This window comes from Hemitrygon akajei, chromosome 11 (genome assembly GCF_048418815.1).
Source record: "Hemitrygon akajei chromosome 11, sHemAka1.3, whole genome shotgun sequence".
Classification (NCBI taxonomy): domain Eukaryota; kingdom Metazoa; phylum Chordata; class Chondrichthyes; order Myliobatiformes; family Dasyatidae; genus Hemitrygon; species Hemitrygon akajei.
Window position 1 is genome coordinate 37504136 of NC_133134.1, and position 1143509 is coordinate 38647644.

At 41.4% G+C, this 1143509-nt stretch overlaps 3 protein-coding genes and 2 long non-coding RNA genes across 6 annotated transcripts; 2 read left to right on the top strand and 3 right to left on the bottom strand.

Moving 5' to 3' along the window:
- The first annotated feature begins 30708 nt into the window (after window positions 1-30708).
- sdk1a (sidekick cell adhesion molecule 1a) lies at window positions 30709-800279 on the top strand. Of its 2 annotated transcripts, none has more exons than XM_073060649.1 (45): window positions 30709-32289; window positions 288729-288888; window positions 294327-294433; window positions 304049-304196; window positions 396053-396186; window positions 481980-482091; window positions 522343-522533; window positions 523029-523112; window positions 527089-527283; window positions 532778-532894; window positions 536260-536427; window positions 551618-551720; window positions 554152-554328; window positions 555806-555942; window positions 588320-588467; window positions 594505-594645; window positions 604111-604292; window positions 611280-611395; window positions 611936-612131; window positions 628122-628220; window positions 640934-641125; window positions 642268-642389; window positions 647788-647888; window positions 656842-656992; window positions 662958-663195; window positions 666361-666476; window positions 672108-672294; window positions 692956-693054; window positions 699351-699542; window positions 713492-713687; window positions 716047-716150; window positions 722427-722497; window positions 731320-731455; window positions 736868-736924; window positions 743862-743963; window positions 744073-744188; window positions 746529-746715; window positions 758596-758733; window positions 759725-759886; window positions 781640-781765; window positions 782679-782843; window positions 789547-789684; window positions 791279-791399; window positions 792720-792849; window positions 794587-800279. In XM_073060649.1, exons 1-45 carry the CDS (start codon window positions 31677-31679, stop codon window positions 794863-794865), a joined length of 6954 nt encoding a protein of 2317 aa, XP_072916750.1. In that variant the 5' UTR covers window positions 30709-31676; the 3' UTR covers window positions 794866-800279. The 2 variants fall into 2 exon arrangements, with proteins under 2 accessions (XP_072916750.1, XP_072916751.1); XM_073060650.1 differs by having other exon boundaries at window positions 288732-288888.
- Window positions 800280-844970: 44691 nt separating this feature from the next.
- Window positions 844971-907128, bottom strand: LOC140735492 (cytochrome P450 3A30-like). Its single transcript, XM_073060651.1, has 13 exons — window positions 906972-907128; window positions 904073-904166; window positions 898153-898205; window positions 889159-889258; window positions 883949-884062; window positions 878097-878185; window positions 875076-875224; window positions 873130-873257; window positions 870798-870891; window positions 864475-864635; window positions 852770-852993; window positions 845694-845856; window positions 844971-845496 (listed from the first exon to the last, which is right to left on the bottom strand). The coding sequence occupies exons 1-13, from the start codon at window positions 907067-907069 to the stop codon at window positions 845401-845403; spliced, it is 1563 nt and encodes a 520-aa protein (XP_072916752.1). The 5' UTR covers window positions 907070-907128; the 3' UTR covers window positions 844971-845400.
- A 49477-nt stretch (window positions 907129-956605) lies between these two features.
- Window positions 956606-1022330, bottom strand: LOC140735493 (cytochrome P450 3A30-like). Its single transcript, XM_073060652.1, has 13 exons — window positions 1022156-1022330; window positions 991547-991640; window positions 988286-988338; window positions 982035-982134; window positions 981538-981651; window positions 978256-978344; window positions 970159-970307; window positions 966464-966591; window positions 964502-964595; window positions 962872-963032; window positions 960082-960308; window positions 957486-957648; window positions 956606-957285 (listed from the first exon to the last, which is right to left on the bottom strand). The coding sequence occupies exons 1-13, from the start codon at window positions 1022248-1022250 to the stop codon at window positions 957190-957192; spliced, it is 1563 nt and encodes a 520-aa protein (XP_072916753.1). The 5' UTR covers window positions 1022251-1022330; the 3' UTR covers window positions 956606-957189.
- Window positions 1022331-1043826: 21496 nt separating this feature from the next.
- On the top strand, window positions 1043827-1057581 carry LOC140735090 (uncharacterized). The gene is made up of 2 exons (XR_012100685.1): window positions 1043827-1044059; window positions 1056615-1057581. It is a non-coding gene; the product is annotated as an uncharacterized lncRNA (long non-coding RNA).
- LOC140735089 (uncharacterized) lies at window positions 1045060-1054173 on the bottom strand. Its single transcript, XR_012100684.1, has 3 exons — window positions 1054110-1054173; window positions 1051164-1051461; window positions 1045060-1045132 (listed from the first exon to the last, which is right to left on the bottom strand). It is a non-coding gene; the product is annotated as an uncharacterized lncRNA (long non-coding RNA).
- Window positions 1057582-1143509: the final 85928 nt, after the last annotated feature.

Here is a 1143509-nt window from a genome sequence, read left to right on the forward strand (position 1 = left end):
CTTTGTTTCCCTTTCAATTAGTTTTTTATGTTTTGGAGTTCCAAATCTTAACAAGTGTGATGATAAATTTACTTTGAACTTTAAACTTTGAAAGATGAGCCTTCTTTGGTAAGCTGTCTGGATGCAATATCGGTTAAGTGAGAAAGTGGCATACTACTCCATGTGCACTGAATATGCTTAGGCAAAGAAATACTATTATACAATTTTTCACGCTGCTTATCTTAAGCATTACACAAATACAAAACTAATCAAAAGTAAACTGTAAAACTGGAGTGCTACCTTGCAAATCATATTTCTCACAAACTTTTGCATGATTCTAACATTAACTCGGAACTAGTATTAGTCTAAACAGACCCATGCTCCGAAGTGTAAGCTAAAACAGCAGAAATCCCTGTGGTGGCCTGGGTGATTCATCTCTATTACATCTAATTTCCTGCTATCTTTGCAGGAATGAACAATGCCTGGAAGCTAAAATACTAGCAGAGGACCACCCATTCTGTGTCGTTAAATTCTATAATGCTGGCTTGATATTTGTTTTAGCAAGTGGAAATTTGAGCTTGCATTTCACTGCCGTGTCTCAGCAGCACATTCAGCTTCGATAAAGACAGCAGCAAGTGCAGAGTGGTAATATACCAAACTTCATTTATGTTTATTGAAAATTCACAGGTACTTGGTATTCTGCCACTATTTCTGCTGTGTGTATATGCATATGCTATGTGGCTTGAGGCAAATGGTTCATAACGGTTTGCATTGACATCTATTTTGCTACTTTGAAATGGCAAAGTGCCGTAAGTCCAAAGTTATGTGGGTGGCTTTAATGCTTAAATGCATTTAACAAAAAGTTTAAATGCATTTAAGAAAATGAGTCATGGCTGCCAATCGATAATACAGTATATGAAAAAATTCACTGCAACCTTATCAGCAGTGTCAAAAATGAGCAAATCTTAGAGCACAATTTAAACTCTTCCATGTACTGTTCATCACAGTAAAAGAAAACATAGTTACTTGCAGCTTTATGAATATCACAAGTATAACTGTTAACACCATTAAATGTTCTGCAAAGACATAATTATTCACCTCCTCCAATTTCCAATAAGGTTACAATGGCCTTTTAGACAGCTCTGTGTACAATATTGCTGCATTTAATGTCCTGGGGCAATTATTTCCAAATTTGTCTGCATTTTGCACATTTCTAAATATCTTTAAATGCAAAGGGTTGTTTCTTTTCCAGCAATTTGCTTTCTCAAGAATGTTTTCTCACTTGCACCATAGTTGACTAGGCAAGGAGAAAATTGAAATATATTTAAGTTCAATCCTTCAAAGCAACTAAGAAATTCGATACCAGATGAGGCAAGCATCACTTTGAATTTTCTATAATCTTTTCTCCTATACTTTTTTTTGATTTTTTTTAACAAATAATTGCTAAGCATGACACATAGATTTCAGCAAAGTTATTGTCACGAGACATGGTTGAATGGGTTGAAAGATAGTTTACTTTGTCATTGTGTTTCCTATCAATATTAACCTCAATATAAAGCTTCTGATTTTAGTCTGAGGCACATAGAAGGAAGTAATTTGGCATTTAAATTGTATCATTTTAGAGTGCAGGACGTCCCAAAGCCCCTTACAGCAAGTTAAGTACTTCTGAAATTTGATCAACTTTATAACATAGAAAATTAAGTGGGTCAGATTCCTTTAGTGGGAGAGGTTAATGCTTGAGTCATCACAACTTGTTCATAAATATCCCTTGGCAACTGGTCTTACAGTGATATTGCCAGAGAATTGTATTCAATGAAAATATCCCCCTTCTGTAGAGCAGGGGTGCATTTAGCAAGGGAAATTGATGAGGAGAACACAAATAGCAATGATAAGAGCTTACTGATCTTTTATATTAATCATTATTTATAATTTTATACTTCTATATTATCTTTAGGAAGAGAATGTGGTGGACAAAGAAACAGATGATTTGTGTGCAGGTCAGCATCAATGCCACACCAAAGCCAGTTTCAAAATAAGTGACAAAATAAATCAAGACAAAAAACTATTCCAAATTGAGAAAGGGTGAAAACTCTGGAAGATTAAAGAAATAATAAATAAAACAAATGCATCTTGGCAATTTTGCTGCAAATCCCGTTTTTGGCTAGAATACAAAAATATTTTACTGGGAAGGGAAGATTAAATGATTTTGTATATTATGAAAAGTTTATAAAGTGATAGGAAATGTTAAAATGTTGAGCTTAATGTGATCTGCATCTGTTTGTATTAAGATATATAATATCTTATGAGTAAAGTTATATTAGAAACAGTTTAAATATACTGTATCAATCATGGATGAATGATGCTCATTTCGGCTGCACTGACAGTAAGTACAATGCATTCTCTCTACTGCCCATTACACCATAGTGTTTAGGGCAGCGATGAAGGTCCTCCATCTCTGGCGGTGTTCAGGGCTTCCTTCATTGTGTCAGTAGTTCAGTTTCCACTGCTGTCAGTCATGCAAGTTCCAGGTGGAGACTCAGGAATACATCACACTCAGATGTAGAAGGATTCTTCATTGCTTTTTCCATAGCAATTTTGTTTTACCAGTCAGGGTTGTAGGCACTGCGCTGAACACCCAAACCTGGAGGACCAGTGGACCACTCTTAGTCTGTCCTCTACCCTTTGACCTGTTTGGTGTGGGTGACCCCACCAAGAGCCAGAGCACAAATCCCTAACTCCAGCTGACAAAACTCTCCGGGTCATTGAACACAAGACTCCAAACCCTACGACAAGGTTGTGGTTCTCTTGAAGGAAATATAGCACACTGCTGGTCTTAATTTTACCTGCAGGTAATGGCTCGCAAGTTATAAAAGTTTTATTTTAATTCAAAGGTTGAATTGTTCTATGTAATTGTAAATAGAATGTGTGACTATCTGTGACAAATGTCATTTTTTTTTCACATTTCAAGCTATGCTAAGAAATCCAAGCAATACTTATGTTATATTTTATAGCTAGCTATTTCAAGTCAGTCATTCTGAATGCCAAGCAACCATGGGATTTAATGTTTAGCATCATACAACTTAATAACAGGCCCTTCAGCCCATCATGTCTATGCTGACCATTAAGGGTTTACCTATACTGGTCCAGTTTATTGGCACTTGGTTTGTAGTTTCCTGTATCTGGGAAATCCAAGGCCACGTCTAGATCCTTTTTAAATGTTGTTTGACCACTCACACAACTTGTATTTTCCTGATTCCATCTACTGTATCTTCTTGGTGAAAAAAAAACTTTATCTCATCTTCTCTAAACTTTTTACCCCTTACCCAAAAACTAAATACTCTAGCTTTGGACACAGTTTTTACCCTTTTTATTCCCCTGAGACATCAATACACATACGTTGTTTGAAATAGATTACATACAAATAATAAAATATTGTCATTTTAGGTTATTACTTGAATGCAGCAGAACTAAAGAAGTAAGACAAATTTGTCCCCTTAAGCTTGGTCTGCTAATTCGAAAGATTGTGACTGATTTGTCACTCCATTATTGAATGTTTCTTATTACCTGTGATGAACAAAAGCCCACTAATGGCAAGTTTAAAGTAATAACTGAATTAATGATGTTTGTGACAGAGATTTCCAAATTTTTAACATCATTTGCATTTTCTAGTTACACTTCAGAAGGGCTTACACATTGCTTCTAGTTCTAGATATTACAGCCAGCAGTAATCATTTTCTTTTGCCTACTCTTTCAATATACTTTAATGTTGTAAAATTTGATCAAATATGTGAGGCCTATATTTATTTGCTGTTCAGTTGTTTCTAGTACTTTTACCAATATGAAGTTGCTGTGTTTTACAATTTTAGGTCCAAAGTGGTAGCCTTATCTGAAACACATATGCCACGGTTTTGCCTATTTGTTAATCTATAAATACTTCTAATATGCTTTTAGATGTGCCAATGACAACTACTTTCTGCTGCTAACATTATTCTTCATCATATTAGCAGCACATTTTGATAAGTGGGTTTCTATTACATTATAAAAAGTCATTGATAATAATCTGAGTAGTTGAAAGTCAATAGTAGATCCTGAAGGCACACCACTTGACACATCCTACCAACTGGACACCCTGTTAATTTCTCCGTTCCTAGCTCCTACCATTCAATTGATTTCATGAGCTTCAATTGTAGTTACAAACTACATCAAGATCCAGTTAAATAATCTCTTGTTCTATAACTTAGTTCACCTCCTCAAACAAAGTCATGAGGATTGTCAGGTATGAAGCTTCCCTTTTCACATTGTGCTGATTCTCTGATCACTTGAACATTTTCATAGCTCAGGAATACATTGACAAAGTAAACAATTCTCAAGAATTTTACTTCCATTATAGAACATTTACTCCCATCTATTTGAAACTAAAATCCCCCTCTTCACTCATGGTTCATTAATTTCTGGATGTGCATATTGTACCATTGGTCCTAGGGAATCTGTACACAAAGTCCACTGGGGAATCTGTATCAACTGTCCACTGGGGATATCTGTATACACTGTCCACCAGTGATACACTGTCCGCTAGGGTCTCTGTATACACTGCCCGCTGGGGGACTCGGTGCGCACTGCCCGGTGGGGAGGGGGGGGGTGCAATTTGGTGCATACTGTCCACTGGGGATATCTGTATACACTGATACACTGTCCGCTAGGGTCTCTGTATACACTGCCCCCTGGGGGACTCGGTGCGCACTGCCCGGTGGGGGGTGGGGGGGGTGCAATTTGGTGCATACTGTCCACTGGGGACTTTGTATACACTGTCCATTGGGGAATCTGTCCACACTGTCCATTACGGACTCTGTATACAAAGTCCACTGGGGAATCTGTCACACTGTCTTACATCTTTTTCTGTTTCTTAATGTAGTCTCAACTGCCTGATCACCTTTCATTATATCATGTTTTATCATTGAGGTATCATTCTTAGTCACTAAGTCTAATCCTCGTCCTTCATCATTTTCTTCATTATTTCTATAAATTCTACAGGATTAAGATGTAAATAATACAGACTGACCTGACACAATGAAAAGTTACTAATTAGTATTAACTCAGAATATAACAAGTTACTGAGTACCACATATTATGCAGAATAATCTGTGAAGATGGAAGAATAATAGAAAATGCAATGGGAATACATGAATCCCCAAAGTATGGTTCACAGCATTTGTTGTTCTCTCCTTTGCACTTAACCAGCTATTTCCACAGCAGGGTAAACCGATAATGTGATTTCATTAAGGTATTGTGATCTCTATGCTACTTGCTTTATTCTCTGCTTGTGGAATTGTGTAAATATTTGAGGGTGGAATTTGCCTGACAATGGGAAAAGAGCAGGGCGGAGAGACTGATGAGGCTGGTCAGCAGAGGTACAACGGACAAGTGAACTTCCTAATTGATGCACCATCAATAACTCTCTGAGACGTGAGGTGAGATATCGGCTTTTATTGACTGGAAGAAGGAACAAGCAGCAATTGACCACCACACTACATCCTGGAGACTGAGGGCAGGGCTCAGGCCTCAATCACCTTTATACCGGGGTCTGTGGGAGGAGCCATGGTCAGTGGGAGGGGCCACAGGAGCAGTCAGCGGGGGGGTGTGTCCAGACAGGTATATGTAGTTCACCACACTAATGCTTTGTGAACAAATTAATCTATTTCCTTTCAACTCAGGATTATGAAAGGAACTTCTAAACAAGGCGATGGCTTAGTTCAAATTCACGGCCCACAGTTCTTGGGTTAAACACAGCAAATGGCTATAACAGGATAAACACAACTTTGTCTCATATCATCTCAAATACTTTAAAGTCAATGATGACACAAGAGACTGCAAATGCTGGAATCTGGAATAACAAACTAATCTGCTGGTGTAACACAGCAGGTCAAGCAACATCTGTGAGGGGACAGGAACTGATGAAATTTCAGGTTGAAACCCTTCATCAGGACTGGACGGGACACACGAAGCCGTTCCAAATGGGAATTCCTGGAAATTTCTCCGAGCCCTTGGCAAGCACAGAAGCAAGTAGTATAATCAAAGAGGAGCTGGACACGCCCGATCTCTATGTTTTAGAGTTTGAGCATTAGCTGATGTCATTATGTTATATGAAGGTGAATTGGGCATCCTGCAGTCACAGAGGATCTGAATTACTACCACAGAAACAATGAAAGCTGTCATGTAATTCAGAAGATAGCTAAGGGGATTTTGATCTTCAAACAGTGTTAGGTTCTGAATACAGACAAAGACAAGGGTTTTCTATGACACTGGGGGAAGATCAAGAGAAGCATAATTCTAGGAGATTCAACAGATCTGGGAGCAGGAAGGCATTACTAACGTCACAGACATGATTCCAGGATTGAACATTGCCATTCTGCTGCTAGGAATGAGAATATCAAAGCTACTGCAAAACATTCCAGAGAAGGATAAACATCCAGAGGTGGTGGGCCATCTTGGTACCAACAATGTAGGAAGAGAAATGGATGAGATCCTCTTGGCAGATTTTATTGAACAAGCAAAGAAATTAAGATTAAGTACCTCAATTGTAACATTTTCTGTTGTCTCATGCCAGTGAATATAGAATTAGTAGGAGACATAAGGGACTGCAGATGCCTTCAACTGAAATAAGAAGGTAAACAACCTGCAGCAAGAATTCAGAGGGTCAAGCAGCATTGTAGAAGCAAAAGGATGGTTGGCATTTTAGGTCAAATGCTTCATCAGGAAATTGCAGCTTTGCAGAGAAGAATTTGTGGGTGGAGAGATTTTACAGGAAAAGATAGGTTTTAGATCACTGAGTAATCTAAAACCTATCAGTTATGGGAAATGTTGTAACTGTACAGGCTTCGCAGATTGCGTCTCAACAGGTCTGTGATCTATATCCCCTTGGGTAGGTTCTCTAGTCCCATTAGAGAAGATTTAAAGTAGCTTGCCAGGTGAATAGAAAACTGAGCAAAGATTCCGAACAGAGATAAGCAGAATAGGAAATGGAAGGCTGAAAATTAATAACAGGCATTGAAATCCTGAGGAACCAAAGATTCCAAAATCAATAACAAATTAAAATGTTCTGGTGATGCTAAATGGTATAGTCCTTGCTAAATGCAAGGAGTATTGTGAATGAGGCAGGCATGTTGAAGACATTGATAGGTGTTTGGGAGTGTGATATAAATCTACTATTGAAATTTCCCTTAAAAAGAGAGATAGAGATTGGGGACTAAAGGAAGGGGAAGGGGGAATATTGGTTAAATAACAATTATGACTATGAAATGAGACATGTCAGAAAGATCATCAACTGAACCTAATATGGGTTGAATTGAAAAACAGAATGGATAATAATTTCCAGATTACTCTATTTCATGGTGCAGTGACTATAAAAATAGAGTGGCTACAATTCTGGATTTACTTGTAGGGAATAAAGCCAGCCAACTAGGAGTAACAGTGAGCAGTGATCATTATTCAGTTAGTCTTAGTAAAGCCTAAGCCTAGCCTTAGAGAAATTAAGTCTCCAAGTTAGGGCAAGACCAACTTTACTAGTCTGAGAATTGATTTAGCAAAAGCAGACAGGAAGTAATTACTTGGAACCATAGGAGACACTTTAGATGAAGATTCAAAACTTCAGAGTAAATGTTCTTATGTAGAATAATGGGGAAATTCCCAAATCTAGAACCCCCAGATGAGAAGGTACAAGAACATAAGATAAGGCACAAAAGGGAAGTTTATATCACAAGCTAAGAATTTAAAATAGCAGAAAGCTCGGAAGAGAATAGTAATTGTCAGAGTGAAATTAAAAAGGACATTAAAAAAAGCAAAGAGACAATATGCAAAACATATTGGCACCAAGGAAAATGCAAAGCAGCTTTATGAGTACAAAGAAAGAGAGAGAGAGGGAGAATAACTAAGAACAAAGTCCTTGAGGGATCTAAAATATGTCCTTTGTGGAGAAGTAGAGAATATGGGCCAGATTCTCAGTGAATATTTTGTAATAATCTTCAGAAAGAAGTGGTGTGATCCAGATGTTATAATCAAGATGATTGACTGTGAAATACTAAATGGGAAAACAAACTAAAGGAATACCGTAGATTCCGGACTACAGAGCGCACCTGATTAAAAGCCGCTGGCTCTAATTTTAGAAATAAAATCAATTTTTTACTTGTAAAGGCCGCACCGGATTTTCGGCCGCAGGTGTCCCACGTTGTAATATGAGATATTTACACAGAAAGATATTACACGTGAGGATTTTTTAACTTTTAATTAAATCCATATGGTAACAAAAACAAATACATATTGCAAATGCTTTTTTTCGAACCGTGCCCGTAACGCGGTTACTTTTAAATATACGTTGCGTATACTTCTTTACTGAACAACATTCCAATATCTCCTAACGACTGGTAAAAAATATATATACTGCAGCCTACCAGGAAAAGTTATTGATCGCCTTTAACTTAAAAGCAGCGTTCGCTCAGATCCAAAGCCGCTCGCGTAATGCGCTCCCCCCCCTCCTTTCCGTTTATCGCAAACGGCATTTTTCCCACAAGACGCGGCGAAACCGGGTGTGACGTCATAGCATCCCGCGATGTAGTACAGAAAACAAATATAGTTAAAACTCTTCTAACTTTAACTAGAAAATGAATTACTAAGCGAAAATATTATAAACTAAATAACTGCCATAAAGGCAGCACAATGCTTTTCTTCGAGTGTTTTCCATGTTGATGAGGGTGAGTACAAATGACTGATTTACAATAATTTAATTGTGAAAGTGCGCTTGATTTATCGTACAATTTCATTGGACCTCTGTGAACTACTCATCAATTTTATTGGTCTACTGTTATGAGGCAAAATGTTTACGAGGCGGCATGAAAAAAATCATGTATTAGCCGCTCCGTTTTAAAGGCCGCAAAGTTCAAAGCTGTTCAAAATGTGGGAAAAAAGTAGCGGCTTAAAATCCGGAATCTACGGTAATTATTTAAGGGTCTAGCATCTTTGAAAATGAATAAATTGCTAAGCCCAGATCTAATATATGTCAAGACAGAAAAAGGTGAAAGAGTGGAAATTGAAGAGATCGTCCTACAATGTTCCACTCCTCTCTGGTTACAGGAGTGATCTCAGTAGGTTGAATGACTATTAATGGGGTAACGTTGATAACGTTGGTGAGGTGAGAGTAAGGAGGAGGGATACACCAAGCAATTATCTTCAGATGGTTTAACTTCAGAGTTGGGCACATTTTTGGGTTTCATTGTAAAGGACTGTATAAATCTTGAATTTTGAAAGACATGAATTAATCACGGATAAAATTCATCCTTACATTAAGGGAACACAGTATTTGACAATAAATTAGATTTTTTGAAGTGGTTATAAGGATGGACAATGAGGACACTGTGATTGATGTAGAGAAATGGAGTTTTAGGAGAAATGACAGACTGGTAAAAACAGTGAAAACCTTTTGGATCCTGTGAGTGGTGGCAAATTAGAGCAGAAGCAGGTAACAAAGGGTAAAGGAAGGCTGTTACCAGTGGAGTTCCGTTGTGCTTAGTATTGGATCCATTGCTTTTTGAAACACAGATTAATAGTATAGATCTAAATGTGGGGAGCATGATAAAAATGTTTGCAGATAATATAAGAATCTGTGTGCATAAGAGTGAAGAGAGGAACTTTAGACTGTAGAAATATAAAAATGGTCTGGTTACATGAACAGAAAACTGTCAAGTGGAATCTGAACAGAGAAATGTGTGGCAATGCACTGGAGAGGTGCAACATAGCATGGGAACTTACCCCCCCAAAAAAGAAAGATGCTGACTTTTGTAGAAGTATAAGCAGAGCTGTCCACAGGTCTTTAAACATTGCAAAGCAGGTCAATAAACCAATAAAACATATTGGTAGATTTCCTTTATTAGCCAAGACAAGAATTTAAGGGTAAGAATGTTAAATTAAAACTGTATATAACGTGAGTTAAACTCTAGGTTGAGAGTTCTATACACTTCTGGTTGCCACATTATAGGAAATATATAATTGTGGAGAAGAAATTTACAATGATGCTGCTAGAATTGGAAAATTGTGGCCATGGACAAAGAACTTAGGTTGTTTCCTTTGGAGCGAAAGAGGATGAATGAAGACTTCACAGACATGCATAAAATTATGAGAGGCCTTTGTAAACTAAATAGGAAAATCTCATATTATTTAGAGACGGGCTTAAAAAACTGAGGGGCATAGATTTAATGCTATTTGTAGGAGGTTTGGAGGGGAATGAGGAAAAGATTTCTCACCTAACAGAAGGCAAGGGTTTGGCACTCATGGTCTGAAAAGCAGAAACCCTCATCACATTTAAACATATGCACTTGAAGAGCTGTGACCTCCATTGATGTAAACCTAACACTGGAAGATGGGCAACTTATGATGGGTGAAATGGTCCAGTCTGCAAATGTCCTATGTATTGATATTTCACTTTTTAATCAAAAATGGATTAGCACATGGAGAAGTGGAAATGGAGAGTTTAGTAATTCTATTTTGCAGAATTATTCAGCAACAAACTGTTGCAACACTATTGCCAAGAGGTTCAGAAAATACCTGAGAAGAGTAAGTTATAGAATAAATAAACAATTAATCTTCACTACAACCAGTTGTACATGTGCCATTCAACTATTTTTGTAATTAAAACTTACCAGACAATAACATCCAAATAATAACTTGAAATGCCTGGCTTCTCATTTTCATATATTTCTGTTGATAGCTATACTTGGAAACAGATGCTTAAGAAGTATATCTGCTTTTCATTGTATGAAGTACATAGCAAAAATTATATATTTGACACATCTTTTCAATAAAGATGTCAGACTGAAGTCATATCAATATTTTTGCCTTGTTTCTTTACTCCATCGATTTTTCCATCTCTTCTCATCTTTTAAAAGTAGTGTTAGACTACTGTTCCATAACCATCATATAACTAACTGCATCTCAATATCACCAAGACCAAGGAGATGGTGGTGGACTTTAGGAGATCTAGGCCTCATATGGAGCCAGTGATCATTAATGGAGAATGTGTGGAGCAGGTTAAGACCTACAAGTATCTGGGAGTACAGTTAGACGAGAAACTTGACTGGACTGCCAACACAGATGCCTTGTGCAGGAAGGCACTGAGTCGACTGTACTTCCTAAGAAGGTTGGCATCATTCAATGTCTGTAGTGAGATGCTGAAGATATTCTATAGGTCAGAGCGCCCTCTTCTTTGTGGTGGCGTGTTGGGGAGGAAGCATTAAGAAGAGGGACGCCTCACGTCTTAATAAGCTGGTAAGGAAGGCGGGCTCTGTCGTGGGCAAAGGACTGGAGAGTTTAACATCGGTAGCTGAGCGAAGGGCGCTGAGTAGGCTACGGTCAATTATGGATAACTCTGAACATCCTCTACATAGCACCATCCAGAGACAGAGAAGCAGTTTCAGCGACAGGTTACTATCGATGCAATGCTCCTCAGACAGGATGAAGAGGTCAATACTCCCCAATGCCATTAGGCTTTACAATTCTACCGCCAGGACTTAAGAACTTTTTAAAAGCTATTATTAATGCTTTTTGAGATAGTGATTTAGATGCATATCATATTTTTTACTGAGTTAAGTATTGTATGTAATTAGTTTTGCTACAACAAGTGTATGGGACATTGGAAAAAAGTTGAATTTCCCCATGGGGATGAATAAAGTATCTATCTATCTATCTATCTATCTATCTATCTATCTATCTATCTATCTATCTATCTATCTATCTATCTATCTATCTATCTATCTATCTATCTATCTATCTATTTCTGTGCAAGTCTATTGAATGAAGTTATTCAGTGCAAGAAGGAACCATTAAAATATACTTTTTATATTCCTTGTGTGTCAAAATGGTGAATTTGGAGCACATGCACACTTTCATGGTGACATGTTCTAGAGTGCATATTAGTAAATTTGGACCCATGGTCAGTTGTGAGAGATAGAGATATATGGAGAGAGAGATAGAGATAGATAGAGAATTAGAGACAGAGATAGAATTAGAGAGAGAGATACAGAGATAGAGATAAAGAGAAACTGAATGGAGAGATAGAGAAAGAGATAGAAAGATAGAGAGATATCAAAAAAGAAAAGAGAGGAAGAGATAGAGACAGGGAGATAGAGATAAAGAGACAGAGAAAAATATTGAGAGAGATAAAGAGAAATATAAAGAGAGGGGGATAGAGAGAGATAGAGGCTCCTACTCCTTGGTCTAAATGCACCACAGTGCAACTAGGTTTCAGGCTTCCCAACCAACAGACCTCAGACAGTCAGGATGGAGGATGGATAACCACTCCTTCCTGCCCATCATCCTCAACATGGGTGCCTCCCAGAGCTGCGTGCTGAACCCATTGCTAATACGCTGCTCACACATGACTGCATGGCCAAACCTGTGTAACCACATTGACGAGTTTGCTGATGATATGACAGCGATGGGGCTCAACACCAACAATGATGGGATGGTATACAGGGAGGAGGTGGAAGTGTTCGAGACCTGGTTCCAGGCAACTAATCTCTTCCTCAATTTCAACAAGACAAAGGAGAAGGTTATCGACTTCAATAGAGCTCACACCACTTATATTTCTCTTTATGTCAGTGGCATAGCAGTGGAAACTGCGAGCAGTTTCAAACTCTAGGGAGTGTACATCACACACAACCTGTCATGGTCTCAGGACACATCCTACACAATCAGGAAAAGTCACCAATGCCTCTACATTCAAGGAGGCAAAAGAGAGCTGGACCATACACTTCTATTACTCACATCCTTCTACAGATGTGCAGTAGCATGCATCCTAACACGCTGCATTACTGCTTTGTCTGGAAACTGCACCGCAGCAGACAAGAAAGCTCAACAAAGGATAATGAAAACTGCCCAACGCATCACCAGCACCAATCTACCCACCATCAGGGATATATATACAGAAAGGTGCCGGAAAAGCCAGTAACACCATGAAGGATCCCACCCACCCTGCTCGTGGACAGTTTGTCCCACTCACATCAGGGAGGAGGCTACATAGCATCCATGCCAGGACTACCAGACTCAAAACTGTTACTTTCCCAAAGCAGCAAGGCTGATCAGCACCTCTGCTCATAATCCACTCCTCCTCACCCACTACCCCCACTACTTGATCATTTCCTGTCAGTTACCTTATGTACAGACTCTCCTGTGCCTAGCGTCACTTTATGGACATACAATCAATCTCTGTGTATAAGCTTATGTATTTATATATTTTTTTATTATTGTGTTCTTTATCTTATTGTGTTTTTCTGTGCTGTTTCAGATCTGGAGTAACAATTACTTTGTTCTCCTTTATCCTTGTGTCCTGAAAGTGACATTAAACAATCTTGAAACTTGAATAGAGACAGGGAGAGCGAGAAATACAGGGATGGAGAGACAGAGAGCGATAGAAAGAGAGGTATATGAAAGGTGACTTAGTGAAGTCATTGATTTCTTGGAACTCCGAATCAGGTGTTGTGGTGCTCTGGATGTGACATCAATTCACAGAGTTCCAGGTCTATTGTCAAACACTGCCTTTTCCAGAGCACATATTAATGTATCTTCAATTAGTCCCTGTGCAAATACAGGACGTTACTACTTTTCAGCTCTTCAACAACACCTCCAGAGTAGTACCTGAACACTCCAACTCCATGTACTTTCATGACACGTCACACTTGTGAAACCATTAACAGCATCTATTTGAACTAAAGTGTATCATCCTCAAAGAAGCACAAACCAACTTGAAGTAAAGCAAGCCAGCTATAACTGGAGCTGGACATACACGATTGGACTCCTGCAATGCATTCAGGCAATGAACAATGTGGCTGCTTCAGGCATTACGCTGAAATCATTGTAATGAATTGGCAGCCTGAAGTTGGCATGGTGCCTGGTTTGCAATCAATGGGCTCAAGTTAATACTACATTGTGATCTCTGTGCCCATTTTCAAAGTCTATCCAATTTATCTCCCAATGGATGCTACCAAAAGTACTCAGACTTCTTTCAAATGGCTGATTTGGAGCACCAGCTATAAATCTAGTTTAAGGTTAATTACCCAGGCTAATGCTCTTGAGGAGAGAGCTTGTTTCTTTGTAATGTCATAATGAAGTTTGTATAGAGGTCCAGATATCGTTATATCAATTTCATCAGGTTGCCACAGCAGATTCCACAGGGCTCATCAACTAGCTTTGGTGGCAATGCCCCATCCAGATCAAACATAGCACTTCACAATATTTGTGCCACAGGTGGTTCCCTATTGAGTAAAACTGGAAAGCTTACACTGAATTGTAGTTTTATTCCAATCTTTTCTCCAAACTTCTACAGCGTGGTTGTCTAAAGAGCAGGGTCTGAACACGTGCCAGTAGGCTTCCAGCGGAGTATGCTGATGGATTGGTCTAGGATGTTCTTCATGAAGTGACCAGTCTGCATGTAGATCTGTCATGGCAGTACTGACGAGCACCCGTGACCATTGAATTGATGGAATATTCAGGGGTCTGCTGATGGAAGTTATTGCTGAATTTAGTCGAACATTTATTCATTTGGAATTAGCCCAGAGAGGTACATGTTATTACACAAAGTATTAATGTCAGAAGCAAGGAATGGGGTCCCACCAGGCTGGCTGCCCTGTGCATTTCAATGCTTCACCATATGCTCACCCACCTCCTGATTTTTACAACTGTCTTTCAAAGGTGATGACTAAAAGATTAACACATACTTCTAGTGTCACACCTAGGAGGTGTGGGATTGGAAAATGGTTGTTTCTGCTACAAAAGATGACATTGAGAAGATCATGTGCTTTGTGACTGTTAAGGTAGGTGTTGGACGTGAATTGATTTGGCCAGCCTTCACTTTGCTGAAATACTGTGCCATTTGGTCACAGGGGTATAATTGGGCAGCGAGGGTTTGTTGGGTCAGAAGTGCCTGTTACCCTGCTTATCTCTAAATCTGTTGAAAGGTCCAACATTATCATGTCTTCAACCTCACTGAAAGTTATGCTTACTGTCATATTATTAGATATGCAAATGTTCTTGAACCATAATAGATTTATTGCTTTATTAAATATCAAAGCAGGTTAAATAACATTTCTGTGGGAGACTATTATTTAATTTAAAAGACTGCTTTCTTTGTTGAAAAGGCTGGTAGACATCACTCAATTGACTTATAATGTCCATTGTATGCAAAGTACAGGAATTCAAATTAAATATCCTATATTTGATGACTTGAAAGTAGAAAATTTCCCCCCAAAAACTTATCATAAACATGAGAATGACTGCAGGTGTTGGAAATCCAAAGCAAAATATTCAAAATGCTGGGGGAGCTCAGCAGGTCAGGCAGCATCTATGTAAGATGAATGAACAGTCGACGTGTTGGGCTGAGACCCATTCTCAGGACTGAGAAAGAAGGCGGAAGACGCCAGAAAATAAATGTGGGGAGTGAGGGCAAAAGGTTAGCTAAAAGGTGACAGGTGAAGCCAGGGGTTGGAAAGGTCAAGTACAAGAGAAGGAATCAGATAGAGGTGGAGAGTGGACCATAGGAGAAAGGGAAAGAGGAGGTGACCCGGGGAAAGTAAAAGGCGGGAGAAAAGAAGTAAAAGTAAGAATAGGGAATAAACGAAGAGGGGAGGGGAGGGAAATTTTTCTTTTAGTAGAAGGAGAAATCAATTTTCATGCCATTAGGTTGGAGGGTACCCAGACTGAATATAAGGTGTTGCTCTCCATCATGAGTGCGGCCTCATCTTGACACAAGGAGAGGCTGTGGATCTACACATTGGAATGGGAATGGGAAAAGGAATTATAATGCTTGGCCACTGGGAAACAAATGCGTGTGTCATTAAATCTGTCATAAGCAAAATCTTTAAGAAGAAGATAACAGACTTCCCGTTTCAGTCTCGATTTTCCAGCAAATGGTATTTAACATGTATATTTTGTACCATAAAGGAAAAACATCATAAATTTCCTTGTAAATAAATATCCTAGGGACCTGGATTAGTTCTTGAAGCACTGGTAAATTTAATAAGGCATTGGGTTTGTGTTCTTGTCCTGAAAATTTTTATCTCATTAAAATATATATAAGAGATAAAACAATTTTAGTGTCAAAATTAATTTTCTTACTCAACAGGGAAGGTAATATAATTTGTTAAAATTAAAATATTATTCTCTGCATAATTATTGTGTATAAGAGCTTAAAATTATATACATTTTTGCACCTTGTGGTGAAGATCTGAAGGCAAGAGATACTCTTCGACATTTTTTAAAAATTGTTTTATTAGTTTTTCAAAACATTTTACAAAATTAAAAACCCCAAATCCCAATGAGGAGCATTAATACAGTGCAAGATTAAGCATACAATAACAATATGCTACAAAGGAAGAGACTTTAACAAAAAAGCACCTAAATTAAAGACAAGTGAGCTTAGTGTCCTCCCCAAGCCCCACAACACAAGAAAAAAACAACAACAACTCCAGACCAACCACCACACAACATAAGGAGTATAAGTCCGGACAGTCAAACTCCCAGACTGTGAATACACTTAGCAACAGATGATAATAATGCCTACTACCAGAAAAAAAGGGAGCTGAAAGCAAGGGACCGAAAAGAAGAGAAAAAAAAAGAAAAAAAAAACCCTAGTCAAGAGGAAGGTTTATGAAAGTACTCGATAAAAGGTCCCCAGACCTTATAGATAGATAGATACTTTATTCATCCCCATGGGGAAATTCAACTTTTTTTCCAATGTCCCATACACTTGTTGTAGCAAAACTAATTACATACAATACTTAACTCAGTAAAAAAATATGATATGCATCTAAATCACCATCTCAAAAAGCATTAATAATAGCTTTTAAAAAGTTCTTAAGTCCTGGCGGTAGAATTGTAAAGCCTAATGGCATTGGGGAGTATTGACCTCTTCATCCTGTCTGAGGAGCATTGCATCGATAGTAACCTGTCACTGAAACTGCTTCTCTGTCTCTGGATGGTGCTATGTAGAGGATGTTCAGAGTTATCCATAATTGACCGTAGCCTACTCAGCGGCTTTCGCTCAGCTACCGATGTTAAACTCTCCAGTACTTTGCCCACGACAGAGCCCGCCTTCCTTACCAGCTTATTAAGACGTGAGGCGTCCCTCTTCTTAATGCTTCCTCCCCAACACGCCACCACAAAGAAGAGGGCACTCTCCACAACTGACCTATAGAACATCTTCAGCATCTCACTACAGACATTGAATGACGCCAACCTTCTTAGGAAGTACATTCGACTCTGTGCCTTCCTGCACAAGGCATCTGTGTTGGCAGTCCAGTCAAGCTTCTCGTCTAACTGTACTCCCAGATACTTGTAGGTCTTAACCTGCTCCACACATTCTCCATTAATGATCACTGGCTCCATATGAGGCCTAGATCTCCTAAAGTCCACCACCATCTCCTTGGTCTTGGTGATATTGAGACACAGGTAGTTTGAGTTGCACCATATCACAAAGTCCTGTATCAGTTTCCTATACTCCTCCTCCTGTCCATTCCTGACACACCCCACTATGGCCGTGTCATCAGCGAACTTCTGCACATGGCAGGACTCTGAGCTATATTGGAAGTCTGATGTGTACAGGGTGAACAGGACCGGAGAGAGTACGGTTCCCTGCGGCGCCCCTGTGCTGCTGACCACCGTGTCAGACCTACAGTCTAAAAGTTATGGAACTTTAGATCCGAATTAAGAACTGAATAATGAATTTTTTTGAGGTCCAAGCAGGCCATAATGTCGTTAAGCCATTGCGCATGAGTGGGCGGGGCAACATCTCTCCATCTAAGGAGGATCAAGCGTCTCGCCAGGAGAGAGGCAAAGGATAGTATTCGGCATTTGGTCGGACCCAGACATAAATCTGTCTCGCCCCAAAAACCGAACAGAGCAATTAAGGGGTTAGGTTCTAGGTGCTGATTCAGAATACCCAATAATGTAGTGAAGACATCTTTCCAGAATTTCTCCAAGCTAGGACAGAACCAGTACATATGGATGAGAGAGGCCACGCCCCTCTTGCATTTATCACAGAGCGGACTAATGCCAGGGTAGAATCGAGATAGTTTAGATTTAGACATATGGGCTCTATGAACAATCTTAAACTGTAAAAGGCAATGGCAAGCACAAAGGGAGGTTGAGTTAACCGATTTGAGAACTGAGTCCCAGCTCTCCTCGGATAAGGAGATATTTAAATCCTGCTCCCAGGCCATTTTAATTTTATCCACAGGGGCCCGTCGTAAGGCTGCTAGTTTATCTCGGATAATTGATAATAAACCTTTACCTAGTGGATTAATGGAAAGAAATAGGTCCATAGCATTTTTCGCAGGCATTTCAGGAAAGTTAGGAATTAAAGGAGCAGTAAAGTGTCGGATTTGGAGATATCTGAAAAAGTGAGCATTAGGCAGGTTGAACTTACAGAGAGCTGCTGAAAAGAAGCGAAGCAATTATCAATGAAGAGATCTTCAAAATGTCTAATGCCCTTCCTGTACCAAACATGGAATGCTGAATCGTACGTAGTAGGTAAAAAAAGGTGATTATGTGCGACAGGGCTAGAAACGGAATACCCCTGGAAACCATAGCATTTCCTGAACTGAGCCCATATACGCAAAGTGTGTCTAACCAGAGGATTAGCTATTGATCTGGGCAGACTGCTAGGGAGTGCAGAGCCAAGAAATGCAGATATAGATAATTCTTTAGTGGAGCTCAACTCCATTGCCACCCAGTTAGGGCACTCGGGTTGACCGTGGAAGAAAGGCCAGAAGGCAGCACAACGTATATTAGCTGCCCAGTAATATAAGCGAAAGTTAGGTAAAGCCATGCCACCCTCTTTTTTAGATTTTTGGAGGTGGATTTTATTAATTCTAGAGTGCTTATTCTGCCACAGATATGACAAAAAGAGTCTAAGGAATCAAAAAAAGATTTAGGAATAAAAATTGGGATAGATTGAAATAAGTATAAAAATTTGGGGAGAACATACATTTTAACAACATTAATACGCCCTACCAAGGACATAGATAGAGGTGACCATTGTACCAGACTCTGTTTTATAGCATATGAAAGATTGACAAAGTTTTCACGAAACAGATCTTTAAACTTCCTTGTGACTGTAATTCCAAGATAAGTAAATTGATTATGGACTACTTTAAAAGGGAGATCACAAAATATTAGTTCTTGTGCTTCTTTATTAATTGGGAAAAGTTCACTCTTATGTAAGTTGAGTTTATAGCCAGAGATCTGGCTAAACTGGTCAAGAAGTGAAAACATTAGAGGTAAGGATGTAGACGGATTTGAGAGAAAGAATAATAAGTCATCAGCATAGAGAGAAACTTTATGCTCAACACCCCCTCTCCAAATCCCAGTCAATTCGGGACAATTTCGAAATGCTATCGCCAGAGGTTCTATAGCCAAATCAAAGAGAAAGGGACTTAAGGGGCATCCCTGATGGGTGCCACGTTTGAGATTAAATACTTGGGATTTCTGAAAATTAGTTAGAGCAGAAGCAGTAGGACACAGGTACAGCAGTTGGATCCAAGAGATGAAACTTTGGCCGAGGTCAAATTTTTCTAAGACTGCAAAAAGGTAGTTCCACTCTATACGATCAAATGCTTTCTCCACATCAAGGGAGATAACACATTCAGGAGTCCCAGTTGGAACTAAGTATAAAATATTAAATAGACGCCGAATGTTAAAAAAAGGGAGACGGTTTTTAATAAAGCCTGTTTGGTCATCAGAGATAATGGAGGGAATAACGGTTTCTAATCTATGAGCCAACACTTTAGCTAAGATCTTTACATCAACATTGAGCAGCGAGATCGGCCTGTGCGAGGAACACTCTGTTGGGTCTTTGCCCTTTTTTAAAAGAAGAATAATAGATGCCTCATTGAAAGAGGGTGGCAATTTGCCGTAATTAAATGAGTCAGATAATACTGAAAGTAACTGAGGAGAAAGAAGTGAAGAGAATGATTTATAAAATTCCACAGGGAACCCATCAGGTCCAGGAGATTTCCCTGAGGACAGTGCAGAAATTGCAAAAGATATTTCTTCTGGTGATATAGGCGCATTGAGTTTGGCTTTGAAATCAGATGAAAGTGAGGGGATATTCAGATTCTGTAAAAGTTGATCCACAGAGATATTGTCATTCAGAGATTCAGAGGAATAAAGCCGAGAATAAAAATTTTTAAATGCGTCATTAATTTCTAAATGATCCGATGTAAAGTCTCCGTTCTCCTTCTGGATCTTTCTAATATGTAGTTTGGCTTTGGAACGCCTCAGCTGATTGGCTAGGAATTTACCAGACTTATCCCCATGAATGTAAAAGCGACTCTTGCTTTCGAGAAGTTGGCGTTCGACAGGTTGAGTGGACAGAAGGTTAAATTTAGTTTGGAGTTCAACGCACTTCTTGTATAATTCAGGGTTCTTAGTTTGGGCATATATTTGATCCAAATCTTTAATCTGGTTAATGAGGTCTGCTCGATCTGCACGGGATCTTCTATTGAGATTTGCTGTGTAAGAGATTATTTGACCCCTCAGATATGCTTTCATGGCATCCCAGACAATCTGGGATGGCACTTCAGGTGATGTATTAGTGTTAAAATAAAAAGTTATCTGATCCTTAATAAATTTTACGAAATCATCATCCGATAATAAAGTTGAATCGAACCGCCAGTGTTTATTCCTCTGAGGGAGACCAGGAAAGTTCAGAGAGAGGGTAATCGGGGCATGGTCAGAAATCAGTATACTCTGATAGTCACAAGAGTGGGCAAATGGGATAAGTTGGTTATCGAGTAAGAAATAGTCAATTCTAGTGAAGGTATGGTGAACATGTGAGAAAAAAGAATAATCTCTCTCCGTAGGACGGAGGAAACGCCATATATCAGAGATACCAAAATTAGAGAGAAACGATTGAATAGCTAAGGCAGATTTAGTAGGTGATCTGGTAACAGAGGACGATTGGTCCAGTTTAGGATCCAACCAACAGTTGAAGTCACCACCCAGTATAAGAGAGTATGAGTTTAAGTCTGGTAGTGAGGAAAAAAAACCGTTCAAAAAAGTTAACATCATCAAAGTTGGGGGCATACAGGTTTGCTGGTGCAACTTTAGTGTTATATAGTTTACCAGAAACAATAATAAAATGGCCATTTGTATCAGATATTTTATTATGGAGTTCAAAAGGAATATTTGAGTTAATAAGAATGGAAACTCCCCTAGCTTTAGCGGCAAAGGATGAGTGAAAATGCTGACCCGCCCACTTTGACAGAAGCCGGTTGTTATCAAAACAACGAATATGAGTTTCTTGGAGGAAAGCAATGTCAGCTTTGAGTTGTTTGATATGTGAGAATACCTTCCTCCTTTTAACAGGGTGGTTCAATCCCTTTACATTCCAGCTCACGAATTTAAGTGCACTAGCCATTATCAATTACTAATGCATAAAAGGCAGCAGGCATATAAAAAGTCAAGCAGTACAATAGCAGTCTGGGAGCAGAGATGTAAACATAGATTTGTAAGGTCAAAATATAAACATGTCCTAAGCAATAAAGAGATGTTGGAACTGGAAAACTCACCGCACCCGCACAACCCAAAACTAGACGGCTACCAAAACAAGTAGCTAGCTCTACCAAAAAAATTAACCCAAATACAACTTCCAGATCTGTGTCATTAACAACAGTTCTGTATAAATACTATAGCAAATAGTAACTAGTTTATGCACTAGAAAACATAACTACAGATTAGAACACCTTCTGCAGAAATATAAAACTTAATACAGAGAAAATCGGAAGAAAACCAAAACTAACCTACCCGCGAAAAATTATAGAAGAATAAAGTAAGAGAAAGGGAAAAAAAAGGTAAGAAAGAAAAAGAAAAAAGAAGAGGAAGGGGAAAATTATAAATTCAAGACGAGTATTTATCAACCATTTACAGAGAAGGGAGAAAAAAATTCAGAGATTAGAAAAAAGGGGTGAAGAAAAGAAAAAAAAGATAAAATAAATAAATATTTAAAACAAAGGAAAAATAAATCAGCAGTTGAACTGTGAACCGACAAACAGGGAGGCCTTCACTAAAGACTTTGAACCTCCAAAACAAGTTAGAGTTAGTTGTAGAACTCTGTAGGTAAAGTTATACAAGAATAAAAATAGATTACACACACACCAAATCCCGGGAGAGATTGTCAACAGCCCTTAAAGTTTCAATGAATAATGTCTGAGTGATTCAAGTGAATTCCGAGTCCAGAAAAAGTAATTTTACTACGAGGAGTACTTATCCACCATTTTAGGAGGTTCGATCAGATTCCGAAGATGACTGGATAGCCGGAAGACTTGCCACAAACGCTTCAGCTTCCTTCGCTGATTTGAACCACTTGTATTTCCTGGTATTAAGCTTGATTCGTAGATCGGCAGGGTTACAAAGAGAAGGTTTGAAACCACGATCAAAAAGCACTTTCATTGCGCCTTTAAACTCAACGCGCATCTTTAAGGTCTGGGGTGCAAAATCTTCCACAAAGCGAATGGTTGTATCCTGGAAAGGAAAAGACCCCTGCGACGCGCCTCTACAATCAGACTGTGTTTTACCTGGTATTGATGGAAACACAAGATTACTGGTCGCGGGCGGGAGCCCAGAATTCCGGGGGGAACGTAAACTCTGTGTGCCCGTTCGAGCTCGGGCGGCTTCGGAAGCAAATCTTTCCCAAATAACTCACAGAGAAACTTGGCGAAAAACTTCACAGTTGATCCCTTTTCGGTCGCCTCTGGCAATCCAAGAATTCTGATATTACAGCGTCTGCTGCGATTTTCGAGATCCACCATTTTGGAAAGAAGTTTGTTAGATTTTTCCTCTAAGCTGGAACAGAGAGTCTCCAAGTATCGAACACGACTTTCTAAATCTTCAGAAGTCGAATCGATGCGAGATAAGTGTTCAGCATGTTTGTCCATTTTATCGTTGATCCGATCCAGTTTGTCTTCTAACTGTTTGAAAGCAGTTTTAAATTCCTTTAAGATTTTGTTTCGGAGCTTTCCGAGCGCAACCAGCGTCTCGTCCGACGGGGTCATAGCTTCTTTTCTCCCGGATTTAGAACTTCTGCTAGACATTGTAAGTTAGATATATTCACAGGCAAGTAAGAGATACTGAAATAATTCCTAACTAAGGTTTAAAAAATGGAGACATTTAGTGCAAAGATAGCGACAGTAACGGAACAAAAGTTCGGAGCAGCTAAACAATCGCCATCTTACCGGAAGTCCCCTCTTCGACATTTCTGTACCCTAAAATGAATATTTTGGTTAATTGTTTATATGTTAAAATGAAATGTGGAGCTCTAGTCCTTTAGAAACATAGAAAACCTACAGCACAATACAGGCCCTTCAGCTTACAATGCTGTGCCGAACATGTACTTACTTTAGAAATTACCTAGTGTAACACATAGCCCTCTATTTTACTGAGCTCCATGTACCTATCCAGGAGTCTCTTAAAGGACCCTCTACCACTGTTGCAGGCAGCCTACTCCACGCACTCACCACTCTCTGCGCAAAAAAACTTACCCCTGACATCTCCTCTGTACCTACTTCCAAGCACCTTAAAACTGTTCCCTCTCATGATAGCCATTTCAGCCCGGGGGAAAAGCCTCTGACTATCCACACAATCGATGCCTCTCATTATCTTATACACTTCTATCAGCTCACCTCTCATCCTCCGCCGCTCCAACGAGAAAAGGCCGTGTTCACTCGACCTATTCTTGTAAGGCATGCTCCCCAATCCCGGCAATATCCTTGTAAATCTCCTCTGCACCCTTTCTATTGTTACGAACCACGTAACTGGGTTACTTACCAGCAAAGATAGAGACGTCCGTTGGAGTCTGATGATACTATTTTTAACAGTATTTATTAGCAAAAATACACAAAAATAATATCAATGCAAATATACAGATAATATACGTCGTCAATACTAAACCTAAAAGTGCGGGTATAATCAATAAGAAATAAGCTCTATCGTTGTCTAGGGGATAATAAATTGTCCGATGGAAATATAAAGTTCGTTTCAGTTCACACAGGCTCCAGTGTTTGTTTGTCGCTGTGTTGCAATTGTTGGAGAGAGAGAGAGATAGAGAAAAACTTGCCGCCTTTCCTTGTTCTGATCTTGATCCATATCCGTCCTTTAGCTAGACCGTTCCATGGAGGACTCGCCACCCAGGCAAGGGTGGACACACACACAAGCCCCCGCCGGTCTTGTACGTTTCTCCTGGTGTGTCTTAGGGGTGTTCCCCAGACCCGTCTTTTATCCTCACTCACGGGGTCTCAGATGTCAATCAGGTTGGGATGATGCAATCCCTCAACCAGACCACTCTGGTTGTCCCCTGAGGGGTTTCAATGAATAGTACAGTACTCAATACACAATTCCTTCTCCAAGAGACAATAGCAGTAATCAGTGGTTCCGTTCCACTTTTTGTTAGGAGACATTCCAAACCTTGTGTATTCTGTGTTGTCTATAACAACTGCCTCTGCTGTGATCCTGCGTCTTGCTCTCTCATTATTGACATGATGTGTATCTCTCTCATTTCCTGGGTCTCAGACCCGAAATAATAGCGATCCTGCGATTCTCAAAAAGGAGGGGGTGACTTTGCACCCTTCGGCCCCTCAGAGTTGCTCCACATTCATAACACTATAGTTTCCACATCCTTCCCATAGTGAGGTGACCAGGGCTCTGCACAGTACTCCAAGTGGAGTCTGATAAGGGTCCAAAGACTGTAACATTACCTCTCGGCTCTTAAACTCAGTCCCACAGTTGATGAAGGCTAATGCATCGTACACCTTCTTAACCACAGAGAGAACCTGTGCAGCAGCTTTGAGTGTCCAATGGACTCGGACCCCAAGATCCCTCTGATCCTCTTCACCACCAAGAGTCTTACCATTAATATTATATTCTGCCATCATATTTGACTTATCCAACTTGATGCTTTCCAAAAGCTCCAGCACATCCTCTTTCTTAATGTCTATATGCTCAAGCTTTTCAATCTGCTGTAAGTCATCCCTACAATCACCAAGATCCTTTTCCGTAGTGAATACTGAAGCAAAGTATTCATAATTACCTCTGTTATCTCCTCCAGTTCCACACACACTTTTCCACTGTAACACATGATTGGTCCTATTCTCTCACGTCTTATCCTTTTGCTCTTCACATACTTGTAGAATGCCTTGGGGTTTTCCTTAATACTGCTCACAGAGGCCTTCTCATCGCCCCTTCTGGCTCTCTAATTTCATTCTTAAGCTCCTTCCTGCTATCCTTATAACCTTCTAGATCTCTAACATTACCTAGTTTTTTGAATATTTTGTAAGCTTTTCTGTTCTTCTTGACTAGATTTTCAACAACCTTTGTACACCACGGTCCTTTCCCTGTCCCATTGGAACTTACCTATGCAGAATGCTACGCAAATATCCCCTGAACATTTGCCACATTTCTGCTGTACATTTCCCTGAGAACGTCTGTTCCCAATTTATGCTTCCAAGTTCCTGCCTGATAGCTTCATATTTCCCCTTACTCCAAACTCGCTTTCCCAACTTGTCTGTTCCTATCCCTCTCTAATGTTATGGTAAAGGAGATAGAACTGTGATCACTATCTCCAAAATGCTCTCCCACTGAGAGACCTGACAGCTGACCAGGTTAATTTCTCAATAGAAGATCAAGCACAGCCTTTCCTTTTGTCTGCTTATCTACATATTGTGTCAGGAAACCTTCCTGAACACACCTAACAAACTCCACCCCATCTAAACCTCTTGCTCTAGGGAGATGCCAATCAATATTTGGGAAATTAAAATCTCCCACCACAACAACCCTTTTATTATTACACCTTTCCAGAATCTGTCTCCCTATCTGCTCCTCAATGTCCCTGTTACTATTGGGTGATCTATAAAAAACACCCAGTAGAGTTATTGACCCCTTCCTGTTTCTAACTTACACCCACAGAAACTCTGTAGACAATCCCTCCATGACCTCCTCCTTTTCTGCAGCCGTGACACTATCTCTGATGAGCAGTGCCACGCCCCCACTTCTTTTGCCTCCCTCCCTGTTGTTTCTGAAACATCTAAAGCTTGGCACTCTAAGTAACCATTCCTGCCCCTGAGTGATACACGTCTCTGTAATGGCCACTACATCATAGCTCCAATACCGATCCACGCTCTAAGCGCATCCACTTTGTTCAAGATGCTTCTTGCATTAAAATAGACACATCTCAAACTATCGGTCTGAGCGTATTCCTTCTCTATCACCTGCCTGTCCTCCCTCTCGCACTGTCTCCAAGCTATCTCTATTTGTGAGCCAACCGCCCCCTCCTTTGTCTCTTCAGTTCAGTTCCCACTCCCCAGCAATTCTAGTTTAAACTCTTCCCAATAGCCTTAGCAAGCCTTCCTACCAGGATATTGGTCTCCCTGGGATTCAAGTGCAACCTGTCCTTTTTGTACAGGTCGCACCTCCCCCAGAAGAGGTCCCAATGATCCAGAAGTCTGAATCCCTGCCCCCTGCTCTAATCCCTCAGCCACACATTTAAACTCCACCTCACTCTGTTCCTATACTCACTGTCGCGTGGCACAGGCAGTAATCCCAAGATTACTACCTTTGAGGTCCTGCTTCTCAATTTCCTTCCTAACTCCCTGTTGTCTGTTTTCCCTATAGTCTATTGTTTAGTAGCTGATACACAGAAGTGTCTGTGTTGATATCACAGAAGTGATACTTCCAGAAATTACTTCAACCTTATTTGAATCGCTTATTTTAATTCAAAACCGTGAACTCACCTTGTCCCTTCAATAGAGCTGTACAATTTATTTATGGAATGACAAAGTAATTAATGAATTCCATTATTGAAATGTATTTGTCTACAATTGTCCACAAAAGTACAAAATATCTGACAGGAGAAGGGAAGAAAGATGCAGCACAGTTTTGTTAGTTCTGATCTAAGATTGCAGGTCTGATATACAGCTAGACACTTTCTCTTGTTACATAAAATTTTGTTTCTGTTCAGAAAACTGATTAATTTAAATAAAATTTTCTACAGCTCCTCTTAACTGAACTGGTTCCGTGGCTGTGGTGTTGCTTTCAGTGATTCAGTGGATAATGTTCTGTCTGATATTTGTTCACTTTTTTATTGTTTGCACAATTATTTATTTTTGTTCATTGAGTGTTTGATGGTCTTTGTTATGTGGGTTTTTTAATTGTGTTTCTGTGTTTTGTGACTGTCTGCAAAAGACAAATCTCAAGGTTGTATACACTATACAAAGTTTGATAATAAATATACTTCAAAAATTGACAGATTAATAGCCATAGAATAAGAGCTTCGATTCTTGTAGATAGATAGATAGATAGATACTTTATTCATCCCCATGGGGAAATTCTACATTTTTTCCAATGTCCCATACACTTATTGTTCAAAGTTCAAAGTGAATTGATTCTCAGAGTACATATGTGTCACCATGTACAACTCTGTGATTCATTGAAATTGCTCCCTTAAAGTCAAAACTGAATCCAAGGCAAGGACAAGTTACATAACTGTCTATCTAAAATTTCTATCAAATTTGCAATGTGGAAAGCAAATTGTAGCAGACAAGTGGAAATTCTTCAAATAGATATGAGTTTCCTTTTCTCCACCTTTAGATCCTTGGTAACATGTTTATTTTCTGAAAGCAATACAAGTAAACTATATTTGACAGGCTTGACTAGGCGTTATCTTCAACCTCAGCAAAGGCTGTGCTATTCTCTCCCGTGTGAGGCAGTTTCTACCTGCAGTAATGTTGAGAAACAGGACAGTGCCATCTAGTGTGTAATGTGGAATAGGGAGCTGGAAAAAACTGGGGAGAAGCCGAAATAATTTTCTGGACCCTGAATGTAAGGTAGTAGCCATGTATGAGGAGGTGTTGGGTACAGTATACAAAACATGAAATTGAAGCTGCACAAGGTGATCTGGAAGGGCTCAGATAATGTAGTAAAGCGAGTTGTGAGGCTGTTAAGTAGTAGTATCTAGAAAAAGATCAGTAGATTAAACCTCTAGAAGATATGCTTAGTTTTGTTGTGCAATGTTTAGGCATATGATGTGCTTGGTTTTAATCAATATTGCTACAGAATGACAAAAATGTGATCTTTTAAAAAAATAGCTTTTGAAACCCATTTTAAGATGGAGCCAAATCTGAAACTGCGAACAAGGGAGTAAAGGATAATTCCCTTGATCCAGAATTATTCAGTGGATTAGTGAATTATTCAGAAATTGATTAGTGAAGAAAAACTTGAATTGCATAGGAAGTTAACAAAGTGGCAACTATTAAAAAATAAGCAAAAACTTCTGCCATTAATTATACCTTCACACTGTGCAGCAGATGTTTGCCAACATGCATTTCAAAAAGCTTCTTGTTAGTTATTGATTGCAGTTACTCTGGCTCTGCTATGTTTTAAACATGCTTTTGAATTATATTTAAGCAGTATTGTTGGATAAGTGAGGTAAAGTTGACTGGATCACAAAATAAACACTACACCGTGAGCTGGAAGCTTTGTGCTGAGTATTATACCATAGACCATTTCAAAAAAGCTTGACTTCTGTTTCTAGTGTATTTAGGAGATATCAAGGTTTTTCCCCAAATATAGTTAAAATTTGCAAATAAATAATTGTGTTGTCACATCTAAATCTAGACTGTTGTTTGATTCGTTAGGAGACACAGTAGAAATTGTACATACATTCGCATGTGGGTGTGGCTGTGATATAGAGTATTTCTATTCCCCAGTGATCAATGCAGGATGAAGTGAGGCACGGCTTACTCATGGGAGATACAGTATAGCATTACAAGGGAAGATTTACGTCTGTGAATAATAAAGATTACAGCTGTGCACAATTTTGAAGGAGAGTTAGGGAAATTTGCCATTTATTACCAGAAATGTAGTGTTGGCCAGAAATAAATGAGATATGCTGTTATGCAAAATGATATTATTTTTTCCAAGTTGTCAAAGTAAAAACAGAGCTAATGAGAAACTTACTTTAGAGGAGAAGCACTTGGATTCAAAAATGTTATACTTGAATAAGTTAGTGTGCGAAAAAGGAAATTATCTAGATAAAACTGGCTGTTATGATGGGAATTAGGAGATTGGCTTGAGGAGATGAGGGATAAGATGACAATAGGGTTATCAAGAAAGTCAAAACATAGGATAAGTGGAGCACAATTAAGTTTCATTGGTCCAATAATATTATCATTGCCACTACAAGAGAATATCCTTTGTATGATCTCCTTTGTGAAAACAAATCTGCAGGATACATTTAATGTAATTTTAATGCACTACTTTTTTTTCATCCTGTAAATTTCATTGATAATTCCTTTACTTACTATACAAATGCAATTTCCAGGCCTTGGTTTTAATAATAACCTTGTAGCAACCACCCTTTCCACTTGACAAAAAGACCTAATCACTTACAGAACACATCCATTTTACTCTGTACCCTGAACCTCTGATCACATTCTCTTTAATTCTCACCACACACCCACTTCAATTTTTTCCAGCCACTGAAACTATTGGGATTAATAACATGTGAAAAAAAAGCCCAGGAAATAGCAATCAATTCCATTAGGCATCTGGCCTCAACAAGGAAGGAGCCACCATTTCATTCCAGATAACAATTCCTGGTAATTGCATTATCATTGCTATTTACATTTCCTCTACTTTCCCTTGGTTTTATACTTGAACCATTTTGTATGCCACATGGTAACACCAGAGACTCCTTTCCAAGAAACTTACCATTAAAATTGGAAATACTTCTCTGTCACTTCACTGGCTCCAACTCACTTCCTGACAGAATTGTGGTAATAATTACATCAAGAGTACAACAGTTCAAAATTGGCAATTGGGAATGCTAATAATGCCAAGTTACATTCCATGTCCACGTGTAATATGCATGTATGTGTTTATATATATATAAACATAACAAAATAAAATGATTGTCTATATATATATATATATATATATACATACAAACATTGTATAAACATTGTGGTTTTATTGTGGGCAACCTTGCAGTTATTATTCCTGATGAATAATAATTATTATTATTAGTCCTGACAAAGGGTCTCGGCCTGAAACATCGACAGCGCTTCTCCCTATAGATGCTGCCTGGCCTGCTGTGTTCCACCAGCATTTTGTGTGTGTTGTTGTTTGAATTTCCAGCATCTGCAGATTTCCTCGTGTTAGTTATTATTCAGTCTGCCTTTTATCTCATTCCATTCCATCGTTGACTTCACTCTTATCTTTTTCTGGCTTTCTTTACACTTACTTAAAAGCATTCTATATTTATAACTACTTCACACCATGATTTATGAAGAGCAGCAACCTCGGCAGTTAACTTGTAATCTACACCAGAGTACGCCTAACTGCGTATTTATTGTTCTTTTGCCCCTCCTCTTTTCGGTTAGGGAGAAAGTCTGTTTTTCGGACCAATCAACGACGAGATTCCGCTCGCTAATGCGAAGACGGCACCTTTCTGCGGACCGGCAATTAGACACGGAGACCGCGGTTTTAACCAATCAATGCCCCGATTCCGCCCGTTTGGCGTGCGAGGAGAGAAAGTAGGCCAATCAAAAATGGGAATTGTCCCCGGCGGATTCTCAACCAATGCCGTTTCGAGTTATGGTTAATGGTGGCGGCCAATGGGGACGCGCTTGAGCTTGCTCCAGCTCGAAGCGAAGGAGTTTGTCTGGCGAGAGCGAAAGCGGCCGGGAAGGAAAAATTAGAAACTTCCGTTACAAATGCTTTACATCAACATGAAAGCGAGGAGGGAAGTAAACAACAAGGATTTATCTGCAGAATTTCATGTTTTCTAGTCTCCAGGGGTTCAAAGTTTTCGGAATTTAGGTCCCCCTCCCCTAAAAGCATGTTGGATGTGTTTTTATATCTGTGCGTGTGGGGTGCTGCGTCCTTAGTACCGTTCAAAGCACTAACTGAATGATAAAACTTTGTCAACTGCAGGTTTTACGGCGGGGTGAAGGATTTGCTCAAAGTTGGGAGTTATTCCAAGTGTGGAGATGAAACTTTTGAGGTCGAGATTGAGTACTGTTGGATCTCATTAAGATTTCGGAATTTTACTTATAGCACCACACTATTAGGGGAACAAGCAAACTTTCCTCGGAAATATAAACACGTTTTGTTTTAAAAAAAAGCGCCCAGATGGTTGGAGTTAATTATCAACCCGGAGTTAAACGAGGGAGTTAAGTTCAAAGGGATTAATTATTACTGTCTGGAATTCCCCAGCTTCGGATCAGAAGGTGTCAGAGGAATTACGAAAACAGATTTGGGAAGCAAACGCGCCCATTTCTACCTCTTTCCCCGGTGGCGGGGCGAAGGCGGTCGGAAGAGGGTATCGCGGTGGCCGTTCAGGAAATCAGGACTTTGGAGAGGGATCCGAACGCTGACCGGAGAGGTGCTAATCATTAATCTCCAGGCGGCAAAGGATTAAACCAATCCCGATCCTCCTCCCCATCGCAACCGGGCAAAAGAAAATACCAAGCAGCAGATCTGAGGTGGCGTTGATTTCTTTTTGAAAAGATACGTTGGTTTGGGAGGAGGAATCGGCAATTGAAAGAGTTAATACCAAAGCATAATCAATTGCAAGAGAGCGATCTGACTGCACTAATCGAGGATATCAACAGATGATGGGAGACGCGAGTTCTGGAGTGATCGATAACCGGGTGACCGCAGTGTTAGTTGTGGACGGTGGTTGCCCAGAGGTAATCGTTACATCAGGGGCTGAAACCCCGGGCCAGGAGGAGCTGATCGGTCATTCGAGCGGGGAAACTAGGCAGAGGACACCGCACTCTGAGGCTCCGAGCCATAAACTAATTGTAAGACCAGCGACATTTGTAATCAATCATTCGAAGGATCGATGCCAAAGCACATTTGTGCAAGGTCCGATTGGGACCTTTCACCTAAGAGGAGCCGATGAACAGGGGTCGGCTCAGCGCCCGCATTCAGCCCGTACTCAGGTTATCGGAATTGCCAAAGAAAACGAGAGTACGGACAGTGCAATCAGTAACCAAAGAGAAATAAAGCGAGGGCCTTGTTTGAGAGCTGTAATCAATAATCAGGTGATTGGGATCCCAAGTGGTGGTGGGATCGGAGCGATCATGGAACCGAAATCGGGAAAATTAAAAAACACGGCCAGATTTGCCAGTGCGAGAAGAAACTTTAATATGTTTGGATGTTTTGGGAGATTGTGGACATTTGTGCTGTTTCATATCCACGTGCTACAGACCCTTGCGCAAGGTAAGATGAGACTAGCATTCAGTAGGTCTGAAATCATCCTCTGGCGTGGAGGCTTAAAATGCTGTTTACACGCAGTTTGTGTTTCTTTTCATCGTGATCGCCGAGTAGAACACGTGTGCATTGTAGTTGGACGATTTTTTTTTATTTTTTCAAAGTTGCTCCACAATCAATAAGAAAAGTAGCGATTTGAAAACTGCAGCCAAATAGCGCATCGAAAGAGTTAAACGTGGAATTTTATACGCTATCATTTTTCACAGGCGGCTTACTTTCCAAACTGACTCGTAGTGGTAAGGAACAATTATCCATTGGCGACTGAGCTAATGAGACAGCGTCCTCTTTCAATTTCTTTCCAGGGAGGAAGGATAAATAATTAAAACATTAGGTACCTATCAGTATAAATTAGTGCCTTTACCGGTTCCACTTTTCATTGGCAATAGCAATACCAAGTACCAGTTCAAAGCAATCTCCCAATCCCTGTTCTGTTTTAATTTATTTTGATCCAGCAGTCTCCAATCTATGAACAGAACCCGCTCCAGTTTACCGATTAAAAGTGTTGTTGCTTCGCGATCGTATTGTTTATTTGTGATGTGTCACAAAGTATTGGGCACGGAATTGTTCCTTTTTGAACTCGGCGAATAAACGCATCTTGTATGTTTTGCTATTGAAATTTATTTTCTTGAAGTCGACATCGTCATAATTTATATGCACTGGTACTTTATTCAAGTTCCAGTGCCCCTCGTATCCCAGGATGTGATGTTTGTTTAGCAAAATGGAAAATTGCAAATCTTTAGCATTTTATTTAAGTTCCTATAGATTGAATGTTTTAATGATTGGAGAACCTGTCGATTAACTTAATTATTTAATATCCATATCTTCAGTTCATAGTTGTTCATGTTTCCACACTTTGCCTGTGAAAATAGTTTCAAATAAAGGACGAACACGAGGAAATCTGCAGATGCTGGAAATTCAAACAACACCACAACACAAAATGCTGGTGGAACACAGCAGGCCAGGCAGCTAAAAAAAATAAAGGACGGATTGATTAACCATCTGAAAGGATGTGGTATGAACATTTTCTTATGAGCCCCCTCTTGGCATCGGTTGATTACAGTGGGATGGCCAGCCCACTAGACACAAGCATCCAAATCAGATATCAACTCAGAATCAAGAGTTGAAGCTCTGAGCTCCATTTTCCACACTGCCCAGGATTATTTTTAGCATTAAAGTAGAGAGCTATCACTAAACCCAAAAAAAAACTCATTCTGGAAAATAATTTAAAAAATACAAAAAGAGAACAATGGTACAGGTAACTATGGTGTTAAGAAATATACTCAATTTTACTAATTTTGGAGGCACTCCAAAAGAGGTTCACCAGAAGGTTCCAGGAGAGGAGTGGGTTGGTTGTCCTTTTGCTGGCAGTTGAGGAAATTGGATCAGTATCCTTTGGAGTTGACAAGAATAAGTGATGAAATCTAAGGGGGCATTGCAAGGTAGATGTCTTCACTTGTAGAATTTTGAATGAGGAGACAGTTACAAGATAAGGGAGTGGTTGTTTAAAACTGAGATGAAGTAGGATTGCTTGTGGGTGGTGAATCTCTGAAATTCAAGAACAGGAGGGTAGTAGTGGAAGCTAGATTATTGGAGGTATTTTAAGTGGAGATAAATTTTTGAAAAATCTGTGAATTGCTGGCAGTGGGGTAGGAGCTGAGATCATATTGAATAATGGAACAGGTGGCCATCTCCTGCTTTGTATTCTTTTGATACTTGGAATATATTGCAGGGGTACCTAGTTGTTCAAAAGTCCTGTTTCTGTGTGTTATCCCTCTGCCATTTTCATGAGTGCTTTATTAAACATTCATTGCAGGTAAAACTAAATGTTATATAGTTTTTTTAAAAAAATTGCAAATCCCAAGAGAGCATGCGCAACTAAAATTATTAATCTGCATACCTGAATATCTGCTTTGAAGATCTGTAAAATAACAGAAGAAATTGATCATAAGACATGGCAAGTCAACCACTTATAACAAGGAAGTTGGTCATGCATTCCATTTAGCAGGATGAGATGAACACTTTGCTCCAAGTTTAGTACTAATTAACTTTTTTATCCTTCGTAAAGTGGCTGAGGTTTAATTGGTCGACAGTAACAAGTTAGGTGGCAGATTGCAAATTGCCAGGTGTAAATTGGGAGTAGAAAATTGCAAAGGGGCTGAAAATTGTTGTTGAGAAAATATTTGAAAGGCCCAGGGAATGTTGGCCTTTTCCTAATACATGCAATTCATTCATTGGTTTTACAAAACTTTGGTCTGATACTACTTAGAACGTTGTGTATAGTTCTGGACATTTCCTGTGAAGAAGCAAATGCTAGCATTGGAGGAAATACTAATCCAATTGATCCAGGAGCTGGATTATAATGAGTTGTATGGAGTAGACTTGTGCTGTAGTCCCTTGAGTGTAGAAGATTAAGGGACCTAATTGTCGTCTTTAAGGTGATTAAAGTTGCTAAGTAGATTGAAGCTCTACTCTGGTGGAAAAAATGTTAATACAGAGACATAATCTTAAAATTGGTGTCATGGAAGGTAATTAAAACCTATTGTTTATTTTAAAATTTTGTAACCCAGCATTGCGACAGGCCCTTCCGGCCCAGCAAACCCGTACTGCCCAGTGACCAATAAACCTACTGAACCGAATATCTTTAGAATGTGGAGCAGCTTTAAAACACAAGGTCACAGGGAGAGCTTACCAAGTCCTTCTAGACAGCAGCGGAATTGAACCTGGGTTGCTGTCACTGTAATAGTGTTAGACCACCATACCGTTCCTGAACGAAATCTTGGACACCGCTCCTCTTTCTAATTATGAGCCTTCCACAAATAGCAAATTCGTAAACCAAAAAATTCATTGATTTCTATTAGGTAAGGATGTTGAAGACCTTGGGTCCAGAACTAATTGATGGAGATTTTTTTTTCTCCATCTACTCCGCTTTTGCTGTTCGCATCTTACACTTTCACAACACGAGTAACAGTACAGCCTTTCCCTATCTTCAATATCATATGCAAATTTATATGACTGTGTGTTACGACATCAACCAAATATCAGAGGTTTGTAATGATAAACTACTTAATGCAAGTTTGTGTGCATTTGGAAAGAGGAAAAAGCCATTTATCCATTGTGAGTTCAATGCCTGGTTTCAGTAAGGTTTCTTTGAAGTTAATGCATTTCTATAAAGCTCTCTGCACCTCACTATCCTCCCTATTACCACCCACTCCCTACCTTGGGTTCCAAATGTATAAACATACAAAAGATATTAACTCAAAGAATAGCCTTGTTATTGGATTGGTTAGTATTTGGTTTTCTTGTATGAATTTATATAAAATTCAATTTAATCCAGAGTAAATCATGCTAGCCATCGTTTCAAGGTGAAACAACCATTGGGGACTTAAGTGCACAATTCTGATGTTCTCCTGGTTGCAGGTGTTTGGTAAATGACACCGGGGCAACATCTGTAGAAATGAGTGCAGTTGCTCTTTCAGGCCAAGGCTTTTCAGCAGAGCTTGTGGGGTGGGGGGGGGGGAAGATGAGGAGTAGAGTTGAAAGGTGGGGGGAGGGAGAAACACGAGGATGCATGGCCACTTGGGGTTTCCTCCGGGTGCTCCGGTTTCCTCCCACAGTCCAACACTTACCAGTTGGTAGGTCAATTGGTCATTGTAAATTGACCTGTGATTAGGCTAGGATTAAATCAGGTGTGAGGGTGGGGGTGGGGGGGAATTGCTGTTGCTGGGTGGCACAGCTCAAAGGACTGGAAGGGCTGATTCTGTCTCAATAAATAAAATAAGCAAACTGAAGCCATAGGTACAACTTTGTGGTTGTCTGGACATGTCACAGCAGAAGCTTGATCACAGTGTGCTTCCTCCCATCCCTCATTATTTAACGAGGCACGACTGACATGATGTGACTGTTTCACAAAAATCTTCCCAAGTTGCTAGAATGTTCTAAAAGTAATAAATTAGTTGCAAGAGCAACTCAGCAGGTCAGGCAGCATCAGTGGAGTCAAAGGGGTGGTTGATGTTTTGGGTTGAGACACTGTATCACGGCTTCCAATAGTGATGCTACGCTTTATTTCAGCAGTGGAGACCTTGACGCTGGAGACATTGGAGTGACCGTAACGGTTTGGGATCGGTCAGGGTGCTGGTAGTGCTCTTGTGTTGTGGGAGGTAAATCAGAGGCTTCTGGACTTGATACGATGATACGTCATCAGCAAAAGTGCTACTTGCACAGGATATCTCAGTTTTACTGAACAATGTATTCGCAGAGTTAGGTTTTCTAATCCTGTTATCACGAAACAATTTCACAACGAGGGATGCCCTTTGATGGACTGCCCTCTCTGTGAAGATGAGTGTCACGTTGGCTCACAGCTTCAGGAGTTTTCCAAGTTGCTGCAGAGGGCCTCTGCCCCGTCTCCCAGTTCGCTGCTCACTGCAGCTTTGGAGAGGGTTCTCAGGCTGGAGAACGATTTCACCTCCTTGGCAGTGAGTGCTTGGGTCACTTCAAGGAATTGATTGTCGACTTGAGGAAGGAAGAGTCAAGGAAACACACACCAGTCCTCACTGAGGGAAGGGTGAGCAGTTTCAGTTTCCTGAGTGTCATCTCTGAGGGTCTATCCCTCAGACCAATTAGAGAATGATTGACTTGAGGAGGAAACCAGAGGACATTGAGCCAGCCTTCATTAGAGGATCAAAAGTGGAGAGGTCAGCAACTTTAATTTCCTTGGTGGTGTTATTTCGGAGGGCCTGTCCTAGGTAAGTGCAATTACAGAGAAAGCATGACAGGACCTTTACTTCCTCAGGAGTTTGCGAAGATGAGGGATGATGTCTAAAACTTTGACAAACCTTTATAGATATGCGATGCAGTGTATATTGACTGGTTGCATCACGGAAACACCAATTCCCTTGAACGGTAAATCCTACCAACGCTAGTATTTATATCTTAGTCCATCACAGATAAAGCCCTCCCTGCCATTGAGCACTTCAATGTGAAACATTGGGGTAGGAAAGCAACAACCATCATCAGAGACCCTACCACCCAGGACATGCTGGTTCTCGCTGCTGCCATCAGGAAGGTGGTACAGGAATCTCAGGACACTCCACCAGGTTTAGGAACGATTACTGTCCCTCAACCATCGTGAACCAAAGGGGAAAAGCTTCACTCAACTTGCCCCATCGTTGAAATGTTTCCAGAACCTATGAACTCACTTCCAAGGACTCTTTATCAATATTTATTTCTTATTCTTTCATTTTGTACTTGACTAGTTTGTCTTTCGCATACTGGTTGAACACCTAAGTTGGTGCAGTCTTTCATTGGTTCTATTATGATTATTATTCTATTATGGATTTATTGAGTATGCCCACAAGAAAATGAACCTCTGGTTTGTATATAGTGAGATATGTACATTGATAATAAATTTACTTTGGACTTTGACTTACAGCTTCCCTTTGTGACTTCCAGGTTCTGGGTCTCTCCTTGTGAGTATTGGCCTTGGGGTCTTCCTGCAATTTTAAATTCTCTTGGTTGTTTCACGGTTTGATAAAGAATTAAATCTCCTGTTCCTTTTGTTCTCCTACTCCAAAGTGCTTTCATATCAGTATTCCAGATAAGTCCCACCTATCTTTCCCATTTTTGTTTCATTGCAGTTGGTTTATTTTTGTTACAGTACTTCACCAATTATGTAACATCGTTGTTAGTGTTATTGCTCCTCTAAAAAGTAGAGAACAATTGATTGCTCTTGATAGTTCATACAAGGACTTTATTCTACATGTAAGTTTGAATACTTATGTATTTTGCTGTCTTAACCTTGGCTTGCAGTTATCTATTATTATACCAGAAGCAGTCAGCTCTCCTGTTCTTCATTGAAGACTTGGATGGCATTGGAAGTGTCTTCAAGTTTGTTATCTCACTATTGCAAGGTGACCACTTCAAAGTAATTAGGCTGTAGCTTGAGGATGTTCTATTGAGGTATTGCCCTTATTTCATGCTGGTTTGGTTCATTCTGTGATCAGTTGATCTGGAAATTCACTCTTTCAATTTGGCAATATAGTTTTTTTGCCCCTCTATTTCCTGATATATTTTCTTATCCTTGGAGAAATTCACAGACCATTAACTTCTGTGTGGTAGCTTCCAGTATGGTACACACTACCTTCTATTCTGTGGTGGGTGTTTTAACCCTCTAACCAGCACAGATCTGAGACGCACCATTTATATGGAAGGATACTTTTCAGTGCAAATCTGATGACCCATTCCTCATTCTGGTTGCTCACAAGATTTAACAGCAATAATCAGCTAACTTGGGTAATCTCTCACGTGCTGCTTAGCAGGTCCACCTGCACTGATAGAAAGCATCTGTAACTGAATCCCTAATTTGGACGCTGAGGTTAGTTCCAGCACCAGTTTTCTGAGCTGCAGGTTTTTATTTTTGACAAGAATATGATGTTTATTTGTGCGCTTTTGACTGGGTGGTAATTCTCACTTAGGTGAGTCAACCATTTGCCAGCTCTCACCTTTTTGCCCAAGTAGTTTTGTCAGGGTCCCAAGGGAATCGTGACTTCCCTCTTTGCATTTATGGCACTGATGAGGATGTTCTAGTCTTGCATCAAAGCTGGGAGGTTTCTGCTTAAACCCTGTGTCCTCCCTTGGGAGAGACGTTGTGGGTGCTGCCTCAGTCAAGCCATCACAGGAAGTGTCACTTTCTGATAGGTTTCTCATCTTGACGTGCAACAATTGTGGAACCTGTATTCAGTTGAATATTGACTCATCAGGAGGTCTCATTTCGGTACATATGACCTGATAACAACTGCCATTACACAATGTCAGATATTTTTAAGACTAATTTATTTCAGGGGACCTGACGGAAACAGATGAAATCAAATTTACCTACTGCTTCGGAGTTGCAGGCCATGTTTGGAGATTTTGACCTCCTTCAGTTCTTCTAAATAAGGCTGCAGTATTCAGATCAATCAGATTGATTTAGTTATTAATGCATTTGAATTTAATGAGGGTAGAAGGGATTGGAAATACTTAATATTGCACGTGGAAGTTGAGTGATACCTGAAAGCAAGAATGATTTTAGCAAGACTGGGTTCAATCCAAAGATGCCTTTTAGAGAGGTTTCTCCAGCTCAAATCTTTTGCAAACTTATTGGTATGAGTGGTGTTCAAATTAATTTAATTTCAATTTTTGTGTCATTTAAAAAGAATATAATGTGAAAAGCAACATAACCCCAATTTCCCTCCAATGAAACTAACCCACATATGAGGTAAATGGTCAAAATCTTTATAGATGGGTAAAAAGTTATTTTTAAAAGAATATCCTGAGAGCAGTCAGAATGGGTCAAAAGTGTTAACCCTATAACGGATTTCCTTGAGATTAGGTTAGCTCAGGTGGATAAAGTGGTTAGTGGCAGTCAGTAACCACTTTTGGCTGTTGCAGAATGCGTTGCTGTCAGTTGCTTGCTTATCAAAAATGTCCAAATCTTGCCTTGTAAGCAAATGTGGCAGCCAAAATAGATACACTGTGGAGCACACGAAATGCTGGAGGAACCAGGCAGCATCTATGGAAAAGAGTAAACAGGCAGTGTTTCCTGCCGAGACCCTTCATCAGGACTGGAGAAAAAAGATGAGAAGGTAGAATAAGAAGGTAGTGGGAGGGTAGGAAGATATACCAGGTAGTAGGTGATAGGTGAAACCAGGAGAGGGGAAGGGGTGAAGTAAGGAGCTGGGAAGTCAATTGGTGAAACAGATACAGGGCTGAAGAAGGGGGAATCTGATAGGAGGACAGAAAGCCATGGAAGAAAGAGATGGAGGAAGTTTTGGGCAGGTTAGGAGATAAGGTGAGAGAGGGAAATGGGGATGGTGAGCGGAGGCATTACCAGAGTTTGAAAAAATCAGTGTTCGTGCTTTCAGGTTGGAGGCTACCCAGATGGAAATAAGGTGTTGCTCCTTCAACCTGAGTGTGCATTGTTTTCACGAACTTCCTGAAGAAGGGTCTTGGCTTGAAATGTCAGCTGTTTACTCTTTTTCCATAGATGTTACCTGGCCTGTTGAGTTCCTCCCAGCATTTTTATGTGTGTTGCTTTTGATTTCCAGCATCTCTGCATATTTTCTCATGTTTGTGTAACCACTAGGGGCACAAGACCATAAGGCATAGTAGCAGAATTAGGCCATTCAGCCCATCGAGTCTGCTCTGCCATTCTATCATGGCTGTTCGCGGATTGCACTCAACCCTATATATTTGCCTTCTCACCATATCCTTTGCTGCCCTGACAGATCAGGAAATGATCAACTTCTGCCTTAAGTATACCCACTGGCTTGCCCTCCACTGCAGTCTCTGGCAGAGCAGGCTATGGATTCACTACTCTCTGGCTAAAATAAAATCCTCCTGACCTCTGTTCTAAATAGGTGGCACCTCAACTTTGAGGTTGCGCCCTGTAGTTCTGGATACCCCCACCACAGAAAACATCCTTTCCACATCCACCCTATTCAGTCCTTTCAACATTCAGCAGGTTTCAGTGAGATCCCCATGCATTCTTCTAAATTCCAGTGAGTACAGGCCTGAAGCTGCCAAATGCTCCTCATATGTTAACCCCTTCATTCCTGGAATCATCCTCGTGGCAATGGGAATGCATGGAAAAGGGAGAAAACCTCTTGGAAGTTAACTAAATAGTTATCCATTTTATAATAAAACTCAGTCTGATTGTTGAATCTATAATGTTCTTTAATATCAATGCACTTTGTATCTATGTGAAAGGGTCAATGGTAGTGAAAATTGCTTATGTGTGAAGACATTATTTTGTAATGGAAAGGGCCATGGCTATTTTCTAGTTTGAATAAAATACCTTCTTGTGTGGTCCTGAGATGTCACAGTGAAAGTTAACTTCAGAAGTATTGGTTTGTGTACCTAACACACTGACCTTTGCACTAGGTCTTTGCATTCCTTCAAAAGATAGTGTTGGAGTAAAGAATGCTGAATCTACCTATTTAAGAAATGCCATGGGACAGAGCTATCGACTTGTTGCATTACTTAAGTTTGAAGGAAAGCTCTTCTGCGTCATTGTGCTTCACGCATAAAAGAAAAGAAAATAATTAAAGTACTGTCCCTCTCTTTCTAAAAATAGTGCTGTCACACCTTTCTAAATACTTCAGTTCTATACAAATTCTCACCATTAATTTAGAGAACAAGGAGAGAACAAGTTCATAGATACAAGACCAGGCAGGCCTTTATTTTTTTGAAGTTGCTGTCATAAGTGCCAGAAATGTATTTGACTCCAGAGAGCATATACAATCCATTTTCCAGTAGGATTACTAAATTAGGGATAGCAGGAATGTGGCTGTTTTTATCCCCTTTTAAGTTAGCTGAGATTACTTCTTGCATTCCACCTAGGTCCGAGTCAAAACTGTGTGATGTGGTGTAGTTCTGGAGATGAACTTGAAACATTTATTACTTAGATATTCTAGTGTTTCATATGCCAAACTAATGGGTGAACTTGTTTCTAATTTTTATGGACCAGCTTGTAAAGAAAGTTAACTATATCTTTTAGATCTGTAGCACTTGTTTGCAAAGATTTCACATGAACCATTCTACCTGAAATGTTAAGTAATGCCAGTTATTTAACAAGCAATGGCAAACAGATGCAAGTTCAAAAATGTCACATTTTAAAACAATATAATCAGTAGTAATAATGAAGTAATCTCATATCCAGTGCTGAAATGAAATATTTACTCTCTTTAATGAGTATTTAAATTCTCAAAAATAATTAAGTATAATGAAATGTATTGCATTTATAGATTAATATATAAGTTAGAAAGGCAAATGAGTTTAATAGTGGTGTAAATACACTCAATTTCTTCCACTCTTTCAGAGACTGAATGAGAAACTGATTGAATGTTTCAAACGTCCCTGCCTTGCTTTATTTCGTATCTGTCATAATCCGAAGATTTGCAGTTGAACCCTGGCCCACTTGAGAAAAGTAAATAATTTTAACAATGGGACTGTGGAAAAAATTAGGCCTGCCACTTATCTGTTGGAAACGCCTGTTCATTTTAAGGTTCAGTTCTGATTTCCTTTTTAACCAGAATGTTACTTGAAGTTAGAGAAAAGGAGGGGAAACAAAATAAAAATTGGAGGCTATAGCTAAACCACTAAGTACTAAGTTAAATGTTCCCCACCCAGTGTATTTTGTTCAGTGCTTATTCATGTTTCATATTAATCATATTGGACTGAACAGGAAATGTAAGCTTTTGGGAGTTTGCACAGAACAATTGAGTACTGCTAATCGCTTAACATTTTAAGCCACGAATGCAATTGAATTACATGATGATTGCAGAGCTCTGCCCCGATTATAAAATTTCACTTTTAAAAAAAACATAATCTGTAAAGATTGAGTTATCTGCATGTTGAGACGTTTTATATAATTATAACAGCTGATAGGATTATGCAGTTTTATGAATTAATTACTCATTTGGTCTCTGTGCTGTACCGCAGAGAGTGAGTGGCAGCTGTGAAAGGACAGACTGAAACAACCAAAAAGACCCAACCATCAACACAGCCCCCACTTACTCTTACCCACACTGCACCAGAAAATGTGGATCCTGGATTGGCTTCCACAGCTACCCGAGGACCCATCAATAGACAACCCCCTACTCGACTTGAGTAATTGCTCTACTACAACTGCATGTCATCTTAAGCAGTGAAATTTAGGAGGTTAATTTTGTCCTGCACGAGGAAGGGATATTGAGGTGCAGAGAGGTCTGAAGAAAGATGGTGAGTCCAATAGGAACTTGAGGCAGAGAGGGAGGGGTAGGCAAGTTTGGGTCTGTTGGTTCCGGGCAGAGATTGTGAATTGAATAGTTCAGAAGTTACTTGGAACAATGTGAAGAACTGTGTGCCGCTATCTGGAACAAGGTTTTGCTGTGAATTGTAATATGGAATTTGTTTCTGCACTGACAAATGAAATCTGTAAACAATTTTCTAGTGCACAAATGTGGATGAATTCTAGATGATAGATGTTTGAGGATGTACTGAAGTGAAGACGTACAAATTACAGAGCTGAGCATTCATACAATGACAATAGTGATTTTAAGGTTCAGTATCCTGACTCTGCCATATTTAAATTTTTTTGCATAGTTTCTGTGACATCCATTTTTCTCGGCATTGTTAAAGTCTGAATTATGTATTCTGCTCGTCTTTTTTATGATAGATCTGTGAATCTTCATAACTTAACGTCCTTGATACCCTGAATCCTTTTAAATCTATCAATACCCTTTCAAAAGTCACATGACAAACTTAAAATTCATGTATTGCTCATATCTGGTGAGAAATAGGAAATTCTGCAATAATAGGGAAAGAATAAAGTACTGTAGCTCAAAGTTGTGGTCCCTTAGAGGCAGAAGAGTGATAAATTAACATTTTTAAATTTATCATTTCAGAAAAGATATACATTTATGAAAACCGGAAGGAAGCCTTAAGAACAATAAGGAAATTGTTAATGATGTTTGAATATCTATTGTAGCAGAAATATAAACTCTTACTACTTGTCAATGTAAAAGCTCGGGTTTGATGTTCTGAACAAATTAACTAGAGTTGGTAGATGCATCAGAGATGATTTTCCAATAATCCTAGATTCTGGAACTGTCACAACAGATTGGAAGGTAATGATTATAACACAGTGTACTTACGGTTTAAGGTGGTGCTGGTGAAGCACAGTAACTGAGGCTATGACCTGCACCTAACGGTCTCTTGGACAGGCTGCAGTGATGAGTGTCTCTGTGGCTGTGAACTCACTTTCATGAACTTCAGTTCTGAATGTTATTTGAATACTTTTATTTTTTGCACGATTTGTTGTTTTTTTCCCCGCACATTGGGTGTTTGACAATGTATTTAAAAAAAAAAAATAAGGGGTCTATTGGGGTTCTCTTTTGTGACTGCCTGTGAGGAGATGAATCTCAAGGTTGTCCGCACTATACATTCGCTGATAATAAATGTGCTTTGAACTTTGAAGAAAGTCAGGGGAGATAAAGGTGAATGTTACAATGTTCTTGTAGTCTGGAAAATTTGAGAGGGGCTTGACAGGCAGAACATAGCCAAATCGAAGGACAAGGTAGTGGAAAAGCAAAGCTGGAATGGAACGTCAACAACTATATGGTGTGAGTTTTGCCATTAAGAATGAACAAATATGACACCTCAGTCACTCACTTAATGGATAACACTAGTGGCCCCATGATTCAGTTCATTGCAAAGCTGCACGCTAATATCATATATGAACGGACCTCTCAATGGTCTCAGCACAATTTCTATTCCAACCTTCTGGTTGGGCTTGAAGAGCAGTGGAAATCTTAACTAGCATCAGAGGTGAGCAGCTGATCTTCTTGAGTAAATTCAGTGCCATTGCCAGAAATCTTGAGGAAAATTGTGATCTGTATTGAGAGAGGAGGGAAAGCTGATTCCAATGAAGTCCTCCTGACAAAATGCTCAGAGCGCTGTCTCATTATTAACACCCTGTTTCAGTAGAAGACTCTTACAATGCCTCATGACAATGCTCCGCTTCAAGCACTGACACTTGATTACTTCCAAAGTATACCTCAGAGATGTCCACACGACACAAGTGTTGTCCTGATGCACTCTGTTCTCTCCGTCAGCACTCCCCAGAACCATGGTGGCATCAGAAATGTTGCCACAAAGTGGTGCTGAAGGTCTCGAGGACCCTGCATGGTTTAAAAGGCCATATGCCCACTGAGAAGCAAGAATACCTTAAGAGATTAAGATCTCCTCTCCCATGAGGAGGATATTTCAGAGGACCTCAGAGACACCAGTGGTAAGGTCATTTTCAAAAAAAGGAGATGAATTTGGTTTTGATTGCTCCAGAGAAGGTTTGCTATTGTCTGTCTTGAGTAGGTCAAAACAAGGGTACTCCTCTTCCCATTGGCTGAAAAGCGGCTCTCTGAATTGCAGTTTGTATTCTGATCACTTTGGAGCACAGTGGATGTGATCTTTGCTGTACGATGACTACTGGAAATATGGGGAGCAGTGTCAACTGTTGTACATGACCTTTTATGACTTATGCCTTTGACTCTCGAGTCAGATTCTGCAGCGGATAGTGAGGTCAGCTGAGAAGATCATCGGGGTCTCTCTTCCTGCCATCACGGACCTCTACACTGCACGCTGCATCCGCAAAGGAAACAGCATTATGAAGGACCCCATGCACCCCTCATACAATCTCTTCTCCCTCCTACCGTCTGGGAAAAGGGTCCGAAGCATTCGGGCTCTCACGACTAGAGTATGTAACAGTTTCTTCCCCTAAGCTATCAGACTCCTCAATACCCAAAGCCTGGACTGACACCTTGTCCTACTGTCCTGTTTATTATTTATTGCAATGCCTGCACTGTTTTTGTGCACTTTATGCAGTCCAGTGTAGGTCTGTAGTCTAGTGTAGCTTTCCCTGTGTTTTTTTTATTACATAGTTCAGTCTAGTTTTTTGTACTGTGTCATGTAACACTATGGTCCTGAAAATCGTTGTCTCATTTTTACTGTAACCCCCTGGGTCGCCTCAGGCTCGCTCAGCTTGTTCTCGTCTAAGGGGAGCAGCCTTCGGCCCCGCCAAACTGGGTAATCAGCTGGTGTGGATGCTGTGTGACATACACCATATGCGACTAAATGATTACAATTTATAAAGATTACGATAACTGATTAATAACCATACAGTATATATGAAGGAAAAGAAAATAACGAAAAGGCACCAAACTTATCAAAGTCCAAACCACTTTGTGCACAACCGTTGGAGCTCAATTAACAAAATCTTCTGGCCACCATTCGATCCCCTCCGAACTCCTCGACTCGCAGCTGAGGACCACCCAAAGTGGTCAGCCAAGCACATCTAGCTTCGTCTCCTCTCCTCGGTGTACCTCCTGGCCTCGGACCCCCACTTTGGGTCCGTTCCTCGCCCAGTTTACAGCATCGTGTCCTCTCTCTCTCACCCCCTCGTGCCGACTCCCCAAAAGCCCGCCAACAATAGCTTGCAGACTCAGAAGAAAGAACCACATTAATCCCAATTGGTTTATAAAGGAATACAATTCTCATTATCAGTAAATTTTAACCCAAACAAGCTTCCAGCACTCTCTTGCAACAAAGAAGCATTCCTACTTTTAACAAAACAAAGAAGCCATTTTGATTAACATACACAGTAACAAAGAAGAAGAAGAAGAAACCCCGCTTTACACTCTTCCCCCCAGCAAATAAAAGTCATGTCCTCATGACTATTAAATAACTCGCCCACTCTTCCTGCCAACACAAACCCTAACCCAGGCACAAACAATGACATTGCTTCCCAAACAGTAACCCTCACGCGCTGTTCCTCAGGTGTTACATAGGCCAACTATCTGGGAGTTCCCGAACCCTTCTGAGACCTCCGTACCCCCTCACCTAAACCCTTCAGTCTCGGACACAACTGGGGATACCTCGGGCCCGCTACCAACTCCTCTCTCAACCTCTCACTCATGCCCCCCACTGCACACAGCTAACCCTCCCCACTACACCTGACTCAGTGGGAAAAGGGCCAAAGGTCTCTTCCTCAATCGAGGGGAAAGTCAGCAAAAGGCAGCATGAACCACACATCCAGCACATCAGTCTTCGAATCCGTATTCTTCCTCATTTCTGCGATCGGCAGCTGCTGTCTGATCTTCTCCAAATGTAAACACGTGGCCTGCACTGCTCCTGCAGTCTCTTCAGCCTCCTGCAATCGAGAGATCAGCTTCTTCTCTGGCCCCTCCAACTCTCGCCACAGGCTCAGCAGTTCTGATTCACGCGTCCCGGCCATCTCAATCTGGAACGCAGTTACTCCACCAGCTTTTTCCACCCCGACCTGAAAAGCAGCAGTTAAAGATTGGTCAGCCTCCAGTTCAGTATTCACTGCACTTCTCTCCAGCTTTTTCTTCCTCATGGCTTCTTCCAGATCAACTTTCAGGTTTTGCACTTCATTTGAATTGTCGATGGTCATCTTCAGGTTCCCTTCAAGCTTCCGCTTCCCTCTTCCGAGATTTGTCCGCAATTTCTTCACCTCCGCAAACTCCCCTCTCCAGGCTCTCAGTTTGCTGTTGCCCTCAGTCAGACAACTTTCTTCGTTCTCTCCAACTTGTATGCACTGTACCAGCAGTTATGGTCGAAATGACAATAAAAGTTGACTTGACTTGAGATTCAGGCACCACTCGAAGTCATTTCCATCTAGGTCATACGAGGTGTTTGCTGGGTTTACTGCCAAATCCCAAGAATTTGTAGTAGTGGCTTTCTTTTAATGGTGTTAACACCTGGCCTGAAGATGTCAGTTTCTTCAGTTTTCCAATGCCTGCTGTAACATTTGCATATTGACCCAAGGAAAGTGGTTCAGCACATTTAATGGGATAAGGGAGAACACTGGAGTTTGATGGAAGTGACTGGCCTGGGGATGGGAAGTGCAGTAATGATACGCTAATCTTTTCATGGATGTATCCTTTCTTTACCCTCCCAGTGGATGAGAATTTTTTTTTTGCTAAGCAGATACTTGGAATTCTCACTAGATGCTTAGGCAGTGAATGTTGAAGATTCTGATGGGATATTTTAGATAAAGAGAAGGAAGAAATTTTGAGATTGGGTAGGAAATTCTGTGAGATACATGTTTTGCAAACATTTTGTTCAATTGTGAAACAAGATTGGGGCTCATAGCCTAGTGCTATTTTTACTTTATTAACAGAATTAAGGTCTTGGATTAAATGCATTTTAATTTTGTATTCCCATTCTAATTCACCTCTTTGTGGCTTCCTTCACTGTTATAACAAAACACAAAGCTGAAACAGCTTTAGAATAAAGCCTTGTTTTCTAACTGGCTTATTGAAGCCTTCCGTACAAAATATCAAATTCAGCAGCTTCAGATAATTCACCTGGTTTGTCTGTATAAGAACTGGTCACTTCTGCTGTGGGTCATTCTTGCATTAAATTGATTCACTCTTCCTGCACCATAACTGCCTGACCTGCTGAGTATTAAGAGCATTTCCATGTTCCTTTTGTTCTCTTGCTCTCTCACATGACCAAATTGTCACCATTGTGGATGTTGTCTCTCCTTTTGCCTTATTCCCGTGCAATGCTCTCTGCAATTAAAATTAAATTTCTTTTCACCTTTCCTAGTTTTGAAGAAAGGTGTTTGTTTCACTTCCTGAAGATGCTGCAGATGACCTGTTGAACGTTTCCAACATTTCCTACAAAGATGTGGCAAAATAAGATTCATACATACTTTAATTGAAGATTTGGTGACCAGTTCATATTACAGTAGCCGTTTGTGTTTTGCAGTCTTTGCTGTAGTCCTTTATTTTGGTCTGGTTTATTTTTAACAGTTCTAGTCACCATGAGACATCTAGTTGATGGGATATAAAAATTCAGACTGCAGAGCATTTTGTGACTATTGTCTGTTCCAGTATATAATCAGCTTCCTAGGATGGGCATGGAGAAACAATCTCACTCTATATTTCTTCTACGCTCTGCCCCCCCCCCCTTCCTATCTCATGAAATACTCTACATTGTGCATATAGAATTATTTCCCTGAAAACTGATGAAGCTCATCGAAATGGAGGGGGTTTAACAGAATCCTAATCCTGCTTCTGCATGCTTGGTGTCGTCCTGTATATTCTCAAACCTGTGCTCCTTTTATTCCACTTTGTCATTTTCTTCTGTTTTCAATTTACAACTTTTCACATGAGCTCTCAGTTGTTCACACTGTCGGGGACGCAGTGCCTTAACTATTCATATGTTCACTTTAACATTACAATCTCTGTAGTTTTCTTCTTGTATTTGTTTTCACTGAATATTATATCATGTTTTTATTTTAATTTGCATGTTATTACCATAATTTCTATACTGTTTTACTTGTACTCACATTCTGTCCTTTGGTCTGTTTGCCTTCAAGTGCTGTTATTCTTTCTAGTTCTGGTGAGGGGTTACATCTAAATACACCCGAGCAAGCACTTGAACCAAGGCATAAAAGACTATGAATCTAATGCAGATAAATGGGATTAGTTCAAATGGGTTCAACAGTCAGTGTGGATATGATGGGTCTATTCTCTCCTGTACCATTCTCTGACTCTTAGACAGTAAAAACAGAAGTCTGTTTCCTTTCTATAAAAAGGTCACTGAGTTGTATGAAATGGCTAACACATTCTGCTTTCGTTCAAAAGTTTCAGAATGTGCAATTCTTGCTTAGCAAGAACCATTTGGTTGTGTGTAGGAACCACAGCCAATAACCTAATAATTAGAGATAATTTAGCTGCTTGGAACGTAGGCTGCTTCAGGCACTTCGGTATATTCTGGGCTGCCATTGTGAGTTTCTACTTGTGCACCTTGAATCTGAAGAACTGTTCAACATTACACCACCTGTTGTCTGAATAAAAGTATTGTAAAATCCTCTTTTCAATGAGAGAGAGAGGAAGATCTAAACATTCGGAGGTAAGTGTGGGGCCTGCCTTGTTATGGTAATGGTGATCTGGTTGCCCAAGGATACCCAATGACAGATGTTCTCAGCACATTTTTATCAAGCTTTTATTTACCCCATGTTGCCCTTGGAGGAGTATGATATGACGAAGGATGTGATCCTGTACAAGATTGATATGGAAAGTGCTTTGGGCATGCAGGGACAAATTGAATCCGTAAATATCCATTTGAATTTCTTGAACATGAAAACGGTAATTTCTGTTTCTGTCTTTCTTTTTTTCAAAAATAAGTTTCTTTCACAGCAGCTGTGAAGCAAGCTGCTAGAAGGGGTAATAGAGGCAAGTAGAATTACAGCATTGAAAAGCATTTGGGCAGATGCTTGGTTTGGAAAGATTAGAGAGATATAGGCTGAGTTCAGGAAAATGAGACCGGCATAGGTAGGAAACTTAGTTGCCATGGACGGATTGGACTGAATGGCCTGTTTCCATGTTAACCAAACCATTTTTTTTTCAATGTTCCTCCTTAACTCTGATATTAGACATTGTTTATCTTTTCATCTATACATTAAAGAAAGTCGGTTTGGAATTTATTGTGGAGCACCATTGTCTGTTTGGGAGATTGTAATCAGGCTTTTATTGATTGAAGTTGTCACGCTGGCTTAATTTCCACATAAAAGAGTTTCTTGGTTCTGGGTTAGCATAATAACAAAAATTATAAACTAATGTGAGAGTGACATGGAGTCAGAAGAGGCTACAGATGCTGGAATCTGGAGGAAGGCAGCAGGTCAGGTACCATCTGGGGAGGGGAATGGACAGTTTGTGTTTTGAGTTGAGATCCTTCATCCGAGACTAAAAGGTAGGGGGGGGGGGGGAGGTAGCACGTATACAAAGATGGAGGGAAGAAGCAGAGCAAGAGTTGGAAGGCGATAGGTGGACGCAGGTGAGGAGGCACAATAGGCAGATGGGTTGGAATGATATCAGACGGTGAAGCAGAAGTGATAAGTGGGTTAATGATGATGGAATCTGAGAGGAAGGTGGAGCATGGAATAAAGGGAAGGTGATGGGCGGGGAACCAGTGAGAGGAGTGTACAGGTGATGGGCAGATGGAAAGGGAAAGAGATGGTGATGGGGGCTGGGTGGATCACAAAGAGACATATTGGAATAAATTGAATGGTTGGCTGTTTTATTAGTGTAATGGAATTTTTTCAAGAAATAATAGGGCAGATATAGTACAGTGGTTATGATAAAATTATGTTATAATCATTATGATGACTCTGGGATTCTGAAGGCAAAAGCAATATAAAGCAAGCATTAAAAGGTGCAGTCTTCCATAAAGGTTTGCACACAGCAAACTCTAATAATCCACTTTCAGATCTTTTTGAAACCTTGGTTGTTTTGGCATCAGGCTCAGCTGGTAATTTTTCCACAGTCTCATCCCACTCACAGCCACCCAGGTTTCAACGTTCCAATCCCATTCACCAGGACCCAACTTTGAATGTTGTCTTTAGTCTGAACAGGGGTTTATTTCTTGCATTATACTGTAACCTTCAGGGGTACATTGAAGTATCTATTACAATACTGTGCAACATCTTTATAAACAAAAATGAATTATAAGTGTTTGTGCGTGTGTTCATATCCACTAGTTTAGAAAATCTGGTAGCCAAGCACCACTTTCACTCCAATCATACCTGATTGTCAGTTATATGTTCTGAAGTTAGGAATTGAACAATAAAGATCACTTAAATTACAAACTGTACACGTTATTTTCTAAATTATTCATGTGCTACCTCATAATTTTTTACTGATGCTAATTGTAGTCAATGAAAACTTCAATGAAGTATTACAAACGGCTATTCAAGGAGGTGGATAAGTAGCAGATACTGTCAACCAGGGAAAAGTGAAATGCAATATAAACAAGCGGCCACTTTATTAGGTACACCTCATTAATGCAAATATCTAATTAGCCAATCATGTAGCATGTAGATATGGTCAAGAGGTTCAAGTGTTGTTCACACTGAACATCAGAGTGGGGAAGAAATGTGATCTAAGTCACTTTGTATGTGGAATGATTGTTGGCAGCAGATGAGGTGGTTTGAGTATCTCAGACACTGCTGATCTCCTGGGATTTTCATGCACAACAGTCACTAGGATTTACAGAGAATGGTGTGGGAAAAACAAAAAAAATCCAGTGAACAGCACTTCTGTGGGTGAAAATGCCTTGTTAATGAGAATGGTTGGAGGAGAATTTCCAGCTTGGTTCAAGCTGACAGGAAGGTGACAGTAACTCAAATAACCACATGTTACAACAGTTGTATCCAGTAGAGCATCTCTGAATGCATAACATGTCAAACCTTGAAGCGGATGGGTTACAGAAACAGAAACTTCAACGTTCAATATAAATTCATTTCAAAGTGCATATATATCATCGTATACAACCCTGAGATTAATTTTCTAGCGTGCAATCACAGTAAATACACAAAGCACAATAGAACCAGTTCAAGACCGTACTCAATAAGACAGACAACCTATGTGCAAAAAAACAGCAAACTACAAATACAAAAAGAACGAGAAAACAGAAATAATGAATAATTAAGCAATCAATATTGAGGACATGCGATGAAGAGTCCTTGAAAGTGCTTCCATAGGTTGTGGGAACGACTCAATGTTGAGGCAGGTAAAGTTGAGTGAAGTTATCCCATCAGTTCAAGAGCTTGATGACTGAGGGGTAATAACTATTCCTGAACCTGGTGGTTTGAGTGCAGAACCTCCTGTACCTTCCTGATGGCAGCAGCGTGAAGAGAATGTGGCCTGGGCGGAGGTGTGTCCCCGATGATGGATTCTGCTTTCCTGTGACAGTGCTCTGTGTAGATGTGCTCAGTGGTGGGGAGGGCTTTACCCATGATTGTCTGACTGGGCTGTGTCCACTACTTTTTGTAGGATTTTCCATTCAAGGGCATTGGTGATTCCATGCCAGCTCATGATACAACCAGTCAATATACCCTCCACCCCACATCTATCAAAATTGTAGAAGTTTTAGATGACATGCTGAATTTTCGCATATTTCTCAAAGTAGAGGCGCTATCGTGCTTTCTTTGTAATGGCACTTACGTGCTGGACCCAGGGTAGATCCTCTGACATGAGTTGTGACTCTGTCCACCACTCATCCCCCGTTGAGGACTGGCTCACCAACCTCCAGTTTCCTCCTCCTGCGGTTAGTAATCATCTCCTTGGTCTTGCTGACATTGAGTGAGAGGTGGTTGTGGGACTATTCAACCAGATTTTCAATCTCCCACCTATATGCTGATTTGTCACCACCTTTGATTCAGCCAACGACAGTGGTGTCATCAGCAAACTTGAATATGGCATTGGAGCTGTGCTCAGCCACACAGTCATAAGTGTAAAGAGAGAGCAGGGGACTAAGCACACAGCCTTGTGGTGTACTTGTGCTGGTGGTGATTGTGGGAGAGATGTTGTTGCCAATTTGTACTAACTGGGGTCTGCAAGTGAGGATGTCGAGGATCCAGTTGCACAAACGGGTAATAAGGCCTAGGCCTTGAAGCTCATTGATTAATTTTGAGGGGATGATAGTATTGAGTGCCAAATTGTGGTCAATGAAGAGCATCCTGGTGTATGCATCTTCACTATGCAGATGTTCTTGCATGAGCTTTCTGATGCTGGTGTTTATCCCCTCTCTGGATGCAAAGATAGATTATTAAGGCTTAAAGGATCTTAATAAATGAGAGGATGTTTCTGGTAGTCAGCAAAATGATTCAAGCAAAGGTACAGACTAATAACAGAATTAAAGGGAAGGCTAAATAAGTATTCTATACAGTGGTTATTATGTGTATAACACCCTGGTTCACATTTTTTGCTGTAGGTATCTCATTTTAGCAGTTCCGTAAGAGCAGTCTGTTCTGCTTTCAGCCTGTTTGGGTTATTGTCAGTAAGATGAAAGAGCTGATTGTGGACTTCAGAAAAAGGGTAAGATGAAGGAATACATACCGATCCTCATAGAGGGATCAGAAGTGGACAGAGTGAGCAGTTTCAAGTTCCTGGGTGTCAAGATCTCTGAGGATCTAACCTGGTCCCAACATATCGATACAGCTATAAAGGCAAGACAGCGACTACACTTCATTTGGAGTTTGAAGAGATTTTGTATGTCAACAAATACACTCGAAAACTTCTTTAGATGTACCGTGGAGAGCATTCTGACAGGCTGCATCATCTGGTATGGGGAGGGGGGTGGGGTTACTGCACAGGACCAAAAAAATCTGCAGAGGGTTGTAAATTTAGTTGGCTCCATCTTGGGTACTAGCCTACAAAAGTACCCAGGACATCTTCAAGGAGCAGTGTCTCAGAAAGGCAGCGTCCATTATTAAGGACCGGCACCCAGGGCATGCCCTTTTCTCACTGTTACTATCAGGTAGGAGGTACAGAAGCCTGAAGGCACACACTCAGTGATTCAGGAACAGCTTCTTCCCCTCTGCCATCCGATTCCTAAATGGTCATTGAACCCTTGGACACTGCCTCACTTTTTAATATATTATTTCTGTTTTTGCGCAATTTTTAGTCTAATCAATATACATATATTGTAATTTGTTTATATTATGTATTGCATTGAACTGCTGCTAAGTTGACAGATTTCATGACACATGCCGGTGATTCTGATGCGAGATTTGGAGGAATGTTGATCATCCAATTAGGATAGTGAAACTGGGAGGTTTTGTGAGGAACACTGAGATTGGTCTCGGTTTTTTTTAGTTCAGTGGGAGATGAAGAGAGAAGACACTGAGGAGATCCAGTCTTCGAATTATTTGATAGGGAAATGTGCTGGGGATCTCCTGAAGATCGGTGAATACGTGTGACTTTCGGAAGAGTTCAGCTCCAACTTGTGCACATTTGACTGTTTAATTATTATGGGCCCTTTTTGTTTTTTGTCTTTAACTAGACCTTAAGATTCATAAATATAATTTCTTTCATCGTATGCAGTATGCTGTCTGATATTTCTTGGCACTGAATTGTAACTGGGGAGCAGATTACACAGCATCTGCACAGACTGGTGTTTGGGGTGGGAGAGCCTTCTCAATCTCATAGGTTTGGCGGGACCAGAGTGTGTATACCCTATTCCTATGCAACCAGCAGGGTTTCATGTGAAATTATCTGCACAGAATGCATAAATTATTATTTAAGAAAATCTGAGTATTTACAGAAACGCAATGAGAAGTGAACAAGGAGAATGGACTGAAATAAGAACTTGCGTGTTGTGTAGCACCTGTCATTCACTGGGCTGAATAATCTGTTTCAGCTCCGGAATAAGTTTGATTTTCTTCATTGCCTTGCATATTGAACACTCCTACCAAGTCGTGCTTCTCACCTTACCATGTGCAGTTCGAATCAGTCTGGACACCTGACTGCCGTCGTGCAAAGAGAACTCTGACTCGGCGGTCTGTGTTGGATTCTGAGGCTCAGTCTATTGGAGTCATATGTGGGACTGTCTCAGATCAAAGGTAAATGTACAACTTGCATTGATGGATCCCAGTGTAGTGCTGCATTGCAGAATCCTGGTTGTCATTGGAATGCCTTATATTGGACAGGCTTGCATGCAAAAGATCAATGGATAAAGATAAGTTCAAGTAATGTATTTTTCTTTGTGTTGCCAGCTAGTGACAGAACCATAGATGCTGATACCAGCTACATTCTAGAATATTCCACCATCTTGATTGGTCACGATGGCACTGAGCAGCTCTTGCTCTCGGGTATGGAAGTGTCTTGTCTGAGATAAATTCTGTTCCCTTTGCTTTCTGCATTTCTTCCAAGTTGGATTATCATGTAGAGGACACAAGATCTTCTCTGATTGCGAAGCGAAGCTGTCTCAGGTCTGGTTAGTATTTGGAAGGGGGCTGGCTGGAAATACCATATTCCCTTTGTTTGGAATCACTCCTCCCCCACCACCTCTCTTTCTGAGAACTCTCATTTGCATTCACAAACCCGTACTATTCAGCTGTAGCAAATGTTACTTAACTGATTGGCTTGTGGTGTTAGTTCTCTTAATCTAGGCACAAATTCTTTCATTTGTGTGGGAATAGTTGTAAGGTCAACTGGGCAGGGTTTCCTTTTGATATGCACATTTGTTGGTTCAGTTGATCTGCTGATTTTGTTCTATGTGCTTAAATATAATCGTTTAATAGAACTATCCTGCTTCCTTGACCATTTGAAGAGATGGCAGGGAAGATTAAGTCATCACTGTTGTGGGTCTGGAATGGTGTAGGTCCACACGGACAAGAGAAGCAGAAAGTGGAATTGATTATCAAATATACCGAGATACAGCAAAAAGCTTGTCTTGCATACTGCTCATCGCAATCAGATCATCGAGGTCAGGCCCTCTGATGGTCAGGGTCAATTATGGGTGTTGCATCCGAGCAGTCTGTGTTAAAGACTTAAGAACTTTTTTTTTAAAGCTATTATTAATGCTTTTTGAGTTAGTGATTTAGATGCATATCATATTATTACTGAGTTAAGTATTGTATGTAATGAGTTTTTGCTACAAGTGTATGGGACATTGGAAAAAATGTTGAATTTCCCCATGGGGATGAATAAAGTATCTATCTATCTATCTATCTATCTATCTATCTATCTATCTATCTATCTATCTATCTATCTATCTATCTATCTATCTATCTATCTATCTATCTATCTATCTATCTATCTATCTATCTATCTATCTATCTATCTATCTATCTATCTATCTATCTATCTATCTATCTATCTATCTATGTGCAAGCCTGGACAGTATGGTACGGAGGGTAATCTGTTGCCCATACTCCCCTCTCCACACAGCTGATGATTCAAAACGAATAGCACCAGCGGCATCACAGGGGTTGCCAGCCAGGGTTGAACCCAACATAGGACGACTGTCTTAGAGACTCTAGCTCCTGATTTTTCTCTCTGGGCTTACTCCCAAAGCTTTCCTCATGAGTGGGTATAGCCGCAAAGCAGCAGAGGTTTGAGATCAGAGTTTTCCTTCTGCTGCCAACCATAGCTGATGAGCCCCATCTGCCCATAGTAACTGGTTTTAAGGTGCCAGTAACCTGCCTTTGCTCCTGTGGAAATGGCTCCACTGGCTTAGTTGCTAAGCCACGTGTGAAGGCCAGGAGCCCATGGCTATGGCAACCTTGAGGAACATATCATTGGGGTACGTCAAGATAAACCAATAACAGAATGCAGAAGCTGGACTTAGTTGTCAGAGGATATTTGAGGCTCACATCATTGGGAGCATTTAATGGGTAGTGTGAGCTTATCCTTACAACCTTAAGGAACAAATCATTGAGGTGCAAAATGATAAACCAATAACAAGGAACGAAGTGGAACAGCTGCAGTGCAGGTAAACAATAAGGTGGGAGCTCCTGTAAACATAAATTGTGAGGTCAAGAGTCAATCTAGGATCCATTCAATAGTCTTAGAACAGCTGTTCTTGAGCCTCTTGGTAAATACCTTCAGGGTTTTGTATCTTCTGCTTGATAGAAGAGGGAGAATAGTGAATGTCTGGGACAGGTGGTGTGGTTGATTATAGAACCATGGAACATTACAGCACAGAAACAGGCCTTTTGGCCCTTCTTGGCTGTGCTGAACCATTTTTCTGCCTAGTCCCACTGACCTGCATCTGGCCCATATCCCTCCATACCCCTCTCATCCATGTACCTGTTAATGTTAAAAGTGAGCCCGCATTTACCACTTCATCTGGCAGCTCATTCCACACTCCCACCACTCTCTATGTGAAGAAGCCCCCCCCCACACTATTCCCTTTAAACTTTTCCCCCTTCACCCTTAACCCATGTCCTCTTTTTTTTCCCCCTAGCCTCAGTGGAAAAAGCCTGCTTGCATTCACTCTATCTATACCCATCATAATTTTATATACCTCTATCAAATCTCCCTCATTCTTCTACACTCCAGGGAATAAAGTCCTAAACTATTCAATCTTTCTCTGTAACTCAGTTTCTCAAGTCCTGGCAACATCCTTGTAAACCTTCTCTGCACTCTTTCAACCTTATTAATATCCTTCCTGTAATTCGGTGACCAAAACTGCACACAATACTCCAAATTTGGCCTCACCAATGCCTTATACAACCTCACCATAACATTCCAACTCTTATACTCATGTTGCTTAACAGACAAGAGTCCATGGAGGGAGGCAGTTTTTTGCCGTCAAATGCAGATCAGTTGCCAAGCCAAGCTGTGATGCATCCAAGTAGGCAACTTTCTATATTGCGCTGATAAAAATTAGTAAGGGTCAAAGGGGACGCGCCAGATTTCTGCAGCCTCCTGAGGAAGTGAAGGTGAGCTTAATTGACCATGCTATCAATTTGGTTGGACTAGGTTGGGTTATTGCTGATGTTCTCTCCTAGGCCATTCCTGTACAGCGTTAGTGAACTTGTTTTTATTCAAGACAGTATAGTACTGCGCACCATTACTTGTATTAGCATTTTGTTCTAGATGACTTAATTAACAATTTAAACTCTCTAGTTGTCACAGTAGGATTTGAACTCTAATCTTAAGCTTACTAATTGTGGCCTCTGGTGTATAAATCCAGCCTTTAAAAAAGAATGCTCTGGTTACCCGAATGCCTAGCAGATTTGTGAGGCTGGAAGTAGTACTCTTGTTTTCAATGTCCAGGTAAAACTGTAGCATGTTGGAACAAGGAGTGAGAAATACATCTGTGGAACTCATTACCAGAGACAGCTGTGGAGGCCAAGTCATTGGGTATATTTAAAGTAGAGATTGATAAATTCTTGATTAGTAAGGATGTCAAAGATTACTGGGAGAAGACAGGAGAATAGGGTTGAGAGGGATAATAAATCAGCTATAATAGAATGATGGCGAAGACTCGATGGACTGAATGGTCTAATTCTGCTCCTATATCTTAGTCTTAGAGAATCTTAGTGAGGCAGAGCCAGGAAACAAACTATGAAAAAGAATAAAGATTCTAGAAAATAATTGACTAATAGGAAATGATACTTATTCAGACGATATAAATGATAAACAATTTTTGTTTTTTTAAATATTTTGTTATGAGAGATATTAGCATTTCAGTTCCTATTGCATTAAATGTAATGAAATTTTCTACCCGTTTTCGTATTGTTTTTATCCATGTCGAGTATCAGGCTCTCCAAAAACCTGAGTTGGTCTTAGATAGCTACATTAGTCAACTCCTCCCTGTTCACTCTTTCCTCTCTCTGTCTGTTCCTGCTTTTTCTTTATGTCTCCCCCTTCTCATCCCTTTCATTCCCACCCTACCTTTGTTGCAGCACTGGGGAGGGTGTGGGGTGGAGCAAGTCCAGTAGCTGGAGTTGGGATGTTAGCGGTAGGTAAAAGCTCTAGCAGTGAGAGTAGAGGAAATGAGTTCAGTAGTTGGTTAGTTGATGTGGGTGGATCTAATATCCAAAATAGCAACAGTCTTTGTGGCATTTGCTTTTTTTCCCAAAAAATTAATAATGTAATTTACATGTTTATATTGCAGAGTTTTAAAAAATGAAGTTATTATTTCAAAATTGATTTTAGCTTGGAACCCATGCAGTGAATGTTTAAAAAACCATTTCAGTGTACGGTTTCATTGGTTTCTCATCAAATATTGGTTTATCATTCTATTTTGCATTCCACTGTTGTGTGAAAGAATTCTGTTCAGGAGCAAGCCACCAGATTCTTTGAGACTTCCCTGCTATTGATACGATCTCTGGCTGATCTATGTTGGCCTCTATTCTCCTGTGCCAACCTGTGAGATCTTAGTAAGACATGGAATGGGCTCGTTCTCTTGTGTGGAAGGATGGACATTGCTCTACCTTATGTGCTGAAGTTGAATGGAGTCAATGGGGGATTTTGAAAGGGTGTATGTGAAAAGGAAGTTTATTCATGTGAGAGAATCTAGTGCAATGGGTCACTGTTTAAAAATAGGGGCTACTGTATTCTCTTTAAGACAGATAAGGCATTTTTATATGTAATGTTTATGAGTCTTTGGAACTTCTTAAATTATGGTGGAAGGAAAGCATTTAATTATTAAGGCAAAGGTACTGTATATAGATAGAATGAATAAGGGGACGAAAGATTACAGCAGATGGGGGGAAAGAGATTATAATGAGATTCGCTTTTTCACAAACGGTGTGTCATGATTGAGTGAGAATGACCTTCTCTTGCCCTTAATTCCAATGTTTGTAGGATATAAAATAAACATCATGATCCATTTTTCTAGTTTTCACAAGGAGAAGTATTTTTGCAGAGTTCAGTCTTTTTCCAAGTGAAGTGTTGCTGTTTAATCTCAATTTGACATGGCCACTACCACAAAATAGTGGTCCGTTTTACATTGTTGTTGGTTGTTATGATACTCCAGTTGTTAAGAAATGGTTTATCCGCTGACACATAGTGAGAAATGCCATGAGCAATCTTCTGAAAATAAACAAAGATCAATCAACCTTTGAGATGCCTTCCATCTCGCCTGTAAAATTTCTGTGGCTTTCTTCTCTTTGCACTTTAGTTAGCTGTATAATTAAAATACTTTTGATCGTTAATTCAGGTTTGGCCCTCACAATCTGCGTATTGTTAGCGACTAGTTAAATGCATAACTTGTTTTTTTTAAGAGCATAAATTCAGTAAAAGCTTTCCTTATTGCACACTGCCAGTAAATATCTTTGAGCATTATCTTTTTTTTCCTTTAGCTCTTTTACTTTAAAAAAAAGCTGGTGGAACCAGGCTTTTTCTGGTTATTCAAGTGTTTATGCATTAAATCTTATTTCCACAAAATAATGTGAACCAATTTCCTCTGCACATAAACCTGATTTAAGCATATTTACAAGAATGTCAAATTACTGTCTTAAATGAATTCCCCAGCTGTTTGCTGTTTGAAGTTACAAAAGTGCAAAAAAAAGCTCTGGTCCCTGACAGAATTGACCACACTTGAGAAATACTTCCCAATCTGTTTGCTATTTCCAAATGTTTTCTGGTGAAAGGAGTGGACCCTCCTTATCCGCGGGGGATTGGTTCTGGGATCCCCCCCGCGGATACAAAAAAATGTGAATGCTCAAGTTGGTGGACTTTAGGACCCAGCGGAGCTCGGGACCCGCCACCTGCAGTGTTTCTGTTCCGCAAAACGATCATGATTGAAAATAAAGTGGAAATAATAGTGATCGGAAAGAAGTGAAATGCCATCGGTCATTAGAAAAGTGTTAGGCAATGGTCGGTTAAAGATCGGAACAGTTTTAAAGGATAAAGTGAGAATAATGGAGCGTGTGAAGGCCCTGCCACGATGAAAGCTACAATTATTACTAAGCAATGCAGTGGTTTAATTATCGAAGTACATACGTTTTTTAAGTGTTTTATATGCATAGAAAGGTAAAATATATATTACCGTACATACTAAGACAAGCGTTTGACTAACTGACGCTAAATAATAACGGACGTACCTGTTCCAATTTAGAGAACTTTTGTTTTTTTTCGATTCCCAATCCACAGTAACCTATGCACATCCTCCCATATACTTTAAATCATCTCTAGATTACTTATAATACCTAATACAATGTAAATGCTATGTAAATAGTTGTTATACTGTATTGCTTAGGGAATAATGACGAGAAAAAAAAGTCTGTACATGCTCAAACAACAAGTGCTGGAGATCCCCGGTCGGTTGTAATTCTCTTTTCAAAATTGGTTAAGTGGGATTAAAGCTTCACTGATTACAAGATGTATGTATCTGTCCACTGCATTCGGGTCAGGCTGACTTTGCTGTCTTGGGTTGCATTTCAATCATTCATGAAGCAAGCTGGAAGCTGCACATGAGCATTGTGTTTGCAAATCATTGGTTGTTTAAAGTACATGTAAACAGATATGTGTTATTCTTTTTAATGGCATCTTCAATGATTGAAAAATAAAGTTTTGTGCTATTTGTATTTGGTGATGTGAAAGGTATAATAAAAGTGTAATGCTAAATGTGCTTTGTTAGAATGATTTTTGGGTTTAGCCGTTTACATTTAGCAAATGACTTTGGCTACCAGTCTACACATCTGAATGTGCATGGTGGATTTAACTTGGAGTGCCGCGCTCTGAACAATGGGTTCTTAAAAGCCGTGAATCCCAGACCAGACAATGCTCATTAAAATTCATTTGGATGTCTGTGGTGTGTTTGCGAATATGGAGGTGTGACGTTTTTGTGTAGTTTCAAAGAAAACATTGTCCATAATATGAAATTGTCGTTTGATATTTCGCACATAAAATAGCAAGCCCCACGTTGGGCCAGCGAGACCTTTCAACCGAAAGCGTCTCCGTATGATACCTGCTGTATCTTGTTTTGTCAAATAAAGAAGCTGCTTTGTATCTATCAGGCTTTTTCTGGTAGCTTCATTCACTCAACAAAATACTTTTGATATACATATAGGATGATAATGCAGTTTTGTAGATTGTCATTGAAAGCTTCAGCACCAAAGATTTTAAAAAGTATAACTTTTCCGTTTGTTTTTCAAGCACTTAATTCTAGAATTTAAGCTTTGGTTTCAAAGGTACTTGTTTGAAATAAGAAATTGTTGCTTTGCACTCCAGGATCCCCCTATCCAGCCAGTAGGATCCTCCCTCGAGTAAGGATCCTGAAATTTATCTAAAGTATTTTGAATTTGTGTCACAGACAAAAAAAAAAGTGCTGGTGGAACTCAGTAAGCCATCTGTGGAGGGGAAGATACGGTCAATGTTTTGGGCTGAAACCCCTCAGTAGGACTGTTCAGAGAGGGACCAGAAGCAAAAGTAAGAAAGTGAGGGGTGGGAAGGATTCCAAGCTGGCGGGTGATTGGTGAAGTCAGGGGACGGGAGTGAAGTAAGAAGCTGGGAGATGATATGTGGAAGAGGTAAAGGGCTGAAGAAGAAGGAATCTAATAAGAGAGGGCAGTAGACTATGGAAGAAGGGGAAGGTGGAGGGGAACCAGAGGGAGGTGATGGGCAGGAGTGGAAAAAGGAAGGGGCGACAGGGTAACCAGAATGAAGAATGGAAAATGAGCAGAGGGAAGGGGAGAAATGATCAGAAGTTGGAGATATTGATGTTTATGCCATCAGGGTGGAAGCTACCGAGATGGAATAAGAGGCGTTGCTCCTCCACCCTGAGTTTGGCCTCATCATGGTAGTAGAGAAGACCATGGACAGGAATGCCAGAATGGGTCATTACCTCCCTCTGTGCCCTTCCTTTCCAGTGCTGATGACGGGTTTCAGCCGAAAATCGCGACTGTTTATTTCCCTCCGTATATGCTGCCTGACTTGCTGAATTCCTCCATTGTTTTGTGTGTGCTGTTGAACATCTCCTGCATCTGCAGAATACCTTGTATTTTTGATCATGTGCCATGCAAGATGAAGGAATTTGGAGGTATGAGGGAAAGCGTATTTTATGAAATGAAAGTTAAGAGTTTGTAATTGACTTCTTGATTGAGGTGCAATGATAACTGTTAAAATAGAAATATTTGAAATTGGGCAATATTTGAGAAAAGGATGAAGGAGTAGAATTCAATTGAACTTTTGGGCTAAATGGTTTCCTCTTGTGATGTACTTTTCCTCAATTTAATCTGGACTTTCAAGTCTCTCTCCATACCTTCTTGGTCCTCAGTCTTCAGTCTCTACCTATGCTCAGGGAGTAGAAGTACAACTAGGTGAACAGACTTCCAGAAGTGAGGGCGTGGAATAGCACGGTAGGCATTCTTGATGGTGGTGTAACAATGGCCAGTGTGTTGTTTGCTCCGATATTGCAAGTGATCTGTTGCTGTTAGTTGCTTAGTGATTTTTTTTTTCAGACTGGCCTGGTTAAAATCTCCCAAAACGATGGTGAAGGTGTTAGGGTGCGCTGTTTCGTGCACGTTGGTCCCATTGCTCAGATCTTCTGAAGCCTGCTTGACATTGGCCTGAGGTGGAATGTAAACTGCTACCAAAGGACGGCACTTAACTGCTAGATATTCTAGGTCTGGTGTACAGAATTGGGGCGACATTGATATATTTGTGCACCAAGAAGAGTTGATCATGAGGCATACTCCTTCACCTCTGCTTTTGAGATACTCTATAGATCTATCCTGATGGTGTATGGTAAATCGTCGATTTGAATCGCTGCATCCGGTACGGAAGGGGTTAACCAGGATTCTGTGAAACAAAGGACACATTCAGTCCTAATGTCCCAAGGAATTGATTTGGGGAAGTTGGGAGAACATGCGCTAGTCTTCATTGTGGGGTCAGCAGTGGAAAGGGTGAACAGCTTCAAGTTGTTGGGTGTTAACGTTTGTGAAGGTCTATCCAGGGTCCGACATGTTGATGCAATTACAAAGAATTACAAAGAATAGTCTGTGGCTATATTTCATTAAGAAATTTGGTGTGTCACCAAAGACTTGCAAATTTCAGCAGATGTACTGTGGAGAGCATTCTGATTGGCTGTATCATTGTCTGTTATGAACAATGCACATGATCGGAGAAAGCTTCAGAAGGTCGTAGGCTCGGCTAGCTCCACTCCATTATGAGCACTTGGTCCCCCCCACTTACAAGGACATCTTCAAAACTTGATGCCTCAAGAAGATGTAATCCATCATTAAGGACCCTTACCATCCAGAACATCCCTTCTTTTCTTTACTACCATCAGAGAGGAGGTACAGGAGCCTGAGTGTACACACTCAACATCAGATTTCTGAATGTTCTATGAACACTATCTCACTACTTTGCTCTTTGCACTACTTGTTTATATTTTTATATTTTAACGTTTTTTAGTATATTGCACTGCTGCTGCTGCGAAACAACATATTTCACAACATATGTCAGTGACAATAAACTAGATCTTGTTTCTGAAATAGCAGGAAATGTTTTTGGGAGTTTTGTCTGTGTAATCAAGACACACTAAGTAATTCCAGGACAGCTTATGATTAAATTTGCTAAATTAGTCAATGCCTGAGTTGTAAGCTGCATTAGGATCTGTTCATCTGTTTAACTGAAGTTACAGACTGCAGGAACCAAGCAAGGCATTACTTTATTGGCTTGCAATGCCTTTAATGTTTGAGTCAAATTTCTTGGCATCATTTTGGATCATTTCAGAGTTTCCTCATTGTTTCCTATCTTGTGCTTGTAAGTGTGATATACCTAGACCAAAGGGCACGTGGAAAATGCAGTTGGTGTGCTGAGAGTTAGAGGAGTGATGTGGGTGACCCCTTTATGGCTGAGGAGATGCCCAATGCCATCCTGTAGGACAATTGGCGCTCTGTCACGATGACTATTTGTAGCAGCAACCTTAGGCACAAGTGCTGTCTCTTTACAAAAGGGTAAAACTTTTAAACCAGCAAGTCATTAAAAGCAAAATCAGTAAGCATGGATTCCTTAAATTTTATATTATCCTGTCTTTTTGTGTGATTTGTTCCATGTTTAACTATGGGTGAACAATAAGGGAAGATTGAGACCACTCTCAGTTGGAAATGGGGAATGTCACTGATATTAGGGTGAACAGCACAAGATTTTGCAAAGTCAAATTTCTTAGTATGCAAATAGAAAATCGGAATCAGGTTTAATATCTTCGGCAAATGACATGAAATTTGTTGTTATGCAGCAGCAGTACGTTGCAATGCATAATAAACACTGAATTACAAAAAGTATAAATAGTTAAATAAGTCTTGCAAAAAAGAGTAGAGTCAGTGTTCATGGGTTCAATGTCCATTCAGCAGTCGAATGGCAGAGGGCAAGAAGCTTTCCCTGAACTGTTGAGGGGTGAGCCTTCAGGCTCCTGCACCACCTCCCTGATGGTGGCAATGAGATGAGGGCATGTCCTTTTTGAAACATTGCTCCTTGAAGATGTCCTGTATGCTGTGGAGGCTAGTGCCCACGATGGAGCTCACTGACTCCACAACTTTTACAGCTTCTTTTGATTCTGTGCAGTGTCTTCCCTGCTACCCATACCTCCGTTCACCCCCCCCCCCCGCAATACCTGGCGGTGATGCATCCAGTTTGAATGTTCTCCACGGTACATCTGTAGAAAATTGCAAGTTTATTTGGTGACACATCAATTCTCCATATACTCCTAATGAAATTTAGCTGCTGTCATGACTGCTTTGTAATAGAAGAGTACTTCAAAATATAGATAGATAGATAGATACTTTATTCATCCCCATGGGGAAATTCAACTTTTTTCCAATGTCCCATACACTTGTTGTAGCAAAACTAATTACATACAATACTTAACTCAGTAAAAAATATGATATGCATCTAAATCACTATCTCAAAAAGCATTAATAATAGCTTTTACAAAGTTCTTAAGTCCTGGCGGTAGAATTGTAAAGCCTAATGGCATTGGGGAGTATTGACCTCTTCATCCTGTCTGAGGAGCATTGCATCGATAGTAACCTGTCGCTGAAGCTGCTTCTCTGTCTCTGGATGGTGCTATGTAGAGGATGTTCAGAGTTATCCATAATTGACCGTAGCCTACTCAGCGCCCTTCGCTCAGCTACCGATGTTAAACTCTCCAGTACTTTGCCCACGACAGAGCCCGCCTTCCTTACCAGCTTATTAAGACGTGAGGCGTCCCTCTTCTTAATGCTTCCTCCCCAACACGCCACCACAAAGAAGAGGGCGCTCTCCACAACTGACCTATAGAACATCTTCAGCATCTCACTACAGACATTGAATGACGCCAACCTTCTTAGGAAGTACAGTTGACTCTGTGCCTTCCTGCACAAGGCATCTGTGTTGGCAGTCCAGTCTAGCTTCTTGTCTAACTGTACTCCCAGATACTTGTAGGTCTTAACCTGCTCCACACATTCTCCATTAATGATCACTGGCTTCATATGAGGCCTAGATCTCCTAAAGTCCACCACCATCTCCTTGGTCTTGGTGATATTGAGACGCAGGTAGTTTGAGTTGCACCATATCACAAAGTCCTGTATCAGTTTCCTATACTCCTCCTCCTGTCCATTCCTGACACACCCCACTATGGCCTGTGCATGTGCATATGATGCATGTGATACTTGCATGGAATTTATCAATTGGTTTGGATAAAGCTGTTTCTTCTTCATTCACTTAAAAAGCTCCTGGCTTTAAATGTGCTAAGCAATTGCACTGAAAATCTGTAATAAGTGTTTTGGTTCCACGAATTAGAAGTTTATGCACGTGATCTCCATGTTACAGGAAGGTTGTGTTCCTGAAGGATGGTCCTTTTCATGATTTTTTTGTGACCTGAAGCTGTGTCATCTGAGCATCCATCAAGAGAAATGTGTTGAAAACAAAAAAAAAAGTTGTCTTTTATTTTTCTTCGCATAAATACAGGCACTAAGTTTTATTCCGTATCTCAATTTTTGGGAGTGATTTCTATATTCTTTAAGACTGAGTATCCTTTACTCAAATGGCCATAACACATGGGTCAGCCCAATTAGGTAAATGTAAATACAGTCCGCTCTCCTTATCCGAGAGGGATTGGTTCTGGGACCCCCCGCGGATACCAAAAAACGCGGATGCTCAAGTCCCTTATATAAAATAGTATAGTGTTTGCATATAACCTACTCACATCTCTAGATTACTTATGATACCTAATACAATGTAAATGCTATGTAAGTAGTTATACTGTATTGTTTAGAAAATAATGACAAGAAAAAAAGTCTGTACATGTTCGGTACAGACGCAACCATCGTAGCTCTTCTGGGAACACTGATGCTGCCTCGGCATCAGCCGATCCCGATTCTCGGGTGATTTTTAAGTTCTTGAGGCTGTAGCGCTTTACATAGCTAGCCAGCCATCCCTTACTAGCCTTAAACTCCTTCCTCTCACTCACGACACAAATAGTGACCGAACGAGATGTGAGGTGAACAATGCTCAACTTCCGGGTTAAATCCGCGCATGCAGAACCTGCGGATAAGGAGGGTCGACTGTAGTTCATCATCATCGTCATCATAATCATTCTTTTCTGTCTTTTACCAATTGGTTACAAGAGTTGCTTCAGAATTATAATCAGGTTTAATCTCACTGGCATACATTGTGAAATGTTCTTTTGCAGCTGCAGAACATTACAATACATATTAAAAAATATATTACAAGAAGTAAAAAGGGAAAAAATGAGGTAATGTACATGGGCTGACTGTTCAGAAATCTGATGGTAGTGGGGAAGAAGCTGTTCCTAAAATATTAAGTTCATGTCTTTAGGCTCCTGTATGTCCTCCTTGATGGTAGTGATGCGAAGAGGGCAAGTCCTGGGTGATGAGAGTCTGGAATGACAGATGCCGCCGTTTTGAAGCATCGCCTTTTGTTTTGCCCTTGATGCTGGGGAAGCTGTTGCCCATGATGGGCTGGCTGAGTTTGCGACGTTCTGCAGCTTTTTCCAGTCCTGTGCGTGGCTCCTCCATATCAAATGGTGATACAGCCAGTTTGAATGCTCTCCATGGTTCATCTGTAGAAAATTGCAAGTAACATACCAAATCTTTTCAGACTCCTAATGAAATATAGCTGCTGTCATATCTTCTTTGTAATTGCAACAGTGTGTTGGGCCCATAATAGATATTTAGAGATGTTGACATCCAGGAACTTGGAACTGCTCACCCTATTCACTGCTAATCCCTCAGTGACGACTGATTTGTGTTCCCTTGACTTCCCTTTCCTGAAATCCACAATCAGTTCCTTGGTCTTACTGATTTTGAGTGCAAGGTTGCTGTTATTTTGACACCACTCAACCACATGATCTATCTCAGTCCATTATGCCTCCTTGTCACCATCTGAACTTCTGCCAACAAGTAAATTTATAGATGGCATTGGAGCTGTGTCTATCCACACAGTCATTGGTGTGGAGAGCAGAGCAGTGGGTGATGTATTTCAGTTTCTGTGCTTTACTATTTTAACTGGCAACTGAAAGTCGATCTTGGGAAACAATTAAAATTCCTTGACTTCATCGCTTCATCATCCCTGAGGTCTGACCTATCAGAAACCTCGAAGCAGGTGGTCATGATAGAACTGACAATGGCTTGGGAAGACATGATCGAGGAGGCATTTGAACATAAGAAAGCAGGATACCGAGAGCTGGTAGAGCAGTGCCAGAGACGGGTGGAGGATACAATGCCAGCTTATAGAGGTGGGTTGTAGAGGTTTCGCTGGCTTCTCGCTGTGCAGAGCCTATTCTCTCCTTGCCGTTACTGGGACTGCAAAGAAAAGAACCATCTGGACCATCACAGAGGCTGCTGGGACACAGGCCAGGGCCTGATCAACCCTGGCTGGGTCGCCTGGGCGAGAGTGATGTTGAAAGACCCAAAACACCAGACGATCTGGGGTTAACTCACTGATAATGTGTCCCAGTGCATCCTAGGATGTATCTTGGCATCATTCTCCTCCCATGTTACCAACTCTTTCAGTAAACCATCATGGTTTTCAAATCAGTTAATTTCTGTACTGTACTTCTGAAATATAAGCTTGTTTAAAATAACTCAGTGCTTGCATATTTGTGAGAAGGAAGGCTTTCTAGCTGTAGTTAAGAAATATTTTACTTTAATAAGGCATTGGTTTTATGATGTTTATCAAAATAACCATGAGCCACTTCTATATCTTTAATGTAGATTCTTGACAAAAATGCCAATAAAGAAGTCCCTTCCAAAGTGGTTTCAACGGAGTCCTGTCTGGTATTCTCTTCTAAAGGCAAAATGTATTTGAAACATATCATGAGCTTGACAATGCGCCTTGCCATTCATATCTACTAATAGGAATGTGACAGCCTTTTTTTAAAAAGAGCTTCCAAGAATAAGTCGTTCACCGCTTTAGGGCTTCACTAATGCTTATTCTCTGCAGCCATGGTAATTCAGCTAACTGCAAATAATTTGACTTTCTTTGGCATCTGCAGCAGGTTATTTATAATCCAGTTAATTGCTGTACTATGTTTCTGAAATTGCAGGTTTGTTATGAAGAACACATTGCTGATACAGCTTGGAGACAGAAGGTTCCAAAAATTGTTGAAAAATCAAATTTTCAAAGTTAAAAGTTTTTCTTTTTCAATAATTAATTTGCTAATTAACTGTTTTATTAAAACAACTTCAATGGCTGTATATTATCTATAACGTATTATATTTAATCTTCAATTTGAACTGATCCACTTCTGCAATAGCACTTTGTGTATTGACAATTAATCTTGGGCTGTGTGACCCAAATAGGGGAACAGTGTCCACTTTTCTGTTTCTTATGGTTTTTCAGCAACCATGTGTAAATGGCTCACACCGTCAAGTCAAGTCGCTTTTATTGTCATTTTAACCATAACTGCTGGTACAGTACACAGTAAAAACGAAATAACGTTCCTCCAGGACTCTGGTGCCACATGAAACAACACAAAACTACATTAAACTTCAGACCTACACTTGACTACATAAAGTGCACAAAATAGTGCAAGACAGTACAATATTTAATAAACAAGACAATAGGCACAGTAAAGGGCAAATTACAATATAATAATATATGATGTAAATGTAAACAATGTTTTAGCAGGAATTGAGAAAGAAATGAGCAAAAATTGCAAAGGGAGTGGAGTTATGTGTGTGTGTGTGTCTGTCTGTCTGTCTCAGACTACACTCTGGAAGTTGAGGAGTCTGGATTGGGGTAAGAAACTGTTGCACAGTCTGGTCGTGAGAGCCCGAATGCTTTGGTACTTTTTGCCAGATGGCAGGAGGGAGAATGTTGGTAGTATAGAAGTTTTATTTCCAATTGACGTCTTATTAAGGGCTCAGTGACCTTCCTTCGACTGGAGTAATGGTCTGTTTGGGGAGACGCGAGTTTGGCATCTGGCTGATATGACCTATCCATCAGAGTTGGTGTTGTTTTATCATGTGGAGGTTGCTGTTCATGTTGGCCTCCTCCAGTACACTGGTGTTATTAATGTCTGTCCTTGCAGCCAATCCTAAAAAATCTTTGGTAAGGATCTTTGATAAAGTAGTTCCAGGACTTTCAGGATCTTACTGTAGATGTTCCATGATTCAGCATCATTCAGTAATGTAGGAAGGACAACTGCTCGATAAATCAAAAATCTTGATTGGACTTGAGGTCGCAGATTTCAAAGACTCTTTTTCTTAATCTTGCAAAGGCTCCACCAGTAAGTGGTTGATCTCTGAGCCAATGTCTGAATTGATTGGCTACTGTTGTGGGTGGCAGTGTATAACTGGATTGGGGGAGGGGGGTGTTTGGCAGAATGGAGTTGATGAGAATATGAGTGAAAATAGTTTGCCAGGATATAATTGCATGTAAATTGGATTGGTTGGATTGCTCCTGAGAACCAGGATTAATTTGAAATCAATACTGTTTTTCTGCGTCATGAGAAATATGAAAGTGAGTATCTGGTGGGGACTATATCAAATTGAAGTACAATAGTGTCACTTCCTTTCTGCCTTTATTTTGAAATATATGCAAGGGATGATATAATTGATTGTACGTTGGTGTTGAATTAGGTTTGTTGTTGACCTCGAGCTGAAGTCTAGTCTAACTTGTTGGAATCATCTTGGTATTTGCTACCACTTGTAAAACCACTGGTCACGTTATTTTCCTCCAGTATCTTGCCTATCTCAGTTGGACTGCTTTTGGTTGGTATCAGTTCTATCCGATCATAACAAGAATGTTGGTAGTATAGAAGTTTTATTTCCAATTGACGTCTTATTAATGATCTCTATCTAATCCCATGCGAATCTAGTTTTGTTGCCCCTTCCTATCCTCCCCACCAAGCTTTCACAACTTTTATCCTTTGCTAACAGTATCGTAAGACACGAGGGATGGCTGCTGATGACATAAGCTTTTCCTTTGTACCTTACTTTGCCCTTTCACTGACTCTTGCAATTTGCTTCCGTTTCCATTCTTTCTGACACGCTTTTCTCCCCTCCTATAAGTCCTTGATAAGTCGCACATTCTTTTAACTAAACGTTGATAATTCCAGATTCCAGTGTAGCTTGTGTAAATTTACTAAGTTGGCATTCCATTCAAACTTCTATCTTCTTTATCGCAAACATAAACGAATTCAAGAAAGGCTCGAGAGACTCCAGTTGCTTGAATCTGTAACAGAACTCAACCTGCTGGATGAACTCATTGGGCAGAGCAGCATCTGTCGAGAGTGCAGGGCCTTGACTGAAAATGTCAATTCTCTTCCCTCCACAGCTGCTGCTGAACCCAGTGTCCATCCAGTGGCTTGATTCTGGCCCAAACTAATTCACCCTCTTTAGCAATGTATGCTTCTGTCAAGAGCTCAGCCCATCTGCTGCTGAAACCTTCATCCATGCCTGTGTCCCTCCCAGACTGTTCTAATGCCCATATTCTGCCCATTATAAGTTTCATCTTGTTCCACTAAAGCCATCCTCTTTCTGCCAGGAAAATTGTTCACTGTTGCCAATTTCCATGCCAAGCAGCACTGATTCCCAGTATCCTTTTTTCCAATGAAATTTTCATTCTGCTATTTAAATTGGATCCTTCTCTCCCCCTTTCCTATCTTTTGTCATCTTCAACCCACAATTCTTATGATTACTTTCTTATCATCTCACCTCCCACCCCCCTGCACACCATCGCTTCTGTGTCGTCAAAGGCCATCATTCTGGTCAGCTTTCTCCATATTTCTTATCCTCTGTCAATCTTTATGCTTAGTGCCTTGGTGGTTTTTGTATTATAACATTTTGTTTTCGTTCACATCTATAATCCAAGTTCCATTCATTTCTTTTAATGTTGCTTCATTAAATTTATAATATTTTTATGTTGCCGATTGGTTGAGTTGCATCAATCAGGGCTGTTTACCCTTATAAGCCTGTAAGTTCCTGGTTTTTACTCGGTGAAGAATCCCAGCTACCTGTAATTAGCTCCAATCTGCTTGGTAGCTTTTCCCAGTATTTGTAAGTGGGGAGGGAATGCTGGTCACATCCACTCATTGTTCGGCTTTTCAATTGCTTCAAGTAACTTGTCAGTGCATTGCATAAACTTCAGGTAACACACACTCATTGAATGCAGTATTTCAACTGGCTGCACCAAAGATGCAGTAGGCTCTGGTTAATTGGGCAAGCCACTTATTTGGGACAACTCTCAAAGAACAAAAACTAATTGAGAAAACAGCTGGGATTCTTTTTGTTTATTTGGAACACTGTGCCGCCTAATTGGGGCAGGAGGCTTGCCAGACAGTTTCTAATTAGTTTTAGTTGCGTTCAGTTGTGAAGCACAGCAGGGTGCTTCGAGGAAAGTTTTTCAGTAGCGTCAGTCACGTGTTTGTGTTCAAAAAGCAGCGAGTTTTGTCTCTGATAGTTGGTGAGAAATGATCAGTATGGCAATTTAAAACTTTTGCTCACTGCGGTTTCAGTCATTCAAGTTTGGAGATGCCAGAAACAGTCAAGAGTGAAAACGAAGCAATTTCACTGGTGTAGCAAATTGGAAACTACAAAGTATTTGAAAGTATTGGCAATCATCTGAAATATTACAATGAAAATTAAAATTTGGAGGATGCAATCATCGACAATGTTGTGTGAAGACAGTCCATTATCTGCATTAGGTGTCCTCGCTGATTTTGTTCATTTATTGAATTGACTTTATGACTTGTATCCTTCATATACGAGGTGTAAAAATCTAAATGTGCAATGTGCAATTTATAATCAATAGTATGTACAACAGGACAGTCAATATAACACAGAAATACAATTGTATCAGCATGAATTAATTAGTATGATGACCTGGTGGAAGAAGCTGTCCTGAAGCCTGTTGGTCCTGGCTTTTGTGCTGTAGTATGCTTTCCCAGATGGTAGCAGCTGGAACAGTTTGTGGTTGGGGTGACTCGGGTCCCCAATGATCCTTCGGGTCATTTTTACACACCTGTCTTTGTAAAAGTCCTGAATAGTGGGAAGTTCACATTTACAGATGCGCTGGGCTGTCCGCACCACTCTCTGCAGAGTCCTGGGATTGAGGGAATTACAGTTCCACACCAGGCAATGATGTAGCCTGTCAGGATGCTTGTGCCCCTGTAGGAAGTTTTACAGTCAAAAGAAAGTGTTGTGGATGAATTCCTCCATTGATAAGTATTAGGAACTAATACAGTGTTACTGTAGTGCAGTAGTATTGGTAGTGTTCTAATTTGTGCTGTATTTCATTTAAATACAGAATTTGTTGCTTAGTTTGTCTTTTTAACTATTTCCATGAAACTTTGACTAATTGAGGTTGTTGCTTCAATGGGCCAAAATGTACTGGTCCTGATGTATGTCAGTGAACTGGAATCCACTCTACTTTATTGTCATAAGTGGCTGCATTTGGATTCATTTTGCACAGTTAATATTTCTCAAACTGCATGTATAATAAAATGTGCACACTCGGAGTTTTCAATATCTGATCGGTCAGTAGATGGAATAATGTGGTACTCGAAAATGGGAGTAACAAGCTTTTATCGATCACAGTTTTAGAGAAGGTTAGGGTCTACAACTGAGACATGGGAAGAAACCGGAGGACTGAGGTCACAGGGAAGGTGCGGCAGTGTCAAGCGGACAGCATCCAAGGTCAGCATTGAACACTGTCTTTGCCACTGGTAGAGTTGCACAGTGATGCAGTTTATTGAAACATACATCTTGCTCATTGTTTTTCGATTATATGCAGGTAGAGAGCCTAGAAAGGGTAGGGACTCCTGCTCAGAATCCTCCTTTGTCTCTGCTGCTCCCAGCTATAAACTGAATGTCCTGCTCATTTTCCAATTAAATTGTATTGCAAAAGGCATGTACAAGAACCTATCCATATCTGGAAACAGCAGTCTTGTTCAGAAGCCTTTGAAACCTCATAGACAAGTATCTTTTGCACCATGTGCTGCAGTTTTGAAACATGGAACAACTTTTTTTTAAAGTTGAATCGTGTAGAACTTCAGCTATTGCTGCAGCAAATCATCTGGCAATGAATGTAGAATCAGAATCAGGTTTAATATCACTGACATATGTCGTGAAATTTGTTAACTTTGCAGCAGTAGTACAGTGCAATACGTGATAAATATAGGAAAAATACTGAAGTGTGTGTATGTGTGTGTGTATATATATATATATATATATATATATATACACACACAAACGTTTGTATACACACACACACACACACACACACACACATTTTATACACAATTTAAAAAAAAGTAGTGAGTTAGTATTCATGGGTTCAAAGTCCATTTAGAAATCAAATGGCAGAAGAGAAGAAGCTGTTCCTGAATTGCTTAGTCAGGCTTCTGACTGTAATAATGCCCTGGGGGATGGGTGTCCTTAATGATTGGCACCACCTTTCTGAGGCACTGCTCTTTGAAGATGTCTTGGATACTGCAGAGGCTGGTACCCGAGATGGCGCTGGCTAATGTTACAACTTTCTGCAGCTTACTTTAATCCTGTGCAGTAGCCCCCATTCCCTCCCCCCTCCCCCACCAATACCGGACGGTGATGCAGCCAGTCAGAATGCTCTCCACGATATGTCGATAGAAGTTTTTGAGCCTTCTCAAACTCCTAACGAAAGACAGCCGCAGATTGGCCTTCATTTCAGTTGCATCAGTATGTTGCGACCAGGTTAGGTTCTGAGCAATTTGAAATTGAAGTGTGGGTAAACCCTTGAGGTGATTCTGCTGCTGTTATTTCTTCCTGCTGTTAGTGTATGTGACAGAAAGTTCTAGACTTGTGTGCACAGAAACATGCCTTTCAGCCCAACACATAGACACTGATTGTTTGCATTAGATGTGTATTCTTCTGTCTTGCTTGTTTAAATGCATGTCTAAATGTCTCTTGAACATATTGTTTGCCTCTGACTTTAGATATCAAATTCTCCCTATGTTTAAAACAAAACTTTCTCCTCAAATCTCCTTTAAAAATTCCTTCCTCTCACCTTAAACCTGCATTCTTTTACTTCTGATGTATTTTCCGTGGAGCAAGTCCCGATGTAGTTGAAACCAGTGTTCTGTAAAGTTGTAATGTACGTCACAAATTTTATATTCTATACTCCATCTTTACCATCTTATTGACCAGGGAATTAAGAATTTAAACCCTATCATCTGCCTTTTGATCAGCATTCCTTCGTGCCCTATCATTTACCGTGTATATTCCTATTTGATTACCATGTGCCTTCATCTTCTGGTATAGACTTGCATGTGGGACTTTGTCAACTGCCTTATTAAAGTCCATTTATGCAATATCTACTGTCCTATTTTCATTAACCTTCTCAGTCATACGTCAAAAAAGAATTTTGGTCAAATTATTCCCCCACCCCTCCAAAAAAAAAGAAAGCTATGCTGACTATCCTGATCACCCCTTTCTCTTTCAATTGTACTGCAATTCTCCAATAATCTTGTTACCACAGACATGGGGCTCACCAGACTGTGGTTAACGAGCTTATCCCTGCCCTGCTGCTTAAACGAAGGAAAAACATTAACTATCTTCTAGACTTGTACCTCACTTATATCTAACAAACAAGCAAAAGTCTCCCCCAGAACCCCAGCTGTCTTCTTCCTTGCTTCTTATAGCAACCTGGGATAGATCACATCTGGCTCTGGGCATTTATCAATCCTATATACATCTCATTACATCCAACACTTCCTCTTTCCTTAATACTGATCAGTTCCAGATTACCCAGGTACCCTCCCTGAACTTACTGTCTTCTATGTCTTTCTTCTTGTTTTAAGTACAATGAGAAATATAGCCCCACATCAGCTGGATAAACATATAGAATACCCCTTTGGGCTAACTATTGATTTTCCTTGGCTACTCTTTTATATACTCCCTTTATACTTAGAGTATGAAAGTTTATTGCAGGATTCTGAAATCAGAGTTATTCATATTTGTGTCCTGACATAGCTGGTTTGGTATCCTTGGCAACAAGTTGGTGTATCTGATCCAGCTATTATTTCTGGTTTTTAGCTGTTTTTAAGTGTGTCTGGTAACTGCCAGTGTATTCATGTTTACACAACATAATAATTTTTGTATTATCTAAGCTTTTTTTGAAATTAAACTCAATTTCTATCTTAAACCTTGTGCTGATTGCAACTTGGACCTATTTTCTGAGAACACCTTTTCACTAAAGTTGAACTTATTTTTTACTTCTACCTGGTTAAAATAGCAGGTTAGCTAAATAGCAGTTCAGTTTGGTAGAATTTTTGAAAATATTTATGAAGTATTAAAATCATACAGATGGACATTTTTGATTTGCAAAGTTCAATGCAAGCATTTTTTCATAGCTTGCTGAGTTTTATTTCCTATTGACCAGTATTTTTCAAATCTCTCCTGTTTCCCTGTGTGCATTAAAACAACAAGTAAATGGAAATTCAGTTGCTTTGCATTTCCTTTTTTTTTAGTATTTGCAATTTGATTTTTTTTTTGCTTTCCATGAATGATAAATGACAATTACTTTGCAAACATTTTCTGTCGCTCAGAAACTCTGGGAACATCCAATTGGGAGTCTTTGGCAACCTTGTTACAATTTTAGAACATAGAACATTCCAGCACAGTACAGGCCCTTCAGCACACGATGTTGCGCCAACCTTCTAACCTACTCTAGAGTTGATCTAACCCTTCTGTCCTATGTAGCCCTCCATTTTCTATTTTCTATCATTCATGAACCTAAGAATTTTGTAAACGTCCCTAATGTTTCCGCCTCTACCACCACTCTGTTAAAGAAACATATCTGTGACATCGCCCGATCTCCAATCACCTTAAAACTATGCTCCCTTGAATTAGCAATTTCCATCCTGGAAAAAATCTCTGGCTTTTCACTCAATCTATGCCTCTTATCATCTAGTGCATTCCCCGTCAAGTCACCTCTCACTCCAAAGAGAAAAACTCTATAGCTTTCTAATCCAGATGGCATCTGGTAAATCTCTTCTGCACCTACTATAAAGCTTCCACATCCTTCCTGTAATGACCAGAAATTAACACAATATTGTGTGATCTAACCAGATTTTTATAGAGCTGTAACATCACCTCTCTGTTATGGTTTGTATCTTCAAAGCATTATAATAATTAAAAGGAAAACCAGAGAGCTGAGAGATGTGAGTCTTAGTTCGTGTTTACTTTAGTGTGGTATCACGTGGTAGTGTTATGATGTATGGAATTCATTTCTTTTTACATATAGCTCCTCATGAATTATTTATGTGAGAGCTTAATCAACAACATTTAAAGTAATACTCAAATTCTACTTAAATATTAAATACACCACACTCGGTTCTTGAACTCAATCCAATGATTAATTGATGCACCATCAATAACTCACTCTGAGACGTAAGAAGCGAGGTATCGGCTTTTATTGACTGGAAGAATGAGCAACACTACATCCTGGGGAATGAGGCTGGGCTCAGGCCTCAATCGCCTTTATACAGGGGTCTGTGGGAGGAGCCACAGGAGCAGTCAGCAGGGGTCTGTGGGAGGAGCCACAGGAGCAGTCAGCAGGGGTCAGTGGGAGGAGCCACAGGAGCAGTCAGCAGGGGGTCTGTGGGAGGAGTCACAGGAGCAGTCAGCGGGGGTCTGTGGGAGGAGCCACAGGAGCAGTCAGCAGGGGGTCTGTGGGAGGAGTCACAGGAGCAGTCAGCGGGGGGGGTCTGTGGGAGGAGCCACAGGAGCAGTCAGCGGGGGGGGTCTGTGGGAGGAGCCACAGGAGCAGTCAGCGGGGGGGGTCTGTGGGAGGAGCCACAGGAGCAGTCAGCGGGGGTCTGTGGGAGGAGCCACAGGAGCAGTCAGCGGGGGGGGTCTGTGGGAGGAGCCACAGGAGCAGTCAGCGGGGGGGGTCTGTGGGAGGAGCCACAGGAGCAGTCAGCGGGGGTCTGTGGGAGGAGCCACAGGAGCAGTCAGCAGGGGTCTGTGGGAGGAGCCACAGGAGCAGTCAGCAGGGGGTCTGTGGGAGGAGCCACAGGAGCAGTCAGCAGGGGTCTGTGGGAGGAGCCACAGGAGCAGTCAGCAGGGGTCAGTGGGAGGAGCCACAGGAGCAGTCAGCAGGGGTCAGTGGGAGGAGCCACAGGAGCAGTCAGCAGGGGTCTGTGGGAGGAGCCACAGGAGCAGTCAGTGGGAGGAGTCAGCAGGGGGTCTGTGGGTGGAGCCACAGGAGCAGTCAGCAGGGGTCTGTGGGAGGAGTCAGCAGGGGGTCTGTGGGAGGAGCCACAGGAGCAGTCAGCAGGGGGTCTGTGGGAGGAGCCACAGGAGCAGTCAGCAGGGGTCTGTGGGAGGAGCCACAGGAGCAGTCAGACAGGGGTCTGTGGGAGGAGCCACAGGAGCAGTCAGCGGGGGTCTGTGGGAGGAGCCACAGGAGCAGTCAGCAGGGGTCTGTGGGAGGAGCCACAGGAGCAGTCAGACAGGGGTCTGTGGGAGGAGCCACAGGAGCAGTCAGCAGGGGTCTGTGGGAGGAGCCACAGGAGGAGTCAGCAGGGGTCTGTGGGAGGAGTCAGCAGGGGGTCTGTGGGTGGAGCCACAGGAGCAGTCAGCAGGGGTCTGTGGGAGGAGCCACAGGAGCAGTCAGCAGGGGTCTGTGGGAGGAGTCAGCAGGGGGTCTGTGGGAGGAGCCACAGGAGCAGTCAGCGGGGGTCTGTGGGAGGAGCCACAGGAGGAGTCAGCAGGGGGTCTGTGGGAGGAGTCAGCAGGGGTCTGTGGGAGGAGCCACAGGAGCAGTCAGCAGGGGTCTGTGGGAGGAGCCACAGGAGGAGTCAGCAGGGGGTCTGTGGGAGGAGTCAGCAGGGGTCTGTGGGAGGAGCCACAGGAGCAGTCAGCAGGGTCTGTGGGAGGAGCCACAGGAGCAGTCAGCAGGGGTCTGTGGGAGGAGCCACAGGAGCAGTCAGCAGGGGTCTGTGGGAGGAGCCACAGGAGCAGTCAGCGGGGGGGTCTGTGGGAGGAGCCACAGGAGCAGTCAGCAGGGGGCTGTGGGAGGAGTCAGCAGGGGTCTGTGGGAGGAGCCACAGGAGCAGTCAGCGGGGGGGTCTGTGGGAGGAGCCACAGGAGCAGTCAGCAGGGGTCTGTGGGAGGAGTCAGCAGGGGTCTGTGGGAGGAGTCACAGGAGCTGTCAGCAGGGGTCTGTGGGAGGAGCCACAGGAGCAGTCAGCAGGGGGTCTGTGGGAGGAGCCACAGGAGCAGTCAGCAGGGGTCTGTGGGTGGAGCCACAGGAGCAGTCAGCGGGGGTCTGTGGGAGGAGCCACAGGAGCAGTCAGCAGGGGTCAGTGGGAGGAGCCACAGGAGCAGTCAGACAGGGGTCTGTGGGAGGAGCCACAGGAGCAGTCCAGACAGGGGTCAGTGGGAGGAGCCACAGGAGCAGACAGCAGGGGGTCAGTGGGAGGAGCCACAGGAGCAGTCAGCAGGGGGTCTGTGGGAGGAGCCACAGGAGCAGTCAGCAGGGGGTCTGTGGGAGCAGTCAGCAGGGGGTCAGTGGGAGGAGCCACAGGAGCAGTCAGCAGGGTGTCTGTGGGAGGAGCCACAGGAGCAGTCAGCAGGGGTCTGTGGGTGGAGCCACAGGAGCAGTCAGCAGGGGTCTGTGGGAGGAGCCACAGGAGGAGTCAGCAGGGGTCTGTGGGAGGAGTCAGCAGGGGGTCTGTGGGAGGAGCCACAGGAGCAGTCAGCAGGGGTCTGTGGGTGGAGCCACAGGAGCAGTCAGCAGGGGTCAGTGGGAGGAGCCACAGGAGCAGTCAGCAGGGGTCTGTGGGAGGAGCCACAGGAGCAGTCAGCAGGGGGTCTGTGGGAGGAGCCACAGGAGCAGTCAGCAGGGGGTCTGTGGGAGGAGCCACAGGAGCAGTCCAGACAGGGGTCTGTGGGAGGAGCCACAGGAGCAGTCAGCGGGGGTCTGTGGGAGGAGCCACAGGAACAGTCAGCGGGGGTCTGTGGGAGGAGCCACAGGAGCAGTCAGCGGGGGTCTGTGGGAGGAGCCACAGGAACAGTCAGCGGGGGTCTGTGGGAGGAGCCACAGGAGCAGTCAGCGGGGGTCTGTGGGAGGAGCCACAGGAGCAGTCAGCAGGGTCTGTGGGAGGAGCCACAGGAGCAGTCAGCGAGGGTCTGTGGGAGGAGCCACAGGGGCAGTCAGCAGGGGTCTGTGGGAGGAGCCACAGGAGCAGTCAGCGGGGGTCAGTGGGAGGAGCCACAGGAGCAGTCAGCGGGGGTCTGTGGGAGGAGCCACAGGAGCAGTCCAGACAGGGGTCTGTGGGAGGAGCCACAGGAGCAGTCAGCGGGGGTCAGTGGGAGGAGCCACAGGAGCAGTCAGCGGGGGTCTGTGGGAGGAGCCACAGGAGCAGTCCAGACAGGGGTCTGTGGGAGGAGCCACAGGAGCAGTCAGCGGGGGTCTGTGGGAGGAGCCACAGGAGCAGTCAGCAGGGGTCTGTGGGAGGAGCCACAGGAGCAGTCAGCAGGGGGTCTGTGGGAGGAGCCACAGGAGCAGTCAGCGGGGGTCTGTGGGAGGAGCCACAGGAGCAGTCAGCAGGGGGTCTGTGGGAGGAGCCACAGGAGCTGTCAGCAGGGGTCTGTGGGAGGAGCCACAGGAGCAGTCAGCAGGGGGTCTGTGGGAGGAGCCACAGGAGCAGTCCAGACAGGGGTCTGTGGGAGGAGCCACAGGAGCAGTCAGCGGGGGTCTGTGGGAGGAGCCACAGAAGCAGTCAGCGGGGGTCTGTGGGACGAGCCACAGGAGCAGTCAGCAGGGGTCTGTGGGAGGAGCCACAGGAGCAGTCCAGACAGGGGTCTGTGGGAGGGGCCACAGGAGCAGTCAGCAGCGGTCTGTGGGAGGAGCCACAGGAGCAGTCAGCAGGGTCTGTGGGAGGAGCCACAGGAGCAGTCCAGACAGGGGTCTGTGGGAGGAGCCACAGGAGCAGTCCAGACAGGGGTCTGTGGGAGGAGCCACAGGAGTAGTCCAGACAGGTATATGTAGTTCACCACACTAATGAAGGCCAACACACCTTATGATTTCTTAACAACCCTATCAACTTGTGTGACAACTGTGAAGGATCTTTGGACATGGATCCCTCTGGTCCACATAGCTAAGAACACTGCCATTAATCCCATGTTCTGCCTTTAAATTTTCATCTGAGGGAAAGGGGATTGATGGCATTTTCCTTGCAATGGCCTCAGTCCATGAAGATAAATTAGGATTCACAATGGGAATAGTGTGAGAAGGACGCATCAGGAAGATTGTATGGCTCTGAAGGTGCTGAGGGGTGAGTTAGAGAAGAATGTTGGTTGTAAGAAGGTAGAGCCCAGATTACATGTATAATCTTTAAGTCGTTGTCGTGGCTATCCCTCGAGGTCGAGGATGATGGTCTTCGTCCCGTTGATCTATCACAGAGCGAAGACGCCTGTGCGTGTATTTGTTTAACATGTACTTAATGTTGCACTCCAAGGAGCACATGATACTTCACAAATCAACCAACTGATTCCAGTGGCATGGAAACCACAACGATTGGAACTGATGGATTTGTTGCAGCCTTCATCCGCCTTCACAGCCTGTTCCACCGTTGAGATCTCGGTTGGATTGTTCTTTGTCAGGGACCTCACCCTCGACCTTAGCGCCATGGGTGACCCTACCAGGAGCATAGCTCCAGACGGCATCCCTCTCGGGATCTCAGGACCACACAAGCTCCTCCACTACAGCAAGGTGACAATCCACGGAGGAGATATCTTTAAGTAGTACCATGGTAAACCTGTGATTATGATCTGCATTATTGTTAAAAACCAGTCCCATTCTCATGTCTTGTGTGTAAGTGGAACTGTTGCTTAGTGACCTGGCTGCAATTGCATCATGCACACAAAATGCCAGCAACAATTTCAACCCATGTCTTTCAGTGTTAACGCACAAGTAGTCCTCCAACCCCAAAGGCATGAAACTATTTGAATAGATATTAATCATGTTTCCAAAATTTTCATTATTCTGCTTTTGTATTAAAGCTTTACCTCTGACAGGGGAGTGAACCTTCAGCACTCTCTACCCAGGAGGGCCACCGAGGCTCAGTTTATTCAAGCCAAAGATCAACGGTTTGAATACCTTTGTGCAAAGTCTGCCATTACCTTATTGGCTATCAGAACAGGCAGGAGTGGCCAAATGGCCTAATTCTGTTTTAGTTTCCCATATTGTTCCAACATCATTTTTTTCCCCGTTCAGTTTAACTTGTTGCATTGATTTTCATTTGAGATTGCAGTTCATTGGATGAGAGGCATAAGTTCCAACCAAAGAATCTCAAAGTCACTGGAGCCTTCGGGACTAACTTTTGGAATTGAATTGCTCGTGATGCTGGCTCCACTTAGATATAGTAGAAGTGGTTTCCAGTAGAAGTGGTAGAGGCAGGTTCGGTATTGTCACTTAAAGTAAAATTGGATAGGTATACGGACAGGAAAGGAATGGAGGGTTATGGGCTGAGTGCGGGTCAGTGGGACTAGGTGAGTATAAGCGTTGGCACGGACTAGAAGGGCCGAGATGGCCTGTTTCCGTGCTGTAATTGTTATATGGTTTTATATCCCTGTGCGGCTCTTAAAGCGAGGGAAATTCTACTGGTGTACAGGCCTATTTGATCAAGCATACCAACTTTTTTTTAACCAAATAAAAACAATCTGGTGGTTTATTTCTGCTAAGCATGGGACCTTTCTGTGTGCAATTGCCAGTTATGGCCCTGCAGTTGAACAGGGATTGGAGCTTTGAAAGTACTTCATTGACTCTTTGGAATTAATTGTTGAACAAATTAAATTCTGTCAGTTAACTCTGAACTCCAAGCAGAAACTGTTTGATTTATGTAACAGAATGGTGTTTTAGTACACCCTTGCTTTCTGAACCATCTTTTCATTCCACTCGGGTTATAAATTCACTCTGGGGCGTGATTTAACTTTGAAATTTGTTCTTTTTTCCCCAGTGTATGTAGTTTTACTTTTGCCTGTTTTAAACCTGTGAGGTTGGGAAGAAGTTTTAAGGTGAATCTAAGAATCATTTTGCCATGTTCATTGCAAAAATGGTATTTGGCTGTTCAGAAAAACAAGATTTACAGAGTGCAACACATAGATACATCTCAACATAACTTGTGTACATTCATATATTGTGATAAAATTGATCAAAATGTTATAGCATAGCACATAAAGGTATACCACTCTGTAATCAAAAATTTAAAGATAGGTCATACATCATAAAAGAAATTTTTTATATTTAAAAATGTCAACCCCCTACCAACTACCAAAGAAAAAAGCTGATGGATGATAATGGATAAATTAGAAAAGAAAACATATTTGCTTAAGAAGAGAAGATAAAAATATACATAAAAGTCTGTGCACTGTTAAACTTTATAAATTGGAAAAGTAATTTAGGAAACGTCCCCAGATATCATAAAAAGATTGTTTTGAATTTAAGACTGAGCAGCGAATCTTTTCTAAATTTAAATAAGACATAATATCACGTAGCTATTGAAGATGTGTAGGAGGGGTAGACTCCTTCCATTTAAGCAAGATTGCTCTCCTTGCTAAAAGAGAGGTAAAAACTAAAACCTGTAGGTTAGAAGTATTTAAAGTTGTATCTTCATCTGCAATAATACCAGACAAGGCAGTAAGGGGATTTGGGTCAAATTGGACCCTAAAAAGTTGTGAAAAGTATGGAATACTTTCCGCCAAAACCTTTCAATTTTAGGGCAAAACCAAAACATATGAATTAAAGAGGCATCAGCAGCCTTCTTTATATGGCTCCTGCCCCCTCCCTGTTCAGTCCTGATGAAGGGTCTCGGCCTGAAACGTTGACTGCTCATTTCCACGGATGCTGACCGACCTGCTGAGTTCCTCCAGCGTGGTGTAATGATAGATTGGGATTGAAGGAACCAAAATATAGAAGAGTAAAGAAAGCACGGTTGAACAATGTTAAGAGAGAAAAGACAAAGTCCCAGAAAGGAAGAGTAAACCTGAAGGAAGTGGTAAGACATTTAAAGTTATGGTAAAATATGTATTAATGTGGAATTTGAGTTAAAAAGGTGACATTGGTGTGGATATAAACAGATGGCAATCTGAATTCTTTTAAAGCAGAAGGTCTCTAATGTTTCACTATGTAGAGATTATATTGGGATGGTTTGCAGCATTGTTTTCATTATAAAACATTTTTTCAGTTTATAGTTACAAGATGTGATAAAAATATTTAGCAGAGTTGGGAAGAATATTGGCAGGCGTACACGACTGCAAAATCTGGGATGGGTCGGTGTTTTCTGTTTGACCTTTTAAGTCTCTTTGTACTTTCTAAATGTTAGGTACCGGTAGTTAAATATAAATAGGCTTGATCACATTAATAGCCATTCAGAGGTTTGCTACAGAAACGCTGGCTAGCTGCCATTTGTGTCCACATAATCTGGCCTGCCATCATTTGTGTGGTTGCTGACAGTCATTAAAAAGATAAATGGATGTGTTTTTTGTTTTAATTGTATATGGCTGTATTAATTTTAAAATGTTATTTTAACTATTTCTGAGTATCTCTGATCAGAGAGTCACAGAGTTAGTAGAAAACACTTTTTGACAGCACATGTTATCAGAATATCTGGCCAGTGTTGGTTGGGGTGGGGAAGTAGCTTCTGAAACTTGCAGTCTGCTCTCGCTCAGGAAGGGCTGCAGCATGCAGCTGGCTTAATGGGCATCCCATGAAATACGTATTCCATGGGAGCATACATGCAAGGCAAGGGCTGGGTTGAGCAGGATCAGTTAAATACAAACAAGAGCTACAAAGACTTAACTGGTCAGTTAGCAGATGAAGTTTCTGTCCGGTTCATGGGATATGCAAGGGCCTTGCAGCATGTGGAAGTAACATATGGCTTGCATGCAAATTGGTCTGAATACGAAGTAAATTTCTGGATTATAAACTATTAATCTCAAAATCTTGTATTTTCCACTTGTTTGTGTTCTGCATTTTTAGTGATCTGTAAATGCAAAGGAACACAGCTTGGACGTGCTTGAGCATGTTGAATTTTCCACTGTTTTTGCATAATGTGTTGGGCAGTGTGTGTGTTACATCTGAAGAGATGCTTGATGTGTTTGAACGTGTGGTAAAGATGGCAAAACAGATCTGAAAGAAGACAAACCTCTTGTCCTGTCTATTCCATATTATGTGACTAATCTTAGCAACACTATTCTTGAAACAAGTTTCCTACAACATACTGCATCCTCTGAGGAATTCTCTGTTGCCTGGGAAGCTGAAATATTGAATCATCTTGGAGAGCATCCTGCCCTTCTACAGTTCAGTCTTTTGCTGGTTTCTTTGATTATTTGAAGTCCAGTGTTCAGATATATTCTTCTATTACAACTTTTGGGTAAAGAACTGCAACTTAATTGTCTCACATTTGAATCTGTGTCCATTTTTCTACTGTCCAGTCATATGAAAAGTTATCCTTCAGAGTTTACTGGAACTCCTGAGCCTTTTTTTTATAAGATCTCCTCACAGAAACGATATACTTTTCTACATTTGTTTTTCATGACTGATCTCTTAAAACAATAAATACAGTCAAAGTCCAAGTACATTTATTATCAAAGGATGTATACCTTGGCTCATTCCCTGCTCTCCGGCCCGGGCCCTGTCGCCTCGATTCAGCTGGTATATGCCACACCATGCCACAACCATCCTGCACCTTCAAAACTCCAGTTCACACTGCAGAAATGCCATGGTTGTACAGGTGTTCAAAACTCAACTCTGAAAGGGAAGTTACAAGCTATTGATTGCAGTGATTGTTTACCAGAGAGTAGTTTTCTTTGTTTTGTTAGCTACAAGCAAGAAATTGCCGTGCTTCACCAGCGCCATCTTAAACCAGAAGCCATTTTATCTTCCTAGCAATGCTGACATGTCTTTCATGATTCATTTGCCCAACATTTATTAGAAATGTTTTTGCTTGATGGCTGAGTTGGAGAGTTTCCACACACACAGTAGTATAGTTTGGGGAATTGGACTGTTTTGTTTTCAGACAGAGTGTTTTTTACTGGCAGAACATTTCAACACACCTTCCCATTCCCACACTGACCTGTCTTTCTCAGTATCATCTACTAGTAGGATTCAAAGTGGAGGAACAACATCTTGTATTCCACCTGGGCAGTTGACAGCCCATTGGCATTAATATCAAGTAATCCACACAAAATTCTGGAGGAATTTTAACATGGAGGTTATGAATATTGAGCTTTCCAATTTTAGTTAATGTTTCATCCAGACATCCCCCCCCCCCCCAACCTCCAAATCCTCTGGCCCTATTTTGATCCAATTCCCACTGATGTCCACCTGCTCTTCACACACCTTAATTCCCTTCCTTCTCCTGGTTCCATCCACCCATTTCACATGTAGATTCCCCTTGCTGTCACCTCCCCTCCCCAATTTGATTTCAGTGGCTGTTTATCTCTCCCCTGATGGTTCCTTATCAATCAGAATCTAGCACTGGTCGCATCTTGTGTTCCTGATCATCTCCATCCAGCAGCTGTCCCATATTGTCACCCCCCCCATCAGTTTCCCCCTTTTTCCCTCTCTCTGTCCGCCTCCATCTGTCATTTACCTCCCACCATCTTCAATCTTCATTCCTGCTTTTCTCCCCTACCTCTCCTCAGTCCACCAATCACCTCAGAATTCTTCCTCGCCCATTCCCCTTCTGCTCCTTATTACCGGCCATCTCGCCCCTCTACCCTGTTTTGATGCAAGGTTTCAGCCTGTAACAGTGACAGTTCCTTTCCTTACACCGATGCTTCTTGACCCACTGTGTTTATTGAGCAGTTTGTTACTCCAGATCCCAGCATCTGCAGAGTTTTATTCCACCATTCAGTATATATTCATTGTGCTGGTTCACTCTGGACATGATGAGTGATAGCAGAACAGTGTTTACACCTTAGTTCTTTGTGAAGTTTATTTTATTGCTTGATGCATGTTGTTTTTCTTGCTTCATATGGAATGAACTAGATTTGCCACTAATCAGCCAAAATGCATGCCATAGTGAACTGCTTGTTAGATTTTGGCTGGATTTCCCTGTTTGCATTGAGACTTGCTGTCATTTTGACAGATTTGAATTTGATTACCATGCATTGAGACGGTTCTGCAATATACACTTGTGGGCTATTACTTCCCTCACGACCTTTTATGTTATCTCTGCTCTTTTGTGTCATTTTCTAAATTGTACTCTTATTTTGCCCTCTTGCTTTGAATGGGGTTTTCTTTCAAAATTACTTTTGAAAGTCTGGGTTCATTACATCTCATTATTACATGTATCTACAATGTACAATAGGGACTGAATGTTTTAGATATATATATTATATAATTTCAAGTTTTTTCTTCCCATTGTTATATTGAAAATTGCTGCAATTTTAAGATTTTACTTCCTCATAATTGTAAGACTGTTTATTTTTTGAGATTTATTAAAGCCAAATGCACTGAAATTCCTCTACTTTGCTACCTTATCCATGTTTCAAAGTACAGTGTAGGGGTCATTGAAGTCCAGTGTAATCCTTTGGTTTGTTTTGCTTAGCTGCGGGCCCTCTGAAACATGCACCTTACTGGCTCAGTGCTCCTTTTATGGGGCAAGCTGGACCAGTCCCAAGACAAGGCAACTGCACAACACAGTCCTGAAATGAAGCCTCATATTTTTGGCCCCTTATCATGCTACGTTGACGGTGAATAAAACTGAGAGCGGGAAAGCTCAGTAGGCTGAGTCGCGACTGTGTAGAGAGAAACAGAGCGTGCATTTTAAGTTAACGATCTAAGGTACCGCAATAAGGGGTCAAATTATGAGACTCCATTTTCTTTTTGAAGTGCAGAAACCTAGCGTGGACCCTATTGGATAGGTCCACTTCCACTTCTCCTATAACACATTGATCTTAAAGCTTTGTTTCTGCATTCAGCTTGTATCAGACTCTTGAATTTTAACCAGCCGCCTGTGACACCTCATTGGATGCCTCCTGAAAACCCAAGTACATCACATCTATGTGTAGCCATTTATCTGTCACGTTATCTTTTTAATCGTTTGTTTTCTTTGGTCCTTTAATGAACTAATTACATAGAACCACTTTGGCACCATTTCCAAAATAATCCTGACTGCACCTATTAAGACCCCTATAAGTAATTGCACATAATTCACTGTTCTTGAAAGTGCATTTGCAATGTTTAATTTAAGTAATGGCAAAGTCTCAGAAGTGTGTGCTATTATGGAATAATTACAATGAAAACAGTGATTATTGAGGATTGGGAATGCAGTGTCAGCTCTGAGGCTGAAAGAATGGAAAGTATCTGACACTCAAGTTAAGTCTGCTAGTGATGAATGTGTAAGGATTTCTATTAATACAGTTTAGATGCTTTTAAATGGTAAGCTTATTTACATAAAAGTTTAAGGAGTGCATCTTGTGGCAATTAAAAACTTGTGATTACATTGGGGCGTGCATGAAATTGCGTTCGCGTTTTCGGGACAGCATCTTAAGATAAGCAACTTAATTAGCATTGTTGATGAGTCCCAACCATGCATCTTCTTGCACTCTTTGAAGTTTGCTGTCGTAATAGAATAGCGATTGTTTAACCATTCTTTTTACCTGCGCAAAAATAGACCTGACCTTTATGAGAATGCATGGATTTTGCTGCTTACCTGTTGTATGATGTTGGTTTCTTTTGTGGCGGCCATTTAAAGAGTCAGGCCGCATGCATATTGGCCGAGGCCCATCACAACCGAGAAGCTTTGTGGCCTTGAACCAGAATGGCAGATTTGGATCAGCAGTGATAGTTTGTAGTCAGCTGACTTAATAGCAGTGTTGCCAGGGTCCATTTCACCAGTGATGTAGGAGCCACGGAGTTGCGTCGTATGGGAACTGGCCCATCGGCATACCGTGCCAATCAAGTATCCATTTAATCCAACCCTGCATCCCTTTCTCAATTTGATAACTCACCCACACATGGGGAACAATTTACAATTCAGTGCATCTTCAGAAGTGAATGGAACCTGGAGCATTGAGAGGAAACCTAGCTCCATTTCCATGGCCTCAGGGGGAGCTTGCAAACTCCACACAGATCAGGATTGAACTCTGGTCATTGGAAAAATGAGACAGCAAGCCTACTAGCTGTACCACTGTGATATAATGGTCCTCCCTCTTCTCTCATTTATTAGAGGCCACACGGAAACATAATGAGAAAATACTAATTCCTTGAATGGGAGTACAATTGATCTGGCCTGTAAAAGAGATCATTTAGAGTTAAAGACAATATCTTGAGAATTATTGAAATATTGGTCTTCCTTGTTCAAACTGCAGCTCTGAGCTTTCTGTGTTGAAACAGAGGACATGAGTTTATCAGAGCAGCCTCTCCTCTTGACTGATGGGCGTTATAACCGGAGTGTCATTTTCCTTGTAAATGCAGCATTTGAAGTTTTCTCCCTCTAATAGGCATACCCCTTGATCTAACTCTCTCAAATTTTAAAGTTGGTGCTCTGCTCATCCCTCTAATTTTAATGTTCTGATTTTGGACCAAAGTAATTTCTCAGTTGTTCATTGAAGAAATTAATTATCAGCTTTCAATGTGTCCCCAGTACTAGTTTTTCACTTGTCAAGCATACATTTTTGTTTGTAATAATATTTCTTATGACAGTTAGCATTCAGTTTGCACTTAACTGTTTGCTTGAAATCATGCTTCCCTTTATTTCCTAGATGGAATTTGAAAAGGATGTTTACATTCTTTTTATCCATTCCACTCTCATTTCATAACTCTCATTGCTCAAGAGCATGCTGTTAAAACTTGTCTTAAATTTGTGGAGGGGTAATTTGTAGTTATTTTCACTGAATTCTAGTCGCTGAAAATGATATTAACAACTTTGGTCAAATGGGCTTAGGAATTGGATCATGTAATGATACTTGGTGCTTGAGAAAAGTAATATTTTGTGATTTGTTTTGTGTCCATTTGAAGTTTGACCAGGCACTTGATGGTTTGGGCTATGTTTGCAGTCAAAAGCTGTGAGATATTATATTGGTGCATAGTTTGAGAAATTTGACAGTTTTTCCCAGAGCAACAATCGTTAACATTCTTGTAATTGGATAGCTAGGTCTTGTAATGCATTGTTAGAGCAGAAAGCCTCTAAATTAAGATTTATTTAGCTTTTATCTTTATCCCATCATTGATCTACCCTGATTGTCCAGAATGTCTTGACACCCTTTCATTGCCTGCAACTGCTTCCTCTCCCAGTACCACAGATCTTTTCTTTAAACCAGGGGTTCCCAGCTTGGGGCCACAGATCCCTTGCTTAATGGCATTGGTCCATGGCATAAAAAAGGTTGGGAACCCTGCTTACAGTCCTCACCAGTTTGCAAATATGGGCCCACAACTGAAACAGTTCTTGACATGATGCATCAGCCATTTAGACAGCAATTTCTTCTCCTCCTGCTCCTCATAATTCAGTCTTGTTTGTTGTTATTTTGAAAGTAGCAATTTGTGTTCAGTTTAAGAATTTACCAGATGGTGGCTATTTGTTTTTTCAACCTTGGGAATCATAAATGTCAGAAGTCTGAGACTGATGGGCTCTTCAAGGGTATCTAATAGTTGAATGATTTGCAGGTTATTTAAAAAATGCTATTACTGCTTAAGTATTTGCAGAATATACCTTTTAACCACACTTAATCAGAAGACGGGAGAATTATTTCCTCTCAAATAACTTCCAGACCTTCTGGAACGTATGCAAAATCTAACTGATGTTGGTAGATACACATTTTTAAATTATCAGTTACAGACATGGTTCCCTTCATTTGGCAGAACACTATCTTCATATTTTTGCCCCAAGACGTCAAGCAGCATATTATTTTAATTTTAGCCAAATATCTCATGCCTTTCTACAAATTAAACATTTGCTATACAGCCGGCAACCTCAAGTCCGCAATGTTGGGATTTTAATGATCATGTATGTTTTCATTGAAATATGCTGATTTGTTGACGCGTACCTTCACAAAATGTTTTACTGAACCTACACTAATTATTTTGATCTTGTTTTGTAATGAAACTCGTGTGCAATACTGTATTAGATAGTTGATTATAATAACGATTTTTCCCTGTTGCCTTTCATTTTGAGTTATCTGAAATTCTCTCTCGTGTATACCTGTAGAAGTCAAGACTTTGGGAAACTTGTAGTTTTTCATCTAGCAGTGAGGGGTTTCAAATTCTGTTGTTTGGGAGAATCACTTTTCATTAAGAATTAAGTAATGTATATGCTTCCAATTGTGTGTACTGTAAAACATGTACAGTGTACTGCTTTTCAGGAAGCAGATGGCTTCAAATGTGATAGTTTGAAATGAAGAGGTCATGTTAGACATAGCTGCCACTTCATTAAGCATTAAAGTTTTATAATCTTTGAAAACTGTCTTAATTTTAACTACAGTTAGATTTTATCTTGTTCAAACTGTGTGTCATTACATTTACACTGACATTTACTGAAGAATAGAATCTCTTGAATTTAAGAGTGAATGTTCTGCTGTGAGCTTTGAATAAATGGGAGGTGCAGTTTGTTTTACCAGGACAGATATGTGGCTAATGATGTAATTATAACTTGCATCATAGATCATAGTGTACGAATCAGAAAGGTAATGGGGAATTAGCAGCATCATCCCCTTCTGCTTGAAGTGCTAAACAGCAGCTGCTAAACTGTCTAAAAACACATTGTGGATAAAGCTGGTGTTATTCTGAATTTAAATTAGTAATAATTATTATTTTAATGTGGTTCTTTTTTGCTACTTTGTACAGTTCTTCTTGTTTTGAACTTGTGAATAAATATCTTTCACAGCTTGGGGATAGATAAAATATTTATTTAGATAAATGAAATTTATCTTCATCTTTTTAAAATTTGCAGGTTTACTGTTTTTTATATTTTGTACATGGTAAAATAATTCTGGTTTAATTTATTTACTCTTCTGGCCAATGACTCTTGTTCATCGTTTTCACTGTTGCTGAACAAAAATGTCAATTGTAATGAAATTTGTTAAATTCACTGCTAATTGAAATATGAAATATATGTTCAGGTGTCACTCCGTTATCTTATTGGGCAGTTACTCTGGATTGAGGATGATATCCCCAGTAACCCATCCCCACTGGCACCTGGCAATGCATTATCGGTCAATGCTTTCATGTTCCCTTTGGCTCTTCCTCGTCCTTTTTTCTCCCCTGGTATCCTTATGGGAACTTGGCTTTGTCATTGACAAGTCCACCCTGATCAATTTCTGGGTGTAACTATTGACCGGAAACTTGGTGGACTAACTTCATTCTAATTAACAAGAACAGATCAGAAGCCGTGGATCCTGTAATGAGTGACTCACCTGCACACACCAAGGCCTTTCCATGGTTTACCAGGAATTACTTTGGGTGCTGATCGAATCCTCTCTACTTGCCTCATTAAGTGTTCAAGGGCAATTACTCTCTGACACCAGAATGCCATCTAGGACAAAGCAGCCTGCTTGATTGGCATACTTCCACACCTGGTGAACAATGGCTGCAGTGTATACTGTTTAGAAAATGGCACTGTATCTATTGGCCTACGCCATCTAACAGCATGTCATAAAATGCTTGTCTCTACTACCAAGTAGAAGGTAGCAGCGGGTGCTGGGAAAACTGCCACAGGTAGGTTCCCCTGAAGGTCTGCACAATCCTAATGTGGGAATATGTCTCCACTCATGCAGCATCACTGCCTCAATCTAGGAGTTCCCTACCCAACAGGGCTGCTGTGCTGTCAGCAGAGTTTTCATGAAGATGGCTCACCACTGTCTTAAGGGCAATTAGGGACAAGCAAATAGATTTGCATTTTCAGGGACATCCAGACCCTGAAAGTGAATGTATAAAAGAAGGTTTACTTTTGGACATGACTTCCATTTCCAACCTCTCAAATGACCCTCAGTCAACCCAATATCCTGTCATCCACTCTGCTTTCCAATCCACTTCGGTCTTCAGCCCTCCGGCACTGTGAATCTTTTGCCAAGTTTCGACAAACTCCTCCTCTCAGTCGCTTTACTATCGCTTTCTCTCTTCCTTCTCAAATGCACTGACTCTTGTCTCTCGATTTCTACTGCCCAGTGCTCTATCCGTGATCACACTCTGGGGAGGAAGCATAGAGAAAACAGTAGTGTGCATTTGTTGTGTATGAGGCCTGTCCTACCATTTATTGCAGTGCGAGAATCTTGGGGTCTCATCTCAAATGGACATATTTCTGCCTGAAAACACATCAATGGATTTCTAGCCCAAGGTTATTTTTGTTGAATCTATCCCCTGCCACTTCACCATTCCTCCTCTGAGATGGACAAGTTAATTCATAACAAAATGTACCTAACTTCCAAATTTTTAGGTCATTTGGTATATTAATTCAAAGGCAGTAAGCTGGGTTGGGAACCTACAAACTACTTGGGGACGACCAAGGCAAACTGGATAAGTTTCCAGCTGAGGCATTTAGAAGTGCCATCAGGTTTCTGCTTGACTTCATTGGGTGTCTAATGCACTGCCAAAACCAGCAGCTTTAATATCAAAATCCAGCAGTGGTGTGAAAAGTGTTGCTGCTCTGCCCTTTTTCACACTGAGGAGGGAAAGCTGAAATTCTTCTCAACGTGACCTGGAAGAGGAAGATTAGTGCACCATCACTTCCCTTTAAATATTGACAGAAAATGAAGTGATTTCAGCATGTTGTTCACTACTTGTTAACTGTAATCTCTGTGGAAAAAGTAATTCAATGTATCTCTAATGTTGAAATGCAACAGTATTTGTTGTCATATATATGATTAAGAAAGGTATAAGGAAACCAGACTAGTATGAATTATTTTTTTTCCATTTAAATCTTATTTTATATCTGCATCAAAAATTGTTTTAAGAAAGCTATTCATTACATATGTCTGGTGTTTGAGAGATCCATATCTAATGTGGTGCTATTCACGGTTATGAATTGTAATGTCTATTTTTGATTAGTGGTCAGAAACCAATTTCACTTTTACTTAGTCTGTCCTGCTATTTTTGATGACAGCATTTCAGTCAGTAAAGGTATGAAGTAATTGCCTCTGTATACTGTAACCTGTAAGCTGCAGTGTATTCACATATTACAAGTTGCCTGTCATTCTGAAAGATGATCATCTTTTACTTCAGTGATCTCTTGAGAATGAGGATGATTTGCTCCCAGTCTATTCAATGGGTTTTGAGGTGACTGATGAAGTCACTGTTGGACCTGCAGACTCTACCACAATTAGAGCAGAAAGTTCTTGATGGAGGGGGCAGGTGGGTAGTTTGTGAGTTAGTCTGCACATTCTGCTGGTTGCATGATCTTGATGCCTTTTCTACCAGTTCTTAATGCTGTTAGAACGGTTGCTTCTCCACTGTGTTTACCCAGAGCGTCTGTGGGTATGCTGTATTTTTGCAGGGGAGGTTTGACTGTAGCACTGACTTCACACTCAGTGCAGTTTACAACGATCGGTTTATCCACCAATGTGCTCTTTTTAGCAGTGAGAGGAAACTGAAGTATCTAGACGTCACTGAGCAACGAGACAACACGACAGGTTACCTCTGTGTGCTGCCTGTACTTGTTTAGAAATATTCTGAAGGCTGGAAAACACACGAAGCAGAAGTTGTAAATCTACTTATTTCTAAATTAAACCTATTTAAAGTAATAAACGTATTTCCGAGTATTATTTAAGAAAGTTATCGTTACATAGTGTATAATATAGCACCAAAGAGAAAGGGGGAAAACAGGAAGTGAATTTGAAGTAAATATCAGGAAACAAAAGATGAAATAGTATGCTCTATTCCTGCAAGGCATTGATCTGATTTCATGTACTCCATCACTTGAATTTGACAGCATGATAAAAGAGACATTAGAGGAGGGGAGTAAACTTGATGGTTTGAATGTACGGTCTCAGTCTTTGATACCTGTAGTTTTATGATATTAAATAAAGGTTAAAAGAGAAGGGTATACATACATTGCTAGGGTTTGTGTGGCGCACCTTGAGCGTTTTGTTTGGTGTTGGATTCATCACTGCATGATGCTATGCCTCAAAAATTAGATCAAATGAATTTTCTGTACAAATTTAATACAACTGGTTCTTAAACGATTTTTAAGAACTCTGATCATTAGACCTGGTTAATTCAGTAGTTGAAAATAAATTTGATTGCAAATTTCAGTTCCTTTAAATGCTTCCTTTGGTTTATAGATGTTGGGTATTTCTGAAACGTCCTTTATATAAATCGTTTCTAATGAACACTCTGCTAAGTTTTCTATTACTGCCTATCAAAAACCATCAGTTTAATATCAAAATCTCTTCATAATTGATAAATTTAAAATGAAGCTATAGAAAATAAAATTGAATTACTTGCAGAATTTCAGATTTTGTTTTGGAGCCACATATTTATCCTAATTACTGTAGCTATTGGTCATGAGATATTGCCAGTTGTTGAAGTAGTGAACCTTAAAAAGGAACCCATATTTGTACAATGTCTTTTGTGTTCTAAGATTGAAGGCGTCAGTCATTTAATTGTTTGAATATTGTTTTGTAAGATGCACAAAATATGTGATAAATTTGTACAGTGTGCAGACAACAACAATTAAAAGCTTCACTTTTTGGCACACGATTTTATGGTGCTTTGCATTTGGCCAAAAAGAGCTTGGAAATATTTGTAGCCCATTGCATTGGGCTTTCCTTGACATTGTCCTCTCAATGGAAGTGAGTGTGTATATGTTTTGTAAGCAGTCATTTAAATAAACAAATTTATTAGTTGTATGGTCATCTGTAGTTTAGTGAGAATAGGGAAAAGGAAAGGGTGGGGAAGTAGAGGGAATGGAAGGAAAAGATAAATCAGGAGAGGAACTGAAGCAGAGGTAAATTTAAAAAAAAAAGGAGACCGATGAGTCTGAAATCTGGAGCACACAAACAATCTGTGGGAGAAACTTAGTAGATCAAGCAACATCTGTGAGGGAAAGGAACTGTCAGTGTTCTGCATTGAAACCCAAGCATCAGGGTTTGTACGTGGCACGTAAAAAAGAAAAGTTGAATGTAATATGCTTGTAGGGAGAAACTTGGCTGATTTCATAATGATTTCAACTTGTACAGAAGTTATTGAATTGCCCTGCAATCAATTCCTTTGAGTAATCAGCATCAGAAACATTTTGACACATCCAGCACAATGTTGCCCATTCACTCCTAGCATTCAGAAACTGCAAATGTGGATTGGAAAGTAAATTTGGGCTGGAATATTTAATCTGGTCTAGGAATATTAAAGCATGGATTAAAGCTGCATTTTTGACTAGGATAAAATCCAAAAATAGTTGGATTAAAGTTGCTGATGTTAGCTGTTTCATGTTTCTGACATCTTCCCAGCATTTACTTCAATAAAAATAAAATCTTGTAAATGTGCCTAAATAGTATTTTCAATCAGAAAAATCTTTGTTACAGTCTTGAGATTTTTCTTCTTCTTTTGCACCTCAGTTTGCCATTGAAGTACACATTTTACAATCTAAATATAATTTTACTTAGTTAGATGGGCCTTATTGATAAATTTAAGGAGAAATGGTTTCAGTAACCTTGCAGTCCTGCTGAAGGGTTTCAGCCCAAAACGCTGTCTGCACTTTTTTCCTATACTGTATGCTGCCTGGCCTGCTGAGTTCCTCCAGCATTTTGTGTGTGTTGTTCAGTATATGATGATTAATTGTAACTAATATATTTTAATTTTTCTATTTTTAACAGAATGATGGCTGTTTTGTTAGATTATTTTTACCTTTTTTAAATTTTATTTTCAATCTGCCTAAATTCAGTGCTGATTTCTTCTCTATCCAACCAATTTGTAAAATTCTTATCACAAACAAGAGAAATGCTGGAAATCCGACCACCCCACATTAAATGCTGGAGGAACTCAGCAGGCCAGGCAGCATCTATGGAAATAGATAAAGAGTCGACGTTTCAGGCTGAGACCCTTCATCGGGTCAGAAATGTCGACTGTTCACTCTTTTCCATAGATGTTGAGTTCCTCCAGCATTGCAGCAAATTTTGCCCCCACCTGCTTTTAAAAGCAAAGATTCTGTATTCTCCTTGTTATGTGGCAGTGATGCCGTTTGTCCTGTAACCAGGTAAAGATACTGTGCCAAAACCAGTCTTGTATTTTAGTAGACTTATTTGTGCAGGCTTACTTGCCACAGAATCAGATTGTGGAGCAAGAGTTATTTCAATACTTTGAACACAGAAAGAGCATGGAATAAAATGCACCATTTATTTCTGTATCATTTTGCATCATTCCACAAAGTTGAGCAGATATTTTCCAGCTTGTGACATGCTTGTCCTTTTTGCATACATTTAATTAAAACTCCATGTACAAAACTCCTTTTGCAGTAGCTAGAGCAGCTTTAGTATACAGTCTAAAGTTGTTCTTAGCGCATCTGTTGTTGAGCTATTCAACATCACGAGTGTTGCACAACATTTGACCTCGGGTACATCCCAACCACTGATCTCCCTTGTTCTTCTGATCAAGCCTCTCGATTCCCTACGGTTTCTCATGGAGATCCTAATCTCCAACCCTCAATGCCCAACCCATTTACCTGACTGCACCAATTCCCAAGGCCATTTACCGCTTGCTGAAGTAATCTATCTGTTGATCAAGCTTGAGACCAGAACTCTTTTCTTGCTTTTGTCATCAGTCTTGACCATCACCTTTACATTCCTGGAGAGAACAAAAATAGTGCACTACCAATTTAGTTGAACCCTGATACAAAATGAGACGATTTCATACTGTGTTGTCACTAGACAACAGAACTAATTTTCAAAATAATACCACAATCATGGGATGCGCTAAAATTTTGAGGCCATGGTAGTTCAGTCAACTAGTTTGTTTTTACTTATATAAACCAAACAATAATTTAGATGTTAAAAAAATGAGGTGAATGAGTACCTAGAGGTTCTTTAAAACTTGAGTTATAAATGAGAATTTATTTGTATTGTATAGCTTTTTAATGATGCCCCTTGAGTTTTTTGTGGTTCCAGTTATATTCAACTGCTGTCCACAAATTTGATATGAAATAATTTTATGCTATTTTACTTCTGCTTCTAAATGTTTAAATTATTTTCAGCCTGTGGGTCTGTGTACTAGCAGAATTAGAGAACATTTTATCCAATAGCAGCATGATGTCAAATGTTTATTTATCATTTCCCTCTGAAGGTAGAACTTCAAATGTTATTGCATTGTCTTCGATGCTGTTAATACGTAAAATATGAAGACAAAAACCCCAGTGACCAAAAGGTACAACTAATTGTCACTTGATGGTCTTCCTATGGAAAACATTTATAATATTTTGACCACATATTTCCCCTTGTCTTTTTGTTCATTGTGAGGGGTGATTGATAAGTTTGTGGCCTAATGTAGAAGGAGTCAATTTTAGAAAACCTAGCACATTTATTTTTCAAAATAGTCCCTCCTACATTTACATACTTAGTCCAGCGGTTGTGGAGCATATGGATCTTGGACCTCCAGAAAGTGTCAACAGCATGAGTGATAAGTTTGTGGCCCAAGGTAGAAGGAGATGAGTTATACAGCTCTCATCACATGCATGTGCAGTTCAACTCTTTGAGTCATTATGCAGAAAGTTTGAAGTTAATAATTCATCTCCTTTTAAGGCCACAAACTTATCAATCACCCCTGCTGTGGATACTTTCTGGAAGTCCAAGGTCCGTATGCTCCATAACAGCAGGACTAAGTGTGTAAATGTAGGAGGGGACTATGTTGAAAAATAAATGTGCTAGGTTTTCTAAAATTGACTCTTTCTACCCTAGGTCACAAACTTATCAATCACCCTTCGTATTGTAATAAAGTTGTGGTCTCTTTACGCTCTGAGTTAATCCTGCTGTACTGTGTCAGTGCAATATGAAAGTCTTTATTTTTGTGTTGGGCTATGGCAGAGGGCACTGGATTGGAGAAGTCACTGAGAGAATTTAAGCCCATTCCTTTCAATTTGTATTTTCCTACTGTTGGGGAAGGATAGATTTACATGTGTATTATATCTCCCAAAACACATTTAAAATGATCTATTTTGAAATGCAATTACCACTTAACAAGGACAAATTGGTTCAATATGTGGAATCAAAGAAATTAAATTTGCGATGATAGGAAAAAATGTAACAGGAGATTGATGGATTTGGAGGAGATCCAAGGCTCAAATTATTTCTCCTCTACTTTTCTTTGATTTCTTCCTGCTTTTCATTTCTTGTACTTCTTGTATTTCTTCTTGTATTTCTGATGCTGCCATAGAATGCCAGTTTTTTAAAGTTTGAAGCAGAATATGACTGTGGTGCTCAGCAAGCAAAAGAGCTCAGGAGCCTAGAAATTCCATTAGCTTAACATCAATGCTGGAATTAACCAGGCTCATGTAACTGATACTATATTTTGCAGTGGCACAGGAAGTTTTGGTTTCCACTTGAATCACGTTGAATGCAACTCTCTTTTGCATTTGTCATTAATTTGGTTTAAGAGCTGGTTGCAGAATCAGCTTGCTGTCTTTACACAGTGCTTGTAGGGGGCACTGTTCAATAAATCCTTGTTTCTTAGATAGTGATTTCTATCACAGATGTATTATTAGTCTTGAAAATAGTGTGTGCTATCTGTTTGAACGTGAATGCTCTGCAGACTGCTGCCTGAAGATATACATGGCTCCTTATTCCCTTGTTGGGAATAAGATGTTGTTGGTAAGGCCCAAACTTTTTGGATATCCTTAATACCTTTTGAGAAGGGTGTTGATGAGCGACTTTTTTGACTCACTTTTTTTTTGTTGTGCTGTCTCTCTAGATCAAGGATGCCCGACTATTTTTATGCCGTAGCCCAGCAAGGGGTTTGTATCTTTAAAGATTAGCTCTTCAAACTATTTGTCACTCCAATTAAACAAGTCTCAGTTCATCTTGACAGAAAAGTCAAGAATATCTTCACAGGTGGCGTCATGGTGATGGTCAGCTCAGTAATCAGCAGGCAATGCAAGTGGCTTTGTGGTCCCTCCTCAGGCATGGTTTAATTTAGCATGTGCCGGCTGGTGCCTGGATTATGGATGTTGACATGATGGCTTGTCTTTCTCATCAAGCTGGTTATTCATTATGACACAGACATGCTCCAAGCATCTTGTCAGCAGAATAACTAGGTTGGAATTGGTCTTCTGTAGTCCATCTTCAAGTCACTGAGGAGAATCACTTCACTGTGTTTCACATCAGGTTGTGAACCAAGCCTCTTTGTAAAATGAAAGCGGAACGTCTCCTTGGCCTTATCCAGGTTGGAATGCGTACACTATTGACAATATTGCTATGCTTCTATTTTACAGTGTGCCAAAGAGACGTGAAGGTGTCTTTTGTTCCTGTAGGCAGTGTAGCTTAAATGTTAGACTAGACCATTTTGATAGCAAAGCTCTCTGCAGGTAGATGGTGTTCATCTTCCACTTTGACCTTCCAGTGGAAGATGTAACCACTGCCCTGAACTTCAGATTGTTCTTCATGTCTACCTTGGGCAGTGTACCTGTCCTGTGCCCTACAGGTCATCGATCCAACTGTATGGGTAGGGAGAATAAGAAACACTGACTTTCAAGTTGTGAAATGCATTGTTTCGCAGCAGCAGTACTTTAAAAAGACATAAAAATTACTGTAAGTTACAAAAGCGGCCTCTTGTGCTCGTGCGCATTGGAGCCTCCGTACTAGGCTGTGATGCAACCAGTCAGAAGGCTCTCCACCAGCAAGAGATCAGTGAAGTGGTGGAAAGGTGATAGGATGGTGTGCAACTTGGAGGGGAACCTGCAGGTGATGATGATTCCATTTCCAGTTTGTAGGGATTATGAATGATTATGCTGTAGAGTTTAATACAGGTAGAGTACCACTTGTCTGGAAAGCTCGGGGCTGGAAGTATTTCAGATTTTGTTTTTTTTTCCCCCCTCAGATTTTGGAATATATAATGAGATAGTTTGGGGTCATCATAATTCCTGACTCTGAATTTATGTGCTACCAGTAAGCAGCTTTGTCTTACACTTGTTCTGCACATATATGTACTGATGCCACTCTGCATGTTAGACTTTAATCTGCAACGATCTTGACAAACTCATCAATGAGTTGGTCTGCTGCTTCATGATCAGCAGTTGCTTTATCACCACAAATCTTTAAAAATTTAATGCTGTGCCTTTTCTTAAATTTCTGCAACCAGCCTGCTGAATTAACTTAAAATACCTTTTATTTTCAGTTTGTTGTGATAGAACGTTGCTTATTTAACGATCAGCATACCGTTAGGCATCATATGTTCATTGCGACACTGCTGAATCCACTTCTTCAAAACACAATTCAGATTGTAATTTTTTTGCCTGTGCCGTGCTTTTTGATTTTTCATTAACTACTGCTCATTACATATGTGAAGTGATCTGCGCTTCATCTGGAAATGTTCCCAGCACATTGTAGAGTTTTCCATTTTTGACATATGTCACTACTCAAAAGAATTTTGTATTTTGGAGGTTTTCTGATTTTGGAATTTCGGATAAGGTGTACTCAACTTGTATTACTTAAGTCCTTATTATGCAGTATAGACATAATTTAATTGTTAATGTATTAAGACTAATGTGAATTTCACTCAACTTTTATTGAATGGACCTCCCAAAGCCAACAACATTGCTTTAATAATTGGTACGATTGGGGTAAAAGTGAGGAGAGTACTTTGACTCAAATGTTAGTGGTAATCACTCCCTAAAACAATGGCAGAGACAGAAAGCGTCATGAAGTGAAGAAGTACCTGGTTGTTTACTTGAAGAACCAGTGAAGTGATGGAATGTGGGAACTTGGCTTGGAACACTTTTTTGATGGGCAAGGATAATGTCTGCATGAGAGTGTGAATATAGCAAAATAACAACTATGTAATCAGTTCCATGAAACTGAAAAATGCAGAAATATTACCTATTTCGAGTACGGTTCAATCTGGTACTAGAGGAGGAGGAGTTGATTCCTTGAAGGAAGTTGTCTTCCACATTCTTCACAGTGAATCAACCCGACAGACATATTGTGATTTTAGTTAAAACGTGACATGGTATTGAAGCTCTGTATTAATGCATGGCCACGTAAACACAGTTTTCTGAGTTTGGTCCTGATTAGCTGGAAATCAAGACACAGTTGTCACCAACTTCATCAAGACCTGTGTGGATGAGTGCATGCCTCTGAGAACATACCAGTCATGCCCAGAGAGCTGTGAATAAACCAGGAGATTCATAGTCTGCCGAGGGTAAGATCTGTGGCATTCAACACTAGTAATCCAAAGCTATCCAGTATCCAGGTACGATCTATGGATGGCTATTTCAAGAGTGAAAAAAATAATTCCAATTGAAGTTAGAGACGGAATTGGATGCAAGCCAGCTCTGATAGAGTTTGCAGGCCATTACTACCAACAAAGTGAAACCTAACATCGTGAATGGCCGTGATACTTCACTCCCAGATGAGCTCAACACCTTTTATGTGTGATTTGAAAGGGGGAATAAAACTACACCTATGTGAATCCCTGCAGCATCTGGTGACCCTGTGATCTCTGTCTCGGAGGTCGATATCAGAGCGTCTTTCAAGAGGATGAACCCTCACAAGGTGTCGAGTCCTGATGTTGTACCTGGTGGATCTTTGAAAACGTGTCAAAACCTGATGGGAGTGTTCAAGGACATCCTCAATCTCTCACTGCTGCAGTCAGCGCTTTCCACCTGATTCAAAATGGTGGCAATCATACCAGTGCCCAAGAAGAGCAGGGTGAGCTGCCTCAATGACTATCACTTAGTTGCATTCACATCTATTGTGATGAAGAGCTTTGAGAATTTGGTCTTGGCTAGAATCAACTCCTGCCATGCAAGGACCTAGGCCCACTACATTTTGCCTATCACCATAATAGACCTACAGCAGATGCAATCTCACTGGTTCCCCATTTGGCCTGGATCACCTGAGCAATAGCAACATTTATATGTCAGGCGGCTGTTGATAGCTCAGCGTTCAACATGGTCATGCCCCTAGTTCTAATTAGCAAATTCCAAAACTTGGGCAACACATGCAAAGTGCTAGAGGAAATTAGCAGGTCAACATTTCATAGTCAACATTTCACTCTAAGACCCTTCTTCCCCTTCCCCTTCCCCTACTTTTATTTTCCTGGGGTCATCCCCCTTCTTTTCCAATCTGAAGGAGGACTAGAAGGTGATAGATGAGGCCAGATGGGTGGGAAGGGCAAAGGGCTGGAGGAGAAGGAATCTGATAAGAGTGGGAGAAGGGAAAGTAGGACGGGCTCCATGGGATGGTGATAGGCAGGCGAGGGGATGCCAGAGTGTGGAATGGAAAAAGACGGAAGGGAGAAATCAATGTTCGTGCCATTAGCTTGGTCTCGTTAGCTCCCTCTGCAGCTAACTGGAAGACAACAGTCAGCGAGGATCAGAAATAGTGTCACCTTTTTGCCGACAATCAACACTGGTGCACCTCAAGGATGAGTCCACTGCTCTACTCTCTACATACGATGCCATGGCTCGACACAGCTCAAATGCCATCTATAAATTTGCTGAATGCACAACTATTTTTGGCAGAATTTCAGAAGGTGGTGAAGAGGCACAGGATCAGTTGGTTGAATGGTGTCGCAACAACAGGCTTGCCCTCAACATCAGTAAGACCAAGGAACTGATTGTGGACTTCAGGAAGAGGAAGTTGAGGGAATTACACGCCAGTCCTCATTGAGGGATCAGCTGTGGAAAGGTTGAGCAGTTCTCGACATCAACATCTCTGAGGATCCAACATATGCAGTATGCCCAACGTATTCCTGCAATTACAAACAAGATATGACAGTGGATATTTTTCATTAGGAGTCTATGGAGACTTGGTACATCATCAGAAATTCTTTAGGTTTCTACAGATGTGCCATGGAGGGCATTTTAACTGGTTGCATCACTGACTGGTACGGAGGGAGCCACAGCACAGGATCAGAGAAAGTTCCAGAAATCTGTAAACTCCGCCAGCTCCATCATGGGCACTAGTCTCCTCAGGCTTCGAGGACTTCTTCAAAAAGGCTATACTTCAAAAAGGCAACCTCGATCATTAAGGACGCCCATCACCCAAGACATGCTCTCTTCTCATTGCTATCATCAAGGAGGTGGTACAGGAGCCTGAAGACACACATTCAGCTGTTATGTTACTTCTGTTTAACTGTACCGTAAAGAATCATATTCTGGAAGAATTAGAGAAATTTTATTTACAGTAATAAACAAACGTGTCTTAACCCAGCCATGTGCTGGAACATTCTGGCAATCCTGTGCATGCTCGGTGCTCTGTCCAATCATGTGCTGGCACATCATTGCACGTGATATTACCACATCAGTGTTTCAGGAATAGCTTCTTCACCTCTGCTGTCAGATTTCTGAATGGACAATGAGTCTATGAACACTACCTCAGTATTTTCCCCTCTCTTTTTGAACTACTTATTTAATTTAATTTAATTTTTTACATAATTTATAGTTTTATTATTACATCTTGCAATATGCTTCTGTCATAAAACAGCACATTTCACATATGCTGGTGATATTAAATGTAATTGTTATTCTGAGAATGCTCACTAGCAATTTTCCAGTAATTTTGATCTCTTTTTGCACAACTAATTTAATTTAATTTTTAAAATATACTTACTATAATTTATAGTTATTTTATTATTTTACATGGCAATGTACTGCTGCCGGAAAGCAGCAAATTTCACCACGGTTGCCAGTGATATCAAACCTGATTTTGATTCTCCTAGCTACTCCTGTCAGTTTGTTAGCTTTAGATGAGTGTATCATGAGAGTATAACGTTCTTTTTTAACTTACAACACCTCAAGGTAGGAGCATATGCTTTCTGTGATTCAGTCCCTTTGTGTATTTGTGGATTATTTAGTCTGTCTCCTTTGGGCCCTTAAAACAACACACTTTTTTTCAGTTAAACAAAGGCAAAGCACCATGGCTGCTGAGAATCTGACATCAAACCTGACGCCACTGGGAATCTCCAGCATGCTGAGTTGCCCTTGTACAGCAAGAAGCAGAGTTATTGTTTCACATTGATGACCTTCGGTCAGAACTGGAAGAACTTTTTAAAAACAGTACAGATCCATAAAAAGAGGGTGGAGTTGGTGGGGGGTGGGGTGAGGGATGTAAGAAGTGGGGGAGGGGAAGGGAAAGAAAGGAACAATGTCTAAGGTCTGACTGTGGATTGAATGACAGATGATAATAATGCATCTTTTTAATATAAATTGTCGTTCTACTACAGAGCTTAACAGACTTTGTGAAATAGAGTGGAAGTGACCCGTAAAGATGTTCTGTTTTTTTAAGCATTTGTAACGTCATACTAAAATTAAAAACATAATTAAGAAATCATTGTAAATAATATGGGGATTTTGTAGTTGTACTGCAGCTCAAGCACAAACAGGGAATGAAGTGATTTCACCCCCCATTCGATGTGTGGTTTGCAGAGCCCAGATGTGGTGGCCATAAAAGACTGTTCTGGGTGCTTGCTCTTTGTTTCTGTCAAAAATATCATTTTGTATGTAGGTTTTGCTCTGAGTTGGCAAAATGGAATTCAGGGAACTAAATGGCTGTCACTCCATGCTTTAATTGTTGAACAGACTAGTAAAGTAGATTTATTCTGGCACTGTTACTTAATATTCACACAATACATATTGAATGCACGGGAGAAGGTAATAAATTTCAGTTAGTGGAATTTGCAGATTGTTAGATTAGAATTTGAAGCTGCGCTAGGTTCAGCATGGTTGATTAGTCAAAGTGAATAGCCTTTTTAGTTTCTTCCATTTTGTTTTTACTTGCTGCGGTTGTGGACATTTGCTGGGTTAGTTTTTGAAGATGCTTTTCATAGCTATTCTTTTATGCCTTCCTACCTTATGGCATGCATAATTTTAATACTCTTTTTAGTTGGCGTTAATCCATTTTCCTTTACTTTAAAACCTTTTTTTTTTGGAAGTCTGCACTAAATTTTTACAAACTCGCCCAGTTTTTGCTTGATGTTTTGAATTCTGTTGTGCTGATCTTGTTGTCCAAGTTGAATACTTCAGTCCTAATTGTATATTTATATCTGCTGAAGAAAAGTGGCACATTACATCACCAGATGATTCTTTATGGATATCTATTCCAGTACACTTTCATTCCCCACAAATCGTTCCTTATTACAATATAGCTTTTCACATGTGACAAGTGGTTCTGACTGTGCTGCATCATCCAAGTAACTAAGTAATAAACTCAAGGAACTTACATGTAGATCCTTTTAGTGTGCTGACACACGGCATTTTGGTACATTGCGTTGTTCTGAGGATCACAACTTGGATTGCAATCTGACGTGAAGAGAACTGGCAGATTTTTTTTTCAATATCCAAGCAGAATTATTCATGTATATTACTTAATTTTATTCTGTCTGATGTCTGAATCTATTATGCTGAGATCTATCATTATGTGGCCAAAACTTTTCTAGCTCTGTGTCATCTGCTGTTTTTATTTTGGCAAAGTTTCAAATGAGACTCGGTATTGCAGAGTGAAGAAATTTCAGCCTGTCGTATTCTCAAATTCAGAGGATCAGATTTCCATTAGTCAACTAAATCCATTCTAAATTCATGTATAGATAGTGTTTTTAACGCAAGCAGCCCCCTCCTGTTTCCAAGCTTTCTGAAACTGTGGGAACAGGGATTAACCCGATTCTTCACATTTCACTTCCTCTTTCCCTTTGTCATTGCAGCTCTAACTATAATTCACCTTCTCTTCCTTCATGAAACAGGTTCAAACAACCCAACCGGACTCACTTCCAACACAGACAAAATCCCGTTTCATCCTTACTTCACATACAAAGATCTAGTAGGCTTCTTCATTCTCCTATTTCTACTCACCCTCCTAGCCCTCTTCACACTTTGTGAAACCAATATTAGATAATATTTTACTCGGGGGTTTCTTTTTCCCCTTCGCTTGCTTTGTTTTTTTCAGTTGCACTAATGGTAACAGAAATGAACAAGTAAGAATGACTGGCTGGACTTGTTATAAAGCTGAGTGCATCTTATCCTTGATTTCTATTCTGGTTAAGCCAGTGTCTATGAAACTGACAATTTTGCTGGCAAATATATTTTCATGTTATTACAATTATCATTATGCAGATCAAGCAGATGATCTGCAGTTCCATGAACCCTCAACTGCAGCACATCATCGGAATACACTATCCGTAGAACATTCGATTCCTTGTCAAAAATATTCTCCCTTAATTAGACTTAGAATGGATGCACAACACATCTAATTGCAAAACTGTTTTGCTACTCCTACTAATTGGATGTTAAGATTTCTGCTTAACAAATATAAAACTCCTTTATTTGTGAGGGATGTGGAATTGCAAATTGCATACAACTTGTAAGTAAAATGACTTGCAGCTGTCATTATAAGATCAAACATATTTTCCACTGGAGTTGATCTATTAATCTAATATTCTGCCCCAATTCCGAAAATTATGAGTTCAGTCTGGATTTTGATTATCACTACTTCGTGTCCTAATGGTAAGTTTAAAAGGTGAGACCCTTTGTAATTTGGGGGACCGCTTCATTGAGCTCCTCCACACTGCAAACAACACTTCTCAGTGACCAAATATTTTAATTCTCATTCCTATTCCGATGTGTCAGTCCATGGCCTCCTCTTATACCAAGATGAGGCCATCCTTGGGGTGGAGGAGCAACGCCTTGTATTCTATCTGGGTACCCTCCAATGTGGCATGAATATCGATATCTCCTTCCGGTGAACAAATTGTGCCCCCCCCCATTCTGCCCTCTGACCTTTTACGACTTCTCACTTGCCTGTTACTTTCTCCTAGGTCCCCTCTTCCTTCCCTTTCTCTTTCTTTAGCCCTTGGCTTTTCCCACCCACTTGGCTTCACCTATCACCTTTTAGCTAGCCTCCTTCCCACCCTCCCTCCCAATCTTTTTATTCCGGCATCTTCCCTCATCTTTCTCAGTCCTGAAGAAGGGTCTCAGGCCAAAATGTCAACAGTGTTTGCTCTTGATGCTAACTGATCTGCTGAGTTTTGTATGTGTAAGCTTAAAAGGTTTAAAGTATTGAATTTACAGTGATATTGGCAATGGTCATAAGATTAGCTTTTAATCAATCATTTAGAGTGCTTATTAATTATACTACTTATGATGATCTAATAAATAATAGAATGGAGTAGGGGACAAGGGAGTAGGATTGTCCCAATGCATGATTCACAAAAGCGTAGTATGTTGCACAACTAGTAATTGGGAAAGCTAAGAAAATGTCTTGTTTATCTCTTGAGAGTTGAATACAAGAATAGCGGTTTCATAATTCATTTATTATAAGGCATTGAGAACACATCAGAGTACTATGAACGGTAATAATCTCCTTATTAAGGAAGAATCTGAATGGATGGTAAGCAGTTCTGAGAGGGTTAATAGATTGGTACTGGGTTGACTTGTGAACAAGGATTGAACAGACTCCGTAGATTGTAAGAGAGAGGGGACTTGATTGAAGCAGATTTGTTAATGGCAAATTATTTTTAATTAATTTTGATAAAAATTCATGAGGTTACAGATGAGTGGATGAAAATGATACAGTTGTTGTGGAGTAGTACATGATTTTCCAGACGTTTTTTATACGGTGGGGTGGGGGAAGGCTGATGCAGTCACAGTCTTAAAGGATATGACATAAAAAGGATGTTGATAGCATGGTTAGAAGTTGGCTAAGTAACCAAAACAGTGGGTTGGGTTGAACGATGTTTATTTTGACTGGAGGAAGGTGAATACTGATGTTCCTCAGGGATTTGTATTGTTGCTCATGCTTTTTTGATTTGTGCAAATGATACTAATTTCGGGGTACAGTGCGCAATTTCTAAATTTGCAGCTGATGTTAGGGTTTATCATGGATAGCAGATATTAACTAAAATGAGGAGACGAGAGACTGCAGGACCATTCTTCAGGAAATATAACCTATTCAGAAATTCAACTTGGGGAATGATAGTAGATGGAAGTTCATGCTAATTGGTGTTCATTGAAAAGTTCTAAATGAGATCAAGTAAGGTATTAAGTGTCTGTCTTCTGTGTTAACACATCTTTAAAGACATTTGCCACGTGTTCAAGACAGGTCTGTTTTCTCATTTAATATTCTGGCTATTTGTACGTTTGAGAAGCCATCTCTCAACACTGCAACAAAAAGATGTATATGTTGGGTGTCTGAACCTTGTGCTCAGAAGCTTTTGGACAATCTACCTGTTATATGGTATTTGAATATTGAAAGCAATTCTTTTTTAATAAGTTACCATTTGTAAATGCGTATGTAGTTCTGCAGTGTTAACCGTCTACTTTCAAAATGGTTATAGCAATCAAAACTGTGTTTAATCATTTACTGTTGTCTTTGTTTTAAGAAGTATAATACACTGTATAGCTGTACACATAATACACTGTATTATGACAATCTGCTTTGCTAAATAAGTCTTCTGTAATCTCCCGCTAATGGCTTCCAAGTGGCTCAGTTTTGTCAGTCATAACATCTGACACAAAACTTTGTATTGTGAACTGTGAAGGCTATTGATGGGTTGCTGCAGGATAGAGATAGGCTAGTGGAAAGGACACCCACAACGAAGATGAAAATTAATTTAGAAGAATGTGATGTACTGCATTTTGGTAGAAAGAATGAGGAGAGGGAATTATAGAATAAATGTTCTTGGCATTTATTCAAATGTTTATTATCTGTATTAATGACCTGAAGAAAGGAATGAAATATGAGGCTTCTAAGGTTTCCAATGATACAACAATAGGTGGAAGGGCATTGTTGTGAAGAGGATGTTATAACTCCCAAACAGGATGTACTTGTATTGAGTGATTGGATGCAGAAAAATTCACAACTAGAGTTTAATGTAGAAAAATGTGAGGTCTTGCACTGCTGTAAGCAAAGCTAAATAGAAGATTGCTATCTAAATTGAAAGAGACTACAAATGAGTGAAGTTTAGGGGATAATTGTGTGTTATAATCATAGAGGTACAGCATAGAGACAGGCCCACTGAGTCCATCCATCTGCTACTCACACTGTTCCCACATGAATCCCATCCTTTTATTTTCCCCTAATTCTCAACAACTTTCCCTGATTCTATCCCTCACATGCATACTTTGGGGCATTTTATCAAGGCCAATTAATCGATCAGACTTTATGTCTCGGTAATGTGAGAGGAAACTAGATGCCGAAGGAGAACCATGCAGTTATGGGGAGAAAGTGCAAACTCCACACAGAGAGCTCTCCTGCTGTGAGTCAGCAGTTCTACTAGTTATGCCACTGTGCTGTATGGAATGCAAGATGTTGGTCCAACAAGTAATTAAAAAGGCAAATGGCATTTTGGTCTTGATTATAGAGGAGTTTGAGTTATAAAATAAAGAGATTTTGTATTAGTTGTGCAGTCTATAGGTGATCCTTTCCTTGGAATTTTGAGCGCTTCTGGTGGTCTTAACTTTTTAAAAATCATTGTAGTTATATTAAGAAAGAGTCACAAGACTAATTCCCGAGTTGAAAGGGTTTTCTTCTCGAGAGTGTGGACAGTTTGGATCTTTAGAAGAATGTGGGGTAAATTTATCTGAGGAACATATAATATTTCAAGAGCACTTGACAGGAGAGATGTCAATTTATTTCACCAGTGAGAGATTCATGAACAAGAGGACTTAGTTGTAAGTTAAAGGTTGTTCATGTAATGCGTAAGAGAGTAGAGATTTCTTCTCTTGGAGGGTAGTTAGTCTCTGGTATTCTCTACCCAGAGTGTGATGGAAAGTAGATCATTAGAAATATTTCCCTGGAAGATAGATAAATGTTTGAAAGATTGAGGAAGTGAGCATAGAAGAGCAGTTGCAGCTATCATAGGTGGGGTAAGTTTAAGGGGCCTGTTGGCCAACTCTTATTTTCTTGAGTGTTCTTTAATGAAGAGGTTGATGACCAGAGATCACAGATGTAAAAGAGTTTTGGGAGTGATGTGGGGAGAGAATAATTTTAAACCACGTTGTTGGAATTCCAATGGAATTGCTTGCAGATGAGGCGGGGGTAGATTCTATTGCAGTGTCAAAGAGGGAATTTGGTGGAGATTTGCTCTGGTAGAGAACGGGCTCCTGTGTGCTCCCAAGGAGGACTCTCTGTAGTAGCGAGCTACTAAATAAAAAGTTGTTGTTTTATTCTCCGTAGTACTGTGCATTCTTGCATCGGGTAATCAGTAGAAATCAGAATGAAGGTTTAATATTGTGATCCTGTGAGGTCATGAGGCGTATTGCCAAAGTGAATGTCTCTTCTTGGGATAACTGAGAACTATGGCCACAGTTCATGTGTCTGGGGGTTGCCTATTTCAAGTTCAAGTTTAATTGTCATTCAACCACACATGACTACAGCCAAATATTTGTCACTGGAGATTGTGAACTCTCTGAAAGGACAATAGAAATAGAATTTAGTAACTTTTTTTGGGTAGATGAAGATAGATTCTTGAAAAGCAAGTGGACAAAACTTTATTTCAGATTAACCTGACCGTGAAGTTTTGATTACAAAATCAGCCATGATTTTGTCAAATCGCAGAGAAGGCCTGAGTGGTCTACTGTTTCTCTTGTATGTTTGTTTTGTCTGTTTACACCAAGTATGTTTCAGATGCCACGTCCTAGTACCTAACGTAAAGAATGCACAGATCTGTTACAGAGCAATTTAATCATATCTTGTACGATCAACACAAACAACATGCTGCCTGGCCTGCTGAGTTCCTCCAGTATTTTGTGTGTGTTGCAGTCTAGTACGATTGTTGTTTCTATGGATAATACTCCTTGTTTCATTCCAAATCTTTTCCCCTGAAAGTTAAAGCTTTTCTAAATGAAACTCTTAATAATCTCTGCAAGACCTCATTAGTTCTGATTTGAGGTGTTTCCCTTCACCCCAGCCCTGCACGATGCTTCAAAGACAATTAAATATCTTCTTAAATATTACATGTAAAGCTTGTTGCAAAATGTGAAGCAAAAAAGAGATTAGAACATGGAAATCTACAGCGGGTTACAGGCCCTTCGGCCCACAATGTTGTGCTGACCATGTATTGAAGATTGAAGTGTATGGCAGAACAAACTGAGAATATTGCACTATATTCACTTAAGGTAATTTCTGTTATAAATATGGAAGCTGAAATATACTGTGGGGGGAAAATTGTTTAAAAATTCTTCAATGATTGATTGTTAAAGGTGGTGATGGAACTGCTCTGACAACTTGACCTAAGATTTTGAGGCCAAGGCATTTGGATGCTGAGTGCAGTTTGTAGAAATACATCAAATTAAATCCATTGGTATGCACAGCTTCTTTTGGGGCAGGGCTATGAATATTAGGCAAGTTGTTCTGAGGATCATTCAAACTGGGCACCTTTGTGTTAATCAACTTTAAAAAAATCTACTTTGTCTGGATCCCAGTTAGGTCCATCATGCTGCTTGAGAACATGACATGAAAATATAGGTTTAAGCCACTCAGCCCCTTGGAACCTACTGTTTCATTCTGGAAGATATTGACTTGAAGGGCCTGATGCCTGCTCCTGCTTTTGTTTTGTTCTTGCCTGATCTTTTACTTCAGTGTCATCCTCATGCCTTAGCCGCATACATTTTTGATCCCTTTAGTATACAGAAATGTCAGTCTTTGTTTTGAACATACTGAGCAACTAAGGCTCTGTGGCCCCTTTGCAGTGAGAATTCCAACGATTCACTACTGTCTGGAAAGAAGTTTCTATTCATCTCAGTCCTTAATGGTTGACCCTTATTTTGAGTTTGTGGCCTTTCATTCTAGACATTGTCTTTTTGAGGATCTTTGCAAGGCTCATCTACTGGTCATTTTCCCCCATTCTTTCCACCAATGACTCTAATCCCAGTTTTGCCTCTTTGTAGGCAAATAGGACTGTCACTGGTGCATGGCATCTCTCTCAGGCACTGTTTAATTTGACAGCCTTTGTATCTGGAATCATTTGCTTTACTTCACTTGAATGTTATTTGCACCTTCACATGCTCCAGTGTACTCTGTAGAAATATTAAAACAAAAATATTTATTTTTCTGAGAGACCAATTAGCAAACCAAACAAAATCAGTTCTAGTGTAGAGATAGAAATACACTACTTACTCTGTTAGGTGTTTGGAAAAAAAGGTGTTTTAATTTAATCTTTTCTCTAGACCTGTCATTATCAAGATTTTTACAAGTGAACAAATGACTACTTAAAGGAAAAAAAGTGTGTCTTAGGAGAACACCATCACTCAAATCAGCTCAAAGGCTGCTTATCAGAAGATATTTCATTAATACTTCGAACGAAAACTAAGTTTTAATGAAATTAATGCCCCGATACAAAAAACCCTGTAAATTTTCTGCTTCCTAAGGACTCAATTGTGCTATATACCTCTTTAAAATAACAGGCAAATGTTTTGGGGTGTGTGGATGGAAGGAACACATTTCCTACGTGTGTATTTCCAGTTTTTATTACATATAACTTGCTGGGTAAAACATGTTGAACATTATCCAAATAGAAGTTCCAAATACCATAGATTCCGTACTACAGAGCGCACCTGATTAAAAGCCGCAGGCTCTAATTTTAGAAAGAAAATCAATTTTGTACTTGTACAAGCTGCACCGGATTTTAAGCCGCAGGTGTCCCACGTTGTAATATGAGATATTTACACAGAAAGATATTACACGTGAGGATTTTTTAACTTTTAATTAAATCCGTATGGTAACATAAACAAATACATTGCAAATGCTTTTTTTCGAACCGTGCCTGTAACACGGCTACTTTTAAATATACATACGTATCGGTAACACACAAATTACGTTGCGTATACTTTTTTACTGAACAGTGCACGAACAACATTCCAATATCTCCTAACGACTGGTAAAAAAATATATACTGCAGCCTACCAGGAAAAGTTATTGATCGCCTTTAACTTAAAAGCAGCGTTCTCGCGCGGGTCTAATGCGCTCGCCCCCACCTTTCCGTTTATCGCAAACCAGTATTTTCCCACAAGACGCGGCGAAACCGGATGTGACGTCATAGCATCCCGGGATGTAGTACAGAAAACAAATATACTTAAAACACTTCTAACTTTAACTAGAAAATACTAACAAATGAATTACTAAGCGAAAATATTATAAACTAAATAACTGCCATAAAGGCAGCACAATGCTTTTCTTCGAGTGTTTTCCATGTTGATGAGGGTGAGTACAAATGACTGATTTACAATAATTTAATTGTGAAAGTGCGCTTGATTTATCGTACAATTTCATTGGACCTCTGTGAACTACTCATCAATTTTATTGGTCTACTGTTACGAGGCAAAATGTTTTTGGCGGCATGAAAAAAAACCATGCATTAGCCACACCATAGTAAAGGCTGTAGTGTTCAAAGCGTGGGAAAAAAGTAGCGGCTTATAATCCGGAATCTACAGTAGTTCTCAGATACCTTTGAGAAATGTTGTGGATTGTTCAGAATATCAAGTAAGTAACACATACAGTGACTGAGGGGCTGTAATTAGACAGGTAAAATTGGTAATCTAAGGTCTTCCAATCTTATATGTGCTAATTATGCCTAAATTCACTGATGGATATGTTACTGGCAGAGATGCTGAGGCTACGTCCATACTAGACCGGATAATTTTGAAAACATAGGCATCCACACTTTGCGTTTTTAAAAATATCTCTATCCACATTGAAACGGAGATTTCGGTGAATCTCCTCCTCCTCTGCATGCGCAGGACACATCTACGGAAAACAAGCGACATGTTTGGTGTCAAATCTCATGGTAAAAGTGCGCGTCTGTGTAGTTACAGACTAGGAAGAATTTAAAACGACGGACAGCTGTTGGCTTTTGCGCAGGAGAACTTAAAAGTATAAAGAACAAATACTGGAACGTACGGAGGCAACCGACGGAGTTCACGGACAGTATGATCTGGCTGACGACGAACATTGAAAAACTGACCTACTCTCTTGCATTACTAAAGCACCTTGTTAAATGTATAAAACATATCTGCATCAGTGTTATCTTGTATTTCCATACAATGTTACATTAGACTGCTACACATCTATTGTCGGAGAAGTACTTGCATAAGTAGGTAAACCACCTTCATACGAGCAAGGACAGAAAACAGGGCAAAGTGAGTATACTTATTTATTCAGTAAGTTATGGGTCAAAGTATTTGGTAAGTACATTTCTAACTCTTCTGGCGTCAGTTTCATTGCCGTCTGTTCTGAAATTGTTGGGTTGCGTTCAAGAAAACAATGAAATAGCGTGCTGCTATCTGGCAGCGTTTTCAGATTTCTCCAGTTACCCCGTCCACACTGCTCTGGCCAATCCAGCATTTTCAAAAATACACATTTTGGAGAGTGTTCTGAAAAGCTCCAGTTTCGGGGGACGAAAACGCCGTTTTAGTGTGGATGAGGGGTAAAAACGAAGAGAAAAAGCTTCTGTTACGGATTTATCCGGTGTAGTGTGGACATAGCCTGAGAGGGAGGATCAATCTGCATTTGAAAGGGCAAGGACTGATTAGGAATAGTCAGCGTGGCTTTGCGATGGGAAATCAAGTCTCAAGCAATTCATTGAGATTTTGTCTTTTGAAATGGTGACCAAGACGATTTGCGATGGCAGAGTGATAGATGTCGTGTACGTGCACTTGATGAGGCCCTGCATTTTAGGCTGATCTGACCGTTGACATCACGTGAAATCCAGGGTGAGGCAGCCATTTGGAAGCAAAGCTGGCTCCGTGGAAGAAGACGATAGTGGTAGCTTATTTTTCAGATTGGAAGCCAGTGACCAGTTGTGTGCCACAGTGATTGGTGAGGAATCCACTGTTATTTGTCATCTATATTAACAATTTGGGTGAGAATTTACTTGGCATGCTTGGTATGTTGGCAGATGACATCAGAATTGGTATTGTGCACAGTGAAGGTGTTTGTCTAAGGTTACAACAGGATCCAGATCAACTGAGAAAGTGAGAAAAATAATATCAGATGGAATTTAACTTAATTTTGGGGGGTTAGACCCTGTATACAGAACTTTCACAGTATATCAGCGACAGGTTACTATCGATGCAATGCTCCTCAGACAGGATGAAGAGGTCAATACTCCCCAATGCCATTAGGCTTTACAATTCTACCGCCAGGACTTAAGAACTTTTTAAAAGCTATTATTAATGCTTTTTGAGATAGTGATTTAGATGCATATCATATTTTTTACTGAGTTAAGTATTGTATGTAATTAGTTTTGCTACAACAAGTGTATGGGACATTGGAAAAAAAAGTTGAATTTCCCCATGGGGATGAATAAAGTATCTATCTATCTATCCATCTATCCATCTATCCATCTATCCATCTATCCATCTATCCATCTATCCATCTATCACAGGGCCCTAGAAAGTGTTGTAGTACAGAGATCTAGGAGTACAAGTACATAGTTCCATCAAAAAGGGCGACACAGGGTGGTGAAGAAGGCATATAGCATGCTTGCCTTCATTGGGTGGAGCAATGATGACAAGAATTTGTATGTCATTTTACGGCCATGTGGAGTGTTGCCTGGAATATCATGTGCAGTCTGGTAAATACACTACTTTCCCTATTAGGTGTTTGAAGAAAAGGTGTTTTAATTTAATCTTTTGGTATGAAGGATGTGAGTAAGCTTGAGAGGGTACAAAAACAATTCACAAGGATGCTGTCAGAACTGGAAGGCCTGAGGTTGGAGAAGAGATGGGATAAATTTCTGCTGGAATGAAGGAGGCTGTGACTTCATAGATTGTGTATAAAATCATGAGGGGCAAATTTTAAAGAGAACCTGTGAAGCAAGATTTTCTACACAGTGGGTGCTGAGTATATGGAACATACTGCCAGAGGAAGTGGTAGAGCTGGGTACAAATACAACATTTCAGACTTCGAACATTTTCATCAATAGGCTCAAGATTGTTTAATATAATGTTTTATATAATTGTTACTCCGATGCAGCACAAAAAAGTACAGTAAGATGAAGAACTCAATAATAAAAAACAATAAATATACATGCATAAGATAGCTTATGTACATTGATTGTACGTACCCAACTTGATTTGCTAGCTGGTGGTGTAGTGGCATCAGCACTGGACTTCAAGGCAGATGGTCCTGAGTTCAAACCCCGCTGGGTGCCAACCTGGGCAGCAGCAGTATCTGCACAGAAGAAAGGCCTGGCAATCTACTTCCGTATCTTGCCATGAAAACCCTATGGACCCTATGGTTCACGAGGTCATGAATAGTCAGACTCCACTAAATGACTGAACAACAACAAACACAAGGTGACTCTGACAGGAAATGATCAAGTAATGGTGGCAGGGGGTGTGGAGGAGTTGGTTAGTGGGTGGAGGTGTTGATCAGCCTTTCTGCTTGGGGAAAGTAACTGTTTTTGAGTCTGGTGGTCCTGGTGTGGACGCTACATAGCCTCCTCCCTCACACGAGTGGGACAAACAGTCCGTGAGCAGGGTGAATGGGATCCTTCATGATGTTACAGTCCTGTTCCAGCACCTTTCTGTATCTGTGTCCTTGATGGTGGGTCAGCTGGTGCTGGTAATGTATTGGGCAGTTTTGACTACCCGCTGTCAACCCCTCCTGTCTGCTGCAGTGCACTGTCCATACCATGCAGTGATGCAGTTTGTTAGGAGGCTCTCTACTGCTGATCTGTAGGATGATGTGAGTATAGATGTGCGTAATCCAGCTATCTTCTGCCTCCTCATAAAGTAGAGGCATTGTTGAGCCTTCCCGATTGTGTAGGATATGCGGAGGGACCATAAGAGGTTGTGTGAGAGGTGTACTCCAAGGGGTTTGAAACTGTTTTGCCATCGATGTAAAGCGGGATATGAGTGGGTGTGAATCCTCCTGAAGTGAATAACCATCTCCTTTGTCTTTTTGACGTGGGGAGGTTACTTGCCTGGCCCCAGACCAGGATATGGGTGAAATGCAGGCAAAGGGGGAGCCGCTCAGGAAGGCACCTTGGTTGATATGGGCAAGTTGGGCTGTTTCTTTGCTGTATAACGACTCTGAGTCATGACAGGAAGGACTGGTGTTCCATTAACTTCATCAGTACTTTATGTTCTGCAGATCCTATCATTATCTTATGTCCACACGTATATTGTTTAGACTGTGAGTCACTGGATAATACCAGGGTGTAGTTTATGTTTTAAAACTTTTCTTTCCTTCTGCAGCCGGCAGACGTGCTGATATCAGATGCTAAAGGCGAGATCAGCAAAGCCAGACAAATTGCATTTAAATCTGGGCCGTTTAATTTGTTGGACCTTGACAGTACTTTGGGCTGGGGATGGTTTCTGCTGCTCTGGGGTGACCCTGCTTGCTTTACTACTTTATCCACGTCAGGCTGATTTACTTGGGGTTACGATGTTCATCCTCTGGTTCTGATCAATATTTGGTGTTTTGTCTTTCAACAAATGTTTGAGATTTCAATGTTCAAAGTACATTCATTATCAAAGTTTGTGTACATTAGATATCCTTGAGATCTGTCGCTTAAGCAGCCATGAAACAAAGAAACTCAAAAGACACTTGAACACCCAGTGTGCAGAGAGGAAAAAAACCACATCATACAAATAGCATTCTGAACTGAAGTCTGTCAAGAGAGTTTCGTAGTACAGCGCAGAGCTGGATCCTGGGGCAATGATCTGAATTGGCCCATCCCTCGCCTCAGGCCCTGACACCTTGACCTCTACAATCTGGGTTGGCCCCTAAATTGATGCCCAAGCATCGGGTGTAGTCACCTGGACCCCGCTGCCTTGATGCACCCTGTAGTCAATTTGTTAGATTTATGGCAATAGCTAGGTTGTGTGTAGAAAAAAATCAAACTGCTCAGGTTCAGACTGAGGTTGGATTGGCCGTGGTTGGGTCAAGCACTGTGTCTTTCAGAAGAATTGGATCTGATACAAACATCCTGTTGTAGGTTGTTCCACAATTTTATGGCTCACAACTTGAAAAAGTGTGTTTTCTCTGCAAATCCATTCTCTGTATTTCGGGACCCGATGGTCCATTCAGTGGCTGAGCTTGTATTTATTTCAAGTGTGAAATTACTGGAATTACTGATGATAATCTTGGGAAATGATTGAACTGAATTAAGGAGATTGAGGTGGTTTTAGAACTAGCTATCAGGCTCGCATGTTGAACTACTGAGCATGTGAATCATTTCAAACAAGTTCTTCTCAGTATTTGTGGGAATGTGAATATTTGTTTCACTTGTTACATTTGAGAAGTTTATTGAATTGAGCAAGAGAAAGTAAAAGGATGATAGAAATTACTTTGAATTCTCCACAAGTTCCCTTTTGTCATTTAATAATAGAATTATTATTGGCCATTTTATTCAGAATGGTACAAGGAAGCGGATTGAATTTAACTATAAAATGATTTTCAGAAATCTTCTTTAATTGGTTAAAAGATAATAAAAATTCTTGACAATGAAATTCCTTAATTAGGAAGTGATAACCATGTTTTAAATTATTTATCCATTATCTTTTGACTGTGTTAATTACATTTTTTTCAATAGTTTGGATGCATATGAATACATATTTTTCCCTTTGCAGGTTACAAGTGAACACAATACTCAGTTTAAGAGTAATAGGATAGAAACAGATGCAGAGTATTTTTAAAGCAGAGGAAAGAGAGGGTGACAGAGTAGGAGGGATTTGGCTTAACAGGGCTTCGGTGATAAAGGGTCAAGGCAAGGTAGGTTGCCTGTGTAGATTACAGTCAGAGAGTATGTGTGTGAGGCCGGTGTTCTGTGCTCGGTGTCAGATGTGGGAAGTCCGGGAGACTCCCAGCCTCCCAGACGGCCACAACTGCGCCAGGTGCGTCAAGCTGCAGCTCCTTAGGGACCGTGTTAGGGAACTGGAGCTGCAGCTCGATGACCTTCAACTGGTCAGGGAGAGTGAGGAGGTGATAGAGAGGAGCTATGGGCAGGTAGTCACTCCGGGGCCTCGGGAGACAGATAAGTGGGTAACAGTCAGGAGAGCGAAGGGCGGGAGTCAGATGCTAGAGAGTACCCCCGTGGCTGTACCCTTTGACAATAAGTACTCCTGCTCGAGTACTGTTGGGGGGGACGGCCTACCTGGGGGAAGCAACAGTGGACGTGCCTCTGGCACAGAGTCTGGCCCTGTGGCTCAGATGGGTAGGGAACGGAAGAGGATGGCAGCAGTGAGAGGGGACTCTATAGTTAGGGGGTCAGATTGCGATTTTCCTGCGATTCTGTGGACGCAGGAAAGAAACGCGGATGGATGGTAGTTTGCCTCCCAGGTGCCAGTGTCAGGATGTTTCTGATCGCGTCCATGATATCCTGAAGTGGGAAGGAGAATAGCCACAGGTCGCGGTACATATTGGTACCAACGACGTAGGCTGGAAAGGGAGGAGGTCCTGAAAACAGACTACAGGGAGTTAGGAAGGAAGCTGAGAAGCAGGACCACAAAGGTAGTCATCTTGGGATTACTGCCTGTGCCACACGACAGTGAGTATAGGAATAGAGTGAGGTGGAGGATAAATGTGTAGCAGAGGGATTTGAGCAGGGGGCAGGGATTCAGATCTCTGGATCATTGGGACCTCTTTTGGGGCAGGTGTGACCTTACAAAAAGGACGGGTTGCACTTGAATCCCAGGGGGACCAATATCCTGGTGGGAAGGTTTGCGAAGGCTTTTGGGGAGAGTTTAAACTAGAATTGCTGGGGGGGGGGGGGTGGGAACCAAACTGAAGAGCTGGAGGAAGAGGCGGTTGGCTCACAAATAGAGAAAGCTTGGAGACAGTGCAAGAGGGTAGACAGGCAGGTGCTAGAGAAGGGATACACTCAGACTGATGGTTTGAAATGTGTCTATTTTAATGCAAGGAGTATTATGAACAAAGTGGATGAGCTTAGAGCATGTGTCAGTACTTGGAGCTATGATATTGTGGCCATTACAGAGACTTGGATGGTTCAGGGGCAGGAATGGTTACTGCGATTGCCAGGATTTAGATGTTTCGGAAAGGACAGGGAGGGAGGCAATAGAGGTGGGACGTGGCACTGTTGAGCAGAGGTAGTGTCACGGCTGCAGTAAAGGAGGAAGACATAGAGGGATCGTCTACGGAGTTCCTGTGGGTGGAAGTTAGGAACAGGAAGGGGTCAATAACTCTACTGGGTGTTTTTTATAGAACCTCCAGTAGTAACAGGGACATCGAGGAGCAGATAGGGAGACAGATTCTGGAAAGGTGTAATAATAACAGGGTTGTCATGGTGGGAGATTTTAATTTCCCAAATATCGATTGGGAAGTGAACCTGGTCAAGCGTCGGGTCTCTCAGTGGGAGAGCATATTGGAGATAGTGATCACAATTCTATCTTCATAGCATTAGAGAGGGATAGGACCAGACAAGTTAGGAAAGCGTTTAATTGGAGTAAGGGGAAATATAAGGATATCAGGCAAGAACTTGGAAGCATAAATTGGGAACAGATGTTCTCAGGGAAATGTACTGAAGAAATGTTGCAAATGTTCAGGAGATATTTGTGTGGAGTTCTACATAGGTATATTCCAATGAGACAGGGAAAGAATGGAAGGGAACAGGAACTGTGGTGTATAAAGGCTGTTGTAAATCTAGTCAAGAAGAAAAGAAGAGCTTACAAAAGGTTCAAAAAACTAGGTACTAGGTACTAGACTATAAGGCTAGTAGGAAGGAGCTTACGAAAGAAATTAGGAGAGCCAGAAGGGGCCAAGAGAAGGTCTTGATAAACAGGATTAAGGAAAACCCCTAGGCATTTTACAAGTATGTGAAGAGCAAGAGAATAAGACGTGAGAGAATAGGACCAATCAAGTGTGACAGTGGAAAATTGTGTATGGAACTGGAGGAGATAGCAGAGGTACTTAATACTTTGCTTCAACATTCACTACAGAAAAGGATCTTAGCGATTGTATGGATGACTTGCAGCAGTCAAAAGCTTGAGCATGTAGATATTAAGAAAGAGGATGTGCTGGAGCTTTTGGAAAACATCAAGTTGTATAAGTCTCAGGGACCAGTTGTGATGTACCCCAGGCTAATATGGGAGGTGAGGGAGGAGATTGCTGAGCCTCTGGCAATGATCCTTGCATTATCAACGGGTTCGGGAGAGGTTCCAGAGGATTGGAGGGTTGCAGATGTTGCTCCATTATTCAAGAAAGGGAATAGAGTTAGCCCAGGAAACTATAAACCAGTGAGTCTTGCTTCAGTGGTTGGTAAATTGATGGAGGAGATCCTGAGAGGCAGGATTTATGAACATTTGGAGAGGCATAATATGATTAGGAATGGTCAATATTGCTTTGTGAAAGGCAGGTTGTGCCTTATGAGCCTGATTGAATTTTAGAGGATGTGACTAAATGCATTGATGTAGGTGTGTATATGGATTCCAGCAAGGCATATGACAAGGTACCCCATGCAAGGCTTATTGAGAAAGTAAGGAAGCATGGGATCTTAAGGAAGTGGAGAGATGGGTTAGTAAATTTGCTGTTGACACAAAGGATGGAGGTTTAGTGAATAGAGTGGAGGCCTGTCAGAGGTTACAGCTGGACATTGATAGGATGCAAAACTGGGCTGAGAAGAGGCAGATGGAGTTCAACCCAGATAAGTGTGAGGTGGTTCATTTTGGTAAGTCAAATACGGTGGCAGAATATAGTATTAATGAGAGATGACCTGATAGAGGTGTATAAGATGATAAGAGGCATTGATCATGTGGATAGTCAGAGGCTCTTTCCCAGGGCAAAAAGCAGGCACAGTTTGAAGGTGCTTGGAAGTAGGTACAGAAGAGACGTCAGGGATGTTTTCTTTCGCAGAGAGTGGTGAGTGCGTGGAATGGGCTGCCAGCGATGTTAGTGGGGGCAGATACAATAGGGTCTTTTAAGAGACTGCTGGCCAGATACATGGAGCTCAGAAAAATCAAGGGCTATGGGTAACCCTAGGTAATTTCTAAGGTAAGGACATGTTCAGCACAACTTTTTGGGCCAAAGGGCCTGTATTGTGCTGTAGGTTTTCTATGTTTCTAAGTATAGATTTTTGACACTAAAGAGGCGAACTATTACCATAGGTTGTTGAGAATGCAGAAGTGAGATTGTAGTGTGATTAGCCATGTTCTTATTCAATGATGGTGCAAGGTCAGGGGGCCGAATAATCTTCTCCTGATTCATTTACTTGCATTGGGGTTTATTTTAGCTGTTTTATAGAAAATTGTGTTCTTAGCTGACCAAGAAGCTTGCTCTACAGGTCTCTTCACTGAAATGGTGGCCTATATTGGACAGTAATCTGATGTTCCAGTGTAATGAGTGACTGATGTTCTATATCATGTGCCATCTTACAAGAGAAGGCCTGACCTCTTAAGTCGACACAAAAGATCTCTTGCCAGTACTTGAAGGGCAAGGGAATAGGGAATTATTTGTCAAGTGTCGAGTGACTGTAATTTGAAGAAGCAATTGAGAGCGCCAGATGCACTCAGGGCATGATTGAACAATCTTCTGCTTTGTCTGTTGGATATCAATATTAAAACTGATTATTATAAATTGTGGTCAGTTCGTCAGCACTACAGCTGGGATAATTCTCTTCTTTCTCCCTTCGCTCTGAAGTTGTATGTAAACATCTTGAAGTTTCATTATATCCAAACATATGCTGCTTACCTGAAGCATCGTGCAGCAGTGAGTACAAGTTCAAACCAGAGCCTGTCAGCCATGAAAGATTAATGAGAAAAAAAAATCATTGGCATTGAACCAAATGAAGTTAGGACTTGCATGTAACAACCAAACAATGCCTTGTGCTATTTTATCATTTCAATACAGAAATAAACCACTAATGTACTGGCTTTGAATTTGTTAAAGTAAAAGTTGATCTGTAGATCCATTGGGAAAACACCAGTCAAGGTGTGTGCTGATTCCCTGCTGGTTAATTGGGTAAATGATCTGATTTGTGTCAGCTTCAGCTTGGATTTCTTTCTTGGTTAGTTGCTGTGGAATGTGAATATATACAGTACTGTACAAAGTTGGATGAGTTGGGTTTTGAGGGTGTAGTACATTGGATTTTATTAGAATCTCTCACAGAGAAAGATCATCCAAATTGAGGGTTTCCTTTTAATAATGTGTTACGAACCCCGTAACTGGGTCACTTACCAGCAAAGATAGAGAGGTCCGTTGAAGTCTGATGGTACTACTTTTAACAGTATTTATTAGTAAAAATACACAAAAATAATATCAATGCAAACATACAGATAATATACGTTGTCAATACTAAATCTAAAAGTGCGGGTATAATACTAATCAATAAGAAGTAGCTCTATCGTTGTCTAGGGGATAAATGTATTGTCCGATGGAAATATAAAAGTCACTCAGTTCATGCAGGCTGCAGCCTTTTGTTGGAGAGAGAGAGATTTTTAGAAACTTGCCGGCTTTCCTTTATCCGATCTTGATCCGTATTCGTCCTTTAGCGAGGCCGTTCCATGGAAGACTTGTCATCCGGGCAAGGATGGACATACACACAAGTCCCCACCGGTCTCATATGTTTCTCCTGGTGCGTCTAAAGGGGTTGTTCCCCAGACCCTCTTTTATCCTTACTCACAGGGTCTCAGATGTCAATCAGGTTGGGATGATGCAATCCCTCAACCAGCCCACTCTGGTCGTCCCCTGAGGGCTTCAATGAATAGTACAGTACTCAATACACAATTCCGTCTCCAAGAGACAATGGCCGTTATCCGTGGCTTTGTCCTGCTGAGGCCAGGACACATTCCAAAACCTTGAGGATTCTCTCTCATTTCCTGGGTCCCCGACCCAAATTAATAGCGATCTTGTGATTCTCAAGAAGGAGGGGGCGACTTTGTACCCTTCGGCCCCTCAGAGTTGTGGCACATTCGTAACAAATGAAATAAACTTTCTGACTGAAATAACAGAATAGGCTGATCAATTGTTTACTCTGAAAGCTTGAGACAAGATGAATGCTCGATTTAAAAAAAACAATTAAGGTTTTTGTTTTTCTTTACTTTATGATGCTCTAACACCCCGATGACTGATAACTTTTGATGTTTTAGCAGAAAAATGCAATATAATTTACATTTGAATTGAACAGCATTGCTTAGAAGTTGAAGACTTGAAGCTAGCACACAGTTTTGTTTGAAACTTTGGAAATTATTTTTATTTTTGATGATGTGCAATTTATGGGGTATTAGAATCTGGAATATGTGGCATCCATTTTTGTTGATTGACAAGACATTAAATGGAGGTTCTGGGCCACATGCACCAGGCGCATGTACTCTAATAAGTGGATTATTATTAAGGCTCACAAGGATTCCAAAAGGAAAAGAGGTGCCAGATATCACGAAAGATTGTTGTGGTGGAAAATTGAATGCTAGACACTTTGGCAGAAGGCCAGATAGCAACAGATGTTCTTAGTGGCACAGATGTGGACAATAACCCTCTGCAATCGATGAATGTGTTGCTTCTATGCTTCCGCTCGAATATAGGCAGTGACATTTGTGTTTTGCAAAATGACTGATATTATTCAAACATAATGTGTGGCTTCATACTTGAAGTGCATCAAACAGATAGAATTTATGGAAATTCATCAAGGCTTCATGGGATATCATATCACACTTGCTGATATTATTGTAAATAACAGTCCATTGTGAAGTATATAATAAGGCCGTGTAGAGTAATAAGAGTTTTACCCTTATACAGCTCTAAATATTGCAAACATCATTCTTTAAATTTATTACAGGTTGCTCAGTTTTGCACAACAATCAATTAAGTTTTTATTTTAATAGTGTTCTGTCTTGTATAATTTACATTTAACCTGTAAATGTGTCCATATTCTTATGATGCTGCTGCAAGTATGTTTTTTGTTTCTCACTGTGCTTACATGTGTACAAGTGCATATGATAAACCCAACTTTGACTTTGATCTTCGTCCATTTTTAAGATTAAAAGATTCCGAGACTGTTGACTGGTGTTTTGATGTTTTATATTTTGTGCTTTTCACTCTTTTCTTTTTGCCATTTGTGCAATTTGTTCATTTTATTTGCGCGTTGGGAATTTGATTTTTTTTTTGAATGGGTTCCATTTTGTGGCTGTGTGTGGGAAGAAGAATCTCAGGGTTGTATACTGCAGACATACTTCGATAATAACTATTTTTAGAAGTTTGAATCTTTTGATGGAAAGTCATTGCTTAACTTTCCAGTGGGTAACTGAGTATGCAGAGGTGAAATGCAGCAATACTTCAACTTGTTTCAGGCCTTATTGTTTACTTTTTCATTGTTTCCTGATACACATGGAACATACAAGTCTGTGTGACTAACTTCTCATTTTGCTTTAGGTGAGCAGTTAATTTAACTAAATTTAACAGAATTTAACTAAATCCTGAAATTCATGTTGCATAATAATTATGACAGCTCATTTATGATGAGGTGCTAATACTTTTGACATTTAAATGCTTGAAAGTAGTTGATATTTTAGTTATTTGTGAATGAATATATATGACTGATATTCTAATGTGATAGCAGGAACAAGCAGTTCCATTTCCTGTTTGTCCAGAAGATCCAGTTGGTGCATTGTCTCTCTTATTTGGTGAGATCTGGGTGAGTATTGTATGAGAAAAATGAGGGGCATTACTGGGGCTGTGGATTGGAAGTCTGAGACTAGAGAGACATTAATGTGACCAGGATTGAAGGAGCACTCTACAGAAAAACCTGTTCCTCTTGATGAGCCTACTAGGGCAGTGGTCCCCAACCGCCGTGCCGTGGACCGGTACCAGGTCGCAAAGCATGTTGCTACTGGTCCGCGAGGAAACCATATGATTTGGCGATATGAGTCAGCTGCCCGGTACCAGTCCGCGGCCCGGTGGTTGGGGACCACTGTACCAGGGGATCAGCTATACTGGATTGAGTGTTATATAATGAACCGGAGGTGATTAGCGAGCTTAAGGTAAAAGAGCCCTTAGAAGCCAGTGATGACAATATGATTTTCAACGTGAAATTTGATAGGTAGAAAGTAAAGTCTGACGTTGCAGTATTTCAGTGGAGTAAATGAAATTAGTGTTATGAGAAGGGAGTTGGCTAAAGTAAATTGGAAGGAGCTATTGGCAGGGATGACCGCTGAGCAGCAATGGTGTGAGTTTCTGGGAAAAATTAGCATGGTGCAGGACAGATGTATTCCAAAAACCAAGAAATACTCAAATGGCAAAACAGTACAACCGTAGAAGTCAAAGCTGTTGTAAAAACTAAAGAGAGTGCAAAGATTAGAACAAAGCAAAAATTAGCGGGAAGATAGAGGATTGGCAAGCTTTTAAAACCCTGCAGAGCGACTAAAAGAATCACTAAAAGGGAAAAGATGAAATGTGAAAGCAAGCTAGCAAACAAATCAAAGTGGATAGTAAAACCTTTTTCAAGTATGTAAAAAAAAAGATAGGGGTGAAGGTGGATATAGGACCACTAGAAAATGAGGCCAGAGAAATAATAACAGGGGACAAGGAGAAGGCTAATGAACTAATTGAGAATTTTGCATCAGTCTTCACTGTGGATGACACGAGTAATATGCCTGATGTTGTAGTGTGTGAATGCAGAGAAGTGGGTGCAGTTACTATTACAGGGGAGAAGGTGCTCAAACAGCTGAAAGACCTAAAGGTGCATAAGTCACCTGAACCAGATGAACTGCAAGCTAGGGTTCTGAAAGAGATAGCATTAGAGATTGTGGTGGCATTAGAAATGATCTTTCAGAAATCATTGGACTCTGACATGGTGCCAGAGGACTAGAACTTTGCAAATTCACTCCACTCTTTCAGAAAGGAGGAAGGCAGCAGAAAGGAAATTATAGACCAGTTAGTCTGACCTCAGTGGTTGGGAAGATGTTGGAGTCAAATTTTAAGGATGAGGTTATGGAGTACTTGGTGACACAGGACAAGATTGCACAAAGTCAGCATGGTTTCCTTGAGGGGAAATCTTGCCTGACAAACCTGTTGGTGTGCTTTGAGGGGATTATAAGAAGAATGGATAAAAGGGATGCAGTGGATGATGTATATTTGCACTTTCAGAAGGCCTTCACCAAGTGCCACACATGAGGCTGCTTACCAAGTTAAGAGCCCGTGGTGTTACAGGAAAGTTATTAACATGGTTAGAACATTGGCTGATTGGAATGAATCAGTGAGTGGGAATAAAAGGCTCCTTGTCTGGTTGGCTGTCAGTAACTAGCAGTGTTCCGTAGGGGTCGATATTGGAACCGCTTCTCTTTATGCTGTATATAAATGATTTAGATGATTGAATAGATAGTTTTGTTGTCAAGTTTGCAGATGATACAAAGATTGATGGAGGGGCAGGTAGTGTTGAGGAAACAGGTAGGCTGCAGAAGGACAGATTAGGAGAATGGGCAAGAAGGTGGCAAATGAAACACAGTGTTGGAAAATGCATAGTCATGCACTTAGGAAGTAGAAATAAATGTGCAGGCTATTTTCTAAATGGGGAGAAAATGCAAAAATCTGAGATGCAGAGGGACTTGGGAGTCCTTGTGCAGAACACCCTAAACATTAACTTGCAGGTTGAGTTGGTGGTGAGGAAAGCAAATGCCATGTTAGCATTCATTTCAAGAGGTCTAGAATACAAGAGCAGGGATGTGATGCTGAGGCCTCACCTTGAGTATTGTGAATTGTTTTGAGCTCCTTATCTAAGAAAAGAGGTGCTGGCATTGGAGAGGGTCCAGAGGCGGTTCACCAAGGATGATTCCGGGAATGAAAGGGTTATCATACAAGGAAAGTTTGATGGCTCTGCACCTGTACTCGCTGGAATTTAGAAAGATGGGTTGAGGATCTCATTGAAACCTTTTGAATGTTGAAGGGCATAGACTGAGTAGATATGGAAAGGATGTTTTCTATGGGTGGGGTGGGGGAGTCTAGGACAAGAGGGCCTAGCTTCAGGGTAGAGAGGTGTCCTTTTAACACAGAGATGCAGAGAAATTTCTTTAGCTAGCCAGAGGGTGGTGAAGTTGGGCAATTTGTTACAACAGGCAGCTGTGGAGGCCAGGTCGTTTGGTGTATTTAAGGCAGAGGTCGATAGATTCTTGATTGGACATAGCATCAAAGGTTACGGAGAGAAGGCTGGGAAATGGGGTTGAGCATGGAAATAAAGGATCAGCCATGATTGAGTAGTGGAGCAGACTTGATGAGCCAAGTGGCCTAATTCTACTCCTTACGGTCGCGATGCTGTACTCACTTGCATCTCCTTCATTTTCTGGACAACTTTGGTCTTATGGTCACACTAAAGGGTGAATGAACATCCCTCAGCTTCACATGTTACTGTTTAAAAAAAATATTTCCATACATTTAAATAATAATTTTCAACATGGCTTATAATTGTTGTATGTAATCCACAGATGAAAGAGTGCATTCAAACTCAGCTGTCTTAATTTTTCTGACTTCTAATTTTCATTAGTTAGTTTCCTTCGGAAGAAGAGTTACAGTAAAAGGATTAGTTTTCTTTTGACATGAGAAGCTCCATCACTTGGGTGTTTGAGCTTGAACTTTACTCTTCTCAGCTCAGAGTTCAGAACTGCAAAGCAATTGTGTAGCAGTGAATAGCTGGGTATAACCCTTGTTTTTCAATTGCAGTACTCGTGAAGATATTGTGTATGCCTGGCTATCCTCTTCAGATCAGTATATCTTTACCTGCTGTATTGAATAATTAGATAAAAATGATCCCAATTTTTTTTTCATAAAGTAAAGCTTAGTAAATCATATTCAGAAAGCTAACTATGATCTGGAGCTTATGAGTGGTAAATCTTGTGCTCTGTATTAAACCCATGTGTACATCCACATAGACTAGAGAGGGTGTTGTGCTGAATCGATGTATGGCCAAACAGATAATTTGTATGGAATTTGGAAGAGCTGAAAAGTGTATGAAACAGATACACCCTATCCTCGTTATATGTGGGGGATATGTTCCTCACAGTCGACGCATAATATGAATAATTATTTAAATAGAGAAAATAGGGATGCGTTCCAGAGGGCTTCCTAAATATGTTTTATCTGTAATTTATTCACATTTTCATACCAATACGACACAAAAGCAGTACCACAAGGCACATTCGTATTATATTTCATCAATTTAAGGTAATATTCAATGTAATAAATCATAGAAAGTTAACATACTAGGGTGTAGAGTACTCACCAACAGTGACAGGTGTGTTCGCTCTGGGAGATGAGTGGTTGTTGTGGTGTCGGGCAGTTTTACATGGATAAGGTGGATTATTGTGGTCGTCAGGATCATATCAAGCACAGCAAGGGGGTGAAGGAAGACTCACAGAACTCTTACAACTGCCGGCACCGGTTTGAAGAAAGTAGTGAGGGTTGTTTGCTTGACAGCATTTTGTTTTTCAGCATAAATTTGCTTGTAGAGAAGAAGGGTTGATGGCAGGGAACGATGGAAATGCTGACTCCGTTCTAAACTTGGGTCCATGTCCATCGCCATTTGTGCCAAGTGTTCTGACTTCCACCATTCCCTCACCGTTGGTAAACTCCCGGGATTTTCAAAATCCTCTGTTGCTTGCAGCATCTGAGAGATAGTTCGCCGTAAAAAAAAAATGCCTTGAAAGTGGATCACACCTTGGTCGAGTGGTTGAATCAGCGATGTTGTGTTAGGCGGCAGGAAACGCACTGTTATGTTAGGATGAATGCTGTCCAAATGTTTAGGATGGGCTGGCACATTGTCAGGCAACAAAATAACTTTAAAGGCAAGATTCCGTTCCTGGCAGTAACGTCTCAGAGCTGTGTTACCTTCAGCTGACGCCACGCTGTTTATAATTTCCAACTTTTTTTCAAGTGTTAAAGTAGTTCTGTGCTGCTCGGCTGATGGCCCAGGACATGACATCGGACGCTTAGGAGGCATAGTTGAATATTTCAAGCACAAAATCACTGCACCGTAGGTAAAACAAAAAAAGTTTAAGAGTGCAAGGTCGCGCATCCACAACTTGCCAAAACCAATGCGAGACTGGCGGGAGTGAGACTGTGAGGCGCACGCACGTGACTTGTATTGGCGGGAAAGCAGTACTCCTCGCATAACTGTGAGTTTTGGACGCATATAAGGAGACATTGGCAGAAATAGGTTCCTCGCATAACTGTGAATCCGCATAGTCTGAAGGCGCATATAACGAGGATAGGGTGTATTTCAATTAATTATTTTCATTGGAATTGTAGATTCTGATTATCTTTGAAGTTTGTGGCAGGGTTGGTCTCACAGGTGGCAGTGCAAGCTTGGACTGTCCGTTTTTGAGGAAGTCTCACTTCAGTTGATCCTCTCTCTCATTAAAACAGACAATATTTGCAGCTTGCTCGCTGAGTGAGATCAGTTTCATGCAAATTCGGCAAAACTGACTGCAGCAAGGATGAAAATAGTGCTGGGGATCATGGACTTGCATCTCTGATTTATGACTAAGATTATGTTTGAGCATGTTGACTCATCTACGTAAATTTTGGCACTCGGAAACAGCAATGGATGAGACTGATTAGAAGTTTAAATGAGGAAAGCTCCATGCAGTGCAGGTATGTAAGAATGGCAGTCAGGCCATATAGAGTGTGTGAATGATTTGAAATTAAATGCACTGAATAAATTATCAATTGAAATCAAAACTGTTATGAGGTATGGTTGACATTTAAAGAGATGCATAAAGACTGTTTGGAAGATAGAGTAGTGATAATTAGAACTTGATATAGAGTAATGCTATGGGTAGGACATGTGGTAAGTAAGGATTTGCTTTGGAAGTGCTATGTGTGGAGGAACAGGGTGAATCTTTGAATGCATTCTTACAGATTCCTGAACGTTGTTGGTATAAGTAGATTGTTTAAAAGGCATGTGTGGTACCTGCCTTTGTTTTTTTTTGGACGAGTCACAGCATGCAGGAGCAAGGAGGTCTTATCATAATTGAAACATGTCAGGCCCCAGCAAGAGTGCAGTTGGGGTGACTGCTTTAGAAGAGATTTACACAGTAGTTGTTAAGGCTGAGTAACTTTATTGATGTCGAATGATTTGGCTGGAATGGTTTTGTGCTAAAGGCCTTCCTTATGCAGGGAACAGGAAGAATTCCAACTAAGCACAGCACACTGTTCCTGCAGCACTGAGGTCAATAAATAGGAAAGGTAGATTCAAAGCTTATTATTGGGAAGTGTAGAAGAGTGGTAGTGGAATGGTTGGTGGTGAGGACTGAGGGAGTTTTCTTTTTTTAGTAGGATTTGGAAATGAAAATTTCCAAATAATAATAACAAATGAACCTTAATCATAGTTTTGCGACCTTCATTAATATGAATGCAAAATCAGCAAGCAAAGCACAGCAAGAATATATAGCTCAATGTGAGGTTTTTTCCCCCAGAATTTTAGATTGGTTAGCTGTGTTGTTGACTGAGTGATAAATCTGAATTCACATCAGGGCATGGACAAAAAAAATCTAGGCTGACATATTACTGTAGATGGGGTACCAGGCTGTCACAACATTGAAAGTAATTTATTACATATGAATTGCTGCAGGACTGTATGGTGCCACATAAATTGCAAGTCTCTTCTGTACATAGGGTATGCTTGGAATAAAGTGAGTGGTTGTGAGTAACTGCTCATTTATGTTATTGTTCCACCGCAAAGGAAAAGGACTTCTCTAATAGGTGAACACAATCTGTTGCAACCTCATTCTTAATACTGCTTCAAAATTATTTAGTTCTGACCTCGAACGGTTTACATTCCCGTGTGGGATTTGAACCGTATGCCTGTATGTAATTGGATAATTTTTTTTATTTTTGCTGTTTATCAAAAATTGAAAATAATCACCCATACCTTCATTATTATTGAAATTTGTGCATTATTTTAGTGAGCAGCATGGCACAAAACCTCCTCATTAATTTCAACGTGCTAATTTAACATGCTTTGTCAATTACATGTTTTGTAGATTGCAGTAATGTTTGTGCTGCCTGGTAGTTTTGCAATAATATGATTTCAGTGAATGGACATAAATGTGGAACTTCTCCCTTGTATGGTAAGATAGACTCTTGGCCTCATGATCTAGCTCATCATCACCTTAAAGCTTGTTGTCTGTCTGCATTGCACTCTCGCTGTACTGTAACATTTTATTCTGCATTCTGTTATTGTTTTTACCTTGTACTACCTCAGTGCGATGAAATGATCTGTGTGTGGACAGCATGCAGAACAAAGACGTTCGGTTCACAGGAGGCAAAACCAGGAGGGGCAGGTCTACAAGTACAAGATCACGGTATCGTGCCACATTGAGTGTTGAACCTCTGCAGTGTTTTGGAGCACGGTGGTCTGTCTGCTTGATTTGATGGACACACTTGGCCGGTAGCTGTAGAAGTGACAACCACAGTTGGTTTGTGCCACTGGATCCTTCCTTGACCAGGTGGCTGCTTGGCTTTGGTGCTGAAGCTGACTTCAGAATTGCAACCACATTACACACTGAAGGTGTACCCAAATGGTTGTCAATTTGAAAAGCTTTCTCTCCATTGCTGTTCACCACAAGACCTTCTCCAGAAGTTCACAAAATCATCAGGCAGCTGACATGATTGATCCGTGCTGCAGCTGTCCACCATTCCTCTATTCAGAGGTCAGGGTAAGCCTAGGGACGACTTTGGAATTAGCCTCCATGACCTTTGACCCCAGGAAGAAATTTGAACAATAAATTCTGGGGAAGAGTTTATTCAAACTAACATCTTTAAATAATGTATTTTAGCAAACCATCATTTTGCTGAAAGTGCGCTTCACATGCCTGGAGGAAAACTCCCATCACTCCCGTGCACACTTGTCCCACTTTGCTCTTCACAACGGTGTGCTGTAGTGAAATTGGAAATGTAGGGCAGGGGTATTTCAGTCTTTTGCTAGTTGCAGGATCCTGAGGATGCTTAACTCTTCAACAAAAGATAATAGATTCACCTCCTACTCAACTGCTATTAACATTTCTGAATAAAATGCGATAGAATAATATTTGAATGCAAATAACCGTGACTTCTAACATACAAAACATTCACCTTTGGAACAATATGCTATGTTGCTCTTCCCAGGTCCCATGTGGTGCAACTATTCTGGCTTTCACAGGGGGGAGACGGGTTGCCCAGAATCCTGCTCCTATGGTTATAATGCTCTTGATTGCATCCTCTGTAATTTGGAGCTTGGGAGGTCTTTACTTTGGCTGGTCCATCTACTACGTTTGATAGAGAAGGTCTGCACTTCAGAATATAAGGCAGTGTATAGGAAACAACTAAAGGGGATGGAAGTAGGCTGTGTAAACTTGTTTGCCTCTTTGTCACTCCATTCTGGACATACTTTTTACAGGTAATTCCTCTGACTTCTCATTGTGTCGAATCACAAGCTTTCCTGATGTTCCTGGTGCAGGAAAAGCTGGTCCTTTCCTTTGCACAGAGAGCATAATGTGACACATCATTCTGAATCGTGTTGCCTCTGGACAGTAAATCAACATTAAGAGCGTCCTCTGTAAGGAGCTTGTACGTTCTGCGGTTGCTCCCAGTGCAAAGATGTGCGGGTTAGTAGGTTCAATTAGTCGTTGTAAGTTGACCTGTGATTAGGCTAGGGTTAGATATGTGGGTTGCTGGGCACTGTGTCTTGTTGGGTTGGCTGGGCCTGTCCTGCTCGAAATCTCTAAGTAAAAATAATAAAAAAAACATGGGCACATCTGTAAAAAGGTAACACCTTATTTTACCACTTGGGATGGTAGTATGTACAGAATGTTCAATGCTGGCAGCGTGTTCCGTCCCATCAATGCAGCGTGTTCAAAGTTCAACGTAAATTTATTGACAGAGTATATATACCATATGCAACCCTAAGTTTCATTTCCTTGCAGATGTACTCAGTAAATACAAGAACCATAATAGAATCTGCACCCAACAGGCCACACCAAAATCAATATTCAATAGACAACAGACTGTGCAAATATAAAAGAGAAAAAAAATTCTTGTAAATAAGTAAGCAATAAATATCAAGAACATGAGATGAAGAGTCCTTGAAAGTAACTCCACAGTTGTAGGAACATTTCAATGATGGGGCAAGTGAAATTGAATAAATTTACCCCCACTGGTTCAAGAGCCTGACGGGTGAGGGGTAGTAACTGTTCCTGAACCTGGTGGTGAGAATCCTGAGGCTCCTGTACCACCTCCTCCCGAACGGCAATGGTGAGACGAGAGTTTGTCCTGGATGGTGGTGTGAGGGGGGGGGGGGTCCCCCTGATGATAGATGTTGCTTTCCTGTGACAGCGCTCTGTGGAGATAGAGAAGAGGGCTTTACCTGTGATGGACTTTGCTGCATCCACAATATTTTGTGGGATTTTCCCTTATGCTTGGAGAGAGATTCTTAAAGGCTGTTTAAAAATCTGTTCCTGGATTACTGATGGCTTTACCACTCTGAAATTGCAGGATTTTGTTATCACCTCAAAATTGAAAGATTATTGATGTTGATTTTAGAATCAGTACTTCAGAGGGAGTGGGGGAACAGGTTAGGATTAACATTTTAAAGTGATAACTTTTTTTCCCCAGAAGCAGACATGGCTGATAATATCTGGAGTTGATCGAAAAGGAAAGGAGGAACAATGTCTGTGCTGGATCCTTTATTTCATTCTCCGCCTGTTCTTTATTTTGTAAACAGTCTGCAGATTCCAGTTTAAATGTCCTTGATTTCTCTCTCTGTCTCCCACAGTTTTACATTTAGATATTCAGTTATTCTTTTGTTGCAGGTGTAGCAAAATTGTGAGCCTAACTTGTCACATTTAACATGATGTTTGAAGGATTCTCCTGATGATTTTATTCCTGTATTTGTCAATAGAGCGCAACATAGAAACATAGAAAACCTACAGCACAATACAGGCCCTTTGGCCCACAATGCTGTGCCAAACATGTACTTACTTTACAAATTACCTAGGGTTACCCATAGCTCTATTTTTCGAAGCTCCATGTACCTGTCCAGGAGTCTGTTAAAAGACCCTATCGTATCCGCCTCCACCGCCGTTGCTGGCAGCCCATTCCACACACTCACCACTCTCTGCCTAAAAAAACTTACCCCTGACATCTCCTCTGTACCTACTTCCAAGCACCTTAAAACTGTGCCCTCTCATGCTAGTCATTTCGGCCCTGGGGAAAAAGCCTCTGATTATCCACATGATCAATGCCTTTCATCATCTTATACACCTCTATCAAGTCATCTTCCATCCTCCGACACTCCAAGGAGAAAAGGCTGAGTTCACTCAATCTATTCTCATAAGGCATGCTCCCCAATCCAGGCAACATCCTTGCAAATCTACTCTGCACCCTTTCTATGGTTTCCACATCCTTCCTGCAGTGAGGCGACCAGAAATGAGCACAGTACTCCAAGCGGGGTCTGACCAGGGTCCTATATAGCTGCAATATTACCTCTCGGCTGTTAAACTCAATCCCACGGTTGATGAAGCCAATGCATCGATACCTTCTTAACCACAGAGTTAACCTGCGCAGCAGCCTTGAGCGTCCTATGGACTCAGATCGCAAGATCCCTCTGATCCTCCACATTGCCAAGAGTCTTACCATTAATACTATATTCTGCCATCATACATAGTTGACCTACTAAAATGAACGATCTCACAGTAATCTGGGTTGAACTCCATCTGCCACTTCTCCACCCAGTTTTGCATCCTATCGAAGTCCTGCTGTAACCTCCGAAAGCCCTCCACATTATCCACAATACTCCTAACCTTTGTGTCATCAGCAAATTTACTAGCCCATCCCTCCACTTCCTCATCCAAGTCATTTATAAAAATCACGAAGAGAAGGGGTCCCAGAACAGATCTCTGAGGCACACTACTGGTCACCGACCTCCATGCAGAATATGACCTGTCTACAACCACTCTTTGCCTTCTGTGGGCAAGCTAATTCTGGATCCACAAAGCAATATCCCCTTGGATCCCATGCCTCCATACTTTCTCAATAAGCCTTGCATGGGGCACTTTATCAAATGCCTCATTGAAATCCATGTACACAACATCTACGGCTCTACCTTCATCAATGTGTTTAGTCACATCCTCAAAAAATTCAATCAGGCTAGTAAGGCACGACCTGCCTTTGATAAAAACATGCTGATTATTCCTAATGATATTATACCTCTCCAAATGGTCATAAATCTTGCCTCTCAGGATCTTTTCCATCAACTCACCAAACACTGAAGTAGGACTCAGTGATCTGTAATTTCCTGGGCTATCTCTACTCCCTTTCTTGAACAAGGGAACAACATCTGCAACCCTCCAACCCTCTGGAACCTCTCTCATCTGCATTGATGATGCAAAGATCATTGTCAGAGGCTCAGCAATCTCTTCCCTCACCTTCCACATCAGCCTGGCGTACATCTTGTACAGTCCCGGTGACTTATCTAACCTGATGCTTTCCAAAAGCTCCAGCATATCTTCTTTCTTAATGTCTATATGCTCAAGCTTTTCAATCCATTGTAAGTCATCCCTACAATCACCGAGGTTCTTTTCTGTAGTGAATACTGAAGCAATGTATTCATTAAGTACCTCTGCTATCTCCTCTGGTTTCATGTACACTTTTCCACTTTAACACTTGATTGGTTCTGTTCACTCACATCTTATCCTCTTGCTCTTCACATACTTGTAGAATGTCTTGGAGCTTTCCTCAATCCTGCTTGCCAAGGCCTTCTCATGGCCCCTTCTGGCTCTCCTAATTTCATTCTTAAGCTCATTCCTGCTAGCCTTATAATCTTCTAGATTTCTGTCATTCCCTAGTTTTTTTGAACCTTTCATACGCTTTTATTTTCTTCTTGACTAGATCTTCAACAGCCTTTGTACTCCACAGTTCCTGTACCCTATCACCCCTTTCCTGTCTCATTGGAACATACCTGTGCAGAACTCCACACATATCCCTTGAACACTTGCCACATTTCTGCTGTACATTTCCCTGAGAACATCTGTTCTCAATTTATGCTTCCAAGTTCTTGCCTGATAGCTTCATATTTCCCCTTACTTCAATTTCCCAACTTGTCTGTTCCTATCTCTCTCCTAAAGGAGATAGAATTGTGATCAGTATCTCCAAAATGCTCTCCCACTGAGAGACCTGACAGCTGACCAGGTTAATTTCCCAATAGAAGATCAAGCACAGCCTTTCCTTTTGTCGGCTTATCTACATATTGTGTCAGCAAACCTTCCTGAACACACCTAGCAAACTCCACCCCATCTAAACCTCTTGCTCTAGGGAGATGCCAATCAATATTTGGGAGATTAAAATCTCCCACCACAACAACCCTGTTATTATTATTATACTTTTCCAGAATCTGTCTCCCTATCTGCTCTTCAATGTCCCTGTTACTATTGGGTGGTCTATAAGAAAACACCCAGTAGAGTTATTGACCCCTTCCTGTTTCTAACTTACACCCACAGAGAATCAGCAGACAATTCCTCCATGACTTCCTCCTTTTCTGCAGCCGTGACACTGTCTCTGATCGGCAGTGCCACACCCCCACCTCTTTTGCCTCCCTCTCTGTCCTTTCTGAAATATCTAATGCCTGGCACTCTAACCATTCCTGCCCCTGAGCCATCCATGTCCCTGTAATGGCCACAACATCATAGCTCCAAGTACTGATCCAAGCTCTGAGCTCATCCACTTTGTTCATGATGCTTCTTGCATTAAAATAGACACATCTCAACCAGTGGTCTAAGAGTATCACTTCTCTATCACCTGCCTATCCTCCCTTTCCACTGCCTTCAATCTTTCTCTATTTGTGTGCCAACCACCCCTTCCTCTGTCTCTTCAGTTCCAGAAAGGAAGTGGGGGGGGGGGGGGGGAAGAAGAGGATTGCAGAAGTGATGGTGGATTCCATAGTTAGAGGAGTAGACACGAGATTCTGTGGATGTGAAAAAGACACCAGGATGGTTTTTTGCTTTCCAAATGCCAGGGTCAGGAATGTCTTGGACTGTGCCCACGTCATTCTGAAAGGGAAGGGTGAGCAGCCAGAAGTTGCAGTACTTATTGACAGCAAGGTAGGAAAAGGGAGGAGGTCTTGAAGAGAGAATACAGGGAGTTCGGTGGAGAGCTGAAAAGCAGGACCTCCAGAGTAGTCATCTCTGGATTGCTGCCTATGCTACGCACCAGTGAAGGTAAGAATAGGATGATTGGGCTGAGGAATTGGTGCAAGGAGTAGGGTTTCAGATTTCTTGAATGTTGGGATCTCTTCTTGGGAACTATGACCTGTACAAAAGTGCCAGGTTATACCGGAATCTGAGGGGACCAATATCCTCGCAGGTAGGTTTGCTAGAGTTGTTGGGGAGGGATTGAAATGATTTGGTAGGGGGATGGGAACTGGAATGATAGGGCTGAGGATGTGACGGTTGGTATATGAGTAGATGTAGTGTGTAGTGAGACTGAGGAAGGACAGGAAGATGATAATTGCAGTCAGTGGGATGAGCTAAATTGTAACATCAGGGCAAAATTGAAAAGGGTGATGCTTACAGGGCTGAAGAGGCTATATGTGGATGCACAGATTATGGTTGATGATGGAATGCAATTGGAGATCAGCATTGCAGGTACAACATTGCAGGCATCGTTGAGTTGTGGCTGAAAGCAGATAATAATTGGGAGCTTAACATCCAAGGATACATAGTGTATTGAAAGGACAGGGAAAAGTAGGTAGAGGGGGTGGGATGGCTCTGTTGGTAAAAGAAAATGAAATCAAATCCTTAGAAAGAGGTAACATAGAATCAGAACATGTAGAATCCTTGTGGATGGAGTTAAGAAACTAAGGGTAAATCGTAGCCAGGATGTGGGATACAAATTGCAATGGGAGATAGAAAAAATGAGGACAGTGTTATGATTGTAATGGGAGATTTCAGTATCTACATAGATTGGGAAAATGAGGTTGGTGCTGGATCACAAGAGATGGAATTTGTGAAATTCCTGTGAGATGGCTTTTTAGAGTAGCTTGTGGTTAAGCCCACTAGGAGAAAGAGAATTCTAGATTGAGTGTTGTGTAATGAACCGAATTTGATTAGGGAGCTTAAGGTAAAGGAACTCTTGGGGAGCAGTAATCATAATATGATAGAATTCACCCTGTAGTTTGAGAAGGAGAAGATTAATTTAAATGTATGAGTATTATAGTGGAGTAAAGGAAATTTCAGAGACCTGATTGAGGTTTTGGGTACTTAGAGTGCATGGTAAAATAGGCCAAAGTCAGCATGGTTTCCTTGAGGGAAATCATGCCTGTCAAATCTATGGAAATTCTTTGAAGAAATAACAGGCAGGATAGACAAATGAGAGTCAATGGATATTGTTTACTTTGATTTTCAGAAGGTCACTTTTTTTATTGTGTTTTCAAATAGTTACAGAATAAAAGTATGTGAAAAAGAAAATGTGTTACCCATCCCCCCTCCCCTTAACCCCTCCCCCCCTAACATCCCTATTGAAAGAAAAAAGAAAGAAAAAAAGAAGGAATGCCTGGATATTAGAAGATCTCTACATGCTCCACGGAGTTCGTAATAACTTTAGTATATATATTTATTTCTTTCCCCAAGTAACCAATTATTTCATCTTCGGAGCGCCTATATATTTAATCCTGTCTTTTGTAAATAAGGTCTTGACAAGCTGCTGCAACTGAGGCTGCTTAACAAGATAAGAGCCACTGGTATTACTGGAAAGATACTGGCATAGATAGAAGATTACCTGGGAGATAGAAGATTACCTGGCTAGCAGGAGGCAAAGAGTGGAGAAAAAAGGCCTTTTCTAGTTGGCTGCTAGTGACTAGTGTTGTTCCGCAGGGGTTGGTGTTGGGACTGCTTCTTTGTGTTGAAGATAAGTTGGAGGGGCAGGTAGTGTTGAGGAAGCAGAGAGCCTGCAGAAGGACTTAGACTGGGAGAATGGGCAAAGAAGTATCAAATTAAATATATTGTAGGGAAATGTATAGTCATGCACTTTGGTAGAAGGAATAAAGGCATAGATTGTATTCTAAAAGAGGAGAAAATTCAAAAATCAGAGGTGCAAAGGGACTCAGGAGTCCTTGTGTAGGATTCCTAAAAGGGTTAGTTTGCATGTTGAGTCGGTGGTAAGGAAGGAAATGAATGCTGACATTGCATTTGTGAGAGGACTAGGATCTTATCTCAGCAGAAACAGAGCTCATGGTGGATATGTTGCTGCAGTGAAGGTACAGAATTTTAAAAAAAAATCATATGTATAAATCCTGCCTGTCTTGACTGTAAGCTCCAGAGAGAGATTTGTCACAGCTTTGGAGAAAATCCTCTCGCTTGCCATTCATATGGACGATAATGGTAAGTTACAAGTGAAAGCAGTTGTTATCGTGGGCTTTTTCTGCAGTAGTTTGCATTTTTCTTGTTTCAGGGACTGTGTGTTGCAGAGACTTGCGTATTTGCTCAATGCTTAGAAAAATAGAAGGCTATGCACTAGGGAAATTCTAGGCAGTATCTAGAGTCGGCTACATTGTGGGCCGAAGGGCCTGTGTGGTGCGTTAAATTTCTATGTTCTTAGAGCTGGGATGTAATGTTGATGCTTTAAAGCCACTGGTGAGGTGAGACCTCACTTGCAGTATTGTGAGAAATTTTGGGCCCCTTATCTTCGAAAAGATGTGCTGCCCTTGGAGAGGGTAAAAAGGGCATTCACGTGCACTGTTCCCTCTCAGCTGCTCAGATGTGTGGCCACACAGTAGCTCCCGCACACGGAACCTTTGTTGTCACGCAGTTGGAATTGCACGCAGCTCAAAAAAGTTCACAAAATGTCAAAGGTTGTCTTTGTTGAGCTGTATTTCTTTATACCTTTCAATGAATAAATAAAATCAGAATTATGTGATTTTAAAAAATTTTCATTCTAAATGACCATATTTAAATTGCTGCACAGTTTTCAGGCCATGTAAAAAAAAATATTCCTGCTCAGAGCAATGGTTGGTCCTTGCAGCTGTTTAAAAAAAAATTAGAGGGAACGTTGTTCAGGAGAATAATTCTGGGATTGAAAGTGTTAATGAGGGCCTGTACTCACTGGAATTCAGAAGAATGGGGGGTGGGGGGGTGGTTGCTTTCATTGAAACCTATGGAATATTGAATGGTCTCGATGGAGTGGCTGGGGAGAGGCTGTTTCCTGTAGGGAGTGAATCTTGGACCAGAGGGCATAGCCTCAGAATAGAGGTAGTTCCATTTTGAACCAAGATGAGGAGGAATTTCTTTAGCCAAGGGGTAGTGTATCTGTGGAATTCATTGCCACAGGCATCTGTTGAGGCCCAGTCGTTGAGTATATTGAAAGCAAAGGTTGGTAGATTCTTGATGTGTCAGGGCGTCAGTGGTTATGGGGAGAAGACAGGAGAATGGGATGGAGAGGGATAATAAATGGGCCAGGATGGAATGGTAGAGCAGGCTCAAACCACCAAATCCTGCTCCCAGGCCTCAGAAAATTCACGCCAAGAAACTTCTGAGTTATTGTACATTGGAAACAATTTCTCTCTAAAATGGTAAAAAGCAACATTGTATCAGACTACAAACATGAAGAAGTCGGCAGATGCTGAAAATCCAAAGCAAACGCACACAAAATGCCAGAGGAACTCAGCAGGCCAGGCAGCATCTATGGGAAGGAATAAACAGTCGACGTTTTGGGCCGAGACCATTCATCAGGGTACTATTCAGTTCTGGCTGAAATCTGCCTGTGACAGTTGAGTAACATCCACAAATAAAACCCTAATCAAAATTTAATAATTTTAACCGTGTGAATTGTAGAACACTTCTTTTCCTCCCCTCACCGGTTTAAAAGGATTTGAAGCATTTCACACTTAACACTTTTTAAAGTGTTCTCCAAAGGGTTTTGCTTGTGAAATGTACAGTACTATGCACAGTCAGTTTCTTGTGTAGCATAAACAGAATGAAAGAATGGATGGCACCTAACTCCTGCATCTTTCTGTTTTCTGAGATATTCAGAAGGATATCGTTCCTAATGATTGAAATAGAGTTTCAAAGATATCACTCATCCTCTATGTTCTACCTCCAAAACATAACAACTAATTGGAAGGGAAACACGGAGAGTCCAGCATGTGCCTCTAACTTTGATTTTACTTTGAGTTGTGCACTTATGAAGTGACAGCATAATGACTTCTGCCAATTATGTCCTTTTACATTTAACCTGCAAAGCATTATGTAAACAATACAAAGAATGCCTAATCAAACAATACATTGAATATTATGCAAATATTACTGACATATTAAACACAGCATACTCTCAAATACCTGAAATGGGCCAGTCTCCTGTGTAGCATCTACCTTGCTGCCAGTTAATCAAATGGCCTATCCAAGCATTGGTATCTCAAAGTTTAAGGTACGTTTATTATCAAAAGTAAATTTATATTTGTCAACATATTCAACCCTGAGATTCATTTTCTTATTAGCAATCACAGTAAGTACAAGAAACGCAATAGAATCAATGAAAAAGCTGCACCCAGTGGGATGGACAAACACCCAACGTGCAAAACACAACAGACAAATGCAAGTACAAAAGGAAAGAAAAGAAGAAATGATAATATGAATAAATAAGCAATAAATATGTAGGTGTGATCAGTGGTGGGGAGGGCTTTACCTGTGATGGACTGGGCTGTATCCACTACTTATTGTAGGATTTTTTGTTCATAAAGCATTGGTGTTTCCATATCAAGCTGTGATGCAACCTGTCAATGTACTCTCCACCACATAAGTATTTGTCAAAGTTTTAGACGACATGCCTAAACTTCGCGATCTCCTAAGTAAATAGAGATGCTGCCGTGCTTTTTTGAAATGGCGCTTGTATGCTGGACCCAGGACAAATCCTCTGAGATGATAACACCAAGGAATTTAATGTTACTGATCCACCCCAGTGAGGATTAGCTCATGGACCTCAGGTTTCCTCCTGAAGTCAATAATCAGCTGCTTAGTTTTGCTGACATTGAGTGAGTGGTACCACTCAGCCAGATTTCCAGTCTCCTCCTATATGCTGATACATCACCATCTTGGATTCAGCCAACAATAGTGGTGTTGTCAGCAAACTTAAATAGTGTATTGGAACTTTACTTAGGCTCACAGTATACTGCTTGTATATTTATGGGGCTAAACACATGTCTGTGCTGATGGAGATCGTGGGAGAGATGTTTTTGCCAATCTGAACTGACTAGGGTCCACAAGTGAGGAAATCAACTATCCAGTTGCACAAGGCCTTGGGGCCTAGGTCTTGGAGCTGATTGATTAGTTTTTCCTCTTGAATAACCTTGACAATTATGAGGTCTCCTATTCACAAGCTAGTTATATAAACCCAGTTTATAAGATTGCCATTTCCAAGTGGGAAACTGCATGTACAATGACCCAGTTCACTGTTCCAAACTTTACAAAAAAGCTCTTTCCCCCCCAAGTCAATGCTGACACTAGACTTCAAATAAACAATAATCTCTTTCAGTTATTTCTTTGGTTGTAAAGAGGGTATAGTCAAACAGCCCTCAGCACAACAGGTCCATGTCAACCACCGAGCACCCATCTGTGTTAATCCCATTTTTATTTTGCCCATGCCTCTATCTGTAATGCCCCATTACAATGCCAAGTTAACCTACCAATTGGTATGTCTTTGGACTGTGGGGAGAAACTGTGGCACCTGTAGAAGACTCTCACATTCCTCCGGGAGCATCTTACACAGACACCTTACAGATGACATCGGAATTGAACTCTGACACTCTGAGCTGTATGTGACACACTAATTGCTACGCTACCATGGCACCCTGTTTAAAGTAAGTTTATTATCAGAAATTTAAAAATTCTTTATCTATTGGTATTTTTTTCTCCTTCAGGCCCCCCTGGAAAAATGATGTGGGGTGGGGAGCGGACAAGAAAGTAGTTTTTAGTTCTATTTTCGTTAAAATTGAAACTGATTAAATAATAGATCCGTGCCACCCTTAAGGTTTTGTATTGTTATAAGTAATTTACGCATTTGTTCCTGTGTATTGAAATTAATCCCATTACTGCAGCAGTGTTGGAAACAGGCCATTTTTGTAGAAGTGACCTATGGAATTTTGTTTGTTCACATTCTGATTACCAAATGCACAGGAAACGTAAAGCATGTGTTACACTTTGATAACGTGTTTTAGTCTGAAGGAATTTAATCACCCGCTGAAGAATGGTAAAAACCCATGAGCAGATTCATTTTAAAACTTTGAGTTTCTGAAATTGGAAGTGAGCCAAGAAACGAAAACCCCAGAACGTAGATGTGGAAGTAAGGTACTTTTGAATATTTGCAGATTTGCCACCCTAAAAGAACAGAAGTGAATCCAGATGGTATTTAAGATGGCATTTATGTATATGTCTAGAGGCCAGCATTTGGCTGATTACAATGGAAATCATCAGTTCATAAAAATAAGTTCACTGTGTTAAAAATCAAATGTTATGAGAACTGCATTAGGAATAAAACATTTCTCAAAAAATTCACAGGTTAGCATATTTTTAAAATGTTCAAAATATTTGAAATTGACCTTTTCTAAAAACATATGGTTGTTTTCATCATAGAATAGTCAATATCTGAAGAGGCTGTCTTTCCATGAGCATTGTTAATTCATATTGGTCACTGACTAGAACTGTTACCAGAGGTTAAATAGAGTTAAGTGTAGTGTGAAAGATCATTGCCAAATCCATTAAGTACTAGGAATAAAAGAGCTAAAATGTTGAAAATTCAGCAGAATAAGAGTTAATGATTCAGTTTGAAGAACCTTCACATCCACGGATGCTGTCAAACCTGTTGAATGCTTCCAACATAGTCTATATATTTTTAATTTCAGGTTTGATAGCAGCTGCAGTTTAAAGAAAATCAAATGCATTTTAAGAGTTTTGTGGCCTCCATATTGTACCATAATCTTTCACATAAAACATAAGAAATAGAACCATGAATAGGTCCCTAGGCTTCTCAGGCATCTAATGCCATTCAGTCAAGTGTGAGGAGAAACATAGAAAACCTACAGCACAATACAGGCCCTTCGGCCCACAAAGCTGTGTCTAACATGTCCTTAGTAATTACCTAGGGTTACCCATAGCCCTCTATTTTTCTGAGCTCTATGTACCTGTCCAGGAGACTCTTAAAGGATCCTATTGTATTTGCCTCCACTAACGTTGCCGGCAGCCCAATCCAAGCACTCATCACTCTCTGTAAAAAAACTTACCCCTGATATCTCCTCTGTACCTATTTCCAAGCACCTTAAAACTATGCCCTCTCATACTAGCCATTTCAGCCCTGTGGAAAAACCTCTGACTGTCCACATGATCAATGCCTTTCATCATCTTATACACCTCTATCAGGTCCCCTCTCATCCTCCATTGCTCCAAGGAAAAAAGGCTGAGTTCACTCAACCTATTCTCAGAAGGCATGCTCCCCATTCCAGGCAACATCCTTGTAAATCTCCTCTGCACCCTTTCTATGGTTTCCACGTCCTTCCTGTAGTGATGCAACCAGAACTGAGCACATTACTCCAAGTGGGGTCTGACCAGGGTCCTATATAGCTGCAACATTACCTCTTGGCTCTTAAACTCAACCCCACAATTGATGAAGGCCAATGGACCGTATGCCTTCTTAACCACAGAGTCAACCTGCACAGCAGCTTTGATTATCCTGTGGACTCGGACCCCAAGATCCCTCTGATCCTCCACACTGCCAAGAGTTTTACCATTAATACTATATTCTGCCATCATATTTGACCTACCAAAATGAACCACTTCAGACTTATCTGGGTTGAACTCCATCTGCCACTTCTCAGCCCAGTTTTGCATCTTATCAATGTCCTGCTGTAACCTCTGACAGGCCTCCACACTATCCACAACACTCCCAACCTTTGTGTCATCAGCAACTTTACTAACCCATCCCTCCACTTCCTCATCCAGGTCATTTATAAAAATCAGAGTAGGGGTCCCAGAACCGATCCCTGAGGCATACCACTGGTCACCAATCACCATGCAGAATATGACCCATGTATAAGCACTCCTTGCCTTCTGTGGGCAAGCCAGTTCTGGATCCACAAAGCAATGTCCCCTTGGATCCCATGCCTCCTTACTTTCTCAGTTAGATTGCATGGGGTACCTTATCAAATGAAATGCTTTGCTGAAATCCATATATACTACATCTACTGCTCTACCTTCATCAATGTGTTTAATCAGATCCTCAAAAAAATCAGTCACGCTTGTAAGGCAGGACCAGCCTTTCATAAAGCCATGCTGACTATTCCTAATAATATTATCCCTCTCCAAGTGTTCATAATTCCTGCCTCAAGATCTTTTCCTTCAGTTTACCAACCACTGAAGTAAGATTCATTTGTTCTGTAATTTCCTGGACTATCTCTACTCCCTTTCTTGAATAAAGGAACAACATCCGCAATCCTCCAGAACCTCTCCCATCCCCATTGATGATGCAAAGATCATCGCCAGAGACTCAGCAATCTCCTCCCTCGCTTCCCACAGTAGCCTGGGGTACATCTCGTCCCGTTCCGGTGACTTATCCAACTTGATGCTTTCCAAAAGCTCCAGAGGATGTTTGAGCATATTTTAGGAGAAGTGGTCAGAGCGAAGTCGAGATGGAATCGGGGAGTGTGAAGTGGAGAAACATCAGAGCGGGGGAGTTTCAGAGCTCGTCCACCTAAAACAGGAGTGAGGTTTGATCAGTCTAAGCACCAGGCTGTTTGGAAAGGTTGGGTAGGGACCGAAATGTGGTGGCAGGTTCCAGGTCCAGAGCGTATTAATGTGACAGGGCTCGGGTCTTAGAGCGCCAGTATTTGGATGATTTAAACGCCAGGCCAGATGGATTGAAAAGGCAGGGGGTCGGACCCGTTCTGCCCGCTGCTCTGTGAAATTTGCTCTGCTTTTTGCTCCACTGTGGCTGAGGCTGTGCGCCTGCTGCAGACGCTCCAGACTTTGTGTCTGCAATCTCTGCAACGTTTTGCTCTGCTGTGTGATGAACTGAGGCTGTGGGCCTGCTCTGGTCTTCGTGTCTGTGGACTCACTTTCATTCCGAGTGCTGTTGCTTGCTTTTATTGTTTACACAATTTATGTTTTTTCTCTCTCTCTGCACATTGGGTTCCTTTGGGTTTCTTGTTTTGTGGCTGCCTGTAAGGTGAAGAATTTCAAGGTTGTATAATATATATATACTTTGATAATAAATGTACTTTGAAAGTACTTTGGGTGTTGAAATCTTGCAAGGTCTGATTTTTAGGCTGGACTGCCTTCCCTTGATTTTTCCATTATCCTTAACTTCCTTGAGGTTGAAATATCTATTGATTCATCTCGGCCTTGCGCATTAGTGACTTGTCATTTTCAACTTCTGGAAGAGTTTTGAAGGTTCATTTCCCTGTAACTCATCGTCATTTCTTACCCTGAGACTTAGTGTCTGTGGAAACATCCTTATACATCTCCCTGTCGGTCCCCTCTGTTTTTAAAAAAAAATTTCAGTAAGATGAACTCTTATTCTCCAGAAAGTATGGGCCACTTTTGCTCTATCTCTGTGCAATTTTTTTCTTAGGAGCCCACAAAATAGTTGGATCTGAGTGAAGCAACTGGATTCCTAGCTTGTCCAGAGCTCAAAGGAGTTTATTCATATGCACAAGTAAATGTTTGCACAGGTACAATATAAAAAAAACTTGCTGGCAGCAGCAAGGCTGAGGCTTTTCTGTATCACTGCAATCCGTACCTCCAATCTTTTCCGAGGCATGATTGATAAGTTTGTGGCCTGAGGTAGAAGGAGTCAATTTTAGAAAACTTAGCACATTTATTTTTTCTACATTTACACACTTAGTCCAGCAGTCGTGGAGCATCTGTATGTTCCTGATCACTGCCTCAGGGGTCGGATCAAGTTGCCCATAGTTTCTTTCCATTCCTTTTCCCAATTAATATCTGCAACTTAGATTCCAGTTCTACAAACCTGAGCCAAAGTTCATCAGAGTGCAGACAGTTACTGGAGATGTGCTGTAGTTGCTGGGCATCCCCTTTAACAATTCATATGTTAGTGCAGTTTATTGCTGAACCACCCATTCACATCAAATCCTGATAAAGAAGCTAATTGGAATATACTTTTATTTGTTTGGTCTTAAATATGCTTTTAAAACTAATTATGCTTTATAAGGTAAATAGCTTACGCGACCATTATTTACCTTTTGGTCTCTAATAAATTTTACATGAAACTCCCAAGCATAAGCACAATATAGAGTTTAAATAATTCTTGATTGAACCTATTGTGATATATTCTGCCTTCCCTGTGCAATTAATTCCCATGTTTGTCAAATTCATGACTTTCATACCTGCCTAAAATGTGCTCTGCACACCTATGAGGGATTTCAAAACATAATCCAGACCGTCTACCTTCAAACCTACTCAAATTCCCCAAATACCGACTAAATGTCTGTGATACCAATTAATGTAATCAATCACAGATGACCCAATTAACTGTTAATAGCATACAGCTTGTTTATTATAACCCAACCGTGTTTAAGAAAGTGCGAGGTCAAAGTAACTTCCAGATTAATTTCCCATTCTCACCAAGTTCCCATTTTTTGCAGTTTGTTCAAGCTGTTCTTTGTCTCTGCTGTCTTGATTATTTTTATCTATTAACAAGTAGAACATAGAAATCTACAGCACATTACAGGCCCTTCGGTCCACAATGTTGTGCCAATGATGTAACCGACTCTAGAGACTGCCTAGAATTTCCCTAGTGCATAGCCGTCTATTTTTCTAAGCTCCATGTACCTATCTAAGAGGCTCTTAAAAGACCCTATTGTATCCGCTTCCACCACCACTGGCACTACATTTCATGCACCTACCACTCTCTGTGTGGAAAAACTTACCCCTGACATCCCCTGGGTATCTATTTCCAAGTCCCCTCGTGTTAGCCATTTCAGACCTGGGAAAAAGCCTCTGGCCATCCACATGATCAGTGCCCCACAAAATGTCCCATTTTGAGAAAGCATTCAGTACTCAGAAGTGTTAATTTCTACAGGTTCATTTCTATGATGTATGCATGAGAATGTTTTTCTTTCGAATCCCAGTTAACTGAATAATTACGCAGTTGAGTTGAGTCACTATCATTTGAATTGCATGAAGGTTGAGAACTGCATATGACCTGAATGAAAGAGATATGTTGCTCCAAATTTTGTAATCCTATAACATACAGAACTGCTACTGGAGGACAAGCTAAAAAGTTTTCTGTAGTACTGTTTTACTTGAGCTCAATAGATGAAAATGGTGCACAACTAAACTGACACAAAATTTAGAATTTGCTAAAAAGGTTGTGAAGTTCAGAATGGAATTCTTTCACTAACTGATTAAAAAGGACTTGCGATTATTCAATAGTGAAATACAGTAGATGTTGTCACCTGAAGCAAAAAAAAGCAGAACCAGCCAGCAGGTGAACGACGTTTGTGGAAGGCTGTCGAAAGGATGTTGCCCTAAAAAGTTACCAATATACTTTTCTTTACAAAAGTATTGCTAGATCTTTTTTTTTTAAGTTTTGAAAGATGATTTTTGGCTGGGGCACAATGACAGTTCCCCTTTGTTCTTCGAATAGTGTCAATAACATTTTTTTGAGTGAAATTAGACATTAAAGCCAAGTTTCTACACTATAACTACATTGCCCTGAAGTTCTACATGGGTACATGTTTGAGGCTATAGACATTGAACCCGTTTCTCTATGTGACAGAAAAACTGTAGGCAATGCTATTAATTAAAATAATGCATATATGTGCAGAAAGAATTACATCTTTATTAGCATGTGGTTTTTAATTATGTTGCCAAATGTCTAATTTGACCATCTTTTCTGATCCCTTGAGATACCAGTTCTGTGTCAACTTGCTGAAATTTTATCTAATAGAGCTCAGTTTGGCTGGGTTTCTTTTCTAAATCAGTTATAGATTGTTCTTTTAAGCTTCACCTTGCAATTGAGATAGCCGCCCCCCCCCCCCCCACACTTCCCGGTGAGTTGAAGATGCTGAATTTATATGAGTCACAAAACCAGTTTTCCATTGGTTTATCCTGTGAACCTTCAAACTCAAGAACAAAGAGTTCTCACCAAAATCTCTCACTCAATGTAAACCACTAAAAAGATGAATTCATCTTGCGGTTAGTTGTGGATTCTTGTTCCACATGAAATGACAGGTACATTCACACTCGTAACTGCGTTTGTGAAAAATTTCAAGGGGTGGATACTATGCTAAATCAGCAGCTTATTAAAAATCTTAGATCTCACTGGAGCTTCTGCACCTGTCTTGTACTTATTACATTTTTTCACACGTGTCACTTCAGACCTGTTATTTCTCATGTCTGTATTGTAATGGAGAATTGTTTGTTTATTATTATTATTATATTTCTTTTTGTATTTGCAGTTTGTCATCTTCTGCACACTCGTTGAACACCCAAGTTGGTGTAGTCTTTCATTAATTCTATTATCGTTACTGTTCTATTATAGATTTATTGAGTATGCCCAAAAGAAAATGAATCTCAGGATTGCATACGGTGACAGTATATACTGTGATCATAAATTTACTTTGAACTTTGTCGTGCTGCTTTTTTACCTACCAATATCATACAGACACTGCATTGCTTCTGTTTTCTATATCCCGAATTCTCCTACTCATCATCTTTTTTAAAAAAGTTAATTGCTAAAGACAAAGTCAAATCATTTTAGAATTCTGAATTGAAATGAAACTAAGTAATTATGCATTTTATTGACTGTCGAGTCAGAACAAGTTGGTCTCTGAAAGCCTGTTGTAGAATGCCTGCAGGTGGTGCTCTAAGAGTAACAGTATAACTCATTAAGCTAAATTACATGGCGGACTCTTGTGATCTTTCTGTGCTGTCTAGTTTTTGAATACTGTCATGGATTTGGAGAACGAAAGTTCTTCCTTTTTTCCATGCTCTGATTGACTTCTCTTTAGTGTTCGGACAAGTGAATGCACAGTGCAGTTTGTTCCCATGAGGAGTTTATTGAAATAAAGAACTTGCACATCAGTACTCGTGCAACATGATCTCAATGGCAGGAACCAGAAAGCTCAGATTCAAAGATACATTTTAAGTGTTTTTCATCAAAGGGAAAATAATATTGAATAACTTGTATCGATGAGCATTTGTTTAGGTAAATAATCCCCTCCTATCTCTGGGAGGTCAGAATTTCTCTCGGGTTCTGGTGTAAATTATCTAATGTTCAGATATCTTAAATAGGAAGGCACGAGCTTTGGCCCCACCTTACTTTTGATCCTGTGAATTTCATAGCTTGTTCTTCTGACAAATGGAGTTGGCATTCCTTTTTAAATTTCCAGAGATTGTGCTTCAAAAATTCAAAGTACATTTTTATCGAAGTATGCACTGTGTGCAGTACACAGCCCTGAGGTTCGTCTTCCCCACAGACAGCCATGAAACCAAGAACCATGGAACCAGTCTGTTCAAAGAAAAGCATCCAACCTGCCCTCCCACCATATGCAAAAAAGAAATCGCGGCAAACCACAACAAAAAAAAGCAAGCAAAAACGCAGAATATAGGACACAAAATCAAAAGGCAGGTTTCAGTTCAGCTCATTGTGTTTTGCTCCTGCTCTCAGAAGTACAGAGGTTAAACTGAAAACAAAGAATGGTCATAACTTCAGCATTCAAAGGTGCTGCCCTCTTGGATCTTGGAGATTCATGCTTCAGTGTCAAGAGAATGGATCGCATTGTTTATCTAAAGGTGGAAAATCTGACTCGGCTCATAGGAACAAATTGTTCTGTATTATTTTCCCTTTGATTTAAAAAAAAACTTAAATGTATCTTTGCATCTGAACTTTCTGGTCGCCTCGTGATATGAGATGAAAATCAAAACAAAATGCAGATCTCAGAAATTGGACGTTGTGATGGAAAATAACTGGTTCTTTGAGTCTCAACAGTAGAGGCCTGGACACACACAGTTTTAATAATAAGGAATTTATTTACAAGGGGAAGTCAGGTCAACACAAGCAACTACAATACACAGGAAGCGGTGTGGGGACAGGGTACGGTTACACAAACAAAGAACAAGGGAAAAGCACTACGACAGCTATCCCCCTTGACCTTGGATAGCTGCGGCTCCCTTACCAGGACAAACGATAGACCTTCCCAAACATAAATCAATGGACTTACCTTCGATGAGGTGGTCTGTAAGAGAGGGCAAGCCAAGTCCAAATCTCACCTTTTAAAACATGGGGCTGGGTGAGATAATCCAATTAAAGTGACCAATAATTTAGGTGTGCATTGATTAGTTGGGAGGGACCAAATGTTGATTGGCATGTGGTGTGTCCTCCGACCAGCCAGGTGGCAGTGCGTCTGTCACGTGGCCGGTATCTCTGGATACATTGGAGATGCAGTAAAAATGGAAAATGCTTGACATACTCAGCAGGTCAGGCAGCAGCAGTGTGAAGACAAACATTTCAGGTTAAAGATTCTTCATTAGAAATGGGAAGGAGCCAAAACAAGTTAAGGTTTTAGTTGCAGGGTGGAGAGAACAAATATCACATAAAGAAGCCCACCCAGTTAAGGGTGAAAGATGAGAAGTTTAAGCGGAATATGAGGGGAAACTTCGGACGGTTGTGAGAGTATGGAGGGCTGTGATCCTGGTGCAGGTCAATGGGAGTAGGCATTTTAAATGGTTTTGGCATAGACTAGATGGGTCAAAAGGGCCTGTTTCTGTGTTGCAGTTCTCCATGACTCTATTACCCTAAGACTGAAATAAGAGATTATATTTAATCAGTGCGATACAAGAATGGTTAGGGCAATATTTGACACATTCAAAGAAGATGATCAACTAAAATCAAAGCAGTGGTAGATGGGGGATGTTGGGAACCATGGCAAGAAAATGATCACAGGTAATTTAATTAATTAGACTGGGTGACAGCTAGCAACAATGGAGCAACCTGATATTTTTTCTCCATTCTCACATCGATAACAAGTAATAACAGTTCACTGATTCATTAGCTTAATCTTTTCAGAAGAGTATATCAGACTCACAGCTTTTTGGAGCTAACTTGCCGTTGTATTTAGTGACTATTGTGATGGTTTGTTAGTGATGGATGCATTCTGCCAAAAGAGAACTAATAAATGCTTTTAAAAATCAGTACTCAGGGCTGGTCTAGCTACTCCTGAGATCCGCGTGCCATCACAGGGTTGGGCTGAAGTAGCAGGCTGCAAGTTCTGAGTTACAGTCGGCCCTCCTTATCCACGGATTCCATATGCGTGGATTCAACCAACCGCAGATCAGGAAAACCTGGAAGTTCTCTCTCCAGCACTCATTGTTTGAGCATGTACAGACTATTATTTCTTGTCATTATTCCCTAAACAATACAGTATAGCAGCTATTTACATAGTATTTACATAGTATTGGGTATTATAAGTAATTGAGAAATGACCTAGAAGCACAGGCAGTCCCCAGGTTATGAATGAGTTCCATTCCTGAGTCCGTCTTTAAGTCGGATTTGAAGTTGGAACAGGTACATCCGGTATTATTTAGTGTCAGTCAAACGTTTTTCTTGGTATATAGTACATATTTTACCTTTCTATGCATATAAAACACTTAAGAAACATACGTATTTCAATAATTTAACCACTGCGTTGCTTAGTAATAATTATAGCTTTCATCGGGGCAGGGCCTTTCACATTCTCCATTAAAATTGTTCTGATCGTTGACCGACTGTAGCCTAAGGTTTTTCCAATGACCGATGGTGTTTCACCTCTTTCCGATCGCTTTATCACTTCCGCCTTATTTTCAATCGCGATCGTGATTATTTTCGTGAACAGAAACACTGCGGATTCAGAGCTGCGCTGCCAGGTCCTACTATCCACCGCACGGAGACATGTTAAGTAAAGTCCGGGGTTCCACTGGGTCCTAAGGATGCATGTTAAATAAGGGACTTGAGCTTCAGGGAATTTTGGTATCTGCGGGGGGTCCTGGAACCAATCCCCCGCGGATAAGGAGGGCCGACTGTATTGTCCATTTTATTTTGTTAGTAGCATTATGTTCTGCATTGACTCTATTACAGTTGAAATGTGTTCTTCTGATTTGCATTATTTACACATTTACATTTAATTTGAACGGGGAGATTCATGATGAATGTAAATGAGAAGAAACTGAAGTATAAAGCTGCAAACAAAATCATTCAAATTGTTCAGGACAAATCAAGAGTTAGAATATCACTCAGAAAAATATGTGAATTGATAGATAGATTTAACACTTCAGTGAATAATGGAATGTAATTCACTGAATGTGACAGGTATCGAAGCATTTGGCAAACGTTATTATGGCAACGCTGCTGAATTGGATGCTTCACTGTATGGTCCATTTTAAACAGAGCATGATGAATGAAGGAGAAGACATACCAGCACACATCAGTTGTGTTCAATCTTCAAGTGATGTGGTAAGCATGAATTGAAGGTGACCTGTAGGAGAAGTTGATGGAGGAAGTGTTTGCTCCAGTAAACATATTAGAAAGGCATCCTGGTAATTCACCGAACTGTGAAGATTTCTGAACTCTTGTCTCTGTGCCAACTTCTGGGGGAAAACGCAGTCTGATCAGAATCGGGTTTAATATCACTGACATGTGTCAATAATTTTGTTGTTTTGCAGCAGCAGTACATTGCAATACATAAAAACCTATAAATTACAATGAGAATATATGAAATAAATAAGTGATGCAAAAAGAGAGGAAAAGATAATGAGGTAAGTGTTCATGGATTCTCTGTCCTTTCAGGAATCTGATGGTGGAGGGGAAGAAGCTGTTCCCTAAATACTGAGGGTGTGTCTTCAGGCTCCTGTAACACTCCTTGAAGGTAGCAATGAGAAGAGGGCATGTCCCAGGTGATGGGGTCCTTAATGATGGATGCTGTCTTTCTAAGATGTCCTGGATTCTGGAGAGGCCAGTGGCTGAGTTTAAAGCTTTCTGCAGCTTTTTCTGATCCTTTGCAGTGGCCCCTCCATTCTGGACGGTGATCCAACCAGCTCTACACAGTACATTTGTAGAAATTTGCAAGTGTCTTTGGTGGTATACCAAGTCTCCTCAAACTCCTAATGAAATATAGCCACTGTGCCTTTGTAAGTGCATCAGTGTGCTGGACCTAGGATAAATCTTCAGAGATGTTGACACCCAGGAACTTGAAAATGTTCACCCTTTCCACTGCTGATCCCTTGATGAGGACTGGTGTGTATTCCCTTGACTTCCCCTTCGTGAAGTCCACTATCAATTCCTTGTACTTATTGACATTGTGTTCAAGTCTGAATCTCTATCAAGGCCCACTCAAGGGATTGTATTATTCATAAATAAACTCAGTGACAAAAACATTGAATTAGCCATGGGCAGGAAACTATTTTGGTTATAGACTTACTAACCTTCTCTAACCTTCTTGATATTAAGCTTTTCTCCCACTCACCTTAAACCCATGCCCTTGACCACCTTAGGAAAAAGACCCTTAATTAACTAACGTATATCCCTGATAATTTTATAAACCTCTCATGGTCACCCCTCAGCCCCCGATGTCTCAGTGAGAATGTCCTGCCTATCCAATCACACCTAAATTTGGCCCTCATTCTAGTGAATGTGCTGGCGAAACTCTCCTGCACTCCTTACAGCCCTACCACATCCTCCCTCTAGCGCAGTAACCAGAACTGCACCCAACACTGCATGTACAACCTGACCTGTGCTTCAGACAGCTGCAGCTGATGTCTCAGCCCTGATACTTGATGCCTTGGCCTCTGAAGGTAAGCATGGTGAATGCTGCCTTCACTGCCCAATTTTCTTATGATGCTATTTTCAGTGAGGGTGTGACCTTGCCCCCCAAGGTCCCCCGTACACAGCCTGTGAGGTAACCAGTTAGAATACTCTCCACTGTGCATCTATAGAAATCAGTCAGTTTTTTAGGTGACATGCCGACTCTACACAAACTTCAAATCAGGTAAGTTTATGAAGGATAGGTTAAAATAGGGTTGGAGTATTGTGTGCAGTTTTGGTCTTCAAATTTGAGGAAGGACATTCTTACTATTGAGGGAGTGCAGCGTAGGTTCACAAGGTTAATTCCCGGAATGGCGGGACTGTCATATGTTGAAAGATTGGAGCGACTGGGCTTGTTTTCACTGGAATCTAGAAGGATGAGAAGGGATCTGATTGAAACATATAAGATTATTAAGGGATTGGACACACTGGAGGCAGGAAACATGTTCCTGCTGATGGGTGAGTCCAGAACTAGAGGCCACAGTTTAAGAATAAGGGGTAGGCCATTTAGAACAGAGACGCGGAAAGACTTTTTCACTCAGAGAGTGGTGGATATGTGGAATGCTCTGCCCCAGAAGGCAGTGGAGGCCAAGTCTCTGGATGCATTCAAGAGGAGTTAGATAGAGCTCTTATAGATAGCGGGGTCAAAGGATATGGGGAGAGGGCAGGAACGGGGTACTGATTGTGTATGATCAGCCATAATCACACTGAATGGTGGTGCTGGCTAGAAGGGCTGAATGGCCTACTCCTGCACCTACTGTCTATTGTCTATTGTCTATAAAATAGGATGTTGAATGAAAAAGGATAGATCATAAATTATATAACAAACACAAGTAAATCTGAAGATGCTGAAATCCAAAACAACACACACAAAATGCTGGAGGAACTCAGCAGGCTGCATCTCTGGAGATGAATAAGCAGTCAACGTTTTGGGCTGAGACCCTTCTTAATGTTAACTGTTTATTCATTTTCATAGATGGTGCCTGCATGTTTGGAGTGCAGAACATGGGCACTTTGGAGCACTGGAATTGCTCTCTCACACTGAAGATGTATTTTGTAAATTAATTTTTCTAACTCGGACAGTTGGATTGCTAGAGGACAACTTGACATACCTGTAAATGGGGAGGGGCATTTGGACAAGTAATTCCAGATCCTAGGCACCTCTCTTGGAAGTATGTAGAATCACAGTACTGTATAGAGATGGTGTGAAGTGAAAGATAAAGATCCACAGCTATCAGTCTTGTATGTTAGATAGAATGCTGTGAACACCAGGGTGAAATCTGTCAAGACAGTTAGAACGTTCAACTTGTCACCTTTTGCAGCAGGAGCTTCCTCAATGGACTATGTGTCATAAGTAGATACTTGATGATGTAATAGATTGCATACAGATGTGATGGAAAGGTGTGAAAGTTGAAATTTTATGTGGAAAAGAATGAAGAAATAAATGAAATACTGTAGTTCTAAAAGGAGTGCAGGAGCAGAGGGACCTGGTGTATGTGTGAATAAATAATGGAAAGTGACTGGTCACTTTAAGGAAATGCATAATAAGGCATTCAGGTTTCTGAGCTTTATCAATAAAGGCAGGGAAGTCATGCTGAACCTTCATAAAACAATCATCTCTTCTCAACTGGAGTATTGGTTTCAATTCTGGTCAGTTTTTTTTATCCAGGAAGGATGTGAAAACATAAGATAGAGCCAGGAAAGATTTATGGCAGTAGTTCCTGGAATGGGGTTCTGCAACAATAGAAAGTCTGGGACTGTTTTCCTTGGAAAAGGCTGATGATGTTTGCTAGAAGTACAGTATATAAAATGTAAGGGTCTGAACAGAATAAATAGTGGGAGACTGTGTCATTTGGTTGGTGGTGAGGGTTGGTATCAAGGACAAGAAGACATGGGTACATTAGAAAGGAGAAATAAAATGATAGCATTATGAGGGAAAACATTTTTTTAAAGTAGCCTGTGGTTGGGATCTGAAATGCTCTGCTGCAGATGTAGTGGAGGCATGGGTCTTCAAGAGAGAACTGGTTAAATATACAGTATATTGCTAAATGCTAGATAATTTGCAAAGCAGTGGGCTGAATCCTGTTTGGGGGATTTTCCATCTTTTTTTTGGTATCTTGTTTATATCAAGGGTTTGGGAGGTTAATTATATTGGTGTTTTTATTGGAGTAAAAACCTATAGTTTTTACTCATGTGTTAATTACCAACAATGTAATCCCACTCCCTTTGTACTATTATGACCATTATGTATCTGTTTTTGAAAAATTCAATAAAAAGATTGGAAAAAAAAGAAAGAAAGAAGTAGTGGGCTGGGTCCTGTTTGTATTCAGTGATCTCTGTTATAGATGACTACAGAAATTATTAAATTACCTTTGGTAACCCAACCCTGTAAAATGCCGATGTTCTTTCATTTCCACAGCTGATAGCATTAGCCACTCACCTAAAGCACTCCCTTAGTCCCTCTTGATTTACAATCTACTTAAGCTCTTTTAATTTTTTGAACTAACTTCCACCTCCAAATCTTCAGGTAGTTCTCCCTTAAAGCCCAGTTTGATCTCTACAGTCGGGTAAACACCAATATTAAGATAGTGCCATCTATAATCACAACTATTAGTTCTTCGCACTTTAAGTATTATTTAATTCTCTGCCATCTTTGTCACAACCAGACTATCCTCTTCTAGTTTTCCTCCATTGATTGCCTTCCTTGATTCCTTTGAGTCAATATATCTCCAAGAATGATTTCAGGGTGTAACACGTACCTTTTCTTCCCAGAGACCTCAAAGAGTCTGTCCTGGGACCTCTTAGTAATTTAACTGAATTTTAATAATGTCAAAAGATCCATTTTCAGATGGGCAATGACAATGGCGCTAAGTGGAAACATCACTTCAGACCCTCTCATTGTCCATGATATAAAACTGCTAATTCAGTGTTTTGGAAGAACAACTGCGGATTCCAACTGAACACATTGAATTTGTATTTCATGCTTACAGAAATGTTCTTAATTGTCTTCCATGTGATTTTGTATAAAAGTTAAGGGAAAAAACATTTGCTTGCTGTTGTTACCTATTCTCAAAAAATTTTGAAATGAAAAACAGGGCAAACATGATACAAGACTATACGGTTACATAACACTTTTCAATGAATAGTTTTTGGCTTTTAGCGTTCAAATGAAAAATACTGAAAGATGGCCATTATGATTTTCAAAAATTTTTTTTTAGAGATGTCATCGGTTCGACTTTGAATTTTGATGATCACTGACTTGTCGTTCTTGAGCATGTTTAAAAGCAGATAAACATTCCCTTTTTGTTTATTAATGACACACAATTTGTGCATATTTGGATTCATTGATTGGTTTCATTTGGTTGTGTAAGCATGGTGTAGAATTTAACAAGCATGCACATGCAAAGTCTGTAGCTGCAAGACTGAGCTGTCCTCACCTCTATTCAATATTATTGCCGGAATTCCTGTTGTGTTGTGAATTTCAATGCAAATTTTCATCAGCAACAGGTGTCTGTAAAAGGGAGATTGTGCTGCTCTTGTGACTGCTTTCTGAAAAGTAATGCCAAGATTACAAAAATGCAGGATGGAAGTAGGTTTACTCAGTGCATCTGCTTCCTTCTGTTTCACTGTTTCTTTATTAGCTGACTTCAACCGCTAAGAACTATAAACAACTTAAGTGACTTATCCAGTAATGGTTTTAGTTTAGTAATAAGCAGTGATTTCTAAGAAATAATTGTACAGTGTTCCTTGTCAAATGGAACGTCGTGTTTCAAATCCCAGTGGAACAATATTTCACTAGCAGTAATTTGTTTCGGCTTAATGTGGTCAAGGCACTTGAATCTGGAGTGTTTTGGAATGTTTTATCAATACTGTATATTTGTACAGATTTGGTGTATTTTTGATTTGAATTTGGAGGGTTTTGTGAAGATAGTCCTGGTGAAATATGAAATACATAAATATAATGTGTACTTCCAGTGACACATAGACTTTATCCATTAAACAAATGTAACCCATTGGTCAGAAATGTGCTGGGATTCACCCCTGATGCTTAAGAGTTAATTAAGATGATTCCATGTCCCTTGTATATGACTATCTGGGGATTACTACAAAAAGAACAGATGTGAGTATGTTGAGCGATAAAGTAGGATCATCCAACAACTAAATAGTGCACAAAATAAAATACTGAGCAATAACCATTTTGCAGAAACCATAGATGAGATGATACCTGTCGTTGATCAAATTGACAGCGAAAGGCTTCGGGAGGAGAAGGAGGGGAAAAGAAAACAAACTGTTTTTGTTCTAAACTGAAGCTTCCAATTTAAGAACAAATTAATTTTCAGAGAAGTGTGGATACCAAGCTGATATTATCAGGAAGTTGCAGTTGTATTGACATTTGATGTAAGTGAATCAGTTCCTTAGTGCTGAATTGCGGTGATGGAAGTTTCTATTCAAAATAAATTTATTGGATCAAAGAAAATGTTACTGCATTCATGATCATTAAAAAAACAAACCACCATCTGCAAACATTTTGGAATTGATACCATGTTATTACTCAAACATCTCTGCTTAGCACACTACTATCATTTCATCCACTGCCTGGAAGCAGTTTGTATGTCCCCCCACCCCCCCAACCCCCACCCCTGTGACCAGGTGACTTTCCTCCGGGTGCTCCAGTTTCCTCCCACAGTCCAAAGATGTACTGGTTGGTAGATGAATTGGTCACTGTAAATTGACCTGTGAATATGCTAGGATTAAATTTGCAGATTGCTGGTCAGTGTGGCTCAAAGAACCTATTCCAAGCTGTATCTCAATAAAGAAATAAACAGATAAGTAGATTAAGGACCTTCACCATCCAGGTCATGTTTTTGTTTCTCATTTCTGCCAATTGGAATTAAGTACAGGAGCCTGAAAGCTTACACTAAAGGTTTAAAGGCAGCTTCTTCCCTATTGTCATTAGGTTTGGACTGATCCAAAAAACCCTCGTTCTATCTCAGACAATATTTCCAAAAACTTGCACTAATATAATTTTTTGTATATTTTATATAATTTATGTTAATTTAAGATTATGTAATTTATGTTTGCTACATTTGCAATGTTCTGTGCTGCTGTTGCAGAAAGCTAATTTTCATTATACCCTGGGTATGTATGCCCATAGCAATAGTCTTGATCTTGAACTATCTTGAAACTTTAGATAAAATGAAAATATTTTTGGGATATGAGCAATACTGGGAATTCTGCTTATATTGTATATCTGGATTGATAAATTAAGTAGTGATGGCTTATCAACTTGAAGCTACTTGAACTGCGATAAGTAGTTTGGAAATTGGCTTCTGGTGAGGACAGTCCAAAAGATAATGAAGGAATGGCAGGATGTTCCTGCATGAGGTAGGGGTGTGATGAGGAGAGGAAGCTGGAAATGATTGCATGCTCATGACTTTGCTGCTATATTTCTTTCTCAGAAGTGGAGTTTATAGGTTGTATTCATGGCGTTGAATAAATGCTGGTGTATTGATGTAATAAATCCTTATTTTCTACATGCCACAGCCAGTGTACTTTGGATTCAGGTCATCAATCAGAAAGTTTGCTCTATCCTGAATAGTGCATTTTCTGTTAGGAGTGCCTTGATCCTCAAAGATGATTGAGAGGCTTTGAGGATGGACTGAGCAACAATAAAGCATTTACAGTGTATTTGAAAGTCAGGGTGATATGTGGATTTATTTACTTTTGCTACAGTTAAGAATCTTCCACAAGCCGGAGAGAGCAGAGACTGCAGATGCTGGAATCTGGAGCAACACAAAAGGCACTGGAGGAACTCGATGGGCCATGCAGTAATTTTGAGGGGAAATGGACAGTCAGTATTTTGGGTTGAGACCCTTCGCCCACAATCTTGTTGGTTTGGGAGTTCCAGGATTTATATTCTGTGAAGAAGGAATTATAGTGTAAAGTTTATTGATAGACATATGTACTTGGAGCAGAACAATCTTCTGGTGCTTCTTCAATGATCTTCCTTCTGTCAGACAGATAGACAGACAGACATACTTTATTGATCCCAAGAGAAATTGGATTTTGTTACAACCGCACCAACCAAGAATAGTGAAGAAATATAGCAATATAAAACCATAAATAATTAAATAATAATAAGTTAATCATGCCAAGTGGAAATAAGTCCAGGACCAGCCTATTGACTCAGGGTATCTGACACTCCTAGGGAGGAGTTGTAAAGTTTGATGGCCACAGGTAGGAATGACTTCCTAGTGATATTCACAATGGTGGCATTTTCCAAGTTGGGATGGTGTATGCCATGGAGGGGGGCCCCTTGTTCTTTTCAGTGTTAGAAGATTGAGATGTACTGTTGGATAACTTGGGTGAATATTTGCTTTATAGTTTTGTAGATCTAGGATAGTTTATCCAATAATTGCTATTTGCACATGAAGAGAATTATGTTGAGAGTGGTGGGTGGGTTGTTAGCTAAGTTTTTACTTTATCCTGGAAGGTGTCAAGCTTCTTGAGTGCATTTGGAACTGCTTTCACCCATCATGTTCCTGTCTTGTGCTCTGTAAATGAGAAAATGCTTTGGGGTGTCATGTGGTGAGTCACTCACTTCAGGACACTCTACCTCTAACCTGCTGAAGTAGCTACTGCATACACCTGGCTGGTCCAGTTGAAGTTTTGGTCAGTGGGACGGCCAGCTTGTTGTTAGTGCAGGTATCAGTAATAGTAATGTTGTTAAATGTCAAGGGTCGGTAATTAGAATATTCTCTTGTTACCTGATGGTGTTAATACTATTGGAAAACCAAGGTTAGATGGTTAGACTCTTGGACCCTGTCGATGGACAGTGTTTTGCCTCTTCAGTCCATCCTACTTGCTATTCAGATCGTACTGTGTGTAAGCACAGACTAACTTGTTTTCTGGCTTGCAAATTGAATGGTTCTTGTTTTTATTTATTTTGAAGTTTGGAGTCAAAACTGAGAATCAGGTTTATTATCACCGGCATGTGACGTGAAATTTGTGAACTTAGCAGCAGCAGTTCAATGCAATACGTAATACAGAAGAAGAAGAAAAAAAATAATAATAAATAAGTGAATCAATATGCGTATATTGAATAGATTAAAATCATGCAAAAACAGAAATAATATACGTTAAAGAAGTGTGGTAGTGTCCAAGGGTTCAATGTCCATTTAGGAATCGGATGGCAGAGGGGAAGAAGCTGTTTCTGAATCGCTGAGTGTGTGCCTTCTGGCTTCTGTACCTCCTACCTGATGGCAACAGTGAGTAAAGGCCATGCCCTGGGTGCTGGAGGTCCTTAATAATGGACACTGCCTTTCTGAGACACCGCTCCCTGAAGATGTCCTGGGTACTTTGTAGGCTAGTACCCAAGATGGAGCTGACTAGATTTACAACCCTCTGTAGCTTCTTTCGGTCCTGTGCAGTCGCCCCCCCCCCCCCCCCCATGCCAGACAGTGATGCAGCCTATCAGATTGCTCTCCATGGTACATCTATAGAAGTTTTTGAGTGTATTATTGACATATCAAATCTCTTCAAACTCCTAATGAAGTATAGTCGCTGTCTTGCCTTCTTTGTAGCTGGATCAATATGTTGGGACCAGGTTAAATTCTCGGAGATCTTGACACTCAGGAACTTGAAACTGCTCATTCTCTCCACTTCTGATCCCTCTGAGGATTGGTATGTGTTCCTTCGTCTTACCCATCCTGAAGTCCACAATCAGCTCTTTCGTCTTACTGACGTTGAGTGCAAGGTTGTTGCTGCGGCACCACTCCAGTAGTTGGCATATCTCACTCCTGTACGCCCTCTCATCTCCATCTGAGATTCGACCAACAATGGTTGTATCATCAACAAATTTATGGATGATATTTGAGCTATGCATAGCCACATAGTCATGGGTATAGAGAGAGTAGAGCAGTGCTTTAAGCACACACCCCTGAGGTGCATCAGTGTCGATCATTAGCAAGGAAGAGAAGTTATCACCAATCTGCACAGATTGTGGTCTTCCGATTAGGAAGTCGAGGATCCAATTGCAGAGGAAAGTGCAGAGGCCAAGGTTCTGTAATCAGGATTGTGGGAATGATGGTATTAAATGCTGAGCTATGGTTGATGATCAGCATCCTGGCATGGGTGTTTGTGTTGTCCATGTGGTCTAAGGCCATGTGAAGAACCATTGAGATTGCATCTGTCGTTGACCTATTGTGACGTGAGGCAAGCTGGAATGGGTCCTGGTCCTTGCTGAGGCAGGAGTTCAATCTTGTCATGACCAACCTCTTAAAGCATTTCATCACTGTAGCTGTGACTCATTCCGGCATTGACAATCCTATTGATCAGCACCATCAAAGCTCGGTTTACTCACTCTGCAGGAGAGAGTGAGAAAGCTTTGCATTTGCCTTGCTTTTTCTTGTCCTGACAATGTTCTGCATTGTCAGATAGATGCCACTGTTGAGGAATGGCTTAGCGAGAGACATGGTTAATTCTGAAGCACAGGTTTCCTCAACTATAGAGTCATAAAGTAATGACACCATTCAAAAGGCATTTGAATTAGAGCATGATGGAAGGGGTTTAGAGAGACACGGGCGAGCTGGGATGTTGTTTGGTTCCATTACATTTGCAGTATCCAATGTTGTAACCCATTTCTTTGAATTGTTTTCCTGAGGAACTCCTGCAGCAAAATGTTCGGGTTGAATTGACTGACCTTCAACTGCCATAATTTTTCTCAGTCCTTGTAGTTGCCATTCAGCCTTCATTGACAAGTTTGGTTCAAGATAATGTTCAGATATGGAGCTGATAATTCCAATTTCTTTGAAATTGTCAGATTCTGTAAGTCTTCCCTTGCTGTATTTCAGAATGTTTGTGCATTTCAGTCTTCCTTCTTGCAAAGTGACCCATGTGTTTCCTTTTGCCTTGCCATCTTTTCATAATTTAGATGGAATTGTCTGAATGCTCACTCCTTATCTACTTTTATGTGCCAGTCAGTATAAGAAATTCAGTTTCAACTCAGCTAAGTCTTAAGTTTCTTCCATCCTTTTATTTATTTCCTGTGATCTATGGGATCAGGGAAATGAATTGCCTCCAGGTCTTAAGATGCCTGCTCTGGCATGGCCTTGGATAGTTGAAGAACAGCTACTTCTACTGTTTATGGACATAGTTCATCAATGTATTAGCACTGTTCCTTGTTACCCACAGCAGTTAAATTATTGAGTGTTGTATCATAGTACTCTTTCTACTCTATCTTGCTATTTCAATACCCTTTAGGAAGCATTTGCATTGCTCGTTTTCTGTGTCTGTTCCCTCACACTTATTGATATTATATTAATATTGTTAATTTAACTGGTTATGTTTATTATTGAAGTCATTTTGCATGTTGGGTGTGTTTTTTAAATTAAGCTGCAATACATTTACGGATTTGTTTAGTTTAAGTTGACTTTCTGAAATCACGTTGTTAATCAAACCCTATGAGAATACTTGTGTTTCACTGGTTGTGTTCCCCAAGCTTGGATTTTGACAATAAAATTTCAGGCCTCCCTTTCAATGGCTTTTGGTTAATATTGAGAGCTCAAGGGTAGTCACGGACTCTTCTTCTTATGCTAGTGTAATAGCTGAAAATAGCTATTGTTTTGATATATATTTAGTGAAGGAAAATCTGTTCATGAATTTTCACTTGGGTCTGTTGAAACTAATTTGGAAGGGTTCTTTACTGGAGGTGTTTCCTCAAGAAGGTAGCATTAATTATCAAGGATCCCCATCCTGATCGTGCCCTTTTCTTGCTGCTACCTTCAGCCAGGAGGTAAAGAAACCCAAAGTCCCCTATCAACTGGTTCAGGACCAGCTAATTTCCGACAAATATCAGGTTCTTAAAAAGATCTGTACAACCCCAAGAGAATGCCTTTTGCACTACAATGGACTTGTTTCTTACTTTCCCACTTACTACTTTGTATAATTTACACGTGAGTTATGTTTGGTGCATTATCTCAATCTATAGTAATTGCCTGTGATGCTGCAGCAAATAGTTATTTGGCTCAAATGGATGAAATAGTACCTTTTAAAAAGAGATGGTAGTACATGACCAGAACCTGATAAAATTATCACCAAAGGTCACATTCTTTATCTGGAGTGAAAGCTCTGATTGCTGTTTCTTGAGACATTGACTATATCAGGGTTTTATTAACACAATATTATTAAATGCAACTAAACATAGGTGTCAATGAAATGAAAGGTAGGGCAGATAGGCAGAGGGAATGTGGTGACTCTGTTGTTAAAAAAATGAAATCATATCCTTAGAAAGAGGTGATGTAGGATTGGAAGATGTAGAATTCTTGTGGGTAGAGTTAAGCAACTATAGCAAGGGTAAAAAGATCCCGATGGGAGTGAAATGCAGACTATCAAACAGTAGCCAGGAAGTGTGGTACAAATTACAATGGGAGATGGAAAAGGCACGTGGAAAAGGCAATGTTACAGTAGTCTGGTGGATATCAATATGCAGGTTGATTGGCAAAATCAGATTGGTGCTGGATCCCAAGGGAGGAGATTGGTAGAATGTCTATGAGATGTTTTTTTCCGAGCAGGTTGTGGTTGAGCCCTCAACAGGAAAGACAAGTCTGGATTGGGTGTTGTATAATGAATGAGATTTGATTAGGGTGCTTAAGTAAAGGAACCCTTCGGTAGAAGTGATCATAGCATGATAGATTTCACCTTAAGAAAAGACATGAAAAGACTGCTTCTATTCATGTTATATTTGAGAGGGAGAAGATAAAGTCAGATATATCAGTATTACAGTGGAGTAAAGGGAATTACAGAGGCATGAGGGAGGAGCTGGCCAAATTTGATTGGAAGAGGACACTAGGAGGGATGATGGCAGAACAGCAATGGCTCGAATTTCTGGGAGCAATTCGAAAGGTGCAGGATAGATACATCCTCAGGATAAAGAAGTATTTTAGAAGCAGGATGATGTAACCATGGCTGACGAGGAAAATTAAAGCAGCATAAAAACAAAGGAGAGGGCATATAATATCGCAAAAATTAATGGAAAGTTAGAGGACTGGGAAGCTTTTTACAAACTAACAGGCTATTTAAAAGAACCCATATGTAAAGGAAAGATGATATATGAAGGTAAGCTAGCCTATGATGTCAAAGAGGATATATAAAGCGTAAAAGAGAGGCAAGAGTAGATATCGGACCACTGAAAAATAATGCTGGAGCAGTAGTAATGGAGGGACAAAGAAATGGCAGTCAAACTTAGTAAGTATTTTCTGTCGGTGTTCACTGTGGAAGACATTAGCAGTATGCAAGAAATTCGAGTGTCAGGGGATAGAGGTGAGTGCAGTTGCTATTACTAAGGAGAAGGTGCTTGGGAAGCTGAAAGGTCTGAAGGGAGATAAGTCATTTGGACTATATGGACCCCCAGGGTTCTGATGAGGTAGTGGAAGAGATCCCAGAGGCATTAATAGTAATCTTTAAAGAATAATTAGTGGCCAAGTGGTTAAGGCTTTCATTTAGTGATCTTAAGGTCGCTAGTTTGAGCCTTCGCATTTACAGCAGCAGGTGCGTAAAAAGGGCCTGGAGGATCACCAGAGACACCAGCCACTCCAGTCACAAACTGTTTCAGCTGCTACTGTCTTGCAAATGGTACTGCAAGCATTAAGGCCAGGGCCAACAGGCTCCGGGATAGCTTCTTTAACCAGGCCATCAGATTTATCAATACACATTGATCTGCTTGCATATCTGATTGTACATACTGGTGTACAAACAATTATGTACGCAATCTTAGTGTTTGGGCAATATCCTCACTACCCTCCTTATTGCTTGTAAATTGTGACAGAGACACAACATATAGATTTTTACTCCCTTGGATGTAAGAAATAAAATAAATACAAATACAAATAAAAGCAAAGATGAAATGCATTTATCAGACTGCACTTGGCATACTGTGAGTAGTTTTGGACTCTTATCTAAGAAATGATGTGCTGGCTTATTTCATGTGCTGCCTTAACTCAGTACTTGAATAGACAAAAAAATGAGTTGAAATGTTTTGAATATAATTTAACTTACAGCAAACTTTTCAAAATAAAACATGTAATACTGCTACTCCTTGCAATAATATAAGGGCGGTTTCTTAGTCTTACAATTGCTGTCACTGTAATGGGTTGCTTTAGAAAAATCGAAATTATAAAATAGAGATCTGTGATGTCTGCTTATAAAGACTGTTCAACATGTATCCTACTGCAGAAGTATGTTCTTTCATTCGTAAGATACAGTTTCACCAAACTGTAGTTAGGTTTATATCTTCCAATCTACCAGCACTTTTCCTTTGATCTTTGTAGTAGATATTGCATCCTGGAATTCTGATTCAAAACCAGATAATTTGACTGAAAATGGAGAGGAAAAAAATCCTCATGTCATTCTGTAGACAATTCTTTCATTGGCTATACAGATATTCTGATTTTAATTGTGGGAGTGAGGCAAGCTTACAGTCTCACTGTAACTTGCAAATGTTGATGAATAACCACATGAAGTGGCACATTACTTAGCGACTAATTTTAATGTTCAATATTTTTTAACAAATCTTTATGAAACAACTCAAAGTGGGGCTCATTTTTGATAAGTAGAAAATAATTGTGTGTGTGTGTGTGTGTTTTATTAATAACATTTAGGATTTTAAAGTTATAAAAAAAAGCACACATATTGTCCAGGCAACAGTAAACGTTGTTGTACTGTAGGGCTTTATTCATTGACATTTGATGGTTTTCATCTTTTCCAATCTACTGCTTATTTGTTTCAGGAGCCACTGGTCAATAGCAGTTTTTTTTCCAGAGTCTGAACGTCAAAAGCACTTGTTTTCTTAAGCAGTTGCTGGAGTGAGTGCAGGATTATCTTCAAGTGAAATTGTAATAATGATTTCAGGTCAGTGGAAATTAACATTGCCATTGGGAACTGGGAGAAAAATGGCCTGAAGTTCATTTAGCATTTAAATTGAAGCAAAACTTTTGGAATAAAGGAATTCTCTTCTTTTTGGAATTGGTTTATTATTGTCTCATGAACTGAGATACAGTGAAAACCTTGTCTTGCGCACTGTACATACAAACCAGTGCATTGAGGTAGTACAAGGTTGAACAATACAGAATAAACTGTAATAGCTCCAAAGGAAATGGAGTGCAGATGGATAATAAGGTGCAAGATAGTTATGAGTTAGGTCATGAGGTCCGGGGTTGATGGTTGATGCAGGTATTTTAGGGATTTTAATATACTGTTGGACAGACAGATGAATGTGAGGAAATGGAGGGATAGGGACATTGTGTAGGCATGAGGGATTAGTTGACCATTTGATGACTGATTTATTTGCCTCAGTACATCCGGTATTGTACTGTTCTATATTTTATGTTGTGTCCAATTTATCACACTAAGGAACTATTTATTAGTCTTATAACAGTGGGGTAGAAACTGTCCCTGAGCCTGGTGGTACCAGGCTTTTGTATCCTCTGCCCAGTAGAAGAGTGGAAAAGGGAGAATGTCCAGACACAGAGTCGATGGCGTCTTTGATTATGCTGGCTGCTTCATTGAGGCAGTGAGAAATACAGAGTCCAGAGAAGAGAAGGCTGGTTTCCATGATATTATCAATTATTAAAGTAGGTGATTTTTTTTTAAGTGCTTATGGGTTGGAGATGAACAGGTGCTGAGAAAAAAGGGCTTAATTTGATTTAATTCGCCATCATAAATATGTCAGCAACAGTTGATTATATGAATTGGAGTTTTGGATTTTTCCTTATTCTCTAACATTCCATTTTATAAGGTGAACCTCTGTTTTAGAAACATAGAAAACCTACAGCACGATACAGGTCCTTCACCCTACAATGCAGTGCTGAACATGTACTGACTTTAGAAATTACCTAGGGTTAGCCATAGTCCTCTATTTTTCTAAGCTCAATGTAGCTATACAGGAGTCTCTTAAAGAACCTTACTGTACCTGTCTCCACCACCGTTGCTGGCAGCCCATTCCACACACTTGTCACTCTCTGCGTAAAAACTTACCCCGACATCCCCTCTGTACCTACTTCCAAGCACCTTAAAACAGTGCCCTCTTGTGTTAACCGTTTTGGCCCTGGGGGAAAAAAATCTCTGACTATCCACACAATCAATGTCTCTCATCATCTTATACACCTCTCATCCTCTGCCGCTCCAAGGAGAAAAGGCTGAGTTCACTCAACCTATTCTCATAAGGCGCACTCCCCAATCCAGGCAACATCCTTGTAAATCTCCTCTGCACCCTTTCTATAGTTTCTACATCCTTCCTGTAGTTATGTGACCAGAACTGAGCACAATACTCCAAGTGGGGTCTGACCAGGGTCCTGAACAGCTGTAACATTATCTTTCAGCTCTTAAACTCAATCCCACGATTGATGAAGGCCAATGCACCATACGCCTTCTTAACCACAGAGTCAACCTGTGCAGCAGCTTTGATTGTCCTAAGGACTTGGACCCCAAGATCACTCTGATCCTCCACACTGCCAAGAGTCTTACCATTAATATTATATTCAGCCATCATATTTGACCTTCCAAAATGAATCACCTCACACATATCTGGGTTGAACTCCATCTGCCACTTCTCAGCCCAGTTTTGCATCCCATCAATGTCCTGCTGTAACCTCTGACAGGCCTCCACACTATCCACAACACCCCCAACCTTTGTGTCATCAGCAAATTTACTAACCCATCCCTCCACTTCCTTATCCAGGTCATTTATAAAATTCACGAAGAGAAGGGGTCCCAGAAGAGATCCCTGAGGCATACCACTGGTGACTGACCTCCATGCAGAATATGACCTGTCTACAACCACTCTTTGCCTTCTGTGGAGAAGCCAATTCTGGATCCACAAAGCAAGGTCCCCTTGGATCCCATGCCTCCTTACTTTTGCTTTATCAAATGCTTGTTTTGATATGTTTTGCTAGCATGTTGCAGTTACTTCAGCTACCTAAATGAGGTTTGTGCTAGCTTTCAGAAGTATTTAGAAAGATAAGGCCTCATACAGAATGTCAGCCTTTCTGAAGCCCCAAATGAACCTACTGCAGGTGGAAACATGAGGGTGTGCTTTGTGCTGATGAAAATTCATTGAAAATGTTAATGAGGCAGGCATTTAATTATTAACAATCAACACCAAAAGGAGGAATAATTTAACTGCTGAATGATATCTGTTTATAATTTAGAAGTTTGCTGAAAACTCGCTGTTGTCTGGTCCCAGAACAGTGGTGCATAGTACAATGGTATTGAAGATTTTGACCAATCTCTTGTCATCTACTACAGAACAGAAATGAAGTGAGGAATGATCTGGTCTTGAAAAAAGTTTTGAAATTGTAGGCTCAAGAAAATGTGGTGAACATACAAGGTATAATGTTAAATAAAGAATGCATGAAAATAGGAAACAAAGTAATCAAATTGCTCAATTAATTGTTAAGAATATTTTGAACCTTTATTTTCATCCTTTTCTCAAGAAGCTAAACACAACGGTCAAAGTTTCAAATTACCAAACAATGTCAAAATGTTTGATGGCATGGGATCCATTGTAACTGAGTTATAGGAATTAATTAAAATGATTGGGGCAAATAAATCAAATCCACTCATCTGGCCTGTTTGAAAAATTTGCAATCTGCTTTTGCTCCCTCCACGATTTCAATCTGGAGTTCAGGGCCACAACCTTGGTTTTGAAATGGTCCAGTCTTCAAATACTTAGAAGAAAAATATTTGGAAGCATTACCAAAATTTTCTGGGCCAGTTAGATTTGTTTTTCAAAATATTTGCTGGCTCCATAGGTTGAAGAACGAGAAATTGATGTGACAGTTTGATTGCATTTTGAAATTGTATTGAGGTGAAAAAATGGAATCTAACTACTGTTTTGAAAAGAAACATTTCTGACATATCAGAGTATCATTTATAAGGGTTGTGCAATAAAAACACACCAGAATTTTGCTTGGCTTCAGAAAGACATTAAATATTCATAACTGAGCTTCATCATTTTTGAATAAACTCATAGAGATGGAGTAGTGGCTTAGTAGACTGCTGTCTCACAGTGCCAGAGACCTGGGTTCAATCCCCTGCCTGACCTTGGATGATATTTGTGTGGTCTAAATATTCTCACTGTGACCATATCAGATTCCTCTGGGTGCTCTGGTTTTCTTTCATGTCCCAAGGATGTGTGCTTTTGTAGCTTAATGTGCTGAAGTTAATTGTAGCTGTTTACTGCATAGGTTTAAGGTGAGCTCCAGTGGCTACTTATCAGTGGCAAGCGAAACAAAGAAAACTACTAAATATCTTATTAATAACACTGTTAATAATGATCACCACTAACAATAGAGAGGTGAGCGGAGGTGAGGCAGAGTCGAGGCACACGGAGGCGGGGTCCATGCGGAGTCGAGGCATCCCTGAGAGTGAGGAAAGAACCAAGGTTTGATTGATTTAAATGCTGGGCTGAATTGGGTACGGGCCAAATCATAGCGGCAGGGTCCAGGCGTCAGAGCTGTTCAAGAGCGAGGAATAACCCAGTGTTGGGATGATTTGAGCACCGGGCCAAATTGTGAAGGTCAGGGTGTTGGGACCGGAAGTGAGGGACAGACCGGTTCTGTTCACTGCTCTGTGATGTTTGCTCATTTCTGTGCTGAACTGAAGCTGTGGCCAGCTCCGGCCGCAGTGATGCCAGGCTTCGTGTCTTTTGTAAATCTTCATTTCGGAATGAACTATTGCTCACTTCTATTGTTTGCATGATTTTTTTCTCTCTCTACCTATTGGGTATTTGAAGGCCATTTTTCTGATGGGTTCTTCTGAGGTTTCTTTGTTTTGTGGCTGCATATAGGGCAGTAAATTTCATGGTTATATAATTTATACATAGTTTGATAATAAATATACTTTGGACAATGTGAGTGGTTAAAATCTAGAGCAAATTGGTGGGAATGTGGGACCAAGGCAACATTGCTTCCATTAGTTGATGGTTTCTATAGACTTGGTGGGTGGAAGGGACTGGTTATCTGTTGCATCATTTGATGACTCTGTGGGATCTCAATGTAAAATGACATGAAACACAGGGGGAGCATAGAGCTACTTTGTGAACAGCATGAGAACAGTGGCAATACACTGGACAGAGATCAGTGTGGGATGGGTAGTACTTAACCCCATTCTCTTTTCCACATTCCCAAGAGTTTGGATGGATCATATGGATTAAAGATGTATCTGTGTTTGTTTTTGACATATTTCATATCTACATCCTTTTATAAGACAGTACAAAGATCGAGATAAAAGTCTGAAAATGGTAGTAAAATGGAGTTTTTCCTAATATGACTATAGCTCAGGAGAAGGCCATTGAGCCCACTTGGTCCAAATGAATACAGACTAACAGTAGTTGGGCTGGTCTAATTCCCCCACGTTTCCCAAAATATCTTTTCCCCCTCTTTCCTTGCAGATACTTGTTCTGCTCTAACTAAATTTGCCTCCAGTACTTTCTGCTCGCAGTGCTAAGTTAACTTGCTAACCACTAGCTGAGTTTTAAGAAAGATCCTCATGTTACATCTTCTGTTAATCAGCTTCGTTCTATGCCTCCTTCATCCAAGATCCCGTGTGTTTCTTTAAGCATTCTTTCAACTTGCCCTGCCACTCTCCGTGCCGCATATGTTGCTGGATCCCTCTACTCATTTGTATTACTTGCATTCTTCCAGTTGAATGTTTCAAAGGGTACATTTAATGTCAGAGAAATGTATACAGTATACATCCTGAAATTCCTTTTCTTTGCATACATCCACAAAACAGAGGAGTGCTGCAAAGAATGAATGAATAACAGTTAAATGTTAGAACCCCAAAGCCCCCCAACTCCCCCCTCCCACGCATAGGCAGCAGCAAAGCAATGACCCCCCCCCCCCAGCAAAAATGCATCGGCACCCCCCACCGAGCACTCAAGCATGCAGCAAAGCATGAATAAAGGCACAGACTTGCAGCACCCCAAAGACTACTCATTCACCCGGTAATTTGACATACCACAGGCTCTCTCTCTCTCCCTAATAAGGAAAACAGAGGTGTCCCTATTTCACAGCAAGAGGGGAGATGTAACAAAACAGCTCACTGATTTATGGTGTTAAAAGTCTGTTGCGTCGCTTTTTCTGAGCTCTTTCTGAGCACACTTGCTGCTTTCGGTCTTCTGTGTACTCCCATGACACATCAGGCGGCAGCACCGATCTTGAATCAGCCCTGTCTCCAGAGCCACGAAAATCCGGCACTCTGAAGGAGCGCACGTCTACCAGACCGCGTCCTTGGCATATTGAAAAGAGGCCGGGCGTGAGGCCCTGTGAGCGGGTCCCTTTTCCGCAAAGAACTGTGTGTAACTCCGGGTTAGGGTCTTCAAAAGAACCCTGAAAGGGAAAAAAGAAATATCAAAGATAGAAATAGAGCTGTTTCTGAAGATGCAAGCAAAGGAGTCGCCGTTAGGCGCCATCATCCTCCTAAGCTGCACCCGCAATGATGTTCTGTATCATGGTTTCGTCCCCTCTTCGTGCTGCTTCAGTCAGACAAGAGGTACAGAAGCCTATAGTTGAAAACCATCAGGTTCAGTAACAGCTATAACCATCAAACTATTCCCTACTCCAGCAACTAAATACCACAGACCAGTTCTTGCTCTACCATGATGCTGTCATGTCCTTTTTCTCACAAATGTTTAATATAATTTATGTATAACTTGTGCTCTGTGTGCTGTCTGAATCTTTGTGTTTTTGTGTTTTTTGTTGTCTCTGAGCTTCATTGTACTTGTACTTGACAATAAACTTGACTTGGTTTGACATCTGGAGAAAGCAAATGCATATTGCTGTTGATTGGCTGGTGACTTTCATTAACCCTGCAGTTTTATTTGAGCTTCCAGTTCTACTTTAATTATCTAAATTAAAAACACAAAATTGCTGGATACAATCTGCATGTGAGTCAGTATCCGTGGGAAGAGGAAGAGCTGGCATTTTGGGTCAAAGACCATCTGCAGCTTCCCACTCTGTATTTTGACACATATCCCATATGAAACAGCTGATTTACCCTTTACAAGGGCAATTAGCCCTTTTAGTACTGTGTCTTTATAAAATTTTTCTCCATCCAGAATCTCAGCTACTTTCTTTTTGAAGATTCCGACAGCACCTGTGTACACCTCTTCATGAGTACATTTACTTCCTTGTCTTTAATGAACATCTTGTAATCATTTCCCTTTTACACTCCCTGGAATATTTTGGGCATCTGTTTAATATTTGCCCCCAGTCCTTTCTTATGTTCCCCTTTTGGCCATCGTATTTCCTTTTTCACTCCTCCTTTGAACTTTCTACATTTAACTTAATTCTCATGTGTTAACAATCTGGCTTTTGGGTCCTGCTCTTTATGGTCACCCAAGGAATTCTGACTCTAATTTACTTTTCCATCTCTGCTGGGAATTTTTCCTAGATTGTAGCTGAAATATTCCCATGTTAAAAGCCTCCTAATGTTCATCTTTGATTTTCTGTCTGAGCTTTGATCCCACATTACCCAGATGTTGGATCTGACTGTTTAATTGTTATTCTCTTTGCAGTCTAGCAATTAATTATCTGTTTCTACTTTAAATAGTTATTGTATTCATGTAATTGCGTAATGTGCTTCCTAGTGGTCACACTGTGTGTATGTGTATCTTCAGTGTGTCCCCTAGTGGCTGGTTATATTGGCATGATGCTGAGAAGTTCTGGAAGCTTCTCTTGGTAATGCATTATTTGGATAAGAGCTTTCTCATTGGTTAACTCTTACCTATGAATTTGAATGGAATTTTCTTCATCTGTGTAGTACAAAACCTGGCCACGAGGCCACTGCCATCTTGGTCTCTTTAGTTCTTAGATCTTTTGACTTTCCTTCTCTTCAACTAGTAGACCTCTGTCACTCTCCATTTACACCTCTCTTTTTGTCCTATTAATGCTTCATAACAACAATCAAGAGGCAACAAATTTTGTTCCTCTATCCTGACCTCTGATAAAACCTTGGATTAAGACACTAGAATCCAACACAACAGGTCTATTCTCATTCTATTTTTAGGGTGATCATTACTATTTTCCAGTTATTCTAAACCATATTTTATTTTGTGCACCCACGGTTCCCCTCACTCCACTCCACCTTCCCCCCTCCACACACACACACACACACACACACGCACACACACGCACACACACGCACACACACACACACACACACCATTACCCCCAGTGATTCTTGCTCTTCTTGGACTGACTCATCCTTAATTAGAATCAGTAGTTTAATCACACCTCTATTATTTCCTGATAGATTCTCAGTTTCATCACAGGAGGTTTCCTCTGCCTTTAGCGAAGTAATATTCCTCTTAATTAATGGCACTTTCTTTCCTGTATCCAAGAGTGCTTAATAATTTCACCCCTTTTGACTGTGTCATTAGTGCAGAGATGGATCACAACCTTTGGCTGTAAACCCTTCCCTCTAGAATGTTGTGCAACCACTTGGTAATCTTCTTAACCTTGGTATTAAGCATCAAACACTCCATCATCTGCAAAAAAGAGCTTCCTGAAGGCGATCTGATCCCATTATTAGTGAATTCCCTCTAACCTTTTTTATGCCATGGACCAATACCATTCAGCAAGGGGTTTGTGGACCCAGTTGGGAACTCTTGCTCTAGCTGTTGCTGTTTGACTGCCAAGCACAATGTATTATGCATCTGGACAGTGGCTGCATTCACAGGGGAGGCGTCTTCCCCCAGCAGTACTTGCAGCTGATCTCCGGTTGCATGACAAGCTGTTCTCACTGATGTCCCGAACTGTATGCCTTCTCTTAAGTGCCTGCATAACGATCACCCATTTCTCCTGGGATTTCAGTCTTCTATTCTCTTGAACTGTGAGCAGACCGCTTCCTGCTGTCAAGGAAACACTAAGACTCAGGAATGGACCGTGGTGACATCAATTGTTGCTGATGCTCCAAAATGGAGCTTATTACGTTTTGTAAATTCAAAACATTAAACTATTCAAAGGAAGACACAGAGTTCTGAAATGTGGGTCTAACTTTGAGTTTATTTTTCAGTGAGTCTTGCACGTATCACATGGTAGTGTGATTACGTATGCAATTCACCTCTTTATACATGCAGCCCATACAACAATTCCTTAGGTGACGCCTTCCAGACAGTCAGTCATTTCAGTTTTTCTGTCTTCCATTTATTCTTTTTAATTTAACTTTGATTTTGAAACTTGAAGCCGGTGACCTTCAGTTTGCAGTTCGATTGAGTGAGCTAGCGCTCTGCTGTCCCCAAGAATAATCCAGAGGAGTAATGCAAACGTGAGCTCAGAGACAAAACAAGGGGCCATGATCGATTATATTTCTCGCAGATTAGAGCGTCAAGGAGGATTGAAGCGTCGAGGCAAATGTGGAGGAGAGTGAGCAGTTCTTGGAGAGGCTGCTGGGTTCCGGTGTCTTCCCACGGAGGGGTCTCTGGTTTGTGCTGTGACCCTTGGAGGAGCCATTGGGCCCCAAAGCTCTTGGAGATGTTATTGAAATTCAGAGATTTATTGATTGGACTGTGGTTCATATTATCCTCTTTTAGTTTTATTTTTTTCATATTCTCACCCATTCTTGTTGCTGATCAGGCAGGGGGTTTCAGGTGATCTGTTCATTTTTGTGTGAGGGAGTGGTCGGGGGAAGTTTGGGATTTGAGAGTTTCTGTTTCCTTTCCGTGGGGGGGGGGGGGAGGTTGATGTCTTTCTTTCAACTACTTGTGTCATTTTTTTTGTATTCTTTGGCTATCAGGAGAAGACAAATTTCAGAGGTGTATTCTGCATACATACTTTGATAATGAAGTGAACCTTTGAACCTTAGTTACTGACATATTAAATACACCCCAGAGCTGAGCACAGTTCTTGCACCATTCAGTGTATGGGAGCATCCTGGTGTGAAGACCTTTCATTCTCTGGACCCTCGGTGTCCTGCTGCCCAGTTTATCAATTGGCAATATACTTTAAATGCTATTAATATTAAATTCTTACTCATTTAATTGTTGATAACAAACTTTGTATTCCTAGCACTTGGTTTAAACTGCGATTTTGTTTTCTTTTGTGCTTTTCACTTATCAGATAGATGTCTGTTCTCTGTAATCCTTTGTCAGGAGAGTTTACATTATGCTCCCCCGCACTCATTTGTTTACTCACTGGACAATTGTTTCTTGTGCCCTCTTTAAACTCGGAAAAGCTCAGTTTCCTGTTCTCTTTTTACTTACTGAGCTGTTTCCAGCATCACCTGAAGATAAAGTCTAATAATAGGACCATGTCTATAATTTATTGGGGTAGTCAGCCACGTTGAATATAAAACTAATGGTAATCACTATGTACCTGCTGGGGAAAGGGCACCAGTGGATATATACCAGCAGTGACTTCAACTGAATTTTTTCATGATACTCGAGATGGAATGTAACATCCACCCCCCACCCCCCCATATACACACACACACACACACTTGTTTCAAATGTGAGATTGCATAGATTGCATGTGGTAGCTGCTAGGGTAAGAGGATTGTGTACTTCCAGAGTGGAAAAGGTGCTCCTTTCCACAGCCAATGGCAAATGAAGTGAAATCCACTCCTCCTGGTCAGTGCACCTCACTATTTCCTGTCTTTGTTTCGATTGGATGAGACGTGCACCGCTCCAGCCATTTCTGTGTGCATCCTGCTGAAACGCAGCGAACTGGGACTTGTATGTCTCTCCACACGCCGTAAACCCCAAACCTTCAGAATGCAAGCACCTGAGGCGATGCCATGTGATGCATTGGTGGAGCATTGTGTGGATCTTCAGCATCAGAATCTTCTCATGTTCCTCTTTCCTCCTGCTCTTCTACCTGTGATTACTACCGCTTCCACTTCTCATGTTACAAGTAGGGATGTTAGGTGACTTCTCCTGACTCCCCGAGCAGAAGTAAAGTCATAGAGCTGCATCAGTAAGCTGAGTCCATGGCTCCAGGTGTTGACCTCTTTCCCAACGTTTCCAAGTCCAAGTGTGGAGGGTCTCCACTTTTTAAACTCTGCCTGTCCAATGCAGCCATTATATGTGTTGCAGCTTCTGGCCTCAAGGGGAGAGTCTGTTTTTTAAGGGCAGGTACCATTTTCTGCTTTCTCTGTGGTAAACATTGGTTGTAATTTAAATGAATCTTTGGTGCCAGAAGCAATCTTTGGGAAGCAATTCTGTGCTAGTTTCAGAGGGGTCCAGTTCAGTGCAGGCATATGCTGCATGATTTTCTTAATATATTTCAAGGGTTGAGCAAATCACTTTCCAGACAATGGTAGCTAAGAACTGATATTTTCAGGTAAATATGTTTTGAAATAAACTGAATAAAAGACATGTTTACTCATGTTTGCAAATATTCAGCTTGTCCCTCCATACAATAAGAATTTGTGGCCTTTACATTAGAATACACATTGGACTTTCCGTCTGCGAGGGAAGTTGTGACATTATATTGAGAATAATTTATAGTAATCGCTATAATTTTGAAAATGAGGTTATTGAAACAATTCAAAAAAGCTGTTGCTTTTATTTGAGGTACAAAAATTTGCTTCATCATTTTAAAGGTCATGTAATACTGCATATTCTGAGTCACTGATGTTAGAAGGTTTTGAGTGACTGAGAAGAATAAACAGCTATTTAAACAGAAGATATTCTGATCACATTCTTATTTGAGTTTATGGAAAAATAATTACTGCAGTCTATAATTATAAAGGAATAATAGAATTAAATAAAACTCAGTGATTTAGGGTCAGAAACTTGAGTAATATGCAGAGTAATTAAGTCATATTTGTAATACGTTTAATTACAAAACCACACAGAACTGATGACATGCTTTCAATCACTTGTTAGAATCATTGTTTTAATATTACCTAAGGCAAAGGCAATTAACACAAGAACAACAATTATATAACTCTTTTCAAGACTGCAGGGAATCTCAAATTACTTCACAACTAATAAAATACTTTTAAAGCCGTGGCTGATATAATTCTACTCCAGAATGGCAGTGGATAAATATTCAATTATTCTTTTCCTTTTGTCACTTAGGACATTATAGCTAATTTTAAATATAAAACTATGAAATGGATGTTGTGTGGCTGTCCTATCCGGGAAACATGGAAAAAGATCTCTTCATACTGTGGGTTGGTGCAACAATGATAGTGAGGTGCTTATCTCTAGCCACACAGAGGAATTCAACTTTAGATGGCTTCGTCAATATCTGATGCAAAAAGTCAGCAGGCCTTTCACAAGTAACACATTTAAGATGCTAAAGGAACTGAGCAGGTCAGGCAGCATCTATGGAAAGGAATAAACAATCGATATTTCAGGCCAGGACACCTCATCAGAACGTGCACACAATTGCCTTTGAGATTTGGACAGTCTAAGGTACCTTTGTAGCTAATCTGGGTAATCTAGCTCTCTAAATGTAGACCTGCGATTGCTGGTACTGGAATTTGGAACATCAATCTGCTGGAAGAGGGTCGGGCAGCATCTATGATCAAAATCCTGCATCTGTGACTGTCAATAGTGTTTATTAAAGATACTGCATTAAATCTCAGGTTTTATTGAAATGAATTTCTTCCAAAGGTGATAGAGGTGAATTTGTTAATATGTCATGGAATCCTTCCAACTTTCTTCTTGGTCCCTCACTTCACCCACAGCTGCTACCTCCTGTCCCACCAACCGCATCCCCTTCCCCCCTTGAGTCCCTTCTCTCTGTGTCAAACCGAGTGGAAGCTCGGGAAGCAATTGTGTGACTCAGCCTGTGAGTATAGCATAAAATTCAACCATCTGGCAAAAGATACTGTCTTGTCCTCTGCCTTTGGGTTCTCAATTAATTGAGTTCTATTTTTGACAATGTTTTGTTGAGTGTGTAAAAAAAAAAATATTAAAACAAACTATTAACTTGTGAGTGTATCAGTATCTTGACTGGCAATGTACCTGCTGCACACTTTGACCTGCACGCAGTTCTATTTCACCTTTTCCCAGCAACTGAGTGCGTGAAGTTTTACTTTCTGTGTACTCATTCCTTTTAATTTCTAGTTTGTTTGTGCCACGAGATTTTTAAAAAAAACATGGCGACTTACGGGCTGAAAGTGTTTGATTTTTGTGTCCGTCTGTACATTTTATTTGTCCATTATGAATTCTAGCAATTTTTTCTCTCAGTCTTCAGGCTACTCCAGTATGCTCCTGGCTGAGCTTCACTTAGCCTGGGGCCATGGAGCTCTTACTGTTGATGCGTAACTCAAACCAAGCCTTGTTCATCCATCTGTGCGGTTGTAGTCAGCAAAAAGCTTTGAAAATAGTTAAAAACAAACTCTGATGAGGACTCTCCAGGGACTACTATAACAATATTTTATAGCCTAACATAGGCCCTACCCTTCACAAGGTTGATTGCAAGAAATTGTTGTCTTCAGAGTTGATGATGCCTCTCTTGTCCAATCCTTACCCCATCTTTCCCCCTGTACATCCTGTCCATTGACTCAGCTGTACCGCTGCCTGAACAGTAACCTGGCAATACCTTTAAGACTCGTGCATACAAAATGGTATTTGATCAGGGAACTGAAAGGCCAGTAGTGGTGAGGATTGTTGCTTTGAAAAGAGAAATAATGATGGTAGTAAGTGTGGAATTACATTAAAAACATTGATCTGGGATAATGAGGAATTAAATTAGTTGTTTCTTCTGCATTTTTGGAGAAGGGATCTCTTCTTGCTCTTTATGAGGCTGAAATTGGATTTTGCAGCGGTAAGCATTTAAAGATTTTTAAATGCTATGGGATACATATGCCTCGGCTTGCAGCTCCGATGCATAGCTGGGATAAAGCACTATTAAGGCTTTGATTTACTATACTATTTTGCAGTAAATTCATTATTGAAAGAAGCGTTAATTATTTTTGACCACTACTTTTTACAGGAAAGGAGAATAAACTGGTTCTGAGCCTCTGATGATCGCAAGTAGTTAGACAGTTGTTTAAAGAGATTCCAATATTTTTAACTGGATCAATTTGTAATGTTTCTAGTACTTAACGCTGGTCTGCTTGACTGAGCACAGGAGGAATAAGTTATGATCATTGGGTAAATTATAAGGCTGAAATTGTGCTTCCATACTTAAGCTTCCTACTTGTAAAGAAGATTTTTTTTACAGTGCCAGAATATATTTATTAATTGGTGATCTAAGATCATAAGACATAGGAGCAGAGTTGGTCTATTTGGCCCATTGAGTTTGCTCTGTCATTTAATCATGCCTTATTGTTTTTTTTCCTCTCAGCCTTCTTCTCCCTGTAACCTTTGATGCCATTACTAATCAAGAACCTCTTTAAATATGCCCAGACTTACCTCCCACAGCTGTCTGTGGCAACAAATTCCACAGGTTCACCATCCTCTGGCTAAAGAAATTCTTCCTCATCTCTGTTCTAAGGGTTCGTCCATGTGTGCTCCGGTCTTAGACTCTCCTACGATTGGAACATCTATTCTGTCTGGACCTTCCAATATTCAGTAAGTTTTAATGAGATCCCTCCAGCTTTCTTTCATCCATTCTTCTAAACTTTAGTGAGTACAGCTTCAAAGTCATCAAATGCTGCTTGCACATTAGCCATTTCTTTCCTAGATCATTCTTGTAAACCTCCTCTGGACTCTCCTAAAACTGCTCATAATATGTGGACTGATCAATGTCTTATAAAGGCTCAGCATTACGCTTAACCTGCAAGTTGACCTTCAGGGAATCCTACACTAGGACTTCCAAGTCCTTTTGCACCTCCCATTTCTGAATTCACTCCCAGTGTGGAAGACAGTATGTGTTTTTATTCCATCAACCAAACTGCATGACCATACACTTCCCTGCTAAAAAGACAGTGATCAGTAGACCAGTAATGCTTATCATAACTTTACTTTAGTTGATGTGTTTAAATGGCGAGGTATGCCAAAATAATGACACTTTCTAGATAAGTACATCGATAGACGAGGTTTGAATGGCTATGAGCCAAATGTGCCAATGGGACTAGTTGCTGGGCTACACAGTCAACCTGAATGAGCAGGGCTGTAGGGTTTGTTTCTGTGACTGTATGACTTGAGTAAAATTATCATTTGAACTACAGTTTTGAAATTTGAAATCATTCCCATGTCTGTGGCTGTATGTTGTTGGAATATATTTTAGATGTAGGGGCATTATTCTATTTTAATCAGTGAGTATGTTTCAAGGAAGTTGTTGGTATGTGTTCAGCTGTTTCTTCATAGAGTGATAACATTTTTGCTGAAAAATACGATTACATCATTTTAAATACATTTATATGTACTATGTTGTTATAGTTTGTAATGATTACTTAAAAAAATTAAAATGCACCATGTGTAAGATTTGCTGATGTCCGCATTTTGAAGCAACTTGATAATATTTCTCAGTCTCCATTCTTTGGTCGCCAAGGAGATGTTGTGGTAAGTGAAGCCATCTGTGACATTTCGCCTTGGGAGAAAGGAGAAGAAGTTGTTTAGCAATTATTTCTGAGGTTGTGGCGAGTTATAAACAACCTCTCTGCTGAAGCTACAGAACATGCATTTAATCAAAATAGTGGATTCATTTATTGCCAAAGACACAACTGCCAAAAACTGGGGTTATCAGCATTATCCTGCACTTCAGAAATTCGATTTAACTTTTTTTGTTGATATTAAAGATTCTTATTTTACATGAAGGTAGCACTAGGCGCTCATAAAGATAACAACACAAATACATTATTATACACATGGTAGCAGATTGGTTTTCTAAGCTTTTCAAAATATGAAACTTGATACGTTGTTTTGCTCTTAAGCTTAATACTAAAAGAAGTCCAAGATGATTGTGTACAGTTCTGGTCACCGAATTATAGGAAAGTTATCAATAAATTAGAGAGAGTGCAGAGACGATTTACTAAGATGTTACCTGGGTTTCAGCACTTTAAGTTACAGAGAAAGGTTGAACAAGTTAGGTCTCTATTCATTGGAGCGTAGAAGGTTGAGGGGGGATTTGATCGAGGTATTTAAAATGTTGAGAGGGATAGATAGAGTTGACATGAATAGGCTGTTTCCATTGAGAGTAGGGGAGATTCAAATGAGAGGACATGATTTGAGAGTTAGGGGGCAAAAGTTTAAGGGAAACACGAGGGGGTATTTCTTTACTCAGAGAGTGATAGCTGTGTGGAATGAGCTTCCTGTAGAAGTAGTAGAGGCCAGTTCAGTTGTGTCATTTAAGGTAAAATTGGATAGGTATATGGACAGGAAAGGAGTGGAGGGTTATGGGCTGAGTGCGGGTAGGTGGGACTAGGTGAGATTAAGAGTTTGGCACGGACTAGGAGGGCCGGAATGGCCTGTTTCTGTGCTGTGATTGTTATATGGTTATATGATTTATTATCTTTTAAATCATTAAAATAAGTGAGTTTTTTTTTGTATAATGGATTTATTTAGTCATATCCATGAGAGGACCTTCTTTAAGTTTGGTAAGTGCTCTTAAATGTCATAATGTGTTACTAATGAATGATCTGATAGTGCTGTGTTAAAACTGAAATCAATAAATGCTATGGAGAAAGCACATGCCTGTGATGGCTGTCATTGTTGAAGGTCAAGCATCCCAGTCCTAAGATATTGCAGTAAAATGTTTTTCAGGGCATTGCCCTGGTCCCAACCATCTTCAGTCACTCAGTCATTTCATCAATAACTTTTCCATTGGTAAGTTTGGCAGACTGATGTTTGCTGATGATGGCATGTTGTTCAGTTCTACTCTCAATTCTTTGTCAAATAAAGTAACAAATGCGTGACCCAAACGTTATTCAGGCAAGGATGTGATAAGTAGCAAATAACATTTGTGCTACAAAACTGATTTGCAGTGATCATGCTCCACAGGAGAGAGTGTAACCACTCATACTTGACACTCAACAGTGTCACTCTGGCCAAGTTCTCCACCATCAGTGTCGCTAATGACCACAGGCAGAACTGAACAGCTGTATAGTTACTGTGGGTTCTTGGACAAATCTGAAGCTGGATGTTGTGCATTGAGTAACTTTTTGTCTTCTGTTGGAAAGCATTTCCATCTAACAGGCACAAGTCAAGATTGTAATGGAATGCAGTACTTTCCAATGATCTGGATGAGTACAGCTCCAGTGATTCACAAGAAACTCAAGAACATTGGTTACAAAGTAGCCTATTTGATTGGCACCCCTCCTGTCAACGATATGCAATGTGCACCATCTGCAAAAGGCACTACAGTTACGTATTTGCCCAGGCTACATCAGGCAGTACTCTTAATAGCATCTCCCAAGCCTCCTCTATTTACCATCAGAAAAGACTATGGCTTCAAGCTTATTGACATGCATGCTCTCCGAGCATGAAGATACAGCACCATTTCTTCATGTGTGCACAATCTAATTCCTAGAACTCCCCTTGCCATGGCATTCACCAGCAATAAATTCACCATTCCTGAGAATGGTTCAAAATTATGTTTTCCACCATCTTTACAAGATCAATTAAGGAGGAGCAACAAATAAGACTTCGCCAAAGGCAGCCAGATACCCAAAAATGAATAAATGCTCGATTACTACAATCAATAAATAATCGGTCAGTGAGAGACTGTGAATCGTTGTTGATGAAATGTGGTTGGCCTTGTAAAGAAGTAATTGAAAGTTAACACGCAGAAAGAAAATATCTTGCAGAACTAACAAGGTGAATACCGAGAGCACATTTTCTTCTGGCTGAGTAATCTAGCATTAAAAGTCACAGTTTTAGAATAAGCGGTAGACGTTGAACTAAAATGAGGAATTTCTTGGTCAGATGGTGATGAATGCACAGAGTGCTCTAGAAGCTCAGTCAGTAGCTCATTCCAAAGGGAAATCAGGATGTTAAATGAATCAAAGGATATTGTGATAATGCAGAAAATTGGGTTGTGATATTGTGAAATAGGTCTGAAGGGCCAAATAGCCTACCCATGTCTGGTATTATGTAATAAAACCCACAGATGTCTCCCGTCATTTGGTGTTGTGGTATTTATGATCTGATCAGTGACATTTTGCATGAGAAACTTGAGAAGTAGACAAAATTTCCACATTGATAAGTTTGAACAATATTAATTTACTCTCTATAAAAATGACATGCCTCACCAGTAATTGCTTCATTTCTTAGGTTGTAATTACATTATGTAGCTTGGTATAATTAAGTGATATTCATTGTGTAATGGAGGTAATAAAATGTTAAAAATATGTCCATAGGAGAGATGTTAATATGGAAACTGTTTTAATGCCAGGTGTTATCTGCAAATCTTGGTGCGAAGTGTCTTATACAAAAAAAAGTCCCTCATCTGGGATTTTGGGTGCTATGCACCTACTGTATTCCAATGAACCTTGAATCTTTTGTGGTTTTTAGGGTAAAGACTCTGACCACCTATCCAAAGCCATGTCCTGATGACTGGCCAGTCGTCCTACTTAATTGTTGCCAATTTGTCTAAAGGGCAATTGATGAAGTGACCACTGCCATGTTCACAAAGACAAATCTGCGCACTTGATTAAAATTGCATTCCAGGCATCAGTACTATGCTTAAGATACAAGCAAATATATTTTTTGCATCTGTCAGGCAAGATTTTCTTTTGACTTGTGCTTTGTTCCTTTTCTTTATTATTTGTCATGAGCTGTAGGACTTTAACAATAAATGTATTTCAGTTGCCTTCTGAGTTCTTCAGATAATGCTATACCACTTAAATTCTTTTTTTAAAATTCTTCCTTTTTGATACCTTCTATGACCACTAATAAGTTCAGAGACAGATTAATTCAAGCTAGAGTTCGAGATATCAAGCATCATTTAGTTTCCAATGTTGCTTTTTTTTTAAACAATTTCATTTCACATTAACCTTAGAGAAGATAACAAAATGGATCATTCATTGCTCAGAAAAGGATAAATATTTCTGGTGAAAGTCAATATTCTGAAATGCAAACTCTTTTATCCATAGATGCTGCCTGGTATGTTAAGAATTCCAAGCATATCATTATTCTCTTTCAGATTTCCAGGATTTTTGCTTTTCGTTATGTGTTTGTGGCTCTGAATTTCCAGCATCTGCAGAACCTCTTGTCTTAATGCTTTTTGATGTGTTTTCTGCTAAGTTAGCACCTCATAAGCTTGCCTTTCTCTCATTCAAGCTATTCTGAATTCAATGCTCACTCATATTTCTTGTAATCGTAAACTGCGTTTTGTTCTGACATTCTTCTTGTTTCAGTCTTGAATTGCTCATCATGTACACTGAATGTGGTAGAATTTTGTGGTTCAGTAAATTGCTTCACTGTTCATGGTGTAACTGTGAATTTTGCTGGTTGTATGCTTTCATTGTTGATTTCCCGTTTCTGTTACACTTTATGTCCAATAATAATTTTTTAAAATCTCTTCACTGCTGCCTTCCATGGTTTCTGATAGACTCGGAGCAACAGAAGAAAATTGTTTGTAGCTCTGTAAAACAGGTATTGTTGTGTATCCAGCATTTGATCTTTGTATGACAGTCAAAAGAAATGTTACTACAGCACTTGTTATCAGAGGGTCCTCTGCTACATGTTCAAGAGTCTGTGCTTATGCAGTGAAAGGGAGCTGACTTGCTGATAGGTAACCATGCCTCATGGTGTCGTGAAGGATCTAATCAACATCACCATAGCAATAGTGTCCATTGGGCAGTATTGCTGAACTGTGACTGATTGAACTGTGAAAGCAAGTATCTGAAATTTCCTTTGTAATTCAGTATCTGTCTGTGCAAAATATTATGCTCACAACTGAACTGCTGACACCTCTTGTGCTGTTTGGTAAGGATCTTGTTCCCCAGTAATGCTAGAAGCTGCATAAATTAACCCAGGAAAAGCACTCTCAGTGTTGCGGTCGAATACAATTTTGCCATGTTTTTGAAGCAATGGATGGTATTTTGCTTGTCTTTGGATATACATACAGATAAAATATACTACTGATCTTTAAGCATTAGAGAAAAAGGGTGAATAAAGCAATCAAACAAAACATTTGAACTATTGCAAAAGCAGACGATTTAATCCAGATTTCTGGAAAACAAAAATGTTCAGATGCATAAGCTGCAGCTGGATGAATATTGAAACGGCAACTGCGAACTCTGATTTTTGACTCCCCGTCTAGTCTGGGATATGGAACGTTCTGCTGAAAGATCATCACCCTGAAGTGTTGTCTCTGTTTTTCTCTCTCCATGTGTTGAGATCTAATTTTCTGTAATAATCTCTTGTGTGGCATCTTATCAAAGGCTTGTTGAAAATGCAAATATACTCATTCATCCTTAGCTATTCTGCTGGCAACAGCCAACAGCCTCAAATAATTCAAATGGATTTGTCAAACTTCAGTTCCCTTTCATAAATCCATTTTGACTCTGCCTAGCCTTATTATTTTCTAAGTTGGTTACCTCTTCCAATGTAATAGATAACAGCATTTTTCCTATTCACAATGTCAGGCTTCTTGGTCAACAGATCCTTGATTTCTGTCTCCCTATTTTTTTTAAATAGTGGCGTTGTATTTCCTGCCCGTCTGTGAGCATGGTTTTGGAACCTCATTGTTAAAGAATAATTCATCATGGAAATGAGATCTTTTGCCTGACTCATAAATACTGATCAAGTTGCATATCTAAGTGAGTTATTTTCCTGGGTTAAACCTTTCCTACCCATGTACATATCTAATTTGTTTAACCATTGCAGTGATACCTGCCTCCATTACTTCCTCTGGCAGCTAGATTCACATCCCCACCACACTGTGTGGGGAGAAGCTTGCTTCTTGTATCCTCTTTCAGAACTAAACGACTACTGGCCAGTGGTGCTGACGCCAGTCATCTTGAAGTCCTTTGAACAGCTGGTAATGGCACATATTAAGTACTCTATTCCTGCCACTTTGGACACTTACCAATATCTTTACCAACAGAACCACTCCACGACAGATATCATAGCATCTGTCATGCATTTGGCCTGGACACACCTAGAAAACAAGGACACACATGTCAGAATGATGTTTCTGGATCTCAGTTCAGCATTCAACACTATGTCCAAAGACCTTGGTGAACAAACTCCTACTCCTTGGATTAATTGTACCACGGTGCAACTGGCTGTTGGACTTCCTAACGGACAGACCTCAGACAGTCAGGATGCACAACCACACCTCCCTCCCCATTGTTTTCAACAGGGTGCCCCGCAGGGCGGTGTGCAGAGCCCATCGTCTATACACTCTGCTCACACTTGACTGCCTGGCCAGACACCAGAGTAATCACTTTGTCAGGTTTGCTGATGACACGTCAGTAGTGGGAGTCATCACTAACAACAATGAGATAGTTTAAGCGAGGAGATGGAAGAGTTTGAGGCCTGACACCAGGCAAATTAACTCTTCCTCAATGTCAAAAAGACAAGAGATGTCAGTCAATTTCAAGATAACATGCACCACTCACAAGCTGCTGTATATTAGCAGGACAGCAGTGGACAATGCAAGCAGTTTCAGACTCCGAGGAGTGCACATCTCCCACAACACTCATGGCCCCAGAACACATCCTCCACACACTAATGCATCTACTTTCTGAGGAAGTTGGGAAGACAGGACTGTGCACATATATACCCAGATCATTCTACAGATGCACAGAAGAAAGCACCCTAACAAGTTGCATCATTGCATTGTATGGAAACTGCACTGCAGTGGGTAGGAAGGCTCCACAACAGGTAGTGAAAACTGCCCAATGCACCACCAAGACCAATCTATCTGCCATTAAGGACATATGTACATAAAAGGACCTGTGACATAATGAAGGATCCCACCTATCCTGTTACATGGTGTCCACATCAGGACCACCAGACTCAAAAACAGATACTTTTCCCACTAAGGCTGATCTACACTTCCACCACAATTACCATACGCCAAGGTGGTGTACTTAGCCCCTGCTCTACTTGCTTTACAGTTGTGTCTGTGAGGCTAAGCAGAGCTCCAATGCCATATTCAAGTTTGTTGACAACAACTCGAATCCTCAGTGGCGACGAATCGGTATATAGGAGGGAGGTTGAAAATACGCCTGAGTGGTGCCACAGCAACAACCTCTCTCACAATGTCAATAGATGCTACCTGACCTGCTGAGCTCCTCCAGCACATTGTGTGTAAACCTCTCATTCAATGTTAGCAAGACCGAGGAGCTGGTTATTGACTTCAGAGGGAGGAAACCAATGGTCATTGAGCCAGTCCTCGTCAGGGGATCAGAGTTGGAGAGGGTCAACAACTTTAAATTCTTTGGTGTTATTGTTTCAGAGGACCTGTCCTGGGTCCAACACACAAGTGTCATTATGAAGAAAGCACAGCAGTGCCTTTACTTTCTTAGAAGTTTGCGAAGATTTGTTATGTCATCCAAAACAAACCTATAGTGTGTGCGGAGTGAGAGTATATTGATTGGTTACATCACGGCCTGGTATGGAAACAGCAATGCCCTTGAACAGAAAAGCCGACAGAAAGTAGTGGATATAGACCAGTCCATCATGGGTAAAGTCCTCCCCACCTTTGAGCATATCTATATATGTATACATAGGGAGAGAGAGTTAAGAAGAAAAATCATGAAATATTGGATTTGCCTAAGTGGTTTGAGAAGATTGAATAAAGAATGTAAAGTTGACACTATTTTTGGTGAAAACAGTGACAACTATTTATGCTTATTCTCAAATTATGTCAACCTGAATCCAGGAACATGAAACTACCTGACAAGCAACAGAGATGAGGTTGTAAAGAAGAATATTGGGAAAGACTGTGATGCAAAGAATCAAGATGTTTTATTGAAGTTGTATAAGATATTGGTGAGGCTTAATTTGGAGTATTGGGTACAGTTTTGGTCACCCACCTACAGGAAAGATGTAAGCAAGGTTGGAAGTGTGCAGAGACAATTTGCAAGGATGTTGCCAGGTCTGGAGGACCTGAGTTACAAGGAAAGATTGAATAGGCTCGGACTGTATACTTTCAAATGTTGAAGATTGAGAGGAGATTTGATAGGGATATACAAAATTATGAGGGGTATAGATGGGGCTTTTCCCACTGAGGTTGGGTGGGTCTGCAACCAGAGGTCATGGGTTAAGGGTGAAAGGTGAGAAATTTAAACAGAACATGAGGGGAAACTTCTTCACTCAGAGGGTCATGAGAGTGTCGAATGAGCTGCTAGCATAAGTGGTGCATGCGAGTTCAGTTTCAACTTTTAAGAGAAGTTTCGACAGGTACATGGATAGCAGGGATATGGAGGACAATGCTCCAGGTGCAGCTCGATAGGGAGTAGACAGTTTCATCTCCCTTTTCCACTCTCCACTCTCCCTTTCTCACTCACACCCCCTCCCACTCACAGCCCCTCTCACTCACCCCCCCGCTCACCCCCTCTGCCCTCTCACCCTCCTGCTCTCACCCTTCCCCTCTCATCCTCATCTTGTATTAATATTTATTCTGTTCTATATCTTAGTGTGTTTTTTGTGCTGCATCAGATCCAGAGTAACAATTAGAGTACGGTATTTAATTAACTTTACACCTGTGTACTGGAAATTACATTAAACATCTTGAATCTAAATTTTCTGTTAAAACTATGCCCTCTAGGTTTAAACCCTCCTGTCCTGGGAAAAAGACTTTGAACTCACCTCATACATATAGCTTGTGATTTTATATCCCTCTGAAAGATCATTCCTCAGCCTTGTACGCTCCAGGAAAACAAAAGCCCTTGCTTATCCAGTCACTTCTTGTAACTCAATCAATTAATATTGTGTTTTGGAAGATGACCATTAATATCTTCATTGAACAAGTATTTTATTCAAAATCATAGTTCATGCTGTCCTGGCTGTCACCCATTTTTTGTATATTACATCTCAGCTAAACTACTGGGAAGAGAAAGTACTTACTTCAAAATAAGGCATCAGAAAGAGCAGACTTTGTGACCTTTTCAGAGCTGATGATCAAGGATCAGTGCTTGTAGACTTCTAGTAATCTTGGTAGGCCATATGTGTCAAATCTCACACTCCAGTTGGAAGTAGAGAAATGAGGAGTAATAAGGGAAAAATAATTAAGGTCTATTAATTTCACTTTCAGACTGTCTCAAAACATATTAAAACTCCCAGCATGACGATATTACGGCTTGGATCCTCTGACAGTGTTGCAGTCAGTCAGTGTTGGAGATTTAGCCTGGATATTTGCTCTTGTGTCTCTAGACTGGGACTTAATCCCAGTTTTTGATTTAGTTTCAGGGGTCTAGGCGCTAAAGGACAGCTGACGCAAAGAAGAGCATATAACTTCCAAAAGGATAAATAAGTTAGATTTCATCAAAAAAGTGTGAGTCATGAAAGTTTGCAGTCTGACACCTTGGCATCAGACTTTAGGGCTTCAGTCCTAGCATTGGTCATCCAAGCCACCAGCTCCACTGTGTTGATGAAAAGTCATTGAACTGAAATGTTATATTGTTTTTCTCTCATATTGAGTACTTTTAACATCATCTCCTTTTATTTGTCTGCTGTGTATCTTGAAGGTTGAGGATCAAGCATGACGTTCGTACTTTAAACTCAACTAAGGATCTAGATTATTTTGGTAAACTGTGGTGTCTCTCTTCCATCCCCTACAATCCTCTCCCTGTTTGTTCCTTATAGCCCAGAATTAGTTTCAGCAAGAACAACACGCATTCCCTTTAAAGCATACACAGGCTATTTTTAAAAATTGCAGGCTGTTTTCAAATAGTTGTCATATTGATTTAAGATCACGCATTGAAACTGACAGGCAATGAATAACGTGATTAAAGCCCACCGTATGTAGTATTCATGTAATAAAAAATGCAGGATAAAGTTGATACACTGCATTGCAACTAGTGAGTATAGATAATCATGCTATACGCGATTCTTGTGTTTTTTTTGTCTGTTCTGATGATGGGATGGGGTGGGGCAGTTATGGCTGGCCATCATAAGATAAAACCCTGTTGGCTTACTGATGATTTAAATTGTAAAGGCACATTAGAATGTATGCAGTGCATAATTGTTTCTTTCAATTTTCTTTTCACCCTGGTATCAAATTAACATTTTATTCAAGTTTGAATAAAATATTTACATGTGAGATTAGATCAAATAATATATATCTCACCTAACGTTCAATATCTTCAACTAACATAATCCAGATGGCACTTTGAGGGTAGGGGCGAAGAAGGATTGTACAGATAGGATAAATAAGTTGCAAAGACCGATTAAAGTTAGCATTGTATTGATAATAATTCTTAGATTTCCATGTGTATGATATCAAGGCACTTGCCTAGGTTTTATTTTCCCAAAACACATTTTAGTCATAAAAATTGCCACTATATGTCAAATGGAAAATTCAACGTGACATTTTATTTCAAATACTGTTATTCAGTTTGCCACTATGTTATCGTGACATCAGGATTCCTCTACGTGCAATAGACAATAGACAGTAGGTGCAGGAGTAGGCCATTCGGCCCTTCTAGCCAGCACCGCCATTCACTGTGATCATGGCTGATCATACACAATCAGTACCCTGTTCCTGCCCTCTCCCCATATTCCTTGACCCCGTTATCTATAAGAGCTCTATCTAACTCTCTCTTGAATGCATCCAGAGACTTGGCCTCCTCTGCCTTCTGGGGCAGAGCATTCCACATATCCACCACTCTCTGGGTGAAAAAGTTTTTCTGCATCTCTGTTCTAAATGGCCTACCCCTTATTCTTAAACTGTGGCCTCTAGTTCTGGACTCACCCATCAACGGGAACATGCTTCCTGCCTCCAGCGTGTCCAATCCCTTAATAATCTTATATGTTTCAATCAGATCCCCTCTCATCCTTCTAAATTCCAGTGTATACAAGCCCAGTCGCTCCAATCTTTCAACATATGACAGTCCCGCCATTCCAGGAATTAACCTCGTGAACCTACGCTGCACTCCCTCAATAGCAAGAATGTCCTTCCTCAAATTTGGAGACCAAAACTGCACACAATACTCCAGGTGGGGTCTCAGCAGGGCCCTGTACAGCTGCAGAAGGACCTCTTTACTCCTATACTCAATTCTGTTATAAAAGCCAGCATGCCATTATCTTTCTTCACTGCCTGCTGTACCTGCATGCTTGCTTTCATTGACTGATGTACAAGAACACCTAGATCTCGTTGTAATTCCCCTTTTCCTAACTTGACTCCACTTAGATAGTAATCTGCCTTCCTGTTCTTGCCACCAAAGTGGATAACCTCACCTTTATCCACATTAAACTGCATCTGCCATACATTTGCCCACTCACCCAACCTGTCCAAGTCACCCTGCATTCTCATAACATCCTCCTGACATTTCACACTGCCACCCAACTTTTTTCATAAACACCCCTTACTCGAAATTCCAGAATCTGAAAACCTCCGAAATCTGGATTGTGTTTTTGAGCGCTGAAGTGATGTCACAAGTGGAAAATTCCACAAGACACTGTATGTTCCCAGCAATGCTCTTGTGTCTGCCCGTCACAGCCAGTTCTGAGCAGTGACCAGGCTGTAATGAACATAAGTTGATGAAAATTAGAAAAACATTGCATAAACCGAATAATGAAGATCTCAATCGTGCATCGTGAGTGTCAGAATTATGATATGGCGCTTAACTGTATGCTGATCATGAAACAAGCAAAGATCTATCATGATGAACTAAAAATTGAAAGTAATTGTGAATATTCAACAGGCTGGTTGAAGAAATTTAAGAAAAGGCACAGCATTGAATTTTTAAAGTGTCGGCTGATCATGAAAATCTAGCTCCAGAACAAAGCTATGATGCTGATTGTTTTTATACCTTACTTAAGAACATTAAATTATTAAAACATCGCTGATGAAAATCTAACACCAGAACAGATCTGCAATGCTGATTGTTTTTATACTTTACATAAAACCTTATAAAAGTAAAATACAAATACAGTGTACTGTGAACTTTTAATCAAAACAGGGCATCATAGGTGGAGACCGAAAGCCTGCCATTGTTTGTCATTGTTCAACAGCTGATTCATGTATTCTCCGGATGCTACAGAGCTGTTTTTGTTACCCTGCACACATGATTTTGTTCTATTAATGGTATGTAATAATTTTATCTGTAAGTATATCATGTATAATGAAAGACTGCTTACTGGTAGCACATAAATTCAGAGTTGGCAATGATGGTGATCTCAAGCTATCTCATCATATATTCCAAAATTTTAAAAAATCTAAAATACTTCTGGCACCAAGCATTTCGTAAAAGGGGTACTCAACCTGTATTTTTGAATTATGATTTGGTATAAGTTTCTGCTTTTTTTTTCAATAAAACCATTTAGACGATGATTTATTTCCTCTAAATCTATTATTTGTAAACATTCATTGCTATTTATAAATAGTAGGTGCAGCAAGTTAGTCTGCTTACCTGCATTAGTTATTTTAAGACTTGTTGAGTTTATTGAAACATTTTCCAAATCAGAATTGGCATGAGGAATCACTCAATAATCCCTTATTAAGTGTGTTATCTGTCCAAGTTGTTTATGGAGGATTAACTTCTGAAAATTATTCTCAATATGATAGTAGATACTAAATTAATATGTGATGCTTATTAACTGTTTTCAAGAATTAAAGGCCCATATATTTGTGCATTTATTGCACATTCTGTGTACATCTGTCACAGTAGCATAATGTTGGAAGCATGCAAATGAACTATGCAGAGAAAAAAATTATATGATAGCAATCATGTGATGATGGTGATTACCCTGGACAAGTGTACATCACATTTAATTATATCCTTGTGTCTAATTCATTGCGTTCCAATCCGTGGTGGTGCCAGCAATATCTAAGGCAACAGCAAAAATCTGTTAAATTTAGAAAAAGATTTTCAGCACAAAATTATAGGTCTCTTGGTTACAAAATAGCCAGAAGTAGATTATGTTAGAGAATCATAAAAATCAAGTGACATTTTCCTTGAAACTAATGCTAGTCCTTGGGTTGGGACGTAAGATATTCGTCCAAATATGTGACGACAGCCTGTACTTTGCAAAGTACAATTTTGAGGCAATTGAGCCTTACATTCACTTAAAAATCCAGAACTTCTATTTATCCTCAAAGTGGAACAAAACAGCTTAAACCAAAAAACCCAGAGGTAAAAATTATGGCTGAATTGGAATTTGCAATATTTATGTGCACTTTATGGTACAGATCTCATAAAAATATTGTAAGGGAAAGTAAGAGACTTGCGAAGGTCATCAAGTTCAAGGTTTTCTACTTGTCTGGTAGGTGATGATGATCAGCATCCAATTGTATATATTGCCCATCTTGAGCATGCTGCTTCATTGTGAGTTGGAACTCACATAGGTCCTCCTTTAATTACAAATCACATCCACATCGGTCCTCTTTCAATCACAAATAGAACTCGCGGTGACTCTCAAGTCTGACTCTTCATCAGATTCCTCGTTTGGCTCTTAAGTTCTTCTTCATCGTCTCCTCTGTTTCCAGAACAGTCTGTCAGGACGTAGCCTAACCTTCAAGTTTCTGATCATTCTGATGTAAATGATATCCTTTTCCTGAGACCCTATCTTTTGACTCTGACTAGCGGCTTGCCTGTTTTGTAGAGTGCATGAAGTGAACACCTTTTGTCACACAAAATATCCGTGGGTGAGGGAATGAATTTTGCAGGAGCAAGCCATGTAAAAGTTTGCCACTCGCTGCTGAATTAATGCATTTCTACGTGCCAATAGATTTCTGGACATATTTCTTTAATCTTACAAAAATAAAGCTGTAATAATATTAAGTTAATCTGTGTCCTCTCACATGGAATTTCAAACCGTGAGCTATGGTAAAAATCAAAACAAGGCACCAGATGGTAATACGGTGTTAAGATTTCTGACAAGAAAGGTACTAAAGCTAAATGCGAACAGAGTTGGTCTGGCTGTGCAAAGGTCACTTTGCTTTCACAAGTGCTTAATATCATTGAGCTGCTGAGCCCGAAAAGATAATCTGATGTAGTTTGGTGCTTTTCACATGATTTGGTATGAGGATGTTGAAACAAGAAGAAAAGAATCCTTGATTCTGCTGAATGGATCTTCTCAGAGGTCAAAATCCTCATCTAACTAACCGGTCCTCGCTATAGGTGAAAATTTATCTCTACAGATGGTTATTATGAAGGGAGGAAGGAACTGAGAAATTCAAATCCTGCATGGAACTGAACTTGCTTGAAAAGAATGTTAAAAAGAACATTATGCTTTGAAAACAGAAAGGATAGGATTGTACTCAAGATGAAGGGACAAAAAAGCCTGTCAAAATAAAGGAAGTGGCAATTTTAATTGGACTTCGGTTTTACATATATCGGCTCTAATGAACAAATGTGCCCCTTTGCATGGAACCTCTTGCTAATGATCGTGTGAGATCAGATAAGCTAAAGCACCACTTTGAGATTATCTCTCTTCTCCGAGTCATTCAACTCATTTGTAAGCATTGAGGAATTAACTGTGCCAGAGCACTTGAAGCATCTTATCTAACAGAAGGCAGTATGATAGTTGGTGACCGTGTTCTGCTTGTGCTAGTAGCAGTGGGAGCAATAATACTGGGGTCGAGGAGGTGCAGTTCGGGCAAGCGGCCAACTGCTGATGGACAACCGAGTTGGCAGTCCAGAAGTAGTCTCAAACTGAAACATTAAAAATCACTTTTCCTCTACAGATGCTGCTTGACCCACCTCTAGTAGCTTGTATTTTGCTTTCAATTACAGCATCTGCAGTCTCTTGTGCTATTCTTGCTGAAGCCAAGGCAAGAAGGCAGAGTTCTCCTTTGCGATTCAGATTGATGAACTGACTGACATAACTGGTGCGGTTCTTGTAATATTAGTTGTATGACCTTCTGAAAGATTGAGAATATTTTATTTTAACACATTGCACCGACAAGAACCACTTTATGAGAGCTATTAAAAAATTTTAAATGGATACAGGAAGGTTAATTAAAAGCTGAGTGTAACTGTTGTTTGGGATAATGAAGTGATTTTGGTTCTGATGGGCGATTGGACTGATAGATTTGTGAAGCTTGGTTGAATTTTCATTGCACAAGAAAGAACAGGTTAGTTCGGAGAAGACACAGTGGTGTAGACGGTACAGTTATGTAACAGCTCCTGTGGCCCACATTCAGTTCTGGCTGCCGGTGCTTCTTTGTAGAGTTTGCATGCTTTTCCTGTGACTGCATCAATTTTGTCCGAGTGAACGATACAATTATGGGGTCATAGATCAAAAGACTTTTCAGCCCACAGACTCCGTCAAGCACCCATTTACAATCATCTCCACCGAACCCAACTTATTCTCTCCACATTCTATCAATTTTGTTCTGGTTCTGCCACTCACAATGGACTGTTTACAGAGGTTAATCAATCCATCAAATCACATGTCCTGAGGATGTGTGAGAAAAACAGAATATCTGGAGAAAATCCATGTAGTCACAGGCCGAATGTGCTCGCTCCACATAGATAGCAGTGAAGGATAGAATTGAACTTTGGTCACCAGGGCAATTCTGCTAGTTGTGCTACTCTGCTGGTACTGTGATTGCACCCACATCCCAAAAATGTGCAGGTTAATAAGTTAATTGGCTGCTGTAAATTAATTTCACCCAAATACTACCACTTCCCCACACGCTAGGTATAATGAGAAATGTACAAAATGCTGGAGGAGCTCAGCAGGTCAGGCAGCATCTCTTGATGGGATTAAGCAGTTGACTCTTCTGGCCAGGACTCTTCATCAAGCCCCTACGTCAGGACCTTATAACCCTCCATAGATGCTGGCTGAGTGGTTGAGTTCTCCAGTATTTTGTGTGTGCTGCTTAAGGTTTTCAGCATCTGCAGTATCTCTGGGTGTTGTGAGAGTTTGGGGAGAAGAAAGGGGGATTGCAGAGGATTGGCAGCAATGGCTGTTTGATGGTCAGCGTGGACTCAGTATAACAAAGGACCTGTTTCTCTGTTGAAAACTCTATGATTCTATGCTATTCGTCTGTGCCAATGAAATTTCACTTCTGGGGCCTCAGCAAGGAAATTCTGCTTTTCACAAGTTCCAGGATCTTCAGTCATTTCAATTTGCCTAAACAAAGAGACTGGCTAAAGTTGTATCTGGTGGAAACTGGGAAAGTAGATAGATTGGGTTTTAACTTGCTAAATAGAAGGATCATTATGGATTTTAGTTGCTGGGTGAAGAAAGAAGTTGCAAATTAGACTTAGAAATTCTATCAAATAGCATAATACTTTGATTGCCTGGTTCCCATTACCTTCTTGATAAATTAAACACAAATCGTTGCATTCCCCCGGCACATTTCCTATTGTCTGTCTGCCATCCAGCTGATCCAGATTTGCCTGTTCTGTTGTGCTTAATACCTTGTAGGTCAAGCACAATTGAATTTTGTTGCCAAGGGCCTTTGCTCAAAACTGTTTGCCACATTAATGTGTCATTTTTGGGTGTTATAAAGTCTCTAATCTTTAATTGTGTAGAACCTGAAGAATTTGTCACTTTAACATTTTAGTTAATGTTATATTTTTAACTGTTGCAATTCCCAAAATCGGACAAAATGAAACTGTTGTGCTCCACATAGAGACATGCACTGCATTAGCTCCGAAGGGATATTTAAAAAGCAAAGACAATTAACTGAACTGTGTCTCCTATGTTGCCCACTGCCAACTTTCACTAATGCATCAGAGTTTATGTGTCTTTAATTGTAAAACCATTAGACCTTGCTGATACTTTTACTAATCAAGAACCTATCAACCTTCACTTTAAGTAAACCCAATGGCTTAACCTCCGTGTCCGTGGCAATGAATTCCACAGATCAATCACCCCTGGGCTAAAGAACTTCCTCCTCATCTCTGTTCCTCATCTTTCTTCTGGGTTATGCCCTCTGGTACTAGGCTCCCCCACTATAGGAAGCATCCTCTCCACATCCGCTCTGTCTCAAGCTTTCAATATTCATTAGGTTTCCGTGAGATCACCCTCATTTATTTCCAAGATGGCGGCGCGCCACAGCTTGCAGAGGCCACTCCGGAGCTGATTATCTGTTATTTGTGAAGTGGGGTGCTGTGTGCACTCATCGATTGAAAACGGACGTGGGAGCACGGAGGAACATCGGGAAATCTCCAGGAAGACCTTATTTATTGCTGCTGTGAGGTCCGGGACTCTGCTGGGATGAACAGGCCCCCAGTCCTCGGGGTCGCGTTGCCGATGGCCGTTGGTGGGGCCGTCTTAATACGCTCGGCAGAGGATGGTGCTCGGAGAAGCTGTGCCGGAGGGGATGGTCGTCGGCTCGGAGGTTCAACGGACTCAGAGTCCGCTGCAGTCAGGTCGCTTTCAGTGTGTGCTGCATCTGCGAGGCTGGGTTCGACATAGCTTTCATTGTGTGCTGCGTCTGCGAGGCTGAGTCAGGCGGCGCCGTTGAAGTCCATAGCGGGGGTATTCCCTTCTGCCGCCGGCATGGGATGGCGAGTCTGTCGGGACCCTGGGGACTTGTGGAAACTGTGTGGTGATTTCTTTTGAACTTATAGTCTTTTAATATCTTTGGACTATTTTTACTGTGCCCATGGTCTGTTTTTTTATCAATTATACTATTGTTTGCACTGTTGTAACTATATGTTGTAACTATGTGGTTTTGTGCAGGTCTTGTAGCTTTAGTTTTTGGTCTTGTTTGTCTGGTGGATTTGGAGCTCCTTTCCGGGGAACACGCTAAGACGGTAGCGCGATATTAATATGCAACAGCCTCACTGGATTGGGGATTGCTAAACGTTATGTGGATTTTCTGGTGTAGTCTGTTTTGTCATATGCTTTTGTGATATCATTCTAGAGGAACGTTGTCTCATTTTTTAACTGCATTGCATTTGTGGTTTCTAAATGACAATAAACTGAATCTGAATCTGAATTTGTAATTTTTTAAACTCCAGTGAGTACAGGTCCAGAGCCATCAAAGGCTCCTAATATGCTAACTCTTTCATTCCCAGAGTAATACTTGTGAACCTCCTGTGGACCCTCTCCATTGCCAGCATGTTTTCTAAGACAAGAGGCCCAAAACTCCTCTCAATACTCAAGTGCGGTCTAGCCAATGTCTTATAAAGCCTGCCTCAGAATATATCCTTGCTTTTATATTCTAGTCCTCTCAAAGTGGAAGTTAACATTGCATTTGCCTTCCTTATTGCTGACTCAACTTGCAAGTAAACCATTAGAAAGTCCCTTTGCACCTCTAATTTCTGAGTTTCTCCCTGGTTAGAAAATAATCTTCACCTTTATTCCTTCCACCAAAGCTCATAACCATATCTTCACAATGCTATATTCTACCTTCCACTCCTTTACCCAGTCCCTTAATCTGTCTGAGTCCTTCTGCAGATTTCCTGCTTCTTCAATACTTCCTGCCCTTCCACCTATCTTTTATTGTCTGCAAACTGGGCCACAAAGCCATCAATTCCGTCAACCAATTGACAATATTCAGGGATTCACCTTCGAGTCTGAATGAATATGTCGCAGTTGTCACTGACTTCAAGAGCTGCGTGGATGAGTGTGTGCCTGCATGAACACACTGGGTGTACCCAAACCAAAATCCCGTGGATGAACCAGGAGATTCAATCCTGAGGGTTATGTCTGTAATATTCAAGTCTGGAGATCCAGAACTGTACAAGAAGGCCAGGTTTAACCTACGGAATGCTATTATAGGGGCGAGAAACAATTCCAATTGAGGTTAGAGATCAAATCAGATGCAGGATTGATCTGCCAGTGTTTGCAGGTCTTTACTTCCTACAAAGTGAAACCTAACATCATAAATGACAGTGGTGCTTCACTCCCGCACCTTTTATGCACGCTTTGAACGGGAGAATAAAACTACACCTGTGCAAATCTCTGCAGCACCTGGTGACCTGTGATCTCTGTCTCAGAGGCCGACATCGGGAACACCTTTCAAGATGGGGAACCTTCACAAGGTGTCAGGCCTTGATGCTGTACTTGGTAGGGCTCTGAAAGCCTGTGCCAACCAACTATCAGGAATTTCCAAGGACATCTTCAATTTCTTACTGCTGCAGTCAGAGGTTTCCACCTGCTTCAAAAGGGTAACAATCATACCATTGCCCAAGAAGAGCAGGGTGAACTGCTTCAACAACTGTAGCCCTGTGGCACTCGCGTACCATGCTGAAGTGCTTTGAGAGGTTGGCCACGGTGTGGATCAACTCCTACCTGAGCAAGGACCTGGACATGCTGCAATATGCTGATCACCACAATAGGTCTACAGTGGATGCAATCACGCTGTCTTGCCACTTGGCCTTGGATCCCATGAGCAAGAGTAGTATCTACATCAGGCTGCTGTTTATTGACTACAGCTCACCGTTCAACATGGTCATATCCCCAGTTCTAATAAAGACAAAGCTCCAAACCCTTGGTCTTTGTACCTTCCTCTGCAGCTGGAGTTTTGACTTCCTCACTGAGAGACCATAATTGTGCAGATCAGAAATGATATGTGCTCCTCACTGACAATCAATGCCGGCACTGCTCTCCTCTCTCTGCAAGCACATTTGTGGGTGGAACGCCATCTATAAATTTGCTGACGACCCAACTATTGTTTGCAGGATGTCAGATGGTGACGAGGAGGCATATAGAGTGGTGTCACAGCAATGACCATGCACTCGATGTCAATAAGACCTAGCAATTGACTGTGGACTTCAGGAAGGGAAATTCGAAGGAACACACCCCAGTCTTCATCGAGGGGTCAGCAGTGGAAAAGGTGACCAGTTTCAAGTTCCTTGGTGTTAATATCTCTGAAGATCAATCCCGGGCCCAACATATTGATGCAATTACAGTGAAGGCACGACAGCAACTATATTTCATTGGGAGTTTGGGGAGAATTGGTAGGTCACAAAACACTCACAAATTTCTGCAGTTGTACGGTGGAGAGCATTTTACTGGTTGCATCATTGTCTGGTATGGAGGGCTCACTGCACAGGATCAGAAAAAGCTGAAGAAAGTTGTAAACTCAGTCAGCTCCATTATGGGCCGGTACCGGCCTCCCCAGAATCAAGGGCAGCTTCAAAGCCGATGCCACAAAGCAGTGGCACCCATCAGCCAGGACGTGCCGTCTTCTCATTGCTACCGTCAGGAACCTGCAGTCACACACTCAACATTTCAGTAACAGCTTCTTCCCTTCTGTCATCAGATTTCTCAATGGACAATGAACCCTGCCTCACTGTTTTTCGTCTCTTCGTGCGCTACTTATTTAATATTTCCTTTATTATGTATTCTTATTGTAGTTTATAATTTTTATTATATATTGCAATGTACTGCTTTTGCAAAACCATATGCCAGTGATTCTGATTCTAATAACATAAAAAGAAGCAGTCCCACCACTGAACATCACCAGTCACTGGCAGCCAACCAGAAAAGGCCCCCTTTATTCCCTCTTGCCAGTAAGTCAATCTTCTATCCATGCTGGAATCTATCCTGTAATACCACGGGCTTTTATCAAGCTCATGTGTTGCACCTTGTCGAAGACTTTCTTAGTAAAGAACATCCATTGACTCTCCCTTGACTATCCTGCCTGTTATTTCCTCAAAAGGACAGTGTTCTGCAGAGTTTTAATTCTTTGTGGGCCTTAACTCTTCACTGTACAGCAGCTCAGAGTTGTGTAAAGTACTGCAGCTTAAAATTGGATGATATTTTTCTCTACAGTTCCTATTCTGGTGTAGCATTTCACAACTTTACATTCCTCTGTGTAAAAGATTTCTGTTCTCTGCCCTGGTATCGAGTACATTGTTATTTATGCCAGCTCTTCTTAGATGCTTTATTCGTTGGAAGAAGACTTTTCTTTTCCATGCAGTAATTACTTTAAATGCTTCTTTTGAAAATTACCCCTTACTGTCCTGGAAAACATCCACAGTATTTTGGAAACATTCAATGTTGTGGACAATTCAACATTTAAAATGCCACCAAAATCTGCTAATTGATAGCCCAGCATGAGGTTGTCTGTGTCATCTAACCACTTTTAGGCAAGCCTTTACTCAGAATCTTTTTCATGTTCATGGAAAATAACCACAGCAGCTGGTCATGACAGTGTTCCTTCAAATTACAAACAATTGTAACGCATACCGGTAATTCCATTTCATCCTGGTCTTTCCATAACTATCTGTGTTTTAGAATAGATTATAAATCATGAAAATGTGGAAATATTTAAGCTATAAATAGCTCCTTAAAATGACAGAAATATTCAGCCACAAACCAGTGTTCTCACCAAGAGTAATTTGATAATAATTTAGTACAAATCAGGCTGTGCACCCAAGATGCAGTGCATTCCTTTACTTTGTTCCTGTAATTTTATATTTCCTGTAAGATGCAAAATTATTAAGAAGTTAACTTACCATTTTGTGTTCATACTACTACTTAAGGATTTAAAATCATGTAATTGTTTCTAATATTGGCCAGTTATTACCTATTATAAAATACTGATATAATCAGTTATTATTTATCATAATACATTTGAATTTGTGTTTTGGTCCCTCTTTATATTTGTAGCCACTATTAATAATATATTCACTAATGGACCTTCATGCAGTGCTCATGTTATGTAAATCTTAAGTATACTTGAAATTCACCTTTGAGCCATGCAGCCTATATTTAATTTTGTTTGTACTGAAGTCAGAGAGCAAACATTTGACAAGGAAGATTTTGATTGCTGTAAACATTGAGGAAAGGACCTGCACGCAATTGTGAATTCAACAGAAATGCTTCCCAAGTTGACAATCCACTGCACATCATTGATTTGCTCCTTGCTGAACCACTGTTCATTGTAGTCTTCATGGTGTTGCATAAGTGACCATTTTCATAGAATTGAGACAGCAGCAATGGGTCATTTAACCTGCAGTATTAACCTCTATGAGATTTAGGACAAGGTAGTAATTTGGCTGGGGAAAATAGTACTTTATATAATCGACTGTGAATACTGGAATGCAGGAGCAACACACATAGAATGTTGCTGGGACTGATCCCGATGAAAGAGTTTGTCCTGAAATGTTGACTGCTTATTTCCCTCCATAGATGCTGCCTGACCAGCTGAGTTTATCCAGCATTTTGTGTGTTGCTTTATATAAATACAATACTTTTAGCATTGCTTATTTTCAGATGTTACATCATATTAATTGAATAACAAGAAACTGAAGAATCTCTTTGGGGTCTGGACTAAGCAGCTTTACTCAGGGGCCCCATTATAGCAGAAGTCCTTGAGCATTTTTAGAGGTTTGAATTTTGGAGGCAGCAAGTTTTAATTTTACTGTTGGATACCATTGGCTGATATTTAATTAGATCCATTGCTTAATTTTCATGGGCGAGTTCCGTGGATTCTGACCTTGTTCTTCTTTTGGCCATCCCAAGCATTCATTCTTGCATACCTTCACGTATAGGGTAAGTTAATACACTTTTTGTTTACTGATTAGACTTTTTCCCCTTACAAGGGTTGAAAGAAAATAAAAATAAATCATGGTGGTTTATCTTGGAGCTTACTTGCATAAGAATTGAGCTTTAGTTCTTTTAGTACAGGTTTCCCCCGCTATTCGAAGGTAGGGCGTTCCTATGAAACGGTTCGTAAGCTGGAATGTTGTAAAGTGAAGAAGCAATTACCATTTATTTATATGGGAAAAATTTGTGAGCATTTGCAGACCCAAAAAATAACCTACCAAATCATGCCAAATAACACATAAAACCTAAAATAACAGTAACATATAGTAAAAGCAGGAATGATCTGATGAATATGCAGCCTATATAATGTGGGAATACTTTTCTGCAATTATTGCAGCACTGTCCACAGCAGCGAAAATCCCGCGCAAGCGTTCTCGGCAGCACTCGTGGCAAAAACACACGGTGCAAGCGCTCCTGGCAGAAGCACTCTTTCCAGTAACCTTTAAGCTATGAAGCTACCAAATCACACATAAAAATACACAGCCTGTATAAAGTAGAAATAATGTACGCCCAGTGTGGTTTCACTTACCGGAATCGGGAAGACAGTGAGCACAGTGATGATGGTGTGCTAGGCTGAGTCATTGGAGGTTGGGGTGGTGGGACACTGGGGTGTCATCTCATCATCGTCTGTTTCCATCATGGCAGGCAGGTCACCTTCTTCTATGTCTGCCTGCCTCAATGTCCAAGGTCGAGGTTCGTCGTCTGCTGTGGCTGATGTGGAAGGCTTGAAAAACGACAGTATGCTTGACTGCTTAGCCTGGTGCATTTTCCTATCATACAGTTCTTTGTAAGCACTCAAACCATCTTGCAAATACGCCCTAAGCCTACGTACCCTTTCAAAATTAAAGTCATACTTTTCTGCAATCATTGCAGCGTTGTCAATCGCAGCGAAAATCTCACACAATTGCTTCCCGTTCATTTCCTGGACGTCTTCACTTACACTACTGTGTTTGGCTTCAATTGTTATCCTTTCCTCTTCATCAGCTCTTCATCTGTCAGTTCTTGGTCATGGGATGCCAAAACCTCTTCAACATCATCTTCGTCAACTTCCACAAGCCCTTAGCCAAACTCACTATGTCCTTACTTTGTTCACCACAATCTAAACGCGTAATTATGTCTTACGCTAAGTGTAACACCCTTAGGCTTTTCCGATACCTTAGAACTCATCTTGCTAAGGGATGCACAAAATAAGTCGACATACAGCACAGATGCTCACAGGCACGTGTTTAAGCAATGCCGGCTAGAATGCCGGAACTTGGCTGCTCGGCGCGCTCTGCCTTTTTTCGTAACAGTAAAACACTTTCTGTTAGCGAAAACAGGTAACTAATGTAGGTCTTTCGTAACAGTGAGTTGACGTAAAGCGAACGTTGGAAAAACGGAGGACACCTGTAGAGATGACAGGTTTGGGAGGAGGCTTCGTCAGTCTTGAGTTATTGCAATACGTTTTCTGGACCAGGTAATAGTTATGTGTTGCGTGTAGAGGAAGTACATTTCCCAGGTAGTGGATAGGATGCCAGCCAAACAGGTTACTTCGTTCTTGATGGATTTGACATGTTTTTATAGATGGAGAGTTTTTCATCACAGGTCCTCATTGTGAAAAGAGTCACTCATTGCACGAAACTCAGCCTCTGACAAGCTATTTTTGTTAGGGCGTTTGTGGCTGGTCTAGTTAAATTTTCAGTTAATGGTCAGCCCAAGGTTTTCGACAGGCTTATATTTTGTGATGGTAGTGCTGGGAAATGTAGATGTATGGCTTGATGCTCTTTTACTTGAGTGCTCATTGTCAGATTTTTGTGTGGCAAATCTTACTTGACAACTTCGGCAGTTTAAATTTCAATGTTGCTCCATTCTTGTTGTTATGAATCAGTCAATGGAAGATTTTCCCTTTGACTCCCTTCAGCTTCAATTGTACTGAAGGGTTTTTCTTATGCCTATCTCAAATGATGCTTTGATATCAAAATCAGCCACTCTTATCTTAGTTTTGAAATTCAGCTCTTCTGCACCCGACTTTTTTTATCTTTTGTGTGTTCAAGTTGCAATCAATTCTGGGATTGTGTAACCATGGTGGAATAGAATCTGAACATAAGAGAGCTGTTTCTTGTTGAATGTGTGCTATATGATAGCACTATAAACGGTACTTTCTTTCACTGTGACGATTTGAAAGTTGGTTGAACGTGAGATTGGTATAATGGCAGTACAACAGAATATGATGTTAAGGAACAGGAGGATGAATGGTTCGATAGTACTGCAGTGCTTTTGTGTTGGTGAAAATCAGATGATCCCAACTGACTCTCTGAGCTCAGTGGTTAAATGGAAGTGAAAATTGACTGGTGTGGATTTGAAACTGCTTGTACTTGAAAATAAAACAACTTTTCTCAAAAGTCAGATTGATATGAACCTGCTTCTGGTAAGTTAAAACAATTTCGTGTCCTTAAAGCACTAATTGGAATGGAACCCTGTACTATACCAACAACACAATCTTTGATTCCGTGACATGAGAACTTTGGAGAAAACTTGTATGGTTAGGATTTTCATACACAAGGGCTGTTGCTTTGATACCAGTACTGTTAAAAGTATCCATATTACAGTTTTCTTGCAATGCAAAATCAAACCAGTGCGATTCCTAAATGATTTTCATTGGATATTTGGGGAGGGCAGGTAAATTTGCACCACATGTTGTCAGTTACACGTGGCCTCATGTTTTGGCCCTCTGGGTTATGAAAATTCACCCTTATAGAATCTACAAATCATGACCTAAATATTTGAGATATAGAAAAAAATACATTCACTTCATTGAATTCATTTGGAAAATAAATCAACACAAAATTTATTTACATTTCATCTCATGTTTTTTTGACACATGCAGGTGATATGGCTCTGTTCTGTGGAAAGTAATTTTACACCCCTGTTTTCTTGGACAGCATACCCCCCCCCCACCTCACTGGTATTCTAACTGTGGCTTTGGTGCGGAAAATGTGTCAACCAGTCTCACTCATCTTTGCATGGATGTGCTAGACTCTGCTTTCTTTCACTTGAATCTTCAGTGTACCTGAAAATAAATTGTTGCCTAGATCTGTTTGATATGTTCAGTGCTGATTTTCAAGTCAAATCAGCTTGAGATTACATTGCACAAGAGCCTTCGAGCAAGACTGGCATTAATCCATAATGTTAAAAATATATAAGCAAGTCCCCCCCCAAACTGAATATAACAGATATGAATCAGAAGATGCGAACATTATCCTTCAATCTTTCTCTGTTCTACAGTAGATCAGTGTGTCTTAAGACCTATTTTGATTCCTTTTGCTGGCAACATTCACAATTCTTCCCCACCCCCTGCTTCCCCTTGTGCTTTAAAAAAAAATTGTGACTGGTCTGTTCACCATGGTAAAGACTTGATCAAGCTCAAACTACCAGATCCTTCAAAAAGTTAAAACTTTAGTTAGGGCTTTTACAATTTTCCTCTTTTTCCTGAAGAAATAAGCCTAATTGTTTTCTCTCTTGGGCACGTCACTTGGCGCTGTCTCTGGGAGCTTAGAAAAATAGAGGGCTATGCACTAGGGAAGTCTGGGAAGCCTCTAGAGTAGGTTTCATAGTCGGCACAACATTGTGGGCCAACGGGCCTATAATGCGCTGTAAATTTCTATGTTCTATGTTCTAAACCAAATTTTGCCTGTTTTGTTAGAGTAGTAATCAAAGATCTTGGCTAATAACAGGCTAATTTGTTTGAAAATATGTGTGGTTCAGAAACTACCTTAATTCTAAATCATATTTTTTAATCCAGTTCTTTGCTCCTTTCTTTGAGAGGGCACACATTAGGCCGGGGAGCTGAACACATTTCTTCCCTGATTACTCTCAATAACCTCAGTATTTGGTACTCTCAAACTTGCATGGGAGCCCCTGAGTTAATATGCTGAGAGGAAGGCTGAGGTAGATACAATATTACAGCCCACTGTGTCTGCACTGTGTTTAGATTTGTATTCCCCGTGTACTACTGCATAATGATAGACCTGTTTCCACCAGTAGTCTGTCTCATTATACTATTATGTATTATACTCATATATATCATGTATAGTACCTCTGAATCTAGAGCTAGATGAAAACCTGTACCTCGATTCAGCTCCAGACCAGGCAGAGCCCGATGTGATCCCTAGGTCTCTGTTCCCTGGTGTTCATACTCAGTGACCCCCGATTCCTTGGTCTTGCTGTGCATCAGGTGAGCCATGGGCAACGGGTCCGGTATTAAAATCGGCTTTGTGGACGTCGGTGGTATTTAGTCCTGCTTCAGTTTTCAGTTGCAGACAATACATTTCACTATATGTTTCAATTTACATGCAATAAATTAGTCTATTCTGCTTTCACTAGTACCACATTGACAACTAACAATCTTGGTATAAAAATAATGTTCCTGTACATCCTGTTTAAATCTGGGCATTGTATAATTAATACTGTGTATTTGAAGTTTTATTGAATCAATGAAAAATGAGCAAAATCCTGGTGTGGTATTTCAAATTTAAAAAAAAATTAAGCTGGTGTGTTTGTTTTACTTTGATGTGTTTTAATCATTGTATCCAATTATCCTTTTAAGGTTTTACTGAGGTTTTACATTTGTAATGATTATGAAGTTACAATTTAATGAAAATTGTATATTAATATTCACTCATATTCATTTGTCTTTAATCTTTGCAAGTTGTAAAGCTGAAAGGCATGAAGAAGATTCTGAAGGTTACAGTGGTGTCTTTGATTAATTTTAAACATTCACTTATTGATTTAATTATCATGATTATTTCATGTACACTAAAATTACCATTTAGATAAGACAGCATATCCGTTGGTGGCATCCGTCAGTCTCGAGAGACCATGGATCTGCGCCTGGAGTTTCCAGGGCGCAGGCCTGGGCAGGGTTGTATGGGAGACCGGCAGTTGCCCAAGCTGCAGGCCTTCCCCTCTCCACGCCACTGATGTTGTCCATGGGAAGGGCACTAGGACCCATGCAGCTTGGCACCGGTGACGTTGCAGAGCAATGTGTGGTTAAGTGCCTTGCTCAAGGACACAAACACACTGCCTCAGCTGAGGATTGAACCATTGACCTTCAGGTTACTAGTCTGATGCCTTGCCCACTAGGCCACGCGCCAACACAAGACAGCATATAGCGTACCATTTTAACCCAAAGTAGCACTACAAAAACCAGCATTTAAAAATATAGTGGATTAGATTAGTTACTCTTTTAAAAATTTCATACAAATGTAACTTAAAATATAATTAGATGTTCTCCCTCTCCTCTCATTTCCAGTACATTAGTAATCTCATACCAATGTTATAATTGCTACTTTTAGAATATGATAGTTGAAATCTAACAATCTGAATCTGAATTTCATGGTGGACTTGAAGTACTGCCATTGCTGGAAAAGCTACACCATACTGGAAAAGCTCCTTTAGATGTTAATAGTGAAAACTAATATTTTATGCTCTTTGAGATCTCCATGACCTGTTTGTAATCTGTGGCTAATGTATGATTTTGCTTGTTTTACTGAATGCACCATTGCACAATCATCTACCCAGCCTCTTCTTATTAATAGTTATTTATGTAAATATTCACTTTAACAGTGCTTTTGCAACATATGCTGTTTTGCTGATGGGAAAAAAGGAGAATTTTCTTGATGTTGCCTTCTAGAAGTTCTGAAGAGCAGGACATTTCTCAATGGACATCTGTTAAAAAGGTTTAGTGACATAGTTTTCTGTGGAACTTCGTGTGCATATTGAGAATGCATAAATACCAGTCTTATTATTGATCATATTTGAAAAGAATAGTTGCATTGTCATGGTTTTAATTTTAATCTGTCATTCTGATTATAGGTGTGCGCTGCTTAATGTTCATTCGGACAATGTCTGATCACATATACGTCCGTAGTCCCGATTGGAGAATGTGACATAGCAGACGTAACCAATCTCGTGTATTGCGTGTCTCTTGAGTATAGTAGCGTTATCTCTCTGTTTAATTTTCTTTCAAAAATATTACTGTAAAGTGCATCATGGCTTCCAAACGCAGCAAAATCACTCCTAGTGATAGCATCAGCAAGAGGCAAAGGAAAAGTATTGATTTGGAAGTGGAACAAAAGGTTATTAAACAATACGAAGGTGGAAAACCAGTGAGTGCTATTGCTCGGGATTTAGGCAAGACGTACTTGACAATCCTTCCCCATGGATTGTCACCTTGTCATGGTGGAGAAGCTTGTGTGGTCCTGAGATCCCGAGAGCGATGCCGTCTGGAGCTATGCTCCTGGTAGGGTCACCCATGGCATTAAGGTCGAGGGTGAGGTCCCTGACAAAGAACAATCCAACCAAGACCTCAACAGTGGAACAGGCTGACAAAGTTACTTTAAACTCAACGGCTGTGAAGGTGGATGAAGGCTGCAACAAATCCATCAGCTCCAATTGTCGTGGTTTCCATGCCATTCGAATCAGTTGGTTGATTTGTGAAGTATTGTGTGCTTCTTGGAGTGCAACATCAAGTACACATTAAAGAAGTACATGCACAGGTGTCTTCGCTCTGTGGAAACGGAACGAAGACCATGATCCTCGACCTCGAGGGATAGCCATGATGACAATGACTCGATAAAGGATCGGGTTCACTAAAAACGACAAGGCTCACAAAAATGCGAGAGGGACCTATATTGGATATGGAGAAATTGCTAAGTGTATAATATGGTGTTCGCACATCGTCCAAATCACAAAACGTATCGTAGATGTTAAGTGACGCATACCTGTATAATCACTTTGGAAATCTATTTAAGATGTTGGCGTATATTGGCATTTTTATCCAGTTTTTTGGCTATGACTTTCAATGGCATTACATGTAACTTCCATTCTATTCTATGCAAATGTTAATATATATATATATATTCCATAAAGAAAGCATAAATATTTTTAATGTTTTTACAAGTCTTAATTTATACATTTTGTAACTAGCCTTCCTTTTCCTTCAGGATATATGTCTTATTTGGAAAAAGAAAATCCCTTCTCTCAGAAATAAAGGTCCTTAGTACTAAAACTAATTTCCCATGTAATGCTGCTCTAATTATTGTTTGATTATTTTGGGTGGTCTTGCTGAACAATTGGAGGAGTACTAATCTGCTAGTTAGGGAGGTCAAAAATGAGTTGATTTGGCTTTTAATTACACTTTTTAACACTGGTGCCACTGAGATCTCTGGGGATTAAGTTGGTAATACAATTTTATTAGGATCTGTTCTTTTTTTGGGGGAAATGTTTACATTGCTCACTAACAGCTCTGGCTGCAATGAATGAAGCGTAGTTCAAGACTTCTAATTCTATAATTGTGGAATGATTTTAAATTAAAATTTCAATTGAAACTTGATTCACAGCAACAAGTTTTCTTTGAAATTGTTTTTTTTATATCCGGTTAACATTTGAGGTCTTATTTTGCACAAATCATGCTGAGCAGAATCAGCGTTGTCAAACGATAAATCACACATTCGTATGAAGATGAAACACACTCAATGGCCACTTTATTAGCTACACCTCTGCACCTCGTTAATGCAAATATCTAAACAGATAATCATGTGGCAGCAACTCAATGCAAAAAAAACATGCAGCTGTGGTCAAGAGGTCCAGTTGTTAATTCAGGCCGAACATCTGAATGGGGAAGAAATGTGATTTAAGTGGCTTTGACCATGAAATGATTGTTGGTGCCAGATGGGGTGGATTGAGTATCTCAGGAACTGCACAGCTCCTGGGGTTTTCACACACAACAGTCTCTGGAGTTCACAGAGAATGGTGCTAAAACCAACCAAACAAAAAAAAAATCCACGGAGCAAACCAAAAAAACCCAAGTTCTGTGGGCAAAATGCCTTGTTAGTGAGAGAGGTTGAGAGGAGAATGGTCAGACTGGTTCAACCTTGACAGGAAGGCAACAGCAACTCAAATAACTACATGTTGTAGCAGTGGAGTGCAGAAGAACCTTTCTGAATGCACAGCACATCAAACCTTGAAGTGGATTGGCTACTGTAGCAGGAGTCTGCAAAGATGCATTGTGTCTGCTTTATCAGGTACAGGAGATACCAAATGAAGTGGTCACTGAGTGTAAGTGCTAATTTTTTTATGGAATGAGAGTATCGCTTAACCATAATTTATTGCCCATCTGGAAAACATTATTTCTAAGTTCCAATGTTGTATGAGACTTGGAGGTTAATAGTACTAATGTTCCAGGTCACCAGCCTTCCTGCTGTAAAAGGTTTTGGGTCTGAGTAATTGTTTGAAAAGACAGAGGAAGTATAGATGATTCTTTTTGGAAGAAAGTAAATGTGTTTACTTCCTCAATCTTCAATCAAATAGGGAAAAAAAATTGCTTTGCTATGCTTGATTTGGATTTTGACCATCAGACTTGTCCTTGGTAGCTTGTGCTAATGATGGCATGGCTTTAAAATCGATTGCACTAGATTGAAATCTGAATCACAGGTGTATAGCAATGCAGAGTGCTGAAAATATTGATGATGTACTGAATGAAGGAAGCAGATATGTCATCAGGGATACTGTCCATTCTCAAGGAAAATAGGTGATCTTCCAGTAATCCGTACAGTGGATATTCTGTCCTGGAATAGTACCTGTGAATAGTGTATACAGTTTGTGCACACTGAATGATTTACACATTGACTCTCACACATCTTGCAGATTTTCTTTAGAGGTGGGAGATGGGTGGGTACAGAATTGGAAGAGAGGAATGCCAAAGTGTGGACAGCATTTTACAAATAAACCAAACTTTAAGTCTTTATGTAATGATTTTGTTATTGATTTAGTTTGCAGTAACTAGAACATAGTAATTAGTCCATGCATGTCAGATAACCAGTTAATTAAACATTCTTGAAGATATAATATCCCTTGAAAAGTTGTGGTAAAGTTATGGGACAACATGGGAGAAGGAGGGCAGAAGTAAAACAAAGTTATTTAAGTACTGAACAGAAAAATTCTTCTGGACAATCTACATAAGACCAACTGTGGAGGTGTTTGCTGAAAATTTTCATTTCGGCAGTAGAATGGCTCTTAATTGTATGGTGGATGAAGGATGAGGCCTTTTGGGGGAAAAAAAATTGAAATTCTAAAGTTTGTAAAATAATATGTAAAATTTTTCAAACAGCAATTTTGTATTGATATGTTTTGATACAATTTAAATGTCAGTTGAGGCCCACTCCAGATTTTCAAGTGAATCCTAACTGTATTTCAAGGATGGTGACTTTTGTCTTCGGAATAAATAAATAAATACAAACTTCAGATTGCTGGTTTTACTCATTTGATTGTACTTTTGTCTCTTATCTTGAAGAATATTATTTCTGCCATCCTAACCAAAATTGATTATCTAGGTCTTAAGAAACTTTTGTTCAGTTGAAATTGATTATTGTATTTGATTTTTCAACAACAGGGTTGACACTTCTGCAATGATCTACTATTTATAAGACACAGTTGGATGCTTCAGTTAATGCTGGTTCTTGTTATCAGGTTTCGTATCAGTTCCTACTAAGGGCATATGGGTAAGAGTTAGTGTTGCATCTAACTTGGTGCCTGTAATCTGGAATGAGATGAATTAAACTGGGAAGCACACTTCAAATTGCTAGTTGATGCAAAATACATGTTAGTTATGCTAGTGTTACACGATTCCAGTTAGATGGCGGCACAACCAGTCGCAACGGACCCTCTGGGCCCAAACTAAGGTGTTATTATTTGTCCTTTGCATCTTTTTTTTAAACGATTGCAAGACTCTGCTGGATATTAAGGATAGCAAGTATGGCAGGTTTACCCCATGAACAAATTGCTCAATAATGGAGAAGCAGGACTTGTTGGGGACTGTGTTGCTGCCTGCTATAGGAAGACGCCTCAGGCGGTCTGCAGTCCAGCAAACAATGCAAGTGATTGTCTTGGGTGTTTTTCTTGTAATCACATACCGCTGTTGGGGCATTGGTGATGTAGAATACTGCAAGTCTGGTTTACTGGATCATTGGGAGACCAGCAGGGGAGCTGCATGTCCTCAGTTGTTACAGGCCCTCATGCCTTGGGTTCGCCTGTTGCAATCACCCAGGGGAGGAGATGCTGGAGTTGGTGTGGTGCCACAGGAAACCATGATGGGCTGGGGTCTGGCTCTCCTGTCTAGAGCACAAACTAATTGAGAAAATGGCCAGTATCCCTTATGATTATTTGGGCACTATACCACCTAATCGGGACAGGAGACTGTTGCCGAACAGTTTCTAATTAGCGTCAGTCGCACGCACTCGTGTGGACACTGCACCGTGCTTAGAGTGAACGGTTTTTAAATGGCGTCAGTTGCATATGTTTGTGTTCAAAAAGCAGCGATTTTTGTCACTGATAGTTGGTGAGAAATGAGCAGCAGGACAGTTCCGAACACGAGGAAATCTGCAGATGCTGGAAATTCAAGCAACACATACAAAATGCTGGTGGAACACAGCAGGCCAGGCAGCATCTGTAGGAAGAAGTGTAGGAAGACAATACAAGCATTCAGGCCTGGAGACGCTAGCAATGGTCAGGATTGAAAATGAAATGATTTCACTACTTCAACTGATTAGGATACTACAAAGAATTTGAAAGTATTGACGATATTACAATGAAAATAAAGATTTGGATGAAAGCCCTCCATTATCTGCACTGGGTGTCTTTGCTGATTTCATTCATTTAAAGTCAATCAAAGGAACATAGCGGTGTACACTGGATGAATTCCTCTGTAGAGGGACTGGTAGTGTTTTAATTTGTTCTCGATTTCATTTAAATACATAATTTATCACTCAATTAAGTGGTAATTCACTTTTTTAAAAATATCTTTTTAACAGTTTCCTGCACTGGTCTCAATGTGTTCTAGTTAACTGGAATCCACTGTATTGCGTGGGGAAAATAGCGTAATTATTGTTGGGCAGAGTGAGGTTCTGAATATATATTCAGCCTTTCCAATCAGGTGAATCGCTTTTGCCCACCTCTATGACTGCCACATCCTTTATACAGAGTAATGACAAGCTGCATGCATGATATTGAAGAGCTGTCTAATCAGTGTTTTCCACAATAACAACATGATATCCTAGCTCTTGTATTCAGTGTCTTGGCTGATGAAGACAAGCAAAACAAAAGACTTTTTTACTATCCTACCAACCTGAGTCTCTACTTTCAAAGACTTGCACCCAAAAATTTCTCTATGCATTACTGTTCCACTTTGGTTTGGCAGTGAAATGTGCTTTCCTGTTAACATTTGGACAAACGTAACCATTAAAAAGTGGCACTTTTTTGTGTCTCATATTAGACTGAAGATTTTTATACATCTGTCGTCATAAAAATCCTTGACTGTTAATAGGAAAGCTGTAGTATATAATTTCAAAAGCCAAAGCTGGCTTAATACCACTGGCCTCTGTTGTGAAATTTGTTGTTTTGCAGCAGCAGTACATTGCAGCACATAATAATATAACTATAAATTACATTAGAAGTATATATAAAAAAGAAAATTAAATAAGTAGTGCAAAAAGAGAGGAAAAAGCAGTGAGATAGTGTTCATGGATTCATTGTCCTTTCAGGAATCTGATGGTGGAGGGGAAGAAGCCGTTCCTGAAATGATGAGTATGTGTCTTCAGGCTCTTATATTTCCTCCTTGATGGTATCAATGAGAAGAGGGCATGTCCTGGGTGATGAGGGTCCTCAATGATGGATGCTGCCTTCTTGAGGCATCGCCTTTTGAAGGTGTCTTGGTTGCTAGAGAGAACAGTGCCCATGATGGAGCTGTGAGAAAGTATTTTCTCATTAATTTGTTTGAGGAACCAGGAGCAAATGCAATTAAAATACACTCTGAAAGTCTTCAATGAATAAGATGATGGGTAATTATAGAGGGGTGCTGTAATGTGACATGGTTTCACATGAATGAAACCATGTGACATGAACATAAATACTCATGAAAGTACATTCTTTTCCTCTAATGTAATTCTTCATTTTTTTGGGGGCATTATTTGACTATCACAGAATGTTCCAGTTAACTTTAGCTTTGGATATGCAGGGGAGTGTTGTATATTTAGTATTTCAGTAATATTTGAGTAATATTATAAATATATTACCTGATTAAGCATCTTTGTTAGATTAAAGATTCTTTGTTTACTTAATGCATTGCGGCTTATCTGTAAAAGTATGTAAATGGCATACATCATCATGGCATTGCTTAATCCGTGCATGCCTCATTAAAGTAAAAGCAAAGCTAACACCCATTCTCTGAAGTTCCTGTCTTTTTCCTTTCAATTAGCATTATGTTGTAAAGTTTTAAAAAAAGGGAAGGTATAGAGAGTTTTAAGCCTAAGTAGATGGGTTGTGCATCAGGCAAGGATGAAATCCTACAAAAACAAGTCAGAAGCACAAGGCAGACAAACTAACCTCTCTATTTCACTTGACTGTCACAGGCCACAATCAGGAAAGGTGAGAAGTAGGATGGTAATCTCGCTAAGTTATTCTAAATGTTTTTAATTGGATCTTTGGGGGATTTTCTTCAGGTTGGAGAGATTTTATGGATCTTTTGAAAGAAGCCAGTGAAATCCATTGAATAAGAAGAATAGCAGTGGATTGAGATCGAAAAGCTGTCAGTCTAAGCTCATTATAAATGGCAGCTTTACAGTTGCTCTGGGAAATACTTTGTTCATGACATTGTACTGATATATTCCTTGACATCTTTGGAGAAGAGTTAGAAGGGATTCTTCTAACTTACTGGCAGCCAATTTATACCAAGCTTTGAAGAATCTTGGTGACAAAGCAGCAATAATGTGCCACCTCAGTTAGTGACCAGAAGATACAAGATCGTCATTTTCATTGTCAACCCACTGCTGACACGCCACCCCCACCTTTGGCTTTACATTATATAATGCACAGACAGTTTACAGGAGGCAGTACCTTGCAAACAGGTGTCATAGTCTACTGTCTATCTACCATCGAGGCATAGACTATCATGTCTGGTGTTGGCAGATTCTTGAACTTCATTGTGAAAGCCTTGTTGTTTGTTGAACTTGGTAGGCATTTTCTGTTATTGGAATCAAAGTGATTAGAGATGTTAGTTTTTAAACTTCAAATTATTTCAAAGTTCCATAGGATTTCTTGCTATCCACATGTAGAGGTATTGGGCAGGTAACAGATCCTTTTGTGTGAACTGTTCAACTTTGCCATGAATGAGCGAACTCTGGGATTTTTTTTTGCTCTAAGATCTTGGAAGTATAAAAACTGCATTTGTGAGGCAATTATTTCCACCCATCTGTGCCTCAGCTTCCAATAAGGTATCTGCTTGGGTTAATGGATTCTGAGTGTTGATGCTTCCTCGGTGTGAATAACAACTCTTAAAATTTGCTCTAGTAGTCTTCCTGCTCTCATTTTGATAGGATAAGAAAAGACACAAGGATAGCTTAAATATGAGAACATCCAGGTGGTTGTTCATGCGCACCGTCAATTTTAGCTCGTTGATCATGCAGTTCAGATGAGAGAGTATTGTATGTAAGAGATTTTGTGTACGCAAAATTCTGTCATAAGTCAGCTTTTGATGTCCATCTTTCTATCTTCAAGGGCCATGGTTTGATGTTCTGGTTAGCCGATGATGTTCTGTGCCTTGCTGTTGTATGTGACCTTTTGTAAAGAAGAAGGGACCAAAGTAATCCTCTGTTCAGAGATAGAAGTAAATAAAGCATTTGTTAGCGGTAACAATGTGATGGAGTTAAGACTTTCTGCAAGGTGAGGTTGAACATCATTGGCGATTTCATGTAAAGGTAATGAGTTGAGATTTGTGTACGTGCAGATTGGCTTGATGTGAGGATGTGAAATTGCAGAGTTTTGCACTTAGGAATTTGCCACCATAATCACATTTTCTGCTCTCATAACACCATTTGAAGCCAAGAGCACAGGATCACAGTCTGTAACTGACCCATGTAGCTATTTCCATCCTCAGACTTTTAACATTGGCTGTAGCATTCTTCCTCAAACCAGTAAGAAAAATGATGTCCCTGCATGAACTTGCAACTGTCAGCAAAGCGTAATTTAATCGATTGTCCATTTACCTCTCTGGTGAAATGAACTCCCGTGTCTCTTACACCATTCCTTTAAATAATTCAGCTTAAATTGGTAGATTAATAGTAAGTTAAGAATGCCTGAAAGATAAAGTCACTCCCTCACAGTGCTTGTCTCGATGAGCTGGGTTATAAGCTCACTGTTATGATTGAGTAGATAACTGTACTGCAGAATATTTTCCTCTCAATCACAATAATTGAAGTTGCAATATTTGTTCATTATCCTGAAGTTCTTTTATAGGGCTTTAGAGTGTGCAAATAGGCTGCCCTGTTAATTATGTTGCAGCTATGGGACAGAATTGCAGTGGATTCTAGTTAACTGGGCCATCACTTTGTCAGGGCAGCCGTTTATTTGGGACAACTCTTAAAGACAAAATCCAAATTGAGAAGATAGCCAGGATTTCCTTCATTTATTTGGGACACTCTGCTGCATAATTGGGGCAAGAGACTGTTGCTGAACAGTTTCTAACTAGCGTCAGTCACGCGCGCTGATAGTTGTCGAGAAATAAGCTGTAAGACCGTTCAGAATTGTTTTGCTCACCATGGTTTCAAGCATTCAGGTTTGGAGATGTCAGAAGTGGCTGGGAGTGAGAATGAAATGATTTCACTACAACGTTAATCATCTTGAATATTACAATGGAAATGAAGATTTGGAGGATGCAGTCATCTTAAGCATTGTATGTAGGTAGTCCATTATGGGCATTAGTTGTTTGCCTGATTTTGTTCATCTACAGACAATAAAAAGAACACAGCAGATAAATTTCTTTGTCTCTAATTGTTAGGAACTTATACACAGCTTTATAGTACTATAGAGGTTGGCAGTATTCTAATTTGTTCAGTATTTCACTTAGTTTAACAATAGTTTGAAATTTTTAAACTTTTTAACTATTTCCATGAAGCTTTGGCTAAATGGGGAAGCTACTTAATTGGGCTAAAATGTATTGATCCCGATGTGCCCTAATTCACCAGAATCCACTATACTTCATTGTTTTAAAGTGCATGGGTTATCTAAGCTCGCTAAAGTTCTGTTTTGAAAGTAATCCATTTTATAATTGAAACTGGCACTTGTTGTATAGATGGATTGTTTTTGAGATGAGATATTAAAGTGATATCATCTCTGCATGTTTGGGTAGATGTATTAGATTGTATAGCTGCCCAAGTAGTTATCTGCAATACGGATCAATTACATGTTTAGAAGATGAGCATTTCCAGTATTGGTTCTGATCTATCACAGTAATACATGCCTTTTCAATTTTGAGGGTTATTACAGCTAAATCATGTTAGAAACAGATGACAAGAAAACAGGCTCCTCAGTCACCACGTCTGTGCCACTCACAAGTTCCTATCTGTACAAACTGAGAAGAGTTACTGGATAGTGGTTAGGCCAAATTTTTTTGTTGACTGATATAACTGGCAGACCATTGTCCATCTCCAAAGATTCACAATCAATTGTGACATTTCTCATGGGATGAGTCAGCATCGTGAACTAGGAATTGATGCTAGGCGAATGGCATTTAAACCTTCAGAGTAAATTTATTATCGAAGTACATTTATGCCACCATATACTACCCTGAACTCTGCACACAGCAAAGACAAACAACAAATGGGCAAAAGACAAGTTGTGCAAATACAAAATAAAAACGAATAATAAATTTTGAGAACATGAGTTGTAGATTCCTTGAAAGTGAGTCGATAGGTTGCGGAATCAGTTCAGTGTTGGTGTGAGTGAAATTATTTTATTTTAGTTAGCTTATACAGTGTGGAGTAGGTTCTTCCGGCCCCTGACAAACCCGATTAACCCTAACCTAATCACGAGACAATTTACAATGACCAGTTAACCTACCAGGTACACCTTTGGACTGTGGGTGGAAATTAGAGTACCTGGGGAAAACCCATGCATTTCACAGGGAGGGCATACAGACCTGTAACAGAACGGCACTAGAATTGAACTCCGAACTCTGGAGAGTCCTGAGATGTAATAACGTTGCACTAACTTCTGTGCTACTGTGGTACCTGTTTATATGCCCTCTGCTAACCACTCAACCGTTGAGTAATGTGGAATTGTATAATTTTAAGTGTTGTTATAAAGGAAAATAAAACATGGTTTCCTGATTCATCAACTGCAAGTATGCTGTTAGTATTTTAGACAGAGGTGGAGAACCAGATGGCATTGTCAACATGCTGCTCTTGAGGGTCAGGCATGGAACTTTATTTTACATGCCTTTTTCTAAATTTGTAATTTCATGTGCAAATTCTGTTTTACTTTTGTAGACGTGTAAAAAAGCACTATGTAAAAATGTTAAATTTTTCCATGACACTAAGATTTGCTTACATGTCAGAAGAATTTGTTGCCTCTAGGTGAGGGATAAGTGGCTGGTTCCCAGATTAAATTCAGTTATAAATAATACCAAAATAGCATTTCTATTTGCAAATGTGATGTGCTTTCCCAGGCAGAAAGTAAGTCGGTGGGGGAAGGGGGATGAAGTGAGAAGCTGGGAGTTGGAAAAGGCAAAGGCCTGAAGAAGGAGGAATATGATAGGAGGAGAGAGTGGACCACGGGGGGAAGGGAAAGGCGGATGGGCTGGTAACAGAAGGAGGTGATAGGCTGGTAAGGAGAAGGGATGAGGTGAGAGAATAGCCAAAATGGGGAATGGAAGAGAAACAGGGGGAGGAAGGAGGGAAAAATGATCAGAAGTAGAGAAACTAATGTTCATGCCATCGGGTTGGAGGCTACCCAGACGGAATATGAGATGTTAATTCTTCAACCTGAATGTGGTCACATCTTGGCAGTAGAGGAGGCCATGGACCAACATGTCAGAATGGGAATGGGGGCTTGGACAAACTGTTCGGCTACCAGGTGACCCTGCTTGTTGTGGACGGAGAGAGGGTGTTGTATGCAATATCAAGTTTATAGGAATGAGAGGTGATCTTATTGCCAGGCACATACAGGAATGTTTTCCCCTAGCTGGGAAAATTAAAATGAGGCATTTGAGTCACAAAAAAAGGGGTTAACCCCTTCAAGATAGTGACAAGAAAAAAATACTTCACTCTTGATTATAGTATGTGTTTCCAATTTTTGGATATTAAGTCAATCAGTGGTTAAGATCATTGTAAGCTGCAATAATATAACAAGCCATGATTTTATAGAAGAGCAGAGCAGGCACGAGGAGCTGATAGCCCATCCTGCTTGTTTTTCTTGCATTCTGATGTTCCAGGGCAATGAATACCTAGTTGCAGAACGTGTATATTCAGACCTGAGAATGATAGCTGTTGGGCTCCACGAATCAGTGGAAATGGTGATTGGGTCATGAAATGGAATTGAAGCACAGGAGCAACCATGCTATTATTTATGGATAGAAAAGCAGGCTAAAAAGATCATGAGGGTTATTCTTGTCTCTGCTGTTTATGCTTTTTTTATGAACGTGGAGTGCATTTCTTCTGGCCGGTGTTTTTTTCCTGGCTCGTCTTCCTCATTGCATTTCATCTCAATTTAATTTACAAGCAAAGCAGAATTGCATGCCAGATTGCCAGAAGTAGAATGCAACCTGTAACATTCAATAGAGGAGCTGGAGAAGCTAGATTGAACTATATGCCCTGCAAGGTTATTTTATGTTATTCTAACTCTGGTTTCTAAGTTTAGTATGCATTATACAGGCATCAATTTGGAATGCACAGTAGTTGTTTTACATGCTTTAAATTTTTGATACCTAAATGGATATTTAAAATGAAGTGTAACAACAGCATAAGCAATTAATTATGTAGGAAAAGTTAAAGGGTGTTCACAGCCGCAAATTTGACATCTTGAAAGGAAGTAGGAACTACAACAAAGTTAGTTTTGAAACAGGAGGAAACTCTGATGTGAGAGTGTTAAATGTTTCCATGGTGGTTATGTGAGCACCAGCTTAACGTGGCTAGATCTTGAATTTCTTATGGATGTAGCTCGATTTGGCTGTACCAATGATAAGACTTCCAGTAAGATGGTGGCATGCTTAGTCGCAGTGATCTCTCCGAGTCCAACAAATGTTTGTCTTAAATGGTTTCCTTGTGATCAGAAGACCCTGTTGGACATTGGTAATACAAAATGCTGTAGGTCTGGGATGTTAGTTCGTACGTGAGGCTGACGGCAGAGGAGCTGCATGGCTTCGGGTTGATGCGCGGACCAGGTACTCAAACCACGGCCCCTCCTGTTCCAGTCTCCACAGTGGAGGAGGCACCGGGGGCCATGTGGGTGCCGCGGGGGTGCTGGAATCTGTGCTGGGTGGGGCTGGTGCTCTCTCGTCGGTGCTGCTCACCGTTAGACGGTAAACAATCAAAGTTTTGGGCTGAGACCCTTCCTCAGGACAGTTATTGGCTCGACTCGGGTCTCGGCCCAAAGTGTCGCCTGCTTGCTATTTTCCAAAGAGACTGCCTGACCTGCCGAGTGCCTTCAGTATTTTGTGTGTCTTGCTTTGGATTTCCAGCATCTTCAGGTTTTCTCGTGTTTGTCAGAGTAGTTTACTGTTTACTTTCCCTCTGAAGTGGCTTAACAAACCAGTCCTATATAGAAAGAACCAAAGTGTGAGTAACTTTGTGAAGGTCTTGCCTCATTTTGTGATCTGATGAGTTGTCACTGCTAAACCTGCTATTGAAACCCCATTTACGGTGAATGAATATAAACATATTGTACTGATTCATTTTTGGAATTCCAAGATGTCTCCATCAATTTATGTTGCAATAACCAGGATTAGAACGATGAAGATTTATATTGCAAATGGAAGCCAATCTGTACTACATCTTTGTCAGTGCAAAATATAAAGCTAAGCACAGTGCTTCCTGCTCTCCTACCTTGCTGTGGACCAATAATATTGCCCAGGTATCATTATTTGAAATTTGCTTCCTCAGTTTCTTCACATCACTGTCATCCTTTTAAGATCCTCTTCAATATCCATTTGCACCATAAATGTTGTTTCTTGTTACTAATAGCTCACCATTACATTTTCCCACATTTCCATGGGGTATATTCATGTTGTGGGCTGAGTCAGAGCGAATATCAAAGTTCCACGTACATTTATTATTAACGTACTCTATGTGTCACCAGATTCAGCCCCAAGATTCATCTTCTTGCGGGTATTTACAGGAAATACACAAACACAATAGAATCAATGAAAGACCACAACTAACAGGACGAACAAACAACAATGTGCGGAAGACAACTTATTGTGCAAATGCGAAAGAAAGAAAAAATATAAGCAGTAAAGGTGAAGAGTCCTTGAAAGTGAGTCCATAGGTTTTGTTCAGTGTTGGGGTGAGTGAAGTTATCTCCTCTGGTTCAGGAGCCTGATGGTTGAGGAGTATTAACTGTTCCTGGAACTGGTAGTGTGAGTCCTGAGGCCACTGTACCTGATAGCAGCAGTGAGATGAGAACATGACTGGAACGATGGTTGTCCTTGAAGATGGATGCTGTTTTCCTGCGACAACTCTACATGTAGGTGTGCTCAATGGTGGGGAGGGCTTTACCCATGATGGACTAGGCTGTAACCACTACTCTTCCATTCAAGGGCAATGGAGTCTCCATACCAGGCTGTGTGACAACCAGTCCGTATACTCTACACCACACATCCATAGAAGTTTATGAAAGTTTAGATGGTATGCTGAATCTTCGCAACCTTATAAGAAAGAAGAGGCACTGCTGTGCTTTTTTCCACAATAGGACTTATGTTTTCGACCCAGGACAGTTCCTCTAAAATTATAACACTGAGGAATTTAAAGTTGCTGACCCTCTCCAACACTGATTCTCCAATGAGGACTGTCTTATTGACCTTTGGTTTCCTCCTGAAGTCAATAATCAGCTCCTTGATCTTGCTGACATTGAGTGAGAGGTGATTTTTGTGGCACCACTCAGACTTTCAAGTTTCCTGCTATGTTCTGATTCATCACCACCTTTGATTTAGCTAGCATCAGTGGTGACATCAGGAAACTTAAATATGGCATTGGAGCTATGCTTAGTCTCCGAGTCATAATTATAAAGCAAGTAGAGCAGGGGGCTAAGCACAGAGCCTTGTGGTGGACCTGTGCTGATGTTGATTGTGGAGGAGATGTTGTTGTCAATCTGAGCTGACTGGGCTCTGCAAGTGAGGAAATCGAGGATCCAGTTGCATTAGGAGGTATTGAGGCCAAGGTCTTAAAGCAGATTGATTTGAGGAGATGATAGCATTGAATGATGAGATGTAGTCAATGGACGGCATCCTGTTGTGTGTATCCTCACTGTCCAGCTGTTCCATGGGTAAGTGAAAAGCCAATGAAATGGCATCTGTTATTGACTTGTTGTTGCAGTAGGCAAGTTGGAGTGGATCCAAGTCATTTCTCAGGCAGGAGTTGATATGTTTCATCTCCAACCCGTCAAAGCACTTCATCACAGTGGAGAAAAGAGGTACTAGGGGATAGTCATTGAGACAAGTTACCAAGTTCTTCTTGGGCACCAGTATAATTGAAGCCTGATTGAAGCAGATGGGTACCTCTGACTGCCAAAGCGAGAGTTTAAAGACATCAATGAACAGTCCAGCCAGTTGACAAACTCAGGTCTTTAGTATTCAGCCCAGGTACCCTGTCTGGGCTAGATACTTTCTGTGGTTTTACCCTCCTGAAGGATTATTTCACGTCAGCCTCAGAGACTGAAACCACAGGGTTATCAGGGACTGTGGAAGTTCATGAAAGTATCTCCATATTTTGATGGTCAAAGCAGATGTAGAAGACATTGAGCTCATCTTGGTAGTGAAACTTTGTCATCTACAGTATGCCACTTAGTTTTCACTTTGTAGGAGGTGATAGCAGTCAAGCCTTGCTACAGCTGTTGAGCATCTTTCAGTGATTGTTTGGTCTGGAATTGCTAATTCACACCTGAGATCATTTTCTGGAGATTGTAGCTGGACCACCTTGTATTTTACTTGGTTGCCAGACCTGAACACCACTGATCTGGTCCTCAGCAAGTTGCGGATCTCTTGGTTCATCCAGGGCTTCTGGTTGGGGAAGAGTCTGAATGATTTTGTGGAGACACCCTTATATGCGAATTTTTAATAAAGTCCACGACATCCATGGTATATTCGTTTAGATCCTCTGATGAGCCCTTGAACACAGCCCACTCCATCGACTTGAAGCAATCCTGTTGCCATCTGCTCCTCTGCCTCCTGCAACCACCATTTTGTTGTCCTCACTTCTGGAGCCTTGCTCTTTAGCCTCAGTCTGTATGCAGGTAGAGGCAGACAGCCAGGTGATCAGGTTTTCCAAAATGTGGTCTAGTAATAGTCCAGTAGTCATAGCAGTGTTCCAGTTTTGGGACCGGGGGTGCTGAAGGTGATACGTTGATGATAGTTAGGCAGAGATTTCTTCAAGCAAGCCTGATTGAAGTCCCTGACATTGATTTGAAAGGCATTGAGTTGGGCTGCTTTTTGTTTGCTGTTGGCAGCACTCGGTACCTCGAGTACTTGCTTACATCAGCCTTTGGCGGTACGTAAGGAAATTGGAAGTCAGGTTGCGTGACTATCAGTGTTGGAAAGATGTTGGAGTGTATTATTAAGGTTTTGGAGCATTTTTTAGGCACATAATAAAATATGCCAAAGTGAGAATGGTTTCCTTAAGGAGAAATCGTGTCTGACAAATCTGCTGGTATTCTTTGAGGAGATAACAGGCAGGATAGAGAAAGGAAAGTCAGCAGATGTTGTTTATTTGGATTTTCAGAAAGCCTTTGACAAGGTGCAGCACATGAGGCTGCTTAACAAGATAAGAGACCATGGTATTACAAGATAGGTGCTAGCATGGATAGAAGATCGGCAGGCTGGATGGAAGAAAGGGTGGGAGTAAAAGGGGTCTTTTCTGGTAGGCTCACGGTGACTTGTTCTGCACTGCAGGGGTCAGTGTTGGGACAACTTTTCTCATTGTAAGTCGATGATTTGGATGAAGGAATTGATGGCTTTGTTGGGGGGGGTAGGTAGTATTCAGGAAGCAGCTTGTCTGTAGAAGAACTTGGACAGATTGGAGGAACGGGCAAAGAAATGGCAGGTGGAATATAGTGCAGGGAAGTACACTGTCATACATTTTGGCAGAAAGAATAAAGACGTGGTCTATTTTCTAAATGGGGAGAAAATTCAAATCAGTGGTGGAAAGGGAGTTGGGAGTCCTTGTGCAGGATTCCCTAAAGCTTAACCTGCAGGCTGAGTCGGCAGTAAGGAAGGCAGGTACAATGTTAGCATTCATTTCTAGAATACAAAAGCAAGGATGTAATGCTGAAGCTTTATCAGGGATTGGTCAGGCTGAACTTGGAGTATTGTGAGCAGTTTTGGGCCTCTTATCTAAGAACAGATGTGCTGGCGTTGGAGAGGATCTAAAGATAGTTCGTGAGAATGACCACAGGAATGAAAGGGTTATCGTGTGAGGAGGGTTTGATGGTTCTGGACCTGTACTCGTTAGAGTTTACAAGAATGAGGGGCATCTCATTAAACCTATTGAATATTGAAAGGCTTGGACAGAGTGGACATGGAGAGGATGTGTCCTATAGTGGGTGATTCTAGAGCCAGAGAGTACAACCTCAGAACTGAGGAATGTCCATTTTGAAAAGAGACAAGGGAAAAGTTCTATAGCCAGAGGGTAGTGAATCTGTGGAAATTGTTGCCTGTGCAGGCCAGGTGATCAGGTATATTTAAGGCAGTGTTCGATAGGTACTTAATTAATCTGGGTGTCAAAGGTTACGGGGAGAAGGTATGAAAATGGGGTTGAGAGGGACAGTAAGTCAGCAGTGCAGGCTCAATGGACCAGATGGCTTAATTCTGCTCCTATGTCTTATGGTTTTATGCTATATCTGCTAACAATACTGGGTAGAGGAAGTTCCATACTCTGACATTTTATTCTGTCTTGGATTCATTACAATATAGTGGAGTATATTTTTTAGAACGGAGAATATAGGAATCTACAGCACATTACAGACCCACAATGTTGTGCTGACCATGTAACCTACTCTAGAAACTGCCTAAGATTCCCCGACCACATAGCCCTCTATTTTTTAAGCTTCATCTACCTATCTATGAGTCTCCTGAAAGAGCCTATTGTAAGACTCCGAGGAGTCTCTATTGTATCCGCCTCTATCACCTTCTCTGACAGTGCATTCCACGCACCCACCATTCTTTGTGAAAAACTTACCTCTGACATCATTCTTGTGCCTACGTCCAACCACCTTAGAATTACGCCCCCTTGGGTTAGCCTTTTCAGCCCTGGGAAAAAGCCTTTGGCTGTCCACACGATCAATGCCTCTCATCATCTGATATTCCATGAGGTCACCTCTCATCCTCCGATTTTCAGAAGAATCTCAGAATTATTCTTGCCAGGTTGCTGTTATATGTATATTTTGTGGTACATGTATGTGGATAGGGGTCTATGATTTTCTTCCGCGGCCGTTATTGTAGCTCTGTGGGCAAGTGTTTCTGTTCTGCAGCAGTTCTGCAAACTAAGCAGAAACATGAATTTGTTAAGTAAAGAGTAGTAGATCAGCTCTGGGCCAGGATGACTTCTTCAAAATTTTAATTTAGGGATGGAGGGCAGAATAAATTCTGTTTGTATAAAGGCTGAGCAATGAGTTTTGTAATGTTGCTGCAGTGCATGTATATATTTTAGTGCCTAAGGCAGCAAATATGATGAGAAATTTTATTTAGAAATTTGATCTTGGAGAGCATTTAAATCATATAGTGGCCACAATTAGATGCATATTAAAACTTCTAACATTTGACTATATAATGAAATCAGAAATAATGCCCTTCCACATGCATTATGTACCAGATCTCAGGAGTTAAGCATAAAGGTTTTTCCCCCTCCTTCCAGTGCATTATGATTTAATAAGAAGTTACAAAACATCATTAATGTGAAGCATTTAAAGTGCGCCACTGGGTGTTTTGGGTTCTTCTCTCTGTTTGTATCCCTGGCTTATGAGTAAACAGTGAGGAAATGAAGTCTCAGGATAGTTCTAAATCACTTCCCCGCTTGGTTCCAACTTGACATTAAAGTTGACTAGCAGTTTTTGCCATTGTTGCTGCAATTCATCTAACACTGTACTGTTATCATGGTACGTCTGTCATCTGAGCAGCAGGGCACTCACATCTTTATTCTGGGGCGGCTTGATTTCTGCATGTCTCCTTATTTGGAGCATCTGGTTATTAATCCTTTGGTTTGCATTAAAACTGAGCGAGTCTTTTGCTTTTGACCACTTGGGAGTCAGAGGGTGAAAGCTGAAGGAAATGCAGGTGGTTGTCAAAATCTCCTGAGGAGTTTGGTTATAAGAGTGTGACTGTTGTACTGTCTTCGCTCTTTCCAAGAAAGCAGGTGATACCCATCCTTTAACCGATGGTGTATGTATTAACAAGCATTTTATTGTGATATCTGCAGGCTTCCTAAAATCTGGGCTCCTCTTACACGTGACTGTTCCAAAGCTATAAGCATACGGATTGCACATTAAACCTGCATATACTGTATCTGCTTTGCTCTTGAGTATGACGACAACAGACCACAATACAAATCCAAATAATCAATGTCTTTTTAAAAAAAACACTGACGCACATTTCTTTGTCGGATGTGGGGAGTCGTTTTCGTCAGCTTTTTGGTATTTGGAATCCTGGAGTTATACAGCATGGAAATGAACCCTTCCACCTGTCTGATTCTTACCGACCAAAGCTCCTTCCTAATCCAGTCACATTTGCCTGTGTTTGGTCCATATCCCTCTGAACCTTTCCTATCCATGCATCTGTCCATATGTCCTTTAAGTATTGTGTTTGTACCTGCTTGTATCACATCCTCTGGCAAATTCTTCCCTAAAACCATCTCCCCCCTGTGGGAAAGCCTTGCCATTAAGGACCCCTTTTGCGTTTGGTATGTAAGCGTACTAGCCAGTATAACTGCCTGGTCAATTTCTGTTGGATGGGCAGGTTTAAAAGTATTCTTGCAGGAATCATAGTTTCGTCTAGTTAACTATGGGGAAAATAAATCTATTGACTTTCCTTCTCAAATCAATTTCACTATGTAATTTAATTCAGTCCATAAACAGCTGATCATCTATGCCTTTCTCACCTCTGGACGCTGCTTTTACGATCAGATTCTCATTCATCTAGGACTTCCTCCATGTCCACCCCCTCCAGTTCCCACTTATCCATCATACCTGTCCTTGCTGATGTATGTTAGTTCAAGTCCCGTGGCAGCTTAGTGTCTCAGCTTTTTAAAATTATTTTTTGACCTTGCATCTGTGGCTTTTCCCAGTCCAACGATGATCCCTGAACACTCCATTCTGCTTTTTATTTTTGGTACTGATCGCCCTCCATCTTATGCAGAACTGTTTCCAAAGTGTGAAATCAACTGTGTTGCTCAGGCTTCATTATAATGGGTTGCTGGTGTGAAAAAAGATTGTTGGACTTTGGCTCAAAGTTAATTGAGTTGTGAGCTGATTTCAACCGTTTGCTGCAGAACAAACTCAACCCCAATGAACATTATTTGGCAAAGGATGGTTGTGGTGAGAAAAGAGAAATGTTTCTCTTCAATGGCGTGGGTTTTTGTCGTCTGAAACTGGATTAGGCCATGTTTGCTGTGTAGCTGTGATGTAAAATAAAATGTTTCATTTTGAAGAAATAGAACATCTCGTATTTGGCGTTAGAAATAACAAAGCAATTCTGTAAATATAATTTTGATGTACCGTATGTAAGTTAGTTTATTAAAATGGTTTAATGTAGTCATCAGAAATCCTACTGTAATATTTATGCACAATGCATCTGCATTTTCACTTGAGACTTTTCAATTGTTTTTATATTTAAACATTTGCAATATTGGTAGATATATAAAAATGAACAAAGTCTTAATGCAATTTATCTTTGTCATGGCAAATTTTAATAATTTGGCAAGAAAAGACTTCAGTCATAACTTAATTAAAGCTACGACTGATGTGTGCTTTATATAAATGTGAAAAAATTAGAGTGAATGGGATGCATAAAATCTTCTTTATTAACCTCCCTCCAAAACTACTAAACATATCTAAATACCATAGTTTCATATTAAGTCATGATTTATAATCTAAATAATAGCCACCATTCTAAATTTTCAGCCAGTTAAAGTAACCTGTGGTGTTTGTTTTCTGTGGAACCAGTGTTGTCAGTCATCCTTTAAATTACAATTTGAATTGAATTTGGATATGAGCTCTCTTGAATGGGTTTTTTCTTTACATTGTTGTCCTCATTTGGTGAGGCTTTGCTGCTTTTCACAACAAAGACCATCTGACAATATGCTAACTTTGGTAGTTTAATCTTTTGCTGAATATCAACTTTTTTTCCAAAGAAGTTCTGCTCCAAAGCATACCTTATTATATGAAAGAAATGGATGCATAGCTAGATCCATTTCCCGACCTTTCTGACTCTTGTTTCGCTTTGCAGACTGAAATTTGCTCAACTTTAGATAGGCACATGAATGTGGAGAGAATGGAGGGAGATGCCATTATGCAGGCAGAAGTGATTCATTTAGTGAGGCATTGAATTGCTATTTTAATTGGTTCATTATGGGTCAAAGGCCTGTTCCTATTCAGTATGGTTCTTGTTTTTTGTTCTGGACATTGATGTTTTTTGTGACATTTCTTCTGTTTGATTTTCTGTTTTAGGAATTTATTTTGGAGATTTGCACTTCCTGTCCTGGTTTGCACCCGATCCTTTGGGGACACCAATATTTTAGCTAATATGTATTCAGAAGGTCTTTTTGTCTTTGCTAACCCTTTCCTTTGTGGTGATTAACTACCTTGAGCAACTGTGGTCCAGGTGTTGGAGGTATTTGGAGTATTGTGTACAGTTCTGGTCACCGAATTATAGGAAAGATGTCAACAAAATAGAGAGAGTACAGACGAGATTTACTAGAATGCTACCTGGGTTTCAGCTCCTAAGTTACAGAGAAAGGTTGAACAAGTTAGGTCTTTATTCTTTGGAGCGTAGAAGGTTGAGGGGAGACTTGATAGAGGTATTTAAAATTATGAGGCGGATAGATAGAGTTGACATGGATAGGCTTTTTCCATTGAGAGTGGGGGAGCTTCAAACAAGAGGACATGAGTTGAGAGTTAAAGGGAAAAAGTTTAGGGGTAACACAAGGGGGAACTTCTTTACTCAGAGAGTGGTAGCTGTGTGGAACGAGCTTCCAGTAGAAGTAGTAGAGGCAGGTTTGATATTGTCATTTAAAGTAAAATTGGATAGGTATATGGACAGGAAAGGAATGGAGGGTTATGGGCTGAGTGCAGGTCGGTGGGTCTAGGTGAGAGTAAGCGTTCGGCACGGATTAGAAGAGCTGAGATGGCCTGTTTCCGTGCTGTAATTGTTATATGGTTATATGGTATACCCACAGGACTGATCTGAGGTGATTTGATTCCTGAAAGATTAAATCCTTACCTAACTTTGCTCAACACCTTGCAATTTTGGGATCCTGAAGTTGTAACTTTGACAGATCATCCAAGATCAGTGTTGCCTATATTGTTCTCTATACGTACAAGTTTATGTGTGGGTGTAGTTGTGAATTGCCCTTTGAGCAGAGATAATGAACAAACCCATATCAAGCCCTGGGGCATTGCAAAAGATCTGGGATTCGTAATGTCATGGACCCTTACTGTTAACCAAGGGGTCCCTGGACCCCAGGTTGGGAACCCTTGTAGGAGCTGCATAGGTTCACTGGGCCAAATTTACATCAGTAACTCTGAACATTATATAAAATCATATTACATTCGTTAATGAGATAAAAAGAAACCTTCATTTTGGAAATTCTTAATCTTGTTTCAAAGTCCCTGGCTTGACAGGAAAATATGCAACCTGTTTCAATGTTATATGGGTTGGTCAACTGTCCTGTCATTTACAGGCCTCTTTGTACCATTCAAGGTTGTTGGCAACAATACAAGAGGTCTTTCTTTTCTCTGTCTCATTGTGAATCTTCCCTCTGTGCCTTGTAACACCTGAAATAATAGTGGCATTTCTTAAGATTTAAGCATATCCCAGCACGATGTTTATAATGTTCTCCACTCATTTTAAGACCCTACTTGAGACACCTGCCTGAACCATTTGCTGAAGAAGGGCACAAGTGCTTCGGAAACGGTGCCCCTCGTGAGGTATTTCTTGCAGTTTTATTAAATCTCATGATTTATTTTCTCACTTTATCTCCCTTTGAAAGCCAGTCTGATGGTGTATCTCACGCATGAAGAGCAGCATGCAGGCCTGTGACAGTAGATCGCATTATCTTGGCTGTTATCTCCATTTGTTTCTCCTCCCTCCAGATAAGCTTTGCTGGAATATTTTCTCAACATAATAGAAACCTAAATAGTTTGGACCATTTTAATTTTTGAGGTTATTTATGCTCTTTGCAAAAGATAAATAACACAGGCTGTCATGAAGTCCTTTGTTACTCACTTAGGGAAGCACTACAAAAATTGATTCAGGAAAACTTGTATAACAGTATATTATTTGATAAAATTTACTTATTTTCAAGCATTTTAATTCTTAAGTAATCCTTAAATATTCACACATCTGTGATACAGATCAGTTTAACTTCTATATCAATAGAAGTCTTGCCGGGAAAAGCGAAAGCAGAGCTTTTCATTGTTTCTCCACCCTGGTTGTGTCTTGCATCTGCATTGTCTGGGAAAATGGTCTCCAATTCTTCTTTGTCCGTTGATATAAGTGGATGGAAAATCACATGAAAATGATTCTCTCCATTTCTAATTATTTGCTTGTTGTATATAAGAAGTTCAACTTGTGGTTTCTTTTATTATTCTGTCTTTGTCAGTCATTTAAAATATTCACAATTTCTGTTTGCTGATACTTAGAATCAAAAACCCATTTAAATGAAAATCATTACTCTGAAATTTTAATACCTTGTTAGGATAACATCTAGTGGTTTCCAATTCTACAGCCATAATAAATTAATTATATCAAGTCAAGTTAAGTCACTTTTATTGTCATTTCGACCATAACTGCTGGTACAGTGCATAGTAAAAACGAGACGACATTTTTCAGGACCATGGTGTTACATGACACGGTACAAAAAACTAGACTGAACTACATAATAAAAAAAAATCATAATGGGTGTATTTAAGGCAGGGGTAGATAGGTTCTTGATTAGCCAGGGCATCAAAGGGTATGGGGTGGAAGGAGGTGAGTGAGGATGACTGGAAGAAGTGGATCAGCCCATGATTGAATGGTGGAGCAGATTTGATGGGCTGAATGGCCTGCTTCTGCTCCTATATCTTATGGTCTTACATCGTATAATTTGGGCTAATATTTTCATATAAATCTTTACTGTACAGTTTTGCCATGTGCTTTTGTCTTTTATTTCTTTAGTTGCTCCCATTGTCTTTTAGGCAGTCGCTATGGAATTCAGATATCTTCCTTAAATTCCAGCTTTATGAATTCTGTGTGGGAACCCATGGATGGAGCAGAAGATGCCAGGTGGGATGGGCACCAATGTAGTTTAAACAGTGCTAGTTTTCCACCATTTGTGCTATACTTCTGTCTGCTTCTGATACATTGTCTTGAGAATCTGAATAGCACTTTGAATGCTTCTTCTTTAACAATTGTGGGTAAGGGATGTTTGGATTTTGGATTAACCGGATCACGATACGAACATTCCTGACTCAACCCTTGTATTTTTTTTACGAGGCCAAGTGCTAGCTTGACGCTCAACCCAGTACGGATGGAAAGCAAGCTCTGGGGTGACCCGACTTGGATTCGAACAGAGTCCGGCGCTGATGCCATTGCGCCACCAGCCGGCCTGTCAGGTGTCAGGCAGAGACTGCGAGTGACATAGCTTGCCCAGCAAAGCCAACTAAGTTTCATTAGGGCCTTGACGTTGGGACACTGACGATCGATTCACTGGTGATTTCAGTGAACTTGAAGGGTTTTACAGAGGCAGTATTGATGTTATTCATCTGGTGCTACTGTAGTGTGTATCAGTCTCAGAGTACGTGGGTGGTAGTAAGGGTTGGGGGTGGGGTGGCAGTAGGGATCACTGCTGTTCGGTACATCACAAAGATGGCCAAAGCTATACTAGTCTGGACATTGAAAAGTAGTTCTAAAAATTCTTCTAAATGATGTCGAGTGCATCATTATGATGAGAAAGATGAAGCATTCCCTTCCTCCCCGTCCCCACAGTGATCTTCACTGAGATTGCCTCTGTTACAAAGATCTGTTGTTCAGGATCATTGGTTGAAAGTCACAGTTGAACAAATGCAAGGCAGAGATTAACTTCTGTGGGCAGCTGGATTTGAGGAGGCTGCTCTGAACTCTCTCTGGATTGATAGAGTCAAGGCTTTGCAGTTCTTTGCAGTTGTTACTTGACCTGCTGAATATTTCCAGCATCTTGTGTTTCCAGCTTACTTCAAATTATTTTCATTAGGTATTTTAAAATCTGCAAGCATTTTTACTGGCATTTAGAATGGAGACATTTTATATTTGTTAACTCAATGCCTCAATACCAATAAATCATTGACTAAATCTCACAAAAGTGCTGTGTTGTCAGCCAGTTGCACATGGATTGATGAAGTTTATTTGTGTTTCTAATTTTTTCCCGACTGAAATGAATTGATTTTCAAATGATTCAATTTGTATGACTGTGATGATCGTCACAATGATCTTTAATGTTGTGTTACAATCACCTCTGAAACTAAAACTATCTGAAGGTATCTCAAAGGGATAACCCAAAGCAACTTGCTGCTGATGCTGGAAATGTGAAATAAAAACAGGAAAATCCTGTTCAGGAATCATCTGTGAAGAGAGAAACAGTTAACAATTTTGAGCAGTGATTATTCTGCGGGAGTGGCAAATAAAGCAAACTTTAATTTGCAGAGAAAAAGGATGAAGCAAACAAAAAGGAATCTTTGCGATAGGGTGGCGATCTGGAGAGATGATCACCTGTGATTTTTAACTGATTTTATTGAGACCAGAGGGCTGTAATACAACAAATTGGCAAATAAGATGCTTTTCTTCAGGCAAACATTGAGCGTTGTTAGAAAAATATGAGGTCGAAGTCAGAGATGAGATGGCGAAAATGGCTGTAGAATTAAATTACTAGGCAACGGGGAGTCGAAGGTTACCCTTACTGGCTTCTTTGTAAGAATTCTCCTGGCATCTTGGGGAAATTCACTCACGCTTCCTTTTCCACCATACCCACTACCTTTCATGCAGTAGCTATGTATGTGACAATTAGAAATTCAACATTTTGCTGTTGTCCAGGATTCTGAATAATCTCGGTATTACCTCCAGTTTAGTGTCCACACTTTGCTCTGCTCCACACCAGACAAACCAAATCCCTGTGGCAGGATATTGAGAAGTAATATCACAGAGCAGCATCCGACAGCAGTGTAGGCACGGAACTGAGAAGTCTCTCCTTGCTTGGTCAGCCTTAGAATGCGTTCCACACGAACATCTTGAGATGGGTGTTCAAATTGTGAGTGCTGCATCACAGTCAGTCTGTAGTTTGACACACTCGTACTCACAATCATATCCTACAGACCCATTCACCAGAATCCCTCAATGTGTCTTGTCCTGATGGCAGGACAGATCTACGTAGCAGTACAGTAAAGGAGTACTGACATTTGAGGTCCTCCTCATTGCCCTCCTCCCCAGGCCCGATTGCCTTTAGCTGCTCTATCAATGCCCATATGACAGTAAGGCCAGAACTGGAGATGTTCACTGGTACTTGCACTATATTTAATTTCATTCAAACTTCTCAACAAGTGGAAAGCAGTCCAGGTCTGTAGGCAAAATGACATTGGGAGCATTTTGGCATGGGCTGAGAAGTGACAGAAAGATTCACACATTCACCAGGCAATGCTCATCTTATGTATACTCATCTCCAACAAGAAAACATCTAATCTTTTCCCTCAGCACTAGCGGCATCCCTGTCACCAGATTCCCCACTATTAATATTCTGGGATTCAACAATGATTAGATATTCAACTGGACCAGCTACACAAATATCATGGCTGCAAGAGGTTTGGTTAAAGGCTTGGTATCCTCTGGTGAGCGACCCATCTATCACTCCATGGCTTCTTCACTATCTACAAGACGCAAGATAGCATTCACTTGCATGGGTGCAATGCCAACATCTCTCAAATTTAACACTATCTAGGACAGAGCAGCCTGTTTGATTGCCCTTTTAAAAACTCAACCCCTCTAGCAACAGTGCACAGTTGCTGCACATCTAACCAAGATGGTATTTGACTTGACTTTATTACTTACATCCTTCACATACATGAGGAGTAAAAATCTTTACTTTACATCTCCGTCTAAATGTGCAATTTGTAGTAATTTATAGTATGTATAACAGGACAGTCGATATAACATAGAAATACAATTGTATCAGCATGAATTAATCAGTCTGATGGCCTGGTGGTAGAAGCTTTCCCAGAGCTTGTTGGTCCTGGTTTTTACGTTACCGTACTGTTTCCCGGATTGTAGCAGCTGGAATAGTTTGTGGTTTGGTGTGACTTGGGTCCCCAGTAATCCTTCGGGCCTTTTTACGCACCTGTGTTTGCAAATGTCCTGAACCACGGGAAATTCACATCTGCAGATGCGCCGGGCTGTCCACACCACACTCTGCAGAGTCCTGCGATTGAGGGAAGTACGGTTCCCATACCAGGACACTTCTCATACATAGATTTCTCACCCAGGCTACTCAGATGTGCCTTTCAATCTGATGAGAATCACCAAGGAGTACAAAAAAACACCAGGTACAAACATTCTGACTTTTAAATATATCACCAGTTCTTCATTGTTAGGTGTAAATCCTAGACCACCTTCCTCAGCAACATTGTGGAACACTTTCAGCAAATGGACTGCAGAGACTTAAGAAGGTTGTTCAACATTACCTCCTCAAGGGGAATTGGTAGTTTGGCAGGAACACCCAGATTCCAAAACAAAGAATTAATAGCTCTTTCTTTTCAGTTGAGAAAATCGTTCCAGACACTATCACTTTAGATCTCCACTCCACTTGCACAGTTCATTCCGTGCCTGGCATTCTATACTGTTCCAATAAAATTCATTCCAGATTTGGGGAATAGCATTTCATCTTTTAAATTCACACATTAGAGCCTTCTGGGCTCGGTGACATATTTAATAACTTAAGGAAATTAGCCGTTCTGTATTTGTACTTCATATTCCCAGAAGAGATTTCTCAAATCCTGCTGCTCCTTTCCCAGACATACAGTACCTTTTCAGTTTGCTGGCCTTGGCCACTCCCTGTTGGCCACCATCAATGCCAGTTGCACCATGGAATCTCTTGCAGTCTCTATTCAATCACAGACGTTTCAATCTCTTGGTCCCTTTCCAAGGGTGGTTGGAATCGGAGATACATTGCTTGAGAGGTGATAGAGTCAGGTTACTCTCATAATGCTTAAGGCAAACACATGAAACACCAAGGCATAGAAGGTCTTGGTAAATGGGATTAGTATAGATGTGCTTGGTGTTTGATGTGGTCATAGTGGGCCATAAGGCCTGTTCTGTGCTGTTTGGCTCGATGGCTCTGAAACAGTAATTTCTCATTATCAATTTCCTCCAATTTGTGCAGCTGTGTTGTTGATGTATCATCATTCTTCTCTTGGAAGTAGCCAGGTAGCCTACTATTCTGCTTCAAACTGCACAAAAATGGATCTAGATTACTCAACCCTTCTAAAGTATTTCTGTCTTAAAATGAACAGTTCAATTTTTTTGCATTACTATTAATGGTACAGACCGATGAGCAATTTTGAAGAGGTTTTAATATCTTGCCACTTGAGCAGTGAAAATAACATATTTTTAAAAAAGTGCTATTTACCTCTATTCCTCACTAATTGTATATTTAGTGACAGCCATAAACTTACTGGATACAGAGAACTGTGCTGACGTGTCCTGTGAGCAATGTGGCTCTGCTAGCTATCACATGATTAAATTAATTTGACTTATTGCCAAGCAGTATGCCTGTCAATGAACCTGGCTAAGGGACCAACTAATCATAGGCCAATCTTATGAGTGAGCTGTCTGTAAGATATGATTTAGAATGTTTATCGAATAAAATGCTGCATTCACTTCTCCGGTGTGATTGATGGTATTTGATTGTAATTTTGTTCTGCAGGGTAAGGGTTGTGGGTCATTTGTGATCTGATAAATATTTTTAAGCTTCAGTGTGCTAAGAATCTTAATGTCACTCAGAATTCGTAATTAGCTTGCTAAAGGGATGTTAGTTTCTAAATATGACCATATCTCAATAAAAGCTAACTATGAAGTTTGTGTAGTTACATAAGCACAGGTCATTTTGGCTTGTTTTCCAAAGAACCTGAGTTAGTTATATTTTGGAATAACAAATTGTCTGACCCCTGTTGACTTAAGTAGAATATCTACTAAACTCCAGACGCCACAGAACAGCATGTTTAATGGTGCTTCATTGCCTCATAATTTGCATTGACTGCATGTTAAGTCAAGTTGGACTCACACAGACCAGAAGCAGATCCTTTGGCCCATCAATTCCATCCCAACCCTCAAATTCTGCAGCAATTTTCCATTACTAATTTATTCTGGTTTTTCTACTCAAACAGCTATTTTAGGAAGGGAATTGTGAACCGAAATGTTATTTACCTCTATTTGAGAGCACCTGCTGCTATCTTTAAATATTTTTTGCTCTACACAGTTTCTTTTATGCTTTTACACAAGCCTGCGATATCTTCAGGAGAGACATTTATTCCTTTGATTCTTTGTTCAGCTCTGACGTTTCTTCACTCTGAATATATTTGATTTTTTAAATGTCATTTCTCTTCATAAAATGATGTTGAGAAAGCAGTTGAAAAGTATTCGAGATCCTGGGCTTTATAAATAGAAGCATATAGAGTACAAGAGCCAGGGATTAATGGTGAATCTCTAAAGCCATGATTTGGCCATAACTGGGCTTCTGTATTCAGTTCTGCCCACCACAATATTGGAAAAATCTGAAGGCGTTTGAGCGAGTGAAAAAGAAGTTTTCCCCAGTCTTCAACTCTTCTATGTCTTTGCCGGTGTCTCTTTGTCTTATATCAGGGGTTCCCAACCTTTTTCATACCATGGACCAACATCATTAAGAAATGGGTCCATGGACCCCAGGTTTATGTTATTTTTTTGTTCCCCTATTTTTATTCCTGTTGTTGCTTTCTTCATAGCTGCACTTAGCGTCTGCATATGCGGATACCATGACTTAATGTTTATGGTACTGAGCTGTCAATGCAAATTCAAGCTGAAGCAGGGCAAGTTGTGAAATTAAATTCAATGAATTTTAGTCATAGCTGGGCTAGCACCAGAAAATAATCATACAAAGCTGCAAAATTGTCATAAGAATTCTTATGATCTGTTGTTATTCAGAGAGGAGAAACACATTAGTTTAATCTATATGCGGCTTGGCTCTCAATCAAAGTGCGTACCTTAATACCCATAGATTGAATAGACAATACATATTCCATTTAGTTGCTAATGTTTTTCACATCCCAGGAACAAATGGGAGCATAAGTAAATGGATGTTCATCTTTTTCCTCATTTATGATTGTTTTCTCTGTGTGCCCTCTTGCTCATCAGCTTGACTTTGACATGCATGTCCATTGTTTGAATGAGAACAATAGGTACATTCAGCTGATGTGAGCCACAGCATTGAACATTACTGCATCCAGTAGGACTGCAGGTATGAAGGTGAGAGCAAAGAGCCTATTCTGAATTGTGTGAGCTGATGAAATACAAATACAAAATGCTGGTAATGATTGGGGAGCATAGTGGTGCCGCTTCACAGCTGTAGTGTCTTGTTCTAACCTATCTATGTAGAGCTTGTACATTCTCACTGATTTCCTCTGGGTGCTCTTATTTCCTCCTTTCCCCAAAACTGTATGGGTTGCTAGGTTAATTAGCCACTTTAACTTGTCCTGAGTATGTCAGTTGTAGAATATGGATGGAAATACAGGTGGAATAGATTACAGGAAAAAGCAGTGAGGAAAGGCATTATTCTATGAGTTGGCATCGACTCAATGGGCAAGATGGTTTACTGCCACGGAATATGGAAATGATCAGATCATGCAGTTTCTGAGTTTAACTGAACTTGCCAGATGAATTGAGAAAGCAATCTTTCCTGTCCTAAAATCTATTCAGCAAGGTTTGAAGCAGAGGCAGAGCGATCATAATTGGGTGGGTTGAAGTAGTCAGAACAAGCTTGGCCACAAAAAACCCTGGTTCAGCAAAATCTGATCATTTATCCAGTCTGGCCTCTAAACACACTGTTTTGGTGTTGACTCTTATTTACCCTCATCAAACTTATTTGGGCTTATCAGATCATTCAGTTGCATCAAAATTGCGATGATGAAACCCAATACTGATAAAAGTTGACAGATCATCTGGCTTTAATCTGGGCACTAGGTTTAAATGTTCCAGAGTTTCTCATGGACCCAACAATCATGCATACTCACACTCATATCTCTCATTCATATTCATCTCCATCAGGACAGTTCTCCCAGACTGGTGAAGCAACAGCCATATTGAATATTCTAGCCATCATCATCATGGCTCTTGGATACGCCATGTTTTATGGACAGGCAAGACTCAACAGATGAAAGGGTATAACTTTGTACCCTTTGTGTGTGGGATTCTTCACCATTGATCCCTGGTTCCATGAAGTGTCATGACATTGGACACTTTATGGAATCTGGAAAGTCAAACATAGGACACCAAGTTACCCACCAATTACCACTTACGGCTCTCCTTCAACATGTGGTAGATGGCTGTTAATGCCAAGTCATCCTGTGTGCTTAAAGTGGAGGTTTTGATTAGTGTTAAAGGTTACAGGAAGAAGGCAGGAGTGTGAAGTTGAGAGGGATAATAAATCAGCGATGATGGAATGGTGCAGCAGACTTGATCGGCCAAATGGCTTAATTCTGCTTCTATATCTTCCGGTTTTATTAATGAACTCAGTGAGATCCATGGCAAAACTATCTACAAATCGGAGTCATCCTTTGCACAAAAGAATGTGATCAAAGTTGTTGGAAAGCAGTCTCTTCAGTCCCAGACGTTGTGGCAGAAATTTTTAAGGGGAATGTCCTAGGCCCAACCATCTTCTATTACTTCATCAATAATTGTCTTTCCATGATGAACATGAGTGTTTGCTGAATAGCCACAGTTACCTCGGCACTTCTCAATTTGTAGATTCTGCACCAAGCTGTACGCTGTTACAAGAGTCACCCCTTGTAACAATGATCAGAGAGGCACAGAGAGATTAGTATTTACCAACAAGTACTTTTTTGTTTAAACTAACAAGTACGTAAATTCATGCACTAAATACCTTCTGTGCACACTGGCTAAGTTTCCCTGACTCTCCTGAATAGCTAAGGTATTACCTGGGTGAAGGAGTCTACTCTGGGCAGGCATTGCTCGTAGTCCCGATTCACTCGCCACGGAACTGAGCACGCCACTGACAAAATACTGAAGTTCTACTTGGCAAGGGTGTCTTCGTGGGTTTGATGTTCAGGAGGCAGAAAGCAGCAGGCCCTGCGTTTCCTGGTGGAACCTGGCAGAGCAGATCTACTTGCTCCAGACTGTCTGTTCGGACAATAATTCCTTGTCAGCACAATTTGATAAGGTTCAAATGCCACATCTGCTCTTTCATTCGGACCTGAAGTAAAATTACACATTCATCTCAATGATGTCATTGGAAATATCAATTAATTCCCCATCAGCAAGGGTCCTTACCTGCACTCTATGGATAAAACTAGAATTGCTGATAATGTTGTCCTGGGTTCTTGGGTGCATCCAAGCAAGCTTTCAAGAACCCATTCAGCAATACTAACATTATCCATAGGTAAGTATCAGTAATTTTACTTGCCTGCTGTTGGACAATATGCTGTGTCTCTTCCACCCTGAGAAAAGCCTTTTAGTCTGAATAAAATCATCTTGTATTTACTTTTCTATTGAGCTCATTACTTTTCATTACACTATGGTTATTTGGAGTCTGGGGTCAAGAAGAATTAAATTACCGACGTTGATTAGTACTAAACATTGAGGCTGAATTGAGGTTTATAGATTTGCCTGTTAACTAGTTCATGAAATTTGATTTATTTTATCTGTTGAGTAATATGTCTCTAATTAAATATTTCATAGTCTAGATGAAACACGTAATGAGATTTGACACTTTCCAATCAAGCTGTTTTGATACAAAATCAGAGATGCACAACGAACTCGGCCAGTTGGGCAGCATCTGTGGAAAAGAAAGCCAGTTTCATATTTTGGGATACTTTTCGAGATTGAGGATTGATTTTCTTTTCAAGCTTTGTGGAATATAAAAATATTAAAGTGATTTTGCAGTTCATCAGAACCATAAACTGCTCGTTTTTTTAAAAAAGAGCCACGAGGTCTTTGAAATGCTGTAATTTGATTTTCTTTCAGCTCAGAATTTAACTATTCCTCAAATTAGAAGGGTTGTTACAAACTTTGCAGTAGATAAATTCAAAAGATCTAATATTTCTCTGTCTATAGTAGCCTGGCTAGATTTCTGTTTTATTTCAGAATCAAGTTTATTATCACTGACATGTCATGAAGTTTGTTGTATTGTGGCAGCAATACAGTGCAATTTATAAAATATACTATAAACTATGATAAGAAATATATAAATAAGTAATGTAAAAAGAGCAAAATTAGTGAGAGGCAGTCTTCAAGGGTGGGTCATTATCTGTTCAGAAATCTGCTGGTGAGGGGAAGAAGCTATTCCTGAAACATTGAGAGTGTGTCTCCAGTTTCCTGTACCTCCTTTCTGATGGTGGTAGTAAGAAGAGAGAATGTCCTGGGTGATGGAGGTCCTTAATGATGGATGTCGCCTTTCTTTTAGGCATCGCCCTTTGAAGATGTCCTCTGTTGGGGAGGCCAGTGCCCATGATTGAACTGTCTGACTTTGCAACCATTTGCAGTTTTCTCTGATCCTGTACAGTGGCCCTGATCATAGATGTCACAGGATCTATTTTGTAGCCTTCTCAGCTGCCAAAAGTCCTGGCTTTGAGAATTGATCAATAAGCTTGCGTTTCTTCATAAGCATCCTCAAAATATGTGGGTATCTAAGTTAGCAGCAATAAAACCATTTAAAAGTTAAGTCAGCAATGAGACATCAACACTGATCAGTACTGAATCCTACATAATCTATCAGCAATTCTATTCAAAGTATCGGCCCACCAGCAAACGAGCAGTCAGATCAAACAATTGATATTTAGTAATAAACCCTTTAAGTGAAGTGAATGGTTCAAATATAGAAATGCATACATTTTGAATATTAACTGAACAACACACACAAAGTGCTGGAGGAACTCACCAGGCCAGGAAGCATTAATGGAAAAGAGTACAGTCGACGTTCCTCCAGCATTTTGTGGGTGTTGCTTGGATTTCCAGCATCTGCAGACTTTCTCTTGTTTGTGATTGAATATAAACTGTATCAGTTTTCATCCATATAGGAGTAATGTGTAAATAAGCTGGCTATGGAGAACCAGGGAACCTTAAAAAGGAAAAACTTAAATTCAGATAGCAAGTCTTGTAGAACCAAGAATGAATTTAACTTAATGCTGGGTAAAGTACAGCTCAAATTTATGAATTGGTTCATGACCTGCCAGTAATAGTAACGTACAAAGATGATGAAGATACTGACATGAGTTATTATTTTATTTTAAAAACAAACTTAATTCATCATATATAGGAAATACAATGCAAACAGTACATGCTTTTTATTCGCAGTGACAAGTCCCATCAAGGCAATGCATTCTGTTTACAAAGCTTTAAAGCCACTCTTAACCTCTTTGAACAATACATCTGTTCAAGGGGTAGGTAGACTGGATTCAGCCCTTCAGTGTCAAGTGGCAGCAGGAACTTAGATTGCAGTTCTTCTCCACAATGAAAAGTAATAGGCAATCAAAATAGCCGTGAGAGCCAGACGATAGCAGCAGTTACTGTATAAAGCTTCTGCCCTATGTAGATAACATTGCAGTATCACACACCCCGTGTGACAAAGTTCAGTCTTATTTCAATTTTAAAAGTCTCTCAAAAGTGGAGTGTACCTTTCCCCAAGGCACTCAGTATTGGTTGATGTGTGCAGTGGGATGGACCAAGCCACTACTCCATCTTTGTCTCAAAAATCGATTTAATATTTGGTTCCAAGATAAGGGACGTAGCACTTATTAAAATACAATTTCAATTTCAAAAACTAACTTCGTTCATAAAAAACTGTTCAAAAGATACTTTTGATACTTTAGGAGATCTAGGACTCACATGGAGCCAGTGATCATTAATGGAGAGTGTGTGGAGCAGGTTAAGACCTACAAGTATCTGGGAGTACAGTTGGACGAGAAGCTAGACTGGACTGCCAACACAGATGCCTTGTGCAGGAAGGCACAGAGTCGACTGTACTTCCTTAGAAGGTTGGCGTCATTCAATGTCTGCAGTGAGATGCTGAAGATGTTCTATAGGTCAGTTGTTGAGAGCGCCCTCTTCTTTGTGGTGGCGTGTTGGGGAGGAAGCATTAAGAAGAAGGACGCCTCACGTCTTAATAAGCTGATAAGGAAGGCGGGCTCTGTCGTGGGCAAAGTACTGGAGAGTTTAACATCGGTAGCTGAGCGAAGGGCGCTGAGTAGGCTACGGTCAATTATGGAAAACCCTGAACATCCTCTACATAGCACCATCCAGAGACAGAGAAGCAGTTTCAGCGACAGGTTACTGTCGATGCAATGCTCCTCAGACAGGATGAAGAGGTCAATACTCCCCAATGCCATTAGGCTTTACAATTCAACTGCCAGGACTTAAGAACTTTTTAAAGCTATTATTAATGCTTTTTGAGCTAGTGATTTAGATGCATATCATATTATTACTGAGTTAAGTATTGTATTGTATGTAATGAGTTTTTGCTACAACAAGTGTATGGGACATTGGAAAAAAATGCTGAATTTCCCCATGGGGATGAATAAAGTATCTATCTATCTATCTATCTATCTAAACCGAGAGTGCAGTGTTGTTCAGTCCATATGTTCGCAATGTTATCAGGTCAATATATTTGAAGTGTAAGTATATAGGTAGTCCCCAGGTTACAAACGAGTTCCATTCCTGAGTCCGACTTTAAGTCGGATTTGTAGGTAAGTTGGAACAGGTATATGCGGTATTATTTAGCGTCAGTTAGTCAAACCTTTGTCTTAGTATATAGCATATATTTCACCTTTCTATGCATATAAAACATTTAAGAAATGTATGTATTTCAATAATTAAACCACTGCGTTGCTTAGTAATAATTGTAGCTTTCATTGGGGCAGGGCCTTTCACATGCTCCATTATTCTCACTTTATCCTTTACCTGTATCCATTAAAGTTGTTTTGATCATTGACCGACTATAGCCTTAAGCTTTTCTAATGACCGATGGCATTTCACCTCTTTCCAATCGCTTTATTATTTCCACTTTATTTTCAATCGCGATCGTTTTCCGTCAATGGAACAGAAAACTGCGGATTTTATGTTCTATTGCTGAGCAGCAGTGAACCGTCTGATTGGCCTATCAGAGTTCTCTTTAGGAACTCATTGACTTGATCAGCATTTCTGATCTGGCTATTGTTCACGATCGCACTTAATTAAAAAAAATACAGCAGCAGATGTGGGCGGCGAGTCTTGTGCTGCTCCGGGTCCTAAAGTCCATCCGCACTGAGACAGGTTAAATGGGACAAGTGGGGGGGTGGCGATGCTGACTGGAAAGGGAGGGGGGTGGTCAGGGTGAATCATGTTAAGAAATATTTAAGCCAAATACAAAGTTACACACTCAACACAGTGTTAACGGCAACGACTTAAAATGGCAGACGGCGTTGTGATCCGACTTAAAATGACGGGCGGTGTTCTCCTCCCTCCATTCGTAAGTATGAGTTGTCCGTAAGTCAAACGTTCGTAAGTTGGGGACTGCCTGTATTCTAAGTTCAGGGTATCATTGCCACTCTAGGGCTCTTTGGGCTTTACGGTTACAACAGCAAATGATCTGAAAATGAAAATGAATCCGTTTATCTCGACGGGAGACCCTGAAGCCACCAGTATGGGAAATATTTGCTTAGCATTGTTCTGGTGTTCATTCTATCTTGTGATGGCTTCTTAAGATTAAAAAATAGCTTTGGTTTCTGTTGGGGTTATTTGAATCTTTGTTCAGTTATATTGTCATTGTTTTTCTGTTGGTATCTTAATTTAATTCTGTATCGTATTCACTGTATGAATTTAAGCCTCGGAAATGCCACTGGCACTGTTAATTTCAGATCAATAGCCCACGTGCTATCAGTCATATTTCTTGAGAATACTGAGAGTGCGATCTAAAAATAGTTGGTTGTAGATCTTAAATTTTCAGTTCTTATTTCCATTTTCTTTCCGAATCTAATGCCATGCCTTTCAGAAGTTGAATGTTACTTCTGCTTAGTAGATGGTTAGAGGACAAAGTAGAAAGTTGTGATGGTGTTTGATGAAAAATCACAATAAGCAAGGACTACTTCAACCTCTCACTGCAACAGGCGAAAGTTCCCACTCGCTTCAAAAAGGCAACAATTATACCAGTGTCTAAGAAGAATAATGTGAGCTGCCTTAATGACTAGCACCCCGGTAGCACTCACAGCGACAGTGATGAAATGCTTTGAGAGGTTGGTCATGACTAGCCTGAACTCCTGCCTCAGCAAGGACCTGGACCCATTGCAATTTGCCTATCGCCACAATAGGTCAATGGCAGCTGCAATCTCAATGGCTCTCCACATGGCTTTAGACCGGCTGGACAACACAAACACCTACGTCAGGATGCTGTTCATCGACTAGAGCTCAGCATTTGATACCATCATTCCCACAATCCTGACTGAGAAGTTGTGGAACCTGGGCCTCTGTACCTCCCTCTGCAATTGGATCCTTGGCTTCTTAAATGGAAGAGCACAAACTGTGCGGATTGGTGATGACGTATCCTCCTCGCTGACGATCACCACTGGCGCACCTCAGGGTGTGTGCTTAGCCCACTGCTCTACTCTCTATATACACATGACTGTGTGGCTAGGCATAGCTCAAATACCATCTATAATTTTGCCGAAGATACAACCATTGTTGGTAGAATCTCAGGTGGTGTTGAGAGGCTGTACAGGAGTGAGATATGCCCACAAGTGGAGTGGTGCTGCAGCAACAACCTGGCACTTAACGTTAGTAAAACAAAAGAGCTGATTGTGGACTTCAGGAAGGGTAAGACGAAGGAATACATACCAATCCTCAAAGAGGGATCAGAAGTGGAGAGAGTGAGCAGCTTCAAGTTCCTTGGTGTCAGGATCTAACCTGGTCCCAGCGTATCGATGTAGTTATAAAGAAGGCAGGACAGCGGCTATGTTTGAAGAGATTTGGCATGTCAACAAATACACTCAAAAACCTCTACAGTTGTACCGTGAGGAGCATTCTGACAGGCTGCATCACTGGTATGGAGGGTCTATTAAATGGGATCGAAAGAAGCTGCAGAAGGTTGTAAATCTAGTGGGCTCCATCTTGGGTACTAGCCTACAAAGTGCTCAGGACATCTTTAGGGTGCGGTGTCTCAGAAAGACAGCGTCCATTATTAAGGACCTCTAGCACCCAGTGCATGCCCTTTTCTCACTGTTACCATCAGGTAGGAGTTGCAGAAGCCTGAAAGCACACACTCAACATCTTCCTCTTTGCCATCCAATTCCTAAATGGACATTGAATCTTTGGACACTACCTCACTTTTTTTAATATACAGTATTTCTGTTTTTGCACATTTAAAAAAATCCATTCAATATACATAATTGATTTACATTATTATTATTATTATTATCATCATCATCATCATCATTTTTATTTTATTATTTATTTTCTCTCTGCTAGATTGTGTATTGCATTGAACTGCTGCTGCTAAGGTAACAAATTTCACGTCACATGCCGGTGATAATAAACCTGATTCTGATATTTACTTCTCTAAAATTCCTTCTGTAATGGGTATTCAGCAAACATTTACTGAATCAGTACTAGGACAGTCTGGTAATTGTGTTAGATTGAATATATATCAAAAGTTTAAAAGCAGGTGGGGACCGAGAGAAAGCCAGAGAGTTGATAAGAAAATAGCAGGGTCTTATTTAGGTCCTTGGCAACTAAGGAAATAGTCATCACTTGTGGAGTAGTTGAATTCGAAGAATCTGAAGGAAAGTACATAACTGGTAGAATTATAGGGCAAGAGAGGATTAAAAAGATAGAGAAAGGTGAGGGACTTGTAAACAAGGGTGAGTATTTGGCAATCAAGTTCTTTGTTAATAAGAACAAGGATGTTGGTCAAGGAGGACTTGTAATGAATTAAAACTACTAGTTGTAGATGAGCTTGTGTTTATAAAGACTGGAATAAGGCTGGTTGATGAGAAGTGTGGGTATATCAAAGGCATAAGGAATGGATTTAATAGCAAACAAGATGAGGCAGAAATGGATTTGAATCAATAAGCTGTCTTTGTGCCAGTATGGAAAACTGCTCTTATCTTTGGGCAAATAGGACACCAAACTCGAGAAACTTTCGGCAAATGGAACAACCCTAGCACTTGCAAAGTATAACAAGGTGTTAAAAGAGAAAGTAAGTTATTGCATGGACTGGAAATAAGAAATGAAAAGCCAAGCATCTCAAATTTTCTGTTTCTTGGACCCAAAGTTGAGCTTTACTTGTAGTAACTCTGACCATGTCCCCATGTCCCTAAGACCATGTTACCTGATCTTAGTGTTTCTTTTGGAAAGATTAAGATATAACATGCATTTTATTTAGGCAGGTGTCCTTTTTGCTGGTTTCATATATTCTGTACAATAGTTTTTCTTTTAAGTTATGTGTTATATTTTAAGCAGTAAATCAACTTCAGGTCTTGTGCTATGCTGAAGGACTTGTGCATTCTTAGACTTTGCTATCTTCTGATAAGATTTTGGACATGTTTTCAGCAGCCTAATCAGTTTATCATGAAAAAAACACAAATTACAGCATTGGAGAACGAGCGGAAGTACAGTTTCTTGGTGTCCTGCCAATATTCCTCCTTCAACCCATGTTCCCTACAAAAAAAAATCACTCTCTGATTTGCTTTCTGTGAGAGCTGCTTTCACAATCTGCTGGTTATGTTTGCTAATGTAATAGTAATGACTATATTAAAATTTACGCATTGATTATTCAGTGTTATAAAGTGTTTTGAAGTGTCTTAAGGATGCAGTATGACAGCACTTCAAGCTATTAGTCTGATAATTTAAAAAAAAACATGAATTAAAATAACATTGTGTTGGTGTCCAATGTCAGATATTCTACTACGTATGAGGAGTGAGTCACTTTGCATAATTTAAGAACAGCATATTGCAGCGATACAAGTTTGTGTACATGCTGTACCATGTTCTTCCCATTACTGTGAAAGTTCCTCACAGGTACCTTGGATTTGCTACCATCAGGGTACAGCAGCTGAATCAGAGTCAGGTTTATTATCGCCGGCATGGGTCATGAAACTTGTTAACTTACCAGCCGCTGTAGAGTGCAATACTCTATGTGATGATATCGAAAGAAAAAATGGGTAAATCAATTCTAAGTATATGAGGGGTGATTGATAAGTTCGTGGCCTAAGGTAGGAGTCAATTTTAGAAAACCTAGCACATTTATTTTTCAACATAGTCACCTCCCACATGTACACACTTAGCCCAGCGGTCGTGGAGCATACGGATCCCTTCTTTGTAGAAGTCAGCATCTTGGACCTCCAGAAGTGGTCCACAGCAGGGGTGATTGATAAGTTCGTGGCCTAAGGTAGAAGGAGATGAGTTATTAACTTCAAACTTTCTGCATAATCACTCAAAGGGTTGAACTGCACGTGCATGTAACGAGAGCTGTATAACTCATCTTCTACCTTAGGCCACAAACTTATCAATCACCCCTGCGATGGACCACCTGGAGGTCCAAGATGCTCTTGTTACATGCACATGCAGTTCAACTCTTTGAGTGATTATGCAGAAAGTTTGAAGTTAATAACTCATCTCCTTCTACCTTAGGCCACAAACTTATCAATCACCCTTGTATATATGTATATTAAATAGTTAGATTAAAAATAGTGCAGAATAGAAATAATTTGTGAAAAAGTGTGCTAGTATTCATGGGTATTCAATAGGATTCGGATGGCAGAGGGGAAGAAGCTATTCCTGAATTGCTGAGTATGTGCACTCTGGCTTCTGTACCTCTTTCCTGATGGTAACAATGAGAAAAGGGCATGTCCTGGGTGCTGTGGGTCCTTAATAATGGAAGCCACCTTTCTGAGGCATTGCTCCTTGAAGCTCTCCTGATTACTACAGAGGCTAGTAACCAAGATGGAACTGACTAATCTTACAACTTTCTCTAGCTTCTTTTGGTCTTGTGCAGGTGCTCCCCCCTCCTACCAGAAAGATGTAGCCTGTCAGAATGCTCTCCATGGTACACCTATAGAAATTTTCGAGTGTTTTATTTGACAAACCAAATCTCTTCAAACTCCTAATGACGTATCACCGCAGTCTTGCCTTGTTTATAGCTGCATTGATATGTTGGGACCAGATTAGATCCTCAGAGATCTGGACACCCAGGAACTTGAAACTGCTCACCCTCTCCACTTCTTATCCCTTGCCTTACCCTTCCTGAAGTCCACAATCAGCTCCTTCGTCTTGATGTTGAGTACAATGACACCACTCATCTAGCTGGTATATCTTGCTCCTGTGTGCCCTCTCATTTCCATCTGCAATTCTACCAGCAATGTTTGTATCATCAGCAAATTTGTGGATGGCATTTGAGCTATACCTTGTCACACAGTCATGGGTATAGAGGGAGTAGAACAGTGGGCTAAGCTCACACCTCTGAGGTGCACTGTGTTGATCGTCAGCAAGGAGGAGATATTATCACCAATCCACTTAGATTGTGTTCTTCTGATTAAGAAGTTGAGGATACAATTGCAGAGGGAGGTACAGAGGTCCAAGTTCTATAGCTTACCGGTCGGGACTGTGGGAATGATGGTGTTAAATGCTGAGCTATAGTCAATGAACAGGTGTTTGTATTGTCCAGATGATATAATGCTGTGTGAAGAGCCATTGAGATTGTGCCTGCTGTAGACCAATTGTGGCAATAGACAAATTGTAGTGGGTCCAGGTCCTTGTTGAGACAAGAGTTGACTCTATTCATGACCAACCTCTCAAAGCATTTCATCACCATAGATGTGAGTACTATTGACGATAGCCATTAAGGTAGATCAGACTACTCTTCCTGAGCGCTTGTATAATTGTTGCCTTTTTGAATCAAGGTGGGATTTCCGACCGTAGCAGTGAGAGTTTGAAAATCTCCTTGAATACTTCTGCCAGATGGTTGGTACAAGTTTTTAGAGTGTTATCAGGTCACCCCTCTGAAAGGCAGCCTGACATCTGCCTCCGAGACAGAGATCACAGGGTCACTGGGGGCAGTAGGGATCTTCACAGCTCTAGTTATAGTTTCCCTTTCAAAGCGCGCATAGGAGGTGTTGAGCTCATCTGGTAGTGAAGCATCACTTTGTAGGAAGTAATGTCCTGAAATCCCTGCCAGAGTTGGTGTGCATCCAGTGTTGCCTCCAAACTCCTTGGAATTGTCTCTTAGCTCTTGAAATAGCCCTCCACAAGTCATACCTGGTTTTCTTCTACAGACCTGGGTCACCAGAATTAAATGCCACAGATCTAGCCATCAGCAGGCGACAAATCTCCTGCTTCATCCATGGCTTTTGGTTTGGGAAAGTATAGCAAGTGGATGACAACTGTCTCTAGCTTCTATCCCTCGGCCATCAGGTTTCATGAATGGTTCATGGACCAATGAACACTAACTCTCTATTTTCCCCTCTTTTTGTGCTATTTATTTATTTGTTTATTGTTAGATAGATGGATAGATACTTTATTGATCCCAAAGGAAATTGCAGTGTCACAGTAGCATTACAAGTACACAGATATACAAATATTAGAAGAGAAGCAAGAAGAATAAAAATTAAAACTAAATGTGCAAGATTTACAAGTCAAAGATTACAAGTTTTCCAACATTTCCAAGTTCACACTGATAAGATGGTAGTGCAAGAATTGCCGTAATATTATACAGTAATGGGTGAACATTCACACCATCCAGATAAGAAGTAATAGTAGTATTGCACAGTTCGGCACTGGGCGACCGCGATAATGGGGTGTGGTAAACAGAGGTTAGTAACAGTCTAACAGGAGGGGGTTCATTACTTCCCCAGCTATAGTTTGACTCATTATAGAGCCTAATGGCTGAGGGCAAGAATGACCTCATATTGTGCTCTTTGGAGCAGCGCAGTTGGTGAAATCTATTACTGAAAGTGCTCCTCTGTTGAGCCAAGGTTGCATGCAGAGGGTGAGAAACATTGTCCAGAATTGCCAGAATTTTCCGTAGGGTCCTTTGATTCTACTGCAGCCTCCATTATGTCTAGTTTGGCTCCTATAACAGAGTCAGACCTTCTAATCAGTTTGTTGAGCCTGTTGGCATCACCCGAGTTAATGTCATTGCCCCAGCACACCGCCAAACAGAAGATTGTATGGCAACAACAGACTGGTAGAACATGTGAAGAGGGCTGCATACTCCAAAGGACTTCAGTCTTGTAATCTTTGACTTGGAAATCTTGTACATTTAGTATTAAAGTAACTTATTTTTTATTCTCCTTGCTTCTCTTCTAATATTCATATATCTGTGTACTTGTAATGCTCCTCAGGCCCTTCTTGTACACAGCCTCTGTGTTGGTGCTCCACTCAAGTCTGTTGTCCAGGTGCACCCATAGGTGCTTGGAAGTCCTCACCACATCCACGTCTTCACCATCAATAGCAGCAGTGTAATTCCTATTGTAACCTTATGGTAACTTTTTTATGTATTGCAAAACAACAAATTTCATGATGTATGCCAATGATGATAATTCTGATCCTGAGAGTCATTGTTCAGGGATGTGATTAAAGAGATTATTGGGGTTTTGATCGAGATGATCATCAGTAGGGATACTTGAGTGTAGAAGATTGCAAGCTAGCTGGAGAAAGATAGATTGGAGTTTTAACTATCAGTGAAGCAAGCCTCATCTCTACAGTTGCTTATGGGACTTACAAGTGACAACAGAACAATGCTGTCTGCCGTCTGATATCATTGTGCTACCCAGCAGCCTCTATGTGTGCGAAATCCATAACTGAATGCCACCGTTTGTCGAGAAAAGGCATTCTTATTTTCATGTTAAAATTCAAAAGCTATGGCTCATTGTTTCACTGCCTCATATTTTGCTACAACTCAGTTTCCTTATTCATTTTGTCACTGGTTGCCCTTGAAAGCTTCAATGAGTTAATTACTATTCAGTGTACTAATAATGTGATCAATCACTAGACATATTAGCTGCTTTCAGCATTTTAACTGTCTGAGACAATTCTATTTGGGATTCAGTTTAGTATGTGAGATGTTCATTTGAATGAAACCTTACAAACTTTGTGGATTGGCAAGAACGGGATCAGGAAATCCCAGACTAGAGTTGTATACGGTGAAAAAAGCTAATTGGTCCTACTCGTGCATTTCCCATTTGCCTGCATTTGGCCCATACCCTTCTGAGACTTTCCCATCCATTTACCTGTCCAAATCTCTTGTACCTGCCTCTACAACCTCCTGTGGCAGCCCGTTCCATATATCAGTCATAGCTTGTGTGAAAAGCTTGCTCCTCACATTCCCTTTAGATCAGCTCCCTTTCACCTTAAACCTATGAAATCAAAGATGAAGGAAGATAAAAGCAAATTTTAGACAGACACTGTCATGATGGCACTGTATGTGTGTCTGCAAACAGATGCATTCTGCCCACACAAATCCAAGCACCCATACACAGGCAGACACCAAGATGGACACATCTATTCTTACCACCTTCCTTAGCCCCATCCCCCTTTAAGCTCCCACTCTCCATCTTCTCCTCACACGCAATGGCGCTTTCCATTCATTCCTTATTGAAGAAGACTACCTTCTACACGGTGGGTGTTTGTGCATGAATTCTTATATCAGACGTGGCTGCTGTATCTTTGTCTTTTGTTAGATGGAATTTCCTTCTTGGATATAAACATTCTACAAAATGCAGAAAAGTTTCCTCAAGGAATTTAATCACAGGTGTGAGGTCTAGGTCCAATGGCAAGGAGGTTCAGGGGAAATTACAGGCAAATGATCCCTCTGGACAGTGTTTGCACGTGCACATTTTCATTCTCCATTGTATCTACATAAGCAAACAAGATGAACAGACACATTCTTGTCCACACTAACTTCCATAGCCACTCTTTGTTATCGGTTTCCTATTTTCCCCATGCCTCAGATATTCTTTCCCTTAATCCCTCGCTACTTTTCAAATCTTCCCTTCTGTTTTCTTCTCCTTCCTCCCACTCATGCCCCCAGCTCATCCATCTTTGTGTCTCCCATCATCCTCAAGCTTCTGGCTGTTTGTTCTACCTTGGGGTGAATTTACTTGCCTTCAAGGAACCACTGGCATTCCTTGAATGTCACCTTGTGTAGCCCACTGTGGTCCAAAGTTACGAGCTAGCTCAAAAGATGAGTTACTACTAATTGCTGAACTGAGAAGGTGGGGTGGTCTTCCACACTGCCAGGTAATCCTCATTATAGCCCTGCCAGGTTTCTGGATAACCCAGGGCCTGCAAGCTCCGTTTGTCCAAAGGCCAAGGCCATCCCTCAGTTAAGGGCTGAAGCAGAGTCTAGGACAAGTAGCCTCAGCTGCCTTCCGGAAATTCTGTAATTTCCCAGCTGTCAGAGTGAGATCACTCTGCCAATCACCTTCCCTGTTTCCTCCCGCATTCCTGGAGCTGTGCCAACTAGGGAATAATGTGGACTTCCCAAGTCCACTGTGAAAACTTCAGAGGAGTTTCCAGTGCCTTTCCATTGTTGCCCCACATTGGCAGACTTGCTGCTTATTACACTGTGAGCTGGTGGAGGACATGGCCAGCCAAGTTGGTGGCAAATGTAAGGTGCCCAAAGGATAAACTTGCTTCAGTCCATAATACGGAAGGGTGTTGGCACCCACTTCTTAAAAACTTGCTCAACAGAATAGAATTGATGCATTTTTTTTATTATTAAAGTGCGCAGCGTGAAAGTGGAAAAAGTGATTTATTTGCTTGACAGAGCCACTTTCATGATTTGAAGAGTCATTATTCCATACAATTCACTCCTTGAGAACATCCATCTGTAAGCTCTGAATGGTCATATTTTTGTGGTAAGTGGCCAGACTAAATGAGCGTCAAGTACTTCCTGTGAATGTGCACGATTGAGCATTTAGACAAGTAGCAGTCGATGAAATCACGATGGGAATAATTAGCCTTGCATGTGTAATCTGAAATTAAGAAATTTTATTAACCCCGGAAACTTGTCTTTTATCCTCCAGAAGAAAAGATGGAATGTTGATATTAATGCCATTGCCAATCATCAAATAAGCCAAATATATATGTATTTCCTAAATACAACTTATACAGCACCAGTATGGCCAAACAAGTGTTGAGCACACTGGTATGCTCTATCCATACACTCACACATGGAGGATAGTAAATGGCATGCGATATCAGAGGGTCCCTGTTTCAGCAATTGACTGTTGCAAAAAAAGGGATGAAAACTGGTTACGAAAGTGTAAAAATATGATATTATACATTTTCCTAATGAAGTAGGTGTTTTTCTGAAAATGCTGACTATTATGTTTATGGATGTCTGTTAATTTTGAGTGTGTCTTGATTTGTGTTCCTTAAGCAGCAAGCACGCTTTCCATTCTTCATGCTGTTTGGTTTACATATTTCTTGAACACATTTCCTTGCTAATAGGAAAACAAAGTTTTCATAACTAGTTATAATGTAGTTGCTCTCTTTAACATTGTTCTGTACGTATCAGTATTTGGTCATGTAAATCATGGGCGGGAAGATAGAATGCTGAACAAAATTGCAGTTACTTTAACAGGAGATCATATTTAATAATTCTCTAACACTGCACCTTGTATAATCTATGCATCTTGCATGGAAAATGGTTAATTAAAATGCCAATAACCTTAACAGTCTTTGCCAACTTCTCCAGAAGTAATTTATTTGACAAGAACTTGGGCATTTACAAATTATTATTGCTTTAAAAATGAAACAAAATATGTTTCGCATTTCCTGTGTTCTGTGACCTTCTAATTGCATACTAAGCCCCAAATATCAATTGTGTCCTAAAATATTGTGTATCATTGTTGTCAGATAAATATTTCAGTGCATTTAAAGCAATTTAATTGATATTTTAAAGAGATTGCTGATATTTCGGTTTCTTTTCTGATCTCATCTGTACTCACCATTCCTTATTTTGTACGTACTTGCTAAACTGTTCCGCAAGTTTTTGTAAAAAAATTGCTCCTTTCAGACGTTTGTCTCCCTTCTAAGAATTCTCAGTGGGTTTTGGGTGTTCAACCAGCTTAATGACATCTCTGTTGCTAGATATCAACGACAGTCAAACTAATGCCGAACAACAGCCAGAGTAAATAAAGTGAAGGTCAATCTCACTGGGAGTTCCAGGATTTATTTGTGGAACTTTCTTCAAGCTCATTGCACAGCACAGTTAGTTCTTTCCTAATTCTGAAATGCAGCTCTAATGCTGCTCCTCACAAGCAAATTATATACCCAACTTGAAATTTGTAATGCAAAATGCGCAGTCTGTATGTGTGCCATGTAATTGAATGTTATTGATAAATCCGATTGGGGACTTAATGGCAGGCATGTGTGAAGAGGTACCCTGGCATTTAAAGGTGTGCAATATACATCATAAAGTCACTTACACAAAAATATTGTGTTTCTATGAAGCCGACGAGTTGCTTAGTCTACAAGCTTTAATTGGAGACCAGGTGTTACTTAATCTAAAGGGTATATGAACTTCTGGCTGCAGAATTTTCATGTCTCATTTCTTCCAGATCGCTTTTTCTCCCTGTACTTACTCTCGCTTTACAATTTATTTCAGGCTGCAGGTTCCCTGATCGCTAGAGCAAAGAGCAACTTCTCCAGATTCATACTCCATTTTACTTCCCTTGTACCTTCTAACCCACTGCCCTGATTTTCTATCCGTCCTCTCCAACTCTGCCTCTATCCATCTTAGTTCTTTCTGTTTGTCTCCCCCATTGATCTTATCTCTACTGCCCTACTATTTCTACCCATCGTTTATTCTGTTAAAGCCCTGATCCTATCCTTTATATTGAGTTATAGTATATAGCCATGCAGCACAACATCTAGTTCTTCAGTGTGCTCGGTTTGCACTATCCATCATCTACTCCTACACACTAATCCTATTTGTTCTCTCCAAATTTCTATCCAATTAACCCCCAGATTTTACTGTTCACCTACAAATTTGGGGCAACTTACAATGAACAGTTGACCTACCAACCTGCACCTGAAGGAAACAGCACCATCCAGGGAGACTCACCACCATCAATTCAGTTCAGTTCAAGTTAATTGTATATATGAATACTCAAGAATACAGCCAAACGAGACAGCGTTACTACGGGGTCAAGGTGCAAGAACACATTACCAGCAGTCACACACAGTAAGAACACACAAGATCACATTCACGTAAAAAGAGTCACGGCGCTCACCTCCCCCTTCCCCGTGACACCGCGGCTTGATGTGTAAAATTCAACAAACCCATATAGAACATCAGTAAAAATAAAACGACGCAGAGTGTGTGTGTTGCCCTCGCCCTGATGCTCGACTCCCGCTAGGTGAATCCCTGGCTTTGAGGCCCAGTCCTCTAATGTACTGTACAAACACATATAATTTAGGTCATGGGGAATAATACTATCTACAAGATGCACTGCAACGACACACCAAAGTTCATAAGGCATTACCTTCCAGACCCACGACCACTACCATCTAGAAGGACGAGAACAGCAGAACACCACCACTTGGAAATCACCCTTCAAGTCTGGATGCCGAGTGACTTGGAAACATATCGCTGTTCGTTCATTGTCACTGGGTCAAAGTCATGGAATTCCCTCCCTAACAGCACTGTGGGTGTACCTACACCTCAGGGACTGCTGCGGTTCAAGAAGGCAGCTCATCACCACCTTCTCAAGGGCAACTAGGGATGGGCAATAAATGCTGGCTTAGCTGGCGATGCCCACATCCCGTAAATGAATAAATTTAAAAACAATATGCAAACTCCATACAGGAAAAATCATATGTTACTTTAAGCTTATAGTTTGGTTTTGTGTGGAAAATAGCAGATAAGGCAACCCATTTTATTTGGCCATTCATTTGAAGGGATCTGAACTCAGGAAGTAAAATGCAGCTAAGTCCATTTATCATGCTCTTTAATGAGTAAATTGAAATTGGCATCAGTATTTGTTTTACTGTCTATTTTAGTCTCCAGATTAAAATAGCCCCAGTAATTGTGAAATGCTAGAAATAGAAGTGTCACAAATGTTAATTTTTCCTTTCGCATCTTCCTTATTTTAAATAGTACTCTCATAATGCATTTATGGAAGTGTTACCATTTTGCAGTGACAATTTTCTCAAAGTCCATTTAGCAATTTTGGACTGCAGCATTGCATATTGCTTCACATCTGTGGTAGACTGAATTACTGAAATTACTGAAAATTACTGAAAAATTACTAAAAAAAAAAGAGTATTCTAATTTTAAAAATAATTAGGATAGTGAAATTCAAGCAGAAAAGGCAGTCAGATAAATATGTGAAATCGTTACAGATTAAAGTAACGTCTGGGCTGGTGAGTGGGAATGAAGATGGGTTTCCACATTTAGGTAATCAGGTTGCAGTACTAATTTAGTAAGTGTGGCCAATTTTAGGAGTACTGCAAAATTATTGAGAAGCTTTTTGTGTTGAAGGCTACATTTCCTCAAAGTAATTGCATTTTAATCTTTTAACTGTTTATATCACTGGTGAGTGTCTGGTTGCTTTAATATCAGTGCTTGATGTTTAGTTCTGTAGTCCTGTACAATGAATTGTTTATGGGACTGAAGTAATTAATTTTAAATCTAAAGATACCTTAGCAGACTATTTAGCCCAGTATCTCAGTACTAGCTGCTTGCCAGAATGATTTAAAACTAATCCTATTGTATCATGTTTCCTTATACCGCTGTGCTTAAAATTTTATCCAACATTCCTTGAAAATACATAATTGTCCCTGCCTCAGGCAATCCAATGCCACATAAATCACAGCTTCAACAATAAATACTTTGTGCATGAGAAAAATTTCTTAACCACTCACCTTACCCATAGAGACAAATTTAAATAGATGACCTTTTGTTGGCAGCTCATCAAAAGAAAGCAAAAGATGCCCCATTAACTGTGTGGAATTTATACATAATTTAAATTAATGAATGACTTCTGTAGTATAAATACGGTTTCCTCTGCATACATACATGGCGGGGAGGGGGAGTGAATCTCAATGAAACCTATTGAAAACTGAAAGTCTTAGATTGAGTGGACATGGTCTTATGATTGTCCACATACAAAGCCATGCTGGCTATTCCTAATTAGATTGTGTCTTTCCAAGCACAAATTAACCCTGTATTTCAGAATTCCTTTTAATAACTATCCACCACTGATGCAAGGCTCCAGTTTTCCAGCTTATTCAGCTATCCTAGAGTTATCCAGTGTTTTTACCGAGGCTTCAGCAATCTTCTCTCTTGCTTCCCAAGGATTCCAGCATACACCTGCTCACATCCTGAGGATTTGTCCCATCTTAATGCTCCAATATCTCCCTTTGATATACTTCAGGATGTCACTCTTCCATCAGCTAACCTCAGTAGCTCTTGTCCCTACTTCATAGTAATTTCAAATGAGAATGGAATTCGTGGAGCATCATGAACTGCACACAGAGCTAGTTAGCACATGCGTAACATTGCCTTTATTTATTCTTGCAGCAAGTTGTGGCAAAACAAGCTTGACTATTCTGAAGGGAATTGTTGGTCATCTGTCTTTAATGGCTGAGTACATCTCAAATATCCACATGCATCAGAAAAGGTGAACATCTAAGACTAGTTGGAAATCATGTGCGAGCATATCTGACTCGACTCACCATTGAACTCAATAGCAGAACATGAAATGTTGCACTTTGCAACTTCTCTCAGCCGAGTGGAGGAGTTGAATACAAGCAACTAACCCTTGGGATCAATCTAAAATTTAATGTTTTAAATTGCTTTTATTATCTTAATATTTATTACTGAATTTTGATGTTTGTTTTACATTTTTGTTCTACACGTGTGTGAGTAACGGAAGAATGACTAGACTGAGGGTAAGACCGTTCAAGGTTGAAGGGGGAAGCATGCTTGGGGGTGGAAGAGGTAGCGTGGTCCTTAATGAATACTTTACTTCGCTGTTCACCAGTGAGAGGGATTTTGACTAGGAAGTCTGAGAGGGAATGTGAGGTCAGTGCAGAACAAGATAATATGCTGGAACATATTAAGTTTAAGAAAAAGATAGTACAGGTTGACCTTCACTAATCCGACTACCTGTAATCCGGTTCCTTTGATAATCCGGCACTGATTTCAAATTTTCTGCGCAACTGTAATTTCAAATTTCCCAGGCCACCATACCAGTCTGCTGTGCTTGGTTTTGGTTGCGCTCAATCTGTTCCTGTGTTGACACGCTCTTGTAAGAGCGATTCCTGCTTGTTTTCCTGCATTTATTTGTGTGAGGCGCGGCCACCTGGCACTCGCCCGTCTCACCTGCCGGCGGCGGGGGGAGCTGGAGCGTGCTGGGTCGTTCTGCTTGCCGGCAGTTGTGCACGGCCCTCTGGCGTCGCCCAGCCAGTGCTCTGTTCTCTTCTGCCTGTGACCTCAGATCAGACGTGGTGACCTGCTGAATTTAAGCATGTTACTAAGCGGAGGAAAATAAACTAATGAGGACTCCCTCAGTAACTGTGAGTGAAGAGGGAAGAGCCCAGCATCGAATTCCCGGCCGCCTGGCGGTTGCGTGAAATGTGGCGTATAGAAGACCTCCTTTCTCCGACTTCTGCTTCTGCCCACCCAGATGTGCTGCCACCAACATCAACAGTTTTTGAAGAAACTGTTTTACCAGTTTCAGCACCAGTTCCTGATGCGTCACTCATTTTTCAAGATGAAGATGTTGATGATCCTCACAACCCCACACTTGCAGATATGTAACTTTGCCTGAAGGTATATATATATTAAACGTCTCACTTTAGAAGCAGAAGTGCTCAACTGTTCTGTATAAGTTAATTCCTGTACATTTACCTGTACCCTTTATCTTATCTGTCTGTACAGTATATTACTCTAGTAAAATTTCACTTGCTACTCATTTAATATTTCTGTTTCATTATTATCTAACGTACTGATTTACATGATATTTTAAAGGTATGATGAGGTGGTTAGCTATTGCTTAATGTGATCCTTCTGTAATTCGGCATTTTCACTAATCCGGCACTCCTCAGGTCCCAGTAGTGCTGGATTATAGAAGGTCGACCTGTATTAGATCTTTAGAAAAACACTGGGATAGTTCATTCCCCAGGTCTATGGGAAATGAAGGAATGATTGTGAGGGCATTGATGTTAATTTTTGCATCTTCTCTGGACACAGAAATGGTAACAGAGGATTGGAGAATGGCAGATGTTGTTCTGCTTTTCAAATAGGTAAATAGGACTAATCCTGGGAAATACAGACAACTGAGTCTTTTGTTCTATTGAAGACGGTTCTTAGGGATAGGATTTATGGCCATTTTGAGAATCGCAGTCTTATTAGGGATAGTCAGCATGTTTTTTATGAGGAACAGGTCGTGCCTCGCAAGCCGAATTGAGCTTTTCAAGCAAGTCACAAAACAAATTGACAGAGATAAAGTGGTAGATGTATTGTACATGGATTTTAGTAAGGCCTTTAGGAAATTTCCCCATTTTCATCCAGAAAATCATGACATATGGGATCCATGGAAACTTGGCTTTGTGGATTTGGGATTGGCTTGCGCGCAGAAGACAAAGCGTGATAGTAACTATATAATGATATAACAATTACAGCACGGAAACAGGCCATCTTGGCTCTACTAGTCCGTGCCGAACGCTTATTCTCACCTAGTCCCACCTACCTGCACTCAGCCCATAATCCTTCATTCCTTTCCTGTCCATATACCTATCCAATTTTACTTTAAATTACAAAATCGAACCTGCCTCTACGACTTCAACTGGAAACTCATTCCACACAGCTACCACTCTCTGAGCAAAGAAGTTCCCCCTTGTGTTACCCCTAAACTTTTGCCCCTTAACTCTCAACTCATGTCCTCTTGTTTGAATCTCCCCTACTCTCAATAGAAAAAGCCTATCCACGTCAACTCTATCTATCCCCCTCATAATTTTAAATACCTCTATCAAGTCCCCCCTCAACCTTCTATCCTCCAAAGAACAAAAACCTAACTTGTTCAACCTTTCTCTGTAACTTAGGTGCTGAAACCCAGGTAACATTCTAGTAAATCTCCTCTGTACTCTGTGTATTTGGTAGTAGGTGTAATAGGTGGCCTCACCTTTGTCCATCTCAGTGATTTCCACGTTCACCGTGACACCAGACTCTTCTTCCATCGCTCCAGTCTCTGTGCTTGCTTCTTTGGCAAGAACTCTCCAGCCTGCACCGATCACCCCTTCTCCCGTCTTCAACCCTCCTGTAGTAGGTGGAGGTGTAGTAGGTGGAGCATGTTTTGCCTAGAGGTCAGTGATTAGTGGTGTTCAGATGGGATCTGTTCTGAGAACCCTGCTCTTTTGAGTTGTATGAGTTACATAGAAGTGTGGATTGGTAAGTTTGCAGGTGGCATAAGTGTAGGAGATGCTGTAGATAGTGCAGGTGGTTGTCATAAGTTACAATGCGATATAGACAGATTGCAAAGCTGGGTTGAGAAGTGGCAGATCGAGTTCATTCTGCAAAGTTAGGAGGTGATGCAGTTTGGATGATCGAACTTGAGGGCAGAGCACAAGGTTAATGGCAAAATTCTTAGAAGTGTGGAGGAGCAGACGGATCTCGGGGTCCAAGTGCATAGGTCCCTCCAAGAGTTGCCATGCGAGTTGATAGGGTGGTTATGAAGACGTGTGTTGGCCTTCATTCGTAGAGGTATTAGTTCAATGGTCACACGGTAATGGTGCTGCTCTGTAAAACTCTGCTTAGATCACCCTTGTGTTCAGTTTGGTTGCCCAATTATAGAAAGGACATGAAACCTTTAGAGAGGGTGAATCAGAATCAGGTTTATTACCACTGACACGTTGTGAGATTTGTTGTTTTGCAGCAGCAGTACAGTGCAATACATAAAATGTGCTATAAATTAGAGTAAATATAAAAAAATTAAATAGGTAGTGTAAAAAGAGAGCAAATAGAGTGAGATAGTGTTGATGAGTGCATTGACTGCACAAACATCTGATGGTAGGGGAGAAGAAGCTGTTACTAAAACAAGGTTTAGAGGAGGTTTACCGTGATGCTGCCTGGATTCGAGAACATGTCTAATCAGGAAAGGTTGAGTAAGCTAATGGTTTTCCCTTTGGTGCAGAGAGGATGAGAGACAGTTGTTGGACGTGTATAGATTATAAGAGGCACAGATAGAATGAACACCCAGCACCTATCTCCCAGGGCAGTAGTGGCCAATACCAGAAGACATCCATTTAAGATGAGCAGAAGAAAGTTGAGGGGAGATGTTTTTTTTTTACACAGAATGATGGGTGCCTGGAACACACTGCCAGGGATAATCGTTGCGGCTGATTCAATAGGGACATTAAAAAGACTCTTAACTGTCCATATGGATGTAAGAAAAATGGAGGGTTATGGGCAGTGTAGAAAAGAAGGCTTAGATTGACCTAGGACCTAGGTGGCAACTGCCTCCAGTCTGTGCACACCAATGCCTCCAACTCTTGGTTTTGAACTTGGCCCCCTCTAACCCGCGAACCTCACTGCCACCTGCTCTCTCTTCAGCCTCGTCACCGGCTGCTTTCAATCTGCAGATCCTGCCATCTCTAGCTCCAGCTCTGCTATTGACCTCAGCCACCTCCTCTCACAGGCCAAGAACCTTGTCACTGCTGCTGGATCCCGTGGTTCCTCTTCTACCTCCAATCCTGGGTCTCCCAGTTTCCACTTCCCCCTTCTTCCCCCCTTTATTCCTCTGGGCCCCATCTTCCTCCCACCCTGCATTCCCAGAGCACCCCCACCCCACCCCCTCCTCTGACCTTTCCAACTCCCTACCCGCCCCTGACCCTAGCTCTAATCCCTGCCGTATTTTCATCATCCCCTCTAACCTTCCCCTCTCTGAGGCAGAACATTCTGCTCTCAGTCAGGGCCTCACCTTTGTTCATCTCAGTGATTTCCACGCTCACTGTGATGCCAGACTCTTCCTCCATCGCCTCTGTCTCTGCGCCTGCTTCTTTGGCAAGGACTCTCCAGCCTGCACCGATGACCCCCTTCTCCCATCTTCAACCCTCCCTCTCTTCTTGGACACCCCGCTCTGGTCTTCTGCCTGCTCTGGATTTTTTTAAATCTCTATTTGCCGGCAAGAGATCAACCATCTTGAATTTAACTCTCCTCTCCAATTCAAACCTCACTCCCTCTGAACACACTGCTCTCCAGGCTTCTCTCTGTGCTAATCCCAGTTTATTTTTTTATAGCAAAAGCCAGTCTTGATGATGGGTCTCAGCCCAAAATGTCGACTGTTTATTCCTGTCCATAGGTGCTGCCTGACCTGCCGAGTTCCGGTTCTTGTGTCTATTTATAGCTAGTTTTTGTTTTTCTATTACTGTATCTTGAATGGTTGGTTGCAACTGCAGTTATAGTTCCTTTTTTTTCCTCTTTAAAGCATGAACAAACTCATGCAAAGTGAATTTTGTTTCATTTCATAAGATAGCTATTGCAACATTATTTCATATTTTTTGATTGAGGGTAATTACTTAAATGCTTACATGTTTGTGTGGGTAGTTGATTTCTGATGTCCCACTGGCAGTTCTTTTAAAAGTGGAAAATTTTACTTAATTAAACTTTAGATTTTGTTGCTCCATATTACCGAAGAAGAAATTTGAATGTTTTACATTAAGTATATTATATTTTCTTGTCCTGTTGAAAATGGATAGTTTGCTGACTTTCTTAATTTAATTGCAATAATATTTAGTATTTTGTATTACTGTACTATCAATTTGAATGACATGTTCCACTGCTAAGTGAAGGCCAGTAATTTGATTAGTTCTGATTTATATTTCCTGCGCTCCTGCTGTTCTAGAAGTAATCCAAACCAACCTTGACTTCTGGCCCAGATTCTGCAGTTAGTACCAATTAACAGGACTCTTGATGTACAGAGGGTCTTTGAGGTGAATCCTCCAGGAGATGGTGATGTGGTAGATAAGGCTGTGAAAAAGGCTTTTGACGTGCCTTTCTTTGTAGGCATTAAATGGGTAGGGATGTCATGCTCAACTGTACAATACATTGGACAACTTGCACTCAGTATATTGTGTATTGTTCAAGTTGAGTCATTACAGGAAAGATCATTTCGGAAAGAGTGCCAAAGAGATTCACTATAATTCTACCCAGAATGGAGGGCTTTACTTTGTAGGAGATTTTGGATAGTGTGGATTGACTTTTACTGGATTGTAGGAGATTGAGGGGTGACCTTATAGATGTTTATAAAATTATGAAGTGCACAGATATGGTAGGTCTTCCTCCCAAGCCTCCCCCCACTTTCTGACTTCTTTCCCCTTCCTTTCCAGTCACGACAAAGGGTCTCTGTCCGAAATGTCAGCTGTTTATTCTCATCCATAGATGCAGCCTGACCTCAGCTCCTCAGCACACTGTGTCTATTGCTCTAGATTTCTAGCATCTGCCGCACCTCTTGTCTCCATGGTTGTTAGTCAGAGTGTTTTTCTTAGCTGGGGAAGTGGTCAGGTTTAAGATTGGGAGGAGAAATTTAAAGGAGACCTGAAGGCAGGTTTTTCAGCTGGTGCGGTGGTTGGTATGTGGAGCAAGCTGCCAGAGGAAATGGTTGAGGCAGGTGTCTGGATAAGTACTTGCATAAAGGGCCAAGGGCCTACTATGAGCAAATGGGACCAGCACAGTAAGAATGGACAATTGGGACGGATGGGCTTGTTTACAATTACATAACTCTGTATCAGGAATTTTTGCTTGATCTTGAAGAGGGTTGCTCACAGATTTCAAATTTCAAAGTGTTGGTTGCAGTCCAATGTTATTTCAGATAAATCTCTGGTATCTATCACTAATTATGTCACAATCAGATGTTTCAAATGTATTAATTTGCAGATCTAGGCCAGTATTTATTTTCATTAATAACTGCTCTGAGGCAGATTGGCTTGCCGGGCCATTTCGGAGTCAACCATATTGTTGTGTTTCTGGAGTTGCGTACCTGTGCGCTAAACCTGAGGAAAGTCTGTAACTGGTAATTTCACAATGACATTAATAAGGATTAGTGGAGTCAGCTGAATTTAAATTGCTCTGCTGCCAAATGGGATTTTGGTGTAGGTTTGTTAGTCTAGACTTCTGACTTCCTTGTTTGTGAATTTGACCATTCTGTTACTACTGTATCCTATTAAATAGATCTCATAGAAACAACAAAGCAGCAAATAAAAAGCAGATGCTAGATCACGTGGCCCTGTCCAGAGTGAGGCTGTGCCAGGCTATGCTTTCAGGCATGCTCCAACAGCTAAGGGCTCTCATAAAGCTCATTTTGTTCATTTCTTGGTGATATACTTAATGTCACAGAAAAGGAGGATGAAGCGCAATATTGAATTATTGCTGAATGCAGCACAACTACCCCTGTCTTGTTAACATGGCTGTGCTATAACATTTACATAGCCACCACAAAGAAATCATCCAGGACTTGCATTTCTGTCATTTCCATACCATTCCTTTGCACGAAGTTCTCACAAGTTAAATCATGTAATGTTCCTCACAGGAAAGCAATTCCTCAAATTAAGCCACTGAGCTAAAGCCTTCAGACATCTGTCTAGCTTCTCCCATCGTTTCTTATCTATCCACCAAAAGCACAGATCTTTCCATGACGGTGTTGAGGATTGGCCGTGACTTTGTACTGAATTATGTGTGGCCCTTCTTTGAACACTGGCAGACCAAAGCTATCATAAACCTGATTTTTGCTGTATTCACAGGTTTCACATTCCCCTTCAACCCTAACCTTAATCCTGTCATATTTTGACTGGTCAACTTTGTTAGTGACAAAATAAGAACTGACTCATTTCTCTCATGCCCCTGCAGGAGTCTACTCCATTACATTAACCTTAATGTCAAAGCCTGCAAGTAAACCTGCCTCCACTCATCATTTCACTCAGAGACTGTGACTTCTTGTTGTAGATTACTCAACTCAAGGAAACATCCTTCCTCTTGAGCCCTGGGAGAATTCTGTATTTTCCTTTTCTGAGCCACAGGCCTGGTTTACTCAATCTTGACTCAAACAATTAACCTTCCACACTTGGAACCAGTTTAATGAATCTTCATTGCACTCTTTCCAATGTCAGTGAATTCATTTTTAGCAAAAGAAATCAAACTTGTACTCCAGGTATGAGTTCTCCAAAGCAATGTTTAATTGTAGCAAGGCATCTTCTTCTAATAAAAGCTGGCATATCATTTGCCATCCTCTTTTGATGTATCTCTACTTTGGTTTCTAGTGACTTGCATAGAAGGATATATAGATTATCAATTCAGAATCAGGTTTTTATCCCAGCATTACAGTGCTAATAAAAAAGTTATAAATTACTGAATAAATAGTGCAAAGAAAGGAATAATGAAGTACTGTTCATGGACCATTCAGAAATTGTTATAATATATGATGATTTAATAATTTTACGATCGCCTATAAAATACGCAAATTTATTTGGACTGAAATAGATTTATCCTGTTTCGCAAGCATTTGGCTTTGTTCCTGGGAATGTTGCAGATACTGTTAGTCTGAAAGGATTCTTGAAAGAGATTCCCTATCTGTGATGTTTATTGTTTGCATATCAGTCTGACGGACAGCAGATGCTACTGCTGTTCCAGATCTGAGGATCTGAGGAATGTAGCAGCAAAGATATGCAAGCCTGGTTATACTTTGAATAATGCCAAGAGTAGTTAGGTAGTTAGGAAAATGACCCTGTTGGCTCTGTGCAAGAGTACACTTCACCACAAAGAAATTAAATCTCTTTTACTTTGTGAATTAAATTGGACAGCACTTAGAGCATATTGCTTTTTTAATAGAAAATATTCAGTTATGAAGAGATTTGTGCTGTGCCAGAAACCTAATCCTTCTTGCCCTTGAGTAATTGAAAGACCTTTCAATCCAATATTTCCATTTACACTGGAGAATGTAATCCCATTCGAGACAGAGAAGTGTTTGTGGAGTTAGTTAATATTCTTTGGGCTTTATATGAATTTAAGCCTAGTTTCTGCAGCCAAACATGATTAAGCTTTAGAGCCACACTCATTGGTTTGCCTTGAAAAGTAATTAAAAATCCATAGGAAATCATATCATTAGTAAAATTATTGGTATGAATAGCTTTAAAAGAGGGTGGGTGGGGATGGGGAGCTGTCAGTTTGGTTGGTGCACATCAATTTCATGGTGGAAATTACTGAGATTCATTATTTCATTGACTAAAGGACCAGATGGGTGGAACTGTAATCACTTGATTTCATTCTTATTCGTCCGTAGCCAAAGATTTATAACCAATGCCTTTTTCTTTTACCCCATTACCTTTGATGTCTCCCAAGGAACTATTCTTGCTGATCTTTTATTTCTCGTCAGTAGACTGCTGCATGGCAGTATCATCCAAAAACACACTATTAGTTTCTACATCCAAATCTACATCACCGTCCATTCTCATCATTCTGGTGTTTTTTTTAAACTGTTGGATTGCTTGTTAACTTCCAGCACCAGTAAAGAAGTTGTGTCTTCAAGTAAACCGTGGAAGAACAAACCATTGTTTTCTGCCATGCCACAATCCTTGTTGCCTACCCAGTGCTTTAACAATTCACTGTTTGGAATTATTGTTGTGTTAACAGTAATATTTGCTTGTTTTATTGCAATAGTTTTCACTCTGTAATGGTGCCCATGGTCATGTAGCTTCCTGCCAATCATAGTTAGTGTTGAATGCATAGGTGTTCGTTATTTACATAATTCACTCAAAGAAATTGCAATTTTGTAAGTGGGTTGTAAATTCTTATTGTTTATGATTCTGTGAAAGGCTACATTTGTGCTAAATGAATAAGAGCAATTCAGATAATTCATAGTCTCTTATTAAAATCATATTTTAAGTGCTTACATGAAGATTAATTGAGTAAAAACCTACCCACTGATGTGGCTCAGGAAGATTTGAATTTGCAGTAGAATTTTGATGATTTTGGGTTATTCTGGTTTTGAGCTGGGGGGGGGGTGTTGATATTGGTCAGCAGTTGGATGAATTGGTCACCCACTTTACAGCTTGCTCAAGTTCTGTTTGTATAAACCAAACTGTATGAAACTAATGAAGGAAATAACTGCTGAAAGTGTAAATGAATATCAAAGAAAAGTTTACAGATGATGAATTCTGAAACAAAAACAAAATGCTGGCAAAGTCAGAAAGGGCCTCAGACTGAAAATATTGCTTTACTTTCCAAAGGTGCTACCGGGCTTGCTGAAATTTTCCAGCATTTTCTATCTTGATTACTCCTCATCTTTTTTTTCCTTCAGTCCTGTTGAAGGGTCTCGGCCCGAAACACTGACTGTACTTTTTTCCCTGGATGCTGAGTCTCTCCAGCATTTTGGGTGTGGGCGTTGCTTGGATTTCCAGCAACTGCAGATTTTCTCCTGTTTGTAAATAGAATATTCACAAAATATATCAGAATACAGAAATATCAGTACACAGAATAGGATGCTACCTCACTCTCCTGCTGTTTCAACTGACCATGTATTAGCTATGACCATCCATAGCTTTTGTCATTGATAACCTTTAGAAAGGTGTTGACATTTACCATTCCTTTCTAGTAAATCACATGAGATGATATGCTATAGCATTAAGTTATAGTACTGTGCAAAAGTCTTGGGCACATAGATACAGCTGTGGTGCTGAAACTTTTTGCACAGTACTGCATTTGTCAACGTGCAGTGGTATGTACATTTGGCTGGAGCAAAGATGTTAGGAGTGCTGAGGATGGAGTGCTGTGGGAGGAATGTGGGACAGCAAGCGGAGGAGTGCTAAGGGCAGGGGTCATGCACCCAGCCTTGAGACACCAGGCAAGATCATTTGATTCCAAGCAATTGGTTTATTGATCATTACAGAATATCTCTCTGGTGCTTCCCACCCTCTTCCTACCCCCCTTCCCACTCTCAGTCCACAATAGAGACCCATTTCAGAATCGGGTTTATCCTCACTCACATATGTCAGGAATTTTTTTTTGTGTGGCAGCAGTACTGTGCAATACATAAAATTACTACAGTACTGTGCAAAGGTCTTGGGTGTATATAAGTATATATATATATATATATATAGTGTGTGGAAAACTTCTGCATAGTACTGTATGTCTTCTGAGCAGCTCCAGAAAAAAAAGTGTTGATGGCAAAGTATTCATAAACTGTCCCATATTCTGATATATTTTGGTTCTATACACAGCAACTTCAACAATGATCCTAAAGTATTGTATATTCCATTAATTGTCAACGTTCTCTTTGAAAGCTTAAAATTAAGTCGCTTTGTGTTTATTCTTAAGTTGCAAGTTGCCATTGGAGCAGTCTGGTTGAAGCTCTGGCTACCAAGGTGCTCGTCACTCCTTGTTTTGTTGAGTGCTGATGTAATTGAAATGGCAATCAACTATTAAATTACCTGAGGACATTCCTTGCATGTGTTTTGACTCCTTTGTTGAGATGCTTTCGCCAGAGGTGATCTTTGTCAGTATTTGCTGGAATGTTGATAGAGTTTAAACCCTGCAAACCTACAGAATTTGCCTTAAAAACTTTTGTTAGGTGTCTGCTTGTTGGTTTAGTGTCATCCTGACCATGGAAGTAGCTTTCAATGTTAATTAAAACTCCATAGGGTCTATCCTATCCTAGACGCAGTGACATGTCTACCAGCCCAAGAACCATTAATGAACAAAGCTGTTATCGACCTACCTTGTTTATCAGATTACTGCTTTGCAGCCTGACTTGGTGACAATTTTTCATCATTTTCAATGTCATCTTAGAGTCGGTGGGACTCCAAAGAATATTTTTTGCCCTCAGAAGGATCGTAACCACCTTATCATCGAATACTCTTCAGCTCGATGTGTGGAGCTCTTGAAGGAATATTTAGCCAATCAAATAAAATACCATACCTATCGACATATATTTATATAAGAATGGAGGTAATGCCTTTTAATTTCTGACATTTTCAGGTTGAATATCCTTGTTACCTACAAAACTCACTTCTGCTTTAAAAATGATGGACAGGTATGCTGTACAGCAAGGAACCATCTTTCTGACTGCTTATTTTACTAATGTTTGTAGCTGACGCTGTTGATAATGAGGTGATTTTAATGGTTAGTTGAGCAAAGCTTGTGGTCTCCATTTCTATCTGATTGCTGTTTCGACCGTGCTTGATGTTATCTAAGCAAAATACAGTAGCTTCAAAATGAAATTGATGAAAATCCCTGGAAAAATTTACTAAGATTTTGCAGTATAGTTCGAGTTGAAACATGGTTTGGAGTAAACAGTGTTTTTATGGTCCTCTCTCATCTTTGTCACAATGGCCATTATTATAGTACTGCTGACAGACATAAGGTAACACTTTCTTTTTGTTCATTTTATCAGCTGGTGTATGGAATAGAGAGTCTGAGAAGTTGACAGAGAGGCGATTTTAAGCTCAGTGTTGTACCTGCCAAAAACAAGTATAATTATTGTTAAGTTTCTTCAGTTGAGTAGTTTGTTAGTTGGGATACAGATTCCTCTTTTGTCTGGTAAGTAATGTCGTCTGTGATATCAAGGTGCCAGCTCATTACTCAACCCAACAGGGATGGAATGCATGCAAGGAGTCGGCTGGATTCGAACTGAGGACCACTCGCCTCGAAGTCTGGTGCTGACACTCCTTATAAATGCATCCCTGCCACTCCTTACTAATTGAATTCAGGCCAATTGTCTCGTAACTTTTTTTTCTTATTTTGGTCCTTGCAATCAAAGAGCAAGTCTGGATCTGATCACAAGTGTTGATATTCATGGTCTCAAAGGTAGTATCGATGATAGAATCTATTGCATGAATTATAAGCGTAATTTCTGGCACATTACGAGGTATTTCAGACGTGGGGGTCTACTTTCATAGTAGGCACGTTGACATTTTATTAGACCAAAATGAGGTTAGTGTAAGGTATTGCATCTCACAATAAATAAACCACATAAGTGGAGCAGGCTGAGTAAGCGTGTTGTGTGGAACATGGTGAATCTCCAATTGATTTCACAATATACTTCTCCAGCAGTATGTCAGGTGGCTGATAACCTGAACAAATTAAATTCTACAAATGAGCCTTTGGATCTTCAGAAGACATAATTCTTATTCTCATCTTGTGTAAACTGCATGTCAGTGCCCCTAAACGTTATCTATATTACACAGCATCTTGTTAGTTTACAAGACTGAAACATTGACATAGTATCTCCTCTCCCCTACAAGCGATTTCGCATTTTCACTGATTTTAAAATTCTGCCAAGTACTTTCCTGTGAGTCTGTGAGATAGTTACAGCTGCTATAGCCACACGTGCAGTAGTGTTTTTCATTTATATTTCATGACGAAACTGTTAGCTAGCCAGAGCTTTATATTAGTGTACAGCATGATGGCAAGCTTCTTTGTTTCAGCTGCATCAATACCGCTGAAAGGCTGTGAACCAACATAATGGTTCAAATTCTAAAGTATCTTTGCAAGCTGCTGACAATCATTTGTGTATGCTTCACAGTGGGGCAACCTTAGTTATGTCAGTTGTTGCAGATAAAGTGTTTGATTACTACAAACCAACTGAATAGATCCTTTAGTCAAAGCAAGTAGAGATGCCCTGTAGTTGCCATTCACCCTGTTCAATTTATGTGATTTATTCAGTGCGAGATGCAATGTCCTACACCAGGGGTCCCTCACCTTTTTTATACCATGGACCCCTTTGGCATTCTGGTGAAGCCCATGGACCCCTTCTTAAAATAAAATTTCTTTAGATCTATAAATAAAGTAGGATTACAAAAGAAGCCAGTTGTACTGAAATACAGTTATCAGAATATTTCATAAAACTAATTTGTGATGTGGTAATATATTTTAACGCATCAAATGACAAGGCTATACATTTAAGGTATAGGCAAGTTAAAATTAAATTTTATATTTAAAGACATAGTGTGAAACACGTTGCTTAGCTTGAATAAAGACATTGACCTGTTGGGTGATCTTTGATAAAGCAACATGCATTCATGGACATTCTGTCGATTTTGATTTTTTTCTTATAATGGTTACAAGTGTTGAAAATTCTTATTCACAATCCTTTTGTTTGACAGTCCAGTAAGCAACTTTATAGGATGCTTCAAGAAAAGGTTTTAGGAAGTGTCTTCTGACATTTCAACTTAAATTGGTTCTGCAAAAATATAAAATAAATAGTTAAAATAAAATATTTGATTTTTATTCAATTATTCAATTAAAATATTTGATTCAACTGACATTTTTGAAACTCATTATTTTTGTATTGGGTTTAATTTGTTTGATAAATCTGCAAAGAAATAAATAATCTGTATGTTAATTAGGTGAAGTTATTTCAGAAATTGTATGCCAATAAGTAAAATAAGGCAGGTTTTATAATTTATCCAACATTTTAACTGTTTTAATGGATTTTAGATACTAGGATAGGCACGAGGATTACAACATTGTGTCCTTCTTGGAATTTGGCTATTGTTGCTCGTAGTATCACAGGGTTTTCTATGCCTTCCTAGAAATAATTGTTCTCATTTCTGATATCATTCGCAGTATTCTTGCAGAATAATAATACATGAACACCACTTGTAAAACATCCTGTGTGCGTGCATCTTTCTTCATAAACACAACGTTCAAAAACAAAGTAGAGAGAGAGAAAAAAAACAATGAAAAGCTCTGCTGCTCCTAGGACTTACAATGCTGTGCATGACCTGTATCACTTCGCAATCTGTTAGCAATAATAAGGTGTTACTTTAAGTAACACACTTCAGCGGTTATCCCAACCAGCAGACATGTTTGAACTTGTCTGGTTTACACTCTTAGTTCACACACATGGCCTTATGGAGAGTTAAGAGTTCTCATTTGAACTGTCCAGTTTTGCAAAGCTTTAGCAAACAAACAAAAACGACTCACCTCCTTTACATAGATAGATATTTTATTGGTCCCAAAGGAAATTACAGTGTCACAGTAGCATTACAAATGCACAGATATAAATATTAGAAGAGAAGTTGAAAGAATAAAATATAATTTACCACAAACACTCTAACAGGAGGGGGTCATCCCTTCCCTGACTATAGGTTGACTCATTATAGAGCCTAATGGTCGAGGGTAAGAATTACTTCATATAGCACTCTTTGGAGCAGCACAGTTGTCTTAGTCTGTTACTAAAAGTATTCCTCTGTTCAGCCAAGGTGGCCTGCAGATGGTGAGAAACATTGTCCAGAATTGCCAGGATTTTCCAGAGGGTCCTTTGTTCTACCACATCCTCCAGTATGTCCAGTTTGATTCCTATAACAGAGCCAGCCTTTCTAATCAGTTTATTGAGCCTGTCGGCATAACCCATGTTGATGCCATTGCCCCAGCACACTACAGCATAGAAGATTGTATTGGTGACTGTCATATGTTGAAAGATTGGAGCGACTGGGCTTGAATACACTGGAATTTAGAAGGATGAGAGGGGATCTGATTGAAACATATAAGATTATTAAGGGATTGGACACGCTAGAGGCAGGAAAAATGTTCCCGATGTTGGGGGAGTCCAGAACCAGAGGCCACAGTTTAAGAATAAGGGGTAGGCCATTTAGAACAGAGTTGAGGAAAAACTTTTTCACCCAGAGAGTTGTGGATCTATGGAATGCTCTGCCTCAGAAGGCAGTGGAGGCCAATTCTCTGGATGCTTTCAAGAAAGAGTCAGATAGAGCTCTTAAAGATAGCGGAGTCAAGGGATATGGGGAGAAGGCAGGAGCAGGCTACTGATTGTGGATGATCAGCCATGGTCACATTGAATGGTGGTGCTGGCTCAAAGGGCCGAATAGCCTACTCCTGCACCTATTGTCAATTGTCTATCGACATCAGAAGTAGAGGTGACTCTGGCCCTTCTTGTACACAGCCTCTGTGTTGGTGTTCCATTCAAGTCTGTCATCCAGGTTCACTCCCAGGTATGCATTAATTAACAAGCAATTATAGGGAGTAGTGTACTGGAGAGCAGTATAGATGTCTGGGTCACAAATGTGAGAAAACTCAACTTCACTGTTTGGTGGCTAAACAACTACTGGGCATGGGGCTGTCCAATAGTTGGCCAGCTATGTTGCATGAGTGTCTGTAGAAGGAAGTCCGTGATCACGTTCGATCTAGCGGCGGATCTAATAAATACCAGAATTTGGAAGAAGTGCTGAGTGTGCTGTAAATTATACTTTGAGATATTTGTAACACCTGTAATGTGATATGAAAATAACTGTGATTTCTACTGGTGACAAAGTCACAGGTACTGCTCATACTACTGTGGTTTGTTGCCAACATTCAAAATTGAAGAAAAAGCTAAATTTCAGTTACAGATTAGTGAATATAACAATTTAAACTTTTTCCCTTCAAAGTTCACAGACTGACTGGAATCTATCCATGGCCCCCAGGTTAAGAACCTCTGCCTACACTAACTTGATTTTTTAGACTAAGAAACTATATTCTAATAATAAAATGTCAGCCTGCCTGCTTTGGAAGTGACTGTTCATGGTCATCTACTGCACTTGCCCATCCCTTCAAGGTTTGATATGTTGTGCATTCAGAGATGCTCTTCTGTACACCACTGTTGAACCACGTAGTTATTTGAGTTACATAAGAACATAAGAAACAGGAGCAGGAGTAGGCCATCCAGTCCATTGAGCCTGCCCCGCTATTCAATAAGATCATGGCTGATCTGTCCGTAAACTCAGCTTTACCTTCCTGCCTTTTCCTCATAACCCTTAATTCCCTTACTATGTAAAAACCTATCTAACTGTATCTTAAATATATTTAGTGAAGAAGCCTCAACTGCTTCCCTGGGCAGAGAATTCCACAGATTCACCACTCTCTGGGAAGAACAGTTTCTCCTCATCTCCGTCCTAAATCTTCTCCCCTGAATCTTGAGGCAATGTCCCCTAGTTCTAGTCTCACCTACTAATGGAAACAACTTTCCTACTTCCATCTTACCTGTCCCTTTCAAAATTTTTGTATGTTTCTATAAGATCACCTCTCATTCTTCTAAACTCCAGAGAGTATAGTCCCAGCTGACTCAATCTCTCCTTATAGGTTAACCCCTTCATCCCTGGAATCAACCTGGTGAACCTCCTCCACACTGCTTCCAAAGTCAGTATATCCTTTCTCAAGTATGGAGACCAGAGCTGCACACAGTAATCCAGGTGTGGCCTCACCAGTACCCTGTATAATTGCTGTTGCCTTCCTATCTGTTTGAAGCGGTCTGGCCATTCTCTTCTGATTTCTCTTATTAACAAGGCATTTTTGCCCACAACTGTCACTCACTGGATGTTTTTCCTTTTTTTGCACCAGTCTCTGTAAACTATGAAGACTGTTGTGTGTGAAAATCCCAAGAAAGCACCAGTTTCTGAGATGCTAAACCACCCTGTCTGGCAACAGCTATCATTCCACATTCAAAGTCACTTAGACCAAATTCTTCCCAATTCTGGTACAACAACTGAACTTCTTAACCATGTCACGAGGAAATCTGCAGATGCTGGAAATTTAAGCAACACACACAAAATGCTGGTGGAACTCAGCAGGCCAGGCAGCATCTATAGGAAGAAGTACGGTCGACGTTTCGGGCCGAGACCCTTCGTCAGGACTAACTGAAAGAAAAGATAGTAAGATTTCAAATCTCTATCTTTTCTTTCAGTTAGTCCTGACGAAGGGTCTCGGCCCGAAACGTCGACCGTACTTCTTCCTATAGATGCTGCCTGGCCTGCTGAGTTCCACCAGCATTTTGTGTGTGTTACTCTTAACCATGTCTGCATGTTTTTATGTGTCAGTATCTGCCACATGATTGGCCTGATTTAATATTTGCACTATTAAGCAGGTTTACCAAATTAAGTGGCTAACGAGTAAGATTTCTATGTCTGAAGACTTCACTATGTGCCTGCAATGATGCCTATACTTCATTCAATAGATCACATCATCTAAACTATGTTAGAAACAATGGAATCCAAACACATGGGATCAGATTGATTGGAAGGACCAAAACAAGAAGTAAGATGTGAGATGATTAGAATCAGTTCAGTTCATAAGGAGTTTCAGTGATACTAAAAAGGTGCCAATTCCTGAATTACAGGTTCAGAAATCTCTGAGGTACTTTGAATGTTCTGGCCCACAAGGCTTCATTCTGGGTATAACTGTCTCTAAACTTGTTGATGACACCACTGTTGTTGGTAAAATGTCAGATGGCAATTCAGGAGTGAGATAGGTCAGCTGGTTGAGTGGCACTTCAACAATAACTTCCCATATATTCTCAGCAAGACCCAAGGATTTGATTGTGGGCTTGAGGAAGGGGAAGTTGGCAGAACAGCCACCAGTGCTCGTTGAGGGGTCAGCAAGGTGGAAAGGATGAGCAAATTCCAGTTCCTGGCTGTCAACATCTTGGAAAATCTATGCTGGGTCCAATCATGAAGAAGGCCCAGCAGTGGCTTTACTTCATTATGAGTTTGAGAAGGTTTGGTATGTCACCAAAGGCTCTTGTGAATCTCCATAGGTGTATGTTGGAGGCCATTCTGACTGTTTGCATCATTGTCTGGTCTGGAGGCTCCAATGCTAAGGATCTAATTTCCTCAGTTGGCTCCATTACAGGCAGAAACCTTCCCACAAACAAGAACATCTTCAAGAAGCGGTGTTTCAGGAAGGTGGCATCCACTAAGACTGGCTTTCACCATCTGGAGAGATCTGCTCTTTTCGTTACTGTCATGGGGGAGGGGGGCGGACAGTACAAGAACCTGAAGATCGGTTCTCAGCGATTCAGAAACACCTTGTTCCCCTCTACCATCAAAGTCTGAACAGTCCATGAATTCAGTAATACTACCTTGTTATTCCTCCTTCTGTATCGCTATTTATTTATTTTGTAACATTTTAATTTTATATCTTTTCCACAAAACAACAAATCTGATGACAAATAGAGTTGCAGTATGCCTGATTCTGTTTCTGAGAATTCCAGCAGTTTTTACTTCTCAAGCCGGAAACGACCTGTCCCTTCCTACTCTAGAGTTCTTGCTCTTCACCAGTTTTCAATCTATGCTAATATATTGTCCCAATCACATGGGCTTTAATTTCATTAAATAATCTCCGGTATGGCATTATGTTGAAGTCCTCATCGAAGTTCAAATACACCACACCCCCTGTTTTGCCATTTTCTGTTCAATTTGTTACAAACACAAGAACCTCTAAACACGCTTGACAGATGTGATTTCCTTTTCATAAATTCATATGCCCTCTGAGGAATTCTAGTATTATTCTCTAAGTGCCTTTTTGCCTGTATCTTTTAGTTTTTTTTGTTCTGGTGATTGTTGGAGTTATCGGTAATTCTTTCATAGAGTAGAGCAAGTAAGTCCTCTGTGGTTTATCTTTCAGTGTGTTTATGTAATTTTAATGTACGATAGAAGCTGAGCTTTATAATTGCATTTAAGATGAAGGTCAGCAACTAAAGCAATGCTGCTGTCTGTTGACTTTTTAAGAAGGGCCGGCTCTAGCTGATTGCACCACCTACTTTGGTGTTTCTAATCCATCTGTTACTGAGCTGTAATCTGATTGATGCTAAAATTATGATAGCTTAATAAATTTCAGTGTCAGTTTACTTTAACATTTGGTTTAATTTGTACACTGCTCCTGACACTCTTTATATCAAAATTGATTTGCCTGTAACTGTGGACTGATTATTATTAATCTGAAGGAGCAAGTTATGAAATCGGCTCATAAATTAACTTTAACCCTTCCGACTGGCCAATGCTGCACTTTGCCATTCCAGCAACACGTCTTCATCAATTGAAGAGCACTCGTTTCTAGATTTGAAACTTAGGAAAACTGCCATGCTGGTTCTGACCTTGTCCCAGAGTTCAGATCTTACACAGTAATAATGTACATGTTAAAAATACTCTTCGAAAATGTTCTCTGTAATCATAGTTCTAAAGAGAATAGAATGATTGCCAAAGATTTAATTGCTCTGATTTAAGTGCCAGGACCTGAAGTATGGAATTAAATTTAGCCCATATTTTTCTCATTGTGGGGATTATGATTGACTCTGTTTGAGTTGCAGATCTCTGTACTAATGAATGTGCTAACATTTGAGTTAGCAGTTGTGTTCAGCACAATTATTTTTAATTCAACAAGCCAATGTGAAGTTTAGTAATAGCACTTTAATCTTTGCAATGTTTATACTCTGAAAGATCAAACCCTCTGAAAATAGTGTGCAAGATCATCTCGCTGGAAACTGGAATCACTGAAGGATGCTCGACAGCTGTGGCAGGGTTTGAATACTGTCACCTCCTACAAAGTAAAACCAAGCGACATGGGTAACATCAAGGTTTTGCTCCCAGCTGAGCTCAATAGCTTTTATGCTCATTTTCACTGGCAAGACATGAAGGCATCTTGATGAACTCCCACAGCCCCTGATGATCCTGTGATTTCAGTCTCTGAGGATGATGTGAGGGCATCCTTCAGGAGGGTGAACCCATGAAAAGCATCTGGCCCAGATGGGTACCTGGCTGACTGCTGAAGACACAAGGTGATCAACTGGTTGAAGTGTTCACGGATGTCATTAACCTCTCGCTTTGGTGGTCTGACGTACCCACCTGCTTCAAACAGGCTTCAATGATACGGGTGCCCAAGAAGAATGTGGTAATCTACCTCAATGACTGTCATCCAGTAGCACTTATGTCCACTGCGATGAAGCGCTTTGAGAGGTTGGTGATGAAACATATCAGCTCCTGTCCAAGGAGTGACTTAGATCTGCTCCAATTAGCCTACCGTCACATAGGCCTTCAGCAGATGCCATTTAATTTGCTTTTCGCTCAACCCTGGAACATCTGAACAGTTAAGATGCATGCATCAGGATGCTCTTCATTGACCAGAGCTCTGCATTCAATACTATCATTCCCTTAGAACTAATCAATAAGCTCTTTGGCTTTGGCCTCAGTACCTCCTTGCGCAATTGGATCTTTGATTTCTTCATTTGCAGACCCCAGTCAGTTTGGATTGGCGACAACATCCTCCTCCATGATGACTTACATCAGCATAGCTGCACCACAAGGCCATGTGCTTAGTCCCCTGCTCTACTCACTTCATATCCATGACTGTGAGGTGACGCACAGCTCCAATGCTGTATTTAAGTTTGCTGCCAACATTCTTATTGCTGGCTGAATTAAAGGAGGTGACAAATCATCATATAGGAGGAAGATAGAAAATCTGGCTGAATAGAGGCACAACAATAACCTCTTACTCAATGTCACTAAAGCCAAAGAGCTGCTTACTGGCTTCAGGAGGAGGAAATCAAAGGACAGTGAGCTGGCCTCTCCAGGGGGATCAGAGGTGGAGAGGGTCAGCAACTTTAAGTTCTTTGGCATTATCATTTCAGATGATGTGTCCTGGATCCAGCATATATAATTACAAAGAAAGCACAGCAGCACTTAAATTTTCTTAGAAGTTTTTGAAGATGTGACGTGTCATGGAAAACGTTGACCCACTTCTGTAGATGCATGGCGGAGAATATATTGACTGGTTGCATCACAGTCTGGTATGGAAACGCCAATGCCCTTGAATGGAAAATCCTACAAAAGGTAGCGGATTCAGTCCCGCCAGCCCAGGAGTGCTGTTGCAGGAAAGCAGCATCCATCATCAAGGACCCTCACCATCCAGGCCTTGCTCTCTTCTTGCTGCTGCATCAGGAAGGAGGTACAGGGGCCTCAGGACCCACACCACCAGGTTTACCCCAGCACTAAGCTGTTCCCATAACCTATAGATTCACTTTCAAGCACTCTTCATTTCAGGTTTTCAGTATTTGTTTCTTGCTTATCTGTTTATTTGTTTGTCTTATTGTTTCTTTTTGTATTTGCATAGTTTGTTCTCTTTTGCACATTGGGTGTGTGTCCATTTTGTTGTGTGCGGATTTTCATTCATTTTATAGTTTCTTTGAAATTGCTGTGAATTCCCACAAGAAAATGAACCTTAGGGTTGTATATGGTGACATATACATTATGTATGTTGATGATAAAGTTATATTACTTTGAACTTTGAATCTTGAACATTGTACCTCAATTAAACAAAAGCAGTAATCCACACCAATAATGTCTGAAAAGGAATTTGTAATCCTGAGTTGATTGTAAGGCCTGTTTGAAAACCCCCATTGATTAAATTTGATACTTCAACACTGTGATTCTGAAGATGGCTGTTCTTGAAGGAACTATGTACTGAAGAGTCAAAGTGATCTTTCTCTGACCCATCATTATCTAAATGAAGTTTTCTTGTCACATGTCTACAAGATAAATGCTGTGTTTACATTTTGTGTTTTTAAATGGTCCTGAAGGATTTCTTGTGAAATTTAAGGATTCTGTAGAAAGTACTGTTGAACACAGGCTTGTATGGCAATTCCAATGCACAGGAACGCAACAGGTTGCAAAGAGTAGTGGACACAGCCTGATCCATTGTAGACACACGTCTCCTTGCAATTAAAAGCATCTGTTTGAGGCATTGCCTCTAGAAAGTGATGATCTATCATTCAGCGCAAACACGAGGAAATCTGCAGATGCTGGAAATTCAAGCAATACACACAAAATGCTGGTGGAACGCAGCAGGCCGGGCAGCATCTATAGGGAGAAGCACAGTTGACGATTCGGGCCGAGACCCTTCGTCAGGACTATCATTATCATCCTATCATTAAGGATCTCCACCATACTCTCATCTTGGTGCTCTATCAGGCAGAGGGTGTAGAAGCCTGAAGTTCCAACCCACCAGTTTTAAAAAACATCTTGTCTCCTACATCTACCAAGTTTTAAACTGAGTTGCACAACCTTAATCCTATCTCAGCAACAGAACACGATCGAACACCTCGCTGTATCATCGAATTGTTTTTTTTGCATTAATGTCTTGTTTTACACAATCTGTCTCTGTACTGTATAATTTATGTTGCATGTTTTGTTGTATCAATATGCCTGTGATACTGCTGCAAGCAAGCTTTTAATTGTGCCTGTACCTGATCAGACTTACGCATGTGGCAATAAACTCCACTCGATTCGGTGTACAAATGGGGATTAGAGTGGTTATGATATTTCTCGAGAAGTTAAAGTACCAGAGAAAATTTACAGAGATTTTTGTCCAATTAAAGGCATAGATAGTTGGAGGTGAATGAAGTGCAACAATTTGGTAAGATGGTTTATTATTGTCTTATGTTCTCAGGTTCAACTTCTCTTGCATACCCTTCATATCGATCAGTTCATTACAAAAGAGTATTAAGGTAGTACGAAGTGAAACAATAATAGAGTGCAGAATTAAGTGTTAGAGTAACAGAGAAGGTAGACAATGAGGTGCAAGACCATGTCGAGGTAGATTCTGAGATCCAGAGCCCACCTTATTCTAAATGAGGAACCTTCAGCAGTCTTGTAACAGCCTCCTGGTCTCAGTAACACTCTCTTAACTTGGATGAAATGATGCACATAGTGGTCGGCAGACAGATCCGTTGAGTGTTTTCTTACTTTCCGTTGTATTCTGATGCTCTTCGGTAGAGCTGTGTGGAAAGGTACTTTCCATCTGCATTGCTGGATTTTATAGCTCGTTGTGAATGAGATTGGAAATTCAGCCAGATGTGAACTTTGAACTTTGCTGAATCTATTTGTAGAATAGACATGTGGAAAAACATCTATGTTGCTACAGCCTGCATCTGTATACTGTAGTCTGTTGCCAGAATTTGAAAAGTAGATTTTCAGTGAGCACGATTAATTACTTCCTTTCATACAGTAGCTCCTGGGATCCTGTCAGAAACAATTAGTGGATGTCATGGCAGATCTGTGAATATAGCTTTGTCACCTAGTAATTAAAAAATAATTCATTACATGTGTACCAAATTTGATACATGATTCATTTTCTTTAAGCCAATGTTTAATTGCAGGAAACCATCCTTTATATTTAAAATGGTGAAGCATAAACTGATAACCAAGCTGCTTTTATATAATTCACAGATCTCTGATGTGCACCATTAGGACAAATTTTAAAGCTGAAGCTCAGTTTCTGGTTTACTCGAACATAAAATTTGTCCATTTACTACTTTTTCCAATTTGTGGATGTTTGCTGAGAGTAGATTTGTGTTGCATTTGTTTGTAAGACAGCTTTGTATTGTGCCTTGAGATAGAAACACGCCGAAGTAGCTTCATAGATATGCTCAGAAATGTTGATAGATTGTGATGAGTGAGGTCAAAGAAGCAACTTTTGAGGTTGTTTTCTGAAGAGAGAAGGGCAATGGATATGCAGCAAGATTCAAGTACCTCTACCTCAGTTTGTGAAAACATGAACATTAGAAATATTAAGGTGCACCTCCATATTCTGTAAAAGTAGGGTTCTTCAACAATAGGTGAGTATATACAATTGTGTAAGGACATTGCATTTAGCTTCTGATATTCAGATCATGGCTGGAATCTTGAAGGCAGTTTGATGCCCTGACGTAATTATACAAGACGCACAACTTTCTTGATTAGAGTTGATGGACTAGTTCATGCTGATAACTGATAGTACAACGTACTACCCATGGCTTGCTGCAGGATGCAGGTCCGTACATTTTTGACTAATGTACTTACTTAGACATCGTAATGTGACCTGACCCTCCCTGGTTCACATCAGCACCGTTTCAAGGACAGAACTCGGGCATGCTGAGTTCAAGAGCCAGTTACACTTCATATCTGGCTCCTGGACTTAATGCTGGCATCTGTTCATTTGAATGGGGTCATGTGGATTGAAAGGTAACTGCAGAAATGTTATATTTATTTTAATTGCCTCCTAATGCTTCTGATTAATTAAATATTTTGAGTAAACTTCTTAAATATCGATGTTCTTTAAATATGTTAAAGTTGTTTTCAAATATCTCTTGTCAATTTGAAGTATTTAAAAATCCCATTAAACAACACAGGCTGTTAAAAGCTTGACCCAGGGTTTGCTTCAGAGCTTGGCCTCAAGTGCCGCTTTCAGAGGGTAAGTGCCCATCGTGGGGTAGCCATCAGAGCGAGGCATAAAGCTTAATTTCATCAGATTGCCCACAAAAATGTTAGTATGGCTGCAGTCAATGCAGGGGTTGGGGTGTGGGGTGAGGCCAAAGAACATATTGCATCTATCATGACCTGGCCCAGTTTCTAAGCATTTTATTGCTGATGTACATGTCTTATCCTCTGTCAGTGCACTTCGCACATCATGCTTTTGTGTTTACTTCCTCTCGTATGAAAACTCAAAGATCAAAGTAATTTTTTTTTTCAAAGTATGTAGAAGTTACCACATACTATCCAGGGATTCACTTTCTTGCAAGTGTTCTCAGTGCATCAAAGAAGTACAATGGAATCAATGAAGAGCTCTACACAAGGACTGACAAGTAACCAATGTGCAAAAGAAAAACTGCGCAAATACAAAAAAAACCACATAAATAATAAATAAATAATGCTGAGACTATGAGTTGTGGAGCCCTTGAAAGTAAAAGTGGTTGTGTTCAGTGATCAGTTCAGTATTGTGGTGGGTGAAATTATCCATGCTGGTTTGATGGTTGAAGGATAATTGTTCCTGAACTTTGTGGCATGGGACGTAAGGCTATGAAGGTGTCTAAGGGACCATTGCTGTTTTCTCTCAGCTGAGGCAGCGTGTTTGTGTCCTTGAGCAAGGCACTTAACAACACGTTGCTGTGTGACAACACCGGTGCCAAGCTGCTTGGGTCCTAGTGCCCTTCCCTTGGACAACCTCAGTGGCGTCGAGAGGGGAAGGCCTGCGGCATTGGCAACTGCCGGTCTCCCATACAACCCTGCCCAGGCCTGTGCCCTGGAAACCTTCCAAGGCGCAAATCCATGGTGTCACGAGACCAACGGATGCCTAATTTGTGAAGGTTGAAGCAAGGACTGGAATGTCTTTGAGTGGGGTCTGCAGAGAGAATGGCAAAAAAAGAACAGCTCTATCAAAATAATTCACACAACCCGGGACTTACATTGACTAAGGCTATGAGATTATGGTAGCAAATGAGTGTGCAGTAGTCACACTTCCGAGCAACTGCTGCAAAAAGAAAACAAAGCATGCATCATTCTTTATAACCACAAGGTATATAACACATTAATGAGATAATATTGGTTTTGGAAACTTCAAACCTGGCTGAAGCTTTTATTATCTTATTAAGAATGTTATTAAATCCATTGGTGAGTCCTGCTGGAGCTGTTAAACTTTGCTGGCTGTAACTTACTTGTATTGTTTTGACTGTCTTGTTTTCTGTAATAGCGCAGCTTCATAATGTGCCCATTTTCACTTTCAGAAGATGTTCCGCCTTATTTTAAGACGGAGCCAGGGCCGCCACAAGTTCATCTTGAGGGAAATCGTCTGGTCTTAACTTGCCTAGCGGAAGGAAGTTGGCCACTTGAGTTTAAGTGGTTCCGAAATGGTACAGCGATCACGGAGTTTTCAAGGGAATACAGGTAAGAGAAAGCCCAAAACTGTGCCATAACTAACAAAAATACATTGATTATGTGAATATTTAAATGTTATCTCATAATTTTGTTTAAACTTGTTTGTTTGTAGGCTAGCTTTATGATTGGCTGGGCATTGATTACAAGCAATTCTGAAGATGTGCCTCAGCACAAAAAGGTTATTTCAGCTTGGGAGTCCGCATGATCATTTTCACTCCTGTTGCTTGCTCCTCCACAAGCACCCTGTGCTTGCCCATCCAGAAACACCCTGTCTGTTAGAGCTTTGTCTTGTAGTTACTAGTTGCAAACAAAACTGAAAGAACCCGAGCCTCCTTCTCAAACCAGGCTGATCAATCACTAGTGACGTTCAGGAGTATCCTTCCTGGTTCAGGTGTAATATGTTGGTGTCAGCCTGAGGAGGTTGCCTTCAAAGTTCAAAGTAAGTTCATCATCAAAGTACGTATATGTCACAATGTACAACCCTGAGGCCATTTTCTTGTGGGCATAGTCAATAAATCTATTCAATAATAACCATAAACAAATTAGTGAAAGACCGCTCAACGAGGGCATTCAGTCAGAGTGCAGAAGACAAGTTGTGCAAAGACAAAAGAAGAAATAGTAATAATAAATATATAATTAAACTATAAATGTAGAAAACATGAGATGAAGAGTTGTTCAAAGTGAGTAGGTTGCGGGAACATTTCAATGATGAGGCAAGTAAAGCTGAGTCGCGTTATCCCCTTTGGTGCAAGAGCCTGATTGTTGAGGGGTAATAACTGTTTTGAACCTGGTAGTGTGAGTCCTGAGGCTCAATTGTGGGGAGGGCTTTACCCGTGACTGGACCTTATCCATGACTTTTTGTAGAACTTTCCATTCAAGGGCATTGGCGTCACCGTACCTGGCTGTGATGCAGTCAATCAGGATTCTTTCCATCACACATCTATAGAAGTTTGTCAAAGTTTCAGATGTCATGCTGAATCTCAGCAAACTCCTAAGGAAGTGGAGGCACTGCCGTAGTGTTTTCGTAATTGCATCTATGTGCTGGGCGAAACAATAACACCCCAGAATTTCAAGTTGCCGACCCTCTCCATCTCTGATCCTCTGATGCTCATGGACTTTTGGTTTCCTTCTCTTGAAGCTGATAATCAGCTCCTTGGTCTTGCTGACATCAAGTAAGAGGCTGATGTTATGACGCCACTCAGTCAGATTTTCAATCCACTTCCTATGTGCTGATTCATCACCACCTTTAATTCGGCCTGCAATAGTGGTGCCATCAGCAATCTTGAAAATGGCACTGGAGTTGTGCCTAGCCACAGTCATAAGTGTAAAGCGAGTAGAGCAGGGGGCTAAGCACACATCGCTGTGGTGCTCCTGTGCTGATGGAGATTGTGGAGGAGATGTTTTTGCCAATCTGAACTGACTGGGCTCTGCAAGTGAGGAAATCGAGGATCCAGTTGCACAAGGAGGTACAGAGACCAAGGACTTGGAGCTTCTTGATAAGGTTTGAGGGGATGATGGCATTGAATGCTGAGTTGCAGTCGATACAGAGCAGCCTGATGTGTGCATCTTTGCTGTCCAGGTGTTCTAGGGTTCAGCCTCGAGCCAATGAAATGGCATTTGCTGTGGACCTGTTGCTCCTGTAGGCAAATTGGAGTGGATCTAAGTTGCTGCTCAGGCTGGAGATGATAGGTTTCATCACTGTGGTTGTGCTACTGGGCAATAGTTACTGAGGCAAGTCACTAGGCTGTTCATGGGCGCTAGCATAATTGAAGCCTGCTTGAAGCAGGTGGGTCGAACACATTGCCAAAGCAAATTTTTAAAGATCTCAATGAACGCTTCAGCTAGTTGATCAGCACAAGTCTTTAATACTTGGCCATGTACTCCATCTCAGCCGGATGCTTCTCATGGGCTTGACCCCCTGAAGATTGCTCACATGTCAGCTTCAGAGGCTGAAATCATAGGACTGTCGGGGACGTGGGAGTTTGTGCTGGTTCCTCCATGTTTTGACAGTCAACGTGAGCATAGAAGACTTTGAGCTCATCTGGAAATGAAGCCCTGTCACCTCCGTTGCTTGATTTAACTTCTTAAGAGGTGATAGTATTCAAGTCTTGCTGCAACTGTCGAGCATCCTTTGTTGAGTAAAGTTGAGTTTGGAATTGCCGCTTTGCTAGTGAGATGGCTTTCTGGAGATCATACCTGGACCCCTTGTAACTTTCTTGGTCACCAGACTTGAATGTCTCTGCTCTGGCCCTCAGCAGATTGCAGATCTCATGGTTCATCCAGGGCTTCCAACTGGGGAGGACTCTGAATGATTTTGTGGGGGCACACTCGTTTACAACTGTTTTAGTAAAGTCCGTTGCAACCATGGTGCATTCATTCAGATCCACACTTGAGTCTTTGAACACGGCCCAGTCCACTGACTTGAAACAATCCCGTAGCTGCTCCTGTGTCTCCCGTGGCCACTTCTTCATCGTCCTAATCTGTAAACCGTTGTTCTTTAGCTGCTGCCTGTATGCAGGTTGGAAAAAGACGGCCAAGTGATTTGATTTACTGAGGTGTCGTCTGGGCCTGGAACAGTAGGCATTCCTTATCTTATTATAGCAGTGGTCGAGTATGTTGGGACTTCTGGTGCTACGGGTTATATATGGCTTGGTGAATCTTCTATGAATAGGAGAGCTCACTTGAAACTCCAGAAGAAAGTATCTCAATGGCACTGGTTGAAAACAATCTTTCAACAGCTGATGGATATAATCTGCATTCCATATTCCTCTGCATAAAATATGGTTTGCCATACCTGAAACCTTTGTTTTTTTTTGCTTATTTGTAATTCATGAACTGGAAGCAAACTGTTATGGGATGAAGCAAGTAGCAGACTGATCTTCCTGTATTAATCAGCGAAGGGTGACTTTTAATCCTGCCACTGTGCTGCCATCTGATTTGTATCCATGATTAGCAAGAAATGCAACTGCTTGGCAGCTGGGAGTGCTTCTATTAGGGACTAATGGTCAACCCTTTTGTTGCCGGGGATAATATCTATGCTTGTGGCTTCTAATCCACTACACCACTGGAATAATCTACTTCTTTCTAACCTCAACAAGCCTTTTAGCAGTTTAAGTACCTCTATCTCAGTATTTGCCTTTGTTCTAATAAAAGAGCTGCCAATTTTCAAGTCTATATATTTTCCCTTAGGCAGCATCCCACTGAATTTGTGCTGTGACCACGTTATTTCCTCAGTTTCTTTTCCCCCAATGGCATAGATTCCAAAGCTGCATTGAATATTCTTTTGCTCTATCACCAGCATTTTCTTTTGTTATACTGAAACAGTTTGTGAGCTCTCGAGGCCATAGCAGCTATCTGAAGAAGGGTCCTTCAGGAACTGCTGAGATCCTCCAGCATTCTCTGCATGTTGTTTTGGATTTCCGGCATTTGTAAATTTTTTTTCTGTTTGAAGATCTTGGTTCTTTGCTGACTTGTGTAAATTCTAATAGCTGTTTTAAAAAGGTCTTGAGAAGCAGTGAATTTATGCCACCTCAAGTTTCGTTCAAAGTGGATTTTAAAATGTTTGAAGACGTGCTGACCAACTCACATTTGTATCTGATAAAAGGATTCAGTCAACATATTAAAATCCAACTTGTGAATCTTATGAGTCATCAATGGTCATAAGTTTCCTGCTGTTTTAATAGGCCTAAGGCTGTTTGATGCCTAAACTGGACCGGCTTTTGAAACAAAGGGTTGAGCCATTGACACCGAGAAAGGCCCTTTAGTCCATTCACCCATTTTACATAATCCCATTTTCCTGTGTTTGGTGCCTGTCCTTCCTTTCCTTTCCCATCCGTGGACCAGTCTGAATGCTTCTCTCAGCTGGTCTGCCTTACCTCCAAGTTACCTTGCATTAAAGTAAATCAGTTAAGCTTACCAGCCGTCTTATGTTTAGCACATCTCTCTAGCTCAGTGGTTCCCAACCACTGGGCCGTGGACCGGTAAGGGGCCGCAAAGCATGTGCTACTGGGCCGCGAGGAAATGATATGATTTGGCGATATGAAACGATATGAGTCAGCTGCACCTTTCCTCATTCCCTGTCACGCCCACTGTTGAACGCACACGAGGTCATTACGCACACGAATTCATTACCCACGCGAGGTCATCAGCCACCTAAACGCAGTGATACCCTCGCGCCAGGGATCACTGGTTGGCCTCAGGTAACTGGCTGCCTTGCGCGGCCGGCGAGAAGTGCCATTGCTACAGGCCTGGAGCGCGGACAGATGGGCAACGCCTCTAAACCTGTTTGGCACACCCAATGTTAATGGGGAACCTGGTGCTAAAATATTTGCAGACAACCTAATTTGGGCTCAGAGTTTCTTAAGTAGCAGAGCAGCTACCTTGCTGCGATCTACTGAAAGTCACCCCCCGAGCCAAACTTTTGTCGGCCGATAGATCCTACCTACCTACAAGGGGGGCAGGCGCGCGCCCTGTTGCACTCCTCGCTCGGCTGGTCACGCTCTCTGGACTGCGACCCCCACAGCCCCGGCACAGGGACCTCCAGCCCTTACCTTGTCCTCTCACTGGTGTGTTGCAATGATTTTATATGTCCATGCGAGGAAAATATGCGCAGTGTGTTTAATATCCAAATGTCACTTAAAATGTTATGATGCTATTGACTTGTAAGTTATAATTATCACTATATTCATGCGAGGAAAATGTGCGCTGTGTGTTTAATATTAAATTCATTAGATAAACCCTTTTAGAAATGAAATTGAGAGTATTAGCCACTTATAAGTGACTTATAGTTGACTGATCACCTGTATACTGGTCGTGATTAACACCCCCCCCACCCCCCGCATTGGCCGGTCCACAAGAATATTCTCAATATTAAACCGGTCCGCGGTGCAAAAAATGGTTGGTGACCCCTGCTCTAGCTGCTCTACCCCCGAGACTTGCTGCTCCATTAATGACGTATGCTTCCCTTTCCCCCCTCCTGCTACACTGCTCTTGGGTCCCACATTACTGCATCACCGGTTTAGGCCACTACAAGTCAGTCTGGCAAAATGTCTCTGATGGTATTTTGCTACCCTTCCTGTTCAGGTGCGACCTACCCTCGTCGTTTAGAAGAGCCCTTCCGCAAAATAGATTCCATTTATCCGCATATCGGAAGCTCTGTCCACTGTACCAACTCTTCAGCCACTCATGCATTTCTTGTTTCTGAACGGAGTAATTTGTGGCACAGGAAGTAATTCTTAGATTATTATACTGGAGGTCATGTTTTTTTCAGCTTTCTGCCTTTCACAGGACCTCGTTTCTCTCCTTACCTGTGTAAAATGACTTTTCTTTGCTAATTGATAAACTGTATGAGTTATACCTTGATCACTGAAATGGATGTTGATCATTGGCTATTGCTTTCTGTCTGGGTTTATGCTGAACACTGAACTAAACATTCCTTTCTGTCCAAGGTATGTAATCCCATCACTCCAACGATCGGACACTGGGTTTTACCGGTGTGTCGTCCGGAACAGGCGGGGAGCACTTATGCAGAGGAAGACAGAAGTACATGTAGCATGTAAGTGGATGTCACATTTTCATCAATATGCTTTTCCTTTTCTATGTGCCTGAAGTCTTTAAGGTTCTTTAGTCTTTAAAGTTCAAAGTAAATTTATTATCAAAGTATGTATATATGTCACCGTATACTACCCTGAGAACCATTATATTGCAGTTACTCACAGTAGATCAATGAAATACAGTTGAATTAATCACACTAACAAAGATGGACAAACAACCAATGTGCAAAAGATGACAAACTGTGTCAATACAGAAATAATATTAATAATTATTAAATAAGTGAATAGGTTATTCTGACCACATGAGTTGTCGAGTCCTTGACAGTGAGTCCATAGGTTGCTGAGGTGACAGATTTATCACCCACCAGTTCAGGAGCCTGCTGGTTGAAGAGTAATAGCTGTTACTGAACCTGATGGTGTTTGACCTGAAGCTCCTGTACTTTCCTGATAGCAGCAGTGAGAAGAGAACATGGCCTGGATGGTGGGGTTCCTCGATGATGGATGCTGCTTTCATGTGGCCGCACTCCTTGTAGATGTGCTCAGTGGTGTGGAGGACTGTTCCTGTGATGGATTGGGCACATATCCTCCACAATTTGTCAGCTTTTCCATTGGTTACTGGGGCTTTCATAACAGGCTGCGATGCATTCAGTCAGGATGTGCTCCAGTGTGCATCTTGACTGGAATTTTATTACAGTTGTAGATGACTTTTGAGAAAGTAGAGACCTGCCCTGCCTTGTTTGCACTTGCATGTCGATCCCAGGACAGATCCTCTGAAATGATAACACCACGCTATTGAAGGTTACTGACCCTCTCCACCTCTGATCCCTTAATGAGTATTGACTTGTAGGCCTCCAGTTTCTTCCTCCTGTAATCAATAATCAGTTCTTTTGGGTTTTGTTGACATTGAGTGAGAGGTTGTTGTTGTGGCACAATGAGATTTTCAGTCTCCCTCCTAGATGCCGATTCATCTCCATCTTTAATTTGGCCAGCAACAGTGGTGCCGTCAGCAAATGTAAATATATATTTGGAGCTGTGCTTAGTCTCACAGTCATAAGTTATAAAGCAAGTGGAGCAGGGGATTAGCTTTTGTCCCCTTGTGGTGCACCTGTGCTGATGGTGATAGCGGAGGAGATGTTGTTGCCAGTCTCCAAGTGAGGAAATTGAGGACCCAAGCCTAGGTCTGGGAGCTTATTGAGTAGTCTTGAGGAGATGATAGATAGGGGATGAGCGATATCATTGAAAAGTACCGATAAATAAACCTACTGAATTAGTAACAATGTGTCACCTAATTTATGACACTGCCAATACAAGTAATTATTGATTCATTTGCAGCAGAGGAAATGAAGAAAAGTAAACAAAATGTAATGATTTAATTTATATATTACCAAACACTGTTCATTGATATATTTTCTGATACCTTACAGCTCAATTAATGGAGTGAAGTCTTCAGTAAAAATGGTTATTTTGGTGAAGTTACTTTAGACAGATTAGTTTGTGCTTCCATTGCCTATAGCGGTTAGTCAGAACATTCAAATAACAGTCCGCCTCCCCTTAGTTAACTGATCATTTGTTTTCTTTCTAACGTTACTTGAAAAGTACCCTTGATGGATGTTGGCGTGAATAGGATAGAACAACTTCGAATCACGGTCACCAACAGTTGAAACTGTTAAAGTGCATGTGGTTTCTTTCTATTTTTCTATAATAGCATTTTTTCTGCACTAGGTCAATATTGTATAATAGAAATCACTGACTCTTCAAGGTGTTAAAACTGAAATTATTCTAGCTGCAAACAATTATTATATGAGGTGATGCTTTAAATATGAATAGTGTAAATGTTGATGATTGTATTTTCATGAAAATATCTACCATAATCATATGCACAATTTTACTGTCTTTCTCTTCCACTAAGTTTTGAACTTACGGCATGAATTTAATGAGGCATATCATGTGTTATTGAACAAAAACAGAGCATGCTGGAAGCATTCAGCAGATGAGGCTGCATCAGTCAGGAGAGAAATGGCCCTTCAGCCCTGATGGAGGATCTCGGCCTGAAATGTTGACAGTTCCTTTCCCTCCACAGTGCTCATTTCCTCCGGCAGTTTTGTTTACAACTTTCAGATCACCCTGCTAATTCTGCCTGACCAGCATTTTATGTTTTTCTTTTGGATTTTCAATTTCTGCAAATTTTTCCCTTATACCGTATGTAACTGAATCTTTGGCACACTTAACTACTGAAAAAGAAACCCAGAGTTCTCATAGAGAATGTTAACATTCATGATGAAATGCACTGAACTAACAGAGCTGCCCCAAAGGCCTCTGTTTGTGTGCTCACTCTCTATCTCACTCCCTCTTTCTCTGCTCTCCCTCAGCCCCCTGGTTCCTTTCTAAGTCCCAATATTTGCGTTTCCCTCCCAACTTGACAGTCCTTCTGACCTCCCAAGTCTGATCTGTCTCTGGGCCTCATCATCTGCCTCTCACTCCCCGATCTTGTCCCGTAAGTGTTTGACTCTTCATCAGGAAAAGTAGGGACAGGGCCTGTGTTTGCTTTCCCTCCCTACCCCTGCTCTCCTAAAATATGCCCAGCCCCTCTTGTCTCAGTCTGCTAGGCAACCCTTCACCCTCTTCACTTTCACTCATTGTGGACCAAATATCCATCCCAATCATTTCTCCACTCTTCTTTCAGACCAGCTTCGCGATTCATTCCCCTCACCCAATCTGGAATCTCTGCTGTCATACCGGTGAACTTACATTCTTGATGGTCTGACAACCACAACACAGTTGAGCACAATGTTCTTTTTGAACAGTTGTTTTTGTTTGGCCATATTGGAGTAAACTAGATCAATAATTTTATTTATTTTATTCAGCCACTCCAGTGCTGAGTAGGCTTTTCCAGCCCTTTGAGCCACGCTGCCCCGACAACCCCACAATCCTGATTAACCCTAACCCAATCACAGGACAATTTACAATGACCAGTTAACCTACCCAGTCCTCCTTTGGAGTGTGGGGAGAACTTGGAGCACCTGAGGAGTACTCATGCATTCCACAGGGAAGACGTACAAACACTCCGTCGAGAATGGCGCCGGAATTGCATTCCAAACTCCGGAATGCACTGAGCTGTAATAGCGTTGCGTTAAGCGCTGTGTTACAATGGCGGCCACATTTGTGGATGACACCCAGTTTGGGAGCATAGTGGATAGTGAGGAAGGCTTATCAAATCATGCAGCAGGGTCTGGACTGGCTGGAAAAATGGAATTAAAAATGGCAGATGGAATTTAATGTAGGCATATGTAAAGTTTTGCCCTTTGGGTGGGCAAATCACTATAGCACTCACACAGTCGGCAGCATGGCAGTGAGGAGTGTGGTAGAATAGAGGGTTCAGGGAATACGGAATCATAATTCCTTGACAACGGCGTCACAGGTAAATAGGGTTGCAAAAAAGAAGCTTTTGGCTCCTTAGCAATCACGAAGGTTGGTGGTATAGAAGGTTATTGTAAATTACAAGGGGACATTGATGGGATCCAAAAGTGGTGGATGGTTTTTACTCCAGAAAAGTGTGATGTGATACACTTTGGAAAGCCAAATGTGATGGCAGAGTGCAACGTTAATGACAGGATTCTTAGCAGTGGGTGGAACAGAGGGACCTTTGTGTCATGTCTACAGATCCCTCAAAGTTGCCGTGCAAGTGAACTGGGCTGATTAAGAAGGTGTATGGTGTGTTGCCCTTCATTTGTCAGGGGATTGAGTTCACGAGCCGCGAGGTAATGCTGCAACTCATTGTAACTCTGGTTGGATCACACTTGGAGTTTTGTGTTCAGTTCTGGTCGCCTCATTATTGGAAGGATGTAGAAGTTTTAGATAGAGATAGTGCAAAGGAGATTTACCAGGATGATGCCTCAATTGGAGAGCATGTCTTATGAGGATAGGTTGAGTGAGGTAGGGTTTTTCCCTTTGCAGAGAAGAAGGACGAGTGGTAACTTGATAGAGGTGTGCAAGATGATGAGAGGCAGAGACTTTGCCAGGGCAGAGAAGGCTAATATGAGGAGGGCATTATTTTAAGATGATTGGAGGGAAGTATAGGGGCATGACAGGTAGTTTTCTTTACACAGTGAGTGGTGAGTAGGTGGAACGCTCTGCCCGAGTGGTGATTGAAGGTAGATACATAAGGGACATGTTAGGGACTTGTAGAGTGGCACATGGATAAAAGAAAAATGGAGGACTGTGTTGAGGGGGAAGGGTTAGATTGATCTTTGAGTGGGTTAAAAGATCAGCACCACCTTGTGGGTGGAAGGGCCTGTACTGATCTATTTTCTGTGTATGTCCTCTTCATTTTTCTTCACTAAGCAAAAATAGACATATCAGAATTCTCTCTTTCATGTACTTTTGCCTAACAAATTGGATTGCACCCTGCTAAGTCCATTTTGCATGTTTCCCAACTTAACACTTCTGCAGTAAGATTAAATAACCCTTTATCACTATGCATTACATTTCATGTCTGAAGAAGATATGAGTCCATTTAATTCAAAGTGTGATATAAATTAAATGATACAGTCAACTCTTTCTCTTTGAATTATTTTCTCTGTATTTTCACATTTCTTCCAGGAAGCTTGCTGAAAATATTTCACTTCACTGCTTTTCTAGTTTTGGAGAATATGACTCACCCCTATTGCCTTTCGCTTTTTCATCCTCTTGATGATGTGGTTGTTATTGATCACACAACCGACTGTTGCCTGGACATGCACTATTCCATTCTGTATTCAGCAGGAGGAATGGAAGAGATGCAGTAAAATAACTTTTCCTGTGATGTTTTGCCTTGCCATATGGTACGGATGATGTAGATTTGGTGCAGAGTGAAATGATTGCATCGCTATATAGCTTCATTTACTGGGTTTCCACAAGCTTCATAATTCCTGATTTAGACTGTTTTAATTGGGCCCTTTTGGAGATAGTCCTGGTGATTTAGCTGCTTGTGTTGGATTTTCTGACCTCAGCCTGCCTCCAGACTGTCAGCTTTTCATCATACTGCTTGCTGTTCCGTGTTATGGGATGTGAACTGACCCAGGTCATTACAGATATATGAAGCAGTTTGGAACAGTGACTTATGATCGGTTTAGAACCATGAACTATTGAGGTGAAATTCAATTGTTTTTTTTTTTCAGTTTCTACTCAATATTATTCCATTCCAAAACAGTGAAAACCACTCTCACTAAGTTGCTATTAGTTCTATCCAGTAATGTACTTCATTGCTTTTGTGCACTGAACTGTTCAGGCTGTCTTTTTTCATGCTTTGCAAGTCAGACTTGTAGGCTGCTAATTTATCTTGTTAACTGATCTGATTCCTTTAAGTTAATTTCAAATGTGAGGAATGACTTGTTTACTTACAGCCATTGCATGCTTAAGTTAGATGATCAATTCTAGTTACAGAAAGAAAGCAATATTGGCCTGGTTATTTCCTGAATGAGCCTGGTTACTATTGAATGCTAGCTTCTAATTTCTTCTGTTGCGGTCTTTACTAAGAACATAATCCACCTACAGTATATGATGTTCTCATTTTCATTGGTTTGCCATAGCTGTATTCTCTATTTAGAAAATCATTTTTATTAAAACTTATCCTATAAATAATCACATTGTGGAAAAAATAAAGTATTTTTCAAATCTCAGATGGCATTTTGAATAATAGCAGACTCAATCCATTGCGTTGAAATTGTGCCAGAACATATATTATAATTTATTATTGCTTGGCCACTAATTCTGAAAAGTTTTGATGGGTAATTAATGAAAAATGCTAAGCAAAGGATCAATATATCATAATTCATGGTACACTATCATGCAGAAATAGATTGGTCTTGTGAATTATCAGTGCAGAGTTGACTGATCTCTGAGTATGGAAATGCAATTGATCTGTGTTGAAGAGGAATTACCAAATCAACTGTTACTCTGGTAGAGAAAGCATCAACCGACCGATGCTGTGATTCTGAAATAAAATAATCAAATGCTGGAAGTGTTCAGCAATTCAGGCAGTCCATGCGAAGGGAGGAAGTTCATGTTCGTGATGATGTCTTTTAATCAGAACCAAGAACGTTTGGAAAATTAGACCTTCTGGTTCGTTAGCAACGTGGAAGAATGGACAGCGTAAAGGAAATCTCTGTCGAAAGGTGGAGGCCAGGAAGAAATAGTTAACAGCTTGTGCGTGTCTGTTTTCTACACATTTCAACTCCTGATGAAAGGCTGTCAGCCAAAAAAAAAGTTAACTCTTTTTCTCTGTGTACAGATGCTGAACATTTCCAGATCTTCGCCATTTTCTGATAAGTATGGTCTCCTGCCGGAAAGCAGACCATGTGGACATCTCTTAACAATAGGCTTAACAAACCTGAGTGCAATGTTCAGAGAAATGCGTGTATACAAAACTGCGCACAAAGAATGTGCATCAGAGGTGGGCTCTAGGATGAATGATGATGAATACATAACAAAGGCAGAATTGCTGCCTTTAAAATGGCTGAGCATTGGAAAGGGGAAATGAAATAGTTCTTTCAGTAATACAAAACCATTGAACAAAAGATTAAAAATCTAAGCACCAACTCTGAGAATAAATAGTGAAAATCCAAAGTACTGTGACAGAGGATTTTGCTATTGACAATAGGAATGAAATAAAACAGCATGTGTGTGAGGAGAGTATTTGTTCAATTGGTTCAGTTAACTAAAATTTAACTTTTAAAGCGGGTATTAACGCATTATTGTAGTGCTCTGAAATAAGTAGTCTAACAAATGAAATTTAGTTCGTGATGAAGTGATGATTCTAGATTAAACATTTCAGCTACAATCAAATGTTAAAAATTAACATTAATTGATAAGAAAAGGCAATAGAAGAACTCTTGAAAGATTGTTAAGTGGATAATCTTACTTCCTTTGGCAGTATTTCTTACTTTTCTTAACATACTCAGGGAATTAACGCATTTTAGACCTTTAAGTTTTAGGGCATTGACAACGTTGTCCAAAACACTCTTGCGAATGGAATGGACCAATCTCTTGACATTTGGAGAAGGAAAAGAACAGACCTGAGCCATCTGTCTACCCCTCAGATTAGAGTCTTAGATCAGTACAGTCAGATACAGGCCCGTCGGCCAAACAAGTCCATAGCGACCACTGTTCTCGCCCACCTGGTTCCAGTTTCTGCATTCAGCCCATATCTCTCTAATCCCTGCCTCTCCACGCACCTATCCAAGTGTTTCTTGAATGATGCTGCTGTCTCTGCCTCAATCGCTTCTTCTGCAGCTCATTCCATATACTCAACAAGCTCTGAACGAAAAAAAGTTTCCCCTCGGGTACCTTTTAAATCTTTTTCCTCTTTCCCTAGATCTGTGCTACCTAGTTTTGGATTCCCCACCCTGGGGAAAAAAGGCCATTATCATTCAGCTTATCTATGCCCTTTATAATCTTAAACATTTTTATAAGATAATCCCTTATTCATCTATGTCCAGTAAATAAAGCCCTAGTCTGGCCAACCATTCCATAACTATGGCTCTCTAGTCCTTGAAACATTCTTGTAAATCTTTTCTCTGCTCTTTTCATTGAATCACATCTTTCCTAGTGACCTAAGCTCTACACAGTACTCCAAATGTGACCTCATCAGCGTAACACAACTACAACATAATGTCCCAGCTCCTGTACTGAATGCCCTAACTGATGAAGGCCAGCATGACATTACTGTTCAAATGAACTTGTTAGAATCTTACTGATGTTTATGATGAAAAAGGAACTAGTTCTTTCCCTGTGTATATAACGCCAGCTGTGCTGAGTCCCAGGTCATCTTTGACCTGCGTAAGCTATGATTTGAGCTTCCTTCTGGATGGCTGGCGTTTACAGGATTCCCTGTGAATGTGGAGCAGCGTATATCGGTCAGGCAGAACGCACGGTGGAAACCCGCATCAAGGAGCACATGAGCTGTGTCTGGGATACCTGGAGAAATCGGCGGTAGCAGAACATTGCATCCGCAATGGCCATAGGATTGATTTCGACAGCACAAAACTATTGTGCCTTGCCAATGGCTTTTGGGACCACCTGGTGAAGGAAGCCATTGAAATAAAACAAAAGGAAAAGAATTTTAACAAAGACGAAGTCTCACTCGAAGTAAGAACTGGAATTCAATTGTAGACAAGGTGGGAGAGTAGAAACCTGATTGGATGAGGACTGACCAATCAGGAAGGATAGACCACTGGATTGACATGCCCGGGGATCATCCCTGATGAAGATGGCAGAGTTTGTCATGGAAACAGCGGTTAAAATCGATACCTGTACCTGGCTGGAAGCGCAAAAAGAATTTATTGGTGATGTTTAAGTGGCTCTTAGCTCATAAATTTTTCTGGGGTATGACAGGGTAATGTTTTCCTTGGCATGTGTATGTGGAATCAGAAGGTTCTCAAAGAAGGGCTCAGCATATGGGGCTGATAGGAAATGAAATGCAGTCATTCAGTAGGTGTGAATCTTTAGCACTAACTCCCAAAGGGGGCTTTGGAGGCTCAGTTTTAGAATATTTTCAGGACAGCAATTGCTAGACTTTTTGATATTAAGGAAATCCAAGGGTTTGTAGGAAAGTGGCACTGAAGTAATAGATCTTGTGAGCTTATGGAAGGTAAGGCAGATATTCGAGGCTGAATAGTCCCATTGTTTTACTTCTTACATTTTTATGATTACTTTTATGTAAAATGAACATTTCTGAAGTCAATTTCCTATGATGTTGAAATACTTTGTTCTGCTTTAAAGACTGTGTCTAAAAATTCTATACAAATTTTGAGCTGAGAATTCATTAAAACTTACCGGTACTCATATTTTATTCACTGCAAATCCTAGAAGCCGTGCCTTGACTTTGAGTTTGTTTTCATATTTCAGATAGTTGGAATGACATGCGTTTGACAGTTTTGCTGCTGAAATGCTTTTACCCTCCAGAGGATTGCTTAATTTTCTCGAACTTCCAGTCCAAATATTAGCTGCAATGATTCTTGCCTCCCAACTCTCAACATGACCACTGTGCACTTCTTTGATCTTACTCTCTCTGGAATCTTTTCATTGCAAGTTTAAATAAAGCAAAATTCACACTTTTTGGAACAGAAGACTGATGTGTGAAAGGCACAATACAGAAATAAAACTAATTTTTTTTCGCATTTGTGCTTACTCAGTGATTACTGAAATGATTTTTCTTTTATCTGCAGTCAGCTTCTCTGCATGTATCTTGTGAGATGTGTAATGGTACTGCAGTAGATGTTTCACTATCGTTCTAAACGAAAGGATGTGAAATACTGTACATCTGTGTGTCTTTCATGCATTTGTTTCCTCATATGGAAGTGGTATCAAAAGGTGGTTGCTTCAGAAACCTTTATTTGCTGCCCTCCTTGTCCTGTGAACCATAGGAGAGAAAATGAAGTAAAATATTTGACTAAAATTGGACGTTATTTGTCCAGATTGACTCTAGAAATGCTATCTATTATTAATATGAAGTTTATCATAGAAGTTCCAGTTGATCAGTTTATCTATTTTTTCACAATAAATGAAGTATGCCTACATTTTTTCATGTTTGATAGGTTATCACATTTAATCAGTAGAAATTTCTAATTTTATATCTGCAGACATGAGGAACTTTGAAGGTGCGGATCAACATATTGTAATAACACAAGGCCAGGCAGCAGTTCTAAAACCTCCGAATCTCAGCAGTTACCCACAGCCGCAAGTGACGTGGTTTCGCGATGGCCAAAAGATTATCCCTAGCAAGAGAATGTAAGTGAACCTGCTCATGGTCAACAGTGGGGAATTGTTTTAAAATGGAATTAGGAATGAAGTTATAGATTTTCTTAATGCTGATGTAATATCGCAGGATTTAGTATTTCACTCAGAACCAAGCGTTGTATGTGAGGATATGGTTTTTAGATGCAGAGATCAACATTGTTTAGAATCATTTATCCATGATCCCCTATAAATGCATTGCTGTAAAGAAATATTACTGATATAGATAACTACAAGATCTGTCAATATTATATTGATGCAATGCAATTGTTAGTGGTTGGGCAAAATAAAGGGTATTTTGTTGCTAAATACTCATGTTTGCCTTGATTCAATGGAATGGAACAATATCTTGTACTTGTCTATTGCTTGTGCTGTGTATGGCTTAATTTCAAATGTATTATCAGTAACCTGGGTTTAAAACAAAATGAGTGTGTTTTGGGAAAATGACAAGCAGAAGATAATAAATATTGAGAGTGAGGGAGGGAGAGACTGAGGAAGAAGGGGAGAGAGAAAATGATAGTTTATCACTTGGGGTGAAAGCATGATCACCGATGGTAAAATAATTCAATTTGAGGATGATCAGAAATCAAGTTTTGGATATGTGCAGTAGATATCTTGGAAAGATCGGGCAGAGTGAGACCAAGGAGGAGCTTGAAAACAAGGATGAAAATTTCCAAGCTCAGGCATTGCTTCATTGCCAGATATTGTAAATAAGCCAATTTAGGCTGATAATGAAAAGGACCTGATACAGGTAGGCCTTGAGCAACAGAGTTCTGTTTGAAGTCAAAATCAAGTCAGAAATTCATTGGCACGCTCAGCATAGAAGTAACAAATAGCAGGATGAGGATGTAATTTGCAATGAACTGAGAAAGAATCAACCTGGACAGGTGACAAATTTCTTGGTGGGTGAGCATTTCGAAGATGGTGAACACAGCTCCCTGACCTTTACCATACCCTTGGACAGGGGCATGAGCAGATGGTACAGTGAAGTATTTAATTTGATGGGGGGGGGGGGGGTGGTGGAGAGAATTATAATACTATTAGGCAGGAATTTGGGAGTGTAACTTAGGAACAGATGTACTCGGGGAAGTGTACAGTGAAAATGTGAAGGTTGTTTAGGGGGCACTTGCGTGTGAATTTGGATATGTTTTTCCCACTGGAGATGGGGGGGGAGGGTGGTAGGTTGAAAGAACCAGGTTGACAAGAAAAGTGAAACATCTTGCCAGGAGGAAGAAGGAAGCATTCTTAATGCTGCCTTCATTATAGAACATGTCACATGTGGAGTGGTTGTGGTTTTTCTCTTTGAAGTGAAGCAGGATGAGAGGTGACTTGATAGAGGTGTATAAGACGATAAGTGGCCTAGGTAGGGTGAACAGTCAGTGCCTTCTTCCCTGGGTGGAAGTGGCAAATAGCAGGGGGCATATTTTTAATTATGATTAGAGGATTTCAAAGGTCGGTTTTTTACACAGTGTGATAAGTGCAAGGAGTGTGCTGCCGGGGTAGTGGTTCATTTGGTACATTAGGGACATTTACGAGACTCTTCGATAGGCACATGGGTGAAAGATGAATGTAGGGCTCTATGGGAGAGAAGGGTTAGAATGATCTTAGAGTAGGTTAAAGGGTTGGCACAACATTGTGAGAGAAAGGCCTGTACTGTGCTGTACCATTCTATATTCTGTAGTTGACAAAAGAGGTGCAACATTTAGTCAAGAGGAAGAAGAAATCATATTTAAGGTTTAGGAAGCAAAACTCAAAACAGTGATCTTGAGAGTTATAAGATAGCCAGGAAGGAGCTTAAAAGATACTTGGGAGAGCTAGAAGTGATCATAAGAGGTCTTTCATGAGTAGGATAAAGAAAAACCCCAAGGCATTCTACATGTTTGTGAAGAATAGGAGAATGACTAGAGTGAAGGTAAGACTGCCCAGGGATAGAGGGGGAAATGTGCCTAGAGTTGGAGGGGCAAGGGGAGTCTTTAATGAACACTTTGCTTTAGTGTTCACCAGTGAGAGGGGCCTGGATTAAAGTGATGTCAACAAGAAGAAGCTAATTTGCAGAAGCATGTCAAGCGAAGTAAGAGATCTCTTGAAAAGCATTAGGATAGAGAGGTCTCCAGGGCTAGATGGGATATACCCCAGGTTACTATAGGAAGTGAGAAAAGAGATTAAAGATGATCTTTGCATTCTCACTGGCTTTAAGAGTAGTACCAGAGGATTGGAGGATGGCAAATGTTGCTCCTTTCTTCAAGAAGGATAATGGGGATAATCTTGGTGATTACAGACCAGTGAGTTATAGAAAATTCATATGTTAGTGCTGGGAAAACTAATGGAGAGGGTTCCTTGGGACCGTTTAAAAGCACTTGAAGAAGCATAACATTATTAGGGATAGTCAGCATGGATATGTGAGGGGCAGGTTGTGCCTCATGAGCCTGATAGGCTTTTTTGAGGAAGTGACAGAAAATGATTGCTTGGTTTATGTGGTGTATAGTAAGTGTTTGACAAGGTGTCCCATGGAAGGCACATTCAGAAAGTCACGTGGCATGGGGTCCGTGGAAAGTTAACTGCATGGATTTGGAATAAGTTTGCCAACAGAAGGAAGAGGATGGTAATCAGGTGGAGGGTATTCTGTCTGGTGCTTGATGACTAGTGGTGTTCAGCAGGGATCTATCCTAGGACCACTGCTGTTTGTGATTTTTCTAAATGGCTTGGGTGAGGAAGTGGAAGAGAGGATTTAGTAAGTTTGCAGATGACATGAAGGTTGTTGGAGATGTGGATAGTGTAGAAGGTTGTCATAGGTAACACCAGGATATTGATAGAACACGGCTGGGCTGAGGAGCGGCAGATGACGTTCAATCAAGAAAAGTAATATTATGTTTTGGAAGGTGAAACTTGAAGGCAGGATTCTTTGCAGAGTGGAAGAATGGAGGGATTTTGCGGTCGAAGACCATAGACCCCCTTAAAGTGCCATGCAAGTTGAGAGAGTTTTTAAGAAGGCACGTGGTGTGTTGGCCACCATTAGTTTGGGGATTGACTTTAAAAGTTGTGAGGTAATATTGCGGCTCCACAAAACTCTGGACAGACTACACTTGGAATATTGCGTTCCTTTCTGTTCACCTCATATTTGGAAGGATGTGGAAGCTGGCTGCAGAGGAGATTTATAAGGATGCCTGAATTAGAGAACAAGTCTTATGAGGAAAGGCTGAACAAGCTGGGGCTTTTGTCTTTGGAGTACAGGAGGATGAAAAACGACTTAATAGAGGTGTATGAGATGATAAGAGGCATAGATAGAGTGGACAGCCAGTGCCTTTTTCCCAGGGCGGCAATAGCTAATATCAGTGGACATTTTTTAAGATGATTGGAGAAAAATTGAAATGTTAGAGGTATGCACAGAGAGAAGTGAGTGCCTTGGATGCACTGCCAGGGTGGGATGGAGGCTGAGAGACTCTTAGGTAAGCACATAGATGAAAGGAAAATGGAGGGATACGGGCTATATGTGAGGGAAGGATCTGATTGTTCGTGTAGGTTAAAAAGTTGGCACAACAATGTGAGCCAAAGGGCCTGTTCTGTGCTGGACTGGTCTATGGTCTATAAAGGGGCAGGATATATTCCAAATATGGCCTGCAGGACGTTGACTGAAATCATTTTATGCACCCCTCGCAAACGATTCAGCGACAATCTTGCTGGTAGTAAATGCTACTTTCTAACAGAAGTGGAAACATTAAACGTAGGAAGGATGTTACCAATGACTGAGGAGATGAGGACCAAGGTTCACTGTCTGAGGATAAGGGGAGGCCATTTAACACCGAGTTGAGGGGGGATTATTTCTTCCAGGGAGTGGCAAAATTGTAGAACTCTCTACTACAGAAAAAAGTTTAAGCCAAATTTTTAAACATATTCAACAAGGAGATGGATATTTTTAAACCAACTACATTGCATTTGAGTGATCAACGCTGATCACACTGAATGGCAAAGAGTCATGAAAGAGAGAATGGTCTACTCTTCTTGCTCCTTCTCTAAAAAATGCTTTGATGTAGCAGAGTTGACAGGATTCCTTCCTGATGTTGAATATGTGACATTAAGAGCTTGGGTTTGTTTTACTAGTCAACAATGACAAGACATTTAAGCCAGATCTTTGTTTTCCTGCGTCAAATATCAACAACTAAATTTTATTTGATATTCCTACAAATGCAATGGTTTCAGGTAAGAACTCATGAACTTCATTTCTGAACGTTGTTTGCTTGCTTTTATTGCTTGCATGATCTGTGTTTTATTTTCTCTCTCCACATTGAGTGTTTGAGAGTCTTTTTTAAGGGTTCTTTTGGGTTTCTTTGCTTTGTGGCTACCTGTAGGGAGACGAATCTCAAGGTTGTATAATGTAAACATACTTCGATAATAAATGTACTTTGAACTTTGAATTCATCAGCCTTAATCATTGTTGAGGGAAATATTAAACTGACTGAATTGGATTTGCCGACAACACCTCTGTTCGTTTTCTTCATGTCTCCTGAAATGATTGAATTTGCCAAATATTTGTCAAGTTACAATTATCAGGTGACTTTACCATGTCCCGTGTTGCTCAGCATTTACAATTATTGGACAGAATAATGAATAGGTTCAGGCTTGATTATTGAAATTTCATGTGTAATCTCTTGTTTTTTCATGGAGGTTTGTTTATGCCCAAAATTGTAATGTTCATTTGGAAGTACATCGTTGTGACACTGGAAAATTAAAAGTTGCTGATTTTACCAGTTGTTTGCACATTTATCTGAAACAAATGAGGTGAATCTCAGCTGTTTATAAAGGAAGAAAGATTTTGTTTTGCCTTTACTAACCATCAGTTATTTGTAGGTTAATTAGATTATTTCAATGCATACTTTTGCAAATAGAAACCAGTGCTGCTTGGAAAAAAGAAATCACTGGCCTGTGACCATAAACATCAAATAAGAATCACCAAGAAAATAAACGAGATTGATATTCGGGAAAATCTTTTCCTGACAAGTTAAATTCTTGACTTCTAATGATAAAGATCAGTTCTTTTGATTTTGTTGTTTTTCAGAATCTTTATCAATTTTTGGCCTGGTTTGTAGCCATTTCCTACATTTCAGCATTTCACCATTTTTACGCGTTCCTCTGTATTCTGTCTGTCTCTGCTCATTAATCTGTCAAGCAGATGGCTTTGTCAACTGCTCATCACCATGGCAGTCCTGGCCTCACCTTATCAGAGAGATCTTCATCTACTCGACCCACTCCTTCTCCAACTTGAAGCCAACTTATTTTCTTGGTTTTTCAACTCTGAAGACAAGTCTTCAATTTGAACTACTAGCTCTGTTTCTTTTCCAGAAATGCTACCTTGGCAACATTTTCTATCTTTGATCCCAGTGTTGATACAGAAACTAATCTTTATCTACACACTCTGCTGTAGTTTGGGAGGAGTGCAGTGAAACGCCAAAGTTTATTATTTTTGGCGGACAACATTCCCTCTCAGTTTCTTTGCACTTTTTGGAATGTTACCATCATATGCATCAAAAAGATTAAAGGAAATCATTGTCACTGTTTCAGATTCCAGCTTAGCATCAAAATCTCTCATGATGATGGGTGTCAATGTGTTTTCTGCCGGAACTGAAGGCCTTGTGCAGAACAGAGAGAGGGCTGTTTCGGATAGATCCCTGAACATTTAATATGCCTCGGACAATTGTAGTGATACATGAGGGTTTGGTTTGCTTTTGATGTGAGTTAGAAGTCTAAGCAGGCTCCTGTTTCTCCAAATGTTCTCCTCCTTTGCTAGAAGCATCACTGGTGGGAGAAACACATCCCACTGATTTTAAAATAATGTGATTTACCGTATTTCTATGAGAAGAATAACAATATGATCAGAGCCTTCATCAAACACTCATCCACGAGCCTGACATCCTGGATATTTTCAAAAACACAAGCGGTTCTTTGATGCTGGGAATCCCAGAGCAACACGCGCAAAATGATGTATGAACTGAGCTGACTAGGCAGAATTTATGTGTGTTATCCTGGGTATTTTGTTGAATTTAATATATTTTTAAAAAATATCTAATATACATCATGACCAATAAAATGAATGTTGTGATGCACTTTTCATCTTTCTGGCCAAGAAATATTCTGGCGCTCTGCTGAACAGTCACTTTGTTGATGGGAGATGTGTATGAGCAGTATAAAACAGCCATTGCTTCGTGTGTTTCCAGCCTTCCTTAGAGGAGCTTTCTCATTACCTGCACACATGTTCCAGATTTGTTTTAGCATTTCAAAAGGCAATACATTTTGCTGTAGGTTCTGTATCAGTCTGTGTAGGAAAGAACAGCTAAGTATTTTTCAATCACCTGAGCAAGGCCTGATCTGCTTTGAATTGAGGAAGTTACACGGGGATCATGAAGGATGCAGACGGAGGAAAACTGTGTTCCCATTAGCAGTGGAGTCAAGAACTTGAAGATACGGAATGGAGGAGATTCCAAAATAACATCAGGAAAAGCAAATTTAAAATATAAAATGCACTGCACTTGGTAAAGAGAAAGATTCAACTGTAATATTTAAAATAAGTTGGAAAAGCATCTAGAAAGAAATAACCAGCAAGGTTATAAGGAAAGGGTTGTATTGCTTTCATATAAAGCTGGTAAGGACTGGCAAAGTGAAAGGCCTCTTCCATACTGTGATTTTAATATCCCTCTAATCAGGTTTCCACCTCACAATAGTTTTGAAGCAGTTCATAGAGAAACTAATAAGCTTTATCACAATATCACAGAACATCAGTTATCTGTTTGTTACTTGAATAGAAATACTCGGTAGGTCAGGCTGCAAGTGTCGGAAGAGAAATTTCAACCTATCATGTCAAGACTTGTCAGTGGTGGGAAGGTGGGGTGCAGAAAAGGAAAGCTTGCTAAGGTGCAGGAAGAGAGAGGGTGAGGCAATGCCTCTGATAGGGTGACAGTGGAGTTACCATGGTGATAAACTGTAGACAAGATTTCTGGTCAATGAGTGAATGAAGGTAGTTAGGGAGTGAGAACATAGACAAAAGAGTGTAGGAGTAACATACAAAAACCTGGAGAACTCAGCATGTGAGGCAAAATCTGTGGAGGGACTTGGACAGTTGACATCTGAGGCCAAGATCCTTTTTTTATATATGATAATACTGTAGTTATCAGTAATTTTCTTATAAAATTGATTGAATCACTTTACCTTTTAACATGAATGTAGGTTTAGCTAAAACTATTAGTTATAAGTCTTAATATGGTCAATAAATTTGGCAATGAATAAAATGTTCCTTTGCTCATTATCAGGATTAGAGGTCAACTAAAATGTAGATATTGTTTATATGTGTTCTATATTAACTGACACTTTGATTTCAGTACATGCTAGATCTGCACTGTTAAACCAAATTGAAATTCAACCAAATCAATAGTTGATTCCTACAATAATAGCTTAATAAATATATTAAGGACAGTGGTCCCACTTTGGGTTAAAAAGAAATCACTTGGTAAAATGTCAGCATGATTAAACAATTCTGTCCCTGAGCTCAAGAGATCATGCAGAGTGGTTGAGGTAGTTGAGCGGAAATGGGCTAGATATCCACTGTAATATTTTCAAGGAAAAGCTAGCTTTCTTTTATGCTGCCTTGCAAGAAGAGCCCATTTTTCAAAGATTATTACAGAGAATAGTGGCAATTCCAGAATGTTGCTCTCAACTATAACTGACTTTTGAACTCTGCGCCAAACTGTAATGTCTTAGTCAAGCATGTGCCACAAAATATGAGGAATTCTCAATATAAAATTAAGGAGAGTATAGTTACAGATACTGGTAGCCTGTATGGCCAACTTCGTGAAAAAGTGGCTGCCATGTCAAAACTTACAAGTATTTCTAATTCAGAGCTCCACAAGATTGTAATAAAGAGTAAACAGTCTGCTGCTGTCTCAACTGTCCCAACCACACTGTTCAGAGACTCTTGATAAGGTTTTCAACTCATTTCGAAAAATTGCTAACACATCCCTTGAAAGTAGAGGCTTTCCGGATACCTTCAAAGTTGTGGGTGTCAAACCCCTACTTGAAAAGCCAAACCTTGATAGTGAGATACTACCTAACAAAAGGCCAATATCAAATCTTCTCTTCCTGTGCAAGGTTCTTAAGAAAGTCATTTTCAACCAACTCAACAATTTTCTGAATGAGAACAATATTCTAGATATGTTTCAGTCAGGTTTTAAAGCAAACCACAGATTGGAGACAGCCCTTGCCCAAATTGTCTGTGACCTAGGCTGTGCACCAATACCAACAGGATCTCAGTTCTAATTCGATGCACTGCCTTTGACATAAGTTAATCACAACATTCTCCTAGATCGCCCTGAGAACTGAGTTGGCCTTTCTGGTAGTGCCCTTAATTGGTTTTGTGCATATATCTTCAAGAGAATTTATTTTTGCCTTTCTTGGAGACCAGTTTTCTAAGAGGTATGATGTATGAGGTATGGGTTTTGCTCAGGGAAGCAATATTGGTCCCCTACTCTTCTCCTTATACATGCTTTCCTTAGGGGGGAAAAGCTTGGTTTCTGCAGGTATGCAGATGACACACAGTTGTATATCTTGGTTGAGCCTGATGATGATAACACCGTACTTTTTATGTCTTCTGGTATGGCTGAAATAAACAAATGGATGGGCAAGAATTTCTTAAAACTAAATGAAGGTAAAACTGAAATACTTTTGGTTGGTCCCAAAGCCAAAAGAGATAAACTTCTTGATAAATTTTGGAACTTGGTGCCTCTTGTAAAATCTGAAGTAACAAGCCTGGGTGTTATCTTTGATTCTGATTTGAATTTTAAATTGCACATAAAGAAAGTGACCAGAACAACATTTCTGTACTTAAGAAATATTGCAAAGGTATGTCCATTACTATCACTTAATTATGCTGAAAATCTAATTAATACCTTTAAATTTTTACTATTGTGCTTTGTTTGGCAGATTTTCTTCAACCTAAAAGTAAATTTTGTGTGAAGTTTTCCCTTTATGATCTCTATGATCTATTTTCTATGCTGTTGATATCCCGGTTATTCATCCATTGGCTCTATTGTAACCTGCTGCTTTCTTTTTACATTCTACTAGCTCTATTGTCTATTTTGGTATCTTTAATGTTCTGCACTTAACTAGCCCAAAGTTCATGTTTATATCTTCAGAAAATAGTTCTACTACTTGGATTAATTGCTTTAGTTTTACTGACAAAGGAGTGTATAATTTCACATTGTCTATATATAGAAGTGGTGTCAAGGTATAGATGTATGTGTGTGTGAGTGCATGTGTATACTGTATATATAAAGAACTTCTATTAGCCATGTGTGTGTGACAGAATCAAATGCTTTTTGATAGTCAATATAACAACATGAAAGAATTTTACTTGTCTGCCGGGCTTGATTTAGAATTACAGAATCTACTATTGGTTCTTCTTTTCATCCTTTCATATCCTTTCGGCATCGTTTCTGCTGTTCTGTATTATTCTTATAAAATCTCTCCAAGATTTGAGCATGTAATCTAACTGATGGAGATCCTGTTTGAATGGAATTATTAATCTGATCAAATAAGGTAAAGCATATATGTCAAACTCAAGGCCCGCGGGCCAAATCCGGCCCGCGGTGGAATTATCTTTGGCCCGCGAGATAATATCTAATTACTATTAAAGCTGGCCCCAGTAATCGAAGCGCCTATGGCGTATGATATGGCTAATGCTGAGTTTATTCAGGTACCAGGTTTTCAGGGTTTTTAGTGTTATTCGGCAGTCTTCTTCATAAGAAACGGAATTTGTAAAGTGAAACACTTTGTAGTTATAGCAGAGACTGAGACACATGAGAGCAGGCTGAAAAAACGGAGGCAACGAAAGCTGCGTTCGCACGCGTCCGACTGATCCGGCCCGCATGAAGCTGCATTTTGCTCAATCCGGCCCGTGACCTAAAATGAGTTTGACACCCCTGAGGTAAAGGAAGTCCGTATCTCTATTCTGAAGAATTCCTCCAACAGCCTATATGATTATCACCAACAAAATCAGAATCAGGTTTATTGTTACCGTCATCTATATAGTACTAAAACTCTCATTCTGTTTGTGACCTCCAATTAGCCCAAACAGTGCATTACAGCGGCACTTTTTTGACTAAATCGACTTAAAATGTGCTAACTTACAGAATGCGTGCAAAGTTCAGGGTTATATATTCGTATAAAATTGCTCACTTGTCAATCAACAGGCCCTGTTTTCCACACCGACCCGATTCCACCTTTCATGGAAACAGCGACGCGACACCACGACGCACGCGCACGGCCAGTCTCAGCAGCGACTCACGATGCTCACAGCAACGACACCAACTGGACATCAAGGGCAGGGCAGCTCTATTTTAAGCGGTCACATTCTGCCAGTCACCATCAGCATGTGCAGGATTGGCACTGATCAAACTGGGACCCATCAATAAGAGATAATTACATCTTATTGAAATGACGTACTTCGAAACACCCATCAAACCCGTTGCTGCAGTCAAAGGACAGCGGTGACCATGTCATGTCAATTTAGGAGAGTGCCAACCACATCATCAAAAATAATCAGCAACCTGGAGGCTTTGGTGTTACTGGTTCGTATCTTCTATCCAGCAATAAGGTAAAAAAAAATATGGTCAGTCTAATTATGCCGCGTGGAAAGTGAAGGGGGACATTATGGTCAAAAGATTAGGCCAAACGTCGTTGGGAAGCGGCAAGCAGAGGGAGAGAACAAGAATCGGATGAGGCCAGGGCTACTCGACTCCAGGATCAGAGAGAAAGGACAAAAAGCAGAAGAGATGAAGAGACGGCGGATGAAAGGACTGCACATCTCCAGAATGACAATGAAAGGCACAAGGGTGGCAGATCAACCAGAAAAGTTGCCATCAAAAGTGTCCTTCGTTAAACGAGGAGGAGCTATATTTGCCTTGCTACGCGTCTTTCTTCTTTAACAAAATGAGTTTTTCTTCTTTAATTTCCAAAGCACATCACATCAGACTGCACTACCTTTCTCTCAAAGGATGCCCCAACAGGTCACCCAGTTGTCTAGTGTGACATGAAATTTGTTAACTGAGCAGCAGCAGTTCAATGCAATACATAATATAGAAGAGAAAATAAAATAAAAAGAATAAATAAATTGCAGTATATGTATATTGAATAGATTAAAAACCGTGCAAAAATCAGAAATACTGTATATTTTTTAAAAAACTGAGTTAGTGTCCAAGGTTTCAATGTCCATTTAGAAATCAGATGGCAGAGGGTAAGAAGCTGTTCCTGAAATGCTAAGTGTGTGCCTTCAGGCTTCTGTATCTCCTACCTGATGGTAACAGTGAGAAAAGGGCACGGCCTGGGTGCTGGAGGTCCTTAATAATGGACCCTGCCTTTCTGAAACACTGTTCCCCGAAGATGTCCTGGGTACATTGTAGGCTAGTACCCAAGATGGAGCTGACTAGATTTACAACCTTCTGCAGCTTCTTTCGGTCCTGTGCAATAGCCGCCCCCCCCCGCCCAAATACTAGACAGTGATGCAGCCCGTCAGAATGCTCTCCATGGTACATCTATAGAAGTTTTTGAGTGTATTTGTTGACATGCCAAATCTCTTCAAACTCCTAATGACGTATAGCCGCTGCCTTGCTTTCTTTATAACTGCATCAATATGTTGGGACCGGGTTAGATCCTCAGAGATCTTAACACCCAGGAACTTGAAACTGCTCACTCTCTCCACTTTTGATCCCTCTAAGAGGACTGGTATGTGTTCCTTCATCTTATCCTTCCTGAAGTCCACACTCAGCTCTTTCGTCTTACTGATGTTGAGTGCCAGGTTGTTACTGTGGCACCATCCCACTAGTTGGCATATCTCACTCCCATGCACCCTCTTGTCACCACCTGAGATTCTACCAGCAATGGTTGTATCATTAGCAAATTTATGGATGGTATTTGATCTGTGCCTAGGCACACAGTCATGTGTGTATAGAGAGTGGAACAGTGGGCTAAGCACCCCCCCCCCCCCCAAGGTGCGACAGTGTTGATCGTCAGTGAGGAGGATACGTTATCACCAATCCGCACGGTTTGTGGTCTTCTGGTCTGGAAGTCGAGGATCCAATTGCAGAGGGAGGTACAGAGGCCCAGGTTCTGCAACTTCTCAGTCAGGATTGTGGGAATGATGGTATTAAATGCTGAGCAATAGTCGATGAACAGCATCCTGACATAGGTGTTTGTGTTGTCCAGGTGGTCTAAAGCCACATGGTGAGCCATTGAGATTGCATCTGCCATTGACCTATTGTGGTGATAGGCAAATTACAATGGGTCCAGGTCCTTGCTGAGGCAGGAGTTCAGTCTAGTCATGACCAACCTCTCAAAGCATTTTATCACTGTCGATGTGAGTGCTACTGGGGTGATAGTTATTAAGGCAGCTCACATTATTCTTCTTAGGCACTGGTATAATTGTTGCCTTTTTGAAGCAAGTGGGAACTTACGCTCATAGCAGTGAGAGATTGAAAATGACCTTGAATACTCCCGCTAGTTGGTTGGCACAGGTTTTCAGAGCCTTACCAGGTACTCCATCAGGACCTGCCGCCTTGCGAGGGTTCACTTTCTTTAAAGACAGCCTAACATCGGCTTCTGAGACAGATATCACAGGGTCATCAGGTGCAGCAGGGATCTTCACAGTTGTAGTTGTGTTCTCCCTTTCAAAGTGGGTATAGAGGGTGTTGAGTTTGTCTGGTAGTGAAGCATTGCTGCCATTCATGCTGTTGGGTTTCGCTTTGTAGGAAGTAATGTCCTGCAAATCCTGCCAGAGTTGCCATGCATCTGATGTTACCTCCAACCTTGTTCGAAATTGTCTCTTTTCCCTTGAAATAGCTGTTTATCTCAATTATTGTTTGCACACCAGGACTGACCATACTACAAAAGCCACTAATTTACTGTGAGACATGACGAACGTGAAAACAGCATAGAAATACATGTTATTTCCTTAAGAACCTTCAGAACTTTGCTTGCTCATGATCTTGTTTCTCTAACAGTAACACCTTGCATATTGGCAGCCATCATAAGTCATTTCTTTTTGAAAATTGTATGAATTTTTTACACTTCAAAATGCTCAGAAATAATTGTTTTCATTTTTGCCATCTAATATCAGCAGTAAGGCTCCAGACAGACCACAAATGTTTGATGGAAAGCTCCATTTACTTTTAGCAGTGGTTATATATTTTACTATATTTACAATATTTATGGCTTCTCTAGGTGGCAGATGAATTTTAACAGTTAACATTCTGTGTTGCTGCAGTTTAAGGCATGTTGTTATCACAAATCTCATAATCTGGGAATCTGTAGCGGTGTAAAATTTCTCTTAATAAGTTACTCAAAGTAGTAGGCTTCAATTCTTGTCCCTTGGTGTCAAAGACCATTTCTGCTATAGGTTTCCATCCTCTCATGAGTTGAAGTTAGCCACTGTATGTTTGCTACAAAAAACTGATGGGAGATGTTGACTCCATCTGGTTAGATTTTAACCTGGGACAAAGGTTTAGTGTCATATTTACCGTAACACATGCAAGCACTCTTGCCACGTCTTTTGACATTTCATAGAAAGCCATGTTTGGTATTAAGCAAAATACTGTATAATTTACATGCTTAACCACATTATAATGATGTAATCAGTTCCTGACTGGACATTTCACCGGCAGGTGTTGTGAAATTCATTAAGTTAGCAGCACTAGTTCAATGCAATATATAATATAGGAGAAAAAAATTAGTAAATCATTTGCAATATACTAATATTGAATAGATTAAAAATTGTGCAAAAAGCAGAAATAATATATATTTAAAAAAGTGAGATAGTGTTCAAGGTTTCAATGTCCATTTAAGAATTGGATGGCTGGGGGGGAAGAAGTTGTTCCTGAATCGCTGAGTGTGTGCCTTCAAGCTTCTGTTCCTCCTACCTGATAGTAACTGTGAGAAAAGGGAATGCCCTGGGTGCTGGAGGTCCTTAATAATGGACGCTGCCTTTCTGTGACACCGCTCCTTGAAGATATCCTGGGTACTTTGTAGGCTGGTACCCAAGATGGAGCCGACTAAATTTACTGAGTCTAGGAATTAATCTGTATAAGGTAGCAACAATGCATTGTACTCCATCTCCAATTTTTTAAAGAATTTATTGGGATATAGGATGTATAGGTCCTTCCATCCAGCAAACCACTGATTTAATCCGAACCTAATCACAGGTCAATTTCCAATGACCAAGTAACCTATTAACTAGTATATCATTCGACAAGGGAGGAAACCCACCCTGTCACAGGAAAAATGTGGAAACTCCCTCCAGGCAGCTGTGGGAAATGAACCCGGGTCACTGGTACTGTAAGCGTTGTGCTAACCACTACGCTACTGTACCACCCTTGTTTTAGTAAGTTGTATTTTGTTTAATTATCCATTTCTAAACTCTTTCTTTGTGTTGGAACATCCACTGGGATAGCCTGTGTGTTGATCTCTTCCCTTGAGAGCAAGCAGTCAGCTGTGTTGGAAGAAATTTGTTCATTTCCTGTCATTAATTTTTTCGGCTGAGTGATGCTGGTGCTCAGTTGCAGATCTGCAGTGGAAAAGGAGAGCTGGTTGTTGTTTTGCCACAAACTGGAAAACCAGAGCTGCATAGAAAGTAGGGATACATCTGTGCCCCCCCCCCCCCGGATTATTTAGATGGTACGCTGATTGCAGCATGTTCTCCAAGTATGTTTACTGTAAATTAGTGCAGACTAAGTCATCAGAGTCTTCAGGCATATGGTAACCAGATTCAAACCTAAACACTCAATACTGACTTAATGATGCTGGAACATTGCTAGTTCTTTCTTTCCTCAAGTATTTATCACATGATTAAGTCAGATCATATGGTGTCTGAAGGACAAATTTGTGTTGGGAATGGGGCGTGTGTGGATGGGCATCTGTTCTTGTTTTATTTAAATGAAAGTCTTACTGGAGTATAAACCCTGTAACAGCTTGTACCCAGGAATCACCAGTGGGTAAGAGCAAGGAAATTTGTGTCTAGCACATTTTTATAGCTTAAAAGATTTGGTTTTGAATTTCTTGTTTCCACATGTTAATGTCTGGTTCCATGGCTGGCCTTAATTATATGCTAACGATGATCCTTGGAAAAAAAAATGGGGAAACTGCTGTTCTGGTGGAGTCAGTGCTATAGATCTCCAGTGTAAACAGTTTACACTAATTAGAAACATAACTGAGACAACAATAGGAAGAAGTTTAGGAAATGTAGATAGATTTGTTGTACCAAATCATTGAAAGCTAACAAACCATATGAGACCATAAGCCATAGGAGCAGAATTAGGCCATTTGGCCCATTGAGACCACTCCACCATTCAATCATGGCTGATCCCTTTTTCCCCCATCTCAACTCCACCCAGCTTTCTCCCTGTAACCTTTGATGTCGTGGCCAATCAAGAACCTATCAATTTCCGCCTTAAATACACACAATACCCTGACCTCCATAATTGTCTGTGCTAACAAATTCTGCAAATTCACCACCCTCTGGCTAAAGAAATTTCTCTGTATCTCTGTGTTAAATGGACACCCTTCTATCCTGTGGCAGTGCCATCTTATCTTAGATTCCCCTCTCCCCCCCATGGAAAATATCCTTTCCACATCTACTCTGTCTAGGCCTTTCAACATTTGAAAGGTTTCAATGAGATTTCCCCTCATTGTTCTGAATTCCAGTGAGTACAGACCCAGAGCTATCACACGTTCCTCGTATGATAATCCTTTTATTTCAGGAATCATCCTTGTGAACCTCCTCTGGACCCTCTCCAATGCTAGCACATCTTTTCTTGGATAAGGAGCCTAAAACTGTTCATAATACTCATGGTGAGGCCTAACCAGTGTCCTCAGCATCACATTCCTGCTCTTGTATTTCTAACCACCTAGATATTGCTTGCTAGCTTGCTTTCATATTTCATCTTTTCCCTCCTAATGATTCTTTTAGTTGCTTTCTGCAGTTTTTTAAAAGCTTCCCAATCCTCAGTCTTCCTGATAATCTTTGCTTTACTCACAATTCAGGACATGCTCACTTCTTGTTTCTGCTGTCAGGGAGAAGTTACAGGAGCCTGAAGACACACACTCAACATTTTCGGAACAGCTTCTTCTTCTCTGCCATCAGATTCCTGACTGGCCCATGAATTCATGAGCACTACCTCAGGATTTTCACTTTCTTTTTGCACTGCTTATTCATTTTTTTATATACACACAGTGGCTACTTTATTAGGTACAGGAGTGGAACCCAGTGTGGTCTTCTGCTGCTGTAGCCCATCCACTTAGAGGTTTGCGGTGTTGTGTGTTCAGAGATGCTCTATTTCACATCACCTGCTCTAAGAACGAGGCCTCAATACTTCTGTGTGCAACTGGAGCTTCGACTTGCTCACTCGCAGACTCCAGGCAGTTCAGATTGGCAACAACATCTCCACAATCATCATCAGCACAGGTGCAGCACAAGGCTTTGTGCTAAGACCCCTGCTCTACTTGCTTAATACTTACAACTGTGACATTAAACACACACCCAATGCCATATTTAAGTTTGCTGGTGACACCACTGTTTTGGCCAAATCAGAGCTGGTGATAGATCAGCATATAGGAGAGAGACTAAAAACTTGGATCAATAGTAGCACAAGAAAAAACCTCTCTCTCAATGTCAGCAAAACCAAAGAGTGATTATTGACTACAGGAGGTCCGTGAGCCAGTCCTCATCGGGGAATCAGAGGTGGAGAGAGTCAGCAACTTTAAATTCCCCGGCATTGTCATTCCTGGGCCCAGCATAGCCGTGCCTCTCCTTTCTTAAACGTTTGTGAAGATTTGATGTGTCATCTGAAAGTTTGACTAACTTCTATAGATGTGTGGATTGGTTGCATCATGGCCTGATATGGAAACAGCAATGCCCTTGAATGGAAAAGCCCACAAGAAGTGATGGATACAGCCCAGTTCATCACGGGTAAAGCCCTCCCCACAACTGAGCACACCTACAGGGAGCACAGTCACGGGAAAGCAGCATCCATCATCAAGGACCTCACTATCCAGACCAGGCTCTCTTCTCGCTGTTCCAACAAGGAAGAGGTACAGGAATCTCAGGTGCCACACCACTAGGTTCGCAAATAGTTATTACCCCTCAACCATCAGGCTCTTGAACTTGAGGGGGATAACTTCATTTTCCTCAAAACTGAAATGTTCCTACAACCTATGGATTCACTTTCAAGGAACATTCATCTCATGTTCTTGATATTTTTTGCTTACTTCTTTTCCCTCTTTTTGTATTTGCACAGTTTGTTGTCTTTTGTACACTGGTTTGTATGCATTTTTTTTATTGATTCTTTTGTGTTTCTTTGTATTTATTGTGAATGTCTTCAAGAAAATGAATCTCAGGGTAGTATATGGTGACATACAGTGGCATTCAAAAGTTTGAGCACCCCTTGCCAAAATTTCTGTTACTGTAGATAGTTAGGGGAGTAGAAGATGAACTGACGTCTAAAAGTCATAAAGTTAAAGGTGAAACATTCTTTTCAACATTTTAAGCAAGATTAGTGTATTATTTTTGTTTTTGTACAATTTTAGAGTGTAAAAAAAGGAAAGGAGCACCATGCAAAATTTTGGGCATCCCAAGAGATCTGAGCTCTCAGGTAACCTTTACCAAGGTCTCAGACCTTAATTATCTTGTTAAGTCTATGGCTTGTTCACAGTCATTATTAGGAAAGGCCAGGTGATGCAAATTTTAAAGCTTCATAAATACCCTGACTCCTCAAACCTTGTCTCAACAATCAGCAGCCATGGGCTCCTCTGAGCAGCTGCCTAGCACTCTGAAAATTAAAATAAATGATGCCCACAAAGCAGGAGCAGGCTATAAGAGGATAGCAAAGCATTTTCAGGTAGCCGTTTCCTCAGTTTGTAATGTAGTTAAGAAATGGCATTTAACAGGAACAGTGGAGGTCAAGTTGAAATCTGGAAGACCAAGAAAACTTTCCGAGAGAACTGCTTGTAGGATTGCTAGAAAGGCAAATTCAAACTCCCGTTTGACTGCAAAAGACCTTCAGGAAGATTTAGGAGACTCTGGAGTGGTGGTGCACTGTTCTACTGTGCAGCTACGCCTGCACAAATATGACCTTCATGGAAGAGTCATCAGAAGAAAACCTTTCCTGTGTCCTCACCACAAAATTCAGCGTCAGAAATTTGTAAAGGAACATCTAAACAAGCCTGATGCATTTTGCAAACAAGCCCTGTGGACTGATGAAGTAAAAATAGAACTTTTTGGCCGCAATGAGCAAAGGTATGTTTGGAGAAAAAAGGTGCAGAATTTCATGAAAAGAACACCTCTCCAACTGTTAAGCACGGAGGTGGATTGATCATGCTTTGGGCTTGTGTTGCAGCCAGTGGCACGGGGAACATTTCACTATTAGAAGGAAGAATGAATTCAATTAAATACCAGCAAATTCTGGAAGCAAACATCACACCATCTGTAAAAAAGCTGAAGATGAAAAGAGGATGGCTTCTACAACAGGATAATGATCTTAAGCAGGCCTCAAAATCCACAATGGACTACCTGAAGAGGCGAAAGCTGAAAGTTTTGCCATGGCCCTCACAGTCCCCCGACCTAAACATCATCGAAAATTTGTGGATAGACCTCAAAAGAGCAGTGCATGCAAGACAGTCCAATAATCTCACAGAACTAGAAGCCTTTTGCAAGGAAAAATGGATGAAAATCCCCCAAACAAGAATTGAAAGACTCTTAGCTGGCTACAGAAAGTGTTTACAAGCTGTGATATTTGCCAAAGGGGGTGTTACTAAGTACTGACCACGCAGGGTGCCCAAACTTTTGCTTTGGGCCCTTTTCCTTTTTTGTTAATTTGAAACTGTAAAAGATGGAAATAAAAAAAGTAATCTTGCTTAAAATATTAAAGAAATGTGTCATCTTTAACTTTCTGCCATTTGGAAATCAGATAATCTTTTACTTGCTTAGCTATTCACAGTAACAGAAATTTCGACTGGGGTGCCCAAATTTTTGCATGCCACTGTATAAATACTTTGATAATAAGATTACTTTGAACTGTTGTAACACATAGTTATTTGAGGTATTATTGCCTTCCTGTCAACGTGAACCAGTCTGGCCATTCTCCTCTGACCTTCAAGGCAATTTTCCCTACAGAATAGCTGCTCACTGGATGATTTTCTTTTGCACTTAGATCACATTTCTTCCCCATTCTGATGTCTGGTCTGAACAACAACTGAACCTCTTGACCATGTCCGTATGCTTTTGTGGTTAGAGTTGCTACCACATGATTGGCTGATTCTATATTTACACTAATGAGCAGATGTGCCTGATAAAGTGGCCACTGAGTGTGTAATTCTTTTAGTCACGTATGGTCTATTTTATATTTTGCGTTGTACTGCTGCTGCAAGCCAACAGATTTCATGGCATATGTCAGTGATGATAAACCTGATTCTTGTTCTGCTTCCTTTGTTTTAGTTGTTTTTACTGTTGCTTGTTAGCCACACGAACAAGTGTGGATTTAAATTAATCTGATTGGGAGTATTAGAAGTCCCAAATCATGGCAATTTCTACAATCTAGATGTGAATGTATGCATACTGATGTGTAGTAACATGACTATTCTGCAAGGATCTATCATCCTTGACTTACTAGCTACGGTGCTGGCCTGTATAAAGAACTTTTAATAATATTGCAAATACTTGTCATCTTTATGTATATTTGTGCCTTTTCTTTCTTTTTTCATCATAACTCCAGATCAAAGTCTGAAATATCTATAATCCTAAAACTTATTTTAAAGAAGACTCAAAATAAATTGAGTGTAGGTACATTATGAATCAGTTGATCAAAACTTGTATCTCCCTGTTACTTAAAGGTATTTCTTTAAAAGAAATGCCTGATTTGGTATGTCTCGTGGTTTTGCCACGTAATTGATTTTTCTGCACGTGTGGCATGAAATCAGTGCATCAGCATTTACGAGAGTTGATTTGGAGCTGTGTAACTTTATCTGGCAAAGAATTCATCAGATTGTCAGTTTCTTATCTACATTTATATTTTATGGCCTTCCACTCTTAAATTAAAATGCAAAAACTCATTTTATTAGAAATTATTGGTTATCTTTTCCACAGTTATTCATCTAAAAATCTTAATCCTCAGGCCCTTTGAAGACAATTTGATTTTTACAGTAATTGCTTCTCTTTGATATAAACATTATTAATGAATGTCAATGACAACTGTTGTAAATTGTAGAGAACAAGAAAGTACTCTTACTTCTGTTAATTAATGGAATAACGTTTTCTTAGCTTATATACAAATAGAATTTAATCTTAGTGAAGACTTTTAATTCATGGTGAAGCATGTTCCTCCTCGAAGGATGAAGCAGATTAAAACAATTCATATTTATGCAGTATCATTCCTGTCTTTAGGACGTTTCAAAGATATTGGCAGTGTATTCAGTCTAAAGAGTAGGTAGTTAGTGCAGCCAATTTCTGAAGTATAACCATATTTTATTGGTGTTACCCAAGGGATAAATTTTGGGCAAGAGAGAGAGATCTCTTTAATCTTCTTTGAATTTCAGTGCATTATGCATCCGTTTGAGGGGTTCTGAGACTTTAACATAGATTTAATGAGCGTAATGGCCTGTAATGCAGTAAGAAAATATGAAAATGAAAATCTCATCTTAAGGATATTACTAATGATTATACAACTCCACACTTGTATTGCATTGAAGTTTAACCCTGGATCTCAAGCATCTGGAGTGAAGCTTGAAAACAGACATCAGCTACCGCTGAGTCGGGGGGAATATCTAAAATAGTTTGTGCTTCTCCGTTGAAATGAAAGACATCACAACATTTATTCAAACACAAAATACTGCAACGCACATAAAATGCTGAAGGAACTAAGCAGGTTAGGCAGCATCTATGGAAATAAATGAACAGGCAAAGGTTTGAGCCGAGACCTTTCAGGACTGAAAATGAAGGGGAAAGATGCCAGAATACAAAGGTGGGAGGAGGAAAAGGAGGATAGCTAGTAGGTGATAGGTGAGGCCAGGTGAGGGGGGGGGGGAGAGGTAAAGGGCTGGGAAGAATCTGATAGGAGAGGAGGAGAGGAGAGTGAACCATGGGAGAAAGGGAAGAGGGAGTGCCAGTGGGAGGTGATAGGTAAAAAGAGGTAAAGGGTCAGAGTGAAGAATTGAAGAGGGAAGGGGGAGGGATTTTTTTTTCACTTGGAAGTAGAAATCAGTGTCCACGTATCAAGTTGAAGGCTACCTAGATGGCATATGAGGTGTCGCTGCTCCATACTGAGAGAAGCCTCATCATGGCACAGGAGGAGGCCACAGACCGACATGTTGGTATGGGAATAAGAATTAAATTGTTTGGCCATCTGGAAATTCTGCATTTGGGGGATGGAGCAGAGGCCCAATTTATAGCGGGCCACGTGTAGTAGACAACCGCAACAGATTCACAAGTGAAGTGCATCTGGAAGGACTGTTTGGGGCCTTGAATGGAAATGACGGCAGAGGTGAATGGGCAGATGTAGCATTTTGGTCACTTACAGAGAGATGTGCCAGGAGGAAGATTAATGGGACGGGATGATTAATGGGGTGGCTGAGGGAATCACGAAGGGTGTGACTGCTACAGGAAGTGGAGAGTCGGGTGGATCCCTTTGGAAAAGGTGGAAGTTGTGCAGAATGGTGTGTTGGATGCAGAAGCTTATGGGATGGTAGATTAGGATGAGAAACTCTATCCTTGTTAAGGCAGTGAGACGATGGGGTGTATGTGGATATCCAGGAAATGGAGGAGGGCAGCGTCAAAAGTGGAGGACATCTCTGATGTCCTGAAAAGGAAAGCCTCATCCTGGGATCAGATGCAGTAAAGATGAAGAAACTGATAAAAGGAATAGTATTTTTACAGGAGACTTGGTGGAAAGGGGTACAGTTAAGGTAGTTATTGGACTTGCAGGTCTATAAGAGATGTCAGTAGACAGTTCGTCTTCAAGGATGGAGACAGAGAGATTGAGAAGGTGGAGGGAGGTTCAGAGACAAAATGATTTGGCATTTAGAAAATTTTAGCCTATAAAGTCAACATTAATTTGTGAAAATGAAGACATACATAGCTCCCTAGCTTGAATTCTGAAATTAATTTATGGATATGGTTGATGAGGATACTAAGTCATTAAAAAGCACTTTTACAAGCTCTTTAATAAAGGATCAAACAGGTTAATTTTAGGAAAAAGAGAAGAACATTAGCAGCAAGGCAATAAAGCTGGCAAAGGGGCAAATGTTGCGGAGAGCTGATGACCATGAAAGAAAAAAAGAAGGTAGAAAAATAGAAAAGCGGCATATGAATAAAATGAAATCAACGTGTTTTGGGTCCACTCTCCTTCCTGTTTATTGCTGAGCTAAGCTGTTTGACTGGCAGAATTCTTCCAGTATTTCAGTTTCTGTTTCTGATTCCAGCATCTGTAATTCTGCCTTAATCAGTTATTTTCCATGATACTTAGATGAAAAGTACAAAACTGGTTTCTAATTTACTGAGTCCTGTTTCTGCCCAAAACAAGCTTATATATCATTTATTGTAGAAGAGTGAGGAATGCAGGAAGGTTGCTTAACGATTATCCATTTATGTCTCTTGAGAAATTTATGTTAGACTGCTTCCTGTCTGATAGGTTGGACATTTACTCGGTGCAACTTTGCTAATTCACAGTCAGAAGCAACCCAGGGGACATGGGTAATCTATTTTATGACTAAATTGTTTATAGAATTCCCCATTTTTATTCAATTATTTTTTTTATTATAACTAATATGTGTTTAAGAAACAGATCAGTGTTAATAGCTTGGGAGCAAACCCAAGTATGCCATGCATGAAGTAATTCACAATTTTTAATGAGATGAAAATAATGGAGAATATTTTGTCTTGAGACCTATTTCATTTTTAGAACGAACATCATCCTAATCTAAACTTTGAATTTAATAAACTCTGAAAAATACTTATTATTTTACAGAGTTAAAATACATTATGTGAGGACTTGCTTTACATTCAATACTTGGATATGAAATATGAGTGTGCCATATATATAGATTCCTATTGAAAACTGAGTTTATTGCCAACAGCAAAAATTTTCATTTTATTTTTCATCTTGTGAGAAATGGCTATAAGATGATGCCTCTACAATATATGAATTGTGTTGAGATTTTCTCTATCAGCCCATTTCTTCTACTACCAAATGTTCACAGGACAGCACAGTGACAGTCACCTTGGATCTCAGTGTACCGAACACGATGCTGAATTAAATCATCTCCTGCATATTCAAACCCCTACAATGGACCAGGAAAAACAGAGAGCCAAAGGAACAGATTAGTCACACAGAGGGACTTTCCTGTCTTGAATTCCCAGAAACTGGAAAGTTGATGATTTATTGTAACTGATCTTCTATGTCTCTCTCCGCTGAAAAGAAACTTGTTTAGATGGATGCACGATATTACCATGCATTGCCAATGGAAAGGAAAGGCAAAACTACTGTTTACATGAACACTTTCTTGCCCTCGGGTCAGAACGAAATGCTTTATAACTTGCAAAATAGAATCACTTATATAGCTAGGAATGGCAGCCAGTTTATAATAGTAAAAGAAATAGCAAGAAGGGCAAGCTATATGGTAAACACAAGATAGTCTACAGATGGTGGTGTTATGATACCAGCCCCCTCCTTTGTGAGAATCGCAAGAGCCCTAGTGAAGTGGGGGGGGGGGTCAATGACCGGAGAGAGAGAGACGTGTTGAATAGACACAGGAAATGGGAGAGAGAGAGACGTGCTCTCCCTCTCCCTCTCCCTCTCCCTCTCCCACTCCCACTCCCACTCCCACTCCCTCTCTCTCTCTCTCTCTCTCTCCCCCTCTCCCTCTCTCCCTCCAACACGGGCAACCCAGCGGTTTCCAAGAGGCTGAAGCCTGCAGACTTTTGAATGACTTTTATATTTCCAAATGGACAATATATTATCCGCTAGACAACGATAGAGCTTATTTCTAATTGATTATTACTATACCTGCACTTTAGATTGAGTATTGACGACGTATGTTATCTGAATGTTTGTATTAACCTTACTTTTGTGCCCCTTTATAAATAAAAACGTTTAAAAATGGTACTATCAGACTTCAGTGGACCTCTCTATCTTTGCTGGTAAGTGATCCAGTTACAGGATACGTAACAGTGGAAATCCAAAACAACACACACAAAATGTGGGAGGAACTCAGCAGGTCAGGCAGCGTCTATGGAAGTGAATAGATAGTTGATGTTTCGGGCTAAGACCCTTCTTCATGACTGAGAAGGAGGGTGGGGGGAACATCTTTCTTCCCTGTCCTGAGGAAGGGTCTCGGCCTGAAGCATTGTCTGTCTATTCATTTCCATAGGAGCTTCCTGACCTGCAGAGTTCTTCCTGCATTTTGTGTGTGTTGCTTAAGCTACATGGTTCCTGAATGGCTATGCTATGCTGATCCTTGTTGCCAATTCCACTTTCCCCATCTGATCTTCTGAGTTCCAAAATGTATCCACTTCAGACATGAGCATATCCAATGACTCAGTTTCTGTGACTGTTATAACGTACTGCACGTGAAAGTCCTACACATATACCATGCAAATGAATAAATGTTTTTGATAACATTGGTATTCAAAATATTGGCCTGGACTGCTGTAGAACTTGACTTTAAATAGTCTCTGGGAATCTTAGACCAGAAGAGTCAAGCAAGTTTTGTTTGAAGAGGTTATTCAAGAGTCAGCATTTCTGATAATGTAACATCTCCTCAGTACTTTATTAAAACGACTGATTTCAGTTCTGGACAGGGCATTGGTCAGTAGAAAATCTTGCACTGATTTGAGTTTTTCATTTTTTTTTTATCAGCTTTCCCTAACCAAAGCTGGCATGAGCCCGCCCATCACATTTGAGGCAGAAATCTAAGTATGTCAGGATCCCAAGAACTTGCTCCCTGGGATAATTGAAGTGGGAATGCACGGGAGGGGTCGACAGTTAATGTTCTGCTGGAATAGAATCTCTCTAAAAGTCTGGAGATTACAAGTATTCCTCAAAGAGAGGGAAAAAAACACAAAAAAAAGACAATAAGGGGAAGCAAGAACAGTTAAAATGGGTGTTGTCTTGAAGAAAATTTGGGTGGATAAGTCCACTGGGCCTGACAAGGTGTTTCCTAAGACCCTGTGACGAGGCTAGTGCAGAAATTTCAGGGGCCCCGAGCAGAAATACTTAAAACATCCTTCGTCGTGGATGAACTGCCAGAGGATTGGAGGATAGCTAATGTTGTCCGTTGCTTAAAAAAGGCTAAGAATAAGCTAGGAAATTATTGGCTGGTGAGCTTGACATAAGTAGTGGGAAAGTTATTGGAAAGTATTTAATGGGACTGGATATATAAGTAGTTGGATACACAGGGACTGATTAGGGATAGTCAATATGGCTTTGAGTGTGATTGCTCGTGTCTCATCAATCTTGTCTAGAGATTTTCAAGGAAGTAACCAGGAAAGTTGATGAAAACAAGGAATTTGATGTTGGCTGCATGAACTTTAGCAAGGTCTTTGACAAAGTCCCATATGGGAGGTTGGTCAAGAAGGTTCAGTCGCTTGGCATTCATAATGAGGTAGTAGATTAGATTAGACAGTGGCTGTGCAGGAGAAGCCAAAGAATGGTAGTAGATGGCTGCCTCTCTGACTGGAGTCCTGTGACTAGTGGAGTGCTGCAGACACCAGTGCTGGGACCGTGTTTGTCATCTATATCAATGATCTAGATGAAAATGTGGCTTGAAAGTGGTGTAACAGGTAGGTACTGTGTAAAAGTCTCAAGCATATATATTTATTTGTAGCTAGGGTGCCTAAGACTTTTATACAGTTCTGTAGCAATATTGTGTATTGCACCGTACTGCTACAGCACGAGAAAACAAATTTCATGACATATGTGATGCTAAACCTGATACTGTTATGAGTTACTACTGTGAACTGAGAGTGGGAAGGAGGCAGGGAGAGGGCAGTCACGGCTGGGGAAGAGGGGAAAGAGCGGGAAGCACCAGAGAGGTATTCTGTGATGATCAGTAAACCAATTGTTTAGAATCAAATGACTTTGCCTGGTGTCTCAAGGCTGTGTGTGTCTGCACCCGTGCTACCCCTCTGCCCTGACACTTCTTCTGCCCCCTGTTCTGCCCCCACCCCCACCCCCCAGCGCGATACTCATGCTCGCCATTCCCAACACCCTTTGTTCCTGTCTGATTTACAAACGCACTCTCCACTCCACTTTAATAGATACAGTACTGCACAAAAGCCTTAGGCACCCTAGCTATGTGTTCAGTTTGTGCCTAAGTACTGTAGGTAGGGTCGTAAAGAAACTTTTGGCTCATTGGCTTTCATGAGTCAATGTATTGAGTAAAGGAGTTTGGATGTTATGTTGAAGTTGTGTAAGACATTGGTGAGGCCTAATTTGGAGTCTTGTGTGCAGTTTTGGTCACCTACCTACAGGAAAGATGTAACTAAGATTGAAAGAATGCAGAGGAAATTTACAAGGATGTTGCTGAGACTTGAGGACCTGAGTTAGAGAGGCAGATTGAATAGATTATTCTTTAGAATTTAGAAGATTTGACAGAGGTATACAAAATTATGAGTGCCATAGATAGAGTTAGTGCAAACAGGCAGTTTCCATTGAGGTTTGGGTGGGACTACAACTAGGACAGGGGTTAAGGGTGAATGATGGAATGTTTAAAGGGGCCATAATGGGAAACTGCTTCACTCCGAGGGTGCTAAGAGTGGATCGAGTTACTGGCGCAAATGGTAGATGTGGGTTCAATTTCAACACTTAGGAGAAAACTGGATGTCCATGGATGGGAAGGGTATAGAAGGCAATGGTCCAGGTGCAGGCCAGTGGGACTCGGCAGATTAATGGTTCAGCTCATACAAGATGTTTCTGTGCTTATAGTGTTCTGTGATTCAATACTGTATGGTCTGAAGAGGGGAAAACTAGTACTTACACCATTAATTCTGTCAAAATTATAGACAAAGTTCAAACTTCAAAGTAAAATTTATTATCAAAGTACATACATGTCACCACATACAACCCTGAGATTCTTTTTCTGTGGGCATACTTGGCAAATCTATAGAACAGTAACTGTAAGGTGTAAACAAACTGCAAATGCAGATCATAAATAGCAATAAATAATGAGCATGAAATAACAAGGTAATTGAGTCCTTAAATTAGTGCAGTTACCCCCTTTTGTTCTAGAACCTGATGGCTGTGGGGTAGTGACTGTTCTTGAATCTGGAGGTGCAAGTCCTGAGGCACTTATACCTCCTACCTGATGACAGCAGCAGGAAAACGGCATGGCCTAGGTGGTGAGGATCTTTGATGATGGATGCTGCTTTTCCATGGCAACATTTCATGAGGATGTGCTCAGCGGTTGGGAGGGTTTTACCCATGATGCACTGGGCCAAATCCTACCTTTTGTAGGATTTTCCACGCAATGGCATTGGTGTTCCTATACCAGGCCATAATGCAGTCACTCTGTACCCCTTGCAGCACACGTCTGTGTAAATCTGCCAAGATTTTCGTTAATGTGCTGAATCTCTGTGGACTTAACAGCTGTTGTGCTTTCTTCACAATTATATTTATGTGATGGGTCCAGGACAGGTCCTCTGAGATGGTGACACCCAGCAATTTAAAGTTACTGACTTCTCGACCTCTGATCCTCTAATGGTTACTGGCTCATTGCACTCTGGTATCTCTCTCCTGAAGTCTACAATCAGTTCCTTGGTCTTATCAACATTGAGTGAGAGGTTGTTTATACCACTTTGCCAAATTTTCAATCTCCCTCCTGTATGCTGATTTATTACCACCTTTGATACAGCTCACAACAGTGGTGTCATCAGCAAACTTGTAGATGGTGCTGGAGCTGTACTTAGTCACACAGACATTAGTGTAAAGCGAGTCGAGCATCCAATTGCACAAGGGGGTGTTAAGGCCCAGCTCTTGGAGTTTACTGATTAGTTTAGAGCAGATGATGATGCTTAATGCCAAGCTGTAATCGATAAAGAGCAATCTGAAGTATGCACCTTTGCTGTCTAGATGGTCCATGGTTGTGTGAAGAGCCAATGAGCTCTTCACAGCCTCACAAAACACGTCACCAGTGGATGTAAATGCCGCTGGGTGATAGTCATTTGGGTAGGTTACCACGCTGTTCTTGGGCACCAGTACAATTGAAGCCTCCTTAAAGCAGATGGGTTCCACACTCTGCTGGAGCGAGAGGTTGAAGATATTTATGAATACACCAGACAGTTGGGCGGCGTCTGTAATGACCCTTGTGTAGTCATTCAGGTCCTCAAATGAGTTCTTGAACACAGCCCAGTCCACTGACTCAAGACAATCCTGTAACGGTTCCATTGCGTCCCGTAACCACCTCTTTGTTGTCTTGATCTCTGGAGCCTTAGTTTTGGCATTGGCCCTTAAAGGAGCCACGCTTAAATGCTCAGCATTTAACTGTTGAATGGGAGATCTGAAGATCATTGACGTAATTTCATTGTGCATTGTTAAGAGAGAATCTACATGCTGCAGACTGCAGGGAGAATAGTTCAAAGGGATAATATTTAAGAGGAAAACTGGTACAATTTTCTGCAGTCCGCAGAGTCGTTGATGTGTGCTGGTGCCATCTTGGATTCTGTATTGTCATATTGCCAAGAGTGTGTGTCCTCATTTATGTGGAAGCATTTGCATTATTTACATTAGTGTTTTTCCTATGTCCTTTTACTGCTTGCAAGCTTCTGGAAATAATGTAGGCGATTCAAGCATTTATCTGATTATTTCTCTATATTAGGTGTGTATTTTAGACAGAGTATTTGTTCAGGATATCAATTTGGCAAAGTTCATGTTGACCATCCACAAATTTTGAGAACGGTGCTCTGTGTATTGTAGTTAAAGTTTAACTCCATACTTTGTAGTTAAAGTTCTTCTAGCACTGCTCTTCTAACACCAACTGTTCAAGTTGGTGATGAAAATAAATATCCAAGGAAAGTTGCTTTGCAAGAGAAGGACAGAAGTATAAAAGAATTTTAAAATGATATATTTCTTTGATATATTGGCAAAGTCTGCTGCTCATTTATTCTCCTTTAAAAATACATAGATTGAAAAATGGTGTTGCAGTTAGGAGAATAGAAATGAGTTGTTGGCACTGTAGAATTTATCAAAATTAGCTATTGTTATATTACAGTCAGGCAAGTATTATTCTCCTATTTCCAATACAGTCCTTGCAGCCGTTTTCTCCAAAGCGACTTAAAAATGGAAAGCAATTTTTCAGGAATTTTCCAATAGCGAACCAAAATCTTTAGAATCAGAATCAGGTTTATTATCACCGGCATGTGTTGTGAAATTTGTTAACTTAGCAGCGGCAGTTTGATGCAATACATAATACAGAAGATTTTAAAAAACACAAAATAAAATAATAATAGTAAATAATTAAGAAAATCAATTACAGTATAGTATATTGAATAGATTAAAAATCATGCAAAAAACAGAAATAATATATATTTTAAAAAAGTGAGGTAATGTCCATGGGTTCAATGTCCGTTTAGGAATCAGATGGCAAAGGGGAAGAAGCTGTTCCTGAATCACTGAGTGTGTGCCTTTAGGCTTCTGCATCTCCTACCTGATGGTAACAGTGAGAAAAGGGCATGTCCTGAGTGCTGGAGGTCCTTAATAATGGACACTGCCTTTCTGTGACACTGCTTCCCAGGAAGATGTCCTGGGTACTTTGTAGACTAGTACCAAAGATGGAGCCGACCAAATTTATGACTCTCTGCAGCTTCTTTCGGTCCTGTGTAGAAGTCCCCCTCCCCCCAATACCGGACAGTGATGCAGCCCATCAGAACAGCTATAGAAGTTTTTGAGTGTACAGTCGGCCCTCCCTATCCGCAGATCCCGCATGCGCGAATTCAACCAACCGCGGGTTGCGAAAACCCAGAAGTGCTCTTCTTGAACTTGTTGTTCGAGCACGTACAGACTTTTTTTTCTTGTGATTATTCTGTAAACAATGCAGTATAACATCCATTTTACATAGCATTTACATTGTATTAGGCATTATGGGTAATCTAGAGATGATTTAGAGTATACGGGAGGATGTGCGTGGGTTATCGTGCATTGGAATCGAAAAAAATCAGAAGTTCCCTTACTAAGTAAGTCGGAACAGGTACATCTGGTATTATTTAGCGTCAGTTAGTCAAACGTTTTTCTTAGTATATAGTATATATTTTACCTTTCTATGCATATAAAACACTTAAGAACGTATGTTTCAGCGCTGGGCTCAGGAACGTAAGTGCTTGGGACTCGGGACAGATCGCTCCCTAGTGCGCTCTCCACCATGCCGGGTTGATGTGGAGGATCAAAAACTCAATACCCCAAAACCTATAATTAAACCACTGCATTGCTTAGTAATAATTGTAGCTTTCATCGGAGTAGAGCCTTTCTCACTTTATCCTTTAAAATTGTTCCAATGGTTGACTGACCTAGCCTAACGCTTTTCCAGTGACCGATGGCATTTCACCTCTTTCCGATCGCTTTATTATTTCCACTTAATGTTCAATCGTGTTCGTGATTATTTTCATGAACAGAAACACTGCACATTCAGAGCTCTGCCGCCGGGTCCTAATGTCCACCGGATTAAGACAGGTCAAATAAGGGACTTGAGCATCCGCGAATTTTGGTATCCACGAGGGGTCCTAGAACCAATCCCCCGTGGATAAGGAGGGTCGACTGTATTTGTTGACATACCAGATCTCTTCAAACTCCTAATGAAGTATAGTTGCTGTCTTGCCTTCTTTGTAACTGCATTGATATGTTGGGACCAGGTTAGATCCTTAGAGATCTTGACACCCAGGAACTCGAAACTGCTCACTCTCTCGAATTTTGATCCCTCTATGAGGATCGGTATGTGTTCCTTAGTCTTACCCTTACTTTGTCTTCATCTTACTTTAGTAGAAAGCACTAACGATTGTACAATTCTTTTATAGTCTAGACTTTACGAAAGACTTATGGTGGTTCTAATTGGGGATGCTGATAATCTTTGAAATCTGAGACTTGCATCCTTACACTGCCAAGCTAGGAGTTAACACTTAAATTTTGTTTTCAATCCTGTTGGTTCTCTGGGTTACTGAATATCAAAAGGGAGTCCAGTAGCTGAACCTGGTGTTGCTGTGATTCCCTATCATTATACCAAGGAATTGCCTTGTGGGCCTGATCCCAGATGACACTGATGTCCATGGGGACTGAAGGGTAATAATTTGGGAGACAAAGCAAATAAATATCATCTTATCTTATGTATTTTAAAATTTATTTTTAGGGATCTGAGAATGGCTGGCATTTATTGCCTGTAGGAAGATGATGGTGGCCACTGCCTTCGCTTGCTATAGCCTTTCCAGTGAAGATTATTCTTTATGCTGTTAGGAAAGGAATTCTGGACTTTAGACCCGACGATGAAGAACTGGCAATATATTTTCAAGTCAGATTGGAGTGGAATGTGCAAGTTCAAGGTTCAGAAGTTCAAAGTAATGTTATTATCAAATAGTGTATATGGCACCATATGTGAACCCATGCATTTGCTGCCCTGATCTTCACTGAGGAACTCTCCGAGTAGCCTAGGCAAGAAACTGCAGTGCATTTAGTAGGTTAATGTTTAGCGTGGCGCATAGGTACCAGTGAAGTGTGCTGCTTTGTCCTGCATGCTGTTGAGAAATGTTTGCGCATCCAGAGCAGTGGAGAATATTCATTCATAATGCCTTGTAGATGGTGGAAAAGTCTTTGGAGTGTCAGGAGGAGAGTTGCTTGCTGCAGGATTCACAGTTTCTGGCTTGCTATTGTCATGCCTGTACAGTATATTAATGGCTTGTTCAGTTGAGTTTCCAGTCAACAATGACCCCTGCTAATCCCCACACCCTCACCACCTCCTGGGAACTTGACGTTGAGATTTCTGTTATGGCATTGAATGTCAAGAGTAGATAATTAAACTGTCTCTTGTTGGAGATGGTCTTTCCTTCTACATTTGTGACGAGAATATTATTTACTGAATATCTTTCCATGACTGAGTGTTGCCTTGGTTTAGTTACATGTGGGCAGATTGCTCCATTCACTGGAGCATTGCAATTAGAACTGAGCATTGTGCCACCATCCCACTTCTGACCTCATGATGAAAGAAAGGTCATTGATGAAGCACATTCAATGTCTTGCCTCCACAGTTATCTCAGTTTGATATTTTAATATTATTTTAAGTGTTTTATAAGAACATTAGAAATAGAAACATGAGTCAGCCAGTCAGCCTCTTGAGCCTTCTTTGCCATTTAATAAAATTATGGCTGATCTGGTTGTAACCTCGACTCCATGTTCCCAACTACCATTTCAACCCTTTGCTTGTCAAGAAATAATCTACCCTTGTTTTAAAATTATGCAAAGGGTTAGTTTTCGCCACACTTGGAGGAAGAATTTAAAGGTGTTATGATCTTTTGTGAGAAAATATTTTCCTTTGCTCTGTGTTTTTAAACAGTGACCCCCTAGTTTGATATTCTCCCACGGGTGGACCCATCATCTCTGCTTCCACCCAATTAAAAACACTTCAAAGTCTTGCATATTTCTCAGCCAATGCAGACACAAACCTAGACTTTGAGATAATTAATTATTTCAAGTATTTATCGAATCAACTTTCTCCTAATTCCAAGGTATTAACATCCTCCCTTATATAGGGAGGCCATTACTATGCCCAGTACCACAGATAAAATCTCATGCATGCCTTAAATATCTAATGCAAGACCTCCCTAGATATGTACATAAATGCTCTAGCATTCTGTTTGCTATCTTGATGACTTGCTTCGGCTACATGCTAGCCTCTTGAACTGGGACAGTGAGATCCTGTTGGATCTTAGACCTTTGTAAATTCTCCTCATTTAGGTACTGTATTTTTAATTAACATCCTGGTTGAATTTCACAATTTACCAATTTATGAATATCAAAAGTATGCTGATGATGGAAATCTGAAATAAAAGTAGAAAATGCTGGACACACTCAGCAGGTCAACTTAATTTAGCTTATTAGTGTCCCTTTGTAGCCTCCATATCCACTCTTCACAACTTAGTTTCAAAGCAATCTTCATGTCATCAGCAAACTCAGCAACCATACTTCTGACATCTTCAGATCAAAAGAGTTGTGGTCCTGTGCCTCACTGCAGTTTACATCTTGCTAACAGTGAAAGAATTATGAAGCCACCTCTCTGTTTTCTGATAGCCAATCTTCTATTAATGCAAATGTGTTCCTCCTTCACCATGACCTTTCATTTTCAGCAATAATTTTTCATTTGAGATCTCAGCAAGTGCCTGACGAGAAGTTTTGTTCATTCAGTGATTCTCTATCCACAGAGCATGTTACGTTTTCCAGAAAGTCTAGTAAGTTGGTCAAATCCACTTCCACTATCACTAACCTATGTTGACCTTACTTGATTAACCTATGATTTTGTCAAGTGCTATATCTTGCTGTGACGTCATTAACAACAGTTTGCTACACTTCTGCCAAAGCAGCTGTCAGGCTAAAAGATTCTGTTGCTTCTTGGATGAATGAAGGAATTTTTTTCTGCTATTTTCCAGTCTAATGAAACCCACCCCAATTAAAATAAGTCTGTCTTTGTGAGTTCAAATATTGGAATTAGGAAGCAAACAAGCCTGTTGATTATTTTGTGACCTTGCTTAGGAGTACAGTCAGTGTATGTAGATGGAAATATTTAGGTAACAGTTTAATGATCTAATCTTATCCAGATTTTGGGGATGGATAAATGTCACAGCAGAAGCTACAGATGCATGCAGACCATGGGTAGAAAGATAAAATCACTAAATACTTAGACAATTAACCTCCAGATATGTTCTGAGATACGGTAGAGAGTGAAAGTATTTAAGTGACAGCAATAAAAGAATGAAAAATAAATTAAAAGATGTGGACAGCCACATGAACTTGGGGTAGAATGCTGTGCATAATAAGTTGCAGGTTATGTGCAGGCTGAAACTTCGGGCAAAGGTGCGCAATTCAAAAGGTAGAACAGGCTGACAAAATGACGAAATGGGAATGAAAAGAGCAATACGGAAGATTAAAATCAGAACAAAGTAATAATGGAAGTTGGCAGAAAATCAGATATTACAGCCGTAATTCTGCATGGAGAAATTGGATGTGACATTTATCGGAGAAATGAATCTGCACCGTGATACAGGTATGAGAAAGGGCAAGAAACAAGCACACATCCATGAAACTAAGCTGAATCTGAATATATGTACAGTGGATTCCGGTTAATTGGTCCATCAGTTAATCAGTGCAGTCACTTATTTTGGACAACTCTTTAAGAATAATTTGAGAAAATAACCGGGATTCCCTTCTTTTATTTGGGACACTATGCCACTTAATCGGGGCAGGAGATCTTTGCCAAGCAGTTTCTAACTCGTGTCATTCGTGTGCACTTGCGTGGCCATCAGACACTGCCCTGTGCTTGGAGTGAGAAGTGTCAAAATAGTGTTAGTTGTGTGTGCTAATGTTCAAAAAGCAGTGATTTTTGTCACTGACGTTGGACGAGTAATAAGCAATAAGACAATTCAGAACTGGTTTGCTTGGAGATACCTGAAATGGCCGGGAGTGAAAATGAAATGATATCACAACATCAACAAGTTAGAAACTACAGTATGATGAATTTGAAGGGACAATATTGACACTCACTTTGAATTTTACAATGAAAATGAAGATTTGGAGTATGCCATCAACAACAGCATTATATGTAGACAGTCCATTGTCTGTACAAGGTGTCTGTGCTGATATTGTTAATTTAGAATGAGACATGGATTAATTCCTCCTTCAATATGTATTAGGAACTAATGCATGGTTTTATAGTACTCTTAATTGTATTGGTAATGTTCTAATTTATTCTGTATTTAACTCAAAAACATAATTTGTTACTCAGTTTATCTTTTGTATGAAACTTCGGATAATTGGGTCAGCCACTTAATTGGGCCAAAACGTACTGGTCCTGAAGTGTACCAATTAACCTGAATCTACTGTATATATGGTGTTTATATAATGTATTTATAAATGACACACTGATTGAAAAGTGCCTTTCAATGAACACAGATATAATCAATGATCCAAAGTGTTTTGATGAATAGGTTGTATGCTTTGAAGATTTTCAATGTCGGATCACACCTGCCAAGGCAAAGTGTTAATTCCCATTGTCACCCCGTGGAAAAGAAAATGAAACTTGAAGGGCTACTCCTACAACTGGAACAGTTGATTGGGTGGTGGTCACAACCGAGCTCACTAAATCTACAGTTTCCATGGTTGCCGTTGTGGGGCGCAAGATAATTGGATGGCATGCCTTACAACCACAACCACCCTGTGAGCCTCCCCAACCAACACTTCATTCTCCACAACTTTTGCCATCATCACAGGCTCTTATCACCAAACACATACTTACTTCCCTTCCCTCTCCCACTCTCCACTTTCTGCAAGGACCTCACCCTACATGATTCCCTTGTCTATTCATCCCTCCCCACTAATCTCCTTCCAGGCGCACATCCCTGTGTGCAAGAGAAATGATACACCTGCCCATTCTCCTCCTCACTCCTCCAGTCTCTCCTCCTTCCTGATGAGGCAGCAATTTACCTGTGAATCTGTTGGCAGTCGCCTGTTATATCCAGAGCTCCCATTTGCAGCCTCCTCTACATTGAGGAGACCCAACATAAATTGGGGGGGGGGGTGCTTTTTGAGAACCTCCACTCTATCCTCTAAAAGCAATTTCCCATTGGCTAACCACTTTAATTCTTATTCCCATTCCCATTCCGACATGTCGGATCTATGGCCTCCTCTTGTGCCACGATGAAGCCGCTCTCAGAGTACAGGAGCAACACTTCTTATTTCATCTTGGTACCCTCCAATCTGAAGTCATGAATATAGATTTCTCCTTCCGATATTTAAAAAAAAATTCCCCCCAGCTTCTTTCGTCTTCTATTTCCCACTGTGACCTCTTACCTCTTCTCACCAGCCTATCACCTCCCCCTTATGTCCTTCTATATTCACTAATCTCCTTCCTGGCACATATCCCTGCGTGCAAAAGAGATGATACACCTGCGCATTCTCCTCCTCTCTCACCTCCAGTCAGGGCCCCAAATATTCTTTCCTGGTGAGGCAACGATTCACCTGTGAATCTGTTGGAATCGTCTATTATAGCTGGTGCTCCCATTGCAGCCTCCTCTACATTGATGAGACCCAATGTAAATTGGGGGGTGGGTCACTTTATCAAATTCCTCCTGCTCTAGGCCTTTACCTTTCCCACTCACCTGTCACTTTCTAAGTTGTCCTCCTTCCCCACCCTCCCATCTTTTTATTCTGGCATCTTCCACCTTCTTTTCCAGTTGTAATGAAGGGTCGCAGCCCGAAACGTCAACAGTTTATTCATTTGCACAGATAGTGTCTGACTTTCTCAGTTCCTCCCGGATTCTGTGTACGTTGCTCTGGATTTCCAGCATCTGAAGTATCTCGTGTGTTTCTGAAACAAGCAATCAGCAGGAGTGATGATCCAACTTCCACTGGAGAAGAAATCCTGCTGAAGCTTACAGCAAATACAATGTTAGAGGGGGCGCTGAAGTGTGGGTACTGAAGCTTATTGAGAAATCTACACTGTTAACAACATCTAACACACTATTTGAACAATGAAGACCAATAGAATCTGTTCTGTGGAGTGTTGGCAAAACTGTATGTCTGCTATTTCCACACACAATGGTGGTGAGAACTGGACCTCGAGCTGAACGCTGACAAACGCTCAACCAAAGGGAAAGAATTCCAAATCATCAGCAATTCAAACAAAATGAAATCAAGCCCAGGAAAATATCACTGATATTGCTGAACTGGAAGCAGAAAATGATACGAAAGAAACATGAGGATTCTCTGCACAAGGCAAGTACTATATTTGAAAATTTTCATCCCTCTAGAATGGCAAACCGAAGAGACTTAAGGAAAGAAAACTCTGAATACCATAGCTCAAACCATGTAAATAGATTTTTTTTTAGCAAACTCTTGAAAATCGTTGCAAAGATGTGAGTCTACTTTTTAATGGCGCTGGTTATCTGTTGTATCTGATGATGACAGGAAATCTACGCAACAGGGTTTTTAAAATGAAATAGCCATTGCACTGGGGTAGTTCACTCTTGTCCTCGGAATTCTGGGTCCAGTGGTGAGTAGTTGTCACGACTGGGGTCTTCCTTGTTTGTAGTGGATGACCATGACTTCTGTGCCTCATCGTGTCCTTCACTGTCCAAGGAGCATGCAGCACCTAGCCTAGCCGTTGGATCTCACTGTAGATCTCATCCGCCTAGTCTGCCAGAGCTGACTTTGCATGCTGGGGCAGGCATGTTCCTGTCTCACTGGGCTATGAAGCCCACCGGCCTACCCTCGCCTGGTTTAGTCCTCCTGTCAAAGTGGTATACTGGGTAGTGGCCGCTGTGGCATGCAAACAGCTACCTGGAGCCACAGGTGAGAGCTGAGTATTCCATGGGGACAAAGGTGAGTGCTCCAGATGGAACAAGACAAGCCCCTTCTGCAGAAGTGCTACCGCTCCCTGGACATCCCATACCGTCCATTTTCTAAAAATGGTTTAAAATGTCATTTTTTAGTAGGGTGCTTCTAATAGCTAGGAAATCTTCCAGTACCGGGTGTCTAGCTAACAGCACTTGCATTGCCCATATGTGGGCATAAACATGATGCACCAGAATAGAAGGTGAAGTGTGAACAATTGTACATGGATATATAAAATCCAAATACCAAGGGGAAATCTAGGAAATGTGTTAGGGTGCCAGCAGAAGAGGAGAGAGAAACTTTTAAGGCTTTAGAGTTAAAATTGAATTATAAAATGCAAACTGATAAAGTAGTGTAGACATGTGCATTATCCCAATCTTTGCTGCAGAGATCTAGGAACAAAGAACAATACAGCACAGTACAGGCCATTCGGCCCGCAATGTTGTGCTGACCGTTGAACCCTGCCTCCCATATAACCCTCCACCTTAAATTCCTCCAGATACCTGTCTAGTAGTCAGATGTGAAGCTACGTCATCCAGTAAATATATACACTGAAGAATATAAATATATACACTGACTAAAGCAGTGAAGAGACCACAAAGTGGGAGAAGCTGCCCATACAAGTGATCTGGCTCAAATTGACAAAACTAATATGCCAAAAATAAGATCTTATTGGTTAATCAATGATGATAATCGGCCTGGAAGGTATTCTGTGAGAAAGATCCTGAATTTGCAGAGTAAGAAATATGGAAGGAGAATTAGTTCAGAAAATATAATGAGAGACAAACTGATAACAAGCTGAGCTTTGAATAAGCAACACACACACACACACACACACACACACACACACCCCCCCCCCCCCCACCTGGAGGAACTCAGCAGCATTTACAGGAAAGAGTCAACAGTTGCTGTTACAGGCCAGAACCCTTCATCAGGACTTGATGAAGTGTCTCGGCCCATAACCTCGACTCTGTACTCCTTTCCATAGATACTGCCTGGCCTGCTGAGTTCCTCCAGCATCTTGTGTGTGTTGCTTTGGATCGCCAGCATCTGCAGATTTTCTTGTGATTGTGAGCTTTGAATAAGACTGAAGCCAGTATGTTAGAAATGCAGGACTGGGCAACAAAGAAAAGAGTTGGTAATTGAGATAGCACCATATCGATGGGATAGTGCAAGAGCTTATTTTCAAATGCAACCAAGCATATTGGTAGGCTATTACTCGAAGTTCCCATTCATCAGAAGGATGAGTTACAATGATGACAGCAGTTAGAACCCATTTTTCAGAACAAGGGATTTCTGAAAAGTTGATGTGTGATAATGGAATCCAATTTACTACTAATGTATTTAGAAAGCTGCCAGAGTGATACAATTCACCATTGTAACCTCATCCCTGTTGCATCTGAGATGACATAGTTTACAGAGTGTCACATATAAACGATCACGGGGACCCTATTAAATGCAGAGAAACAAAGGAAGACCCAAATCCTTCATTGTCACTGAGTCACAGCTCTGATGACTGATTTGAAATCATTAGCTGAGCTTCTGAATAAAAGTATAAGGCAGCTTTGCCTACTGAAATACCCACCACAGGAGTAAGTAGTGTGACAATCATTAACTGATACACAAAAGATGGAAAAACAACAGTGTTAAATAGATACCCGTGTGTGTTTGTGTGTGTGCCCTTAACTCCTGGTGGAGTCGTCGGGGCCCTGTCATTACAAGCTTTTTGCACCAATCTTTTTGGTGATTGCTCATCGTACGACGTGTCTTGGGCATCTGAAACTTGGCGGAGCCCATCCCTCTCCAGGTTTTTTTTACGAGGTTGAGTTACTAGCGCAACACTCAACCCAGGCACGGATGGCGAGCGTGCAAGGGAGCCGGCCGGATTCGAACTCGGGGTCTTTTGCCCCGAAGTCCAAGTTATTCCCAAGTTGTGAAGAGTGTAATCAATGCATATATAATATCAAAGTATGATAAGTCATCCATTACCTCTTGATTATAGATCATTCTGACTGAGATAGGCCAAAAAATGAAATAAAACTGAATTCATATTTGAGAATCAAGATTGCATAATGCTGCTTTTAATATATGAGGCATATTTTGGTATTTACATTTGTGTACCCACCTGGGAATATTAGTGTCACTTTAACAATTAGCAAACTGAGGAACTGTACTTGTGATACTGTGACTTGAAAGGTGTATTGGCAGAGTGATCACTGTTGATATACCAATAATCAAATTGTGATATTGTAAATTTCACTTTGTTGTTCTTTATTCCAAATTAAAAATCTTAAGTAGCTAAAGCCCAAAAAGGATGGATGTTGAAGTAAATGTAATAACTTGGAAGAATTATAGTTTGAAATGCTAACTACAAAAATCTATCCTTTGTAGACCTAACCAAAGTACAAAAAATTTATTATCAAAGTACATTTGTGTCACCATATACTACCCAGAAATTCCTTTTCTTGCGGACATGCACAGTAAATACAAACAAAACAGAATCTATGAAAATCAGCAAAGATACAACCAATGTGCAAAAGATAACTAAATTGTTGCAAGTAGAAGAAGAAAAATAAAATAATAATAAATGAATAAATCATATTGAGAAAATGAGTTCATGAGTCCTTGAAAGTGAGTCAGTAGGGTATGGAACTCAGTTCATTGTTAGGGTTAGTGAAGTTATCCCCTGTGATTCAAGAGCCTGATAGTTGAGGAGTAATAACTTTTCCAGAACCAGGTGGTGTGGGACCTAAGGCTTCTGTACCTCTTTCCATGGCCTCCTGTACTGCCACAATGCAACCACACTCAGATTGGAGGAACAACACCGTATATTCTGTCAGGGCAGCCTCCAACCTGATGGCATGAACATCTATTTCTCACACTTACCGTAATTGCCCTCCTCTCTCCTTCAGCACTGCCCATTCCCATTTTTCTCTCTCACCTTATCTCTCTAGGTACCCATCATCTCCCTCTAGTGCTCCTCTTCCTTCCTTTTCTTCCTTAGCCTTCTGTCATCTTCCATCAGATCCCACCCCTTATCTCTTTCAGCAATCAACTTACCAACTCCTAACTTCACTCCTCTCCCCCCCCCCCCCCCCCGTTTCACCTATCACCTACTACCTGGTACTTTTCCCTCTCTTCCACCCACCTTACTACTCTGACTTATCATCTCTTTTTTTTTTTTCCAATCCTGATGAAGGGTCTCGGCTTGAAATGTCGACTGTTTGCTCTTTTCCATAGATGCTGCCTGACCTGCTGAGTTCCTGCAGCATTTTGTGTATATTACTTTGTACCTCCTTCCTGATGGCAGCAGCAAAAAGAGAGCATGACCTGGATGATAGGGGTCTTGGATGATGGACGCTGCTTTGTTGTGACAGCGCTCCTTGTAGATATGCTCAATGGATGTGCTTACCTGTGATGGGCTGGGCTGCATCCGGTACTTTTTGTAGGCAATTCTGGTTCAAGGACATTGGTGTTTCCATACCAGGCCGTGATACAAACAGTCAGTTCCAGCACACATTTATAGAAATTTGTGAAGAGTTTTAGATGGCATGCCAAATCTTGGTTAATTTCTAAGGAAGAAGAGGTACTGCTGCGCCTTTTTTGTCATACATGCTGGACCCAGGGCAGAAACGCTGAAATGATTACGTTGATGAATTTAAAGTTACTGATCCTCTCCAACTCTGCTCTTCTGATGAATACTGACTCCTGGACCTCCTATTTCCTCCTGTCGTCAATAATCAGCTCTTTGATTTTGCTAATGTCGAGTGGGAGGTTGTTTTATCCTAATAAACAGCTGATTTATTACGATAAAAGGTAAAGCTAACATCTCTATTTTGTTGAATAAACAGGTTTCCCCTTTGAGTTAACCTGCATTGGCATAAATCATCAATTATTAATATCTGTGCATGTTTATCAGTTTCACTTCCCTTCAAAGTAATTAACAGATGCTTATTTGTACCAGACACTTGGTTGTCAAAGATGAAAATTTGCCAATAAATGAGTAATTTATTCCTAAAGGTCTCATTTTTGACGATTTCCCTAAATCTTTGTTCAAAGCGCTATTTTTCATTGCGCCTTAATAATGTAAATAAGGTGCATGTTTTCAAAGACTGCCAGCAGGGATTTAGCCCCTTCATTCTAATATCCAGGAGCTATGAGCAAAATCTGCTGATTGAGACAGGCCTGTGATGGGATTTGCACATTTCTCATAAACTTTATGGACCTTTCCTAACACTGGAGAAGACGTTCTTCTAATGCTACTGATTTACAAATATACTCTGCTGTGTTAATAGGTTTTGATTAGGCAGGGCTGTCTCAAATATTGAGAACACCATTTGGGATAACAATGCAAATGGACATTATATGTGAATCATGTGCAGGTAGTGGATCAGCAGTATTTATGCTAATGGTGCAGTAATCAGTTGTTAATTACCTTGTCTATCCATTTGATAGATGATTATGGATCTGTCCAATTTTGACTGACATTGGCAGAGCATGCATCTGAAACCTGACATTACTGAACATGAGCCTAATAAAACAAGGAAGCTTGTCCCCACATCTTATTATAGATTGATGTAGTCGTTAACCCTTGTTGAAATGGATTGATTTTTACCTTCTGGCATAACCTATGATTGGAGAATATATCATTCACTTGTGTTTACATGGGCAGCACCAATAAAATGGGATTAAGTCTCAAAGCCATTTCTGACCTTCTATTGATTTTTATCTGCGCTTTCCTTTAACCACTGTTGTAATCAGACAGAATGTTCAAAGACTTCTGTAGAATCATTTTATAAGCTATCAGAGATAGGCAGAATTAAAGTATGACATTGACAGAATTAATAACTTGTTTGTGTATAATCATATTAATTTGTCAGATGTATTTAGATACAACTTTATTTTTTACATCAGGTATGTAATTACTTCAGTGTGCAAAAAATGGTGGCATATTATTACATTCACAAACTGCTTAAACGTAGTGTAATATTTTAATTATTTCTTCAGCAGTCCTGATGAAGGGTCTCGGTGCAAAATGTCAACAGTTTATTCATTTCCACAGAAGCTGCTTGACCTGCTGGGTTCCTCCAGCACTTTGTGTGTGTTGTTCTGGACTTCTAGCATCTGTGATGTGTAGAATCTCTTGTGTTTGTAATATTTTAAAATTTAATTTTCTGCAGTCAAATGAGTTTGATCCAATATGTACTTTAACACTAGCCTTACAGTAATTAAAGAAAACAAACAATAATAAAGAGCGAATTGCTTTCATTTGAGAAATTTGTTTTGATTCTTATACATGAATCATATCTTTATTGCTTGTACATTTATTGCAGGGTTCAGTGATTTTGTAGAACTAGTGATTCTGTTGGTTGAGCGGCCAGAATTCATTTCATTCTACGTCGACCTAGGGGCCGGTGTTGGGCAAGGCAAGGCAAAGCCGGAATTGATTGTATATAACTGATCAGAAATAAGCGTTGTATTATACCCATATACAGTACACAGTGGAACATATTGCTACATATTGCCTGGCAGAAGAGGTGGAAGTTGGCTTAGTAATTCCACTGAGAGATTTGAAGGAGTTTATGAAAACGGCGTTGACGTTATCCCTCCTGTTCTTCTACTTTTTGGTAATCTGTGTCTCTGAAGCACATTTGGAGGGCAGAGGATTCCAAATTACTGCTGCCCAGTAATCTGTGCTTCTCAGGCCAAGTTGTTCTCGTGCCTAACCCAGACTCAAAACTGCACTTAGCAGGGGAAGAGATTACCAGCTTGTCAGAAGAAATTATTCAAGAACGTTATCAAATCCTCCTTTAAGAGGCATAAGAAAATGTAAATACTCCCAGTCATGGGTCCTTGACCCATGACCTCTAAAAACAGAGAAGCCTTGAGATGACAGTAAGAGCCTTGAGTCTATACACTGAGAGCACATAAAAAAACTATCACAAGAATGTTCTCAAATCCTCCTTTAAGAGGCATGACAAAATGTAATACTCACACTAATGTCCCTGATCCATGACCTCTGAAAATAGAGAAACCATGAGATGACAGTAAAAGCCTGAGTCTATGCACTGAGAGCGCAAAAAACCCCAACACAAATGGTGAAAGGTGCGCACCATCTGCCAAATTACCTACTTTCCCCTCTGTTGGGTACCTGTGGGCCTCACCTTGCTTTGTCTCCTCAGATCTCACAGAACTGGAGTGGAAGAAATAACGTATAGTCTGCCAGAGGGACTCAGAGGGTCGAGCAGCACATGTAGGGCGGACAGAAATTGTCAATGCTTTGGGTTGAAATTCTGCATTTGAACTGAGAGTGAAGATGGGAGCCCATGTGATTAATGGATTAAGGAAGGATAAAAAGTGAGAAGTTGCACCAGATAGGGGAATGGAAAAGGACTGGAATTGGAAGTTGAATGATAGATGGAGGCAGAGAGAAAAAAAGTGTTAGATGGAGTGAGTTTTAAAAATTTTTTTTTGCAGATTTCTGATTTCCTGCAATTATGGGATTTTGCTTTTCGAACTACCTTGGATGACCTAGCTCATTCCGGTTCCCAGTGCTACCCTTGAACTTTGAGGTGAAGTCCCAGGCATAGAATTCTATGAATCAAATGTGGGTGAATGGAACTAGCATGGATAGAAGATTGGCTGAGTGGCAAGAGGCAAAGAGTGGGAATGAAGGGGGGCTTTTTCTCGTTGCCTGCCAGTGATCAGTGGTGTGCTGCAGTGGTCGGTGCTGGGACTGATTCTTTTCACGTTATATGTCAATGACATGGATGATGGAATTGATGGCTTTGTGGCCAAGTTTGTGGACGATACAAAACTAGGTGGAGGGGCAGGTGGTGTTGAAAAAGTAGGAAGTCTGTAGAATGACCTAGACAGATTAGGAGAATGGACAAAGAAGTGGCAAATGGAATGTAGTATTGAGAAGTGTCTTGTCATGCATTGTGGTCGAAGCAATAAAGTTGTAGACTACGTATTTTCAAAAGAGGGGGAGAATTCAGAAATCAAAGGGACTTGGGAATCCTTGTGTAGGATTCCCTAAAGGTTAATTTGCAGGCTGAGCCAGCCAGTGGTAAGGAATGCAATGCAATATCAGCAGTCGTTTTGAGAGGACGAGACTATAAAAACAAGGGTGTAATGCTGAGGCTTCATAAGGCGTTGGTCAGGCTGCACTTGGAGTATTGTGAGCACTCTTTGGCCCCTTATCTATGGAAAGATGTGTGGCATTGGAGAGGGTCCAGGGGAGGTTTCCTGTGAAGGAAAGTGTTAATGTATGAGGACCGTTTGATGGCTCTCTGCTTGTACTAGCTTTAGTTTAGAAAAATGGGTCTTGTTAAAACATTAAATATTGAAAGGACAAGATAGAATGGATATGGAGAGGATGTTTGCAATAGTGAGTGAGACTAGGACCAAATGGCACAGCCTTAGACAGAGGGACATCTCTTTAGAACTGAGGTGAGCGGGAGTTTCTTTAGCCAGAGGGTGGTAAGTCTGTGGAATTCATTGCCACAGGTGTCTGTGGAGGCTGTCATTGTAACAGAGGTTTGTAGGTTCTTGATTAGTGAGAGTGTCAGATGTGATGGGGAGAAGGCAGGGGAATGGGTTCAGAGGGATAATGATTCAGCCATGTTGGAACAGCAGAGTGGACGATGGCCAAATGGCCAAATTCCACTCCTTTGCCTTTTGGTTTTATGATCTAACTGGTACAGAAGAGTCTACTGATTGCCAATAACTTGATGAGCCAAAGAGCTGAAGCTGTATGTTTCTATAACTGTAATTGGAAGTAGGTTTCCCCAGTGTGATGAATGTCCTTCTTTGCATCAGTGGCTTGTCCTTTATGCGTTAGCTAACAGAGATACAGGAAATCTGAAACAAGAATTGTGTGTTTATGCAACCCATACAAAGTTCCCCTTCTCAGCAATATTTTAGTTTTAATTAAAATCAGCTTACCATGTGCTCATGTGATATAGCTTTTAAATCATTTTTTTATGTTTTCACAGTAGAAGTTGCCTGATAAAACTTTAAAAAATATGAACGACCCTGCTGGCTTTGTGATTGTAAAACAGACAGAGCATGATTATTGACAGCTGATTTGGAAAAAAAGAGATACAAGTACATGCAGAGGTTATTACTTCATAAGTAGATTTACAATGTGAACTTCAAAATTAGTAAATCTTGTTCGTACCTGCTGTGGTAAATACTTCTTGGATTTAAGTGGAGATGACATTCTGATGTTAGACGATGACTGTGCCATCTCATGCTATCAGCTTGCTTAAGTAATGCGTGAATAATTTTACCAAGTGTTCCTTCTCACAATGGGAACTTGCTTTTTTTAAACTTGGAGGGGGTGAACTGACTCAAATTTCACGATAATTTAGAGATCCTGCCACTTAAAAATGTTAAAAGGCGAATCTTATCAGGGTATAATAGGGGGTTTAAAAAATGAAAGGAGAATAGTTGGCAGCTTTTACAAAGGTATGAATGAGTGGGAGAATGTTCCATAAAGCTGAACTCAATGAAGATCAGCTCATTGTATAGTTGTACCTCAGGTTTCCTGCTTCGTTTCTGAACCATAAAGGACAGGAAGGCATAATTCTCAGTTTATGCCAGAATACTTGATCATAGAAAATTAGGTGATCTGCTTACAATAATTGCCCTCAATGTCTCTTGGGTAGAAATGGAAAAATAACACCACTTTCACAATAAATATTAATGCTGTGACATGTGTTGCTGGAAGAAGGAAAACAAATACTATTATTAGTTCTTAGTGTGCACTTTCCAAATACTGTACTGAGATAAATTGCATGACCCTTCAGGATTACAGCTATTTGTCATTTTTTTGTACCTGTGAGTCACAGATAAGACCAGGATTTATTGTCCATTGCCTATTGCACTTAAGAAAATGGCGGTGAGCCACTTGCATACTCCCACATTGTCATTGGGCAGGGAGATGACAGATTTGGAACATGTGATGGAGGATTGGCAAAATGGTTTTTTTCAAGTCAGATGACTTCAAGGGAAAATACAGTTGGTGTTATTCTCAAGCACCCACTGCCCTGTGCATTGGTAGTAGAAAAACATATTTTTGTGCATTGCTGTCACTGTGCATTGGTAGTAGAAGAACTTATTTTTTAGGCTGTGAATGGGTGCTAATTAAATGGGCTACTTTGTCATGAAGCTGTTGAGAATTGTTGGCACTTTCCTCATCAAGAGAAACAAATGTACTGTGTCATATTCCTAACTCTCACCTAACACAAAGTACACTTCAGAGGCTTGGGCGAAAGCAACGTGTACAACAAGCTGGAGGATCTCAGCAGGTCGGGTGGCATCAGTGGAAATGAGCTAACTCTCACCTTATGGATAGTGCAAAGGCCTGGAGTGTCAGAAAATTAAGTAACTCACTGGGGATATATTTATTCTTACTACATTGAAGGAGGCTTTGTGATGGCTTTGTTTCCTGTAACAAATTCTCTTACATGGTATTCAACTCTCCCTGATTCTCCAACTACCCAGGTACTCTGGGGATAAATTACAGTAATGAATTGACCCATCAACTGGCAAAGCTTTGAAGGAAACCGCAGGATACGAGGGGCGAAATACATGGAAGAACAGCATTCGAACAGCAGCAGAGGCCGTGATTGAACCCAATTCATTCAAGCAGTTGTAGCTCACTGTTCTGTTACTATATACCCAGACTCTCACTCAGTCTTAATAGCAATGGTATTTTTTTTTTTGACCGGTTCATTTGCGCTTCCAGTGAGGTGCCCTGAGGTTGTAGTTAGTGGGGTCATGGCCATGGGAATGTCGTTGATTGCTGAGGCAACACAGGTGGTTTCACTCTCTTTTTGGAGATGCCCATTCCTGGTGCCTCGTGCCACAAACGTTACCTGCCACTAATCAGCCGATGCCTGAATGTTGCAGAGGTCTTGCTGCATGTCGACACAGACTGACTCTTTTACTGAAAAGTGAAATTGAACAATATGCAATTACCAGTACACGTCTTCACCTCTGGCCTTATGATGTAAAAGGTCATTGATCAAGCAGCTGAAGCTGATTGGTGCTGAGACATTCATGAAGGCTGTTGTTCAGAATGAAGGTTGGCTGCAGGTGGGAACTGAACTGCAACATGAAAGAAATCATGATTGTTTAAACAATATATTTTAGCATTAATTTAATTAATTGGAATGAGATATGCAAAAATGTTATAAAATTTTATACTACTCTAGTTTGGGCACATCTGGTCACCACTTTATAGGAAGGATGCTGAGGCTTTGGAGAGGCTGCATAAGTAGTTCCTGGATTAAGGATGTGCTATAACGAGAGTTTGGACAGAGTTGTGTTGTTTACTCTGGAGTGGCGGAGGTTGAGGGGATATCTGATAGAGGTTCATAAGATTATGAGAGGCATAGATAGAGTAGACAGACAGCATCTTTATCCCCAGGTTTGAAATGTCTAATAACAGAGGGCTTTCATTTACGGTGAGAGGGAGATGTGAGGGGTGTTTTTTACACCGAGAGTGGTGGGTGCTTGGAATGGATTGCCTGGGGTGATTGTAGAGGCAGATACATCAGGGACATTTAGGAGATGTTTAGATAGGCACATGAATGTGAGGGAAATGGAAGGATATGGATATTGTGTAGACAGAAGGGATTGGTTTAGTTGGCCATTTGATTACTTAGTTCATCGGATTGGCTTCACATTGTGGGTCCTTTGCTGTACAGTTCTACGTTCTAGGTTATCTTGGATGTTGTTAAAACTTCTTCATGCCCTCTTTGCACTGTTGATCTTAAATGATTTTTAAATTGCCTGTTGAGGTTATTTGCATTAAGATATTTCTAGAACTCATGCACTCCTTCAGACTGGGTAAAAATATGCAATTTTTTTTTTCTTCACAAGAGATGTTACTTGAAAACGGCATCTTTGTTTTCAAATGACAACATACATGGAGAAAAAGGTCAGCCTTGCCTACAAGTAGATTTATTTTATTGCCATCATAGTTAACTACTTGCTTTTTGCAAATAGTTCCAGGAAAGCTTCAGGTTTAGGACATATTTACCAGCTTATGTTAAATACAGGAATATTAGCAGATCAGAATCAGAATCTGTTTCATGAAATTTGTTGTCTTTGCAGCAGCAGTACAATGCAAAACGTAATAGGCAAAACTGTGAATTGCAGTAAGTATATCTATATTAGATAGTTAAATAAGAAATGCGAAAACAGAAATAAAAAAAGTAGTGAGGTAATGTTCATGCATTCAATACCCACTCAGTCAGGTGGCAGAGGGGAAGAAGCTGTTACTGAAGCATTGAAGTTTTTAGACAGGGACGTACAGTTCCAAGAAAAAGTTTGTTAACCCTTTGCAACTACCTGGTCTTCTGCATTAATTGCTTATAAAATGTGGTCTGATCTTCATCTAAGTCAGAATGGTAGACAAACACAATTTGTCTAAACTAATAACACACTAGCAATTGTACTTCTTATGTCTTTATTGAACACATTGTTTAATTATTCACAGTCCAGGCTGGAAAAGTATGTGAACCCATGTATTTAATAACTGGTAAAACCTCCCTTAGCAGCAATGACCTAAACCAAATGTTTCCTGTAGCTGCTGATCAGAATTGCACAATGGCAAGGAGTGATTTTAAACCATTCCTCAATACAAAACTGTTTCAGTTCATCAATATTTCTGGGATAACTTAAATGAACAGCCCTCTTCAGGTCATGCCACAGCATCTCAATTGGGTTAACGTCTGGACTCTGACTTGGCCATTACAAAACATTAATTTTCTTCTTTTTGAACTTTTCTGTTGTTGATTTATTCTTGTGTTTTTGGGTCTTTGTCTTGTTGCAGCATCCAACTTACATTAAGCTTCAGGTGACGGACTTGCTACCCTGACATTCTCCTGTAAAATGTCTTGATTACAATTCATTGTTCCCTCATTGATTGCAAGCTGTGCAGGCCCTGAGGCAGTGCCCTTTTCCCTCCAAACATAATGGTGTGCATTTTTACCATAAAGTTCAATTTCTGTCTAATCTGTCCACAGACATTATCCCAGAAGCGTTGTGGAACATCCAGGTGGTCTTTTGCAAACTTGAAACATATAGCAAAGTTTTTTTTTGGAAAGCAGTGGTTTCCTCCGTGATGTCCTTCCATGAACACCATTCTTGTTCAGTGGGCACATGAATGGAGTCTTTAGCAAGTTGTAGCGATTTCTGCAGGTCTTTTGCTGTTACCCTTGATTTTTTTTCCACCACCTTCAACATTGAATTTTGTGTTTCAGGTGTGATCTTTGCAGGATGCTCATTTCTAGGGAGAGTAGCAACGGTTCTGAATGTCCTCCATTTGCAGACAATTTCTTTTACAGTGGAGTCATGAACACTCAGGTTTTTGGAAATGGGTTTGTAGCCTTTTCCAGCTTCATGCATCTCTACAATTCTTCTTCTAAAGTCCTCTGAAAGTTATTTTGATCGAGGCATGATGCACATAAACAGATCCTTCTTGAGAAGAGCAGGCTTTGTCAGTAACCTGACTTTATGTGTCTTTTTTATAGGGTAGTGTAGCGGTATGCTACACACAGCGCTAAAATAACGACACGGGGTCAGTAAACTGCAATCAAAGATAATTTTATTCGAACTTCACAGCCTTGCTTTAAAGCCTCCCTCATCCCGCCCTCCCCGGGCGCGGATGCTCTAAGGGACACGTACTCACAAACCCCCGCAGGCTTTTTGCCTTTGTTGCGGACCTGGCCTTTGTGCCTGTGCGCTGGCTATTTGTGAGCCGGTTCGAGTGCGCTAGGAAGTGGGTCGCCACATAACCCCCCCCTCCCCCCCCCCCAGAACCGGCGGTACACCCCCCAATGTCCACAGTCTGGGCCGGACCCTGTTTGGGAGGTCAGCCTCTGCGCCGCGGTGCCGGAAACTCGACCGGCTGCGCCAAGTCCACATGGGCCGGTTTGAGTCGGTCCACCGTGAAAACCTCCTCTCTCCCCCCAACGTCCAGCACGAACGTGGACCCGTTGCTCCTGAGCACAATGAGCGGTGGCCGATGCCCGCCCCGTCGTACAAACACAAACTTACAGTTCTGCAGGTCTTTGGGTACGCAGGTCGGGTTCTGCCCATGCTGTGAAGTGGGTATGGGGGCCAGGTCACCGAGCCTCTCGCGTAGTCTGCCCAGGACCACTGCGGGTTCTTCCTCTTGCCCCCTTGGGGCTGGTATGAACTCCCCGGGGACGACCGGGGTGCGCCGTACACCAACTCGGCCGACGAGGCGTGCAGATTGTCTTTGGGCGCTGTGCGGATGCCGAATAGGACCCAGGGAAGCTCGTCCGCCCAGTTAGCTCCTCGCAGGCGGGCCATGAGAGCCGACTTTAGGTGACGGTGGAAACGCTCCACTAGTCCGTTCGACTGTGGGTGGTAGGCAGTGGTGTGGTGCAGCTGTGTCCCCAAAAGGCTGGCCATAGCAGACCACAGGCTGGAGGTGAACTGGGTGCCTCTGTCGGAGGTAATGTGGGCCGGTACACCAAAGCAGGACACCCAGGTGGCGATCAGTGCCCGGGCGCAAGATTCGGAGGTGGTGTCGGTGAGTGGGACCGCCTCTGGCCATCTTGTGAACCGGTCCACGATAGTCAGGAGGTGCCACGCTCTGCGCAACCCTGGCAGGGGCCCCACAATATCCACATAAATGTGGTTGAAACGCCGGTGGGTGGGGTGGAACTGCTGCGGCAGAGCTTTGGTGTGCCGCTGCACCTTGGCCGTCTGGCAGTGCATGCACGTTCTGGCCCATTCACTGACCTGCTTGCGGAGTCCGTGCCAAACGAACCGGTTGGCTACCAGCCGGACAGTTGTCCTGATGGAGGGGTGCGCTAAGTTATGAATGGAGTCGAAAACACGGCGCCGCCAGTTTGCCGGAACAACGGGGCAGGGTTGGCCGGTGGTGATGTCACAGAGTAGGATCCTCTCACCTGGGCCTACGGGGAGGTCCTGGAGCTGCAAGCCGGAGACTGCGGTTCTGTAACTCGGGATCTCCTCGTCTGCCTGCTGTGCCTCTGCCAGCGCCTCAAAGTCTACCCCTTGGGAAAGGGTGTGAATGTTAGGGTGAGACGGCGCGTCCGCCGGGGGAGACTGTACGAACTCCGCAACCTGGACCACTGTGTCCTGGTCGAGGGAGCTCACCACGTAGTAGTAACGGGTGTCCTCTGAGGTCAGCTGCCGAACGTGGAATTGGGCTTCTGCTTGCTGGAACCATAGGTGAGGTCGTAGCATCCAGAAGCTTGGCAGTTTCAACAAAACTGCATGAACCGATGCGGCATCAGTCATCTCCGGTCCAAAAATTGTTTGGACAGTCGGGGTCACCAATTGTAGCGGTGTGCTACACACAGCGCTAAAATAACGACACGGAGTCAGTAAACTGCAATCAAAGATAATTTTATTCGAACTTCACAGCCTTGCTTTAAAGCCTCCCTCATCCCGCCCTCCCCGGGCGCGGATGCTCTAAGGGACACGTACTCACAAACCCCCGCAGGCTTTTTGCCTTTGTTGCGGACCTGGCCTTTGTGCCTGCGCGCTGGCTATTTGTGAGCCGGTTCGAGTGCGCTAGGAAGTGGGTCGCCACAGTAGGGCACCTGTACAACCCACACCTCCAATCTCATTGATTGGTAGAGGTTATTGTTGCTAAAGGAGGCTCTACCAGTTATTAAATATGAGGTTTCACATGCTTTTCCAGCCTGGGCTATGAGTAATTAAACAATGTGTTCAATAAAGACATGAAAAGTACAATTGTTTGTGTGTTGTTTGTTTAGGCAGATTGTTTGTCTATTATTGTGATTTAGATGAAGATTTGACCACATTTTATGCGTAGTTAATGCAGGAAACCAAGTAATTACAAAGGGTTCATAAACTTTTTCTTGCAACTGTACTTCACAAATAAATAACAAACTCGCATAAGTAAGGTAGTGCTTGCTTGCGTTCTCCCCTTCAAGCCTAGCTGGTCTTCTCAGAAGAGGGAAGCTTCAGTGTGGTGAGGGGAGAAGAGCAAAATCTGAAGCAAACTATTTTGCCATGGGTGAATAAATAAGGAGATGCAAATCAAGATGCCAGATGGGAGATGATGTCGCCGGGAGTCGTATTCACTTTCACAGAGAGATGGCTCTGGTGTCTGTCATTTCAATTCATGTTCTCCTCTGGGACTAATGATATAGAAGGGGGAAATAGACCAACCTTACAGGCTTGTTGTACCCTTTTGCCCTTGCATCAATTTATTTGGAGATTTGGTACATTTACTCTCAGAACCATTGTCCTGTAAATAATAATTTGTAGTGACTTTCTGTGTTGTTTCACTTATTCTGACTACTTATTTGCTATTTATACTGTAAATTGCTTGAAAAAAAATTCCTCCCTGTTCATCTTTTTCTATCCTTATCTTCAAAAGTAAATTGATGACTTCATGCCAGCAGTTCTTTTAATTTTTATGACTACACAAGAATGGTTTCACACACTGAATGCATTCCCAAATGAGCTTCTGGTATTGCATTTTATAAACCAACCTAGATCATTAAATTTTAGAAAGTTCAGTTAGTCAAATCCATGCAGCATTTAAACATTGCCTCATGAGATCAATGATAAACAACAGCTAAACTGAGTGTAATCTAGAGAATCAATGTCGCCCGGGCTTGATATTTTTCTTACCACCAGGGCACTGCCATTTGTGGCTTCTGTTATTGTGCCTTACTACTCGCTGTCACATAGCTGTTGGTTGGAGATGCCTGGAGAAAGAATTTGGGTCATGTTTACTGTCTTTACTGGATTAAGATCGGTGATGAATGGGAGGCCAGATCTTGGGTTTGTAGTTTCAGAAATAGAGTTCATTGATGTGGGGTCCACAGAAGCACCACCATCAGCTATTATCACTCTGTCTTTTTATAGGTGTTCATCGAGTCTGCCATGTACCCTTTTGTACAGCAGTGTGGTGCAAGTTTTTAGCTATAGCCTAGAAAATCTGGTGCAGCTAAAGAATGTGGAGATAAGATTGGTCATGGGGCCTGTGGCTGGCAAGGTTGGGGATGAAGGACGGCTGTCTAGCATAGAGCTAAGTGTAATTGGAAGGTCAGCCAGCATTCTGTTATGGGTGATAGTAGGACAGCATTTGGGATTCTGACTGACCTGTGCATGTATGAGTTTGTTGGGGGCACAGTGGTTGCCTTGAGCAGAGTCAGAGGTAAGATTGAGACCATGTTCTTGGCAGCGAAGGGAGGAAGGAATAAGGAGGCCGGAGGATCAGAGAGCCAGAAGACTTCCTAATGTTGAGGTGATGATGGAGTTGGGGTGCACTTTGGGGTCCAAGGATGTAATGGGGATTGCTTGGAGATTAGGGTCATGAAATTTTTGGGGGATAAGGAGGGAGAAATGCTACAGAGAGGCAACGGGTGGGAAAACATTCCTCTTAGCTTGCAGGTCAGCCAAATCAGTGCAGTGGGAGAAAGACTGCAGTAGATGGAAGTTACAGAAATGGTCAATGTGGTCCAGGTTTGATGCACAATTCCACAAAGCGTCAAGGTCAGAAGGATAAATTATGGCAGGAAGTGACCATTCAGAATTCCAAAATAAAGCAGAATAGCTGAGTAACGGTCATTACCCTGCTTTATTCATGAGAAAGAGAAAAAGAATCAATTGCATAATGCTGAATAAAACTGGATAATGCAATTCATTTTGCACTCAGCATTACCTTATGACTGGAGCTGAATATTCATAGTCCTCCTCCGCACACTGTTTCAATCACTCCCAGAGGAACCAAAGAAATATTTGGTAAGGTTTTGGAATTGGAATTAGTTTATTATTATTATTATTACATGTACTAAGATACAGTGAAAAGCTTGTCTTGCACACTGTTCATACGGATCAATTCATTACACAGTGCATTGAGGTAGATCAAACTAAAGCAATAGCAGAATGCAGAATAAGGTGTTACAGCTACAGAAAAACGGGCTTTGCAGGCAGATAATAAGGTGCAAGATCATAACGATGTAGACTGTGAGGTCGAGTCCATCTTATCGTACCAGGAAACCATTCAATAGCGTTATTACAGTGGGGTAGAAGCCGATTTTCAGCCTGATAGTATGTGCTTTCAAGCTTTTGTCTCATCTGCATGATGAGAGAGGGCTGAAGAAACAGTTCTATTTCACAGTAGGTTAAGAAACTGAATGCCAGTGGTGATCAGATTCATTTAATTCAACCAGTATAATTTACCTTGTAAAGTAATGTCAAATAAAAAGCATCATTTACGTCTCAGTATTGGTGTATCTTTTCCGTAGTCTAAAGTCTGTAGTAAAGTCGTTTTGTTATAGCATAGAAGGAGGCCGTACAGCCCATCAGGTTTATGTCAGCTCTTAGAACAATCCTGTTAATCCCACTCCAGAGAATAAGTTTCTAACTTCTAATAAGTTTCTCTGGTGTTTATTCTTCTTCTTAGGCAGCCCTTCATAATTAAGGACAACTTGTTTCCACTCTAGTTTTATGGTCTCTAAGGTACCAAATGAAGCTGATGTGGAAACTGTACATTTTATATGTGAGGCAAGAAATGGTTGAAAGAGGGTGGGTGTTACTGAAGTGATAGATTCTTTCAATGCTTCTGCAGGGCCTGTATACTCCTAATACATGTTCATCGAATGTTCCTTCTCGACATTGTGATATGGGCCATTGTTTCCCACGAGTCACTGAGGATGTTACATTTCTTCAAGAAACCTTGAATCTTTTCCTCTGTTTTCCTGGTAAACTCTTTTCATGATGAAACTTGGAGCAAAGTGTCTGTTTGTGGAATCTGGTGAAAGGCATTCCAATAATTTGGCTTGCCCATGGTAGAAGCAAGGGTTTAGTGCAGAAGCTGATAGCCTGAGAGAGGAAGCTGACATTGGCTCATTAATAAAACAGCTGGAGGAACTTGAGCAGTTATTTGTAGAGGTAAGTGCATGGTTGACATTTTGGGTTGAGATCTTGCATCAGAATTGAGAGTGTAGAGGGAAGACAGCCAGTATAATGAGACAGAAAGAAATTTGAAATGGGCTGGTAAATGATGGGAGAAGAGGGAGAATGTATAGAGAGAAGCTGTGAGATGATAGGTAAAAATTCCTCCTTTGTGATCTCCCAGCTCTCTAATCTTTAATTCCTTAATCATTTCCCCTCCGTTATCCCAGTTTTAATCTCTATTGGCTACCTCAAGATCTCTTCCTTTTTTTCTCTCGTATCAGGAGATAATTTAGACAAAGGAAAGATTGTGTGCAGGCTAGCTTGGAATTGCAAGGTGTGTGTGTGTGTGTGTGTGTGTGTGTGTGTGTGTGTGTGTGTGTGTGTGTGTGTGTGTGTGTGTGTGTGTGTGTGTGTGTGTGTGTGTGTGTGTGTGTGTGTGTGTGTGTGTGTGTGTGTGTGTGTGTGTGTGTGTGTGTGTGTGTGTGTGCGCGCGCGCTTTACAACACTTTGTTGAAGATGTTAGGGACAGCACAATGCACCAGCTGGTAGAACCATTGCCTCCCTTTGCTAGAGACCCCGGTTCAGACACGTTCTCAGTTGCTGTCTGTGTAGAATTGTTGCGTTCTCCCTGGTGACTAATCGGGTTTCTTCTGATTGCTCTGATTTCCTTTTGCATTGTAATTACATGCATGTTGGTAGGACACTTGGCCACTGTACATTGCCCTTCGAGCATGGGGAGAATAAAATGTAATTAATGCCGGATTTATGTCAATGGGTGATTGGAAAAAACACCTATATTTGTTATTTCGATTCATTATTCAAGTCAGAATAACTGATGCCAAGATGATGGAAAGTATTTTAGTTGGTCCACCAATCAAACCGTCATCAATGACAGGCAATTCAAAGAATTTCTAGTGGGACCGGAGAAAATCGCGTGGAAGGCATTCAAGGATGTTGTTGAAAATTGTCTTTGCAACTACAGAGCACCAACTGACATGCCGCTGGTTGACAACATGCTTCAAGCATACAAAACCATGAAATGCAGCATGTCACTAAAGATTCTTTACTTGCATTCCCGTTTAGACTTCTTCCCTGCAAATCCTGTTGCTGTCTGTGATGAGCCTGGTGAGAAGTTTCACCAGGACATTGTCGTAATGGAGAAACAGTATCAAGGCAACTGAAATCCATCAGTACTAGCTGACTATTGTTGGACGCTAAAGCGAGAAGCCTCTGATACTGAATGCAAATAAAAATCATCAACAAAACATTTTTAGTTAGTTTGAACTATTGCAAAGCATCGGCACCATTATGCAATTAAATGTATAACATTCAATAAAATCTAATTTCTTATTTCTCCAAATTATTACGTGATATCAGTAGTCTGAAATTATATTGGTATTCAGCTTCAAGTGGTAAACAAAAAGAATTTCTGAGGAAGTAACATTTACAAAAAATAAATTTTGTGCAGATTACTCAGCAGGGTCGGCAGAGTCTATGAAGTGAGAAAGAGAGTTTGTTTCAGGTTAGTGGCCTTTCTTTTGGTTTTCCTCAACCTGTTAAGTATTTCCAACTTACTCCATTTTTACTTCAGATTCCCAGCATTGGCAATATTTGCCTTTGAATTATAGTGCAACGTCAATATAGGGTGTAACACACACAAAATGCTGGTGGAACGCAGCAGGCCAGGCAGCATCTATAGGGAGAAGCACTGTCGACGTTTCGGGCCGAGACCCTATGGGGCGCCTTGTTTTGTATGTTCAAGTACAGCTGTATTGTCACATTTTCCTTGATGTTAATTAACCAAATGTGAGTTTTGCTTACAAGTTGACTGCAAAAGATGTTCCCTCGAACCCATATTATCTCAAAGGAACTCATTCAGTGCACTTGTTAAAAATAATGATAAAATTAAACTTCAACTGTTGCTCTGCTCTGATCAAATTAAAGTTCCAAATACCATGAACCTCAAAAATCAAAATTAATATTTATATGAACTTCTCTGAATTTGTAATGAAAACCGGGCAAGGTAGGAAGATGTGAGCGCAGCAATGTAGATTAGAATGATTAAAGTAGAATCAGTCTTATGACTTTATTTTATTTTTTAAAAATCCTGGATAACCTTATATTATACAATTGTTATAAAGCTTTAAGATACACCACTTGTATGCTCAAGGGAGTTAGATTATTATAAAGGGAATTATTTTAATCGGATTCTGGAACAGTTCCATCATTAACTGTATTATATCCAACTGAGTTCTTGGATAACCCTTCTCTATCTAACCTCAGCAGGCTATGAAGCAGAACAGTAAGGCTCTTGAATGAATTTAGAGTGCTGTTATGCCATGATCGCAATGCCACTGTGACCTGGTAGCCAGGCAACAGAAAACTTAATATGAGCAGTGCTAAGTAAGATGAAAATAAGTGAAATGCTAGGAAAATACCTGTTTGTTTGTGGAGGAGATGTGAGGGCTCTGTGATGGTTTTGAGTCAGTTTGTTTTGGGAAATAATTGAAATTGATTGGTAGTTGTGGGTGCTTATCTGCTAATTAAAGCAAAGAGCTACTGAAGAGGAAGACACCAATTATCCCCTTCATTTGGGCCTTACAAACGAAGCAGGATTTTAGCTGTTCAATAACGTTCAAAGAGGTTGTGTGCTAACATTCGTATTTAAAAAGCATGTATTTTGCATTTATTCAATGGAGATAAAGAGAATGTTCACTTGAATGTTCAATAAAATCACATTCATTTCTACTAAGTTTCATTCATTGGAAAGAAGTGATTTGGTGAATAAATATGGAGTGTGAGTTCCATTATCAGCATTGTATAGAATTCCCTTTCCTAAAGCCAGACTAAAATTGGAGGATAATTGAACCCTGCGATCTTCCTTTGGCACATCCCCGTCCTACACCAGTCTTCAGGATGTGTGAATAATTTATCTATATGTTACAGCAAGAAGATCTTAGGAAAAGGGTAGCCCCCAGAATGATTAGAGTTGGGGCAATAAGGTAACAAGAAGCTTAATCAGCAATTCAAACCATGCACTGCTGTAACTATTGTCTTGGATGGTTTGCAGGAATCTACCTACTCATAGGAGTCAAATTTCTTTTTTAACTTCAATAAGAATTTTCTCCATATGATTAAACACAATTAAAATTTAATCTTCACCAGCTAGTTTGTCAGAATTCTATTCCTGAAGCACCTTTGCCTATCCCCTGTCTGTTTAATATTCAGGTATAGGTTATTAATCTGATTTTGATTTCATTTTCCTAAAACACTTATACATTTTTTGTCCCTGTCCTGTCCACTGCAGTGTAGTCTGCCATCTATTCCTGTGAGTGTTTGTTTCTTCCCGCTTGCTTACAGGGATTCTATTCCTGTTTTATTGTTGGCTGTCCCTTTTCTCCATTGCTGTTAAATTATCTTAGAGTTCTAGAGTTCTAACAAAGTGTGAGGCCATTTGGCTTATTGTGTCCATGTTCACTCTTTGCTAAGCAATCTAATCAGTTCCATTCCATAAGACCTAAGGTAAAGGAGCAGAATTAGGCCATTTGGCTCATTGAGTCTGCTCTGCCATTTCATCATGGCTGATCCAATTTTCCTCTTAGCCCCAATCTCCCGCCTTCTCCCCATATCCCTTCATGCCCTGATCAATCAAGAATCGATATCAACCTCTGGCTTAAATATCCATAAAGCTAGACTCCACAGCTGCCTGTGACAGAGAATTGCACAGATTCATCTAGACATACTCACACAAGATGTTGTAGGGACTCAGCTGGTCAGGCAGCATCAATGGGGGAGGAAATTAATAGCTTGCATTTCAGGCCAAGTCCTGATGAACGGTCTTGGTCCAAAACATCAGCACTTTATTTCCCTGCATAGATGCTGCCTGACCTGCGGAGAGTCTCAGCATTTTGTGTGTATTGCTAAAGATTTGTAGCATCTGTAGGATCTCTTCTGTCTCCTTTTTTGGTCTCTTATTATCTGCCTCATTCTGTAAATTTGGCATCATTTACAGATTTTGAAACTTGGACCTTACATCCATATCCAATGGTATCAAATAACATTTAATAAGTAATCTTAACTCCTTTAAACTGCTCTTGTGGTTGGGATGTTGCAGGTTCTAATTGAACTGAATTAAAAAGTTAAAAATTCTGGAAATGTGTGTCGAATCAGACAGCATCTGTAGATAGGGGCACATAAAGGTCAACAACCTGAAATCTTTCTTCATGGAATCTGTTCAACTTACTCAACATCTTTTGTTTTCTTAGTAAATTTCCAACATTTGCATTATTTTGCCCTTGGATTCTTTTGGGAAAAATCATTAATTTTTTAGCAATCAAAGATTCACAGACAAAAGGGTTAAAATAGGTTAAATATTCACAGACGAAAGGGTTAATGACAGAGTGCATCAGTCATTAATGATTTTTTTTTACTGTTCTGGAAATCTGGAACAGATTTCACTTAGCTTCAACTGGGAGTAGCCATTTTAAAATGTGGTCACAGAGTAATCCATATTTCCTGTTATGTAAAAAGCAACCTTTCCCAGAATAAATGTTTATACATCTTCTGGGTTGAATCATGTCTCTTTGGATATTAGCTTGAGCACTCAGCAGGATGAATCATGGATGTGGTGCTAACAACAGCAGATACACGTGTAATGACATTATAGCCGTTGTAATACTTGTGTACAGCACTGATGGAAGAAGTTGCACTTTATTGGTCCAAAACATGTTTGTCACTGGTCACTTAAGATCCACCCATGTATTTTATAGCATTGCAGCTGCACAATTTAAGGAGGGGCTTCTTGACCAGGTCCGGCTTGACTCAGTTTTATCCTCGTAAAGTTTTTTCTTTTCACTGGGGTTCCCACAGCCATGATAGCAAACCCCTAGTTTCCCAAGCTTGTGACACTCAGCCAGTACCCCATTGATCATCTGGCCAATTCCACCTTGTGATTACCACAACCCATTTCAATCCAGTGCAATATTCATGTCACCTCACCCACTTTTTTGGGTTTTGGTCACCCAGAATGTGTCCTCTGATCCATCAACATCCAGCATGGGTACTCCACCGTCCAATAACTCTCTCTTGACAGGTGATCACTGCCCTTAATCCTCTGATAACCTTTCTTCCATCTCCATATTTCACAGTTGCCTTAAATCATGCATAATCTCTTTACAGTTGCAGATCCCATCGCCACCACAGTTTACTGGCACCCAATCGTTGTCTCCACCATTCCTCTTCCCAATAACTGTCCCTCCCACCCTGCCAGCCTGACTCGATCCCAATATCCTCAGTGTCCTTTGTTCATTCATGTTTTGAAGCCGAGCATTGTAGAATCTTTGCCCTATTCACTGAAGCACATGGCGTAGTGGACTGTACTTAGAGGTGTTTTCCAATCCCTTATGTGCATTGTTGTTCTCTGACAATTATGTTCCACAATAAGTGGGATCACTTCCTATAGCTTGGAAGCCATTTCTCAGCGAAGGAAACTCGGATGATGAAAGTTGCGATTCTGTTCCGTTTGCCAGCATAGCTTTCAGCCATCTTAAAGTAGGAGCAGTTGAAAACCAAATACTCATTCCCAAGCTGCCTCAGAATGATGAACAAACAGCGACCACCCCATAGTTCTGTAGAAATACTACTAAGACTTTCCATCATAACTGTAAAAATTAATAAACCAATGTCACCATCCTCAGCCAAGCCAGTATTCCAAGCCAGGACTCAGAGCATCCAGTTGGCTGGTCATGCTGTTTGCATACTCAACACCACGTTGTTACCATCACAACAAACGATGGATAGAGAAAATGATAGGGTATTTTAAAAAATCTCCTTGATGAAGTGTTACAAACCCATCAATCTGTGAGTTCCTGGAATGAAATCACCAGGTCCTCTCGCAGGAACCATTCAGAAGGCCGACATAAAACCACCTGTTCAAGAACCCTGTAGTTTATTTGTAACAGAGCTCATTGGTCCTGCATTGGTTTTATTGGCCACCTGGTTATCCTCAACTCAAAAGGACTAGTGAAAAAAACAGGGATGACAAAAAAATCCCCAACCTGCATAATATTTAATTGCTTGCTCGTGCTCTCTGTTGCATTGTATCCCTGTTTCTATCTCCCTCCCTTTCCCTCTTTCTCTAATCTCTCTCATCTCCTCTCTCCCCCTCACTCTCTCTCTCTCCCTCCCCTATCCTCTCTCTCCCATCCTCTCTCTTTCCCCCTCTTACTCTCTCCCTGTCTCCATCCCTTCGCACAGATGCATGTAAAAGTGCAAGCCTAATCACAAAAGAAGCATTGATTATTTCTGGCTCAAATTTGCAAACCTGACCTTGAAAATGGATTATCATGATCTCAAAGTGATCCTCATCCATTGTGTAACAACTAGTTTGGTCTGTATTTATTGTTTTAACCATTTCTCGTTAAAGTTTTCTGTTTTTCTTTCTATTGTGACATTGATGCCCAAAGTATCACCGGCACCAGCCTCCTTGCCATCAAGGACATGTATGTACAGGACAGTGCCAGGAAAAGGCCAGCAATATCATGAGAAATCCCACTCACCCTACTTATGGACTGTTTGTCTCCCTCCCATCAGGGAGGAGGCTACATAGCAACCCTGCCGGGACCACCCCAGATTCAAAAACAGTTACTTTCTCCGAGTGGTAAGGCTGATCAACGCCTACAACCACTAACTCACCCTACCACACCCCCGCCCACCACCACTACTTTATAATTTCCTGTCAGATTTACCTCATTACAGACACTCCTGTACTGAGTGTTACCTTATGTGCTTACAGTTGGCCCTCCTTAACCGCGGATTCCGCATGCGCGGATTCAACCAACCGCGGATTGGGAAAACCCGGAAGTTCTCTCTCCAGCACTCGTTGTTTGAGCATGTACAGACTATATTTTCTTGTCATTATTCCCTAAACAATACAGTTTAACAACTACTTACATAGTATTTACATTGTATTAGGTATTATAAGTAATCTAGAAATGATTGAAAAGTACAGGCAGCCCCCGGGTTATGAATGAGTTCCATTCCTGAGTCCGTCTTTAAGTTGGATTTGAAGTCGGAACAGGTACATCCGGTATTATTTAACGTCAGTTAGTCAAATGTTTTTCTTAGTATATAGTGCATATTTTACCTTTCTATACATATAAAACACTTAAGAAACATACGTATTTCAATAATTAAACCACTGCATTGCTTAGTAATAATTGTAGCTTTCATTGGGGAGGGCCTTTCACATGCTCAAATTGTTCGATTGTTGAGCGACTGTAGCCTAACACTTTTCCAATGACCAATGGCGTTTCACCTCTTTCCAATCGCTTTATTTCCACCTTATTTTCAATCGTGATCGTGATTTTTTTTCGTGAATAGAAGCACTGCAGATTTAGAGCTGCACCGCCAGGTCCTAATCTCCACCGCACGGACACCTGTTAAATAAAGTCTGGGGTTCCGCTGGGTCCTAAAGACCTGGGACAGGTTAAATAAGGGACTTGAGCATCCATGTTTTTTGGCACCCGCGGTTGGTCCCGGAACCAGTCCCTCGCGGATAAGGAGTGCCGTCTGTATATTCAACCTATGCATATAAGCTATCTTATGTATTTTGTTACGAACCCCGTAACTGGGTGTCTTACCAGCAAAGATAGGAGTATCTGTTGAAGTCTGATGATACTATTTTTAACAGTATTTATTAGTAAAAATACACAAAAATAATATCAATGCAAATATACAGATAATATACGACATCAATACTAAACCTAAAAGTGCGGGTATAATAGTAATCAATAAGAAATAAGCTCTATCGTTGTCTAGGGGATAATGAATTGTCCGATGGAAATATAAAGTTCAGTTCATGCAGGCTGCGGTAGTTGCTGATCACTGTGTTGCGATTGTTGGAGAGAGAGAGTAACAGCTATTAACTTGCCGACTTTCCTTTTACGATCTTGATCCGTCGATGCGTTACTGTTGTGGCCATTCTCATATGACCCCTCCGTCCTTGAGCTAGACCGTTCCGTGGTGGACTCGTCACCCAGGCAAGGGTGGACACACACACAAGCCCCCCACCGGTCTCGTAGCGTCTCTCCTGGTGTGTCTGAGGGGTGTTTCCCAGACCCTACTTTTATCCCCACTCACAGGGTCTCAGGTGTCAATCAGGTTGGGATGATGCAATACATCAACCAGACCACTCTGGTTGCCCCCTGAGGGGTTTCAATGAATAGAACAGTACTCAATACACAATTCCTTCTTCAAGAGACAATAGCAGTAATCTCTCTCTTTGTCAATAGGAGACATTCCAACCTTTGTGTATCCCTGTGTTGTCTCTCTCTCATTACTGACATGAGCTGTTTATCTCTCTCATTTTCTGGGTATCAGACCCGAAATAATAGCGATTTTGCGATTCTCAAAAAGGGGGGGGGGGGTGCGACTTTGCACCCTTCTGCCCATCAGAGTTGCTCCTCATTCATAACAATTTGTATTTATTGTATTTTTAATTATTATTATGCTCTTAATTTTCGCTTATTTTTTATATACTACGTTATATCTGGAGTAACTATTATTTCATTCTCCTTTACATTTGTGTACAAGAAATAACATTGACCAATGTTGAATCTTACTGTTCATCCGTAATTGCTTCTAACTGAGCTGAGTTCTGAATCAACCAGTTAGCTGGTCAGGTTAGCTGTAGATTTCTGACTGGTCAACAGATCACAAGTTTTTTGCTTACAATAATCTGGCAGTTTTTTAGCTGTCATGCAGCATCTATTTTAATTCCAGACTTATTTACTTGCATATAAACTCACCAGCTGCCGTACTGAGATTTGAAACTGTGACTCAGAATCAATGATCCAGAACTCTGGCTGTTAGTGTAATAATGGCTGGTGCAGTACTGTAATGGTTATGCCTCATAGTCCAAGATACAGGCACACTAAAAGGCATAAACCCGCTTGCAATACTTGTTTATTTCATTGCTAGAGGAGTCTGCGTTACATTTTTCCACTTTAGAAATATTGCTAGTCATTCATAAAGCATGTTTCTGTATTCAATAGTGTCGAGTGCACTGTGAAGAACGAGTCATTGAAACCCTATGGAGGTTACCTGCTGATTCTGAATGGCTTCATCGAGTTTATGCAAAGTGGAATGCCTTTTCTCGTGTAACCTCTGCACCACCATCAGTGGTGTTCCTGTCATCCGAGCTGCAGCCTAGTTTTCTGTGCACAGAAGGGAGAAGAGAAGGGTTCAGATTTGAAGGTACTATCATACAGAGTGATCCCTTAATAAGCAGGTAATAAGCAGGATAAAAGGTTTTTGCTGCTCCTTTCCATGCCTTTTGCCGCATCGGGCACCAACCTTGCTGGTTTTTGTGAAGCCAAGTTGCTAGCTCGGCCCAGCACAGAAGGAAAGCGTGCAAGGAGCCGGCCACATTCGGACCCGGGACCTCTCGCCTCAAAGTCCGGTGCAGACATTAAAAGATAGAGGAAGATAAGTTACATAGTGTGGCGACCCACTTTCTGCGCAGGCAAACGGGCTCACAAATAGCCAGTGCGCGGGGAGAGACTTTGGTAATGCACCTCTGATGTCATTTCCGCCCAGAGAGGACGGGAGCTAGGGATTAAAAGCCAGCGCTGCGAAGTTTGAATAAACTAGTCTCGAAACGACTTACCGACTGCATGTCATTGTCTCTAGCTCTGTATGTAATACATCACTACAATAGTTTGCTTTCCTTCTGTTTTAAATTTATTTATAACTTTATTTTTGGTTAATTTATTGCTAATTTTAAAGTTATTTACTTTAACTTTAATACTTTTTAAATCTTTAATGAGCTTCTAAAATTATTAAAATCACTCATATTAATTAAGACTAAATTATTAATATCAGAGTTCTGCCCGAGCCTTGCTAGTTGTCAAGGTGATGCACCATCAATAACTCTCGGAGACGTGAGGCGAGAGATAGGCTTTTATTAGCTGGAAGAAAGCACCGTCAGCAGCAAGAGACCACCACACAACATCCTGGAGACTGAGGGAGGAGCAGTGCCTCCAATCGCCTTTATACAGGGGTCTGTGGGAGGAGCTACAGGAGCAGTCAGCAGGGGGGGTGTCCAGACGGGTATATGTAGTTCACCACACAGGGGTATTTCAAAGATGGGGTCTCTGCCAAATGCAGCCTGAAGCCACACTACAAGTCACCAAGGGAAGGTAGGCCAATGGTAATTTCGTTTTGAGCCTGAGTCCAGGCCTGGCCTACTACATCTGGTGAATCTGGCCAGCCTGATCTGACTATAAGTCCTCTCAAGTCAGCAGTAACAGGACTCTGTTGACCTCTTCTGGGCAGAGCACCTGCCTTGTACCATACCTGGACTATTCTACCCTTGGAGCTCAAGATCACTATCGCTGTCACCCTGAACATCTTATCGGATGAAGACCCCTGCTACATTGGCATTATAGAAGTTGCTGACACGGTTTGCTCAGAGGATCTTGTCTTATACTGTGGCAGAGACCAACAGAATTGGCAGTGCATTGTGAGCACTGATGCAATGTTTTGGGTTTCTCTTAGACCTCTTTGAAAATCCCAGTGTTGCTTATATAGTGTTGAAAATCTTTTTCCCTGTCTTATGTGTGAGGTGTAGTGAGACTGTACAAATTTTTACATGACATTTGGGCTGCGCCAATAGAGAGAGGATATTTCACTATCAATGCTCAGGCACCTTATAATAAGTGGGATGTGTATTGGTTTATTATGGTCCAAGATAGCTGGCTGGTGGCGCAGTGACGTCAGTGCCAGACTCCGGAGCGAAGGTTCCCGGGTTCGAATCCAGTCAGGCTGCTCCCGGGCAGGCTTTCGATCCGTGCCGGGTTGAGTGTCGAGCTCGCAACTCGGCCTCGTTAAAAAGAATACACTACGCTGTGAGAAGGACGTGGGGGACCACTCACAGCATCTTTCCTCCAGGACAACCACTGATAAAAAAAAATGGTCACCGAGGCTCTGGCAGAGTATGGCACACACAATAAAAAACAACAACAGCCAAGATAGAGTAAAGCGCTTGTCTTGCATGCCGTTACACAGAACAAATCATGGCACGGTGCAGCGATGTGGAATAAAGTAAAACAATAACAATGCAGAATAAAGCATAAAAGCTTTTGAGAAAGTGCAGTGCAGGCAAAGGGTAAAGTGCAAGATTATAATGAGATATATATTTTTAATTTATTTACAGGATGTGGGCATTGCCGGCTAAGCCAGCATTTATTGCCCATCCCTATTTGCCCTTGAGAAGGTGGTGATGAGCTTCCTTCTTGAACAGTTGCAGTCCCTGAGGTGCAGGTACACCCAGAGTGCTGGTAGGGAGGGGATTCCATGATTTTGACCCAGTGACAATGAAGGAACGGCGATACGTTAGCAAGTCAGGATGGTGAGTGACTTGGAGAGGGATTTAGTGGTGGTGTTCTCAGATATCTGCTGTTCTCATCCTTCTAGATGGTAGTGGTCAAGAGTCTATCTTATCGTACAAGAGGTCCATTCAAAGATATACAACTTTCTCTGCTTTGTGAACCTGGTCTGTGTCTGTGGCTTATAGAGAATAAGCAGGACATGAGATATTAGTTAATCATTATAACCCAAGGATGTGAAAACCTTAGGGGATACAGAAAGAATTCATCACATATTTCAATCAAGTGGATTTATAATGGATCCCTTAAAATAATTACAGTAACTGGAGTGTTAGCACCTGGAAAGTGGTCATCAGCGATTAAATTCCTAGTCACTCTAGTATTAGAAAGACTTAGCTATGATTGTTCAGTACAACAAGTTCACAGAAGACTATAAGTTTATTAAAGCATAAAATTGAACCAGATCTGAAGGTGCCTTAATTAGTCCACTAATCTGATGGACCCCTGAAATGCAAGCTTGGATCAAACGTATCTGGAAATTGATGTTGACAGTTTCATAATTAGTCCAAATTGATATATCGAGACCAAACTGGTGCCAGGAACCTCTGGTAACAATATTGGCAGCAAGCAGATGATAATTCCAGCAAGGTACTTTGAAATGCACTTCAATTTTTGGACATGATGTTGCAAAGGCAGGTGACAGGGTTTTGAGTCTGTTTGCATCACGGTACAACAAAAGTTTGAAGAGCTGACAAAACCGTGAGAGAAACCTATTGCAATGAAACATCTCATATGGTCTTGAAGCAGCAATCAGCATTCACAGAATGTGCAAAATGAGCAGAATCTTGAATGGGGAAGAAACGCTGCATAGGTACATCAGGTTATAGGGGCATGGCCTATTTATAAACCATGCAACAGCTTGAATTAACTGTGCAGTTCCAGATGCACAGTGCCCATTATAATGACTCTATTTGATATCTATACAATGAACACACCTGATTTCCTCAGTTATGGGTAAGGCCAAGGGAGAAATTTTTAGCATTTGCTTCTGACAGGAGGTATGAGGAGATCTGTGAAATACTATGTATAGCTTTTTAATAGTATACCCATCCATCACATAATTTCAACAAGCACTGCAGTAAAGCTAGCTCCTTGATGCAGAGAATAGGTAGATGCCATTGACTCTCAGAAAATGTCCGTCTGTGGTGCCACTACTTTCAAGAACTTTTAAATAAAGATAGAGTGGAAGTTGCAATATGGCACAATATCACAAGGTGTTTTGGTCCCGTTACGAACCCCGTAACTGGGTGTCTTACCAGCAAAGATAGGAGTAGCCGTTGAAGTCTGATGATACTATTTTTAACAGTATTTATTAGTAAAAATACACAAAAATAATATCAATGCAAATATACAGATAATATACGTCATCAATACTAAACCTAAAAGTGCGGGTATAATAATAATCAATAAGAAATAAGCTCTATCGTTGTCTAGGGGATAATGAATTGTCCGATGGAAATATAAAGTTCAGTTCAGTTCATGCAGGCTGCGGGGTGTTGTTTGTCGCTGTGTTGCAATTGTTGGAGAGAGAGAGATAGAAGAATGGGAACAGTTACCGCCATTGTCTTTGCCAACCTTCCTTTATGATTTCGATCCATCGGTGTCTCGTTGTTGTGGCCGTTCAAGTATGACCTCTCCTTTAGCTAAACCATTCTTCCGTGATGAGCCTGCCACCCAGGCAAGGGAGGACACACACGAGCTCTCACCAGCTTTCGCTATAAAACGCTGTCACTGGATTTCTAGCGTTTCTCCTGGTGTGTCTGAGGGGTTGTTCCCCAGACCAGACTTTTATCCTTACTCACGGGGTCTCAGATGTCAATCAGGTTGGGATGATGCAATCCCTCAACCTGACCACTCTGGTTGCCCCCTGAGGGGTTTCAATAAATAGAACAGTACTCAATACACAATTCCTTCTTCAAGAGACAATAGCAGTAATCTCTCTCTTTGTCAATAGGAGACAGTCCACCTTGTGTATTCTGCGTTGTCTATAACAACTGCCTTTGCTGTGATCCTGCGTCTCTCTCTCTCTCATTATTGACATGATGTGTATCTCTCTCATTTCCTGGGTATCAGACCCGAAATAATAGCGATTTTGCGATTCTCAAAAAGGGACTTTGCTCCCTTCATTCGTAACAGTCCATCACTTTCACTTCCACCATCACTTCATCTATGCCTTCAGACAGATTGTTGAAAATGTAAGTTTAAGGACAGACAGACAGCACAGAAACAGGCTCTTTAGCTCATCAAGACTGTGCCTGCCGTAAACCACCTGATAATCTCAATTTTATTCCCCTCACATTCTCATCTACTTCCCCTAGATTCCACCACTTTCTTACACACTATGGCCAATTAACCTACCAACCCAGACATATCGGGGATGTGGGAGGAAACTCACGCTACCACAGGTAGAATTCACAAACTCCGCACAGATGGCACCCAAGGTTAGGATTACACTGGGTCTCTGGTGCTGAGAGGCAAGAGGCTCCACTAGCTGTACCATTGTGCTAGTCCAGCTGATACCTCCCTGATCCTTGTCATGTCCTGATTATCTTCCACAACCATTTCCATGAACAACCTCCTTTATTCTCTCCCTCCCAGAGACACTGGTTCCTTGTAACCCTCTCTTCACACCCTATAAGCTAAGTATTTTTAAATCACAAAGATAACTGGAGTTATCATTTGAAATAAAATCCAGCATAATCCTTGACTGTCAACCAATAATATTGACTCCAGAAATTATTTATCTTTATAGCTACAGTGGTGTTTCCCGCACAGGCTGGTGGATGGTTGCTCACTGTCAATTAAGGAAATCAGAAATGTCTGTGATGGATGGCCATGATGAGCTTTTTCCTTGCAAAAGCTGGCTTCTGATTGTATTGATGGGCTATGCCCTGTGGTAGCAGGCTGTAGGCCACAGGCAAGGGCAGCACCTAAAATTCACAGAAAACTGCTGTCAGCTTGAGAAAAGGCAGTAGTTTTATGTATGACAATGGAACTCTTCTGGGACCAGGCAAACAATGAGTTGTCTGTCTGTTGTGACACAGCTCATCGAACTGCCCTCATTGCTTCCAGAAACATTGCACTGGTGACAAACTCCTGTAATATGGCACTGTGCTCTCTGGGAGAGGCTGTCTGCTTCAAAAGAGTAACAAGCTGCTACCGGACTGGATCTCCCTTGTATGTTTATGACAAGGGAGCAATGAGAAGAACTCTGATTAAAGTGGCCATAGATTCCATAGAAGCATGAAGCCTTCAGATAGCTTCCGCCTGTGGAATTGCGGCAATGCGATGACACCAACTGCGTCCAGACTCCTGATAGAGCAATCGATTAGTACAATTCTCTCAGTTTTATCCTATATCCCGGCAAATGACTGTCAGCTTTCATGTTTTACCTGCGGCATCTCTGCGCTCCTGGCAGAAATTGCAATTCAAAACTACAGCCAGCAAACATTGTGTCTTAACAAAAAAGAACATTGCCCTGGTTTATCGTTTCTCTTTTTTTTAAAGTCAGACAGAAATGGAAACTTTTGCCTCTAACTTCCACCCTGCCTGCAAATTCATTTCCGACACCTCCCTCCACTTTCTTGATCTCTGGAGACAGTTTATCTACTGATGCCCGTTATAAGCACACAGACCTTTATAGCTACCTGACTGTACCTTTTCCTACCCTGTTACTTGTAAAAACGCCATCCCCTTCTCTCAATTCTTTTGTCTCCACAGCATCTGCTCTCAGGATGAGGCTTTTCTTTCCAGAACGAAGGAGATGTCCTCCTTCCTCAAAGAAAGGGGTTCCCTTCCTCCACCATAAACGCTGCCCTCAATCCCAACTCTTCCATTTCACACATGTCTGCTCACACCCCATTCTCCCGCCGTCCTACCAGGGGTAGGGTTCCTACCACCTGCCACCCTCTGCATTCAGTAAATAATTATCTGCAACTTTTGCCATTTCCAACAGGATCCAGCCACCAAACACATCTTTCCCTCCCCTCCATCCCACAGTTCCTTCTTTCAGCAGGGATTGCTCTGTACGCAACTCCCTTGCCCATTTGTCCCTCCCCACTGATCACCCTCCTGGCACTTGTGCTTGCAAGTGGAACAAGTGCTATACCTGTCCCTACACCACCTTCCTCACCACTATTCAGGGGCTCAAACACTCCTTCCAGGTGAGGCAACACTTCACCTGTGAGTCTGTTAGGGTCATTTACTGTGTTCGGTGCTCCCGGTGTGGCCTCCAGTATTTTAGTGTGACCAGACATAGATTGAGAGACAACTGCACTGAGCATCTACGCTCTGTCCACCCTGAAAATGCAGGATCTCCTGGTGGCCATCCATTTTAACTCCACTTCCCTCCTAGTTTCACCTGTCACCTTGTGTTTCACCCTCCCTCCACCCACCTTTTAACTCTACTCCTCAGCTTTTCCTGTCCAGTTCTGCTGAAGGGACTCAGCCTGAGAAAACCTCGACTGTTCTCTTTTCCATAGATGCTGCCTGGCCTGTTGAGATCCTCCGGCACTTTGTGTGTATTGTTTGGATTTGCAGCATCTGCAGATTTGCTCTTGTTTCAGAAATGGAAACTGGTTCTTTTTGAGACTGACCACGTGCATGAGTTTTACAACTTTACCTGGATGCTGAAGGAGGTTGCAGTCCAATTCTCCACCGATACTCCATGATTGGGCTTACTAAATGAATGGAACTTCAGTGCAATCCTAACTCAGGTGCACAAGGGCTTTCAGATGAACACTTGCGGATGAGGGATTAAACAGCTTTCGATCTGACCTCGGGCTGCTAAAATATCATCTAAAGTTCACTGTGTGCTTAAACTAACCATGCGACCATAAGATATAGGAGCAGAATTGGGCCATTTGACCATCGCATCTGCTGCAACATTTCACCATGGCTGATCCAATTTTCCTTTCAGCCCCAATCTCCAACTTTTTCCCCATATCCCTTCATGCCCTGAACAATCAAGAATCTATCAAACTCTGCCTTAAATATTCATAAAGACTTGGCCTTCCCAGCTGTCTGTAGCAAAGAATTCCACAGATTCACCATACTCTGGTTAAAGAAATCTGTCCTCATCTCCATTCTAAAAGGAGACTCCTCTATTCTGAAGGTGTGTGTTCTGGTCTTATAGACTCTCCCTCCATAGGAAGCATCCACTCTTATCAAGGCTTTTCACCATTCAAAAGGTTTCAATGAGGTCACCCTTCATCAAACACTCTTCATATGCCAAACCATTCAATCCTGGAAACATTTTTGTGAACCTCATTTAAACCTTCTCTAGTTTCAGCACATCCTTTCCAAGATAAGGGGCCCAAAACTCACAATATTCCAAGTGAGGCCTCTAAAGTACTTTCTAATGGCTCGACATTATATCCTTGCTTTTATATTCCAGTCTTCTTCAAATCAATGCTAACAGTGCATTTGCCTTCCTCACCACAGACTCAACCTGCAAATGAACCTTTAGGGAACCTTGTACAAGGAGTCCCAAGTCCCTTTGCACCTCAGTGTTTTGTAGTTTCTCTCCGTTTAGAAAATAGTTAGCCTTTTCATTTCTTCTACTAAGGTGCATGACCATACACTTCCCAACACTGTATTCCATCTGCCATTTCTTTACCCATTCTGCTCATCTGTCTGTCCTTCTGTAGCCTCTCTACTTCCTCAAAACTGCCTGCCCCTGCACCCGTCTTCATATTGTCCGCAAACTTTGCACCAAAGCCATCAATTCCATCATCCAAATCAAGTTTTCAAACTGTGAATGCCTTCTAGAATGTTGTTGTGATACTATTGCCATGGCTTCCTCAGTAGTGAAGCCAACAGCAATGTTACATTTTGGAAGGTAATTGTTGGCCGTGACTGGCTGCTGAGGGTGACGTTCTCAATGGCCAGAGTTGCCTGAAAGAATGGATCCTGGGGAGACAGGTGCCCACTGCTCCTGTGGTTTCTGGCACTAACTCATGCTCTGACCACTGACGCTGACTCTGAACACAATGATAGCCCTGCAAAGCGCCAAAGCTATTGCTCCACATTGCTCTTCTGTAGCCCTCTGTTAGATACCATCGTAGTGCAGAGACTTTGTGTGCTTCTTCCACTGCTTGAAGATTCAAAGCCTCGGGAAGATGAGGCATCTCCCGTGAGTGAGAGAGCAAAGAGCGGAATAAATCCCACTTGACTAATGCTTCATTTCTCAGCAAAGTGACTGCTGTATTGCAGGAGTTGTCATAACTTGAGCGTACCGGTAAATGCTGACACCATTCTCAGACTGCAGTTCATCAAATTGGTGGTTGCTTCATTTAATTGAATGGACCTGTCAGGGACGACAGAGGTACAAATTTCAGGTCCATTTTGAAGGTTGGCACAAAAAGAAGATTAAACTCAATATCTAGGTGCACCTGCCTTGCTCATGACTTGCACAATGTGAAAGAATTACACACTTGTACAGTGAGTTTTCTCTTTTCTCATGTTCTTGCCTTTTACAAAAGTTTGACATCTCCTTTATCAACTCAAACTTTGTCAAGCACCTATGGATTTAATATTTTTTCTTGACTATTCTAGTGGTACCTCACTAGCAATTTGCACCATTTACCTTTACTTCTTTGCTCTCTATGAGAATTCTGTTGAATCCCCTTGAAAATATTTATAGAAAATACATTTAGTTTTATGTTTGTGATTTCTGCATTTCTATATTGTGCCCCCTTTGCATTTAACTGACCTCCACCCCACACTTTGTGATGTATTCATTATTTTTCTCTCTCTTCCCCGCTCCCTCCCTCACTTTCCACACTCTCTGTCACTCTTTTTCACTCCCTCTTTTGTTGTCCCTCTCTCTCTCCACCCCTCTCTCTCACCCTCTCTCCCTCCCTCTCCTCCTCCCCCTCTCTCCCCTTCTCCCCCTCTCCCCCTCTTCTCTCTCTCTCTCTCCCCTTCTCCCCCTCTTCTCTCTCTCTCTCTCTCTCTCTCTCTCTCTCTCTCACACACACACACACACACACACACACACACACACACACACACACACACACACACACACACACACACACACACACACACACACACACACACACTCTCTCTCTCACCTAAAGTTAATGACATTTCCTTTCTGCTCCTTAATTTTTAACTGAGTGGATGTAATATTTTACCAGTTCAAGGCACCTGTTCTCTCTATTATTTTAACATCTTTAATTAGGCTAATCACTTTACCTACTTTATTTCTTGCTAGTTTCTTTTTTTTTCCTGATTTCCTTGCATCCTAAAGTAATAAATGCTCAAGCTCCTACTTTTTATCATCATTTTGGCAATCACCATAACATCATAGTTTTGCAGGGCTGTTTCTGTGTGCATGTTAAATCTAGTTTTGTACACTTTGCAGTCTACCTTACTTTGCTCTGTTGCTAGCGATGTTCCCCACTTTTGCTCCCCATTGACCTCTTCTGTTACTATATGTTGGAGACCATCCCCTGATAATTTTGTTTCAACCCTCCTCAGTCATACTAGTGTATTGACTGGAGGACCTCAGACTTTAACTCGAGTGCCACCTTGGTATATTCTGCACCTTCAAGAATACACATGGGTAACCAGGCAAGGCAGAATTAGCTGTGCTGTTCAGGAGCTTTTGAATGTTCCTGCAGTGCTGATGACGCACAATTTTCACTGAGTGGTCGGTGCAAATATAAAGTTGGGATTCAGTCATCTTTCCAGGCATATTATTGGAGTTTATGTTGAATTTTAAAATTAAGCCAGCACAAAATTCCTTAAAGGCAATGAAGATTATATTATGGGCGATGTTAGACCATTATTTTATATTTCCAGTGGTGAAGCTGATAATCTGACTCTTGTTCCAAGCTTCGTAATTAATGAGGGACTATGTATGTGTTGTGTGTAACATAACTTTTGGAAATATATTTAATCTTATAGCAACAATTCTTATCCAAACTAACATGAATGTCAAGTAGCTGAAAGCAGTTTAATATTTGATGGATTACATTTCAGCTCAGCCTTTGAAAAGCTGCCAGCCATAAAATTCTGAATAGCATAACAAGCGACTACTGGTGGGGACAAGGAGAATGGCACAATACACATTGAAAGCATTCAAGGTTTGGGCCCTTGTGGTCATGAACATTGATTCCTCGCGCAAAGGGAAGTGATTGTGATTGCTGGAGGTCAGTTATCCTATCTCAGGGTCACAGTATCGGGTTCCTTTGAGTATTATACCAGGCCAGACCATCTTCAGCTGTTTCACTGATGATCTTCTTTCTGTCACAAGATCAGGAGAAGGGAATATTTGTTGATTTCAAAAATCTCCACCTGCAGAAAAAAATTAAAAGCATTCATTTGCATTATTTGTGAATAGTTTTCTCTAACAATAGGGAATTTATCTACCTATACTTTACCTAAGAAACATTGCTGTCCCTCACTATCAATATCAGTACTAAATTGCTAGGGACATGGTTCCATGGAGTGTGTCTGACAGAAATGTTCTCAGATCATGCTAATCTTAAACAGAAAGTTAAACGAAATGCTTTAGGAACTCAGCCAGTCAGCCAGCATCAATGGAAATAAATAAACGGTCAACATTTTGGACCAAGACCTTTCTTCAAGACTGGAAAGGAAGAGTGAAGATGCCTGAATAAAAAGGTGGGGGGAGGGGAAGGGGGCTAGCTAGAAGGTGATAGGGTGAAGCTGGGTGGGTAGGAAAGGTCGAGGGCTGGAGAGGAAGTAATCCAATAACTTCTTCATGTGCACGCACTGTATTATTTTGTTCATGTTCAGTCTGCTGGATGGCGCACTTCAGTTTAGAAGCACATATGATTCTTGCTCACATGGCTGGGGGTTCAGTAGGTTGGCCATTTGGCAGCCTTAAGGTGGATGTGATGCAGGTGAATATACAGGCCAGTAGCTTCAGATAAAAGCTGTCTTATTGATACTGTTATAGTTGAGCAGTCTGACACTTGAATTCAATCAAGTCTATAAAATGTACAAAATTAAAAACAGTGGATACTAAGGAATATTGCTAAAAAAACCCCAGATACTCCAAGATGGCGGTGCGACGCAGCTTGCAGCGGCCACTCCGGAAATGATTATCTGTTATTTGTGAAGTGGGGTGCCGTGCGCAATCATAATCGATTGAAAACGGACGTGGAAGCACGGAGAAACATCAGGAAATTCCAGGAAGACCTTCTTTTGTTGCTGCTGCTGCTGCTGCTGTGAGGTCCAGGACTCTGCTGGGAAGAACAGGCCCCCAGTCCTCGGGGTCGCGTTGCCGGGGCCGTCTTAATACGCTCAGCAGAGGATGGTGCTCGGAGAAGCTGTGCCGGAGGGGATGGTCGTCTGCTGAGAGGTTTGACGGACTCGGAGTCCTTTCGACGGACTCAGGTCACTTTTGGTGTGTGCTGCATCTGCGAGGCTGGTTTTGACGGAGCTTCCACTGTATGCTGCGTCTGCGAGGCTGAGTCGGGCGGCGCCTTGGAAGTCCATAGCGGGGGTATTCCTTTCTGCCGCCGACGTGGGATGGCGAGTCTGTCGGGACCCTGGGGACTTGTGGAAACTGTGGTGATTTCTTTTGAACTTATAGTCCTTTAACATCTTGGACTATTTTTTTTACTGTGCCCATAGTCTGTTTTTTTTATCAATTATGCTATTGTTTGAACTGTTGTAACTATATGTTGTAATTATGTGGTTTTGTGCAGGTCTTGTAGCTTTAGTTTTTTGGTCTTGTTTTTGGCTGGTGAATTTGGAGCTCCTTTTCCGGGGAACGCGCTAGACGGTAGCGCGATATTAATATGAAGCAGCCTCTCCAGACTCTGGATTGGGGATTGCCAAAAGTTACGTGGATTTTCTGGTGTAGTCTGTTTTGTCATATGCTTTTGTGATATCATTCTGGAGGAACGTTGTCTCATTTTTTAACTGCATTGCATTTGTGGTTTCTAAATGACAATAAACTGAATCTGAATCTGAATCAGAATGACATCTTTGTAATAGTTGTACTGCTTTACTGGGTCATCTGAATAATGCAGGTGCTAATTTTATTATACCAGTGCACTTCTTGTGATGTTGCCGAAAGAAACTGGAAAGAGGAAAAAAACAATCAAGTGCATAAATAAATCTCTTTCCTTCAGCCTTCTCAGTTATAACTATGCATTCGCCTCCACATAAATCTACTCTCAGGGCTTTGCAATCCAGCCTTTGAACATTAGCTCACTCATCAATTAAGTTGAAGAGATTTAGGATTCAAGGCCTTGGATTTCTGAAGAAATTGTCTGACAGAGCTCTCTAGGAGTCTCTATTAGAATAAAGTCCACAGTGATAACAGGAAGCCTGCTCTGAATCTGGGCCCAGGCAGACTGTGCAGATTATGGGATCAGACAGCATCCTGGCTGTAGTACTAAGGGCTTGTAGCACCAGACAAGCTACATTTCTAGACAAGCTGTTCCTGTACATTTACAACACTGGCAAGCAGGACAAATCCATAAAAAAAAAACAGGACAAATCCAATCTCTGTCATTACTGCCAATAAACAAAATGATAGAAGCTGTTGTTGATAGCGTTATCAAGCATCACTCATTTATCAATAATTTGCTTAGAGTCACTAAGCAATACAGCAAAGGTGCAGGCCCTTTGGCCCAGCCAGTCCATACAGACCATGGCGCCCAGCCAGCTGGCCCCATTTCCTGCCTAGAGGCCCGTATCCCTCTGAGCACTGCCTCTCTTTATACCTACCAAGTGCTTCTGATGTGATAACTTCTGTACCTGCCTAGTCCGTAGGATGATGTAAAAAAATAAGAGCAGAAGTGGGTCATTCAGTCCCTCTAACCTGCTCCACCATACAATATCATGGCGGGTTTGATTTTATTTTGATCCACTTTCCCCGTTACCCTCCGTTCCCTTTGCTCCCCAGAGTTCAAGAGCCTTTTTCAGCTAAGAATAACTTTGGTGGCTCTGTCTCCAAAGAACCCTGCCAGGAAAAGCATCTCAGTATCAACCATGTCCATCCCCTCCAAATAGTCTATCTCAATAAGATTACCCCTCCTGAACCCTAATGTGTATGCTCCTAGAGTCATTGAGTTACACAAGGCAACAAGTCTTTCAGCCCAAATCTACCTAAACTAGTCCTATTTGCCTGTGTTTGGCCCATATCTCTCTAAATCTTTCCTACCCGTGTATCTGTCTTGATTTGTTATTCCTCTCCATGCTTAGTGGCGCATTGAGCAGCAACCTTGCCATTTCATTAGCATTTTATCCATTTTTTTATGAGGCCAAGTTGCTAGCTCGATGCTTAACCCAGCACAAATGGAAACCATGCTAGGAACTGGCCAGATTAGAACCCGGGATATCTTGTGTCGAAATGTGATGGTGGTGTCACTACACCACTGGCCGGGAAAGTACCCGTCTAGATGTACTTTAAATGCACACAGCTGCTCCCTCTAGCTGCCCATCCCATGTACCCACCACCCTCTGTGTGAAGAAATTGCTCCTCAGGTCGCCTTTGCATTTTTCTCCTCTCACCCTTAACCTACGCCCCCTCGTTTTAGCCTCCCGGGGAAACGACTATGACCATCCATCTTACCTGTGCCCCATCTGACTTTATAAACGTCTGTAAGGTCACCAGTCAGCCTCCTCCACTCCAGACTCTCCTCACAACCCAATATCCATCTCTGGCTCCATCAGATCTTTCCTATAACTGGGCAACTAGATCTACACACAAATGCAGTTGTATCAACATCTTGTACAGCAGTAACAGGATGTCCCAACTCTTATACTCAGTGCCACAACCGATGAAGGCCAGAATGCCACATGCCTTCTTCATGACCCTGTCTACTGAGGGCCTGCTCAGGTTCTCATAATACGTGGGGCATTCCCTTCCTCCAAACCAAATAGTCCTTATTTTTATTCTCTTCAGTAGTGGCCAAATTTCTATTTTCCTCCAGATCCTTCTGTATCTCACACAGTTCCTTTTGTACCTACCGCATGTTCTCCATGCTCTCTCCATTCAAATACCCATCCTCCCACCAAAGTGGACAGTCACTCTCCTTCATGGAATGTTAACATACTGGATGACCTGTGTTGGGCCCAATATATGGACGGAATTATAGAGCCATAGTCTATTGGGACCCGGTTTCATAGATTACACAGCTCCCGACCTCATACGTGGCTTTTACTCCAAAGTATGGATCTGAGAGCTGAACTCCAGAAGGGAGGTGGGAGTGACTGTACTTGCCATCAAGTGTGGAGCCAGGGAACTGATCGGTTGGTAGCAGGGGTAAAAGACCTCAGTGGTTGGAATCATATCTCCTGGAAAGGAAGATGGTGGTTGCTGATGGAGATCAATCGTTACAAATAATGTCAGCAGCTGAATTTCCATGCTAATATTGACTTAGCAATTTGAAGGCTTCAGTGAGCTTTGCTGAATTTGTTTGATGTACATAGTTCCTTGCTTATGCCAATTCCAATTGTACGCATAACAGATAAAATATGTCTTTGTAGGGATCAAACTAGCCATAAAGTGGCATGATTTTTGACTGATAAAATTAGACCTACTTATGCAATGAACTTTAAAACTTAATTTATTCCAGTTGCAGCTCAAGTTAGGGGTAGGTCAACATGCTGCTACAGTTCAGCTGTCCTGTTAATATTTACCAGGGTTAATCCTACCTAGTAGGATTGTATTTCTACTGAAGTAACAGTTTTGGTTAATACTGGATATTGGTCACCAAGACAACAACATGGTGTGAAACAAGTGTTCATTTTTCCTTCTTCTTCCAAGTACATTCTTGTTGGTTTCCAATTCCTGATTAATAACTTGCTTTTTTTTAATGTTAGCTTATTGTAGCTTGTTTGGACATTGTTGGTACCGAGAGGCTTCTTTGTTGACAATATTTTCTTATGACTTAAACAACGCTTGTTGAGTGAACTCGGACTTTTCTGCTTGGAGCGGTGGAGGATGAGAGGTGACCTGATAGAGGTATATAAGATGATGAGAGGCATTGATCGTGTGGATAGTCAGGCCGTTTCCCAGGGCTGAAATAGCTATCACGAGAGGGCACAGTTTTAAGGTGCTTGGAAGTAGGTACAGAGGAGATGTCAGGGGTAAGTTTTTTACGCAGAGTGGTGAGTTAGTGGAATGGGCTGCCAGCAACTGTGTTGGAGGCGGATACGATAGGGTCTTTTAAGAGACTCCTGGATAGGTACATGGAGCTTAGAAAAATAGAGGGCTTGTAGGTAACCCTAGGTAAATTGTAAAATAAGGGCCTGTATTGTGCTTTGTAAAGTAAGGGCCTGCATTGTGCTGTAGGTTTTTTATGTTTCTATGTTTCTAACACTATGATGCTGGCAGCTTCCTTTGTTAATATGGTGCAAGCTACCTTTTGCATATCTCTGCATCAACAGTTCATTCCTGATTTTGCAATAGTTTTATACTGTTTGAGGGTGAGTACTGACTGGTGTTTACCATTAACATCGAAAGAATTTTGGAGTTTGATATCTTTTCCATTCACTGTTTTCGATCCTTTTACCTGTGTTTCCCTCATCAAAAGATACAAGTAGCATGAAGCCCCAACTGTATTTAAAGCAATCAATAATATCAAAACAGCAGTCTGAAGCCCATCACATGAAAACTTACTCACACTAAAGACCCTGAATTTTCCCATTTGACATAAAATAAAATATTTAATGCTTTTTATCTTTTTTCCCCTCTGAAGGTTAAGAAATATTCTGGAACAATGAGAATGAATCTTTATCATATCATTTCCTGTCTATTCCTATTAGTAGTTGATATTCTGGGTTTTGCACAGATAACTTCAGTGCTATTTTTCCAGTGCCTTGACAACTTGCCAGTCTCAGAAGCTTATTGGAGGGCAGTGATTACTGCTGCCTGATAGCCAGTCAGTTTCGGGCCAGATCTGAGGCCTGAATCTTCAAATCTCTTTTCCCATCATTCAGCCAAAGGTTATGCAGGTACATTGAAGGTAATGGCGAAGTCCATCATGAATGTCTACCTTCGCCAAGAAGTAGCTCCTGAAAAATGGAAACTAGTCCACGTTCTGTTGGGTTTGCTATGAGCCTTCATTGTCGGAAGAGAGTGTGGTGCAGCAGGAACCATTATGTCTTGTGTTTGTTGAGTGGAGACGTTGGAATTGATTTATTATTGTCATATGTGCTGAGATATGGGGAAAAGCATGTTTTACATGCTGTTCATACAGATCAAATCAATACCCAATGCACTGAGACAGGAGAAAGTAAAGCAATAGCAGAATGCAAAGCTACTTGTTCTTTTCATTCTGTTTTCTGACCTTTCACTAAGATAACATACTACCCCCACACACATGTGGGCCCTTACTTAATGTTACAAAGTGTTACGCGGAATCTTTCCAACCATTTCTGAGAATCCAGATGTATCACATCCATTGGTTTCTCATTGTATTTCCTTCCAGATAACTCCTCAAAATGCACTTTTACATTTTCAAGCACGACTTTTTTCTTTGTTAAATCATGCAGACTGTACCAGATTATATTACCATTATTTATGTTCTGTTAAAGGCAGGACAATGTGATGTTGGTGATATTGTTAAACCCGGTAATTGACTGGGTTATGAGACAAACAGTGAAAGGTAACTCGAGGGGCATTATCAGAAGACCTTGACTTTGCAGATGACCTTGCATTAGTATCACGTATACCAGCACATGCAAGAGAAGACCCAGATCTTATGTACCTTTTGTGTACAGGTTGGACTTGGAGTCACCCAGACATAGACTGAGACCATGACCCTCGATGTAGGGACTCCTCCTCCCAGCAAGGCATATGGCATTGACTTACCCAGCACCGGCAGATTCACCCACCTGGGTAGTATCATTCAGTAAGATCGTAGGACCGAGGACGACATCCATTGCAGACTCAGCAAAGCGACAGATGTCTTCAGATCAATGAGCAGCAGTTGATGATCAACTAAGTACAGCATCCACACCAAGTTGAAGCTGCACTAGAGCTGTGTTCTGTCCACACTCTTGGAATGGTCAGAATGCTGGCACATGACAGAGAGCAACCTTGCCAAGCTCTTCGTCATTCCACACCGTGAGCCTCTGGAAGTTCCTCTATATTTTCTGGCTAGAAAAGATCTCCAACTGCGCCCTACTCCGTCAGTGCCATCAAGAGGACAGGGCTGCAATCATTGTGAGGACATGTTGGAGATGGATTGGGCATGTGACGAGAGAGAGGCCAACACTATAATCAAGACAGCACTTAATTGGACCCCGGGGGGCGGAGGAAACGTGAGAGACCAAAGACAATTTGGCACCATACCGTAGAGACAGCTGGTGTACATCTGGGGCACAACAGAGAAGATAGCCAAGGACAGATGGAGCTTAAGGACCTTCATTGCTGCCTAAACGCCAGTGGTGTAGTGGGCAATAAGTAACTACACCATTAACGATGAATTCCAATATTTTGTTGACCACATCTGTTAGTCTAATGCATCTTTAATGCTGTTTTCTTACTCCTGATCCTTTCTTAAACAAGTATTACACTTGCGGCATTGTTCCAAAATAGAGGAAATGTTGGAAAATTTCAGTAATACATCTGCTGTTCTTGGTAGCCACATTTTTTAGAACTCGAGGAACCAGGCTGTCCACTACAAGCAGTTTGTTTGGCATTTGTTCGCATAATTTCTCCAGTATTCTTGCCTTAGTAATATTAATAACTCTAACTTCCTATCATTAGACCCTTGGTTTCTCTCCATTTCTGTTGTAATTATTAACTTTCTGCTGTGAATGCACAAACAAAATATTTATTTAATGCCTCAGCTGTTTCTTTATTTCACTATTATTATTTCTTCTGTCATTGTCACATGGGACTCTCATTTCATATTTGCTACTCTTCAATTTTATGTAGCTGCAGAAGGTCTTTTATATGTATAGCTCAGTATCTTTTGTGATTTATCTTCTTCATTTCTATCAATTCTTTGGCCGTTTGTTGCTTCTTCCAAAAATTGATTGCAATCCATGGGTTTATTCTTTGAAAGATTATAAAATTGTTTTGATTTAACATATCCTTAACTTCTTTAGTTAGCCATTGATGTATCACTTCAGTGACAAAGCTTTTTCTCCTCTGTGGAATGTACATCTATTGAGGATATAGAAGCACATCGTTTATTTCTAAGAATTGTTTAACAACTGGCAAACTTTTTCCCTGTCTGCTTTAATCATTGAACAACTCAAACTTGTGTAATTGGCTTTACTTAACTGCCAGACTATAGTTTCTTTCTGAAATCGCCTCCCTCTTATAAACCAAATACAAAATTGTCTTTTTTTTTTCATTTGCGGTAGTCTGGCTTGCTGAGCATGTCCTGCAGCTCCCTATTAAAACATTATGCAGAAAGAGGCATAATTCCTTTGTAACTAAATGCCCACTTTAATCCATTTGGTCGTACTGTCAGAAATAGCCCCATTGTATCACACATCGCATTATCGAAATCTAACTATTTTTTCTCTCTTTCCTGTTTGTCCTTTTATTTCAGATTTCCAGCACCTGAAATTCTATTGATTTTTCACAAATTAGTAATTGCTTTTCCTCATAATATCTATCCTTCCTTAGTTACAGCTAATGAACCCTATATCATTCCATAAGCTTCCCTCTTCCCAAGTTAATACATTGATGTTCTAGAAAAATATAATTCCTGGTTACTTTTGCAATTTGGTTTGCCTAATCTTTATGAATAGTGTTGACTCATTCAATTTCTTGATATATTGGTTCTGTTAAGGTGCTTGTATGCCCTTTTATTTTTGTCCATTATTGACTCCCACCTAAAAAGTACTAATTCCAGGCCTTCTTGAGCTAAGACCATTTGTTATCCTTTATCATATGAACTATCTTTTCTTTTTGGGAGGAGTTCTGGGCATCCCTGACTTGACAAGTCAGTATTGCTTACTCCTAAGTAATCTTGAGAAGGAGGTGGTGAACTGCTTTGAACTGCAGTAGTCCTCCTGTTGGAAGTGCTCCCAAAATGTTGTCAGATGAGCAGTTCCAGGATTCAGAACCAATGATGATGAACAAAGTGTGTAATATTACCAAGTCAGCTTGGTGTGGGCTGGGGACGTGGTGTGCGTCAGTGGGAGGTGGTGGTATTTCTGTATATCTGGCTGCTTTTGACCATTTGGTAGTTAATGTTGCAGGTTTGGGAAGGGATGACAAACTAGTCCATGCAAATAACTGCTGTGCATTTGGTCGATATGCACGATGCATCAATCAACAAAGGAATAATTGTTCAACTTGTTTGAGTGCCAATCAAGACGGCTACTCTGTCCTGGATAGCATCATGCTTCTTGAGACTAGTTGGTGCTGACTTACCCTGCTTCTGATCTGTATTGTAAATTATGGAAAGGATTTGGTGTCAGGAAATTTTACCTCAGAGTACCTCACCTTTGACCAATGCTAGTAGCTGTTGTTGAGTTGTTAGTCATGTGGATGTTGAAACATGCCAATGATATTGCCATTGATGTCAAGGAAAGGTGGTTAGATTTGTTCCTGTTTGAAATGGTCACTGCATTTCTATTGCACACATGTTAAAAGCCCATACATGATTAGGTCTTTCCCAAATCAGAATAATGCATGGTTAACAAACTGATACATTAACCATCATCTTCTCTTCACAATTGTCTCATCAGTTGAGTATTCCTGAGCATTTTCACTGCTTATTCCAAAAGGAATTGTTTACCTGTATAGCCCACTGACAAATTCAACCAAAACTAATGCTACTTGCTGAGAGCACCAGAATAATTAGAATCCACCTGATGAACATACCAGAGGTAAAGAAGAAGATTTTAAACCTGAACAACTGCTGAATCTGAGGCAGGTAGGAATTAAAACTCCTTTAAATACATATCTGCTCCATGCAGCGGTTCTCTCATTGCAGCAAATCTGCATCTGTTAGATACTTTTTCTCTGTTCCAGCTTTACCCTGGGCTTTGGGGAAACCAAGTAGCTAAAGGGGATGAGGACAATTGGGTGGACCAGCCAGAAGCACTATTGTAACTCTCGCACAAAAATGCTGGAGGAACCCAGCAGGTCAAACAGTATTTATGCAGGGGAATAAGCAGTTGACTTTCTGTGCCAAGACCCTTCATTACATCTGTATATCTCCTCGTCACCATCTGACATTCTGCCAACAGCAGTTGTGTCATTGGCAAATTTATAGATTGCATTTGACTCCAGCCTCCAGAAGCTGGAGTCGATGTATGGAGAGAGAGAGAGAGTAGAGCAGTGGACTAAGCACACATCCTTAAGGCGCACCTCTATTGATCACCAATGAGAAGGAGATACTATTTCTCATCAGGACTGACTGTGATCTCCCAGTCAAGGATCTACTGGCAGAGGAAGGTACAGAGACCCAGGCTTTGAAGCTTGTTGATCGGTACTGAATTGTTGAACGCTGCTCTGTAATCAATAAGCAACAGCCTGATGTTGGTATTGCTGTAGTCGAGTATAGAGCCGGTGAAATTGCATCTGCTATAGACCCATTGTGGTGGTTGGCAAATTGCAGTGGGCCCACATCTTTGCTTAGTCGCTTTTCTTGTGATTGCAAACCCCTGTTGGAGCTTGTTAATGTGGAATGTTGCAGGTTCAATTCACAGATTTGTTGGCAGATGGCAGGGGGAGCTGCATAGCCGCGATTGTAGCAGGGGCTAGACCTCAAGCTGAGGTGTCACCTGTTTACGGCCACCCGGGTGAGTGGTGTCAGCGTCTGTCGCACTGGAGGCAGTGTTTCACGGCATCCAAATGGAGTCAGTGCTGCCCCCTAGTGTTTGCCTGGCAGAAGACAAGCTGTCTTTTGTTCGACTGCAGACTGCTGCAACATTCATGGATTCAGGGTCTTGGACTATTTTTTGTGTTACTGTATTTTTTTACTGATATTTTATATGTGCTTGCAATCTGATATGTGCGTTTTGCTGTGCATGACTGTTGGTACTGTGTTTTACACTTTGGTCTGGAGTAACACTGTTTCATTTGGTTCTATTCATGGGTATTCATTGTTGACAATCAAACTTGAACTTGATCAAGGAGTACAGGTAGTCCCTGAGTTAGGAACGTCCGACTTACGGACAACTCGTACTTACAAACCGAGGAAGGAGAACGCCATCCGCCATTTTAGGTTGGATCGCCACGCCGTCCGCCATTTTAAGTCGTTGCCGTTGACACTGTGTTGAGTGTGTAACTTTGTATTTGTAATCTTAGTAAGATTCACCCCGCACCGCCCCCCCCCCGGTCAGCTGGTGGCGCAATGAGATCAATGCTCAGAGTTACCCCGAGTTCGATCCAGTGACTACCGTACCATCTGTGCCCGGTTGATGTCTAGTGCACAACTTGACCTTGTCAAAAAAAAAAGCACTGCCATCTCCAGTTTAAATTTCCACGCGGAATATTGTGGAGGATCAAATACCCAAACCCAGCACAGCCCCCACTTGCCCCATTTAACCTGTCTCAGTGTGGTGGAGTTTCGGACCTGGCTAATTCAGTGTGGTGGTGGTCCTTAGGACCCAGCGGACCTAGGGAGCTGGCGGAGGTTGGGACCCGCCGCCCGCAGTGTTTCTGTTCCATTGATGGAAAGTGATAGCGATTGAAAATAAAGTGGAAATGATAAAGCGATTGGAAAAAGTTGAAACGCCATCAGTCATTGGAAAAGCGTTAGGCTACTATCGATCAACAATCGGAATAATTTTAAAGGATAAAATGAGAATAATGGAGCATGTGAAAGGCTCTGCCCCGATGAAAGCTACAATTATTACTAAGCAAGGCAGTGGTTTAATTACTGGAATACATACATTTCTTAAGTGTTTTATATGCATAGAAAGGTAAAAATATATATTATATACTAGGACAAACATTTGACGCTAAACAATACCGGATGTACTTGTTCCGACTTACGTACAAATCTGACTTAAAGACGGACTCAGGAATGGAACTCGTACTTAACCCGGGGACTACCTGTAGTGGCTGCAAGTTTACTCACCGTTTCTATATTTGATGATGCAGGAGATCAAAATTCACACCTCTGTCTCCAAATACAAATATGCTTAAAGCTAGTGATCAGAGTAGGCATTCTCCCATTTGGTTTTTCCCTTTTCTTAAATCTATTAATTCCAAATCAATGTGGGCGGGTGCTGTAATAGTGGTTAGCATAAGGCTGTTACAGCACCAGTGCCCAGGGTCCAGTTCTGCTACTGACTCAGTCTGTAAGGAGTCTGTATGTTCTACCCGTGACCATGAAGGTTTCCTCTGTGTGCTCCAGTTTCCTCCCACGTTCTGAAGCCAGGCTGTTCAACAGGTTACTCAGTCGTATGGGTTTAATTGGGCTGTGCAGTCTCATTGGGCCAGCAGTGGCTGTTTGCAGTGGTGCATCTCTAAATATAATAGAAGTAAAATAAATACACAAGCCTTAAAATTTCCAGTCCTTTGTTGTTTTACTGGAATTTCTGATGTTGTCCACTGAGGAAAACCACGAAGTTTCAAGGGAAGATGCTGCAAAAATGGATTCAACAGTGGCTGGATGGGAGATGCCAGAGAGTAGTGGTGGATAACTGTTTGTCAGGTTGGAGGCCGGTGACTAGTGGTGTGCCTCAGGAATCTGTACTGGGTCCAATGTTATTTGTCATATAAATTAATGATCTGGATGATGGGGTGGTAAATTGGATTAGTAAGTATGCAGATGATACTAAGATAGGTGGTGCTGTGGATAATGAAGTAGGTTTTCAAAGCTTGCAGAGAGATTTAGGCCAGTTAGAAGAGTGGGCTGAAAGATGGCAGATGGAGTTTAATGCTGATAAGTGTGAGGTGCTACATTTTGGTAGGAATAATCAAAATAGGACATACATGATAAATGGTAGGGCATTGAAGAATGCAGTAGAACAGAGTGATCTAGGAATAATGGTGCATAGTTCCCTGAAGGTGGAATCTCATGTGGATAGGGTGGTGAAGAAAGCTTTTTGTATGCTGGCCTTTATAAATCAGAGCATTGAGTATAGGAGTTGGGATGTAATGTTAAAATTGTACAAGGCATTGGTGAGGCCAAATTTGGAGTATTGTATACAGTTCTGGTCACCGAATTATAGGGAAGATGTCAACAAAATAGAGAGAGTACAGAGGAAATTTACTAGAATGTTACCTGGGTTTCAGCACCCAAGATACAGAGAAAGGTTGAACAAGTTAGGTCTTTATTCTTTGGAGTGTAGAAGGTTGAGGGGGGACTTGATAGAGGCATTTAAAACTATGAGGGGGATAGATAGAGTTGACATGGATAGGCTTTTTCCATTGAGAGTAGGGGAGATTTAAACAAGAGGACATGAGTTGAGAGTTAAGGGGCAAAAGTTTAGGGGCAACACGAGGGGGAACTTCTTTACTCAGAGAGTGGTAGCTGTGTGGAATGAGCTTCCAGTAGAAGTGGTAGAGGCAGGTTCGATTTTGTCATTTAAAAAAAAATTGGATAGGTACATGGACAGGAAAGGAATGGAGGGTTATGGGCTGAGTGCAGGTAGGTGGGACTAGGTGAGGGTAAGCATTCGGCCTGTTTCCATGCTGTAATTGTTATATGGTTATAATATTTCTTGCAATTTATTTGATGCAGCAGGTTCACCAGGAAATGATCTTTGTTTCTTTTAATTTTCCTTCTTTATTTTGCCCTGGAATGTGCTTACCCAGGCTTATGGTTCATACATATCCTCTCACTGGCCGTGTGATCAAAATAATCTGTGGGATTTAGTTTACATTTACAGTTCCAGTCAAGTCCTGCACCTGTATTCCGGGAGTGTGTACTGATTGGCACCCCCGGGAGGATTTGACTTAATTTCCTGCACAGTGCTACAAAAGGAGTGGTACACGGGGATCAGCCATTTTGCCTGCAGTTCTGCCATGAATGGGAATGGCACCATCACCCTGGGAAGGTTTGGTTGAACTTGCAGTGACACAAAGCACCCTTTACATTGTCTTTATCTCACTCAGGGGAAAGGCAGTTTCCTCTGCAATTTAATCTATGAACAGCTGCTGTATGACGACTTCAACACTGATGCCTCGAGAAGAATAACAGCATTTTAGAAACTTGGAAAAATAGTTGTCTCTGGTTGTTGTCAGGATCTAATTTGTTTAGTGTTCTCTTGCTTCGTTTGTTAACTGGTTTAACCATCATTTTCTGTTGTCTAATTGTACCTAGCTGAACATCTCCCATGTGTTCTAGCTTCTGAGTTGAAAGTTTCCCTATTTTTAGTTTTAATCTATATTTCACTTCAGATTTTTCATCCTAGGGCTTATATTGATTTTCTTATATAGATTTGTAAAAAACCATTGTAAAAAAAAGATTAAATGGAATATCTGATTCAAATAAAACATCTCTTTGCCAAAGATTTTTTTGACAGTTCTCAATCTATCTTTACCACACATTACACTTGGACATCCAAAATAATTTAATTTCAATAGATTGGCTGCAGTCAATATTTTGAAGTCAAGCCGACAGATGATTAACCCTTGTTGTGGTTTTAATGCTTTGTTATAAATACATATGATATAGATGACAGTGAGTTGTAAAACTAAAATGTTATCAAATGCGTGTGAATTAATGTGCTAGAGAGGTCAGAATGACTTTAGGGCGCTAGCTTTTAAGGAAAGACCATCTGAGACATATCTATGAAAATAATATTGTATTAAGTCGAGGCATATAAAATACTAGAAGATCTAGATCATGTTGTTTATGAATGAAAGAAGCCTTTCAATCTATCTAGCTTGTCCCTTCATTGTCACAATATCGAAGTACTTGATGAATAATTCTGCAGTACTTTTATGGTTCCTTAGGACTTCCAGAGAATATTAGAGATTTTCAGTATTATGCGACCAAAAACGTACTTTTCGCAGAGTGAAATAATGACAGTGATGTAAGGGTTGTTTTGTGTCATGGGAATTTGAACCAAAGGTTAGCAGGGTGATGATGCCAATCACATTCAGCCTTTCTGTTACATCCAATGCCATCCAATAAATAATATTTAAGTTTGTTATTTATAGGCCCATTTGAGGCCATGTTTCCCATTTTGGACAGTAAGTAATGTTGGAGTATTGTGAATGGGTTGTGAGATTCATAGCTCAGGGGATCCAATGAATGAGTCATTGGTTGGGAAAACATTTTTAACTTATGTTGATCCTCGTGGTTCACTACTTTACTTTGCACTTCATGAAGGTGTGATAGAAGGATTAGGGTTTGCTTTATGTTTAATAGCAACAAACATACATTCTGATTCTCTATTCTTATTTTGAATTGCTAAGAAATACGATAAGCAAGATTTTGAAATCTGCCACATAAAAAGGAAGTGAAGATGAAGAGGATGGAAGCTTCTATGGAACAGTAACAGAGTGCCTACCCCAAAAAAACCTCATATCAGTAATTCCTCTGCCAAAGTTTGTGACATGAGATGTTCAGAAATTTGTGAAGTGTATATTCTGCTAGACTTGAAACTATAAAACATAATGGGTGTACTGCTTTTCAAATTTCACTGATTACTATCTGGACATTTGCCTTGCTTCTGCAGGGTAGAAGCATGGAATTGGTAAAGAAATTCTGGAGAGGTGGACGAAAAGCTATAATAAGTTCTACCTTGATCTTGACATGAGAGCATGGTCGAGTTTTTTCAGAGTATGGTCGCTGTCATGTGCTGATACAGGCATCAATGCCAGGGGAGATCTTCTGGTCATGCTTTTACACATGATCTATTCCGCTAGAAATTGCACAAAGAAGCTCTCTCAAAAGAAGAGTTTATAAATGTTCGGCATTTTAGCAGAGTATAGCAGAAGTTGAGAGTGAGATTTACCATTTGCCCATCGCAGCCCTGGAAGAGTATAGGACATTGCAGCCAGTGTGCCCTGTTGTCAATCCTTACACTTTGTTGCATCAAGGCAGATTCCACTGATGATTGAAAGTTCTCAGAACAAACTTTGAGGTTTCAAGTTCTTATTTGGTAACAGGAGATGAGATTACATTCATAGGAATTCATACTTAAAAATCAAAGAACTGGCTGCATATTATATACCCAATACATGCGGAGGTTATGTAGGGTGTGAGTAGCAAGGTTATGGGGAAAAGGCAGAAGAATGGGGTTGAGAGGGGCAACAAATCACCCATGATGGAATGGCAGAGCAGACTCGGTGGGCCAAACAGCCTAATTCTGTTCCTTGTCTTTTGGTCTTGAATTCTTAGTATTCATGTGTTTTCCTAAGTTGAGGAATGAAGTGCAAATTCTTAGCATTTACCTGGATAATTAAACAATTAAGTTAAGCAGAGGTTGACATATTTGTTGTCTGTGTTTGATTTCCATTAGATTTTTGTGAAAATCTACTTGACCTAGCTGCCAGATAAATGTGCTGATTACAGCGTAATCTAGAGCACCAGTCCGATTCAATACTGAGTGAATGCGATATTGTTTAAAGTCCTGTCTTTTGGGTGGGAGCTGAACTATTGGGGTCTTTCATGTGTTTAGGTAGCTCTCTTGCCATCTTCCAACCAGTTTTCACCTAGTGTTTTGACAAACATTGTCTGCAGTTGGAAAACGTTCAGGTTATAAGCGTGTTATGTTAGGGGTAATAAGGCTGCATTTTCCTGCACAACATTGAAAGTCAAGAGATTTTTCTTCTGTCTGTGAGAGTTTGAGGGAATTTTCAACATCCGATAATTCCCAGCAAAATTTGTTACTAGCTATTCAAATTATGTTTAACAATTCTGAAAGACTTCATGGAAGATTGGGTTAACCATGCTCATGTTTTTTTTGTGCTTTTCTTTGACAGTGCGATTACACTTGACAATCATCTAGTACTGCTTTCGGCGGCCGCAGCGGACACAGGAAAATACTATGTACAAGCAGTCAATGAAAAGAATGGGGAAAATAAGACGAGTCCATTTATCTCCCTGACCATTTCAAGTAAGTGTGGAAGTAAATAAATATTTTGTTCTTTTACTTAGTAAGAGTAGGTGTTCTGCGGTTGTCTGCACAAAGCCTGTTGAGATCTTGGCCTACAGTTGGGTTGAGTTGTTCTCTGACGTAGGCAATTTGCTTGCAAAAGTTTGTCACCATATGACGAGACACCATCAGTTCGCTGTTGATTGTGATGTGTCTTCCAAATGTTTGGCCTTTATGTACTTATCCACTGGTTGATCGGTTGCATTTCGGAAACTCAGTTGTGATGTTGGGAGGAGATCTTTCTGCTGATTGGTTGCGTGGTGAACTTTGTGCATTGTGGTCTGGAACCATGCTTCTTGGAAACACACATACACACACACACAATTCTTTTTTACGTGACTGTGTCTGTGCTCGTTATTTTGAATGTGCTGTGTACATTTTGCACCTTGGCTCCAGAGGAACACTGTTTCATTCGGCTGTATTCATGCATCATTGAATGATACATAAACTGGAATTTGATTTTAATTTGATGCCTTGGATGCCATGTGTTTGCTTGCGCCGTGACTTTCACTGATGCCCAGACGAATTTTTGCCCTTCTCAGTCTTCACGGGTAGAGACTAGGGAGAGTCGGTCATGCCACTTTACAGGCAGTTGATGTTCATGGATTCTCCCAGTTTGGCCGACGTAATGTTTGCAGGAAAGCCAACGCAGACAAGACCAATGTGGTCTACAGAATCCAGTGCGGGGACTGCAGCAATGCAACCCAACAAATAACCACCCGAGGGGCACACTTTCTGAATTACGCTTGGTTCCAAAAACTAATGAACTTATAGAAGTAATGACAGAGGTTCCAGTACGAAATAGTCATTGAACCTAACCTAGGTTTTAAAGGAGGCAGATTGAAAGGTAAGTGTTTGATGCTGTAATAGAAAAACATTGGGTCAAAGATATATTATCCTGAAGATGCCTGTATTCATTTCAACATTTACCTACACATTTCTGGACTTTGGAAAACCCACTAGGTGAAGGCTGCTGAAAACGCTGAAGATCTGAGGTAATTACTTTTGGCACAGTGCTTTAAGGGTACACTGTACATTAAGTGCATTCATCTGCATGTTTATATTGTTAACAACAAAGTTTGAGAATAATAAACTTACAAACAATGAATGTACTGTCTTTCTTTTTAATTGCTGACTGAAAACTGCATACTTAATGGCCTGTACTTTGGTGTGGGAATGCTGTTGTGAGCTCAGGAGACTCTAAAGAACAGAGTTCCCAAGCGTCCCTGAAAAATTAATTGCATTATTTCTGTTATGTCATTGGTAGCTTGAGGACAGGAAGGCTTTGGAGTGTGGAAAACCTTCTTCAGAAAACATTCAAGAAGAAACAGGCATTGGCGGGGTTGTGGGTCAAAGCAGAATCAGGTGTTAACCAAACCCGTAAAGGGTAATTCTGCTTATCTTTGGAGTTTGGAGGATTTGGGGTGAAGTCAGGGATAGGAAAAGAGAATTTGTTTGATAGATGATGCATGTTGGGCAGAGAGGATTATGAAATGCAATTGGGAAGGGATTGCAGTGGTTGGGTAAATGATTGAGTGTCTGATGGTTGTAATGGGAAAACAAATGGTAGGTGGAAGTTCAGTGATGACCATGGAAGTTGAGGTAGGAATGGATAAAATAGTAGCTGGTAGAGTTGGAACAGATGGTGGGGTCTGGATTTATTATCAAGCATTATTGGCAGGTTTTACCAGTCTTTGATTTCAAAATTCTAAACATTTTTATTCAACAGAAATAGTTAAGAGATGGTTCTTCTTTATGATGATTAACTTAATTAACCCTCAAACCTCCGGTCAAGGTGGCGCCAGATTACAACACTCCCTCGGTCGACAACTTCCAGATAGCTCACGAAAATATGCATTTTACTTCTTTTAAGTTTGTTTTTCACCTTAAATGTGTTTCTGCGACTGTTGGAATTAGAGCCTGCGATTTACAGTTTGGAGATCATTTGAGTGATCCAGTACTTTGCTGTCTCCGAGAAGATTCCAGGAAGTGAGCGTGTACTTAGATGGCCTCGATGCGAAGAAACTTTGAGATGGGGAGTGGGCTGAAGCGCGACTCCATTTTGCCATTGAAAGCATTGATGCAGATTGAGACTTCGAGGCGAATGTGGAAGTGAGCGAGAGTCTCAGTGCCAACTGCTTGCCTACTGATCACTCCCAGAGACGGAGTCTGTGATCAGCCTATCGCTGTGTCTCGCTGGTGACAGTGCAGGATGGTATTGCGGTTCTATGTTTATGGACTATGGACTTCTTCAGACTTATATTCTGTGTTTTTGTAATTGCCCGTTCCTTTTCTGTTTTGTTGTGCGAGGGGAGGGTGTTTGGAGGTTCTGTTTGTTTTTTTGTGTGGGGAAGGGGTTGTTTTTGGGGGTCAATGGTCCGGTTGAGTTTTTTTTGGGGGTGGTGTTGATGATCGAGACACTATTCATTTTTGCATGGGGAGGTGGGTTTGATGTTTCTCTCTGAATGATTTTATTTTCATGGCTATCTGGAGAACACAAATTTCAAATTGTATATGGATCCATGCTTTGATAATAAATGAAGATTTGAACTTGTTCAGAGCACTTCTCCATTGGTATCATACTGATTTTTATCAATTTTCTCAGAAAATCTCTTCAGAGTTGTACATACCCTTGAATATTTTGTTTTAAAGATTGCCTGTTGTTGATTTGTATCTTAGTAGACCTGTTTTCAGAGTGAGAATTTCATAAGTCATTCAAATACCATCAAATCTTTACTTGCTCTTGATTGTTCTGCTGATGGTGAATTCCCCAACATCTAGAAACAACACCCAGGAAAGCTATTTAATCATTGTTTTTTTGAAAGATTTTTCGAATTAAGTTTCCAATTGATAAAATTAAAACATTTTTCAAGATTAATGTAATGCGCTCAAAAGGGTGTTTTGAAGAGGTGGAGCAACAGAGATGACAGCTTTCCTAATCGCTTTCAGAGTTGTGGTTAAGTACCATTATCTTTGATGATGTTCCCCAAGGTTGGGTTTGGGATTGTTGACAGCCATGATACCAAATAGATTTGTACTGAGTTCAGCATTGGGTGGGGATATCAGAACTCAGCATGGGGAGAAGATTGGATTGGGGACTGGTGGTACCATTTGTATTCTGGTGGAGAGGTGGATGGGAGTACATTGGGTCAGAGATGGTTGCTGGATGGTCAGAGGGGGGGCTTCCAAAACTAATGAATGGTTGGAGGTTGAGGGATTGAGAGGGGTGTGTGACGATGGCCTAAGTGCAGAGGGAAAGACACTGAAGCAGATGAACAGTTCACTAACTTTTAATAAGAACTGTGTAGAATTAAAGGAAAAACAATAAATGCTAGGCCAACAGGGCCGTTAACTAAAACTGAAGCTCAAACTGAAGCTGACGCAGACACTGTGGCACAGCAGTAGTAACTAACACTAAATAAATACCACTCCTTTACAGCGTCAAACTAAGTAGCGTTTTCTTTCCTGGAACAAGGATGAAGATAAGCAGGGAGTTTTAACATTGCTGTGTATTTGGTCGTGACTGAGCAAGACTGGAATGAGAGGAAGGGAGTTAAATACCACTGCAATGAAACACTAACTGGCTACAATGTGCATAATCAGGAGCGTGACTTCTGATCCCGGTCAGACCCTGCATCAGTCCGTGGTGGTTACAGGGATACCAGTGAAGTGATGGGTAGACAGCAACAACATCTCCTCCACATTCTCCATAAGCACAGCTGCACCACCAGGCTGCATGCTTAGTCCCCTGCTCTGTTCTCTTTATACTTATGACTATCTGGCTAAGCACAGCTCTATTGCCCATACTTATTGACACCACAGTCATAGGCCAAAGCAAAGGTGGTGACGAATCAGCATATTGAAAATGTGGCTGAGTGGTGCCACAATGCCGTCCTGGAGACCAAGGAACTGATTATTGACTTCAGGAGGAGGAAATCAGAGGTCCATGACCCAGTCCTCATTGGAGGACCAGAGATGGAGAGGATTAGCAACTTCAAGTTCCTCCGAGGACTTGTCCTGGGCCCAGCACATAAATGCAATTATGAAGAAAGCACAGCAGCGCCTCTACTTCCTTAGGGGTTTGTGGAGATTCAGCATGACATGTAAAACTTAAACTTTTATAGATGTGCAGTGGAAAATATATTGACTGGCTGCATCACAGCCTGGTATGGAAACACCAATGCCCTTGAGTGGAAAATCCTACAAAAATGGATATGGCCAAGTCCATCACGGGTAAAGCCCTTCCCATCACTGAACACATCTACATGAAAGGCTGTCACAGGAAAGCAGCATACATTGAGTCTCCCACCACCCAGCATATGCTTTCTTCTTGCTGTTGTCATCAGGAAGAAGGCACAGGAGCCTCAGGACTCACACTACCAGCTTCCTGAACAGTTATTTTTCCTCAACCATCACACTCTTGACTAGAGGGGGATAACTTCAGTCAACTTCACTTGCCCCAACATTGAAATATTCCCATAAGCTATGGTCTCACTTTCAAGGACTCTTCATCTCACGTTCTTGATATTTATTGCTTGCCTGCTTATTTATTTGTTTGTTTGTTTGTTTGTTTGTTTATTTATTTATGAATGATTATTTCTTTATTTTTGTGTTTTGCATACTGGTTGAACAACGAAGTTGGTGCAGTCTTTCATTCATTCTATTGTGGTTATTAATCTATAATGGATGTATTGAGTATGCCAGCAAGAAAATGTGACATACGTGTACTTTGATAATGATCTACTTCAAACTATGGTTATGGTGGAAGAGAAATATTGCCACCAATGTGGAGCAAATTAGGGTATGAGCCTTCAAAGAGTGTCAGAGAGATATATGGTTACTGGATGATGTGAGTTGTTGATCTGGTGGGGGAAGAAGTTGAAAATTAAGAATTCAACTTATTTGATAGACCTCTCAGTCTGGCAATGCATTGGGAAGACCAAATTTTCCTGGTGATACTTGGCTATAGAGGTACCAAGGTAAGGCATTGTGTTCTAGGTTCTCCAAAAATAGCATTTTACAAGAAATGATACCATCCTGTGTGTAATTAGTTGGGGCTCTTTTGGTGTCTCACCCAGGAGCAGCAGTTTGAATCTGTGGAGTTAAATGTGGTACAATCTTTAGTTACATAACCTTGAAAAGAAAGTGTCATGCAATTGAATTTCTGAGTAATCGTGTTCTAATATTTATTGTAGCCTCAGCTAACATTTTAAACTTTTATCTGTGATCATTATAATTTGTTGATTGAAAATAGCTTGTGGTGTATTTATTTGCAGTTTCTAATTAATTTCATTTAAAAAATATGCATGACATGCCATATAAAGACTTGAGACACAAACTTGTTTAAGTTTCTAAGAGCTTATAGTTTGTTTGCATTATAAAGAATTCCTGCCAGCAGTGATTAAAGGAAAGAATTTGATGTATAAAGACAAGTTAATTCATCAGCAGGTAATCATGCGTTTTAAATATTGGGATCATATCTATGTAACTTTTATAAGAAGAGGCAAATATATCAAAATCCTTAAATTTATCTGCAGTTGCTTCCTTCAGCTGCTATATTTCACCCTCGATACTGTTCTTACCAGATTTCTGGGAAAACATTTCTTTAGTCACTCCCACGTCCCCAAGCAACCCAAAGCCATGCGAACAATTGAATAGGCACCGTACGTATCTTGCTTAGGGCCAGATTGGGTTCAAGTAGTTGGGGAAGAGAGGGACAGGGATTGGAAGCTCCTCGTCAGCACTTCGGTAATAGAGAAGTGAAGCCTTGCTTACTTTGGATTGAGCCCTAGTGGAACTACATCTAGAAAATACTGGACACATCTCATTTCCTAACCTAGGAAGGATATAAAGGAGATGTATCAAAAGTTCACCTAACTAATTCCTAGGATAATGGATTAAGTACATTGGTCTTATGCCCTCTTAAATTTAGAAGGATGAGAGGGGATGGCTCTGAAACATACGTAACACTTATCATGCATAAAAGAGGAGTTGTTCTCCTAGGCTGCCTTGTCTAGAATAAGGGATTCAGTATAAAGATCAGAAGATACTGCTTCTCTCAGCGGACAATGTTTCTTCAGTAGTCTTCCTCTCAAAAGTCTATGGATCTTATTTATTGAGTATGTTCAAGGCAGAGATAGATTTTTTTATGTGAAGGGAATTCAGAGACTGGTGCAGGGAAGTGATGCTTTGATGAAAGGTTATCTATGATCTTACAGAAAAGTAGAGAGGACAAATGATCTGCCCCATTCATATTTCCTATGTCTCATTACTTGAGTCTACACTAACTGATTTACAGCCATTAATTTAGTGATTGCGAAACCTGTGGTTAGAACATCAAAATATTTGGTTACAGATCATAGTTGGAGTTGTCAGAGCCTAAATTTACGAAGCTCCTCATCTTCAAGACAATGCTTAGCATTTCCAGTGAATTACCTATTTTGTAAACTATGTTATATCAGCCAATTTGCACAGAATGAGGCTCTACGAATAACAAGTACTATGTTTGCTGGAGCTGTTTAGGATGGTTTAAGCTAATTTGGCAGGGGGATGGGACCCAGAGTGATAGGGCTGAGGTTGGGGTAGTTGGTTTACAAAGAAGCCCCACCATCCAGGACATGCCCTCTTCTCACTGGTACCGTCAGGAAGGAGGTACAGTAGTCTGAAGGCACACACTCAGTGATTCAGGAACAGCTTCTTTCCCTCTTCCAAATGACTTCTAAATAGAGGTTAAACCCATGAACACAATTTTTTTTTGTTTCTGTGTTACTTATTTTAACTTAGCTATTTCATATGAGGGGTGATTGATAACTTTGTGGCCTAAGGTAGAAAGAGTCAATTTCAGAAAACTTAACATATTTATTTTTCAACATAGTCCCCTCCTACATTTACACACCTAACCCAGCGGTTGTGGAGCATACGGATCTTGGACCTCCAGAAAGTGTCCACAGCAGGGGTGAGTGATAAGTTTGTGGCCTAACGTAGAAAGAGATGAGTTATAGCTCTCATTACATGCACATGCAGTTCAACTCTTTGAGTGATTATGCAGAAAGTTTGAAGTTAATAACATCTCCTTCTATCTTAGGCCACGAACTTACAAATCACCACTGATGAGTTATTATCTTCAAACTTTCTGCCTAATCACTCAAAGAGATGAACTGCATGTGCGTGTAACAAGAGCTGTATAACTCATCTCCTTCTACCTTAGGCCACGAACTTATCAATCACCCCTGCTGTGGACACTTTCTGGAGGTCCAAGATCCATATGCTCCGCGACCACTGGACTAGGGGACTATGTTGAAAAATAAATGTACTAGGTTTTCTAAAATTGACTCTTTCTACATTAGGCCACGAACTTATCGATCACCCCTCATATTTGGGACTTTAGTTCAGGTTGCCAGGGGATGGAGGTGGGGTGCTGTAGGTGGGTTGTCTTCATAGATTGAGGCCTGAAGAACAGAAAATTTGTTTGGGGGTTTATGATTGGGTACTTGGATAAGCTTCTTCATGTTCTATAATTTTGAGGTTCCATTAAATTAATCTTAATTTACAGCCCAACATTTGACCCCTTTATTAAACATAGTGTTTAAAGTATGAGAGATTTTTCTGATAGTGGGGGAACCTTGGCAATCTCTCTTCTCTGTCAGGGATTATTAACTTTGTTCAAATAAAAGAAATTCCGAACAAAAATGCTAGAAGCATTCAGCAGCTCGGGACCATCAGTGGAGTGAGCAATATTCAATATTCCGGGTCAGTGATCCTTTATCAGAATAGGAAAAGGGAGGAAACAAACAGGTTTCAGAGATGAAGAGGAGGAGTGGAGAGAATAGGTTCTAATATCTGTGATGAGGTGCAGATCAAAGTTATTGTGGTAAAACTACTTTTAAAACTGTCAGAGTGCAGTAGTGGACGGAGATGGGAAAATGGAGCAGGCAGGATGCTTTTGGAATGCTGAAAGGGAAGGTGGGGGGAGTGGGTAATTGAGTTGAAGTGGCTGATGATGGAATCCTTTTGCAGGTAATTGACATTGTGGAAGATTTATATGGTGGAAAGCAAGAACAAGGGAAATACTAATACCTGGCTGGAAGGAGAGCTGAATGAGGGGGAATTGCAGGCAGTAGAGGAGGTGTTTTAGCCACTCCCCTTCTCATTGCACTTGGCCGTGCAACCTTGGAAAATGCAACTCCTGCCAATGTTGATTCTCCTTCCATCACAAAGAACTCAATAACCCATCAAGTCTATACCTGTGTGCTCATGTAGTTGTTCATTTGACCATCTTCCGGTTCATGTGTTATACTGCATGCTCACAATGTGGAGAAAGCAGGCACACGTTTGGGAAGCTGCTTTTCACAGCACTTATTATTCAGTCCCTGAGGGAAGCTTCGAGCTTCCTGTCACATAACTTTAATTCTGTCTCCACGCCAGGCTCTATCCTCCCTATCTTGCATTGATCCAGCAATATAAAGCACCTGCTTGAGAAACAACACCTCATCTTTTACATGGAGACCTCACAGCTTTTGGGACTTAATATTGCGTTTAATAATTTTAATTTCCCTCCATGGTTTTTGGCTGGGTCTCGGTTTTAGTTTGTTGCACTTTGTTATCTGTCTCCAAAATTTGTTTTTTCCCAAGGAATTGAAGTATCTGCTGCTCTGACAGTTTTATTAATGGGCACACACTTGAATAGTTTGTAAAGATGCGATTAGATTAATTATTTAACTCTCCCTTTCATCTTGGGCTCAATGTGTTGATGCGTTTTTAAGCCCCAAAACACTGCTCATTAAACTGATTTGAATTACGGACAAATTAGATGAACAAATGGAAATGATGGATAGTGTAGGGATAGTTAATACATTAAGCCTGTCCCATGTAGTCATATTGCAATCAAATATCATGACCCCATAATGCTCCCCATCGACCAGCAGTCATGTAATCCCTCCTGAGAGAGGTAAAAAGCATTAATTGCAAACCTTGGATCATTTCAGGGAAAATAAAGATAATTGGTGATATTTCCTTTTTGACCTCAAAGATATTATGGTGAGGCCTAGCAGTTCTCAGATTCACCTCACTCAATTTCAGTCAATATCAGTGCTTGCGAGAGGCTCACTCCATTCCCTTTTGACGGTTTGCCGTGAATTTCTGCTGTACGAGCTTGCAACTTGAACCCCTGCAGAAAGTGAGCGCTTCTGGCATTAAACCTGTAATGCTGTGCTAATGTAATTCATTTACTTGATGTCCAGTGGATGGATATCCTGGGCTAATATTTCACTTTATTATGTTTCCTTCTCATCTCGGCAAGACAAATTGCTAGACGTCGGTTGACATCAGGTGCACAACATATGAGCAATCCTGGGCATGAATCTATCTGTTAACAGGTTGCGAATTTGGCTTCCAACACCAGCAAACTGAATGAATATTTAACCACAATCTGGTTGTTTTGAGAAATTTAGTCAATTTGTTCGAATTAATTGCCCTCATTAAAACCACCATGCACACTTCATGCACAACTGTCATTCATTAGGGCTGGCATATATATTTGCATTAAATATATGATCCACTTTCTGAATCACATGGTTCTTTGAAGTAAAGTGTAGTGCTTAAATGGGTTTGCAGACTGTATCAGTGCGATCATAAATCTCATTTCTATTTTGGCCGAGCTGTTTGGCTTGTGTGGATAGCTTTGCAAAAATCACAACTTTAATCCATTACATACTAAACCAAAAGCATGCTAGAATAATTTACAGACTAGCTATATTTGTTTATGTCATACAATAATTGATACTTTAAAGAAATCAAACACTCTGATATCTTGCTAGACACAAAGTCTGCTCAGTATTTCAACTAGACCAATGGGCACCACAACTGAGTAGCTTCTGACGATGCAATAGATTTGGTTTTGTTCCTCCCCTTTTCATCTTGCGCTCAATGTATTAAAGTGTATTGAAGCCCCAACAGTATTCACCAAACTGCTGTATGTCACCCTGTTTGTACATGAAAGGCTTTGCACTTCATTTATGATTTATTTCCTTCTTATCTTTGAGAGAACTGAATAATTACCATGAAACTTACCATAGTGAAAAATGGAGCAAATAATGCCAAACAATGATATCAATGTATTTCAAGGGAGAGATAAGAAATGTTCTCTTCTTAATGTGGTTGATGGAGTTCTGTTGTATTTTAATGAATTGAATTGTGAGCATATGTAGCTCTGAATGTTTCTACATTATTCATCCTGTTGACTCATTGATTTTACATTTCTTAACTCAACCCAGAAGTTGTGAATTTGGTATTCTTCAATCAGAGATTAGTTGTAATATTTTATGAGTCCTTACATTATTGCGATTAAGTATTGCCTTCCAAAATGCCTGGTTATAATAAATAAAAAGAATTAGTGGTGATCGATGTGTAAAGTTTATTTTTGGCTATTCTGAGTGGGTTTCAGAGAGAACTTAATATTGAATCTCTGGAATAAAGCTCTCGTTTTGACTGCTGCTAATTGCAGTCATACTCAGCAGAAAATTGCTGCAAGGGGAATAAAGGAAGTTTCAATATTCAATATTCAATAAAATTAGCAGATGCTAAAATGGAAAATTATGTCTGGGAACATATTGTAACATGAATATTTTATATTTTTTTAATAATGCGTGCAAAGGAATAGGGATCAAAGGGGAACTCTCAGGAGATCTGGTGCTAATTATCACAGATCTGATGAGTAAACTGATAGCTACTTTGCTGTGCAAATTCTTAATGATTTGAAGAACATTGTTTGAATTTGAACGAGTGCAAATTAATCAGTAATCCAGTGTGTTAGAGATAGATCCTTGGTCCTTGCACAAAGTGAACATTTTGTGCATTGCTGTACATTGTATTTAATTGATGTCAAGCATACCAAATTTTAAACTAGAGTACATCACACGGTGACAACAGCTAAAGCCATTGAAGTCTCTATACCCATGACTGTGTGGCTAAGCTTAGCTCAAATACCATCTATAAATTTGCTGATGATACAGCCTTTGTTGGCAGAATCTCATATGCTGACAAGAGGGCCAACAGGAGCGAGGTGTCCAAATAGTTGAGTGGTGTCACAACTATTAGTATCAGTATGACGCAGAGCTGATTGTGGATTTTAGAAAGGGTACGACGTTGGAGCACAAGCCAATCCTCATAGAGGGATCAGAAGTGGAGAGAGTGAGCAATTTCAAGTTCCTGGGCATTCAGATCTCTGAGGATCTTACCTGGTCCCAACATATTGATGCGGCTATAAAGAAGGCAAGACAGCGGCTGTATTTATCAGGAGTTTGAAGAGATTTGGTTTATCTCCTGAAACATTCAGAAGCTTCTCCAGATGTACCTTGGCGAGCATTCGGACTAGCTGCATCACCATATGGTATGGGGGGGGGGGGGCTACGGTACAGTATCATAGCAAGCTGCAGAGAATTGTAAAATTACACAGATCCGTCATTGGATACTAGCCTTCATAGTATCTAAGACATATTTAAGGAGTGTGGCCTCAGAAAAGTGATTTCCATCACCAAGAACCCTTACCACCCAGGACATGCCTTCTTCTCATTGTTACCACCAAGAACGACGTACAGGAGCCTGAAGGCACGCACTCAGCGATACGGGAACAGCTTCTTCCCCTCTACCTTCCGGTTTCTAAGTGGACATTGAACCCAAGAACACAACCTCACTATTTAAAATTTCTGTTGTTTTGCACTATTTATCATTTTTTAACTGCATTGCATTTGTGGTTTCTAAATGACAATAAACCGAATCTGAATCTGAATCTGAAATTTAACTATATATGTATGTACTTAATGTAACTCTGTTTTTCTCTATATTTTTTATCATGTATTTCATTGTACTGCTGCTGCAACATTAACAAATTTCACGACATATACTAGTGATGTTAAACCTGATTCTGACTCGATGTTGACCCATGTGAGGTTTACTATGGCTGATGCATTGTTGAAATGGCAGTATACCTCCTGCTATTTTGATTGAATATGAGAAACTTTGATTAACCTACTGCCTTTCACAAATTTTAGAGATTTTAAATTTCTTGATGAATAATGAAATGCATTTTGCAATACAGTCACTATATTAGACGCCATCTCATAGCACTTACTTTCTCCAGTTCTGCAATCGTCAAAATTTCTCAGTTTTCACACTTCAGTAGATATTTCAATCTTTCCAGCACTCTAGTCTGGAGTGTGTCAATAGGTTTCAACTTCCTGTTTTGCTAAAATCAGCAAGATTTAATTCTGTATGGACAAAAAAAAAGAAAGGATGCTATGTTTGAACCTTGTCTCCAGTGGATTTGAACGCCTGATCTTTCAACTCCGATAATAAAACAAAAGAGGCTGGAAGTACTCTGCAAGTCAAGCGGCATCTGTGGAGAGAGATCAACATTTCAGGTTGAAGACCTTTATTTTGAACTGGGCAAGTTTAGAAAACAAGCATGTTTAAAATAGCAGCGAAGGGGAGGAGTGGAGAAGACAAAGAGAAAGATTTCCCTCTGTAAACCAGAGTGCTGGAAATAACTTATCTCTGGAGAGAATAAAACTGAACTAACTTTACATATTGATGACCTTTTGAACAGGATTTGTTCGCTTTATTACAAATTGAAAAGGCTGGCTATCTGAAGGTGATGAATTTGTTGTTGAGTCCCGAGGTCATGGCGACAAGCTTATGCTGGGCTTCTTTGCAATAATGCAAGAGGGCAGAGATACGGAGATGGGAGTGGTAGGGTGAATTAAAGTGACAGGTGGCTGGAAGTTTGGTTTCATCCTTCTGGACTAAACCGTATTCCACAAAGCAGTTGCCCAATGTATATTTTGTTTCTCAAAAATAGAATCTACTTCATGGATATCAATCCATTACTCTAAATTAGAAATAAAAGCTTCAAGCCGAGTAAGCCAGTCTTCACCTAGGAGTGTTTAGATCCTTGGATAGTGTGAAGGGAAATGGTGAAAGAGCAGATGTTGTGTGTCTGGGACTGCATGGGCAGGCTGTGAGAAGGAGAGTGAGTGTTAGTGGAGATGAAGGAGTGATGTAATATTCCCTTTTGGATGTTGAAAGGGGAGAGGAAGGCAGTATTTGTCAGGTGTGTATTTCCTTGACAGTGGTTTAAATTACCAGGGATGATCCATTCAATGTGTTGGCACATGGGGTTGGAAAGTGAGAGCCAGAGGAACCCTGTCCTCATTCTTTGTGGGAGGATTGGGGAACGGGAAAAGAAATGCAGGAGTGAGAATCTTGTCAGTTCTGCGGTTGGTAAAAAAAATCCCTTCCTAACCTTGTGCACCACCACACTCAGTACATCATCCCTTTCGATTTTTGCCACTATAGTCTTGAAAAACTATACAGCCCACCCCCCCAAGCCATTGTTCACATAAATGAGTATTGCAGTCGGAGACTTCGATCAATTTAGCTGAGAATTTTCATTTGTGAATCACATGCTGCTTTTTCACAGTGGAGCCCAAGTATCTGAGAAACTTGCAAAGCATGAAAGACTAAAAATTCAAAAACTGAAATGTCAGCAGTTCAAAGTGTTTAGCCGCCTTTGCTCAGCACTGAATTAAACCATCTTTCACAGCTATTACAGTCAGTAGTCTTGTTCAACGAGTCTCTTTGCTTATTCCTCCTTGCAAAATTGGTCAAGCTATACCAGGCTAGTTGAGGACCTGTGGTGGACGTTAATCTTGAGGTCTTGCCAGAGATGTTCGATCAAGTTAAGGTCAGGACTATGACTGGGCCACTCAAGAACTTCAATTTTCTTCATTTGAAGCGACTTCAAGGTTGCTCTGATAGTGTGTTTTGGGTTGATGTTTTGCTGAAATACAAACTTCCTGCCCAGTTTATACTATACGGCAGAAGCTTGCAGCTGGTTATCCAGGAGCTTCCTGTATTTAGCAGTGTGTATCGCCCCATCAATCCTGACCAGATTTCCAGTCCCTGCTGCTGAAAAGCATTCCCAAAGCATGATGCTACCTGCACTATACAGTAGGGGTGGTGTTAGCTGGCTGATGCGTAGTATTAGACTTATGCCACTCGTACCACTTTGTGCTGAGGCCAAAACGTTCCACTTTACTCTCATCTGACCACGAGACTTTCTTCTACATTTTTACAGTATCTTCTAAATGTCGCTTTGCAGAAGTCTTTATGGGCAAAGCGTTAGAGATGGTGGACCCAGTGACTCCATCTCCAGTTGCAGCCACCGACTTCCGCAGCTCAGTCAGAGGGACTGTTGATGAACAGAAGCTTCTCTTACAAGTGCCATTCTGCTCCAGAAGTTAAGTTTAGAGGGGCGGCCTGACCTAGGTAGTGTAGCTGTGGTTTTATATTTTTCCTCCTTTTCACAATGGGCTGCACTGAGCTCTGACATGTGTTCAGTGCCTTTGAAATGATTTTGTGGCCTTCCCCAGATTTGTGCATCGCTGACTTATCTCAAATGTACTCGTATCCTTATTTTGGTTTGGTCTGTTCAAAATCTACCAGACTGCTGGACCTTACAGAGAGAAGGGGCATTTACTGCGTTCTTATAAAGTAATTGAAAATACATGATCATCCAATTTTCTACATCAACGCGTTGGGTGAGTTGTTCAGGTAATATATTGCTACTGAGGAAAGTTAGCATAGTAATTACAAAGGGATTGAGTACCTTCTCAGCCTCACAATGTTAGTTTTTAACTTTTAGTAAATTGATGAAAGGTTTTGTAATTCTTATTTTGATTTGACATGATGCACAATGGTTTGTAGATTAGCTCAAAAACCCTCCTTCAATATATTTAAATTTAGAAAATGAAACGGTAAAATGTGAAAATGGGCTAAATACTTTCCCAAGACACTGTACACACCTGGGAAATATTGTTATCTTCTCCCCTTTCAGCATTCCAAAGGAATTCCAATTCACTCTTTCATCGCCACAGTCACTCTACGTGCTTCTCACAGCCCCAGAGATACAGCTGCCTTTTCACCACTAAAACATTTCTTCAACGTTTAATGCTTTTCAAGATTTGCAGTGTTCCAACACTACTCTTAAGAAAAAACTGAGGTTTAAAATCTCTCCAGTTCTTATCCTTTAATCACACCGCTGTACTGATTTTCTGTTTAACTCAAGCAAAATTGTAACTAGCCCATGTATTTCAAGTGGCTTTCTGAATTCAAACCAAGACATTCCAAGGGCGTACTTATGTGACATAGAATAACTTCCACTTGAAGCCATTACATTTAATTTGAAGTCTGCATTCTGTTTTGTTCTTACTGTAAGATGAATCTGAGAGCACTATTGATGTCTCTGAAGCCTTACTGTGTTCTGGTTATGTGGCAACTTTATATAACAGTGATTGATTTGTCTAGTAGGTCAAATAATTATGACCTCCATCTACATTAGTGCCCCAACCTTGCACAGTGCACATTAACCTCCTCCCCAAGGTGCTGGTAGGCCTACTGTTTCAGCCTACTCTGTCCCACAGAACTGATCTCCCTACCTTGACTCCATTCTTTCTCTTCACTCACCTCTTCTGACAACTCTACTGCTCTCCACTGTTCTGATAGTTTTTAAATTCGTGTTTCCAGTCAGCTTATCTTCACCGTGGAAATCTAACCCAATGCACCTCCATCCATTGGCAGAATGGGCTGAGGACTTCCAGTTCCTCCCTCCCCCCTCCACCCGTACTCTCCCTCCTCCCTCCACCCGTACTCTCCCTCCCCCTCCACCCATACTCTCTTTCAGCTGAATCTGAACATGTTCCCAAACCGTTCAGAGATGTAGCTATAAAAACTTGCATGGATCTGAACAATGCCTTTCATTCATTGAAGATGCAGAACAGTGTTTGTTTCCGTGCTATTCAGGCCCCTAACCTTAGTACATTTTTCCTCTTCGTAGTCCGATTACCATTTTTTGAATTAATTGTTTCCTTAACAAATTTATTTAGTTAGTTTAAAAAAAATTATTCATCCCTTCAGACCATGCTACCCAGAAATGGCCAATTGAACCCCAGCCTGTTCAGCACAATTTACAATGACCAATTCACTTGCCAACTGGTACGTTTTTGGACTGTGGGAGGAAACCGGAGCACCCGTGGGAAGCTTGTGCGGTCTTGGAGAAAATGTACAAACTCCATAACCTAAATCATTGTCCTGTTTTGCTCATATGGACTTTGCTTGACCCACTGAGTGGTTTCAATAATTTCTCCGTTTTAGATTTCCATGATTTCACCCTTTTATTTCAAATGATAGTTTAACTCTGTTCATCTCTTTGTGTGAAAAAAATCAAAAGACAACCACAGATACAGGAAATACTCAGTGGGTTAGACCATAAGACCATTGGGTATAGGAGCAGAAGTAGGCCATTTGGCTCATCAAGTCTGCTCTGCCATTCAATCATGGGCTGATCCAATTCTTCCAGTCATTCCCACTCCCCTGCCTTCTTCCCATACCCTTTGATGCCCTGGCTAATCAGGAACCTATCTATCTCTGCCTTAAGTACACCCATTGACTTGGCCTCCACAGCTGCTCGTGGCAACAAATTCCACAGATTTACCACCCTCTGACTAAAGTAATTTCTCCGCATCTCAGTTCTAAATGGAATGTCTTCAATCCTGAAGTCATGCCCTCTTGTCCCAGAATCTCATACCATGGGAAGTAACTTTACCATATCTAATCTGATCAGGCCTTTTAACATTCGAAATGTTTCTATGAGATCTCCCCCCCCCCCCCCCCCCCCGCCCCATTCTTCCGAACTCCAGGGAATACAACTCAAGAGCTGCCAGACGTTCCTCATACGGTAACCCTTTCGTTCCTGGAATCTTTCTTGTGATTCTTCTCTGAAGCCTCTCCACTGTCAGTATATCCTTTCTAAAATATGGAGCCCAAAACTGCACACAATACTCCAAGTGTGGTCTCACAAGTGTCTTATAGAGCCTCAACATCACATCCCTGCTCTTATATTCTATACCTCTGGAAATGAATGCCAACATTGCAGTCGCCTTCTTCACAACTGACTCAACCTGGCAGCAACTCCCAGACCAGAAACTGAGTTAATATTTCAGGTCACTGCCCCTTTATCAGAAGTTGCACAGGAAGGGAGGGGTGTCATGAACTAAGAGAATCTGGCTTCAGGTGAAAGCATTCAAAGGTTCTTTTATTATCAAACTATACATAACTCTGAACAACTTCTTCTCCAGATAGCCATGAAACCAAGAAAGAAAAGAATGGCATCACGATCATCTACCCTCAAATCCCCCTCCCCCGCACAAAAAAAAGAACTATAAACGGAACAGGAGCATTGACCCTAAAATCCCCTTCCCCTGCACAAAAAAAAAAGAAGAAAGTTTGGGCGAAAAACACAGAATATAAAAAAACTATAAGACTGAAAAGGAAGAAGGAAGGATTCAAAGGGAGGAAAGGGGCCACAGTGGATGACAAAGGAAGTCAGAGATTGCATAGCATTAAAAAAAAGGAAGTATGACAGAGCTAAGGTGAGTGGGAGGACAGATGATTGGGAAGTTTTTAAGGAACATCAGAACTTAACTAAAAAGGCAATACGGGGAGAAAAAACGAGGTACGAACGCAAGCTAGCCAGGAATATAAAGGAGGATAGCAAAAGCTTTTTTAGGTATGTAAAGAGAAAGAAGATAGTTAAGAACAATGTTGGGCCCTTGAAGAATGAATTGGGTGAAATTGTTATGGGAAACAGAGAAATGGCAGAAGAATTTAACAAGTACTTTAGATCTGTCTTCACTAAGGAAGACACAAGCAATCTCCCAGATGTATGGATGGGCCAAGGACATAGGGTAACAGAGGAAATGAAACAGATTGACATTAGGAAGGAAATGGTGATGAGTAAACTGATGGGACTGAAGGCTGACAAATCCCCAGGTCCAGATGGTCTGCATCCTAGGGTACTAAAGGAGGTGGCCCTGGAAATTGCGGATGCATTGGTAATCATTTTCCAATGTTCCTTAGATTCAAGATCAGTTCCTGAGGATTGGAGAATGGCTAATGTTATCCCACTTTTTAAGAAAGGAGGGAGGGAGAAAACAGAGAACTTTCAACCTGTCAGCCTAACATCAATAGTGGGGAAGATGCTAGAGTCCATTATTAAAGATGAAATAGTGGCGTATCTAGATAGCAGTGATAGGATTGGGCCGAGCCAGCATGGATTTACCAAGGGTAAATCATGCTTGACTAATCTGTTGGAGTTTTTCGAGGATGTAACCAGGAAGTTAGACAAGGGAGATCCAGTGGATGTAGTGTACCTCGATTTTCAGAAGACAGTTGATAAGGTCCCACATAGGAGATTGGTGGGTAAAATCAAAGCTCATGGCATTGGGTGGAAGACATTGACATGGATAGAAAACTGGTTGGCAGATAGAAAGCAAAGGGTAGCGGTAAATGGGTGTTTCTCGGAATGGCAGGTGGTGACTAGTGGGGTGCCACAGGGCTCGGTATTGGAACCACAGCTGTTTACAATTTACGTCAACGATTTGGATGAAGGCATTGAAAATAACATCAGCAAATTTGCTGATGATACTAAGCTGGGTGGCAGTGTGACATGTGATGAGGATGTTAGGAGAATTCCGGGTGACTTGGATAGGCTGGGTGAGTGGGCAGATACTTGGCAGATGATGTTTAATGTGAATAAGTGTGAGGTTATCCACTTTGGGAGTAAGAACAGGAAGGCAGATTATTATCTGAATGGTGTAAAGTTAGATAAGGGAGAAATGCAAAGAGATCTAGGAGTCCTTGTTCACCAGTCACTGAAGGTGAGTGAGCAAGTGTAGCAGGCAGTGAAGAAGGCTAATGGAATGTTGGCCTTTATTACAAAGGGAATTGAGTACAAGAGCAAGGAAATCCTCTTGCATTTGTACAGGGCCCTGGTGTACAGTTTTGGTCTCCAGGGTTAAGGAAGGACATCCTGGCTGTAGAGGAAGTGTAGTGTAGATTCACAAGGTTAATTCCTGGGATGTCTGGACTGTCTTACGCAGAGAGGTTAGAGAGACCAGGCTTGTACACGCTGGAATTAAGGAGATTGAGAGGGGATCTGATTGAAACATATAAGATTATTAAGGGATTGGACAAGATAGAGGCAGGAAATATGTTCCAGATGCTGGGAGAGTCCAGTACCAGAGGGCATGGTTTGAGAATAAGGGGTAGGTCATTTAGGACAGAGTTAAGGAAAAACTCCTTCTCCCAGAGAGTTGTGGGGGTCTGGAATGCACTGCCTCAGAAGGCAGTGGAGGCCAATTCTCTGGATGCTTTCAAGAAGGAGCTAGATAGGTATCTTATGGATAGGGGAATCAAGGGATATGGGGACAAGGCAGGAACCGGGTATTGATAGTAGATGATCAGCCATGATCTCAAAATGGCGGTGCAGGCTCGAAGGGCTGAATGGTCTACTTCTGCACCTATTGTCTATTGTCCATAAAAGAAATCCATAGTCTAAGATCATATCCATATCCATTTCTCAGAAAACCTGGGTAACATTCCTCAGGCACGCAGGCCTCCCTCTCTGGCACCATTGCAACCCCACCAACAATCAAAAGGCAAGTAGCCTGCACACACCTTCTGTATCTGACTCCTAATGTTTCCTAGTTGTGTGGAGAGATCGTTGACCAGGCCAGTTTACTTTGATTCTCTTCATATAGGTGCTGCCTGACTTGGAGAGTATTTCCTTTATTTTGTGTTTTGTCTCCTGATGTATCCATAGTCCACATTATATATTACATTAATCTGTGCTCAGGGCCACTTACACAACAGGTTTCTGCAGCTCTCCAGCCTAATGCACTGTGCGTAATATTGTTGCTTTTTGTTTATTCCGTTCATTATCCTCATTTTGAGTCACACTTTGCTCTTTTTTAAGTGTGATGGTGAGGACTGAGTGGCAATGCATCTGTTTGCATAAATTCCACAGTGCATTGCTTTTGGCACTGAGACTATGGAAGTATACAGTCTGAGATCGGGGTGTGAAATGTAATCTCAAGTCACTATCCTGCCCTATTTTCAAATTCAGTTTGAGATGATTTAGTCTGTAAATCTGCCCAAGAGAGCTGTACCCAAGCAGTCAGACAGTTCAATAATTAAAAAGTTCCCACTTTGTCAGGCAGTATTTCAGAAGTTGCCCAAATAATCAATCAGCCAGAGAATTCATCTCTAACAAATGAGCAAAATTCAAGTTTTAGAAGCAGCTTTCGATTGTTATATGCAACCTTTCATTGCAAACAACAATCAGTATAGCCGTTCAGGATCAAGTTCTGCTCCAAGAATAAGAATTCAGCCATCATGGCTGGCCCTCCAGATCGTTACAGAGTAGATGTCACAGGGTTAGAGGTCCCATCTATTCTTAAGCATAGGGTATCAAAGAAAACAGGTTATCTGCATGTTTGTGGGAGCTTGCTATATAGCAATCGGCATTTGCGTTCCCTAATTTACCACAACTGTAGTTCAGAAAAAATTCTTAATTGGTTCAGCAGTGCTCTGGGGCATTTTGGGGCTGTAGTAGGCATTATATAAGGCTAAATCTGTCCACTGTTAACAGTAGCAAGTATAAAATGAATGATCATTAAAGCTGATAGACATATCCTTGTAGATATTTTACAGAAAAATGCTGATGCTTTTTGGATCCTAGAGATATGTAAAAATCACAGACAATGTGCAAGTGGAAAAAAAGTGTTGTGACAGTCTAAGTAGCTGATATTTCTACTGATGAACACTGTGTTTTGTGTAAGATCATTCATACCATTACAAAATACTATATATTTCCAGCACTGACAGTCTGTCATTTTTCTAGAAATTGGAGAAATATGTTTGTGTATTACCAAAGCAATTAATCTTCCTTATCGTGCCACACAGAAACAGAGCACTGAAAAAATGAAACGCATTGTTCAAAAATAAGAATTTTCTGAATAGTATGTGGAATGCTAATCTTGTCGTAATAAAAGTGACAAGATGAAGAATTGGTCTTCCAGTCATCTGAAAGTTTATAAAACTGGATGATACTCTGTCAAATTACTGGTCAGCTACACAAGATTAGATGCAAATAATGAACTCTCTGCAAAATCCTGAAGCATTAATGTCTTCATTGTTTATTAATGAGAAAAATATACATACAATGATTAATCTGCACTGAAAAATTCTCTGTGCATTTTTACACACAAAAATGTTATTTGAGAACCTGCAGGTCTATTCTAATGTATGTTTTTGTTTCAAATGAATTATAGATTTTAAATTACTTACCTGTTTACAGACTTGAATGACAGATGGGCGATTGGTTTATAGAACATTTCCTTTCTGCGTGCAAGACTACCCTTGAGAATTGCCTGTCACTTTAATTCTCCATTCTGTTTTCACTCTGACCTCTCTTTGGTTGGTCTGCCACACAATTTCCATAAAACTCAACACAGGCTATACCTAGGCATGTTCCAGACCTGCAGTCGCGGGAATCTGGAAAGGTCTGTGCTGTGTGTTGGGGGCTTAGGATCAAGTGAAAGGGAACACATACTGGCTCGAGGAGCAGCTATTGAAGGTCAGAGCTTCCATCAAAAGCCTTGGATATTGTTGGATCAAAGGGTCAGGATAAGAGTGGGGTCAATCAAGAGGAATCTTGGGTACTTTGAGGATTGAGGGGTTGCAAAGGTTAGGGTGTCCTGTGGTTGAGACCAAGCCTTGAGCTGGAGTGGTGTTTGGGAGGATTAGAGTGTTGGAGGCCTGGGCCTGGTGCTCAGAAGGTCATGTGTGACATAGTTACAGTAGGGGAGGGGGTGGCTAGAGGGGCAAGGAATCAAGAATAAGCAAAGATTTATTTCCAGTGGTTGAAGTTATGTTGTGAAATTGTACATAGCTGTGTGAAAACTAGTTTGGTGGTGGAATGCCAAAAATTGGTCATTTCCAAACCAAGTTGATCTAATTTTCTCCACGGTATTCCAGAAAGTGCGTGGCCCAAAGAATCAGACCATTTCTGAGCACAGACTGTGACTTGAACTAGAAAGTGGCCATTCAAACTTCCAGTGGTGCAGACGGATCTGGAAATGGTTGATATCACATCTGAATCTAAAAGAAGTGATCTTCAATTGCGTATTACTGGGAAGAAAAAGCAGCATTATGCAATTGAATTTCTTGTCTATGATCCCTTTTCAAATGATTTGAAGTAGTTACTGAAGCATATTAAGTCTGAGATAGTTCACCTAATTCATGTGAATGAAATAAAGATGAGTGTTGGCTCTATGAATCACTCCAATGTAAATGTCAGATAATTTTCCTAGAAATAGTCTCAATCCAAACTGTCTATGCAGCTGCCTTCTGATGCAGCTGAAAGCACAGTAAGCATTTTTAACATACACTGTTTATGAGAAAAAAGTGTTTTTATAGAATAGGAAAAAGAAATACCTTTTAAGGAATATATTTAACAACTTTATTATCAGTTTAATAGTTATTAAATTCTACTGAAATATGTCAAATGATGTCATTTTAGGTTTAATGACTGTAAAATAATTGCTGAAATAAGTTTGATATGATCCAGGTGCCTGTTCCTCAGCTATGAACAATGCACGTAAAAATAATCATGGCTATGCAGGGTTAATATTTGCTAAGGGTTAAGCAATTAAACAAGACTAATTAACTTTACACATTATATTGGATTGTTACAGAAAACAAGATAATTATTGTGTAGAAGGTGTTGAACAGAGACATGCATATTGCACGTCATTTTACTATCAATATTAAGCATAGAGGAACACAAGGAACTATAAGACCATAAGATATAGGAGCAGAATTGGGCCATTTGGCCCATCAAGTCTGCTCTACAATTTCATCATGGCTGATCCATTTTCCCTTTCAGCCCCAGTCTCCTGCCTTCTCCCTGTATCCCTTCAAGCCCTGACTAATGAAGAATCCATCAACCTCTGCCTTAAATGTACCCAATGACGTGGCCTCCACAGCTGCCTATTGCAACACATTCCATGGATTCACCAGCTCCTGGCAAAAAAAATTCCTCTTCATTTCCATTCTAAAAGGACACCACTTCATTCTGGGACTGTGTCCTCTGGTCTTAGATTCCCCCACCAAAGGAAGCAACCCTCCACATCCACTCTATCAAGGCTTTCAACATTCGATGGGTTTCAATGAAGTCACCCCTCATTCTTCTGAATTCCTGTATTTACAGGTCTAGAGCCATTAAACCTTCATCATATAAAAACCCATTCAATCCTGGAATCATCTTCGTGCACCTCCTTTGCCCTCTCCAATGTCAGCATATCCTTTCTTAGATAAGATGCCCAAAACTGCTCAGGATACTCCAAGACTGGTCTCACCAGTGCTTTATAAACTCTCAATGTTACATCCATGCTTCTATATTCTAGTCCTCTCAAAATGAATGCTAACATCACATTTGCCTTCCTCACCATCGACTCACATGCAAATTAACCTTTAGGGAATCATGCAAGAGGACTCCCAAGTCCTTTGCACATCAGATTTTTGAATTTTAGTCTAAATGACCTACACTTCCTGACACTGTATTCCATCTGCCACTTTGCCTGTTCTCCTAATCTGTCTAAGTCCTTCTGTAGCTTCTCTACTTCCTCAACACTACCCGCCCCTCTCCATGTCTCATGAAGGGCTTTATAACAATGCTGTCTATTGGACTGGATCACCATGTAGCCAGCTGCTGCACAAACACTCCACTAAAATACTGTCACACACACTAACCTGTTCCTAATGCAGAGACCTTGCTGAGTTGACTGTCTATACCTAAAGCCATGAGATATCGGAGCAGAATCAGGCCAATCAGCCTATCAAATCTACTCCATCAATCCATCATGGCTGATTTATTATCCCTCTCAACCCCATTCTCATGACATTGCACACCCTTTCTATAAAATTCTTTTCAACCTCCTTTTTAAATATACCCAGTGACTTGGCCTCCACTCTCACCTGTGGCAATGGATTCCACAGTTTCACCCCTCTCTGGCTTAAAAAAAATCCTTCTTATCTCTGTTCTTAAATGGACATCCTTTTATTCTGAGCCTTTGACCTCTGGTCGTAGACTGTCTAATTATAGCAAACATCCTCTCTGCATCCACTGTCTAGACCTTTCAATATTTGATGAGTTTCATTGAGATCACTCCTTTTTCTTCTAAGCTCAAGTGAGTACAGGCCCAGAGCCATGAAATGCTCCTCCTATGTTACCCCGTTCATTCCCAGGAAAATTCTTGCGAACTTCCTCTGGATATTTTCAATACCAGCATATCCTTTCTTACGTAAGGGGCCTAAAACTACTGAGAATACTCCAAGGATGGTTGGGGATGGGGATGGTAGCAGTGGGGATGGCTTTAGGGTGGAAGATGGGGTTGGGGGATGGGAGGTTGGCACAAATCTCTGCCTACAGCACCCTCACTAAAAGAGAATTCTCTTTCAAACCTATGCAATGTAGTGCTCCATTTTAGCTGCAGAAGTCCTGCTTGTTGGTTGTGCCCTTTCTAGACTTTGACTGCTGGTCCAGCTGTATGTAATTACTGCCTGGGGTGGCTGGCTGAGGCAAGAGAAATGATGAAGTGCTGTATGGACAGTAAGGCATGGCTAAAGTGCATAGGGGTCTAGATGGACAGTGCTGTGACCCACACCACAGTGCTATTGGATTAAACCTCAGACCCGTTGCTGATGTGATGTCCAGTCATTTCATTTGTCGATTTTCTTCCCAGAGACAGCTCTTAGCCTAGTTTACCAGCAGTGGAAAAGTGTCTGTAATTAGAAGGGCATTGCTCTGCATCTTGGTGTCACCTCTCTGTTCATGAGGAGGAATAGTCCACGGGCTCGTGTTACCTCTCGATTCCACAAATGTAGCCAATCTGCAAAGGAGAGACTTGAGAGGTACGGCCTGTATTGTGCTGTAGGTTTTCTACGTTTCTATGCTTCTATTTCAATAAGCTATAACCAAGTCAATTCTTCAGAATGACGAACACACATTTTGACAAATTTGATTCATTGAAATGGAATGGATTCCTGAAGATGATTTATTTTTCAGTGCATAGGGAATCGAAGCTTTGGTGACCTCTCTGCCGTGAGAAGGGGTCTGTCCAACAGTGAGGTATCGGGCATGTGAGAGTCCCCTCCTTTACAGGCATCTGCTCCCCAATTCCAAGCCATCTTCCTCTAAAATGAGGAGGTTAAGCACACAGTCAATGATTATTTCAGCGGCCTAAAATCAAATTATAGTCATGGTGTACATATGTGAGTATATTAATGTGTAGATGGCAACTCAGTGTACGCGTGCATCTCTTATTTTGTGCCAGTATAAAGAAGATCTATGTAATTGTGGCAATAGAGAATCAATATCTTTAATGAAGGCCTTTTTTGAGCATTGCCTTGTTGTTAGTGACATTTCAGCCCTCAAAGGCAATGTTCCCTTGTTATGTTCTTCTGTGGCTGCCCCACCAGCACCTCTCCCACACTGGCACACCCCCACCCCCCAGTGCGGAGGACATTGATGCAGGCATAAACCTCAGCCATTAGAAGCTAACTGTTCCTGCTATTGAACTTGGAGTTCTCTCCTATGCTTTCCAGTCTCTCTCTCCTCCATAGCAGAAAGTTTGTGTGTAGCTTTAAAGCCTGAGGCCTAGCTATCTGGCAAAGTGCCGGTACTTGAATTAAGTTGGAAGTGATTTTGTCAGGATTTGTGATTTGGAAGATAAGCAAATGAATGGTGGCTAAATCATTTACCGTGGTGTTTTGCGTATGTTGGGAGCTCTTTTTACAATTTTTTTATACAGCAATGTTTTAATGCTGCAATCTTTCATCACTGATTACTGATTATATACTCGTAGTATATGATAGATTCTGAGCAGTTGTATGTTAGTTGACAATTATTATTATGCTGACAGAACTACCAGGTCTCGTCCTTACCTGGCCCACAAACTTAAGTCAAAAGTCACAAGGTGAAGCAAGCCCCTGGCCCAAAAGTGGCAGCTCCCAGTAAGGCTAATTATCTTTGGTGATGAGAATAGCAGACATGAGGGGCAGTTGTCCTGACACTAACTCAGGAGAGAGAAATAGAAGAATTTCTGAAACTATTGAAGACTGCAGTTACTAATGGGTAATGAGGGAAGAGATAAAAGATGTAAAGCTTAAAAATTGGAAGTGAACATGCAGAAAGTATGATATTACCGAAGTGCAGTAGACATAATGAAGGGCTGAGCATGAATAAGATAAGCATTGATAAATGGACCAGCTGTTTTAAGATTTATAGAAACAGAAGACGTGGGAGAATCAAGAGAGGCTTGCGCAGCGAGAACATTTTAGAATGATATGTGTAAAGGTAACATTAAAACTGAAAAAGTTACTGAGAAAAAGCAGGCTTTTTCCACTGAGGCTAGGGGAGAAAAATACCAGAGGACATGGGTTAAGGGTGAAGGGGGAAAAGTTTAAAGGGAACAGTGTTGGGGGGGGGGGGGCTTCTTCACACAGAGAGTGGTGGGAGTGTGGAATGAGCTGCCAGATGAAGTGGTAAATGCGGGCTCACTTTTAACATTTAAGAAAAACTTGGACAGGTACATGGATGAGAGGTGTATGGAGGGATATGGGCCAGGTGCAGGTCAGTGGGACTAGGCAGAAAAATGGTTCGGCACAGCCAAGAAGGGCCAAAAGACCCGTTTCTGTGCTGTAATGTTCTATGGTTCTACATAGGATTTGTGTTGTAAGCAAAGAACCAGGCAGAGAGAATCGGAGAATGACAGTGGAAAGCATAAGAAGACTAAAACATGGGAGAATTGTATTCTAAATTTGGTTCATTGTCAATGCTGAAGTAAATAAATGCCAATAACTCCATAGTTCATGTATTTTTGCTTCTCAGTGTCAGACTTGTTCGGAACAACATGGAGATATTAAGGAAAAGCAAGGTAAATTCCTTTGATCACCCATTGTTAGATCTGGCATGATTTTTCTTTGAATTGTCATTTGATGAGTGTATCCGTTTCTGATTGATCTGCCACCACTGAGGAATTGCGTCAGCATATATTTCTCAATTATTTCAATACATTTTTTCAATCTAATTGCAAAATGTCATTTCTGGTTGTTTAAAATAAATAACCATCTTTATATTGATAGCCACCATAGCTTATTTGTTTTTTATGCAGTGTATTTTTGTTTTAAACTCAGATTTAAGTTGACAAGCAGGCTTTGCTGAGGATGTAGGTGCTGGAAATTTTAGCAATGTTTCAGTACACTGTTGATGAAATTATATGACATCTCCAAGACCCTGTGAAATGCGCTATCACTCCTTGTAGCTTTAAAAAAGGGTTTATGTGTCATGATTTTAATCATTTTCAGCAATGTTTTTAACTGAGGTGATGGATAACAATTTTATGAGGACCAAGTTTTCCTATGCCAATATCTCTTGACTGGCATCTGGCATTGACTGGGGTGACAGTGTATTGATTTTCCTGTGAAGCTGACATCACTCGCCCAGTTCCCAGATGTGCATGGTGATGTGAAATGGCCTTAAAGAAGTGAAATATTAGATTGCTTGTGCTGTACATTAATGAGAAAGGCATGCTCTGCAAATGTTACGTTGTGATATATTGCTGCTAGCAGGGCTTAATTGTAATAACCGATTACTACAGTGTCAGGAAAGAGCATGCAATCTTTAAAAAAAAAGTTCCAGTAAGACTCAAATCAGACAGCAGAATTTGGCTTGGTCCATTTTGCTGTTGTTATCACTAACCTTGCTTTAATTTTCATTTATTGATTTTATTAGAATGAGTTGTAATAGTGGCTATTGTGGATAACAACTAATAAAAAGACAGACCTACAAGAAATAACATTCAAAACGTGTATTTATTGATTTCTCCTTAGTTTGATTGTGGAAATGTGATGGCTTGAAAATAGCAATGCATAAATATTGCCTGAAATGTAAACTAACTTCATATTTCCAGTTCTTGAAAAAAATGGCAAACAATTTTAGGAATGAGAGATTTATAAGGAAATATGTATCCAAATTGATACACTGTATTTGCTGCCCAAATACCAACAAAACTTGTATTAGAATTCTTATAAGATACTATTTTCCTTTTGTTTCAGTTCAGACTTCAGTATTGTGCAGCACAGAAACAGGTCCTTTGGCCCTCCCTGTCCATTCCATCTGTCTCCCCATCTGCATGAATCCTATTTGTCCGTTTAAGTGCAACTTCAAAGAAGGCATGCTGGTGGTTATATTTCATTAGGAGCTTGAGGAGATTTGGTTTGCCACCTGAGGCACACACAAATTTCTCCACGTACCGTGGAGAGCATTCTAACTGGCTGCATCACCAGCTGGTATGGGCTTGGGCTGGGAGGTTTGCACAACAGGATTGAAAGAATCTGCAGAAAAATGTGAACTCAGTCAGCTCCATCATGGGCACTAACCTCTGTAGCATCCAGAACATCTTCAAGGAGCAATGCCTGAAAAAGGTGGCATCCCTCACCCAGGGCATTACTGCTATCCATCAGGGAGGAGGTACAGGATCCTGTAGGCACACACAAAATGATTCAGGAACTGCTTTTGCCCCTCTGCTATCCAATTTCTGAATGGACACTGAACCCATGAACATTATCTCACTATATTTTTGCACTGCTTATTTAATTTTAATTTAAATTAACTAATTTAAGTTTTATATATATTTACAGTAGTTCACAATTTTTTATTATTATGTGTTAAATTTGCTGTAAAAACAACAAATTTCATGACATATGCGGGTGATATTAAACCTGATTCTGATTCGAACTATCTTTGAAATGTAGTGATTGATTGCATTTGACTCCACTACCTTCTCTGGCAGCAAGTTCCAGATATCAACCATTCTTTGTGTTTTTAAAACAAATCTTTTCCCTCAGTATTTGCGAAATTTATTGAACATCAATTGCGTTTTATCTGAGTGTCACCTTTTATAAATGGGCTATTAACACATCCTGTAACGATACTCGTTATTATATGATTAATCCAGTTGAGTACAATGTGCAATCCTATGTTAATGTTAGATTACTCATGTGCCTTTGAAAGAAGATAAAATGGTTCAAAGTTTGTCATGTAAGAAATAATAGCAAATTAAATATTAAGCTTTTTTAATTCATCTTTATTTACTGAAGATTGCCTTCATTTGTTAAAGAATATGAATGGGGTGGAGAGCAGAAGGACACAGGATACAGTTTGTTAAACCATTAAACATAGTGACAAAGATAACAAAAGGATAGCAATGTAAAAATATACTGTATACCGTAGATTCCGGACTACAGAGCGCACCTGATTAAAAGCCGCTGGCTCTAATTTTAGAAATAAAATCAATTTTTTACTTGTAAAGGCCGCACCGGATTTTCGGCCGCAGGTGTCCCACGTTGTAATATGAGATATTTACACAGAAAGATATTACACGTGAGGATTTTTTAACTTTTAATTAAATCCATATGGTAACAAAAACAAATACATATTGCAAATGCTTTTTTTCGAACCGTGCCCGTAACGCGGCTACTTTTAAATATACGTTGCGTATACTTCTTTACTGAACAACATTCCAATATCTCCTAACGACTGGTAAAAAATATATATACTGCAGCTTACCAGGAAAAGTTATTGATCGCCTTTAACTTAAAAGCAGCGTTTTGGCTCCGCCGCTCCCCCCCTCCTTTCCGTTTATCGCAAACTGGTATCCCACAAGACGCGGCGAAACCGGGTGTGACGTCATAGCATCCCGCGATGTAGTACAGAAAACAAATATAGTTAAAACTCTTCTAACTTTAACTAGAAAATGAATTACTAAGCGAAAATATTATAAACTAAATAACTGCCATAAAGGCAGCACAATGCTTTTCTTCGAGTGTTTTCCATGTTGATGAGGGTGAGTACAAATGACTGATTTACAATAATTTAATTGTGAAAGTGCGCTTGATTTATCGTACAATTTCATTGGACCTCTGTGAACTACTCATCAATTTTATTGGTCTACTGTTACGAGGCAAAATGTTTACGAGGCGGCATGAAAAAAAATAATGCATTAGCCGCTCCGTATTAAAGGCCGCAAAGTTCAAAGCTGTTCAAAATGTGGGAAAAAAGTAGCGGCTTAAAATCCGGAATCTACGGTAATTGTAAAGTGAAGACGTTGTGTTAAACCTTAAAGACTTGAAAATACTGTACATTGTTCTGGTCGCAACAACTGGGAAAGGGATATAGAGTCACTGAAGAAGACATGGCAGAAGATTTCCAGGGTTTACATCCAATAAAAAAGGTTGAAGTGTATTAATGATAGAACACCCTCCACCTATTCTTACCTGATAAGGCTGAGATGGCCAAACTTTGAAGGTATTGACATAAGAAAGGTATTTCCCTTTGTGGCAAGTCCAAAACAAAGAGCATAGATGTTGAAAGTATTAATAACCCAAACAAAAAGCGGACTACTGGATGGGAATGACCAGAGATGATCTGGAAGAGTGGCACTTTTATAATGTCCCTGTATTCCTCATTTCATTCAACTTGCTTTGCTCACTTTTATGCTGTGGGATCGCTACTTTACATCTACATCTTGCAATATTAATTGACATATATAAGACCTTGCAATAAGTTAATGAATAATGCTAGTTTAATTGCACACTATCTGATAACTGGAAATATGAGTTCTATTTTCATACAGTTTGAAGAGTTTGTAAAGGGTCTTGTTGACTATTATTTAATGGATGCAAATAATTTTCACTAAATAACAGCTAAATCTACCTATACAAACTTGATCGTGAAATATTTAAATTATTAGAACAGTTATTGTAACTGCGTTTTGGTCAGCATCTGTGCAGAATTGTGATTAACTGAATCAAAATGATGCTTGAACTTAAAATTTAAAAATTTGTTTTGCTTTCGAGCTGTTTGTAGGTAAACAAGCTATAAAATGAAATCTACATAAGCATACAACTGAAATGAAAATTTTTACAGCCAAGGTAATGCAAAGAGTTAGCACGCTGTTCTTTTACCCTGGAGCCTTGGTATTAATGTGATCAGGCCAGAAGACAAAGTTTTCCTTTTTAAGTCCATTTAAGTCCATCTGGTTGCTGCTGTTCATCAGCAGACACAGCAGAAAATACTGGGTTTATCTATTTATTGAAAATGGATGACATCAAAGTTAATAACCTACTAACAAACTTATGGCATTTAACCCCACAAACTTTGATAATGCCATGTAGTTACCAATTAGAAAAAAAGCATCAGCCAGTAGAGGTGCCACTGTACATGTGTCATTTACAACTCTGAACTGTTAGTGCCTTATTGGAAAAATTGTGGGCTTTGTACTGTAAAAAAAATTCAAACTGATTTGGTGAGCAGCAAATCTACAATAGCCTGTAATATTACTGGGCCAGGGCACTTCATCCAAATCCCTGGTCTCTTTCAAGTTAATGCTAATATGTGTCACCCTCCGGTTCTGGCAGCTGCGTAAGTCGAGGGAAGACCATCTCCGGCCCCGTCAAACACATGAGATTCAGAGGCAAAACCTCTTGTTTGTGTGGATGCTGTGTGATGTGTCACCCTGTTACAAATCAGTACCACGAAATAACAGACATTACACCATAAGCAATTAAATGATAGGTTTATAATTCCTAATTTGACTAAAGGGTTATTAAGGTAAATCAAAAAGAAAAGGGCCCATTTTAATGAACAGTCTAACGTGCACAAGTTGGAGCTCACGGCTTCCTTTCTGCTGGTCCCCCATCGATTTCCCCAGGCTTTGTCAACTCCCGGCCCCACTCCAAGTCCGCTCATTTCTGGTGTCTACGACCTTTCCGTTCTGGCATCTTCTCTCTCCATCTTCTGCCAAACAGAAGACCCAGATCACCTTGGTCTCAGGCACACAACAAGAAAAAAACACTCCCTTCATTGGACAACACACATTCAAAAGCCCCCGTTATCTCTAGCCATGACCCAAACACTGCTGCTACAGAAAAACCGTTACATACAAATTGTCTACGTACTGTATATTTTAACAACTTAGTCTATGTGAGTAAGTTCATATTTAGGAAGGTGTTAGAATCATGTGGATTTGAGAACAGCAATGAACTACATTTGCATGCAATAAGAATTATAAATTATGATTGGTGCATCATGTTACATGACAGATATTGCCTATGGAGGAGTGCCATACATTGGAAAATCAAGACCAAATTTATAACTTCAAATTGATAAGTCTTAGATGGTGCTAGAGTAGCACAAATAATAGAGCCATTACCTCATAGTTCCAGTGACAGAGTTCATTTGTGTAAATGGGTGGTGGGTGCTCAGCATAGTCCCAGTGGGCCGAAGGGTCTATTTCTGTGCTTTGTGACTATGACTTAATTTCACTGGCATATGTCATGAAATTTGTTGTTTTATGGCCACAGTACATTGTATTACATAATTTAAAAATGATAAATTACAACAATAAATAAATAAATGAATAGCCGGAGGCTTTTTCCCGGGTCTAAAATGGCTAACATGAAGGGACATAGCTTTAAGGTGCTTGGAAATAGGTACTGGGGGGATGTCAGGGGTAAGTTTTTCACCCAGAGTGGTGAGTGCGTGGAATGCACTGCTGGTGGGGGTGGTGGAAGCGGATACATTAGGGTATTTTAAGAGCTCCTTAGATAGTTACTTGGATCTAAGAATAGAGGGCTATGCGCTAGGGAGATTGTAGGCAGTTTCTAGAGTAGGTTATATGGTTGGCACAACATTGTGGGCCGAAGAGCCTGTAATGTGCTGTAGCTTTCTATGTTCTAAATGTGTGTGTGTGTGTGTGTGTGTGTGTGTGTGTGTGTGTGTGTGTGTGTGTGTGTGTGTGTGTGTGTGTGTGTCTGTATATATAATTTTAGATTAAATAAGTAATGCAAAAATGACAAAAAAATAGCATGTGGGTTTATTGTCCATTCAGAAATCTGATGATGGAGGGGAAGAGACTGTTTCTGAAATGTTGAATGTGTCTCTTCGGGTTTCTGTACCACATCCTTGATGGTGACAATAAAAAGAGGGTATGTCCTGGGTGATGGGGGTTTTTAATGATAGATGCCGTCTTTTTGAGGTATAGTCTTTTGAAGATGTCCTTGATGCTGGGGAGGCTAGTGACCATAATGGCGCTGGCTGAGTTTACAACTTTCTGCAGCATCCTGTGCTGTGGCCTCTACATAGACGACTGTGATGCATGGTACACCTGTAGAAATTTGTAACTCTGTGGTGACATACCAAGTCTGCTCAAACTCTCAATGAAATATAGCTGCTGTTGTGCCTTTACTGTAATTGTGTCAATATGTTGACTCAGGATATAGCCACTCTTCAAAGGTGTTAACACCCAGAAACTTAAAACTACTCATTCTTTGCACTGCTAATCCCCCAAGAGGACTGGTGTGTTTACCCTTGACTTCCCCTACCTGAAGTCCACAATCAGTTTGTTTGGCTTACTGGCATTGAGTGCAAGGTTGTTGTTGCAACACCACTTAACTAGCTGATCTGTCTCACTCCTGTATGTCTGCCTGACACCACATGAAATTCTACTAACAATAGTTGTATCATTGACAAGTTTATAGATGCTGTTTGAGGTGTGCCTAACCAGATGTTATGGGGCGTAGAGAGTAAAACAGTGAGCTAACCGTGCATCATTGGGGTGTGCCAGTGCAGATGCTATTTCCAATCTGCTCTGACTGTGATCTCCTGGTTAGGAAGTCAAGGATCCCGTTGCAGAGGGAGGTACAGAGGCCGAGGCTTTGGAGCCTGTTGATTAGAACTGAGGGTATGATTATGTTGTATGCTGGGCTGTAGTCAATAAATGGCCACCTGACGTAGATATTGCTATTGTCCAGATGATCCAAGTCCGAGTGGGGAGCTAGTGAGATTGCATCTGCCGTAGACCTATTGTGGCAATGGGCAAATTGCAGCAGCTCTAGATCCTTGCTTTGGTAGGAGTTGATTCTGGGCATGACCACCCTCTCAAAGCGCTTCATTGCAGTAGACGTGAGTGCCACTGGGAGATAATTGTTGAGGCAGCTCACCCTGCTCTTCTTAGGCACTGATATGATTGTTGCCCTTTTGAAGCAGCTGGGTGCCTCTGACTCCAGCAGTGAGAGATTGAAGATGTCCTTGAACTTTCCTGCCAATTGGTTGGCACAGGTTTTCAGTGCCCTACACAGGTGCACTATTAAAGCCTGACAACTTGCGAGGATTCACCTTGAAAGATGTTCTGACGTCAGCCTCCATGACGGGTCAAAGAATCACCAGATGCTTCAGGGATTTGTGCAGATGTAGTTTTATTCTCCCTTTCAAAGTGTGCGTAAAAGGCGTTGAGCTCACCTGGAGGTGAAGCATCAAAGCCATTCACGATGTTAGGTTTCACCTTGTAGGAAGTAATGGAGAATGATTTTGAGGAAAGTGGGTAATCTCAGGGTAACACAGTATAGCCTCTGCTAAAATGTCATACTTACTAAGACAAGTTGAATAGTTGAGTTTGCATGCATTAGAGTCCCATTGGAGACCATACATGTAATAATCAGGTAATTAGTTTTTTTGTGCTGTTGATTGAGAAGAAGTTCAACAGGGTACTAGCCTACTTCCTTGTCTTTTTGACTAGAGATGAAGTATTTAACATTTGGCAGAACAAGCAAGTGACACTTTAGTCAGTAATCTCTGCTGCAGCACAGCGCCTTCAGCCTTGCAGGATTTCGTCAGCATTTTCACGGAAATGTCAGTTTAGATTATGTGTTCAGTTGTCTATGGTACATATGGAGCTTTTCTAATACTGAGGCAATGGTGCTGCCAACAGAAAGAAGCTGGTATTTGAAAACTGGAGCAAATTGAAATTTAAATCTCTATTCTGAATTCATACTTCTTTTGGACAAAAAACTGACAATGCAAGTCTGCAATTCATTGCAGGTTTTTCTTGCAATGTTCATGAAAAATGTAACCCAAATTAAAAAAGCAAAACTCAAGTCTATAGTTTGCTCAACTGCAGTAAAATCAGACATACTCCTGATATTGTATATTGGGGCTTAATTTTCCTATTTTAAAAATTTTAACAGCAATGTCTTTAGTGTAACTTGTATTTTAACATCATAAAAACTTCCCAAGGCTGAAACAGCGAAAATGGAGATTATCCACCTATTCTCCAGCTGCACGTGGGAGGCAAACATATGGCAAGAGGATTTAATTGGAAGAGTGGAGAGGGCACACTCCTGTCACATAAGGTTCAAGTTCAATTGTCATTCAATCAGACACATGTATACAGCTAAGTGAAACATCATTCCTCCAGCTGTAATAGCACATACAGTCACAAAATAGTATTAGCACAAGTCCCTGAGTGGCGTGGCCTGAAGATTGATGGTGTGTAGGATGTTGGATTAGAGCCACATTACTGCGAGAACAGGCACTCAGCTGTTCCTCATCTCATGCTGGGTCAGCCGCAGACAAAGGCAGTACAGCTCGTCTTCCAGGGAATGAACACCGGAGAGCAGCACTGACGGATCTAGGTCTTAAGTATCATGTTCATGTTTGTTCTGTAGGAAGTATATGCTTAATAGAGATGTAGTACATTGAAGATTAATGAGATCAGTTTCTGAGATGGTGGATTGCCATGAGAAACAAGGTTAAGCAGACTTGAATGTGGAGAGAAATGTGAACACAATTATTTCCATAACCAGAGCCCATAGTATCATTATTAGGGATGGGCTATTCAGGCAAAGATGAGAAGAATTTCTTCACCTCAGATGACAGGGTCTGTTAGAATTCCCCACACATGGGCCATGTCAATCACTGAGTTGGTTCATGACAAAGCAAAACAGATATTTAGATATAAAGGGAATCATAGATTAGTGCAGGACAGTGGCACCTCCTATCAAAGCCAGCAGCACTTTCTGGGACTGGTACCTTTCTGACAAGGGGTCAGATATCTCCCAGGTCCCACCTGACAACTTTTTTGGCCCTGCTTTATCTGACTTGGGCAGGTGCAGGTGAGTCATCACAGTGAGTGGCAGGCTGAATCTACTTTAATTTCCTTTCCTTTCTTGCATATTCTGGACAACGCAGTGAATAATTCGTGGAGGATTGTACAGTTGGGTAAATTTCCTAATTTGACAATTAATTTAAAGTACACCATTGTACTCTTTCCTGTGTACAGAATTGCTCAAATGTCCTTCTGTAGAAAAGAACATTTTTTGCCAATAATTGACTGAAGTTAGAAATAAGAAGTTGTTTATCATTTTGCAAGTACATTGTTAAGGCAGAATAAATATTTAATTCCTGATCTCATCCAGTATTAGCTTAACAAATCAATACAGGTTGTAGAATAGTTATATGACTGTTTAAAAAGAACGTATATTTTCATTCAGGTGCTATTACTGTAAACCTAGAAATCTGGAAAGCCTCCCCCTTTGATATGTCCATCCACTTATGCTAAGAGCTTTGTAATGATGTCTGCTTTCACAGAACTTAAGTTAAAAATATAAGGAAAACGGAAAACGACAGGTTCATGGTAGGAATTTACTGAAATAGTAAAAATCTTTCTTTCACTAAATAATTGACATTTTCATTATATTCAGTAATAGAGTGACAAATATCAGTCCAGACTTGTATTTTGTTGAATGAATGTAATCATGAAGCTTTAATTTTAAATTCCATCATATGAAGAGGTCTATAGAAGTTAATGCTGGTTGGCTTGTCTTTCCCTGTGCTGTAAATTCAATCATACAGTCATATTCAATCATACTGAATTTACAGCACAAAGATCATTTAGACCAACTAGCCTTTATAATTTGTTAGGCCTCTAACTAGTCCATTCTTCAAATTCTATCCAGAAGCGCATAAAAGCCCTGCACCACCTCACAAACTGCCCATTGGCCACCTGCTCAGATACCTTCTAGATATTAATGGCAAAGTCTGCAGATTCCATGTTGATTTCAGCATTCTCCTTAGAATCCATAAAACCGAGGTGTGTGGAAACAAGTATTCCTCAATCCTAAATGGAATTCATAGTTAAATGGCTGTGCAACAGGCAACAGAGAGTAAGCTTATAAATGGCTATTCAGAGTGAGAGAATTTCCCCAAGGATCTACGCAGGAACCACTGTTAGGAATTTATTTTAATAATTTTGACTTTGGGATTCAACACAATTTCTAAATATGCAGACTCTAACAAAATAATTGGGATAATGGATACTGAGGAAGGGCAGAAATAATAAGGAAACTGTAGTCAACTTGTAGAATAGGTATATAATTGACAGATGAAGCTCAATATATCTAAGTGTGACATAATATTTAGTATGAAAATAACAGGTCATTATAGTAAAATGAGAATTTAAATGGTTTAGAGGAGCAAGTGGACCTGAAAGCAAGTGTTCCTTGATTTACAAACATTTGATTATGAATCTTCACTTTCATCTGGATATATATTTTCAATTTGCCATGGTATGTTGTGCTGTCATGAATAGAGTGTTGTTCTCTGTAGAAAGGAGGATATTGCACCAAAATTCCCACAATGCATTTCGTCCTGTTTTTTTTTATTTATAAAATATAAAATATCACTTAATTAAATGTTTTCCAGAAATGCATCCCTAACATAAATCAAGGAATAGCTGTACATAGATCACTCACTGAAAACAGCAATGCACATTATTAAGGCTGTATGGAAAGATACAACATGAAAACATTTTATTTCTTAGTAGTAGAATATGCTGAAATTAGACCACATTTTGATGGATAGATACAGTTCTGATCATCAAATAAAATAATACAAAGATACATTCAAAGTAAATTTATTATCAAAGTACATACTGATACTGTATACATACTGTATCACCATATACAACACTGTGATTTTCTTTTGTGAGCATACGCAATAAATCCAATAACCATAATAGAATTAATGAAATACTGCAGCCAATAGGGTGGACAACAAGCTGCAAATAAAAAATAATAATAATTAATAAATATGCAAAATAAATTAGAACATGAGATGAATAGTTGTTGAAAGAGAGTCCATAGGAGTTAGGAACAGTTTAGTGATGGAGCAAATGAAGTTGAGTGAAGTTATCCCCTTTTCAAGAGACTGATGGTTGAGGGATAGTTGCTGTTTCTGAACCTGGTGGTGTGAGTCCTGAGGCTCATGTGCCTTCTTCCTGATTATCAGTGAGAAGAGAGCATGTCCTGGGTGGTGGGGGTCCCTGATGATGGATGCCGCTTTTCTGTGACAATGTGCCATGTAGATTGTGCTCAGTAGTGGTGAAGGCTTTATCCATGATGGACTGGACTGTACCCACTAATTTTTGTAGGATTTTCCGTTCAAGGGCATTGGTGTTTCAATATCAGGCAAGGATGCAGCCAGACAATATACCCTCCTACCCACATAACACCATAAGGTAGAAGAGCAGAATTAGGCTGTTCGGCCCATCGGGTTTTTTCCGCCATTTCACCATGGTTGCAACTTCAGAGATGATTGTGGACTTCAGAAAGGCGCAGGCTTACCACTCCCTACTGCGCATCTCCGTGGAGAGAGTCTGGAGCTCCAAGTTTCTTGGAATGCATATCATGGTTGATCTCACCTGGTCCCTCAACACCACCTCCATTCTAATCACATTCTGCTGGAGCACCATCAACAATGCCCTGACCAGCTGTATCAGGGTCTGCACTGGGAATACCGAGGCATCTGACTGCAAGATCCAGCAATGTATTGTGAGGACTGCTGAGAGAATAATAGGGGTCTCCCTCTTCCTCAACCCTGTCATTTGATAATGTGAATATATACCAGAAGCACTGTGTTTGCAGAGGTCTCATTGACCGTCAGGCTGAAGGTACTGCAGAACAAGGACTGTTGGCTGGATAATAGCTTGTTCCACCAATGATGAGACTTCTGAACACCTTGCTACCGTGCAATACACATTATTTATGACAGTTCCTGCAGTAATAATAGTGTTGTGTATTTAGCTATATGTTGTATATGTAGTGTACTTTATGGCAACTTGCACATCTACCAAATACCTTTTTAAAATCTGTTAATATTGTGTTAATATTATGTGTTGTATGTGATATATGTAGTGTGTTTGTACATCTGTCTCAGAGGTACATTGTATCATTTAGTCGTATACATGCGTACAGTTGAATAGCAATAAACTTTAACTTCAATGTAACCTAAGTACTTCAGAAGTACTGAATACTTTGGGTAGATTAGATACAGCCATAGAAGTTCTTATACATATCAGTGTTTCTTTTATTGTCGTTTGTATGATAATTTATTTCCAAAGTATTTTATGGATATCCTGCTTTCCAAGTTCATTTGTGTTATTCTCAAAATTCAAATGGACGCTTGGAAATTTTTGACTATATATAAGATGCATTGTTAACCCATGATGCCTATAGAATGATGCAATTGTCTATTCATTGTTTTTTTAAGAACATTTTCAGGTAAATTAGGGTTGAATGAATGTTAATTACAAATACCTCAATTACTTTTGGGTTCCTGAGTGATATCATCAAGTGCTTCTGTTGTCATATTTTACAAACAATAAATGAAAGAAAATATTTAATATAGCTCCCTTTGGAAGAGACCATCTCATCTCAACCCAACCCACCTCAATGAATATAATTTGATAATGTGAATGTCTGAAAATGGAACCCTTTAGGCCTTAGTGTTGATGGATAAATGCCTTAATGAAGCACAGACATTTAGAAAGTAAATCTTTCAGCTGTGTATGATTAGTACAGATTGATAGGAAGTACTGTATGTGCTAATTTGTCACTGATGCCTAAAAGTGCTACTGCACTTACTGTACAAACATTGATCAACCTGGTCAAAGTTTAGTTGTAATTGTGTCTTCAAAGAATCATACATTACACCTTCCTCCAGTGCTCTTCTCCCAAAATTTGGGAGTCACTGCTGGTCTTGTGATTTTAGTATAGCGAGAGGTGGAGTGGTCAATGGTGGTGTGACCTGGAGGCCATCCAGTTGTTGCTACTTTTGGGTACGACTGAGGTCATTGAGATCAGAGCATGAAGGTTTGATGCAGTGGGGTGATAGAGCTCACGCCGTCTGTTTGTTCCAGCTGGTGGTGGGCTGGGAAGTGGGTGAGGTGCTGCAAATATGTGGAGAAGTAAAAGGACCGGGAAATTATTAGATAGTTGACAAGGTAATTGCAGGAAGCAACTTAGAAGAGTATTGGAAGGTGGAGCATGCTGAGAGTAGCTGAGTTAGTGTGGGGGGGTGCTCAACACCATCGGTATTTTATTTCGTCTACACACTCTCACACATTAGCACTGCAGAAATCAAGCCACATTACCCTAGGAATGTTCAGTGTCGGGGTTCCAAGGTGACATAATTCACACTCCCCTGCAAATCTCGAAGAGGAGTGTTTTATGGGGACTAACAGTATTCCATGCAGCTCTGTCTGGTAAATTGTATTGATTCACAACAGAGTTTGACATGTCTAGTTTTCAGTATTGCCGTGAAATGACCCAGAGAAATTGTTAGCATGTGTCAGTTATGCGAAAATCAGTTTTCGTCTACACGGTGCTACAAGGCTCAGCATGGGAAACATTGCCACTGTTCAGAATGCTGTTGAAGAACTAACACCTGCTGGAATCAAACATTAGCTGTGATGAGAACTTGGAAACAGTTCTCTGTTCGTCTTGACAGTTTCTAAATACTGTCTGTAGATAATATGATTTATCATTTATTCATTACCTTGGGTAAACTGTAGAAAGTTGTTGCGGTTATGTTGTGAACATTTTACCTTGGATTTTGCAAAGGATTTGAACTGTTGTGACTGAACATCGATCCTTTTTATTGTCAGAACTGATTGTTAAGCTGTTTACTCATTACCCTCTCCTGTTTAGCCTGACATTTGTTTCCTGTAAATAACGCCAGTTTACAAAGCCAGCAGTTATTACTGCCCTTTCTCATATCTGTTGCTGCTACTGCTCCAGAAATCAAGCCCTGTGCCTTGTAATTGTGAACTTCATATCTGTAAGAGTAAGAAATACTTCTGAAGCCGGATTAATATGGGATTAAGAAAGCAAGTCCTAGCAAGGTGAAAAGTTTAAGGGAAACTTGAGGGGAAACTTCTTCACTCAGTGGGTTGTGAGAGTGCGGAATGAGCTGCCAGCGCAAGTGGTGCATGTGAGCTCATCTTCAACATTGGAGGGCCATGCTCCCAGTACAGGTAGATAACAATGGGCAGTTTAAATGGCTTGGCACGGACTAGATGGGCCAAATGGCCAGTTTCTGTGCTGCACTTTTCGATGACTGTCTCACTCTATAAGTTGGAAAGTAAAGATTAATTAATTATTGTTAATTTCCAACAGTACAGATGCAGTTGAACATTTCCAAAGGCCTCTCTTCTGATTCTATCACTTGCTTACACCCCAGGGGGAATTGACAGTGGCTAGTTAATTTGGAATGTGAATGGAAACTGCAGTATCCGGTGGAAGTCCATGTCACCAGAGGGAGAGTATGCAAACTCCACACTGACAGAACTGAAATGTATTGTTGTATGACGATGGAGGTCAGTAATGATCTGGGTTGCTGGAGGTGTGAGGTGGGAGCCACCCAGCTGCATCAACGTACCCCTCCCTCAGGTTTTATCTGATACTCATCAATGTGATTAAAATAAAACTTGATACCTGATATTAAGATAGAGTCATAGAGCACTACAGCACAGAAACAGATCCTTCAGCCCATCTAGTCTGTGCAGAACCAATATTCTGCCTAGTCCCATAGACCTGCACAAGGACCCTGGCCCTCCATACCCTTCCCATCCATGTACCTCTCTTTATTTCTTTTCATTGTTGAAATTGAATCCACAGCCACCACTTTTGCTGGCAGCTTGTTCCACACACTCACCATCCTCTCAGTGAACAAGTTCCCCTTGTGTTCTCCTTAAATATTTCACCTTTCACCCTTAACTCATGACCTGTAGTTCTAGTCTCACCCAACCTCAGTGGAAAAAGCCTGCTTGCATTTACCCTGTTATAATTTTGTATGCCTCTATCAAATCTCCCCTCATTTTCCTACACTTCAAAGATATTTGATGAAAATTCTGCTTGTGATTAAGAATTCCAAAAAAAAATGTACATATGCTGGTAGATAATCTTGTGATATCAGGATTACTATAACTTGTTTCAGCTAGATAGAGCTCGTCGGCCTGGGAAGTCATTCCATCTAAGAGAGGGAAAACTCTTGATTTCAAACCTCCGCTGCCTTGCGGCCATACCCACTCATGGGAAAGGCTTCGGGAGTAAACCCTGAGGACAAATCCGGAGCTGGAGTCCCAAAGGCAATCCAACGTTGTCTTCAACCTCATTCTGGCAACTCCTGCGACGTCACTGGTGCCAAGCTGTATCGGCCCTTGCCCTTCCCTTGGACAACGTCGGTGTTGCGGAGAGGGGGGACTTGCTGCATGGGCAACTGCTGGCCTTCCATACAACCCTTCCCAGGCCTGTGCCCTGGAAACCATTCCAGGTGCAGATCCATGGTCTCGTGAGACTGACGGATGCCACCATATAACTTGTTCAAGATGTTTATATTTCCTTGTAATTTGAGTTCATAAACTTATTTTTAAAAGCATTTACAAATGTTGGTTTGAGTTAGTACTAATGTTTTGGTTTAACTTCATACTTACAGCAGGCAGGAAAACGAGAGGAGAACAATTAAAATTATATGTCTTTAGGATACATTTTTAATCTGAAGCCTTGTTCTGTCTGTTCAGGTGGATGCAAAAAGACTCGTACTTCCCAAGGAAGAGCAGAGACTCCTGTTGCTGTTTCCTATTCGGCACAGTTTTCTCAAGCACTGTCATTAAAAATAGATTAATTGGATACATATTCCATTTGTTTCAGAGGGAATTTTGCTATGTACAATAGGCTTTTATATTGTCTAGCTGATTGTGTTTCATAGTGAATTAGATGTAAACAACTTGGAACATTTTTGAGGTTGTAATATGTGAGTTCAAATGCAAAGTCTGTTCAACATGTAATTTTATGGTTCTTTCTGTCCTGTCAGTAACACATGGCATGGATTTTGAGTCCTGTGATTGCATTATGAAGTATAGTATAATGCTATAAAAAATGAGTAGTTTTGAAAGTTATGAATGACATGAATGTACCTAAGGCTATACCAATGACGCAGTGACAAGGATGTAATGCATTCTTGGGCTTTTCACAGACTGTCAACTATAACTTGAGATTTTCAGTTGGATCCCCTTCTATTTGTCCAAAATCTTAACTGAGGAAAGTGATTAATAATAAAGATTAGTCATCGCAGTAATAATGTCATAAACATTTTCATTTCCCCTACCACATAATATATTTAGAAAGAAGCTCCTAAATGAGATTTCAAAATGTTAAAAATGTTACTAAATCATGTTTATTTACCAACAAGTACAGTATCGTCAATCTAAGCTCCAATGCGTGTACTGTTCTGGGGGTGGGGGTTGGAGTATCATGCTTAATTGCACCGTGCCTGACAATTCTGTTGGAATTCTTTGAGGATGTAATTGGTAGGATAGATGAAGGAGAATCAGTGCATGCTGTTTACTTAGATTTTTGGAAGGTCTTTAACGAGGTGTCACACATGAGGTTCGAATCAAGATGGGATTCCATGGTATTACAGGAGAGGTGATAGCATGTATAGAAGATTGGTTAATGGGCAGATAGCAAAGAGTTGAAATCAAAAGGGGCCCTTTTGGTTTGTCTACTGGGGATCAGAGGTGTTCCCCAGAGGTCAGCTTTGGGTCCACTACTTTTCACGTTATAGGGTATGGTAGTGATTTGGATAACAATACTGATGGCTGTGGCCAAGATTACGGATTGATCCAAAGGTACATGGAGGACAGGTTGTGCAAGGAAGTAGGGTGACTGCAGAAGGACTTGGGTAGGTTGGGAGAATGACAAAGAAGTGACTGATGACATACAGCATAGGGAAGTGTGTGATCATGCACTTTGGTAGAAGGAATAAAAGCATAGACAACTTTCTAAATGCAAGGAGATAATTCAGAAATCAATGATGCAAAGAGACTTGGGAGTCCAAGAGCAAGATTCCCTTAAGATTAAAATTAACCTCCTAATTAGTAAGGAAGGCTAATTCAGTGTTAACATTCATTTCAAGAGGACTAGAATATAAAAGCAAGGATGGAATGCAGAGGCTATATAAGGCGTTGGTCAAGCCACATTCAGAGTACTGTGACGCACGCAAAATGCTGGAGGAATTCAGCAGGTCAGGTGGCATCTATTGAGTGGAATAAATAGTCAGTGTTTTGGGCCAAGGCTCTTCATAGCAGTTTTGTGCCCCGTTTCTAAGGAAGGATGAGCTGGTGTTGGAGAGCCTCCAGGCGAGGTTTACACAAATGATTCCAGGAATGAAAGAGTTAATATATGAGCAGCATTTGGTGGCTCTGTACTTGTAGTCACTGGAGTTTAGAAGGGTAAAGGGGGTTCTCATTATAATCTATTGAATATTGAAAGGCCTGGACAGAAGTGGAAGTGGAGAGCATGTTTCCAATTGGAAGAGAATCTAGGACCAGTGGAAACAGCCTGAGCATAAAGGGCAACCCGTTAGAATGGAAATGAACGGGAATTTCTTTACCCAGTGAGTGGTAAATTAGTGTTCATTACCACAAGATACAGTAGTAACCAAGTTGTTGGATGTACTTAAAGCGGAGGTTGATAGGGTTGTATTAGGAAGGGTATCAAAGATTATAGCAAAAAGGCATGAAAATGGGGTTGAGGGAGAATAATTAATCAGCCATGATTGAATGGCGGAGCAGACTCGATGGATCGAATAGTTTAAATCCACTCCTGCACCCTATGGACTTATAAGGAAGCAAATGCTGTAGTTGTCAGTGGTGGAAATAATGTCTGATGATGGACAAGAGGGATCTTATTACAGGTTTATTGGGTGGCTAGTGGGGCCTGAAAGAAATCCCCTGCTTTCCATGACATTAATAATACTGTAAATGGATTTAGCTCTAGCTCTCCTTAACTCCTTACATTTTTGCTTTAGTTTGTAAACCCAGTCAGCATTCACAATAGAGTCACTCTGAAAATTGACATGGGCTCTCAATTAATATTTAGTTAATACCTACTATACTATAAACAGATTATGTGTCTGACCTCTGTCTTGTTTCCATTAAAATCAAATCTTATAGTTTCTACTCGTGTTTTTGAACTTCAACCTCTGAGCAAACCCTGTCCTATTCAGCATTGTCTGGGAAACAAGTCACCAGTGCTAAAAATGTAGAATTTTTTAGCATAATGAAGTCACAATGTATTTGAAGTGATTGCATCAGCCATATGTTATAATGTCATACCAGTATATTTCTTCTGCAATAAGAATATATATATATGGAGCATGGAAAAATGTTCTCATCTGTTGTGTTTACAAAATACCACATTTATTACTCAGTTTAGATGCAAAGAAACTGATTTCCTTCTATCTATAAACTGTTTGCAAATTCAGAATCCATCATTGTACCATTTATGAATTTATGGTGGTTTGACAGTTTTAACGTGCTGTTGGAAGGCCTCAAGAACTTTACGTTAACAGCAGCAGTAGGCCATAGATTGTCATTTAGAAACTTAGTTGTGATATTTCAAAATATGTACAGATTTATCAAACTTTTTGAATTATGAATATTAATGCAATGTCGATCTGTCATAGTCATTTTCTGATGTACTGCTGCAGAGAGGATTAACATTGATACATTGCAGCAAGGTTTAACATTTTAAAAACTTCAACATGGCCAAGTAACTGAAGCAATGCCTTCATTAGATTGCAATTTTTCTGTAATGTTTTGTGGCAGAATAACAGCTATTAAAATATATATCTTATTCTTAACTAAGTAGTGTAAACTGCACAAGGTTGTCCCTTTGCACATTAGATAAAAGAGCAATTTCTATGTTATTTTAAGATTATTCGCAGTTCAAAGTAAAATTTATTATCCGAGTACATTCATGTCACCACATCCAACCCTGAGATTCTTTTTCTGCAGGCATACTTAAGGCAATATCTGTAAAATTAGAGAATAGCTTGTATGTATGATCTCAAGCCCTATTCCAGTACATATGTAATTAATTTAGGGCAAACTACCAATGTGGTACTGAAAAAATGTTACATTTTTGTGTTGGTTTTAGACGATGCTTTGAATTTGAGGCTTTATCTGCTTGCTAGGTTGGAAGGAAGAGTGCCCATGGAGATAGTGGAATGACAGCAGTGTAAACCACCAACTGAATCAAACACCACCTTCCTTAACCAATACCACTAAAACAGATCAGCTCTTAATTGTTTTCAGTTTGTTGAACTTGTGCAGTCAGTACTGGCTGTCACAGCCCTTCAGAAATAGTGCAATAGCTGCAGAGACTTTGAAGATGTAAAATGTACTATATAAATAGAAGTTCTTACTTTCTTCTGCTTGACACCATGGCCTTTCCAACCACAAGTCCATCCCTGAATGGGCCTGACCACAAGTGAGCCACACCCAGCGTTTGCCAGCTATCAGATCAGCTGATCCTGTTAATCCCACAGAATATCTGTGGCATTTCTTAGAGGGAAGGGGTTGGAGAATAGCTCAGTTTCCACCCTTCTGGCACTGATACATTTCCTCCAGGCTGAGAGTTTAATATTGGTCTTCTTGTGTCGATCTTGACACTAGGTCGAGCCAATGTCTTCAACAGGCTTGATATTCATTCCCCATCTTCCTTCTTACTCTGTTGCATTTGAGACATACTGGTTAATAATCATTCGATTCTTTCCCACCCAATTCATTAGAATGCTCTTCTTCCCTCCTCAATGCATACTCAGTGTTTTAGGAATAACTTCCTCCCTTTATGATCAGATTTCTCAACGGTCCACAAATAGAAAATGAATCTCAGGGTTGTATTTGGTGACATATATGTACTTTGATAATAAAATTTACTTTGACCTCTAAATGTTACCTCACTACTTTTGTTATCTATCTATTTGATTATATATTGTTTACTGTACCGCCACTGCCAAATAACACCTTTCATGACCTATGTCTGTGATAGTAAACCTAATTCAGATTCTGATTCCATTGCATCGGACAGTTTGAGATCCTGATGAGCTTTTCCTTGATGACATGAAGTGACCCAACAATGGAGCCACAGAAGGCTCTTGGTCTATCCTGGTGCTCCACAGTCCTGGTCGTACTATTGAAGTGGCAGATTAAGAGGTTTCTCCTTTTTTTCTGATTGTGTCCAGGTTCTCAATGTATTTGATCTTTTTCATGATTTAACCATATAACTATAACAGCATGGAAACAGGCCATCTCAGCCCTTCTGGTTCGTTACTTTAACCTCATCTCGTATCTCTCCCCATTCTGCATTGTGTGTGCTCACATTGTGTTTACTGGGCCGCTTCCTGCTGTTGCCTTTAAGTCACACCAATTCAGATAGGGTCTGGATCATCAACAATGGAAGCCGTTCAACAGGGATGCCAGTAGGATGCTAGGCTCAATAGAGGGACCAGAACAACAATGCAGACTCACCTAGGTGACAGGGGAGATAGGAAAAGGGGCACCAAAGCCCATGTTCCAGTAAGTGCTGGCTTTTGCAAAAGCAGTTGTTGGCAGAACATAGCAGGAGTTGGTGTTACACCTGGAAACTGGGGTGGAGTAATCTGAGATCAGTGGCAGTTGTTTACTACTGCTGTTGTACATTATATTGTCGGCTTAAAGATATATACAGGTTCCATCTTTTGATTTGGAAAGTAGTTGCAAACTCTGATATGGTGATGGTAGACTTTCTGGTCACTGAGATTCATCCATTCCTGTTGGGTATCATTAAACTCACATATACATGGCATAGGCAATGTTTGTTTTACAGTACATGATATTACGTACATGTGGCATAAATCTAGATATTGTTGTTGTGTTATGCCAACATACATGAGACCACAATGTTGTAGGATCAGAATTAGGCCATTTGGCCCATCGAGGCTGTTCCACCATTTCATCATGGCTGATCCAATTTTCCTCTGAGCCCCAATCTCCTGTCTTCTCCCCGCATCCTTTCATGTCCTGACCAATCAAGAATCTATCAACCTCTGCCTTAAATATATATAAAGACTTGATCTCCACAGCTGCTTGTGGCAAAGAATTCTACAGATTCACTACTCTAGCTAAAGAAATTCCTCCTCAACTCCATTCTAAAAGGACCCCTGTATTCTGAGACTGTGTCGTCTTCTCTGAGACTCTCCCACCAGAGGAAACATCCTTTCTACATCCACTCTATCAAGTCCTTTCACTATTTTGATAGTTTTCAATGTCACCCCTCATTCTTCTGAATTCTAGCAAATACAGGCCCAGAGCCATTAAATGCTTTTCATATCACGACCTCTCACTCTATGTCAGCAAGACTGAGGAAATAATTATTAATTTCAGGAGGAGGGAACTGGAAGTCTATGAGCCAGTCCTCATCAGATGTTGAGAGAATCGGCAACATTAAATTCCTCAGTGTTATCACTTCAGAGGATTTGTCCTGGGTCCAACATGTAAGTGCCATTTCAAAGAAAGCACAGCAGCACCTCTACTTTCTTAGAAGTCTGCGAAGATTCAGCATGTCATCTAAATCTTTGGCTAAAAATGGATGTGTGGTGACTGGTATATTGACTGGTTGCATCACGGCCTGGTATGGAAGCACCAATGCCCTTGTATGGAAAAGCTTACAAAAAGTAGTGGATATAAGCCAGTCCATCCGGGATAAAGGCCTCTCCTCCGCTGAGCACATCTACATGGAGTGTTGTCACAGGAATGCAGCATCCGTCATCAGGAAGCCAAAGAATCCAGGTCATGCTCCCTTTTTGCTGAAAGTACAGGAGCCTCAGGACCAGCATCACCAGGTTCAGGAACAGTTATCACCCCTCAACCATCAGGCTCTAGAACCAGAGGGAATAACTTCACGCAACCTCACTCACACACCACTGCACTGGATTCACTTTCAAGGACCCTTCATCTCAGGTTCTCAATATTGATTGCTTATTCATGTATTACTATTTTTTCTTGTATTTGCAGTTTGCTGTTTTGTTTCTTAATGTTGGTTGTTGTCTGTCTGTGGTGAACTACATATACCTGTCTGGACTGCTCCTGTGGCTCCTCCCACAAACCCCTGTATAAAGGCGATTGAGGCCTGAGCCCGGCCTCATTCTCCAGGATGTAGTGTTGTTCATTCTTCCAGTCAATAAAAGCCGATATCTCGCTTCTTACGTCTCAGAGTGAGTTATTGATGGTGCATCATTGTCCTGTTGGGTTCTTTATTGATTCTGTTGTGTTTCTTGGAGTTACTGATTATGCCCAAAAGTAAATGAATCTCAGGGTTGTAAATGGCGATATATATGAATTTCATAATAAATTTACTTTGAACTTTGGTTCACTGCAATCAAGTGCCTTTGTAGGTTTTCACAAATAAAACGAAGTGAGGCATTTTATGTTTAATGAAACCCGTATCACATTTTACTGAACTCCAAAACCTACATACAAAACCGTGCCAAAATCCTTTACGTAACAATGTCATCGCGTCAGACCAGCCTGTTAAAGTGAAATGCAACTCAACGTCGGTGGTTGTGAGTAATGTACGTTTCTCCCAATTGTGTATCCTACACCTACCCTGTCTGCGTGCATTCAAATTCAGCTGTGGCCTCGATGATTTGTAATGGCATTTACTATATTAATGGTAGCAAACTAAGTTATTTACTACCAAATGTCGTGCGCAGAGTAAGAACTAGAAAACCACCGTGCAATAAAGGTCAATGTGCTATTTATCTCTTCCCAGTGTGTTTTTTAGAGCAACCTGTGACTAATGTATTAAACAAAATGAAAGACTTTAAGCTGACTTGAAAGTTGCACAAGCCTGCTGCATCCAGAATGGTGTGTTCCCTTTCGAAAGCAACCGAACTGGGAGAATGAGCAACCGGGACACCAAATGGAACCAGAAGCTAAAATAGATGGGAGAAGGACGATATGAGGCCGTATGTATCCAGACCTTCAGAGTGCAAATCCTTTGCCAGATTCAGAGTACTGAACATACCAGTGCTTCAGTAAGGCATAGACACAACTCCCATCACCTGAACAGAGCGGCAATTGCTTTGTCAATACAGGTGTTCCTCCTCCCCCCTTTACAAGAGCGTTCCTATGAAACCTTTCTTAAGCCGAAATGGCGTAAAGCGAAGAACCATTAATTTATATGGGAAAAATCTTCATAAAACCGAAAATCCTCTTTGTAATGCGAAAACAGGTTACTAATGTAGGCCTTTTGTAAAAGCGAAGTGGTGTAAAGCGAACATTCGTAAAGCAGGGGGCACCTGTAGCTATCAAAGTCACTGCTATCATGCATGTTTATTTCCTTCCAAGCTCAATTTCTGCTACATATCACAGCTTGTTACCCACTGATGTGCAAGGAAAACTTTCCACTCATGGATGCATGTAATTCAGAAAGAGCTGAATGCACGTAATTCTGGCCAGAGAGCAGCAGCTGAAGCTTACAGGTGATTTTTGCGAAGTTTCTACAATGGCACGAAGTATCATTCATTGAACTTATTTGTTGTTTGTGATTTACATATTTTTATGAAATGTAATATATGCATAAAACTTGGATGAAAATGATTGTAGAGGATCTGATCGTTAAGTTTTTGGATGACACAAAAATGAGTGAAGTTGGGGAGCGTTAGGAAGGTTGTTAAACAATGCAGCAGGATATAAATCAGAGAGCAGAGACACAGCACGATATTTAACAGAAGCACGGGTGGGGGGGGTGGCGTGTGGGAGTCTATGCTGGGCCCTTTCTGTTGGTGCCACTCTCTGATGTACACTTGCAGGAAGGCAAACTGGATTGCATACATCTCTGGCAGAATGAACGTGAGATGAGGAACTGTGGCATGCTTGTTCTTGCAGAAACAGCGTCAGTCTCAGGCCATGCCACTCAGGTATTTTGGCTATATTGTTTCCGTATGTTTCTTTGCTATTGTAAGTATTATGTGCTGTGTGTGACTGTTAGTGTTGTGTTTTGCACTTTGGCCCTGGAGGAACACTGCTTCGTTTGGTGGTCCAGTTCAGTACTGTCGAATAACAATTAAACTTGAACTTGAGCTGCAGGGTGGTCAGTGGACAGCTGGAGTTTAATCGTGACAAGTGTAAAGTGTTGTGCTTTGAGAGGTCAAATATAAAGGGAAAATATACAGTAAGGGTCAGACTCTTGGGAGCATTGAGAGAGATCTTGAGGTCCAAGTCCCCAGCTCCCTGAAAGTAACAGCATAAGTAGATAGATTGTTACAGAAAGCATATGGCATGCATCAGTTGGGGCATTGAGTGTAAGGGTCAGGTAGTCATCTTACAGCTGCATAAAGCTTTGGATTGAACACACTTGGAGTTGCTCCATTGCAGGATGGATGTGGAGGATATAGAGAGGGTGCAGATGAGTTCACCAGGATCCCACCTGGATTAGAGAAAATCAGCTCCTGGTTGTTTTCGTTGGATGTCAGAAGCTGAAGAGAAACCTCTTTAGTACCTATTTTTTTAGCCCAACTTTATATACCCCAATGTTACACCATTTTCGATGCCATGAAATTTCTTGAGATCTCATAAGGCCTTTCATATGTCCCTCTGTCAGATTGAATAGGACGTAATCAGTGCTGGTAATTGAAGAGTCAGATGTATTGATTGATTCAGCTCTTGGGATTATGCCATGCTGTTACATTTGAAAGTAAAATATTCCAAAGGTTAGGGCTCTGAACTAAAAACAGGAAATGCAAGAAATACTTAGCAAATTATGGAGCATATGTGGAGAGAGAATGAGTTGATTATCTTTAATCAAAAAAATGAGGAAATTGAAGATTATCAATATTTCAAATTCAGAGAAAGGTAGGAGGGCAGAGAGAAAAGAAATGGGAGGTTCTTGATAGGGTGAAGACTAGGCGAAGTGGAATATAATACGTGATGTCAGTAAGGGTTAAAGGAGAATGGCAAGGACTCGCGCATAACCAAAGATATGCCTTGGGGACATACAAATGGGAAGGGAATGAAATCTAAAATTACCAGACAGGAGAGAGAAAAATTTGAAAGCTTGACATGTGAAGTACAAATCTGAGATGTCAAATTATCTAAAGTTTTTGTTCTTTTAGTCAGATTCTATCAGGTGCCTTGATGAAAGATGAAGTTCTGCTTCTGAAGTTTATGTTGTGCTTTGTTATAGAAGCCCAAATCTAGGGGGTAGATTGGGAGTGGGATGCACTGTAGGTCTCGTCAAGCTTTTACTGTTTACCTTCACTGTGCAGTACATGCACTTTGAATTATATTTTATTAACTTATTTTTGGTACTATTTAGTTTTACCTGTTGTGTGTGATGTATGTCTTGTTGGTGCACCATGGATTGGAACAACATTGCTTCCTTTGGTTATATGCTGTACAGTGATGCTAGAAAAATTGTGAATTCTGTAGAATTTTCTCTAATTCTGCATAAGTATAACCTAAAATGTGATCACACTTTCACACAAATCCGAAGGCTAGATAAAGAGAACCCAATTATATAGATGTATGTTTTAGGACTTACATGAAGAAAAGTACATTTGAAAGTTGTGAAAGGAGGATATTGAAGATTGAATTTTACACGTTCTATGGTTAAAGTGAAATACACCATAAAATGGGTCTGGGTAGAAGACTAGTCCAGAGTGTTTTACATGGATTGGTCTCTTTAATGCTAAAAAAAAAAAGAGGGAAGAGAAAATGCATCTGGTGGTGGCAACACCTTGAAGGTGTCTTTAATTACAGGGATGGTCCATTGAACGTGAAGGCTTGTTAATTGGAAAGTAAGGGTAAAGTAGGCCGGGAGGAAATGGAACTAAAAGAGCTGAGAACCTCTTTTAGCTGGCGTTCGAACATGATATCACCAGGGTAGGTTATTGAAATGGTATCCTTTAAGTAACGTGGATGGAAATCTGCAGGTTTGTAGTAGACTCCTTGAATTGAGATAGAGAGGTTGTGAAGGGGAAATGTTTGTAAGAGGTGGATCAGGTAAATGTGAGAGCTGGAAGCCGCACAGAAACAGTGTTACTTATGTTGTGTGGGAGGAAAGGTTTGCAGGCCTGTCAGGGCTGGGTGTGCTATCCATACTTCAGTGCCTGAGCTGCCACTGGATGATCCTTTCTTATTGTTTCTCTGAGTAGCTTCATAGAACTAAAGAGTTTGATAGCCAAGTTCAGAGAGCAGGCAATTAGGGAACATACAAATCTAATTATGACCAAGCCAATTAGCCCCTCAAAACCTGCTCTACCATTCTGTGAGATCATGGTCTCCATGTCACTTTCCCACGCTCTCCATATCCCTTGTCTGCAGATGCTGGAAATCCAAGCAACACACACAAGATGCTGGAGGAACTCAGCAGGCCAGGTAGCATCTATGGAAAAGAGTGAACAGTTGACTTTTCAGGAAGAGACCCTTCACCAGGACTGGAAAAACAGATGAGAAGTTAGAAGGTAGGGGGAGGAGAGGAAAAAGTACAGGTGGTAGGTGATAGAGGAGGGTAGAGGACCATGGAGGAAAGGGAAGGGGGAGGAGCACCAGACGGAGGTGATGGGCATGTAAGGAGATAAAGTGAGAGAAGGAAACAGAAATGGGAATGGTGAAGGACAGGATGGGCAATTATAGGAATTCTGAGAAATCGATGTTCACGCCATCAGGTTGGAAGCTGCCCAGATGGAATATAACGTGTTGCTCCTCCAACCTGAGTGTGGCCTCATCGTGGCAGTAGAGGTGGCCATGGGCTGACATGTTGGAATGGGAAGTTGAATTGAAATGGGTAGCCACCAAGGTAATCCCACTTTTTTCTGGTGGACGGGGTGTAGGTGCTCTGCGAAGTGGCTCCCAGTCTAGGCCAGGTCTCACTGAAATACAGGAGATAACACTGGGAGCACCAGATACAGTAGATGACCCCAACAGACTCACCAGGTGAAGTGTCACCTCATCTGGGAGGACTGTTTGAGTCCATGAGTGGAGGTGAGGGAAGAGGTGTAGGGACAGGTGTAGCACGTGTTCCGCTTGCAAGGATAAGTACTAGGAGGGACCAATGGACAAGGGAGTCGCGTAGGGAGCAATCCCTGTGGAAAACTGGAAGTTGGGCCGGTGGGGAGGGAAAGATGTGCTTGCTGGTAGAATTCCGTCGGAGATGGTGGTGATCATGAAGAATTATGTGCTGGACAAGGCTGCTACTTAGGTGGTAGGTGAGGACAAGAGGAACCCTATCCCTGGATGTGTGGTGGGAGGATGGGCTGAGGACAGGCTTGTGCGAAATGGAGGAAATACTGGTGAGCACAGCGTTGATGGTGGAGGAGGGAAAGCCTTTTCTTTGAAGAAGGAAAACAACTTATTAGTTGTGGAGATGGAGGAAATGCTATCCCCTTCTCTTAGTTCCTCCGTCTTCACTTTTCCTACGTTCCATCCGCTGCCCCACATTCCCCCATTCTTGTTTCCCTCTCTCACCTTATCTCCTTACCTGCCCATCACCAGCCTCTAATGCTCCCCTCCTTCCTTTTCTACCGTGGTTTTCTATCCTCTCCTATCAGATTTCTGCTTCTCCGGCCCTTTACTTCTTTAACGAATCAACTTTGCAGCTCTTTGTTTCACCCCCCTCCACCCTTTTCCCTCCTCTGCACACCACCTTCTTGCTCTAACTTCTCATCTGTTTTTCCACTCCTGATGAAGGGTCTCGGCCTGAAACATCAACTGTTTACTCTTTTCCACAGATGCTGCCTGACCTGCTGAGTTCCTCCAGTATTTTGTGTGTATCGCTAGGAACTTAAGGTCAATCTCTGACTTCAGACTCATTCTCTGGAGCTGTTTGTGGCAGACAACTTCAAAAAGTGGGGTAGCACTTTGGCAGCCTGGGTCCAGTCCTCAGCTCCAGCAATGTCAGAGTGGAGTTTCCTCACTTTCCCTGTGTCTACATGGATTTCCTCCAGGTGTGTGCTGTCTTTCTCTCACAGCTCAAAGTTATGTGGGTTGTAAGTGAATTGGTTATTGTTAAATTACCCCTAATGCTAAGGTGAGTGGTCTAATCTGGAGGGAGTCGATGGAAATATGGAGAGTCGTGATTGTGTAGGATTAATGTAAACAGCTGCTTGACGGTCAGCACATCTTGGTGGGCTGAAAGGCCTGTTATGACGCTTGATAACTCTATGGCAGATCTCTGAGAAGACCTGGAGTTTAACTGGAGTTTTGCCCCTTTGTTCTAGTTTTCATTTCTAGGGACTCATCTTCTCAGCAACCAGCCTTCAGTTCCCTTTTAGAATCTTGCTTGTTTCAAGAAGACTTACCTGGCAGTCTCATCACTGCCCTGTAAGGTTGATTCGAAACTGCTGTTGTTGTTTACCATTTCCCTTGAAACAGAGGGCAACATCTCGCTAAGCTGCCTGAGCATTCGCTGTACCTTCATGTTTATGTTTCATGTATGAGGACCCAGGGATTGCTCCACAGCACAATATCTTGTTGTCTGACTCCTTTTAACTAACAATTTACTTTTGTCAAAGTGGAATACCTTCAAATTTTCCAACACTAAACTCTATCTATCAACTTCTTGCCCACTCGATTAACCTAACGGCTGACTTCATGAAGCTTTTTGTGTCCTATCCCAGCTTCTGTCATCAGCAAAAGTGGATACTGTACACTGACTGGGTCCTTTCATTAATACAATTTATGAATAATTTTGAGTACTTTGCTCGTTACAAATTGCTAATACCAAAAAATGATCCATCTATCTAATCTCTCTATCTTCTGATTAAACCAAATAAAACTCATTACAATATATATGGAGTCATATAATAGACCAGACTGTGAGTGACTGTAAAATTTCCTTTCCTGAAAGGAGTTAGTTATCCAGGTATATATTCATTACAGTCTAATCACTTTGTAGTCCCCAGCGTTAATATTACCTTTTCTAAATTTGGATTTATTTAATTAACTAAATTTAACTTTGCACTGCCACAGTAAATTACAAATGTGTATACCTACCTTCATCTGGCAGTCCAATAACATAATCACTGTGGTACCTATTCCTGAAAATTTACAATTTGTAGTGTTGTATGGAACAGACAGTTTCTCATACACCCCCCCCCCCCCCATTCTATGAAGATAATTTATTTTTGCTTTGTATTCAGGACAGAAAAGGAATAAAAACCAATACTTTAAATTATTTATAAACATATCCTGTTACAGTGATAACATTACTGCAAAATATAATTAATTCATTGTTTTCCTAGAAATCTAGTTCAGCCTGACCTCCCTCAGGTCAAATAGTTATTACAGGTAGGAAGATTAATTTCTTTCCCCAAATGAAAAGACCATGTTAAGTTGATTCTGTTTTCCTTGCAAAGAACTGAATTTTGGTCATCATCGTGACTTTAAAGACCTGATTTAATTTGCATTAATTTTACATACTCAATATCAGTCTTGTTACACTATGACTGCAAGAGCATCTAAAATGTAGTCCTGGGAGAAATAGTTATTTTCTGACTATTGCTGTTTGATAAATATTCTGGAGACAGCGATACATTCCAAGAGGTGTGTCAACTAAATTAGTGGTGGCTGTCAGCTGATTGCTTTGAGACAGAAAGCAGAAGGTTTAAACAAAAAGCTACAAAATACTGGGGATTTAATATAAATACTGATGGGAGTGGCAGATTAGCCAATCTTTGAAACAGAAGCGGTGGTTTTAACATTCCACATGTGAGACTTAATTAAATTGCCCAGCCACCAGCAGGATTTGGGGCCTCACCTCAGGCTGTGGATGAAATTTAGTGAAGCCTGAGGCAATAAAGAGAATTTGGCAGGTCACCTCAAGCAAAGGCTCTAGCTGGAATTGTTCCTGTTACTAGGCTGTCTGAGTTTCCCACCCAACACCTTTGCTGTTGTATTAATTGCTTTTCTATAAACTGGGCAACAAGCTATACTTTGGAGCTTGACTCAAAATGAAAGGACAATGAGAACAGTGATGAATGCAAGCTCACATCTTAGCCAGAGGGCTAAGAGAGCCAAGATGATGCTTGGTAGCACATGGTGGTAAACCTTATTATTTCCTTTATATTTTATTTATTACTATCTGACACCTATGCACATACACCCGCACGTACACATACACACACATCGATGCCTGTAGTATTAACTCTACTCCTACCCCTCAAACATCATCAGTTTAGTACAGCTAACAGTGTATGTGGCTCTGAAAATCAAAAGCTGCTCATGGTGAAAATCTGAAATAAAATCACAGACGACTGGAGATGCCCAGCCAGTGCCGACAGGCCTACTGAGTGTTCACAGCATTTACTAATTTTATTTCCATTGATCAGTAGACAAGGCAAAGTGAAAAAAACTCCAGGATTTTGCATGCATTCATGACAGCAGCCTTGAACATCCAGTGTATATATTTTTTAAAAATAATTCAACTTTCAGTTTCACAAATCATCTGCTCTTACAAGAATGAACCTGAGCAGCCAGATATAACTCCCTAGCAAAGTAAAAATTGGAAGGCTTTAACAGATCATGCAGCAACTGGGGTGTGAGAAAAATACTAAATGTTCCTGGTCAATGACTCTTCATCTGGGGGTAGTGAAAACAATAGTTCAATGAAAAATCACCAACTTGAAATGTGGAGTCATTTTCTCTTTATGACTGCTGCCTGATGTGCTGAGCATTTCCAGCAATTTAGTTTTTACTTCAGATTTTCTGTATGGCAGTATTTAATTTCAGTGGTGTAGATGTTCACTGCACTGTTGGAAGCATTCCGTTACAGCTTGGAAATCTAAAAAGGGTCAGGTTTTCAGTTCTGACATCCTTTTGTTAAGAGCCATTAAGACAGAAATAGAAGATGAGCACTTGTACAGCACTTTTCACAACCTCAAAACATCCTAAAAGAGGTTTATAGCAAATGAAAGCCAAGAAATTGACGTTTTCCTTAAGTGCTGATTGATCAATGATTGATTTTTGGATTTAAAAAAAAAAGCAGTTTGGATCATGTTAGTAATAATTCCTGAGAGGAATTCTGCCAGTGATTAAATTGGGTAGGGCACTTGTAGTTGCAATTCACAGTGGAGTACCTGACCTTCTCCCAGCAGTAGGTCATAATGAGTTGCTGGTCACATACCACATGTTTTCACCTGTGACAGCATAAATTGGAATTCAGTGATCCACACAATAACCATTGGGGAACAGTGGTAGTAACAGTTAAGAGCACAATGTTCTATCTAGCTTTACTGGTTGTTTAAAGGCATTCGCTATTGACAGCATGAATCCTTTCATAATTGATTGTGATCTGCTCAAGCAACTTACAGAGTCCACAAAGTGTGCTGCTACATGTGGCAGGGAATGTTTTTCCACCCAGAATGTAGCCGCTGAGCTACTCATAAAGTGGATGTTTCAGTAGTGATGTCTATTCCATTACTATTTGCTTTTGGAGGTGTGTGGCACAAAGGGAGGATCACAGACTTGGGGGCAGCAAGAAAAGACATACTCATCTGTGAAAAGCCAATTCCCATTGAGCTTTTTGAGATGCCACATCAACCTGGATCAGTCTGAAGAGTAAGGAGCATGCAGCTGGGCTTTCAGGGCCTGTCATGACAGAGATGAATTAAACCTTGCAGACTGATGTTCAGCCATGTTCTTGTACCTGGACTGCACACTCTGTGGAGATCAATGTGACAGTGACTCTCAACCTCCTGAGCAATGGAATTTTACAGGCAGCGGCTCAGTGAGAGTGTCAGCGCGTCAAAGGTGGTCACCAAGGCTCTCCGTTGGCAAAGGAAGGATTTCAGTAAGGGATGTCCCAGGGCTGAAATTTGCCATCATCGTTGCCTTAGTGCTAGTGTGTGCAGGCACTGACCGCACCTGTGTAATTGTGCAGAGTTCCCATTGATATCCCAAATGTTTTCATCCATCTCCTAAATTCACAGCTGGTCATCAATGAGAGAAGAGATTTTCTTTGCTGGTCAAATCCATGTTTCCTGGTCACCAGCTACATACTAAGGGAGTCCATTTTGCTGGTTATTTTCAGCCAGCTTTGTATATAAGAGTAGCGTGTGTCAGACCAGGGCTACCCTTTACTTCTGACGCTGTTCGGAGTAGTTCATACTCCAATCAAAGCAGCTGATGCCAATACACTCAGAGCCCCCCCAAAGCCAACAGAGTATCAGAAAATGCCTTTGCTCTCTCCAAGATGTGATACCATTGCCTGCATTACTTCAGGGGTGTCCTGTTGTGCGTGCCAAACCCAACGGTGTGCAGCATGCTAAGCAACCTGCTCACTCAGCCAGTGTGGCGGAAGAGCAGCTTGCAGATCCAGAGGCTGACGGCCACGAAGCAGAGTTCTGAGCATGGCATTTGCAGGACAAGGGGAAGAAATGTCTTCAGTAAGCACATAGGGAAACTTTAAAACCTTCTAACAAAAAGGCTGTGAAGACTTTGTCACTGATTATATACAAACCGGAACTCAAAAGATTTCTAGTTATTTAAAAGTGTTAAGTAGATCAAGAGGTGCAAAGGTACTGCAGGAAAGTGAAACCGAGGTAAATAAATAATTGCGAATGATCTTGTGGGCTCAAAAGGTCGAATGTGTTACTTGTGCTTCTAATTTTTGTGCACATCATGGAAGGCATGCATTGAGAAGTGAAATCTCATTGAGGAACTGTACTCTTCTGCTTGGTCAGCTCTAACAGTTCCTATGCCCAGAGAGAAGTATAACCATATAACAATTACAGCACAGAAACAGCCCATCTCGGCCCTTCTAGTCCGTGCCAAACGCTTACTCTCACCCAGTCCCACCGACCTTCACTTAGTCCATAACCCTCCATTCCTTTCCGGTCCATATACCTATCCAATTTTACTTTAAATGACAATACTGAACCTGCCTCTACCACTTCTACTGGAAGCTCGTTCTACACAGCTACCTCTCTCTGAGTAAAGAAATTCCCCCTCGTGTTACCCTTAAACTTTTGCCCCCTAACTCTCAACTCATGTCCTCTTGTTTGAATCTCCCCTACTCTCAATGGAAAAAGCCTATCCACATCAACTCTATCTATCCCCCTCATAATTTTAAATACCTCTATCAAGTCCCCCCTCAACCTTCCACGCTCCAAAGAATAAAGACCTAATTTGTTCAACCTTTCTCTGTAACTTAGGTGCTGAAACACAGGTAACATTCTAGTAAATCTTCTCTGTACTCTCTCTATTTTGTTGATATCTTTCCTATAATTCGGTGACCAGAACTGTACACGATACTCCAAATTTAGCCTTACCAATGCCTTCTACAATTTTAACATTACATCCCAACTCCTATACTCAATGCTCTGATTTATAAAGACCAGCATACCAAAAGCTTTCTTCACCACCCTATCCACATGAGATTCCACCTTCAGGGAACTATGCACCATTATTACTAGATCACTCTGTTCTACTGCATTCTTCAATGCCCTACCATGTACCATGTATGTCCTATTTGGATTATTCCTACCAAAATGTAGCACCTCACACTTATCAGCATTAAACTCCATCTGCCATCGTTCAGCCCACACTTCTAACTGGCCTAAATCTCTCTGTAAGCTTTGAAAACCTACTTCATTATCCACAATGCCACCTACCTTAGTAACTTTACATCATTCTCCTGCCTTATCCCCATATCACTTGATTCCTCTAATATCCTGAAAGATATCAATCTCAGTTTTGAATACAATCACTGAGCCCCCACCAGTATAGAGAATTACAAACATTCAACACCCTCTGGGTAAAGAAATTTCTCCTTATTTCAGCCCTACATGTCTTGCTCCTTATTTTTAGATAACTTGCCTTAATTCTAGTTTCTTCAGCCAAGGTAAACATTTTCCTATTTCTACCCTGCCAAACCCTTTAAAACAATTTTTGTTGTACAGACTGATAGTGTATTCATCAATGCTGGCCACTTGGTTGTGGCCTGTGTTCTCTGTATACTGAAATCTGATATGTGCTCAAAAGTAGAATGCATTTAAAGATGGCTGGTGTTGTAATAAATAATTACCAAAATCAAATATGATATAGGTGAAAAACCCTTAACATTCTCTTGACATTTTGATAATAAGAGGCTGGAATTTGGAGCAAGTAACAGTCCTTGATGTCCCTGTTAGGGTTTCAACTCAAGCATTGCCATTTCCTTTATCCCAAAGATGCTGCTCAATCCACTGAGTTCCTCAAGCAGACAAAATTTAGTCAGGGCAGTTAGCTCTTCTTTGAACTAGTGACTGGGAATCTTTTAGATCCACTTGTGAAAATCGATTGGACCTCAGTTTTTAACAAATGTTGTCTGAGTCTAGAGTGGCAACTTACAGTTCATCTAACTCTCCAGGGTTGGACTTGAGTCTGCAACCTCCTTAGAGGTGAGAGTACCAATTTCAGAGAGACAGTTAGCAAAATTACAGATTTCAGATGCAATTCTTGATTTTCTGTTTGTGATCTTACTGGTTAAATATCCCTGCTAGACTGACTTTTTCTTCCGTTGTGACATGATATATACATGGTTTCCACTGATGATACTCCATGAGATTTCTTGAGAGTAGCAGACAACATTGTATAGCAAGTTTTAATGTATATATTTAACATAAAACAAGTTTAGAGGCAGATTTAGCTGGTGTCACAAGTCTAGCTTACCTTCCTTGAATATTTTAGTGGAAGTTGGTATCTGTAATGAATATTTAAGCACAAGTTAAGCAGCAGCTTAAGAATCTGAGGTGAGGACCAGGGGCAAGCACTCAGCTCACACGTGACACAACAAATCATGTGTCCAAGAGAAAGATTTACTAGCATTCAAAGCCACATATTTTTTCTGTCTTCTGGATAACTTTCACCACAGATTCTCTAAAATGGTCTCTGTTCTGAAGTGGGTGGCACAGTAGCATAGCGGTCAGCCTAACACTTTACAATGCCAGTGATCAAGTCCTGCAAGTCTGTATTTACTGTGTGTGCTTTCCCTGTGGCCCTTGTGGGTTTCTTTGGGTGTTCCAGTTTCCCCTTATGTTCCAGACTTGTGGATTCGGGTTATGTTGTGGGCAAGCAATGGTGGTTCTGGAAGCCTGGCAATACTTGCAGGCTACCCTCTGCTCACCTTCGTACAGGGTTGTCTGTTGATGCAAACTGTATGTTTTGATATTCATGTGACAAATAAAGCTAATCTGATCTTTAATCTGTTTCTCTCTGTGGCCGTCCACAGCATCTTTAAACAGAACCGCCAGCTGCAGACGGTTTGCTTCACTTACATTTTTTGATTAAACTTCATGGACATTTTCCACCTCAAGTAGTATTCCACCATAAACAAGCTATTCCCTTCTTCATAGAAGGACTGTGACATTCATAACTTCCTAATTTTACACTTCCACCACTCCTGCACTGCGCGCCTAATGCCAAGTTTCTGTACAAACTTATTTATGTCCTCCTTCACCGGAGGTGGGGAGGCAACTAAGATGAGACTGCATTCTTCCCTGCAACCTAATAGACAGCATTCTTCTCTGTATGTTGGAAATAATGCTCCCAGTTTAAATATATCAAACTCTCGTTCACTAATCCATTTCAAGGTACCAGCAGTTCACCATGTTGACCGTACTCACATACAGATTCACATTCCCGCAGATCTCGAATGCCACGGTAGCGCCGCAGTTAGCATCACACTATTACAGCTCAGACATCAGCGTTCAGAGTTCAATTCCGGTTGTGGGAGCATCTCAATGACGGGGCAAGTGAAGCTAAGTGAACATGTCCCCTTTGGTTCAAGAGCCAAATGGTTGAGGGGTAATAACTGTTCCTGAATCTGGTGGTGTGAGTCCTGAGGCTTCTGCACCTCCTTCTTGGTGACAGCAGCGAGTAGAGAGCGTGTCCTGGGTGGTGGGGATCCCTGATGATGGATGCTGCTTTTTATTATCGTTAAAAGAACATAAAACCACATTTTGACAACAAAATAATGATAATGGCCATGAAAGCTGGTACTTAGCTGTAGAGTGCCATACATTGAGTGATATTGTGGATTACTGTTTGTAGTAAGACAATTCATTTGATATTCATGAGGGGAATTAAATCCAAATAGTTGTGTGAAATTTCCAAATGGAGTGAATTTAATATATTTGATTTTAATACAGATAAGCATTCTTATTGTGAAATAGTCAATTTGGATTCCTGTAAAGTTCTATCTAAACTCATGGTAATTTTGATCTATCTCATTCTCAACAGGAGAATTAAAGTATTTTTTGTTAACATCCACCTCCACGTTGTCAATTTAATGCCATCCATATGTACTTAATGGGTCTCATCATTCATCAGTGTAATCACTTCTTCATCCTAGCGTCCCCTCTTGTTCAAGGTCAGTTCACTATTTATTCCAGGACTGTTACATCTGTAGATCCAATGATGGCAGTTGATGTGGATCAAGTCCAAGAAGATTCAGCTGCCTTTTTGAAATCTGTTTCTGTATGGGATGGTTGAACCTCAGCTGTTGATAATTATCCACTTCAGCATCATTCAACCTTACAGAAAATATCACTTTAAGTACAACTTCAGTATTAGTTGAACAACAGTACAGTACAAGCTAATATATTTTGGAAGCAGTGGTAATCTTAACGATTCCTATGAACATCTGTGGACAGTAATATAGCATAATATGAGCACTATTATTTTTTCTAAGTTATTATTCCCTCAAAGAAAAAGGAATGCTTCTTTTAAAATCCCATAATATTACTCTCTGGTCGGTAAACTTAAAAAAAACAGATGTAAGAGAAAATTTATTTACATTGGTAATTACATCGAGAGGTGATAAGCTTATAAAAACCTTTGGGAACCGTGGTAGTGTAGCAGTTAACGCATCACTATTATAGCTCAGGGTGTCAAAGTTCGGAGTACCATAATGGCTTCCTCTATAACTAATTTGTACGTCCTCTCTCTGGAATGCATGGGTTTTCCCCGGGTACTCCATTTTCCTCCCACAATCCAAAGATGTATCAGGTAGATTAATTGGTCATTGTAAATTATCCCGTGATTAGGTTAGGTTTAAATCGGGGTTGCTGGGTGGCATTGCTCAAAGGACCTATTCCATGCTATCACTGGAGTGTGAAATGCAATCTTCATCCTTAGAATAATTTGTGAGAGGCCTGGAAAGAGCTATTTCTGTGTTTCACTGATTACACCAAAGCTTTTGATAAGTTGAGACATGACAGGCTTATAAATATCCCTCAGCACTTGGACATCGTTGGGAACAATGTCAGAATTATCAGTAATTTGTATTGGGAACAAAGAGCAGGAACGAGAGTTGAAAATGAGACAATTGATTTTGCCCAGATTAGGAGGGGAGTCAGACATGTTTGTGTTCTCTTGCCCGGCCTATTCAACTGTTCTAGAGAGAAGATTTGAGGAGAAATTAACAGTATTCCAGACATGGTAAATGCTGGGAACGGTTTGAACAACCTACAATACATGGACAACACAGTGCTGATAGCTACTTCTATAGAGAAGCTCCAAGAAATAGTAGATAAAGTCATTGAAGAAAATACTAAGAGAGCATTGACCATCAAGTGCAAGGAGACTGAATGTACGGTTGTCACAAAGAAGAAAGAAATACGTAAAGGCGAACTGAAAGTGGGCACAGAAACAATTAGACAAAACGTGGAAGTTCAGTTCCTTAGGGAGCATGGTAATATCTGATGGTAGGGCTGATGTTGAAATTAGAGGAAAGATTAGGATTGCTAAATGCACATTGGAGCATTTAAGCAAGAAACTAAAGAATAACATTTCTATGGGTACAAAACTCGAGTGTTGTGGTGCTTCGTGCATTCCACACTCACATGGAAGCAAACATGGGACAATATAAAAGCAAAATGAGGAAAGATTCGAAGCTGCAGGAAGATGGTTTTTGAGAAGAGTGATGAAAATATTGTGGAAGGACAGAGTAACAAATGAGGAAGAGTTGTGAAAAGGCGGAATAAGAAGAGAACAGATATCATCGATCAGGAAATGGCAGCATACTGAGGAAAGAGAAACTCAAACATCTTGCAGTGACGGGAGAAGTTGATGGAAGTCAAAAGTCATGGTCGACAGCACATGACGTTCATCAAGGGATGGACAGGCAAACGTTTTGAAGAGCTTATTAGAGATCTCAATTAAAGATGGATGGAAGGCCGTGAATGCCAACGTCACACAACATGGCGCATGATGACCATGATGGTCTCTAAATAAAATAAAATAAATATTTTTTTCTGGTATTAACTGAATATTTATTTAATTTTCTGTTCTAAATTATTATTGGGTGATATGATTTTGAATGCTTCCAAAATTAAACAGGTACCATTTCAAAAGGAGCATTAGCATTAGGTGTAGCTTGATTACAAGAAGCTGAATTTCCATTGCCTCTATCAAAGCAACAACTACACCGGGAGAAAGGATAAAATAAGGCTTTATTTCTCAATGAGCGTTATTCGAAAGTTCTGCCCGATTTTCTTCACTTGCCTCATCCACAGCAGGTGTAAGGAAACTATCACATTTCTCGAGACCATTTAGTTAGCTTACATCTCTGATCCATCTAATTTTCCAGAATATGAAGTCTAGCCTTCCCAAATCTTCTTTTACTCTGAGCCTGATCTTTCACTTTGCTTTTTAGAATTTATCACCAAAAACATTAACTTTATCCATAAGACCCTCCCCGTGCTTGTATGGCTTTGTTCCAGTAATGACGTTAAATGGTGTATGTACTCAACAGGGCAGCATCTCCCAGTATCAACAAGCACTACAGCACAGGAATAGGCCCTTCAGCTGATCCAGTCTGTGCCAAGCTGTTTTTCTGCCCAGTACCATTTACCCACACCTGGACCATAGCCCACTACACCGCTCTCATCCATGTACTTATCCAAATTTCTCTTAAACGTTGCAATTGAACCACCATCCACCACTTCCACTGGCAGTTCATTCCATACTGTCACCCACCCACTGAGAGAAGACGTTCCTCCTCGGGTTCCCCTTACGTTTTTAACCCTAAACTTATGACCTCTAGTCCTAGACTCATCTAACCTCAGGGAAAAGAGCCTTAGTTTACAACTTCAACATAATATCCTAACTCCCGGACTTAATGTTCTGATTTATGAAAGCCAATGTGCTAAAAGTTCTCTTTATGGCCCAGTCTACTGTGATACCACTTTCAAGAAATTACGGATCTATATTCCCAGATCCCTTTGTTCTACCACACATCTTAGTGCCCTGCCATTCATTGTGTAAGCCTCATCCTGATTTGTCCTCCCAAGATGCAACACCTCACACTTGTCTGCATTAAATTACATCTGCAATTTTTCAACCCATTTTTCCAGCTGGTACAGATCACATTTCAAGTTTGATGGCCTTCTTTGTTGTCCACTATGCTTCAATCTTGGTGCCATCCAAAGAGTTGCTGATCCAGTTTACAATAATATTATCTTAATAATTAACATGCATGATAAATAAACAACAGACCCAGCACCAAACCCTGCGACGCAACACTAGTCGCGGGCCTTCAGTTAGAGAGACAACCGTTTACTATCACTCACTGACTTCTCCCACTAGACAATTTTGAATTTAATTTACTACTTCATCCTGAAAGCCAAATGATTTAAAGTTTTGCACCAGCCTCCCATGCTTTGTCAAAGGCCTTGCTAAGGTCCATGTAAACAATATCTACCATCTTTCCTTCGTGAACCTTCATGATAATCATCTTGGCAAACTCCTCAAGAAAACTCTGTAAGATAAACATTGTAGAAAGAGAAATTTATTTAAAGTTTCAAGTCAAAGACCCTTTACAAAAATGGTTTCATCAAATCCCTTAGACGTGAAATATCAATTATGTTTCTCTGTGTACAGATGCTGCCTGACCTGCAGAATATTTCCTGCATTTTTCTATTTTTTCTTAAGACTTCTAGCACCAACAATTTTGTTTGATTTTTATTTCTTGCGCCAATAATGTTCTCCTTCTTGTGTCCATTCACCAACTGTGTTAGTGGTCTGGTGTTAAGCTTGCTCCGTGAAAGATCCTGAATCATTTGTGACCCATTATTAATCTACGGGCAGTGCAAAAGCTAATGCATAATCTACACCTTATTCTATTAAAGGCTCTCAGTTATTGCATCGCAACCTGATTTCACCATGCTTGGCTCGCCAGTCGGGCACTGAGGCGGGTAAGGGTTCTTAGTGGCCTGTCTCACCTCTTTCCCACAGGAAGCTGCTCACTAACGGCAGTGCTGCCCTTACAGTCAAGCTGCGCAAGTTGTGATTGGCACCACAGCTATGAATGGTATCAGAGTTAGTGCTGGTTACCTTTGTTATCATGAGGGGGAAACTGACCTCAGGCATTTTCTTTGCAGTAATGTGATCACACTGAGTGTTTCTGCACCATCTGTTTGTGATCTCCTCTCTCTGAACGTCTGAATCTGCTAGTCCTGCGGGGATGTACAAGTTATTGGCTGAGAGCATCCAGTATTGATTTTGTGGCTGCTGTTCAGTTTTGAGTTGACTTTTTTTTTGTTGACACAATACTATCACACTGGACAAACTTACCTGAGATCGGTAAATGCAGCAGTTGTGGCTGTGCAGAGATACACCTTCCATTTTGAATTTGCATGATGCAGTCAAGTAGTCTTGGAAGGGCTTAAATATCCAACACAAAGCACTGATTTTATAGAAATTGGATTACTTCCATAAAAATAGCAAACATAATCAGTTAGTCATCTGTCTCTTAAATGTTAATTGGACAATAAAATTAAAGAAGTTTAGTTAATGCTTCACTCTTCTGTTCACACTTTCTTAAGGAAAATTAATCATTTCAACTAAAGCATATTCAGAATATTGTGAAGAATAGAAAGCAAACTATGCTTTATAAAACATTAATGCAGCAAGGATATTTTAAATGCTATTTTGCCCTTTCTGGTTGCTTACTTTATTGCAAATCAACTTTTTTGTGGAAATGAAACCTTAACTAGATACAGATAGAATTGAAATATTCACTTCAGGATAGAAAGATGCTGCAATAACAATTCAGAGGGGTATTGGTAGGGAGATCCAAGAGATAGTGCTTGAGGAGTCTCTGCCCTAGGGGTTGTCCAACAGGTCTGAGATGGTTGCTCCCTGTGAGGTTCATTTAATTGTCAAAGTATGTTTGTACAATACAACTGTGATATTTGGCTTCTCCAGATAGCCATAAAGTACAGAAAGATCATGGGCATTGATGAATAAGAAGACATCGTCTCCCTTCTGTCACCGAAAAAGTAAAGAGAAAAAGCACACAGGCACCAAAATCCCCTACCACCTCCCCTGCAGAAAATAAACAGTGACAATAATAATCCCCGATCTCTTGCTCGCAGAAAGAAACGGCAACAGTAATAATCCCTGACCCCTTCACCTGGACCAGATGGACTATACTCCAGGATTTTGAAAGAGGTAGCTAAAGAGATTATGGAGGCACTGGTAGTGATCTTTCAAGAATCACTAGATTCTGGAATGTTTCCAGAGAAATGAAAAATCACAATTGTCACTCCACTGTTTACAAAGGGAAGAAGACAAAAGACAGGAAATTATAGGCCAGATAGCCTGATTTCACTGGTTGGCAAGATGTTAGAGTCCATTATTAAAGATGCATTTGTAGGCACATGATAAAATAGGCCAAAGTCAGTGTGGTTTCCTGAAGGGGAAATCTCATCTGACAAATCTGTAGAAATTCCTTGAGGAAATAACAGACCGTGTAGACAAAGCAGATTCAGTGGATGTTGTTCACTGGATTTTCAGAAGGACTTTGACAAGTGCAGCACATAAGGCTGTTAAGCAAGATAAGAACCCATGGTATTACAGGAGAGATACTGGCCTGGAATAAAGACGTAGACTATTTTCTAAACAGGGATTAGAGGTGCAGGATTACCTTAAATGAACTTGCACGTTGAGTCAGTGTAAGGATCAAAAGAGCAATGTTAGCATTCATTTTGTGAGGTCTAGAGTATAAGAGCACTGACCAGACTACTTTTGGAGTATTGTGAGCAGCTTTATTTATTTCTAGAGATGCAGCAGACCCACGCCATCCAATTACACTCAAGTGACATTGGCAGAATTGAATCCAGGTTACTGGTGCTGCAGTGGGTCCCATTTCTAAGAAAGAATGTGCTGGCATTGGTGAGGGTCCAGAGAAGGTTTATGAGAATTCCCTCAGGAGTGGAAAGGTTAAAATGTGAGGAGTGTTTGATAGCTCTGAGCTTGTATTCACTGGCGTTCAAAAGAATGAGAGAAAATCTCATTGAAACCTACTGAATATTGAAAGGCCTAAATATAAGGTTCATTTACTATCAGAAAAGGTATACAGTATACAACCTGAAATCTGCACTCTTCACAAACATCCATGAACCAAGAAACCCTGCAGAATGAATGATAGAAACGTCAAATCCCCGAGCTCCCTCTTCCCCCCTCCCTTCGCTTAAGCATTGATTTGCCCCTCCTCCACTCATGCCAGCAGAAGTACACCTCCCACCCCCACCCCACCATGCAGGCAACAGCAGAAGCAGCCCAAAGAGTCTTTGATCCATCAAAATGAGTCGACAAACCAGCACCTTGGTATCTCAGACAGGCTGTCTCTCCCTCGAGGGAGGTAAAGTTGCTCCTGTAACAACAAAAGAGGAGTCCAGCTACTTGCCATTCTGATGTTAGTCTTCTGTGTCGCTTCTCCATGCCCCTGCCGTCTTGAGAACCGACAGGCTCTCACTCTGCATCGAGGGGGTGGAAGACTGCTTGAGTTCAGGAGCCTTCCCTCCACCAGCCGATGGAAATTAGCAAACGCACCACCTGCTGTCTTGAGGTCCCAGCATCGATGTTTCAGACTCCTGTGATACTTCAGTCGGTAAAATCCCCGAGGAACCGGGTCGTCCACAGGGCTGCTCCCCGTCTTCCGACCTCCCAGCCCCAAGGGCACACGTGCCTGGAGATAGTGAAGCACTAGGCCGCACAGTCCACCGCTTGAGAAAAAACATAGTTTGAACTATAGATCATGGACTCTGACACAACCGCAGCCATATTGAAAAGAAAAGAAAAGCCTAAGAGAAGACAAATAAGTTGTCTCTTCGAACTGGAAGAAATCACCTGGGTCTGAGAATCTGCTGGCACCATATTTCCTCACTCCTCCTCCTACCGCTCTGTCCCCAAGCTTCTTATAATGAGCAGTTTTAAACAAGTTTGCCAACGTTTTATTCAATTCCCTTGCTACCCTTTTTCATGAACCTCTTTCATTTTAAATTCCTCTCTATTTGAGATATTGGTGAACAGGTCCCTCGATAGCTCAGATAATAAATACTCTGCTCGTTGTTCACTTGCTTCTAATAAGCAAGATTCCGATTCTGATTCTAAGTCATTTTAATTTGTTTTGGTTGCCTTTTATTCAAACTTTTGGTCTCTGAGGTACTACACGGTGAAGCAACATGTTAGGATCAACTCTCTTCGGCCTCCTCAGAAAGTAGATGTCGGTGAGCCTTCCTGACTGACTGTGGAGGATATCTTCTGGAACCATGAGAGGTTATGTGAGATGTATGGAACTCCTCAAAGTGTTGTACCACCATTGTGAAAAGGGGTATGAGTGGTGTGGGTTTTCATGAAGCTGATAACCTATTGGCATTGAGCAAGTGGTTATTTGCCTTGCACCAGGCCTCGAGCTCTTCCACCTCCTTTCTGAGGACAGTCTCATCGCGTTGCTGATCAATCTTAGCACCATTGTGAAGGTGACTGCTCAGATGTTTGGTTGTGCGGTCATGTGTGATCAGAGGGTACTCCGCCTGACTAGTTTCCATTGATTCTTGGTGGAAGTATCAACATTGGGTAGAGAGAGGGTCAGACCAGGCTGAAATTCCATTAGCTGGTAACAGTCATTGTCTAATTTACTAAAATGTACTTATCTGTATGTGATTTGCACCTGTGAGATTTTATTCCAAAGAAGATGAAATTGGATTGAAAGAAAAAGTGGAAAGAGAATAAGTTGGGGGAAGAAAACACAATAGCTTGCTGTCAACAGAGATTGTGTTCTGAATGGCTCTGAATTTTACTAAAACAGGCCCCCCGCTTGTGCTCATCAATAACATACACTTGGCAGTGTACAGAATGATAATCATTCTACCTGAGCACCTATTTACGCCCAGCAGTAAGGCCTTAGAAGTAGTCCTGTGGTGTTTAGAATCCAGAGAGACAAACTTGAAAAATTGCAACCTAACACTTAATATGAATATTTAAAACTCATAACTTACATGTCACTAGGAATCTCATAGGTACGGTAATTGCTGCAGCACTTTTTCATCTCCGTTTGTACTGCTGTACACATGCTGATGTTTTATTTCTTTATTTGGTATTTTGAAGAAAAGATAACAGACTGTAGCCATCAGAAAAGCATTAGATTTTCACTCTGCAATTAGACTGTTCTGTTGCTGTTTGCTTTGACCTCCTCTCTTCAATCGGATATACCTTCCAGAATGCCATCATGTTGCTAGGTGATTCCACGGTCTAGAACTAAGAATGGTATTATTTTAGTGCTGACAATTGTAATAATTTTTAAAAGTATGTTGTTGAAAATACAGAAGCTGTCACATTTAATTTCAGTTCTTAGGTAAGTTACCTTTCTGCTTAATTGATATCATTTTATCACCAGGATGTCAGAAAATGTGGACAAATCTCAATTAAGTATCACCCAATGGGCTTAAAGACAAGTTAAACTGAAAATGGGGGGGGGGGGGGGGGGCGGCCACCGCCCAGGATCGATGTAAGCTGCAGAGAGTTGTAAAGTTAGTCAGCTTCATCATGGGCACTGGCCTCCATAATATCCAGGACATCGTCAAGGAATGGTGCCTCAGAAAGGCAGGTCTGTCATTAAGGACCCCCACCACCCAGAACATACCCTCTTCTCATTCCTACCATCAGGAAGGAGGTACAGAAGCCTGAAGGCACACACTCAATGATTCAGGAATAGCATTTTCCCCTCTGCTATCTGATTTCTGAATGGACATTGAAACCATGAACACTACCTCACTACTTTATTATTTCCTATTTTTGCACTACTTATTTAACTATTAAAAATAACTGCAATTCACATTTTTTCCCTTTTTTCTCTCTACTATTATGTATTGCATTGTACTGCTGCTGCAAAGTTAACAAATTTCACGACACGTGGCGGTGATGTTAAACCTGATTCTGATTCTGAAATGTTGATAAGTTAACAAATTGAAATAATAGGTGTAATATCATGGATCCAGACTCTTAAACTTAATATCTAGGTATCTGCCTTAACCACTTTCTCTGGCAGCTCATTCGATGTACTCACCACCCTCTGCATAAAAAGGTCCCTCTCAAGTCCCCTTTAAATCCTTCCTCTCTCACCCTGTACCTCTGCCTCGTAATTTAAAACTACTGTAATTTAAAACACTACTATAAAGTCATCATTCTCATTCTTCTATGTTCCAAGGAGTAAAGACCTAGTCCAACCAACCTTTCTCTATAACTCAGGCCTTCTTGTCTTGCTAATGCCCTCATATATCTTCTCAGTCAGTTTGGAGTATTTTTTGTGGATCTTAGTATGATAAAGTTGGGTGAGAGGAGAGCCAGTCAGGATTTCTGCTTCTGAGCACCATCCCTTGAGAAATTATTGGTATAGTATAACCTGGCAGGTTTCAGTATTCTTGATAAAGACTTGAAGAGCATAGCTGAAGTGGTTGACAGGCTCAGAAATCATTTCTATCACAGAGAAGTGTTTAATTCCCAAGCTAGTATTTTTCAACATGCTTGTTGTAAGAGATTTTAAATATTGTTGATACCTTTGACATGAAACCACCTTGCCCCATCCAATATCATGCCACGTGAAAGAGGATGAGATGTCCTTGGTAGCAAGTTAAATTGGACTATCTCAGGATAAAGCCATTGAGAATTTTCCTTGGCAATGTTCCCTGGTTTAACTGAGACATCGAGTTGAATTCTTCAGTACACAGAAATATGGTGATCAGTAGCTTGGTAGTAGTAATAATGTTTGTTCTTTGATCAGAAGGTTTTGAATTGATTCATCTCACATTCTGGAGGCTTTAGATCAAATTCTTGAGCAAAATTTCAGTGCAGTACTCAAAACAGATGCTGGTTTTGGGATGAAAATTTAAACCAGGGCACAGTTTTGTTCCAATGAATGTAAATGTTCTTAAAGAAATTTTTCAAATGAGAGTAAGGAGTCCAGGCTAATATTTATCCTCAAGCAACATTATTAAAGTAGATTATCTGGTGATTATCCTTATCTCATTACTTTTTATTGGAACTAGTTGCATGCAATTTAGCTGCTGCATTTCCTGTAGCTATGACTTTACACAAAATATTCCATTGTATGTTAAGTACCGTGGAATGTAAACCATTATGAATGTTGTTATGTAAATTAAAGTTCTTGCTCTCAAATCCCAATCTCAATGTTTTAGAAATCTTGGACAATGTCTATTGTGTGTTGCTCTGAGCAACCTCTAAATAAGTTGTGGCAGAGGAAGTTCCAATATAATTATCATACTCCCAATTAAGCTAGGCTGTAAAAACGACAAAACTGCCTCAAATGTGTCATAAAACGATTCATATCATGTCATTGCATAACGTATTGATTCTTTAAGATCCATAAAATGTTTCCCCAGTGAACTTTTGAAAATGATTTAAAGATTTGATTAGAAATCTTAAGACATCAAAGGCATTTAGCTCACAACAGCACATTTCAGAATTTCTTGACCTTAATTTATGCCATGAATAAAGATATTTGTGGCTGGATTTATAACACAGGAACACAGCAATTAAAAAATAGTACAATCTTTATGGGTTATATTAGTTACGTTGGTTAATGTAAAGTAGAAGGGGAATGTTCTTCATTTACTGGGTCATTGTCATGTGGTGACTACCTATCTGTTGCTAAAGATGTTCAAATTAACAAAAAAACAGCAGCACAGCATGTGCTTCTTTCCAAGGGGGCAGAGAAATCTAATTTTTAAAAAAGGAAGAAAAAGAACAAAACTCACAAGAGTTATAAGCAATGAGTACTGGATGATAACCACAAACTTAAAAAAAACAAAAATGGCTGGCTGCATCAGAAATATAGGCACATTGGATTGCACATGAGATAACTGGAATATGTATACTGAGCGAATTGAACATATAGCTAAAAAGCATACCATTCGCTTAGAAGTTTGACTGCTCCAACCAAACCAGCTGAAATTATCTTTGCTGATATTGTGAAAGTGATACAGGAACATTTAGAACTGAAATTGTTGTTGATTGCAGAATGACTTGGGTTTCATAAGCAGAATCAAAAGGAAAGGGAATCCATTTCAGTGTACATTGCTGAATTGTAGAGATTGTCTGAACAGTGTCAATTCAGTGATGGCTTTAATGTTGCACTGAGAGTTTGCTTAGTTTCTGGAATCTTACAAAGAAGCATTCAAAACCTAACTGAAGCACAACTTACGTTTAAAAGAACTGTTGAAATTGCTGCATCAATGGAAACAGCAGACAGTGGTGTAGCTGAGTTGCAGCCAGGAATGAATGTGAGTATGAACAGAAACCAGCCTGGCCAAGCAAATTGTGTTACCTTTGTGGCTCATATACACCTGACCAATGCAGGTTTAAAGGCGAAACTTGCAGAGAATGCAACAAAGTAAGGCATATACGAAGAACATGCCAGGCAGACAAAAACTAAGTGGATTGAACAAGGGAGAGACAAAGTTAAAAAGTCAAGCGGAATTTCAGAAAGAGCACTAATCTGCATGCTTTTGATAAAAAAAAATTCTGATATAACGAGAGTGACCCAGACTGGGTAGCCTTGAAATTTACAATGTGAAAACGATCAATAAACAAGCAATATGGCTTACACCAGAAGAAACAGCAAATTCATTAAAATGGAACTCGATACCTGGCTTGGCTATTTCAATCATTCCACAAAATGAGTTTAAACAACATTTCAAAGATACTGAACTGAAGCCTACAGATACCCAACTAAGAACATACTGAAGGAAAGATCAATCCTGTGGAAATGACATTCGTAACAGTGAAAGACAACAACAAACAAGCCACATTGTGCTTGTATGTGGTAAAAGCAGAAGGGCCAGCATTGTGGGGACGTGAGGACTGAGACAACTACAACTCGATTGGAGATCCGTTACCATTTGCATGCCACGTGCCCTGCAATGGAGTCAACTGAAAGTAAATTAAGGAAGGTAGTCATTGATGCCACAGCAGTGTTCAAGAATGCATTGAATAACTCAAAGCATATCAAAGTTAAAACGGTGTTAAATGAAAATGCCACACCCAAGTTTTAACTAAGCCTGTCCTTATACCACCTGTGATAAAGTAGCCGGTAAGTTAGCTCACATCAAGGCTGAAGAAATTATTTCAAGGTTGAGTGAAGCCGATGGGCAATGCCATTGCTGTTTAAACTCATTTTGTGGAATGACTGAAACAGCCAAGCCAGTGCCAGTTCCATTTTAAATAATTTGCTGTTTCTTCTGGTGTAAGAATGGATCTGTCAGGATCTGTGGTGATTTTAAGGTCACCATCAAGCCAGTACTGAAAGTAGACTAATACCCTCTTCCCAGGATAGAGGATATCTTTGCAAACCTTTCTCGAGGAAAACACTTCAGCAAGGTGGATTTAGATGAGGGTGGAAGAAGAGTTCAAAGTGTTCCTCAGCATCGACACTGACAAAAGGCTTCACCTGCAGTCTGGCAGAAAGCTATGGACCAGGTGCTGCAAGGTGATGAAAGAGGACCATCCTTTTGGTATATTCTCCCTAATGACTCCCTATTATGGCAGAGATTGTCCAAAGAGAAACCAGGGAAGACCCCACACTGTTTCAGGTCTATGTGGCCACCCAAAATGGCTGGAATGTGCAGCAGAAACTCCAGTTCCCCACTTTTTCCCAGCACCAGGATGAGCCTGCCCTTGATAAATTTGCCTTTTGAGAGTTGCTGTACCATCAAAGCTGAGAGCTAAAGTGTAGGAGGAGCTACATGCCGGCCATGTAGGTGTGGTCAAAATGAAAGCACCAGCTTGAAGCTTTGCCTGGCGGCCTGGGATGGAGCAGCAAATCAAGCAGCTTGCCATGCACTGGGATGCCAACACGTAAAGAGGATGCCAGGAGCAGTGCCTCTCCATCCCCGGGAATGGCCTGCATTGCCTTGGCAGAGGATTCATGTTGGTTTTGCCAGACCATTCATGGGCACAAAATTTCTTGTAGTAGTGGATGCAGCCACAAAGTGGCCAGAAGTGTGCCCAAAAACCTCCACTACAGCTTCAAACTGTTGATGTGTTGAGAAGCCTCTTCTCAAGGCCTGATGTTCCAGAACACTTCGTCAGTGACATCGGAGCACAGTTTGTTGCAGATCAGTTTCGGTCATTCCTGAAAGTGAATGGAATGAGCCATATACCACCAGACGTGTATCCTCCTGGCACCGTGCCACCCAGCTACAAATGGTTTGGCAGAAATATGTGTCCAAGGTCTAAAGAATGCACTGCAAGTAATATCAGCAGAACACATCACACGGACACTGAGTCACAAGCTCGCCAATTCCCTCCTCGCAAATTGCAATGCAGCACACTCCACAACCAATAACTCACCCGCTATGCAGTTTCTGGGTCGTTGCTCGCATTCTCACTTGGATCTCCTTAAATCTCATCTCAGAAAGAATATGCAAGCAAACAGCTGAGACAAAGTCAAGGCTTCTCAAACAGGGAGGTTCGATGTTTCACTCCTGGACAAGCAGTTGTGGCAAGGGGGCTACAGAGGTGATCAAAAGTGGGCACTCAGATAGGTTAGGGACAGAACTGAACAATTCTACACCGTGGAAATTGCATCTTGATACCATCTGGAGATGACACAGCGACCAGTTGAGGATAGCGGAGTCAATTGTCAGAGAAGAAAGGTGGCCAGAACCACTTCCTTCAGTCCCAGAGTCAACTCTTACAACCTCCACGGAGAAGGCCCTGAACCTGACATTGTTTTCCAGCCCCAAGTCTCTCCTGCCAAGCAGAGTGATCCCCCTTGTCAGGAAAGACGTCATCCCACAAGAGTAAGTACGCCTCCATAGCGATTAAATTTCTAAGCCTGAATGGGACAATTTAAAATTTAGTAAGCTGTGTATGTCTGCATGGTGGTTGTATTATTTAGTGTAGTTTACACAGTGTATATGTATATAACTTGAGATGCATTCTGTATTGAGTGGGAGTTTATAGCTAAACAGGGAGGAGTGTTGTGTATTTTAAATTTAATTTTTATGATTTTTGCTTTCAGAAACATCAAGGCTCAAATTTTATTTAGGTATTTTGTCATTTAGCTCGTGTTAATCCCATTACATGACATTTTCTACGCTTTTGTTCCGGCCTGAAAACCTGTAACAATGCATATCTACCATCAATACAAGCAAGAATACTTTACTGAAGAGTGTTTTGAAATTTGGCCCAGAAATGGTCAGTTGCTTTCAATATGCTTCCAATGTATTATTGAGGTAACTCAGCTTTTTGGCAACAAATGGGGTGTAGGATGTTGATGGCATTTTACCTTCTCAAAAATCGATCGCAGCTGAGGTTTTCTGCATTTTTGGCATTGTTGTTAATCTGTCCATTGAGTCGTGAGTGATCTCATTTATGTGGATGGTAGTAATGGTTCACTTGTTAGTTAGCTAATTTTTATAAACCATTCGGGATAAGTTAAAGTGAGGTGCAGCTCTTGCCAACCTTGGCAGCCAGAAGAAAAGACTTAGTGTTAAAGAGTGTGAAGAACTTCAGTGACTTCTGCAGTTGGGACTGACTTTGTTAAGCTTTTTAACAATGAACTATACTTGCCTTAGGTATTATAAGAACCCACAGAATATTTTGAAATCTATTCTCGTCACACAGAGTGAACTCCTCGTGAAGTATATGGAATACTTGAAAGAGCTGTCAAAGAAGGTAGCACTTCACCAGAAAGGTGAAAGGTAACATGGCAACTCCGCTTTGACACCAGAAGCACTGTGACTCACCGTCTCCTTCCTTGAGGGCAATTAGGACTGTAAAATAAATGCTGCCTTTCCCAAGAAACCTGCATACTCAGAATGAAACACACTGAGCTGCTCAAGGACCAGCTTGGTGAGATTGCGACAGAGGCAGGTTTCAAGCAACCATTGTAGCATTAGTGTCTCTGTAGTCACGTCTCTGTAATATTATTGAATTTTTCCAAGCTTTTTCTTACTTTTCCATCATAGAAAATTATTTAAGCCCCTTGTGTTGCTTCACCATCCAATGGAATCTTAATGTGTTTATCACTGGCTTAGCCTCGCAGCCCTGTTGTCACAACAAAGATGACAAGGAAAAATCTTATTTATCAGAGTCGCAGTAAATATTTGACTTAGCTTCATTTCCGTTTGCAGAAGAGAATCGCAAACTTCCAATTTCAGACTTGGTAGGACTGGTTCTAATTTTTAAATAGTGCCCTCTCATCATATCCCGTTAGTATAAGGCACTTAGATTTAACCTGTCAGTTCATCTACAGGAGTGGCAAGGCAGGGTAATCCAGTTTCAAAGTTTCCAGCTGTACACATAAGAAATATTACAGGAGCTTCTATTCTGAAAAGTCCTCAGGGACTGATGTAAGAGACGTCATTACATATCACTTAAGTCTTCTCTTCTGCTTGGCCTTTGCCCTGACATCTATCTTTCATCAAATATAAGTAGTGGCTTTTCAATCAAGTGTCCATGCTAGACATGTTAACTTTTCAGCCGGCTACATCCACATTCAGTTATTATCATACTACCAATTAGGGTCACTCTTTACTGCATGACATAACGTGCATGCATAATGAAGGATAATTATACCTTCTGGTGCACCTATCTTTAAGTATTTGTCAGTGCATGTAGCAGCCAGTAAGATCTGTGTTATCAGTCAGGATGCAGGCATTTTATCAATGACTCATCTAACTCAGGTGCTTGTCCTGTTACTTGTCATTGCTGGCAGAATCACAGGATCTTATTCTTGGGTTACAAGTGTCTACTACAGTTTATTAATGAACTGTTCTGAGGGGGAAAGTCAGAGATCAGTTTTGTGCTGCTGCCTTGAGAGACTGAGATATCAGGCAGAGTAGTCGTAGACTTTGCAATTCTGACAGGCCCTGGATCTGTGTCTTTGTTGATTCAAGAAATTCTGATATAAATCTCACAGGCATATCCAATTCTCTGTTGACGCCTAAACATAGCAACTCGTTATGTGAACGTTAAGGAACAAATGAATTTTTAAATTTCTCCAAATAGCGGCTGCGGTACCTCTCTATGTCAAAGTGTTTCTTTCTCTATGTCCACCTGATTGGATTTTAGACAATACAGGCCTGCATTATATTGCAGATATTCCCACTGCCGTTTCCATGTCTTTTCGTCTACAACCTAACAAACTTTTTCCGGATGTCATGTTGGGTTCTTGACCCAAACAATTGACTTTACTTCCCTTACAACAGTTGCTGCTTGATCTGCTGGGTGCTTCCAATATATTCTCTGTTTTTGTCTCAAGTTGTTTATCGAACCCCAAGGTTAGATTTCTGCCTGAAATTTACTGTGAGGTGTCCTTACCGTTCTTAAAGTACATACAGTCGTAAATTTTCTTTCTGTTATTTTGTGAAGATGAAAAATGTAGTGTGACGTAGAACAATGGTTATTATTGATTTTATGGTGTACAACAAAAAGGATGTTATTGATTTTATGATGTAGTACCTCTATCAGATTTTTGATGTAAAACCTGTAGCATTACAAGATTTTGTTTTACAGTATAATGCAGTAAAATTTCAATCCTTTACAAAGAGTGATGTTGACAGGCTTCAACTGCAAACAGTTTGGACAGATGTTTAATGGCAATTATGTTTGGAAATTTTCTATGATAAAAAGTAATGAAATGTATCATAAAATACATGAACCGCTTCAAGGAATAAAAACTCAAATGAATTTCCATCCATTTGATTTCATGGATGTAAAACTGAATGTAGATATGCCATTGCCACACTATAGCTAATGGCTTGGAAAATCCACTCCATTTCGTAAATTATGCAACACTGTTGTGTTCATTTTCCTCTTCAGGCTGTGCTGTAGGTGTAAGAACGAAAAAGGATCTTTCTTTCCCTATAATTTTCACAAAGGTGAATTGTGTACATGTACACTGTCGTCTAACCAAGTTGAGTAATGTGATATTTGTACCTATGAGATAAATTGCAGTGTTTAAGTGATGTTTATAATTGTTTCAGGGGGTATAGATATGAAACACTAAGTAAATATATTTCAAGTAAACTGTTCTTTCCTTAGTGTTATTTAATATTATTCATAATTAAGTGGAAGATCTTAGAATATTTTATGAAGCATGGGAATTTATTTGAACATAGGGCTCCCTTTGACAAATACATCTTAAAATGGAAAATTGTGCTTGTTTCTGCTGGAGGATGTGACAAAGATAATGGATGAGGTCAGAGCAGTCAATGTTGATTGCATGGACTTTGGTTTGACAAGAATTCTTATGGTAGGCTAATCCAGAAGATTAAGACACATGGAATCCATGGAGATTTGGGAGAATTAATTTAAAATTGGCTTGATCTGGGTAGTGGTGGAGCCGTGTTATTTTAGCTGGAGATCTGTGACCAGTGGTGTCTGTAAGAATCGCTGTTATGACCTTTCTTATTTTTGCTGTATGAAAATGATTTGGATGAAAACATACTTGGGCTGATCAGTAAATTTGCAGACAAGACAAACATTGGTGGGGTTATGGATTCAGAGGGAAGCTGTCAAAAGATACAGCAGGATATTGGGCAGTTGTACATGTGCACTTTCCATTTGGCCTAAAGATATTATGAGGCCAGTTAAACTCTCACACGCTTTAATTCCGAACACAAAGCTTTGCGATATGGTTTTAAAATATTACATTGCCGCTCCATAAAAAATGTTTATTGTGATATATAGGGCACCTTTTCTGCAGGGGACACCTCATGTCCACACCTCATGAAGCAAGACTTTCCAGGCGCAGATCCATGGTCTCGCGAGACTAACGGATGCCATCACTGAAACATACTTTGAAATGCTTCATTTACGATAGCAACCAACCTAGTGATGTGCTTGCGGCAGCCCACAAATGTCAACTCACATTCCAGTGTCAACATAATGTGCTCACAATACTCGGCAAAGCAACACACACACACACACACCCCCCCCCAAAAAAATAACACAACAAGCAGCAAAGAAGCAACAACAAAACAAGCCCCTTTTCTACTTTCACCCATCCACAGACACCAATAGTCCTCCAACTCCAGAACAGGCCTTCAACCACCTGTCTCCAGGCTTCGATTTCTGGATTTCTGATTGACCTTCTGGCTCCAATCTTCATCATTAACCCCCCCCCGCCAAACTAGCCAATGACAATTGCACCCTCAATTCTAATCAACAAGCTCCAAATCCTAGGCCTCTGTACCCACATCTGCAACTGGATCCTCGACTTCCTCAACAGGAGACCACAGTCACTGCGGATCAGAAGTAATGCCTCTTTCTGGCTGACAATCAACAGAGGCGCATTCAAGGATGCGTGCTTAGTCCACTGCCACACTCTGTCTGCTCCCACGACTGTGTGGCTAGTCACAGCTAAATCAACATCTGTCAACTTTCTGATGGCACAGCTCTTCTTGGCAGAATTTCAGATGGTAATGGAGAGGCGTACAGAAGCGAGACGGATCACCTGTTTGAGTGGTGTCACAGCAACAACCTTGCACTCACCGTCAGTAAGACCGAGGAATTGATTGTGAATTTCAGGAAGGAAAAACTTGAGGGGACACATGCCAATCCTCATTAAGGGGTTAGCAGCGGAAAAGGTGAGCAACTTCAAGTTTCCAGCTGCCAACATCTCTAAAAATCTAGCCTAGGTCCAACATATGGATGCAATTACAAAGAAGGCATAACTGTGGCTATATTTCATTAGGAGTTTGCAGAGAGTGTCATCAAAGACACTCACAAGTTTCTACAGATGTACTGCGGAGAGTATTCTAACTGGTTGTGTCACTGTCTGGTATGGAGGGGCCACTGCACAGGATCAGAAAAAGCTGAAGAAAGTTGTAAACTCGGCCAGCTTCATCATGGGCACTAGTCTCCCCAGTGTCAAAGATACCTTCCAAAGGCGATGCCTCAAGAGGGTGGTATCCATCATTAAGGACCAACATCACCCAGGACATGCCCTCCTCTCATTGCTACTATCAAGTAGGAGGTACGGGAAACTGAAGGAACACACTTAACATGCAAGAACAGCTTCTTCCCCTCTGCCATCAGATTTTTGAATGGACAATGAACCCATGAACATCATCATACTATTCTTTTTGCTCTCTTTTTGCACTTCTTACTTAATTTAATTTTTATACATATATATAGTTCTTATTGTAATTTATATATATTTTAAATTATTACATATTGCAACCTACTGCTGCAGAAAAGCAACAAATTTTACGACATAAGCAGGTGAAATTAAAACTGATTCTGATACCGACTGGACCCCCAAATTCCAGATAAATTCCAGGCTTGAACTCTGTCTGACATGCCCTTGTGCCTCCTGCTTGTGTGACTTCAAGTGTGGAGTGGAGGCCGGGAACGTGGATAACTTTGCTCATCCGTCCGTGCCGCTGGTCTTCGAATGCGGTGCAGAGAGGCCTGGACTGCGATGTCATTCATCACCCATTTACTGCGCTGGCCTTCGAGCGCAGAGTAGAACCCTGGACTGTGGATATCATTTGTCACCTGTCCGTGTTGCTGGACTTTAAGCACTGAGTGCAGAGTGAAGTCTGTCCTCTTAACTCCTTCATGACCCTGTCCCTAAACCCTAACATGACCTCTAACTCCCTCTCTGTCCCTACAAACCTAATAAGTAGCTGAGTCTGAACCATGATCTTGACGGAGACTGCACCTCAGAGCTCTCTTGGGAAAAAGAGAGTGGCATTGACTTTGCTAATCCTGCAGCTTCAATATCTGACTGGTCACAGTTAACTTTCAACTTCCAGTATATGGGCTAGTTTATTAAGTGCAGAAAGGAGGCCTGATTGAATCCATTGATTCACACCCTTCCTGATTCCTCATAACCATTGAAGCATCTCCTAGTTACATGTCAGTTGATGATTCAGATTCAGATTCAGTTTATTGTCATTTAGAAACCACAAATGCAATGCAGTTAAAAAATGAGACAACATTCCTCCAGAATGATATCACAAAAGCATATGACAAAACAGACTACACCAGAAAATCCACGTGACGTTTGGCAATCCCCAATCCAGAGTCCGGAGAGGCTGCTTCATATTAATATCGCGCTACCATCTTAGCACGTTCCCCAGAAAAGAGCTCCAAATCCAGCAGACAAAACAAGACCAAAAACTAAAACTACAAGACCTTCACAAAACCACATAGTTACAACAGTGCAAACAACAGCATATTTGATTAAAAAAAAACAGACCATGGGCACAGTAAAAATAGTCCAAAGATGTTAAAGGACTATAAGTTCAAAAGAAATCACCACACAGTTTCCACAAGTCTCCAGGGTCCCGACAGACTCGCCATCCCACGCTGGCGGCAGAAGGGAATACCCCCGCTATGGACTTCCACGGCGCCACCCGACTCTGTCTCGCAGACGCAGCACACAATGAAAGCTCTGTCGAACCCAGCCTCGCAGACGCAGCACACACCGAAAGCGACCTGACTGCAGCGGACTCCGAGTCCGTCGAACCTCCGAGCCGACGACCATCTCCTCCGGCACAGCTTCTCCGAGCACCATCCTCTGCCGAGCGTATTAAGACGGCCCCGGCAATGGCCATCGGCAATGCGACCCCGAGGACTGGGGGCCTGTTCTTCCCAGCAGAGTCCCGGACCTCACAGCAGCAGCAGCAACGAAGAAGGTCTTCCTGGAAATGTTCCCTATGTTCCTCCGTGCTCCCACGTCCGTTTTCAATCGATAATGATTGCGCACGGCACCCCACTTCACAAATAACAGATTATCAGCTCCGGAGTGGCCGCTGTAAGCTGCGTTGCCCCGCCATCTTGATGTTTTATCTTGATGATGGAATAGTCTCCACTTTCATTAACACTGGAGGAGCTCAGCATCACCGAGGACAAATCTACCTTCCTTAGTTTCCATCCTGTCCATTATTTAACAATCACTCACACCATCACGTAGGCAATAAGTACAAGGTATATCATCTGCAAAATTCACAGCACTAACTTGCCAAGCAACCATCCAAGCTGGTAACTTCAGCTATCTCAACCAGCAAATGCAGCCGAAGCAAAAATCCACTGTCAAGATGATCTCCCAGTTACAGATGCCGTACATAAGAACATAAGAAATGGCAGGAGTAGGCCATCTGGCCCGTCGAGGCTACTGCGCCATTCAGTAAGATCATGGCTGATCTGCCTATGGACTCATCTCTTCCCCATAATCCTTAATTCCCCGACTGTGCAAAATCTATCCAACCTTGCCTTAAATATATTTACTGAGGTAGCCTCCATTGCTTCATTGAGCAGAGAATTCTACAGGTTCACCACCCTCTGGGAAAAGCAGTTCCTCCTCATCTCTGTGCACATAGACTTTCATTGTTTCTGGAACCCCTCAAGAACAGTATACCTCATCTTGAATGTAGTTAAGATGGCTAATTAATGTGGTTTTCCAGCACCCACCCACAAGGTTATAATGAATGAAGAAAACCAAATCTATCAACATTTATGTGTAACTGCTGTTAAGTGGCTTCAAGCTATATCCCAAATATGATTGTATCAACCAAACACAAAACTTGGACAATTATTTGGTTTTGACGAAAACTCAGATGATTGAAAAAACACATTCTTTTTATTACATCACCCCCATTTCGAGGACATCAGATCATGTAACATCCAACTTCCAGAATTTTGGTTTCACAGTTTCTCTTAGCCATGGATCACATTTATTTACCTTATGTGAGTTTGAACGTCACTTTCTTTCTGAACTCAAGATACCTTAAGTTTCAATTATGAAATTGTAAGTTTGAAAAGTATAACACAAGTTAATTTTGCACCAAAATATTGTTTTATATTTTGCTTAGAGGTTTTTTCTGTCAGTATAATGTTGGTTATAATTTCTTTGGATGATCACAAATCAAATTTATATCACAGGGTAAAGGAAATCTTTTTTAAAATGATCCAGCAACTTTGAAGATGTTTTATTTTTTAATTTAAAAAATTTTATTTATAAAACTATATACAAGAAATACAAAATTAGTGCATGGTTTTCTTTGTATTAATTATGTTGTATAGCCCCTACATTTATAGTGTTCTCAGATGTAGACATTCGTAGTGTTAAGACATTCTTTCTACAAGGCAGCATTGCAGCTCATGGGGTCTTTTTGGGTAATACGCATTTCTAGTGTTTGAGATCCTTTTATATAGCTTCAAGTCTCTGTGTTTAGTGGTGACCAGACTTTAAACTGCAGTCCTTCCCCTCCCCCCAAAAAACTTTGTTTTGGCTGCACAAAGTTTCATTATGTCTCTAAGCATGTACTCCTGTAGCCTGGAATTGAACAGGCTTTGAGAGATATATTGCAAGGTAACTGGACCAGGTCTGCTTGACGTCCTGTTATTCAGATGACTGGTATGGAGTTTATTCTACAACATTTGGAATAAAGAACTGATGGGTTCACTATTTTTTTGTGATTTGCATTCTTCTTCTTACAGATACTGCAGATCGAGCTGACCCTGTGGCACCCAAAATTGTCGTCACTCCAAAAGACACCAGTGTAGTGGCTGGTACAAGTGAGGTCACTCTTGAATGCATTGCAAATGCAAGGTTAGTAGAAAGCAAGAAAGGTCAATGTTGGTGAGTGCTTAATTATTTAAGTTCTGATCTGTGACAAGGCGCTTTGGCACTTTTAACTATATTTTCTTTGTTCTTTCTATATATCTACATATAAGACAAGATAAAATTTATATCCATTTATTTGTGTGTGTGAATGAAAGTAGAAAATCCACCAGTTACAGGTTATGTCCTCGAAATCTCAGAAAGTATTTAAGCTCTTGGGAGAGAAGTAGCCTGTCTACTTATATCTGTTGTTGTTTCATTCGTTTTTGCACATTTAGAATTAGAAATCAACTTTCCACAGCATGTTTAGTTGATTCAAGCAGCGGAGGAACTCAGCAGGCCTAGAAGCATCTAGGAAAAGAGGACAGTCGACATTTCGGGCCGAAACTCTTCAGCAGGACTGGAGAAAAAAGCTGAGGAGTTGATTTAAAAGGTGGGGGGGGGGGGGGGGGGGGGAGGGGAGAGGGAAACACAAGGTGGTAGGTGAAACCTGAAGGGGGAGGGATGAAGTAAAGAGCGGGGAAGTTGATTGGTGAAAGAGACAGAAAGTCATGGAAGAAAGCAAAATGGGTAGAAGCACCGGAAGAAGGCGAAGGGTGGGCAAGGAGATACGATGAGAAAAGAGAAGGGGGTGGGGAAATGGTGAGGGGGGTGCGGCATTACTGGAAGTTTGATAAATCAGTGTTCGTGCCATCAGGTAGGAGGCTTCTCAAACAATATAAGGATATAAGTTGTTGTTCCTCCAGTTTAAGTGTGGCCTCATCACGACAGTGGAGGAGGCCATGGATGGACATAAGAGAATGGGATGTGGAATTAAAATGTGTGGCCACTGGGAGATCCTGCTTTTTCTGGTGAACTGGGTGCAGGTGTTCAGTGAAGCGGTCTCCCAATATACGTTGGGTCATGATTGATAGTTAGGGTCAAGGTTAATCTCATAATATTCTGAGAGAAAGAACTTTTGACATAAAACGACACCTATGTAGTCAGAGACATCCATGCAAGAAGTAAAAAAAAAGATAATTTATTTCCTTACTCTAATTTCATGACATAAAAAGACTTTTTAGTCAGTGGTATGATTCTGGCTTTGGGTGATAAAACATGTACTATGTGAGAGGTCCTGGGTGAGCCTCTTTTTCCACCGAGGGTGAATATTTGAGTGGCATGGTAGCATAGCGTGTAGTGTAACACTATTACAGCACCAGTGTCGCGGGTTCAATATTGCCGCTATCTGTAAGTTGTTCCCGTGACCATGTGGGCTTCCTCCGACTGTCCAGTTTCCTCCCACATCCTAACACCATATGGGTTAGCAGGTTAGTTGGTCACATGGTTGTAATGAGGGCCATAGGTTCCTTGGGGCAGAGGGACCTGTTTACCATGCTGTAGCTCTAAATCTCTTAAAAAGCAATTTGAACTCAAAGTCAAACAAAAATCACTTAAAGCATAATGGAATGCAGAATCCGATTTAGTATTACTGATGTGTCACAAAATTTGTTGTTTTATGACAGCAGTACAGTGCAAGACATCCTAATTACTGTATGCTACAAAAAGTGCAAAATAGAAATAACAAAGTAGTGATCATGGCCCGTTCAGAAATCCGGTGGTGGATGGGAAGAAGCTGTTCTTAACATTGAGTTGTGGGTTTCTTTTAGGCTCCTGTACCCCCTCCCTGAAGGAAGAAAGGAGAAGAGGGCAGGTGAGGTGGTGAGGATTGCTTGTGATGGATCTATCAGACCTGACGAAGGGTCTCAGTGTGAAAAGTCGACTGTTAACTCTTGTCCATAAATGCTGATTTGAATTGAATTGACTTTATTACTTACATCCTTCATATACATGAGGAGTAAAAATCTTCGTTACATCTCTGTTGCAATCTGCAGTTTATTGTAATTTATAATAAATAGTATGTACCACAGGGTAGACAATATAACATAGAAATGCTGTTGTGTCAGCATGAATTTATCAGTCTGATGGCCTGGTAGAAGAACCTGTCCTGGAGCCTGTTGGTCCTGGCTTTTATGCTGCTGTACTGTTTCCCAGATGGTAGCAGCTGGAACAGTTTGTAGTTGGGGTGACTTGGGTCCCCAATAATCCGTCTGACCCTTTTTACACACTTGTCTTTGTAAATGTCCTCAATAGTAGAAAATTCACATCTACAGATGTGCTGGGCTGTCCGCACCACTCTCTGCAGAATCCTGCGATTGAGGGAGGTACAGTTCCCATACCAGGCAATGATGCAGCCAGTCTGGATGCTCTCAATTGTGCCCCTATAGAAAGTTCTTAGGATTTGGGGGCTCACACCAAACTTCATCAGCTCTCTGAGGTGAAAGAAGCACTGTTGTGCCTTTCTCACCACACAACCAGTATGTACAGACCGTGTGAGATCCTCGGTGATGCTTATGCAGAGGAACTTAAAGTTGTTCACCCTTTCAACCCCAGATCCATTGATGTCAATAGGGGTTAGCCTGTCTCCATTCCTCCTGTAGTCCACAACCAGCTCCTTTGTTTTTGCGACATTGAGGGAGAGGTTGTTTTCTTGACACCCCTGTGTCAGGGTGATGCCTTCTTCTCTGTAAGCTGCCTCATTATTATTTGAGATTAGACCAATCAGTGTAGAGTTGTCAGCAAATTTAATTAGCAGATTGGAGCTGTGGGTGGCGACACAGAGAGTAAAGGAGGGGGCTTAGGACATAGCCCTGAGGATCACCTGTGTTGAGGGTCAGAGGGGCAGAGGTGAGGGAGCCCACTCTTACCACCTGCCCGCGATCTGACAGGAAGTCCAGGATCCAGCTACACCAGTCAGGGTGAAGGCCGAGGTCTCTGAGCTTCTTGTCGAGCCTGGAGGGAATTATGGTGTTGAATACTGACCTGTAGTCCAAGAACAGCATTCTCACATAAGATGCTGCCTGGCCTGCTGAGTTCCTCCAGCACCTTGTGTGTTACTTTAATGATGGATGCTGCCTTTGTGAAGCACCGCCTCTTGAAAATGCCCTCTATGGTGAGGAGGGTTGTACCATAATTGGGAAGCTTAAAAGAAAGGGAAGGAGATAAAGAAACACAAATAATAGCTGGGTGATGTTAATGGGGTTGGGTTCCTTTCTAACTTCGTCCTGCATTAACTCTCCTGTTACCTTATGTCATAACCTCCTACTAAGTTGAATTTTGCAACAAAGGAGACAGCAGAGCTTCACTTCTGGATAAGCTATGCATTCTATGCTTCTTTCACCACTAAAACAGGGAGGAATTATCTTGCAACCCCATGATGATCCTTTGATCTCAGTATCCGAAGATGACATGCAGGTTGCCTTCAAGAGAGTGAATCCAGGGAAAGCATCAGGTTTAGACGGAGTACCTAGCCGAGTACTAAAGACCTGTACCAACCAATGGGCTGGTGTCTTCACGGATATCTTCAACCTCTCACTTTGGCAATGTGTGGTACCCACCTACTTCAAGCAGGCTTCAATTGTAGTGCTGCCCAAGAAGAGCATGGTAGTCTGTCTAATTGACTAGTGCCCAGTGGCACTTACATCCACAGTGATGAAGTGTTTTGAGAAGCTGGTCTTGAAGCAGATCAGCTCTTGTCTGAATGGTGACTTGAATCCACTCCAATTCACCTACCGAAGCAATAGGTCTACAGCAGATGCTATCGCGTTGGCTCCTCACAACTCTGCAATGTATCTGTACAGGAAAGAGGAATACATCAGGATACTCTTTATCGATTACAGCTCAGCACTTAACACCATCATCCCCTCAAAACTAATCAGTAAATTCTCAAGACCTGGACCTCAAAACCCCCTTGTGCAACTGGATCTTGGATTTTCTCACTCGTAGATCCCAGTCAGTTCGGATTGGCAAAAACATCTCCACAGTCTCCATCAGCACAGGAGCACTGCAGGAATGTGTACTTAGCCCCCTGCTCTACTCGCTTGTGTGGCTAATTACAGCTCCATCACTGCTTAATTTACCATGGTAAATTATCAGCAGTGAATAAATAGTAACAATATTTGGAAAAATAATTCTGCCTTCACATATTTCCTGTCAATTAAAAAAGTCTTACATTCATCATTAAAAAAGAACACATTGATGTAAGCATGTAAAAGTGTGCTTTTACCAGTGAAATACCACAATGTAAGCGGTATTCTATAGAATATTATAGCATGACAATACAATTACTGACATAGAAATTTATCACATAAATGCAAAACCATAAAATAAATATGATCAAAATGAAATTCATGGTCCAATATCCCCTCTTCCTCCATCCTCCTTTCCCAACCTCATCTCTACCCTAAACTCACACCATTGTTGGACAAAACATGAAATCCAAGAGATGTGTTGTCTTGGATCTACCCTTGTTCCTCAACCTAGCTGCTGGTTTTCCCTCGACTAAAACAGGAATAACAAGAAAGGGTTTTGAGGTGCTCCCCTTCTCCTCATCATGCTGGTCATCTTGCCCCTCCGCTCTCAGTACTGATGTAGGGTTTAAACCCGGAACATTAACAATTCCTTTCCTTCTCTATTTAACCCACTGAATCTTCCACCAGGTTGTTTTTCACTCTAGATTCCAGTATCTGGAATCTCCTGAGGTACAACTATTTGTTAGATACTACCAACCAGAAAAAGATTAATTTACAGTTACAAACAACAGGAAGTCTGCAGACGATGGAAACCCGAGCAGCACACACAAAATGCTGGAGGAACTCAGCAGGCCAGGCAGCATCCATGGAAAAGAGTACAGCTGACGGCTTGGGCCGAGCCTTTCAGCAGGACTGGGGAAAGAAAGATGAGAAGTAGAATTAAAAGGTGGGGGGGGGGGGGGGGGAGAAATACAAGGTGATAGGTGAATCTGGAAGGGGGAGGGGTGAAGTAAGGAGCTGGGAAGTTGATTGGTGAAAGAGATGCATGCTGGTGGCGAATACATGTCCCAGGAAGGACTCATGGCTGTGGTAGCGGGTCTGGGTTAGCACGCGGTCGAAGAGTCAAAGGGTCACAGAGATCACAGAGGGGGAGTAGTGAGAGAGGGTTTCACTGAACTCCTGTTGAAAGGAAGATTTAAACTTCTTCGGGGTCGGCATCCCTGGAAGAGTCTTCATAGTGTAGTAATCCAATCACAAACAACAGAAAATCTGCAGATGCTGGAAATCCAAGTTTAGTTTCTTTTTCCTGTCAGCAAACCAATCTTCTAACCCAATATCCCTGTATTCTCTACAATATACACAGCCTATAAAAATATTCAACCCCCTTGGAAGTTTTCATGTTTTATTGTTTTATAACAGTAGATTTAACTTGGCTTTTTTGACACTGATCAACAGAAAAAGACTCGTTCATGTCAAAGTGAAAACAGATCTCTACAAAGTGATCTAAATTAGTTACAAATATAAAACAAAAAATAATTGATTGCATAAGTATTCACCCCCTTTAATATGACACTCTAAATCATCACTGGTACAACCAGTTGGTTTTAGAAGTCACATAATTAGTTAAATGGAGATCATCTACATGCAGTCAAAGTGTTTCAATTGATTTTAGTAAAAGTGCACCTGTACCTGGACAGTCCAACTGCTGCTAAGTCAGTATCCTGGCAAAAACTACATCATGAAGACAAAAGAACACTCCAAGCAACTCTGCTCAAAGGTTATGGAAAAGCACGTCAGGAGAATGTTACAAGAATATTTCCAAGTCACTGAATATCCCTTGGAGTACAATTAAGTCAGTCACCAAGAAATGGAAAGAATATGGCACAGCTGTAGATCTGCCTAGAGCAGGCTGTTCTCGAAAACTGAGTGTCTGTGCAAGAAGGGGACTGGTGAGGGAGGCCACCAAGAGACCTATGACAACTCTGGAGGAGTTAACAGCCTCGGTGGCTGAGATAGGAGAGACTGCGGATACAACTATTGTCTGGGTGTTTTACCAGTTGCATCTTTATAGGAGAGCACCAAAGATAAAGCTACTGTTGCAACATAGAAACATAGAAAACCTACAGCACAATACAGGCCCTTCGGCCCACAAAGCTGTGCCGAACATGTCCTTACCTTAGAACTGGCTAGGCTTACCCATAGCTCTATTTTTCTAAGCTCCATGTACCTATCCAGGAGTCTTTTAAAAGACCCTATCGTTTCTGCCTCCATCACCACCGCTGGCAGCCCATTCCACGCACTCTCTGCATAAAAAAACTTACCCCTGACATCTCCTCTGTACCTACTTCCAAGCATCTTAAAACTGTGTCCTCTCATGCTAGCCACTTCAGCCCTGGGAAAAAGCCTTTGACAATCCATACAATCAATGCTTCTCATTTTCTTGTACTCCTCTATCAGGTCCAAGTCGCTCCAAGGAGATAAGGTCGAGTTCACTCAACCTATTCTCATAAGGCATGCTCCCCAATCCAAGCAATATCCTATTAAATCTCCTTTCTATGGTTTCTATGACCTTCCTGTAGTGCAGTGACCAGAATTGAACATAATACTCCAAGTCGGGTCTGACCAGGGTCCCATATAGCTGCAACATTACCTCTCAGCTCTTAAACTCAATCCCACGATTGATGAAGGCCAATGCACCGAATGCCTTCTTAACCACAGAGTCAACCTGCGTAGCAGCTTTGAGTGTCCTATGGACTCGGACCCCAAGATTCCTCTGATCCTCCACACTGCCAAGAGTTTTACCATTATTGCTATATTCTGCCATCATATTTGACCTACCAAAATGAACCACTTCACACTTATCTGGGTTGAACTCCATCTGCCACTTCTCAGCCCATTTCTGCATCCTATCAATGTCCTGCTGTAACCTCTGACAGTCCTCCACACTATCCACAACATCCTCAACCTTTGTGTCAGCAGCAAATTTACTAACCCACACATCCACTTCCTCATCCAGGTCATTTATAAAAATCACAAAGAGTAGGGGTCCCAGAACAGATCCCTGAGGTACACCACTGGTCACCAGCCTCCATGCAGAATATTACCCCTCTGCAACCACTTTTTGCCTTGTGTGGGCAACCCATTTCTAGATCCACAAAGCAATGTCCCCTTGGATCCCATGCCTCCTTACTTTCTCAATAAGCCTTGCATGGAGTACCTTACCAAATGCCTTGCTGAAATCCAGATACACTACATCTACGGCTCTACCTTAATCAATGTGCTTAGTCACATCCTCAAAAAATTCAGTCAGGCTCGTAAGGCACGACCTGCCTTTGACAAAGTCACGCTGACTACTCCTAATCATATTATGCCTCTCCAAATGTTCATAAATCCTGCCTCTCAAGATCTTCTCCATCAACTTACCAACCACTGAAGTAAGACTCACTGGTCTATAATTTCCTGGGCTATCTCTACTCCCTTTCTTGAATAAAGGAACAACATCCGCAAACCTCCAATCCTCTAGAACCTCTCCCATCGTCATTGATGATGCAAAGATCATCGCCAGAGGCTCAGCAACCTCCTCCCTCACTTCCCACAGTAGCCTGGGGTACATCCTGTCCAGTCCTGGTGACTTATCCAACTTGATGTTTTCCAAAAGCCTCCAGCACATCCTCTTCCTTAATATCTACATGCTCAAGCTTTTCAGTCCGCTGCAAGTCATCCCTACAATCGCCAAGAAACCTTTCCGTAGTGAATACTGAAGCAAAGTATTCATTAAGTAAAGAAATAACTGTCACCTTTTAAGCTCTGCTCACTTTTAAACACTTCCCGCTTTTCTCACTGGCTGACCTCCACGTGCTTGCGCAGTTGTGCCCCGTTCAAACTGCTGAAGAAATAACTGTCTTGTTTTAGACTCTGCTCGCTTTTAAACTCATCTGAAATCTTGGCTAGAGTTTGCCAGAAGGCATTCGGGGGACTCTGAAGTCAGCTAGAAGAAGGTTCTATGGTCTGATGAAACCAAAATTGAGCTTATTGGCCACCAGACTAAATGCTATGTTTGGCGTGAGCCAAATACCTCACATCATTAAAAACATACCATCTCTACTGTGAAGCATGGTGGTGGCTGCATCATACTGTGGGGATGCTTCACTGTAGCAGGCCCTGGAAGGCTTGTGAAGGTAGAGGATAAAATGAAGCAGCATACAGGGAAATCCTGGAGGAAAACCTGATGTAGTCTGCAAGAGAACTGCAACTTGGGAGAAGATTTGTTTTCCAGCAAGACAATAACCTCAAGCATAAAGCCAAAGCTACATAGGAATGGTTTAAAAACAACACAGTTAATGTCCTGGAGTGGCCAAGTCAGAGTTCAGACCTCAATCCAATTGAGAATTTGTGAACACGAGGAAATCTGCAGATGCCGGAAATTCAAACAACACACACAAAATGCTGGTGGGACATAGCAGGCCAGGCAGCATTTATAGGAGAAGCACTGTTGATGTTTCGGGCTGAGACCCTTCGTTTTTTTTTCATTCAAGCAATAGTTTATTTACACAATATTTCAATAAATGATTGGCAGTTGTGTCTGGCACAGTAATACTGGATTGTCATGCTGAAGTATCAAAGAGCTTCTCAATTGTTACGTACCCCGTAACTGGGTGTCTAACCAGCAGAGAAAGAAGAATCCTTTGGAGTCTGGCGGGTACTATTTTTAACCGTGTTTATTAGTAAAATATACAAGTCAATATCAATAATGCAAATATATAGATAATACACATTAGTAATAATAAACCTAAAAATGTGGTTTATTAAATAAGTAATTATAAACAAGCTCTATCGAGGTCTAGGGGATAATGAATTGTCATATATAAGTATAAAGTTCAGTCCAGTTCATACGTGCTGAGGTAGATGTTGGTTGTTGTGTTGTAATTGTTGGAGAGAGAGAGAGAGCGAGCGAGCAGTAACAGCTACAGGCAGGCAAACCTTCCTTTACGTTCTTGATCCGTCGTTCTGTTGTGGCCATTCAGGTATGACCCCTCTGTCCTTCAGCTGGACTGTTCTTCTGTGGTGGACTCATCACTCTGGCATGAGTGGACACACACACAGGCCCCCACCGGCCCTGCTATAACACTGTGAGTTAAACCGACCGATCCTTTGTACGGTCTCCGATGCCCCGCACCTTCACGTGGGTTCCAACACTCAAGCAGTGCTCACTGGTGTGTCTCCTGGTGCGTCTGAGGGGTGTCCCCCCAGACCTCACTTTTATCCCTACTCACGGGGTCTCAGGTGTCAATCAATTTTGAATGGCTGTGTCCATCAAACCAGCCCACTCCGGCTGTCCACTGAGGAATGTTAATGAATAGAATGGTACAAGATAAACAGCCCTCTCAGAAGCCATGTCTTTCAGAAGTCATAATATGGTGAATCAACAAGTGTCTCTCCCCTGCTTTATCGCTCTCTTATCTGTAGCAGATGTTCCAGTTCCAGCATGTTTTCCCTTACATCTCTCTCTCTCTCTCATTAGCAACATAGCAACAGTAACGGTTTGTGATTCTCCCGGGGGGGGGGGCACATGGGCAACTCTGCACCCTTCTGCCCATCAGAGCTGTTCATCCTTCATAACACAATCATTTCTTCAACCTGCTCCACTCTGTATTTTTCAACATTCTTGGTAAAGGGAACGTTTGAATACCTCTGCCAGAAGACCTGATAGGCTCCAGTCACATTCTCTTTCTGTGCCCGCCTGATCTTATCCCTCTGTTCCTTATCAGGGATCGCCCAAGATTTCTGGATTTTGCAGAGTTCTTCTAGTCCATCGTTAAATGCCTTAAAACGGCCTTTGATTGCTTGCCTTTCCTTATCTTTTAATTTGGTCCTGGGCTGGAAGGCAGGTAGATTACCCTTAGTAAGGGGTGTTGTGACCTTCAGCCAGCTGCGCTGATAAATCTGAAGTTGCTCTTCATTGTGCCCCTTATACGTCTTGTCTGGGTGCTTCTGAGATACGGCCACAAGCTGGATTAATTGCGACTTCTCCAGAGACTGGAGGATGTAGTTGAAGTTATTGAGAAGGAAGACAACACCCAGGGCTGTATCCTCATACACCTTGGACTTGCTATGCAAGTTCAGTTGTAGATTGCCGAGTATTTTGCAGATGTATTTGCTGAGAAGCCGCCTGTTGAATTTGTGGCTGGACTTGACAAGGGCTGTTCACTCACGATCCCCACGTAATCTGACAGAGCTTGAGCAGTTTAGTAAAGAAGAATGGGGGAAAGTTGAAGTGTCTTGATATGCAAAGCTGATAGAGACCTGTCCACACAGACTCAAGGCTGTAATTGCTGACAAAGGTACATCTACTAAATACTGACTTGAAGGCGGTGAGTAATTATGCAATTATTTTGTGTTTAACAATTAATAAATTTAGACCAACTTGTAGACACTTGTTTTCACTTTGACATGAAAGAGTCTTTTCAGTTGATCAGTGTAAAAAAGCCATATTAAATCCACTGTGATTCAATGTTGTAAAACAATAAAACATGAAAACTTCCAAGGGGGTTGAATACTTTTTATAAGTCTTGTATTTGAAGTAGCACATTATTAAGGGCCTTCTAGGTACATCCACCAGTATCTCTTTAATTACACAATGTAACTTCTTCAAAGAACTCCAATAGATTGGTTGAGCAACAGACACAAAATGCCAGCTTGTTTGTATGTGCTAAAGTAACTTAGCAGGTCAAGCAGCATCTATGGAAAGGAATACATGATTAATATTTTGAACCTGGTCTCTTCATCAGGATCTTCACCGGATGAGAGGTCTCAATCCGAAAAGTCTACTGTTTATTCCTCTCCATTGATTCTGTCTGACCTGCTAAGTTCCTCCAGAATTATATTTGTGTTACATTGAATTTCTAATACCTGCCGAATCTCTTGTGTTAATAGATTGGTTGAATTTATTTGTATATTTTGCCAAATATTGTTGCCTGATTATCTTTAAAATTTCTATGCTATTAATTATAGGTTCTAATATTTCCCAATGATAGCTATTAAGCCAAAGATAGATAGTAAGCTAACTGGACCTTTTATTTTCTGATTTCTGTCTTTGTGCCTTTTTGAATAAAATAGTTGCATTTGCTATCTTTCAATTTAATTAAATCTTCCTAAAGTCTAGGGAATTACAAGAAAGTAAATCAATGTCCTACAAGCTGCTTTTATTTATTTATCTGTTTGTTTAGCCATCTATCAAGTTAATTAGTTAGAGATACAGTGTGGAGTAGGTCCTTCCAGCCCTTTGAGCTATGCTGCCCGGCAACCCAACAGTTTAACCTTGGCCTCACAGGACAATTTACCATGTTCAGTTAGCCTACTAATCAGAACATCTTTTGACCATTGGAGGAAAGCAGAGCACCCAGAGGACGGACAGGTGCACGCACACCAAACTTGCTTTTAGAGGCTGCCGGGATTGAACTATATACTCCCAACGCCCCGAACTATAATAGCGTTACGCTAACCGCACTATAGGATGAAGTCCATCAGGACCTGGGGATTTGTCAGCCTGTGTTTTGTACAAAGTACCATTTCAAATGATACATTATTGAGTTAATTTTTCTTGTAGCCAGTTCCTGATTTTCAGCTTTTTCTTCTGGAATGTGTCATGCGCTCACTGATGCAAAATGATGGCTTCCACTGTTTCATTTATTTCCTCGGATTTATTTTCTGTAAGAGAGCACTCACTTTGTTGTAAATAATATAGAAAATTCAAGGTTTGTGTGTTCTTTAATCTTCCTTTCTGTATTAATGCTTTAGCTATTCTTGGCTGTTTCTCATATTGTAGTCATTTTAGTGTCCTGTTCTGTGTCTCTGTGCAATTATCCCAAATTTTCTTCAGGTTTGATATACTACCTTTAAATTTTTAATTTTATCACTTGTGGGGCCCCTCCCCTTACATTTTAATGCTTCTCATAGTTCTGTTAGTTCATAATGTCTGGCACTGTATTTCAATTGATCAATTCCTTAACCATAGTTCCAGATTACTTTGTCTGGCTCTGCTGTCTTAATTGCCCTTATATGCATTCCTTCTCTCTCTCTCTCTCTCTCTCTCTCTCTCTCTCTCCCCCCTGCTACCTAGGAGGACTTCACAATGAGATGATGAACTTAATCCTTTTTGTTTTGCATCATACTACTACAGAGCAATTTGGACACTCCCTCTCACCCAGTCCATGATGTACGGGACAAACAGCAGCACCTTTAGTAGGACTGATTCCACCGAGGTGCACTATTGAATGCCACAGGAGATCCATTCTCCCTACGGCTATAAGACTCCACCACTCCTCCTCCTTAAGTGTATGGTTTCATTGCACATCTGTATTTTGAACTATTATTTTTAATGCACACTTTGAATGTTTCATAATGCACATATTGTATTTTAAAATATATATTTCTGACAGAGCAGCCTTGCAACAATTATTTCCTTGGGGATAAGTAAAACTTTATCTTATTTTATATATCCTGTGGACTGCTTTACTCCAAAGCGTACTGTTCAAAAGCTGTTTCAATACAATCCTCAACCAATTATTTTACATCTAAGTACATTTGTCCACAGATTAAAATTATCTTACCTTTCTGACAGCTCCCATATTTCTTTCCTTGATACTCCCACCTAATGTGCGGTGACTGGTAAAGGGCTTGCATGCAACTCCCACTACTGACTTAATGTCGTTGGTAATTTATATTGCACCTAGGTCCTTGTTCGTGAGCTTAAGGCATTCTTTTCTATTGCTCTAACCCTGCCATTGCGTAACAGATGCTCTCCTCCATCCTTCAACTCTACCCTGATCTTCTTAACTGTTATGTACCCTTCAGTATTCAGGTCCTAACCCACATCAACCCCAAGACACATCTTTAAAAATTGCTATCAGATCATGCTTATTTATTTCTATTTTGCTCTCATCTTTTCATTCGTCTGTTGATGGAAAACAGTCGGTCATAATCTGAAGGGGGCTCTCCTGCCCACGTTGGACCTGTGGTGCCTCACAGTGAGGCATCAATGTTGTGCACTCTGAGGCTCACTCATTCCCATCTTTACACACTATACAACCATCTTTCTGGCTGTCAATCCAGGAATTATACAGAAGGGCAGGCTCACTGGGCTGAAGTAGGGGTCTGGTGCATTGTCAGCAGATATGATCCTTCGAATTGCATGTCAGTCTGTTGATGTATTAGTCTACGAGACAATGCCCTATTTAGAAACCAGCCCCCCAAAAGAGGACCGTAAATGAGTACAAATTGGCACTGATATTAATGCATTTCCAATATAAGAGCCAACATTAATACCCAGGTTGCATGTCCCTTTTTTTTGTTTTGCCAGATTCCATTTATCATTGTCACAAGAGATTCTGCAAATACTGGAAGTCCAGAGCAACACACACAAAATGATTGGGGAACTCAGAAGACAGGTAACATTCATGGAGAGGAATAAACATGTAGAGGAAACTTGATGGATGGTCTCAGCCCAAAATATTGACTGTATGTTCCTCTCCATGGATACTGGCTGACCTGCTGAGTTTCTCCAGCATCTTTTGAGTGTCACTCTCTATTTATCATTGTTAAAGTGCAAAGTTATTTAACCTTGGAAATTCTCCAGTTATTTTCAAGCACGTGTGATTTGTAACAAAATTATTTTTGCTCTGCTTTGCTCTTGTGAATTTTTTATCCTCCATTTGGAAAACTGTATTTCTGCAAGCAGCCTTGTTCAAGACTTTATTTATTGGAATTGCTTATCTAGACAGTGGACATAGAATTGATTTTAAAAATGTTAAACCAATAATCCAATTCAGATAATGGACACTTTTTATTGGAGATGAAAATCTGGCAATAAACAGAATGCTTCACTTACGGTAAGATGTAAGAGCAGAATTAGGCCTTTTGCCCATTGAGTCTGCTCCACAATTTCACCATGGTGGAACCATTTCTCCTCTTCGCTTCAATCTCCTGCCTTCACCCCGTATCCCTTCATCACCTGACCAATCAAAAATTTATGGTCAGGGCATGAAGGGAGACAGCTTCCAGTGGCAACGAATTCCACAGAGTCACTACTCTAGCTAAAGAAATTCCTCCTAATCTCTGTTCGAAATGGATGCCCCTCTATTTTGAGGCTGTGTCCTCTGATCTTAGTTTCTCCTACTACAGGAAACATCCTCTCCACATCCAGTCTATCGTGGCCTTTCACCATTGGATAGGCCTCAATGAGGTCACTGCTCATTCTTCTGAATTCCAGAGAATACTGACCCGGAGCCACTAAATGCTCTTCATATGACAAGCCGTTTAATCCAGGAATCATTTTCTTAAAGCCTTCTTTGAACCCTCTCCAGTTTCAGCACATCCTTTCTAAGATAGTGATCCAGAACTGCTCACAATACCCCAGGTGAGGCCTCACCAGTGCTTATAACATAACGTCCTGGCTTTAATATTCTCATCCTCTTAAAATTAATGCTAATATCACATTTGCCTTCCTCTCCATAGACTCAACTTGCAAATTAGCCTTTAGGGAATTCTGCAGAAGGTCTTCCAAATCCCTTTGCACCTCATATTTTGTATTTTCTCTCCATTTAGATAATAGTCAACCCTTTCATTCTTCTACCAAAACGCATGACTGTTCATTTTCTGACACTGTATTCTATCTGCCACTCTTTTGCTCATTCTGTAATCTGTCTTAAGTCCTTTAAGTAGCCTTAAATTTATCTAAGTCAACTTTCTATATGAATAATACAGATGGCTATAAAATTCATGACATAAATAATTAAGTTGCAGCAGCAAATACAATTAAACTGAACACAATGGAATTGAATTATATTCACTATCCAAGGTCTCCCATTGTAACCTACAGTCTAATGGAATAGTTTGAAATCGAGAAACAGCAGATAGCTATATCCAGTTGGCACAAAAGGAGCAGGTTGCTTTACTGATACACAAATATAATTTAATTTTTTGCTTGAAATGAACATGGTTTTAATTATTATTTTTTTGCTGGAATGCATTCTAGCTCAGTGTTCTTCCCAATTTCAGAATTATTTTTGTGGGTTTAGAAACATTATCTCTACCAACTTTGCAAAGAATAAAAGAGATACTTTCTTACTTAAAGGGAGAAAACCTTTAGCATTCAAGTTCTATAAGCCTTATGACTAAGTAATTCTTAAACTTATGTACTAAATATGATGCATTTATCTCCTTTGCTTACTGGCATTAATGACAACCTGTGTAATACTGCATCATTCTCATTTAGCTATTTCCATATCACGAAAAGTTTGTCCCAAACGAGCTATCATTACTGTTGTTGATAATTTGCATAAGAAGTAATTGTCAAATATAACCCCAGCTTGTTTTGCAAAAGCTTTGCATCGTGAACATTACTTTGAACATAGGAGCTGAAGTCATGCTTGTTCATTGAGTTACTCCATTACTTTTACCAACCTTTGTAGCTCAACCATTTCACCCCAAATCATACCTTTCATCTGTATTTATGATTAACAAATTTAGTTCCAAATTATATTCTACAATATAAATTAAATGAAGAAGTGTTTCCTACCTACGCTGTCAATTATCTTTATTGCTTAAAGCTTATCATCTTCGTCAGAGATTTCAGAGTTTTCTCAAAGATCTATATGCATTACATAAACAGAGTACAGGTAGTGCCTGAGTTACGAACGTCCGACTTACGGATAACTCGTACTTACGAACCGAGCAAGGAGAACGCCGTCCGCCATTTTAAGTCGTTGCCGTTGACACTGTGTTGAATGTTCAACCTTGTACTTGGTTAAATTTTTCTGTGTAAGATTCACCCTGAACCTGCGCCCCCCCCCCCCCCCCGTTTCGGTCGGCTGGTGGCGCAGTGAGATCAGCGCCGGGCTGGAGAACAGAGGTTGATAGACCGCTCCCGTGCTGGGTTGATGTTGATCCAGTGACTCCCGTACCATCCGTGCCGGGTTGATGTCGAGCTCGCAACTCGACCTCGTAAAATAAAACACTGCCACCTCCAGTTTAAATTCCCACGCAGAACATTGTGGAGGATCAAATACCCAAACCCAGCACAACCCCCACTTGTCCCATTTAACCTGTCTCAGTGCGGTGGTCCTTAGGACCCAGCGGACCTCGGGAGCCACCGTCCGCAGTGTTTCTGTTCCATTGACAGGAAACGATCGCGATTGAAAATAAAGTGGAAATAATAAAGCGTTTGGAAAGAGGTGAAATGCCATGGGACATTGGAAAAGCATTAGGCTACAGTTGGTCAACGATCGGAACAATTTTAAAGGATAAGTTATATGGTTATATGATAAAGTGAGAATAATGGAGCACGTGAAAAGCCTTACCCCGATGAAAGCTACAATTATTACTAAGCAACGCAGTGGTTTAATTATTGGAATACATACATTTCTTAAGTGTTTTATATGCATAGAAAGGTAAAATATATACTATATACTAAGACAAACGTTCGACTAACTGACGCTAAATAATACCGGATGTACTTGTTCTGACTTACTTACAAATTCGACTTAAAGACGGACTCAGGAACAGAACTCGTACATAACCCGGGGACTGCCTGTCTTTTAAACTGAATACTGACCTAAGTTTAATGGAATGATGATGTTGAAATCATGATGCTGAAAGCCCTACTCCTTAAAGTTGGCTGGAAGTATAGGGTTTCTAAAAATGCATAGATCAACACAAAAATCTCGAAGTTGCTTATAGTTATTGTTTTTCTGAAACATAATCCAAGGGAATCAGTGAAATAATGTTAATTCCATATATTTAAAAATTGTTCTCACTTAGCTTGAAAATGATGCTCTTTATTGTTTGAAATTTCAAGTATGTTTCAAATGGGCCATCATCACTATTAAGCCATTTTTCTGGACAAGGGACAAACAAACTATGACCCCCTGACCACATTTGTCTGCTGAAGGAGTCGACTCGTAAAGGGAAAGCTCTGTTATCCTGCTGGAGATCATAGAGGAAATTAGTGGTCAGAGAATCAGGTGACAATGAAGTCTCGTCAGAGGGAGTATCAGATATGGGAGATGTCCTGGTGGATTGTAGTAGTATGGATTGTGTGTGTGGAGCAGAGTATTTGAGAGGATTGTTGATGTGGGGTTTGACAGGAAAACCAGAAGCTGATGTTCAAAAAGAGAGTGTCATAAGGGAGTTGTTTCAGAGAGAGAAAATCCTTGTGGGGAATGTCGGAATCAGTGAGAGAAATAGGTTGGAAGAATTAGCTCATCACATTGGGGGGAAGCTGAAGTGAGGATTACAAGTTTAGAGTGGGTGCGGAGAGAGGATTGTTGAAGGAGCACGGTGCAAGGAATAATAGGGGGTGCTGGAGAGAGGTTTGCTATTATAAATAACAATTCTTCCCTTGCTTCCCACAATGTCTGAGGATTCACTATTCAAGTACTGAAGATTTATCCACCTTTATTAGCTTAAGATCATTAGCACCTTCTGTTCTGTAAAAAGTGGATATGTTCATTCCTGTCCATACATGTTGCCTGACCTACTGATTTCTTCCAGTATTTTGTATGCGTTTATTCATTTAAGACCTTGTCCTCCTTAGGAGGCTCCACACAGATAACAACCATCACGGGATTTTCTCCACAGCTACCTTTACGCTCTTTATATATTTAATAAAATCCTTTAGGATTCTCCTTTACCTTGTCTGTCTGAGCTATCTCGTCACCATTTTCCTCTTCAGTGTACTCTTATGTCCTTGTACTCCTCAAGGGATTCACTTGATTCCAGGTGCCTTTACCTGACATATACCTCCGTTTTCTTGACCAAAGCCTCAAATTTCCTCATCAACCAAGGTTCCCTAATCCTGCCAGCCTTGCTCTTCATTCTGACAGGAAGATGGTGGCACTCAGTGCTCTCTACTTCACTTTTAAAAGCCTCTCACTTGCGAAACAGCCTTTTACTTGCAAACAGCCTCTCCCAATGTTATCAAAATTAACCTTGCTTCAATGTAGAGATTATCTTGTGAGCCAGTTCTATTATTTTCTATAACTATTTTAAAGCTAATGAAATTATGGTCACTGGTCCCAGTGACACTCCAGTCACTTGTCCTACCTTCCTTTCTGTTGACTATTGGTCAGATCTATACGACAAACCATTCAAAACATCCAAATGAACAAACGATTCAGTGAACATTCAGAAGACAAACCATTCAGATGAACTGTTTGACGACTGTTCGTTTATTTCCGTAGATGCTGCCTGACTTGCTTAGTTCCTCCAGCATTTTGTATGTGTCGCTTTGGATTTCCAGCATCTGCAGAATCTCTCATGTTCATGATCAACTCTTTGTAATTTCCAAGTTCCACTCATATAGCTTTACTGGATGATATCCACAATGCCCTCTCTCATCATCCTATTCATACCCTCTCTAGCATCTGGCACTGAGATTACAACCATTGAGGTCCTGCTTCTTAACCTTCCTATATTAGCTCGACAGAACCTCATCCATTTTCTACCTTTGTCATTGATACCAATGCTTACCATGACCTCTGATTGCTCATCCATCCCCTTAAGAATGTTTTATAACGTTTTAGAGATTTCCTTAACTCTAATATTTGGGATGCAATGTACCATCCTGGAGTCTCATTCATGGCCACAGAACCTCATGTCTGTCCCATCTTGTATCGTAACAGATTTGGCAGATGCCAGTGATCTTGAGCAATGCTGGAGGATCTCAGTAAGTCGGACAGCGTTTATAGAAGGGAATAAATAGTCAATGTTTTGGTCTGAGGCCTTTCATCCAGACTGGAAAGGAAGAGGGCAGAAACCAGAACAAGAAAGTTGGGGTGAGGCAGGTGAAGGAAAGTAAACTGTCAGGTGATAAGTGAGATCAGGTGAGGGAGGGGTGATGAGGTAAGATGCTGGGAGGATGTAGTCAACAGAGATAAAGGGCTGGAGGGGAATGAATCTAACAGGAGAGGACAGTGAACCATGGAAGGAGGAGGGGAACCAATAGCAGCGGAGAAACCAGCAGCAGATGATGGGCAGGTGAAGCAAAGAAACGGGGTGAGAGTGCAGTCAGAATGGGGCATAAAAAGTGAGAGGTGTGAGGGGGAAAGATAGAGAAATTGTTTTTTATGCCATCAGGTTGGAGGAAACGTGTCACTGTTAGCTCCCCACTGCCGCCTTCATCCTCCCTTGCTTTACATTGGAGCTGGCCATTATGCCACAGACCTAGCTGTGTCCGCTGTTCTCCGAAATGTAATAGAACATACAACATAGAATAGTACAGCACATTACAGGCCCCTCGGCCCACAATGTTGTGCCGACCCTCAAACCCTGCCTCCCATATAACCCCCCCCCCCACCTTAAATTCTTCCATATACCTGTCTAGTAGTCTCTTAAACTTCACTAGTGTATCTGCCTCCACCACTGACTCAGGCAGTGCATTCCACGCACCAACCACTCTCTGAGTGAAAAACCTTCCTCTAATATCCCCATTGAACTTCCCTCCCCTTACCTTAAAGCCATGTCCTCTTGTACTGAGCAGTGGTGCCCTGGGGAAGAGGCGCTGGCTGTCCACTCTGTCTATTCCTCTTAATATCTTGTACACAAGATATTAAGAGGACATGGCTTTAAGGTAAGGGGAGGGAAGTTCAAGGGGGATATTAGAGGAAGGTTTTTCACTCAGAGAATGGTTGGTGCGTGGAATGCACTGCCTGAGTCAGTGGTGGAGGCAGATACACTAGTGAAGTTTAAGAGACTACTAGACAGGTATATCGAAGAATTTAAGGTGGGGGGGGGTTATATGGGAGGCAGGGTTTGAGGGTCGGCACAACATTGTGGGCCGAAGTGCCTGTAATGTGCTGTACTATTCTATGTTTTATGTTCCTCTTGTACTGAGCAGTGGTGCCCTGGGGAAGAGGTGCTGGCTGTCCACTGTCTATTCCTCTTAATATCTTGTACACCTCTATCATGTCTCCTCTCATCCTCCTTCTCTCCAAAGAGTAAAGCCCTAGCTCCCTTAATCTCTGATCATAGCATTCCATCGATAAATTCAAAAACAACATGGGCCGCACAGTTACTTGCTTGAGATGCCCTGCATAACAGGCTGAGCAGTGTACATCTCCATTTACTGCAGTTAACTGAAAGCCTTCAAATGATCTTGTACTGCCTGTGAAATCCTTCTTCATATAGCAAAACACCAACTCACCAATTGAGTGCTCCCAGTGAGAGGTGGCACCAGCTGGGAATACAGGATGCAACAAATGAAACCATTGCCTCTGATTTAAGTTAATCGGGAAAAAAACTGAAGACTGCATCCCGTGGATTCTGAACTACCACTCACCAGGTGCTGCTTATTGTCAGGAGAGACTAAGGAGATCAATTCCATTAGCTATTCAGACTAACCTGTTTCTGTCCCCCGTAATAACAGTAAATTTTATATATTGCAATTTTAAAATTCAGCATCTTCCTTCAGCTGTCCACCAGTTCATTCAGGGACACACTCCATACAAAATTGCATTTCAGCAATTTAAATAATGAATTGTTTTACATTTTTCCTTTGAAATGACATAGAACCTTTCTAATGACCTTTGTCCCAGGGGCCTATTTTAAAAGTCAGAAAGCTAAATGAGAAAGGTTGGCCTTTCTCACTTAAATTGCCTCCCACAGACTAATAGATTTGTAATAGTGATTGCTGCTGACTCTTGACAATATTGAAGTAAAGATACGTTGTAAGAACATATTAACAAAAATGTCAGAGGAATATTTGACTACTTAACTGTAACCCCTTATCAAAGAAGTCTCGTGATTAAACAGACTCGTGATTAATCACCTCAAACTCCTCCAAAGCCTTTTCCCCATTGCTCATGGGGGTTGGAACATGCATGTCAAGATTCTCTTCTTATTTATTATGTCATGGAAGGTGCCATTTGGCTGATAGCATCCATTCTGACTCCTAACATTCCCATTAGATCCTTTTCCCAGCTAGCCTTGGGAACTACCGTATTCCCTTTCAGTTATTCTCGTGCTGCCCACCCATGCTAAGAGATAATTTAGAACAGCTACTTAAATCAGTTTGTCTTCAGCATATGGGAGGAAACCAGAGTATCTGATGGAAACTCTCAGCGTCACAGCGACTGTGCATACTCCACACACTTAGCACCCAAATGATACCTGGATCCTTCAGTATCTAAGCAGATCTAATTGCTGACTAGCGATGCTTGTTCCTGTGTTTCTGGTCATAGTCAGGTAATTGCTTGAACTGGCTTCTCATTCTGCAGTTTACCTCTGGCATCCAAAAGATTCATCCTTAGCCCCTTTGTTTTTTTTCTCTCCTTCTGTAGCTGCCCTTCAGCAATGTTATTCAAAAGCATGGCATCAGTTTCTGCATATACGCTGATAACCCTCCACTCTAGGCCATGGCTATTTCTCTTAACTTCATCATTATCCACACATAGTGTAACTGCTTACCCAACATTCAGTGCTGGCAAACATAAATTTTCTTCTCGATAGAAATTAATTCAGTAGAGATTATTTGTATTCCATCCTGACTGTAGATCAAGTTGACTGAAATCCCATTTGGCAATGAGATGGAATTTATGCGGTGTTACTATGTTAGACCACGTGTTCTAACATAACTATTGGTTATATTGACTCTTGGCTAAGCTGCATCATAATTCTGATATCCTCTTGTTTTCAAATCCTCGTCACTTTACCTCTCCCTTTGCTTGTAATCTCTTCCAGCCTTAATCCCTCTGAGAGATATGATCTCCTCTGCATTGTCATGGCTCATTCCTTAAACTGCCAAGACTCTGTGGTGCTTGCTCCCTAAACTCTTTGTGGCTTTTTCTTCCTTTAAGATCTTCTTTAAATTAATCTTCTTATTTACTTTGACTTTGGACATCTTTCCAATATCTCCTAACATGGTTCACTATCGAACTTTGTTACTAATAGTGTAATGTAAATGCAAAAAAATGATATTTTGTTTGATTTACATCTCCCTCCATGTCCAACCTCCAATTAGGAGTTTAACAAGAGAACAGATCAATTCTTCATTACTGTTTATAGGGGAGAACCTGGAGTCAATTATTAACCATACAATCAAAATAGTATCTAAATATTAATAAGCAAATAATTTGTGCATTGTATTAATTAAGTTATAAAGTTAATGGTAAATGGTTACAGTAATGATTACAGAAGTTATGGCACTATAATTCAGCAGTAATTGCTAATTAATTCTAATTCACAGTTCAGAATTTGATTTTGTGGATAACTATAAGTTAGAAGTTTTGGAAAGTCCGTTTATTAATTTCAGGGCTATATGTTTGTAATTAACAATTCCAGGTTAGACGAGCTCATTATGTCTTAGTATAGGTAAATTGACTAGCTTCACATTCTTTAAGAAAATAGGAATAGTTCTAGTCAGATGTAAGAATCTCCTCCTGAAGTCATGCTTCTTGTTCCTCTTGGATCTTCTGATTCTCTGCAGATTCCCTTCTGTATTCGGTTTAAAACCTCCTCTCTCTTACCTCATGAAAACTCACACACTTCATTGGCATGCTCAAATGCGTTCTATACATGTTCTCTGAAAGTCACAGTTTCAATCTAACAGAGACTAACTTCTGATCCAAATCTCAAAATCATCAATTAAAAGAGGACAATAACTGTAAAACAAATCTAGGATTAATCTAAGAATCAAAATCTGGTGTGTTAAAATATCATTTAATCATTTGAAAATTTGATTAAAAGTTTTTTTTCTTCCTTATTGAAATGCACCAATAAACAATTCAATGTTGTTTTGCATCAGGATGGAGCTTCTACTGAGGATTTCTAATTGTAAGTTAGCCTTGTGGCCCTGACTCATTTTCTGCATTGGGGCGGGTGCACGTAATGACATTATTCTCTCTGTGTTGCTCGTTTTGGAGCATTGGAGGTGAATTGCTCTGGGGGCATCAATGAATCGCCAGTCCCTGGACCATACAGTCTTCCTAGTTTAGTGTTGGATAAGAACAGCTGTCAGGTAGGTAAATTGCTTGCCTTCATGCCTTTATGTTTCTTTCTAACCACCACTGCCTGAAATTCCTTCTCAATAAAAATTGTTTCCCAATTTCCCCCATTCCAAACCCCCTCACATGTTAATGGTAACATCTAGCAAGTTAATGACCATAATTTGGTCCTCCTGTGATTCCTCATTTTCCACACCAGATATTTGATATAAAATTGTTCTGCGATGCTTTTGACAACCTTTGCTGATGAAACAAACTATCTAAATCTTTACTATTAACAAAGGAAGTTCAAGAATTCATAATGGTTGTTGCCTCATTACTTAAACAGGCTTCCTTTTGTCCCACTTTAAATAGTGGATTCAGTGCCATTATCCTCATCTATATCAGGAGATGAAAAATTGGGTTGGATTTTCTATTTTACCTTGGAGCTTCATATGTGATGATGCCCCATGTGGTCACCCAGTTGGAAAGCAGAGAATGGAAGGACTTGGCTCATGGCATTCCTGACTATTTTAAATACTGCAGACTGAGCTGACCCTGTAGCACCCAAAATTGTCGTCACTCCAAAAAACACCAGTGTAGTGGCTGGTACAAGTGAGGTCATTCTTGAATGCATTGCAAATGCAAGGTTAGTAGAAAGCAAGCAAGGTCAAAGTTGGTGAGTGCTTAATTATTTAAGTTCTGTTTCGTGACAAGCTGCTTTGACACTTTTAACTATATTTTCTTCGTTCTTTCTATATATCTTCACATATAAGACAAGATAAAATTTATATTCATTTATTTGTGTGTGTGAATGAAAGTAGAAAATCCACCAGTTACAGGTTATGTTCTCAAAATCTCAGAAGGTATTTAAGCTCTTGGGAGAGAAGTAGCCTGTCTGCTTATATCTGTTGTTTCAGTCTTCTTCATATTTATGGGTAACCCTAGGTAATATCTAAGATAAGGACATGTTCAGCTCAGCTTTGTGGGCCGAAGGGCTTGTATTGTGCTGTAGGTTTTCTGTGTTTTTCTATGTTCCACATGTGAGACTTTTTTTATAAACTTTTTTTATTGAGTTTTCAAATAATTACAGAAATAAAAGAAAATATATGAAAAAAAATATTTATACCCTTCCCCCCTCCCCTTAATCCCCCCCCCCCAACACCCCTATAGAAAAAAGAAAGAAAGAAAAAAAAAGAGTGCCTGGATATCGGAAGATCCCCACATGCTCCATGGAGTTCGTAATAACTTTAGTATATATATTTCTTTCCCCAAATAACCAATTATTTCATCTTCGGAGCACCTATATATTTAATCCTGTCTTTTGTAAATAAGGGCGCCAAATTTTCAAAAATGTTTCATATTTATCTCTTAAATTATAAGTAATTTTTTCAAATGGAATACAGCTATAAATTTCCTTCTTCCAACGATATATACTTAAATATGTATCCGATTTCCAAGTAACTGCAATAGCCTTTTTGGCTACTGCCAGTGCAATTTTTATAAATTCTTTCTGATATTTATTCAATTTGGGTTTCGGTTTTATCCCTTCAATATCGCCTCATAAAAATAATATTGGATTATGTGGAAGTTGTGTTCCAATGAAACTCTTAAATTTATCCAAAAAGGTTGAATTTTAGAACAAGACCAAATAGAATGTAAAAATGTACCGATTTCTTGGTTACATCGGAAATACTGATCAGATAAATTTGGGTTTAATTTATTTATTTTCTGTGGTGTAATATATAATTGATGTAAAAAATTATATTGCACTAATCTTAACCGGACATTTATTGTATTTGTCATACTATCAAGACATAGTCTTGACCAATTTGTTTCTTCAATTTTAATATTCAAATCACTTTCCCATTTTTGTCTTGACTTATGGACTCCTTGTTTAATTGCCTGTTTTTGAATCAAGTTATACATACAAGAAATAAATTTTTTAATCTTTCCTTTTTGAATTAAAGTTTCTATTTCATTAGATTTCGACAATAACATTGTTTGACCTAATTTTTCTCTTAAATAAGCCCTTAGTTGGAAGTAACAAAAAAGAGTGTTGTTTGATACTTTATATTTATTCTTTAATTGATCAAATGACATTAATATACCTCCTTCAAAACAATCTCCTATATATCTAATCCCTTTTTGAAACCAATTATATAAAAGTTGATTATCCATTGTAAAAGGAATGTCTATTTTGAATTAAAGATCTCTTTGCTAATAAAGATTTCTTTGTCTCATCATCAACATTTATCTTATTCCATAAGTCAATCAAATGTTTTAATATAGGAGATTCTTTCTTTTCCCGTATCCATTTAGATTCCCATTTATATATAAAATCTTCTGGTGTATTTTCTCCTATTTTATCTAGTTCTATTCTAATCCATGCCCGTCTATCTTTCTCAAAAAAAGATGCAATAAATCTAAGTTGATTTGCTTTATAATAATTCTTGAAATTTGGAAGTTGTAACCCTCCTAGATCAAATTTCCATGTCAACTTTTCCAACGATATTCTTGACATCTTACCTTTCCAAAGAAACTTCCTCACGTATTTGTTTAACTCTTGAAAAAACTTCTGGGGTAGTTGTATTGGTAGTGATTGAAATAAGTATTGTAGTCTAGGGAATATATTCATTTTTATGGTATTTACTCTACCTACTAATGTTATTGGTAGTACCATCCATTTATCAAGATCTTCTTGAATTTTTTTCAATAATGGTAAATAATTTAATTTATATAAGTTCTTTATATCATTATCAACTCTTATACCTAAATATTTTATACAATTTGCCTGCCATTTAAATTGAGTTATTAATCGACATTGACTATAATCTCCTTTAGTAAGAGGCAAAATTTCACTTTTATCCCAATTTATTTTGTAACCTGATATTTTCCCATATTCTTCTAATCTATAGGATAATTTATGCAACGAGTGCAATGGATTTGTTAAATAAAGCAGAACATCATCAGCAAATAAGTTAATCTTGTATTCTTCCTGATTAACTCTGAAACCCTTAATATCTGGGTCCATTCTAATTAATTCAGCTAATGGTTCTATCGCCAACATGAATAAAGCAGGTGATAATGGACAACCTTGCCTAGTTGACCTTGTTAACTGAAATGGTGTTGAAATTTGACCATTTGTCACTACTTTAGCTTTGGGATTAGTATTTAAGGTTTTAATCCATTTTATAAAGGATACTCCTAATCCATATTTTTCCAATACCTTAAATAAAAAATCCCATTCCAATCTATCAAATGCTTTTTCTGCATCTAAAGCAACTGCCACACTCATTTCCTCCCTCTTTTGTGCCAGATGAATTATACTAAATAACCGAGTTACATTATCTGCCGATAGTCTATTTTTAATAAATCCTGTTTGATCCATATGTACTAATTTTGGTAAGTATTTAGATCATCTGTTAGATAAGATTTTTGCTATTATTTTATAATCAGTGTTTAATAAAGAAATAGGTCTATATGATGCTGGCTTTAAAAGATCTCTATCTTTTTTTGGCAATACTATTAAAATAGCTGTCGAAAAAGATTCTGGAAGTTTATGCGTTCTTTCCGCTTGATGTATTAACTCCATAAAAGGAGGAATTAATAAATCTTTAAACTTTTTATAAAATTCAGGCAGAAAACCATCTTCTCCTGGAGATGTATTACTTTGAAGTGATCCTAGAGCTTCTTCGACCTCTTTCAATGTAAAAGGCATATCTAATCCCTTCTGTTCTTCCATATTTAATTTTGGAAGAGTTATTTGTGATAAAAACCTTTCTATCTTGACATTATCATTTTGTGATTCTGATTTATACAACTCAGAATAAAAATTCTTAAAAGTTTCATTAATTTCTAAAGGTTTATAAGTAATTTTATTTACTCTTATTCAAATTGCATTTTTTGTTTTAGAAGTCTAGTCTGTTTTTAACTGCCATGCAAGGACCTTATGTGATCTTTCACCTAGTTCATAATATCTCTGTTTAGTTCTCATAATTGCTTTTTCTGTTCGATATGTCTGGAGTGTATTATATTGTAACTTCTTATTAATAAGTTGTCTTCGTTTTTCTTCTGTCATATTTCTTTGAGATTCTTTTTCTAATTTTGTAATCTCTTTTTCTAATTGATCTATTTCTATAATATATTCCTTCTTAATTTTAGAAGTATAACTTATTATCTGACCTCTCAAATATGCCTTCATTGCTTCCCACAATTTAAATTTATCATTAACTGAATGTGAATTTGTATCTAAAAAGAACTGAATCTGCTTTTTCATAAAATCACAAAAATCTTGACATTTTAGTAATATTGAATTAAATCTCCATCTATAAATTGATTCCTCTTTATCTATCATTATCATTGTCATTATCAAAGGAGAATGATCTGACAATATTCTCGCTTTATATTCCATATTTTTCACTCTATCTTGAATATTCGTTGATAATAGGAAAAAAATCTATCCTTGAATATGTTTTATGTCTATTTGAATAAAATGAATAATCTCTTTCTTTTGGATTAATCCTTCTCCATATATCAATCAAATTTAAGTCTTTCATCAATGATAGAGTTAATTTTACAACTTTTGATTTTGTGACAACCTTTGTTGATCTATCTAAAACTGGATCTAGACAAAAGTTAAAATCTCCACCTATTAATATTTTGTCATGTGCGTTAGCCAAATTCAAAAAGACCTCTTGTATAAATTTTACATCATTTTCATTTGGTGCATAAATATTCATAAGAGTCCATAGTTCTGAAAAAATTTGACAATGTATAATTACATATCTCCCCGCCGAATCAATTAATACATTTTGTATTTTAATTGGTAGATTTTTATTAACCAAAATTGCAACTCCTCTCGCCTTTGAATTAAATGAAGCTGCAATAACATTTCCAACCCAGTCTCTTTTTAATTTCTGATGTTCTATGTCTGTTAAATGTGTTTCTTGTAAAAAAGCTATATCTGTTTTCATTTTTTTAATGTATGTTAAAATTCTTTTTCTTTTTACCGGTCAATTAAGCCCATTAACATTAAAACTTTAAAAATTCAGTAAATTAGTAATTATTTTTAATTATGTTACTCCAATCTATAATAATACCTAATCTTTCAACTTTCGTGGTATCTTGGGAAATCTTTTTAAAATTCTCCATGTTGCTATGTGTGTCCCCACCGATCATCCAGGCAGAAAGATAGAAGAAAAATAGAGTATAAAGAAAAAAACAAAATACCCCCCCCCCCACTAATGTTGTGGAAAAAAAAGAACACAACATTACCCCCCTCTGTTGTACGGGTCATGGCGATCACCATGATTAGACACGTGAATCCCGCAGTAACCGATCCAAAGCTCCCCAGCCCCCCCGCAACATAAAAAAGTATATATATAAGAAGAAAAAAAATATTATTCTCAATTAGTATTTCTGAAATTTTACTTTTCTCCCCTGTATCATCATTAAATGTCCTTCACTTCCATTCACTGTCTCTATCTTCATCTTTAATCCATTACGCTTGGAAGTCTCTATGTGTAATTAGCAAATAAATGAAAGTTTTTGTGCGAACTCCTCCACTTCTCAATAATCAGTAAAAAATCTTCTTTTTCCCTCCTCCAAAAAAATTATCAGTGTTGCTGGGTGACGCATTATAAATTTATAACCCTTTTCCCATAAGACTTTTTTCGCTGGGTTAAATTCCTTTTTTCTCTTCAAAAGGTTATAACTTATATCAGGATAAAAAAAGAACTGCCTTCCCTGCTATCATCAATGGCCCATTTCTCTTTTTGGCACATTGGGCAGCCGCCTTCAGGATCTTTTCTTTATCTTAGTATCTTAAGCATTTTATCAAAATTGATCGTGGATTTTGATCAGCTTGAGGTCTTGACCTTAAGGCTCTATGAGCCCTTTCAATCTCAATTAGAGTTTCTCCTTCCATTTCCAATTTTTCAGGGATCCATTTTTGAAAAAAATTTATTGGATCTTCTCCTTCTATATCTTCTTTAAGTCCAACAATTTTAATATTGTTTCGTCTACCAAAATTTTCAAGCTTATCAATTTTTTCCATAAGTTGTTTTCTTCCTGATGTCCAGGCAGTAATATCATTTTCCATTTTATTCATTCTTTCAACCATGTCTTCCGTTGTAGTTTCCAAATCTATAATTCTCTTTTCCATTTTTTCCTGTCTTTTTGTCATTTTATCAAACATAATCTCCATATTTGTCATTTTTCTTTTGATTACTTTTAATGCGCCTAATTTACGCATTATTTGCATCAAAGTCTTTTCTATATTTCCAGAAAAACTTTTACCTCTATCTTCATCTGATTTTTCCAGAGAATCTGACTCTCCCTCAGATTCACTTTCACTTTCGGTTTCAGTCGTAACTGGGATTTGTAGTTCTGGTTGCTCTCGTTTGCGCATGCTCCTTCCTTCACGTTTGCGCAGTTCTCGTTGGTCTTTTTCTTTAGAAATGGTCGATGTTGCCGCAGTTTCCTGTTCTGTATTGCCGGAGGTGAAATGTACCTGAGCCCGCGGTTCTTTGGCAGAAGTGGGCCTTGATTCTGTTCCAACTTGCGTTGTCTTCACGGTAGTAGTTTTCTTCATCTTCTGTTTGTGAGGCATAACTTGAAACAATCTGGAGTAGTTTATAAGTAACTTTTAGAAAGTATTGACTAACTTTTCTTCACTTAAACATTAATTTATTGATTTTTTACGGGAGAGCTGGGTTCCAGTGTCTCGATCCTACGTCATCACGTGACGTCCCCCCACATGTGAGACTATTATTCACAATTTATACTTGCAGATGATGCCAGATTAGTTGGGGTGGGTACGAAATTCATATATTCAACACTGGGGGAAAACTGCAGCAAGTCGGAGAAAGTTGAAGGGCTATATATTAATCTTTGAATTGATCTCCTTTCTCACTATCCTGAAAATTGCTTTTAAGGATATGTGGCTTTTGGGTAGTCACGGGCCTGTTCTGTCTCTTCCCACACCTCACACTGATTCTAATTATTGCTTTGGTTCTATGTTAAACCATATTTCTCTCATACTTCTCCTCAAGCCGTTTCTCACACCCTTCTCTTCTCATTCCTTGAGACATTGGTATATTATTTCCTCCATGAGCATCTTGGTACAGTTAATGTTTTTAACCTTTGATGCGTTAACAACCAAATGACATTCATTATTGCTGGTCAACATGTGAATCCTGGTGTCCACTGTCCGGCCTACCACAGGAGCTCACCCCTGTGAATGAGGATCCAGAGCCTCGCAGAGAGGCCAGTACCTGTCATTTCCTTGTAATCAACTCTTCCATCATTTTTGGCATTATCTGTTCGGGCGCCAATGAATCTTGGTGACGTGCAGAAATTGTTCCTCTCATTTGTCTGACGGCTCAGAGACTGAACTCATAGAACGCACCACTCAAGGCCAAGATTTCTGGAATATGTTTTTTTAAATATAAATCAGAAAGAAACAATAAATTAAATGCTGCAAGTGCAATAACTTGCAACTACAAAGAAAAGTATAGTGTGCATTTACATTGACTACAATCCCTGATTACTGACTCAAATCTAATTGCATTCTGGTTCTCTTTATCAGACAGTCCCTTAGGATTAAGATTGACGTGTCCTGGTCCTATAGGTTCTCAGGTGGCTAAGGTGGGAATCACTTGATATTCCCCAGATGCGAAGGAGGGGGCTGATAGAGTGGGCAGTGGGCAATTTGTGAGATGGCGTCCACTTTTGGCCATTTATGCATGTCTCATTATCTTCAAATGGTGTGTGCATCTTAATCAATATGGATAATGTTTTTCCCCTCAATGCATTACCAGGCCTTTATTATGGACAGCCAACATATGACGACTCTGCCATCAGGGTATGGACTTGAGGTTTTCAGCACCACCCTAAATGTTACATTACTGTGCAAAAGTCTGAAGTGTATATGTATGTGTATATATATTATATACACTAGTGTGCCTAAGATTTTTGCACAGTCCTGCAGTAATTTTTTGTATTGATCTGTACTGCTGCTGCGAAAAAGAAAAACAAATTTCATGACATGTGAGTGATGATTTACAAACTTGCTGTCCGCTCCAGGTTGACAAATATAGTACTGTGCCAAGGTCTTGGGCACCGTAGCCATATATACAGTATGTGCCTCAGACTTTTGCACAGTACTGTACATCACCCTCTGAATGGTCATGTGCCAGGGATTCTGAAGGGACATTTGGACTTTTGTAGTTTTTCAAGGTGGCATTGAGTCTCTTCATCTGTCTGCCTAATAATCATTTTATGTAATAGAGCTCAGAACGGAATTCTGGTCTTGGGAATTTAAGAATGTGACCTGCCCAGTGGAGTCAAGTAGAACTCGATGATGGGGATGTTAGGCTGGGAAAGGACAGTGGTATTACTTTGCTTTTTCCTTCAGGAGATTCTGGAGCTTTGAGGTGCCTATGGTAGACTGTCCAGCTCTCAAACACATAGAAGAAGGCAGGAATACTGCCCAGTATTTTTGTGTTGAGTCTGCGGACCTGACTTTCATTTGTCCAAACAGCACACTGGCACCTTGATGGTGGTAATAAAATTTCCTCATTGATATCTACCCTCGCTTGAGGTAACTCTTGGAGTATGAGAAATGGTCGGTCCACGTTTTCAAGGGTCTCACTGCAAACTTTTATCATCAGTGCACCAGGTTTGGAGAAGCTTTGTTCTTGGGGATGCTGAGTACAAGACCTAGCCCTTTGAATACTTAATTGCACAGGTCAATAATGGCTTGGAGTTCAACCTTGCTGTGTGCAAAAAAATGTCATTTACATACTATAGTAAGGCTTCTGTGACTGAAGTGACTTTGTTTCTGGAGTAATGATCATGGGCTGAAAAGCTTTCCGTTAGCTCTGATGATCAGCTGAACTCTCATAGGAGCTTTCTTGGAGTTGAGGTGCAATAAGAAAGTTAGAAAAACATGTTGAGGCAATCATGCAGCCTTTTTGACACTGATCTTTGTTAAGATTGGCTCTCCTTTGGACCCATTGTGGGATTCTTGTATGCCATCATGATGGAGATGAATTTCTGTGGGTGGTCACGTGAGGAGGATGGTACACAATCTTTCCTGCTTGATGGAGTTAAAGACTTTCACAAAGTTTAGAAAGGCAATGTGTACAAGTAATCTGCTTAAATATGTACTCAGTTCATGTCTGTAATGTTATTTTCATACTTAAAAGACAATAAAGTTCTGCTCTGTTCAAGAATTTGGTGGTGAAACTCTGTTGGTTTCATAATGCATGCTGGTGCACTGAACCGAGTCAATTTCTGACATATTTCTAGTTAGTTCATAACACATTTTGCAGTACTTCAGTAATGATGTTCTAGAGTGACGTTTAACTGTGCATTATGGTGTAACATTTTCTATCTTCTTCCTTGTCATTTATTGTTTTCGAGATATATGTGGTAATCCTAACATTATTGTTGGTGGCAGTAAATAATGGTTATCATTGAACTATGTAATTCATATCACATGTTCTAAATTGCAATGAAAGGTCTGTTTTGTTTTAACATTCTGATATTCCGAGTTGACTGATGGAGCACAAGTGATTCTGACTATTGTGAAAATAAGTGATTTAATCAAGTAAATTGCTACATTTGCCCTCGTAATTATAAATTATACTTTCACTACATTTGCTCATTCAAGCCTTGAAACCATTGCACAATATGAAACATAATTTTTGAATATAATTACTGCATGCGCATTTTATCTTCTAAAAGAGTTCTTGAATTCTCAGATACTGTATCTGCAGTACTTCCATCAAGGCTGTCTTGGATGTCCTTTCATTATTTCTATCATAAGTCTCTATGATATCTGGAATGATAATGCTAGTTTGAAGCCAAGTATTAATGGATCATTACACAAGAGATCTCTGTAGACTGAATACTGCATTAAGCTGAAGAATGCAAATGATTAGATGATATATTAAACTCGGGAACTGCAGCCAGTCGGTTGGTACAGTGCTCTTATTGTCTAACTGCTGTTCAAATAAGTGATAACAAATGATTGCAAATACAAAATCCCATAATGTGATTTCTCATATCCAGCAAGCTATCTAGCAAATGCCAAGGTTAGCTTAGTTGAATTATGATGCGCATTCCTTAGTAATTTCTTGTGGTTATAATTAAAACATAGGTCCTCCTGTAATATTGCCAGCCTCATACCAGTACCCAAAGGTGAGACAGAAATTGGGACATCCACTTGTAGAATGAAACTTTGCCTGGTAGCGTGGAACACTGAGATGCACTCTCTGAGTGGTGCTTTAACAAGTAGGTGCCTTTCAGGATTGTTTAATGTCATTTCCAGTACACAAGTGTAAAAGGGAACAAAATAATTGCCACTCTGGATCTGATGCAGCACAAAAAATTAAGATAAAGAGCACAATAATAAAACTGCATTAAATATAACTGCATTAGAAAGCTAGGCACATGAGTGTCTTACATAAGATGACTCTGACAGGAAATGATAAAGTAATGATGGTAGTGGGGGAGGGAAGGTTTGTAGGTGGAGTGTTGAGTAGCCTTACTACTTGTGGGAAAGTAGCTATTTTTGATTCTGATGGCCCTGCTATGGAGGTATGTAGCCTCCTCCCTAAATGGAGTGGGTCAAACAGTCCATGAGCAGGGTAGGTGAGATCCTTCGTGATACTGCTGGCCTTTTTCCAGCACCTCTCTGTATAAATGTGCTTGCCAGCAGATAGGCTAGTGCCAGTGATGTGTTCAAGTCAAGTCAAGTCACTTTTATTGTCATTTCGACCATAACTGCTGGTACAGTAATGTGGCGACCCACTTTCTGCGCAGGCGAACCGGCTCACAAATAGCCCTCGCGCAGGGAGAGACTTTGGTAATGCACCTCTGATGTCATTTCCACACGGAGAGGGCGAGCGCTAGGGATTAAATGCCAGCGCTGCGAAGTTTGAATAAACTAGTCTCGAAACGATTTACCGACTGCGTGTCGTTGTCTCTAGCTCTGTATGTAGTACATCGCTACATTGGTGACCCCGATGGTCCAAATGGGATTTGGACCAAAGATGACCGACTCTTCATCTGTTCACGCAGTTTCGCTAAAACTGCCGACTTTTTGGACGCTGCGACCACGCGTGTGGTTTAGCCAAGCAGAAGCCCAGTTCCAGATTCGGCAGATATCCTCTGATTCCACGCGTTACTATCACGTGGTGAGCGCCCTTGACCAGGAGACGGCCGCCCAGGTTGAGGGTTTCATACAGTCACCCCCGGAAGAAGGCAAATACGAAGCATTCAAAGGGCTGCTCATTGGGACCCTTGGCCTCTCACGGCGTGAGGATGCCCGCCTGCTTCACCTGGACAGTTTGGGAGACAGACTGCTGTCAGCATTGATGAATGAGATGCTGACCCTGGCTGACGGACACAAGCCCTGCCTCATGTTTGAGCAGGCGTTCCTAGAGCAACTGCCCGAGGACATACATCTGCTGCTGGCCGACGCAGATTTCAGCGACCCCCGGAAGGTGGCAGCCTGGGCAGACGTGCTGTGGAAAACCAAGAGGGAGAGCGTGGCGTCCATCGGTCAGATTACCAGGCCACGCGCCCAACAGCAGACCAGACCAGGCCCGGCAGGGGGGCGCACACAACACAGAGGCAGGAGTGAGGAGGACAGTGAACAGTGGTGTTTCTACCACCAGCGATGGGGCACAAAAGCCTGCCGTTGTCGCCCGTCCTGCAAGGGCCAGGGCCAGGGCCAGCTGCCGCTAATGACTATGGCGGCTGGCCACCAGGACAGCCTCTTGTACGTCTGGGACAAACAGTCGGGACGCCGCTTCTTGGTCGACACCGGAGTGGAGATCAGCGTCTTGCCCCCGACAGGGTACGACACCCGCAACAGGAAGCCAGGACCCACCCTGAGGGCCGCAAACGGTAGCACGATATGGACCTACGGCACCCGCACAGTGCAGCTGCAGTTCGGCGACAGCCGGTTCACGTGGGACTTCACACTGGCCGCGGTGGCCCAACCACTCCTGGAGGCGGACTTCTTGCAAGCTCACAGCCTGCTGGTCGACTTGCAAAGGAAAAGACTGGTACATGCCAAGACTTTCCAGACGTTCTCCCTGGGTGAAGCCAAGTTGCCGGCCCCACACCTGGACTCCATCATGCTGTCGGACAACGAATTGACCAGAATCCTGGCGGACTTTCCATCGATTCTGGCACCGCAGTTCACGGCAGCCATGGCCAGACACGGGGTACAGCACCACATTCTGACCCAGGGACCACCCCTCCACGCCCGTGCACGAAGGCTCCCCCGGAAAAGCTCCGCCTGGCGAAGGAGGAGTTCAAGAGGATGGAGGAATTGGGGATTGTACGGAGGTCCGACAGCCCATGGGCCTCCCCCCTGCACATGGTGCCCAAAGCAGCCAGGGGTTGGAGACCATGCGGCGACTATCGCAGACTGAACGAGGCTGCAACTCCAGACCGCTACCCCGTGCCGCACATACAGAACTTTGCAGCAAACCTGCACAGGGCAAGAGTCTTTTCCAAAGTAGACCTCATCCAGGGATACCATCAAATCCCGGTGCACCCTGAAGACATCCCCAAAACAGCACTCATCACCCCGTTCGGCCTGTTCGAGTTTCTCCGAATACCGTTTGGCCTGAAGAATGCCGCACAGACATTCCAGTGGCTAATGGATGCGGTGCGACGCGACCTGGACTTTGCGTTCATCTATTTGGATGACATCCTTATAGCCAGCAGTAGTCGTCAGGAGCATCTGTCCCACCTCCGCCAGCTCTACTCCCGCCTGTGTGATTTCGGCCTCACGATCAACCCGGCCAAATGTCAGTTCGGTCTCGATACCATCGACTTCCTGGGCCACAGGATTACCAAAGACGGGGCAACACCTCTGCCCACCAAGGTAGACGCGATCCGCCACTTTGCCCGGCCCAACATGGTCAAAGGCCTGCAGGAGTTCATTGGTATGGTGAACTTCTACCACCGTTTCCTCCCCTCAGCAGCCTGTATCATGTGCCCTTGTACACCCTGATGTCGGGTAAAGGCAAGGACTTTACTTGGGACGAGGAGGCCGCGGCCACTTTCGTTAAAGCCACAGAAGCCTTGGCAGATGCCGCGATGCTGGTGCACCCCAGAACGGACGTTCCGACCGCCCTCACGGTGGACGCATCCGACACAGCAGTCGGTGGGGTGCTGGAGCAGCTCATCGAGGGGCGCTGGCAACCCCTGGCATTCTTCAGCAAGCACCTACGACCATCCGAACTCAAGTACAGTGCTTTCGACCGGGAGCTGTTGGCACTATACCTGGCGATCCGGCATTTCAGGTACTTCTTAGAAGGCAGGCCATTCACCGCGTTCACGGACCACAAACCATTGACCTTCGCATTCACGAAGGTGTCCGATCCCTGGTCGGCACGCCAGCAGTGACATCTGTCCTACATCTCCGAGTACACGACGGACATCCAGCATGTCTCGGGAAAGGACAACGTCGTGGCGGACGCACTCTCCAGATCAGCTATCCAGGCCCTGTCCCTGGGGGTGGACTATGCAACACTGGCGGAGGCGCAGCAGGCAGACGACGAGATGCCCAGCTACAGGACCGCAGTCTCAGGTTTGCAGCTGCAGGACTTTCTCATAGGCCCAGGTGAGAGGACCCTCCTGTGCGACATGGCTACCGGCCAACCTCGCCCCATCGTCCCTGCAGCCTGGAGGAGGTGAGTTTTTGACTCCATACATGGTTTGGCGCACCCATCTATCAGGACAACCGTCCGGTTAGCTCCAGCAGGTTCGCGTGGCACGGACTTCGCAAGCAGGTCAGTGAATGGGCCAGAACGTGCGCGCAGTGCCAAACAGCCAAGGTGCAGCGGCACACTAAAGCCCCACCGCAGCAGTTCAAACCCACCCACCGGAGGTTCGACCACATTCATGTGGATATTGTGGGCCCCCTACCAGTGTCCCGAGGAGCGCGGTACCTCCTAACTATGGTGAACCGGTTCACGAGGAGGCCAGAGGCGGTCCTGCTCACCGACACATCTGCCGATTCCTGCGCCCGAGCACTGATTGCAACCTGGGTAGCACACTTCGGGGTACTGGCCCACATTACCTCCGACAGAGGCGCCCAGTTCACCTCCAGCCTGTGGTCAGCTGTGGCCAGCCTGTTGGGAACGCAGCTACACCACACTACTGCCTACCACCCACAGTCGAACGGACTAGTGGAACGCTTCCACCGTCACTTGAAGTCGGCTCTCATGGCCCGCCTGAAAGGACCTAACTGGATGGACGAGCTTCCCTGGGTCCTGCTTGGAATTCGCACAGCGCCCAAGGAGGATCTGCACGCCTCGTCAGCCGAGTTGTGTACGGCACACCCCTGGCCATCCCAGGAGTGTTCATACCAGCCCCAAAGGGGCAAGAGGAAGAACCCACAGCAGTCCTGGACAGACTACATGAAAGGCTCGGCAACCTGGCTCCCGTATCGACTTCACAGCGCAGACTGAACCCGACCTGCGTACCCAAAGACCTGCAGAACTGTAAGGTTGTGTTTGTATGAAGGGGTGGACACTGGGCACCACTACAGCAGCCGTACGAGGGGCCGTTCGAGTTGATCAACAACAACGGGTCCACGTACGTTCAGGACATTGGGGGGAGAGAGGAGGTTTTCACGGTGGACCGACTCAAACCAGCCCATGTGGACTTGGCGCAGCCGGTTGAGGTTCAGGCACCGCGGCGCAGAGGCAGATCTCCCAAACAGAGGCTTATCCAGACTGTGGACATTGGGGGGGTGTATCGCCGGTTCTGGGGGGTGGTTATGTGGCGACCCACTTTCTGCGCAGGCGAACCGGCTCACAAATAGCCAGCGCGCAGGGAGAGACTTTGGTAATGCACCTCTGATGTCATTTCCGCCTGGAGAGGGCGGGCACTAGGGATTAAATGCCAGCGCCGCGAAGTTTGAATAAACTAGTCTCGAAACAACTTACCGACTGCGTGTTGTTGTCTCTAGCTCTGTATGTAGTACATCGCTACAGTACATAGTAATAATGAGACAACGCTTTTCAGGACCGTGGTGTTACATGACACAGTACAGGCAGTCCCCGGGTTACGTACAAGTTCCGTTCCTGAGTCCATCTTTAAGTCGGATTTGTACGGAAGTCGGAACAAGTACATCCGGTATTATTTAGTGTCAGTTAATCAAACATTTGTCTTAGTGTATAGTATATATTTTACCTTTCTATGCATATAAAACACTTAAGAAACGTATGTATTCCAATAATTAAACCACTGCGTTGCTTAGTAATAATTGTAGCTTTCATCGGGGCAGAGCCTTTCACATGCTCCATTATTCTCACTTTATCCGTTATCCTTTAAAATTGTTACGATCGTTGATTGACTGTAGCCTAACGTTTTTCCAACAACCGATGGCGTTTCACCTCTTTCCAAACGCTTTATTATTTCCACTTTATTTTCAATCGCGATCGCTTCCTGTCAATGGAACAGAAACACTGCGGACGGTGGCTCCCGAGGTCCGCTGGGTCCTAAGGACCACCGCATTGAGACAGGCTAAATGGGACAAGTGGGGGCTGTGCTGGGTTTGGGTATTTGATCATCCACAATATTCCGCGTGGGAATTTAAACTGGAGGTGGCAGTGTTTTTTTTTACGAGGTTGAGTTGCGAGTTCGACATCAACCCAGCACGGATGGTACGAGAGTCACTGGATCGACATCAACCCGGCACAGGAATGGTCTGTCACTGGATTGAACTCGGGAAACTCCGTTCTGATCTCACTGCGCTACCAGCCGACCGGAACGGGGGGGGGGGGGTCAGGGTGAATCTTACTAAGAAAAATTTAAGCCAAATACAAAATCAAACACTCAAGACAGTGTCAACAGCAACAACTTAAAATGGAGGACGGCGTTCTCCTTCCTCAGTTTGTAAGTACGAGTTGTCCGTAAGTCGGACATTCGTAACTTGGAGACTACCTGTACGAAAACTAGACTGAACTACACAAAAAAACAACACAGAGATAGTTGAAGGCCTATAGCAGAATAACAGTATAACAGAGATTCCTTGTTAGGAAGAAATAGGACACATCCTGTGCCCATGCACCAGCACTTCTGTTAGACATATTTGCATTCCCCTGTGAAGGTCCTGAGATCTGGCATTGGTAGGGAATTAACTCAGGTTGAAGATCTTCCATATAGCAGATGATGTTGCTAGCTAAGACTCTAACTACTGCAAGTTTTCTATCTCTGGTTTAAGCCTAATGCGTATTAGCCATCCCATTAAAAAACAGGAGGAAGATGGCTACTGCCAGAAAGACAAAGAGATCTTTCTATTATTTAATTCAGTCAGTTTTATTGTCCTTAATTTTTAAGAGTGAGAATGTTGTTCTCCCTCCTGAAGCTGGGGAGAGTCCTCATCAACTAACAAAACATTTTTGTGAGTGCCGCTGAGACAGACTCCGTACTTGACTATGCTGCATGGGTTCTATGCTGATAAGCTGGATACAGCCTCACAGAGCAACACCAATATTAGCTACTTATAAAATATAGACTTGATTCTTTCAATCCATTTTCTATATTAATTTTATTTTCTCTTAAGACATTAATCTTTGGATGAAAATGACCTACTTTGGTTGAATTGCCCAAGTTTTGTTGGGATTGTACTTGTACTCCATTACTGAGATATTTTTCCTCAGTTTTAGGTTCAAAGTAATGTTGTTCTGTCAGGTTCTGGAAGTGCAGGTTGGAGGAGACATCTGTGACTTTAATGAGCAATAAACTAGTGAAGTGTGTTCTTCAACTCCAGGGGATTTGGGCATTGAGAAAGAACTGGGAAGGACTGAGAAGGAAGTGACTTGAAAAGGATCAAGTCAAGAAGTGAAAGAGAAAGAAAGAGGGAAAATTATTAAAAGGAAGAGGCAGAAGCAAAGTTTCAGAAAGAAAATCAGCTCTTGAAATGCTTACGTGCAGTTTGAAATCACCCAATTAAGTTGTTCCTCTTTTGGATTTAAGAGGTTTAGGGACATTATAGGATCATAAATCTAATCATAAAATGGATGCTTATTAAGTTCCAGTCCTAATTTTCCACACTATTTAATTAGTGATTAATTTGTAAATGCAGCAGTTTAGTAAAATTCATAGTGTACTGGAGAGCTGAATTTTGTTAGAGTACGAAAAGAGTACAAATCATCCATTAACTTGTGATTTGCAATTCAAGGCTATCTTTATTTGCCTACGAGATGCTGGACAACATGCATGTTAAATTGTGGTTGAGCGCCATTAAACTCTCCATTATTCTTGGCAACCAAGTCTGATCTAATTCATTTACAGCTCACTTCCTCACGTCAATTTAGTAAAATTGACTGGTCATTGAATGTTAATGTATGAATTAATGTCCTTTCCAACAGGCCTTTGGATAGACTGAATATTACCTGGAAACAAAATGGTGTGATACTGAAAAGTGGGATCAATGTTTTTGGAAGACGTTTGATGATCTTGAATCCAACCTCAACCAGCGCTGGAAAGTATGAGTGTGAGGCCACCTTGCAGAGCAGCAGTGTTCCACCTGTCCGTGCTTATGCCTATGTGTCCATTATAGGTAATAACTCTGAGTTTAATCCTCTGCTGTTGAAAGGGGGATAATTATTCACAGCATTAACACTTTATTGATAACATTGAGTTTATAATGTTGACTGATGAGAACTAAAGCCAAGACTTTAAAAACAGGGTTCTTCCAAAGCAAATGAAAAATTTTGTTTCCTGGTGCACCAGTCCAGTTAAAATCTTTTAAAGATGTGAAACCAGCAAAGATAATTGTAAAAGTAATTATTTTCCTGTATTTTGGGATGAGTTTGGAAGGTTTCCTTTGAGTACCAGTTCTTATATAGTCTTAAGTTAGATCAGTGTTGGAGTTGTTGAAGGGTACCCAGTGCCCCATATCCTAGAGAGCTCCTTTGAAGTTATTTTTGACTTGTGGATTATAACAAGGGACCATATCTAGGGAATATTATAAATATACTGAATTTTAAAATTTGAAATATACTTGGATGTAGTTTTTGTTTATTTATTTAATATCATCATTTTTCTTCTGCAGAACCACCATATTTTACTGAAGAGCCCAACAGATGGATTCAGGGTGAAGTAGATAAAACTGTTGATATCCCATGTCGGGCTATGGGTGAGTGTGAATGAAAGACTAAAATGTCCCACCCGTTTTTGTAATTGATTATTTCTGCAAATGGTTTAGAGGGGAAGAGTATTGGTCAGGGTGTATTTGATATCCAAGAAAGCTTTCGCAAATATATTGGTTTTTATATGCCTTTAAAGTTGAGTCCCATTGCCTGTCAGTTGTAGTCATGTTGGAGCCCTGGAATTAGCGGTTAGAACTGGTCAAAAAATGGGCCATGAGAGATTTGCCATATGCTTACCAAAGTCGTGATCTTCCAGTCAAGGGGTTTGGCATGAAACACACTCTCTTCTGAATAATTAAAGCAAATTTCTGTTTATTTGAAATAAAATATTCCTTTTTAAACATTATATTGAACTGTAAAAGAGCACTTACATTACTCAAAATTACGATATGGATACTCACTGAGAGTTTGGATTTATTTTTCTTCATTAGTTAGTTAGATTAGAGGTTATGAAAATACAGGAAATGTCTTTTCTCTGTTTGTGTATCTCTACTATTTACTCCGATGCTGTGTGTTACTGAAATTTGAAATAATTGCAGATGCTGGAAATGTGTAATAAAAACAGAAAGCCTTAGAAATATTTGGAGGTATAGTGATCAGTTAGGATAATGAAATTAAAACATAATCTTACCAAATGGTGGAAACAGCCTGAGGGGCTATGTCATTTACTCAGGCTATTTCGAAGGTTCTTACTTTAATTATGTTTAGAAGAAGGCAGTCAAATCAATAGTGTTGATCATTAATGGATCTTTCTTTTAGGAAAATGATTCTTGTATCTGGATTTCAAAACAAGTGCTTTCATCAAATTTTTATTGAATAATTCTTTAAATTAGATGGCAAAAGAAAGGCTTGCATTGATAAAACAATGTTCATTATTACAGGTATTCCTGAAGAAATAATAGGAAATGCAGCAGTCGAATTTGCTTTGTTCACTTAATGGGGGCAATACTGGCAGGACTGGCACCTGCAATAGATTTCAAAATTGGTCGCTAGCTAGGCTGTTTCAGGGATAATTAGGAACTATGTTGAGTGTGGTAACACATAACCAAACTTGGTGATGCCAATAGAGCAATTCCTTTAATAAGAATCCAGTAATTTTCCAGTGAATGTTGAGACACTAACTTACTTTTCCCAAATGTTATGTGCATTTATATTTTCAAATTACTTGAATTTAAAAGCTTTAGTTGCTCAGGAAGGAATTGAACCTACCGTATGTCTGAGCTTAGCAATTGAAACATCTGTAAGTTAGTGCAGTGAATTAACCACCATGCTGCTTTACCCAATTACACACAGTGTATTCACACAAACAGCAAATATAATAACCAGCTAATCAGTTTTACTGATGTTGGCTGAAGTTTAAATATTGGCTATGCATCAAGAATAATTGTCCAGCTTCTCTGAGCCATAATATTTAATGTTCTTCTGCGAAGACAAGTGTGCCCTTCAGTTAACATCACATCTGAAATGCAATGCCTCTATTGTGGTAACTTTCTTTCAGCACTGTACTGGAATGCCAATCTGTATTTTTAGTACACAATCCTTTGTAGTGAGACTGGAATGTTAAACCTTGCAAATATGTTTTTAAAAAAAGTACGAATGCCTGTCTGGAATTGTAGAAATAATTTAATTGAAAATAATTTGTCATTCAGACTTCAGATCCTAAAGAGTCCTGTCTAATATTTGTCATGGTGTAAATGTCATCACTTGCCATGGTCCATTGATCCACATGTGATGTGGGCTTTAATCCTAGTCAAAACGCTCTCTGTGACGGTGCAGCCGTTAATACTGCTGCCTCACATTTCCAGTGACCCCAGTTCGACCCTGACCCCCGGGTCCTGTTTGTGGCGTGTATGGCTATTTCTCTTGGAACGGGGTGCTCTAGTTTTCCGAAGGCGCGTGTGCACCTTGAGTTAGTTTGAGACGCGCAAAGGTATGGATTAATTGGCTGCTTTAAATTGTGTAGGTAGGTGGCAAATAAAACAAAGTTTATGGACGTGAGGAAATAAGTATAGGGGGGATGAGAGGCAGTGGGACTGCTGGGCTTGCTCAGTGGATAGCAGGTGCGCGTTGATTTCATGTAACACACAAAATGCTGGAGGAGCTCAGCTGGCCAGGCAGCATCCGTGATAAAAAGTACAGTTGACTTTTCAGGCCGAACCCCTTCGGCAGCACTGGAGAAAAAAAAACTGAGGAGTAGATTTTAAAATGGGGGAGGGGAGAGAGAACCACCAGGTGATAGGTGAGACCTGGAGGGGGAGGGATGAAGTGAAGAGCTGGGAAGTTGATCGGTGAAAGAGACAGAAGGCCATGGAAGAAAGAAAAAGGGTGAGGGGGCATCAGAGTGAGGTGAGAGATGGAAAAGGGGATGGGAAATGGAGAAGAGGGTTGGGTTTGGGGGGCATTACCAGAAGTTTGAGATATTGACGTTCATGCCATCAGGTTGGAGGCTCCCCAAATGGAGGTGTTGTTCCTCCAACCTTCCACCACCTCCACTGGGATCCCCATCACCAAGCACATATTCTTCACCACCCCCCCAACCACCCCTCTTTCTGTAGGTATCACTCACTATGCAACTCCCTTGTCAATTCATCCCTCCCCACTGATCTCCCTCCTGGCACTTATCCTTGCAAGCAGAACAAGTGCTACACCTGCCCCTACCCCTCACTACCATCAGGGCCGTAACCAGTCCTTGCAGGTGAGGCAACACTTCACCTGTGCATCTCTCGGGGTCACTTACTGTGTTCGGTGCAGTCGGTGTGGTACCCTGTACATCAGAGAGACCTGACTCAGATAGGGAGACCACTTGGCCGAGCATCTACAATCCAACCACCAGAACAAGCAGGATCTCCCAGTGGCCTCCCATTTTACTTACACTTCCCATTCTCATTCTGATATGTCCAGCCATGGCCACCTCCACTATTGTGATGAGGCCACACAAGGTTGGAGGAGCAACACCTTATGTTCCATTTGGGTAGCCCCAACCTGAACACCGATTTCTCAAACTTCTGGTAATGCCCCCCCACCTCCTCTCCTTCACCATTTCCCATCCCCTTTTCCCTCTCTCACCTTATCTCGTGGCCCATCCACCGCCTCCTTCTGGTGCTCCTCCCCCTCTTCTTTCTTCCACGGCCTTCTGTCTCTTCCTCCAATCAACTTCCCAGCTTTTTACCTCATTCTTCCCCCGCCAGGTTTCACGTATCACCTAGTAAACACAAAGTACACTGCAGATGCTGTGGTCAAATCAACACGTACAAACCAGCTGGAGGAACTCAGCAGGTCGGGCAGCATCCGTGGAAACGACGAAGGGTCTCAGCCCGAAACGTTGACTGCTCATTTCTATGGATGCTGCCCGACGTGCTGAGTTCCTCCAGCTGGTTTGTACGTGTTGATCTGACCTATCACCTAGTGGTTCTGTCTCCCCTCCCCCACCTTTTAAACCTACTCCTCAGCTTTTCTCATCCAGTCCCGCTGAAGGGTTTTGGCCCGAAACATCAACTGTGCTTTTTTCCATGGATGCTGCCTGGCCTGCTGAGTTCCTCCAGCATTTTGTGTGTATTGCCCGGATTTCCAGCATCTGCAGATTTTGATTTCAAGAAGGAGCTAGATAGGTATCTTGTGGATAGGGGAATCAAGGGATATGGGGACAAGGCAGGAACCGGGTATTGATACTAGATGATCAGCCATGATCTCAAAATGGCGGTGCAGGCTCGAAGGGCCGAGTGGTCTACTTCTGCACCTATTGTCTACTGTCTATTGTCTATTTTCTCTTGTTTGTCTTTTCAGGTTATAATTAGTAAGTTCCCACAAGACATTTGTCTATGTAGTTATGATGATTGAAAAATACCAATATTTTTCATTACAGTTTATTGTTATTTAAAAACTTGAAATATTGTCGTGGGTCTATTGCTTCATGCTTCAAAGACATCACTTGCATTGTGTGGTTTAACTTTTCATTATGCACAGGTATTCCTTTACCCAGTCTTGAGTGGTACAAAGATTCAGTTCCAGTAGTCACGTTAAACAACAGCAGATACAAGGAGATGGTAAGCGGGACCTTGCGGATCCAGAGGCTGGTCCCTGAAGATTCTGGAATATTCCAGTGCTTTGCACGGAATGAAGCAGGAGATATTCAAATACCTTCCTATCTCACCGTTACCAGTAAGTATCCGTCTGTTTTTTTATATAGGAAATCAGGCTTGCCACCAAACATTTGAACTAAAGAAAAGTTAGAGCAGTCGAACAGGTCTAACAGCAATGTAATAATGAAGTTAACACATCATTATTTCATTTGCTGAGGCATGCAAATTATTTGCTTCCTACCATCTCATTAGCAGTTCTTGCTGAGGCATGGCACTAACCTCCTGTTCCATCACAGCTGCATTGTAATCCAATGTCCAAAATTAATAGTTTCAATTTCTTCCTGGAATGCTATAAACAAACAGCTATTCCATTTATTTGAGGCTAAGCATACATTTATAAAAGTATGTGTTAACTTGTTTATCAAAGAAACTGAATTACACAATGAACTCTCAGGAGATAAATGTGTTAACTCCTTAAATACCTCTTGCATGTGTGGGCATAAAAACAGTTGATCCTGTTTGGTGGGATTAGTTCCAGGAATGTTTACATGCTTAAATCTGTAGTTTAAACAGGCTTAAGTGCTTTTATTCTGAAACACTCAAAAACTCTTGCTATTAACAGATGTGACTTTTTCTGATTGTACTTCATTAGTACCAGTTTATTTTGCAGTTTCTTCAATAATAAGGATTTGTTGCAGACTGCTTTCCTTTTTATATGAGTTCTTTGCTCAATTTATCTCCAGTTCCAGAAATGAAGCTTACCAAATATTTAAAGGCCTAGATAGAATGGACAGGGACAAAATGTTCTCAGTTACTGGGGGAGTCGGGGAACAGAGGGCAGAGCCTCAGAATAGAACGATAACTCTTTAGAATAGAGATTAAGGGGAATTCCTTTAGCCAATTGAAAAGCCTCGAGAATTACATTAAGGTTGAAATTGTTGGCTTGAGCAGCTTAATTTCACCAGTGGTTCCAAGATTAAAAGAACATATCAAGATGCAGTAGACATGAAGAGGAGAGGGTAGTACAGACTTGATAAGGTGAAGGCACAGATAAAGAACTGGGTGTTAGCTGACTTTACAGCACTGAGAGGAATAGAACAACATGGAGCAGTTGTGAGAAAAGACTTCAAAGAATAAGGCTTAGTGACTGAAAGATCATCCTCAGATAATGACGCAGAAGGAATCCTGCAAATCCATAGTCAGGGGAGCTGGAACACGTGGCTAGTCACGAGCAGTCCAAGTGCGAGGTTGTGGGAAGACATAAATGTGGGGATTTTAAAATCGATTTGTTGGGAAACGGATAGGCATCAGGACATGGCAATGATTTTTGTGCGTGAGGAAGGTTAGATGCCCAGGTTCTGAATTAATTGAAGTTTGAAAGGCTGACAAAGCAATGTTCATAAGTGCTTGTCGATTAAGAAATTATAGATTAAGGGATCAGTGGAATTGCAGGAACACACTGCTCTGAAGAAAGAATGAAATTTGCCAATGAATTGTTTATTGGTTAAAAGAAACTCAGATCAGAACAAGATTTAATATCACCAACATGGGTTGTGAAATCTGCTAACTTCATGGCAGCAGTGTAATGAAGGATATGATAAATAAATATGGAGAGAAAAAAGCTGAGTTACATTAAGTATATATGTGTCTATTAAATAGTTGAGTTAAATAGGTCGTGTAAAATAACAGAAATAACAAAAGTAGTGAGGTAGTGTTCATGAGTTCAATGTCCATTTAGAAATCGATGGTAGAGGGAAAGAAGCTTTTCCTGAATCGCCGAGTGTGTGCCTTCAGGCTTCTGTACCACCTTCCCATCAGTAACATGTGAAGAGGGCATGTCCTGGGTAGTGGGGATCCTTAATGATGGATGTTGACTTCCTAAGGCACGGCTCCTTGAAGATGTCTAAGATACTACCATCATAAAGCTGACTAATTTTACAAGTTTCTGCAGCTTATTTTGATCTTGTGCAGTAGCCACCCACTCCACCCCATACCAGTCGGTGATGCACCCAGTCAGAATGTTCTCCATGGTACATTTGTAAAAGATCTCAAGTGTTTTAGTTGACAAACCAAATCTCATCAAACTCCGAATGAAATATAGCCATTATCTTTCCTTCTGCATCAATATGTTGTGTCCAAGTTAGGTCTTCGGAGATATTGACACCCTGGAACTTGAAATTGTTAATTCTTTCCATTTCTGATCCCTCTGGGGGTTGGCTTGTGTTCTCTTGTCTTACATTTCCTGAAGTCCACAATCATCTCTTTGTTTTTATTGATGTTGAGTGCAAGGTTGTTGCTGTGACATCACTCAACTAACTGGTATATTGAATTTTGAATTGAATTGAATTTTGGTTTATTGTCATTTAGAAACCACAACTGCAATGCAGTTAAAAGATGTAACAACGTTCCTCCAGAATGATATCACAAAAGCACACAACAAAACAGACTACACCAGAAAATCCACATAACGTTTGGCAATCCCCAAATCCAGAGTCCGGAGAGGATGCTGCGTATTAATATCACGCTACCATCTTAGCGTGTTTCCCTGGAAAGGAGCTCCAAAGCCACCAGACAAAATAAGACTACCCAGACATATCTTGCTCCTGTACACCTCCTTATCGCCATCTGAGATTCTGCCAACAAAGGTTGCATCAACAGCAAATTTATAGATGCTGTTTGAGCTATGCCTAGCTACACAGTCATGGGTGTGGAGAGAGTAGAGCAGTAGGCTAAGCACATATCTCTGTGAAGTGCCAGTATTAATTGTCAGCGAAGTGGAGATGTTACTTCCAATCAGCAGAGATTGTGGTCTTCCAGTATCACGGTGGATCAGATATGTTCACCTAATCAACTTAGGCATGTATGGGCATGAGAAGATCGATATGGCCAGATCCAGTGTCAAAAAAAGGGGCTGGAAATGCCAAAAAATTGGCTTTTATTTTGTTTTATATTAACTGAATAAAAGTTGGCTTGTACTAGAATATTTGCTGGAGATCTCATAAGACATGACATTTTAACACTAACTAAAGTGCATGTTTGAGCATATGGGGTGATTAATTAGGATAAATAGGATCTGGAACAATAGAGAAGAAATCCAGAAGAGTAGAACAGGTTCCAAAAAAGATCAAAGGCGGTATGAAGGACAAGGAAAGGAAGAGTATAGGAAGTCTCAGTTTCATAAGCTATCAGTGGCATTGACAAAGACAACTGTGAGGTTGTGAGCAAATTGAAATAAGATGCTCAGTGAATTCCTAGAAAGGTGAATATGAAGCTGAGTATTCAGAGCACACTCAACAATAAAGTAAAACTGAGCACAAAGAGATATTGGTCCGAGAAATCAAATGTAGCCAGTTTTAATGATGGACAATAGTTTTTGAAAGAAGTGAGGACAGACAGATTCAGATTTGTTCATCACATGTACATCGAAACAGAGAGTGAAATGTGCTGTTTGTGTTAACAACCGATGATGTGCTGGGGGCAGCCCGTAAGTTCCACCACACGTTCCAGCATCAACGTAGCATGCACACAATGCTTCCAGTACAAAAGAACAGCAGCAAGTCAAGCCCCATGCTTCCCACCCAAGCACATTCACACCCCTCTAACCCAAGGACAGACCAGCCCCAGCAGACTTGTACAGGGACTCAGGCATTAGGCCTTCAACTTCTGCAGAGATTCATAGCCTCTGGCTCTGTCTATCGGGCCTTGACTTCCGCACATAAGATAGACCTTTAGTTTTTGATCTTCAGTTGGTGACCCCAGGACTCTCAGGTAATGATGAATGAGAACCCCAAGACCTAGTCCTCAAACTCCAATCTCACCAATTTGTTTACCTAGGGGGTCACTGGCCCTCATTCCACATGCTCACAGGGATCACCAATCCTGGAACCTGCCAATATCTCACTGGCTCTGGGGGTGGGGTCTCCAGCCCTGTGCTTCACTGGTCTGCCAGCCCAACGTCCGACCGTGGATATCCTGTGTCTGCCTTGCAGGCCTTCGAACACGGAGCAGAGGCTTAAACTCTGGCCTAATCTCTAATTCCCCCACATCCCAGTCCCTATACCTCTACCTGATACACAGCCAGACTATGTAACAGTTTCTCCCCCCAAGCTATCAGACTCCTCAATACCTGAAGTCTGGACTGACACCTTGCCCTATTGTCCTGTTTATTATTTATTGTAATGCCTGCACTGTTTTTGTGTACTTTATGTAGTCCAGTGTAGGTCTGTAGTCTAGTGTAGCTTTCTTTGTGTTGTTTTTTTTACGTAGTTCTGTCTAGTTTTTGTACTGTGTCATGTAACACCATGGTCCTGAAAAACATTGTCTCATTTTTACTATGTACTGTACCAGCAGTTATGGTCGAAATGATAATAAAAGTGACTTGACTTGACTTGAACTGCTCTCTCTGTCCCCAAAACCATTACAACAAACCTAAAAAAAACAACCAAGTCTGAGCCACAGCTCTCAATGGAGACTGCAGCTTGGCGCCATCTTGAACTGATAAGTAGATGGTGAACAGTATTGAGAAGAGGAATGTGACAGTGAAGAACTGGTGTGAAATGGTGCTAACACAACAACTTGTAGACTTCTTGAGACCTGTTAGTTTGATGAGATGGTATTGGTGACGGCGATGGTGTTAAATTCTGATTTTGGTTGTATTGTTTCTTTACTCAAAAGATCAACTGTATAAAATCTAAAGTGAAAAATAAAACCTCTGCAAATTAGTAGCTTTATTGTGCAGTACAGCAAAAACACAAACATACAGTACGTATGCACTTTGGAATTTCTTACTGTGATACAATAAACTAGCTTGGTAAAGAAGAGTGAGTATAAATCGTGATTTCCCCACAACTTCAAGGAAATAAGTGTCAATAAGAATAGAAAATATGGAAATACTTGGCAGATAAGATAGGCAGTGTCTGAGAGCTTGGAAAAGGAATTAGCATTTTAGATTATTAAACTTTCAAATTAATGCTCAGTAACCTGAAACATTAACTCTCCCCATCTCTCCACAGCTGTTCCCCTGAACTGACTGGTATTTCCAATATTTGCTATTTGTATTTCAGATTTCCAGTAGCAGCAGCTTTTTTTTTGTTTTGCTCTAAAGAAAATAATTTTCTCTCTAAGTCATATTAACTGAGAGAGGTCAGTTTATTTTTATTCGGCTTTCCTTTATTCTGAATTCTTCAATATCTTTATAGGCGATATTTGCCATCTTAAGTTTCTTCATCTCTGAAAGATAATTATTTTAACGATATACTATATTTTTATTGAGTTGATGTTTAAAGCAGGCAATAATTCTAAATGTTTAGCGAGAAACTATAAATTAATCTTATAAATACAAGATCATCCAAGAGAAGAATTTTATGATAAAACAATCTGAGGTGCTTAATCATGTTCTGCATGATAATACACAGATTGCTCAAATGCGCATTCAATTTGGTAAAAGATGGCCTTTTGTCCATGATTGTGATTAGAGGGAGATACAAGGTAATGAGGTTTCATAGTAAAGCAGCCCAGCTTTCTTCATACTACCACAAAAGAAGTTCTCAAAGTCTTTTTTTTGTTTATTTCAGATATTGCACCTTTCTTCATCAGAGCCCCAACAGACACTGCTGTAACCGATGGAGCAGCTGTGGCTTTACACTGTGAAGCTTCCGGGGCACCTAAACCTGGCATTATATGGACAAATGGCAAGTACAATAAAATATTACTTTGAGAAGATTGGGATTACTTGTTTCCTCCACCTTCCACCTGGGGTGGGGGGGGGAGGGTGTGTGTGTGTGTGTGTGTGTGTGTGTGTGTGTGTGTGTGTGTGTGTGTGTGTGTGTGTGTGTGTGTGTGTGTGTGTGTGTGTGTGTGTGTGTGTGTGTGTGTGTGTGTGTGCGCGTGTGTGTGTGTGCGCGCGCGCCTGGATTCCCTTCACTTATTTGGGACAGGAGACTGCTGCTGAACTGTTTCTAACTGGCGTTGGGTGCATCTTGCATGGCCGATAGATAATACACCGTGAATGAACAGTTTTTAAATATTGTCAGTTGCATGTGCTTGTGTTTAAAAAACAGTGATTTTTGTCAGTGAATTTATCCAGTGTACTCTTCTGTTTTTTTTTTATTGTAAATGGACAAAATCAGCACAGACACCTAATTCAGATAATGGACTGCCTTTATGCAATGCTTTTGACAATTGCATTTTCCAAATCTTCATTTTCATTGTAACATTCAAGATGGTTACTGATACCTTCAAATTCCATGTAGTTTCCTAACTTGCTGAAGTAGTGAAAACGTTTCATTTTCATTCAGGGCCATTTCTGGCATCTCCAGGCCTGAATAGTTGAAACTGTATTGAGCGAAACATTTCTGAATTGTCTTGCAGCTTATTTCTCGCCAACTGTCAGTGACAAAACCCACTGCTTTTTGAACACAATATATACCCTTTAGCACTGTTCAAAAGTCTTAGGCACATGTATATAGTTAGCGTGCCTAACACTTTTGCACAACAGCACTGTAGTAATTTTATGTACTGCTGCCACAAAATAAAACAAACTTCATGACATATGTGAATGATGAAACACCTGATTCTGATATGGGTCTCGATTGTGGACTGAGAATGGGAAAGGAGCAGGGAGAGAGGAATCGTAGTTGGGAAAAGGGAAAGAGACAAGGGAGGGAACGGGAGGCATCAAAGGAACATTCTGGAATGATCAGTAAACCAATTGTTTTAAATCAAATGGCCTTGCCTGGTGTCTCGGGACTGGGTGAGTCTGCAGGAGTGTCAATCCCGCCCTGGCGCTCCATCTCTGCAACTTGTCCCACACGCACCAATGGCATTCCACCCTCACCATTCCCACATCTTTGCCCCAGACAGATTTACAAACTCGCTCTCCGCTGCACATTGACAAATACAGTACTGTGCAAAAGGCTTAGACACCCTAGCTGTGTATATGTGCCTAAGACTTTTACACAGTAAGTACTGTATTTAATCAGCCTGTTTCAAAGTATATTTTTGGACAATACCAGTAGATAACAAATGTTCATTTTTGAAATAGCATGTCATTTAGTATACAGGCTTGGACTCATTCTTTCTCTCAATAGAACTGGCAGTAACTGATAGAGAACGAACTCAGCTGCATAATTACTTCGCACTGTTAGAAAGACGATCACAGTTTAACACCAAACCTTCCTTGTAAAATGAGGGGGTGGGGGGAAGACCTATCTTGTCACATCACCATTTCTTCTCTCAAAAGTGGTAACACATTAACTTAAAAAAACTAGGCAGCAACCATGTATACTAACAGAGCTAAAAGGTGGGGTTGGAGACCTGGCTATAGTGATTCTTCTAATTGTAGAGCAAATTGCAAACTATTTCTCAGTGTGTTTATTTTAGAATGTAACCATAATCAGTTCTCATTGTGTAAAGGACATGTACAGTATGTATTGTACATCTGCTCTTTACAGCCTGTATGCAGTACAGTAGACCTTGACAGATCAAACACTCTCACTGCTAAGTAGCTTTCCATTCATCAAGCTTTTCCTTTAACTGAAAAGTTTGAAGGTACATTGCAGGTTTAATTCTCACTCCAGTCAGATGATATCCAATCAGTTTACATAAGACATAAATTATTATTTTTTTAATCTGTACATTTTTTGCTGTTTTGAAAGCTGAAGTGTCAAAAGGTTTCGCTTCTGCATTGCATATAATTTGTAATCCAGATATGAACAGCACTCACAATTGAATTAGTTTTCAGAAGTGATCATTTTATTCAGATTTGCATATTGTTGAATGAAAAATATTTTCAAAACAATTCTGTTTAGTAGTTTTCAGATTATATTTTTCAAATTGTGGATTATAAAGTATTCTGTGATATATTTAATATTAATCTAGTGCATCTTTACTAAAACCTCTACTAGTAATTAAGAATGGCAAAGAACCATTAGTAATTTTATTCACATATCATTATAAAATTCTTTATAAATCAAGTATTTGCTAATATTTTGAGAAAGAAGAGGCTGGAGGCACGGAAAGCTAGAGGATAAAAATTGCTGGAGGAATTCTGTGGGTTGGGCAGCTTCAGTGAAGGGGAATAAACAGTTAATGTTTCAGGTTGAGCCCCTTGTTCCGTCCTTTTCCCTCCACAGGTGCTGCCTGACATGCTGAGTTCTGAAAGCTGTTTGGAGTTTTTTGTTTGCATTTGTTAATTCCTAATAATGCCTTACTTATGTTTTAGAAAAACCCTGATATTAAGATCTTCCCCAGAGGCCTCCACATGGCCATAATTGATAGGAATTCACAGTGGTGATTAATTGATCTGGAAGCAATATTAGCTTTGTTGATTTGACTGGATCTCAATGGGGAAAATAGTGCATGCTGGAAAAGTTATTTTTTATAGCTCATTAGGTGAACTTTGTTTATCATATTTTTTCTGCTCCTACTTGCACTCAACCTTTTGAGCTGTGGTGTCTGCACATTATTCTTAGATTGTCTTACACAGATATACCTGTATTCCCACCAGGAATATCCATGCTCATATATCCATATTTCGGATCGCAAGACCCTGCAGCGGATCATGAGGTCAGCTGAGAAGATCATCAGGGTCTCTCTTCCCGCCATCACGGACATTTACACTACACGCAGCATTATGAAGGACCCCACGCATCCCTCATGCAATTTCTTCTCCCTCCTGCCGTCTGGGAAAAGGCACCGAAGCATTCGGGCTCTCACGACCAGACTATGTAACAGTTTCTTCCCCCAAGCTATCAGACTCCTTAATACCCGAAGCCTGGACTGACACCTTGCCCTACTGTCCTGTTTATTATTTATTGTAATGCCTGCACTCTTTTGTGCACTTTATGCAGTCCCGGGTAGGTCTGTAGTCTAGTGTAGCTTTCTCTGTGTTTTTTTATTACGTAGTTCAGACTAGTTTTTGTAACATGTCATGTAACACTACGGTCCTGAAAAACATCGTCTCATTTTTACTGTGTACTGTACCAGCAGTTATGGTCGAAATGACAATAAAAGTGACTTGACTTGATATTCCCTGACCATTGTCCTTACTTTACAGGTGATAAGGTTTTAGCAAGTGGTTCGGTACAAATTCCACGGTTTGTACTTCAGGAATCGGGTGGGCTGTTGATCAAACCAGCCCAAGTTGAAGATGCAGCAACATATACCTGCTTGGCAATGAATTCCAAGGGAGCAGTGAATGCATCGGCCAATCTCACAGTGTGGAGTAAGTTCATTGAAATAAGGATGGGAATGAAATTGGGACTAACAAATCTATGTTTTAAATTGAAAAAGTTTTCTTCATTGTTGGCCTGAATATCTTAACGCACAATGCACTGTGATAGTGAATGTTGATAGGTTATCCAGCACCAAGGTACCACAGTTAAGCTGAAATTTTTTCTTAGTTAATAGACCATCAGGGATCATGATTCTAAGAGTGGACAGGGTATTAAGTCAGATCTTGCTTATCTGTACCTGACTGGGGAAAAATTAACTGAATCAAAACATTGATGGCATTACTCCAGGATCCTTTATCATTTAACTGCTCACTGGGTGAATGCCGTGCATCATTCGGGAGTTCTGCTTATTGGTAACAAGGTATTTTGATGTTAACTCCTCTCTAAAGTACTTACAAGCATGATGCACTCTGGGAATAAATCAAAAACAGTCTACGTAACAATAAGACTTGAGGTTGTACTGTCAGTTCTCTGGACACCTAATTAATGTTCCTTCTTAGACTGAAGCAGTTTGTCCCAAAAGTTGGCAGAAGTTAATTGCCTTTGTCCCCTCACTGCAGATTCCAAATACAAATCAAGAACTTCATGAGATCACACCTGACTTTCTGAGGCTGAGGAAATCTGAGTGTCTGGTAAACATTCAGGAGAAAAATTGAAATGAATTTCTTTTTTAAAATAACTGACATTAAAATCAGTTTTGAAATATCTCAGACATTAATCAAGGGAATAAATTGTCTAATTTGGCCCAGCCAAAAAGCTGTGGGGAGAGGAAAAAAAACAAAGGAAAATATAACTTAGGTACATGACTAATTCAAATCATAGTCATGTGAGATTTTGTAAAATATGCAAATAAAAATGGTTGCCATTAGATTTTTAACATGGTGTACTGTATGTCAGTAAATTGTCGAAACAAGTGATTTAAATGCTGTTAACTTTTAGAACCTTCATTTGGATTCTGTTGATTGCTTCACATTAAGTAATATATGCCACCAGCTACAGTCCAAAGTATAAATCAAAGGAATTACCAATTTTACCAACTTTAAGAATAATTGCTTGTCCCAGTTTGTGCCATTGACAATTAATTCTACAGTCCATGTCATTATTTGTGACATTTGTAGAAATTCATCTGTCCAATTAGCACCTGTGGCCTTTCAGTTCAAACAGCTCATTTGAAGAAGCTGTGGGCTCATTTTTGCTGACATTTTCGTACAGTAACTGCCCTTATTTAACCATGTATGTTCCTGCATCTCGGTTCCCCCCAAGCAGAATCAGATGTTCTGATCTTAGCTGCAGTTCCGATTTCCCAGCTGTGCTCCCTTAATGGAGCATGGGATGTGTCCGGGATGGAGGCAGGAAGGGACTGAACGAAGGGGAACAAAATGCAATTGAGGTATTATGCCGACACAAGTTCAGTGGGGGTAGGAACAGGCAGAAACAATGGAACTGAGGGTATGATTGTGTTGAATGCTGAGCTATAATCAATAAACAGCAACCTGATGTAGATATTGCTATTGTCCAGGTGACCCAAAGCCAAGTGGAGAGTTAGTGAGATTGCATCCACTGTAGGCCGATTGTGTGTGATATGCAAATTACAGTGGGTCCAGGTCCTTGCTTAGGCAGGAGTTAATTTTGGCCAAGAACAACCTCTCAGCAGCAATTCATCACAGCAGATATGAGTGCAACTGGGCAATCGTCATTGAGGCAGCTCACCCTACCCTTCTTGGGCACTGGTATGATTGTCATCCTTTTGAGGCAAGTGGGAACCTCCGTCTGCAACAGTGAGAGACTGAGGATGCCCTTGAGCACTCTCGCCAGCTGGTTGGCACAGATTTTCTCTGCCCCGCCAGGTACACCGTCAAGGCCTGACTCTTTGCAAGGCTTCAACCTCTTGAAAGATGTTCTGATGTCACCCTCCGAGACAAAGGTTATAAGGTCACCAGATACTGCAGGGATTCACTCAGGTGTAGTTTTATTCTCCCTTTCAAAGTGTGCATGAATGGCCTTGAGCTCATCTGGGAGTAAAGTATCACAGTCATTCATGTTAGGTTTTGCCTTGTAGGCCTGCAAACCCTGTCAGACTTGACTTGCCTCCTATTCCATCTCTAACTTCAATCAGAATCGTTTTTTCACTCTTAAAATTGATTTCCATAATTCGTACATGAACTTCTTGTATAATTCTAGATAATCAGTATTGAATGCCTCAGATCTAGCCTTCAGCAGACTACAAATCTCCTGCTTCATCCATGGCTTTTGGCTTGGGTATGTCCAGTATGTTCTTGAAGGCACACTCTCATCTGCAGAGGTCTTGTGACAACTATGGCTATTCATTCAGATTCGAAAATGAATCTTTTGATGTTGTGCAGTCCAGCGATTGCAGACCTGGCAGTACTCCTCTCTCAGTTGGGCATACCTTCTTGGTCCTCACCACTGGTCTTTACTTCCTCTATCTTTAAAAGACTCTCCTCGTCTTTTCAGTGGATGGTGAAGCCGTCGGTCTGCAGCACAGCATTTGAAGTAGCGGTGGTGAGCCGTGTTTCCGTGAAGCAAAGTACACAGCATTCCCTGATGTCCCTCTGGAACGGCAATCTTGCTCGATGGTCTTCAATTTTATTTTCCCAAGACTGTAGAGTTGCCAGCAGGATAGTCACGAGTGAGGTCCTGAGGGCTCTGCCTGCATTGCAATTGTACCTGCAGACTGGTGTCCACACTTACTTTTTCTTAAAGGGGAACTGCACTCACAAATCGAGTCTGTAGCCGGGGTCCACCGGTTTTGTGTATCAATAGAGTGTTTACAACATCTTGAAACAACACTGAAGTACCCTTGGACTGTTAATTGCAGCGGTGATAATCCCAAGTGGGAATATTTGATCATTCCCATTGGAGCTGCTTGCAGAGTCGCCATTTTAAAGGTGCCATTTTGATGTTGGGGCCCTGAAAGGTGTTGTATAACAGTAGGACCTGGGGCTACAGGTGCATTGTTTTCTGAAAGTGGAGACACAGGTAGATGGGTTGGTGAAGAAGGCTTTGGCACACTCGATGTCATCGATCAGGCAGTGACCTTTGCAACATATCGGTGAGACGGCGAGCAGTTCTGGTTTCCTTGGTGTAAGAAGGATGGTATTAAGCTGGAAATCTTGTAGAGGTGATTCATGAAGAAGTTACTGGAGCTTGAGGGCTCGAGCTATAAGGAGAGGCTGGGGCACTATTCCCTGGAGTGCAGGAGGCTGAGGGGTGACCTTAAAGAGGTTATAAAATCATGCGTAGTATAAAAATAAGGTTAATGGTCAGTTTTTTTAACAAGAGAAGAGGAATCTAACAAGCTAGAGGGCATAGATTTGTGGTGAGAAAGGAGAGAATTAAAAGGGATCTGAAGGGTAACTATATTACACAGGAGGTTGTGGGTATATGGAACAAGCTGCCAGAGAAGGTGGTAGAAGTGGGTACAATTAGAGTTTAATTGACATTTAGACAGACAAAGGGATAGAAAAGGCTTAGGGGGCTTTCTTGGGTTGGCAACGGGGATGAGTTCGGCTAAAGAGATTGTTTTTGTGCTATCCGCTATGACATGCTTGTAAAGTACCTTAGTTGTTTTAATGATCTAAATCTATTTCTTTAAAAGGGAATTTTTATTGTTAATAATTTTTAACATATTTGTTCATTTTTCTGTTATGAAAAATATCATTCATACATCTATTTTTTATGAGAATTATTAATAGACCCTTTCTGAAGGTGTTTCCTGATCATAACTCACTGAATTAAAAAGGTCCTTCTTATTTCTCTTGCTAATTATTTTAAATATTTGTCCTCTACCTACTGGCAATTTCTGTGTACATTTTCTCCTCTGATTAGCATTAGCTTTCTGTCTGAGGAAATGCTCCAGTTGTGGCCTGACCGATAGTTAAGAATTTCCATGCCTATGTCCCCTTTAAAGATGCTGCTTGCTTTTCTCGCTTTCTACCGTATCTTCTATTATGGCAGGAGTATCAGGCCTCCTCAAGAGTGGATATCTTGGTGGAACATCCAATGAGACTGTATGCGTAGATTTAGAAATAAAAAGAGGCAATCATTTTGAAGATATTATACTCTGGACATCCTAATAGTCAACATGTACTAGATGAGCAAATATGCAGGGAAGTTGTAGGTAGGTATAGGAAAAATAGATTTGTAATAATAGGTGATTTAAGATTCCTCAATGTTGACGGGGTCTGCCTTAGTACTGAGGAATTAGATGAAGCAGAACTTGGTAAGTGTATCCAGGGAAGTTTTTTGAAGCAACGTTGTAGATTCCCTGCATGGGTGACACTCCACCTTTCAGGAATTAAAGATGGGCAAGTGGTTAATGTGTCAATCCACTATTTTGACCAGTGCCCATAAGTTTTGAGAAGTATAAGGGATTTAGAAGTACATTTATGAAGGAAATTGGGAGGGCAAGAAGGACCATGAGATATCTCTGGCAGATTCTCAAAGATCCTATTAGCATATTAAGGACAAAATTAGAATTAGGAGGAAAGTAGGCTCCCTTATGGATTAATGTGATAATCTGTGTGTGGAAACATAGGAAATTTTATTTTATTTAGAGTTGCATTGAAGAACAGGCCCTTCCGGCCCAACAAGCCGCACCGCTCTGCGACTCTAGCCTAATTACAAGGCAATGTACAATGACCAATTAACCTACTAACGGGTTTGTCTTTGGAGTGTAGGAGGAAACTGTAACACTCCGAAGAAACCCTCGTGTTCATGGGGAGGACGTACAACCTCCTTTCAAATGCGTGGGAATTGAACTCTTGAGTTCCAACAACCCGAGCTGTACTAGATTCACACTCACTGCTACGCTACTGTGGCGCTTGAGGTTTTAAATGAAAGCTCTTTCTCAGCATTTACTGTAGCGAAAGACATGGAAGATCTTGAGTTCAGGAAAGGGAACAGTGATATCCTGGAGTATATCAGCATTACGAAAGAAGAGGCGTTGGAGCTTTTGAAATGCATAATGGTGGATAAAGACCCAGCACCTCACCAAATGTCTCCTGGAATGCTTTGGGCGCAGAGGAGGAGAATGCTGGGGCCTTGGGAGAGATTTTTATATCTATGATAGCTCTGGCTGAGATGATAGAAAACTGGAGGATAGCTAATGTGACTTTATTTAACCCAGAGAACCATAGGCCAGTGAACCTTACATCAGTAATGGGAAAAACTATTGGAAGCAAATCTAAGGGCTAGAATTTATTTGCAGTTGGAAGGGGAAGGTCTGATTAGGGATAGGCAGCATGGTTTTGTGCATAAGAATTTGTGCCTTATGAATTTGATTGAGTGTTTGGATGAGGAAATGATGCGAATTGTGGACAGGGTAGTAGGTGATGCCTGTGTAGATTTTAGGGCGGCTTGAAAGTAGAAGCCAGAGGTAATGTGGTGGTTTTTCAGATTGGAGGCCTGTGATCAGTGGTGTGTTGGTAATGTATCCTGTGCTGTTTCTCATTCTAATAGTCTAGATGGGAAAGTAGCAAGTTTTCAAACGGCACCAGAATTGGTTAGGATTGGAAGAGGTTGCAACAGGATATCGATCAACTTAGAAAGTGGACAAGGGAATGGTAAATGAACACGTGTGAAATGATGTGTTTTGGACAGTTAAATTAGGACGGAATTGGCAGTGAATTGCAGGGCCCTGAGGAATGTTGCTGAACAGAGTGACCTTGAGAGACACAGTCATGGCTCCCCAAAAGTGCTGACACAGATAGATATGGTGGTGAGGAAGGTATGTGGTATGCTTGACTTCACAGGACAGAGCATTGGGGATAAGAGTTAAACTAAACTTGGAGTATTATTTGCAGATCTGGTCACATAGAAGAAGGATGTCATTATACCAGAGAACAGGCAGATGTGATTCACAAGGATGTTGCCTGGTTTAGAAGGCTAGAATTATAAGAAGAGATTGGTTAGGTTGGGTCTGTTTTACTTGAAGTGAAAGAGACAGAGAGATAAGAAAATGGAGGCATTCAAATTATCTTTCCTTTCGGTTAGTCCTGACGAAGGGTCTCGGCCCGAAACGTCGACAGCGCTTCTCCCTATAGATGCTGCCTGGCCTGCTGTGTTCCACCAGCATTTTGTGTGTGTTGTTGTTTGAATTTCCAGCATCTGCAGATTTCCTCGTGTTTGCGCATTCAAATTATGATGGGCATACAGGGGGGAGATGGCCAGCGTCTATTTTCTATATCAGTAATGTCTGAACTTAGTTGGCGTAAGATTAAGGTGAGAGAGGGAATTCTAAAAGGAATCATGCAGTGGGAAATATTTCACACAAAATGTGGGTATCTGAAATGAGCTGCCAGAGGAGATGGGGGAAACAGGAATGGTCACAGTATTTAAGAAGCATCTGTATATGTACCAGAAAGAGTAAGGCAATAAGGGTATGGAATTAATGCAGGTAAGTGAGATGAGTAAAGTTAGGTGTGGTGGGCCAAAGGGCCTATTTCTAGACTGTATTACCCTATGACTGTAATGATAAACTTCAATGCAGAGAGTAGGCAACTTTTAAAATCTGTCCTAAGTCTTTTCTGTAGCTATTTTTAACTAATTTCCAGTCTGTTCAAATATGCTAGCACTTGCGCATTAGCAACTGAAACATGTAATTATAAATCTTGTTAAATATTTACATAAGGCAATTTTTAAAATAATGAAATAAAAATGTTCAGCAGTTGTGTCCCATTAAATAAATATTTCCCCATTTTAATCTGAAAACTGCAACTTTTTATTTAAAAATTAATTTCTAAAGAGCATGGATACATATACAAGATTTACATAAAACATTCAGGAAATACCCATTATTCTCGCATTCATCATTCTAGCTCACTGAAAGGAAGTTCTGTAACTTCTCTCTAATTAAAACATTCATGCATTGTGGCAAGTGGTACGACATACTCATTTTGGATCAGATTTAAGTTGTATAACTTTCCGAATTGCTTGCAATAAGGTACGTTCTCATGTTTTGCAATACATGCACCATTCATTGGTACATTTTGGTCAATATCAACTTTTTACATGAGAAGTGCTTGATTGCAAGAATTTCTGGCATGCATGCTAATACATTTTTGATGCAGTAACCTTGCTCTGACAGCTGATTGTACATTTCACCAACTGGGTCAGGAACCCTATATGTATGTAAATACTGCTTCAAGCAGCAGCATTATGAAGTCACTTCTATAGGAAGTGAACTTTGTCTGTTACTTCTATCTCCCAGTAGTCAGCTGAAGACATCCATAAGTTGTTTATTTATATTTTAAGACAGCAGATTATTTAGGGACGATTACATATGTAAATTACATAAAATGGAGCCTTCATGTTTTCAGAATAGCAATAAAGATTTCACCATACTTTAAAAGGAACCAGTCATTACCCATTTCTATTCAGTGTTGTATGTATTTTAAAATTATCATGAAGTTTCAAAAGGATGAATTATTTATTTGGTACAGGAAGGCTGAATACAGTGCTGCTGCAATTAAATATTTATTCATTAATCTATTGTTGATTTTTACAACAGTATTCAAGTAGAGTGGCACTCTTGGAAAAGCAGTCTCATTAACCCTACTGACTTAGAAGTTGAGATATTAAGAAAAATGCTCATGATTGCAATAAATCTCCTTTAGTTCAATTGGGTGTTTAAATCCTACATCTGTATCTATGTTTGAAGTGCAAGAAGCAGTTTCCCTCCGAGGTATGAGCTGATTAACCTTGATGGAGCTGTTGTGTCACAGAAGAAACCCAATGGGAGAATGTGTCAGCAACTGACAGGTGGACCTGCATAATTTTTTTCAACAGCCTCCCAGCAGTTCAACTATTTTAAATTCAGCACCAAAATACATCAGTTTATGATTATTGCAAAATGCCAAATAAGTATTTACAGAGCAGGAAAACCTCAAGTGGGTGTTAGTAACATCCATCCAATGTAATGATAATGAAAACCAAGATTGCTTTGAGCCTTATCAAGAATAACATTTAACGTCTTCTGTATTAGTAAGCAAAATTTTACATGGGTAAGGTGTATCAGCCAGTCTGATTCACCCTTTGAGTAAGAGTTGAATATTGAATATGGCAAAGACTATGGTACGTGGCAGTAACCTGCAGAGATGCTCCAAAACCAGACATCCCTCCAGCCAAGCTATTTCATTGTAACACCAAAAACTTGGATGCCTTCCCAGGCATGTCATGTCCACGGAAAGCAGGATAAATACAAAATCAATCAACTAATTATTGCCCGTCAGCAGTAAAGTGAATTAAGGCAATATTGATATGGCTGCTCTGTAACACTGAGCATAATATCCAGGGTATACGCCTTTGATATCAGACTGTACCTCACCACCCCAACTCACACCTTTGTACCAGTTTATGACACTGAGCATTGCTCACCGTATCAACTGTGTGAGGAATGGAAAACTTGCCGCCCAGATCACAAGGTTTTTAAAGCTTGCAGACCAAAACTGTCCACCTGCACCCTCACCTTTAGTTGATCTGGTGGGCAAGTGACTTTTACCTTAGAGGCGGAGGCGCGATTAGATGCCGGTTTGGTGATCCAGAGGCAGAAATGGAGAGGTTGATCAGCCTCAGGGAGGAGAGAAGCTGGTGCGCGAGCAAGGGTTGTCCACTGTAACGCAGAGCCCAGTTGGACAAGTTCAATGGCTGTCCCAGCAGCAGGAATTCAGAGGGTAGTCAGCCAGCAGGAGTGGCCAGGCAACTAGACCGGACTGGACCACCAGTGGAGATGTTGATCCGGTAGTGGGGATGTGACCAGTCTAATAGTGGAATGATGAGGCTGGTTCATCAGCAGTTTCTGTGCTATTTCCACCTATCCTTAAACAATTAATGATGCATTCCATCCAAACCTGGTGACATATTATTTAAGATGCAGCCAGCCTCTCTAGTACGTCCCACTTATTAAGTTTAAGCCCTTCTGTGCCATCTCCTTCTCTAATGTTACTATGGCAGCAGCTTATTCATTGGTTAAAATGGTTAATCAGACATTCCTGCTCTAACTATTAACATGTTTTTTTTTCCCATTCCCAGTGGGACAGTTGCTAGAATTCCCAATGTAAATGGTTCCCCGGAAGGACTGCAACTATTCTCCTCCAGCTTCTGGGAATTCTGAGCTTTGCAGTAAATGGTGGTTTTGCCAGTAACTGACATTTTCATAGATCAATAGCTATGAATAATATAGTTACAGTTGCTATTTAGCACTCTGTTCTTGATCTTCTGAATGTCTGCGTGCTCATAGTTCTTTAACATTAGACCACAATAAGTCAACAATTCGAACTGCATAACAGCAAAGTTTCCAGATGATGGAAATCAAAAACAATAAGTCAAATGCAGGACTAACTTAACCTTGATGGAAACGCTCACACCATGAACACAGCATTGGAGATTGATCACTTAGAAAAGAGTATGTCCGCAACCTTTTGTTTTAAATTGACCGTCTCCTGCCCAATTTATCTCCCTCAGGGCAGCAATGTCAATGTGCACGCATCTGAAATCCTGTGATCTTGTTTCCAGGTCTGTCATCAATTGCACTGTGTTTGAAAGCCCTAACATTTCAATTACGTGCTAAATACCATCACCAAGTAGCTGCTGGAGGATTTTTGACTTGCTGTGAAAGAAGGGGCAGGTGATTTTGATTTACATCAGCTAGCATTTCTGGGTCAAAAGACTCAACTTCAGACTGCACTGCTTTGCCTAGAGTGTTAACTGTCGATATTAAAAATGAAAATGCTGGAAGCACTCAGTAGGTCGGGCAGAGAGGGAGAAAAGGATCAATAAATTTCCATCAGATTTGGTTTACCAGGCTGCTAAGCAATGGGAAGGTGCTGACACTTCTTCTGCCAATGTAAGAGAGAATCTGTGCTCCTCTCAGCTATTTCTTGTTCCCCAGGACATGGCGAGAGCGTTGCTGGTAATCGCCAGGAGTATAGACTGTTGGAATGCCTTGGCAGCTTTGAGTGTGGGCAGATATTGGAACCTCCACTATGGCACTCAATCACTGAATGAATTCTGCTTCTGCAGTAATGGATAATGAATTGTAAGATGGTGCATGTTGAGTTGTCCAATAATATTGAAATTTCCATTACCTTAATGCTGTATCAGGTGGGCTGCAGGATCGAAATAAGGATATGTACAAGGTTAGAGCTAAATTCCACTCACAGTCTTCAAGGCACCAAACACTTTCTGCAATGCTTAAAAACTGGTTTAATATTGGTCTCAGCAGTGTCACTCTGCAGATTCACTGTGGTGGAAATACTTAGTTTATTTAACAGTGATTTTTCGTCTTGTCATTGTATTTTAACTGATCATGAGGAAGAACCATTGAAAGTTTAGGTAATCATCAGGCACCATTCATTACTGGTAATGAGTACACTTTTTTTGACGACCACAGCATAAGCACTGTGCAAAAGTCTTAGGCACATATTTTAGGCTCAGCTGTGTGCCTAAAACTTTTGCAGAGTACTGCAGTAATTTTATGTTTTGCACTGTACTGCTGCGGCTGCAAAAAAGACAAATTTCATGACCTTTGTGGGTGATGATAAACCTGATTCTGATATGGGTCCCTCTGGTGGACTGAGAGTGGGAAGGGGGCAATGAGAGAGGAATTATGGATGGAAAAAGGGGAAGGAAACATGGAGGGTGCAGGAAATACCGCTGGGAGACTTTATAATAATCAATAAACTGATTGTTTGGACTCAGATGACCTTGCCTAATGTCTCAGAGCTGGGTGCGCCTGCAGCAGTGCCACTGCCCCTCCCCTGGTACTCCTTCTCTGCCACCTGTCCCACACTCCTCCTGCAGCACTCCACCCTCACCGTTCCCAACATCTTGCTCTCCACTCCATGTTGACAAATACAGAGCTATGCAAAAGTCTTAGGCACCCTATCTGTGCATGTATGCCTTAGATTTTTGCACTGTACTGTATGCACCATGTATTGGAATAGAATCAAAAATCAGGAAACCACCTTGGTGTATGTGAGTGACTTCAGTCAACAGATTATCTGTAATTACGTCACATGCAATTTTTAATATGGCCATTAAGTTTACAAATGACACAAGCTCTGAAAGCAGAAATGTCCAGTCCCCACCTGAGGAACTACCAGGAGATGGTCCTGACATCATCTATCTTGAATATTTGTTTTTCTTTTCTGTATTTTCCCCAGGGATCCTAACCACTACATAAGATCTTCCACCATGGTAGTGCATCACAGAATAATGTATTGATCTTGGGCACTGTTCTTCTTCTTGCTACGTGGTAGTGGTAATAACTCACAAACGCAAGAAAATCTGCAGCTGCTGGAAATCCAAAGTAGCACACACAAAATGCTGGAGGAATCGCTGAGCTCCTCCAGCATTTTGTGTGCTGTAATAACTTGTGCATTGATGTCCAAGATTGGAACCATTAACAGGAGTTTGAATATGGTATTCGAGTGCTCTGGAAAAGGTCACATCGGTGCTGGTTTAACAGAAGGAATCAGACCATATCGGTGATCAGAAGTTCTTGCTTGGGTCTCGTATGGAATAAGTGTGATCGTCAATTCAGCCTCCAAGGTTGGAGTAGCTTGTTGGTGTTGCTGCAGGGGAAATGGTTACCAACAGATAATTTTCCTCAAATTTTCTCATTTTCTTGAAATCCACTTTGCTAAATGAGGGAGCTCATCTCTGGGATTTGATTTGATCCCCCACCAAATGGAGCTGTGTAGATAATTACTTACTAAAGGCTACTTCTAATGCTTGTGATACATTGTGCATTGTGCAAATTAGAAAGTCACTCTTCTTCTTGGGCCGTTCCATGGGATGAAGTCCCCAGAACCTCAAACAGAACAGCTACAGGTCTCCAGAGAATCAGTGCTTTTTGAATTAAAGTATTTGTACACCTTAGTCTCTCCATGTGCACCTGTACTTAAAATGTATTTAATATCTGTTGTTCTGTGTAAACCATCAAAGGGCATTGGTGCCTCTTCTTGTCCATTTTTGTGTTCCAAGGCCACTTCAGAGGATAGGGAAGAGTTAATGTACAAGTGTGGGACTCTAGACTCGTGTAACCTAGACCAGATGAAAATGGCACTTCCCTTCCCTAAAGGACAGCAGTAAACCACTTGGACATGGCAATTCAACAACATGAACATTTTTAGAATTTTCTTTATTCATCTTACCATTTGTTTTATACAATTAATAAATAATCTTTCTTGCCACAATAAAAACAAATCCCAAGCACATCCATGGATCATTATTAAACATTGATGTATTTGAATAAAAAAACAAAGGCACATCAAACAAATCAAAGGACCATGTAATGAGAATTTTTACACATGCAAACTAAAATGCTGATTACTTCCTTTCCCATAAAACAGGCAGATAAGCAGCAAGTATTCTCTTTCATACCATCTGTTGAAAGTTGGCATGTGATAATTGTTGTAGGTCAAATAGAAAGCAAACAGGTGGCACTGAAAGGAATAGCCAGGAGTTATTGCCACAAGAGAATAACAAGTGAAAGATGCATGAAAGTCGTAGAGAGAGAAAAATAAATTGCATAAACAAACCATAAGGATCTGAACATCCTCCGGAAAAGCAACATGAATCCCACAGAACGTTCAGTTTCGACTGATGACCTTCAAACTCACTCTGGGTCCACTTTTATTATTATTAAATATAAATTTATTGTGAGTTTCCAGTCTTGTTAGATTAACTTGCATGCTTTATTTTGCTCTAAGTTTCATCCCAATCTTGCTACTATGAAAGTGCCACTGATTTGGGAGAGGTCATTCTCTCGTATCCAATCTTCTCCGGGGGTTTTCATTTTGTTAAACGACATCCCAAATCGGTCAGAGCATTCCTCAGGACCCAAAGTAATGTGATAGAGCTAAATATAACAACGAGAGACATGGATAGAGAGATATCCAGAGTCTGTTTCCAGTGGCCAGTGTGTCTGAAACTAGAGGGTGCAGGTTTAATGTGAGAGGGAGGAATTGCAAAGGGGATCTGAGAGGGTAATTTTGCACACAAGAAATAGTCAGTGGTTGGAATGAGCTGCCAGAGGAAGTTGTGGAGGTACGTACTGTAACAACATCTAAGAGGTGTCTGGCCAAGTGCTTGAATCAATAAGCATAGAGGAATATGGGATTTATGCAAGGAAGTGGGAATAGTAAAACTACTTGTGATTGTGTGGGTTGAAGGGCTTGTTTCTATGTTGTACAATTTATACAAAATACTAAAAAGTAAAATGTAGAGGAAATGCCTTTGAATAAATCAAATAGAATTCCTCTGTCTTCTAGAGTGCCTTTATGTCCTGAAATAAAGTCAAAAAACTGCGAGGAAGTTACTTGTAGTCTCTTGTCCCCTGCATCCATTTTATAATCAAGTAAGAGCCAGCTGGAGTTAGTGTTTCCAGCAAGCATTAATTCAGAATTCTTCTACGGTCTGTTTCTGACCTGGCTGCATGATAAAATCAATTATCATAAATGATTATCAAGCTAATTTACTTTCCAAAGAGCAGATTGGTATCAACTGTGGGGGAGGAGGAATGCTTGTTAAATGAGCCAGCCTGCCATTCCATTGAGCTTCTGCTGTGCATAGGAGTGAGCAGAATCTGCCAATTTGAATGAGGTGGTACCCATTTTGATGAGCTGTACAAAGCCAGGAAATGCTTCAGTTTAAGTAACCTTGTGCTTTTCTCAAAGAGAAACTTATTGTATCATAAGCATAAATAGCCCATTCAGCTCACTTTTTTGCGGTGATAATAGCAATGGAAATAAAAGAATAGTAAATATAACTGATTTTATTATCTTGTACAATATTGGCATGATGGTGAAGAAAATAATTAAATCTTTGTCACGGGTAAATCTTTATATCAGCCTTTTTAATATAACCTCTGGTTTACGTTCAAGCAATTAAATTGTACAACACTAGAATATTACAATTGGCTCTTAATGTGTTTAAGATTACATTTATGTTCCTTAAAGTAAACATCAATTTTATTTTAGCAAACTTTAAAGCTAGGTTCCTATTACTCAAAATAGAAGTTAAACAGAACTGTTGAAGCACTAATGGTGTCCATTGTCTTGGGAGTAACCTGTCATCCTGATGAGAAATTGTATGTCATTCTTTAGCCTTTACTTAAGAAATTTTTCAAAACTACAGTACTGTGCAAGAGTCTTAGGCACATGTGTAAAGTGAATGAAACTGAATGTTTCGAACTATCAAAAAATTACAATAAAGAGCAGTAAACAAAACTAAATCAAATGAATATTTGCCTTTAAACCTGCATTTTAGGTATACTTTCATGCAGTTTTGTAAGAAAATTGGTTGGTAGGTTGTTCCAAGCATCTTGGAGAACTTGTCACAGTTCTGCAGACTTTGGCTGTCTCACCTGCTTCTGCCTCTTCAGGTAATCTCAGACAGCCTAGATGATGTTGAGATGGTATGGCCACTACAGGGCTCTGTAGTGGCCATACCATATAAAACCATATAGAAAATCTAGCGTGCCTAAGACTTTTGCACTGTGCTATAGTAACTAGAAAAGTTACTTAATTGTGTAATCAATGTGGAGAAATGAATTTGCATTGTTCAGTGGTTTGCAATTAGTAGCATCAGAGTATGATAAGATGGTGATCAAGGCTATTGATTTTACAGAAGGATTGATAAATCCTGAACTACTAGACCTACAAAATAGTGAAATCCTCTAATCCAGTGAAACAAAAATAAGTTTGATTTATTCCGGCATCATAAACTAGTGAACCTAAGTATGAATGAGAATTTTGAAATGAAATTCCCCATATCCCAATAAAAGAAATTAAAGTAAGTACATAGAAAATGAAATTATCACACTGGCCCCAGATTTGCATCCTCTAGATCACCATGTAGATATAGCACAAGTGTTTCATAATGTAGACTTTGAATGCACCTTCAATTCTCATACCATGAACAGTTGATCAAATGGAATAGGTTGTTTTTTTCTCAGCATATAATTTGTGTTATTGCACAATAAAGAATGCTGCTTTAATCTAAAAATTGTATTGCTTAAAACATATCGAGTAAAAATGGAAATCAAAGTGAACTCTCTGCCAGGAAGAGGCAAAAGAAGCTGCTGAGTTTAGTGAAATGTCCAGTACGTGATGCATGAATATCTCAATGATATCAACTTCCTTGTGTTTCCTCTAGCACGCACCTTCATTTCAGTCCCACCTAAAGACCGCAGTGTAATCAAAGGAACAACAGCTGAATTGATGTGTGGAGCAACCCATGACCCCAGAGTCACAATTCGGTGAGCTACTCCAGTTCAATTAAGATAACCATTTCATTGGGATCTAACTGCTGAAATAGCCCTCAATAATAAGATCAATCATACTCCTGTTGTTTATTTGATGGCTGTACAGTGATTGAATGTAGACCATGTTACTTGCACAGAATTTTGACGTTAACAGAAAGGAACACATCCAGTTTAAAGGCTTAAGAATCGCATTCTATTTTTCAACCTGAGTTATGTTCTTCTTAAAACTTCTGAGTGCCTTCCTTTGGCTCAATACCACTTACTTTTTATTATTCTTCTATGAAGTACCACAAAATATTTTTTCTATGTTAGCGGTGCTATTTAAATGCAAATTGCTGCTCAATTCCAATTTCTTCAATTGGTCTATTGCCAGTGAATGCCAATAGGATTGTCTGGAACTGATGTCTGACCAAATGTGGAACCCAGATGTGTTTGACTTATGCTCATGCAATGTTATTACTTTCGGTACTGTCAGAAGCAGTGACAAATTTCCCATCAATTTCTATCTATTCATTGTCATTGCAAAATAAGAGGAAACATCCTTACCCTCTAAACCTTGTCACTGGCAGCTCATCCAGTCTGTATCTTGTAGGTAATATCTGAATATTTATATGTCCTGTTGTTGTCATCATATTCATATATTATAAACTACAAATTTAGGCTTTGTGTCATGTTGTATATAGAAACTTGCTTGTGGATTATATTTCACAATGTTCTGTAGCCATTGGTACATTATCTTGTACTCAGAACATTGTATGTTCTCTGCTAAAATATCAAAGTCATGCAGAATGGAAAAGGTCCTTTGGCTCACCTATTCTGCATTGACTATCAACCATTTATTTACAGCAATCTTATCCTAATCCCACTTATTCTCCCCTTAATTATATCAAGTCACCACAGAATTTACCACTGACCTACATACTAGGGGGTAATTTACAGTGGCCAATTCGTCTAGCAGTCTGCAAGCATTTGGGATGTGGGAGGAAACTAGAACACCCCAAGCAAACTCGTGTGGTCGTAAGAGATACGCAAACTCCACACAAGCAGGGACAGTAGCCAGCATTGAATCCCCGGTTGTTGGCACTCTGGAGCAACGGCCCTACTAACTGTGCCGCTTGGGTTTTGCCCTCCTTTGTGTACAAGGGGAAAGATCCCAATATTTACTGAGGCAGAGAAGAACCAAGCAACAGAAAGCTCTAACCAGAACAGCACCCTGAAATTATAGTTCCACGGCATGCATGGGTCATCGTACGAGTGCCCAGCCAGAATTGTGTCTGATTGACAAGCCTATCTCACTGTGGTGTGGACAACACTCCACAAGAGAATACAGACCCAGAGAAGTCAGGATAGAGGTCATGACTAAGTTTTTGAATACATGGGGATTGGGAATGTTGATGGCAATAGTGAACAATCAGGTGGTGGGATCAGGAAAAGAAATCAAAGGATGGTCACTGAGAAGGTACAGGAGGTTCAACAATGGGAAATGGGAAGATTGCACAGTAAGTAATGAGAGGGGGGAATTTAGTGACATGGTAGCGTAGCAGTTAGCATGACACTATTACAGCTCGGAGCATTGGAATTCAGAATTCAGTTCTGATGGCATTCGTAAAAAGTTTGTACATCCTTCCTGTGAATGGTTTGTCCAGTTTCCTCCCACATTCCAGAGACGTACTGGTTAGTAGTGTAATTGGTCATTGTAAGTTGTCCTGTGATTAACTTAGGGTTAAGTAGCTGGGTTGCTAGGCAGTACGGCCCGTTGGGTCTAAAGGGCCTGTTCTGTGCTGTATCTCTAAACTGATAAATAAATGTCAGTGATAAGTAGGAGACTTGTGTATGGAAAATAGGAGAGGTAGTCAGTGAGTGATGGGAGGGATCGAATCAAGGAGACATTCATGGCTGAGGGGTTGACAAATAATCAAGGAAGAGACGGCGATGACATCAGAGTAAGTGACTATGTAGGTGTGATCTGAGTTAAGTTGGTTCAGATATTCCAGGAAGGTTGGGGAGGAGACATATGTTGAAGAAATTAAGAGTTGTTTGAGGGCACAGAAGAGATCTCTTCCGCCGTTCCTGTCCCTCAAAAAAGATTTTGCCTGTTGCATGGTATAGTCCCTGCCTGATGGACTTCCTGAGGTCAAGATGAACAACAGTAAGGCAAAACATTCTGAGAGGCACGGCTTCCTTCGAAGATTTGATAGAAGTGCTACCCCTGCATAGCAGCAGTTTAGTCATCCATATATCCCAGCTCAGTTGGAGACACAGGCCATACTCAGGTTTAATTTCAGCTTTTATAATTAAATTTGTACTTCTTGCCCAACCAAAGCCCATTTGTGTTCAGAGTTCAGATTCCTGCAGCCTGTCATTTAGATATATTATTGATGCTACATCTTATTCACCTTTTTAAAAAATATCTTTTTTTTCCTAGATTTGTTTGGAAAAAGAACGGTAAAATTATTGATGCAAGTACTGCACCCAGAATTACTTTAAGGCAAAGTGGCTCACTTCATATTAGCCAGACTTGGTCGGGTGATATTGGCGACTACACTTGTGAAGTTTTGTCTGTAGGAGGGAATGACTTCAGAAGTGCTCGCCTGGAAGTCATGTGAGTAAAAACATCTCATTTTGCACCCCAAGCTGGAATTTGGTTTCCTAATAGACTTGTATTGAATTTCTGCCACAATTCTTAGTGCAATTTTCCATTAGATGGTGAATAACAAACAGATTTAGCACTGAAATGTATTCTGCCACGTACCATTTTAATACCGATTCTTGCTGTGCAGCTGCTTATTATAGTATGTGATCTTAAATCATTCAAACTACAATTTTTGTGGGTTTCTTTAACAACACTGTTAACTCATCTGAAATAGTAGGTTAAGCTCTCTTGTTAAATTAGCAGATGGGGGATTATCAGAAGTCTACACACAATTCTATCGTGACAGTTTCTAGGCTTGTATTGCAGTTAGGAAATTGTATAAGCGTACTGTGAATAAATCAGCAGCATTTATCGAGCATTAAATTATGACAGGCAGTCAAGTCTGGAACATTACCTGTATTGTGGTTCACTAAGATTTAGTTTCAATTGATAGTCAGATGTAATGGTTGGCATAGCCATATATCTATGCATAAATCAAATTTATTCGTGGTGTGCAGTGTCACTCATCAGATCAAGTAGAGTTTATAGGTGAAGAAGAGTTAGAGAATGGAAGATGATATGGCCAAGGCACAGAAACATTATTCAGTTATCAATTTAAAATCATTCATTCTGTCTGTATTGTTAAACTTCAATAAAACTCTGTGTCCAGAGTTACAAAGGAAAACATTTACTGTATGTAAACACGTTGTAATCATTCCCTTATTCTTGACTGTGCTGGATGAGCAGCGATTTAGTTTTATGTTTCTCAATGGCCAATTCTGAACTGAAGAGAACTGCCTCTGGTGTAGGTTGTTCACCTACTGCTCGCCTGTATAGACAAACCACAATTGAAATCCATCTGTATCGTTGGCATTGGGTTCACTTGACTGCCCAACCAATACCAGAAACTCTTGGAAGTAATTTCGAGATGTCCGTATAAATGGGTGAACACGCTTCATGAATTTCTGCCTGATGTTGAACAGCTAAACTGCAGTCATTAAAGAGACTGAAAAAAAAGCCATGAAATATTTTGTGCTTCTTTTTTACTGGAGCCTGGAAGAGCTTGGCTCTGAAAACAAGACTCTGATCTGGTGCCAGCACATCTGAGGCTGTCCTCATGGGTTCAGGTTTGGTGTTATCACCACAGGTGATACTCTGTGCCACTCTGCCAACCTCCATGTGGCTCCAGATGGAAAGCAAACATTTTCTGCTCCTCTGATTCACAAGCCACCCTGAGCTGTGTTATTTAACTGTTTAACTATAAATGACAAAGCAAAAATCTAATTATTATTTGAAAATACAAATAGAATATCTGATTGAATTATTATAATGTGCCCTTAGATATTGAAATCTTACTATACTTGATCTGAATTCTAGACTGGGTCTTTATACTGTGTGGTAAATCAAATTGACTGCAGATCATAATCTCCCGATTTGTTTTTTTCAGTGAACTCCCACATCCACCCAGGAACCTGCAGGCGACATTGAATGCTTCAAAAAGCCGGACAGTGGATTTATCATGGACTCGACCTTTCGATGGAAACAGCCCTATTCTGCACTACATTGTGGAGTTATCTGAGAACAGTGAGTGCTACTTCTTTGATTAGCATGTTTTTGAACTAAATGAGCCATGTTTTATGAAGTATCACTGACAAGGTACTTTTTCAAAGAGCATGTTATAATTAAAAGATATCAGTTAGTCATGGCAGGCACTAAGGTAGACAGAAGCCATATTTAATGTAAGCTAAGTCACTCTAATGAATTTGTGTTCTATGGTGTATGAAATTAGGAGGGGGCATTGAAAATGAGAAGTATTCTGTAAGGGAGGGTCCTGTCTCTGTAAGGGAGGCTGCAGTATTTCATAGTGAAACCATAATTTGTTTGCCTTTTAATTTAAATTATTTTAAATGTATTTTCTTATTTCACCATTGATAAATTAGCATTTAATCTTTGTTCTGTTCTAGAGATAAGCTTTATGATTATAATGGTGCTTTGAAATTGCACTGATACCTCAGTTACTGTTTGGGATGTGTTAGTAGATGTGAGCGTGTTGGTGAAATCAATGAAACAAGATAATCTTGCTCATATATATAGAGATTCAAGTTTGTTTAATGTCATTTCCAGTACTCAAGTGGAGAGGAAAATTAAATACTTGGTATTCAGGATCTGATGCAGCACAAAAAAAACACAGTAAGATAAAGAACACAACGGTAGTTTATATACATAGATTGATTACATGTCCATAGTGTGAGACTAAGCACAGGAGGGCCTGTACGGAAGGTGATCGACAGGAAATGATAGTGGAAATGGTGGTGAAGGGTGTAGAGGTGTGGGCTAGTGGGAGGAGGTGTTGCTCAGCTTTACTGCTTGGGGAAAGGAACTGTTTTTGCGTCTAGTGATCCTGGCGTGGATGCTACGTAGCCTCCTTCCTGATGGGAATGGGACAAACAGTCCATGAGCGGGGTGGGCGGGGTCCTTCATGATCTAATTGTGGAAAGATGTGCTGTGACAGTGCTGTTGGACTGGAAACCTGAGACAAAATGCTGTTGACACATTTACAGTTCCAGGATCAGGAACCTAAGTGTCGGAGAGCTTGCATGGGTCTTGGAATGAATGGGTGGATGGGTGAGGGGTGGAGGGGGGACAATTCCATCCTGTCTTTCAGTCCCTAAGTGGAACATGTGCTGCCAGTCCTGAGCACAGGCCCACGCTCAACCAGAATGAAGCCATGAGGCCCACATGTCAGCGTTTAGTATCCATGCTGCCGGCTTCAGATTCATGTTTATTACACCTACGTTGAAACATAGCATGAAAAGTTAGCAAAGAAGGCAACGTAAGGATGTGCTGGAGGCAGCCCGCCGGTGTGATCATATGGTTTGCTGCCAGTGTAGCGTGCCCACAACTCAGTACAGAACAGAACACAGCGAAACACAACATGCTAAGCCACGCGTGAAATAAGCTCTGCTCCACACACCCTCACACCTATCCGCCATCCATGCACACAGACAGTCCTATAACAGGCCGTTTTCAACCTCCAGCCTCTACAGACTCATAAACTCGCAGACATTGGGCCCGACTTCCCCAGAGATTCACAGACGTTGTGGACTGTTGGGCTTTGACTTGATCTGGACTGCCCATTCATCTCTGCCATTTGCCCTCTAAGGCAGCTTCTGCCAAGTGCTGTGTACTAGTTTGTTGCTGGAGGAGCAACAGCAGAGAGCAGGGCTTTACACCTGGTTCCTAGCATTGCAGCTTGCAGAAGTACTTCACATTGACTTCCTTGTACAAGCCCTTCGGCCCACAGTGTTGTGCTGACTTATCTACATTAAAGTAAGGAAAGTGTTTAGCTGGAGAAGTAAAAGCATTATAATGAATCATCACTCTGCTGAATCGTGCTAAACTGAGTTCAGTTTTGTGAGAAAATAAACAGTTGTTTTTAATTGTTGATTGTGTAAAATTTATGAAGCAATTTTGTTCCAGTACTTCAGTTTTAAAGTGAAATGAAGTGATATAAAGTCAGTAGGCTGGTTGCTTTATTGTTTAGTAATCTTGCTCACTGTGAGAGTGGAAGCTTATCTTTCAGAACTATTTTAAAATTCAAATCATTAAAAGAAATGTTTGCAGCATGACATTTACCTACCTATCCCTTTGGTGAGATAACATTTTGGAAATAGAAGGGGTGCTAGCTTCAAGGCTTGTTGTGGTTGATGCCTGGCAGAAGACGAAGATGTAAATTCAAATGACCGCAGGACAAATGGTCCTTGAGATTTTTTTCTAAATCAGCCGTGTAAATTAATTAATTAACACTGTACGATACTTCATAAATCAACAAGGAAATAAATCATAATTATTTTCAACTCTCTCTTAACCCTTTTGAAGTTGCAAAGTACATAATGCAACCCTTGCTGCAGCCTGTCTTCACAGTACTTGTGCCATTATGACAGGATGGTTACAATATATTACTTGCTGGAGATGTGTAAATTTGATTCTGAGCAGACCAGAGTAGTAGGTTAGATTCTATTATAAAAGAGTAAAAGATCAAAGTGACACCTTTCAATGAATCTGTTCTTTCCCTTTTAGAGCTGATTACATGCCACCTTCCCATTCTCCTTCTGCTTCTGAAAGCAGTTAATTATTACATTTGAAGACTATTCCATAGGTGCCTAATGACGTTTAATTCTGTAGCTACTATTAATCAGATGAGTCCAGACAGCAATAGCTAGCAGACTGTTCAACTTCAGGGACTTCATAACCAAACCTGATCCTGTTTCCAACAGATACCCATGAATGTTCCTAGCAAGTGTTTTATATCACAAGAAGGAGGGACCCATGGTTAATTTTCTTTTCCCTAACCTTGAGAGCCAAGATTGATTGCTATACTGTTGTTGCTGACCCACGGAGACCAACTAACAGAGACCAAGCTTGGTACTTTCATAGTCTATAACTCAGGTATTCACTTGAGAAGCTGACTGAATTATCAGGAGAGTTCTATTTCTTTTATTACAGTGGGCAGCTCTTTCATTGTCATGGTAATAACCAGAACGTATTGATTTTCTTCGGATACATCTAATCAGAACAAACTCCTTGGGTTTTTGAACGTATTGATATTAAGGTCTTAGAGTTATGTAAAAGAAACACAATGTTTTAGACATTAAATGTTTAAATTAACATATACAAGCTGCAGTCAAGTAATATTTGATACATGGTAGTAAGCTATCTTCTACTGCAAAAACTGGAGGACCAGTATAATGTTTGCACTTTTAATTACTACTGCCACTCTGGTAGAGTATAGTAGTATCTTACACTGTTGTTTCTTTTTTAATTATATTATTATACTTGAACAAAGGATTAAAATTACAGGTTCTAACAGAGTTCAATTCCCGATAACTCTTTGTTACCCAAACTGCTGAAGTTGGAAATGAACAGAAACAGTGTGGGAGCTGTTCACAGAATCACCTGTGATAGGACTGTGAGCAGATGTGGGTAGTGTGGCCGTCAACAAGTCTCATTGACTTGGTGAGTCTGCCCAGCATTCCCAGCTCTGCTCACCTCGACCTAACCCCCAGAGGGGTTGTAAGGGGGGGGGGGGTTTGTTGGGGAGAGAGAGCACACGGGGTTGCCCCATTCCCATCTGGCGGATGATGCTGGAGGCTCCACAGCAGCTGGTAAATCCATCCCCATCCTCCCCACTGGTCTCTCAAGCACTCGTTTGTCCATAATTGGGTTTTTCGTGACCCTTGGAGGACCTGTATCTACAAATTCAACTTTACTGCTGGACTTCAGGTAGTTCTATTTTTTTTAAACTATTTCCATTTCCCCTTTGTTTATTGGAATCCTGAGAAGTTTCCACTGCTTGTGTATGCTTTATGTATCAGCTGGTCAACCATTCGCCGTGCAGATTTTCCATGGTCTGGATGGAGCTGGTGCATCCAGTTTGTTTTTCAATCAGTATTTCAGCAAAAAGAATCACCATGGATTTTTATAGGATACATTATGCCTGACAAACTCAATTGAATCCATTAAAGTCGTTCCAAATATTTGATTTGAGTCCTTCATAAGGGGCTGTAGGATAACTAAGGTTGAAGCTCGTGGAATTCAAGGCAAAATATTAATCTGTTTAGGAAGTTTGCTATTCGCCAGAAGGCAGAATGTAGAAATAATTGGCACTTAGTCAAATTAGCAGAATGTTTGTATTCTACAACGATTTGCAATGAGGCTGAAACTAACTGTTCTCTGTATAAATGACATAGATGATTGGATTAAAAAACCAGGTATTCAAATCATGAAGACCTCTTAATAGAGAAAGTGAATGGAAAAAGTCATAGAAATAGATTTAATTTAGGTAAATGTGATTTCATCCACGTAGGACATTAACTTAAATCTGATTAACTCTGAGTGAGCTAACGGACTCAGATCTGCTCAGTGATGCCCACTTTAAGTTGCACAGAACAGGCCTCACAGAGAGCTCACTCTGGCAGGAATGACGAGAAGACCATGCAGTCTGCCCCGCTGCAATTAAAACTCATGGAAGTGCCATGTGTTCTGCATGTCTGAATTCCTGTGTGATTACCTAGAGTCCTTTGTGCATTACACGTTAATTGAAAGTACGTTGTAGGCCTCTTACTTTCAATTGTAGATTATCTTTTCATTGAAAGTGGATAATGCATTCTTCTAAAGTGTGCCACTGCCCAGTATAACTGTTAATCAAAACTACTTATTAAGCAGTGGAAAGCTGAAAGCAGTAAAGGTTCTGAGAGTCCTTGGTCCAGTACAGTGTTCCACTGATGCTGGCCATTCTACTTGGAGTACAAGGAGATAGCAGTTCCAGGTCCTGGTGTTCAGCACCTCCTGCCTGTGGGTGACCAAGCTCTCTCTCGCTGCTCAAGGAGGAAAGGGCCCGTGTTCGATCAGTCTCTCTCTCTCTCTCTCTCTCTCGCTGGTGCCAGAGTCTTGATTCTTGGGCAAGGTTTAATGGACATGCTATGTGGACTGGACTCTATAGTTCATGTTATAATGTGGTCCTGGCTGCTCTTCTTTGGTGGTATTCTGTGTGGCTTTGGTGGGGGCGGACTGGCTCTGTGGCCTGAAGTTAACGAATGGCTCCGAGCTGAATGTCCTGGTTTGGTGAGTTGAGGTTTGGTGTCCTATATTATGTGTTTTTTGCTCATTTTTTTGGTGCTGTTTACACAATTTGTTCTTTGTACATTGGGAGTTTGATGTTTTTCCTTGAATGGGTCCTAGGTTTTCTTTGTTATGTGGCTGTCTATGGGAAGTCGAATCTCAGGGTTGGACACTACACATATACTTTGATCATAAATGTACTTTAAGTCTTTGGATGAGTACTGGACACCAAAGCATAGAAGGATAGATTTCCAGTGGGGTGAGTTCAACATAGATATCTTACAGTGCAACTTGATTCCAAGGATTAAATTGAAAAGAGAGGGCACACAAACTGGAATGAAAACATGTTGTAGAACAGAGAAACTTACGGGTATGGTGCAGGTACATAGTTACTTGAAAGTGACTCACAGGTAGAGTGACATTCTGTATGGTGCACTTACCTTCATCAGTCACGCATTGAGCACAGGAGGTAGGACATCTACAAGTCATTGATGACACTACCCTTGGAGTATTGTGTACAGTTCTGATCACCCAGATATCAGAAGGGTGTTATTAAGTTGGAAAGGATGCAAAAAGATTCATAAAGATCTTCAAAAAAAATAGATGTTATCAAAGATGTTACCAGGACTGCAGCCTTGAGTTATAAAGAAATGCTGGATAGGCCAGGACTTTATTTCTGAAGCATGAGGGCTGTGAAAAGGTGGATGCTCACAGTCTCTTACCAAGGCTAGAGGAATGTAAAACCAGAAGACATAGGATTCAGGTGAGAGGGGGACATATTAAAATTTATCTGAAGGGGATTTTTTTTCACACAGAGAATGGTGAATATATGGAATGAGCTACCAGAAGAAATGGAAGCAGTAGATACAATAACAATATTTAAAAGGCATATAGACAGGTGCAGGGTTTGAAGGAGTTTCGAGAGATATAGGCCAAACACAGGCAAACGAGACCAGCATTTATAGTTATTCTGGTCTGTATGGACAGTTTGAGCGGAAGGGCCAGTTTCCATGATATACATCTCTGTGACTCTGTGCTGAAAACTTAACACAGATGCTGGAAATCTGTCCTGGAAACAAGAAATGCTGGCAGCACCTAGAAAGGCAGGCAGCATCTGTGGAATTTGAAAGAATTATGGATTCTGTTCCAGCATCAGAACTAGGAAAGAGGGAAGCCAAACAACAGAAATCAAACATATGCAAACAGAAGGAAAAGTAAGAGAATTTGATACCAAGGCCTGCAGGCTGCAAAGTGCTGAGGGAGAACATGGGGTGTTGTTCCTCCGGCTTCCATTGGGCTTCACTATAGTAGTACACGAGGCCACAGGCAGAAAAGGCAGAGTGGAAGTGAGCTGGTGAATGTGGCAGGCAACCAGAAATTCAAAGTCGCTTCTGCAGACTGAGCATAGATGCTCTGCAAGACCATCACCCAATCTACGTTGGTAGAGGCAACCACTGATTGTAGTACATTAGGTTGGAAAAGGTGCAAGTGTATTGCTGCTTCACCTGGAAAGACAGTTGGGTCCCTAATTGCTGCAAAAGAATGAGATAAAAGGATGAGTGGAAGTCCAGACCAGGGGCTGAGAAGAGAGCAACCTCTTTGAAATGCTAAAAAGAGAGGGGAGTATATGCCTGGTCGTTGCATCTTGACAGAAATAGTAATTAATTGGGAAAGCCAGGCAGCATATTACTTAAAGTCAGAAGAGGAAAACGCTTAAATATAAATGAAATCTCTTAAATTAGTTTGTTTTCTTTGCTAATTTGAAAACTTAATGTACATTTAGAATGTTTCGTAAATAATATGTCAAAGCCTGGCTTAATTTGCAGTTAAAGCCACACAGAATTCACAGACTATTAGTTTTTTTTCTAAAAAAAATCCCGAGGAAATCTGGCCTTGGAAACAACTGCTGACAACTAATCTCATATAAAACAAGAAATGGATAACAGCAGTTGAATTTAATCAAGCTTTTTAGGTCGTGAAATTTCCCAAGCTACTTCACAAAGGCTTAATTAAGCAAAAATTGACACAAATAACAAAGAATTTAAACATTCATAATTTTGACTGGGATAAAGAAATGTCAAATTTTATGTCTCAGAGGCAATTTTCCAAATGTTAAGTGCATGTGTAAAGCCTATTTAAATCAGAATCGGGTTTATTATTACTGGCATATGTCATGAAATTTGTTGTTTTGCATCTGTAGTACAGAGCAAGACAGAAAAATATCGAAGTTACAAAATAAATAATGCAAAAGATGAATAGCAAGGTAGTGTTTATGGGTTCATGGACCATTAACATGTTGAGTGTGTGGCTTCAGGCTTGTGTACCTCCTCCCTGAATGTAGTAAAGCAAAAAGTACATGCATTACTGTATGATGAGGCTCTTTAATGATGGGCGTCACCTTCTCGAGGCACCGGCTTTTGAAAATGCCCTTGATGACGCGGAGGGTTGTGCCTGTGATGGAACTAGCTGACTTTACAGCCCTCTGCAGCCTTTTGCAATGCTGTGCTTTGACGGCTTCATAGCAAGTTGTAATGCAGCCAGTCAGAATTCTCTCCACCATACATCTCTAGAAATATCTGGAGCCTTCGGTGACATACTGAATCTCCTCAAATTTCCAATGAAGTAGGAATCTTGAATGCCACAGATCCAGCATTCAGCTGTGGAATATCCAAAGTTCAGAGTAAATGTATTATTAAAGTACATACACGTCACCATATACAACCTTGAGATCCATTTTCTTATGGGCATTCTTAATAAATCTATATTAGAATAGTAACCATAATAGAATTAATGAAAGACTATTTGCCTTATGTTCAACCAGTGTGTAAAAGGCAACAATGATGCCAAGGAATTTAAAGTTACTGACCTTTTCCTCCTCCAGTGCCCTAATGAGGACCTCCAGTTTCTTTCTCCTGTAGTTAATAATCAGCTCTTTGGCTTTGCTGATGTTGAGGGAGAGGTTGTTACTGTGGCACCATTCAACTATTTTTTCATTTTCCCTCCTATATGCAGATTTGTCACCAGCTGTGATTTGGCCTAAGTCAGCAAACTTAAGTATGGTATTGGAGCACCTGGGTTGATGGTGATTGTGGAAAATATGTTGTTCCCAATCTGCACTGACTGGGGAATACCTGTATAAAATGGTCAGATTCGGATGAAAGAGATGGATTAGAATGAAGAATGTTATTGAAATGGATAAACATTAGAGTGGAGAATTACCCCCTGGCTGAAAAGGGGGTAAAGTGAAAAGATGTGAAATTCAACTTGATGTCATAGGGAAGTGCTGCTATAAAAGGGAGAAATATTAATCCAGTTCTTCTGGGGTGGCAGGTTTAGCTATTACCAGAAGCTAGCCCTTCTTCTTTTGAAGTGCCAGTCAATGTTAATTGAGCTTAATTTTTATGATATGTTGCTTGAAAAATGTTAAACAAGTCTAAAAAACATAGCCCACTTCTTTCCATTCAGCATTCTATATGTTTAAGCAGAAGTTCACTGCTCTCCCTCCTCATCCTGAATCATATATTGCATTGCTTTTTGAAGAGTTTGTGGTCTCTACTCTTTTCATTCATGCAGAAGGTAATTTGTATCTGTTTCCTTTCATCTCCTCCCTGCGTCAGATGCCATATTCACTTCTTAAGCTGCGTATGGTAAACTACACATAGTTTTTTTTTTATCCTTTAGTCCTTTTTTATTTTCATTTAGTAAATGTGAAAAAGGTATTTGATTGAACCGAAATTTCAGATACTTAATGGGTTTGTATATCAGTTGTCATCCTGTGATGGTATTTTTTTCTACTGCCAGTGCATCTTATTTTAAATTTTAAAAGGGTTTGTATTTAATTCCCTTAGGTAATGACTTGAAGCAGGCTGCATTAATTTACCAAGAAATCATTTTCTTGATCATTCATTAATTTATGACAGTCATATTTCATCTAGCATAAGTAAATGTTTGTAATTTTACCTATGTTTTATAAAGAAATACCTGAGAATTCATTGCGCTCGATTAACTAAGGCACCAGCTGAGGAAAAAAGCTTCAAGGATACTGAGATTTTGAGGTCCAGTAACTAAGTTTGCTTACAAGTTCTTTGAAAGGCTAAGATGCCTTTCCAGTGAATATTAATAATATTTGTATCTGAAGATTAAAACAGAAATATAATTACTGCAACCTTGTGTCTTATTGCAAGAGGACTTCTATTATCTCCCTCCCGACCAAGTCAGTTTGGGATGAACATCTTCACTTTAATGTAAAGATGTTCTATAGGTTCCCCTGAACAGTCCTGCAACTGAACCCTGCCAGTGTAGCCCATTTGCATGCATCTTAACTGACTCTACATACCAGTCTCCAGGCTTATGTTGGTTCCCACCATCCCACCAAAGAAAATCCCACCATCCCACCAATCCTGCCCCTTCCACCATGCGTAAAGCGAATATGTCACCCTTACCAAGGTCAGACAAGAAATCTGAGAGTAGATCAGAACCTGGAATGTTTTCAGTCTTGCTTTATCCTGATGAATTTCATTAACACTATGACGGACAAGTAGAATGTCCAAGCACATGCAGCTCTGTTGTTTGGGGATTTTTATATGCTTTGAAAGGCAATCAGCTCATCACCTTTCCAATCAAAATTTCAGATACTTAACGGGTTTTTATATCAGTTGTCATCCTGTGATAGTAAATCATCTCCAACATGGGTCATATCTTTTATCTGCTGCAACGCAACTGGCATCAATTAATGTGTTTGTGCAAATGGCCAATATTTTTGGAATGTAACAGCCCAAGCAATCATGCGTTCTCAAGCTATAAATGTGGGGACTGTCTTAAAGTTTGACTGTAGAGGCCGATTCGGGATCAGCAGACTGGAGCAGTAGGGGACAGGCGACCAGATGTGATCAGCTGCTGGGGTGGTAGGATCCTTCCTGCGTTTCCTCTTCTGTTCAGCAGCCGCTTTTCTGGATTCCTCGGAACTCTTGGGTGCTCCGTGGATCGGCATTCTCCAGCAGTCAGCTGCTGCCACTTGTTGACATCAGTACTTGCCTGAGAGACCTTCTTGCACGTGGCATCACAATCTCTCTTGCCCTGAGAGAGTTCTTTGTAGAGTACTGCTTCGATAGCCTGGAGTTGTCCACGCGAGACACATGGCCTGACCAGCGGAATGGCTCAAGCAGCAAATTGGCTTCACTGCTAGGAAGTTGAGCCTTCTTCAGGACCTCACTGTTGGAGACATGATCCGGAAGTCTGATACCCATGATGGAGAAAGGGCAGTGCTGATGGAAGTGCTCGAGCAGTCGAATTTGCTTTCTGTACAAGACCCCGGCTAGAGCCATATAGCAGTGTCGTGACAATGGCAGTCCTGTACATCTGGATTTTTGTGGGCAGACAGCTGGTGGTTCTTCCACACATGTTTCTGGAGGCACCCGAAAGTGCAGCTGGCTTTGGTGAGTCAATTGTCCATGTCCCTTACTACCGTGGTGTTGGAGATGACACAAATTGCTCAACTGTGGTGGGAGGGTGGTCATCAGTGCTGATCTGAAGTGGGTTGTAAATGCCGCGAGGGGGCTTCTGATGGAGGATCATTGTTTTCTTCAGACTGACCGTTAACCCAAAAGCCCTTGCAGCCTTGCTAAGCTGAGCGACTACAGTCTGTAGCATGTCTTCTGTGTGCGTGACAAGAGCAAGGTCATCCACGTATAGTAGCTCAAGAATGGGCTCTTGCACGGTTTATGTTTGGGCGAGAAGGCAGCGGAGGTTGAAGATATTTCTGTCCGTGCGGAACTGAATGTAGAGGCTCTCTGAGGTGGCCTCTTTCACTTCCTGTATCTTCATAATGAAAAAGATAGTTAAAGAGTGTTGGTGCCAAAACACAGCCTTGTTTCACACCAGAACTGATGGAGAATGGGTCAGACAGGTTGCCGTTGTGTTTAACCTGACCACTTTGGCCTTCATAGAGCTGCTGCAGGATGGTGAGAAATTTTGGGAGACAGCTGAGCTTTGACAGAATGTTCCAGAGCCCATCGTGGCTGACTGTATCAAAGGCCTTGGTCAGGTCAATGAATGCCGTGTCCAATCCCATGTTCTGTTTATGACACTTCCCTGTATCTGGCCAAGAACGAAGATCACGTTGGATGTGCCTCTGCTCGCTCTGAATCTCACTGATTCTCTGTGAGGTTGCCTTCAGCAATGGTAGGGATGAATCTGTCCAAGAGAATTCTGGCGAGGATCTTCCTGGTGGTGGACAGCAGGGTAACGCCAATTCAATTTCTCCCCTTTGTTCTTGTACAGGGAGACATTTACAGCATCATATAGATCATTTGGGACTGAACCTTTCTCCCAACAGAGTGTTAACAGGTTTGTGGTTTCACTCAGGAGAATGTCTCCAACCATTTTGTACGTTTCTGCTAGGATCCCATCAATGCATTAAGTGAAGGGTCTCCCATGGCCTCTCATTTCCAGGTGTAATGATCATTGCAGAACCACTGTTTGGCTTGCCATGCAGGAGGTCGCTGGCATATGGCCTCTCCTACACGACTGTGCCCATAGCAATCATCCCTTCCCATCTCACTGAGTTTGCTGTGTCCAGTGGTATAAGTGGGCAGACAGGCTGGTTACCAGCCTAGGAGAAGGACAACTCCGATTCCAAACCCCGGTAGATGGGACTCATTGGCCTTGCCAGCCGGTCTGTGTAGGAGAAGGAAAACTCCAATACTCAACCTACAGCCTTGCAGTTATCGCAGCTTGCTGTGCCATTGTGGAACGTCCCTCGACCTGAAGATTGGAATCAATCCGCGCAAACCGATCCTCACTATAAACCTACACTGGGCAGGCGGGAAGAAAAGTCCTACAGCGATGGAAAAGGGGAGTAACGACAGGTGTTAGATGACACTGGGAGTCGCAGTCTCAATTCTGATGTAGGCGGCTCAGACCCAGGGGTCTCTGTCTGTTAACCTGAGGCAACAACAGCCTTCGGCAGCCTCCTCAGGGATAGACTGCCTGTTCCTGATGGAGACGGACCTAGAAAAGGTGGCCTAAAAAAATCCTTCCTCACCACCACCTGGTTTGTTCACCGTGCCCAATGGGCATCTTACTCAAGCAGTACGAAAAAGGAAAATACATCAAACAAAGTCAATATATCTCAACATCATGTGCTGGAATGTACGCACAATGCAGGACTCTACAGAAGGTGGACTGACCCCATAGACGCTCAGTGCTTGTGACACAAGAACTAGCTTGGTGGACAATATCATTGCTGCTATAAGCAAAGTACATTTTGAAGATCAAGGATCTTTAATAGAGAATGGTGCAGACTACACTCACGTAGGTCAGGCAGAAGCAGCAACGAGAACAGATTCTTTGGGGTGGCCTTGGTGATCAAAAACACTATCGTCAATAAGCTTCAAAGCCTACTGATCCGACACTCAGATCAACTTATGTCCCTGCAACTCCCGCTGCAAGACAACCAATTAGTCACCCTTGTAAACATCTACGCCCTGACACTGCAAGCAGACCCTGCTGTCAAAGAGATGTTCTATCGGGAGCTGAAGTCCCTCCTATTGGAAACATGTAAGGCAGACAAGATCATCATCCAGGCAACTTCTATGCCAGGGTGGGTAGAGATGTCAAGGTATGGCCGGGAGTCTTAGGTCATCATGGTGTCAGAAACTGCAACATCAGTGGGAGGATACTCCTGGAGCTCAGCACAGAATTGGACCTGGTTATAACAAATAAGCTGTTTCAGCAGAAAGCCGGGTTCAAGATGACTTGGAGACACCCCAATCCAAACACTACATCCTGGTGCACCAGGATGTTCTACACACCAGGTCATGCTGAGCGCAAACTGCTATACGGATCACATGCTGGTCAGGGCGAAAGTCAGACTGGCTATCAAGCCAGCAATAAAGGAAAGGGGACCAGGGTTGAAGAGACTCCAGGTGGATAAGTTCTTTGGCTTTTGAGATGTACCAGATTAAGCTAAGGGAGAAACTGGACAGCAAAGGCACCCCAAACGCAGACTCTGACACAGGAAAGAAATGGAAGCACCTGAAGACTGCCATCTAGGATGTGGCTGTCGAGGTGGTTGGATAGTCCTCAAGAAGAAACAAGGACTGGTTTGATGAAAATGACTTTGAAATTCAGAACCCGCTGCAAAAGAAACACTCCTTCTGCTCCAGAAGGAACACTCCTCCCATTAAGTGGTGCTATTTAGACCAGACAGCCGAGCAGCCAAGGCAGATTTCAGGGATGCATGCAATGACCCCCAAGCCAGACTGAGACAGATGCAAATCAACTGGTGGACTGACCTAGCAGAATGAACGTAGCACTATTCAGACACCGGCAACACTTGAGGCTTCTACAAATCACTGCGCGTAGTGCATGGTCCAACTGGTCGGATTCAAGCCCCTCTACACTCATCCGATAGCTCCAGCCTCCTGACAGACAAGGAAGCAGCTTGAGGCAATGGACAGAGCACTACGAGAGCCTTTTCAGGGATAAATGACAAGTACAAGAAGCATCCATTGAAATGATCCCCAGCATGAGGTTGGGCTTAAATTTGATGGCCTGCCGACTCCAGAAGTGGTCACAGCCGCTATCCCCAAGCTGAAATGCCCTACTGTGTATATACTTTGATAGTAAACGTACTTTGAACCCTTTGAAAGTGAGTTGGAGGTACAATTGTTGGAATTCCCATGTACCTGAAGGCCTCAGCTTTAATGTTGGAGCTCACACGTTTGGGACATGCTGTCAGAACAACCGAGGCAAATAAGCACTGGTGCATTCCCTGCATTGCATACACTGCTATCACTGTCTTCAGATGCTGGACAGAATGCACATAATACCAGCTGGTGGGCTGAGTACCTACTGGACATATTGCCTTATCCCGGAAAATATTGAGCTTTTTCGGGTGTTTTTGGAGCTACACTTAACTTGGGAAGCAGAGAGTATTCCCTGACCTTCTTGACATTTCCGTTAGGCAGGTTACACAGCCTCTGACCTGCTCTCACAAAGTCAATGTGGTTGGTCGGGTTCTGACCAGTGTGTTAATGATGAGAGTCCCAGCACTTGCAATGCCACTGAAAATCAAGAATAGGTAGTCGCACTCTCTTTTGTTGGAGATCATTGTTACTTGGCAATTTGTAATGTGAATGTTCCTTGCCATTTTTGAATCCTGACCAGGATCTTGTTTGGGTCTTGCTACTTGCAGCTATGGATTGCTTCACGTTCTGGAAAGTGGAGAATGTGGTTTACAAATTGTGCAATCATCAGCGCATCTCCACTTCTGACTTTATCATGGATGGACGGTCATTGAAGAGGCAGACGCAGATGATTGGGCCTAGGGCATTGCTTTAAGGAATGCCTACAGTGCTGTTCTGGGGCTGGAGTAATTGACTTCCAACAACCAAAACCATCATCCTATGTGCAAAATATGATCTGGATTTTTTTTCATGTGGTATCTATTGACTTCAGTTTTACCTGAGCGCCTAGTTGCCACACTTGGTCAAATATTCCTTGAAGTTAATTGCAGTTGCTCTGATCTCACCCCTGGAATTCAGGTATTTGATCCATTTTTGGACCAAGGATGTGATCATGTTTGGAGTGTATTGGTGAACAAGTCATTGGTGAGAAAGTGGTTCTTCTTAACACTTTCCAGGACACTGCCATTACTTTGCTGATGATCGAGAATCACATAATTGGACTGTAAATAACTAGATTGGATTTGTGCTGTTTTTTGTAAATGGACGTACCTGGGCAGTTTTCCACATTGTCAGGTGATGCTGGTATTGTAACTGAACTGAAACAGTCCAACTAGAAAAGCTCAGACGTTCAATACGGCACCCAGGATTTTGTCTGCTTCCATGGTCATTACTGCATCCAGTGCCTTCAGCAGTTTCTTAATATCATTTGAATTAAATTGAAGTTGATGAATTGCGACTCCTTGGAGGTTCTCAGAAGAAAGTGACATGCACAATGCGTGTAGCACTTCTGGTGAAAATATTTGGAATGCTCCAGCCTTTGCCTTTAGCACTCATGCTGATCTCTGCCCTTGTTGAGGAAAGGGATGTTCTTGGGATTATCCTCCTCACATAAGCTGTTGGAGTGTCCAGTGTAATTCACAACTAGATGCAGAATCTGACCATGCAGTCACGAGTGTGCAGGGAGTAGGGTAGGGAGCTGAGGATACAATCTCATGGAATGCAAGCGTGAAAATAATCCTAGCGGAAGTTTTGCTGCTTGCCCTTTCTAATTGCGTCTGGAAGTCGATGATTCAGCTGCAGACGGAGGTGCTTGACATCCAAGTCTCGGAGTTTGTGATAGGTTTGCTTGGAATTACAGTATTGAAGGTAGAGCTGTACTCAGTAAACAATAGTCCAATGTAGGTGACTGTACTGTTCAGATGCTCCGGAAATGAGTGTAGGGCCAGGGAGATGGTGTCCTCCATAGACCACCTCTGGTGGGATGCAAATTGTAGTGGGTCAGTTGTCGGGATGGGTGCTAATACTCTAATCCCCTTTTGTTCAAAACTTGCATAAAAATACATTAAGTTCATCATTAAGGGGTGTGTTGGTGTTGGCGATGCTGCCTGATTCATTTTGTAGCTTGTTACAAGATGTAAACCCTGCCAAAATTGACTCAATTTTGGACTGTAATTGCTCTTGCCATCTCTGATAGCTATGGAGGTTGTATCTATTTGCTGAAAAGATCAGGGTCACCTGATAACAATAGGGAGTGGACCTCCTGTTTCATCCACGGTTTCTGGTTTGGGAACATCAAGATTGTCCTCTCTGGTACACAGTGCACAATAAATTTGCTGTTAAAGTCCATGATGGTGGTGACATACTCATCTCGGCTCGAAGCTAATTCGTTGATCCTATGTATTTCTTCGTAATTACCGCAAATGCCTGCAAGAAAATGAATCTTGGGGTAGTGTATTGTGACATCAATGTACTTTGATAATGAATTTACTTTGAACTTTGAGTCTTTGAACGTGGACCAATCTATTGGCTTAGAGCAGTCGTGTAGAAACTCACCTATTTCCTCAGACCAGCATAACCGAATAAATATTAAGTTATATTCGACTGAATTTGTGTAACATGACCATTGACATTGTTGGATCCTGTGGTTTTTGCGATCGAGTTTCTTCGGAAGTCAAGGATAAGGCATAAAACTGGTAGCTTACAGCGGTTTTCTAAGTGCTCCAAGAACACAGGATGAACAGAGAATAGAGTTGGGGAAAAAATAGTTGAGGTCATTCTCTACAAAAACTAACTAAAAAAAATGACAATGTTCCTGTGATAATAATTAACCTGTAAAATAGCAAGATTCAAGTGGCATGACACCTACTGCAGAAAAACTAAGAAACTTCTAGAAAAATACCGAGGCAGTCTGTCCACAATTATTGGACAATTAATTGAAAAATTATATATATATATATAATTGGCTTAGAGCCAATTGTATACACATACACTATAGGTGATTATATAAAAGAGAAAAGCAAACAAAGAAAAGTTAAAATAAAAGGAAAATACAAGAAAAATAACAATTCTTCACCTGAATCCAACACCATTCTTAATGTGTATATTTCCTGCATATCTGCTACTGTTGGTAAAATTGTTGGCTATTCTCCAGTATTGTTGAAGGGATATGACATTTATAATTTGTGGCAATTATAATTAAAATCAAAAGACTAATACAACCTGCATCAATGCTGTCAGTCTGATTTGGCACTTGAAATCCTTGGATCGTGTGCTTTTAAATGTATCACCATGAACAATCAGGTTCAATCTCATCTCTGTCTTTATAACTCACCGTTATGATACTCTGAATCTGACTTCTCATTTTCCTGTATTCCATGTATTTTCTGTCAGTTCTTTGCTGTAATAAGATGTCTGAAACTGTAGGCATTATTCAAAGTGACATCTTCCTAATGGACTTTAGGAAGCAAATACAACTTGCCTATCTTGTTATGAGGTATCAAATATTGTAACACTTTACTCTCAATAATATTATGAATTACAATTAAGTGCATCAATTTAGTTTTCAACCTTTTTTATAGATTTTTAGAACTGAACTAACTAACCTTTAAGTTGTGGATCCTGTAATGGTACTTTCATTAAATCTTGTCTAATTTGCCTTGTATTTGAGAAAAAAATACATTCTTAAATAGAAAATCCTGATATCCTGGGGGAACTGAACAAATCATGGTATGTTATTATCACTGAAAAAAACATTAATCTAGTAGTCTTTCACCAATTATATCATTTGCACATTAATATTTAATTCAATTCACTTTGAATTTTGAGAGGAAAATTCTATCACTTGTGGATTTATGAATTTTGCAAAGACAACTTTGTCTTTCCAAAGATTCCATGAGCATCAAAAATTTTAAATGAAACTGTGCTTCAAATCACATTGATCACATTTTTAAAGGGTATTCTTAAGTAAGCATCAATTTTTCCTGTTCAGAATTGATCGTATTATATTTTAGAAGACAGTTTCAAGTAATTGTATTGCCGAAATTACAGCAGTTCTTCAAAAGTTCTTGTTTCATGTTTAGCAACTCCAAATGCCAGAAGATTTAATTTAACTATAATCTTTTCTCATATTTCATATGATATTTATAAAATTCTATTGATAATATGAAATAATGGTTAAATGTTATATAAGTTTTAATATTAGTTTTATTTTACTACTGTATTATATTTAATATCTACGTATATTACCGTAAAATCGATTATTAAAGTTTTCTTAACACAATCAAATGTCATTCACAGGCTTTTCTTCTCTCATTCCCACTAAGTCTAGTATATTTCATTTTCTGATAGATGGTGATTTTAATTAAGTTACTTGTCATCTCCCATATTTTCTATATAAAAAGTATTATTTGATGTTATGAAGTCTTGACTTTATATGTGCTTAATTTATACACAGCTGAAGGCAATTAAAGTGTATTATTACTTTCATGAAAAGCAGAATTGTTCAGTGTTAAAAAAAATTTCTGTGGGATTATAAATAAAAGTAGGCACATTAATTTATGAGGCATATTTAAAGTATATTGCTTAATTACCACATGCATATTTGTGTAAGTTTAGCTTCTCTGGTTGTGTTGGCTTCAGATTGAAAATGTTGAAATCAGAAATAAAGACAGTAATACTGGGGAGGGCAAGTGGCAACCATAGGGAGAGAAACAGAGGTGGTATTTCAGGTCAATGCATCTTGTTCACACCCGGAAAAGTAAAAAGACCAGTTAAAGAGAGAGATATGTATGGCATTCGCTAGGCTCGCGAGACTATGGATCTGCACCTGGGAAGTCTTCTCCAGGGCGTAGGCCTGAGCAAGGTTGTATGGAAGACCAGCTGTTGCCCATGCAGCAAGTCTCCTTCTCCACGCCACTGATGTTGCCCAAGGGAAGGGCCAGGGCCGATACAGTTTGGCACCAGTGACGTCGTAGGAGTTGCCAGAACAAGGTTGAAGACAACGTCGGACTGCCTTAGGGACTCCAGCTCCGGATTTGTCTTCAGGGTTTACTCCCGAAGCCTTTCGTATGAGTGGGTATGGCCGCAAGGCAGCGGAGGTTTGAAATCAGAGTTTTCCCTCTCTTAGATAGCCTGGGAAGAGAGAGATAAGAATAGAGAGAACAAAGGGAGTGTTTGTCCAGGCACCAAGGTAGACTTGCCTTTCACCTGAGTAACACAGTAACTTTAGATTCTTGTGATATATTCTTTGTTAAATATGCTTTCTATGATCATCTATGATAGCAGTCACCAACCTTTTTAAGCTCAGGATCCCCTACCTCGGCCTTAGTGAAAGGCAAAGGTAGGGGATCTTGATTAGTCACATGCATGCGCACCGGGCAGAAAAGACCGGAAGCAAAACTCCGCAATCCAGAAGTAGAAATAATGTATGTACACCAGGGGTCGCTTCCCTTTTTTGCACCACAGACTGGTTTAATATTGACAACATTCTTGCCGACCGGCCGACGGGGGGCGGGGGGAGGTGGTGTTAAACACAACCGGAATACAGCAATATTCGTATGTTCCAGCCTGTCCAGTCTATTCCACAATTTAGTTTATGTGGCTCTCAGTACTTAGCTTCTGTTCCACTTGCTCACGTTATTTTCCACTGGAAAAACTCAGTGGGTTTGTCCTTAAGTCCAGGGTGCTTGGACTCAAGGTGCCAAAGCAGTTTTGAGGGCTTCATTGCCTCATTGGCAGCCTCTGGGCCCGAACTCCAGCCTCCTGCATGCCCACCACCGGACGCCTTGGCCAGGTGTGGCTGGTTGTGGGTGGGGTGAGAGGACAAGGTCAGGGCCGGAGGTCCCCACGCCAGTCGCAGTCCAGAGAGAGCGACCGACTGAGCGAGGAGTGCCACAGGGCGTGTGCCCGCCCCCCTCGTAGGATCTATCAGCCGACAAAAGTTTGGCTCGAGGGATGACTTTCAGTAGATCGCAGCGAGGTAGCTGCTCTGCTACTTACGAAACCCTGAGCCCGAATTAGGTTGTCTGCGAATATTTTAGCACCGGGTTCCCCAGGAACATTCGGTGTGCTAAACAGGTTTAGAGGCGGCGCCCATCTGTCCGCGCTCCAGGCCAGTAGCAACGGTACTTACCACCAGCCGCACGATGCGGCTGCTTACCTGAGGCCAACCAGTGATCCCTGGTGCGAGGGTGTCACTGCGTTTAGGCGACTGATGACCTTGAGTGCGTTCAAGTCCAACAGTGGGCGTGACAGGGAATGAGGAAAGGTGCAGCTGACTCATATCATTTCATATCGCCAAATCATATAATTTCTTTGTGGCCCAGTGGTTGGGGACCACTGAAGTACACTGTGTAGTGCGTGGCGGGGGAGCTACACGCATGCGCACTGGGCAGAAAGAACGGAACTAAAACCCCGCAACCCGGAAGCAATCTCTCAACAGTATTTGTGTATTTATTTTTCATCTTTTTCGGGATCTACTGGGAGAGTCTCAAAGATCGACTAGACGATCGCGATTGACGGGTTGGCGACCACTAATCTATGATTTATGGTTCCAAATACCATTGAGGGTGCAAAAAAGTAAAATGGTACATTGATTAGTAGGTGATCAGCTTGTCAAGTTTAATGCTTTAATATACTCATTTGTAGACTGGATAGCTCAGCATTATTGCTGAATTTGTGTGTTTGAGAAATAATCATGTCTCAATGCGAGCTGTTGCAGCACGGGTGGAACTTCAGTTTCCAGCCAACAGTGTGGAAAATTGCTCAGGTTTATCTACTCCAAAATAGCCTAAATGCAGCCTGGCTAGTAACTGGCCCATCAATCTGCTCTCACTCATTGGTAACAAGTGAAAGAAGGTGTTACTCAGTAGTATTGGTGTATAGTTTGTGTTGTCAGGATCCCTAGTCTGCAAGCTGTATTGCAGCATTGAAAGAAAAGAGATGTATTTCAGAATTGTGTTTGAAAGGTTACCACCCTTGACAGCTCTTGAGCACCCGTGGCATCAAGAAGCTGTTGTAGAATTGAAGTGAAAGGTAGTCGAAGAGAAACTTTGCCACTGGCTTCTTATAAAGTACAAAGCAAAATAGATTTAGTTGTGGGAGAAACTACCACGGCACCTTGACAATGCTGCAGGAACATTTCAGGTGCCTTGTCTCAACCATCTGCAGCTGCATTATAACTGTCCATCCCTCAATCATAGTCATTCTGGAAATGGTTGTCCAATACTCACTTCCATTCACAACTCCACAGACAATAAAACCCTTCCCTTCTTGCAGTGAGTGGGTATCATTCAGCCATGGGTTGATAAGTGACTAGTAAATGCAAAGCCACAGAATGTCACGTAATGGACCATGTCTAACAAAAGGTTCAACAGCATTATCATCCTTGAGTTTTTTATTTCTCAAGATCACGGGTGGTAAGTGGGAAATGGGCAGGGGTGGGAAATGGGTTGCCTTTGACCTGAAATGTAATTGGAGCAACCACATAAATACTGTGGATGCACGAGCAGTTCAGAGCCTGGGGATCTCGTAGCGACTCTTTGACACTCTTCTGTCCTGAACCTTTACCGTGGCACAAATCAGGACAACAGAGGAACATAAGCACTTCCCCAAAAAGATGCAGTATCAACAACACTCGAGAAACATGGTATCAAACAGCCAACTTAATTGGCACTCACTTTGAGCATTCACTTTATCCACAAATGGCATAACTTGGCTGCAGTGTGCACCATCTGCAGATGTAGTGCGGCAGATTACCAGGGCTTTTTGCAATGCAAGTTCTCGATCACCGTAAAAGCAAAGCATAAAGGGGGGGCCTATAAATTCTCTTCCGTGCCCACAGTTTCCTGCCTTAGAATTGTATCGCTGTTCGTTTATCATCACTGAAACACTCTCCCCAACAGCACTGTGAATTCCTCACTAGACAGATTACAGCAGTTCAAGAAACAGCTTACCATCAGAGGCTAAGGAACAGTGAGGAATGAACAACATGTGCTAACATTGCCAGTATTGCCCCTGGGATATGAATACAAAAGAGTGGGAAATTTTGAGTTCTGAATTTTGAAATCTAAAGAAATAATCAGTGAAATAAGAAAATAGTATTATTTGTTTTAATTTGAGTGATAACGTTGAGAAAAGGAACGTTGACTAGACTGTTTTAATTGGTCTTTTTAAAAATACTTTTGCTATTTGGTGTAGTGAGACTGCTAGCAAGGAGAGTCTATTAATAGGGCAAAATTGCAGACAAAATCAAAAAGGGAGAATACAGGACTGAAGGTGTTATGTTTGAATACGCACAGTATACGGAATAAGGTAGATGGACTTGTAGCACAGTTACAGATTGGCATGTACGATGCTGTGGGCATCATTGAATCGTGATTGAAAGAAGATTATAGCTGAGAGCTCTGTTGCAAATAAAAATAAATCGAATCATTGAAAAGAGATGACAAAGAGTCGGAAGGTGTTGAATCTTTGTGGGTAGAGCTAAGAAACTGCAAGGGTAAAATGACCTTGATGGGAATTATATACAGACCCCCAAACAGTAGTAAAGATGTGGTCTACGAATTACAATGGGAGATAGAAAATACTTGTCAAATGAGCAATGTATGATAGTTCTGGGGGATTTCAAAATGCAGGAAGATTGGGAAAATCAGGTTGGTGCTAGATCCCAAGAGAGGGAGTTACTGGAATGCCAAGGAGATGGCTTTTCAGAGAAGCTCATGGGTTGAGCCAAACACCAGAGGGCATATGTACAAAATTAAGGGAGGGAAGTTTAGGGGAGACATCAGGGGTAAGTTTTTTTACACAGAGGGTTGTGAATGCCTAGAATGACTTGCCAGGGATGGTGGTGGAGGCTAAAACATTAGGGGTATTTAAGAGCCTCTTGGACAGGCACATGGATGAAAGAAAAATGGAGGGTTATGGGGTAGTGTGGGTTTAGTACTTTTTTTTAAGGATTATATGGGTCGGCAGAACATGGAGGGCTGAAGGGCCTGTACTGTGCTGTAGTGTTCTATGGTTCTATGAGCCCACAAGGGGTTCAGCTGATCTGAATTAGGTGTTGTGCAATGAACTAGAATTTTTTTAGGGGGCTCAATGTAAAGAAACCCTTAGGGGCAGTGATCAAAATATGATGCAATTCACCCTGAAATTTGAGAAGGAGAAGTTAAAGTCAGATTATCAGTATTACAGTGGAGTAAAAGAAATTATAGAGGCATGAGAGAGGAGCTGGCCCAAAATTAATTGTAAAGGAACACTAGCAGAGATACTGGCAGAGCAGCAATGGATGGAATTTCTGGAAGCAGTTTGGAAGGCGCGGGGTATTACCATCCCAAAGAGGAATAAGTTTTCTAATAGGAGGATGACACGATCATGGCTGACAAGAGAAGTCAAAGCCAACGAAAGAGCCTATAGTGATGAAAAATTAGTGTGGTTAGATGATTGGGAAGCTTTTAAAAACTAACAGAAGGCAACTAAAAAAGTCATAGAGAAGGAAAAGATGTAATACAAAGGTAAGCTAGCTAATAATATTAAACAGGATACCGAAAGTTTCTTCAGATACATAAAGCGTAAAAGTGAGGCGAGAGTAAATATTGAATCACAAACAAGAGAAAATCTGCTGATGCTGGCAGTATCTGTGGAAGTCCTGCCAAAGGGTTTCGGCCCAAAATCTTTTCCATAAATGCTACCTGGCCAGCTGAGTTCCTCCACCATTTTGTGAGAGTAGATATCAGACAGCTGGAAAATGATGCTAGAGAGCTAGTAATGGGAGACAAGGAAATGGCAGGTGAACTGAATAATTACTTTGCATCACTTTTCATTGTGGAAGACACCAGCAGTATGCTGGAAGTTTGGGAGTGTCAGGGGACAGAAGTGTGTGAAGTTGCCATAACTAGGGAGAAGTTTCCAAAGAAACTGAAAGGTCTGATGGGAGATAAATCATGTGGACCAGATGGTGTGCACCCCTGGGTCCTGGAAGAAGTGGCTGAAGAGATTGTGGAGTCATTAGTAATGATCTTTCAAGAATCAATTGATTCTGGCATGGATCCAGATGAATGGAAAATTGCAATGTCAGTCCACACTTCTGGAAGGGAGAGGCAGAAGAAAGGAAATTATAGGCCAGTTCGTCTGCCCTCAGTGGTTGAGAAGATGTTGGGGTCAATTGTTAAGGATGTGGTTCAAGGTACTTGGAGGCACATGATAAAGTAGGATGCAGTCAGCGTACTTTCCTTAAGGGAAAATCTTGCATGACAAATCTATTGGAATTTTTTGAAGAAATAAAAAGCAGGAGAATCAATGGATGTGTGTACTTGGATTTTCAGAAGACCTTTGACAAGGTGCCATTCATAAAGCTGTTAAGAGCCCTTGTTATCACAGGAAAGGTGCTAGCATTGATAAAGCATTGGCTTATCGGCAGGAGGCAAAGTGTGGGAATAAACGGAGCCTTTTCTGGTCGGCTGCCGGTGATTCACATGGTGTCTTGAGACCTCCTCTTTGTATGTTAAATGTCATTGACTTGGATGACGGAATTGATGGCCTTGTGGCCAAATTTGGCAGATGATGTGAAGATAGGTGGAGGATTAAGTAGTTTTGAGGAAGTAGAGAGGCTACAGAAGCACTTAGACTGATTAGGAGAATTGGCCAAGAAGTGGCAGATGGAATACTATGTTGATAATTGTATGGTCATGCACTTCGGTAGAAGAAATAAAAGCGCTGACGATTTTCTAAATGGAGAGAAAATACAAAAAAAAAACTGAGGTGCAAAGGGACTTGGGAGACCTCCTGCAGGATTCCCTTAGGGTTAATTTGCAAGTTGCGTCAGTGGTGAGGAAGGCAAATGTGATGTTCGCATTCATTTCAAGATGATTAGCATATAAAAGCAAGGATGTAATGTTGAGGCTTTACAAAGCCATGGTGAATTCTCATTTGGAGTACTGTGAGCAGTTTTGGGCCCTGTGGTGAACTAGATATACCTGTCTGACTGCTCCTGTGGCTCCTCCCACAGACCGCTGTATAAAGGCGACTGTGGGCTGCTGCTCTCCCTCATTTTCCCCAGGATGTAGTGTTGTTTATTCTTCCAGTCAATAAAAGCCGATATCTCGCTTCCTAAGTCTCAGCGTGAGTTATTGATGGTGCATCAGGCCCCTTATCTAAGAAAAGGTGTGCTAACATTGAAGAGGGTGCAAAGGAGGCTCATAAAAATGATTCCTGGATTGAAAAGCTTGTTATATGTTATATAATGGCTTTGGGCCTTTATTCACTGGAGTTCAGAAGAATGAGGGATGACCTCATTTAAAACCCATCGCATGTTGAAAGACCTCGATAGAGTGGATATGGAGACAATTTTTCCTATGTTGAGGGAGTCTAAGACAAGAGGACACAGCCTCAGAATAGAGGGGCATCTTTCTAGAATGGAGATGATGAGGACATTCTTTAGCCAGAGAGTGGTGAATCTGTGGAATTCGTTGCCATAAGTGGCTCTGGAACCCAAGTATTTGGCTATATTTAGGGCGGAAGTTGATACATTCTTGATTAGTCAGGAGTTGAAGGAATATGAGGAGAAGACAGGAGATTGGGGCTGGAAGGGAAAATGGATCAGCCATGATGAAATGTCGGAGCAGACTTGATTGGGCAAATGGCCTAATTCTGCTCCTATATCTCATGGTCTTATGGTCTACTTTAGTCATTCCATAGTTTAATCTGCTGTACAATATCAGGTGGCACTTTCATTACTCTCTATTGGTCAAATATCCGTCGGAAACACTGGCATCTAGCATTGCAATACCTTCCGATATGTAGCAGATACTTTGGATAATGTAATACTTTGTCTGAGCCAGCAACTCAGATTCCATGAGAGGTAAATGTTAATGAAAGTTAGGAACGTTGCACGAGCCACACTGAGTGTGTGGTTTTCATTCCTGGGCTTTCCATGTAACTGATTAATACTCTACGTGTAGCACCCAGCACCATCCAACACCATGCAACCCGTGACTGCAGGCTTGCAATTTTTAAAAAATCTACTTCTGTACAAGCTAATGGCATCCTTCTGAGTAATCCAAAGCCTCTGCGGGGAACACGTTGCTCAATTTTGTTCTTTGAGACCCATTTCTGAAGCTCACAGCCATCAACCTACAGCAATCCAACTCAGAATCATGATCAGATTTAAGATCACTAACATATATAATGAAATCTGTTGTTTTGTGACAGCATTAGTTCAATAGTTTAATCGTTCCATTTAATATCAGAGGATGTATACAACATACAACCTGAAATTCTTACTCTCCACCGACAGTCTCGAAACAGAAGAAAGCCCTCCAAAGAATGAATGACAGAAAAAAGATGTTCAAACCCCAAGCCCCAAAGCCCCCTGTTCCCCCCCACCACAGAAGTAGCAGCTTACAGCATCAATCATTCACCCTCCCCCTCCCTCAAATTATTCTAGCATAAAGCATCAGCATTCCCACCACCCACCATACAAGCAACTGCAAAGCCCCCAAAGAGAGACCATGGTCCTCAGTCCATCAAAAACTAACTGTTCACTCCAACATTTCAACATATCACAGGCACCCTCTCTCTCTCGCTAACAAGGGAGAGACAGAAATCACTCTTTCCGCAGTGAGAGGGCGGACATTTGCTATTTCAATGTTACAGATGGTCCGAAGCATTGTTTTTTATTTTGAGTTCCCTGACTTGAGAATCAGCAGATCGATTACCAAGTGCAGAGCCCTCTGACAGCCACTCTCGCTGTCTTTGATGTTCCGGCTCCCGTTACCTTCAGTATACAACACTGGTGAGAATTCGTGTCCATAGAGCTGCGCAGGGTCCGAAATCGCCGGACTTCAGGCCAAACCTGGACATACTAAAACGTGGCCGATCGGTGAGTTCCAAGAATGGGAACATGCCGTTTGTGCAGAGCTGCAGTTTTTGAGTGTCACTGTAGATCAAAGATCATGATAGGACCCTAGCCACCTTGAAAAGGGAAATAGGAGGAATTTAACTGTTGTGTTGATTAGCTGGGAGAAGTTGCCCTCTGGTGCCATCTTTAGCTCTGCTCAGTTTATTGTAATACATACTAATTTTAAAATCCATAAATTACAATAAGAAATGTATTTTAAAAATTAAAGAGTAGGGCAAAAAGAGAAAAATGGCAGACAAGCATGATATTCGCTGACCAAACCCCAACCCTCCCTCTACACTATGACTGTTTAACAGACTTTCACCATGCCAGTTAAATTCCAGGTCATGGTAACCAAGCAATACTTTCCATTGACCTTGCAAAGATGCAGATTTTACGAAGCTCACTGGAAAGCATTTCTTCCCTGCCTTAATTATCTCCTAACAACATTAATATGACTGCTGGTGATGACTTAAACTGATGGATGAGATGTGAGTGAATTTAATTTTGATTTGGTAGTACAGATTTTTTATGGAAGCAAATATATACATGTCCCAAGGACAGACAAAATAAATTTAATTTGTAGTTTGCCACCTTTACAGTTCTGAAATTACTGACTACCCTTTTTTGTGCATCAGACTAAAATTCCAGAAACCGTGATAGAATTTAACTTAGTCAGCAAGTTGATCTGAGATAAATCACATGTTTAGAATTCTAAACTTTCAGGGAATGTCTGATATTAGATGCATGTTTAGTCTCTCTTTCTACCAAACAGAGCCAAATAACTGAAATTAATTATTGTAGCAGTCTATTGTGTAAGAATATTAACTGCTGCAACTGAGTGATTGCAGGATTTGAAGTTTTGCAGGGGTTGCTACTAGATGTACCCACCAATTCTGAAAAAACCTGTACATTTGAATTACAGTAATGACCAGTTTCTTCATGTCTATGGGATGGAAGTTAAATAATGAAAAATTAAAATGCACTGACCATCAAACAATAATGCATCTCAATTCGGGCCATAACCATCAGAAGGATGAGGGGCGGTGGGGGGAGGGTGGAATCTCAATGAAACCTTTCAAGTGTTGAAATGCCTGGACAGAGTAAATATGGAAAGGATGTTTCCCATGGTGGGTTGTCTAGTACAAGAGGGCACAGCTTCAAGATAGAGGGGTGGCCATTTAAAACAGATGCAAAGAAATTTCTTTAGCCAGAGACGGTGAACTTGTGGAATTTATTACCACAGGCTGTTGTAGAGGCAGTTGTACCCACTTCAACTCTGCCTCTCATTCCCATCTAGATATGTCCATACATGGCCTCCTCTACTGCCAAGATGAGGCCAAACTCAGGTTGGAGGAGCCTCACCTCATATACCGTCTGGGTAGCCTCCAGCCTGGTGGTATGAACATTGAATTCTCCAATTTCTGGTAATTCCCTCCCCCACCCCCACCCCCTTCCCCAGTCCCAGGTCCCTCTCTGCCTCTCTCCCCTTTCAACTTCCTGCTTCTTTATCTCTAAAGTTCTTTCATGCTTATCCCCTCCCCCTCCCCCCTTTACCTTTCCTCTGATTGGTTTTCCACCTGGCGCCTCTAGGCCCTACCCTATCCCCTATCTCTATTACTGGGCTTTGGCCCTCTCTTCCCCCCCCCCCCCCCATTCCTGATGAAGGGTCTCAGCCCGAAACGTTGGCTACTCTTTTCTCACGGATGCTGCCTGGCCTGCTGAGTTCTTCCAGCGTTGTGTACGTATTCTTTGATCCACAGCATCTGCAGTTGTATTTTTGTGTTGTAGAGACTAAGTTGTTGGGTGTATTTAAGGCAGAGCTTGATTGGACATAGAATATAGAAATCTACAGCACATTACAGGCCCTTCAGCCCACAATGTTGTTCAGGCCATGTAACCTACTCTAGAAACTACCTAAAATTTCCCTAGTGCATAGCCCTCTATTTTTCTAAACTCCCTGTACCTATCTAAGAGGCTCTTAAAAGACCCCAGTGTATCCGCTTCCACCATCACCGCCAGCAGTGCATTCCAGATATCCACCACTCTGTGTGGCAAACCTGCCCCTGACATCCCCTCGGTACCTCTTTCCAGGCATCTTAAAACTATGCCCCATCGCGTTAGCCATTTTAGCCCTGGGAAAAGCCTCTGGTTATCCACACGACCAATGCCCCTCATCATCTTATCCACCTTTATCAGGTCACCTCTCATCCTCCTCCGCTCCAAGAAGAAAAGGCCAAGTTCACTCAACCTACTCATGAGGTATGCCCTCCAATCCAGGCAACATCCTTGTAAATCTCCTCTGCACTCTCTCTATAGTATCCACATCATTCCTGTAGTGAGGTGACCGGAACTGAACACAGTAGTCCAAGTGGGGTCTGACTCTTGAACTCAATCTCATGTTTGATGAATGTCAACACACCATACGCCTTCTTAACAATACTATCAACCTGTGCAGCAGCTTTGAGTGTCCTATGGACGTGGGTCCCAAGATCTCTCAGATCCTCCACACTGTCAAGAGTCTTACCATTTTTATTATATTCTGTCTTCAAGTTGGACCTACCAAAACGAACCACATCACACATCTGGGTTGAAGTCCATTTGCCACTTCTCAATCCAGTTTTGCGTCCTGTCGATGTCCTGCTGTAACCTCTGATAACCCTCCAAACTATCCACAACACCCCCAACCTTTGTGTCATCAGCAAACTTTCTAACCCACCCTTCTACTTCTTCATTCAGGTCATTTATAAAAATCACAAAGAGGAGGGGTCCCAGAGCAGATCCCTGCAGAACACCACTGGTCACCATCCTCCATGCAGAATACAAACCATCTACAACCACACTCTTTGCCTTCTGTGGGCAAGCCAATTCTGGATCTACAAAGCAAGGTCTCATTGGATCCCATGCCTCCTTACTTTCTGAAGGAGCCTTGCATGGGGACCTTTTCAAATGCCTTACTGGAATCCATATACACGACATCCACTGCTCTACTATCATCAATGTGTTTTGTTACATCCTCAAAGAATTCAACCAGGTTTGTAAGGAATGACCTGCCCTTGAGAAAACCATGCTGACTATTCCTAATCAAATTATGTCTCTCCAAATGCTCATAAATCCTGCCTCTCAGGATCTTCTCCAACAATTTGCCCACCACTGAAGTCAGACTCACTGGTCTATAATTTCCTGGGTAATTGCTACTCCCTTTCTTGAACAAGGGACCAACATTTGCAACTCTCCAGTACTTCTCCAGTCCCTATTGATGACGCAAGGATCATCGCAAGAGGCTCAGCAATCTCTTCCCTCGCTTCCCACAGCAGCCTGGGGTATACTTCATTTGGTCCATCTAAGGCTTATCCTACTTAATGCTTTTCAAAAGCTCCAGCACATCCTCTTTATCAATGTCTATATGCTCAAGTGTTTCAGTCCGCTGTAAGTCCGATGTATGTCTGATGGACATGGCATCAACGGTTACAGGGAGAAGGGGCTGAGGAAGAGGGAGAAAAAAAGGATCATGATTAAATGGTGGAGCAGGCTCGGTGGACCAAATGACCTCACTCTACTCCCATGTCTTATGGCCTTATGGTCTTTTAAGCTCAGCTAAAGTAATCTGACAAGCTTTTAGAGATATTCATAACGTGTATTGTTTAGCAATGCCAGATATTCTGACAAGGGAAGTATATGCAACGTGTGGAAAAGGCCTTGTCCCAGACGCCTATTGGTCTATGCTTGCTGTCTGTGAGATACAAGCAGTCCCTGGGTTACGTACGAGTTCCGTTCCTGAGTCCGTCTTTAAGTCGGATTTGTACGGAAGTTGGAACAAGTATATCTGGTATTATTTAGCGTCAGTTAGTCAAACGTTTGTCTTAGTATATAGTATATATTTGACCTTTCTATGCATATAAAACACTTAAGAAACGTATGTATTCCAATAATTAAACCACTGTGTTGCTTAGTAATAATTGTAGCTTTCATCAGGGCAGCGCCTTTCACATGCTCCATTATTCTCACTTTATCCGTTCTCCTTTAAAATTGTTCCGATCATTGACTGACTGTAGCCTAATGCTTTTCCAATGACTGATGGTGTTTCACCTCTTTCCAAACTTATTATTTCCACTTTATTTTCAGTCACGATCGCTTCCCGGGAATGGAACAGAAACACTGCGGGCAGCGGGTCCTGAGCTTTGCCGGCTCCCAAGGTCCGCTGGGTCCTAAGGACCATCGCATTGAGACAGGCTAAATGGGATAAGTGGGGGCTGTGCTGGGTTTGGGTATTTGATCATCCACAATATTTCGCATGGGTATATAAACTGGAGGTGGGCAGTGTTTTTTGTTTACAAGGTCGAGTTGCGAGCTCGACATCAACCCAGCACGGATGATACGGAGTCACTGGATCGACATCAACCCGGCACGGGAACGGTCTATCACTGGATCGAACTCGGGAACCTCCGTTCTCCAGCCCAGCGCTGATCTCACTGCGCCTCCAGCCGACAGGAACTGGTGGGGGGGGGGGGGGTGTCAGGGTGATTCTTACTAAGAAAAATTTAAGCCAAGTACAAAGTTAAACACTCAACACAGTGTCAACGGCAATGACTTAAAATGGCGGACGGCGTCACGAACCGACTTAAAATAGCAGACGGCGTTCTCCTTCCTCGGTTCTTAAGTACGAGTTGTCCGTAAGTTGGACATTCGTAACTCGGGACTACCTGTACTAAAAAACCAAGCCATTCCAATATAAATCTGAAGGCATTATAGTGTGAGAGTGGTGTACAATCTAAAAATTAACAGGGTATCAATGTAATTTTTTCTAAATTATTACCATTTCTGAAATACTTTTGATTATTTCTGTGTATTTGCGTAACTGGATGTGTGCGTGAGTAAATAAACATGATGCTTTTACATTTTCTATTTATTCTACCAAATGTCCAGATACTAAGCTAAACAAAATAGCTACATTACAGCAATAACCACTATTGTTGAAATAAAATATTGGTAACCCTTTCACCGTTCAGTCTGCAATAGTGATTCTGCCACTTTAATTCTCCCTCCCCCTCCTAACTTCTTCGTTCTCAGCCATTGTCCCTGTTCCAATCAAGTTTTTATACCATTAACACACTTTACCAGCTTCTGGACTCAGCAATTTCAAATAATCAGCACCTGTAGCACTGCAGTTTCACAGTATTTTCCTCTGGGAATTTCAAATACTGTTTCTTCCTTGATTATTAATATCTCCAATAACCATACTTCTTTATTTGTCCCATTACCATCCTATTTCATCACACAACATTGTCACTTTTATCACTTAATCTATCCTAACTTTTGATTGATCACGGTACTTTTGTTTTTGTTTATTCTCCCTTTCAAACGACTTCAACCGTTTGATGCACTTTAAATCAGTTTAATACTTTTTCCCGGTCTGTCCGAAGGTCATTTACCAGAAAATACTGTGAATGCCTTTTCTCTCACCAGAAGTGATTTCTGAGTATTTCTAGTACTAACAGATTTTACTTAAAATTTACTCATTGAACCAGTCATTGGACATCAGTGCTAAAGTTCATTTTGATAATGCACTGACCAAGTAACGGAGCTTCTCATTGTGTTAAAGGCTCTATTTGAATATGAGTCATTGTTGTTGTGAATAATATTGATGATTGCTGTGTCAGATGTTCTCCTGAATAATAAAATGGATGCTTGGCAGCCTCACAACATTAGCACTCACAAGGTAGGATGAAGGGCCAAAATCACAAATCTTGCATATTTTCCTGTTAAGCTGTTGGAAAAATGTATGCTTTTTTTCTAATTGTAGTTGATTATTGATTAGTGGAGTCTTGGGATGTGTAACTAATTAATAAAACAATAAAAAATATGAACGTGTTGAATTTTTTCATTAATTTACAATTAAGTTTGTTGTCTTGAGTTGTATTTTACATAACTGACGTGCTATTTCATCCTTGGGGCATTCTGCTTTTTTTATGTCCTCTAGATTCTCCATGGAAGGTACAGTTATCGAATATTAATCCTGATGTAGTGCACGTTACTGTGAATGGATTGACATCAGCTCGCTCGTACCAGTTCCGGATCTGTGCAGTGAATCAGCTGGGGAAAGGGCAGTATAGCACCGAAACCAACAGGTACGTTCTTTTCCAATAGAGAAAGCAAAGTTTAATTAGTTCTATATTTAGTTTGATGCATAGGATTAATACAGTATGCCCCAATGCAGTGAAATATCTGGTTCACTAAGTTGCTATATTTTTCATCATTTTAATTTTTTAATATGCTGCACACTGCCCCCACTGAGCAAACAAAATATATAATATTTTGTTTAATAGTAATTATATATATATATAAAATGTTAATATGTTTTCATCTGAACATCTACAGAATACTACAGGTTGAGCTTGGAATGCAGGTGATGTCTCTGAAGATTTGCACAATTATGAAGAACAATTCCTCCAAAATATCCTAATGAATAAAATCATAAGCAAGGAGCATAGATTTGACGAAGGGTCTCGGCCCGGAACGTCGACAGCGCTTCTCCCTATAGATGCTGCCTGGCCTGCTGTGTTCCACCAGCATTTTGTGAGCATAGATTTAGATAGATAGATAGATAGATAGATACTTTATTCATCCCCATGGGGAAATTCAACATTTTTTTCCAATGTCCCATACACTTGCTGTAGCAAAAACTCATTACATACAATACTTAACTCAGTAATAATATGATATGCATCTAAATCACTAACTCAAAAAGCATTAATAATAGCTTTAAAAAAAGTTCTTAAGCCTGGCAGTTGAATTGTAAAGCCTAATGGCATTGGGGAGTATTGACCTCTTCATCCTGTCTGAGGAGCATTGCATCGACAGTAACCTGTCGCTGAAACTGCTTCTCTGTCTCTGGATGGTGCTATGTAGAGGATGTTCAGGGTTTTCCATAATTGACCATAGCCTACTCAGCGCCCTTCGCTCAGCTACCGATGTTAAACTCTCCAGTACTTTGCCCACGACAGAGCCCGCCTTCCTTATCAGCTTATTAAGACGTGAGGCGTCCTTCTTCTTAATGCTTCCTCCCCAACACGCCACCACAAAGAAGAGGGCGCTCTCAACAACTGACCTATAGAACATCTTCAGCATCTCACTGCAGACATTGAATGACGCCAACCTTCTAAGGAAGTACAGTCGACTCTGTGCCTTCCTGCACAAGGCATCTGTGTTGGCAGTCCAGTCTAGCTTCTCGTCCAACTGTACTCCCAGATACTTGTAGGTCTTAACCTGCTCCACACATTCTCCATTAATGATCACTGGCTCCATATGAGGCCTAGATCTCCTAAAGTCCACCACCATCTCCTTGGTCTTGGTGACATTGAGACGCAGGTAGTTTGAGTTGCACCATATCACAAAGTCCTGTATCAGTTTCCTATACTCCTCCTCCTGTCCATTCCTGACACACCCCACTATGGCCGTGTCATCAGCGAACTTCTGCACATGGCAGGACTCCGAGTTATATTGGAAGTCAGATGTGTACAGGGTGAACAGGACCGGAGAGAGTACGGTTCCCTGTGGCGCTCCTGTGCTGCTGACCACTGTGTCAGACCTACAGTCTCCCAACCGCACATACTGAGGTCTATCTGTCAAGTAGTCCACTATCCAATCCACCATGTGAGAGTCTACTCCCATCTCCGTTAGTTTGTGCTTTAAGATCTTGGGCTGGATGGTGTTAAAGGCACTAGAGAAGTCAAGGAATGTAATCCTCACAGCACAACTGACCCCATCTAGTTCATTTAGTTCATTTGGTTCATTTAGTGAAAAGTGTTCCCCAATTATACCTTTAAGAGAAGAAGTTGTTAATACACCATCTTTCCATCTTCAGGATCTACCAAATTCTTTATAGAAATTGAAGCATTCTTGAAGTCTATTCACAATTGGAAAACTACACTAACTTAAGAAGTGAAATAACAACTTTGGTAGATTTAATGTATTTTGTGATCTTTGGGAAACTGAAAATATTTTTGAGCTGAAGCTTGAGGGTACAAATTTAGGAAGGAAGTTCAGGAATATAGAAGTTAATGCAACTGAAGGCTGTGCCTTCTATAGAGTGTTAATGGATGAGTTTAGAAAATGATATATGGCTGGAACATTGATCAATGTGATGTATAATGTGGCTATGCACAGAATTAATAACAATGTTAAGAAGCAGGAATGAGTGAAACGTTCAAGGATCTTGCTGATAAATGAATGGGATTAATGGAGAACCATATATACGTGATTTTATTTTGCCATAATTAATTTTCTGATGATGATAATAGGCAATGGGAGAAGGAAAACATTAAAGAATAGCCTAGAACTGGTTTGTCCATGGTTAAATTTTGGCCCAAACACACAAAAACCTTCTTCTTGTTTTCAAGAGGTGTCATAGGATCTTTTGCATTCAACCTAGAGTGCAGAAGAGGGCATTGTTTAACATCTCTTCCAAAGATGAAATAATCAATGTAGCTATGGAGATGAATTTCAACAGCGGAGGGAAGGGGTCCAGAGAAAATCAAGTGGTCCTGATGTTAAAAACCCTGTGAAATGTTAAAGTTCTGTCCATGTTCATGCAGAATGCAAGCAGGTTGTGGATGGAGTGATTCAAGCAAAGAGATGGACAGTGAGGTGGCAAGAATGGGTGACAAGGTTTGCAAGACTTATCTGTTGACGTGACCAGCTCAGAGAAGTGATATCCTGTACTGTGTGACTCATCCCCTTGGTTGTCCCAAACCTTTATTTGCATACAAGGCACAAGTAAGGAATATATGGCGTAATTGCAGTAGTAGTAATATTCAAAAAGTTCACTGTTATCCAACTGATTAGCACCCCTTCCATAAGCCCAAATATTCAATCCTGTCATTTGTTGTCTTATGTAACCTCCACAACATATAACCATATAACAATTACAGCATGGAAACAGGCCATCTCGGCCCTTCTAGTCCGTGCCGAACGCTTACTCTCACCTAGTCCCACCGACCTGCACTCAGCCCATAACCGTCCATTCCTTTCCTGTCCATATACCTATCCAATTTTACTTTAAATGACAATATCGAACCTGCCTCTAACACTACTACTAGAAGGTCATTCCACACAGCTGCCACTCTCTGTGTAAAGAAGTTACCCCTCATGTTACCCCTAAACTTTTGCCCCTTAACTCTCAACTCATGTCCTCTTGTTTGAATCTCCCCTACTCTCAATGGAAAAAGCCTATCCACGTCAACTCTATCTATCCCCCTCATAATTTTAAATATCTCTATCAAGTCTCCCCTCAACCTTCTATGCTCCAAAGAATAAAGACCTAACTTGTTCAACCTTTCTCTGTAGTAACTAGCCAAAGCTTCAACTTGAAATCCCAAACCCACATTATCTGCCACCAAAGAATGGGACAGCTAAGTACATGGAAACAGCACCACCTACAAATCCTTCTCTAAGTTGTACACTGTTGAATGTTGGAAAAGTATTGTTATGTCTTCACTGTAATTTGGTTAAGATTCTGGGATTCTGTCCAAACAGTTTTGGGAATCCCACTCACCGTCTGTAAAGCTTCAAGAAAGCTGCGAGCTTACCATCTTCATAGATCAGAGACATTGAGCATTGTCAGTGATGCCTACATCAGATGAATGAATAGAAACATTGTTGAACACAGTACTCTTGGTCCTCAAGAGTAAGGAGCCTGCTAAAGTGCAATGCGAGAGGCCATTAATATATAGAGGACACTAACAATTTGGTTGTCAATGCAGAGGAAGCATCTGTGCTTACATAGTCAAAATGTGGCATTTATTACTCACCCACAATTAATAAGCATTGATATATTAAAGGTGGTTTGGATATGATTAATTTAAGTGAAAAGATGAGTATTATTTCAATTATATCAAGCAGGATTGAAGACGATTTGGATGGTTTCTCAACTCTAGCATGATCCAGTTGGGCATAATGGTTTTCTTTCTGCATCAGTTTTAATTGACTAAAAAAGGTGATATTATCGTTGAAGAGAATTCAGAATTGCATAGCCCTTTTGTATTCATCAAACAGCTTCTAACAGAGACATTAAGCTATATGTATGCAGGCCAAATGAATTTTAATTAAGTATTTGACAGAATTCTTTCCTCCCTTTTTAACAATATGCCAGATGATATATCATTTGCTTATGCAGAACAAGCATGTTGTTTCTGACCACTTGTTGGCCTGTTTAGTTATGCGTGTTGTAAGACATTGACATTTTGCACTTTAATATGCTTAATTGTGAAGGTTCAATATTCTCCTGTTTACATCACCCTTTCTTAAATGTAGCACCATGAGCAATGAGGGGATTAGAAGAGTTGCTTTGGCAATCCATTCACTCAGCAGAGATTCAAAATAATTCACATGGTTAACTCATATTTTCTCATTTTCTTGTAACACAGAGGATACCCCAAGGATCAGAGCTCTCATCCCCATCAACTCCACCCATATTCTTCTACCATCCACTGCATTTGGTGTAATTAATGCATTAATGTGCAAAGCATTCATCTTTGGGATGTGGGAGTACGGCACAAATTCAGGCCCTCCGAACCATGATGAGCCGAGCTAGTAATTAAACGCCTAAAACAACTAATCCCTTCTCCATTCTCTGCACAGTTGTGGGTCAACTAATTATTGTGCTGCACGAGACCTAATCCAATTTATTTTCTCATTAATTATGCAATACAGCAAAACCAATAATAGCAATTTTTATCAATACAAAATAAATGCCTTTGGCCATTTTTCCAGTCTTGATAAATTCATGCATACAAGACAAGCAACAACTGTTTACGCTCACGAGGCCTTCTTTGAATTTCAGAGGAACCTGTGTTGTATAAGGATTCTGTTCTCAGAAATGCCTGTAAACCAAAATTTCCGTAAATCAGAAGTAAATGATTTTCCCTAGGATTGTGGTGTGAAACCTTTAGCCTCAGCAGCCCTTGGGAACTGATTTGCAAAGGGTGCAGTACGGATGGTTAGTGTTGGTGATATGTGTTCTTACCAGCAAGTGAATTGTGACAAGTCTTCGCCTAGATGTAGCCAAGGGTGGGGTGATGGGGAGGGGGGCTGTTGGGATGGAGTGGGGAATCTGATCTGCTAACCAGAAAGGAAGCTCAGCAGTTTAATAAAAGAAAGTGTGTGCTGATGAGAGATGGCTTAGGCCATCCTGACTGGCTGCATCACTGCCTGGTGTGGGAACTGTACTTCCCTCAATCGCAGGATGCTGCAGAGAGTCATGCAGACAGCCCAGCACATCTGTAGGTGTGAACTTCCCACTATTCAGGACATTTACAAAGACAGGTGTGTAAAAAGGGCCTGAAGGATCATTGGGGACCCAAGTCACCCCAACCACAAACTGTTCCAGCTGCTACCATCTGAGAAATGGTACCACAGCATAAATCCAGGACCAACAGGCTCCAGGACAGCTTCTTCCACCAGGCCATCAGACTGATTAATTCATGCTGATTCAATTGTGTTTCTATTCTATATTGTCTGTCCAGTTGCACATACCATTTATTACAAATTACTATAAATTGCACATTGCACATTTAGACAGAAGTGTAACAGAAAGATTTTTATTCCTCATGTATGTGAAGGATAAAGTCAATCGAATTCAATTCAATTATTCAAAAACTGAAGGAGAGCTTGGAGAAGGCACTGGTTTTTTTCTCTGGGTGAGCTCCACCGTATTTCCTAACGAAGAGATTTGAGTACTGTACCTGACAGGAAAGTCTAGAACAATTTGCACAAAGTTGGATTTCATAGGTCAGGTCTTCTGTAACCTGGACACCCTTGTACAGGTACAATCAGATTTTCTTTTAACCTGTCATAAATATTGCTCAACAATATGACTTCTGCAACAATTTAAACATTTTCAGCACCTAATTCCAAAATTCTTAAGGAATTCTTGAAGAATTAAAAACAAAGCTGTGTTCAGAAACACCCTGGAAGTCAATATTGCCCCTCACTGTTAAAAATCAGAGACATGGGCAACTATTATGTTTCTTCTTACACTGCAGTACTCCTACTTCTGAAGATTATTATTTATGTAAAGTATCAAAAGTATTTTTAGCCTTCTATTTCATGAATTTGGCGAACAATGTATCTGTATTTTAATTCATCATGTAATGCACTTGATTACAGGTTGCTATTACCAGAAGAACCACCGAGTGCCCCTCCACAGAACATTATGGCCAGTGGTCGAACAAATCAATCCATAATGGTGCAGTGGCAGCCTCCTCCAGAGCAAGAGGTCAACGGGGTGCTGAAAGGTTACATTCTCAGGTACAAAGTGAAATATTAATGTCTCCCTACACGTAAAACTTTGAATTAAAATGAGTGGAGTTCACATCAGAAAATTGCTGATAGAGAAATTTGGAGGAAATGTATTGGAATTGCAAAACATTAAAAATTTACATTGTGATCATACATTTCCTGAACAAAAATAATAGATGGAAAAAGACATCTCTAACTTTAGATAAGCACATGGATGGGACTGGTATGGAGGGCCTAGGCAAAATAATAGCTCGGCATGGTATAGATGGGCCAAAGGCCCTGTTTCTCTGTTGTAATGCTCTATGACTCTATGACTTGATGTGATTTAATTTGGAAACCAAAGTTTTAATAAAATTTCAGAGTCCAAGTTAAGAATAGCATTATAAATGACACTTCAGTGCAATCGATGTTATTTTTGTGGAAAATAAACACTTTACACAGGTTTTGTTTTTGAGTTGCAGTTGGATTTCTTACTACACATGATTGTTAATACAATTCTGAAGGGGTTTTTGTACTGCAGATTAATATAGTATTCTGGCACCTCTGGGATCCAAGTTTAAATTAAGCTTGGGCTGACAGAATGAAAATGTCACCCAGGAGTTCGCTCGCATAATATTTTTATCAGTGATTGAAATGTGATTTTTTTTTTCGTTTTGGAATTATCCCAGGTGTTTTCAGTCGTTGCAGAAGTTTAACTGGGTATTGCTCTGAGTTATTCTGCTCATTTGTGTGAGGTGTATTCACCACTGAATGGGCATCAAAAGACATCAGTAGTTTTGCAGTGCTGTTTTACAATGTGAACTTAACTCATATTATTCCATAATGTGACTGTCCTTCATTCACAGACTAACCTCACATTCATAACACTTTCAGCTCAGCAGTTCCAGCTTTACACATTCTCAATCAAAGAATGAATGACAGAACCCCAAAGTCCCTCAGCTCCCCCCCATGCACAAGCAGGAGCAAAGCAATGCACCCCCCACCATCAAAAAAGCTTCAGTGCCCTCTACCAAGCACTCAAGTGTGCTGAAAAGTGTCAGTAAAGGCACAGACTTGCAGTACCCCAAAGACTACTCATTTACCCAATAATTCAACATACCACCGGCTCTCTCGCTCTCCCCAATAAGGGAAAAAGAGGTGTTCCCATTTCACAGCGAGATGGGAGACATAACAAACAACTCGCTGATATATGATGTTAGAAGTCTGTTGCGCCGCTTTTTTCAAGCTCTGCACCCAGAGAGTTGACCCCAGGGCTCAGGTCTTTGGATGCATAGCCCACAGCAGCTCCCGATGTTCAGTGTTCTCCCACGACACCTCAGTCAGGGGCACCGGCCTTGAATCAGCCTGTCTCCAGAGCCATGAAAATCCGGCACCCTGAAGGCGCACTTGTCTTTCAGGCCATGTCCTTGGGATATCAGAAAGCAGCCGGTCATGAGGCCCTGAGAGCGGGTCCCATTCCTGCAAAGAATCGAAGTTGGAGTGTGATTCCAGGTCAGGGTCATCAAAAGAACCTTGAAAAGGAAAAAAGAGATAGAAATAGAGCTGTTTCCGAAGATGCAAGCAAAGGAGCCACTGTTTAACGCCATCGTAGCATTCTGCACAATTTAAGAGTTCAGCATAGGAAATCACAGACCTTCGTTGCCTTTCTAGACTTGTAGAATACCAAACCTTTGCCTTGTGCTAGTTCCACTGTTGCCAGAAACTGGAACTGGAGCACTGGCATTGGGAGTGTGGCAGACCCTAGGGAAGCAGCTCTCATCGATGCCAAATTCTTTAGTGTTGCAGTTTTCAGGCTGGATCTCCACGAAGAGCAGTATTTACAGAGGCTGCCGATATCAGGGTAGCCATCATCAGAACCTTCTGCACTCTATGCCTTATTCTTAAGTTGCTGTTTCGATGCTTTGCCCTTCTGCACAGTTTGACGCTCTCTACAATATTGGGTAGGTTGTTAGTTCACCATACTCTCAGCAAAATGATTTATTATATCTTTAGTCGAGCTGCTAAAATGGAGTAATGCCATGAACTGCCAGCATTGGAGACTCTCCCAGAGTCGGGCTGCCATAGACTACTTCCATGTTGTAACTTGAGCTCCCTTTCAGATCTCAGAGCTCTTCATGTATTGCAAGGGCTTCAGTTCATCCAGTGTTCAGATCAAGAGAGGAACTTCCCCAGGTCAATACTTCCTTGAGTATCCTACAGCTGTGTGTAACTTATTTATTAAAGGGCAATCATAGTTACCTATTGATTACAACTGGGGTGAAAGACTCTCCCTGGATTTTTATTCTTGTGTCCTCTCTAGTCACTATGAGGGACACTACAATGAAAACATATGGCAGCTGAAGGAGTTCAGTTGTGACTGTTGTTAACCACTTTAAAATGTGTTTTCCCTGCCCACCTTACCAGCTATTCCCTGGTACTTCACAGTCAGAATCTTCTAGTTATTACTTGTATCAAAATGCACAACTTGGCAAACTGGCAACCAGAACTTGTGGTTAAGTGCATCCAAGGAAGAGAGCAGAAATGAAGAGAGGTCAATGAGGAAACGGAAGGCAAGGATGAACATCAGAAGGAAGAGGAAAATCAGAGAGGAAGATGGCACCCAGCAGTACCTTTGTACTTGCATGTCATAGAGAAGTACAGCACAGAAGCAGGCCATTCAGCTCATCTAGTCAATGCCAAAACCATTTAAACTGCCTACTCCAATGATTTGCACCTGGCCCACAGCTCTCCATATCCCTACTATATCCATGCTACTGTGCAAACCTCTCTTAAACATTGAACTCAAACTAGCATAGACCACGTGCTGGCAGCTTATTCCACACTCTCATGGCCTTCTAAGGAAAGGTGTTTCTCCTCATGTTGCCCTTAAACTTTTCACCTTTCATCTTTAACCCATGACCTCTGGTTGTAGCCCACCCAACCTCAGTGGAAAAAGCCTGTTTGCACTTACCCTATCTATTCCCCTCAAGATTTTATATACCTCCATCAAATCTCTCAAGCTTCTACATTCTAAAGAACACAGTCCTAACTTATTCAGTCTTTCCTTATCATTCAGATCTTCCAGAACCAGCAACATCTTTGTAAATTTTCTCTGCACTCTTTCTACCTTATTTACATCTTTCCTGTAGGTAGGTGACCAAAACTGCACACAGTACTCCAAATAGGCCTCACCAATGCCTTATACAACTTCAACATAACATCTCATCTCCTCTAATCAGTACATTGATTTATGAAGGCCAACATGCCAAAAGCTTTCTTTACGACCCTGTCTACTTGTGACACCACTTACAGCAAATTATGGACCTGTATTCCCAGATCTCTTTGGTCTACCACACTCCTCAGTGCCCTACCGTTCACTGTGTAAGACCTACCCTGGTTGGTCCTACTGAAGTGCAAAACCTCACACTTGTTTGCATTAAATTCCATCTGCCATTTTTCTGCTAAGTTTTCCACCTGATGCAGATCGCTCTGCAAGCCATGGTAGTCTTCCTCATTGTCGCTACACCCCTAACCTTGGTGTCATCCACAGATTTGTGGATTTGTGGATCCAGTTAACCACATTACCATCCAGATCATTGATATAGATGACAAGTAACAAAAGATCCAGCACCTGATCCCTGTGGTATACCACAGTCAGAGGCCTCCAGTCAGAGAGGCAACATCTACTACCATTAACTGGCTTCTCCCACAAAAACAATGTGTAACCCAGTTTACTACCTCATCCTCAATGCCAAGTAGGTGAACCTTCCTGACCAGCTTCCCATGTGGGACCTTGTCAAATATGTTACTGAAGTCCATGTAGACAACATTCACTTTCCCGGTAACTTCCTCAAAAAATTCTATAAGATTGGTTAGACATGACCTACCATGCACCAAGCCATGCTGACTATCCTTAATCAGTCCATGCCTATCCAAATACTTGTATATCTGGTCACTTAGAAAACCTTCCAATAATTCTCGCACAGCTGATGTCAGGCTCACTTGCTTATAATTCCCTGGTTTTTGCATAGAGCATTTTTTAAACAGCGTAACAACATTGGCTATCCTTCAGTCCTCTGGTATCTCTCCTGTCGCTAAGGATTTCTGCTAGGGCCCTGGCAATTTCTGCATTTGCCTCCAGTCAGGTCCAAGGGAATATTTTGCAGGCCGTGGGGGTTTATCTATCATGATTTGCCTCAGGGTAGCAAACACCTTCTCTGTAATCTGTACGAGGTCTATGACATTGATGTCACTTTGCTTCACTTCTGTAAGCTCTGAGTAAGTACAGATGTAAAGAATGCATTTAAAATTTCCCCATCTGCTTTGGCTCAACACATGGATTACCATTCTGGTCCCAGATGACCAATTTTGTCCCTTGCTATCCTTTTGTTCTTAATATACCTGTAGAATCTGTTAGGATTCTCCTTCACCTTGTCTGCTACAGCCAACTTCATGTCTTCTTTTAGCCTTCTTGATTTCTTTCTTAAGTGTTCTCTTGCATTTCTTGTACTCCATAAGTGCCTCATTTGGTCCTACTTGCCTGTTGCTGCTATGAGCTTTGTTTTTTCTTTTAACCAGGGCCTCAATATCTCTTGAAAACCAAGGTTCCCTACACTTGTTATCTTTACCTTTTACAGACATCCCAGCTGTCCCGGAAGTTCCGGGAATCTCCCGCATATCGATAGCGACTCCCTGATGCCTGCAAATTATATACAATATCCTGGAAATTGATTTTTTGGAGAGGGAGAGGAAGAGCGAGAGCGAGCAGGAGCATCCTGATTGGTCTGTCTTTGTGCTAAGTAGACCTATCAGTTTTCTCTGTGGGCGGGCTTTGCAATCAACCTCTCTCTCTCTTTCATTGTCCATCAGTTCAGTTTAGTGTCCTGCAGCTCCATGGCAGAGTGTTCCAAAAAAAGAAAATATTAAACACACTTCACCCCAGACTACACTAAAGTGTACCCCTGCCTAATAGGGGTCAAAGATAATGACAGTGTTGATCGCTGCACTGTTTGCAACAGTAACTTTTCTGTTGCCCATGGTGGGTTAAATGACTGTAAAAGACATGTTGAGGTGAGTTTAACAGGTGTCATTCGTTCATTGGCATAGCTAAGTTATTTAAACTAGCTGGCTAGCTGCTAAGGAGCTACTCTATTGATGTCCTACGTGATGAGGCTAAACTCCCTGTAGACTTGCTTCAAGTTGTAATAGAACAAAAAAACGACTCCATGATAATATAAATACATATTTTAATGTCACATTTTCTGCATATACCCAACTTGGTTTACAGATTAGAGAAAATCACTAAACAAAGTACGACATACACTCTTGGAGGTCGACCCGGGGCGGGGGGGAGGGGGGTGTGGTGGGGGGGGTGGCGGTGCTACCTTCCCTGAAATGAGTTTTTGCAGGGTGGGATGTCTGCTTTCATTCTGACAGGCACATACAAGCTTTGTACTCTCAAAATTTCATTTTTGAAGGCTTCCCACTTTTCAGGTACACCTTTTCCAGAAAACAATCTGCCCCAATCCACACTTGCCAGACCATTTCTAATACCATGTGGTACAACCTAATGCCAAGCTGTGTAGAAAGAAGAGTTTTGTCAGGCACAGTCACGTAGCCTGCAGATTCTCATGGAATTCAAAGCCTTATGGTTGACAGCCCACCAATTCACCTTCATTTCTAGAATTACCACCTTTATGTAATCCATCAGAGGGCAGGTCAATGTTCCTTTTTTTTTGGATTTCTTTGTATTCCACACCCAATGACAAACACAAGTCAAAGAAGTTGTTATTACCAAATTTCTATTTCTAAGACTCTCAAAGCAGATGTGAAACCTGTGACATGGAATACAAAGAGAATACCAACCATGTTAAGATATCACTTTTTGTCTAATTCTGCTAAATCTGATCTTAATCCACTACAATGGCCCTCTGAAATGCCTGTGCGTATTTACATCTGTCTGCCTGTTTTTCACCTGCTCCATCCACAGACGGGTTAATCCACTCATGACAACAGCACCTTCCATTAATCAGCCTTGAAGTTATTGATCAAGTAGATACTTAGAGCGTATTGAAGCCAACTGATTCAATTGATTGGATGCCATGGTCAATTCCAAAAGTGAAATAGCACCAATAAAATTTTACGTAGAGACACTCTTGCTTCTCTGTTAGATTGAATACCCTGGTGAAGCATGATAGCCACATTCTACTCCCTTAAAGTGCACCTATTTAACCTCAAAAACTTATGTGGATACACTTTACATTATTATCTCAGCCCTTGGTTTCCTTTTCAACATAAGGACTGGAATACCTGCACTGAAGAGGTAACTGTGGAGATGGTTGGGTTCTAAGGCATGTAAAGTAAAAGAGCAATTTTCTTTATGCTCATCAGGGGTGATTTCACCATGAATCCATTACTTTGAATTTCCTGCTGACTTTAGTATCTGAATACATGGTTATTGTGAAAATAGAACAGCATAATAATAGGACATCTTTGGAAGTAAAGAAATGGATATGTCTCATGGATCATTGATTCTGATGTTTCTGTTTCTACAATTTTCTTCTAGTGAAAGAGGACTGGCAACTAGGATGTGACATCAAAGCTTATTAATGGCATTTTTTATTTACATATATATCTTCAACAATGGAGCATCGTCTCCTTTTGCACTCGTATATCATTATAATTGTTATACCCACAAGAGTTATTTTTTATGGAATTCTTTGTAACCATTTGGTCCGGCTTAGTAGTTAATAACTTGCCGGACCCTTAGCAGCCCTGATTCACAGAGGGAGCTTGGGGTCCAAGTCCATAGCTCCCTGAAAGCAGGTTGCACAAGTCAATGTGGTGATAAAGAAGGCTTGTGGCACAATTGTCTTTATTAATCAAGGCATTCAGTTGAGGAGTCAGGAAGTCATGTTGCAGCTTCATAAAACTCTGGTCAGGCTGCAGTTGGAATATTATATTCCGTTCTGGTTAATCCATTATAGAAACAATGTGATCACTAAGGAGGGGTGCAAAAGGGGATGCTGCCTAAATTAGAGTGTCTGTATATATAAGGAAAGATTGGACAACTGGCTGAGGAGAGGTGTGACAGAAGTTTATAAAATTATGAGAGGCTTAGATAGTGTTAGGGTTAGGGCCAGTAAATACATCCTTCCCTAGATCGAAATGTCTGATACTAGAGGGCATACGTTTATGGTTCATGGTTTGGGGGTGGGGGGTGCGGAATACAAAGGAGATGTGGAGGGCAAACTTTACACAGAGAATAGCCTGGATATGCTGCCAGGGGTGGTGTTTCAGGCAGACACGGTAGAGGCGTTTAAGAGTCTCCTGGACAGATAGATTAATGAGCAGGGAATGGGGGGGGGGGGGGGGAGAGATATGAACCATGTGTGAGAAAAGGGATTAGATATTATCAGTTTAAGTAGTTCAGTACAACATTGTGGGTTTGTTCCCGTGCTGTACTGTTCTGTGTTCTGTTTGCTAAGAGGAAGAGTAGCTGTTAGAACCCTGATGAAATGAATGCAGTGGCACACCCAAGGCTGACTGAGAACCTTATTTTATAACATCGACTATAAATGAATCCCCATGTGTCTCAATGAATGGTTATCCATTTGAAGTTTTGAGATCTCCCAAAAGTGCTTCAACCACAATGAGCTCAACTACAGCTATACATTAGCCATTTGGGTAGCTCCACACAGTGCTATGCCAAAAATTCCCCTGCTTTCACATTTTATGAAATTAAATAAAAGTGCTTTGTTCCTTCCTGGCCTGTTAGCATTACCCATTTAACGATCTTGGACCATTGCTTCTCCTTTCTCTTTAATTGTCTAAAGTTCCCTTTGCCACATCGCATCACACCACCCTATGTATACCTTCAGAACTAGATATTTGATGTATAAGGGCAATAGTCCTAATGTGATTTGTGAACTATGCCTTAGCAGGACGTCTCCTCCTTTGTGCAGTGTTGTGCCACTGTCTCATAAATTGAAACCCCTCTCCTCCACGCACTACTCTATGAATTTATCTCCTGTTCTTACTAATCTTATGCAAGGTTGAAGATGTCTTAGACATAACGAAATTATTACTTCTGTTTTTGTATAAGTTGGATGCTGAATGCTCATATTTCTCTGCAGAATCTCCTCCTTTGTCCATTTCTGTCACTGGATCCCAAGTGGACCACAACAACTGGATCTCTCCCCCTCCCATTGCAGCTTCTTTAAGTTTGAGGAGTCCTTAACCCTGACACATTGCAGGCAAAGCAGCATCTGGGAATCATGCTCACAGCTGCTGAGAACTGTATCTATCTCCCTACCTGTTCCTTCCTATTTTCTAAACATTCTTTTTACTCCCACAGCTATATGACCAAGGCAGGTTTTTAGCTCTTCCACACTGCCTGCAAAGACTTCCCTTTATGACAGTCATACAGTTCAAAAATTTGAAATTAACCAATACCTTAATCACTTGTGCCTTTTCCCCTTAATTGAATGAACATATATACGTGCCCGGAAGCAAACCGTTGGAAAAAGCAAGGGAAATTTTTCATAAATAATCCTTTTAAACTTGGGCATGTGGTTTTTCAGGTTGATGGGCTAAATAGCATAATTCTGCTTCCTGTGTCTTATGGTCTTATGACTTTATGCTTCATATGTTATAATCATTAAACATCTTGAATATTTCAGAATGACCAAGAGTTTCAAAACCATTAATTGTGTGGTTGTCATTCATTCTGATTTTTAAGCTTTTTACAATAAATGGCATGAATCAAAACTGTAGAGTGCATTTTGATGCAAAATGTTGTAAATAGGTGGATGTCATATTGATGGGTTTAAGCTGTTTAAAAGTTACATAAAAATCCAGGTATAAATTTTGTATCTTTTTTGAAGTACTTCAAGATGATCTCAGTCTACTGTTGTTTCCAGGGACTACTATTTTGTGTTTTGTTTTAATGATTGCAACAGAAATGAAACAAGTAGCCATGGATATTGGACAAGAAGCAGTGTTTGTGACATCTGATGCCGGTGCATTCAAGTTCAAGTTTAATCATCATTCAACTGTACATGAAGATAGCCAAAGAAGACAGTATTCCTCTGACGCCAAGATGCAAAACATATTACCAACAGCATACAGCATAGATAGTTATGATAGCAGAAAACATGCAGTCACAAAAAATATATAGTCCAAGTCCCTGAATGTCATGTCCCGTAGAGTGATGGTGCATTGGATGTTGTCCTGGTCCAGCTTGTTCTTTCACCAAGCGAACAACTGAGGGTGGCACCGAGCAAACACTGGAGAGCAGCACCGATGGGAGGGGCCAATCCCCAGCCACGCCATACTGCCTCAGGCGCTGCCCCTCCAGAACTGCTGCAAATCGATGGCATAGTACACTATTATCATTTGTAGTTTACCTATTATTATTTGTAGTTTAGTACAGATGAAATGAATGCATTTCCACATCGGTTCCCATGATGCCAGTCTTTTATTTTGCTTTTGCAGATATCGACTTGCAGGTCTTCCAGGTGGATACCAGATGAAGAACATCACGAGCCCTGGGATAACTTACTGCCTACTTAAAGACCTCATCATTTGGACCCAGTACGAAATTCAAGTTGCAGCATATAACAGTGCTGGTCTTGGTGCATACAGCAGAGCAGTAATAGAATACACATTACAGGGAGGTAAGAAAAATGATCTTCAAAGGTAGGCTTTTTGAAGTTGTGTCTCTTTTTAACTCCCTGACATCCTTCCTCTCAGTGACTTCCGTTGTACTTTTAACATCAAGCGTTAACAAAGTGAGCATCCAGGCACGTGATAATGTTGGCATTGATGTCATGCCTTGCTGTGTCAAATAGAAATACATTTTCTTTAATCAGGATATTCCATCACTCCATGAGAAGGGCAGAAATATAAATTACACACACTTCCCCAACTTACATTTAATATTAGTTTGGCACTAACAGAACAAATTTGTTGAAGAATTAGTCAAATTCCTCAGCAGCTTGTGAAATTAAATTCTCAGCATTTGTGAGACCAAGTCCTATCATTACAGAGATAGCAAGTATCTTTAAGGATTTACCTGATGTTCTGCGGCATGTTCAGTTGTTTTAGGAATCTGTAATGCAAGAATTAAACAATTTTGATTTAACCTGATCCTGGACAGTCCCTGCTCAGATATCGAACAGTGAAAAAGAATCCTGACAGTAATTGATGGAGAAAACAGTCATTCAGCTGTATTCATGGGTATTTATGTGTGGTTGCATGACAATTAAACTTGAACTTTAAAAAGAAACTGTGAACTTATAATCACATTTATTCTGTTCGTTCCTTTTAAGGGATTAATTGCTGAGGGAGATTTTTCCCCTTGAGTGCTGCATATAATTCCTTAAATCTGAGGAAAGAAACCAGATCACAGAGATCTTTTACTTTTCATTATTACTTTAGAGCAGGGATGGCCAACCTATGGTGCATGCGCCAAAAGTGGCACATTGCACCCCAGTGATAATCATTAAAAAAGTAAGCCTACTCATGCAAAAAGTATTAACCAAAAACAGATCTGTAGAAAAAAATCTGTAACAGGAATTCAAGTAGCTTAGAGCTAGAAATGGGTTTTACTGAGAATAAATCTAAAACTTATCAATTATTTTTAGCGATTTTATTATTTCGTGCACATCTTTTGGCGAATGTTATCTTCTTTCACATTAATCTGCTTTCAATTTTAAAAAAATGTTCAATGAGTCAAACTAGGAAAGAAGGACTTTTGTTCTGCAGTCGTTCCATAACTGTTCAATACACGTTTTATACTTGCTTGATCCTGAGCCGCCAGGCGTCTGCACCAGCGGTACATCGCAAGTTTTTGCCAGTCAGTTTACAATTGACACTCTTGCACTACGGATTTGTGCTTTGTTCGTCCTTTGTGAACATTTGCAGTTTTGTACTTTTTCGAAAATTAAGCCTTGTTTTTACATTCATCACGTGCAAAAGAAAAGCAGAAAGTGATAGTAAGCATGAATTCAATGAACAGTGGGAAAGTGAGTGCTTATTTATAGCGGGTCATCAGGAAAACCGTTGTGCGTTGTTTGTGAAAACACTTTCTCACATAATAGAAGACATGATCTTAATAGACACTATAAAGCACAACATCAGTCTGAAATAGAAGGAAAACTGAAGCTAGTGTATGGGTTTGAGATTCACAACCGTCTGAGTTACGGAAAGAATATGTGATTTAAGAAAAGGGAAGAAATCAAAAGAAGACAAAATATATTTGTTAAAAGTCTCATTAAGGTAAGTAATGTTTTATATTAAATCAATATATCATGTAAAAATGCTAAATATATCTATAACATTTTTACAAGAATTGAATGGGGGTACAAGAGTTGTATGGCGCATCTGAACTCGTGGGTGAAAAAATTGAAGCATGGAATGTAAAAGGTTGGCCACCCCTGCTTTAGGGACTTTGAAGTGTGATATTATTTTGAGCAGCACACACAAAATGTTGGTGGAACGCAGCAGGCCAGGCAGCATCTATAGGGAGAAGCACTGTCGACGCTTCGGGCCGAGACCCTTCATCAGGACTAACCGAAAGGAAAGATAGTAAGAGATTTGAAAGTAGGAGGGGAGGGGAAAATGTGAAATGATAGGAGAAGACCGGACGGGGTGGGGTGAAGCTGAGAGCCAGAAAGGTGATTGGCAAAAGGGATACAGAGCTGGAGAAGGGAAAGGATCATGGGACGGGAGGCCTAGGGGGAAAGAAAGGGGGAGGGGAGCACCAGAGGGAGATGGAGAACAGGTAGAGTGATAGGCAGAGAGAGAAAGAGAAAAAGGGAGGGGGGGAAGAGAAAACTAAATATATAAATATATCAGGGATATGGGTTAAGGAGGGTTGATGAACTCCAGCAAGGGATGCTGTTGTGGTCACAAGGACTGCATTCAAAGTTCAGCCACGACAGTCAGGGCAAGGGGGTGAAATCTGCTCTGACCATACATTTTACCTTAGGGTTATTGAGAAGGATAGGCCAGTCACAGCAGGCAAGCAGTTAATATTCACAGATTATACTGCCAGTCTTGAAATCTTGGCAATGTCATGTTATGTTCTCAAGAAGCAAATGGAGAGCCCTGAGGCCATTTGACAAGAACATTTTCCCTTTTGCCAGTATTCATTTCCAACACAAGAGATTCTGCAGATACCGGAAATCTCCAGCAATACACACTAAATGCTGGAGGAACTCAACAGGTCAGGGAGCATCTGTGGAGGGGAATAAACAGTTGGTTTGGGCCGAGACCCTCCATAAATGCTGCCTGACTTGCAGAGACCCCCCCCCCTCCATTTTGTATGTGTGATGCTTCATTTTTATTTGCATTTCGAATGATGAAGAGAAGCAATTTACAAGAATTTAGTATTAAGATGAAAATTAACATGTGTCCAATGCAACTACAACATCAATAAGCGTCAACTTTGAAGTCAACACATTGTTTTACCTGTGTGAACAGAAACTAAAAAGCTCAGAGTAATTTATATGTTAGAAACTATCTTGCTGTTACCTTGGTTCCAAGCACTAATGAAATAATGTTATGCCAGTCAGATTTCATGCAGGTTGGTATTAAACCAGAAGAAAATAATTGTACTTTCAATCTCACTGCCACCTTTTCTTTTATGTGAGTGTTCCATCTAGTAACTCCATGTCGTGACCCCCATTGTATTTCTAATTTGAAATTACAGTTTTTCATTGTTTCACTACTGTTCAAAAAAATAACTCAATTAAGTGTAGGCTTAGTAGAACTTGGTTCTTTGCGCATTACGGGATATTTATACAATGTCACAGATTCTAGACGGGAACATCTACAGATACTGGAAATCCAAGCAACACACACTAAATTCTGGAGGAACTCAGCAGGCCAGGCAGCATCTTTGGAAGAGAGTTAACAGTAGATGTTTCCAAGCTGAGACTGTTCATCAGGATTTCATCAAGTCCTGATGAAGAGTCTCGGTCCGAAACATTGACTGTTTACTCTTTTCCAAAGTGCATGAATGGAAAAGCTTTGGAGGAACTTAGGTAAAATGCAAAAGACTGTGACTGGCTGTGGTAGGCAAATTGTTCAGCTTGAATGTTGAGCCAGAAAGTCTGCTTCCATGCTGACTCTATATGACTCCGATTATCAGCCAGCAGCCGGTGGTATAAGCAAGGCAGAATGTTCAGTGGCAAAACCAGTTGTTGTGCCACTGAAACTAATGTGACATTACCTTTTATATATATCAAATGAGGGATTTACAGTAGCAAAAATGAAATCACTCATTCATTGCCCAGTGAACTGTGGAGTATACAGGCATCATGCAGGTCAGTGCCCAGCATCCTCGCTGAAATCACGAATATTCCATTTTGTGTCACGTTCAACTTCAAGTTTATTGTTACCTAACCATACCTATATACAACCAAACAAATCAATGTTCCTCAGGAACATGCTGCACCAGCAATACATAAACCAAAATATTATTACAATTAAATTCGTAAAATATAATTCGAAATGACAGTGGTGCGCAGCACAGGTAAAAGTATGGTAAACAGTAAACAGCTTACTTACTGTCCTAGTTACGTGATCTCAGTTGTGACAGTGTATTTAGTACTCAAGCAACTTTGGGAAAGAAGTTGTTACCGAATCTGGCAGTCCCAGTCCTGATGCTCCTATGCCTCTTTCAGACAGTAGTGGGGCAAAAGGGTTGTGGGATGGGTGGTAGGAATCCTGAACAATGCTTCATCAGTCACCTGAACTCTACAGTGCTGGTTTCCTCATGATCTCCTGCATGCTGCACAACACACTCAACATTATGTGCATTCAGAATGTGACACCAGCTGGTGGAAAGTGGGAAATGGAAGACAAAGGAAGGGGTTAGCCCAGACAGATTACATTTTTATTTTGAGCTGTGTGAACAATTCTTCCAATCATTTCACTAATAAAACGTCAGAGATTTTAGTTGGCTACCATTCAAAAGTAAAATACAATACTGAAGCTATCTGAGTTTTCCCTGCAGAATCCTGAATTTGGGTGGCCTTGGCTATCATTTGAAGCTCTGTTACGACTGGAGCTTTCTCAACTTGCTTTCTCAGATTAATACTCGGCTGCTGAAAATACTCAGAAACATACCAACAGCTCCAATGTTAACGAGTATTTCTTCCCGTGACTTCCCTTGGAATTCCCTACACATATTATTATATCCCAGAGAACAGTTGAGTTACTGAAGTGTTAACAACATCAAAACAGCAATTAAACAGATATATATGACACATACTACATTCCATAATTAATAATAAGAAAAATAAAACAAAATCTAATAAGGACACGGTATCTATGTGCCTAACTTTGGCACAAAATCCTATAAGTACCCGAGTTGCCAGACTGTTGTCCCTGATCTATCCAAAGTGACTCTCGTTATCCCAGGGCTTTTTACTGAATTGTGGTATTTGTACTGTTATATCCACCACAATCAATTAAATCTCTCAAGTGGTCTTTCTAAAATATGGCCTGTTCCTTCAAAGTAGGATACCCTCCTCTGTCCTGACCCCAAATGACCCCATGGAATGTGGCATGCCTGGAGTTAATATAGCCTTTTACCACAGAATGTTTGTTATAATCCTGATTTGGTGTGACCTTGTTGGTCCTCTCTAATATGCAGTAATATTTTCAAGAATGGGTGTAACTTTCTGGTCTACTTCAGTAAAATCCACAGCATCTTTCCTAATTCTTTGGGTTCACCAACTTCAGATAACATCTCCCAGCTGGCTTGTGCATCCATAACCCATGGCTCATTTGTTCAACATCCATCACCTTTAAATGAATGGCTTGCTAAGGGAGGTTGCATGTTGTTTTAGGGTCAAGTTGAAATGTAAAAAATCTACTGGATTTTTCTTCTATAGCATTGACTGTTTTTTGCAAATACACTGAATTTGATCCTGTCTCTGTTCCTAGAAAGTCTTATATTTACTTTGGTCAGCTTGAGTGTGTTCAAAGACAGTCCATGATCAGTCATCTCTGACGTTCCATCTTTAAATGTTTCGATTTTCATCTCATTAGCACTGTTATTGTGAAGAGCTCACTGCAGCTGTGGCCCTGGGCCTGTTGTATTGTGTCAGCATTGCCAAACACTATTTTAATACTTTTTATTTTAGGGCAATATTTTAAATTTTATGCACATTAGTATAACTTGGGAATTGTACGTTCAAAGTTCAATGTACATTTATTATCAAAGTACCCGTAGGTCACCATATACAACCCAGAGATTCATTTTCGTGTAGGCATGCTCAATAAATCCAATAACCACAATAGAATCAATCAGTGAAAGACTTCACCAACAGGGCGGGCAAGCAGGGTGCAGAAGACAACAAGCAGCAATTGCAAAAAGAAAAAAAGAAATAATAACAATAATAATAAATAGAAAGCAACAGATATCGAGAACCTACGATAATTTGATTATTCAGTGCATTTACCTATTTGTTTTCTATCCTTGTACCCAGCTACTTCTGCAAATATATTATGAATCAGATCTAGGCAGATCAGAAGAACTGATATTTGGGAATAATTTTAAAAGGGAATCTCATCAAAAGAAGGGTGAATCAACCTGCACCGCTTTTATTAGACTTATTATCATCCCTATAATAAAATATTATCATTCGGAAAGGAAGACATGGTCTTAGAGTTATACAGCATGGAAACATGTTAAATTTTCTCTATCTTTTAATTGTGCTAAGCTCAGTTGAAGCCAGTGAATTTATTTATTTATTGGTGATACAGCTCGGAGAAGGCCTTTCTGGCCCTTCGATCCATATTTTCCTTACAACACCCGACAAGCCCTAACCTAATCCCAGCGCAGTTTACAATGACCAATTAACTTACCCAGTACGTCTTTGGACACTGGAGGACTCAGAGAAAACCCACGCATTGCACAGGGAGGACATACAGAGACTCCCTCGAGAACAGCGAACTACGAACTCCAGAGCGGCCCCAGCTGTAATACTGTCAAGCTAACTACCACGCTACTGTTATTTGGCCAGAGAACTTTGCTAGAGAATATGCTAGTTAATTTCAAGCTGCAGGTCATGTATTTTCGTGTTTTTGCACACAGCGAAAGTGATAAAGGTGTTTATAATGAAGCAATATTTTTTATCACAGTGCATTCTATTAGCAGGGTATCATTCTCCGTTAAGTTGAGGATGTCAAGTTCCTTCCAAGTGCACAGTAATCTAAATGATTTGACCTCATTATAGCTTGTTCACTGAACATTGCAGAGTGTGGTGAACTACATATACTTCTCTGGACACGCCCCCCTGCTGACTGCTCCTGTGGCTCCTCCCACTGACCGTGGCTCCTCCCACAGACCCCGGTATAAAGGCGATTGGAGACACCGCCCTGGCCTCAGTCTCCAGGATGTAGTGTGGTGGTCAATTGCTGCTTGTTCTTTCTTCCAGCCAATAAAAGCCTATATCTCACCTCACGTCTCCGAGAGTTATTGATGGTGCATTACAGAGTAAAGAATGTGAATTTTGACAAAATTGACAAAGCATTTAAAAATTCTGCGTGACTGATTCATTAAAAGAAAAAGTTTGCTGAGCTTATCACTATCATCTGGCATATCATGATTTCCGAAATATAGATACTGATTGTTTTCTTATATACAGTCCCAACAGCACCCCCTCAGAATGTAGAAGTGGAAGCTGTGAACTCCACCACCATCAAGTTTACGTGGGATCCTCCCCCTCAGCAGTTCATAAACGGCATCAACCAAGGCTACAAGGTAATAAAAGAGATTGTAATATCTAAAATTTAAATCAAATATTTTTCAGTTTATAGAAGTGAAACCAATCGTATCATTGACATGTTACTTTGAGCAACTGTATTGTCAGTTAGTACTGAAACAAGCAAATCAGGACATAGTTTGAATTTGTTGATTGGGTTAATATCCAAAATGGCATTAGGATCCTCTGCATCCTAAGGCTAAGAAAATGAGTAAATCAGCTTCTTTTAGTTATGTCCCACTGTCTCTGCTCCACATTTCTCCCAGTCCCTCCTTTCTCTTTCCCTGGGGCAAAGAGTATCTATTTCTGTAGAATGAGGGGAAAAGATTACACAATTGTGATCACAATTTTGGTAATCCACTGCCACTCTCACAATCATTCATTACATACCACATCTTGAAGAAAGCAGGGGACGGGGGTTGGAGGAAAAAATTATCGAATAATACATAAAAGATTCTTTTTGACATTGTGTATTTAGATTTCTGTGTACATATATATTTACAAATTTTTCCCCATTTCCAACATTTTTTTCTCATCAGCTCTTTACTAGGATTGCGGACCCACCAAATACAGTTGCAATGATGACAATCACCCCTGATTTCCACGGAACGCGCCATGAAGCCCTAATTACCGGCCTCAAGAAGTTCACAAAATACAACACATCTGTACTGTGTTTTACAACACCAGGCAATGGTCCCGAAAGCCCACCCAAGTTGATTCAAACTCATGAAGACAGTGAGTACCTGAGAAATGTCACTTCACTATGTAGCTTTATTCATAGGAAAATTCATAAAAAGGATCTATTGGAGCTAATTTGAACTACAGGGTGCTGAGAAGGAAGGAGATGATACAGATGGCCATGCAGTAAAGCATCCTTCAGAAGAACAGGATGAAGTTGAAAGTAAAATGCAGAAGTCTGAAAGTAGAGAGTACAAAACCCAAGGGAGAAGCTAGACTTTCCTTTGTTTAAACATTTAAACAGGAAGGTGTAGAGGATCACATTAATATGTTGATTTGAAGTCACCTTTCTCCGATACTTTGGTTTTCCCAAGTTGCTTTTTCTAGTGGAGTAAGAGAGAGTTATTTATATTACTCTTTGCCTCTTCTGGGAGACAAATGTGTAAGTATATTCCAGTTCATTGGAACAGGCCAAGCTGAAGAAAGCATTTGCACATTCAAAAGAGAGAGTTCATTTTAAACCATATGTTCAGGCAGACTTTAAGGGGTTGGTGCAACGTAAGCCTGCTGGTTCTTGATGTAGTGTTGGAGTTTTATCGTCTGTTTAAATGCTGTTCTGAATCCTTCTGAGAATGAGAAGAGCACACAATAAACTTAATGTAGCTAAGGCACAATCATACAATTGGTGAGTTTTAGCTAGAATGAAATCAGCAGTCCTAAATATTCTAATTTCTGCCCTATGGAACTCAGCAATATTATGGAAAAGGAATTGAGAACCACTGATGCAGGAATCATAGAAGCAGATTTGCATGTTTCATTGTATTTGTAAATCAAGTCATCGTTCTAGTTTGGACTGGTATTTTATTTGTTTGTCTCCCAGCTTTATTTAGAAGTATCCACCAAGACTCTTCCTTATTTACATAATTTTTCAAAATATGCGGGAAAGCAGCAAAATATGTTCCGAATGGAGGAACCCGCTCTTCGTGATTTACTTCTTCCTAGAACTGGAAGTGCAGGCAGTCTGAGAGCTTGCTGCTGCAGTTGGTGAAAACTCACGACAACAAACCTTAGAGATTTTTACTTTCTTTATATACAGTGTGAATGTTTCTGACAAGACCAAAATATATTGTCCATCCCTAATTTGTCTTGAGAAAGCTGTGAGATAAGTTCCCTGTTTGAATCTCTGCAGTCAAACTGTTGTAGATGCTGCATTGGTGCTGTTGGGCAAATTCTTCCATGACTTTGATTCAGCAACGAAGAAGGAATAGTAATATATTCCCAAGTCTGAAGGGCGGTAAACTCTGTCAGGAATGTGGAGGTCCAATCACAAACAAGGGAAAATCTGCATTCTCACTGCTTACTGTGTTTGTGCTCTGGTTAGTGCAGACTGTAGGTTTGAAAGGTGCTATTGAAGAATCCTTATTTAGTTGCCACAGTGCATTTTGTAGATGGTATACATAGTATTGGAGGGAACATAGTATTGCATGGGCAATCTGGCAGTGTGAGCCAATCTTTTTTCTTGCCTTCTTTCATAGTATATTCCATCATCTAAAGTCTTATGTCTCCCACTTATGGTTTCTCAGCCCCTATCATTACCTCCACCCTTTTCTCTCCCCACATGACTCCATCTGACATTCCACCTCCCCCCCCCCCCCGATCCACCTATCACTTTACAATTCTTGCCACACCACCCACCTCTCCCAACTCTTTATTCTACATTAGTGGTCACCAGCTTTTTTAAGCCCAAGATCCCCCACCTCAGCCTTAGTGAAAAGCGAGATCGACTAGTTACACGCATGCACACCGGGGCAGAAAAGACCGGAAGTAAAACCCCGTAACCCAGAAGTAGAAATAATGTAATGTAGCGATGTGCTACACACAGCACTGAAATAACGACACGCAGTTGGTGCATTTAATCCCTAGCGCCTGCCCTCTCCGGGCGGAAATGACGTCAGAGGTGCATTACCAAAGTCTCCCCCCGCGTGCTGGCTATTTGTGAGCCAGTTCGCCTGCGCAGAAAGTGGGTTGCCACATAACCCCCCCCCCCCCCCAGAACCGGTGATACACCCCCCAATGTCCACAGTCTGGATCGGCCTCTGTTTGGGAGGTCTGCCTCTGCGCCGCAGTGCCTGAATCTCGACCGGCTGTGCTAAGTCCACATGGGCTGGTTTGAGTCGGTTCACTGTGAAAACCTCCTCTTTCCCCCCAATGTCCAGAACATACATGGACCCATTGTTGTTGATCACCTTGAACGGCCCCTCGTACGGCCGCTGTAGCGGTGCCCGGTGTCCGCCCCTTCGTACAAACACAAACTTACAGTTCTGCAGGTCTTTGGGTACATGGGTCGGGGTCCGTCCGTGCTGTGAAGTCGGTATGGGGGCCAGGTTGCCGAGCCTCTGACGTAGTCTGTCCAGGACTGCTGCGGGTTCTTCCTCTTGCCCCCTTGGGGCTGGTATGAACTCACCTGGGACGGCCAGGGGTGTGCCATACACCAACTCGGTCAATGAGGCGTGCAAATCTTCTTTGGGTGCTGTGCGAATTTCAAGCAGGACCCAGGGAAGCTCGTCCACCCAGTTAGGTCCTCTCAGGTGGGCCATGAGAGCCGACTTCAAGTGACAGTGGAAGCGTTCCACTAGTCCGTTCGACTGTGGGTGGTAGGCAGTAGTGTGGTGTAGCTGCGTTCCCAACAGGCTGGAGGTGAACTGGGCGCCTCTGTCAGAGGTAATATGGGCCGGTACCCCGAAGCATGCTACCCAGGTTGCAATCAGTGCTCGGGCACAGGAATCAGCAGATGTGTCGGTGAGCGGGACCGCCTCTGGCCACCTCGTGAACTGGTCTACCATAGTTAGGAGGTACCGCGCTCCTCGGGACACTGGTAGGGGGCCCATGATAGCCACATGAATGTGGTTTAACCTTCGATGGGTGGGTTCGAACTGCTGCGGTGGGGCTTTAGTGTGCTGCTGTACCTTGGCTGTTTGACACTGCGCACACGTTCTGGCCCATTCACTGACCTGCTTGCGAAGTCCGTGCCATGCGAACTTGTTGGAGACCAGCTGGACGATTGTCCTGATAGATGGGTGCGTGTATGGAGTCGAAAACTCACCGCCTCCAGGCTGCCAGGACGATGGGGTGAGGTTGGCTGGTAGCCACGTCGCACAGGAGGGTCCTCTCACCTGGGCCTACGAGAAAGTCCTGCAGCTGCAAACCTGAGACTACGGTCCTGTAGCTGGGCATCTCGTCGTCTGCCTGCTGCGCCTCCGCCAGTGCCACATAGTCCATCCCCAGGGACAGGGCCTGGACAGCTGGTCCGGAGAGTGCGTCGGCCACGACGTTGTCCTTTCCCGAGACATGCTGGATGTCCGTCGTGTACTTGGAGATGTAGGACAGATGTCGCTGCTGGCGAGCCGATCAGGGATCGGACACCTTCGTGAATGCGAAGGTCAACGGTTTGTGGTCCATGAACGAGGTGAACGGCCTGCCTTCTAAGAAGTACCTGAAATGCCGGATTGCCAGATACAGTGCCAACAGCTCCCGGTCGAAGGCACTGTACTTGAGTTTGGGTGGTCGTAGGTGCTTGCTGAAGAATGCCAGGGGTTGCCAGCACCCCTCAATGAGCTGCTCCAGCACCCCACCGACTGCTGTGTCGGATGCGTCCACCGTGAGGGTGGTCGGAACGTCCGTTCTGGGGTGCACCAGCATCACGACATCTGCCAAGGCTTCCTTGGCTTTAACGAAAGTGGCCGCGGCCTCCTTGTCCCAAGTAATGTCCTTGCCTTTACCCGACATCAGGGTGTACAAAGGGCACATGATACGGCCTGCTGAGGGGAGGAAATGGTGGTAGAAGTTCACCATACCAATGAACTCCTGCAGGCCTTTGACCGTGTTGGGCCAGGTAAAGTGGCGGATCGCGTCTACCTTGGCGGGCAGAGGTGTTGCCCCGTCTTTGGTAATCCTATGGCCCAGGAAGTCGATGGTATCGAAACCAAACTGGCATTTGGCCGGGTTGATCGTGAGGCTGAAATCACGCAGGTGGGAGTAGAGCTGGCGGAGGTGGGACAGATGCTCCTGACAACTACTGCTGGCTATAAGGATGTTGTCCAAATAGATTAACACAAAGTCCAGGTCGCATCCCACCGCATCCATTAGCCACTGGAACGTCTGTGCGGCATTCTTCAGGCCGAACAGCATTCGGAGGAACCGAACAGGCCGAACGGGGTGATGAGTGCTGTTTTTGGGATGTCTTCAGGGTGCACCGGGATTTGATGGTATCCCCAGATGAGGTCTACTTTGGAAAAGATTCTTGCCCCGTGCAGGTTTGCTGCAAAGTTCTGTATGTGCGGCACGGGGTAGCGGTCTGGAGTTGCAGCCTCGTTCAGTCTGCGGTAGTCGCCGCATGGTCTCCAACCCCCGGCTGCTTTGGGCACCATGTGCAGGGGGGACGCCCATGGGCTGTCAGACCTCCGTACGATCCCCAATTCCTCCATCCTCTTGAACTCCTCCTTCGCCAGGCGGAGCTTTTCCGGGGGGAGCCTTCATGCGCGGGCGTGGAGGGTGGTCCCTTGGTCGGGATGTGGTGCTGAACCCCGTGTCTGGGTATGGCTGCCGTGAACTGCGGTGCCAGAATCGATGGAAAGTCCGCCAGGATTCTGGTTAATTTGTTGTCCAACAGCGTGATGGAGTCCAGGTGTGGGGCCGGCAACTTGGCTTCACACAGGGAGAACGTCTGGAAAGTCTCGGCATGTACCAGTCTTTTCCCTTGCAAGTCGACCAGCAGGCTGTGAGCTCGCAAGAAGTCCGCACCCAGGAGTGGTTGGGTCACCGTGGCCAGTGTGAAGTCCCACGTGAACCGGCTGGCGCCGAACTGCAGCTGCACTGTGCGGGTGCCGTAGGTCCGTATCGTGCTGCCGTTTGCGGCCCTCAGGGTGGGTCCTGGCTTCGTGTTGCGGGTGTCATACCCCATGGGGGGCAAGACGCTGATTTCTGCTCCGATGTCGACCAAGAAGCGGCGACCCGACTGTTTGTCCCAGACGTACAAGAGGCTGTCCTGGTGGCCAGCCGCCATAGTCATTAGCGGCAGCTGGCCCTGACCCTTGCAGGGCAGGCGACAACGGCGGGCTTCTGTGCCCCACCGCTGGTGGTAGAAACACCACTGTTCACTGTCCTCCTCACTCCTGCCTCTGTGTTGTGTGCACCCCCCTGCTGGGCCTGGTCTGGTCTGCTGTTGGGCGCGTGGCCTGGTAATCTGACTGACGGACGCCACGCTCTCCCTCTTGGTTTTCCACAGCACGTCTGCCCGGGCCGCCACCTTCCGGGGGTCGCTGAAATCTGCGTCGGCCGGCAGCAAATGTATGTCCTCGGGCAGTTGCTCTAGGAACATGCTCGAACATGAGGCAGGGCTTGTGTCCATCAGCCAGGGCCAGCATCTCATTCATCAATGCTGACGGCAGTCTGTCTCCCAAACCGTCCAGGTGAAGCAGGCGGGCACCCCGCTCACGCCGTGAGAGGCCAAAGGTCCCTATGAGCAGCCCTTTGAATGCTTCGTATTTGCCTTCTTCCGGGGGCGACTGTATGAAATCCGCTACCTGGGCGGCCGTCTCCTGGTCAAGGGCGCTCACCACGTGGTAGTAACGCATGAAATCAGAGGATATCTGCCGAATCTGGAACTGGGCTTCTGCTTGGCTAAACCACACGCGTGGTCGCAGCGTCCAGAAAGTCGGCAGTTTTAGCGAAACTGCGTGAACAGATGAAGAGTCGGTCATCTTTGGTCCAAATCCCGTTTGGACCGTCGGGGTCACCAATGTAGCGATGTGCTACACACAGTGCTGAAATAACGACACACAGTCGGTAAGTCGTTTCGAGACTAGTTTATTCAAACTTCGCGGTGCTGGCATTTAATCCCTAGCGCCCGCCCTCTCCGGGCGGAAATGACGTCAGAGGTGTAATACCAAAGTCTCTCCCCGCGCGCTGGCTATCTGTGAGCCGGTTCGCCTGCGCAGAAAGTGGGTCGCCACAGTATAAACACCTGGGGTTCCTACCCTTTTTTGCACCATGGACCTGTTTAATATTGCCAATATTCTTGCAGACCGTCCGGGGGGGGGTGCGGCTGGTGTTAAACAGGACCGATACACCGATACAGGTTCCTTATGTCCAGTCTATTCCACAATTACGCGGCTCTCGGCACTTAGCTTCTGTCCCCCTTGCTCACGTTTTTTCCCCTGAGAAATCTCAATGCGTTTGACCTTAAGTGCGGGGCGCTTGCACTCAAGGTGCTGAAGCCATTTTGAGGGCTTCATTGCCTCGGACAGCCTCCCGGCCCGAACTCCGGCCTCCCGCTCGCCCGCCCGCCGCCAGATGACTTGGCCAGGTGTAGCTGGTCGTGGGTGGGGTGAGAGGACAAGGGTCAGGGCCGGAGGTCCCCGTGCCGGGGCCGCAGCGGTAGCAGTACGGAGAGAGCGGCCGACTGAGTGAGGAGTGTGACAGGGCGCCCGCCCGCCCCCACTGTAGGATCTATCGGCCGACAAGTTTGTTTTAGTAGATCGCAGCGCGTTAGCTGCTCTGATACTTTGGAAACGCTGAGCCCGAATTAGGTCGTCTGCGAATATTTTAGCACTGGGTTCATCTGTCCGCTCTCTGGGCCGGTAGCACCGGCAGTTCCCGAGGCCAACCAGTGATCCCTGGCACGAGGGTATCACTGCGTTTAGGTGACTGATGACCTCGCGTGGGTTGAAGTTCAACAGTGAGCATGACAGGGAATGAGGAAAGGTGCAGCTGACTCATATTGTTTCCTCGTGGCCCGGTGGTTGGGGACCATTGAATTACACTGTGTAGTGCGGGGGATCTACACACATGCGCCCTGGGCAGAAAGAACGGAACTAAAACCCCGCAACCCAGAAACAATCTCTCAACAGTATTTGTGTATTTATTTGTCTTTTTTTTCGGGATCTACTGGGAAAGTCTCAGAAAGATCGACCAGTCGATCGCGATTGACGGGTTGGCGACCGCTATTCTACATGTTTCTGTTTGTTTTGGCATTGATGGAAGGGCTCAACACAAAATATTGACTGTCCATTTCCCTTTGGCAGATGATGCCTGGCCCATTGAGTTCATCTAACAGTTTATTTTGACTGTTCTTATCCATTGCCTGAGCAGGATCCATGCAGACAAGTGGGATGTCTTCTTCCATACTCTTTGCAGAGCTGGAGTGGGACCTGCACCTGGAGCCACAGAATTTATCTTGCAGGTCTAGTTGTTTCTGGCTGAGAGGACTCCTCTGATAATTAGAAACATTTAAAACCTGTGGAAGTGCCAGCAATATCATGAGGAATTCCACTCATCCTGCTAATGGACTGCTTGTCCCGCTCCCATAGGGAACGGGCTACACAGTATCCACACCAGGACCACTGAACTCAAAAACAGTTGCTTCCCCCAAACAGTCAGGCTCATCAAATCCTCCACCCATTAATCTACCACCATCATCCCCACCAGCATTACAGCCACTCCTCTCCAAAATCCCCCAGCACCCTTCGTTCCCCCAGGCACTGCCACTTGTACTTTGTGTTTTGTAGGATTGTTTTTATATTTATATTTAATGTGGGATTTTTATGCCTATTGTGTTTGTTTCTGCTGCATCGGATCCAGGGTAACAACCATTTTGTTCTCCTTAACATTTGTTTACAGCAGAAGGGCAATAATTAAATCTTGAATCTTGAAGTAAATTTAACTAATTTAATACTTTTTAATTTATTAATGAAGCATATTAGTTATAGAACATTAAAGTTGATTAAAGTAATGAAAAGAACACAATGTTTACACGGTCTAATCTTTCCAATCCTGGCCAGTGATCCCATTGAAGTGTGTGAGGTTTGCGTAAACACGAGGGAGTGACTATGAAATGCATTCCGCTGTTCAGATCAGTGCAGCTGTGCTCCACAGCTGGACTCAATGGTGAGTCCCGCAGCCAAGCAGGAGGCCAGAGGTGCTGATTTTGAAAGTCCTGATTGATTCTCTTTCTTCCTCCCTCATGAGTCATGAAGTTATACAGCATAGAAACAGGTCCTTCAGCAAAACTGGTCCATGCTGACCAAGATTCCCATGTAAGCTAGTCCCATTTGCTCTCACTTGGCCCATATCCCTCTTAACCAGGAGCTTCCAACCCTTTTTATGCCATGGACCAATACCATTAAGCAAGGGAGTCCATGATCCTCTAGCTGGGAACCCCTGCTCTAAACCTTTCCTACCTAAACGAGTATCTTTCAAAAGCTGAAAATGTACTTGCTTCAACCCTCTTGATTTTCCATTAAATCTATCTCTTCTCAGCTTCACCTCTACCCTTTAGTTCTTGATTCCCCACCCCTGAGAAAAGACTGTGGGTGTTGATCCTATGTATGTTCCTCCTATATGCCGATGAAATACATCCCAACTTGCTTAACCACTCTGTAACTTAGTCCCTCGAGGCAATATCTTCGTAATCTCCTCTGTACTCTTTCCAGGTTTGTGTCATACTTTCTCTAGTGGGCTGACCAAATCTGACACCATATTTCAAGTGCAGCTGCACCACCATCTTGTACAATTGCAACATCCTCAGTGGTGACTGATGAAGGCCAGTTCTGATAAAAGCATTCGTCAGCACGCTGTCTACCTGCGACACCACTTTCAGGGAACCATGTTCTTGTACTGAACACAAGAGATTTGGCAGATGCTGAAAATCCAGAGTAACACGCACAAAACTCATCAGGTTAGGCAGCAACTATGGAAAGGAATAAACAATGAAGAGGAGCCAAGTGATCCTGGCAAAACTCAGACTGGGCTTTGCGGAGCGGGATATCAGGATTTCATTAGGTTGTTGATCACTGAGTGCAGAATAAGGGGAAATAATTAGCCAAAAAATAACTTTTTCTGGGACATACAGTACTGTGCAAAAGCCTTAGAGAGAGAGAGAGAGAGAGAGAGAGAGAGACACACACACACACACACACACACACACACACACACACACACACACACACACACACACACACACACACACACACACACACACACACACACACACACACACACACACACACACACACACACACACACACCCTAAGACTTTTGCACAATCCTGTATTTGTCAACATGGAGCAGTTTGTCAACATTGTCAACATGGAGCAGAGAGCGAGTTTGGAAATCTGGTGGGAACAAAGGATGTTGAGAATGGTGAGGGTAGAGCGCCATGGGAGGGGTGTAAGACAGGTGACAGGAGATATGCCAGGGCAAGGGGTGGCACAGGACATAGACGCACCCAGCCCTGAGGCACTAGGTGAGATCATTTGATTCAAAGCAATCGGTTTATTGATCATTAGAGAATATCTCTGGTGCTTCTTACTTTTTCCCCTCTCCCTCTCCCTTCCCCCTTTTCCCAACCATGATTCCCATCTCCCTGCCCCTTTCCCACTCAGTCCACAATAGAGACCAATATCAGAATCAAGTTTATCAACACATATGTCATGAAATTAGTTTTTTCTTGCGGCCGCAGTACAGTGCAATACATAAAATTATTACAGTACTATGCAAAAGTCTTAGGCATCCAAGGTACATGTACGTGCCTAAGACTTTTGCACAGTTCTGTACATAAGCAATTTTCCACTTTGGCTTGGCTAGAGACATGGCTAGTTTTGAAACACAGAACATTGTCTTCTCCCGTCGTCTTTGCTGTATCCAGTACTCTTAGCATCCTCTTGATATCAAGTGGAGTGAGTTAAATAGGCTGAATCACTATTCTGTGATAGTGGAGATCGTACAAGGAAATAGAGATGGATAAACCACTGGTTGAACATTAGTTGTAAATATTCAGCTTTGCATTAAGCACTAATGCTTGACCGCACTATCATTGAGAAGGGGCGTTCTTGGAGCCTCTTCTTCCAAATTAAGTTATTTAATTGTCTGGAACATTCGTAACTGGATGAGGCCAGACTGTAAAACTTTGATTTGACTCATAAGTTGTGATGTTGCTTCGTTCTGTCCATTGCATAATGCTTTGGAATGCATGTTACCCTATGAGACCATTTGACATAGGAGCACAAGTAGGTCATTTGGCCCATTGAGTCTACTCCACCATTCCACTATACCTGATTTGTTATTCTTCTCAGCCCCATATTCCTGTCTTCCTCCCATAACCTTTGGCACTCTTACTAATCAAGAAACAATCAACCTCCAATGGGATTTACAACTTATTAAGTTTGCATCTTATGAACTAGGGTTAATCTGTTAGCTTGATGATACTAGCAGAGTGAGGCACATGCTGGGCAATGTCATTACTGATTTTGTTGCATAGATTTGTGCAGCTACTCATGGTCTGTAGTGCCTCATGGATGCCCATTTTCGATCTCCCAGGCCTTCCCTGAGTGTGTTCTATTTAGACAATACTAGTACCACACAACATGATGAAGGAGGTCTTTGGTGGCGATGGGATTTTAAGTTGACAAAGTTTGTGCGGTGATCAGTTCTATTAGCATCACTGTGGACAGATGCATCAATGATCCGTTGACTTTGCCCTTCAGGATTTGGCGAGTTCGGTCAATCGTGGACTCCTCTCACTATCTTCAATGGTTCTCCCAAGTGGGGAAGCAGCAACTCATCAGCTGAGAGAGACATTCTTGACATCATCATCCAGATGCTGAAAAGACAAACACTAATACCTTAATCTCTGATCTTCTTACCTTTCTGTTCACACTGCTGCTGCCACTTCCTTATCAAGACGGACTGTTTCACTGGTGTCAATGTTTGTGCACTAATAATTGCCAGAACTTGTGGAACATCCCAGTGATATGCACAGGATCGACGTACAATGGCATAGTTTTCCCTATAATTATTTAGCACATCCAGAACCTGGTGTGAGCACATACACCATATTGTGAATGTGATTTAAAATGTGCTTTCAAAAACTGTTACCATTCCTGCAGTCACCTGGCAAGTGAGCCTTGTTCTCCAGAACATGTTAGATGCTGAAAGTTCTGTGATGGCTTCCTTCTCGATGGTGAGATCTTTGTTACTTATGATTGCTAGTAAAGAAAAAGATTAAGAAATGTGGCATTCTCCTCCTGCTGGAATGTGAGAATTGTCATAGAAAGAGCTTCAGAAAGTGAAACATTGATAATATTTGATCAGCTTAATCAGCATTAGCTATCTGCGGTACCTAGCTATCCCATGCTCCACCTCTGCATCATTAGCAGAGTGAATTGTCAGGAATTGTAGCTTGGCATCAAGAATTATGCATAAGCATTGACGAAGCTTGACAAAACAATGTTTGCTGTTGTCAGTCACAGTTTATCAACTTTGACAACATTTTGCGAATTCTCATTACTCATCCCATGAAAATAGTGTAGCTTCATTGGGAATGCATGTAATGCTCTCTACTACATCTCCTTAAGAGAGAATTTACATTCATATAAAACCTTTCACATTTTCAGGAAATCCAAAAGCACCTTCAGAAAATCCAAGATCATTTTGGAGTCAAGCTGAGCAACTGTTGTCACCTACACAAATGTATTCTATATCTTATAAGAGAAACAAATGTTATATCTAGGCTTAGGCTGTCGAGAATCATAGAATCAAAGAGCACAAAAATTATTCCTTTAGCCCATCAAATTTGTACATCAATTTTATTTTTATTTTTTTCCACATACTCAAAAACTCCCCCATATTCTTCTACTTACCTGCACACCAGGGGCAATTTACTCTGGATAAATAACTACCAACGAGAGTGTTTTCTGGGTGTGGAAGGAAACGAGATCATCGATGAAAACCATAAGGCCACAGCCAAACTCCACACAGACAGTACGAGAGGTCAGGAGTTTGCACAGGTCCACTGCTGTGGAGATCAAGTCATTGGGTATGTTTAAAGTGGGGGATGATAAGCATGTCAAAGGTTACATGGAGAAAGCAGGAGAATGAGGTTGAGAGGGAAAATAAATCGCCCATGTTCAGGTGGTAGGGCAGATTGGATGGACTGAATGGCCTAATGCTGCTTCTATGATTTATCGTCTTGTGAAAGTGAGAGACAGCAGCTCTGCTTGCTACATCATTGTGCTGCCTCAAAGGGCTTAATTGTGAAACTCATATACTTCCCTGGCTAAAAAACCTTAACTCATCTACTTCAGTTTTAACTTCGTTCCTTTTTATCATGTAATTCAATAGCTGGTGTAAGTCTCTTCAGTCTTTTTCCTGCCATGATCTTTTCTTTCCTGTTCTGCAAATGTAGTGTAACTCTGAAACTAATTCTGGTAAAAGGGTTTGTGTTTTATTCCCTTTGTCTTCAGGTTGTAACTTGGTCACAAAGCACTATCTTTATCAAACTATACAAAACCAAAGCATTACAGAGCCTAATCCCACTTCCTGGCATTGTACTCCAGCATCTGACCTCCCAGTTTATCTCCAGACTCAAGGTTGACCTTAAGGGCATTCTGTGACAACCTGAGCCAAGGCAATAAAACACATTTTATCCTTTAGATTAAAGCACGTTGTATGTAAATACCTATTTATTATTTCAACAACTGTATTTAATTATTGACATTTAATTAATGTGAGCCAAAGAATTTTTCATATTTTTATCAATAACATCTAAGGAATTAAACCTTCTAAAGTTTTTGAATGTTTCTGATGATCGGTTCTGGTCACCTCACCAAGAAGGATGCACAAACCATAGAAAAGGTTCAGAGGAGATTTACAAGGATGTTGCCTGGATTGGGGAGCATGTCTTATGAGAATGGGTTGAGTGACCTCTGCCTTTCCTCCTTGGAGTGACAGAGGATGACAGGTGACCTGATAGAGGTGTATAAGATGAAAGGCATTAATTGTGTGGATAGTCAGAGGCTTTTTCCCAGGGCTGAAATGGCTAGCACAAGAAGGCACAGTTTTAAGGTGCTTGGAAGTAGGTACAGAGGAGATGTCAGGGGTAAGTTGGGATTTTTTTAAAACACAGAGTGGTGAGCGTGTGGAATGGGCTGCCAGTGACAGTGGTGGAGGCGGAAACGATAGAGTTTTTTAGGAGACTCATGGGTAGGTACATAGAACTTAGAAAAATAGAGGGCTATGGGTAACCTTAGGTAATTTCTAAAGTAAGTACATGCTTGGCACAGCATTGGGGGCCGAAGGGCCTGTATTGTGCTGTAGGTTTTCTATGTTTCTATCAATGAAAGGATAAGAGAGCCTGGTTACAACTTGCAGTCTACACCACTGTGGAAAGGCTACTACGTCTCAAGGCCATGATAGAGTAAAGCAGCGTCATGGCTAGTGAGGGAGTTGACTGCGAGACATAGTGTAGGTCCAACGCTGTCCCTTTATCTGTAATATTAGATTGGGTAACAAAACTGGCCCATTCCTTGTTGTCGTGTCATAACTTATTCATTTCAGTGAGGGAAATGTATGGGTTCCAAGTTTGGTGGGGAATTGCAGACTCTCATTGAAGAAAACTGCATATCATCTGAAGCCAGTGGTGCATTTGAAGACATAGTCACTTGAGTGAGGTCAATGAACCTTTGTAGTGCCTCAGCCAATTAGCATACAGAAAGTAGAATATGTGACAGTACAACCCAGGAACAGGCCCTAAACCCATGATGTTTCTGCCAACCTCCATGCCAAATCCGCCAGCATGTGATCTGTATCCCCCCATTCACTGCACGTCCCATGGAGCTCTGAACATGCCCCTTAATGAATGTCTTGTTTATTGACAACCATACTTATCTCCTCTCTTTGTCTTCTGAATACATGACTGAATGGCACTCTACCCTGTCCACCAAAACCTTTAGTGCTCGACTGTACAACCACTTCAATAACCCTTGCTCAGGTTCTGTAACTGAATGTCTCCCAGGTCAGACAGAGTTTACAAACTCCCACCTGCACATGGTGCAGCAATAATACATGCCGGCTGTCTCCCGTATGGGCCACTCATGAAATTTGCCCCCTGCTAAAGTGATAAACCAATGAACAGCAGTGTAACTAGGGCTAGCCACACTATGAACAGTATATTTCCTCTCTGTTTGCACCAATTATTTAACTAAATTTTCTTTTTTTATTTATATATATATATTTCTCAAAGGTTTCAAAAGTACATTTAATGTCAGAGAAATGTATACAGTATACTTCCTGAAATGCTTTTTCTTCACAACTATCCATGAAAACAGAGGAGTGCCCCAAAGATTGAATGACAGTTAAATGTTAGAACCCCAAAGTAACCCCCCCCAGCTCCCCTCCCTCCCCTGCATAAGCGGCAGCAAGTAACGATCCCCCCCCCTCCCCACTCTGGTTTTTAAAAAAGCATCAAGCGTGATCAAAGCAACAGCAAAGACACAGACTTGCACTTACAGCAAAGACTACTTGTTCACCGGTATTCGACATACCACAGGTTCTCTCTCTCCCTAATAAGGGAGAAAGAGGTGTCTCCGTTTCACAGCGAGCGGGGAGACATAACAAACAGCTTGCTGGTTTATGATGTTAAAAGTCCGTTGCGTCGCTTTTTCTGAGCTCTGTGCCCAAAGGTCTCAGGTCTCTGTGCACACAGCAAAGGATCTTCCAGCTCCCATGACACACCGGGACACCGACCTTCGATCTGCCCGTCTCCAGAGCCCCGAGATCCTAGGCCTTCACAGGCGAGCCGAACTCTTAGGCCGTGCCCTTGGCGTGTCGGGTAACAGCCAGTTCTTTGTGGGTCCCATTCCCGCAAAGAACTGAAGTCAGCGTGTAACTCCAGGTCAGGGTCTTCAAAAGCACCCTGAAAGGGAAAAAATAGAGATATTAAAAATAGAAATAGAGCTGTGTCCGAAGATGCGAGCTAAGAAGTCGCTGTTTAGCGCCATCTTGACTAAGCTCCGCCCTCATTGTGATTTATGGTTTTTATTGCTCTGTATTGCAATGTACTGCTGCTGTAAAACAACAAATTTCACAACATATGCCAGTGATATTAGACCTGATTCTAATTCTCATACAAATATGTTATGGTTGACTTGATCACTTCAAATAAGGGCAGGTTAATTGTGCATCTTAATTAAAGCCTCTTTATATATACAATAGAATTCTGAAAAGGAAATTCACACATACACAAAATTTGTTTTCTTTAGCATCTTATAAAATTTTAAGTCATGTGTTTTACATTTTTCCAGTACATTACTTCAGGCATTTTTTTTAACCTGTTAGAGGACACACAGTAGAGACTTGGAATTTGTACTCACTGTCTTTAATTGTCACTACGTCTGAAATTTTCAGCAGTATTTTTTCCCAAAAGGTGATTTATCTTTCTGGCTTTTGCTTAATAAAGTGCTTTGTTTTCTTGCCTAGATGGTAGGTTTCAGTCTGTTTGCCATAAGCTGTGCCTGCTGTTTCTGAAATATTATGTGCTTTAACTGACAGTCAAAGGAAATGCGCTTAAAAAGATTTATCTTGCATGTGAGAAAAAGATCCTGGACAAATTACTTTTGCCAAGCGCCCATATTGAATAATTTGTCCTAACTTTAAATCAATCTGGCCATTAAAGTTTAGAAGTTTAATATACAACAGAGAACGTGATGTGACTGGCACACCTGAATCGTGAGCATGTGCATTTTTTTTTTTTGGTTGACCGAGCTCCTGTCAACTTGCACTATCTGGTTTAGGTAACATAAACCTTTACTAAATATTTAAATATAATAACTATTCTTGACAATGTTTTGTACTGTTGTACTGCAATTTATCTCTGTGTGGTTGCAATTTATCAATTTGACACTTGTCTGATGCAGTAAATAGGATGTTCCTGTGCCACACATGCTGTGCCTTCAGCAGTAATTTGATGTCACCCCAGGGTCAGTGCTGAAGTGCTTACTGGTTGCATTAAATGTCCAAATGAGATAAGCAATGCAAGGGCGGTATTTTATTCCCCACTTGAAATTGTCTCATGATTTCAGAGTATACGTGTAACCCCTTGAATTTGTGGGTTGTGTGATCTGATATTCTTCAGTGTTTTTTTCTGAAATAACCGAGTGCTACATTAGGTTTGCCCATCACTGTCTTTAACTGTCTTCTTTTACATTTTCACAGGACCAGGACCCATAGGGCACTTGATGTTTTCTGAAATCCTTGATACCTCTTTGAAAGTCAGCTGGCAAGAACCACAGGAGAAAAACGGGATCCTCACAGGTAGAAAAATGTTCCGATTCACCTTTTATTAAAACTGTCGCAGAGTCATAGAGGTATTCAGCGCAGAAACACGCTCTTCAGTTTCCTCGCCCATACTGATCAAGTTGCCGACCTGAGCTTGTCCCACTTGCCTGCATTTGGCCCACATCCCCCCTCATCCTTCACTATCCATGAACCAGTGCAAATGTATTTTAAATGCTGCAATTGGACGCACTGCTGCCTGTTCCTTTAGCAGCTCCTTCCACAAACCCACCACCCTCAGTGTGGAAAAGTTGCCCCTCAAGCCCTTTCATCTTAAAATGATGCCCTCCTCTGCCCTCTGAAAAAGACTATGGCAACTTCTCCTTGCATAAGCCACTCGTGGTTTTATATGCCACAATAAGGTCAACACCACCACCTCGACTTCAGGGAAAGCAGCACTGCCTTTCCAGTCTCTACTTGTAACTTAAGTCTCGATATCATCCTTGTGAATTTATATGATTGTTGTGAAACTTTGCTGCATCTATTCCAGCTAAATGACATCCTTCTTATAGCTTGCTGGCCAGAACTGCACAACAGCATCGTGTACAGCAGCATGTTTTTTTTAATTTTAAAGAACTGGCTACAGAATAGAAGTCAGGCTGCCAGCCCAGAAAATTGGGCATCAGACAACAAGCTGTGGACTAAATCCAATTCTTCTTTGTAGTTTTCCTCCAACAGCAGTGCTCATGGCTTCTCCTATCGAACAGCAACATATCAGCGGGATTCTTGCTAAAGATCCATATCCCAGCATAACCCTAAATGATTGTTTAGTTTCCCACAAACCCCATTTTCCTATCTTTCCCAGCTAGACCAGACCTCTTTCCTCCCACTGCTCCTGCCCCATAGACCACTCTTTACTACAGCAGGGAGATGAGGTAAGAAAATTAAATTGTCAAATTCAATCTGTTATCTTCTCTACAGAAGAGATCAGGCGTTGCAAATTTGCATGCAAAACTAGAAGGCATAACATCATTCCTGACTGAATTAAGAAATGAAAGCAAATACTAATTTAGATGAAACAGGATCTAACAACTCAGTAGGTTAGCAATTAATCATCCAGTTACAATGCTCTTTATAATTTAATAAAGTGTTAACACTGAAACTGGTTGAAATTGGTGAAGTATTTAAATGAAAGTGAATATTAATAGCAAACTTAAAATATAAAATGTGAGAGCCAGATCAGGATTGTGAAATCAGGAATTGATTGTCCAGAGGATTCTTTATAAATAAGAGCGGGCAGGACATCCACTGTGGGGGAAAAGAAAGCTCCGCATGTATGAACAGCAGGAAGTCATGTGCAAACAGCGGAGGTCGGCAGGTATAAGCACAGAAACTGGTTTCTGTTTAAAAACCTTTCAACATCTTCATATTACAAATAGCACTAGTATTTTTTTCTTCTCCTTGCACATTGTTGGCACTGGCCTGAATTGTGCTTACCTTTTGCCAGCAGTTTGAAAGAGAACCAGCTGGATGTTTTTTCGCAACTCATTGGGTTTGTAATTCCCATTTCTGTGTTCTGAAGCAAGAAATGCATTGGAGCTTGAATGTTAGCAGCTCCAACCTCTCGCTCCACCCCTATAATCACCAGGGGCAGTTCCCCATCATCTTCAACTTCAGTATCTAATTAAGCTCCCTTCATTTGCGTGGAGCTGCTGATCTTCACTAAATATGTAGGTTTACCTATGCTTCTTCTTTTGCTTTCTTTATTTCTCTCCTTTTTTAGATGGAATACTATTACATTATTATTTCATGTTTTACAAAGAATAATTTCTGAAGTCTTAATCATTGAAATCAATTACTGGAGATAGGTCCTTGACAACATGAGCTATAGTATAAGAGTAAGGTCTCAGTTTCTACCATCCGAGGACTAATTGCTACCACTGATGACACCATATCATGTTCTTCAGATGTGGAGAACTCCAGAAGGCTATTCTAACAATGAAAGTAGAGCAGGAATATATTTGAGAAACAGGCAGTGCTAAGTAGGATGTGGACCATTAATTATTTAGAGTTACAAAGAAAATGGAAGGTTAATCTGAAACACAGGAGATTCTGTAGATGCTGGAAATTTTGAACACACACAAAGTGCTGGAGGAACTCAGCAAGTCAGGGAGCATCTATGTACAGGAATAAACAGTTGATGTTTCAGACTGAGATCATTCTTCAGGAAGTTCCTCCAGCATTTTGTGTGTGTAGTGGGTTAATATTCTAGCTCACCTTATTCTGCAACATTTTCCATCTCCTGTTTTCCTCCCTTTTCTTAATTCTCCAGCAAAAGCAGAATATAACATATCCAGGCAATCCTACCCCTCACCCTCTGTTTCAAAGAGGTTTCCTTTGTCCGATCTATCCTTTCCATCACCTTTTCTGCAACTTTAGCTACCGTTTAACCCTCTTACCGAGCTTTGATGAAAGGTCTTCAGCCTGAATCATTAGCTCAACTCTCGTTTCCACAGGTACTGCCTGCCCTGCTGAGTGTTTCCAGCATCTTCTGTGGTCATCTTCTCCACCAACTCCCAGTCTGTTGAAAATGTTTGGGGAAGATACTCATTCAAAGTGTAACTTCCATAATCAATGCTTTCAGACATTTTACGTGACATTCAAAGTTCAAAGTACATATTATCAAAGTGCATATACAGTGGCCTGGATAAGTTTGGGCACCCCGGTCAAAATTTCTGTTACTGTGAATAGTTAAGTGAGTAGAAGATGAACTGATCTCCAAAATTCATAAAGTTAAAGATGAAACATTCTTTTCAACATTTTAAGCAAAATTAGTGTATTATTTTTGTTTTGTACAATTTTAGAGTGGGGAAAAAAAGGAAAGGAGCACTATGCAAAAGTTTGGGCACCCCAAGAGATTTGAGCTCTCAGATAACTTTTACCAAGGTCGCAGACCTTAATTATCTTGTTAAATCTTTGGCTTGTTCACAGTCATTGTTAGGAAAGACCAGGTGATGCAAATTTCAAAGTTTTATAAATACCCTGACTCCTCAAACCTTGAGCCATTGGCTTCTCTAAGCAGCTGCCTAGCACTCTGAAAATTAAAATAAATTATGCCCACAAAGCAGGAGAAGGCTATAAGAAGATAGCAAAGTGTTTTCGGGTAGCCATTTCCTTAGTTCGTAATGTAATTAAGAAATGGCAGTTAACAGGTGGAGGTCAAGTTGAGGTCTGGAAGACCAAGAAAACTTTCTGAGAGAACTGCGCATAGGATTGCTGTAAAGGCAGATCAAAACCCCTGTTTGACTGTAAAACACCTTCAGGAAGATTTAGCAGACTCTGGAGTGGTGGTACGCTGTTCTACTGTGCAGCAACACCTGCACAAATATGACCCTCATGGAAGAGTCATCAGAAGAAAACCTCTCCTGCGTCCTCACCACAAAATTTGGCATCAGAAATTTGCAAAGGAACATCTAATGCAGTTTGGAAACAAGTCCTGTGGACTGATAAAGTTAAAATAGAATTTTTTGGCCGTAATGAGCAAAGGTATGTTTGGAGAAAAAAGGGTGCAGAATTTCATGAAAGGAACACCTCACCAACTGTTAAGCATTGGGGTGGATTGATCATGCTTTGGGCTTGTGATGCAGCCAGTGGCACGGGGAACACTTCACTGGTAGAGGGAAGAATGAATTCAATTAAATACCAGCAAATTCTGGAAGCAAACATCACACCATCTGTAAGAAAGCTGAAGATGAAAAGAGGACGGCTTCTACAACAGGATAATGATCCTAAACGCACCTCAAAATCCACAATGGACCATCTCAAGAGGCGCAAGCTGAAGGTTTTGCCATGGCCCTCACAGTCCCCTGACCTAAACATCATTGAAAATCTGTGGATAGACCTCAAAAGAGCAGTGCATGCATGACGGCCCAAGAATCTCACAGAACTGGAAGCCTTTTGCAAGGAAGAATGGGCGAAAATCCCCCAAACAAAAATTGAAAGACTCCTAGCTGGCTACAGAAAGCGTTTACAAGCTGTGATACTTGCCAAAGGGGGTGTTACTAAGTACTGACCATGCAGGGTGCCCAAACTTTTGCTTTGGGCCCTTTTCCTTTTTTGTTATTTTGAAACTATAAAAGATGGAAATAAAAAAGTAATCTTGCTTAAAATATTAAAGAAATGTGTCATCTTTAACTTGCGAACATGAGGAAATCTGCAGATGCTGGAAATTCAAACAACAATGCACACAAAATGCTGGTGGAACACAGCAGGCCAGGCAGCATCTATAGGGAGAAGTGCTGTCGTCCTGACGAAGGGTCTCGGCCCGAAACGTTGACAGCGCTTCTCCCTATAGATGCTGCCTGGCCTGCTGTGTTCCACCAGCATTTTGTGTGTGTTGTTGTTCATCTTTAACTTTATGCCTTTTGGAAATCAGGTCATCTTTTACTTGCTTAGCTATTCACAGTAACAGAAGTTTTGACCAGGGTGCCCAAACTTTTGCATGCCACTGTATGTCACCATATACAACCTGAGATTAATTTTCTGTGGGCATACTCTACAAATCTATAGAATAATATCTGTAACGGAATCTATGAAAGACTGTCCAACTAGGGTGCTCAGTCAGAGTGCAGATGACCACAAACTGTGCAAATGCAAAAAGAAGAAACAATAATATAAATAAACAATAAATATCAAGAACGTGAGATGAAGAGTCCTTGAAAGAGAATCTGTTGGTTGTGGGAACGACTCAGTGATGGGACGAGTGAAGTTATCTCCTCTGGTTCAGGAGCCTGATGGTTAAGGGGTAATAACTGTTTCTGAACCTGGTAGTGCAAGTCCTAATGCTCCTGTACCTTCGGGATGGCAGCAGTGAGAAGAGAGCGTGTCCTGGATGCTGCAGGCGCCAATGATGGATGCTGCTTTCCTGCGACAGTTTTTCATGTAGTTATGCTCAGTGGGTGGGAAGGCTCAACCTGTGATGACCTGGGCTGCATCCACTATTGTAGGATTTTCCATTCAGCCCTTAAATGTCAGCAGATGCCTCCTCATATGTGGAGTATCAATTGCTAGACCAATCAGTATTTTAGCTCTTGATGAGCACCGAACAGATGTTGCAGTTGAAGATTACTTCGTGCCATCTTGTCTCAGTGACGGAAACTGTTCCCTGCTGCTGTTCACAAGTGAGTGAAGTACTGGTGGAAGATACTTGATTTTATCATAATCTTACAGATTGCAACCACTGTGGATTCAATTGTATGAAATAATAACTTCCTAGCAAAGATCATAAACACAAGAGATTCTTCAGATGCTATGTGTTACTTCTGACAAAGGTTTTGATCAGCAGAAGAATGAAAGACTTTTTATCAGAAGGGATTAAGAGATGATTACATCGTGGTTTGTAAACCAGTGAAAGGATAGGAAACTGTAAAGTAGTGGACATGTTTCTAGCGGTTTGAGGGACTGAAACAAGGCAGAGGTACACAGAAGATCAAATGATATTTGAAACATAGAGCATTACAAGATTTTTTACACAGGACATTGTGAAGGTGATCTATCTAATATTGGAGTTGGTAACTGAAATCATTAACTGTACAAGTGTTAAAAGAAGGTTGTATAATTTATGGACAGAAGGGAAAATGAAGTGATTTGGAACATGAGCCAGCATTTGGGATTAGGAGTCTTGTTCAGAAGATGATATGCACCGATGCACAAAATTTCATTGAGTAGCCTGCTTCAATATTGTAATTAATCTGGGTCTAGTAAGTGCACAATCCACTGTATTCAATAATTCCATTAGACCTTGAGTGAATTATCACATTTTTTGGTAAACTGTAATGAATTGGTCACCTGTTCTATACGCTGCAATTTTTGTTAATGGAAATAGCTTATCAGATAGCTGCTCAGTTCCCATGAATATTTCAATTCCAATCATATTGCAACTAATCCCTTCAATGTACTCATCAAAATTGAAATACAGACAGCTTCTTTGAGCAAGTGGGCTTACAATAAAATGGAAATGTTAAGACATTGACTAATGTTTATGTGTGTTATCCAATTGTTTTGGTTATCAATAACCAAAATCGGGGTATTTATTTATTTATTGGGATTTAGTTTCCCTAGCATTTTGTGTGTGTTGAGTGGGATTTATGAGATGGATCATGAAGTTTGTGATTTTCTTTTCTTCTAAGCCCTATGTATTAATGATGCGTTCTCCCAAGCCCCATATCCAAAAACAGCTGGGTTTTGTTTTCGTTGGTACATATGTAGCTTGCATGCAACATAGGTCACACAGCTCTTGATCCCTTTTTGCCTGAGACGTTCTGTCTTCCACACTCTCTGTCGCACCTCCTACAAACCACACAATCCGTTGTACATAAAGGAATCCTGAGGCATTCAGCATTTTAGAAATGGAATCTCAAGGCATGCTGTGATCACATAGTTACTACATGTTTTCAATCACGGAAGAATTTTTAGGTTATTGGCTGTTCAGATTTCTGAAATAGGGACATAATTTTCTGTTTTTTTTAATTCAAGACCAATTCCTACCGCAACATATTAAAGAACAGGATTATAGTCTGTTTCATGAGTATTGACAGTGAGAATTATGATATGACAAACATAATTGTGAACAGTACTTTAGAAAGCAAGTATTACTTTCAAGATAACAGAAGCCAGTTGTTTCTATCTTCACTTTTTCCATTTCATGCCTCAAAAATCTATTGGCTATCTGTTTCACAAATCTTATCATATCACCAATCAACTTAACCACACTGCCACATAAATCATGCCTGCTACATAAGCCTTTAAGTATCAGACAGTGAACAATTGTCAATAACTCCATTATGTTAAACAGAAACCAAATATCTTGTCAGGATTTGAGATTACACAAAATCTTTTGCAGACCTATGGAACCTTAAAATCTGCTTCCACGATGTTATGTGAAAATTCACCCAGCTGCTAATTTGTAGTGCATGCTCAAAGATATTTATGGTTGTATCATCACCATATGGACTGTAGGGTTTCAACAACAAGTACCTTCTTGAGGACATTCGGGCATGTAACATCAGTGCTGGCGTTGTAAGTGACATTTTCATCACAAGAATTAATAGTTTTTTAAGAAGTGCACTGTGTTGTACAACACAAGGATTATTATGATTGCAGACAAAGATGCTTTTCCTTATCCAGAAATCTGAACCAAAATTCTGCTACCAAGCATTTTTGATTCAGATACTACAGGTGTCCCCTGCTTTACGAAAGTTCGCTTTACGCCACTTCGCTTTTACAAAAGACCTACATTAGTACCTGTTTTCGCTAACCTGAAAGAAATCCAAAGAGGATTTTCACTTTTACGAAAAAAGGTGCCCACTTTAAACTTGTGTTTATCCCGAGAAAGACTACCATGACCATGAAGCCTTGCGTGGTCAGGTACATGCACATGCGTGTACGTGCCAATTTTTTTCTACAAATCAGTTTTGGCTAAATCTTCCTGATTCTGGTAAGAGAAACTACACTGTATATACATTATTCCTACTTTATATAGGCTGTGTATTTATCATATCATTCCTGCTTTTACTATATGTTACTGTTATTTTAGGTTTTATGTGCTATTTGGTATAATTTGGTAGGTTATTTTGTGGGTCTGGGAATGCTCAAAAATGGTAATAGTTTCTTCGCTTTATGCCATTTCCGCTTACAAAAGGTTTCATAGAAATGCTGTATTTTCTGATAGCGGGGGAAACCTGTAATAGTAACTTATTTACAGAGTGGTTTTCATACAGACGATGTAGCTCAAGGTGCTTTACAATGAGATCAAGTGCAAACATGAAAATAAAAGACAATAACAAATGAATATAAAAGACAAAAAAGATGTTACATGAAAGCAAGGTTAAATAAATAGTTTTGAAAGTGTCAGCTGAGTCTGCATCTCTTACAGTTTTAGGTAATGAATTCTACAGTTTAGGAGTGTAGTTCAATAAAGCTGACCTGACAATCAACTTCTCAGGGAGATCGTTTAAATTTAAGAGGCCAGCAGAAGAAGTCCTGAGAGCTGAAACAATATTATAAAACAAAAGTGATTATGTGATATACTCTGGTCTCAAACCATTAAGAGCTTTACAAACAAGTAAGAAGACTTTAAAATCAATTCCAACAGATACAGAATGCCAATGCAGAGTAGCTAGTATGGGAGTGATATGCTCCCTCATCCTAGTTTTGGTTAAAAGATTAGCAGCGGTGTTCTGAATGAGTTGAAGTTTGTCAATAGATTGCTTTGGAAGGTCAGTAAGAAGTGCATTGCAGTAATCTAGTCTATTTGATATAAAGGTGTGAATTAGTTTTTCAGCATCATTGCAGGACAGAAACAGAAGTACTTATGTAAGATTTCTTAAGAGTAGAAATGCTGTTCAGGTCACCTTCTTTATGTGTAATTTAGAATTCAAACCAAGGCTTGTTACTTCTGATTTTACAAGAGGAGCCAATTTTGTACTTTAGATAGTTTTGTAGCAGTCAAGATCTCTGTTCACAGACCTTGTTAAAGAAAAACCCTGTTTTTAAAATTTCGATTTCAAATCCATCCATGGCCGCACCACTCCCTGTTTCTGATATCTCCTCCAGTCCTGTAACATTCAGCTATCTACACCCTTCCAATTTGACCTCTTTTGTATCAGTGCATCTAATTCTCTTTCATTGCAAAACTGTAACGATTGGAATTTCCTCCCAAAACCATTCTACTTTGTCACCCCTTCCTGCTCTCCTTTGGGACTTGCATTAGTTGTGTATTCTAATATTTGATTGAGTTTCAAATTTATTTGCTGATGTAATTATGAAGCCCCATAAGTAATTTTATCATATTAAAGATGTTTCTAGATTAGAAGTTGTAGTTAAGTCTATTTTTAAAAAATTATATTTTGGAAACTAATAAGATAAAGATCAGTCAATTTCAGACATGATAATTTGCTATCATTCAAGCCTTATTGATACTACTTGTTAATTAAATCTGTTTATATTTTAATTAATGCAATTTTAATAATTGTTTTTATTGATTGTACGTAGCCACTAAGGTTTCTTCAGAAGTTAATTTATCATGAAGTCACACAGCAGAGAAACAGACCTTTTGACCCACTGAGTCCATACCAGACAAGTACCCTCCTACACTTAGTTTACACTATCCCAATCTACTCACCCCACTTTTCTGTCATCTCCCATGAATTTTCCTTTTCACCCGTGTGCTAAAGAGTAATTTACTGTGGCCAGCTCACGTCCCAACATGCACATCTTTGGGATGTGAGAGGAAACTGGGGCTCTCTATGGAGAACGTATCAACTCCCCTCACCAGGACTGAACTGAAGTTGCTAGAGATATGAAATAGCAGCTCTATTAACTGTGTCACTTCAGTTTTAGGTTTTATTTCAAATGATGAAAAGGAAAATTCTTGTTTCTGTTCAAAAGATTCAACTAAGAAGAACCAATTATTGTGCTCTATTTTATCTGCCATTAGAAAATAAAATGATTTTCTAAGTATATTCAATTGTTTCTGCTATAAAAGAAAACGAAACATACAATTTACACCAGTGATTTAAGGTTACTGGAATTTGTTGTACAGATTCTGAGTCATATAAAGATTGATTGCTTTTTAATGCTCCCTCTGTTTTCAGTTGAGTTCTGATATCACACTTCATAACCATTACCTCCACGTGTTATGTCTACTTCTCCTGCCATTTCTGAACCATTTAACACAGTGTTAAAAGATCAAAGCTTGCAGGAACAGCAGACACCCTCAGACCTATTTCATTACAACATCCAAACTGCAGTGTTCTCCGCAGCAGTTAACAGAAACATGCCTCTATCTTATTCTCTCAGATGTTTATCAGTTGCCATAAACAGCAGATGTTTGGGCCAAGGGCCAACGTGACATTTATGCTCTGGTTTGGTTACCAGACTCAACAATCTTGAGTTGAGATTTGTGCTCTTTGGGTGGTAAATGAGGAGAGAAATTATCTTTGTACCTAAACACTCCATCTCAAAATCTTAAAGAGATTCCTTTTTTTTACCATATATTTGGCAGAATTTTCTATTCACATGCCTGAGTGTATTGGACATGCAGACACAGTACATTAAGAAATAATAGAAATTGGCAGAGCTTAGCAATAGAGGAGGCCACCCGCCATTTCATCCATTTAAAATGATGCACAGAAACTGATGGGCTCCCTTAAAGGTATAGGATTTCTTCCCCACCCAAACCCACCCTACCATCTGCCTGGTTTTCCTCTATGCAAAATACTCAAGCAGTTCAGTATACCCAGGGCAATAAAAGATAGATATACTCGTTATCTTTCAGTAATAGTCCTGTCAAAAAATACATGTAAAATTTTGACAAGTAGTCTGATTTGTGCTCATCTGTGCTTGCATGCCACTTTGCATAGCATCATTTAATCTGCCACACTCTGAGCTGATAGGCTCATGTCTCTATGCCAGATTTTTGTTCTGTTTGCATGTACTTCTGACAAAATGTTCTGTAGCATCCATGCCCCCAATTTACCCCCCCCCCCGTTCACCTAGGTTGAACCGCCGTTGCCCCGCCAACAGTGCAATACTTCAGTGTAAACACGGTGTAACCCCCAAGTACACGCTCGCAAAACAAATACCAGACAATACACCAAAGGCAAGTAAATACAAACGTTTGTAATTGCAACTTTATAGTTATTTCTTAGGGATGGGTTAGCAGAAACAGATAACCTAAAGGCGCCAAAGCAGTATGTTTATCAGTTTGTGTATATAATATTTTAATACGTTGGAGCTCACACCTCCGGTTCCTCCACAACGACCTTCCAAGCCTTCGGCCACCATCTGAATCACTGACGTCCAGTATCAGCCGCCCTGGAACCACTATCCGCTCTTCACATGTCTGTCCTCACTCTCCTCCCGAAAAGACCGTGAACTCCCGCTCAGTTTACACATACAAGATAGCATAACGATTCTCCACTGGTTAGTTCCCCCCTTATCTGCAGTCATAACCCAAACATTCCAGACACAGAAACCCATTACAGCATTAATTAACATTACAGAGAAGCCATTTCATTATAACAATACAGAGAAGCCATTTTGTTAGCCTGAACAGTGAACACCACAGTTACTGGTACTGAGAACCCTGCAGTTCGATGAAAGAGTAGAATTTATCTGCATACAGAAACCTTGAGAGCATTCCTGAATGTTCTTCATTTTAACACATAACTAGAACTATTTTATCAGTAGTTACTACAGATGATGATGAAAGTGTATGTTAACCCTTTGATGGTACAGGTTGCTCAGCAATCTGAGAAACAGCCAAGGATCATTGGCCTTGAATAGAGAACCCAAATGATGTCTTGTTTATTACCGTCATGTGTGCCTGAGTTTCTGTCACCCCTTGAGCAACACACACACAAAATGCTGGGGGAACTCAGCAGATCTGGTAGCAGCTGCAGAATAAGTAACTAGTCGATGTTTTGGGCCGAGAACCCTTCATCAGGTTTGGAAAGGAAGGGGGTAGATACCAGATGAGGTGGTGAGGGTAGGGGAAGGACAAACTAGAAGGTGGGAAGTGAAGACAGATGAGTAGGAGAGGGGAGATAAAGTAAGAAGCTTGGAGGTAATAAGTGAAAAAGACAAGGATCTGGCGAAGAAGGAGTCTGATGGGAGAGGAGAGTGGATCGTGGGACAAAGGGAAGGAGGAGGGTTCCAGAGGATGGGATAAGCTAGTGTGGAGAAGAGGTAAGAGGCCAGAGTGGAAAAGCGAAGAAGAAGGAAGGGGGAAGGGGAAAATTACAGGAAGTTGCAGAAATTGATGTTCATGCCCTCAGGTTGGAGGCTACCTAGATGGAATGTGAGGTGTTGCTTCACCAGCGTCGTGGCAGAAGAGGAAGCCATGGACCGACATGTCAGAACCTAGTTGGGATTTGGAATTGAAATGGTTGGACATGGGGAAATTCTGCTTCTTGCTGCTGAAGCTGAGGTTCTTGACAAGGCGGTTCCCCAATTTACGTCGGGTTTCTCCAATGTAGAGGAGGCTGCGTCAGGAGCACCAGATACAATAGATGTTCCCAACAATTTCGGAGGTGAAGTATTGCCTCAGCTGGAAGGACTGTTTGGAGCCCTGACTGAAGGTGAGGGAGGAGGTGAAGGGGCAGGTGTGGCACTTGCAGGGTTAAGCGCCAGGAAGGAAATTAGTGGGGGAGGCACAAATGGATAAGAGAATCGTGGAGGGAGTGATCCCTGTGGAATGCAGAGAATAGGGGAAGTAAAGATGTGTGTGGGTCCCGCTGAAGATGGTGGAAATTGCGGAGACTGATGCGTTGGATGTGGAGGCTCCATGGGGTGGTAGGTGAGGACAAGTGAAACTCTATTCATGTTAAGGTGAATCCATCCTTAAGGTTAACTCAGGTACAAAGGGTTTGCTTTGTCCATAGGGTTAACCAGGCAAGCAAATGACGTTTGGGCAGCAGATCAATAAGTTCTGTTCCAAAAGAACACTAGTGTTTCTGACTATTTTCAATATTTAAATTGCTTTCAACACTATATCATGAGCTTGTATGTATCATTACCATTCAGTCAATTTTCCTGTATGAAGACTTTGATCTGTGTCACTTTAAATCATATCAGCCCACAAGCTGGCAGAGTAGTGTCACTGATGAAGGATGCACTCTAACAATAAGACAAATCTGCTTCGAAAACAAAGACAAGGATTAATGTTTGTTGAAAATCTATCTCCTGTACAGGTTACCAGGTTTCGTGGGAGGTGCTTAATAGAAACGATAGTTGTGTGAGCCACAAATTGTCAAACACAACTCTAGAATACAAGATAACAGGACTGACTTCCCTAACTACATACACCATTGAGGTGGCAGCCATGACAGCAGCTGGAAGTGGAGCAGTAACGCCATCCTCCATCTCATCTGGAGTGCCTCCAGGTGAGGTATTTCTTTGTTATTGGGATGCATTTAATACCGTATCTGCACTCTTTCAGTAGGTTAGGATTTGCTAACAACTGAGAACATGCTCTGCTGTTAAATCTTTAAAATAGAGGATGGATTTACTGTGCAAAATATATAAATTTCTTACAGAACAGCCAGAAATATAGAATGTTTCTATCAATGTTAGACACTGAAGGTTTCATTTAAGACACTCCTGCTGGAGTATGTAGGAGACCCAAGGTGATGTGCAGCAATGGAAGGACCTTGCACTGCCAACAATAAACCTGATTCAGTGTTGCAAAGGTTTAAGGGATGTACAAGAGGTTGGGAGAGGGATTATTATTGCGTGGGAGGGATGTGACAACAGACGGGAGGATCAGCTTGTGGAGAGAATCAGGATCTCTGAGCTAGTTAATTTGTGAAAGTGGGACTTTTGCAGAGCTTGCAGTCAGCTGCTGGAAGGTCAGGAGCAACAGCTTTCAAAACTGGGTGAGGGAACAGCTTTGCCTGCAGACCAGTGAGTAATAGGAAACAAAATTCAAAGGAGGAAGGTTAGTGTTCAGCGTGGGTGTCGTGAGACTCGACTGAAAATCAGCAAGGGGAGGTCATATGCTGTGTGTGCGGGAGAAGCAGTGTTTTGAATATGGGTGGCATTTGCAGTGGGAAGGTTTGGAGGAACTGGTATTGATAGGCCCGAGGAAGAACTGCTATGACTTATTTGGCTTAAAGAGAACTCACTGGGCTGCATTCCAAGTTAGGATCGTGCACTTATGGTCATAATGAGGCAGACTGTGCTAGCTCATTTAAACCTGCTTCTTCCTGAATGGCCCACCCTAGGCACAGCATCCGAAACTGATTAGTACTTTATTGCTGCTACTCCAGATGGTGGGGCTCCTCCATGTACTATCATGTGAGATTCATGTAAAACACAAAAGGAGAATCCTAATAAATCCATAAATTTCCTTTGCACTTGCCTTTTTTATTGATATTGAATTGCATAATGCCCGAAATATGGTGCAAATAGACAATTTCTAAGTTCGGTCGCTTTCAATAATGCAATAATCTTTTAGCTTTCTCATCAACGTTCAGTGTGAAAGGAGAAAAAGAAGAATGACACTGTGCATGAAACTGTTTTACAGAGCTCCCGGGTGCACCATCTAATCTTGTGATCTCCAATATCAGTCCCCGATCAGCCATGTTGCAGTTCCAGCCAGGGTTTGATGGGAAAACAACCATCTCAAAGTGGATAGTGGAAGGACAGGTATTGGGCAAATTTACGATGCACTCTTAAGTAATTATAAATAATCTTGCTGACAAGAAAATGAATGGGGACTGGGAATTATGATATATTATCTTGCCATTGATAACATTTCCTCTGTATTCTGTTTGCAGTAATTGTATGCTCCCCAAATGCGTGTATATAGTTAAATGACAATAAACCTGAGTTTAAGTTCATCTTTCCAGGAGTAATGACCATGAGCGTTCACTTTATCTATACCCCTCATGATTTTGTACACCTTTAAGGTATACTCCTCAATCTCCTATGCTCCATGGAATAAAGTCCTAAAATGCCCAACCTCTCCCCTCAAATTCTGGCAGTATTCTTATAAATCTTCACTGCACTCGCTCCAATTTAATGATGTGTTTCTCTAACACAGCAACCAAAACTGTACATGGTACTCAAGTGTGGTCTTACCAATGTATTATGTTGTGTAACTGTGATAAAATATCCCCACTCTGATACTTGATGCCCTTTACCTCAGGGTCAGTATTGAGACTGCTACTTTTGGCATTGTTTGTCAATGATTTGGATTATGGAATTGATGGCTTTGTAGTGAAGTTTGTAGATGATATGAAGATAGGTGGAGGGATAGGTGGTGCTGAGGACTCAGTGCGATTGCAGAAGGATTTGGACAAATCGGAAGAATGGGCAAAAAAGTGGCAAATGGAAGACAGTGAGGGAAATGTATGATAATGCACTTTGGTAAAAGGAACAATAGGTGGACTATTATCTAAATGAGAAGAAGGTTCAAACATCAGAGCTGCAGAAGGACGGGTCAGGCTGCACCTGGAGTGTTATCAACAGTTTCAGCTCCATATCTCAGAAGGATGTGTTGTCATTGGAGAAAGGACATTCACAAGGATGATTCTGGGAATGAAGGGGTTAACAGATGAGGAGCAGTTGGCAGTTTTGGGCCTGAACTCACTGGAATGTAAAAGAATACGGGGAAACCTACCAAATATTGAAAGGACTAAATAAGGTGGATGTGGAGAGGATGTTTCCTATGGTGGGTGTATTCAGAACTAGAGGGAGCAGCCTCAAAACTGAGGGGCAACTTTTTAGAAGAGAGGTAAGGAGGAATTTTTTTAGCCAGAGAGTAGAGAATCCGTGGACTGCTCTGTCACAGACTAGAGTGGAGGCTAAGTACATGGATATATTTAAGGCAAAAGTAGATAAGTTTCTTGATCAGTCAGGGCATCAAAGGATATGGTGAAGAAGGCAGGTGTATAGGGTTGAATGGGATCCGGGATCAGCCATGATGGGATAGCAGAGAAGACTCAATGGGCTGAATGGCCTGCTCTGCTTCTGTGTCTTATGCAAACTGGGTTTTCTAAACTGCCAAGTGAAAAAATTAATAAAGCATTATATTGCTTTGATTTATCATAAAGCTGAAGTATCAGCTGCACCAGTATGTCACTTCTCCCCCCCCCTCTTTTTGAGGACTTCAGTCTTTCTTGTACTTAAAATATATTTAGCCTTTCTGTTTTATGCTTAGGACAAAAATGAAATATAATCAATTCAAGTTTTAAATTTCTAATTGTTCTATTAATAATGCATTACTCTCCCTTTGCATTTTTGTTTCAAGTAACATTTAGCAAAAGTATGAAGAATTTTATTTGCCAAACACACCAGTATAGATGATGCATTGGTGAAGCTCCCACCCACCTCCTACATTTGTTTTATTATAGTGATATGATAAAACATCTTAAAATACAGGGAGTAGATACACACTGATATATTCCTATTCACAATATTCCAAACTCGTTTTTATCATTCCTACATGCTATACTTTGGGAAGGAAAACTGCCAGTTTACTTGGTGTGTATCCGCTCAAAACATTTTACGTTTTTTTGTCATATCGCTATAATAAAACAAATAACCAGGTTTGAATAATGCTGCAAAATGCTGAATTTCACTGAACACATGGAGAACCCAAAATCTGTTTAATAAAACTGCATAAAAGCAGGAAAATTTCACATAATTAGAAACATCTGAGGAATAATCCTGCATTAGGCAATCCTAGTTTCCTTTATTTTAAAAAAACAAGTAAGCGTCAAGCTGTGATTCAAGTTTATGATCAATGTTTTGACATTACGCCAATGTCCAGATTCATTAGGAACCAGAAGCTATTGCATGTTTTGCCGAAATGAATTTCTCAGCTGCACTTCTCCCTAGATCGAGAGCCAATTGGTTTAAGTTCAAAGTAAATGTACTATCAAAGTGCATATGCATCATCAAGTGCTAAGCTGAGAAACATTTTCTTATGGGCATTCACAGTAAGTACAAAGAAACCCAAGAGAGTCCGTGGGAAAGCGCACACAAGAAGAATGAAGAAACAGCCGATGTACAAAAAGATGACAAACTGCGTAAATACCAAAAAGAAGCAACAAGTCTCAAGAACTTGGGTTAAAAGGGGTCGATGGTTGTGGAATTATTTTAGTGTTGGGGTGAGAGAAGTTTTCACTTCTGGTTCGAGAGCCTGGTGGCTGAGGGACAGTAACTTGCTGAACTTGGCGACGTGGGGCTGCAGGCTCCTGTGCCACCTCCCTGATGGCAGCAGCGAGAAGAACACATGGCCTACATGGTCTCGATAATGGGTGCTGCTTTCCTGGACAGCGCTCCTTGTAAATGCGCTGAGAAGTTAATTAATTCACTTGCACTCGAGGGATATTCTTTCCATATCGTGCAGTTGTTTTCAGAGAGATCACCAGATGGGTGGGTTAGTAATCCAGATGACCATACGAGGGTTGGTGGAGCTCTGGGTGGTGTAGGAAGCTGCAAAAGCAGACAGTGGGGTACAGATCCGTTGCAGGTACGGGTGGAGAAGTGGCAGATGGAACTTAACCTGGTCAAATGTGAGGTGTTGCATTTTGGGAGATCAGATGTCAATTGACAGAAACCACAAAAACCTGAGCAGTGGAAATATGCACAGGGATCTTCGGGCTCGAGTCCATTGCTCCCTGAAAGTGGCTACACAGGTTGAGAGGACGGTAAACAAGGCATATGGCTTGCGTGCCTTTATCAGAACATAGAACACTACAGCACAGTATGGGTCCTTCAGCCCAGGAAGTTATGCTGACCTATTTAAACCTACCTCATAACAGTGTAACCCTTTCCTCCTGTGCAGTCAAATAACCTTCCATTTTTCATATGTTTATGTGCCTGTTTAAAAATGTTTAAGTGTTTCTTTTGTACCAATCTCTACAACCACCCCAGGCAATGGGTTCCAGGCACCCACTAATCTCTGCGTTTCTAAAAAAAAAAACTACTCCTAATGTCTCTCCTAATCTTTCCTCCACTCACGTTAAACAGATATTCTCTGGGGTATTGGGCACTGCCACTCTGTGGAGAAAGGTTGCAGTGTCCACTCTATCCCTCTCATAAGCTTACACACCTCTATCAAGTTGCCTCTCCTCCTCTGTCACTCCAAACAGAAAAGTCTTAGTTCATGCGACCTTTCCTCATACAACATGCTCTCTAATCCAGGCAGCATCTTGGTAAATCTCCTCTGCACCATCTCTAAAGCTTTCACATCATTCCCATAATGAGGCGACCAGAGCTGAATACAATACTACAAGTGTGGTCTAAACAGAGACTTTGTGGCTCTTGAACTTAATCCCATTCTCCTGCCTTTCCCTGTAACTTCTGACATCCAGACTTTCAACCTCTGTTTTAAATATTCCCAATGAATTGGCCTTCACAGCTGTCTGTAGCAATGAATTCCACAAATTCACCACCCTCTGGCTGAAAAATTCCTCCTCATATCTGTTCTTAAGGGAGGTCCTTTTATCTTACCTCTGTTATAAAGGGACATCCTCCTATTCTGATACCATGCCCTCGGGTCCTAGATACTCCCACTATTGGAAACATCCTCTTCATATTCCCACTACTAGGCTTTTCATGGTTTGGCAAGTTTCAATGAGATACCCCATGCTATCCCCCCACCCATCATCGTTCTTTTAAACTCCAGTGTGTACACCACAGAGCCATCAAACACTCCTCATTTGTTAACCCTTCCATTCCCTAAATCATTCTTGTAAATATTCTCGGGCCCTCTCCAATGCCAGCACATTCTTTCTTAGTTCTGGGACCATAATTCCTCTCGATACTCCAAATACAGTCTGGCCAATGCCTTATAAAACCTCAGCATCATTGCTTTTATAACTAGTTCTCTTGAAATGAATGCTAGCATCAGAATCAGGGTTTAATATCACTGGCATATGTCATGAAATTTGTTGTTATGAAGCAGCAGTACTTTGAAGTACATAATAAAAACTAAATTATAGTCAATAAATATTTATAAAGTTAAAGTAAATAAGTAGTGCAATTAGAGGGAAAAAAGAAGTGAACTAGTGTGTGTTCATTGGTTCAATGAGAAGAGGGCATGGCCTGGGTAACAGTCCTGGTGAGGGATGCTGCATTTTGAGGCCTGGCCCTTTGAAGATGTCCTCGATACCGGGGAGGCCAGTGCCCACGATGGAGCTGGCTCAGCTTGCAACTTCCTGCAGCTTTTACCAATCCTGTGCAGTGCCCCCTCCATACCAGACGGTGTTGCCACCAGTTAAAATGTCCTCCACAGTACATTGCATTTGCCTTCCTTACTACTGATTTAACCTTTAAGGAATCCTGCACTAGGACTCCCAAGTCCCTTTACACCTCTGATTTCTGAATTCACACCCTGTTTAGAAAGTCGTCTACTCCTATTTATTCCAGTCAGGGAATAACTGGAGAAAATGTCTCCTGCTTCACTATCATATACACCAACCATATTAATGTCAAAGAAACCAATTTTAATCAAGGAGGGTGTTGAGCATTTTCTAGTCACAGTATTTAAAAGATTTAAGAAAAATATCAGTTTGCCGATAATGCAAAATTACAGATATACCTGGAAGTTAACCCGGCTACTGTACTAACTCTCCACCAGAACAAGAAAATACTTCACTCATCCAAAATAGTACCTTCTCTCAGATAAGTTGCAAAGATCTTTGGCAGAAGAACACAGAACTATGTCAAATTGTTTTAGGAATTAGCAATAACTGTGAGGCAAGTTGTTTGTATACAGTATATTCTATACAAAAAAATTCCAATTTTAAATTGAATATAAACCAAATACTACAAATTATCTTTCCAATCTGATTATAACCTTTCTACAGATTGATTAAAGTAGCTTAAGAAAATTAATAATGAGTTTACATTTATATTTTTGAAGTGTTGAAACACAGTATTCATATTTTAAATCTTAAATGTTTGAATGAAAATGTTTTTAGTTATTGCCTATTTTCATGTTATTGCTCAGTAAACTATGCAACTTACCTCCTTATTTAAATACTGTAGATTATACCTCCTCACATCCATACTTAAGTGTTTCTCTTCTCAGATTGGAGAGGATGAAGAATGGGTTTTGCTGTATGAGGTGGAGAATGAACCAGATGCCCAGATGTTAGAAATCCCTAAATTGATTCCTTATACATACTACAGGTAAGACGAAGACACGTATCTTTATCCTTCTTTTAACAATGTAAATTATACTCATACTAATGCAATTTATTTTATACACAGTCTCTATGAAAAAAAAATTATTACAGAATTTGGGGGATCTGAATGTACTGCTGTTTTATCTTTAGCACTTAGTTCTTAATGGTTTCCAGACTTGAAAGAGTGAAACTACCTGTAAGCAATAAGAATCCCATGTGGTCATTCTCCAACTAATTGCCAGCGTATGTAGGATTTAAACTAGATTGGCTGTTTCAGTTAATCCATAGGATTTACATTGCAATAGAGAGTATCCTTTAAAAATAAAGTTAAGATTCATTTTTGAGGGATTGTAGAGATTTTCTCTGTATTTCGATACTTGGTGCCTGACATGATACTATTTGTTTGCAATCACTACACGCTTTGGCAGGGTCAAAAAAAACTCACAAAATTTCCAAAGGGCTTGCCCAAAATGAGACTTAAAATATTTCTTGACAACCCTAATGTAATCTTCTGTTTGACACAGTATAAAAGGCAAAGCTTTACCCATAATCTTTCTATAAATGTCCTCGAAATTTCCACAGGTAAGGCATTTTTCTGTTGTGGTACCAAGGAGGCTTCTCAGCTAAGTTTTGTTATCCCTGCCCCTACTGAATGTCTCCCAGGGTATAGTGTAAGTTAGACGCACAATACATCAATGTTGTCAGGAGAAGATGAAAGATGGTGTAGAATGCTTTGCTGCCATGTACAAAAATCACTTATAATTGGTTGAATAACCACCAAAGCTAAAACAATGCTTTTGCACTAATGAGAGAAGAATCTCGTTGTTTTATTACAGGACATGTAAATACTGGTTTGCAGATGGTCCTAGCATTTATCTGATTTTTGCACTATAGGGGTGTGATGTGTGATTGTGGCAGAAATTAATGAAGAACTGATCTGTATGGAAATTAATCCCTGATTTTGTGTTTCTATTTATTTACTTAATTGCTTGTTGTTTGTTGTGATACATTGTAGAAAAGGTCCTTCCGGCCTTTTGAGCCATGCCGCCCGGTAATCCCTTGATTTAATCCCATGGGACAATTTCCAATGACCAATTAACATAACAACCAGCACGTCTTTGGACTGTGAGAGGAAGGTCATGTGGTCGCAGGGAGAATGTCCTAATGGGCAGTGGCAGGAATTGAACCCGGGTTGCTGGTACCTTAAAGCGTTGCGCTAACCACGATGTTACCATGACGCCCCTGACGAATAGTGCCAAACATGCTACGTAGTAGTGGTGACGTGCTGTGGCAGAGTGCCCCACAGAAATCCCTACCAATACAGCCTGATACATCCTGTGCACAGCACACCATGCTGCCACTGCTATATGGCACATTTCGCTCTGCAGACCGGAGATAAATTTCTAGGCAAATGACCACTGCTTGTGTACATAATGCAGTCGGTTGTAGCAAATTGAAATTACTTGCTGCCAAATATGTCAGACTTATAATTAAGTAATATTGCATCATTGGAACTGGAATAAGCTTTAATTATGAGATGGGGAAATGAGGCTCACTGTCTTCATCCTTTTGTGTGGTAGTTCGGAAATGTTAAGCCTGTGTTTTTCACTTGAATATTTGTATTCATTAGTTGCTATTGAAAAATAGTTTTGCATGTTAAAATTCTTTAAACAAGAAGTCCAATCAATGGGTCTAGCTGTGACTTGATTGTCACTTTAGTCCCAAATAACTTTTCCCTGTGGGTAGTAGGTCTGTCATATTTGTTCAATTCAAACAACTGAAATTTCCTACGGAATATGTAAATACATTATGTCTCCACATTTTTCAGATATTGCCATGTTAAATTTAATATGAGGGTGATTGATAAGTTTGTGGCCTAAGGTAGAAGGAGTCAATTTTAGAAAACCTAGCACATTTATTTTTCAACATAGTCCCCTCCTACATTTACACACTTAGTCCAGCGGTCGTGGAGCATACGGATCTTGGACCTCCAGGAAGTGGCCACAGATCGGTGATTGATAAATTCATGACCTAAGGTAGAAGGAGATGAGTTATATAGCTCTCGTTACATGCACATGCAGTTCAACTCTTTGAGTGATTATGCAGAAAGTTTGAAATTAATAACTCATCTCCTTCCACCTTAAGCCACAAACTTATCAATCACCCGTGCTGTGGACACATTCTGGATGTCCAAGATCCGTATGCTCCACGACCGCTGGACTAAGTGTGTAAATGTAGGAGGGGGCTGTGTTGAAAAATAAATGTGCTAGGTTTTCTAAAATTGACTCCTTCTACCTTAGGCCACAAGTTTATCGATCACCCCTCATATGTTCAGTGCAGCTGTTTGCTGCGATTGGTCAGGAATCTTTGAGAATAAGGTAGTTTGACAGATGGAGAAAATGATTGAAAGCCATTATCATGAGAAGAGTAAACTTAACATTTGCAAACTGAATGTTGGGGAAAAAAGCAGATTCATTTATAAAACCTACAAAAAATATATTTAATGTAAGTCACAAGCAAAAAAAAACTTCCAAGCCATTATTTTGCTGTGAGATTGTCATTATTGTAAGCCCTGGTTTGGCTTTGTATATGCATCTGTATAAAATTCATAGCTAAGTATTTCTGTGGTGGTGTGCACTGCTCTTTAGCAGACAGAGATCTTTTTACTGCCAAATAATGTGAGAACAAATTCAAGATTTGAAAAAATGAATGGATTATTCAGCTCACTGATTTATTTTCTAACAACCTAGGCTTCATTTTGAAAAAATCTTCAAGTTATTCTTAGCGTCAAAAAATGAATCATTTCTTCTGAGTCATATCAAGCATGTTTTTTAAAAAAACTGAAGCAGGAAGTTTTTTTTGAAGCTGCAGCATTTATATTCTACTATGTGGATGCAAGAGTCAAAGTTCAATATGGTCCTAAATTTATGAAAATATGAACTTTCTGTTTTTCATGATTAGGCTGCCTGATGATCCTTCCACATCAGGAGTCCTGATGCAAAGTCTCGACTCAAAACATCAGCTATTCCTTTACTCCCAGAGATGTTGCCTGACGTGCTGAGTTCCTTAGGCAGTTCAATGGTTGCATCACCCGCAGCCTCTCATGCCATCTCATCATCATTCTGGCCATCTTAACATGCTCTCTGCACAATTTGGCTTTCCTTTTCACCGTACCACCTCTGCCTTTTGGATTTCCGACTGCCTTACATCATTTTGTGATTTTTAAAATAGGCCAGTCGCATTTTGCATTTGCAAAGTTACCATGTGCCGACATGAGGGTGGTAGTATTGGTAAATGCACGAGTTTATGTGGTCCCCAATGTTCCCTCTAATTTGTAATGACCTGTGTGGGCAAAATACTTGTGCTGTGCAATGTTTTGTCTTTGCCCAGTGACAACAACATCAGCGCACTGAATGTTTTTAAGTGGAAGTAAACATGAAGCTTTTCAAAGGATGATAAACTACCAAGTCCAATTGTTCATTGTTCAAAATAAACAGAATAATACAAATCAATGAGTCTTATACAATATACTATATGACAGCATGTAATAGTGTTAATATCAATAACATTAAGCTATTCCACTTTAAATGAACTAGCAGTCCTGCTGAAGGGTCTCGGCCCAAAATGTCGACTGTGCTTGTTTCCATGGATGCGGCCAGGCCTGCTGAGTTCCTCCAGCTTTTTGTGTGTGTTGCCTGCACTTCTCCTGCGCCTCACACCCTTTGCTTCTTCGGAATTCAACGTAGTGAATCAATCATTTCTTCAGTATAAATAAGCCAGGTTTAAAATCTGCAGACAAATCATCACAAGCTCCACTTTGTCAGAACTGTCTGCATCAGAAACTGGAAAAGGAAACGTGATTTTGTACAATCGTGAAGTAAACTTAACATGCCAGTGAGGTAGAGGGTGGCAAACTTTTGTGCACCGTTTAAATTCCTTTGTGGGCTCGTAGCAAAAGATGTGTGTATGTGCACGGGTGCACACCTTAGAGGGAACATTGGTGGTGCTGTAATGTAAAACGCAGTAATCCTTTGGTGATATGTGCTGACTTCATAAATAACTGTCAGGACAGCTTAGAATCATCTTTAGAATAAGGAAATAAGTAAGCCAAGATGAAGAAGAACAAGTGAGTAATCTTGTGAGAAATAAAAACAGATCTAGTGGGAAATCTTTGGCATATACTCAAAAAGGTAAATATTAACAAAGGTTTACTTGGTCCCTTTGCCATCTCAGATGGGAAAAATTATGTTGGAAATAGTGAATCGACAGAGAAATTAAAAACATCTATTTTGTTTCTGTTTCCATGAAAAATAGTTTTCAGTTTCAGGACCAGCTAGCCTCCTTCCTCTTCCCCCCCCCCCCTCCCCCCACCTTTTTATTCTGGCATCTTCCCCTTCCTTTCCAGTTCAGATTAAGGGTCTTGGCTCAAATCGTCGACAGTTTGTTCATTTCCACAGACGCTGCCTGGCCTGCTGAGTTCCTCCAGCATTTTGTGTACATTGCTTTAGACCTAGAATACTGTCTGCAGGGCTGGTCTATATGCCTAAATATGAACACACTGTGATAGAGGTATCAAGTGAAGCATTCAAGACCATACGCAAAGATTGTCAGATCAAATGTGAATGAGGAATTAAAGAAAGTTAGCAATAAAATTGGATAAAGTAATGGGATCAAAAGCTGATAAATGCTGGTACTTGATGAAAACGGCTTTGAGAGAGGAGGCTATAAAGGTAGTGGTTGTCATCTTATAAAATTCTGTGGAATCTTGAATGATCCCCACAGACTGGAATGTAACAAATGTAATCTTACTTTGCAAGAAAGGCAGGGGAAAGAAAACAGGGAACTAAAGATTAGTTTGCTTAACATCAGTCGTGAAAAGAACTGCACATAAGGTGGTAGAAAAAGGGCATCAAGAAAATAATGATAGGATTGGGTCAAGCAGCATGGTCTTGTGTGAGGAAAATTTGTTTGACAGATTATGTTGAGGTTGTAGCTTTCAGAGGGGGTGGGGGCATGTAGATGCAGTGTAATGGAAGATTTTGATAAGCAGTCACTAAACAGATTATCAAAACAAACTAACTCCTGGGATTATGGTTAATATAATCACATTTGCTAAGGATTAATGGATAAGAAACTGGTCATGTTTGAGTTGAAGGGCTGTGACTAAGAGGTAGCCATTGGGGACTGTGCAGGGAGCTCAGCTGTTCACAATTAATGGCAATGATTTAAATGAGAAGACCATGAGTGATAGACATATCCAAGTGGAAAAATAGAAATGGTGATCATTTTTTAAATGGTGAGAAATTGAAATGTGCTGGTGTTCAGTCAAACCCATGTGTCCTTATACATGAGTCAATGAAAGTTAGCACACAGGGAGAGCAAGTGGGGAGATTTGAGTGAAAACATCATTCAGCAATTATATTCAGTTTATACCAATCATTTCCTGGCTTACCTCCGTTCAGGGCCCCAAACAATCTTTCCAGGCATGGTAGCGCTTCACCTGTGAATCTGCTGGGGTCGTCTATTGCGCCTGGTGCTCCCGATGTGGCCTCCTCTACTTCGATGAGACTTGTTGTAAATTGGGGGACCGCTTCGTCGAGCACCTCTGCTCCATCCACCAAAATTGGCCAAACATTTTAATTCCCATTACCATTCACGTTTCGACATGCTGGCCCATAGCCTTCTCTCAAGTCAAGATGAGGCTGTCCTCAGGGTGGAGGAACGGCATCTTGTATTCCGTCTGGGTAGCCTCCAACCTGATTGCTTGAATATCGATTTCTCTTTCTGGTAAAAAATGTTTCTCTCCTTGCCTCTTTCTCTATTCCCCACTCTGGCTTTTTACCTCTTCTCAGCTTCCTATCACTTCCCCAGGGCTCCCTCCTCCTTCCCTCTCTCCTATGGTCTATGGTCCACTCTCCTCTGCTATCAGATTCTTTCTTCTCTAGCACTTTACCTTTCTCACCCAACTGGCCTTGACCTATCACCTTCCAGCTAGCCTTCTTCCTCTTCCGCACCCCACCACCTTTTTATTCTGGCATCTTCCCCTTCCTTTCCAGTTCAGATTAAGGGTCTTGGCTCAAATCGTCGACAGTTTGTTCATTTCCACAGACGCTGCCTGACCTGCTGAGTTCCTCCAGCATTTTGTGTACATTGCTTTAGACCTAGAATACTGTCTGCAGGGCTGGTCTATATGCCTAAATATGAACACACTGTGATAGAGGTATCAAGTGAAGCATTCAAGACCATACGCAAAGCAAAGAGCTCTGTCAACCTCACCCTGTTATGAAGCATCATTCTCTGACAACAAATCCCCATGGTGAGACCCTGGAAAGTGTGAACCTGTTCCCGTACCACAGGTGCCGTCCCTTAGGAAAGGTTAACAGCAGAGATAAAATTCGCCATTACCTTCAAGATGACAGCATAACCTTCGGCTTGTAAAGAAACGGGTGTTGAAACATCAAAATCTCAAGCCGAGTACAATTCATTGAATGAATGAATGCTGGATTATGTCCAGCAGGCATATCGAAGTACTAGAGATACCACCAGAGCATTGTCTGCTAACTACTACAAATCTACTGGAGGATAATTGAACCAACATCAGTGTTTCTGCTGAGGCAATACCCCTTTCAATCAGGGTCCTCTCCACTGTGCATCCATAGGGGTCTATCAGAAGTATAGATGCCATGTCAGATCTGCACAAACTTGTAACAAAGTAGGGGTGTTGCTGTACTTTTTTTGAAATGGCATTTACAGGGTGGTCCTGGAACAAATCCTCTGATAACGCACAGGAAATTAAAGCTACTGACCCTCTCAACCTCCAATCCCCTAATAAGCACTGGCTCTAGGGCTTCCAGTTTCTTCCTCTTGTAGTCAACAACCAGCTGTTGGATTTTGCAGATGTTGAGTCAGAGGTTGTTGTTGTGGCACCAGTCAACCATATTTTCAGTCTCCCTCCTGTATGCCAATTTGTCATCAGCTTTGATTTGGCCAACAACAGTGGTGTCGTCAGCGAACTTTAATATGGCATTGAAGCTGTACCTGGCCTCACAGCCTTAAGTATATAGCAAGTAGAGCAGAGAGCTAAGCACACAGTTTTGTGGTGCATCTGTGTGGCGAAGATGGTGTTACCATTCAGAACTAACTGTGGAGTCTGCAAGTGAGGAAATCAAGGATCCAGTTACACATGGAGGTATTAAGGTCTAGGTCTTGGAGATTATTGATTAGTTTTGTGAGGATGATGGCGTAAAATGATGAGCTGCAGTCATTGAAGAGTATCCTGATGTATGTGTCTTCACTGTGCAGGTGTTCCGCAGCCGAGTGGAGAGCCAATGAAATGGCACCTGCTGTTGATCTGTTTGTGACGGCAGGCAAATCGGAGCAGATCCAAGCCATTCCTCAGGAAAGAGTAGATATGATTCAAATGGTTCCATGTAATATCAGAGAATGCAAGCAATGTACAATCTGAAATTCTTGCTCTTCACAGATATACATGAAAAAAACATGAGTATCTCAAAGACTGCAGTCTTAATGCTTTTACTGTCACTCAAAGCCCCCTTCCCCCCCCATTCACAAGCAGCAACAAAGCATCAACCCTGCCCCACTTATTTCAGTAAAAAGCATCAGCACCCACCACCCACCTAGCATGCAAAGCTTCCAAAGCGAGACCGTGATCTGCAGCCTAACAGAAGCTAATCATTTACCCGACAATTCGACACAGCACAGGCTCTCTCACTCTCCTTAATAAAGGGGCAGAGAGGTGTCCCACAGCGAGTGGAGTGATTAAATAAAGCAAATCGCTGCATGCGATGTTAGAGTCTGCCACGTCGCGTTCATTCTGACTTGAGAATCAGCTGTAAACTCTTCCCCCACCATCGAGAGAGAGCGGTCCGAGTACACAGGCCTCCATCAGCCAATCCCCTGCTTGTGACGTTCAGTTCTCTCCCGCGACGCTTCAGTCGGCGACATCGCCATGGGATCAGTTCGTCCACGGGCTGCAGAGCTTACCCCAGAAATGGCCTGTCAGTGAGCAGGAACCATCACTGTAAAGAACTACAGTTTGAGCTCTGCTGTAGATAAGGTACTTGGAGAATTCTCAGGAGGTAGTGAATCTCTGCACTTCTCTACCCTGCATGGTGGAGGACAGATCTGTAGATATGTTTAAGGCAGAGATTAATAAATATGTGCAAGATTGAGGAATTGATGGTTATGGGGAAGTAGTGCAGAAGAGGCTACCATCAATCAGTGAATGAGTCAACAGGTGTGAAACTCCAAATAGCCTTCTCCTGTGTTTTATTTCTTATGAAGGGAGATGTTGCCCGAATGCCCATTAATAGATATCCAATAATGTTTTCTGTAAGGTGTGTGCATCTTTGAGGTGAGTGGTGGACAGTTTGTTTTCCAAGCCTTGTTTGTGGTCAGTCGGTGAAAATGCTTGCTTGACACGTTTTGTGCCTCACCAATGGGAACTGACTGCAGACGAGGTTTGGAAAAAGGTGCTGACATTAGTGAAATAGTTTCACATCATGAGCCTTTGCCTGCAGGAGGAAAGTAAATGCTCTGTTTTTTAATTTATTTATTGCAGCTGTTTTAGTGCTTGGCATCAACTTGGACCTTCCTGCTACAGTGCAGCTGAGACTTTAGAATTCCTTGTGTGTCCACACATGAATTTTTAATGTACGTCGAGATCTCTAAAGCACAGGACCAGAACCATGCACAAAACTCATCATGTCAGTGGTAGCCTTGAGTCAAAGATATGGTGCTTATTTGAATTTCTGTTCTCATTTCAAATGTTGAATGAGCTATCAAGTTTAATAAGCCTGTGTAATATACCTGACCACCTGGCTAATGGGAAATATGGCAATTTAACTCGTGCTGGAATTATAAAGATTATATTTGATTTAAATCTGAACAATGCAATTAATTCTTGTGTTAAATGTACATCATTATTTTGTCATTAGGTTTCGAATAAAGCAGATGAATATTGTGGGCTCCAGTCCTGTAAGTTGGCCTTCCCGTGTAATTCAAACTCTGCAGGCTCCACCCGATATAGCACCAGCAAGCATCACGGTGCGAACTGCAAGTGAGACAAGTCTATGGGTCCGTTGGGTGGTAAGTGGAGATGCTGTGTTAATTAGTGAAATGAAAAAGAATAGATTTAGCTAATGGAGTAAGAATGATGCTTTTCAAATGAGTGAAAATGACAAGCCGCAAGATCAGAGCAAGTTACAACAGATGGGAATTCTTGTTAAGAGTTTTGTAAGAGGACTAAACAGGATGACACAGAAAGTGGTGTTAAAAATACAAGGTTTAATTTACAGTAATTTCTTAGATTGACTAAGTTTGCAAATGATATTGATCTAGGAGGCATTTAATCAGTGCATTGCACAGAAATCATAAAATGAATTGAACTGACTATTAAATTAAAGATAATAATGGAAGATAAAATATAATGCTGACTATCATACAACTCAGTGAAAAATTAGTTGACATATGGACATGTTACTATAAATAAAGATGAACTTAAATGAGAGCTATGAGTCTTCCTGGATATATTTGCCCAGTTCCATTTTGTACAAGAATATTATGACAAGTCTGGAAGTTATTTATGCACATAGTTATTATGCAATGGATTTAATTCTTATGTTGGGAGTAAATGTAAAAACTGGAAACATTTAAAAATGTTATAGTGTTATGGTTGGTTTTCTGGATATTACTGGGTAGACAAACTGAAATAAAAAGTATCACAAATAATTATCTTGTAAACACAGGAAATATTCATAAATATCATATTTTCTGTCACCGGACACAGTCATCTCTGTCAACAAGTGCATCTTTTAAAAACATCCTTAACTTAATCATTTATAGTAAGCTTGTCACCTGTAATGAGAAGTTATGTGGGAGATTTTCAATGAGGTTTTTCATACTGATTTTATAGAAGGCTGTTCAAAATAAAGGGCAAAGTAGTTCCGGAGATGTATGGTTTTGCTCAGTCAAGCCTGACTAATCAATTTTCTAAACCATTACTCAGGGTTCAATATGAAAATGTTTTGGTATTTTAATTAGATTAAAACTTTGTGTTCTACCATGGATGCAAATCAGTTTTCCACACTTTTAAATTTACAATATATTTCTTAGATCTTTTGACAGATTGAAACAATAGAGGTTGCAGTTCTTTCATCCATATATTTTATTAACACTAAATGGTGTTAATATTCAGCATCATAATGCCTGGATTCTGATGGATTTTGTTGGTAGTTATGCCTGGAGGGGAGCAGGTGCCTGCTGAGATTCCCCAACATTTACTTTCTGTGATCCTGGACCAGTACAGGGTATCCATCTCATTCATTTTAATTAGGTTTATGAGATTAAAGAATTTTCCTTTTTTAGTAGATTAGCTTAAGAAAAAGTTTAGAAGCAGTTTTGGAGTTTTTTTCAGAAGCTTTAAAATGTTTGTGACTGTATTGGACATTTGGAGACTCTACCAGATCTCAGTGACTGTTGTGTTTGCAAACACTTAAGTTCTGATGCTGAAATGTGTCTTGCATATAGGCACTGTGAAATGCAGGCGTCTCAGACTTTGCAAATTTGACAAGGCAAGATCTGTTGTTTTTCATAACTGTCTGGTTCCATGGGAAACCCAACAGCAGAGTCAAATCTTGCTGGGATTCCTCAACAGAAAATCACGGAATCCCTGTTTATCCTGGGTGGGTGGGTCATTTTATTTGTCTTATTTTGTCTTCTTTTATTGCTTTTTTTTTTAATGTGCGTATTAGGTTTAAACAAACATTAGTCATTTTCTTAATTATTTTCTTGAATTTTAGTTAATTTTGAACTTCTCTGAGTGCTATGTTCTGCAGGCAGCGAACCTTGCTGCCTTTCACCACCTCGCCTTGTGAACGCCAGTGTGTGGAGACGAGGCATCCGATCCACAGAGGTGCAGATTGGGCTGGATGGAAATTGGGAAATTCCAGGATGGAGGTCAGACTAGCATCATATGCCCCAATGGAAAAAAGAACTTGCATCCTTAACCAGTGGAAAAGCTGGGGTGTGGACTCTGCCCTCGATCAGAATCGGTTTTATTATAAATGACATATATTGTGATTTTTTTTGTGTTTTGCAGCAGTAATATAGTGCAAGGCATATAAATAATTGTAAATTACAAAATAAATAAATGCTGCCGAAGATGAATAACATGGTTGTGTTCACAAACTGTTCGGAAATCTGATGGTGACAGGTACGAGGATGTTCTTAAAACATTGAATATGGTTCTTTAGGCTTCTATAGGTCCTCCCTGATGGTAGTAGCAGAAAGAGGGCATGTTCTGGCTGGCGAATGTTTTTAATGATGCTTGCAACTTCTTGAGGCACCGCCTCCTGAAGGTGTCCTGTTGTACCTGTGATGGAGTTGGCTGAGTCTAAACCCTGTGCAGCCTCTTGCAATGTTGTGCAATGGAGGCTCCCTGCCAGGCTGTGATGCAACTAATCAGACTGCTTTCCACCATAATTCTGTAGAAATTTGCAGAAGTCTTCGGTGGCATACCAAATTTCCTAATGAAGTAGAGCTCACCCTATCCACTACTGACCTCTCAATGAGGACTGGCGTGCATTCACCTGACTTTTTCCCTCCCTCCGCCTTCTGCCTCCTTTCTTTCCAGTCCTGTTCAAGGGCCTTGAAGTGTCAACTGGTTATTCCCATCCATAGATGCTGCCTGACCTGCTGAGTTCCTCCAGCATTTTGTGTGTGTTGCTCTGGATTTCCAGCATCTGCAGAGTCTCTTCTGTTTCCGACTGGCACCCCAACCAGCATGATCATTGATTCCTTTGAACATCATGTACAATCTGGGAGATACGTAACATCAGAGCAACTAAGCGACAATAGTGCCATCCAAATATACCGTCCCTGCTACTTATAGCAGTAAGGGTGGTATGTGTATGAAAGCATCAACACCTGTAAATGATACAGCTTCTTGACTTGAAATATATTGTTGTTTTTGTCATCAAAGAGTCATAGAAAAGTACAACACAGAAGCAGGCTTTTTGGCCCATCTAGTCTGTACCAAACCATTTAAAATGCCTACTTCTATCAACCTGTACCTGGACCATAGCCCTCCGTACCCCTACCAACCATGTACCTATCCAAACGTCTCTTAAATGTTGAAATCAAGCTCACATGCACCACTTGTGCTGGCAGCTCATTCCCACGCTCTCACGACCCTCTGAGTGAAGAAGTTGCCCCTCATGTTCCCCTGAAAGAGCCTGCTTGCAATTCCCCTATCTATGCCCTCGTAGAAAAGCCTGTGATACCTTCCGACAGTGCAGTAGGCGTTCCTTCTGCATCTGTATTGCAGCAATTCAAACTATCGTTCACTTTCATCCTCTCAAAAATAACAAAGGGTCATGCATTTAGACAGAGATGCAGGAAATACCTTCTCGGAGAATTGTGAATCCATAGAAACACAGAAAACATACAGCAATATGGGCCCTTTGGCCCACAAAACTCTGCCAAACATGTCCCTACCTTAGAACTACATAGGCTTTACCCATAGCTCTCTATCCCTGGAACTCTCTTCTCCAAAAGACAACTGAAGCAAAGTCAGAGCATATCTTTAAGCTGTAGTCAACAGATGGTCGATTAGTAAGTGTCATAAATGTGCCTGTACATAGACAGGAATGCGGAGCTGCGATTATACTCAAATCAGCCAGTCGAGTTGGCTTGGGATCAAGAGGCCCCCATTTTGCTTCTAATTGGTATATTTGCATTAGGTGTGGTCAGTAAATTCGCCCATCTGCAAAAATCCCATTTGCCTCCTTTGATGTGTTGCCTGTTTTAGTGCACGTGTAAATATTTCTTAAACACAGTGATTCGGTCTGACTTCATAAGCGGATATAATCACTCTCTGAATAATAAAAAACTAATTCCCTACAAATCTACTTTAACTGGCAATGGAGGCATAAAGGACTACAGATACTGGATTCTGGGGCTAGAGAATCAGTAGAGGAACTTAGTGGATCATGCAGTATCTGCAGAGAGAAATGTACAGTGGATGTTTTGGGTCAAGTTATGGCCCCTTTTTGCCCTCCTAATTTCGCTCTTAAGTTGCCTATACAGTATTGTGCAAAAGCATGTACTGTATATATACTAGGATGCCTTAAGCTTCTGCACAGTGCTGTAATAATTTTGTGTATTGCACTGTACTGCTGCCATGGGAAAAAAAAAGCACATTTCAAGATATTTGTGAGTTATGATAAACTTGATTCTGATATGGGTCTCTATTGCGGACTGAGAGTGGACTGAGAAGGGGGCAGGGAGAGGGACGCACCAGAGAGATAATCTGTAATGATCAATAATCCAATTGCTTTGAATCAAATTACCTTGCATGGTGTCTCAAGGCTGAGTGTGTCTGCATGTACGCCACCACCTCCGTCTGGCACTCCACCCTCACCATTTCCAACATTCGTTGCTTCTGCCAGATTTGCAAACTGCTCTGTGCTCTACATTAACAAATACAGTACTGTGCAAGTCTTAGGCACTATATATATAAATATATAAAAGACTTTTGCACGGTACTGTACTTGCCATATGTTACGTTTTCTACCGTGATCAAACCTTCAAGGTGCCTTGTCATCTAAGATTCCTGAATCTTGCCATCTTTGCTTTTATCCTTACTGGGATATGCTGCCTCTGAACTCTTACTAACTCTCAAACAACCAACTGCTCCTATTCTACTTGGGCCAAACCATCTCTTGGTGCAATTGAAATCAGCCTTCTCCAAATTCAGGATCTTAATGAGGATTGACCTCATCCCTTTTCATACCCAGATGAGGGCTCTGTCGCTCAGAGTCGGCCAAGGATGTTGCATGTCTAGATACACAAGCCAGGGCAGTACGATATGGAGAGCGAGCTGTTGTCCATGTAGCAAGCTCCCCCTCTCCACACATCTGATGAACCCAAAAGAACAGCAGAAACTATGCAGTTTGGCACCAGCAGCATCGCGGGGGTTCCCAGTCAGCATTGAACTCAACGTAGGACTGCTTTAGGGACTCCAACTCCGGCTTTATCCTTCCAGGTTTACTTATGAAGCCTTCCCCACAAGTGGTATAGCAGCCTGGCAATGGAGTTTTGAGATCAGAGTTCTCCTTCTCTTAGGTGACCTGCCCACCACAGCTGACGAAAATATGTGAAGGCCAGGAGCTGGACCTGGTTGTCAGAAACTATTTGAGTCGCATACCATTGGCAGCATTTGATAGGAGCTTGTCTCCATTACCACCTCTGGCAATGACAACCATAAGGAGCCTTTTCATACCTGAACTGGAACTTACAGAATTATGGTCACTAGTCCCAAAGTGTCTCCCTCCAGACACTTCTGTCACCTGCCCATTTTCTTAAGATAAGGTCAAGTACTGCTCCTTCTCTATAGGGTTCTCCACATATTGTCTCAAAAAAAGTTTATTGGATGCCCTGAACAAATTCCACTCCATCAAAGCCCCTTGCAGTGACACAATCCCAGTCTATATTGAGAACGTTGAAATTCACCCAACTTTTGTAACCCTATTGTTCTTGCATTCATCTACCATTTGCTTATGTATCTGTTCCTGTAGTTCCTGCTGAACATTGGGAAGCCAATAGTATTAAGGCAGCAAAGTAATCAGCCTTTTCTTATTTCTAAATTTTACCCATGTGGCTCATTGGACAATCCCTCCAGGATATTCTCCCTAAGAACTGCCTTTATGCTCTATTTTCCTAATGAGTATATCCCAGAAAAGTTTTTTAAAAGGGTGGTTGGATACAGGGTGGAAAAATACTTGGAATCAAACTTGCTTGATTTATTATTGTTTTCCAGTGTATACAACATCGCTCCAAGCTAATACACTCAAGTTAAGAGCAAGAAAATCAGCCCATTCTCAAATTCATTGAGTACTTCTTCACAGGGATTAACAACCAAATTTCTTTTTTAGATTAAGCAATTTGCTTGTTAATGTACTATAATGTGTCGGCCTTGGCTCAGAGGCAATTTATGCGATTACCAGCATGTTCCGTTTCATCCATAATCTACTTGACGTTTATTTATTCACAGCCTCTTCCGGAGTCTGAGTACAATGGTAACCCGGAATCAGTTGGATACAGAATTAGGTATTGGAGACTGGATGGTCAGGGCACGCCTGCGACTCAGATCATTAATGATCGTCTGGAGAGGGAAATCACCATCGAGAATCTGGAGGAATGGACCAACTATATGTTTCAGATCCAGGCTTTTAATGCTATTGGATCAGGGCCCTGGAGCAGTCAAGTTCAAGGATGCACTAGAGAGTCAGGTACTCTTGAATAAAACAACGTATGAAACTATGATGTGAGATGGGAAGCACCTTAAGATTACTGTCAACTTCAGGAAGAATATGTAAAAGTGTATGTCCAGCAATGTCAGTGAAGAGTGTCCACGATAGCAGGAGAATAGCCTTTGTATCTTGTTTAGGTGTAATGTTGTAAGACCAAATGTAGGTTGTCTTTTCTGGCTTACTACTGGTCCTTCACTGCAGCTGAAGAATTTCTTCTGTTCCAAGTGCATGCTTTTTTTTTATCCTTATGGCATGATTTCATAGCTTTATTATCTAGATTCAAAGTGAATTCCTCTTTGGAATGTCTGTGGGACATTGATTGAATTCTCATAGTATTTTCATTTTGAATGCTGATAGCTGTCAGGGCTTTGGTCCTGAAGATGAAACGAATCAGCTATGCTGATCCTTTTGTTTTTCAATTAGCCTATAAGAATTTCAACCTAATTTAAATATATATTTATTTATTTCTGTACTTTTGATATTTTTGCTGGTGTTTTTGCTTATAAAGCCTCACCTTGAGGAATTTTTTTAAGCTGACAGTGTGGTAATGTTGCATTAATACCATTGGACGTAAAGTTATTCAACAGTGTGTTTCAGCTGCTTTGTCATTCCAACCATTTCTTTTTTTGGTAGTGTTTACTGAGCTTTGTAATCAGAGTTCAAACCAACTCCTCCAAATGTCATCCTCCTTTAAGATTAGAAACAGAATATTCAAATCATCACAAATGTACAGAAAACGTGAATAAAAATAAGCTGTTTAATTTAAGATGCCTTGGTTCTAATCCAATGGTACAAAGTCCTCCTTAAAACCTCTGAATGGAGATCCATAGTTTGATTTATCATACTGAATCAAATTCTTTATGGTTTTATGAGTGTACAGTTCATGTGGACATTCTGTGTCATCCTAAACAGGCACTTTTAAAATGTCAAGGCAAATCATCAGTTATATGGATAGAACCAGTTTCGGCCAGCTGCAGTCCAAACAATTGTTTTGCTTGGCATTTTATGCGTATTATTTTTTCCGAGTTTTGCTCAGTGAGTTGACCTATGCCTGGCATTTGAATTTCTTTTCCGAGTGTGTTTTGTGTATTTTGAACTGTGCCAAGTTGGATGCACTGCAACAAAATACTAAATCTCACAGGAATGGTACATTTTTTTTCAAAACAAGCCCTGAGGCAAACATGGTCAGTGTTCTTAATGGTGGTTATCCAGCAGCCAGCTTCATCCTTCTGATCAAAGAGTGAAGTCTGGCAACAGAGTCATAATGCCAGACTCCTACAAATTGAGCACTTCCTGTTTGTTAATGAAATTTTTGGTGTTAAGTACTGTATAACCTGATTAAGAGTAAAGCAACAAGCTTAAATATGAAGTCCAATTTTGGTGGACTTAAACATCCAGAAAGAGTAGAAGGCAAAGCATTCTGTAATATTAGAATGACCAGTGCAAAGTCAGAGTGGATGAATGTTAGTTTACTTTTACTGTACCCCACAGAACGAATTCATAAGGAACTCACCTTACCCTCAGACCATGGGGTGGGGGGGAGGGGGGAATAATAAGCTGGCTTTTTTCTGCTATTTCTGTTTCCCCTTGCATAGAAGTGCATTTACCTGGCTATGGAACAAATTTAAGAAACTTAAATGCTTCCTTCTATGTCATAAGGAAATTTGAGAAATAAGATTAAATGTTAATTTTCCAAAGATCAGGAGTTCTCATTGATTCTTTCTACCCCAGAATAAAGAAGAAGATGCAAGGTAATTAACTCAGAGAAGAGTGATCATGAAGATACTTTATTTACTTGGAATTGTAGACAATTGAATTGTGTCTGGGTGTTGGTAGTTCCTTTTTTTGCCTATTCTGTCAATAAATGATGGAATGAATTATCTCCTCAGTTCAACTCCCTACAGCACTCCTAGACAACTCATTGAGATTAGTAATTCTTTCTGTAGGGAATTCAGTGTGGTTTGGTGCAATTAGTTAATCAGGAGAAAAACCTTGGGATATAATCCTAAACTAATTGTATCACTGTGGTAAAATGTAATTACCACGGATTAGCTAATGAGCAAACAAAGCTGTACTCTGATTGCCAATATCTAATCATTTCCTCAATCCATATAGGAACATCTGTGATAAAAATTATTTTGTGAACAATGTAATAATAAGATACCTAACAACATTTAACATTTACAGTCGTAGTAAAATAATTTCAGGAAAGGCAATTCCCAATAATCACTCATTAATATTTTAATTCCACAAAATAATGATGAAAATACATTAGCTGCAAAGGCTCCTTTGGGTTCATCAGCTGTGTGGAGAGAGGGAGACTGCTGCATGGGGCAGTGGCTTGCTGTCCACATCGTACGGCTCTGGCTAGAATGCTGCACTGACGTCCATGGTTGACCTCAGCCAACAGAGGACTTCATTACCTCAGTGGAAAACATAAGCAGTTTTTCAGTTCATTTTGCCGACTTCTACTAGGAAGCTCGAGATAATAATATTCAATAACGCTTGTATGAAAGGAAATAATCTCTCCATGCTTAATTTTTTTCTTCAGTCTTCTCTTTATAATTTAATCAAAGTGAAAACCAAGCTATTACCGCCATTTAATTAACTGGCTGTTATACAGAATTTCATTATTCTTTAAACATAGCAGAGTAGAGTCTACTCACTTTGCCAGTAGAAACCCCAGTTTATTTTGAATACCAGGTCCCATTATCATCCGGTCATTGTGCTGTAAGCTGAGACTGAATTCCCCGGATCATACACCGAGAGAGTGTAACTTAACCTGAGAATGTGTTCAGAGTTCAATGCATTTCTTAAATAATACCAAGGTAATGGTATCCATTGGCATCAAGATTATTCATTAAAATGACCATTATCTTCAGACATCCATTCAAGCAACTATTTGATTGACGCCAGCAATCTAGAGAGTTCTTCCATTTCATTTTCTCATTTTCATCAGGTTTAAGGGCTCAATATCCGTCTCTTTATTCGATTTAATTATTGTGTATGTTTTGTGTGTATCCATGCATTTGATCCAGCTGTGATAATTGCTTCCTACAGTGTATAATTTATTTCATTTAATTGTAAAGTCACTGATTCTAATGATTTTCTGGTGAAATTTCTTCCTTTGCTCTTTAATTTCAGTTCCATCAGCTGCTCCAGGAAATGCTACAGCAGAGGCTGTGAGTCCTACACAGATCCTGGTTATGTGGGGACCAGTTCCAGAATCAGATCAAAATGGACTTATACTAGGATACAAGGTATCACATATCATTGACTTAATTAAAGAGATACAAATAAAAAGACAGAAGGGTCCACTCATGTCATAACTTGAAAATGTGTCTGTCATATTCCCCTTTCCAATGGTAACCAGGTAATCTCCCAGGAAAGATAAGAGCTAAAAGTAAACTGTACTGGCAGCAAGCAGACCTGATGAGGAAAACAGAAAAAGTATAGATTGCTTCAGGGAGCTCTCCAAGCATTGATATGAAACACTTTTAAACATGAGTAATGAGTGACTTCTAAAGTAACAAATATTTGAATGCAGAGTAATTGAAAATTTCAAGATCATGCTCAGTAATTTTTTTTTTGTTAGCTGATATTGTCAAAGGACGTGGAACCAGAAGGCATAAATAGATCTGAGTTGTAGATAGGCCTTGATCTATTAGAATGGCTGAAATCCCTTCTTCTGTTTCTGTATTCATCAATGCCACTACTGTGCAGATTTCGAAATGATAGAGAATTAATCTGATGTTGTTCCATTGCCATGCATATCATGTCTCTACAAAGCTCAGTTCATCCTGTTTAACTCTGAAACATAATCCATCCAATGTGTCACGTAGTTAGTAAGCAATTTAAAATGAATCCGGAATTTTTACTTTAAACCTTCAAGACTCAACCATATGCTCAGGCCAACTCTACATATAAATACTAAAATGCTGTTTTGCTAAAACCCTGGGCTATCATGTTGGTCTGGCAGAAGATCAGGTGCTTCTTGTTGGATAGCTCATATAAATAAGCCCCAGAAAAAGTATATGATTGATGTACATGTGCATCATAATGTATAAATACAGCTGGACAGTAGACCAAGTCTAATAACATTATTAATCTACTTGCTAAACACATATTAGTCTAAAGGTCATCTGTGCAATTTTGAAATATATGCACTGTTTAATGTTTTCGTGTATGTCCTCATTATTTTCATGATTTTGTTCCTCCGGTTAGTTCTCATCAGTTATCTCATGAAAGGGCTGCAGTGCTAGCCTTGGAAACTATTATCAATGTTGTGCCATGGCTGGCCTTCATAGACTATTCAATGACTAATTATTCAACATCAGAAAATAATGTATATATACTATGATGGGAAATGAGTAAGATTACATTTGTGCAGTTTCAAGCCTTCAGCTAGACAAAAAATCGTGCTACAAGTATTTTAACTATCATTATCTTGTAAATTTTTTATATAGAATATGGTCTATATTTTTTAAGAAATGAAAAATATTTTCCGTACTGTATAATTCAAAGGGTTAAAAAATTCCCATGGCAAAATAGAGAATATTCTGCAGAGTTTTTAAATTATCTCTGTAACTGAGTTAAAGGCTTTTTCAGAAATGGGAATTAAAACCATATTTCACCATGTTTCCATAGTCTAGTCTATTAATAATGGTCAAATATGGCTTTATAAACACATAACTCTAGAAGTGGTTTAATTTTACTTATTTCTTCTTCTTGTCATGAGGATGACAATGCCAAGGCATATTTATAGTTCCTCACTGCTTGTCATGAGAAAAAAAGCAGTGGTTGACTTATTGATGTTGGAGAAATAGCAATTTATGCCCATGTGAAAATGAAATGTGATTCTTTTGAAGTGTATAATTTCTTGGACTTTTTTAAAAATGGGTTTGTCTTGGAAAAACTGTCATTGTTCAATAAGTAAGCTCACCTGTGATGTGATAAAGGTATTTACTTCCCATGCCAGCCTTCATTTAAAAAAATAAATTATTTTTAAGGGAACATAGGACAATGTAACCAGTACAGGCCCTTCCAGTACTGTGCTGATCCTTTAACTACTCCTACATCAATCTGACCCTTCCTACTACATAGCCTTCCATTTTTCTTGCATCCATGTGCCATCCAAGAGACTCCTAAATGTCCTTATTGTATCCAAAGCTGGCACTGCATTCCACAACCTACCAAGCTCTGTGTAAAAAAAAAACTGCCACTGATATCCCGCTGCCCCATACTTTCCTCCCAACAGCTTAAAGTCATGTCCACTCTGGGAAAAAGTCTTTGGCTGTTCTTCTCAATCTCTGCCTCTTATCACAGTCTTAGCAGCCCTATCAACTTGCACCACAACTTTGAGGCATCTATGAACGTGAGTACATGAATCCCAAGATTCCTCTGTTCCTCCCGTTGTTAAGAATCCTGCTATTAATCCTGTATAACTATCTTCGAGTTCAGCCTTCCAATGTGAATCACTTCACATTTTTCTGGATTGAACTCCATCTGTCACTTCTCAGTCCAGCTCTGCATCCTAACAATGTCCCGTTGTAACCTACAACAGCCTTCTACTCTATCCACAAAACCACCAACCTTCATGTCATCTGCAATGTTACTACCCCACCTTTCCCCTTCCTCATCCAAGTTATAAAAGTCTCAAAGAGCTGGGGTCCCAGAACAGATCCCTGCCAAGCACCACTGGTCACCTCCCTCCAGGCAGAATACAATCCATTTTCTACCACCTTCTGCCTTCTGTGGGCAAACCAATTCTGAATCCACGTAGCCAAGTTTCTCTGGATTCAACGCCTCCTGACTCTCTGAATAAGTCCACCGTGGGGATCCTTGTTTAACACCTTATTAAAATCCATATACACCACATCCACTGCTCTGTCTTCATCAATATGTTTTGTCACTTTCTCAATGACTTCGGTCAAACTCGTGAGGCATGACCTGCCCCACATAAAGCCATGTTTCTATCCCTAACCAAAATATGCTTCTTCAAATGCTTATAAATCCTCTCTCTATGAATCCAGTCCAATGATTTGCCTACCACTGATGAATTTCTCACTGGTCTTTAATTCCTAGAGTCTCTCTATTATTTTTCTTGAAAAAAGAAACCATATTTGTTACCTTCAAATCATCTGGCACTGTTCCTATGACCATTGAGGCTGTAAAGATCATCTCCAAAGGCGCAACAATCTCTTCCATCAATTCCCATAGTAACCTGGGGTATGTCCCATCAGGTGACTTATCTATCGTAATGTTTTTCAAAAGTTCCACACATCCCCTTTCTTAGCATTGACATGTTCCAGCCTATCAGCATGTTCTGCACTGACCTCACATTTGTCCCGCTCGCTGTCATTGGTGAATTCTGAAGCCAAGTTCTCATTAGGGACCTCCCATATCTTCTCCAACTTGAGACATGTTTCTTCGTCTATCCATGATTGGTCCTGTCCTCACTCTAGTCATCCTCCTGACCTTCACATGCATGTACAATGCCTTAGACTTTTCATCAGTCCGACTTGCCGAGGCCTTCTCTAGCTCTCCCATGTCCATTCTTAAGCTCCCTCATAACAGTTTTGTAGCTCTCAACAGCCCTTGTTTCTTAAAACTTAAATTTACGTCTTTTTTTCTTTCTCTTGTCAACCTGGCTCCTTCACCCTGCCATCCTTTCCCTTCCTTAATGGGACAAACATATGCAGAACCCCATGCAACGTCCACATTTCTGTTATATATTTCCCCAGGTATATCTATTCACAGTTTAGCCTAATAGCATCATAATTCACCCTTTTCCAATTGAATACTTTCCCATACTGACTGCTCCTAACACCGTCCAAGGCTTTGCTAAAAGTCAGGGAGTTGTGGTCATTGTCTCCGAAATGCTTTCCCACTGAGGGATCTGTCATCTGACCAGGTTCATTGTCTACTACTAGATCCAGTATGGCATCTCCTCTGGTCATCCTGTCTAAATATTGTGTCAGTTTGTTAGGTGTTTACTTCTTGAGCGCAGCTAACAAACTGACATCTAAACGTTTCGCACTAAGGAAGTGCCAGTCAAGATTGGGGAAGTTGAATTCACCATGGCCAGAGATGTTATTTTTGAATCTTTCCAAACTGTGTCTCCTGATCTGTACCTCAGTGTCTATATTGCTGTCGGTGGGGGAGGTTGCTATAGAATACTCCCAATAGTGTGATTGGTCCCTTTCTGTTTTACTTTACCCACAGTGACTCAGTACACATTCCTACCATGATGTCCTCCCTTTCTGCAGCTATGATATTATGATATAATACTATCCTTGATTCATAATGCCACTCTACCACTTCTTTTACCTCGCTCCATGTCCCTTTTAAAACATCTAAACCGTGGAACATCCAGTAGCCATTCCTGTCCTTATTGGCAACCATGTCTCTGTAATACCCACAAAACCATCGCTCAGTGTACCGATCCATGCCCTAAGTTCATCACCCTTGATCCTCATACTTCTCACATTGCAATAGACACTTTTCAACCCATTGAACTGACTGCAATTATGCCCTTTCAACTATCTATCCTTCCTTGCAGGCGGTGTCTACCTTTACACTAATTGTCCCTTCCATTGACCTAACATTCTTGTTCCCATCCCCTGCCAGACCAGTTTAAACCCTTCCCAACAGCTCGAGCAAACTTGCCTGCAAGGATATTGGTTCTTCCTGAGTTCATGTGTAACACATCCCTTTTGTACAGGTCATACTTCCCCCACATCCCAATGATCAACAAATCTGAAACCTTAACCCCCTACACCGATTCTTCAGCCATATATTCATCTGCCAACTGATCCTATTCTTGCCCTCACTGGTGAGCGGCACAAGCAGCAAACCAGAGATTACCACCCCTGATGTCTTGCTTTTCAGCTTCCATCCTAGCTCCCTATATTCTCTCTTCAGGACTTCATCCCTTTCCTACTTGTTGGTACCAATATGTACCACAGCTCCTGGCTGTTCACCCTCCCCGTGTGGAATGCTGTGAACCTGATCTGAGATATCCCTGACGATAGCACCTGGGAGGCAACATGCCATCCGCGAGTCTTTTTCACATCAGCAAAATCTCCTGTCTGTTTCCCTGACTAATCATTCTCCTTTCACTACCACTCTTCTCTTCTTTCCCTTCCCTTCTAAAGAAAGGGATTGACTTTGAATGAGAAAGCACATTGTATGATTGTTAATCCTAACATCAAAATAACTTTATGTATATATTTTCACATCATCGGACCTTCCGAAGTGAAGTCAGTGAATTAGATGCTTTGAGCAATCATTCTGTTGTGTGAGTAAATATAGCAAGTGAATATTTACAAAGTTAGATCCTGTGTACATCAGTGAATTGCTAAACAGTTAATTAACTAACGAGTATCAAAAATGGGTAAACATCTGAAAGAATTCACCTGCTCTCTTTTTGAAAAGTGTCATGAAATATTTTGTCCATCTTATCTGATAGACAGAACCTTAATTCAACATCTCATTTGAATAAAGTATCTCTGACAGCACCAAATTCTCCTCATTACCATCTCACTCACTGCTCATATTTGCTCCTTCTTATACTGAGATTTTGTTTGTGGTTTATTTTCTCTACCTTACTTAGAGTATTTGATTCATCATCATTAATTTTTGCCTCGGGGAGAAGCAATTTCCTTCTTCAAGTCCTGTTTCTAAGATCTTGCAATTGAAGAACAGTTGTTTGTCTGATAACATTTTTTGATTCGACTTATCTATTTACTGTTATGAAATTAAACTTTTAAGAGATACTTCAAAAATTTTGGGAATTAAAGAAGACGTTTAATTCAAATTTATATGTGTATGAAATGAAAATGTGCACTTTAACTTGTGGAGCTAAACCATACATATATATCCTGTCCTAGATCCTGTACCAAGAGAAAGGTTCTGAATCTACACAAACACATCTAGTGAAAGGAAATTTTACACACTCTGTTGTCTTAAACGGTCTGAGGAAATACACTCAATATGAGATTCAAGTTTTGGCATTTACCAGGATTGGGGATGGAGTACCATGTTTCCCAGCTCTGATGGAGAGGACAAAAGATGATGGTATGTTGCAATATATATTTCTTTTAAAGGTTCATACGAATGCTGGTGGAAAAGGATAATCTGACCTAATCGCACTTCCTGATTCTAGGTTTGCTGTATTACAGGTCATGGTACATGATTTCATTCTTCCAGGCTACCAATCCTAATGTTAATAAAGTAACACATATTTATGAAATGCAGTTTTAAATTTTGAGCATTCCGTATCTTGATTTTCCATATAAAGATTCTTTTTGTTTGAGCAAATACAGCAACACACAGTGAGGTAATGGTTATTGCGCTCATCCAATTACTTTCTAAATCTACCTACACCAGCCCAAAGGGCAGAGTTCTAGAGCACTATCAGCTTCTAGCTCTGCTAGACAAAACATGTGCTTCAAATGTATCCCATCCAGGCCTCATGTTATTTTATAATCTCCCCTTAGCCTCATTTGATCCAATGAAAGCACCCCCAACCTTGCTCATAGCTAAGATTCTCCAATCCCAACACCATCCTTGTAGACTTCCTTTGTAAATCCTCCAGGACTGGCAGGTGACAGAGCGCTGAGTGTGTTAATAGAGGGTGGATGGGCAAGCGATCATGAACGTGGGTGACTGATGTTTGCAAGGGAGCTAAAAACATCAGCAGCAAAGATTTGAGTGGGTTTGCGCAGCGGAAATGATAGAAATTTATGGAGGACATTTGTCTGGTAAAAGATAGATACCTGAGTCTCTTCTGCAGCAGTTCAGGATGTATGAAGCCAGTCTTCAATCCTCAATTTCAGGTTTGCTGTAATGTTCTTGCAGGCCTCCACGGTGCTGAAGAATTTTGCACAAGTGACTTTAAATCAGCATTGTAAACAATTACACATGACCATTGGACATTGTGTCATTAAGCTTGAAAAATCCAGTAATGATTTCAGTATGAGTTTTCTTTTCTGACCTGAAGTGGCACGCCCAAACCCAAACTGCTCGGGTATCCCTAATAAGCAGCCATGAAAATAGTCAACTCCTTTGGAAGGAAGTAGGAAATGGAAAAACATTTCCTGTTATTTATCATACACTGTTATTCTTTTTTGATATTTACACTCTGACTCCCAAGCAGTCTCAGTCCTCGACAGGTTATTTTCAGAAACACCACTTGGAAGAAGCTATTGTCACTAAAACATCATACACAGCCATGGGGAGGGGGCCGGTTGGGGGTGATCTTATTGATAATGTTAACTCGCAGAATGCCTCACGGTTGGGAAACATTGACACAGAAATATGTTTGTACTTGGATAATTTACATGTACATACACTAACTGTCTTGTATACATCATAAAGAATGTAAAGACATAATTTAGTCTGTTGCTAAAGTTCCATCTGCAGAGATTAATTTATGGTCATTTTTCAATGTAAGAGTCATGCCCTGTTTTAATGAAGCTTTTGAACCTGATAATAAACGGGATATTTATTCTCAAATACAGTGGATTCCAGTTAATTGGACAGGACAGGACCAATATATTTTGGCCCAATTAATCGATGCCCCAACTAGCCAAAGTTCCAAAGAAATGGTTAAAAAGGTATAAAAAAGGCAAAGTACCATTTAACCGAGTAACAAATTATGTATTTAAATGAAACGCAGAACAAATTGGAACACTACCTATACTACTGGTGGTTGTCCGTCGATTCCCACGATGGCAAGAATCCTGTGTGGGAGAGCTTTTAAAGTGGAAAAGCCATTGCACTGGGACAGCTCCAGTCTCTCAACCTCGGAAGTCAAGGTCTAGTAGGACGAGTGGACGTGACAAGTAGGAACCTCCCTGGTTGCAGTGGAGTACCATGACTTCTTCTGTGACTCGTCAACTTTCTCCACGAGGCGCTGTGTCTCACTGTAGATCTCACCTGCCCAGACTGCCAGAGCTGACTTCACATGTTAGGACAGGCATGTCCCTATCTCATCAGGGTACGTAAAGCGCTGGCTACCCTTACCTGCTTAGCCCACCTGTTGAAGCAGTGTCACGTGCAAATACATACAAGAAGCCACAGATGAGAGCTATGTGTCGAGTGAGGACCAAAGGTAACATTCAAGATGATTGTCAATACTTTCAAATTCTTTGTAGTTCCTAAATTGTTGAAATAGTGAAATCCATTCATTTTCACTCCCGGCTGTTTCTGGCATCTCCAAGTTTGAATGATTAAAACCGCAGTGAGCAAAACAGTTCTGAGTTGTCTTACTGATTATTTCTCACTGGCTATCAGTGACAAATATCACTGCTTTTTGAACACAAACACACGCAACTGATGCCACTTAAAAATTGTTTGCTCTAAGCATGGTGTTTAACAGCCACACAGTATGCACCTGACTGGCACTAGTTAGAAACTGTTCGGCAACAGTCTCCTGCCCCAATTAAGTGGCATAGTGTCCCAAAAAAACAAAGAAAATCCCAGCTATTTTCTCACCTTTTCTTCTTTAAGAGTTGTTCCAAGTAAGTGGCTTCCTTGAATAACTGATGGTCCAATTAACTGGAATCCACTGGATATGTAAAACTTTGGTATTGGCTTATTTATGTGATTGAAATTTTTAATGGGAGAGAGTTTTATCTTTAAATGAGCTAAATCAACTAAGTGAAGTTTCTACTAACTAATGTTACATACTCAGGCACTCTCAGTGTGATTCCCCATCATGGTATTCGCCCTCTTTTGTCTTGTCGATTGAAACTGTTCTTCCTTCCTCGTCTTCCTGCACTGCCAGTTGTGAGGTAGAACAATAAGCATGGACAAACTTGATGCAATAGACAATGATATTAGACAGTAGTAGACACTCTGATATAATTATCCAATTCCCAATTTTCTTCCATCCTCTTGGGGAAGTTTCATGGAGCCAAAGGGTGATAATTGTACTTGATAGAAGCCGGTTATACCAGACCCATGGATTGTGGTGGTGGCTTTGTGGAGCACTGCACTCGCATGACCCTGAATATGTGATTTAAGTTTTTGTTGAGATGCAGCACGGAACAGGCCCTTCTGGTCCTCGAGCCATGGCGCCCTGCAATCCCCTGATTTAATCCTAGCCTAACCACTGGACAATTTGCAATGACCCATTAACCCACCAACCGGTACATCTTTGAACTGTGGGAGGAAACCAGAGCACTCGGAGGAAACCGACGCAGTCACGGGGACAGAGTATACATACTCCTTTACAGGCAGCAGCGGGTATTGAGCTGTAGTATAAAGCGTTGTGCTAACCATTGTGCTTCCGTGCTACCACTTTATTAATTTAATTCACAGATTAATTCTCATTTCTCATGAAGGACCTGAACCTGTAATGTTAACTGTTTCTCTTTCCTTGGATGCTGCCTGGCTAGTCCTGTTTCTCCAGCACAGTACTTTTATTACAGATTTCCAACATCTGAAACCTTTTTGGTATTTATCCTTTTTACTTGTCTAGATAAATGCAAAATAACCTTGTTAATACTGAAGAAGTTTGATTTCATCCACTTTAATGGCACGCCACACCTATCTTCATCCTCCCCCAGTGAGAAACACCATTTTGACAGCAGCTACCAAAAGTATAATTGCAATCAGTCTGGAGAAGCATGAGTTACAAGTGCATGCAATATCATCTCTTCCTGATGTGGAAATTTGCTCCTCGTCCTTCATTCACAGTCACAGTCGTACTGAAGCAGTTCAAAACAACAGCTCACCACCATGCACCTGGCACATAAGGCAGGTCCAGAATGGCTTATTTTGCCAACGGTTTCCATATTCCATGGGAAAATTTAGTACACAGCTAGATTATGCATTTATTTTAAGAGATTGTGATACACATTGGCATAATGCCACACATTCAGTCACAAACGAGAGAAAATCTGCAGTTGATGAAATTCCAAGCAACACACAGAAAATGCTGGAGGAACTCAGCCGGCCAGGCAGCATCCATGGAAAAGAGTATAGTCGACGTCTCAGCGTGAAACGTTAACTGTACTCTTTTCCATCGATGCTGCCTGGCCTGCTGAGTGAGTTCCTCCAGCAATTTGTGTGTGAGAGACAAACGTTCAGTGTTCACTTCATTAGAAACACCTCTATTACACCTGCTCGCAAATGCAGATTTCTAATTAGCCAATCATATGGCGGCAACTCAATACCTAAAAGCATGCAGACACGGTCAAGATGTGCAGTTGCTGTTTAGACCAAGCAACAGAATGGGGAAGAAATATGATCTAAGTGGCTTTGACTGTGGAATGACTGTTGGTGTCAGACAGGGTGGTTTGAGTATCTCAGAAACTGCTGATCACCTGGGATTTTCATGAACAAGTCTCTAGAGTTTACAGAGAATGGTGCGATAAACAAATAATATCCAGTGAGTGACAATTCTGTGGGCAAAAACACATTGCTAGTGAGAGAGGTCAGAGGAGAATGGCCAGACTGATTCAAGTTGACAGGAAGGCAACAGTAACTCAAATAACCATGTATAACAGCAGTGTTGTGCAGATACGTATCTCTGAATGCACAACACGTCAAGTCTTGAACTGGATGGGTACAGTAGCAGAAGATCACAAACGTACATCAGTGGCAACCTTATTAAGTACAGGAGGTACCTAATGAAGTGGCCACTGAATGCATTGTGAGTGATAGCAAGTAAATATTCATTGAAATGTAAGAATAGTTTTAAGTACAGTAGGAGGGTTCTTCAATTTAAGCTTTGGAAATTGGCAAACATTGAAGAGCCTCGTTAAGTAAGATTAAGCAGCAGACTTTTCCTTTAACTTAATTTCCTTGATAACATTTAATATTAAGATCTGACTGGCACAAGTGGGCAGCAGGTAATTTAAAACTTGGCCTAACATTTATGAATAATCATTAATGATCATCTAATTGAATGGAAATGTTGCATATGCAAATCCGTTTGGATACTTATTGATTGTAAACACCCATGAGGTTTGAAACTGTTACTTGGACATTAAAAATTGTGATTCATTTCAAATTGTTCCACTAATTAAATCATGTTCGATTTCACAGGGTAAAACTGCTGATATGTCCAATTTTTGTTTCAGTTAAGCTGCTTTCTTCTAACTCTTGAAAGCTCAGGAAAGAAAAGATATTTTTGTAATGTCTTCAGAGATAATTATGATGTTATGTAAAGTAGTTTTGTTAAACAAAAGTAGCACTAGCATATAATTCAGATGCAGATGCATTTGTGAAATTGGTGTTTAACTATAACTGGCATTTAAATCAGTGTGGCAACTTGGAATTGCCACATGGTAGTGCACTAATTCTCATAGAGCAATTATTCCATCAGAACTTTCAATCTCAACTACAGCATTTTGTGGAATCGTGAATATCATTGTGGCCAGTTCATCTAACAATCACAATTTTGCTTCGTTTAGCCCATAGCAGCATATGAAATGTATGATAAAAAAATAATAGATATTAAAAAATAAGTTACCATTTTTAAGGCTCATAAAAAAAAATTTCAGTACTCAAAAAGTAAAATGCATCTATTACCTCTTCAAAGTAAAACAATAAGCACAACAAACCAAAAGTGAAAATTCTTGCAGCAAAGTATTTTTTTATTTTCCTTTTATAAGTCTTTTGGCAGGTGACAAAGGTTTAATGCCATAATCAGGCTATTTCATGAATATGACTTTTGAAGAAATTGAACCTTGCCAGAGAGATTTATTCGGAAACCTGTGCTGTCATCTATTTTTGACAGCCTTTCTACAAGTCTGCCAGATCCCAGTAAATCAAATGAAATATCTGCTGATGGCCTTGAAAGCCACAGACTAGTTCAAACCAAGCCATAGGAATACATCTGTAATGTATGCCATTTTGTTGCCATTGACAACATTGCTGATAACCCCTGGCTGAATTTTTGTCACTACCACTTGTCTCTTGAAAAATACAGTTCTGCACTTAAATTTATCTTCAAAGGTGTCCAGGTTTGTCCAAATTTTATTCTGATTCAATCTGGATGAAGAACCAGATTAACAGTAGTGAAATAAACAGATGTAGTATCTTTGATTCAACTGGAAATACCTCTGACTTTCACAGCACCGTTAGCCATATCTTTTGTTTGTATTGGGTTTTATTCAAGTTTTGTATAAAATAAATGCTCAATATAAAGATTTTAGGATAGGGACAGAATGTTTGATAAACGTTTCAATGCCAAAATCTATCTCCTGTTCCCATGGGTTCAGCCTGGCAGTCTGGCAAAAGCAAAATTTATTAGTTGAAAGATTACACCAATTGTCAAAAAGAAAGGTAAACACATCACCAATATTAGATCTTCATGCAAGAGATGAAGAATCTGAAGTTATGCTGATAAAAACACAGAATCAATGCTAACATAATTTTTTTAATGAATTGAAAAGACCTGGTACAATTATGTGCACTTACCTTTTTGGTGCTTGGAATGCACATTGCTCTCACTTAATATTCAGTAACAGTGCTTCCGAATCCCATACCCTCTTGAACATAGTGTCTGTGCCAGTTTTAAGAGGTGAGCAGGGCCAGCCAGGACTTGACAATGGGGCAGGAGATTGCCTGGGTTAATAATAGCTAAAGCTAATCAGTAAGGACTAATAAAGAGAAGTGGAGTTTGAGCAAAGTGGCCATTATGTGAGTGGGCAGTGTTAGAGTGGTTATGCTTTGGCTCAGTAGGCTTGGGCTAGAACTTAAGTTTGAGATGTTACAGGCATTACAAGTGTAGGCAGGATGGTAGTTCAGGCAGTGGAATGTCCCTCCTGTAAGATGTGGGATTTCAGGGTGCCTTCCGGTCTTCCTGATGACTGTGTCTGTAGGAAATACACTCAACTTCAGCTCCTGATGGACAAGGTTAAGGAACTGGAGCTGAAGTTGGATGCACTGAGGACCATCCAAGAGGCTGAAAACTCGGTGGTCATATCGAGAATGCAGGCTTCAGATAGTGGATGGGGACCACCTGAAGAAGTAAGGGAAGGAAGCGGCCGGTGCAGAGTTCCCTTGTGGCCATTCCCCTCGGCAACCGCTATACCCCTTTGGATACTGGTGTGGGAGATGATCTGCCAAGCCAGAGGCACTGTGGCCGGCTGTGAGGCTCAGCAGGAAAGGGCAAAGTCAGGCAGAGTAGTAACGATACAAGATTCGGTAGTTAGGGGGACAGACAGGAGATTCTGTGGCTGTGATGGAGAAGCCAGGATGGTGTATGACCTCTCAGGTGCTATGGTCCAGGATGTCTCAGAGTAGCTGCAGAATATTCTCAAGAAAGAGGGTGAGCAGCCAGTAGTCGTGTTGCACATTGACCCCAATGACTAAGGTAAAAAGGAGGAAAATGTCCTGTGCAGTGAGTGAAGATAGTTGGGGGAAAGGTTGAAGAACAGGGTAGTCTTCTCTGGAATACTCCCAGCACCATGTGCTGGTCAGGGCAGGAACAGGATGGTTGTACACTTGAATGAGTGGCTGACAAAGTGGTGCAGGGGGCAAGATTTCAGATTTCTGGATCATTGGGATCTCTTCTGGGAAAGTTATGACCTGCACAAAAAGGACAGGTTACACCTGAGCCTGAAGGAGACCAATATCCTTATGGGCAGGTTTGCTAAAGCTGTTGGGAAGGGTTTAAGCAACCCCCAAGAAGTGCTGGAGGAACTCAGAAGGTCAGGCAGCATCTATGGAAAAGAGTCAACGTTTTGGGCCAAGGACCTTCCTCAGGACTGGAGAAAAAAGATAAGTCAAAGTAAGAAAGTGGAGGGAGGGGAGAAAGAAATCCAAGGTAGTAGGTGATACATGAAACTGGGAGGGGTATGGGTGAAGTAAAGAGCTGGGAAGTCTATTGGAAAAAAAGATAAAGGGCTTGAGAAAGGGGAATCTCATAGGAGAGGACAGAAGGCCATGGAAGAAAGGGAAGGGGAAGGAGCACCAGAAGGAGGTGATGGATAGGGAAGGAGATGAGAAAGAGGGACATGGGAATGATGAAGGAGCCATTGATGTTGCTTGACCTGCTGAGTTCCTCCAGCACCTTGTATGTGTGTGTGTGTGTGTGTGTGTGTGTGTTACTTGAGTTTGCAGCATCTGCAGATTTTCTCTTGTTTGGAAGGGTTTAAGCCTGAGTGATACGGCTGAGTGTGGGGCATTTGGTACCCAAGTCAAGGCAGAGTGTAGTGAGACTGGGAATGATAGGGCAAAATTGCAGTCACTGGGATGAGGTGAAGTGTGACATGGAGGGCAAAATGGAAAAGGGTGATGAATACAGGACTGAAGGTGTTATATTTGAATACACGCAGTAGAGGGAATAAGGTGGGTGATCTTGTAGCGCAGTTAGAGATTGGCAGGTATAACATTGTGGGTATCACTGAGACATGACTGAAATAAAATCATAGTGGGTGCGTAACATTCAAGGATATACCTTGTATTGAAAGAACAGGCAGGTGGCAGAGGAGGTGGTGTGGCTCTGTTGGTAAAAAATGAAATCAAATCCTTAGGAATGTGTAACATGGAATCAGAAGATGTAGAATCCTTGTGGGTAAAGTTAAGATACTGCAAGGTAAACAGGGCAGTCAGTGGACTTTGTTTACTTGGATTTTCAGAGGCCATTTGACAAGACAATGCACGTGAGGCTGCTGAACAAGATAAGAGCCCATGGTATTACAGAAAGATACTAGCATGGATAGAAGATTGGCTGGTGGGCAAATAATTGGAATAAAGGGTGCCTATTCCAGTTGGGTGCAGGTGACAAGTGGTGTTCCACGTGGGTTGTTATGGAGGCCACCTCTTTTCATGTTATACGTGTGGTGAACTAGATATACCTGTCTGACTGCTCCTGTGGCTCCTCCCAAGACCCTGCTGACTACCCCTGTGGCTCCTCCCACAGACCCCTGTATAAAGGCGACTGTGGCCTGCTGCTCTCCCTCATTTTCCCCAGGATGTAGTGTTGTTCTTCAGTCAATAAAAGCCGATATCTCACTACCTAAGTCTCGGCGTGAGTTATTGATGGTGCATCAATTTTATTGACTGAAAGTTACAACATGGAAACCGCTTTACGCCCAGAACGCCTAGACTTGGACCCCCGAGACCCTGGAGCAGCTCTTGCCTTTGAACACTGGCTGGTGTGCTTCCAATCGTACTTAGAGGAGGTTCGTGCCACCGACTCGGCTGTTCGGCACAAACTTCTCTTCTCGAGGGTCGCCCCAAAAGTTTATTCGTTCATCAGGGACATATCCACCTACGAGGAGGCGCTTGCCGCCCTCCAAAGACAGTACCTGCGGCCAGTAAATCCAGTTTATGCACGGCACCGCTTGGCAACGCGAAAACAGCGGCCTACGGAGTCGACTGCTGAATTTTTCCGCGAGTTACTGACCCTAGCGCGGGCCTGCGACTGCAAAGCGCTCACAGCGGAACAGCATAAGGAACTCTTGGTCCGAGACGCTTTTGTGACTGGGGTTCGGTCAGTGTGTATCCGCCAGCGGCTGCTGGAAAAAGCTGATCTTACCTTACGCTCCGCGATAGAGACGGCCGATTCGATAGAGGCTGCGCAACTGTACGCCGAAGAAGTCCAACCGAGCCATTCCCCGGTTCCGAGCGAATTCGCCAACGCCGCTGCCAGTCGCGGTATCTCAAACCCCACGAATTCGCCAGGTACGAAACTCTGTTACTTTTGTGGGCTTCGGAAACATGCCCGGGTAAGCTGTCCGGCGCGCGAAGCGACGTGTTCCAGCTGTGGGAAGAAGGGCCATTTCGCCAAGGTCTGTAAATCTAAACCGCGCCCGGGGTCGAGCAGCGCCGCGTCTGAGACCTGGGGGCCGCCATTTTGCATGACCGGATGTGGACAACCATCTTTGCCGACGTCACCAGGCCCCGCCCCCGACTCGCCATCTTGCATGACCGGATGTGGACAACCATCTTTGCCGGCGTCACCAGGCCCCGCCCCTACCTACCCGTGTGCGACCTGGGAGCCGCCATCTTGCATGCCCGGATGTGAGCGGCCATCTTTGCTGGCGTCACCAGGCCCCGCCCCCGACTCGCCCCGTTCTACGCTGGCTTCCGTGACCCTCGATCAAAGCGCTCCGCACCAGCTCGCAAGGTCGATGATGGACATCCTGGTGGAGGGGCACAGGACTAGCTGCCTGTTTGACACGGGCAGCACTGAGAGTTTTATTGACCCGGCCACAGTGAAACGCTGCGGACTCGTGACACGGCCGGTCCGTCAGAAGATCACCTTGGCTTCAGGGTCGCATTCCACAGACATCCGGGTGGGTTGTGTAGCGACATTGGTGGTGCAGGGCACAGAATATCGGAACTTTGCGTTCCTGGTCATGCCTCGACTGTGCGCACCTGTGCTATTGGGGCTGGACTTCCAGAGCCATCTCGAAAGTGTGACTATGGCATATGACGGGCCCCACCCACCACTCACTGTCAGGAATCCTCAGTTTGGTGGGACTTCGCCATATACTCCGTTACCACACGCACATACACCCCGAACCCCACATCCCGCCCAGCACCATGTCGATAGCTGTGCTGCTGACACTATTTGCAACCTCTCCACCCTCAAGATCCCTCCCCCATCGCTGTTCACCAACCTGAACCCCGACTGTAAACCGGTGGCAACTAAAAGTAGGAGGTACAGTGCGGGGGACAGGGCCTTTATTCATTCAGAGGTGCAGCGGCTGCTCAGGGAGGGGATCATTGAGCCAAGCACAAGCCCATGGCGGTCCCAGGTGGTCGTTGTTCGGACTGGGCAGAAAAATAGGATGGTTGTGGACTACAGCCAGACCATCAATAGATTCACGCAGCTTGACGCGTACCCCCTACCCCGCATCGCGGATATGGTCAACCAGATAGCTCAGTACAAGGTGTACTCGACAATTGATCTGAAATCCGCTTATCACCAGCTCCCCATCCGCCCAGAGGACCGCCCCTACACCGCCTTCGAGGCGGGTGGCAGGCTCTATCACTTTCTGCGCGTCCCGTTTGGTGTCACAAATGGGGTCTCGGTCTTCCAGAGGGAGATGGACCGGATGGTGGACCAGTACAAACTGACGGCCACATTTCCCTATCTAGATAACATCACCATCTGTGGTCGCGACTGGTCGGACCATGACGCCAACCTCCAACGTTTTTTCCAGGTGGCCGATGCTTTGAACCTGACTTATAACAAGGACAAGTGTGTGTTCAGAACCACACAACTCGCTATCCTTGGGTATGTCGTGGAGAACGGGGTCATTGGCCCTGACCCCGACCGTATGCGCCCCCTGTTAGACCTCCCTCTTCCCACTACTCTCAAGGCCCTCCGGCGGTGCCTGGGTTTTTTTTCCTATTACGCCCAATGGGTTCCCCATTACGCAGACAAGGCCCGCCCCCTGGTCAAGTCTACCACCTTTCCCCTCTCTGCCGAGGCCCGCGCGGCCTTCAGCTGCATTAAAGGGGACATTGCCAAAGCAACGATGCATGCGGTAGACGAGACCATTCCCTTCCAAGTAGAGAGTGACGCCTCTGACGTCGCGCTGGCTGCTACCCTCAATCAGGAAGGCAGGCCAGTGGCGTTTTTTTCTCGTACCCTTCAAGGCTCTGAACTTCGGCACTCCACGGTGGAGAAAGAAGCCCAAGCCATAGTGGAAGCTATTCGGCACTGGAGGCACTATCTCGCCGGCAGAAGGTTCACCTTGCTGACCGACCAGCGCTCGGTTGCGTTCATGTTCAGCAGCCAACAGCGGGGCAAAATCAAAAATGATAAAATTTTGCGATGGAGAATAGAACTCTCCACCTATACTTACGATATCCTGTACCGGCCTGGCAGGCTCAATGAACCGTCTGATGCCCTATCCCGGGGACCGTGTGCTAGTGCCCAGCTCGACCAGCTGTATGCCCTTCATGCCCAACTTTGCCACCCGGGGGTCACCCGGTTTTATCACTTCATTAAAGCCCGGTACCTGCCGTACTCCCTGGAGGACATCAGGACGATGACCAGGGACTGCCAGATCTGCGCTGAGTGCAAACCGCACTTCTACCGTCCTGACACTGCGCAGCTTGTCAAGGCCACCCGCCCTTTTGAGCGACTGAGTATTGACTTTAAGGGCCCCCTTCCCTCCACCGACCGCAATGTCTACTTTCTCAGTATTATTGACGAGTACTCGCGATTCCCCTTTGCCGTTCCCTGCCCCGACACTACTACCACGTCGGTCATAAAAGCCCTGCGCCAGCTCTTCACACTGTTCGGATATCCCTGCTATGTCCACAGTGATAGAGGGTCCTCCTTTATGAGTGACGAGTTGCGCCGGTTCCTGCTTGCTAGGGGCATAGCTACTAGTCGCACCACGAGTTATAATCCCCGGGGGAATGGCCAGGTGGAGAGGGAGAATGCCACGGTGTGGAAGGCCATACTTTTAGCCCTTAAGTCACAAGGGTTGCCGGTCTCCCGATGGCAGGAGGTCCTCCCTGAGGCACTCCACTCTATCCGCTCCCTGTTGTGTACGTCCACTAATGCCACCCCTCACGAACGCTTATTCTCTTTTCCCAGGAAGTCTGTCACTGGGACCACCCTGCCAGTTTGGCTGACGTCCCCGGGGCCAGTGCTGCTGCGTAAACATGCGAGGAGTAATAAGTACTCACCACTGGTCGAGAAGGTTCACCTCCTGCATGCTAATCCCCAGTATGCCTACGTGGTCTTGCCTGATGGGCGGGAGGACACGGTCTCTGTCCGCGACCTGGCGCCCGCCGGAGCAGCAGACCACTACCCCGAGCACTCCACGGTAACTTTGCACCCTGTACCCGAAGTGACTCCGCGCGCACCGTGCCCCACACAGACTCCGTATGCGTCTGTTCCAGGGCCCTCGCTCACACGCGAGGGATCCCTGACACCTCCTGTTGGGACAGAATTAACCCACTCTCCGCCTTCGGAGCACACACCACCTCCGGCACCTGTGCCGTCATCACCTCCGGCTCCTGTGCAATTGCAGCCGGAGCTCCGTAGATCGCAGCGAACGATTCGACCACCTGATCGACTTAACCTGTAAATATACTTGGGAATTTTTTTTAAACAAAGGAGGGGTGAATGTGGTGAACTAGATATACCTGTCTGACTGCTCCTGTGGCTCCTCCCAAGACCCTGCTGACTACCCCTGTGGCTCCTCCCACAGACCCCTGTATAAAGGCGACTGTGGCCTGCTGCTCTCCCTCATTTTCCCCAGGATGTAGTGTTGTTCTTCAGTCAATAAAAGCCGATATCTCACTACCTAAGTCTCGGCGTGAGTTATTGATGGTGCATCAATACGTCAACGATTTGGATGACGGTATTGATGGCTTTGTGGCCAGGTTTGCAGACTATACAAGGGTAGGTGGAGGGGCAGGAAGTGCCGAGGAGTCAGAAAGGCTGCAGTGTTTGGTCATAAACTTTGGTACAAGGAATGAAAGTGTGGACTATTTTCTAAACAGGAAGAAAATTCAAAGATCAGAGGTGCAAAGGGACTTGGGAGTCCTTGTGCAAGATTCCCTGAAGATTAACTTGCAGGTTGACTCTGTGGTGAGGAAGGCAAATGTAATGTTACTCTTCATTTTGAGAGGACTAAAATATAAGAGCCAGGATGTGATGCTCAGACTTTCTATGGCGTTGATCAGACTACTCTCTGAGTATGCGAGCAGTTTTGGGCCCCTTATCTAATAAAAGCTGTGCTCGCATTGGAGAGGGTCCAGAGGAGTTTCAAGAGTATGATTCCAGGAATGAAAGGGGCAACGTGTGTGAAGCATTTGATGGATCTGGGCCTGTACCTGCTGGAGTTTTGAAGAATGAGTGGTGGTGGGGTGCAGGGATCTGATTGAAACCTATCGAATATTGACAGGCCCAGACAGAATGGATGTGGAGAAGATGTTTCCAAGATGAGTGAGTCTAGGACCAGAGGGCACAGCCTCAGATTGGATGGACATCTATTTACAACAGAGAGGAGAAGGAATTTCTTTAGCCAGAGGGTAGTGAATCTGTCGAATTTGTTGCCACAGATGGCTGTGGAGGCCAAGTCATTGATTATATTTAATCTTCAAGTTGATAGGTTGTTGGTTAGTCATGCCATCTAAGGTTACGGTGAGAAGGCAGGAGAATAGGGCTGAGAGGGACAGTAAATCAGCCGTGATGGAATGTTGGAGCAGACTCGATGGGCCAAGTGGCCTAATTCTGCTCCTATGTCTTATGGTTTTAAAGTTTCCATCATTGTCAATGGACAAATAACGTGTTTTAAATTGAAAACACTTTCTACCCCACAATGTATTTTGCTGCAGAAATGAACAAGTCTGATCAGCAAAATGATGGCACTCTATCTGGAAACGGTTTTAATCCCATTTTTGAGTAAGGAAACAATTCAACTAGATTGCAATAACTTCAACCCATTTGAATCGTCCGTGGTATTGAAAAGTGGGTCAGGCACGATTTAGCTTTGATAGGGACAAGGGAGATTCCTGTGAAGCTGATGTGTGTTGGAGATTGATGTTAGTTTTGGAAATTGTACTGCTCATTTGTTTATTTAGAAAATTGTACCTTGGTTTGAACAGTGACTGTAAAATTAAACCAACTTGAAAATGTTTAATTTGACAGGGATTATGGAGAGTATCTCTAGCACCTGTGGGTTTGTGGTCAGTAGTTTAGTCCAGAGTAAATCAGCAGTAGAGAACTCCACTTGGCCAAAATGTCAGCACTTAAGTGGAGTTACTTAGTTGATCACATACTAATTAGAAGAGTTGGTCTAGAAACTGGATATTAATTTTATCTGCACCATAGAAGACTATTTCAATACAAATCACAAGAAAAATTGAGGACAAATCTGTGATTTTCATTCCTGACCCTATAATTGCAATAATGGATGGTGGAGTAATACCATGCACTGCGGTGTCCAGTGATGTGGCTGATACTCGCTTTCCCCATTCGCAATGCTGCCACCACCTCCAGCGAGACTTTCCTGAGCCCACCTTTCCTACTCTTATATGTCTGTGTATGTGATGTCGTATGCCTGTTACGCTGCCACAAGTAAGTTTTTCATTGCACTTGTGCACATGGTAATAGACTCACATTTGAATTTGTCTTTGTCCCTTGGCACACAACTCCTTCATCATTTTTTTCAAAGTCACTCTGCCTTAATTTTTCAATGACTCTACAATAACTTGAGCAGCTGCACTTCTTGCCTACGTGAATGAAGAAAGCTGCTGGGTGCACTGATGATGACTGGAGAAAAGAAAGGAAGATAATGGAGCCAGAAGAAAGACTGCAGATGCTAAAAATCTGGAGCAAAACACAAAACGCTGGAGGAATTCGGTGTGTCAGGCAGCATCTGTGCTCAAATGGGCAGTCGATGTTTCAGCTCGAGACCCTTCATTAGAGCTGGAGAGAAAGAGGAAAGGTAGCCAGTATTAAAAGGAAGGGGTAGACCATGAGCTGGCAGGTGGATCAAGATGAGGGGGAGAGTGGGAAGGATTTAAAAATCTGGGAAGTGATAGGTAGAAGTGACAAAGGGTTGAAGAAAAATTGCATGTGTTAGGAGAAGACAGAGGACTGTGGAATGAAGAGAAGGAGATGAGGGAGGAAACCTCATGGAAGAATGTGCAGATGATGGGCAGATTGTGAGGGGTGGGGCAGGGAAAGAGGAGGGTTAAATGGGGCTGATTTGATTAAGAGAACTGGGGGTGAGTGTGGAGGGATGGGTAGTTGGTCACTCAGAAAAGATGCTGGAATGCGCCACAGACTTAATATTGCCTATTGTAATTATGGCAGCTTTTGCTGTACCCCTTCCTCACTCTGGAAGTCCTTCTACTTGTGGTTTTGAAGCAAATTGTTTTATGGGGGGAGGGGGATAGATTATGTTAATAAATGCCACACATGTTTAGGTACAGTACCTGTCAAAAAGAATCCTGGCAGTCTGTATAAGCTGAAAGATCTGGTGGTGCAAAGTGTTAGAAAGTGTGGTAGAGCACGTGAATGTTAGAGAGGAGTCCTGAGAGAAACCGTTGATAAGTGACTGGTGAGGGTGTTATGCATCAAGTAATGTCTGCCGCTAGCAGTGCAGCTTTACATTCAGGTTTGCTTCAGCTGTCTTGGATCACACATGTGAGATGTGGCCCTGCATTCAGGTCTTGGGGCTTGTTCCCAATCGATGGGAAACTGGAGACCCATCCAAGAGTTGGGGGACTGTCCGTGCGTGCGGGTCGGTAGGCAGGAATGGTGGAAGGGAGGAAAGGGGCTTGTTTTGCTGCTGTTGTTTAGTTGTTGCGGTGTTCTCTGTTGTTCTGCCAAGCAATGTGGGCATGTTCAGTTGCCACGGGAATGTGTGGTGGCACTAGTGAGCTGCTCCCTGCACACCCCTTGGTTTTGTTGGTTGTCAATGCAAATGATGCATTTCACTATCTGTCTCAATGTATATGTGATTAATGAACCTGACACAGTTATCTACCCCCACTTCTCTTTCTGTGTCTTTCAGGAAGCCCTCCAATGTGACCTCAAATTAAAAGTAATCATTCTGCATAATTATATATTGATATCTTCTTATGTCAGTGTTAATAGTTACCACTACTTTGCTGACTGCAAAGTATCATAAGTTGTATATCTAGTTCAGCAGAGCTGTATGTGCTGAGTGACCCAATTCATTTGAATGGGATTGACATCCTGGACTAGTATGGGGAATGCAAGCAAATTAGCTTTCTCCCCCCCCCCCCATTATTTTAAATTATTAATATCTTGAGTTAATTTCAAACACAAATGTGTTTTAAAGTTAATAGATAGATTTTTGAATTGTATCTATTTTTATTGTGTTATTTTACTCTTATTTTGCCTGTTTTTAAATTGTTTGGCTTTTTGAAAACACTTCCAAACTGTTTAAAAACAGACTTCTTCTATTAGCACACTCTCAAAAGACCATGAAGATTGAAAGGTGAGACCTCAGCATCTGTTACTGAGATTAGACAGACCACTGCTCATGGACAACAGTGTTTCTCAAAATGAGGGCATTTCGAGTCCTAGGGCTAAGTTCAGCCACACAAATATCACAAGCAGCAAGCAAAAGGAACAATCTAGATCAATTTTGCTCTGGTCCCGACAGTAATTTTTCTGCTCTCAAATGGTACAACTTTCACAACCTTAGTGGTTGTGGGACTGATCAAACCACTTAATGAGATTGAAAACATTTAGTAACAAGAGTCATTGCTTGCAGCAGATGATACACTCTTTGTGGTTGTCTCCATAATCACCTTTTAATTTCATTGCAGTATTTCATCTGCAAGAGAACCTTGTGTTACTACCCTTTGTAATACAGATGCCTTATTTTTCTTCATAACAGCACACAGGGTATATTATATAAATCATGCCCCCAATGAAGCTTGCAAACTTAACTGACAGTAACTTAGAAAGTGAAACCTTTCTCTTTCCAATACACACCCGAATTTCGCAGCAAAAACAAACAGCTGGAGGAACCCAGAGGGTCAAGCGGCATCTGGCTTTTTTGCTGCACATTGCCATTTTTCCCACCGAGAGGCAGGAGCCACAGCCTTTGCCCTCCCTCCAATTCGCTTTGTCAAGCTTTAGTTCACAAAGCTGACTATGTTATCTACCAATTTAGATGTCTGACTGCTTCATTTTTCTGAAAGCTTTGGTCTGCTGCAGTGCTTAATGAATATATTGAATCTAACATTTACTGCAAACCACACTAGGATATATTAACGAGCCTCATCTATTTTCTGATATGCAGTGTATGACGAATATGATTTTGAGATTGCAACTGTTCCAACTAATTTATTCTTTAGAGCATTAAGATAACTTGTTTGTTTAAACACTGAAGAATTAAAAGTAGCTCCATGCTAACATAAAATACCTGGATATTGACATTTTAAATTTTAGCCATCTTGTTCAGAAGTTTTTGAATACAAAGAGCCCAAGGAATGAGTTGTATATTTTGTTAATGTTTACTCATGCACGTTCTAGGCTAATGACTGAAAGAGTCTTGTGCAAAGACAAGGTTTCTTTTTCCACAGACCAAACCACGAACAATTTCATTGTAGTAGAAGTCTGTATTTGATCTCTGCATATCTGCAAATATGAACAAATAAGATAGAAACCAGGGCAGAACGTAGGTGCAGAGTAAGAAAGTTCTCTCAGATGGGCGCTGAGCAAAGTGAGTTTTAATATTTGAGACATAAAACAGAAGAACATAAGAGGCATACAACACAAAAACAGTCCTTTGGTCCATCCCGTCTGTGCTGAGCCATTAATCGGCCTAGTCCCATTGACCTGCACCGGACCATAGCCGTCCATTCCTCTCCCATCTATGTACATATCCAAATTTCTCTTAAATGTTGAAATTGACCCCCCCTCCCCCCCCCCCCCCCCGCCATCAACTCAGCCCTCAATCTTCTACATTCTAGGCTAATAACTGAAAGAATCTTGTGCAAAGTCAAGGTTCAATTCAGGCATTCCCTGTAACTCAGGTGCTCAGCCCAGTAACATTCTTGTAAATTTAGCCTACATTCTCTCAATCATTTTTACATCTTTCCTGTAGGTAAACGACCAAAATTGCACAAAATACCCCAAATTAGGCCTCACCAGCATCTTAAACACTTTCAACATAACATGCGTCTTTGGACTGTGGGAGGAAACCCACGCGGTCACAGGGAGAACGTGCAAACTCCTTACAGGCAGCAGCGGGAATTTAACCCGGGTCGCCTGTACTGTAAAGCATTGTGCTAACCACTATGCTAACACTGAGAAAGAATGTTGAAAGGACTTCTTTTTAAGTTTAACTACTGGAACAAGTAGTGGTATGTGTTTTTTTAAATTAATTTTGAATGATTAGATAAAAGGTAAGTTCCTAGATATAGTGTACTGGTATGGTGCTGATGTGGTGGCGGTGTTTCTGATGACGGAGGAAGCAGTTAATGAATGAGGGTACATGGCTGGGAGGAGAGGCTTGAAATGTAAGGACAAAGCTGCTGGAAAAGAGGCGGTGACACTAAGTAGGATGTCACATTTTGTTGTCTGAGGAGAGGGTCTTAGTGGGAAGAGTGTAGGGATAAAACAAAACACCATTTGATGTAAGGAGACAAAGCTTTAATTTTACCGTTTGTAGAGGAGGTATGGATCACAGTCTAGTTCTGCTGCAGACGGGTTGGAGCATCAGCTATATAACATGCAGAGCGAAAGGTAGCAGACTGGTGGTCAGGATCTGGAATGCTTACCAAATTTAACATTGCGTGATTACGATTATATTGGGTTTGGAGTGCCCGAGACCAGCTTTCCCCAGGGCAGTGCAGTCCAATTTCCCTCTCAGTACTCCGAAAAGCACACTGTACAGGGTTAACACCATAATCCTGATGATAAAGTTATGTCAGGATCACAAACGTAGCTCTCAGCTGAGAGTCAAATTTCACAAGTGACACATTTTAACCTGTAAACTGTAATAAATGTGATTTACTCGAATTAAATTGATGTCTAATAATGTAGAGCTAGAAAAAAATAAGCTGTGTTATTCAATTGAATTTGAAGTCAATGTTTCTCTCATAGAACTGTATGAAATTGGTGGTGTACTTAAGCATCTTACTGTGAAGTACAGCAGTTTGATGAGATAAGACAGGATAGACCTAACATTAACTCAAACGTTGAAGGACTGAAAGATTTGCACTTTTGAAAGATGCAGTCAGTACTTCACATGTCAAAGAATGCACTGTTGTGTTGGCCACTATCGTTCACCTTCACTGTCACTCATCATACTTGGCAAAGAGTACAGGCTAGAATGTAAGAAGAAAAATTCACCCAAAGGGCAATGTGGGTTTGAACTCAATGCTAAAAAGATAAGACTGAAATCCTTATCAATTTCAACAAGTACTCAACTGTGTGCTTAAAGATCTGTGACCGACAGGCCTAGTGCTAGAAGGTAGGATTATGTTGGGAAACACTTTCTCAACCATCGTAGACATACTGGGCTGAACAACTACCTTTAGTGTTATAAGTTTTCTATGATGCTATAATTCTGTAATCTGCTGAAGGCTTTTGTCAAAGGCCGACCACAGTTCTGGTTGAGTAGGTATGTTGCACTTTACAGAGCATTAGTTTGTCTGCACTTAGAGTATTGTATTTAATTCTGGTCACCACTTTATAGGAAAGCTGTGGTTGCACTGTAGAGAATGTAGAGGCGATTCATCTGGATGTTGCCTGGATTGGATTACTTTGGTTCATTTCAGTGCCAGAACTGATTTAGTAGTTTATCTTCCCCCTCAGTACAACCCTGAATAGATTAGCCAGGATCTGGAGCTCATTATATAGGGTAATGCTGCATCCAGGCCTCTTTCCCCACTATCCTTGGAACAGCATTTTGGTATTCCTTCAAATTATGCACCACGTAATAGCAATTTATTTACTGAATTCCAAATGTAGAATTGTGAAATGTGTACTGTCAGAAGATATAATTGTTACAAATCATCATTAAAGCCAAGAACATTAATCAAATAATTGAAATCATACTTATGGTATATTTCAATAAAGTTGCATGATATGTGTCTTTACTCTGTGTTTGCATTCCCTCGAGTGATGCTATTGATCGTTTTTAAGGTTGTAAACTACAGTCCATGTTGGTTTGAAAATTTAATGAAGACTCTGAAGAACAGATTTATTTTTAAATGTACAATCAATAGGCAATAAAGTAAATATTTGAATTATGTTTAATGTTAGGATTAAGGACTTCATTATGACTCAATCTTTAATGTTATCAGTTCCAGGTCCTCCCATAAAGCTGATATTCCCGGAAGTCCAGTTAAGTTCAGTGAGGGTAGTCTGGCAGACACCAGAGAACCCAAATGGTATTATTCTAGGTAAGGCAAAAGAATATGTAAACTGGTGAAATTTTCTGATGAATAAGTATTGTTATGATTGCTAAGAGTTTCTTTCTTAAAGTGTTCCTCGCTGACATTTTGTTTCTATTTACGAGAGGTGATTGATAAGTTCGTGGTCTAAGGTAGAAGGAGTCAATTTTAGAAAACCTAGCACATTTATTTTTCACCTTCCTCTAGTGTTGCCATCATGTCCTCATGGACCTCCTTGGGTGATAAGCCCTTGAGACCGAGGTAGCAGATGACTGCACAAAGGCTGATGTTGTCCATTTTCTCAGACAGTGCTTACTTGCAATTTTCAATTATTTGAAACAGAAATGCCACAAAAGTTATTAACTTCAAACTTTCTGCATAATCACTCAAAGAGTTGCACTGCACGTGCATGTAACAAGAGCCGTGTAACTCATCTTCTTCTACCTCAGGCCATGAACTTATCAATCACCCCTGCTGTGGACCACTTTCTGGAGGTCCAAGACACCAACTTCTACAAAGAAGGGATCTGTATGCTCCACGACCGCTGGACTAGGTGTGTAAATGTAGGAGGGGACTATGTTGAAAAATAAATGTGCTAGGTTTTCTAAAATTGACTCCTACTTTAGGCCACAAACTTTTCAATCACCCCTTGCATTATGTCTTTGAAGCCTTTATCCATATACATGTTCTGAAAGGAAATATAGAAAAGATGGGCAAGAAACTTTGCCATTGGAACTATTGCCATTCTGCGCCCAGCTTAAAGAAATTGAAAACAGATAAATATTTGCAGGATTGTTCTTTGCCAAATAATGCAAATGCAGTTTTTTACAAGCCTCCATTTAGAGACCAGCAGAAGTACTGAGTCTTGCTAAAATGAATGCTTTGGTGAAGCAACGTGTAATTGCCTTGAGCAACACAGTACGCTACATAAATAATTAATAGGTAAATAAAAAGGAATAGAACAAACATACTGTCTTGTGGTGACACTAAGTGGTTATAAAATGTACTGCACTGTTAATATATTTATTGTACAAATGTTATCCGGCTCCATTCATGTCTAACAAATAGACCCAGATAACATGTTTAATGAGTTGCCTTTGTAATTAAAGATTTAAATAATATCAAAATGAGCTGCCATCATTGTGATGCACTGATTTATTGGCAAGGGGGTTTGGGAGTCGATGTTCTTTTTGCATTTTGCATGGGTGGAGGGGGATTTGGGGTCGATGTTTTTGTCACTTTTTGTATGGGGGGGTTGATTATCGTGTTGCCATTCTATTTTTGTTCTGGGGGTAGGGTGAGTTTCCTATTTCTGGTTTGCTGTTGAACTGACTTCTGTGGTTTTCTCTGTTTCATGGCTATCTGGAGAAGGAGAATCGTACTGCATACATACTTTGACAATAAATGAATTTTTGAACCTTCTTGACCCTTTGATTTAATTATCATCTCATATGCTCTTCTCTCTCACTGAAAGTTCCAGAGGTGATTTGGTTATCCACTTCGAGATCCCCAAATCTGCTAGCAGATTCTTTCAGATGTTTGTAATTAGCAGAGTTGCGCACAGGTCAGGATTACTTTCCATAAGACCATAAAAGATAGGAGCACAATTCGGCCATTCCAACCATCAAGTCCCATCCATCATTTCTTCATGGCTGATCTAGTTTCCATCTCAACCCCGTTCTCCTGCTTTCTCTTCGTGGCCTCCTTGTCTCCATTCTAAATAAACGTCCCTCGATTCTAAGGTTGTGCCCTCTAATCCTGGACTCCTTTACTATAGGAAACATCCTCTATATATCCACTCTATCGAGATTTTTCAACATTCGATAGGTTTCAATGAGATTGCCCTTCGTTCATTTAAGTTCAAACGAGTCCAAGCCCAATGTGATCAAATGCTCCTCATATGATAACCCTTTCATTCCTGGAATCATTCTCGTGAACCTTCATTGACCCCTCTCCAATGTCAGCACATCCGTTCTTAGATAAGAGGCCCAAAACTGCTCACAATACTCCAAACAAGGCCTCACCAGTGCATTATAAACCCTCAGCATTACATCCTTGTTTTTATGTTCTGGTCCTCTAAATGAATGTTAACATTGCATTTGCCTACCTCACCACTGACTCAGCCCCTGATGACCCTGTGATTTCCGTGTCTGAGGCCAACATGAGAACATCCTTCATGAGGGTAAACCCACGAATAGCATCTGGCCCAGCCATGGTACCTGGCCAGGTACTAAAGATCTGTGCTGATCAACTGACTGGAGTGTTCACCGATACCTTTAACCTCTCGTTTTGGCGGTCTGAAGTACCCACCTGCTTCAAGCGGGCTTCAATTATACCAGTGCCTAAGAAGGACGTGCTAATTTGCCTCAGTAACTACTGACCATTAGCACTTACGTCCACTGCGATGAAGTGCTTTGAGAGGTTCAAGATGAAATGTATCAACTCCTGCCTTAAAAACCACTTGGATCTGCTCCAATTTGTCTACAGTCGCAACTGGTCAACTGCAAATGCCACATCATTAGCTCTTCACTCAACCCTGGAACATTTGGACAGCAAAAATGCATATATCAGAATGTTTTTCATTGACTATAGCTCAGCATTCAGTGCCATCATCCCTTCAAAACTAATCAATAAGCTTCAAGAGCTTGGCCTCAATATCTCCTTGTGGAACTGGATCCTCAATTACTTTACCTGCAGACCCCAGTCAGTTCAGACTTACAACAAGCATTTCCTCCACAATCTCCATCAGCACAGGTGCACCACAAGTTTGTGTGCTTAGCCCACATTTCACTTGCGTTATGCTTATGACTGTGAAGCTAAGCACAGCTCCGTTTGCTGACAACACCACTGTTGTTGAACAAATCAAAGGTGGGGACAAATCAACATATTTATAGGTGGGAGATTGAGAATCTGGCTGAGTGGTGCCTCAACTACAACCTCCCACTCGATGTCAGCAAGAGCAAGGAGATGATTTTTGACGTCAGGAGGAGGAAACCGGAGGCCCGTAATCCAGTTCTGTTTGGGGAAGTCCCAACTTCTGTGAGGTCCGGGTCTCTGCTGGGAAGAACAGGCCCCCAGTCCTCGGGGTCGCAGTGCCGATGGCCGTTGGCATCTTAATACGCTCAGCAAAGGATGGTGTTCGGAGAAGCTGTGCCGGAGGGGATGGCCGGAGGCTCGGAGGTTCGACGGACTCGGAGTCTGCTGTAATCAGGTCGCTTTCAGTGTGTGCTGCGTCTGCGAGGCTGAGTTGGGCGGCGCCGTGGAAGTCCATAGTGTGGGTATTCCCTTCTGCTGCCTGCGTGGGATGACGAGTCGATCGGGGACCCTAAGGACTTGTGGAAACTGTGTGGTGGTTTCTTTTGAACTTATAGTCTTTTAACATCTTTGGACTATTTTTACTGGGCCCATGGTCTGTTTTTTTTATCAATTATACTATTGTTTGCACTGTTGTAACTATGTGGTTTTGTGCAGGTCTTGTAGCTTTAGTTTTTGGTCTTGTTTTGTCTGGTGGGATTGGAGCTCCTTTCTGGGGAACACACTAAGATGGTAACGCGATATTAATTCGCAGCAGCCTCTCCGGACTCTGGATTGGGGATTGCCAAACGTTACGTGGATTTTCTGGTGTAGTCTGTTTTGTCATATGCTTTTGTGATATCATTCTGGAGGAACGTTGTCTCATTCTTTAACTGCATTGCATTTGTGGTTTCTAAATGACAATAAACTGAATCTGCATCTGAACTTTAAACCCCTTAGTGTTATCATCTCAGAGCATCTATCCTGGGTCCAGCAAGTAAGTAGCATTACAAACAAAACATGCAGGGCCTCTACTTTCTTAAAAGTTTGCAAAGATTCGGTATACCATCTAAACTTTGAGAAATTTCGTGTAGATGTGTGGTGGAGAGTATATTGACTGGCTGCATCACAGACGGTATGGAAACACCAATGCCCTCAAATGGAAAGTCCTACAAAAAGTAGTGGATACGGCCCAGGTCATCACAGGGAAAGCTGTCCCCAGCATTAAGCACATCTACACGAAACATTGTTGCAGGAAAGCAGCATCCACCCTGCACCATCTGGGCCATGCTCCCTTTTCGCTGTAGCCATCAAGAAGAAGTACAGGAGCCTCAGGACCTACGTCACCAGGTTCAGGAACAATTATTACCCCTCGACCATCGGGCTCTTGAGCGAGAGTTGATAACTTCATTTGCCCCATCACAGTTTTGGACTCACTTTCAAGGACCCTTCATCTCATGTTGTCGATATTTATAGCTTATTTATTCATTATTATGATTTCTCTTTTTTTCTTTTTGAACTTTCACAGTTCATTGTCCTTTGCACATTGATTGTTTGTCCATGCTGTTGACGATTGTCTTTCATTGATTCTATTGTGTTTCTTGTATTTTCTGTGAATGCCTGCAAGAAAATTAATCTCAGGGTTGTATATGGTGATATATATGTACTTAGGTAATCAATTCACTTTCAACTTGAACTTTGAATTTTTGAACTTTGTGTACCATAAACAGTGTTTAAGTTGCCTTCCACTTCAGTGATAGAATAGGCAAAGGTTTTTTTAATCTTTATAGGTCCTCACTCACAATGTGTCCCTTGAATATATTGTATTGTTAAGTGTTAATCTTTTTTAGATTTGTCTCAATTTTGACCTTATGCAAATAAGGTAAGTATGACTTGTTCGTACCAAAGGGTTTTCAGTCTTCTGCATTGGAACTGCCTGAATGTTTAGTGCTTTTTGAATGGCAAAAAGGTTTTCTCATGCTGCAACAAAGGGGATTTTGTACATTGCTCTTTGCTAAGATATAGTTTTTTTTCCGAGCTTTGAAGTCTATCATTAAGGCGTATCAGACTGATTTCTAAAAAAAGAATCTAGCTGAACACAACAAAAGGAACAATATAAAGCAAAATATAAGTTGCAGAAATAACTCAGTAAAGACTATAAGCAGTTTCACCTCTACTTGTGTAATTGACAATTGCAAGAACATTCCTCTGCAGCACTTTTACAGTTGTGGAACAGCTCTGATGTGTATTATCTGTACAGAAAGCAAACCCTCGTATATTATCTGTTCAAAAAGCAATCCCTCAATATTAGGAGTACTGTCTTCTTGATTTAAATTTACATTAAGAGTACTTGAGTCAGCTGCTGCTAGACAAATTGATTAAAGAAATAAATCAGATATTTCAGCATCACATTAGGCATGATGGGCAAAAATATCCTGGGACCAAATAGGTAGATATAGGAGAAGTACCCAAAATTGCTCAATGAATCTACTTCATATACAGCCTTACTTCAGCATGTACAGGACATGCTAAACATATTGCAACTGTGCACATTTACTTTACAGGGAAATGTCAGCTTTCACCCACTTCACAGTGAGAAATCTCTGCTGACAGTCCCTGCATAACTGATCTGCCTTTATCAAACTATTTTGTATCTGGCCCACTCTGTTGCTTCATCTCCGCTATGCCGTCTTTATAACACTGGTCCATTTTGTTCTGATATATTTAAAGTATCACCATTTGTCATTATGCCCCTGACCCATTGAGAATACATGGAATTCTTGAACAAAGAATTTTCTCTGTCACATCATACATGTAAGAAATTTTATAACTGAATTGGTGCATCAACTCGTGCACTTCATCACAGTTGTGTCTGTGGATCAAATGGTGAGTGCACTAGACAACATGAAGCTGAGTCAGAATTTACAAGTGTTCAGTTTTGTTTGTAGTCTGTGCCTTGACAAACAATCACAGTCAGGGGTACAATAAGGATGTTACAATTGACCTTCATATCTGAGATTAAGACAGGAATAGGCAACTAAGATTTCTGCCATCTAGCCGAAGTATAACACATCTGAAGGGGCAAAACACTAGAGACTGATAGCCTAATATTGCTCTGTTTTGGGTTCACATTGCAATAAGATCCTGTTTAGAGAATGTACTTAAAGTTGGTTGGTGCCTCAGTATGAAGAGAAAATTGGGGTAATGCAAATGAACATCTGATGTTCATGTTATAATGTGATAATCTGTATTAAACTGTTAGGATGCTCTAAATATGTAATTTAGAATCAGAATCAGGTTTATTATCACTGGCATGTGACGTGAAATTTGTATTGTTTTACAAATACATTTCATTAAACTGTAACAATAGTATGAATTTACAACTTGGATCTGGGTTGTATAATGATAAATTTCTACTGTGATTTATCTTGGTATTCATTTCACACAGTCATTCTGCTCAATATGTTAGACTTATTGATCTGCAATTTTGATTTCTTTTTTGGCTTTTGCAGGTTACAGAATAGCTTACCATTTGGCAAGTGAGCCAAGTAAATTCATCAACATAGAAGTCAGTTCCAATGCCCGCCAATACTGGGCAACCAATCTGAACGTTGAATCATGGTATGTTTTTCGTGTATCTGCGAAGACACGTCGGGGCTGGGGGGAGCCGGTGGAGGCAGTGGTGAAGACTACACAAACTAGAGGTATGTTATCAAATTGCGTAGCTTTTGTTAGTTTCTTGAAAACTAAGTACTGAATTTCTAAAAGAAACAATTATTTCATGAGCTTCAAATACTTCCCTAAATATAATCAGACAAATAATGTAATTTTGCTGGAGATAAAAATAATCATTGTTCCTTATCTAGTTAAGGAATATAATCCCAATATAGACATGATTGATAACAATGTGAATTTAGAAACATAGAAAACCTACAGCACAATACAGGCCTTTCGGCCTGCAAAGCTGTGCTGAACATGTCCTTAACTTAGAGATTGCCTAGGGTTACCCATACCCTTCTATTTTTCTAAGCTCCATGTACCTATCCAGGAGTCTCTTAGGTACTTTGGTATAATAATGTATTATTGATAAGGTTCTCAATTCCAATTAGGCAAAATGGAAAAGTTTATTTGCCATGGTGGTCAAATATTTAAAATCCATATATTATCAAAGATAACAAGATGAAGCAGTTTTATGGGCTTTTGATCTGGGGAGGGGGATCTTATTCAAACTTATCAAATATGGAAAGGCCTAGATAGAGTGGATGTAGAGAGGATGTTTACTATAGTGGGAGAATCTAGGATCAGAGGCCTCAGAATAGAAGGATGTCCCATTCGAACATCGATGAGGAGCAATTTCTTTAGCCAGAGAGTGATGAATTGGTGGAATTCATTGCTACAGAATGGCTATGGAGGCCAAGACATTGTGTATATTTAAAGTGGAAGTTGATAGGTTCTTGAGTAGTAAGGCTGTCAGAGGTGATGGGAAGGCGGCAGGAGAATGGGGTTGAGTGGGGTAGTAAATCAGCAGGGTCAATGGGCTGAATGGCCTAATTCTGCCCCTATGAATTATTGTCATATGATCTAAGATCCATGGAAAAGCAATTAAAAAAGAGGATAATCACTTACTGTGGATCATCCACCAAATTTTCAGAGATGGTTGTTAAAGTTGAGAGACGGTGTTAACATTTAAATATATGAATTGAACTGAATTGGCTCTATTACTTACTTCTTTCATATACATGAGGAATAAAAATCTTTATGTTACGTCTCCATCTAAGTGAGCAATGTACAATTATAGTAATTTATAATAAATATTATGTACAACAAGATAGTCAACATAACATAGAAATACAGTTGTATCAGTGTGAATTAATCAGTCTGATGGCCTAGTGGAAGAAGCTGTCCAGGAACCTGTTGGTCCTGACTTTTATGCTGTGGTACCATTTCCTAGATGGTAGCAGCTGGAACAGTTTGTGGTTGGGGTGACTCAGGTCTCCAATGATCCTTCGGGCCCTTTTTACACACCTGTCTTTGTCAATGTCCTGAGTAGTGGGAAGTTCACATCTACAGATGCGCTGGGCTGTCCGCACCACTCTCTGCAGAGTCCTGTGATTGAGGGAAGTACAGTTCCCATACCAGGCATATTATGCACAAATAGACCCCTTCAGCTGAAAACAAGATTTATGAATAAAAATTGGATATCATACTGCTGTTCCTTGCAGCAGACTGCAAAAGAAAAAAATAAATGTTTAATCCAGATTAAATCCTCTTTGTAACAATTGCCAGTTGAATCACAGCAGACAGAAACTTTGTGCAGATTCTTCCTCTCCTGACTGACCCTTACGTTCTGATGTAATGTTCAAGTAATTTCTGTGGAACATTCTATCTGCTGAGATGTTCAGGTACTAGTCATTAGACCCTCCAGTGACAACATGGTCTTACACTGACTACGAATACCTGTAAGGCAAGCAAAATAACTATCTTCATTCCTAAGACTCCACCCATTCCTCCTCTTCCACCCACCACTTAACTGCAACAAAATAGACCCTCTACAATATCAGATCTCCTTCTCAGATCCATTCTTCCCACCCTCTTCCACTAAAAATGCCAGATCCTCTCCTTCCCTCACCCCACCCCAAACCACAACACACTAAACATATCCGCCAATTTGCAACAGTGCCAGGACGTGGTTAGACTGTACCCTCTGATGCCTTCCATTGCAAATCCCAGTCTGCAATGCCTCGTCTTTTCTGGTTCTGCCCTATTTTAGTTAGAGTGCTCTAGAATTTCTAAGGAAGTAAGATTGCACAAGTGATATTCTGTAAATTATTGCTTTGCAGTTATCACATTTTTTTTCTAGCGTTTTCTTTAGCTACACATGAATAGCTTGTCTAAGTAAGGTTAGCTCCGAATTATACAGTAGCTCTTTAGCACAATAGTTGAAACGCTGGGAGAGGGGTTGGGGAGCAATTGACAATAACAGGTATTCACAGTAACATCAAGTTTTCCATCAAGTCAAACAACATTCAACTTTTTCCCTGTCATTGGATTAAAATCCTAAAATTCCCTGCCCAGTAGGGTTATAATAGAAACTACAGCCAGTTCCAGAAGCCAGCCTACCATGACCTACACTGTTGAAATTGAGCAATATTTGTCAGCAATGCCAGTGATGCCGACATTTTAGAATTCTAAAAAAAATCTTGCTAATCACCGTATAAATCTATACAGTATGTAAAATGGATCATTTGAAAAACTATATATACCTAACATAGAAAATTATTTTAAAATATTAGCTATTTAAGACAATGACATTTCAATAAAAGCCAGCAGGAGCCTAAATGGATTGGCAGAACAATACCTCACAAATTGTTCCCTAATGATCCTGTGATATTGCTGATTAATCAGATCCTTTTTTCTCCCCCACACACTTGGCTCCTACTCATTTGGGGTCCACATTCATATAGTGAAAGAAACTACCGACATTATTTAAGATCTTGGCAATGAAATAATCTCATGAAATCCCAATCTGAGAGATTGGAAGCCTGTGAAGACTTGGCTCACTCAGGTTTGCCTCTATTGAGTTGAAAAGACAGCAACTTGCAGCAGTTTGAAGCTTAGAGCAGTGCTCTAGTCGGCGTTTGGGATTGATTGACAAGAATAAATTAAAGAAAGGCAGAAGCAAGCGGAGTGGCCGTTGTTGGGACGGACAGAGTTAGAGTGGAGATTTCGAGGCTTCAGTTCCTCGAGGCAACAGCAAGGAGAGGCATCAGTCAGAGGAGGCAAATAAAAGCTGTTGCTAGAGCTCCCCCTGCAGCAGGTTAATGTTCTTGCTTTATATTTACTCAGTTAGAACAGAGGAGGTGCCAGGCAGGATAGTGGAATGCTCCTCTTGCGGGATGTGGAAAAGCAGGGAGACCTCCAGTGTCCCTGGTGACTATACCTGTGAGAAGTGCATCCAGCTGCAGCTTCTAACACTCCGTGTTAAGGATAAGCTCCGGATCATCAGGGAGGCTGAGTGGGGCGATAGATAGGACATGTAGAGAGGGAGTTACCCCCAAGGTGCAGGACACAGCAAACTGTGTGACAGTCTTAAAGGGGCTAAGGTAAATTAGGGTGGATAAATCCTCAGGGCTTGACAAGGTGCTCCCTCAGACCCTGCAGGAGGCACGCACAGAAATTACAGGAGCCCTAGCAGAGATACTTAAATCATCCTTAGCGACAGGTGAGGTACCAGAAAATTGGTGGATAGCTAATGCTGTCCTGCTGTAAAAATAAACCAGGAAATTATAGGCCAGTGGTAAAGTTATTGGAAAATATTCTGAGAGACGGAATATAAAAGTAATTGGATAAACATGGACTTATTAAGGATAGTCTGCATGGCTTTGTGCATGGAAAATCATGACTAACCAATGTTACAGAGTTTTTTGAAAATATTACCAGGAAGGTTGGTCAAAGGAGAGACAGTGGATGTTATTTACTTAGATTTTCAGAAGGCATTTGATAAGGTGCCACACGTGAGGTTGCCTAACAAGATAAAAGATATTGACACGGATAGAGGAATGGCTGACAAGCAGGAGGCAGCGAGTGGGAATAAACAGGGTGTTTTCTGGTTGGCTGCTGGTGACTAGTGGTGTTCCTCAGGGGCAGTATTGGGACCGCTACTTTTCACATTGTTTCTCAGTGATTTGGATAATGGAATCGACGGCTTTGTGGCAAAGTTTGCAGATGATACAAAGATAGGTGGAGAGGTAGGTAATGCCGAGGAAGCAATGCAGGACTTAGACAAATTGGAGGAATGGGCGGTGAAGTGGCAGATAGAATACAATGTTGGGAAATGTATGATAATGTGTTTTGGTAAAAGGAAAAATAGTGCCGGCTATTATCTAAATAGGGAGAAGGTTAATTTACAGGTTGAGTCTGTGGTAAAGAAGGCAAGTGCAACGTTGACATTTATTTCAAGGGGAATAGAATATAAAAGCAAGGAGATAATGCTGAGGCTTTATAAGACAGTAGTCAAACCGCACTTGGAGTATTGTCAACAATTTTGGGCCCCATAACTCAGACAGGGTGTGTTGTCATTGGAGAGAGTCCAGAGGAGGTTCATGAGGATGATTCTGGGAATGAAGGGGTTAACATATGAGGAGCACTTGGCAGCTTTGGGCCTGAACTCACTGGAATTTAGAAAAATGCACAGGGATCTCACACTGAAACCAACCGAATGTTGAAAGGATGAGGTAAGGTAGATGTGGAGTAGATATTTCCTATGGTGGAGGTATCCAGAACTAGAAGGCACAGCCTCAAAATTTAGAGGCGACCTTTTAGAACAGAGGTAAGAGGAATTTTTTTAGCCAGAGAGTAGTGAATCAGTGGAATGCTATGCCACAGACAGTGGTGGAGGCCAAGTCTGTGCTATACTTAAAGTAGAAGTTGATAGTTTCCTGATGGGCCAGGGCATCAAAGTATATGGTAAGAAGGCAGGTGTATGGGGTTGAGTGGGATCCAGTATCAACCATGATGGAGTGGTGGAGCAGACTCGATGGGCTGAATGGTCTAATTCTGCTCCTGTGTCTTATGGTCTAAAGTTAATGAAGGCAAGCAGTGGATGTTGTCTGCAGGAAGACATTTGACAAAGTCCCACATGGGAAGCTGCTCAGGAAGGTTCAGTTGCTCAGAACTCAGGATGAGGTAGTAAATTGGCTTTGTGGGAGAAGCCAGAGAGTGGTAGTAGAGGGTTGTCTCTCGGACTGGCGGTCTGTTGTGCCGCAGGGATTGGCACTACTTCATTGCTATTTATCATCTGTACCAATGATCTGGATCATCATGTGATTATCTGGGTCAGCAAACTTGTGGGATGATACCAAAATTAGGGGTGGAATGGACAGCAAGGAATACTATCATGGCTTGCAGTGGGATCTGGACCAGCTGGAGAAGTGGACTGAAAATGACAGGTGGAACTTAATGCAGACAGGTACAAGGTAGAGTAGAATAGGTCTTACACACTGAACAATAGGACGCTGATGAGTGTGGTAGAACAAAAGGATCTGGGAACACGGGTCCATAATTCGTTGAAAGTGGTGTCACAAAGAAAGCCTTTGGCACTTTGGTCTTCATAAATTAATGTACTGAATACAGGAGGTGGGATGTTATGTTGAAGTTGTAGAAGACATTGGTGATTTGGAGTATTGTGTGCAGTCTTGGTCACCTACCTACAGGAAAGATATAAATAAGGTTGAAAGAGTACAGAGAAAATTTATTGGGTGTTGCCAGGTATGGAGGGTTTGAGTTATATATTTAAAAAAAGATTAAATAGGTTATTCATTAGAATATAGAAGATTGAGAGGAAATTTTATAAAAGTATAAAAATTATGAGGTGTATAGATTTGATAAATACAAGCAGGCTTTTTGTACTGAGGTTGGTTGGGACGACAACCAGAGGCCATGGGTTAAGGGTGAAAGGTGAAAAGTTTAAGGAGAACATCAGAGGAAACTTCTTCACTTAGATGGTCGTGAGAGTGTGGAACGAGCTCCCGGTGCATGCAAGCTCAATTTCAACATTTAAGAGGTTAAATAGGCACGTGGATGGTAGGAGTATGGAGGGATAAAGTCCTGGTGCAGGTTGATGGGAGGAGGCAATTTTAATGGCTTGGTACAATCTAGATGCGCCAAAGGGCCTGTTTTTGTGCTGTACATTTCGATGCCTCTAAAATAGTACACAAAACTAATGCATTCAGCCTTTCCCAGAAGAAATTGGTGACATGTATGTACTTTGATAAAGATCAAAGTATATATTGAAATTTGAACATTTAGAATTTTACCGTATCATAGCAGGACAATGTGAGTATAATAGATCATTTGTACGGACGGAGTAAAATGATTTTTCATACTGTTTGAAAACGCTGTAGTGTATGTTTCAACATTCGGCTCCTCTCCCTTTAAATTAATTTTTTATACCTTATTATAAAGAAAATAAAAAATGCATGATTTGCAAAATCAAAGACAAGCTACATAAGCATTTTTAAAATGTGAAATTGTTACAACATCCCAGAAAATCAACCATATAAAGTATCAAATTAACATTTTCTAGAGACAATATATATCCCAAGAATTTGCCTCCAGCATCAGGAGATAAATTGGGAATCGTTTTTTGAAACCCACGGAAGTAACCTGTCTTCTTTAGAATGAAATCTTTAACTCCAGTGCATAAATCAGACCAAACTTTCAGTGGAAATCTGCAGAGGTTGCAAATTATGGATGACACATTAACTAGTATTCTGCTTGTCAATATTCTTTCTTTAATCATTGCATTTAAAAACAGATTTCATCAGTGTTTATGACACTTGATGTTTGCACACTTTCTTCGGTTTCAACAGGATTCCACAATGTTAAAGTAACTCATGGTTAAATCCTTTGTAAAAATTTCCTTTACGAATTCTTTTCTTTTCTTTTCTAGCGTGTGCAATAACACTCCTCCCCAGTCAAGTCAGAATGAAAATGTGGTGTAATATCACCGACATATGTTGTGAAATTTGTTGTTTTGCAGCAGTAGTATAATGCAATACATTAAAAAAACTATAAATTACAATAAGATGTGTCCGTCTGTATATGTAGAACTTAAATAAGTAGTGCAAAAATCGAGCCAAAGACAATAGTGTTCATGAGTTGGTTCATTGTCTGTGCAGAAATCTGATGGCAGAAGGGAAAAAGCTGTTCCTAAAATGTTGAGTGTGTGTCTTCACTGAATTTAACTTCTTTTAAAAAGAATGCCATTATTCTTGGAACCAAATGCCAAGCAAGGCAAATATTTTCAGAGAGAAATGAAAGTATATTCAAGACTATTGGCATTTATCCTTAAGTTCATTGTTTGAAGTTGAGGTTTAGCAGCAGGTGCCTATTTAACTCAACTTTCTCATTGACTTTAACACTTAGTATTCATTCCAAGATGGCAAGCACTGTGATGGAAATTTTTCTAAAAGAGATGAAAGATACAATCTTAATTGAGAAGCTAGTTAAAAACCAAAATTAATTTGCAGCACAAGATTTAGAATAAATAAAGAGAAGGGACACTGGGATAAATTAAAATATATGTGAGTACTTTTGTCAGCTTCCTTGTAGGAAGATGTTGATAATTATTTCTGCAACAATTCATGATGCCGTTTTCATCTTTACTGCCAGTGAAGATTAGCACTAATTCAGTGACAAATGATGCCGACAGATAAACATCAATGGAAAAAGCTGCACTGTGTATTTATTTTTATTAAATCCTCTTTAAGCAGATTGAGAAATATATGTGTGCTGAACTATCAAAAAATTTGTCACGGTCCCATAGTTAAGGTATACATATCCAATCAATACCTTGACATTGCTCATGCATAACACTGTAAGCAAAATCAATCACTTTGAACATAACTTATGAAAGTATTCATTACTTGATATTTATTTCTGGAAATCAATGAAAACACATGACACAGGGGGCCAAGTGCTGAGCCAACACTTCCAGACACTGATAAGCTTTAACAAGTATGGCACACTTTGGGTAGCAGAAATTGGCAGTGTTTTGCATTATAATTCCCTTTGATCTTCAATTAGTATTATTATATCAAGTAAAACCATTGGGCCAAATTATTAAAATTTAAATGAGTTGCAAGGCCATTTACTGTTATAGTCCAATTACTTCACATTTGACTTTGTAAGAGGATTACTAAGATTTTCAGAGCCTGAGTTCAAATATTTCAATTAATTTTTGCTTAATTATTCTTGGAACATTATAATTTCAATCATTCATTTCATTTGGAGTGAAGGCTGGTTTTATGGGTGAAGTTGAAAGATCTTGGCCTGTTAGTAGGATTTTACTTTAACACATCCCATCCTGTTGGGTGATCAGAAAGACAAATATGATAAAGAACAATTCTGTGGAGTATTGTACACGTTAAAGGTTCCTCAGTAACACTGTGCACTGTTCTGGTCACATCTCCTTTTGAACGTACTCCCAAACTCTGATTATACAGACAGGAAGTAAAACTTTTGATCCCAGATGTGGGCTGGGAAAGATTCATAAACCTGTTTCTTAGAACCTGCGAAAGGACTGGAAGAGATGTAGGTTCTTCAATCCTGACGGGAGAGAGTTGGAGCCTGATTTGTGCAAAAGTGTATCTGGTACATGTCTGTGTCAGTAAGAACAGGACAAATACGGGTGACCTGGAAACTGATTCCTGGTCAGTAATATAAAGCCACCCTCAACAGAATTAAGTTGAGAGGCTGAGTACAATGTGCTTCCTGTGAGTCTGAGGTACCCAACATCAAACATTGATGATTTCCACTGATTTCTACAAATGAATCATGGAGAACATTCTAACTGGCTGCATCACCATATGGAATGATGGGGGGGGAGGGGGCGTCTGCTGCACAGGACCGAAATAAGCTCTCGAAATATACTTAGCTCTATCATAGGCACTAGCCTCCGTCGTATCCAGAATATCTTTAAGGAGTGACACCTCAAAAAGCAGGCAGTCATCATTAAGGACCCCCATCACCTTGGACATGCCCTCTTGTCCTTGCTACCATTAGGAAGGAGGTACAGGAGCCTGAAGGCTCACACTCAATGAGTCAGGAACAGCTTCTTCCCGTCTGCCATCTGATTTCTGAATGGACATTGAACCCATGATCACTACCTCACTACTTTTTTTATTTCTATTTTTGCACAACTTAATTAACTATTTTATATCTATATACTTACTATAATTCACACGTTTTTCCTATTACTGTGTATTGCATTGAATGACTGCCGCAAAGACAACAAATCTCACAATATATGCCAGAGATATTAAACCTGATTCTGAACATTGCAAGGCAAATTGGGGTCTGTTCATTGTAGGTTCTGTTTGGTACGTGGCGTGATCAGTACATGCGAGGACATTCATTTGTGGTTGCTGGAGACAAAGCACGTTTGGAAGTTGGGAAAAGTTTTCCACGATGGGTCTGCCTGTACTTTCTACAAGATGGAATGAAAACCTTCTTCGGCCCTGCTGTTAGTCACTGCCTCCTGTAGCCAGATGCACCAATCTTGTATTAGAACTCTATAAAGTCAGCAGGAATTTATAGCTGGGTATGGTATCAGGCAGGCTACATAGTAACAGAGTTGTAATACTCAGCCTCTGAAATTCAGGTCCAGTGTCAGTAGTAGAACTGTATTTCAAAGTTGAATGCAACTGGGAATGCCTTTTAGGTTTAAACCAGAGTATTGTGTGGAAGTACTGATCACTGATTTAGTGATCTAGACGTTGTCAGTTTATTAAAACAATGAATACAGCAATATCAGATGCAAAGTTTCTTAGTCTAGCTAATAAGTCAAATTTACATCAAAATCTGCAAGCCAGTGCGGTGGTTCCAAAATGTTACCACAAAGAAAGCACTGTCCCAAAATGGCACTACAGTCAACCCCACGTAGGAGGCAAGAAAATTAGGAAGCAACAGTGTTTTACTGGATAGGTTATGAATTACCTAGAACATTCATTCTGGTGTTCATGTGTTCCATATCTAAGAAGGGATGTGCTGGCATTGGAGAGGGTCCAGAGGACATTTACCAAAAAGATCCTGGCAATGAAATGGTTAATATGCGAGGCACATTTGATGACTCTGGGCATCTACACTCTGAAGCCTAGAAAAATGATGGGATCTCATTGAACCCTACCAAATATAGAAAGGCTTAGTAGAGCAGATGTGGAGAGGATGCTGTGGTGGGAGAGTCTGGGACCAGAAGGCATACCCTCAGAATAAGACATCCCTTTAGAAAAGAGATGAGGAGGATCTTCTTCAACCAGAGGGTGGTGAATCTGTGGAATTTTGTGCTTCAGGTGGCTTTGGAGGCCAAGTCACTGGGTATATTAAAACAGAGGTTGATAGGCTTTTCATTAGTAAGCCATCGAAGGTTCTCGGGATAAGGCAGAAGGATGGGGCTGAGAGGGAAAATAAATCAGCCCGGATCAAACAGCAGAGCAGACTTGATAGACTGAAGGACCTGGTCCTGCTCCTGAGTCTTACGGTCTTCCAATTTTGTTCATTTGGAATACCAGCCTTTTTAAATTCAGAGGTTTTCAGCTATATAAAGCATTTGTTGAAGTTTGAAATTCCCACATGAAGTTATGAAATTGTGTAAAGCAATGAGTAACTGCCCTTGCAGCGATGGACAATGCATCCTTATTGTGGTATAGAACACTAGAATTGGCCACTTCATCAAAAGGGAATAAACAGAGCACCAAGACAGGTGCTAAGGCAATTGCTTTCATCCTGGTAAAAGGGAAGTCATTTAAAGGAGGCTCTAAGGCTGATAACTGTTTATTTATTTTTCTTTATTGGAGATACAGTGCGGAATAGGCCCTTCCGGCCCTTCGAGTCTCGGTGCCCAGCAGTCCTCCAATTTAATCCTGGCCTAAACTCGGGACAGTGACCTATTAATCTACCAATCAGTGTGCCTTTGGACTGTGGGAGGAAACCAGAGCACCAGGAGAAATCACGGGGAGAATGTGCAAACTCCTTACAGGCAGTGGCAGGAATTGAACCCATGTCCTCCGAACTGTTAGACATTGTGCTAACCACTACTCCACTTTTGATGCGGGGGGGGGGGGGAGGGGTGGTGGCGGAGGGAGCATTATTCCCTGCAATCCTACAAGGTGGAAAAGCTTAACTAACTGCATATAAACTCAATACAAATGTATTTACATTGGCCTTTGTGTCTGTTCCCATGTACATGTAAATCAGCTTCGCATGCATTGACAGCACATTGCTAAATCAGTGTCATTATTTAATAAATAAAGCCTCAGCTCCCTTCAGAGAGAGGGAGAACCTATTTATGTCAGAGCCCCTTACTTTAGAATGGGGGGGTTCCCAACCTGGGGCCCATGGACCTCTTGGTAAATAATAGGACTCCATGGCATGGAAATAGATTGGAAACCCCTGCAGCAGAACAAGGAATTTATAGGAATCAAGCCCTTTTGCACTGAGGAAAAATTTTGTAAAGTATCCCTGATGAAATCCTGAGAATCAATATCCTATGAGTCACCACAATTGTTTTAGTTCCAGCCATGTATCATTCTCCATCTCTTCTCCTCAGAGATTGGTCAGACACTCAGGTGTCTGCAATGGCTGTGTCTTCACACCGGCAGATCCATTGATCAATCCCTATATCGCTGTCTGGATTAGCACAAGGGGCTGCCTTCATATCCCTCACCTGACTTTGAGCACGATTCTTTGCTGGCTGAGAAGAAAAGGGAAAATATTTAGAACAATGTCAGCCACAGTAAAGGAAAAATATATTCTGCTCCAAGTACAAATTCCGTGGATGAATACACAACAGAACAATTCATGATAAGGGAAGAAACACATATTAATGTTCAAAAAAAGTGAATGCAAAATGTTTAGAAAGGAAATATTTTAACTTATCTAAGTACATAAAGGAAAATAGTAAAATATTTTACAATCATTAATCAAAACACTCCCAAAATTATATAACCCTTGACATTGGGTGCGAAGAAATACATCATTTTACATTGGCTGCTAAGATCAGTAATGAGATAAATACACTAAATAAAAAAAGAGATGTATGAAACAAGATAAACTCAAAGATGATGGAACCCCTGGTTTCAGACACAAAATGCTGAGTTCCTCTAGCATTTTGTCTGTGTTGCTTGGATTTCCAGCATCTGCAGGTTTTATCCTGTTTGTGATTGGAACCCCCAGTTTGCCTGGGTTGAATCCACTCACTGTTTGAAAGAATCTAGAGGCATCACTACACAGATTTAATAACTTAGTATAAAAGTCTGGTAGCCAGCAAGTTTATTGTTTGCAGTTAAGAAAGGAATAGAACACATCCAGATAGTTATAAACCAGCCAGCTTACCGGTATCGATAAGAAAAATAATGGAATCCCACCCAAAGGAGGGAATAAAAAAATCTAGTAATAAATGGCATCAATGAACCATCAACATGGATTTCAAAAGCGAAAATTGGCTTGACTAACCCCATTGAATCAAAAAAAAAGTAGAACATGTTAATGCAATGGATTTAATTTATCCAAATTTTGAAAGAAGTATAAGAGAGTCAAGAAGTGCTTTATTAGCTGGCTTCAAGACAGAAACTAGAGTAGGTGTAAAAATAAGAAATCTTAGGAGAAGAAGGTAGATAATGCTGTTCCACAAGGATTAGGGTTAAGGCAATTGCTAGTCACAGTTTGCTTTAACAATTTAGACTTCTTCGTCAAAAATGCTGCTTCTGAAGAGTTAATACTGAGCAGAACTGCAACAAGTTACAGGGGAGCATCGATACACTTGTGAATGGTGAAAAATTGGCAAATAACGTTCAACATAACTAGCGTGAGATAGTACATTTTGGCAGGAGGAATAGGGAAGTCAGTTATTACTTGAGAAGTATAATTTGTCTCATGTCCAAGCCGCTGGAAGGAGTTAATCCAATGGTGGTAATGACAATAACTAGTGGACAGAAAAAGCACTAGTCCTTTACATTTTGGCATGAGCAGTGAAGATATTACACATATTATTGGTTGCCACTTCAGTGATGAAAATGATCCTAGTTAGGTTATCTACTGAGTTCATTGATTCAGTCCCCCTTTGAGTATCATAGGTAATTGAATTCTAAAAGAATGTTTAATAAAAGAAGCTGTTGGCCATGAGGGAGTTTCAGCCTGTCTCCGGAAAGAAATCTCCTACTGAAGAAGCCAGTGGTAATTTGTATTAATCTGCTTGTGCTTCTGTGGCATTCATTGAGACACCACTTAGTTTTACTGATAATAAACATCTGGTCATCAGAAACTGTTGGAGAAGGATATTGTCCTTGTTCTCCAATATCTATCCATTGGGCACTATGGCTCCTGAAAGATATAGGCAGCTGCGATTCGCTTGAAAGAATGACACATCTAACCTCCAGGATATATTGCGTTAACTAGGAGAAAGTTACATTCACTGTCAACTACCACTAGAGCGTTGAGGTTCTAGATGACCTTATGATTCAGGAAGGTCTTCAGGTACTGAAGGGGAGCCGTAGAGTTACTTCAGTACACTTTATCACAGCTTGTACCTTGGGGACACTGGCAGATCCATTTTGCTGCTTCTTCTTTGCTTGAAGACAGATATTCTAGAGCACAGAGCATAACTGACTTTGTTGAAAATGTAGGCCATGATGTTCAGTTGACAGTTTACAGCCCCCTGTAATAATCATGAGGTTAGAAACTTGAGCATAAGTGGCTAGACCTTAATTGATAGGAGTAATTTGGGCAGAGGTATCAACTTATAATCTAGATCCCACAAGATCACAGATATTTGTAGTGGCTGTCTTGGTAAACCTTAGGCTTAGAAAGGTTGCTCCTCAAAGATGATGAGATAGACCCAGATCTCTATGGATCCTGGGAAATAAAGTTGATGATAGATGGTAATTCCTGTGCTTCCAAGTATTAAACGGACGATTCTTCTCCTGACATATTTTGTTCCCTTGATTGTGAGCAGTGATGTACTTTAAATACACCAGTAGTAATAGAAAACATTATTCAAGTGTGTCCAGTTAATTATTTTTTTTCATGCTCAAAGACATTAAGGTGTGGTTTAGGAGAAATATTGGAAATTAACTGTTTTGAAACTTTTCTTGTACAGATCGCCCACAGCCAGTTACCAACCTGAAAGTACCACAGATTCACAGTCGCAGCCTACTGTTGCAGTGGAAACCTGGAAATTATGGTTCATCACCAGTGCGCTACTTTACAGTACAAACTAAAGAATACCCTAGCTTGGAATGGCAAACACACACCTCTTCCATCAACCATGATGCTACGTCATACATGATAGAACGGTAAGATATGCAATGTGTTCCTGTGTGCATAAAATTCTAAAATGTACTTCCAAAATACTTTTATAAGTCGCTGACACTAAGAAAACCTTGCACTAATTGCCTGTCATAAAGTAATTATACCAGACAAAGGAAAATTCTGAAATGAGAATGAAACTGCTGCAAGCCCAAACAACAACTGAAAGAGAAAAGTGTTGGCAAAGATGTTGATGGGACTGATCAAGGGTTGGTGTGTGCTTTTGACCTTGATATAAACTCCATGCCAACACTTAGCAAGCTTTGAGACGTCATTTCACTTGACTTCTACAGTCTGGGACCATCCATGGGAATCTTTGAAATCCCAAAATACAGAAGTCCCTATATAGGTTGAGGAACCAAGCACTGACTTCCAGGCATCAACTCACGCTGATTTGAGTGTACTATTTATTACAAATTACTACGATTGCACATTGCACATTTAGGTGGAGACATAATGTAAAGTTATTTATTCCTCATATATGTGAAGCATGTAAGAAATATAGTAAATTCAATTCAATAGCTGGCATACCAAGAACTCTATAACTGGCGTTATAATGATATTGATGTCATTTTAGTAAAATCATCATGAAACTGCACATGCAGATGTGATGACGGCAAAAGGTGAAATGTCATGATTTTGTTTTAAAATTTAATACTTGATTATCAGTGAACTTTTTATCGTGAAATGAAGGACTGTGGAGTTGTGTTTGTATAATTAGTCTGTCATGACCAAAGAAATGGTTGGTCAATAATTTATTACTTGTTATGCTGTTGGAAGTCTCATTTATATTTCATTCGATAAGTCTTAATATTTCCACTGTTTGGACAAATGCCTAGAAGTTGAACAAATGCCATCAATTCATTGGTTTTGATTGAACATGCTAAAATTGTGAAGGAGCAGGGTATCATTGACAGCAGCTTCTATATCTTTGCGTTTGATTGCAATTGTATGACTGTTTGAAGGTTCTGTCACTTTTAAACAGTAATCAAGGCACACTCCGATAGGTTTGCAATATAACAATATCCTGAACATTCCTGCTGAAAGTCTTTGATCCCACCTCTGCCCTGCATTTCATTCTCCCAGTCATGCTTCCAATTTTATTTGGAAACTGCGGTTCAATTTGGCAACAGTCTTGGCTCTGAAACAGAAGGTGTACACAAGTTCACTCCACACTTTAGGAATCTAGAGAACAAGAAAGCCTAGGCTGATGTTCTAGTGCAGTTGCAGGGAAGTTTTATTATTACTGTTTTACAAATAATGTGGTTCAGGATCATGTCCGTTTTCATTCTGAAGTGCATGCGTAAAATTTCCAGGTCACCGTTTCATGCCATTTGCTTCCAATATTAATCCTTCAGTCAACATCTGTAATGCAGGTTAACACATAAATGATGGTGGGATCCAATGTGAACAAATTGATCCCACGATTTCCTCAATTGCAGCAATGGCTATTGGTTTTCAAGTGCTTTGGAACACTCTATGGGTATGAAAGGTGCTAAATAAATGTAATTTCTTTTCCTGCTTGCAAAATTGTTATTTTGCACTGAATATTCAGTACAATATGCTGCTGAAGTTCTTCTGTCAATAGAAAATCGTGGACACTTAAATGTTTCTAGTAAACCAACTCATAAGACAACTGCATTTTATTTTCTTGTTGATGTTCTATTACTACCGTACAATTTATTCATATAAAATCTTTACAAGCTCCTCTTATTAAAAATACTTCAAATTTTCTGGTAAAAGTTGGAAGTAGATTAATTATTTTTTCTTCTAAGTTTTATTATTTTTTCCAGCATCTAGGTATGGAACACAAGGCCAGATTTTTTTTAGCCCATGTCCTTTAAGAAGATGGCACTGAACCTGATCTTTGTTTTGAAATTTTCTATTTATCTCCATCTGCAACTTTTGGGGAAAGAATTTAAACTTTTCACAATACTTCCTATAAAAATTGCCTCCTAATTTTACTTCAGTGCAAGTATTGTATTTTGGGACTTCTAATTCTGTGGATGTCATATTTCTTACGGAACAAGGTTTCCAGAGATTTCGTGCTAGAAACTGCCCAGCAACTGCAATAGATTAGGCATCTGTGCACTGTATCTACTCAACCATGTTTCCTACATTAAGGCAAGATCTTAATAGTACTTTAGCGTTATTGTCAGAAGGTTATTCTTAAATGACTATTGAGCTATAAGAAACAACATTGAAATGCTTTCAATTATTCCTTTGTACTTAAGTTTGCAGATTTTGAGTCATAAATTCATCACCGAGATGATGCAGAACCTTATCATGTAAATGTTGCCAGAAAAATGCCATACACTACTGACTGTTAATTCTCTTTTCCATCAGTTTGAAGCCATATACTACTTATCAACTACGAATGATGGCAACTAATGACATTGGAGATAGTACTTTTAGTGAGGAAACGGAGCCAGTGATGACACACCAAGATTGTAAGCACGTTACAGAATTATTCTACTCTGTTCTTTTATTCAAATATTTCAACTTATCACGTTATTGTACTCCTATCTGAAGGTTTTGTAGATTTAGTAACTTATGTCTGTGCATTTTGTTTCTATTTTTGATTTGTTTATATGGGAATGGTGTATTCATGGTCCTCCCTCTGGTTATATTTACTCAGATTAGGAAATTTTACAGTTGGCAAGAAATAAATTGCATTAAGACATCAAAACAGTTTGCCAGCATGAGAAATAGAAAGTATTTTTTTTACCACAAAGCGTTCTTCAGCAGTTGATGGTAGGAGCTCGGGTAAACAGTTGACTAAGTAAAATAGTTGTAGTTATATCAGTTTTAATATTATTTGTATATACTATCATCATAACAACCTGTAATTTAGCTTTATGTTTAAAAATACACAAACCACATGCAGTCAGGTTTCCTTGAGCTGTTGGGAGTGGTTTGAACTAATATGGCAGGGGGTTGGGAACCAGTATTATAGAGCTGAGGATGAGCCAGAAGGTTTACAAGTAGATGATGGATGTAAGGAAGGGCAACCCAATGATTGGGTACAAATGCAGACAGTGCAAAGAGTTAAATTGTACCACAGAGGCTAAGTTCAGAAGGGTGACAAATGCAGGACTGAAGGTGCTGTATTTAAATGCACGCAATATTCAGAATAAGGTGGAGGAACTCGTGGCATAATTGGTGATTGGTCGGTATGATGTTGTGCACATCACTGAGTCATGGCTGAAGGAAGGCTTTAGTTGGAAACTTAACATCAAAGGATATACTTTGTATGGAAAGGACAGGCAAGAAGGCATAGGTGATGGTGTGGCTCTATTGGCAAGAGATGGATTTACATCTTTAGAAAGAGGTGACATAGGGTCAGAGAATGTTGAATCTTTGTGGGTGGAGTTAAGAAACTGCAAGGAGGAAAAAAACCATTATGGGAATCATATATAGGCCCCCAAATAGTATCCAAGATGTGGGGTTAAGATTACAGAGGGAGCTGGAAAGGGCATGTAATAAAAGTAATGTCACAATTGCAATGGGGGACTTCAAAATGCAAGGTGATTGGGAAAATCAGTTTGGTGTTGGATGCAAGAGAGGGAATTTGTTGAATACCTATGAGAAGGCTTCTTAGAGCAACTGGTGCTTGAGCCTACTTGGAGAAAGGCTATCTGAGATTGGGTGTTGTGTAATAATATAGATTTTTATTAGGGAGCTTAATGTAAAGGAACTCTTAGGAGACAGTGATCATAATATGATTGAATTCATACTGCAATTTGAGAGGGAGAAGCATAAGTCAGATGCATTCAATGGAAAAAAGGAAATTACAGAAGCATAAAAGAGGAGCTTGCCCAGGATATTGGCAGGGATGACAGTAGAGTAGAGGTGGCTGAAGTTTCTGGGAATAGTTCACAAGGCACAGGATAGGTATGTTCCTCAGAGGAAGTTGTTCTCAAATGGCAGGGGTAGGCAACTGTGGCGGACAAGGGAAGTTAAGGACTACATAAAAGCCAAGGAAAGGGCATATAATGTAGCAAAAGTGACTGAGAAGTTGGATGTTTGGGAAGTTTTTTTTTAAATCCAACAAAAGGCATCTAAAAAAGTCATAAGAAGGAAAAGACGAAATATGAGGGCAAACTGCCAATAATATAAAGCAGGTTACTAAAAGATTTTTTCAGTTATATGAAGACTAAAGGGGATGTGAGAGTTGATATTGGACCACTGGAAAATGATGCTGGTGAGGTAGTAATGGGGATGAACTTAATAAGTCTTCACTGTGGAAGGCACTAGCAATGTGCCCAGAGGTTTATGAGTGTCAGGGAGCAGGAGTAAGTGCCATTGCTATTACAAAGGAAAAAGTGCTAGGCAAACTCAAAGGTCTTAAGGTAGATAAGTCACCTGGTCCAGATGGACTACATCCCAGAGTCCTGAGAGATGTTGCTGAAGAGATAGCAGGTGCATTGGGTATGATCTTTCAAGAATCACTTGATTCTGGCATGGTTCCAGAGAACTTGAATATTGCAAATATCACTCCACTCTTTAAGAAGGGAGGAAGGCAAAAGAAAGGAAATTATAGGCCAGTTAACCTAACCTAAGTGATTGGGAAAGTGTTAGAGTCCATTATTAAGGAAGAGGATACAGGGTACTTGGAGACTAATGATAAAATAAGTCAAAGCGTGCATGGTTTCTGTAAAGGAAAATCTTGCCTGACAAATCTGTTAGAATTCTTCGAGGAAGTAACAAGCAGGATGGACAAGGGAGAGACCGTGGATGTCATTTACTTGGATTTTCAGAATGTATTTGATATGGTGCCACACGTCAGGCTGCTTAACAAGATAAAATCCCATGTAATTACAGGAAAGACACTCGCATGGATAGAGGAATGGCTGACAGGCATTAGGCAGCAAATGGGAATAAAGGGGGCCTTTTCTGGTTGGCTGCCAATGTCTAGTGGTGTTCCTCAGGGGTCAGTATTGGGACTGCTGCTTTTCACATTGTTTGTCAGTGATTTAGATAATGGAATTGATGGCTTTATGGCAAATCTTGTAGATGATATGAAGATAGGTAGAGGGGTAGGTAGTGCTGAGGAAGTAATGTGATTGCAGAAGGATTTAGACAAATTAGAAGAATGGGCAAAAAAGTGGCAGATGGGATACAGTGTTGGAAAATGTATGATAATACATTTTGGTAAGAGGAACAAAAGTGCAGACTATTATCTAAATGAGGAGAAAATTCAAACATCAGAGGTGCAGAGGGACTTGAAAGTCCTCGTGCAAAACTCCCAGATGGCTAATTTACAGATTGAGTCTGTGATAAACCAGGCAAGTGCAGTGTTGGCATTCATTTCAAGGGGAATAGAATATAAAAGCAAGGAGATAATGCTGTGGCTATATAAGACCTAGTCAGGCCATACTTGGAGTACTGTCAACACTTTTTGGGCCCCATATCTCAGAAAGGATGTGTTGTCATTGGAGAGTACAGAGACGGTTTACGAGGATGATTCTGGGAATGAAGGGGTTAACATATAAAGAGTGTTTGGCGGCTTTGGGCCTGTATTTTCTGGAATTTAGAAGAATTTTGGGGGGGGAGGCGGAATCTTATTAAAACCTTCCTAATGTTGAAAGGACTAGAGAAGGTGAATGTGCAGAGGATGTTTCCTTTGGTAGGAGTATCCAGAACTAGAGGGTACAGCCTCAACATTGGGAGGGGTGACCCTTTAGAACAGAGGTAAGGAGCAAGATATTTTAGCCAGAGAAGTGAGTCTGTGGAATGATCGGCCACAAACAGCTGTGGCAACCAAGACCGTGGCTATATTTAAAGCAAAAATTGACAGTTTCCTGATTGGCCAGGACATCAAAGGTTATGGTGAGAAGGCAGTTATAAGGGGTTGAGTGGGATCTGGGATCAGCCATGATGGAAAGGTGAAGCAGACTTAGTGGGCTGAATGGCCTAATTCTGCTTCTTGTCTTATGGTCTTATTGTCTAAATCTTTATTGTGTTGTCTACCAAAACTGCTATACACATTCAGTCTACATTGAGTTCACTAATTAGGCACTAATTTGATGAAAGCTGTTTTATATTTCAATATTCGAAACATATGTAAAGACCCCCCCCCCAAAAAAAAAAATATTCATACACTGGTTCTCTGGCTGAAGTATTTTAGAAATGAGTTTTAAAGTGAAAACAATATTTCTCCTTTATTTTACAGCACATTCTGTGCAAAGTACAATAAATGCCTAAATCCGTGCTTGCAATCCTGAATGCTGAATTAACAAGAACATCCAATTCTGTTTGTCTAACACCCTTAATATTGTAAAATGTCAGAAGCAGTGTAATCTGACAAAGATCATCCAGAGTATAGGCAACAGAAAATCATGATGTTATTCTCAGTGGAATCAGGGTGAAAGTTTCTAAGCCAGGAGAATAATTCTCTCAATACAACAAAATCTTGAAAACAATGATGAAAGAATACACCTATAGCTTCTCCATACACAATGCATCTGTTAAACCCCACAGTTAAGATTATATATTTGTGTGAATCCTCGGAGTTAAATGAGAATATCTGTTGCACTGTATTTCCTTCAATTGCCTGCAGCCAGATTTCTCTGAGGATATCATAAATGCTCTAAACTGTTTGAAATTTCATAAATCAACTCAAGTACGTTCAGCACAAGTGATGTAAAAGAATGCAGTCCCAGACCAGGAAGAATCAAGGCTTTGGACTATCATGGACGGCTCAGTAGTGATCCCACTGCTCCTGCAGTATGGACAAGACAAGAGGCATTTCAACCGCATAAAACTAAAAGATGGTTCTTTCCATCTTGAAAAATGAGGATACAACCAGTGTGTTTCTCAGGTGTGCGGTTGGGTTGTAAGGAAGCTATATGTCATTTTCAACACATTCTCAGACATGATATACATAGAGCATAGAATGTTCCAGCACATTACAGGGCCTTCGGCCATCAATGGTGTGCCAACCTTTTAATCTAATCTTAAAATGGATCTAACCCTTCTCTCCTTCATAGCCTTCCATTTTTCTATCATCCATGTGCTCATCTAGGAGTTTCTTAAATGCCCCTAATGTATCTGTCTCTATCACTACCCCATGCACCCACTGTGTAATAAATATGGGTTATGTTCTGATATATTCATATAAAGAGCACGCAGATAGAAACTTCTAAAGTCTAATGTTGTTCATATTCAAGATGAATGATCTTTTAAAAGAAAGATTGGCATTAAATTGCTAAATTACTGAACAAACATATTTTGAAAAGATTTTTATATTTGAAGGATGCAGCCAACGTACAATGTGCAAATAACACACCACTGTGAATATAAACAATCAGCCCACAAATGTTCTGGTGGCATTCCTTCATTGCTTCTGTAATTTGATATCTGAATCAGATTTGCTTCCTTGCAGTGCTGAGGTTTGTGCTTATCCAGTTGGCTTCCATCATATTTTCAAGTAAAATAGCGGGATAGAGGTTGCTTTCTGTATGAATGCTGCACAATAAGTCTGTGGATTGAAAATGACAAAGATAAGGACTTAAAAATTATGTGCCAAGTTCTTAAGGAATGTGTAGGGAAAAATAGTTGTCTAAAACCTGAGTTGTCAAACTCTGGAATCTAAACAAGGTGAGAACGAAAACAAAAAATCCCTCTTACATTTAGAGTAAGTTAATTAGTAGTAAAGAATAATATTTCGGTCTGGACATCTGATGGATTAACAAGAAATACTGAATCTTATTGAACTGGATTGTTTAACCTATCATTTGCTTGAGTATGGCTGGTGGCGCAGTGACATCAGCCCCAGACTCCAGAATGTAGATTCCCGGGTTCAAATCCAGTTGGGCCGTTCCCGAGTACGCTTTCTATCCGTGTCGGGTTGAGTTTTGAGCTGGCAACTCAACCTCGTAAAATAAAGAAAAAATACTGCGAAATGTCTGTGTGAGGAGTGGTGCATCACACAGTCTTTCGTTCCGCGCCTTGTAAGGCGTGAAAATGCCCAACGCTGGCCTCTCAGGTCTGAGTCGATGTCGTCGTCATCATCATCATGATTGAGATCTTCGGGTCACCACTTTGTGACATTTCAGCCCATCCCTTTCTATTTCTGAGTTTCCATGCCAGCCAGTGACCCAGGTAGTGCTGGACTTTTGAATGGTTGGGGGTGGGGTGGGACAGAAGGGGATCCTCTGACTCAGTGAAACTTGATGAGGAATTCTCATTCGCTTGGACTCTAGGGGCATGGGCTGTGGAATGGGGTGAATGGGATGCTTGTGATCTGTTAATGATGAATTCAATAGATCCAAAAAGACTCTCAATTTTTAAATCATTCAGCATTTAAAGAGGGAAACTATAATTGAAGGTTTTCTTAAAAATTTCACCCTTCCTTCCAATTATTCAGAGCCACCCTTGGCTGTGCACCTCAGCCTATTGGGATGTTTTACTGGCAGACATTAAGTCACAGAACACTCACCCCTCTCATCAGCTCCAAAATCATGCTGCCAAGAAACATCACCAAAGGTTTTCACATTCATCGCCTCTGAAATTACAGAGATTATAACAGAGGAATAACTTTGCCTTCAGCAAACAAGCTGACTGCCAGACTCCAAAGGGAATTTGGCAAAGATAGAACAGGGAGTAAGAATGATGTGCATTTGGCCGTAAGTACAGTGATTACCTGGCAATTAGTAGATTGGACGATTTGCCCCAATGTGGTGTCAGTTGCTTCACCCATAATTTTGTTTTTTTTTTCTCAGTGCCCAGTGAGCCACCAATTATTCTGTCTGTGATTCCATGTACGACTACCTCAGTCCATGTTCATTGGCAGGTAAGTCAGTGTTTCTGGTTTGTAATTAAATGCTCTGTGTGTTGAAGGTATTTGCTCAGTTAATGAAATACACAAAGACTTGGTTTTACATTTATCATAAGAACATTATTTCAATTACACTGCAGAAAAGACATAATCATCAAAATTACAGAACATTCAAAGGCTTGTTAAAGTTATCATGACATCTTAATTATGATATCTCAGTGTGCTTTATTTATAATATGGAATTTCTTTAAATGCTTTGAAGTCTGATGCCAGATAAACATGTATTATGCATTATGTGTATCTGATATTGCAGTGGATTACAGACATTACTGCTTTTATATACTTAGCAGAACAAACAACTGAAAATTGCTGGTGAAATATTGGCTGTGTAAAAAGGCATGTACACTATAGTAAATAGCTTTAGTCTTTTTAGTAGTGATTTATTCATTATAACATGATTGAAATTATCCTGGCAATAGAGCTCCTGTATGTCCTGTTACCATAGTTTAGTAATACTTAGGTAACATTGGTTGAATGGAAGGGGTGTCTAGAACTTCACTGATAAATCTTGAATCCTGCCTCTCTGATAGCAAGATTCACACAGATCTGTTTCTGCTAAAGAGCAACATGAAACAATGTTCAGACCTTCAGGATGCTAGTGAAAATGATTTCCTATTACTGCAAATTAATCATGAGCATTTTGTTGATTTCTTCTCTTCTGCTGAAATGGGGCTGTGCCAACTGATGTTATTCCTGCACGTCTGCGTGGGCTTCAAGGGTGAAAGAGCATATCTCAGACCTCAGCACATCACTAGACCTTCTGGCTCTGCCCTAAAGCAGTATTTGTCTGTTGTTGCAGTACTAGTCAGGTTTTTTTTGTGTGCAGCTTTTCTACCACTGCTGTCCTCCAACAAGCACTATTGTACTGAACAAGGCAAACATTTAGGACGACACTCATCGAGGGCATTTTCAGGGTCTTTGAGTCTCCTGTCCTAGAGGTAGACAGAACTAATTTTCTCAGTGCCCTTGGGGTTGAGCTTAAAGAGACAACCTAGAAGGGTATCAAAGGTTATGGGGGAAAAAGCTAGAGAATGGGTTTGAGAAGGAAACTAAATCAGCCATAATTGAATGGTGGAGCAGACTCGGTGGGCCAAATTGCCTAATTCTACTCCTATGTTTTATGATCTCTTTTCTTCCCCATTGTGAGTCTTGTAACATTCATTTTTGAGATGCTTCACATCACTCGGAAATTTTAACTGGATATTTCCTGGTTGCAGCCACCCTCCTGCCCCTGTTGGACCACAGGGGTATGTAAAAGGAGCTCCTGGCGGCCTGTGATCGGGCACCTACAGCATTATGTGTTCTTGGTGGCATGCTGCCCAAATGAGATCTCTGCTACTCTGAGATCTCTCCATCCTCGTCACCTCACACCTAGACTGAAGCAATCCCTTCCCTCATTAAAAACCCACAGTCAGCATATGGCCACCTGTTCTACTAATCTTCATTTTCACCCTGACCTGATTCACTTCACAAATGCCAGAGTTCGCTTCTCCCAATCCTAACCGAAAATTTCAGTTTGTAGCCAAGGTCCAGAATATTCTGAAAGGGCACTTCAGCATTTGCTGGCAGTTCCATTGTGAAGTCAGGAGGGGTGTTAAAAATAACGGTGTTTACAAGGATGACTCACTCAAGAAGTATCCATGCTAATTTCTGGACTGATATGAAATGAACCAGAAATGGTTGTTACAGCATTTCACACTAGGTTAAAATCAATTACATTACACAGAAAGAAAGATCAGTATTACTTGATTGAATTTCCAGGATCTATGTCGCTCAGTATGTACATAGGTACATCAGGCACACAGAGAGGCTTCCTTTCCAAGTTTGCACTATGCTCTATTAACGCTATTAATTGTGGATTGCATCTTGCAATTTTATGCAACAATATTAATCATAAAATGCTTTAAAAAACATACAGCACATGATTGAATTTCTAGGCCATTGCATTTTGCCCAATGAACCAAAAGCAAGCTCGCTATGGACCTGCAATTATACATAATACTCCAGATGCTTACTTCATTACACAGAGAAAACAAAGCATGAGGCTGAACTGAAACCTGCAAGCTGTTATACTGCCTTCTGGCTAACTTAACCAGGATATAAATTGCTCCTATTACCTGGATTTGCCCGTGAGAGCCATGTGAGGAAAAAAATGCTCAGGAAACCTGTTTGCTTTATCATGTGGCAACCATTTGCTTGGAGAGTTTTGTAAAAAGAATCAGCAGATTAGATTGAATAGTTTTGAATGTTTGGTTATTGCCAGTAGGAAGCTTTCCCATCTGTTCAGTTGAATGGAACTGTTATTTATTTTGCTCAATCAGTACCATATTTTTCTCATACAAGAAAAATCAGGAGCTTTCTTGAACCATACAGTACATCCATTTTAAGTTCTAGTTTGCAAAAACAGGAATCTGGTCCTTTACACAAAAAGCACCAGGAGAACTTATCGTGTCTGGAGCAAAATAGACATTTTTACTGTGCCCATGGTCTGTTTTTTATCAATTATACTATTGTTTTCACTGTTGTAACTATGTGGTTTTGTGCAGGTCTTGTAGCTTTAGTTTTTGGTCTTGTTTTGTCTGGTGGATTTGGAGCTCCTTTCCGGGGAATGCGCTAAGACGGTAGCGCGATATTAATAAGCAGCAGCCTCTCCGGACTCTGGATTGGGGATTGCCAAACGTTATGGGAATTTTCTGGTGTAGTCTGTTTTGTCATATGCTTTTGTGATATCATTCTGGAGGAATGTTGTCTCGTTTTTTAACTGCATTGCATTTGTGGTTTCTAAATGACAATAATCTGAATCTGAACATTTTGGGTTGAGACCTTTCATCTGGACCACCTGGCATCTACAGTCCTTTGGATCTCCATCTGGCCTTTCAAGCCTGTTTAACTATTCAATGAGATTAAGACTGATCTTTCATCTCAACTCTGACAATCCCTTGTCCCTTAACTCTTGTCTTAGTTACACTTAATTCTTAATCCCAATATCTTCCCGGTTGGGTAGAGATTCCAAAGATTTGGGATCTTGAGGTGCAATTCCATCGTCTCTGAAAGTGGCAACACCAGTAGACATGGTAGGATGTAAGGCATATGGCATATTTCCCTTCATTGATTAGGGTGTGAATACAAAGGTTGGGAAATGCTGTTGCACATGCATGAGTCTTTGAGTAGGTCAACTTTGGAGTATTGTGTGCAGTTCTGCTAACTGCATTTCAGAAGAATTTGGAAGCTTTGCAGAAGCTGCAGAAGAGATTTTGAATTAGAGAATATTAGCTCTTCAAAGAGGTTGGATAAGCTGGTATTGTTTTCTCTGGATAATCAGTGGCAGAGAAGCAACATGTTTATAAAATTATGAGAGGCGTAGAAAGGGGAGATAACGAGGCACTGTTTTCTAGAGTGAATAGGGCAACTGAAGGCGGTGTACACAACTCGATCCATCACAGGCAAAGCCTTCCCCACCATTAAATATATTTACATGGAAGCAGCATCCATCATCAAACACCCCTACCATCCCGGCCTTGCCCTTTTCCTGCTGCTACTGGTGGGCAGGAGATACAGAAAGCTTAGATCCCACAGTACCAGGTTCAGCAGAAGTTATTGCCCTACATCCATCAGGTTTCTGATAACTTCTGTAGTACTACTCTACGACCTACAGGCTTGCTTTACAACTCGTATTGTCATTATTTTATTTTATTTGCATTTTGTCATCATTTGCACATTGGTTGTTTGTCAAGCCTTGTTTTGTATAATTTTTCATAAATTCTATTTTTTTTATAAGTTCCTGCAAGAAAGTAAATCTCAGGGTAGTATTTAGTAATATACATGTTCTTTAATAATAAATTTACTTTGTTAGTGGAGAGAATTTTAAAGGAGATTTACAGTATATTATGCCACTGGCATTTAGGGCAGCAGTGAAGGCCCCCCATCTCTGTCTGTCCGTACCGTCAGACACAGACGTAGACATTTTCTTCATTGCTGTTTCCGTACAAATTTCTTCTGACCATTCAAGGTTGTTAGCCCTGAGCTGAACCCCTCAAACCTGGAGGACCGATGGACCACTCTTAGTCTGGCCTCTGTCCTTTGACCTGTTTGGCATGGGTGACTCTACCAAGAGCCAAAGCACAAGGCCCTGACTCCAGTCAACATAGCTCCCTGGGTCATTGAGGCACGCAAGTCTCCAAACGCTATGACAAGGTTGTGGTCCTCTTGGATTTACTTACATAAAGAGTGGTGGGTGCGTCGAGCGTAGTACCAGAGGAAGTGGCAGAAGCAGATAGGACGGCAATGTTTAAGAAGCATTTAGACAGGCAGGAAATGCAGGGATAGAAACCATGTGGATAGATATAATCCCAGGTGGGATTGGTTTAAACTAGCAACATGATCTGCGCAGACATTGTTCACTTTTGTGTAATCAGAAAGTTTGAATACATTGCACCCAGACTGCTTAGCTAAGTCATTTGGTTGTAACTTTTTTCACAATCGAGAATGTTGACAAGTAGTATGATCAAATGTTTTTACTGAGTCACGTTAGCCACAGTACATGCTGGGCAACGTGCCGTGCCACTGCGAACCAATCCCGCCAAGACGAAAAACGTGCGAGCTGAAAAGCCCACACATAAAGTGAGTGCCTCTCTCACGTAGGAGCCCCGATCGATTCACTGCACAATCAGATGCACGCACAGGAGCCACTTTCTCACGATGGTTCACTAGTTACAGAATGTACTTAAAATTCCTGTTTTTCCTGCTCTACTCTCTGCATGTGCTAATATATTATCCGTAATCTTTTGATACTTGATGTTGTAATCTCCTGCATAGTAGCTCATCAAATGTTGTGTGAAATCCGAAAACACAATAACTTGTGAATCCCTCTTAATGGCTTTGCAAGTTACACCCACAAAAAATAATAGGCCAACAGATGTTTCAAGCACAATTTCCCTTCTATAAATACATGTTGAATCTGCACCATTTTATCATGCTAACTTCAGTGTTTGGCTGGCATGTCCCTAATGATAAGTCCTATCAAGAAAGCTGTAAACTACAGCAAGTAATTACTGGCCTAGTCAGGGTGTTGAGAAAGTCGCAAATGAAATTTAATCAAGAATTCTCTTAGGAACTTTTGGGATTCATATTTGTTTCCCTGTCTTAATGTCGAGAGGAAAGATGAGATAAGTGAGTTGGAAATAGAGGGGGCTGAGGGAGATTTAATTAAGGTGTATAAAAATATCAGAGGTCTGGATAGAAAGAAGGGGATTGGAGGAACTGCTTCCCTTTGCAAAGATGTCTGTAACAAGGCACATAGACTGAAATTAATGATGAGAAGTATTATAGAGGATTTACGAAAATCTTCTTTCTCTGAGAAGGCAGTGAGGGCTGGAACTCAATGTCTAAAAGAGTTGTAATGGCAGAATCCTCATCTTTCTTAAATAATACTGGAATGTCCACTTGATATGTTGTAACTTACATGATCATGGAGCAAATGCAGAATGGATTATTCCAAATAATCATTATTCAGCCAGTGCAGATACAATGACTTCTTTCTGTGCTAATTATTTCTATGATTTTCTGTTACTGATGTCAATCAAATTACTGCTGTTCATTGTTTTATTTTCCTGAATAACAGGGTGGCATCTTAATTCATGGTGCTAATTCTAAAGTGTTGGAAATTCTGGAAATTCTAAACCATCTTCTATGTCCATTAACACCTAATTTAAATTCCTGTCTGGTATGGAAATTGCAAAGCATCTGGCTGTAAATTCCTACAAAGGATTTCAGGGACTGCTGAGAGGAGCATAACACCATAAGACCATGAGACATCGGAGCAAAATTAGAAAATTCAGCCCATCAAGACTGCTCCACCATTCCTTCTTGGCTGATCCCATTCAACCCCATACACCTGACTTCTCACCGTACCCTTTGATGCCCTGACTGATCAGGCAACTATCAGCTTCTGCCTTAAATACACGCATGGACTTGGCCTCCACTGCAGTCTGTGGCAGAGCATTCGACAGATTCTCTACTCTCTGGCTCAAAAAAATCCTCCTTACCTCTGTTCTAAAAGGCTGCCCCTCAATTTTGAGGCTGTGCCCTCTAGTTCTGGGGTTCATCAGGGTTTCACTTTCACTCATCAGAGATATTTATCCAGAGCAGAGCATACCAAGGCCTTCAACATAGTCAGTGGTCCCTCCCATCCATCCAACAATCTCTTTGACCCCCTACCATTAGGCAAGCGGTACTGTGGCATCAGGACAAGAGCTGTTAGCATGGTAAACAGCTTCTTTCCCCAGGCCGCCAGACTACTGAACTCCCTACCACCACCCAGGTCTCATCACACATGAAGCGCCTGTAGCATTATGCTGGTTACTTTTTAGCGTATGTCTTAAATGCACCTTGTCATTCGTTATTTTATTTGTGGTAATATGACTTTCTATGTGTTGTGTGCATGAGTTACATATACTGCGCTGTGCAGCTTGATCTCCGGAGCGAAGTTGTTTCATTTGGCGGTATACATGTTTACGGTGAATGGCAATAAAATGAACTTGAACTAAGATGTAGGACATCAAGATCAAAAAATGTTGCTTTCCAGTCTCAATAATTTCTTCAGTACAATTTAATTATTTATTTATTTGTTTAATGAGATACAGCACGGAATAGGTCCTTGCAGACTTTCAAGCCACACTGCCCAGCAAACCTTGATTTAATCCTAACCTAATCACATGACAACTTACAACGACCAATTAACCTACCAACCACAAAATCTTTGGACTGTGGGAGGAAACTGGAGCACTCGGAGAAAACTCACGCGGTCTGCGGGAGAACATAATAACTTCTTACAGGTAGTGGGTGGTATTGAACCCAGGTTGCCTGGTACCATACTGTGCCACCGCACGTACTGGTATTAAGTATTTTATTCCCCTAATTCTCACTAGAATCTTGGTTCCTCCATTTTTGTAATGTAAGAACACAATTGTCTGGAAACTTAAAACACATGGTGCTGGTATTTTCAGCTTTGCACAAATGAAAATCAGTTTGATGTGCAATAAATCACATATGTGAATATTTAGGGTCCGGAAGTGCCGATCTGGAATTTAGGCAAGGTAATTCTTACGGTGAGCCATCCCGGTGGCACAGATGCAATTCCCATATCAAGAATGATTTTGACTATGTCATTCCCAGTGCAAAGGACTATTTGCAACATTGCACGGATCGTATTTTCCTGAAGAGTGTTGTCATTGGTCAATTCTGAGTCAATATACATATTAAAACACAGCACTTTAATCCTTGACCCCTTAAATTCTTAACACAAACTCTGCAACATCTTCCAATCCCTGTACAACACTCAAAACACATATTTGATCTCCCTCACATACCTGGACAAACATATTTTCCTCTCCTCCCCCCCCCCCCCCCACCAGCACCACTGCTCTGACTGATCTCCCCATTGATGTCCATACTGTCTCATGTGCTGATCCTAACTACAGAACAGACTAGGCTCCCTGCATCCAAGCCGCTCCCAGAATACTGGCTCAGACTCCCAAGTACACCTCTTGTTCCCCACATTAAGTTGTATGTTTTATATGGATCCCTTGCTTGCTTTAGCATAGATCAGGCCAAACACTTCCTCTGTGTCCCAAATGCAAATATCAGAGCGTTCCCTACACTCCTGCAGCCCAGCACAGACATTGACCTGAGCTCTTATTTCTACCACCCAACCAAACAATTGCCAGATTGATCCATTCCCTTCTCCCTCATCCCATTCAGGAAACCAGAGCATTTCTAATGCCAGAGAGCCTCTGATACAAGGACCCCTAGGCCAATCTGTGGAACCTGGTTCTGGGAGAAGAGGTACAGGCAGCAGATTTCTGAATGTGATGCCTGGCTTTTTGAAGCCTCAGACATAACTGAATTATGGTGGAGTGAAGACCAAAATGGCTATTCCCCTGGCAAATCTGCCTAGGCGCAGTATACCTTTCAGGTTCTCTGGAATTTCTGGGCAATTGTATTTCCTGACTCCATCAAACGGCGTCTGTTTCTGTTTGCATGGGAAGATATTCATTTAAATAATCTGATCTTTTACAATCTGTTTTATATTTCTTTATAATTTACTCGTCAAATCTATTTTCTCTACCATTATTAATTTCTTGATTATTCTTTGCCAGGTTTTCAAAACCTTCCGATCTTCTAACATGCTACATCTTTACAAAGATGATGTTTTACTCTTGTAGCTTTGTTATTAACTTTCTCCTCATCATTCTCTGCTTCTAATAGACTAGCAGTTAATTATGTTGTTACTCCTTTTTTACATTATTGTAGAAGGTTTTACAATTTGCCTTTATATTCATTGCTAGTTTTCTCTCATCTTCCATTCAGCCTTTACTGGTTTCTAAAATTCTGTAATATTATTTCCTTTCAGTGTAAACTTGTTGCCCATGGATAGATCACCTTTCCAATTTCCCAACACAACAAAACCAACCCAAATCTCATCAGATATCTAGATACATCTTTCTAGGTGAATCACTGAATTCAGATCATGGCCATGAAGACTTCATTGCTCATTTATTATCCAGGACCACCATAGTTGCACTAACTCTAACCACCTTGTGATCTGCTATCTGAATGTGACTGAATTGGTCAATTGCAGTTTATAGGGCTAATGATGCTTCTGATTAATAACTTGATGGGAATTGAAGAGAACAAGGCAACAAGAAGACATTTTGAGGCCCAGATTATATTACTAGGTTATACAAAGATACAATGGGAATAACTTTTGTTTCCTTTAGCCACCAAAGGAAGAAAGTTTAAATGGCATACTGATGGGATTCCGCATCTACTACAGAGAACTTACGTATGACCATGTACCAGGATTCAATACGCAACCCATCGGGGAACCTTCTGCTCTGCAGGGAGAGTTAACATGTGAGTGACCGCATGGAGAGAGTGGCAGATATGTGGGCGGTGTTGACGTATTCAAAAATAATTCTTTTCGTTGCTTATATGCTGTTTCTACAAGGCCTTAAAGACTCATTGTTTTAGAGTTATCTGTATTAATGTTACTTCTCAGAGGTTACAAAAATATATATACTGTATTATTATATTGAAATATATAGCCTCAGTTATCACATCAGTTCTGAAATCTAGAACCTTTCTTCAATTGAGTATATTCTTCTGATGTGCTTGATCCAAAGCTTGTACACAGCAATACTTAAGTTTCTATGGCTTTGCTTTGAATGCATTATATTTCACATTCAGATATTTTGCAGTCAGAATTTGACTATGCATTTACAGCCACACTGCCACTTACATGGATTTTTAAAAAATTGTCTTCCTCATTTATGAATTGTTTTCCCTCACTTGTCTTGATTGATTCCGGTATTCTGGTTGTAGCTATGCATAACGTTAAATGTGATGCCAGTTTTTCAGTTATGTCACATCCGAAACGCTGTGGTTTAAAAAAATTTTTCATTCATTCATATTGTTTGGAGGTTGCTGGCAAGGGGAACCTTTCTGTCCCATTTCTTACTGCTCTTGAGAAAGTGAGATACCTTTTCAAAGCATTACAGTCCTTGTAGTGAAGCCATTCCCATGGTCTGGCTGGGTAAGGTACTCCATGGGATGGTAGTTTATTTTCAAGGTAGGATGTAGATGGAGACCTTATGGTGGTAGTTTCCCTTTTGTGCCCTTCCTGATGCTAGAAGTAGGGAGAATTGAGGAGGTGATATTGAAGAATACTTCAGTGGAATATTTGGCCAAACGTACAAATTTCAAGAAAGTAGCAAGGATAATTAAAAATTCCCTATGTGACAGAACACAAAGTGTAAAGGTTGATGGGAAATTCAACAATTGAATTCCATACAGGTCTGTGTATTTAAAGTTAGGGAGCAAAATAAGATGATTGACATTGATTTTGAAAAGTTGGTAGTCTTATTGATAATGAAGCTTAAAAATCTAGGTTATAGGAAGATATCAATACACTGGTTAAGTGGGCGTGAAAGTGACACATAAAGTTTAATACAGTATAAGGAACCCCAATACCAGGCAAGGGAATACGTGATAACCTGTGAAATAATGAGAAGTTGACACTTCTTGTTGCCTTGGCAAAGCAGCCAACCTAAAGGTCCCACTCATCTCAGACATTTGTTCTTTTTGCCCATCCCACAGGGCCAAATTTACAATAGCCTGAAAACACATATCACCAGGCTCAATGACAGGTTCCATCCCACTTTTATAAGACAATTCAGTAGTTCCATTGTGTGATAAGATGGCCTCTTAACCTCACTATCTACTTTATTGTGACCATAAGACGTAAGAGCAGAAATAGGCCATTCAGCCCGATAAGTGTGCTTCTCCTTTCCATCATGGCTGATTTAATACTGCTCTCGACCCCTTTCTCCAGAGCCTTTGACACCCTTGCTAATCAAGAGCCTATCAATCTCTGAATTAAATATACTTGGCCTCCGTATCAGTCTGTGGCAATGAATTCCACAAGTTCACTGCTCTTTGGCTAAGGAAATTCCTGCTTCTCTCTGTTCTAAAGGGGCATCCTCCTTTTCTGAGGCTGTGCCAATCTGGTCCTAGGATCCCCCGCTATAGGAAATGTTGCTCCTTGCTGCCGACCTGCACTGCACTTTCTCTGTACGGTAGCACTTTGGTTATATTACCTTGAAGTACTTCAATGCACTGTTGTTATGAACCGATCTGCACGGACAATATGCAAAACAAGTTTTTCACCTTGTTATATGTGACCATATTAAACCAATTTACCAAGCATAGACGAACAAAGGAACCTTGAAGTACAACAGGGCAAGTGGATAAGGTAGGACATAGCACATGCAACAATACAGCACAGAGAACTTCAGCCCACAAAGTTGTTCCAACTGAATTATATTAGCAATCAAATGCTCAATTAAAATAATCCTTTCTGCCTAAACAACCCTTCCATTCCCTGCACATTCCCGATCTAAGAGCCTCTTGAGGGTCTCTATCATATTAGTTTCCATCACCACCCAGGTAGCACTGTTAAGCAGATATACAGGATACTTGTCTATATTGGCTAAGGCATCGAGTACAATATTGGAGCAGTAAAACTGAAGCTGTTTAACACATTAGTTAGGCCTTAGCCAGAACACAGTGTACTGTTCTGCTGGCCACACTGCAGGATGGGTGCGGGCGCAGAGAAATTCATGAGGATGTTGATAGCAAATTATTGGATTGAGGAATGACAATGAAATCAGTGGCATTTTCTTTGGAGCAGAGGAGACTAAGGGGAGGTGTGACAGAAGAATGTTGGATTATGAAAGGGAGGCAGAAAGAAACCATTTCACTTAACAGAGAGGTCAGTAACTTGGAGGCATTGGTGATTATTAGAAGAATTAAAAAACAATGATTAGTGGTGGGAGTTTGCCTGAAAGGATGATGGAAATGAGTTATTGGAGAGTCATTATATACAGGGTGAGAATTCAAAACTAGAAAGTGGGAGTACCATGTTTTATATTGGCTGACATGGACATGTTAAGCCTAATGGCCTTCTTTAGTGCAAACCTCTCCCTGTTGCTGTGGGTCGCTGCAGTGTGTCTTTAAGATGTTGTGCACTGTAGCTGTACTATGCCAAAGATGACCAGATTGAATGTTAAAGATCTAAAGTAGTGGCTGGAATGGCAAGTTTTGTTTTAATTGTCTGACGGAGTGCTATTGTTGTTGGTTATTGCTATTACTATTGGTTTATTATTTTCAGATGTATCAAAATACAGTGAAAAGCTTGTCTTGCAGATTGTCTATGCAGATCAAATGATTACACAGTGCATTAACATAAAATGAATAAAAATGCAGAATAAAGGCTCTTGTATCTTTTGCCTGATAGGAGAGTGGAGAAGAAAGGGTGTCTGAGGTAGGTGAAGTCTTTGAGTATGCTGGCTGCTGTACTGAGGCAACAGGTATAGACAGTGCACAGAGCGGAAGTTGTTTTGTGTGATGTATTGAGCCGTGTCCACAACTGTAAGTAGTTTCTTGCAATCACGTGCAGTGCAGTTGTGTTCCAAACTCTGTGCATCTGGACAGAATGTCTTTTATGGTGCATCAATAAAAATTGATAGAAGTCTATTGGGATATGCCAAATTTCTTTATCCTCCTGAGGAAAGAAAGGCATTGCAGATGGCATCAATGTGTTTGTACCAGAACAGGCTGTTAGTGATGGTAACAGCTAGGAACTGAAGCTGTCAACCTCAGCACCATTGATGTAGACAGGAACGTGTGCACTGACCCCCCCCGCCTATCTGGTCAATGAGACAAACTGTTTTGTTTGGTTGATATCCCCTCTCTATCCCCTTCCTGTACTCTGACTCCTCATTATTTGAGATCCAGCCCACCGCAGTGATATCACATGGAAACTAGAGCAGACTGGGAGGGTTAGAGTGATGTTGTTAAGGGTCTTTTTATTGATGAGGCTGCTTTTGTTTTGTGGGAGTTGGCTCCTCTTTTAATCAGGTTGACCTGAAGAAAAGTCCTTTATAACTTCTCTGGACTAATCTCCTGTTAAAGTAGCATTCAGGCTTCATTGAATATTTAAAGAAGGATTTTGCTTATTTCTGCTGAAGGTTCTTCTGACTTCCTCAGAGCAGATTAGAAAGGAAGAATGGGACCTTGTTACATAATTCCCACTAACAGTTTTAAATTATTTGAAGAATAATAAATATTTACATTGAAATATAGAGGAAAGATGCACCATCATGGATTCTCATATAAGTGCCTAGATTACTCAGAGTAGCTAACTCTCATACTTTAGTTTATTGATACTGCATTTGTGAAGCCCAGAAAAATATCTGTATTAAAACCTAAAATGTCACTGAGGTAGTGCTTACAAAATCTGAATGGTGTTCCATCAGTATGTTGGCCTATTTATTTAATCCTTACTCTACCTAAATGACTTTCCATTTGCACTATTAACTGAAGCAATTTATTGATATGGTTGACCTAAATAGCTCGCCTTGAGTTTGTCCATTTCTAGGATGATATCAGTTGGTGTCATTCTCATTTAAAAACTGGCATTCAGAAAATAGGAGTTTCAATTTAACAGTTGCTGATAAACAAGACATTCAAGCAGCCCTTCTTCATACACTGGATGCAAGTGGGCTCAGAGAAAATAACAGGTGCTTCTGAATTGTTGCATGTACAGTAGTTGTTTGGCTCTCCCTTATAAGAAGTGCTTTAGACTGTCATGGAAATGATATTGCTGATTCGCTGGGACAGCGCAACAAATAAGACAGCACGGTTATGATGAGGAACCAGGAAAATTGGAGGGGCTACAAATTCAGAGGTGTGATGCTGCATTTTACAAATACCTTGTCCCTGAAAGTCATTCTTTTCCTAGAATGGAGTGAAATCCAGTTATCACCAATTCCAGATGGAAGTCTGCCACTCTGAAGATTTGACCTAACCCTTTATCAGCTAATTAATGTCCAACCTGCCATTATTGTGTACAGTAGGGTCCAGAATTTCCAGTCAGCCTGAAACACATAAAAAAACAAATCCCTGTTCCACTTTCCCCTTCTCCTCTCCTCCAGAGCTGTCTGCAGTCCTGTACACTACAGCACCATAGCTAGGTGCACAACACACAAAGCACAACAAACAGTTATGCCCACGGCCCAAAGTTTAGTGCAGTTTGAAGCAGTGGGCATATTAGCAAAACTACCTTTGGCATATCACACAACAGCCATTAAGAAAGACTTTTGGGGCACGTGTTAATTTCTAGGTTGAGGTTTTCCAATAGAACAATGTAGATTAAGAGGGAAACACAAAATGCTGAAGGAACTCAGCAGGCCAGACAGCATCCCTGGAAAAGAGTCAACTGTGGGCGTTCTGGGCAGGGTCCTTTGATTTTAAATTCCTGAGATTAAATGAAATGTAATCAGGTTACAGAGATGTAGCAGGAAAGAGCAGTGTGTTTATACATAAAGATAAAAAATGTGCTTAGTTACAAGCTCTAGCCAACACCAGCAAGTAACCTTCACTGGGTCTGAAGGCAACTTATTTTCATTTGAAAATCTAACCAAGCTTTACATGCATCAACCTGAAAAACAAATTCCAGTTAACATGTTAATTTAGTTTGCGATGTTTCTCACCTTTGTCATTATAAACATAAAGCTGATGTTTCTCCCACAACAGCAGTTTTGTTCTAAATTGGAAATTGAATGTATAAATTAGGTACTTAAAAGAAATCACCATCACTTTTTTTTCTGTATTATTAATTGATCCTTAACCTTCTCTTGTTAGAGTTTGCAAATACTAATATTCTAAACCACAACTCACTTGCTTTGCTTTACTTACCTTATGTAGCTGAGAGCAGCTTCAAGACAATCAACAGCTCCACGGTAACCGAATTCGAGCTAACACGTAAGTGTAGACACACTCATCTTTTGTTTTTTATGTTGTTATGATTAATGTTAATGTAACTTAACTTTTACATGTATTCAAAGATACTTGGATTGAAGTACTGGTTTGGAAATTATGTATATGTACTCTTTAAAAGCAATCGGTTTCTAATACGTGGAAGGAGAATTTTGTACAGATGGGTTTTAATAGATTCCTGTCATTCCAGCAGATATTTTTACCAGGTTTGTGTAACACTGATTTCTTCTGTTTCCTCACTCTCACCTGGTTTTTCTGTCTCTCTGCACACATATCACTTTATTTCTCCCTTTTTCTGTTACTAGCAATTAATTTAATTCCCCCTCATTACTTTTTAAAAGGCAAAATTTTTGGGTAATAAACCTTGGTGCCCAGCTGTGCTATTTATATGTTCCATCTTTCCACTCCCTGTTCTTTGTTTGTATTTTGTGAGCCATCAGACCTTTACAAATGTACAGAGAGCCAACCTCCTGATACCAGTATAGCGAATCGGTTCTGCACAAAGAAATGATGAAACTTGTGAAAGGATAAATTAATGAATGTGAATGTTAATTTATTGAAACATGATAAGTTTTGTATTTAAATCATTTGACCTGTTAGGTAAACTTTATTGAATTATAAAATCATTATGGTGCAGAACTAAGCCAGTTGACCTCTCAAGTGCTCCTAGTCACGGTCTCATGGTTTCAGTGAACCAGGTTCAATTATATCCTCCGCTGATACCTGTGTGGATTCTGTATGGTCTTCCTGTGAATCTATTAGTTTCCCTCAGGCACCCTAGTTTCGTCTCATGCACCAAAGATGTACTGGTTGTTAGGTTATTTGGCTACTGAACATTGCGCCAGTGCTAGTGGGTGGTAAGGGAGTTAAGCTGTTAATTGGTTTGTGTTGGTAGATTACAAGTAAGGAAGCTGGGGAATGGGTTTAGTGGAGTGAGTTCCCCTGCATTCATCATATTATTCAGTCGAGTTCTTGGGCACAGCTGAATATATGTTTCAGTTTTCTTAATTGATTCTCTGGCCTGCTTTGAGGGATTGATGCCACCAGTGCATGTCATTGCCAGCGGTCCTGTGCTGTAATTGAGGGCATGGGGATGAAATGGGAAGGGGTATTGCAGCTGAATAATTTACTGGGGAAGCACTTACAGATCCTTTTCTGTGATGGTCAGATGGAGAGAGGAAAGTGATATTTGAGAGCCTTGGGGTGCAGTGGGCCAGTGAAGGAACAGAAGTAAGAGGAATTTGCATTGATGGTCAGAGGGAAGGATGCTGGAACCGTACGTTCTAGTGTGGGGAGTGTGTGGGGGGGGGGGGGTGAATCGTGCTTAATGTTGAGCTGAGCTTGAAGTATGTGTTGGTGGCAAGAGGTTCTTGGGGATGGAGGGATTCACTGAGGGTAGGGGATGGGATATCAAGGGTTTGGATCTGGGCCTTGGGTGATCACACGATTAGGGAGGGCAGAGAGAGATTAGGAGTAAGAATGGGATGGGGGTTTCAGAACAGTTAGTAGGGGATGAAAATCATATATGACTGTGTAAATAAGAGCCCTAGCTAATCAGAATGACAGATTAGCACAGCACTGGAAACCAATTTGACCCTGAAGTTCCCAGTGATAATCTACCCAGGGCATCAGTGTTCAATTTCTCCTGCAATGGTTTAAAAGGAACCTTGCAAAAGGAATTTTGTCATCCCGTGTGCCCTCACACAAACAACAAGTTGGAGGCACATTGATGCTCACAGCTAAATTTCCCAGCTATGTTTCCGGAGAATCACTAAATGACCTGGAAATGGTCTTTCCTGTTTCACTCTAAATAAAAATAAATTTTCAGTTCTTAATGCTAAAAGAAACAGTATTATGTGGTTGGATTTCTAAGCAGTTTCATTTTATTGTGAAACACTATCACTGCAATTCTCATCAGAAATATTGCAAACTAGAGCATTATTCACCTTGATTTGGTGAGTTACTTTTCAGTGGCTTCTCTTCACTGTCCCAAACTTGTGTGTGTCCGCCAAGAATCTACAGGCAGCACACACGTAGAATCAGAATCTGGTTTAATATCACTGGCATATGTTGTAAAAACAGGTCAGCGGCAAATGCAATCTCAATGGCTCTCCACGCAGCTTTAGACCGCCTGGACAACACAAACACCTACATCAGGATGCTGTTCATCAACTATAGCTCAGCATTTAATACCATCATTTCCACAATCCTGATTGAGAAGTTGCAGAACCTGGGCTTCTGTGCCTCCCTCTGCAATTAGATACTCGACTTCTTAACCAGAAGACCACAATCTGTGCGGATTGGTGATAACATCTCCTCCTCGCTGACGATCAACCCTGGTGCACCTCAGGGGTGTGTGCTTAGCCCACAGCTCTACTCTCTATATGCACATGTCTGTGTGGCTAGACATAGCTCACATACCATCCATAAATGTGCTGACAATATAACCATTGGTAGTAGAATCTCAGATGGTGACGAGAGGGCATACAGGAGCAAGATATGCCAACTAGTGGAGTGGTGTCGCAGCAACAACCTGGCACTCAACTTCAGCAAGACGAAAGAGCTGATTGTGGACTTCAGGAAGGGAAGGACGAAGGAACACATACAGATCCTCACAGAGGGATCAGAAGTGGAGAGAGTGAGCAGCTCCAGTTCCTGGGTGTCAAGATCTCTGAGGATCTAATCTGGTCCCAACATATCAATGGAGTTATAAAGAAGGCAAGACAGCGGCTGTACTTCATTATGAGTTTGAAGAGATTTGGTATGTCAACAAATACACTCAAAAACTTCTATAGATGTACCATGGAGAGCATTCTGACGGGCTGCATCACTGTCTGGTATGGGGGGGGGATGGGGGGGGGGGGAGGGGGGTACAGCACAGGACCAAAAAAAGCTGCAGGGGGTTGTAAATTTAGTCAGCTCCATCTTGGGTACTAGCCTACAAAATACTCAGGACATCTTCAGGGAGCAGTGTCTCAGAAAGGCAGTGTCCATTATTAAGGACCTTCAGCACCCAGAGCATGCTCTTTTCTCACTGTTACCATCAGGTGGGAGGTACAGAAGCCTGAAGGCACACACTCAGCGATTCAGGAACAGCTTCTTCCCCTCTGCCATCCGATTCCCAAATGGACATTGAACCCTTGGACACTACCTCACTTTTTTAATATATATTTCTCTTTTTTGCACAATTTTTAATCTATTCAATATACTTATGCTATCATTGGTTTACTTATTTATTTATTATTTTTCTCTTCTATATTATGTATTGCATTGATCTGCTGCTGCTAAGTTAATAAATTTCATGACACATGCTGGTGATAATAAACCTGATTCTGATTCTGAAATTTGTTGTTTTGCAACAGCAGCACATTGCAATAGGTAATATAAAAAAACTATAACTTACAGTAGGAAATATATTAATTAAAGAAGGTGCAAAAAGAAAGCAAAAATTGAAAAGAAATAGGGAGTATACATGGGTTCATTCTCCATTCAAAAATCTGATGGCAGAGGGGAAGAAGTTGTTCCTGAAATACTGAGTGTGTTCCTTCAGGCTCCTATACCTCCTCCTTGATGGTAGGAAGGGCACAAGGACATGTCCTGGGTGATAGGGGTCCTTAGTGATGGATGCTGTTTTTTTTAAGGCATCTGTTTTTGAACACGTCCTCGATGCTGAGGAGGCAAGTGCTGTGATGGAGCTGGCTGGGTCCTATCCTGCACAGTGGCCTCTCCATACCAGACAGCGATGCAACCAGTTAGAATGCTCTCCCCAGGGTATATGTGGAAATTTATGGGATTCTTTGGTAAAATGCCAAACCTCCTCAGACTCCAAATGAAAAATAGCTCCTACTGTGCCTTCTTTGTAATTGCATCAATATATTGGGCCCAGAATAGATCTTCAGAGATGTTGACACTGAGGAACTGGAAACTGCTCACCCTTTCCTTCTGATCCCTTGATGAGGATTGGTGTGTGTTCCCTTGACTTCCCCTTCCTGAAGTCTACAATCAATTCCTTGAGTGCAAGCTTGTTGTTGAGATGCCATTCATCCAGCTGATCTACCTCATTCCCCTTCAGCAACATCATTAGAAAGTATTGTTAGTTTCCTTGTGTGTGTGTGTGATGATGACCCACAGCATACATTCATTGTTCTCTTTTTCATCCCTCAGCTGACTCCAAATTGTCAGTCTGCTTGTCCTGCGTCCACCTTTGAGTGAGCACGATTAAGAATCCAGACCAGTAACTTGGTGCCTATGACAAACTCCATTCACAGTCTCATGTTCCATTCCCTAGCCGTTGACTCTGTATCCACTCTGCCTAGTCTTTAAATATTCATTCAGTAGGTTTTAATGAGATTACAACCCTCCCCCTTCTAAACTCCAGTGAGTAGAGGCCCAGAGCCATCAAACACTCTCATATGTTAACCCTTCGATTCCTGGAATGATTCTCATGAACCTTCCCCAGTGCCAGCAAATGTTTTCTTAGGCACTCAACATGCCAGGTGGATGCTAACCAATGCCTTATACATCCTTGTTTTTATATTCAGTCCTCTCAAAATGAATGCTAAAATTGCATTTACCTTTGTTACCTGCAAGCTAATTTTCAGGGACTCCCAACAAAGTCTGTTTGCACCGCTGATTTTTGAATTCTCTCCCCATTCAGAAAATAGCCTACAAGTTTATTCCTTCTACCAAAGTGTGTGACCATATGCTTCCCTACACTATATTCCATCTATTATTTCGTTGCCTATTCTCCCAATTTGTGTATGTCCTTTTGCAGACTCTCTGCTTCCTCAACACTACCTGCCCCTCCACAAATCATCTGCAAACTTGGCCACAAAGCCATCAATTCCATCATCCAAATCATGAACATATAACGTGAAAAGAAGCGGTCCTAACACTGACCCCCGCAGAACACCACTAGTCACTGACAGCCAACCAGAACAGGCCCCCTTTACTCCCACTCTTTGCCTTCTGCCAGTCAGTCAATATTCTGTCCATGCCTGCATCTTTCCAGTAATACCATGAGCTCTTTTCTTGTTAAACGGCCTCATATGTGACACCTTGTTAAAGGTCTTCTAAAAATTCAAGTAAACAAAATCCATTGACTCTTCTGTCTCTGTCCTGCCTACTATTTCCTCAAAGAATTCAACAGATCTGTGCAGACAAGATTTCCCTTAAGGAAAACTTGCTGACTTTGACCTATTTTATCATATGACTCCAAGTACCCCAAAACCTCATCCTTAATAATGGACTCCCAAGATTCTCCCAATCACTGAAGTCAAGCTAACTGGCCTATAATTTCCCTTCTTCTGCTTCCCTCCCTTCTTAAAGATTGGAGTGAAATTTGCAATTTTGCACTTGGGCCTATGTTGGCTCTCAGTTCAGCAGACCTTCAGTTTTAATGTTCTTATACTTGTTTCCAAATCCCTCAGTGGCCTGGCCTTTCTTAAGCCAGTAACCTCCACCCTGTATTTTGGGGGGAAAATATCTGATTATTTTCCCCCATCGTCCCTGATTTCAATTGATTTGCCACTGGCAGCTGTGCTTTCTATTTGCAAATGCTCTGTGTGAGGTTATCCACTTTGGTTGCAAGAACAGGAAAACCGATTATTATCTGAACGGTGGCCGATTAGGAAAAGGGGAGATGCAACGAGACCTGGGTGTCATTGTACACCAGTCATTGAAGGTGGGCATGCAGGTACAGCAGGTGATGAAAAAGGCAAATGGTATGTTGGCATTCATAGCAAAAGGATTTGTGTACAGGAGCAGGGAGGTCCTACTGCAGTTGTACAAGGCCTTGGTGAGACCGCACCTAGAATATTGTGTGCAGTTTTGGTTCCCTAATCTGAGGAAAGACATTATTACCATAGAGGGAGTACAGAGAACGTTCACCAGATTGATTCCTGGGATGGCAGGACTTTCATATGAAGAAAGACTGGATCGACTAGGCTTATACTCACTGGAATTTAGAAGATTGAGGGGGGATCTTATTGAAACGTATAAAATTCTAAAGGGATTGGACAGGCTAGATGCAGGAAGATTGTTTCCAATGTTGGGGAAGTCCAGAACGAGGGGTCACAGTTTAAGGATAATGGGGAAGCCTTTTAGGACTGAGATGAGGAAAAACTTCTTCACACAGAGAGTGGTGAATCTGTGGAATTCTCTGCCACAGGAAACAGTTGAGGCCGGTTCATTGGCTATATTTAAGAGGAAGTTAGATATGGCCCTTGTGGCTAAAGGGATCAGGGGGTATGGAGAGAAAGCAGGTACAGGGTTCTGAGTTGGATGATCAGCCATGATCATACTGAATGGCAGTGCAGGCTCGAAGGGCCGAATGGCCTGCTCCTGCACCTATTTTCTATGTTTCTAAGTACACTAATTCATTAAAGGAAACTCAGAGGATAGAGTAGATTTGGTAAGGATTGAGACTTAGTTATGTTAATATCCTGACATGGAAAAAACTACAAAACGGTACTCTAATCTGTCACCATCTGACAATTATCCAACAAAGCCAACTGTCATCCAAAAAAGCATAAATATTACTTATTGTTTACTTGGAGGATTCTTCTCACTTCCCTCTTTCTTTGTACCTTCGGAAGTTCTGTTCTGTACTGACAATATTTAATTTATGCACTACTTTGTTTATTTATGCATAATTCATCTGCAGATTTTATCCTTACTTTGCTGAGTTATTGTGTGTTATGTGTATGACTGTGCTTTACACCCTGGTTTGAAGAAACATCTCGTTTGACAGTATACATATATATAGTTAAATGACAATAAGCTTGAATATGGTAATTGTAAATTTTTGTATTGACTATGGTAATTGTAAATTTTTGTATTGACTATGGTAATTGTAAATTTTTGCAAAATTGTAAGTTTTGCATCTTTAAAATATATTGGGATTTTTCATATCTATTCACAGAACTGAAGAAATACACAAGATATGAAATCTTAATGAAAGCATTTAATGTGGCGGGTGAGAGTCCTGCCAGCAGTCCTAAAGAGGTCTATGTGGGAGAAGCAGGTAAGCAGGTAGAGGGAAAGAGTTGTGTTTTACTTCCTATCATCTTAATGCATGCTCAACTAATCTCTACTTTGGACACCACTAAACCTCTGTATGCTTCTTCTGTTAGTTCCTACAAGAGGTCCTCAAGATGTAAGTGTAAGACCCCTCACAGCAACCCAACTGGAAGTTACATGGCATCCACCTCCAGTCGAGGCACAGAATGGGAAAATACAGGGTTACAAGGTAATCATAAATTTAATGAGCTTACTTACTGCCTGTTATGCTGCTGGCATTTAGAGCAGCAGTGAAGGTTATTAGTACAAAGTATATGACCAGTATTGAGCATGTATTTGGAAAACTCAATAAGACTCCAGCCAACATAACTCTCCTGCTCGCTGAGGCACGCAAGACTTCAAACCCTGTTGCAAGGTTGTGGTCCTCTTGGAGGTTTAATGACTTGGTAAAAACATATTTGTTGTGTAAGTGACAACAGTTTCCATCAAGAGTCGAATTCGACTCGGACGTTGGGCCTTCATCTACCCCAGTGGACTCACAGAGATTCGCAAACCCAGGGCTCAGATTCACGAATCGAGGAAAGGGTGGGAGGGTGGGTGGGGGGTTATTAGATCTCATTCATCCTGAAGCAGGTCAGACAAAATATTGAGCTCTGGGTTCTGTAGCAATCCTTGAGAGAGAAAAAAAACACTTTTATTTGAATTATATAACAGATCGATCAGTCAATAATTACAATTCAGCCCTGAAATGGACAGGATGAAATTATTTATGGACTGTACAAGGGCACAATTAAAAGAAACAATCTGATGTGTGTTTGAAAGGAATCTTTATTTACCAAGATGTCTAGGAGAAGGTAAATCCCAAACAAAAGAAACAATTTACCTAAATTACACTCCTCCCCCGCAGGATAGGTTGCATCTGCCCTTTTTTAAAGAAACATTTAAGTTTGGAGATGTGACTACAACAACGATTGACCTAATGTTTTGTGCCTCCTGAAATCAGTATTTAGGCAGCTCAGTCCAAGAGAGAATCAGAGAAGTTGAAGTTCCTGACCAACAGGATGACAAGAATTACTGTAAGGGATCGTCTTGAGGCTTAATGCCGTGATCAGCTCAAACAGATAACGCAGCAAAGTGAATTCCTGACTGAACTGTCAGAGAGAGAGAGACATAACAAATATTCTGGTCCTATTCTATAGTACTTAATACAACTTACATTATAATTATTCCTCCTGAATAAATCGTTAAACCATTTATTATTCCTCAACGCTTTTAGACACTTAATGGTCAGACCCGAGATATATTTACATGCAGCAAGATCTAAACCACATTCAAATATCCACCAATAAGTGACAAGTTATATTTCTGTCATATAAACATCAGAAAATGATCATCTTCAACAAGGAAGTATCTAATCATTCATCCTTGATGTTCAATGACATTTTAACCATTGAATCCCTAATCATCTAGCTATTGGATAAGTCACCATTAACCAGAAATTCAAATGTGCGAGACATAAAAATGCTGTGTATGTAAATGGAAGTCAAAGGCTGTGTGTCCTATGGTTAGCAGCTTGCTTCCTGATGCTGTGAAATATTTCTTCCATCTACAAGCCAAAGGTCATATGTGTGATGAAACTCATGACATTTGCCTGGATGAGCGCAGTTCCAAAAATACTCAAGATGATCAAATACATGTAAAAAAAAATTGTGTATAATTTGTGTTTAATTTATACTTTAATTGTGAATGCTACTTACATGATGGTACATGCCTGTGATGCCTATGATAAGTTTTCATTGTACCTGTGTATACATGTGCTTGTGCATATCACAAAAACCTTGACCTTGCCTTTGAATGCCATCCAGAAATAGAGCAGTCCATTTGATAGACAGTCTACCTATCACCAGCATACCGTGGCTGCAGAATGAACTATCTAGAAAATACAGATATTCTGACAGAATCCTTCAAACTCTACCAACAAGAAGTATGAGGGCAGCAGACATGTGGAAACACTATAGTTCTCCTCCAAGTCACACACAACATCTTAAACTAGAAATACATTGGCATCTTCACTGGGCAGGATGTGTAGAACCTTGAACTTCCTTACTGTGGATGTAAAACCAAAAAGATTGAAGTACTTCAAGAATGTGACCTTGCAATAACAACCTCCATCCCATAAGCTAATAATGAAACAAAACTGGTATTTGCAAAGCTGCGGTACAATGAAGAATCTGGAAAAAAAAAATCACCCAACTCTGAGGGGAAAGTAAAAGAATTTTGTTAACTTAGTTGCAGTCCTTCCAATTCCTGTGATCATGACATACTCTTGGGTTGGTACTTTTCTTCTCCTTGTGCCTGTTATGCTGTTGGTGTTAAGGGCAGCAGCGAAGGTGCTCCATCTTTGTCGGTGTTCATCGCGTCAGTAGCTTCCTCTTGGCTTTCATTACTGTCCATCATACAAGTCCCGGGTGGAGAAATTCTCTCGCGCTCAGATATGCACGGATTCTTCATTGCTGTTTCCATATGCAACATATGGTACAATAAAAAATTGTGAACATTGCCTCTGCAGATCTATTACTGGGAGCGACAGAACCAAAATGATACAGAGAGGATGAGGATCCTCTTCCTCCCAGAGAACACCATCCGACTGAAAAACCTGACAAGCTACACCTTGTACGCAGTTAGTGTGTCAGCATTTAATGCTGCAGGGGATGGGCCAAGGAGTGAACCTGCTGAAGGAAGAACACAACAGGCTGGTAAGACATGGGTTCCTGTGTTATTCAGAGCATTTGTAATAACCAAATACATTAATAATGATTGCATTTTCTAATTATTACTAAAATTCCTTTGTATCTTGCCAATCATACTGCATTATAATATGGAGATACATTTTAATACTTGGCAATAACAGGAAATCTTTGAAAGCAACTTTTATCATGTAAGGTTTATATAATTCATTGGATCTCATGCTTTGAGACTGGCACCAAATAGTAAGGACCTTCATCCCTTCCAACACTTGTATCCAGGGCACTTTGTGCACAATTACGTGCACCAATTTACATCTTGCCCCTACTCTGTAATGTAACTTGTTCAGATATCGTTAAGTGCACTCATCTGTTTCATATTAGAAGTAATCAGTTGTCTCCCCCATGAATCTTTGGAAGATATCCCAGCTGTATTGACATTGTGCTACAAAAATGGGAGGCAATGGTCATGTTCATTGACCATTACCTGCTAAATTAGCTAATCTTAGCTGATCAATTTCAAAGCACCACTTTTGGCAACCTTTCAGAAAAAGAAGATACAAGTCAGAGCTCCCGATTACTATCCAGTAACCCCTGCTGGAATGTAAGTATCTATTGATGTGAGCTCAGCTATGATTCGCCTCATAACACACTACTTCTACTCTTGAAGACCATGTGTGAAATGTGATCGTCTGGGTTTAATACTCCTACAGAAACTGGAATTGTGATGTAGGTTCCAGTACAGAATTATAGCACTGTAAAGGAGGCCTCCGTGAATTTTCCTCCCATTTCAATTCTTGACCTGGTGCTACTACTATTGTAAGATGGTTTCTAATGAATACTGGGGAAGGGAACATGATGGACATGTTTGCAACTGGGGACAATTTATGGAGTGCGTTTTCAAGGCAATAATTGTGACATGAACGTCAACTTTAAGAGCAAGTTAATTATATTTCTAACATATATTCTAGTAAGGAATTTTAATTATGAACCCAAGGGTGACTATTAGACTTGTGGGCAGGTTTGCTAGAACTGTTGTGGAGGGTTCAAACTAATGTGGCAGGGGAATGGGAACCAGAGTAATAGGGCTGAGGATGGGGCAGTTAGTATGTTAGTATACAAGTAGAGGCAGTGAGCTGTTGGACTGCCAGGAAGGACAGAAAGATGATAGGGAAGAATTGCAGTCAGTGGGATGAGTTGCAGTGTAACAGTGGACAAAATTGAAAAGCATAATAAATACAGGACTGAAGGTATTATATTTGACAGGGTCTGATTAGGAACAGTCAACATAGATTTGTGTGTGGAAGGTCATGTTTGACAGATCTTATTGAATTTTTTGAAGAGGTTACTAGGGAAGTTGACGAGGGTAAAACAGTGGATGTTATCTATATGGATTTCAGTAGGCCTTTGACAAGGTTCCACACGGAAGGTTAGTTAGGAAGGTTCAATCTTTAGGTATTAATATTGAAGTAGTAAAATGGATTCAACGGGCTGGATGGGAGATGCCAGAGAGTAGTGGTGGATAACTGTTTGTCAGGTTGGAGGTCAGTGACTAGTGGTGTGCCTCAGGGATCTGCACTGGGTCCAATGTTGTTTGTCATATACATTAATGATCTGGATGATGGGGTGGTAAATTGGATTAGTAAGTATGCAGATGATACTAAGATAGGTGGCGTTGTGGATAATGAAGTAGGTTTTCAAAGCTTGCAGAGAGATTTAGGCCAGTTAAAAGAGTGGGCTGAAAGATGGCAGATGGAGTTTAATGCTGATGAGTGTGAGGTGCTACATTTTGGTAGGACTAATCAAAATAGGCCATACATGGTAAATGGTAGGGCATTGAAGAATGCGGTAGAACAGAGTGATCTAGGAATAATGGTGCATAGTTCCCTGAAGGTGGAATCTCATGTGGATAGGGTTGTGAAGAAAGCTTTTGGCATGCTGGCCTTTATAAATCAGAGCATTGAGTATAGGAGTTGGGATGTAATGTTGAAACTGTACAAGGCATTGGTGAGGCCAAATTTGGAGCATTGTGTACAGTTCTGGTTACCGAATTATATGAAAGATGTCAACAAAACAGAGAGAGTACAGAGAAGATTTACTAGAATGTTACCTGGGTTTCAGCACCTAAGTTACAGAGAAAGGTTGAACAAGTTAGGTCTTTATTCTTTGGAGCATAGAAGGTTGAGGGGGACTTGATAGAGGTATTTAAAATTATGAGGGGGATAGATAGAGTTGATGTGGATAGGCTTTTTCCATTGAGAGTAGGGGAGATTCAAACAAGAGGATATGAGTTAAGGGGCAAAAGTTTAGGGGTAACACGAGGGGGAACTTCTTTACTCAGAGAGTGGTAGCTATGTGGAACGAGCTTCCAGTAGAAGTGGTAGAGCCAAGTTCGATTTTGTCATTTAAAAAAAATTGGATAGGTATATGGACAGGAAAGGAATGGAGGGTTATGCGCTGAGTTCAGGTCAGTGGGACTAGGTGAGAGTAAGCGTTCGGCACGGTCTAGAAGCGCCGAGATGGCCTGTTTCCATGCTGTAATTGTTATATGGTTATATTTGAATGCATGCAGTATATGGAATAAGGTGGACGATCTTGTAACACAGGTAGAGATTGGCTGGTATGATGTTATGGGCATCACTGAATCATGGCTGACAGCATATTATAGTCAAGAGCTTAACATCCAAGGATATTGGATCGAAAGGACAGGCAGGTAGTAAGAGGGGATGGTATGGCTCTATTGGTAAAAAGTGCAATCAAATCCTTAGAAAGAGGTGACATAGGATCGGAAGCTGTAGAATCATTGTGGAATAAAGTTAAGAAACTGCAAGGGCAAAAAGAACCTATTGGAAGTTATATACAGGCCTCTAAACATTAGCCAGGATATAATCTACAAATTACAATTGGAGGTAGAAAAAGGTATGTCAAAAGGGCAATGTTACAAGTCATGGGGGAATTCAATATGCAGATAGATTGGGAAAATCAAGTTGGTGCTAGATCCCAAGAGAGAGTATTTGTAGAATGCCTATGAGGTGGCTTTTTAAAGTAGCTTTTGGTTAAGCCCACTAGAAGATCAGGTATTCTTGATTACATGTTGTGCAATGAACCCGATTTGATTAGAGAGCTTAAGGTAAAGGAACCTTTAGGAGACGATGATCATAATAATATAGAATTCACCCTTCATTTTGAGAGGGAGAAGCTAAAGCCAGCTGTATGAGTATTATAGTGGATAAAGGATATTATTGAGGCATGAGAGAGAAGCAGGGCATAGTTGACCGGAAGGGGACACTACCAGGGATGACAGCAGAGCAGCAGTTTCTGGGAGCAAATCAGAAGGCGTAGCATAGATATCCTAAAGAAGAAGCAGTATTTTGAAGGCAGCGTGATGCAACTCTGGCTGACAAGGGGAAGTAAAACCAAAGAGAGGGCATATAATAGGGCAAAAATTAGTGTGACATTAGAGGAATGGGAAGCTTTTAAAAACCAACGGAAGGCAACTTAAAAAGCCATAAGGAGGGAAAGAGGAAATATGAGGGTAAGTAGCCAATAATATTAAAGAGGATGCTAAAAGTTTTTTTTTCAGATATTTAAAGAGCAAAAGAGAGGCAAGAGTAGCAATAGGACTGCTGCAAAATGACGCTGTAGAGGTAGTAATGGGAGACAAGGCAATAGAATGTGAACTGAATAAGTATTTTACTTCAGCCTTCACTGTGGAAGACACTCGCAGTATGCTGGAAGTTCGATAGTGTCAGAGGGCAGAAATGAGTGTAGTTGTTATTGCTAGGGTGAAGGTGCTTGGGAAACTGAAAGGTCTGAAGTTGGGTAAGTCACCCTAACCAAGTGGACTACACTCCAGTGTTGTGAAAAAGGTTGCTGAATGTGAAGGCATCAGTAGTGATATTTGAAGAATCACCAGATTCTGGAATGGTTCTGGACTGGGAAATTGTAAATGTCACTCCACTCTTCAAGAAAGGAAATTATTGGCCAGTTAGCCTGACCTCAGTGACTGGGAAGTTGTTGGGAGTCAATTATTAAGGATGAGTTTTTTTGTGGTACTTGTAGACACATGACAAAATAGGCCAAAGTCAGGGTGATTTCCTTCATGGAAAATCTTGCCTGACAATTCTTTTGGAATTATTTGAGGAAATAACAAGGACGATAAACAAAGGAGAATTGGTGGATGTTGTCGACTTGGATTTTCAGAAGGCCTCTGATAAGGTGCCATACATGAGGCTGCTTAGCAAGATAAGAGTATTACAGGAAAGATATTAACATGGATAGAACATTGGCTGATTGGCAGGAGGCAGAGTAGGAATAAAGAGATCCTTTTCTGATTGGCTGCCGATGACAAGTGGTTTTCCGCTGGGGTCAGTGTTAGGACTGTTTCTTTTTATATTTTATGTCAATGAATTGGATGATGGCCAAGTTTGCAGATGGTACGAATATAGGTGAAGGGGCAGGTAGTGTTGAGGGAGTAGTGAGGCTGCAGAAGGGCCTAGATAGATTAGGAGAATGGGTAAAGATGTGACAGGTGGAATTCGGTGCAGGGACATGTATGGTCTTATATTTTGGTAGAAGGAATGAAAGCATAGACTGTTTTATAAATGAAGAGAAAATTCACAAATCCAAGGTGCAAATGGACTAGGAGGTCCTGGTGCAGGATTCCTTAACGGTTACTATGCAGGTTGAGTCAGTGTTGAGGAAGGCGAATGCAATTTTCGTAGTCATTTTGAGTGGTCTAGCATATTAAAGCAAGGATGTAATGCTGAAGCTTTATAAGGAATGACTTGGAGTATTGTGAGCAGTTTTGGGCCCCTTGTCTAAGAAAGGATGTGCTGACATTGGAAAGGGTCCAGAGAGGTTCATGAGAATGATTCCAGGAACAGAAGGGTTACTGTATGATGAGCGTTTGATCACTCTGAGCCTGTACTTGCTAGAATTTTGAAGAATTGGGGGGATATCATTGAAACCTATTAAATGTTAAATGGCCTAGATAGAGTGGATGTGGGGAGGCTGTTTCATATAGTGGAGAGTCTACGACCAGAGGGCACAGACTTGGAATAGAGGTATGTCCATTTGGAATAAAGATTTGGCCAGAAGGTTGTGAGTCTGTCGAATTCTTTGCCACAGACGCTGTGGAGACCAGTTCACTGGGTGTATTTAAGGCGGAGTTTGATAGGTTCTTGATTAGTCAGGGCATGAAAGGTTACGTAGAGAAAGCAGGAGGTTGAAAGGGAAATGGATCAGCCATGATTAAGTGGCAGAGCAAACCCGGTGACCTGGTGGACCGAATTTCTTAATTCTGCTCCTATGTCTTATGGTCTTCTGTCTCAATTTCTAACAATTGCTGAGTGTTTACTGTAAAAGATTAGATGGAGGTTTTCTGAGGTGGTGCCAAGGATGGTAAAATTTGGTCTAGATGGTTTAGGGTGTGATTGTTTTCTTCAAAAAAGGGGAAGCTGTGGAGAGATTTAATCAAAGTATATAAAAGTAGACCAACAAGAGACACCCATCCCTGGAGATGTTTACAAATGGATACCATAGATGTAAGTAATAGATGGATGTATTGGATAGAATGTAAGCAAATAAAAATCTCTCAGTGGTGGAGATCTAGAATCTCTGCCTTCAAGGATTGTGGAGGCAGATACCATCACAACATTTAGTTTATCTGGATGCTGTAAAAGATGAGACGAAATGGGAATTCCATATAGTCTGAATAACTCCAAAATTGTTTTTTGGACATAGTGTGTCAACTAGTCTCTTTTTAGGTTGTAAGTTGCTATGTAACAGTCAAAATAAAATTATGAAAACTGGAAAGAAATGTTCCTAGTTATCATTGTTTTATTTTCCAATGCATGTTTAAGAACTAAAAATTAAAGGTCTACTTAGGACTGTCGTGTGATGAGAATCTGAGTTTAATTTGTTGGTACTAAACCAAAGTTGCACTGCACAAAGGAAGCGATTTGGTCTATGAGCTTAATGCTTTCTAAATGCAACATACAAAGAATTCTCTACATTGCAGTTACTTCCTGAGGAAGATGAACATAGAATAAACAGGGAGCACAAGAAATCAGGCAGTGCAAATTTTTGAAGTTGAAAATGTGTTTTCAGGATTCTTCTGGAATCGCGCTCAGGAGATTAAAGGACAGATCTGCCACTTCTTAGCCAATTTCAGCATCCTGTCAGTGCCCCATAGTAACCTATGGCAACCTTCTACAGTATCCACAACATCACCAACCTTTGTGTCATCTGCAAACTTGCCAGCTCATCCATCCACTTCCTCATCTGAGTCGTTTATAAATATCATAAAGAGCAGGGGTCACAGAATCGATTCCTGTGGAACATTACTAGTCACTGACTTCAGGGCTGAATAAGTCCTGTAATGTTCTTGCTCGGGTGTAACAGAACGCCGAACTAAACACCGAGGTAAACCGTAGTCAATGAAAACAAGGTCGCAGTAAGATTAACCATTTACTGTTCACTCTTCCACATTAACGTATGGTGAAAACTGTTGATAAAACAATACAAGATTTGTACAGTATTTGTTTCCTTCTAGATATCACATTTACATCGTAAATACTTGCAAAAGTAAACTACAACAACTACATTAAAGTGCAGCATACAGTCAGAATCTACTTACGCCATTGACTGCTTTAAATACACCTCAACACAACTATCCGCAACTCTTTAACTAACAAAAACATAAACCTTATCGACCGTCGTTACTTTTAACAGAATCAGCGTTAACATTTTAATCCAACATATTGATTATCTCGTGAACTTACAGTGTTGCTTCACTGTGTTTCTAATGCGTAGAAGACAACCTTTCTTGCGCTGGACTCGCACATGTGAGCCCCCTCCTTCCCGTTTCTCCAAACCGGTATTTTCCCACAAGACGCGGCGAAACCGGATGTGATGTCATCGCATGCCGCGATATATCACAGACAACGAATTTACTTAAACAATCCTAACTTTAACTAAAAAATGCTAACAAACGAATTACTAAGCGAAAATATTATAAACTAAATAACTGCCATAAAGGCAACACAAGTCCACTTTCTGCCTTCTGTGGGCAAGCCAATTCTGAATCCATAAAGCAAAGTTTACGTAGAAGTCATGCCTTCTGATTTTCTGAATGAGCCTGCCTCGTGGGCCTTGTTAAACACCATGCTAAAGTACATAAACACCACATCCATCGCTCTACCTTCATCAACTAGTTTTGTCACTTCATCAGACTCATGAGGCACAATCTGTCCCTCATAAATTCACACTGACAATCCCTAGTCAGTCTATGCTTCTCCAAACACTCAACCTGTCTCTAAGAATTCTCTCCAATAGTTTGCCTAGCAGTGATGTAAGACTCACAGGTCTATAATTTTAAGGATTATTCCTATTGCCTTTCTGGAACAAAGGAATAATATTTGTTATCCTCCAATATTTTGGTACTACTCCTGTGGCCAGTGAGGACACAAAGATCATTATTAGTGCACCAGCAATCTCATCCCTCACTTCCCATAGACACTTGGATAATATCCTGTCTGGCCCCAGGGTTTACTCTATCTTGATGCTTTTCAAAAGTTCCAACACAGCCTCTTTCTTAACCTCGACCTGTTCCAGCACATTACTCTTTTCTGAGCTTACTTCACATTTGTCAACTTCTGAATACTCAAGCAAAGTATTCATTAAGGTCCTCCTCTGACGCCCAGTGCTGGTTTCCTTCTTTATCCATGATCAGTCCTATTCTCACTCTAGTCATCCTGCTGTTCTTCACGTATGTGTAGAATGCCTTGAGGTTTTCTCTAATCCTACTCACAAAGACTTTCTCATTCCCCTTTTAGCTTTCCTGATTCCTTTCTTAAGTTGTTCCCTGGCTGCCTTATAACTTTTTTTTTAAATTTTTTTATTGACTTTTCAAATGATTACAGAAAGAAAAAAAAATTATCTACCCTTCCCCCCTCCCCTTAACCCCTCCCCCCTAACATCCCTATAGAAGAAAAGAAAAAAAATGCCTGGATATTGGAAGATCCCCACATGCTCCACAGAGTTCATCATAACTTTTGTAAATATATTTATTTCTTTCCCCAAATAACCAATTATTTTATCTTCGGAGCACCTATATATTTAATCCTGTCTTTTGTAAATAAGGGCGCCAAATTTTCAAAAATGTTTCATATTTATCTCTTAAATTATAAGTAATTTTTTCAAGTGGAATACAGCTGGAAATTTCATTCTTCCAACGATCTATACTTAAGTATGAATCCGATTTCCAAGTAACTGCAATAGCCTTTTTGGCTACTGTCAGTGCAATTTTTATGAATTCTTTCTGATATTTATTCAATTTGGGTTTCGGTTTTATCCCTTCAATATCACCTAATAAAAATAATATTGGGTTATGTGCAAGTTGTGTTCCAATAATTTGTTCCAGTAAAACTCCTAAATTTGTTAAAACAAACCTTTGTTAAAGGTTGAATTTTAGAACAAGACCAAGTAGAATGTAAAAAAGTACCAATTTCTTGGTTACATCGGAAACATTGAACAGATAAATTTGGGTTTAATTTATTTATTTTTTGTGGTGTAATATATAAGTGATGTAAAAAATTATATTGCTCTAATCTTAACCGGACATTTATTGTATTTGTCATACTATCAAGACATAGTCTTGACCAATTTGTTTCTTCAATTTTAATATTCAAGTCAGTTTCCCATTTTTGTCTTGACTTATGGATTCCTTGTTTAATTGCCTGTTTTTGAATCAAACTGTACATACAAGAAATAAATTTTTTAGTTTGTCCTTTCTGAATTAAAGTTTCTATTTCATTAGATTTCGGCAATAACATTGTTTGACCCAATTTTTCTCTTAAATAAGCCCTTAATTGGAAGTAACAAAAAAGAGTGTTTGTTGTTTGATATTTTATATTTATTCTTTAATTGATCAAATGACATTAATATACCTCCTTCAAAACAATCTCCTATATATCTAATTCCTTTTTGAAACCAATTATATAAAAGTTGATTATCCATTGTAAAAGGAATAAGTCTATTTTGAATTAAAGATCTCTTTGCTAATAAAGAATTCCTTATTTCATCATCAACATTTATTTTATTCCATAAATCAATCAAATGTTTTAATATAGGAGATTCTTTCTTTTCCCATATCCATTTAGATTCCCATTTATATATAAAATCGTCTGGTGTATTTTCTCCTATTTTATCTAGTTCTATTCTAATCCATGCCAGTTTATCTTTATCAAAAAAAGATGCAATAAATCTAAGTTGATTTGCTTTATAATAATTCTTAAAATTTGGAAGTTGTAACCCTCCTAGATCAAATTTCCATGTCAATTTTTCCAACGATATTCTTGACATCTTACCTTTCCAAAGGAACTTCCTCACATATTTATTTAACTCTTGAAAAAACTTCTGGGGTAGTTGTATTGGTAGTGATTGGAATAAGTATTGTAATCTAGAGAATATATTCATTTTTACGGTATTTACTCTACCTACTAATGTTATTGGTAATATCATCCATTTATCAAGATCTTCTTGAATTTTTTTCAATAATGGTAAATAATTTAATTTATATAAGTTCTTTATATCATTATCAACTCTTATACCTAAGTATTTTATACCGTTTATCAGCCATCTAAATCGAGTTATTAATTGACATTGACTATAATCTCCTTTAGTAAGAGGTAAAATTTCACTTTTATCCCAATTTATTTTGTAGCCTGATATTTTCCCATATTCTTCTAATCTAGAGGATAATTTACGCAACGAGTACAATGGGTTTGTTAAATAAAGCAGAACATCATCAGCAAATAAGTTAATCTTGTATTTCTCCTGGTTAACTCTGAAACCCTTAATATCTGGGTCCATTCTAATTAATTCAGCTAATGGTTCTATCGCCAACACAAATAAAGCAGGCGATAATGGACAACCTTGCCTAGTTGACCTTGTTAACTGAAATGGTGTTGAAATTTGACTACTTGTCACTACTTTAGCTTTGAGATTAGTATTTAAGAATTTAATCCATTTTATAAAGGAGTATTTTTTATTTAAGGTATTGGAAAAATATGGATTAGGAGTATCCTAATCCATATTTTTCCAATACCTTAAATAAAAAATCCCATTCCAATCTATCAAATGCTTTTTCTGCATCTAAAGCAACTGCCACACTCATTTCCTCCCTCTTTTGTGCCAATTGAATTATGCTAAGTAACCGGGTTACATTATCTGCCGATTGTCTATTTTTAATAGCTGCCTTATAACTCTTAAGACCATTGTCTGATATTTGCTTTGTAAATGTGAAGTATGCTTCCTTTGTGCTCTTCAGTAAATGCTCAATCTTTCTTGTCAACCACAGTTCCTTCATCCTACCATCGTTTCCTACCTCAAAAGGACAGACCTATCCAGAACCCCATGCACTGCTTCCTAAATAATTTCCACTATTCTGTTGTATATTTCCTGGAGAATATGTGTTCCCAATTTACGCTTCCAAATTTCTGCCCAATAGCATGATAGTTAAATACTTTACTATACCGTCTGTTCCTGTCCTTATTCAATATTATTTGAAGGTCAGGGAGTTGTGGTCACTGTCACTGAAATCCGTCACCTGACCACATTCATCAACTGGTACTAGATCCAGAATGGCTTCTCATCATCTTAGCTTGTTCCATATCTAACTCACCTAACAAATTCTGTCCCACCTAAACCTGTTGCACTAAGGAGGAGCGAATTAGTATTAGTGAAGTTGAAGTTACCCATGCCAACAACCCTGTTATTTTTGCACTTCTTCCTAATCTGCCTCCTGATCTAGTCTGCGGTGTCCCTGATGTTAAGGGGAGGGGGAGAGTCTGTAGAATTGTTCAAATAGAGTGATTGCAACTTCTGTTTTTCTGAGTTCAGTAGATGATACTTACACAATGTCTTCCCTTTCTATAGTTGTGACGCTATCCCTGATTAGCAATTTCTCCCACCTCTTTTGATTCCCTTCCTGTCCCTGTTGAAACATCTAAACCCTAGAATACCTAAGGACTTTCTACAGGGGCACAATAGAGAGCATCCTGACTGACTGTATCACTGCCTGGTATGGGAACTGTACTTCCCTCAATCGCATCTGTGGATGTGAACTTACCATTATTCAGGACATTTACAGCAACGCGTGCGTAAAAAGGGCCCGAAGGATCATTGGGGACCCGAGTCATCCCAACCACAAACTGTTCCAGCTGCTACCATCCGGGAAACGGTACCACAGCATTAAAGCCAGGACCAACAGGCTCTGGGACAGCTTCTACCACCAGGCCATCAGACTGGTTAATACAGGCTGACACAGTTGTATTTCCAAGCTATATTGACAGTTCTGTTGTACCTACTATTTATTACAAATTACTATAAATTGCACATTTAGACAGAGACATAACGTAAGGATTTTTACTCCTCGTGTATGTGAAGGATGTGAGAAATAAATTGAATTCTATCCGTATCCAGCAGCCATTCCTGCCCTTGTGACAGCCGAAGCTCTGTAATGGCCACAACATTATAGTTCCATTACTGATCCATGCTCTAAGTTCATCACCCTTGTTCCTGATACTCTCTGCACTAGCCATATTTCAACCCAACGAACTGCCTATAATTATGTCCTTTTGACTGCTTATACTTCCTCACTATCTCTCTACCACGTTGTGTCTGCCTTTACACCAAAGGTCCTGTCCTCTAACCTTTCACTCTGGTTCCTAAACCACCTTGCCCTCCAATCTAGTTTAAAACCCTTCCCAACAGCTCCAGCAAATCTCCCCACTAGGACACGTCAAAACTGAAGGTGAGCCATGAATATATAAAAGCAAAAGTGTTTAATATTTCTTTGTCTCTCTTGTTTTTTTTCTTCCACAACAGCTCCAGGTGCTCCCAGTTTCATTACGTTTACAGAAGTTACGACCACTACATTGAAAGTGTTGTGGGGAGAGCCAGCTATGCCCAATGGAGTCCTCAGGGGATACAGACTGGTCTACGAGCCACTGGAAGCTGTACAAGGTACAAAGAAGACACCGAAACTGAGCGAGATATGAAAAACAGAGTAGAAATAGAAAAGAGAAAACTCTGCATTTCAGGCAAAGTTTATGGAAAGAGAAACAAAGTTAAAAGTTCATTTCAATGGCCCTATTTCAGAACGGGGAAATAAGTCAGTTTTAAGTTGACGGGAGGATAAGTGAAGAAGGATGGGACAAATGGAATATATCTGATAAGGTGAAAGCAGGGATTCTGTGGGGATAAATAATAGATGAAGTCATCCAATGATAGGTCAGTATGAACAGAAAATGCTAACTAAAGAATATAAAATCTATGAAATGATTGCTGTCAGAGAGGACACAATTAAGAGAATTAATAGCTGCAAACTGTAGAGTTGTAAGAAGTACCCAGATGTTCAGGCCATGCTAGTGGAGAGAGACAGACTGTGCCAGCATTACAGCGGGGTGACCTGCAACAAACTGGGTCACTGGAACAGATTGTGTCTCTATTATCTTTCCAATAATTTTTACCTGAAGATAGCTCTAGTTTCAGCCAATTATTCAAATTGGCAGCCTAAGGTCATTATAATAGCAAAAATCAGGGACGTTGGAAATCAGAAATATTACGACCAAAAAAATGGAAATGTTCAGCGGGTCAGGAGGCATCATCTTGAATTAACATGCACTATCCATACACTAGAACTGCAATAAATTTGAGGTAACCAGCTTTTAAGATGTAGAGGAAGATGGCAGGGAGAAGGCAGTGAAAATGAGGGCCTGTGACAGGGTAAAGACAGGAGATTTGAGATGACAAAAAATGATTCATTACTTTGCCCTATTTCACACTGTCATTCAATATTTAAATTACTCCTACAAAGTTTTGAATCCATTTTAAGAAGCTGGACCAATTTTTGAACAGCAGGTTGTTGACAAGTATCATCTTTGTACAGTTCTAGTGTAGTTTGTGGAACATTTATTTTGGAACACCTTTGTTTACTTTTTCTCGATTTGATCAGGTGTGAGTAAAGTGGTGACAGTTGATCTTCGAGGCAACAATCAACGGTGGCTGAAGGTTCGGGATCTGTTTAAAGGAGTACCATACTGCTTCCATGTCCAAGCCAAAACCTATACCTTTGGCCCTGAGATTAAGGCTAATATTACTCCCGGTCCAGAAGAAGGTAAGAGCTGAATTGTGCATATCTGTTTGCAGATATTGCCATTTCACTGGACCCTGATATTTATAATTGGTTGATAGGAAGGGAGGGAGGAAGCCTTGAGATATGAAGGTCCTTCTGATGTTAAGAGCAAACTATCATTATAATTTCTCATGCAGAGCAGGAAAGGCCAGCAGCATGTCAACACTGATTTGAAAGGGATACATGCTTAGTGAGTGTTGGGAAGTGGATCAAAGCCCAGCTCTACTGAAGGAGAGATCAGTGAGTGGGAGAGCAGGAAGCTCATCCAAATTTGGGCAACAGATCATCAAGGATGGGGATAGTGGAACAGCCTGGAGATTGAAAGACAGTTTCAAGTAATTAACAACAGCAAATCAAACCAGTGATAAAGGTGATCTTTTGGAATAAGGAAAGGTGAGCGTTTGGTTGAATGCATTTCTAGATTCAGGAAGGATGCTCTAAAATGTTTTTTCCATTCTGCAACTACATCTCATGCTTCCATTCCTAATGCATGGCAAATGTTACCTTTAAATCTGACTCCAAGTGTACAACCTGAGCCAGATTTAATTTTAAATAGAGGTATCCTGCCTCTCCAAAGCAGTATGTTCAAAAGTCTACCCACCAGACCACCTTCAAAATAGCAGGAGGTATGGAAGAAGTGATATGGGTTAAGGTTTGTTAATTGCCAACGTTTATCCCCTTCTTCTCCCAGCTCTGGGAGTGGGTCATTTGTGAGTGTATTCAACATCGCCCCAAAAGATATCAGTAACATTTGAGTCAAGGGAATATTGCTGAAGTCTGGCTTTGTAATCAAATCAAAAAAAAGTTTCAAATTTTTATCTTTTAAATATTCATCTTCCCAACATTGAGACTCATATAGACAGTATATACACCATTTCTTGAGTGTGTCACCTTCAAAACTGTTGTCAATGTTAGTTGTATGTGTTTCTGAGATGTGATCACAGAAAGCTGATTACTTTACACCTAACTGCAGTCCACAGACAGTGTTGCTTTGATTATTTAAAAGTAGATCCTCCTGTTTCTAAATATCCCATAATTGTGGTTTTTATCTTACATAAGAAGCTCCAAGAATTGTAAGGCCACCCACGAGCAACTGAAGTGTATAGATGTAAACTACATGCATAAAATCTTCATGTATTGGACATCCTGTGAAAAATGACTGATTTCAGATTAATAGAGTGGTGACAAATCTGACAATCATAAGCTTAGACTCCAAAAGCTGTAATGTAGTCTTTACTACCAAATCCTTAAATTTAAGTACACGGTTATACACCCAATGGCCACTTTTTTTTAGTCACACATGCTCGCTAATGCAAATATCGAAACAGCCAATCATGTGGAAGAAATGTGATCTAAGTGACTGACCATGTAATGATTGTTAGTGCTGCTTTGAGTATCTCTGAAGCCACTGATCTCCTGGGGTTATCATGCACAACTGTGTCTAGAATTTACAGACAATGGAGTGAAAAACAAAAAAAATCTAATGAATGGCAGTTCTGTGAGTAAAAATATCTTGTTAATAAGAGAGCTTGGAGGAAAATAGCCATACTGGTTCAAGCTGATTGGAAGGCAAGAGTAACTCAAAAGAATCATGGGTACAATAATGGTATGCAGAAGAGCATCTTTGTTCAGATTGAAGTGGATGAGCTTCAGCCCAGAAGACCATAAGCATACACTCAATGACTACTTTAGGACGTACCTAATAAAGTGGCCACGGAGTGTACTCCCAGAGCATTCTGCATAACCATTGGATTTCTACAGTCTCAGTACCAAGTACATGTCCATCCAACTTGAGTACACCTTTGTTGTAGATTGATAATTGTTAAATATTTTATTATTTTGTATTTTGTTCCTTAGGCACTTTGGAAAATAATAATTTAAGTGATTGTGGTTCATAAGCTTTAAATCACAGATTCATTTTCCACTCATTTTTACACACTATTGATAGCCACCAACCACAACACATTCATCAACCTGCACCTGATAGCTCCACCAATCTTCTCATTTAAAGAACTGCATCTGGGGATTTTTTTTTTATTAAACGCCTAACATTTAATACCCACCATTGTGATTTTAGCAGAATAAGTAATCGAGTTCTCAGAACTCAGTCATAGGGCTGTATCTTAACATGTAAATGCAAAATGGAACCAAAATTTTATGAAACCTTCCTTCGTCTGTTTCTAACTGAGGCAGCACACAAGAGGCATTCTGTCTCTAGGAAACCAGTGAGTGATGATTTAAGTGCTATAAATGAGACTGCCTGCTTTTAACCCATGTGGATTAGGTTGTGCAGGTTTTGGAAGAGTGATGGAGCTGGAGTTAGGTAGATCTGAACACCTAAGATAATCTTTACAGCCCTACAATATATCCTCACTGGCTGAACAAACTCCCCAGTAAATTTCAACCCCTATCACAAGCTGCTTGTTATGAACTTGGTTGCAAAGAGGGGCAGGTCTGGCAGCTCAATACTCTGGCATACCATTGTTTTAGATGTGATAGAGTGGAAGGGGTTAAAGGGTGAAGGGTGGCATTACTAGTCAGGGAAAATGACATGGCTGTGCTCAGTCAGGACACGCGGGAAAACTCGTGAGGCTTTATGGATGGAACTGAGGAGTAAGACAGGCATATTAATGCGGCTATATTATAGACCACCCAACAGTCTGTAGGATTTAGGAAACAAATTTGCAAAGAGATCACAGACTGTTCCAAGAAATATAAGGTTGTGATAGTAACACACACAAAATGCTGAAGGAACACAGCAGGTAAGGCAGCAACTATGGAAAAGAGTCAAAAGTAGATGTTTCGGGCCAAGACTCTTCTTCAGTACTGGAAAGGAAGAGGAATACACCAGAATAAAAAGATGAGGTGGGGAGAGGATAGGAGACTAAATAGAAGGAGATGGGTGAAGCCAGGAGGGTGGGAAAGGGAAAGGGCTGGAGAAGAAGGAATCGGATAGGAGAAGAGATTGGAACACAGCAGAAAGGGAGGGAGAGGGTGCCCAGGGGGAAGTAATAGGGAAGTGAGAAGAGGTAAAAGGCCAGAGTAGGGAATTGAAGAAGGGGGCAGTGAGGGGGGGAATAATTTTTGGAATTAAAATGTTTGGCCACCAATAAGTTCTGCTTTTGGCAAATGGAGCGGTCTCCCAATTTAAGACCGGTCTCAGCAATGTAGAGGAGGCTGCATTGGGAGCACTGGACATAATAGACGATGCCAGAAGATTCGAGTGTGAAGTGGAAGGACTGTTTGGAGCCCAGAATGTGATACTAAGTGATTTTAACTTTCCACACGTTGATGGGGACTAAACATTTCAACTTTCCACATGTAAAAGGACTAAAAAGAATAGAGTTTATCAAATGTGTCCAGGAAAGTTTCTTTAATCAATACAGAGAAATCCTAACAATAGAGTTTGCAATGCTTTATCTCCTAGTAGGGAATGAGACAGGGAAGGTGACAGAATTTTGTGTAGGGGAATGCTTTGCATCTAGTGATCATAATGCCACTAGTGTCAAGGTAATTAGGGAAAAGGATAATTCTGGTCTTCGGGTTGAAATTCTAAATTGGAGAAAGGTCAATTTTGATGGTATCGGAAAGGATCTGGCAAGTGTGATTGGGACAGGCTGTTTTCTGGCAAAGGGGTACTTGTTAACTAAGAGGCCTTCAAATGTGAAATTTTGAGAGCACAAAACATGTATGTACCTGTCAGAATAAACGACAAAGGTAACAGGTTTAGGGAACCTTGATTTTCAAGATATATTGAGGCCATGGTTGAGTAAAAAAAAAGGTGGTATGTAGCAGGTATAGGCAGGCAAGAACAAATGAGTTATAGAGGAGTAGAAGAAATGCAAGAGAACACTTAAGAAAGCAATCAGGAGGGCAAAAGAAGGCATGAGGTTGCTCTAGCAGACAAGGTGAAGGAGAATCCAAAGGGCTTCTACAGCTACGTTAAGAGCAAAAGAGTTATAAAGGACAAAATGGATCCTCTGGAAGATCAGAATGGTAATCTAGAATACTAGAACATCACAGCACAGTATGGGCCCTTCGGCCCTTGATGTTGTGAAGCAAAAAGGGATTGGGGGAGATCTTAAAAGGATTTGTTATTTCATTATGTACTCAGGAGGCGGATACAGAGTCAATAGAAGTGGGCCCTGTAGAGATTACAGAGGAGGAGGTGTTTGCTACCCTGAGGCAAATCAGGCAAGATAAATCCCAGGGTTCTGACAAGGTTTACTTTTGGACCCTGTGGGAAACAAGTGCAGCAATTTCCAGGGCCCTAGCAGTAATATTTAAATCATCCATAGTGACAGGTGATGTACCAGAGGATTAGAGGATAGCTAATGTCATTCCATTGTTTAAGAAAGGCTGTAAGAATAAACCAGGAAATTATAGGCTGGTGAGCCTGACATCAGTAGTGGGAAAGTTATTGGAAGGTATTCTAAGGGACCAGACAGATAAGTATTCGAATAGACATGGACTGATTAGTGATAGCATGGCTTTGTGCGTGGTAAGTCATGTCTAACCAATTTTATAGTTTTTTTGAAGAAATTACCAGGAAAATTGATGAAGGCAAGGCAGCAGGTGTGGACTTAAGCAAGACATTTGACAAGTCCCTGAATGGAAGGCTGGTCCGGAAAGTTCAGTTGCTTGGCATTCAAGGTGAGGTAGTAAATTGGATTAGACATTGGCTTTGTGGGAGAAGCCCGAGAGTGACAGTAGATAGTGGCCTCTCTTGACTCGAGGCCTGTGACTAGAGATCACAGGAATCGGTGCTGGGTGCATTGTTGTTTGTCATCTACATCAGCAATCTGGATGATTATGTCATTAACTGGATCAGCAAATTTGCAGATAACACCAAGATTGGGGATGTAGTGGACAGTAAGGAAGACTATCAAAGCTTGCAGTGGGATCTGGACCAGCTGGAAAAATGGGCTGAAAAAATGGCGGATGGAATTTAGTGCAGACCAGTGTGTGGTGTTGCATTTCAATAAGATCAGCCAGGGTAGGTTTTGCACAGTGAGCATTAGGGCACTGAGGAGTGCAGTAGAACAAAGTAATCTGGGAATACTGGCCCATAATTCATTGAAAGTGGCATCACAGGTTCAGATTCAGATTCAGTTTATTGTCATTTAAAAACCACAAATGCAATGCAGTTAAAAAATGAGACAACGTTCCTCCAGAATGATATCAACAAAGCACATGACAAAATAGACTACACCAGAAAATCCACATAACGTTTGCATCCAGAGTCCGGAGAGGCTGCTGCGTATTAATATCGTGCTACCATCTTAGCGCGTTCCCCGGAAAGGAACTCCAAATCCACCAGACAAAACAAGACCAAAAACTAAAGCTACAAGACCTGCACAAAACCACATAGTTACAACAATGCAAACAATACCATAATTGATAAAAAAAAACAGACCATGGGCACAGTAAAAATAGTCCAAATATGTAAAAGACTATAAGTTCAAAAGAAACCACCACACGGTCTCCACAAGTCCTCAGGGTCCCGATTGACTCGTCATCTCATGCCGGCGGCAGAAGGGAATACCCCCGCTATGGACTTCCACAGCACCGCCCGACTCAGCCTCGCAGACACTGCACACAGTGAAAGTGACCTGACCGCAGCAGACTCTGAGTCCGTCAAACCTCCAAGCCTCCGATCATCCCCTCCGGCACAGCTTTTCCGAGCACCATCCTCTGCCGAGCGTATTAAGACGCCCCCGCCAACGGCCACTGGCAACGCGACCCCAAGGACTGGGGGACTGTTCTTCTCAGCAGAGACCCGGACCTCACAGCAGCAGCAGCAATGAAGAGGGCCTTCCTGGAGATTTCCAGGTGTTCCTCCGTGCTCCGTGCTCCCAAGTCCGTTTTTCATTAGATTAGGATTGTGCACGGCACCCCGCTTAACAAATAGCAATTAACAAATAACATATCAGCTCCAGAGTGGCCACTGCAAGCTGTGTCGCACCGCCATCTTGAAGGTTGATAGGGTCGTAAAGAAAGCTTTTGGCACATTGGCCTTCATAAATCAAAGTATTGAGTACAGGAGATGGGTTGGTATGTTGAAGTAATATAAGATGTTGGTGAGGCCCAATTTGGAATATTGTGTGCAGTCTTGGTCACCTACCTACAGGAAAGATGCAAATAAGTCAAGTCAAGTCAGTTTTATTGTCATTTTGACCATAACTGCTGGTACAGTGCATAGTAAAAATGAGACAACGTTTTTCAGGACCATGGTGTTACATGACACAGTACAAAAACTAGACTGAACTACGTAAAAAAAAACAACACAGAGAAAGCTACACTAGACTACAGACCTACACAGGACTGCATAAAGTGCACAAAAACAGTGCAGGCAGTACAATAAATAAGCCTTTTCCCAGACGGCAGGAGGGAGAAGAGATTATATGAGGGGTGCATGGGGTCCTTCATAATGCTGTTTGCTTTACAGATGCAGCATGTAGTGTAAATGCCCATGATGGCGGGAAGAGAGACCCCGATGATCTTCTCAGCTGACCTCACTATCCGCTGCAGGGTCTTGCGTTCCGAGATGGTGCAATTTGCGAACCAGGCAGTGAAGCAGCTGCTCAGGATGCTCTCAATACAACCCCTGTAGAATGTGATGAGGATGGGGGGTGGGAGATGGACTTTCCTCAGCCTTCGCAGAAAGTAGAGACGCTGCTGGGCTTTCTTTGCTATGGAGCTGGTGTTGAGGGATCAGGTGAGATTCTCCGACAGGTGAACACCAAGAAACTTGGTGCTCTTTAGGATCTCTACCAAGGAGCCGTCGATGTTCAGCGGGGAGCAGTCGAGTTGCCCTCCTGAAGTCAACAACGATCTCTTTTGTTTTGTTCACATTCAGAGACAGGTTGTTGGCTCTGCACCAGTCCGTTAGCTGCTGCACCTCCTCTCTGTAAGCTGACTCGTCGTTCTTGCTGATGAGACCCAGCACGGTCGTGTCATCGGCGAACTTGATGATGTGGTTCGAGCTGTGTGTTGCAGCACAGTCGTGGGTCAGCAGAGTGAACAGCAGTGGACTGAGCACGCAGCCCTAGGGAGTCCCCATGCTCAGTGTGATGGTATTAGAGATGCTGCTCCCGATCTGGACTGACTGAGGTCTCCCAGTCAGGAAGTCTAGGATCCAGTTGCAGAGGGAGGTGTTCAGGCCCAGTAGGCTCAGCTTTCCAATCAGTTTCTGAGGGATGATTGTGTTGAATGCTGAACTGAAGTTTATGAACAGCATCCGAACATTGAAAGTGTGCGAAGAAAATTTACAAGGATATTGTCGGGTCTGGAGGACCTATTTATAAGGAAAGGTTGAATAGGTTAGCACTTTTTATCACATAGAACACAGAAGATTAAGAGGAGATTTGATAAGTTATACAAAATAAGCAGGGGTATAGATAGGGTAAATGCAGGCAGGCTTTTTCCACTGAGGTTGGATGAGACAACAATTATAGGTCATGGGCTAAGGGTGAGAGGTGAAATATTTAAGGGGAACATAAGGGGAAACTTCTTCACCCAGAGGGTAGTGAAAGTGTGAATTGAGCTGCCACCACAGGTGGTATATGCAATTTTGATTTTAACATTTAAGAGAAGTTTAGAGTGGTACATGGGGGTATTGGGGGGGGGGGAGCTATGGTCCGTGTGCAGACTGATGGAATTAGGCAGAATAAATAGGTTAGCATGAACTAGATGGGCTAAAGGGCCATTTCTGTGCTGTAGTTTTCTATGACAATAGCTCTAGCACCCTTTCCCCACTACCCTAAATTCTGACTCCAGATTGACACTTGCTTTTACCCCGGGAACTGTCAGCTCCATCTCAGACCACTAACAGGCCCACATCATGAACTAACTTCTGATCTCCGCTGTCCAGCATCAGCTGTCCCCCAGCTAAGTTTTGCTTCCTTCCACAACCAACATCTCCTCCAACTATCAGTCACCAGCCCAGTCTGCTGGCTTCAGATTGCTCACCAGTGCTCTGATGCACAGCACCCTTGCTGCTTCTCCACAAAGTACTTGTTCCTTACTGGGAGTGCCATCGGCTCGTCCGAACCACCAGCTGACTATCTGCTCCTCACACCGTCGGCTCTCCTTACCCCACTCCCAGTTACACAGGAACCGCCCTGCTCTTCCCTGCAAAATATCGTTCTTATCCAGACCCCATACCTGATCACCAACTGTAGGCATGGTAGCATAGCGGTTAGCACAACACTCTACAGTCCAGGTGACCAAGGTTCAATTCCCGCCACTGCCTGTAAGGAGCTTGTACATTCTCGCGTGGATTTCCTCCAGGTGCTCCGGTTTCCTCCCACAGTCCAAAGACATATTGGCTAGTAAATCGTCCTAGGGTTAAATTGTGAGTTGCTGGGTGGCACAGCTTGAAGGGCTGGAAGGGCCTGTTTCACCCTGTACCTCAATAAATAGATCAGCACCACTCACCCTTTATTCCTATTTTGTTTCCCCAGCTGCTGTCCTTTTGCAAGCTAGACCGAAAATCCATTTTAAAAACAATGCCCCTACATATCCTTTCTCACCCACCGTACACCCTCCGACATACGACTCTGAACAGATTTTGCTCTGAGCTTAAAATTTTGCTGAGCACTCAGGGAGGGTTAAACGTCCCCGTGTGGAAATTAATGGCAATTACGGTTAGATAGTCAGCACTTTTTGGATGCCACAGAGTTGTTTCCTCACAATTGGACTTTTTGAGTATCATTAAAATAAAGCTGCTTTTAAAAAATGTTGAAACAGCAGGAGTGTAAATATTGATTCAATTTAACTACATGTTAGTATTTGTTAAAACTAAACGGTCAAATTTTATGGGAAGTAGTTTTCACTGTAGGTTTATTTATAAATTCATTTACAGTCAAACTGGTCCCAATAGTTTACTTACGCATTTTATTTTGGTTTTTTTCCCATGCCCTTATATAAAATCAAACCAAGGACAACTTGTGCCTTCGAATGAAATGCATAAGCTTACTAGAAGTGATGCATTGGTTGATTACTACCTGAGCCCTGCCCCTGGTACACCCGGGACCCCCCTTAACACTGAGGATCTGTTCCTTGGAGATGGCGGACTGTGTAAATCCATGATACGTGGGGTCATTATAACATTACGTAAATGGACATGTGTGCCTGATTAAAATTCAATACTACTCCTTGATCCATTGGTTGGAATAATGAAATGGCATTGGATGGAAGGTAAATCACTTCTACAGAAATGCAGGTCCAAAGCATATCAAGATTCTGATGGTGGCCTGAGGCGTTATTAAGCACCAATAATGCTTTACGTTCAAAGTGATGCTCCTCACAATACTGCTTCACTGCTGGACAAAAATGTGAAACAAGCCAATTTTGAAAAAATCAATCCTCACCCAGGCTTTCTTGTTTGATTTCCTAATCACTGGCAGACTTGACTTTAAAATGCCTTTCATTGCTCGTGGCGTTTCAGAGAGATACACAATCATAAGCTTTAACTGAAAAGTCCTCTTTAGCATTGCCTCCTAGCAAGAGAGTTAACCAGTCCTTTGCAGCCTTAAACCCAGATGCATGTTTCTCTTCTTGGGAGATGAAAGTACGAGAAGGCATTCTTTTCCAAAATAGGCTCGTTTCACCCATATTGAAGACAAACTTGGGAGGATAATCATCCTTTTTGATTATGGCCTTCACTGTTGGTGGAAAATCCTGGGCTGACTTGCTGTCTGCGCTCGCCACTTCACCAGAGATACGTACGTTATGGAGGCTGCTGCACTGTTTAAATCTATCTGCTGCCTGTGAATGTTACCAACGTATTTTCGTCTTCTTGAATATGATTGAAAATGCATGCCTTTTCCATTATTATCAGCTGGATTAGGGGCGTGTTTCATTGCGTTTGGTCAGCCACCCATATATTTAGTCTACTTTCCATTTTTTTTCAAGCAAATGGCTCTGTGAACGAGTCACCTTCATTGATGATAACTTTGAGATCATCATTGCAGAAGCTTTTATCTTGCCTGCATTTTTTACAATTGTTCTGATCATCGATGTAGCCAATTTCAAAGAGGTGCCAGCAGGAACCTGATACTCACCAGCTTCCAAATGCCATATCACCTGCAGTGTCACATCCATGCTAATCTTCTTTCCAGACATCTTAGATGTACAATTCTCACTGGAAGCTGCAGGCAGTTTTCCAGATATCGCAGGTGAAAAAAAATGGAACAAATTGGTGAGGGAGCAAGAACATTTACACACACAATGGAGGCAGTGCGTGATTGGCTGTGAGTGGCTGTTTGAATGTTTACTGTAAGGGCGGCTGCTTTTGAGAAGTTTTAAGTGTTGTTTAGAATGATTTTTTGTCATTTAAAAAATTTTCTATAAAGAATTGAATAGCCGCATTGTAATGTCTCAGCGCTGACAGGGTGGCGTTCTGCAGGGTCTGAGTGTACTGCTTAACATAAGTCATCAACAGAGATGTTTAAGCAAAGCTCTAAAGACAAAATCAAAAGTCTTACATTATTTAAATTACCTGAAGCATGTCACTCCCCATAGTTGCAAAGTCTTTCTCCTGCGCATTGTTCTCTCTCATCTGTTCCCCCCTCCTCTCCCTTTCCCTCTCCTCCCCCGCTCTCTCTCTTCCCCCCTCTCTCTCCTCCCCCCTTTCTCTCCTCCCCCCTCTCTCCTCCCCCTCTCTCCTCCCCCTCTCTCCTCCCCCCTCTCTCCTCCCCCCTCTCTCCTCCCCCTCTCTCCTCCCCCTCTCTCCTCCCCCCTCTCTCCTCCCCCCTCTCTCCTCCCCCCTCTCTCCTCCCCCCTCTCTCCTCCCCCTCTCCTCCCTCCCTCTCTCTCTCCTCCCTCCCTCTCTCTCTCCTCCCTCCCTCTCTCTCTCCTCCCTCCCTCTCTCTCTCCTCCCTCTCTCTCTCTCTCTCCTCCCTCCCTCTCTCTCTCTCTCCCCTCTCTCCCTCCCTCCCTCCCCTTTTTCTGAATACACTGCAGAACTGTGCAAACTTTCCCAGTACTGTGACTTCAGAGCTGGACTTTCTGATGCATCGAAGGAGAGGCTTGTATGTGGGATGCATCAACAAGGTTGCTGGCAGAAAGGCACGTAACCTTAAAGCAGGCGTAGACCTTTGCAATATTGTTAGAGACTGCAGCAGAACTACAGAAAAGGAGTCTAGAATGTGAAATGCGCAAAATGTCCCTAAAAAGCCAAAAAATTATCCATGTGGCAAATTCTCCCATGATGCAAATTTCTGTAGTTTCAAGGAACAAGTGTGCAGATAGTGTCACAGACAAGGTCACAGAGAGAGAGAGAGTGGGAAAGTCAGACAAAAAGCACAACCATAGAGAAAAACCACAGGGGGTGAAGAGTTTCACACACAAAACTGAGCAAATGCATAAAGTGACCAAATGTGAAACAGGCAACAGAGTCTGACAAAGGTGAACTGTCACACCTAGAACTGCATAGTATAACTGAAGCAGATGACAAAATCATATGGATCACAATAGATGTGTCCAGTGTAAACTGAAAATGGAGCTGGATACTGGGTCAGCTTTATCCCTAATTCCAGAGGCTGACTACAGTAGACTTTTCTAAGATACTATGGGAGAAAACCTCAGTAAGGCCAAAGATGTCTCCCAAAGGCAAACTGAAAGTGACTCTGATGTACAGAGGCCAAACACAGCAGTTAGAGCTTTATGTATTGAAAAGTGGAGGGCCAGCACTTTTCGGATGTGAATGAGAAAAATCCAACTAGACTGGCACACAATCAAAGCTGTCAGTGTGACATCAACAGGCAACAGCAGCCCAAACAGTAGCACTAACCAGAGACTGGCGCAGCTGCTTAATGTAATGAGAAGGTGCTTGAGAAGGGGATTGGTAAACTCAAAGCTACGAAGACCAGAATTAAACTGGATGGAACAGCAACACCAAGATTCCAGAAAGCGTGTCCAGTGCATATGCACTACGTCCAAAAGTGGACGCTGAACTGTAGAGCTGAGTGGCGACTGGAATTCTCTCCAAGGTTTGAGTGGAGCAATTGGGCCACGTTCATTGCCCCAGTAATCAAGGAAAGAAAGGCCAGAGCAATTTGCATATGTGGGAATTTCAAGGTGAGCATCAGCCCAGTGCAATATGCTGTGCACTATCTCCTGCCATGAATAGAAGCCCTCCTTTAATAATGGATACTACTACGTCGACTCAGGCCTAGGGGGCCGGCATCGGGCACGATGACGGATTCTTCATTCCTCCCTCTCCCTCATCAGTGTGTTCAGTTCATCTACGTTATCCGCACCGCTATCTTCTAGGAATGTGTTGACCATAGTCTTGGGAAGACGCCCAGGGTTCATCCTCCCACACTTGGGCTCCCATGTGATGACTAGGCTGGCAGGTAGCTTAGGGTGACGTAGACAGTGCCCCGTTAGTTGCAGTCTTCTTGCCTCGATTTTAGTAGTGAGCATCAGTAGGTCGTCATAGAGCTCGACATTCATCACGTGCTGTTGCCAGCTCACGTCAAGAGCCATCCGAAGCATTCGTGTATAGCAACCATCTAGTGACTTTCTCATAGTCTTGCTGAGTGTCCACGTCTCGCATCCGTACGTGAGGATGGACTCTATGACTGCTATGAAGATCCTCTTTTTGAGCCCTCTGGTCAGGTTCAACCTCCCGATTTCCTTCATGTCATTCATAGCCCTCCATGCCAGCGCCTTCTGTATCTTTATATATCTTAATAATGGATACCACCCTTTAAGATGTCCCCGATGGTGAGGAGGCTTGTGCCCGTGCATCTACAGTTTAGTCATTTCATGTATAAAGAAGTAACATTCATTTAAACTCTTTGATAAATCAATGTTGCCATTGAGAGTAGAAAGCAAAATCCAGGCAGCTACAAAGAGAGAAAATGGGGACAATTAGACTCCTTGTCAATTCGATGAGGGTCTGTGGCAGGTCGTCATCATTGCCTGACAACTTTTGTATATGTTGTGGCCAGAGTAATGGATGATGAAGAGTCTGAAAAACCAATTGCCAGTCAGCAGTGGTGAGAAACAAGGCTGTTTGCTTACTCCCATACTGCCTAGTATGATGTTCTCTGCCACAGAGTGTGATTCTTACCAATGAAGAAGATGGAAATCAACATTTTATATAGAACCAATGCTGCAATTTTTTTTTTGGTAATTTATTTTTTATTGAAGTTCATCAAACAAACATTTCCATAAGATGTATTTCAGACATCGTACATATACATCATATAATCATATATGTCACAAAATCTCTACAATGTATTTATCTGAGGTATACATTTATAGAAAAGAGTGGAAAGAAAAAACAAGCAAAAGGAAAGAACTATGTACAAGTAGGGGGTGATCTTTTTTTACAACAGATTCATTGATTTGTGAGAATAAAATCAGGCCTATGAGGCATTATGTAGTTAAACCATTTTTTCCAGTATGAATCAAATTGTTCCAGCTTATGATTAACAGATGCTGTTATCTTCTCCATTTTGTAAATGTCCATTGTAATTTCCATCCATGCATTTAAAGTTGGGCTCTCCTGTGATAACCATTTCCTAGTAAGAGTCTTTTTACCAGCCACTAACAGTATATTCATTAAATATTTATCTCTTTTCAACCATTCTTGAGGTATATATCCAAAATATATGGTCTTACTCCAAGGGTATTTCACATTTAAAGATGTCTTGTAGGGCATTGTGTATCCCCCTCCAATAGTTTTTGATAACAGGGCAGTCCCAAAAAATATGATAATGATTTGCATTTTGATTTCCACAATTTCTCCAGCAAACAGGGAGGTTACTATCTTAATGGGATTTCTGAGAGGATGTAATAAAATATCTTATCAAGTTTTTCCATCCAAACTCCCTCCATTTCTGTGAATTGGTACACTTCCATTGATATCTCCATATTGTTGTCCATTCTTCCTCAGATATAATTATCCCTCCTTCCTTCTCCCATTTTGTTTTAATGTATGAAGTCGAATGTGTTTTAAGATTTGACAACCCCTTATACATGCTTGAAATGATTCTACTACCATTATCTGAATTATATGCTTTTCTAAAGAGCTCTATCAAGCATGTATTTGCCTTGGTTACATTTTTAAGCGTTTTATTAACATATTGTCGCATCTGTAAATACCGATAAAAATCTTGTTTTTCGAATAAGTGTTTCTCTTTAAGCATTTCAAAACTGAACAGTGTTCCTTCTTTCATTATGTTGCAAAGAACTGTTATTCCTTTAGCTGTCCAGTCCTTAAATCTAGCATCCAATTTATTTGGTGTAAAATCAGAGTCATATGCACACCATTTAAGAATTGCAATATCTCCCTCTAGATTATATTCTTTTATAGTGGTTTTCCATATTTTAAGAGTCAATTTCACCCATGGGTAATCAATAGTATTTATGTACCTTTGCAGGTTGTTATCAGCCAAAATTGCTTGTATGAGGATGGGAAGTACCCACTCCTCAATTTTTTCCATTGAGCGTCATATGATGGGTTGCACCAACATATCACAGCTCTCAACTGTGCTGCAAAATAATAATCTCTAAGAGAAGGCAAGTCCCATCCCCCCTTTTCCTTTGCTAATTGCAAAGTTTTGAGATGAACTCTCGGCCTTTTACCCTGCCAAATATACCTTGATAGCCTCTTGTTCCATTCATTGAATTGATTTTGATTAATCTCTATTGGTAGGGTCTGAAAGAGATATAACAGTCTGGGCAGTATATTCATTTTAATAGACTCAATCCTTGAACTGAGACTGAAAAAAGGAATCAGGCTCCATCTTGCCACACCTTCCTTAATTTTTTTATATAGAGGCTGATAATTACATTCTGATAATTTTGTCAGATCTTTTGGCATAATGATGCCCAAATATTTGAAAGACTCTGTGTGCCATGCCCAGGGGTATCGACTTTCAATTTCTCTTGGTGGGCTATAGTAATATGAAAGTAACTGGGTTTTATCTATGTTGATCTTGTATCCTGATAATTGACCATATTGTTCAAAGGATTGCATCAAATTAGGTAAAGAGTATGTTGGTTGCCCTAGATCAAAATGTCATCCGCATAACAAGCGAATTTATGCTCTGTCCCTTTCATAGTAATTCCCCTGATAACTTCATTTTGTCTGATGTATTGAGCTAATGGTTCCAGATATAATGCGAAGAGTAGTGGTGACCATGCACAACCCTGTCTCGTGCCCCTTTCTAGGGTAAGACTATTTGATAAATATCCATTGATTTTAATCCTAGCAGCAGGATTGTCATATAGTGTCTTTATAGTTTTAATAATTGTGTCTTGAATGGTGCAATTTTTAATGTGACAACATCCTCATTCAAGACCAAATTACAAGAAACCACATAAAGGGACTTCTTCTTTGTTGATGACAGTGCACTCAATGGAAGCTCAGAAGTGAATGAGCAGGAGAGCAAGGGCAAATGTTCCAGTGTCCAGGGCAAATTTTTCTCACAATTAGCACAAAATTATGCACCAACCTGCACAATGTACCCCATGGACAGAACCAGATTTAAGAACTTGCCCGCTACTGAGAGCTTCTGTCCATTCTTCTGAGTGGTCAGAGGTTTTCAGTATTGGGCAAGATCACAGAAATTGACAGCACCCTCGCAAAGATCAGTCGGCATTGATGATGAGGTCAACAAAAGGGCATCAAAGCCAGCTCTTTTTAATTTAATATTTTTAAAATGTAGTGATACAACACAGTAACAGGCCTTTCAGGGCCTAATGAGCCTGTGCTGCCCAATTACACCCATGTGACCAATTAAACTATTAACCCATATGAAATTTAGGAAGAAACCAGAGCACCCGGAGGAAACCCACATAGTCACAAGGTGAACAAATCTCTTACAGGCAGTGGCAGAATTAATCCCAGTTCCCATGCTGCTTTTGGAAGATTGAGAAGCGTGAGAACATATAGTACATTGGTCCTACATTGTGCCAACTTTTTAACCTACTCCAAGGTTAATCTAATACTTCCCTCCTGCATAGGAACAAAGAGGAATCAACTTAAAGACCAGGCTAAAGACATGCCTGTGTTATGCTTTGAAGAGATGGACAGTGTGCAGCAGAGATGCCAGATATTCAATTCAATTCAAGTTTAATTGTCATTCAGCCGTACATGAATACAGCCAAACGAAACAGTGTTACTCTGGGGTCAAGGTGCAAAACACAGTACTAACAGTCGCACACAGAACAAAGTACGCACAAGATAGCAAGTACAAACGGTACCGCAATCACGCAATAAGAGAGTCTAAAACTCGCATCAGCAGTCTCCAGTTGACCACAATGGAGATTGTCTTCTGCCAAGCCAACACTGGAGGGAGTAGCACCACCTCCGGTAGAGCACACCGGCTCCATTGCCTCTCTCAGGCAACACTGCGGCACAAAGCCTAGTCCGCACATATACAAGATAGCAAGCACATATAGAATATCCAGACCCTCGAAAGCTTCAGTCGACCACCTCAGAGCCATGTAAACATGTTGTGGGGGGGGGGGCAGGGAGGTCAGTGCCAACTCTGTCCTGGGCACCGCGCCACACTGCCCCCAGTGGAGCGCACTGGGAACAGGCGATACTATGACTTGAGGGCTTGTCCTTGCTATGGCCGAGGCCATTCCCCTCTGCTCTCAGCCATTAAATCGGTGAATCAAACTTGCAGCATGCCAGATTCACAATGTCCAAAAGGGTCGTGTGATCACAAGAAAAGCGACCAAGAAGGCCATTCACTTCTGAATTGTAAGCCTCCATTGACCCAGACAGCCCATTTCACAGCTCCTTCATTTTCTCTGCCAGCGAGCAGCTCAGTGATGGTGTGGACCTGCGGTACATTTCACTCTTAATGTGTAGCAGAATCTTGCGATCATTAAAAGCATGTTTTAAATTGGACAGTAGAACCTTTTGTTGACCCTGTAGAAACCGCTGCCATTATACCAGAATAGTTTAACCACTCCCTCATAGTACATAAAACAGTCGAGCACAGGCCTATGGCCCACAATATTGTACCAAGCTAATTAACTAATGTTGCCTAATTACACTAATCCTTCTGCCTGCACGTAATCCATTCTCCTCCATTCACTTGGAGCGTGAAGAGCCCCTTAAACGGCTTTGAGGAATCGAACACCCCAGGCACCCACTGCTCTGTGTATATAAAAACTGTCCTGCACATGTCCGATGAATGTACCCCCTCTCTCTTTAAACGTGTGCCTTCTTATACATTTTGATCCTCCGAATAAAATGCCAGCGGCCTACTCTATATGCATCTTTTTACCATCCTATCAAATTATGCAGCTGTTTCAGGGAACTGTGGATTGGATTGTTTACACAGAGACTGATACAGTACTGTAGATGGGTTCTATAAAGGCAGGTCATGTGTAATGAGAAAGTACACAGTTAATGGCCAGACATTTAAGCGGTGACGATATACAGAGGGATTTGGGTCTGAGTTCATAACTCCTTGAAAGTTCCTGCACAAGCTGATCATATGTCTGTACATCTGTAAGACTCCAGACACATATATTCCGTCCCGTTGTTGCTAGAATCGCAGGTCAAATGGGAGGACCACATTAGAAGGATACCAAAGGAACTACTTGATGGAGAGCTGACTGAGAGCAAATGATCACGTGGTGGTCAGGATAAGGGAGTCAGAAACTCTCTTAGAACATCCCTGAAGAGTTCTGATGTTGAAACGCACCACTGGGAACAACATGCACTGGATCGTCCTGCTCGGTATATCCTCTTAAAAATTTGTGATCGCTCATGTGAGAAAGCTAGATTGGAAGAAGCAAAAAGAGTATCTCAGAACTGAAGAATCACTGATGCTACAGCATTACATTTTGTCAGCTATGTGAAAGGACTCTTCAAGTCCATATTGATCTAACCAGTTATCCCCATACACATTGCAGAACTATAGATGTCATAGGTCTTACTCAAGAATAAGTAGCAATCAACAGCAGCCATTTCCTAGCATCTGGTTACTGGAGCAACATTGACAGGAATCTTAACCAAGGCGTCTTCAGGCATCGGAATAATTATTTAATTGGGTTAGGGAAGACAGAGAAAAGTCAGACACTGGTTTTTAGATCTGTATTTTGAATACTGGGGAAAATGTATTTTCATTTTGTGTATATGGAAATGGACATTTTTCATTGTCTGTTGTCCAGCAAAATATCTGTTGTCCGCTGTAAGTGCTCATAAAGTACATTTATAGAGCACTTTTGATTGTATAGCTACAGAGGAATCTAATGTGTGATATTTGTGCTGTGACTAGTACTTTCCCTAAGAGACATTTGTTACCATGGCAAATGTAAATGTTGCCATGACAATTTCTGATTCAATTAAACAGCATTTCCTTTATATACTTAGACGTCTCTCGCCTGCACAGAGCAGCTCAAAGGGAGAGAAGAGTTTCTGAATTTCGTGTTCATATAACTGGAAATCACTTTAGTAACGCTAGTCTGATTGAAATTGTCATAACTTTTAATAATTTAACCCTATACAACAACAACTTCCATTTCTCTTGTGCTTTTAAAATGGTAAATACTTCACTGAAGGATTATCAAAAAGGGAAGCACAGGAGTGAAAAGTGAACAAGTTTTTTTAATTGTCATTCAACCACATAAGTGAATAAATGTAACAGTATTCCTTTGGGGTCAAGGTGCAAAACACATAACCAACAGTCGTGTATAGCACAGAACACATATAGCACATATAATTACGATAGCATATAATTATGATACAGTTAGAAAATATACTTAAAATATTATAATTAAGCCTGAGTCCCTGAGTGTTATGGTCTGTAGATTGATGGTGCATGGATGTTGTCCTGGAGCCATGTTTCTGCAAGAACAGCCCGTAGCAGTTCTGAATATTATGCAGTGCAGCTTGTTTTCCACCAAGCGAACACTAGAGGGCAGCACCAACAAGAGGGGCCACCCCCAACTCACCCTGGAATCCAGCAGCTCACAGACAGCTCCAGTGTCTCCTCCCTTGGCAGCTGCACCAGGTGACACTGAGGCAAGAAAGAGGGCCTGGTCTAGGACGCAAATGAAGCCATACAACTCCCCCCCATCGCTGTCGGTCTCGGCAATGAACCAGTGAATCAGACTCTCAGTATTTTACATTATCACAAGAAGTACATCCAAGACAATCACCTGCACCATCCTCTGCACACCACCTTCTTCCCTGGGTGGCTGAAGCAGGTAGCAGCACAGTACACAACAAGTCCAGCTCCACCGCGATCCAGCAGTTCACTGTAGTACTCAGTGTTCTTAAAGACCATCAGTGGCTTGAGATTGCAAAAAAGATGCAAAGGACAAACAATCACACCTTTCTTTGGACCCAGAGAGGCCACTGTGTCTGAGTACGCCACCACCTTACCAGGAGATCAACAAACTTCCGGTAAGATGGCAGTACGCTTCAATGCCATCGTACAGATGGGATTTGAGGGCAGTCGTTCAGTACATAGACAGCAAAACTTTGCGTAATCTCATATTTATGAGGATAAAATGAGGAAACCAGCCAGCAATGCTTTGGACTAATCAAGTTTTGTGATAACCAAGGCATGGATGAAGATTTTATCCACAGATGAATTGAGGGAGGAAGAGAGATGGACAATGAAACAGAACTATTTTGGTTTTGGTTTTGACAGAGATATGTTGTTGGATCCTCACCTGTAGATCATTAATGAATTGCATCCCAGAGTCAGTAAGTAGGTGTTGCTACCTGTTTTTAATTCATTGTTTGGAGTTCCAGTGCTCCACAGACTCCGAGAGGATTCTGGGAGGCAGAGGCAGCTTGTGCAAACGTCATGGCAGGCAGGTTGCGGGACAGCACAAGCCAATATTCGGCTCCAGTTTGCCAAGTATAGCTTCCATTCTTCATTGATTAAAGCGACAAGGGAGATAGAAACATCAAGGCAAATATGGAAGGTGAGAGCCGGCTGCCGGCCTTTTGATTGCTGAGGATTGCTCTGCTATGCTACCGGAGAGGGGAGAACCTGCTGCTGTTGCCCAGGTTTTCTGCATTGTGGATATGGACTTGGACTATAGACTTTCTTCAATCTTTTAACTTTTTTTGTATATTCTGTGTTTTTCATCTGATTTTTCGTGTTTTGTTTGTGCGGGGAGGGGGTTTTGGGGGTCAATGTGCCTGTTCTGTTTCGTTTGTATTTTGTGTGGGAGGAGGCATTTGGGGGTTGACGTGCCTGTTCAGTTTTGTTCATTTTTTGTGCAAGGAGGGGGGATTTGAGGATTGATGATCGTGCTGACTTTCTTTTCCTTCTTGGTTTCATGGCTACCCGAGAAGTAGAATTTCAGAGTCGCATACTTTGATAATAAATGAACCCTTGAACTTTAAAACACGCCAGATTTTGATCAAACCTTTTTCTCAGCAGGAGTTGTTTTCTCAAATATAGTAAGGAATGGAGAAGAAATGCTATTCACACCAGCAAGGGTCTGAATCTGAGAAATGAATGAGTCATCAAAAGGTTGCCCAGGCCTCATCATGCGGGCTTCCCTCCAATTACATATGCTGTAGTTCAGTCACATCTTGTAATCAAGACTGTTCACCGTTGAGTAAGGGATGAGTAATGTGTTTATAAATCTGAAGAAATGCCTGTGATAGATCTGCCTGTGATTTTCTCAGTTATAGTCATGATCATTATAATGGAGAGCAGCAGAAGGGAGACTGATTGTGCTTTGAACAAGAACCATGTTTGGTGGTTTTCCTTCAAAGTTGGCAACATTGATGAGTGGTAGTTGTAATGGATTCACCTGGGTTCATAGTTGAAAGTACATACTGTACATGTCACCATATACTACCGTGAGATGGATTTTCTTGCAGGCATCCACAGTACATACAAACACAACAGAATCAATGAAAAACTGCACGCAAAGACGGACAAACAGCCAATGTGCAAGGGTCAACAAATTGTGCAAATACAAAAAGAAAAATAAATAAATATTGAGAACATGAGCTGTAGAGGCCTTGAAAGTTAGTACGTACTGTGTGGAATCAGTTTAGTGTTGGTTGAGTGAAGTTATCCCTTTGGTTCAAGAGCCTAATGTTTGAAAGGTCCTGAACGTGGTGTTGTGGGACCTGAGATTCCTGTACCTCCCTCCTGATGCAATAACGAGAAGAGAGCTGGATGGTGGGGGTCCTTGATGAGAATGTTGCTTTCCCTATCAGAGCTGTCCCCTCACTTTTGCGGCTTCCTTCTGTATTCACCCCCGCCCCCCCCCCCCCCCAAAGCATCAAACTGCAGCCCTTTGTAAAGGAGATGATAATGAGGTGCAACCAGTAATCATGCTCTAGATCAGAGGTTCCCAATGCCATGGACCAATACCATTAAACAAGGGGTCTGTCGACACTGGATTGGGAACCCCTTCTCTAAATTCTAGCAGGACTCTATCTCAGCTCCCATTCTCATTTGTTTAAAGTAATTAGAATGAAGGAAATTGTGGCCCCTCAAACCTTTTGAAGAATTATTGTGTACAATCAGACCCTTCTTATCAAATTAGACTGTTATGATGGTGTCATCTTTGGTTAAATAAATGGCAGAACACAAAGCATTATGTTTGATCAGGGACACAATAACTTGCTGTCATTCCACATACTCAAACTGTAACAGATATTGGATTGTGGAATTTCCACACTTATTTGATATTGCAGTTTTCTAATTCTTATTTCCTAAGTATGTTTGTTTGCTCTTTTAATAACGGAAATCTTAATATTTTGCACAGGTTCCCCAGGTCCTCCTCTAAACCCCTCCGTTAGTGAAACTGCATCTGCCGTCACGATCCACTGGACACCAGGTGTGCCTGGAGCAGGACCAATAAAGGGTTATATAATCGAGGCAAGACCCTCAGGTAAGCAAACTGATCGTCTTTTGGAATTCTCTGAATGTAGACTTTGTCACACATGAATTCCTTGTGTGTCTTGAATTAATAAAATGCTGATGCTTTATAATGCTGAATAGAAATTGAATTAAAAAAAGAATAGAGCTGATTTAAAAAAAACTTGATTGTTATAGTTTCTGTTTTAAAATTCTCCTCAAGTCGAATCCATGCAGAGGGTTATGGGCTGAGTGCAGGTCAGTAGAACTAGGTGAGAGTAAACGTTCAGCACAGACTAGAAGGGCCGAGATGGCCTGTTTCCGTGCTGTAATTGTTAGATGGTTTATATGCTCTCAGCATTTTAGTGTTTCTATTTAAGTAACCTCTGAAAGTAATTGGATAAGAAAGCAGCCATCTTTCAGTTATTTTTAGATTTTATAAGGAAATAAATTTATTGACAAAATCTCTGCTATATTTTCAAAGAAGCTTAATCAAAAAGGGCCATTGGGGGCAGGGAATGAATATTTAGAACTGTGACCAGAAGTCTGGACGTTTGTCAGATGGCCATTGGAACAGCCACTTCTAGGGGTCATTAGGCATGAATGAGAGTTCCAAGGGTCCCCAACCTGGGGTCCAGGGACCCTTTGCTTAATGGTATTGGTCCATGCCGTCAAAAAGATTGGGAACCCTTGGTTTAAGTAAAACATTGCCTGAAGTGGAACACATTGAACGTAGACAGATCTGAGAAGATGGTGCCCTTCTGCCCAAATTACTAATTGTAATTATCAATTAATTGTCATATTTAAGCTAAAATAAAAAGCAAACAAATTGTTAGCTGTCATTCGTAATGGTATTGAGCCAGACTCGAGAGTTGTCTTTGCTCTGTGGTATCTGTTTTATAAAGTTTGCCCATTTTAACCTGAACGGCTTCTAATTTCTAATTTAGATGAAGGATTGTGGGATACGTTTGAGAAAGATATCCCAAGTGATGCAACATCACATGCGATTAACCGGGATAAGCTAAAACAAGGAGTGAGCTATGAATTTCGGATCATTGCAGCCAATCAGTTTGGATATGGTGAACCAAGTACACCAACCATTGTGAGATCAGGTAATCAGCTTACTCTTGTGAGAGAAAATTGACTGATATAAATGAGTCTATCAGAAAACTCTTGGTGAAGTGTTTTTTTTATCCTTATATTTATACCGATTTAGTAACAGCTTTTAACTGACTGCTTCTGGGAAATGTCTTAATTGCTATGGATTTCATGCAATTTAAATAGGCCTGCCCCCCACGTCTTTATGCTGAAGGGAATAAGTAAATGCACAACTTGTTCAACCGGAACAATGTTCCAGCGGCCCGAAGGCTAAAAGTGAAGCTGTTGGAAAGACTGCCAAACCCCGGATCACAGAACAGAGCAGGAAGCTGTCCAAAAAGGAAAAGGAAGGAAATTGCAAAGTGGGAACTTTGGTGAATTTAATCATTGCCACGTCAAATAGCATTCTTTTTAGAATCAGAATCAGGTTTATTATCACTGATGTACAGCAAGTGGTGAAATTGGTTGTTTTGTGTCAGCAGTACAGTGGAAGATATAACAATTACTATCAGTTATGATAGATGGATATTGCAAAAGAGGAATACTAAGGTAATGTCCATGTACTGTTCAGAAATCTGATGACAGAGGGGAAGAAGCCCTTCCCAAAATGCTAACTCTACACCTTCAGGCATCTGAACCTCTCCTCCGATCATAGTAATGAGAAGAAGCCACGTTTTGGATGGTGAGGGTCCTTAATGATGGGTGCAGCTGTCTTGAAGCCATGATCAATGGAGCTGGCCGAGTTTACAGCCTGATGCGGCTTCCTTAGAGCCTTCATACTAGATGGTGATGCAGCCAGTCAGAATGCTCTCCACGATATAGCTGTAAAAATTTACAGCTTTGAAATCTCCAAAAACGTCTGTAGAAATGTAGATGCTGGCGTGCCCTCTACGTGATTTCATCAATGTGGTAGACCCAGAATGGGTCCTCGGAGATGTTGGCAGACTGAAACTTGAGGCAGCTTACCCTTTCTAACCTATGTGGTCTCAGATTGAATGCCACCTCACTTTGAAGAGAGATGTGAAGTCATGCAGTGAATCATATTGAGATCGATAACATAGAAAAGAGTAGACAAAGAATAAACTAAATTAAAGAACAGGAGTCCATGTGTTGTGGCTTCTGGCCATGTGAAAATTGATAAGGAAATAATCTGATTGAGAGGGTCTTCTGCCCTCGCAGTGCATTGCATACAAACCTAGACAGGAAATTAAACATCTCAAAAATCACCTGAGCTGGAATCTTTCTTCAGGGTTCTTAATGAGAAAACTTAGTGAAATTGCGGAAAGTGTAGTAAAACATGTATCAGATTGAATACAGAATTGTCGCACACCTGAATATATTAGCATTACCAATTATTCTCATGATCAGTATTAAACAAGGTGATACATACATGCAACACTTTCAATGACTATGCTGTGGACTAGAGTGGACTCATGGTGCAACAATAGCTTAATAGCAATGAACGATAAACATAACAAAACCTTCCACGTGCATGAACTAAATGCTTACCATTATTGAGGAGTTATGACTCAAAGATATTATTTCAAGGGCAAGTGAAGAATGGATGGTGACGGATGTCTTTCTACTGTGTGTGCTTCAAGTTGAAATCCAAATTAATCCACACAGGAAATGATATAAAAAACAGCTTACGAACAGGAAGTGATGTTTGTACAAAAAGGAACAGCGCCTCTCGAGGCAGAACAGGGGCTGATAACATGGCAATGATCAGAGGTGCAACTTCACCCTTAGAGAAAGCACCACCTGAATTCAGCAAGAACTAGGATCTTAATGGGAGGAGTGCTTAGGGCAATCATATTGATGCTAAACTCATAAATAAAGGTCAATTGGAAAAGGAAATATTAAGGGAAAATAAAAGGTGTAAAGTAATTGCATCAGAGAAAGGAAATGTGTGAGTAAAGCAATAGAGCAGAAGGACAGGCAAAGGTGTGCAGCTGATGTAAGCGTTATTTATTATAAATGCACGGTGTAAGAAATAAATCAAATGAATTGCAGAGGCAGATTCTACTTACTGGGTGAAATATAGCAGTCATTACTCATACATGACATTTATTACTGAGATATGGTTGCAAGACAAGACTGGGAACTGAATATACCAAGTTATAATGTCTACAAGGGAAACTGGCAGACAGGAAGCTTTAATGATAAAGGACAAAGTTAGAAGAAAGAAGATTACAAGGGGTTTCAGCAAGCAGGCAATAGCACCTAGGTATGGAGAATTACAAAATAAAAACTTTGTAAGACAGCAATGAAGGTCTTCTGTCATCTCCCTTGTGGAAACATATCAAGGTATGGAGATTAAATAAACGAGTTTATTGGGGGAATTCCAATTAATATATAAACTGAGATAAATAGGCCCAGCTTGTATTGGATAGACAACGAACATATTGAGGATAGTTCCCTGTAATTGTATGTCCTGGACAATAGGAAACTGACAGTCACAGGTATTGAGTCAGATTTAGTTAACATTTTGATGACCTGTAAACATTTGTCTGACAAGGATTGTGATGTTGTAGGTAAGGACATCAAAGATTATGTGTGGAAGGAAAGCAGGAGGATGGGGATGAAAGGGAAAGTAAGCCAGCCATGATTGAATGGTAGAGCAGGCACGATAGACAGAATAACTTAATGCTGCTGCTGTATTTGGAAAACCGGCAAACACACAGAAAAGTCCTGGTTGACCACGCTTGTGTTCAGTTCTGGATGTAATACCTCAGGACCCTGGAGGCTGTGCAGGCAGCTTAACAGAATGATGCCAAAAGTTCAAAGTAAATTTATTACCAAAGTACATATATGTCACCATATGCAACCCTGAGATTCATTTTTTGCAGGCATACTCAATACAATGACCTTATTAGAATAAATGAAAGACTGCACCAACAGGGCAGACAGTGTGCAAATGACAGTAAACTGTGCAAGTACTAAAAGAAAGGAAAAAAGGAATAATGGTAATAATAAATAATTAAGCAATAAATATTAAGAGTATGATATGAAGAGTGAGAGTGAAAGTGAGTCCATAGGTTGTGGGGACAGTTCAGTGATGGGGCGAGTGATGTTGAGTGAAATTATCACCTCTGGTTCAAGAGCTTGACGGTTGAGGGGTAATAACTGTTCCTGAAGCTGGTGGTGTGAGTCCTGAGGCTCTTGTATCTTCCTGATGACAGCAGTGAGAAGAGAGCATGACCTGGCTGGTGGAAGTCCCTGATGACAGATGCTGTTTTCTGTGTAGATGTGCTCAGTGATGGGGAGGACTTTACCCATGATGGGATCCAGACATGAGTTTTTGAAACGAAAGAAGCAAAGTTGAATACTGACAATAGAATCTTGATAAACAATCCTGGAACCAGAAATACGGTGACTATAAAAAAGTATTCCATCCCCTGGAAGTTTTCATGTTTTATTGTTTGACAACATTGAATCACAATGGAATTAATCTGGCTTTTTTGACACTGATCAAGAGAAAAAGACTCTTCAGTGTCAAAGTGGAAACAGATCCTGATGAAGTGATTTAAATTAATTAGAAATATAAAACACAAAATAATTGATTGCTAAAGTATTCACCCCCTTTAACAGGACACACCAAATCATGACTGGTGGAGCTACTTAGTTTTGGAAGTCACATAATTAATTAAATGGAGAACACCTTTGTGCAGTCAAGGTGTTTCAATTGATTGTAGTAAAAATAAACCTGTATCTGGAAGGTCCAACTGCTGGTGAGTCAGTGTCCTGGCAAAAACTACATCATGAAGACAAAAGAACACTCCAAGCAACTCTACAAAAAGGTTATTGAAAAGAAGTCAGGAAGTGGATACAAGAAAATTTCCAAGTTACTGAATATCCCTTTGGAGAACAGTTCAGTCAATCATCAAGAAATGGGAAGAATATGGCACAACTAAAAATCTGCCTCGAGCAGGCCATCCTTAAAAACTGAGTGTCTGTGCAAGAAGGAGACTAGTTAGGGAGGCCACATAGAGACCTATTGCAATTGTGGTAGAGTTACAAGCCTTAGTGGCTGAGATTGGAGAGACTGTGCACACAACAACTGTTGCCCGGGTGCATCACCAGTCATTGGTTTATGGGAGAGTGACAGAGAAAGCCACTGTTGGGAAAAAAACTCAGTGAAATCTCGGCTAGAGTTTGCCAAAAGGCATGATGGAAGACTCTGAAGTCAGCTGGAAAAGGTTCAATGGTCTGATGAAACCAAAATTGAGCTTTTTGGCCATTAGACTGAATGCTATGTTTGGTGTAAGCCAAACGCAGCACATCACCAAAAACACACCATCCCTATCATGAAGCATGAATGCAGCAAAATACAGGGAAATCCTGGAGGAAAACCTGATGTGGTTTGCAAGAGAACTGCGACTTTAGAGAAGATTTGTTTTCCAACAAGAAAATGACTGCACACATAAAGCCAAAGCTACACAGGAATGGCTTAAAAACAGCAAAGTTGGAGTGGCCAAGTCAGAGTCCAGACCTCAATCCAATTGAGAACTTGTGGTTGGACTTGAAAAGGGCTGTTCGTTCATGATCCCCATGCAATCTGACAGAGCTTGAGCAGTTTTGTAGAGAAGAATGGGGAAAAATTGCAGTGTCCAGATGTGCAAAGCTGATAGAGACCTATCCAAGCAGACTCAAGACTGTAATTGCTGCCAAAGGTGCATCTACTAAATAGTGACTTGAAGGGGGTGAATAATTATGCAATCAATTATTTTGTGTTTAATAATTGTAATTAATTTAGACCAATTTGTAGAAATTTCTTTTCACTTTGACAAGAAAGACTCTTCTGTTGATCAGTGTCAGAAAGCTAAATTAGATCCACTGTGATTCAATGTTGTAAAACAATAAAACATAAAAATATCTGGGGGGGGGGTTGGTGAACACTTTTAATAGGCACTGTAATTTTAGAAACCAGAAAATACAAAGGCTGGGGGGAAAGAAAAGTAACTGTCCACAATGCCAATAATTTTTATGACATTGCCAGTCTTACTAGTCATACCTCCTATATTCATAGCCAAGTATTTGGTATGCATTACAAACAAAAAAAGTCCCAGCATCAATCTTTCGGGCACACCATCAGTCACGGATTTACACGGCACTACCTATATTGGTCTTTTAGTTACCACCTCATATTCGTGAGGCAGTATTTCACCTTGCAGAGCCTGACTATCATTGATCAGCCTCTACCTGCCTTTTCAAATATACACCAATGCCTTCCCTAAAATTTTCTTCCATCGTTTCCCTATTACTGACATAAGACTTGCTAACCTGCAGTTAGCTTAATACAACACTTCATAAAAACATCCAGTGGCATTTTACCTATGCCTAACAGATATGCAGAACTCTTCATCAAGGCCCCAGTTATCAACTCTCGTTTCCCAAAATCAACCTTGGATAGATCTCATCTGGCCCCAGGGATTTATCAACTGTTAAGCATCCCATAGCATTCCTACCTTCTTAGTTGACCTGCTGCAGATTATGCACAGTTCCCTTCTTGAATTCACTATCTCTATCGATTTCTCCTTAGTGAATAGAGATGAGAAGTATTTACTTTGACTTCGCCTACGTCATTTGACTCCACACACAGATTGCCCTTTCGTATCTAGGGGTACTCACTATTACCATGGCTACCATCTTGCCCAATGTACCTGTAGAATCTTGAAACCCTCCTTGATCTTTCTTACCAAAGATATTTCAGCATCCTTTTTTTTTTGCCATCTTAATTTCTTTCTTAAGGCTTTTCCTACACACTCTATATTTCTCAAAAGCCTACCTGATGCCCATCGCCTATACCTGCCAGCATGCCTGCCCCAGCATGTGAAGCCAGTTCTGGCACTCAGTGGATGAGATCAACTACAGGATCCAACTGCCAAGAAGACACTGCTGCAACGCTCCATTGAGAGCAGTGGGCATGACAGGGCACTGAAGGCGTCATGGCTATCCACTGCAGCCAAGGAAGTCTCCAGTCCTGATGATTTTTTTGTACCATTGGGCCAAGATTTTTGAGGCCAAGAGAGAGGAGCTGCCCCAGTGCAATGGCCTTTTTGTGATAAAACTCCCCCCACATAGGTTTTTTGCTGTGAGGCTCTTTACCCAATCACATAATTGCTGAGCTGCACAGACAAACATCATAGTCAGAAATGAGGAGCAACCAGCATAAAACTGCCAGAGCTTTCCTTTTCTTTCCCCAATCAAACCTTTCATATCCTTTTTCAACCAAGTTTTCTGAATCTCACAATCTTTGTTTTTCACCCTTACTGGAATAGGCCAGCATTGAACTCTCTCTCTTTTAAAGTCCTTCTGCTTGTCAACTGCCCTTTTATTTGGAAACAACTACTCCCAATCTACTTTTGCCAGTTCTTCCCTCATGCTTAAAAATGAAATTAGTCTTCTCCCAATCCAATACCTTAGCTTAGGGACCAACATCTCCCTTTCTGTAACTACCTTGAGACATACAGAATTATGGTCACAATTTCTCGTGTGTTCCTCCACTGCTACCTGCCCTGCTTTATTTTCTAAAATAAAGTTGAGTACTTTCCCATCACCAGTAGGACTGTCTATATGTTCTCTCAAAAAAAAATCTGGTGAGCATTAAAAAAAATTCCACTCCAACTAAGCCAGTTGAACTCAGACAGTTCCTCTAAATATAGGGGAATTGAAATCCTTACTACTTTAACCATATTACTGTGGCTTGTCTTACAGCTCAGGTGGGAAATCCTCCATTTTACGAAGAGTGGTGGTTCCTGATAGTGATGGCGCTCTGCAGCCTCATTCTCATTCTTCTCATGGTGTTTGGGCTAATCCTTCATGGACAGAACAAGAAGTACAGGAACAGTAATGGTAAAAAAAAGACCTGCTTTATTATGTAGGCAGTTTTAATCATTTCAGTCTCAGATATTATTAAATATAAGAAATTCAAATTTGTATTATTAATGCCCTTTACCATGGCCTTCCTCCTCCCACCCTCTTTCACAGACTCCAAAGCAGCAACATATCCAATTTCTACATTTAACTATTTGAGTTATTTGAGATACTCTTTCAGATTTTATCTCACCAGTCTTCAACATATAGAAATGGAATTGGTATAATCTCCTCCCCTTTTTGCCACATCCACTGAAATGTCCTTGAGATTCATCCTTGGCTCTCTTAACATTTCTCAGTTATGTGTTGGCTCTCAGCATCACTCTGTGGATTCACATAATCCTCCCATGTAAATGACAACGTTCATCTGTCCCTTTCTTCAAAATTACCTTTGTGTCCTTCTGTCATTGTGCTCTCTTAAATATTCAAAACCCCAAACTTCACCCATTTCAATCTAAACAGGAGTGGAGTTTTTGTTCGGTTTTCTTGAAAACAATTCGCTGTATTTGAACTCACTGAACATCTTACTCAAACTTGATCTGAGCTTAAAACTCTATGCCAAAATCGCTATGAAATTTATCTATGCTTTACTTCACTCATACTCTCTAAAACCTTGATCACCTCCAAGTTTGATTTCTCTAATGGTTATCTACATCTCAACTCATTCTTTAACAGACTACCATTCATCCAGAAGTCTTTCATCTACTTTTCATCCTATCTGCAGCATTCCTTACCAACCTCATTTTATTTCATTTCCTAAGAATATCATGTGGAAAAACCTTATTCTTGTACTCAAATACCTTTTTATTTCCGTTTTTTGCTGACTAATCTCAAGCTCCACACCCAACTGCATACTCTGCTAACTGGTCTTCAGTCTCTGATGCAAACTACACTTGCTCCATAAGCATCTTCGTTTATTCAAAAGCCGTCATTTCACTGAGCTTAGAGCTGTCTCTTTTATTTTCCTGGTCCTTGGTTGTGCCACTGAAGCACTCTAAATCTGCATAATGTTGGACATTATCTTTGCTAACATATATAAAAAAATTATCTACCATATTTCTCATCTTTTGATGTTTGAACTCTACAAATTATAGCACTGAGTCAATCTGTAGGTCAAGATCACTGGGGCCTCACAGACAATAGAGAGGGTCGAGGAATTGCAGTTTCTTCTGAATAATGTCAATTTTCAATTGTGTAACTGAAAGTAATAGAGGTATGTGATTGAATCCAGACAAGTGAATTGTAAAACTTATATAATGACCTTGTCATTCACTTTAATCAAATCCCAGTAGTGGTTAAAATCTTTTGTACAATAAGACTACTTTTCCTTAATAGCTTAAAATAAAAGCACTTTCTTCATTCCCTTATTCTTCAAATCTGTCTTTATTTGAATTATGTTCTTGTTTTCAGTAATGCTATAATATTGCACAAAGTTTCAAGTTTTCTTTATCTGCAAAAGGAACCAAGTTCCATTTTTTCTGCTTATAAAAAAGGTCGAAAGTAAATCTCACCCTCAGCTGTGTATCCCAACAGCAAACACCTCTAGTCTTATGACAGCTATCTTATGCTCTAGGTAAAAGTTGTTCGAACGTGGAAGAAACTCTCACCTTGGATAATGGAGGGTTTACTGCCCTGGAGCTAAATAGCAGACATTTGACTGTCAAGAGCAATTTCTGTAAGAAAAATGGCACCAGGTAAGGACGTGCACCTGATCGCAGCTGGACTCAGTTTATGATTATCACAGCAGTCACAATTCAGCTTCTCCACTGAGCATTTCTCCCTGCAGGCAAAATGTAAGGTTTAGAAGGCACAAGCATGAGCCTTTTGTAACATCTAAGCATTTAGCTTAACTTCAATGTTAAGACACTTCTATCAAAACAAATATAAAAGCCTGTAGATGTTGGAAATCTGAAATAAGTACAACAGCTCTTAACAATATTTCATTGTCCTAAAACATCAGCTCTTCCTCTGTCTGTGCCATTTTCCTTCTGTGTTTATTCTGAGGCACATTTGCGTCTGTGTCCGGAGCACGCTGGACTTTTTTTTTCTTGTATCAGATCCGAAACCTCTGAGATAAGCTCCTCTTACGGATGTCTCCCTGCTTCTGTCCACAATCCGATCAGTATTTGCATGTATACTGCCCCTTTCATACTTCTCAGTGTTGCTTCGTGCAGTACAAATAGTCTCCTGGGCCTTACAACAACCTTCACAGAAAACATGACCTTCCTTGGTTTTCTTGGGTATGTCATTGTTATCTCAGATAAATGGTGTATCATTTTGACACTGCAAGTATCATTCACAAATAATTTATTTGCTAATATTAAACTTTATTTGTAGTAACTACCTCAGTATCAGCAATATATTGGGCTTTAAACCTGAAGTTATATTTTACATTATTTTCTTATTATGTTAATACATTGATAAACTTCTAAAAGTTTATTTAACACTAGATCTGGAGTATTGCTTACAGTCCTGGCCATTCTAAGGACGATGTGGAGTCTTTGGAGAGGGTGCAGAAGGAGGTTTACCAGGATGCTGCCTGGATTAAAGGACATGTACTATAACAAAGGGTTAGACAAACTTGGGTTGTTTTCTCTGGAGCAGTGGAGGCTGATGGGTGATATGACGAGGGTTTTGTAAGGCATTGATATAGAGTAGACAGACTGCGTCTTTTTCCCAGGGTTGAAATGTCTAACATTAGAGGGCATGCATTTAAGGTGAGAGGGATCATTTTAAAGGAGACATGAGTGGCAAGTTTTTTTTTAACGAAGTGACGGGTGCCTGGAATGCGTCGCTTGTGCTGGTGGTAGAAGCAGATACACGAGGGACATTTAAGAGACATTTAGATAGGCACATGAATATGAGCAAAATGGAGACTTTGTGGGCATTAGGGATGATTTTTGTTGGCCCTTTGAATGCTAATTTATTTGGTTTGGCACATCTTTGTGGGCTCCTCTGTGTTCTAACTGCTGACTGCTGGAAGTGCAAACAATCATAATTTGTCTTCTTACAAGGTTTCCACCAAGGCCAAGCCCAGGAGGGTTACGCTATTCCGATGAGGATTTATGTAACAACTACAATGGGATAATGCTGACAGAGAGTACCACTTTAACAGAGAAGCCTACTGAAATATCAGGGTCAGAGGTAAATTGACAACTCTTCTGTTTCATCCTATGCCCACTGGATCTTATATACCACTGTACAACCATGGAAGGGACAACGCTCTCATCTCTGGACTTGCTTGAACCCAAATGTTTCTATTTATGTGTGCTGAAAGGCCACTAACTATAGATGTTGTAGGGAGAGAGAGGATATATTATCCCTTTCACAGCTTAAAAGCTTGCCTAAGTTCATCCTGTCACTGGTATTTACTGCTGCTTTGGATCAAATGCTTTTGAGCCCTGTAGATCTTCAAGTACACATCTAGATACGTACATAATAAGGTGAAGGTGTCTGCCTCTACTGCCCTTGCCCTCAGTGAGCTCTGTCGCCTCCAGGGTTTCCTTGTTTCCACTCAAATCCTTCTGTATGTTTTAAATCTATACCTCCCAGAAAGCAATCCCCTACTCTACCCTTTCTACACCCATAATTTTATACACCTCAAAATAAATATCCCCTCATTCCTCTGTTCCCGAGGAAACCAGCCCAGCCTAACCAATTTGACTTCATTGCTGATTTGATTCTCATAAATGTCCATTGGTTTCTAAGAGAAAACTGGTTATATTAAAAAAAAGGAATATTTGCACCAATTGACCTTATGAACCATTAGGATTGTGCAATAAGTACTGGTCTCACTGTCTCTGACTTTTTCCTAAGAACATATGTATATTGGTGCTGCTACCAGTTTGGATTCAATCAAATCACCTTCAAAAGAGTGTTATCAGAAGCAGGAATAAGTTATGTGTCCCCTCCCTGTTTCAACCATGCTCAATTTTAACAGCTGTATTTCCATAACATGATTCAATTCAAAGAAAAAAAAAGTGTGATTTCCTCATCTATGCATATCACAGTCAGTACGTAAAGTTTGGCTGACAATTTTTCAAATCCATAATTGTTAGGGATAGTTTTATTGAGCAGAATTTTCAAATCTTTGGTGTATGTATATTCATGCCAAGACACAAAGTACTGCTTGCCACATCAGATGTACTGGAAAGAACGTTTTAAAGGCTCTCACAAATTCTCTCTGGCTAATTTTCCTTATTAAGCTACACCCAATTGATTTGAAGCATTCGATATTAAAAATAGAAATGTACTTCATTGAATCATTTTGAAACGTGTAGTAGAATAGGTCACAGCTCATGTACTTCCCACATGGAGAAAATACATAGAAAGGCTAACTGTAAAACAGTAGTTTAGTGTTGAAATTTTAAAAAAATGTGTTGGTTATTTTCTTTTTGGGGGTATTGCAGAAAATCAGCAGTTCCAGACATCTTGTATTCAAGCCACTTCTTCAGCTGCAGTCCAGTAAAAATCTGAAACTAAGTCTGTAGTGATGTTCTGTTGCTTATTAAAGGTATAAGAAAGTTCCTAACTGTGTTTCAGGGACAATTCCATCTCCAGAGATAAACCAAAGCAAAGTGTTTCCATTTGCTAACCAGAGGATGTGACCAAAATATAGTAAGGGTTCTCAGCCACTGAAGATAATTGAGGCAATAAGGAGCAATGAATTGTTCTATAAATCTTGCATATAGAAAACAAGATCTTTATGTTAAGGTAGAAGAGTCCCAAAATTATAATAAAATATTCTCTTAATCAGTTTGTTCTGAGGTTAGAGAGGCCTGTATATTGTCACAGTATATTAAATGAACCTGGAAAATAGAAAATAAGTATGTTTTAAAAAGAAAGCTAGGAGGAAAACTTGAAAATGTTATTCTTTTCTAGGCAACAGACAGTGAATATGAAGGTGAATTGCCAAAAAGCACACACTCATTTGTGAACCACTATATGAGTGATCCCACCTACTACAACTCATGGAAGAGGCAGCCACGGGGGCTACCTCGAGCTTCAGCTTACACTTATGAAGAATGCACAGACGGTGAGCAGGAGCCGTACTATCCGACAGTGATCACAACGCAGAGCTCAGGCGGTGCGTACGTGCCCACAGGTCAGCCTGCTTCTGACTCGAGGACTCCTGTGACTGGATTCTCTTCCTTTGTGTGATATTTCATTCTGAACAGCAGAAGACAATTTCTCCACTGATGGACCACCGTGCCAGCTGAAATGACTCATAGTTACAGATGAGAGAAAACTGTCTAATGGAACTTGTCATCTCCAAAGCTGCCTAAAAAGTGCCTTTTACATGTTGGTAATTTCATTATACCAATATAGCAGTGGTGTAGTGACGTTCAGTAAAGTTGGTGTCCCATTCATTTGAATGTGACATTCACTGGTTTCTTTTGATAGTATTTTGTTTTAAAAATATGCTCCTGCATCATGTCTTTGTGTTCCCCCCATCTTGGAAGCGTTAAAGTTTGTTTCAAAACATATGTTTTAAGCTTGGTGTGAAACTAGCCCAGACAAACTAAAGTAAGGCTCCTTCGGCCAGGGGAAAAAAAAACAGCGTGAGGCTGTCCGGGAGTCCACTAAAAGGCAGAGATTGAGCAGAGTCACTTCCTGCTGTGGTAAAATACGGGAGTTGCTGATGTCACCACTGCATGAAAGGGCATGTTTCAGGCAGCTTTTATCATTGCCTTCTAATTTCATCACAGCTTCAGTACTGGGTACCTCAACTGTGAAAACAAGTCAGGCCTACAGTAACATCACCACCAGCTGAAAAAGGGGCAAAAGTCTTCATGATTTTCAAACTTGGAAAACAGCATCTGAAGATGATCCCCCAATTATTTAGAAAGTATAAGTAGTAATGAAGAGATTGGCTGTTCAAGGTTTCATATAAAGTTTCAGAAATGGAAAACACGAAAATTAGCAGCCATCAATCCAGTTTGAATTCTGGGAAGTTGAGAGGTTACAAGCTCTTAAAGTGAGTTTCCTTAAGAATTGCACTTAATTCAGCTCCATTTATATTCTCAGGATAAAAAGAGCTTAATGACCTGTAGATGTTGCCCATTTAACCATTTACCTGTGTACCTGCCAACACTAACCATCTTTTGCCTTTTATTTTATTGTATGATTTTTTTTTCATTTTGTTTACTTGAGAACTGTCTATGTATCACAGCTGTATATGGGATCTAAAGGCATCGTGGTTAGTTTGCTAGACCAGCAGCTGACGTTCTGCACTATTGATCCAAAGGCACAAGTTGAATCTCTCAATAGCAGATGGAGAATTTAAATTCAAGTAATTAAGTAAATGTGAAATAAAAATAAAACCCGTCTAATGGTAAGCATGAAACTACTGGATAGCCTCAGTACCTGAAATCATTCTTCCGCTTCAGACGGATTTGGAGTATCTGCAGAATAGACAACAACCCACAGTACTCATGCTTATGAAGCGAAGAGAGTAGCAGAAATAGCTACAAAGGGGAATGGTGATGAAGGAAAAGAAGTGGAAAATAGATAGCCACATTTAAATTCTGTGTACAAATGCCAGTTAAAACTTCACTCAATTGTTTTTGAACAAATAAAAACAGTAAATGCTGGACACACCCAGCACATGAGGCAGCACCAGTAGAGAGTGAAATTGTTGATGTTTCAGGTCTGGAACCACTTGCAGAGCTTTGCCCTTTCTCTAAAATGAAATAAATATTCTGAATTTACTGTAATTTTAAAATTTGACAAAGTGTCCCAGCACTGAAACATTAACTTTTTCTTTTTCCACACCCACAGGAGCTGCCTGACCTGCTAAGTATTTCCAGCATTTTCTGTTTGCATGTCCTTGAGAAAGTTTCTCGAGTCATCTTCCAATCCCTAACAGCCAATAGTTACAAACTTAACTGATGTTTTCCATTTAGAGGAAAGGTAGATTTGCTACTTCTGTCTTCTTCCCATCACCTGCCAATGTAATTTTTAGAGATCAGCAAGACAAACAGGTGCCTTGATTTCCCAATTTATGCCACGTTGTTCTGACTGTTAATGAGTTGAGCATCAGTAACAGACCCAAATATAACAAGAACTGAGAGCGGGTTGCTCTTTTTGTTATTAATATGTATCTGGCAATGTAGCAGCCTGACTGTGGGACCTCAATCACATCATGGCCATGATGATCCTCTCAGCGATACTGTAAATCTGTTTCGTGGTAAAGGCAATGTTGTGGTGTCCCTTCTGCAGCTACTTTTAATGTGCAGGTTAAAACCTTGCATTGTTAGGCTCTAACTTGAGCTGATATTGCCTGAAAGCAAAACAGGTTGTCTTTCTAACTGTCAGAAGTAGAAAGCAGGGTTTATTACAGTCCCAATCAGAATAGACAGAGGGGCATTCTTAATGCATTCTAAAAATAGGAAAATCCAGGGCTCCCAGAACAATGGAGTTAATATCTCTGCCTTGGTAGTACTTGGAATCCTCCTCCTGCCTTGATCTTGAAGCCCAGTTTTCTGTCCATCATTACTCAGAGCCTATAAGCATTATGCAACTATTGGAATACCTTTCCTTTCACAGGGAATTGATATTTCTGAGATTGTTAATACTGTACCACCAGCAATTTTGTGTGCATTAAATTGAACTCTGAGCCTTAACAGGGATCTGTAGTCAGGTCAGGAAACCTTTTAGTTTGCTTTAGTTTTCCACACAATGATGAATTAACATTGATCACTGTTGCTACCTACCTCAGTAAACCAATATTCAGTGTTTAACTAAGTTAGATTAGAACTGAATAAATTCAAATGATTTCATTTACTGTTTATCTGTAATGTGACCCAGCATCCTTTGTGAACATCTCGAATGAGAGAAATATACGCCTCTATTTCAGGAGTGTTGTAGATTTTTCTTAGTTTGTTATGTAATTCTACATACCTAATACCCAAATTTTTTGAAATACACTGGACATATTCTTGAATTATTTGGAAGATGTACATTTGGGAACCACTTCCAGCATAGGATTCCCCGGTTGCTTTTGTGGAGATTGTGTTGGTGCTATTTCTCCAGTGTGTTGAGATGCCAGCTGAAGGTCTTTGAACTTACAGGAGAGTCGAGTCACTGATGCCTGTAGTCTGTATATTTTTGCATTGGATTTAAGGTTTACTTAATGAATTAACAAATTACAGCATAGATGGAAAGTGAGCCAAGACTGTGCTTTACCAGCTGGCAAAACCATTCAAGGGTTTTTCTGCTAGGAGCGCAGGGCCTCAATGGTTAGCATAGAGCTGGTTTCCAATACAGGCTTGATGCAGGAACCACATTAGAAGAAACCAATGGAACGGGGGTAGGTGAAGCTGTTCACCGCGCATCGAAAGGTCTGGGCACAAACCATGCTCCTTGAAAACGATCTGTTAACATTTCATAAAAGAAATAGTATTACCTACTATAGATTGATTTCTGCAGTGTATATCATATCAAAGTACATCATATATTTTTGATTCATTTTTTTGTTAAATTATAATTGAACATATTTAACATCTGTTAAGATGCATTTACAAATCCTAGATATCACCTCATCAAATAAGTAATGTGCTAACCTGACCTTAATATGTAGAATTAATTTCTTGCCATCATATTCTGGCTTTCTATCCAAACTGAATGAGCTAAATTGTCCCTTGCCTTTGATTATGCATCAAAGAAAGGAAAGCACTTAAAATATTAAAATTACTGTTAACAATATTGCTAAATTGTACAATTGTTTAGTAAAATTAGCTGTGGAGACTATTTTCCTGGTGATGAAATAGGGCACTTTTAATGAAGGAAAAGCTTAATGACATTTGGAAAGAATGTTAGCTTAGTTCCATGACCATCATTAAGCTTAACACATTTGAACTTGAATCTGTGGGTAACCACTAGAATTTGTTGTTATGTATTATTTAATTTAATCTAGAAAATTTTAATGTATTTTGAGCTTTGTTAGGAGCACTTTTAGTTGATCAGTGAGTCTTGGGAGTACTTTGTTCAGCCCAATATATTGCAATATTATATTACAGCTAAATACAGTCATTAAAGTGCATTTACATCACAGTTTAACTAAGATATCAATAATTACACATTCATAATATTAATAGCAAGCTATATTTATTATAGCATTACTTTGTTATATATTAATTAGTTTTAACAGTTTATTAATTTAAAAACTTTTGTAACCACTTTATGATTTGCAGTACCTTTTCTACTAGCAATGGCATTCTTTGCCCTTCAAATCTATTTCTTCAATTTAAGCTAAAATAAGAAAATCAATTTATTTTAAAAATAATTTCACAAACTTTTGTTATTTCCAAGTGAGTACATGAGTTTTGCTTACTTTTAAATGAGGCATCGAATGGGCATTTTTTTTAAAGTATCTCTCTCTCTCTCTCTCACTTAAAAAGGCTTTATTCATGTTAGTAAGAAACTCACTGTATTGGTTTGTGAGCTTTCAGCTTTTCTACAATGCACCGAGAAGGCATGCTTCTCATTGAAATCTAGTGTAAATCAAAACAATCCCAGGGCCCTTCTAATACTGAGGTTGCAGAATTCCTTCAAGGTTTAAGCTGCCTGAAAGTCTGCTTAACTCTTTAGCTGTCATGCAAACATTACAAATGGTGGCTTGAATATTGCTTAATATTATAAAAAGAAGCAACAGCATCTGACGAAAACATGCTGCATGTGATGGTGCTCCTCATCATACTGCAAACAGTACATCACTTTCTTTTCGAGAAATACAACAGTTTCAGTTGACTGGTGGATGACTGCAGGTATCTGAATACCGGTTCCTTAGTTTGATGAGAGGTGTATTGAAGAATTGGTCTACAGGAAAAGATCTATTCAGATTATACTGCTGTGGAAGATCATATGATACATGGAGGATGCTATTGATTTAGTTTACATAGCGACTTAACCTCCTGTCTAGCATTTTGAAGCCACTGTCAACATGCCACACTTTAAATGCATCCTCAAGCCAATAATCAAAATTTCTGCATTGGCAATTTTTTGAAGAGGTTTTTTTTGTACTTTGTAAGGGACATGACTGGTACATTTTTGGTAACAATATGAATGTGTATTTTTACGATACTTTTTTTGTACCGCTGAATTTGTACCCACTTGTGAAATCCTAATAAAGTATGAAATAAATTGAAGCAGATGAAAGGTTGAGATCTATTCTCAGCAAAATGCAGTAAATGACAGATCTAATGTCATGTTTCTTGGCACGTTATTATACCCAGTATTTCCATTTAGCAGTTGGCTTCAGTTGTTTCTACAGTGGAACATTCTTCAGTTAACTTCTAAGCCAAAACAACACTGTGTAACTTCTTGTTAAATTAATTCGCCTGTGTTGTTTCCTGTTAAGGAAAAAAATGTTGTAGATTCTATTTTTTTGCCACAACATATACATGGTTCACTCTGTCTTTTGTAAATATTATGTTGTAGAGAAAGTTTAAAATATGCCAGACATATTTTGGTTAAAGGGTTTGTACTGGTCATTATTTTAATGAAATCACTGTGTAAGTTGGATGAAACTCTCCAATTCTAAGCTTTATTAAAGCTGCTTGTTTGCTTAATCATTCTGTCTTCACAAAGTGTGTTAATTAAAAGTGTTCACAATTTGATTAACAGCTTCGAATGCCCTGTTGCACAGTGAACAACTTGTTAGAGTGGCATGGGAATAAGGAAAGGAACAATTTACTGATTTATTTATTCATAATTAGCAATACAGCATGGAGAAGGCCCTTCTGGCCACACCGCCCCAGCAACCCCATACAAACCCAATTAACCCTAACCTAACCATGGGCCAATTAACCTACCCAGTACATCTTTGGGCTGTGGGAGGAAACTGAAGAACCCAGGGAAAACCCATGCATTCCATGGGGAAGGCAGACAGACTCCTTACTGAGTGGTGCCAGATTTGAACTCCAAACTTTGGAACGCCCTGAACTGTAATAGTGTCACCCTACGCTACTGTGACGCCCAGAGCTATCTTAAAACGTTCATTAGAAAAATGTGGAATTTGCCTAGAACATAGAAATCTTCAGCACTTTACAGGCCCTTTAGCCCACAATGTTGTGCCAACCATGTAACCTGCTCTAGAAACTGTCTAGGATTTCCCTACCGCAGAGCCCTCTATTTTTCTAAGCTCCATGTACCTATCTAAGAATCTCTTAAAAGACCCTATTATATCCGTCTCTGCCAGCAGTGCATTCCAAACACCCACCACTCTCTGCGTGAAAAACTTACCCCTGACATCCCTTCTGTACCTATTTCCAAGCACCTCAAAACTATGTCCCCTCATGTTAGCCTTGGGTGGCTCTACCTTGCAGACTTTTCAAGCCAAGTCACTTTTATTGTCATTTCAACCATAACTGCTGGTACAGTACATAGTAAAAATGAGACGACGTTTTTCAGGACCATGGTGTTACATGACACAGTACAAAAACTAGACTGAACTATGTAAAAAAAAAACAACACGAAGAAAGCTACACTAGACTACAGACCTACACAGGACTGCATAAAGTACACAAAAACAGTGCAGCGCAGTACAATAATAAACAGGACAATTTATTAGTCTTTGGCTGATTTTAATAATGTTAATTTGCAATGAATTTGGCTAATAGTCTGAAAAGTGAAGGCTGATATTCTCTAAGATAGGCAAGGAGTCTTCAAAAATTGAAGATTAATTTCCATTTCTAGGTAACTGATGAGAAAATTCATGACAATCTTAAAAGTTTTATTTATATTTTAAAATATTGTACCCATACCAAATGTAGAACAGGGCAGCATAGTACAGGCCCTTCAGTCTTCAGTGTTGTGCTGACCTATGTAAACCTGCTCCACCCACTCCCCTCCTACATAGGGCGTAATCTCTATTTTACCTGCATCTATGTGCCTTAAATGCTCCGATTGCATCTGTTTCTCCCACCATCCCCTGAAGTGCTTTCCAGAATCTACCACACTCAGTGTAAAAACACCTGTCTCTAACATTTCCCCTAAATTCTTCTCCACTCACCTTAAACAGCAAATAAGAATGATCATAGTTAAGATGGGAAACAAAAGAAAATCTGCAGATGCTGAAAATCCAAGCAACACACACAAAATGCCGACTGTTTACTGTTCCGAAGGATGAACAGCTCTGATGGGCAGAAGGGTGCAGGGTTGCCCATGTCCCCCTCCCCTGGGAGAATCACAAACCGTTACTGTTGCCAGGTTGTTAATGAGAGAGAAAGAAATGGAACAAAAACATATTGGGACTGGAACATTTGCTTCAGACAAGGGCGAGATAACACCGGGGGAGAGAGACCATATTATGATTCCTGAAAGACTTATGGCTGTGGAGAGGGCTGTTTACGTGGTACCATCCTGCTCATTAAAATTCCTCAGTGGACAGCCAGAGTGGGCTGGTTTGATGGGTTAAGTCATTCAAACCTGATTGACACCGGAGACCCCGTCAGTGGGGATAAAAGTGAGGTCTGAGGTGACACCCCTCAGACGCACCAGGAGACACACTAGTGAGCATCAGAAACCCACGAGGAAGTGTGGGGCATCGGGGACTGAATGGATCGGTCAATTTTAACTCACAGTGTTTATAGCGAGGCCGGTGGGGGCTTGTGTGTGTGTCCACCCTTGCCTGGGTGACGCATCCACCACAGAAGAACGGTCTAGCTAAAGGACAGAGGGGTCAGACTTGAATGGCCACAACAACACATCAACGGATCAAGATCGTAAAGGAAGGTTTGCAAGGACAATAGCTGTCACTGTTTGATCGCTCTCTCTCTCTCTCTCTCTCTCGCTCTCTCTCTCCAACAATTACAACACATCGACCAACAACTACCTCAGCCTGTATGAACTGAACTGAACTTTATATTTCCATGTGACAATTCATTATCCCCTAGACAACAACAGAGCTTGTTTATTATTGGTTATTATACCCACACTTTCAGGTTTAATATTGCTAACGTGTATTATCTGTATATCTGCATTGATATTGATTTGTATATTTTTACTAATAAACACTGTTGAAAATAGTACCACCAGACTCCAACGGACACTTCTATCTTTGCTGGTAAGACACCCAGTTACGGGGTACGTAACATTACTCTTTTCCATAGATGCTGCCTGGCTTGCTGAGTTCCTCCAGCATTTTGTGTGTGATGATTAAGGTGGGCTGGTTAAAATGAGACAGTGCAGCAGGAGTTTGAAAGTCACCTTCATGATCTAATGAAGTTTGCAGCCAGGGAAGGGCAGGAGACAGCAGGTGGGCCATAACCAAAACAGCTTTTCCATCCAGTGCATCCATATGGGTCTTCAAGGAGGTTTCATTATGTTAACTTTGCACCTATTATTTGAGCTTTCTGGTAATAGAATGAATGCTGTCCTCATCAGTAAGATCATTAAATCAAAAATCTCCAATGCAAATATTAACTAATAATAATATAATAAAGTAAAAAAAGCCAAGAATTTATTCAGAGCTGTTCCCACTTAAATGGGAGTCCATTTATTCATTAATCATCGTCGTGGCTATCCCTCGAGGTCGAGGATGATGGTCTTCGTTCCGTTGATCTATCACAGAGCGAAGACGCCTGTGCGTGTATTTGTTTAATGTGTACTTGATGTTGCACTCCAAGAAGCACACGGTACTTCACAAATCAACCCTCTGATTCCAGTGGCATGGAAACCACGAGAATTGGAGCTGATGGATTTGTTGCAGCCTTCGTCCGCCTTCACAGCCGTTGAGTTTGAAGTAACTTCGCCTGTTCCACCGTTGAGGTCTCAGTTGGATTGTTCTTTGTCAGGGACCTCACCCTCGACCTTACCACCATGGGTGACCCTACCAGGAGCATAGCTCCAAACGGCATCGCTCTCGGGATCTCAGGACCACACAAGCTTCTCCACCATGACAAGGTGACAATCCATGGGGAAGATTCATGCATGCTCTACTTTTGGTGGAATGTTCACTGGAGAAAATAGGTGTGAATCAGAGGTACCTTTGGGCAATATTAATCACTGGAGATATTAGGATATTCTGCAGCTCTGCAGTAATAACTGTAAACTCTGTGAGGCTATCTGTGGTGCCAAGAGACTGCACTCGTCCAATACCAAGTCCCAAGCCAGCTGTCTGTTGTGGCAGGGCTTCCATGCTATAATGGTCCACAGAATGAAATCAGGTAGCATCATCGACTGCAGTACATGCCTTCTCGATGAGCTTAATTCATTCTATGCATGTTTGAACAGAAGGGGATTGATATGTCACCATCCACTCCGACAGTCTCCAATGTACATAGTCACTGTCGCATACGTAAGATGAGTCTTTCAGAAAGTTAACCTGCAGAGAGCATCTGGCCTGGATGGTGTTGCTGGTGTGTCTTCACATCCTGTGCAGATCAGCTGGTTGGGGGTATTTGTAGATATTTTTAACCTCTCCCTGCTTCAATCTGAGATTCCCAACTGCTTTACGAAGATCATTAATGTCCTGGTACCAAAGAAAAACAAGACAATGTGCCTTAATGACTAATGCCCAATGGCTCTGACATCCACCATCTTGAAGTGCTTTGTGAGACTGGCCATGGCACATGTGAATTCCAGCCTCCTTGGCAACCTCGATCTTTTCACCTACCACTGAAAGAGATCTACAGTGGAAGCCATCTCTTATCTCTGTAACATCTGGACAGCTGTGTTAGACTATTGTTTATTGACTACAGCTTTGCCTTCAGTACTATAATTCCAAGCAAACTCATCATCAAGCTTTGGGAAATAGGAGTCAACACCTCCCTTTGCAACTGGATCCTCGACCTCTGACTAACACCACAATCAATAAGGATAGGTGCGTTATTATGCATGCATAACAAAGAGGTTCAGTTCCCTGATGGCAATGCAAGGGGTTCCCCAGAACCGGAAGCTACGATCTTGACCTTGGTTGCGTGCACAAAGGATTGCACAGCAGGTCAGTAACAAAATACTCTCATGTAAACCCATGCCAAGTTTGTCTTTATTAAGAACAAACAGCGTGAGGTCTAAACATGGGGAATAAATGAATACCTTGCGCAACTGAAAAAGAGACTGAGTACAAAACGTGCTAGCAGCAGGTGAGTGGGGTGCTACATATGACAGAGAGAAGCTGGGCAGTGAGGCGAGAGGCCACATTGTTCCTGAAGTTCAGCAGTTAATAGATTCACCAAGAGAGATTCAGGTGAGATGCCAAGAGTTCCCTTCATGGCTAAGCTAAGTTCACCCACACTATGCAGTTTACCGGCAATATAGCTGATAGCTGTAAACACTTCAAACAGCAATTCAACACATTTAGCTGCAAGTGGAGTGGGAGGGATGATGGAAAAACTGAAAGCCTCTATTTTTCTGCATGAAATTGGCAAAGATGCTTCGGACATCTATAACAGCTTTCAAATTGATGAGACCGCTCTTACTTTGGACACTCTGATGACAAAATTTAAGGAGTATTTTGTCCCAAGTAAAAACATCATGTTTGAGAAATGTAAGTTTCTTTTCTTGTGACCAGAAACAAGGCGCTAGCTTCGACCAATAATTAACTGAGCGTCACAAACTGAGTAAGTCCAGTGCATTTGGAGATTTGAGAAACTCACTAAGTTAGAGACAGAAGAGCTTGCGGTATTCCACATAATGGACTCAGAAAAAACAGCTGCTTAAAAAAGACCTGATGCTTGAAAAGGCTGTGGACATGTGTAGGGCAGCAGAGATCACACGAGCACAAGCTGAGGAACTGCACAGGACAGACACAGCAGTGCACACCGTGAAAACAGAGGAGCAGTGCACAAGGCATTTCCCAAAGCAACAGCAAAGCAAACAGGAAGGCTCAAACAGCAAATGCGGGGGTAGGCAGATTCCAAATAGGCACCCTGCTTATGGAAAATCCTGCAGTAATTGTGAGAAGAAGAATCATTTTGCAAAGCTGGGGCTACCAAGAGAAAAGTGCACGTGGTTGATGAGGAGATGGAGGAATTCTTTGTGGGTTCTTTACAGACAACTGGGGCAGGTCACTGGTCATTCGAGTGACTGTGAATGAGACAGTAATTCCATTCAAGCCTGACACTGGTGAATCTGTTATCCATGGATGATTACAAGACTCTCACAGTAATGAGCAAGATTTACCAAGGCTACACTGGAGAGAACGGTCCAGTAAAAGGAGGCTGTATAGTGTCATTCAAGCAGAAGGGACAGCACCAAAAATCACAGCTGCTGATTGTAGAAAAGAGAGTGCAGCCAATATTAGGTCTGAGTGCATGTGAAACACTCACCCTGGTGAAAAGAGTTTACATTGTCGCTTCATATACCAAAGATGACCACAGAATACTCGTGAAAAAGTACGCAGATGTCTTTGAGAGGCTCGGATGCTTACCTGGTGTACACAAAATTCACATAGATGAGACTGTGACTCCTGTTGTCCATGCATAAAGGAAAGTTCCGTTTCCACTTAGAGACAAACTTAAACAGGAACTGGCATGCATACAATGGATGATTGTCATACAGAAAATCGAAGAACAGATGGGTTGAGCTCACTGGTCATTGAAAAACGGAGCATTACAGATCTGCCTAAACCCAAGAGATCTCAATAAAGCCATCAAGAGAGCATTTTAATTTGCCAGCGCAGGAGGAGATCATGTCCTGGTTTGCAGGTGCCAAGTGGTTTAGCAAATTCAGCTGATCATCTGGGCTTTGGTAGATGAAGCTTGATGAGGCAAGGTTGAGACCATGTACTTTGAACACACCACAGGGAAGATATCACTTTCTTCATCTACTGTATGGAATTCTGTCTGCACCAGAAGTCTACCATAAAACCATCCACATGACCTTTGAGGGAATTCCTGGTGTTGAGAGCATGATGGATGACATTACCGTCCGGGGGTCCTTCAAGGGTGAACACGAAACACGACTGAGACAAGTGCTTGACGTGACATGGAATGTCAATTTGAAATTAAATAAAGAGAGTCTGGTGTTAAGACACTGATCTTCTTAGGAGATGTCGTAGCTGGAAAAAAAGTGTAGCTTGACCCAAGAAAGACGCTGGCTATTGAAAACTTTGAGAGGGCCCAAAGCAAAGATGAGATCAGAATCAGAATCAGGTTTATTATCACCGGCAGGTGTTGTGAAATTTATTAACTTAGCAGCGGCGGTGCAGTGCAATACATAATATAGAAGAAGAAAATAATAATAATAATAATAATAAATATATGAATAAATCTATATAAATATATATATTATAATATAAATAAATATGTATAAATAATATAATATAAATACACTTATATTATATAAATAAATTATATAATATAAATGTATAAATTACAGTATACGTATATTGAATAGATCAAAAATCATGCAAAAAGCACAAATAATATATATTAAAAAAGTGAGGTAGCATTCATGGTTTCAATGTCTGCAGCTTCTTTCTGTTCTGGGCAGTAGCACCACCTGTTACCAGCTTCGGATGTGGCTTAAATGTGGAGTGAGAGACACTGAAGCAGGTCGATAGTTCACAGACTTTAATATGAACAATATTAGAGGGAAAATAAAACAATAAAAGCCAGGCCAAACAGAGCCGTTAACTAAAACCCTCAAAAGGAAATCAAAGCCTACACTGCGGCTGAAAAGAACATCTAAACGTTAAACAAATACTGCTAGTCTTCAGACCTGGAAGTCCAATATCTCAGGGAAGGCCGAATGCAAAACAACAGCAAAGCGTTGCTGTGCTCTGTCCAAGTGTTGACAAGCACCACGACGACAAGTATGGAGTTAAATACTATCACGATTAAATAATAATGAGCTGACACATGCATATTCACAAGCGTAATTGCCGTATCTACTACGCTGCTGAATCCGTGGTTGTGACATCCCCACCCCCACCCCCACCCCTATACCAGACAGTGATGCAGCCCATCAGAATGCTCTCCACGGTACATCTATAGAAGTTTTTGAGTGTATTTGTTGACATGCCAAATCTCTTCAAACTTCACCATATACAACCTTGGGATTTGCTTTCCTGCGGGCATACTCAATCCATAATAGAATCCGTGAAAGACCGCACCTACGTAGGTGTTCAACCAGTGTGCAAATGACACAAACTGGGCAAATGCAAAGAGAAAGAAGTAATAATAATAAATAAATAAACAAGGAAGAGGTTGTTTTTATGGCACCACTCAGCCAGGTTTTCTATCTCTCTCTTATGTACTGATCCATCACCACCTTTGATTTGCCCTACAACAATGCTGTTGTCACAAATTTGAACATGGCGTCGGAGCTCTGCTTAGCCACACAGTCACCTGTGTAAAGCGAGTAGAGCAGGGGAGTAAGCACCTGGCCTTGTGGTGCATCCGTGCTGATGGAGACCGTGGAGTAAATGTTGTTGCCAATCCAAACTGAATGAGGTCTGGAGGTAAGAAAATTGAGAATCCAATTGTAAAGCAGATATTCAGGCCAAGATCTTGAAGCTTATTGATTAGTGTTGAGGGGATGATGGTATCGAATGCTGAGCTGTAGTCAATAAAGAGCACCCTGATGTATGCATCTCTGCTGTTCAGATGTTACAGGAGTGAAGGAAAAGCAAAAGAGTTGGCATTTGCTGTGGACCTGTTGCTCTGATAGGCAAATTGGAGCAGATCCTGAGGCAGGAGTTGATACGCTTCATTGCCAATCTTTCAAAACACTTCATCACTATGGATGTAGTTCTACAATAATCACTGAGGCAGGTTACCGCGTTCTTCTCAGGCGTTGGTATAATTGAAGCCTGCTTGAAAGAGATGGGTACCTTAGACTGAAACAAGTGGTTAAAGATTTCAGTGAAGACTCTAGCTAGTTGGTCTGCACAGGTTTTTAGTACTTGACGAGATACGCCATCTGGGCCGAATGCTTTTCACCCTCCTGAAGGCTGCTCACATGTTGGCCTCAGAGTCTGAAACCGCAGAGTCATCAGGGGCTGTGGGAGTTTGTGATAGTTTGTCCATGCTTTGACTGTCAAATTGAGCATAGAAGGCATTGAGCTAATCTGGAAGCAAACCCCGTCGTCTCTTAAGTCACTTGATTTATATAAGAGGTGATAGTAGTCAAAAGTATAAGGCTTTGCTGAGTTTTGAATGTGTGCCTGTTTCTGTTATCAATCCAATATGACTAACTTAAAAAAAAAGCATTTGGAGAAACTGTTGGTACAAAACCTTTAAGAGATAGAGCACTCAGTATTTTGTAAAGTTAGTAAGCAATGTGAGAAAACTTTGGGGTTAGAGGCTGTGGGAGGAAGGAAAGTAGCACCAAAAATTATATTAAATGACAGTGGCTTTGGAGAGTAGACATTAAATGTTTAAAAGTGTTTTGTGATGGAGTTAGAACAGATAGCTTATCGGTGCTGATTAAAGTTGATTGGAAAAAAGTTGGTGGATAGGGTTAATTTGGGTTATATGAGTTATATTGTTTGAATCTATTACCACCCCTCTGAAATGTATTAAATGTCAGGTATGATCACGTATAAAGCTAAAAAGTGGTGTTATGGATGTGGTGAAGGAGATGATTATGGCAATTGTGGAGGAAGTATTAGGTTAAAGTGTAGCAACTGGGAAGGAGAACATAGCTCTGCTTATGCAGGGTGTCCTGTGTTTAAGAAAGCTGTGGAAGTCCAGTATATTCAGGTGGGACATATCATATGCAGAGGCTCTGCAGAATGTACAAAAGACAGTGAAAATGGGACCTACTAACATCCAAAATACAGATAGTTTAAAGACAGTGTGTAAAGTGCATCACTCTATAACAAAGGATTCACTGATGGTTGATAAACTAAAGTTCAAAAATTCAAAGATAATGAATGAATAATACATTCAATGAATGTATAAGTTTTACAACCTTGAGATTTGATTGCTTAACAGGCATTCACAAAGCAAGGAAACCAAAAGAGCCCAATTAAAAAATAAGACCAACTCCCAGTGCCCACAGAGAAAGAGAAAACAAAGAAAAAATCATGTAAACTATAGGTGCGAGCATTCTGAACCAAGTTGAATCTTTAGAATCAAATCCCTGAAGCAGCTCGGAGTAGGCCCAAATCCTCAGTATTCAGTTAATTGTTGCGGAGAGTGGAGCCCTCAGACAATCCAAACCAGCATTTAAATTGTCCAAACCTTGCACTAGGAACCGGGCCCCACCACGGCGAATCACTCCAGGCCTAGATTTCACTGGCTGAGAATCCTTTCTCAACCTCTCCAAATCGACTGGGCACTTAGAGCAATCCAACTTCACTCTACTCTCAACATTTGCCTTTCCAGTCTACCTGGGCTGGCATTTAGATTCTCCAGACAGCATATTGTACCTTGGATTAGGACTCAGGCTTCACCGCCGCGAATCACTCCTGCTCTAGTACACATTGCCCAGTGCTTCGCTTCAAACTTGGATTTCACTACCAGAGAAGCTGTTCTCGCCATCTTAAACCAGAAGTTCAATTGGGGAAAGTTTGTCACTTTCATGGAAGAGATGCTAAATTTTTACAGCATTAACTAAAAGTAGGACAGAAAGATTAAAATTATATTAAAAGCTGCAGAAAAACCTCTGGAGATAAAAGACTTATCTCTATAAGTTATTAATGATGCTTCATGAGGAGGAGTAAACATTCTTCAGACTTCAAAGGAGGGTTGTCAATGGTTTTTCTAATCTTACAATGGAATATTAGAAGCCTGTTAGCTAATGGTTACAAGTTTAAGAAATTTTGAGGTTTTTCTTCTGTTTTGCGGATGTCTGCAAAGAGTAAGTATCTCAGGTTGCGTACTGTATACATTCTCTGATGTTAAACGGAGCCTTTGAGCCATCGATAGAACCATTGAATTTATTGAAGATTTATCAAATAAACCTGAATTTGTACATTATGTGCACAGGAAGCCTGGTTGAAATCTTGTCTGAGTTTTAAGATTCAAGGTTATGTTGACATAAGCACGATGGGAAAATTGGCAATAAAGGAGGAGTGGCTACCTCTGCCAAAAATGGGATAGCCCAATGAGTTTTGGAGATTGGCATTACTTATGAGTCAATTGTGGTTGAAATTTGGGGAGAGAATAGTAAAGTACAGATAATAAACTTTTATAGCCCTTGTGAAATTTAACATCTGATATATTGGAAAGTGTAGGTGGAAATGGGAAAGATAATGTTACATGGTGTGGATATTTTAATATTCATAGTAGTATGTGGAGTTGTAATGGCACAAATGTAAGTTGGACAGTGGTGGAAGACTTTTTGGAAGTAAAGTGCTTGGTGTGCTTGAATGGTAGGAGTACAAGGATAAATCATTTTAACAACACTGTTTCTGCTATAGATCTTACGCTGGTATCTGCAGATAATAGCAAGTGGTGTAACTAGGAAGTGTATAATGATACCACAGTGGTGAGTGAACATTTTCCCATTATCTGAACAACGGGAATAGCTGTGCATCAGAGGAAAGGTTTTCATATCACCAGATGGAACTTTGAAAAGACAAATTGGGATGTACTTGATGATTTATGTGAAAGTAGATTTCCTGATCATTTGGATTTGGAGGTTATCAAGATGAGTAATAATACTTTGTGGTCTGTATACAACTCAAAAGCTAAGGAATCAATTCCAGTTCATTGGGAGATATTAAAAGGAGAGCTGTTGCCTTGTGCATGGATGAATGTAAAAGAACTGTGAAGGAGCAGAATAAAGCTTTAGGAAGGTTAGGCAGTGTTACTCCTGTTCATCTTTCATACAATATGAAATAGCTCAAGCTACAGTTAGAAAAGTAATGAGAAGGGCAAAGAAGAAGTATTGGAGAATGTACTCTGATAGCACTGGGAAAGAGATCCTGGTAGGGGAGGTTTGGCGTATGATATGCAGAAAATTGGGGGGAGGAGTTAGAAAACTTGATGCATTACCAGTTTTGTATGGTGGGGAGAAGGTTGTAGTTACTGATTCTGAAAAAGCAGAATTATTAGCAAAAATACAATATCTGTCAGTGTACATACGTAATTCAGCTAATTTAAGTAAAGAAGAGAGGTCTTATAGAGAAACAGTTTTGGCAAGCAATCCTCAGATAGCTGAAAAAAAAAGTTCCAGTTTCTGCTTGGATGTCAAATTTACATTGTCTGAAATTAAAAGGGCCATTAATACTGCTGTTTAGCTATCACCTGGGAAAGATTTATATTATATTTACATGGTTATTGGATTCGAAACTTATGTCGGTTTTGAAATTCTTTAATACAATATGGGTTGAAGGGTGACTTCCTGATTCCTGAAAATTATCAGTTCTTATTCCTATGTTGAAAACTGGTAAGGATCATTCAGATCCTTCCAGTTATAGGCCTATTTCACAAACTTCACACGTATGTAAGATAGTGTTATTCCAATTATCAATATAGTAAGAAACATGGGTTTCTTACTTTGGAACATAGCGGAAAATTATCTGTATACAAAACCAGATTTCATAAAGGGAGAATGGCCAAGTACTTGCTGTTAAATTCTGAACCTGATATTCCTAAGGCCCAAGTTAATAATGAATCAGTGGTAGTACTTTCCTTTGATGTAGAGAAAGCTTATGATATGATATGGACAGAAGAATTGCTGCCTAAACTGGAGAAGATAGGAATAGGATTTAGAATGTTCAATTCGATTCAACAATTCTTATGTAATAGAAAGATACAAGTTAGGTTGGGAACAGCATTCTCTAAGGAGTATGAGATAGAGAATGGGACTCCGTGGTGGGGGGGTGGAGGAGCGGGGGGGGGGAGTGTGTGTGTGTGTGTGTGTGTGTGTGTGTGTGTGTGTGTGTGTGTGTGTGTGTGTGTGTGTGTGTGTGTGTGTGTGTGTGTGTGTAGCGCACTCCTTTCTAATATTATGATTAATCCTATTTTCTTCAAAGGTGACTCAGACATTTCCAGATTGTTATATGCTGATGATAGTGCAGTGTGGAAGAGAAGGAGGAAATTAAATTACGGTATTTAGTTAGGATAATGCAAACAGCTATTAATGAAGTCGAGAAATAGGGATGTCAGTGGGGAGGTTAAATTTTCTGTTGCAAAGACTCAAGTTATTAGTTTTTCTAAAAGGAATATTGCACCCACAATTGATCTCAAGTTACATGGCAAATCTCTTAAGCAAGAGTCAGTGGTGAAGTTTCTAGGTATGTGGATGGACACAAGGTTAACATGGAAGGTGTGTGTTAATAACATTCTAGAGAAGTGTAAAAATGCTATTAATGTGCTCAGGTGCTTAGCTGGGTGGGATTGGGGTGGGAGTAGGATACACACTTAAACAAATGTATATTGCTTTAATCAGATCTGTCTTTGATTACAGATGTGTTGCTTATGGGTCAGCCTCTCCAGTGGTCTTATAGCCCCTAGATCAAGCTCAAGCAGTGAGATTATTTCGGTAATACTGGTAGAAATGGGTGAAGTACCTTGCCATCTATGCAGGTTACATTTAGCATTGGTTTCTTGGGTTAACATAAAGTTGGTCATCCAGTATTGGCAACATTAGTAGAATGTTTGGAGCACTGTATTCTTAAGGTCTTCAGTTTTGGGCGGATGAGAAATGAATGGGCGCAAAATCTTGGGTTGCTAAATGTGGAACATGGTCCCACTGTACCCCTTTTCTGGCACTCCTCAATGGTTTTTCCATCTGCCTGTGGTTGTTTTGGGCCTTCAGGAAATGATCAAGATGAGGGGTGATTGATTATCAGTTCACAGGAAGTTCAGCAAGGTAATTATGGATTCCTACATACCTGCACAGTTCAAAATGTCCAGTGACAGGTCGCCCAGGTGTTTGTTTCTGTTCCAAAGTTTCAGGTGACTATTAAGAAAAGATTATCGGACAAAGTATCAGTATTCACATGAAGAGATGGTTGCTATCATTTAAGCCCTGGAACGGGTCAAAGAAGTACACCCTGATTACAGTATGTCTTCCTGTGTTCTGATTCGTTCTCAGTCTTGACATCTATTAAAACAGATACTTCAAATTGTAGGCTAGAAATTCTTCTTGAGGTTGGGCAACACCTGACCATGCAGCCTAGGTCTGTGCATACATTTCATATGGGTTCCTGGTCCATGTTGTGGTTGAAGGAAATGAGGTGTCAGGCATTCTTGACAAGCAATCACTTAAAATTAAGGATATAGATGTATTTGTGCCTTTGCATAAGGGGAAGATGAATGCCATAATTAAAAAGTCTATTCAATCACTGTGGCAACAAAGCTGGGATAAGTAAAAAAAAGAGACAGCATTTATATAAAATTCGGAAGATGGTGGGAAATTAATTGAGAGATGGGTATAAAAGGAGAGAAAAAGTTATATTTACAAATATATGTATTGGACATACTAGGTTGAATAATTCCCTGTTCAGAATTAATATGGGCAATGCTGACACCTGCAGGGAGTGAACTTGTGAAGAGATGATGCAGCACATATTGTTTGAATTCATTTCCTGTGAGTGAGATGCAAAGGAAACATTTAATTGCTAAATTGACATCACTGGAATGGACACAGTTTAACATAGAAAGTTTGTTAGGATAACACTGTCATCATAATGTATATAAGTGAGTATTTGGGTTTCTAAAAATCATTAGACATTTTGATATTATTTGAGGTTTTTTTTGCTGGTGGGGGTATTTAGTGGGTATACTTCCTGCTTCTTTGCTTCACACTCCAACTCAGTAGGTGGCAGTAATGCACTTTAGGTTGGTCTGCCAACCGCCATTAAATTTTACCAACAAAAAGAAGAATTATAGTCAACAGTGCAGTCAGAATAAAAGTTGGTAGGGCTATATTTCAAAGTAAAAACCTGAACAACTAACTTTTTACTGTACCTTGGTCAATGTGACAATTCTAATGCCAAAATATGGGCCTGGTTGTGTTTGTTAGGAATGTGCAGTAGATTAGATATGTTGGATTGGACTGTAAAGTTATTATTTTTCTCCTAATTTCATTTGTCTTATGCTTGCTTATATTTTTATATAATCACCTAAATGTGTGTAATTGTGTGTTCAGTGAATTTTCAGTAACTGTAGTGTAGCTGAATCTGTAATTTTAAAGAAGTTTCTTTGCTACTGTTGTCACACCACTGAATCTGACCATTTCATGGGTTACTTCTATCAAGGAATGCCTTGTTCTCTCCTAGCTCATAAGACAACCACAACTTTGTTCTTTGTTCTCAGTTCTTCTTTCTTATTTCTTTGTCTTTGTTCTTTCCCTTCCTTATTGTAGAATAAGTTGGTTATGAACATCTAATTAAATGGCTGTAAATACCAAGTTTTATGCCTCATTCTTGACTTCTGAAGAACCTTTAGATCAAAAACACTGGACGTAGTGGGTAGGATGGTTGTGAAGATTTAAGGATATGGAAGAATTCCAGATGAAAGGGAAAGATTGAGCATGCACATTATTTAACAGGTGGTAAGACCATCCTCCCAACTTTCCTAATTACCTACTTCTTGCTTCAACACACCATTTAAAAGAAGCCTAAGAGCATAAGGAAAACTTTACTATGTTCTGTTTTGGTGAAGTTAAATGTGCACTGGGATTGATGAATCATACAAGTTGACTAATTATTATTTGTATGACATTAATCATGCATTGTCTATCAATAAAATAAACTGCATACAGTGAAGTTTGGTTGCCTGGATTTAGTGATACAGGATTAAATTTCAATTGCAATCTGGTGATACAAGCAGTTACAAACTTAAGTGCTCCATGTTGGAAATTTTGAAGGCAATTTGACACCATGGCAAAAGTAGAGAAACATACTATACAGCGAAAGTCTGAACAGATGACTGAGGGTTTGGGTTCTTATTTAAACAAAGTATTCAAACTTAATAAAAGCACTGAATAAATCAGAATAAAATATATCATCGAAGTCGAGTTTAATGGAATTTAACTGCATGATGACATTAAAAAGGCATGGGATAAGGTACAGACAACGCAAAGGAAAAAAATGGACAGATGCAGTCTTATTACAGTTAAAAAAAGATAATGTGTTCATTATGATCAAGATCAGATACTTATGTTAACTAAAAAAGTGAAAAGGGTAAAGGAGAACTGTGATAACTTACAAAATCAGTGTGAAAGATCTAAAAAACAAAGTGTGCATTAACTATGTGAGTGAGCAAACGACAGAATAAGTGTCATTGGATTGAAATGTCCTGCACAGTACTCGAGAACAAACTGGAGCAGTATCAAAAAGCATGGGAGGACCTCCTCCTTGAAACACATCCCTTACATCAGAAAATACTCTGAGCAGTGCCACCATCATCAGAGCTTGAAGGAATTCCAGGATGGACGCGCTACAGATCTACAAGGGAATGATGGACTTGCCCCAGTAAAGACTACAGAAGTGAAGACATGTAGGAGTTAATGATGGATCCTATGAAAGGAGCAAGGTGGTTTTTCACCAACCATCTGAAATGGAAAAGATTGGTAAATGGTCCAAAGATATTTTGCATCCTTAAAAAGGAGCTTTAAAGACTTGTGCTGCACTTCAACATATTAAGAACATATTGTATACAGCTTACACCATAATATGGCATCCAAATTCGGGCTACTATGTTGTCTTCCCATCATGGGAGATGATAAGCAATATCTACAAGGTGGTTGGAATCCCATTAAGAAATGGCTAGAAGAACAGAATCTAATCCAGGCTGGCTGGAGAAAGATAGTTAATTGCAAGTAAAATAATTCTGAGGACATTTCTGAATACAAAGATCACTACAGAACAGTGTAGTTGAGTTACTCAGTGTTAAGTGAAGATAATAGAGGGATCAGACTATGGTCCATTGAAGTCAATCTTTATGGATGAAACTAGAAGATGCCAACTTGGTCAGGTTGACAAAATCAACTTGGAATGGATTTGACCACATGGAAAATATATCACCTATTGTCAACCAGCTGCAACAACATGGGATACTTATTAAAGCTCACAGACCATTGAACAGTCCAGTCTCACAGTGGATTACAGGGTTGCTAATCAATATATTGACAGGCTAACTCCTCTGGTGGTCAACCCATCAATTATTTTCAATGTACTGAAGCCATCATGGTTTACAGATATTAATATGGCCAATGGATTCTGGTCTGTACCACTCGCACCTGAATGTCAACAGTGGTTAGCTTTTACAGTTAATGTACTACAATGTCAATAGAGGAGGCTAACACAAGGACCCATAATTGTCCCACTGTCTACCACAAGGCTCTGAGACAACATTTGAGGGATTTGCCAGCTATTGTTTTAACCATCATACAGTAAGTGAATGGTGTTTTGATTACATCTGACACTGCAGACTAGCGCAAAGATGTGCCTCACTTACTCAATTATTTTTCTTCCAAGGGACAAAAAGCAAGATTGGATAAGGCACAATTGAAACAAGAACAAGTAATTTATTTGGGACAGAAAAGTTCCCAAGTTCAGCAAGACATCACTGAGGATTATACGAAGGCAGTCAAATCAGCAAAGCCACCTGCGACAGTCTAACAATTCCAATCATTTTTGTGTTTGTGTAATTACAGCAGGTATGAATTCAGATTCAGATTCAGTTTATTGTCATTTAAAAACCACAAATGCAATGCAGTTAAAAAATGAGACAATGTTCCTCCAGAAAGATATCAACAAAGCACATGACAAAATAGACTACACCAGAAAATCCCCAGTCCAGAGTCCGGAGAGGCTGCTGCGTATTAATATCGCGCTACCATCTTAGCGCATTCCCCGGAAAGGAGCTCCAAACCCACCTGACAAAACAAGACCAAAAACTAAAGCTATAAGACCTGCACAAAACCACATAGTTACAACATATAGTTACAACAGAGCAAACAATACCATAATTTGATTTTAAAAAAACAGACCATGGGCACAGTAAAAATAGTCCAAAGATGTTAAAAGACTATAAGTTCAAAAGAAACCACCACATAGTTTCCACAAGTCCTCAGGGTCCCGATAGGCTCGTCATCTCACACCAGCGGCAGAAGGGAACACCCCCGCTATGGACTTCCACGGCGCTGCCTGACTCAGCCTTGCAGACGCAGCACACAATGAAAGCTCTATCGAACCCAGCCTCGCAGACACAGCATTCAGTGAAAGCGACCTGACCGCAGCGGACTCCGAGTCCGTTGAACCTCCGACCCTGCGATCATCCCCTCCGGCACAGCTTCTCCGAGCACCATCCTCTGCCGAGCGTATTAAGACGCCCCCGCCAACGGCCACTGGCAACGCGACCCCAAGGACTGGGGGCCTGTTCTTCTCAGCAGAGACCCGGACCTCACAGCAGCAGCAGCAACGAAGAGGGCCTTCCTGGAGATTTCCAGGTGTTCCTCCGTGCTCCCACGTCCATTTTTCATTAGATTAGGATTGCACATGGCCCCGCTTAACAAATAGCAATTAACAAATAACATATCAGCTCCGGAGTGGCCACTGCAAGCAGTGTTGCACCGCCATCTTGTTTCCAAGTATTGATTCATATGCTGAAATTTTGCAACCACTCAAGTCAAGTCAAGTTGCTTTTTATTGTCGTTTCGACCATAACTGCTGGTACAGTACACAGTAAAAATGAGATAACGTTTTTCAGGACCATGGTGCTACACGAACAATACAAAAACTACACTGAACTACGTAAACCAACACAAGAATGACACTAGACTACAGACCTACCCAGGACTGCATAAAGTGCACAGAATAGTGCAGGCATTACAATAAATAATAAACAAGACAATAGGCACAGCAGAGGTCAGTAGGTTGGTAGTCTGATGGCTTGAGGGAAAATCTGTTACATAAATAAACAGCTGAATGGTGGTGTCCGGGATTCCGTCCGTTTCTGTACTCCTGCCGAGTATTTCGTTTACACAGATGTAGTCCAATTTAATGTCCATTTGAGAGCAGAATGGATGGGAGAGCCGGCCGGCTAAGGCTTACATTTTCCTGGCACGACTCCTGCCCGCCCGCCTGGCTTCCGCTTCCTCGCACACAGCTTACAACGTCCCCACCTCCGGCCACCGGCATGAGGCGACTCCAAGGACTGTAGGCCCGATTCCCTTAGCAAGCCGAGGTCGCGCAATCTAACCAGCAGATTTTCATGAAGGTTTGTTTTTGGGCGATCTCTGTATTGTAGCAGTATCTGGCGATGGTAGATAGTCGCTCTGTTATCCATTGCCCTAAAACCTAATAGTGCCTTAAAATTAAATTTAAAAAACTAAACTAAAGTAGCACCAGATCCGAAAGGCCGCTGCAGCCGTGTGCTGCGCCACCTACAATCCACAACTCAACAATCTGCTGAAGGGCAGCAAGTTCTCAGATGATCCTGGAGTCTTAATGAAGGACAATTAGAAGCATTTCAAACTTTAAAGGCAACATTATGCACAGCCCCTGTATTAAGAATCTCTGAAAGGGGTAAACTGTTTACCTTGTATATCAATGAGAATCATGGCTACATGATGGCAGGCTTGACTCAAAAACATGAGACCAACAGCAACCCATTAGCCATTACTCTGTCAGGTTGGATAAGGTAGCACATGCATGGTGTTCATGTTTGCAAGCCGTACAGGTGACCTACCTGGAAGTCAAGGCTGTTTCCAGTATTGAATGTTCAACGTGCCCTTTCTGTACACACCCTAGTAACAATGAATACAGCTTCTTAAGTAACAGCTACTTGCTGGTCCAAACAGTCTGCTATCCTTGAGACACCAAATATCATCATCCAGTTATCTGTCCAGCTTACATAAGATGAACCACAACTTCTATGTTTGTGATTCTTGGACTTTATTTCTTTCTTTCTTTGTTCTTTGTCTTCTCCCTTTCTTGTAGTCGGATGAGTTATTTTCTTTGTTATGAGCAGTTAATTAAATGGCCATAACCCCCAAGTTTTATGCTTCATTCTTGACTTTTGAAGAACATGTGGATTAAAACATCTCCAGATCAACCATAGAGGTTGATCCCACTAGTTATTCTGGATAGGGTGTTGTGTAATGAACCAGATTTAGTTAAGGAGCTTAAGGTAAAGGAACCCTTAGGAAATAGTGATCATAATATGATAGAATTCACTTTGCAATTTGAGAGGGAAAAGTTAAAGTCAAATGTATCAGTATTGCAGTGGAGTAAAGGGATTTACAGAGGCATGAGAGAGGAGTAGGCCAAAGTTGATTGGAAGAGGACTCTAGCAGGGATGACGTCAGACCATCAATGGCTGGGGTTTCTGGGAGCAAATCAGAAGGCACAGGATAGGCATATCCTAAAGAAGTAGTCTAAAGGCAGGATGGCACAACAGTGGCTGACAAGGGAAGTCAAAACCAAAATAAAAGCAAAAGAGAGTGCATAGAATGGAGCAAAAATTGGAGGGAAGATAGAGGATTGGGAAGCTTTTAAAAACAACTAAAGCAAGCCATAGGTATGGCAAAGGTGAAATATAATAAAATCAAAGACGATAGCAAAAGTTTTTTTCAGATATATAAAGAATAAATAGAGGTGGGAGTTGATATTGGACTGCTGGAAAATGACATGAGAGAGGTAGTAACAGGGAAAAAGGAAATGGCAAACAAACTGAATAAGTTTTTGTATCAGTATTCACTGTGAACAATATTATCAGTATGCCAGAAGTTCAAGAGTGTCAGGGGGTAGAAATGAGTGCAGTTGCTTTTACTAGGGAGAACATGCTTGGGAAGCTGGAAGACCTGAAAACAGGTAAGGCACCTGGACCAGATGGACTCCAACTCATGGTTCTGAAAGAGGGAGTTGAAGAGGCTGTGGAATGATTACTAATGATCTTTCAAGAATCACTAGATTCTGACATGGTTCCAGAGGACTGGAAATCTGCAAATGCCACTGCACTGTTCAAGAAGGGAGGAAGGCAGAAGAAAATTAATTATAGGCCAGTAATCCTGACCTGACAAGGTGCCGCACATGAGGTTACTTAGCAAGATACGAGCCAGTGGTATTACAGGAAAGATGCTAGCATGAAGTGATTGGCAGCAGGCAAAGAGGGGGAATAAAGGGAGCCTTTTCTGAATGGTTTTCGGTAACTAATGGTGTTCCATAGGGTCAGGGTCGGTGTTGGGACAGCTTCTTTTCACATTATACTATACATCAATAATTTGGATGACAGAATTGACGGCTTTGTGGCCAAGTTTTCAGATGATACGAAGGTAGATACAGGAGCAGCCAGTGATGAGGAAGCAGAGAGACTGCTGAAGGGCTCAGTCAGATTAGAAGAATGGGCAAAGAAATGGCAGATTGAATGCAGTGTCAGGAGGTGTATGATCATTCACTTTGGTAGAATGAACATAAGGGTTGACTATTTTCTAAATGGGAAGAAAATTCAAAAATCTGAGGTGCAAAGGGACTTGAGAATCCTCGTGCAGGATTCCTTAAAGATTAATTTGCAGGTTGAGTCCGTGGTGAGGAAGGCAAATAGATAGATAGATAGATAGATAGATACTTTATTCATCCCCATGGGGAAATTCAACTTTTTTTCCAATGTCCCATACACTTGTTGTAGCAAAACTAATTACATACAATACTTAACTCAGTAAAAAATATGATATGCATCTAAATCACTATCTCAAAAAGCATTAATAATAGCTTTTAAAAAGTTCTTAAGTCCTGGTGGTAGAATTGTAAAGCCTAATGGCATTGGGGAGTATTGACCTCTTCATCCTGTCTGAGGAGCATTGCATCGATAGTAACCTGTCGCTGAAACTGCTTCTCTGTCTCTGGATGACACGGATGACAATGCAATGTTAGCATTCATTTTGTGAGGATTAGAATATAAAAGCAAGGACATTAAGTTGAGGCTTTACAGGGCATTAGTGAGGCAGTATTGTGAGCAGTTTAGGGACCCGCGTCAAAGAAAGGATATGCTGACAATTGGAGAGGGTTCAAGGGAAGTTCACCAAAATGAAAGGCTTATCATATGAGGAGCATCGACTGGCTCTGGGCCTGTGCTCTCTGGATTTTTGAAGAATGAGGGGTGATCTCATTGAAATGTATTGAACGTTGAAAGGATGAGGATGTGGAAAGGATGTTTTCTATAGGACGGGAGTCTAGGTCCAGAGGGCACAACCTCAGAACAGAGTGACATCCATTTGGATTGGAAATGACGAGGAATGCTTTAGTCAGAGGGTGGTAAAAGTGTAGAATTTGTTGTCACAGGTGATTGTGGAGGCCACATCATTGGGTGTATTTAAAGTGGAGGTTGATAGATTCTTGATAAGGGAAAAGATGGGAGGAAAAGGGCTGAAAGAGAAATAGATGAACCATGATCAAATAGCACTGCAGGCTCAAAGGGCTGAATTACCTAATTTTGCTCCTATATCTTACGGTCTTCTAAACAAACTCTTGCCTCTAGGAGCTGGCTGCAAACAATGCTCAATTAGTAGAACGTAAGTTTCTTCTCTTGTGGACGGTTAGGAGAAGCTACATTAGGCCAGCAAACCATCTCAGTAATTGGAGCACAAGTGCATAGGGATCCAGAGAGGGAGTTACCATGGTAGCTGCTCTTGCCTTTTCACTGAGCCAGCTGGTTTAACCACGTTATTCACTCCTAGTCTGATTATAATGTTAGCAAGAGCTCAGCTAAGTAAATCAATTACTGTATATTTATATTGAATAGATTAAAAATTATGCAAAAACAGAAATAATGTATATTAAAAAACTGAAGTAGTGTTCATGGGTTCAATGTACATTTAAGAATCGGATGGCAGAGGGGAAGAAGCTGTTCCTGAATCGCTGAATGTGTGCCTTCAGACTTCTGTACTCCCTACCTGATGGTAACAGTGAGAAAAGGACATGCCCTGGGTGCTGGAGGTCCTTAATAATGGACACTGCCTTTCTGAGACACTGCTCCTTGAAGATGTCCTGGGTACTTTGTAGGTTAATACCCAAGATGGAGCCGACTAGATTTACAACCATCTGCAGCTTCTTTCGATCCTGTGCTCCCCACCCATTCCAGACAGTGATGCTCCAGTAATGTGTTGCTTCATTTTACCCTTCCTGAAGTCCACAATCAGCTCTTTCGTCTTACTGACGTTGAGTGCCAGGTTGTTGCTGTGGCACCACTGCACTACTTGGTATATTTTGCTCTTGGGCGCTCTGTCGTCTCCATCTGAGATTCTACCAACAACGGTTGTATCATCAGCAAATTTATAGATGGTATTTGAGCCACACAGTTATGAGTATATAGAGAGTAGAGCTGTGGGCTAAGCACACACCCCTGAGGTGCGCCAGTGGTGATCGTCAGTGAGGAGGAGATATTATCACCAATCTGCACAGATTGTAGTCTTCTGGTTAGGAAGACAAGGATCCAATTGCAGAGGCCCAGGTTCTGTAACTTTGTGAATGTTAGTGTTAAATGCTGAGCTATAGTTGACAAACAGCATCCTGATATAGGTGTTTTTAAGTATATTAAAAACAACAGTTCTTTATCAGCCCATTAATGCCGACACCAGTGACAGTTTGGTAAAGTCCTCCCTTCAGATGATCCACATTTCTTTGGATCAGATATAGCTCTACACTCTGAACGTTCTTAGCAGCTGAACCGGGCAGAGCTTGAAAATTTCCCACCATTATAAAATGCTGGTGAAATTTGGAACTTTTGTAGTTTTTACAAAATCAACAATTTTCTGAAATTGCAAATAGTTGGGGGAAAATAACCCTAATGTTATCAATCCAAGTGAGCTGAATAATGCCAATGATGAGGGAAGGTCTTCGCCTACAAGTAATTTATTGCTTAGTGTATTTTGATTCAGCCTCTATCCATTGCTGAACATAATGAATCATAAAATTCCTTTACAGGGTGATGCACTGCTAGACTAATCATTTGAATGGCGTCACTGTCCTGATGAAAAGGTCAGTGGTGATATTTTATTTGTTTACCCTATTTCATAGTGTTTTTAGTTAATTTATATATTTTTGTAATTATTAAAATATGTTGCATATGTTTAAAAGTCTCTAACAATCAGGGATATTTAAAAACATTCAAAAAAACCTTTCACACCTCAGCAGTCCATCACCTATCTTCATCTTTGAGTTTGTTCTGCATCATGGGGCACTGTTTGGGTAAAAGAAACATTGAGTCACTGTATCCAGAAAAAGTGTGAGTGAGTGCCTGGCACCAGGGGTAGTAAGTTCAAAGAGGATGAGAAACCACAAAAGTTAGCCCCACAGTTCTGCTCTGCTATTTGATAAGGTCCACAACAGCACTTTCCCACTTGCTGCCCATACTGTTTAACTCAGTTGTATTTTAAATGTCTTTCCATCTTCACTTCATTAACTCCATCTCCAGAACGCTCTGAGAGAAGAAGTAACTCCTTTTTATTGATCTTGCATCTCCTATTTTCAAATACTTCCAAAAGGAGAAACATCTCTGCATTCACAGTGTCCATCTACCTCAGAGTCTTTTGCATTTCAATAACTTCCCACTCTCCGATACTCCAGTGGGTAGAGATCAGCCGGCTCAGTCTTTCTTTATTCATCAATCCCTTCATCCTACGAATCAATCTAGTGAACCTCCTCTGTACTGCCTCCAGTGCAAATATATCCGTCCTTTAGTGTGGAAACAAGAACTGTACACATACTCAATCTGCAGTCTCACCAGCAAAAAAGAAGTTGCATGAAACTCTCTCCACTTTTAAACTCAATACTCCTTTCAATGAAAGTCAACATTTTCCATTGTAATAACCCTTGCTAATTTTGTATGCCTACTTTTGATGTTTAACATCCTACAACCCCCAGATTACTTGGCATGGCAGAATTGTGTAGGCTCGCTCTACCTAACTAATTATTTGTGGTTTCATTCTTCCTTCAAAGTGGACAACCCACAACTTCCCACATTGTATTCTATCAGCCAACTTCTCCCATCCCTTATCCTATGTCTCCCTTCCCAGTGCCTTCGTTTCCTCACAACTTGCTAAACCACCTGTGTTTGTATTGTCAGCAAGTTTCCCTTCAGTACACTCAGTTAAATAAAGATTACAAGTAGTTGAAACCCCAAAACTGATCCCCATGGCATCCCACAAATTACTGATTACCAATCTGAAAATCACCATTTTAACCACATCAGTGTTTCCGTTCCTTAGACAATCTCCTTTCCATAGCAATACACTGTATGCTGTGCAACCAAATACACTACAGATTCTGGTTTCTCTTTGTCCATGCTGTTACATCTTCAAATAATTCAGGTATATTTGTCAAAAATAATATCCCCTTCATAAAACCATGTGACTCTTTACAGTTGTCTTACGATTTTATGAAAGAACTGGTCAAAGAACACTGAGGTTGTCTACAAGAAGGGTCAGCGCCGTCTCTATTTCCTGATAGATAGATAGATAGATAGATAGATAGATAGATACTTTATTCATCCCCATGGGGAAATACAACTTTTTTCCAATGTCCCATACACTTGTTGTAGCAAAACTAATTACATACAATACTTAACTCAGTAAAAAATATGATATGCATCTAAATCACTATCTCAAAAAGCATTAATAATAGCTTTTAAAAAGTTCTTAAGTCCTGGCGGTAGAATTGTAAAGCCTAATGGCATTGGGGAGTATTGACCTCTTCATCCTGTCTGAGGAGCATTGCATCGATAGTAACCTGTCGCTGAAACTGCTTCTCTGTCTCTGGATGGTGCTATGTAGAGGATGTTCAGAGTTATCCATAATTGACCATAGCCTACTCAGCGCCCTTCGCTCAGCTACCGATGTTAAACTCTCGAGTACTTTGCCCACGACAGAGCCCGCCTTCCTTACCAGCTTATTAAGACGTGAGGCGTCCCTCTTCTTAATGCTTCCTCCCCAACACGCCACCACAAAGAAGAGGGCGCTCTCCACAACTGACCTATAGAACATCTTCAGCATCTCACTACAGACATTGAATGACGCCAACCTTCTTAGGAAGTACAGTCGACTCTGTGCCTTCCTGCACAAGGCATCTGTGTTGGCAGTCCAGTCTAGCTTCTCGTCTAACTGTACTCCCAGATACTTGTAGGTCTTAACCTGCTCCACACATTCTCCTGAGGATGTGACTGAGGCCCTTTAACATCTGCCGGACGATGCTGAGGATGTTCTGCGAGGCTGTAGTGGCCAGTGCTATCATGTTTGCTGTTGTGTGCTGGGGCAGCAGGCTGAGGGTAGCAGACACCAAAAGAATCAACAAACTCGTTCGTAAGGCCAGTGATGTGGGGGTGGAACTGGACTCTCTGACGGTGGTGTCTGAAAAGTCTGTCCAAGTTGCATGCCATTTTGGACAATGACTCCCATCCACTCCATAATGTACTGATTAGGCACAGGAGTACATTCAGTCAGAGACTCATTCTACCGAGATGTAACACTGAGCGTCATAGGAAGTCATTCCTACCTGTGGCCATCAAACTGTACAACTCCTCCCTCGGAGTGTCAGACACCCTGAGTCAATAGGCTGGTCCTGGACTTATTTCCACTTGGCATGATTAACTTATTATTATTTAATTATTTATGGTTTTATATTGCTATTTTTCTACACTATTCTTGGTTGGCGCGGCTGTAACGAAACCCAATTTCCCTCAGGATCAATAAAGTATGTCTGTCTGTCTGTCTGAATAACCTGTTACTACCTTAATGATTTCCAGTACTCTACTGGTGACAAAAGGTACTCTTGCTGACCCATGGAGTTTACTGCATTCTGTTCTCTTCCTTTCTTGATAGTGACATTACACTTGCAGTTTTCTAATCCTCTCTGATTGCTGTTGAAACTAAGGAAATTTTGTAGATTGAAACCAATACATTCACTATCCCTGTGGCCTTTTCATTTTAGAACATAAGAGCATATCCCTGCTCTTTGTTATTTTTATAAGTGACTTGGACGAGGAAGTTGAAGGGTGGGTTAGTAAGTTTACTGATTACTTGAAGATTGGGGGAGTTGCGGATTGCGTAGAGGGTTGTTGTAGGTTACAATGGGACATTGAGAGAACGCAGAGCTGGGCAGATAGAGTTCAACCCGGAAATGTAGGGTTGTGATACTTTTTGGGAGGTCAAAATTGAAGGCAAAATATGGAGTTAATGGCAGGATTCTTGGCAGTTTGGAGGAACAGAGGGTCAATGTCCATAGACCCCTCAAATTGATAGGGAGTTGGGAAATTGAGTTCAAGAGCTGCAAGATAATGTTACAATTCCATAAACTGAGGTTAGACTACGCTTGGAGTATTGTATTCAGTTCTAATTGCCTCATAATAGGAAGGATGTGGAAGCTTTAGAAAGGGTGCAGCGGAGATTTACCAGGAAGCTGCTTGGACCAGGCAGCATGTATTATGAAGGTAGGTTGAGCGGGCTAGGGCTTTATTCTTTCGACCCAGGGTGGATGAGAGGTGGCTTGATAGAGGTGAGCAAAATGACAAGAGGCATGGATCAAGTAGGCAGCCACAGACTTACTCCTGTGGCGATATCATGTGTCACGTGTAAGAACGTGATTGGACAGAGTTCTGAGCATGCGCAGAAATGACAGAATGATCTAGAAAGCATAGCTGTAAGAAAAATGGTTGCTGTTTGCTGTTGTAAATAAAAGTTCTAGTTTTAATTCTTCCAGAATATAAAGAACACAACAACTCCCAGGGCAGAAATGGATAATACAAGGAGGCATAAGTTTAAGGTGATTAGAGGAAAGTATTGGAGATGTCAGAGTTAATCTCTTTACACAGAGCATGGTGGGGTGAGGAATGCTTTGCCAGGACTGGTGGTAGAGGCAGATACATTGGGAGCATTTAAAAAACCCTTAGAAAGGCACATTGATGATAGAAAAATGGAGGGTTATGGAGGACGGAAGGGTTAGATTGATCTTAGAGGAGGTTAAAGATGCCATGCAAGTTGATAGGGTTGTTAGTAAGGCACAACATCATGAGCCAAAGGGCTTGTATTGTTCAATGTCATATGTTCTTCTCTCTATAAAGGCCATTGTGTTCAGAATTATCACCAACATATGTCATGACATTTGTTAACTTAGCAGTGGCAGTTCAATGCAATACATAGTATAGAAGAAAAAAACAAAATAATAATAATAAATAAATAAATAACAGTATACATACCTTGAATAGATTTAAAATAGTGCAAAAAACCAAAAATAATATATATTTAAAAAGTGAGATCGTGTCAAAGGGTTCACAGAGCTTCTTGGCCTGGAGCTACATTATTTTGACTATTTCTCTTTTTTTTGCCTAAAATAAAGATTATTTGAACCTTCCCACTCCCTTTTGCTCCTTAATTAACTGTTATTAATAGTATGTTTTTAGTACCTTTACTGAGAAGTCCGATTGAAAGTAATCATTCAGAATCTTCACTGTTTCACTGTTTCCCATTATTACTTTCCCATTCTCATCCTCAAATGAACCATTTTCTTAATTACATTCTTCCTTCAGGTATATCTACAGAATCTCTTACTGTCTGAGAGGTGGGATGGATTTAGAACAGATCTTAAGGGAATGAAAATGTTGGAATCTCTGCCTGAGGTCACAGCTCTCTATAGTTCTAAATCAAAGTTCACCCTGAAGATGCTAGCACAGATTGTACAGATGTAAACTAGAGTTCTACAGTGAAAGGAAAGACAGCAAAGTTGCTTTTTCTCTTTGATTTCTTTTGGAATTTATTACCACATTGGCCGATCATATCGAATTGCAGAGGTGTGATATTCCAAACTGTACACCAGATGGCAGCAGAGTATAATAAAACTCAGTTACTTCCAAAATGACATGCATTACTCTTGTATTGTACCTGTTAATCATTTAAGATTTTGCTGCATTTTTTTTCCGGCTGTAGCACTAGAAAAGGATATTTAAACAGACTTCTGAACAATTGTAGTTTAAACCCCGCCAGATGGACTATACCAAATTCTCTCATCTACCATCAGGCAGGAAGTATGGAAGCCTGAAGTGCCACACAACCAAGTTCAAGAACGGTTACTTCCCTTCAAGCATTAAGTTCTTGAACCAACCACAAAAACACAGAAAAGCCCTAGTAGCAAAGGACTAGAATATTTAAGGCTGGAATTAAAATGGGCATGAATAACTTGAGATGGCAAAGTCATGAGCAAGTCTTTCAGCAGCAGAAGTGATGAGACAGGAGCACTTGCAGAGAATATTGCTGATGAGGTGGCTACAGTGGAGGATTTGAATCTCTGTTCAAGGAAGTAAGCCTTCCAGTAGTATAATTCGCAAGATTTACCCTGAGGGAAGAAACTGGGCTTCGGTGTGAAAGCAACACATATTAGATCGTTTTAGCCTCTTAATTTCTTTTAGAATTTATCACCCTATCAGTAGTTCACATTTTTCATTGAGCACAACTTGTCGCTCATAATTTTATTCCTTCATAATGACATTTCCTGATATTGTCACAAGCCATTCTGAAATAATGCACAAGTGAAAGTGACAATCTCAAACCCACTCCCTGCATTGATAAAGCATTTATTCTGTACTTCTCTCCACAAATGCTGAGTGCCCTGTTGAATATTCCATGACTTTGTGCTTTTATTTTACTAAAGTAGTATCTATGCCAAAGACAGTGGACACCTTGAATTAGCAGTCCATTAAGGCCTAGCACTAAAACCAACCTCAGATCTGTAAAGTACAAAATCATTAGAAACATTAATTAATTGAATATCTAAATCTGAGACTGAAATTTTTTGAGATTTGGTGGCAATTAGTGACGTCTCTGGAAATGAATGCAAGCAAAGAAACTTTGATTCAGTTATTGCTGAACCAGTATCTTAATCTTGACCTTTTCCAATAAGTACAACATATTCTCGTGATCATCTAGAATCAATGACAGGGTTGAGTTGTCTTGGCAATTTATTTGCGAATGTTTCATGACTATACTTGGTGACATCATCAGTGTGCTGTTGATTGTAGTGAATCCTTTATATACTTATCAATCAGCTGATTTGTCACCATTTCGGAAACTCAATTGTGATGTGGGAAGGAAATCTCGCCACTGATTGGTTGTTTGGTGGTCCATATTGGTAATCAATGTCTATCAGGGTGCCAGAGATCTCAGAGCTAGAGCTTCGTCTCTTTACAATCTAAATTAATAACTTGGGCGGCAGGGGAACCAACTGCAGCTTATCTAGGGTTTGCTGGTCGGATATAAGCAAGTGGGTTAGCAGGTTGTGAGGGGGACACAAGAAACTGTTAAGGAATATAGCTTAAGTGGATGGAGAAGAAATTGGCAAGGTGACCATAAAGGAGAAGATGTTTCGTTATTCACTTCAGAAGGAAGACTCAGAAAACAAATTAGTTAAGTGGAGACTACAAGATGCTCTAGTATAAAGGGATCAGAATCAAAATCAGGTTTAATAGCATCAGCACATGACGTGAAATTTGTTAGATTTGCAGCAGCATTACTATACAATACATGATAAATATAGCAAATTACAGTAAATATACATATGTATATTCAATAGTTAAGTTCAAATAAGTAGTGCAAAAACAGAAATTAAAAAATAAGAAAAAAAATGGGTCCAATGCCCATTTAGAAATTGGACGGCAGAGGGAAGAAGCTGTTTCTGAATCACTGAGTGTGTGCCTTCAGGCTTCTGTACCTCCTTCCTGATGGTAGTAATGAGAAGAGGGCATGTCCTGGGTGATGGGGACCCTTAAGGTTGTACGCCACCTTTCTGCTCTTTGAAGATACTCTGGAGACTACAGAGGCTACTAGCCATGATGGAGATGACTAATTTTGCAACTCACTGCAACTTACTTCGATCTTGTGCAGTAAACACGCTCCCCAATGTTGCCATTGTTCCCACCTCAATCACGTCACCTAGCAACTAATTCCAAAAATTGGTCCGGATCTACCCAAACCAGAAGCCTTTGATAAATAGTTCAGTGCATGCTGCTCTCCACACAAGGGATAGAGCCTTCACCTCCAGAGACCAACAGGAGCTCAAGAGATGCCACTATGATTTATGTAGAGCCATCAACATGGCAAAATGGCAACACGGTCAAAATCCAGTCGCACCTCTGTGACAATGACACATACAGCATATGGCAAGGACTGCACAATTTCGCGGACTTCAAGACGAAATGCAGCAGTACAGCCAACATTGCCGCCTCACTCCCGGGCAAGCTAAATGTTATTTTACACTCGATTCAAGGTTGATAAGACTGAATCCCCGAGGAGAGCCGCCAAGGACACCTGTTCCTTGGTCACCTCCGAGGATGAGGTACGTACAACATTCCAATGTCTGAACAGCTGCGAGGCAGTGGGGTGGGACGACATCCCAGGGACTGTCTTCAAAGTGTGTGTGGAACAGCTGACTGGTGTTTTTACAGACATTTTTAATCTCCCCCTCTCCCAGTGTGAGGTGCCCTCCTGTTTCAAATCATCCATCATTGTCCCTATACCTCAGAAAATCAAGGTAGCATGCCTGAACAATTGGTGCCCTGTCACACTCACCTCAATTATAAGCAAATGCTTTGAGAGACTGGTTAAAGACTACATCTGCAGCATGCTAGCACCCCCTCCAATTTGCCTACTGATGGAACCGGTCTACTGATGACACCATAGCCACAGCACTACACAGTGCCCGCACTCACCTGGAGAAGAGGGATGCATATGTTAGAATGCTGAACCTGGACTACAGTCCAGCATTCAACACTATAATTCCCTCCAGACTTGACAGGAAGCTCAAAGTTCTTGGCCTGCTGGATCCTGAACTTCCTGTCAGATCACCAACTGGTGGTAACAATGGGCTCCCTCACCTCTGCCCCTCAACACAGGTGCCCCAGGGTCCCCTGAGTGTTCTGAGTCCCCTCCTCTATTCTCCTTTTACACCCATGACTGCGCTGCCACAACAGCTCCAATCTGCTGATCAATTTCGCAGGTGACACAGCATTGTTCAGCCTTAATTCTAGCGGTGATGGGACAGCTTACAGAGAAGTTAACACCCTGACACAGTGGTGCCAGGATAACAACCTCCCCCTCGATGTCCAAAACAGAAAAGAGCTGATTGTGGATTACAGGCTCGCCCTGATCAACATCAATGGGACTGCAGTTGAGAGGGTGAGTCGTTTCAAGTTCCTCACCGAAGATCTCATCTGGACTGTACACTCCAGCTTTGTGGCAAAAAAAAGCACAGCAATGTCTCTTCCACCTCAGGTGACTGAAGAAGTTCGGCATGAGCCCCCAAATCCTCAAGACCTTCCACAGGGGCACCATTGAGAGCATCCTGACTGGCAGTATCACCTTCCTTAGGGGCACCACTGGCTGTATGCTTGATTGCTGGGCACTGCAGGAAGTGGTACAGACAGCTCAGCACGTCTGTGGATGGGAATTTCCTTCCACTGAGGACATTTACAACAGCCAATGCAGAAAGAAAGTCTGGAAGATCATCTGGGACACCAGTCACTCCAACCGTAAATTATTACAGCTGCTTCCACCTGAAAAATGCCACCGCAGCGTTACAGCCAGGACCAACAGGCTACGGGACAGCTTCTTTCTGCAAGCCATTAGACTTATAAATTCACATGTCTGTACATCGAGACAGAGTCGTAACACAAAAATTTTTACTCCCTCACGTTGTGGGATGGATGTAAGATTTAAATAAATTCAACTCAATTCAATAAATTCCATTCAATTCAATGTATTCACCACCTTCTATGTGGGAAAAACTAACCCTTGGATCACCCTTAAAACTTTTTCCTCTGTCCTTAAACCTATGCCCTCGAATGTGAGACTCCCCTGCTGTGGGAGATAAGGACTGTGACTGCTCACTTACTTGCACCACTGATGATTTTCTATTAGGACATAAAAGAGTATAGCACTTTGGCTCAATGTCTGTGCCAACTATGATGCCAGATAAAATGAACCCCATCCACATCTCTCCATTCACTTCATGTTCCCATATCTATAAATGCCTCTTACATATCATTATCATGTCTGCTTCTACCACAACCCTCGGCAGCACGTTCCAGGAGCCCATAACTTTGTGTGTGGAATGAGAATTCCCAGCACCTCTCCCTCTCCTTTTGGCCAGCTGGTGGCATAATGGCATCAGCGCTGGACTCCGGGGCGAATGGTCCCGAGTTCAAACCCAGCCGGCTCCCTTGCATGCTTTCCATCCGTGCTGGGTTGAGCGTCGAGCTAGCAACTCAACCTTGTAAAAAAAAAACTGGAGAATGTTACAGAAACGCCACATGATAAGCAATCACCAAAAAGACTGGCGCAACAGGCTTGTCATGATGGCGCTCCCGACGACTCCACCAGGAGTTAAAGGCGTTCTTCTTTCTTTTTCCTCTCCCTCTCCTTTAAACTTTACTCCTGCTGCCTTAACTCTATGCCCGCTGATATTTCACTTTTCTACCCCGGGAAGGAGTCCTCTTATGCCTCTTGTAATTGTTCCTTCTGTTCTTGTGACATGAGAAACTGTGGGGAAAATGGTTCCATGTGATAAACTGTACAAGAGACAATGTGGACAAAGAAGCAGATTTTTTTTAATAATGATTATATGTCTTGAATGGTATTTGTTAAGTTGATAATTGGTGCTAGTTGATAAGGTGTTAAGGACATGTCAGGGCCAGAAAGCAGGAAGGAACTAGTTGCTGTTGAGACAACCATAAATGCAGAAAGAAATTCAATGGTGGGATTAAGAGCAACAAAGGTGTAAATGAACAGACAGAATTATAAAGGATCGGAGTCATATGAAAATTGGCATAGAATCAATGGAATCTGATCACGGAATGTGAAACAAGGCGTTTTGTGGGAGGAAAGGTTTTCAATCCATAACAGACTGCTGAATGGAAAAGAGTGCACAGTTCTGTTGGGCTGGAATTGAGCTGGAAGATGCATCCTGGAAAATCTAGAGTCAAACTAGCTTAAATCAAAGAGATGGAGAGGGGGAGAAAGGAATGGTCAGGGTAATATTATAGAGCTGCAATATGGATTAGATAAAGCAGGATGTCTCAACAAAATATCGATCAGCAAACAGAACAACTGGGGAAGATGATGACGTGAAAATTAAATTAAACTAAAATTGCCATAAGAAGAGAGAAAAATTAAATATGAAAGTAAGCTCGCAAATAATATCAGGGAGGTTCCCAAAAGTATTTTCAGATATCTGTATATAATGAGTAACAGAGAGGCAAGGGTACATATCGGACCCCTGGAAAGTGATGCTGGAGAAGTAGTAATGGGGTACAAAAATTGTTGGAAATAAGCATCTTGCATCATTCTTCACTGTGGAAGACACTAGCTGTATGGCAGAAATTTGAGAATGTCGGGGGGAAGATGTCAGTGTAGTTCCTATTACTAAGGAGAAGGTGCTTGGGAAGCTGAAAGGTCTGAAGATAGACAAGTCACCTGGACCAGAGGGACTACACCCCCAGGTCAAACATGATTTGATTTTAACAAACTATATTCACAGTTCCTGATTACCTTGAACTTTATAAAATGCCCAGATATAACATCTTTGAATGTTCTTTGAAGAATTAACATATGTTGTGGGCAATGGGAAGCAGAGATTTGCAGAAGGCATTTGATTGGTGCTGCATCAAAGATAACAGAAAATTTTAAAGTTCATGGAGTAGGAGGTAACATGTTGGTATGCATAGAAGTTTAGCTAACTGATAAGAAACTAAGAGTAGGCATAAATTTTGGCAAGGTATAATGAATTGTAAGTTCAGGGATCAGTACTGGAGCCTCAATATTTTACTGTTTATGTAAAATATTTGGATAATGGCACCATAATGCCTGTTAAATTTGGCTGATGTTCCAAAGATAGATAGGAAGGTAAGTTAGGAAAACTATAATAAGGCTACAAGGTGATATACTCTCAATGGTTAAGTCCATGAGCAACATCTGCCAAATGGAATATGAAGTGGGAAAATGTGGAAGTATGTATTTTGAAAAAAGAAAAAGCATGTCATTGAAATGATTAGTGTTTACGGAATTCTGAAATGCAGAAGCATCTGTATGTTGTTGTGCATGATTTACAAATGTTTAGTTTGCAGGTTCTGCAGGAAATTAGGAAAGCCAACAAATGTTTCCTTGGTTACTGGCAGAAATTGAATACATAATAGGAAGGGTATGTTTTATTTATATCATGCATTGATGGGAGCATACCTGAAGTAATACGCTTCCATTTTTAAGAAAAGATGTAAATGGTTTGGAAGTTCAGAGAAGATAAACAAGAAAAATACTTGGAGTGAATGAGGCAACACGAGTGAATCTGCAGATGCTGGAAATAAATAAAAACACAAAATGCTGGCAGAACTCAGCAGGCCAGACAGCATCTATGGGAGGAGGTAATAACGACGTTTCGGCCCGAAACCCTTCATCAGGAGGGTCACTACCTCCTCCCATAGATGCTGTCTGGCCTGCTGAGTTCTGCCAGCATTTTGTGTTTTTTATTTGGAGTGAATGAGTCGACTTATGATGAAAAGTTGGATAGTGTCGCTCAGTGCTCAGAAGAACGGCAGGGTTTTTGACTGAAACATACAAGATGTTGTGAGGCCTTTTCAGGAGGGAAATGAAGAAAATATCTCATTTTATGGAGAGTTATGAACCAGGGTGTCACTGTTTAAAAATATGGAGCTCATTTTAGAGGACAATGAGGAAGTAGTTTTCTGTCCTTTCTTCATAGCCAGTGGAAGCAGAATATTAAAATATTTTAAGTCAAAGTCACATACAATCAGAGCCCACTTTACTTGGTACACTTGCTCTTAATGCAAATATCTAATCAGCCAGTCATGTGGCAGCATCTCAATGCATAAATGCATGCAGACATGGACAAGAGGTTCAGTTGCTGTTTAGACCAAACATCAAAATGAGGAAGAAATGTGATTTGAATGACCTTGACTGTGGAATGACTGCTGGCACCAGATGGGGTAGTTTGAGTATCTCAGAAACTGCTGATTTTGAATTTTCATGCATAGCAGTCTCTAGAGGTTACAGAGAATGATGTGAAAAACAAAAAGGATCCAGTTCCATGAGCAAAAATACCTTGTTAATGAGGGAGGACCGAGGAGAATGGCCAGACTGGTACAAGCTGACAGGAAGATGACAGTAACTCAAATAACCACATGTTACAACAGTGATGTGCAGAGGAGCATCTCTGAATGCACAACACATCAAACCTTGAAGTGGATGGGCTATTAGGTGTCAGAGGTGCCTAATAATATAACCATATAGCCATATAACAATTACAGCATGAAAACAGGCCATCTCAGCCCTTCTAGTCTGTATTGAATGCTTACTCTCACCTAGTCCCACCGACCTGCACTCAGCCCATAACCCTCCATTCCTTTCCTGTCCATATACCTATCCAATTTGTTTTTAAATGACAAAATTGAACCTGCTTCTACTACTTCTACTGGAAGCTCGTTCCACACAGCTACCACTCTCTGAGTAAAGAAGTTCCCCCTCGTGTTACTCCTAAACTTTTGCCCCTTAACTCTCAACTCATGTCCTCTTGTTTGAATCTCCCATTACTCTCAATGGAAAAAGCTTATGCATGTCAACTCTATCTATCCCCCTCATAATTTTAAATACCTCTATCAAGTCCCCCCTCAACCTTCTACATTCCAAAGAATAAAGACCTAACTTGTTCAACCTTTTTCTGTAACTTAGGTGCTGAAACCCAGGTAACATTCTAGTAAATCTCCTCTGTACTCTCTCTAATTTGTTGACATCTTTCCTATAATTCGGCGACCAGAACTGTACACAATACCCCAAATTTGGCCCCACCAGTGCCTTGTACAATTTTAACATTACATCCCAACTCCTATACTCAATGTTCTGATTTATAAAGGCCAGCATACCAAAAGCTTTCTTCACCACCCTATCCACATGAGATTCCACCTTGAGGGAACTATGCACCATTATTCCTAGATCACTCCTAGATCATTCCTAGATAATGTGACCACTGACTGTACATTTTTGAGAAGGAAGGGACTAAAAGTTTATTAGGGGAAAGTGGGGAGAAGAAGATGTGCCTGCTTGCAGATCAGACGCCAACTTATTGAATAATGGAGCAGGTTCAAGAGATTGAGTGGCCTACTCCAGTTCCCAATTTATATATAATATAAACTTAAAAAGTTGTGATGAGAACAATAAAGGTAAACATAAGTCACTCAGAAATTGAGTAAGGGGAATTAATAAAGGGGATTAAATACTGTAAGAGACACTAAACCTTTTTATGTGTCTTATGAGAGATACAGAAAACATACCAAAAATAGTAACTAACAAAGGAGCAAAATGAATAAACAATCAGTCCTGATGCAGGATCTTGGCTCAGAAAGTCATACATCCCTTCAAACAGTTTTGGATTGAAATGTCGACTGATTATTCCCCTCCATAGATAATGCCTGACCTTGAATCCCTCCAGCATTTTATGTTTGTTGTTCAAGAATTCTAGCAGTTGCACAATCTCTTGTATCCCTTTGCCTCGACAGACACTGCTCAACCTATTCAGTTCCTCCAGCAGTTTGTTTACAGCTCATGGTTCCAGCATCTACAATCTCTTGTGACTCCATTAAATAAGTAATATCAATGGAAAGGAAGTTTGTGTGGGAATAAAGACTGTTCAAACCTCTGGGGTTGAATAACTACAATATGTTCTAAGGTTGTGAAAGAGATAGCTACAGAGAAAGCAGATGCATTGGTTGTCATCTGTCCAAATTTCCAACAATTCTAGAAAGTTTGTGCCAAGTTGGAAAACAAATGGTGTAACAAATCCATTCAATTAACAGGGTACTGAGAAGGCAGAGTCTGTATAAGCAAAGCATTTGAAACACAAAGCATGAATAGACAGAGTCACGGTGGTTTTATGAAATAGGACTCATGTTTAATAGATTTATTCACTTTTTTTCGTGACTATAACTAATCAGGCGGATAAAAGGAAATCAACATGTTTAGCTTTCCAAAGGGCATTTGATTGATGCCATATAAAAGGTTGCAACACAAGAATGAGCTGATAGAGATAAGGGTACTTTGGACAGAGAATTGCTTAACAGGTAGAAAACAAAGGATGGGGGCAAAAAGGTAATTTTGAATTTGAAAAGCTGCAACTACTCAGGCACCCCAAGAATCAATGTTGGGGCTTTAGCTGTTCAAATTCTGTACAAATCACTAGATGAAGGGACTGAATGGATTGAATCTATGTTAGCAAAGGTAGTTGGGAAAGTACTTTGTGAGGATAACAATAGCCAATAAACCATATCTGTTGTTTTGTACAATGAAATCCAGTTATAACTTTATGTTATCTCTAAAAACAGATCTTTTAAAAATAGAGCCATATATATTGCTATCAAGTCCAAACAGTACCAGTGTTCTCGCTGAAAATTACCACTGTGATTTCACAAACAGTTAAGTTTTCGAAGTTGCACTGACATTCTTGGTAATTTGCCCAGAGCAAACAGAAATGCAATAAAGACCAGATTTTAGTAAGTGAGCCAAAGTTTATTCTCTAAAAAACAGACCAGGGAGAATGTCCCAGTTCTTTGAAACAGTGTGATGAAATATTTTGCAGTATTTTACAATATTTTTACAGAGCCTTGGTTTAAATTCTCCTTCAAAATATATCTCAAATGTTCAATAACAGTTAAATGTCCACACAAATGTATTTATTAAAGGTGTTGAAACTTTAAAGCTAAGTGAGCTGTCGAAGGAGTGCCTTGAAGAAGCTTCCAGGCACGCTTAAACCAATAGTCCAGAGGTACTGAAAATAAAAATGAAAATAAAAATAAAAATAATCTGAAGTAAAAACAAAATTAGGAGAGATAAATATGAGAGGACATGGCTTTAGGGTGAAAGGGGAAAGGTTTAGGGGGAACATTAGGGGGGACTTCTTCACTCAGAGAGTGGTGGGAGTGTGGAACGAGCTGCCATCTGACGTGGTAAATGCAGGCTCACTCTTAAGTTTTAAGAATAAATTGGATAGATACATGGATGGGAGAGATCTGGAGGGTTATGGACTGGGTGCAGGTCAATGGGACTAGCAGAATAAAGTTTCGGCACAGACCAGAAGGGCAAAGATACAAAGTTAACCAGATGTTTACCTCCACTTCCCCTTCCATCAAAACGCCATGAACTGCCGTGTGACAGATCATCAGCCAAAGTATTTGAGCGTTTTCTCAGAGTATAATTATGAAATAAGGCTTTCATCTCTCAGAAAAACATCCTGAAAGTACAAAGACCCTTGTTACATCTGGCAAGCACCCTGCAATTCAGAGTGTGATCATGAATTTAAAGAACATGATGTGAAGATGCCAAATTTGAAAGAATAGAGCATTGTTTCAAACATGCAGCAAGCTGATCGCTAAACAGAATAGGAATTTATCAGGCTTGGCTTGAGCTCTTCTTTAGCTCTAGAAAAAATACAGCTGAAATCTATCTGGATCAAGGAGGGTGGAGAATTTAGCAGTCACTGCAGGGCAATTGGCTGCCTGATAAGTACAACCTTTGATTCATCAGCGACAATGTTATGTGCTCAGTTAATATCGTTACTACTTGTTACACATCCCAGGTTTCGGTGTTTCTTTCAGAACATACTGGTCACTCCTATTTTTTATGTCACAGAATCTCTTTTTCTGTTTTGTAAATGATTACAAATCCATCTGCCTTTTTCACAAAATATGAGGCACACAATGTGTAGTTTCAGTGCAAACAAGGGAAAACCTCCAGATGCTGGAAATCCAAGCAACACACACAAAATGCTGGAGGAATCTTCAGGCCAGGCACATCTATGGAAAAGAGTATGGTCAACGTTTCAGGCCCAAAACCTTCATCGGCATTAGAAGGTGGGGAGAGGAGAGAAAGAAACGCAAGGTGATAGATGAAACTGGGAAATGGGGGAGGGATAAAGCAAAGAGCTGGGAAGTTGATCGGTGAAAGAGATACGGGGTTGGAGAAGGGGGAATCTGATACGAGAGAACAGAAGGCCATGGAAGAAAGAAAAGGGGGAGGAGCACCAGAGAGAGTTTAGGGGATAAAGTGGAAGAGGGAAAAGGGAATGGGGATTGGTAAAGGGGGAGGGGGGGCACTACTGGTAGTATGAGAAATCAATGATCATGCCAACAGGTTGGAGGCTACTCAGACAAAATATAAGGTGTTGATCCTGCAACTTGAGTATGGCTTCATTGCAACAGTAGAGGAGGCCATGGAATGGGAATGGGAAATGGAATTAAAATGGGAGATCCTGCTTCTTCTGGTGGACCGAGCACAGGTGCTTAGCAAAACGGTCTTCCAATCTATGTTGGGTCTCACCAATATACAGAAGGCCACACCAGGAGCACCAGATACAGTGGATGATCCTAAATGACACACAGGTGAAGCGTCACCCCACCTGGAAGGACTGTTTAGGGCCCTGAATGGTAGTGAGGGAGGAAGTGTTGGGACAGGTATGGCACTTGCCCTGCTTGCAGGAGGGAGATCAGTGGGGAGGGATGAATGGACAAGGGAGTTGTGTAGGGGGCAAGTCCTAGGGAAAGCAGGAGGTGGAGGGGAGGGAAAGATGTGCTTGGCAGTGGGATCTGTTACGTACCCGTGGTATCTTGTACTTGTCACGTGACAGTAGTGTTGAAGCTATACTGGACCTCAGGTCATTGTCTTGTGATGGTGGAGTGATGTCATTTTCCCACCAGTAGAGGTCATGTGACAGTTTTTTTTACAGGGTATAAAAGGAGGACCCCTTCCCTGTGAGGAGGGGCAGTTTGTGGCTGGATTTGCCATTTTGACTCCATGCTACTGCGTGGTCCAATACTATGATGCAGTTCCGTTAAAAGGTGGAGTTTTGTTTAATGCCTAAAGTTTAAAAGGTCATTGCTGGCAGTTTCTTTATAATACTGCCAGTTAAAAATCAGTGGAGAGTGAAGATCGGAGTTTGGGAGTTAAAAAATCGAGGAAAGTCGATTTTGACGGTGAAGCAGGTTTGACCTTGTTTGATCCTCATTTGGAAGGAATTCATTGGCTGTGCTCATGTTAACCCCTGCAATAATAGCAGAAAGGGTTGGGTACAGTTTTGTTAAGGAAAGGTCAGTGCCTTTAAGCCATTTCATTTTCATCTTCGTAAATTCTTCGGGAAAAGTATAGTTCGACTTGGAACCGCAGCAACACGACGTGAAGGAGAATTTAAATCGTCTAAAAAAGTCTCTCCTTTAATGGACAGTAAGCATTTTGAACTTTTGCAGTACTACTTTGAAGAATTGTTTTTGCAACATCGCTTTAAGAACTGTTTTCGCTTTATCCCTTTAAAAACTGTTTAAGCTGCCGCACAGCAGCTGATTTCTGTTTGCGTTAGTCGTTTGTTTACTTTTTGGGGGTTTGTTTTTCAGTGTTTAATAAATGTTTTATTTGATATAAAAAACCCTGCCTCACTTATATATTTACTGTTGCTGAATCCGTAACAGATCCCAATGGAGATGGCAGAAATTATGGAGAATTATGTGCTGGCACTGAGTCTGGTGGGGTGGTAGGTGAGACAAGAAGAACCCTATCCCTGGTGGGACCCACCCTACTCTCAAATTTATCTGGTCCATTTCTGACACCCCCCTCCCCTTTCTCAATCTCTCTGTCTCTGTTGTTGGAGACAGCTTATCTACTGATGTCTATTATAAACCTAATGACTCTAACAGTTACCTGCACTATAGCTCTTCCAACCCTATTTCATGTAGAAGTGCTGTCCCCTTCTTTACATTCCTCTGTCTCCACCACATCTGTTTTCAGGATGAGGCTTTTCATTCCCCTTTCATTTCAAAGAAAGGGGCTTCCCTTCCTCCGCCATCAACACTGCCCTCAACCGCATCTCTTCCATTTCACACACGTCTCTCTTACCCCATCCTCCCACCACCCTACCAGGGATGGGTTCCTCTTGTCCTCACCTACCAACCCACCGGCCTCCGCGTCCAGCACATAATTCTCCGTAACTTCTGCCATCTCCAACAGGATCCCACCACCAAGCACATCTTTCCCAGTTTCTGCTTTCCGCAGGGATTGCTCCCGACATGACCCTTGTCCATTCATCCCTCCCCACTGATCTCTCTCCTGGCACTTATCCTTGCAAGTGGAAAGAGTGGCACACCTGACCCAACACCTCCTCCCTCCCCCAAGCAGTCCTTCCAGGTGAGTCAGTTGGGGTCATCTGCTGTACCTGGTGTGGCCTCCTGTATAGATTGGGAGACTGCTTCAGTGAGCATCTATGCTCTGTCTACCAGAAAGAGCGGGATCTCCCAGTGGCCATCAATTTTAATTCCGCTTCCTATTCCCATTCTGACATGTCAATCCATGGCCTCCTCTACTATTGCGAGGAGGCCGCAGTTGGATTGGAGGAGCAGCACCTTATATTCTGTCTGGATAGCCTCCAACCTGATGGCATGAACATCAATTTCTCAAACTTCTGGTAACACCCACCCCCTCACCTTCACCATTCCCCTCATCTCCTTGCCTGCCCATCACCTCCCCCTTTTCTTTCTTCCATAGCCTTCAGTAGTGTCCTATCAGATTCCCCCTTCAGCTGTGTATCCCTTTCACCCATCAATTTCATCCCTCATACCCTCCTGATTTCACCTATCTCTTGTGTTTCTTCCCTCCCCTAACTCTTCATCTTTTTTTTCTCCAGTTCTGAAAAAGGGTCTCGGCGTGAAACGTTGCTTGTTTACTCTTTTCCATGGATGCTGCCTGGCCTGCTGAATGCCTCCAGCATTTTGTGTGTTTTGCTTATCACTCCAGTGCTTTTTGTTTGTTTTTGCTTCAAATTTCCCGCATTGCTTTTCGCCAAATTGCTGTCTGAATATACTTCTCTTCTAATAAACACTTTCAGACAGAAAGCCAGATGAGGGAATCCAAGTGTGTTTTCCATGGTCTTATCCATTTAAGTTTTCCGTTAATGCAAGGAACTTGTTTCTGGGAATAGAGACCAGTATGGACCTCTGCAATATAGTAAATTATGAACCATTCAAAATATTTACATTATATTATTAAAATTGGCAGATTACTTTCTCTATTAATATAGGCAGAGAACCTCTGCTCTTAATTCCTTCATAAGGCGGGAAAAATGGATTTTGCCATGGTTAACAGTTGCTAGGCAGATTGGCAGGATCATTAAGCTTTCTTATTGGAATGCTTCCTGGTATAACTTTGGGTCAGATAACATAAGACTGAAAATAGACATATCATGCACTTCATCAACTTTTTCCTTTGAATTACCACTAAAGATTAAACAACTCTCAAATACCGAAGAGGAGCTAAGAATATGTTTACACTGGACACTTTCTGGTATACTGTATTAAAATAACGCAGGACTCACTGTAAGGTCAGCGTAAAGCCAAAAAGACAAAACTGTCCAAAAAGATTAACAGCAGGATGTTGTCATGCACTAGCTGTCTTGGAGAGGAACTGTCAGGAACCGCAAGAAGTCAAGATGAAGTCAAGACGATTACATCCTCCAAATCTTCATTTCATTGTAATATTCAAGATAATTGCTGATACCTTCAAATGCTTTGTAGTTTCTACCTTGTCGGAGTAGAAAAGTTTTTTCATTTTCACCCCCTGCTGTTTCTAGCATCTCCCAGCTTGAATGCCTGAAACCACAGTTAAAAAAGCAGTGCCAAATTGCCTTACTGCTTATTTCTCGTAAACTATGTGAGAAAAATCTCTGCTTTTTGAACGCAAACACATGCAACTCAGACTATTTAAAAACTGTTTGCCCTAAGAATGCTGTAAATGTCTAACAGCCACACATGTGCACTCAACTGACACTAATTAGAAACTGTTCGGCAACAGTCTCCTGCCTCAGTTAAGCAGCATAGTGCCCCACGTAAATAAAGAGAATCCTGGCTATTTTCTCAGTCAGTTTTCATTCTTTAACCTGCCCCACTTAATTCATGGCCCACTTAACCAGAATCCACTGTAATTCATTTGTTACTAGGATAATTTGATTTGAGGATTGATAGGATAAAATGAATTTATTGTTGAAAGAAATTGTAAAATTGGAAAAAATCAATACACTATATTCAATGTCATAACTGGAAACACTGGTCTTGGTTTGATATAGTTTTAATTTAACAATTGTCAAAAAGGCAATTCATTCATTTCTATAGATGCAGCCTGACCTTCTGAGTATCTCCCACATTTTGTGTGCGTTGCTTTGGATTTCCAGCATCCGCAGAATTTCTCATGTTTATAAATTATGGTCATGGTTTACATCTCTAAGCTCTTGACTTTTGGTAGACTAATGCACAAGATCCCAAGAGGCAGCAGAAGGTTGTAGTCTCAGCTAGTTCCATTATGGAAATGGGTGAGTCCTCCACCCCCTCCCCCACATCAAGAACATTTTCAAGAGGTGATGCCTCAAGAAGGCAACATCCATCATTTGAGATTCTCATTATCTGGCATATACCCTCATTGTATTACTACCACCATTGGGTGCAGCATCTGCATTTCCACTGTCTGCATTTTCACATGAGCAAGTGTGTTCACTTCCTCTTAATACTTACCTGGTGTTCTTATTCCTGGTACCTTAAGAAGGAAGATCACTAGGATTTCCTACCTCTGTAGCTTCACAGAACTTGAACTCTCAATATGGAAGGTCCTGTGGAGATGGTGATTGGACGGTCAAGGGGCAGGAGGATAGGCTGAGCCGAGCATTATCTGCAATCTCTGACCTTTCACAAGTGACAGTTGTGTGTCAGAGATTCTAAGTGCTCTTGAGCTATCCCATCAAGAAATTCATAAATGGGTGCTTTTCTTCAAATACATTTACACACATGCACAAAAAATACATTCAGAATGTATTTAAAGGAATGAATTAGAAACTGGGAATTACAACCCTTCCGTGGTTGAAACAGATTTCAACATTCTGTACTTTTCTAGGCTGAATTGCTCTTTCCCTCACATCTTTGCTATGCCTTCAAAATGATGACATTTCTTGTGACAGATTAAACATTGCTCAGGAGCAAGGACCCATCCTAGTCCAGTACACACCATGACCATAGTTGATTGAAGGAAGCAGAGGCAGCTGATCTCTCTCATGCATACCAGACAAGACTACAACCAGAACTGCTGATGTACCCTTCAATGTTCTGCTCACAGCCTGCAGCATTGAAAAATTTAATATAGAACAAGCACAGCATAGACTTTTGAACAGGTGCCAGGAGAAATCACTACAAAGTCTGTTCCCCCTTAAACAACCCCCTCTTCACCCACCATCTCTCTCTCTCACATCATAACTGCACCAAGTAGCAAAGCCAAGTATGCCTTAGTACAAAATACAGCCTAAGCAAGACTGCATAATGGACAATGTTGAATAACTAGCCATTCTGCACACTAAACAGTTTTCTTTTGAACATGCAAGTTTATTAGATCACAAAAAGTAGACAAATTTATAACTGACACAAACATTCAAAATCAAGATGCTTTACTATTAATTGCAAAGAGTAAAAACCATTTGCAAGCCATCTCTTTATTAGATATTAATGGCACATCATAAAATGATCGGATATTGAAGTGAACCTCTAAATCAGTTTTCAACATTTTTTATTAGAGTAATAACTAGTTGTTTTATTTAGTATCCAACAATCAACAGCACTAAAGACTCTCTTCACAATTAAACATGAAGATGCTGATCTATAATCTTCGTGAACATGATTAGCTTCCTCACTCTCAAGATGCCATTGAAATATTTAGTGGTATGAATCTCTAAACTCTGAGTTATGTGATGTACACTCCCCTAAATATTTCACAGCACCACTGTATTCTTGTCTATTACTCCTTTGAATCAGTGTTTGTTCGTGGTACCAATTTCAGAATTATGGGTTTTTTAGGATGCATGGGTCCTTTCACGTCAATTTCTAATGGGACCTGGAATAGAAACAGCAATATTAAATTAACTGAAAAGTTTGAATAGAGACAATTGCCCTTTTATCAGCTATCCTTCCATATTTCCCTCCTCAATTCACATGCTCCCTTAAAAGCTCTTAATTTAAATGCAATTTCACAATACAAATCATTTCACCCCCCCCCCCCACCCCGCAAATCCTCTATTCTGCAGAGCTCACCGGAGTCTCCTTGCATGGCACAAAAGTCAGACGTTGAAGGAGCGAAACAAGTCCCATCTTGATTACAAATTGAGCAAAGCGCTTTGCAATGCAGTTGCGAGGACCCAACCCAAATGGCAGGTAGATACAAGAATTCGAAGACTTCCATTCTTCCTTACTAAACCTAAACATATGGAAATAAGTTGAGTATGCAAAATGGATCATTATCAGATTTGGTCAGGAGACTTAGATGAAGACTGGAACACTTTGAATAAGTAACTGACTTAAGTTCTCATTTCTCCCTCACTTTCAAATGTACCTTATATGTTGCAGTTCGATATATATTGGATGCTAATTGTCATGGATAATCCTTCGACTTTGGAACTCTTGACAGTGTGGCCACATTTTTTTCCAAATCCTTTTTCAGGTTTGAAAATAATACAGATACTCCACAGAAAGCATCCTATTGGGGTGTATCGCAGCTTGATATGGCATTTGCTCTGCCCAAGACCATGTGAATTTCCAAAAAGTTGTGAATGCAGCCCAAACCATCATGTAAACCATTGACTCAGTCCACAATTCCCATTGCCTCTAGAAAGCGACCAACATAACAAAGGGTCCCCCTTCAACTCTGGTTATTCCTCCTTCTCTTCCCTCCCACTGGGCTAAAGATACAAATGCTTGCACTCATGTAATAGTGGGATAAAAGTTATCCTTGCACCTGGTGGTGCAAGTCTCTTGCACAGACTTCTTCTATGCTAAAGATGAATTGTTGATCTCTCAATCTATCTTGTCAGGTCCCTTGCAATTGTCTACCTCCACTTTCTCTGTAACTTAATGTACATTTTGTATTTTTTCCCTTTTATACTAGCTTAACATATTTCTCTGTCTGATGCAAACAAAAACTTTGACTGTATATCAAAGGTTTACAGTCAGCACTTCACCTAGTAGATTTCTAGGTTGGGGAAATTATATAAGATACTAGTAGCCAATTCCTCAGTTGCAAACCAGTGACATGTTCAATATAGGACCACTGGAGATGTTATACCTCCTACATCTCTCCTCCCACCCTCCATATGAATGGCTCTAGGCAGATATTGTCTTTAACATCCAAACGTACCCTAACCTTGCTAGCTTTTGTATAATTGTTGGGGCTTCTATTGCTAAATTGGCATAGGTCGCACTTGTTTCTCCATATGCAAGCTACCCCAACACATCCTTTATGTCCCTGCTGCAGGAACACTACGTGTCTGTGAGTTTACTTTTGTAACCAGTGGAGAGCCACCAACATTCAGTCCTTTGCTCTCTGCAAATCTTTTCTTTCTTAGCCCAAAACACACTCTGTGGATCACAAAGGAAAGGGATGCCCCATGTTAATCTCATACAAAGCCACTGACAGAAAAGTTGACCATTGTATGACAGGACTTTTGCCAACCATGTAGTAACCAGAGTACAGAAGAACATTTATGACAGACCCTACTAGCAACACAGTTCTTTCCAATGTTACGAAAGTGAAGCAACTCTGAGGGGCCGAAGGGTACAAAGTCGCCCCCTCCTTTTTGAGAATCGCAAGATCACTATTAATTCAGGTCTGGGACCCAGGAAATGAGAGACACTTAGAATACACAAGGTTTGGAATGTGTCCTGACCTCAGCGGAACGGAACCACTGATAACGGCCATTGTCTCTTGGAGACGAAATTGTGTATTGAGTACTGTACTATTCATTGAAACCCCTCAGGGGACAACCAGAGTGGTCTGGTTGAGGGATTGCATCATCCCAACCTGATTGACATCTGAGACCCCGTGAGTGAGGATAAAAGTCGCACCAGGAGAAACGCTAGAGATCCAGGGACAGCGTTTTATAGCGAAAGCCGGTGGGGGCTCGTGTGCGTCCTCCCTTGCCTGGGGTAGCAGGCTCACCACAGAAGAACGGTTTAGCTAAAGGAAAGGTCACACTTGAACGGCCATGGCAATGAGACACCTGACGGATCGAAATCATAAAGGAAGGTTGGGAAAAAAACCCGTAGCGGTAACTGTTCCCATCCTATCTCTCTCTCTCTCCAACAAATGCAACACAGTGGTCCCCAAAGGCTGCAGCCTGCATGAACTGAGTGAACTTTATATTTCCATCGGACAATACATTATCCCCTAGACAATGATAGAGCTTATTTCTTATTATTATTATACCCGCACTTTTAGATTTAGTATTGACGATGTATATTATCTGTATATTTGCATTGATTTTTTTGTGTATCTTTACTAATAAATACTGTTAAAAATAGTATCATTAGACTTCAATGGACGTCTCTATCTTTGCTGGTAAGTGACCCAGTTACGGGGTTTGTAACAATGTGGGGCCTCGTCTCGAGATTTGATACCAAATTGGAGGGCCAGTGAATCGGGCTTTTAAGTCCAAACTTGGATCTGGTTGCGCATGTAACCAGATGGGAAACCAGCAAAGATGGATGTAGACGAATTCATAGAAAACCCGACTCTGGAGGCGCTAGAGGGGGCCACAAAGTCAGACTTGATAAATATTGCGAAAGGACTAAATCTCACAGAGGTGAGGTTGTCGATGAAAAAGCGGGAGGTGTGGAGGGCCATAACTCAGTATTATATTGTGAAGAATGTGTTTTTGGCTGAGGTATTGGAAAATATCCCTGACAAGGTACCAGCTAGTGTGACGGCTCAGTTAGAGTTGGAGAAATTGAGGCTGGACGCGGAACAGAGGAAAAGGGAGTATGAGCTCCAGCTAAAGGAGTTAGAGGTGAAAAGGGAGCAGGAAAGAGCTGAAAAGCAGAGGGAGCATGAAATTAAGTTAAAACAGCTGGAAGCAGATGAAAAGGAGAAGGGAAGAGCTGAAAAGGAAAAGGAAAGAGCTGAAAAGGAGAAGGAAAGGGCCGAAAAAGAAAAGGAGAGAGCCAAAAAGGAGAGGGAGTATGAGGAGAAGGAGAAACAGAGGCAACATGAGATGGACGTGGAGAAGTTAAGGCAAGAGCGAAGAGCTCAAGGGCCAGACTGAGAGGAGAGATTTAATGTTAGTAGGGAGTTTAAGTTAGTACCTCCATTCGAGGAGACGGATGTTGATAGTTATTTCTTGCATTTTGAAAAGGTGGCAGTGAGTCAGAAGTGGCCCAGAGATCAGTGGGTGTTGTTGTTACAAAGTATGTTAAAAGGGAAGGCACAACGGGCATATGCGGCGTTGTCTATGGAGGAGGAGGAGTCTGAGTATTATGAGAAAGTAAAAGAGGCCATTCTTCGGGCCTATGAATTGGTACCTGAGGCCTATAGACAAAAGTTCAGAAATTTAAAGAAAGGGTGGAATCAGACGTATGCAGAGTTTGCCTATGAGAAGGGTGTGCTCTTGGATCGCTGGTGTGCAGCAGAAATGGTGGAAGAAGATTTTCGGCGTCTCAGGGAGTTAATTCTGATTGAGGAATTTAAAGGTTGTGTTTCGGATGATATCCGGATGTATTTGAACGAGAAGCCGAATAAGTCCATATCCGACTTTGCTAGGTTCGCAGATGAATATGCCCTAACCCACAAGACAAAGTTTTCCTCGAATAAGAGTTACCAGAAAGACCGTGGGAACAGTAGAGAAAGCTCGCCAGCTGAGGCAGAGATCCAGCCGGGAGCTAGTGGTAAAAATAAGGAGGAGGAAAGGCAAGACGGCAGGAGGGGTCCTGGCTTGACCTGTTTTAATTGTGGAAAGGTGGGTCATATTGCATCTAAGTGCCTTGCTTCGAGGAAGGAGACAGGAAAAGGGAAAGCAGCAGTCCCTACAGGATGTATTGTGGTGATCAGTAAATCGACGAGGAAGCCCCAGGTAGACAGAATACGAGAGGGGCCTGAGAAATTTATTTCAGAAGGAACCGTGTCTGTGAAAGAGGGAGATACACCAGTTCCAGTGCGGATCTGGAGAGACACTGGAGCTGAGCTGTCATTGATTCGAAGTAAGGTACTAGATTTTGGTCCCGAGACTGGAGAGGTAGCTTTGAGAGGCATAGGAAAAGGGACTGAAGCTGTGCCTTTGCATAGGATCATTATAAATTGTGAGCTGGTATCTGGACCAGTTGAAATAGGGGTGCGATCAGAATTTCCGAGAACTGATCGCAGTCGCAGCATGTCGAGAAAGGCCGCTGAGAAAGGGACCAGTTTAATTCAGGCCAGTATTGATTTGGCTGAGACGTTTTTACCGACCCTGTACCAAGAGGGGCTACAGGGTGGTAAAACAGAGAATAGGGAGGTGAAAGAGAGTAAGGGAGAGGAGGTAGACCTACCCTTAGCCAGGAGGAAATTTATAGAGGCACGGAGTAAAAATGAGAAACAGATATATCAGGCTGTTAGAAGGTCCAGGGTTGGACATGGATGATCTGTCTGGCTTGACAGATCTGTTTGAAGAAGTTGAAGATTCTAAAGGTGTTCCCGATAACGAAATGAGGGCAGTCCTAGATGAAAAGGATGCCATTACCTTGAAGAAGTCTGCTGGGTTGGCAGATAAGATTGTTTCAGCCCGCAGGGTTGAGTTTACTCCGGAAGGGAGTTGCCCAGAGAGTAGCTGGGAGGATCAGGGGAATTTAGAATTTGAAAAGGGGACGGGTATTGAAAGCCTACAAGAGGCAAATGTCCCATTTGAGTGTGTTCAAGATGTGGATGCAAGTGGTACTGAACCTAGTAATGGAACTCAGGAAAAGTCTGAGGTATTTGATTCAGTTGAACAGGAATGCAGTCCTTGTGGGTCAGATGGACTTGGTTCAGTGAAGAAAGGGTTAACCTTGGTAATAGTGGGAAGTGAGAATTCCCAGTTGTTTGTGTTCGAAGGTGTGTTAAAAGTTAGTGAGGAGATAAAAGGTGGTGAGGTGAGTATTATTATTGAAGGAGAAGGAAAAAGTGTAGTTCCTAAATTGAATGAAGAAAATTTAAAGTCTGGATTGGTGTCCGAAGCCGTAACCAGGCTGAAGGGACAATGGCTTGTTAACATGGTGCCTGCGAATCAATTACAGGTTGATTTGGAATGTGAAGGTGCCCCACGCGCTATTGTTATTCAAGAGTGTGCTGTGAAGAGGCAGAATTTGAAATGCTGTTTGGACAAAGAGGGATCGCTTGCAGATCTTGAACTGAAAACTAATAGAATGCAGGGTCCTAAAGATAAAACTAACGACTTGCTTAAAAATAAAGAATTGTGTGAAAATTCAGCAAATGGGCTAAGTTTGGAAAACATTGTTGATAAAATAACTCCTATGAAAGGAACATGCAAAAGCCTATTCCACACTGGTACGCAAGCTAACCACGTGGGAGTTAACTGGAAAAGGGGCGAGGGTTGACGGGATGCCACTTTAAATAACAGGATCCAGTTTTAAGGGATTTCGACAAAGCATGTAACTAATAAAGACAACCCCATGGAAGATTGACTGTTAAGTTTGAAAGTAAAATAAAGATTAGTATTTGCATGAACTTTTGTAATATACACGTAAGCTAAGATCGCAACTCTTTAGTTTTGTTTGCTGAAGGAAAGGAATAAAAATAGGTGGTTATTAAATTGGAGTTTGATGCTACAAGAATTTATTAAGGTACAAGATATTAAGATATTAAAGGAAGTGACAATGTAATCGCTAACTGTTTAGATGCTGAATTGAATGTATAACTGGATTACTCTGTAGTGGAAAAAAAAACTCTTTTGTATTGTGTTAGATTCTGAAATCCTGTAAGACTCTGTATTAACTAATTTTTACCTGTGGCAAAAATCCTAGAAGGAAGGGGGTGTTACGAATGTGAAGCAACTCTGAGGGGCCGAAGGGTACAAAGCCGCCCCCTCCTTTTTGAGAATCGCAAGATCGCTATTAATTCGGGTCTGAGACCCAGGAAATGAGAGAGAGACACTTAGAATACACAAGGTTTGGAATGTGTCCTGACCTCAGCGGAACGGAACCACTGATAACGGCCATTGTCTCTTGGAGACGGAATTGTGTATTGAGTACTGTACTATTCATTGAAACCCCTCGGGGACAACCAGAGTGGTCTGGTTGAGGGATTGCATCATCCCAACCTGATTGACATCTGAGACCCCGTGAGTAAGGATAAAAGAGGGGTCTGGGGAACAACCCCTTTAGACGCACCAGGAGAAATGCTAGAGATCCAGGGACAGTGTTTTATAGCGAAAGCCGGTGGGGGCTCGTGTGCGTCCTCCCTTGCCTGGGGTGGCGGGCTCACCACGGAAGAAGGGTTTAGCTAAAGGAAAGGTCACACTTGAATGGCCACGGCAAAGAGATACCTGACGAATCGAAATCATAAAGGAAGGTTGGAAAAAAACCCGTAGCGGTAACTGATCCCATCCTATCTCTCTCTCTCTCCAACAATTGCAACACAGCGGTCCCCAACAGCTACAGCCTGCATGAACTGAGTGAACTTTATATTTCCATCGGACAATACATTATCCCCTAGACAATGATAGAGCTTATTTCTTATTGATTATTATTATACCCACACTTTTAGATTTAGTATTGACGACGTATATTATCTGTATATTTGCATTGATATTATTTTTGTGTATTTTTACTGATAAATACTGTTAAAAATAGTATCATCAGACTTCAACGGACGTATCTATCTTTGCTGGTATGTGACCCAGTTACGGGGTTCGTAACACCAACAATGACAAATAGGTAAAAGGTGAATTTGTAGATTAGAAAGTAACCATGGAAGTGCTTTGGGAGTAACACCATATCCGTAAGAGGCAGAAGCTCAATTTTTGCAAACAGGAGCCAGATCTACCTATGAGACTCATTCTGACTTCCACTGTGCAAACAATTGAAAATAGGGTATCGGGAACACAACTGCAGATATGTAGTAGTGTACTGAATCTGCTTTAGAGAAGCAGCATAAATAGGCTACCAAAATTCACTTCCATTCACTTCAAGATGTTCCTTAAAGCCTACCTTGTTGACTATGTTGTTTGATTATCTGCCCTATAATCTACTAAGCTTGAAGCTTTCCATGAAAAAAACAATAACTTCAACGGGTTAGCAAAGGCTGCAGTTGATGCTAAGTGTAGAGTCAGAGGTTGGTGCATTTATAGGGTGATGTCGTTACTACATACCTCTCAGGTCTGAATTCTTCGGGTTCTTGCCAGTACTTTGGATCACGGTGCAAGACGTAAACAGGTACCACAACTACAGTGTCCTTTGGAATTGTCACTCCATTGAGCTTGACATCTTTCTTGCAGACTCTATCCAAACGGGGTGCAGGAGGATACAACCTTAGTGTTTCAGATATCACCATTTCCAGGTACTCCAGATGCATCACACCATATGTAGGCTGAGCCTTCACAGAGAAACACACTTTTACCAACCCTAAGAGGCATTAGTATAGATGTGTGGTGGTTATTGAAGCCAATAATATAGTAAAGTTAAAAGATTTTGTCATAGAGTAGGAAGAATATTTTGCTGTGTACTTTTAGAAGAAAAATGTTGATTCCACTTACAGGAAGTCTAGAACCAGGAATAATATTTAGCAAATGGTGATAAAGATCCAAAAGTGAATTCAGGATTCAAGGATTTACCCAGAGGTTGAAGTACATCACCATGCAGTATAGCTGAGATAATACCATCAAAGGGTCTGTAAAAGAAGCATGACAAATAGAGGAAAAGAAATAGCAGGTGCAAAAATAGTTAAGGGGAGTGTCTGGTGGAATCTGGCCCTATTAGGTGCAATACATGCTTTATGTGCTGTAAATGCTATCCAAAGCATTGGGAGACTGACCAGAGAAAATATTCTTGAGTGCTTTCTGTACATAAATCAGAAAGAGGGGAAAAACTGGGGCACTATGCACATCAGGAATAAATGGGTTTCAACTGCATTTGCTGGAACAGCTTGACTCTTTGGGTTAGCAGTATATAGTGCCTTGGAAAAAGTATTCAGCTCCCACAATTACTTTCACATTTTACTGACTCATTTTTTAAACTTAAAACATATTGAAGTAGGATATTTTGAGCTAATCTACAAAACATCGTGCATCATGTCAAATCAAAATTCCAAAACTTGTCAACAATTTACTCAAAATTAAAACCAAAATTGTGAAGCTTGAAAAGTATTCATCCGTTTTGTAATTACTATGCTAACTTTCCTTAGGTACAATACTGTATATTACCTTACCAACTCACTCAATTTGTTGATGTAGAAAATTGGAGGATCTTCTGAATAAACACCCCCCTCTCTCTCCAAAGTCCAACAGTGTGGTAGAGTTTCAAGAGACCAAACCGAAATGAAGACAAAAGAGTTTGCAAGGGAACTTAGGAAAATGATAACAGAGAAGCACAAATGTGGGAAAGGGTACAAGACCATGTCAAAGGCACTGAACAGCCCTCAGAATGCAATGCAGTCCATCTTGCAAAAGTGCAAAAAATATGAAACCACAGCCATGCTGTCTAGGTCAGGCCACCCATCTAAACTTAGTCACAAATAAAGTTAACCTTATGTCTGGGTATTTCAGAACATGTCTGGATATCCAGATGTTGTGGTCCATGTAGGGACCAATGACGTGGGTAGGATGAGTGAGGGGGTCCTGCGTAGGGAGTTCAGGGAGTTAGGTGCGAAGCTGAAGAGCAGGACCCCCAGGGTAACAATCTCTGGATTGCTACCTGTGCCACGTGCGAGTGAGGCAAGGAACAGAAAGATTATAAAGATTAATACGTGGCTGAGAGGATGGTGCAGGAGGGAGGGCTTCAGGTTTGTAGATAATTGGGCTTTGTTCCAGCGAAGGTGGGATCTGTTCTGAAGGGACGGTTTACACCTGAACTGGAGCGGTACTAACATTCTTGCAGGGAAGTTTGCTAGTGCTTCTTGGGGGGGTTTAAACTAAATTTGCAGAGGGCGGGGATCCAGAATGTGAGAGAGGATAGCGAGAGGAAGAATAAAGGACAGGTGGGGACTACACAGTTCCGGAATATTAAGTGTGTAGTAGAGAAAGGTGAGGCGGAACAAGTGATAAGGAGGACACATGTACAGAGGGATGGTCTGACGGAACATGGAGTTAAATGTGTTGAAAGAATAAGTAAATTTAGGAAGGACAACAAAATTCTAGGGGCGTATAGCCCGATGGGAGTTCGGGGAGCTGGGTTAAGCACAATAGGCAGTGATTCAAACAGAGAGAGGAGAAATGGGCTAAAAATTCTATATCTGAATGCACGAAGTGTCAGAAATAAGGTGGATGAGCTTGAAGCCCAGGTGCGAATGGGTAACTACGATATTGTTGGGATAACGGAGACATGGCTGCAGGGAGATCAGACCTGGGAAATGAATGTTCAAGGGTATACGTGCTATCGTAGGGACAGAAATGTGGGCAGAGGGGGTGGGGTGGCCCTGTTGGTGAGGAATGAGATTCAGTCCTTTGCAAGGGGGGGACATAGAGTCAGGAGAAGTAGAGTCTGCGTGGATAGAATTGAGGAACAGTAAGGGCAAAAGGACCCAAATGGGTGTTGTCTACAGGCCACCAAACAGTAGCATGGATATTGGGTGCAAGTTGAATAGGGAGTTAACATTGGCATGTGGCAAAGGTAATGTCGCAGTAGTTATGGGGGATTTCAACATGCAGGTGAACTGGGAGAATCAGGTTGGTGCTGGACCACAGGATAGGGAGTTTGTGGAGTGCCTACGGGATGCATTCTTGGAACAGCTTGTACGAGAGCCGACCAGGGACAAGACTATTCTGGATTTAGTGTTATGTAATGAACAGGATTTGATAAGCGATCTCGCAGTAAAGGAGCCATTAGGAGGTAGTGATCACAATATGATAAACTTTTATCTGCAATTTGAGAAGGATAAGGGCAGATCGGAGGTGTCAGTGTTGCAGTTGAACAGGGGAGGCTATGGAGCCATGAGGGAGGAGCTGGCCAAAGTTAACTGGATGGATATCCTAGCAGAAAAGACAGTGGAACAGCAATGGCAGGTATTCTTGGGAATAATGCACAAGGTGCAAAATCAGTTCATCCCCCAGAGAAGGAAGAATTCAAAGGGGGGAAAGGGGCCACAGTGGTTGACAAAGGAAATCAGAGATTGCATAGCATTAAAAAAAAGGAAGTATGACAGAGCTAAGGTGAGTGGGAGGACAGATGATTGGGAAGTTTTTAAGGAACACCAGAACTTAACTAAAAAGACAATATGGGGAGAAAAAATGAGGTACGAACGCAAGCTAGCCAGGAATATAAAGGAAGATAGCAAAAGCTTTTTTAGGTATGTGAAGAGAAAGAAGATAGTTAAGAACAATGTTGGGCCCTTGAAGAATGAATTGGGTGGAATTGTTACGGGAAACAGAGAAATGGCAGAAGAATTTAATGAGTACTTTAGATCTGTTTTCACTAAGGAAGACACAAGCAATCTCCCAGATGTATGGATGGGCCAAGGACATAGGGTAACAGAGGAAATGAAACAGATTAACATTAGGAAGGAAACGGTGATGAGAAGACTGATGGGACTGAAGGCTGACAAATCCCCAGGTCCAGATGGCCTGCATCCTAGGGTACTAAGAGAAGTGGCCCTGGAAATTGCGGATGCATTGGTGATCATTTTCCAATGTTCCTTAGATTCAGGATCAGTTCCTGAGGATTGGAGAATGGCTAATGTTATCCCACTTTTTAAGAAAGGAGGGAGGGAGAAAACAGAGAACTATCGACCTGTCAGCCTGACATCGGTGGTGGGGAAGATGCTAGAGTCCATTATTAAGGATGAAATAGTGGCATATCTAGATAGCAGTGATAGGATTGGGCCAAGCCAGCATGGATTTACCAAGGGTAGATCATGCTTGACTAATCTGTTGGAGTTTTTCGAGGATGTAACCAGGAAGTTAGACGGGGGAGATCCAGTGGATGTAGTGTACCTCGATTTTCAGAAGGCATTTGATAAGGTCCCACATAGGAGATTGGTGGGTAAAATCAAAGCTCAGGGCATCGGGGGGAAGACATTGACATGGATAGAAAACTGGTTGGCAGATAGAAAGCAAAGGGTAGCAGTGAATGGGTGTTTCTCGGAATGGCAGGTGGTGACTAGTGGGGTGCCACAGGGCTCGGTATTGGGACCACAGCTGTTTACAATTTACATCAACGATTTGGATGAAGGCATTGAAAATAACATCAGCAAATTTGCAGATGATACTAAGCTGGGTGGCAGTGTGACATGTGATGAGGATGTTAGGAGAATTCAGGGTGACTTGGATAGGCTGGGTGAGTGGGCAGATACTTGGCAGATGACATTTAATGTGAATAAGTGTGAGGTTATCCACTTTGGGAGTAAGAACAGGAAGGCAGATTATTATCTGAACGGTGTAGAGTTAGGTAAGGGAGAAATACAAAGAGATCTAGGAGTCCTTGTTCATCAGTCACTGAAGGTGAATGAGCAAGTGCAGCAGGCAGTGAAGAAGGCTAATGGAATGTTGGCCTTTATTATAAAGGGAATTGAGTACAAGAGCAAGGAAATCCTCTTGCATTTGTACAGAGCCCTGGTGAGACCACACCTGGAGTATTGTGTAGTTTTGGTCTCCAGGGTTAAGGAAGGACATCCTGGCTGTAGAGGAAGTGCAGCGTAGATTCACAAGGTTAATTCCTGGGATGTCTGGACTGTCTTACGCAGAGAGGTTAGAGAGACTGGGCTTGTACACGCTGGAATTAAGGAGATTGAGAGGGGATCTGATTGAAACATATAAGATTATTAAGGGATTGGACAAGATAGAGGCAGGAAATATGTTCCAGATGCTGGGAGAGTCCAGTACCAGAGGGCATGGTTTGAGAATAAGGGGTAGGTCAATTAGGACAGAGTTAAGGAAAAACTTCTTCTCCCAGAGAGTTGTGGGGGTCTGGAATGCACTGCCTCGGAAGGTAGTGGAGGCCAGTTCTCTGGATGCTTTCAAGAAGGAGCTAGATAGGTATCTTATGGATAGGGGAATCAAGGGATATGGGGCCAAGGCAGGAACTGGGTGTTGATAGTAGTTGATCAGCCATGATCTCAAAATGGCGGTGCAGGCTCGAAGGGCCGAATGGTCTACTTCTGCACCTATTGTCTATTGTCTAAATGGCTGTGCCCTCTGGTCCTAGGTTCACCCACTACAGGAAACATCCTCTCCATAACCACTCTACCTGGGCCTTTCAATACATGATAGGTTTCAATGAGATGCCATCTCATTCTTCTAAACTCCAGCAAATACAGGCCCAGAGCTATCAAATGCACCTCACCTGTTAACCCTTTCATTCCCAGAATAAATTTTGTGAACCTCCTCTGAACCCACTCTAACACTAAAGAATTTTTTCTTAGATAAGGGGCCCAAAACTGCTCATAATACTCCAAGTGCACTCTGGCCAATGTCATATAAAACATCAGCATGACATTTGCTTTTATATCCTAGTCCTCTTGAAATGGATACTAACATTGCATTTGCTTTCCTCACCACCAACCCAACCTGGAAATTAACCTTTAGGGAATCCTGCACAAGGACTCCCAATTCTGATTTTTGAATTTTTCTCTCCATTTAGAAAATAGACTATGACTTCATTCCTTCTATGAATGGAGCTCGACCATACACTTCCTTACACTATACTCCATCTGCCACTTCTTTGTCCATTTCTTCTGCAGACTCCCTACTTCCTCAGCACTACGTGCCCCTTCACCTATCTTTGTTACGTTTACAAACTTGGCTACCAAGCCATCAATTCCATCATCCAAATCATTCACATATAATGTGAAAAAAACTCTCCCCATACCAACCACTCTGGAACACCACTAGTCACTGGCAGCTAACCAGAAAGGACACACTTTATTCCCACTCTTTGCCCCTTGGAGTCAGACAATGTTCTATCCATGCTGGTATCTTTCTTGTAATACCACAGGCTCTTATCTTGTTAAGCAGCTTCTTGTGCAGCTCCTTGTCAAAGTTCTTCTGAAAATATAAGTAAGCAACATCCACTGTCAACAAATACACTCAGAAACTTCTATAGTTATACCGTGGAGAGCATTCTGACAGGCTGCATCACTGTCTGGTATGGAGGGGCCACTGCACAGGACCGAAAGAAGCTGCAGAAGGTTGTATATCGAGTCAGCTCCATCTTGGGCACTAGCCTACAAAGTACCCAGGACATCTTCAAGGAGCAGTGTCTCAGAAAGGCAGCATCCATTATTAAGGACCTCCAGCACCCAGGGCATGCCCTTTTCTCACTGTTACCATCGGGTAGGAGGTGCAGAAGCCTGAAGGCACACACTCAGTGATTCAGGAACAGCTTCTCCCCTTCTGCCATCCGATTCTTAAATGAACATTGAAGCTTTGGACACTACCTCACTTTTTTTTTAAGTATACAGTATTTCCAGTTTTGGCACATTTTCTTAAAATCTACTCAATGTATGTAATTGATTTATTTGTCTATTTATTGTTTTATTTTACTTATTATTATTTTTTCTCTCTCTGCTATATTATGCATTGCATTGAACTGCTGCTGCTAAGTTAACAAATTTCATGTCACATGCCGGTGATAACAAACCTGATTCTGATTCCGATTCTCCCTTGTCTATCCTGCCTGTTATGTCCTCAAAGAATACCAATAGATTTGTCAGGCAAGATTTCCCTTTAATAAAACCATGCGAACTTTGACCTATTATATCACATGCCTCAAGCACCCTGAACCCTCATTCATCATTGGTCATGTGGATAGCCAGAGGCTTTCCTTGGACTGAAATGACTAACATGAGGGGACATAGTTTTAAGGTGCTTGGAAACAGGTACTGACGGGATGTTGGGGGTAAGTTTTTCACACTGAGGATTGTGAGTGCCTGGAATGACTTGCCAGGGATGGTGGTGGAGGCTAAAATATTAGGGGTATTTAAGAGCCTCTTGGACAGGCACATGGATGAAAGAAAAATGGAGGGTTATGGGGTAGTGTGGGTTTAGTACTTTTTTTTAAGGATTATATGGGTCAGCACAACATGGAGGGCTGAAGGGCCTGTACTGTGCTGTAGTGTTCTATGGTTCTATTTCCCAAATCTGACTGTCACTGGCTTCTCCATCGTACCATTTAATACATAATTGTTAAAAATTCAGGTATACTGGTTCGAAGCCAGCCCTTTGACCCAACTGGTTCATGCTGACCAAAGTGCCAACCTGATCTATCAGTAGGTACTCATTCATCAGAGGCACATCAAAAATTAAAAGCAATTAAATCTCTGAATTGGTGAATATTTTAAGGTAATGAGAAAATAGAATACATCTGATGACCTGACCCACCTACATAATGCCAAAGTCATAAAATAGAAAATCACAAACAATATTATAAATTTTTAGTCCACTATCAGAAAACATTCAGGCACCATCCATGTAGGCAAGAATGAGGTTTATGGACACAGTTGGAATTTCAAGCCCAACATTCTAATCTTGAACTCAATAATCCAAGCATCATTTCCATAGGAGTATTGAAATGGAACAATGCATGATTCTATATTGAAGGGAAAAGGCGCACACCTTGGCCAAACCTTCCAAAGTCCAGTACCTCCACTCCAGGATTGATAAGATACAGTCACTTACCTCAGAAATATGATAAGAGGGCTGGGCTCCAGGCGACACTCAAGTTACACTCAAGTATGTGGGCTCAAGTTACACTCCCCCACCAAGCATCCTACTCACTAACGTCCAGGCCTTTGAGAACAAAGTTGATGAAGTACGAGCAAGACTGACCTACCAAAGAGAACCGAGGGACGGCTGTGTGGTTGTGTGCAATGTCTCACCAAAATATAACTTACACTTACTTGCCCTGATGAAGGGTCTCAGCCTAAAACTTCTGCCCTTTATTCCTCTCCATAGATGCTGCCTGACGTGCTGAGTTCCTCCACTATTTTGTGAATATTACTCTGGATTTCCAGCACCTGCAGAAATGCATGTTTACACCTGCTTCACCTGACCGCACCATACAACCTGGTTCCTTCTCAATTTATTGGAGGGATGATGGAGCATCCTCGGACAATGGTAGAGATGGAGGGGTCTTCTTCCTAATTAATACATTGTAGTGCTTGGACATAATGGTCCTGGTGATATACCGTTCACCAAGCCTGGAATATACAATGGTGAAATGTTGCCCATACTCCCGACCAGAGGAGTTCATTTAAGCTGTCCTGACGACAGTCTACATCCTACCCCAGGCTGATGTGAAGCCTACACTCAATGAATTATACTCTTTGTTCAACAGCTCTGAAATGGGATACTCCAAGATTCTCTACATCATTGCTGGTGGCTTCGATGAGGGCAACTTCAAGAGTGTGTTACCAAAATACTACAAGGCAGGTGTCCTGTCCCAGCAGAGGTCCAAGCACCCTTCACCATTGCTACACAGTACAACCAAAGACACCTATCGAGCCACCCCTCACCCACAATTTGGTAAATCACATGACCACAATGTGCTCTTTTTCCCCATATATAACAAGTTGAAATGTGAGGATCTAGTACAGAAAAGACTCAGCACACAGCCTTAATCATCACCATCATGAACTTTAACAGCAAGATACTCTGTACCAAAGGCGACAATTTGGGTGTGCCCAAATTGGAAACCGTGGGTGAACCAGGAGATCCACTCTGTACTGAAGTGGACTGTGGTGTTCAAATCACATGACCCTGACCTTTACACAAAACTGAGCTGTTAGCTGTATAAAGCAATCAGGAGTGCCTAGAACATGGAATTGTACAGACCACTTAACCCACTCAAGGTCAATCTAATGCTTCCTCCCACGTAGCCCTCCATTTTTCTTTTATAAATGTGCCTATCCAAGAGTCTCTGAAATCTTCCTAATATATCCACTACTATCACTATCTCTGGCAATGTGTTCCATAATCTTACCACACTGTAAAAAAAAAACCTACCTCTTATATTGTGATGGATATTCACTTTCCAAGTCCCAAAGGCTTATTACTAACCTCAGCGTTTTAGTATGAGCTTTCCAAAGGGTCAGAGTTGTTGGTGACAAAGTTAAACTTTTACCAAATATACTTTGCTCAGCTTTTTGTTGTAAACAAGAACTGGTCGCCAGTTCTTAATGTAAGTTGCAAGCAGGTATCAGTTTGAAGTTGGAGGCACAGTTTTGTAAACAAAAGTGTTAAGAATGCAATTGTGGTTTGCAAAAACGTGGCGGTCCATGGCCTCCTCTTGTGCCAAGGTGGAGGAGTAACATCTTATATTGCATTTGGGCAGCCTCCAACCTGATGGCATGAATATTGATTTCTCCTGGTGAAAAAAATGTTCTCACCCCTCCCTGCTTCTTCTATTTCCCACTTTGGCCTCTTACCTCTTCTCACCTGCCAATCACCTCCCTCTCTTTCTTCTATGGTCCATCCTCCTCTCTATGAGATTTCTTCTTCTCCAGCCCTTTACCTTTTCCACCCACCTGGCTTCGCCTGTCACTTCTAGCTAGCCTCTTTCCCCTCCCCTCAACTTTTTATTCTGGCATCTTCTCCCTTCATTCTAGTACTCAAAAAGGGTCTCAGCCCAAAACATCAACTGTTTATTCATGTCCATTGATGCTTCCTGACCTGCCGGGTTCCTCTAGCATTTTGTGTATGCTACCTCAGGAGGCTTTTTGTCTGTGCTAGCCAACACAAGACAATGGGGCTACATCACTTAGCTCATCAAACATGGTTCCAAGTTGGGATGTTTGTGTACTCCGATGGTCACCAGAAGCTTTAAAGAATATTTGTGGAGTTATTTTATTCCAGCAAAGATATCTGGAAAACATCATGTGCAAATGAAGTAATCCAGTAGCAAAAACACTGAAAATATTAGAACACATTGTGGACTGTCAGGAATGACAAGGGTAATGACAGAGAGAAGAACAAGAATTCATTCCTCAGCCTTTGGTTTCTATGACGGACAACTCATTTGTCTTCAACTCATGGGTATGTTCTTCTAGCTCATAAGCATTGTACCTATGTTTGGAAATCTTTTGTAATTCAGAAATCTTCTATTTATCAGAATTCCTCTAGAGTATTAAATGTATGTTGTGAATTATTTCTCTAAATTTAAACACATATCATTAAAAATAAAATGGTGTGTTTAAACTACTTTGTTAGCTGTTTCATGGGGGGAAGGCACCATTCAAGCATTGGGTATTAGTGGCTGGACTTCACCACAGAGTCTAGACAGGGAAGTAAGCTTATCCTTGAAGAGTAAGTGAACACAGTATAACCTCCCAATAGTGTATATTAGAATGGGCTTAAAATCTTTTTGAGTTTAGTGTTTTATAAACTAATACCATCACAACATCTTCCCTTTACTTTCTTCCAATCACTTTAAAATTAAGCCTTCTTGTATTAGCCATTTCCACCTTGGGAAAATAACCTGGGTTTTCTACTCTATCTATGGCTCTTACTATCTAATAACACCTCTATCAAGTCAGTGCTCATCTTCCTTTGCTCCAAAGAAAAAAAAAATCCCTAACTAGCTTAACCTCTCCTCATAAAAGATGCTTTCTAATCCTGGTAGCATTCTGATAAATTCCGTCTCCCTCTCCCTCCCTATAATGAGGGGACCAGTACTAACTACAGTACTCTTCATGCAGCTCTTGAACTCAATCCCGACTCATGAAGGCCAACACACTTGAGCAGCAACTTTGAGGGATCTATGTACATTGATTACAAGGCCCTACTGTTCCTCCAAAGAGACAATACCAGTTCAAAATAGAGAGTCAAACCAGCCTTCAGTTGTAGCAGTGCTTTACAGGCAACTAGAGTCAGGCAGCATCACTGACAGCAGCACATATCTTCTCAATTAGGAGCAGTTTGGTATTTCACCACCACCCTCCCATGCAGCTTCCATATCACTTGAATCCACAGTCACTGGTGTGGATGCAGGATCAGTCTTCCAGTAACTGAACCTGTGGAAAGCATGTGGTGTCCCTGGCCATGTCTTTAAATCACACACAGTGCCTTTAGATCCCACTGGTGAGAGTATTTGTACACATATTTAACCTCTCTCTGCTTCAATCTGAGATTTCCACCTGCTTTAACATCTCTATCATACAAGTAGCTAAATTGAACTAGGTAATATCAGCAATATAAAAGTACTGGTCACTGACTTCAGGAAGAGGATCAGTGCACATGCTCCTGTTTATTTTAATAGTGCTGAGGTTGAGAGTGTTCATCTTCAAGTTGCTATGAGAGAACATCACCAATCGCTTGTCCTGATCCAATCACATTGATGCCACAGCCAAGGAAGTTCACCAGTACCTCTACTTCTTCAGGAGGCTAAATAAATATGATATGCCTCCTTTGAGCTTTAACAATATTTATCAATGCATCATAGAAATCTTAAAAGCATGTACCACCAGGCTCAAGAACAGCTTCTACCCCACTGTAATAAGACTACTGAAAGTTTTCCTAGTACAATAAGCTGGACTCGTGACTTCACAGTTTACCTCATCGTGACCTTACACCTTACCAGCACTGCACTGTCTCGGAACTATAACAACTTATCTACACTCATAATGGTTTATCTTCAACCATCTCAATGTACCATTGTAAGGAATTGATCTGTAAGGGTGGTTCGCAAGTCAAGTTTTCCAATGCTCCTCAGTACTTGTGACAATAATAAACCAATTTACCAAATTTAATGGTCAATTATTTCAAGGGAAGGAAATAAGAGAAGTTGTGTGTAGATTGTTCCTGGTGTTCCTTGTGTTACAACAGTGGCTACGTTCACTAACTTTGATGTTCATTGGCTAAAACGCACCTTAGGAATTCCACATACATAAAATACGTTTAGTAGGAATACTTGTTTTTAAGCAAGGACTCACCTTGTTTGGAAAAGCCTCGTCTATTTCCTGCTGCAATTTTTTCTGCACATCCGGATACATGGCCAGATTGTACAGAACGTTAGAGAGTGTAGTACTGGCTGTCTCATATCCACCCATGATGAAGACAATACACTGTGCCAGAACTTCCGAGTCAGTCATCGCTACAGAAGAGAAAGAGCCCACTGTTGTAAATCACACCATCTTACAATGAAGAAATTAAAACGTTGGGTTAGCATTGCAATTATTTGACTTTTGTTATTCCTAGTGATTTAAACTATGCCCCCACTAATGCCATAGTACCTGTAATTTATTAGACACGGACTAAAATCTAGAAGTATAGCCAGTGAGATCGTGGGGTAGGTTATGTACTAGTGTTCAGGAAGAGAGCTAATTACTTATTGTAGTACAGCTCATCGGATCCACGTCAGTTCTCAGAGCTACCTGATCATTTCCCCTCTGTTTACTTTCCTTTTAAGATATTTTCTTTAACATTGGTAATCCAGATGTACTTTGTTTGCTTGGTAGATCATAGCTGTTTTCATAGGTCAGAGGCAGCAAGAGACAATTGATACTTAAATGGCTAATCTAAAGATGGTGCATTGTCGCACAAGTCTGCGCAGGTGCTCATGGCAAGTCTACATCTATTCTGCATCTCCCAGCTCCCAATATCTCCGTCCCATATCTGCAGGGAGAAATCAGGTATCTCCCAGTAGGGATAAGAACAACAATTTCCTGTTCTGACTGTTTTCATTAGCTGGTAATTTCAGAGCAGTTTGAACAGCGCAAGTCAAGTGACCAAGGTGTTAACCAGGTACACTAAAGCAGTGATTCCCATTGGGGGTGGTACTTATGTGTCCTAAGGGGGATGTTAGGGGGCAATAAGCAGCACCCTAACTTGAGGCACGAGACCTGACCAACCCTAACTACAGCAGGCACTTCCAAAATAAAAGAGTGAGACACTGGAACAGAGGAAGAAACATAGCTCTGTAGGTGGTGAGCAGTCATCATCACAATGCAACTAAAAGTCAGCAATCTCATCTGAACTTACCAACCAAACAGATATTATTTGGGATGCATAAATTACAACCAGGGTGCCCAATAGTTCCCCCTGACTCGCGATGCAGAATGAGTTCATGTAATTTAACAGTTGGTAAGTCAAATGTACACCCTCTCATCTTTCTCTACAGATCGATTAAAAACAGGCTGCACAATGATAAAGCGCTGACTGGAATCTAATGATGAAATCAGTGAACCTGCTGACCCTCTTGAGGTGTTCAAAATGACCTATCCAATGAAGCCATGAAACCATCAAGGTTGCAGGAACATTTCTAGAGTCTAGATGCTAGACTAGATGCTAGATGATGCTAGAGTCCATTATTAAAGATGAAATAGTGGCATATCTAGATAGCAGTGATAGGATTGGGCCAAGCCAGCATGGATTTACCAAGGGTAAATCATGCTTGACTAATCTGTTGGAGTTTTTTGAGGATGTAACCAGGAAGTTAGACGGGGGAGATCCAGTGGATGTAGTGTACCTCGATTTTCAGAAGGCATTTGATAAGGTCCCACATAGGAGATTGGGGGGGTAAAATCAAAGCTCATGGCATTGGGGAGAAGACATTGACATGGATAGAAAACTGGTTGGCAGATAGAAAGCAAAGGGTAGCGGTGAATGGGTGTTTCTCGGAATGGCAGGTGGTGACTAGTGGGGTGCCACAGGGCTCGGTATTGGGACCACAGCTGTTTACGATTTACGTCAATGATTTAGATGAAGGCATTGAGAATAACATCAGCAAATTTGCTGATGATACTAAGCTGGGTAGCAGTGTGACATGTGATGAGGATGTTAGGAGAATTCAGGGTGACTTGGATAGGCTGGGTGAGTGGGCAGTTACTTGGCAGATGACTTTTAATGTGAATAACTGTGAGGTTATCCACTTTGGGAGTAAGAACAGGAAGGCAGATTATTATCTGAACGGTGTAGAGTTAGGTAAGGGAGAAATACAAAGAGATCTAGGAGTCCTTGTTCATCAGTCACTGAAGGTGAATGAGCAAGTGCAGCAGGCAGTGAAGAAGGCTAACGGAATGTTGGCCTTTATTACAAAGGGAATTGAGTACAAGAGCAAGGAAATCCTCTTGCATTTGTACAGAGCCCTGGTGAGACCACACCTGGAGTATTGTGTACAGTTTTGGTCTCCAGGGTTAAGGAAGAACATCCTGGCTGTAGAGGAAGTAGATAGATAGATAGATACTTTATTCATCCCCATGGGGAAATTCAACATTTTTTCCAATGTCCCATACACTTGTTTTAGCAAAACTAATTACATAAAATTACTCAGTAAAAATATGATATGCATCTAAATCACTCTCTCAAAAAGCATTAATAATAGCTTTTAAAAAGTTCTTAAGTAGTTTACTTAGATACATTAAATACAATCAACCCCGGCACTTTAACATATCTTACTCCTGGCGGTTGAATTGTAAAGCCTAATGGCATTGGGGAGTATTGATCTCTTCATCCTGTCTGAGGAGCATTGCATCGATAGCAACCTGTCGCTGAAACTGCTTCTCTGTCTCTGGATGGTGCTATGTAGAGGATGTTCAGGGTTTTCCATAATTGACCGTAGCCTACTCAACGCCCTTCGCTCAGCTACCGATGTTATACTCTCCAGTACTTTGCCCACGACAGAGCCCGCCTTCCTTACCAGCTTATTAAGACGTGAGGCGTCCCTCTTCTTAATGCTGCCTCCCCAACACGCCACCACAAAGAAGAGGGCGCTCTCCACAACTGACCTATAGAACATCTTCAGCATCTCACTACAGACATTGAATGACGCCAACCTTCTAAGGAAGTACAGTCGACTCTGTGCCTTCCTGCACAAGGCATCTGTGTTGGCAGTCCAGTCTAGCTTCTCGTCTAACTGTACTCCCAGATACTTGTAGGTCTTAACCTGCTCCACACATTCTCCATTAATGATCACAGGCTCCATATGAGGCCTAGGTCTCCTAAAGTCCACCACCATCTCGTTGTGCTTGTGCAGCGTAGATTCACGAGGTTAATTCCTGGGATGTCTGGACTGTCTTACGCAGAGACGTTAGAGAGACTGGGCTTGTACACGCTGGAATTAAGGAGATTGAGAGCGGATCTGATTGAAACATATAAGATTATTAAGGGATTGGACAAGATAGAGGCAGGAAATATGTTCCAGATCCTGGGAGAGTCCAGTACCAGAGGGCATGGTTTGAGAATAAGGGGTAGGTCATTTAGGACAGAGTTAAGGAAAAACTTCTTCTCCCAGAGAGTTGTGGAGGTCTGGAATGCACTGCCTCGTAAGGTAGTGGAGGCCAATTCTCTGGATGCTTTCAAGAAGGAGCTAGATAGGTATCTTATGGATAGGGCAATCAAGGGATATGGGGACAAGGCAGGAACCGTGTATTGATAGTAGTTGATCAGCCATGATCTCAAAATAGCGGTGCAGGCTCGAAGGGCCGAATGGTCTACTTCTGCACCTATTGTCTATTGTCTATTTCCATAAAATACACCCTGAAAAGGCTACTTATGGTATTACTCAGTTCCAGAAGAAGAAAGATGCATTTGAAAAGTGTGGTACTCTCGAGTTATTTGCCAAGAAAGCTATAAATGACCTTGATAGCAGTCTCATTGTTTCTTATAGCATTTCCAAAATGATAGCAAAGTACGGAAAATATCATACAATTGGCAAAAGATTAATAACGTTTGCTGTATCAGAAATGTTCACCACTGTTCTCAAAATGGATGCCAGTATTTTAAACTCAATTCCTCTGTGTAATAACTCTGTAGCTCATTGTATTGACAAAATGAGTGAAGACATTGAGTATCAACTATACACAGAACTACAAAAGCTGATCTGTACGATAAAATAAACATTCTAAATATGAAACTGCAGGGTGAGAATTTCAATTTAATCCAGGCTTAAAGTGCAATTTCCACTTTTATTGGAAAATTGGAAATATATAGGCAAGTCATTGGGAGAAGAATGTCCTTACAGTTTCCTTGCATGGAAAGTATGGCATTCTCTATCACAGATGGTGATTTGCAAGAGTACTGCTTACACCTGCAGTCATGGAAAAAGGATTTTCAGGATCAATTAAAGGACTTGAATGATCTGGAAATTCTGGACTGTTTCTTGCAAGACAGAAGAACGGAAAGGGAGCTTACGAGAAGAAATTATCAAAATTTAGAATGATTAAGAAACAATAATCGATTTTCAAAAATGTCACTTTTGTGGTATGTGGCTAGACTGTCATACCAGGTTTCCTTGGTCTTCGGAGAAGAGCCAAACTGCTCTTCATTGCATTTCCATCCTTCTACCTTGTTGAAAGAGGCTTCAGTGCAGAGAACCACATACTCACAAAAAACAGAAACTGCTTGGATATTTGAACCAGATATTTCAACCTTTGCTAAAAATTGCCAGCATCACATTGATATTAAAGCTGCTGTACAGTTCACAGTTATAGTGTAAGCTAGGTTTGAAGACAAGTAAAAATTTAAAGCAGAATCATTTTCCTCATGTTAGCATATGGGGGTGCCAGAAAGTATATTGTTCCTAAGAGGGGTGTTGGCAAGTATGAAGGTGCTCTGGGGGTGTGGGGCATTGGTAAGTTTGAAAATGCTTTGGGGGCATTGAGCAAAAAAGGGTTGGGAAACACTGGAATAAAGAGAATGTTGTGTGATTAAAACAGGCCAGTAAGTATCTGAACAGGGCATACTTGTTTGCAGTGTTCGCCAGAAAAGAATTAAGATGTGCAAAACATCTAAGTGGAATGAGCTGAGGACTGGGCAAACCAAATATCTATGTTGTTGCTATGTGGTCAATGGAACGGAAGCTGCCATCTTTGAGACTGTCCTTGCAGCCGCCATTTTATGAACTGTTTTGTGAACTAGTTCTTGTTCAGGGATGGCTTAATCAGAGCAATTGAAAAAAAAAGGACACAACGCAGTTGCTGCTGATGATCTGTTAAACAGGATGTCATTTCCAGATGAGAAGCTGTGCATCGGGTTAGGTAGAAATGGCTGGCTTGTAGAAAGAACAGCCAGTGAATTGAAGTTGTCTGCGCCCAGTGTTTGGCTGATGTACCTCACGTCACTTTCTCTGTCCGTCCTCAGTCATGTCAGATGTGCTGCATCAGCCAAACTCTGGGCGCAGACAACTTCAGTCTGGCAGAAGAGCAGTGAAGTAACACTGCCTTATGCCAGATAAGCCTGAGCCAACAAAATCAATAAAGAGCTTAATCTGATAATAAAGAGGATAAGAATGGAGAATTTCAGGTGTAGCAGCAGTAAAAACTCTGGAGGTCAACCACTGCAGAAGTGGATGAGCCCAGTTTGGAAATGTGGAGAGTACATCGGGGATGAAGTGAAAGCCTGGCTCGCGTGAACTCCTGTTCCCGAGTTTTACCTTTTCTATTCTTTAACTGTTCAGAGAGGATCGGAGAAACTTAGCAGGTTTACACAAATTTAATTTTCTCTGACTTGCATGTTTTAACTGAACCATTAAAGGTAATTGTTGGTTAAAACAGATTCTCCATGTGCCTAAACAATTAGTGTTGAAGGTGAAGGCGTGTACCTGGACGACTTCGATGTGAAGAAACGTCAAGACTGGGCGCGAACCAACAGTTGATTCCATTTCACCAGTTAAGGCATCCATTAATCGCTGATTAAAGCATCAGGGAAGATTGAGACATTGAAGCGAATGTGGGGGGTGAGCGAGAGTTCAGCACTGACTGCCTTCCTTTTGATCACTGCCGAGAAGGAGTCAGTGAGGAGCCTATCGTTGAGTGACTCACTGCCTTGTGTCGTGTCCCTCTCTTTCAATGAATGTTGGTGATATCATAAGATGGTATCATGGTTCTGCATTTATGGATTGGACTATTGCGTTTATGGACTGTGGACTGTTTTCAGACTTACGGTTTTTATATTGTGGTATTTCTTTTAAATCACCTGTTCCTTTTCTGTTTTGTTGTGCAAGGTGAGCGTGTCTGGGGGTTGATGTTCTGTTGTGTTTTGTTTCTTTCTGTGGGGAAGAGGTTGCTTTTAGGGGGTTGATGTTCATTTTGTGTGTGGGGGGGGGTTGACTGTCGAGATGCCATTCTTTTTCATGCGAGGGGGGTGGGTTTGATGTTTCTCTCTGAATGACTTTCATGTTCTTTCTTTTGTTTCATGGCTATCTAGAGAAGACAAATTTCAATTTGTATATGGATACATGCTTGACAATAAATGACCCTTTGAATATCTGCAACAGCTGACCAGAAAAGGGATTCAAGATATACTCCACTGCTGGTACCTTTGCGTGTTGAATTGTTGACATTGCTCTGATGCTCTGAGTTGGTGGCATTTGCTTGGGAATCAATCATTACCTGCAGAAAATCCACCCGATCCTAAGAGTTAAACAAGAGTCTTATGAGATTCAGCTATAACAGTACCAAAATGGATTTCTCTCGTAAGTATTCTGAAATTCCACAGTGTGAAAAGAAAAGCAGAATCTGTCATCTCCAGAGGGACCTGAACTCTGGCTGGGTAAACACCATTGAGAACTCCACTTCCACTAATGCACCGAGGCTGCTCTGGAGGTGTCAGAGAGTTTCAGATCTCCACTGAGGATTCAGCCCAATCATTCCCCCCCCCCCCCCACCCCAACCACGCAAACCTGTTGATTACGTATTTGGAAAAGAACACTTGGACTTATCAGAAGGATATTAACCCCAGCCGATCAGCTAATGACAATCAAAAAGCTGCAGATGTTACCCCTGCAACTCCCCACTAACCATTCCCAGTTATAGCACTTTCTGTTCCAACTGCAAGAGGCGTAATACCCTTCCTTTCAACTCTTCCCACCATCCGGGGATCTGAACAGCGCTTCCAAGCAGTGATTCACTTGCACTTGTAGTCTGCTGTATAATATTCAGTGTTCCCACTCTTACATTCTCTCTTTATCAGAGCAGGATTTCTGTCATCAATTTGGCTCAGTATTTGTTTTTATATTTGTGTCCAACAGGCCCACTATTAACAATGCTGTATACAGATAAGAAAGAATAATATGCTTGTTGCTCTCTCCATTAATCCATTTGGATTAACCCATCAGATTTCCTTTTCTTCGTCCCACTATCCATGTTGCTCAAAACATCCTGATTTTCTCTTTCTCGATTCTGAAAAGAGTTCTGGACCTGCACATTAGCTGTTTCTCTGTCCATAGGCGCTGCCAGACCTGCCGACTGTACAATCCCAGATGCCAGATATTATGTATTATGGGAAGGAGAAGAAAGAAGAGCTTAATAATTTTAAATACCTTTGGCCTTCCATAGTTTGCTTGTGTACTAGTGATGATACAACTATCTTGCAGGCCCACCATGTCCCACTTTCTATAGCAGGGTATGCTAGTCACAGGTCAGACAAGAGTATTTACCGTAGATGTCGGATTATAAGCCGCTACTTTTTTCCCACGCTTTGAACAGCTTTGAACACTGCGGCCTTTACTACGGTGCGGCTAATGCATGATTTTTTTTTCATGCCGCCAAAAACATTCTGCCTCGTAACAGTAGACCAATAAAATTGATGAGTAGTTCACAGAGGTCCAATGAAATTGTACGATAAATCAAGCGCACTTTCACAATTAAATTATTGTAAATCAGTCATTTGTACTCACCCTCATCAACATGGAAAACACTCGAAGAAAAGCATTGTGCTGCCTTTATGGCAGTTATTTAGTTTATAATATTTTCGCTTAGTAATTCATTTGTTAGTATTTTCTAGTTGAATAAAGTATCTATCTATCTATTTGTTTTCTGTACATCCTGGGATACTATGACATCACATCCGGTTTTGCCGCGTCTTGTGGGAAATACCGGTTTGCGATAAACGGGAAGGTGGGGGGGAGCACATTAGCCGAGCACATTACCCGAGCACAATAGACCCGAGCGAAAACGCTGCTTTTAAGTTAAAGGCGATCAATAACTTTTCCTGGTAGGCTGCAGTATATATTTTTTTACCAGTCGTTAGGAGATATTGGAATGTTGTTCGTGCACTGTTCAGTAAAAAAGTATACGCAACGTAATTTGTGTGTTACCGATACGTATGTATATTTAAAAGTAGCTGTGTTAGAGGCACGGTTCGAAAAAAAAGCATTTGCAATATGTATTTGTTTATGTTACCATACGGATTTAATTAAAAGTTAAAAAATCCTCACGTGTAATATCTTTCTGTGTAAATATCTCATATTACAACGTGGGACACCTGCGGCCTAAAATCCGGTGCGGCTTGAACAAGTACAAAATTGATTTTCTTTCTAAAATTAGAGCCAGCGGCTTTTAATCAGGTGCGCTCTGTAGTGCGAAATCTACGGTACTATCTTGGGCCTCTACTCTGGGGAGTACATTTCTCAGACTTCTCCTGAATTCCAGATTGAATTTCTGCAAACCTCAGCAGAAGGATGGGAGAAAATGGAAAAAGAGCAACTGTTGTAGAGTTTCTGCACTATTGCAGCAGATCAGTGTAATCCTCATCCGCAATTATAGATAGTTAGTGATGGGGTAAAGTGTGGGCAATGCATTAGGATGGTGGGGAAAAGGCAAAAAAGATACTGGAATACAAACTGTTCCAGTAGGTGGTTTAATACTCACTGTGCTTCCATTTTTTTGTCTCTTTTTCCTCATAGCTAATACAGTTTCCATTAAAAACTTAGCCACATCGATTGGGATGAAGCTGACTTGAAGTTTTTCCAGGATTGGAGTAATTGCAGGAAATATCACTGAGAAATGAAGGGGAAAGATGTACAAAATAAGTTCTAAAATGTACAAAATGAAGCGTGCGTGCACACACACTCACATGTGAAAGGAGAGAGACTAAGTGAGGAGTGCAGAGGAAGAATAGGGAAAAAAAGAACATGGTAAAACATTGTACAGCCTACAGATATACAGAAAGTTGTATATTTGAATATTAAATCTCGATATAATGTAGGAAGTATATCAACCAATTTACGCACAGTAAAATCCCATTGAGGTAAGGACACTCTCAGTGCTTCTGATATTAGTTTATTGACCTTAAATTCCTCGGTGTTATCATTTCAGAGGATTTGTCCTGGGCCCAGCATGTAAGTGCAATTACATTAAAAGCACTGCAGTGCCTCTACTTCCTCAAAAGGTTGTGAAGATTTGGCATGACATCTAAAACTTTGACAAACTTCTATAGATGTGTGAAGAGTATATTGACTGATTGCATCTGGTATGGATACACCCAGAACCTTTGAACAGAAAATCCTACAATACGTGGTGGATATGGCCCTTTCCATCTTGGGTAACGGCCTCCCCATCACTGAACTCTTCCCACAACCCATGGACTCACATTCAAAGACTGTTCATCTCATGTTCTCGATACTTTTTGCTTATTTATTATTTATTTTCCCTTTTGTATTTGTCGTCTTTTGCTCATTAGTTGTTTGTCCATCCTGTTGGGTGCTATCTTTCATTGATTCTACTGTTCCTTGGATTTACTGTGTAAGCCTCAAAGAAAATGAATCTCATAGTTGTATATGGTGACACACATATATGTATATATACATGCATATACACATACACACCTTAATAATAAATTTACTTTGAACTTCAACCAAAATAATTCTGTTTTGTGCAGAAATGCCTTGGGGCCTTCACCCACCACAGTGAGTAGATAACTTCAAGTGGAACATAATAATAGGACCCACTGGAATAAGTCCATTCAGATCCTCAACTACATTCTTCTGTCATTCAGCTCGATTATGACTATTCCATGCCTGTCAAACTGAATTCACTGATAGCCTCTGATAATACGGAAGCTTGGGAAGTTTTAAGAAATAAAGTGAATGGAATAGGATCTTTCATGCCATTTTTTTGTAACTTGGCAAACTCTCATATGCCCCTAACAGATCTTCCAAAGCTGATCCTAAATGCATGAAGGTATTTGTACATTCCAACAAGAACTACTTTTCAAACAGTCAGTCAGAAGTAAGTGATCAATGTCCAGTGCTGAGGCTCATTGTACCAAATCTGTGCACATTTTCAAATAGCGACAAGAAGTATCAAAATCAATCCCATAATTTTCAATACAGCCTTTGTTGCCAATCCTAGAATTTAGTAACTGTCTTTACCTTACTGTATTGACCTCCATTGGGTGCTAGTGATGCCACCATGTCCTATACATTATTTGATTGCAAGTTCTAGGATTTATACCACAAAGTGAAAGAAAAGTGATAGATTTGCTGTGTAACATTGCAAAAAAAGTCAAAATCATAAAATGCCAAGATTTTGAACTTAAATAAGCCAACTGCCTATATATAATAGTACTGACAGGCAATAAATGGCTGAAAACAACAGTTAAAATGGAATAAATGGGCACTGCAAAAGTTCCATTTTACATTGCATATGTTGTTCTTATGAAGCTTAGGCAAATTTGCTGAACATTATTAACAGGCAAAGGGAGCATCAGGGACCCAAGTAGACAGGTCAGGGCCATTCTTGGTCAAGAAGAGTGAGAGAGTAAAAGAATAAAATTTAACTCCAATTAAGTTAAACTAATACTTTAAATCACTTACAAGCAAGAAAAACTGCAGGGTTAAACAAGGAGAATTTTACGAGTTTCTTAACATTGACGATAATGAAGTCATCAGCATTGTTGATGGAATCAAAATCCACACTGAATGAGATACTGGAGATTACATCCAAGCCATACGGTCCACAGATGCTATTAGAAGAGAGATAATATTCATTAGTTTTATATGAAGTTTATACCACATGAATGTTAGGGCCAATTCAGCCAACATTTTAGCTCCATTCAAGCTTCATCCAGCTATTTTATCAGATACAATCAGCTTAACTTTCTAATCCTTTCTCAAAGTTTGGACTAACCTTTCCTCTTATTTAATGACTGGAAAATAAATAAGACTACAGATTCTTGAATTTTATACAAAAAAAAACTGGAGGAAACCAACCAGTTAAGAAGTGAATAAGAAACCAGTTAATATTTCAAGTCGATGACTTTTAGCGATCTTTGGTTTCTATTTTTGGTTAATTTAATTATTGCCCTATTGGAGCATGCTCAACATTTTCACTTTCCTGGACCAAGTCCAAATAGAAACCAAACGTGCTGGAAAAACTCAAAACGGTCAGGCAGATTCTGTGGAAAGGAAAACAGTCAAAATTTCAGATCTGTAACCCTACATCAGAACTGGGAAAGAGAGCTGCAAGTCACTTTTCAGGAGAGGACAGGAGAAGAACATATAGTATAAAAGGGAATTTTTGTTATAGAGCAAATCAAATGGCTACATTGAGTTCTTGGTCTGTGTAATGAATTGTTAATGGTAAGTTGGTGGAACAGCAATATCAAAACTGATAGAATCAAGGAAAAACTGAGCAACATGATACAAAAATGAAAAAAGGGGAAAATCTGAGAAAACTAAATGGGTCAAGCAGGGTAATACTGAATGTTTCAAATGAGGGACTCTTTGTGAAATTTTTGAAAGAGAGAATCAATTTTGTTACTTCAGATTGCAGTGAAACGAGTCAATAGGGGAATCACCCCACAGAGTAAAGTCATGTGGCAGACGGGATCAGCTTAAGCTTATATGACTGTAATTCATTGCTAATATGGTTCTGGTATGCTGGTATAGGCCAAGTAAAACAGATTACATGAAAAGCAAAAGGAAAGAAAAGGAGGATGGCAGGCAAAAATGCTTCTTTTATTGACAAGACAAGAAGAAAGAGTATATCATCTGAAGGTGGAGTATTCAAAATTGAGTTCAAAAGGCTGCAAATATCAGATAGAAGATTTGGTATTGTTGCTCAAGCTTGTGTAAGGTCTTGATGTAACAGTGGAAACAATTCATTCTGCTTTATAATTTTCATTTGAGACCATCATATTCACAGCTCCTGGCTTTTGGTTTCCATAACATCACCTTACTTGGGAGTTCTAAGCATATTATATAGTAGCGCCATCTGCTTCAAAGGAAACATATAATGTTAAATATCTATCTATAAATATCTAAGCAACTCCCATCAGAATCAGGTTTATTATCACTGACATATGGCATGAAATGTGTTGTTTTGTGGCAGCAGTATAGTTCAAGCTATAAAAATTTCCTAATGGTAACAAAGATAAATTGTGCAAAAGATAAACAATGAGCTAGTATCATGCGCCATCCAGAAATCTGATGGTGGAAGTGAAGAAACTGTTTTTAAAACTGTGTCTGGGGCTTCAGACTCCCGTACTTCCTCCCCAATTGTAAAACATGAAGAGGACATGTCCCAGATGGGGAGGGTCCACCCTGTTGAGGCACCACCTCTTGAAGATGCTATTGATAGTGGGGAGGGTTGTGTCCATGATGGAACAGGCCAAGTCTACAACCCTCTGCAGCTTCTTGCAACCCTGTGCATTGGAGGATCTGGCCAGGCTGTGATGAAACTAGTCGGAATGTTCTCCACTGTATATCCCTACTGTGAAGCTTCCTCCACTTTCACCCCTTCAAAAAATGTAAATACTCAGGGCATTAGAATCCAACTTCTCTAAGCATTTCTGAAAATTATTTCTGATATTATCATTATTGTTTTGTTGGATCATCTTCAGTGACTCAATATCTTTTTTTTCTAGCAACTTTGATGTAATTTGCATTAAAATTGAAACATTCAACAACTGAATGCTTTCACTTGTACTGAACAAGGCACAGACAATGATAATCTGTCAGGCCTGCTCCCAAAGGCACCTTCCAGTCTCCAGCTAGCTAATACAATTCATGTTTGTTCCAGACTCATCACCTGCAGCCTATTTAACCCCAATTCTCATCCACAGTCCTTGTTTACTTATCCAAAGAGCTTGTCTCAACTAGTTGCTCATTGCCCTCACTCTCCCTGCCTAAAGTTTAATCTGTTGCTTACTGTGTTTGGTTTCTGTTCTCTCTTGCATTATGGCCCTTCGTGGCTTGTTATTTTGTGGTCTATTATTAAGTTACTGTTTACTGCTACATCATCTCCACTGCTCTGTTTTTGGGTCAAGCCTCCTCTACATTTCCTGAACCTACTCTTCAATCTTGTCAGTGAGTTAGTATTCAAATAGCCTTGCCTCTGAATTGTGGTCTCAAGCATTGGAAAATGGAAAGTTAAGAAGAAAACAACTCTTTGTAGATACAGCCACACGTTGCTGAAACATGATGTGGACCCAAGGAGGTGGATAAGGCTGGGTTGACTATCACAACGGATCATTCCCATCAATCCTTCATAGCAGTTTGAAGTGACACTGATGAAGTCTGGGTAACGAGTTTGGTCACTTCTGTCTGCAAAATGTAAAAGAATATCCAAACAGGATTTAATATTTTTTCAAAGAATAAAATTAAAACGTGTGGTTGTCCAGCGAAGAAGCTGTGCAGAGCTCTTACATCCCAAGTCAGACATCTGAACAGCAGGCACAAACTGGCTGACGGAGGGTATTGAGTAAGTTAATGAATAGTCCACAAAGATCATATTTCTCATTTGTGACAAGACTGTTTGATAATCCTCACAACTATTTAGTGGAAGCACAATAGGCACCAAAGGAACACAGGCCTACAATTAGACAAAATACTTACTCCTTCACGTTGACAGCTTCATTTAGACTTGCTTTCTTTTCAGCTAATTTCACAAGTTTTTCTGCGTGGTGATTAATTATTGACCACATCTGGAGAGGGGGAAATAAAGAAAACCAATGTAAAGGATATACAGTAAATTGGTCTACACACCAAATCTATGTTCCCAGAGGCTTGATCATATGGCACCCTGTCCCAAAGTGCTCTGCCCTACAGATCTGCAACTGATGACTTGACATATCCAGCTCAGGCTGCATTGCTTGCCAGAAAAGCTTCTCATTTCCACAGTGCACAATTTGTAATTTATGGAAAACAATACGTAACTCATGTCCAATATTTTATATCATGTTGAAACTGTCATTATTTTAAAAAGGCAATTTTAAATGCCCTTTACTGTTGGATGCTTCCTCCCCCTCATGATTTCCCAGGACACAGAACATCATTCAAGCCAACAAGTCTATGCTGGATATCAGAGCTATCCCACTTGCCCATATATTTCTGTCTCAGATGGTCGACTCCATCCCGAATAACTAGGTAAGGGTCATTTGCAGTAGCCTGTTAACCTAACACCAAGTACAATGGATCCTGAACATTTGCTCATGTCAGCAAACTTGGAAATGTGACAAAAGTGGGGATAACTTCAATCAAATGCAATAGGAGAAATAGGCTAGTTGAATGGAAGCTTAGCAGTAGATGGGATTTAATACAGAGAAAAGTGATGGATTTTAACAAAATGAGTGAGGAGAGGCAAATTAAAATGTAATGATACTGTTCCAAACAGTGCACAGGAGCAAAGGGTCCTGGTGCTCATGGTCATTGAAGGAAGATGGCAAGATATATTGAGGAGATACGTAGTAAAGCATTCAGAATCCTGAGGTAGAGTACAACAGGAGAAGGTTATGCTGATTATTTTTTTGTATATAAATCTCTACTATTATATCCAGTTGCTGCACTTTGGAAAAACTGCAATGGACTTTGAGAGGGTGAGAAGGATATTTTCCAGGGTGTGTTCAGGAATGAGTTATTATAGCATCAACTTCGATGGGTGAAACAGGAGTGATTTCCCTTGCAGCAAGAGAAATTGCAACTTATTCAAGACAAATAAATAAAACAGACAATATAGAAAGTGAAGGGATAGCGAGTTGAAGAGCTCTATGTAATCAGCATACACTTGGAAACCAAAATATTACTCATGTCATCAGATGATGTCATCAAGATGCAGCATACAGGAAGTAAAAGGAGGGTCCTTGGGTGACCTCTAAAGTTGATGCAAGATGGCTATTGTAGAGATATGCTTGTTCAGACTCGTCCCAATGCAACCCAATGGGCCGTGCAACCACATGAGGCTCTCCCAAACATCAATTTGTGAGATGACATGGAACTTGGAAAGAAGTTACTCAGCAGAGGAAACATAAAGCTAGACATGGACCAATTATTGCAAGTACAGGTGAGCAGAGTTTTCTCTAAACTGGAGAATGTACTTTAGACAATAGACAACAGACAATAGGTGCAGAAGTAGGCCATTTGGCCCTTCGAGCCAGCACCACCATTCACTGTGATCATGGCTGATCATCCACCATCAGTACCCCGTTCCTGCCCTCTCCCCATATCCCTTGACCCCGTTATCTATAAGAGCTCTATCTAACTCTTTCTAAAATCATCCAGAGAATTGGCCTCCATTGCCTTTTGAGGCAGAGCATTCTGCAGATCCACAACTCTCTGGGTGAAAAAGTTTTTCTTCAACTCCGTTCTAAATGGCCTACCCCTTATTCTTAAACTGTGGCCTCTGGTTCTGGACTCCCCCAACATCAGGAACATGTTTCCTTAATCCCTTAATAATCTTATATGTTTCAATCAGATCCCCTCTCATCCTTCTAAATTCCAGTGTATACAAGCCCAGTCGCTCCAATCTTTCAACATATCATAGTCCCGCCATCCCAGGAATTAACCTCATGAACCTACGCTGCACTCTCTTAATAGCAATAATGTCCTTCCTCAAATTTGGAGACCAAACCTGCACACAATACTCCAGGTGTGGTCTCACCAGGGCCCTATACAACTGCAGAATGACCTCTTTGCTCCTATACTCAACTCCCCTTGTTATGAAGGCCAACGTGCCATTAGCTTTCTTCACTGCCTGCTGTACCTGCATGCTTACTATCAGTGACTGATGAACAAGGACACCTAGATCTTGTTGTACTTTCCTTTTTCCTAACTTGACACCATTCAGATAGTAATCTGCCTTCCTGTTCTTGCCACCAAAGTGGATAACCTCACATTTATCCACATTAAACTGCATCTGCCATGCATCTGCCCACTCACCCAACCTGTCCAAGTCACCCTGCATTCTCATAAAATCCTCCTCACATTTCACACTGCCACCCAACGTTGTGTCATCTGCAAATTTGCTAATGTTACTTTTAATCCCTTCATCTAAATCATTAATGTATATAGTAAATAGCTGCGGTCCCAGCACTGAGCCTTGTGGTACCCCACTAGTCACTGCCTGCCATTCTAAAAAGGACCTGTTAATCCCTACTCTTTGTTTCCTGTCTGCCAACCAATTTTCTATCCATGTCAGTACCCTACTCCAATACCATGTACTCAAATTTTGCCCACTAATCTCCTATGTGGGACTTTATCAAAGGCTTTCTGAAAGTCCAGGTACACTACATCCACTGGCTCTCCCTTGTCCTTCTCCCTTGTTCATAGTTACATCCTCAAAAAATTCCAGATTAGTCAAGCATGATTTCCCCTTCATAAATCCCATGCTGACTCGGTCCGGACCTGTTACTACCATCCAAATGTGCCGCTATTTCATCTTTTATAATTGACTCCAGCATCTTCAGGCTAACTGGTCTACAATTCTCTGTTTTGTCTCTCCCTCCTTTCTTAAGAAGTGGAATAACATTAGCTACCCTCCAATCCTTGGGAACTGATCTTGAATCTATAGAACATTGGAAAATGATTACCAATGCGTCCACGATTTCTGGAGCCACCTCCTTAAGTACCCTGGGATGCAGACCATCAGGCCCTGGGGATTTATCGGCCTTGCGTCCCATCAGTCTACCCAACACTATTTCCTTCTTAATGTGAATTTCCTTCAGTTCCTCCATTACCCTAGGTCTTCAGGCCACCATCACATCTGGGAGATTATTTGTGTCTTCCCTAGTGAAGACAGATCCAAAGTACTGTTCAACTCATCTGCCATTTCCTTGTTCCCCATAATAAATTCACCCATTTCTGTCTTCAAGGGCACAACTTTGGTCTTAACTAATGTTTTCCTCTTCACATACCTAAAGAAGCCTTTACTATCCTCCTTTATATTCTTGGCTATCTTACCTTTGTACCTCATCTTTTCTCCCCATATTGCCTTTTTAGTTACCTTCTGTTGCTCTTTAAAAGTTTCCCAATCCTCTGGCTTCCCCCTCATCTTTGCTACACTATACTTCTTCTCTTTTACTTTTATACTGTCCTTGACTTCCCTTGTCAGCCACGGTTGCCCCCTACTCCCCTTAGAATCTTTCTTCCTCTTTGGAATGAACTGATCCTGCATCTTTTGTATTATTCCCAGAAATACCTGCCACTGTTGTTGTTCCACTGTCATCCCTGCTAGGGTATCCTTCCAGTCAACTTCAGCCAGCTCCTCCCTCATGGCTCCATAGTCCTCTTTGTTGAACTGTAATACTGACACTTCTGATTTTCCCTTCTCCCTCTCAAATTGTAGATTAAAGCTTATCATATTACGGTCACTACCTCCTAATGGCTCCTTTACCTCGAGTTCCCTTATCACATCCAGTTCATTACACAACACTAAATCTAGAATTGCCTTCTCCCTGGTAGGCTCCAGTACAAGCTGCTCTAAGAATCCATCTTGGAGGCACTCCACAAACTCCCTTTCTCGGGGTCTGATTTTCCCAGTCTACCTGCATGTTGAAATCCCCCATAACAACTGTAGCATTACCTTTGCAACGTGCCAATTTTAACTCTTGATTCAACTTGCACCCTATATCCAGGCTACTATTTGGGGGCCTGTGGATAACTCCCATTAGGGTCTTTTTGCCCTTACAATTTCCCAGTTCTATCCATACTGACTCCGTATCTCCTGATTCTATATCACCCCTCGCAACTTTATGATATCAACTTTGAACAATGGGTAACTAAGCACATTACTTTGAAGAAATAACAAGCAGGATAGACAAAGAAGGATCAATGGATATTTTGTACTTGGGGCCACTCATGAGGCTGCTTAACAAGTTAAGAGCCCTTGGTATTATAGGGAAGATCCTAGCATGGATAAAGCGGTGGCTGATTGACAGGAAGCAAAGAGTGGGAATAAAGGGAGCCTTTTCTGGTTGGCTGCCGGTGACTAGTGGTGTCCCACAGGGGTCTGTGTTGAGGCTGATTCTTTTTACACTATATGTCAATAACTTGGATGATCAGATAGATGGCTATGTGGCAAAGATCGTGGATGATATTGAGATAGATGGAGGGGCAGATAGAGTTGTGGAATTAGAGAGGCTGCAGAAGGAGAACGGGTAAAGAAGTGGCAGATGGAATACAGTGTCGGGAAGTATACGGTCATGCACTTTGGAAGCAGAAATGAAAAGGTAGACTATTTTCTAAATGGTGAGACAATTCAAAGATCTGAGGTGCAAAGGGATTTGGGAGTGCTTGTGCAGGATTCCTTAAAGGTTAATTTGCAGGTTGAGTCTGTGGTGAGGAAGGCAAATGCAATTTTCGCATTCATTTCAAGAGGACTAGAATATGAATGCAAGGATGTTGAAGCTTTATAAAGCACTGGTGAAGCCTCACTTGTGAGCAGTTTAAGGCCCCTCATCTAAGAGAGGATGTGCTGACATTGGAGAGGGTTCAAAGGAGTTTCATGAAAATGATTCCAAGATTGAAAGGCTTATCATATGAAGTATTTGATGGCTCTGGGCCTGTACTCACAGGAATTCAGAAGAATGAGGGGTGACATACATTGTCCTAATATATTGGATTTTATATCATATCTAAACTTGTTTTGACCACATTACACTTTACTTTTCTTGATAAACACCAACTCTGGCCTCTGTTCCTTCACTAAAGACAAGGGGTTTTACCCATAGCAATCCTTTTCTGCATACAAGTGCATCGAGAGACCACTTTCAGATATTTCTCCCATCAAGAGCAGACAATAAATCCTGATAATCTTTCCCACTGCAAAGCATCTCAAAATAGACAATGTATAATCCATTCTCTCTAGTGAAACCAGCAATCTAATCACAGATTACAGAGCTGCCTTGTTTGAGATGCCTCTCACTTCCTTCGCTAATACTAAGATACATTGAAAATACTTTATATATCCATTTTATGACACATTTCTATAGAAAAAAATTGAGGAAACTTGTCCTTGGTGCATTCTGAACAAGGAAAGAATTTTTTCTTAATTTGATGGGATGGTGTTAGGAAACACTGAGGGAGCATTTCTGGTGGTGATGATAGACAGGTAGAAGCAAGGCCAAGTTAAAAATAGAACTGAAGGAAGACCTATAGGTTAGAAAGAAGTATTTCTCCATGCTTTCAAAGAAGACAACCTAAATGATGAGAATTCTTATCAAATACCAGAATGCCAGTATCTGACATGTTCAAGCTAGAAAATTGTTCAGCACATGGTTACTGTGGAATATTGTTAAAATGCAACCTATTAACAATTTCACCATGATAAACTGCATTTAACTTGCTATATTGTTGTCCCTCTGTGTGTTATCAGCACCTACCTTCTTACCCGCATGAACCAAATGATACATAAGGTGTGTATCTAATGTTATGCAAGCATGAAGCTTTGTGACTGAAGGATTCAGGTTCTTTACCTCTTTCAGTCTCCCACTGCTAAATGCTGGTGAAAGCACATTTCGTATTTTCTTCCATTTCTCATCTGCGACAACACCAACTGTCTCTTCGAATGGTCCATTCAGCCCAATGTTCTACAGAGAAAGACAGGAAGACATATTATTTTAGTTTTCAAAACAAAACACATGGGATTCAATATCCTGTTATTTCATTGAACTTCTCTTTCCTAACACTGCACAGATTGGACTGTAAAAGGGATGGCAGAGCAGGGTAAATATTTGGGCTATGTCCTCCTTTTCTTGGAGGGGTTGGGGCAGGAAGCAAGAACTAATAAAATTCCAGCTTTTTTGTAATCCATTGAATTGGTTCTTTCGCAGGCATTGCAAGATATTAGATGGTTAAAGGAATGTTGACCTTTCTTGCAAGGGGTACGTAGTAGGGTTGTTTTGATACCATTTTATAGAGGATTGGTGTATTGTTTGTTTGCGGTTTTGGTCCCCACATTTAAGTGAAGCATGTGCTTGCATTGAAGGCAATGCAGAAGGTTCACTAGGTCGAGTCCTTGGACATATGAAGAAATGTTGAGCATATCAAGCCTGTACTTTTTGGACTTTGGATGAATGAGGGGACCTTATTAAAATAAAAAAAATTCAGGAAGGATTTGATAATGAGGATGCTGAAAGAATGTTTCAAGCATTGGGAACATAATTTCAGTATAGGGCATTGGGGATACAAGATGGTGATGAGGAAAAGTTTTATCTTTTAGCGGTTTGTATCGCTTTGCAATTTTCCACAACAGCATCACTGAATTCATTCAACGTGGAGATCAAAAAACACAAATCACAAGAAAGTTGTGGAGCATGAGGATAAATCAGGTAAGTGGCCAAATTGACTCAGCCAATAAAATAGTTGAACAGAGGAGATTCAAGGGCCTAATGTCCTACTTCTGCACTTCTACAATGGCAGTGCCAGTAGAAGCAGGAGTTCTAAGGCAACACTGATTGCCCATCACCCATTCCCTTGCTCCCTCACCATCACAAAGCTATTCAAGAGACAAGCAGCGGGTGTTCAGCAAGCCAGCCAGTTGGAATTTTTCAGATGAAGCCTACAGCCCAGCTTGGAAAGTACCTCTGACGGTGCTATCTTTTTTACTTATGAAAATAGGAGACAACTGTTACTACTTTTCCAAAATGACTGTAGATCTTAGGTCTAAACAAGACCTAATCAACAACTTACTAAAAGCTATGAAGGGGTTACAATGTCAAGCAGGTAAATAGATTTGAGGTGAAGCATGACCAACTGCCACCAGCATGTGTTGCAAGTCCCTGGCCTGCTCCTGAATCAATGCCTTGCCATACATGCCTGGAACGTATCATCCAAGAGGTGAGCAGCATGAATTGTGGGCTACCTGGCAACATTCAGGTTTGCATCAAAGCTCTGCAATGGTTTGCTCCTGCCAGTGATGTTACAAGACCTAGTCAGAAGGCCCAGTGTGGACTAGAAAAAAAATAGTAAAACAAATGTTTCCTCAATCTGCATTGATTTGGAAAGAAAAATGTAAAACTAAATTAAAACAAATTTAGACTACAAAATTATAAAGGTGGGATTACTCCTAATACATGAAACACAAATATTAAGATGCAAGCATGGCAGTCAACTAGGACATCAACTGTTCCCAACACCATACGACATTGGAGCAGAATTAGGCCATTCAGCCCATCAAGTCTACTCTACCACTTGATCATGGCTGATTTATTTTCTCCATCAACCCCATTTTCCTACCTTCCCCCATATCTTTGACTTCCTTAGTAATCAAGAATTTATTTATCAACCTCCACTTTGTATATACCTAATGTTGGACTCCATGGCTATCTGTAGCAATGAATTCCACAGACTCACAACATTCTGGCTAAGAAAATTCCCCCGATCTCTTTCTGAAGGGACATCTTTGTATACGGAGGCTGTGCCCTTTGCTCCTAAACTCTCCCACAATATGCAATATTTGGAAGGTTTCAATGAGATACCCCTCATTATTTTAAACACCATTGGGTACAGGCACAGAGCAATCAAACACACTTCATCCATTAACCCTTTCATTCCTGGAATTGTTTTCATAAACCTCCTCTGGACCCTCTCCAATGTCAGCAAAATGCTGCCCACAATACTCTAAATGTGTCTCACCTTTGAAAGTCTCAGGATTACATCCTCGCTTTTATATTCTAGTCCTCTTGAAAGGAATGCTAACTTCGCAATTGCATTCCTTACAACCAGCTCAACCTGCAAGTAAAACTTGAGGGAATCCTCCACTTGCTCTCCCAAATCCCTTTGCACCTCTAATCTGTGCATTCACTCTTTGTTTAGAAATTAGATAACACTTTTATTCCTTCTACCAAAGTGCATGGCCATACATTTCCCTGCACTGTATTCCATTTGCTACTTCTTTGCCCATGCTCCTTAATAATCAGCACTTGCATCCTCAACCCTACCTGCCCCTCCACCTATCCGCAATCTTGGCCACAAAGCCGTTAATTCAATCACCTGGATTATTAACATACAACGTGTAAAGTAGTGAATCCAACACCAAACCCTGCAGATCACTACTAGTCACCGGCAGCAAACTAAAAAAGGCCCCCTTTATTCCCATTCTGCCTTCTGCCAATCAGCCAATCTTCTGTCTTCTCTGTAATACCACAGGTTCTTTTCTTCTTCAGTAGCCTCATGTGCAGTACCCTGTCAAAGGCCTTTTGAAAACTCAGGTAAACAATATCCTCTGACTCTCCTTTGTCTATACTGCCTGTTTTTCCCCTCAAAGAATTTCAAAAGGTTTGAGGCAAGTTTACCTCTTTTGAAAACCATGCTGACTTCAGCCTCCACACTTCATGTGCCTCCAAATACTCTTCATTAGTTGGAGACAAAATAACTAGTCACTACAATAACCCCCTAGTGTGAAATGCTGTCCATTAGCATAGGAATTTTATGGAACAATTTCACACCAAATAATCTATTCTCCACTGTTCTGATTTCCACTTTATATTAAAATTCTTTGTTGCCAGCAGGATACCACATAGAAATTGTGGAATATTTCACAGTGTTATTAACCACATTGTGGTCCATCTCATATCACTTACAACAATGGAACAAATGGACACGGAGGAATAAGGTAGAGAAAGCAAAGGAACGGAATGGAGTGGACAACAGTGGTACAGGAGAGGTAGAAAATAGCTTGTCCTACTCACAGCTGCTCAGCTCATGTTAGGACTTGTTCTCATCTGGCTTATCTTTGTGTGTAGAGAATAGGTGCTACATTATATGTACACAAATTGAAGAATTCCAATTCAATTATTGCCATTCTATGCACTAATGCAGTTGATACTCAATCCTATCCTCTATGTCAAAGTCAAGTTTATTGCTATATGCACAAGGACATGTACACACAGTATAATGACAATTTACTTGCAGTAGAGTATCAGGCAAGAAAATCATAAAATAATAATTTTTAAAAGGAAGAACACAAATTAGAACAAACAAGAGTCAGTTTGAATGCAAAGTGACCAAATTGGTTATAGTATTGCTCAACTCTAGTGATTTGAAAGTGCCATCTGGTTTAAGAACCAAGTGATTAAAGGGAAGTCACTGTTCTTGGATCTAGTGGTGTGGGACTTCAGGCTTTTGTACCTCAGCCTAATGGTAGCTGTGAGAAGATAGCACGGCCCACACAGTGTGGATCTGGGGCAGTGCCTCCTGAATATACTACTTATTATAGAAAGCAATATGTCCATGATGCTAGATTTGTGGCCGTACCACACAGAGAATCAACAAAGGGACCTCTAAAACTATATCCCAAGATTCTGTTGCAATGGGCTAAGTTCCTTTATAACTTATTTTAATAATAAATTCTAGCAATTCCCCTTCTACTGGTGTCAGGCTACCCACTGGAGTAACCTAGTGTTGGACCTGATAGTTTAATCTAAGATTAGACTATTTAATCATTATTTTGTTTGCAGTTTGACAATTATTGTATTTTATATAATTACTTACAGTATATACAAGTAACTCCTTACTATGATCCCTTGTGACTGTTGTAAGCACATAACTGTTTAATATGCCTCTAGTGGTTCTACTAATTATAATTATAATTCTGGAAGCTTCTTTGTTCTGCATTAAGTGAACAAGTGTTTTCTCATTGATTAATTTGGTACTGCAGTATAGAATACTTCCTAATTGATTAATTATTATCTATAAATTTGAATAGATTTCTTTCTTATCTCTGTGGGTATAAAATAGCTAAACACAAAGCAGCACCATCTTAATCTTAGCTTTCCCTGTCAACTGTTTGCTCAGTATTTTTTTGTTCTACCAGTTCTCAATAAAATGATTTTGAAACATAAAGTTTTGTTGCTCGTTCCTGACTTCTAAAAGAACCATGAATATAAACACCAGAATTCGTCATTAGCCCGTATATACTGAATCTGAACGGAAACACCAGATCAGCATAATGCATTATATATTTTGCTCCCATCGCTCCATTATCCTACTTAAACTAAAAATAAAACTTGTATCCTAGTATCCATCAAGTTTGTTCCTTTCCCATTACAAGAAAAAAATTACACATTCAAATGCTCTGAGTATTTTAAAGAATTCCCAAAACATAATAGGATATGGCTTTTTTAATATCCGACTATTGATCCATCCATTCCCTGCGCAACACAACAAATAGATGGAAATAGAATTTAAGACGATACTATATTGAACTTTCTACTCTGCTTCAAGTATATTGTTCATTGAAAACATGGAAGAGCAAACACTGGGATTTTCTAAGAAAAAAAAGACAGAAGTAACAGTATGCCCACTAACTCAAAGCTCAAGTGCAGAATCAAATATCGCTGTGATGATTGTACGCTCTAGTATCAATTGTTTGGCGACAATAGAGTAATAAAGCATAAAAACTCACAGGACTGTCATCACATCAATGCAAAAATTAGTTTTCCCTACCTCTAGAATAAGCAATGCATAAGGTCATCCGTCTCTGGGCTCTTGAGTTTGCCACTTCACACTGAAAACTATCACCTTAGATGCAACTTTTCCACCACCCTCACACTGAAAAGCAATCCCAATGTACTCAGCAATTTAAATTGTGAAAAAAAGGAATGGAGAGCAAGATCACGGTGACAAGAGAAAAAAAACATCAATGTATCTCTGGCTAAAGCAATCAGAGCATTTGTACACCTACCCTCCTGTTAGTGAACAGAGTGTAGAATTCCTTAATAAGAACAGTCTTAATCAGGTCAGGGTCCGTGATGCAGAGAACTGGTTGCCGCCCATCATAAATCCTAAAAGGAAAGTAATGTTTTCAGAAGGTGAATCAGATACTTGTTACAAATCTATAAATTTTTTTAACAAAATATACTTTATTCACAATAAAATTATTTACAATAAACCATTCAATAACACTGAATACTTTACAGACATTACCATTACATTCCATACAGTTCAAAAATTTCAGTCGCTCACGTGGCACTCTACTGGCTCGTATTGTATAATACAACCATAGTTGAGGGGTATACTCCCCACCACCCAACCCCTCCCACTCCTACAGGAGAAGAACCCTACACCGTGGTCCTTCCCCACCGGGCCCTTGCGGTGGCTGCACAGAGTTTCAGTGCGTCCCTTAATACGTAATCCTGCAGCTGAGAATGTGCCGGTCGGCAGCATTCTGCCACAGACATCTCGAGGTGCTGGTAGACCAAAGAGCGTCTTTCACCAAGTTGATGATCTGCCAGCAGCACCTGCAGTTTGTCTCCCGTGTGCGCCCCCGGGAACAACCCGTAGATCAGAGAGTCCTCTGTTACGCAGCCGCTGGGGATGAAACGTGACACAAGCCCTTTCACCTTCCCCCAGACCTTCTGCACAAACCCACAATGTGCAAGGGGGTGAGTTGCCAATTGGTCCCCGCTGCAGTCCTCCCGTGGACAGCGGGTTGTGGAGGTGATGTTACAGGCAGACTGGGGTGGGATCTGACTGGGAGGGCCCCTTTCACCTCTGGAGAGTGATAGAGAGCGCCCTCCCCACAGTCCCAATTTCTGCTTTACTTTGCCATCCGCTCTAGCCAATTCTTATTGCACGCTTCGCTCCCCCCTTCCCCGAACCAGATCCCCAACACCTTTACGTAATCAGACCTGATGGTGAAGGGGACGCTGAATCAGTCAGGTCAGTTGCCAAAGAGCATGGCTTTGTTCTTCGTGCGGTTGACCCTGGCCCCTAATACCAGCTTAAACTGGTTGCAGATGCTAATCAGCCTGCAAACTGGCCTAGATCAGAACAGAAGATGGTAATGTCGTCCATGTACAGGGAGGTTTTCACTTGGGTCCCTCCACTGCCTGGCAGCATCACCCCTCTTAAGCCCCCATCCTTACTGATGGCTTTAGCAAAGGGTTCTATGCAGCACACAAACAAGACAGGGGAGAGAGGGCAGCCCTGCCTGACTCCAGACCTGATGGGGAAGCTGTCTGTTTCCTACCCGTTCACCTGGACTGCACTACAGATGTCTGTGTGGAGCAGTTTGTTCCAATTCCTGATTCCCTCCCCCAGATCCCATTTTGGAGAGTAGGTCTGTCATGTACGTGTGTGATATCCTGTCGAAGGCTTTCTCCTGGTGCAAGCTGACCAGGCAAGCATCCACCCCCCTGTCCTGCACGTAGGCGATGGTGTCCCTCAGCAGCGCGAGGCTGTCCGAGATCTTCCTGCCTGGTACAGCACAGGTTTAGTCCAGGTGGATCACCTGTCCCAGAGCAGACATGACCCTGTTGGCGATAGCCTTGGACAGGATCTTGTAGTCCACATTCAGGAGTGAGATGGGCCTCCAATTTCTAATGTCCTCCCTCTCCCCCTTCTGTTTGTAGATGAGGGTGATGATGCCCTTCCTCATGGGACTAGGTGAGAGCAAGCGTTCGGCACGGACTAGAAGAGCTGAGATGGCCTGTTTCCGTGCTGTAATTGTTATATATGGATATATGGATTCTGACATGCTGCCCGCCAGAAGCATAGCATTGTACACTTTCAGCAGGTCAGAGCCCATCCAGTTCCACAGAGCCAAATACAACTCAACCAGTAAGCTGTCGCTTCCGGGAGACATAAAGGAACGGATGGAGCCAGTCAGCTCGTCCAGGGTCAGTGGCTGCTCCAGACTCTCCCGCTTGCTGTCGTCTAAGACCTGCGTGATAGACGACAGGAAGCTGTGGGAGGCTGTGGTAACTGTGGCCTTTCTGTCGTACAGACCGGCATAGAAGAACCTACAGATTCTCAGTATGTCTGTCTGTGAGGACGCGACTGAGCCGTCCTCTTCCTCAAGATTGTGAATCCCTCTGCCCTTGCCTTACAAATCTATAAGAGGACTTTTCTCTTTTATCTTAAGGAAATTAAATTTTCAGTTCTTCTGCAAACAGCCTCCAAGAGACAGGCAGTCCAACTACACATTAAGCTTGAGACACGAAGTCATAGTTACGGAGAATAAAGAAGAAAATGACAGTGTGGGAGGGGAAAGGAAGGTTAAATGAGGTTGGTTAGAAAAGGGCTGAAATTGGCAAGGCCTGGTTGCTTAATGGCCAAAGTGGATTAAAAAGTTGATGTAGAAAGTGACATTTCATCATTGTACATTTACATATAATTATGTAAAATGATCCATCATTTAAATATTTACATATGTACTGCAGAGATGGAAGATGGAGTTAATCAATGAAACAACAGAAAGACACCTTCAAAAGAATCAATGAGCAATCTCTTGAAGCCTTTACTGAATCAGGAAGGTGTCCGATTAGATAAAGAACAATTTTACTGCAGAAGGTGTAAATTTGCTCCTGATCAAGGATATGCCTAAACTGGTAACCTGGATTAAGTAATCATCTCCAATGTCCCAAGTGTAATTATATTCAGATCATATTAACACTGTAAAATGAAAGCCAGATGCTTTGTAGTGGACAGGTACTAATAGAGATCAAGGAGGATTAGTCAATAGACAATAGACAATAGGTGCAGGAGTAGGCCATTCAGCCCTTCTAGCCAGCACCGCCATTCACTGATCATGGCTGATCATACACAATCAGTACCCCGTTCCTGCCCTCTCCCCATATCCCTTGACCCCGCTATCTATAAGAGCTCTATCTAACTCTCTCTTGAATGCATCCAGAGACTTGGCCTTCACTGCCTTCTGGGGCAGAGCATTCCACATATCCACCACTCTCTGGGTGAAAAAGTTTTTCTGCATCTCTGTTCTAAATGGCCTACCCCTTATTCTTAAACTGTGGCCTCTAGTTCTGGACTCACCCATCAACGGGAACATGCTTCCTGCCTCCAGTGTGTCCAATCCCTTAATAATCTTACATGTTTCAATCAGATCCCCTCTCATCCTTCTAAATTCCAGTGTATACAAGCCCAGTCGCTCCAATCTTTCAACATATGACAGTCCCGCCATTCCGGGAATTAACCTTGTGAACCTATGCTGCACTCCCTCAATAGCAAGAATGTCCTTCCTCAAATTTGGAGACCAAAACTGCACACAATACTCCAGGTGGGGTCTCACCAGGGCCCTGTACAGCTGCAGAAGGACCTCTTTACTCCTATACTCAATTCCTCTTGTTATAAAGGCCAGCATGCCATTAGCTTTCTTCACTGCCTGCTGTAACTGCATGCTTGCTTTCATTGACTGATGTACAAGAACACCTAGATCTCCTTGTACTTCCCCTTTTCCTAACTTGACTCCATTTAGATAGTAATCTGCCTTCCTGTTCTTGCCACCAAAGTGGATAACCTCACATTTATCCACATTAAACTGCATCTGCCATACATTTGCCCACTCACCCAACCTGTCCAAGTCACCCTGCATTCTCATAACATCCTCCTGACATTTCACACTGCCACCCAGCTTTGTGTCATCAGCAAATTTGCTAATGTTACTTTTAATCCCTACATCTAAATCATTAATCTATATTGTAAACAGCTGCGGTCCCAGCACCGAACCTTGCGGTATCCCACTGGTCACAGCCTGCCATTCCGAAAGGGACCTGTTAATCGCTACTCTTTGTTTCCTGTCAGCCAACCAATTTTCAATCCATGTCAGTACTTTGCCCCCAATACCATGTGCCCTAATTTTGCCCACTAATCTCCTATGTGGGACTTTATCAAAAGCTTTCTGGAAGTCCAGGTACACTACATCCACTGGCTCTCCCTTGTCCATTTTCATAGTTACATCCTCAAAAAACTCCAGAAGATTAGTCAAGCATGATTTTCCCTTCATAAATCCATGCGGACTCAGACTGATCCTTCTACTGCTATCCAAATGTGTCGTAATTTCCTCTTTTATAATTGACTCCAGCACCTTTCCCACCACTGACGTCAGGCTAACCGGTCTATAATTCCCTGTTTTCTCTCTCCCTCTTTTCTTGAAAAGTGGGACAACATTAGCCACCCTCCAATCAGCAGGAACTGTTCCTGAATCTATAGAACATTGGAAAATGATTACCAATGCGTCCACGATTTCTAGAGCCACCTCTTTAAGTACCCTGGGATGCAGACCATCAGGTCCTGGGGACTTAGCAGCCTTCAGACTCAACAGTCTATCCAACACCGTTTCTTGCCTAATATAAATTTCCTTCAGTTCATCCTTTACCCTAGTTCCTTTGGCCACTATTACATCTGGGAGATTGTTTGTGTCTTCCCTAGTGAAGACAGATCCAAAGTACCTGTTCAACTCGTCTGCCATTTCCTTGTTCCCCATAATAAACTCACCCATTTCTATCTTCAATGGCCCATTTTTGGTCTTAACTTTTTTTTGCTATTCAAATACCTAAAGAAGCTTTTACTATCCTCCTTTATATTCTTGGCTAGTTTACCTTTGTACCTCATTTTTTCTTGATGTATTGCCTTTTTTGTTATCTTCTGTTGCTCTTTAAAAGCTTCCCAGTCCTCCGGTTTCCCGCTCATCTTTGCTATGTTATACTTCTTCTCTTTTATTTTTATACTGCCCTTTACTTCCCTCGTCAGCCACTGCCACCCCTTACTTCCCTTAGGATCTTTCTTCCTCTTTGGAATGAACCGATCCTGCACCTTCTGCATTATTCCCAGAAATACTTGCCATTTTTGTTCCACTGTCTTCCCTGCTAGGGTATTGTTCCACTGAACTTACGCCAGCTCCTCCCTCATAGCTCCATAGTTGCCTTTGTTCAACTGTAATACTGACACATCCGATTTTCCCTTCTCCTTGTCAAATTGTAGGTTAAAACATATCATATTATGGTCACTACCTCCTAATGGTTCCTTTACCTCGAGGTCCCTGATCAAATCCAGTTCATTGCACAACACTAAATCTAGAATTGCCTTCTCCCTGGTAGGCTCCAGTACCAGCTGTTCTAAGAATCCATCTCGGAGGCACTCCACAAACTCCCTTTATTGGGGTCCAGTACCATTCTGATTCCCCCAGTCTACCTGCATGTTGAAATCCCCCATGACAACTGTGACATGCCAATTTTAACTCTTCATTCAACTTACACCCTACATCCAGACTGCTGTTTGGCGGCCTGTAGATAACTCCCATTAGGGTCTTTCTACCCTTAGAATTTCTCAGTTCTATCCATACTGACTCTACATCCCCAGATTCTATGTCCCCCCTCGCAAGGGACTGAATATCATTCCTCACCAACAGAGCCACCCCACCCCCTCTGTCAGTCAGTCTGTCCTTTCGATAAGATGTATATCCTTGAATATTCATTTCCCAGGCCCTGTCCACTTGAAGCCATGTCTCAGTTATTCCCACAACATCGTACTTGCCAATTTCCAACTGAGCCTCAAGCTTATCTACTTTATTCCTTATACGTCGTGCATTCATATATAATACTTTTAATTCGGTACTCCCCTCTCCTTTCAAATTAATTCCTATTTCACTTGGCCATACTGTATGATCTCTTCTTGAGCTTTCTATTCCATTGATTCTGTTGTCCTTTTTAAGTTTTCTTATTTTCACTTTCCCTTTAACTCCATCCTTATATTTCCAGTTCATCCCCTCCCCCCCACTACTTAGTTTAAACACATCCGTGTTGCAGTGGCAAACCTGTCTGTCAGAATGCTGGTCCCCCGCCTATTAAGGTGCAACCCGTCCCTTTTGTACAATTCATCCCTACCCCAAAACAGATCCCAGTGGTCCAAGAATGTAAATCCTTGCTTCCTGCACCAGTTCCTCAGCCACACATTCAGATCCATTATCTCCCTGTTCCTGCCCTCTCCAGCACGAGGAACTGGAAGCAAACCAGAGATAACCACCCTGGAAGTCCTGCTTTTCAGCCTTCTTCCGAGTTCTCTTAAGTCCCGCTGCAGAATGTCCTTCCTCTTCTTCCCTATGTCATTTGTGCCGACATGCACTACCACTTCCGGCTGTTCGCCTTCACCCTTGAGGATGCCCTGCAATCGGTCCATGATGTCCTGGATCCTAGCACCAGGGAGGCAACACACCATCCTTAAATCTCGCCTGTTGCCGCAGAAACCCCTTTCCGTAACTCATACTATGGAGTCCCCTACTACCACGGCTCTTCCTGGTGTCTGACTCCTTGGCTCTGCTTCTTCACCAATTTTCGGCTCGCAGACCTGTCCGCCTCTCAGACTGGCAGTATCTTCTGTCCTGACGGCTTCCAAGAAGGTGAACCTGTTTATGAGGTACATCCCCTGGGGTCTCCTGTACTTCAAGCATCCTTTCCTTCCTCATCGTCGCCCCTTTCTGTCTTCCGGTATCCTCAGTGTAATGACCTCACTGTAGGTCCTGTCCAGAAAACCCTTGTTTTCACGGATAAACCTGAGGTCATCCAGTTCTTTCTTCAGTGCTGCAACATGCTCCTTCAGAAGCTGAATCTGGACACACTTTCCACAGCTGTAGCAGCCGGGGGCACCATCAGTGTCCCTGACCTCCCACATCATGCACGTAGCACACTGAATCAGCTTAGCGGTCATGTCTTCACCCTCTCCAATTGTGCCTGGCATAGTCTCCTCCCTCAGTCTCCTCGCCGAAGACTCTCGAGCCAAAGACTAGCACTTTTCACACCAGGCACTTCTCTCGACCAGGCCACTTCACAACAGTCCCAATATACTCTGCAAAATGTACAAAAACAGATCTCCAAAAACATCTTCACAAAGATGGAGGTTGTCAAAAAGTCCATTTCACATAGACATAAGTCAGCATTGAGCTGAGTCAGGACTTCACATTCTTCAGATCATAAAGTAACTACACTACTTAAAGCAGAGTCAAGAAGGTTCAACAGACTGAACTGGTAATTGTTATGTATACAGTAAAGACTTTCAAAAGCAATGGGAAAGCAGCATGGTATATTTATGCATAAATAAGTAAATGAATAATAATTGATGTACAAGGATTCTTCAATTTACAAATGTCTGTTATATGAATTTTCTCCATAAAAGAAGAAAAATGAGAAATGGAGGGCTATGTATGAGGGAAGGGTTTGGAATGATCTGAGACTTGTTAGCATAACATCATGGGCCGAAGGGCCTGTATGGTGCTGCATTCATCTATGTTCTACATTCTATAATGGATATGTCTTTAGGGTACACATCCCTAATTTATGAAGCTATTTTTCATTATGAGTAGCATAAATCTCAGTGCATAGGATTATATTATGCTGATAACATCATTCTGATTTACATCTAGCTTCTATGTAAAATTTTCATTTAAAATATTTTCTAGGAATTTAACCCTTTATAAATACATGTAAAGCATTTGAAAGCATAATGTCACCACATAGTTGTTCACATTCAGTTCAAGTTGTTATGCATTCAGGCAATAATAAATATATATGAGTTAGGCAAGGGTTTTAATAACAAATAACACGTTTATTAAACACTGAAAACAAACCCCCCAAAAGTAAACAAACACTAACGTAACCGGAAATCAGCTGCTGTGCGGCAGCTTAAACAGTTCTTAAACGATGCAGCTCAAACAGTTCTTAAAGCGATGTTGCAAAAACAGTTCTTTAAAGTGGTATTGCCAAAAGTTCAAAATGCTCAGTCCATTTAAAAGGAGAGACTTTTTAAGATGATTTAAATTCTCTTTCACGTCGGTTTTCTTCAGTCTCCAAAGTCGAACTCTTCCCACGAAGAATTTTATGAAACGTAACGGCTTAAAGGCACTGACCTTTCCTTTATCACACTGTCCTCAATCTTCTGCTATTCCGCAGAGATTAACACGAGAACAGTCAACGAATTCCTTCCGAATAAGGATCAAATAAGGTCGAACCTGTTTCACCGTCGAAATTCGATTCTCCTCAATCTTTAACTCCCGAACTCTGATCTTCACTCTCCACTAGCAGTATTGTAAAGAAACTGCTGGCAATGACCTTTTAAACTTTAGGCATTAGATAAAACTTCATCTTTCAACTAAACTGCGTCATCACATTAAATCATGCAGTGGCATGAAGTCAACATGGCAAATCCAGCCATGAACTGCCCCACCCCACAGTGAGGGGTCCTCTTCTTATATCCTGTAAAAACTGTCACATGATCTCTACTGGCGGGAAAATGACTTCACTCCACCATCACAAGACCATTACCTCAAATCCAGTATAGCTTCAACCCCAGTCACGTGACAAGGGTACCACTGTCACGTGTCACGAGTACGTAACAAAGTTAATATACCTCGAGTTCCCAGTGTCTCCTTTGATGTGATACTCACCAGCTCCACACAACAGTCCTTAAGAATGTTTTGCTGTCCACCTTAAATGTATTAGTAATTCATTAGTTCAAAGGCAAAAGAGGAATGTAAGATTGCCTAGCCTAAAAGCAAAAGAAAAAAAAATCACCTCCAGGCTAAATCATTTTTGCATGTACTTTGGGTATTTGTCTGGGAAAGATCAGTGTCTAACAGGTCTTAATGGGGGCATGTCCTTACATGTTTGGATTATTTGCAGACAGCAAACACACCCAGGACCAACACACTTCAGAACAAATATAACAGTCGTTGAGTAAATTTGATAAAACAAAATATTCATGTATCAATAATCTTTCTTCCAACTAACAGTGTAATAATTGATTGAAACACTACACTAGTTCCAATAATTTGTACTTTTAACCTTTACTAACAAATGGTACCTTTTCTTGTACTAAACATTGCATTATGGGAATGGACTAAATTTTTGAAAGGAAAAAGAAAAATTACCAGCTAATTAATTACACTCACCCCCAGATTGTTCCATACTTCTGGTAGCATTCTGTATCAAACTTAAACATACCCTGATGAGGAAGAAAACAAGCTATTAGGTAAGGTACTTACACTGTACAAATGTGAATTGACTTAATCTGAATGTCACTGACATAATGTGGAAAAAAACAGTAGTTTACAAATGTGAAGCATAAAAGCAAATACCAAGTACAATCTACTGATTTTGTTAGATCCTACTGTTTAATTCTTAGATTAGACTACTTAATTCGTATTTTCTTTGTAGTTTAACAATTAATTATCAGCTTGATTTTAAGAAGCTCTTATATGCACTTAAGTATTTAATATGCCTCTAGTGGCTATACAAAGTATAATTCTGGAAAGCTATTGAATTTTCTTTGGTTGGCATTTCTTGAATAAGTGCACTACGATTGGGTAACTTGGTACTGCCGTATTCAAATATGTACCTTTTAATTGGTTTTACTCTTATCTACAGATTTGAATGGAAATTTTCTTATCTCTGTGGTATCAAACTAGCAATTCCATGCTAAGCGCCATCTTTATTTCTTTGTCTCTTAGTAGCAGATCCTGTTTCAATGTCTCTTTGTTTTATCAACTCTTAATAAAATGATCATGACGCAACAGGTTTTGTGGCTCTGTCCTGACTTTGAAAAGAATCTTGGATTAAAGCACCAATGTCCAACAATTTAAATAACTAATTGATGAATTTTCACTTATTCTCACTGCACACAATATTATTTCAAGAACAGATCATATCAGACTAGTGTATTCACATGATCTTGAAGAACCAATTGCAATTCAGTTGTGTTAAGACTACAAAGGTTAAAAAAAACTGATGACTTGGGTCAATGGATCTATGGCCCACATGATAGATAGATAGATAGATAGATAGATAGATAGATAGATAGATAGATAGATAGATAGATACTTTATTCATCCCCATGGGGAAATTCAACTTTTTTTCCAATGTCCCATACACTTGTTGTAGCAAAACTAATTACATACAATACTTAACTCAGTAAAAAAAAATATGATATGCATCTAAATCACCGTCTCAAAAAGCATTAATAATAGCTTTTAAAAAGTTCTTAAGTCCTGGCGGTAGAATTGTAAAGCCTAATGGCATTGGGGAGTATTGACCTCTTCATCCTGTCTGAGGAGCATTGCATCGATAGTAACCTGTCACTGAAACTGCTTCTCTGTCTCTGGATGGTGCTTTGTAGAGGATGTTCAGAGTTATCCATAATTGACCGTAGCCTACTCAGCGCCCTTCGCTCAGCTACCGATGTTAAACTCTCCAGTACTTTGCCCACGACAGAGCCCGCCTTCCTTACCAGCTTATTAAGACGTGAGGCGTCCCTCTTCTTAATGCTTCCTCCCCAACACGCCACCACAAAGAAGAGGGCGCTCTCCACAACTGACCTATAGAACATCTTCAGCATCTCACTACAGACAATGAATGATGCCAACCTTCTTAGGAAGTACATTCGACTCTGTGCCTTCCTGCACAAGGCATCTGTGTTGGCAGTCCAGTCAAGCTTCTCGTCTAACTGTACTCCCAGATACTTGTAGGTCTTAACCTGCTCCACACGTTCTCCATTAATGATCACTGGCTCCATATGGGGCCTAGATCTCCTAAAGTCCACCACCATCTCCTTGGTCTTGGTGATATTGAGACGCAGGTAGTTTGAGTTGCACCATATCACAAAGTCCTGTATCAGTTTCCTATACTCCTCCTCCTGTCCATTCCTGACACACCCCACTATGGCCGTGTCATCAGCGAACTTCTGCACATGGCAGGACTCTGAGTTATATTGGAAGTCTGATGTGTACAGGGTGAACAGGACCGGAGAGAGTACGGTTCCCTGCGGTGCCCCTGTGCTGCTGACCACCGTGTCAGACCTACAGTCTCCCAACCGCACATACGAGGTCTATCTGTCAAGTAGTCCACTATCCAATCCACCATGTGAGAGTCTACTCCCATCTCCGTTAGTTTGTGCCTTAAGATCTTGGGCTGGATGGTGTTAAAGGCACTAGAGAAGTCAAGGAATGTAATCCTCACAGCACAACTGACCCCCTCTAGGTGAGAGAGTGATTTGTGCAGCAAATACGTGATGAATATATTGCTAACCGGGTTATTTTATCAGCTTATTTAATGCATTGTGCTATTTGGCCCAATTATTAATAGTGAGCTCCACATGCTAGAGAAGGGGAGCAAGTGTCAGATATGTAGTTCTTACTCCAGACTTACTCCTCCATTCTACTTTGTACCCCTGTCTGCTTCTTTCCTTTTCCAGTCAGTCCCTGCCTACCATTATCTTCATTATCATTTCTGTAGTCCTCAAGCTGGATGGACTATATTACAACAGTGACTTCATTTCATTCTTAATCTCTTAAGATTCCCAAGGTTGAGAAAGGTAGTATATGCATGCAGCTTCTTTAAGATCACTCATGACAACAGCTTTGCCCATGACCACAAGAAACTCTAAAGAGTTGTGGACAGAGCTCAGGATATCATGGAAACCAGCTTCCCCTCAATGGACTCTATACTTCCCATTGCCTTGCTAAAGCACCCAGTATAATCAATGATCCAACAACCCAGGACAATCTCTCTTTCCCTCACCCCCCACCCCAAATAGGCAGAAGATACTGAAGCCTGAAAGCGCAGACCACCAGGCTTGAAAACAGCTGCTATTCCACTCTTGTAAGATTTGAATGAGTCCTTAATACAATAAGATGGACTCTTGACCTCAGAATCTACTTTGTTGTGTCCTTGCACCTTGTTGTCTAATTACATTGTACTTACTCTGTTCTGTGACATTTTATTCTGCACATTTATTGCTTTCCCTTGGATTACCTCAAGGCTGTTATAATTAGTTGATCTGTATGGACAGTATGCAGGACAAGTTTTTCCACATGTATTTCAGTATGTGTGGCAACAGTAAACTAATTTTCCAATGATCCTGCATCATTGTAATCAGAATGAAGATCACTCATTAGGGCAGCTGCACAAAGGCTTCAAATAATGAGGAGTCGAAGGCTAAGAAATTTAGGGAGGAAATTAGGCTAGGGTTAAATCAGGGGTGAGACAGTCATGGGTATGGCTTTGAATGGGGAGGTTAAACAAAGAGTGAGAACTGGATTTGAGCAACTCAGATTTTGCCAACAATTGTCAGAGCTTACATATATTTGTTTGTTTGTTTGTTTGTTTATTTATTTATTTTATTCAAGCTGTGCTGCCCAGCAACCCCAGGTTTCAAGGACCTGGAGTCAATGAATGTTTTAATGACCAAGGTCAACAGAGTTTTAGGTGAGCTTCAGTTCCTAATTTCAAGACAATTTATAATGACCTATTAGCCTACCAACCTGTATGTCTTTGGACTGTGGGAGGAAACCGGAGCACCTGGAGGAAAACCCTCAAAGTGACAAGGAGAATGTACAAACTCCTTACAGTCAGTGATGAGAATTCAACCCAGGCCACTGGTACTGTAAAACGCAGTGCTAGCCATTACAGTACCATGCTGTCCCATAGAGATGGAGAAGGCCAAACAAGAATGAAAGGATTGATAAAGGTTTCAAGGACCTGGAGTCAATTAATGTCGTGACTGAGCAGGGCCAGCAGAGTTTTGGGTGAGCTTCACTTTATTGATGGTGAGAGTGAAAAATTGGCTGAGAAATCTTTGATGTAGTGACATAATACTGCTCCCATGAGCAAGGATGAACTATTCACAGAAAATGGAATGAAACAAGTTAGCAGAAGAAGCCACTTCTGTTTTTCCCCTTTAATCCGGTCTAATTGGGTGATTTTAAAGGACTCCTCCCATCCTGTGCACGGACTGTTTGATCTGCTTCCGTCTGGTAGGTGCTTCAGATCCCTCCAGACTAAGACTAATAGGCATTGGAGAAGTTTTTTCCCTACTGCGGTCACCTTGCTGAACAGTTAACTGCTGGTTAACTGTCGGCTAACTATTACTTGGATTGCACTACCTGTATGTATAATCTATATTTTCATTTATATTTATCATTATTATTGTTATGAGCAGAGAGACAACATCTGCCGGAAGTAAATTCCTTGTATGTGCATAGGTACTTGGCGATTAAAGACTGATTCTAATTCTGATTCTGATTTTAAGGAAGGCAGCCAGCCTGCAATGCCATCAAGAGAAAGAGTTCTCTCAAACAACCAAAAAAACTCACTGCAACTACCAGAAACTTTCTTAAGAATTAAATCAGATGAGTGATCGCACACAAATCAAACAAAATATATAATCACCTTCTTTAAAAAAATTATAGATGTTTTCACAGTTCATTTCAGTTCACACACTTTGCTCATTCATAGATAACTCAAAAACCTTACGCTAATAGTCAGTGTAGGGAATGTTTAAATTTGCTTCCCAGTGGATCCAAGGAAACATCAATAAATATTTTAGTAACATAATCACAGACATCGGTAGCTACTTTTAGAGTCACTACAGCTCACTGCCCATTTAATGTTGTCTGTCTTTAATGCATTAATGGTGTCATTCTTAATGCTTTCTCAGCTTGGAGCATGAGAAAACGTATTCAAACTTGTGGCAAAATGAGTTACAGCTAAATTTTACTTGTACAGTCAAAACTGCAAATTCTTATATGAGCCATTAATGTGTCTTTATTATTCTATTTTAGTAAATGCTTATGATGTATACAATGTAGGACTGCTTCATGAAACCCTTTTAATTACATGACCTAGTCAGTGAATAATTCAAAATAAACTGAAAAATATTAAAGTTTCACTAGTGTAACGTTTACGCGACCGGTTGGTGTATGTCAAGGGGAAAATTCCAGCCACCCGCCTCCTGTATACATGGATACTGTGGAATACACGCTAATGCAACGTTGCACACACAATATCAAGCTCACACCAGGTACGGTTACAGAATACACTTTATGAATCTTACTAGAACTAAGTGATTAATAACGATACAGTATATGTGAAGGAAAAGAAAATAAAGAAAAGGCGCCAAAACTTATCAGAGTTCAGTCAATTTAGTGCACATCATTGGAGCTCAACCATCGAATTGTCCAACCCCTCTTCGCTCTCCTCCAACCTCCATGACCCCGCACCTGGGACCACCCGAAGCAATCAACCGAGCAGTACCGCACACATCCACATTGTTCGCTGTCTTCTCCCCGATACCTGAAAAGACTGCGCAATCCCAGCTCCCAGACGCACAACAGAAAATAACATCCAACCCAATTGGTTAACAAATGAATGCAATCCCCATTATCAGCAACTTTAACCTAAACAAGCTTCGAGAATGTTCTGCAAGAAAACACTCCCTCACCAGTTAGCATAACAAAGAAGCAGTTTTACTTTTAACAAACAAAAAAGCCATTTTGATTAACATACGCATTACACTAGCATACACCAGCCAGATTTTTCCCCTAATTTTGGCCCTTTAGATAGTTGACATTGACCTATGGGCTCACTTTCAAGGACTCTGCAACACATTCTCATTATTATTATTATTATTATTATTATTATTATTAATGGTTTCTTGTATTTGCACAGTTCATTTTGCGCAGTGGTTGTTCATCAATTGTGTGAAAATTTTTAGTGATGCCATTGCATGTCTTTATTCTACTGTGAATGCCTGCAAGTAAATGAATCTCAGGGTAGTATGCAGTGACTAACACCTACTGTGATCATAGATTTACTCTGAACTTTGATTGGCCCTTCCAACACCTTCTCACCTGCACCAGAGCAGGAAAAGAAAAAGTAATTACCCCACATCCCAACTGAATCTGTGGCATCTTCTCTCATCCAAACAAAGCCGGAGGTTTAGAGAACTCTCCCTTAAATAAAGGAACAATAGCAAGTTGGTTGAATAGTAGATGAGCTACTAACATATGTTATTGACATGTTGAAAAAATATCATACTTTTCTGTAATGTAGAAATGTCCCAATGAATGGCAATGGCCTTGGCCCTGGAATTCCAAGTCGTTTAAAAACCCCATATGGTAAAACACTGTAACTGCAAATCAAAATTAAGTGATAAACATCTTCATAACAATAACATTTATAATGCTTAGTACAGCAACATCAAATATACAGTACTTATGCACTTTATTCTGAACACAAATCCCTGAAAGAATCCCTCTTCTATCTGATGTGTCTGTTCTGTTTTGTTCGGTTTTCTTTGTGCAGGAGGGATTTGGGTTTGATGTTCCTGTTCCAGTTCTGTTTGTTTTTTTTTTTGTCCACTGCAGGGGGATTTGTGGTCGATGACTGTGCTGCCCTTCTTTTCTTTCTTGTTTTCATGGCTACCCAGAGAATTGAAGAATTTCAGAGTTGTACACTTTGATAACAAATGAACCATTGATTCTTTTGTTTTTAAAACCTTTAACCATTGCACATTAAGGTTTAAGAGTTGAGACTTAAGACCAGGAAAACGCAAACAACAAAGAATAGTGAGGTTCAGTAGAGCTGATGGTCCTTTGCCTCCGTAATAGAAGCAAAAAATAGTTATTAATCAGAAACTCCATCCAGCTTTGGGAGACATATCCAAAAGCAGGCTTTCCCTCTCTGCACAAAGGTAGTTAGAACAACTGGGGAAGTTAAATGTTCTCTCAACTGATAAGTGGATTATTTTGTAAGTAATAAAGTTAGATAGCACACTAATCTCCTAGTTTGTTGGATTATTTTTAATGAAACCAGCATTCAAAGAGTCAGACAGTACTACAGTAGATTCTGGTTAATAGCACCACTGGTTAATCAGGGCAGCCACTTATTTGGGACAGCTCTTAAAGAATAAAACTTAATCAAGAAAATAGCTGGGGTTCCCTTCATTTACTTGGGATACTAATTGGGGCAGGAGACAGTTGCTGAACAGTTTCTAATGAATGCCTGTCACCTGCACATTGCGTGGCTGTTAGACAGTACGACTTGCTTAGAGTGAACAGTTTTTAAATAGTACCATATGCCTATTTTTGTGTTCCATAAGCAGCTGGCAAGTAATAAACAATAAGAGAATTCAAAACTGTTTTGTTCATTATTGTTTCAAGCATTCAGACTTGGAGATGACAGAAATGGTCAGAAGTGGAAATTAAAGGATTTTAATACTTCAAGTTAGGAACTATAAAGAATTTGAAGATATCTACAAACATCTTGAATGTCATAATGAAAATGATGATTTGAAGGAGAACACTTAAAAGGCTGCTCTGGCAGACAAAGCACGTCAATGTGATTATCACACTTGAAATTAGTTGAGGACCTGAGTTAAATAGGTTAGGACTTTGCAGCACAGGAGAATGAAGAGTTATAAAGGTATACAAAATTACGTGGGGTGTAGATTGGGCAAATAAAAGCCTGCTTTTTCTCTTCATGCAGGATGAGACTAAAACTAGGGGTCATAGAGTTAGGGCAAAAAGTGAAATATTTAAGGGGAATATGAGGGAAAACTTCTTCACTCAGTGGACGGAGTAAGTGTGGATTAAGCTGCCAGTGGGAGTGGTAAATGCAGGTTTAAATGCAACGTTCAAAATAAGTTTGAATACGTGCGTGGATAGAAGGGGTTTGCAGAGACATGCTCTGAGTACCGACAGACGGGACTAGGGATAAAATTAGGTGAGCGTGCACTGGTTGGGCCAGGGCTTATTGCTGTGCTGTAGTGCTCTACAAACCAGGATGAAGCCACCATCCTACTCTATCCACCACCCTAAACATACTTCCCACTACACCAAAAGAATCAGGACTGATGTACTATCTGCAAAATACGCTGCAGTTTTTCACCTAGCCTCATCCAATAGCTCCTCCCAAACCTATAACCGGAGGATAAACAACAACACACACAAAATGCTGGTGGAACACAGCAGGCCAGGCAGCATCTATAGGGAGAAGTGTTGTCGACGTTTCGGGCTGAGACCCTTCGTCAGGACTAACCGAAAGGAAAGATAGTAAGAGATTTGAAAGTAGTGGGGGGAGGGGGAAATGCGAAATGATAGGAGAAGACCGGAGGGGGTGGGATGAAGCTAAGAGCTGGAAAGGTGATTGGCGAAAGTGATACAGAGCTGGAGAAGGGAAAGGATCATGGGACGGGAGGCCTCAGGAGAAAGAAAGGGGGGGGGGGGGAAGCACCAGAGGGAGATGGAGAACAGGCAAACAACTAAATATGTCAGAGATGGGGTAAGAAGGGGAGGAGGGGCATTAACAGAAGTTAGAGAAGTCAATGTGTGTGTGCTCCCCCCTTTCTTTCTCCTGAGGCCTCCCGTCCCATGATCCTTTCCCTTCTCCAGCTCTGTATCACTTTCGCCAATCACCTTTCCAGCTCTTAGCTTCATCCCACTCCCTCCGGTCTTCTCCTATCATTTCGCATTTCCCCCTCCCCCCACTACTTTCAAATCTCTTACTATCTTTCCTTTCGGTTAGTCCTGACGAAGGGTCTCGGCCCGAAAGGATAAAGGTGAGATCAGAGGACTCACCCTCCAGCGCCACATTTTGTAACACCCACATCCTCAACCTGCTCCCATTCCCGACAGTATTGTTTAGAGCGTACACTTCGATCACCCTGACCTGCTGATTACTTCCAACGTTTCCCTTTTTCGTTTTACAGTACCTGCAGTTTTCTGCTCGGAAGCTCACCGGGAGTAAAAATAACGGTGAGCGAACCACGGCCATTCTCGGCTCTCAAGGTCGCTATATAACGGGGTTGTCATTTTCTCAACCCCCTTCCCCTCGCATCCCCAAACACTTTCTAGATTAACTAAAGATAAACTGCTGATAAACAAAGTAAAACATTTCAGCGAAACTTGTCCGTATGAAGTTAGAATGAGCTACTGACCAAGCCAGTAAAACCAGGGCAGTAAGGATAAGGATACAGGTCTGGTCAGACAGTGCCGCACGGATCGAGTTCAGACTCTGCAGAACAAACACAGCCATTCCGAAACCCGTCAGCGTCCAACTACGGAGCTCGGTACATCAAAATAGCTGTGTGGTGAACTGCATATCTCTGCTCCTGTGGCTCCTCCCACGGACCCCGGTATAAAGGCGATTGGCGACTGAGCCCGGCCTCAGTCTCCAGGATGCAGTGTGGTGGTCAATTGCTGCTTGTTCTTTCTTCCAGCCAATAAAAGCTACATCTCGCCTCACGTCTCCGAGAGTTATTGATGGTGAATCAGGCTGGTCGATGGAAACTTTAAGAAGTCCAGGGAATACCCTAGTGTATTATATAAGCCCACGCACGGGAGCGTGATGTAATTCCGGAAGCAGAGTCTGGGTATGTGATGCACCTTCAGTAACTCTAGGAGACTGGAAGTGAACGATACGCTTTCATTATCAACAACAAAGGAACCACGACCCTTTGGGAAGAGCAGTGCCCCCAATCGCCTTTATACGGGGGTCTGTGGGAGGAGCCACAGGAGCAGTCAGCGGGGGGGCGCATCCAGACAGTTATACATAGTTTACCACGGTATGCTTTCTAAGTTTGTGTTTAAAGACCTGCGTTTATACATATACTTTCAACTCACTCCACGGTGATTTACAAACAAACAAAGTACTTAAAATTTGTAGTTACACTGCTGATAAATGTAAGGAAGTCAATGTTATCCCACAATAGGAACACCATCATGATCAGTTAATGAAATTAAAACAGAAAATGCAGGAAACACTCAATAGGTCAGGCAGCATCCAGGGCTGATGGAATCCAGAGGAGTAGGGCTGATGTTTCCAGTGATAGACCCTCGACAGAAGTGGGAAAGAGAGAACTCAAGATAGTTTGAAGTTGCACAGATGCAGGAGGAGGAATGGATAGAATAACACACAAAATGCTGGAGGAAATGAGCTGGACAGGCAGCATCCATTGAGGGAAATAAACAGTCAACATTTTGGGCCCTTCATTGGGTCTGGAGAGCAAGGATACAGAAGTCAGAATAAGAAGGTGGACGATGGGGAAGAGGACAATATGAGGACATGGTCAAATAGTCGGGGAGAAGCAGAGATCACAGAGAGAGGCTCTCACTGAACTCCAGTTGGAGAGGGGAGAAAAACTTCTTCAGGGTAGGCACACCTTGCACGGACTTCACAGTGGAACAGCAAGTCAGAGACACAAAAGATCCTGCAGATGCTGGGTGTCTTTCTTGGCTTGATGATGGGTCTCAGACCAAAACATTGACTGGTTAGTTCCTTCTATAGATGCTGCCTGACCGGCTGAGTTTCTTGAGCACTTTGTGTACATGCGAGAGGTGATTGATAAGTTCATGGCCTAAGGTTGAAGGAGTCAATTTTAGAAAACCTAGCACATTTATTTTTCCTACATTTACACATTTAGTCCAGCAGTCGTGGAGCACACGGATCCCTTCTTTGTAGAAGTCGCCGTCTTAGACCTCCAAAAGTGGTCCACAGCAGGGGTGATTTATAAGTTTGTGGCCTAAGGTAGAAGGAGATGAGTTATTAACTTCAACTTTTCTGCATTTCTACTCAAAGAGTTGAACTGCACATGCATGTGCTATCCCTCATATACTGGGCTTCATTGAAATCATATAGTATATGAAGCCACAGGCAAAGACATCAGAATGTCAGTGGGTTGGAGAGTTGAACTGACAGGCAACTGGAAACTCATGTAACTTATGTAAACTGAATCACAAACAAGATAAAATCTGCAGATGCTGGAAATCAAAGCAACACACAAAATGTTGGAGGAGCTCAGCAGGCCAGGCAGCATCTATGGGAAAGAGTACAGTCAACATTTCAGGCTGAAACCCTTTGGCAGGACTGGAGAAAAAAAGATGTCATGGGTCCAGTTAGCTGTTCCCCTTTAACACTTCTTTCTCCCTGATTATGCCCCAATTTCAGTCATTTGATCTCCATTTGTTGCTAGTTTACCCGATTACTGTACACCCGGTTTTCATCAGAGACTGGGAAATAAATACGATGGTGACTCTATCACAGGCTGACAGTTTGTTGGTCTATTCTTGTGTGATACTTTTTTCCCTTGTCCGATTAGAACTGTTAGTTCTAAGTTCCGCTCTAGTTTCTAGAGAGTCCCTGTAAATCCCGTCTCCTTGTCAAGATTCCTCCGGTTTCCTGCTCTACGTTCAGGTCTACGCCAGCCTCCCCAACTCAGTCGATGTGCTGGTGTCCTGCACTTGGGTTCTCCTCAGTCGCCCCTTGCAACAGATGAGGAGTAGAGTTAAAAGGTGGGAGGAGGGGAGGGAGAAGTACAAGGTGATAGGTGAAACCAGCAGGGGGAGGTGTGAATTACACTGGAAGTTTGAGACATTGATGTTCATGCCATCAGGTTGGAGGGTATCCAGATGGAATATAAGATGTTCCCCAAAATGCCTCATTGCAACAGTAGAGGAGGCCGTGGATAGACATATTGGAATGGAGTGTGAAGTGGAATTCAAATGGGTGGCCACTGGGAGATCCTGCTTTATCTGGCAAACGGACTGTAAGTGCTCAGCGAAACGGTCTCCTGATCTATGTCAAGTCCCGCTGATATAGAGGAGGTCACACCAGGAGCTCCGGACACGGTAGACTCAGAGGTGAAGTGTCGCTTCAATTGGAAGGACTGTTTGGAGATCTTGAATAGTAGTGAGGGAAGAGATGTAGGGGCAGGTGTGGCGCTTGTTCCGCTTGCAAGGATAAGCATTGGGAGGGAAATCAGTGAGGAGGGATGAATGGATTAGGGTGTCGCATAAGGAGTGATCCCTGTGGAAAGCAGAAAGTTGGGGGGAGAGAAAGATATGCTTGGTGGTGGGATCCCACTAGAGATGGTGGATGTTGAGGAGAATTATTTGCTGGACGTGGAAGCTGGTGGGGTGGTGGGTGAGGTCAAAAGGGTCCCTATCCCTGCTGGTGTGGTGAGAGGATGGGGTGAGAGAAGACATGCGTGAAATGGAAGAGATCCGGGTGAGGGCAGTGTTGATGGAGGAAGGGAAGCCCTTTTCTTTGAAGAATGAAGACATCTCCTTTGTTCTGGAATGAAAAGTCTCAACCTGAGAGCAGATGCAGTGAAGATGGGGTAATTGAAAGAAGGGGATGGCATTTTTACAAGTAACAGGATGGAAAGAGGTTCTCCTGAAAACATTCACCAATCAATGTTGGTTTATTCAATGTAAAGGGAAGCCATGCTGTGAGAGCTGAATCCAATACACTTGACTGGAAGAAATGCAAACAGATCTCTATTTCAACTGAAGGGATTATTTTGCTCCCTGGATGGTGGGAAAGGTAGAGTTGTGACATATCTGAGAAAATGGGGGAGTGGGAGGTGTTCCTGGAGACAGAAGGTCAGACCAAGGAATCACAATGGGCACAGTCCCTTAGGAATACTGAAGGGAGAGGGGATGGTGTAAAGGTGTTAGAAATTGCTGACAGTGATCCATTGAATGCTAAGCCTTGTAGGTGGATGGTAAGGATCAGGGGACGCCTGTCCTTGTTCAGTCTGGCAGGAGAGTGGTTGAGATAAGAGGTGCAAGAAATAATGGAGATACTGTCAATTGTTCTGTCAGCTGTGCTAGTAGGGAAACCACAGTTAAGAAAGAAGAGCCATGTCAGATACATCTGTATGGAACATCTAATTATCAGAACGGAAACAACAGAAATGGAGGAATCAGGAGAATAGTGTATAGCGTCTGAAGGGGACAGGATGAGAGGTAAAGTAAACAAGTTAATTGTTGGAGGCTCTAAGTTCATAAATGATGTTTGGCATTAATCTTACCTCCTGAAATTGCGACATAGAGATCTAGAAAGAGAAGGAGAGACTAAGATAAGGACAAATTGAAAGAGAGAACAGGGTGTAAACTAATAGCTAAAATAATGAGTTTTTAAGTTCTGGTAATGCAGTTGACAGTGTACAAGAAAAAAACATAGAGGGCTGGGGCCTGAGGAAGAGTGAAACAACACAACAGCACAAAATGCGAAGCCTTGTGCATGGATAGTAAGGACCAGGGGACTTCTGTCCTTGCTCAGTCTGGGAGGAGACTGATTGAGAGCAGAGGTGCAGGAAGTAGCTGAGATACAGTTAAGGACACTCAGCTATGCTAAAGGAGAAGTGTGTGTGTGTGTTGCACAAAAAATGGACATTATCTAGAGAAAGTGAATGGAATGGAAGGAGATGCTGTTCAGTATTAGAATGAAGAAAATGAGTCCTTTGGTGGAGGAGAAGTATGTGAACCTCTTTTCAAAGACAGGCAGGTGATGGATGGAAACAGACATGAAACAAAAATCAGATGAAGCCGAGGGAAAAGGGACGTGGAGTGTTTAGTATCAACTCCAAAAGTGTGACTGTGGCTTTACTATGATATCCTTGCTAAATACAGAGTTGCATGTTTGGCTGCTCCATGAGCTGTAGCAATTGTCTGCAGAGGTCTGTCAAACTTGTTTACAGAGACCCACAAACATATGTAACAGTCTTGTTCTGATGAGTTTTCTTTCTTTCTTTCTCAATCTTTTTATTATTGTTATTAATATCAGCAAAATAAAATAATACATAAATAATGGGATTACAAACATACACTTTCAAACTAAACATAAGAGAATACATAAGCAATGATTACAATATAAATGAGTATTCCCAAATCATAAACAATACAATATACAAATAAACAAGTCAAACCTAGGTATATCATAATATATATTTTTTTTAAAGAAAAAAAGTTATGCAAAAAAAAACTAATCTAATAATCTAATAGCTAATAGAGAAAAAAAACAAAAAAGAAAAAAGAGAAAAAGAAAAAAGAAAAAAGAAAAAGAAAAAAGAAAAGAAAAAAAAAGGCTGTTTATAATATCTCACAACAATAGAAATTCATCAATGTCGTCAACTCCGATCCTCTCAACATATATACAATCGAAACTGGAAAAACAAATAGGCTTGGAACAGGGTCATTTACATCATATGAAAATATTGAATAAAAGGTCTCCATATCTTATCAAATTTAATAGAAGTATCAAATACCACACTTCTAATTTTTTCTAAATTTAAACATAACATAGTTTGAGAAAGCCAATGAAATACGGTAGGAGGATTAATTTATTTCCAATTCAACAAAATAGATCTTCTAGCCATTAATGTAAGAAATGCAATCATTCGACAAGCGGAAGGGGATAAATGGAGTGAGTCCATCATTGGTAAACCAAAAATTGCAGTAATAGGATGAGGTTGTAAATCAATGTTCAATACCGCAGAAATAATATCAAAAATATCTTTCCAATATTTTTTCAAAAGCGGACACGACCAAAACATATGAGATAAAGAAGCTATCTCAGAATGACATCTGTCACAAATAGGATTTATATAGGAATAAAAACGAGCCAATTTATCCTTGGACATATGAGCCCTGTGCACAACTTTAAACTGTATTAATGAATGTTTAGCACATATAGATGATGTATTAACGAATTGAAGAATTTTATCCCAATTCTCAATAGGGATAGTAAGGTTAAGTTCTCTTTCCCAATCATTTTTAGCCTTATAAAAGGGCTCTGAATGTATCTTCAAAATTATATTGTAAAGTTTTGATATTAGCCCTTTCTGAAAAGGATTTAGTTCAAACAAATTCTCCAAAATACCTGAAGACACAAAATTTGGAAAAGTAGGAAGTACGGTATTTAAGAAATTCCTGATCTGTAAATATCTAAAAAAAAATGAAATCTAGGCAAATTATATTTATTAGATAATTGCTCAAAAGACATAAAACAATTATCTAAAAATAAATCGGAAAAACGTAATAATCCCTTAGTCTTCCAAGCTGAATAAGCCTGGTCTATAATAGAAGGATAAAAAAAGCAATTGGATACAATAGGAATATTTAAAACAAACTGAGTCAACCCAAAAAATTTCCGAAATTGAAACCATATACATAAAGTATGTTTAACTATCGGGTTGTCAATTCATTTCGGCAATTTAGAAAGAGCGAAGGGAAGAGAAGTCCCTAAAATAGAACCCAATGCGAATCCTTGTACAGAATTAATTTCCAAGTTCACCCAGTGAGGACTAAAAGATATATCCCAATCCTTTAACCAACATATCAAATATCGGATATTAACTGCCCAATAATAAAATCTAAAATTAGGCAATGCCAATCCACCTTCCTTCTTTGCCTTCTGTAAATATATTTTACCTAACCTAGGATTTTTATTCTGTCATATATATGAGGAAATTTTTGAATCAACATTAGAAAAAAAAGATTTCGGAATAAAAATTGGTACCGCTTGAAATATATATAAAAACTTGGGTAAAATAACCATCTTAATGGCATTAATCCAACCTATCAAAGATAAAGATAATGGTGACCACTTAGTAAACAAACATTTAATTTGATCAATTAAGAGTAAAAAATTAACCTTAAATAAGTCTTTATAGTTTTTTTGTGATTTTAATCCCTAAATAAATAAGAGAGTCATTAACTAATTTAAAAGGTAAATTTCCATAAATTGGAACCTGTCTATTTAAAGGAAACAATTCACTCTTATTAAGATTTAATTTATACCCGGAAAAATCACTAAATTGAACCAACAGTGATAAAACTGCAGGAATGGATTTCTCAGGATCAGAAATAAATAATAATAAATCATCTGCATAGAAAGATAACTTATGTATATCTGTCCCATGCTTAATGCCAAAAATGTTCTGTGATTCTCTGATAGCAATAGCCAAGGGTTCTAAAGCAATATCAAATAATAATGGACTAAGAGGACAACCTTGTCTAGTACCCCGAAATAAATGAAAAAAGGGAGATCTTAGATTGTTAGTAAGCACCGAGGCTACTGGAGTATGATATATCAGTTTAATCCAGGAAATAAATGTCGGACTAAAATTAAACTTCTCAAGCACATAAAATAAGTATGGCCATTCAACTCTATCAAATGCTTTCTCCACATCTAATGAAATAACACATTCTGAAGTGCTATGTGAAGGAGTATAAACAATATTCAATAATCTCCTAACATTAAAAAAAGAATAGCGATTTTTAATAAAACCGGTTTGATCTTCCGAAATAATTTGGGGTAATACTTTCTCCAACCTGGATGCCAGTAACTTGGAAAAGATCTTGGAATCTACATTCAATAAAGATATTGGTCTATAGGATGCACAGTCAGTAGGGTCTTTATCTTTCTTCAGTATTAAAGAAATGGAAGCTCTATAAAAAGATTGTGGCAAATTGCCCAATCTAATTGCTTCTTCAAAAACCCTGCATAACCAAGGAGAAAGAGTAGCGGAAAAACATTTTTTAAATTCTACTGTATACCCATCTGGACCTGGTGCTTTCCCAGAATTCATAGAAGAAATAACCCCTTTAATTTCTGCATCCATAATAGGAGTTTCTAATTTTGAAAGATCATCTGATGATAATTTTGGAAAATTCAATTTCCCAAGAAAATCACACATGGTATTACGATCATTAGGGAATTCGGAATGATACAGGGAGGTATAAAAATCTTGAAATATTTATTTATCTCATCATGGTTAACTGTCAGATCCCCATTCTGCTGACGGATCTTAGTAATTTGACGTTTAACCAAAGCATTCTTCAATTGACTAGCTAACAGTTTACCCGATTTATCACTATGTATATAAAAATCAGATCTGGTTTTCATTAATTGATTTTCAATTGAAGATGTAAGTAATAAATATGTTCCATTTGAAGTTCAACCCTTTGTAAAGCTCTTTACTAGGAGTAATCGAATATTTCTTGTCAATCTCTTTAATTTTATCAACCAATAAAAGAGTTTCCATCTTGATGCGTTTTCTCAGACCAACAGAATAGGAGATAATCTGTCCACGTATATATGCTTTAAAAATGTCCCAAAGTGTTCCGCAAGAAATATCATCCGTGGAATTAGTTGAAAAGAAGAAATCAATCTGTTCCTTCATAAATTTAATAAAATCCGGATCTTGCAATAAGGTAGAGTCAAATCGCCATTGTCTAGCACTAGAAGCTGTATCCGTAAATTTAATAGAAAGTTTTAATGAAGCATGGTCAGAGATGGCTATAATATCATCATTACAACCAATTACCGATGGAATAAAACAAGAGTCAATAAAAAAAATCAATTCTCGAGTAGGAATGATAAACATGTGAGAAAAATGAAAACTCTTTGTCCTTAGAATGCTGAAATCTCCAAATATCAAAAATTCCATTATCAGTCAAAAAGGAGTTAATACAAGTGGCCGACTTATTAGGTAAAGTCTGAGTAGATAAAGATTTGTCCATCAAAGGATTTAAACAACAATTAAAGTCACCACCCATTATTAACTTATATTCATTTAGATTAGGTAAGGAAGTAAATAAGGACTTTAAAAAATCGGGACAATCAACATTTGGAGCATAAACATTAACCATAGCAACCTTTTTGTTGAAAAGTAAGCCAGTAATTAACAAAAATCTACCATTCGGATCCGAAAAGATATCATGTTGGACAAATGCAATAGAGGAGTCAATAAAAATTGAAACTCCCTTTACTTTGGCATTCGAATTCAAATGATACTGTTGACCCCCCCAAAACCTAAAAAAGTGATATTTATCCTCTTTCCTCACATGAGTTTCTTGTACAAAAATAATATGAGCATTAAGTCTTTGGAATACTTTGAAAATCTTTTTCCGTTTAATCGGATGGTTTAAACCATTAGTATTCTAAGAGACAAAATTAATATTCTGAGCCATATTTCTGAAATCAAACCTTTGGTATATAAAGGGTTAACCAAATTATAAACTCATGTACCCGGAAGAGGAACAAAAATAAGGGGCGGACCCGGAAGTGACGACATAGCGGACATTTTTGTAGTTCAAAATCAGCCCAAATGAAAAAACTAAAAAAAAACTAGAATAAAAACCATAAGATTTAGAAAAAGACCTCCCACCCCCCACCCAAGAAGAAAAAAAAGGACAATCTCAGCCAGAGATAGGCTGAGAAAAAGGAAAAATGAAACTAACTCTACCCCCATATCAGTAGAAGACAACTCCGGATATAAAGGATAAAAAAAAGATCCACCCAAACTCTAAAGAAATAATAATCACTATACTAAAACCAAACTTCTTAATATAATTAATCATAAAAAAACCCAAAAAGAATATAATCACTAATAACTTATAAATCGGGTTAAAAACCCAAACACCAAAACAAAATTAAACTGTGATAAGAGGTGCATTATAGGAAGAAGACGAGAGACAAAAAAATGGTGAAATCAAAAAAAAACCCAAAAATATTTTAGAGAAGAAACCGCCATCTTAGTAAAAAAATAATTGACCTTCAAAGGATTAATAATAATAACCAAAGATAAAGTACAGTGGTTGATGTAAATAAAATAACAAGATTAGTAAGTCAAAAAAAAACTTTAACTAGAGTATAAAATATAAAGTAAACCTACACCAATAGCCAAAAACAAGACTGTTTTTGGAAATAAAAACCATCTTGCACGATCAAAATCACTCATTTATTAGGAATGAGGATCCATAGCAGTAGGGAAGTTCTCATTCAGAAATCTTCTTGCATCAAATGTTAAAAAAAAGACCTGCCGTGGAGCATTCGGAGGCGATATTCTGAGCTTCGCAGGGTATAAGAGCGCAGGCTTTAGATTTTTCTCATAACTTTCAGACATCAGAGGTTTAAAAAGAAGCCTTTTCTTCATTACCTCTGGACTAAAATCTTCTACCAAACGGAAATTGTGATCTTGAAATTTGACCATCCCTACACGCCGAGCCACACAAATAAGTTGCTCTTTAACATGCACATAGTGAAATCGGACAATTACAACCGGTGGTTTAGCTGAAGTACTTGTTGATCGACGCATAATTCTGTGAGCGCGGTCGAGTAGCGGTGGACTATCTGGAAATACGGAAGGGAACGCATCCTTTAAAAGTTGGGCAAAGTACTTCGAGGGGTCCCCTTGTTCAATACCTTCCGGGAGACCAAGTATGCGTAGGTTCTGTCTTCTGGACCGATTCTCAAAGTCAACACTCTTGGCTTTAAGTGTTTCCACTTGTTTAATCACTGAAAGTAAGTTCTGCTCCAGTTTTTCAATTATCAAATCTCGCTTCCGAGCGTCTTCTTGCAGAGTTGCAATTAGAACTTGCTGCTGGTTAACTACTGAATCCGTCTTATCCATATAATCTTGAAAAGCCTTTATATCTTGTTTAAAAATTAGTCGTTGTTCTTCAAATTTTTCATTTAAGACCTCCAATAACAATTCATAGGTTAATTCCGTACGTTTAGGATCAATTTGCTTTTTCCCGTTTCCGTTAGGATTTTTTCCAGTTTCTCGCGCTTTAGATCTAAGAGCCATTTCTTCAAAAATTCACAATAAATAAGGATAAGTCCAAAAAGTAGCAAGAATCTTTTGGTGTAGGTAAAAATAAGTTAAATAAGGGTGATCATAGGTTAAAAAAAGTAAAGGTTATGGAGCGAATCTGAAAACAGTGCTCACTCCATGAGCGTCTCCTGCTGACTCCCTGATGAGTTTTCAAGTCAACAAGTCTGTTCATTTCCTCATTCACAAGGTTAGATAAAGGAGTCCAGACATGACATCCACAAAAATAGATGGAAGTATTCAAGCTTCTTTTCTACATTTAGCAAGACCTTTGGCCTTTGATTTTAGAAAATTCTGAACTTTGGCCTTTGACAAAGTCCCATATGGGAAGTTGGTGTGGTGAACTACATATACCTGTCTGGACACGCCCCTCCCGCTGACTGCTCCTGTGGCTCCTCCCACTGATCATGGCTCCTCCCATGGACCCCGGTATAAAGGCGATTGGAGCCTGAGCCCCGGCCTCAGTCTCCAGGATGTTGTGTGATGGTCAATTACTGCTTGTTCTTTCTTCCAGCCAATAAAAGCCTATATCTTGCCTCACGTCTCCGAGTGTTATTGATGGTGCATCAATTTTATTGGCTGGAAGTTTTAAAACATGGAAAGTATTTTACGTCCGGAAAAATTAGACGTGGACCCCCAAGCTCCAGAAGCAGCTCTTGCCTTTGAACTCTGGCTCGCATGCTTCCAATCATACTTGGAAGTGATTCCAGTGACTGAGCCTGCCACAATGTACAAAATACTACTATCTAGAGTAAGTCTGAAAGTATTCTCCCTTATCAGAGACCTGCCGACCTACCAAGGGGCACTGGACGCCCTCAAAAGACAGTACCTGCTGCTGGTGAACACCGTCTACGCAAGACATCGCTTAGCGACGCGGCGGCAGTGACCCAACGAGTCGAGCGGGCAGTTTCTCCGAGCCCTACAGACACTCCTGCGAGCTTGCGACTGCAAAGGTCTGACGGCGGAACAACATGCAGAGCTGCTAGTACGAGACGCCTTCATTACAGGGATCAGGTCAGTGTACGTGCGCCAGCGGCTGCTGGAAAATGCTGATTTTACCTTATGCTCGGCGATCGAGACGGCTGACATGCTGGAGGCTGCTCTGCACAACACTGACGCTGTCCAGCCATGTGATCCCCCGCCAGTTCCGTGGTCGCTGCAGACCCCGCCACCCGGATCCACCACCGCCGCTGCCAGTCGCGAGTCCACGAACTCCCCGAAACCGACCACAGCTGCTGCCAGTCGCAAGTCCGCACAGTGTTACTTCTGCGGACTCGAAAAGCTCCCCCGAAAACGCTGCCCGGTCCGAGAAGCTACCTGCTCCAGCTGCGGAAAGAAGGGCCACTTCGCCAAGGTCTGTAAGTCGGAACCACGAGTGGGGTCGGGCAGCGCTGCGTGTGAGGCATGGGGGCCGCCATCTTGGTCACCGCCATCTTGCCTGCCCGCCTCATGCGAGGCATGGGGGCGGCCATCTTTGTCGACGCCACCTCGCCCCGCCTCCAACCCACTGGTGCTTACCGGGCACCAAGACAGCTGTTCAGCTCTGGCCTCCGTAACCCTCGACCAAAGCGCCCCACACCAGCTTGCAAGGTCAATGATGGACATCCTGGTGGAGGGGCGCAGGACTAGCTGCCTGTTTGACACGGGCAGCACTGAGAGTTTTATTCACCCGGACACAGTGCAACGCTGCGGACTCGTGACACAGCCGGTAAGCCAGAGGGTCACCTTGGCTTCTGGGTTGTATTCCACAGACATCCGGGTGGGTTGTGTAGCGACATTGGTGGTGCAGGGCACAGAATATCGGAACTTTGCGCTTCTGGTCATGCCTCAACTGTGCGCGCCTGTGCTATTGGGGCTGGACTTCCAGAGCCACCTCGAAAGTGTGACTATGGCATATGACGGGCCCCTCCCACCACTCACTGTCAGGAATCCTCAGTTTTGTGGGACTTCGTCATATACCCCGCTACTGACCACACACACACACCGACCCGCACATCCCACCCAGCACCATGCCGACAGCTGCGCTACTGACACCACTTGCAGCCTCTCCACCCTCAAGATCCCTCCCCCACCGCTGTTCACCAACCTGACCCCCGACTGTAAACCTGTGGCAACTAAAAGCAGGAGGTACAGCACGGGGTGCAGGGCCTTCATTCAGTCGGAGGTGCAGCGGCTGCTCAGGGAGGGGATCATTAAGTCCTTGGAGGGCCCAGGTGGTTGTTGTTCAGACCGGGCAGAAAAATAGGATGGCCGTGGACTATAGCCAGACTATCAATAGGTTCACGCAGCTTGACGCGTACCCCCTACCCCGCGTCGTGGATATGGTCAATCAGATAGCTCAGTACAAGGTGTACTCAACAATAGATCTGAAATCCGCTTATCACCAGCTCCCCATCCGCCCAGAGGACCGCCCCTACACCGCCTTCGAGGCGGCTGGCAGGCTCTATCACTTCCTGCGCGTCCCTTTCGGTGTCTCTGTCTTCCAGAGGGAAATGGACCGGATGGTGGACCAGTGCCAACTGAAGGCCACATTTCCCTATCTGGATAACATCACCATCTGTGGTCACGACTGGCCGGATCACAACGCCAACCTCCAACGATTTTTCCAAGTGGCCAAAGCCCTGAACCTTACTTATAACAGGGACAAGTGTGTGTTCGGAACCACCCGACTCGCTATCCTTGGGTATGTCGTGGAGAACGTGGTCATTTGCCCTGATCCCGACCGTATGCGCCCCCTGTTAGAACTCCCTCTTCCCACCACCCTCAGAGCCCTCAGACGGTGCCTGGGCTTCTTTTCCTATTACGCCCAATGGGTCCCCCATTACGCAGACAAGGACCGCCCCCTGGTCAAGTCTACCACTTTTCCCCTCTCTGCCGAGGCCCGCGCGGCCTTCAGCCGCATTAAAGGGGACATTGCCAAAGCAACGATGCATGCGATGGATGAGACCATTCCCTTCCAAGTAGAGAGTGATGCCTCCGACTTCGCGCTGGCTGCTACCCTCAATCAGGCAGGCAGGCCAGTAGCATTCTTTTCTCGTACCCTTCAAGGCCCTGAAATTCGGCACTCCGCGGTGGAGAAAGAAGCCCAGGCCATAGTGGAAGCTATTAGGCACTGGAGGCACTATCTCGCCGGCAAAAGGTTCACCTTGCTGACCGACCAGCGCTCAGTTGCATTCATGTTCAGCAACCAACAGTGGGGCAAAATCAAAAATGATAAAATTTTGCGGTGGAGAATAGAACTCTCCACCTACAACTATGATATCCTGTATCGGCCTGGAAGGCTCAATGAGCCCCCTGATGCCCTATCCCGGGGAGCGTGTGCCATCGCGCAGCTCGACCAGCTCTACGCCCTCCATGCAGATCTTTGCCACCCGCGGGTCACCCGATTTTACCATTTTGTAAAACCCAGAACCTGCCTTACTCCCTTGAGGACATCAGGACAATGACCAGGGACTGCCAAGTCTGCGCTGAGTGCAAACCGCACTTCTACTGTCCTGAAAAGGCGCAACTTATCAAGGCCACCCGCCCCTTTGAGCGACTGAGTGTTGACTTCCCTCCACCGACCGCAATGTCTACTTTCTCAACATAATCGACGAGTACTTGCAGTTCCCCTTTGCCATCCCCTGCCCCGATACCACAGCCACGTCCGTCATAAAAGCCCTGCGCCAGCTCTTCACTCTATTCGGATATCCCTGCTATGTCCACAGTGATAGAGGGTCCTCCTTTATGAGTGACGAGCTGCGCCAGTACCTGCTGGCTAGGGGCATTGCTACTAGTAGGACCACAAGCTATAATCCCCAGGGAAATGGACAGGTGGAGAGGGAGAATGCCACAGTGTGGAAGGCCACACTTTTAGCCCTTAAGTCAAAAGGGTTGCCGGTCTCTCGATGGCAGGAGGTCCTCCCCGAGGCACTCCACTCTATCTGCTCTCTGTTATGTACGTCCACCAATGCCACCCCTCATGAGCGCCTATTTCCTTTTCCCAGGAAGTCTGCCACTGGGACCACCCTACCGGCTTGGCTGACGTCCCCAGGGCCAGTGCTGCTCTGGAAACATGTGAGGAGCAATAAATACTCCTCGCTGGTCGAGAGGGTTCACCTTCTACATGCAAACCCCCAGTATGCCTACGTGGTCTTACCTGATGGGCAGGAGGACACGGCCTCCATCCGCGACCTGGCACCCGCAGGAGCAGCAGACCACTACCCCAAACACTCCACGGTAACTATGAACCCTGTACCCGAGGTGACACTGCGCACACCAAGCCCTACACAGACTCCTCACGACACTCCTATACCGGGCGTCTCGCACACGCATATACCAGGCGCCTCACACACGCATGAGGGATCACTGACGACTAGTGGGCTGACACCTCCAGTTAGGCCGGAACCAGCACAACCACCGTCTCCGGTGCAATCACCACCGGCACCTGTGCAATCACAGCCGGTGCTACGTCGATCGCAGCGACAGATTCGACCACCTGATAGACTTAACCTGTAAATATACTTGTAAGAAACTTCGCCCCATGCGGACTCTCTTTTAAAACAAAGGGGGGGTGAATGTGGTGAACTACATATACCTGTCTGGACACGCCCCTCCCGCTGACTGCTCCTGTGGCTCCTCCCACTGACCGTGGCTCCTCCCACGGACCCCGGTATAAAGGCGATTGGAGCCTGAGCCCCGGCCTCAGTCTCCAGGATGTAGTGTGGTGGTCAATTGCTGCTTGTTCTTTCTTCCAGCCAATAGAAGCCTATATCTTGCCTCACGTCTCCGAGAGTTATTAATGGTGCATCAGTTGGTCAGGAAGATCCAGTCGCTCAGCATTCAAGAACAAATTAGAACTCTCTGGCTTTGTGGGAGAAGCCAGAGAGTTTTAGCAGATGTTTGCTTTTTTAACAGTGGTGTGCCACAAGGATTGGTGCTGGGTCCATTGTTACTTGCCATCTATATCAACAATCTGGTTGATAATGCAGTAAACTGGATCAGCAGATTTACAAATGACACCAAGATTGGGGATACAGTGAACAACAAGGAAGACTATGAAAGCTTGCAACAGGATTAGGACCAGCTGGAAAAAGGGGTTGAAAAATGCCAGATGGAATTCAATGCAGACAAATGTGAGGTGCTGCACTTTGCAAGGATAAACCAGGGTAGGACTTACATGGTGAGCAGTAGGGCACTGAGGAATGCAGTAGCTCAGAGGGATCTGGGAATACAGATCCAGAATTTCTTGAATGTGGTGCTTCCCATAGAGGGTTTCAAAGAAAGCTTTTGGTGCATTTGCCTTCATGAATCAAAGTATTGAGAACAGGAGTTGGGATGTTATGTTGAAGTTGTGTAAGATGTTGATGAGGCTAAATTTGGAGAACTGTGTGCAGTTTTGTCCAGCTACCTACGGGAACGATGTAAATAAGATTGAAAGAGTATAGGATAAAACTTATAAGGATGTTGCCAGGACTTAAGGACCCAAGTTATCAGGAAATGTTGAAGAGGTTAGGTCTTCATTTCCTAGAGTAGAGGAGAATGAAGGAAGATTTGGTAAAGATACAAAAAATTAATAGGGGCATAAATAGGGTGAATGCAAGCAAGTTTCTTCCACTGAGGTTGGGTGAGACCACAGCTAGAGGTCATGGGTTAAGGGTGAAAGGTGAAACATTTAAGGGGAACCTATGGAGGAACTTCTTCAATCAGAGGGTACTGAGAGTTTGAAAAGAACTGCGAGCACAAGAATTGAATACGGGTTCGATTTCAACATTTAAGAGAAGTTTGAATAGTTCACAGATGGGAGAAGTATGAAGAACTATGCTCCAGGTGCAGAAGGATGGGAATAGGCAGATTAATAGTTTGGCATGGTCTATATGGCCTGTGCTGTAGTACTCTATGACTCTATTTAATTGGTAATTGCTTTATTATTGTACCAATGTTACGGTTACAGTTACAGATCCCACAACCTACCTGGGTCATAGGGGCTCTGTACAGATAAGTGCTGCACCAGTTGCCTCCATCTCTCACGGTCATGGGCGAGTGCCTAGGTGGCAGCAAAGCTCTCTCCTGTCCACTCTGCAATGTTGTCTGCCCATTTCTTCCTCTGCCTGCCTCTTTTTCTTTTTCTCTGCACTGTTCCCTGAAGAATGGTCTTTGAGAGTCCACATACTCTTGTTATGTGGCCATACCATATCAGTTTCCTCTTCTTACTTTGCTGACCTTCAGATATCTATTCATGAGACTTCATCCAGCTATACACTTTGTCAGGCAATGTAGTCAGATTGATACGTAGTCCCTTAGCAACACTGAATTTGACATATATTTATTAATAATTTAGTAATCTATTCATATTAAGTTGTTAGAATATTGAATAGTATATAATAAATCATTGTGGTCTCATTTCCATTAAAACTGCTTAAAATGTCAGAGTGGCTTTTAGTTCACATAATCATAGCATAGAAGTTTATGGCACACAAAGAGGCTATTTAGCCAATTATATCTCACTCTCAGTCCACAGCCTTTGTTTTTGTCCCCCCAAATACCTTTTAAATTTGTCTCCTGCACTATTTCACGCCTTGAAATGCAGACAACTACTAGCCTTTCTGTGAAAACTTTGTTCCTCAACTTTTTTTAAGTTATTATTGATATATAGTGTGGTATAGGTCTTTCTGGCCCCCCGAGCCACACTGCCCAACAATCCCCCAATTTAATCCTAGCCTAATTTTGGAACAATTTACAACGACAAATTAACAGGTACATCTTTGGTCTGTGAGAGAAAACCAGGGCACCTAATGGCAACCTATGTGGTCACAGGGAGAATGTACAAACTCCTTACAGGCAGTGATGGAAATTGAACCCAGGTCACTGGTACTACAAAGCATTGTGCTAACCACTATACTACCATGTCACCCCCTAATCATTTTACTGATTAACTTTAATATAAATTTTCTCATTATCAACCTCTCTGTTAAGGGAAATTAATACCTTATAATATTGTATTCTCCAATTAAATCTCATCTTAGTCTCCATTATTCTAAAGAAAATCAATCTTCCAAAGGTACATTTAATTTCAGAGAAATGTATACAATATATACCCTGAAATTCTTTTTCTTCGCAACCATCCATAAAAACAGAGAAGCGCCCCAAAGAATGAATGACAGTTAAACGTTAGAACCCCAAAGTTCCCCCCAGCTCCCCCCATCCACATGTAAGCAGCAGCAAAGCAACAATCCCCCTCCCCCACCAGCAAAAAACATTGACACCCCCCACAAAGCACTCAAGCGTGCTGCAAAGCCTCAATAAAGAAACAGACGCAGAATCCCAAATACTATTTGTTCACGCAGTAATTCGACATATTACAGGCTCTCTCCCTGCTAAGGGAAAAAGAGGTGTCTCCGTTTCACAACGAGAAATCAAAGTATTGAGCATAAGAGTTGGAATGTTATGGTGAGGTTGTATAAGGCATTGGTGAGGCTGAATTTGGAGTATTGTGTGCAGTTTTGGTCACCGAATTACAGAAAGGATATTAATAAGGTTGAAAGAGTACAGAAAAGGTTTACAAGGATGTTGCCGGGACTTGAGTTACAGAGAAAGTTTGAATAGGTTAGGACTTTATTCCCTGGGGCATAGAAGAATGAGGGGAGATTTGACAGAGGTATATAAAATTATGATGGGTACAGCAGGCTTTTTCCAGTGAGGCTAAGGGAGAAAAAAACAGAGGACATGGGTTAAGGGTGAAGGGGGAGCAGTTTAAAGGGAACATTATTGGGGGCTTCTTCACACAGAGAGTGGTGGGAGTGTGGAATGAGCTGCCAGATGAAATGGTAAATGCGGGCTCACTTTTAACATTTAAGAAAAACTTGGACAGGTACATGGATGAGAGGTGTACGGAGGGATATGGGCCAGGTGCAGGTCAGTGGGACTAGGCAGAAAAATGGTTTGGCACAGCCAAGAAGGGCCAAAAGGCCTGTTTCTGTGCTGTAATGTTCTATGGTTCTATGGTTCTATGAGAAGAAAGACATAACAAAACAACTCGCTGATCTACGATGTTAAAAGTCTGTTGCGTCTCTTTTCCCGAGCTCTGTGCTCAAAGAACTCGGGTCTCCGGGCACACAGCCAGCAGCCAGCTCACTGCTTTTGATCTTCCATCTCCCACAACACACCGATTTTCTGCAGAGGCACCGACCTCAAGCCTGCCCGCCTCCAGGGCCACGAAATCCCGAAACTCTGAAGGCAAGCTAATCTTCCAGGCTGTGTCCTTGGTATATCAAATAACAGCCAGTCGTGAGACTCCGAGAGTAGGTCCCATTCCCGCAAAGAATTGAAGTCAGTGTGTAACTCCAGGCCAGGGTTTTCAAAGGAACCTGAAAGGGAAAAATAGAGATATTAAAGATAGAAATAGAGCTGTTTCTGAAGATGCAAGCAAAGGAGTCACCGTTAAGTGCCATTGTCACCCAAGCTCCTCCTAGGTTATTCCTTGAACCCAGTAACTGTGAGTTACCACATATTTCTCTGAATTGAATTGGTCTTACCACTCTTTCTGCTTACTCAGCCAGTGACTGATAGCTTGCAATCTAAGAACACAGGAGAATAGGAGCAAGAGTAGTTTACCTGGCCCTCCAAATCCAATATGATTATAGATTACCTACTCTAGGTTTCAACTCCTCCGCTGTACCATTTGCACATAACTCTCAAATCCCCAATCTTTCAGAACCTTACCTGCCTCCTCTTTAAATGCTTCCAGTGATCTAGATTCACACAACCCTCTAAGGAGAATTCAAGAGATTCACTGTACTCCGTGAGAAGAAATTGCAATGCACCTTAGTTTTAAACATCCCCTCATCTGAGATTCTCTATCTAGTTCCCCCTTGTGTTACCCCTAAACTTTTGCCCCCTAACTCTCAACTCATGTCCTCTTTTTGAATCTCCCCTGCTCTCAATGGAAAAAGTCTATTCATGTCAACTCTATCTATCCCCCTCATAATTTTAAATACCCCTATCAAGTCTCCGCTCAACCTTCTACACTCCAAAGAATAAAGACCTAACTTGTTCAACCTTTCTCTGTAACTGAGGTGCTGAAACCCAGGTAACATTCTAGTAAATCTCCTCTGTACTCTCTCTATTTTGTTGACATCTTTCCTATAATTCAGTGACCAGAACTGTACTCAATACTCCAAATTTGGCCTTACGAATGTCTTGTACAATTTCAACATTACATCCCAACTCCTATACTCAATGCTCTGATTTATAAAGGCCAGCATACCAAAAGCTTTCTTCACCACCCTATCCACATGAGATTCCACCTTCAGAGAATTATGCACCATTATTCCTAGATCACTCTGTTCTACTGCATTCCTCAATGCCCTATCATTTATCATGTATGTCCTATTTGGATTATTCCTACCAAAATGTAGCACCTCACACTTATCAGCATTAAACTCCATCTGCCATTTTTCAGCCCACTCTTCTAACTGGCCTAAATCTCTCTGCAAGCTTTGAAAACCTACTTCATTATCCACAAATCCACCTATCTTAGTATCATCTGCATACTTACTAATCCAATTTACCACCCCATCATCCAGATCATTATTGTATATAACAAACAACATTGGACCCAGTACAGATCCCTGAGGCACACCACTAGTCACTGGCCTCCAACCTGACAAACAGTTATCCACCACTACTCTCTGGCATCTCCCATCCAGCCACTGTTGAATCCATTTTACTACTTCAATATTAATACCTAACGATTGAACCTTCCTAACTAACCTTCCATGTGGAATCTTGTCAAAGACCTTACTGAAGTCCATGTAGACAACATCCACTGCTTTACCCTTGTCAACTTTCCTAGTAACCTTTTCAAAAAATTCAATATGATTTGTCAAACATGACCTTCCACACACAAATCCATGTTGACTGTTCCTAATCAGACCCTGTCTATCAGATAATTATATATACCATCTCTAATACTTTCCATTAATTTACCTACCACTGATGTCAAACTTAATTGCTTATTGCCTATAATTTCTAGGTTTACTCTTAGAACCCTTTTTAAACAATGGAACAACATGAGCAATTCACCAGTCCTCCAGCACCATCCCCATTTCTAATGACATTTGAAATATTTCTGTCAGAGCCCCTGCTATTTCTACACCAACTTCCCTTAAGGTCCTAGGGAATATCCTGTCTGGACCCAGAGACTTATCCACTTTTATATTCCTTAAAAGTGCCAGGACTTCCTCTTCTTTAATTATAGTTTCCATAACTACTCTACTTGTTTCCCTTACATTACACAATTCAATATCCTTCTCCTTAGTGAATACCGAAGAAAAGAAATTATTCAAAATCTCTCCCATCTCTTTTGGTTCCACACATAACTGTCCACTCTGATTCTCTAAGGGATCAATTTTATCCGTCACTATCCTTTTGCTACTAATATAACTGTATAAACCCTTCAGATTTATTTTCACCTTACTTGCCAAAGCAACCTTGTATCTTCTTTTAGCTTTTCTAATTTCTTTCTTAAGATTCTTTTTACATTCTTTATATTCCTCGAGCACCTCATTTACTCCACACTGCCTATATTTATTGTAGATCTCTCTCTTTTTCCGAACCAAGTTTCCAATATCCCTTGAAAACCATTAGTGAGCATTAGGGTCATATTTTGCAATAAATGGATGGTTGTAGTTGTTGGGGGTAGATTAAGGCATAGGACATGACTGCAGAATTCTCTTGTACTATTACTAGCAATATTGCAGGTCCAGCCATCTTCAAATGCTGCATCAATGACTTTCCCCTTGTCATGAGATCAGAAGTGATGATGTTTAGTAACTATGGCACAATGTTCAGTCTTGTTTGAAGTCTATATAGAAGACAACCACTACATTCTCCTCCTTGATTTTCTCTGCAACCTTGTCAAAAAATCCCTGCTGGTTCACTTTTATTAACTAAATTTCTCCAAATGCATACTTACCTTTTTTTCTCAGATTATTGACTTCAAGCTTCCCTATATCTGAAGTTGAACTGATTAGCTTGAAGTCACATATTATGTCATTATACCCCTTGTTGAAAAAGAGAGTCATATTTGCTGTGGTCTGGTCCTTTGTATTTTTTTATCCTGTAAATACAGAGGACTGGAAAATGACAGGCGTCATTTGCAATCTTGATTCTCACTTCCCTCAGCCTACACTGCATGAGCTCATGGTAGCTTGTTTACTTTAACCAGAACTAGCCATAACTTTCTAATAACATTCTAATAACTTCCCTTAATAGATTTCAACTATTCATCAAGACTGCATTTGTTTTCTCTGCGATTTTGCCGGCATTCTCCTTGCTGCATTAGACTAATAAAGGGTTTATTAATTATTTCAGTTTTGTCCTCTGTCTCAATGCATGGATTACCTTCTTGATCCAAAATTGGACCTACCTCTTATCAGCTGTTACACACCCCGTAACTGGGTCAATTACCAGCAAAGATAGAGAGGTCCGTTGAAGTCTGATGGTACTAATTTTAACAGTATTTATTAGTAAAGATTCACAAAAATAATATCAATGCAAACATACAGATAATATACGTTGTCAATACTAAATCTAAAGGTGCGGGTATAATAATAATCAATAAGAAATAAGCTCTATCGTTGTCTAGGGGATAATGAATTGTCCGATGGAAATGTACAGTTCACTGCAGTTCCACAAGCTGCCGTCTTTTGGTTGTCGCTGTGTTGCACTTCGTTGGAGGGAGAGAGAAATAGGAATAGAATGGGAACAGTTACCACTACGGGCTTTTCCAACCTTTATGAGTTCGATCCGTCGGAGTCTCGTTGGGGGTGGCCGTTCACTTGTGGCCTCTCCTTTAGCTAAAGCTGTTCTTCCGTGGTAAGGCCACCAATCCCAGGCAAGGGAAGGACGCACACGAGCCCCCCACCGGCTGTCGCTATTAAATGCTGTCACAGGATTTCTAGCGTGTCTTCTGGTGCGTCTGAGAGGCTGTTCCCACAGACCCTCTTTTTATCCTGACTCACAGGGTCTCAGGTGTCAATCAGGTTGGGGATCATGCAATCCCTCCACCAACCTCCTCCTTGGTTCATTGCCTGGGGCTTTGATTGCATCGTCCAGGATGAAATACACAAGTCCGACTCCAAGAGACAATAGCTGGTATCAATGGGTCTGCCTTTCGGAGGCCAGGACACATTCTAACCCTTATGTGGATTCTGCATGTCTTTCTCTCATTTCCTGTGTCTCCTGAATTGACTCAATAGTGATCTTGCAATTCTCACAAAGGAGGAGGCTACCCCCACACCCTTCAGCCCCTCAGAGCTGTGGTACATTCATAACACCCCCTTTCTTCAAAGCGTTTTCACCAGCAGTGAAAACGAAGTAGTACAGTGTCTTACAAGATTTTAGAATCTAACACAATACAAAGGCTTTTCTTTTACAGAGTAATACAGTTATACATTCAATTCAGTATCTAGATGGTTACCGATTACAATTGTCACTTCCTTTAATATCTTAACATCTTGTACCCTACTAAAGTCTTGTAGCATCAGACTCCAATTGAATAACCACCTATTTTTAGGTCTTATTTTTCTTTAGCCAACAAAACTAAAGAGTTGTGATCTTAGCTTACGGGTATACTGCAACAGTCCATGCAAATACTAATCTTTATGTGGCTTTCAAACTTAACAGGCAGGCTTCCATGGGGTTTGTCTTTTATTATTCACAGGCTTTGTCGAAATCCCTTAAAACCGGTTTCTGCTATTTAAAAATGGTGTCCCCATTAACCCTCGTCTCTTTTCCGGTTAGTTCCCACGTGGGGAGCTTGGGTACCCTGGCAAAATAGGCTTTTGCCTGCTTCTTTCATAGGAGTTATTTTATCAACACTGTGTCCCAAACTTAGACCATCTTCTGAATTTCCACCCAATTCTTTAATTTTACGCAAGTTGCTAGCTTTCTCTTCAGGACCCTTCAGGCTATTAGTTTTTAGTTCGAACTCTTTGTTCAAGCAGCATTTCAGATTCTGCCTTTTCACACCACACTCTGGAATGACAATAGCATGGGGGGCCCCGTCATCTTCCAACTCAACCTGTAAGTGATCCGCAGGTTTTAAATTTTCTTCATTCGATTTGGGAACTACATATTTCCCGTTTTCTTCAATGATAATATTCATCTCCCCACGTTTGATCTCCGCATTAACTTTTAACACCCCTTCGAGCAGAAACACCTGGGAACTCTCACTTCCCACTATTACCAAGGTTAACCCTTTCTTCACTGAACCAAGTCCATCTGACCCACAAGGACTGCATTCCTTTTTAACTGAATCAAATACCTCAGACTTTTTCTGAGCTCCATTACTAGGTTCAGTACCATGTGCATCCACATCTTGGACACACTCAAATGGGACATTTGCCTCTTCCAGGCTTTCAATACCCGTACCCTTTTCAAATTCTAAATTCCCCTGATTCTCCCAGCTGCTCTCTGGGCAACTCCCTTCTGGAGAAAATTCAACCCTGCGGGCTGCAACAACCTTATCTGCCAACCCAGCAGACTTCTTCAAGGTAATGGCATCCTTCTCATCTAGGACTGCCTTCATTTCATTATCGGGAACACCTTTAGAATTTTCAACTTCTTCAAACAGTTCTGCCAAACCAGACAGATCATCCATGTCCACCTCTGGACCTTTTAACAGCTTTACCTGTTTCTCATCTCCATTTTGTGCCCTAGCACGTCATTCCTTGCTAAGGGCAGGTCTATCTCCTCTCCCTTACTCTCTTTCACTTTACTACCCTCTGTTTTACCACCCTCCAAACCCTCGTGGTGCAGAGTCGGTAAAAACATCTCGGCCAAATCGATACTGGCCAGATTTAAACTGCTCTCGTTCTCAGCTGCCTCTCTCGACATGCTGCGAGTGACCGTGCATGCGGGATAGATCTTGGAATCTAGGGGCGGAGCCTCAACACTCACAGGCTGTTTTGTCAGCGTCATTGCCGACCAAAACCTTACCACCGGCTAAATCATTACCCAGAAGGACGTCCGCATCAGTTCTTGGAAATTCTGATCGCACCCCCATTTCAACTGGTCCAGAGACTAGCTCACAATTCATAATGATCTTATGCAAGGGCACCATTTCCGTCCCTTTTCCTATTCCTTTCACAGCAACCATTCCCGTCTTGTGACCAAAATCTAGTACCTTACTGCTGATCAATGATAGTTCCGCCCCTGTGTCTCTCCAGATCCGTACTGGAACTGGGGTGCCTCCCTCCCTCACAGACACGGTTCCGTTTGACATACAAGTCTCAGACCATTCTCGTACTCTGTCTACCCGGGGCTCCCTTGTCGATTTACTGATTACCACGGCACATCCGATAGGGACTGCTGCTTTCCCTTTTCCTGTCTCTTTCCTCGGAGCAAAGCACCGAGATGCAATACGCCCCCCCTTTCCACAATTAAAACAGGTCAAGCCCGGAAATCTCTGGCCGTCTTGCCTTTCCCCCTCAATCTTACCACTAGCTCCCGGCGGGACCTCTGCCTCAGCCAGCGGGCTTTCTCGATTGTTCCCACTGTCTCTCTGGGAACTTTTATTCAAGGAAAACTTTGTCTTGTGGGTTAGGGCATATTCATCTGCGAACCTAGCAAATTCTGAGATGGATTTATTCGGCTTCTCATTCAAATACAACCGGATATCCTCTGAAACACAACCTTTAAATTCCTCAATCAGAATTAACTCCCTGAGACGCCAATAATCCTCGTCCACTATTTCTGCGGTGCACCAATGGTCCAAGAGCACACCCTTCTCATAGGCAAACTCGGTATACGTCTGATTCCACCCTTTCTTTAAATTTCTGAACTTTTGTCTATATGCTTCAGGTACTAGCTCATAACTCCGGAGAATGACCGCCTTTACTTTGTCATAACTCTCCTCCTCTTCCTCCTCCATGGACAACGCCGTATATGCCCGCTGTGCCTTCCCTTTTAACACACTTTGTAACAACGCCACCCACTGTTCTCTGGGCCACTTCTGATTCACTGCCACCTTTTCGAAAAGCAAGAAATAACTAGCAACATCCGTCTCCTCGAACGGAGGTACTAACCTCAACTCCCGACTAACATTAAACCGCTCCTCTTGGTCTGACCCCTGAACTCGTTGCTCTTGCCTTAACTTCTCCATCTCCAAGTCATGTTTCCTCTGTTTCTCTGCCTCCCTCTCCTTCTCGGCCCTTTCCTTCTCTTTCTCTCTCTCTCTCTTGGCTCTGTCTTTCTCCTTCTCAGCTGCTTCCAGCTGTTTTAACTGAACTTCGTGCTCTCTTTGTTTCTCAGCTCTTTCCTGCTCCCGTTTCACCTCTAACTCCTTTAGCTGGAGTGCATGCTCCCTTTCTTTCTCCTTTAGCTGGAGCTCATGCTCCCTTTGATTGTCGGCTCTTTCATTCTCCTTCTCAGCTGCTTCCAGCTGCTTTAACTTAATTGCATGTTCCAACCTTAATTTCTCCAACTCTAACTGAGCCATCCCACTAGCTGGTACCTTTTCAGGGATATTTTCCAATACCTCAGCTGCAAACACATTCTTCACAATATAATACTGAGTTATTGCCCTTCGCACCTCCCGCTTTTTCATTGACAACCTCACCTCTGCAAGGTTTAACCCCTTCGCCAAATTTATCAAGTCTGATTTGGTGGCTGCCTCTAGCGCCTCCAGAGTCGGGTTTTCTATAAATTCACCCACATCCATCTTTGCTGGTTTCTCGTCTGGCTACCCGCGTAACCAGATCCAAGTTTGGACTTACAAGCCCGATTCACTGGGTCCCCAATTTGGTATCAAATCTCGAGACGAGAACCCCAATTTGTTACGTACTCCGTAATTGGGTCACTTACCAGCAAAGATAGAGAGGTCCGTTGAAGTCTGATGGTACTAATTTTAACAGTATTTATTAGTAAAGATTCACAAAAATAATATCAATGCAAACATACAGATAATATACGTTGTCAATACTAAATCTAAAGGTGCGGGTATAATAATAATCAATAAGAAATAAGCTCTATCGTTGTCTAGGGGATAATGAATTGTCTGATGGAAATGTACAGTTCACTGCAGTTCCACAAGCTGCCGACTTTTGGTTGTCGCTGTGTTGCACTTTGTTGGAGGGAGAGAGAAATAGGAATAGAATGGGAACAGTTACCCTGCGGGTTTTCCAACCTTTATGAGTTTGATCCGTCGGAGTCTCGTTGGGGGTGGCCGTTCACTTGTGGCCTCTCCTTTAGCTAAAGCCATTCTCCCGTGGTAAGGCCACCAATCCCAGGCAAGGGAAGGACGCACACGAGCCCCCCACCGGCTGTCGCTATTAAACGCTGTCACAGGATCTCTAGCGTGTCTTCTGGTGCGTCTGAGGGGCTGTTCCCACAGACCCTCTTTTTATCCTGACTCACAGGGTCTCAGGTGTCAATCAGGTTGGGGATCATGCAATCCCTCCACCAACCTCCTCCTTGGTTCATTGCCTGGGGCTTTGATTGCATCGTCCAGGATGAAATACACAAGTCCGTCTCCAAGAGACAATAGCCGGTATCAATGGGTCCGCCTTTCGGAGGCCAGGACACATTTTAACCCTTTTGTGGATTCTGCATGTCTTTCTCTCATTTCCTGTGTCTCCTGAATTGACTCAATAGTGATCTTGCAATTCTCACAAAGGAGGGGGCTACCCCCGCACCCTTCGGCCCCTCAGAGCTGTGGTACATTCATAACACAGCTACTTCAGAATCAGAATTGGGTTTATTAGTACTGACGTGTGTCATGAAATTAATTACTTTGTGGCATCAATACAATGTAAAACACAAAATTATAAGTTGCAGAAATATATAAATAGTGCAACAGACAAATAGTTTTCATTGGTTTGTGGACCATTCAAAAATCTGATGGCAGAAGGAAAGAAGCCATTCTTGAAATGTTAAGTGTGAATCTTAAGGCTCCTCTAGCTCCTCCCCAATGGTAATAATGAAAAGAGGGGATGTCCTGGATAGAGAGGAATTTTAATGATGGGTGTTGCCTTGTTGAGGCACAGTCTGTTGAAGATATCCTCAGTGGTGGGTAGAGTATAAATGAGTGCACCAGCCAAGTTTACAGCCCTCTGCAGCTTCTCTGCAACTTCTCCAGTGTGTTGAAGGCTTTATACCAGATTGTAATGCACCCAGTCAGGTTGCTCTCCACCACATAACTGTAGAACTTTGTGAGAGTCTTTGTTGACATGCTAAGTCTTCTCAAACTCCTAATGAAGCAGAGTTGCCGACATGCCCACTTTGTGATTGCATTAATATGTCGGACGCAGAGTAGTTCCTCTGAGCTGGTGATTCCCAGGATCTTGAAGCTGCTCACTCTTTTCAACACCTTATCCTCAATGAGAACTCATGTTTGTTCTCCTGACTTCCTCCTTCTTGAGGTCCACAATCAATTCCTTGGTCTTGCTGACATTAAGTACAAGGTGGTTGTTGCGACACCACTCATCCCAACTGATGTGCCTCACTCCTGTGTGACCTCTTTGCCATGCGAGATTTTGTTAACAGCAGAAGTGAATTTATAGGTGGTGTCCGAACTGTGCCTATCCACGCACCCTTGAATGTAGACAGAGTAGTGCATTGAGGTAAGCTCATATGATTGAGGTGCAGCTGTGTTGATTGTCAGCAAAGAGGAGATGTTATTACTGATTCACACTGAATGTGGGCTCTCAAGGATCCAGTTGCAGAGGGAGATACAGAGATCCAGGTTTTGAAGCTTGTTGGTTTGCAGTGAGAGATTAACGGTGTTGAATGCCAAGCTGTAATTGATAAATTGCAGCCTGACATAAGTTTTGCTGTTGTCCAGGTCCTCCACAGCCAAGTGGAGAACCAATGAGATTGCATCTGATGTAGACCGATTGTGTCAGTAGGCGGATTGCAGCAGCTCCAGATCCTTGTTCACACAGGAGTTAATTCTAGTCATGACCAACCTTTCAAAGTATCTCATAACACATCCTGGCCAGATCCTGTCTCAGCCCTACCCTGATTCAGGAGTGGTACTTCTTGTTTCCATGCAAATCTAAATGTATGTTGTAGTGAGCGCCATTCCCCAATTATCATTCCTCTCCTCCTTCTAAGACCCAGCTCCAGCTCTGCCCACATCTGCCCATCACTGTTGGTGGGCAGTAGAATACCTGCAGTGGAATCACATCACCCTTCTTGTTTCTTAACTCCATTTAAAAGGAATCTATCCTTGTCCTCTCAAGAGTACCAGGGACTCATGTTGACAGTTGCAGAAATTCCTGACTGATTGCTGAACTATGGTATCTGCTTTGAGAACTAGGTTACTAGCTTTCTCCGTACTCCACCCTGCCTCTAAGCATTCTCCTGTCCCTAGTGCCACTTTACAGACTGCACAACTTTAAGCTTCCTCCCTATCTCCAATTTCTAATGCTCGGTAGTTATAGAGAGGCAAACACCTGATGGTTCCTTCTTCTACCTATTCTTCCAGGTGGCTGCTATTCTACTGAGTTATCTCTGAGTGAGTGAGTGAGTGAGTGAGTGTGTGTGTGTGTGGGGGGGGGGGGGGGGGGAATACTTCCTGGAACACATGATCTAGGAAACCCTCAGCTCTCAAATACAGTATCCAGATTATTGCTTTTGCAAACTGTTGAAGCCACGTTTTATTTAAACTGTACTCCCTTGAGCTAAACTTCTATATCAAAGTCCTTTAGCATATTGTAACTTTAAGATAAATTAACCTTTCACTTCTAAAGCAATGAATCAGTTGTGTTTACTCAGCACCTTTTAAAACATTGATAATTCCAGATAAGAAAGAAAAAAAACTGTTAGAGGAAGGGAGTGGCACAGACTGAAACATTTAAGATAAGATATGGGTGGAACAGATTAAATTGCATAAGAAAATGTGAGCTTTATATGATAATTAAACTTTCAGGGATTCATATCAATCACAACAGTTTTGCTTCATATTTTTCACATGGACTTTGCTCTCAGTGTAGGAGCATGGAGAAATGATTTAAAGCACTACTGATCAAGATAGTTTTAAATACACTTTAAATTGATGGTTTTGTGGCCAGGTTGTGTAGTGTTAAGGAAGCAAGGTGTCTGCAGAAGGACTTAGACAGAGAATGGGCAAAGAAATGGCATATGGAATTTAGTGTAGGGAAGTCTATGGTCATGCATTTGGCAGAAGGGATAAAGGCATAGACTATTACCTAAACGGGGGGAGAATTCAAAAATCAGAGGTGGAAAGGGACCTATGAGTCCCTGTGCAGGATTTTTTAAAGCTTAATTTGAAGTTGGAAGGAAGGCAAATGCAATGTTCGCATTCTTATCAAAATGACTAGAACATAAGAGCAAGGTTCTAATGATGAGGCTTTATAAGGCACAGGTCAGACTGCACTTGAAGTATTGTGAGCAATTCTGGGCCCCTTATCTAAGAAAAGATGTGCTGGCATTGGAGAGGGTGCTGAGGAGGCTCATGATAATTATTCTGGGAATTAAAGGGTTAATGTATGAGGAGCGTTTGAGGGCTCTGGGCCTGTACTCACTGGAGTTTAGAAGAATGAGGAGTGGTCTCATTGAAACCTTTCCAATATTGAAAGGCATAGATAGAGTGGATGTAGAGAGGATGTTTTCTGTAATGGGCAAGTCTAGGTCCAGAAAGACAGCCTCAGAATGGAGGGATGTCCACTTAGAAAAGAAGTGAGAAGGAATTTCTTTAGCTAGAGGGTAGTGATTGTTGGTAGTGATGATACAATTGTTTCAGTATTAAAAATGATCGTGCTGAAGTGTAGCCAAATGCTTAATTGCAATCTATTTGGTTCAGCATCAGGTTGTTATGGGAGGAGAAAAAGTGATAGTAGAGAGGCAAGAGAGACCGAAGGTTCTAAAGAAACTGGAGCCACATGGAAAACAGTGGAGGAAATCAGTGAATCAGTCAGCATCCATAAAGGGGAATGAACAGTCAACGTTCCAGGCCAACACCCTTCATCAAAACTGGAAGAAAGCTTTTTTAGGGTAGCATACCTTGAAGAGATTTTGCTGTGGAGCAGTTAATATGAAGACACAAGAGACTGGAGATGCTGAAAATCTGGAACATCGAACAAAATAATGGAGGAATTCAATGGGTCACGCAGCAACAATGGAGAGAAATGAACAGTCAATGTTTTGGGCTAAGTCTCTTAATCAGGAACCTTCTCTGGCGAAGAGGTGACATGTACAAGTAGGACAGGTTGAACCTGAACTGGAGGGGAACCCAATATCCTGGGAGGGAGTTTTGCTAATGCTATTGGGGAAGGTTTAAACTAGATTTGCAGGGGGATGGGAACCAAAGTGAAGAGGCAGAGGATGGGGCAGCTGGCGCACAAATAGAGACGGCTTGTAGGGAGTTTATAAGGAAGGATAGGCAGATGATAGAGCAAAGATGCACTCAGCCTGATAGTTTGAGATGTGTCTATTTTAATGCAAGGAGTATCATAAACAAGGCGAATGAACTTAGGCTGTGGATCAGTATGTGGAACTATGACTTTGTGGCCTTTACAGAGACTTGGATGACTCAGTGGCAAGAATCGCTGCTGAGTGTGGCAGGTTTTAGATATTTCAAAAAAGGACAGGGAGGGAGGCAAAAGAGGTGGGGGGTGTGGCAATGCTAATCAGGGATAGTATCATGGCTGCAGAAAAGCAAGAAGTCATAGAGGGTTTGTCTAGTAAGTCAGTGTGGGTGGAAGTCAGAAACAGGAAGGGGGCAATGACTCTATTGGGTGTTTTTTATGGACACCTGAGTAGTAGCAGAGACATTGAGGAGCAGAGCGGAAGACAGATTCTGGAATGGTGAAACAATAATAGGGTTGTTGTGATTGGAGATTTTAACTTTCCTAATATTGACTGGCATCTCCTTAGAGCAAAGGGTTTGGATGGGGTGGAGCTTGTTAGGTGTGTTCAGGAAGGATTCCTGACACAATATGTAGGTAAGCCAACTAGATGAAAGGCTGTACTTGATCTGGCACTGGGAAATGAACCTGGTCAGGTGTCAGATCTCTCAGTGGGAGAACATTTTTGAGGTAGTGATCAGAACTCTATCTCCTTTACCATAGCACTGGAGAGGGATAGGAGCAGACAATCTGTGAAAACATTAAATTGGGGTTGGGGGAAATATGATACTATTAGGCAGAAACTTGGGAGCAGATGTTCTCAGAGAAGTGCAAGGCAGCAATGTGGCAAATGTTCAGGGAGCATTTGAATGGCGTTCTGCATAAGTATGTTCCATTGAGGCAGGGAAAGGATGGTAGGGTAAAAGCACAATGGTGTACAAAGGATGTAGAAAATCTAGTTAGGAAGAAAAGCTTACGAAAAGTTCAAGAAACTAGGTACTGTTAGAGCTCTAGAAAATTAAAAGGTTGCCAGGAAGGAGTTTAAGAATTAAATTAGGAGAGTTAGAAGAAGCCATGAGAAGGCCTTGGCAAACAAGATTAAGGAAAGCCCCAAAGGCATTCTACAAGTGTGTGAAGAGCAAGAGGTTGAGCTGAATGAGAATAAGACAAATCAGGTGCGATAGTGGAAACATTGCATGGAGTTGGAAGAGGTAACAGAGGTACTTAATGAACACTTTGCTTCAGTATTCACCAGGAAAAAGGACCTTGGCAATTGTGGATATGACTTATAGTGGGCAGAAATGCTTGAGCATATAGACATTAAGAAAGCGGATGTGCTGGAGCTTTCAAAAAGCATGAAGTTAGGTAAATCACCAGGTATGGATGAGATACACCCAAGGCACAGTAGGAAGTGAGGGAAGGAGATTGATTGCTGAGCTTCTGGTGATGATCTTTGCATCATCAGTAGGGGCGGGTAAAATACAAGAGGGTTGGAAGGTTGCAAATGTTGATCCCTTGTTCAAGAAAGATAGTAGAGATAATCCAGGAAATTATAGACTAGTAAGTCTTACTTCAGTAGTGGGCAAGTTTTTGGAGAAGATCCTGAGAGACAGGATTTATGAGCATTTGGAGAGGCATCATCTGATTAGGTTTAGTCAGCATTAGCAAGTCGTGCCTTATGAGCATGATTGAGTTTTTTGAGGATGTAACAAAGCATATTGATGAAGGTAGAGCAGTGGATGTAGTGTAGGGGTCACCAACCTTTTTTGCACCGCTGACCGGTTTAATTCTTGCGGACCGACCGACTGTGGGGGAGGGGGGGTGTTAATCACGACCGGAACATAGGTGATAAATCAACTATAAATCACTTATAAGTGGCTAATACACTCAATTTCATTTCTAAAAGGGTTTATCGAATGAATTCAGTACCCAGTAGCACATGCTTTGCGGCCCAGTGGTTGGGGACCACTGATGTAGTGTATACGGATTTCAGTAAGACATTTGATAAGGTTCCCCATGCAAGACTCATTCAGAAAGTAATGAGTCATGGGATCTAAGGAGACCTTGCTTTGTGGATCCAGAATTAGCTTGCCCACAGAAGGCAAAGGGTGGTTGTAGATGGTTTGTATTCTGCAAGGAGAACAGTGACCAGTGGTGTTCCGCAGCGATCTGTTCCAGGACCCCTCCTCTTTGTGATGTTTAGAAATCACCAGGATGAAGAGGTAGAAGGGTGGGTTAGTAAGTTTTCTGGTGACACAAAAGTTAGGGGTGTTGTGGGTAGTCTGAAGGGTTGTCAGAGGTTACAACGGGACATTGATAGGATGCAGAACTGAGCCAAGAAGTGGCAGATGGAGTTCAACCCAGATAAGTGTGAAGTGGTTCATTTTGATAGGTCAGATTTGAAGACAAAATATAATATTAATGGTAAGACTCTTGGCAGTGTGGAGGATCAGGGAGACCTTGGGTTCTGTGTCCACAGGATACTCAAAGCTGCTGCACAGTGTTGTTAAAAAAGCATATGGTGTGTTGGCATTCATCAACCATGGGATACAGTTCAAGAACCATGAGGTAATGTTACAGATCTTAGTCAGACCCCACTTGGAGTACTGTGTTCAGTTCTGGTCACCTCACTACAGGAAGGATGTGGATACTATAGAGAGAGTGCAGAGGAGATTTACAAGGATGTTTCCTGGATTGGGGAGCATGCCTTATGGGAATGAACTTGGCCTTTTCTCTTTGGAGTGGCAGAGGCTGAGAGGTGACCTGATAGAGGTGTATAAGATGATGAGAGGCATTGATCGTGTGGATAGCCAGAGGCTTCTTCCCAGGGCTGAAATGGCTAACACAAGAGGGCACAGTTTTAAAGTGCTTGGAAGTAGGTACAGGAGGGATGTCAGAGATAAGTTTTTCACACACAGAGTGGTGGGTGTGTGGAATGCACTGCCAGCAACAGCGGTGAATGCAGATACAATGGAGCCTTTTAAGACACTCTTAGGTTCATGGAGCTTAGAAAAATAGAGGGCTATACAGTATGGAAAGTCCAGGCAGTTTCTAGAGTCGGTTACATGGTCGGCACAACATTGTGGGCTGAAGGGCCTGTAATGTGCTGTAGATTTCTATGTTCTGTGTTTTATGTTCTATCAGGCTGTCTCAGCCCAAAACATAAACTGTTCATTTCCTTGAAAAATGCTGCTGAGCCACTAAGTTCCTCAATTGTTTTGGGTGTTGATTGGAGAGAGTGGCTAGAAAAAAAGACTAGAGGCAGAAATGGAAAGTGATGGCATTTAGTTTTCCCAGTATTTAATTAGCAGGAATTTTGGTTTACACTATCTATATGGTGGATAGACAGTCTAACAATCCAGAGTGCTGTAAGGGGTCAAGAGAGAATTGAGATACCAAAGAAATGGACAACATATCTAGGAGCAGCACGTCAAAGACAGACAGTGTGGCCAAAACATGTGTTGCTAGAGTGTAGATTTTAAATCACTGATCAGAGTCCAGAGTTCCACTCCACAGAAGAAAAGGAAAAGATGAGGTGCTGGAATACACAGATGATAGTAATATAAGTGAGGTAGTTCTTTGTTTTATATGTTGGAATTTACTATCCATATTAGCATTTGGTACTTTTTGATGCACACAGACTACCTATGCAACATCTAGTTAGTATAAGCCATAATTATACATAATGCATACTGTGTTAAGGCACAATATAAACAAGTGAGGTGATACTAATTTACTGTTGCCTCTAATGCATAGGTGTCACACACAAGGCCCGCGGGCCATATCTGGCCCGGCGTACAATTATATCCGGCCTGCGAGATCATTTTAGATAGATCTATTATTTTAATTATTAATGGCCCGGCGATATGAAGCGCTGATAACACACAAACTACAGATCCCATAATGCAGCACAACAGCTGCCGATAGGCTACCCGGGAACATTCCCGCGTCAAGCATCTGTTGCTGTATACAACGCTATTCTTCACACTGAGTTCGCACGGCGCTTTGGTGACTTTGAAGCACAAAAAATTAATTTCGAGCTGCTTCGCAACCCATTTGTCGTCGACGTGGAAACTGCACCTGTACAGATTCAGATGGAGCTGATAGAGCTGCAGTGTAATGGGACACTAAAGACAAAGTACGACACTGCAGGGCCCGTACAGTTTATTCGCTCCATTCCTGAAGCAATGCCTCAGCTCCGTCTACATGAGGCTCGAACCTTGTGCATGTTTGGTAGCACATATCTGTGTGAGAAGCTTTTCTCAGTGATGAAGATTAACAAAACATCACACAGGAGTTGTCTCACTGATGAACACCTACAGTCCATCCTGAGAATCTCCACAACACAGAAACTTACACCAAACCTAAACGAACTTATTGCCAAGAAAAGATGCCAAGCATCCAGCTCTGACAAAACGGCATAAGAGCAAAGAAAACTGAGTGTTTTGATTTGTTGTTGTTTTAACTTTTGCTGAAAAGCACAAATTTTATTTATATTTTCAGGGTTTTTTTGCAGCATGCTCATATTTCTAACTTGTATAATACTGACAGGAGATATTTTTATGGAGAGCAAAATATTTAAGTTATTTAAAGTTTTAGTTTATTTTTTCTGGAATAATATTCCTGTCTGTTTTTATTCATATTTATGTTCAAAAATGTTTAGTTTTAGTGTGTTCAATAAATGTTTATCCTGTTCGGCCCGCGACCTAAAGTGTGCTTTGAGTTTTGGCCCCATGTGCAATTGAGTTCGACACCTCTGCTCTAATGTGATCTACATTATTGCTTGGACGTTATCTGTCTGCAGTCTTCTAACTGGTGAGGATTAACTAAATACTTTCTTGCTATTAATATTGAAAAGATATTTAAGCTAGCATAGATAAATGTTTAGTCACTTTTGTTGGAAAAGGATCCACAAAATATTTTCAATCAGTTTGCAATGGATTTATCATATGAATAACTGCTAAGTTTGATTTTATATTAATCACAATTTTAGCCAGGCAATATGTGACTGCCTTCTGGAATTTTAGGCTACTAAATTCTTTTGTTGTATCCTAATGGAAAACTCATGGGCTCTGCTTTTATATTCTATTCGTCAAGAAAATGTCCAGACTTTTAGCCAAATTGATTAGAGTTCATGCTTTTATCAATTCCCAGAGCAGAATGCTCCTCTATGCCATGTATTTTTTCATTTGTGGTCTGCTTGCAGAGGCCCAAAACCTCAGACACTTGGACTCTGCGATCCAATGAAAGATTTCATACTGGTCTTTTCACTTTCTAAGTAAGATTTACTCTTCCTTTCAGAGTGAACTACCTCTCACTTTAAACACTAAATTTAAATTTCTTTCAACCCACCACAGTGGAGTGCTGTATACGTTTTCCTTTATCTGAGTGAAGTGATCTGTATTATTAACTGCTCTCTGTATCTCTTTTTAGAAAAGTTTGACTCCATTCCTCAGGCTTTTAAGCATGAACACTATGAACAACTATGGTAGTTGTTACTGGGAGCCATGATCATGTAGCAGTTAGCGTGACACTATTACAGATCAGAGCGTTCTGGAGTTTGCAGTTCAATTCAGCACTGTTCTGTAAGAAGTCTCTGTATGTCCTCCCCATGGAACATGTGGGCTTTCTCCAGGTGCTGCAGTTTCTTTTCACAGTCCAGTGATGTACTCCATAGGCTATTTGGTCATTATAAAATTGTCCCATGATTAGGTTAGGGTTAATCAGGTTTGGCAGGGTTGCTAGGGCAACATGGCTTGAAAGGCCAGAAGGGCTGTATCATGAAATAAATGAAATAACTGTAGTGACAGCAAGGGTCCCCATTTGGTAACTTCCTACATTTTGTGTGTGCAAAGACCTCCCCAATTCTCTGTTTTCAAATTTTCCAGGACCTGGCCTTGTAATTGCTCAGTATTGAAATGCAGATTAAGAGCCTATGACCAGCTGGCCATGTGCTGTGCTTTGGTCCAGGAGGAGAAGGATAGATTTTTTACCAAGCCACCAGGTATAACCTGCTTTGAATGGGACATCAAATAGATCTAGTGACTCAGACATTAACCTTCGGTTCGTTTGTTATTATCATCAAATTTACAGACAGTCTCCCAATAGAAAATGGGAGTTTAAATCCCACTTTCTGACAGTAAGCAGTAACAGTAAACAATTAACCTAGGATCACAACAAACCTTCATCATATCCCAAATATTAAAAGGGGAAGGGGCTTGCTTGCGTTATGGTGGGATGGGAGGGTTTAAGCAGGAGCTGAACGGGCAGAAGTTGTTGTCCACTGTGTCCATACCATGTTGTGTGCAAAATGTCTCTAAGATATTTTAAGGTCTGGTGGCAAAGGTGCAGAACCTTCAGACCATGAGGCTGTGCCATCCAACAAAAAAATTATATTGGTCTTCATTTTCAATGATTAAGTATCCGTTTATGATTTTAAAATGAACATTTATTCAATGTTTTACAAAACAGATTCAAGTATTTTGTAATGTTAAATAATTTTTACAGATTTTTTTGTAAATCTGTCAGATTAAATCTCCAGGAGTTGAGCAAGACTCACGAGAGCACATTGGGCACATGTACAAGGAACAGTGTCACAGGAAAGCAGCATCCATTATCAGGGACCCCCACCATCCAGACCATGCTCTCTTCTTGATACTGTCATCCAGAAGGAGGTACAAGAGTCTAAGACCATAAGAACATAAGACAAAGGAGCAGAAGTCAGCCATTCGGCCCATCGAGTCTGCTCCGCTATTTTATCACGAGCTGATCCATTCTCCCATTTAGTCCCACTCCCCCGCCTTCTCACCATAACCTTTGATGCCCTGGCTACTCAGATACCTATCAATCTCTGCCTCAAATACACTCAATGACTTGACCTCCACTGCCGCCCGTGGCAACAAATTCCACAGATTCACCACCCTCTGGCTTAAAAAATAATTCGCATCTCTGTTCTGAATGAGCGCCCTTCAATCCTCAAGTCATGCCCTCTCGTACTAGATTCCCCCACCATGGGAAACAACTTTGCCACATCCACTTTGTCCATGCCTTTCAACATTCAAAATGTTTCTATGAGGTCTCCCCTCATTCTTCTAAGCTCCAAGGAGTACAGTCCAAGAGCAGTCAAACGTTCCTCATGTTAACCCTCTCATTCTCGGAATCATTCTATTGAAACTTCTCTGAAACCTCTCCAACGTCAGCACATCCTTTCTTAAATTAGGATCCCAAAACTGCACACAGTACTCCAAGTGAGGTCTTACCAGTGCCTTATAGAGCCTCAACATCACACCCCTGTTCTTATATTTTGTTCCTCTAGAAATGAATGCCAACATTGCATTCGCCTTCTTCACCACCGACTCAACCTGGAGGTTAACCTTAAGGGTATCCTGCACAAGGACTCCCAAATCCCATTGCATCTCAGAACTTTGAATTCTCTCCCCATTTAAATAATAGTCTGCCTGTTCATTTCTTCTACCAAAGTGCATGACCATACATTTTCCAACATTGTATTTCATTTGCCACTTTGCCCATTCCCCCAATCTATCCAGGTCTCTATGCAGACTTTCTGTTTCCTCAGCACTACCGGCCCCTCCACCAATCTTTGTATCATCAGAAAACTTAGCCACAAAGCCATCTATTCCATAAACCAAATCGTTGATATACAACATAAAAAGAAGCAGCCCCAACATGGACTCCTGTGGAACACCACTGGTAACCGGCAGCCAAGCAGAATGGGATCCCTTTATTCCTGCTCTCTGTTTCCTGCAATCAGCCAATGCTCTATCCACGTATGTAATTCATTGATCATTGATAATGCCTCCGCAATCTCCACAGCTACTTCTTTCAGAACACGAGGGTGCATTCCATCTGGTCCGGGAGATTTATCTACCCTTAGACTATTCAGCTTCCTGAGTACTTTCTCAGTCATAATTGTGACTGTGCACACTTCTCTTCCCTGACACCCTTGAATGTCCGGTATACTGCTGATGTCTTCCTCAGTGAATACTGATGCAAAATACTCGTTCAGTTCCTCCACCATCTCCTTATCCTCCATTACAATTTCTCCAGCATCATTTTCTATTGGTCCAATATCTACTCTCACCTGTCTTTTACTCTTTATGTACTTGAAAAAGCTTTTAGTATCCTCTTTGATATTATTTGCTAGCTTCCTTTCATAGTTCGCCTTTTACCTCTTAATGACCTACTTAGTTTCCTTTTGTAAGCTTTTAAAAATTTCCCAATCCTCTGTCTTCCCACTAATGTTTGCTTTCCTTGTATGCCCTCTGTTTTGCTTTTACTTTGGCTTTGACTTCTCTTGTCAGTCACGGTTGCATCCTTTTTCCATTTGAAAATTTCTTCTGTTTTGGAATATATATATCTTGCACCTTCCTCACTTCTCGCATGAACTCCAGCCACTGCTGCTCTGCCATCCTTCCCACTAGTGTCCCTTTTCAGTCAACTTTGACCAGTTCCTCTCTCATGCCACTGTAATTTCCTTTATTCCACTGAAATACTGACACATTGGATTTCGGCTTTTCTTTCTCAAATTTCACAGTGAACTCAATCATGTTATGATCACTGCCTCCTAAGGGTTCCTTCACCTCAATCTCTCTAATCACTTCTGGTTCATTACACAATACCCAATCCAGTACAGCCGATCCCCTAGTGGGCTTAACAAGAAGCTGTTCTAAAAAGCCATCTCGTAGACATTCTACAAATTCTCTCTCTTGAGATCCAGTGCCGACCTGATTTTCCCAATCCACTTGCATGTAAAAATCCCCCACAATTATCATAATACTGCCTTTCTGGCAAGCCTTTACAATTTCCTGTTGTAATTTGTAGATCACATCACTGCAGCTGTTAGCAGGCCTGTATATAACTGCCATCAGGGTCTTTTTACCCCTGCGATTTCTTAGCTCAACCTATAAAAACCCACACCACCAGGTTCAGGACCAGTTATTGCCACTGAAACATCAGACTCCTGAACCAGAGTGGATAACTTCACTCACTCCAACACTGAACTGCTCCCACTTTGAAGGACTCTTTGTTTCATGTTCTTGACACTTATTATTTTTTGTATTTGCAGTTTGTTGGCTTTTGCACAAGTTGTTCTCCCGTCTTTTTTTTTGTGTAGCTTTTTCATTGATTCTATTGTGTTTCTTTATATCTGCTGTGAACGTCCACAAGAAAATGAATCTCAGGTCGTGTGTGGTGGCACACATATACTTTAATAAACTTACTTTGAACTTTGTCTTCTGTTAACACCTCAGACAAAATAACAACAGCTTTAAGAGCAGTCTGGCATACAGAAATTGCAGGCAGGAAGTTAAATTGGCTTTTCTTGTTCCACTGCCTGTCTGGCAACCACTCCACTGAAGAGATAAATGTTCCTCTGCTTTTGTCAACGAGACCTGTTTCAGCATGTCTCTGCTCAGTCTCCTGGGCTGAAGTGTCACCTTTCAGTTTTGTATGGTCCAGTGCCCCCGTTCTTCTTTAAAATAATGTCATGTAGGCTTTTACCAGCCAGGGTCTTAGTTTAAACTTTCTTTCAAAAGACTGACCAATCATAGATTTCAAATTATCAACCATGGTTAAAATTACTTCACCATTTCATAACTAGCTTGGTTCATGAGGAGAACTTAACTAAACAAGTGGTGTGGGAAAACACCCCACAAAGCAGCTCTGGAACTAAAATTAAAGTCTCAGAAACTAAGTTGTCGAGACACTGTAGACCACTCATGAGAAACTATTCCTGTGGGTCAGAACGTGAATAGGAAGGACAGATCATGTCCCACATTATTCAGCAATAATGTTAAATTAAATGCATTACATTTCTGCACTAGCATTGATGCCCCAATGCCAAATTAATCTTCCAATTTCTACCTTAATATACTCAATGACAGAGTCTCTACAGCTCTCATGGGTAGAGAATTCTTTGAATTCTCTATCTACTGAGTGAAGAAATTTCATTTTATCAATCCTCATTGGCCAATGATTTACTTTGAGAAAGTGACTCCCATTCTTGAGTATTAGGTGTACCGATAATCTTTGACAAATGTGGCAAAGGATCGATTTGTGACTGAATCCACAACTTACTAGCTGATGTTCAATTATTTTCAAAGTTCTCTAAAAACAGATCATCTCAATTCACTTGCCTGCCATTCATAAAATGTAGCGTCAGTTTTACAGATAAAGTATTCCATACAGAATTGTAAGTGGCTCACAGTTTGTTGCAGGTGAATTTAAGAATATAGGAAATAGAAGCAGGAAATCATACCGTTGCTTGCACCAGTTCCACCATCCAGAAAGATTATTGCTTATCTTTTACCTCAGCAATGCTTCCTGAACTAATCCTACATTCCTCGATCCTCTTGATATCCAATCATCTCTTGCTTCTGACTTGGACTTGCTCAGTGAATGAACTTTTGCTGCCATCTTGGGCAGAGTATTCCAAAGATTCACTACTCTCAAGATGAAGAGATTTTATCTCACCTCATTTTTGAATATTGAACTTTTTATTTTAAGACTGCATCATCAGGTTCTACACATTAACCAAAAGAAACATCATCTGTGTAACTATCCTGTAAACCCCTATATATATCTGTTATGTCACCACTCTTTGTTAAATTGTAGAGTGCAGGTCCAGTCTTAAATCACTCATTCCAAAGAACCAAAGTGGTAACCCTTCACCGCCTCGCCAGGGATAGAAGGAATCGAATCCTTTGATGGGGAAACTAAACTCAAACTCAATATCCCAGTGTCAGTTACACCAGGTCTCTATACAAATTCTGCACTGCAAGAGAATTTGAGTGTAAGACTTTTTTATTCTTGGAATCAAATCCATTTGTAATGAATGTCAGCCTATCAACATCCTAATTACTTACTGTAATTGCATATTAACTTTCATTGATTTGAAAGGCAACCCAGTTCCCTTTGATTATCCACACCTTTCAACCCTTCACCATCTAAAAACAACGCACTTGTTTTTTTTCCTAAAGTAAATGATCTAACATTTTTTTCCTCACTGTTAATAATCTACCTTGTCTTTGTCTATACATGTAATCCATTTATATTCCTTAAGGCATCATTACATCTCCCTAAAACTTACATTGATTGTATATACAAGATGGGAAGCAATCTATGTAGATAAGCTATCTTATGAATTTATGTTCATTGTGTTTTTCATTATTGTGTTCTTTATCTTGTTTTGGTTTTTTTTGGGCTGCATTGCATCCAAAGTAACAATTGTTTTGTTCTCCTTTACACGTGTACTGGAAATGACATTAAACTATCTTGAATATTAGTACTGACAGCAACCTTGGTCCCCTCTTTCAAATCATTGATATAGATTGTGAATAGTAGGGGATAGACTTCTGATACCTGCAGCACTCCACTACTGATAGGTTTCCAACATGAAAATGATCTATATAACCATATATAATATAACAATTACAGCATGGAAACAGGCCATCTTGGCCCTTCTAGTCCGTGCCAAACGCTTACTCTCACCCAGTCCCACCGACCTGCACTCAGTCCATAACCGTCCATTCCTTTCCTATACCGATCCAATTTTTTTTTTAAATGACAACATCAAACCTGCCTCTACCACTTCTACTAGAAGCTCGTTCCACACAGCTACCACTCTCTGAATAAAGAACTTCCCCTTCGTGTTACCCCTAAACATTTGCCCTCTTGCTTTTTTTTGTAATTTATTTTTTTATTGAAGTTCATCATCAAACAAACATTTCCATAAGATGTATTTCAGACATTGTACATATATATCATATAATCATATATATCACAAATCTCCACGAAGTATTTATCTGAGGTATGCACTTATAGAAAAGAGTGGAAAGACCTATGAGACATTATGTAGTTAAACCATTTTTCCCAGTATGAATCAAATTGTTCCAGCTTATGATTAACAGATGCTGTTATCTTCTCCATTTTGTAAATGTCCATTGTAATTTCCATCCATGCATTTAAAGTTGGGTTCTCCTGTGATAACCATTTCCTAGTAAGAGTCTTTTTACCAGCCACCAACAGTATATTCATTAAATATTTATCACTTTTCAACCATTCTTGAGGCATATACCCAAAATATATGGTCTTACCTCTCTAAGGGTATTTCACATTTAAAGATGTCTTGTAGGGCATTGTGTATCCCCCTCCAATAGTCTTTGATAACAGCATTTGCCCCCTCTCAACTCAGGTCCTCTTGTTTGAATCTCCCCTACTATCAATGGAAAAAGCCTATCCATGTCAAGTCTATCCCCCTCATAATTTTAAATACCTCTATCAAGTCCCCCCCTCAACCTTCTACGCTCCAAAGAATAAAGACCTAACTTGTTCAATCTTTCTCTGTAACTTAGGTAGGTGCTGAAACCCAGGTAACATTCTAGTAAATCTCCTCTGTACTCTATTTTGTTGACATCTTTTCTATAATTCGGTGACCAGAACTGTACACAATACTCCAAATTTGGCCTCACCAATGCCTTGTACAATTTTAACATTACATCCCAACTCCTATACTCAATGCTCTGATTTATAAAGGCCAGCATACCAAAAGCTTTCTTCACCACCCTATCCACATGAGATTCCACCTTCAGAGAATTATACACCATTATTCCTAGATCACTCTGTTCTACTGCATTCCTCAATGCCCTACCATTTACCATGTATGTCCTATTTGGATTATTCCTACCAAAATGTAGCACCTCACACTTATCAGCATTAAACTCCATCTGCCATCTTTCAGCCCACTCTTCTAACTGGCCTAAATCTCTCTACAAACTTTGAAAATCTCCTTCATTATTAGAGCCCCTGCTATTTCTACACTAACTTCCCTCAAGGTCCTAGGGAATATCCTGTCAGGATCTGGAGACTTATCCACTCTTATATTCTTTAAAAGCGCCAGTATTTCCTCTTCTTTAATCATCATAGTTTCCATAACTACCCTACTTGTTTCCCTTGTCTTACACAATTCAATATCCTTCTCCTTAGTGAATACCAAAGAAAAGAAATTGTTCAAAATCTCCCCCATCTCTTTTGGCTCCACACATAGCTGTCCACTCTGATTCTCTAAGGGACCAATTTTATCCCTCACTATCCTTTTGCTATTAATTTAACTGTAGAAACCATTTGGATTTATTTTCACCTTACTTGCCAAAGCAACCTCGTATCTTCTTTTAGCTTTTCTAATTTCTTTCTTAAGATTCTTCTTACATTCTTTATATTCCTTGAGCACCTCACTTTCTCCATGCTGCCTATATTTATTGTAGATCTCTCTCTTTTTCCTAACCAAGTTTCCAATATCCTTTGAAAACCATGGCTCTCTCAAACTTTTAACCTCTCCTTTCAACCTAACAGGAATGTAAAGATTCTCTACCCTCAAAATTTTGCCTTTAAATGACCTCCATTTCTCTATTACTCTATAATTTCTCTATATGTTCACAGTTTTCTTTATTTACAAATGTTAGTATGTTACGTCCAATCCAAACCATATAATGTTTAACAACCTTGTGTGGCACCATATTGACTGCCTTCTGAAAGTTCAGATAGAGTTCATCAACTGTCATCAAACATAATTTCCCTTTCAGAATTCCGTTTTGTCTCTGACCAACCTATTGTTAAGTACGCTGAAACCATTCCCTTAAAGATGGATTAAAGTATTTTCCCATCTACTGATGTCAAGTTAACTGTAGTTCTCAGTTTTCTTTAACTGTCCCTTTTAAATGGTGAGGTTACATTTGCTCACTTCTAAACCATAAGAACCAATCCTGACTGGAATTTTGGAAGATGACAACTATTGCATCCACCATCTTTGTAGCCACTTGTATTAAAACCGCAAGATGCAATTCATAGGATCCTGGAGACATACCGGCTTTCAGTCCTATTAATTTCTCCAAATGTTATTTTTATTTCATTCAAGGTCTTCAGTCTGCTTGGCCTTTTTTCACCTTATAAGTTGTAGCCAAGTGGTGAATTTCCCTAAACATCATCATCACATGATTCAAATCCAATGGAATTTTATAAAGGTCACTTCTAAGAAAAGTAAAAGTATACAGAGATGTATACCTCAGTCTGTTAGCATGTTCAAAGACACCAATGCTTGGGTTAAAAAGAGACTGATGAAACACCAAATCAGAACCACAACTACCATTAGCTGCATAATTCCATCTGTAATAAGCAGAATGGGGAAGATACTGAACAATGACAGATAGAGGAAAGCTGCACAAGTAGTTTGAGGAAAATGAAGCTGACCATTGGCTAACACAGGATACAGCATCTCACGCTGATACAATTATAAGGGTCAAGCGTGGAGGTCAGAGGGTGGAGCCCACATGCATTTACTGCTTGAGATCTTCTAACATTTCTATTTAGGTTTCAGATTCCATTTGTTTTCAATGCCTTGTTTTGCTTTGGTTGCTATGATTGGGAATGCTCACAATGCATTTGTATTACCACCATATAACAATTACAGTCATACATTAATTCTTAACCTTCTTACTTAAGTGATCCATGATCTCCAATGGGCAAGCTTTCAATGAAAAACAAGAACAATGAGAAGAGGTCTGGGAACCATTTCTGGCTTTGTGTGTAGTTAATCTAAATTCATTTCAAATTACAATTTTTTTTTTTAAAAACCTGAGCACAAATTGGAGGGAGAGATTCCAAATTCCATCAGGTCAGAAAAAGGAAAAGGCAAAGAGGGCACGACTGCGCAAGTGCGTGGAGGTCAGTGAGAACAGTGGAAAGAGTTAAAAGTGAGCAGAGTTGAAAAGGTGACGGTTATTTCGTCAGCAGTTTGAACGGGGCACGACTGCGCTAGCACATGGAGGTCGGCCAGTGAGAACAGCGGGAAGAGTTTAAAAGGAAGACAGATCTACAGAGCGGGTGACAGAGTAGTGGGAGACAGAGTCGGAAGGCTTTGGCTAAAGGGGGCTTTGGCAATAAAGGGTCGAGGCCAGGTATGTTTAAAATAAAGACAGAGAGTATGTGTGTGAGGCCGATTTTCTATGCTCAGTGTCAGATGTGGGAGGTCCTGGAGACTCCCAGCCTCCCGGACGACCATATCTCCACCAGGTGCGTCGAGCTGCAGCTCCGTAGAGACTGCATTAGGAAACTGGAGATGCAGCTCGAATGACCTTCGTCTGGTCAGGGAGAGTGAGGAGATGATAGAGAGGAGCTATAGGCAGATAGTCACCCCGGGACCCCAGGAGACTGAGAAGTGGGTAACCATCAGGAGAAGGAAGGGCAAGAAGCAGGTCCAAGAGAGTACCCCCAGTGGCTGACCCCTTAACAATAAGTATTCCTGCTTGAGTACTGTTGGGGGGGACGGCCTACCTGGGGGAAGCAACAGCAGTCGCACCTCTGGCGCAGAGTCTGGCCCTGTGGCTCAGAAGGGTAGGGAAAGGAAGAGGATGGCAGCAGTGATAGGGGACTCTATAGTTAGGGGGTCAGATAGGTGATTCTGTGAATGCAGAAAAGAAACGCGGATAGTAGTTTGCCCCCCAGGTGCCAGGGTCCGGGATGTTTCTGATCGCGTCCATGATATCTTGAAGTGGGAAGGAGAACAGCCAGAGGTCGTGGTACATATTGGTACCAATGACATAGCTAAGAAAAGGGAGGAGGTCCTGAAAAAAGACTACAGGGAGTTAGGAAAGAAGTTGAGAAGCAGGACCTCAAAGGTAGTAATATCAGGATTACTGCTTGTGCCACGTGACAGTGAGTATAGGAATAGAGTGAGGTGGAAGATAATGGTATGGCTGAGGGATTGAAGCAGGAGGCAGGGATTTAGATTTCTGGATCATTGGGACCTCTTCTGGGGTAGGTGTGACCTATACAAAAAGGACCGGTTGCACTTGAATTCGAGGGGTACCAATATCCTGGTGGGAAGGTTTGCTAAGGCTAGTGGGGAGAATTTAAACTACAAACGTTTGTAGAATTGCTGGGGGCGGGGGGGTGGAAACTGAATTGAAGAGGAAGTTTGGAGACAGTGCGAAAGGGAGGATAAGCTGGTGATAGAGAAGGGATATGCTCAGTCCGATGATTTGAAATATGTCTATTTTAATGCGAGGAGTATCATCAATAAAGCGAATGAGCTTAGATTGTGGATCAGCACTTGGAGCTACGATGTTGTGGCCATTACGGAGACTTAGATGGTGCAAGGGCAGGAATGGCTACTTCAAGTGCCAGGTTTTAGATGTTTCAGAAAGGACAGGGAGGGAGACAAAAAGAGGTGGAAGCACTGTTGATCAGAGATAGTGTCACGGCTGCAGAAGAGGAGGAAGTCATGGAGGGGTTGTCTACGGGGTCTCTGTGGGTGCAAGTTAGGAATAGGAAGGGGTTAATAACTCTGCTGGGTGTTTTTTTTTTGTTTGTTTTTTTTTTTTTTTTACAGACGATCCAATAGTAACAGGGACATTGAGGAGCAGATAGGGAGACAGATTCTGGAAAGGAGTAATAATAACAGGGTTGTTGTGGTGGGAGATTTTAATTTCCCAAATATTGATTGGCATCTCCCTAGAGCAAGAGGTTTAGATGGGGTGGAGTTTGTTAGGTGTGTTCAGAAAGGTTTCTTGACATAATATGTAGATAAGCTAATAAGAGGAGAGGCTGTACTTGATCTGGTACTGGGAAATGAACCTGGTCAGGTGTCAGTTCTCTCAGCGGGAGAGCATTTTGGAGATAGTGATCACAATTCTATCGCCTTTACCGTAGCATTGGAGAGGGATAGGAACAGACAAGTTAGGGAAATGTTTAATTGGAGTAAGGGGAACTATGAGGCTATCAGGCAGGAACTTGGAAGCATAAATTGGAAACAGATGTTCTCAGGGAAACTTACCACCGAAATGCGGCAAATGTTCAGGGGACATTTGCGTGGAGTTCTGAGTAGGTACATTCCAATGAGACAGGGAAAGGATGGTAGGGTACAAGAACCATGGTGTATAAAGGCTGTTGTAAATCTAGTCAAGAAGAAGAGTTTATGAAAGGTTCAAAAAATTAGGTAATGATATGAATCTAGATTATAAGGCTAGCAGGAAGGAGCTTAAGAATGAAATTAGGAGAGCCAGAAGGGGCCATGAGAAGGACTTGGTGGACAGGATTAAGGAAAACCCCAAGGCATTCTACAAGTATGTGAAGAGCAAGAAGATAAGACGTGAGAGAATAGGACCAAGCAAGTGTGACAATGGAAAAGTGTGTATGGAACCGGAGGAAATAGCAGAGGTACTTAATGAATACGTTGCTTCAGTATTCACTACAGAAAAGGATCTTGGTGATTGTAGGGATGACTTGCAGTGGACTGATAAGCTTGAAAATGTAGATGTTAAGAAAGAGGATGTGCTGGACCTTTTGGAAAGCATCAAGTTGGATAAGTTTCTGGGACCAGACGGGATGTACCCCAGGCTACTGTGGGAGGCAACAGAAGAGATTGCTGAGCCTCTGACAATGATCTTTGCATCACCAATCAGGATGGGAGAGGTTCCAGAGGATTGGAGGGTTGTGGATGTTGTTCCCTTATTCAAGAAAGGGAGTAGGGATAGCCCAGAAAATTATAGGCCAGTGAGTCTTATTGAGAAAGTAAGGAGGCATGGGATCCAAGGGGACATTGCTTTGTAGATCCAGAACTGGCTTGCCCACAGAAGGCAAAGGGTGGTTGTAGATGGGTCATATTCTGCATGGAGGTCGGTGACCAGTGGTGTGCCTCAGTGATCTGTTCTGGGACCCCTACTCTTTGTGATGTTTATAAATGACCTGGATGAAGAAGTGGAGGGATGGGTTAGTAAATTTGCTGATGACACAAAGGTTGGGGGTGTTGTGGATAGTGTGGGGGGCTGTCAGATGTTACAATGGAACATTTATAGGATGCAAAACTGGGCTGAGAAGGGGCAGATGGAGTTCAACCCAGATAAGTGAGGTGGTTCATTTTGGTAGGTCAAATATGATGGTAGAATATAGTATTAATGATTAATACTCTTGGCAGTGTGGAGGATCAGAGATATCTTGGGGTCTGAGTCCACAGGACCCTCAAAGCAGCTGTGCAGATTGACTCTGTGGTTAAGAAGGCATTGTGCATTGGCCTTCATCAATCGTGGGGTTGAGTTTAAGAGCCGAGAGGTTATGTTGCAGCTATATAGGACCATGGTCAGACCCCACTTGAAGTACTGTGCTCAGTTCTGGTCGCCTCACTACAGGAATGATGTGGAAACCATAGAAAGGGTGCAGAGGAGTTTACACGGATGTTGCCTGGATTGGGGAGCATGCCTTATGAGAATAGGTTGAGTGAACTCGGCCTTTTCTCCTTGGAGCGACAGAGGGTGAGAGGTGACTTGATAGAGATGTACAAAGTAATGAGAAGCATTGATCACATGGATAGTCAGAGGCTTTTTCTAGGGCTGAAATGACTAGCACGAGACGGCATAATTTTAAGGTGCTTGGAAGTATGTACAGAGGAGATGTCAGGGGTAAGGTTTTTTTTTAAAAAAACGCAGAGTGGTGACTGCATGGAATGGGCTGGCGGTGGTAGAGGCGGAAATGACCTGGTCTTTTAAGAGACTCCTGGATGGCTACATGGGTCATGGGTAAAGTCTAGGTAGATCAAAGATAGGGACATGTTCGGCAAAGCTTTGTGGGCCAAAGTGCCTGTATTGTGCTGTATGTTTTCTATGTATCTAGGAGTGAGCCTGCTCTTCCCATCAGTCTTCACTCCAACCACAGCAGAGATATCAATGCTTTTTTTTCAGAACGTAATTCTAATAAAAGATGATCAAGCATTCGTTCTGCTCCTCTTTCTACAGATACTACCAAACCCACTGATCTTATGCAGTGTTATATTTTTATTTTGGATTTTCATTATCTGCCACATTTTATTTTGCTGGTGGATAGTTGTTCATCAGTGAATGGACAACCCAAGTTTAATAAGCAAGCTAATTAATCAAGTTAAAGAGACAAAAGCATTCAAAACAGAATGCAATGCCCGACAATTTTTATATTTAATTTTATTTACACATAATCAAAAATTAGTTTGCCAAAAGTATTAACAGATAGTTTTTAAATAGAAAAAGTTTAAAAGTGCAAAATTAGTTTTAAAAGTTTCAGAGATGATTCATTTCAATTTTGAAATTTTTAAACATTTTATGCAAAATTGTATTCAGCAATCAATAATTAATGAAACAATCCCAGTAATAGCATTCCTGTGAATATTAGCATTTCCCTCAATATTCAGCCTCAACAACAAGATGGTGTTTGGATGCTTAGCTTTAGTTAACAATACTACATATATTTAAAAGTGCATTATGTTTCTATATATTTTATTTAAAAGTGTTAGGAATGAAGATAATTTCAGTAGTTTGAGATATACATACTCCAAATATTTCATAGCTGCTAATAATTCTTCAGTTTTATTCCTTTGAATCAATATCTACTCGTGGCACAAATTTCAGAATTATTGGCTTTTTAGGACGCATGGGTCCTTTCACTTCTATTTCCAAGGGGATCTGGAAAAGAAACAACAATGGTGATGTTAAATTAACAGAGTTTCACTAGAGATGAATGACTTAAATTTCATCTCAGTATCCTTCTGTCCACTATCATCCATCACCACTATCCTCACCTACCCACCATCACAAATAGCCCAAACGTTAATGTAATACTTAAACCACTTGTTCAAGCAATTACTCTATTACGTAATGCTCACCGGAGTCTCGTCGCATGGCACAAGAGTCACCCGCTGCAAGAGTAAAACCATGATGACCTTCATCATAAGTTGAGCAAACCGCATCCCAATGCAATTTCGAGGACCTATCCCAAATGGCAGGAAGGTGCAAGGATTCCGAGACATACTTTCCTCTTTACTGAACCTAATTACAAGGGCAGAAACACATCATTGTCATGCTGGTTAGAAGAGATAGATGTGAAATACAACACTGAGAAACTGCAACCATCTAGCCTCCCTAACTTACAATTCCAGCTTGAGCTGCAGTTACATGGGCATCGAGCACTAATCCAGATGGTACTCAAGGTCAGACTGAAAAATTTTGGCACAATCAACAAGAGAACAGCAGGCAACTAAATCTGATGCTTTTGAAATTGCAGAATTACATTTGATGCATGGTGATGCTGACTGAAATTCTAATCATGATCCAATTCCAGTGCAGGCTGGGGGTCAAGCAAGACTATGACATAAAATAACCCACTTCTTCAATCTTTCTTACTGCAATCTTCTGCCTCCTCTCCAGGAAAACTTTCCACCAAAGTGGAGCTTCACTATAGGTGGCATAGCAGTGGAGAAGTTAGTGTTGCTGCCTCACAGCTCTGGGGGACTGGGTTAGATTCTGGAACAAAGCCAACATTTGCGTCCCATTTGCCATGTCCCAGGAGAGAAGGTGGCCACTCAAAGGAGTGGCATTCAAAGGAAGTAATCTCTTCACTGCTTTCACTGAACACAACCGATGGACTCACTTTCAAGGACTCTACAACTCATGTTCTCAGTATTATTTATCTATTTATCTATCTTTCTGTCTGTTTATTTATTTATTCAGTTATTTATGTGTCTGTTTTTTTTGTATTTGCACAGTTTACATTGATTGCTCGTCTGTCCTTGCATGTAGTTCTTCATTGATTCTATTGTATTTCTTTGTTCTGCTGTAAATGTCTGCAAGAAAATGAATCTTGGTAGTACATAAAGACATAAATGTACTTTAACAATAAATGTACTGTACATTGAACCTTGAATTTTAATCCTATTAGTGTTATTCCCTTTCGTCCCAGTTTCTCTGTTCTCCTGTTGTACATTCCCTCACAGGTTCATCAATGCACCGTTAATTTTTTTTTTTGGCTGATAATGTACATTGTGCCAATCTGCAAATTACATGCACTCCAGAGGGAAATGATGCTATGCAGCCTAAAAGCTTTAGTGATGCAGGCACACAAAATGCTGGAAGATCACAGCAAGTCAGGTAGCATCTATAGAGGGGAATTAACAGTCGATGCCTGGGTCACAACCCTTCATCAGGATGGGAAAGGAAGGGGGAAAAGCCGGAATAAGAAGTTGGGAGGACAGCAGGGAGTACAAGCTGGCAGGTGATAGCTGAGAGCAGGTGAGGAAGACGGTAGCTAGGTAGGAGAGGCAATTTGAATTAAGAAGCTGAGAGGTGATTGGTAGAAGAGGTAAAGGGTTGAAGAAGAAGGGGCGTGAACCATGGAAGAATGGCAAAAAGGAGGGAAACCCCCTTCCTCCTTATCTCTTTTTCTCACTTTCCATTTTTCCTCATTCTGATTACCCTCTCATCCCTTCTCCTCACCTGCTCATCACCTCTCTCTGGGTCTACTCTTACTTTCCTGGATCTGTATAGCCATGAAAATGATCTGCTCCAAGGTCCTTCATAGCAAGTGAATATGAAGTGGACAGAGGGAAAATTTCAAAACCCCCTCAAAGAACAGTGTAATATACTCACCGACTAGACTTGTGAGTTTCTCCAACATGTTTTTTGTGAGAATCCCTGGCTGGGGAAAGCTCAGAATGGAGAAGTAATTGGGATGGAATTTAGAACCTTGTACCTCTTTGTCAGGAACAGCCAACCGGCCATTGAAAAAAGCAGAAGCACACACCAACTTCTATGTTATCTTCCTACCTGGCCCACCAAAAACTTTCAGCTCAACCTGTGGCAAAACCCAGGGTTCCTACATCAGCCTCATCACCCAATGCAATCCAAGTCATTCACTCTCAACGCCAAAGACCTAAAAGGACAATTAAAGTCTGAAGCATACCCATGAGATCACAACCTATATTAGAGTATGAAAAGTAGGTTAGTACATGAACAATGCTTTAGGTTGTTGCAGCTTCTTCATTTACCAGCCATATTCTGATTTCCAAGATGCAATCTTCATTTATTTTCAGAACCATCAGGGAACCAGCCTCTTCTCAACCTCAAATGTAAACTGAAAAGGTGGCTTCAAGATAATAATGACAGAGCTCTGGGGGAAATGCCAGGGCTTCATGTTACAGATTCATCCCTGTGGCTAGTGTCAGTGTATGCTACATAATGGCAGTAACACTTTACATTTCAATGGCAGAGAAATTAGTTCCATTGACATAAAGGCATTCATTAAAATCGATTTGACCCAGCTTCTGGTTATCTGCCCAAGCACCTATTTATGCAATAAATAGGAAACTGCCATTAAAAATAAAGCTACAGCAAAAGCCACAAATGGAGATCTGGTTGTCATGGCAGGTTGGGTTGAGTGGGGAAAGATCATTGGTACTGGTGAAAAGAAACACAATTAACATGTACCTCTCAGGTCTGAATTCTTCGGGTTCTTTCCAGTACTTTGGATCACGGTGCAAGGCGTAAGCAGGTACCACAACCACAGTGTCCTTTAGAATTGTCACTCCATTGAGCTTGACATCTTTCTTGCAGACTCTATCCAAACGGGGTGCAGGAGGATACAACCTTAGTGTTTCAGATATCACCATTTCCAGGTACTCCAGATGCATCACACCATCATATGTGGGTGGAGCCTTCAAACACAAAAACACTCTTAACAACAGGACATTACCGCAGATGGGAGATGGGTATTGACATCACTAAGTGATAAGGCTAAAATATTTTGTCATAGAGCAGGAAATATGTACTTCTTACTGTGCATTGTTAGTGAAAATATTTCCACCTGCAGAGAGGACCACAGATCAAAACTAATAGAGCAGAGGGCCAACAATTCCTCTAGACCTGATTAACTCTCTGATAACTCCCCTTAGTTACCCCTTGATCATGCAACTCTCTGTTACCTCCTCTTATTTACCCCTTGATCATGACCCCACTAAGGAGCAGCAGGCCACTGTCTCCTATGCCATCACCAACCTTATCAATTCTGGGGATCTCCCATCCACTGCCACCAACCTCATAGTTCCCACACCCCGCACTTCCCGTTTCTACCTCCTACCCAAGATCCACAAACCTGCCTGTCCAGGTAGACCCATTGTCTCAGCTTGCTCCTGCCCCACCGAACTTATTTCTGCATACCTTGACACTGTTTTATCCTCCCTTGTTCAATCCCTTCCCACCTATGTTCGTGACACTTCTCACACTTTGAATTTTTTCAATGATTTTAAGTTCCCTGGCCCCCATGACCTTACTTTCACCATGGACATCCAGTCCCGACGCAGACTGGGAGACCATTTCACTGAAAACCTACGGTCTGTCCGCCAGAGAAAGCAGGATCTCCCAGTGGCCACATATTTTAATTCCACGTCCCATTCCCATTCTGATATGTCTATCCATGGCCTCCTCTACTGTCAAGATGAAGCCACACTCATCAAGGTTGGAGGAACAACACCTTATATACCGGCTGGGTAGCCTCCAACCTGATGGCATGAACATTGACTTCTCTAACTTCCGTTAATGCCCCTCCTCCCCTTCTTACCCCATCCCTGATATATTTAGTTTTGTTATTTTCCCCCTCCCTTTTTTTTCTTTCTCTCTCTGCCCATCGCTCTGCCTATTCTCCATCTCCCTCTGGTGCTCCCCTCCCCCTTTCTTTCTCCCTAGGCCTCCTGTCTCATGATCCTTTCCCTTCTCTAGCTCTGTATCCCTTTTGCCAATCACCTTTCTGGCTCTCATCTTCACCCCACCCCCTCCAGTCTTCTCCTATCATTTCGCATTTCCCCTCCCCCTCCTACTTTCAAATCTCTTACTATCTTTCCTTTCAGTTAGTCCTGACAAAGGGTTTCGGCCCAAAACGTCGACAGTGCTTCTCCCTATAGATGCTGCCTGGTCTGCTGCATTCCACCAGCATTTTGTGTGTGTTGCTTGAACTCCATTTTGTGTTCTATGCACAAGGGCCTCAGATCCTTTAGTCCACAATACTTTGTAGACACACAAAGGAGATATAAGAAACTGAAGATGCTGGAATGTGAAGCAACACACAAAGCACTGGAGGAATTCGGCAGGGCAGTTGGCATCTACGGAGGGAAAAGGACATTTGAGATTTTGGATCGAGGTCTTTCATCTGTCCTATAGTCCAACAAGTAATGAGAAGAACACAAATAGTGCACAACAGGATATAGACAGATTATTTAAACAGATAAGAAAATGAGAAGTGGAGTATGATGTGGATGAATGGAAAAATTAATTGTTAATTAAAAAGAATGTGATGACTAAATGTTACAGTGCAAAGCCATCTGGGAGTCCTGGTGCATGTAAGATATAGCAACTAATTAGGAAGGCTGTTAAAATTTGTAGTATAAAGTAGTAGATCGCTGTCATAAAGTCTGTGGGGCACTGCTGAGACAACACCTGCAGCAGAGCATACATTTGTGGTCTTACGCAAGAACATAAGCAATAGGAGCAGGAGTAGGCCATCCGGCCCATCGAGCCTGACCCACCATCCAATAATATCACGGCTGATCTGTCAGTAAACTCAGCTCCATCTACCTGCCTTTTCCCCATAACCCTCAATTCCCTTCATAGATCACACCCCAGAGCTAGTGCACAGCCGTTTCACAAAAGTGGTTCCTTGGACAAAGCTGTTGGATGAAACTTGAGCTGATTGGAGCATAGAAAAATATACCCAAAAAATACAAGGAGTGTCCTTTTAGAAATATACAGGACTCTGAGGGGATTATGTTTTGCCTAGCTAAAGCCAGGGGACATTGTTATACAATAAGGGGTCAGCTATTTAAGGGAGAGAGGAGGATGAGGAGGAGGAAATGGAGAGGTAAAGAACATCTTCCCTCACGCAGCTATGAACCTCAAGTTCTCTGACCAAGAGACCTCTGAAGATGAAGAAACTGAGCATGTTCAGGGCAGAATTTGACAAATATTCAAACTGCAAGGGAATGGGAATAGTTTGAGAAATAAGGAAGTGTGTGAACCAAAGTTCGATTATCCATGACCTTACTGAATGAAGTAGACAGGAAGAGCTGATTGCACTATGCTGCTGTTTATTCTGCCCTTATGAACTTGTAACAATGGCTCCATTTCAGAAATGTTGAAACTTAATGGCCAGAAAGTGCCGAGGGGCTTTATGGTAATTTCAAAAAAGGTATTGATAAACAAGTCTTTTTCTCTCAAGGACTCACTCACTTGGTTGGGAAAAGCCTCATCTATTTCCTGCTGCAATTTCTTCTGCACATCTGGATGTATGGCCAGATTGTACCCCAAGAATGAAAGTGTGTTACTGGTGGTCTCATACCCAGCAAACACAAAGGTGATGCACTGTGCCAGAATCTCCGAGTCGGTCAGAGCTGCAAGAAAAGGGGGAGAGCCAGAATTTACTCTGCAAATCTAATTTTAAAACAAAATTTAACATGATAGTTTTTAAATACTCCCTTAAACTTTTACCGTAGTTCTTAAAAGGCTATTTTATCAGAAACTGATTTTTCAACCCTCATCCCAAATAGAAATCTCCTAATTGCTCCAAAAGGAAACAACTATATACTTTCACAGCATTTCAGGAGAGCTTGGGCCACATTATTCCAGGAGAGTACTGTACAGTGTTTAGAACTCCTTATTCAATTTAGTCTTCCTAGCAGTACTAAATTAGTTACTTGTCATGTAAAATTAGCTCTTCCAGATAGAAGTTGCATGACCTACAGTCACAGGTCTAGTTGGGAGCTGAACAGTGCATCGAAGTTGTAGACATACTTTTGTGTGTTTATGGGACTGGAGTTGCAGTCAACACTTTCAACATATAAACTCTAGATAGATTACTTACCTTTATCCTTGGGAGAGCTCAGACATACTGCACTGAACATCTCCACAACTCCTCTTATTTTGATTCGCTGTCTACAATTCCCCAAACTGTAGCCCCCATGACTGTGCAGTCTCCCCATTTATTTTGGACAATCATGACTCCTCGCCACTCTCCATCTCCTTCTAATCCCACCTTTCCAAGCCAGTGTCGATTTCTACCCCAGTCCTCAGATCTCACTATTCCAAGTCTCTTCCCACCCAAGTCTTCAATGCCAGTCTTCCATTCATGATTCCACCAAATTCTGAGTTCTAGTGCATCTTTGTCCCTCTCCCTTCCCAATACCCATGGACTACAGCACAGGCTGGTCTCACTTGTGGTTGCCTATCTACTTACCTTGGCCTTGGGAAAGGAGGAAATGGCATTTAAGTGCCTAATCAAACTTCTGCTGAAAACTTCAATTGCAGACAAGGAGCAAAGTAATCATTGGCTCCCAATGCCAAGTCTATCTAAAGCCTACTAATGGGTTGAATGGAATTTCTAGACATGTCTTCTCAATAAGTGTCATGTTATTTAATAAAAAGCCTTTATTATATGTGGCTCTCAAACTGATGTTCTCTGAGAGGCGATAACAAGTGAAGTGACATCAAATCTGCATTCCAATGCTTGGGTAAATCACAATTTTTCTGGTCTTTAATGATCAGAACCATAAAAGCTAGTCAGCACGTGAAGGGTTTATATGTTGAAAGTGCTCACTGCAATTCCAGCCCCATAAACACAAAACTATGTCAAAAACTTCCCTGTACTGCTCAACTCCCAACTAGACCTGTGACTGTAGGTCAGGTAACTTCCACCAGTGGAAGGGCTAATTGTTGCAGAGAGATTAATCCCTGGATTGTTTTCATGCAACCCTTTCTATTAGAATGCAAACTAGTTGGCTAATCAAAGAATCCTGGTGACTGAAAAGGGAGCATCAACTTCAGGAGTATGAGGAAATAATGCTCAAAGATGCATTGGCAATACTTTTATGCGTTGAATTGTCGGCATCATTCTGCTGCTCTGAGTTAGTGCCTGTTGCTTGAGAATCAACCAGCAGCTGCAGAAAATCCACCCGATCCTAAAAGTTAAATAAATAAGACTGTGAGATTCAACCAAGAGGGCACAAGGACAAGTCACTTAGAATTAATTGTGGATCCTGAAAGTCCAAGGTGTGAAAGGGGGGAAAAAAACAAATTGTCTCCAGCAGGACCAGAATCAGAATCGAGTCTAAGCCTACAGAAGGACAGTTGACACCTCCACTACTTATGTCATGAATGTTATAGCACAGAATGTCATTCAGCCCATCATGTCTGTGCTAGCTCTCAATATGAGCAACTGTTTAGTTCCATGTTCCAACCCATTTCTCTTCATGATTCACAGCATTGACAACTTTTGTGTCATTTGCAAAATCTGGAATTGGAGCTTGAATCCCCAAGTCTAGTTCATTAAAATAGTTGAAAAAACAAAATCACAATCTGGATCTGGATGACACCACTATTTATTCCAATCCCAAAAAAACATCCATTCACCTGACTTCTGTTATTTGGCCAACTTCAAATCCATGCTATCCATGTTTCTTTTATGCCATGGATTTCAACTCTGTTAATAAGCCAGTTATGTCACACCTTATCAATTCTCTTCTGTAAGTCCACGTACAAAGCTCACATCAATTCTAAATACAATCTTAAGCAAATTCTATCATGCTGCAAATACAGGGTGTTTTCCAGAGATTTCCAAATCTATGTTGGGTATCTACCACAATTTGTCTACCCCCAGCCCAATTATAGATCTAAGCACCAAAAGGAATGGCATTTAACACTGGAAGTCAGCTTTTGTGTGACTCTGGGGAGAAGATAAAACCTATGAGTCTGCAATCTTTAGCCTTCAAAGTCTCTCTGTCTAAAACATGAAAGGACAGCTTTCATTTTAGAGCCTAACAACATCAGCAACGGAATTTTTTCTATCCTTAACAATATTGAAAGGACCATCAATAATGGACATGGGTAACAGTCACACTCTTTACAGAGTTTAACAAGAAGCCTGGAATTCCAAGCCAAAGCCTTTCACAATATAACTGAAGAAAAATCTTTTATATTATTAGCTAGCTTACCTTCATATTTCATCTTTTCTCCCATTATGGCTTCTTAAATTGCCTGTTAGTTTTTCAAAGCTTCCCAATCTTCCCACTAATGTTTGCAACATTATATGCTCTCTCTTTTGCTTTTATGCTGTCTTTGACTTCTCTTGTCAGCCATGGACACCTCATCCTCCCTTCAGAATACTTCTTTATCTTTGCAATGTACCTTTCCTGCACCTTATGAGCTGCTCTCAGAAATTCCAGCCATTGCTACTCTGCTGTCATCCCTGCTAGTGTCCCTTTCCAATTAACTTTGGCAAGCTCCTCTCATGTCTCTGTAATTCCCTTTACTTTACTGTAAAACTGATACATTCAATTTTAGCTTCTACTTCTCAAACTACAGGGTGAATTCTATCATATTATTATCACAGCCTCCTCAGGGTTCCTTTACTCTCAGTTCCCTAATCAAAACTGGATCAGTACATAGTAATCCAATATTGCCGCTCCCCCAGAGGGCTCAACCACAAGCTGCTCTAAAAGGGTATTTTATAGGCATTCTACAAATTCTATGTATTGCAAATCTTGAACACAGTCCAAACACAACTTTCTGTAAGCCAGTGCAGAAGATCAATAAGTTTCAATAGTGATTGCAGATGCAACCAGGCTGGACATTTATATTTCATGCACAAAAGACAAATTTAAGATACTGCAGAATTACACCATATTTTCCAGGATGCCTCCCCACCCTTCCTTGGTCAAACAATATTGCTAGAGAAACCTCCTGCCCAGTTATGAAATTACTGTCAGTGTTGAGGAATGAAAGAGACAAAACATATGCAGAAATGTAAATAGGTCAATTAAACACTCACACTGTGTACACCTTTCTGCCTCTTTTCCTTCATATTTAGTATGACTCTCATGAAAAAGTCATTCACACCTTTTGGGAAGATGCTGATATCCAATTTTTCCAAGACTGGAATAAGGGGAGGAAACAGCACTGAAAAAAAAACACATAGAAATTACTGCTGAGAGTAGCCATGTACCTGCAGATTTGGAAGTAGGTGGGGTTATGGAAAAGAAATAACAAAGAGCAATTGAGAAGCAAAGTAAGTACCATAAATTACGGTGTATAAGCCGAGAATCGGCCCTAAATTTTGGTCCTAAAGTTAGTGGGTCAATTTATACAGAGGGTGCCACCTTTGGAAAAATGAATACATCGAAGACAGGTCACATTTATTTGCTGTTTTTGAGTCAAATACAAACGCTTATAAAACCTACACAAAAGGAAAGATCTACAAAACACATTCTGTTTCTCAATGTACTTGTACACACTGTTGTTGTCATACATTCAGAGCCTGAAACTCTCACACTCTTCATTATCTGACTCTCCGAAAATTGCGTCCCATTCTTCGGCAGTTACCATATCATCGTAAGGATTGTCAATTTCTGTCTCAACACAAGATCACGTCTATTCATAAATCAGGTGTACCAACTTCGCGTAGCTTTGAAATTTTCGCTGACCTCACGGTGTTTCTCGGACCATTTCAACACTTGAACTCGAATCATTTCTCTGGTAACAATGTATCCTGACGATCGCTGGTGATTCACCCACTCTAAAACTTTTTCTTCCAGTTCTGGCCACTGGCATGTTTTCCCGCGGTTTGCACATTTCGTCTTTGGCATTTCCCTCAGCGTGTCCTCTGCCTTTCTCCACTCTCTCACTTGTTTCTCATTTACACTAAACTTCTTAGCAGCTGCAGAATTATTTGTTCCTTTAACAAAATCAACAACCTTCAGCTTGAAGCCAGGATCATATCGCATTTGTTTTAATCTTTTGTACATGGTGGTCGCAAACTCAATACTGAGTACACGTACTGATCCCGCCACCCCCGTGTTATGTTTTAACCAGATTACGATGGGTGCTAAACGGTTTCACGGGGGTTACATTTCAGAGGATTCTTTACCATTGGGAACCTAATCCAAAACTTCCCTCCCTGATTTATTTATTAAGAATTCGCTCATAACGCTCTACAATGTGTAGGTCTATTTTCTTAGCAGGTACTGGTTGATAAAAATTTCCAGGTTCCGGATCCAGCATGTGAGATCTTGTGATCTTTTCTGGTTAAATCAAAAACATCTACAAAAGGGGTCAGCTTATACAAAGGTAACATGAAAAAGTCACTTTTTTAACCTTGAAAATGGGGGGGGGGGGGTCGGCTTATACACTCGAATTTATGGTAATTAGTTTTAGTTAGAGGATGAAGGGGATTGGGGAGGGGGCAGAGAAGTAAAAGGCAAGAATGAATTCAGTGGTATTTTCACAGACTCTGGGTATCCAAGGTGCTGCACTGCCAATTGTTGAAATGTAGGCAAACACGAGGAAATCTGCAGATGCTGGAAATTCAAGCAACACACACAAAATGCTGGTGGAACACAGCAGGCCAGGCAGCATCTATAGGGAGAAGTACTGTCGATGTTTCGGGCCAAGACCCTTCGTCAGGACTAACTGAAAGGAAAGATAGTAAGAGATCTGAAAGTAGGAGTGGTGGGGAAAATGCGAAATGATAGGAGAAGACCGGAGCGGGTGGGGTGAAGCTGAGAGCCAGACAGGTGATTGGTAAAAGGGATACAGAGCTGGAGAAGGGAAAGGATCATGGGACAGGAGGCCTAGGGAGAAAGAAAGGGGGAGGGGAGCACCAGAGGGAGATGGAGAACAGGTAGAGTGATGGGCAGAGAGAGAAATAAAAAAAAAGGAGGGGGGAAATTATCAAAACTAAATATATCAGGGATGGGTTAAGAAGGGGTGGAGGGGCATTAATGGAAGTCAATGTTCATGCCATCAGGTTGGAGGCTACCCAGCCGGTATATAAGGTGTTGTTCCTCCAACCCGAGTGTGGCTTCATCTTGACAGTAGAGGAGGCCATGGATAGACATATCAGAATGGGAATGGGACGTGGAATTAAAATGTGTGGCCACTGGGAGATCCAGCTTTCTCTGGCAGAAATGTAGTTCCTGTTGTAATGTAGGGATATAGCAAACAGCAAGGATCCACAAATGGCACAGAGCAAAAGATCACCTGATTCAAGTGTGAGCTTGGCTCCCTCATAAGTAAATTGACCAAGTAAACAAGAGAAGTTTCCAGCTTTCATGTGGAAGAATAGGATCTTCTGCCCTCCCAGGACAGCAGATGGAGCCTCAATTTCACATCTTTTTAGCACTTCTCTCAGCAGCATGCCCTCCCATTGCTGCCCTGAAATGTCAGACTGGATCATTTGTTCCAATCTCTACAGTGGAACTTGTATCCACAACCTTTTGATTCACCTGTTGCGCAGAATCTAAGCATCTGTAGATTGTGCTCAATGTTTCCAATCCACTTTGTATTTAATAAGTTACATAGGGAGCATAGAAAGATGTCATTCAACTACAGTATGTCTATGACACCCTCTGCTAGAATATCCAAGATCAAATCCATCATCATAATTTTTTCCTGTGCTATATAACCCCCTCTACTCCTAATTATCACACATTTTTCTTTTTAAAGGGATCTAGATGTTCAGATGCATGAATCACAGCAAGTTAGCAGGTAGGTCCAACAAGTAGTTAAGAAGGCAATCAGCATTCTGGTCTTTATCGTGAAGGGATTGGAATTTCAAAATAGGGATGCTTTGTTATAGTTGCACAAGTATTGTTGAGGCTGCATTGGGAATGCTGCACACACAAAAAAGATAAAGTAGCATTGGAGGTATTCCAGTGGCGATTCACTGGGATATTTACTGGGATGAGAGGGCTGTTCTGTTGAGAGGTGACAGACAGTTTGGGTCTGAGTTCAGAAGATTGAGGGGGTGACCACATTCAAATATTTAAGATTCTAAGGGGACAGAAGACAAGAGAGGCTGCAAATGCTGAATTCTAGAATAAAAACAGAAAACTTCAAGAATGCAGGTCAAGCAGAATCTGTGGTAGCAAAGGTGGGAGTCAACATTTTGGGTCGAGACCCTGCATCAAGACTACAACAGAACAGGAAAGATTGCCACTGGGAGCAGTATGTAAGGGTTGGGATAAAGGCTTAGTAGGTGATAGGAGGAACTGGATGTGTAGTGGGTGATGGCAGATGAAACCAGGGAAGGGGAGTGAAAGAGAGGGATGAACAAAAAAAAGACAACTAGTTGGTTTGGTGAATGTATGTGGGGAGCAGAGCACCAAGTGGGTGGGCTACCTGGAGACATAGTTACAAAATAAGCAACCAGTAATTCCAAAATGAGATGAGGCGAAATTTATTTTCTTAGAGGATAGTGTATCTCTGAAATTCTCGGCCAAGAGGAAGCCAGAACACGAGAAGTTATTTGTGGAGATATTGTGCTTGAAAGATACATTCCTGCCTTAAACTATGCACATGAGAAACAGGACTGGGCTTACCCCAGTGTACAAAAGTATTTAGTTAACTAATTTACAGAAAATCCTGGAATAGAGCAAAAGAGGGGCAAGCAACTAATAAGTGATTTCCATAATCTAAAAGAAAACCCTTATCTTCCCTTACGTGAAATAAATACTTTGAATCACTTACCAATCAGAAGTATCACTGGATTGAAGAAGGAAAAATCAGAAATTTTCTTGATATTCTTGAGAAATGGGTCATTGGGGTTGTTGATGGAGTCAACGTCCACACTGAATGATGTACTACTAACCACGTCCAGACTGTATGCTCCAAAAAATCTGACAGAAAAAAAATGTTAGATAAGAAATGAATGATAACTCAGCAAACTTTTGCTACACAAGAAAACATTATTATATAGGTTTACACCAAAGATGGATTTGAGTTCAGAGACCATTTTTCATAATGCTGCTTCATTGCTTCGAGGACTCCTGTAATTTGTACTTCAACTTCTTGGAAGGGGTTAGCTTGTGTTACTATGCATAGGCCGTCTGCATAGATAAACCTGTGTGTGTTAGGAAAGGTTGGTTGATCATTTGTGTAAACATTAAATAGTAGAGGTGCCAGGACTGATCCTTATGGTAGTCCGTTCCTTTGTGGACACCACCTACTCTTAATTCCATTCACTTCTACATAAAATCTGCAATTTTCTAGGAGGCTTCTTACTACTTTGACTGTGGTTTTGTTCTTTAACATTTTAGATAATTTCAGTAGAATGCCTCTGTGATTCACAGTGTCATAATCTGCTGTTAAGTCAGTGAATACTGTCCCTGTAATTTGTCGCATTTCAAAGCCATCCTCAATATACTGGGTTAAGTTCAGGACTTGACCGCAGCAAGAGCAGCCTGGCCTGAACCCGGCTTGGTCTGGTGTTAGAAGATCTTCGACTAAGGGGGATATTCTTTTCAGTACAAGTCTCTCGTAGAGTTTATAGAGGGTGCAGAGCAAGGAATTCAGTCTGTAATCTTTAGGAATGTTGGGGTCTTTATTGGGTTTTAGGAGAGCAACAACTTTGGCACTTCTCCACTACTTAGGTATTTTTAATGATCTTAGGCAACAGTTAAAAAGAGACAGAAGCCAGTGGAGTGCTTTAGGTCCAAGATGTTTAAGGAATTCACTAAGAATCCCGTCTATGCCAGCAGCTTTGTTGGATTTTAGCTGTGATACTTCATCCTTTAATTCTTCTAGGGTGAGAGGTGGGAAGTTGGTAATTCCCATTTGAGAGAGCTGACTCCATCTCTTGATGTTACTTTTTCGTTTGCCTCCGTTCCTTGTTATTTGGTCGACCATTTACTATTAGTTGGTGGGCAACCTGACTGGGTGTTATGGCAGCAATTCTCTGTGGTGGTCTATTGTCTGAGTTGAGTTTCCGAACAGTTGCCCGTGCCATCTTACTGTTCTTGGTCATGTCTGTGTTTTCTATCAATTCCTGCCAACGCCATTGTGAATGGCAACAAAACCTGCTGAATAATCACGGGCACACTGCACTCCACAGCCACTAACATCATTTACAGACTTGCAGACATTGCTCCCCCAGAGGTCCGAAAACACACTACAACAAAAATTGAAAAAGGTAAACAGAACTCAGATCCATGGCACCCACTACATCATCATGTGCCAGTTTCCAACCGCCTAAAATCAAGGAAAAGCTTCGCTACAGTGGAGAAACTACCGCACGGAACATCCCACCAAACATACAAGATTGACCTCTGGCAACAAACAGAAGCCAGAACCTCAACAAACAATACAGTGCAAGACCCCACAGAACTGTTGCCAGACGGGGCACTGCTTCACAGACGGAAGTGGTGCACTCTCAACAGAGCGAGAGTGGGGGTTTATAGGTCGGGATACAATATGGTGAAGTGGGGTTTAAAGACCAGCGAATCCTGTGAGTGTGGTGAAAGGGTGCAGAACTTTGAACACGTTCTGCGCAGCTGCCCACTCTCACCTGATTTAGCTGACACTGACCTGCTCAACATCAACCAAACAACACTAGAGTGGCTGGCTGTCTGGTGTGACAAGCTATGATGACACCACGTATACAGACTAGCTTTCTTTCAAATGCATTTTTATGTTTATACTCCTTTATTCCACTGATTCGTTGATTCATAATTTTCAGAGTAACAGCAATTCTCTGAAGTTTCTTTTGGGATTCAGGATTGTCCATATTACTAGGCTATGTCTCTTCTCCACCTAACAAATGGTTTGAGTATCTCAATATTTATTGCATGAAATAAATTAAAAATTTGTAAAACCCTGTTTTGTTCACCCCTTACATCCTCTGGGCCTTTATACAGAACATACACTAGATTGTTCAGTAAGCCCTGATAATCTAGTGAGTCAGAAGTTGCTCATTAATTTTTATTCTTGGTTTTAATGTTGGAAGATCTCTTGCAAATTCTGCAATGATTACTTACCCTAGAAGCTAGATCACCAGGAGCCCCACTTTTAAGCACCATGCCATTCTTTTACAGTCTTGGAAGGAACAGTTCATGCTAGAAATCATTGTCACTAAAAAGAGTACCAGTCAAGGCCACAGAGGTTTGAGATCAGAGTTCTTCTTCTCCTAGATAAGCCGTTAACCATGGCTGATGAGCCCCATGTGCCTGAAGTGACTGGTTTTAAGGTGCCAGTAACCCACCTTTGCCCCTTCTTCTGTCAGTGGAAACAATTCCGCTAGGCTTAGTAGCTAAGCCACACGTGAATGCCAGGAGCCGGACTTGGTTTCTCAGAGGCTATTTGAGATGCACGCCACTGGGAGCATTTAATAGGCAGTGGGAGCTTATCCCTACTACCACTCCCTGGCTATAACAATCTTAATGAATTGCCCATGGGTAAAGACATTTTAAATAGCTCTATCAGGGCCCCTGCAGTTTCTGTGCAATCCTCCCACAAAATCCAAGGGGAGACCTTGTCAGATCCTGGGGATTCATCTACCCCAATGTACCTCAAAGCAGCCAGCACTTGCTCTTCCATAATCCGCATTTCCATACTTCACAATGTAAATGTCACTGGAGAATCTTGCAAAGTCATGACATATCTTTGAGCATTCCTCCATGTGTGGAGATTTTCATATCGGAAAGTGACCGCTAGAACCACCTCCTGCCAGGCTTTGCTGATAGTAGCAGATTACCTGTCTACCCCCAGTGTATCTATCTTGTCCTTCTTCCAGACAGGCCTCTGATTGACTGCAACATTTGTGTCCTTTAGAATAAAGATGGGAACTCTCAGGCACCCTCTCTGCAGTATCCATGGCAATCAAAATATGCATTATTCCTGCGAGACTGCTATTGGAATTGCACCATTGATGACTGATGACCTGTGCAATTTGCTACACAACAAAATGTAGGGAGATGCACAGAACTAGGTGTATAGGTGCTGCTTTACGACAGGCTTCAGGGAGTAAACCACTCCAACATCACTTGGTTTTCTTTTGGGACACTCATTTGGACAAAACGGATACATCACATAACAAAAATGGATACAATTCATTTTCTAGGCAGAAATTCTAATTATGTTAATATTAAGATTAATATCAAATATAGCATGAAATATTGATCCTTTAACATGGTTTTTTCAGCTAAGTTGGAATCAGACCCAAGAATAGTAATTTACCATCAAGTCTTGGTAGACATTGATCTTTCAAATGGAGAAAAATACAAAAAGGTAAAATTCATAGTTTAAGTGGGTTTTAGAAACACATGTAGGCTCAAAGTGCTGAACTCGAGTGACCAAGGGTGGCAAGGGACAGAGGAGAGACTGTCTATCCCACAAAGGAACCTGAACTTATGTCTGATGAAATCTAAGGATCAAGCCACTTGCTTGGAAATAATGTGGAGAAGAACAAAAAGAAAGAGTTAAATCCTTCTTAGGTCAAAATCTAAGCATATACACTACTGTGCAAAAGGCTTGAGCACATACATAACTAGGGTGCCTATGATTTTTGAACAGTACCGTAGCAATTTTATGTATTGTAGTCTACTGCGGCCACAAAAAATGACATGTAAATGATGTTAAGCCTGATTCTGATAAGGGTTTCTATTGTGGAATGAGACTGTGAAGGGAGCAGGGAGAGGGGGAATCATGATTGGGGAAAAAGGGGGAGTGAGAGGGAAGCAAAGAGATATTCTATAAGGATTAATAAACCAAATGTTTGGAATCAAATTACATTGCAGGGTGTCACAGGGCTGGATGTGTCTGCATCCATGTCACCCCCACCCCTGGTGTTCCTTCTCTGCCACCTGTCCCACACCCCTCCCTCACCATTCCCAACATTGTTTGCTCCTTCCAGATTTACAAACTCACTCTCAGCTCCAGGTTGACCAATACAGTACAATGCCGAAGTCTTAGGCACCCTCGGTACATACATGTGCCTGAGATTTTTGCACAGTACTCTATGTGAATACCTGGTAGGAAGTTGCCCATTCAGAAACTGCAAGAAGCAACAGTTATTATGCATCATTCTAACCTTCCCAAACAAAAGTACAAATGATTGATGTAAAAAAATGGAAGTAGAGGTCAGTACATTGAATGTTCATTTGCACCTCTTCTGCTGTCCAATCAGATCAAGGCTGACCTATGCCACCTTCCCTACTAAACCCATATCTCACACAGACATGGAGTCTTGATGACAATCTTTTCCTTAATGTAAGCAAAACAAAGAGCTGATCAAAAGAGACTGGTGCATGATCTCCTGCTTACATCAAAAGTGCTGAAGTGGAGAAAGTTAAAAGCTTCTTGTTTCTAGGTGAAAACACCATCAATAGCTGGTCGTGGTCTAACCATGTAGACTTTGTTGCCAAGGAAGCACTCTGGCACCTCTGGTGTCTCAGAAGGCTAAAGAAATTTGGCATGTCCCCCACAGACACTCACAATTTATTACAGATGCATCATAGAAGGCATCCTATCCAGATGCATCACAGCTTGGCATGACAACTGCTATTCCCAAGACAAGCAACTGCACTGAGTTGTGTACACAGCTCAGCAAACACAAAATCCAGCCTCCCCTCCAAAAACTCCGTCTAAACTTCTCAATGCCTCAATAAAGCAGCCAGCATAATCAAAGACCCCTTGCCCTGCTGAAGATTCTTCTCCTCCTTCCCATTGGGCAGAAGGTACAGAAGTCTATGTGTATATAACACTAAGCTCAAGGCTAGCTTCTACCATTCAGGGCCCTAAATTGTCCTTCCAGGTGAGGCGACTCTTCACCTGTAAGTCTTCTGGGGTCATACACTATGTCCAGTGCTCCTGCTGTGGCCTCCTGTATATCAGTGAGACCCGACATAGATTGGGAGACCACTTCGCCAAGCACCTACCCTCCATCCGCCAGAAAAAGTGGGATCTCCCAGTGGCCACCTATTTTAATTTCACTTCCCATTCCGATATGTCTATCCATGGCCCCTCCAATGTCGTGATGAGGCCACACTTTAGACTGGAGGAACAACATCTTATATTCCATTTGGGTAACCTCCAGCCTGATGCCATGAACATCGATTTCTCAAACATCCGGTAATGCCCCTTCACCCCCACCACCACCGCCCCTCCAGTTCTTCCCCTTTTCCCTCTTTCACCTCATCTCCTTGCCCACCCATTGCCTCCCTCTGGTGCTCTTCCTCCCCTTTCTTTCTTCCATACCCTTCTGTCTCTTTCAATCAACTTCCCCGCTCTTTACTTCATCCCTCCCCCTTCAGGTTTTACCTACCACCATCCGCAGATTTTCTCTTGTTTGTTTTAGCTTCTATACTGCTGATATAAGACTATTGAATGGACCTCTTGACCTCACAATCCATCTCAACATGGGCTATAAATTTATTGTCTGCTTGCACTGCATTGCCTCTATAACTCTGACACCTCATTCTGCTTTCTGCTATTTCCTTTCTTTTTTACTACTGTGGTATACTGATGTTGTCAGATGATATGTATGGATGTCACACAAAACAATTTTTTTCTCTGTACCCCAGTACATGTGACAGATTAGAATGGGCAAAGAAGTGGGAGATAGAATACAGTGTACGGAAGAGAATAGCTATGCACTCTGGGAGAAGGAATAATGGCATAGACTATGTTCTAAACAGTGAGAAATTTCACAAATGCGAGGTGCAAAGGGACTTGGGAATCTTCGTGCAGGATTCCCTAAAGGTTAATTTACAGGCTGAGTTGTTGATAAGGAAATTTTGAGAGGACCAGAATATAAAAGGTGGACACAATGTTGCCACATATAAGGCATTGGTCAGACTGCACTTGGAGTAATTTTGCAGTTTTGGGCCCATTGTCTAAGAAAGGATGTGCTTGCATTGGAGAGGGTCCAGACAAAGTTCATGAGAATGATTCTGGGATTGAAAGACTTAATGTATGAGGAGCGTTTGATGGCTCTTGGCCCGTATTTGCTGAGTTTAGAAGAATGAAAGGGGATCTCATTGAAACCTATTGAATATTTAAAATCTGCGATAGAGTGGACATGGAGTGAATGTTTCTTGTAGTTGGGAAGTCTAGCACAGCCTCAAAATAGAAGGACATCTGTTTAGAACAGTGATCAGGAAGATTTTCTTTAGCCAAAGGGTGGTGAATCGATGGAGTTCATTGTCACAAATGGCTGTGAAAGCAAAGTCATTCAGTATATTTAAAGTGGAGGTTGATAGGTTTGTAATAAAGGTGTCAAAGGTTATGGGGAAAAGGCAGAATGGTGTTGAATGGGATAATAAATCAATCGTGATGGAATGCGGGAGCAGACTCAATGGGCCGAATGGCCTAATTCTGCTCATACATCTTATGTAGCAACAATAAATCAATTACCAATCAGTCCCACTTTACCCTTCATATTCGGAAATATATTGATCCCTGACTCAGGATAATCAATTAAGTGATGAGGAGTCAGATATTATATTCCTCCTCTGGGAAAACACCAAGAGGTTGAAAGTGCTTGGATAAATATGAAAGTAATCCATGACAGAGAATCCTAAGGAATTCTACAGATATGTAGAGAGAAAAATTATTACAAAGGATAAAACTGGTCCTCTGGAAGTTCAGAATGATAATCAATGTGTGGAGCCAAAAGAGATGGGAGACATCCTAAACGATTTTTTTGCATCTGTATTTACTTAGGAGATGGACACAGAGTCTATAAAAGTGGGGCAAAGTGCCACCAACTTCATGGACCTGATACAGATTACAGAGGGAATGGTGTTTGCTGCCTTGAGGCAAATTAGGGTAGATAAATCCCCAGGGCCAGACAAGGTGCTCCCTCGGACCTTTGTAAAAGTGCAGAAATTGTCAGGACCCTAGCAGAGATATCTAAATCATCCTTAGCGATAGATGAGGCACCAGAGGATTGGAGGATAGCCAATAATGTTCCGATGTTTAGGAAAGGCTTTAAAAATAAACCAGGAAGTTACAGGCTGGTGATCCTGACGTTAGTACTGGAAAAGTTATTCTAAGGGACCGGATATATAAGTAATTGGACGGACATGTACTGATTAAGAATAGTCAGCATGGCTTTGCGCGTGGCAGGTCATACCTAACCAATCTTACAGACTTCTTCAAGGAAGTTACCAGGAAAGTTGATGAAGGCAAGGCTGCAGATGTTGTCTACATAGACTTTAGTAAGGCATTTGACAAGGTCCTGTAATGGGTGGGTTGATCAAGAAGATTCAGTTGCTCATCAATCAAGATGAGATAGTAAATTGGATTAGGCATTGGCTTTGTGGGAGCAGCCAGAGAGTGATCATAGATGGTTGCCTCTCTGACTAGAGGCCCATGACTAGTAGAGTGCCGCAGGGATTGGTGCTGCATCCATTGTTGTTTGTCAAATATATCAACCATCTGGATGATACTGTGGTTAACCGGATAAGCAAATTTGCAGATACAGTCGGCCCTCCTTATCCGCGGATTCCGCATGTGCGGATTCAACCAACTGCGGATTGGGAAAACCCGGGAAGTTCTCTCTCCAGCACTCAATGTTTGAGCATGTACAGACTATTTTTTCTTGTCATTATTCCCTAAACAATACAGTATAACAACTATTTACATTGTATTAGGTATTATAAGTAATCTAGAAATGACTTAAAAGTACAGACAGTCCCCAGGTTATGAATGAGTTCTGTTCCAGAGTCCGTCTTTAAATCGGATTTGAAGTCAGAACAGGTACATCCAGCTGGAAATGGGCTAAAAATGGCTCTATGACTCTGAACAGGAAAAAGTTGTGCTGAAGAAACAACCAGACAAATTACTCACTCCTTCAGTTGGACAACTTCATTCATCTTCATTTTTTTTTCAGCCAATTTCACAAGATTGTTTGCATAATGACAGATTATTGAATGCATCTGGGAAAGGGGTAAAATAAAGACAGACAAAATTAAAAATGTACAAAACAATTAGGTACTGGACCAATTAGGTATTCTTAGAGATTTTAGTTGTTTTACACCTCCCCAAAATATCCAGATATCAAATATTTCACATATCTATCCTAACTCACTATGCACTACCTCCCAACAGCAATTTGAAAATTAAAATTGACTTTATTTCCAGGTCAGACATTTTATGACCTTCAGGAAAATAGCTCATTAAAACATGACCAATGTAGCCAATAAACAAACAAATTAAATTAAGGGCTTGTTCATTAAATGCCCTTAGAATTTTTCTCCTAGATATAATGTCCTAGGAGTTTAATTGCAAAATCCTACAGAATTTGGTGAATTTTAGCAATGCAAACCAAAACAATGAAGAAATCACAATGAATTTTGTTTTCAATTCTGGTTTATTCTTAAATACATAGCCATACAGAAAAATTCAATACATTCCAAAAGAGTAAAATGTCAATGAATTAAACACTCCACTAAATCCTGTTCACTTACCATTTCCTTATTTACCTGCACTAGTGACATCAATGGATGAATTTAAAATTCATATTTTGTTGCTCATATCAATACAGTCAGTTCTCCTTATCCGCGGGGTCCGTATGCACAGATTCAACCAACCGCGGATCGGGAAAATCTGGAAGTTCCCTCTCCAGCTTTTGTTGTTTGAGCACGTACAGACTTTTTTTTCTTGTCATTATTCCCTAAACAATGCAGTACTAACAACTATTTACATTGTATTAGTTGTTATAAGCAATCTAGAGATGATTTCAAGTATACGGGAGGATGTGCATAGGTTACCGCGGATTGGGAATCGGAAAAAGAAATGGAAGTTCTCTTAAGTCGGAACAGGTATATCCGGTATTATTTAGTGTCAGTTAGTCAAATGTTTGTCTTAGTATATAGTATATATTTTACCTCTCTATGCATATAAAACACTTAAGGAACGTATGTATTTCAATAATTAAACCACTGCGTTGCTTAGTAATAATTGTAGCTTTCATCGGGGCAGGGCCTTCACATGCTCCATTATTCTCACATTATCCTTTAAAATTGTTCCGATCGTTGACCGACTGTAGCCAAACGCTTTTCCAATGACCGATAGTGTTTCACCTCTTTCCGATCGCTTTACTATTTCCACTTTATTTTCAATCGTGATCGCTTTCCATCAACAGAACAGAAACAGCAGCAGCCGCAGGCAGGGGGTCCCAAGCTCCGCCAGGTCCTAAAGTCCACCGCACTGAGACAGGTTAAATAAGGTCTGGAACTCGGACGGGTCCTAAAGTCCACCACACTGAGATAGGTTAAATAAGGTCCGGAACTCGGCTGGGTACTAAAGTCCACCACACTGAGACAGGTTAAATAAGGTCCGGAACTCGGCCGGGTACTTAAGTCCACCATACTGAGACAGGTTAAATAAGGTCCGGAACTCGGCCGGGTCCTAAAGTCCACCGCACTGAGACAGGTTAAATAAGGTCCAGAACTCGGCCGGGTACTAAAGTCCACCACACTGAGACAGGTTAAATAAGGTCTGGAACTCGGCCGGGTCCTAAAGTCCACCGTACTGAGACAGGTTAAATAAGGTCCGGAACTCGGCCGGGTACTAAAGTCCACCGCACTGAGACAGGTTAAATAAGGTCCGGAACTTTTTTTCTCTTTCTTTTTTTTTAATAGGGATGTTAGGGGGGAGGGGTTAAGGGGAGGGGGGCTGGGTAACACATTTTTTTTTCTCATACACATTTATTCTGTAACTATTTGAAAACAATAAAAAAAAGTTAAAAAAAAAAAGGTCCGGAACTCGGCCGGGTACTAAAGTCCACCATACTGAGACAGGTTAAATAAGGTCCGGAACTCGGCCGGGTCCTAAAGTCCACCGCACTGAGACAGGTTAAATAAGGTCCGGAACTCGGCCGGGTACTAAAGTCCACCGCACTGAGGCAGGTTAAATAAGCGACTTGAGCATCCACGTTTTTTGGTATTCGCCGGGGGGGGGTCCCAAAACCAATCCCCCGTGGATAAGGAGGGTCGACCGTACTCTTCATTGCTTTAAAATCCTCTGTTCTACAATCCTACAATGTCTCTTGTTTCTACAATGCAGGGCCCATGCCTTTCACAGAGTACCTTCCTTCAAACCTATAGAATACGTACACAACGCTGGAAGAACTCAGCAGGTCAGGCAGCATCTGTGAGAAAAGAGTAGCCAATGTTTCGGGCCGAGACCCTTCATCAGGAATGGGGGGGGGGAAGAGAGGGCTGAAGCCCAGTAATAGAGATAGGGGAGGGGGTAGGGCCTAGAGGCACCAGGTGGAAAACCAATCAGAGAAAAGATAAAGGGGGGAGGGGGAGGGGATAAGCATGAAAGAACTGTAGAAATAAAGAAGCAGAAAGTTGAAAGGGGAGAGAGGCAGAGTGGGACCTGGGATAGGGGAAGGGGGAGGGCAAGGGAATTACCAGAAATTGGAGAATTCAATGTTCATACCACCAGGCTGGAGGCTGCCCAGACGGTAGATGAGGTGTTGCTCCTCCAACCTGAGTTTGGACTCATCATGGCAGTAGAGGAGGCCATGTATGGACATATCTAGATAGGAATGACTCTCATTGGTTTTTGCTTATTATCTTCTAAAATTGATAAATGGACTATCAGTACTGAATTGCCTTATTTCAATATCTGCCACCTTTCATACTCCACAAGGAAAATAATTTTGTGGGCTTCCATTTTATAATACAACCTCCGATGGAAAAGATAAGAAATTTTGTCTGATCAAGCCTGTACTCGAAACATTCTGTGTAAATCTTAATTCCTTAGATATTATGGAATAGTTTTAGGAATCTAAAGAATATTGTTGTTAAGCCAAGATATCGACCACAACTGTTGGAATAAAGTTGCCACTTTAATGTATTCAAAAAAGGCAGCGAATATTAACAAATTATAGGGGGAACATGATGTAAATTAAGGTATTCGGTATATGGTAACCTCGGAACAGTACAGATGTTATCGGGTTGTTCTTCAACACCATGTTAAAATCTGTATTTAAGTTTCCTATGAGTCATAATCTCCCTCACCTGCACAATAGGCCAGTTGTTATAAAGGACATTGAAGGCATATGTGCAGGAATAAGCACAAAAATAGATCTGATTAATAGAAGGTCCTTATTGTTACCTCTTTTAGCTTCCCACTGCTGAATGTTGGTGAAAGAATGCTTCGGACTGTCTTCCATCGCTCATCGTGGATAATCAGGACAGATTCCTTAAATGGACCGTTCAGACCAAAATCCTGAATGAAATGAAGATTAAGCATCAAATTCTTTGTCATAATGATATGTTGGGTTGTAAAACTGCAGAGACTGGCAGAACAAGGGATGCTGTAAGTAGAGGGGACATTTGAACACAGGAGTGTGCGGGAGTGGGGGGGGGGGGGTGAGAGTTTGGGGAACAAGCACCAAACTGACACGTTTGAGATGCTCTTACCTTGTAAGCATCGCAATACTAGCTGAAGTGATGTTCTGACCTCCCTGGCAGTTCTATTAAACAAGTATCGCTCATGTACGGAGGGACCAAAAACGGGACTAGGAAAGCTAGTCTAAATATTGAAATGAAGAAAATGAAACAAGAACAGAGTTATAAAAGAAACCACTATCAATGTACATAAATACTGACCTGCCTGTTGGTAAACAACGTGTAGAATTCTTTTATAAATATCGATTTAATCAGGTCAGGGTCCATAATGCAGAGAAGAGGCCTTCTCCCATCAAAAATCCTGAAGAAAAGCAATTTTTTTTTCAGTAGGTCAGGGAATAAAATGTCCAGGAATAGAAAATCAGTTGCAATAAGCAGGTGAAAAGGTTTAGCCACTTATATCTCTCCCAACATTTGGAATCAAATGCCAGGGTGCACAATGTAGACATTTAGGGGTGGCAACCAAAGAATATTAGTCATAGAAAAGCACTGCACAGCAACATGCCCTTCGGCCCTTCTCGTCTGTGCTGAAAAATTCAGTCTGCCCACTCCCATCGACCTGCACAAGGACCATAGCCCTCGATACCCCTACTATCTATGTACCTATCCAAGCTTCTCTTAAACGTTGAAATTCAGCTTGCATGCACCACTTGTGGTGATACGAGTGAATCTGCAGATGCTGTAAATAAATAAAAACACAAAATGCTGGCAGAACTCGGCAGGTCAGACAGCATCTATGGGAGGAGGTAGTGACGACATTTCGGGCCAAAACCCTTCATCAGGAGTGAAGTAACATGGGATGGTCGAGGGGGGATAAGAAGTGGGGGGAGGGATGAAGTAGAGAGCTGGGAAGTGACAGGCTGAAGAGAAATGGGCTAGGGGGAAGGTGGAGAATTATGGGAAATAAAAGAGAAAGAAAGGTAGGGCTGGGGTGAGATTATAGTGAGGGGGGAAAAGAGAGAGAAAGAGAACCAGACTAAAATTATAGATAGGGATGGGGTAAGGGGGGGTGCAGGGGTATCAACGGAGGTCTGTGAGTTGAATGTTCATGCCGGCAGGTAGGAGGCTACCTAGGCGGGAGATAAGGTATTGCTCCATCGACCTGCGTGTGGCCTCATCTTGACGGTAGAGGAGGCCATGGACAGACATATCGGAGTGGGAGTGGTCCGTGTAACTGAAGTGTGTGGCCACAAGGAGATCCTGCCACTGCTGGAGGACTGAGTGCCGGTGTTCGGTGAAACGGTCTCCCAGTCTGCGGCGGGTCTCCCCAATGTATAAATGGCCACATCGGGAGTACCGGATACAATGTCACCCCAGTTGACTAGCAGGTGAAGTGGTGCCTCACCTGAAAGGACTGTCTGGGGCCCAGGGTGGTGGTGAGGGAAGAAGTGTGGGGGCAGGTGTAGCACTTCTTCCGTTTGCAGGGATAAGTGCCTGGAGGGAGGTTGGTCGGGAGGGATGGGGGGGGGGGGGGATGAAAGGACAAGGGAGTCGCGTAGGGAGCGATCCCTGCGGAAAACCAAGAGTGGGGGGGAGGGGAAGGTGTGGCTGGTGGTGGGATCACGTAGGAGGTGGCGGAAGTTGCGGAGGATTATACGTTGGATCTGTAGGGTGGCAGGGTGATAGGTGAGGACCAGGGGGACTCTATTCCTGGTGGGCTGGCAGGGGGATGGGGTGAGGGCACAGGTGCGTGAAATAAGGGCGACGCGATGGAGGGCAGAGTTGATAGTGGACGAAGGGAAGCCCCTTTCTTTAAAAAAGGAAGACATCTCCTTTGTCCTAAAATGAAAGGCCTCATCCTGAGAGCAGATGCAGTGGAGGCAGAGGAATTGAGAGAAAGGGATAGCATTTTTGCAGGAGACAGGGTGGGAGGAGGAATAGTTTTGTGGTGATAGCTCATTCCACACTCTCACAACGTCTGAGTGAAGAAGCTTCCCCTCATGTTCCTCTTAAACTTTTCAACTTTCACCCTTAACCCATGACCTCTATTTCTGGTCCCACCCAATCTTAGTGGAAAAACCCTGCTTGCAATTACTATCTATACCCCTCATAATTTTGAATCTCTCTATCAAATTTGTTGTGGTAGTTAATAATGGTGTTCCTATGCCATTCAGTTAGACACTCCCACAAGGAAGGAGTTCACATATTGTTCAAACAGTGTTACCAATGAAGATTAGTAGAGGACCTTGCATGCTACCCTCCTGGTATGCTCTGCATGCTCCCTCATTAATGAGCACAAAATGGTGTCAGAAGTGGTTGAGTATTGAATTTGGGCTACTGACCAAAGGAGATCCCCATCAAGAAAGAATTTACAAAAAGACTGTTCTTGTTTGCTTATATTTGTGGAACAATGTCCAAAGCCTTATCAACCTAAACTGCCCATGCTAGTTTGCTAACGGAGCTGAGAACTGGCCAGGGTTGCTGGGCAATGTCTTCAGGCTGCACTCAACAGTGGACATATTGTAATAGTTTGTGAGTGGGTCACCAGCCTGGCAGAGGGCACAGAGACACAGATACAGTGGAGAAGTCAGAGAGGTCAGTCAAACTGTTGGGGAGAGAAAAAGAATTATAGTCCAAATAATTTAGAAACAAACAAATCAACAGGAAAATGGAGCAAATGCATACATCCACTTACCTTATAAAGCCACTCAATACATTTGATTTCTCTAAACCAGGGGACTTTTAGAGATGGCTCAGATGCTGTGAGAGATTTAGGGTTGCAAACAATCTCACTCAGGCTCCCGAAGAGCATCAAGTAAGCACACTGATATACTGCATGCATGACAAAGCAGATGACATTCACGGGGAGGTTAGGACTGACAGATGCTTAGAAAAGGGAGTGCAAAACGGTGCAGAATATTTCACAGGAAAGCAAAATGTGATATATGAGAGAGCAAAGTTCAACTCCATAGAACAGGAGACAGATGAAAGTGTAATGACTTCATCACAGCATTTGTATGCCCTGTCAGGCGAATTTGCATATGGAAATCTGAGACATGAGCTCAGAGACAGGATTGGTGCTGGGCTATTAGACACGAAATTGTCAACAAGACTTTGAGTGCAGACAAATCTCATTCATAGTAGAGAAAGCTATTACTATGGTCAGGCTGAGTGAGAATGTTCACCAGCAACAGGTAGAACTCGGGCATGGAAATGATGTTGAGGTAAACCTAGAAGCTGTACAAGAAGGGTACAAACAAGATGCAGTCAGAAAGAGGTGACAGTAGAGTTCAATTCAAACAAAGCAGGCAAGTGAAATGAAAAGCAAATAAAATGTCCAACTGCAGATGTGGCAAGTCTCCATTCCATGTCAAAGAGCCCTGTCCACCAACACAATAGAGTTGCCCATTATAAAAGCCAGCATCACTCAAAAACAGTTCAGGAGGTCAAAGAAGACCATGATTCAGGTGAAGAGAGTGCTTTCCTTGGCGTCTAGATTCAAGTAGACAAGGCTGATCCAAATTCAAGGTTCTGGCAGATCCATTTGGAAGCTGAATCACAGAAGCTCACACCCTTCCTTACACCATATGGATGCTATCCCTTCAGGATACACCCACTTGGTATCTCATCAGCCCCTGAACTCTTTCAGATGAGGATGAACCATATGTTGGAGGGAATGGAAAGAGTAGTCTGCCACATGGATGATATACTCATCTTTGGAGGCTCAAGTGAGGAACATGACAAATAAGTGGAAACTGCCTCAGAGAAACTGAAACTGTTACCCAAGTTCAGATATGGCCCAAGTGCAGAGTGTGAGACACTGAAGCAGGTCAATAGTTCAGCAACTTTAACGCAAACAGTGTCAAAAGGGAAAATAAGACAATAAACACTGGGCCAAACACGGCTGTTAACTAAAACTCTGAAATGGAAAATGAAGCCTACACCGTGGCTGAAAAGAACATCTAAACATTAAACAAATACCGCCAGTCTTCAGAGTCAGTGACTTGACAGTCCAATTTCTCAGGGGAAGGCTGAATGCAAACTGGCAGCAAAGCATTGCTGTGCTCTGTCCAAGTCTCGAGAAGTAATACGACGACAAGTATGGAGTTAAATACTATCACAATTAAATAATAATTAGCTGACACATGCATATTCACAAGCGTAATTGCCGTATCTACTGCGCTGCCGAATCCGTGGTGTGACAGGGCCCCTCTCTCTAGGCGCAGCCCCTGAGGCGCCACAGACCTGTGTCCACTGGAAGTCCCAGATCAGCGACTTGTCCAAGATGTCCTTCCCCAGGATCCAAGTACATTCTTCTGGGACATACCCTTCCCAGTCCACAAAGAACTGGACCTTACCACGTACCCGGCGAGATGCCAGGAGGCGCCACACAGTATAGACAAGGGAACCATCTACAAGGCGGGGAGGAGGGGGAGGTGGGGTGACTGGGGTCAGGGGAGATGGGAAACATGGAATACTGGGCGGATCTTCAGTGACGCTGGTAGACACGATCTATAGGACACCTTGCTGACAGCCTTTTCCACTACAAATGGTCCCATGTAGATCAGTGCCAGTTTCCGGTTCTCGACTTTCAGGGGAAGATCCCTTGAGTGAACTAGACCTCCTCTCCTGGTTTGAATGGCCTTGCCTGTCGACGGAGTCGATCAGCCTGCCGGGAATGGTGTTTCTGGGCGCACAGCTGAGAAACCCTGGCTCATCTCCAGGTGTGCTTCTGGCACTGGATTAGCTGTTCAGCAGCAGGAACTCCTACATCAATCTCCTGATCAGCGAAGAGCGGGAGCTGGAATCCCTTCTGACATTCAAAGGGAGACATGCCGGTGGAGGACGACTGGAGGTTATTGTGGGCGATCTCTGCCCAAACCAATTGGGAGCTCCAGGACTTGGGGTTGGAAGAGGCAAGGCAGCGCAGGGTTGTCTCCAACTCCTGGTTCACTCTCTCAGTCTGGCCATTAGATTGGGGGTGGAAGCCAGACGAGAGGCTGGCCGTGGCTCCTAGAAGAGAGCAGAAATCCTTCCAAAAGCGGGAAGTGAACTGTGGTCCAGGATCAGACACTGTTTTGAGGAAAGCCATGGAGCCTGAACACATGTTGAACCATGAGTGTGGCAGTCTCACGAGCCAATGGGAGCTTGGGGAAGGCAATGAAGCAGGCAGCCTTGGAAAATCGATCCACAATGACCAAAACGGTGGAGTTCCATTAGATGGGGGCAGACCATTGCTGAAATCTAGTCAGAGGTGGGACCAGGGACAGTGGGGCACAGGCGGTGGACATAACAGACCCACAGGATGCTGGCGTGATGTCTTGTTCTGAGCGCAGGTGGGACAGGCAGATACAAAGACGTGGATATCCTGGGACATAGATGGCCACCAAAAATGTCTCTTTATAAACTCCTGAGTCCGTTGAGTTCCTGGATGTCCAGCCAGATGGGAGGAGTGACCCCATTACAACACTTTGGAACAAACAGGGACAAACAGCCAGTTGGGAGGCCCCCTATCCTTGTAAATATCCTTGTAAATTTTCTCTGTACTCTTTCAAACTTTGCATCTTTACATCTTTCATGTAGTTAGGTGATCAAAATTGCACACAATACTCCAACCCATCAACATCTTATACAACTTCAACATTACATCTTATCTCCTGTACTCAGTACTTCGATTTATGAAGCCCAATGTGTCAAAGGTATTCTTTACAACCCTCATCTGTGATGTCACTTTCAATGAATTATGGACCTGTATTTCCAGATCCTTTTGTTAAGATATCTAGTTATCTGCTTATGGATTGATTTGGAAAGGTCATGCAGATCTAAACTTAAAGTCATACTCTGAGTGCATTTAACCTTTAGATTTTCATCAATTACAATAAAACCCCATTAATCTGGCAGGTTTCCCATTGTTTTCCCAATGTCAAAAATAAAGGAAAATTCAAGACATTCAAGTTCCCCACCTAACAATATCACTTCCAGGATCAATTGTCCTTGCACTGTTTTAGTACATTTTCTCCAGACTCATCCAACTTATAGAAAGTTGTCAAATGATCAAATTCTAGACACAGCTTTGGAAATTCCTTAGATATTCATGGATAGTAGATTCAGCCTATCCTAACAACCCAAAAAAAAAAATCACTAAAATGCATCAAATCCCAGGTAAAGAAAACATTCAGCACTTCATTATTCATTGCAGAGAGTCTATTGTCCCATAAATGAACTACCCTTTTACATCTCAGTCCAATGAAAGGCATCTTCAGGCCCATTGAATGAATGCAAAATGGAGCCATTTCCACACTTTGACTGCATAAATGCAAAAGAAATAGATAAATCAAAGTTAAATAAAAATCTAAACAAATAGATCAATGAATCATCAGAACATGAACAGTGGTGTTTTGCATTGTGGCATAGAATAGAGAACACAAAAAGTACAGCAAACATACAGGCCCTTCAGCCCAGTATTGTGCCAAACTAATTTACTGTAGTTTGCAAAGGAAAGATGTACTCACCCCCAGACTTTTCCATATTTCTTGTAGCATTCTTGATCAAAGTTAAAAAAACCCTTGCCAAGAAGAAAACAAAAGATATTCATATAATACTATTCAATCATGATGTGGGCACACAAGCAGCTAAAATATACAGGAATTATTATATCTTGCTCTGAGCATCCCTTTGGTGAATATGTCACATCTATTGGTATAAGACAGTCAATGATAGATCAGCATAAAAGGAACTGAAGAGTGTTACCCCAAGAGTGTTTTGTGCCCAATTCCTCTTCATTGAGCATTATATCCAGAGACCATGTCAATGATGACAAGCCTAGGACCTTCTGCAGGCAGACCATCCACTACATACAGCTGTCTGAGAAGCTCTGCCTGCCAAAGGTCTCTGCTACTTTTATCTGAAGGGTAACATTTGCATGGGCAAAAGTCTTTGTGGCATATAGCAAATATCATTCAGAAATCACCCTGCTTTTTCATTCTGCATTTTTCACTAAAGAAAATATTCAGTGCTTGCAGTTTAGTAAACTATTTTCTTTGACTAAAGTGTTGCAGCAACACACCAATCCATCAGTTGAAATCAGACAAAGCCCTCGAGGAACACAAAGGAAACAGGAAACAACTTGAACAAAGAATTTGGAGGGCTAAAAGGGGCCAGAAAATGTGCTTGGCAAATTAGGATTAAGGAGAATCCCAAGGTATTGAAAGAGTGTAGCTAGGGAAAATGCAGGTCCACTGAATAATGAAGGAGGCCTTGAGGGAGGGAGTGACTGAGGTCTCAAGTGAGCATTTTGCATCAGTATTCACCAAAATCAAGGACATTGATGACAGTGAGATCAAGGAGGGATTTGCTGATATTCTACTCAACGACTTATCGATATATCAACAAGTATGTGAAGAAGTGGCAGCCTCACTAATATTGCAATCCACAGTAGCCAGACAAAGCTTACCATCCCAGTGCAATCCCTTGTTGAAGAGGTCAAGATAGCCAAGGTAGGATCATTCTTGATGCTTCGAGACTCAAAAGACCCTGTCATCAAGAACATCCAGCCGGATGTGAGATCAGGCAGGAAGTGGTCAGCCCGGGCAGCAGTCGATGAGGCAGAGTCTAGACTGAAGCACAAGGAGGTGGTTGGGGCTACCCAGCTAGGCTGCCAGGGACTTGGATGGACAACCCACGAGTGGTGGTCATCTTCTACACATAAGGAGTGTCGTGAGCTTGTAACGCATGAAATATAAGAGGTAGAAGAGGAGAAGAGGTTAGCTAAAGCAGCTGGTCTGACCAAACAAGGGGCTTGGACCTGGTGGGAAAGTGTTGAACAACGACATCTATCTTGGAATGTCCTGTGGCAGATGGAACCGCTCCGCATTTCTTTTTTATATAGAGCAGTGTATGACCTGCTCCCAACACCTGCCAACCTCAGCATTTGGTATGAAGATAAGACAGACAGGTGTGCTGCTTGTGGTGAGAAGGGAACACTTCAGCATATTTTGGGTGCATGCAGAGTCAATCTTTCCAGTGGCATGTACACTTGGAGACATAACAACGTTCTCAAAGTTGTAACCAAAGCGGTTGAGCAGAGAGTACTGCAGTACAACTTATCTCATGCCCCATGTTGCACAGAACATCGCATATCATTTGTGAAAGAAGGCTCTAAGTCAAGGGTGTACAGCGCAGGCCCACGATCAAGCATACTTTCTTCAGCCAATGATTGGTGTGTCAAGGCCGACCTGGATGGGAAAGGCAGTTTCCCGGAGCAAATAGTTTTCACCATATTCTGTCCAGATATAATTGTCTGGTCTGACACCAGTAGAGAAGTGGTTATTGGTGAACTCACAGTCCCCTGGGAAGACAACATCGATGAGGCCCATGAGCACAAGTTAACCAAGTATGTAAAATTAAGATCAGAGTGCAGAGACAGGGGGTGGAAGGTCTCATGGATCCATTCGAAGTTGGGTGCCGTGGCTTTATTGCGTTCACTTTCCAGAAGTGGCTGCGTGACCTTGGCTTCACTAGAAGAGAGATCAAGTCAACTAGCAGGGCTGTAGCTGAGGCAGCATCATCATGGCTGTGGACTAAGTAGGTCCAGAGGGGCAGATAGTCAGACAGTGTATCCATCTTTTGTAAACTCTTCAGTAGCTGCATAGACACCTGAAGAGTAGACTATCTGTTGGATGGAAGCGACCAACAATTCTGATAGAGGCAGATGCCAAGTTGTTAAGCTCATCAGTGGGAGGTGGTGCTTTAGCTCTGCTGGCCCACCACCTTGAGGGAGTCTTGATCATATGTGGGCCGAAACTCCTAAAGACAGGTGGCAGATCAACTAATGATCCCACTGATGATAGCGCAGGACAGTTAACATCTTAGTCCACGTGTATTTTCAATTCAGGAATAGGTGTTTGGTTTATTGAAAAACATCGAGGTGGTTAAGTCCCCAGAGCCTGATGGAATCTATCCCAGGATACTGAGGGAGGCAAGGAAGAAAATTGCTGGGACTTTTAATAGAGATCTTTGTACCCTCGTTAGCCACAGGTGAGGTGCCGGAAGATTGGAAAATATACCACCTTTCTCCTTTATTTAAGAGCAACAGGAACAAATCAGGATATTATAAGTCAGTGAATCTTTCATCAGTGGTATGGAAATTATTGGAAAATATTCTTAGGAACAGGATTTATCACTTTGAATAAGCATAGACAGATTAGATATAGTTGGCTTGGCTTTCTGGGGGGGTGGGGAAGTCCTGGGGAAATTCAAAAAAGATTGTTGAGGAAATCGCAAAGATAAGTAACAAGGGTAGGATGGTGGATATTTACTATTTGGAATCTATTTTGGCCTTTGAAAAAGCACCTTCATGGTAGGCTGGTGCATATAGTGACAGTGACTTGGTAACTTTTTGTTTTGAATCTTTTCCCACGGAAAAGTTTTTTTTTAATTTAAATTTAAAAATTACTAATTCTCAACCAAGCAGTTGCATTAAAGTTGTTCCACTGTATTCACTCCAAGATGATGCTCTGACTGTGCTATTCATTGGGGCGCATGTTCAAACACCAAACTTTTTGAATGCTGGACAACACTGAATGAAATGTTTACACTGGAACATATGGAAAGTCAACACTCCCACATCTTTTCTCACTCAAATATAGCAAAGAATTTCAGAAGAGTCTCTCTCAGATTTTACATTGTAACTTATTTTAACCAATTAAAGAATTGTTTGATAACAGATGAAACACCAACAGGAAGCAGTGCTGACACAATAAAAAATATCATACCTTTCTGTAATGCAAGAATGTTCCGAAGAATGGTACTGGCCTTGGCCCTGGAATTCCAAGCCGTTTAAAAGTCCCAAATGGTGCAACACTGTACCTGTAAGTTTAAATTAAATGGTTATAGGCTTTTAAAAAATCTAAAATTGGTTAGCACAAACATTATCAAATATACTTGTGTATTGTGCTCCTTTACACAAAGTACACAGTATTTGACTAGCCTGATGTGGTTCCCTTGAGAAATTAAGTGCATTTTGAGTGACTGCTTGACCAAACACCCCAGTTCAGTCTGCAAGGGTGACTCAGAACTTGCAACCACCCATCCATTAATTTCCATCTCCTACCCTCTCTGACATCTCTGCCTTCATCATGGGAACAACATCCCATCTTCTCTCTGGGCATGTTAAAGGCCTTGGGAATTTATAGTAAACTTAATCATTTTAATTAACTATCCATTTTTTCCCTCACTCTCTAATCAGGAAACCTGATAGTCCTGACGAAGGGTCTCGGCCCGAAACGTCGACAGTGCTTCTCCCTATAGATGCTGCCTAGCCTGCTGTGTTCTACCAGCATTTTGTGTGTGTTGTAACCTGATATTTTGGTTTTGTTCTGTTTCTAATTTCTGGTTTTTAAAGTAATTGTAATCTTATTAACTTTGTTCTGCGCCCTTTCTCTCCACCCCTCAGCCGCCAAGCAGCTTGATCATGCTTATCTTTTCATTGTTTCAGTTCTGATGAAAGGCTCTTGACCTGAAAAGATCAGCTTTACTGTTCCCTCCACTGAAAATGCCTGGGTTGCTGAATGCGCTCAGCACTTTTTTTTTCACCTATCCAGCCTCCCTTCCCAACAGTGAAAGACCAGATGAAATCCAGATCATCAAACTTGGATCTTCTATTGATACAGAAAGTTACAGTTTCTTCCTCTGTGTGCAAAGATAGGAATGGTCCAATAGTTCACATCTGAAAAGAATACTGAGAGAGTCTTATACCAAGAATGAAATTAAGAAAACAATGAATCTAGAAACATTCTAGATTCAGGTCCACCAGTCCTAACATATAAATTGCCCCATAATTTCTTGATCTCTTGCAGAAGGGTGTTCTGTAAATGTTAATCTTCACAAGGGCTATTTAAGCCCTTACAACGCATGCAAGTTCACTGTCAGTCTGCAGATCACTCGCCATCTGCCAGCAGTTCGAAAGGGCCCTGGGGGCCAATATGTACAGTAGCAAAAATGAACCAATTTTTTTGGCAAATGGATCATTTATCCTCTTCACAGGTAGGCCTGATTACAAATCTAATGTACTGCAGATATGGTTCAGATGGCATAATAATAATAACTTATCTATAGAGCACTCTTCCTAGAAATGATGTAGGTCATACTGCTTTACAGTGATATAAAGTGCAAACATGAGAATAAAAATATTAGTTAAAAGCAAGGTTAAGTAAATAAGTTTTGAGCTCCCGTTTCAAAGTGTCAACTGAGTTCCATAGTTCAAAACCGCTGACCTACCAATATCTTTTAAGGGAGGTTATTTGAATTGAAGAGACCAGCAGAAGAACCCCTGAAATTTCAGGCATGATTATAAAAAGAAAGCGATTCTGTGATATACTCCAATCTCAAACCATTGAGAGTTTTAAAAACAAATAAGAGAACTTTAAAATCAATTCTAAAAGATACAGGAAGCCAATGCAGAGTTGCGATACGCTTCCTCATTCTGGTTTTAGTTAAATGTCTAGCAGCTGTGTTTTGAATGAGTTGAAGTTTGTCAATAGATTGTTTTGGAAGGCCGAATAAAAGTGCATTGCAGTAATCTAGTCTATTCAATATAAAGGCATGAATTTGTTAATTCTGTATTATTAAGTGACAGAAACAGATGTACCTTTGCAATATTTCTTTAGTGTTGAAATGCTGCTCTGGTCATTTTCTTTATGTGGAATTTGAAATTCAAATTGGAGTCAAGGGTAACACCTCAGGAACAGAGTGAGGAGGAATGTATAGCCAGGGTGAAACAGAAATTGCGACTGTGTAAACATTGGTCTCTATTGGTATCAGGAAAGAACCTAGTCATCAGCTACTAGATGCTCTTGATGTTTCTATACATGCCACAGACGTAGCCAATACCCGACTTCTGTGCTGCAACATTCAAGGTCATCTTCCATCTTATTTGGAGATTGAAAATTGATTGCTTCCTCAAAGACATCATGCACAAAGAGGAAGAATCTATCAATTGAGACTCAAATATTATTACCACAGAGGCTGTGTCTTATCATCAGTACTACCAGAAGATTCTGGTCACGTTGTTGCAAAACTTCCCATACAGTTGAACTATGCCATACCACCTGTCACTTACAAAATGTGCAAACACCTCAGAGCAAAAGTCAAATAGGTTATGGTTTGCATGGAATATTGAGAGCTCTGCGGGAGAAAAAGTACTGGATTCTGCTGGATGGTTTTGGAAGAGTCTGTCAAATTCCTTTCGCAAAATGCTCATCACCAGAACTTCCAAACAAAGACCAAATTTCTTGATTTTGCACAGAGACACTGAAATAAATGCAAGGTCTTCCTCACAGAATATAAGCAAAAGGAAAATTGATGTCATGCAAATATCATGAATGTTGTAAGTGAAATGAGTATTTTTTTGAATGGTGGCTCAGAAATACATATACATTTGCAAATTTAATGAAGAAAATATGTTTTTTGAAGATATGTATCACCTTTCTCTCCACAACCCCAAACCTCACCAGATATACAAAAGATCCCTGGTGCTATTTCGGAAATTTAACACCCAATATTTATCTCACAGTCAACACCACAAGAAAGTTTTCTCATTATCACCATGCTCTCTATGGGAGTTTTCTGTGGTGCATAGTGATCACCACATTTTCCACTGATCGTAATTCGAGTATATTGGGACATAACTGTAAAAGGGACTAGATAATTGATAGTTGTTTGGTATATAATTCTGCATTATTTGTTTGAAAGGAATTAGCACTGCCTTCAACATACGTACTTCCTGCTCAATGGCTATTCTTATTGGTCTATGAACGGGATCAGAAGAAGAAACATTAAGTCTCACTGGACTGATCCAAGTTCGACGATCTGTCTTTAATGAAAAGTGATTTACAAAGACAGACTGAAGCATTAAAATGAAGGAATGCTCCAATAGTTCACATCTGAAAAGAATATTGAGAGTATTATGCAGAAAAAAATATGAAGTAGTAAATTATGAAAACAAAGAACCTGTAAGCAGGTTTAGTCCACCAGCCTCAACAGGCATCTCCAACTACTCACACAGCTCAAAATACTTTCTGTTCTTGGCTTCATCTACTCATGTTAAAACCAGTGGACTTTATTGCAAGCAACAATAAAGTAGTAAGATTTAAATGTCAGCTTGCTAAAAGACAAAGTAGTACTTTGCAACTGAAAGGTGAATTCCATCTGTAATTTCTTCAAATGCCTCCCATTAAAATTAGTTCTCATAATTTTATTGAGAAAACTTTTATGAGAAAAATAATTTTCTCATCCAGAAACACATCCCTGTTTTTCAGCACCACCAAAACCTACCCCACTGGAATCAGCTTGATCCCAACTCACTGAATCTAAACTCCATTCGTCACAAAGGGACAAGCACTTTAGCCCATTGAGTCTATACAGACCATCAACAATTCTTTTGTACAGATTCTATATTAATCCTTTTTTAAAAACTTTTCCCCCACATTCTATACAACTCCCCCCAAGGTTTTACCATCCCCTTACATACCCAAGTTCCTTAAGGTTGTTATACTGGCTTGGGGGTTGTGGTGAAATGCTCTCGAGGACATACATCACAAATGGCCTTTGACAACTGTCCAACTCCTGGCCTTTGTATGAGGCTTAGCCCTGTGGAACCATCTCTACTGACAGGTGAAGGGGCAAAGGTGGGTTACGGGAGCTCCAAAAGCAGATGGAGCTCATTAGTCATGGTTGGCAGCTCATCTAGAAGCAAAACTGATCTCAAACCTTCACTGCTTTGTGGTTTTACCCACTCACAGGGCAGGCACTGTGAGTAATCCCTGAAGAAAAATCTGAAGATGGAACCCCTAAGGCAGCCCTATCTTGAGTCCAACACCGACTGGCAACTCCCGAGACACAGCTAGTGTCAAACTGTATTGATCTCTGCCATGGGAGAAGGGCTTTTGCATGTGCTCACTCTCCATATCGCACTGCCCTGACTGGTGTGTCATGTAGACAGACAGACATGACACACATCTATGGATGACCTTGAACAATAGAGGGCCTCCAACACACTTGGGATCATTTACAAGGGTCAATTAGCCAAATAATCTGCATATCTTTAGGATGTGAGAAGAACCTGGAGGAGATGCATTCAGTCACAAGAAGTACAATTCCCACAGGCAAAAACTGGAATCACCAATACATTCAGCTCAGTTCCCATACACTCAACTCCATCAGACTGCTCAGTTACTACACATCAAAACCCTTCCCTATACATTGATACCCTACCCACAACCCACACATTAATACCCTACCCCCTTCCCCACACATTGAACCCCAACCCCTTCCCCACACATTCAAACCCCTACACCTTCCCCACACATTCAAACCCTACACCTTCCCCACACATTGAACCCCAACCCCTTCCCCGGACATTGAACCCCAACACCTTCCCCGGACATTGAAACCCAACCCCTTCCCCGCACATTGAAACCCTGCCCCTTCCCGGCACATTGAATCACTGCCCCTTCCCGGCACATTGAATCACTGCCCCTTCCCCGCACATTGAATCACTGCCCCTTCCCCGCACATTGAATCACTGCCCCTTCCCCGCACATTGAATCACTGCCCCTTCCCCGCACATTGAATCCCTGACCCTTCCCCGCACATTGAATCCCTGACCCTTCCCCGCACATTGAATCCCTGACCCTTCCCCGCACATTGAATCCCTGACCCTTCCCCGCACATTGAATCACTGCCCCTTCCCCGCACATTGAATCCCTTGCCCCTTCCCCGCACATTTAATCACTGCCCCTTCCCCGCACATTGAATCACTGCCCCTTCCCCGCACATTGAATCACTGCCCCTTCCCCGCACATTGAATCACTGCCCCTTCCCCGCACATTGAATCACTGCCCCTTCCCCGCACATTGAATCACTGCCCCTTCCCGGCACATTGAATCACTGCCCCTTCCCGGCACATTGAATCACTGCCCCTTCCCGGCACATTGAATCACTGCCCCTTCCCCGCACATTGAATCACTGCCCCTTCCCCGCACATTGAATCACTGCCCCTTCCCCGCACATTGAATCACTGCCCCTTCCCCGCACATTGAATCCCTGACCCTTCCCCGCACATTGAATCCCTGACCCTTCCCCGCACATTGAATCCCTGACCCTTCCCCGCACATTGAATCACTGACCCTTCCCCGCACATTGAATCCCTGACCCTTCCCCGCACATTGAATCCCTGACCCTTCCCCGCACATTGAATCCCTGACCCTTCCCCGCACATTGAATCCCTGACCCTTCCCCGCACATTGAATCCCTGACCCTTCCGGACACATTGAAATCCCTACCCATTCCCCGCACATTGAAACCCTACCCCTTCCCCGCACATTGAAACCCCTACCCGCACATTGAAACCCCTACCCGCACATTGAAATCCCTACCCATTCCCCGCACATTGAAACCCTACCCCTTCCCCGCACATTGAAACCCCTACCCGCACATTGAAACCCCTACCCATTCCCCGCACATTGAATCACTGCCCCTTCCCCGCACATTGAATCACTGCCCCTTCCCCGCACATTGAATCCCTGACCCTTCCCCGCACATTGAATCCCTGACCCTTCCCCGCACATTGAATCCCTGACCCTTCCCCGCACATTGAATCCCTGACCCTTCCCCGCACATTGAATCCCTGACCCTTCCCCGCACATTGAATCCCTGACCCTTCCGGACACATTGAAATCCCTACCCATTCCCCGCACATTGAAACCCTACCCCTTCCCCGCACATTGAAACCCTACCCCTTCCCCGCGCATTGTACCCCTACCCCGCACATTGAAACCCTACCCCTTCCCCACACATTGAAACCCTACCCCTTCCCCACGCATTGTACCCCTACCCCTTCCCCACGCATTGTACCACTACCCCTTCCCCGCGCATTGTACCCCTACCCCTTCCCCGCGCATTGAACCCCTACCCCTTCCCCGCGCATTGAACCCCTACCCCTTCCCCGCGCATTGTACCCCTACCGCTTCTCCGCACATTGAAACCCTACCCCTTCCCCACACATTGAAACCCAACCCCTTCCCCACACGTTAAACCCCAACCCCTTCCCCACACGTTAAACCCCAACCCCTTCCCCACACGTTGAAATCCAGTCCCCTTCCCCACACGTTGAAATCCAATCCCCTTCCCCACACATTGAACCCCACACATTGAACCACAACCCCTTCCCCACACATTGAATCCCTGCCCCTTCCCCGCGCATTGAACCCCTACCCCTTCCCCGCGCATTGAACCCCTACCCCTTCCCCGCGCATTGAACCCCTAACCCTTCCCCGCGCATTGAACCCCTACCGCTTCTCCGCGCATTGAAATCCTACCCCTTCCCTATCCCTTCCCCGCACATTGAACCCCTATCCCTTCCCCGCACATTAAACCCCAACCCCTTCCCCGCACATTGAAACCTCAACCCCTTCCCCGCACATTGAAACCCCAACCCCTTCCCCGCACATTGAAACCCAACCCCTTCCCCGCACATTGAAACCCCAACCACTTCCCCGCACATTAAACCCCAACCCCTTCCCCGCACATTGAAACCCCAACCCCTTCCCCGCACATTAAACCCCAACCCCTTCCCCGCACATTGAAACCCCAACCCCTTCCCCGCACATTAAACCCCAACCCCTTCCCCGCACATTGAAACCCAACCCCTTACCCGCACATTGAAACCCAACCCCTTCCCCGCACATTGAACCCCTATCCCTTCCCCGCACATTGAACCCCTATCCCTTCCCCACACATTGAACCCCTTTCCCTTCCCCACACATTGAACCCCTTTCCCTTCCCCACACATTGAACCCCTTTCCCTTCCCCACACATTGAACCCACATCCCTTCCCCACACATTGAAATCCAATCCCCTTCCCCTCACATTGAAATCCAATCCCCTTCCCCACACATTGAACCCCACAGATTGAACCACAACCCCTTCCCCACACATTGAATCCCTGCCCCTTCCCCGCATATTGAAAACCAACACCTTCCGGACATTGAAATCCCTACCCCATACCCGCACATTGAAACCAAACCCCTTCCCCGCACATGGAAACCCAACCCCTTCCCCGCACATGGAAACCCAACCCCTTCCCCGCACATTGAAACCCAACCCCTTCCCCGCACATTGAACCCCTATCCCTTCCCCGCGCATTGAACCCCATCCCTTCCCCGCGCATTGTACCCCTACCCCTTCCCCGCGCATTGTACCCCTACCCCTTCCCCGCACATTAAACCCCAACCCCTTCCCCACACATTGAAATCCAGTCCCCTTCGTCACACATTGAAATCCAGTCCCCTTCCCCACACGTTGAAATCCAATCCCCTTCCCCACACATTGAACCACAACCCCTTCCCCACACATTGAATCCCTGCCCCTTCCCCGCACATTGAAACCCAACACCTTCCCCGCACATTGAAACCCCAACACCTTCCCCGCACATTGAAACCCCAACACCTTCCCCGCACATTGAAACCCCAACACCTTCCCCGCACATTGAAACACTACCGCTTCCCCGCACATTGAAACCCCTACCCCTTCCCCGCACATTGAATCCCTGCCCCTTCCCCGCACATTGAATCCCTGCCCCTTCCCCGCACATTGAAACACTACCCCTTCCCCGCACATTAAACCCCAACCCCTTCCCCACACATTGAACCCCTACCACTTCCCAACACGTTGAAATCCAATCCCCTTCCCCACACATTGAAATCCAATCCCCTTTCCCACACATTGAACCCCACACATTGAACCACAACCCCTTCCCCACACATTGAATCCCTGCCCCTTCCCCGCACATTGAACCACGAACCCTTCCCCACACATTGAATCCCTGCCCCTTCCCTGCACATTGAAACCCAACACCTTCCGGACACATTGTACCCCTACCCCTTCCCCACGCATTGTACCCCTACCCCTTCCCACACATTGAAACCCCTACCCCTTCCCCGCACATTGTGCCCCTACCCCTTCCCCGCGCATTGTACCCCTACCCCTTCCCCGCGCATTGTACCCCTACCCCTTCCCCGCGCATTGTACCCCTACCCCTTCCCCGCGCATTGTACCCCTACCCCTTCCCCGCACATTGAATCCCTGACCCTTCCCCGCACATTGAAACCCTACCCCTTCCCCGCACATTGAAACCCCTGCCCCTTCCCCGCACATTGAAACCCCTGCCCCTTCCCCGCACATTGAATCCCTACCCCTTCCCCGCACATTGAATCCCTACCCCTTCCCCGCACATTGAAACCCCTGCCCCTTCCCCGCACATTGAAACACTAGCCCTTCCCCTCACATTGAAACCAAACCCCTTCCCCGCACATTGAACCCCAACCCCTTCCCCACACATTGAAATCCCTACCCCTTCCCCACACATTGAATCCCTACCCCTTCCCCGCACATTGAAACCCCAACCCCTTCCCCGCACATTGAAACCCCAACCCCTTCCCCGCACATTGAATCCCTACCCCTTCCCCGCACATTGAAACCCCAACCCCTTCCCCGCACATTGAACCCCAACCCCTTCCCCGCACATTGAATCCCTACCCCTTCCCCGCACATTGAATCCCTACCCCTTCCCCGCACATTGAAACCCCAACCCCTTCCCCGCACATTGAATCCCTACCCCTTCCCCACACATTGAAATCCTACCCCTTCCCCGCACATTGAAACACTACCCCTTCCCCGCACATTGAAACCCCAACCCCTTCCCCGCACATTGAAACCCAATCCCCTTACCCGCACATTGAATCCCTACCCCTTCCCCGCACATTGAATCCCTACCCCTTCGCCGCACATTGAAACCCCAACCCCTTCCCCGCACATTGAACCCCAATCCCCTTCCCCACACATTGAACCCCACACTTTGAACCCCAACACCTTCCCCACACATTGAACCCCAACCCCTTCCCCGCACATTGAAACCCAACCCCTTCCCCGCACATTGAACCCCAACCCCTTCCCCGCACATTGAACCCCAACCCCTTCCCCGCACATTGAAACCCAACCCCTTCCCCGCACATTGAACCCCAACCCCTTCCCCGCACATTGAAACCCAACACCTTCCGGACACATTGAACCCCAACCCCTTCCCCGCACATTGAAACCCAACACCTTCCGGACACATTGAACCCCAACACCTTCCGGACACATTGAACCCCAACCCCTTCCGGACACATTGAACCCCAACCCCTTCCCCGCACATTGAAACCCAACACCTTCTGGACACATTGAACCCCTATCCCTTCCCCACACATTAAACCCCAACCCCTTCCCCGCACATTGAACCCCAACACCTTCCCCGCACATTGAAACCCAACACCTTCCCCGCACATTGAAACCCAACCCCTTCCCCGCACATTGAAACCCAACCCCTTCCCCGCACATTGAACCCCCAACCCCTTCCCCACACGTTAAACCCCAACCCCTTCCCCACACGTTGAAATCCAGTCCCCTTCCCCACACGTTGAAATCCAATCCCCTTCCCCACACATTGAAACCCAATCCCCTTACCCATACATTGAACCCCCAACCCCTTACCCATACATTGAACCCCATTCCCTTCCCCACACATTGAAATCCAATCCCCTTCCCCACACATTGAACCCCACACTTTGAACCCCAACACCTTCCCCACACATTGAACCCCAACCCCTTCCCCGCACATTGAAACCCAACCCCTTCCCCGCACATTGAACCCCAACCCCTTCCCCGCACATTGAACCCCAACCCCTTCCCCGCACATTGAAACCCAACCCCTTCCCCGCACATTGAACCCCAACCCCTTCCCCGCACATTGAAACCCAACACCTTCCGGACACATTGAACCCCAACCCCTTCCCCGCACATTGAAACCCAACACCTTCCGGACACATTGAACCCCAACACCTTCCGGACACATTGAACCCCAACCCCTTCCGGACACATTGAACCCCAACCCCTTCCCCGCACATTGAAACCCAACACCTTCTGGACACATTGAACCCCTATCCCTTCCCCACACATTAAACCCCAACCCCTTCCCCGCACATTGAACCCCAACACCTTCCCCGCACATTGAAACCCAACACCTTCCCCGCACATTGAAACCCAACCCCTTCCCCGCACATTGAAACCCAACCCCTTCCCCGCACATTGAACCCCCAACCCCTTCCCCACACGTTAAACCCCAACCCCTTCCCCACACGTTGAAATCCAGTCCCCTTCCCCACACGTTGAAATCCAATCCCCTTCCCCACACATTGAAACCCAATCCCCTTACCCATACATTGAACCCCCAACCCCTTACCCATACATTGAACCCCATTCCCTTCCCCACACATTGAAATCCAATCCCCTTCCCCACACATTGAACCCCACACTTTGAACCCCAACACCTTCCCCACACATTGAACCCCAACCCCTTCCCCGCACATTGAACCCCCAACCCCTTCCCCGCACGTTAAACCCCAACCCCTTCCCCACACGTTGAAATCCAGTCCCCTTCCCCACACGTTGAAATCCAATCCCCTTCCCCACACGTTGAAACCCAATCCCCTTACCCATACATTGAACCCCCAACCCCTTACCCATACATTGAACCCCATTCCCTTCCCCACACATTGAAATCCAATCCCCTTCCCCACACATTGAACCCCACACTTTGAACCCCAACACCTTCCCCACACATTGAACCCCAACACCTTCCCCGCACATTGAACCCCAACCTCTTCCCCACACATTGAACCCCAACACCTTCCCCGCACATTGAAACCCCAACCACTTCCCCGCACATTGAAACCCCAACCCCTTCCCCGCACATTGAACCCCTATCCCTTCCCCGCACATTGAATCACTGCCCCTTCCCCGCACATTGAATCACTGCCCCTTCCCCGCACATTGAATCACTGCCCCTTCCCCGCACATTGAATCACTGCCCCTTCCCCGCACATTGAATCACTGCCCCTTCCCCGCACATTGAATCACTGCCCCTTCCCCGCACATTGAATCCCTGACCCTTCCCCGCACATTGAATCCCTGACCCTTCCCCGCACATTGAATCCCTGACCCTTCCCCGCACATTGAATCCCTGACCCTTCCCCGCACATTGAATCACTGCCCCTTCCCCGCACATTGAATCACTGCCCCTTCCCCGCACATTGAATCACTGCCCCTTCCCGGCACATTGAATCCCTGACCCTTCCCCGCACATTGAATCCCTGACCCTTCCCCGCACATTGAATCCCTGACCCTTCCCCGCACATTGAATCCCTGACCCTTCCCCGCACATTGAATCACTGCCCCTTCCCCGCACATTGAATCCCTGACCCTTCCCCGCACATTGAATCCCTGACCCTTCCCCGCACATTGAATCCCTGACCCTTCCCCGCACATTGAATCCCTGACCCTTCCCGGCACATTGAATCACTGCCCCTTCCCGGCACATTGAATCACTGCCCCTTCCCCGCACATTGAATCCCTGACCCTTCCCCGCACATTGAATCCCTGACCCTTCCCCGCACATTGAATCCCTGACCCTTCCCCGCACATTGAATCCCTGACCCTTCCCCGCACATTGAATCCCTGACCCTTCCCCGCACATTGAATCCCTGACCCTTCCCGGCACATTGAATCACTGCCCCTTCCCGGCACATTGAATCACTGCCCCTTCCCCGCACATTGAATCCCTGACCCTTCCCCGCACATTGAATCCCTGACCCTTCCCCGCACATTGAATCCCTGACCCTTCCCCGCACATTGAATCCCTGACCCTTCCCCGCACATTGAATCCCTGACCCTTCCCCGCACATTGAATCCCTGACCCTTCCCCGCACATTGAATCACTGCCCCTTCCCCGCACATTGAATCACTGCCCCTTCCCCGCACATTGAATCCCTGACCCTTCCCCGCACATTGAATCCCTGACCCTTCCCCGCACATTGAATCCCTGACCCTTCCCCGCACATTGAATCCCTGACCCTTCCCCGCACATTGAATCCCTGACCCTTCCCCGCACATTGAATCCCTGACCCTTCCCCGCACATTGAATCCCTGACCCTTCCCCGCACATTGAATCCCTGACCCTTCCCCGCACATTGAATCCCTGCCCCTTCCCGGCACATTGAATCACTGCCCCTTCCCGGCACATTGAATCACTGCCCCTTCCCGGCACATTGAATCACTGCCCCTTCCCGGCACATTGAATCACTGCCCCTTCCCGGCACATTGAATCACTGCCCCTTCCCGGCACATTGAATCACTGCCCCTTCCCGGCACATTGAATCCCTGACCCTTCCCCGCACATTGAATCCCTGACCCTTCCCCGCACATTGAATCCCTGACCCTTCCCCGCACATTGAATCCCTGACCCTTCCCCGCACATTGAATCCCTGACCCTTCCCCGCACATTGAATCCCTGACCCTTCCCCGCACATTGAATCCCTGACCCTTCCCCGCACATTGAATCCCTGACCCTTCCGGACACATTGAAATCCCTACCCATTCCCCGCACATTGAAACCCTACCCCTTCCCCGCACATTGAAACCCTACCACTACCCGCACATTGAAACCCCTACCCGCACATTGAAACCCTACCCCTTCCCCACACATTGAACCCCCAACCCCTTCCCCGCACGTTAAACCCCAACCCCTTCCCCGCACATTGAAACCCAACCCCTTCCCCGCACATTGAACCCCAACCCCTTCCCCGCACATTGAACCCCAACCCCTTCCCCGCACATTGAAACCCAACCCCTTCCCCGCACATTGAACCCCAACCCCTTCCCCGCACATTGAAACCCAACACCTTCCGGACACATTGAACCCCAACCCCTTCCCCGCACATTGAAACCCAACACCTTCCGGACACATTGAACCCCAACACCTTCCGGACACATTGAACCCCAACCCCTTCCGGACACATTGAACCCCAACCCCTTCCCCGCACATTGAAACCCAACACCTTCTGGACACATTGAACCCCTATCCCTTCCCCACACATTAAACCCCAACCCCTTCCCCGCACATTGAACCCCAACACCTTCCCCGCACATTGAAACCCAACACCTTCCCCGCACATTGAAACCCAACCCCTTCCCCGCACATTGAAACCCAACCCCTTCCCCGCACATTGAACCCCCAACCCCTTCCCCACACGTTAAACCCCAACCCCTTCCCCACACGTTGAAATCCAGTCCCCTTCCCCACACGTTGAAATCCAATCCCCTTCCCCACACATTGAAACCCAATCCCCTTACCCATACATTGAACCCCCAACCCCTTACCCATACATTGAACCCCATTCCCTTCCCCACACATTGAAATCCAATCCCCTTCCCCACACATTGAACCCCACACTTTGAACCCCAACACCTTCCCCACACATTGAACCCCAACCCCTTCCCCGCACATTGAACCCCCAACCCCTTCCCCGCACGTTAAACCCCAACCCCTTCCCCACACGTTGAAATCCAGTCCCCTTCCCCACACGTTGAAATCCAATCCCCTTCCCCACACGTTGAAACCCAATCCCCTTACCCATACATTGAACCCCCAACCCCTTACCCATACATTGAACCCCATTCCCTTCCCCACACATTGAAATCCAATCCCCTTCCCCACACATTGAACCCCACACTTTGAACCCCAACACCTTCCCCACACATTGAACCCCAACACCTTCCCCGCACATTGAACCCCAACCTCTTCCCCACACATTGAACCCCAACACCTTCCCCGCACATTGAAACCCCAACCACTTCCCCGCACATTGAAACCCCAACCCCTTCCCCGCACATTGAACCCCTATCCCTTCCCCGCACATTGAATCACTGCCCCTTCCCCGCACATTGAATCACTGCCCCTTCCCCGCACATTGAATCACTGCCCCTTCCCCGCACATTGAATCACTGCCCCTTCCCCGCACATTGAATCACTGCCCCTTCCCCGCACATTGAATCACTGCCCCTTCCCCGCACATTGAATCCCTGACCCTTCCCCGCACATTGAATCCCTGACCCTTCCCCGCACATTGAATCCCTGACCCTTCCCCGCACATTGAATCCCTGACCCTTCCCCGCACATTGAATCACTGCCCCTTCCCCGCACATTGAATCACTGCCCCTTCCCCGCACATTGAATCACTGCCCCTTCCCGGCACATTGAATCCCTGACCCTTCCCCGCACATTGAATCCCTGACCCTTCCCCGCACATTGAATCCCTGACCCTTCCCCGCACATTGAATCCCTGACCCTTCCCCGCACATTGAATCACTGCCCCTTCCCCGCACATTGAATCCCTGACCCTTCCCCGCACATTGAATCCCTGACCCTTCCCCGCACATTGAATCCCTGACCCTTCCCCGCACATTGAATCCCTGACCCTTCCCGGCACATTGAATCACTGCCCCTTCCCGGCACATTGAATCACTGCCCCTTCCCCGCACATTGAATCCCTGACCCTTCCCCGCACATTGAATCCCTGACCCTTCCCCGCACATTGAATCCCTGACCCTTCCCCGCACATTGAATCCCTGACCCTTCCCCGCACATTGAATCCCTGACCCTTCCCCGCACATTGAATCCCTGACCCTTCCCGGCACATTGAATCACTGCCCCTTCCCGGCACATTGAATCACTGCCCCTTCCCCGCACATTGAATCCCTGACCCTTCCCCGCACATTGAATCCCTGACCCTTCCCCGCACATTGAATCCCTGACCCTTCCCCGCACATTGAATCCCTGACCCTTCCCCGCACATTGAATCCCTGACCCTTCCCCGCACATTGAATCCCTGACCCTTCCCCGCACATTGAATCACTGCCCCTTCCCCGCACATTGAATCACTGCCCCTTCCCCGCACATTGAATCCCTGACCCTTCCCCGCACATTGAATCCCTGACCCTTCCCCGCACATTGAATCCCTGACCCTTCCCCGCACATTGAATCCCTGACCCTTCCCCGCACATTGAATCCCTGACCCTTCCCCGCACATTGAATCCCTGACCCTTCCCCGCACATTGAATCCCTGACCCTTCCCCGCACATTGAATCCCTGACCCTTCCCCGCACATTGAATCCCTGCCCCTTCCCGGCACATTGAATCACTGCCCCTTCCCGGCACATTGAATCACTGCCCCTTCCCGGCACATTGAATCACTGCCCCTTCCCGGCACATTGAATCACTGCCCCTTCCCGGCACATTGAATCACTGCCCCTTCCCGGCACATTGAATCACTGCCCCTTCCCGGCACATTGAATCCCTGACCCTTCCCCGCACATTGAATCCCTGACCCTTCCCCGCACATTGAATCCCTGACCCTTCCCCGCACATTGAATCCCTGACCCTTCCCCGCACATTGAATCCCTGACCCTTCCCCGCACATTGAATCCCTGACCCTTCCCCGCACATTGAATCCCTGACCCTTCCCCGCACATTGAATCCCTGACCCTTCCCCGCACATTGAATCCCTGACCCTTCCCCGCACATTGAATCCCTGACCCTTCCCCGCACATTGAATCCCTGACCCTTCCCCGCACATTGAATCCCTGACCCTTCCCCGCACATTGAATCCCTGCCCCTTCCCGGCACATTGAATCACTGCCCCTTCCCGGCACATTGAATCACTGCCCCTTCCCGGCACATTGAATCACTGCCCCTTCCCGGCACATTGAATCACTGCCCCTTCCCGGCACATTGAATCACTGCCCCTTCCCGGCACATTGAATCACTGCCCCTTCCCGGCACATTGAATCACTGCCCCTTCCCCGCACATTGAATCCCTGACCCTTCCCCGCACATTGAATCCCTGACCCTTCCCCGCACATTGAATCCCTGACCCTTCCCCGCACATTGAATCCCTGACCCTTCCCCGCACATTGAATCCCTGACCCTTCCCCGCACATTGAATCCCTGACCCTTCCCCGCACATTGAATCCCTGACCCTTCCCCGCACATTGAATCCCTGACCCTTCCCCGCACATTGAATCCCTGACCCTTCCCCGCACATTGAATCCCTGACCCTTCCCCGCACATTGAATCCCTGACCCTTCCCCGCACATTGAATCCCTGACCCTTCCCCGCACATTGAATCCCTGACCCTTCCCCGCACATTGAATCCCTGACCCTTCCCCGCACATTGAATCCCTGACCCTTCCGGACACATTGAAATCCCTACCCATTCCCCGCACATTGAAACCCTACCCCTTCCCCGCACATTGAAACCCTACCACTACCCGCACATTGAAACCCCTACCCGCACATTGAAACCCTACCCCTTCCTCGCGCATTGTACCCCTACCCCGCACATTGAAACCCTACCCCTTCCCCACACATTGAAACCCTACCCCTTCCCCGCGCATTGTACCCCTACCCCTTCCCCGCGCATTGTACCCCTACCCCTTCCCCGCGCATTGTACCCCTACCGCTTCTCCGCACATTGAAACCCTACCCCTTCCCCACACATTGAAACCCAACCCCTTCCCCACACGTTAAACCCCAACCCCTTCCCCACACGTTAAACCCCAACCCCTTCCCCACACGTTGAAATCCAGTCCCCTTCCCCACACGTTGAAATCCAGTCCCCTTCCCCACACGTTGAACCCCTACCCGTTCCCCACACATTGAACCCCTACCCGTTCCCCACACATTGAAACCCAACCCCTTCCCCACACATTAAACCCCAACCCCTTCCCCACACATTGAAACCCAACCCCTTCCCCGCACATTGAACCCCAACCCCTTCCCCGCACATTGAAACCCAACACCTTCCGGACACATTGAACCCCAACCCCTTCCCCGCACATTGAAATCCTACCCCTTCCCCGCACATTGAACCCCAACCCCTTCCCCGCACATTGAAACCCAACACCTTCCGGACACATTGAACCCCAACACCTTCCGGACACATTGAACCCCAACCCCTTCCGGACACATTGAACCCCAACCCCTTCCCCGCACATTGAAACCCAACACCTTCTGGACACATTGAACCCCTATCCCTTCCCCACACATTGAACCCCTATCCCTTCCCCACACATTAAACCCCAACCCCTTCCCCGCACATTGAACCCCAACACCTTCCCCGCACATTGAAACCCCAACCACTTCCCCGCACATTGAAACCCCAACCCCTTCCCCGCACATTGAAACCCAACCCCTTCCCCGCACATTGAAACCCAACCCCTTCCCCGCACATTGAACCCCCAACCCCTTCCCCACACGTTAAACCCCAACCCCTTCCCCACACGTTGAAATCCAGTCCCCTTCCCCACACGTTGAAATCCAATCCCCTTCCCCACACGTTGAAACCCAATCCCCTTACCCATACATTGAACCCCCAACCCCTTACCCATACATTGAACCCCATTCCCTTCCCCACACATTGAAATCCAATCCCCTTCCCCACACATTGAACCCCACACTTTGAACCCCAACACCTTCCCCACACATTGATCCCCAACACCTTCCCCGCACATTGAAACCCCAACCACTTCCCCGCACATTGAAACCCCAACCCCTTCCCCGCACATTGAATCACTGCCCCTTCCCCGAACATTGAATCACTGCCCCTTCCCCGCACATTGAATCACTGCCCCTTCCCCGCACATTGAATCACTGCCCCTTCCCCGCACATTGAATCACTGCCCCTTCCCCGCACATTGAATCACTGCCCCTTCCCCGCACATTGAATCACTGCCCCTTCCCCGCACATTGAATCCCTGACCCTTCCCCGCACATTGAATCCCTGACCCTTCCCCGCACATTGAATCCCTGACCCTTCCCCGCACATTGAATCCCTGACCCTTCCCCGCACATTGAATCCCTGACCCTTCCCCGCACATTGAATCACTGCCCCTTCCCCGCACATTGAATCACTGCCCCTTCCCGGCACATTGAATCACTGCCCCTTCCCGGCACATTGAATCACTGCCCCTTCCCCGCACATTGAATCCCTGCCCCTTCCCCGCACATTGAATCCCTGACCCTTCCCCGCACATTGAATCCCTGACCCTTCCCCGCACATTGAATCCCTGACCCTTCCCCGCACATTGAATCACTGCCCCTTCCCCGCACATTGAATCCCTGACCCTTCCCCGCACATTGAATCCCTGACCCTTCCCCGCACATTGAATCCCTGACCCTTCCCCGCACATTGAATCCCTGACCCTTCCCGGCACATTGAATCACTGCCCCTTCCCGGCACATTGAATCACTGCCCCTTCCCCGCACATTGAATCCCTGACCCTTCCCCGCACATTGAATCCCTGACCCTTCCCCGCACATTGAATCCCTGACCCTTCCCCGCACATTGAATCCCTGACCCTTCCCGGCACATTGAATCACTGCCCCTTCCCGGCATATTGAATCACTGCCCCTTCCCCGCACATTGAATCCCTGACCCTTCCCCGCACATTGAATCCCTGACCCTTCCCCGCACATTGAATCCCTGACCCTTCCCCGCACATTGAATCCCTGACCCTTCCCCGCACATTGAATCCCTGACCCTTCCCCGCACATTGAATCCCTGACCCTTCCCCGCACATTGAATCCCTGACCCTTCCCCGCACATTGAATCACTGCCCCTTCCCCGCACATTGAATCACTGACCCTTCCCCGCACATTGAATCCCTGACCCTTCCCCGCACATTGAATCCCTGACCCTTCCCCGCACATTGAATCCCTGACCCTTCCCCGCACATTGAATCCCTGACCCTTCCCCGCACATTGAATCCCTGACCCTTCCCCGCACATTGAATCACTGCCCCTTCCCGGCACATTGAATCACTGCCCCTTCCCGGCACATTGAATCACTGCCCCTTCCCGGCACATTGAATCACTGCCCCTTCCCGGCACATTGAATCACTGCCCCTTCCCCGCACATTGAATCCCTGACCCTTCCCCGCACATTGAATCCCTGACCCTTCCCCGCACATTGAATCCCTGACCCTTCCCCGCACATTGAATCCCTGACCCTTCCCCGCACATTGAATCCCTGACCCTTCCCCGCACATTGAATCCCTGACCCTTCCCCGCACATTGAATCCCTGACCCTTCCCCGCACATTGAATCCCTGACCCTTCCCCGCACATCGAATCCCTGACCCTTCCCCGCACATTGAATCCCTGACCCTTCCCCGCACATTGAATCCCTGACCCTTCCGGACACATTGAAATCCCTACCCATTCCCCGCACATTGAAACCCTACCCCTTCCCCGCACATTGAAACCCTACCACTACCCGCACATTGAAACCCCTACCCGCACATTGAAACCCTACCCCTTCCTCGCGCATTGTACCCCTACCCCGCACATTGAAACCCTACCCCTTCCCCACACATTGAAACCCTACCCCTTCCCCGCGCATTGTACCCCTACCCCTTCCCCGCGCATTGTACCCCTACCCCTTCCCCGCGCATTGTACCCCTACCGCTTCTCCGCACATTGAAACCCTACCCCTTCCCCACACATTGAAACCCAACCCCTTCCCCACACGTTAAACCCCAACCCCTTCCCCACACGTTAAACCCCAACCCCTTCCCCACACGTTGAAATCCAGTCCCCTTCCCCACACGTTGAAATCCAGTCCCCTTCCCCACACGTTGAAATCCAGTCCCCTTCCCCACACATTGAACCCCTACCCGTTCCCCACACATTGAACCCCTACCCGTTCCCCACACATTGAAACCCAACCCCTTCCCCACACATTAAACCCCAACCCCTTCCCCACACATTGAAACCCAACCCCTTCCCCGCACATTGAACCCCAACCCCTTCCCCGCACATTGAAACCCAACACCTTCCGGACACATTGAACCCCAACCCCTTCCCCGCACATTGAAATCCTACCCCTTCCCCGCACATTGAACCCCAACCCCTTCCCCGCACATTGAAACCCAACACCTTCCGGACACATTGAACCCCAACACCTTCCGGACACATTGAACCCCAACCCCTTCCGGACACATTGAACCCCAACCCCTTCCCCGCACATTGAAACCCAACACCTTCTGGACACATTGAACCCCTATCCCTTCCCCACACATTGAACCCCTATCCCTTCCCCACACATTAAACCCCAACCCCTTCCCCGCACATTGAACCCCAACACCTTCCCCGCACATTGAAACCCCAACCACTTCCCCGCACATTGAAACCCCAACCCCTTCCCCGCACATTGAAACCCAACCCCTTCCCCGCACATTGAAACCCAACCCCTTCCCCGCACATTGAACCCCCAACCCCTTCCCCACACGTTAAACCCCAACCCCTTCCCCACACGTTGAAATCCAGTCCCCTTCCCCACACGTTGAAATCCAATCCCCTTCCCCACACGTTGAAACCCAATCCCCTTACCCATACATTGAACCCCCAACCCCTTACCCATACATTGAACCCCATTCCCTTCCCCACACATTGAAATCCAATCCCCTTCCCCACACATTGAACCCCACACTTTGAACCCCAACACCTTCCCCGCACATTGAACCCCAACACCTTCCCCGCACATTGAAACCCCAACCACTTCCCCGCACATTGAAACCCCAACCCCTTCCCCGCACATTGAATCACTGCCCCTTCCCCGAACATTGAATCACTGCCCCTTCCCCGCACATTGAATCACTGCCCCTTCCCCGCACATTGAATCACTGCCCCTTCCCCGCACATTGAATCACTGCCCCTTCCCCGCACATTGAATCCCTGACCCTTCCCCGCACATTGAATCCCTGACCCTTCCCCGCACATTGAATCCCTGACCCTTCCCCGCACATTGAATCCCTGACCCTTCCCCGCACATTGAATCACTGCCCCTTCCCCGCACATTGAATCACTGCCCCTTCCCGGCACATTGAATCACTGCCCCTTCCCGGCACATTGAATCACTGCCCCTTCCCCGCACATTGAATCCCTGCCCCTTCCCCGCACATTGAATCCCTGCCCCTTCCCCGCACATTGAATCCCTGACCCTTCCCCGCACATTGAATCCCTGACCCTTCCCCGCACATTGAATCCCTGACCCTTCCCCGCACATTGAATCACTGCCCCTTCCCCGCACATTGAATCCCTGACCCTTCCCCGCACATTGAATCCCTGACCCTTCCCCGCACATTGAATCCCTGACCCTTCCCCGCACATTGAATCCCTGACCCTTCCCCGCACATTGAATCCCTGACCCTTCCCCGCACATTGAATCCCTGACCCTTCCCGGCACATTGAATCACTGCCCCTTCCCGGCACGTTGAATCACTGCCCCTTCCCCGCACATTGAATCCCTGACCCTTCCCCGCACATTGAATCCCTGACCCTTCCCCGCACATTGAATCCCTGACCCTTCCCCGCACATTGAATCCCTGACCCTTCCCCGCACATTGAATCCCTGACCCTTCCCCGCACATTGAATCCCTGACCCTTCCCCGCACATTGAATCCCTGACCCTTCCCCGCACATTGAATCCCTGACCCTTCCCCGCACATTGAATCACTGCCCCTTCCCCGCACATTGAATCACTGCCCCTTCCCCGCACATTGAATCCCTGACCCTTCCCCGCACATTGAATCCCTGACCCTTCCCCGCACATTGAATCCCTGACCCTTCCCCGCACATTGAATCCCTGACCCTTCCCCGCACATTGAATCCCTGACCCTTCCCCGCACATTGAATCCCTGACCCTTCCCCGCACATTGAATCCCTGACCCTTCCCCGCACATTGAATCCCTGACCCTTCCCCGCACATTGAATCCCTGACCCTTCCCCGCACATTGAATCCCTGCCCCTTCCCCGCACATTGAATCACTGCCCCTTCCCGGCACATTGAATCACTGCCCCTTCCCGGCACATTGAATCACTGCCCCTTCCCGGCACATTGAATCACTGCCCCTTCCCGGCACATTGAATCACTGCCCCTTCCCGGCACATTGAATCACTGCCCCTTCCCCGCACATTGAATCCCTGACCCTTCCCCGCACATTGAATCCCTGACCCTTCCCCGCACATTGAATCCCTGACCCTTCCCCGCACATTGAATCCCTGACCCTTCCCCGCACATTGAATCCCTGACCCTTCCCCGCACATTGAATCCCTGACCCTTCCCCGCACATTGAATCCCTGACCCTTCCCCGCACATTGAATCCCTGACCCTTCCCCGCACATTGAATCCCTGACCCTTCCCCGCACATTGAATCCCTGACCCTTCCGGACACATTGAAATCCCTACCCATTCCCCGCACATTGAAACCCTACCCCTTCCCCGCACATTGAAACCCTACCACTACCCGCACATTGAAACCCCTACCCGCACATTGAAACCCTACCCCTTCCTCGCGCATTGTACCCCTACCCCGCACATTGAAACCCTACCCCTTCCCCACACATTGAAACCCTACCCCTTCCCCACACATTGAAACCCTACCCCTTCCCCGCGCATTGTACCCCTACCCCTTCCCCGCGCATTGTACCCCTACCGCTTCTCCGCACATTGAAACCCTACCCCTTCCCCACACATTGAAACCCAACCCCTTCCCCACACGTTAAACCCCAACCCCTTCCCCACACGTTGAAATCCAGTCCCCTTCCCCACACGTTGAAATCCAGTCCCCTTCCCCACACATTGAACCCCTACCCGTTCCCCACACATTGAAACCCAACCCCTTCCCCACACATTAAACCCCAACCCCTTCCCCACACGTTGAAATCCAGTCCCCTTCCCCACACGTTGAAATCCAGTCCCCTTCCCCACACATTGAACCCCTACCCGTTCCCCACACATTGAAACCCAACCCCTTCCCCACACATTGAAACCCAACCCCTTCCCCACACATTGAAATCCAGTCCCCTTCCCCACACGTTGAAATCCAATCCCCTTCCCCACACATTGAACCCCACACATTGAACCACAACCCCTTCCCCACACATTGAATCCCTGCCCCTTCCCCGCGCATTGAACCCCTACCCCTTCCCCGCGCATTGAACCCCTACCCCTTCTCCGCGCATTGAAACCCTACCCCTTCCCCGCACATTGAAATCCTACCCCTTCCCTATCCCTTCCCCGCACATTGAACCCCTATCCCTTCCCCGCACATTAAACCCCAACCCCTTCCCCGCACATTGAAACCCCAACCCCTTCCCCGCACATTGAAACCCCAACCCCTTCCCCGCACATTGAAACCCCAACCCCTTCCCCGCACATTGAAACCCAACCCCTTCCCCGCACATTGAACCCCAACCCCTTCCCCGCACATTGAAACCCAACCCCTTCCCCGCACGTTGAACCCCAACCCCTTCCCCGCACATTGAAACCCAACCCCTTCCCCGCACATTGAACCCCTATCCCTTCCCCACACATTGAACCCCAACCCTTCCCCACACATTGAACCCCTTTCCCTTCCCCACACATTGAACCCACATCCCTTCCCCACACATTGAAATCCAATCCCCTTCCCCTCACATTGAAATCCAATCCACTTCCCCACACATTGAACCCCACAGATTGAACCACAACCCCTTCCCCACACATTGAATCCCTGCCCCTTCCCCGCATATTGAAAACCAACACCTTCCGGACATTGAAATCCCTACCCCTTCCCCGCACATTGAAACCCAACCCCTTCCCCGCACATTGAAACCCAACCCCTTCCCCGCACATTGAAACCCAACCCCTTCCCCGCACATTAAACCCCAACCCCTTCCCCGCACATTGAAACCCAACCCCTTACCCGCACATTGAACCCCAACCCCTTCCCCACACATTGAACCCCACACTTTGAACCCCAACACCTTCCCCGCACATTGAACCCCAACCCCTTCCCCGCACATTGAAACCCAACCCCTTCCCCGCACATTGAAACCCAACCCCTTCCCCGCACATTGAACCCCTATCCCTTCCCCGCGCATTGAACCCCATCCCTTCCCCGCGCATTGAACCCCATCCCTTCCCCGCGCATTGTACCCCTACCCCTTCCCCGCGCATTGTACCCCTACCCCTTCCCCGCACATTGAAACCCAACCCCTTCCCCACACATTAAACCCCAACCCCTTCCCCACACATTGAAATCCAGTCCCCTTCCCCACACGTTGAAATCCAATCCCCTTCCCCACACATTGAACCCCACACATTGAACCACAACCCCTTCCCCACACATTGAATCCCTGCCCCTTCCCCGCACATTGAAACACTACCCCTTCCCCGCACATTGAAACACTACCCCTTCCCCGCACATTGAAACCCTACCCCTTCCCCGCACATTGAAACCCAACCCCTTCCCCGCACATTAAACCCCAACCCCTTCCCCACACATTGAAACCCCAACACCTTCCCCGCACATTGAAACACTACCCCTTCCCCGCACATTGAAACCCCTACCCCTTCCCCGCACATTGAATCCCTGCCCCTTCCCCGCACATTGAATCCCTGCCCCTTCCCCGCACATTGAAACCCTACCCCTTCCCCGCACATTGAAACCCAACCCCTTCCCCACACATTAAACCCCAACCCCTTCCCCACACATTGAACCCCACACATTGAACCACAACCCCTTCCCCACACATTGAATCCCTGCCCCTTCCCCGCACATTGAACCACGAACCCTTCCCCACACATTGAATCCCTGCCCCTTCCCTGCACATTGAAACCCAACACCTTCCGGACACATTGTACCCCTACCCCCTTCCCCACGCATTGTACCCCTACCCCTTCCCCGCACATTGAAACCCCTACCCCTTCCCCGCGCATTGTACCCCTACACCTTCCCCGCGCATTGTACCCCTACCCCTTCCCCGCGCATTGTACCCCTACCCCTTCCCCGCACATTGAATCCCTACCCCTTCCCCGCACATTGAAACCCCTGCCCCTTCCCCGCACATTGAAACCCTACCCCTTCCCCGCACATTGAAACCCCTGCCCCTTCCCCGCACATTGAAACCCCTGCCCCTTCCCCGCACATTGAAACCCCTGCCCCTTCCCCGCACATTGAATCCCTTGCCCCTTCCCCGCACATTGAATCCCTATCCCTTCCCCGCACATTGAAACCCTACCCCTTCCCCGCACATTGAAATCCCTACCCCTTCCCCGCACATTGAAACCCAACACCTTCCCCGCACATTGAAACCCAACACCTTCCGGACACATTGAAATCCCTACCCCTTCCCCACACATTGAAACAGTAGCCCTTCCCAGCACATTGAACCCCAACCCCTTCCCCGCACATTGAAACCCAACACCTTCCGGACACATTGAAATCCCTACCCCTTCCCGCACATTGAAGCACTAGCCCTTTCCCGCACATTTAACCCCAACCCCTTCCCCGCACATTGAAACACTAGCCCTTCCCCGCACATTGAAACACTAGCCCTTCCCCGCACATTGAACCCCAACCCCTTCCCCGCACATTGAAACCCAACCCCTTCCCCGCACATTGAACCCCAACCCCTTCCCCGCACATTGAAACACTAGCCCTTCCCCGCACATTGAACCCCAACCCCTTCCCCGCACATTGAAACCCAACCCCTTCCCCGCACATTGAACCCCAACCCCTTCCCCGCACATTGAAACCCAACCCCTTCCCCGCACATTGAAACCCAACCCCTTCCCCGCACATTGAACCCCAACCCCTTCCCCGCACATTGAAACCCAACCCCTTCCCCGCACATTGAACCCCAACCCCTTCCCCGCACATTGAACCCCAACCCCTTCCCCGCACATTGAAACACTAGCCCTTCCCCGCACATTGAAACACAAGCCCTTCCCCGCACATTGAACCCCAACCCCTTCCCCGCACATTGAAACCCAACCCCTTCCCCGCACATTGAAACCCAACCCCTTCCCCGCACATTGAAACCCAACCCCTTCCCCGCACATTGAAACCCAACCCCTTCCCCGCACATTGAAACCCAACCCCTTCCCCGCACATTGAACACCTACCCCTTCCCCGCACATTAAAACCCCTACCCCTTCCCCGCACATTGAACCCCTACCCCTTCCCCGCACATTGAACCCCTACCCCTTCCCCGCACATTGAAACCCAACCCCTTCCCCGCACATTGAACCCCTACCCCTTCCCCGCACATTGAAACCCTACCCCTTCCCCGCACATTGAACCCCAACCCCTTCCCCGCACATTGAACCCCAACCCCTTCCCCGCACATTGAACCCCAACCCCTTCCCCGCACATTGAACCCCTACCCCTTCCCCGCACATTGAAACCCAACCCCTTCCCCGCACATTGAACCCCAACCCCTTCCCCGCACATTGAAACCCAACCCCTTCCCCGCACATTGAAACCCAACCCCTTCCCCGCACATTGAAACCCAACCCCTTCCCCGCACATTGAAACCCAACCCCTTCCCCGCACATTGAACCCCAACCCCTTCCCCGCACATTGAACCCCAACCCCTTCCCCGCACATTGAAACCCAACCCCTTCCCCGCACATTGAAACCCAACCCCTTCCCCGCACATTGAACCCCAACCCCTTCCCCGCACATTGAACCCCAACCCCTTCCCCGCACATTGAACCCCAACCCCTTCCCCGCACATTGAACCCCTATCCCTTCCCCGCACATTGAAACCCAACCCCTTCCCCGCACATTGAACCCCTATCCCTTCCCCGCACATTGAAACCCTACCCCTTCCCCGCACATTGAAACCCAACCCCTTCCCCGCACATTGAAACCCAACCCCTTCCCCGCACATTAAACCCCTATCCCTTCCCCGCACATTGAAACCCTACCCCTTCCCCGCACATTGAAACCCAACCCCTTCCCCGCACATTGAACCCCAACCCCTTCCCCGCACATTGAACCCCAACCCCTTCCCCACACATTGAACCCCAACCCCTTCCCCACACATTGAACCCCAACCCCTTCCCCGCACATTGAACCCCTATCCCTTCCCCGCACATTGAAACCCAACCCCTTCCCCGCACATTGAACCCCTATCCCTTCCCCGCACATTGAAACCCAACACCTTCCCCGCACATTGAAACCCAACCCCTTCCACGCACATTGAAACCCAACCCCTTCCACGCACATTGAAACCCAACCCCTTCCACGCACATTGATACCCAACACCTTCCCCGCACATTGAACACCTACCCCTTCCCCGCGCATTGTACCCCTACCCCTTCCCCGCGCATTGTACCCCTACCCCTTCCCCGCGCATTGTACCCCTACCCCTTCCCCGCGCATTGTACCCCTACCCCTTCCCCGCGCATTGTACCCCTACCCCTTCCCCGCGCATTGTACCCCTACCCTTTCCCCACGCATTGTACCCCTACCCTTTCCCCACGCATTGTACCTTCCCTTTCCCCGCACATTGAAATCCTACCCCTTCCCCGCACATTGAAATCCTACCCCTTCCCCACGCATTGAAACCCCTACCCCTTCCCCACGCATTGTACCCCTACCCCTTCCCCACGCATTGTACCCCTACCCCTTCCCCACGCATTGTACCCCTACCCCTTCCCCGCACATTGAAACCCCTACCCCTTCCCCGCACATTGAAACACTAGCCCTTCCCCGCACATTGAAACACTAGCCCTTCCCCGCACATTGAAACACTAGCCCTTCCCCGCACATTGAAACCCAACACCTTCCGGACACATTGAACCCCAACCCCTTCCCCGCACATTGAACCCCAACCCCTTCCCCGCACATTGAAACCCAACACCTTCTGGACACATTGAAACCCCTACCCCTTCCACGCACATTGAAACCCAACCCCTTCCACGCACATTGAACCCCAACCCCTTCCCCGCACATTGAAACCCAACACCTTCCAGTCACATTGAAATCCCTACCCATTCCCCGCACATTGAAACCCAACCCCTTCCCCGCACATTGAAACCCCTGCCCCTTCCCCACACATTGAAATCCTACCCCTTCCGCACACATTGAATCCCTACCCCTTCCCCGCACATTGAATCCCTGACCCTTCCCCGCACATTGAAACCCTACCCCTTCCCCACGCATTGAAACCCTACCCCTTCCCCGCACATTGAAACCCCTACCCCTTCCTCGCACATTAAATCCCCTACCCCTTCCTCGCACATTGATACCCAACACCTTCCACGCACATTGATACCCAACACCTTCCACGCACATTGAAACCCAACCCCTTCCACGCACATTGAAACCCAACCCCTTCCACGCACATTGAAACCCAACCCCTTCCACGCACATTGAAACCCAACCCCTTCCACGCACATTGAAACCCAACCCCTTCCACGCACATTGAAACCCAACCCCTTCCACGCACATTGAAACCCAACCCCTTCCACGCACATTGAAACCCAACCCCTTCCACGCACATTGATACCCAACACCTTCCAGTCACATTGAAATCCCTACCCATTCCCCGCACATTGAAACCCAACCCCTTCCCCGCACATTGAAATCCCTACCCCTTCCCCGCACATTGAATCCCTGCCCCTTCCCCGCACATTGAATCCCTGCCCCTTCCCCGCACATTGAATACCTGCCCCTTCCCCGCACATTGAAACCCCTGCCCCTTCCCCGCACATTGAAATCCTACCCCTTCCCCGCACATTGAATCCCTACCCCTTCCCCGCACATTGAAATCCTACCCCTTCCGGACACATTGAAATCACTACCCCTTCCCCGCACATTGAAACACTAGCCCTTCCCCGCACATTGAAATCCTACCCCTTCCGGACACATTGAAACACTAGCCCTTCCCCGCACATTGAAACACTAGCCCTTCCCCGCACATTGAAACCCTACCCCTTCCCCGCACATTGAAACACTAGCCCTTCCCCGCACATTGAAACACTAGCCCTTCCCCGCACATTGAAACCCAACCCCTTCCACGCACATTGAAACCCAACCCCTTCCACGCACATTGATACCCAACACCTTCCAGTCACATTGAAATCCCTACCCATTCCCCGCACATTGAAACACTAGCCCTTCCCCGCACATTGAAATCCCTACCCATTCCCCGCACATTGAAACCCAACCCCTTCCCCGCACATTGAAATCCCTACCCCTTCCCCGCACATTGAATCCCTGCCCCTTCCCCGCACATTGAATACCTGCCCCTTCCCCGCACATTGAATACCTGCCCCTTCCCCGCACATTGAAACCCCTGCCCCTTCCCCACACATTGAAATCCTACCCCTTCCCCGCACATTGAATCCCTACCCCTTCCCCGCACATTGAAATCCTACCCCTTCCGGACACATTGAAATCACTACCCCTTCCCCACACATTGAAACACTAGCCCTTCCCCGCACATTGAAACCCTACCCCTTCCCCGCACATTGAAACACTAGCCCTTCCCCGCACATTGAAACACTAGCCCTTCCCCGCACATTGAAATCCTACCCCTTCCGGACACATTGAAACACTAGCCCTTCCCCGCACATTGAAACACTAGCCCTTCCCCGCACATTGAAACCCTACCCCTTCCCCGCACATTGAAACACTAGCCCTTCCCCGCACATTGAAACACTAGCCCTTCCCCGCACATTGAAACACTGCTCCTTCCCCACACATTGAAACCCCTGCCCCTTCCCCACACATTGAAACCCCTGCCCCTTCCCCACACATTGAAACCCCAACCCCTTCCCCACACAGTGGACATCTACCCCTTCCCCACACATTGAAAACCAATCCCCTTCCCCACACATTGAAACCCCTATCCCTTCCCCACACATTGAACCCCAACCCCTTCCCCACACATTGAAACCCAACCCCTTCCCCACACATTGATACCCAACCCCTTCCCCACACATTGAAACCCCTATCCCTTCCCCACACATTGAACCCCAACACCTTCCCCACACATTGAAATCCTACCCCTTCCCCACACATTGAACCCCAACACCTTCCCCACACATTGAAATCCTACCCCTTCCCCACACATTGAAACCCTACCCCTTCCCCACACATTGAAACCCTACCCCTTCCCCACACATTGAAACCCTACCCCTTCCCCACACATTGAAATCCTACCCCATACCCTCACACTGAACTTAACCCAATGAGATCTGCTGAGTTCCTACACATTGAACCCCAACCCCATCCTAACATGTTGAACCTGAACGCCATTTCCTCACACTAAACTCATCCTTCTCACATCAGCTCAGTTCCTACACATTCAACTCCAACGCATCAGATCGACTCGATTCCAAATACTTGAACTAAATAAACCCTATTGGTTCAACAGTATGTCGAACTAAATTGCAAAGGCACTTTCCTTCCCACTGATCATTTGATCCACACTAACATACACTAGATCAGTAACAAAACGTCTAGAGATGACCAAAGTTAGACTATTCTCTCTTAATTTCAACTGCAGCAAACTTTCTTCTTTGATTTGGATGAATCACTTGGTCAGCCATTTACCAGCTCAGCAAGATGAGGAACGTGATGAGGAGGACCCACGTCGGGGGGGACAGAGCGGCCCCGACAGGTCCCAAGTACTCCGAGAACACAGGCATCTCGTAAGTTTTCGGGCATCCGTTGCTCAGTGCACGAATTCGCTCCAGAAATGTTGTTAAAGGCAAATCAAACAAGAGGTGGGACTTCTGACTTCTACAACTAGCAAAGTGGAATGTGATTCGACGCGAGAGCTGACATCAGCAGCTTCAAAGTGCAAATCCATTTACAAGCGTTTGTATTATCAAAGTACTAATATGCCGCCACGTAATACTTTGAGATTCATTTTCTTGCCGCCATTTACAGGAAAATAAAGAACTACAATAGATTTTAAAAGAACACCATAAGACTTTGCTTGATATGGAATGGGGGGCGTCCCATCCACTCCAGCAAGGAAGCGCGCTCGATTTATTTAGTTCCTTTCAATACAAACCTCGGTGTTTTACATATAATAACGTTTTGTTTCAACTTTCTTAATGGAAATATATTTAACATGCAATAACATTGCTCATGCCTTAAGTTACGTTCATTGAGCCATCAAGTCAGTAGTTCGTGCTGTCATCAAGTCAATGAGTTGTATTTACAAAGCATCAGGTGGCCTTTTTGAACGGTGTTTTAAAAATGACGCACAGAACTCAGCCTTGGCCCGCAGTTCCTCGCCGCTAAGTCTTTGAATTGGCTGCACCAAGCTTCAGCGTATCCTTTAGGCTGGAATGTGCACAGCAAGATTTGGGCGGTTGAAGTGTGAGTTCCAGACGTTTTAAGATCTTCCAGCAGCACAGGGTGCTTTACTTATTGTTTTGTTTGTCTCTCTCCGAAGGGTATTTACGGTACTGAGTGAACGTGGGGAAAGTGAAAATCATTTTGTACACAACGAGCTCCCTTTAATATTCATGTGACAATCAATTTCAATACTGTTGACGGAGAAATAAATGTTGACCAGGAGATAAAAGCAATTCCTTTTTTTTTATTTTGATAGACATCGGGTCAAGGGCTTACTTCCTTCTGAAGAGTCAGAAAGAATCTTGATTTTAATGTATTATTCAAAAAAAGTCCAGGACATATCAACCTGAAATATTGTGTTTCCACTTCTGCAACATGATGTGAACATGTGATCTTCTGGCTCACAAGCAAGAGTTCTTTCATAATTTAATAAAGCAAGTCCTGAGTGAGGGTCATTGTCGATAAAACCCAAATTATATTTAAGAAAGGTAACACAGTAATTTTGGTTAGTATTGTTTCTACAGATGGTGACAAAGACCACAAGTAACTTCCATTTCTGATCTCCTCCATAACTTCATAAAGAGAGGCAAGAGGCATCTCTTTCTCTCTAACACCCACCTTTGAGCAGTACATTAATACCTTGGCTAAATCTTAGTAAATCCACCAGGAAGCCATCCAGGCTTCTTCTGGTCTGCAGCCCCATCCCCACTCCAACATCCACCAAGAGAATGAAGTAAAGCCGGAAATTGTGGAGAAGCATCTTCAAATAGCGAACAATGTGTAACTGCTCCCCAGATCAGGAGCTCCCAGCTTAGAATAGTGTTTAATTCCTGTAAGCTATTTGCGACCCAGGCAGCTTGCAAGTCGGGACTGTGGCCACAAACCTGAGGTCCCAGGCAGCCGATGATTCTTCAGAATCAGGTTCATTATCACCAGCATGTGACGTGAAATTTCTTAACTTAGCAGCAGCAGTTCAATGCAATGCATAATATAGAAGAGAAAAAATAATAAATAAAAAAGTAATAACAATAAGTAATGAGTAAATTATTTACAGATATGTATATTGAATAGAGTTTTTAAAACATGCAAAAACAGAAATTCTGTATATTGAAAAAGGGAGGTAATCGTGAAACAGTTAACAAATCTCTAAAAAGTTTGCATGTCTATATATGGTAATCTGCCATCATTGCCTCATGTGGCTCTTCTGGTTTGTGGCACAAAATAAAGGGGAAGAAAACATTTATCTTATGTAGCCTGCAATAATGTGCCTTATCATGATACAGGTTACCAAATGCAATGTAGCATAAAAAGAGTGGGGACGTGCAGCAGTGATCAGACAGACCTCTCCCAGGCATGGAGACAGGAGACACCCGAACGCAATTCCTCAGTTGAAAGCTGGGGATGGATTTGAATCTCTAACCTCTATCTAGCCACTGAATCAGTTTATGCTTTCTCATCATGAGAGTCTCCAATTCTCTGATCAACTCTTTCTTTTCCCTCCCCTTTTTATTGATCCAAACTCCTTAATTCTCCTTCCCTCTCTCCTACCGGTTTCTTCATCCCTCACTTTCTCTCTCATTCAATTCCAATACTTCTTTCGCTCAGTGTTTCAGCCTCAAAGTCAAAATATTTTCTCTTGCACCTTCCAAAACTTGGTGTTCTCTCATCACTTAATATACTCAGAATCATGATGAACTCATGAAAAGCTGTTCTAAGTTCATCACTGTCTTTTAAAATATCTTAAAGTAGTTAAGAAAATAGAAATGTTACAAACTAAAATTAAAGTAGATAATTGGAGGTGGGTAAAAATTGTGTGATGGCTGAAGATAGATGACACATTCCTGAGAGGTAGGAAGGATGAAAATCCAGAGTTAGCACCCCTTGAATGATAACAGTCATAGAGGTTAAAATAAAATAGCTAAATAAGGTTTATGACAATTGCAGTCTTCTTAAAGCAGTGTGAATCAAACCAAAACATAGTTAAGAGAAGAGCTACAGATGAACAGAATATGAGAATAGTTCCCAGAAGAGCAAACTCAAATTTGTTTATAGTAACAATCCATTGAAAGGAAAAGAAAGAATAATTAAACATTAGAATGAAATTGAGGTGTTAAGTGACAACTATGCATTTTTTTTCTTATCAGTGATGGGGATTGTAGAGCAAAACCATAAAGTTATATATACATAACTGAGGTAGAAAGTGCCCAATGCACCAGACTTCACTGTAATTCTCCCTTCATATTTCCCTGTTGTGCATATGTTTTGATGGTTAACAGGTTTTCTTAAATTTTCTATATTTATCTCTCATATGGATCTTGCTGACACCAATTATAGTTGACTATTAATTTAATGCATAATCCAAGTATCTTCTACATCTGTACCCTTTGTGGATATTCTTCTGACTTTTTGTCAACCCGGTTTAGATTCATCATTGCTGAGGTCCATATTTCTAAACTGGTCCAAGAGGACTTACACAACTTCAATGGTGCTGAGTGGTGACTGTTGAAGTCCCAGTGGATGAAGGGGCTTCTGTTTAATTCATGAGTTTCACTTCCATTCCCATCAGGGAAGAGGCTACACAGCATCCACACCACGACCACTAGATTCAAAAGCAGTCACTTGCCCCAAGCCATCAGACAAACCAACACCTCCACCCATTAACCCACCCCGCCATTACATACACATCATCTAGTGTTATTTTATGTACGTACAATTAGTCTATGTATGTAATGGTTACTAGTACATTGTGTTTTATAGGATTGTTTTTATATTTATATTGTAATTATTGTTTTTATAATGTTCTTTATGCTCAAATACCATCTATAAATTTGCTGATGATACAACCATTGTTTGTAGAGTCTCAGATGGAGACAAGAGGGCGTACAGGAGCGAGATATGCCAACTAATCAAGTGGTGTTGCAGCAACAACCTTGCATTCAACGTCAGTAAGACAACAGAGCTAATTGTGAACTTCAGGAACGGTAAGATGAAGGAACACATACCAATCCCCATAGAGGGATCAGAAGTGGAGAGAGTGAGCAATTTCAAGTTTATGGGTGTCAAGATTTCTGGGAACCTAACCTGGTCCTAACACATTGATGCAGCAAAACAGAAGGCAAGACAGTGACTATACTTCATTAGGAATTTGGAGAGATTTGGTATGTCAACAAAAACACTCAAAAACCTCTATGGATGTACTGTGGAGAGCATTCTAACAGGCTGCATTAGTGTCTGGTATGGGGAGGGCTACTGCCCAGGACCAAAAGACGCTGCAGAGGGTCATAAATTTAGTTGGTTCCATCCTGGGTATGAGCCTACAAAGTACCCAGGACATCTTCAAGGAGTAGTGACTCAGAAAGGCAGCGTCCATTATTAAGGACCTCCAGCACCCAGGGCATTCCCTTTTTTCACTGTTACCATCAGGTAGGAGGAACAGAAGCCTGGGGACACACACTCGGTGATTCAGGAACAACTTCTTCCCCTCTGCCATCCTATTACTAAATGGACATTGAACCCATGAACATTACCTCACTTTTTTAATATATATTATTTAAGTTTTTGCATAATTTTAATCTATTCAATATACATATACTGCAATTTATTTATTTGTTTGTTTATTTATTTTTCTTCTGTATTATGTATTGCATTGAACTGCTGCTGCTAAGTTAACAAATTTCATGACACATGCTGGTGATAATAAACCTGATTCTGAACATGGTTCTTATTGGATTCTATATCAGATCCAGTGTAATAATCATTTCATTCTCCTTTACACTCATGTCCTGTCATGATCCCGATCATTAATTCTCTATCTTGCTCCTATTTCCTTTGATTGTGCCAGGTTCCAATCGTTAATTTCCCAATTGCTTCTAAATCGCTTTGATGACAGCACACCTGGTTTCCATCAAGAACTGCAGTATAAGAACCCCAGCATCACAACTACTAGTCGCCAGTTCATTGTTTTTTCTCCTGTGAGTTAACTACATTTCCCAACCACTTAGAACCATTTGTTCTAATCCTAGCTCCAGTTTCAAGGTTTACCTATGAGACTCCATTTCTCTGAGGCAAGGCTCTGTGTCAAGTCTCTGAGTCAAGATTCCATATCAGGGCTCCATGTCAAAATCCCTCCTGTTTGCTGTTGGGCGTTTACACCTGTGTAAGCATCCAAACTCAATCTTCGTGCCTGTGTCCTGCACTTGGGTTCACTTTCTCAGTCGCTCATTGCAACAGAACAAACTGGCCAACAATGGACCCAGTAGACATGAAGACCCTGCAACAAACCCTTGCCAGCCAGGGCTCCCTACTGGGTCTGCACGATCAACTTCTCCAGGACGTCATGGAGATCCTCCGTTCCCTGTCCGCTAACATAACGAAGATCAGTGACCAGGTGGACCGTGTATCCACTAATCTTACCCCATCCACTCCTAGAGCTCTGTCAGACCAGTCCGAACAGTCTGTAGTGGCAACCCCCCTACGTGTCAGCAAAAACCCCACCAAGAGCGCCGCACATACCTGAACCAGAACCCTACGCTGGGGATTTGGGGAAGTGGCGGGCCTTCCTGCTGCAATGCTCCTTGCTGTTCGATCAGCAGTCATCCACGTACGCCACGGGCAAATCTAAGGTGGCTTATATCATGGGGTTGTTGCGGGGAAATCCTTAGTGTGGGCTACAGCTGTTTGCGATAATCAGCCGGATATCTGCTCTTCATTCCCCACCTTTGCCACAGAAATGAGAAAGACCTTTGACCATCCCGTCCGTGGCAAAGATACCGCTTAGCGTCTACTCGCTCTCTGTCAGGGCTCCCACAGGGCTGCCGAGTATTCCGTTGAGTTCCAGGCGTTAGCAGCTGACTCAGGGTGGAATGACGAGGCACTCCAAGAGATATTTAAGGATGGTCTCAGCGACGGTGAAAGACGAGTTGGCGGCAAGAGATGACACCAACGGCCTAGATTCCTGAATCTCCCTAGCCACTAGGTTGGACAATCGTCTCCGAGAACGCCACAGGGAAAGATCTGGTCGTCCATCACCATTGGCCACTCGTTTCCGCCTCCTGCAAGAACAAGTCTCTCTCTGTCCTCCCCCTGCACGAAGAACAGCTCCCAGCCCGGCCATTTCCACCGCCCCGGGAGAGGAACCCATGCAGCTGGGACGGAACTGCCTCTCTCCCGCTGAGCGACTCCGGAGACAGACATGAGTGTCAATATTGCAGCCAGTCTGGCCACTTCCATGCTGCCTGTCCCCCTCGGCCAAATGAGGAATGCTCACCAGTAGAAAGGGGTATCCTGGTGAGCCAGACAACATTCCCTTCCATTCCCAGAACCCAGATGCAGATCCTGGCTACTTTATGTTACAACAAACAATCCCTGTCTCGTGGACTCTGGTGCTGAGGTAAACCTTCTGGATGAAGATAAAGCTTCCCGGACCGGAATTCCTTGGGAGCTGTTGAGCACCCCTCTAGAAGCCTGGGCACTGGACGGTAGACTTCTGGCCCCAGTCACTCACTGCACACCACCCGTCTCTTATTCTCCCTGGGAACCATTGGGAACAGGTACGATTTAGCCTAATTTCCTCCCCTCAAACTCTTATCATTCTTGGGTACCCCTAATTAAGCCGCCACAATCCCCACATTGATTGGTCCACTGGGAAGATAGCCAGTTGGAGTCCGTTCTGTCACTCCATTTGCCTACAATCGGCCCTTTCCCCTGTGAAAGTCACCGCAACTTCGTCTGCCGCTGAAACCCCCGACTTGTCCAAGGTTCCAGCAGAGTATCATGATCTGGGAGAAGTGTTCAGCAAATAACGGGTTCTTTCCCTGCCTTCACACCGCCCTTACGATTGCGCAATTGACCTTCTCCCTGGGGCCCCTCTACCCACTAATCGGCTGTATAACTTGTCCTGGCCAGAAAGGGAAGCAATGGAAGCTTACTTAAATTAATCTCTCGCAGCGGGCATTGTCCGACCCTCATCCTCCCCTGTTGGCGCAGGTTTCTTCTGCGTGGGGAAGAAACATGGTTCAATGCGCCCCTGCATTGACTACCAGGGCTTAAGTAGCATAACCATAAAGAATAAATATCCACTACCCCCTCTGGACTCTGCTTTCAAACCACTTCACAGAGCCACCTTCTTCTCCAAGTTGGACCTACGAAGTGCTTATCATCTGGTCAGGATAAGGGAGGGAGATGAGTGGAAAACAGCGTTCAACACCCCTGTTGGTCACTTTAAGTAGCTGGTCATGCCACTCGGCCTCACCAATGCCCCCGCCGTTTTTCAAGCCCTGATAAACGACGTCCTTAGAGATTTTATTAACCGCTTCCTGTTTGTTTATTCAGATGACATTTTAATCTTCTCCAGCAGTCTTCAGCAACACCCCCACCATGTCCGTCAGGTTCTGCAGAGGCTTTGGGAGAACAAACTATTTGTGAAAACTGATAAGTGCAAGTTTCAGTCAGCTTCTTAGGATACATCATCGAGCGCGGGCAAGTCAGAGCAGATCCCGAAAAGATCCGGGCAGTGGCAGAGTGGCCAACACCCACGGCACTCAAGCAAATCCAGCAATTTCTGTGGTTCACAAACATTTATCGCTGTTTCATCAGGGATTACAGCCCCTTACTCGACTCACCTCTCCCAAGACCCCTTTTCACTGGGACCCCGAAGTGGACGCTGCCTTCTCAAAGCTGAAGAGGCATTTCACTTCCGCTCCCATCCTGGTTCAACCAGACCCCTCTTGTCAAATCATTGTGGAGGACAACGGTTCTTTTCTCGCTGGTTGTCCCCTGCCAAACGAAATTATGACGTAGGGAACCAAGAGTTACTGGCTGTCAAAATTGCTTTGGAGGAGTGGAGGCACTGGCTGGAGGGAGCAGAACATCTGTTTATCGTCTGGACCGATCACGAGAACCTTGCATATTTCCAAACCGCCAAACGCCTGAATTTCCGCCAAGCAGCCCGTTGGGCATTATTTTTTGGTCGGTTCAGATTTACACTCACCTATCGTCCGGGGTCCAAGAACGGGAAGCCCAATGCTCTCCCCAGTCAATACTTTTCCGAGAAGGGTCTTCCCAACCCCGAGACCATCCTTCCGCCATTCTGTGTAGTGGCTGCCCTCACCTGGAGATCGAGGCCATAGACAAAGAGGCCCAACAGACTCAACCTGAACCTGGCAACAGACCTTCCAATCACCTCTTTGTGCCCGATTCTGTTCGATCTCATGTTCTCCAGTGGCAGCACACCTCTCATTTCGCCTGCCATCCTGGAATCGATCAGACTCTGTCCTTTCTGAAGAGGCATTTCTGGTGGCCCTCCATGGACACTGACACCCATTCCTTTGTCACTGCCTGTTCTGTTGGTGCCTGTGGAAAAGCCTCCCACCGACCACCTGCTAGATTGCTTCGTCCCCTACCTGTTCCTGGCCGCCCTTGGTCTCATATTGCGCTGGATTTCGTTACAGGACTACTCCCTTCACATGGGAACACTGCCGTACTCACTGTGGCGGACCGCTTCTCCAAAGCCGTGCACTTTGTCGCCCTTCCAAAACTCCCTACAGCCCGTGAAACAGCCAACCTTCTCGTCCATCACATCTTCCGCTTTCATGGGATTCCCTCTGACATTATTTCTGACTGGGGTCCCCAATTCGTCTCTCATGTCTGGAGATCTTTTTGTCAAGACCTTGGAGCCTCAGTAAGTCTGTCATCGGCTTCCATCCGCAGACAAACGGTCAAAGAGAATGGACTAACCAGGATTTGGCGCAAAACCGCCAACAACCCATCTCGCTTGGGTAGAGTACGCCCACAAATCCCTGGTCAGCACCGCCACCGGAATGCCTCCTTTTGAATGCTCCCTCAGTTACCAATCCCCTCTGTTCTCCGATCATGAAGATGACATTGCTGTGCCCTCTGTTCAGGCCCATCTCTGCCAGTGCCGCAGGATCTGGAAAGCCACAGGTGCGGCCCTGCTCCGCTCAGCTGACCGCAACCGGAGGATTGCCAATCGCCATTGGATTCCTGCACCTGATTATCAGCCTGGGCAGAAGGTTTGGCTCTCTTCTAAAGACATCCCCCTCAAGATTGAGCCCAACAAACTCACTTCCTGGGACCATTTGAGATTGAGTGTATTATTATCCCTCGGCGTTCGGACCCAATCTGCCCAAATCTATGCACGTTCATCCTACATGCCACATCTGCCAAATGAAACCAGTATCTGTCAGCCCCTTTGTGTCCTCCTGCCAAACCCCCTCCGCCCGCCCGGATCAGTGACGACCACCCAGCGTACACCGTCCAGCAATTACTGGATGTGTGCCGCTGAGGCAGGGGCCTCCAATACCCGGACGATTGGGAAGGATACGGCTTGGAGGTGTTACACGAGCGTGGCGGTGGACAAACCCAAGTGTAGAACACAGGCGCAGAGACAGAGTTGGGAGACATTATTGACGTAGTGAGTGTGGAATCGGTATCCAGGAGCAATGCTAGACTTAGAACTGGCAGTCCCAAGAACCATGAAACGAGGTTACTCACACTGGTCGACCAGCAAACTGGCAGTTCCTTGTTGTGATCACAGTGTCTTTAACCTGCAGCTATTGATTGGAAAGCAGATGTGTGTAGTTAGTGGAATCTGGAAATGATTGGAAACTAAACGAGGGGATTGAGGCCCAATTCCTGAGGTAAATAGCCAGGTGGGGGATTGCCAGAAGGGACCATGACGGTACCCCTCCCTCAACGGGAGCCTCCAGGTGATCCTCCAGGCCTGTCTGGACTGTTCCGATGAAAATCCTGGATGAGGGAAGGGTCCAGGATGAAGGAGCAGGGTACCCAGGAACGCTCTTCTAGACCGTACCCTTCCCAATCTACCAGGTATTGGAGACCCCTGCCCCTACAGCACACATCCAGTAGTCTTTGGACAGTGTATACCGGATGGTTGTTGATGATACGGGCAGGTGGGGGAGTCTCAGCTGGGGGACACAAGGGGCTGACGGAAACTGGCTTTAACTGGGATACATGAAAAGTTGGGTGGATGCGCATAGATCTTGGCAGTTTCAGGTGGACCACTGAGGGATTGATAACACTTTCAACCTTGAATGGTCTCAGGAAGCAAAGGGTGAGTTTCCTATGCTCGTTCTTGAGCGGGATGTCCTTGGGTGAAAGCCACTCCATCTGCCCCAGTTGGTACTGAGGTGCTGGAATCCAGTGTCAGTCAGCCGTCTTCTTATTGCGTTTTGCTGATCTGAGTAGGGCCATGCGTGTCTCCTCCCAAACTTTAATGCACTGATCGATATGGTCCTGAACCGACAGTACTGCAATCTCCTCTTCCTGCGCGGGGAACAGCGGATTGAACAGCAGAGAAAACTCAAATGGAGACCTTCCAGTGGCAGAGCTCACCAGAGAGTTGAGGGCGTACTCAACCCACGGGTGGTGGTCGCTCCAGGTCGATGGGCTATTTGCTGTTACACAACGTAGCGTCGCCTCCAAGTCTTGGTTGACCCGTTCCGTCTGCACGTTCATCTGGGGGTGGAAGCCGGATGACAGGCTGACCGATGCACCTAAGGTTTGACAGAAGGCCTTCTATACCTGTGAGAAGAACTGGGAACCTCAATCGGAGACAATGTCTGCGGGGATTCCGTGGAGGCGGAAGATGTGGCGGACGAAAATATCTGCGGTTTCTTGAGAGGAAGGGAGTTTAGAGAAGGCTACGAAGTGCACCGCCTTGGAGAACCAGACTACCACGGTAAGTACGGTGGTGTTCCCATGTGAAGGGGGTAGACCGGTGATGAAGTCTAGGGTGATGTGCAACCAGGGACGACCAGGGACAGTAGAGGATGAAGTAAACCCGCAGGTGGCCGATGAGAGGCTTTTCCTCGGGCACAGATGGAACATGCCGAGACATAGGAACGGGTATCCCCCTCCATGGACGACCACCAGAAGTGGCTTCTCAGGAGCACTGGGGTCCGATCACTCCCGGGATGGCAGGCAAACTGAGACGTGTGCCCCCATTGGACAACCTGAGGCCTGACGGAAACGGGCACATAGAGGCGATCACCGGGTCCATTGCCGGGGTCGGGGTCATCCCGTTGGGCTTCTTTTACTTTGGACTCAATCTCCCAAGTGAGGGTGGCAACCACGCAGGATGGTGGGAGGGTAGTCCCTGGGCTGGAAATATCCTCCTTGGAGTCGTATTGGCGGGAGAGAGCGTCCGGCTTCCCGTTCCTGGACCCTGGACGGTACGTGAGGGAAAACGTGAACCGTCCAGAAAATAATGCCCAACGGGCCTGGCGGGAGTTCAAACATTTGGCGGTCTGAATATACCCCAGGTTTTTATGATCAGTCCATACCAGAAAACGTTCTTCTGCCCTCTCCAGCCAGTGCCTCCATTCTTCCAACACTAGTTTGACCGCCAGGAGTTCCCGATTCCCAACATCATAATTCCGCTCGGCGGGGGACAGTCGATGACAATAGAAGGCGCAGGGGTGAAGTTTTTCATCCGAACAATCGTTGGGACAGGACTACTGCTATCCCGGAGTCAGAGGCATCCACCTCGACATGAATCGACAGGCTGGGTCTGGATGGACCAGGATGGGAACGGTGGTGAAACCAAAAGGTCGGTGAACGCTGTGTCAGCTTCGGAGTCCCAACAGAAGGGGGTAGTAGGCAAGGTAGGCTGGGTAAGCGGGGCCGCCACTCGACTATAGTCTCTGATAAATCGGCGGTAGAAGTTTGAAAACCCCAGGAATTGTTGAAGTTGTTTGCGGGTCATGGGCCTAGGCCATTCTTCCACTGCCTGGATCTTCTCGGGCTCTGCTCTCACCTGCCCGCTCTCGATGATATAACCCAGGAAGCTGACTGAAGGAACGTGGAACTCACATTTCTCCACCTTCACAAATAATTGGTTTTCCCACAGTCCCTGGAGGACTTGACGGACATGGTGAACGTGTTCTTGGTGGGGGGGGGGGGGGGTGCTAGAAAATAACAGGATATCATCAAGGTAAACAGATGTGAACCAATTAATAAAGTCCCTCAGTACGTCATTAATGAGGGCTTGAAAATCAGCGGGAGCATTGGTGAGGCCAAACGGCATGACCAAATGTTCGAAGTGGCCCAGAGGTGTAATAAAGGCCGTCTTCCACTCGTCCCCCTCCCTCACCCTGACTAGATGGTAGGCGTTACGAACGTCCAGCTTTGAGAGAATGGTGGCTTCATGCAGTGGTTCAAAAGCCAAACTAATGAGCGGTAGAGGGTACTTATTCTTAACTGTTATACTGTTTAGGTCTCTGTAATCAATATAGGGATGAAGCGACCTGTCCTACTTTTCTACAAAGGAGAAACCGGCGCCTACCAGGGTAGATGAAGGTCTGATAACGCCTGCTGGGAGGAACTCACTGTTGTACTTCTCCATGGCCTCTCTCTCCAGTCGGGATAGGTTAAAAAGGCGACTGGTGGGTAGTGAAGCCCCGGGGAGAAGGTCGATGGCACAATCATATGGGCAGTGGGGAGGCAGGGAAAGGGCCCATTGTTTACTGAATACTGGTCCTAGGTCATGGTATCCAGTGGGGACTTGGGACAAATCGAGGGGTTCCGGGACAGGCGGGGTCACGGTAGCTTCCCTGGGAGATGGGGCTGACTGCAGACAGTTGGCGTGGCAAGACAGGCTCCATTTGGCTATCCTCCCGGTAGACCAGTCGATGTGGGGATTGTGTTGGGTCAGCCATGGATACCCTAGAACTACCGGGGCCTGAGGTGAACGAATGAGACTGAATTGTGCCTCCCCCCAATGGTTGCTGGATAGGATCAAGGCCAGGGGTGGCGTACAGTGGGTCACCCGAGCCAGCAGTTTTCCATCCAGGGCCCAGGCCTCTAGGGGGGTAGTTAGCGGCTCGCGAGGTATTCCAGCCTGGGAGGCTATGACTTCATCCAGCAGGTTGCCCTCGGCACCGGAATCCACCAGAGCGGATTGGGACAGAGACTGTCATTGGTAATTCACAGTAGCTGGGATCTGCAGCTGCATCTGGGGGACTGAAGGGAGTATCATCTGACTCACCATGACCCCCTTTTTCACTGGGGCCCTCCCTTTCGGCCGCTGAGGGCAGGTATCCAGGAAATGTCCTGGCTGGCCACAATAGAAACAATACCCAGCTCTCCACCTCCGAAGTTGTTCGGCCACGGAGGGCCGGTTCCGTCCTAGCTGCATCGGTTTCTCCCCCAGGATGGTGGGGACGGTCGGAGCAGGAGCTACACTTGGAGCAGCTGGGGAAGGGAGGCTGGCTGGGACTGATAAGGTGGACCGTGGGCTTCCCCAAGGAGCGGGGCGACTGGTCTTTTCTCACAGACGCTCTTGAAGTCGATCATCTAATCTAGTGGCTAGCGAGATCAGAGAGTCCAGACAGTCCATGCCGTCCCTCACTGCCAGTTCATCCTTTATCTTGTCCGAGAGGCCCTGTCGAAACACCTCCCGCAGGGCCTCATCATTCCACCCTGAGTCTGCGGCTAAGGTTCGGAACTCAATGGAATACCTTGCTACACTTCATGAGCCCTGACAAAGAGTCAGCAAGCCTTTGGCAGCATCCTTACCGTGAATGGGTTGTTCGAAGACCTTCCTCATTTCAGCAACAAAGGAGGGGAAGGAGGAACAAACCTCCGGTCAGTTATCCCATATCGCTGTTGCCCAAGCCAAGGCATCCCCTCATAACAGCCCCATGATGTAGGCAGTCTTATAACCATATAACAATTACAGCACAGAAACAGGCCATCTTGGCCCTTCTAGTCCATGCCAACGCTTACACTTACCTAGTCCCAGTGGCCTGCACTCAGCCCATAACCCTCCATTCCTTTCCTATCCATATACCTACCCAATTTTACTTTAAATGACAATACCAAATCTGCCTCTACCACTTCTACTGGAAGCTCATTCCACACAGCTACCACTCTCTGAGTAAAGAAATTCCCCATCATGCTACCCTTAAACTTTTGCCTCCTAACTCTCAAATCATGTCCTCTTGTTTGAATCTCCCCTACTCTCAATGGAAAAAGCCTATCCACGTCAACTCGATCTATCCCCCTCATTATTTTAAATACCTCTATCAAGTCCCCCCTCAACCTTCTATGCTCCAAAGAATAAAGACCTAACTTGTTCAGCCTTTCCCTGTAACTTAGGTGCTGAAACCCAGGTAACATTCTGGTAAATCTTCTCTGTACGCTCTCTATTTTGTTGATATCTTTCCTATAATTCGGTGACCAGAACTGTACGCAATACTCCAAATTCGGCCTTACCAATGCCTTGTACAATTTTAACATTACATCCCAACTCCTATACTCAATGCTCTGATTTATAAAGGCCAGCATACCAAAAGCTTTCTTCACCACCCAATCCAAATGAGTTTCCACCTTCAGGGAACTATGCGTCATTATTCTTAGATCACTCTATTCTACTGCATTCTTCAATGCCCTACCATTTACCATGTATGTCCTATTTGGATTATTCCTACCAAATTGTAACACCTCACATTTATCAGCATTAAACTCCATCTTCCATCGTTCAGCCCACTCTTCTAACTGGCCTAAATCTCTCTGCAAGCGCTGAAAACCCACTTCATTATCCACAATGCCACCTACCTTAGATTGGATTTATCTTAAGTGTAGGTACGTGGCTGTAGTTCAAAGACCAGAGAGCATTGTAACAGGAAGGCTCGGCACCTCCCTAGGTTCCCTGCGTAGGGTTCGAGCTCGGGAACGTGTGGCTCTCAAGGGGACTGTGCTGCTGATCCCAGGGGTGACGCCATTCCGAGCAGTGCAGTTTGGGTAGTCGGGATTCTTGGAGGGGACGGAGAAAGGGAAGCAGAAACTCGGTCCACCTGCTCACTGACCTTCCGTACATTCGTGGACAGCGTCTGAAGGCTTTCCGTGATCTCCCTAAGTAGTTGGTCATGGGCGCCCAGTAGGTAGCCCTGACTGGCGAGGGCCTGTTGTACAGGATCCATGTCTGCTGGGTTCATTATGGCCAATTTGTTCTGTTACTCAAGTGTGGCAGTGGACGCACCCAAGTGCAGAACACGGGCGCGGAGACAGAGTCGGGAGGCATTATTGACGTAGAGAGCGTGGAATCGGTATCCAGGAGCGATGCTAGACTTAGAACTGACAGTCCTAAGAACCATGAATTGAGGTTACTCACACTGGAGTCGACCAACAAACTGGCAGCTCCTTGTGATCGCAGGGTTTTTGTACTGCATTTGCTGATGGAAAGCTGGTGTGTGTAGTTAGTGGAACCTGGGAATGATTGGAAACTAAACGAGTTGATTGAGGCCCAATTCCTGAGGGAACTAGCCAGGTGGGGGATTGCCGGAAGGGACCGTGACAGGTGGAATGTTCCTGGATCCCCCGTTTCTTCATCTCGGACCTTTCCCGCATCTGTGATTTCCATCAGGACCATCCGGACAAGCCTGGTGGGTCGTTTGGAGGCTCCTGTTGAGCGGTGGGGGGACTGTCTTGGTCCCGATTGTTAATTTCCTATCTTGCTTCTATTTCCTTTGATTGTGCCACGGTTCCGATTGTTAATTTCCCAATTGCTTCTAATTCACTTTGATGACAGCACACCTGGTTTCCATCAAGAACTGCAGTATAAGAACCCCAGCATCACAACTACTAGTCGCCAGTTCATTGTTTTTTTTCCCCGTGAGATAACTACGTTTCCTGACAGCTTAGAACCATTTGTTCTTAGCCTAGCTCCAGCTTCAAGGTTTACCTATGAGATTCCGTTTCTTTGAGTCAAGGCTCCGTGTCAAGATCCCTCCTGTTTGCTGTTCGGTGTTTACGCCCGTGTAAGCATCCAAACTCAGTCTCCGTGCCTGTGTCCTGCACTTGGGTTCACTTCCTCAGTCGCTCATTGCAACATGTACTGAAGAACAACAATAAACAGTCTTGAATGTTGAATCTTGAATCTAGGTTTCCCAGAGAGTTGCAGCTTTTGTCTCTGCTGGAAAGGGGGTGCTTTTGATGTAATAGTAAAATGTCAATAGGAATAGCAGGACAGATGAACATAGATAGGAAAATGCCTTGACTGTTTGTCAGTCCCCAAAGTAGAAAGTCACTCCTTCCAGATAGGATACATAAAATCACTGAGAAAATTAGACTGCACAAGTTTGAGGCTCTGGTTATGCTCCTAAATTCTCCCAAAATGGGGAAGATCTAAAAGACTGAAAATGTTATCCTATTTAAGGATGTGGAAACTAGAAACAACTACCATGAAAAACTAACAACAGTGGTGGGGATTTTCTTTTTGCATCGATAAGCCAGGACAAAAGAAAGTGCTATTTAATAAAAGACAAGCAATGCTTTCCATGCTGTCTCCTGTAAAAATGCTATTTCCTTTTCTCGATCAAGAGAAACTTCTCATTCCTGAACTAATGAGATTCCACCTTCTTCAAAGAAAGGAGCTTTCCTTCCTCCACCATCAATGCTGTCCTCAACTGCATCTCTTCCATTTCATCCACGTCTGCCCTCACCCCATCCTTCCACCATCCCACTAGGGATAGGGTTCCTCTTGTCCTCACCTACCACACCACCAGTCTCTGCATTCAACACAAAATTCTCCATAACTTCCACCATCTCCAATGGGTTCCCACCACCAAGCACATCTTTCCCTCCCCCTCCATTCCACTTTCCACAGGGATCACTCCCTATGCAACTCCCTTGCTTGTTCATCCCTCCCGACTGATTTCACCTCTAGTACTTAGCTTTGCAAGCATCTGTCCCTACCTCTCCTCATTCAGGGCCCCAAACAGGCCTTCCAGGTGAGTCAACACGAGGAAATCTGCAGATGCTGGAAATTCAAGCAACACACACAAAATGCTGGTGGAACGTAGCAGGCCAGGCAGCATCCATAGGGAGAAGCACTGTCGACGTTTCATCAGGAAGGGTCTCAGCCTGAAACATCGACATTGCTTCTCCCTATAGATGCTGCCCGGCCTGTTGTGTTCCACCAGCATTTTGTGTGTGTTGTTTCCAGGTAAGTTGACCCTTTACCTGTTGGGGGTCATCTACTGCATCCAGTGCTCCCAGTGTGGCCTCCTGTGTATCAGTGAGACCTGACATAGAATGGGGAACCAGTTCACAGGGCACCTATGCTCCATCCACCAGAAAGTGGGATCTCCCAGTGGCCACCCATTTCAACTCTACTTCCCTTTCCCATTTCAACATGTCAATCCATGGCCTCCTGTACTGCCACGATGAGACCGCACTCAGGTTGGGGGAACAAGATCTTATATTCCATCTGGGTAGCCTCCAACATGATGGCATGAACATCAGCTTCTTGAACTTCTGGTAATTACACCCCTTCTCTCCTTCACCACTCCCCATTCCCATTTCCCTCTCTCACCTTATCTCCTTACCTGCCCATCACCTCCCTCTGGAGCTATTCCCTTTTTTTCCACAGCCTTCTGTCCTCTCCTATCAGATTCCCCCTTCTCCAGCCCTTTAGCTTTCTCACAAATCGACTTCCCAGCTCCTTCCTTCACCCTTCCCCCTCTTGCAGTTTCACCTGTCACCTAGTTTTTCTCCCCCATCTTCTTACTCTGGCTTCTCATCTCGTTTTTCCAGTCCCGATGAAGAGCCTTGGTCTGAAACGTCAGCTGTTTACTCTTTTCCCATAGATGCTCCCTGGCCTGCTGAGTTCCTCCAGCATTTTGTGTGTATTCCCTTTTCTCAGATGCTTCACCTTTGCCACATCTGTTTGCAGGACATGACTTTCCATTCCAAGACATCAGAGATGTGCTCCTTCTTCAAGGAACAGGAGTTTCCCTCCTTCACCTGTCGCCCTCACCTGAATCTCCTCCATTTCTCCAACATCCGCGCTCACCCAATCAACCCACCGCTTTCAAAGAGATAGAGCTCCTCTTGTCCCTACCTATCACCCTAACAACCATCACATCCAACACATCATTCCCTGCAATTTCTGCCATCTCCAAAGGGATCTGTTACAAACCCGCAGGTTTCGTTTACTGTGGACTGTCACTTTAAAAGTGCTCTTCAGTGAGGCAGGACTATGATCTTGTTCACTGACTGACTCGCGGGTTGTTTACCTTTAAAATAAGGACACAGACAGTCACAGTCAGAAGTCAGAAGAAGAGAGAGAGGAGCGAACCTGGAAAAGGTTGCAGTTCTAGCTATCGAAGCTGGGAATTTGGAACTCTGCTATACCCACAAGGGTAGGTTGACTATCGATCCAGTGCACATTGAACGTGTGGCTGTCACTTCGTGTAATCCATTGGAGTGGATTTAGGAATGTCCTGTGGGAAAACTCGAAGTTAACCCTTGCCTGGGTATGTTATATGGTTACCCCTTGAAGACAGCATCCCTGTGACAGATCACTCTGGTGGGAATTCGTATGGATTTGGAACGGTTTGACGGAGGATCTTCGACGACTGATATTTATTAATTACCATCGTGGAACGTGTGGAATTCAATGTAATTGCCTTTTCTCTATGTTTTACCTTGGATTACAAATATCTCTCTCCCATCATTTATTCTGTGGATGAACTGAACTTTCATACTTTATCATCTCAAGACTCTAAGCCTTGTTCCCCAAGCTCAGTAGATTGGGAGTTATATTTCCACACACATACATGTAACACTGTTAACTTTTGTTTATCTTGGTTAAGTTGCAATATTATAAGTAGATACTAATAAAGATAATGGTGTTAACATCAAAACCAGACTCCAAGTGTGCCTCTATTGCTCCTGGTTCATTTCTAAATTGTTACAGTTTGTAACATCCTATCACCAAATACATCTTTACCTCTCCCCCTTCCACTTTCCACTTCCCTCCATGATTCCCTCATCCATTTCTCTCTGCCCTGTAATTTCCCTCCTGGCATTTATCTCTGCAAGCAGCCAAAGTTGTACAACTGCCCATACACCTCTTCCCTCACCACTATTTGGGGCCCCAAACACTCCTTCCAGGTGAGGCAACACTAAACCTGTGAATCTTCTGGGGTTGTCTATTGTGTCCAGTGCTCCTCTATATCAGTGAGACCCGTCATAAATTGGGGGACTGCCTGGTCGAGCACCTCTGCTCCATTCCGCCAGAAGTGGAACTTCCTGGTGGCCAAGGATTTTAATTCTGATTCCCATTCATGTTCTGACATGTTAGTTCATGGCCTCCTCTTATGCCAAGATGAAGCCACCCTCAAGGGGGAGGAGCAACACTTTATATTTTGTCTGGGCAGCCTCCAACCTGATGGCATGAATATCCATTTCTCCTTCTGATAATAAAAATTTCCTTCCTCCTCCCTTCTTCCTCTATTCCCTACTGTTACGTACCCATAACAATTTAAATGAACCAGCGGCAATAGAGCACACCTGGAGTCTGGTTTTGATGTTAAAACTATTATCTTTATTAGTATCTACTTAATATAGCAACTTAAACAAGAATAATCAAAAGTTAACAGTGTTATGAGTACACATATGTGTAAATATAACTCCCAAACTGTTGCGCTCGGTGGGGGGGGATAACCAGGCTTCAAATCTTGAGATGGTGAGGTATGAAAGTTCAGTTCTTCCACAGATTAAATGTTGTGAGAGAGATATTTGTAATAGAACATAGAAATAGAACACAGGCCCTTCGGCCCACAATGTTGTGCCAACCCTTAAACCCTGCCTCCCATATAACCCCCCCCCACCTTAAATTCCTCCATATATCTGTCTAGTAGTCTCTTAAATTTCACTAGTGTATCTGCCTCCACCACTGACTCAGGCAGTGCATTCCACGCACCAACCACTCTCTGAGTGAAAAACCTTCCTCTAATATCCCCCTTGAACTTCCTACCCTTTACCTTAAAGCCATGTCCTCTTGTGGTGCCCTGGGGAAGAGGCACTGGCTGTCCACTCTATCTATTCTTCTTAATATCTTGTACACCTCTATCATGTCTCCTCTCATCCTCCTTCTCTCCAAAGAGTAAAGCCCTAGCTCCCTTAATCTCTGATCATAATCCATACTCTCTAAACCAGGCAGCATCCTGGTAAATCTCCTCTGTACCCTTTCCAATGCTTCCACATCCTTCCTATAGTGAGGTGACCAGAACTGGACACAGTACTCCAAGTGTGGCCTAACCACAGTTTTACAGAGCTGCATCATTACCTCACGACTCTTAAACTCTATCCCTCGACTTATGAAGGCTAACACCCCATAAGCTTTCTTAACTACCCTATCTACCTGTGAGGCAACTTTCAGGGATCTGTGGACATGTACCCCCAGATCCCTCTGCTTCTCCACACTACCAAGTATCCTGCCATTTTTAAAATCTTTTTTTAATAAAATAGAAAATGCTGGAAGTGCCCAGCAGATTTTGATTTATTGTGCACTTCTAGTATAAACTACTTCCTTCAGATTCCCTATATCTGAAGAGTTACACTTTTTAAAGATTTTGACTGGGGGACGAGGGTTAACTTTGCTGTTGAAAACTGTGTTCTGAAAGAGCTCAGAGAACTTTAGGTTATTGCCTCATCCAAGATTTACCATCTCTGAGTGCGCTGCACTCCCTCGGCACGGCATTAGAGTGCCAGTCTTGAATTTGTCCTCAATTCTCTGGGTTGGGCTTATATCACTATTTCCTGTGCCAAGTGACTAATGCCTAAAGTAGCTCATGTGATCTGAATTGTTGTGGCTTGAGTTAAGGTTTCAGATTACGTGATACGATGTGAAAGAAATAAGGGTGTGTACACAAAGGTATTCATGTAGCCATGGGAAAATGATTAGTAGGATAGGGTAGCAAGAAAAAAAATCACAACAACAAACCCTAATTTCCTACATCCATGCTTAATATTTCAAAAGGATATTTTTGTCTCCTACTCACAAGGATCAAAAGGGCCAACTGCTCGTAAAACTATAATAGAAGCTTTTAAATTCTACTTTGTAAAGTTACAAGTGAGTCTGTAATTTTAAGCAATTTAGCAAAAAAAAACAGAGGTAGGTTGGAGAGAATCTTTTTTAAGTAGAGAATCAAAATATTCCTCACTGCATTGTCTGGAAGGATTGTGAAGATTGAATAGTAACTTTCAAAAGAAATTGAATATGAACTTGGAAAATAAAATAAAATGCAGAACTATGGGAAAAGGCAAATGAATAGTTCTTTTAAAGGACCAACGCCATCTTGGACCAAAAGCCTTTCCAGTGTGCTGTATGATTTTATTACAGGAATCACTGAAGGGGCTAAAATCTAATGTCCATATTTATGGGTATGAGCAGAATGTAAGCAACATAATCTAGATGGATATGTAGAACATTTTCTGACTGTGGTGAACTAGATATACCTGTCTGACTGCTCCTGTGGCTCCTCCCACAGACCCCTGTATAAAGGCGACTGTGGTCTGCTGCTCTCCCTCATTTTCCCAGGATGTAGTGTTGTTCTTCAGTCAATAAAAGCCGATATCTCACTTCCTAAGTCTCAGCGTGAGTTATTGATGGTGCATCACTGACCTTCTTCAGAAAGCTTCAAAAATAAGAAAGGTCTTCAAAGCACTGGTACTTGCTGATCATTGCCAGAAGTTCTAAATGGAACTGGCAGTATTTAGCAATTGATGTGGCAGTAATTACAATGATGTACTGACAAACACAGGAGCCTGGAATTCACTAATGAATTTGGAAGGCTGTAATTGTCTGTTTGTTCTGTCAATACCAGTGCTCCAGCAGCAGACTCCAGCCTTGCTGACATTCACTGACATCTTACTGGATTGAATCTTGCACCCATTTAAACCAAGCATGGTATCTGATGGCACACAGATTTCAATGGGGATTATAGATGAAAGAAGGCAAAATGGAAGGAAAATTGGTGTATTTTTAATTATTTCCCATCAACCCTGACCAGATTTTCAGTCCTTGCTACTGTAAAGGATCCCCATATCATGATGCTACCTCTACTATACAGGTGTCCCCCGCTTTCCGAACGTTTGCTTTACACAACTTCGCTTTTACGAAAGACTTACATTTGCGCCTGTTGTCGCTAACCGAAAGAGGATTTTCGCTTTTACGACAAAAGACGCCCTCTTTAAACTTGTGTTTACCCCAAGAAAGACTACCATGACCGTGAAGCTTTACACGGGCAGGTGTGTGCACATGCATGTACGTGCCGATGTTTTTCTACAAATCAGATTTGGCTCAATCTTCCTGATTCTGGTAAATGAAACTACACTGTACATACATTATTTCTACTTTATATAGCTGTGTATTTATCATATCATTCCTGCTTTTACTACATGTTAGTGTTATTTTTGTTTTTTTGGGATATTTGGTATGATTTGGTAGGTTATTTTTTGGGTCTGGGAACGCTCAAAAAATTTTCCCATATAAATTGGTGGTAAATGCTACTTCACTTTATGCCATTTCAGCTTATGAATGGTTTCACAGGAACACTCTACCTTCGGATAGCGGGGGAAACCTGTACTTTACAGGAGGGATGGTGTTACCTGGACAATGCACAGCATTAGATTCACACCACACATACCACTGAAAAAAAGCTTATTCTTTCCTGAAAGAAGTTTGGAAAGTGTCACATAGAAGATATTACAAAGATGTGGAATTTCTTTTGCTCAGATGAGATTAAAGTAGAAATTTCTGGTCTCAATACTAGGTAGTATATTTGGCATAAATCAAATACTGTGCATCAGCAAAGTAGCATCATGCTATGGGGTGCTTTTCAGAAGCAGAGACTGGAAATCTGGTCAGGACTGATGGGAAGGTGAATGCTGCTAAATACAGAGAGATCTTGGATAATAAAGATCTGAATACTTTTACAAGGCACTGTAGGGAATAAATAAAGGAAGAAACGATTTTAAAAACAGTCAAACTGCATGCACATTTTTAAAAATAAAGGTATAAATAAATGTAATCAGATATATTTATGACAAGTGAAAGTACAGTTTTATTGAACTATAATAATAATTGCATGTTATGTAGTTATATTATGTTGAAATAATTTGTTGTTAATATAAATACTATAGCCTTCATTGCTTTCAAATTCCATGAATAAACATTAAATAAGTAACCAATTATCTGATTAAGTATAAAAGTATAATATATGTGAGAGGGGAGTTGACTAACCTGTTTTAAAAATGAAGCAATAGTGTAAGATGATGAAATTACTCATGTGAAATGATGTAACATAATTGTAAGGTATTGCATGTGATTGCTTTTCTTATTCTGACTGCATGTTGCATCAGAAATATACGGAATCACTTGGAGACACAGAGCTGTAAAAACAAGAACATGTTGATAATCCTGGTCTCATATTTCACACCTTTACATAGAAAAATAATTTAGTCATGTCTATTGCTCAAGAATTCAGGATGTAGAAATTAGTGAAAGGAGCAAAGCTGGGGTTTAAAAATCCAATGTTACACAATATATTAAAATATCAGTTTGCAGAATTATCAGGAGCTGAGTTGGAAAAATCCCATTGAATACTGATAGGTCCATCCTCCAGTTAACTCTACTGGTATTTTTAAAACTATGCCATAAATAAATCTGGATTAGCTGATCAGCTCCAAGATGTAAAGTACTTCTTTAGACCATAAGACCATAAAGTATAGGAGTGGAATTAAGCCATTTGACCCATCGAGTTTGCTCTGCCATTTCATCATGGCTGATCCAATTTTCCTCTCAGCCCCAATCTCCTGCCATCTCCCCATATCCCTTCATGCCCTGATCAATCAAGAATCTATCAACCTCTCCCATAAATATCCATAAGACTTGGCCTCCACAGCTGCCTGTGAGAAAGAATTCCACAAATTCACCACTCTCTGGCTAAAGCAATTCCTCTTCATCTCCATTCTAAAAGGACACCCCTCTATTCTGAGGTTGTGACCTCTGGTCTTAGACTCTCCAAACATAGGAAACATTTTCTCCACATCTGCTCTATCAAGGCCCTTCACCATTTTCAATAGATTTCAATAAGGTTGACCTCTCATTCTTCTGAATTCCAGTAAGTACAGGCTCAGAGCCATCAAGTACTCTTCATATGACAAGCCATTCAATCCTGGAATCATTTTCATGAAATTCCTTTGAACCCTCTCCAGTTTTAGCACATCCTTTCTAAGATAAGGGGCTGAAAACTGATCACAATACTCCAAATGAGGCCTCACCAGTGCTTTATAAAGTCTCAATATTATATCTTTAGCTTTACATTCTAGTCCTCTTGAAGTGAATGCTAACATTGCATTTACTTTCCTCACCACAGACTCAACCTGCAAATTAACCTTTACAGAACCCTGCACAAGGACTCCCAAATCCCTTTTTACCTCAGTTTTTTTTTTGTATTTTCTTTCCATTTAGAACATAGTTAACCCTTCCATTTTTTCTACCAAAGTGCATGATCATACACTTCCCAACACTGTATTTCATCCGCCATTTCTTTGACCATTCTCCTCATCTGCCTAAGTCCTTCTGTAGCCTCTCTAATTCCTCAATCTACCTGTCCCTCCACCTACTTTCATATCGCCTGTAAACTTTGCAACAAGCCATCAATTCCATCATCCAAATCATTAACGCATAACGTAAAAAGAATCAGTCCCAACAGAGACCTCTGTGGAACACCTCTAGTCACCAGCAGCCAGCCAGAAAAGGCTCCCTTCATTACTACTCTTTGCCTCCTGCCAATCAGCCACTTCTTTATCTTTCCTAGAATCCCTCCTGTAATACCGTGGGCTTTTAGCTTGTTAAGCAGCCTCATGTGTGACACCTTATCAACAGCCTTCTTAAAATCCAAGTACACATCAACCGATTCTCCTTTGTCTTTCCTGCTTGCTATTTCTTCAAAGAATTGCAACAGATTTGTCAGGCAAGATTTTCCTTTGAGGAAACCATGCTGACTATAGCCTATTCTATCTTGTGCCTCCAAGTAGCCTGGGACTTCATCCTTAGTAATCGACTCCAACATCCTAGCAACTACTGAGGTCAGGCTAACTGGTCTATAGTTTCCTTTCTTCTGCTTCTCTCCCTAATTACATTTGCGATTTTCCAACCTTCTGGAACTATTCCAAAATCTATTGATTCTTGAAAGATCATTACTAATGCCACCACAATCTCTTCAGACAGCTTATTTCAGAACTCTGAGGTGTACTCCATCTGGTCCAGGTGACTTATCTACCTTTAGACCTTTCAGTTTCCCAAGCTCCTTTTGTCTAGTTATGGCAACTTCACACACTTCATGACCCCTGACACCTGGAACTTCCACCATACTGCTGGTGCCTTCCATGGTGAAGAATGATGCAAAATATTATTCAGTTCGTCCATCATTTCATTGTCCCCATTACTACCTCTCCGGCATCATTTTCCAACAGTCCAACATCCACACTCGCCTCACTTTAACACTTTACGTATCTGAAGAAACTTTTGATATCCTCTTTACTTCTATGGCTACAGGGTAAATCTCAGAGAAAATGGAAAGGACGAGTCTGATACAGTCAAGGGTGCATCATCTCATGAGTGTCTCTCCATTGGATAATTGGAAGAGTCTCTCTTTCAGACCAATTTAGACATTCTTAAATATTAATACATATAAAATTCTGGAGGAACTCAGCAGGTCAAGCAGCATCTGGAAATTAAAACAATCAATGTTTTGGGCTGGGACCTTTCATCAGGACAGAAAAGGGTCCCTTCAATATCTTTCTCATTATGTTCATGACTGTTTGGGTGCAGCCGTCTGCATCTGTAGGGAACTGAAAGTTGTTATTGCACTTGCTACTAATGCCTACCCTGCTCTCAAATTTACATGGTCCATATTTAACTCTTCTCTTCCTCCTTTATGGTATCTCTATCTCCATATCTATCTCAGAGGACAGGTTAACTAATGGTATCTGTTACAAACCCAAATCCCACTGATCTTTTTTATAACAACTTCACCCATCTTGATTGCTGTTAGTTGCAATCTTTCAATTTCTGCTCTGCTCCTAGGACAATATAGTTTCCTTTTTCTTTAGCCATGTTTTTCTCTCTGCCACAGAAAAAAAAATCAATTTTGTTCGAATTCTATTTTTAAAAAATTATTTAACCATCTCTCAGTTGGCTCCATGTAGTTGCTCTCACTACTCATCCAGTAGAATAACAAATCTTCTAATCACTCCATAAAATAAATATTGAATTGGGACTATTGAAGAAAATAGGTCAAATGTACTCAGTTGCTGTTTGTTGAAACTAATCAAAGTCTCTAAGTCAGTGAAAGCTGTTAAAGAGACTACCTACTTATGATTCATTTTTCAACATTGCTCTTGAAGATCTATACCTATATTGGAAGAAATCCTTTATGTCATTAATCCTGATCACATTTGTGAGTTAGATTTATCCCATTCCATTGTGTTACAGAAAAGCTTTTCATTTAACTTGCCTATTCTACTTAAGAAGGCGTACATCTATATAAACTCCCCTCTTGTTCAACCAGGCCCAGGATTTGGCACATGTGAAAGCTCTCAATTTTGGCTGTTTGGATTCTATGGATGTCAGAAAGCTTGACCAACACACACAAAATGCTGAAGGAACTCAGCAGATAAGGTGGCAGCTATGGAAGGGAATAAACGGTAAACGCTTCAAGCCGAGACCCTTCATTAGCACTGGAAATGAAGCTGGCGAAAGCCAGAGTAAGAAAGGTGGGGGGAGTGAAGGGCTGTAGGAGGAGCAGGTGTATGAGCTGGCAGGTGATAGGTGAGACTAGGTGAGGGGGAAGGTGGGTGGGTGGGAGAGGGGGATGATGAAGAAGCTGGAAGAGGGAAAGGATGAAGATGAAGGAATCTAATGGGAGAGGACAGAGGACCATGGAATAAAGGGAAGGAGGTGGGAAACCAGAGGGAGTTGATGGGCAGGGCATGACAGCTGGGAAGGAGAAGACAAAGGATGAGAGGATGTGCTGGGGGCAGCCCACAAAAGTCACCATATATTTCAAAGGAAATTTGAATATGAACTTAGAAAAGAAAACAAAGTGCAGAACTATGGGAAAAGGCAAATGAATAGTTCTTTTAAAGAACCAACGCATTCTTGGGCCAAATGCCTTTCCAGTGTGCTGTATGATTTTATTATAGGGATCATCAAAGTGGCTAAAATCTAATGTCCATATTTATGAGTATGAGCTGAATGTAAGCAACATAATCTAGATGGATATGTAGAACATTTTCTGACCTTCCTCGGGAAGCTTCAAAAATAAGACAGGTCTTCAAAGGACTGGTACTTGCTGATCATTGCCAGAAGTTCTAAATGGAACTGGCAGTATTTAGCAATTGATGTGGCAGTAATTACAATGATGTACTGACAAACACAGGAGCCTGGAATTCACTAATGAATTTGGAAGGCTGTAATTGTCTGTTTGTACTGTCAATACCAGTGCTCCAGCAGCAGACTCCAGCCTTGCTGACATTCACTGACATCTTACTGGATTGAATCTTGCACCCATTTAAACCAAGCATGGTATCTGATGGCACACAGATTTCAATGGGGATTATAGATGAAAGAAGGCAAAATGGAAGGAAAATTGGTGTATTTTTAGTTATTTCCCATCAACCCTGACCAGATTTTCAGTCCCTGCTGCTGAAAAGATCCCCATATCATGATGTTACTAGTAGGGATGGTGTTACCTGGATGATGCATGGGATTAGACTTGCGCCAGAGGTATCACTAAAGAATAGCTTATACTTTCCCGGAAAGACTTTGGAAAGTGTAAGATAGAAGATGTTGTAAAGATGTGGAAGAAGATCTTTTGGCCAGATGAGATTAAAGTGGAACTTTTTGGCCTCAATACTAGGTAGTATATTTGGCATAAATCAAATACTGTGCATCAGTAAAATAGCATCATGCATTGGAAATGCTTTTCAGTAGCAGAGACTGGAAATCTGGTCAGGACTGATGGGAAGGTGAATGCTGCTAAATACAGAGAGATCTTGGATAATAAACCGGCTAGCCTTTTCCAGAAAGCTTAAACTGGGGAGGAAGATTCTCTTTCTGTTACAAGGGGACATTGGGGGTGGACCCCAGTGCAAGACACAGACACTGAAATAGTATACAGGTGTCCCCCACTTTACGAATGTTCGCTTTACACCACTTCACTTTTACAAAAGACCTACATTAGTAACCTGTTTTCGCATTACAAAGAGGATTTTCGCTTTTACGATCATTTTTCCCACATAAATTAATGGTTCTTCGCTTTACGCCATTTCGGCTTAAGAAAGGTTTCATAGGAATGCTCTACCTTTGTAAAGGGGGGCACACCTGCAGACTGAACTGTGTTTATTGAGAATTACTAGGAAGGCCAGGAATGAGGACACAATGTCAACATGAATGTAAATGCTGGATAACAAACCGGTAAAACCTGGACTTGACTTGGACTTGATCTTGACTCGGACTTGGGGTTTGGATCTCGACTCAGACTCAAGACTTGGATCTCGACTCGGAACACGGGATTTGGATCTCGACTCAGACTCGGGACTTGGATCTCGACTCGGACTCAGGACTTGGATCTCGACTCGGAACACGGGATTTGGATCTCGACTCGGACTTGGGACTTGGATCTTGACTCAGACTCGGGACTTGGATCTCGACTCGGACTTGGGACTTGGATCTTGACTCGGAACACAGGATTTGGATCTCGACTCGGACTTGGGACTTGGATCTTGACTCGGAACACAGGATTTGGATCTCGACTCGGACTTGGGACTTGGATCTTGACTCGGACTCGGGACTTGGATCTTGACTCAGACTCGGGACTTGGATCTCGACTCAGACTCAGGACTTGGATCTCGACTCGGACTCAGGACTTGGATCTCGACTCGGACTCAGGACTTGGATCTCGACTCGGAACACGGGATTTGGATCTCGACTCGGACTTGGGACTTGGATCTTGACTCGGACTCAGGACTTGGATCTCGACTCGGAACACGGGATTTGGATCTCGACTCGGACTTGGGACTTGGATCTCGACTCAGAACACAGGATTTGGATCTCGACTCGGACTTGGGACTTGGATCTCGACTCGGAAGTCAGGACTTGGATCTCGGCTCGGAACACAGGACTTGGATCTTGACTCGGAACTCAAACTTGACTGGACTGGAACACAGACTTGGACAACGAAGAGACAGAATAGCCAACTCAGAGCAGCGGCAAACAGCCGGACCCACTCAGCTGGAGGGACTTGGACAACGGAGGGACAAAACCACACAATGACAGTCCATTCATATCTTTGCTCGGAATGGCAGCAAACAACCAGCAAGTCTCAGCTGGCCACGAAAACGACTGAATTCATACCTTACTCAGAGCAGCGGCAAACAGCCGGCAACTCAGCTGGACACGAAAACGACTGAATTCGCTGAGCAGCCACAGGCACTGACGCAACTTAGAGTCCACGATACTGGGCAGCTCCGATAATGGTCCAGACTTCTCGGCAGCCCGGAACCTGAATCTGCCGGCCTGTCTTCCGGTGACAAACTTCATGGTGTGAGTTTCTGATGACAGTCCAGCAAAGGAATAGCTGAACCCCAGAGCTATTTATGTTGCAGGCTCGAAATGAGGATCAGGTGTCTCAATCAAGGCGCCCATTGGAACACTGGAAAAAAGAAATACTGGAATGTGAGTCCATGGACTGTTTTTTTTTTCAAACTATGCCAGAAATAATTCTGGATTAGGTGATCTGCTCCAAGATGTAAAGAACTTCTTTAGACCATAAGACCTAAGATATAGGAGCAGAATTAAGCCATTTGACCCAACGCGTCTGCTCTGCCATTTCATCATGGCTGATCCAATTTTCCTTTCAGCCCCAAGCCCCAATCAAAGTCTTGACCAACACACACAAAATGCTGAAGGAATTCAGCAGATAAGGTGGCAGCTATGGAGGGAAATAAACGGTAAACACTTCAAGCCGAGACCCTTCATTAGCACTGGAAGCGAAGATGGCAGAAGCCAGAGTAAGAAAGGTGGGTGGAGTGAAGGGCGGTAAGAGGAGCAAGTGTATGAGCTGGTAGGTGATAGGTGAGGGGGAAGGTGGGTGGGAGGGAGAGGGGGAAATGAAGAAGGTGGAAAGGGTAAAGGATGAAGATGAAGGAATCTAATGGGAGAGGACAGAGGACCATGGAATAAAGGGAAGGAGGTGGGAAACCAGAGGGAGCTGACTGGCAGGGCATGAGGGCTGGGAAGGAGAAGACAAAAAATGAAAGGATGTTCTAGGGGCAGCCCACAAGAATCACTATATATTTTGGCACCAACATAGCATGCCCACCATGCCAGCAATCCTCTTACACCAGGACAGGCCATCATCTTCAGCTTCCAGCCTCCAAGCAACTTGTGGAATTGCAGGCATTGGGCTTTCGACTGTCCCAGTGGACTTGGAGCAATCTGCAGACTCAGAGCTCTGGCCGTCAGGCCTCAACTTCCGCACTTCCAATTGACTTCCAGCCTTCGATCTTCAGTGTTGACCCAGGATTTGCAAATGATGGCAAATAAGGACTCTGAATGAGAACCCAAACTCCTGGCCTTGAACACCTGACTCACTGATGATGGGACTCTGAAAATTAGGCCTCACATTCTAGTCTCTACAGTGACAGGATTCTGAATGTCCTTGCTAGTCTGCCAGTTTAAGATCCAGCCATGTCCACATTGAATGCGGAGCAGACGCTTAGTCTATCCTCGGATTCCCCCACATCCTGTCCCTAAACCCTGACCTGACACCTAATACCCTTCTCTGTCACCAAAACAATCCCTAAGAACCTAAAAAAACTCTGAAAAGTAACAAATAAAAACACAAAATGCTGGCAGAACTCAGCAGGCCAGACAGCATCTATGGGAGGAGGTAGTGACGACGTTTCGGGCCGAAACACTTCATCAGGAGTGAAGTAACATGGGATGGTTGCGGGGGGATAAGAAGTGGGGGGAGGGATGAAGTAGAGAGCTGGGAAGTGATAGGCTGGAGGGAAATGGGCTAGGGGGAAGGTGGAGAATTATGGGAAATAAAAGAGAAAGAAAGGAAGGGCTGGGGGGAGATTATAGTGAGGGGGGAAAAAAGAGAGAGAAAGAGAACCAGACTGAAATAATAGATAGGGATGGGGATAAGGGGGGGGGCAGGGGTATCAATGGAGGTCTGTGAGTTGGATGTTCATGCCGGCAGGTAGGAGGTAGGAGGCCTCCTCCCCCCACTTCTTATCCCCCCTCGACCATCCCGTGTTACTTCACTCCTGATGAAGGGTTTCAGCCCAAAACATCGTCACTACCTCCTCCCATAGATGCTGAGTTCTGCCAGCATTTTGTGTGTGTGACTCATTTAATGTATTCTTTTTGAATGATCTGGAATCTGGTAGTTTAAAGATCAGACATTTATCAGATCTTACTTGTTATTTTTATTTCCTGCTTTCACTTATTGAATGTCACTTCTTTCAAGTTCCATGGTTATGGAGATATGCGACTGCTTGAGCAATGCTTGTCTCAACTTCTTGTAATGTAGTGGAGCCCTGGATTATGTCTGAACCAATCATGTTTGCTAATGGCACCACTGTTGTTGGCTAAAATAAAGGTGGTGACGTATCAGAATATAGGAGGGAGACTGAACATTGCACATTAGTTTTTGTACGTTTGTTGGGAGTGCCCTTTTCATTGATTCTATTGTATTTTTTATATTTACTGTGATTGCCTGCATGAAAATGAATCTCAGGGTTGTATATGGTGACATACTATATATGTATTTTGACAATAAATTTACTTTGAATTTTGAACTTTGTACTTTGATTTTGTAGCCTGAGGAAAAATATACACACAGGACAACAAATAATTTTTCCAGTCTTAAATCCCTTTATCTGTTTTAGATGTTTTATTTCAGAAAGAAGGTATCAAAATAAAAACTATGAAGTAAATTAAAAAACAATTCCCGCTATTACAATCTCATTTTAACTTTGGACCACACCCTTGTTACGTATGCAGTATGAAAATAATTAAAACAAAATGTACAAAACCAATATAGTAGTGGCAATTATTTGGCACACACATGCTTAACTTCCAAACTCATATAGGCTAAACCTTGAAATTAGTTCTCTTTGTTCACGCTAGTAGGACGATTAAAGAACTTTGCAATCATGCTATTCCAGCGTCAATCAATTTACTCACGAAAATCTGAAGCATCCACGTGTAAAACATGTCAAATTACCGATATTCTTGATTTACCAACAAGTATAAATGAACTTACATGGGTATTATCAAAATATTATTCACCTTTCCTCACCAAACCTGGGAAAGCATTCAAACATCATCCTTCCTCGAACATGGAGACTTTTCATTCTACTCCGTGCATACAAAATCACATCACTGTTTTTTCTTAAAGGCACGGGCAGATCTTTTAGCATCATCGAGGTGAATACATAAGTGCACTCTAACAATAAAAACAAGACATTCAATGTTCACCTGGTTGCAATGAAAATGCTCTCATGAAGCAACTCAACATATCATACTACACTGGAAGTGCTATATACAGTAAGTGTAAATTGGTGATGCTACTAACCAAACCATTGTGTTCTCTATCCAGGTTGTAAAAAGGAGAAATAATTATGTAGGTCACTTCCTGAGCTCAGAAAGCATAGAATGGGTTAAAAAAATGATGGGAGCATAAATGTATTTCTTTAAATCTTTCTCCCCAACATCCACATATGTACTCAGTCACATTCGAAAACTGAAGTGTATAGTCTGCTATTACCTCCTTTATTCTCTTGTTTAATAATTCTGAAATCTACCTTTCTTCCAGCCCTCCTTTGCCTTTCTAGCAATTGGTGGTGTTTCACCAAGACTTGCTTCGTCGACCTTCAGATATATATTCAGGAGACTTCCTCCAGCTGCATACTTTCTATCACATAAAGTTGTCAGACTGATAGCATTGCCCCTTCAGTGACACTAAATTTGATGGATATTTATTAATAATGTAATAGTCTGTTCATATTAAGATATTAAAATAGTGAATAGTGCATAATAAATCATTGTGGTCACATCTCCATTGAAACAGCTGACTGTGCCAGAGCTGGTCTTTAATTGAAATCCCTTGGTAACCTTGATAACCATCACTGGCAGCCATCTCATATACTCAAATTAGACTTCAAAATGAAGATGGTAGCCTATTTAAAATAAACTATCAAGTTTTACACTTTTAGAAGTATTAAGCAGCTATAGATGAAATATTTCTGCTATTGAAACTGTAGCCTTTGTTAATCTGGGAAACCAAGATCTATTTACCTCTAGTAAAACTTAAATACAGAAAATGCAGGCAATTGAAAGTAAACATACAAGATGCTGAAATGTTTCATTTGATCAAGCAACATCTGAAATTTGATTTACCTGAAACGTTGATTCAGCGTCGGCTGTCAGGTACTGCCAGACCATCTGAATATCTCCAAAATATTCTATTTTATCTGTGTTTAACTTCTGCCTGATAATATTCTTTGACTGAAAACTCTTTGTATTCTGCTGACACTGAGAATTCCCAGTTATATCAGAAATTCAATGTGCTTAGGTACAACAACATTCAGTGTAACATCTTTATGTATGAACTTTATCAGTGTTCACTATATCTACTGATAAACATATTGCATTTTCCAAAAAAAGTAGTTAAAAATTTTAATGATTCAAATGGTTCTGATGATTTGCTGAAGACAGGATATCAATAACCTCAAAATTCTTGATTTCAAACTGTCGTTAACTTTAAGCACACCAATTATATGAATTTCATGTCAGAGCTCACATTGCTTAGTACAGACCACTGTACACCCATTGGCACCCACTGTGTTTTTCAGCTATCTTCTGTCATGTTCACCAACTCTAAGCTTTGTCATTTCGCATAATCAGTTACCTGCGTTATATTTCACCAGTACAGTAATCTTCTAAAAATAGATGATAGGTTTTAGAATCAAGCCTTGTTTATCTATTTTCTTTGTTATACTGCTATTGCAGGGATATATCTTAATGATTGGTTCTTTGTATTCCAACTATTCTACTTGTTGTTAAGTAGGCAAGGTGTCTAGTAAAATGAATCTAATGTGGGCAAATAGGACTAGTGTAGATGGGCCAGTAGCTCAGTATGGAGATGATGGGCTGAAAAGCTCATTTCTGTGTAATTCTGTAACCCTTTAGTTCTTGTCTCATTTTTCAAAGCTTGGCTTAGAGGGAGTGACACAAAGAATGTCACAAATTGGATCCAGGTTTGTCATATGAGGGAATGAGTTAACTGCATTCCTGAAAGGTTAGATTAATGAGAGGAGACCTGCCATCACTCAGTCCCCCTAACTATATCTCTCTTGTTAGCTTTCCACCCAAACTTAACCTCCTGAAAATAACAACAGTGTTACATAACCTGTGGGTATCTTGTGACTGTCTTATGATGATGATGTAATTGAGTATCTTGTGAGCATGATGTAATTGTCTTGTGATGGTGGGGTGATGTAATTTTCCCGCCAGTGTGAGGTCACATGATGTAATTTTCCCACCAGTGTGTGGTCACATGATGTTATGTTCCAACAGGTATATAAGGGAAACCCCTGCTGTGACGCAGTTAGTTCGGGGGTAGTTTGATAGTCAGTTCATTAATTAGTTTTGCTGCGTATTCATCTCATGATGCAGTTTCGTTTTTAAAGTGGAGTTGCTACCTTCTATTGTAAGGAGCAAAAACCATTGTGCCAGCAGTTTCACCAATCACTGCTGGTTCTGGTTCACTGCATCTTTGATTTATCTTTACAGTCGAGTTGGAGAATGAAGACTTTACCGAAGTACGAGAACCTGAAGGATTGAGTAAAATTGGTGTCATTCGGCGGTTTATTACAGGATCAACCTTATTGAATCTTCGTTCAGAAATAGTGACCTGAATCTGAGATAACCCCTGTAAGATCAGGAAGGTTTGTGCAGTGTTCATTCACCAAGCAAAAGGTCAGTTCTTTTAAGCTGTTTTATTTCCCTCGTCGTGAATCCTTTGGACAGAATCAGCAGTAACATCACGTCTTCAAAGAAATCCGTTTCCAGAGAAGTCTCTCCTTATTGACTGTATAAATCACTTGGACTTTCAAATTTACCATCTTAAGACTGTGTTTGAGTTTACCACTTTAAAACTGTGTTCGAATTTACCACTTTAAGAACTGTTCCATAGATGCCGTATAGCAGTTAACTTCCGGTTCAGTTAGTCATTTGAATACTTTACGCTATTGATGAGCAGTGTAGGAAATTCAAAATCAATGGCAGCCCATTTGTAGATCCCATTCTTTCAAGTCTCAGAACGTGTAATAATCATGATGTTATGTGGTATAAACATTATGGTCAACTTGGCTGTCAACTGCCAGCAAATGCTTTCAGTACTGCCATTGACCAATTATTAGATCAAACCAAAGCCAATTTTCTTTTTTTCCTATACATTTAGGAGATGCAGAAAATTATAGTAGGTCACCTATTCACCGGTGCTACTGTTATAATACACTAACTCATGTAAGACTAAGAACTGAACACTGAACAATGTTTAAAAATGTCTTTTCAGTAAATGCTCTAGGTTCAAGATCGATTTAGGGATAATCATCAGAGAGGGGCTCAGCAATTGACACAGATACAAGAATCCCAGGAAGAGCTTTCAAACCGTACTCCATCTGAAGTATAACCTTCTAGTCATCAAAAAGAAAAAGCTGTATTTACTATCTTAAATAAAAGAAAATTTTGTCTTTGATTACTATCACAACCTCAGACATCACGAAGTGTTTTACAACCAATGAAGTAATACACGAATTGCTGGAGGAATTCAGCAGATCAGGCAGTATCTGTGGAGGGAGATGGATAGTTGATGCTTTGGGTCGAGATCTTCAACAAGTCTGAATAATGTAATACTGTCTGAAATATTAAGAAACGCAGCTGCCAAGCTGCCAAATCCAACAAACAGTCATAGATCTGCATGCAGATAAGCCGCTGTCATGGTCTTAACACATTTGCCAACAATGGAGAAGTTTCCTGAGATAACTCCCTGTCTCTTCTTTAAAACAGGTTTATGGAGTCCACCTGAGAGAGAGCTGATGGAACCTTAATATATGTCACATCTAAAAAGCAGCATTCCCATCACCATAAACTCCATCAGGAATGTAATACAGTGTCAGCTTAGATCACAACTTTCTGACTTCATTCAGGATGCTACAAATGGATCCACAGTGGACACAAATATCTCGCCAATTAGATGCCCATATCTTTTAATATAATATCCTAAAATCACCTGCTATCCATTTTCAGTTTGGCCAAAATAAAGGCAGCACAGCTGTAGACTGACATGAAATGGCAGAGTCAGCAGCTCTGCACATTATCTAGACAGGGTACAAAGGCGAGGAACAGATGGACTGAGGGCATTCCATTTCTCACCTCATAAAAATTAAAATAAAATCAAGTAAAAGGCAAAAGTTGAAAGTATGCCCTTGGGAGGATAGATAATGCAATTTATGTCAAACCCATAAAATGTTTAAACATTTTTCTTAAAATGTCAGCAGTGGGGATTAACACTGTAGTGTTACACGGTCTGTTACATATAGTACTATACTGTCCCCTAATGTATATCATGGGTAATTGCAGGTCACACCATAACCAAATATTAAACACAGTGAAATGAATTTTGCATCAGAATCAGGTTTATTATCACTGACATAAACTCAGTGGCCACATTATTAGGTACCTCCTGCACCTAATATAGTGGCTACTGATTGTATGTTTGTGTTCTTCTGCTGCTGTAGCCCATCCACTTTAAGGTACACCATCTTGTGCATTCAGAGACGCTGTTCTGCACAACACTGTTGTAACTTGTGATTATTTGAGTTACTGTCACCTTCCTGTCAGCTTGAAACAGTCTGGCCATTCTCTTCTGATCCTTCTTATTAACGAGGCATTTCACCTACAATATATTCTTTTTTTTTGCACAATTCTCTGTAAACATTGGAGACTGATGTGAATGAAAATCCCACGAGATCAACATTTTCAAAAGACATTTGATAAGGTGCAACACGATGCTGCTTAACAAGATAAAATTCTATGGCATTACAGGAAAGATACTGGCAGTGATTGGGAATAAAGGGGCCTTTTTTTGGTTGGCTGCCAGTGACTAGTGGTGTTCCTCAGGGGTCAGTATTGGGACCGCTACCTTTCACATTGTTTGTCAATGATTTCGATAATGGAATGGATGGCTTTTGGCAATGTTTGCAGATGATACAAAGATAGGTGGAGGGGTAGGTAGGAAGCAATGCAATTGCAGCAGGACTTGGACAAATTGGAAGAATGGGCAAAAAAGTGGCAGATGGGAAATGTATGAGAATGCAATTTGGTAAAAGGAACAGTAGTGGAGACTATTGTCTAAATGAGGAGAAAATTCAAACATCAGAGGTGCAAAGGGACTTAGGAGTCCTCGTGCAAGACTCCCAGAAGGTTAATTTACAGGTTGGGTCTGTGGTAAAAAGGCAAATGCAATGTTGGCATTTATTTCAAGAGGAATCGCATATAAAAGCAAGGAGATAATGCTGAGGCTTTATAAGACACTAGTGAGGCCACACTTGGAGTATTGTCAACAGCTTTGGGCGGATATCTCAGAAAGGATGTGTTGTTATTGGAGAGAGTCTAGGTGAGATTCACGAGGATGATTCCAGGAATGAAGGGGTTAACATATGAGGAGCGTTTGGCAGCTTTGGGCCTGTACTCACCGGAATTTAAGAGAATGTGTGGGGATGTCATTGAAATCAACAGAATGTTGGAATTACTAGGTAAGCTGGATGTGGAGAGGATGTTTCCTAAAGTGGGAGTATTCAGAACTACAGAACTACAGCCTCAAAACTGAGGGACAACCTTTTAGAACAGAGGTAAGGAGAGATTTTTTAGCCAGAGAGTAGTGAATCTGTGGAATACTCTGCCACAGACAGCAGTGGAGGTCAAGTCCATGGGTATTTTTAAAGTGGAAGTTGAGAGTTTCTTGATTGGTCAGAGCATCAAAGGATATAGCGAGAAGGCAGGTGTATGGGGTTGAGTAGGATCCAGGATCAGCCAAGATGGAATGGTGGAGTAGACTTGATGGGCTGAATGGCCTAATTCTGCTCCCATGTCTTATGGTCTTATTTTGTGGGATACTCAAACCACCCTGTCTGGCACCAACAATCATTCCACAGTCAAAGTCACTTTGATCACATTCTTCCCCATTATGATGTTTGGTCTAAACAACAACTGAACCTCTTGACCATGTCTGCATGCTTTTATGCATTGAGCATAAATTTGATGCACATGATAGGTTAATTAGATATTTGCATTAGTAAGCATGTGTAGAGGTGTACGTAATGATGTGACCACTGAGTGCATGTAATGAAATTTGTTGTTTTGTGGCATCAGTACATTAAAAAATTATAGTCTTCATTGGTCCATGGACTGTTCGGAAATGTGATGGGAGAGAGAAAGCAGCTGTTCCTAAAGTATTGAGTGTGGCTCTTCAGGCTTCTGATGGTAGTAATAAGAAGAGGGGTGGTGAGGATCTTTAATGATGGATGCTCCCTTCTTGAGTCATTAATTTATGAAGATGTCCTCATCTGGATGTTCTGGTGTGGAGACATGTTTCTGTGATGGAGATGAATGAGTCTACAACCCTCTGCAGCCTGTGCTTTGGAGCCTCCATACCAGACGGGGATGCAACTGGTCAGAAATCTGCTAGAATCTTTGTTGACGTCTTAAATCTTATCAGATTCCTCACAAAGTATATTTGTTGGCATGCCTGCTTCATGATTGCATTAATGAGTTGGGCCCAGGATAGATCCTCTGAGATGTTGACACCAAAGAACTTGAAGCTGCTCACCACTGACCACTCAATGAAGACTGGTGTGTGTTCTCCTGAAGTCACTATCAATTCTTTGGTTTTGCTGACATCGAGTGCAAGGTTGTTGTTGTGACGCCACTCAAAACCATCAAATTATGTATGTACATCAGAGCAACAATGAGAAAAGCCAAACATCTGCAGAGCTGCACTGTCAAATCACAGGAACATAATTCAGAGGTTACCAAATCCGGTTAGACATGTTCTTTAAGGTTCAACATGTCACAAGAAACTGCATCAGCCAAGTTCACAAACTAAATTAAAACTCAAAATTATCCTTAATGCTCTTTGGATTTTTCTCTTAGACAGTATTTATCCCTCAAACAATTCTACTTAAAAACACATAAAATGTGTCTGTGTCTGAGATATGGCATTTGCACATTCTTGGCATTATTTCAAAACTTGCAGAGAGTGCAAACTAGAGAACAATGAAGATATCTCTGGACGTCAGGGGGATATATACAGTTTGGTGGAATAAGACATGTGGAAGCTTAAATTTAACACAGAGAACATGGTGTTTAATTTTGAAAGGAAGAATGAGGAAAGGCAATAAATATGCAGTTTGGAAGTGGATGTAAGAACCCAGATGTCGATGTGTAAATAACTTTAAAGGTTGGTGAAAAAGAAAGCAATTAAATGAACATTTAGAATCTTATGCTTGATAAATAGAGACAGGCCAAAGAAATTTAATAAAACGAAAAAACAGTGGTTTGGCCATGAATGAGTGCTGTATTCAACTCTGTTTAGTGCTTTACTGCGAGGATGTCAAGGAGCTACTGAAGAAAATATTTGATAGAATGAGTTGTGAATGTGCACAACTACATATCAATTAAATAAAAGTACTCAGGCTTTAATTGGTGTATTCACATTACAGTGAAAGCGAGAGAGAGAGAACAATGCACAAGCATAGACAACAGATCAATATGTAGTAAGGGGAGTCATTGCTTTAAAAGAAATAGATCCATACATTACATTTCCTCCCCCTTTAGATTAATGTAACTACATATGTACAAAATATTCAATTTTCCTTTTATAAACCATATTCAAATAAACATGCACTCACAATAATAGTTCATAATTAACTTAACTATACTAAAGATTCAGTTTGTTGGATGGCCCTCTGTTTCTTTCAGGAGGGAGTCTCTGGTCCTGTGGAGTGGCATCAGGTTTGATTGGTGTCTTGACTTAGACAACGTTCTTGGTTTCCGGTGTCACGTTGCTGTCAGTGACATGATCATCACTGAGAGGTAAGTCAGGTGACTGTAATAAGTCCGTCTTGTTGGATGGAATCAACTCAGGTATGTTCTTTGGTTGAGAATCCAGTATCTGGCCCACATGATGTCTCCACACCTGATCTCCAACATTCACTGTGTACATCAGTGATCCAGTTCTTGTAGCTATCCTACCAAATGTCCACTTGTCTTCTCAGTAATCATGCACTAGGATTTCCTGTCTAACCTGACAAAGCTCCTTGCTGATTCACTTGACAACTGGTTGAACCATTTATTCTGCACATCCCTCCATGTCTCTGTGAGATCTCATGAACAGTATTGCAGGTGTCTGATTTGTCGTCGCATGAACAGAGTCCTGATACACAAAAAAGAAATTGTCCACCTTGTGCTGTGGGGAATTGTCATCCTTGTCCATAGTTTTAATGGACTTCTTGAAAGTTTGCTAATCAGCTAATCCATTTGTTGCTGGGTGGTGAGGAGCTAAACTAAAATATATGATGCCATTCTTCTTCATGAACAGTCGGAATTCTTCTGATGTGTAGTGTGGTCTATTGTCACTCACAATTTGTTCTGGTAAGCTATTTCTGGCAAAGATAGTCCTCAGGGCAGAGACAATCCTTGCTGAGGTGATTGACTTCATTGGTATAACCTCCAGCCAATTCAAATGAGCATCCACAGCATTCAGAAACATGAAGTCCACAAATGGCCCAGCAAAGTCAATATACACTCTTTGCTACAGTGATGACGGCCAATTCCATGGGTGTTACGGTGCCTGTGGGGGTGCATCTTGAACTTTTTGGCATCCTGAACAACTTTTGGCCAAGTCTTCAATCTGTTTATCAATTCTCGGCTACCGCACACAGCTCCAGGTGAGACTCTTCATCTTGGCAGTACCCAGGTGTCTTTCATGCAGAATTCCTAATACTCTGGTGCTCAGTTTAGAGGGAACCACAACACAAGATCCACACATCAGCATTCTTTGACATACCAACAGTATGTCTCGTCTCACTGAGAACTCTGGAAACATCCTTGTATGGTGATGTCATTGACTTTTGATAATGTCGGGTTACTCCTTGTTTCTCTTTGAATTTCAGAGTTTGACATCAGCAACTGGTCCACCAATGCAGTGTGGAACACCTCTGCTGGGTCACAGTATGAAGATTTTTCTTCTTCAGTTGCCAACAGTGGAAGACACAACAAGTTATTGGTGTTGCTGTGTTGTCTGGTGTCTTTGAATTCTATGTCATAAGAAGCAGCTCCTAAGTGTAACACTTACCCAACAGGCTGGTATATGTCTAGGGGAAAAAGAGATCCAGCCACACACCACCACCTCCCGTACACGCAGGTGCTGTGAGAATCGCGTTTATGCCTCACGCCCACCAACAGTATCAAACCCACAACAAATACCGGCATGAAATACACTTTAAAGAGTTTACTAAAATTAAAAGAGTATTAGGCAATACAATATATATATATACAAGAAAAAAACAAAAGGCGCCAACTTATCAAAGTTCAGTCAGTTTAGTGCACATCGGTGGAGCTCATCCAGCGAACCATTCGACTCCTTGGTGGTTGTTCTCCCGAAACTCCCACTTCGGACTCCCCGGTGGTCGTCCGAGCACACGTCCTCCTTCCTCGGCGTCTCCCTCCGGACTCTCCTCACACCCCAAGCCCGCACAACCCCTCCCCCAAGTTCCCAGCCTCACAAAACACAATAACATTCCCCATTGATTAACAAATGAATACAATTACCATATCAGCCATTCTAAAGCGAAACAACGGCAAGAGAAACTTTTAACAGACAAAGAAGCATTCCTACTCGTAACAAACCAAAGAAGCCCTTTTTAGTAACATACACAGGACATTGTACATAAGAATAGTACCCAATTTTGTAACTGGGAAGCAGTCATCACTGGAATTCCATTCCTGGCATTGAAAATGGACACAAGAGGCTGGTAATCCTTCACCAGTGTAAACTTTTGTCCATGAAGGTACTGGTGGAACTTCTTTATTCTCTATAATAGACTAAAGGGCCTTACAATCGATCTGTGCATAATTGTGTTCTGCGTTCATCAGTAATCTTGAAGCAAATGCAATTGAATGTTGAGATCCATCTTTCATTAGTGTGTGACAAAGTGGCACCAATTCCATAACAGGATGCATACCGTGCCAATCTGATGGGCAGAGACGACTCATAACGGGTAAGCAGTTCATCTGTGGTTATTAGTCTCTTTGTTTCCTTGAATGCTCTTTTATATCTCACTGACCATTCCCACTTTGCTCCTGGCTGCAACAGTGCATTCAATGGATGCAGTACTGTAGCAGTGTTTGGGGAAAAAACTGGTGGTAGTAGTCTATCAGGCCCAAGTATGACATGAGTTGTGACAGATTTTCCAGTTTGGGTGCCTGTAGCACTGCTTCAATCTTCTCTTGTGATTTATGTAAGCCATACTTGTCAATATGTCCACAGTATGAGATTTCATTCTTGAAAAACTCGCATTTGTCTCCCTTTGCACACAGACCATGCTCACTCAGCCTGGTAAGCACTTTACCAAGCTTTTGGAGGTGCTCTTCACCATTCTTGTCAGTCACGATGATGTCATCCAGGTAACATTGTGCTTCCTGCTTGACTCCTCAGTCTCCATTTCCAGATAGGCTTGTGACAAGTCAATCTTTGAAAACCTCTCCCTGCCTGTCAAAGATGCGAAGATGTCTTCTATTCGTGGCAGGGTATACTGCATAGTTTGCAGCACTGGGTTGATGCTCAGTTTGAAATCCCCACATATGTGAAAGGCTTCAGCCTTCCCTTTCTTGATCACTGGGACAATGGGCATGAACCAATTGCTGCACTCCACCGGACACCTCCAGGCTCTGAAATTCGGCATTCACTTTAGGACATAGTACATAAGGCACTGGGCGCACTTTATAGAATCTTGGTGTTGCTGCTTCACCCAGTTCAGTCTGATCTTCTTGCCTTTAAGTTTACCAATACCCTTCTCAAACACCTTCTCATTAGCATTAAGGAGTTGATTGTGAATTACAGGAGGAACAGAGACAGGCTGGCCCCTATGACATCAATGGAACTGAAGTTGAGAGGGTGAGTAGTTTCAAGTTCTTCAGTAAACTCATCACCAAGGAATTCATCTGGACTGTACATACTGGCTGTGTGGTGAAAAAAAACACAAAAGCACCTTTTTCACCTCGGACAGCTGAAGAGGTTTGGCATGAGTCCCCAAATCCTCAGTACTTTCTACAGGGATACCATCAAGAGCATCCTGACTGGTAGTGTCATCGCCTGGTATGGGAACTATACCACCCTCAATCAGAGGGCACTGCAGAGAGTGGTGTGGACAGCCCAACATGTCTGTGGATGTGAACTTCCCTGTATTCAGGACATTTATAGCAGCAGGTGTGTAAAAAGGGCCCAGAGTATCATCAGGGACTCCAGCCACCCCAACTACAAACTGTTTCAGCTGCTACCATCCAGTACGTGGTACTGCAGCTTTTAGGCCAGGACCACCAGGCTCCAGGACTGCTTTTTTCATCAGGCCATCAGATTTATCAATACACATTGATCTGAATGCATATCTGGCTGTACACTGATCTGATTGTGTATCTGACTGCACATGCATGTAAACAAAACAATTATATATACAATTTTAATGTTTGGGCAATATCCTCCCACATTTACCCCTCTTTACCCCTGATTGTGATGGAGATGCAACATAAAGATTTATACTCCATTGGATGTGTGTATGTAATAAAAAATAAGTAAATAGTGTTATGTACCCCGTAACTGGGTCACTTACCAGCAAAGATAGAGAGGTCCGTTGAAGTCTGATGGCACTATTTTTAACAGTATTTATTGATAAAAATACACAAAAATAATATCAATGCAACCATACAGATAATACACATCATAAATACTAAATCTAAAAGCCCGGGTATAATAATAATCAATAAGAAATAACTCTATCGTTGTCTAGGGGATAATGTATTGTCCGATGGAAATATAAAAGTCACTCAAGTTCATTCAAGCTGCAGCTTTTGGTTGGAGAGAGAGACGGATTAAAACTTGCCCATTCCTTTTATGATGTCAATCCTTCGAGAGTCATTGGGGCTGATTTCTCCTTTGTTGTCAGCTAAAGCCGTTCTTCTGTGACAAGGCCCACCAATTCCGAGGCAAATGGAAAAGAACGCACGTGGCTTTCCACCGGCTTTCGCTATTACGCTGTTACAGGATTTCTAGCGTTTCTTCTGGTGCGTCTGAGGGGCTGTTCCCCAGTCCCTCTTTTATCCTGACACACAGGGTCTCAGATGTCAATCAGGGTGGAATGATGCCATCCCCCAACCAGCCCACGTTGCCCGAGGGCTTCCACGAAGCACAGTATTCAATACACAATTCCGTCTCCAAGAGACAATGGCCGTTTCCCGTAGCTTTGTATCGCCAAGGGGCCAAACATTCCAAATGTCTCTCTCTCATTTCCTGGGTCTCCTGACCTGAATTAATAGCGATCTTGCGATTCTCAAAAAGGAGGGGGCACAGGCGGAACACCCCCTTTCTTCAACGCGTTTTTTACCATCGGAAAAAAACGAAGTAATACAGAGTCTTACAGGATTTTAGAATCTAACACCATACAAAAGTTTTTTTTTCTACAGAGTAATACAGTTATACATTCAATTCAGCATCTAAACAGTTACCGATTACATTGTCACTTCCTTTAATATCTTAACATCTTGTACCTTACTAAAGTCTTGTAGCATCAGACTCCAATTTTATAACCACCTATTTTTATTTCTTATTTTCTTTAGCAAACAAAAACTAACGAGTTGTGATCTTAGCTTACGTGTATACTACAAAAGTTCATGCAAATACTAATCTTTATGTTACTTTCAAACGTAACAGGCAAGCTTCCATGGGGGTTGTCTTTATTATTTACATGCTTTGTCGAAATCCCTTAAAACCGGCTTCTGCTATTTAAAAATGGTGTCCCCATTAACCCTCACCTCTTTTCCGGTTAATTCCCACGTGGGGAGCTTGTGCACCCTGGCGAAATAGGCTTTCGTCCGCTCCTTTCATAGGAGTTATTTTATCAACAATGTGTTCCATTTAGACCATTTCCCAAATTTCCACCCAATTCTTTAATTTTACGCAAGTTGCTAGTTTTCTCTTCAGGACCCTTGAGGCTATTAGTTTTCAGTTTAAACTCTTTATTCAAACAGCATTTCAAATTCTGCCTTTTTACACCACACTCTGGAATAACAATAGCGTGTGGGGCCCCTTTACCTTCCAACTCAACCTGTAATTGATTCACAGGCCTCGTGGTATCGAGCCATTGTCTCTGTAGCCTGGTTGCTGCTTCTGATATCAGTCCAGCCTTTAAATTTTCTTCATTCAATTTGGGAACTACACGGTCCCCTTTTCCTTCAATAATAATATTCACCCCACCACCTTTGATCTCCTCCCTGACTTTTACCACACCTTCGAGCACAAACACCTGGGAACTCTCACTTCCCACTATTACCAAGGTTAACCCTTTTTTCACTGAACCAAGTCCATCTGACCCACAAGGACTGCATTCCTTTTCCACTGAATCAAATACCTCAGACTTTTTCTGAGCTCCATTACTAGGTTCAGTACCACATGCATCCACATCTTGGACACACTCAAATGGGACATTTGCCTCTTCCAGGCTTTCAATACCCATACCCGGTCCAAATTCTAAATTCCCCTGATCCTCCCAGCTACTCTCTGGGCAACTCCCTTCCGGAGTAAACTCAACCCCGCAGGCTGAAACAACCTCATCTGCCAACCCAGCAGACTTCTTCCAAGTAAGGGCATCCTTTTCATCTAGGACTGCCCTCATTTCATTATCGGGAACACCTTTAGAAGTTTCCACTTCTTCAAACAGTTCTGCCAAACCAGACAGATCATCCATGTCCAACCCTGGACCTTTTAACAGCTGTATCTGTTTCTTATCTTCATTTCGTGCCTCTAGAACTTTTCTCCTCGCTAAGGGAAGGTCTACCTCCTCTCCCTTACTCTCTTTCACTTTACTACTCTTAGTTTTTCCACCCTCTGAGCCCTCATGGTACAGGGTCGGTAAAAACGTCTCGGCCAACTCGACACTGGCCGGATTTAAACTGCTCTTGTTCTCAGCTGCCTTTCTCGACAGGCTGCGAGTAATCGCGCATGCAGGATAGATCTTTGAACCTAGGGGCGGAGTCTCCACCGGCTGTCTCGTCAGCGTCATTGCTGACCAAACCTTACCACCGGCTAAATCATTACCCAGAAGGACATCCGCGTCAGTTCTCGGGAATTCTGATCGCACCCCCATTTCAACTGGTCTAGAGACTAGCTCGCAATTCATAATGATCTTATGCAAGGGCACCATTTCCATCCCTTTTCCTATTCCTTTCACAGCTACCATTCCCGTCTTGCAACCAAAATCTAGTACCTTACTGCTAATCAATGACAGTTCAGCGCCCGTGTCTCTCCAGATCCGTACTGGAACTGGTGTATCTCCCTCTCTCACAGACACGGTTCCGTTTGACATACAAGTCTCAGACCCTTCTCGTACTCTGTCTACCCGGGGATTTCTTGTCGATTTACTGATTACCACGGCACATCCGATAGGGACCGCTGCTTTCCCTTTTCCTGTCTCCTTCCTCGGAGCAAAGCACCTAGATGCAATATGTCCCCCCTTTCCACAATTAAAACAGGTCAAGCCCGGAAAACTCTGGCCATCTTGCCTCTCCTCCCCAACCTTACCATTAGCTCCCGGCGGGACCTCTGCCTCAGCCAGCAGGCTTTCTCTATCGTTCCCACGGTCTCTCTGAGAACTTTTATTTGAGGAAAACTTTGTCTTGTGGGTTAGGACATATTCATCTGCGAACCTAGCAAATTCGGAGATGGACTCATTCGGCTTCTCATTCAAATACGTCCGGATATCCTCCGAAACACCACTTTTAAATTCCTCAATCAGAATTAACTCCCTGAGACACCAAAAATCCTCTCCCACTATTTCTGCGGTGCACCAGCAATCCAAGAGCACACCCCTTCTCATAGGCAAACTCGGTATACGTCTGATTCCACCCTTTCTTTAAATTTCTGAACTTTTGTCTATACGCCTCAGGTACCAATTCATAAATCCGGAGAATGGCCTCCTTTACTTCGGCATAATTCTCCGCTTCTCCCTCCTCCATGGACAACGCCGTATATGCTCGTTGTGCCTTCCCTTTTAACACACTTTGTAACAACGCCACCCACTGTTCTCTTTGGCCACTTCTGATTCACTGCCACCTTTTCAAAAAGCAAGAAATAACTATCAACATCCGTCTCCTCGAACGGAGGTACTAACCTCAACTCCCGACTAACATTAAACCGCTCCTCTCGGTCTGACCATTGATCTCTTCGCTCTTGCCTTAACTTCTCCATCTCCAAGTCATGTTTCCTCTGTTTTTCTGCCTCCCTCTCTTTCTTGGCCCTTTCCTTCTCTTTTTCAGCTGCTTCCAGCTGTTTTAACTGAATTTCATGCTCTCTTTGCTTCTCAGCTCGGTCCTGCTCTTTTTTCACCTCTAACCCCTTTAGCTGGAGCCCATGCTCCCGTTTCACCTCTAACTCCTTTAGCTGGAGCGCCTGCTCCCTTTGTTTGTCAGCTCTTTCCTTTTCCTTCTCAGCTCTGTCTTTCTCCTTCTCAGCTGCTTCCATCTGCTTTAATTTAATTTCATGTTCCAACCTTAATCTCTCCAACTCTAACTGAGCCATCCCACTGGCTGGTACCTTTTCAGGGATATTTTCCAATACCTCAGCTGCAAACACATTCTTCTCAACATAATACTGAGTTATGGCCCTTCGCACCTCCCGCTTTTTCATTGACAACCTCACCTCTGCGAGGTTTAACCCCTTCGCCATATTTATTAAGTCTGATTTGGTGGCCGCCTCTAGCGCCTCCAGAGTCGGGTTTTCTATAAATTCACCCACGTCCATCTTTGCTGGTTTCCTGTCTGGATACCCGCATAACCAGATCCAAGTTTGGACTTACAAGCCCGATTCACTGGCCTCCCAATTTGGTGTCAAATCCCGAGACGAGAACCCCAACTGTTACGTACCCCGTAACTGGGTCACTTACCAGCAAAGATAGAGAGGTCCGTTGAAGTCTGATGGTACTATTTTTAACAGTATTTATTGATAGAAATACACAAAAATAATATCAATGCAACCATACAAATAATACACATCGTCAATACTAAATCTAAAAGCACGGGTATAATAATAATCAATAAGAAATAACTCTATCGTTGTCTAGGGGATAATGTATTGTCCGATGGAAATATAAAAGTCACTCAAGTTCATTTAAGCTGCAGCTTTTGGTTGGAGAGAGAGACGGATTAAAACTTGCCCATTCCTTTTATGATGTCAATCCTTTGAGAGTCATTGGGGCTGATTTCTCCTTTGTTGTTAGCTAAAGCCGTTCTTCTGTGGCAAGGCCCACCAATTCTGAGGCAAATGGAAAAGGACACACGTGGCTTTCCACCGGCTTTCGCTATTACGCTGTTACAGGATTTCTAGCATTTCTTCTGGTGCGTCTGAGGGGCTGTTCCCACAGACCCTCTTTTATCCCCACTCACGGGGTCTCAGATGTCAATCAGGGTGGAATGATGCCATCCCCCAACCAGCCCACGTTGCCCGAGGGCTTCCACGAAGCACAGTATTCAATACACAATTCCGTCTCCAAGAGACAATGGCCGTTTCCCGTAGCTTTGTATCGCCAAGGGGCCAAACATTCCAAACGTCTCTCTCTCATTTCCTGGGTCTCCTGACCTGAATTAATAGCGATCTTGCGATTCTCAAAAAGGAGGGGGCACAGGCATAACAATAGATAAACACAAAGTGCACTGCAGATGCTGTGGTCAAATCAAGACATACAGAAAAGCTGGATGAACTCAGCAGGTCGGGCAGCATCCGTTGAAAGAAGCAGTCAACATTTCGGGTCAAAACCCTTCGTCAGGACTAAAGAAGGAGGGGGCAGGGGCCCTATAAAGAAGGTGGGGAGAGAGTGGAAAACCAATCAGAGGAAAGATCAAGGGGTGGGGGAGGGGAAGCAGGGAGGTGATAGGCAGGAGAGGTGAAGAAGGAATCTAAGGGGAAAGCACTATGGGTAGTAGAAGAAGGCAGAGTCATGAGAGGTGACAGAGTAGAAGTGGGATGGAGAAGGGAGAGGGAGAGAATTACCAGAAGTTGGAGAATTCGATGTTCATACCAAGGGGCTGGAGACTATCCAGATGGTATATGAGATGTTGTTCCTCCAACCAAAGTTTGGCCTCATCATGGCAGTAGAGGAGGCCATGTATGGACATATCTGAATGGGAATGAGAGGGAGAGTTGAAGTGGGTGGCAACCGGGAGATCCTGTCTGTTGTGGCGGACAGAGCATAGGTGCTCGACGAAGCGGTCCCCCAATCTTCATCAGGTCTCACCGATGTAGAGGAGGCCGCACCGGGAGCATTGGATGCAATAGATTACCCCAACAGTAAATAGATAGATAGATAGATAGATAGATAAGCAAGCAAGCAGCTGTGACTGTCTCTGGTTAGTGCTACCATTTGGGCTGTAGTTGCCTGGTGATGACACATTGAGAATTTTGATTGAGTGCCAGTCTATTTGGATTTTTCTCTACCATTCACATCTGAAAATTGCTGGTCCATCACTTTTCAATACATAATGTTCTAACTGCTGTGTTTGACCTCCATATGTCATATTCACTTTCAGTTTGACTTTAGGAGACACTTTTTTGCCTGTGTAGGTCTTCAGCATCACTGAGGTCTTCTCCAATGGTAGCTTAGAAAACAGTCAGCCTCTGAAATAACAGACAAAACTGACCCTGTATCCAGCTCCAATTTTAGTTTTACGCCAGGTACATCTATTGTGATCCACTTAATTTTGTCATCTGCTTCAGTAATACTGTGTAGCTCTCTACATGACAGCTCACCTTTGTCAGATTCTGTTTCACATTTGGTCAATTTATGCATTTGCTTAGTTTTGTGTTTGAAACTTTTCACTCAGATGTGCCTTGCACACTCTCTCTATGTGAACTTGTCTGTGACACTTTCTGCAAACTTTTTCTTTGAACCAACAGTCATTTGCATCCTGTGAAGATTTGCCACATCGATAACATTTTTGGCTTTTCGCACCATTCAGGGATATTTTGTGCATTGCACATTCTAACCACTGTTGCATCCTTTGCTGCAGTCTCTAATGATATTGCTCCATTCTAAGGTTAGTTCTCTTTCTGACTGTAGCCTCTTCTGAGTGCTTTGACCGTGCATGCCACATACAAGTGTCCCTTAATGCAGCGGAAAGTCTATCTCCAAAGTCACAGCACTGGGAAAGTTCGCACAGTTCTAGAATGTATTCAGAAATGCTTTCATCCTTTGACTGGTTCCTTTTGTAAAATCTAAATCTTTCAGTTATTACCAGTGGTTTAGGGCTCAAGTGAATCAGGAGCAACATCTGATAAACCTTTTGGGAAATCATTTACGGGTGGTCATGATTTGCAAAGAATGGTGGAATCAGGTTCAAAGATCCTTTTAGATGGTAACTACTTGGATATTCAAGGAAAAATCAAAATTACAGGGCTATGGGGAAAGAGCTGAGATATGGAACTGACTGTCTTGGAAATTGCCAGTATGGTCTTGATGCACAGACTGACCTAAGTGTTGTAGTACTTCAACCTATTCACTAGAATCCTAAAAATTGAATATAGACTTGGAAACAAGAGTTCAAATCAGATTACAGCAACTGCTAAATTTAAAGTCAGGTAATTAAAAAGCTAATGACAGAATGAAGATCATGTAACCACCAAATTATAAAAATCCATCTGTTTCACTGATGTTCTTCAGAGAAGACTATTCACACCTGGTCTTGACTATTCTTACCTGTGTGCTTGATAGTTAACTACTGAAATAATGTGGTAAACCAATCAATTTGAGACAATCCATGGATAGATAACAATAATGCATTTGCTAGAGATTGCTATATCCCATGAATAAATAAATTAGAACAAGATGGAGTTGGCATAATATGGTGATGTTTTGTGGGCAGATCACAAAACCACTAGATATTCTACTTGCTATATTGCAAAGCTATGATTACTGTATTCTGTAGTTCTAGTCATCTAAACAAACTATGATTTTATGATCTTCTAAAGGATTCAGTGAACTTAACTCTTGGGTATTCAGGTATAGCATCATGAAGATGAAGGCTGGCCATTGCTAGGGTGGACTTCAAGCCAGATTAAAGAGTTGAGGCAAGAGAGCAGAAAGCGAACCAGGGTTCAGCCCCACTACTTCGCGCCAGTTAAAGTGTCGAGTGAAATTAAAGCAATGAGGCCCAAGTGTGGAAAACAAACCAGTGGTCTCCCCCATTATTCTGCGCTGATTAAAGCATGGAGGCCTGAGAGCAGAAAATGAACCCGTGTTCAGCAGCGTCTGCCTACATTTGCCTTATCTCCCTCTCTTTTTGCTATTACCATCAGATGGGAAGTGCAGGAATCTTGCGTCCTTCACTATCAGTTGTTGCCCTGCAGCCATCGGGCTCCTGGACCAGCTTCACTCACCAATGCTGAACTGGGTCCACAGCTGTAGACTCAGTTTTGGGGACTCTGCAGCTCACGATCTATATATCATCTGTCCCGATGAAGGGTCTCGCCCTGAAAACAGCAACTGTTTACTCTTTTCCATAGATACTGCCTAGCCTGCTGAGTTCCTCCAGCATTTTGTGTGTGTTGCTACATATTATTTGTTTACTTCTTTATTACTTGCATGCTTTTTCCTCTTTTGCACATTGGATGTTTGTCTTTGTTATGTGTGCGTGTTTTTTGTGGGTTCTGTTGTGTTTCTTTGCCTTGTGGGTGCCTGCAAGAAGCCGAATCTCAAGGATGTATATAGTATACATACCTTGATAATAACTTTACTTTGAAGCTTCTGTGTCTCTGACAGCAGCATTATTGGTCATCTTGGTCTTCTTCTGAAGTCCAGTCTAACAGCATAGGAGCATCCTTCCTGACCTGGTGAATTGGTGCTCCAAATTTAATAACAAATATAAGCAAGAATACAGGAAAGACATTGCAAAATTTGTGCTATAGTGTCAGAACAACAACCTATCCCTTAATGTCAGGAAGATGAAAGAGTTGGGTGTTGACCTAAAGAAGTGGGAGTAATGAACACAACCCTGTCCTCATCAGTGGAGCATCTGTGGAGATTTTCAAGTTCCTAGTCATCCATAGCACTAGCAACTTCACCTCGTTTCCCCATACTAATGTGGTGATGGGGAAATCACATTGGTAAATGCCCTTTTGTAGGCATCTGAGAAGATTCAGTTTGTCCACATTGAACTGACTTTATTTCTTGCATCCTTCACATACATGAGGAGTAAAAATCTTTATGTTACGTCTCCATCTAAATGTGCAATCATAGTAATTCATAATAAATAGAACAGTCAATGTAATATAGAGTACACTCAAGTCAGTGTGAGTTCATCAGCCTGATGGCCTGGTGGAAGAAGCTGTCCCGGAGCCTGTTGGTTCTGGCTTTTTTGCTGCAGTACCGCTTCCCAGATGGTAGCAGCTGGAATAGATTGTGGTTGGGATGACTTGGGTCCCCGATGATCCTACAGGCCCTTTTTACACACCTGTCCTTGTAAATGTCCTGAATTTCTATAGAGGTATCCAGGCAGGTTGCATCCCTGCTTGATATGGTAACTGCTCTGCTCTGGAATGACAGAACTTGCAGAGAGTGATAAACACTACCCAGACCATTGCAGGCTGATCACTTCCTTCCTTCCAATCCATCTTCATACAATATTGCTTCAGGAAGACTAATGCAGTCAAAGGATGCCTCTTTCCTCTTTTGTGCCTTCTGGGTGAAGATACAAGAGCTTGAAAGTTGAACTGTGCATTGAGATAGTGATTTAGATGCATATCATATTTTTTACTGAGTTAAGTATTGTATGTAATTAGTTTTGCTACAACAAGTGTATGGGACATTGGAAAAAAGTTGAATTTCCCCATGGGGATGAATAAAGTATCTATCTATCTATCTATCTATCTATCTATCTATCCTAGTGTTGTTATGTTCTTGGTCTCTTAATTCTACCTCTCTTGATTATTCCATTATTGTCACTTCAGCAATTTTTTGCCCTACTTCACATTAGAATATTATAGACAACAGACAATAGACAGTAGGCGCAGGAGTAGGCCATTCGGCCCTTCTAGCCAGCAGCACCATTCACTGTGATCATGGCTGATCATACACAATCAGTACCCCGTTCCTGCCCTCTCCCCATATCCCTTGACCCCGCTATCTATAAGAGCTCTATCTAACTCTCTCTTGAAAGCATCCAGAGAATTGGCCTCCACTGCCTTCTGGGGCAGAGCATTCCACATATCCACCACTTTCTGGGTGAAAAAGTTTTTCCGCATCTCTGTTCTAAGTGGTCTACCCCTTATTCTTAAACTGTGGCCTCTAGTTCTGGATTCACCCATCAGCAGGAACATGCTTCCTGCCTCCAGCATGTCCAATCCCTTAATAATCTTATATGTTTCAATCAGATCCCCTCTCATCCTTCTAAATTCCAGTGTATACAAGCCCAGTCGCTCCAATCTTTCAACATATGACAGTCCCGCCATTCCAGGAATTAACCTTGTGAACCTACGCTGCACTCCCTCAATAGCAAGAATGTCCTTCCTCAAATTTGGAGACCAAAACTGCACACAATACTCCAGGTGGGGTCTCACCAAGGCCCTGTACAGCTGCAAAAGGACCTCTTTACTCAATTCCTTTTGTTATAAAGGCCAGCATGCCATTAGCTTTCTTCACTGCCTTCTGTACCTGCATGCTTGATTTCATTGACTGATGTACAAGAACACCTAGAGCTCGTTGTACTTCCCCTTTTCCTAACTTGACTCCATTTAGATAGTAATCTGCCTTCCTGTTCTTGCCACCAATGTGGATAACCTCACATTTATCCACATTAAACTGCATCTGCCATACATTTGCCCACTCACCTAGCCTGTCCAAGTCACCCTGCATTCTCATAATATCCTCCTGACATTTCACACTGTCACCCAGCTTTGTGTCATTGGCAAATTTGCTAATGTTACTTTTAATCCCTTCATCTAAATCATTAATGTATATTGTAAACAGCTGCGGTCCCAGCACCGAACCTTGCGGTACCCCACCGGTCACAGCCTGCCATTCCGATTAAAAAGTTTTTGACAAGAATAGGCCATTTGACCCAAAAAAAAGTTTGCCAAATTCTTATTCACATAGTGTGGTGAAACAACTATTGAGTTTAGGTTTGAAAGTCTCTAAGGTACTACTCTCAACTACACAACTAGGTAGATTGTTCCACGCATCCACAACTTGCTGTAAAAAGAAATGCTTCCTGATGTTAGTCTGAGATCTCCCCTTAACCAGTCTCCACCTATGGCCCTGTGTCCTTGATGATGGATCCATTTTGAAGTAGCAGCTGGCATCCACTTTACATGTACCTTTCATTTTTTTGAATACTTCCATATTGTCTCCTCTCATTCTATATTTACTTAGGCTAAAAAGATTTAACTCTTTCAGTCTTTCTTCATAGCTCATACCCTGCAGACCTGGAATGAGTCTAGTTGCCCTTCTCTGGACTCTCTCCAGTGCCTTCACATCCCTCCCACAATATGGAGACCAAAACTGTACACAGTATTTGCGGTGTGGCCTCTCAAGTGCATTAAACTCCACTGAGCAGATTATATAGCCCAACATTCCATTAGCCTTCCTGATCACTTCTGTGCATTGTCTAGATGTTGATAGTAATGGATCTACCAGGATGCACAAATTCTTCTCATACAATGCACTTTCTAACTCAGGACTCCTCATTGTATATTCATATCTAATATTTCTACTTCCTATATGTAATACTTTACATTTACTTACATTATATTTCATCTGCCATTTATCAGTCCACATCTAGATTTTGTTTAGATCTAATGGTATTAATTCTGCTGTCTGAATGTTATCAGCCTGTCCCCCTAATTTTGTGTCATTGGCATACTTTACTAGTTTATTTGTTATGTGCTTATCCAAATCATTAATGTAAATTAAAAACAGCAGTGGTCCCACAACTGATCCCTGCAGAACCCCACTTTTAACATCTTCAGGTGTGAAAATGATCCTCCACCATAACTCATTATTTTCTCTTTTTGAGCTGATTCTACACACATTTATACACCTTACCCTGAATCCCTATCTCCAGTAATTTCATTATTAACCTCTTGTGGGGGATCTTCTCAAAAGCCTTCTGAAAGTCCAAGTAAATGATATCAACCGCTCTATTGTTATCATAAATTTCAGTTGCCTCTTCATCGAACTCCAGCATATTAGTAAAACATGATTTCCTCTTTCTGAACCCATGATGGCTTTCCGCTAACATACCTGTTCCTATCATCTGCTTTTCCATTTCAGTCTTTATTATTGTTTTCATTATCTTGCCCTGCGATACATGTTAAGCTTACTGGTCTATAGTTACCAGGGCCAGTGCAGTCACCCTTTTTAAATACCGGGACAATGTTAGTCCATTTACAGTCCTTAGGGATTTCACCAAACTTCAGAGACTTTTGAAAATTACAAAATTCTATCCTGATAGTTACAGAATATCAAATCTAGGCAGGCCTCCCCTTTGTTGGTGCATTAACATACTGGGTCAAAAAACAATCATTCAATGAATTCACTTTCCTGTAATCCATTAGTCATTGGGTTCTCCCACTCAATATCTGGGAAATTAAAGTCACCCATAACTATAACATCACCCTCAGAACTTGCTTATTTTAATATTCTGAGGCATCATTGCTACCTTTGCATCATTCTGTTGCTTTACACTCAAAGTTGTATTTATTGTATTTATTAATACCGTGTGCCTTTTACTCTGAGAGCAAAGAATTTCATTGCACCCTGTACTGAACAATAAACTAGTCTGAATCTGGATTTTCAAAGTGTTATTAACAGGGTAGATATTTGTTCTTTGTCACATTTTGTGAACGTACAAATTGGAGCGAACGAGCATTGTCTCCTGCTGCCAAATCAGTTTCATTCAGTTCATACACCTCCTTGGACTTCATTTGAATTCAGTGCCTGATTTTCTGCTGTGTTCTTGATTTGCTTCTATTGGTGAGTTCAAGTGAGCTCTTAAGTTGAAGTTAATCTGCAAAACCCATGTTTGCTACATTCAAGAGATTAATTTATGTCGATTCAGAACTTGCCTCTGTTAGGAAGGTATGGTTGCAGTTTAAATCAGAGGTAAAAGGAAACTAAGAACTAGGAGCCAGTTTCAAAATGCAATGGTAATTTTTCCAGATTTAAGTTCTCTCCCCCCCCCCCAGCACCCTTCCCCACCCTTATCACCTTGTTGAAACTGTATGAAACCCTATAAAATCTGAACTCATGGTTTTATTCTCTGTGAGGCCTCGAGTGCAGCACTCCATGCCTTGCACTGTTGCTCCACTCCACATTTTGAAACTCTCTTATACTAAGCGTGTTTATAAACATAGAAGGCAGGGAGCTCTGCTGTTTGAGTCGATCACCCACGCTTGAAGAAAATTTCACTCTTCAGAAACACTTTCACTGTCTCATTATTAGCCATTTGTTTCAAGAGTATCCAAAAGGACTCAACTTTTTTCACCATTAAAATCACGACCACATGTCAGATCACGTGGTGAATTGCTGGTGGCACATGGTGATTTAACTCTCTCTTCTCCTCGGCAGAGCTCTGACATTTGCAGCAGTATGCTTGGAAAGCTATTTGTACCAAGCTTTTATTCTCAGTAATTCCAGTCCCACCACCAAAATTTCAAAATATTCATATAATGAGAACACAGCGAAATACTAAACGAAATGTTGACAAACTTGGTCAAATTGTTAGTGTTGAGGTATGTTTTAAAGGAGATGAAGGATGGGCAGGGAGATTGAGGCAGCACAGTAGCAGAGTGGTAAGCATAACAGTGACAGTGACCAGGGCCCATTTCCTGCCGCCATCTGTATGGAGCTTGTACTCTGTCCCTGTTTCAATGTAAATTTGCTCCAAATGCTTCTGTTTCCTCCCATTTTCCAAAGACATACAGGTTAGTAGGTTAATTGGTTACATGGATATAATTGGGCGGCGCAGGATTGTTAGATCAGAAGGGCCTGTTGCCAAGCTGTATTTCTAAGAAAAATCTAAGACTTGGGGAGGAAATTCCAAAAACTTAGGACCTTGGAATCCAAGAGAACAGTTGCCAATGGTGGAGATATGAAAATTTTCAGAGGAACATGAAACCAGATTTAGTGCAATTGCATGGTAAATATTTTTTTAAAAACATACTTACAAACATACTAGTGCCTTTTATGAGCTATGGTACCTCAGAGTACCAGGGACATACATGAGGCTAGACTCTTGTGATCCTGGAGTTGGAAGAAATTACATAGATTGGAAGGCAGGAGGCTCTGGAAGGATTTAAATACAACAATGAGAATTTTGAAATGAAAGCACAACATAAACAAGAATAAATGTACATTTTGTCATGGGAAAAAAGCATCCATCATCAGGGACCCCACCACCCTGGTCATAGTCTCTTCTCACTGCTACCATCAGGAAGAAGGCACAGGAGCCTCAAGACTCACACCCAGGTTCAGGAGTAGTTATTATCCCTCAACCATTAGGCTCTTGAACGAGAGGGGATAACTTCACTTACCCCATCACTATGTACTCATATTAAAGACTCTTCACCTCATGTTCTCATTATTTATTGTTTTTTTTCTTCTTTTGTATTGCAGTTTGTTGCCTTTTGAACACTGATTGTCTGCCCTGTTGGGTACAGTCTTTTATTGATTCTGTTATGGTTATTGAATTTATTGAGTATGGACACAAGGAAATGAACCTCAGGGTTGTAAATGGTGACATAAATACACTTTGATAATAAATTTACTTGGAACTTTAAACTTTCAAGTTTAAGGTATTTAGTGGTGAAATGGTGGAGCAGACAGGATTGGCCAAATAGCCTAATTCTGCTCCTATGACTTAAGGTCTTATTATGTCCGAAGATAACAGAGAAACAGCTTGTTTATAGAACCACGGAAAGGAGCAGATTAAACAGTCATATCTAGAGTTAGCAAAAACATGGACAAGCTGTTGCAGGACTGACGTCAAGCATGATATAGGGTGTATTAATATTGCCATAGTAACATGTTCTTGAGCTCATCTTAAGTTCATTCTAACAAGCAGATTTTCAAATAAGCCCCTTCAGTTTCAAACACGTATCAACAAGAGGTTAAAGCATACTGTGGAATGGAATTTACGTCAGGGACTGAGACAATAGCTTTTGTCTTCTTATGTTGAACATAGAGAGTTTAGAGGTAGAAGCAGAGTCAAAAGAAGTCAAGATTCTCAGGCTATAGACATATTATAAGAAATGCTACCAGACATTTATATACCACCATCTGGATGATGATGGGGAAGAGAATAATATAGGTAAGTTGAAAAGCACCTGGCAGATTGGGTTAGATTTACTACAGTCATGTAGGATAACCTTGATTACCATTTTGGATGCAGCCACCTATTCAGGATTTTGAAGAAAGGGGAGCTTAGAAATGGGAAGATGGTTTGCAACAACAGGAGGGACATGTTATGTTTTTATGAAGAGTCTGGGGGCTAATTACGCAGCTTTGAAAAGGAAGGATTCAGTAATTGAGGAGAGTGTAATAATGACTAATGTGATAATGATAATAAAATACAATAATGATTAATGTCAATAATGTAGGTGGCAAATAACATATAGACAAATTCTGCAGTTTCTGGAAATCCAAGCAACACACACAAAGTGCTGGAGGAACTCAGCAGGCCAGGCAGCATCTATGCAAAGAGTGAACAGTTGACATTTCATCAGGATAAATAACATATAGCCGAAGCAGCTTGAATGTTGAGAGAGATGGGTATGGGGTTTGAGTGGCTTAAAGGAGAAGATGACCACAGAAAGGATTCAAGGGAGGCAGACGCAGGGAGAGCTATGGTTAGGAATTAGAGAAGGAGGGAAAATGTGGGTGAAGAGCAATAAAAAAGACTTCTGATCAAAGGTACTCTTAACTGTGATTCAAATAATGGAAGTGAGGTGGCAGTGTGGAGGAATGATAGTCAATATGGGTTGGGCTGTTTATGTGGAAGAAATGATTCAGTTAGGTTATGAGGACAATTAATTTTTTTAAAAGACAATGTTATGAATTGAAATGGAAATTAAAATGATACCATGAGAGTTCACTCTTTACAGAGGATGATGAGGAAAACAGTGGAAATACTTCAGTGAAAAAATTTTTGTTGTACGTGGGTCACAGATACTAGATGACGATTTTAACTAAGAGAATCAGAATCAGGTTTAACATCACCAGCATGTGTCATGAAATTTGTTAACTTAGAGGCAGAAGTTCAATGCAATACATGATAAATATAGAAAAAATCAATTACAGTAAGTATATATAGATATATAAAATAGTTAAATTAAAAATAGTGCAAAAACAGAAAAATTAAGTGAGGTAGTATTCAGGGTTCAATGTCCATTTAGAAATTGGATGGCAGAGGGAAAGAAGCTATTCCTGAATCTCTAAGTGTGTGCCATCAGGCTTCTGTACCTCCTTCCTGGTGGGAACAATGATAAGGGGGCATGTCGTGAGTAATGAGGGTCCTTAATAATGGATACTGCCTTTCTGAGGCACTGCTCTTTGAAGATGTCTTAGATACTACAGAGGCTAGTACCCAAGATGGAGCTGACTAATTTTACAACTTTCTGTAGCTTCTTATGATCCTGTGCAGTAGTGCCACCCCCACCCCCCAATACCAGACAGTGATGCAGTCTGTCAGAATGCTCCCCACATCTTAGAAATGTATGAGTGTTTTAGGTGACAAACCAAACCTCCTCAAATTCCTAATGAAATATAGCCGCTATCTTGTCTTCTTTATAATCAATATGTTGGGATCATAATCAATATGTTATATATATAATTAATATGTTAGATCCTCAGAGATACTGACACCCAAGGACTTGAAATTACTTACTCTCTCCACTTCTTATCCCTTTATGAGGATTGGTTTGTGTTCCCTTGTCTTACCCTTTCTGAAGTCCACAATCAGTTCTTTGGTCTTACTGACACTGAGTGCAAGGTTGTTGCTGTGACACCACTCAACTAGCTGGCATATCTCATTCCTGTACACCCTCTTGTCTCCATTTGAGATTCTGCCAGCAATGACTTTATCATCATCAAATTTATAAATGGCGTTTGAGCTATGCCTGGCCATACAATCATGAGTATGGAGAGAATAGAGCAGTGGGCAAAGCACACATACCTGAGGTGCTACAGTCTTGATCATCAGCGAGGAGAAGATTTTATTACCAATCCATACAGGTTGTGGTCTTATGGTTAGGAAGTCAAGAATCCAATTGCAGAGGGTGGTACAGAGGCCAAGGTTCTGTAGCTTTTCGATCAGGACTGTAGCAATGATGGTGTTAAATGCTGAACTGTGAACAGCAACCTGAAGTTGGTGTTTATATTTTCCGGACAAGAAGGTGAAGTAAAGTGAGAGGATTTGGGGGTAGGAGGTCTCAGAGGAGTAGAGGACACTGAGTGCGAGTTATTCATTCGAGCCACTGTGCCACCTCAAGGTACTTGCAAGAAAAAAAAGAAAGAGAACATGTCTCATTTTATTATTTATTTATTTATTTAGAGATAGAACATAGAACAGGCCCTTCCAACCCAACAAGCCACCCAGCGACCCACCTATTTAACTCTAGTCTAATCAGATGACAATTTACTGTGACCAATTAACGTACTAATGATACACCTTTGGACTGTGGGAGGAAGCCAGAGCACATGTTCACAGGGAGAATGTACAAACTCCTTACAGATGGTGCCAGAATTGAACTCCAAACACCGACACCCTGAGCTTTGGATACCGTTGGCAGGATGGCCTAGCAGAGGAGATTTGATAGAGATGTGTAAGATGATAAGATCTATAGACAGAGTGGATAACCAAGACCTTTTTCCCAGGGTAGCAATGTCTAATACAAGAATCCACACCTTTAAGGTGATTGGAGGAGAGTACTGGGGGATATAAGAAGCAGGTTTTTTTTACACAGGGGGTGGTGAGTGTATGGAATGCACTGCCAGGGGTGATGGTAGAGGCAGATACATTAGGGGCATTTAATAGACTCTTAGATAGGCACATGGATGAAAGAAAAATGGAGGGAAGGGATAGATTAATCTTGGAGTAAGTTAAAAGGTTGGCTCAGCATTCTGGCTGTTCTGGCTGAAGGGCCTGTACTGTTCTACATCCACACATTAATACTTTCTTCCTCACCTCAAGCATATTATATCACTTCAATAAATTACATATTCATACCTAGAACACACAGACTTACCCTGCAATCTCCAGAAATTTATGAAAAATCATCATCTCTAGGGGACTTGGATGAACTTGGGTCAATGCAGATATAATGATTCCCATCTTAGACTACCAAACATCAAATGTTTCAATCTACACTCTGGGGTATGTAGAGGTTCTTGTGGTCCACAAAATAATAATGGCAGCAATAAAAAGAGGGACCTGCCCATGACTAAACCACACTATCTCTTGTTGCGAAATACACAGCGGGTAGAGAAAGAGAGCATATTCAGGCCAGAGCAATCCAAACGTGGACGAGTCTAGCTGGAGTCCCGAATGTGCTGCAGTAATAGTTACAGCAAAAATGCTGAAGTAATCACCTTCTGAAATGTATAAGTTTTATCATTGTTCTTGTAGTTCCAAGTAATTTCAAAATTGGTGTTAATGAATATGATATAGTTGGGATCACAGAGACATGGCTTCAGGGTGACCAAGGATGGGAGCTCAACATCCAGGGATATTCAATATTCAGGAGGGATAGACAGGAAAGAAAAGGAGGTGGGGTAGCATTGCTGGTTAGAGAGGAGATTAACGCAATAGAAAGGAAGGACATTAGCCTGGAGGATGTGGAATCAATTTGGGTAGAGCTGCATAACACTAAGGGGCAGAAAACACTGGTGGGAGTTGTGTACAGGCCACCTAACAGTAGTAGTGAGGTTGGGGATGGCATTAAACAGGAAATTAGAAATGCGTGCAATAAAGGAACAGTAGTTATAATGGATGACTTCAATCTACATATAGACTGGGAGAACCAAATTGGTAAGGGTGCTGAGGAAGAGGATTTCTTGGAATGTATGCGGGATGGTTTTCTGAACCAACATGTTGAGGAACCAACTAGAGAGCAGGCCATTCTAGATTGGGTATTGAGCAATGAGGAAGGGTTAGTTAGCAATCTTGTCGTTTGAGGCCCCTTGGGTAAGAGTGACCATAATATGGTGGAATTCTTCATTAAGATGGAGAGTGACATAGTTAATTCAGAAACAAAGGTTCTGAACTTAAAGAAGGGTAACTTTGAAGGTATGAGACGTGAATTAGCTAAGATAGACTGGCAAATGATATTTAAAGGATTGACGGTGGATATGCAATGGCAAGCATTTAAAGATCGCATGGATGAACTACAACAATTGTTCATCCCAGTTTGGCAAAAGAAAGGGAAGGTAGTGCACCCATGGCTGACAAGGGAAATTAGGGATAGTATCAAGTCCAAAGAAGAAACATATAAATTAGCCAGAAAAAGCGGCACACCTGAGGACTGGGAGAAATTCAGAGTCCAGCAGAGGAGAACAAAGGGCTTAATTAGGAAAGGGAAAAAAGATTATGAGAGAAAGCTGGCAGGGAACATAAAAACTGACTGTAAAAGCTTTTATAGATATGTGAAAAGAAAAAGATTGGTCAAGACAAATGTACGTCCCCTACAGTCAGAAACTGGTGAATTGATCATAGGGAACAAGGACATGGCAGACCAATTGAATAACTACTTTGGTTCTGTCTTCACTAAGGAGGACATAAATAATCTTCCGGAAATAGTAGGGGACCGAGGGTCTAGTGAGATGGAGGAACTGAGGGAAATACATGTTAGTAGGGAAGTGGTGTTAGGTAAATTGAAGGGATTAAAGGCAGATTAATCCCCAGGGCCAGATGGTCTGCATCCCAGAGTGCTTAAGGAAGTAGCCCAAGAAATAGTGGATGCATTAGTGATAATTTTTCAAAACTCCTTAGATTCTGGATTAGTTCCTGAGGATTGGAGGGTAACCCCACTTTTTAAAAAAGGAGGGAGAGAAAAACCGGGGAATTATAGACTGGTTAGTCTGACATCGGTGGTGGGGAAAATGCTAGAGTCGGTTATCAAAGATGTGATAACAGCACATTTGGAAAGAGGTGAAATCATTGGACAAAGTCAGCATGGATTTGTGAAAGGAAAATCATGTCTGACAAATCTTACAGAATTTTTTGAAGATGTAACTAGTAGAGTGGATAGGGGAGAGCCAGTGGATGTGGTATATTTAGATTTTCAAAAGGCTTTTGACAAGGTCCCACACAGGAGATTAGTGTGCAAACTTAAAGCACACGGTATTGGGGGTATGGTATTGATGTGGATAGAGAATTGGTTGGCAGACAGGAAGCAAAGAGTGAGAGTAAACGGGACCTTTTCAGAATGGCAGGCAGTGACTAGTGGGGTACCGCAAGGCTCAGTGCTGGGACCCCAGTTGTTTACAATATATATTAATGATTTAGACGAAGGAATTAAATGCAGCATCTCCAAGTTTGCGGATGACACGAAGCTGGGCGGCGGTGTTAGCTGTGAGGAGGATGCTAAAAGGATGCAGGGTGACTTGGATAGGTTAGGTGAGTGGGCAAATTCATGGCAGATGCAATTTAATGTGGATAAATGTAAGGTTATCCACTTTGGTTGCAAGAACAGGAAAACAGATTATTATCTGAACGGTGGCCGATTAGGAAAAGGGGAGGTGCAACGAGACCTGGGTGTCATTGTACACCAATCATTGAAGGTGGGCATGCAGGTACAGCAGGCGGTGAAAAAGGCAAATGGTATGTTGGCATTCATAGCAAAAGGATTTGAGTACAGGAGCAGGGAGGTTCTGCTGCAGTTGTACAAGGCCTTGGTGTGACCGCACCTAGAATATTGTGTGCAGCTTTGGTCCCCTAATCTGAGGAAAGACATTCTTGCCATAGAGGGGGTACAAAGAAGGTTCACCAGATTGATTCCTGGGATAGCAGGACTTTCATATGAAGAAAGATTGGATCGACTAGGCTTATACTCACTGGAATTTAGAAGATTGAGGGGGGATCTTATTGAAATGTATAGAATTCTGAAGGGATTGGACAGGCTAGATGCAGGAAGATTGTTTCCGATGTTGGGGAAGTCCAGAATGAGGGGTCACAGTTTAAGGATAAGGGGGAAGCCTTTTAGGACCGAGATGAGGAAAAACTTCTTCACACAGAGAGTGGTGAATCTGTGGAATTCTCTGCCACAGGAAACAGTTGAGGCCGGTTCATTGGCTATATTTAAGAGGAAGTTAGATATGGCCCTTGTGGCTAAAGGGATTGGGGGTATGGAGAGAAAGCAGGTACAGGGTTCTGAGTTGGATGATCAGCCATGATCATACTGAATGGCGGTGCAGGCTCAAAGGGCCGAATGGCCTACTCCTGCACCTGTTTTCTATGTTTCTATGTTCCTATGGTGAACTATATCAAAATAGAATCATATTGTCAATTCAATTAAAGGAACATCAACAGGATGTGCAGACAGGTAGTTACACCCAAGGTGCAGGACACTGATAAATGGGTGACTGTAAGGAGGGAGAAAGCAGATAGACAGCAAGTGCAGAGTACCCTGTAGCTATTCCCCTCACCAACCGATATACCACTTTGGATACTGTTGGTGGGGGATGACCTAGTAGAGTAACGCCACAGCAGTCAGGTCTCTGGCACTGAATCTGGCTCTGTGGCTCAGAAGAGAAGGGGGGAGAAGAGGTGTTCTGTAGTGACAGGGGATTCATTGGCTAGGGGAACAGACAGGAGGTTGTGTGGATGTGAGTGAGATTCCTGGATGGATTGAGTCACACCATTCTTAAGTTTGAGGTTAAGCAGCCAATGCTTCTGGTCCACATTGGTACTAATGACATGGGTAGGAAGGATAACTGGAATGTGCTACTAGATCTCCTATTAGAGATTGGGAAAGGGCAGGTGACAGAAGTTTGTGTAGAGGAACACTTTGGATCTAGTGATCATAGTGCCATTAGTTTCAAGATAATTATGGAGAAGGATACATCTAGTCCTCAGGTTGAAACTCTAAATTGGAAAAAGGTCAATTTTGATGGCAGCAGAAAGGATCTGAGAAATGTGGATTGGTACAAATTGATTAATGCCAAAGGTGTACTTAGTAAGTGGGAGGCCCTCAAAAGTGAAATTTTGAGTATAGAGTTTTTATGTTTCTGTCAGAATGAAAAAACAAGGATAACAGATTTAGGGAACCTTGGTTTTTGTGAGATATTGAGGCCCTGGTTAAGAAAAAGGAGGTGCATAGCAGGTGTAGGCAGGTAGAACTAATGAAATATCGCTGTGATGATTGTACGCTCTAGTATCAATTGTTTGGTACTAGAAATGTAGGAAATACAGGAGAACACTTAAGGAGAAAATCAGGAGGGTCAAAAGAAGGCATAAGGTTGCTGTAACAGACAAGGTGAAGGTAACTCACAAGGACCTTTACAGATATATTAAGAGCAACAGGATAGCAAAAGACAAAATTGGTCCTCTGAAATCAGAATCAGTATCAAGTTTAATATGCTGATAGAACACAGCAGGCCAGGCAGCATCTATAGGAAGAAGCACTGTCAACGTTTCAGGCCGAAATCCTTCGTCAGGACTAACTGAAAGGAAAGATAATAAGAGATTTGAAAGTAGGAGGGGGCGGGGGAAATGCAAAATGATAGGAGAAGACCAGAGGGGGTGAGGTGAAGCTAAGAGCTGGAAAGGTGATTGGCAAAAGTGATACAGAGCTGGAGAAGGGAAAGGATCATGGGACAGGAGGCCTAGGGAGAAAGAAAGGGAGAGGGGAGCACCAGAGGCAGATGGAGAACAGGCAGAGTGATGTGTAGAGAGAGAAAGAAAAAAGGGGGGAAAAACTAAATAAATAAGGGATGGGGTAAGAAGGGGAAGAGGGGTATTAGCGGAAGTTAGAGAAGTCAATGTTCATGCCATCAGGTTGGAGGCTACCCAGATGGAATATAAGGTGTTTTTTCTCCAACCGGAGTGTGGCATCATCTTGACAGTAGAGAAGGTCATGGATAGACATATCTGAATGGGAATGGGACGTGGAATTAAAATGTATGGCCACTGGGAGATCCTGCTTTCTCTGGCGGACAGAGTGTAGGTGTTCAGCGAAACGGTCTCCCGGTCTGTGTTGGGTCTCACCAATACATAAAAGGCCACACCGGGAGCACCGGATGCAGTATACCACACCAGCCGACTCACAGGTGAAGTGTCGCCTCACCTGGAAGGACTGTCTGGGGCCCTGAATGGTGGTGAGGGAGGAAGTGTAAGGGCAGTTGTAGCACTTGTTCCGCTTACAAGGATTAGTGCCAGGAGGGAGATCGGTGGGAAGGAATGGGGGGGACGAATGGACAAGGGAGTCGCGTAGGGAGAGATCCCTGCAGAAAGAGGGGAGGGAAAGATGTGCTTGGTAGTGGGATCCCATTGGAGGTGGCGGAAGTTACGGAGAATTCTCAGGATGAGGCTTTTTATTCCAGGACGAAGGAGATGTCTTCCTTTTTTAAACAAAGGGGCTTCCATTCTTCCACCATCAACTCTGCTCTCAAATGCATCTCTCCCATTTCCCGCACATCTGCCTTCACCCCATCCGCCCACCACCCCACTTGGGATAGGGTTCCCCTTGTCCTTACCTACCACCCCACCAGCCTTCGGGTCCAACGTATAATTCTCCGTAACTTCCGTCATCTCCCATGGGATCCCACCACCAAACGCATCTTTCCCTCCCCCTCCCCTTCTGCTTTCCACAGGGATCGTTCCCTATGCGACTCCTTTGTCCACTCGTTCCCCCATCCCTTCTCACCAATCTCCCTCCTGGCACTTATCCTTGTAAGCGGAACAAGTGCTACAACTGCCCTTACACTTCCTCCCTCACCACATTCAGGCCCCAGACAGTCCTTCCAGGTGAGGCGACACTTCACCTGTGAGTCGGCTGGTGTGGTATACTGTGTCTGGTGCTCCCGGTGTGGCCTTTTATGTATTGGTGAGACCCGACACAGACTGGGAGAACGTTTCACTGAACACCTACAGTCTGTCTGCCAGAGAAAGCAGGATCTCCCAGTGGCCACACATTTTAATTCCACATCCCATTCCCATTCTGATATGTCTATCCATGGCCTCCTCTACTGTCAAGATGAAGCCACCCTCAGGTTGGAGGAACAACACCTTATATTCCGTCTGGGTAGCCTCCAACCTGACGGCATGAACATTGACTTCTCTAACTTCTGTTAATGCCCCTCCTCCCCTTCTTAACCCATCCCTGATATATTTAGTTTTTCCCCCTCCCCCTTTTTTTCTTTCACTCTCTGCCCATCACTTTGTCTGTTCTCCATCTCCCTCTGGTGCTCCCCTCCCCCTTTCTTTCTCCTGAGGCCTCCCGTCCCATGATCCCTTCCCTTCTCCAGTTCTGTATCACTTTTGCCAATCACCTTTCCAGCTCTTAGCTTCACCCCACCCCTTCCAGTCTTCTATCATTTCACATTTCCCCCTCCCCCTCCTACTTTCAAATCTCTTACTATCTTTCCTTTCAGTTAGTCCTGATGAAGGGTCTCGGCCCAAAATGTTGATAGTGCTTCTCCCTATAGATGCTGCCTGGCCTGCTGCGTTTCACCAGCATTTTGTGTGTGTTGCTTGAATTTTCAGCATCTACCCATTTCCTCGTGTCAAGTTTAATATCACTGGCACATGTCATGAAATTTGTTAACCAAGTGGCAGCAGTACAATACAATACGTGATAACATAGAAAATAAATAAAGAAACAGATAGATGGATAAGTAAATAAATAAATAGATCGATCAATCAGTTACTGTATGTATGTATATTAAGATCAGAATGGTAAGCTATGCATGGAGCCAAAAGAGATGAGAGAGATCTTAAATGGTTTTTTTTGGCATTTTACTCAGGAGATGGACACAGAGACATTATAGAAGCGAGGCAAACAGCAGTCAGGTCATGGACGATATAGAGATTACAATGGAGGAGGTTTTAGCTGTCTTGAGGTAAACTAGGGTGAATAAATCCCCAGGGCCTGACAAGGTGTTCCCTCAAATCCTCTGGGAAGCTGGTGTAGAAATTAGCAGGGTCCCTAGCAGAAATATTTAAACTGCCCTTAGCCATGGGTAAGGTGTTGAGAGATTGGAAGAGAGCTTCTGTTGTTCTATTGTTTAGGAAAGGCTCCAAGAAAAAGCTAGGAAATTATAGGCTTGTGAGCCTGACACCAGTAGTAGGTAAGTTATTGGAAGGCATTCTAAGGGACCGGATATGTAATTATTTGGATAGGCAAGAACTGATCAGGGATTATCAATGTGACTTTGTGCGTGGTAGGTTGAGTTTAACCAATCTTACAGAGATTTTCGAGGAAGATACCAGGAAAGTTGATGAAGGCAAGGCAGTGAATGTTATCTACATGGACTTTAGCAAGGCCTTTGACAAGGTCCCACATGGGAGGTTTGTAAAGAATGTTTTAGTTCCTTGGTATTCAAGATGAGGTGGTAATTTGGATTAGACAATGGCTCTGTGGGAGAAGTCAGAGAGCGGTAGTAAACGGTTGCCTCTCTGACTGGAGCCTTCGACTAGTGGTGTGCTGCAGGTATCAATGCTGGTTCCATTATTGAATGTCATCTATACCAATGATCTAGATAAAAACATGGTAAACTGGATTAGCAAATTTGCAGATGACACCAAGATTGTAAGTGTAGTGGACAGCAAGGACGGCTATCAAAGCTTGCAGCAGGATCTGCACCAGCTGGAAAAATGGGCTGAAAAATGGCAAATGGAATTTAATGTAGACAAATGTGAGGTGTTGCACTCTGGGAGGACAAACCATGCTAAGACTTCCATGGTGAGCATTTGGACACTGAGGCGTATGGTAGAACAAAAGGATCTGGGAATACAGATCCATAGTTCCTTGAAAGTGGTATCATAGTTAGGTAGGGTTGTAAAGAAGGATTTTGGCTCATTGCCTTCATAAATCAAATTACTGAGTTCACTAGTTGGGATGTAATGTTGGAGTTGTTTAAGACAGAAAATCCTACAAAATGTAGTGGATATGGCCCAGTCCATCACAGGTAAAGTCCTCTCCACCATTGAACACATCTACATGGAGTGCTGTCACAGGAAAGCAGCATCCATCATCAGTGACCCCCACCCCAACCACCCAGGTCATGCTCTCTTCTTGTTGCTGCCTTCAGGAAGAAGATACAGGAGCCTCAGGACTCACACTATCGGATTCAGGAACAGTTATTACCCTTCATCCAACAGTGGATAACTGCATATAATTTCACTTGTACCACCAATAAATTGTTTCTACAACCTATGAACTCACTTTCAAATACTCATCTCATGTTCTCAATATTTATTACTTATTTTTTTCTTTTATGTTTGCCTTATGCACACTGGTTGTCTGCCTTATTGGGTGCAGTCTTTCATTGATTCTATGATGGTTATTGGATTTATTTGGTATGCCCACAAGAAAACGTATCACAGGGTTGTAAATGGTGACATGTATGTACTTTGATAATAAAATTACTTTTAAAGTTTTGAACTTTTGAAGTAGAGGAGAATAACCCAACTGGTTCAAGCTGACATGATGGCAGCAATAACTCAAATAACCATGTTATAATGGTGCATCTCTCAATGCACAGCACAATGAACCCTAAAGTGGACGGGCTGCAGCAGCAGAAGATCACAAGCATACAGTCAGTGATCACTTTATTTGGCACAAGAGGTACCTAAAAAAGTGGCCACTAGGTATATATTCTGCTGTTTCCTCTAAAAATCTTTCTCAACATCCACAATTCCACCAATTTTCTTGTTTACTATAAACCTAACCATCACCTACATTTTCTTCCAAATCACTGTACAGTATATCACAAAGATCAAATTGATCCTTGAAGAACACCACTGTTCACAGATCTCCAATCAGAAGAACATCCCTCTTCCACTACCCTCTGTCTCTATGACCAAGCCAATTTTGGATCCAATTTACCATCTCCATTTGATTTAAACTTCTAGGTCAAAATACTTTGTGGGACCTTGTCAAATGCTTTATTTAAGTTCATGTGGACCACTGCTCTATTCTCATCAATCATCTTCATCACTGTATTAAGAATATCATCAGAGTTCTGAGACAGGACCTCCCCTGCATAGTCATTCTGACTACCCCTAATAGTAGTAGGCAGCTGTCAATCCCAGGGGATCATGGGTTTGTGCCTCTGGTGGACTGTGTCCTCTCCGGGACGCAAGCCTGGGCAGGAAGACCTGAAGAACCGGCTGCTGCCCATGCAGCAGGTTCTCCCTCTCCACGTCACTGATGTAGTCCAAGGGAAGGGCAAGTGTCAATACAGCTTGGCACCAGTGTCATCGCAGAGGTTGCCAGAGTGAAGTTGTAAACAACATCAAACTGCCTTAGGGACCCCAGCTTCGGATTTCTTCCTCGTGATTTACTCCCAAAGCTTTCCCTTGGGTGGGTATGGCTGCAAGGCAGCAGAGGTTTAAAATCAGCGTTTTCTTTCTCCTAGGCAGGCTGCCATTCAAGGCTAAAGAGCCCCATCTGCCCAAAGCAACTGATTTTAAGGCACCAGTGGTCTACCTTTGCCCCTTCTCTTGTCAGTAGAAACAGTTCCACTGGGCCTAGTAGATAAGCCACACATGAAGGCCAAGAGTTAGACTTGGTTGTCAGAGGCTGCACTTTATGGACAGTGGGAGCTTATCCCCACTACCACCCCCGGCTATGACAACCTTAGGAACCAACTACCCCCAATTTTGCCATGATTTTCCAAATGTGAGTCAATCTTATCTCTAAGAATCTTCTCCAATAATTTCCTTATCAGTACTGTGAAGTTCACTGGTTTATAATTTCCAGATTTGTCCCTGCTGACCTTAAACAGAGGAACACATTGGATATTCTTTAGTCTTCTGGCACCTCATCCTTGGCTAAAGAAGATAGAAAGATCTTTATCAAGAGCCCAACAATCTCCCTTGCTTATCTTAGTACCTGCAATAAATCCCATCAGGCCCTGGGATTTATCCACCTTAAAGTTTTTCAAGATACCTGTTGTGTATTTAATAATTCAATACTATTGGAGTACTCTTGTAAATATGTTTTTGATTAAGCATTCTTTGCTTAAATAATTTATTACAATTTATATGTAAAAATAAATTAATTGTACACATCATACTACCACATATTATGTAAAAGACAAAGTTAGAAACTCACTTTGGACAACCTCGTTTTACTTCAGATTAGGTTTATGTTTTGGAGTTACAAAAAGTAACATACCCCACGGCACCTCCTTCAAAATTTCAACATGCGCTGGAATATCTACATACTTATTCCTAATCTCCCCATTATCCATATTCCTCTACTTTGTTGATGCAAAGTGCTCATCAAGAATTGCATCCACTTTCTCTGGCTCTCTACGTAAATTCACTCCATTGTCTTTGAGTGGACCTACCCTTTCCCTGGCTACCCTCTTGCTCCCAAAATAAGTATAAAATGCTTGGGATTTTCTTTAATCTTACTTGCTAAGAACATTTCATGGCCTCTTTTAGTGCTCCGAATTCCATACTTAAATTCTTTCCTGCTTCCTTTATATGCTTTGAGAGCTTTGTCTGGTTTCAGCTTTCTCAACTTTACATGTGCCTCCTTTTTCTTTTTGACAATACTTGTATCCCTTGTCATCCAAGGTTCCTAAAACTTGCCATATTTATCCCTCATCATTAGAGGAACATGCTGATTCTGAACTCAAACCAATTGGCTTTTAAAACACTCACAGGTGTTTGTCCTGGATTAACCCTCAAACAGCAGTTCTCAATCTACTTCCCCCATTTCCTGCATAATACTATTATTGCAATTAGCCTTCCACATTCTAGCACTTACACCCAAGGACCGTTCTTATCCCTATCCTCGAGATGGCGCTAAACGTCGACTCCTTTGCTTGCATCTTTGAAAATAGCTCTATTTCCATCCTTAATATCTCAATATTTCCCGTTCAGGGTTCATTTGAAGACCCTGACCTGGAGCTACATGCTGACTTCGGTTCTTTTCCGGGAATAGGACCCGCTCTCAGGGTTTCATGACTGGTCGTTATCCAGCACGGCAAGGGCATGACCCAAGAGTTCGGCTCACCTTTGGAGGCCTAGGATCTCGGGGCTCTGGAGACGGGCGGATCGAAGATCGATGATCCGACAGACTGGTGTGTTGTGGGAGCTAGAAGATCTTTGGCTGTGTGCCCAGAGACCTGAGATCTTTCACAGAGCTCGGAAAAAGCGACACAACGGACTTTAAACATCGTAAACTAGCGAATTATTTGTTATGTCTCCCCTCTCGCTGTGAAACAGAGACATCTCTTTCTCTCTTATTAGGGAGAGAGAGAACCTGTGGTATGTCGAATACCAGTGAATGCGTAATCTTTGGAGTACTGCAAGTCTATGTCTTTGCTGTTGTTTTTGCTGCACACTTGAGTGCTCGGTTACAGCTGCCAGTGCTTTTTATTTTGCCGGTGGGGGGAGGGGGGATCATTGTTTGCTGCCACATACATGTGGGAGACAGGGAGCTGGGAGGGACTTTGGGCTTCTAATATTTAACTGTCATTCATCCTTTGGGGGCACTCCTCTGATTTTGTGGACGGTTGCGAAGAAAAGGCATTTCAGGATGTATATTGGATACATTTCTCTGACATTGAAACCTTTGAAACCAATCTATCCTAAAATTTACAGAATTATGGTTACCATTCCCAAAATGCTCCCCCACTTAAACTTTGGTTACCTTCCCATGCTCATTCCCAATGCCAGCTCCAGTACATTTCTAGTTGGACTATCAGCATATTTTTTACAAGGAACCCTCCTAAATGCTCCTCAAAATTCTACTCCATCTACCCCTGGGACTAAAGGAGTCCCAATCAAAATTGGGGAAGGGAATATCACGCACTATAACACCCTTCTAAATGTTAATCATCTCTCCATTTCCTGTTGCATATCATGGGTTATGGGCCTTCCTCTAGCATCTATTGGCTAAGGGGTGGCCTATGGTATAACCCTATCATAGAGGTTGCACCTTTCGTTTTTGTGAATTCTACCCATATGCCCTTGCTGGTTTAGCCTTCCAAGATGGATTCTCTTAGTGTCATCCCTTGTATTGTTATTAATTTCTGAGGTGTGAAAAATTTCATGGTGAAGCCAAATTTCATTTTGTAAGGGAGTTGTGTTGATATTGCTTGTTTAAAGTTTGATTTAAATTCAGCTTTGGAGTGATGATAAGTTAACATTCACAGGTGATTATCATTTAGAAGAGTAAATACAAGTTCTACTTTTCAAATGCAACATACAAAATGGTCTTTCAATTCAAAATAAATTTTGAGAACAATTCCCATAAATTTCCATTTTCCAATTCAATTCCAGGAAGACGTTGAAGAGTGTAGGGGAGAGGAGGCAGCCCTGACAGACTCCTACAGAGGTATGGAACCACTCCCCGATGGTGCCTTGAGCAAACACTGCACTGGCTGCCTTGGCGTAAAGCTGATGGATTGTATGAATCAGCTTCTGCCCCATGTTGAATTTCTTCATGGTGGCCCATAAGGCATCATGCCAGATTCTGTCAAGCGCCTTCCTGAAGTCTATGAAGACGTGGTAGAACTCTCTGTGGTGCTGAAGGTGTTTCTCACAGAGGGTGTGGAAGGTGAAAATCTGCTCAGTGGTGCTTCTGACCTTATGGAAGCCTGCTTGTTCCTCAGCAATGATGTCTTCTGCCTGAGGTCTCAGTCTGTTCAAGATGATTCTGAGCATTACCTTGCTTACATGGCTGATCAAACTAATAATACGGTAATTCTGGCAAAGTTGGAGATTGCCTTTCTTGGGAAGCACAATGATCAGTGACTGAGTCCAAGGTGTTGGCCATTCACCTGTCTGCCAGACCTTATTGCAGATGGTGGTAAGCATGTCTATTGTGGCCTTTCCTCCATGCTTCAGCAGTTCACCAGGAATGTTGTCAACTCCAGCTGACTTCCCGCACTTCAGTGATCATATTGCAGCTTCAACTTCTTCAAGCATGATTGCTTAGTCATCCTCATTGGAAGATTCCTGTATATTCAGCACGCGTGGATCCCCTTTGCTCTAGTAGTTGTACAGTTCTGAACAGTACTCTGCCCACCTTTCTGTTATTTCCTTTTCTTCTGTGAGACTTTTGCCATTTTTGTCTTGAATGGTGTTTACTTTGGCTTGTTTTTCTTTGGTAAGATCTTTCACCAGTTGAAATGCCTTCTTTGTGTTGTTGTTGAAGAGGTTGTCTTCAATGTCCACACATTGTTCAGCTATCCATCTTTGCTTTGCTTCCTTCATTTCCCTCCTGATTTCCTTGTTGATTTTCCTATATTCTGTTCTTCCCTCTGCTGTGTTTTTATCTTTCTTTAATTTCCTTCTTGTGTCATGCATATCTGGTATCTTGTTAGTGACCCATGGTTTAGACTTGTGGCAGCTTTTCCCCAGAATGTTGCTTGCTATTTCCATCATCACTGTGTTAAAGTTATTTGTGGTGTTTTCCAGGTCTTCATCAAGGAGGAGTATTGGTGCAAACTTCCCCCCAATTGCTGCCTGAAATTCTTCAGAGATGGTGGGGTCTTTCAGATTTTCAAGGTCAAATCTCAGCCGGCTGTTTTTTGGCTTGTTGGTTCTCCTCAAGCGCACTCTGATGTTCATCATGACAAGGTCACAGTCACTGTCCACGTCTGCTCCTGGCAATGGTCTGGTCTTCGGTCTGTTCACACCATGTGCCATCTTTGCACCTGCTGGAATTTGCCAGTTATAACAACATGATGCTGTCGAACACAGTTGAAAAAAGACATCTTTTCTATTATGTTGCGAATTGGGCATTTATCTGTAATCTAGTGTCTTTTGTAGGTAATTTTTGGAGGGGCCCAGACCCTTGTTTGCCCTCATACCATCTCTTGCCTGTTGAGTTATCCTTTTCAAGGTTCATTTTCCAGACATATATTCATGCTTTAGGGTAAGACAGATCCAATTTAACATCACCATGCCTTGCAAGCATTTTGCATAAAATATAACATTCCATCTCTTTCCTGTGTTGCTCATAATTTATTTATTTCTCAATAGTACTTTTTTTTCTTCTTTCTAACATGTAAAGGCTCCTTCTGTTGTTAGTAAGCTAACACCATACAGTTCCACATTCCTCAATCACTTGTGCAAAGAATGTACAACACAGAAATCCACATTTGACCCCGTAAATATTTCCTACCATCCTTGTTCACATAATATTTTTGACAGAATCCTCGTTTTCTTTCTCCCCTATCCAGCTTCCTCTAACAAGAGTTTATTCTATTTGCCAAACAATTCAAAGTGCTAACAAATTGTGCACTCTCACTTTGACTTTGTTAAAATGGTTTCTGCTGAATTCAGAATGTAACCATTAATAACAAACTGTTCAATTAGGGCTCTGGATTTCTTCTCCCCACAAAATACAGGTATTCACAACCAAATTATTCAATAAGTTTAAAGATGTTTCTCAAAGCTTTACTTTCTATTGTGAGCATTGGCAATAAGCACCTTTGTAAAAAAATGGCAGCATCTGTTCAGGTGAATGTATCTCTGTATTCAAAGTGCAGGAAGTCATCCAAGTGTCCTTAGCCAGTGCCAACAGAGCAAAATTCATCAGTATGCCAGTGAGCACAACAGTTGATGCACATACAGTATGGTTTTGCTGACACCCAAATGATTTCTTCCAGTTCTGGCACCATTATCAGAGGGAAAAAAAAGTGTATGTCTTATCATTAGTTTATCACCTCCCACTGTTAACAGATGGAACATCGTGGAGAGTATTTCTCACTTAATGCATCCATTCCTGCAATCAAAAAAGATCTGAACCTGACCTTTGAGGTGCTGCATCTGTGACTGAACTTCAGCCATAATAGTTAATATAGAATAAGCTGCACAGAAACAGACACCATGTGGCTCAACCAATTCCTGCTGGCATTTGTGCTCTACAAGGGCATCCTTCCATTTTCTTCTCAAATGCATGTGTTTCAGCTTAATTTCCTATTCCCTTCTCATTCATACGCTTCCCTTAAATACACCTCTTCTATTCATTCTAATCTCCTACGGGAATGAGCTTCGTACTTTGACCACACTCTTGGTCAAGAAATTTCAACTGAAATCTCCACTTGATTTTTCGTCATCTTAAGTTTTGATCTACCCCATGTGGAAACTTACTATATACAGTATGTCGTCATTTTCATGGTTTTAAAGAACTCCACTAGGTCAGCCCTCAACCTTATCTTTCCAAACAAAAAAATGAGGCTGCTCTTCCTTCCCTAGTGGACATAATCTCACTGAGCTGGCATTGTCGTTGCAAAATTGCATTGCCTCTCCAGCGCACCTGTATCTTTTTTATTGCATAACTATCAGGATTCCAGGATTATTTATATTACTCATGTGTTTTTAATTTCAAGTCTGTATCACCAATAGGATTAGGGCAATTATAGGATGGGCAGGATAACACCATGCTAAGGATGGAGGGATGGCATATTAAGCATTAAATTTATATTTTACTTCAGTATTTATCATTGGGTCTGACTGTTCAATTGGCATTTTCTTTGCAGTTTACCAATGAATTATCTGTTTGTATTTTAAGTAGCCTTTATATGCAAAACAGTTTATATGCCTCCAGTGGGCATACAAAGTAGAATTCTGTTTCTTTCTTCTGCATGAACTGAATAAGTGCTTTCTCATTGGTTAATTTTTACTGTAGTATTGAATAAGTATTTTCTAATTGGTTAATTTTTATCTATAGATTTGAATGGAATTTTACTTATCTCCGAGTATAAAAATAGCTGTTTTGTTCTAGGCACCATCTTCTTCTTTAATCTCAGCTTTCCCTGTCACTGTCTGTTCAGTTTTCTTTTGCTCTATCAACTCTCAATAAAACAATCATGAAGTAACAACTTTTAGGCCTCGTCCCTGACTTGTAAAAGAACCTTGGATTTATACACCAGAACCCATCACCAAGGAGATGGAATATTTGGATGTGACATTAGATAGCAAGAGGACTAATGAGAAAAACAGATTTTAAATAGACAATTGAGATATATTATATAAACTAATTAAAGTCAAAATAGCTAAGATCCTTGGTCTTGGTCCAAATTTACACACTTTAAGATAATCTAGGAAAAAGATAGCTGAAGTGTTACCGTGCATGTGCAACAATTTGTTAGAAAAAATGGTTTGAGATTACTGGTAGACAAGGAACACATTAGCTACACTGTATACAGTTATTTGAAATGGGGCTAAGCACATATGGGGAATTAAAGATTATTCAAATTAATATTGGTGGCAGGGAAATATTGCAAACCTTACTGAAGAAGAGAATAGAAAGACTAAAACTACAATAATAAGTAGCCACCATAGATTTCAAATGGGAAAAATATCTTCCTTGAATAACTTTATTGATTTCTTTTATTCACTTTCATAATGTGTGCCTCTCTGGCAAGGTCTCTGCACGTCCTTAACTGCCCTTGAGTAGATGATGCTGAGCCACTCTTTTAAACAATTCTAGAGAGCGACTTCTGGTAAAAGTAGTCCTACAATGCTAGTGTGTGGGTAGGGATTTCCAGAATGTAGAGCCAGTGACAATGAACAAGTGATGTATTTCCAAGTCATGATGATGTGTGGTTTGGAAGGGAACAAAGAGCTATCAGTGTTCCCAAGTTATTTTTCTTTTTTATACAGTTTGGGAGGTGCTTCTAGAGTAGACTAGTAAAGTAGCTGCAGTACTTCTGGCAGATGATATATACTGTAGTCAGGATACCGGTGGTAGGATAGACTGAGGAATTATCAGCTGGTTAGATTCTCTTCCATTGGAGATGGCCATGAATTGGCATTTCTGTCCTGCAAATGTGACTTTCCACTTAATGAATGCTGAATGTTATCCAGCTCTTGCTACATGCAAGCATGATTGTTTTGCTTTCTAAGGAAATTGCTTTCCATCTTCATACTTGCTTGTTATAACACAGAATGAGGCTACTTAAGCCATGCCTGTTCCCTACAGGACAGTCACATCAGCCCCATTCTCCCTCTCCTCATTTCACTGTCACTTGGCAGTTTATTCTCTCTTTCATGCTCATAAACCCCTCTTTTGATTTTTTGTCTCTTATCTACATTAAGTGGTAATTACCATAGCCACTTAATTTTTCAGTACAAAGGATAGCTAGCTGGCTTGAAATCAGAAAACAGATAGCAAAAGGTGACTATTACCAGTGGAAGATGGATAGCTATGTTTCGCAAAGAGGAATGCTGATCACAATAGGACTGTCGAGTTTCTCAAAAGCAGAGGTGGAGGTGTATGCCTCATGATAAACTGTTCTTACTGCACAAATGTATTGGTGTTCTGCTCACCAGACCTGGAATATTTCACAATTAAGTACCATCCATTTTACCTGCCGCGAGAGGTTTTTGTAATCATTTTGGTAGTGGTGTATATTCCACCTCAGGCCAATGTCAAACAGGCTCTAGATGATCTGAGCAATGTGATGAAACAGCACACCCTGATGTCTTCACCATCATCTTGGGGGATTTTAACCAGGCCAGTCTGACTAAGTCACTAAATAATTACCACTAATAAATCACTTGTAGTACCACAAGAAACAACACACTGGACCACTGTAACACCACCAAGAGAGCTTACCATGCTATTCCATGCCCTCACTTTGGAAAGTCTGATCACCTGGCTGCATTTCTACTCCCTGAGTATATGCAGAGACCAAAGACTGTAGCTCCAGTAGTGAGGACCAAAAAGGTATGGACAAAGGAAGCACAGGAGTGCTTACAGGACTGTTTTGAATCAGTAGACTGGACTGTATTCAGGGATTCATCTTTGAATCTAGATGTGCAAGCTGGAGTTGTTACCGACTTCATTAAAACCTGTGTGGATGAGTGTGTGCCTACGAAAACTTGCTGTACATTCCCAAATCAAAAGCCGTGGATGAACCAGAAGGTATGTCATCTGCTCAGGGCTAGATCTGTGGCATTTAAGTCTGGTGACAAGGTTTGTACAAGAAAACCAGGTGTGACTTGCAGAGGCCTAATTCAAGAGCAAAGAGATCATTCCAAGTGTGGTTGGAGGCAACATCGGATTCACGTCAATTCTGGCGGGGTTTGCAAGACATTACTTCCTACAAAGTAAAACCTGATAGCATGAAGGGCAGTGATGCTTCACTACGAGATGAGTTCAATGCCTTCGATGCCCACTTTGAAAGGGAGAATATAACTGCTGCTGTGAAGATCCCTACTGCAGCCGATGACCCTGTGATCTTTGTCTCAGAGACCAATACAAACACCTAAAACAGGATGCTGCTCGTTTACTATAGCTTAGTGTTTAACACCATCATTCCCACAGTACTGAACAATAAGGTACAGAACATGGGCCTCTGTACCTCCCTCTGCAATTGGATCTTCACTTTCCTAACTGGAAGACCACAACCTGTGTGGATTGGTGGTAATATGTCCTTTGCGTTGATGATCAACACTGGTGCATCTCAGGGGTGTGAGCTTAGCCCACTGCTCTACTTTCTTTATACCCATGGCTGTGTAGAAGGAGATGAGTTATTAACTTCAAACTTTCTGCATAATCACTCAAAGATTTGAACTGCACGTGCATGAAACAAGAGCTGTATAACTCATCTCCTTCTACCTTAGGCCACAAACTTATCAATCACCCTTGCTGTGGACCACAAGGAGGTCCAAGACGCCGACTTCTACAAAGAAGGGATCTGTATGCTCCACAACCGCTGGACTAAGTGTGTAAATATAGGAGGGGACTATGTTGAAAAATAAATGTGCTAGGTTTTCTAAAATTGACTCCTTCTACCTTAGGCCACGAACTTATCAATCACCCCTCGTATAAATTTGCTGATGAAACAACCTTTGTTGGTAGAACCTCAGATGGAGATGAGCGGGTGTACAGGAGTGAGATATACCAGCTAGTTGAGTGGTGTCTCAGCAACAACCAGGCATTCAATGTCAGTAAGATGAAAGAGCTGATCGTGGACTTCAGAAAGGTAAAATGAAGGAACATGAACCAATCTTCATAGAGGGATAAGAAGTGGGCAGAGTGAGCAATTTATAGTTCCTGGGTGTCAATATCACTGAGGATCCAACCTGGTCCCAACTAGAAAGACAAGACAGCTGCTATATTTCATTAGGAGTTTGAAGAGATTTGGTTTGTCACCTAAAACATATGATAACTTCTATAGATGTACTGTGAAGAGCATTCTGACAGGCTGCATCACTGTCTGGTTTGGGCGGGGGTGGGGGGGGCTGCTACTGCACAGGACCGAAAGAAGCTGCAGAAAGTTATAACATTAGTCAGCTCCATCTTGGGTACTAGCCTCAGTAGTATCCAAGACATCTACATGGAACGGTGCCTTGGAAAGGCGACATTCATTTTTAAGGATCCCCATCACCCAGGGCATGTTCTCTTTTCATTGTTACCATCAAGAAGGAAATGCAGAAACCTGAAGGCACACACAGCAATTTAGGAACAGCTTCTTCCCCTCTGCCATACAATTCCTAAATGGACATTGAACCCATGAACTTCACTTCTTTTTCTTTTTTTCAAAATATGTTATATCTGTTTTTGCACTATCTTTAATCTATTCAGTATACATATTTATATACTTACGGTAACTGATTACTGTCTATATAATCTTGCATTGCATTGTACTGCTGCTGCTAAGTTAACAAAGTTCATGACACATGCCAGAATAATAAACCTGATTCTGATTTAAATTAACAATTTTGAATCAAAAACATAATTTCACAGTTTGTGGATCATACCAAATAGATGGTGGGATGGTTTTCCAGAGTGATGAATAGTTAGTACTGAGGAATACTGGTATGGAAAGACATTAAGGAACTGCTGTACAGAAGCAGAGTCAGAATCAGGTTTATTATCATTGACATGTGTTATGAAATGTATTGTTTTGTAGCATCAGTACAGTGCAAGACATAAAATTACTATAAGTTACAAAGATAAATATATAGCACAAAAGACAAATATGTGGTATTGTTCATGGGCTCATGGACTGTTTAGACATCTAATGGCAGAGGGGAAGAAACTGTTCTTCAATGTTGAGCATGGGTCTTTAGACTCCCATAGCTCCGCCTCGATGATAGTAATGCAAAGTTAGCACGTCCTGGATAGTAAGGGTCTTTAATGATGGATGCCGATTTCTTGAGGCAATGCTTCCTGAGGATGTCCTCATGGTATGAAGGATGTGCCCCTGATGGAATTGGCTAAGTCTGCATCCTAAGCCTCTTGTGATCTTGTGCATTGGAAGCTCCATATCAGGCTAAATAAAATAAATACATGAGTAACTAAAAGAAAGTCAGCACAGGTAAGTACACTTTGATGGAATAATGAGGATGTGTATTTTTAATTATAAGGTGCAAAGTTATATGGGGAATGGAACAAAGGAAGCTCAGAGTACAAATACACTAATTACTAAAAGTTGCATTTCAGGTTGGCAAGGCTATAAAAAAGCAAACCAACCACTAAGATTTATTTCTAGAGGGACGGAATTGAAAGGAGTCGGGTAATTATGTTAAGTCTACATTAAACTAAGGTTAGACTACACTTCGAGTACAATTCAGGTCGCCATATAACAGAAAGGATGTAAAGACACCAGAGAAGATGCAGAGATTTATATGGATGAGACTGGAAGCTCAAGAATGTGTATGTCAAGAAATTTTGAACAGGCTGGTGTCTCTTCTGAAAAGACTTCTAAAGAATAGCTTAACAGTGGCTATAAAATTATGAAAGGCTTTGATACAGAAATAATGTTTCCACTTGTGGTAAAAAGCATTATCAGCGGCCATGAATTCAAATTAATCACCTAGAAATCCAGCAGACAATGCAAAAGCACAGAGAATGGCTAAAATATTGAACTCATACAAGATGGCATGTGAGAATTATGCTTCTCACAGAGAGTATTCAAACATATAAAATAGAAGAAAATAGAGTTACACTGATAGATTTTGATTAGACAAGATGGGAAGAGCATTGAATGAAGCATATATGTCAGTATAGACTAACTGAAATGAGTGACCTGCTTCTGTGCAATGTATCCTAACTGACTATGTATAATACTGTAGTTCCAGCACTGAACTTAGAGAGGACCTGGTTTCCATGTTTTGCCATTCTGCGTTATTATTTTTTACTCTTACTGCCCACTTTCTATTCAAGCACAGACCAAGTAATGATTCTGACCAGGTTCTGACATGGAAGTGAGACCTGAGAGTTTAAAGGCTCTGGCCTCTAGCTATGACTACTCCCTTGATGCTCCCATGTACCCAGTAGGTAGGGTACGTCCTACCAAAGGGTCTCAGCCCAAAACGTCAGCTGTACCTTTTTCCATAGATGCTGCTTGACCTGCTGAGTTCCTCCAGCATCTTGTGTGTTTTGCATGGTTTATGTCACTTTCAAGTGACCAGACTTGGGATTTATAGGGAGCGAGATCCATCTGTTCACAATTGATTCAATGAATGGATGAGGGTTGACTGCTAGTTTTTCTTAGCAACTATCTCTTTGGCTCAACTAATCTCAATGGAACCAGTGGTGCTGGATGTGCTGACAATCCTTGACCAATATTCTCAAACTTAATAATAACGATCATAGTGATTCCCACTTCATAGAATGCTTCAGCATAGAAGATTCCCATTTCAGTCAAGTGTATATGCTACACATCTAATTCTGAACCTTCCCCAAATCCCTGCAATTGATTTCCCTTTGAAAAACATATTTTTTACTATGTTACTTATATTGCTATCAATGCAGCCGCCATTCTTTTGGCCAGTGCACGTCAACCTGTTGAGTGCAGAAAACTCTCCTTATTACTTCTCTTGTTCTTCTGGGAATTATATTAAATATCTCATGGTTATGGAACCTCCTGCTCATGGGAAAAGATTCTGTTTACTGAATTCTTTAAAAACCCATCTGAGATCAATTCAGTGCACCAATGTTACTGAATGAAATATAGCACACAATTTCGGCAAATAATTTGAGTATCAGTCAGATATAAAGCTCACTCTCATACCTTTAAGGTAATTAAATAGTCTCAGAAAAAAATCTATTAATATAGACAAATACATTCTTAAAGTGACAAAATAGCCAGAGTAAACATGTGACATGCACAAATAATCAATATAATTTACTGTAGCACTCATCCTACAAGAAGAAAAACTGTAAATTATAAATTATACATAAGGTAGATTGTATCTCCTGGCAAGCTAAAACCAGCTGTGAAACTTATTACCCATAAACGTTGTTCTAATGCATGACCTGTTTCAACATAATATACTTCTGTGGCACTAAACTTCCACTATCAAGGACAACCACATAATTCTGAAGGAAGGGACATTTCACTATGTGTGAGGTGTAACTATGGCAACTGTATCCTAGTGTGCTGTTTTCTCTCTTAAATATGTTAGTTTCACTACACGAAAAGTGTTCAACAAAGAACATATTTGCAGTGAACATATTTGTAACAGCAGCATTTTCTTAGAGTTGATTATAGGGGATGCATGCTGGGGAAGTCAGAGACATGGAAAATATATCAAATTATGTTAGCTTTAATAACAAGGTACAAGCTTGTTGCTTGAAGTATTTTCATGCAGCAGGTATGGCTTCATTTTGCAAAGCAAGTGATCAAGCTATGTCTATAACAAGTTTTGAAAATATTAAACACAATCCAGATGTTGCACTTAGCTACAGAGCTACCAACCGAAAAGAAAGAATTTGGGACATATCCTGTTTAGCAAAAGAAAAATAATCAAACTCAAATTAATCAGAACATGTCCCTACAGGGAAATATGTTCTTCATTCAACTCTTATTTGCAATGATTAGATATTCTAGTGTTAGTTACACATGCTATCTCACATCTGTGATATTTTTTAGCTAGTATTGATAACCATATGGCAAAGATTTGACAGTTGCCCAATAAGACAGAAGTTAAAAAGACATTTATTTTTGCACTGTTGTGGTAAAGTGCAATGGTCTGAGAAGGCAGCAGAAATAAATTCAGTGGCAACTATTTGAAACATAATTTAAAAATGGGATCAAATGTCAAATGGGGAAAATTATGGGCAAGAGCACTATTTAGATACCTTTCTCAAAACAAAGGCATTGAAAGCTTCCTTCTGTGCTGCCTAATTCTATAGTACTATATACCACATTAGTCATATATGGAGTATAAAGACCAACCAGGAACAGAATCCCTCTATTAGGATAACATTATCATTGACAGGCTGAGATATTATTTTACAATATCGGAAAAATCTAGTTAGAGATAAGTCAGTGTCAGATCAAGGAAGCATCCAGAGATAGTTCAGACCACATTATGTCCTAGAATCAGAATCCAGTTTATTATAAAACTGACATATATCATGAAATCTGTGGACAATAAATTGCAATATATAAAAAATTACAATAAGATACGTTGAGTGTGAGTCTTCAGGCTCCTGTACATCCTCCCCAATGGTAGTAATGTCCTGGGTGTTGGTGCGTGGCCAAGTGGTTAATGCGTTCGTCTAGTGATCTGAAGATCGCTAGTTCAAGCCTTGGCTGAGGCTGCATGTGTGTTCTTGAGCAAGGCACTTAACTACACATTGCTCTGCGACAACACCGGTGTCCTAAAGCTCTTCCCTTGGACAACATCAGTGGCGTGGAGAGGGGAGACTTGTAGCTTGGGCAACTGCTGGTCTTCCATTAGAAAAAACCTTGCCAAGGCTTGTGCCCTGGAAACTTTCCAAGGCGCAAATCCATGGTCTATCGAGACTAATGGAGAGCTACACACAATGTCCTGGATGGTGATTGTCTTTAATGATTGATACAACCTTCTTGAGGCACCACCTTTCAAATGGTGGGGAATGTTGTACCCATGATGGAGCTGGCTGAATCTATAACCCTCTGCAGATTTCATCAATTCAGGCGGTGAAGCAACCTGTCAAAATGGTCTTCACGGTACAACTGTAGAAATCCCCCACGAAAGATAAAACAAAGAACTCCCAAATGTAGAGTTCCATTGATGTGAAGAAGTATTCCTGGTCAGATAATTAAGGGAAGCATATGACCAGGGAAAACTAGAGGATGGCTAATCTTGTACCATTATTTAAGAAAGAAAACAAGAAAAAGCCAGGGAACTATAGGCTAGCGAGACTGGTATCAGTGGCAGATAAAGCACTGGAGAGAGTTCTGGGGGATAGGATTTATCAGCATTTTGATAGACAAGGTCTGATAAGGAATAGTCAGCACAACCTTGCACATGGGGAAATCATGCCTGCGAAATGTGTTAGAATTTTCAAAGAGGTAACGAAAAGGATAGTGCAGTGAATGTTGGCTGTATGTACTTTAGCAATTCCTTTGACAAAGTCCCAAATGATAGGCTACTCTGGTAGGTTAGACTGCAATGGATCCGGGGAGAGCTAACTAATTGGATTCATAATTGGTTTGATGGTAGGAAGTAGAGCGTAATGGTGGGTATTTAGCTTTTGGACTAGGGCATGTGACTAGTGCTACTGGGATCTTTGTTGTTTGTTATTTCTGTTAAAGATTTGAATGACAACAATCAAGGGATAATTAATAAGTTAGCACATAATACAACAGTAGGTGGTATCATATACAGTGAAGAAGCGAATAAAAAATTACAGGGGAGCTTAGTCACCTAGTTAAGTGGGCTGAGGTTTGGCAAATGGTATTCAATCCAGATAAGTATTTGCTGTTGCATTTTGGGAAGTCAAATCAGGCTGAGACTTATACAGTAAATTGCAGTGCTCTGGGGAGTATTGTGAAACAGGAATCTAGAGGTACAACTATATTGTTGGTTTTTACAAAAAAAAAACAAAGGCGTTTTATGTTTAAGAAAAACTATAACATATCTTATTGAACACCAAAACCTGAAGACAGAAGCGTGCTAAAAACTCTTCAAGTCAGAAAAGCTGCTCAAAGTGTAATCCCAACTCAGTGTAGGTACTTGTGAATTATGTACATTTCCACCAAATTTGTTACCCAACACAGCCCCCCCCCACCCCAGAATTCATTAAAACTGGCATTGTGAACCTATCTGGAGCTGAATGGCCCAGCTTGTGTCCTGTGTTCCATGAGTGGAGTGGATGAGAAGGTGGCTCTGGCTTGTCCAGAGGTGTGTTGACACGCTCAAGGTCAGCAGGGGCATGGTAGCAGAATCCTCCAAATCTTGGTGGGCTGGTTTAAGACAATCCGCCAAAATACATTCAAGCTTACCCCTCTTATGATAAGAAGTCTTTTCTCCCTATTCCAAAAGGCAGAACAGAACATAAGGGGTCTAAGTGGATGTTAGATTGCCTCATGGTAGATAAAAACAAATGAAGTGGAAATGTAGATCAACAGGAACCCAAGAGTGCCATACGCTGTGATGGGAGGTAGGAATAGGTGAAAAGGAACTGAATTTGCTGAGGAGGGTGGAACATTGTTGAGAGGCCGACCTGACAGCATGAAATCACCTGGCACTTGTAATGGCTGTCTGTATACCAACTCAGCCACTGACAACCTCTGGTCCTCTTTTGGAGTTGTTCTGAGCCCCAGGAGGACCCATGGGAGATGATCATGGCAGCACTCATCAGTCAGAGAAGCCCTCAGTGCAGCCTTTAAAGAGCAGTGAAATCACTCGCATAGGCCAATGGTCTGTGGGTGATATGCCATGGTGTGATGTAGCCTAACGTCAAAGTTCTGGGCCATTGCAGCCCAGAGGTCTGACATGAATTGGGGACCGGAGTCAGAGGAGATATCAGATGGGGTGCCAAACCGAGCAACCCAGGTGCTGATGAATACCTGAGCCACATCTTCGGTTGTCATCGATGCTAGGGGGACGACTTCTGGCCACCTGGTGGTACAGTCACCATGGTAAGGAGGTAAGTGAAACTGGGAGTGGGGGTGGGGAGAACAAACAAGATCCACATTGACATGATCAAACTGTCACTCAGGGACCTCAAATGGTGCCAATGGTGCCTGGATATGATGGTCAACTTTTGCCTACTAGCACTACACAAAGGCTGCAGTCCAATCACACATATCCTTTCCAAGGACGTGCCACACAAACTTTAGCGCAACCAGTTTTCAGCCTGGATGCAAGAGGCCATGTATGGAATTAAAAGAACTCGTTTGGTGTCATAAAATTCTCTGGTCGTGTCCGCTCATCAGTCCAGCGCGTGATTAGGGGCATTGCCTTTAAGTGCACTGCAAAAGGGGAGCATACGTTCAACAGCTTGTGGAATGAAGCAGTGGTAGAAATTCACCATACCTAAAAACTCCCGTGGTTTTTTAAGAATGCAGGGCGGTGGAAAGTCCATAACATTGGCTATTTTTGATGGGAGGGATTTTGCGCCTTCAGTGGAGATGTGATGGCCGAGAAGGTCAATGGCTGACAACCCAAGCAGGTATTTGGCAGGGTTAATAATCAAACCGTGCTGACTAACGCACTTGAAAAGTGAGCAGAGATGAGATACGTGCTCGAATCTGGATGCACTGGCGACAAGTACGTCATCCAGGTAAACAAAAAGAAAATCTAACTCTTTTAATAGAGAGTCCTTCAGTTGTTGAAAAGTCTGTGCTGCAATTTTCAGCCCAAACAGCATGCGCAGAAGCTCAAAGAGGTTATCACAGCCGTTTTGGGAATGTCCTCCGAACACACGGGCACCTGATGGTAGTCCCTAACTAGATTGACTTCGGAAAATATTAACTTTCCAGATAATCATGCTGAAAAGTCTTGGAGGTGTGGGACCGAATAATGATTGGAGGTGGTGGCCTCGTTAAGGTGTCAGTAATTGCCACATGGGCAGCAACCATCATCGGACTTAGAGACCATTTGGAGGACGAAGTCCAGGGGCTATTGAACTGGTGTACAATGCCAAATCTTTCTATATTGGCAAACTTAGCCTTCACGGTTGCCAGCTTTTCTGGATCCAGTCCACGTGTGTGGGCATGGACGGGAGGGTTAGTTGCAGAAATGTGGTGCTCAACCCCTTGTTTTGTGACTATAGTGTAGAATGTGGGCTTGCTGAGGATTGGGAAGTAGTCAAGTAAACTCATAAGAAATGGTGCATGCGCTCGACAGAGACATTATGGGGAACTTACTGTGGGAACAGGGTAACAACCTAAAGTTCTTGGCATCCACAAGCCGGTAGTTCTTAAGATCAACTAATAGTCCTTCGGCACACTGGAAATCTGCACCGAGCAGAGGTCGAGTCACTTTAGCCAGGATGAAGCCCATGTGTAACGTTGCCCACTGAAGCAAAGCATCATCTGTCACATCCCATAAATCTGGATCTTGCTACCATTGGCAACACTCTGCCTTCTCATCTCATGCTGGCAGCACACTCCCTTGAGCACGCGTGTTATACAGGAAGCATCGCCCTGAAAGGGTGTCCATAATGAACAGCAGATGACCCTGGCAGCTGGAACCCACGGTGTTCTGAGACCGCTGATGTCCCGATGCGCTGCGACTGTCAAAGCTGCAAGGTGGTCGACACCTCCTAGGGTTCGTACCAAAGCGAGTGTGGTAAAAACACAGGCCCGGCATTTTCTGTTTTTCAGCTGCTGGTGTCCTTATGCTGGGAGCCTTGCTGACTGGGCTTATTAAGGAGGGAAAACAGGAGGAATTATGTACCCCTGCCTGCCCTGGCTGGGTGCGGTCTATCAGTCATTTTCACAAGCTCCCTATAGTCCCGCACAAGTGCAATAACAAGGGCTATGCAAACCAGATCAGGCATTTGCTGCATGAAGAGTTCTTTAAAAATAAAACAAGGTTGAATTTTAGAACAAGACCATGTAGAATGTAAAAATGTACCAGTTTCTTGTTTACATCGGAAACACTGATCAGATAAACTTGGATTTAATTTATTTATTTTTTGTGGTGTAATATATAATTGATGTAAAAAGTTATATTGCACTAATCTTAACCGAACATTTATTGTATTTGTCATACTATCAAGACACAGTCTTGACCAATTTGTTTCTTCAATTTTAATATTCAAATCACTTTCCCATTTTTGTCTTGACTTATGGACTCCTTGTTTAGTTGCCTGTTTTTGAATCAAATTATACATACAAGATATAAATTTTTTAATATTTCCTTTTTGAATTAAAATTTCTATTTCTTTAGATTTCGGCAATAACATTGTTTGACCTAGTTTTTCTCTTATATAAGCCCTTAATTGAAAGTAACAAAATAAAGTGTTATTTGATACTTTATATTTATTCTTTAATTGATCGAATGACATTAATATACCTCCTTCAAAACAATCTCCTATGTATTTAATCCCTTGTTGAAACCAATTATATAAAAGTTGATTGTCCATTGTAAAAGGAATAAGTCTATTTTGAATTAAAGATCTCTTTGCTAATAAAGATTTTTTTGTCTCATCATCAACACTTATCATTCCATAAATCAATCAAATGTTTTAATATAGGAGATTCTTTCTTTTCCCGTATCCATTTAGACCATATCCATGGTCTTGTTCTAAAATTCAACCTTTTTGGACAAATTTAAGACTTTTATTGGAACAAATTACGGGAATAAAACTTCCTCATAATCCAATATTACTTTTACTAGGTGATATTGAAGGGACAAAACCGAAACTCAAACTTAATAAATATCAGAAAGAATTTATAAAAATTGCGCTGGCTGTAGCCAAAAAGGCTATTGCAATTACTTGGAAATCAGATACATATTTAAGTATAGATTGTTGGAAAAAAGAAATCTATGGCTGTATTCCATTAGAAAAAATTACTTATAACTTAAGAGATAAATATGAAACATTTTTGAAAATCTGGGGCCCTTATTTACAAAAGACAGGATTAAATATATAGGTGCTCTGAAGAGAAAATTAATGGTTACTTGGGGAAAGAAATAAATATATATACTAAAGTTATTAAGAACTCCATGGAGCATGTGGAGACCTTCCAACAACCAGGCACTCTTTCTTTCTTTCTTTTCTTTCTTTCTTAATTTTTTTTATATAGGGAAGTTAGGGGGGAGGGATTAAGGGGAGGGGGGAAGGGTCACATACTTTTTTTTTCTACACTTGTAATCATTTAAAAATGCAATTAAATAAAAAAAAAATTAAAAATAAATAAATAAATAAAACAAGGATGGTGGTTTCCTCGGAGGTATGGTGTGTGGTCCATTGCTGAAGGTCGGGAAAGGAGAGCAATTGTTTGGCGCACACAGATGCTGATAGTCCTAAAGTCTGTAAAAGGTGGGTTTTAAGTGATCGGTATTTATCGTGTTCACGCAGGTGTTCCAGTAGACTCACCGCTCTCACAGCCCTGTTTTTACTGAGCGGCACTACCACAGAGAAAAATTTGGTGTTGTCAGTGGAGATTTCTGTTGGGCCTTGACTTCTATGAACTATTTTGCTCCCAAAGCTCCAGCAGTTTCAAAGCGACTGCATTGGCCGACATGTTCAATAACTCTGGAATTGTTGTAGAGCAGCAGGATCACCCATGTAGGTTTTCGCAATAAAACAATGTGAGGTAGCCTATATTTAAGAAAACCTGTAATGCATTTTATTGAACTCCAAATCCTGAACACAAAAGCGCGCTAAAAACCCTTTACGTGATTACGTCATCGCGTCAGACCAGCCTCTTAAAGCCAAACTCCAACTCAATGTCAGTGGTTGTGAATTATATACATTTTCACCAATTATATTATCCTACAATATAATACACTGAAAGTGATGTCACAGGAAGACAAGCTAGTGAAGCACACTGCCAGCACATTGAGTACTGTATAAGAGGTGAAATGTTATGTTACAGTTGTGCAAGATATTGGTGAAGCTACACTTGAAGTATTGTGTACAATTTTTTTTTGGTCACCCATTTAGAGGAAGGACATCACTAAGCTGAAATGGGTGCAGAGATTTGCAAGGATGTTGCCATGACTTGAGAGCCTGAATTATAGGGAGAGCGGGCAGGCTAGGACTTCAGTCCTGGGAACATAGGAAACTGAGGGGTGACTTCATAATAGGATTTAAGACTATGAAGGTCATAGATAGGATAAATGCACATCATGGTTCCCTTTTTCTCAGGAAAACAAAAAACTAGAGGGCATAGTTTTAAGGTGAGTGGGAAAAGATTTAAAAAGAGCCTGAGGAGCAAGTTCTTCATGCAGAGGATGGTGCACTTATGGTACAAGCTGCCCCCCCAAAAAAAATGAGGCAGGTACAATAACAACATTTAAAAGCTATTTGCATAAGTATATGGATAGGAAAGGTACAAAGGGATACAGTACAAACACAGGCAAATGCTCTATTACTCTATGACTCCATACCAACTATGAAAGACATGGAGGGTTATGGGAAGTACTATGGTGAGCTAAGGAAAGCAACACAGAAAGGCATAGCAACAAGAAGAGAAATTGATGGAAATGCTCTGCAGAAAGAACATGAAGAAAGAAATTGTGTCGATATTTCAGGTCAATGATAAGACCTGGATATGTTGGTAAAATAAAGTGTGTTTCATTTCACAGGTAGACAGAGAGATAGAAAGAAGAAAAGAAGACTCTATTCTGATGATAAAACTTTCCCCACAGATTATCTGAGATGTCTTCCTTTGTTCATAATTTTGGCTGCGCATTCCCATAGTTGAGAGGGCTTTGAACCATTTCTCTATTTTCTGGACTTTTTCTCTCATCCTGTGTCATCATTGCCAGAACATGGACCTGGAGCCTTTTGCCCTCAGGGTTGTTAACTGTGCCATGTGCTAGCCAGAGTAGGAAACGCAAAATTGTTGTGTATTTAAAATTTCAGCAATATCTGAGTAATATTGTAAATATTTTTGATTAAGCATTCTTTGTTTACAGAATACACTGCAAGTTATATGTAAAAGTACGTAAATAGCATACATCATTTGGGTCACCACGTCATACATGCACAATTTGCTTAAAGTAGAAATGAAATTAGAATGACATTCCCAGCTCTCTTGTTTTCCTTTCAATTAGCTTTTATGTTTTGGAGTTACAAATCATAACGTAACGATGTGGAAGTTGAAATGAAGCCAAGATGACTACCTGCCTTTTGAAGAGCAGCAAGACTTTCAAGTTTAAAAAAAAAGTGCAGGGAGAAATTTGAGTTTTTAAAGACGAGCAGTAAGAAACAGTTGAGCAAAAATAAACAGCACAGCATGTGCTCTTCAGAAAAGGAGGCAGACACAATCGAGTTTAAACAATGGCAGAAAGCGGAAAAATTCACAGGTTCATAAACAGTGCGTACTGGGGGATAATTATTACAAATGAAAAGAACAGAAATGGTTGGCTACATCAAAAATATTGACACAATTCATTACACAAAAGATAACTGGCTGATGTATATAGAACAGATTGAGCAGTATTTTAAAGCAAATGGAACAGCCAATGAAAACAAGTACCAGTTTTGCAGAGCATACAATTTGCTTCAAAATTTAATTGCTCCAGCCAAACCAGTGGAACTGAACTTTGCTGATATAGTGAAAGTAATGCAGGAACATTCAGAAACAAAGCCATCATTGAATGCAGAATGCTTTAGGTTTCAAAAGTGGAATCAAAAGAAAGGGGAGTCCATTTCAGCATACATGGCTGAACTAAAGAGAATGTCTCTTGCAGTGAGGAGTGAAAGTAAACATGAAAAAAGTTGCAACATCTGAACAGATACTGGCCTGGCTAAACAATTTGTGATTTGGGGCTCACATACAACAGACCAATGCATATTTAAAGGCAAAACTTGCAGAAAATGCAACAAAGGAGGACACATACAAAGAACATGTTGGACAGACAATAAAAGGACTGCGCAGAGAAGAGAAAAAGATAAAAAAAATGTCAAAGTTGTAGTTTCAAAAAGAGAACTGATCTGCAAGCTGCTGATGAAATATCTGATGGTGATGAGAGTAATGCAGAGCTTTGAGATTTACAATATGAAAACCAACCAGAAACAAGCAATATGGTTTGCACCAGAAGTGAACTGCCAATTTCGTACTTGAAATGGATTTGGACATTGGTTTGGCTGTTTCAGTCAATCCACAAAATGAGTGAATGGCATGTCAAAGATACCAGCAGATAACAAAATAAGAACTTACTCTGGAGAAATGATTACTCCTGTGGAAATGACATTGCAACAGTGAAATACAACAACCAACAGGCCACATTGGGCTTGTATGTGGTAAGAACAGGAGGGCCAGCATTGTGGGGACATGAGTTGCTGAGACAGCTCAACTTGATTGCAGAACCATGCACAATTTGCATGTCACATCCCCTGCAATAGAGCCAACTGAAAGCAAATGAAGAAGTTACTGTGTGATGTCACAGCAGTACTTAGGAATGGCACTGGAAAACTCTAACATATCAAAGGTAAAATAGTGCCAAATGAAAATGCCACACCCAAATTTTACAAAGCCTATCTGGTTCCTTATACCATCTATGACAAAGTACTGTAGCTAGTGAGCTGATCAGCTGAAAGCTGAAAGAATTATTTCCAAGGTTGAGAGGAGCACATGGGCAATGCATCTGGTCTCAGTAGCCAAGAAGAATCGGTATGTCAGGATCTGCTGTGATCTTAAGCCAGTGTTGAATGCAGATCAATACTTTATGCCCAGGATAGAGGATATTTTTGCAAACCTCCCTGGAAGAAAACACCAGGAAGGTGGATGCAGCTGAAGCCTACCTACAGATGGAGATAGAAGAAGAGTCTCACCATCAAGATTCATAAAGGGCCTTATCACTAGAACAGGCTTATTTTTGGAGTGGCATCTGCACCTACACTCTGGCAGAAAACTATTGCTCAGGTGATACAAAGCTGTCCAGGCATTCATTGTTGCCTGGATGACATCACTGTAACTTTAAGGATGATAAGGAACATCCTCAAAATCTCAGGACGGCATTAAAAAAGATTAGAAGATTATGGACTCAGAGCACAATGCAACAAGTGTGAATTCCTCACGCCAAGCGTCATTTGATGTGATTGCATCACCAAGGCACAAGGATTGCAGAAATGTGCTGAGAAATTTCAAGCAGTGGTGGATACTCAAAGGGCAAAGGCTGAGTCACAGTGGTGGTCTTTCTTAGGATTTGCCAATTATTATTATAACAGGTTCCTTACAAACTTGGCTTCTGTGCTCCACCCCTTGAACTCATTATTGCAGATCAGGAAGAAATGGCATTAGACGAAGCAGTGTGAGGCTGCTTTCCAAAAGGCAAAGGAGATGTTGGCGTCAGACGCTGTGCTCACACATTATAAACCATATCTCCAGAGGAAAGGTATTCAAAGCTGTCAAAACCACTTCCTGCAGTCCCAGCGTCAACTCCTACAACCAGTATGGAGGAAGCCCCTGATTGTTTCACAAACAAGAGAAACTCGGCATATGCTAGAAATCCAAAATTTGTGTGTGTTGCCCTGAGATTGTTACACAGCGACGAGTCTCTCCTGCCAACCTGAGTGACCCTCACCATCCCCACACCCACCCATCAGGAAAGACATTATCCCACATGAGTAAAAAAATCCTCCACTGCAATTAAAACTTTAGACCTGAATGGGACAATTCAAAATTGATTATACTGTGGATGTCTGTGTTGTAGTTGTATTACATGGTATACAGTGTATATGTGGTTGAGATGCATTCTATATTGAGTTGGGGTTTATATAGTGTTGGCGCGTGGCCTAGTGGATAAGGCATCGGTCTAGTGACCTGAAGGTCACTGGTTTGAGCCTCAGCTCGAGGCAGCGTGTTTCTGTCCTTGAGCAAGGCACTTAACAACACATTGCCCTGCGATGACACTGGTGCCAAGCTGCTTGAATCCTAGTGCCCTTCCCTTGGACAACGTCGGTGGCGTGGAGAGGGGAAGGCTTGCAGCTTGGGCAACTGCCTGTCTCCCATACAACCTGTGGTGAACTACATATACCTGTCTGGACACCCCCCCCCCCCTGCTTACTGCTTCTGTGGCCCCTCCCACTGACCGTGGCTCCTCCCACAGACCCCGGTATAAAGGCGATTGGAGCCACAGACCCTTCCTCAGTCTCCAGGATGTTGTGTGATGGTCACTTGCTGCTTGTGCTTTCTTCCAGCTGTTACATTCCCCAGTAACCGGGTAATTTACCAGCAAAGATAGATGGGTCCGCTGAGCCTGGTGCTACTATTTTCAAATGTTTTATTTATAAAGGGGCACAAACGTATGGTTAATACAAAACATTCAGGTCATATACATCGTCAAAACTCAATCTAAAGCATAGGTGTAGTAATAATCAATCAAAAATGAGCTCTATCGTTGTCTAGGGGTTAAACGATTTGTCCAATTGAAATATAAAAGTCTCGCCAGTTCATGGAGGCTTTTTGCTGCTTGAGGGACCGCTGCGTGTTCACGGGTTGGAGAGAGAAAATAAACTTGCCAGCCTTCTGGACTCAAAGCGTGAGATCGAGAACGGGAGTTCCTCGTTGTCAGTCCGAACTCCTTTTCGGGGTTATTAGCCACTCGATTCCCTAGCTAGGGGATCCGAATCACACATGGCTTCCGAGCAGCTTCCCGTTATTACGAGAGGAATGAGCGATGGTGTCCGTCTAGTGCGTCGCTGGAGTACCGCCTCCAGCAGTCTCCTTTTTATCATGGCTGGCAGATTTGTAAATGTCAATCAAGGTAGTGTGAGGCCATCCCCCACACCACATTGCCCGAGGGTGTCCATGTCCCTGATATCTGGCACGTACTATAGAGTTGCAATTCACACAGGTGCCTCTAAGAACAATGGTCAACTCCGTGGCATTGTCTCTCATTTCCTGGGTCCAAGACCCGAATTAATAGCGATCTTGCGATTCTCTTGAAGGAGGGGGCTGAAGTCATGACACCTCCCCTCTTAAAAGTTTTTTACCAGCGGTTAAAAACAAGTTGGTACAGGATCTTTTTTTTTGGACTCTAACATACTACTCAAGCTTTTCTCTTCACAGAGTACTACCGTTATACATTCCAGTCAGTATCTAAACAGGTAACAATTACAGTGCCCCTTTCTTTAATATCTTAACATCACGTACCGTACTAAAGTCTGGTAGCACCAAACTTCAGCTCAATAACCACCTATTTTTATTTATTTTCTTCAGCAACACAACTAAGGAGGTGTGATCTTAGCTTAGGTGCATCTACAAAAGTTTATACAAATACTAATCATTTCGGTCGTGTTATTTCACCGGCAGGTCTCCAAAAGGGTTGTCTTTATTAGTCACCGGCTTGGGCGCAAACCCGTACAACCGGCGTCGCTGTTTAAAAATGACAATTTCTATTAACCCTCTTCTCTTTCCCGGGGAGTCCCCCCGTGGGGAACTTGAGTAATTTGGCGAGGTACTCTCCCGCCTTTCCTTTCCTCGTGGGTTATCCTCTTAACTCCGTGTCCCCAACCCAGTCCATCATGGGAATTTCCGCCCAATTCCCTAATGCTACACAGGTAGTTAACCCTTTTGTCAAGACCATACAGGTTGATGTGTTTTAGTTCGAACCTTTTTCTCCGGCTGCATTTAAATTTCGGCTTCCTCACAGCGCTTTCTCGAATAACAATAGCGTGTGAGGCCCCTTTACATTCCAAATCAACCTGTAATCGATGCGCAGGCATCAATCTAGACTTTAACTTTTTCCCATTCGATTTGGGAACTACAGATTTTCCGTTCTCCTCCACAACAACAGTTATCTCCCCATTCGTAAATTCCACCTTAACTCTGAACACCCCCTTCAGCACAGACACCTTCTTTCCCGAACCAAGTCTATCTGATCCAAAAGGACGGCCGTCTCGTCCAGCCGAGTCAAATACCTCAGACTTTTTCTGAGCTCCATGACTAGGTTTAGGACCACGGGCCTCCCCATCTTGGACACACTCAAACGGGGCATTGGCCTCTTCCAGGCTTTCAATACCCATACCCTTTTCAAATTCTAACTTCCTCTGATCCTCCCAGTTACTCTCTGGGCAACTCACTTCCGAAGTAAACTCAACCCCTTGGGCTGGAACAACCTCATCTGCCAATCCAGCAGACTTCTTCAAGGTAATGGCATCCTTTTCATCGAGGACTGCCCTCATTTCATTATCGGGAACACCTTTAGACTCACCCAGGTCCAACCCTGGACCTTTTAACAGCTTTATCTGTTTCTCATCTTTATTTCCTACCTCTAGGACCTTTCTCTTCGCTAAGGGCGGATCTACCTTCTCTCCTTTACCCCCTTTTACGTTACTATTCCTCGTTCTACCGCCCTCAAAACCCTCGTGGCACAGGGTCGGTAAAAACGTCTGAGCCAATTTTAAACTGCTCGCTTTCTCAGCTGCTGTTCTCGACAGGCTGGGAGTGTCCGCGCATGCGGGATAGCTCGGGGACTCTATGGGCGGGGCCTCAACTCTCACGGGCTGGGTTTTCAGCTTCACGGCCGCCCCAATCTTCCCACCCGCTAGGTCGTAACCCGGAAGGACGTCCACGCCTTCCCCCGGTAACTCCGGCAGGACCCCCAGTTCCACTGGTCCCGACACCAACTCACAATCTAGAAGGACCCTATGCAAAGGCACTACCTCGGTCCAGTTTCCTATGCCTCTCAGGGCTACCTCGCCCGTCGGGGGTCCGAATGGTAATATGTTACGGCTAATTAATGATAGCTCCGCCCCCGTGTCTCTCCAAATCCGTACGGGGATAGGCGGGTCCCCCTTCCTCACAGACACGGTTCCAGGTGACAGATAAATCTCCGACCCCTCGCGCTCTCTGCTCCCCTGGGACTCTCTTGCCGATTTTCTGATTACCACTGCACGCCCGATAGGGATCGCTGCTCTCTCTCTCTCTCTCTCTCTCTCTCTCTCTCTCGCTCTCTGGCTCCTTTCTCAGAGCAAAGCATTTAGATGCAATATGACCCACCTTTCCACAATTAAAACAGGTTAAACCAGGAAATCTCCAGGTTTCCTGTCTATTATCCTCACTTTTTCTGCTAGCTCCTGGCGGGATCTCCGCCTCAGCCGGCGGGCTTTCCCTACCATTCCGACGGTCTCTCGGGTAACTTTTTGGCGAGGAAAACTTTGTCTTGTGGGTTAGGGCATATTCATCTGCGAACCTAGCAATTTCTGAGACGGACTGATTCGTCCTCTCATTTAAATACATTCGAATCTCTTCCGGAACACAACCTTTAAATTCCTCAATCAAAAATAACTCCCTGATACGCCCATAATTCTCGGCCACCTTTTCCGCGGTGCACCAATGGTCCAAGAGCACACCCTTCTCATGGGCTAGCTCGGTATACGTTTGATTCCACCCTTTCCTTAAATTTCGGAACCTTTGTCTATACGCCTCAGGTACTAACTCGTAACCTCGGAGAATGGCCTCCTTTACTTGATCATAATTCCCTTCCCCTTCTGAGGGCAACGTGGCATATGCCCACTGTGCTTTCCCTCGTAACACACTTTGTAACAACGCCACCCACTGCTCTCTGGGCCACTTCTGATTCACTGCCACCTTTTCAAAAAGCAAGAAATAACTATCAACATCCGTCTCCTCGAAGGGGGGGACCAACCTCAATGCCCGACTAACATCAAACCCCTCCTCTCTCTCTTGCCCTTGAGCTCTTCGCTCTTGCTTTCGCCTGTCCAACTCCAATTCATGGCTCCTTTGTTTCTCTTTCTCTTCTGCTTCTGCTTCTAGCTGCTTTAGCTGGAGCTCATGACCCCGTTTCATCTCTAATTCCTTTAGTTTGAACACCTGCTCCCTTTCCTCAGCCTTTTCCTTTGCAGCCCGTTCCTTTTCCCTTTCAGCTCGTTCCTCAGCCTTTTCCTTTGCAACTCATTCCTCAGCCTTTTCCTTTGCAGCTCATTCCTCAGCCTTTTCCTTTGCAGCTGCTTCTAGCTGCTTTAGTTGAAGATCATGTTCCAACCTTACTTTCTCCAACTCTACCTGATCTGTCCCACTCGCTAATCTCTTTTCGGGGATATTTTCCAAATCCTCCGCTGCAAACACCTCCTTTTCAATGTAATACTGATTTATGACCCCTCGCACTTCCTGCTTTTTCATTGATGACCTCACCTCTGCAAGGCCTAACCCCTTTGCCAGATTTACCAAGTCTGATTTGGTAGCCGTCCCTAGCGCCTCTACAGTCGGATTTCTCATAAATTCACCCACATCCATCTTTGCTGGTTTCCTGTCTGGCTACCTGCGTAACCAGATTTAAGTTGGGACTTACAGCCTGATTCACTGACCCTCCCGTTTGGTTTCAAATCCGGGACGAGCAACCCACTTGTTACGTTCCCCAGTAACCGGGTAATTTACCAGCAAAGATAGATGGGTCCGCTGAGCCTGGTGCTACTATTTTCAAATGTTTTATTTATAAAGGGGCACAAACGTATGGTTAATACAAAACATTCAGGTCATATACATCGTCAAAACTCAATCTAAAGCATAGGTGTAGTAATAATCAATCAAAAATGAGCTCTATCGTTGTCTAGGGGTTAAACGATTTGTCCAATTGAAATATAAAAGTCTCGCCAGTTCATGGATGCTTTTTGCCGCTTGAGGGACCGCTGCGTGTTCACGGGTTGGAGAGAGAAAATAAACTTGCCAGCCTTCTGGACTCAAAGCGTGAGATCGAGAACGGGAGTTCCTCGTTGTCAGTCCGAACACCTTTTCGGGGTTATTAGCCACTCGATTCCCTAGCTAGGGGATCCGAATCACACTTGGCTTCCGAGCAGCTTCCCGTTATTACGAGAGGAATGAGTGATGGTGTCCGTTTAGTGCGTCGCTGGAGTACCGCCTCCAGCAGTCTCCTTTTTATCATGGCTGGCAGATTTGTAAATGTCAATCAAGGTAGGGTGAGGCCATCCCCCACACCACATTGCCCGAGGGTGTCCATGTCCCTGATATCTGGCACGTACTATAGAGTTGCAATTCACACAGGTGCCTCTAAGAACAATGGTCAACTCCGTGGCATTGTCTCTCATTTCCTGGGTCCAAGACCTGAATTAATAGCGATCTTGCGATTCTCTTGAAGGAGGGGGCTGAGGTCATGACACAGCCAATAAAAGCCTACCTTAACCTACGTCTCAGAGTTATTGATGGTGCATCACAACCCTGCCCAGGCCTATGCCCTGGAAACCTTCCAAGGCACAAATCCATGGTCTCACGAAACTAACGGATGGGGTCTATAGCTAAGCAGGGAGGAGTATTGTATATTTAACATCTCAGTTATATTTAAGGAATATAGTAAAGTCAGTCTGTTGTTTACATAATGCAATCTGCTTATATGGAAAGTACTGTACATAAATGGCATACATCATATGTGCGCGCCTCATTTAAAGCAAAATGAAGTTAGACTGACATTCCTGGCTCTTTTGTTTTTCCTTTCAATTAGTCTTTATGTTTTAGAGTTACAAAACATAAATTTGACTGAATATTTTGCTTGCACAGTGGTACAGGAGGAGGAGTTTCAGATTCCTGGAGCATTGGAACCAGTTCTGAGCGAGGAGAGACCAGTACACACTGGATGGTCTACCTTTAGGCAGAACAGTGATCAGCGTCCTAAGGAAATTGTTTTCTTCAAGCTCTGGGGAAGATATAAACTGATATGGAATTGGGGTGGGGATCTCTGCAGGCATACAGAGGGAAGCAACAGAGAGAACAAAGCAAAAGTTACAAAGTAGTAACGTAAGTGGGGTATTTAAAAAGCCAAATGCAAAAGACACAAAAACATCCAGATTCTAAAAGTCCGTGAATGTAAGGTTAACTTGTCTGAATGCCTCTAACATTCAAAACAATGTCAGTGAACTTGTTGCACCAATCAACATCCATAATAACACTACTCCCCATATACCGTCTGGGTAGTCCAACACCTCATATACCATCTGGGTAGTCTCCAGCCCCTTGGCATGAACATTGAATTCTCCAACTTCCGGTAATTCCCTCCCTCTCCCTTCCCCCATCCCAGTTTCACCTCCTCTTCCAGCTGCTTATCACCTCTCTCAAGATTCTGCCTTCTTCTACTACACAATGCTTTCTCCTTACATTCCTTCTTCACCTTTCCTGCCTATCCCCTCCCCCACCCCTTGATCTTTCCTCTGACTGGTTTTTAACCTGACTCCCACCAGCCTTCTCCTTCCCACCCTCCCCCCACCTTCTTTATAGGGCCCCTGCCCCCTCCCTCTTCTGTCCTGATGAAGGGTCTCGGCCCAAAACGTTGGCTGCTCGTTTCCACGGATGCTGCCCGACCTGCTGAGTTCCTCCAGCGTGTTGTACGTGTTGCTTTAACCCCAGCATCTGCAGTGTACTTTCTGTTTAGCATCCGCAATTAGTGGGCATTACAGAAATGTAGTTGCAGGGTGGAGATGATTGGGAATTAAATACCCAATACGGAAGAATAGGCAGGAAGGTACGGGAGGTGAGGTAGCACTCGTAATTAAAGATAAGATCAGGGTGGTTGTGAGAGATGAAGTAAGATCTAAGGAGTAGAATTTTGAATCCATCTGTGTAGAGATTAGGAATAGTAAAAGGGAAAAAAATTACTGGTGGGAGTTGTTTATAGGTCCCCAAATAATTACATTACTCAGGCACAGGCAATACACCAAGAAATATCTGATGCATGTTGGAATGGAATGGAGATTGTTATGGGGAACTTTTCATTCCACATAGATTGGGTGAAAATAATTGGTTGATGCAGTCTTGAGGAGGACTTCGTAGAATGCATCCATGATAGTTTTCTTGAACAGCATGTAACTGACCTTAAAACGGAACATGCAATATTAGATGCAATGAGACAGTAAAATTAATGATCTTGAAGATGGAGATCCTCTTGAAAAGAGTGAACACAGTATGATTGAACTTCTCACAAATGGAAGGTGCAAAATTTGGATCTAAAACCAGTGTATTTGACAGGGTGTCAGGACTGGAGGCGAGGCAAGGGCTGCTCTGAAGTTTACTCAGCTCTGTGCTGAACTTCAACTTGTTACTCCGTGAGGTTTACTCATCTCCACACCAGAGCATGGCTGTGGCCTGCAACTATCAGAGTGTGAACTCACTTTTGCGGGTAACCTCAGGAGCAATGTAGGATACGGGAGTAAACCCAGACAGCAAATCTGGAGTTAAGCCCCTAAGACGGCTGGATGTCGTTGAACATCCTTCTAGTACCTCCTGCAGCCGAGCTGGTGCCAAATGTATTGCTACATAAGCTTTCCTTTGGACTACACTGGTGAGGCTGAGAGGGGAATCTTGATGACTGGGCATCTCAGTATCTCCATACCTTCCACCCAGGCTTGTGATGATGATCATCATCATCCATTGTCCTTCAAGACGAATAGATGCCAACCATGACTAAACAAGGGAGACTTCAGCAGAATGAGAAAGGAGTTGGCATCAGAAAATGGAAACACAGGCTATATGATGGGACATTTGAGGAACAGTTGAAGGCTTTTCACTGAGAATTTATAAGACATTTGTCAGGCCCCATTTGGAGTATTGTGAGAAGTTTTGGGTCCATTATCTAATAAGGAATGTGTTGGCATTGTGCTGGGTTTAGAGGAGGTTCATGAGAATGATCCGAGGAACGAAAGAGATAGTGTATGAAATGTGTTTGATGGCTCTGTTCCAGTAGTTTCCAACAATGGGGGAGGCTATGACCAGAATACAATGTTGTCCCCTCAGAACAGAGATGAGGATGGTGAATTTCTGGAATTTGTTGCCACAGATAGCTTAGGAGGCCAAGTCATTGGGTATATTTAAAGCAGGGGTTGATAGGTTTTTGATTAGTAGGGGCATCATAGGTTATGGTAAGAAGGTAAGAGAATGGGGTTGAGAGAGATCAATCTCAGTCATGATTGAATGCAGAGTAGACTCGATGGGCCAAACTACCTAATTTTGCTCCTATGTCTTATGGTCTTTCAAAGAGTTTTTTTAGAGTTATCAACAAAAGTATATTCCAGTTATAAGCAAGGTAAGTAAGGCTGGGAAAGACAACCTTGTATAACCATGGAAATAAATGAAGGTATCAAACTAAAAGCTCATGCATACAAAGTTGCTAAGATTAGTGGGAAACTGGAAGATTGGGAATACTTTAAAAAGCAACAAATAACAACTAAACAAGCAATAAAGAAAGAGAAAATAGATTCCAAAAGTAAACTAGCATAAGATATAAACAGGGATAGTATTATTAATACATAAAACAGAAAAGGATGTCTGAACTTAATGCATGTCATTTGAAGTTGAGAAAGGGAATTAGTACTTACTCGTGTAAATAGTTGAGGCTTTGAATCAGTATTTTGTGTCAGTTTTCATGTTGGAGGTCCTATCTAACATACCTGTTATGGATGTAATGAAAGGTAAAGTACTTGATACACTTGCTCCTGTTAAAGAGGTAATGCTAAGGTAGGTAACTATAGGCCTCTCAGTTTAATCTCTTTTGCCAGGAAAATACCTGAAACTGTCATTAAGGAAGAAAGAGCAGATTCCCAAAGAGAAGTAGCTCCTTAATGCAGACAAAGCATGGTCAGGAAGGCCAGGTCCTGCTTGACAAGTTGACTGTAGTTCTTTGAGGACATAATGAGTGCAGTGGATAGAGGGAACAGGTAGATGTATATTTGAATTTCCAGAATTTGTTTGATAAGATATCACATAAAAGATTTATCTATAAGGATAAATAGAGTTGGGGATGATATATTAGCATGGATAGAGGACTTGTTAACCAATAGTAGACAGAGAGTTAGGATAAGTGCGTGTTTCTTTGGTTGGCGATCAGTGGTGAGCAGACTGCCATAGGGCTCAGTGATAAACCCACAACTGTTCACAATATTAACAATTTGGAAGAAGGAACCGAGTGTAGCATATCTATGGTTTCTAATGACATTAAGTTAAGTGGAACAGAAAATTGTGCAGAGGATGTGAAGAGTCTGCTGGGAAATATAGATAGGTTGAGTGAGTGGACAAGTGTCTGGCAGGTGACGTACAATGTTAGTAAATGTGAGGTAATCAATTTTGGAAGGAAAAAAGAGATACAAATATTTAAATGTTGAAAATTTTCAGCATGCTGTTGGGCAGAGGAACTTGGGAGTGTTGGTACATGAATTGTAAAAAGTTTGTTTGCAGGTGCAACAGATTATCAAGAAGGTAAATGGAGACATTATGCTGCAACTATGCTAGTGAGTCTGCACCTGGAGTACTGCATCCACTTCTGTTCTCCTTACTTGAAAAAAGATATACTGGCTTTGCAGGTTGTGCAGTGGAGGTTCACTAGGTTGATTCCAGAGGGGTTAGCCTATGAGTACAGACTGTGTCATGTGGGACTACATATACTGGGATTCAAAGTTCAAAATAAATTATCAAAGTACATATAGGTAACCATGTACAACCCTGAGATTTGCTTTAATGCGTGCATACTCAGTAAATCCAAGAACCATAATAGAATCAATGCAAGATCACACCCAACAGAGTAGACAAGCAACCAATATGTAAAAGACAACAAACTGAAAATACCAAAGAAAAAAGAAATAATAATAAATAAATAAGCAATAATATCAAGGACATGAGATGAAGAGTCCTTGAAAGTCTTTGAAGTAGGTTGTGGAGACAGTTCAGTGATGGAACAAGTGATGTTGAGTGAAATTATCCCCACTAGTTCAAAAGCCTGGTGGTTGAGGGATAGTAACTGTTCCTGAATCTGGTGGTGAAAGTCAGAAGAACGAGAAGGGAGATATATAAAATTATGAAAGTATAGATAAGATAGAAGCAGGAAAGTTGTTTCCACTGGTTACTTGAGACTAGAACTAGGGAAACAGGAGTTTTATAAAAAAACACAAAAAGCTGGCAGAACTCAGCAGGCCAGACAGCATCTATGGGAGGAGGTAGTGACGACGTTTCGGGCCGACTCCTGATGAAGGGTTTCGGCCCGAAACGTCGTCACTACCTCCTCCCATAGATGCTGTCTGGCCTGCTGAGTTCTGCCAGCATTTTGTGTTTTTTATTTATTTCCAGCATCTGCAGATTCACTCGTATTGCCTTTGGAAACAGGAGTTTTGCTGAATTTTGACCTGCAACATTGACAACTCCTTTCCTCCCAAAATACCTGCTGAGTTCTTCCAGAAGATTGTTTGACACTTTGGATTCTAGCATCTCCATTTGCTTGTGTGTCCTTTATACTTAACACATCACATTCTGTAAATTCCACTTTGTTCAAAGGGATTCACCGCTCCCCCCCCCCCCCCACCACCTCCAGACCCTGTATTCAGTCTCCACCCCTTTCATGGCATTTTCATGCATTTGGAAGAGATGTAACACCTACCTTTTTATCTCATACTTTCTCACCATTCAGGGACCTAACCAGTCCTTCTAGATTAAGCTGTGAAGCACTTGCTTTGTTTTTAGTTTTAGCATATTGAATTACATTCAATTGACTACAGTACGCCATGTAAGAGAAGACAACTGCAGGCTGACTAACCTTTATTTAGAGCACCCCATTCAAAGTAAGCAATTACTGTGGGAGAGAGAGAAGGATAATTGAAGCGATAGACAATTGACAAGAGAGACTTTAACCTTCTAATTGTCTGCCACCTCTTTAATCCTTCTCTCTCCCACAGTGATGGCTCTACTTTTGACCTCCTTTCCCAATCCAGTGATGGATGACCTACATAAATTTGAGGAACACCTCATCTTCCACCTGGGCTCTGTTAGAACTCCGTATTGAACTCAATCGACTTACCTTTTTTTCTACACTGAAGTTGCTAAATTCTAATTTGTTCCTTCATTTCTTTTTTCTGCTATCTGTAATCGTTAGTGTTTAAAGTACTGGTTACCCTGATAGCTTTGGTTTGTGCCCTACACTTAATTTCACACTTTCCAAGCAATGAAGAAAAAGTTCAAAGTTTAAAATATACTTATTATCAAAATACATATGCCACCATATACAACCCTGAGATTTGTTTTCTTCTGGGCATACTCAAATCCAATAACCAGAATAGAATCAGTAAAAGACCACACCCAACAGGGCAGACAACCAGTGTGCAAAAGACAACAAACTGTGCAAATACAAACATAAAGAAAAAAATAATAATAAATAAGCAATATATATCGAGAATATGAGATGAAGAGTCCTTGAAACTGAGTCCATATGTTGTGGGAACAGTTCAGTGATGGGGCAAATGAAGTTGAGTGAAATTATCCCCTTTGGTTCAAGAGTCTGATAGTTGAGGGTTAAAAACTGTTCCTGAAGCTGGTAGTATAAGTTCTAAGGTTCCTGCACCTTCCTCCCGATGGCAGCAGTGAGAAGAGAGGAAGACCTGGGTGGTGGGGGTCCCTGATGATGAATACTGATTTCCTGCAACAATGGTCCATGGTAGACATGCTCAAGGTGGGGAGGGCTTTACCCGTGATGGACTGGGCCATATCCACTTCTTTATAGGATTTTCCATTCAAGGGCATTGGTGTTCACTTAGGAGGCTGTGGTACAACTAGTCAATATACTCTCCACCACACATCTATCGAAGTTTGTCATGGTGCATCTTCACAAGCTCCTAAGGAAGTAGAGGCGCTGTTGTGCTTTCTTCCTTCTTCAGATACTAGGACTTAGGAGGGAAAAGGTCTTGGAATTTTGACTTTGTTTTTCTCTCTCTCTCCATGTGGATTTTCTGTGATTTTTTTTGTTTCAAACATCTTTATTTTCCACTGGCAAACCAGAAGAAAAATCAAAAATAATACAATAAACTTTTATCAATATACGAAAGGCAATAGAATAACAACAGCAGGGTATGGAAAGTAGTGTGTGCAGAATACCTATGCATCATTATAAACAAAGAACATTGAAAATATGTTCAAGGGGGCAATGCAGTTACTGGCATTTAGGAGGGAAAAAATTAAGATTAGAGGGGAAATAAGGAGATGTGGTTGTTTTACAAAAAAGAAAGATAAATAGAATAACTCCAGGCTATTCAGCCTCACATACATTCAATAGGCACCTTATTAGGTATACCTGTACACCCGCTCATTAATGTAAATATCTAATCAGCCAATCATGCGGCAACAACTCAATGCATAAAAGCATGCAGACCTGATCAAGTGGCTCAGTTGTTGTTCAGACTAAACATCAGAATAGTGATCTAAGTGACTTAGGCCATGGAATCATTGTGGATGCCAGAGCTTTGAGTATCTTAGAATCTGCTGATCTGAGATTTTCATGCACAACAATCCCTAGAGTTTACAGAGAATGGTGAGAGAAACAAAAAGCATCCAGTGAGTGACAGTTCTATGGGTGAAAATGCTTTGCTAATGAGAGTGGCCATTCTCCATTGATATGTCTGGTTCAAGCTGACAGGAAGGTGACAGTAAGTTCAAGTTCAAGCTTGTTTAATTGTCATTCAGCTATACATGGGAATACAGCCAAATGAAACAAGGTGCCAAGGTGCAAAATGTACTAACAACGATCACACAGAACATATAGCACATATAATTATGATAAAAGAAAAACAGTTCAGAAAAAAATATAAAAATAATAATAATGCAGCCCAAGTCCCTGAGTGTCACAGCACGTAGATTAATGGTGTACGGATGTTGCTCTAGAGCCATGCTTCTGCAAGAACAAGCCACAGAAGTTCCCCGTTTCATGCCATTGCATCTGCAGATGAATGCAACCCAGCTTGTCTTCTTGGGAGCAGACACTGGAGGAGCCAGCCCCAACCTAGTACGGAATCCAACGGCACACAGCCAGCTCTAGCATCGCCTTCTCCAGTGACCACAACAGGAAACCAGGTCATGAGGGCCTTGTCCATGCAACAGCCAAAGCAATGCAGCTCTCTCACATCAGTCTTACCAATGAACCAGTGAATCTGACTTCACAGTATTCTATGCTACCAATGTCCAATAGGGTCTTGCGATCACAGTAAAAGTGCCCAAGCCAATCATTTAACCATTGCTATAACTCAAATAACCACGCGAAGCAACAGTAGCATGCACAAGAGCGTTTCTGAATGCAGAGAACATGGAACCCTAAACTGGATGGGCTACAACAGCAGAAGGCCATGAACATACATTTAGTGGCCTCTCTTAGTACCTAATAAAATAGTGACTGGGTGCAGGGGGAGAGCAAATTACTGGGAAAAAATCTGAAGAACAATGTAAATCAGCATTTAAGCAGGCACAGGTTAATCAAGAACAGCACAGATTTTCTTAAAGGGAAGGTCATGCCTGACTAAATTGACTTTTTGAAGAGATAACATAGAGGAACCTTGGAATGCACATCCTCTGATCCATATGGGTAAAGAAAAATATAAATAAGTAGGTTCAAAAGGATTAGAGGATTTTAGCCTTTATCAACCAATGTACAGGATACAACACTAAGAAAATAATGCTAGAATTGTACAAAACACAAGATATACTACAGCTGAAGAACTGTAGACAGTTTGATTGTCGAACGACAGGAGCAATATAAAATCACAAGACAAGGTGCCAAGGAGATTTATGAGGACATTGCCAAGTTTGAAGAATTAAGGTAGTGAAGACTGACTGGCAAGTTTGGTCTTGCTTTCTTTCGAATACAGTGCACAACAAACTGACACTTAATATTTTGCAAAACCATGAGGGTATAGAGATGTGAAATAGGAAGTGGCTATTCTGACAGCATATCCAAATATGGCCAACCGTTAGTAGCATCTTACACTGGGTTCTTAAGTTGTAGATGTTGAATATGGTCAACAAGATATCATTCATTCTTTTCCTTGTCTTCCATTCTGTAACTTCTTTTTCTGAAGTGCCCCAGGCTATAGGGCAATCATCACTTTTATCCAAGTTATGTAGTAAGCAGTAGAGGATGAAAGATAAAGATTAGCTTTATTTGTCACATCTACATCAAAACAGAATGAAAAGCATCATTTGCATCAACAACCAACACTGTCTGAATATGTGCTGAGGGCAGCCAGCAAGTACCACTATGCTTCTGGTGCCAACATAGTGTTCCCACAATTTACTAATCCTAATCCATATGCCTTTGGAATGTGGGAGGAACACTGGGAAGAAACCGAAAGGGTTTCGGGAGAATGTACAAAATCCTTACGGCCAGTGGTGGGAATTGAACCCTAATCACTGATTGCTGGAGCCGTATTAGCAGTTCAATGACCACTCCACTGCTGTACCATACGGGGAGAATAACTGCCGAGTACTAAGAGTGTCCCCTGTATGGCAGTACAGACTGCAAAACATTATTTTAATGACCTCAACTAAGCCCTTTGATGTGTCATTATAGTGACAGTGGATGGAGATTACCCAAGAGATTTTTGTCTGGTGAACCTTAACTTCAAAGGGCACTGCACTTCAGAGTGGTGGATATGGGGTAATTTGTCACTATAAGCCTTTAGGGATTATTGGAATCAATGACAATCCTTACGGCACTTCTTGTAAGATTGCAGAGCATGCCTGTAGTCCTTCCAATGCATTCAATTCATTAGCAGCTATGGCAGTGTTGTTCAAAGTCTGAAGTACGTTTATTATCAAAGTATCTTTGCAGTATACAACCCTGATATTTGTCTTCCCACAGACAATCACGAAACAAAGAAACGCCATGGAACCCGTTCAAAGAAAACATCAACCACCCAACGCACAAAAAATAAGAACAAATCACTCAAACAGTAAAAAAAAACGAACGAGAAACACAACATAAGATATCAAATCACAGAGTTGCTTAAACAGTCTAGGAATGTTCAGTTTAGTTCAGTTCAGTTCGATTTAGCACGGTGTCACTTGTTGACCGCAGGCCACAAAGCCGGTTGCTGCAATCAAAAATCACATAAAATAGCAATAAAAAAGGAGTGACCAGAAACAGATATAACATGAACTGTAGAGTCCAACCACAATCTGTGTCGACTTAACCTTAACCAAGACACAAGACTGTGGCACCTTCCTCGGGCAGCAGTGAGTGAAAGGCAGAGGAGACCGGTCAAATGCAACAGATGGCGCTGAACACCCGCTGATTTACTGCTCTCATCCTCATTCATTTCAATCTTGCTCGACACTTTAATTGGTGAGATCAGTGAGAAATGGAGCCGATCATGGGCTTGCATCCTATCACCAAGCCTTTTGGCCTCCAGGCCACACACTCAACTCGAACATCACTGAGCTCCCTAAGAGACAGCAAAGTGCCAGTTTGCTCAATTGGCCCGAAATCACACCATTGTAAATCACAGGTTCCAATTGTAGCAGAATCATACTTGAAAGTAGTAAAAGAAGTAGTTCTGCGAACTGTCTCAAGGACATCACCTTTGGTCATGCTGTCTTCTGGCACCGTCTTCTTCAGCTAGGTATATATTGTTCGTATTTTTCAACTGCTGGAATTGTAGTGTAATTTAGTAAAGCTTTATTGATAAACGAGAGAAGAGTACTGTTACAAATAAGAAAGACAGTGTCACTTCAGGTTACAGAGCTGCAGCAAAATTAGCATTGCAAACATCTGGTCAGTCTGATTGTCCCCAATAACAATAATTATCCAAAGAGGACAAAGACTGCATTGAATAATGATTAGTGACAACGAGTACCAGGAATGCACCACCTGCACAAGCATTACTCAATCCAATAAACACTCAGTAGAATCCTTGAAGTCATAAAGAATAACTTGGAAATGGCTATTTCACCTTGTTGGAAAAATAATTAGTTCTCATCCAAATAGTACTGAAAGCAACAGTGTCATATTGTTTAAAATCTTTTTGTTTTCCTGTTTCCTTATCCAGGAACACCAGAGGTCCTGACCACCATAGCAGCCAAAATTAGCTAGAGACTAGGGACATTAGCTGTCAACTAGAGAAACTTATCAAACTATTAAATCATTGACTAATCAATCTGGCAATCAACAATATGAATAGAACATTTTTCAGCACACTTTTGCAGAGAGCAGGGAAACAAGGCAAACAGCATTGCTTCTTGACCATTTTATCATTGAAATTTGCAATGTTTCAATCATCAACAGTCCAGAACCAGAAAACACAAGATTCATAGCATCATGTAAACATTTCAAATATGTTTGTTGATATGTTATATGAACTGTGTGAGTTTGAGAATTCTGTTGAAAGCAATGAAAACTTGATTATTACTGCACTGATTTAGAGTAGAAAGCTAATATTGTAGCAACTAGCTTATAAGTGTAATTTATAAGTATTTTATCAACATTTAAAAAATGCCATTTAGCTGTTAACCCATTAACAGACAGCAATACTATCACAAACTCTGACACAGCAGCTGAGTCACAACTGCACTGCCAGATTCAGCTCAAACTACATCATCAGGTTCGCTGATGATAAGAGTAGTTGGCCTTATCAGCAACAATGATGAGTTGACATACAGAGAGGAGGTAGAGAGACTAGTCAAACAGTACAAGAACAATAACCTGAGTTTCAACGTGGACAAGACAAAAGAGATGATTGTGGATTTCAGGCAAGCGCAGGTTGACCACTCTCCATTGCACATCAATGGCTCTGCTGTGGAGAGAGTGAAGAGCAAAGAGTTCCTTGGTATGCACATAATGGATGATCTAACCTGGACCCACAACACTTCCTCACTGGTCAAGAAGGCACAGCAGCATTTTTACTTTCAGAGGAGACTGAGGGGTGCAAGGCTCCTCGTCCCCATTCTAACAACTTCCTACAGGAGCACCATCAAGAGTGTCCTGTCTGGCTGCATCGTTGTGTGGTATGGAAACTACAAGGCATCAGACCGCAAGACCCAAGAACTGTTGAGAGGATCATCGGGGTCTCTGTCCTCCCCTATTTGTGACATCTACCAGGAGCATTGCAGATGGAGGGCCCAAAGCAATGTTGAGGATCCCTACCACCAATCCCACAATTTCTTTGGCCCACTGCAGTAGGGAAGAGATACAGAAGAATCAGGACTTGACTGCCAGACAGGGTAAATAGTCTCATCCCTCAGGCTGTGAGATGAATGAATACCCTGCTACCACCGAGGTCTTGTCACGAGGACAGCGAGCTATTTATTGTACTGTTTACCTGTGCTGTTCTTTAGTTCATGCATTTTGAATTATATTTTATTAACATATTTATAGTATAACATTTTGTTTTTGTGCTCTGTGTGATATATGTTATGTGGGTGCACTGTGATCTAGAGGAACATTGTTTTGTTTGGTTGAGAAACAGTATGTATAGTCAGATGACAATAAACTTGAACTTGATGTCCAGATAACAGATCTTGACCTAAACCATTGACTGTCCATTTCCCTTCATAGATGCTGCTTGACCCATTGAGTTTCTCCAGTGTCTTTTGTGTTGTTCTGACATTGGAGCACTCCTGCAAAAGGAGTTTCAATTTTGAATTCATACTTGGATTGCTGGAGTATTTAAATCCATTCCCCTCAGAATAATTCATCATTATACTGTTTGTGGGACCATATACTGAAATTGATTGTTGCCTTTCCATTACAACATTAACTAAACTACAACTTCCTGAGCTGCAATTTGTTTCAGGATGTCCAATGGTCAGGAAGAGTGTTTCCTGTGTTTATCTTCTTCAAATACAAAGGACTATGCACTGAAAACCCTTCTCAGACTGTGTTTCACAGACAACCTGACGACTTCCAACTAAAAGCATCTAAGTTTGCAATTTGTACTGCTCTGATGCCCACCATAATTAGGAACTGTGAAGATACTTCTGATATTTCATCAAATTGCACCAGAAATGGTTGATGAAAAACAAGAGATTCAGGAGTAATCAATAGGAAATTTAAGGCATTCTTGGATTACTTACTCATTCCAAGTGCGATCTAAGCAGGTTTTTATAGAGCTACAACACTACCTCATGGTTCTTGAACTCGATCCCCTGAAAGAAAAAAAACATTCAGTCCATTAAACTCCTGTCAGCTCCCAGCAAATCAATTCCATCACTTCCACCCTTTTCTTACTTTGACGTAGCTGTAACTTCTTCTGTAATACATCACTAACTTCCCTTTGACTCTGTTACACTTATCCACACTTAAGAATAATTTTCATAGCCATTTAACCCACTAGCACATGCTTGGAATGTGAGAAGACACCAGAACACCCAGAAATCTAAGTATGTAGTCATAGGGACAACATATGAACTCCACAGCACTAGATCCAAATATCAGCCTCAAGCTCCAGCCCCTGCAGCTGTGAAGCAGCAACTTTAAATAATGCACTACCATGTTCCAAGCTTCACCATGCTCTACAGGAACCAAAGACTACAGTCCAGTAGAAAACCTGTACCTTAAAAAGAATGGTCCAAATGGTACAGAGGATCTGCAATCCAACATATATAGATCCCTGCAGTTAAACTGCATCATCCAAATTATCATACAAATTGAAATGGATTATTTAAGGATTAAATCTTTTCAGAATCTTATTAGCTCTCCTACTTCCAATTTAGTATTTCTTCTAAGAAACACAAATTTTTATTGACTTTTTAATGTCCAATAGTGACATAAAATCATACAAATACAACTTGGAATATTTTGGCTGTCTCACCCACTCAGACATTGTCTACTCTTCCCTCCCCCCATTGAGTTCAACATACAAAAGCATGAAAGCATGTACCACCAGGCTTAAGGGCAGATTCTGTCCCACTAATTATAAAATTACTGAATAGACCATTTGTATAAGAAGCACTCTTAACATTACAATTTGCCTTGTCATGGCCTTGCTTCTTATTGCTATTGTAGATTGCACTTTCTCTGCAAAGCTGAAACTATAATTTGCATTCTGTTATTGCTTTTCCCTTGTACCACCTCAATGAACTGGTGTGGTGAAATAATTTTAGAATCAGGCATCTCTAGCATATGTTGTGAAATGTGTTGTTTTGCAGCAGCAGTACATTACAATATATAATAACTTTTAAAACACTATAAATTACTATAAAATATATATAAAATTGAGAAGGTAGGGCAAAAAGAGAGTAAAATAAAATAGTGAGGTAGTATTCATGGGTTCATTGTCCATTCAGCATTTAGAAGTCTGATATCAGAGGGGAAGAAACTATTCCTGAAACTTTGAGTGTTTGTCTTCAGTGCTTGTACCTCCATCTTGATGGTAGCAAAGAGAACAGGGCACGTCCTGAGTGATGGGGGTCCTTAATGATGGATGCCGCCTTTCTGAGGCATCACTTTTTGAAGGTGTCCTTGATGCTGGGGAGGGTAATGCCCAAGATGGATCTGGTTGAGTTTACACTTTCTGCATCTTTTTCCAATCCTGTGGAGTGGTCTCTCCGTACCAGATGGTGATGCAATCAGTTAGAATGCTCTGCACAATATCTGTATGGATAACATGCAAAATAAAGTTTCTCAATGTAATGTACCTCAGTACTTGTGACAATAATAAACCAATTTATCAGGCCCAAGCACCAAGCGTGCATATGGTGTGTTAATATTCATTAGTTGGGGGATTGATTCCAGAACTGTGAGGTAATGCTGCAGCTCTCTAAAACCCAGGTCAGACCATACTTGGAATACTGTGTTGAGTTCTGCTCATCTAATTATAGAAAAGATGTGGGAAGCTTTAGAGAGGGTCAGAGGAGATTTTAATAGGATGCTGCCTGGATTAGAGAGCTTGCCTTTTGAGTAAAAGTTAAGTGAACTAGGGGTTTTCTCTTTGAGGAAGATAAGAGGTGACTTGATAGAGGTGTTCAAGATGCTAAGAGGCATAGCCAGAAACTTCTTCCCAGGATGGAAATGGCTAATGAAAGGCATAATTTTAATATATTTGCAAGAAAGTATAGGAGGGATGCCAGCGGTAAGTTTTTTTACACAGAGAGAGGTGGGTCTGTGAAGTGCCCTGCCAGGGGTGGTAGCAGAGGTAGATATATGAAGGACTTTTAAGAAATTCTTAGATAGCCACTTAGATGATAGAAAAATGGAGGGCTATGTAGGAGAGGATGATTAGATCAATGTTTCCCAACCCTTTATAGCCCAACGCCCCACCCCCTAAAGCACCTTCATACTTGCCATCGCCCATCCTAGGCACAGTATGCTTTTCAGCATCCCCATAGAGTAAAACATGTCTATCATATGCTAACATGAGAACAATTATTCTATCAGAAATTATATTTTTTCTTTAAACCTAGCTTACAGAGTACTTGTGCGCTGTACAGCAGCTTCAATATCAATGTGATCTTTGAGCTTGACTTTCATAGCAAGAGTTGAAATATCTGGTTCAAACTGCGACAGCAAAAACCTTAAGTCCCCCACATTATAATGTCCAAGAGGTTTCTGGGTTTTTTTTTTGAGTATGTGATTCACTGCGCTGAAGACTCTTTCAACAAGGTAGGAGGATGGAAATGCAATGAAGAGCAGTTTGGCTCTTCTCCAAAGACCATGAAACTTTGTATGACAGTGTAGCCGCATACCACAAAAGCCAACAATTTTGAAAAGTGTTCTTGCTTCTTCCATCATTCTAAATTTCAATAATTTCTTCTTGCAAGGTCTCTTCCTGTCCTTCCACCTTGCAAAGAAATGGGTTAATTACCCAGTCTGCAATTTCCAATTGTTCAAATCCTTGAATCGATTCTAAAAATCCTTCTTCAATGACTGCAGGTGTAAGCAGTACTCTTGCAAATCACCATCTGTGAAAGACAGTACCATACTTTCCAAGCAAGGAAACTGTAAGGGCATTCTTCTCCCAATGTTTTACTTATATAATTCTAATTTTCTAAGGAAAGTGGACACTATACTTCTTACCTGAATTCAATTGAAATTCTCACCCTGTAGCTTCACATTTAGAATGTTCATTTGTCATACATTTTGGCACATCTCCATGTAGAAGTTCAATCTTGTTTCCCAAGCTCTTGTCAACTTTGTGCAAAAATTCAACCACAGTGTCAAAAAGATCAAAGCAATGTTTTAAGCAACAGCCTTTTGATAGCCAACATACTTCAGTGTGAAGGAGCAAGTATTCAAACTCTTCATTGTTATCTTGGCATAACTGGTGAAATATTCTGCTATTTAAAGGAGGAGCTTTAATTTTGTTGATAGCAAATATTACAAGGATCATGTTGAAAAAAGTTGCTGGCTAAGGTTTTGGCTGCAAGATGTTGACAACAAATTGCACAAGGATTACAACGAGACTTCGAATTTCTTTTTTCATTAATTCCACTAAACCAGCATGGTAACCTGTCACACAGTATACGGTGTTCCATCTGTTGCAAAAGAAATCATGTTCCTAATCATATAACTTTTATCCTTAGTATCCATTTTCAGCTCATTGTAGATTGATTTTGTTGATATTTAATTTTAACTTTTTACAAATGAATCTCTTCATAAACTTTTCCATTTTTGATAAACTGTACATATGCCATTAGCAATGCCTCATTGTTTCACAGTTGATTCATCCAGTTGTATCCATAGTTGATACTCAATGTTTTCACTCATTTCATTAATACAATGAGCTACAGAGTTATTACTCAGAGGAATTGATTTTAAAATATTGGTATTCATTTTGAGAACAGTGGTGAGCATTTCTGATACAGGAGGCATTATTAATTTTTCACCAATTGTATGAGATTTTCACACTTTGCTATTGTTTTGGAAGTGTTATAAGAAGCAAGGAGACCACTAGCAAGGTCATTTTTAACTTTCTTGCCAAATGACTTGAGTGTGCAATGCTTTTCAAATGCTTCTTTCATCCTTTAAAACTGAGTTATACCATAAGTAGCATTTTCAGGGTGTTTTTTACGAAAGTGTTCCCGCAATATTGATGGTTTCAGGGCTTTATTAGACAGTACAGTATTATAAGTAAGACACATGGGGCATTGCTGATCAAATGGGAATGAAATAAAACAATACTCCAGGTATGTAACATTGTATTGATGCACTTTCCGTAGTTTCTGTTTCTTAGCAGGATTAGAATTCAAGGCTTCACCGCTTCAGACTCATTGAGATTGCGCCATACATATGTATTCATCATCAACGGGGCTAAACTAAAATAAAAAATGAACACAAACTGGGGACACCTATTGGATGTTGGCAACAGCAGCGGATTGACACAGATGGAATGATGGTAGCAGCACACAAAGGAATGGCGAAGCGAAAATGAAGAGGATCACAACAGTGAAAATTATGTTGCCAAGGATTCATATTGGAATTTGAATGTTAGTCAGAATAGAGCTGGTGTTCGGCAACCTATCTTTATACTATTCCAGTTAGTGTGATTGACAAATCACATAAGGTCTCATAATCCTCAAAGATGGTTCTTGACCGCACAAATGAAGCCAAGGACACTTTGAACACCATAAGAGGATCCTCAGGGTCAGCAGGTTCACCAATTTCCTCTATTTCACTGCTTGGTTCTTGCCAGCGCTGTATCGTTGCACAATTTCTTTTCCATAGATCTGTACAGAAAGTTGAGAGGGTGTTCTTGACTTAGCAACTGTTAAATTGCATGAACTTGTTCCTTGCTGCGAGTCAAGGGGAACTGCTGGGCACCCTGATTGATCATTTACGCATCCACAATGTCTGTTTGGTTGGTAAGGTTGGATGAGATTGCCGAGTTTCAGACACACTGTGACAATGAGTGCTCACTGCCTGGTTCTTCCTGTGTTCTAGTGCCTCATCTTTTTTTTTTGGAAGAGTCTTCTCTACTAACAGTCAGTTAATTCTTGTGCCTCAAGTTAGGGAGCCACTTACTGCCCTCCCAGGAATCTTGAATGCCCCAACCACCGACGACTTCTGTTTCCCCTAACACCCCCCTTAGAATGCGCAACTGCCTCCATTGGGATTTAATCATAGAATAGGCTTAAAGGTTGGCACAACATTACAGGATGAAAGGCCTGTAATGTTCTATTTTCTATTAAACTTACCCTATTTTATGCTTCAGATTCTATCATTCTAGGGGCAATTTACAGTAGCCAATTCACCTATATACTTACATATTTGCTGAAGGCAAAAGGTCTTTGCCCTTAGTGATTTTATAAATGTCTGTAAGATCAGCCCTCAGTCTCTTTTGCTCCAGGAGAAAGTCATAGCCTATCCAGTCTCTCATCATAATTCAAGCTCTCTTGTCTGGGCAACTTCCTTTTTGATATTTTCTGCACCATCTCTAGCTTTTTCACATTTTTCCTATCATATAGTGATCACAACTGCACATACGGTGTCACCAATGTCCTATGCAGCTGTTACATCACACCCCAACTCTTGTAATCAGTTCCCCATCTGATGAAAGCAAGCTTGCTTCTTCACCTTGTTGATCTTGTGCCACCATTTTCAGTGAGCTATGTACTTTACTCCTAGGTCTCCTGTCCCACCACACTCCTCAGGGCCCTGTCATTTACTCTGGAAATCCTGTCCTGATTTAACTTCCCAAAATGCATCACTTAGCATTTATCTTAAGTTAAATTCCATTTGTCATTCCTTTGTCTACTTTCCCATTTGATCTAGATCAGGGGTGTCAAACTCATTTTAGGTCACGGGCCGGATTGAGCAAAATGCAGCTTCATACGGGCTGGATCAGTCGGACGCGTGCGAACGCAGTTTTCGTTGCCTCCGTTTTTTCAGCCTGCTCTCATGTGTCTCAGTCTCTGCTATAACTACAAAGTGTTTCACATTACAAATTCCGTTTCTTATGAAGAAGACTGCCGAGCAAGACTGCTGAATAAACACTAAAAACCTGGTACCTGAATAAACTCAGCATTAGCCATATCATACGCCATAGGCGCTTTGATTACTGGGGCCAACTTTAATAGTAATTAGATATTATCTCGCGGGCCAAAGATAATTCCACCGCGGGCCTTGAGTTTGACATATATGATCTAGATCTTGTAACCTTTGACAACTTTCTTCATGGTCTACCACATCACCAGTTTTGGTATTATCCATAATCTTACACTTCATGCCAGCTACATTCTCAGCCAAATTATTAATATATAGTATGATAGCAATATTGATTGATCAGTAGCTAGCTGAAACCCATCACAACCATTTCTCTGCCCAACCCTACCCAATCCCCTATTTTAAAGATCAGCCTAATCACCTTTTCAACTGATCCTGGTCTCATCTTCTCTCCATCCAGTGCTGACGAAGTCCTCTCTCTGATACTAGTCTGCCCTGCCCATTTAAGCGAATAGCATTCCCTCCCAGGAAGATGGATCTTGAACACGCAACCTTGGCTCTGTCAAAATTTTGAGGGTAAGATGCAATATTCATCAGCACCCCCCGCCCCCACCGGATGAACATAAAATTTGCATATTTCCTATTCAAGAAAAAGAGCAGGGAGCTCAGCTGGTGATCTGATTGACATTTATTCATAACTGACACCTGTACTGGGAAGCACATTCATGGACACCGACATGTTTGCTACAGAGTGGGAGGCGAAATGAAGTGTATAATGTACGTTTTATAGAAAACTGAGTTCACTTACTCAGGAAATAGAACATTGTAAAGTGCAAAAGCAACATTTGGGGGTTATTTATCACATTGTTAATTTGTAATATGCATATTTCCTGTTTTGCTTTCTACATTAAAATAGTGACTACTCTTCAAAAGTACTTTATTAAAGTGGTTTGACATATCCAGGTGCCATACAACATTATTGTAACTGTTTTCTTAACTGTTCTATTAGCAATGATCTAAATTAATGGCCTCTGGTTGATGATCACTATAAGTACATAAAACATGAGCAGATACTGTAGGTCAATTGACTCATTTAATGTACTCCAAATTTTAATAAAACCATGACTGCTTTCATCTTTCCATTCCTGGCAAATTGCATTTCTTGATTGCCTTGGTATCTTGAAATATATTGACCTTTGGCTTGTAAATATTCAACTACCGAGCATCCAACGGCCTCAGGAGTAAAGAATTACAAAATTCTACACACCTCTGAATGAAAACATTTCTTTTCATTTCAATCCTAAGAGGCTATCATGCTCACTTCTGTCCAGTGCTCAAAGTAGGCATCTTCTCCTGTCAGAACCTTTAAAAATATATGTTTAAATGAGGCAAATCTTTTAACTTGAATGCTAGAGAATTCATTACCCATTTATAATCTCTTCACAATGGACAATCCTCTCCATCCCTGGAATCATTCTTGTGATTTCTTGTTGCACTACTTCCAAAGAGCATGTATCTATTCTTACGCAGGAAACTGTCGGTGTATAATGGTCTGATCTCTCAGGTGGGCGTTAACAACCCAATGGAATCATTTCAAAAAAGCTATTCCTGATACCGCGCTCATTGTCTATCCTTAGTTCAGCATTATATATAAAAAAACAATTGTGTATTCATTTATCACATTGCTGTTTCTGTGCAGAAACTACTTGTTGAGTTTCCTACGCTACTTCAGGATGAAATATTTTTTAAAAAGTACTCTTTTACTTTAAGACCTTTTAAATCGACCTCTTTTGATCATCGCCTCGAATACCTCCCTACAAAAACAGATTTTTTAAAAAAAGTGCTCAGCTGCTTAGCAACATCTTTGCACTTTAACCTGAAACTTTAACTCTGATTTTCTTGTCACAGAAGTGCTCAAGTTGTTGAATGTTTCCACCATTTTCTGATCTTGTTTCAGATTTCTGGCCTTGGCAGCTTCATTATTTTCATTTTTTGATATCTCTTTTTGTAGCTCAAAATTGTTCTTTTATATAATTCAGCATCATTGCTTCATTAAACATGCTAAATAAATAGATGTTTTAAGCTGCAGTGTGGAAACTTGAGCATAAATCAGGGTTGAGTTTGCAGCACTGTTTTTGGAGTGTTGCACTGTTATCCTTGGACAAGATAAAAACATAGAAAATCTACAGCACATTACAGGCCCTTTGGCCCACAATGTTGTGCTGACCACATAACCTACTCTAGAAGCTGCCTAGAACTTCTCTAACACATAGCCCTCTATTTTTCTAAGCTCTGTGTACCATAATGTTAAATAAAATTCAATAAATAAACTGCTGGAGGAATGCAGCGGCTGGAGCAGCATCTATGGTGGGTGGGTGGGGAGGGAGGAATTGTTTGTTGCTTCAGATTCCAACAGATACAATTTCTTGGGTCTCCATGTCAAACAGAGATCCCACTTGTTTGCTCAGGTGAGCAACTGAGGGCCTGTGGCACTACTTAGGACAGAAGCATGAGACTATTCCTGGTGCTATGAACATTACTAAAAAGCAAAATGTCAGATCATGTTCACATTGCCTTTGTGAGGTTTGCAAACAGATTACTCCATTTCCTGTATCATAACAACACACTTAAAAAGTATTTAACATTTAAGAGTTTAAGAGATTCTACAGATTCTGTAATAACACA

Coding starts and splice junctions, on each gene's coding strand:
- sdk1a (XM_073060649.1), top strand. CDS start 31,677: ATGATGGGAGACGCGAGTTCTGGAGTGATCGATAACCGGGTGACCGCA. Junction 522,534..523,028: donor TGCCTATGTGTCCATTATAG/GTAATAACTCTG, acceptor TTTCTTCTGCAG/AACCACCATATTTTACTGAA. Junction 551,721..554,151: donor GACCCCAGAGTCACAATTCG/GTGAGCTACTCC, acceptor TTTTTTTCCTAG/ATTTGTTTGGAAAAAGAACG.
- LOC140735492 (XM_073060651.1), bottom strand. CDS start 907,069: ATGGCTGTGTTTGTTCTGCAGAGTCTGAACTCGATCCGTGCGGCACTG. Junction 875,225..878,096: donor GAAGCTGTCAACGTGAAGGA/GTAAGTATTTTG, acceptor CTCTTCTAATAG/CATCTGTGGACCGTATGGCT. Junction 845,857..852,769: donor GAAGAATTCAGACCTGAGAG/GTATGTAGTAAC, acceptor CCATATGTTTAG/GTTTAGTAAGGAAGAATGGA.
- LOC140735493 (XM_073060652.1), bottom strand. CDS start 1,022,250: ATGCCTGTGTTCTCGGAGTACTTGGGACCTGTCGGGGCCGCTCTGTCC. Junction 991,641..1,022,155: donor TTCCTCATCTTGCTGAGCTG/GTAAATGGCTGA, acceptor TTAAACTTACAG/GTACAGTGTTGCACCATTTG. Junction 960,309..962,871: donor ATGAGGCTTTTCCCAACCAA/GTGAGTGAGTCC, acceptor TTGTGTTTGAAG/GCTCCACCCACATATGATGG.